At 45.5% G+C, this 1,153,433-nt stretch overlaps 1 protein-coding gene across 2 annotated transcripts; it reads left to right on the top strand.

Annotated features, from left to right (window-relative positions):
- The first annotated feature begins 195,223 nt into the window (after window positions 1–195,223).
- GYS2 (glycogen synthase 2) lies at window positions 195,224–1,114,364 on the top strand. Of its 2 annotated transcripts, XM_069628441.1 has the most exons (17): window positions 195,224–195,491; window positions 286,023–286,204; window positions 356,044–356,235; window positions 363,982–364,167; window positions 476,519–476,584; window positions 594,564–594,708; window positions 690,382–690,499; window positions 713,083–713,203; window positions 791,381–791,487; window positions 796,679–796,738; window positions 838,377–838,455; window positions 846,415–846,528; window positions 867,185–867,311; window positions 915,075–915,170; window positions 941,248–941,411; window positions 1,100,519–1,100,599; window positions 1,111,302–1,114,364. In XM_069628441.1, the coding sequence occupies exons 1-17, from the start codon at window positions 195,371–195,373 to the stop codon at window positions 1,111,527–1,111,529; spliced, it is 2,187 nt and encodes a 728-aa protein (XP_069484542.1). In that variant the 5' UTR covers window positions 195,224–195,370; the 3' UTR covers window positions 1,111,530–1,114,364. The 2 variants fall into 2 exon arrangements, with proteins under 2 accessions (XP_069484542.1, XP_069484543.1); XM_069628442.1 differs by lacking the exon at window positions 476,519–476,584 and having other exon boundaries at window positions 195,226–195,491.
- The last annotated feature ends 39,069 nt before the right edge of the window (window positions 1,114,365–1,153,433 follow it).

Raw genomic sequence — 1,153,433 nt, 5'->3', positions numbered from 1 at the left:
TAGATGACTTTGCAGGGTGGCTACCTGCTCTGTGCATGCCCTAGTTGTTGCTCCAGCTTTTTCTGGCTTTGCAGTAGGGAGTCCAATCCTTCTTGGTACTCCTTCTGCAAGGCCAGAAATCTGGTATCCTGGTCAGACTTTTCCTGTTGCAGGATACCCATATCCTCTTTTATTTTAATGATATAGTGCCTACTATCATTTTCTGACTCCTGGCTCCTCTGCAGCCTCTGCTTGGAAGAGACCAGGTCAGATTGGGCCTTCTCTAATGCCATCATTGCCTATTTGCCAGATCTTGGCCTTCAGCACATTTGTCCTGTATGACTCCCATATATAAATATAAATATGCCGCTACCCTGGCAATCTTGTTGTGCTCATCCTTGGCCTTAAGGGCCATATATAGTTCACTCAGGGCCACATGTAAGATCCCTGATCTCTCCATTTATCCGACCCAGTTACAGTGACCTGTTGCGCGATTGCCGGCAACCACACATTCTGGTCCTGTTCCGTCCATTCGCCTCTCACAAATAGCTTATGTAAGAGGTGCTCTCTGGCTATTTTGATATCTGCCAAGGTCGTCATTCTGGTAATTGATTTCCTTCCTGACTTACAGAAGTTAGTATTTTATTTTGCAAAACAGACCGTCTCCTTAGAGCGTCCTTCTTTTGAGGGGTGCTTTTACAATGTAACACGGCGTGGTGATCCAACATGATTTATGTATCCTGTCAGTTAGCAGACTGTATTAAGCTGCACAAGTGGTTGATCTAATCCAGACGTCCCGGCTCGAGCCCCCACTCTGTTAAGTGACCTAAATTCAGCACTCCAACTAAGTCAATGCCGAGTCAGGGATGCCCAAGGAAAGCCCTTAATTATATATTTTTATGACAAGTTCATAGATATGGATGATAAACCCTTGTATAACACCCCTCTCTTTGAATCCCCCTGACCTCACTGAAAAAAGAATTAGGTTTGTTTTGCAAATTAAAAGATCTATTGAAAAACTAAACAAGATATATATCACACTTTTATAAATAAATTAATATTTGATAGCACACTTATGAATATGACAGTGATCAACAATGGATAATATTACACTAGCACACTTTTTTAATTACTTAGGAGTTGGTATAGAGAGGATAAAGTAGCTGAGAATGCTTTTATGGTTTCAAGGAAATGAAATGATGGAAAAGAATGCAGCACAGAAATAAACTGAGATGGTTTCCACAAGAGATAATATGATCACTTTTTCTTTTGACAATTCACTCCCCCCCTATGCAATATAAGGAGATGGAAGGAGAGCACACAATTTTCAGGAATACAATCGAATGCAATATCAATTCAGTTCCCCCCTAGCAAGCTTAGAGCAACCGGTATGCTTTTAAAACATGCAGAAATACTTTTAATGTGATTTACAATGACGTGAAAATATGCTAAAAATGATTTTAATTCCCTTTAGGAGATTCAGTGTAGGTGACAGCTACTTTGAATTAGTCCAAGTCAACACTAGCAATGATTCAGAGGGGATTATCAGGTTAAAAACGAATTTCAGCAATGCAAGCAAGAGACAGCTATTTTTTAACGTGTGGTGAGATTGAGCTAGTTTTCAATTCGCAGCACTTTTTCCGAGTTCGTAAAGCGTTTTTTAACATTTCAGGCTTGTTGGAAAGCAGAGGATCTTAGCTTTAAATTGAAAGTTAAATCTCATTCCTAGCACACGTGGTTCAAAAGATACGGACGATTTTGTGGAGGTAGATTTTCAGAAATAAAGTAAGATTCAAATGGCAAATGACACTTTCCCAGGTTTGAAATCACAGAATGGACACACAATTTCTATGCAGTTCTAAATAGGTTGAAATGGTTTGAATTAGATTATTTTAAACTAAGAGATTGGTTCTGCACAGTTCTGGCTAGATACTCACACTATAAATTTGAACTAGCCCATCAAGATCTGGTCAGGTTTGGACTGCGGTTCTCTCTGTTCTGCTGGTCTGAACCTCTGGTTCTGGCAAAAGTTCTTGGCACTGCACAGTGTTCTGGTCTGGTCTGGTCAGCGGTTCTGGATCTCTGGTTCTGGTCTCGGCACTGCACAGCGGTCTGGTCTGGTCTGGCAACACTTCTCAGTGGCTCTTTTTATGTCTTTTGAAAGTGGGCGGGAAGGCTTATTTTCTATGCCCAACCCTCTGAGGATCCTGATAGGCTACAGGATTCTCTGTCGCGTGACTGGGGAACTGAATTGTGAGTCATCCGGCATCTTTTTTATGGCATACAGAAAGAACACTCCCCTTGTCACTTTGCACACAAATCTATTTTTGACTTAAATGCATATTTATCTATGTAAAATGTTTCTAATATTATATGTCCAGTTAACATATTTTCTGTAGCACCAAACCATCCGATCCCTGTCTTTGTAAGATGTTGTGTTCACTTCTGACAGAATTCTGCCCTTTTCATCCAGAACACAACCTCTAAACTTTTCCAGAATTTACACAAATATGTGCAAGGAATATGGGCATCAGATGATGAAGTGTCAGATTTTTAACATACATACATTTGGAGTAATACCCTATTTTCCGCTACTACCCCCCAGAGCATACCACAGAGTCCTAACACCTCTTAAAATGTGCACAGAAAAATCACAGGAATCATGATATTATTGATATAATGTTGACAATTATGTACTATGAATTATCCATCTTTCTAAAATGATGCTCTGGCCAGGAGGGGTGTGGTTTCCCAAAGCACATGGGGGAATTTCTGGTTTGTCCACTTCCTCCAAGCTCAGCTGGCTCACAGAGGCAGTGCTCCTCCCAGTTCCTTCCGAGAGGAAGCCATTGTTCTGTTTCCTGCAGTCCCAGGCACCCCTCCCCTGATTCAATCAGAGAGGTGTGATCTCCTTTTGGTGGGGGCAGCAGAATGCAGCCAGGTCTGTGAAAGCAGTTGCTGGGCAAGTTTCAACTCCTGTCGGGGGTAGTTGCTGGGCAGAATTCAATCTCTTCAAGCCAGGCTTCAGCCAAATGTCACTTTTGTTCCAGTTTTTCTTCATTCAAATCAAACTTACAGTTTTGACACATACATCTAGAACGCTGATTCTAAGTTCACAACTATGACATTTAAACAGTTGCAACCTCTGTGACACTCCAAAGTAAATCACTCATTTATTTTAAACATTTCGATTTTAGTGGCTTTAAGTCCAATTTCACTTAAGCTGCTGACATCCACAGCTCAGCCAGTTTTGTTATGAACATTATTTTAGGCTCTTCATCTTTCCAGATTTGGTATGCACACAAGACTTCATTCTACCAGACGTCTGCTGGTGTTCAGTTAGATTTTTGAATATCTTGCAATGTTTGAAATAGGCATTTTGAGCTTGCATTTCAGAGAAACAAATGTGATTTCAAAGCGCTTTTTTGAGCTAACAGGCACTGCTGTTTTTCCTTTGGCACCACGTTTCATCACGCTCGCACTGGTGGGTGGCGGGTCAGGCGACCATTTTGGTGTGCGCAAAAACTGCGTGGTTTTCCTGGATTCTGGCGCAAATGTGGGCTTTTCAGCCATCTTGGATTTTCTAAGCCCACAGCACCAAATGTTGTAGCATAATAATTCAAACGTGGGTCAAGACACCTGACAACCTCGAATTAATTCCCATCTAGAATAGAAAGAGACAGTACAACGTTTGCAGATGATGTCTAGCTTAGATCCATGGGAATAGACTGTGGCAAAAGAGAATTGTCAGGGTTTATCTAACACTCTCAAAGGTACCACCATGGAGAAGGGCAAGCAGCTGTGTCCTTGATTGTTGGAGAAGCCAAAATGGTTATGGGAGGTCAAGAAGCCCAAACGATTGACACCGGCAGAGGCCCTTTCAAGACCCATGCTGAACTAAGCACATCAAAGGGCAAGAGGCTTAAGGGAGCCATAGAAATATAATCAATAGGGGAAAAGACTAGGACCAGAGAGAACCTGGAGGTTTCCATTACACAAACCCTAAACAAGAACACTATCAAAGCACTTAGAAAAAAAACGAACAAAAATGGAGATTTCCTAAGTCGTTGGGGCAGATAGAACGTTGGTTTTGTACAGAAGACTTTATTAATTTGGACATTTGGTACACACCCTTAGTTTCTTTTGTTAGATAAAGCAATACCCTGATAGCAATAGGGCTAGATAGGCATTTTTCGTTTTATGTAAATAAAACCTTTTAAACATGCTGTGTCCTAGTCTGACTCCTTCTTCTGTTTCACCACATTACCTGCAACACTGTTAACCAAAATAACCATCACAATACAAATGAATAATAAAAAAAGTTCTAAAAAGGGTTAACAATCATTCATTACATAGCATAGCAATAAAATATTAGCACATTGTGTTATTATACAAAGGGTAGACAGTCATGAAGATTACACCACTGAGGTTTTGCGCCTTGAAACACCTGTGTATAGGTGTGTTATAAATGCCATATCATATCGCTACAACATTAACCAGGGTAAATAAAGTAGGGCACATTCAAGTGCCAGACATTTTCATCTCAAATTCCAAGTGCACCATAAAATGTTTGATACTTTAAAGCAGTGGTATTCAAACTGTGGGTCGCGACCCCCTAGGGGTCCGCGGGTGCATCCCAGGGGGGCCCTGAGAGCTCAGCATGAAAAAAGATATTTTTTTTTTTTTTTTTTTTTTTTTTTTTAGATTGGAAGAAATGGGCAGGGGTGGCCCACATGGGCGGGCGGAAGCATGAAACTGTCTCAGGCAACAATGAAAAAATGGCCCACAGTTGTAAATGGATATTCATTCCTTTAGTCACAGACTGGGCCTCATTACTACTATGGCGGACCAGTAACAACGGTGCTGGTAAGCTACCGGCACCGTTGCTACCGTTCCGCCATAGTAAGAGTTGTGCTCGTGGGTGCTTGACAGCCCCCGCCAGGTCTGACCTCAGCTCGTCGGATGCACCGGCACCGTTATTAACGGTGCCGGTGCATCCGAGCTCCCCCTTCCCATTTGAGCCATATGGGGCTCAAATGGGAATGGGGATCTACCGGCACCTTCGAAAGGGCAATTATCATGTCCGCCTAACTCGGCATGACCTAGTAATTGCCCATTCGCGGGTGCCAGACCCGGATGCAACTCCAGTGGCAGCCGTGCCGGTTTTACCGGCACAGCTACCGCCAGAGTAGTTATGAAGCCCACTGTTTCAATAGTACCCAAAGGGGTGCTTTGTGTTAAAATGTAAGTAAATTGTGATATATTCAGCAACAATGGTCAACATTACTAACTGCATAGTGGCCCCTCACCCATTATGGAGGAGCTAAGGAGCCAGCCCAGTGAAACAGTGAGCACTCCCTCAGCTGCTTTATCCAGCTAATGGAGTGCTCCTGGGCTGGCTGAACTGTCAAAGGGAAACACTGTTTCCCTTTGACAGTTCAGTTTAGTTCCCCAGCCGCACATGCTCACTGAGCCATGCAAGTGCTGGGGCGTTTTGCTTCGCCAGCATTGCATAGCTCATTGGAAATGCTGGCTGGGGCACTGCATGTCTGTATGTCCGAGGGGGAGCTCCTGCGCCTCCTCGCACATACGGACAGAGCAGCTGGAGCAGCACCCACACACCGGCCAATGCAGAAGGTACGTTTATGTTCATTGTTTTTATTTAAACATGTGTATGGATGCGTTATGAGTGAGTGTATGGTGATGGATGCTCATGTGAATGATAGAGTGATTGCTGTATGAATGTGCAGCGCCTTGCATATACACATAATCATGTTCATTGTGTTAGGACCAGTGGGGCCCAGGGGACAGGGATGGTATCTTTTTACCGGACATCTATCATTCAAAACCCTCTGCCTTGTCCACAAGGCTTTCTGGGGCCTCGGTCCAAAATACCTTCAGCTATTCCTCCGCAAATACCTCCCCTCTCGAGCTCTTCACTCCTCTACCTCCAACTCCCTCAGGGTCAGTCGTTTATCAAAGAAACGAGCTGGGGGTAGATCTCCGTCTTCGGCTGGGGCCTCCCTCTGGAACAGCGCCCTGCCACTCTAAAACTTGAGGAGAACCATCTTTCTTCCTGCACTTATCAGACCTACCCTGTCTGCTGCCTTAAACGTAGCACTTGCAAATTGCTGGCTGCACTACCACTGTTTGTTGCCTTTATTATTTATTTATTGTTATTTATCTGTTTCTCCTCTGCTTCGCACTTTCCACTTCTCCCCCCTTCCATGCACTTTTCCCCTCACACTTGCGCGTTCTCTATGTCACTGGGCCTAGTAAGATCGCTGTTTTATTCTCCTCTGTTCCCCTCCCTTGCCTTGTCACGCTCTGAAACACTTGTGTACGAGCGCGATAGAAATAAAATATCAATGCCTGCCCCCTGGACTCCCAGCAACAATTGCAAACTGTTTGGCTATTTACCCATTTTTTTGTTAAAAGTATGCTCTACAATGCAACATTTTAACCTATTATTTAAAAAAAAATTCACAGGGGGAAACCCCCCCGAACCTCCCCTTAATGCCCCTCCACTTAAAAAAGATTCACCAGCCGCCACTGGCCCTCAGACTGTGTTGGGAACGGGATGGGGGAACCGAGGGACTATGGTGGGAGCACAATGGGCGGGAACCATGGGATAGTGATGGGAGCAGAGTGGGGAGAGCCCTGGGTGTGTGATGGGGTGGGGAGAGACCAGCGACTGGGTAGGAGTGGGATGAGGGAGCCCAGCGACTTTGATGGGAGCAGGTGACGGCGCGCAATATATACTGTCCATTTGGCATTTCTGGGGGGTCCCGACCTGCCCAAATTTTGCTCAGGGGGGCCCTGGCCAAAAAAGTTTGAAGACCACTGCTTTAAAGGGTATTATCCCCATCTGTGTTTATAGAAATAGTACTGTGTCATTTACATATCATACCTCAGATTGCACAAGAAGTGGACATAACCACCTATTCAATGAGCAAACTAGGAGACACAAAAATAAAGAATTAAATCCCCCTCCTTCCTCTTGCAGAAAAAACTGCAATCCTTGAAATTTGCAGCACATCAGTTGCAACGAAATGTTACATAAATATTGGTGGAATGGTGTTGCTGCCCCACATTTGTATATCATTTCAAACACAAACCCTAAGCATCAAATAACTCCTTACTGTTACTTTAGTTGTATCTCCAATTGCCCATTGGTCATCCTATAAGTTCCATTTCCCTGATGACTTCTTATCCTTTTTAACCATGATCAGGATGTAAACCCACACAGGTGACCGTGTCTAAGACGTCAGTGAGATATTCATCAACCTCCGGCTCTCTACACAACCTTAACCAATTCTTAAACATCTTCTCCTCCTAGAGGATGCTGATATGCCAAAATTAAGTATGGAGTGCTTCTCATTAGAGCCTATAAATGATTTTTATCTGATGTCTCTAATACCCTGAGATGTTCTAGGTTCCTCTGAACCTCCAAATATAGATCCCACTGAGGATGGATGTTTTTGCTTGTGCACACCGTGTTTCTTAAGGTTGCGGTATAGCAGGCCCCACAAATGTCCTTGTACAATGACTTATGGTCACTCTGCCTACTTAGGATCAACTCACTGTTGCTAATTTGGGGATTCTAATAGGCCATGTAATTAAATCATATGCTCAATATGCCAATACTTAAATTGTTCAGGCCTCAACATAATGTATGAACATGACATGTCTAGTGATGCAGAAAGATGGTAAATGGCCATCTGTGTTTAGCCTTCAAACAGTGTCCACATATTTTTAGCTTGAAGGGATGTAGTTAGTACGTTCTGGTATCTTTTCTTGACCCATGTTTTTAAGTCAAGGTAGCAATCTTAGAACTGAATGGGTGTGAGGATGAGGCAAACCAAGGGGATTGTTATTTGCAAGAGGAAGTGTGAGCCATGTTGAAGGATGCACAAAGTTGTTTAAAAGCCTGCATGGACGAAAAGTGAGCAAAAGGTTCAGAGGTCATCCACCGTGAGGATGAGTGGCTCCACCACTGCAAACAGGTTTATGGGAATGTGCACCCTCATGCTACAAAACTTCGGATACTAGATCAGGCAGCACCACAATGAACTTTCGACTAGTGAAAAAATGTAAGAGACTGTGTGCCAGGCTCTGCTCCGAGTGTGGCTTGCTTTATGGATCAGGATCACCGTGATAAATCAGAAGACCCACTGCAAACCAGAGGGGTGATGCAAGCATTCCACACGCATGCCAACTTTGTAGTAATTCTGGTTTGGCAAGTCGCTGGTGTGGCCATCTGTACTCCTTCAATTAGCTGTGGAAAGCCTAAGCTGCCCATGAGTAGTGAGCATTGGACATGGATTTTTAGCACTCCTGAGGACATGGTCAAGGGCAGACCAGTGAAAGAGACTACTTTCATAATAATGAATGAGCATCACATCACCTAACCGCAAAACAGAAGGAAGCACTTGGACCACATCTTGAAAGATCACAGAACAGACTATTCAGATGATCAATGTTTGCATGCTAGCCAGTTCCATTAACGTGGATAAAGTGGCACAGGGAAAGATTATGGTGAATAACTCTGACAACAGTAGAGTACATTGGAAAAGTAAAAGCTCATTTTTTTTCTTCATCTTCAATTTATTTGGCTCTATCATCCAGCAGAGCCTTGGTATACTTCCTAGTACTGTGCACATAAACTGGAAATTTTGCCTCAATTAACTTGGCACTTCCATCCAGAGGAGACTCAGTCTACATTCTAGTACCATACATACAAACTTGAGGTTCTGCCTCCATTTATTTTAGTCTATCCATGGCATCCGTCAACGACGCAGGAACCAGCTTTCCCCGACAAAGTATGCAATACATGCCTGCATTCCTCATTTTGTCTCACTGGTCCTGCCTGAATGGGGCCACACCCTGCCCTCTACCACCAACGGGAGGCCACAGTGCTGGTGGTGGTCAAGTAGCCCTGCTAATTGATGGTGCCACTGGGTCTGGTTGTGCTGGGCTAGGCGCTGGGGTGAGGAGAACACTTAGGCTGTCCCAGAGTCGGAGGAATGGGAGCCACTTGCTAGTGTGTAACTACAACAAGCTGGCATTTCACCAGACAGTCCCTTGGAGCTGCTGGCCACCACTGCAAGAAGGTGCTAAAGTATTGCTGTCTGTGGGGCAAGTACTGTGTGCTCCTTATAGTGATTGTGCATCAATGAGGTGCCAAGGTGTTATATGGGTTTCCTCAAAGTACTGTCTTGTAGCAGGGGGTGCCCATTATACCACCTGCTTCCCCCCGACAGGCACACTCTCTGGTAAACTGAAATAAACCCATGTCTAGATGAGCAGTAAAGTCAAGGATGTAAATGTTGTCTGACCTCACTACACTCTTGTGGAAATCCTGAGCCTGCCTTCTCTTGTGTACATGTGCAGGCAGCGCTCCCAGACTCCTCCGGAGTGCTCTTGTGAGTTGCCCATCACTGAATCCTCTGCCTCATGTTCTTTAGTTTCCTGCATCAGCAACACCACAACCTCTCCTCGGTCCTTCATTCCCCTGCATTTCTGTGACTTCCTCTCCCTGGCATTCCTGGGGTACCACCTCCTCAACACAAATTAAAGGTCAACGTATGTCACCGATGACCTCAAGAACGACACCAGCTCTTATCCAGGGTTTTGATTAAGTGTTTCGAAAGAGGAATATCCCATTTGAGCAAAGTCACACATTCCACAAGACCACCTAGAACCCATTGCTGGAAGTTCACCTACAGCTTAATCAATCCAAGGAAGACATTATGCAAGGGTGTCAGGACAACTACATACCTGGTTTCACCCTTATTAGGCATCAGTGCTGGAGATCGGTAACCCCCTACTGTCTAAAGTCTGGCTTTCTAATGGTGAGGGCCTAAAGGCAGCAACTTTACATTTCTTAGTCCTTCCGGGGTGTTCTAGGTAGAACCTAACATGAATCACACAAGAAGACTGATATCAAGAAGTAGTGCTTTCCAACTACCCTGCTCTGTTGATCCTTATCTCTTCCTTTTTCCTCCTTCTAATCTCCTCCATTCTCTTCCTACCACTCTCCTTTTTCTCCAGCTCTTTTCTTTTCTCTGCCCCTCTGAAGTTCTTCTCTCATTTACTCCTTACTTTTACCCTCCACTCTATTCTCCACTGCTATCATCTCTCACTACGCTCTACTACACATTCCTCTCTACTGCTCTCCACTCCCAATACTCCCCACTACCCTCTCCTCTTTACCAGCCACTCTACTTCTTCCCCTTCTCTACATTCTACTACACCCCACTATACACTACACTCTACCCCACCTTCTCTGTCAGACTCCTTTCACTCATGTATTAATGTCACTCATTTACACTTCGAACACTTGCACTTAACATGAGTCACTTCATTCACCATACTCACACTCGCAGATAACTACCACTTTCACTCACCAACCAATACCTGACCTTTTCAAACTTGATTCTGCCAGTGTCTTGTAATGGTAGCCCGCTACAATCAGTCTCTTTCAAAGTTTGTATTGAATGAGCGTTCGGATTGCTGGTCTGCTGCAACCGACGTTCCACCGGCATGATGTTTGGCATCACCTCTTTCGCTGGTGGGATGTACGTTCAAGTCTCGGTCGCAAGGAATTTTGGTCTTGGTTGTCCTGAAAGACAAGAGAGAAAAAACTGGCCAGCATGTTGCACAGCAGTGACGGGATGATCAAAAGTTTTGCTTTGCAAGTTTATGCAGGAGCCTGGGGGAGGACTTGTAAAACCCTGGTAAGCCTCCTTCCACAGGTTGAGTGGTCCACATCCTTCCTTAATAGGGTCAGTTACCTGACCCTGTCACAAGTACTAGCCCACTTTTTGCAGGTACTCCTACAATAACTGTCCAGCTACCACAGCCTTCTCCGCATTGATAGCCACATCTTCCTCATTATGCTCCGCCTGGGACGACTCATCAATCATCTTCCCTCCACACAACTGTCTCCCATTCCTCAACCATCATCCCCTCCTCGTTCCACTCTGTCTTACCATGCCTGCCCCTCTTTGCTGACTAGCATAACCTCTCATACAGGCATTGAGTAGAAGGCTAGGTCCACTTCTCACCCATTCACTTCCTTCAAATAAAAGGACATGTTGCTGAAGTTGTCAATGTTCAAAATCTGAATGTGCACAAAGTGTGAATATGCAAAACACAAAACAATTGACAGAAAATTAAGGGATTCATCTAAGGCTCACATAAAGGATTCATGGCATACACAAATGGGGGGAAGGCATTCTGCCTGGGACTCTTTATCCATCATCTTCCCTCCACAAAACTCCCCCCTCCCCTCCTCCACCGCCCTCCTCCTCAATAACCATATTTCCCTCGTCTCACTCTGTCTCAAACGGTCTGTCCCTCCTGGCTGACTATCTCAACCTCTGATAATGAGTTGTGTAATAGTTCATGCTGCATCTTTTCACCTTCTTCCAAATAAAATTACATTTTTCCTAAGGTGTCAATATGCAAAGCACAAACCAAATGACAGAAAAATAAAGGGATTCAGTCAAGACTCAAATAAAGGGTTCTCAAAACTCACAAACAGGGGGGAGGCTGACTGAGCAAAGCACAGGAAGACTCTCGGGTTCATACACAAAGGCCTCTCTAAAAACACAAGGAAAAGTGTTAGGAAACTTAGATTTTTAAATGTATGGGGTGATACTCTGGGTAAAGGAACAGGGCAAAGGAGTACATTTTTGTGTTTTTTTGTTGAGGTTTTTCAAGGGAGTAAACGTAAAAAGCAACATTAGGAAGGCAGCCTAACACACAAACAGACACAAGGAAATACAACTGATCAAGAAAGAGAGAAAGGGGGTAAATCTACATTTTTGGAGGCCGAGGCAGATATTCCAGACGCAGTAACACATCCCCAAATCTCGGCTGGGATAAAGGATATCAAACAACGTCTCTATCACACCTCCAAATACGTCCCCCTGCCCGAATAGGCAAACATGGGCAAAACGAAAAGGCTACTGCTAACAGGGGGCGATCTGGCATGGGGCCCTATCCTGATGATAATAAAAGAAAGCCATATGGAATCCAGATTAGTGATAAATTGGATCCGACTATTAATATCTGTTTGAATTGTGCTAATATTCTGACCATTTTCTGAGAAATTCCCCCACTTGCCCTGGTGGGATCTAATGACATACTCCCAGTGAAGAGCCAACAAGATATTAGCATCATTGACTTGGCATCTCCACTGTTGGGGGATCTTATTCTAACTCTGAGGGGGGCCCTATCTGTGATTGGTATTGATGTCCAGAGGGCAGAGGAGGAGAAGAGGGAAATTGCTCACCATCCCATAAAACCTAGCCGATGTATACCTGGCAAATCAGGGACACCAGTTAATGTGGAAATGGGAGAAATGAAAGATGTAGATTGGGCAACGATCATCTCCTCCCTGTGGCAAAAATTGGTACCGTGATAAGACTCGGGGTGCGACAGTTACCCGGGAGGAGATCCAATTTATGGTAAAATCTTGAACACCCGAGGTAACCTGCATCTTTCACTAATCAGGAATGTGTGGACAATTTAAGATTTGCTACCTGCATCTGTTTACAAGAGACATGGCTTACCTCTGCCCCTAATCTAGATGGATTCGTGGTACAAACCTAGGGAAAGAAAGTATTGATGGCGGACCCTCAGGAGGATTGCTTATTGCGATTGACAATTCATCAGTCTTAAGTGGGGATAAAGTTGAAAACCTCCAATTTGGGGCACTGGGAATCGAACTTTGCTCCTGTGATGACAGGGTTAAGCTTCTGATCATCAATATTTACTGGCATAAGGGGATTGTATCTTTAGATGACTTCCTAAGTACCATTGGTGATATAGATATCTGGAGTGAGAGAAATCTGAATGGGAGAATTATGGTGCTCGGTGGTCTCAATGCTGACTGTGACCCACTGGGTTCTTTATGGAACTTGGAAGATTTAACTGGTGGGGACTCAGCTAGGAGATCCTGGGGCAGCAAGTAGAAGGTAGGGCTTGAGGGTCGTGGTCTGCAACAACTTGTGGGAAGAGCATCTAACCAAATTATCCCATCAGACTGGAATGCTGTTACGCTCACCTGGTATCCATGGGACGCCACCCAGCTGTAGGGACTCTGGTATCCTTCTCTGCGGTTCCCAGGTGTGACCAGCGGGGAAGTTCTGCCAGGAATACAGGTGGGCAATGTTCAAAAATGGGGTAAGCAACCCCCCACCACCCTGTATGCCCGCAGCCCCTCTGGACCTCTCCTCACCTTGTTGTTAATTCAGGTGTGCTCTCCGTCCTGCCTTCTTGGCAGGGGCGCATTGTCCTTTGTGGGCGAATGCGATCTAGTTACTTCACTGATGCCGGCCCGTTTTGAGTCTTTCAGGTAGGTCTTATTGCTTTTGTATATTGTTGTTATTCTTGCATGCCTTTCTTGGTTTAAATAATGTCTTTTTCTCTTCCTTAGGTGTGCGGAAGTCCAATGTGATGCATTGGCTGAATTGGGTCTCGCCGGTAAATGATGGCGTATTAAGAGCGCCTTGATGCGGTAAGTAGGCGCTATGGGCAGCGCTATGATGCCTTGCCTTTGCTAACCTGTTGTCTTTTGTTTCCCCTAGACTGCGGTGCTCACCCGGTGTATGAAATCCTGAGGCGATGCTGGTCGAGGGGCGACTTGCGAGGTAAGCTTTTCGGCACAATTCGTTATGTTGTAAAAGTGTCTAATGTCTTGTTTCTTCCTTTTTTGCAGATCCGCCGGTACGGGAGACGCGCTGATCCTAGGATGCTGTTTGCAGGAGCTGTGGGCAGCTAACGATGAAATTACAGGTAAGCTGCTGCTGTTAACAATGTCCTTTTGTCTCTTTACAGATGCTGTTCTTCCGAGGTTCGCGGGTACAGCTGAACACGATGAGCGTCACGTTGCAGGATTGTAAAGTAATGCGAAGCGTGTTATCCAAGTCGGGTGTGGTTTAAATAGCTTCAAGAAAGTAGTCCAGGTAAAGTAGTTCCTAGGCTACCACACCCAAAACACTATACCACATAGCTTGGTTCCAAGGAGACAAGCTATGCGGATGCCTCCATGTTGGCTGGCACTTGAAATAAAGTAGTTCCCTAAACACAAGTCTTTATTAAGTATGAGCTTGGCACCAAAGGCGCCAGGACTTGACCCAAGAGGGCCTAGGCAAAGGATGCCTAAATTTGTTGGAGACCCGAGCCAAGACCCCTCCTGGCCCATGGGCTTGCCAGGGGGGTTTCTGGATGTGGGTTGTGACAAATGCGTGGCATAGAGTTCCTCTCTGATCAACTACATTTTTGTTGATTCTTTTCTTATGAACCACTGCCAGTTTTTGAGGTGTTGAAAACTGATTGGAGTGACCACTCTATTTTGAGAGCCTCATTTGATTTGCTGCAAAAATCATTGAATCTGTGACTCGACCACGAGTAATTGCCAATGCAGCTGGGAATGTTGTCAAATGGACTAATCGGAATATACTTTTGTTGAATGCAAGGGTAAGAAATACACTTGACTAGCCCTCCTATGACTGGAAGATTAGATGTTTTAATACTAATGAGTTCCAAAAACTTGTTGGGGGAATAGTGACTGGCATTAGGGCAGGCCAGGGGAGCAGATGTAAACCACTTTCTAGTCGTACCCATGGCTTCAGCACTGAACCAGCTGAAGCAAAAAGGTCTATGAGAAGGGAAATCCGCAAGATAAGGTCCAATAACCCTCACCAGGCTATTTGTAATGAATTAATTAGAAAGGTAAGACAGGCCTATAGGAATCTCTGTAAATCCCGAAAACATATCACCCTACAGCAAGATGCAGAACTGATGCTTGGCATTTTGATTAAAGCTGATAGCGCATTTTGGTATCTTATTAATGGGCAAGACCCTAACTATGTTGTATCTCAGCTTAATTCTATCTCTGAACATGATTGGGCGAAATACTATGAAGATAGATGTGGGCCCCCGATGAACAATAGCCCGCTGGAAACCCCAATAAAGGGCAATGATATTTGGGAACCCCATCTAGACCTGGCTACTATCTATGCACTAATAACAAGAAGTAAGTCCTCTCGTGCACCCGGCCCTAATGGCCTCACAAATGATACCTTTAAGGGAGATCGTAATTTGTGGACAAATTTGCTGTACCTGGAATATAAAGATATTATTTCCATCGGTACACTCCAAGCTCCTGGAATATGGCACATGTCATTCCCATCTTCAAGTGTGGGGGCAGGACTGATCCAAGTAATTATCAACCAATCTCACTTATCAATGCTGACTGTAAAATCTTTTCGGCACTCCTGCTCTCACACTTGGAAGAGTGGGCATCTATTTACCACCCGCTGAATCCATTCCAGACCTGTTTCAGAAAGGGACATTAGACTAACATCAATGGTCTGGCACTTAAGTGTATACAAAAGGAGGCCTGGCTGAAATCTAGGGGCTGTACATATACGGCCTCAATTGATGTAACCGCCGCATTTGATTCTATCTACCGTGGCAGATTGTGGGCCCAATTAACCAAGTGGGGCCTCCCTGATGGATTGTTGACTTATATCTGGGATGTATGAAAACTGTGGCATTCAGGTTCGACTAAATCAAAGAGGGGACTTGTGTCGAAGAATACAATCTTACAGGGGGTTGAGACAAGGGTGTGTCCTGGCCCCATGGCTATTTAACCAGTATTTTTCTGATGTGACTTTATGGTTGGCTAAAGAGGGATTGGTCACCCCAAGGATTGGTAATGCGAAAATTGTATGCCTAATATATGCTGATGATGTATTGATTTTTGATTGTACTAGAGTTGGGCTACAAAGATCGTTAAAGAATTTTGAGACCTTTGCCAATGACAATGGGCTAGTTATTAACCCAATTAAAACTAAGATTCTTGCATTCAAAAAAAAGAAAGGGACAATTAAAGGTCCTGTATGTACTGTGGGAGCAATGTCACTGAAGTTGCTGAATTCGGTACGGTACCTGGGCTTCCATTTTCCTGCTTCTAAATGCCTTAAAATAGCGAATGAGATCCTACTTCATAAGGCAAAACTCTTGGAAGCCCAGGTTATCCAAATTGACCGTAACTTCAGTAGATTCTCCCTCATACCCTCAATGATGTTCTATGTAGGAAAAATAGTGCCTACATTGATCTATAGCCTAGAATTAAGATCAGATAATATCTGTAATGTCCTGAACAGAATTGAGGGGAACATTTGGAGGCATATATTGGGCGTGCCTAACGCGATACCGATCTCAGCTATTTGTTTCGATGTGGGAGCGGTGTTGCTGTGGGCTTGGGTCCAGTGGGCCTCGCTTGTCCTGTATTAAAAAATCATTACTCCCATCCCTAACTCACTTTATCAACTAATGAATCGACAACTCACCTGTATTTAAGGCCTTTAGAGTCCAGGCAGATCTGATCTTAAATGAGATTGGCATGACGGTGGAAACCTTGATCCTGAACCCTGTGCGGACAAAGCGGGCCCTTTTTGACTATGACTGGGCACAGAATACTGATGTATTCCATTCCTACTCCTCGATGAGTCATCTGATCCATGAGCATAGATGAAGAGGATCTCTAAGATCTTGCTACAATTACCTAACAGGTACTATAGAGGCATACTTTTGAGGTCGAGGTGGAACCTGCTCCCTACTAGAGAAATTCAACTCAGGATATTCCCTTATTATGGTGGACAAAGCCTCTTTTAGGTTCTGTATGATAAAATTGGAAACTCTAAGGCATCTGGTTATAGAATGCCCCTCTCTACAAGGCCTTAGAGCCAAGTCCTTGAAACCATTAGCAATGAGTCCCTACCTCTATGATGAAGATGTAATATGGAAACACTGTCTCGAGAATGTCAATATTCGGGAAGGTCTGGCTCTGGCTGGTTTCATTAATTCTCTGGATCTGTAGGTTGGATTGATCTGTTTGCAGATGTTGGATATGCCATCTTTTGTTACACCATACTCCAGTGAAATTTTGCTGTTTGATTTTAGAAAGTATTTTATCTGATTTATCACCAAAATCTATTTTATTTTCTAAATGTTTCCTTTTCTTTCTTTTTCCTTTTATTATTACTGGCGGAATTTCTTTTATTTGATGTGAAGTATTTGTTGATTTTTTTTCCATGTATCTTGATTATGTGGAACTTCCTTTTGTAAAGGTTTGAACTAACCAAATATAATAAAAAAAAGAAATACCACACACTACTAACAAGCTCCTCCAAAACTCTCCTAAAGTTGCCAAACCCCCTTTAAAATATTCTTCAAACGCCAATATGATAGTCTTTTCACTCCTAACTCGTCACCCATACAAACCCCACAAAGGAAGAAGAAAGCCAGTCAGGCCTTTATAAAGGCCTTTCACCCAGTTTTATAATGCCTCAGGGTCTCTGGTTGGCTGGGGAAACTGCACTCTTGAATCGAAGTCCCTGCAATTGAATGGCAGGCCCTAAAGCCTATGTTGAGACCATCATCCGGGAAATTCCACTGGAATACCACACGGCATGTGAAATCCACCTGCTATCCAATTGCAGCTCTCTTATGGGGTAACATATTACTTAAATTGTCCTTAAGTCAGCACGTGAATGATGGCACACCTGGAACTGGTTGTGTGTGGTGAAAGTGCACAATCGATTCTTATATAGTTCTTCAGATAAATCCAAATTCGATGAAATTCAAAATGGGGTGCATACCCGCTGGAGAGGTGCCTCTGTGAATCGGCACACTATGGAAACAAAAGGTGAGGACCAAAGCCGTGAAGCCAGTGGTGAGTCGTTCAGTATTGTTTCATCAATAGTAGTAATGAAGTTTGAGATTTTTAATCATCAGATTATAACCCTTGTAAAGTATTTATTCCTTTTTATATATTAGGCAACTGTACATCTTTATCAAAGCAGACGAATTGGGTGAGCTCATAATGCCCCATGCATTTCGGATTCAAAAGTCCTTCGTCAGGGCCAGCTCATTATTATTCTCAAAAAGATCCGAAAAATGTAAGTAGGATAGCGGATCTGTGGCCCGCAAAATTTCGACATAATTACACGTTAGCAACATAAGCTTATGCAGAACGATGTAAATGCATAATTTGTCAAGTTAACACCCATAAATAGTGAGGAACAATGGAAATGCCATTAGCAGTGGACATTGTTGTGATAAACATATTTCATTTTACATGCCGGGTATATGTACCCCAAGTTCGGATATAGATCTACAAAATCAAAAATATAGTCACATTTGTTAATGTGTGGGTAAATGCAAAGACCAGTATTATATATAGTATTAGGAGCATAAATACATACGTGTGAATCCAAGAAGAATGGTGTGTCGTGGAATCCCCATTTAAAAATTATATGGAAAACGAAAACAAAAGAAGAGAAAAGAAAGACAAATAAATAGTTTAGCTAATTCGCTATGTACACTACGATCTAATAGTGAAACGGTGGTTGCACTAACCTTGTCATGCAAGTTATTGTTGTTCAGCTTATGGTCTAGTCGCCTGGGAACTAATTCAAACGTACGATGTTGGCCGCGTGCGCGCACTGTTGGGACACATGCATATTTGTTTACTGTTCAATACACATTACTTATGCTAAGGGTCTCAAAGTCCTAATATCCCTTGTAATCGTTAGTGTAATGTCGGAGGAAGAATGCCTTACCTGGCAACAGCAAGTCATCGGAACCGCGGAGGACGCCGAGAACGCGCGCGCTTCATACAGCTGCTTTTAAACTATGTTTACATGTGGTTGCTATGAGGACATCAGCGGCCCCGTCGTAGGCGTCGGCCATATTGTAATGACTACCTTTATGGGTTATTCGACTGTGATCCCCAGCATAAATAATACTCATGCTCGTGTGAGGATGAAATGCAGAGTATAAGCATTCCCTGTTTCAATTGTAGATCGAAATGATCTATTTTAGGAACATGTATACCGAGAAATTACACATTAAATTTGTAAACGATGGAAAAAGAAAATACTGGTCCATGACCTGAATTGCATCGATGAATAACTTCTTCATTCGAATAAAAGACGCTGATCTTCTATAATGGTACCATGAAGCTCAGAATATGCCAATTATTGGTTGCGTGCAAAAATATAATGCATTGACTGCGATGAGATGCGAGACCCTTAACGTGAAACAGCGTTATCATTGGTAAATGTAAGAAGAGATAAGAGAAAAAGTAGAGTCAGGGAGAAATATATGAAAAGTAACAGAACCAGCATTGGGAGTGGCCATATGTAAATCACTGTTTACCATATTGGCCCCACCGGGGGAACCAGGGTAAAAACTCTTATTACAAACATATTTTACATGTGATGTTACAAAAATAATTGGCAAGGTTATTTCAATTCAAAAAAAGAAAAGGAAAAAAGAGGAAAAAACACAAGGGAACATGTGTCATCTTAGTAACTGCAAGTATCACTACTCAGGCTTCAAAGGAAACGACTGAGGTCAAGTTCTTTGTTCATCCCATTGGGTGATAATGAGTTCAATCTGTCAATCCAGAATGCTTCCTTCTGTGCTCGCCATTTTTTAATGTCACGTGCTTGGCTTCTTGGAGGCATTACTTCAAGTACAAGGAACCTCAATTGGCTCACTGCATGTCCGTTATCATTGAAATGCCTAGCAACAGCTGATGTTCTGTTATTATTTCTGATATTAGATTTATGTTCATTCATCCTGAGGCGGATCTTGCGTGAGGTTTCTCCTACATAATATTTCCTGCAAGGGCATCTGATAGGATAAATCACGTTCTCCGAAAGGCATGTTCCGTGATGTTTCAACAAGAATTGTTTGCCAGTTTGTGGGTGTGTAAGAGTACTACCTTTAATATTGTTGTTGCAATTCCCGCAAATCATGCATGGGTGTGTTCCCGGGAATTTCACTGGTGTGGTTGAAGGTGTCTTGTCTTTGGTGTTTACTAACATGTTCCTTAAATTATTACTCTTCTGGTATGCAAATATCGGTGGTGTAGGAAATAGATTTGCAGTTCTTTCAGCGCTAGTGAGTATATTCCAACTGTTATGTACGATTTCTTTGATTTGCTTACTTTGTATAGAGTATTTGGTCACAAATGCCAATTCTGGACTGTCCTTCACAGGCTTTTTTAGCAGTAGCTGTTGGCGTTCTTGGACATCAGTTCTGTTACGAGCAGTGGTTAAATCTGTTATCGGATAGCCTCTCATTTGTAGTTTTTCTTGTAATTTTTGCAATTGAATCTGGCATTCTTCGGGATCACTGACTATTCTTTTGATCCGTAACATTTGTCCATACGGTAAATTCTGAAGAGTTTTGGAAGGATGGAACTGGTCTCATATACCACTTCACGTTAATACCCATTCTGAGACTAAGGGGCCGATTCATGGAACAAACGTGCGCCGAAAATCTACGCGCAAGCAGGCGTAAGGAGGCGCAAGCAGGCGCAAGCGGAAAAAAAGAGGCGCAGGCGCACGCGTGCGATACATGGAAGTCCCTGCGCGTGTCTTCCTCGGGATGTGCGCCAAACCCGTGCATGGCGCACACGTCACTGCAACATCCCGAAAGACGTGCGCGACGCGCACAGTGAAAGCGCACAACCTCTGCGCATACACTAGAAAGTGGGTGGAACACGGGGCGTAACGCGCGGAATGGGGAACAACTTGCGAAAACAAGGGCGTAACTGGGGATGTACTGCAGGGAAGCAGAGGGAACGCCCACACGCACCCGAACCACACGTATTCATGGAACCGAATAGGGCAAAGCCACGCACAGCGAAAGACACGCACAAGCCGATACACGTCCGCCACACGAAGGCAGGCGGTAGCGTCCCTGCGCATTACAAAAGTGGCAACATACAGCAATTGTGCGAGCGGGGCACGTGTATTTCGGGGTTGCGCGGGAAGTTACACACGCGATTGAGCGGGATACGTGTATTTCAGGGGTTCGCGTGAACTTTCTCACGCGATCGGGCCTGGGGGAGCGGGCTACGTGTATTTCAGGGGTTCGCGTGAACTTTCTCATGCGATCGGGCCTGGGGGAGCGGGCTACGTGTATTTCAGGGGTTCGCGTGAACTTTCTCACGCGATCGGGCATGGGGGAGCGGGCTACGTGTATTTCAGGGGTTCGCGTGAACTTTCTCATGCGATCGGGCCTGGGGGAGCGGGCTACGTGTATTTCAGGGGTACGCGTGAACTTCTTCACGCGATCGGGCCTGGGGGAGCGGGCTACGCTTATTTCTGGGGCGCGCGGGAAGTGACACACGCGATTGAGCGGGGTACGTGTATTTCGGGGGTGCGCGGGAAGTGACACACGCGATTGAGCGGGGTACGTGTATTTCGGGGGTGCGCGGGAAGTTACACACGCGATTGAGCGGGGTACGTGTATTACAGGGGTGCGCGGGGAGCAGCACACTTGAATTGCACGTGTGGGTCCTCCCAGGTGTACCCTCTACACCCTCCACGGCCCCTGCAGGTGGCTCACACCACAGGGGCCTACCCAGCACATGTCATGCAGGCACCCCACCCACCATGCCCATGCCCACCAGCCAACCCACATGTCAACTTGCACTACTCCCCCCCACTGCATGTGACCCTGCACCCCCAGTGACCAGGGGCAGCCTCCACCAGGTCCTCACAATCCCCAACACACATGCACGTCAGCGTGTAATACGAGGAAAGGGCCATGCGCGTAAGCGCGCATACGAGGAAAGCCCATGCGCGTAAGCACGCATGGAAACTGCACGTCCGCGTGTAATACGAGGAAAGAGCCTATGCGCGTAAGTGACGTGACGCGCGCGTGCGTTTCCCTCAGCACGGGTTAAAGGTGAGCGGGCCCAGCAGTTCGCTGTACGTGCCTTTCGTGGAGACCGACGTGTGTTGCTGCTTCCTGTTGTTTCGCGCGCCATCACAACTTCACAGCTCTCAAGGACGTATCTCTTCTTTTGGCGGAGGTATTGGCTACGCGTGTTTTTCTGCATCGCGCTAGTCAGACGGTGAGTCACACACGCTCTTTTTCCCACTGCGGGTGCCCCTGTGTATCGCACCCATTTTTGATGTCATAGTAGCCTGCGTGTCCCACGCGTACGCGTTATTCGTGTTACTGGGTACCACCGCGTACTGCGGGAGGTCCAATCCACGCACGTAGGCTGCAGGGTTGCGTGCACGGTTTTACTGCAGTTTTGGGGTGCCTGAGCGTTGCGTGACCCGTCACCACATCACCGGGGTCACATACAGCCTTGCAGGTGCAGGGGGGCTGTTAACATCTTGCTTCCCACCCCCTTCACCCCAATTGCCCAGGTCAATTGTGGTGTACACCTCCCATTGGCACCACTCCATCTGTGCCAGCACTACTACATCTGTGCCATGGTTGGGAGGCCACCAAAGGTGAGGGGCGCCTCAGCTGGGCGTACTCCTCGTGGCGGGCGTGGTCGGGGACGTGGCCGTGGTGACCAGGGAGTAGGGGGACTCCAGGGTGTCCAGGGCAGCCACAGAGGGGGAAGAGGCAGGGGTGCGCCACTTGAGCACAATGTTGTGCCATGTGTCGGTGCAGCCATGCCACCACCTCCTGTGGTTCTGGGGGATGCAGCTCCTGCATCTGGCACTGGCACCCACATGACCCGGCAGTCCGTTCCATCGACTGCCACGGGCCCAAGGGTGGTGGTAGCTGCAGGTGCAGCTGTGGACACCGCCACCCAGGCTCAGGGTCTGCCAGCTTAGGCTGCGTTGGCACTTGAAGAGCCCTTGGTAGATCTCCAACAGGCCAGGGGGGAAACCATAGGGGCACGCTGGGCTGCTCAGACCAAGACACGTGTCCCTGGGGCAGTCATGTCATCTGCTGCCCCGAACAGCCGGGTGTTGGCAAGTGCAGGGGCAGATGCACCCAACAGCACCCCGGTTGTGAGCCTGCCAACCAGGACCGTTGCGGCCAAGCACCCTGCCACAGCTGATGTTGCTGCGCAGGGTCCATTAGTGGGCACCCAGCTGCCACTGACACAAGTCAGGCCTCTGGTCATCCCTCCACCTGCCACTCCCTTGGCTCAATCCACCAAACCCACTGGCCATGCTGGTCAGGGCGGCATTAGCCAGCCAGGGTCTGCGCCACAGTCCAAGAGGAGGAAGGTTGCACCTGCAGCACAGGCTGCGACCCCACACACAGCCACGACCTCCTGCACGTCGAGGAAGAAGCCTTTCTGTAAGCAGGAACTGGACTTCCTCGTGGACTACGTGCGGGGCCACAGCCGTGACATGCTAGTGGGTGCCAATAGTCAGACCACGGCTGCCCAACGTGACACCCACTGGAAGCATGTTGCGGAACATGTCAGTTCATTCGGCCATGAGGTGCGCACGGCGCAGGAGTGCAAAAAGCGTTGGAATGACATCAAGCGCAGCACTAAGGCCAAGCGTGCCTCAAATTACAACTTGACTCTGGTGACTGGCGGTGGGCCTGCACCAGAGGAGGAAGAACTCACTCCGCATGAGGCTCTCGTTGCGGAGTTCATACCACCTGAATTGGTCGAAGGAGTGGGAGAGAAGCTGGACTTCGATGCCCAGTCCAGTGAGTGTTGATGCGTGTTTGTTGAGGACGTGTGTGGTTCACTTGTGGGATGTGTTGTGCATGATTGCTGCTACATGTGACGTGTACATGGTTCTGATGTGTAAGTAATGCAATGCTAACGTCATGCATGTCTCCTCTGCCTGCATGCGGGACTCCATGTAGGCATGCTCCCTTGCCCCTCCTCCGCCACTCTGCACCCCAGTTCCACCTTTGCACTGGTCTGCTCCAATCTTGCCAATGTGTAGTTTCTTGTCCATGTGTCCTGTGTAGATGCTAACTTCCAGCGTAGAATCTGCCAGACATATGCCATGTCGTACAGCCTTAGTACTCGATGCAGGGTATCTCACTTGTACTGTGCATGGGTCAGATGTCCCGCAGGGACATGAGTGCCCATTCATGCTCCATGTGCATTGCACGCATGCCCCTATGTGTCCTTGACTGGATGATCACTGTAATATCAGTCCTTGGTTACATACATTGCCTGCCATCTCATCAGCCTTCCCATGTCAACTGTGCCTCAGTCCTGCGTTGCACACATGTTTAGGCTCTGACAATCTGTGTGGCTCACAGGCCTCAGCCTGTTCAATGGCCAATGACTCTGTCCAACTCTTGTTGTGTCTTCTTCACACGTGGGCGGCCTCCGGAGTTTCCCTCATGTGTCCTGCCCACTGTCCCAGCATCATTTGCAGTGTTGTCATTTGAATCACATGAAGCTGTTGATGCCAGTCAACACTGCCTGTCAATACACAGGTGTATGGTCAGCCTTTTGATACCATGATAGGCATCCCTGCTTTGGTACTGGGGTGGAGGGGTGCTTGGCTTCTGGACATGGTACACATTGAATGCACAATGCACGTGATGTCTGATTTTGACATTGCACTGCCTTCACATTTCCTGGCACACACCATGTAGTGCTTGTACATGTAGGTAGTGAGTGGCGTACACATTTTCTGCACTGCATAGACCCACTTCCATGGAAACTGCCACCTTTCAACAGGTCTGATCACAGAAGCTATTCAAAGTAGACCCAGCATGCATGCCAGGTCATATGTTGTGTGTCACGTGTCTGCCTGATGCCTTTGCTGTCGGTGTGTGTGTGTGTCGTGTGCTTCTGACATGTGTATTGACCTTTTTCCCTCTATTTTTCAGGTGATGACGCAATGGAGGCAGAGGATGGTGTTGTCATGCCAGACACAGGGTTGGTAACGCCACATCAACCCGGCACTAGTGTGGGTCGTGGGGTGGTAGGCCACGAAAACCCCCAAGTGCTGCAGTCCATCTTGTCTCTGGCTGCCTATGAGTCCAGCCTTGATGACGACTCTGACGTCCATGTTGAGTTGGATGACCATCAAGTCCATGTGTCAGGGGTGAGTGATTCTGATGTGGACACTCCTCTGTCTGCGACACCTGCACTGAGGGATCAGACAGTCTTGGTTCCTCCGCCCGTGGTGGATCGGGACGCAGGGTCACCCTCCACACCAGTCACTGATGTGTCTGGGACATCACGTCGACGGGGGCATGTAGTCGTGCAGCCGCAGGCGGTGCCAACACAGCGAGGACCCCCGGTCCTTGGGTCCCGCAGGGGTCAAGCCCGGCAACGCGGTCGCCGCGCGCAACCGCTGTATACTGAGTGGGAGCAAGACATGACTGCCAATTCCGAACGGCAGGGGGCAGCAATGGAGAACATCGCTGAGAGCATGGAGCGTGTGGCCCGATCTGTGCTCCCCCCTGCTAGGCAGGTGCTTCTCCAGCAGCAGGCGGCACGGTCCACGGCCCGCTCGCTCAGGCTGGGCATGGCGGCCTCAGACAGGGCACGCCAGGCTGAAATGTCGTCTCTGCGTCAAGCAATTGCTGCTCACGCAGAGGCGCACATGGATGCCTTGAGGGAGGAGTATGCTTCCCTCAGATCCACTCTGGGTGTCCTTATGATGTCCCAGAGGCAGCGGGCAGAGGAGCGGTTTGCACAGCTTGAGTGTACCATCTCGGCTGAGCTACAGGCTTGCCGGGAGGTGCAGCGGTTGTCAAGCCAGGCCTTGCAGGAGGAACTCCGTGTTACACGTGCTACCTTGCAAGAGGAAGCACGTGTATCACGGGAGGTTCTGCATGCAGACCTACGTCACATCGCCACACAGAACCAGGCTCACCCGTCCGGCAGACTTGCTGCCGACGAGGGGCAAGCTGCGGCTAGGCGTGGCCAGGCTACTGTGCCACGTCCTCCTTTCCAGGATGAGCCAGACTCGGACAACCATCTATCTCCCACATAGGTCGTGCTGTGCAGGCGTTGAGCCCATGGAGGTATTTTTTTTTGGCTCAGCATCATCGCATGTGGATGTTGAGCAGCACCCTGTACCTCCCCCCTCCTGGGTGCCTCCCCTCCCCCCCGGGTCGTATGTGGCCATTTTTGATTTTTCTTCTAGTTTAGTTAGTTAAGTTTCTGTTTGATAGTTAGTTTAAATAGGTAATGTAGGTTTTCCATAGTTAGTGTAATTAGTTAATAGTTGAGTTAGTTTAAAATTGCTAGTCTATTGTGCTTTCATGTGACGGTGCGGTGCTTTGTGGCTTTTGAAGGCATCCACTGTCTGTTCCAGCTGGGCCCTTCATGGTTGTCTTGTGTATGTGTTTGCTGCTTGGGTTCCTTGACTCACATATGCCACTCCTGCCTCCCTTATCCATGGGCTCGCAAGGATGGTTCGGTGTCACAGCATTTTACACAAGGGCATTGGACTGTCATATCTGTGGCATGTCTGGTGCTGTGTGACTTGTGTTGACACCCCTAGTGGGGATGATTTAGGTGTCATTGTCCACTGTTCAGCTTTTGCTAGATGGGGTGTATCATGATTAATGTGGACATTGATTGCTATGCATTGTGTAGTATGTTTCATTTCTTTCCTGTACATGTGCGTGTTGCTATTCATGCTGTAGATAGTGTTCCACACTTTGTAGGTGAAAGACGGACTGATGGTGTGATTTGTGATGTGACTCTCTGACATGGTCAAGTAATGAGATGCCTGATGAGACACACACAGATTACTTTGAAGCATTAATCATGTGTTACATGCCCTTTCTGCAGGGGGATGAGCCTCCAGGGCACCTTTGCCAGCAGACATGTCCCATTGGACGACGGAATTCTGGACCCGTTTGTTGGTGCCCACATGCACATGTGTGCAGGAGCAGAGTCACAGTGATTGCAGACCCACATCCTAGTACTGCTGACATGTTCCAAGGAACTCCAGGCAAGGTGAGCATCACAGGGGGGCCACGACACAGCAAAGCTTGCACCAGGCGAGTTGCACATGCAGGCTTAGTCACAGCACTGAGGGTGAGCTTAGACGAATATTGGTGTTGAAGCACACAATGCAGCTCAGATGTGTTTGTGGACTGATGGCTGCTGATAGTAGGGTTGTCTGGGACACATGCAGGGGCAGTGGCACATACCCTCCGGTACACCAAGGTCCATTGAGCCACTTGTATCAACCATGTAGCCTTCCGAGACATGGAAAGGGGCAGCTCACAGGGACATGCAGCAAGGGACATACTCGGGTGCAGTGCATGTCTTTTCCACGTACTTCATGATAAATGCACTGCCAACTTTGTTTCGGTCATGGTGGTACACAACTTGCTCTGTAGTCATGGCTTGCAATATGGGTCTGTCTGCTTACCCAGGGAACATTGCATGTTGTGTGAATTGTGACACATTGGTGTTCCATTTGCCACGCACCCAGCAGCGGCTGCCTTACTGCATTGACTGTGTATGACCCGTCACAGGGGTGATGTTATATATGGGTACGAAGCATCAACCACAGATTGTCTGTTTGTAGAGTAGTCTGTTGCTATGGGGCATGTTTGGTGTTGTGTTTTTGTGCAATTGGCACGTACAGGTTGTTGACTGTGTCTCTCTTTGCAGCATTGCAGTGCTCCTGTAACCGGACCTGAGAGTGCGCAGGCAGGAGGCCAGCACTCAAAACCAGAGCTAAGTGTCTTGTTGTTTTTCTTACAAACTGCTCTGCATAGGCTTGCTGGGGAGTGTACTGATGCATGGATGTATGTGTGGTTTAATTTGGTATGTTATTTTCTCCCTAATCACCCGTGATCCTATGCAATTTTGAAACCTGTACCCTCTACCCGGTGTTCCTGCTTCCCGTGCCTATCCAAGCAACGTTCCCTGACCCTCTTTCCCCACTGGGGTTACGGATGCCTGTGTAAGCCCCGAACTTGCAGGTGCCAAAACCCTAGAGGGGGTGGTGGGTTCGTACCGCTCCTGAGCCTGGACTACAGAAGGCCATGACAATGATGTCCAAGTCTGTTTAGATTGTGTATGTGTTCATGCAGGTTGTACATTTTCGTGCATTCCCTAGTTTCATGTGTCATTCCACCTCCCCTCTCCTGCCGCTCATTCCAGTCATCCAGTGTGTCAACACCTGTCCCGACTGCATATCCCTGAACCTCCTTCCCCACCAGGGTCTCAGGGGCCTGTGTGAGTTTGACCTTGCAGGCACCCGGGACATGGTGGGGGTGGTTGTTTCGTGGCACTCCCGCGCCTGTACAGGGGACCTGTGACAGTACACATCCATTCATGGTGCATCATCCGATGTCATGTACCACACATGTCTCACATCCTGTCGTGACATTGTTTTGCTGTGCTACCTTGGTTGTTGCATCATTGTGGTAGTACTTGGCCTTTGTGAGGTACTGCTACGTCAAGTCATCTACTGGAGGGTGTTTGGGTTCGTTTTTATGCCTTGGATTTTGTGTTTCGGAAATGAGTGTGTATTCAGGGGGTTCAGGCATCTTTTTACACACAAGGTGGGAGATGATGACGAAGGGTAAAGGGGATCCTGTGGCCAGGTGGAATTGAGGTTTGGGGGCTCCATGACCCAGGTGCAGTTGTTCAGTGGGTCATGGTCATTTGTGAGGGAGGGGGGGGTTGTTGTTGATTGTTGCCTTGCCCTGCAGTGTGATGGGAACTCTGACATAGTAATGGTGGTATCCCATGTACATGTTGTGTTCTGCAGATCAATGCCTGTTCATGTGTTGAGTTTTCCTTTCAGGTGCAAGGGGATAGTTGAGGTTTGACATGCTGGGGTGTACACATGGTGGATGTTCACATGTGATGTGTAGGGAACACTGATGGTCACTTGAGTGCACATGCATATGTGGAGTGCATGTCCTTGCAGAACCACACACTTGCACTCTGATGCACTACATGTACTCCCACCCTTGCATATACACATGTACACTGTTTGCCTTCTGGTGCCCACTGTGTCCCGGCAGCACATGTTCTGTGACCGATCATGGATCCAGTACATGCCTGATTTGATGTTTGACGTGGTCTGTCACTTAGATTTGATGCTCAGGGTGTGCATCACACACAATGGCTGTTCACTGTGCTGTGCGCTGAGCAGTGTGATGCAGGAGTAGGACACTGCACACATGAGCTGCAGTGTTGATTTTGCAATGCATGATGTGCATGTAGACAAGCATTCATTGTGATATTACGTCTACGACTGTTGTAATGCATTTTGAAATGACTTATTTTGGGTGGGAGGTTGTTGGTCTGTCATTTCATCTGATTCCGGGTCAGCCAGCAGTGTCCGATGCCACTGTGCATTTAGGACATGGCAATGTGTACCTTATCGTTACTGCATTGGTGTATGGGTATTGCGTGCCATGACATGTTGATGTTTGGGAGGGTTTGTGTGACATGACAGTGATGGCCATGGCCTGGTTTGCAGGTGTGTGTGATGCACACCTTGCATGTCCGTGTCATCCGCTTCTCAGAGCAACTAGCTGGGGGTAGATTTCTCTCCGGAGCAGGGCCCTCCCCCTGGAACAGACTTCCGGCCTGACTTGAACTTGAGGGGAATCATCTCCAGTTCTGGAAGCACCTCATGTCCTTCCTCTTTGCTTCTGCTTACTCTCTGCCTCTCCCTTGCAGAATTCTCCACTGGAACTGCACAGGAGCTGCAACTGGGCCACTCTCACCGACCTTGGTCCCTGGCCCAGCCACTCTCCACTTGCACTGCCTCCCTGGCAACCCCTGCACTGCAGTACTGTCTCTCTATCCCTACAGCCCTCCCTTCCCAGCACTTGACTGCACTCACCTTTGTAGTTGCCACCAGGTGACCTATGTATTATTTTTTCGGGCTACTTCCCCTGTACTGGACTCCCCCCCACCCTTCCCCTTGCACTTTTCCCATTCCCCCTACCCCTGCACTTGCACGATCCCAATGACACCTGGCCTAGTAGTACCGTTCTCTGTGTTCCCTTGTTCCCCCCTCCCTGCCTCATTGCGCCTTGGAATACTTGTGTATGGCCCATATCATGTCATATGTCATATGTGTGCCTTTTGGTCACACAGGATAGCTTGTGTTTAAGTAGCTAGGGATGCAGACGATGTGGCAGTTCCATGGCAACTATCTCAGGGTGGTAAGGTTGTGACACTTGACTGTCTCTTTGTCATCATCGATTGTCACCTGGTATGTGCCAGGCCTGTGTGCACTCCGCAGGGGTGGGAGTTTAGGTGAAAAATGTGGCCACAAGCTGGGTCCGGGCTTCCTCGCCACGTGCCCTGTCCCCTCCCATGGGCAGCGCCTGTGGTTGGGGATGTGGGGGCACCACCATGTCCACCGGGACGCCCTGCCGTGTTGCAACATTGTGCAGGACACATGCTGCCACAATGATCCTGCACACTACTGGTGGTGCATAGAGTAGTTGCCCGCCAGAGCGGTCAAGGGAGCGGAAACGTGACTTGAGCACTCCGAATGTGCGCTCCACTATGCCCCTGGTTGCAATATGGGCGGCGTTGTATCTTACCTGGGGTGGTGTGGTGGGGTTCCGGATTGGCGTCATCATGTGGTTGCTCAGAGGGTAGGCACTGTCCCCTGGGGAGATGATAATAGTTGAGATAATTAGGGTTTGGATATTTGTCTGTGTGTGACTTGCATGCATGTGCAAGGGCATTTGTACTGACCTAGGAGCCATGTGTCGCCATGCTGCCCAGCTTCCAGGGCCCGGCTCAGGGCGGACATTCTGTATATGAAACTGTCATGGGTGGAGCCAGGGTAGTTTGCATAGACAGAGGTGATGATTCCCTTTGCATCACATACCACCTGTACATTGATGGAATGCCAGTGCTTGCGGTTTCGGTAGATGTGCTCAATGGCCCTAGGTGGACGTAGGGCCACATGGGTGCAATCTATGGCACCGAGCACTTTGGGGAAGTGTGCCACCCTGAAAAAATCCAGGACAATGGCCTGCCTTTCTGCGGGTGTTCTGGGCATGTATATGTGCCTGCGGACTGAGGGGCGCGCTGTCATGATTGCCAGTACCTGGTGTAGGCAGCGTGACTGCGTGGCCTGTGAGACCCCCCCCACTATGGCAGTGGTCCGCTGAAATGACCCAGTGGCCAGAAAATGCAGGACATTGAGCACCTTCTCCAAGGGGCTCAATGCTTGGGAGCAAAGGGTGGGGGATGTGAGGTCATCTTCCCACTCCCTGACCAGGTCTAGGATGATATGGGGTGGAAACCTATACCTGCCATAGACCTGGTCGTCAGGCATCCCAAAAAGGCTTGTCCGTGTTGCGAAAATGCGTGCCCTGGCTATTCTCCTCCTCCTGCGGTGTCCCACGATCAGTGCAGCGACAAATGGGGCATTCATCGTAGCTGTATATACGCGTTTGTTGTTTGCGCGCACTTTTATGCTGTGCGCGGGGACGCTTCCGCCTGCCTTCGTGTGGCAGACGCGTTGACGCCTGTGCACGTCTTTTGCCGTGCGCGTGTTTCCCGTGTTCGGATACGGTCCGAGTGTCATCGCGTGTGATTGGAGGGGAGTGTGCGTACACGCAAGTGGCCTGGGTACGTGTGTTCCGGGGTGCCGGGAACTTTCACACGCGATTGGTGGAAATCCACGTGTGTTCTGTCATCACGTGCAATGAGGGTAACACCTGCGTGCGTCACGTCACTTACGCGCATAGGCCCTTTCCTCGTATTACACGCGGACGTGCAGTTTCCACTACGCGCATGGCCCTTTCCTCGTATTACACGCTGACGTGCATGTGTGTTGGGGATTGTGAGGACCTGGTGGAGGCTGGCCATGGTGACTGGGGGGGGTGGGGGTGGTGGGAGACATGGGTGGGGGCCTGGTGGAGGCTGCCCCTGGTGACTGGGGGGGTGGGGGTGGTGGGAGACATGGGTGGGGGCCTGGTGGTGGGTGCCCCTGCACTGCTGGGGGGTGGGGGTGGTGGGGGACATGAATTGGACATGGGTGGGGGCCTGGTGGCAGGTGCCCCACAGTGCTGGGGGGTGGGGGTGGTGGGGGACATGAGTTGGACATGGGTGGGGGCCTGCTGGCAGGTGCCCCACAGTGCTGGGGGGTGGGGGTGGTGGGGGACATGAGTTGGACATGGGTGGGGGCCTGCTGGCAGGTGCCCCACAGTGCTGGGGGGTGGGGGTGGTGGGGGACATGAGTTGGACATGGGTGGGGGCCTGCTGGCAGGTGCCCCACAGTGCTGGGGGGTGGGGGTGGTGGGGGATATGAGTTGGACATGGGTGGGGGCCTGCTGGCAGGTGCCCCACAGTGCTGGGGGGTGGGGGTGGTGGGGGACATGAGTTGGACATGGGTGGGGGCCTGCTGGCAGGTGCCCCACAGTGCTGGGGGGTGGGGGTGGTGGGGGACATGAGTTGGACATGGGTGGGGGCCTGCTGGCAGGTGCCCCACAGTGCTGGGGGGTGGGGGTGGTGGGGGACATGAGTTGGTGTTCATTAGTTCAAGGAGACATGTGCCTTTGCTGGGGGGCATGCCCATGTTGGGTGGGCTGCCTGCGGGACATGACCAGGGATGCAGGGTAGTCCCCTGTGGTGTGGGCTGCCTGCAGGGGCCGTGGAGGGTGTACAGGGAACACCTGGGAGGACCCACACTGTCAAATCACATGTAGGACTCCCCGGCACCCCTGAAATACACTTACCCTGCTGAAATCGCGTGTAAAACTTCCCGCGCAGCCCTGAAATACACGCGCCCAGGCTATTCGCGTGTGGAACTTAACGCGCACCCCTGAAATACACGCGCCCAGGCTATTCGCGTGTGGAACTTCCCGCGCACCCCTGAAATACACGCGCCCAGGCTATTCGCGTGTGGAACTTCCCGCGCACCCCTGAAATACACGCGCCCAGGCTATTCGCGTGTGGAACTTCCCGCGCACCCCTGAAATACACGTACCCTGCTGAAATCGCGTGTAAAACTTCCCGCGCACCCCTGAAATACACGCGCCCAGGCTATTCGCGTGTGGAACTTCCCGCGCACCCCTGAAATACACGCGCCCAGGCTATTCGCGTGTGGAACTTCCCGCGCACCCCTGAAATACACGCGCCCAGGCTATTTGCGTGTGGAACTTCCCGCGCACCCCTGAAATACACGCGCCCAGGCTATTCGCGTGTGGAACTTCCCGCGCACCCCTGAAATACACGTACCCTGCTGAAATCGCGTGTAAAACTTCCCGCGAACCCCTGAAATACACGCGCCCAGGCTATTCGCGTGTGGAACTTCCCGCGCACCCCTGTAATACACGCGCCCAGGCTATTCACGTGTGGAACTTCTCACGCACCCCTGGAATACACGTAGCCCGCTCCCCCAGGCCCGATCGCGTGAGGAAGTTCACGCGGACCCCTGGAATACACATAGCCCGCTCCCCCAGGCCCGTTCGCGTGAGAAAGTTCACGCGAACCCCTGAAATACACGTAGCCCGCTCCCCCAGGACCGATCGCGTGTGAAACTTCACGTGAACCCCTGTAATACACGTAGCCCGCTTGCCGTGCTGGTACAGGGTTAGCGCAGCCCTTTGCGCTGGATTGGGGATTTTGATGGCTTTTCCCTGCGCGGAAGGCGTTCTTGGGGGCGTAACTGGTGCTGCTGCAAGGTCGCTGCGCCACTGTGCGCCACGGCTGGTTTTGGTGGCTGGAATCCATGAATACGCTGTGCGCGGAAATGTGTTTCGGCGCACGCGGCTGGCGCAGACTCCCGCACGCGCACACTGTGCACCAGCCGCGTGCGCCACTTGTGCGCCCAATTCTATGAATTGGCCCCTAAACCTTTTAACCGGTCTATTGAGATTGGGGTTCAGGTTTATGTTTGTGAAACGAAACTGAGCTCTGCAATTTCAGCACACGCTCGTATCAGTGCATACTATTGCAGTGCATATTTAATGCAGCAAAGGGATATCCAGGTAATTCCTCACAATGTATAAATGGGGAGCACCTGGCTGGATAAATACTCAACAGCCTGGTCAATTTTCAAGTTCAGAACAATTTCTAATTTTTAACTCGGGTGGGAGTTTCTTAGGGGAGGTGGGCACTACTCTGCAATGATTATGCAGTAATATAATGTACATTGCTGACTCTAATCATAGAATATTTGGGGGGGTAAAGATTGCTCCAAATATTCACAGCCTAGTAGCGTAAAGATTTAGAGCAATATTGTTGACATGTATTTATTCTTTAAAACTGTTTTAACCATTGTTTTATACGTGAAATGTGTTTTATTAGCTAAATTGTTAAAGGTTGTTTTCCAACCAAATATAAAATAAAAAAATGTTTTATTGTTTATTGTTTGACTGCTATAGTTAGCAGAGTTTGGCGTAGCTGGATTCATGTATAATGTAATGGAGCTTTAATGAGTTAGCAGGATATGGGCGAGAGTTGTCATGGGTAGGCTTGTAAGCAGGATATATGCGCACTGTAATGACTGCTTGATGTAAGGAGCGACGTTTTTTGGTGCAGCTTGTTTTGGTGTAGAAACAGTTGGTTTATATGTATCGACCTACCCAGCAGTACAGAGAGAGTCCTCTGCTTGGAAAACCAGTGGCGGCTAATATGTTACACGCGGCTGTAGCAGAATTAAGAAGAACGCCTAAAGGTGGCGAAACTTAACAATCTGTGTTGTACTGACAAAGAATATTCACATTTCAAGACATGGACAAGTCGGTGCATACATAATAGCGAGCAATTTCCTCAATTATGCTTTAATAAAGTGGTGCTAATGGAATGATACGTTTTCCGCGAATTTACAGAATCAAACTGCCCTGATATGTGCTGCTGAGTGGGTTAGGACCAGGGGAAATTACAAATCCACAATTCAGTCAACGATGTGTACACCCAGGGAATACATATTGGTTACATGCAATATTATGAATATCTATTGAAAGAGTAGTTTAATTGCATTCCTGAATGCTGCTATTAAAAGCAAATATGACTCTTTCAAATGTTAACTAGAATCAAAGAAGCGTCATGTTCCGTTGGTGTAGATTGTTACCAGACAAAGCTCAAGTGGGGCTGCACAGGGCATAATGTTGTGCTGTGCATGACATTACACGATAGACGCCATGTTACAGAAACCTTGTACAGGTGCAAGTGACATTTTGAAAATGTTGCTCTATTCCAAATACATATGCTGCCGATTCATTTATGCACCACAGAAAATATTGCCCCAGTGAAAACACTGAGCAAAATAGCGTTGCATCTTTGCGAGGGTTTTGCGATACCAGCCTGGTGTTCTGAACCTTCATGATGCCTATAAAGTGGTGTGAGGAAGGGATACCTTACTATTTACAGGGAAGAGAGTTTGAGCAGGAGCTGGTGCCGTGCGTGACTTAGGGCACTTGTACTACTACGACTCACCTTTCCTTTTCTTGGCAGCCATGCCAGTGTTTTTGCAGGATTAGAAAAGGATGAATGGAGGCGGGATGTATTTGCATAGGGCAGTGATCGGGTCAGATCCAGCTCCGAGTCCGCCATTTTGGAGAGGAATGAGCGCGGCTCTGCATTTCTTAAGTCGCAGCAGCTTACACCGCCTACATCTGCTACACAGAAGACCTCAAAGCGAGGCATAGCCAGGGTAGCCAGATGTCCTGCTTTTTTGCCAGGACTGTCCTGGTTTTTGGTGCTATGTCCCCCTTTCTCAAGATTGTGTCCATTGGAAACTGCAGTGGTCCCAGTTTTTGGTAGTCCCCTTTATAGCTGACTGGCATGAATGCACAATCTCGCACAGAAGAAATGCTGCATTTTACAATTTAAGATGGTGTTAGTTCGTGATAAATTAATTATAATGTGTTTATTTGAACAGTAACACTTCAACCCCATTTCCCCTCCAAACGCAACTGAAGTGTAGTGCCTTGACAGCCACTTTCAAGAGTTCGTCCTACATTTATGTTAGTTGCCCTTTCCCGGTTTTTTACTTTTTGAATCTAGTCGTCCTAGGAATATAGCGCATGTACAATCCAGCAAGTACATATTACAAAATTGTTTGCCCCGTATAGGGTCTGTGACATAATGGACATGCAAAATTGCATTGTGTGAAATAGTATCCTCTCAGAGGAAATACTGAAGGTTCAGACAGCGATATTTTGCTTGCAATCAAACCTGACCTAATCATTGGGGAAGGCCTACTATAAGAACACAGCAGACGGTCAAAAGCATCATCCAACACATAGGGCCTCATTACACGGTAGGCAGTAAACCATGGTGCTATTAGCACCATGGTTGCTGCCGGTACCATACCGGTACCACCATGGAGAAAAGGGGAGTTACCACCCTATTCCAAGGTTGGCGGGGCAGTAATTCCCCCTTTCTCCATGGCCCTTCCCCATTCCCATTTTTGCCCCATAGGGCTCAATGGGAATGGGGAAGGGGCTAATTACGGTACCGCAAATTGCGGTACCGTAATTAGCACCAAGGTCCCTTTGCAGGTCCCAACTTTAACAGCTGGTCTACACCAGCTCTTAAGGTCGGGTCCCGCAAAGGGACCTCGTAGTAAGGCGGTAAGGGTTTACCGGAACCGGTGCCCTTACCGCTAAACCCTTACCGCCTACCGTGTAATGAGGCCCATAGAGTTCTCAACGATGAGAAGATGAGGTCCCGGGTAGTATAGCTCAGTGGCCACGTGACGCAGGGCACACCAGTTCAAATCCCGGGTCAGTATTAAGTGTAATAAAAAATCAATTGTAATTATAACGGTATGAATATGGTTGATACGTCCTAACCTGGTAGCTTGTTGCTGCACTACTGTAACATTTAGGTTTTCTCCTGTTTGATTCACAGCTTTCTTCTCGGAGACTGATCAAAGAGCTCGATAGAAAGACATATCCGTATGCATCGTGGTTGTTTTAGGGCAGGGGACACCCGTTTAGGTCGCTACTATATAGCAGCTTTTTTTTTTTATCAATTTCAGGGGAACACAGTTCTAGAGCTCGAGGAGTGTGTTCTGCCCCCTCACTTCTAAGATACAGGGCATAGCACAGTAGTTGAACATCAGTCATGCAAAGTGTGTGCAGGAGGACACAGATGTGGAAATATATCGCCATGGTTCACTTACCGGAAGTTTCCAGAAGGTGCAGAAAGCCAATACCAAAGGTGCAGTGTTCAAGACTACTGGGAGAGGCACCTCCTGCACGAATCCACCTCTTGAATACCAAAAAGATTGAATGCATGAGACTGAGTGGTTGAGTCCATTATCGCCAACCCTTGGCCAATTTCAAATCATGTTTAGGGCCTGCTCTTTTGCGGTGTTAACCATTTCACTGCTGGTTATAATGAAGACATACATATGTCCTACAGGCAGTGAAGGGGTTAATGCATGGAAGATGATGTCTTCCTAAAGCTGGAGTGCAATTTAAATTCTAGCGATTGTATATAAGTAAATAGTAAGCCTTCTATGTACAAATCTATAAAAATGAAATATTTCGAATCATTCATTGTGCCTATATGTAAAGGCAGCCGGTACATTCCAAAAATGCATGCGGCTGCCAAAACGCTGCTGTCTAATATGATATTGTTGGGGGGGCAGCTTTAAATGCACCCTTTTGCAATTAGAAACAACACAGAGGATGTGAAAGGGGAACGTGAGTGTATTTTGCACCATCTTATGTTGTATGAAATCTGTTAAACAAAGTGCCCATAATTCATAGACACACCCGTCCCTTGCACACCTATTATACTGAAAGAAAAATGTCAGTCAAAAGTTAAAGAGGTACTGTCACTTTGTTATGCAATTCGTATTTAGTAAGAGATCCAACCGTTTTTTGAAGTTTCAAATTAACAATGTTGGTAATTTTTCAAAACATAGATATATAAATGATATAATATAATAGATTTTCAATCTTTAACCAAGTATCTGTTCATGTATTTACATGTATTTCATAGCTTTAAACTTGTTTTGTAAGTACAATTGAATAGCAAAAATTAGATGCAACCGAGTATAAGTAACTAATATTCATCTTTCCAACAAACTGATAAACATAAACAGTAAATCAGCTCAACGCGTTTCGAGAGTATTCTCTCTTCTAGAGGAGCCAAAAAAAACTGTGGGTTTTTCTTCAAAAGAACATCACTTTTACATTTATCATATTTGTTAGAATAATATCATTGTTTTTCCTGCTTTATCCTCTACTGATGTGTATGTGAGTTAGAGGGTTTATTTACCGAATGTCTTTAGACAAACCAATAATTGATGTGAAAGCTTGAGGTTGTGGAATTCCAAAGTCACTCTGTGGGGTATGTATAGGTTATATATTATTAAAGTCACAGATAATGTGGTGTTCGCTGGTGAGGATTACATCCAGTGGCCATGTTACCTTTTCATTCGTGTGAAATCTGTTGGTAGTATTGCCAGCCCAAATCACTGAGCAAGTAACTACATACATGCCAATCAAGCAGCCTGCCACCTTTGTGCATTTTCAGTGACATACGAGACAAACAAATCACACAACTTACTGTTTACTCATTGTGAAAAGCATATACGTTTTATTTAAACTGCAAACCCATTTAACCTGCAAACACATTTAACCAGCTTGTGAACTAGTACACCCCACCTTGAACAAGAGCCATAACTAAGAAAAATACTGACAATTGCAGTTAAAATCCGCTCATCCAAGAGAGCAAGTTAAGTGCATAGTTGAGGGTCTCCTAAACTGAGACTTGAGGAAAACCTGTCCACCTTCCGGAATGCGCTTAAAACTTTGTTCTTCAAATAGGTTTCCATAGTTCAACCATTTCTACACTGTACTGATCTGAAATGCCCTGTCTTCCTCTTGTTGCACCCCAATGCCTGCGGGCTACAGGCACATTAGAAATAAAAGCATGAAAACAAATAAGAGCTACTTCACTCTGAAACTGAGATGGAGGCCCCACTGAAGACATTCCTAGACACAAAGGAGTGTTAAAATAACTCTATGGGTTTGGGTAGGTCACAGGGCCCTACAAAAACATACATTGTACATTCGTAAAATATTCTCCAGTTCTAATTGGCTAATTCCCGAAAACCTATTAAAGACTTTTCAGTAAATACAAGAATAGTAAGATTCCGTGAGTCTATAGAAAATGTGAATGTCTACCTGTCTCTTGGGTGATTGTTAAACTTCCTGTAGACTCTTTCAGAGACCTTGTAATTTATAAAGTCCAATGTGCCTGCGTTTTGGCATCCCTGAGAACTGATTAGCTCTGACCTGAAATGCCCAGTCATGATTCTAAATATACTTGAAGATGATTTCATGGATTAATGTTAACCTGACAAGCCATTCATATATCATGGATACCACCATGTCGACATTAAATGACATCTACTGATCTCTAAGCAATGTCCAGCCACCTGCTGTAAAACAGCATTCTAAAGTGATATTGTATGTACTGAAATATAGTTTCCACAAAGTGCATATTTAGTGAAAAACCCCAACCTCTGATAAAGAATCAAATGGCACATTCAGAACTAGTTTGATAATATAGCTTCTGTGAATATTTCAGAAGATTTCAATTCTACCTCTCCTAACATTTTTTTTTTACAGAAAACAGCTCCTGTATTATACGGTGCTGAATCTAAAAATCCAATACGTGAACTAATGTGGAACAGACTCTAATTTAGATTTTGGAAATGCTTGCTCAAATTGCCAGGATGTGTACCGGGGGTAATGAGAAGGTATGAATTGGGGATAATCTCCCCTTATGCACGGTATCTTTGGCAATTTTTAGAAAATGTCTGCTATTTATCAAATCAGCTTTTTTGACAGGAATTCTTGCAAGGCATATGTTTGAGTCACAAGATCTGTTTGTCAGGAGATGCAGAACAACTGCGCTTCAAGCACTTGCTGAGGCGGATATACCTCTGGATGTATTAATGCAAAATCCGACCAGGGCGAAAACTTAATTTCAGCTGGATTGTATAAAAACTTGAATCTTATATGAATTATCAAGAATTTCAGAATCAACTGTTTGGCCATATGAAATTCAGCCAGCCTGAAGCATATTTGAAACAATCTCCTTCTCCTGATCATAGATCGGATTTCATGAGAGTCAGATTTAATCTCTGGCCTACACATAAAATACAGAGTCGGCGCCAACTGGGTGTAACTAGAGATTCTGCATGCTGTTTTTATAGGAATGCAGCTGAGCAAGAAACCCTACAGCATTTACTGAGGACCTGTGCGTAATTAACAGCTATACATGTGCAGTGCTTCAAAAAAATACTAAGCATGCGTAGAGACCTGTCCCTAGAATATTTATGGCACATTTTTTCAGATTTTTTCCAGGTCTTTTGGTAACAGTTAGGATTGGTACAATCCATTTCTTAAAAATGTTAAAACTGGAAGAAATAAATGAATCATGTGAAGCAAAGTAACATTCTCTATAAAGTCAAGATAGCTCCTGCTTCTTCCTCCTTAAACAATGTAAGGATTATATGATGTATTGAGTTTTAATTGAATTCAATTTGTAGATGCAATGTAAAAACATTTTGATTTGTTGTTAAAAAAAATGGTATTATGTTGAATAATCTAAATGTTTGAACATTTAATTTTGATATAAACAATAAAAAATATATATATTTCATATGTCAAAAACCCAAATATGAAAAAAGGTAAAATCATAACAATGCCTATTAGAAAAGTATTAGAGGGGAACACATGTCTTTATTGCCAACATTAAACTTATAGTAAAAAGTTGAACTACAATGTCAAAGTGTGAGGTGTTCACAGGCTGATTCCAAATTATACCAGTGATACTTGGCTTCTTTAGAAAGACACCTTTACAAACATGCTGTTTGTGGAATATGCCAGAATAAGAACCCAATGTCGAATATTGGTTAGCTGCTTTGCAAATGAGACATGAGAACATGCCAGCTCAGTAAATGCCGTTTCCCCTTGATGCAGCAATAGAGGAAGGGATATAGCGAGTAGAATGTTAACATTAGCTTACTGTTTCTAACACGTTGCAGGTCCCGAGTCTACATCCATTACTTTTTTTTCTGCCAGCAGAAAATGTCAAATGTGGATCTGGAGCATCACCCAGCAGATAACATGTCTATTCATCCTGCTGGTTTGTTTTTAGGAGGTGGCCCCAGCCAACCAAACCCAACATACAGTGTGCTTTTCCCCCGGCTCAGTGCCCAACACCTGTGCAAATGGAACTGTGCCATAAGCATATCCATTGCAAATATCTTGCTTTCCTTTTTCAAAAAGCAAACACAATCCTGCTACATGATGATGCAACTGCAAGCAGAAGTGAAGTGACAGTAACAAGCATTATTAAGACCCACACTTTCGTTATACATGTAATTGTTTGTTAAAATGGCAAAATGACAAACTGTGCTTAGTGTTAAAAACAAACAATGTGTTGCGCTCATTTAGAGCGTCGAGTTTGTGAAAACTGTTTAGAGCAGTGGTCTTCAAACTTTTTGACCCCGAACCAGGGTTGGACTGGGACAAGAAATAGGCCCAGACACCGAAGAAAAAGTGGCCCACCCCTTGCCTCGCGACCCTTGACCTTTGATGATATCACCGGAAGTGATGTCATTTGACCCCACCCAAAAGTGACATTTCGGAAAGCGATGAAACACGACCTTTCACCCCTTGACAAAACAGGAACTGGCATCAAATAGCATTGTTCCTAAATACACTACCAAAAATATGGTTGTGATTTCACTAATGTGATTTACATTTCATACTAGAATAGATCACCATATGTATCATTAATATCTGTGTGTATAGATCCATATTGTCAAATTACTGTGACTACAAGCAGACATCCAAGGCCAAATGATAATCTTATTGTATAGAGCACTTTTTTAAACGGGCCCAGGCATGTGCAGAAACCGGCCCCCAGGGACTACACATGAATTCGGCCGGCCAAGGGCCGAGTGGCAGATGGGCCAATCCGACCCTGCCCCGAGCTCCCCCCCTAAGAAAATGTTACCAGACTTGCCACCCTACATCCCTATACACATGGACTCCAATTGTACTTGATTGCCAATGGTTATCGCGCGCTGGCATAGAATGGTTCTCCAAGTGGAGGTGTGGTTGCCAAACACTGAATTCTTTAAAAAACGTATTGTTTGCAATAACTCAAATTAGATTAAAGGACACATTAGATCAGAGAAAAAATATTGTTCAGAATGTTTTGCTCCAATAGAGGATTTGACTAAATATAGTGTTGGATATTTATTTCCCACAAAACAAAACAGCTAATATTGCTGTCCGACAGTAATGTTTGACATGCAAGTGATATAACAATTCTTTTCTCAAGCACAACAACTTTGGGATTACCATCAATGCTGTTACTTTCAAGTTGGACAGTGACATATTGGAAAGCTAGTGTGAAGGGTGGGCCTGTCTTTCAGCAGCCAGCCTATCCAAGAAATTTCTTGGAATTGGCTTTCCAGCATGTAGTCACTTTGAATCTCCATTAGTTCTTCCTGGAGGTTTATTGGGAGATGGGCCCCTGCATCTGTTAGGAAAGGCTGAACCATGCAGTCATTGAGGTTACAATTGTCCTCTGCAAAGTATTTTTCGAGACTGATCTGAGAGCAAATAAATGGTTTCCTATTAGTTCAGCAAAACATGAAAGATCATACTCCTCTCCTGAAGAGTGTCTGCTAATAATGGAAATGTATCAGTAATGCCAATCTCTACCCTCCTCCTCCAAAGTTTCAGTTTCTTCTTGAACGGTGATATTTATGCCTTCATGGCAAATTATGTGGTTGCTGTACCTTGCAGAGAGTGGTTTACAGCATTCAACTTTTCAAAATATATCACCAAGGTAAGCTAACAGCACAAGTCTGTGTGAATCACTCGGAGGCTTGTTTTTTGTGTGGTCTAAACCCAGGAGAAAGTGTCTCACTTGGTTCCTCAGTTCATAAATGTGATTTAAAACCTTTCCCCTGGATAGCCACCTGACCTCTGTGTGAAACAACAAAGCCTCATGTTCTGCTCCCATTCCCGCATATAATTAAGCAATAAGCCCTGAGCCTCTGGACCATTACAGCATAAGGTAATGACCCCCGAGCCCATAGTTACAGGCCGAACATAGCAAGGTCTTAACAAAAAGGCCTTCTGCAGTAATGGCCCACAGGTGGGGGGCTTATTTCCATTACTACCCCAGCCCATTAGACCGGGGTACTAAAGGCATTGGGCCTCATTACGACCCTGGCGCTAATGGGTTAACGGCGCCATAAAAGGCTGCAGCGCCGTTAACCCGTTAGCGCCTGATTTCGAGGTCCCTTTGCAGGACCCGACCTTAACGGCTGGTCTACACCAGCCGTTAAAGTAGGGACCCGCAAAGGGACCTTGGTGCTAAGTACGGTACCACAATTTGCGGTACCGTACTTAGCACCTTCCCCATTCCCATTGAGCCCTATGGGGCAAAAATGGGAATGGGGTAGGGCCATGGAGGAACGGGGAATTACCGCCCCACCAATCTTGTAATGGGGTGGTAATTCCCCCTTTCTCCATGGCGGAGTCGGTAAGTTACCGGCATGGACCATGGTGCTATTAGCACCATGGTTTTCCACCTGGGTCGTAATGAGGCCCATTTTATTTTCAGTTCCAAAACACTCCGACGCTCACTTACCTGATTCCCCGGCAAGAGGAGATGGCGGCCACCGGCCGTGCGGAGGATCAGGGCAGCAGGACGATCGTATGGTAATGGCCACATTCTGAGCCTCCCCATTGGCTGGGAGGCCGTCAAACCCCCCTCGCCGGGTACGAATGTGACAAAGACTGGCTCTTAATAAAATGTACACTCTTTACAACAGAAGTCGGCACCTCTGTGAGTTAATGCCTCATATTGCGCACAGTCAAAGCTTTCTGGTTTATCATGCAGTGTGTCTCCACAATATGTGGAGCTACTGCCAACACTTTTGCCTTTAACCCAGCCCGAGGACCATCTGTGCAAATACCAACACAATCATCCCGCTTTAAGCAGTGGAAAGATAGGAAGTTAACAATTTCAAAAAGTTATAATGCAGTTGCTCTGCCCTGGAGTGGTTTACAAAATAAGAAATCCTGCCAATATTTATTTTCCATGGCAATACATCACATAAGCAATCAAATGTGCTTCTGAAATGTCAGTGGCCTCATCCAACTGTAGGGCAAACTGATTGCATTTCAAGCATTACATCAATTCTGTACGGATATCAGAGGACCGGTAAGTGATGCAATGGCAAACCGTGATGTCTGACATATGGATACTTTTGCCTTTCTCTGCTGCACTGTCACCAATCATTACCCGGTTGACAGCAAGAATTGTTGGGCGAGTCACTTTCTCAGCATCTGTAAAAGGAATTTTGTTTTTAGCCAGATAGTATGCAATATGGTAAGAAACATTCAAAGCATTTTCAGGTATTGAGACCTCATTTTCAATTGTCTTTTTGTATGCCGTGCAACTGCTGTACAAAGGAATCCCTTCTCTTTTTTATGAAATCAGTCTGTTTTGTTTCCAAATGCCGCCTTATTTTTGTTGGCTTCAGGCTGTCATTTGCTAATGTAGCACCACAAACCACACACAGCGGCCTAACTTCTCCAGCAACTGCGATCCATGTGAACCCAAAGTCCAAATAAGAGTAGTCATATTTCCGTGTTTTTGCATTTCTTTTGTCTGTTTCCAACTCTCCTCCTGCTTTTCATTTGAAATTTCTACCGTTTTTGGGCACAAGTAAATGATCCATCTCAAAAAGGAGTCTGAATCTGTGAAAATATTGCAAACCCCCACTTTAATGCATGTCAGATTCGTTTTTTAAAGCCATTTTAAGTTTTAAAAAATTAAAAATCTCCCCAGAAGATTTAAAATGGCGAACACCACATGCAAAGATTTAAAATGAACCATGTGAAAAGCTTGGGTTAGGGGCCGGGGGGAAACCCAGGCGAAAATTGGTCAAATACTGGTTGGATAAAAAAAAGCACCACATTGGTACAAGTCTATGAAGAATCCCTGTTCAGATCGTGAAGTCCTAGCTCAGATTTATTTTTAAGCTTGGTCCAAGACCAGGTCACACAATTGTAGAGAAAACCACACCTGGATGCACATTGCACAGGGTTGATGTAAACATTCAGCACTTCTACTCAACCAATGGTACATAGTCAAAATAAATCCGTGCCTGCCTGTGTGACTGGGTCAAGTTCTTCACTGGATGTTTCTTGCTGGGGCACAGGTGGTTGGGTTAATACACTGACATTTGGAGAAATGCTTCTGCAATGAAAATGAACAGTTAGTCAAGGATACATGGGTCTACCAGAGACTTCCAAATTAAGATTAGATGCAGGGGGAGCTAAAACCAGCGCTTGGATGTTAGGCATCAGCCAGTAAGCGGGATGTAACGCTGGGGAACTAGGAGGGAGTGCACAGTGCACCACTGTAAATGTAATTCCCACATGTGATGAAGACTTTCAGTACCCCCAAACTGGACATGAGAAAGGACAGCCTCAAAAATAGGTTTAAAATCGTTGGTTGTGACGTCTAACAATACCTTTAAAATTGCCCCACCTTCTTCACCCACAGTAAAATAACGTTTTAGGCACCTCTGCCTTGCCTACAGTTTGGAAGAGAGCAGGTAGGTGGGTTAGGGATGTATCGGGTGTAGAAATCTTCCCTCTTCTGATGCATCAGGGTGAAGAATGTTCAAGAAAAAATGCCTCTGCTCCAGGACTTTTTCCTATTCCAGGAGACATTCTAGCAGTTCTTGGAACAATTGGGTTTTCAGTTTTTTTCTGAGTACTTTCTATTATTATTGACTACCTGTGTGGCAAGGAGGGCTCCCAGCAATGCCATGTATAGATTGAAGATCACTGGAGAGAGGAAGGAACCCTGCGGGACTCCTCAGGTGATGGGTAACATTGGCGATATAGAGGAGTCCATCTCAACAAACATCTTGCGGTTGGCGAGGTAGAACTTGAACCAGCACAGGGCAAGGTTTCTGATCCCCATGCGCCAATGTAGGATATTTGTAAGCACCTTGTGGTCTGTTGTGTCGAAAGTGTCCGATAGGTCGAGTAGAACCAGGAGGCAGGGAGGCCATCATCAAGGAAGTTAAGGGTGTCGTCGACCACCTGTATGGTTGCTGTCTCTCTGCTGCATCTGGGTCAGAATCTGGATTGATAGGTTTGGAGGAGATGGTTGGTGTCGATGTGTTGCTGTAGTTGTGCGGCTACTGCTTTCTTTATGATCTTCCCTAGGAAGGGAAGATGAGTGATGGTGCAATAGTTACCTAGGTTGTCGGGATCCAGAGTTGGTTTTTTTAGTAGAGGGAGGAATTGTACTGTTTTTAGGGTCAATAGAAAGGTGCCTTGAGTTGGAGATATGTTGATGATCTCCAGTTAGGGAAGGAGAGCTTCTGTGGAGGGTCTTAAGGATGGATGCTGGGAGGATGTCATCTCGATACGATGTGGCTTTGAGGGTGGCCAGGGTTTCTACCAGGACCTCTATCGAGAGTGTCTTGAATGTTGTCCAGAGTGTGGAGATATTGAGGAGGCACGTGAGGTGGGTATGTGGATGCAGAGCTGGCATCTATGTGCTGGCAAGTCTTGCTGATTTTGTTGATGAAGTCTGTGTTGATGGCAGTGGATTTTCCGATGGAGTGTGGTATAGCAGGGTTGCGTAGCGGGTTGACGCAGTGCTTGTTCGATTCGTGTTTTAGCTCCTTTGCCTTTAATACTATTATATGAATACAAATTGGCACTCTTGTTTTCCATTGCACCTCTACAGGAGCTTGCCTCGCTTATCACATTCATTGTATCTTCTCGAATAGATAACCCATTTCTTGGCTGCCCCAACCCTTGACTCTGGGCCAAATAAGCCTTCTCGAATCTTCCTTCATAGTCAGCCATCTTTTTTCTTCTGCGCCACACTTTCAGCTGACGTGAGACATCCAGATTCTATATACATATGTATATAATGGTGGCACTGCCTGCAGCCTATTCACTATGTACAGCCAGCCTTCATGGTTACTTAGTCTACTTGTGTTACAGCATCTGTACCATTATAAAGTTATTTGCATTTTCTTCATTGTTCTTCGAATGTGCAATCTCCATTCCCGCACATGAAATGTTCCCCGACTCTTTACTTTGTCATCAGATTCTATAAGGTTTATATACTCTCTTCCTTGGCATCTCTTCTTGGTGCATCATTCCTGCTTCATGTGATGTCCCACCCTCTTGCCATCACCATTTCACACTTCTTCAGGAATCTCATTTAAAAGACTGTAATTTCTCTGTGGGTGCATCATACAGGGCCTTCTCATTGGATACCTGGTTTCGAGTATTCTTTGTGGGATATGTTCTATTATCAGCGTTGTGCATGTCGCAATTTCTGGCTTCCAACATATAAGAAAATGGGGGCGGGATGTCTGGTCGAGGCATTTGGCTCCTCCTCTACACCGTCTTTCTCCTCTCGTTCAGCTGCCGACTCAAAACTGCTATTCCTTTGTGTGCTTTGCATCGCTCATAGTGTGCTCTCGTACTCTGCCTTTTAACAGTGTGGGGAAGTTTAATAGAAGTCAGGTGTGAGTGATTGTCAGTAATTGCCTGACTTTGTCTGACCATAGTAGTGGGACAAGTCAGGTACACTGCTCAGGCGTGAGTATGTTTTCTCCCAGAGCGGGCTGTCCGTGTGAAAGTACGGAAGAAGGGTGAGGGGGCGAAGGTTTGTTTATTTCTTTATTTGTAATGCGCGCCAGACCCGAGGGTATCAGGGCGCAGGATACATGAATATTTTCAGCTTAGGGTTATATGGTTACAGCAATACTCAAATATAATACAGTTAAGGATAGAGTACAAGAACACGGTATATACATGCAGTAAACAAGTTGGAAGTCATTACAGAGGAAGAGAAGTGCAGATAAATAAGGTCTATTACAGTCTATATTCTGTTATCTATTTACAGTGTAAATGAGTGGGGATGGTAGGCCAGTAGCTGGAATATGTTTAGTCGTCATTTTCTTTGAACCAATTGATGATGTTATGTCTGAAGAGGGAGTAAGATTGGTCTGCCCTCAGGAAGGGGGGTAAGGAATTCTCCCTTACTCCTTGCATGGTCGGCACCATAGAAACTACCTGTATGATGCTACTGTTTTATGATAATTAGCATCCTACCTGAACGCATCTACCTACCTTGCCTCAGGCCGTACTACTACAATATATTACCATGAATGCACCTTGTTCTAAGTAATCATTCCCGTACTAAAATTGATTAGCCAAAGACTTTATCTAGAAATTGTCACACCATTTATGCCTACCACCAAATGCCTTGTTAGTAATGTTGATTAGCCAAAGTTTGCATCTAGACTAGTAAGATTCATGAAGTGCATCTGTTCTCTTGAATTCTAGTCCCAGTACGACCCATAACAAAATAGTGAGCGCCCCGCTCTGTAATGCTCTTGCGCCTGCCGTACTACCGCCCTGAATTCCCTAGTCTCCATTTAACCAGCGCGCTAACTGTACAATCGCTATCTAGACCTACTGTTTGCAGCAGATGCACTGCTAATGTCCTACATTCCTCACAGTCTTGTACGCTGCCTGTCCATTTTATGCATTGTATGTATTGTATTTTGGAAACTGTCTGTTGCCTGCAAACCGCTGTACGATTATAACTCCTGACCGCCTTAACATTCAGCTTCAGTACCTCCACGCAGCGCTGTGTGCCACCTTTGTGTCAAGACTAGCCTGATACAAACCCAAACTTGACTCGTGCCATCTTACTGTTTGCCATTGTGTGCCCATTTATGTCTGCCTATCATGCACGCTGAGAACCACTAGACACACACTGTATAACTGCATTGTTTTTGACCTATACTGTAATACTACACTCCCCTGAACACGTAACATTGTGCTGCTACAGTGTCCGCACACTACCTAATCTAATCGCTAGGCCACCTGTGTTCCGATATGCTGCTGTGGTCCTCTGCCAGCATCCTCCTCACACACCTTGTCATTACATGGCAATTAGTCAATACACTTTGTGCACCATCTCTCGGCACTGCTGAGATTCTCCACCACCACCCCAGTACGTACTTCCCCACTATGTTCCACAGTACACTACCATTGACTCACCTCTTCTCCCCTCCCCTCACACCCACGCACAACATTACAACTAACCCCCTCACTGACTACTCTACCAACCCTTATATCAATGCACCTGCCTTGTGGCTTCAACATTTCGCCACGAGACCCACACCAAATCAACCTTGCTCACTCCAACTCAGGAATGCCAGAATTAGATCCAGACTGCCTCACATAGCTTGCGCACAGCGCAACACACTTCACCACCACACCTCCAGCCTATGGCCAACCATGTAGACTCTACCTGACCACCCTGTGACCGCCCCTACTAAAGAATTAAAGGGAGCCCTCATCAATGCAATGTCCCTCACTGCCCACGCTCTCGATATCACAGACCTCATCACCGCCCAAAACCTCGACTTCATCCCCATTACGGAAACCTGGTTACATGCTGCCTCAGGCCCTCTCCTGGCCCTCGCCATCCCAGATGGCTACTCCATCCTTAGAAATGACCGCCAATCCAACATCTCCAAAGGGGGCGGCGTCGCATTTATACACAGGGACAACATCAATATGAGACTCATCCCCAACACTCAATTCAGCTCTGTTGAATCTCTATCAGTTAAAATATCCCTGTCATCGACCAACACAGCATCACTACACCTTATTTACAGACCACCAGGACCTCTCACCTCCTTCTCGGAGGATATTACATCCATCCTTACTGACAACACCAAGCCCAATTCCCAAGTGCTGCTACTGGGTGACATCAACCTTGGCCTATCAGACCCTAAGGATCTGATGGCCACCAAGGTTGCTAGTATCATCAACTTAGGTTTTCAGCAACGCATTCTCAAACCGACCCATAACAAGGGTAGAATGCTCGATTGTATTGTAGACTTAAACTGTAACACATCGATAAGCTCCAACTCCACCTGTGACTGGTCTGACCACCACATCATCTTCTTTCATACAACAGCCACCAACCCCTGCCCTAAACCTAATATAGCTCCCCCTATTTCTACAAGGAACAAAAAGGACATCACTAGGGACAAACTACTCCCCCCTCACCCTACCTATTCGTAACAATTATGCCTCACAGCACAACAACCCCACTGTCCTAGTGGACACCTTTAACCAAACATTGCTCAAAGCCATTGACACCATAGCACCACTCAAACTACGGAAAGCTAAACAACGTACCCATTTGAATTCCTGGTTTACGCAGCAACTTAGAGCACTGCACAAAGAAAAACATAAGGCTGAAGCACTATGGAAAAGTCTTCCATGTGCAACTAACAAAGACAACCTTTTCATTGCTTCCCTTAATTACAAGGAAGCGATCATAGCAAAAAAAGAGACCAAGAACTAGCGTATCTCGCAAGCAGAATCCAACACGAAGGAGTTATTTAAAATTCTCAAAGAATTAGAATCCCCTTCGCCCATCATAGACACAACCAGCAAAGACAGCACATGGTGCAATAATATCCAAAATGCTCTCACACTTTCCCTCAATAGACAAACTAATGCGGTTGTCACTGTCTCTGCCTACACATGTAAGCTGATCACAGCCTGCCGTCCATTCCTCTCCACTCAGAACTGCATTATTCTTGCTAGGACTCTGGTTATGTCAAACTTGATTATTGCACTGCACTTTATCAAGGCACCAACCAACGCAACCTCAACAAACTCCAGATCACTCAAAATAATGGTATTAGAGCGGCCCTCAACATTCCTAGATCTGCACATATCACTGAAACCAGGAAGAATCTACACTGGCTTTCAGTTGCCCAAAGGATATCACTGAAATCCCTGGCCATTACTCACAAATGTGTAAACAACCAGGCCTCCATCTACCTAGCCTCTCGGTTCTCTCAGTATATACCTTCACGGATACTCAGATCTTCCCAAGCACATTGGCAGCTAGGACTGGGAAGCTAGCACCTCCTGCTGTCTGTAGTTTGTATCTGGGGATCAGCAGGCAAACTCTGGAACACACTCCCACTCACCATTAGAACTTTGCCATCTCCTACCCTATTCAAACACAAAGCCAAGCTCTGGCTATCCGCTACACTTGACCAATTGCCTTCACAGGCCATCTGATCTTCTCCACCTTTTTTATTTTTTATTTTCTTTTGACAGTTACCTCTGTGCCAATCTACTGGCCAATCTGCACTGCTATGTACTTTACTGCTCTTGTGAATGTAATTGATTGATTGTAACTGTATTCCATGCCATTCATGTACCTGTTCCTCCAAGATATGCTCCCGATTGCCCTTGGGCCTGGTGCGCTATACAAATAGATAAAATACAAATACAAATTCCAAAGTTGAGCAGCTTTGACTGGGAAGATACTGCCTTCAGCATTCATCAGTTTGAACCTGGGTACTAGCAAACAGTTCGTATTAGCAGCTCTGGTAGGTCGGTTTGAGGATTTTCTGATGATTCTGTCTTTGAGACAGCAGGGTGCAGTGTTGTTTAGGCACTTGTGAGTAAGTGAGGCAGTTTTTAGAAGGATTTTGTCGCTGGTAGCTAGCCAGTTCTGTCTCCTTAGTTCAGAAATGTGCTCTTTCCTGGCTATACCCAGTGCTGCTCTAAGAGCATTTTTCTGTAGAGTCTGGATTTTTCTGACGATATACTTATTAGCGCCCAGATATAGGGCGTTAAAATAGTCCAACTTGGACAAGATAAGCGCTTTAGCCAGAGTAATGCAGCTTTTTTTGACAAGAATGCTTTGCCCGCTCTAATCAGTTTGCAGGTGTAAACTGTGGATGAGGCCATTGAATTAACCTGTTTGGCAAAGGTTAGGCTAGAATCCAGGTAAAAGCCTAAGGTTTTCACCTCTTTGGCGACCTTGATGGAGTTGACAACAATACACCTTGAGGTGTATTTGTGACCAAGTTTATTAAGATTAGACTTGGTACCCAGAATGATGAGTTCAGTTTTGTCATCATTCAGGCATAGACCATGGACTGCCATCCATGCCTGGTTGATGAGATACATTTTATTTACCAAGGCCAAATCCTTATCGTAATCCCCAGTAAGTGATATGAGAATCTGAGTATCATCTGCATAGTTAGTGTAGGTGATACCAAGATAATCCAGATCATCAAAAAGGGGCTTGGTGAATATATTGTACATTGTGGGTGATACGCATGAGCCCTGAGGCACTCCACAAGTAATGGGGATGGGGTCTGCTGCTGCTGAGGGCGAGAAGACTTTCATAGTCCTCTTGCTTAGAAAGGACTGGATCCAGACTATGGCTTTCTGTGAGAAGTATGCTGCAGAATCAAGGTGGTTACATAAGACCTTGTGGTCCACCAAATAGAATGCTGCCGCAAGATCAAGAATGAGTAGTAGGGCTGATTTCCCTTTGTCTCTTAGCTCATTGATTTGGGCCTTGAGGTCAATCAACGCTGTCTCAGTACCATGTTGGGGCCTGAATCCTGATTGTCGAAATCCTAATAACTGGTTATGCTTCAAGTAGTCCTGTATTTGGAGGTAAGCCACCCTATCTAAATTTTTTAGTAGAAATGGCACTTTTATAGGCCTATAAATTGTAGGTATAGACGGATCTGGTGATTGTTTTTTGAGGAGCGGAAGTACCCAGGACTCCTTTAGATTGCTTGGGATGGTGCTGGTAGAGAATGAGGCATAGATTAACTTCGATATGAAGGGTGCCAAATCTGTAGCCGCGTCTTTAATAATTTGGGCTGGGCAACTATCTCCCTGGCAGTTAGATGGCTTGAGCGAGAGGATGATTTTTTCGACCTCAAGAATTAAGACTTTGGTAAAATGGAATCGTTGTGCTGGTTTAGGTGGGGACGATGTGGTGCTAGCCTGTGTGGTAATATTAGGTATATTTAGTTTATTGTTGGCAATTTTATCCTCAAGAGTGTTTATTTTGTTTGCAAAGGCCTTCTGTATGTCTGAACACCAGGTTTTGTCCTTTACACAGTTGTCAGGCACAGGGATTGGGTTTTCAAGATTTTAGGATAACAACAAGTTCCTTAGTACTTGAGTTGGCTTGTAAGATCCTATTGCTGTACATTTCCTGCTTAGTGCGCAGTATTTCATTTTTGTACATGGTTGATATATTTACTAGGTTGGCTCTGTTTACCTCGGATGGTATCTGCCTCCAAGTAACTGCACTTTTTCTTTTTTCCTTTCTAAGGGTTTTGAGATGTGGGGTAAACCAAGAGTTCAAGTGTGCTTTAGGTTTGCTTTTTCTAATTTTTAGAGGGGCAATGGTGTCTAAGGCTTCGGTCATAGTTTTGTTATATTCATTAACTAGGGCTGAGGGATCAGTAGTATCTGGTAATGGGTTAAGGGTAGGTAGTATTAGAGGTAGGAGTTTATCTGCGGATATGTTCTTTTTATTCCTCGTTGTGGTTGGAGGAGCGATTGGATTGTTTTTTGTAGAAGGGATTTTTGCATCAAGTGTAAATGCTACAAGATAGTGGTCCGTCCATAGCTGAGGGGCCATAATAGAAGTACTAAAGTTGTAGTCTGCCACCCATTCAAGTCTTCTACCTTTGTCATGGGTTGGTAGTGTCACTCTGAGTGAGGCCAAGTTCAGTGAGGACATTAGCTATTATTACTACCTGCTGGTCTTTGGGGTCATTGAAGCCCAGGTTTCGATCCCAGAGCAAGAGTATCTGCAAAGTGTTTTTCAGGTTTTCGCAAAGGATTGTGGAGATGTCCTCCTCAAAAGTGCCGATTGGACCTGGAGGTCTGTAAATCAGATGAATGGTCAGCATTTGGGAGCCAGAAATGGGAAGTCTGGCAGTGAGGGATTCACAGGATTTGATCTCAGGAGAGGTGACGACTCTCAGTGCTAGGTTGGATTTGGCTATGATGGCTATGCCTCCTATGCGGGTCTCAGTTCTATCTGCTCTAAGGATGGTATAGTTGTCTGGTAATGCGAGCATGAGGGCAGGGCCTGCTGCTGCATGTAACTAGGTTTCGGTAATGGCAAGAGAGTCAAAGTTTTCTGCCTGGTTTATGTCGGCTACCTCTGTGGCGTGAGCTACTGAGGGCCTTGAGTTTATTAGGACCCCTTTAAGGTTTGGAATATCAATTCTTGTCAGTGGGATGGGAGAAGTGTTGTTGATTTCCTCAGTCTGTGTCGGTTTAAACTGCTTATGTTTTCTGTGGGTGAGATTGTCAATCTTAGGCATGGAGGCTAGGTTAGTAGGATTGGTATTTTTCATTGAGATAGTTTGTTTGTTATAGAGTGATTTTGTCCTGATGTAAATATTGGTTGTTGAGCTAGCAAGTAGCTCAAATAATTTTGTCAGTCTAGAGCAGAGTCTAATGTTTCTGGACGAGAAATGACAAGGTATATTGATTCTTGGTGGACTCTTGGTGAGATTAGAGATAGGTGGCAATTGGCACGGATTGCTTGGTGTTAATGGGGTGTCTGTGTCACCTGGTGTGGCTTCCGTAGTGTGTGTTATAAAGTTTGGGGCAGGAATGCTGGTGGAGTCTGTGTAGTCTAGGACTAGTGCCAGTATGGTCCACAATAGAATTGGCTGAGAGGCAGTAGCGTACATAGTGCACTTAAGTCTAGTTAGGGTAAGGTGGGATAGCAGGCTAGTTACCTTTTGGCCAGGTATATCCAGCTGCAGATTGCAATAGGCTGTTTAGCAGTATAGTTCATCTAAACTAAGGTGTATACAGGATGGGGTGGGCTGGTCCACGTAAACTCAAAATACATACCAAGTGGAGTAGGTTAGTTCCACAAATCAAAGTAGGCTAGTTCATATAGAAATGGAGTAGGCGAGTTCAGATAGTCTAACATGCATACACAGTGGAAAGGACTAGTTTGGGTGGGCTACAATGCATACACAATGGAATAGACTAGTTCAGATAGGCTAACATGCATACACAATAGTGGACTAGCTCAGGTTGGCTACAATGCATACAAGATGGGGATGTGATGAGTTCAGAATGCATACAGGATGACAACAACTGGTTCAAGTGAACACAAGTGCATACAAGGTGGGATAGGCCAATTCAGGTGAACAGGAATGTCTACAAATGCATTAAATTGATTCGAACATAGTGCCCTAGGCAAGTTGGTCACAAATGCTAAGGGCTGGTTCAAGCAGGGGTCAATATGGCTAGAGCAGGGCAGCACCATTGGACAATGAGGTAGGGCGGCACAGTTAATGGTGGGCGCAGGGCAGCACAGTGAGTGATTAGAGCATAGCACAAAATGGTAGTTAGAGTAAGGCAGCACAAGTGGTAACTAGTTAGTCGCTAGAGAGGAGCCCCAAAGTTAGTGACTCGTACCAGGCAATAAAATAGATGGCTAAATGAGGCAAAATGGTTGGTGACTGGGGCAAAGCGACACGGTTAATATATGGCAAGGTGCAGTACAGTTGATGGCAGGTGTCGGGCGGCACAAAGGTAACTCGCAAAAGGCAACACAATTAATCAAATGCATGTAGAAGAGAGGAGCGGGGCTACAGTGGTTAGATCAGTAGGTGTTAACACAGAAATGTAGGCGGGAGGTTTTGCCTAGGCACAAGATGACCAAAAACATAGACATGTGAATCTCAGGTTGTGGCAGTTGTGTAAGTGACATTAGAAACTTGTTAGAACATATAGTCATGTATGCATACGCAAGTTCAGTGATTATAGGTGGTAGGCATGTGATTGGGATATCGTTTGTCGTAGCTTCTGCTGGCAGCATTGGGTTCCCTTTGGTAGTTCAGAGTGCGCTACATGTGACGATGTGCTTCCGGCGGGGGAGGCGATGGGTCTGTCACAGTGGATAAGAGTTGTCTCAGTTTGCTGATAGTTGGTGGGGGAGATTGCTGCAGTGCAGATACACAGCCTGGCAAGAGGCAGACGGTGGGGAGAGAGGCAGGTTAAGTCTCAGGAAAGTACTCACAGTGGTTAGAAGAAGTGGCAGCGATTCTGGCTGACGGACCGTCATGGACAGGTGCAGACGGGCCCTTTTGATGAGGCCCTTTTGATGAGGCCCTTTGGAGGAAGGCCAGCTCTCGCCTTCCGCTGGGGCTGGCCTGCTGTAATCTGGAATGGCAGCAAATCAGCGGCCTCTATGTGGTTGCTTAGCAACCTGACACCGGCAGTAGCAGTGCAGCGGCCATTTTCAGAGACACACACGGCAGAGTCAAATCGCGGCAGATAATGCATGAGATGCATGTGATGTGAGAGGAGTGTTGATTGACCTGGCAGCTCCTTTTAGAGATTAGGACCATACCTCAGATTAGGCATGCATAGCATTGTGGCGACCGGGTCGGGCTGCTGTGATAGCTTCTCCAGCAGGTGGCAGTGGAAGGTGGGGGCAGGGCTCCTGCCCTCCCCAGACGAAGTGAGTCTGAAAATGGCTCCTTCTCGGCGCAGACAGGCCCTTTTCATTAGGCCCTTTGGAGGAAGGCCGGCTCTCGCCTTCCGGTTTAGCTGGCCTGATGAAATCAGGGACGACGGTGAATCAGCTGCCTCTATGTGGTTGCTTAGCAACCTGACACCAGCAGTAGTGTGCTGCGCCCATTTTCGGAGACACACACGGCAGTCGAATCGCAGCAGATAATGCATGAGATGCATGTGATGTGAGAGGAGCGTTGATCGGCCTGACAGCTCCTTTTAGAGATTATTAGGACCATACCTCAGATTAGGCATGCATAGCATTGTGGTGACAGGGTCGGGGCTGCTGTTATAGCTTTTCCAGCAGATGGAGGTGGAAGGTGGGGGCAGGGCTCCTGCCCTCCCCAGACAAAGCGAGTCTGCAAAATTCCCACATATCCTTCCTGGTAGGATGGGGTAAAGATGTTGCAGTGGGAGGGATACCACGTCTCACCCGCTAGTCCCCGGAGATCTGTCATCCAGGTAGCCAGGACATGCCATCGCTATTGGATCCCGTTCCTGGGGGTGGACCAGTGCTGGAGGATCACCTGGATGTGGGGATTTAGGGCAGGGGAAGTGGGACAATGATGGGTGAGACAGGGTAGCCCTTTTCCCCAACCTACCCCGTAGGATATTTAAAAACTCTAGCCCCCCGTTTCCTACACGAACACTTTCTCCCACGTGAAAGACAATGGACTAACACAAGAGCCATTTAACTGACACAACACAAGGGTCAGGCAATTGCTGATAACTATGTACACCTGATGGCCCTTTCCCTTCCCCACAGGGATGAAAGGCAGCGCACAAGAGCACACTTTGATCAAGGCCGAACACACGAGAAAGAAGTATTCCAGGCCAGTAGTTCAAACGGTGGAGAAAGGTGGTGGAAACTGAAAGGATAACAAAGAGGGAATTGCCCTTGCTCGTTCCAACCCAGGGCCCTTCGGAAAAGGAACAGTAAGATCAGGAATTGCAGCTGGCAATTGGTTTGGCAGATGTCAACGGTACACAGGGCCCTCCTCCACTGATAGCCAGCACTGGGAAAAGAAATTGCCACTGCGCTACTGTCCTTGATTCTAGCAGAAGAAAAGTGATCTTTTTGGGCTACATTTAGTTTCTCATGGTATTTTGGTATGGTGGTATTTTTCTTATCTCTTGGCAATATATTGTAGTAAACTTGTTGGGCTACTTTTATAGTGGTCAGCCTAATTTCAGAACACTGCCTTATAATTTCACCAGGGTCACAAATGGTAAGCAAGTGCTGGACTTAGTACACTGTGAATAATTAGCCCATGCTCTCCTGTGATTTTATCTACAATATCACACTTCCCAGAATACATTGAACTTGCAAATGAAATACAAAACATGCATTAAGCTCCTCAGAGTAAAACAATTTACTGTGACTGAATTTGCTTTGATATTTATCTTACTGCACATTTCACATCTCTATGCATGCCAGCTGAGAGTGCAGAATAAATACACTGAGACTAAATTACATTTTCGAATGATTATTTATCAGAAACTAAAAATATGCAAGGTACACAGAATGACATGTGCACCCACGTTGTAAATTCAAACATAAACAAGGTTTTCCTGCAAGGGATTTCAACGCTCCATCTGTGATTTCTGGCACTCATAAAACCTATTTATAACATACAATACAATCAGTTTTACATTCACGTTAAAATTAGTATTAATACAGCGCCTAAAAATGTACTTAAATATTTAACGTATGCTAGATAGTATGAACACCCATTTTAACAAACACCTCAATTACAGTATAATTACCTAGGTTAAACTGGTGGATATTCCCAGATTCAGCCCTTCTGTCTGCCGTGCCAGGGTCAACCCATATAAGGATTCTCGAGACTGCAGCTCTTCTAAAGACTGCCAGCAAGAACACAAGAGACTCAGCCGCTCAGGAATCCGCCCTCTCATCCAGCGCTTCTGCTGCCTTCATCAGTGAGTGATTGAATGACCGAGCCCTCTCTGCCTCAAACCTTTATCTAAAACCTGTGTGTGAAAAAGCACCTCCCCTTGACAAATCAGCCCACTAAAATAGCACATGATTTCCTCTGTGCCTTTACCCGAGATACAAACTGCATCGCTGAAGAGTGTTACATCCCTCTGGTGCTTCCTGCCCTTAGACAATGCAATATATTTGGCAGAACGGATCCCACAGTCCACACTTTAAAACACAGTACAGCTTTAAGCCTATAATCCCTTTCCATCAATCTGCGTCCAGTTTATACCATGGACTGGTTAGCACTAAATGTTATTATGGGAGTCTGTTATGCTAAATGGGTAAGGTAAATTAATATGTTAGTTTCATGTTAGTTTAATTTTATTTTTAAATGCAACTCAGACCATTAAAATAGCAGTGTAGAGCAATGTGATTATTCTCTAGCATTTGTTCTGCCCATTGGCATCTAATTTAGATTCAGCCTGAGTCTCATACCCTTGAGTTACATATGAGTGTCACACCCTTGGCCCTAGTTAACATTCAAACCTTTGCTAAAATGTGAATGATGAAATGAGGAGCTTACATTCCTACATCCCCTCCTTTTTTTTCTGCTAGGACATAACCCAAAATCACTGCAAGAAATATAAACATATATGCTCTGAAACAATGTGCTTCTCCCAATTGGACCTTCGCTCTCCCCATCACCATTAAAACAAACATCTTCATCTTGGAGAATTCTACGCTCGGCTCATCCATTTCTGCTGACTGTCCCCAACGTTCGAGGCTCTCGTGCGGGAGACAGATCCTTTTCTGTACTGGCCCGACTCTGTGGAATGCTTTGCCTTTGCCTATTAGAGCATTCATGCCTTATCTATCTTCCGGAAGCATCTAAAAACTCTTCTGTTTTAATTGGGTTGCTCTGCTCTCCTGTGTTTTTTTCCCCCAGTGCCTTGATGCCTCCAGTCTTTGCCGTGCTTCATAAATCTTCATACAATACAATACAATCTTAATTGTAAGTACAATCAACCATATCAAAACAATCACCATTGGAACCGCCAAAATCACTAAACCTCTTTCCACCCAGGTCCCCCCATTGAACTTATCTGTCTCTGTTAGGCCTAAGCTACTCACAGTAATGTTATCTGTGTTCAGATTAATTCTAATTGTGTGTATGTTTTTAGGTTTTAGTAAAAACTGAATATCTGGATCAATGGGAAATGCATATTTCCGAAAGAAATCAATGTTCTCCACTATCCCTTCCCACAAATAGCCATTGGCATGAAACAGGGTCAATCCACCCACCGACACCACTGTATCTTTAGGGACAGATTTGTAGAACCTGCTATGCTGCAGTTGTTTGACAATAAAAGAACCATGATTAAGGTGAGTCATTGTATAATTTGTCATCGAAGTACTCACTAGCCACCTATGCTTAATTAATTTAGCATGGGCTAACGCCTCAACTTTTTTATTACTTATAACTACCTCACACCCCGTAGACACTGCACGGTCTGACCTCAACTTGCAAATAGCACCTGCTGCATCAGGTATAAATGGCTTGCCTGGACATATATAATTCTGCTCCTTGAATCTTATACAGGTATGTAACTTTGGTATCATATATACATCCGGTTCCCATGCTTGAAATGCTACCATCTCTAGAGTTCGAATCTTAACATATGTGTTATCTTGCCAGAAACTTACATTATGTACCAGCTTAGTTTGATAAATCAATTCTGGGGTGATAAATGGAATGCACAGCAGAAAACACATTTCCATTCTTTCCATATTAATATAAATTGGTATCACACTCCCCATCTCAAATGCAATTCGTTCTTGGATTATCTCCACCTCCCTTTGTGTGATCCACACCATCATTTGACAGATGATATCAGATGACACAAAGTACAGAGGTATATGGCCTTGATTCAGCCGAGATACCGTGTTTTGAATTTCCCATAAATACTTTGTCATAATGCTTTCAAAGGGAGTTACCACATTTAAAACAACATGCAGCATTTTACAATCTTTAACAATGTTATTAGTACCATGCTCTAATATTGTGGATTGCTCTTTAAGAGCCAGAATTGTTTCATTCACATAACGGATTGCTTCACTCTGTCCACCCCTGAGTTCATCTAAAGTTTGTTGCAATTCTTTCAAATCATAACTCTATTCATGTGCCTTGTTACTCAATGTGTTTACAGATACAGCATTGGCTGTAGATATTGTCGTGCCCACCACTGCGCAAATTACGGTCATCACAATTGTCACCAACAGACCAGCCACCCCCTCCCCTTTTCTTAATACTATATGAGCTCATAAAAGTATTTTCTAACTATAACATTTCCTTGGTTGCCCTCTGAGCTTCTTCTTTTACGGGGCTACTCCCATTCCTTCACTTGATCTGATTTTATTTCTGACCCATTAAGGAATTTTCCAATTACCAGATCAGGACTTAGGCTAATATACTGTTACGCTCACCTGGTCTCTGCAGAAGTGTTGGGGCACGGTTACAGCCCTCCCGGGGGTGAGCACTGTGCGCTTATGTGGTGACTGGTAGTAATAGGTGATGCTGCTCGGGACTGCTCCTGCGTGGAGAATAGGGGGCGTGAGTATGCCAGCTTGTGCGCCTGATCCCCTTCTCCCAAACCGTGGGATGCGCTGTCTCTGGAAAGCTCACCTGTTGATTAGTTTTGGCGAGCACTCCCTCCTGCTGCTTCTGTCAGGGGTGCTTGTATGATCTGGTGCGAGTTCCTTCACTGGTCCCTTGGATGTGGTAGTCCAGTCGTGCTACGACTAAGCCACTATTCTTCAGGTAAGTGTTCCTGTTTGCCTTTGTCTTTCCTCGTCTCTTTTTGTTGGATTGTAAAGTACGTTGTCTCGTATTGCTGTTCGTTCCACTTCTGATATTTGCTCTTTTGCTTTCTTCCCTTGCAGGTGATGTTGCCGGCCCAGCAGAAGCTGCAGAGCTCGAGGTGACAGCCAGAGGGAATGAGGAACGAAGCTGCAGCGGTAGAGAAGCTGGTAAGTTGTTAACTAGGGGGCGCACAGGGTTCAAATGCGGCACGGCCCTAAGGCAGATGTTCTAACCTTGTCTTTCTTCTTCTTCACAGGGTCCGAGTTTGTGGATGCGGAGTGCGGTGCTGCGGCGTCAGAATCAAGATCACTGGATGTCAGGCGATGAGTCTGCTGATGAAGCTATGAAGCACCGGTTTCCTGGAGAAGAGTATGCAGGAGAACGCCTGGTTTCAAAGGTAAGTAAACTGGTCCAAGCGGCAGTGAGCGTCACGTAGCACGCAAGTGCACAATAACGTGAAGCACCGGCCTTAAGGATGAAGCAGCTTATAAAGCTGAGATTCTGAAGCCACCCCTAGCAGGTTCAGCCTGCCTGCCACACCCTGCCACACCCGATGAGTCAGCACATGAAGACCAGGCCTACACAGCCACACCCGATGAGTCAGCACATGAGGATGTTCTCTGGAATAAAGGCTTTCAGCTCCAGGAAAGTCCTTGTAAAATAAAAGCACTCCTGCATTGAAATGAAGTAAAAGCACTCCTGCACTGAAATAAAGTGTTCCTGCTCACAACTCTATATGAGCCTGGCGCCAAAGGCGCCAGGACTGAGTTCAGCCAGGGCCCCTGTGTTTATAGGTCCCAAAGGGACATAAGTGAGTCAAGTGACCCATTGCCCCCATCACTAGATGGTGTGGTTTTTGTGTTCTGGGGCCTGTGGCCATGACACATACATGTTCTGGTACAACAACCTTCTATTCCCTGATATAAAACCCAGTGTTACTTCTACTGCAATTCCTGATGCCGGTACTGGCTGTATCAGAACTTGTCCTTCCGCAAACATGACACCTGGAGCATTCATAACTACTGACACCAAAAGTAGCCAAATGATTTCCTTTTCTGTTCTGCCATGCAGGAAATGTGGGCAGTCTTCCTTTTCACTATAATCAGGATTTGCATTTGGGGTCATCTCCACCCCCTTCTTTGGTCCAGGGGGCTTTCCAAGCAACTCCATTCCAGAGGGACCTCCAGAGATCCGGCGCTTGCATGGCCCGGTGCACTGATGGGGAAAACAATTCTTTTTCTAGGGGGAAAAGAAAAGACAATTTAAGAATCAAGTACATCAAACCCTCTAATTTTCCCTTCTCAGTGGGATATCTGAAATCAATGTATAATATATACAAATGCACATTATGCATAAAACACATAGAATGCAGCAAGGACATCTCTTTAGGACCATCTAAAAATAACATACATTAAACATACTAATTCACAAAGCACTTTTCAGACAACAGTCTTAAACAAAACACTCCTTTATTAATACAACATCTAATAAAATAATGCAAATAACTAAGGCTATACCGATTTACAATACCCCTTTCTCTTATTTACTTATTTATATTTTTGTTCACTAATTTAACATATCTTTCCACTTCTATTTCTTCAAATCTTACACCTATTGGCCTGCTGTGGTCATTCTATTTAATAGGTAAACGCTTTACCTTTTCACTCCCTGCTAGTCTCAATTTGCTCTTTTCACTTCATGTTTCGGTTGGAAGGACAAACTGTTCCACTGTTAATTCTCCCTCCTTTTTAGCAATTCTGTAGACCACAGGTAAAACCGTATCTACAATTCTATATGGTCCTTGCCATGCTGCAAGACATGTAGTTTTTATGCTTAATTTTCCCAAAGTTAAATTTGTACACCTGGTTTCCTATTTCATATTCTCTCACAGATGTCTTCTTATCATAATATGTATTTGCACTGTCAGCCTTTTCCAAATTTCACTGCGTAAATGCAAACGCATATTGCAATTGCTTTCTCAGTTCTTTCACATATTCATGAATTGTGGACACTCACAATAACCTGTTCATTTGTTCTGTAAATCAATTGTTGTGTCAGAACCATTTTTCTTCCTGTCAAGATTTCATGAGGGCTGAGATTTGTTGATTTAGAGGTCATCGACCTGAGAGCCATTAGTACCAAAGGAAGCCACAAATCCCAACTAGATCCTGCTTCAGCTACAAACTTTTCAACATATCAACTATCGATTTGAAGAAGAGGGCCAGTAAGAAATGTTTCTTCCTCTTCACACCCAATAATTGCCACATGTTTTTCATGAATGCACTAGTGAAATGACTTCCAAGGTATGATTCTATTCTTTGAGGTAAACCAAATCTTGAAGTAAAGTGGCTGCTGTTTGCGCACTGCAGCCTGGTGCTGGAATGCACTCCGCCCATTTAGACATTAGACAAACAACTTTCAGCATGTACCTGTTTCCCCTCGCTCAACTCCTCACAGGCCCTGATTTGTAAATCAGACCATTGGAGTGTCAAACCCCTTTTCATTAATGGTGCTCTATGAGCTGGCGATGCAGGCTGAAAGTGTACACACACTAAACACCCTCTGGTGTAGAGATTAACACCTTGAGATGTGTGGCCAATATGTGTAATCTTTTAAAATTTCAAAGTCTTCTGTGAACCTCTGTGACCTGCAGTTATGGCGTTATGGCATGATGTAACATCAATCCCCGAAAATGACAAAGGCACTACCCATTGGATTTGGCTTGTCACTGATTCTCTAATCAGTCCATTGTGTAACCTAATTCTTTGTTTTTTAATAGCACCCTCAATTTCTCTTTCCGTCTTGCAGTCCTCTTCAGTCAGAGGATTTTGTTCTGCATCTAGCAAATGGTTGTAGAATGAGCCTAGAACAGGATCCTCCTTGTGTGCCTTAATCAAGTCTTGATCTGGAGTATCAAAGCTCCATTGTGCTACAGGCTGTTCAACTGTTTTTGGAGTTTTTGAACATGTTCTCACATCCACCTGTATTTCACCAAGCTGGTGTTCAATAGAAAATAACTCCATTACAGCTCCGATTTTGGCTAATTGATCTGCCTTACCATTTCCTTCTTTATCCTCACCTGGTGTTTTCAAATGGCCATGTATTTTCCTCCAATCTATTATCAGGTCATTTTCTGACACAAGATTGTCTATAGTTGAATCATCTTGCCATGTTTAAGTGGCTTCTTGTTTTATGTGAGCAGCTCTTTCACCTTCCAGCCAGGTAAATACTCAACAAAACATTTTTTGCGTATAATCAGAATCGGTGACTAGAACTATTTTTTTTTATTTTTTTTTTTAACTTTTATTTTTGTTGGCAGAGGTTTACAGTAAACAGACACGTTGGAGCATTCAATGAGATCAATACATGCAATAGACATAGCACATCAGCAGATAGATTAACATATGCACAGTAAAGGAGGTAGTCAGATGTAAAACATCATAGTATTTGAGATCAGTCACATAGAGCCACGGGGTGAGGCACTTCCAGATGTTCTCTCATCTCGATAGATAAGGTAACTATTAAAGGCAGACCATATGTTCCTGGGCCGTGAGTGAGCTGGGAGCATGTTGAGATATTCCTCTTTGCAGTTACGGGCCCAGGTGAGTGCATTGAGCCACTTTTGGAAGGGCGAGGGGTTCTTCAAACATTGTAATATACACTTCTTGGCTATCATGCTGCAAATGTTCAGGAATTTAGCCATGCGTCTAGCCTCATCATCATTCCACACCCCAAACAGCACCCCCAACGGATCAGGGCCAATCAGCGTGCCAGTGACGTCTGCAAGAGCCCTCAAAATCCCATCCCAAAAATCTCCCATTATGTGGCATGTCCAAAACATGTGTAGATGGTCAGCACCCTCTGACTTGCAGCGGGCACAGGCCTGTGTGTTAGTGCGAGCGAAACTAGAGATCTTGAGATGGGTGTAATACAGCCTGTTTAATAATTTGAACTGCATCACTAGGTAACGGGAATTGAGAGATACTCGATTAGTATGGGAGCACATCTTTACCATTAATTGGTCAGTGACCTCTTGCCCCAATTCGTCGGCCCATTCGGACCGTGCTTTAGATGGTCGGATTGGAGCCGCTCTTAGTAGCATTTTATACAGCAAAGAGACAACGCAACGGGTGCCGCATGAGTTAGCAATGTAAGCAATTTCCGGTGTGTCAGGGGGCTCCATAGGGAAAGTAGGCCATCGGGCACGGAAGGCGGCACGAAGCCTAGAGTATTGTAACAATTCTAGTGCAGATCCAGTGTGGCCTAGCCTCCATGTTTGTGGGTCAATTAATTTTCCATCGGGAAAGATGTCAGTTAGCGCCTGGTACCCCAGCGCTCCCCATCGGTGGGGCCAGGGACGCATCGTGTGTAGGCTCCAGTCCAGGGATCCTCCATATGGGGAGCCATTTATAATAGGGATGAGGTGCATCAGTTGCCGTCAATAGATGGCTCCAAGCCAGCAGGGTGGTTGCCACAGGATCAATGGGAGAGTCTGGTACATAGGTACGGTGGAGTACAAGTGTCATAGTATTGACATCAGTCATTGCCAGGGTTTCCAATTTGATGTGCGGTCGAGTCAAGGATTACCAATATGTGGCATATTGGGCCTGAGCGGCCGTCCAGTATTGTAGTATGTCAGGGGTTGTGAATCCCCCGTTTTCATGAGAGCATCATAAAAGACCATTCCTTACGCACCGTCCCAGAGTGCCATAGGAACTGAGCACATGATTTGTGTAGTTGTGTGAAGTATTTTTTCCCGGGCCAGATGGGTACGTTGTTAAAGACTTAGAGCAATTTGGGGACTAGGACCATCTTAATGAGAGAGAGTTTACCAACCAGTGATAGCGGGAGATGGCACCAGCTAATTGTGCTACAGCCAGGTAATTGTCTGCTAACAGGGTAGATTCAGATGGAGAAATTCTGACACCCAAGTACTTGATACCTCCGGGGGACCAACAGAGCGGATACTCAGAGTGCGGTTGCTGAGTGGAGTCAGTAAGTAGGAGGATTTTGGATTTGGAATAGTTGATTGTAAAGCCAGAAAGGGTGCCCACCCGTGTGATGTCTCGTAGTATAGGGTCCAAGTGGGTGGCGGTATCTCTAATGTATAATAGTATGTCATCGGCATACAGGGATATTATCTCAGGGGGGCCTTTCAATCATATTACCTTGTGAGAATAGCACACTCTGATGTAGTCTGCCATAGGTTCTATCACCAGTGCGAAGAGGATCGGGGAGAAGGGGCAACCCTGTCGAGTACCTCTAAAGAGTGTGAATAATGTGGATTTCAAGGAATTGACTTGAACTCTTGCCATCGGTGTAGTGTACAGCAGTTCAATATATCCTATCATGTTGGGGCCAATCCCCATTGCCACTAGGACCAGCCACATGTATCTCCATGAGACCATATCAAATGCCTTTTGAGCATCAAGCGTGACCGCGATGGCCTTTGCATTTTGGTCGACATTGGCCATGACATTGAAGAGACGACGGATGTTATGTGAGGTGGATCTCCCGGGTACAAAGCCTCCTTCATCTTCGTGCACCAGGTGTGTCATGATTGGAAGGAAGCGATTCGATATGACCTTGGCAAAGATCTTGGTATCAATGTTCATAAGGGAAAGGGGCCCATATGAACCACACTCATCACTAGGTTTGTCGGGTTTGAGTAATAATATTATAACTGCTTCGCGCAGGGAGGGGGGAGAGCAGATGTCCGTAGCAACTCCTCCCAGATCTCCAATACATTTTGAGCGAGGATAGCCACGTGCTCCTGGTAAAATTCAGGAGTAAGCCTGTCAGGGCCAGGTGCTCTACCCTTTGGGATATCTGAAATGGCTTTAACTATTTTGTCCAGCTGGATTGGGGAGTCCAGTTGGTCCCGGGAAGCAGAGGAGATATATGTCATGGGAATCTGTTCAAGAAGGTCTCTCATGTGCTGTTCACTATGTTCAGGGGGAAAGGCGTATATATTGGTGTAAAACTCAGTGAAGATGTCCAATATCTGCTGATCTGAACACTGTGGAATCCCCTGCGCATCCCTGATAGACACTATTTGGGCTTGTCCCACCTCCCTTTTCATCAGTTTCGTCAGTGTTCTGCCAGGTCTTTCACCTTCCCCGTATTTACGAGCAGCCTGTGGGTGACTAAAATAACGGCCCTCCCTAGTAGCGTGTGTTTGGAACGCCTCAAGTTTCTTGCTGATTTGAGTGAGTTTGGCAAGGTCGGCCACTAACGAGCATGCCTGTTCCAGTTCTCGCAGCTTCGATTTCGAGCGGTTAAGGTGATTACATATGGTCTTTAACACTCCCGCCTCCCTTGAGATAGACATCCCCCTGATGTATAGTTTGAACTTATCCCAGCGGACTCCAGCAGTGGTGGCCTGTAGGGAGTTGCATTCAAAGAAGGTCTCGATGTCTGCTAATATGTCAACCTTAAAGACTATGTCCAGGAGAGCTGCGGACTTGAAGCGCCATGTACTGAAAGTAGGCACCGGAGCGCCCAGCTCTACAGATATGGTGATCGGGGCATGGTCAGACAAAGTGCGGGTGAGTATCTGCACCTCATTAATCTTCCCCATTAGAGTGCTGGATACTAGAAAAAGGTCAATCCTAGAGGAACTATCGTGGACGGTAGAGTAGGAAGTATATTCGCGTGATTGAGGGTGAAGGGTTCTCCAGACATCACGGATGTCCAGTGATGTGCTGTGTATGCGTAACCTACATGTGGACTGCAACAAAGGTCTGGGTGCAATTCCGGTCCTGTCTAAACCGGTATCGAGAATAAAGTTCATATTGCCTCCCGATATGATTGGAATACCCACATATCCCAGGAGTATTGTGGCCATGTTATCAACGAAATCTGGGGTGTCCACATTGGGACCATAGGTGTTAACCAGAATATATTCCCTGTTCACTATTGTGCAGTGCAAAACGATATACCACCCCTGTGGATCAATGTAGTCCTTGTGGAGTGTGAACTTAATACAGAGTCAGCACTCCTCTAGCTTGTGTAGAGTGGGACGTGTAGAATCTATTAGGCCACCAGGATGATGCAATGCGTATCGCCAAGCTACCCAAGGAGTACGTTTCCTATAGCATAAGTATTTTAATACCGTGTCTCTGGGCGTAGGCCACGATTCTGTGGGACTAGGTCAAGCTACTGTGTCCCCGGACGTTCCAGGACATTATTTTTGTAGGCATTTCAGTGACCTAAGGTACATCCCAGCTAATGTGTCTCAGAGTGTCTCTGCAAGTGTGATCATGTATACATGTGTGCCCCAACATGACCTGAAATACCGGTCTGCCTCTACAATTTCCAATGAAACTCCCCCGAAAAGCAACCCCCACCACCCTAACGTGACTGGCAGTGAACCCACCCACCCCCCTCCCGCAATCAACACAATACCCTACTAAACAGGTGATAACAGGCCGATCCCAAAGTGGATCGACTACAATAGACCCAACGGGGGCCAAAACCTAACACTTCCCCTACAGTGGCCATTGCAACCGCAGCAGGGAGTGCTGTTGCCGTGCATCTGACCAAAGCAATAGTATTGAAGTACCAGAAGTGGTACTGTAGATAGGCAGTATAAACAATGCAAACATGCATGAGCCAGCACCTCCAAGCCTTGCGGGTAAATCAGAACAAGTAAGAGTATACTCAGAAGCAATACTATGTCAGGTACGTTATTGAGTAAGAGCTTCCAATGTCAGTACAGGTGACAGAGCATATGTTGATTGAAATAGTATCAATGCATGTGGGAAGGAAGCGTTGCCTCCGGCCCTGCTGTTCTTACGCAGTTCAATGGATTCTGTGTACACAAACCTTTGGGAGTCTGAAAATAGTTGTATGATAGAGTAACCATTGTACCTAAGATCATCAGCCAGGATGTTGAGCGGCAGCCACATCACCGTAAATCCCACCCCCACGTAAGGGACAGCGGAAGAGTTGATTTTTCCCTAAGCATGAGCCCCACCTGGGCAGTATATCAAACCCCCACTGAGTCAAAGACAGATGAGCATCAATATTCAGGGCATAGACAACATGGAGACGGATAGGGCCTGGCTCAGTCATTGTCCATGAGGTCTTCAGCTGGGTTATGGAGAGGAATCTGCAATTCAATGAACTTCATGGCTTCGTCCCAAACCGTGAAAAAGTATAGTTTCTGCCTGAAGATGAATTTGAGTCGGGCTGAGAACAGCATAGCGTATGGGATGTTGCGCTCCCGAAGAAGCCTCTTCACACCCAGAAAATGGGTTGAACTCCTACAGAGAAATCCGGGAAGATCCTTATGACTTGCGAGCCAAGACGAAGCACAACCTTTTTTCTTGTGCCAGGTGAAGAATGTGGTCTCTATCACGATAGTTGAGGATTCTGGTGATGATAGGTCTGGGAAAGTCACCAGGTTTAGGCCGCGGTCAAGGGGGCCCGGTGAGCATGTTCAACCGTTAAGAAAGGGGACAAATCGGTGCCATCAAGCAGTTCTTTAAGCACATTTTCAACTGCCGACTCCATCTGCCCTTAGAGGGCATTTTCAGGGACCCCAATAATCTGACCATAGTTACGGCGCAATCTGGACTCCAAATCGTCGCACTCTGCCCTGACCGTCTTCATGTTGCGTATGAGTGATGCAACAGTGTCCTGGAGCGTATGCAAATCATCCTCATTTGTGCGAAAATTCTGGATTCCGCCTCAGTCATCCTGGCACCAGCCTGCCTGATCAATCTGAGATTTAAGTGTTGCGACATTGGCATTAATGTTGTCCAGTTTTTCATGAAGGGGTGACGTTTTTGGCCATGGATTCCATAATTGTGGCAAGGTCAGGGGTTGGCGTGCTTGGACGTGTGTCAGTTTCTTCCTGATTGGCAGGTGCATGCCCCGGCTCTGGCAGAGGTGCTGCCTTGGCAAATTTGTCCATAGCACCCACTTTATTACCACAGGCTCTGTTCGACATTGCAGTGTGGCCAATGGTTCCCTGTAGTCCGAATACATCAGGAGTATTGTTCTAACGGACAGTGCAGTGGTGATAATGAAGTTAGCCGGCAGCTGGGTAGCACAGCAGCGGGGCAGGAAGATGGAGTTGAAGGGACAGCTAGCGGAGACCACACGGCCGCAGAGGAGGCCCCGGTGTGTAAGTGCAGCACACACAATGAGCCGCATTCAGAGTGTTGTGGGACCCAACAGTATGATTGGTAATGGCAGTGGCAATGAAAACAGGATGTGCACAGTCACCAGTGGTCGCAGATCAGCCAGGGTAATCAGCAGTTGCAGAGAGTATGTGCTGGGCAGCACCCGATGGATACAATGAGGATTACGTATCCCAAGTTAATGTGGGGGTGAGTAGTGCAGGCCAACTGACGTGGTAGGGTAGACACAGCGGCAAGGATGCCCCAGTCAGGCGATGAAATCAGTGTGCGCCAGACCACACTGCAGGAATATTATTGTGGCGTGGGCTGCAAGCAAAGACACACACCACAGCCCAGGTACTGATAGCAGTTGCAATGCGGTGCTGTGGAGTAGAGCACCAGTGGGAGGCTAGATGTCATGGTAAGGAGGAGCCAGGCTCACTCCAGGCCCGGTGCCACCCGGCATTCGGGGTCCCTATATGGGGGCACATACAATCTCCTACATGAATCTGTTGTGGTTCAATCCGCATTCAGGGCACAGGAAAACACCAGCGGCCCCCCGGCAGGTCACCAAGGCCAGAGGGGCACAGTGGTGGAGCAGCCAATCGAGTCCCGCAGGCCACGCTCTGCCAAGAAGCCAGCAATTGGGGCCACCCGGGCCCGGGAAGTTTATGGATTAGGTACCGCCAGACGCAGCTGCGATGATCAGCGGAACATCGGTCACAGAGGGGGGGCAGGGCACACAGCACTGGCCAGCCCAGTGGCTCCAAGAAGAGGGGCAGTAAGTGGATGGCAGTCCTCCCCGCCGAGGTCCTCACACCACGTGCTGGGCTCGGGCAATTTGCGGTCTGCATTCAGTGCCGGAGGGCCAGCTATAGTGGCAGCGGCCCTCTGACAACAATGCAGGGGGGCGAAACACCCCACCTCCTCCACAGCCGCAGGTAGCCACAGTCCCCGGGAGCGGGACAGCCACAGATCATGACAGGGCAGTCAGCCTCCCACGCAGCGCAGCCACAGCTCAACTCGGCCGTTGATAAGGCCGTGCACACCACCAGGATAGCAGGCAGCAGGACTGGGGGGTCACAGCTCTGATTTCGTCCGGGATTGAAGGAGATTATAGCCCAAGCCAGCAGCCACACAGGATGATAGGGTTCACAGTTGGATAAATAAAATATACGCTGTTTGTGTCTGATTTCGTGTCAGAGATGCACGGAGCCCAAAAGCTGAGCGCCCATTTTCCATGCTGCTCAACAGTGCCCCCGACTAGAGCTATTTCTTTGAGTCTATTTTCTACTGCTTTAGATATTGCCTTGTAAATAGTGGCCAATTCCTGCACTTGACTGCTTTTGGGGCCTGTCCTCATGCTTACTCTTGGAATTCTGTTACATTTAAACCATACATTTCCTATTCCTGCTACAAGTTCTTTTTCAGTATCATTTTCTACATGTATTCACATCCATCTACATATACAGTTGGTAAGTCCTTGCATGTTTCTTCGTTGAAAGCCTTTTGTGGGGGGACTGCTGAAATTCATTCAAACTTGTCTCCAGCTCTGTGTCATCGGGCGCACAGACAGCTGCACAATCATGCAACTCAGCTACCCCTTGAGCAACTGGGCTCTTTTTATTGTGTCTATCTCACTTCTAATGGAAATCCCTGAAGTGGTAATGGCCATGAAGTTATTCTTGACTGGGCCAAACTCCCTGACCTGATTCTCTTACATTGCAAACATTTCAGAGGCTTGTGATTTGTTTCAACAATCACCTACTCCCCTTGAATTATGGGCCGTCAATGTTGTAATGCCCAGGCAGTGGTCAAACGCTTTTTCACATTCCCTAAATGCCTTGCTAGCATATGCAATGGTTTTGTTTTTTGCATCGTGTTTTTGATATATCACTGCTGACCTACATTGATCTGTGAATCCTATTTCTATGAAGAAATCCTGTTTTTTCATTGGACGTGCTAAACATGGAACTTTCATTAGGCACTCTTTTAACATGGCAACTGCCTCACTTTGTTACTTTTCACAATTCCAGGGTACATCCTGTTTCAGTAATCTTGTCAAAGGTTGTGTAATCTCTGCATAATTTTCAATACATTTTCTGTTGTAACTTGTCATTCCTAACAAGCTCTTTAAACTTTTCAAGTTAGTGGGATCTTTTAGTTTCTGAATCGCTTCCACTTTTTTCTTTTGTGGTTTCAAACCATGCTCTGTCACTTCATGGCCTAGGAAGTTTACCCTTTTTCTGCACCACTGTGCTTTCTGTAAAGATACTTTTGCCCCAGCCTTCTGTAGCTGACTGAGTACATGTCTAATTTCATAGAAATGGCTTTCAGATGTTCACTTTTGATTAGCACATCATCCACGTAGACTATTGTCCCTCTTTCAGCTGCATCCATGAGCGCCTTGCTCAGGAATATCCCAAACTCACTTCCACTATTGACATACCCAAAACGGGTCTGGGACCACGCACAGTGTGATTTGTCAAATGAAAATGCACACACCAGTATCCAGCTGTAAGGTCTAAGGTGGTAAATACCTTTGACCCGTGAACCTGTGCAAGACCTTGATCAATAAATGGAAGATGCCACCTTGAAACAGGTACCTTTTTGTTTAATTCTCGTAGATTTGCACACAAGCGCCATTGGATTTTAGCACACCTAATATAGGAGTATTTGTACTATGAATAGTCCTAATGATTCCTCTAGATTCTAAATTCTTTATTATTTCAGCTATATGCCAGGGGTAACTGTAGTATTGTAGTTATCTATCTGCACTGTGTGCTCACAGTGCTGCTGGTAGAATATAGTTGTGTCACATAGAATGTTATGGGACCTGAGAGTTCCAAGAGCTACAGTTGGGGACACAGGATGGGAGTACCTTACTGAAAGGATGTCATGTATTTATCTCCCTGCCTTTCTAACCAACTAGCCCTGTAACTAAACAATAAACTTACTCCTTTTATATATACTGGTCTCCTGTGCCTTACCTGAATCCAGATGTCTTCTTACCATCTCCGATACTACAAATGGCGACGAGGATGGGATTCAATCCCTACAATTACGGCAGTGTTACATCATCAATACAATAGTACCTGTGGCATCCTGTCATTAAGGAAACACAGAAATTGTACATTGGAATTGCTGCCGGTGGAAACACATACTATCCCTTGTGTCATGGTAACCATTACTATTGTACCTTAATATTATTATTGCAGTGTTCAAACTGCCAAAACCATAAAGATGTGCATTCTACATTTTGATTTTGAATGTATGTCATGAATCACAGATTGACTAAATTCCAGTGCTTTCAAATTTGTATGACACTTTGCACATGAACATAACCCATGAATATCACATTAATTCCATGAATTTCACGTAGCAAAAGAACAACCATAACATGCCTATAAGGACTAGCGCCAATCAACTATAACATGGCAGTATCAGCATTAATGGAAGTATTAACTAGGCAACACATAACATTTAATTTTGTTACTACTAAAATATCATAAAACATTTACTGCATTTATAAATCAATGTAAACAAAATGGATCACTGTGCAAACTTATTTACAGTCCATAATTTGCACGATGACTGTAACTGCATTTGAAGCACAAGAGGAAAACATAACATTTCCTTTTATCCATACATGCGGGAGGCCTTACCAGCATCCCCCCCCCCATGTTGCATTGTTAATAGCTGCCGACATGTTCATTATGGATACATTTAACACACAGTACCTTTTTACTCAGCAGAACAGGAACATTTCCGATGCCCCCACGTCCCATTACAATTAGTTGCTGTAACATAGTCGTGTCTCCATACACGCTGCCCCCATGGCAGCACCACGACTGATGAGCAATCATGAGAAAACATTAAACCTCTCACAGGTAGCTCCAATTTCGGGACCATGGCCGCATAACACAAAAAATATTTTCATCTGCGAGATCCGCCGGTGGCGTATCACTTGCTTGCATTCCTGCCTGTATCGCAAATCCTGAGGTCACGTCATCACGTGAGTAACGCCTCAAGGTCCTTTCCTTTAATGTATCTTCCGCTCAGCATAACAGGGGACGGAGACTACGACGCTGTCCAGCAACGGAAAAGGAACCTTCAGAGACACCGCATTCGGGCCTGCACCATTGCCTACAGCCGAGGCATTGCGTCATCATTAAGGCAAATGCTCTCAGGCCGCACAGTGCTCCAGACGCGCAACTGTTCCAACAGTCGACGCTATGCTTCAGCACTCTTTGATGGCCCAATTCAGTCACATCCATATAGTAAAAAGCCAAATATTAAACGCTGCCGTGTGCCCACAATTTTTTCTTTGAAGTTGATATTGTCTGATTATAAGCATTATATTGCCGGCTTATAAGCATTTAAAAGAAGCATAATTCTCTATGGAAAACAGGATGCGCCAATATATACTGATATTGTGAGTAATCCTAATGGTAATCACATGTATAAATTTAAATGCACAGTGGCACAGCATCTTTCTGATGCCATGTAAAAGTGCAACATTAGTGGCACAGCATCGTTCTGTACCATGGGATACATGATATTGTAATGGCACAGTGGCACAGCATCGTTCTGATGCCATGTAAAAGTGCAACATTGGTGGCACAGCATCGTTCTGTACCATGGAATATATGATAGTGTAATGGCACAGTGACACAGCATTGTTCTGATGTCATGCAAACGTGCAACATTAGTGGCACAGCATCGTTCTGTACCATGGAATATATGATAGTGTAATGGCACAGTGACACAGCATCGCTCTGATGTCATGTACAAATGTAATGTATTAATTTAATGGCACACATCATTCTGTTGCCATGTAAAAGTGCAACATTAGTGGCACAGCATCGTTCTGTACCATGGAATACATGATATTGTAATGGCACAGTGGCACAGCATCGTTCTGATGCCATGTAAAAGTGCAACATTAGTGGCACAGCATCGTTCTGTACCATGGAATATATGATAGTGTAATGGCACAGTGACACAGCATCGCTCTGATGTCATGTAAAAGTGCAACATTAGTGGCACAGCATCGTTTGTTGCCATGGAATACATGTTTTGTGTCATGTTGGTATTTGGAAGGTGTTCTGGATGTTGGCACTACATATTCCAAATGAGATGTGACAGATTAGTGAATGTGTCGAATGGTCTCTATATTGAATGAGAGCGAGCTCCAATGTGTAAATGTGACATGAATGTTGCGTATACGCATACACATTTTTTTTGAATATATATTTTTGAAAGATCCATTTGCTCCTGGATTCAGATCTTACTGGTCTCTTTCGCAGTGTTCATTTTTTTCACACGCTGTTCTTTCCCAGCTGCGTTGTGTTATTGTGATCTTTGTTTTGTGAGTTTTCTTTTCTGTCCTTTCCTACTTTTCAGTGTTTTCTATGGCAGGGTGTGTATGTGAATCAATACTGGATGGCGCAAATGACAGGTGTTTCTGAGATGGATGGTGGTGTGATGTAGTGTGATGAAGTTGGGTGTGATGCAGTTGTGATATCTCGTTTGTGTGTTCAATTGAAGAGAGGGAGATGTGTAGTATTGTAGTTATCTATCTGCACTGTGTGCTCACAGTGCTGCTGGTAGAATATAGTTGTGTCACATAGAATGTTATGGGACCTGAGAGTTCCAAGAGCTACAGTTGGGGACACAGGATGGGAGTACCTTACTGAAAGGATGTCATGTATTTATCTCCCTGCCTTTCTAACCAACTAGCCCTGTAACTAAACAATAAACTTACTCCTTTTATATATACTGGTCTCCTGTGCCTTACCTGAATCCAGATGTCTTCTTACCATCTCCGATACTACAGTAACCTATATTGTCACACAAACAATTGCTCCCTACCATGTCCTTCTGGTATTTTGACCACATACACAGCCGGTGAGTCAGAAGAAACTGATAGTGGACCAGACTGTATTTAGCTCAAGGTTGTAGTGGCAACATTTGCTTAAAGAGAAGATAACAGACAAAGGTCTTTTGTGAACAACCAGGGTGTTGGAGTTAGAGTTGTCCGGTGCAGCGTGGGTGCACATTCCAATGAATACACTGCTCTTGAAAAAGGAGGAAATGTTGAAATGAGAAAACTGCAAGTACCAAGAGGCCCCAGAGGAGGCCAGTGAGAGATGTGGAAGTGGTCATACAAGGGTCGAGTCAAAATCCCTTGTGCAGTCGAAAGTCTTTGAAACGTGGTGAATTGAAAAGCTAAGTGAACTGCATTGTGTTGACAAACGTGAACCCGACTGAGGGATATCCACAGTGAGTTGTTGGTCTGAGCCTGATTGAGGGAGGCTGACCTTGTGGAGGGGATTGGAACCCGGCTGAGGGGGATCCTCTGGTGAAAAATAATCACCTGACGTGAAGATTAATAGAAGGAACTTTTGTTTGTGGTGCATCAGGCCCTCTGAAACAAGAAACTTTGCATGAAAGAGACTTGGGCACAGAAGGCCCTGATATTGATGAAAGGAACTTCTGTAACCTAGGAGTGTGCTGTGCTCAAGAGTCCCGCCTTGTCCTCTGCTAAAAAAAAAGTGGGAAAGGGAGACCCTGGCTATAACATCCTAACTTATCCTTTTGAGAACACTACTTTCATTCTTTGTGAAAATTATCCTGCGCTATTGTGTATTTAGAGGTAAGGAGTGGCAATATGTTTTTTCTTAGTATAGGCTCTTTTTATTTTACTAGAGTCCACTGAGACTGTATTATTATTTGATGGTCGTAGCTTGCTCTCATGTTAGATTAAGGTTTAGAATAGGCATTTATCTAACCAGTTTTTACAGTTCAACATCCTTGAACTGTGATCACTTGTCTGTCTTCCTTTGATACCATGCCTTCCTTACACCATCCAGCGTCCCACTACACTGAAGACCCCTCGCCCAGGTGATCCTGCCACACTGATCCACCCCCAGGAACTGGATCCAAAAGCGATGGCGGTGTCCTGGCCACCTGCATGACAGGTTCCTGGGGACTAGCAGGTGAGACAGGTGTTCAATGTCTGTGACATTACCCCCAGCCATCCTATAGCTGCGGCTGGGCTGTGTTACAGCTTATCCCTCCAGGGAGGGATGGGGGAACCAGCTGGGGCTCCCTTGGACCACTGCTGGGCTTGAGGATGGTCAACCCAGATGGAAGACAAGCACCCAAGGCCAGGGGCAGCAACCCCCAGACATTTTGGACTTCTGGCTGGGCTACGTTACTGCTTTTGCTTCCAGTGAGGGATGGGGATCCTGCCGGCGATTCCAGGAATCACCGCTGGGTTTCAGGACAGTCGACCCACATGGGAGACAGGCACCCACGGTCGGAGGCAGCAAACCCGGCCATCCTAGAGCTATATCTGGGCTGTTACAACTTTTCCCACGAGGAGGGATGGGAACTCTTCCAGGCTCCCTGGGACCACTGCTGGACTTGTGGATGGTCAACCCACATTGGGGACAGGCACCCAAGGCCAGGGTCAGCAACCCTGGCTGTTCCGGAGCTCTGGCTAGGCTGTGTTACAGCTTTTCCCTCTGGGGAGGGATATGGACCTTTGCCGGGGCTACCTGGGACCACCGCTTGGCTTGGGGACAGTCGGCCCACATGTGAGACAGGCAGCACCCCTGGAGCACGTCCTGGAGCTCTACCAATGCTGTGGTATAGCTGTTTCCTCTGCAGGGGGATGGTGACCCTGCCAGAGCTCCTTGGGACTGCCGCTGGACTTGGGGGACAGTCAATCCTTTTTTTTGCACCCAGATCAGTGCACCCACACGTGAGGTACAGTTTTCATTTTTCATCGGGACACCTCTGGTAACATTGGACGGTAGGACATGTCTTGTTGCCAGCGTGTATTCTGTGGTTTCCTGATGGCAAATGTTTGAAAATTGTGTTTTATTCCCAATATTTTGGAATTTGCCCAGGCTTGTGGGTGATAAAATCTAGAAAAATGTGAGCAAGTCAGATCTCCTTAGAATCCCAAGGTTGTCTTTTTTTCAGATGTTCATCTGGTTGCTTTTTCCTTAGTGGCTGTAACACCCCAGGCCCAAATCTGTGGGTTGTCTCCAAATCCAGTCTTCCCAGCATGTTTAATGTGCCAGTGGTTTAGCCTTTTCCCTTTGCGCCGAGGTCAGTGCACTGACACATGTACATGTTTGACAGGACACCTGTGGGAATGTGGGAAGGTATGACATGTGGTGTTGCTGGGGTATGTCAGTGGTTTCATGGTGGCAAATGTCTGCAAATAGTTTTTTTTCCCTACATTTTGGAATTTGCAGGGACTTGTGGGTTATAAATTCTAGGGCAATTTGCGCAAGTCAGACCTCTTTGGATTCCTACAGGTGTCTTCCTTTTAGAAATGCATGGGGTTCCCTGTTTTCCTTCATGGCTGCGACACTCCAGGCCAAAATCTGTGGTTTGTCCAAAAGACCAAATCCAGTAACAAATGTTGTCTTCCGAGGAAGTTTGGTATACCAGTGGTTGGTTTATCCTTTTCCCTTTGCGCCCAGGTCAGTACACCCACACATGTGAGGTACCATTTTTGTTGGGACACCTGTAGGACCGTGGGAAGGTAGGGCATGTGTTGTTGTCAGTATGTTTCGGTAGTTTCCAGGGGACCAATGCCTGAACATTTTGGAATTTGCCAGGCCTTGTGGGTAATAAAATCTAGGGTTATTCGCGCAAGTCAGACCCCTTTAAATTCCCACAGGTGTCTTCTTTTCAGAAATGTATAGGGTTCCCTGTTTTCCTTGGTGGCTGCGACACCCCAGGCCCAAATCTGTGGGTTGTCCACAAACCCTAATCCAGTCTTCGCTAGGGCGTTTGTTGTACCAGTGGTTTAGCCTTTTCCCTTTGCGCCCAGGTCAGTGCACCCACACATGAGGTACCATTTTTATGGGGACACTTGTGGGAAGGTAGGACATTTGTTGTTTTCTCTAGGTTTTGATAACGTTTTCATACATTTCCTACTGCACTTCGTTACACAACCCTTTCATTTCCCAAATGTGGCCTACATTTAGTCACTGTTTTAGGCACTGCACGCTTTAGTAACCTGTGCAAGTCACCTATCCTTCAAAAGGTCTGCCTGTGCTCTTTCAAATAATGTATGTTTGCCATTCTACACCACATTCATTTTCCTTATTTTCAAATGCTATATACATCTGTTTAGGCAGTCAGCATAAAAATCCTGTGTACCATGGCTCTGTTTTTGGCTCGTGGTATTGCTTGTTTTCTGAAACATTACACACAATGGGCCTCATTACGACCCTGGCGCTAATGGGTTAATGGCGCCGTAAAAGGCTGCGGCGCCGTTAACCCATTAGCGCCTGATTACGATGTCCCTTTGCGGGACCCGACCTTAACGGCTGGTCTACACCAGCCGTTAAAGTAGGGACCTGCAAAGGGACCTTGGTGCTAAGTACGGTACCGCAATTTGCGGTACCATACTTAGCGCCTTCCCCATTCCCATGGAGCCCTATGGGGCGAAAATGGGAATGGGGAAGGGTCATGGTTCAATGGGGAATTACCGCCCCGCCAACCTTGGAATGGGGTGGTAATTCCCCATTGAACCATGGCGGACCCGATACAACACCGGCACCAACCATGGTGCTAATAGCGCCATGGTTTAGCGCCGGTGTTGTAATGAGGGCCAATGTGTGATTTCCTAACTAGAAGAGTTGGGGGAAGGTAGAGGTGCATTGATTGTCTCAATATTCACAGAAGCCCCATTACCTTACAAGTGCAAACATGCCCAGCACATACTTTTTTTCTGTCACTTTTCCAATGTTTTCCCAAACTATTTGAATTATAGGTACATAGTTGCCTGATTTGCGCAACTGACTCCTTCCTGAACTTGAAATGTTGTCTACTTTTCAGAAATGTATGCCTTTCTATGTTCCCTTTGAGCTTTCATACCTTTTTCCATTCCTTTCATACATGTCCTATAAAAAAAAAAGGAAAAATCGCCTACCTCTCACAAAACTGATGGTAATCTTGTTTTTTTGTTTCCACTAAACATGTTCTTGAAAGCTTGGAAAATGGCAAATTAAGAACTGCAAACCATTTGTTCCTAGCTCGTTCAAGAAAAAAAAACACAAGCTTCCTTGCACATTGTTTTATTGCCATTTTCTGAAAAAGGTTTTGTCACTTTTTTGTTACTTCCTCAAACCCCTCTACAGCAAATGACTAATCCTTAGTGGCTTTATGACCGCCTACATGTCAGAAGAAAAGGAAAAGAATTTGGCTGGGATATCATTTGTAATAAAAGGTTTACAAGGGATTGAATGTGACATACCGAAATGTCCAAAAAAGGGCTCAGCGCTGGGAGCGGAAACCCTCAGCAGTTCAGAGGTTAACATTTATGCATACCCACGGCTACGGAGGTGTTTCTTTATGCTCATGGCTAAAGACCAGCCAATGAAACATTGTTTCCTCTCAAAGGCCGCTATAGCCGCTGGTATCACCACTATAATTGCCACATATACTAGGGCACAACGTTCTGTTCAATAATCCTATTATTTCTTGGATGTTACACTGCACAATTTTATATGTATTTCTGACTTTGTGCTCTCACCACTACCCTTGTGTCATTTGCATTTTGAAAACTTGGCATATTGTGTTTTTGAGTATGTAGAAAAATGAATGTATACCCACGGCTACAAACAGGCATTCATAACCACGGCTATCATCAGGCCAATGGGACATTGTGTATTTTGGCAGGCTTTTGTAGCCCCGGGTATAACTGCCAATGGAGACGTGGGTATTATGACACAAATTTCTGAGCAGTAATCATATTATTTTGTGGATGTTACACCACATAATTGTAGATGTCTTTCTGATTCCATGTCCTCACCTCTACCCTTGTCATTTGAACTTTGAAACCATGGCAATATATATTTTTGAGTGTGTGAAAAAATGTACGTATAACCGCAGCTACTAGCAGGCATTCATACCCGCCACTATCATCAAGGAAATGGGACATCCTGTATTTTGGTGGGCTTGTGTAGCCGAGGGTGTGAATACATATTATTTAGTGGATGTTACACCACACCATTTTACATGTCTTTCTGATTCCATGCCCTCACCTCTACCGTTGTGGCATTCAAACTTTTGAAACATTTGCAACATCTGTTTTCGAGTAAGTACAAAAATGAAGTGTATCCATGGCTATACAAGTGTGTTCATAGCTGTAGGTAGAATCGTTGTGGCTATAAAAAAATATTTTAAAAAAGTGTATGTTATGTCTGAATATGGATATATTAGGTAGTCCTTCAAAGGACTTTTTTGGGGTACAATGAGTGTAGTATTTCAGCACATTTGGAGTACTGCTTTGATATCAAGGAAAGCAGCATTTCCTTCATCAGTTAGCTGTATTCCATGTCTATGAAGGTTAGACATGTAGAACTGGGTGTTTGATATTCATAATTGTTTTTGGTCTCTGATAAAAGCTGAAACTATTGTATTAACATTTCTCCATGATCTTTCAATTTTGAAATTAAACCTGGAGGTGCACTTGCATTTTTACCTCTGAGTCGGGTTGGAAAAGATGAATGTGGTGTGCGGAAAAAGTTCCATTAGTTTTTCCAAGTCCTGTTTTATCCTTATAGCAAGAGACATACCTTGTACATTACCCAAATAATTGCCTCTACAATGAATCATTATGCTGTCTGGATGCCCTGTGCTTCTCAGTTTGAACAACTTGGAAAGAACTTGGGCCCACTGCATTACTCACAATCTAAACCATTTAATTCTAAAATTAGCCAAAGCCACATTCTAAAATTAGCATGTTGACATTTAGTTTCTCACAGAAAATTACTAACCAAAAGAGCCAACTGTCTCCAATCAATCATAGTTTCAAAACCAGCCATGATATCTGCACTTCTCTGTTTGCAGGAAAATAAGCCCTAGCTTGAATGTGGGGCATGCATGATGTCTCAGTTTTGGTCATTGTAATTTGTTGGTGTTACTGTTGCAATTGTGTACTTGCCTGTGATAGATTGCAGTGAAAATGTGCCGCCATTTTAGCACTTGCTTACTATAGTCCTGTTTTTGTGCCATTGAATTTTGAAAAGTATTATAGACTCCATTTTAAATATGTTTGCCATTCTGACAGCAGAAAGTACCCGGTGTACATGTGCAGTCTGTTGTTGATGTGAAGATCTGTGCATCTTTTTTAATTTGGGGGTGAGTAACAGTAAATACCTACATATTTGATGCAGTGTGGTGTGTATAAGGTATTTTAAATAAGTTATCGGGCCTCATTACGACCCTTGCGGAAATGGAAAAATGATGGCGGAAATGCAATACCGCCATCGAACACCGCTCGTTGCGATCATGACCCGTCACCGTAAAGTACGATGCCATTAGCGACACCGCAGTGAACGGCAACGCTAACTGCACCAAGTACGCGCACGCGCGCCTTGCAAAACCGGAATCACCGCCATGGCGCAACGGTACGCGAATTCTGACCCTAGCGGACATGTACTGAACGCCATCAAGCACGTCGTAAAGTACCATTCCGCCATGGCGAGAAATACGGCAACGCGAACCAACCGTAAATGGCCCACTGAGTGCCTGTACTCCACTCCCTGGCCTCATTGCACAACTCCTGGCAGGCGCAATGTACTCACACTATGCAACCAGTGAAATCCACAATTCACCCATGCATGCCAACGTAGAAAAGCATGCAGGGGCTCAAAGCGCCCCGTGAGTGGGCATCCATGTACGGCATGTCACCATAGCCGTACTGACGCAGCACAGGCATGTGAAGGTACAACACATCAAAATGAAAATCAAGAACACATGACACAAAACAACAGTAGTCCCCCATCGCTTGCCACCAGCGCAAGGCAACATCCACAACAGCATCCTGAGGGGGATTGCACCAGCCCTGTACTCATGCCAGTAAACAAACCACCCATCAGCAGAAGCATGTACCACACAAGTCGGCAGAGTGACTGAGCAGCCAGGCTCATCCCAAGAGGGGCCGATGGGAGCTGCAGGGCACAGATGGCATCAATACAGAAGCTATTCCAATGGACATGACCCCAGTCCCCCTCCAACAAACGCACGCAAACACAGTCACCTGTGACCAGCCACATTCTGAACAACCCATCATTCCACCAATCGACCTGGCTGACAGGCACCAGTCGGCCAAAAGCCAATCCCCCGCCCCTGAACAGCACATCATGTAAACAGTCACAATGGCAGCCTCTATCCGTGACCATACTGTGCTACGTAGGCAAACGCGGCCAGTACTGTACCACACAACTCAACTCAGAAGGCGGAACACAAAGCAGATCATCACGCAATACATACCGCCACAAAGCGAAAATCGCCACATCACCTGCAAAGAACAACGCAACACGACAAATATCGGAATACAATTTAAATGCACATCCAAATGACAAAGGCCCCACATCAATTTGCAAAATACCACCAAAACAACCATCATCACCGAGGGCTGCATCTGCAATAATTGACCGGCTTCCACTTGTGTGACGCCCTGTACCATCATGGCACACAGGGCTTACATCAACGTTCCAAAAGGCAACATGGAAGCGGCAAGAACCGCAGGTCCGTCCCATGAGGCAGGCACTAGTCGAGCTGAAAGGCCGAAATGTTGCACCTAGCCACCAGTACAGCGTAAGGGCATGTGGCCCATTGGCGATCGTCCCATATGATCGAAATGGTGCTCCACTGATTCACCCGAAGCTGCAGGAGTCGAGAGTAAAAACCATCTGGAGGAGTGGCGTAGAGATGGCATCTGCAATAGGGCAGGAGATACCTGTCACCCAAAAGAAACACAAATCAACCGATTGCATTACGGGACTCATGATGCATTACAATCTTCATTCAACACACCAAATCCACACCCATATGCATGCTAGCCCACTCCAAAGGAATATACACACCCCTAATTCAGTATCGAATCACAACGAAACCAATCGAGCTAAATACACCATTGGCAACGTCGGTTACTGTGCATGCGTCCGTCAAGATAGAACCCATGACATGGGATTAGTAACGTGCCTAGACACAAGTGTATGAAGGCGCGTCGAGACAGGGAGGATCCGACAAGGGCAGATAGACGTATGTCCCACTATGGCAGCCTTGCATCACATAACGCAGGGGAAGGGGAGTGAACCAAAAAACCCATGTACATGGCAGACCCTAAACGGATTCATCAGTCCATGCATCCACACATCATTCCCTCATCCCGCAATGAAAACGCATGAATATTCACTCACATAATATGTGAAACTTCCATCGCGTCTGTGCGTAATGCAGTCCGCAAAAACCACTGTGCCCCTGGCCGGATCTGTAGTGTTGTGAAGCAAGATGGATTTGGGAACGTCCTGCCTCATCGTCCACTACGCTATTGCGCATCCCATTCAATTCATATCATTCATTGCCTGCTCGTTATGGGCCATGTCCCAAGGACATTCTACAATAGAACGTTACATTTCCAGCCAGACCTGTGGGCGTATCCTCGCCGCTACTTCAAAACCCAAAATGCTGGCCTTCGAATTCCTCACTTGCAACATTACGTCGAAAAGGCTTCTGTGAACGCTTGCATTCACAATTACATCAATGTAGTGCGGCTGTGTGTCATGATGCTAACTGGCTGCAATCACAAATGGTACGCCACGCCCGTCGGTGAATTACGTTACTGTGCTGCATGAGGGTCGCCCATCGATCAAGCCCTACATACCACTGACTCTTCACAGGTATGTAAGCGGCTGCAATCATAGCATGTGTAACAATGGGAGCATAGCATGAAGATCAGTCAAAGTACATCACACTGCCATCGGGATTAGATACATGATTCAAATCCCAAGATGCCATGCGGCCAAATGCAGCCTTACGTGCGGGCCGTGCTCGACCAGAAGGGATTGCATCTGCCACAGATTCATTCAATCAGCACAGGTGGAGGCCATACAGGCCGACAGCACATATATTGCAGACCCAAACCCCTCCCACAACCACTCCCACTCCAAAATGCTACCGGCAGGACTAGCGATGTTGGGCCTGGGGTACCAGATAGCACTGCAAGTGCTACAACTACAAGAAGACGACGAACAACAACAGGTACAACAACCGGGCGCACAGGGGAGACGGAGGAGAAGGAGGAGGAGGAGGGCAAGGCAGGGTCAGCAAGGCCCACAAGCACTGCCACTACCACCACGCAGGCGGCCCGCAATCCCACGCCTCCGAGCCGATCCGTTCAACCTCACTGCTGAGCAGATCCACACCCTCTACCGTTTGGACCGGGACACCATAATCGCCATTGTGGACATGACACATGCTGACCTCGTGAGCATGATAGATAGCCCAACCGCCATCCCACCCCTACTGAAGGTGGTGTCTGCACTCCACTTCCTGGCCACAGGCACCTACCAGCACACAGTGGGACAGTTGCATGGCATTTCACAGCCACTGTTCTCACGGACACTCTTCCAAGTGCACGATGCCCTCCTGAAGCACGCCGACGACCACATCACACTACCACGCACATACCAGGAGATTACCAACGCTAAAGTGGGATTCCATGCACTTGGCGGCATCCCGGGTTGCATTGGTGCCATCGACTGCACCCATGTTGAATTGGTTGTCCCACATGCCATGGAGGTCCAGTACCGCAACCGGAAACAATTTCATTCAATCAATGTGCAAATGGTGTGTGACTCCAACAAGATATTTACGCATTGTTGTGCCAGATTTCCAGGATCTACCCATGATTCTATGGTCCTGAGGAACACAAGAATACCACGCTACATGGAGCGACACGCAGGGCACAGATCCTGGCTACTCGGTGAGTCTCATTCCATGCATGACATCGTGGCCCATTTGATGCGTCAATGACCTTGCAGGGGGGGGGGGGGGCTACTTAGCACTATCATTCCACTGACACCCTTTATTCGTCTCATACAGGTGATGCCGGGTATCCACTGAAGAGATGGCTCCTTACACCAATCCGGAACCCACAGAACGAGCATGAGGAGGACTACAACCATGCCCACTCACGTACCCGTGTGGTCATTGAACAGGCATTCGGCCTACTGAAGGCTCGTTTCCGCAGCCTCAGCAGGTCTGGCGGGGCACTCATATACAGCCATGAGAAGGTTTCTAAGATGGTCATGGCATGTGTCATGCTGCACAACATGTGCATACGTAGGAATGTGCCCATGCCCCCTGACGCTGTACTGCATGCACCTGAAGATGATGATGATGATGAGGGTGGGGATGTGGAGGCACCTCAAGGAGTCCATGAGGCACAGGATGCACGTGCAATCCGACAGAGCATCATAGATGCATGCTTCTAGCAACCACGCATGGTGCCTATTACACGGAAAGGGGACCTGTGGCACTGTGTGTGTGTAGTACAGGCACATTGTGGACTGTACGCCTATGAAGGCCTCGTACGCAAATATCAATGTCCACACATGTCATTGGATGATAATGAGGTGCTGTATTGTTAATGTGATTTGATTTATACACCCTATGGACCCGCCACCCAGTGAAGCCCAACACACCCCCTCCACCCTACTACCTCCCCCCCCAACACCAGTGTCCAAATATGCATGCTGTCCGTGGGTAGACGCTATTGCAAGCCCCCTCTACGGGTATCAGGGGCACCCCTGCCCGTGGAGCGCAGGTTCCTGCCAGATCTGCGTTGGGGGCTGCCCTGGACGGAACTTGCCACGGATGAGGTCTCTGCCTGCTCGCGTCCATGCATGTCTCTGAGGGTTTGTGAGAGCTCCGAGAGCACACGGCGCACAGCAGCAAGTTCAGCACAAATGTCTTTGGACGTCGCATGCAGTTCCCCCCTCAGGCTCTCGGTGCTTTTCTCCATTTGTGCTCTCAGGCTCTCGGTGCTTCTCTCCATTTCTCCCCTGAGGCTCTCACTACTTTTCTCTATTTGTGCCCTGAGTGTCTCGGTGGATGTTTCCATGGCTGCCCTGGAACCCCCGCATTCATTTGCATGGTCCTTGAGTAGCGTGGACGCTTCCTGCTGTTGCTCGATCAGCAGGTCGAGGGACTGTTGCCTCTGCTGGGCCATGGACATTTGCGGTGGTGTGACAGGGGGGCTGCTCAACACATGTTGCCTTGGCACAGGACTTGTGGGGGTTGGCCAGTCGTCGTCTTCAGGGTGCCCCTGCGTGGTTTCGTCATGGTGTAGGGGATGGAACATGCAGGGGGATTGGGAAAGGTCATGGATGGTACCTACGTCGCCAGCACTGTTTTCCGTGTCGGAGCATGCTGGCATGACAGCTGTGTCACCTATGGTGCTGCTACCACCAGAGGCAGTGCCATCAGATACGTTCTTTGGGGGGACCTGTGGTGCTGGGGTTGTGGACTTGCTGGCTGCTGGGGTGCCTGTTGCAGTCCCCTCCAGTGTGCTGCCACTTGATTCCTGCTGCTGCCGTGTCTTGATCCTTGCACCTGAGGTGGAGGCTCTTGGGACGTTGGTCCTGGCCCTCTTTGCAGGCGTGCTGGTAGGGGTGTCCTGCAGCTCGTCGTTGGTATCGGACCCTGTGGTGGAGTAAAGAGGGGCGAGCGTTAGTTATGGGTCTGTCGGATTTGGAATGGCAACGTATCAAATGCATTGGGGTGGTACATGAGGCTGATTTGGGACTGGGCCTTGGAGGTGGTCTCATTTTCGTGTGGATTGAGGATGCATTCATTTGGCTGCCTGCAGTTAGGGGGTGCATGCTGCACATGTAGGGGTTGTTTATGGCTTCTTGATTGATTTGTTTGTTCATTCTGACTTTTAGAGGGCGCTGTCAGGGCTAAGTATGTATTGCACTATGGGGTCACATGGTACTGCACATGTTCGTGGTTTGTGGATTTCGCATTGTTTCTCTTGGCCAACCTACCTGATTCTCCGGATGTCGGCACTCCTTTCTCCATCCCTCCGACTCCCTCTATGCTCTCCATTCCTATGGTGGAGGCGCAGATTTCCTCCCAGGGGGTCAACTTGATGGGCGACTCTGAACCCCCCCCGGTAGCTGTGGCGATGTTCCTGTTCGCAGAAAGTATGCTGCGTACGCGGATCCGCAGGTCGTCCCACCGCTTGCGACATTGCTGTGGCGTGCGGGGTGTTGTCCCCACCGCACTTACGCGCTGTGCCACCAGGGCCCATATGGCCTTCTTGTTGGCAAGGGCCGTCCTGGTCATTTGACTGGAGAAGACGACGGCGGAATTTTCCTGTAGGGTCTCGGTGAGCACGGTCAGTTCCTCTCGGGAGAAGTGTACCTGCCGCTTGCGGTCACACGCTTTCTTGGCTACCTTTCCCATATTTATTTTTTTAACTGGGGTTGCTAACGGGTTGGGATGTGTGTCAGGGTCGGATTTTTTATGGTTGTGTTGGGATTCGGATTTTATAGTTGTGCGGCGTGCTGTTTCCCGTTCCGGCCACATGCTTTTACTTCCGTTTCCGTATATTTACGGTGGCCGTAATTTGCGGTGCACGCTCGTTACGGTGACCGCTCATTACGGTGACCGCTAAGATGGGTGGCGGTATTGCACCTGGTGCAGCGTACGGCGGCGGTAAGGGCCGTTTTGGGGTCATTTCCGCCATCGCAGCCTTTCGGATTCCGCCATGGCGTAATGCTCGTGCCCGATGGGTCGTGATTGGCCGCACTTTGCTCCTTCGTGCAATGGCGGAAACGCTATTTACGCTGTGGCGGTCCGGTCAGTCACTTTCCGCCAGGGTCGTAATGAGGGCCATCATCTTTTGAGTTGGTAAAAGTTATGTTTGATTTTTAATGGCGGGTTTTCTGGTCAACTTGTGTGTTTTTAAGCAGAGTAATTCAGCAGCAGTCCATGTTATGGTTATCTGTCAGAAAATGTATTAACTGTACAACTTTGTTCTCATTGTTTTGCTGAACTTTTTAATTGATACTATGCTGTGAATGGGGTCTGGCAAGTTCTTTTTTCTTACTGATATTTCTAAAAATATACTGGTACCTTTGAATATCCCAAAATTATGTGGCAGCATTTTCCCCAGAACTTGAAAACATTTGCTAGTAGTTTTTGATCAGGAAAGAAATTGATTTAATTTGGAGGGTCAGGATGTACATTGAGGTATATGCTGTGGAAACATGTGAGTGTACTAGGTGCAGTCAAAATCTATAAATGCTCAGAGGAGCAGAAATGTGATTTTTCAAAGAAGGGTTTTATACCCACCTTTGGTGTTTTAAAGTGTTTGAGTTGTAAGTGTTTGAAAGACGGTCTCTATCAAGCACGCTATTTTATGGTATAGTTACTTATACCAATCAATTGCATGTATGTCTTTGTTGCTGTTTTGCTGAACTATTTAATTGATAATATACTGTCAATGTGGCTTTAATACGTTGTTTTTTGCCTTCCTTTAATTTTTTTAAAATAAAGTGGTGCACCTACATGCTAAAAATTGTGTGGCACCATTTGCCACAGGAGTTGAAAATAGTTGCTAGTTTTTGATTAGGAAAAAAAACAGTTTTTAGTTTGGAGAAGCAGGATGTGCATTGAGATGTATACTGTAGAAACAATGTTTACTAGGTGCATTCAAAATCTATATATGATCACATAATAGTAGAAATGCCACCTTTTAATGTGTTTGAGTGCCAATCAGAAAGTGTGTTTAAAAGAGTATTTGTTTGTTTAATCATTCTAATTACAATATCTAAATATAGAAAAAGGGAATGCTTTATTGGGCAAGATGTACTGTACATTTGTAAATGTGCATGTGTCAGTGATGTTTAGGCATTTACACATAATGAGTCTGGATTGATACTGTGACTTCTTTTTGACACTTGGCTGCTTACAAACATGCAGGTTTTCAAAACCTGGGCATATGTAGTAGGGGCAAAAAAATACTGATAAATGTAGACTTTAAAATACCATTTTGCCTCAGAGGCAGTCTACCTTTTTAAAAACGTGTTTGTTTATTATACTGCATGCTAGGTTAAAGGTGCACTTGAATTGACTGTCTGTATCCCCACCCTCTACTCACCCAGCCACACTACCTACATCCCCTCTACTCCAACGCATGAACCCTACCCTGTCTACCCTCATATTTATTTATTTTTGCATTTGTTGCACCGCACAAAACCCTCGGGTATCTCCCGGCTAGTTACATTACGGTACATAGTTGCTTGTTTCATTATGAATTAGAGGTACAAAGGAACAAAGTTACATGTTACATTTGGAAAAGGAGAGAAACGAAGGGGGAATGGGACAAAGCAATGGGGGATGCAATAGTCTTGGGATGAATACAGTCAGTTGAAGTTTTCAAGTTTCTGTGGAATGTCGGGCCTGTTCTTTCCTGAGAGCTAGTGGAAGATTGTTCCAAAGTTTGGTAGCCATGTCAGGGAAGCTCTTGCCCCCTGCTGAGGCAGTTAAATTTGGGGTCTTCAGGAGGTGAGAGTTTGATGAGCTCACGGGATGGGCAGGAGCGTATTTCTCTATGCATTGTGATAGGTAAGTTGGGGCAGTGTTGGAGAGACATCGGTGGACCAGGGTCAATGTTTTGAATTTAATCCTTTCTCAGATGGGCAACCAGTTGGCAGCTCTCCTGGCTTCCGAGCTATGGTCAGATTTGGAGAGGCCAATGGCCACTCGGAATGCATTATTCTGAATCATCTGGAGTTTGGTCAGGTTGCATTCAGAGGTGCTGGTAAAAAAAGGCATTACAATAGTCTAGCTTGGCTCCAGTGATAGCTCTTGCTATTGTTAGGCAGTTGTAAGTGGAGAGGAAGGGCCTGCTGGAATGAAGCAATTTGGCCGTGTAAGCCGCCACTGAAGTGATTGAGTTCACTTGACGTGAGAGATTGAGGTTGGCATCCAGGTAGACGCCCAGAGTTTTGGCAGTGGTAGAGGTGGTGATGTGGTTACCATCATTGATGAATTCCTTGTATGCTGGATCAATGTTGCGAAGTGTGGAGATTGATCGAGGAGGATTTCAGTTTTGTAACCATTGAGACAGAGTAGGTGAGAAGCCATCCAATTTTGAATGACATTGTAGGCAGCGTTTAAGGTTGCTGAATCTTGGGTGTATGAACCGGAGAGGGGGAAAAGAAGCTGTGTGTCATGAGTGTAGTTTGTGTATGAAATTCATAGCGGTCAAGTTGGTCAAAGAGGGGTTTTGTGCAAAGGGTGGGGGAGAGGCAGGAACCTTGGGGGAATCCACAAGTGACAGGAGTAGGTTCGGCAGAGCAGTCGTTGATAAAGACACAAGACGATCTGTCAGCTAGGAAGGACCTCACCCATTTGGAGGCTGATGGTGAGAAGTTCGCTGTTGAAGCAAGTTGAGAGCAGAGGATTTGGTGGTCTACCAAATTGAATGCTGCAGAGAGATCTAGTCTTTGCATCGATTTGTATTTTGAAATCTAGTAGGGCGTTTTCAGTTCCGTGTTTGGGGTGAAATCCTGATTGGTGAATGACCAGGTGGTTGTTTTCCTCAAAATAGTGATGGACCTGGATGTAAGCAAAACGATCCAGGATCGTCAGGAGGTAGGGAACCATTGAAATGGGGCAGTAGTTTGTCAGGATGGAAGGGTCAAGGGAGGGTTTTTTATGGAGTGCTAGGACCCATGCTTCCTTCAAGGAGGGTTGGCACTGAATAGGTGGAGAAGGATGCGTTGATAATGGCTGTAAAGAGGGGTATGAGTGTCTCGGCACAGTCTATGATGAGTGGAGCTGGGCAGGTGTCTCCTTTGCAGCATGACGGTTTGAGACTCTTGACAATCGTGGTGACGTCTATGTCTGAGACAGGGTGGAAACTTAACAGGGTGCTGTAGTGGGTGAGTAAGGGGCTGGGTACTGTGGGCAGTTGTGCTGTGGGCAGTGGTGATTTGGTGAGCATAGCAAGTTGCTTGGCAAGGATTGAGGTAATTGACCTTTGCAGTCAGTGTCTTGGATTGTTTCGCACCAGGTGCTGTCTACTGTCAGGTCTGGCTGGGGGATTGAGGGAGACTCTAATTCCCAGAGAATTGTGAAAGGTTCCTGGGAGTTGGATGAGGCATTACTAATTCTGGAATTGTAGCTTTTGGCTTTGCAGCATAGATTTTCCTTTTGCAGTTTTTGGCAAGGGAGGAAAAGAGGACTTTGGAGGGTGGGGGGGTTCTTTTTGGATATATGATAGGTTATTTATACATGCTTAATACCCAGAGGTTTCTAGGCGCTGACCCAGATATCGAACCTGTGTTGCTCTGTCGTCTTGCTTCTAAGGCGAGCATGTTGCCCCTGAGCTATCCTCCCGGTTTTAACCAAGCTAGCTCGGTGGCACGCTTATTGGTGTGGATTTCAAAGAGTTCAAGACTGAACCAAGTGTTTTCTTTTGTGAGGGTTTGGCTTTCCTGAGTTTGAGGGGGGCAAGCGTGTTGTCTGCTTGTGCAATAAATTGCATGTAGAGGTCGACCAATACTGCTGGTTCTGTTACTGAAGGTGGGGGGTGCACCAGGGTGGCAAGAAGTGGTTCAATGCTGGTCGGGTTGAGGTTTTTTGTGCACCTGGCCATACATTCAGCTTTGGCAGGGTGAGCTGGTGTGGGGCATTCTTGGAAGGGGGGGTTTGAATGCAATAATATGATGTCTGACCATGGACAGGGGGAGGTGACGGGGTAGGGATGTTGAAATTGAGGGCACTTAACCAGTCTAAAGTGCAGCCTTGTTCATGGGTGGGCTCGAGAGAGAGCATTGTGAGAAGCCAACATGGTTAAGTGCCATGGCTACGCTGGTGGCAAAAGAGTCAGCTGGGCCGTTGAGGCCTAAGTTTAGGTCCTTAAGGATTATGATTTTTGGATTTGGGTTTGATGGACGTGAAGATATTTTGCATTAAGTTGTCTTCGAAGGTGAGGCTGGAGCCAGATGGATGGTAGATAAGGAAGTGGGAAGACAGACAACGATCATACTAGGCCAGGTGTCATTCAGATCACGCAAGTGCATGGGAAGGGGGAAAAGGAAAACTGCAAGGGGGAAGGGAGAGGGTAAAGTGCATTACATGGAATAGTAGAATAAATAAGATGAATAAAAGCAGCCAGATGGTGGCAAGTGCAAGGTAAGAGCAGACATAAGCTGGAAGGGGACTGTAGGGGTACAGGAAAAACAGTCCCCAGGTGCAGGGGTTGCCAGGGAGGCAGTGCAAGTGTGCAATTGGCGGGGCTTGTGCCGGAGATCAGAAAGGGTGGCCAGGTAACCGGTGCAGTTTCAGCCAGGAATTTCAGCAGGGAAGAAGGGGAGAGCAAGCAGAAGCAAAGAGGAAGGTTTTGAGGTGTTTACGGAACCAGAGATGGCTCTCAAGTTTCAGGGAAGCAGGAAGGCTGTTCCAGAGTGAGGCCTCTGCCAGAGAGAGAGATCGACCACCAATCGTTGCTTGGAGAAGCGACTGACCCTGAGGGAGTTGGAGGCGGATAAGCGCAGAGCTCGATAAGGATAATATTTGGGAAGAGAGAGTTGCGGGTATTGTGGGCCCAGGGCCCATAATTTCTTGTGGACAATGCAGAGGGTTTTGAACTTAATCCTCGCAGCCACTGGGAGCCAGTGCAGAGATTTCAGTCCTGTAGAGATACAATCCCTGAGCTTGAGGCCAAGGACAAGACTTGAAGTCCTGTTTTGGATAAGTTGCAGAGGGCAGAGAGTAGAAGCAGGCAGATTTAGATAGAGGCTGTTACAATACTCCAGCCTAGAGAGAACAAGGGCTTTGGAGAATTTGAGCGTCTGGGGGAAGGAGAGGAAAGGAAGAATACCTCTGAGGAGGTGCAGCTGGTAGTGTGACTTCTTAGAGACGTCAGAGATGTGAGGAGAGGAGAGTGTGGAGTCAAAGATGACTCAGAGGTTTTTAGCCTTGCAGGAGGGAGCAGGAAGAGGGCCAAGAGAGGCCAGCCAGAGAGCTGTAGGGAAGGAGGGAGTGGGTGTGCCAATGAGAAGAATCTCAGTCTTACTGCCATTAATGCAGAGGTCATTGGTGGCACTCCACTCTTGGATAGCATACATTCAGAGATGAGGGAAGCAGAGGAGGAGACCGAGGGTATCCTGAAAATGAGCTGGGTATTATCCGCATAGCACTGAAAATTGGGGCAGAGAGTGGTGATGCGGTGAGCAAGGAGTGCCAGGTATTGGTTGAACAGCCAGGGAGAGGGGTTAGATCCCTGGGGGACACCACAGGTTGAGAAAAAGATTTCAGAGAGGAAGGCCCAAGTTGGACCTGGGAGGGTCGGTCGGAGAGGAAAGAAGTCAGCCATGCCAGAGCCTGACCAGTGATACCCAGGTTATCACGGAGACGGTTGAGCAGGATGGCATGGTTGACAGTGCCAAAGGCAGAAGAGAGATCAAGCAAGATGAGGACATACGGGGTGTTGGAGTCAAGGTTGGAGAGCAGGTCTTCACGGATGTTCAGGAGAGCAGGTTCCATGCTTCTGGCAGCTCTGAAGCCAGACTGATGGTCATGAAGACAACCAACAGATTCGGTGTGGAGATTAAGCTGGGAGATGGCCAGTTTCTCCAGGAGCTTTCCCAGGAAGGGAGTGATTGAGATTGGGTGATAGTTAGCCGGGCAGGAGGGGTCGGGAGAGGGTTTCTTAAGAAGAGGATGCACAAGGGAGTGCTTCAGGGGGGATGGGAAGACTCCAGTGGCAAAGGAGTGGTTGCAGAAATCAGCCAGGGTTGGAGCCAGGAAGTCAATGTGGTCCTTGATAGTTTTGGAGGAACAGGGGTGAACCTGTTTCAACGAGACTTTCATAGATCGGACTTGTCTAGAAACCTTGTCTGCAGAGAAAAAGGGAAAGGCAGAGAAGGAGGGAGTAGGGGTGGCTGCAGAAGGGCCAGAGGAAGAACAGGGAATAGAGGGAGGGAGGCGATAAGAGGAGAGTGAGGACAGGATGTCCTGAGTTTTTTAAATGAAGTGAGAAGACAGTGCCGTGCAGAGGGCCTGGGAAGGGACAGGAGAGGTAGAAACTGCGGCAGGATTGGCCAGTTCCTTGCAGATTTTAAAGAGTTCAGCCGAGTTGTTAGATTCCACAGAGATGCAGGCTTGGTTATGGGCTCTCTTCTTGGTGAGGACGGAGAGCCAGTATTGCCTTTGCAGCAGGCGGCAGGCCAGTTTGTCAGAGGATGAACATGAAGCACGCCATTTCCTCTCGGCCACCCTGCACTTGTGTTTTAGGGTGACGAGATCTGAGTCATACCAGGAGTTACACTTGGCTTTGGGCTTCATGCGGATTCTCATGACAGGGGCAAGGATATCAAGAGTATAAGATATAGAAGAGTGGAGCGTGGAGAGGGCTGTGTCAGGGTGAGAGTCAGCCAAAGGGGAAGGAGGGGGTGAGAAGGTGGCGGCGAAAGCCTCAACTGACACACGCTTCATGGATCGGATAACCGAGAAGGTGGGTGGCAGTGAAGGAGGTAGCTTGACCTGAGTGGTAGGGAGGGTGAGGTGGCAGGATAGGAGAAAGTGATCACTCCAGGAGAGAGGAGTGGAGAGAGGGACAGAGAGGAGAAGGACAGAGGAGATCCGAGCATCGAGAGTGTGCCCTGCATAATGAGTCTGGCCGGAGAGAATAATGGTGAGTGAGAGAGAGTTGCAGAGGTCACGAAAGAGTCCAAAGGGGGGACAGGAGGCATCCAGGTGCATGTTGAAGTCTCCAAGAAGGAGGAGTTGAGTGGTTGAGACCAGGAGTGAGGAGAAGAGGTCCACCCACTCCGAGAGGAAGGAAGAAATATGACCAGGTGGCCGATAGATAGTAGCCACAGTAAGGGAATGGCTAGGGGAGAGAGAGAGAGAGACGGAGATGAGGCATTCAAAAGAGGAGTAGGTCTGCGTAGGAGTGACAGAGGCAGGAATCCACTCAGGGAAGATAAGGGCTACACCCCCACCAGAGCGGTTGGGCCTGGGCACGGAGAGGATCTTGTAGCCGTCGGGTAGGAGCATGTCAAAGCTGGTGACAGAGCTGGCCATGAACCATGTCTCAGTGAGACCGAGGACATCGAAGTCAAGTTCTTCAAGAAGGTGGCAGATATCAGAGGAATGTTTGACAGCAGAGCGAGAGTTAAGAGTGGCAATGTGGAGAAGGTTACCATCCTTGAAGGACTTCCGGGGAGGAGTACAGATCAGAGGTACGCCCTGCAGAGGTGTAGAAGGAGCCCAGAGGGGGCAGAGAGGGAGGGGGAAGGCAAGGTAGCCGAGGAAAGGGGAGGAGGGACAGCTGGAGAAGAAAGGAAGTTGATGAGGCACAGGAAGCATCTATCAAAGAGGTGAAAGTTGGCCTGAGGGCCTTGGACCAAGACGGTCCCATTATAGTAAACATTAATGATGACCTTAGAGGAGTGGAAGGAGGCAAGGAGGATGTCCCAGCGGGTGCCACCATTAATGGGAGAAGAGAAGAAAGGAGAGAGCAGAGACCATGTGAAGGGTCCATAGGTCAGGTCAAAGCACGACAAAAAGGATGTTGGTGAGAGTTTCCTTGGAAGAGGCACTGGTGTAGGTGTCAGGTCTCTATCCCACCTACTGTACCACCACCCTGTATATCCCCAGGAACCCACTCTACCCCTCTATTTATTTCCACCTACCCATCCTACATCTATCCTCTCTACCTGCACACTCTCTACTCCATCTATCCTATCTCCATGCTCTCTACCCTCACCCAACTCACACCCTCTTTACCCCCAGCAAACCACCATACTCACATCCATTCTATGCTCACCCACACTCTAACTCCTTTCTCTCTACCCCTGCTCAGGCACCCTACCCCCAACCTCTGTACTCCCACGCACCCTACCCCTCTACCTCCATCCATGCGCCCTATTTCCATTCTCTCTACTCCCACTCACCCTACCCCCACGGTCTTTACCCTCCACCTACCCATCCTAACCAAAGCTGCTGCACCTCCACTCTATATCCATGCTGTCTACTGCCACTTGCTTAACTTATGCGCACCCACTCTTTCCCCACCCACCCAACCCCATCCTCTCTAGCACTATGCACCCACCCTGCATCATCTCTAACTCTGCCCTCTATCATCACGCACCCCACCCTCTTTACCCACATTCACCCACACTATTCCTTCTGTCTTTACCACCACCTTCTCTCCTGCCATCGTCTTTACCCCACTCACCTTACCCCATACTCTTTCCCCATCTAGCCACCCTACCTCTACCAACTGTACCCTCACACTCTCTATCCCCACCCTACCCCGACACTCTATTCCCACCCACCCACACTACCCCTACCATCTTTAACCCCATGCTTTTATAGAATTTTTGGTTTTTAGAGGTCTAGTGACTACTAGTATGTACTAATTATTTTCCTTTCTTTACAGCATTGGTGTAGAATGCCATCTAAGAATCAACAGGAACATGCCAGGAGAAAGGATTGTCTGCGGGAAATAAGGTATGTAAATCTAGATATGTTCATACTGATGTTTTATACAAATGTGTTCTGATGGCAATATACAAATGCCTGTTAGTGATAACTTTTTCGAAAACAAATTCAGATGGAAGATATGTCAACTAATGACATGAATAGAACCAAGCACATTTCCAGACACACTGATAATATACAAGGGAGGTCATTACAATCTTGGTGCTAAGTACACCAACTTTACCACCATGGTGTAAACTATGTTTACACCATGGTGGATGGCGGATTTACCGCCCCATTCCAAGGTGAGTGGGGCGGTAAATCCCCATTTCCCATTTTCCCTTCCCCATTCCCATTTTTGCCCCATAGGGCATAATGGGAGTGGGGAAGGCGCTAATTACGCCACCGTAAATTACGGTGGCGTAATTAGCATCATGGCGGATTAGCGCCAAGGATTTTAACGCCTGCTAAAAGCAGGCGTTAAAATCAGAATCAGGCGTTAAGGGTTAACGGTGGCGTTAACCCTTAACGCCTGAGTTGTAATGAGGGCCAAGGTGTGTCAATATCGTTCGCATATCATAGAAAACAGGTTTTTAAGAAAAGAGAAACTAGAACTTCCTTAAGTGGTAGACAGAGGAATAACAGTATTCATAAGGGCGGCGTGGCTAAGAAGCCATGGAATAGGACTAGTTTTCTCGTGTCTCCTGGGCAGGGGTGTTGCTAGGTCTGGAAAAGATCTGGGGCTATGCTCATTTTGGGACTGTCAGGACTAGGGGCTAGCTAGCCTTTTTGGTTGTAACCCCTGTGCTTCTATCCGGGCCTACAACCAAAAGACCTGGGGCTCTAGCACCCTCAACCCCCCCTAGCCACGCCTCTGCTCCTGGGGATCCTGGAACATCCATCAACGCACATACACTGAAGTTGATGCATTGGAGAAATAAATGAAGCCATAGATGTGGAAAGTGCAAGGAACACAGAGATGGTATTGATACATCAAACAGAAGCGCACAACTGAAGTTACAGATGAAAGGAAAGCAAGAAGCTCCCGAGACGGAAGAAACAAAATGGTGTTCGCCTAAGAAAAAAGAGAGCAGCTGTGAAGCCGAAAGAGAAACCGTGCGGGCGCACTGCAGCTGTGACGTGTAATGTCAATGGGCCGCTAATGTAGCAGCGAGGAATACTATACATCGGGCGAATAGCCCCTGTGACACGCATTGCCTGGGAGGAGCTGCCGGCGGATCAGAGGAGGTACGGCGACCCAAGCTCCAGAACCAGAGCATGCAAGGGAACGTTTGTCACCCCCAATGTGGTAGAGGGTTGAAGGAAGACCCGCTACAGCAGACAAGGGATACGGAGGAAAAGATTAATCCCGCAGAGACTGGCAAGAAGCTAATTGTGGGCACGCAGAAGGATTGTGGTTGTCGAAAGAAGGTATGGACCTAGAGACTGGGAGAGGGAAGCAAAAGAAATAAATGAATGTTCCGCCCTGACACGGACAAGAGCACATTGGTAACCCTAGGTCTCCTGGGGGCAACCAGACGTGGTCTCCCTCTCACTGTGCTTAGAGAGGCATCAGCTTCACCTCACTGATGATCCCCAACAAGGGTGAAACACGTGTATGGGGTTGCTGGTGGTACTCTCGTTCAGATTGGAATTGCCATTGTATTTCGGTGCTGGACTGCCCCTGGGCAGGACAAAGACTGATATGCAAATGGATATTTCCCATCTGTGAAAGGCACAGTGAGTAAAAGCAGTGGCTGCGAACTCTCAAGTGGTTAATAACCACTGAACAGGTTATCATGTCTGTTCTTGCGAGAGAGGGGCGCCCGCTACCTTTGTAAAACTATTTGTTAAGGAACCTGGGATTGGTAACCCTAGGTCTCCTGGGGGCAACCAGACGTGGTCTCCCTCTCACTGTGCTTAGAGAGGCATCAGCTTCACCTCACTGATGATCCCCAACAAGGGTGAAACACGTGTATGGGGTTGCTGGTGGTACTCTCGTTCAGATTGGAATTGCCATTGTATTTCGGTGCTGGACTGCCCCTGGGCAGGACAAAGACTGATATGCAAATGGATATTTCCCATCTGTGAAAGGCACAGTGAGTAAAAGCAGTGGCTGCGAACTCTCAAGTGGTTAATAACCACTGAACAGGTTATCATGTCTGTTCTTGCGAGAGAGGGGCGCCCGCTACCTTTGTAAAACTATTTGTTAAGGAACCTGGGATTGGTAACCCTAGGTCTCCTGGGGGCAACCAGACGTGGTCTCCCTCTCACTGTGCTTAGAGAGGCATCAGCTTCACCTCACTGATGATCCCCAACAAGGGTGAAACACGTGTATGGGGTTGCTGGTGGTACTCTCGTTCAGATTGGAATTGCCATTGTATTTCGGTGCTGGACTGCCCCTGGGCAGGACAAAGACTGATATGCAAATGGATATTTCCCATCTGTGAAAGGCACAGTGAGTAAAAGCAGTGGCTGCGAACTCTCAAGTGGTTAATAACCACTGAACAGGTTATCATGTCTGTTCTTGCGAGAGAGGGGCGCCCGCTACCTTTGTAAAACTATTTGTTAAGGAACCTGGGATTGGTAACCCTAGGTCTCCTGGGGGCAACCAGACGTGGTCTCCCTCTCACTGTGCTTAGAGAGGCATCAGCTTCACCTCACTGATGATCCCCAACAAGGGTGAAACACGTGTATGGGGTTGCTGGTGGTACTCTCGTTCAGATTGGAATTGCCATTGTATTTCGGTGCTGGACTGCCCCTGGGCAGGACAAAGACTGATATGCAAATGGATATTTCCCATCTGTGAAAGGCACAGTGAGTAAAAGCAGTGGCTGCGAACTCTCAAGTGGTTAATAACCACTGAACAGGTTATCATGTCTGTTCTTGCGAGAGAGGGGCGCCCGCTACCTTTGTAAAACTATTTGTTAAGGAACCTGGGATTGGTAACCCTAGGTCTCCTGGGGGCAACCAGACGTGGTCTCCCTCTCACTGTGCTTAGAGAGGCATCAGCTTCACCTCACTGATGATCCCCAACAAGGGTGAAACACGTGTATGGGGTTGCTGGTGGTACTCTCGTTCAGATTGGAATTGCCATTGTATTTCGGTGCTGGACTGCCCCTGGGCAGGACAAAGACTGATATGCAAATGGATATTTCCCATCTGTGAAAGGCACAGTGAGTAAAAGCAGTGGCTGCGAACTCTCAAGTGGTTAATAACCACTGAACAGGTTATCATGTCTGTTCTTGCGAGAGAGGGGCGCCCGCTACCTTTGTAAAACTATTTGTTAAGGAACCTGGGATTGGTAACCCTAGGTCTCCTGGGGGCAACCAGACGTGGTCTCCCTCTCACTGTGCTTAGAGAGGCATCAGCTTCACCTCACTGATGATCCCCAACAAGGGTGAAACACGTGTATGGGGTTGCTGGTGGTACTCTCGTTCAGATTGGAATTGCCATTGTATTTCGGTGCTGGACTGCCCCTGGGCAGGACAAAGACTGATATGCAAATGGATATTTCCCATCTGTGAAAGGCACAGTGAGTAAAAGCAGTGGCTGCGAACTCTCAAGTGGTTAATAACCACTGAACAGGTTATCATGTCTGTTCTTGCGAGAGAGGGGCGCCCGCTACCTTTGTAAAACTATTTGTTAAGGAACCTGGGATTGGTAACCCTAGGTCTCCTGGGGGCAACCAGACGTGGTCTCCCTCTCACTGTGCTTAGAGAGGCATCAGCTTCACCTCACTGATGATCCCCAACAAGGGTGAAACACGTGTATGGGGTTGCTGGTGGTACTCTCGTTCAGATTGGAATTGCCATTGTATTTCGGTGCTGGACTGCCCCTGGGCAGGACAAAGACTGATATGCAAATGGATATTTCCCATCTGTGAAAGGCACAGTGAGTAAAAGCAGTGGCTGCGAACTCTCAAGTGGTTAATAACCACTGAACAGGTTATCATGTCTGTTCTTGCGAGAGAGGGGCGCCCGCTACCTTTGTAAAACTATTTGTTAAGGAACCTGGGATTGGTAACCCTAGGTCTCCTGGGGGCAACCAGACGTGGTCTCCCTCTCACTGTGCTTAGAGAGGCATCAGCTTCACCTCACTGATGATCCCCAACAAGGGTGAAACACGTGTATGGGGTTGCTGGTGGTACTCTCGTTCAGATTGGAATTGCCATTGTATTTCGGTGCTGGACTGCCCCTGGGCAGGACAAAGACTGATATGCAAATGGATATTTCCCATCTGTGAAAGGCACAGTGAGTAAAAGCAGTGGCTGCGAACTCTCAAGTGGTTAATAACCACTGAACAGGTTATCATGTCTGTTCTTGCGAGAGAGGGGCGCCCGCTACCTTTGTAAAACTATTTGTTAAGGAACCTGGGATTGGTAACCCTAGGTCTCCTGGGGGCAACCAGACGTGGTCTCCCTCTCACTGTGCTTAGAGAGGCATCAGCTTCACCTCACTGATGATCCCCAACAAGGGTGAAACACGTGTATGGGGTTGCTGGTGGTACTCTCGTTCAGATTGGAATTGCCATTGTATTTCGGTGCTGGACTGCCCCTGGGCAGGACAAAGACTGATATGCAAATGGATATTTCCCATCTGTGAAAGGCACAGTGAGTAAAAGCAGTGGCTGCGAACTCTCAAGTGGTTAATAACCACTGAACAGGTTATCATGTCTGTTCTTGCGAGAGAGGGGCGCCCGCTACCTTTGTAAAACTATTTGTTAAGGAACCTGGGATTGGTAACCCTAGGTCTCCTGGGGGCAACCAGACGTGGTCTCCCTCTCACTGTGCTTAGAGAGGCATCAGCTTCACCTCACTGATGATCCCCAACAAGGGTGAAACACGTGTATGGGGTTGCTGGTGGTACTCTCGTTCAGATTGGAATTGCCATTGTATTTCGGTGCTGGACTGCCCCTGGGCAGGACAAAGACTGATATGCAAATGGATATTTCCCATCTGTGAAAGGCACAGTGAGTAAAAGCAGTGGCTGCGAACTCTCAAGTGGTTAATAACCACTGAACAGGTTATCATGTCTGTTCTTGCGAGAGAGGGGCGCCCGCTACCTTTGTAAAACTATTTGTTAAGGAACCTGGGATTGGTAACCCTAGGTCTCCTGGGGGCAACCAGACGTGGTCTCCCTCTCACTGTGCTTAGAGAGGCATCAGCTTCACCTCACTGATGATCCCCAACAAGGGTGAAACACGTGTATGGGGTTGCTGGTGGTACTCTCGTTCAGATTGGAATTGCCATTGTATTTCGATGCTGGACTGCCCCTGGGCAGGACAAAGACTGATATGCAAATGGATATTTCCCATCTGTGAAAGGCACAGTGAGTAAAAGCAGTGGCTGCGAACTCTCAAGTGGTTAATAACCACTGAACAGGTTATCATGTCTGTTCTTGCGAGAGAGGGGCGCCCGCTACCTTTGTAAAACTATTTGTTAAGGAACCTGGGATTGGTAACCCTAGGTCTCCTGGGGGCAACCAGACGTGGTCTCCCTCTCACTGTGCTTAGAGAGGCATCAGCTTCACCTCACTGATGATCCCCAACAAGGGTGAAACACGTGTATGGGGTTGCTGGTGGTACTCTCGTTCAGATTGGAATTGCCATTGTATTTCGGTGCTGGACTGCCCCTGGGCAGGACAAAGACTGATATGCAAATGGATATTTCCCATCTGTGAAAGGCACAGTGAGTAAAAGCAGTGGCTGCGAACTCTCAAGTGGTTAATAACCACTGAACAGGTTATCATGTCTGTTCTTGCGAGAGAGGGGCGCCCGCTACCTTTGTAAAACTATTTGTTAAGGAACCTGGGATTGGTAACCCTAGGTCTCCTGGGGGCAACCAGACGTGGTCTCCCTCTCACTGTGCTTAGAGAGGCATCAGCTTCACCTCACTGATGATCCCCAACAAGGGTGAAACACGTGTATGGGGTTGCTGGTGGTACTCTCGTTCAGATTGGAATTGCCATTGTATTTCGGTGCTGGACTGCCCCTGGGCAGGACAAAGACTGATATGCAAATGGATATTTCCCATCTGTGAAAGGCACAGTGAGTAAAAGCAGTGGCTGCGAACTCTCAAGTGGTTAATAACCACTGAACAGGTTATCATGTCTGTTCTTGCGAGAGAGGGGCGCCCGCTACCTTTGAAAAACACATTGCGAATAGGACAAAGGGACCAGGCGGGTTTGCGCAGCCCATTGCGGAAAGAACATACAGCCAACGTAAGCACACCCGGAATAAAGTGAAGACCTCTCTGAGCGTCTTCAGGAGCCGGAGACTATGTGGGGAGCTCGCAACCAGGCACAACGCAGAGCAATCGGCATGATATTAAGCAGTATATAGAGCAAGGAGATGAACAGTATCAACCAGAATCACATCAGGAGACAGTGACCGAAGCCCCGTTCGGAAGGGCTGGGGCCAGAAATAAAATTACATATAAGGAGTGCTGCTGCTAATGAATTGACCCGCTGAATGGGCAGATCCTGGATACAAGATGGATATTCGGCCCCAACAGCAGGGCAGGGTGGGAGATATATAAGGGTAGCGCAGAAATCGCATGGCGCGGTGACCATAAAACCTGAGATCCAAGGAAAACAGCTTTATCAGATCCAATGGAACATTATCAACCGGGGCAATTACCTGTATGTTGTATGAAACAGACAGCCAGACCCGACAAAGGAGGAAATAGGAGAACAGGGGGGAAACTACTGCAGCGTGCACAAGCAAAGGAAGAGGTGTGCTGGCTGGAGACAAAACAGAGTGCTGCAATAAAGAGGGGGCAGATAGAAATCTCTTAAGTAAAGTGAACAGATGGTGAGACAGAAGTGCAAAATGATCTGCTCCAGAGCTGGACCCACACGTCCATTGGAGGTGGCTACACACATACGCAAGCAAGAACACACAAGTGCTCAGACATAGGACAGATTCTACAGGTGATATGTCAATCAATACGTTTATTCGGAAACACATTTTCCATAAACAGCAAATGCAAGATAAAATAAAGTAATATAAAAATGCATAACACAAAAATATAAACACATTACATAAGATAACATAGTTTAAAGTTAAAAAGTGCGTGTGTGTATACCAATTAATGTCCGCCAAAAGGGTACCAGAATAATCATTAAATGATCAATGTTCAGTCAGGTTTTGAGAAATGATTTTGGTTCTCCGGTGCCAGGCCTTTCATAAATAGTCCACCGAGCCCCAGGCCACAGTCAGCAAGGCAGCTGAGAGTAGATAGCAAAGGGTCGGCCTGGCTTGAGACATTCCAGCAGACCTCAGTAAGGGCAAGAGTGTTCTCCTCCTTAAGTCCGTATATGTTGGGCAAAACAGCACAAAATGCAAAAGGTCCTCCACAGGACACCGACAGCAGGGGCAAGCCAGAAATTGTACATTGTGAGACTAATTTTTAGCTCGGGCCCCAAGCCATAGACAATCAAATCGCGCTCTTGTGAGTGCCCAACGGTCATAAGGTTTATCACTATGTAACAAATACGGCTGCGATGGTTAGAACAATGTGCCTTCTCTTTGCAGGAATGCCTAGGGCAGAGGACTCTGTTTGACTCAAGGATGGATTTAAACAGTTGCTTATTGGCCCTTACAATACACAGTCAAAAAAGCTGGAGGACAGATGAGGCTAGCACAGTTTAACTGACTGACACATTTCTGAATGTAGATGAGCCATGGTATTTTTTTTTGCAGCCGGGCTTCTCACCAATGCTGTTATGATTTTATGTGAAAGAACGCCTTTCTGGATTGACCATAATGCCAGCCAGTGCGCGACAGGGGCCAATAACCACTCGTCCTCAATGTGAGGGCTCCCAAGTTCCAAGTGGGTGCCATAGCTTGGCGCAGACTGCGGTAGCCCAAGTAGTTTTTAAAAAAGTGTTCTCAACATTTTCAATACTTTGAACCTTTTCCATGCCCCACAGTGTGGCCCCATAGTTAGTGGCTGTTTTGATTTGTGCCCTGTAGACTTCGATAATTAGCTTGAGTGGATGCCCTAGACAGTCATTTTGCAAATGTGACAGGCCCCCTCAATGCCTCTCCCATCCTCATGCATTGTTTATCCACATGACCAAACTCTCACCAGTTCTCAGTAAAGCAGATTCCCAAATATACAAAGCTAGTAACCCTGGGAACAGGTTCTCCACCACTCAATATCCTCTGCATCTTTAGGTGTCTGATGCCTGTGCTCCAGCAAGCCATAAGAGCTGATTTTTTGGAGTTCACCGAGAGTTTGTGGGTGACCATAAATTCAGTGTAAACATCCACCAGGCGTTGTAAGGCTATGGGGGTACGAGCTATGATAACCATATCAGCATAGCCTAGGACAGGAAGGGGGATACCTCCTATCCTAATAAAATCAGCATTAGAATTAACATTGATATGTTTGACACCCCACAATGGGAAGAAACACAGAAAGGAATAACAAGACTGATGGAAAGAAAGTGGACTCACGCAGTGCAGCAGAAGAACGGATGGCGTCCAAACCAATCTAAGGGGAAACAACCATCAGTAGACCTCTTTGCCAAACCAACCCAGGTGGGGGAAGCAGCGAAGGCTGTATGGCAAGAAATGCTAGGAGGAACAAGTCCGATACGGGAGGATCATCAGATCCTGGAAGCCATTGCAGATCTCAAGTCGTCATGAGAGTCAAAAATTGACGCGGCCATCACAGAACTGAAAACGTCACTAGAATTCAAGATTGATGCAGTGAGTGTGGACGTTAACGTTCTGAGACAGGATGTTAGGGTGCTGGCCGAACGTACAGGAGGACTGGAAACACAAGCACATGTAGCACCAATGCCAAGGAAGTCTCCAAACTACAACACAGGCGCGCATCCTAGAGAGCAGGGCAGAAGAAGCAGAGGTACGAGTGCGTAGAAATAACATATGCATTGTTGGACTGCCAGAAGGACTGCCAGAAGGAGAGGAGAAGCCAGATCCCACTAATTACATTGAAAACATGCTGTTGCAAAAAATAGGAGGTGGGACACTTACTCAGGGGTTTACGGTGGAGCGAGCGCACAGAGCCTTGACTAGAAAACCACCATCAGGAGACCCTCCCCGTCCGATCGGCAAAGATATTAAACTACAAAGACAGAGAAAGTATTCTGGAAAACGATCGCAAGGGAGGAACAATAAATAGAGTGTTGGCGACGATCACAACGTAATCTGGATTACACTTTCCTGGTGCAGAAGCAACGTTTGAGCTATGTGTCAGTTAAATGAAGGTTGAGGGAGTCTGGCTTCAAATATATGCTGTTGTATTTGGCAAAATTGAAGGTCCTACACCAAGGTAAAGTGTTTTTTTTAGACTCCGGAAGAGGCATCAGAGTGGATGGACAAGAGAAACTGCCCAGCAAGAGCGGAGGTCTAGAAAGAGAGCGGAATGGATAAGTGACCCTAAAATTCTCCTATGATATAGTCTTGGACGGAGCTGCCCAGTTTGTATGGGATGGAATATGTGACATTATCCTTTAGATGAAAGTGTGACTAATGTTCTAGGAAGCGCTTTTAGACAGAGCAGGGGATGTGGGGGAGGCTACTGCAATGTAATTGACTTTGGGACTTGAATATAATACAAATATGATGAAACTAGAGCGTATTGCGCGCTCATGATGAAGCATACAAAATGTGCAGTATACTATTGGCCGAATACAGGAGACACAAGGGCTGCTCGGAAAGCGCAGCACTAGGAAACACGTTATCACCCCCAATAGTTAAAGTAGTTGGGATACTGGTAGAGCGGTATCCGCCTGGTGAGCTCCATGTATCGGCATTGGACCGAGAAAGGGACTAGATGTGGGGGAGCCTGAGATCCGGGAATGGAGCTGGGCAACAGTTGGGGAGGGTTGGGGAGGTGGGAAGGATGGGAGTTGATGCAACGGGAGGGGGGGAGTGGGAAGTTGGGAGAGTTAACGGGGGATGAACCTACGGACACAAGCCAGTGAAACAGATGAGGGGAGTGGGGGCGGAGAGGGGAGGAGTAGAAAATGGTTAAGATGGGTGAAATAAAGATAGTAACCTGGAATGTGAGAGGGCTGAATAACTATATAAAACGTAACAGGTTTATGATATATTTGAAGAGACAGAAAATAGACATTGCGCTATTGCAAGAAACTCACTTGACTAAGGAAAACCAGGATGTGATAACGAGGAAATGGAAGGGTATAACCATGGGAGTGAAGAGGGAAAATGGAGACCAAATCCATGCCCCCGCACCCCAAGCGCCTACATAGAAGAACAACAGGAAGAACAAGGAGCGCACTTATCATTTGAACCAGGCCCCAGCGCACCCATGGGTGACAAATATGCTGAAACACACCCACTTCACCAACAGTGCAACTTCTATGCTACATTAGAATCAATGCTGCAATATCAGAATCTACAAACACAAAAATCCCTGTTTAAAGGCTTGCAAATGCCTATATGAACTAACATGGTCTAAATGCACAGTGTAAAGCTATGTTTCAGGAAAATTACAGCTAAGTTCATTTCACTCACTGAACACTGGCTGCGGGAGCCTTATCAACATTCCTCGCAAAAGAAGTCCGACCTGCCAAGGCCGCAAGTTCAAGATAAAATTGCTTTCTGCAGACAGACATTTTTTAATTATCCACAAATGCGAATAAATCACGGCAACCCAGTGTGCTTTTTTTTCTTTCTGGGAAAGAAAGACATTTTTTCAAGGACACGCACAACATTGAAACATAACTTGTAACAAGCCAGAGCCCAGGTGCGAACTGCTTGTTCAGCTAAAAGTTATGGGAACAAAGTCACATTGCAACAAGATTAGAATTAGGTAATGGGGGCTGGCACAGCTAAATCAACCCACTGACGCAGGAGGTTAATATCCAATTATCAGGCTCTCTATAAGGGCTACATATGTAACCCACCACTCTGCAGCCAATAACAGGAGGAGATAGGTTTCTGGGAGCTGATCCAATTCTGTGAGGTCAGCCTGCAGTGTGATTATAAAACTTACTTGCAAGACAGCCCCGGGGGAGACGGCGCCTGAATTCGCGGTGTGCACGATGCTTTGTGTGTTTTTTTCCCTTCTGTGCCAGAAATAAATGCAGTTTGAAAACATGCTGCTGCCTGCTTGGCACTCTGTTGCATTTCTGGGGGCCATATGGGAGGTGTTGGGGCCTCCCATAGCTGGTGAGGGTATGGCTGCTGGCCCCCCACTGCCCTGGGGGTGGGGGGGGATCCAGCTTCTCCCCGACAGGAGCAATGTATTGAACGTATGCTAGAGGAGTTCTAACATGGATAGCACCACATGTCCCGTTCAAGATTTTACAGTCCACCATAGATAGAGGGCAGGGTGGTATTAATAAGAGGTCTACTAGAAAATAAAGAAGTGTGTATCATCAATGCTTACGCTCCAAACCAAGATACTACAGCCTACTTTAAGACCTTATACTCCAAGATTAGCCCTATATAATTGTACGCTAAATCTGGTGTTGGATAGGTCTGACGAAAGGATCATACAACCGGCTCCAGCAGGTAAGGCACCTTGGTAAAAGCTTTTCGGATAGTGGATGTGTGGAGGTTGCACCAACCACAAGATAGAGAATATTTGCACTACTCTACCCCACACAACTTACATACTAGATAAATGATATATTCATGGGAGCGGAGTTAACAAGAGAAGTGACAAGAGCGGAATACAAAGCTATGGTCCTTTCAGACCACGCCCCACTGGTAGAAACATGGCAGATTACACCACCCAGAGCCAGTATTCCGACATGGAGACTGAGTAGATGCACTAAAAGATAGTGTTCAGAGAAGACCTTAGAAAAGAGATAACAGAGTATTTTGAGCATAACACGGTGAGCATAGAGTTGGCTGGGACTCTGTGGAAGGCATTTAAGGTAGTAGTGAGAGGAGCAGCAATGTCCAAGTCAAAGGGGTTACAAGACAACATAACACGGCAACTACAAAATGCAGAAGAGCATTCGAAAAAAACATGTGGGAGAGCAATGCGATCCCCAAAGGAGATCAAGACCATAAGCCAATTGCAGCAGGAATGCAGGAATCACTGGGAGAGGCTAAGCAACTTAAGCTACAATAAATATGTTAAGAGACAACATGCAGAAGGTGATAAACCGGGTAGATTACTAGCCTGGTTATACAAAAACGAGACCCTGAAACACACAATCAGAGCAATACAGGGAAGTGATGGCCAGCTACGGGACACCCAGGAAGGAGTGAAAGAATGTTTTTTGGAATACTATAGGAACTGTATACAGATTTCACTGAAGGGGAAGGGATGGACGTATTGGAAGCATTGGCTGAGATTACCCTCCCCAAATTAGAGGAAACTGAAAGGGAGAACTTAGAGGTCCCAATAACGGCAGAGGAGGTAGATCAGGTAATTAAACTTTTGCCCACCAGTAAAGCCCCGGGGGCACATGGTCTCCCGAGTAAATTCTATTAAGCCTATAAGACAGAAATACTCCCTTCCATTGCTGGTAATGCTAAATGAGGCATATAATACAGGGACATTGCCCAGATCTTTATGGGAGGCAGTCATCATCCCGCTCCTTAAACCTCACAAACCGGACACGGATTGCTGGTCCTATAGATCACTCTCACTGCTCAATCAGGACAGTAAGATCCTGACAGCGGTGATGGCGAATAGACTGAGACCAGTCATACATAAACTCATACACTCGCACCAAACTGGGTATGCTCCACATAGGAATATATCCGACAACTTACGAAAGCTCCATCATGTAATAGACTGTGTCCAAGGGTGCTCCCAAGAGGCAGAAATAATCTCTTTAGATTTGGTTAAAGCCTTTTACTAGGTCAAATGGCCTTGGCTGATGGCCGTTTTGGAAGAATATGGAATTGGGCCTGCATACATAAAATGGGTCTGATTATTATAGAGTGCGCCTTTAGCGTGAGTGAAAACGGGCGGCAGCATTTCAGAGCAATGGCAACTGAGTAAAGGCACCAGACTGGGATGCCTGTGGTCCTCAATGCTTTTCATACTAGCATTAGTACCCTTAGCGGAGTATTTAAGACAGCAATATGAGGAGGTAGGAATCAGTAGTAAGGGAGGACAACATTGGGTATCAATGTATGCAGACGACATGCTGTTGTACTTGAGGTACCCAGAAGAAAATCTTCAATACATATTGGAAGTAATGGAACGGTATATGAGATTGTCTGGCATAAAAGTTAACCCCAAAAAGTCATGCGTATTCCCCCTACGACAATACATAGGCATACCACAACACAAACTGCTGGTATTACCGATAAAATGGGAAACCGACACATTCAGGTACCTAGGCATAGATGTATATTATAACACTGAAGAACATAAGCGAAATACGATGAAGGCAGTGGCTAGGATAGAAAGCAATATGGAGTTTTGGTCCAAATTACCATTAACAATGATGGGTAGAGTGGCACTACTAAAGATGGTGGTACTGCCTAGGTTATTGCACTATTTTGCTAACATCTCACACACGATACCCAAAAGATTTTTCGCAAAACTACAGAGTATATGCAGGGGGTTTATCTGGCATAATTCCAGGAACAGAATAGCACTATGCAAGCTACAAAACTCGTATGAACAAGGGGGCATTAGATTACCAAACTTCAAAGTATAATATCTGGCTAGCCAACTCCAATATGTAGCAAGTGTTTGTTGGAAGACCAAACGCTAGTGTCTAAATTTGTAAGTGCCGAATGCAACCCCTATTTCCTGAATCAGTGGATATTGTTACCAAAATCAGAGAAGAGGGGAGAATGTGGATTATTGAACCTGGGAGGGAAAAAATGGCATCAAGCTTGTGAACTAATGAAGAACCCCATCCCTGTGGCCCCCGCAGATCCCACTAGTGGCGCTAGCAGGAGTAGACGGGCAAATGGGACAGAACATTAGAAGAAAGTTGGAACCGGTGGCCGTAGCGATGATGGGGGATGTGTGGCAAGACAAGGGGCCTCATCACGACCCAGGCGGTAAGTTACCGCCTGGGTCGTACCCTTACCACCATGGTGTAAACTATGTTTACACCATGGTGGATGGCGGATTTACCGCCCCATTCCAAGGTGAGTGGGGCGGTAAATCCCCATTTCCCATTTTACCCTTCCCCATTCCCATTTTTGCCCCATAGGGCATAATGGGAGTGGGGAAGGCGCTAATTACACCACCGTAAATTACGGTGGCGTAATTAGCACCATAGTCCCTTAGCGCCATGGATTTTAACGCCTGCAAAAAGCAGGCGTTAAACTCACCATGGCTCTAAGGGACCTCGGAATCAGGCGTTAAGGGTCGGGGCCGTTTACGGCGCCGTTAACCCCTTAACGCCTGATTCGTAATGAGGCCCAAGGAGTTGAAGGGGTTTGTTACATTGGTGGAAGATACCATCGAGGACAACATATCACATATGCTAGGCTGGTTAGTATTGTCAAAGGCAAATGTCCCGAGGAGGTATTGTCCCGACAGCCGGAAGCAGCCATAGAAACTTTTTATGACGTGTTGGAAGGTTGCCATGAAGTCTCCCATATATATGAGTTGCTGTTGTCTAAGGTTGGAAAAGAGGTGATTAAATTGGGAAGAGGAGGTGGGGAAAGCAATGGAAGACGGGCTTTGGGTTAGAGTGCAAAATACCATAAAAAGTTATCAAGAAATGCGAGACTGCAACATATTCAATTATACGTCACCCATGAGGCATACATGACCCCTAAGAATTAGCCAACTTTAATAATGCAGATACTCAGATATGTCTGAAATGTGGGGAAGTGAATGCAGGGACGGTACATATGTTTTGGTCATACTCCGAAATAAGAGTTCTGGGAGGAGGTAGCCCGATACATGGCAGGAAAAGGGATAAACTTGGATGTAAATTCCCCATGGGCGTGCCTGTTGGGGGGAGGGCTTCCCCAGGCCTGGACAAGCTGGACACGGGAGTAAGCTTAAAGACCTAGCGTATATACTCACGAAACGTAGGATATCAATGGGATGAAAGGCAACTAGGAGACCGCTGATAATCGTCTGGGGGCAAAATATGAAGAAATGGGCAAATGCCGAGACAGCGGTATGGCAAGAAGCAATAAGCAAGGGGTGGGGGAAGCAGTTACGATGGTGGCCAGGAGACAACAGGTAGCAACACTATTTGAGCTAGAACCAGATAGACCGGAAGAAGGTAGCCCTTTAGACAGAGATTAAAGAAGGGAATGTCAGGAGGAATGGATGGAATAAAGACTGTGTGGTGTAGGCAGGGGGAGGTGAAGGGAGGGGAGGGAGAAAAAAGTAACTGGAAACTATAGATGAGTGTTGTGTTGATGTGTATAATGGCTTATCGATCTGTATGGTTGACATGTTGGAAAACTAATAAATTTAATAACATTTTTAAAAAATGCATTCATGATATGATATGATGATATGATAGGTTATTTATAACACGCTTAATACCCAGAGGTTTCGGAGTGCTGACCCGGGGATCGAAACTGTGTTGCTCCGTGTCACTTAGCTTCCAAGTCAAGCACTTTGCCTCTGAGCTATCCTCCTGAGCCATAAAAAACATTTCACTCTCGAGTCTTTACAAATCTTTTGAGAAGTGTGAAATTAAAATCTAGGCATGTGGTGGAGCATTTTATGCAAAAGAAAAAAATAGAAAAGACAATTAGAAAAGCTTTCATTATGAAAATAAAATAGCTTATTTTCCTGAACAAACTTAAAGGATAGTTCCGGGACATTTTTTTTATTGTCCCTACGGTTCGGCCATGTGTTTTTAAGCATAACTCGGTAGATCGTAGAAAACTTTCCTATGGACCTTACCCGACTTTTCGTCCATTAACGCACTCGAAATCAGCCGCCATTTTCTGATAATCCTATCATTTCCACCCATCGCCCTGGCTCACCTGCTTTTGCGGCACTAAATCAAATCCCCCGCCCCTGAGCCTGACATCAGCAGACGCGTACCGCCCATTTCCCAACGCCAAAGCACGTTTCGTGTCAACAATCGCTGCGCCTCAGCTAATGACGTGTCGCCATGGAAATGGCAGGACGCCTCTTTCCTCAATAAGTATAAACACACCGTTTCACAACACACAGCAGCAGATTTTCGATTCCATTACTCTCTCTGTGTTACTTTGAGTATTCTGTGACTCGTTTCTGTGCTCTGGTCAGCTACCTTCGCCGCTTCTAGGCCTTGTGAACACCTGTACCATCTCTGTAAATTATTTTACTTTCTTTACCACACAATGGCTACAATAATGCCGTATATGTACGAGCCCGAGTACACCGAAAAAGAACTACTGGAAAGGCAAGCACGCGAAAACGATGGGGATTCGGACGGCAGTTGGGAGGACCAGTCAACGGATGAAGAGCCTGGACCATGTCGCATGGACGGCGTCTCCACCTGGTGCACGTGCAATCGGTGCGAGCTAATGCCAACTGAGGAGGAGAACTGCTGCTGCCGTGAAAATTCCGGGTGCTTGGCCTACATTTCGGAAGGCGAGCCAAGTCCGCAATGCATCACCGAGCTGCCAGAGTTCAGGGAAGCCTGCCTCTCACGGACCGTGTTGAGGATGATGATGGTGCTTATGCACGAACTTTGCGGCACTGTTCGTCCGCGTAATCCGAGTAACGAGTAAGTATACTCTGGTTGTGATGTCAGTGATGCCACTACTATTTCATGGTCGTCTCATCATTCGAATGCATGTAAATTGGTTCCATGTTGTGCATTTTCTAGATAGAATTTTTTTCAAAGCAGAATGACATTTTTTACCTGAATCGACAGTGATAAGAAAGTTGTCATTTTAATACAGTTTGCATCTTTCATTTTCACAGGTGGTACAGGCTGGTGGCCTATCGTTGCTTCACTTGGTGGCTTCACGGGAGGCTCGGACACCGCGTTCGGAGAGTAATACCTGCCTGTGCGGTACTTGCCATTAGACAACATTTCCCCAGCGACAGTGGACAATACCGCGGATTTTCCCTGGATGTGCTGCAACCGCAACTTTACAATGTGTAATGTTTATTATTTATGTTCAATTGAAATTAAGATCTAAAATAAAACCCAACATATATTTTAACAATGGTTGTTTTGATTTTTTAAATGAATCTAGTGTGTCTCCATTGAATAGTCTTCCTGTGCCTTGTCTTGTCACACCACATGTCTCCGGCCAGCATCCTCCCTCACGCTGGCCGCCCACCTTCAATCCACATAACCGTTGAACCCATATGCAGCAGACATACATATGTTATTTTGCGGGTTGGCATCAAGCCTCCCGGCCTTGCCTCCGACCCCAAAAATACTTACCACACCACTTTGTTCAAGCGTTGGCAATAAAAGGAAGGCCGTTGGATTTTATTGATACAAAACATGGTTATAGGTAAATAATCAATATGGTTGATCATAATAAATAATCCTTTTGGGCACCGGGTACAGAGATGACCCCCTCTGGCCCGTGCCGCCTTGCCACCACAGGCCAGCCTGCTGCTGACTAACTGCCTAGGCATCCAGGGTCTCCAGGGTGAACTGCACCCATATATTCTCCTGGGAGGGTGAGGTATTTATAAACTCACCCCCCTGCCTTCCATGTACTAGATCCTGCAGCCTGCCTCTTACATGCAGTTAGATGGCCTCTCCTTGGTGAGGCCCTGCGGCAAACGAGTCTTGTCTGCACGACCACCGCCCCAATCCACCCCCCGCCCTATCAAAGGCAGTTCGCACCGGGGTACTTGTGCTGCCAAGTGGAGCTGTCAGGGAGCGATAAAGGCCAAGAGGTGCCAAAGACCATGTACACTTCATAGTGGTCTATAGAGCATGGGTTGTTGTTCCCATGTCTACCGCCAGACCCCGTGTCTCCTGCCAAGCATCCCCCCTCACGCTGGACGGCCCCCTGCAATCCACATAAGTGTGTCTCCATTCACGAGTCTTCCTGTGTCTTGTCTGCACGACCACCGCCCCAATCCACCCCCCGCCCTATCAAAGGCAGTTCGCACCGGGGTACTTGTGCTGCCAAGTGGAGCTGTCAGGGAGCGATAAAGGCCAAGAGGTGCCAAAGACCATGTACACTTCAAAGTGGTCTATAGAGCATGGGTTGTTGTTCCCATGTCTACCTCCAGACCCCGTGTCTCCTGCCAAGCATCCCCCCTCACGCTGGACGGCCCCCTGCAAACCGCATAATGCCACGGCATATACACGTCATTCATTCACAAACACACCCCTGTTTCGAATTCTTTATAACCCACTTCATATTTCTAATGAGAACTTCTTTGCGCTTTGCTAGTCAACCCGTGAAGGTGCTGGTTATCTGCTCTTCGTCTCTGTGAACTTCCGTGACCACTTCGAGGAAACTCGTCAGTTTGCAACCTGTGAACTGCTCCCTGTTCTACGACAAGAAACTACTCTGATCCCTGCATCTAACTGTTTGCTCGTCAAGGTAAGGCCATGTACCATACTCATTTTGCGTCCAATTTCTTTTCGTTCAAGACAGTACATGCAAGGAACTAGTCACATGTTCTGAGTTTAGTCAAATTATTTTTCTATTTTTTTAAAGTTATTCAAATACTTATCCGCATGTGAATAACGTGTATAGTTCCAAGAACCAAAACATACCTTGCATTGAACCTTTTATGTGTCATTTAATTTTTTAACACATTGATATTCATAGAGAATTGTTGATCTTTACTTTTCAGAACTTTCCACAATGCCTGCCTGTTCCATTGGCGGTTGCCCTTCGAAGACCCATAATAAATCTGAAGGTACTATAATGCATGTTTTCCCTAAGACAATAGATCAGATAAGAGAATGGGTCCGATATTGCGGATATCCACCCTCTGAGCTTGAAAGTAGAGTCCTAGAAGTCTTTGCGGACAAGAGGGGTGATCGATACCGCATCTGCAGCAGGCACTTTACCTCTGACATGTACTCCACATCATTGCTAATAAAGAAGAACACACCGCGAGCGAGGCGAAAATTGCTCTCAACCGCTATTCCCACTCTATTCGTCCACATCCCTCCACTGGTGAGTCAAGTTTACGTATTTATCTCTCGGCCTTGCGGTAGTGTGTAGCATTAGCTAACAATAATTTCCCCATTTATGTATCCACTCAATATGAAGGCGGAAGATTCTCCATCCGTGTCGTTATTGCAGTCATCAGCCACTTCAAGCGCCTATCGGGTAATCTTACTTGGCTATTCTGCCACTGACTTGTTTTAGGCATGTAAATCAATAGTTTTAATTTATCGTGTAATTATTTTACCTAATGGTACACCCTTGTACTCGTCCTCTAGTCTTTGTTTTCAGTTATAATTATTGTTATCCAAAATAATTCAAGTACTGTCTTTCAGGGAGATGCTGAGGAGTCCAACGTATTGACGACTACCGTTGATGTCACTCAGATGCTCGAGGTACGTTTCAGGACAGTTCCATCGATGGAGATCATCAGATCTTGCATTCTTGTAGCGTGATTGTTACACACAATGTTTCTTTAGTTTTTAGCCATTGATATGTCCTTCTGTCGTCGCCCTCCTATGTGTCTTCTTTTTTCAATATTGTGTTCATTACTAATGAAAGTCCTATGTTTCAGGGAGTCGATGGAGCATTAGTCCAAGAAGAAGGGGGAGCGTGCAGTTACGGGTCGGCGCAACAGCTTGCAGAAGTGTGCACCGCAGTTACATCGTCTCTTGATGTTCTTATGCATTTCGAGGTATGGATACTGACAGTTCAATCAAGCGAAATCATATGACGTGATTACATCCGCTATACTTCCTTCTTTATTAACGCAAGTACTATGTTTCAGGGAGATGACGGAGCTTCTTCTACAAGAACATCACCCCTAGTAGTTGATGCAGATCTGTGGGTGGTGACACTTCCAACGATCGAGCAAATCGAATCATATTTACATATCCATTATTTATTTTAGACAACTGATCATTTGTGCAGGTCTATTTAGATGAGCCGTTCACGCCTGCACAAAGTTTCTGTTCTTTTTATCAAAATAGAAAACCATACTAATGCAATTACTGTGTTTCAGGGAGTCACTGAAGCATCATCTTCAATAATATCATCAATGGAAGTCTATGAGGAGCCCGAGGTATGGATCTTGACAGTTCCATCTAACTAGATCAACAATGCGTGAATAATTGTCGTTTGAATGTTCTACACAAAGCGTTCATTCGTGTTTTGCTATTGAGATGTACGTGGGTATTGGTCCCCAAGTACATTTTGTGTTTTCGATATTATTATACATACTAATGAAAGTTCTATGTTTCAGGGAGTCGATGGAGCGTCAGTGCGTGATGGATGTGCTTATCATGAAAATATAGTCGTTGCAGCGCAAGAGGAAGTGGAGACATGCACACACGAGTCGGAGCAACAGCGTCCTGATGTTGAAGTTCGAGGCAAGAAAGTTTCAAAGAAAAGAAAGCAAAAGAAGGTTAGTGTCCTGGTCACTATATTATGTTGTTTTTCACTGTTAATAGTTCAATACTGTAATTTGTGTTTAAACTGAACATCCCTTTTCCAATCTGTCCTCTAGTTGCGAGTGGGTGTACGAACTAGATCTACACAGACAGTGAAGCGAACGAGAGATGTTGCTTGTCAAACCTTTTGGCAGGGACTTGAGACTGGAGATGCATCGTGCCAATGGGAAGAATATGAAGTGATTGACAACGGAGCTATACCACCACCAGCCATTGATAGTGAATGTCCTCCTGGTAGTTCGGATGCAGTCGGAGATCAATTCACAGAATCCACACCCGCAAAAACTAAGACCGCGAGAAAGTTGAAGAAATTGTTTTATTCACCCATCTCCGGAGAAGGAACAGATGTTGCAATGGAAGAGAATGAAGTGGACGACAATGAAACACCATCAATATCACTGAACATAGCGGAAGACGATATCAGAGATTCTACCTTTCATGTGAGTGACATGTCCTCAACGTTACAGGCCGAACCAGCTGGGATGCAGAGTGACAGTATAAGGAAAGAGGCCAAATTCATTGTATTCGATAGTTGTTTGATTGATATTATTATTCGGATGAAATGTGGGCATTCGGTTGGTGGGGAAGTATGTGGGGAGCCATTCATTAATGTGACTCGTGCAATTCGAGGCACTAACCTTAAAATACATGCCACCTGTACAAAATATCATCCTTTCTCATGGTCTGCACAACCTATGCTGGGACAACTGCCAGCAGGCAATCTACTTTGTGCAGCGGCTGCACTTTTTAGTGGTTCAAGTTTTAAAAAATTACAGTCTTTCTTTCAGTTTGTGGGAATCCATTTCATTGCGAAAACTCAGTTCTACAAATACCAAACCGATTATCTATTTCCAGCCATTAGCGAAGCTTGGAGAATGGAAAAAATGTCTATTGATAGTACATTCGCGGGCAAACGGTTCAGGCTAGCCGGTGATGGACAGTGCGACAGCCCAGGATTTTCAGCCAAGTACTGCACCTACCACTTTCAGGACATGGAAAGTAAGAAAATTGTGAGTTCGGTGGTCGTGCAGGTGTCACAAAGTACATCCTCAGTGGCCATGGAGAAAGTTGGCTTTGTAGCATCATTGCAAGAACTACAATCGCGGGGAATGGTGATCGACCTGATAGCCACGGACAGACACGTTTCAATTGCCAAGACAATGAGAGAACAGTACAAAAATATAAATCACCAATTTGACGTTTGGCATCTTGCAAAATCAATCAATAAAAAATTGTCGGCTGCAGGTAAAAAAAAAGAATTGCAAGGTATTTCACAGTGGTCCAAGTCAATCAGCAACCATCTTTGGTGAGGCTCAAAAACATGTGGAGGGTCGTTGGAAATTCTACTGGAAAAATGGCGGTCAGTAATGCCACACTGTACGAACGTTCACCGATGGAACACGAACCAACATTTCCACAATTGTGAACATGGCCATTTGTCCACAGAGGAGGCACGGAAGAAGAAGTGGTTGATTCCTTCATCACCCACTCACAAAGCCATTGAAAAGATTGTATTTGATAAAACTATAACAAAAGCTTTGAGGGGACTCACGGAATTCTGCCACACAGGAGATTTGGAGGTGTTCCACAATATGTGCCTAAAGTACAGGCCAAAACGATTGCATTTTGGCATGGAGGGCATGATAAATCGGACTCTTTTAGCGGTCTTGGCACATAACCATAATCCGTCAACAAAGTAGGACGACCGGAACTTTAGGGACGCTTCGCTACAATAAGGCCTTCACTAAAAGAAGTAAACAATGGGTGATCAAACCAGTGTTTGAGGATATGCAATATGAGTTTATTGAGAAACTTATTGTTGACGTCCTAGATAGGCACATAAATGGAGTTGTGAACGAACCTGTGCAGGGGACAACTGCATTGCCACCCAACATTGCCTCTGTTCCATGTCCACCTAAAGAAGAACTCATTGAGAAATACACATCACGGTTTAAATGATTGTAATTTGATTGTCTGTTCTCTCGAGTCTCCTCATGTCGCAGGCCCATTGAATATGTGTAGCTATGTATTGTGTAAATAAAAGTGATTGCTCAGTGTACATGCAATGTGTCTCTCCACCCTTGCCCCTCCCTTCACCGTGCAGTAGTGCGAACCACCCGGGTGTCACCTGTGACTTTGCTCTGGAGTCTCCTCATGTCGCAGGCCCATTGAATATGTGTAGCTATGTATTGTGTAAATAAAAGTGATTGCTCAGTGTACATGCAATGTGTCTCTCCACCCTTGTTCATTTGCGCATTAAATTAAACCAAACAGTAATATAAATCATTTTTCAAAAAATATAGAATGTCTACGTATTTATGGTTCTGTGGGGCTGCAAAGCACGCAGACAAAATGCAAAGATGGAGTGTAAATTTCAAGTCCTGTGAGACGGCCTTACACTGAATGTAGCTAACTAGGAATGTGTGCTCGTTCAAAGTGAAGGTCAGCTGCTTTGATTTTTTCTAGGGTGCCAGAATGGCCCACGACTCAGTATAAGGTTCTATTGTTATTTGACCTTGACAGGCCGGGACCACGTAAGAAACGATAATGAATATAATTTCAGAAACGAAAGCCATTTCATGTTCGTTCATTAGAAGAAATAACGTCTGCATAGAAGGAGTGGTATTTCGGGACTGCCCTACGCACAGACACAATGGAAAATGCAAATATAATGTAAGTAACTCTTTAGATGAGTTTATACCGCAATTTAATTACTATACAGTAGCTTTAAAGACGGGTTAAGTTGGACTTGTTCGTTCTATGTGGCATATTGTTTTGTACCGCGCACTATCTTGGGGAGAACCGTCTCCTTTTACGGAAGCACCTCAAAACCTTCCTCTTTGCTTCTGCTTTCTCTCTCCCTCTCCCCTGCTACAACTGGTCCACTGTCTGCGATCTCGGTCCTGGGCCCTTCCACTCTCCACCTGCACTCCCTGTCAACCCCTGCACTGGGGGACTGTCTCAGTATCCTACAGCCCCCCCTTGACGTTTAAAACCCAGTTGCACTGTCCTAGCTATGAAATAATTTACCGACCGAATATATAAAATGAATAATTTTAATAAAGATCTGATGGTGAGACTAATTTCATTTTTTATGTTTTTCAAACAGGTACTTCACCCATTATTGTCTGTGTCACGAGTACCAGACACCGGCGGATGGCTTTTATAACCGCCAGTTGCTTCTCCGCGTGAACAACGTTACCACCCTGACCATTTTATGGGACGATCGCCAAGTACAAGTATGCCCTTACGCGGTACTAACGGCTAGATGCAACATACAGACCGTTGTGGTGGCCTAGTGCCTCGTTGTTGGAACAGCCATGCGATTATCAGTGCGACCGAAGAGCTTATGTTATCGTAAACCAACACCCTGTGTACTGCACACGAACATCGCTTGCCTCAAGACGAACTATTTTGGATCGAGAGCAAAGAAAAATGAAAATCGCTGAATATTCTCTAAACATTTGATGTCCAATAAATGTACTTTGCCAAATGTACAATCTTGCAGTTTGCTTTTAAACCACAGTTTCATATTCCGAATTGTGGCGCTGTATTGTGAGATGATCTAAGACCCTGTGTACAGCAAAGGAACATCGCGTGCCTCAAAACGAACTTTTTGGAACCTGAGCAAATAAAAATGCAAATCGCTGAATATTCTCTAAACATTTGATGTCAAATAAATGTACTTTACCAAATTTACAATCTTGCGGTTTGATTTAAAAGTACAGTTTCATATTGCGAATTGTGGCGCGCTGTGTTGTGAGCTGATCTGTGTTGGTTTCCGGGTTCTGTGTGGAGTCGCGTAGAAGACGCCTGGGCGCGTTTGCCTACGCAGCACAGTCACGTCACGGATAGAGGCGGGGAATATGAATGTTTTGATAAAGTCTGTTTCAGGGGCGGGGGATTTGATTTAGTGCCGCAAAAGCAAGTGAACCAGGGCGATGGGGGGAAATGATTGGATTATCAGAAAATGGCGGCTGATTTCGAGTGCGTTAATGGACGAAAAGTCGGGTAAGGTCCATAGGAAAGTTTTCTACGATCTACCGAGTTATGCTTAAAAACACATGGCCGAACCGTAGGGACAATAAAAAAAAAGTCCCGGAACTATCCTTTAAGAAGTTAATTATGGTCACAACACCATTCTACACAAAGGTATGGCTGGGCTGCGTTACAGCTATTCCCTCCAAGGACAGATGTGGACCTTTCCAGGGCTCCTGAGGATGGCTTCTTGGCTTGGGTATGGTCAACTCACATGGGAGACAGGTGCCCAAGGCCTGGAACATCACCCCCAGCTGTCCTAGAGCTCTGGCTGGGCTGCTTTACAGCTTTTCCCACTGGGGAGGGATGGGTACACCGCTGGGGATCCCTAGGAACGCAACTGGACTTGGGAACGGTTGACCCACATTGGAGACACGCGCCCATGGCTGGGGGGCAGCATCCTCGGCCTTCCTGGATCTCAGAGCTCCCACGGACCGCCACTGGGTTTGACCCAATCTTGGGGGCAGCAACCCTTGACAGCCAGGAGCTCTGGCTACGCTGCGTTACAGCTCTACCCTGCGCAGAGGGACGGGGACCCCGCCGAGTCACCCGATGACTGCTGCTGCACTTGGGTATGGTCGACCCAAATGGGAGATAGGTGCCCAAGGCAAGGGGCGTCACCCTCCCAGCCCCGCAATCCTGGATCTCTAGCCATGCCATGTTACAGCTTTTCCCCCTTTGCAGGGACGGGTTCTCTGCCAGGTTGTCTGATCGGTCCTGGGCTGGGGGCCGGGGCATTACCCCTGGCTGTCCTGGAGCTCTGGCAGTGCTGCGTTACAGTTTTTACATCCGGGGAGCGATGGTGATGCTGCTGGGGCTCCCTGGGACTGCTGCTAGACTTGAGGACGGTCGAACCACATGGGAGACAGGTGCCCAATGCCAGGGACATCACCCCAACGATCCTGGAGCTCTGGCCTGGCTGTGTTACAGCTTTTTCTTCCAGGGAGTAATGTAGACCCTGCGGGGCTCCCTGAGAGCACCCCTGGACTTGGGGATTGTCGTCCCACATGGGAGACAGGCTCCCAAACCTGGCTGTCCTAATGCTCTGACTGGGCTGCGTTACAGCTTTTCTCTACAGGGAGGAATGGGGACCCTGCTGGGGTTCCCTGGGTCCACCGGTTGACCCACATTAGAGACAAGCGCCTAAGACAGAGGATATCACCTGACCAGCCTGGAGCTCTGGCCTGGCTGTGTTACAGGTTTTCCCTCAAGGGAGGCACCACCGTTGGACTTGGGGACAGTCGACCGTCATGGGATACAGGCACACAATGCTGGGGACATCACCCCCAGCCGTCCTAGAAATTAGGTAGTGCTGAGCTACAGCTTTTCCCTCCAGGGAGGCATAGGGACCGTTCCGGGGCACCCTGCGACCACAGCCTGACTTGTGGATGGTCGACCCACATTGTAGACGGGCACCCTGGGCCGGGTGAAGCATCTCTGGCTAGAGCTCTGATGGTGCCGCATTACAGTTTCCCTCCAGGGAGGGGTGGGTTCCCTGCCAGGGGTCCATGGAACAGCTGGGGGCTTAGGGTAAGTCAACCCACATGAGACAGGTGCCCAAGGCCAGGGCAGCACACTGGCTGTGCTGGACCTCTGGCTGGGCTGTGTTACATATTACCATGCAGTGATGGATAGGGATCCTGCCGTGGCTCCCTCAGACTGCCTCTGGACATGATTACAATTGACCCTCATGGGAGAAAGGAGTCCATGGCCAGGAACATGACTCTGATGATTCCTGTACCTCTGGCTAGGCTGTGTTACAGCTTTTCCCTCCAGGGAGGGATGGGGACCCTGCCGGGGATCCCTGGAACCACTGCTAGACTTGGGGACAGTCGACCAACATGGGAGACAGGAGCCCATGGCCGGGAACATCACCGACCCTCCTGGATCTCTGGCTGCACTGCATTACATATTTCCACTCCAGGGAGCGATGGGGGTACCTACCTGGGTTTCCCCTGGAACAGCCGATGGGCTTGGGGTCGGTCAACCCACAGACAGGTGCCCATGGCCAGGGGCAGCACCCCCAGCCAACCTGGAACTGTGGCTGGGCTGCGTTACATCTTCCCCCCCCCCCCGGGAACGGATGAGTACCCCGCCGGGGCTGCCTGGACCCACAGCTTAACTTGTGAATGGTCGGCCCACATTGGAGACAGGCACCCAGGGCCAGGGGAAGTGTCCCTGACGTTGCTGGAGTTCTGGTGGTGCTGCTTTACAGCTTTTACCTCCAGGGAGGGATGGGACCCTACCGGGGATCCCTGGGACGGCCGACGGACTTTGGGACGTTTGACCCACATGGGAGGCAGGCGCCCATGGCTGGGAACATCACCCCCGAACGTCCTGGAGCTCTGGCTGCACTCCATTACAGATTTAAGACATCCAAAACAACTTCCTGAGAAACTCCATATCTGTTTAGAAAATCAGAAAACTAGCACAAACTACACACAGGTGCTAATTGGGCTCACCATATCAAAAGAAAAGGTGTCAAGCAGCATTCCATCGCGAAACACAGTGCTGATGCATTATTGATTGAAAAAAAGCGAATCATGCACAAGGATGTGAAAGACCTTCGGCTTGCCCCTTTGGTAGTGAGAAGCATCCTAATTAAGAAAAGGAAGCAGATGTACCAAAATTGAGTAAAAGCCCACAAACACTACGTTCCAGAATGACTTGGAGAAAATGATACAAGCATTAGGAGCAAAGAACAGAAATGTTTGGCAACTGTAGAATGGAAACGACTGTAATGCTTGTAACCTGCTATCAAATGTCATTCCTGAACAGACTTGGGCCCAACATTTCCCAACCATATATAATATTCCAGCTGAGAAATTGGGAGTGCAAAATCTGTTGAACACTTTCTCCTGATGGAATCTTGATTTTGACGTTGAAGAAATCCTTGCTATCATCAAACAAGTGAGCACATCTAGAGCCCCGGGCCCCGATGGACTGACTAATGCTATCCAAAGAGCTGCGCCTGAAGAATAGACCTTATTCAGCCACAAGCTATTCCGAAGAATTGCCTTACAAGGTTTTGCAACGAGCTCCTGGAAAAAAGTATTATCATACCAATATTTAAAAAAGGAGACCACATGAACCCCGCCAACTATAGGCCAATCGCATAGATGGACGTATTAGGCAAGATCTTTGCGTCAGTACTCCTAAAACTCTTAACGGAATGGGCCATCAGAATTGGGGCACTAGATGAAAGACAAACCGGCTTTGCCAAAGGCGTGGATGTAGCTTGAATCTATTTTTGTTGAATTTACTGAAATTGAAAAATCTGTGAGAGGACTTTAAAATCTACATGGCATGCATTGACCTTGAAAGTGTTTTGATTGCATAGAGAGAGCACGCATAGAGAGAGCACGCCTTTGGTCAAAGATGATAATAGCCGGATGTCCGTCAAATCTTTTAAATGCAACAAAAGCCTTATACACCGGCACATTTATGCAATTCAAATTAAACCATGAAGGACTACTGACCAAATCTATCGAAACTACAAAGGGTCTTAAGCAAGGCTGCCCTCTTGCAGCCGTTCTGCTCAATTTCTTAATCGCCTCCTCACCTAACAACCAAATTATTGGGTGGACGTTCTATGCCGATGTTTTGATGGTTTTGGATTGAACACCTTGCGGTCTCCAACAAAAACTGGCAACTATTCAGGAATATGTAGATCGAAATGGATTGCGCATGTACCCCAAAAAATTGGAAGTATAATTATGGAAAAAAGAAGCACACCGAAAAGCAGAAATTTTGTTTGGCTTCTAAATCATCATTTGCACCCAGTGTGCACAATTAAGTATCCAGGCACCATAATCATTGCAAACGTAAACGAACTTGCATGGCAAGAACACCTGTCCAGAAAGGTCACCCAACTATTGGCTCAAGCCAAACGTATAGGATACAAATACAGGAACTTCTCACTTCTCCCTATTGTACACTTCTACAACCAGAAAGTTGTCCCCACCTTGACATATGGAGTGGAGACATGTCTTAGCCTTCCTTGTGATATATGGGATCGACTGGAAGGGAAATTCTGATGTGAAGTATTGCATGGCTCTGTGGAACCACAACTTGACTTGTGGATGGTCGACCCACATTGGAGACAAGCGCTCAGGGGCAGCGTCCATGGCCATTCTGCAGTATAGCTTTTCCCTCTGGGGAGGGATGGTGACCCTGCCGGGGCTCCCCGGGACTTCTGCTGGACTTGGGGACAGTCAACCCTTTTTCTTTTTAGCCCAGGTCAGTGCACCCACACATGTGAAGTACCGTTTTCATTGGTACACCTGTGGGAACTTGAGAGGGTAGGACATGTGCTGTTGCCAGTCTGTTTCAATGGTTTCCTGGTGGCAAATGTCTGAAAAACTCCTTGGGTTCAAATTGGTGTCTTCTTTGCAGAAGTGCATAGGGTTACCTGTTTTCCTTGGTGGCTGCGACAACCCAGGCCCAACTCTGTGGGTTGTCCACAAAGCTAAATCCAGTGTTTCCAAAGGCGTTTGATGTACCAGTCATTTAGACTTTTCACTTTGTGCCCAGGTCAGTGCACCTACACATGTGAGGTACCATTTTTATCGGGACACATGTGGGAAGGTAGGACACTTGTTGTTTTCTCTTTGTTTTGATCCTACTGCACTTTTTTACATAACACTTTCATTTCCCAAATATGACCTACATTTAGTCAATGCTTTAGGCACTCTACGCGTTTGTAACCTGTGCAAGTCACCTATTACCATACAAGTGCAAACATAACCAGCACATACTTTTTTCTATCACTTTTCCAATTTTTTTTTTAAACTATGAGAATGTTAGGTACATAGTAGTTGCCTGACGTGTGCAACAGACCCCTTCCTGATCTTGGAATGTTTTTTACTTTTCAGAAATGTATGCCTTTCTGTGTTCCCATTGAGCTTTCCAACCTTCCTCTTCCATTCCGTCCAAGCATGTCCTATTAAAAAAATGTTTTTTCCACTCAACCTGTGCTTGAAAAATGCCAAATTCAGAACTGCAGACCATTTGTTTCTAACTCTTAAAAAAAAAATGCAGGCTCCTTTGTACATCATTTTTTTGGTCACTTTTTTGTTGCTTTCTCAAAACCCCCAACAGAAAACGAATAATTCTGGGTGGCTTTATGACCACCTACGTGTGGGAAGGAAAGGGTGCAAATTTGGCCAGAATATCACTTGTAACAAAAAGTTACAAGGGATAGAATGCGACATACCGAAATGTCCAAAAAGGGGTCAGCAGTTAAGGGGTTAAAATGTATGCATCCCCACTGCTACGAAAGGGTTTCTTTATGCTCACGGCTAAAGTCCAGCCAATGAAACATCATGCCCTCTCAAAGGCTGCTATAGTCGGCAGGCTTGTGTAGCCACGGGTATAACTGCCATGAGAGCCGTGGGTAATATGACACACATTTCTGTGCAGTTATCATATTATTTTGTGGACATTGCATCACACAATGTCCTCACCTCTATCCTTGTGTCATTTGAACTGTGAAACCTTGGCAACAAATGTTTTTTGAGTATGTGAAAAAATGTACATATAGCCGCAGCTACAAGCACGCATTCATACCTGCGGTTTTGATCAAGCCAATGGGACATTGTATATTTTGGCGGGCTTGTGTAACAGTGGGTATGAATGCATATTTTGTGGATGTTACAGCACACAAAAATTACATGTCTTTCTGATTCCATGCCATCACCTCTACCCGTGTCATTTGAACTTTGAAACCTTTCCAGCGTCTGTTTTTCAGTGTGCACAAAAATGAAGTGTACCCATGGCTATAATAGGGTTTTCATAGCCACGGGTAAAATAGCTGCGGCTATAAACAATGATTTAAAAAGAGTTGGGTATGTTATTATATTCATATATTCAGTAAAAAAATGTTGTTAAAGGGACGTTATGGTTAAGTTGCACTACTAAAAACCTATGAAATTCAGTGAAAAAAAACTTTGTTAAAGAGGCGTTATGGTTCCAAGTAAAACCGAAAAACCCCAGAAATTCACCAGTTATGGTACGCTAAGCAACCATAACTCACGCCACCACCCTGCACTGCTAAGACTAACACCCAGGACATCAAAGATGACATCACAAATGTCATTGATGACATCACTGATGACATCACATGTCTGGCTTCCTCTTTTTTCCTTTAGTGACTTATCTAGGCCAGTAACAGTCAGGCACTAAAAATTCAAAAATGACTATATATGTAGACTTATACTTCAAATATATTCTTACAGTAATTCACTTGGGGTTCACACACAGCATATGAAACATATACATAGGGGAAACACAGACTTGGAAGACAGCAATGCTTTCTATGTATGAAGATGATCAGTAAGGTTATGAACACTTTCTTATAGTTCTGCTGTTTTTTTTATTACTTTACTTTCCCTGGATATGCTCATATTTATATACATTGTACTCACACTACTTTCCTTAGGGTCCATTCACATTATGTGATAGTTATAAATAGGGAAGTAGTAGCTTTGAAGCAGAGCAATCATTTCTGTGCAAGAAGATAATCAGTTAGGTTATGAAGATTGTCTGGTAATACTGCTGTTTTTTTGTTTACTTCATTTTCCCTCTATATGGTCATATTTGTATGTGGTGTTGTCTGTGTTTTGTTTGCAATAATGCAATTATGTAGTAAGTGTTATTAGGTACTTATTAAATGTTTACAGTATGCAGAACTCTAATAAAGCATGTATAATTATAGTATTTAACATAGCAAGATTATTGATATTGCACCTCCATCATGTCTACTGCACACTATACCTATGTTTCTACATATGTACCTTAGTATACTGGAAAAAAAAACGTCATAATAGAATGCTATTTGGATGAATGCATTGCTTAATGCACTAAGTACCTCATATTTATTCCAATGATCCTTGACACTGTTTTATTAACATTACAATAAGAATCCCTTGTACAGACTTTTCATGAAAAGTAATTGCACATGTGATGTCATCAGTGATGTCATCAATGACATTTGTGATGTCATCGTTGATGTCCTGGGTGTCAGTCTTAGCAGTGCACGGTGGTGGCGTGAGTTATGGTTGCTTACCTTACCATAACTGGCGAATTTAAGGGGGTTTTCGGTTTTATTTGGAACCATAACGTCTCTTTAACAACGTTTTTTTCCCTGAATTTCATAGGTTTTTAGTAGCGCAACTTAACCATAACGTTCCTGTAACAGTTTATTCACTGAATATAGATATAGATGATATACATTTGATAAATGTTTACTAGGATTCCTTTAGTTTATATAAATATAACATAGAATATAGGGAACCCCCTACCTGCGCTAGTGGTTCTAATGTCTGTGGACCGTGCACATGTCCGAGGACGGACATGGTCAACAACAACACTATCCAAAAACTCAGGGGGTGTCTTACATTGTTGTATCATGCAATAAAAACACTGAACATGTACAAAAAGCAGCACATGAATACATTACATTCAATAATAAATAAGAAGTGCAAACTGTATATGTAAGACACCAACCGTCCAATTACATAGCATATGTAACATAATCGAATATACCAAAACAAAATAAATATGCCTCCAACAGAATTACCTCACAGTAACTGCACAGCAAAAATCAACAGCACACCTACGCAGCAGTAACAGCAAAACTTAGCAAGAAACTAGTGAGTACACTACATTTATTGTATATATTTCTAAACTTTCTGTATTAGGTACACTAAAAGTAATATATATATATTTTTTTTTTTACACAGAAATGTCTAGTACTTTGGAATGGCTGGAAGAAAATTTTCCTCTGGATGAAATGAGTGAAAACAGTGATACTAATGATAGACACTAATCTTCTCTACAAAACCAATTAATAACCATTACTTTATGTGTACTTAACATATATTTCTTTAATTACAGACATTAAAAATACAGAAACAGAGACCTCATCTGCAGCAAATGGAGCAAAAATGAATCTATTAATGTCAAATTTCATTCTTTTAAAACACTTTGTGGAGGACCATATAAAAGAAAAAATTAAATATAACTGCCCCGCATGCATCTGTACCCCTTCATGTTCCAGCCAACCATCCCCAAAAACTCCCCAGCAAGAAAAATGTTATGCGACTTCAATCCCTTCCTTCCCTACCATCCATCATGTACAAACCCCTAATTCCCCTGTATTTGTATCAGTGTCTCCTTCCCCCTCTTTCATAATTTTTACGCAATAATAAAATATTAAGTGTGTTGTTACTATATTCCTGTGTCTTATTTTTTTTAAAAGGCAGTTAGGGTGTCTGCGGACAGTGTGGGTGTCCGGGATGTCCGTAATTAACCAAAATGGGACTGTCCTAAGGACACTATCCCTGTTCGCACTGTCCTCAATCAAAATGGAGGTGTCCTTAGGACACTCAAGATGTCTGCTTGTCCGCAATTAACCAAAATGGGGGTGTCCTAAGGACACTATACTTGTTCGCACTGTCCTCAATCAAGATGGAAGTGTCTTTAGGACACACAAGATGTCCGCCAGTCCGTAATTAACCGAAATGGGGGTGTCCTATGGACACTGTACCTGTTTGAGCTGTCCGCTTTCAAAATGGAGTGTCCACGGAACACTAAAGACATCCTAATGTTCGTATCTATGCAAATTAAAGTGTCCTAAGAACATTCCCCCTGTTCGCATTGTCCGCAACCAGAATGAATATGTCCATAGACCACATAGCCCGTCCGCAAAGTTGTGATGCACATTTATTTTGTTCGAGGACCTCAACACTGTCTGTAGAACACCCGCGCGCATGCCTATCACACCCTTGGCCCTTACGAACTTTGTGCCTGTCGGCAACTGTCACGCATGTGTCACGCTTTTCATTATTTCGCAGATTGGAACACTGTCCATAGAACATCCGCACGCATGCGTAGACCCGACCCTGTGCATTTGGTCTCCTACGGAGAGCTGTCCCATTCACAAATGTGTCTGCGAACTCATCATGTGACCACACCCACTCTAAGATTTCAAACACTGTCCGGGCCCGCAGACACCAAAAAAGTGTTTTTTGGGCAATCCGAGGTATTTTCCTGGAAATGTTATCCCTTGCACATGTCCCAGACCATGTCCCTGGTGATCTGCACACTTTTTGGAACTTTTTGAGCCCTTTCTTGGTGTTCGAAGTGTTCGCAGACAGCGCAGGTGTCTGTGAAGTACGCCCCAGCACCCCTATAAAAGACCACACCCCAGAGCTGCTCCTTATTCTGTTTTTGGGCTTCTAGGGCAGAGACTGCTCCTTGTTGTATTGGGTTGCTCTTGCTCTTTAAAACAGCTGTCCTAATGGCATCCATGGCTGCTGCTGGTGCTACTGCTGTCTTAACACCACCCCACCCCTTCCACCACCAACACCTCCCCAAGGGCCTGCAGAGGAGAACAGTTGTGAGGATACGGAGGAGAGTGATGAAGAGGATGAGGTAGTGGAGGTACTTACTACTAGTGCGCACCGTGATTCTTGGGTGTGGAGGTTATTTACCACTCTTGATGGAGTACCAAAAGCACGTGCAAACAAGGTGACCTGCAATCAGTGCAAGGTGGTGCTGGGTCGTGGGAAACCGGGTTTGTACAGCTATGGTACTACCTCAATGAAGCAACACCTAAAGTCGTTACACGGTGGGGCTATTCGTAAGGTTGTACCTTGCAGTAAACGTAGTAGGTTGAGTTCCCCTGCAGCATCATCCGTTTCAGCTCCTGCCACCACAAGATACTCCTGTGGGGCAGCGCATCCCTCCAGCTGCCTTTCAGGCCATACGTGATACTGTTGATCCTTACCTTTTGAGGGTCACAGTATTATGCATGTACTGCGACGCAGTACTCTGCAGGGGGGAGAACCTTCGAAGTGCTTTCGAGACTGTGGTCAAGGAGCATGAGAAGGACTGCTACCTACCTGTTTAAGGCCCACCCTACATCTTCCTCTCTCCACCTGCCCTTTCTTATCCCCGTGGTTGGTGTCCCTTCCTTACCCTCTGTTCCCTTCCTTTCCTTGTGTGTTGTGTTTAAAATATATATATATATATATATATATATATATATATATATATATATATATATATATATATATATATATATATATATAATCAACAAAAAAAGCTGTTTTCAGAGCCGCCTTTCCCAGTTCAAAAATAGAAGTGTAAATGAAGTGCTGCAGGGTCCTGTGCATGTTTAGAAGTCTGTGGACTGTCCGCGCACCTCTACATTTTTGCAGTGCTGCCCTGTCCGAACCATTGCACTTTTCTTTGGGAGGAAGTGGTGGCTGTGAAAAGAGCCTTTTTGTGTTTTTTTTGTTTTGCAGAAAAATCTGATTGCAAGCATGAGTAAGATGTACTCCATCCCTGCGAACAATGTGTGTACTACGAAACATAATGTTTTCATTGTGAAAAGAGGACATACCAACATCTCTCAAAAAGGCACAGACACCCTTGTTGACATTGCACCTTGCTTTCTCCATTTGTGGACCAAATGAAGAAGAGCGCAGCCACATTTGTCTCTACGCAATATGGGGAAAAATTACTCTGCAGTTTGGGTATATGTCCATGACTTTCCCAAGTCCTTCTTTCATTGCAAATTGCAAAGAGATTCCAGACACATGTCCTAAACTGTTCCCTCCACAATGAATAATAATAATGTCCGGATGACACTTTGCAGATGCTTCAGAACACCTTTTATTTAGTATTTTTTTTCCTTATTTCTTTTCCTTATTTTCCTCCAAAAATCTCCACATTATATTCTCAAAAGCAGCCCTTATGTTCCAAAACAGCATGGCATTTCCCATAAAAGATAAAGACATGCCATCTTCTTTAAAATAATCAACATTACCAGAGTCAATGTTGTCATTGTTGCAAAAGAACATGCCAGCTCTAGTCATAAAAGCAAACATGCCTCGGTTGATTAACGACCTACCACATTTTGCTGAGGACAAAAAACAGAACTATTGGCCCATATTGTCTTAGGTATCAAACCAGAAAAAAATTATCTTGGCATTTGGAAGTAGTTTCATTACTGCCTGAACCACGTTTTGCAGATCTTCCAACAAAGAAGGGGCACTGACATAACACAAATGCAAAGCACCACAGTGCAGGACAACCACATGTGGACTGTTAACCCTAGCCATATCTTGACAAACTTCTATCATTGCTTACAAAAATTAAACCAGTGACAGTGCTCCACACCACCTCCACTCCTATTACATCAAAATTGTTTCCCACATTCCTACATTTTACATACTGCTCCAATCATTCACAAACATATCTCCAAGCACCAACACCCTGACTTTCTCCACCTCTGCCATCTTCACTACACAAAGCCTCTCTTAATATAAAGCAGATCCTCAACACCTGAATTGGCTAATCCCTACAGTCCCCTCTACATGCTGGAATGCTGAGAAACCCCGGATGTGGCACGCCCTGTCTGCGAACAGCTACGGTGTCTGCGCAGCATGTAACACTGAGACAGCCTCCTACCCTTTCCACTTCACTCTCTGTAGCATTCCCTTATTGACTACTGTTAAGCAGTCACACAACCATCCACCAATCACATCCAAGAACTCTACATCTAACTCCATCATAATTCAGCACTTTAGATGTACTGTTGATCACTCTGAGTACAACTGGGCTGTGACTGCAAAGCACCTACAGCAACTACTAGTAAACTCTCCAACATTTCTGCTTGCAGCTTCATGCACATCCACATGCATGAACACAAACTACAGGTATGAATATTTTCCACACACTACATATACATTTCTTGTATAAATGCACATACATGCCACCATTCAGAGCCACCTGGCAGGGAGATTTCCACAGGGGAAATCGGGAGACCTACCTTTCCCCAAAGAAATGCATTGGGCTGCAGTAATTTTAGGCGGGAGAATGTGAAAAATAACTATTTTTCACCAAAATATCATGAGTTTCCCGCCTAAATTGGGAAAATATCATGAGTCTCCCACCTAAATTGGGAGCGTTGGCATGTATGAATGCATATAAACAGAGTAACTGACACTTACCCTGTAAAACACGCTTATTGTCATTTCTCCCATCTGCTATGATCAAGTGTCACTTGCAAAGTTGTCTGCTCTCCAAATTTGTATTTACCCATATTAACTGCAATGTGCAAACTGTTATTTTCTTCATTCTATCATTTGTATAACCAGTGCCACCTAATTATCCTCATTTCAACAATGATAGCATTTAATGCATTATAGTGCATAAGATGTACATACAATTTCCTTTCTATACATTCTGCATATTTAACATACATTCTATCATTTCAACTTCCTTTACAAATGTTCATAATGCTAATCAAACACAACAGACACAGCTATCTAACAAAGTGTCATTTCATGTTAAAAGATGGGAGAAATAACAGTATTATTATGGAAAAAGGCTTTCTAGTGTGTTATAAAATGATACGCACCCAGCATGAGTACATGCATCTTACTTTATGCACACAGATAGCCAATATCATTTAAAAAAGGCTCCAGCTGAAACAACACCACTGCCTCTACAACTGTTCTTCCAATCTAGACATTGCTCTAATTCCAGCTGGTTGACCATTCCATGCTAGAATTTACAACAGCATTCAACTATGCACAGGTGCATTCATTTCACATCATCTACAACTATGTACAGTGTTGTATAGCAACACATAAAAAATCTCCCCCTTCTCTTCAGTCTGCAACACAAGCACCAGATCCTTCCTTGCTTGCAACCCTTACTTTATTTCATACTCTCCCATCTCCAAGCACCACAGAATCATCCATAACTTTGGTAATGACCTGAGCAATAAGCTGCTGACCCCATCAAATCCTTCTTCTTTATTTCCCACACCTTCACAAATGCATACATTTCATACTTTTCTGTATAGTTCCTGCCATTTACCTTTCTTTCACAATTGCAGTGAAGTCACTCCCCTGAAAAGCAGCAGCATCTGAAGTACGAAGGAGAACTCATAAAAAAACCTACTCTTTCCATCCAAAATAGTAAGTGCAATAATGCAATAATGTTCTAACTGTTACTTAAACACTGTAGAATTCTGGTATTCTAGAACAAACAATTGTACTAACCCTGCAACATTAGATTCAGTATTAGTGTTTCCCCTCACCAGATCCATACTTTGTATTGTAATCTGAAAACCAGTACAGTAACACACAAATACAAGAATAGCCTTCCCAACCTGATGTAGCAGCCCATTGCACAATCACACACCTCTAGATGCATGCCTACCATCATACTCAAACACTCATACACAAAGCACACATACACTGCACAAGATCCCAACCCACACTTTCTTTTTTCCCCAACAGCCCTAAAGAATGCCTACCAAAAACCAACTCCGTAGAAAGCAACGCAAAAGTAAACGAAATCAAACTAAAACTCTCCAAAATAAGCATCCAGCTCCAGCAGAATTTGTACAAAAAGTTCAAACAAAACAGCTAATACAGTCATTAAGTGAAACAAAATAAGCTTCCAGTACAGAAACTTTGCCTCCTGTTTCAAAATGTAAATCGAAAACAAAGTGATTTGCAACACTGCAGCTACCGCTAGTGCTAACGCTGCACCAATAAATCTTGATGTAGTGGAAAGTAAGCATACCAAAAAAATTATTTTACAAAAAATATCCTGCCACAGAGTCCTTCAGAACCTTGTAAAAACAGGAGAGATCGCACAAAACCCTTAAAACCTACCATCGAAAATTAATCCTAGAAGCTCTCATAGACGGTGAAATCCTTCTCAAAGGGAAATTATTTATTTTAGTTTTAAACAGATTAAAACCACTAACAAAACTAAGTACTAAACTACAAAAAAGACTTCTCAATAAACAGAACATCAACAGATGGCTTCACAAACATCTGTGGAGGTGAGTGGAGTCACACCACGAGCACAGAACCATATTTCAATGAAGAAGCATACAAACAAAAGCAAATAAACCCAATTGCCATACATAGCAGTGGACAAGGGTATGAAAAACTTAAAAATACCCTTATGGAACAAACGCTGCTCACAAAAATATCCCCAGAAAACTCAGTATCAACTCTCGATTCGGCTGAACCAATACGTCCAGTCTACAAATGGCCGTGCACATTAATGTGTAACATAGCCAAAAAATATTTCAAATCTTTACTCCAGTTCCTCAATCAGTATGTGAAAGCCAAAGACAAATTCAAAATGAAACTACTACAAAATATGGACTCCTGTCCAGTGCACAAGTACACAGGACAACAAGGACATTATTTGGCCTGCATTTCTGGACCTATTTGCAAAAACACCTTCCACCATATCCAGATTTATATCAACACATCATTCAACTATAAGAAATCTGGTCCATAAACTGTACTATGCCAAAAGTCTTGCTTTAGCACTAGCCAATTTAAATAATATAGAATGAACGCAGTCTATTGTATTCTAGAATGCAAGATATATCAGCATTTACTTTACATGCATCAAAGTTGATTAGAAATAGTCCGTCAAGTGTACTTAAGTGTAATAGTGCTACATAGCTCATGCCTTCTTTAAAGACTGTGCTACCAATATCTATCAATGCTTTATCTAGGGTGGGACCTTGTGATTTGTGAATGGTGACTGCGTATGCTAGAGTTAGAGAACATTGTTCTCTGTGTACATACATATCTTTGAAAAGAAGGAAATGGGCTGTTGAGCATCCTATCCTTTTAACCTTGGATAGTCAGGACCTCTGGGATGACTTATCATCTGACAAAAACACTATCAAGGAAATTGTGCAGCTTAGGCATAAAAATGCTCTCTCATAGAGAATGTGGCTGCTATGAAGCTTCAGACCATTTCTACACCCCCATCTATAAACCTATCCTGTTCCGCAAAAAGCAAAACGTTGTAAAAGAAAACTACTTCAGACTGAAACGATGCTGGATCTCACAGAAATTCATCCAAAGAAAGTAAAAGATGCTAATACTTCATCAACGACCACAACCAAAGAAGAATCTACTGCTCAAAGTAACTCAACTTCCTCTTCAAAGAAGCAACGCATACTCCGAACAAATGACCTGGACACAGAACTGTCAGGTCCATTCAAATGTTCAAATACAACTGGTGTCAATTGCTAAGCAAATGTAGCAATCAATATTCTATTTCAATTGCCACCAATTATTGACAACATTTACTTACACGGCACAGACCAATTGTGTTTGCAAATGTTAGTCCTTCATAGAAATGCAACCAACAATCCTGAAAACACTTATTGTTTCTGGAATAAGGTAGGAGTTGGACTACTGTGCGGAATGGTCAAATTCACTATAAACTCACAAGAAGATCCACAATAATTTCTAATGTACTTACTACAAATACTAGAAAACAAAAACATACCTATAAATTAAATCTCCCAGATTTCATACATGTAGAAACATACATGCACTCTTTGCAGGCATGTAGTACAAGAAGTTCCTAATGAATGCTTTGTGTATGTATCCATGCCTAACTGTGAATCCATTCCATTTCAGCAACCTGTACAAAATGCAAACCATGGCAGATTATGTACTACCTGCAATTCAGATAATCGGTCCACCTTACAAATACAGACACATAGTAAATGCGTAATAGTAATGCTTTTACGCTCTTATGCAGATGGTACCAAAAACAACTGCAAGCTGACTGGATTCACATATGGTAAAGTATCGCTGGGTAAGAAAACCTTTACAATAGGTGTAATCTACCATGCAGGAGCCACAACCAATGCGGGTCACTACACTGCATATATAAAAAAAGAATTATGGATGGTTCAAATGTAATGATACTACCATTACTCCAAAACAGAGATTACCAGCAAATCTTGTAAACGCTTACTTAATATTCTTAAAACCAAAATTTAATAACTATTCTATGAATGAACATAAACAAAACTTGAACTCCAAAACTATGACCAGTTAGAATACGCCTGAAAACACAAGGGTGTTCCTGAACAAACTAAGTTAAAGGTATAATTTAAATAGCTATCAGCAGTAGTTCAACTGGTAGCCTAAACAGCAGATTATATCAAATTGTCAGTATTTAATTTTCTGGTATCTCACCGCCTAAGGTAACCTTATGAGACTAAAGTAGATATATATTAAACAAGAACTTTCTTGTATTTTATTGTTTGTAACAAAAAACATACCAATTTAATAAGTACAAATTACATCAAAGAACATACATGAATAACACAGTTTATAGAAAAAGAACACACTGATTGACCAATTACGTCAATGAACACAAAGTCATGCAAAATTTAGGAGAAATAGGGGTACAACCCCAGATCAGATTGTTCATATGTAACCCATATATGCCTGTTGCCACAAAAAATGATTTAGTATTGGCAGACAAGATGTCGAGATAGAAATGAAACTATCCCTGGCTGACCCTTACTTTGTCTAAGGGGTAAAATAAAACAAAATCAATGACACAGATCCTGTGAACAACAATGGGTGCTGTGTGTAAAGCCTATTTTTTGCAGAAGAAACCACAACATAAAAAAGGTCACATAGGATGCTGTGTAGTAGGCCTAATTTTGGCTAAAGAAAACCACAACATTAGCAGTATCGCACCAATCTTCATTTGTGGAATAGAAATGTCTGATTATTTTTCGTATGGTATAAAGTTGCTTGATAATTTGCACAAGTTAGCATAAATTATGTCACAGACTAAAAGGGGTGTGCAATGTCACACAAAATGCTGTCTAATGAGCCTAGTTTTTGGCTAAAGCAAAACACAACATTAACAATGTCACACAAATATTCATTTGTGAAAAGAAAATGTACAGTTATTTTTTCGTTTTGCAAAAAATTGCATAATACTTGCACAAACTAAATAATGTCACCGGCTGAAAGGGGTGTACTACGCCTACCGCTATGAAGCGTGTAAGACCACAGTGACAAAGAGCAGGAGCACATGGCACCTGCGATAGTCACGTGGAACTGGTTGGCGTTTCGGTGGTGTCTTAAGAGATAGAGGCCACCTTCATCAGGTATGGTGATCTTCACATTCAGCCTTGAAACAAGCAGTAACGTAGGAAGTCCACCTGAAATAATAATTACAGGGGACATTTTTTAGAGCTCAAAGGGGAGAAAGACCAAGGAAAGTGCCAGTATATGGTGAACGCATCAGGCCTCAGAACCCCAGCCCTTAGTAGGCAGTGCCCCCTTTGGAAAGTGTAGAAATAAGAATATAAATAAAAGAAAAAATAGAGGAAACCCTAGTGGTGTGGAGATAGAATCACCCACGTAAGGGAGCACAATATATGTGCTATTTAGAGAAAAAAAGGTTGTGTACACAGAGAAGTACAAAGCAGATGGTAAACCCATAGGGCAAATCATGTGGAGTCATACCTCAAATTGCACGTAACGTGCTAGCCACGAGAAGAATGTCATGTAGTTAATGGGTTCCACTGACACACCAGGAAAACGAGAATAACTCACAATATGGGGCTAAACTGCAAAGAGAACACAAACGTTGCAACTATTTATGCGTAGAAATGCCACAGTTTATGAGCCGTGCGTGAATTAGTCAAGAAAGTGCTAAGACTCACCGTGTTTGTTGAAGGGAAGCACGTTGTTCATATTCAGTTAGAATACGGCAACAGGTATCTAACTGCCCCAAGATTCTGCAACAAGCAAACAGATAAATGAATACCATTTAAATGAAACAAGAAATAAACAACTAGAATACACCAACTGCTATCTAATTTCAACAATAATACCACCACTTCCAAATCAAAAACCATACACCTATTCAATACCTCCTATTGAAATCAATGAAAGAAATATATTGTACCACAACATAGAAAGTTTTTTTTTAATCCAGCATGGAGTTTTTTTCCCACAGACCTAATGATTTAATCAACAAACACAGGAACTGAGCAAATTGCACAGTACACTGGTTTGAACTATAGTAGTTCTAAAGTACTAATTATGAGCGTCGACAAAATACAGAAATGTCTACTATGCAATGCAATACTCATTATAAACTACCTAGATTAACATGTGATAATTTTTTCTTTTATCACAGTGATTGAAAAAAGTCTGCTTCAGCTCCCCATGTCATTAAAAAACGGCATGCAACCACAATAAGTCAAACAGTAAGTATATAATGGTTGGACTCACAAACAACACAGCATAACACACCCATTCAAGCAAACACCTGACCATAAACCACAACCCAAAATGTTTGCTTCCTTGGGTATTTTATGCTGCAGCGCTTGTTGCCAACACTACAATCTTGACTGCATGGCCTGGCCAAAACTCTTCATGCAGCCTCAAAAAAAGAAACAGTAATTATATAATAATTAAACTGACAAACACTGCAACATTACACAGCCATGCAAACGAACACCTCACCAATAAATACAACCCAAAATGCCTGGAGTCTTCAATACCAATATTCTGAGCACAATCCAACAAACAAACAAACACACATCATCTCACTATGCTAAAAACACTATTACACTACTACCAATCAGTACACACATTTTTTAAAATATATCCCCTAAGCAGCCCACATACCACAGTCAAAAACATTGTTAACATGAGTTTGTTATGCTGTGGTGGTTGTAGCCAGGGCCTAGAGTCTTGGCTCATGGCCGAAGGCCAACGGCACTTCGGCCATGCACCCAAGACTCTAGGCCCTGGCCACAACCACTGCAGCATAACACACCCATACAAACAAACGCCTACAAATGACCACAACCCAAAAACATATTACATCCACCTCAAAACCTATCCACTTCAATTAACATTCTAAAAAATAATCACAACCAACGCACAAACTCTTCAATACATACCCTCTTCACCCAATGCTCTTCTAACGACCCAAAACCAACATCATACTAAACGAAAATAGCCAGTAGTGTGCCCAGTGTTTAGTATGTTTGCGGACACCGCGAACACATCACAGCCTTCTCCCACCTAAACAAATACAGCATTTGACCCATCTCTTACTCCCCCACCCTCTCCAAGCACTCATACACACCAACACACTCCCCAAAATTGGATTTATGCTCACTTCCATCCCACGCTGTCCGATTAGCCAATTGGTGTCCTGTCAGCGGAGCCAACAGGGAAGTGTTTTGCCTTATGTTTTGGTCATTTAAAAAAAAAACTACTGGACGGATTTACACCAAATTAACAAAAGCATCCTTTCGGGACTATGCCGCTGCTCCTGCCACCAATTTGGTGAAAATCAGTCCAGCGGTTTGGGCTGTAGGCACGACAGACATTTTTGGGACCACCCCTATACTTCAACTTCAACTCTCTCTTCCGAAATATCTCCCTTTTCGAGCTCTTCGCTCATCCGCCTCCAACTCCCTCAGGGTCAGTCGCTTCTCCAAGCAACGAGTTGGTGGTACATCTCTCTCTTCGACTGGGGCCTCCCTCTGGAACAGCCTTCCTGCCTCCCTGAAACTTGAGGAGAACCATCTCCAGTTCCGGAAGCCCCTCAAAACCTTTCTCTTTGCTTCTGCTTTCTCCCCCCTCTCCCCTGCTAAACTCCTGGCTGAAACTGGATACCTGGCCACCCTTTCTGATCTCGGGCCCAGGCCTCGCCAGTTGCACACCTGCGCTGCCTCCCTGGCAACCCCTGCACCTGGGGACTGTTTTCTGTATCCCTACAGTCCCACTACCAACACCTATGTCTGCACTTAAATTGCACTGGCCACCAGCTAGCCGCTTTTTATTTATCTTATTTATTCTACTATCCCATGTACTGCACTTTCACTCTCCCTTCCCCCACGCACTTTTCCCTTTCCCCCTTCTCTTGCACTTGCGTGATCTGAATGTCACCTGTCCTAGTAAGATCGTTGTCTGTCTTCCCTTTGTTGCCCATCCCTTGCCTCGTTGCGCCTTGAAACACTTGTGTATAGGTGAGTTATAAATGCCATATCATATCATATCATATAACTTTGCCCCCCTTGACCAAACCTTACCAAACTTTATAAAATAATTCGGAGTGGGTCATATACTTTTCTTGCAAAGTTTGGTGAGGATTCATCCAGGGAGAGCAAAGTTATAAGCCACCAAAAAAAAGCTCTTCCTATGGGTTTAGCAACTTAACCAAAACTACATGTCCGCTACCGCATGCCATGTAATGTCTGCATATCTATGTAATAGGTAGTCCTTAACAGGACTGGTTTGGGGTATAATGAGTACATTTGGAGTAATGCTTTAATGTTATCAAGGAACACAGCATTTCCTTCATCAGTTAGGTGTACTCCATCATGTTGTTGTTTGATATTCATAATTGTTTTTGGTCTCCAATAAAAGCTGAAACTATCGTATTAACATTTGTCCAAGATTTTTCAATTTTGAAATTAAACCTGGAGGTGCACTTGCATTTTTACCTCAGTCAGGTTGGAAAAGATGAATATGGTGTGGGGAAAAAGTTCCATTAGTTTTTCCAAGTCCTTTTGCATCATTATAGCAAGAGATATACCTTGTACATTACCCTAATCATTGCCTCCATAATGAATCCATATGATGTCTGGCGGCCCTGTGCTTCTCAGTCTGAACAACTTGGGAAGATCTTGGGCCCACTGCATTACTCAGTCTAAACCATTTAATTCTAAAATTAGCCAAACCCAGGTCAATGCTAACATTTATTTTCTCACAGAAAATCAGTAACCAAAAGAGACAACTGTCTCCAATCAATTATACAGTTTTAACCCCAGCCATGATATCTGCACTTCTTCTGTGTTTGCAGGAAAATAAATCGTAGGTTAAAGGAGGGGGATGCATGATGTCTCTGTTTTGGTGGTCGTAATTGGTTGGTGTTACTGTTGCAATTGTGTACTTGCCTGTGATGGATTGCAGTGAAAAAGTGTTGGCCATTTTAGCACTTGCTTACTACAGTCATGTTTTTGTGCCATTGATTTTTGCAAAAAATTAGAGACTCCGTTTTAAATAAGTTTGCCATTCTGACAGCAGAAAGTGCCCTGTGCACATGTGTAGTCTTTTGTTGATGTGAAGATCTGTGCATCTTTTTTTTACTTGGGGTGAGTAACAGTAAATACTTAAATATTTGATGCAGTGTGATGTGTATAAGGTATATTAAATAAGTTCATCTTTTGAGTTGGTAAAAGATATGTTTGATTTTTAATGGAGGGTTTGCTGGTCAACTTGTGTGTTTTAAGGAGAGTAATTCTGCTGCAGGCCATGTTATGTTATGGTCTGTGACAGAAAATGTATTAACTGTATACCTTTGTTCTCATTGTTTTGCTGAACCTTTTAATTGATAATATGTTGCGAATGTGGTTTGGCAAGTTCTTTTTTCTATCTTACTGACATTTCTAAAAATATACTGGTACCTTTGAATATCCAAAAATTGTGTGGCACTATTTTCCACAGGAGTTGAAAACATTTGCTAGTAGTTTTTGATTAGTAATAAAGTTGATTTAATTTGGAGAATCTGCATGTACATTGAAGTGTATGCTTTAGAAACACTGAGTGTACTAGGTGCAGTCAAAATCTATAAAGGCTTACAGAGGAATAGAAATGTGATTTTTCAGAGAAGGGTTTTATGCCCACTTTTGGTGTCTTATAGAGTGTTTGAATGACACTTAAAACATGCAAGTGTTTTAAAGAGGGTCTTTATCATGTACGCTATTTTATGGTGTGGTTACTTATAAGAAACAATTGGTTGCATTTATGTCTTTGTTGCTGTTTTGCAGAACCATTTAATTGATAATGTGCGGTCAATGTGGCTTTAGTAAGTTCTCTTTTCTCCCTTACTTTAATTTCTCAAAATACAGGGAGCGTGGCTTGGAGCGCCATCGATGTGGTCGCTCCCTTGAGGCCGCCCGTGGGATGCCCGCCGCTGCCGTCAAATTCTGGTGGTTCTGATCGAGCTTCCGAGTCGCCAATGCCATCTACGGCGATCGGAACCGATATGGCACAACCTGGCCCAAGATGACCTCCGAACGCGGGAACGTTCTCCTAGAACTTAGCGGCCGAATCTCTCCCCGTCACCATCCGAAGAAACCAAGATGGCGGCCTCGCCGGAACTCAGCAACATACTACGCATCTGGTGGTAACGGGGCTCTGGAGCGCCGAAGAAGAGGAGTGGACGGACCCGCCAACACAGAGCCAGCCAGATCATATCAGGGTTGCCCGGAGTGCACGTGAGAGCTTCCTCGGGGGCTGCTGCGTGGAGCCTTCTCCCTCCTCGCTGCCTGGCGGGGCCCGGGGCCTAGATGCACACATCAAGGGAGTGATGGGATCTTCCCCTCCCCTGCTCTGAAGCTCGATTCCGGCCCCCCGCCCAGCATCAGCCGGCGGCACTACGGAGTCACATTCAGAAGGCGCACTGAGGGATCACGGACCCCCCCTAGCGATCGACATACGGTGAGGACGGGGGGAAATACGGAGGCTGCGAGATAATCCCTGCTACCCAGAGAAGCCTCGACCTCGCGGGCCATACCGCAGCGACACACCCCCTCCCTCCACGCACCGATGGGTCGTCCTGCTCTGGTCCGGTCCCACTGAGATCCTCCCTGCACTAGTACTTCCTGGGGCGCCCCGGCCCATTCATCCAGCCAGCGACCTAGATCACTGCGGGATCACGGCTACTCCCACCAGCTTCTCGCTCACACTCCTACGCTTGGACACTCCTGGGCGGCTGGCGCCGAAAGCACACGACCTCCCACCCCTACAACGCACTAAACTCTGCGGACCTGGAGGGGGCTGAGTGCCGTCTCCCACAGCTTTGGTCCCCGCTGCAACTCTTCCAGCCAAGACCGCCCAACACGATCATCATGTCCAGGCAAACAAAGGTTAGCAAGGGCGCAGATATTTCCACCATGCTTACTGCATTAGATAAAAGCAAGAAGCAAGAGCCCCCTAAACTTACCCCACAGAAACTGCAGGAGGACGGGGGAGCCCTCGCTACCAAAGGGGACCTGATAGCCTTCATGGCGGACATTAAGTCGGAGTTTCGCTCATGCCTCTCAGAACTCACCACCAAAGTCGAGCAGACAGACCAAAGGGTTACGGAGGTCGAACAGAGGCTCGGAGAAATCGAAGAGCACTCTCGGGATCATACTACCACTCTAGGGGAAATGCAAAGAGCCATTGACACCCTGCATCACAAATGCGAGATCCTGGAGTTTAAACATGAGGACCTTGAAAATAGGGTGTGCCGCAACAACCTTCGCATTCGGGGTGTCCCAACCTCCGTCCCTGACAACAAGCTAGCGGACTACGTGGGACGCTTCTTCGAGGCCCTCCTCCCGGACCTGGATAAATGTCAGCTCTTGCTAGACCGGACCCATAGACTCCGCCCGCGCCGACAGGCAGACTCGGACCCCACCCCAGATGTCATCACCAGGGTCCACTTTTTCACAACTATAGAGGCGATTTGGCGATTAGCCACCAAGGGGAGGAAATCACCTTCCAGAGCACGCCACTTCAAATTTATCAGGACCTCTCACCACTAACCCTTCAGAAAAGAAGAGCACTCTGACCCCTGGCATTGTTCCTCCAGGAGCAGCAAGTCCGCTATAGATGGCTGTTTCCAACGGCTCTACAATTCACATATAAAGGCACCCTACGCTGGATTAGTCACTTGGAGGATGCAGAGAGAATCATGCATCCAATCTCGCCCCAGGAACTTTCCACGCCAAACCCAGAGGGATCTGAGGACTCTGGGCCGCTTCCCTCCCCAAAACCTAAACGTTCGCCATGGTCGTCAACTCAGCGGAGCAACAGAAAGAGATGAACAATGGCGCTCCCGCGCCCCTAGGTTCCAACAGCATCTTTCCCTGGTCTCTTCTGACCTGACCTAAATACGGATCCGCCACCTAACGCTTAGACTGATGAGCTCTGAAGGCGGAGACGGCGGACCATACCCACGGTTCATACCCACTCCAAGGATACTTTCCCACTTTCGTTCCTTGGAAACCCACAGTACTCGATACGCGATGGGACAGTTGGCCCTGTTGGCCAAGGGTACGCCCGTACTTACAATGTCGGTCTACCCGCCAGTTAAAGTTGAGGCCCCCCGTTGGGGCTCCACGTTAAAACCTCAAGTGCAGAATGGTATCACGAGATCTCACAACAAACATGGCAGCTGAATCACCGGCTCACGACCCCCCCCAACCCAAGAGACAGAGAATGGGACACCATTGGACCACCAGGTTCTGCGAATCCTCTCCCTAAATGTTAATGGACTGAACTCCCCTAACAAACGAAAGGCAATTCTATTAAAACTCCAGGACGAAGACACAGCGATAGCTATGCTCCAAGAGACTCACTTGCTCCCGGCAGACGTGATCCGGCTTCGCTCTCGGCTATTCCCGCTTCAATTTTTTGCCTCTGGAACAAGCAAAAAGGGAGGCACGGCGATCCTCTTTAGGAAATACTTGAACCCGCAAATCATGGAAACGAAAATATGCCCGGAAGGCCGATACACAGCAGTCAAATGCCTCCTGATGGGAGACCTATTCACCCTCATCTCGGTTTATGCCCCTAACACTGGACAATCACACTTCTATGACTTCTTGGGCACGACGCTCGCTAGTTTTGTGGAGGGCCAAACGATTGTCGGAGGGGACTTCAATGGGGTTCTCGACCCTACTAAAGACCGGTCACACCCCCGACTCCAAGCGATTTCGCCTAGGCACTCAGCCTCCTCCGGCTGTTCAGGTCCTTGGAGATAATAGACTCATGGCGGGTGTTTTACCCCGACGAAAGAGACTACTCCTTCTACTCGTTCATCCACTGCACCTTCTCAAGGATCGACCTGTTCCTGATCTCCCCGCAAACCTTCCCCTCTGTCAAAGAGGTTTCCATCGGCACGAGAGCCATATCCGACCACACTCCAGTGATCCTGGAACTCCGGGTTCAGAACCCCAACCTCAATAACCCACGTAAATGGTCTTTATACGACCCGATCCTCAATGACATGGCTACGAGAGACAAGATCGCAACGGGGATAAGAAATTTCTTTGACGAAAATCCAGCCTCGGACACTTCGCTAGCGAATAATTGGGATGCCATGAAGGCAGTAATGAAGGGGTTCCCTGATTGCTCAAGGAGCGGCCTACCATCGGAACAGACGCCAGACCCGGATAGCTCTAGAGGATGAGCTAAGAGAGGCCGAGGCAATCCACAAGGAAAAAGGCTGGTCCCCTAAGACGCAACGGATTATACGAACAGCGAGGAAAAAGCTAGAAGCCCACTATGCGGAACAAACCGCTCTACTGATGGCGAAGGCCAAACAATCATACTACGCGAAGGGCAACAAGGCGAACAGGTTCCTGGTGGCCAAACTAGCCAAGCGGAGACGCGTCAACACGATCGCGGGTCTGCGTGATTCCAAGGGGGTCACATGGTACTCAGAGCCCGAAAAGCAACGGCTCGCAACAGACTACCTGACCCAAATCATGAAGGCAACCCCACGGAACCTACCGCAGCAGAAGGCAGCAGTGCCCCGTCTCGCCGATACAGCGAGAGATGAATTGGAGGAGCCCATTACAGGGGAGGAGGTTGAGGAGGCCATTAAATCGCTTAAAACACTTTTCAACCAGGTTCTATAAACTATTCAGGACACAAACCAGGAAAGGACCCAAGGAGTCTGACCTCCTATAGACTGATTGCACTCTTAAACATCGATGCAAACATGTATTCAAAAATTCTGGCAAACCGCTTGAATCGCGTCCTCCCGAAGATCATCCACCCCGATCAAGCAGGCTTCATCCTTCACCGGTCAGCAGGTGACAACATACGGAGAGCCTTGAACCTGGTGGACCTTGCCTCCCGGAACTCCCAGAAACTAGTCTTAGTGGCTCTGGACGCAGTCAAGGCATTTGATCGGGTAGATTGGACTTTTATGAAACACACCCTAGAGGCCTTCCGCTTCGGGTCAACTTTCCAAACGATGGTTCTAGCCAACTATAATAGCCCAAGCACTAGCCTGAGAATCAACGGACACAGCTCAGCTCCGATCCCCCTGTCATGCGGAACCCGGCAGGGCTGCCCGCTGTCGCCCTTACTCTTCGCACTCACCATGTAGCCTTTTGCCCAAAGGATTAGGGGAAACGACCAAATCAAAGGGCTACAGAGCGGCCCCATGCAACACAAAATCGCCCTATATGCGGACGATGTTCTACTCACGATCTCAGAGGCCCACTCATCACTGAAACATGCGATACGAGAACTTACCACCTATGGTGAGGTCTCAGGCTTTACTATAAACTTTGACAAATCCTCGGCTTTGGGCATCGGCCTCACCCCAGCAGAACGGGAGCCACTGACTGCGATGTGCCCGATGACATTGGTGAAGAAGGCCATCCCCTACCTAGGGGTCCACATCCCGGCTAACCCAAGAGACACATACAAAGCCAATTTCCCCTGGCTACTGAAAGAACTGGAAGGCGACTTGAAACGATGGGAGACTCAAGAGATCTCACTGCTGGGGCGCATCACAGCATGTAAGATGAACCTACTTCCGAGGTTCCTATACGCCTGCGCCTCCCTTCCAGTAGTGATTCCCACACCAACCCTCAGGGATATCCAAAGGAAAATGCTGAAATTCATCTGGAAAGGTAAGAGAGCGAGAATCCCTCTCAGAACGATGCTGGGGGGCTCCAAGCTAGGAGGACTGGGGGTCCCGGACTTGCAGGCCAATAGAGTGGCAGCACAACTAGCACAGGTTCAGGCATGGCAAAATATAACAAACCGCCCTAGATGGGTAGAGCTGGAACAATCACAAGTGCCCCTACCCTTGCGATTTCTGCCACACATCCCGCCCCCCCTCAGACCTCCTTCTATCAACTAAACATACCCTTAGCTCCTGGGACTGGGCGCTAAAGCAAAAGGGAGTGCCAAGAGGACTGAGCCCACGCTCCCCGGTCTTCCATAACCCATCCTTCTCACCCAGAGCGAATTCCCGCAATTTTCGGAACTGGATAAAGGGCGGGCTGGAGACTATAGACCAGCTATATATGGGAGGGATACCCCTCACTTTCGACCAATGTAAGGAGAAGTTCCAACTCCAGGAAAGGGACAGATTCACTTATATCCAGCTACGCCACTGGTGCTCACACCCCCAAACTCTGCAAGCAGCAACACGCCCGCCCACCGTCTTGGAACTCACACTGGGGGAACCTTCCGACCCGGGGCAGAGTATCCACCCTATATAGGCGCTTCTTAAGCGACTTCCTGTCCCTGTATGGCCCAGTGGGAGGCGGACCTGGGTCATCCAATAGAGGACCAAACCTGGGTGGACATATGGACCAGAACACACACCTCTTCCACCTGCATTACCAACAGGGAATGTGCGTACAAGGTGCTGCTGCGGTGGTATTACCCGCCCCTTCGACTTCACCACATGAACCCACAAGTGGATCATGCCTGCTGGAGAGGATGTGACCACCCAGGCTCCTTTTTCCATATGTGGTGGGCTTGCCCAAAGATTCAACAGTTCTGGAGGAAATGCCTGGAGACCATCACACAAATTAAGGGAACGTCGATTCCTCTGGAACCAGAACCAGTTTTGCTGGGAGCCCTGATCCCCGCGATCTACCCGCGCTCCGGGACCAGATCAAAACTATTGACACACTGCCTACTGGCGGGGAAAACGGTGTTGGCCTGGCCTGGAAATCCCCAGAAGGCCCTCACATAGCCCAATGGTGGAGTAAACTCTGGGACATTCTGATTGCGGAGAAGGTGACGGCAGCACAGGCGGGAACTCTCCATCGCTTCCAGAATATTTGGGGCCCAGTGCTTGAATACGACCAGCGATTCCCCGCCCGGACTTATAAACCGATCAGGGCGCGATGGATCCTGAAAAACCAAGAGAACCCTGAGGAAGACACATAGACGCTAAGGCGCGAACTGGGTAACCCAGGAGGGAAAATTCTGCCTCCAAAACTGAGGGGTGGAGAGGCCAGAGGGAGGTGGGATGGAGGAAGCCTGGTGGGGGGAATAAGGACTGGGGATCAACATGCCTGGAAAAGCATTGCTTGTAATGTGTGTATTTACCATCCTGCATTGATTTAAAATAAACAAAGTTAAAAAAAAAAAAAAATACAGTCGTACATCTGCATACTAAAAATTGTTTGGCACCATTTGCCACAGGAGTTGAAATAGTTGCTAATAGTTTTTGATTAGGAAACAAACAGATTAGTTTGGAGAAGCAGGATGTACATTGAGCTGTATGTTGTAGAAACACTGAGTGTACTGGGTGCAGTCAAAATCTATAAATGACCACAGAGCAGTCATCTTTCTGAGAATGGTTTTATGCCCACTTTTGATGTTTTAAAGAGTGTTTGAGTGGCACTCAGAACGTGTGTTTTAAAGAGTGTATTTGTTTAGTCATTCAACTTACAATTGCTAAATATAGAAAAAGGGAATGCTTTATTGGGCATGATCTACTGTAAATTTGTAAATGTGCATGTAGCAGTGATGTTTAGGCATTTTCACATAATGATTCTGGATTGATACCGTGACTCCATTTTGACATTTGACTGCTTAACCATGCAGGCTTTCAAAACCTGGGCATGTGTAGCTGGGTAAAGAAAATACTGATTAAATGTAGACTTTAAAATACCATTTAGCATGAGATGCTTAGTATAACGTTTTAAATATGTGTGTGTTTATTATACTGCATACTAGGTTACAGGTGCACTTGAATGTACTGCCTCTATCCCCACCCTGCCACACTACCTACAACCTTTCTACTCCCATGCATACACCCTACTCTGCGTACCCTCACACATCCACTCTATCTTATCATCTGTACCCCACCCACTGTACCACCACCCTGTATACCCACAGGGCACCCACTCTACCCCCTCTTTATCTCCACATACCTATATCTAGCCTATCTATCCCACACTCTCTGATCACGTGAACAAGGAATTAATGGAGTCTAATCCAGTATGTAATGTTTATCCCAATCCTCTCTACCTCTTTCTACCCCCACCCAATTCACACCCTATTCACCCCCCAGCAACCCACCATACTCACATCCTTTATATGCCCACTCACACTCTAACGCCTTTCTCTTTACCCCTGCCGAGCCACCCTACCCCGAAACTCTTTACCCCTACCCCCTCTACCTCCATCCATTCACCCTATTTCCATTCTCTCTACTCCCACCTGCCCTACCCCACCATCTTTACCCCACCTACCCATCTTAACTAAAGCTACTGCACCTCCACCACTCTATGCCCATGCTGTCTACTCCCATTTGCTTAACCTACGCACACCCTCTGCCCACACCCACCCACTCTACCCCCTTCTCTCTACCACTATGCACCGACCCTGCATTTTGCCCTCTCTATCATCATGCACCCTGCCCCACCCTATTTACCCACACTATCCCTTCTGTCTTTACCACCACCTTCGGTCCTGCCATCCTCTTTACCCTCACTCGCTCTACCCCACCCTCTTTCCCCATCTATCCACCCTACCTCTACCATCTGTACCCTCTCGCTCTCTACTCCCACCAACCCTATCCCCACCCTCTCTACTCCCACCCACCTTATCCCCACACTCTCTATTCCCACCCATCCACACTACCACCCACCCTCTCTACCCTCACGCTTTTATAGAATTTTTCTTTTTTAGAGGTCTAGTGGCGACATGTATGTATTAATTGTGTTCCTTTCTTTACAGCATTGGTGCAGAATGCTGTCTAAGAATCAACAGGAACATGCCAAGAGAAAGATTGTCTTTGGAGAGTAAAGTATTTAAATCTAGAAATGTTCATACTGATGTTTCATGTTTTGCATAAACGTGTTCTGATGGCAGTATACACATGCCTATTAGTGATAACATTTTTGAAAACAAATTCAGACAGAAGACATGTCAACTAATGACGTGAATGGAACCAAACACATTTCAAGGCACTGATAATATGAAAAATGTGTCAATATCGTAAGTATTTAGTAAAAAAACAGCTTTTTAAGAAAAGAGAAACTAGAATTTCCTTAGGTGATAGACAGAGGAATACAAATATTCATAAAAAATGTTCCTCTCTTGAATCTTTACAAATCTTTTGAGGAGTGTGAAATTAAAATCTAGGCATGTGGTAAAGCATTTTATGCAAAAGGAAAAAGATAGAAGGAAAAATCAGAAAAGCTTCAATATGAGGAGAAAATTGTTTATTTTCGTGACCAAACGTAAGAAGTTAATTATGGTCACAGTGCATTCTACACAAAGGTACGAAAAGCTTGTGTACTTACATGACACACCTTTTGTGAAGTCTTTGGTGGAAGATGGAAACACTTCTCATACAAAAAGCTTTTTTAATGAAAAGTTACATTAAACAGTGGGATTTAATCCTTGCTATTGACAAGAATGGACATAACTATGAAGTACAAAATTGTGTCATTTCTGGAAAATGAATCCAAAAGATAGTCACTAGTGAAGTAGAAACGTTAAGACAGGATGCGATAAAAGCAACAAAAGAAACTCAAGTATGGAAGTGTAATTCTTTTTACAATAGAACCCATTTTCATAGCCCCTATGCGCATTCTAAGGGGATAGGCATTTAAAATCACTGGTTGGCACGATACTGAGTGGTGTGCGGCAAAACTGCTGATAGTGAATTGAGCCAAAGGAGTTGCTATGGTGAACAAGTATCACATTTCTGCACTGATAGCAACATACAAGCAATTACTCTGCAGAAAAAAGGGAGTGTGTTTAAGTAGTTGGAAGAACTTCATTTAACTTTGTAAGGGGAATGACAAACTTTTATTCTGGGAATTATTTTCTGGCAAAGTGAAGGGTGAAACTCAGGTACCCACAGTGAATATCTCAGGAAGTTAATGGTGGGCCCACTGCAGTACCCTTGATGAAGTGAAGGATAAACCTGTTAATTCGAACATAGAAAGCCAAGAAGGTCTGGATCACTGGTGGCAGAGGGTAAGAGGGGGGGGGGGTCTAATTTACTGTAAGTGAGGTGGATGGAGCAATTACCACTCAGAAAAATGGGAAAGCATACGAGCCAGATTTGATCCCTGCTGACCTATATAAGGATGAGTTAAGAACATGGGCTATAGTACTGCAGGCAGTCAGTAACACAATATGCAGGGCCGGGAAAATTCCAAAGTCATGGCAAAGGGCACTTCTGGTCTCTATTAATAAAAAGGGAGGGAGAGATTTACCGGCAAACTATTGCCCCATTTCTCTGTTGGATTCCTCTGGGAAAATCTTTGGCAACATTTTACTAAATCGGCTACAGGAGTGGGCTGACAAAAACCATGTGATTTCATCCCATCAGGCAGGTTTCCAAAAGAATAACAGGACAGTTGATCAGTGCTTTATCCTGTTCCTTCTTCTACAGAAATACATCAGTCTGTCGAAAGTGAAAATCTATGCAGTATTCGTGGACCTGAGAACAGCCTTTGATAGTTTCTCAAGGGAAACTCTGTGGGAGTCGGTCCCTTGATTATGCTACTGCGTGAATTGTATACAGGGAATTCTGCAGCGGTGAGATATGGCCTGGGGGTGGGGAATGTCTCAATCATTCCCAGTTGGTAAAGTAGTGAGGCAGCAATGTGTGGTTGCTGCACTCCTATTTTCAGTATATGCACAGGATATACTAGATGCAATAGTGGCTAACAGCCAGGACTGCCCAAAACTGGAAAGAGTAAAATATCCAACCCTCATCTATGCAGATGATGGTTTATTTTGTATTTTTATTTATAGAGTGCATGTCACAGGCCCAGAGGCATGGTAGCGATAACAAGACATAAACCATGCAGAGCAAAAACAGATACCACTGGTCATAGGTTGCCCCTGTATTTAGGGGTATTCTATCGTCCAACACCCGCACAAAGGAGGATGTTGCAGGCTGCGCTGGTCAAGGTTTCAGCCAAACATTCTAGTTTTCAGGTCCCTTTTAAACTTGGAGAACTACTGGCAGTCTCAAGTCGGGAGGCAACGCATTACAGCTCGTTCGGGCCGCATATGCTAAAGATCCCTGGTTGACCCCCTCAAGTTTAGACCTCAGTGCGCTTAGAAGCCCTACGATTAGTAAGGTACGCTGGACTTAATCCATATAATCATTTATGTGTGATACATAGAAGGCAGAATGTTGCTCTACTGGCTATTAGCAGCCGATATTGTCATCAACTCTACAGGGCTTGAGAAATTCCCTTAGAATCTTTGAAGCGAAGTGTAAAGATTTACAGCTAGAAATAAACACAGGGAAAACAAAAGTGATGGTGTTCCACCCGAAACATACTAGGTTTTCTCCGCTTCCAATACAATTGGAGAGTTTTTGTTTGAACAAGTTTGCCATTTTGATCACCACAGTATCCATTTTGAGGAGAATGGTGAATGCGCAGCCCAAATCAAGAGGTCCAACTCAACTCTGAATAGACACTGTGGCACATTGAGAAGGCTGTTTCACATATTTGGGGGTGGATCGATCACGCCAGTGTTGCAACTGCATAGTGCCCGTTCAACTCCAGCTTCAACATATGGGGCTGAACTATGGGGATATGGAAATTTAAGAGGGTTGAATATTACAGAAGCTTCCCCATAAGTGCACCTTCTGCGTGGGTACATGCTTCAATTTGGTGATTTGACTGCTCTGAAGCCTGTTATACTTGCTCAGGTTATGGTATACAGAGGGTTTGGATGCCCATAGAGAAGGGCTGATGGAGTTGATGTCATTGGAAGGGGGGGAAAGGTTTGAAGTGGGTATCCCATGTGAAAGGGTTAATAACTGTTTTGGGCGAATACTCTCTGTGGGAAACTCCTTTGTGTATAAACGCTCAGGCTTCGAAAGAGTAAAAGGCACAATGACATTTCCACACTGTGCTCCATGATAGAGGGTGCAAAAAGGCTCCAAGTGGGCCCAGATTATCTGCTGCATTGGTTATCACTGGTGTATGATAGATACATTCATGAACCTTCCTCAATGCGTGAGAGGGGCCTGTTTTTGCAGTTTAGGCTTGAAATACTACCTCTGGCCCTTACTATGAAGTGCTGGAAGTTGGCTGACAGTGATGTATGCCCATTGTGTGCTGTCGCAAAAGAAATAATTAGTCACTTCCCTTTACTTTTCCCTAAGAACCTCCGGCTCATACACCAATATGCATATCCAATATTTAGAGCAGAGGGCCATCGACTGACCGGTGAAGCAGTGAGCTTCTGCAAACAAACAAGTCACCCACATGTGGTGTGTGATGCATACCGCTACATTTTTAGAAGCTGGAATCAGAGGGTCAAATGTTCGAAAATGTAACAATCCATTTTTTAACCTTGTGGATATACTTTCTGTTACCTATTAAATCTCAAGATTTCAATGACCTCAGTCCTGATTGGCTAAGGTTTTTACTCTGATTTAACTTTGTCTTGATTTTATATTTGTAATGCAAAACAAATGCACATCTTCATTTTATGACACATTTGCATTTGTATGCTTTTATGACGCGCTGTCAAAATAAAGTTGTTTTGATTTGATATTACAATATTGACAAGTTTTCTTTTAAAGTCTTTAAGAGATTTTTGCAAATTGCAAAAAAATGATCATGTTTAAAGACAAATCAAGATGTTTCAGAGAATAGAAGAATGTGAAGTTTGTGAAGAAATGGGACTTCTGGTTCATTATATTGCTTATATTGATAAAAGCACAGGTAATCCGTTTCATATACGATGCTGGCTCCACATCACAGCAAAATGAGATCTTCTTGTTAAATTGTATCAGTGCAAAACACTATCTATGGGCCTCATTATGAGTCTGGCGGTAACAGAGGCGGTAAAACCGCGTGGTTACCGCCAGACTCGTATTACCATTCTGCCTCCGTGACTCCCGGAAATACCAGGGCATTACAACCCTGGTGTCCCGGGAATTCCGGAGGCGGAATGGTGTTAATCCCCATTCCCATTGAGTCCCATAGGACTCAATGGGAACGGGGATCATGGAAACACCGGCACCATCTCGTGCTGGTGTTTCCACGTCCGCCTGCAGGCGGGCGATGTTAAACCCGCCAGGTCAGACCTGGCGGGTTTGACGCCTCCACCTGCAGGAGTTGTGATCGCCCGGCATGGAAACAACGGTGGCGGCGGGTTTACCGCCACCGTTGTTTCCATACCGGGTGAGTTATAATGAGACCCTATGTCCCTTGCTCTTTTAAACAGAACACTGACTGAAACTGTAGAAAGTTTAATTTCTATACTTCAGATGATAAACATGACTCATTGAAAAGATTATGTATACGCGGGTGAAACACTTACAGAAAGTGGAAATAATGATCCTATGCTTTCAAAGGATCCAATCTTTAAAGAGTACAAAAGAGGTATTGCAATTTTTGAGTTGTTGTCCAGCGAAAGACCTGGCATTGTTTGTGTCTTGTCAACGCACTTTCTATAATCCACAAGTACAACTACTGTACATTACGGAGAAAGTTACAGACACGTATTATATGTGTATTTCCATAGCCTACATGCATCAGGGTGCACAGATGGACAAAAAGGTAAAAACTGACACACAGGGTCAACAAATATTTATTCAAAAAGAAAAGGTTTTAAGTATTTTCGAAAGCTATTTTATTTTTTTCTAATCGCATGGATGTAGGTAGGTTATTCCATGCACCCGCAGCTTTGAGGGAAAGGATCTACCTTTTCCTCTGACTCGTTTGACATAAGGAATGATAAGGAGATGTGCTGAACTAGATCTAAGAGTTCTGTTAGGTATGTATTGTGTCAAAGTGTGTCAAGTATTCCAGAGCCTTCCCATGTATACACGTATGGGTTAAGGATAATGCTTTGAATTAAATTCTCTTTTCCACCGGCAGCCAATGAAGTTTCTTCCGGTAATTAGAGACATGTTCTTTATTAGGAATATTATGTAGAAGATGTTTGGAAAGACTTGTACCTGTATTTGTTTGTACAAGAGAAGAGACTTGGGCCTCAAACTTGGTTTGTGACTGAGTTGTGCTGAGTATGGTTGGGATGAACTTGCAGAGTGGATTTGTGAAAGCAATCCACAGAAAGAAGGAATAGTAAATGATAGTCCAGCAGAATTGTGTGCCATGGACCCTGTAATTGTAACACGATTCTTCCATCACTGATTTTTAGCCATGTTTTCCTTTATATTTCTATGTACATTTCTTTTGGAGAAGAGTAGCAGGAATGTGGGGCTCCACATATGCATATGTTGATGTGGATTAAAGATGCTCCTCAGTTTTGTAAAAATAAAAAATGGATGGCTGTGTGATGGAGAAAAATGTTATTTGGTCTATCCCTGCTCAGCATGTCAAGGCTGATATCCGGAACAAGGTGGAAAGATTTCAAAAGTGCTCACGTGGAAACTGCTCTGAGAAAATATAAAAGTAAAGACAGGCACTACACTCAGTGCAGATTTGGCTTTCCTAGGCCTACTACATCAGTTGGTCGAGCAATAGTTTAATGTCATCTGTTCGACACCATTTTACTGGCAAGTCACCCAGGAATATGTATCATTTAAAAAGAGATGAGGAATACCAATTCATGGATGATTACAATACTGTCATTGCTCAGCTTTTATACTGGTGTACAGTATATTGCAGATGATACAAGAGCTGTTGCTTGTTATGTTACAGCATACACGACTAAAGCTGAAAAAGGAAATGCAGCTGAAGTATGAGCAGACTTAAGTCTTAAACTTTAAAGCCTTGGTCTGAAGATGCTCTTGGATACAAAATGTGGAAGCTACGAAGCTGCAGATCAGCTAACTAGTTTTCCTCTGTATAGATGTAGCATTGTTGTGGTATGGTTAAGTCTTGGCCCAGCTACTACAAAAAATCTGCTACTGTAGCCTTTGAGTGAAGCTCAGCAGTTAGCTGTAAGAGTACCTGATACTATAGAGATTTTGAAAACCAACTTGATTGATACCCTTTTATCCAAATAGGTCTTCAGAGTTGGAAGATCTTTGTTTTTATGAAGTATCAGAAAGTTACTCATATCGAAATATTGAAGCACAGGATGACAGAGGGCAGTTTAAAATACATGGGTGTACTGGTTGCCTAGTGAGACATGAAAAGCCAAGTCTCTTCAACAACAGGAAACTGTCTTGCCAAACTGCTGAGAAAAATGAATTATTTTATTTTTGCCTTTTGCAGTTGTTCTTCTCGTGCCGGGCAGAGAGTGATTTGTTTGGAAGTTTTTTCAATCTTTTAAATAATATTTTTTTGCAAAAATAAAGACATATCCAAATTTCGCACAGTATTTAGAAAAAACGACGTCAAAAAGAACTTTTGGCAGCTAAATTGGCAAAAGACTCCTGAGAACAGTCGAGGTTCTGCAGAAGGAAGTCAAAATGTCATAGATGAGCCAATTATACAAACTGATGTTCAGCTTTCCATGGAAGAGATAGAAAGTGCAATGCAACAGACTCACACAAAATTGATACATTAGTAAGTAAACCTCATGTAGAGCAAAAGGAAATGTATTGTAAAATCCAAGATGGGTTTCTACATGGTTTACTGTTGACAAGCATGAATGTTCTTGTGTTCAATACAGACCTCTATTCTTGTATGTTAGTGCAAAAGTGGGAACAGGAATATCTGTTTTAATTTAAGTATTGACAGCAATGCTACCAAATGGAACTGATTGCTCTGTCATGTATTGAAACTGCTCCAACAGGTTTTGCAGCATTCGACATGTGGAGGGTTACTGTATATCAATTGTTAATGCTACCAGTGGAGCATGACAATAAACTTGAGTATCGAAAACGTGTCTCACATGCTGCACAAGAACTAGGGAAAGTCTTAAGAACATTACATGTGTTGATTGTAGATGAAGTGAGCATGGTGTCTAACCTGATGCTAGCTTGTACTCATTTGCAAATGCAAAAGGTCTTCAAAACTGAGTATGGGCCTCATTACGAGTCCGGCGGTAACCGCGGCAGTAAAAACCGCCTGGTTACCGCCAGACTCGTATTATCATTCCGCCTCCGTGACTCCCGGAAATACCAGGGTATTACGACCCTGGTGTCCTGGGAATACCAGAGGCGGAATGGTGTAAATCCCCATTCCCAGTGAGTCCCATAGGATTTAATGGGAATGGGGAAGTGGAAACACTGGCACCATCGCGTGATGGTGCTGGTGTTCATGTCCATCTGCAGATGGGAGATATTCAACCTGCCAGGTCAGACCTGGCGGGAAGATCACCTCCCGCCTGCAGGACTCGGGATAGGGCGGTCCGGAATTAACAATGGCGGCGGGTTTACCGCCACTGTTAATTCCGGACAGCCCGACCTGTAATGAGGCCCTATGACTTTTGTTTGGTGGTAAACGTGTCCTTGTTTCTGGAGGGTTGTTACAATTAACTCCTGTGAACGGTCAACCAGTCTTCAAGATGCTGCAATCTAAGGATAGTCAAACTATAGCTAGAATTCGCAATTAAAACCTTTGGAATTATTTTGAATTCCAGGAACTTTCCATTGATATGAGGCAATCTGCAGACTTAGAGTATGCAGAAATGCTTAATATGATTTGTATATGTATCCTTGAGGAGAATACAACAGTCTTAAAAGGTAAACTGATATCCAACATGTTTCATGCAGGTTTCACTGCACTTGATGTCATGTTGACTCTTCAAGAAAATAACATTTCTTGTGTTGCTTTGATGTGTACGTTCAGAGTGCGACCAGTTCAACTCTACTATGCTGCTCTCTGAGAAGCAAGATATTGTAGATATCCAATTGTATGTTTTAGATGGTCATTTTATGCCATTAGATATGGACAAAAGAGGAAAAGCACAATTAATTCAATTAGACAATTCAATTTCTAAAACAGCAGGTCTAGAAAGAGAAACGTTGATGAAGAAATGGGTCAATGGAACAATGGGAAGAGGTTTTGCATTTCTCACTGTTCCTCACAGTACGATTAAACATATTCTCGGGAAGTTTGATTGTGTATGATATGATATTTTATTTGTATCGCGCTCGTACACAAGTGTTTCAGAGCACGACTAGGCAAGGGAGGGGAACAGCGGAGAACACAACTCAACAATTACGATCTTACTATGCCCAGTGGCATTGAGAACGTGCATGGGAATGGGAAAGGGAAAAGGTGCATGGAAGGGGGAGAGTGGAAAGTGTGGAGCAGAGGAGAGCAGATAAATAATAAATAAAAATAAATAGAAAATGGGAGCAATAAACAGTGGTAGTGCAGCCAGCAAGTGGCAAGTGCTGTGTTTAAGACAGCAGACTGGGTAAGTCTGATAAGTGCAGAAAAATAAGAAAAATGGGGAAGGGTGGAAGGGTACAGATTCAGTCCCCAGTGCAAGGAGTAGCCAGGAGGCAGTGCAGGAGGGTGGCAGTGTGAGCAGGTACCTGGGACCAGGGCACAGAGGGTGACCAGGTGCACAGTGCCAAGAGAGCAGATCAGCAGGTGAGAGGGGGAGCGAATGCGGAAGCAATGAGGAAGGTCTTGAGGTTCTTCCGGAACTGGAGATGGTTTTCCTCAAGTTTTAGATTGGCAGGGAGGCTGTTCCAGAGGGAGGTCCCAGCCGAAGATAGAGATCTACCCCCAGCTTCTTTCTTTGAAATACGATTGACCAGGTGGGAGTTTGAGGTAGAGGAATGAAGAGCTTGAGAGGGGACGTATTTGTAGAGGGATAGCTGAAGGTATTTTGGGCCCAGGCCCCAGAAAGCCTTGTGGACAATGCAGGGGGTTTTGAATTTAATCCTTGCATCCACTGGGAGCCAATTGAGAGATTTCAGGGCTGGAGAGATACGATCCCAGGGCTTGAGGCCAAGGAGAAGTCTTGCAGTCCTGTTCTGGATAAGTTGCAGAGGGCGGAGAGTAGAGGCAGGTAGATTTAGTAAGAGGCTGTTACAATAGTCCAACCTAGAGAGAACCAGAGCTTGGGAGACAGTGAGCTTCTGAGTGAAGGTGAGGAAAGGCAGAGTACCCCTGAGGAGGTGCAGTAGGAAATCAGACTTTTTAGAGACCTCAGAGATATGGGCAGAGAAGGAAAGTGTGGAATCACAGATGACACAAGGTTCTTAGACTCGCAGGTAGGGGTGGGAGGGGTGTCAAGGGAAGTCAGCCAGAGGGTGAGGGAGAAGGATGGAGATGGTGTGCCGATGAGGAGGATCTCAGTCTTGCTGGTATTCAGACAAAGATCATTGGCGGCACACCAATCTTGAATGGCAGTAAGGCAGTCCGAGATGAGAGAGGGAGAGGAGGTAGCCGAGGCCAGCAGGAAAATGAGTTGTCATCAGCCTAGCACTGGAAATGTGAGCAGAAAATGGTAATGCAGTGGTCGAGAGTTGCTAGGTATTGGTTGAAGAGCCAAGGTGAGAGGTTAGACCTCTGGGGAACCCCACAGGTAGAGAGGAAGATATATGATAGGAAGGACCCCAGTTGGACCTGGGAGGGTCGATCAGAGAGGAAAGAGGTCAACCAGGCCAGAGCCTGATCAGTGATGCCCAGGTTATCACAGAGTCGGTTGAGCAGGATGGTGTGGTTGACCGTGTTGAAGGTAGAAGAAAGGTCAAGAAGGATGAGGACAGAGGGAATGTTTTAGTCCAGGTTAGAGAGCATATCTTCACCAATGTTCAGGAGAGCAGTTTCCGTGCTTCTGGCCGCACTGAAGCCAGACTGGTGGTCATGGAGACAGCCAACAGAATCAGAATGAAGGTTAAGATGAGAGATGGCCAGCTTTTCCAGGAGTTTGCCCAGAAAGGGGTGTAATGGAAATTGGGCGATAGTTAGCCGGACAGGAAGGATCAGCTGTGGGTTTCTTGAGAAGAGGATGCACAAAGGAGTGGTTGCAAAAATCAGCAAGGGCTGGAGCGAGGGTGTCAATGTGGTCCTTGATGGTTTTAGAGGAACAGGGATGAACCTGTTTTGACAACGCTTTCATAGATCGGACTTGTCTAGCGACCTTGTCAGGGGAGAAAATAGGAATGGAAGAGAAGGATGGTGGGGGGGTTGTTAATTGGGGGGATCTGCAAACACAGACTGAGAGGGAATGAGGTGGGCAGGGGAGGAGAGGGTGGACAGAATGTCCTGGGTTTTTTAAATAAAGTGCAAAGCAAGGGCATTGCAGAGAGCCTGGGAGGCAAGAGGAGGGGTGGAGACTGCCGCAGGGTTAGCAGCTCCTTGCAGATTTTAAAGAGTTTGGCCGAGTTGTTAGATGCCGCAGAGACACAGGCTTGAACGTGGGCTCTCTTCTTACTGCAGACAGAGAGTCGGTATTGCCTTTGGAGCAGGCGACAGGCCAGTTTGTCAGAGGATGAACAAGAAGCCATCCATTTCCTCTAAGCCACCTACGTTTCAGTGTAGCTAGGTCTGAGTCATACCAGGAATTGCACTTGGCTTTGGACTTCAAGCGGATCCTCATGACCGGGGCAAGAGCATCAAGAGTATCAGAGATAGAAGAGTAGAGAAGGGATAGGGTTGTGTCGGGGTGTGAGTCAGTCAGAGGAGGAAGAGGGGGAGAGAAGGTGGCAGCGAAAGCCTCAGCTGACACACGCTTCATAGGTCGGATGTCCGAGAAAGTAAGTGGCAGTGTTGGGGTGGGGTTGGCTTGGGGGGGGTAGAGAGTGAGAGATCGGAGGAGAGAAGGCAGTGGTCACTCCAGGAGAGAGGAGTGGTCAGAGGGATAGAGAGGGATAGAGAGGGGAAGGCCAGGTTAGATCAAGACATCAAGTGTGTGTCCTGCAGAGTGCGTCGGGCCAGAGGGAAGGATAGAGAGGGAGAGGGAATCGCAGAGGTTGCGAAAGAGCAGAGATGAGGGACAGGGAGAATCGAGGTGGATGTGAGGTCACTGAGGAGGAGTTGAGTGATTGAGGCCAGTAGGGAGGAGGAGAGGTCAGCCCACTCAGAGAGAAAAGAGGTGATTTTCCCGTGTGTAGAGGAACCTAGTTTAATTTCTCAGACATCTGAGCACTTTAAGGATAACTTTGTGAAAAGAACACAATTTCCATTGTACTCCGCATATGCAATTAGTATTCATAAATAACAAGGGCTGGCTTTAGAAGCAGCAATGATTGACATTGGTCATATGGTGTTCAAAGAAGGAATGTCATATGTAGCCCTGTCACGTGTTTGTTTGTTTGTTTGTTTGTTTGTTTGTTTTATTATTTATAATGCGCGAGCATACCCTAGTGTAACTGGGCGCAGCGGTTACATGTATATGCGAAGCTTAGTTACAACAATAGAAATATATACAAACACAGTAAAAGTAATGGCATGAATTATATACATATATATATATAGATAAACATATGTAGGAACAGTAAGTAGAAATGGCAGGAATATGAGGACTTGACACCTAGATGTATTAGAAGGCCTACGTTTTCAACCATAAGACAACCTTGGATCGGAAGTTTTGGTAGGGCAGGTCCATTCTGAGAGTTGGTGGTAGGGAATTCTACAGTATCGCTGCTTTCTCTGGGAAGAAGTTGCCCCCTATGGTGGAGCGTTTAAAGTTGGGGACAGAAAGGCAGTCTTTATAGACTGTTTTTATGGGTCTCAGGGAAGTCTGTCTGTGAAATCTGTCGATCAGATAGATCGAAGAAGCGTTATGGAGAGATTTGTGAGTAAGTGACGCGGTTTTTAGGAGAATTTTGTCTTTGATGGGGAGCCAGTTATTCTGTTGGCTATGTGATGTGATATGCTCTCTTCTAGGGATGCCCAAGGCTGCTTTAACAGCGTTATTCTGAAGAGTTTGTAGTTTGCTAGTAGTGGCTTTGGAGGACCCAAGATAAAGAGCATTGCAATAGTCCAGGCGGGACAATATGAGGTCAAGCAACAAGTGTCTGATAGAAAGGGTTTGGCAGCACAGATCAGATTACATGTGTAGGCCGTGGACGAGGCTAGGGAGTGCACATGTCTGTTGAAGCAGAAGAGTCCAAATAAAAGCCTAATGTTTTGACCTCTTGTCCAACTTTGATGCTATTGCCATCAATTGTGAATGAAGAATAGACTGGGCCTAATTTCTTTAGACTGGAGTTGGTACCCAGGATGATAAGTTAGGTTTCATCATCATTCAGGCATAGTCCATGGGTGGTCATCTATGCCTGGATGATGATGTACACTCTATTCACCAAGGCCAAATCCTTACCATAATCTCCAGAAAGCGGAAGGAGGATCTGGGTATCATCTGCATAGTTAGTGTAGGTGATACCGAGATGATCCAGATCATCGAAAAGGGGCTTAGTAAATATATTGTACAGTGTGGGGGAGACACAAGAGCCCTGTGTCACGCCACAGGTGATAGGTATTGGGTCTGCTGCTGCTGTGGGTGAAAAGGCCCGTCATGGTTCTGCCATTAAGGAATGATCTGATCCATGTGATGGCCTCAACGGACAAGTGAGCTGATGTGTTGAGGTGGGTACATAAGACAGAGTGGTCGACAAGGTTGAATGCTGCCGAAAGGTCTAGGAGGAGGAGTAGGGCAGCTTGACCATTATGTCTAAGCTCATCGATCTTTGTTTTAAGGTCAATGAGAGCAGTCTCAGTCCTGTGTTGAGGACAGAAGCCTGATTGTCTAGCTCCTAGTAGGTGATGTTCTTCCAAGTACTTCTGTATTTGTACATAGGCGACCTTATCCAAAATTATTAGAAGAAATGGTATGGTTGTGATAGGTCTATAGTTTGTAGGCGTGGCTGGATCAAGTGTGGGTTTTTTTAGTAGTGGAACTACCCAGGACTGTTTTAAATTGGTAGGGATAGAGCCGGTGGAGAAGGAAGCATGAATTAGCTTTGTGATGAAAGGGCAGAGGTCTCGGGCAGTATCCTTAATAATCTGTGCAGGGCACAGATCTCCCTGACAGTTGGAAGGTTTCAGAGATAAAATGATTTTTTCTACTTCAAGTGTGGTGACTTTGGAGAAGTTGAAGCGGGTGGTTTCCATTAGAGTACGCTTCTCAGTCGTTTTGAAAGGGGGGGTCATTCAAGGAGGCTTTTTTACAGGAGATTTTGTTTTGTAGGGTAGCAATCTTGTTAGTTAAGGCATTTTGGATTTCTGAACACCAATTTTTATCTTTAGTGCAGGTATCTGGTGGTGCTAAAGGAATCTCTAATTCTTTGAGGATGGAGAATAATTCCTTCATGTTTGATTTGGCTTGGGATATACGGGAGTCAAAGGAGGTTCGTTTTGCTAGGCAGATTTCTTTTTTGTAAAGGGTTGTGAGTTTAGTGAGTTTGAGTTTATTGGCTGCAGAAGGGAGTTTTTTCCAGGTGGCCTCGCAGTTTCTTTTTTGCTGCCTTAGGTTTTTGAGGAATGGTGTGTACCATTTGTTCAGGTGCATTTTGGGCTTATTGGCCTGAGCTGGAGAGTTGCGATTAGGTCCACTGAGGTGGACATAATTTTATTATATTCTTCAACCAAAGTCTCAGGATCTGAGTTGTCAGGGAGTGTGTTAAGTGTAGGGAGTACATTTGGGATAAGTCTCTCCACAATGATACTCTTTCTATTTCTCGTGAGTGTAGGTGGAGCTCTGCTGACCAGCAGGGGTGTGGGTCAGGTAGTAGAGAGCATGAACGATACCAGATGGTGGTCAGTCCAGGCTAAGGGTGAGATGGCGGTGATGTTGGCTAGACAATTGTAGTCGGCCACCCAATAGAGTATTCTGCCTTTGACGTGTGTGGGTTCTGTACTTCTTTGGGTAAATCCTAGTTCTGAGAGGGTATTGAGCATGGTAGTGGCTAACCGGTCTTCCAGGTCATTAAAGCCCATATTAAAGTCCCCAAGGGTGAGTACTTGAGTGGAACTTACTGGATAAAATGATCTTAATGTCTTCATCAAATGTGCCTAAAGGGCCTGGCGGGCGATAAATCAAGTGAATGTTGAGGGTTTGGGCATTAGTAAGTGGAATTTTAACAGAGAGTAATTCGCATGAGAGGACGTTGATAGGAGTTGCTAGTCTCATGGCAAGGCTGCATTTGTGTATAATATATTGAATATATTGAAGTTTTATTTTTTAATGAACTTCTGTGAATCGAAAGGGACAGCTGACATTTCATGCATTGAATTATTTAATACATTACGTGTACTGTAGCCTCCTCACCTAGAACTTATACCTCTTCCTGCTAAGGTTATAGCAAGAAAAAATAAGCAACCAGTGAAGCTATTTTTAAAAACAAGTGGTTCCTCTTTACTCTGCAAAAGAAGCGAATCTACCAGTGTGGGAAAGTCAAACGGATATGACATACTCCAAATGTAGATTTAGTAATAAATCAGGAATTGAATGCTATGCAAATGCAGCTTTGTGAATGTTTCAAATGGCACCACTGATGCAAGAAATAGCTTCAACAGTAGAGAAACAGCTATGTGCAGAACTTTCAATTCTTAAAGTATCTGTAGATGAAAGACCACGGAAAACACATTCGGCAATGTCAATCTGAAACATAGTAGCTGTTGTGAGTGGAAGAGAACATTTCTTTCATAATATACAGGAAGATAGCCAAAAATGTGTAATGCCTATTTTTGAGGTGCAGTAAACAATTAGTGAAGATAGATATGTAGGATTGTCTTATGAGTGGAATCACGAGTGTCCATAATGTTCTAAAATACAAATTACTCAAGATCTTACAGAAAGGTTTTTATATCTTCCTGTCCATCATCAGAAAAATTAAATGTTTTTCTTATCTCGTAACAAAAGCATACCATGATATGCAATGCAACGACTGTGGTTGTAATTTATAGACAACATTGCAAAATCTACTTTTTAATAAGTACCTTAATAATGTTTCAGAGATATAGGGCCTCATTATAACTCAGGCGGTCCGGAAATAACGGTGGCGGTAAACCCGCCGCCACCGTTGTTTCCGGACCGCCTGATCCCGACTCCTGCAGGCGGGAGGTGATGTTCCCGCCAGGTCTGACCTGGCGGGTTTAACACCGCCCGCCTGCAAGCGGACGAGGAAACACCGGCAGCATTACGAGATGCTACCAGTGTTTCCATGATCCCCATTCCCATCGAGTCCTATAGGACTCGATGGGAATGGGGATTAACACCATTCCGCCTCCGTGATTCCCGGAAAACCGGGGTTGTAATGCCCCGGTAATTCCGGAAATCACGGAGGCGGAATGGTAATACGAGTCCGGCAGTAACCAGGCGGTTTTACCGCCACGGTTACCGCCGGACTCGTAATGAGGCCCATAGTGTAGACGGCAAGAAAATGTGTACTACGGTTTTCAAATTTGTAAACAGCTATGTTTCTATTGGCAAGAAAACGATTAAAACACGCACAATCATGTTTCACCAGAGAGCATCCATTCACTGAGGATGTTTATCAAGATGGGAACGTACAGAAATAGATTGTGTTGTCTGCAATGGCACTATAGTCACACATCAAGCTAAATTGACAAAGGGTTTAAAGAATGCCTAATTAATTTTGCCGGAACCTACGTTTTTAAAATGTTATATATGCTTTGTGAATATAAACATGCAAAATGGACATTTAAAAAGAGGAAATAGGTAGTAAGTCTTTTCTGTAAACGAAAGGATACACATTTACTAGGTTGCAATATAAAATCACTAGGAAACACATTTATATATCAGATTGTCAAGATTCTATAAATTACAAAAAAACAAGCATTCTGCTATCTTATACTTTTTTATTATGTAAAACACTGTGGCCCTCATTACGACCCTGGCGGAGGACCATGGTGCAATTTGCACCATGGTCCATGGCGCAAAGCTGCCAACTCCGCCCTGGGGGTTGGCGGACTTACCGCCCCATTCCGACCTTGGCGGGGCGGTAAGTCCCCAATCCCCATTTACCCTTCCCCATTCACATTTTTGCCCCATAGGGTATAATGGGAGTGGGGAAGGTGTTAATTACGCCACCGTAAATTACGGTGGCGTAATTAACAACAAGTCCCGTAGCGCCATGGATTTTTCCGCCTTCAAAAAGCAGGCGTGAAAATCACCATGGCGCTACGGGAACTCGTAGTCTGGCGGAAAGGTACGCCATGCTTTACGCCGGCGTAAACCCCTTTCCGCCAGGGTCCTAATGAGGGCCTGTATATTTTAACAGGTAGATGTGTTCCCTAGAAGTACTGGGTTATATAAGTGGTTCCATGTATATTATTTTGAGTGCTAGGAGGTGTAGATGTTTATAACTGTTTACATCTGAAACAAGTACAGAATCAGAAATAGAGCGTTTAGAAAGAAATGAGTTCTGACCACAAATAGGAATTTTAAGGAAATATTTAGGTATATTGTCATTTACTTCTTATGTGTGCAGGTGGCAGAAAAAATGACTCCTACAAATTCACAAGAAGTATTGTAATAATAATGAAAAGGAAATCAGTCTAGTTTTTATGAAATGTTTGTGATCTTTAAACCATTTATATAAGCTTTCTATTAACACCTCTACATATATTAAACATATATGCAATGTGGTGTCCAAGATAAATCCCCCTCGGCAAGCTTCAGTTTGCAGCAAATAAAGAGATCAGACAGACGGGTGGTAAATCAGGCTTCATGTATTATATCACAAATACACAGCATACATAGTTATCAGCAGGAACAGCAGCATGCAAGAGAATTTAAAAGAAAAACTTTCAAGTTGAACAGTATATTAGGAAATGTCATTATTAACTTCATGTGTAGGTGGCCAATACAAGGGGACACACATTTTATAGAACTTCCGGGATGAAGGGACACCTACTGGAGCAGAGCAACAGACCAAGGGACGATAGAAGCATGCCTAAAACCCCAAGGCTTCCCTACTGTAGGTCGTCGCCTCCACAAGCCATGAAAGACGCGTGAAGGCCAGACCCCACAAGTGAAGATTTACATTGTGTTGCAAGGACACCAGCAACCCTCCCGGATGAACGGCAGAGTTGGGGAGGTGAGGTCAAGTCTGTGTTAATAACCTTGACTCAAATCTGAGAATGCAAAACAAAAATGAAGGGCACACAGCCGGTGAGTTTGCAAGCGCAGGTGTGTGTCAAAGTGAATGAAGTAGCAACATCATATCAAAAGTGAAGGCTGCATGCATGTGGATGAGACGCGAAGAAAGGCAAATCCGTGAATGAACTTTAAAGTAAAATAGAGCCGCAAGGTCAGCGATACTAAGTAACTGAGTGGTCCGGTGAAAGGAAGTGGCCCATTCGACAGTCTCCATGAAAGGTGCATTGTTTGAAAGCTAAAGAGCGAACAAACAGCAAGAGTGAAAGTAAATGAACATTGAGTCGAAGTGGTCCTGCGGTGGTCTGTAAAGAAAGCCACTCACATTCAAAAGACTTCGACATCCGAAAGTCGCCTGAGCCCACTGAGGGAGAAACAAAGTGTATTAATCTTGGGCAAGGGATCCCCCTTGCAACTTTATGTGAACTGTATCCTGAGAGGTCTGAACCAGGCAGAAGGGGACCTACGTGAACTGTGTGGTGAAAGGTCTGAGCCCAGCAGAGGGGGACCTTTGTGAACATTTTGGTTGAAATACAATTTTGGAAAGTTAGAGAAAGTAACTTTAAACGTGGAAATTCAGGCGGGCCTCGATCCACGTTTTTGAACTGGGTACTGTTGGAAGCTGAGCCAGAGTGCGTCATCCTGCCTACAAGGACCACCTTACCTCATGAGGCCTAACGTGGTGAGGAGAACTGGTTCAGCCACATTATCATTCGAACAGTGACTTTTCCTTTTGCACACATTTTCTCCTTTTTACACTTTTTGTACAAGAAATAGGTCAGGCATTAGGTGTATGTTAGTATAGGCCATTTTGATTTGACAGACTCCACTAGGATTGTTTTGTTTATCGTTTGATGGTCGAGACTACACCCATATTAGTTATAGAGGAGAATAGGAATTTCTCCAACCCAACATTTTTAATGAAGGTTTTACAAATTGTATCCATTGTGTCAAAGTCAATACTTGTGATACCATACCGTCCCTACATATTGTGCCAGGAGTGGGATGCGACTCAATTGAGACAAATTGGGGGACCCTACAATTCAAGAAACTTTGTCACTGAGCCTCAGATCCCTCTCGCCCACCACAAAAGAATCCATAGGCTTTGACATATGTAGTAGCAGAGAAGCTACTCTCCCTCCAAGTAAAAGAGGGATGATTCCCACGGACTTAGTCCTAATACCCCCTCTGGTTTGTTATATAAGATTGGCCCAAAATCTGGCCTGGAATCGGGTCTAGATGTCCTGGTAGGCATCATAGTCGCAGACTTTCAAGGAGACGTAAAGGTTCTCCTACAGAACTATGGCGAAACTCCGTTTTAAATACAGCATAGGGACAGCATTGCACAGGGAATTCTGGAGAAGGCACCATTTCCCCGTTTTAAGGAAGAAAGTGAACCAAAGGAAACTGAAAGAAGTTGCTTAGGCTTTGGAGAGGCAGATGAAACACTGATCACTTAGTCAAATAGGGAAGAAGAACCTACCATCCTACCCGATCTAGCCTTTGATCAGCAAAATGATCCAGCACTTGCAGAGGCCTTCTTACAAGTGATTCTTGAGGAAGGACTGAAAAAGGGGGCCCTTTTTTCTTCCTGAAACAGGGATTATTATATAGAAAGGAAACCTCCAGAGAAGGCCTAAATAAAACTCAGTTATACCCAAAACCCATCACAAGATAGTGCTAGAGATTGCACACTCTGATCTGACAGACATTTAGGATAATCTAAAACCCAACTCACATTAGAGGGAAATTCTACTGGCCAGGTATCTATGCTGGCCTAAAGAATTTCATTCAGACATGTGAGATATGCCAGAAAACCAGCACACATATTCCCTTACCGGCCCTGCTAAACCCCTTGCCTATAATAGAAGTCCCTTTCGCCTGAATTAGGAAGGATATCATTGGTCCATTGAAAAACCTCTAGACTCGGTAATACATTTGTTCTAGTAATTAATTATGCTACCCAGTACCCAGAGGCTTTCCCCATGCGGAACAGCAGAACTTTAAAACGCCTATTACCATTCTTTTCCCGGGATGGTTTTCCCCAGGAAATTCTAACGGATCAGGGATTCTAACTTTATGAGCAAACTTATGAGTGATGTGATAAGGGATTACTGCACATCACCACCTTAAGAACCTCAGTTTTCCACCCCAGAATGGTTTAGAGATTTAACAAGAACCTTAAAATGATTTTAAGAAAATGGGTAGATGAGGAGGAGAAGGAGTGGGATTGCATGATCCCCTGGGCCCTATTTACAGTAAGAAAGAATCCTCAGGCATCTTCTGGATTATCTCCTTTTGAAATACTTACGCTATAGAATCAAGAGTTGTATTAGCCATGCTCCAGGAGACCTGGGAAAAGAGAAGAGGCACCTATTCCCCTTTCAGAAACCTCTACCCTATTACGAGAGCACATGATATGGAGAAAGCTCAAGCCCAACAGAAGTCCACCTATGGCAAGGCAATTTTAAGATCTTTTTCAGTTGGACAGAAGGTATTGGTCCTCTTACCTACCTCTGAAAATAAACTTGTCTTAAAGTGGCATGGGCCATATGAGGAGCTAGAGCAAACTGGAACCTAGACCTATAAAAAAGTCCAACCAGATAGAAAACAAAAGACTTACCTTTACCATGTAAATCTCCTAAAGAAGTGGAACGGAAATCTTTCTGCTACCTCTTCCTGGATATTGTCTTGTTTGGTAGTGGAGGAGACAGATAACTCTGAACTTATTCGCCAAGAGCTATCTAAACAAAAACAAGATTTGAACAACCTTATTACGTCATTCTCCGATGTATTCTGTGAGAAACCAGCGAGAGTACATGGTACTTATCATTATATCAGAACTCCAAAGGGGAAAGTGGTCCATTTGAAACCATATAGACTCCCTGAAGCACGAAAACAAATAGTGGTTGAGAAAATGAAGAAAATCCTGAAGGCAAACTTATCTGCCCTCTTCATGTCCTTGATCCTCCAACATGATGTTGGTAACTAAACCCGATCATTCTTGGAAGTTTGGCATAGACTTCCGGCAGGTTAACGCCATCTCCACCTTTAATGCCTACCACACATTGATGAGTTAATAGATAAACTTGGAAATGCCACATTCCTATCAACCCTAGATTTAACCAAGGGATATTGGCAGGTCCCAGTATATGGACCTGATGAGGAAAAGAAAGCGTTCTCGACACGCATGGGATTGTTCCAGTTCAAAGTCCTCTCTTTTGGCCTGCATGGGGTCCCAGACATGTTCCAATGACTTCTGGACAGGATATTACAGCCTTACTCAGATTTCTGTGAGGCCTATATTGACCACAGTCATTTATAGTATAACTTGGGAAGACCATCTTTTTCATCTTTCTACTATTATGAGGACCCTCTGAGAGCCCGGCCTAACTTCTAATCCATCCAAATGCAAGTTGCCTCAATCTGCTTTGAAATACCTGGGCTTCTTTGTAGGGAATGGCAGTCTCCAGCCACAACAAGAAAAAGTGAAAACCGTCCTAGATGCCCCATGCCCAATAGAGATTTTAGGGCTTTCTTAGGACTGATTAATACTGTAGATGTATCCGAAATTGCTCAGACAGAACGGCCAGGTTAACAGACAAACTAAAGAATGCTGAACCTCAGAAGATTCATTGGTATGAGGAGGATGCATGTTATAACAACCTAAAACAAGCCTTGTGTCAGACCCCAATCCTAGAGCTAGTAGACTTTTTGAAAGAATTTGTATTACAAACGGATGACTCTCACAGGGTTAGAAGAAGTTATGTCATAGATACACGATGGATTACAACATCCCATCCTCTTCACCAGTTGTAAACTCTTCCTGCATGAGAATAATTACTCTGTGTTGGAATTGGAGGCCCTTGCCATCAAATGGGCAATCATCCATCTAAGGTATTATCTTTTAGGGAGAAAGCTCAAACTTGTCAAAGACCACTCACATTTAGTATGGATAAGTCAATGGACGAACCCTAACCGTCGAGTCATGCTATGATTTTTAGACCTGCAACCCTACTGTTTCACTTTGGAACCCAGAAGGGTAAAGAACAGGGGAACGTCTATTTCCTTTCCCATTCCCCTGTGAAACAGATGAAGCTACATAGAATAGGGGAAGTCTATGTGAGAAACCAGAGGGTATCTCACCCGCTAGTCCCCGGGGATCTCTCTCTCTCTCAGGTGGCCAGGGCCCAGCCATCACCTTTGGATCCAGACCCTAGGGGTGGACCAGTGCAGGAAGATCACCTGGATGAGGGGTCTTCGGGTAGTGGGGGTGAGAGCCAATGGAGAGATGTGGTATTCCCCCCTTTTTTGTTCATCTACCCCATCCTATTTTTTAGGATGGTCCAAAGTCCCAATGCACCACCTTCTTAAACAAACACTGGGCTGAGGAAGAGGGTGACTGAGAGTAACCAGACTAACTCTCAGATCATTCTGGACATGTCCCATTAATCAGGTCAGGCAAGGTCAGGCACTTTACCATAAGTGCGTACACCTTATACAAATTGGCTCGCCTCACATGAATAAAAGGCAACACCTAAAGACACACTCTGAGCAAGGTGGGACATGAGAATGAGCAGAACTTCCGGGACGAAGGCACACCGACTGGAGCTGATCAACAGGCCAAGGGACAAGAGCAGTGGGCCGAAAACCCAGAGGCTTCCCTACTGGAGGTTGTTGCCTCCGACAAGCAGTGAAAGACACGTGGAGAAGGCCAGATTCCACAAGGGACTATTGCATTGTGTTTCAAGGACACAAGCGACCCTCCCGGGTGAACGGCAGAGTTGGGGAGGCGAGGTCAAGTCTGTGGTACTAACCTTGACTTGAAAATCAGAAACGCAAAATGTTTCATCAAAAGTGTTAGGATTACACAGTTTCGTTACACATGCAGAGTCAAAATAAGCCTAAAAGTCTATTGAGCCAAAAATATTTCAAAACAAATAAAACAGCATTAATAAAAAAAAAATGAAATGCATTTCCAATGATGCCAGATTACCAGCAGTGTTTACCTATGCAGGATGCCTAGGCCCTCTGCATTTAGGAAGATGCTGCAAAAATTGTGAAATTGCAAGTTTATAGGGACAAGTCCTTGTCATTCAACAGAGACTAGGCATTCCTTCTTAGACACATTTCAGTTGACATGTATTGGGTTACCCAATCTGTTCTTCCCTTGTGGGACCAAGTTAGCTTCAGATAATACAGGGTGCTGAGTCCAACTTCGAAGTGGTGGCCAATTTTGCATGGGGGATAGGCTCTAATTTCTAGCGTGCAGTTAGGCTGCAGGTGGTAAGTATCATCAATACCCAAAAGGCCTTGGACAACTCTCCGGTCCTTATATTCAAGCAGGATAAAATCAAATACATTGTATCCCTGCAAGTGCAACCTAAAACGTTGTCACGAATAACAGACATGCACAGGGCAAAACCAGTGGATAGTTTTATTTATAAAATAATCCCAGGTTTCTATCTGATACGTGGCCAGTTTAGGCACTTTATGCAGGAATAAGACCATACCACTTGAACCCCTAATCCCCCACCCAAACCATGCGCCATACCCACCAGACACCTTGTGCCCATATGGAGGTCTCGGAGATCCCAAGGGGGCACTGTTAACAATAATACTGTGCATAAGTCTACCAGCCCCATGATTTAAATGATTTGCTGGAGTGTTGCCCCTGGTATATCGTCCAAAATCGAGATAAGTTGTTGATTTGGGGGCTTCTATGAGCTTAGGCTATGGGGGAAGGAGGTAAGCGGCTAGGGACCAGATGCCCTCTGAGGTGGCGGATCTGGAACTGTGTTAATCCCTATGTTACCAAAATGAGATCCCATACCATCCGTATTAGTTCTGGCATCAGAGGTTTTAGTGATCACTACCTCCCTAGTTGAATAACCTCCATGTCACTTGCAGCACAAGATGATTGCTCCACAGTCTTTGTGCTCTTCCCGTGGACATGAAGGAAAGATGTAATTACTTCTTCAAAACTTACATTTTAGCCCAAACAAAATGACATATCAGAAATGGGCACAGTACATAGATTGGTGGGGTTAGGCAAGGTAGGGAGGCCAGTGCAGGACGTGAAGCTAAACCTTTCCAGGGCAGGTTGCCCTCTCTTGTTGGAAAACTGGTGCGCAGTAACTAAATTGCCACCAGAACAATCACCGGTGCAAATAAGCACATAGGATTGTTCCTCTCACTTTTCAAGAGTGAAGTAAATCTGTTGGAAGTCAAAACTGCAGACTCAGACGGCTCATCCTACAGGACAATGGACACCACATATGAGCAATCTGCTGAGGAGCCGCTACCAACAAGCAGCACACCACCCTGTGGCATGCTACCTGGTGGAGACCGCCCAGTGATTATATTGGGATCCACTACTACCCATTCACTCAGGCATAAGATATGTACTATGGCAGGGATGTTATAGCACTTCCTCCCCCGCCCCCTCTTCCTGATTATCAGGTTTGACAACTTCACCATTAGCCAGCGGGTCCTTGCTTGCCTTCACAGGGTTATTAATCATACGAGTCACATTGGTCATATGGACAGCTGCTATTGTTGTGGTAACGTTTAGATTGGATCCACCTTGAGTTTGAGTCAGTCCACGGGATATTTAGGAGCTAGGTAAATCATCCGGAGCAATATGCAAATCTGCAATGAGGCTGCAATTATTAACGCTGCTACTGCACAATTTCCTCTGAGAATCTTTAACACTCCAGACTTGATAAAATGTCAGGGTCATTAAACGTGACCAACATTTTTTTAATTCCATTGCCTCCCTGGGTTTCATAGGGCGGTGAGTACTCTTTTTGGCCATGCTGTGGGGCGAAAGATTTGCTGGAGCTTTCCATTTTGACAGTTGTTTTAATTTAGTTGATTCTTTCACTCTAACAGTGCTAATGGAAACGTCCAAGCAAAAACTGCTGCCAAGGGGTGTGCTAAGCTATAGCAAGACCAGCCAAGTGCCAGATGCCGAACACTGGGCACAAAACACTTGACACAGAACACAGAGGTGTGACCACGCCTCAGACACGAGTGCAAATGTGCACAGGTGGGCCGGGGACGCCCGACAGCTTGGGAAGCTGCCCTAGTCCAACTCTCCCTACTTTCCCCACCATGCAAGGCCACATATCGGGTCATGGGTAAGGTCCTGCCAGCTAACTAACGTAAGAATATCACAGTAGCTGTGTTTGTTTTGCTTTCAAGGCTCAAATCCAACTCAGGGCTTTGGCTCTTATTTATTTCATTTATAAAGCAGACAGACCACTCAGAGGCATTGAGGAGCTGTTACAGGTACATGTCAGGTAAGTGTAGCTTGTCATGCAGTTCACATGAGGTACATCAGTAATGAGAGTGTAGGATCAAAACCCAAGAACAGTATTAACATTTGTGTTATTGTCAGCATACAATTGACAGATACAGGTCTTATTATGCAAAGAGCTGTGTTTTGAGTGTTTTGCGGAATAGCCAGTAAGAATTCTCAGCTCTAAGGGAATGAGGGAGGTTGTTCCAAAGTTTTGCAGCACTGTATTGGAAGCTGGAACCTCTGGCTTCACATCTCTTGACTTTGGGGATGACTAGGCGGTCAGTGTAAGGGTACCTTGTAGGTCTGGTGGTAGGCACCCTGGAGATTCTGTAGGTTAGGTACGGGGAGCTGTGTTGGATAAGCATTTGTGGGTGATTGAGATTGAGACAGTTTTAAAGAGAGGGTTTTAAATTTGATACGCTCCTGCATGGTGAGCCATTGTGCTTCTCTTCTAACTTGAGAAATGTGATCTCTTTTTGGTATGTGGATTGCCGCTCTCAAGGCATTGTTTTGTACCACTTGCAGTCTTTGTATATTACTTGCTGAGGTACCGGTGAATAGGACATTACAGTAGTCAATCTTGGAGCCAATGATTGCGTGGGCAATAGTGAGACAATTTTATAGGGTGAGGAAGGGTCTGGCTGCATTCAGGACCTTGGTGAGTAGGCGGCTTCACTGTTGGTGAGACGGGAATTGTGCAGTTATCTATCTTGAAGGCTGAGAACTGTTTGTCCAGGGACTTCAGGGCATTTTGGGAGCCTTCAATTAGAATTTCCGTCTTATCACTGTTAAGACGGAGGTGGTTGGCTGCCATCCATGCCTGTATGGTCGAGTAGATATTGTTGAGGGAGGTGGAGTCGGCTGTGCAGTTGCTTGATAGGTGGATCAAGATCTCTGCATCATCGGCAATGCCTAATTAATCAAGGATGTTGAAGAATGGCCTAGTGAAGATATTGTAAAGAGTTGGAGCAGTGCAGGACCCTTGTGGTATGCCACAGATGATTGGAGATGGTGAAGAATTTGCTGTTTGAAAAGACCCTCATGACCCTCCCTTCCAGAAAGGATGCAATCCAATCAGTGGCTGGTGCGGAGAAGTTGTCGTGGTTGGTGAGATGTTGACAGAGGATTTGGTGGTTGTTAAGATGGATTTCCGAACTCTGTCCTGGAGGGGCAGAGGTTCAGAAGGCCAGCCTAGTTTCTTGGAACAGGGTAACATCTGGACAAGCCAGACCAATCAGGGTAGCGATCGCGGCGGTCAAGACTAGGTCTCAAGAGGGGTCAGGGTGACTGAAAGCCTGCATTGAGCACACAAAGCAAGGACACTTACAAATTACTCCAAGCAGGTGTTATATACAAAAATATATACACATTTATTACAAGGCCTTTGTACATTGACCGTAGCGAGAAATCACAATAAAACTCAAGTAAACCAACACATACCAATCCAATTCAATATATATACAAATACAAACAAGTCTAACGAGTTAGACGCACGAAATGTGTAGACCACCTTGATGGGGAGGAAAACAGGCAGTGCGAATAATAATTAGACTCAGTCCGCCTTCAGAGGCACCTAACTAAAAGGAAGTCCAAGCCCTACGAAGAGTGGAGCCTTGGGCTCAAAAGTACCTGCACACGCTGGTGCCAACGGGCAAAAGGGGAGGCTCTTCGAGGGAATCAGGCAGTTTAGTTCGATGAACAAATGAAGATGAACAGAGCTCCACGACTCAAGCGCAGCCTCCACTGTGGGCAGAAGCAGAGAGTGAGTACGGAAAGGCGTGCTGTTAGACACAGTGGGGAAAAGCGATGGGCTACGGCAGGAGGGCGACCAGTTCCTAGCGATGCTACTCACCGGTCCCCGATGCAGGCAGACCCATGCTTCTCCGCATCAGTTTAAGTGCTGGCAGGTTCAGATACGAGCAGGGGATATCTCGGCGTCGTGTAGATTCTGCAGCAGCAGAAGTTGAGTTGAGGATGTCCCAAACGCAGTGAACCCACACAGTTTGTTAAAACAGCAGGGCAACAGAGCGGCCGTGTGTATTTCAGCCCAATATACACTACTCACTTCAGACCTGGGAATGCCAAGTGTACGAATCGTGTGAGAGGGACAAGGACTCGTAATACAACACAACCTGACGGCGGTTACAGAGCAAGACTCCTGGGTAGGCTGGTCAGTCTGCTGGATGGCCCAGAGGCACTTCCGAAGGCTTACGTGCAGGAGATGGTGAAGATGCCGAGAATAGTTGTTCCCACTATTCCAAGGGTCGAAGTACCAGTACAGGCCTTCTCGTTCGATCCGAGGTAGAAAGGGTTTCACAAAGCGACAGCAGTGCAGAGGAGCAGTCCTTCAGCGGGTCACCAGCGATTCCTCGGTTCAGCCGCGTGGTTGCAGGATACTTGGCTCCTGTATTCCTTTGTTCGTGAGAACTCAGGAGATCGAACTGGCAGTGGTTTTTCCAGCCCCCTCTTATCCACGGTTCCCTTCGCGCCAAAACGGAGGGGACCCAATGGGAGATCCACTCATAAAACACTCACACCATATGTGGACCTATCACGGACCACAGGGGTCCCAGGCATTCACACCACCCTAGACTCTCTGGCGCCCAGGATGTGTTTTGGGACCAGACATCCCAGCCCACATCCTGGAGGCACACACAAGGCCTGTAGAAGCCCACGCAAGCATCTGTGTTTCGCGGGAAAGTACATGCCAAAATAAGGAAGGCCCCGGGTCGGCTCGACCTGGGGGAGGTGAAGGGGGCAAGACGGTCAGCGGACAGGACAAAGAGCCTCGTGGTCTGGCCATTTTGGGAGCCAGGCCACCATTTTGGGCTAAGCGTGAGAAACACGCTTAAATGCCAAAAGGAGCTCAAAAACACAAGAAACGATCGCTGCCACCAGTCCCGTCCGTGAATCACTTGCACCGTTCATTATCAATCCAAAGAGAGTATCTAGGGCCTGTAGAAGACTAGAGACCAAAGAGAGCAGTAACTTAGCTTATAGTGCCCTCTTGTGCCATGTTGCGCGAAAGCTGCAACATGATAAAGAAACTACGGAAAACAACGTTCCCCGGTACTGACTGTCTTAAGGGCATGTCAGTTTCCCCGGAAGAATGAAGCGAAAGCCCAGAGGAGTGCGGCAAAAGGCTGCACTTCTCTGGCAAAGTCTAGATCCTGGTGAAAACAACAGCAAAAAGTTTAGGGGTTGTCACATGGAAGGAAAATTACCCACAATTAAGAAATCTTTCCTAACACTCGCCCCTCCCAGACTATGGACAGGGGGAACTAATCCACCCCTGGATGAGTCTCTTGTTCAGGTCGGTTAAACATTCTGGACAACCCATCAGCATTGCTATGTTGGACACCTGGCCTATGCTCAATAGTGAAGTCAAAGCATTGTAGACTTATGGACCACCTAAGCAACTTTGGATTCTCTCCCTTCATGTTCATTAGCCACTTTAAGGGCTTATGGTCAGTTTACACAGTGAAGTGGGTCCCATAGATGTAGGGCCTCAGCTTCCGTAGGGCCCACACAACAGAGAAACATTCTTCTCCACTGTGGACCATCTGAGCTCTCTGTCCTTAAGCTGGCAACTAATAAAACCAATAGGGTGTTCCTTACCCTTCTCATCCACTTGCGATAGTACAGCTCCTATCCTAGTGTCAGAGGCGTCCGTCTGCACAATAAAAGGTATTTGATAATCAGGGGCCCTGAGGATAGGGCCCTGGCACAAGGATTCTTTTAAGCCGTTGAAGGCCTTCTCACATTCGTCGGTCCAAGATACCTTCTTGGGTTTCTTCGGAGTAGTGAGGGCAGTCAGAGGGGCAGCTATGGTGCCATAGTCGCCACAAAGTTGCGGTAATACCCTGTGAGTCCTAAGAAGGCTCTCACTTGGGTCTGTGTAGTGGGGGTAGGCCAGTCTTGTACTGCTTGTACTTTACTGGGAAAAGGCTGTATCCTCCCTCCACCTACTTCATGTCCAAGGTAAACCACTGAGCCTTGTCCAATCTGGCACTTACTAGCCTTTATAGTCAAGTGTGCTTTCTGAAGAGCCTGGAGCACAATCCCGAGGTGTTTCACATGGTCTTCCCAGGTGGCACTGAAACCTGCTATATCATCCAGATATGCAAGACAGAATTCGTCCAACCCATTCAACATATGATTCACAAGCCTCTGGAAAGTGGCAGGTGCATTCTTCAACCCGAACAGCATTACCCTGAATTGGTAAAGGCCGTCTGGAGTAGAAAACGCTGTCTTCTCCTTGGCATGTTCTGCTAAAGCTATTTGCCAATAGCCAGCAGTGAGGTCAAACGTGCTGAGGTACTTGGAGGCACCCAAAGTATCCACCAGCTCATCTGTTCGAGGCAAGGGGTGTGCATTTGCCTTGGTGACAGCATTCAGAGCCCTGTAATCCATGCAGAACCGCAATTCAGAAGTGCCTGCTTTTGGAACCAAAACCACAGGGCTGGACCAAGGACTACTAGAGGGTTCATTCACCCCAAGGTCTAACATCTTGTTGACCTCGGTCTTAATGTAAGACCGTACTTTGTCTGACATCCTGTATCCCCTACTCTTGGTAGGTACACTGTCTCCTGTGTCTATGTTATGTTTGCACCAAGCTGTCAAAACAGGCGACTGTGAAAACAGGGGGAAAAACAGCCTAAGCAAACTTTTCACCTCATCCTGCTGATCAGAAGTCAGGTGAGGGGCCACTCGGACACCCTCAAAGGAGTTATCTGAAGGACCACTTTGGAACAGGTCGGGGAGAGGTTCAGACTCCTCTTCCTCAACATCTGAAGCCAGTAGCAGTGCTGCGATTTCGACTCTTGGGGCGAAAGCCTTCAGCCTATTTACGTGGAACACTTTTGGAGCCTGTCCAGGCCTTCCAAGGTCCACTAAATAGTTAACCTCACCCAGGGGCTCCACCACTGTGTAAGGACTGGACCATTTGTCCTGTAAAGCTCGAGGCCTTATGGGATTCATGATCAGGACTTGTTGACCAGGTGTAAAATTGATGTGGGAAGCTTTCTGGTCGTACCAATGTTTCACCAGCGCTTGTCCTGCCTTCAATTTATCACTAGCCAAGCCCATCAGAAGTACCATCCGTTTTCTGGGCCCCAGCACATAATCTACTATGTTGGTAGTAACAGGGGGAGTGGGCATCTCCCATCCCTCTTTGACTATGGCTAAGGGTCCCCATCAGGATGACCGAACAGAAGTTCGAAGGGGCTGAAGCCAACACCCTCCTGTGGTACCTCTCGGTAGGCAAACAGTAAGCATGGTAAAAGAAGATCCCATTTTCTTCTCTGAGGTTCTTCCAGAGCCCCAATCATGCTCTTTAATGTTCTGTTGAAATGTTCCACCAGACCATTGGTCTGGGGGTGGTATGCAGAAGAGAACTTGTAGGTGACCCCACATTCTTTCCACATAGCCTGCATATACTTTGACATAAAGTTGCTTCATCGGTCAGACACAACTTCTTTAGGGAAGCCAACCCTAGTAAAGATGACAAGTAACGCTTTTGCAACTGACTTGGCAGTTACAGTTTTCAATGGGATGGCCTCAGGATATCTGGTAGCATAGTCGACTAGCACCAAGATAAACCTATTGCCTGAGGATGTCTGCGGGTCAAGGGGACCAAGTATGTCGATCCCTACCCTTTCGAATGGTATTCCCACAACTGGGAGTGGTACCAATGGAGCTTGGATTGTTGAGCCACTCTTACCAGATAACTGACAGGAGGCATAACTCCTGCAGTGACTTTCTACTTGCACCCCCATCTTGGGCCAGTAGAAGTGCATGGATAACCTTTGCTTGGTCCTCTTAATACCAAGGTGACCAGCAAGGGGTACTTCATGCGCCAACTGCAGGAGGAAGGGTCTTACAGCAAGGGAAACCACCAACCTCCTATGGTCTCGTTCTGTAGACTCTGTGGCCTCACTATACAGGAGTCAACCTTCCCAATAAATCCGATGCATCCCAGGAGGTTCATCCTCAAGCTGGGAGCAGGCCTGTCTCCTTAGGCCTTACAGAGATGGGCACTCACGTTGGCCTTTACTGAATTCTTCCCTGTCAGGACCACCTTCTACTAACAAGTCTTTTAGTTCAGGATGGTCGTTGGGGTCAAATACTTCAGGCATCGCCACCTCCTCGTCAGGCCCGGGCGATTGACCAACTTCCTCCACCGCAGTGGTAGGCGAGTTCGGGGGAAGGTTCTCTTTCCCTCGTCTTGACTTGCTTACTCCTTTCATCTTGGGTTTCCCCTTCGGCTGGGGCGGCGTATTGGTCTTGGCCAATGCTGCCTGTGTTTGAGACCGTGTGCATGGTCTGTCGGCAGTGTCTCCTATGAGCCCTAAAGCTCTCAGATCGTTGCCTAACAAGACCTTTCCTGGGACGTTTCTCTGAATGCTCACTGGAATCCTGACTGCTCTCCATTTAAAGTAAGATTTACAGGTATTACTGGGAACATGCGAGGTGGGCCGTCAGCCAACTTAGTGGGCATCAGAGTAGCTCTGGCAACTTCCTCTGTGTCTACCAAGGTAGAATCCACTACAGTTCGACTGCACCCACTATCCCTAAGAGCTGGAGTATCCACTCCATTGATCAGCACACTGTCTTTAAAGTAGTGCTTGGTATTATCTGGAATCCTAGCATAAGCCTCTGTGACTTTAGGCTCCCAGGAACCCAGGGAAACTAAAACTACCTCAGCTTCTATCCCGCTGGGGAAGGAGTCTGAGGAGAAGGATGCTCCTGTAATCTCTTCTTCCTCGTAGGAGGAGAAGGCCAGATTAGCGGAGTGGACCCCCAAAGGTTTAACCTTACACCGGGGATCCCCCTTCACGTGGTCAGTTGCTCCACAAGCAAAACAAGATCCATTGGGTCTGTTTACATAGGGAGGCTTATTGTAACCAGAGTTCTGTTTCGGAGGCTGACCTCCACTACCCTGTGAGTTCTCTTGTGTCTTACCCTTATTTTTCTTTTTGTGGCCCTTTTTAGAAGAAGATTTATCAGATTCTCCACCCTCCTTATCTTTGGACTTTTTCCCTTCCTCCTGCTTACCAGGATGAGTTTTGTCCTTATGGGACACTCGATGTGACACCCATAAATCTGCGGCAATGGCAAGCTTCTTAGGATCTATCTCCTTTGAATCAGCCAAATGCTGCTTAAGCTCCGGGGAAGAAGATGCAAAAATATGTTCCAGCATGACAAGACTTATTATGCCTTCAAAGGTAGAAACCTTATAACCTTCGACCCAGCCAGTCAAGTTTTTTAAGGATTCGGTTACATAAGATACCCAAGTACCACCTTCTTTTTTCTTATACTCTCGGAATCGTTTTAAATATTGGGCAGGAATCTTTCCAAACTTTAAAATGAGAGTTTGCTTTAACATTGCGAATTCCGCTCGCTCAGCCTTCGACATTTCCATAATGGCACTAAAGCCAGAATGGGGCAGTCTGCTGAGTAACCAGGCAATCTTATCAGCATTGTCAACTTGTTGAACTTCGTATGCATACTCAAATGTATTCAGCCAGTCAATAATGTCATTCTTTTCCTCATACACACTGAGCAGATCTTTTGGAAACCGTGGATGAGAGGAGGCCCCAGACCCATGTCCAGGACCCTTGGATCCATTTGCAACCTGAAGCGTGGCCAGTTCCAGCTGGTGATCCCTGTCTTTTTTTTCAGCCTGTTCGATTCTTAGTTTGGTTATGTTGAAATCAAGCTCCTTCTGCCTAAACAGCAGCTCTTGCTTCTTGAATTCAAGCAAGGCCTCCCCGTCGACACTGGCAGAGGAAACATTAGACATCTCATCCTCCCTTTCCTCGTGGTCGCGGTGGGGCAGTGCAGCGGCAGAACCGTCGGTTCTACCAGTGAGAGCAGCCCCACCTCCTTCTGCACTGTCCTCAGAAGTTATAGTGCTTCTTGCCACGCCACGATTCTTTGGATCATATCCATTTTGGTGCCTTGAGAGGAGACACCTCTCTCCGCACACATCTTTTTCAATGCTTTGGATTTAGAAGCATTTAAAGTTAACAAGGTATTTGTTTCCATACTGTTAGATAGGACTATGGCCTTTTAAAAGTTATACTATGACAGTTCACTACGTATCCTGGTAGGAATAACTTGAAATGCCTTCGCTCGTGCGCAACACTGGATACCTTCAGTCATATCCCACCGCTGTACACCAATTTGTTAAGATGGATTTCTGAACTCTGTCCTGGAGGGGCAGAGGTTCAGAAGGCCAGCGTAGTTTCTTGGAACAGGGTAACCTCTGGACAAGCCAGACCAATCAGGGTAGCGATCGCGGCGGTCAAGACTAGGTCTCAAGAGGGGTGAGGGTGACTGAAAGCCTGCAATGAGCACACAAAGCAAGGACACTTACAAATTACTCCAAGCAGGTGTTATATTAAAAATATATACACATTTATTACAAGGCCTTTGTAACATTGACCGTAGCGAGAAATCACAATAAAACTCAAGTAAACCAACACATACCAATCCAATTCAATATATATACAAATACAAACGCGTCTAACGAGTTAGACGCACGAAATGTGTAGACCACCTAGATGGGGAGGAAAACAGGCAGTGCAAATAATAATTAGACTCAGTCCGCCTTCAGAGGCACCTAACTAAAAGGAAGTCCAAGCCCTACGAAGAGTGGAGCCTTGTGCTCAAAAGTACCTGCACACGCTAGTGCCAACGGGCAAAAGGGGAGTCTCTTCGAGGGAATCAGGCAGTTTAGTTCGATGAACAAATGAAGATGAACAGAGCTCCGCGACTCAAGCGCATCCTCCACTGTGGGCAGAAGCAGAGCGTGAGTACGGAAAGGTGTGCTGTTAGACAAAGCGGGGAAAAGCGATGGGCTACTGCAGGAGGGCGACCAGTTCCTAGCAATGCTACTCACCGGTCCCCGATGCAGGCAGACCCAGGCTTTTCCGCGTCAGTTTCAGTGCTGGCAGGTTCAGATACGAGCAGGGGACATCTCGGCATCGTGTAGATTCCGCAGCAGCAGACTTTGAGTTGAGGATGTCCCAAAAGCAGTGAACCCGCACAGTTTGTTACCACAGCAGGGCAACAGAGTGGCCGTGTGTATTTCAGCCCAATGTACACTACTCACTTCAGACCTGGGAATGCCAAGTGTACGAATCGTGTGAGAGGGACAAGGACTCGTAATATAACACAACCTGACGGCGGTTACAGAGCAAGACTCCTGGGTAGGCTGGTCAGTCTGCTGGATGGCCCAGAGACACTTCCGAAGGCTTACGTGCAGGAGATGGTGAAGATGCCGAAAATAGTTGTTCCCACTATTCCAAGGGTCGAAGTACCAGTACAGGCCTTCTCGTTCGATCCGAGGTAGAAAGGGTTTCACAAAGCGACAGCAGTGCAGAGGAGCAGTCCTTCAGCGGGTCACCAGCGATTCCTCGGCTCAGCCTCGTGGTTGCAGGATACTTGGCTCCTGTATTCCTTTGTTCGTGAGAACTCAGGAGATCGACCTGGCAGTGGTGTTTCCAGCCCCCTCTTATCAACGGTTCCATTCGCGCCAAAACGGAGGGGACCCAATGGGAGATCCGCTCATAAAACACTCACACCATATGTGGACCTATCATGGACCACAGGGGTCCCAGGCATTCACACCACCCTAGACTCTCTGGCGCCCAGGATGTGTATTGGGACCAGACATCCCAGCCCACATTCTGGAGGCACATACAAGGCCTGTAGGAGCCTGCGCAAGCATCTGTGTTTCGCGGGAAAGTACATGCCCAAATAAGGAAGGCCCCGGGTCGGCTCAACCTGGGGGAGGTGAAGGGGGCAAGACGGTCAGCGGACAGGACAAAGAGCCTCGTGGTCTGGCCATTTTGGGAGCCAGGCCACCATTTTGGGCTAAGCGCGATAAACGCGCTTAAACGCCAAAAGGAGCTCAAAATCACAGGAAACGATCGCTGCCACCAGTCCCATCAGTGATTCACTTGCACCGTTCATTATCAATCCAAAGAGAGTATCTAGGGCCTGTAGAAGACTAGAGACCCAAGAGAGCAGTAACTTAACTTACAGTGCCCTCTTGTGCCATGTTGCGCGAAAGCTGCAACATGATAAAGAAACTACGGAAAACAACGTTCCCCGGTACTGACTGTCTTAAGGGCATGTCAGTTTCCCCGTAAGAATGAAGCGAAAGCCCAGAGTAGTGCGGCAGAAGGCTGCACGTCTCTGGCAAAGTCTAGATCCTGGTGAAAACAACAGCAAAAAGTTTAGGGGTTGTCACAAGGAAGGAAAATTACCCACAATTAAGAAATCTTTCCTAAAAGTGGTTGACCAAGTTGAATGCCGCGGACAGGTCTAAGAGAAGGAGCAGGGCTCTTAGTGTTACCGGACTCCAGTATACTGTCACAACTGTTGCCGCAACTGGAATCACCAAGCATACCAAGCACCACCTATATGGCAACAAGCCCTTCAAACAAATCCTTGCACTGCTAGCCCTTCCTTTTGAAGCAGAATTGACTTAACACCCTGCAGACACACAATATCCCCGCCATTTCCTGCAGGCTTCACCTCTGTGGGCTTGTTCTGAGGGTTAAGAAGTTTGGGGGCATGGCCAGGATGTCATGGTTCACAGGGTAAGTGGTGTGGAGACACCCTGCTGGCGCACAACACCTGCACCCTTTCCCGCAGGCTTTTAACACATTAAACAGCAACTAGTTATGACTTTCAGCCATGGCCAGGGACAATCGCCTTCGTCCGTTCCCCCTGTATATTGTACAGCACTAACCAGCCACTAGCCATGGCCTTTGGCATTTTTACCTTAACATCCCTGCAACTAAAGTTTTAGATCTGTTAAAGTTATTAAGAAAACAAAAAAACACAGTTTTGGCTTCGAAGAAAAAGTCAAACTTGCTCAAGTGCACAGCTAAAAAAACTGAAAGAAATTGGACCAGGTACAAACAACTTCGGCATGAAGCATTAACTCAATTTACAAGGGAGTCTGGGGTTATTGTAAAAAGTCACCCCCCCCCCTTCTCCCAAAATTATAGTTATATCTCCCGTTTTGCATTGCAGAAATGAAAAAGCAGACATTTATTTCCCAAAATTCTATTGCTAACAACTTTTGACTTGCTGGATGTATTTAGTTGCCATTTTCTAAACCAAAGGTTTGTCAAGGCCTCCCCAAACTGCCAAGTTTATAATTATAATTGGTTATTTATAATGCGCTTAATACCCATACGTTTCCAAGGGCAGACCCGGGGATCGAACCTATGTTGCCCTGCGTCGTCTTGTTGCAAAAGTGAGCGCGTTGCACCTGAGCATTCCTCCCGAGACTAAAACAATGTCTCGGGAGGCATAATGAGATAAATTGAGAACAATACGTATTGAGAACAATGCTACAAAACACCACAGTTTTCAGCCCATTCCTTTCCCCATAGAGGAAAAATTAATCTTTTGAACAGCCGTAGAGCAAAAACCACTGGAGCAAGGGGCCACGGCCGAAGTCCACGACTAACTGTTATGGGCGAAGGCCATGGCTAGTGAGGGGGATAAAAAGGTAGTGTTGTTAAAGATAGAGTGTGCATGCCTAAGGCTGTGCTCACTGGCCAGAGCTGAAGGCCCTGCCTAGTGGGCCCGAAAGACATATATATTGGCTGTGGATACCTAGTGGGTCCCTAAAAAGATATTAGGGGAACATGTACAGTGACATGGCACCTAATGGGCAGCAGGTCAAGGAGCCATGCTGAAAGGCTGTGGCCACTGGCCATAGCCGAAGGTCATGACTAGTGTATCCAAAGGAAACCTAGTGGTCTGGCCATGGCCAAAGGCCATGGCTAGTGGACCCATTTAGGAAACCTATTGGAGCAATATATAGAGTGGCCACAGCCGAAGGCCATGGATAGTGGGCCCAGAAGAAATCTATTGGGGGCAACATGTAAAGGGGCCCCAGCCAAAGATGGTCTATCTAGGTTTTTCTATTGTGCCACTAACCAGTAGGTCTCATGGCGCTCACAAGAGAGACACATACAGAGACAATGACATAAGCCTGAGAAAAAGAAGGGAAGAGCAACCAGCCCAGAGAACAAGCCAACAACTAGCAGAAAAACATTATGAGGAGAAAGGCATGTTTAAGGGGTAGATGCCGGGAATACAATCAATCAGCCGGTTCCATGTGTTAAAATTGCAGCAAAAATTGCTGTTTACAAAAAGGCCCTGGTTTTGCACTGCCATCCATGTAAAGGATGCGGGGGACACCTCTGCAACCCCCAGACCCATTATACCATTTAAGGGGAGCGGGGGACACCCCTGCAGCCCCTGCTCCCCTTAAATGGTGTAATGGGGTACACCTTTACCAGGTCAAACCACAGCATTTTTGCCGCAAATTTTTGTAAAGGCGACCTTTTTGCCGCAATTTTATTCCTGCATACCAAAAGCCATGTCCAGCATCAAACAAGGTGGTTTTCAGGTGCTTCTTAAAAAGGCCGTTGAGTCGCTGTCTACAAGGTGTTTTAGAAGGGCATTCTAGAAGGAGGGCGCCTAGAGGTTGAAACTGGCACCACCAATTTTCTTGAGGGAAGAACGTGGTTGTATCAGACGGATAGTGTCATTGGAACGCAGAATGTGTCCAATGGATTTCTTTAGCCTGGTAATAAGATAAGATCGAGCTTCATCATAAAGGCACTTAAACACTGTAACTAGGCCCTTATGCTGTAGTCTGTGTTCAATGGGCAGCCAATGAAAACTCCTTCTGGCTTCTGTGACGTGTACACTCTATTTAAGACCACACACAGCACGTACAGCACCATTCTGGATTACTTGCAATTTTTTTATATTGGTCTGCGAGGTGCCAATTAAGAGGCTGTTGCAGTAATCTAATTTGAAGTTTATGATAGCAGCTGCTATCATAGCAGTATTTTCAGCAGAAGGGAAAAAACGGATCTGCCAGAGTAACTGTGTATAGTAACAGGATGATTTTAGATAACTGACCTAACGATTGAACGATAATTGGGGATCAAAGAAAACACCCAAGGTCTTGACAGTTTTGGAGACGGGAATGACATGTTGGGCAATAATAAATTTGTCATAGCTGTAGTTGAGCCTGAACAAGTAGCTCGGTTTTTGCGTTGTTAAGGGCCAGTGAATTTAGGGGCATCCAGTTTTGAATTTGAGTAAAGATATGGTTAATGTGTTCCAAGTCCTCGATGTACACACCAGATAGCCTAATGACAATCACAGCTACCCCTGATTGTTTTTTTTTTCCTCGTTTCGTGCCGCGAGTGAAGTCGTCGCCAAGAGGAAGTGCGAGCTCCGCCCACCGACCCGCCCATCTGCAGCTCGCGCCCTCTCTACATCATCTCTGGTGCCCGCGCATCTCGCGCGCGCATCCGGAAGTGCGTGGGAAGTGCTGAGGCTGTTTGGCTGGGACCGCTGCTCCGCTGCGAGGACACAGCTACCCCTGATTGTTTTTTTTTCCTCGTTTCGTGCCGCGAGTGAAGCCGTCGGCAAGAGGAAGTGCGAGGTGTGTGGAAACACCTAAGTAAATACTGTACAGATCTTTAGTAAGATCTGCTGGACTTGTGCTGGACTTGTGTGCGCAACTTCTGCCTATTCCTTTGCTTTTTTGAAGTACGCGCCAATTCTTGTTTCTCTTTCCCCCTAGCACCGCCAACCGACCCGCCCATCTGCAGCTCGCGCCCTCCCTACATCATCTCCGGTGCCCGCGCATCTCGCGCGCGCATCCGGAAGTGCGTGGGAAGTGCTGAGGCTGTTTGGCTGTTCGGTGGAGCGGTGATGAGGGGAGTTTTTACTCCTTACTTGAAATCTAGGGAGGTATTAATATACATGACTCGTTCTATCTGCTGAATGTGTATGTGTTCCTCTCTATTGGCATCAATTGGTGTTTAGGATGTGTTAACACAATTGTACAACTGACAAATTAGTCTTACAATTGACGGTAGAGGGTGTGAATGCTGGTACGGGTACCCGGCATTGATATCTTTCAATAATAATTGAAAATTTAAATAGTGCACTCTTTACCACTCTCCACTATGGCAACGGGGCTAATGAGTTTGAGGAAACTTCAGGACCCACAAGGCATTATGGAGATAAGTCATGTGAATGGTGCGTGCATGTCCTCTACTATGGTTAACGATATGCTGCCTTCAGATCTACATAATGGGGTGGTTGATGAAGTTGATAAAAATCACCCAGACTTATTAGATGTACACAAAGAGAGAATCTTGGAAGATATGGGAATAATACCTAAAAACCTGGCAACGGCACAGGTACACAACTCTTCTACTAGCCCTGTAAAATATAACACCACACTTAAATATGCAGTGAAAGACCTTAATAACATCTTAATTTCTGAGGAGTCGTTTGACGATCAAGAGGCTGAAAGTAAGGTACAGGTGAATAATGAAACAGCTAATGTAGCAATGAATCGACCTAATGAAAATATTATGGATTGTTCTATGTTGGGCCCAACAATTGAGGCCGAACTAGGGAGAAGGGTGAGACTAACGCATGGCCCTTCTACCCCAGTGAACTCTCGAATGGTGGGCCGCGAAGATGTTTTTATGCTTAGCAATCTACCATCTAAAAAAGCTATAACAAGACCGCCTCATTTGAAAGCACAGGAGGTGGTTATTACAATGATACAATGGGAACCTGACCTGGCGACAGACTTCATTTCCGAAAAACTTGAAATGAGTTCCTCTCAAAAGACTAGTCCTAAATCGGTCATTGATGCTCGTATGAACCGTGATTTACAGGAGTTCCAATCGACATTAAATGACAAAGATAAGGATTTTTCATCCCCTGTGGTGCGTTTAGATTTATTGGAAGAACGATCACTAACTACGGATTTTCCCGTAATAGCAAGAATCCTGGACCTCCTCGATAAAGGCCACGAACGTTCACATTGTGAGATAGGCTTGTTGAGAAGTACGATCGAGGAACTTGTGAATAAAACCAACCGAATTGAGGGATTATTATTCACATGTGATGCAGTGGCCAACCTAATAGGGAAATCTTGCCCGGGAACTATCTGGGCGGACAAAGCAACTCAATTTGATTGTGAACCTGATTTATCAGTCAGTGATAAGAGAACCTTTGCCGAGGTGACCACTGCAAAAACAATGCTATCTATACAATGCCAGACAGACTTCCTATCCCAGAATGAGATAGGAGTCTCAAATATGGCTATCTCAATGCAAAAAATAGAATGTGATCTGAATGAGCTAAAAAATCTGTTTGGGTCCCTTAAACCTATGGGTGCTATTGTCTGTCCTGCTCAAGTTCCACCTATTGTTGAGAGTCCTGATAGTCCCTCTCCCCTGACGGACCTAATTGATCTTAATGAGGATTGTGTCGATGGAGAGGGCTTACCTACACTGGATGTAAGTGTGGTCGATGACCAAGAGAAACCTATAGTTGTACTTACAAGAAGAGAAAAAAGACTAGCCATGAGAGCTCAAAAACGAAGAGCTAATGCCACAAAAAAACATAGCCTAATGACAATCTGTGTATCGTCTGCATAATTTGCAAAGTAGGTGCCCATACTAGAAAGGAGGTCAGAGTCTTGAGTAAACATTGAAAATTAGTGGGGAGAGACGAGACCCCTGGGGCACACCACGCATGAGAACTGAACAGTTGGAACAGGCATTATCCTTGGTGAAATTCCTCCTTCTCAGGCCCAAGAACGATCTACACCAAGCTGTTGCCACTGGGGAGCATCTGCCCACTGTGGATAGTCTATCCGCCAAAAGTTGATCAACAAAATCGAAAGCGGTGGATAGATCTAGAAGCAACAATAGTGCAGTGGTTACCCTCATCAATAAGACCAGCAATGTGTGATTTCAAATCAAGCAGCGCCGACTCGGTCCAATGTTTGGGGGGGCGAAAATCGGATTGCTGGACAGCTAGAATGTCATGGTTCTCCACAAATACCTGGTACTGCATATAGGTTATTTTGTCCCAAATGTTTAAGATAAAAGGAACATTAGTTATGTGTCGATGATTTCCATCTTCTGCTGGGTCTGGATTGTCCTTTTTCAGCAGGGGCATGACCCACGCCTCCTTAATGTTTTCCGGTACATATGACTCTTGAAATGAGCGATTTATAAATCTGGTTACCCAGGGAACCAATTTGGAGATAAACTCCTTAAACATAGATGCCGGGAGAATTTCACCTTTACAAGAGGTGGGTTTGAGTTTAAGAACCACTTCTGTGACCTCATCTATAGAAACTGTTTTAAGGGTGAAATATGGAATATCAAGAGCAGGTATTTCAGCTTCACTAATGATAGGGTTGGGATGGGTAGGGTTGGGATGGGTAGATAATCGATTTACTTGGGCATTTATAGTCTCCTGATATCTGTGTGGTTTGTTTGTAAAACTTTCATGGCTGCGTTGGCACCAGATATTATCTGCAGGTGCGGGAGAGATGCAAGTGCATCCCTTGAGTTCCTGGAGAATGAGAAAAGCTCCTTAGGCCGTGATTTGGCTTCTAGGATCTGAAGATTTAAGTGAGTTTCTTTGGCCTTAAAGATAAGAGGTTTTAACATTTTGGACGCATGTTTGTAAGCACTATAATTTAATCCTGTCGGATGTTTAAGCCATCGAAGTTCTAATTTGCGCTAGTGTGCACGAGCCTCAATAACCTCGCACGTAAAGGGAGTTTTGAGAGTTGTACAATTTTTTTTTTGTGTGAAAGTTTTAAGGGAGCCAATGTCTCAAACGCCTGATCCGCAGCTGATCTAATACCAGAGATAACACCTTTAAGGGGCATATTTTCTCAAGGGAGGGGAACGGGGGGAGGACCAAAGAATGAAAAGCTTTGTGAGTGACCTTCTGCAAATTTCGGGGGGACTGCTGGTTACAGGTTAGTGCAGTTTGATGATCAATTTCAAAAGAGACAAGATGATGATCTGACCAAATAAAGTTCTCAATCTTCATATGCATGATCATGAGATTTTTGGACAAGACTCAATCCAGGGTATTACCCCCTGTGTGGCTGGGGGCCTTAACTTGTTGACAAAAATTAACATGGTGCAGACGCTCCATAAGAAATATAGCCTCACAATCCATGGGGCTATTTGCCCAGAGATTAAAATCTCCTAGGATAATAGTGGGAGAGTGTAGCTTGCTGGAGTTTCCCAAGAACGCTAATATATTTTCCTCAAACAGGGGAATCTGCATGGGTGGTCTACATAGGAGTACAATGTTTAAGGTTGATACAGAGTAAAAGCTAAGTTTTAAAAGGAGGGCCTCACAATGATCCAAAGTAGGAGATCTCGATATGTGTAACTTAATAGTGGATTTAAAAATCACAGCTACCCCAGCACTCCTCTTATCCAGCCTGTTCACTTGATAAATGTGAGTAGCCGGCAGGAGTTGGTAGTTGGAGGGAGTGGTGGACGGCATTGTTGACCCGGGTCTCAGTCAGAGCACAGAAGTCTGGTTGGGTCTGAAGGATAAGATCTGCTACCTCATGACAATGTTTTACCAGTGATCTTGTATTCAATAGCAGACAGTTCAATGTGTGCTTATTAGGAGGGATATTAAGTGTATCAGTGCTTGGTGTATATGAAGATACAGTGATAAGCTGCAGGTTCAGATTTACAAGCTTGTCCTGGTCTGGTAAACCAAGGGTTGGCGTTTCATGATCAGCCGATACAGAGATGTGATTATTACATAAATCATTCTTTTCAGTGCATACATCTTGCAACGAGGCCTGCAGTCTTCCTCTGTGGTTTCTAATAATCGCAGAGACAAGGTCACATCGAGACGCCATCAAAAATAATGACTAAAAGCAAACAAAAGGGACGGGCATTGACTAGCGAGATAGAATGTTAGCAAGATAGAATGGCCACGTGCGAATGCTGTGAGTAGTGAGGGGGAAAGAATGGTAATGTTTTAAAATAGGCACTGGGCACGGCCCAAGGTTGTTCTCACTAGCCAGGGCCAAAGGGCCTGACTAGTGGGTCCGAAAGAAATGTATAGTGGCCACAGCAAAAGGCCAGGGCCACCTAGTGGGTCCAAAAGAAACATATTGGAACATGTACAGTGGACATGGCCGAAGGCCGAAAGCCATGCTCACTGGCCAGGGCTGAAAATAGTGGTCACGGGAGAAGGCCGTGGCCACCTGGTTGGTGCAAAAGAAACACGTGGGTGGCACATGTACAGTGCCCCGGTAGTGTTTTAAAATATACAGTAGGCATGGCCTAACGCCGTGCTCACTGAACAGGGACAACAGTCCTTTCTAGTAAGCCCGAAAGACGTGTATCGGGCAAAGGCCGTGGCCACCTCGTGGGATGAAGAGAAACAGATTGGCGGCATTGCATACGTGGAAAGGGCATCTGTTTAGCAGCAGCACTTTCCTGCAGAGAATGCACCTGCACTTTCCATGTCAAAAATCTGGATTGTACATTTGCTGATTGCATTCTGTCACACCCTGGTCCCTACTTCCCTGGGACTCTCGCTCGCTTTCCCAGCAACCTACGGTCTGGATTCACAGGCGGGAGCCCAAAGGCAGACAAAGGTCGTCAGTGGCATAACACAGACAAACATGGCTTTTATCCCTGGCAGGCTGGCTGCCTGTTTTAGAACATCAACATATAATATCATTTAAGGTTGGCTCCAAAGAAATAATCATTGAATGTGTTTTACCAACCTGGGTGCAATACTGTTCCCGAAGCGCAAATTAATATGGAAAGCAACAATTTAATTGGGCGTTTCGTATCACTACTAAATGTAGATGCAATGAGCAGTTGTAGAGAGTGTTGCCTGTTATTGCGTCCATGATTCAGAAACCCCATGGCAATAGCCCGCGATTGGAATTAGGTGCAAAATGGCCAGGCTGTGGATGGTTTAGCTCTCGCTATGGATGGTTTCGCTCTCACCGGGGAGGTATTTTTCGCCGGCTCTTTTGATGTTGCTAAGGTTCAAGGTCTCTGCAGCCTGGCAGTAGTTGGGCAGGAGGTGGGAGGTCCTGCACTGTCTTTGTGACAGAGGTACACAATTGCCAAAGAGACACGAGCCAGCTGCCAAGCCAGCAGAACCCCCTAATCAGCTTTGGACCTCTCAAGCCAGCAATCACCCGCGGATTTCGTAAAGCCAATTGAGTTCTAGGTGTGGGGCAGCTAAGTGTATTAGACTGCGGGTTATCCTGTGGAGTTTGTCGAGTTTGCTTTCCTCTCGGTCGCCTGCAAATGCGTGCGGGCCAGAGAAGAGAGCAGCAGAGAGCAACGCAGAGCCGCGTCCAGTCTGACTCGCGGGTGCTCAGTGCAGAAGCAAAATGGCTCTCGTGCGGTCACTCTCTGTGACCTCCCTGAACGGGCTTCCGCTCTGGGAAGAAGACGACTTGCCCGTGGAAGATTTACTGCTCTTTGAAGTTGCCTGGGAAGTCACAAATAAAGGTTTGTGGAACATATCTAACAGCTTCGTTCTTTTAGAGTTGCATCGATTAAAAAGGTGCACTTGGAAAGCACTAATAAATAGTTAATGCCTATTAATCCACGACGTTATCGTTGAGCATAGCAGTATGCTAGATGAGGAGGCACTGTTCACGCTGCTTGTGCAAAATCAGTATTTTCGGAACACAAACTCTCTAGGATAATTGTAGGTTTCTGTAGAAATCAAGCTATATCCATCATACATTCTGATACCTATTCGTTTTTTGACCGTGAGCTTGTAGCAATCACGCGTATTGACCTCTTAGAACACGAATATGTTTTATCCTTAGTTTTTGCGATCTGCATATTTTAGCAAATTGAGAACTGTAGTAAATGTTTAACAAGCCTCATGTGTGTAATTCTGGCCAATTCGAAAACTGTTGACCGACAGGAGATGAAATGTTACTCCACTGATTAAAGTTCAACCCTTACACAAACAGAGGAGCATGCATGTGCTCTTGTGTGTGTGCAAATAACAAAAGATCCAGCAGAGGACAGCAAAATGCAAGGGAAAAACACATTTGTTAACAATCGGTGCATTTCTCCTGAAACATGGGACTGCAGATCGGATTCTGCTGGTTTTGGAATGCAGCCCAGCTCGTTTCAAACAAACCGTCAACTGCAGAGTGGGGACGTCTGCTTTTCAGTTGTATTAATTGTGTGGCGTTTTACCAGTTTTCCTTCTCACCCCTTACATTCAAATCGAAACTAACTGTGAAGAATAAAATGGTCAATGGAATTCGTAAAGTTAATCGTGCCATTAAACTATGCCCAGTACCCAGGCTGAGACTGCCCTATATGGCCATGATTTTTGCATAATGGACCACCTTTTTGGCCTGATTGGGCAGTTTCATAGATTACTACACGGGTTTTAGCCAATCTTACTAAGCAAATGTTTTCAAATGCATTATTTGCAACATAGTTTACAAAAAAACATCTCCTTGGAAAGAAAAGTCTTTTCAGGATAATAGTGAATTGTAATGTGTGGTTGTGGGCCACATTTACATTGGTGCTTAGATTATTTGCCCAAATCCAACCCTGGCAGTATTGATAATATTTTACGTTTGAGATGCACTGTAGCTATTCCTTCTGGTGAGGCCCAACGAGGCTGACACATGTTTGGAGATGCTTGTGGTCTGGTGCAAAATTGATGTGACCAAGCTGTTCGGGCTGGACTGCCACTTTTGGGGTGAGACCAGGCCTGACTTGCATATGGTCTTTCCCCGACTTGGCAGGCGAAGAACGATGGTTGTGATTAATTCAGAACATTCCAGCCATCACCTCTTTTGTTTTTGGAGTCGCAAAAGCCCACGCCATTTTATTGGTACTGTCCTGAGGAGGGAGGAACAGAACACTCGGACACCCATGGCTGTGGTCTAGCGAGGTCTTATTCCAACTCTCGGATTTAACGGTATGGGGGAGTAGAGCCAGCGACGGGTATCACTACAAGCAGAAAGGGCCACTGTTGCGATTTAAGATAGAAAAAGGGGTTAAACACAGGGATCCTAACAGCGACGAAACTGAGTTTCTCTTAGTCACGAGCAGAGCCGGCTTTAGGCATGGGCAACACAGGCGGTCGTCCGAGGCGCCACATTACCCACCCTGCCATGCCAGCTCAGGGGATTCTTGCAAAGGCTCTCCTGAGCTGGTGTAGTGAAGGCACCCTATTTAAATGAGAATCGCCCCGCTCACGTGCAGGCACCAGGTTCTCCGGCACGAGATCAGGGAGCTTTCCATTTCAATAGATCATCGCAGCTACACAGCAGGGGTCGGCCTTTCAAAGCCTGTCCCCTGCTGGTGGATGTGGCAATTGCTCCAGCTCAACTCCAAATTTCCCCTGACATCCCACATTTAGTTTTGCCCAGGGAGCTGCAAGGGCTAAGGCCGGCTCTGATCACGAGTGCCTCCCTAACAGAGCTAAGTTCCGGGAGAACTTGGAGGCACTCTGGTATCAGGCGGATGGGCCCTCCTGGCTGGTAGTTGCCCAGGCCCAAGATCCGTTCCCCTGGGATTTATGGCAGGATAAGGAGTCAACTAAGAAGCGGAAATGCAAGAACGTGAGTGGGAAGAAGGCTTATCTAAAGGTCCAGAGTCTAGTTCCTCAATGTTAAGGGCATCTGCTTAGGAGAATAGTCTTAATGTAAGCCACCGTCACAGGCAAGTTAATGTCCCCCTGCACACTTCATCCTTCTCTTCCTGTGTGTATTTGCCTTCTAGCTGAGGCTGCGGCACTGGCGTAACGCGGGCCCCCCGCAGCCCCATGCTGCCCATGCCCACCCGGGGTGGCCAGTGGCAATGGGGGAGGCCCCTCAGCAGGGCCCCCACTTTTTGTGTTATGCCATTGGGCTTCGGCCTCACCACTTATCAGAGTGAACCCTATGTTGGAGTACTCCACAGCAAGATCTTTGAGCCCCCCACCCCTTTCACTGGCGGGTGGGAGTTCTTTATACCCACATCGCAATACTTTGGGTTGGATTTTTACCCCCTGTACCTGGGTTTTGCAAGACTACTTTGTTTGGGCCTCACTGCTGCCACCAGGGTCTGGGCTAATGCCCCCAGCTGTCTTCTCTCTGCATGGTCTGGCCTTTGCAACCCTAGGCCCAAGGTCTTAGCCAGCCTCCTGGTCTAGCCTAGCCTTTCAACTTTGTCTAATCCAAGATGTAGCTAAACTGGCACAGCCACCTCCTTTTCCGCCTCCCTTTTGTTGTTTGACCAACAGGTTCTGCTCCTCTGTTTCTCCTCATTCTCCCATGCTTGTACTACTATCCTACTGGAACTGTTTCCTAACACTCTCACGCTTGTCCTCTGCTTTACAGTTGATGATAATAACCTTTGTCCCAGTAAGGGAGTAACTTTTCCGATTCGTGTTTTGCTTTTCGATCAGTCTTTCTCTAATGATTTCACCACCTCCTCATCTGTGTAGTCAGTGATTTAATTTGCCTGCAGACGTTGCACTTATTCTGGCACGTCCCCCACAGTCGAAGGTTACAAGAACTCTGATGGCCATTTTGAGATGAGACTGCACTGCTCTGGTGGCTCCCGGACCTGGTGCTGCGGCTTCCCTGTGTGTATTTACATTCTTTCCCCCAACCCCTGTTTCAGCGCTTCTGCATTGAGAGTGAGCACTTGCTGTTTGTTTCTTTACACCTGCCATAAAAGTTCTGTTTGGCTCTGGCTCGCAATCCATGGCGGATTTGTGGGGGAGCATTGGTGGTTTCACCGCCAGAAGTCCCATCAAGCTGGCTGTTCCCAGAGTTCCCTAGCCTATCTATGTAGATAGCGAATAGGTGACCATGTCACATTTCAACCGTACAAATCTGCCAACTCAATAAAATAACCCAATGTAAAAGTAAAAAAATCAAAAATAATGGTTTTATTTTACATACTTTTAAAATAAAAATGAGTCAATAATGAATTCAAAATAATTGCAATTAAACAAAGGTTGTATTGCAGAAGCTCTGCCCTGCATCCTGGTTTCCTTTGCACATTTTCTGATGCCGGTAGAGCTGGGGCAGGTGCCGTCTTCCTTTCACTGAAATGGGAGGCACTCGACAAACACCCACTGGTTGATTTGCTGCACATGCCCATGATGCAATTGCCATTTCAGTGGTCCGAGGGCATGTGTGGCAACACCTGTAAGCACGACACGACGAGGGGGCTTGACACGTCCCTCCCCATTGCCCTGAAGGAACTACTGCCAAAGGGAGACACATAAATACCCTTTACGGCTGTGTCAGTGCTAGCATATACCCCAAGGAAGCTATCATCAGAGAAACCAAATTCGTGCATCAGTTTAGGACAGTAGCAAAACAGAAATAGCTTTATTTGTCTTGCAAGACAAGAGACCAGATACATCTTCACAAGACTGGAATTGACTGAAACAACCGCGAACGCCCTCCAGACCTCTGGCTTCATAGGTCACTCTGGTAGCTGATGCGAAACCGAGCAGAGAACCCTCAGTCTCGGTCTACACCAGCCCATCACGTTTGTTAGATACCTCTCTTAACAGTTTGCCATTGGCATAGGTAACCATTGGACATATCAAATGACGAGTTTCTCTGTATTTTCCTGCTGATGTTACGGGTCATTTGTAACGCGCCTGTAAACAAGTGTTTCTAGGCGCGACAAGACAAGGTAGAGAGACATCGGGAAGACGAAACAAACGATCTTACTATGCCTTGTCATTCTGATCGTGCAATTTCAGGGAGGGGTGGGGGAGCAGTAGTGCCAGGGAGAGGGAAGTGCGGTCATGGCAGCAATTGCTATGAGTAAGTGCAGCAAGGGGAACCGGCCATGGGAAGTGCAAAAAGAGTGGGGGGGGTCTGTAGGGTTACAGATAAGCCTCTAAGTGTGTGGAGGCAGTGCAGGTGCTTGCAGGTCGTGGGGAAGCCTGGTGTCCATTGAGTTCAGAGAGTAGCCAGGTGACCAGCCCGTCAGCAGACACATGGTCAACAAGGGAAAGCAAGGGAGAAAGCAGAAGCAAAAAGGAAGGTCTTGAGCTGCTTCCGGAACCTGAGATGGTTCTGCTCGAGTTTGAGAGGGTCAGGGAGGCCATCCGTAGCAAGGCCCCTGCAGAGGAGAGAGATCTACCCTACAACTCTTTTCCTAGAGAAGCGTTTGATCATCAGAGAGTTGGAGGTAGCTGAGCGAAGGGCTCGAGAAGGAAGATGTTTAGGAAGAGAGAGTTGGATATAATTCGGCCCGGCCCAGGACAGCCTTGTGGACAATGCAGAGGGTCTTGAACTTGATCCTTGCAGCCACCGGGAGCCATTGGAGAGATTTCAGAGCTGGAGAGATACGATTCCTGGGCTTGAGGCCAAGAACAAGTCTCGCAGTCCTGTTCTGGATTAGTTGCAGAGAGCGGAGAGTAGAGGAAGGCAGGTTGAGATGGAGGCTGTTACAGTAGTGCAGCCTCGAGAGAACCAGGGCTCTGGAGACACGTTGAGCTTCTGGGGGAAAGTCAGAAATGGAAGAATACCTCTGAGGAGGTGCAGCTGATAGTGGGACTTCTTCGAGAATTCTGTGATGTGAGGGGAGAAGGAGAGAGTGGAGTCTTAGATGACCCAAGGTTTTTGCCTCACAAGAAGGAGCAGGAAGAGGTCCCAAGGAGGGGGGCTAGAGTGAAAGAGGGAAAGCGGGAGCAGGGGTAGAGGTCTTACCAGCTCACCTATCATGACGCAGCCTTGTATTCCTTCAAACAGTCCATTTGTGCATTCTGGTTTATACAAGTTTCTTGAGTCACATGCACACAAGTTCTTCTCACAGAAAAGTGCTAGAAAACAGTTTTCGAGTTCCAGTCCGCGCATGTGAAATTGTTCAAAATAAACATGAACAAGCATTGTCAAAGACACATAATTAAATGATATAAAATGCTATTTGAATGAGTCTACTACAAAAAGGCTTTTAATCATTAAAAGCCTTTTTTGTAGCTGACTCATTCAAATTGCATTTTATATCATCTAAGTTTGGAGAAAGACAAACATCACAATTACTTGAATTTCCCATTCCATTTGAAATGAGAGAAGAACACACGTGCAAATCTGTCTACCATCCATGTATCTACATTATGCTGAGCAAACAGCTTTGGTAATACTGTAATTAAAATTCAAAAGAGAATTGGTAAACAAGTACTAGCAGTAATCAGTGAAACACATTAGATCAATACTTTTAACAAGGAGTTTGGGGGTATATCTAAGGCAATGAAGCGGAGTGGCAGATCAGGATGGGATAGTTGTTAGGTTGCTAATGGGACAGAGGGACTCTCCCATTATATATTATGATTTTTACTTTTTAATCACTGTAAATTATTATTTATTTAAGTTGGTGTTGCTATTATTTTTCACATTTATTGATCTCGGACATTAACATGGTTCACTTTGTAAAGTTAATTCAGATCACCGTCTCGCAATTCTTTTACATTTTTACAATTTACATTAATCTTAAAGCTAATTTATCTTGTATGTATTCTTCCACATTTTTACTTATTCATTTTAATGTTGGTTTATTATTTCTGGTTCATTATTACATCAAACCCATTTGATTAGTGAAATACACAGATGACAGCAGGAAATTGATGTTTATGCACTGCAGTCCAAATATTTTCACTGTGTTTCGTGTTCATCCACAGATCATGTATCAAATAAGCATTGACAAAGCTAATAGTTCTGACTTTGTGTCGGCATTGCATTGGAATTTGCCAGGCAGTTCCAATTACCCAGCCATTGATGACGTCTGCCCTAGTATTCATGTCACCAGCCATGTCTTGTGAAGCTCTGCAGGCAGGCGAAAAAAGTGCACCTTCCACCCTTTATGTGGTTAGGATGCTGTGCTCACCCCTTGCGTCTTAGAGCATGCATTGCACAGCATCCATACTGCCCGTATTATTATCTTAATCATATTTCACAACATTAAACAAGAGTGTGGGAGCCCCTCTGCTGAGAACAAACATGGTTCAAAAAACCAGTTCTATGGAATGTCTTCCACTCAGGGGGGTTTACAACCACATTTTAGCTCACTAACTCTTCACAGACCCTTCACTTGTTAAATTTGTGAGGGCTCCCATACTTTTTTGTATACACATTTCACAACACCCTACTTGGCATAGCGAAAGAAGTACACAGCATGACTGATTCAAAGTTAAATACTTAAACCAGTCAAAATCCTGGCCAAATGTCTTAATCACATTTAGAACTAGTACATGCAGTACCACCTAAAGCTGAAACCACACAAATATCATTCTTTCCCGTTGCCTCTTTACCCACACAAACCAGTTACAGAACTAGGTGACTACACTCTAGATTGGAGGAGCTCCAAATCATGGCAATGCACTCCTGTCGGGTTTAAACAAATAAATGAACACATGCAAAATAAATATATGGTCTCACTCTGCTAAAAGCAGTACATCATGCAACACTAAGTGTGATCTCCTGTAAGAGCCCCTAATGATCCCATCGACCCATTATGGTACGTTAATGTTTATTTGTATAGCACCTACACACAAGGCAAGCGTTTCAAAGCGCTCAAGGAGGAAGTGGGGGCAAGGGGAGAAGAACAGTCAATTAGAGCCCTTGAATTTCTGAACGATACAAGTCTGCCCATGCAGAGTAAGTTAATAAATACAATTAACAGCGTAGATAACAGCAAATAGGTTTGACAACGATTCTGCAGTTTTTCCAAGAGCGCAGAGGAGCAGCCGGGCAGGAGGGGAGACATGGAAGAAATGAAAGACGATCTTCAAGGCATGTACCTTCAGATCGTGCAAGTGCACAGAAGGTAGAGGAGAGGGTGGGGAGGACATGTGCGGGGGGGGGGACAACTGCGCCCAGTTAGTAATCCAACCTAGAGTTTCACTTAGTCAGAAACTGGTTAGTGCTGAGAGATGCCATTCTCATGGGACATTGACCAAGTGCGGTAGCAATTGAACAAGTGCAGGCCTTGAGGAAAGTGCTGGAGGACTGGTGAGAGTGCCTGGGACCTGTGTGACTCTGAGGTATGCCCAGCGACCAGTCGGCATGCTGTTTGGAAAGGGAGGGAGAGAGGGAGAGAGGGATAGAGCGGAGAGAGAGGCTGGCGGGGCAGCAGGAGACAGGAGGATGAGAAGAGGAATGCCTTAAGGAGTTTCATAAACGTAAGGAGATCAGGCTCAAGACGTAGGACGGCAGGGATTCTATTCCATAGGGAGGCCCCCACTGAGGATAAAAAAATCCCCCTCCAAATCTCTGTTTGGACAACTGGCTCACTCGCAGAAGGTTGGAGGTAGAAGAACGGAGAGCTCGGGAGGTACAGTATTAAGGAAGGCATTGAGGCAGATAGGTGGAATACAGGCCCCAGAAAGCCTTGTGGACAGCGCAGAGGGTCTTGAACTTGATCCTTGCAGCCACGGGGACCTAGTGGAGGGATTTCTGTGCCAGAGAGATGCAAGGGGATTCAGCCACTTATTAACAAAAAACGAATTTGTAAAAGATCCACCTGAAGTATTGTGCCTGCAAGAAACGTGGCTGAGAGAAGTCCCGCTGATGGAAGGATACTCTGTATTTATCAATCCAGCCCTGAAAGGGCAATAAGGAAGACCAATGGCGGGACTTTTCACAGCAATAAAAGGTGAACTAAACTGGAACGTGATCCATTCTGCAGCTCTCTTCACCTTATATTCAAATAGTAGTGGTGGAAACACCAAAAGAGCCAGGCAACTAAAATCCCCAGTGTCTAATCCTAATTAATATATACTGGGCACCGGGAGCAAAAACAAATAAATTCCTCCCAAAGGACATCCTAATCATAATTGATGACCTAAGAGGTAAATGGCAAGACCCCTGGATAATTATGGTTGGAGATTTTAATTGCACATCCCTAGACGACGCAATTAAAGATGAACCAATAATGGCCACTATGAAACAAAAAAGAGGAATAATCTGGAGGACTGCTGTACAATCACAGGACTGTACAATTCTAAACGGGTTAACGTCTGGAGACATCCCAGGAAAACCAACCTGGCAGGGCCAGAAATAAGAGGTGATACTTGATTACTTTACAGTTTCATCTAATTTGTCAAGATATTTACAAAAACTATAAGTAGGAACTATGCAATCGAGCGACCATAATCTGGTTAAGATAACATGTTCCAATCTTTCCGCCAAAAGGAAATCGCAAATTTATCCATTCACTTTGGAAATTAACTCTGGCAGAAATAGATTAAAAATGCAACCAACTAAGCTGCCGAAGTTGAATATTAACTAGACGTCGATGATAACTGAGCTCTAGTCACAGGCAATCCTGCAGACAATTGACTATGTCCCACTACATAAAATCTTCCATATCACTAGCAAACAGGGCATCACTAAACCAATAATGACAAAGCGCCATGTATATGATAGAGCAGTGGTCATGAAGAAAAGAACCCTAAGGAAACAACTAAAACATCTAAAGGAATTTAATGCGACTGACAAAGCAATAGAAATCAGTAAAATAAAACAAATATCATAACTGGATAATTATGCATAAGAAAACAATGCTAAATCATGACTCTCAGGAAATTATATCTACCATTTGTAAGAGAAACACGGTGGATACGTGGGCCCTGATAAACAGAAAGGACACACTTCAAGATGCTCTAACAGCCAACCCAATTCCAGGAAGCCAATGGCAACGATACTACAGACAATGGCAACTCCCATTAGAGCCCTCTCTAATCAGATCGATTACAGAGAGACTGGACAAAGACCTGCTTGATATTGATATATCTACACTGGAAGAGATCATCAGAAAGTTGAAGAACACAAGAGCACTGGGCCCTGATGTTCTTACTAATGAGGGACTGAAAAGTGACCCAGCAGAGTGGGCAAACATTTTACATCAACTCTATAAATACGTCCTGGAATCTGGAAGAGTTCCAACCTCATGGAAGCCAAGTTTAGTGGTCCCCATTTTCAAAAAGGACTTAAGAACTGACCCACTATCCTGCTAAGAGCCCTGAGTAAACGGGCAGAACGAACAGGCCACAGAGACGAATGGCAATCAGGCTTCGTAAACAGACTAGGCACCCCTTTAAATATATTCATCTTAAATCTTCTAAATAGCGAGAACATTAAGAAATAAGGAGGTGAAATTCTTTGTGGCCTTTATTGACCTTTTAAAGGCTTTTGATATGGCCGATAGATCAGATTTGTGGAAAAAACTAAAAAAGTGGAATTGTCCGGAAGTGATTCTTGATAATGTAAAATACCTTCATTCAGACACTTCAATAAGAGTGAGGCTAAACCAAGCAGGCCTATTGTCTGAGTCAATCTCTACGACCATTGGGTTAAAGCAAGGTTGCCCAATGGTGCCAGAATTATATAATCTCTATTCCTCAGATATGGAGGATGCCTTTCTTGATTTAAGAATCTTTCCGGCAAAGAAAGCAAATGTGACAATTGACAGATTAATTTATGCGGATGACATAGTCCTAATCGATCAAACTCCAATAGGCCACCAACACCAAATAAGCACCATCGAGAGTTATGTGGCCAGAAATAAAATGATTATCAACCCGGAAAAATCTAGGATTGTAAGGTTTGATAACTCGAAGAGAGGACAAAAATCAAACAGAGAAAAATGGTTCCTAAACAACAAAAAAAATCATGGAAGTTTCTACCTTTACATACTTAGGGGTCTGTATTAACAATGATAAAAGTGAATTACCCAGATGCACAGACTTGAGAAACAAAGTAAGACACCTGACAGCAAAGATCCTGATGTCACAATTCTGTAGATTCTCCTTAAAACCATTAGTAGACTTCTACAGGGCGAAAGCGGTGGCAATCCTCACGTATCGAGCACAAACCTCGCTTCTTTTGGATGTTAAGATATGGCCAATTTTAGAAGAGATATTTTGGAGAACGACCCTGCAACTACTGAAATCCTATCATATTCAATAATACGAAGAGAACTATCATTGTCTTCTTTGAAAATTATTTCGGAGTGGAAATGTCTGGAAGCAGCCTTGACAGATGGATTCTTAGTCCTGAAAAAAGCAATGCACAATCCCACTGAGCCGATCCTTTCACAATGGGCCAAAACATGTCAAGCAATTTTATGTAATCTGAATGAATCGGAAGAATCACTACTAAGTAATCCAGATCAGGTAAAGAAAAAAATGTCAAGGCTGGATTGGATTGGAACGAAATGAAGATGTTTATAAATACCAGGGATATGAACATTTCTGGGCAGTCCCCCAAAAGCTGTACAGATTACCAAAATATCTGTCGGTATTTCCAAATTGGTTCTTGAGATCTGGTTATCTAAATCTCCGTCTCAATTTATGGCCATGTAGAGACAACAACTACAGGAAAAGAACTAAAGATAAACCAGGGCACTGCAGATTATGACAAAACACAAAGTTGGTTGAATCCTTGAAACACTTATTGTTGGAATGTCCGAATCTTAGAGATGAAAGACAGATTTACCTGGGCCCCAGCTGGAAGGACTATCGGTCCAAAGAAATTGACCCTTGGTGGAGATATATGCTGGAAGGGGAAAACATCTCAATCAACCTGGCGGTAACAACATTTGTGTTGATCATTTTGGAAAAATAGAAGGAAAATGTTAGAGTACATGATCAGATCTCGGCCATGACGGGAAATGGAAAGGGCAAATATAGGCTCCGCAGGGGGAATCCGTTCATGGAGGAAGAACTATTGAAGAGAACTCTATGTGACACAGCTTCTAAAATAACTAGATGTTTAGCTGAGGAAACTGATTTTGTTTGTATATATCTGTTTTATTCTGTATAGCCAATGGTGTTCTGGTTTTGTGTAAACCAAAGTGCTAATAAAATTAAAAACATTAAAAAATAAAAAAACAAAGAGAAGGTTGGGTTGAGGACCCTGAACCATGGCGGTACCATTCAGATAGACATTGCTGATGACCACAGAAATGGCAAAGAGGTTGAGGAGGACCTCCCTGGCGGTGCCATCATTAATGGGAGAAGAGGCAATATGAAAGAGAACCACTTGTGTATTGGCACAATACAAATAAAATATATATTGTACCATAAAGGCGACCATGTACCAGGTCCATAGGTCGGATGAGGGAATGACAGAGGATGCCTGTGAGAGTCTCTCTGGTGGAATCCGTGACATAGGTGTCTGCAATAGGAAGGACTGGGTTGGAGGCCAGTAAGTCCTCAAGTTTCTTCCAGCCAGATTTAGTGATCGGAGAGGGGATAGAAAATAGAGACGCAGTTAGAAACAATAGGAGAGCTAGAGAGTGACATATCTAGCTGCAATGGTGAGGAGGACACTTGCCAGGCTGATTCACTGGGGGGCCTGTATTGGGGGTGAGGGGGAAGACCATGAGTATAAGGAACCGGGGGCACCAAGGGGAGGGGGGTTCCAGGCAAATAGGCACTTTCAATGCAGCAAGGGGACACAGCTAAAAACGATATTCAAACAAACAGGCACTTTCTAAGCAGCAAGGTCGCACAGCTACAAATGATTTTCATGCAAACAGGCACTTTCTAAGCAGCAAACAGCAGCAGCTAAAAACGATTTCCATACAAACAGGCACTTCCTAAGCAAAAAGGGGGCATAGCTAAAAACAATTTTTAGGGAAACACACGTTGAAGGGCCAAGGAGGAGCAGCACGACAATGCATTGGATGGTGAAATGAGTAGGTTATAATGATCCATTAATATTAGGATTTGGAGCTTTGCTAGCCCCTTCTTTAGACATTATGTTGTACAGTAAGATGTCTCCAGGAGGGATGAGGACTCTTACGGGTGAGAATGTTATACTTTCTAGTTCTTGGAATCACTAATTTATTGGCTGATATTGATCTACGCTGCCTCCTGGGTTGGTATGGTCTAAAGCAAATAGTGAGAATGCTGTGCCCGTTTCCATTAATGGCCTTGTGTCCCATACAAATGGCCTTCCACATTATTCTTTCTTTGACTGTAAGTCAGTGCAGCAATAATAGACCTGATGGTAATTTTCAGTACTGTTCTAGCAGTCACATTTTGTAGTTCCAGTCACATAAACAGTACCTGGTAACCCCAGAAAGACACTATTACTGAAATCCAGACCCTAAGAAACACATGCATCTATAACATGGGGTATTGATGTTTAAGTTTCTTTGAATAGAAGAAACCTGATATGACTTCATGAGCTACTTGAGGTCCCAAAGAAATGATGAAGGGCAAACTAATTTGCTACAGTGATTCATAGTTGGAGTGATCACAAATACTTATGTTTCATGCATGGTTATTTTGAAAGAAGACCCCTGCTTTGTCCCACAATTTAATATTTTAGGATGAGAGGCAAATTTGCCAATCTGCATTATCTGTACTCTGTAGGCAAAAAAGGAACGTAGCCAAGCAAGGACTTCCCCTGATGCCATATCAACAGATGCCAGGAAAACTCCATGGTCGTCAATATCAAATCCTGCCATCTCACATTGCTTTGGTACCACTGCGTCAGTTACCGATTGGTTTATTCAAATGCTTATTTCAGGGATGAACAATGGGAATAATGTGTTTGTAATTTTAGGTGGAAGATCATCCATCGGGGAGCTTGATCATGTAGCAGTTGAAAGTAGCTTCTCAACCTCCTTTTTGTACAGGATTTGAAGGCCATCAAGGTGCGAGTCTTGCCAGGGCATTACCAAATTAGAAAAGGCCTTTGCAGTCCCAGCAATATGTATCTGAATCTTATCAATGTACACCACAATATATTCTGCAAAATTATCTATCATAGTTTCAGAAGAAATTACCTCTGGTCTCAAAGCACCAGGAATATTTACATTCCTTATAAAAGAGAATATTTCCTTTGCAGGATTTGTAGATGTATATATGATCTTATTCAGATAATGGCCTTTGGCCTCCCGGATAGATTTTTATAAAGGTGAAATTGGTCTTTAAATTGGTCTTCTAGATTTATATCCCATGATCCACGCCACACCTGTTTTCTTCATTCAATATGATTATTTCGATAACAGAGTTCCATAAAACACGCCAATACAACAGAATACACACAAAAACATTGTTACAGTGTTCCAAACAATCATATTGTACAAATCAATGGACAAATAAATCATCATACAAAACACTCCAGAATTTATATGAACGATAAAAATCACCATTTAAAAGCTAATCTAAGATATGGGATCAGACTTGTGTGTCAAGAATCAGCATACTCGTAAAATGGAATAAAAGTCAAGTCAAGGTAAGGTAAAACCATAATTATTAAGCCTCCCCAAACGTTCACATTCTACTTATGAGTAAAACTTAACTTATTCAATAGATACCACATAAATGCATAGGAATGAAACAAGAGGGCCTGACCAGTCCTATTATTCATACGACATGTGTCCTATGACCTATTTGATGTCAAAGATGTAGTTTGATATCTGGACCAAGCACAACTTATTAGGACAAAATAAATGTCCTTCTGGCTAAAGCTTACTTTAAAAACTGTAGCAGTGGCCAGCTCACTGACGGATTCTCTGCCCACCGTGAGCATAACAATGCTGGATGGCATTCATAAACTGTCGATCTCTCAAAATGGAGACTAGGGTGCTACAGCTAATGTCTCTATGCTCTGGGCAAAACAGCACAAAGTACAAGAGGTCCTCCTCATCCTCTCTGGAAAAGGCACATCCCTTTCCCTCTCTGCAGTTTAACCAGCGAGGCAATGTTGTTCTTAACAAGAGACAGTTGAATCTTGCCCGAGTTAACAGTATTCATTCAGATGGGTTGTTAGCCCACAACAAATACATTTGTACTTAATCAGAGGAGATAATGGCCAGGCTTCTGTTTGTTCCTGTCTGAATGTCTCAAGCCTCTCGAGCTTCCTTAAATTTCAACAACAAATGGGTTTTTAAATGAGTTGCGGCTACTCAACTAATCAGGGTGGGGTTGGCCAGATACTGCTCCGCATTCAGTTTTTGCAGCTGTTCCCTGACATAACATAAACAGGGGATACGCGCCCCTATTTCTTAGAATATGCATGATTAAAGAATGTGTCAGTAGAGCTTTGCGATTAGCCCACAACCTTAACCAATGCAGAGCTGGTTCTGCTGCTAGTTCATCTTCCAGATACGGCATGCCCATTTCAAGATGGGCACCATTATTCGGGCATGATGCGGGAGGCCCAACATTGTTTTTAAAAAGCCGTTCTCAATTACTTGTATTTCATGCATCTTTCCATAACCCCAAATTGCTTGGCCACTGCCCCTGCTTTACTGCTGTAAACCATCTTGATCAAATCCAGTGGCTTTGAATTAGACATGGCCATGAATCTCCTAAACCCACCCAGTGCTTGCTTAAACCTAGATGATTCTTTTGTTAGATGCTCCGCTGGTTTCAAATTAGGAGTAATGCATATCCCAAGATAGTCAAATACATAGACTCTGGATTATCTCAGTATTACTTGACATCGCTGCCATTTTAGGACTTGTTCTCGTAGGGTGATAAGCCATCACCGCCAACTTGGTGGCATTGACTTTTAGGACCAGCCATCTCTGAAGTCTGTATACCCAGTGATAATGGTGTGTAAAGCTTGTGGTGTACGGGCTCGCAAGTCCATTTCAGTGTACGCTAAAAACAAAAGTAATCTCCCTGCTATTCTTGAGACATCAGTAGAAGCCTGCGTCAGGGCATTGCATAGCCATTAATATGCAATGAAGAGCCATTCCACAACCCTGCCGTACTCCAGCCTTCAATTGAAAATAGGTTGTGCAATGCCCATTGGTACCAACTCACACACGCGCTTGAGTATTTTCGTGTAATTTGACCAAAAGGGTGACAATCTCAGCCGAGCAGCCCTGGGACCTGAGCACAGCGCAAAGTTTATTTCTATTTACCTTGTTGAAGGCTGTGCTCAGGTCCATGAAGGCCAGATATATGGGTTCCCTCCTGACATGCATAAAGTTTCTGACAATTTGGTACAAGTTCAAAATGTGTTCTCTAGTGCCCAAACCTGGGCGGAACTCCAATTGGATGTCTGAGAGGATAACATTGGCGTTAACCCAAGATTCAATTTTGCACAAAAGAGCACTGCAAAATATGTTGAATAAAGAATCAAGGGGCGCAATTTGCCTATATGATGCCTGGGCACCCCTTATACCTTTCTTGTATATTGGCAGAATTACCACGTTTTTCCAGGATGCTGGAAATTGCTTTGTCAAACACATGGCATTAAAACAAGCTGTGCAAATCGGTGCCAATGAGTTCCTCTCTAAATAGGTCAGCAGGAATGCTGTCCGGACCAGGGGAGCAATGGAGCTTTTGGTACCTTATTGCTTCCATGACCTTTATAAGGGAAAATGAAACCATGTGCCCTTTTTGCATTTGCTAGTTCACTTTGGGAACATCTTGTGTCTGTATAGGAACGGACTGCTCCTCTTTACTCCCAACAGGAACTGGGTCATAGAGTGTTGCAAAATGGGATATCCATCTGCCGTCTGCTACGTCAAGCAGCCCAGTCACGTTCTTTATTTATGTGTCAACTGCCTGTTTGTAGTTTGCTCTTGCTGCACAAATCAGCTTTTTATCAGTCTCTGGGCATTGTATTGATGTAATCAGGAACTTTCATGCCCTCTAGCATTCCTCATCAAACCAATTTACCCTTTTTCGCTCTCAGTGTAGTGCAGGCAAATTCTATTGCCAGAGGATGGTGATCACTTAATATATCCTTTGTTATATGAAAATCAATAATCCTGCTCCGGATTCTAATGAAAAAACAGCGGAAGTCAATCGTAGTGCTGCACAGGAAGCCTTTAAAGGTCAGTCTCCCCGACCTATCACCCTTGGTTCGTCCATTGGCCAATCTAAGACCCCATTCATATTACCAAAATGTGATTTTGAGCACATCCACACAAATCATTGGATCCATCATTTTAGGCACAGGGATGCCAAGCAATAGATATTTTGTGTTATCAAAAAGATCACAAGGGGGACTGTTGCCAAGTTTCATGTTGAAGTCACCTGCCAAAAGCACTATAGATGCCCCATGATTAAGATAGCACCAGTTATCCTCAAATCATTGTTCTAACTGAGTTAAACATTTCCCATCATTAGATTTATGGCGACTGTTCTAAAAGTTCACCAAAATAATCTCAGTCTCAGCATTAACAATGACCTTCACTACTTGTAAACAAAATATTAAACCATTAAACTCCATTGTGTGACATTTATATATGGATTTTACAAAAATGGCCATGCCCTCAAAGAATCTGACCTTAGGTCTTTTTTGGACTGTAATTTGGAAAGATGGATAGCCGTTAATAATTCAGGAGCCAGGTGCCCATGTATCTTGGAATAAAATGAAGTCAAATTGATGCAAAAAGTCTGTCTTGTTGTTCGAGTTTACTCCTTGCACGTGCTATAGTCCATGGTAGCAGCAATATCACGTTGCCATCTAAAGCACTGGCCTCTGTTATAACTTGCTCCAGAGGGAACACCTCCTTTAAAAAAGGACCCCACCCTCTGAATTGTCATCAGGCTCCAAGCCTAACTGTCCCATGCCAATGTTCACATCGAGCCCTAGTCAGTCTGTCTCCTCCATAGTGCTAAAGCAATCTAAGCGATTGCTGATGGGTACCTGTGGACATTATGCAGGCGTGGCCATAGGGATTGATTTTGCTAGAGGTACCTTTTGGCAACGTGGATTGGAAACATCAGATGGAATAAGATTTCCTATTGTGCACAATCTTACAAGAGGTGGTATGGCACATTAAGGTCCCGTGGTGGACCCTGTGGTACTTACACCTCTGGGGGATACAAATATTCCATGGGTAGTATCCACAAAGAAGGCTTACGCCCACACCCCGTGCCCCCGAGTTGCAATTCAGAATGTGATCGGCTGTATAATGATTGGCAAATGAAAAAACTATGCAATCTCCCTTAAAATGCTTCAGGGTCCTCTCCAACCAAGATGTCCTTCTGGCCATCTTAATATACTGCAGATTTATGGCATGTTTGGCCAAATTGGTGTTTATCCAGTGAGCCGCCTTATTTATTAAAGATGTTTCAGTCTCGACATGCTCGATATGGGGACTCAGCACATTAAGAATTACCCCTACCAAAGATTCAGCACCATTTTGGAAACCACTATCAGATCATTTGCCAATGGGTTATGTAAGGAACTCATGGTGGCAACAAGACAGACACAAGTGATCACAGTTCATGGGTGTTTATTGAACAATGAATGCTGTATGCCTAATCTAAACCTAAATCTAAATAGGAGCAAGCGTCAATCATGTGTCAAGTCCTGGTGATGTGTCAAATAAAAGGGCCTATACTAAGAAACCTATTGCCAAACCTTACAACTAATACAAAAAGGGGTGTGGGATAGTTCTCAAGAAAAAAAAGAAGTGTTCTCAAATAATACATCAGGATGTGGTAGCCTGGGTCTCCCATACCCACATTTTGAGCATGGGTAAAGTGGGATCGTGGAGCACAGCACACTCTCGAGCTTTCACAGCACAAGATGACAGTTCTGTTTTCAGCTACCAGGGCGTTCGACTCCAAGTCTCGTTTCACTTGAAAGTCTCTTGCCTTCGAGGATCTGATGTCTTCAAAATAATAATACAAAAGTTCCTTCAACAAATGAAAGTTCGTTTCTTGGTTTCTCCACCCTTGGGCCTCCTCTTCCAGCATTGACCCCGCTCAAATCGTAGCCTCCCTCGGTCGGGTTCACTATGGCTTTTCCTTCACAAATCTTCATGTCTTTTTGAACAGTTCCAGCGGACATCCCTCGGCCGGGGTCATTCTTGTCAACACACTGCTTCTTGGGACTTTAGACGTGGGCCCTCATGGGATTCACTTCCCTGGTTTCGTCTCATTGCAGGATTCACTTCCCTTTTTTTCACACAGTTTGTAGTTCAAAGTCTTTCGATTGTACAGGGATTTTTCGATTGTACAGTGCTTTTGCTTGACACTCAGTATGACCACTTTGACCTTTTTTGCTGGCTCTCCTACGGCCATCTGGTATCTGTGGTTTCGCTCAGATGGGGGATTGACCACAGTGTTACGCTCACCTGGTATCCACAGGGACGCCACCCAGCCGGGTTACTCGCTGGTATGCTTCTCAGCTTTGCCCTGATGTGGTCTGCGGGGAAGGTTCTGCCTGAAAATACAGGAGGACTGTGTTCAAGACAGACCGACTGGGGAAAGTATCCTCCCTCCACCCCCATATGATTTCAGTCCCTCTGGTGCCCTCTCCTCACCTTATGGTAGAATTAGGCGTGCTTTCCGTCCTGCCTTCTTTGCAGGGGCGCATTGTCTTTCATGGGCGAGTGCGGTCCAGTTACTTCACTGACGCCGGCCCGTTTGATATTTTTCAGGTAGGTCTTATTGCTGTTCTTTAGTTTTGTTGCTATCCGGCATGCCTTTCTTTGTTTAAAATGGCTCTTTTTTCTCCCTTTGGTATGCAGAGCTTCAGCGCGGCAAACTGGCTTGGTTGAGCCCCACTGGTAAATGATGGTGCATTAAGAGCGCTGTGATGCGGTAAGTAAGCGCTATGCGCAGCGCTGCGAAGTCTTGCCTTTGCTAACCTGTGTTTTCCTTCCTTGTAGGTCGCAGTGTTCTTCAGCGCGAGTGGAATGTCCGGAGTGGTGCCAGCCGAAAGGCGACCAGCCAGGTAAGCCTTTTGAGCAGTTCGTAATTTGTAAATGTCTCTACTGCTTTCTTTAATGTTGCCACTATCTTCCTCTTTCATGTTGTTCTGTCCGGGAGGCATGCAGATTCGAGGAAGCTGTTCTCAGTAGCTGCAAGTGTTTAAAGATGAAGACTGCAGGTAAGATGCTGCTGCTAATGATGTTCCTTTTGTCTCCTTGCAGGTTCTGCTTCACCGAGATTCGAGGGAATAGCTGGACACGGTGAGCGTCACGTTACAAGCTGCAAAGTAACGCGAAGCGTGTTGTCTTGCTCAGGTGTGGTTCAAATAGCCCCAACAAAATAGTCCAGGTAAAGTAGTCCCTAGGCTACCACACCAAAAACACTTGACCGAATAGCTTGGTTCTTAGGAACCAAGCTATGTGGATGCCTCCATGTTGGCTGACAATGCAATAAAGTAGTTCCCAAGCACATTGTTTTTCATGATGTATGAGCTTGGCGCCATAGGCACCAGAACTGGCCCCATGAGGGCTTTTGAAGGGGATGCCAGGCTCTAGAGGCCCGTGTCCTGACTCCACCTGGCCAATGGGTTTGCCAGAGGGGGTTTTGGACGAGGGTCGTGACACACAGTCCCTTGGGTTAGCACCTGCGTAGTGCTGGTTTTCCCTTGGCAGCTGGTCGCCCCTGAAAACTTTTATAGTTCTCTCATAGTTCATTGAACTTGGTTCAAACTTGCCACTTTGTGATTCTCAATCGACACAGCCTGGTTCTCATCGGTTCTCCCCTCGACTCACCGGCTGTGATGAACCGCTTGGCTTTCCTCTTCATTGGAGACACGGCCGGTACCACGGTCGCAGGAGCTTGTCTCACTCCTGCTTATCGGCATATGATTGCTCCGTGTAGTGTTGACATCTGCTGCAAGACACTTGTGCTATTGTTGGCGGTCGTATGTTATCTTCAACGAAGGTTCTGCGGGTCTGTGACAAAAAGGGCAAAGTCACTTCTCTCCATAGCAACATCTCAATTCCTGCAGCCATTCTCCTTCTCTTGAACTGCCATGTCTGATTAGCTGTCTCGTTGTGCTGTCTGCCGGGCTTGTACTGTGCTCTCGGGCTCCACCTTTTATCACTGTGGGGAAAGTAGTGCGTATTATCCTGATTCATTGCCTCACTTTGCCTGACCCTTGTATTGGGACATGCCAGGTAAACGGCTCTGGTGTTAGTCCATTGTTCCTTGTGTTGTGAGAAAGTGTTTGTGTTGGAAAAGGTGGAGAGGTCCAGTGGTTTTTAATGTCCTACTTGAGAGGATGGGGAAAAGGTGTCAAAGGAAGGTGGATACCATGCCTTACCCATCTGTGTCCCACTCCCCGAGGACCCCCCCATCCAGGTGATCCTCCCTTACTGGTCCACCCCCAGGAACTGGGTCCAATAGCGATGGAAGTTTCCTGGCCACCTGGATGACCGATTCCCGGGGACTAGCTAGAGAAACCTTCAGGTTTCGCACAGTTACAAGTCTCAGTTGTGCCTAATGGGTTTCCCTGTGGCACCTGAGACATTTGAATCTCCTGGACAAGTATGTATCTCAGCACTGATGTTCTAAATTGGTGCCATCTTGTCCCCCGTAGACTTTGCCACTTCCACCACATTGCTAGACTGAGGCCCTTGGCACTCTTTTGAAGAGTTTACATTAGGTACTAAGCTCGTAGTCACCTTATCAGCCTCGGTTGATGCAGTGCTAGTGATGGAAACTGATGATGCATCCTTCCTGAAAGACCTGATGAGCGTGTCCATTATCGACAGAGTTAAATACATTAGACTTGAAATTGGCAATTAAATTCCACAATGATTGCATTTTGCCCTGCAAGTCCACCATAGATGCCATGATCACTTTCATAAAGGAATCCATCCTACTGTTACATTTCTGGAGGTCATTGGGATCATTAGGGCTAGAGTGAAAGCATGTGCCTAAGGAGGCTGGCACCTGCTGTGGATTCAAATCAGGCCCAAGACCCTTCTACTCAGCATGTGAATGATTGATAGTACCACTGGCACAGCATCAGAACTCACTGCCCGCTGATCTATGGCCACAAGGCAGCCTGGCGACACTGTGTTTGGCGACACTGTGTTTGTGTTCATCAATTTTGGGGGAGAGGCATCTTGTGAGGTCTGGGATTTCTGGACGTTGCCCAGTATGGCAATTCTGGTTTCCAGCAAGGCATGTTCCACTGACACAATGTGCACATCCAGTCCGCCAGCTACTTGTTTTAAATAAGTGTCAAGGGAACTTTGAGCAATGCTCTTAGACTTGGGCCTGGTCAACAGCTTCTGACCTATTGCCTTTTTTGGTTTCCTCCCAGGTTTTCCCTCGTGGTCCCTGTTAGCCTTTCATTGAACCCTGTTATTTGGAAGATGAACCGAGGCCAATCAGATGGAGAGGTATTTTCGGAGGTATAAAAAGAAAATATACCCAAAAGTTCAAAGTCAAGTTTCAGATTCAGTAGCTGTCATTCATGCTTCATCCACTTTGGATTGCTTCTAGAACTAAATTTTAATGATAGTAGTGGCAGCACTATTCCATTAAAAGTCGTGTAAACACAATCCAGGAAAAACCATGGTTAAAATGACAGCCTTGCAGAATTATCGTCCGTAGACCACAGTCCATGATCTATGGCCCACAGCCGCAGCCCATGCACATTCGTCCCACCATAGGTCTTTCACTGAATCTGTCACTCCTCACTCCTACATTGGTTGTTGGCCGTTATGTATTAGATGCAAATTAGGAGTAGGGTCTTGAACATCTGGCTAAGATGTCAAAGGTCACAGTCATATGCAATTGGCTGCAAGTAGCACAACAGTAATAATGAGTATTTGCGAACATTGCTCTCCACTCAGCCTGACCTGGCTCACAGATCCAGCAGGGGCTCTCGAGACCCACAAGACTCGCAGTTGCGGTGTACCCTGCCAGGCCGTCCAGACGCTGTCTGGTGGGGGAAACATTGTGTGATGAAGCAGTCACGCAAAGCCAACAAGCAATTGCATTCAGCGATATTCAGAGATAAACAAGCTCCACGGTATCTTCTAATAATGAGCAGATGATGAGAAGGATTACTCTGATATTTAATAGGAACGCAGAGAAGAAAGACCCCTTGTGAGCGGCAAACCAGGCAACAGCAGGGTAGCAGCCCGCCCACCAGCCACTCCGCCGTGCTATGCAGCACTTGCAGCTGTGGCAGGGTTTTGAAGTGCTCACAGCCCAGCCTCCCCTTCCTTCAGAGGCAACAGCCCTGCCAAGAGCCGCTCCACTGCGCTTGCAGCCACTTCAGGGTTTTGAAGTGCACACATCCCTGCCTCCTCTTCCTTTATGGGCAATAGCCCACCCACAAGCTGCTCTGCCAGACTAGGCTGCGCTTGCAGCTGTGGCAGGCTTTTGAAGTGCTCAAAGTCCAGTATCCTCATGCTTTACAGGCAACAGCCTGCCCACCAGCCACTCTGCTGAGCTATGCCTCTGATTTAGATTACCGACCTACTTCCAGATTAGATTGAGTTCCTGGGAGAACCAACAATTAACCTTGTTTATTCTTGTGGATTGTCATTTGAAAAGGGCCAACTCTTCAATGATGGGATTTAGTTATCTTGAACAGTTGTTTATTTTCGTCAAGCTGTTCAGGATGGTAGCAATATTGTCTATTAATATTTTCAGAGCATTTTATTTGGACCACATCCTTAATTACAACTTCCCATGTTCAACTTAGTGTAGCCTGATTTGGTGTATCTCAGGAAGGTATAAAGAGTGGATTTTGTATTTCAAAGCGATTTTCCACATGCTCTGATCATAACATAGGCAGAGGGTTTCCTAGTATAAAATAATTGATTTTTGTATTTAGTCCAAAGTGTCTCTTTTATTATTATTTTGGTATTTATTGAGCGTGGACATAGCTTTGAGAAGCAACAGAGCGCCTTTCAGAGGTGTACAACATTATAGATGCATAACAGAGCGCTTTTCAGTGGTAACAGAACAGATATAGAGCAGAGGGTAGGATAAAGAGGCGGATAGAGGCATACAATTGTGGCATATATATAAAAAAAACATCAGCATTGTCAACAGACCCATTGAAGGGGTCATATTTTGAATCCGTACAGCCAGGGGTGTGCCTGGCCGGGAATCAACGGTGCATCCTTGTGAGTTTTTTCCATATGAGTTTGGGCACCCGGATTTCACTCAGGGTGTTCACCGGTGGTGGCATGGTTTAGTGTTTTTTATTATTAAGTCAATGACCGACACCTTTTGATTTTGTTTGCATTCTTGTTTAAACCTAGGTGATTATGATGGATTTAAGGGGGTTTACAGTGACTGGTGTGGTGATGGTGGTTATTTTGGGGAGAGATACAATTGAGATGATCCCCCTATCACAGTCCCCCACCGGGTACTTGTGATTTCTTCATTGGAAGGACGTAGTGGGGTTTTGAGTACCCCATGGTGTGCACCCCGCTTATTGATTTAGTGGGTGTTGCAGTTCTTAATTGGTAAAATTATGCATTCGAGCCCGATTAAGTGTGTTTCTCTGTGTTTTTATTTTTCAGGTAAGCTCTGTGTCCTGTCCACACGTATGTATCTCTATTCCAACTCCCCTGAAAATACTGGACCCACTTACCCCTGAGGAATTTCTAAAGAAACTGAATATATATAGAAAGAAACATGTTGGGCCGGGGAATTTGATGTTGTAGTAAAGACAGAAGTTTATATCACAGTGTTGTGTATTATGTAGAATATTTTGTTATTCCACTGTGATACTCCCCGATATATTGTTGGTATTGGAGTTTGTATTTTAGTACACTGTTTTATAGTAGTCTGTGAATTTTTATAATTGACGGAAACAACAATTATAATTGAAAGAAATAATGGTGAATTGAATTTGAATGTTTGAGTATGAGTGAAGTGTGTTTGCAGTATGGTCTCTGGGAGAGGATGGTAATACAGTGTTGTATGAGACTGACTTTGAGTGTCTGATATATTTTTTAGAGGTGCTATTAGGTTGGCACGATGGATGATTTTTAGATATACATTATGACTTTGGATTGGTATATCTTTTTCTAAACATTTATTATTAAATAATAAAATTAAAATTTAAAAATGAGTTTAGTAAAGTAAATTGGATTGATTGACTTTATATATTTTGTTTTTACATGATATATTTCTTGTGTAAGTGTGTTCACTGGTCTAGAGCTTACCACACAGAGTACCCCGCTTTATGGTCTTTTGTTTGCCTTTATAAATTTAACGGTTCTCTCCAGGTTAGACTATATAGCTTGGATAGACCTGGTATTCTCTGTTACTTTAGTTTCTTGTGGGATAGAGGCATACACCTGTACCAGGTGATGGGAAGAGTGGGGCGGGCAGCCTCTAACAAGTAAGGTAGCGCGATGGGCGACGTGATGGCCTAGGTGTTGAGGAGGAGAGAATCCTTGAAGAGGTGGGTGTTGAGTTCTTTTCTGAATTTTAGGAGTGCATGGCGATTCTGATGCCGACTGGGAGGAAGTTCCATAGTTTTGAGGCATAGGCAGAGAAGGCTTGTTTTCTGGTCCTTTCTTTTTTGCAGTGGCAGAGCCAGCTCATTCGCAGAAGGTTGGAGGTAGATGAGCAGAGGGCTCGGAAGGGACTGTATTTAGGTAGTCATTGTTGAAGATAGGTAGGTCTCAGGCCCCAGAAAGCCTTGTGGACAATGCAGAGGGTCTTGAACTTGATTGTTGCAGCCACAGGGAGACAGTGAAGGGATTTCAGTGCCAGAGAGATACTGTCCCTAGGCTTTAGGCCAAGGATAAGTCTTGCGGTTCTGTTCTGAATGAGTTGCAGAGGGACAAGAGCAGAAGCAGGAAGAGGCTGTTGCAGTAGTCCAGCCTACAGAGAACCAGGGCTTTGGAGATGGTGAACTGCTGGGGGAAAGTGGGAATGGGTAGAGTACCTCTGAGGAGGTGTAGCTGATAGTTAGACTTTTTAGAGATGCCTGAAATGTGAGAGGAGAAAGAGAGTGGAGTCGAAGATGACCCCAAGGTTTTTAGCCTCGCAGGTGTGTGTGGGCACAGGGCCAATGGAGGCCGGCCAGAGTGAAAGTGGGAAAGTGGGAGCAGGGGTCCCAATGCGAACGATCTGTCTTACTGGCATTGAGGCAGAGGTCGTTTGCAGCAAACCATGACTGAATAGCAGACAGTGGGATACAAGTGAGGAGGAGCCGGCGACTGAGGGCAGCTTGAAAGATGCTTATAGCATAATTGTTGCAATGTGGTAAATGGCTATGGATGGTGGGATCTAGTTGTTTACTAGTGAGGGAGAGGTGGGCCACAGACATGGGCCATGAAAAGTGGCAATGTGTGCAATAGTTGTTTATCCTAATTGTTGCAGTGTGGACTGAGGCCACAGCAGAAGGCCATGACTAGTGGATCCTGGATTAGATAGAGCATAGCAATATCCTTAAAATTTGGTAACAAATCTGTAGTTAAAACAGAGTTTTAAAAAAGTGCAATTTAAACGCAACAAGACCCGAGAAATTCTGCGAATGTGGGAAGCGATGAGAATCTTAACTCTGAGTCTGCCACATTGCTCATCCCATGAGTACTGACCGGGATGGCCTCAATCACACACATATGCTCCAAAGCCAGTTTAAGAGTTTGTATGAAGTTTTGTGAAGGGAGCTCTTAGGGTCTCCCATCTCCCTCTCATCTATAGAAAGAGAGGGCCTCCCTATCCCAGGCATCCTTACTACCCACACTAGTATCTATTGATTGTTTACCCCTACAGTCTGATTTTGGCTAGCTGTTCAGGAAGGCAATTGCCCGATCTACCTAACCTCCATCTGGGACTTCCTAGGTGGGGCTTGCAATACCATTGAGTTAGTTCTAAGGTGGTAAGGGGATTTGCCATCTGGACACCTAAGCCCCAATCTACCTCCTTCTATTCATGCCCTGTTGTTCACTGCTATTCTCTCCTCCACTTGCTACTCTTCTCTTTCCAACTACACACACCTTCTCTCCTGGTTCTTTCTCCTCTGTCCTTCTAATGTCTCTCTCTGTCTACGCTCTACCTCCACCCTCTGATGTTACTCATTACTACTCCTGTCCCCTCTCCACTAATACTCTCATGTCTCAACTCCATAATCCCTCGGCACTCTCAACTTTACTACTACCATCCCCTTTCCACTCCATTACTACTCCAGCCAACCTTCTTCTCAATCACCCTCCTTTCACTCTTTGTCACCTTCCACTTGGGCTCTACTCTTTTTCTAACATTCAACCACCCACTGTACATGAATACTCAAAACACAGTGCCACTTGCTCTCACCAAACCAATACTCCACCTTGTCTGCTGATCACCTCCACATCCCAATCTGCTGTCCTTCTTGCTGTTTTTTTGGTCTGCCACTTCCTCTTCCTCACCCAAATAACTCACACCTTCCTGTTTCCTGTCCCTATTCTTACTCCTACCCCCTTCTCCCATTGTTCTTCTTTCCCTAGGCAATCTAGTCCTGTCTACCCCTCACGGGAGATGTTACAATACAAGAATACATAACAAGGGGGCTAAGCCCCATGCCTTTTGCCTTGCAGGTTCACTATGCTGGGGTAATGGGCAATCCGTGTTTTAAAGTGCTCCAGTTTGGGTCACTGAGCCGTGCTGCTGCTAAGTCCACGGTAAGGATTGGAATGTCTGATTTATTCACCATGAAGCATCTCCAGAGCCAGTGTGTCGCAGTGCAGGTTGAGGAGATCCACCCGTGCTGCTGGATCACAATGTGCATTAGTGTCAGCTTGTGGCACACTGTATTCCTTGCAACCATTCAGACTATATTGTAAGAGGATTCAATTCAGCACTACAGCCAAGTTAACGCCTAGTCTAGAATACTGAATGAAAACCCTTATTGATATATCTTTAGGTCCAGTTCATGCGTTCTGGATGACTACCCTTGTATAACACCCCTCTCTTGGAATCCCCCTGACCCCACTGAGCCAAGAAGTAATTCTGTTTTGCAAGTTTAAAAGGTTTATTTGATAAATTAAAATATATATCACACTTTTTAATAAATTAATAATTGAATATCACACTTAATCTGATATGGTAAATATTAACAACGGAGAATCTGGCACTAGCACACTTCTTTAATCACTAATGAGTTGACATGAAATGGATAAGGTAGCACACTGGTAAATAGGAACAAAAGTATAATGTGGTAAAGGATGCTTTATGTAGGCTCAGGTGGATGCAATATTCAATGAATGCAGTACAGAAAATACGCAATATGATTTCAACCAAACAATGTAATCACTTTTCTCTGGCTACTCCCCTCCCCCCCTTGATGCAAGGCAAGGAAATGGAAGGAAAACACACAGTTCTCAGAAATGCAATCAACTGTAATTCAGTTCAATCCAGCAAGCTTAAACAGAAGTTTGAAAACACAGGCAAATGCTTTGATAGGTGCTAGCAATGAATGAGAAATATGCTGGAAACGCTCTTAATTCCCTTTTAGAGGTTCAGGATGAGTGGTATCTAGTTAATATTAGTCCAGGCTCACACTAGCAATGATGCAGGGATAGTTAGCAGGTTAAACGAATTTCTGGCAAATGAAATCAGGCAGCAGCAGTTTTTTTACATGTGAAGAAATTGCAAATCGCGGCAAAATTCGCGGATGCGCCGAGCGCTATTACAAAGGAACCGCAAACGGTTGCGGAGATATGAGTAATTTAGTAAAGGTCGTTTTTGGTTTTGTAAATTTTAAACGCACACTTTTTCAAAATGACAAATTTTACTAGAAATGACAGGTGACAGATAGGAGGCAGTTCTACTTAGGTTAAATAGATTGAATTAGATGAATTTAAACTAAGAGATGTGTTCTGAGTTTTGCTAAGTACTCACAAGAGATTTTGAACAGGAAAGCGACTTGGTCACGATCTTCAGTCTGGTCAGGTCTTTCCGGATTCTGCTCACAGCGCCTGGTCTGGTCTCGGCTAGGCACAGCACTGCTTTCTCTCTGGTCTGGTCTCTGCTAGGCACAGCACTGCTTTCTCTCTGGTCTGGTCTCTGCTCTGGATAGATTGAAGTCTCTAGTTTGGCTTTCTGGAGTTTGATGGAGGTAAGTATGGATTTTTCCGGCAGGGCTTCCAGCGGCAGATGAAATTGAATGTCTCTATGTGTCCTGACTCTCTGCTTTTATCTGTTTCTTGAGAATGGGTGTGTGTGTTGCATCACTAGACTTGCCCCTCTCATTCGTCATTGGTCAGGCTTCCATTCCTCCGCTTGATTGGCAAACTGAACTGTGAGTCAGATTGATGTCATTTTATGATCTCTTGAAACAACCTCCCTTATCATCTGTGCACCCAAATATATATATGATCAAAATCCATACTTCAGAGTTACACAGTTGTTTGAAATTACATATACATGGTGTGGCTGAATTTAGCCATGTCTATGTCCAAATCTGCTCATTCTCGGAGCTTGCATTCAAAGAGTGTACATAATTGACTTTTTAACTGCTTTTTCAATTTCCGACATGGACCCAACTTTACATACATGTGTGCAGGGGGTAGGGACATTAACTGATGAAGTTTCAGATTTTTAACATGCACACATTTAGAGTAATATCCACTTTTCCGCTAAAACCCCCCTGAACATACCACCGGTTCCTACCACGTCTTAAACTGTGGGCAGAAAAATCACAAGAATTATGGTATCATTTATAAAATTTTCACATGTCCGCACTATGAATTATCCCCCTTTTTATAAAACCATATCCTTGCTGCAGGGGTGTGTCTTTTCAGGTCACATGGTACAGAAACCAGTCTTTCCAGTTTCTGCCAAGCCAGCTTGCTTCTCACAGGCAGTGCCCCTCCCAGCTTCTCCAGGAGGAAGCCACTTTTTACGACGTCTGTAATAAAAACCTTTGCCTGAGTGGAGAGGGCTTTGTTCACTCTCTGGCAGAGCACAGGAAATTCAATTATCAGATAGATGGCATATCCTTAGTGTGGGCAGCAAAAGGAAGGTTGGCCTGGGAACACAGTGGTGACTCAAGTTTCACTGCTGATGGGATCCGTTGCTAGGCAAAATCAAGTTCCTTAAGCCAGACCTTCAGCTAACTTTTTGTGGCTTTTAAAATAACTTGTAATTTTACACATGCAGCTAGAATGCTGATTCTAAGTGCAAAACTATGACATTTCAACAGTTACAAAGGCATGTGACACCAAACATAGGTCACTCATTTAATTTAACATTTTCGATTTTGGTGGTTTTAAATCCAGTTGCAGTTAGGCTTAAGCTGCTGACTCCATAGCATTTTTGTTATAAGCATTGTTTTTGGGCTCTTCATTTCCCAGATTTTGTAGGCACACAAAACTCCATTCTGCCAAATGTCTGCTGGTGTTCAGTGAATATTTTGCACATGTTGCAAGGTTTGAAATAGGCATTTTGCTTGCCTTCAGAAAAACACACAGTGGGTTTTAAAACGCCGGCTTTTGGATAGTGGTGAGTACTGGTACTGCACCCATTTTTGGGATTTTCTTGGATTAATGCATTCTAAACAGGAATGGTTCTGACATGGTAGTAAATCCTTGCTTAACATTGTTTTGATGGGGCTCCTTACAGTAAGATGGTTATGTGGAACCCCACAAAAAGGGTTGAATCTTTAAAGTGGTCCAATGAGTCATGATTTCAGCAACTTTTTGACATCAGTAAAAGTGGATTTTGTTAACAAAGACCTTTCTTTACCCTGGTGGGTGGCAAGTTAGGTAACCATTTTGGTGTGCGCACAACTGCGCAGCTTTCCTGGATTTCGGCGCACATGTGGGTTTTCCGCCATCTTGAATTTCCTAAGCCCACAGCACCAAATGTTGTAGCAGGGTAGCTTAAACGTGGGTCAGGACACCCTACAAGCCCCCCCACGTGACTGCACTTTGAGTTTGGGTCGATGGGGAGTCACGTGCCCAAGGGTTTTGACCCACGCACCGGTCTGTCCGCATAATCTTCTTCCTCTTCTGTAGATGGCACAGTTCAGCATCTTCTTCTCCATCCGGTCAGATCGATCAGTTCTCCTCGCCGGTCCTGATGGGAAGATTGGGCGGTACCCCGGGCCCGTTGTGTCTTTGCTCCCGGTCTCCGGATCGTCCTTCTTGGTCATCCTTCATGGTTTCATCTCTCCTAGGATGATAAAGGAAGAGCGGCAATATCTACTCATAGACGATTTTTTTTTTTCACCACTGTTGAGATAGTGGGGCAGCATATGCATTTCATCGTAACGAAATATTACATTCTTATTTTGAAAAAAAAAAACAGCATCACTAGAGACAGTTTCATGTAAATCACAATATTTTAGAGACTAGATGTGGTAGGTTTTATGATTGGAACTGAATTAGTCTGATACAGTACCCGCTAGGATTCCAGAGGATTCCTCCAGTTGTTGCAGAGTGTGCCTGGGATGGCAACATTTCAACTGGTTTATGTGGACCCACTTGTCTTCCCCCTCTGCCGAACCACCTTTGGGGATGCGGATCTTGTAGGCCACAGGGGAGATCTTATCGACGATCTCAAAGGGTCCCTTCCATGTAGGCAAAAATTTGCGCTGCTTGGCCTGGTTCCTTTGGAAGTTGTATAGATAGACCCGGTCTCCCACCTGATATTCCTTCCTGGAAGTTTTCAGGTCATAATGGGTCTTCATGCTATCAGTCGATCTTTCTAGATTCCGCTGAGCATAAGCAAAAGCATGTTGGAGGTGTTTCCTTAAATTCTCTACATACTCATGAGTAGTGGAGGCATTTATCAGTGTCTGCTCTTGGGTCCTGTAGAGCAAATGCTGCGGAAGCACCATCTTGCGCCCAGTCATCAACTCAAATGGTGACATTTTGGTTGCAGATGAAGGGGTAGATCTGATGGCCATTAGGACCAGAGGTAATCGGATATCCCAACTTGGCCCAGAATCTGCCACAAACTTCTTTAATATGCTCACAATTGTCCGGTTATATCTCTCTACTGCCCCAGAAGAAGCTGGTCTATAAGCAATATGCAGCTTTCTCTTGACCCCCAGTATCTCCCACATCTTTGTCATTACTTCACTGGTGAAGTGGCTACCTCTGTCTGACTCAATCCTTTGAGGTAGACCAAAACGGGAAAAGATGTGGTTAATCATCAAGGCAGCTGCAGTTTCTGCCTTGCAATTTGGGGCTGGGAGACATTCCACCCACTTGGTAAACAAGCATGTCACAGTCAACATGTACTTATTCCCCCTAGCCGAGCGAATCACAGGGCCTACAAAGTCGATTTGTAAATCTGACCATGGCAGTGTCATTCCCCTCTTTTGTAAAGGCGCCCGGTGTGTGAGGGATGTTGGCTGAAATTGTGCACACACAAGACAACCCTTCAAATATTGGTTGAGGTCCTGGCCCATGTGTGGCCAGTATGCAACCTCTCTTAAGATTTCCAATGTTGTGTGAAACCCCCTATGACCGGCGGTGGCCGCATCATGGGCGTGACTTAACATCAGGCTTCGGAATGAGGTAGGAACCACCCACTGATCGTGGCCAGCTTTGGATTTCCTTACCAGCAAACCGTCTTGGATTCGGAACATTTTTGGACATTTCATCAACACTCTTAGGTCTTCTTTCCCAATGTAATCGGTATCCGTCAGGGGAAAGTTCTCAGGGTCCTCAAGGTGCTGGTAAAATTTACCAATAATTGGATCCCCCTTCTGAGCGGTAATCAAATCAGCATCAGGGGTCTCCTTACTCCATTGTGCAATTGAAAGGTCGTTGTGAGCATTGGTCTGGGACCTAGTGATAGCAGTGACCTGGATTTCCCCCAATAGGGACTCAATCTCAATTAGATCCCCTTGGATGGCCCCGGTTTTGGCCAGCTGATCAGCTAAGTCATTTCCAGTTTTGTCTGGTCCCTCTACTTTGGAATGACCCTTGATCTTTTTCCAATAGATGGTCATCCCATTCGATGTGACCAGATCATCAATGTTTTGGATCAGCTTCCCATGTTTCAAGGGTTTGTTGTTAGCACATAACATGCCTCTGGTTTTCCAATTAACCAGGTGCTCCACGAACCCGTTCCGTACATAATCCGAATCTGTGATTATGACCAGTTTGTGGAGTTGATGCTGGACAGCAGTGAGGATGGCCTGATGCACAGCCATCAATTCTGCCACCTGACTACTTCGGGGACCAATTTTGTATCCAGCGGAGGGTTCTGGGGACTCATTCACCCATGCATTCCCTACGCCAGCCACCAGTTCTTTCTCCCCGTCGTTGTCAACATGGTAAGAGCATCCATCCACATAGACAGTGGGCATTCCCTCACACTTGTCCTCTTCAAAGACTTTGTGTGGGGAATTAAGGTATGCCTCCATGTTGTCCTTGATTTTTAGACTTTCGTCCTCGAGACAGTTTTCTCTGGCACAATCATGCAAGTCAGCCAGACCTTGCGCGAGGGGACTCTTCTTGTTTTGGCCATATCTGACCTCCACAGGAAAGCCTTGCATTGACAGAATCCAGGAAGTAATTCGGGAATTACTCACATTTCCGGCCCGGATTCTGTCACTTTGGAGATATTGCAGAGGCTGGTGTGGAGTCTCCACTATGATGTGTTCCCCCTGGATAAACGGGCGGTAATTCTTCAATGCCCACACCGTTGCCAGGAGTGCCTTCTCACAATCGTTGAATTTTTCCTCCACAGAGGATAAAGTTTTGCTCGCATAGGAGATTACTTTATTGACCTTGTCATGCTTTTGGTATAATACTGCCGTCAAGCACGTATTAGAGAACCCTGTCTCCAGGAAGAACTCCTTGTTTCTGACAGGGTAAGCTAGGCAAGGCGCTTGTGAGAGGCTTCTCTTGAGTTGTTTTACTGCCTCGGCTTGTTCTGGACCCCATTCCCACTTGACCCCCCCCTTCAGGAGATGAATCAGGGGTCTGGTGATCTCTGCGTAGCCCTCAATGAACTTTCTGCTGTAATTAGTCAGTCCAAGGAGGCTCCTTAGTTCCCGCAGGGTTGTGGGGTCTTTCAGTTTCTGAAGTGCTTCCACTTTCTTTTCCTGGGGACAAAGACCCTGAGGAGTAATCTCATGCCCCAAGAAATTAACACGGGTTCTACACCACTGTGCTTTCTGAAAGGAAAGTTTTGCTCCGGCGGCCCTCAACTGTGTCAGAACATAACGGATCTCCGCTATATGTTCCTCCACAGATGAACTTTTGATGAGGACATCATCTACATAAGCCAGGTTACCCCTTGCACCCAGGTCGGGCATGGCCTTATGTAGGAAAATATTGAACTCATTACCGGAGTTAAGGTATCCGAAGGGAGTCCGGGTCCATGTGTACTGCTGGCCCCCAAAGGTAAAAGCCAGTTTGTATTGGTCCTCCCTACTGACAGGCACGGTCCAGTACCCATTGGTCAGGTCTATTGCAGTGAATACCTGTGACCCCTGGATCTGGGCCAGCCCTTGGTCAATGTAGGGCAGAGGCCATCGGGAAGTATGGACCCGTTTGTTGAGCTCCCTGAGGTCGGCGCAGAGTCTCCACTGGCCGTTTGGCTTCAATATTCCCAGCACCGGATTATTGAAGGTGCTGTGGACTGGACGGATTATTCCCCGGGACTCAAGGTTCTTAATTATTTCGGTAAGGGACTCCATTGATGCGAGAGGCAAGCGATATTGCTTCACAAACACAGGAGTCATGCCAGGGTCCGTGGGGATTGTTGTTGTGTGGATGTCAGTGCGACCACAGTCATATGAGTCTACCGCAAAGAGATCTTGGAAATCCAAGAAAACTTGTTTCAACTTTTGCTTTTGTTCCAGAGTCACACAGGCATCAGCTAGGTTGACTCTCTCTTCCACCATCTGCCTGAAGCCTGGAAAGACTTCTGGTTTGGCTATTTCCGCGGCCTCCTCCAGCTGGGTGGAGAAGTCCCTGGTCAGAGTGCTGATTTGGACCGGAGGCTTCAGGTGGGAAAGGCAGCCCTCATGTACCTGGAAGATCACGTCATCCCTCCTGAAGTCACACGTCACATCTTCCTTACCATAGGGGCAGGAAGTGTACACCAGGAAGTTCCCCCCATGCCGGGTAAAAATCCTGTCTGGTGTTGTATTGTCATCACTGACACTGTCAAAACAGTCCTTGGGGATTGGTCCTAACAGTTCATTTACAAGATCAATGGAGAAATGTCGGTCATCAACCGCCATTCCAATAATGGTGCCTGCGGCTAGAGTAATACTCTTTAAGTCGCTGTTATCCACCTCTATTAGAATGGTGTCATGTTCTATGTTGACTAATGGTGTTGGGTTTACCCCCAACCCTTGCTGTTGGAGAGAAGCGTTTAGGTGTATGTAAGCATCAGGGTTTTTCAACTCTTGTCCCCTTTTAACTTTCACTTCCAGGGAGAATTGTCGGGTCCTTTCTGGGATGGTGACTTCCTCTTTAATCTGAATTTCAACTGCATAAGGTAGTAATTGAGCTGACCTAAATGCTTTTTCTGGATCATCAAAGCCCATGGGATTATCCGCTAATCGGGACCAAGCTTTGAAGTTTATTAGGTCCAAACTAATGGCAAAGCGATTGAGAATGTCACTGCCTAAGTAAAAGGCGGCAGTGACGTCTCGCACGACCCAACAATTGTGGACTATGCTCTTGTTGCCAATGGAGATTTTGAGCATACACCTGCTTGGCAGGAGATGTTTGGAATTAGGTGCTTCCAGGTCCATTTCCCATTTGTCTATCAGTTTGAAGGTGGGAATGGCTGGATCTTTTGGGAGTTGGCGAAACATGGCTTCGCTGATGAAGCTCTTACCGTTGTTCACACACACTCGAGCGAGAACAGAGTCCTTCCCATCATTTAACTGAACAGGGATGAACAACTGCTCTCCAATTTGCTGAATATCAGCCAGGCTCTGAGCTGATTTCACATCTTTCTGGACTATAGGAGTGTGAGTTTCTGATTGTGGATTAGTATAGAATCTCAGAGTGTTTCCTTCCAGCGTGGAATACCACCTTAAATTGGAAGGAAGGTTGATTTTCAGAAATAGAGAGGACCCCCCATCACCAGTCTGTTGTCCTACCGCTATTACTGTCACGTCTGGAATCTGGTTGTTCTGGAAGTGAAATTCTACTTGGTCAGATTTTTGTTCAACCATGTGGCATGTGCCGTTTAAACTAACATGGTTGACACTCTGTTTTAATTTTATGGGTCGGCTAGTCTGAGTCCAGAGGACCTTGTTTACGCAATCTATTAGGGGTGACAACCTTCTCAGGAGGTCATTCCCTAGTAAACAAGGGGTGCCCTCTGGGGTCACAACTATGACCGGGTGTTTCAACTTATGTCGCCCGATCTTAATGTCCAAGTCTGCCGTCCCCTCGACGGGAATTTCCTTCCCGTCAAAGTTCTGCAGTTGTCCAGGAAGAGAGGTGAGAGGAATTTGGTAATTCTCTCCCCTTCCTGCATTCAGTTCGTCAAAGGCCCTTCTGGACAGAAGGGTAGCTTGAGATCCAGTGTCCACCAGTGCTGAGATTGTACCCTGCCCCTGTACTTGTACCGGGGCATAATATCTTCCCTCCTTCTCCTCAAGGGGGCACAGATGATGTACATTTTTGGACAACTGGTGGGCTAATTTTCTGGTTTTGGACATCGCTAGCGAGGAGATTTGGGCAGAATTCTGTGGAGAGTCTTGGGAATCTGAAAGAAAAAATTTGCAACTGGAGATCAGAGCCATTGTGGGTTCCCCTGGCTCCGTTTCTGGGCCGCCCCCCCCTTTTTGGAGGCAGTCGCCAGGATGGGTTTGAACCAGGGGATTTTCTTGCTGTTGGTTCTGGGATGAGATGGTGGGCGGCGGTAGCTCAGTCTCCACATCTCCCCAGTCTGGATTTGCATCCCTAGGGACCCATTTTTCTTTGGGAGGAGTTCCCCCCTCTCTGAAGGAGAAGATCCTTTTCCCAGGATCCTCTGAGGATCCCTCTCCCTCAAATTGGAAGATCTGTACCTCCTCCTCAAACTGAGTCTGTTTGGGTCTTTTGTTTCTCCTACCCCCCCTCTGCTCCTTAGGAGGCAGACTTTCAGGGGCAAGAGATTTTGTTTCCGGTTCCTGGGTTTCCAGGGGCTGTTTACAAGTGAGGAAGGAAGCTTCCTCCAAGGCTTTACACCCCCCTTCCCTTTGTGCCTCCTCCCTGGGAACCGGTGATTTATCGGGGTGCTGCCCCCGTCATTGTTCTGGAGCACCAGGTCCAGAGTTGGGTGCGTTCTGCGCCGGCATGCTGATCTGAGGGTTCTGCTGTGCCCTCAGTATATGACCCATATCCCGCGCCATGTTTTGAACCTGGCGCTCTAACTGGGAAACCCGCTCAGGCTGATACGGGGCCCTGTTTTCTCCCCTGGGCTGATCCCGGGAAGGGTAGCTGTCCCTCCTCTGGTAGTACCCCTGGTTGGGAAGATTTTGGTACCCCTCCACCCTTGGCCTCCCCTCTCCCGGATTCAGTGGTCTGGGCTCAGGGAATTGAGGAAAGAAGGATGGATGATTTTGGGGTTGGAAGTCGGGTGGATATCTGGGGAAAAAGTTCTGCCCAGGGTTTGGTAAATTTCTGCCCTCCTGTGGGAAGTTTGGAGGGAAGTTCCCTGGGTTAGGTGCTTGGCTGGATCCCCCCCCTTGGGCTGGAGGAGTCCACACATAACCCAGGATGGGTCTGTTACCTTTGTAGCGAGGACTTACATAGTCAGGAGAGCGAGGGACCCCATTTGTGGGGCTGCCTCCCTGGCTCCCTGTCTGCGACTGGCCCGAGGACCTTCTGGGCCTAGCATTATTAGGTGCAGGTAGGTTTTTAGGCCCCCCCATCTCCAAATCCAAAACGGGGGTGACCTTTACCTCTGCCACCTTGGCAGCAGCAGGGGTGCTGTTGGCTTTGGGGTTTTTCTGGGCATTGCTTTTATTTTCTATGGGCTTCTGCACCTCATAGATGCGGGTAGCCTGTTCAATGACCCAGTCTAAAGATCTTTTCTCGTGAAAATCCCTCACGAGCTGGGTCATGATATATTTGGGCAAGGCATGGAAAAACGTGTTTATAAATTCACGGCTATCCGTGCGCACCCTTCTTGTGGTCTGTGCAAAAGCCCGCTTTAACTCCTGCACAAATTCTTGTGGGGCCTGATCCTCCCCACATTGCAAATTGTAGGCTGCCTTGCGAGCCTCTTGAGGATTTCTGTGAACAGAAAAATGTTTCAGGATGGCCGCCTTATAGGTGGACCATCTTAAATGATTTTGGTCCTCCAGCCCCGCAAAGAAACTGGAGTATTCCGGGGAGAAGGTCCACTTTACATATTGAATGCAGCTTTGGCTGTCCTTCAAATGGAAAGTCTCCATCATTTGTTCAAACAACTCTAAGTGCTCCCAAACAGAATACTTAGCGTTCTTATGGTAAGGCGTGATGACGCTCCTGATCGCCTTAATCTGCTTTAAGGGGTCCTTGAGCAAGGCCCTTTTTGCCTTATTGGCCTTTTTGGTTCGGGTAACCCTTGTCCATTCTTCGTCGGACTCAGAGGCACTGCTCCCAGAGGTTCCCGTCTGTTCTTCCAGGTTTTCCCGGATTCTGCGAGCCTGGGAATGGCTGGCAGAATGTGGGGACCTGGTCTCCTGTGTCCTGCGCAGTTCAGAGGAATCTTCAGATTCCTCCTTGCTGTCAGGATTTGATGGGTACCCCCTCCACTGACCTAACTGGGCAGAGGTTTTCAGGATGCCCTTAATGGGCCTACTCTCCTGGGGTTCCCCACTGAACTGTATTGTACTTGGGTGCCCATACCCGGATGCCCACCCCTCCATTCCTGGATGGTACTGGCCTATGAGCCCCATGCTTCTGGCTGGATAGTAATCTGCCATCCCTGTGGCCCTGTGCTCATGTGCGCCAGGGGACATGGGGGTGGCAGAGTCCAGGGACTGAGAGGTATGAGGGCCTCTGGTACTAGGGCTCCTGAGGTTATGCTCCGGAGTTTCCATTTCCCAGCGAACCTCATCTCTATCCGCCCCTGCTCCCTGTTGCAATGCAAGAGCCTGCATTTGTGCCTTCAGTTCCTCAGTTAAGGCCTTACTCGACTCTATCAGTCTCTCCTGCATCGCTACCTGCTGTTGGAGCCTATCATTGTGTTGACAGAGGGCCTCATTTTCCCTCTGTACTTCCTGGTTGGTCCTGGAGAACTGGGCCAGTCTTTGCTGCAGGAGGGTTACCTGCTGAGCTGTGTCCCTATTGGCCTGCTCCTTTCTTGCTAGAGCATCCTCCACCCTCCTGGTGTGCTCTAGCAAGTTCTGGTTTTCTTTTTGGAGGTCACCCAGTCCCTGGTGGGCCAGGTGATTTTCTTCCATTTTCCTTTTTAAATGGCAGACTTCCTGGCCTAAGGCGTCTCTTTCCTGACTAAGAGCCTGCATTTGTGCCGCCAGGTCGTCCCTTTGCCGTTGAAGGGCACCAGCTTTTTGGCGCTCCTCATCAAACTCTGCTTGGGTATCCAGGTCTTTCAGAATCAGTTTATTGCTCTCCTCTTTCTCTCTGTCTAGTTGGATTTGCAGGGTGGCTACCTGCTCTGTGCATGCCCTGTTGAAATTGATCTGTTGCTCCAGCTTTTTCTGGTTCTGCAGTAAGGAGTCCAAACTGTCTTGGTGCTCCTTCTGCAGGGCCAGAAATCGGGTATCCTGGTCTACCTTTTCCTTTTGCAGCACATCCATATCCTCCTTTATTTTAGTGATGTACAGTCTGCTGTCATTATCTGACTCCTGGCTCCTCTGCAGCCTCTGCTCAGAAGAGACCAGGTCAGATTGGACCTTCTCTAACACCATCTGTTGCCTATTTGCCAGATTTTGGCTTTCAGCACATCTATCCTGCATGTCTCCCATATATAGGTACAGGTATGCTGCTATCCTGGCAATCTTATTGTGTTCCTCTTTGGCTTTAGGAGCCATATATAGTTCACTCAGGGCCACATGTAAGGGACCCTGATCTCTATATATATCTGACCCTGTTTCAGTGACCTGTTGTGTGATGGCCTGCAACCACACATCCTGGCCCTGTTCGGTCCATTCACCTCTCACAAATAGCTTATGCAAGAGGTGCTCTCTGGCTATTTTCATATCTACCAAGGTCGTCATTCTAGAGATTGGTCTCTGTCCTGACTTACAGAAGTTAGTATTTTAGTTTTGCAGAACAGAACTTTTCTTGGAGTGTCCCTTTTGAGGAATGCTTCACAGCGTAATGCAGCGTGGTGATCCGACCGGATGTATGTATCCCGTCAGTTAGCACACTGTATTAAGCTGCACAAGTGGTAAATCTAACCCAACGTCTCGGCTCGAGCCCCCACTTTGTAAGAGGATTCAATTCAGCACTACAGCCAAGTTAACGCCTAGTCTAGAATACTGAATGAAAACCCTTATTGATATATCTTTAGGTCCAGTTCATGCGTTCTGGATGACTACCCTTGTATAACACCCCTCTCTTGGAATCCCCCTGACCCCACTGAGCCAAGAAGTAATTCTGTTTTGCAAGTTTAAAAGGTTTATTTGATAAATTAAAATATATATCACACTTTTTAATAAATTAATAATTGAATATCACACTTAATCTGATATGGTAAATATTAACAACGGAGAATCTGGCACTAGCACACTTCTTTAATCACTAATGAGTTGACATGAAATGGATAAGGTAGCACACTGGTAAATAGGAACAAAAGTATAATGTGGTAAAGGATGCTTTATGTAGGCTCAGGTGGATGCAATATTCAATGAATGCAGTACAGAAAATACGCAATATGATTTCAACCAAACAATGTAATCACTTTTCTCTGGCTACTCCCCTCCCCCCCTTGATGCAAGGCAAGGAAATGGAAGGAAAACACACAGTTCTCAGAAATGCAATCAACTGTAATTCAGTTCAATCCAGCAAGCTTAAACAGAAGTTTGAAAACACAGGCAAATGCTTTGATAGGTGCTAGCAATGAATGAGAAATATGCTGGAAACGCTCTTAATTCCCTTTTAGAGGTTCAGGATGAGTGGTATCTAGTTAATATTAGTCCAGGCTCACACTAGCAATGATGCAGGGATAGTTAGCAGGTTAAACGAATTTCTGGCAAATGAAATCAGGCAGCAGCAGTTTTTTTACATGTGAAGAAATTGCAAATCGCGGCAAAATTCGCGGATGCGCCGAGCGCTATTACAAAGGAACCGCAAGGACTATCTCTACCGTTCTGGGGTCCTAGGAAAGCCTGGGATCTCAGCTTCCAAATGAAAGTTATTGCAAGTCTCTAGCCCAAACGGTTGCGGAGATATGAGTAATTTAGTAAAGGTCGTTTTTGGTTTTGTAAATTTTAAACGCACACTTTTTCAAAATGACAAATTTTACTAGAAATGACAGGTGACAGATAGGAGGCAGTTCTACTTAGGTTAAATAGATTGAATTAGATGAATTTAAACTAAGAGATGTGTTCTGAGTTTTGCTAAGTACTCACAAGAGATTTTGAACAGGAAAGCGACTTGGTCACGATCTTCAGTCTGGTCAGGTCTTTCCGGATTCTGCTCACAGCGCCTGGTCTGGTCTCGGCTAGGCACAGCACTGCTTTCTCTCTGGTCTGGTCTCTGCTAGGCACAGCACTGCTTTCTCTCTGGTCTGGTCTCTGCTCTGGATAGATTGAAGTCTCTAGTTTGGCTTTCTGGAGTTTGATGGAGGTAAGTATGGATTTTTCCGGCAGGGCTTCCAGCGGCAGATGAAATTGAATGTCTCTATGTGTCCTGACTCTCTGCTTTTATCTGTTTCTTGAGAATGGGTGTGTGTGTTGCATCACTAGACTTGCCCCTCTCATTCGTCATTGGTCAGGCTTCCATTCCTCCGCTTGATTGGCAAACTGAACTGTGAGTCAGATTGATGTCATTTTATGATCTCTTGAAACAACCTCCCTTATCATCTGTGCACCCAAATATATATATGATCAAAATCCATACTTCAGAGTTACACAGTTGTTTGAAATTACATATACATGGTGTGGCTGAATTTAGCCATGTCTATGTCCAAATCTGCTCATTCTCGGAGCTTGCATTCAAAGAGTGTACATAATTGACTTTTTAACTGCTTTTTCAATTTCCGACATGGACCCAACTTTACATACATGTGTGCAGGGGGTAGGGACATTAACTGATGAAGTTTCAGATTTTTAACATGCACACATTTAGAGTAATATCCACTTTTCCGCTAAAACCCCCCTGAACATACCACCGGTTCCTACCACGTCTTAAACTGTGGGCAGAAAAATCACAAGAATTATGGTATGATTTATAAAATTTTCACATGTCCGCACTATGAATTATCCCCCTTTTTATAAAACCATATCCTTGCTGCAGGGGTGTGTCTTTTCAGGTCACATGGTACAGAAACCAGTCTTTCCAGTTTCTGCCAAGCCAGCTTGCTTCTCACAGGCAGTGCCCCTCCCAGCTTCTCCAGGAGGAAGCCACTTTTTACGACGTCTGTAATAAAAACCTTTGCCTGAGTGGAGAGGGCTTTGTTCACTCTCTGGCAGAGCACAGGAAATTCAATTATCAGATAGATGGCATATCCTTAGTGTGGGCAGCAAAAGGAAGGTTGGCCTGGGAACACAGTGGTGACTCAAGTTTCACTGCTGATGGGATCCGTTGCTAGGCAAAATCAAGTTCCTTAAGCCAGACCTTCAGCTAACTTTTTGTGGCTTTTAAAATAACTTGTAATTTTACACATGCAGCTAGAATGCTGATTCTAAGTGCAAAACTATGACATTTCAACAGTTACAAAGGCATGAGACACCAAACATAGGTCACTCATTTAATTTAACATTTTCGATTTTGGTGGTTTTAAATCCAGTTGCAGTTAGGCTTAAGCTGCTGACTCCATAGCATTTTTGTTATAAGCATTGTTTTTGGGCTCTTCATTTCCCAGATTTTGTAGGCACACAAAACTCCATTCTGCCAAATGTCTGCTGGTGTTCAGTGAATATTTTGCACATGTTGCAAGGTTTGAAATAGGCATTTTGCTTGCCTTCAGAAAAACACACAGTGGGTTTTAAAACGCCGGCTTTTGGATAGTGGTGAGTACTGGTACTGCACCCATTTTTGGGATTTTCTTGGATTAATGCATTCTAAACAGGAATGGTTCTGACATGGTAGTAAATCCTTGCTTAACATTGTTTTGATGGGGCTCCTTACAGTAAGATGGTTATGTGGAACCCCACAAAAAGGGTTGAATCTTTAAAGTGGTCCAATGAGTCATGATTTCAGCAACTTTTTGACATCAGTAAAAGTGGATTTTGTTAACAAAGACCTTTCTTTACCCTGGTGGGTGGCAAGTTAGGTAACCATTTTGGTGTGCGCACAACTGCGCAGCTTTCCTGGATTTCGGCGCACATGTGGGTTTTCCGCCATCTTGAATTTCCTAAGCCCACAGCACCAAATGTTGTAGCAGGGTAGCTTAAACGTGGGTCAGGACACCCTACAATATACTGCTTCACTTAGCTGCTCCCTATTTTCCTGCTAGTTGAACATATCAGGTAACTGGAGTAGTCTGCCCAGAGGCTCTGGTGGGCTGTTATGTTGTGTACATAGATTAGGGGCATGGGGGCCTTCCAACTGCCACAATCCACCTCTTAGGTAGTAATGGCTCCGGATTCCACCCTGGGAGGTCACCCACCCAGGTTCCCCGTCCCCTCTTGACAGGGTCAATCCACTGACATTGTCATAGCACAAAGACGGGATTACAGCAGGGAACAAGGAGGCCAAATATTAGTACAGTATGGGTGACGTCTATAGGATGGACTCAAAGTTGAGAATCTCATCACTTTCCACACCTGCTGAATTCCATTGGTTTTGTTGTAGAAAATCAGTTAATCTAAACATTCTTATCTAAAGTCTATACAGGATGGGGTCCCGTTAGAACTTTATAAAAGTTAACTGTCAGTCTGGGTGCCGGTCCTCACAAGGGCATTTAATGCCATCTTGCAACATGAATGGGTACGAGAATCCTGGACATCGGCAGTGATCATCCCCATATACCAGAAGGGAGCTAGAGCAGACCCCGGCAATTAAAGACCCATTTCATTGTTGGACGCAGCAGGCAAAACCTTTGTGATGGTCCTTCTACAGCGCCTAACGGCTTGGGTTGAGGACACCAATCAAATAAGTCATCTACAGGCCGGCTTTCAAGTGGGAAAATGCATTCTTGACCAGGGTTTTAGGTTCCACCTAGTTATTCTGTGGACCTAAATGCTGCCTTCCATAGTGTTTCAAGAGACACTCAGGGCTGTTTTACGGGCCAAAAAGATTCATGAGGAACTGCTGGCCCTGATCCAACTGTTGTATGGAAACAATAGGGCTGCCGTTCAATTGGGATTGGGGGGGCACGGGTCAGTTTGTTGTGGCTAGGGGCATGCGACAGGCTTGCGTTCTTGTCCCCTTCCTATTCTGCCTATATATTAGCTCAATAAGAGTTGGGCTACTGGGTGTAAAAGTGGCCCTCCAGAGATGGGGAGAGGGGGTGGCGGCATCCCAGTTCATTTTTGTCATGGATGATGTGGTCCTGATGTCATGATCGCCGATGGGTTTCGGAGGATCCTGGCTGTTTTTCCTAATTAATGTGCTGAGTTGACTTTATAAATCAGCGCTTCCAAAACTACGTCCATGGCTTTTCACCAAATAAGGCAAGGACAAAACCACTAAACTTGCAAGTGAAAGGTTGAACAAATAGAGATGGTGGATTGGTACGATTACCTGGGGATCTGGTTTTCAAAGGGCTAGGGGCTTTGGGAGAACCAGGTAACTAAGACCAACACAGTACTACAGAAATCAATCAGCGCGATAAAGGGTTTTCATGCGAGGAGTGGTAGTGATACACTAATCCCAGCATATGCTCGTGCTTTGTATATGTGTTTACGCTTTGACTCTCTTACAGTGCGACATCAGACAAAAAGCTGGGCTGGGACAGAAAACAGTGTGTCCCCTTTGTGATAAGGGAGTGGAAACGATGGCTTATTTTTTTATTGCTGTGCGAGAAATTGTAAGATTTTAGAGCAATTTATATGATACCCCTGTTCAGTTTGCATGGTGTTGTAAGAGCCAGGGAAGCCATGCTGCTGTGTAACCAATCTATGGACTTGAATGTGGCCTACTTTGTATGCAAATACACCCATAGAACGTGGCTAAGAAGAAATAAGGTTCTCTCAATTAATGGCTGAAGTCCCTGATTAATTGGTAATATCTACTTGATGCATTGATTGACTTTTTAGAGCAGTCCCTTTTAAAAAATGATGTACATTGATTTTAATATTTCAGTGTAAATCCTTGTAACCTGTTTATCTGGCTTTGTTATGTAAAACATTCTTTTTGTTATTTTAACCGAAAAGGCTTACGATGAATAAAGTTTTTAACAACAACATATATACACACTTGCTTTCAAGTATATGTCAACACAAAATAAACTGGCAATCCATAGTAACACTGTCAGGCTGAAGGAGAAAATCAATTTGGTGCATGGCTCTTTTCTTTTTTAAACATACGTAACAACCTTAGTTTAATGTCCATGGCCCTAACCAATATATCATCAGGATAGTTTTACCCGAAAACGCCATTCAAATCACTCAGTCTCAGAATGTTTTAAGCAGGCTATTGACTTTTGTCTTTGGTCTCTTGAGATGTGACTCTCCTGCAGTCTGTAGTTATGGTTCCAATGATCTCCTAAAAAATCTAAAGCTTTATGCTTCTGGCCCCATACCCTTGGGTTCCTCTCTGCCCCCTTGGGTACTTTTTAGACATACATTTTCATTTCCCCTCAGCCCAGGATCACTGGGGCCTGCTAAACTCTCACTCCATCTTATCTGTGTCTGTCAGGCTCCAGCCTCAGCACGCTATCAAGGTTTCAAAACATCCTATTCTCCAAAGATGATAGACTCAGATCCTCTGCTCTTTGGAGGATTGTATCCTTTACTCAGCAATACTTTTGTTGCATGAGAGGTCTTTTTTGACACAACTTAAATACCCTCTTTTCCCTGGGCATCAATCCAATTCAATTTGCGTAACTAGTACTATTGAAGCTGCAGGCCCACTTCATATAATTTGTTTCTCAAAGGTTACCTTGTACATTTGCTGATATGGGTTATTTTTCAATGGAATTCATGCAACCTATATAGTCCCATAGTGGGGGACCCTTCTGTATCGCCTACAAAATACATTTTAAAGGGAATCATAGGCTACCTTTCCTGATGGTGTGGTTGTGGGGCTTACTAATTCAAGGAAATTGGGTGCTTTCAAAAAAGAGAATGAGCAAGCATACTACTTTACAAAGAGTGGCACAACCAGAGGGTGGAGGCAGCTGCACAATATAAAGTGTAAGACACTCATGGTGGCAACAATAAAGACACACAAATGATCACATTTCGAGGGTGTTTATTAAACTGTATAATGGGTGAGAAAAACACCTAATCTAAAACTAAATCTAAGATGGGCGCAAGCTATGATCATCAAATAATAATAAAGCCGTCCTAGTGGCGTCTTGTCAAATAAAAAGGGCCTATACTAAAACGCCTATTGCCAATCCTTACAACTAAGTTACAAAATAGTGTGGGATAATGTTCTCAAGAGAAATAAGAAGGGTTCACCAAATGATAAATCCGGATGGTATGGCTGGGTCCCCCTTCCCCACATTTTTAGCATGGGACAAGGCAGGACTTTTAAGCACAGCATACTTCTGGGCCTCGCCAGAACAAGTTTACAGTTCAATTCACTGATGCCAGGACCTTCTGGGGCCAAGACTCTTTCCTGCAAATGTTTCTTGCCTTAGAAGGCTGGCTGTACCAAAAATAATAAACAAACAAAAGGTCCTTTGGTAATCATTTCACGTTGGGCGACTGCTCTTCACTTCTTGAATCCCCCTCAGCTGGCTCTGATCCTTCTTGCAATGTTAGCCTCCCTCAATCAGGTTCACTACAGCCTTTCACTCAAAACAGATCACTCAACAGTTTTAATGTCCTTTTCACCAACTATCCATTGTGAACATCCCTCAGCCGGGTACACACTTGTCGTCACAATGTTCACAGGTATATCAATACTTACCCTCAATTTGCAGGCATCCCTCAGTCGGGTTCACATTTGCCTGTTTCACAGTTCAATTAGTTTTCTACCATGTGTCAGACTTTCAAGTGTACGAGGGGTTTTGCACGACCCTCGTAAGACCACTTTGACACTTTACACTAGCCTCTCCTAAGACCTCTTGGTCTTCCTAGTTTCAACAAAACAACACATCCCAAAAGGGCTTCAGTCAGAGTCCTTCGAATGAGTGCCCCCACAACGCCTGACCATTCTACTTCTGAGGGTTACATTAAAGTTCAATTACACACGTTCTTTGTTCAACAAGTTTGCTGCCTGCAACCTTGGGCCCAGAACAGTTTGGTTTTACTACCTGTCTACACCGACTCACCGGTTGTGCTGAACTGTTGGAGTTTCTTGTCTCAGGAGTCAAGGACAGCACCACGGCGGCAAGCGCATCTCCCGCTTTGGCTATCAATGCGGGAGGACCCAATGTGCCGTTGACACCTGTCACACCACACACCATCTGGACGGTCTTATGATTTCCCTTTCGGACGCTTCGTTGGTCTGAGTTGAAAAGGGCAATGGCAAGTCCCGCCTCGTCATCCCTCCAGGTCTCTCCGCCTTTCTCCACTATTTGAACTGGCGATCCACAATAGCTGTTTCCTCATGCGTTTGGCCTTGCTCGAAGTGTGCTTTCGTGCTCTGCCTTTTACCCCAGTGGGGAAGGGAAAGGGCAGTCAGGCGTGCGTAGTTATTGTCAACGGCTTGGTTCTGCGTGACCCTTGTGTTGGGACATGTCAGGTAAACAGCTTGGATGTTAGTCCATTGTCTGTCACAGTGTAGGAAAGAGTTTGTGTTGGAATAGGGAGGTGGGTAGAACATCTGAATATTGTATGGAGTACGATAGGGAAAAGGTGTTTTAGTGAAGGGGTACGCTGTCTCACCCGTTGGTGTCCCACTTTTACTCCCCAAGGACTACTCATCCAGGTGATCCTCCCGCACTGGTCCATCCCCAGGAACTGGATCCAATAGCGATAGCCGTGCCCTGGCCACCTGGATGACAGATCCATGGCCACTAGCGGGTAGGAAAATTGGTCTCTGGCCCTCCTCTCTCTCTCTACCTGGCCCTTATCCTCTCCCCTCTTTCAATGGCTCCTGTCTACTCTTCTGTCTCCTGAACTTATCACGTTCACTCCCTGTCTCCCGACTACCTTCCTCCTTCTCTCCAACCTCCCCACTATTATTCCTGTTACCACCTTTCACATTCTCCCCACTCTCCTGCCCCAGACTCAGTCACTTACTTTCTCCCTTTCCCTTACCTTTGACAACCCCATCGCACACTACACTCAATTGTTACCACTCTTTCCAACACACAATAACTTACATGTACTCTTTCTGATTACTTCTACAGCCTTCTCAGCACTCTCCACCGACCCCTCTGCCTGACCTTTTGGTTTATGACTGCTCCACCTGACCTCAGTAAAATCCCTTCCAATTTCCTCTGTACTTTCTGGGCTTTTCTAGCGCAGCTTTTCCTCACTAAAATTCCTCCTGGCTCCCATTGGCCCCCCCTGGTCACATGCTCACATTGGCCAATCTCTGGCTAAGCTAAGGCTTTCAGCCACAACCCTTTTCAACCTCCATCTGCAGGGTGACATCCGTGTTCTCAGGCTGCTGGTTTTCCATGACCATGAGGCTTTCTCCATGCACTGGTGAGTTTCGTTTTGAAGTAGGTTTGGGGGGGGGGTTATGTGCCCCTCACCACCCCTGCAGCCCCTTCTCACTCTGTTAATGTTCTGCTGTGGATCTTTCTGGGGTTCGTGGGTGGTGTGTTTGGTGTCCCATCTCATTTTGGCAGGAGAAATCACTCTTCATTCCATTTGTGTTCTTAATTCCAGTTCCCTGGTTCCAGTCTGGGTTTTCCCGGTTGCACCCAGATGCATTTGGCTAGTTGTGTTTCTGAAAAAGATAAAAGAGAACTCTGTCCTGAAGAGAGGCTGATGGGCACTGGGGAGGGGACAGTGGTAGCTGCAGCCTACAATTAAGAGAAACGGAGACTGACTGAATAATAGTGTGTGGTAATGAGAGAGAGGCCAGTTTATTCATGTACAAGTCACCCTGGGCCCTGCTAAACTTTCAATTAACTGCAAAACATTCTGAAAACCATTTTCTATCGGAAACCTGCTATTGGATTTGCATGTTTCAAATGCGAGGACAAATCCAACATAGAACCTGTGCCTGTTTCAGCATATATGGGAAATGATACCAAATACAGAAAACAACAGTTTGTACCTTTAAAATGGATTTTAAAGACAAAGCAAAGTAATTCATCTTTAATTTCATAAGCCAATATGCCATGTTTTTTCAAATGGAAAACAGCTTTATTTTATGCATGAACAAAATGAGGCTTCATACGAATCCTAAAGTTTTGCCATGATGATAAATGTTTGAGGATTGACATTGTTAACAAAAGTAAATGACCGTTTATTGCATGCTTAATACCAGAGACCAGTCTGTAATGTGGGACCAGGATTCAAACCTGTGTTTTGTGTTGTTTTGCTTCCAAGACAAATGCATGGCCCCTGAGCTATCCTCCCAGAACATTGCTCTTTTACATTTGTCATATGTATTTTATTCAGAGTATGTTAAATAATGTTGAATGTAATAGGTGCTTCTTTCCCTAACAGCAGTACATTTGCCCAGTGCACTGTTAGCTGCTGTACATTTTGGGAAAGAAATCACTGTGATGTAAATGCACCAGTAATTAGTGTTTTTAACATATTGTCATGTGCCCACTCTGGCCGGCCACATGCGCTTGTAGTTTTTGGCACTCGACTACTGGGCACCGCCATCTTGTCTCCAGTGCATGTGCATTTGGCTACCAGTTACTGTTGCTCGGCAATCAACAGTAATTATTATGACACAGCTCTTGGGATATAAAAGCCCCGTTGAGACCACGCTCCTCGCTCCTCAACTTCTTCAGTTGTCTTGCTCCCTTCTGTTCCCTCTTATTGCCTTATTCTGCCCTGACTGGTCTACCTCACTTTATCTGCCATTGCTGGCGTCCTCTTGTCCAGTCATCTTCTGCTTTTTGCCAGAAGACGCACTCTTTATTCTTTACTCTTTATTCTTCTTGTTGGTCTCGTTTACTACCTGTTACTATTGGTGCGCTGGGTTCAGTGCTTTGCACTGTCCTTGCACCACCTTTTGCCAGACATCATCTTGTGGTGCAGGAAGACCTCCACTGGGCTCTATACTTGTGCCAGTCATGGCAATAGGACCCGAGCAGTCTTTCTAGGCTGTGTTTATCCACGAATTCTGGGTAGTATAACCGCTTCACAATATCCTGGCGCAGCATTCCACCCGTCACAACTGGATCATAGGTACTAAGTGCCAGCGTGTGGCAGTGCATGACACCTATTAGAAATTAAGCATATTGAAGGATTAGATGGCAAATAGTTTCCGAATATTGCTTTGCTGAGGATCTATGAAATCACTGCGAACACACATAATTGTGATGGCCGAAAATGCCGACTTTTTTAAATTTAATTTTTTAATTAAACCCCCTTTACACCAGATAGATATGCATATATGTTGTGTAAAAACATTAAAACATGTTTTAAAAATAGTTCACCCATTTCAGCTGTCGCAATTGTGAGGGCGACATTTTGGGCCATTTCCCTTTGCTGATACTTGTACTTGTCCATTCTACAGTGAATCTAATATTCAGTTCAACTTACATGGCCAAAACAAGAAATGGGGCTAGGGCCACAGGGGATTGAGGTTTCCACCTGGAGAAGCAGACCTCATATACAGCAATCAAAGGAACACATTAGGCCAGTACAACAAAACGATTATGTGCACAAGGCTTACAAAAACAGAATATAAATAACTTTTTTGCATTCCAGATAAATTCTAAATGGTGGACACCTGAGCTGATAGAATCTGTGTTGGTCACATGGTGGATAGGTCTGGTTTATGAGACAAAGGATCTGAAGGACATACTTCCATGAGGCTTGGAACCTTTGTGAACTCTGCCTACCCTTGTATTTACCATTTGTTGAGCTAATGGAAGGCTTCTGTAAGGAAGGCATGGTATCGAAGTAAGACACACAAGTGACCACAGCACAAGGGTGTGTGTTGAACTTTCAAAGAGGTGTGAAAACCTAAATCTAAGATGGGAGCAATCTACGACCATCAAATAATGAAGAATGCAGTCCTAGTGGAGTCTTGTCCAAATAAAAGTGCCTGTACTAAAATAAACTATTGCCAATTCTTACCGCTAATTTACAAATAGTGTGGGGGAATGTTCATGAAAAAGAAAAGTGTTCACAAAATGATAAGTCAGTATGTTCGGGCATTGGTCTGCCTGCACCACATTTTCAGCACGGGGCAATGCAGCTATCTTGAGCCAAGCATACACTCTGGCTTCCTTGACACAAGGATACAGTCCCAATTCCAGCATCAGAGCTCTGATGCCTGTGGGGACGAATTAACACTTCACGAAAACTAAACCCTCAGCCAGGCTCAGATCCCTTTATTCCTTCTCGGGTGACTCACATTTCACCCCGGATGCCCCTCAGCTGGGCTCAGATCCCTTTATTTCTTCTTGGGTGACTCACAGTTCACCATGGATCATCCACAGCTGGGCTAAGACCCGTCTTCACATTCAATTAGTCTACCTCAGCCAGACTCGGACCAATTGCAGTTCACTTTATACTTATCGAAGACTTTCGAATGTGCACAGGCTTTCGCTCGACCCGTCACAGGACCACTTTGATACAAAGTTGCCTTTCAGTTGGATACCTTACAAAGACCTTCGAATGAGTACCCACATGGCGCCAGACCACTCTATACCCGCTATCTTATTTGGTCTTTTCAAAGTACATTCACTCCCTAAATTTCCACTTGTTCACACCATACACATGTGCTTCAAACACAGTCCTTTGCGGGTTTATTCATAAAATGTCACTGCTTGCAACCTTGGTTCATACATCAGCTGATTTTGTATCAGTTTCTCCGACTCACCTGCTGTGCTACTTTTACTGGTGCAGCTTTCTTGCAGGAACCAAAGGCAGTACCACAGCAGAAATCCCTCCTTCCAGCCTGGGTTATCAACACTGGAGCACCCCAGATACCTTTGATGCACAGTGTAGGACAGATTAGGGTTAGTTCCCGGTCTTAGGCTTCTCACTTTCCAAGGATCATGAAAGTAGCGGTTTATAGAGGTCAAGGGTACTTCCCTCCTTGCAACCCTCTGCGGTCTCACTGCCTATCTCCTTGTGTTAAATCACCATTTTGGAACTGCTGCTTCCTTGTGTGCTTTTCCTTGCTCAGAGTGTGCTTTCATGCTCCGCCTTTTAATGGGGAAGTGTGATGGGAGTCGGGTGTATTAGTAATTTCTTTACCTTGCCTGACCAGGGTGTTGGGCCATGTCAGGTATACGGCTCTGGGGTTAGTCCGTTGTCACTCACAATGAACTGTCTTTGAGAAATTGTTTGTTTTGAAAAAGAGGTCTGGGGGTGAGCTTCGAGGTATCCTACCTGGTAGGATGGGGAAAGGTGTTACAGGAAAGGGGATACTGCGTTTCAACCTTCGGTGTCCCATTTCCCTTCCCTGAAGACTCCTCAACCAGGTGATCCTCCCGCACTGCTCCACCCCCAAGAATTGGATCCAATAGTGATGGCCATGTCCTGGCCACCTGGATGACAGATCCCCAGAGACGAGTGGGTGAGACACCTTCAGGTTTCTCACACTTCCCAAATGGGCCATTTCAGCTACTTATTTTAATAATTAATTTGAAAGGAAGCCTTAACATGCAGAGTGCGACAGAAATAAATCTGACCATTTTATATGACATTACTTGGTGCTTAAAAACGATTTTGACTATAATGTCCCATTATTAGCTTAGAACAAAAAGCACAAATGTTCTGAAACTGAGACCAAACCCAATGTGTTAATACTCATATATAAGGAAGACATTGTATAAATATTAATGATTCAGTCCATTTTCATGTCACAACCTCGTGTTGCATATTTACTAATTCTGCTTGAACATGCAAGTATGAAAATCCATATCCTGTTAATGGGATAAAATTGTACCAGGACTTGTAATAGAATCTATGCATCTGAGTCCAAATTGTTCAGAATATTCTTGGCCTATTAAATAGGGGTGTATTTCCTGGGAGTGCCAACATGTTGTACAAACCAATGGGAAGATTCACCAAAAAGTGGCAAAGATTGGGAACAAGGAAACCAGAAAATGTGGGCCAGGATATATTATACTTTTATGCCAGAATTCAAACATTCCAGTGGTACGTTGTATAATATCAGCTCATGATTCTCTGCACTTACACAAACCCAACTGGACAAGAATGCAAATATTTACAATACTTTTCTGATAAACCCAGCCCTGAGAGTGACCATATTATCCCTCTAGAATGTTCTTGAAGACTTTGGTCCAAGTTCTGAAAACGCGACAAGAAACAATAGCAATATGTACACCTTCAATTCTTAATTCATCACACCAGGCCTCGTGCCTCACCAAGGAACAGGATGGTAGCACGAAACAGCTATACATAGGATTACATTGTTAACACATGCTTCATGCTTGACGCATTTTATCAGGGCCTTGTGATGCCCACATCTCTAAAGGCACTATATATGACATTAAGGGACACAAAGCAGGTTGAGAATGTATTGCTTGAAGTATGCCTCTCTACTGACTTTAATTAGAATCAAATGCATTGTTCCTATTAAACCATGATTGCAAATTACTTTGAATGAAGTCAGAGCATTTGTTTATACAGTGTTCGCAAAAAAATAGTTCTTTGGCTCTTGCAGACTAAGGCTTGTATACAAAATATGGGAACTTCTTCAAACAGGCAATCAGTAATAGGCAGCACAGCTACAAAGTGAACAACACAGCCTACATATCTCCATGTTATACAGTGAAAAGGTCAGTGAAAACTGCCAAGGGTTTTTCCTACATCAAACTTCAGGAAGTCTAACATAGACGATGAGGGCTGACTCCATCATCCTCTATATGAGACCATTGTAACATTCCTATCTTAGGCTATAAACCGATAAGGCAGTGGCTGAGTGGCCAAAAGTGGCCGCCTTGTGACAAGCCAGTGCTGTATGAAGAAATGTTAACCAATAAATACAATAAAAAAATAAAATAGATAAATATGACTTTGGGGTGACAAAGAATAGGATGGGAAAAAGAAATGGAACTACCAAGGGAAAAAGTGAAACACAAAATTTAGGTCTGGATGTCCCTGCTTGATTAGTAGCACCAACTAGCAGCAATCCAGAATGGAAAATACGATGTACCAGAGCTTTAGTAAAAAAAGATGATTTTCCCATTGAAAGTTGAATATTGCAGTCTATTCTACTTCCTCACAGCTCAAGTCAGCAAGAATGGGTCACGATCCAGTCACAATGGGCCTCATTACGAGTCTGCCCGACTGGAAATAAGGGTGCTTGTAGCAACGCACCAGCACCCGTTCCGAACCGGCAGACTGCAACTCTGCTTTCCTGGGCCTGCGCACCTGGGAGGTCTGAGCTGCAGGGCACAATGGCCCTGGAAAGCAGAGTTGCCATGGAAGCACCGGCATCATTAGCAACAGTGCCGGTGCTTCTGTGTCCCCACTCCTATGGAGCCCTATAGGGTTCCATGGGAATGGGGACTAACTATTTCCACCACCTGATATCCTGGGCCGGCGGGACTTGTAATTTCCCGGTGGCACCGGGATATCAGGCAGCAGAAAGAATGTTTCAGTCCTGCGGCGACCCACCGGTAGCACCGGCTGGTTACCGCCAGACTTTTAATGGGGCCCAATGTTACATAGAAAGACAACTGCCTTGGGTGGAGTGCACAATTCTGCTAAAATATACACACATACAGTCTGGTCCATGTGGACTTTTAAAGATACCTGTGATCCTTAATGTTTCGAAGGGGACTAGTCTGGGAAGGTATTTTTACTGCCAGAAGAACTCTGGCATATGTGTGCCTGGCAATTTTCTGGAGCTCTAAACAGAAATTGTCATAATTATTTGATATGTCGCATATTAAAGATACTGTTGAGAGTTTTCAGCTGCTGCACCTCGTATGTTTTCAGTCCTTGTATCATAATTTCATTCACTGTACGTTTAATTTTTCTCTTTATCATATTCCTCTGCTTATTTATTTTAAGATGAATGTAAGGGCAAGTTCGTAGAAGATCACAATGTGAGTGTAGGCATGTTCTGCAGTGAATGCCTCATTTTGGATTATCTGATGCCTGCACAGAGATAACCCCATAGTATGGTAAGGGGGCTTTGTGTGTTTTCTTGATAGGCTTTCACTAGTGGGTGATTTGATTTTTACTATTTTACCCTTTCCACAAACTGCTTGTCATAAGTGACAAGATAGTTCATTACTTGCCTCAGATATTTGTTGGCAGGTCTGAATGCCAGCATGTCAGACTCAGCCAAATCTTCCATTAACTTTAACTTTATTGAGGAAAAAGTAAAAAAAATGCGTATGCCCTAAATGTGCCATATTTTTGGAAGTTAAAATACTTACATAATTAAAATTCTGGTAGTACATGACTTCTGAGATGACAGATGAAAAATGGATGTCAAAAATTATGCAAGAAGACTGGTAGAATGTTTGCCCCCAGTTTTTTAAAAGTAAAATGCCACAGAAGACAAAAAAACCAATGCCATCTATAAAGTCCAAAGTGGATGCAGCAAATCTATCTTGGAAACATCCAAGGCAAATAAAAATACCACTAGCATTTTTAAGAATACTTGTGAGGATCCAAAACTGAAAGTCGTTTTTTTAAACACATTGTAATCTTTGGAAATATTTAACTTCCTAAAAGGTTATTTTCAGGAAGTGGTTTGGCTTGTTCTGAACTTAGTGTTCAAAAGTGAACACACTACATACCATTACATTGGAGAATAATGACAATTTATGTAGCATTTAGAAGCTGGATGAAACTGACATGTACCATTTTCTAAAACATATTATTATTAGCCGTACTGTGCTACTAAGTACTGCTACATTTGCCATATCAAAATCAGACCCCAATAACATGGTGGTATGTTTGTAGCTCCATGGCACATTAGCATTGTTATGGTTGGACTTCAGATGCTGTTACCATCCTTCAATCAAACCACTGTATCTTCAGAAAGAATTATTTGGCACGGTCCCATTTCAAATATCGATAAACCAGTAAAGTAACAGTGCCAGAATCAAATAGTGATCATACCTTACATATAAAATATGAATGTCCTACCAGATTCCTACTACAAGCTATAAACATAGAAATATGTGTCATATTGAAATTACTCACAGAAGCAGACATAAGAAACCTATTAAAGATTAAAGTGCATCAACATTTAGGATGTTAAAAATAAAATGATTTGACGAGAAGATATTTTATGAAAAATTGTTAGAAGAATTGCCAGACACCTATCAAGGTTCACACAAGCAAAGCGCATAATAAAGACACTGAAGAAGCAAGCTATGTGAGCTTTATTACAGGCACCATAGTGTGAAGCACGTATATTACATGATTGGAAAGATGTAATGGTTTCCTTGATACTATTTTTTGTTTTCTTGCAAAATACTGTGATATTTTCTAAATGCAACAATCTGTAGATAAGGGAATAGATTATCTGCCTGATTCATGGAATTATTTGCGTGAAAAACGCAGATTTGCGCGCCTTTCTGCCCAAAAATCCCCATACTTCAAACATGGATTTTCGGGCAGAAAGGCGCGCAAATCTGCGTTTTTCACGCAAATAATTCCATGAATCAGGGTATGAATGTATTATCTGATCAAATGTAAAGTTATATATTAACTGATAACTGGTCAAAAGGATACTTTACACTAAAAAAGCAAGTAAATATTGTTAATCAGTCTAAACATAATAAAAATCAAATTCAACAGTCATTCTTCCCTAATAAAACCATTCAACGTTTCTAAACTTTATTTTAATAAAAACAAACTTTTTGGATGTGTGCTGCCATTTGAAAGAGAACATGGGGAACTATATAACTTGAATGTTAGTGTTCAATAGGAAAATAACAGAATGTCAAGATATTTACAATTTGTTTTACAAACTGCAGCATACCTTTTGATAGGAAAACGTATTGTTTAATTGCTTTTACAACTAAAATGGTCTAATTGACACATTTCCCTTATATTGAATGGAACAGAATTTCATACCACCGCTGAGCGAATTATCATCTTAGAACTCAAAATGTCTGTTCATGAAGAAGTCATCTCTTTTGTAAATCAAGAATGTCAAGATCCCCCTACACATTACATTGACAAAGGCATAGAAGATGTAATGGCCTATCTTTGTTTAACAAGAAAATGTACTCTATTTCTAAACTTCAAAAAACACTTTCAAATGGATGTAGTTTTCCTCTGAGACACCCAAAACGTTGATCTTTTAAAAAAAAAAAACAGAAAGAGTACAATTGGACCAACAATTACAGCCATGTGGAGTCATTGCGCAGATAGGTGACCCATATCCTGAGGTAATATCTATACTAACAAACCTCAACCATATATCTAAAGAAATGTTGGCTGTGCAAGTACGAAGATTCTATTTACTACCAATTCTAACAACGTTTGCCCCGATAGAGGGTACTCCATGATTGCAGCAGACTTGTAGGAAATGTAAAGATCTTCTGATACAAGAAAATGCACAACATGTGTTGACAGGATGTGAAAAACTAGCAGAAGAAAACGAGACACTATTGGATCCCTTTTTGCATAATCCCATGTCCATTACCATTGATGCATTTTGGAGACACTCTATCAATTCTGGCAATAATAGTTTGATTGCCTTGTACTATGTGTGGAAAGTAGTGAATGAAATGTTAGAGAAAGTCTAAGGACATATGATCAAATTTATTTATAGTGAAAAGTGAAGTTTGGTATATAGAATGAAATGTAAAAAGTAATATATCTTATGAATAATGGCATGTGAAAGTTATTTGAACTAATAACACATTATATTTAATAAAAAATAAATTAAATAAGTACATTTTCTGAAAATTATGTCTCAAAGAGTCCCCAAAACCCTGCTCTTAGAGAGCACTAGGCCCCTTGATGAATGAGCATCTCTACCCTGAAGCTGCCTATTCAAATGGCAGTTTGTTTAAAACAGTAGATGGTCTATTGATAATTGGTTTAGCCCACACACAGACGAAATTCAGCTTAGACATGTGTACCACTAAAGGTACATTCAAATTGACCATTGGAAATGCATCATCGTTATAACTTTGGAACCCTGTGGCCAATTAAAAAACCATATATGTTAGGCAGAAACACATCAATTATATACACATACATTTATATTTTAAAATGTATGATATAGGCATAATTTGTGATATATATAATGATGTTATGTGAAAAGGGGTAGAAACACAAATAATCTCTTTATTCTGAATATTCCAATGACATGTTACAGTTCACTGGGCCAATGGAAGGAAAGAGGGTGGCCCTTGTAGGTGTGGTAACGTGAAGGAAACATATCACAGGGTCTGATCAATCCAAAATGCAGTGTCAAAATATGTCTAACAGGAGTGTAGCAGATTTGAATTCCAAATTGATTTATCTGGTGGAGAAAGCTCCATAAAAGTGTTTTTCACCAAATTTAACTGAATGCCAAGGCTTTTCCCAAAGCAGGACTAGATTACCTGAGATGGATTTTAGAAGCAGGTGCACAGACTGAAAGGAAGAGTTTAATTGTTTGAAGGCATTATGAAGTAAGATACAGACTACAGATTCACTTTTCTTGACAAAAACAATGTATTGCTCTTAAATGTCAGGATGTAGTAAGGCCTAACTTGCTCTAAGTTAACGTAGGATTTCCCTACCTAAAGAAACTAGGGAGAGTCATTAGGTTTAACTCAAAAGTCAGACTGTGTCCAGAATCTATACTTGCCTCACAACTTAAGATATACAATGTGTAGGGATGTCAGCAACAAAAGAAACGTTGTTCCAAAGTTGTGATCTTCTTTCAGCTCCTGGCTTGCTTTCACCTTCCCCTTCCTCAAGTTCAAAACAGTTCCAAAAGGTCTCACCGTTCCCTTCCACAAGTTCAACACAGTTACAACGGAGTGTGGGAGTCCCTGTACTGAGAATAAACATGGGCCAAATACCCTGTTCTATGGAATCTCTTCTACTAGGGAGGGTCTACAACCAAATTTCAGCTCACTGCACCCTTCACAGAAAAGATAAATCCATTTGCATATTTGTCTTTTTCCCACCCACAAGGGCAGCCCAGCACCGAAATGCTAAGCAAATCTCCTCTGAACAAGAATACCATCAGCAACTCCAGACACGTCTTTCGGCCTAGTCGGGCCTCATCAAGGAGGTGAAGCTGAGTCTCTCTAAGACACAGTGAGCCAGGAGTCCACGTATGGATGGTATCCATAGAAATGATCGGAAATGAAATATCACATGGAGAAAGGACTGCATCTTTTTACCAATTGTTTTGTAATTTTGGGACATTTTTCAAAAATATAGGTGTGGGGTGGGATGTGGTAGGGGTAATAGTTAAGGTGGTGGGAGAGGGATGGGGGTCAGCCCCCCGCATTATTAAAAAATAAAGATGGTAATTTCTCCATTCGATCTTTCCATGGACATGCCATCTGGATTACCCTGGGTCACTCAGAGAACAAACATGGGTCATATACCATGTTTTATGGAATTCCTTCCACTCTGGAGTGTCTACAACCACGTTTTAGCTCACTGCACCCTTTACAGAGGAGACATATTAATGTGCATATCATTCTTTGTCCCACCAACAAGGGCAGTCCAGCACCGAAATGCTAGGCAATTCTCTTCTGAACACAAGCCCAGACATGGGTTTCAGCCTACTCGGGTGTTTCCCCAGTGAGGTAAAGCTGAGCTTCATTAAGATGCAGTGAGCAAGGGGTCCACATCTGGATTACCCTGGATACACGTAGGGTGAAACCCCAAGTTTTACAAAGTGACAAAGGAGAGTGGGACCCCCTCCACACAGAAGAAATTACTGTTTGCAAATCAGTCTTTGTCACTTCCAAAAGGTCTCGCTCCCTTCCCCAAGTTCAACACAATTTCAAAAGGGGTTCCCTTCACCAAGTTCAACACAGTTCAAAGATACCTGGTAGTTCCCTTCCACAAGTTCAACACAATTCACAGTCTCATTGTTCCTTTCCCCAAAAAGGCAACTCTTCCAGCTTCAAAACGATAATTAGTTCAAATCTCTTCGCTTTCAAAAATACATTCAACTCCACTTTACCATTCCGGCTTTTCAATAGTTCTAACATTTTGTTTCTTTTCTTCAATCACTTCATCACTTATTATACAAAACAGCTTCTGTATCTTGACTTTACTTGGTTCTTTCCAAGTAGAGCCTACTTAGTCTAGGTGCAATTGTTGTACCGCCGAGCCCAGCCATTACAGGTCACGCAACCTGTAACCCTTGGCACTTTGTGATGCTCTTGGCTTTCTTGCCAACACAGGTTTACTCTTTGAGCTTGTGTTTGTAATACACATTCTCTTCAGTTTCTCTTTGGCAGTCTCTTGGCTTGCCGCAACGTGTATTTCACACAATTCACTCCGTGATGTTCATCCATTTCCACCAACATGCTTTCACAGTCCACTAATGCTTATCACTTGCTTTTCACTTGGTTCATAAGTGTTCATTATTGGCTTTTCACTTTGATCATAAATGCTGTTTATTGTTTTCACTGTGTTCATGAATGCACAACATTTGCTTTCCACTCGTGCTGTATTATCACATACTTTCCATATCTTTTCTTTAGTTCAGTATTCAGTAATACTTGTTTCAATTCAAAAGTGCTTTGCAGCTTGGTTGCTATTCAAAATTCATCCATGCAATCTTCAATCCCAACTATTACAAGTTTCAGTTAGATCAGTATTTTCAGATGCACAATTCCATCTCCTGGAGCACCCCTGCATGAGTGTTCCCTTTCTCACACTCACTGGTGTACGGCCGCTCCTCCGGCCATCTTCCTTCTTCTATCTGGCTCCCTTTCCCCTTAAGCATGTCGGGAGCTCTGGCGAGCAGCGCTCGCCACCTTCAAACTTTTCTGCAGCGGTATGTGACAATTCAGAGTCTTCTGTGATCCAAAGCTCTGGCACAGGACACTGCAGGGGCCTCGATCCTCTCGTGGCCCAATTGGGGCCCAGAGTGTGTCTCACCGCTCTGCAACACAGTGTTCTTCCCACGGCCCCTGTCCAGCCTGGTCCATGTCTTGCAGCTGCGTTCTTCTCACCTGGCGGGTTCCTCCGCCTCTCCTGCTGGTCTCTCATTTTATGCACATGTGGCCTCTCAATTGGTTGCAGGTGCAAGTCCTTTGCCTGACCACAGTTCAATCTATTAGTGGGATATGCCTGGCCATTTCAATGGTATCCTCAGGAATCCTTGTCCTTGTCTCAGTGCCAAAGTGGTGTGTATGAATGGAAGTGTGTATAACTCATAGGTGCCTCTTCCTCATCCCAGTCTTAAAGGAATATGATTGTGGGACAGTTGGTGTGTCTGAAAGAGGTAAAGACGGACAACCTACAAAGGCAGTGGCAGGAGAGGGTTTATTCTGACAGGGGAAAGGGGGATACCAGGTCTCACCAAATGACATCCTCTCCCCACTCCCCAAGGTCCCTCCACCCAGGTGATCTTCCCTCGCATCTCCACCCTGGGGTCAGGATCCAAGAGCAAAGGCCTTTCCCTGGCCACCTGAGTAGCATCCAGGAAGAGAAGTTCGGAGGATGCTCTCGGGTTCCTTACAACTGGTGAAGCTGCCTAAGGCCATTCAGTGTCTCTTCCTCCTCTGGTTCTTGGAAAACAACAATTTTAGTACTATGACCCCTATTATTCAGAAAATATCCTAACAATTAATTAGAACTCAGATAGCAATTGGATGTATTTTCAGGAACCATGTTAGCAAGCTGTATCACTGAATTGGGAATATAGTGCACAGTGTATGTGCATCATAATAGCACTTTTCTCTTGCAAATTAGGATCTGCCATAGCAAATAAAGTAATTGAAATATATTCGTTAATACAAACATTGAACAGCAATGTTGTGAGTGTTATATCCTGCTTCCCTCCCCTCTGTCCTGTATGTGTGAGTGGAGCTGTGACACAAAAGAATGTTCTGCTGGTGCTGAAGCAGGAGCTGAGAATATTATGGTTTGTCTGGAGTTCCACCCAGGACAGTTGGAGAGACATGTAGCCTGGGTGGTCGGAGCCAGAGCGCTCTCCAGGAGATACTTAAGATCCTGCCTCCAATCCCTAATAACTGACATCTTATGCATTCCTGTAAGCATGTAACATAATAAAGAGCCCGAGGACTTACCATAACTGCCTCCCAAAGTACTTAATTACACTGGTGACAAGCTGGTCTTGATGCAGACTCCAGAAGAGATCAGGTACATGTGAAGAGAGATGTAGATATGAGATGTGACTGCTGAAGTCGGTGCAGAGTTCAGAATCGAGCAACTGAGGAGAGGGAGACACACTGCCCCCCAAGGTTATAAGTTCCACCACCCAGTTGATGTTAATGCCCCCAGGAAAAGGAGATGCTGCCTGGGGAAGATGTCTGTGATGAGGGAGAAGGGGGATACCTCCCTGGAATAATTGAAGGGGACGAGGGAGATGTAGAATTCCTCCCTTGTGCCAAAGAGTGATGCCTCTCGGGTTGCCAAAAGTAGTAAAAGGAGGTGAGTGAGGACTCTGCACATACAGGACAGAGGGGGAGGAAGCAGGATGCAGCACATCTCCTTTCCATAGGGCAATGACAAGAACAGACACCTACACAAACAGGAAAGCCTGATACAAAACATCTCCTTTCCTTGGACCAAAGACCAGCTTATAAGAAAATACCTACACAAGGCAAACAAGAAATCACAAAGGAAGGAATACAGTACAACAGTGAGCCTAAAACATATTCCTTTAGACTAGTAACTCTGCTGTCCCATCATTCCAAAAGAAAGAGAATTCATGAGAAATCCATGCCCAAGCTAGGAACCAATAGTGTGTCACAGATAATGTCCAACATTTTAGATTTAAGTCCAAGAATGTGTGAAATATATCAGAGGAATATATTTCTTTGATGTGTGAAAAGCCAAAAATCTGGCCTTGTCAAGAGGGAATAGTAACCGCTCTCAGCCAGGGGTGGGAAGAGGGAGCCACCCAGAGCCAGTCCTACCCATTGAGGAGGATAGTGCCAGCAGAGAGTTACCGAATTAATGTCCCTCTCCATGTGCTGAAATGTTTCTATGCAGACCATTATAAACTCATGCCATGCATCTGCAAGATTATCGCCACATTCCTCTTATTTCTTTTAGAACACTTTGCTGAATTCAAGGAGTTCATCACCTCTCCCCAAGGGGGAGCCATCCTCTTTGGGAGTAGGGAAATGAATTGCTACACTTAACACTGCCTAGGGGACAGGGTAGGTGGAATCCCTCTGGAGGCGGCTCCCCCTTAGGGGGCAGGAAACACAAAGAGAGGAACCTGGGGTATATAGGAGTAAAGGGGTTTGATAAACCTATTGCCACATAAATACCTAGCACAGCTTCTAACCACATCTTTATTCAATCCTCCCCCTGGAAAACAGCCAAATGGTTGAAAGTCTGGCATCTTAGAAGCACTTCAGAACAAGAACCAATCAGAAAGAAGTATCAATGCAGCCCCTGGTATTCACTAGTTCTGAAGCACAAAGTGGTTTTAGGGACGTTTGGGGCGAGATAAAGCCAGATGTGGTATCACACCTGGATTTCTGCATGGGGTGAGCATGAAGAGGCCCTGCAGGTTAACCACTGGAGATGTGCCACGTGGCAGCCAGAACGAGCATGGACTACCTCAGAAGACAGAGGTAGAGCCCAGAGGAGTCGCCCACACATCGCTGCACCAAGTATGTGGAACCTGAGAGAAGATGCTGGCCAATGTGGAGTTTAATGGATGCCTCGCATAAGCAGCTCCTCCACAAGAGGTGACTCGGGAGGACCACAAAGCACTCCTAAGGAGCACCAATGTCATCATACAGGTATGCAGTTGCACCAGAGTGAACTACCCCATTTCTCCCAGACCAGTTTGTTTGAGACCATTTGTTAGTACATTTTGTCACCAAATGTTATCACAGATGTTGATGGGGGTTGGGTTTAGGTATTTGGAAAGGTGAGGGATGTGGGGAGGTTACGGGCCCCACCCCCCATTTTTTGTGGTGATATGTGTTAAAAGCAAATCGAACAAATGTGCTTTGGGTAAATGCTGCAAGGAAACATCAGAGATCCCTCCAGAGGAGAGGAAAGCGGATGGCAAGGTGTGAAAGCCCCTACGTGGAGAAGGAGTCATTAAGCCATAGAGTGGAGAGAGACATAGAGATGCCCCAGAGAGTTAGAAAAGCCCCAGAGAAGAGTCAACATCCAGAAACTCCATAGTGGGGAGGTGAAGCATGAAAAGCTCCGCAATGGGGAGAGACAGAAGACACCCCAGAGAGGGTAGAAGGAGTGAGAAAAGCTCCAGAGTGGGGAGAACACCAAGAAACCCCCGTATGGGGAGAAATAAATAGTGATGTGCAGAATGGGGGAAGGAAAGAAGAAACCCCATGTTGGGGATTGAGATGTAGAGGAGCCCATAGTTGGGAGAAAGTGACTGTCATCCCTTGGCTCCAACCAGGTCTTTCTGCCTCTCCTTCAAATCACTCAGTAGAACAGTAGAAGTGCAGGCTTGAGACTGTTAACCTAGGCAAAGGCCTACGATAAAGAGACGCAAGGGTGGGGGTTAGAAGCCTGTAGCCACCCTATTATGCGGGCAGTGGCCCAAAGTCTGTCTTGGTTAGTTTGTTTTCTTAAGAAATAGGGAAAGACACTATGTTAGAATAGGAATCGGAAGAGATGTCTGCCCATCTTGACATCCTGAGGAGCACTTCTTTTTTTACTTTCTTGTGTGCAGAGTAAGGATTACTAGCACCAGCTGAGGGACAGACTAGGTGTTCTTTTTTTAAGGAGAACAATAACACTCGTAAGAACCATGCCTCCTTAACAGTCTCTTGATTCGTGCTTGCTACAAAACACAGCACCTGTACTAGAACGTGAATAGAACCAGTGGGATACATGCAATGGAAAAGAGAAGCAGGGTCATGTCCAATAGTAGAGAGTGAGAATATCATGGCAGGGAGATTTGGAAACTTCAGCGCCACTGAATCACAGCCTGACACCATGACAGGGAGAGAGACATGAAGAAAAAAGACCAAGGGCCTCATTACACGGTAGGCGGTAAGGGTTTACCGGTACCGCTATTTTACCGGTACTGGTAAACCCTTACCGCCTTACTACGAGGTCCCTTTGCGGGTTGGAGAATTTAACGCCTGCTTTTTACAGGCGTTAAAAACCAACCTGGAAAGGGACCAGGGAGCTAATTACGGTACCGCAATTTGCAGTGCCGTAATTAGCACCTACCCCATTCCCATTATGCGCTATGGGGCAAAAATGGAAATGGGGAAGGGCAATGGGGGAAGGGGGAATTACCGCCCCACCAACCTTGGAATAGGGTGGTAATTCCCCTTTCCACCAAGGCGGTGCCGGTATTTAACCGGCATGGACCAAGGTGCTAATAGCACCTTGGTCCACCGCCATCCGTGTAATGAGGCCCCAAGACTATTAAGTCTTTGTGTGGGCCGCACACCCTTAATACCCACTTCGAGTTCAGCAATTTGTTACATTTTGTCAATAAACATTCATTCCAGTGTAGTTTTGTTGAGATCCTTTATTTTTCTCAGGTTTTTCTTTTAGTTTCAAATATCCACATTTTTAGAATTACAGCTTCACCAATTAGGCTAATGCTGTATCAGGGGCACACAACAATTCAACCCTATGTGGCTAATGCATTTTGGAATGATATCCTTCTTTAGAGCCGGGTTATAAATTCAGACTAAGTTATAAAACCAAATGATACATAGTATGTTGAAATATTCGAATCAATTATTTGTAAAAAAGGTTGGCAAAGAGCATTAAAAACATTTGGTCCATTAAAATATACAGGGCGCCCACAGTTACAGTCATACATTCAAGAAATAAGAGAGAACATAATAAAAGTGTCAAATGCGTTCATTTGTTTCGGTAACTCTTAATTTCCATTTGTTATGACATTTATAAATCCTCATTATTTGTTCTGCCCAGTGCAAATATTATTATCCAATATCTTAGTGGTTGTGATTGTGTTATCACTATAGTTTGCTGTGTGTGTTGAACTATATCCATGTCCATTTTCTACTGGTGTTGCCCATAAAGTGCGCCCAGTGCAGTTATTAGTATTATCTGTGCTGCCCTCAAAATCAAAAAGTATTTTTTAATTGATAGTGAATTGCTTTCATGGCCGTGTGCACCGTGTAAAGGCCACTGACCTGTTTGCCGTTTTCATTCTCTTTATGACGAGATTCTCAATCTCGTAATTGTCACTGTGGAGTAGTAGGTAAAGATTGTATTAGCAAGACACTATATGCTAAAGCAAAATAAGCTTAACGTTTGCTGAAGAGATCGCTGATCGCTTTCGATTTGAAGCGTCTTACCTTTCACGAGCGTACGATCCTCCTATCTCGCGCGCCGTCAGCAAATGCTGGCTGCATTACCAAGCGTTGCTATGTCAACGCTTGGTACCAACATGGCCGCACGAAGCTGTGTGCATCGGCCATCTTGGTGGGGGCAGTTATGCTCCTTTGTTTATATCTTCAACTTCTAATGCTTGTAACAGATTCTTGCTGTCTGTAATATCTGTAAGTAGTTGAGTCAACGGTAAACTATAATATATATATAGCCTAAGTGTATGAAAAAACGCAGAGAGCTAGCGTGAACATTTATAGATACAAAGATAATAATGAATACACGAAGAAAAGTGTTTGCACGTTCGTGGGGGCGGATATGTGTCTTTGTTGCATGTAACAGATTTCTGTTGTTTGTAAGAACTACACGATGTTAAGTCAGTTGTAAACTATAGTGTACATAGCCTTAATGTTTGAAAAAATGCAGAGAGCAAATGCAAACGTTTTCAGATGCAAAAATAATAATAAATACACGTAGAAAATGCAGATCAAAATAATAATTGAAAATCAGTGTGCTATTGATTGCACATTCATACTGCTGATATTTAAACATTTTTGGTCTAATGTTGTTTTGATTAGTTGTGTAAATATAGATCGCACCAGGATTACTGTTCCTATCATCACATTCTGATTGCAAAAATCAGTCAAGAACCCGTTAAATCTCATTGTTATTATAAAAAGTAGTTGAGATCCAATTCTTCATTGAGTCCTCTTGGGGACAGTGCCTCTAGTCGGTCTATCCAGTAAGCTTCTTTCTGTTTTCTTTTTTTCATGTTCATATGGGAACCTTGTGTTTCCATAGTTTCCAGAACTTAAAACTTTAGCTGGGAAATGTTATGTTTCTTTTCATCGAAGTGTCGAGCAACAGCTGAGTTTGTGTTGTGGTTGCGTATACATGATTTGTGCTCATTCATACGGGTTTCTATTTTTCTACCTGTTTCTCCTACATAGTACTGTCCACATGGGCATCGTATGCAGTAAATACAATTTTCTGTGTCGCAAGTGTCGTAACATTTAATTGTGATCTTCTCTCCGGTATATGGGTGGGGAACCAGTCCTCCTTTGATGATGTTATTTCAGTTACTGCAGTTCAAGCAAGTGAAAGTTCCTGTTCTTTTGGGTTTGTTCTTTTTCTTTGTTGTGTCTCTCGTATTGACTAACAGGTCTCTCAAGTTACTAGATCTTTGGTAGGCGAAAGTAGGGACATCTGAGAAGAGGTTTTTTGTTCTTTCATCATTTTTCAGTATTGTCCAATGCTTATTGATGCATCTTTTAATTTTCATACTCTGTGATGAAAATTTCGACACATATACAAGGGTTGGTGAGTGTTTCTTCTCTTTAGGTATAAGTGTGCTTTCTCTGGTTTTTGCAGCTACATTATCTTTTGCTGCTTGCAAATCTTCATTGGGATATCCCCTTTCTTTCAGTTTTTCTCTCAATTTTTTAAGCTCTTGTTCACATTCTTGATTGTCACTGATGATCCTTTTCAAACGTAACATCTGTCCATAGGGTAGGTTCTTCAAGGTGTTCTGAGGGTGAAAACTCATACGGTGTAATAAGTTATTTCTGTCGGTTGGTTTTGTAAACAGAAGTTGTAATCTGATTGTTGTGTACATTTAGTTTAATGTCCAGGTAATGTATGCCAGGAGTTCCAATTTCTGAAGTGAATTGGATGCGTGGATCTATACTGTTAATATAGACCATGAATTCGTCAAGTGATTCTTTTGTTCCTCGCCAAATGCCAAAAATGTCTTCGATATATCGTACCCATTTTATTAGCTGGTTTTTCCATTCGGGTTTCTGTAATATGTGTGTTGTTTCAAATCTATGCATAAATGCATTTGCATACGCAGGTGCCATCGTTGCGCCCAGAGCAGTTCCTGAAGTTTGTATGTAAAACTCCTTCTTGTATTCGAAATAAGAATTCATTGATATGAATGCAAGTAAAGACATGCCATAGAAATGCGCGGCACTGCCATGGAGCTCCCAAACACAGATGAGAAGCTTGCACACCAATCCAAAGTTCCCCTGAGACCACTAGTGATGACAAGGGGAGTGGATCCACCTTCCCAAATCTGACTTATGGGTAAATCTCTGGGAATGGGTCCCACAACAGGAACATAACCATTGGTTATTCAGAGCCGGAATCTTTGGTACTTGGCAAATTCACACAGAAAATGGCCGGTTCTTAACCACATTCCTATGAAGTTTTGATGTGCACATATGCTTTGGGTTGGGAAATCAGGGCCAGCTTTGCAAGGGAAATCCATCCAATCCTGAGAGACACAGGGGGAGTATATACTGGGCACAGGAAGAAGAAAGTGTGGTTTATCAGGGTGAGATCGGAGTTGGAGGTGGAAGATGACCAAGAGACCAACAGGATGCAAGACAGGCGGTAGATGGTTTCAGCTGATTGTCAAGCAGCTGAGGTATTGGCTAGGGAATGGAAGTGGCACTGCAGCTTGAGTGTGCATGTTTGTGGGCCAAGTGTTTAGAGGATGTAGTCTAAGGAGTGATTGTGAATCAGAAGGTACTGAAAGGCCGTAACTTGAATACTAATGGGCAGGGAGTAGTAGTGTGGAGGAGGGAATAGTGTGAAGGAGGAAGGAGCAGTGTGTAGGAGAGATGCAGTAGCATTGTGATGGAGGGAGTTAAAAAGGGTGGGAGAGTAGCAGAGTGGATTGTGGAACGAGTAACATCAAAGGGTGCAAGGTTGGTGTGCAATTCCAGCGTTGGTGGATACCAGATCGCAAGCCACCCTCCTGTCCAAAAGGGCATTTGAGCAACTTAATTCAGGAAGGGGGGAGAGTCACCAAATTCCCCTCAAACCTCTTCCTGGACAACTCCAGAACTTCGATGGGAATGACATTCCAAATTGAGGGGACCGTGGATCTGGAGATCAAAATTGGGAGACAAAATGTGAAACACCCGATTATAGTCGTTACTCCAGGGGTAAGAGATGACCGTCTTCAGAGATTGTCACCCCATATACTGTGTGAACAAGGTTCTGTGAAAATTAAAACAGAGCACCAGCAATGTAAGTCTAAATGTCACATGCCATATGGTTGAGCAGCGGTCTGACAAAATTGAGTTCCACTTGCGGAACAATCAAATCCCCAACATAACTCTAATTGCTGTAGGACAACACACTGTTGATGGGAACACTTCTCCATTGCTGTAAATCAACCTTCCTTCTAGTTTTAAGTGTCATTACACACTGCAAGGAAATACCCTGAAATGTTAAACTGATCCACAATTTGAAAACCCAAATCCCATGATAAAAAGTGATGAAATACCAGCTCAAAGCTTGGCTGATATCCGGAAAAAGGGCGAACAGCTGTTCCTCCCCAGTAAGGTAAATGAGGGTGGGAAGCTTGTCCTTACCTAAAAGGTATGATTGACCATACCTAAAAGGCTGATGCTACCCCTTCAATGTTCTTAGTTTGCCCCAGTCACCACGGAGGAACTCCACAGAGGTTTGACATATGAAACTTCCACGGCACAAGTGTCCTTGCTTAGCAAATCTCATGAATGTCTTGGTTGGCACCTACTCTGCGTTTGCTCTCTGTCCGCATGGTGCATGCCAATTGCCCACTCTAAAGCCATACACCCATCAAACATGTATCTTTTGAATCAAATTCAATATAACTATAGTTTGAAAACAACTCCAGGAGTGTGCGGAATCAATCAGGTACCTTCATGACACAGTCTAGTTTCAGCCATTCAGAAGCACTGAATCTGCACTACTTGATATGACCAAATACATCTCAGATTCATTAGAAACCAGACAACTGCAGACCACACTGTAAAACTGTTTCACCTACAACATGTTTTGGGAATTCAAGGTACTGCCCTTCACTAGTTGGCCTCCATCCTCCATGATCGCTCTGCTTAGGTGAAGGTTGGGCATCACCTGTCCTTACCATTGACCCATTCATGCAATGTCCACCATGGTTACACCCCATCACCCTGGCTTTTCACTGTCTACATGAGCACCCTACAATAGTTAAGTGAGAACTTTGAAATCTAATTCTCCTACACTTTGATGAATCACAGATGATTCACATGGAGACAACATGACATTCATCAATTAAGACTATTCAACTGCCTTTCACAGTTGCAAGAGTGGGTGATTGGCCTCTGACTCAATCGATACAAAACAAAGGTCTTACTTTGTGGCACCCTGATCAGTTTTCGGATACCCTTCCTTTGGCCTCCCTCTTTCCTCCACACACTGTAGTGTAAAAAACGAAAGCTAAGTGTCATAATGGATGCTGGCCTTTCCTTCACCCTTCAAATCAAGGCTTTAAGGGGAAATGTAACCTATAACATCAGATCCTAAAGATAAATCTTCCATTCCTCAATCTTGATGACAGGAGGGACATTTTGAGTGCCCTAATCCTAGAGTAAACTAGACTATTGCAACAGCAAAACAAGGTTGCAGTGAAAAATAGAAATTGAACTACAAAAAATTCCAAATCCAGTGCCTTGCAAACTTTACATTGGGCCAACGGATTTACCTGATCATATATGTATCACTCCATTGGGCTTTCTGAGAAACAGTCCCAAAATAACTGATTAATAGGCTAACTCTTTATACCCCCTGTAAAACCCTTAGCTCTTCAGCAGTAGACTAACTCACCCACGGGAGCTGCCAAAGGAAAGGAGTTGGGGTAAGATGCTATCCATCAAAGACCCAATACCATGGAACTATTTTCAATAAGAACGTAAACATTGCAAACTTAATTGTGCAGTAAAGAAAGGTTTAATAGTATGCAACAAATTCATACACAATAAGCAATTTATCCCAAAAACACATCACAAGTTCATTGTGTGACAAGACTAGTTTTAGCATGATTCACACAAATTTGTAACAGTGGGACACAAGCATACATGTGAATGAACTCATTAATGTCACAGTTCTAATCACAGATAGGTGGGAGAGTGAATCACTTAGCACTATTCTAAAAAATCTATATGTGCTCTGAGCTGTAGAAACTATGTTTCAGATTGGCAAATGTGTTACCCCATCAGGATACAACATTTAAAAGGATTGGAATGTGTGATTAATCCAGGCAGGTCTTCTCTTATCCCCAAAGGGGTGCCAACCACTTTGCGACTAAGGGGGTAAGCCTGCTATGCAAAAAACTGCCTAAGGGACAGTGAAAGTGGAATATCGCTGGGGGTGTCCCCCCCCCTCTTAGGGGACAAGGATTCCCCAGGTGACCATCCTATAACATCTCCCTTAACATCAGAGTGACACGTCTTTATTAGATGTGTTTGAGATAATCATACTATCAATGAACAGGGCCTTTTAGATGTGCATGGTTTGATTGCTGACCCTTCCATGATAACAAAAACTAAGGACCAATGGTGTATCTCCCGTTACAGAGACAGATGTAAAAAGGCTGAGTACCTTACCTTTAGGATAAGAATAGCAGCTGTCGAATGAACTAGCCATAGGGCAGGGTCCAGCCCAAGCAATGTCACTCTGTGCCATAGCTTGCATTACAGCATGGAGCAAGGACTTCCTGGAGGTGGAACCATGTTGCATACGTGGTGGGTGAAGAGTCTGCGAGTCAACGCGGAGCCCAGAAGGGCTGAGAGTGTGAGATACCATGACCTTGAACAACGAAAGACCAACAAGACATCAGAGCAGCATACTGGAGTGCCAGTCGAAGGGTTGAACCTAAACACACTACAACACAAAAGGTAACCGGAGAGCAGAGAGCACCAGAACACCCCAAGGCAGTGAACCTAAATCCAGTAACCCAGAGAGCAGAAAGCCTGGGAAACACCCCAAGGAGGTAAACCTGAATTAAAGGGTCTGCAGAACTAAATTGTGTAGGAGAGAAACCGAGACATTTGAAGTTTGGTTTTTTGAGGCCCTTAGCCTGCTCGTATAGTTAAACAACAAAGAAGAGGATTCAAGAAAGCGTTTGGGTATGGGGTAATGCACAACATAACCCAAACAAAGAAAGGGGAGTAAGAAAACTTTTTGTTTCCTTCGTTAGTGGTAAGGGCACCCAAATAGGTTAGTACAGGTTTGGATGGAGGAGTAGGTTGATTGATGCAAGACATCTTGATGAGGGAAACTTCACCTTAAAAGTATGTCTGGGTGAAGCCTTTTCTTTTACTTAAATAAATGTGAGAATCTTTAAAATGTCCACTTGTCTAACTCCTGTGTCTGACCTACCACAAGTGGGGTCAGAGTGGGATTCAAACAAACCAATACAGGATTGGGACCCATGTTAGTTCAACACCTGATCCCCACTGGCAAACTACGCACAAAAGCCACTCGCCAATCCGTCAGGTTTGACTTCTTCAGTACTAAAGAGGATGAGATCCCCAGTCAAGAATGACGACTGGGCTCTGGCTAGCAACAAAATTTGGGTTAGCCTGGCAATATTGCCTCAATATAGCTGCCGGCATTGGTAGATCCAGGTGACCAGAGAAAGATTCAAATTGTATTACACAATTTGGGCAGTAAGAAGTACATGATATTGGTAGAGGAAGCCGTTGCCCGGGAATCTTAGAGCAAGCATTAAATCCTGCCATAGAGGAGGTAGATGCTCTGTCGGAAAGCACTTGATGGTCCTTGGGGTTCAGAGTGGCTGATAGAGTGGTGGTAAAATCTCCCTTACTTGCGCAAGGTCACCTGAGGTTACTGTCTGATTTAGCCCTTCCCCAATGTAATGATCCCATCTTGGCAGAGGCCTTCTGGAGGATTAACCCAGCAGAACAGGAGAGTGATCATAATGGATTTTTTCTCTTTAAGAAATGGGCTACTGTGCAGGGGATGAAGTGAGAGGTATCGGACCAGAGAAAAACTGGTTATACCAAGAAGTCATTGGAGGGTTGTTATGGAGTTAGTCCACTCTCATTTAACGGCTGGACACCAAGGGGTAGGTAAAATCCAGCATCAGGTCCTGAATGAATGTTATTGGCCCGTTGTATAAGCCGTTGTGAAACGTTATGTTGCCATCAGTGAAATATGCCAAAAGGCCTCTGCCACTCGAATACCCTGAGCTCCTTTGCAGACCATACCCATAGAGGCTCCCTTTTCGCTCATAGCAATGGGTATCATGGGCCCCCAGGAGCCCTCCAAATTGTGCAATAAATACATATTGTTATCTCTGATTAAGCTACTCCATATCCCATGGCCTTTCTCTTGAGGAATAAATAGTCAACAGATATTGAACACCTTAGTCCCTTTCTCTAAGGGGTCGGTTTCCTGAAAAATTCTTACTGATCAAGGTAGCACTGTTATGTCACATTTCCTGCAGGAGGTTAAGGAAATATTAAACATCAGACCTTGAGAGCCTTTGTCTACCATTCCCCGGCAGACAGTCTGGCTGAACTCTTTAATCAAACACTAAAGCAAATTTTCCTTAAACTGGTAGAGGCCAATGAACGTAATTGGGACCTTATGATCCCCTGGGCGCTCTTTGCTGTAAAGGAAAGAGAGGAGGCTGTATTACCAATATCCCAAACCGCCCACAAAATAAAGTCTCACATGAAGACTGCAATCGAAATTGTAAACCAATATCTTTTGAGGATCCAAGAACAACAGAAAGGTCAATATGGCCAACAGATTGGAACACAATCTTTTTTGGTAGGCGGGTCTGTCTCAGTTCTCTTACCAACTTTAGACAACAAGATGATCTCAAAATGGTATGGCCCATATACAATCTTGGAGAAGAAAGGAACTTTCAATTATCTAATTTCCCAGTCCAAGAGGCAACAAAAGACACAAGCCTATCTCATCAACCTGCTGCTTTAAATTATTGATATTTTATTTCTATCGCGCTCGTACACAAGTGTTTCAGGGCACGACAAGGCAAGGGAAGGAAACATGGGAGAACAAAACAGCGATCTTACTAGGCCCAAAGACATTGAGAACGTGCAAGTGCATGGGACAGGGGGAGGGGAAAAGTGCATGGAAGGGGAGAAGTAGAAAGTGTGAAGCAAAGGAGAAACAGATAATAATACTAAACAAATAAATAATAAAGGCAACAAACAGCCAGCAATTTGCAAGTGTTAGGATTAAGACAGCAGACAGGGTAGGTCTGATACGTGCAGGAAGAAAAAGGGGGTGAGGGGAGCAGAGGACTGTCACATTGGCCATCTATTTATGAGCTCAGTCTAACTCCTAAGAACCTCAGTGCCATTCAAAAACAGTACCTTGATGACTTATTAGATCAATTTCCAGAAGACTTTTTTGGGAATAACAGGGATAGTAAAGAATTGTTTTCATTTTATCCAAACACCCCAGGGACAGAGTGTACATCTAAAACCCTACTGTATCACGAAGCCTGTTGGTAAACCATTGAAGAGAAAATTACCAACATGCTAAACTTGGTTGTGTTAAAAACCCTCTGAAAGCCCTTGGTAATTTTCCCCAGTCATGCTTGTTGCCAAACCTGATGTGTCTTGGTGGTTTTGTATTGATTTCAGAAAATAAAATCTCAGTCTTTGACAATTACCCCATGCTGAGGAATAACAAGCTAATTGAAAGATTGGGGAATGGCCCGGACAGATCTTGCCAAGGGCTACTGGCATGTCCCCCTTAATAGCTCTGACAAAGAGAACTGCTTTTTCATCTCTCAGAGGTTGTTTTGATTCACTGGCCTGCCTTTTGGCCTCCATGGAACCTAGGCAATATATCAGAAACTTATGGATAAAGTTCCCTCAGTGAGAGCCCTCAGTGGTAAAATGTGCAGATGCATCATTGCATCATTTCTCACTCTATACTTCCTTCTTAGCTCCTATCATCTCCTCTTTTGGTATCTTGCACCATTTCTACGCTGATGATACCCAGCTTTTCCTCTCCTTCTCTTTCTCCTCCTTCTCTCCCAACATTCAGATAAACTCTCTTCTTGCCTTTCTGCTATTGAATCCTGGATGTCCTCTCACTTCCTTACTCTTAATGCTGAAAAAACGGAACTCCTTTTCTTCCCTGCCAATGCGCTTCCTCCTCCCTCCCTCCACCTTGCATTATCTTTCCCCCTGCCAGCTCTCCTTCTCTCCCCATGCCCGTAACCTTGGTTTTCATATTGACCCTCACCTCTCACTATCTCACCACATTTCTCTCACCGCCAAGTCTTGTCGCTTTCACCTTTACAACATTCGTAAAATGTGACCCCTCCTAACCTTTCACGCTACTAAACTCTTAATCACCTCCCTCATCTTCTCCAGACTTTTCGACTGTTCCTCCCTTCTCTTTGGACTCCCCTCCTCTCATCTCTCCCCAATCAAAACTGTCTACCACTCTGCCATCTACTCCCTCTGCCTTCTCTCACCTCTTGATTCCATCTGCTCTTCTCTCACCTCTCTAGGTTGGCTCTCTTTTCACTCCCAGCTCAAATTCAAGTTCCTCTGTCTTGTTTTCAAATCCCTCTATGGTCTTGCCCCCCCTACCTCTCCTCCCTTCTTACTTTCTATACCCTTTCTCGTTCTCTCCGCTCTGCTAATCTTTTCCTACTCTCTCCTCCACCACCCTGCGCCCCTTCCCGCTTCTGCTCTTTCCAACTCCTCGCTCCCTTCCACTAGAACCGTCTCCCCTCCACATCTGCTTTTCTCCCTCCTACCCTTCGTTTCGCACTTCTCTATAATCGTATCTTTTCCACTCCCCTCCCTAACACCCTTTGCTTCATCTCCTTCTCCCACCACCTCATTCCTCACCTCTTATTCCTGCTCCTCCTGACTCTCTCCATAGTCTCTACCCCCTTTTACCCCACCCCCGGCTGTCATCTAGTCTTACTCTTTCTTCTTCCTCACACCTTCTTGCCTTCACTCTTCCGCTCTTACCTCCACTAATACCTCCCATTCCCCCGCACACCTCTGTCCCTCTCTACTCCCTCCTCACCTCAGCAATATTGTAAATTGTTCCCTATACTGTTTTCGTGTTGTGATTCAATTCCCATCTTATGCTTGTTGTATTTTTGCTTGTTCTAATGTAAAGCACTTTGGATTAAAGGGCTATATAAATTCAATAAAATACAAATACAAAATTGCAATGGTGCGTATTTGCACTGGAGAGTCAATGACACTTAGCGAGAGATTCTCGCAATATATAAGATGAGCCATCGACAAGTGACCGAGTGAGCATAGATTTTCCTTGCCATTTCTTACCAAGTCAATTTCTCTCCTTCTAGCTTTCATAGACAAATAGTGTTTTGTAATGCAGCCACTCCATAGATCATTAAAAGCAATACCCCATTTTCTGCACAAGACGGAACATTTCTTTTGCCAGGGGTAAATTTTATGTTGCCACATTTGCTAATTGTTCTTTCACATTGACAATATTGGGGTTCACCACCGGGGCAGAATGCAATTGATGAAAATCTCTAAAAACATACGTTCAGCCTGGACACCAATAGTTAGAACCCCAGACTCCAATGCTAATGCCGATCTTGGCGTACCAGATGAAACACCCAGAAACTTTCTCAAGCAAATATGTAAGATGTGATCCAAGTTGGTGCAGCTCACACTCCCCCAGATCTCACTGCCATGCAATATGGTTGAGTAAATCTTAGCCTCCAGCACCTGAATGCATTTATCAAATTGGACCCCTCCGAACCTTTGATAGACTCTCCTCATCCCTCCCAGACTTGTCCTAAGGCAATATTTGACTAATGTGCAGACCACAAACAATTGGTTGAGAACGTAGCTCCCAGGTAGTAATATGAATCAGCCAACGTTAGAATCACATTATCTATGCACCATTTGTAATAATTCTCTTTTTTTAACCAAAAACAACAATCTTAGTTTTCTTCAGATTTAATTTGAGACCATTGTCTCTAAAATCTGATGCATAATTCAAACTACTAGCAAGTCCCTTTGGGGCCAGATCTAATGATATAGCATCATCTGCATAGAGATGAGTAGAGTACATTACCCCATTAACAGATGGAGAAAAAAGGTCTTGCAAATGTGAGGCCGACAAAAAGTCTGATTGAAAAATGATCAACAAAAGCAAAGCCAATGGGAAACCCTGGCAAACTCCTTTATTGGTGGAACACACACTTGTGGGGACTCCTCTTGGACTGTCTCTTACAGAGGCACTGGTGTTCAAGTGGAGATGGACAATACGTTGTAATAGAAAGGCAGGAACTCCCAATCTCTGGAGTTTATTCCAGAGAAGACAGCAATCATAGATTCAAATGCTTTTTCAATGTCCAAAAAACTTACATTTAACACACCCCTTCTAAAATTCACATATTTATCTAAGATGGTTGAAAACACAAAACAACAGAATGTCAAGCACACGATCGCAACTAAACCTAATCACACCCCGCCTCGGCACGGCCCACCCACCTTCTTACTTCTCAATAAATTGAAAAAGTGTGGGAGCCACTCTACTGAACATGGGTAGAATACCGTATTCTATGGAATTCATTCCACTCAGGAGGCTCTACAACCATGTTTTAGCATACTGTACCTTTCACAGAGGAGAAATATCAATCTTTGTCCCACCCACAAAGGCATTCCAGCACCAAAATGTTAGGCAATTCTCCTCTGAACAAGAGTATCACCAGCAACCCCAGACATGTGTTTCAGCCTTGTCGGGCCTCCTCACTGAGGTAAAGCTGAGCTTCTCTCAGGCACAGGGAGCAAGAGGCTCACGTCTGTATTACCCTTGGTTACTTAGGGTCAAACTCCACGTTTTACTGAAAATGATGCTGGTGTTTTAATGCATAAAGTTGTAAGCTCTTATATGTTCAACCTTAGAACATTTGTTATGTCGTTATATATTGAGTGTGTAAAATTCCTCACTGGTCATTGAAGGAGCCTCTGAGAGCTATGAGCGAATAAGACATGAGGAAAACTTTTGTGGCTTCATCAAAGCTCGGTAGAAGAAGAAAGGGGGTTCAAAGGTTTTCGTGTAACACAGTTGATGGGACAGATTACTATTGAGCAGTAGCAGAGCCTTTCAAAGTCAGCTGCCCTCGTATTCACAACATACTGAACCTAGAGACCTGCAATGGACGGCCCCACTTTTAAAGCAGCGGCCCCTTCTGCTGATTGGCTTATTTCCTTGTCCCTGTCATTAATGCCCGTATGTGGTTTTGATTGGTTGCAAAAGATTCCACTGATTTTAAAACGTTATTTTACAAAATGCTAAAATGGATTTATGACTGTTTGTGCCAGATTTAAAAATAAGGGTGGTTGAGAGGATCAGAGAGTTTATTCTCCTTGTTATCCTTGAGTTAGTAATAGTACTTTTGAGCAAAAACCTTTCGGGCATTGTGTTATTTGGCATTTATATAGCGCTATATTGGTATGACCTCAAAGCCCTTGTGGGTTGATCACCTTCGGGGGACCTTAGTCCAGGTCAGTCGCGAGAGTAGGGTATCATAGGGTGCACTCAATATGTGAGCAGCTGATGCGATTGCCTTGTAAAATAAACAGACTTAAAACCTATAATGTAGGTATTGTGATATTATAGAAACCGACAGAATTAGAGAACACTTAAAAGTGGAATGAAAAGATGATCTCTCACTTTAAAAGACGAGTGTGCACGTTTTCAGTAAAATACTTGCATCTAAATTACCCCGTCAACGTGCACTAGGCATATGGACTAAATTTATCACTTGTCACCTCGGTCTATGCATTATCTTTATTGAAAGATTGCAGGTTGCTCTGGTCTTATTTGCCCGTCCAAGGTGCTTACCATGGCACCTGTGCCTCATAGAAGTTCCCTTTTATAATCTGCAAACCATCTGCAGGATTCATTTTCCCGAACACATCATCATGATGTCCCGAAGTCATCCGTTTGCTCCGGAAAAGGAAGTGAGTCGAAGAGCCTCTCTTCGCTTATTAATGTGTGAATGAAAAATAGAAGCACTGCAAGCGATTTGCAGAGAATGGATAACTTGCGCGAGCGCGCCATTTCCCTGTTAGCAGAGCACTAATGGCGCGTTCTATCAAAGCAGGTAAGCCAGAAAGACAAGGGGCCTCATTAGGACCCTGGCGGAGAGGGTGTTACGCCAGCGTAGTGCATGGCGTACCTCTCCGCCATACTACGAGTTCCCGTAGCGCCATGGAGGTTTTCTCCGCCTGGTTTTACCAGCCGGAGAAAACCATGGCGCTACGGGACCTCGTTGTTAATTACGCCACCGTATTTTACGGTGGCGTAATTAACTCCTTCCCCACTCCCATTATACCCTATGGGGCGAAAATGGGAATGGGGAAGGGCAGAATGGGGATTGGGGATTTACCGCTCCGCCGAGGTCGGAATGGGGCGGTAAATCCGCCAACCCCCATGGCGCTATCGGCGGCTTTCCGCCATACTTCGCGGTGCATTTAGCACCGCGAAGTCCGCCTGGGTCGTAATGAGGCCCAAGGTACGGTAGAAACGGGAAACGCAAACTCGTTTTATTTTTCTCCAAACTGTTTCAGAAAGAGTGATGGAAATTCTCCAGGGCATCCTCCATCGAAGAGTCACAGGATTACAACCGAATCACCGTTCCAAATCATGCTTTTTATTCAGTGTGTGAATTTAATGCATCCTGCAGCTTTATTTTATTGCTTACCTTTCAATTTGAGTGGCAAAGGGCGGGACGGTCCCCTTAAGAAGTAGGCAGCTCTTGAAGGGCAACAATTTTTGCAATGACTGGAGTGGTCAAGTTGGCCTTAGGTATTCAATAATTTAAAGGGAAACTCAGAACGAAGAGAGGTCAGCAGCAGAGCCCGAACTATTTTTCAGAGAATGTTCACCTGCTAGCTAGTTCTGGAACATTTTATATACAGTGTAATGTTACTTGATATTTGTATAGCGATTGTAATGACTTCAAAGCGCTGTGGGGTGAATGACCCTTCAGTAGACCTTAGTCTGGACAGACATGAAATAAACGAGCATTATATTGCTCAAGACCTTCCTTTTCTCCTCTTCCTGATCTCTACCACTCCTCTGCTAACCTTTCGCCTCCTCCTTCTCTACCTCTCCTCTGCTAACCTTCCCCTCCTCCTGCTTCATTAGGCTGACTGGCTGCTTGGTGTTCCTCTGAGTTATACAGGACACCACCCCCTCTCCCCCGCCGCTGTCCAGTCCCTCGCACTTGCCTGCTGGCCTTCCTATACTGCCGCCTGGCCTACCTAGCAAGACCTGGTGTGATTCCCTTGGGAGGCCTAGGCCTCCTGTCACATAACTTAGGGCCATGCTGTTCTGGGTGCACTTCTCCTCTTTCCCCTCCCCTGCACTTTCTTGTCTGCACTTGCACGATCTAAATGATAGTAGGCCTAGTAAGATTGTTGTCTTGTTCTCCCTTGACCCCCCTCCCTTGCCTGGTTGCGCCTTGAAAGACTTTTGTATAGGCGCCTTATAAATAATCTATCAATCAATTGCATGCAAATAATACTTATAATTTCAGCGCCTGCTCGATTATCTCCAGAGATGACTGGCATTTTGATATTATAATAGCTGCTGTGTTGCAAGTGTCCAGCGCGGCACGGATTGCTGTGTCAGTGATTGTTACAGCTGGACCACATTTCTGTGGTCTGCTTCAGCCGTATTCTGTGGGGCGCAGTGCAAAAGTTTGAACGGAGGCTGATATACATCAGTCTATGAACCTGTGATGAGTTGCTTTTTTGATTTGTATTACATAATACAATGGTGCAGGTAATTCCATCTTTGAAAGTGTAATCTGCTACCCAGATTCCCCTTTCCTATACTACATGCCAACAGCATAGTGTGCATCTGTGCCCTGTTGCATCAATATTCTGAGTGCAGCACCTGCTCTACCAGTGGCACAGAACAGGTTCAGAGGCCACAGTTACCCATTTGACCAGGGGCTGTATTTAAGATATGCACCCACTGTACCAAATCGATGATGATCACAAGTAGCCCATGATGGTGGCAGGGTAATCTCTAAAAAGAAAACAAAGTATGCCTGAGTTAAGCCATGGTGCATGGCATTACTTTTAATCACAGCAGTCACATGCAATTTTATATCACAAATGTCAGCTCCTGTGAGCCAGCTCAGATCTGGAAGATAAGTATTCTGGCCAAGACAGGCTGATCCTCCTCTTTCATCTCTTTTTGAGGGTAGTTAACACCGTCTGCCAGAGACGGATGCGCAACAGGCAACTGTCCTGGGCCCAGGGATCAAAGGAGCACACGCACTGAAAGGCAGTATCCTCACACTTTTCTGTGTGCATTTCTAAAGGCCTTTGATTTTAGTAAGAAGGCATCCACCATCTTGTTTCTCCCTGCCACACTCTCTCCTTCCTGTCCCCTCCACTTCGGGAGTGATGTCAGAAGTGCAAAGTTCACTCATTTCAAGAGCAGGGATTGGACCAAAAAGACAAGCTACCTTTAATCCAATCACCTGTGAACATTTACTTTTAAAAGGAGTCTCACACTACTGCTTTAAATCATCTTTTGGATGCCAATCCTTGACAAAAATTTCATTTGAACCCTACTGGGAGAGCAGTCCTTTCCAGAGTCCTCTAGTCGTGAGGTGAATGCCGTTATGATATGGCGTTTGTAGCGCCCCTATGCAAACGTTTTTCAAGGAGCTACAAGGCAAGGGAGGGGGAACAGAGAGAAGACAGAGACAACGATCTTAGTAGGCCAGGTGACATTGAGATCGCACAAGTTCAGGGGAGTGTGGAAGGGGAAAAGTACAGTACATAGGATAAACAGATAAATAAATAAAAACTATATATACAATGTGCAGCCAGCTGGTGGGAAATGCAAGGGTTAGTGCAGACATCAGGTGTCAAGTGCTGGTATGAGGCTGTAGGGATACAGAAACAACCCTGGGTGCAAGGGTTGCTGGGGGGGGCATTGCAGGTGTGCAACTGGCGGGGAGGGGACCTGGGTCCAAGTTCAGAGGGTAACCAGGTGACCAGTGCAGTTTCATCCAGGAGTTCAGCAGGGGAGAGGAAAGAAAACAGAAGCAAAGGGTAAGGTCTTGAGGTGCTTCTGGAAACAGAGATGGTTCTCCTCAAGTTTCAGAGAGGCAGGGAGGCTGTTCCAGAGGGAGGGCCAAGCTGAAGAAAGAGATCTACCACCAACTCGTTGCTTCGAGAAGCGACTGACCCTGAGGGAGTTGGAGGCAGATGAGCGAAGAGCTACAGAAGGAAGATACTTAGGAAGAGAGAGTTGAAGGTATTGAGGCCCCAGAAGGCCTTGTGGACAACGCAGAGGGTTTTGAACATAATCCTCGCAGCACTGGGAGCCAGTACAGAGATTTCAGTCCTGGAGAGATACGATCCTCGGGCTTGAGGCCAAGGACAAATCTCACTGTCCAGTTTTGGATGAGTTGCAGAGGGTAGAGGCGTGCAGATTTAGAAAGAGGCTGTGGCAGTCGTTCAGTCTAGAGAGAACCAGAGATCTGGAGGCAGTGAGCTTCTGGGGGAAGGAGAGAAAAGGAAGAATACCTCTAAGGAGGTGCAACTGTTAGTGTGATTTCTTAGAGATGTCAGAGATGTGAGGAGAGAAGGAGAGTGTGTAGTTGAAGATGACCCTGAGGTTTTTAGCCTCACAGGTGGGAGCAGGAAGAGGGCCAAGAGAGGCTGGCCAGAGAGTGACATGAAAGGTGGGAGCAGGTGTGCCGATGAGGAGAATCTCAGTCTTACTGGCATTAAGGCAGAGATCATTGGCGGCACACCACTACTGGATAGTCAGAAATGAGAGAAGGAGAAGAGGTGAAAAGATATTTTATTTATATTGCGCTCATACACAAGTGTTTCAGAGCACGACCAGGCAAAAGGGAGGGGAACAGGGGAGAACAAAAACAACAATCTTACTAGGCGCAGTGACATTAAGAGCGGGCAAGTGCATGGGGAAGTTGGCGGAAGGGAGCCTGGAAATTAGTTGAGTGTCATCCGCATTGCACTGAAAGTTGGGGCACAGAGCGGCAATGCGGTGGACAAGAAGTGCCAGGTATTGGTTCAAAAGCCAGGGAGAAAGGTTAGACCCCTGGGGAACACCACATGTATAGATAGAGGAGAGGAAGGACCCAAGTTGGACCTGGGAGGATCAATCGGAGTGGAAAGAAGTCAGCCAAGTTATCACAGAGATGGTTTAGCAGGATGGCATGGTTGACCGTGTCAAAGGCAGATGAGGGATCAAGTAAGATGAGGACACAGGGGGTGTTGGAATCGAGGTTTGAGAACAGGTCTTCATGGATGTTCAGGAGAGCAGTCTCTGTGCTTCTGGTAGCTCTGAAGCCACATTGATGGTCATGCAGACAACCAACAGATTCAGTGTGAAAATTAAGCTGGGAAATGGTCAGCTTTTCCAGGGGTTTGCCCAGGAAAGGAGTGATGGAAATTGGGCAATAGTTAGCCGGGTAGGAGGGGCCGGCAGAGGGTTTATTAAGAAGAGGGTGCACAAGGGAGTGCTTCAGGGGTGAAGGGAAGACTCCAGTGGTGAATGAATGGTTGCAGAAGTCAGCCAGAACAGGAGACAGGGCATCAATGTGGTCCTTGATGGTTTCAGGGGACTAGGGGAGAACCTGTTTTGAGGAGACTTTCATAGATCGGACTTGTCTAGAAACCTCATCTGGGGAGAACAGGAGAAAGTCGGAGAAGGAGGGAGGAGAGGTGGCCGAAGAAGGGCCAGAGGAAGAGTAGGAAGTAAAGGGAGGAGGGGAGAGGAAGAGAGGACACGATGTCATGAGTTTTAGAGATGAAATGGGAAGCCAGGGCTGTGCAGAGGGCCTGGGACAGGAGAGGTAGAGACTGCTGCTGGATTGTCCAGCTCCTTGCAGATTTTAAAGAGTTTGTAGAGTTGTTGGATGCCTCAGAGACACGGGCTTGGATGTGGGCTCTCTTGTTGGTGCGGACAGAGAGCCTGTATTGCCTTTGGAGCAGGCAGCAGGTCAGTTTGTTAGAGGATGCACCAGAACCACGCTGTTTCCTCTCTTCCACCCTGCACTTGCATTTATGGGGGACGAGGTCTGAGTCGTACCAGGAGTTGCACTTGGCTTTGGGCTTCAAGCGGATCCTTATGACAGGGCAAGAACATCAAGAGTATCAGATATAGCAGAGTGGAACAGGAAAAGGGCTGAGTCAGGGTGTGAGTCAGCCAAAGGGGGAGTAGGGGTGAGAAAGTGATGGCGAAAGCCTCAACTGACACATGCTTCATGGGTCGGACAACCGAGAAGGTAGGTGGAAGTGCTGCAGTTGGCTTGGCCTGAGGGGAAGAGAGGGTGATCTGGGAGGAAAGGAGAAAGTGATCACTCCAGGAGAGAGGAGTGGTGAAAGGGATAGAAACAGGAAGGTCTGAGGAGATCAGAACATCCGGAGTGTGCCCTGCAGAGTGACTCGGGCCAGAGGGGAGAATAGAGAGCGAGAGAGAGGTGAAGAGATCTCAAAAGAGTCCAGAGGAACGACACGAAGCATCCAGATGGATGTTAAAGTCTCCAAGAAGGAGGAGTTGAGTGGTCGAGAACAGGAGGTAAGAGGAGAGGTCTGCCCTCTCAGAGAGGAAGGGGGAGATGTGACCAGGTGGCCGATAGATGGTAGCCACAGTAAGGGAATGGCCAGGAGACAGAGAAAGCCTGCAGAGGAGGCATTCAAAAGAGGAGTAAGCCTGCGTAGGAATGACAGTCAGGAATACACTCTGGGAAGTTCAGAGTTACACCCCCTCCGGAACACTTGGACCTGGGCATGGAGAGGATCTTGTAGCCATCAGGGAGGAGAGTGTCAAAGCTTGTGACAGAGCTGGCCGTGAACCATGTCTTGGTGAGACCAAGGACATCAAGGTCAAATTCTTCCAGGAGGCGGCAGATGTCAGAGGAGTGTTTGACAGCTGAGCGAGAGTTGAGAGTGGCAATATCGAGAAAGTTGCCGTCCTTGAAAGTCTTCCGGGGAGGGTTACAAATCAGAGGTACGCCCTGCGTAGGTGTAGAAGAAGCCTGATGGGGGGGCAGAAGAGGAAGGAGAAGAGGCCAAGGTGATCTGGCACAGGAAGCATCTATCAAAGAGGAGAAGGTTGGCCTGAGGGCTTTGGAACAAGACTGTACCATTCAGGTAAACATTAATTATGACCTTAGAGGAGTGGAAGGGGGCCAGGAAGGCCTCCCACCAGGTGCCACCATTAATGGGAGAAGAAGAGAATGGAGAAAACACAGAGACCATATGAAGAGTCCATAGGTCTGTCGAGCGAATGACAAAAAGCTGTCGGTGAGGGTTAGCCTGGAGGAGGCCCTGGTATAGGTGTCAGCGATAGGGAGGCCTGAGTTGGAGACCAGGATGTCCTTTTTAAACCTATTCCTACCAGATTTAGTGAGGAGAGCAGGTTAGTCGATAGAGAAGCAGTTGGAAAAAATAGGAGAAAGGGAGAGCACCATAGGGTAAGTAGGGAGAGGAGAGAAGGGGATTGGGGGGAGGTGGCAAGACACTAGGGAAGGACACAGGGAGGGGTGCTTGCAGACGAGACAAAGGGGATGAGACAATAGTCGACAATTGAACAATATGACAAGAGCTAAGACAACAGTAGGACCGTTTGCTAAACGAACGATTTGCTAAGAAGACAAAACCAAAACAACAAGGACAAAGTAGTTGGCGAATGAGAACCTAGAGGAAGGAAGAGTGCAATGGAACAGACAGCACTACAGTATAGGTCTGGGCAGTCAGTGAGGTGAATACAAAAACCACAGAAAACCAACACGAGAGAAATCGGCGAAAGCTGATCTAGATGAGGGAGGAATATAAGGAGAAATAAAGGCAATGAAAGCAACAACAGCGAAAGCGGACCTAGATGAGGGAGGAATGAAGGAGAAATACAGGCAATATAAGCAAAACAGGACAGTCAGTGAGGAAAAACAGCCATAAAGAATGATGGCCTAAGTAGGCAGGGATACAGCTGTTAAGGATTTTAAAGAGGCGTCACACTCCAGACCAGGACTCTTTCTACTGGCCAGGGATTCAGCGCACCATAAAAACACATTTAAATTTATGAATTTGGATTCAGCTTTGATAAGTCAGCCCACCCGTCTCACACACTCCTTAATGTAAACCCTGTGTCGCAATGGATGATGAACCAGGCCGGTGTGTAATAATAAAATATTTATTTATTTTTAATTTTGAATAAAAACACACATTCACTATAGGGCACCGATCACCAAGGGGTGATAATTACACCGTAAAATGATAGAATACACTTAGTTTAACCTTCTAACATGAGATACACAATGCACAATTGAATGAAAGCAAGATTACTTTTTAAGTAGAATTTTCAGATAGCACCACAGTTGGGCGTTCCCCCTGCAACAATGCCTAAAACCCCTGTTAACCAAATAGTGTGTGGGTGGAGAGGAGTAGCAAGGAGTCAGGTATACTATGCAAAAATAGGATTGCAAATCCGACATACCATCCCTGAATGGGAGGCCAAAATCGGATTAAGCTCCCTTGAAAAATGAGCAAAATGGCACTCGAAATTACTGAATGGTGATTTTACATGTGCGGTTAAATGGATAAGGCAAGAATGTGTGTGGCTGTATCAAAGAAGCAAGAAAACTCTCAAACTACAAGGCAACCTAGTAAACAACGGGCATACAGTGTAGAAAATCGACTTTGGGAAGGAAAAACAGTGCAGCAAAATCGCACGTGGCAGGATTGTAATTTCTTGACTTTTACGGGTTTAAAATAGCAAAACGGCTTGGAAAATGAGCTAAACAGACACAATCGGAAATCGGTTTTAATGCTAAGGTACTAAGGCGCATAACAGGCATGATATGAAAGTGAAAGGGTGCATTTTTGATGGGTGACAAAATGGGATTCTTTAAGGGAAAGGAAAAATCAGATTTTTAAAATGAAATCAGTTGCACAGGGACAATCGGTTTTAAAAGGAAAACGACAAGCTTTACTGAGACTATATTTTAATTGCTAGAAAAGAGGAGCACTGCCTGCAACAAAGGTTAATTTGCTATTTTAACCGCTTCACGCTGTGTGTTTCTTTATATGTGAATTCATTAATTTATTCCAAATAGTACTAGGACTTGTATAGTAGACTGAAATGATTAGGAAAGAATGGCGCTACCACATGGTAATTAACACAGATTTTCCTAAGGACAGGATACACAGAGGATACACAGAGAAATCTATAGATTTTGCTATGGTATTTATAGGATTTCTATGGGATTGGACATAATACCAGGTAACAAAGCAAGGGATGCAGTTTTTGGTTACTGGGGAAGGGAAATACAACAAGCACTTGAATGGAATAGTTTGAACATCCAGTCAAAGTGGTCGAGGCGGTAGGTGGGTTGTAATTTTTATTTTGCCGGAAGACGTTGAGTGGTATGGAAATTGCGAGGGTAGAGGTAAGGCTGCAATGGAGTAGTAAATGCGTGATTTTAGGCGAAACGTCCTATCGTTCCCATCTATGGGTAGGAATAGCTACCTAACGTGGATTTGGGGTTGAACGCGTGGTCAGCTGTAGGAATCGTGGGCGAAGGCTCTCTACCAAAGAGCCTGGTGGTGATATTAGAACTAAGGGCATAGTTTAATCTAGTTGGAAATGGTGAGGTGGTTGGTAAGAAGGGTGTCGGGCAGGGTATAGGGTAATGTCTGGGGCAAGCCAGTCTGGCGAGGCCGTTTCTGAAAGCGTGGAAGTGGTCACCTGTGCATGGTGTACTATCTTGGATAAGGCAGAATGGGAACATGATGATAAATACACAATGGGCCTCATTACGACACTGGCGCTAATGGGTTAATGGCGCCGTAAAAGGCTGCGGTGCCGTTAGCCTATTAGCACCTGATTACGAGGTCCCTTTGCGGGACCCGACCTTAACGGCTGGTCTACAACAGCCGTTAAAGTAGAGACCCGCAAAGGGACCTTGGTGCTAAGTACGGTACCGCAATTTGCGGTACCGTACTTAGCGTCTTCCCCATTCCCATTGAGCCCTATGGGGCAAAAATGGGAATGGGGAAGGGCCATGGAGGAAGGGGGAATTACCGGCCCGCCAACCTTGTAATGGGGTGGTAATTCCCCCTTTCTCCATGGCGGAGTCGGTAAGTTACCGGCATGGACCATGGTGCTATCAGCACCATGGTTTTCCGCCTGGGTCGTAATGAGGCCCAATCATTTCAATAGTACAATTTCAATAGTATGTCAGTTTTTAGTCATTACCAACTTTTGCCCAGAGTAGCAGAAGATATTGTTGTATAACAACACAACATCAGAACATGAAAACAAAAAGAGTCCGTTGAAGAGAGTACTAGAAACCTTGGGGTGAGCATTGCCCAGTTGGAATGTTGGCTATGAAAGACGATATATATGCTGAATGTTGTGTTGTAAACATCAGGCTTTCTAACAGTGGCTAAGGCCCTCTACTGATCTATTGTTTTTCTACAGCCCACACAAATTCCAATGAACAAATCGGCTCTACTGTGTAATTGGTGGCAGTCGCCCAAGTTAGTGTTGCCGTGCTCGTGGCAGTGGCCTCGACTGAGAGTTGAGTCTCATGCTATTATAGCTGTGCCGTGCTCTAATTGCATGGGGCTTCCCGTAATGGAGCTTGTCCACGTGTCATTGCCCAGTGCCAGACAATCCTGGAATGCAGACTTTTACAAGTTTTTAGAGCCTGTATTCGAAACTTGCTGATTGGCTAACGAGCTGGAAACACTGGGAACAATAAATGAGTATCATGGAATGCAAGCTTCTACTTATGATTAGAGCCTGCACTGCACATGTTCTGACTGTCTAGCGAGCAGAAGACACGCTTTACTCAATGTCAACGTTTCTATCACAACTATGCATTGTGATGACAACAGGAATTGATACAGCACTCTTCTAAATGAAAATTTGTGAAGGCATTGTTTGATAGGCATCTGTAAAGATGCCATTAGCTGATTGCTTCCTAGAGCACACTATGGTCACTAACTTGTCAAAGGCACAATGCAGCTGTTTGGAAAGAGAGCGTGTTGAGCCAAACCATGGTTAAGGCTGCCATGTGGTTGGGAGGTGCCAGCAGTGTGCATGATGAAGCCACCAGTCTAAGAGTGGACTTAGACTGTGAGGAGAAAGGGGGTGAAAGTTTAGCAGCCGAAAGGGTGCCCTTTTGGTGTAAGCATGGAATGGAATGAAAAGGTGGACAGTAGACAATAATAGGTGTGGCCTAGGGAGAGGGTTGGATGAGAGAAAAAAAAGAAATACAAAATGGATTAAAATGTGGATAAAGAATGAATATGGCAAAAGGATGCAAGGCGTAGGCTAGGGAACAGATTGGATGGAACAACGAATATGGAGGGAAAAAAAGGTGAAGGGGTCTGGGTGGGAAACTGGTGTAATGAGTGTGCAAAGGAAGCAGAGGCTGGGGTGGAAGCTGGCTTATTCTGTGAAATAGGTTAATGGTCTTTAGATGGACTGTCAAAGTTAAAGCAAATAGCTCAGGCCACAGACCCTCTCACAGTCCCACCAATGTGCAACATTTAATGGGATATAGCTCTGCCATGAACATTTAGTAAGTTGGCGACATTAGGTAAAAATTGAGGTATTGGACCTCCGTTTCACAGATTATCTATTGCCAGACAGGATGGCCTTGTTTTTTCATCTATTTGCACTTTAGCATTCTCAAGAATAAAAAAAATGTGTGCGATGCCAAACTTATGCATACAAAAATCTAGTGGAGACTTTGTACTTTATCTGGATGAAGGTCTCTAAGGACCTAGCTATATATGTCCTATTTGTTGTAATTATTAAGTTGTCATTTCTTAAATCATTTTTTACCACACCATTTGACACCTTGAATCTCCCAAAATCCATTGAGGATTTCATTAAGAGCATTTTGAATGGCTCTGGCAACACCTCGAACCTATAGTAGAATTTTCCACAAAATAATTCAAGAGTCACTTGGGACACATTTTATGAAGTTATCTCAACCCTATATTTTATCCAGTCTTAGTAATAATAATACTGTGCTCGTCTGGGAGTGTGTAGTGGCGTTGTCACATTGTTTCACAGGTAGCAGTATCAGGGGATTCATTTTTTCTGGTCCTTTGGCAAACATTATATCAATGCTGAAAATATTATTAGTATTTGACTTCCTTCATCGATCCTACACTGAGAGATTCCGGGTATCTACTAACCTTCCATCAGTGCTATTAACCATGTCAGATAACCAGCAACATAGAAGTAACTCAGGTAAAAACAGAGAGGGGATCATTTCATAGTCCCCCTGGTCTAAAAGGGTTACCAAAGATTTTACACACCTTTTTGTATTCTTGGAGATTGTCTATATTTTTGGAGGCAGAGTGTGAAATGGAACAGATTAGGTGTCCTCCTGCATCAGTCAATCCACCCTCAAAAATGGAATTCTATTCCACCAGCATGGCATTTTTTAAGGCCGCATGAAAACCATTGGATTCATGGGAAATCTACCTCTTTTAGCACCTGCAAAACGCAGGCAGATTCCATAGATACTCATTGTAAATACATCCGACAAATACAAAGTGCCCGAAGCTTTTACACTTATAACACTAAGAAATGCAAAATAAATATGTTTATCTGTTTTCTCCAGATTTAACACTTTTTGTAGCACTTCACAGTGCGAATGAGGGGTTTAAAGTGCAGGGAAGTACAAATATAGGAGGTCCCTTCCATGAAATTCAGATTTTGTTTAAATTATTCCCATAGTGAGATGTTACAAATACATATCAGTAAGAACTTGTCAAAGGTATATAAGATTAACATTTATAACGAGATGTTAAAATTAATCCACATTTTAATGTACCAACAGTTGGTGGCATCTGCACAGTTATCCAGACAAAGGCCAAGGTCACTGCAGACGAGTGGGGCGAAAACTACTTCATGATCGGCCCCTACTACGAGCACAACGTGAAGACTCAGGTGGAAATTCTTGAACCGCAAAATCCTGCAATTAAAAGGGCCATGGACGCCATCAATGGAAACGGGTGCCAGGTAATGAAGATAGTCTTTGTATGAAAGCTAATCTGACGCTAAGGAGATTACTGCCTCTTTAAGCTTTTGTCGAATCTTTATTGGCTAACATCTCTGTGGGAGAGGATCAGGAACTTCTGCCAAGCTCTGCAGGTGCACACACAGCACATTAAAAGTTATTTTTGAGAATCACTTGAGCAATCCCATTATGCATTTACCATCGTTGGCAATGTCAGCTGGATTGGACAGATCTCCTAGGAGTAGAGTCATGAACAATCTTCTAGTTCGACCTCAGCCTGCACAGTTGACCTTTGGGTGGCTAAGCCACAGTATCCTTTTAGAATAGTGAGACATTGGCCCTCATTACGAGTATGGTGGTAGCCATGCAGCAATTAGCTCCATGGCTGCCTCCCATGCTGTGACCGTGTCCGGTTTGGTGCAATGGGGATTTACCGGTCTAGTCCGACCCTGGCGGGACCGGTAAATCCCCATTGCGACAACCATTCCCCATTCCCATTTGAGCTCCTATAGGGCTCAATGGGAATGGGGAGGACGCAAATAACAGGCTTGCGAATGGCAAGCCCGTTATTGCGCCCTGGTCCCTTAGCGGGAACCGTAAGGGACATGTGGTCCGACCACAAGTTCCTTACGTTCCCCGCCAAGGGACCTCGGAATAGGGCGGTAGGGGGTTACCCGCACCGGTCTCCTTACCGGTGCCCGGTATCCCTTACCGCCAGACTCGGAATCAGGGCCATTATCTCTAAATGAGTGCTGTTACTTGTTTTAAAATATATCATCCCTGCAATCCACCTATCCAGCTGGTCTTGTCAACTTTAGGATGTAGTGGAAAAACTACAAAAGGAGTAAAATAATGAGGCTGCTTGTCTAGGCTTAAAGAGAGGCTAATGCATTGTTTGTGCTGAAATTCAAAAGGGATTTTTTGGTTAAATTGAAAGAATTTTTTGGACATTGTTTTCTGGGTTAAACAATATAAATATTAGAGCTATAACTTGGTTAAAGTGACGTTGATGCTAATTTGTCCTATTTAAAAGATATGAAGTTCTGTGAAAAAAGGGTGTTGAAGGGAATGTTATGGTTGAAGCACAAAAGAACAAAACACAAATAATTTCCCAGTTATGATATCTAAAGCACCATAACTTGGCCACCACGCTGCACTGCGATTAATGCCACCATGTCATAAGTGAGGACATCACAAATGATAGCATCCACAACATCACTGAGCCTTATCTGTTTAGTCAAAGAATGTCTGCACACCCAAATTCTCAGACGCATGTCCTAGGCTCATGCACAGATATCATTCCTTATTGTATGTACTTTTGAGCAATTTTTAAACAAAGTTGTGGAAGGAATTGCCACCAATTGTGAACGTAAGTTTGAGGTGTGTTTCCATTTCCAGATAAGATGTGCCAGATATATGCTCACAACACTCTGAGCTCCAGGAGGACCCATTAACTCAAGGGGGAGGCACCGTGGGAAGCCTCCCCTGTCAAAGAAAGAGTAGAAATGTGCCTTGCAGCAGTTGGTTTATGTAATGGAAGTCCGTGGAGCAGCTTCTAGCATCTCTATTTGGCCTCTCGTGCATCAGATTATTGACTCCAGTGATCATCTAGCTGTAGGGCTCTTGTTCCCTTTCTTGATATATAGGAGCCTGGTTTGGTGCAACATTCAAAGTGTGGGTGGCTAACCAGACATGGATAACTAGCTCAAGCAAAGGTGTTCCAATTGGAATAATATAAGTACATGTATGTACATTCTATACGAGTCTCTAAGATCGGTGGCCAGATATATCACACCTTGCAAGACTACGTTTTACCAATGTCAGTGGTCTACAGATGAATTATTCTAGTAACATAATTGCACAGATATATTATACAGTCAGTTTGGCCTATGTTCAGCTATCATACTTGAAATCAATTCAAAACAAAATAAGATGGTGATAGTCAATCATATATTCTCATATCATAATTAACATGGGGCCTGATTACAAGTAGGGCACAAAGGGATACCGGGCACCGGTAATGACACTGGTGCCAGTAATCCCTTTGCGCCCTACTACGCGTTCCCTTTGCGGGTCCTTCCTTAACGCCTGCTTTTAGCAGGCGGTAAGGACGGGACCCGCAAAGGTACTCCGGGGTCAATAACTGTACCGCAATTTGCGGTACCGTTATTGCCGCCTTCCCCCTTCCTATTGAGCCCTATGGGGGCTCAAATGGGAATGGTGAATGGCCCTGGTGAATGGGGAATTACCGGTCCCTCTGACCTCGCAATGTACCGGTAATTACTCCATTCACCAGGCCGGAGTTTGGACGAGTTTGTAGGCAGCCATGCCGCAAATAGCGGCGTGGTTATCTCCGAACTCGGAATGAGGCCCATGATTTTTTAAATTGAAATGATTATTATTCAATCAGACATATAGTCACAATAATACAATGAAAACAATATTGTAATGAATGAATCACACAATGAAGGTGACCACAAGGACTAAATCAAAATGCAAAACACAATGAATAGCTATATTATATTAGCACCCAGGTGAGGGCGCTGGCCAATCAGGAGTCTCGGAATGCAGGCTGTACGGTATAGTACAAGCCCGTGTTCTGAACTGTCTAGGTAGCCAAAGCACCCTTTCCTGTTCCCCCTTCACTACTTAGAACCCGTGTAGTTTCCAGCGTGGATGTGAATGGTGTCTTTTTTTGGGGACCGGGGTAAAACAAAAAAGGAAACATACCTTCATACCTTCATCCGGTCTGGCGCTGTGCAGCTCTGCATGTCAGGGAAGTCCGTTTTCATGTTGATGACGCCCGAGTCATCAACACTGAAAATTTACTCAGCTGACAAGCAGCACTATGCAGAGCCGAGTCGCGGGCTAAAGGTACGTCTTTTTTTTTGTTTAAAGGTACCATTACCACCTGTGAAGCGGAAACTACAAGGGTGCTGATGGCGATAGACCCCTCGGCGGCAGGCCAACCCGCCCGGAAATGGCACCGCCACCCTCATTAAGGGACAGTCGCTTCCCTTGTGCTGTTAACTTGGGTGGTGGGCCATTACCGATAGGATCGGCCTGCTGCCTCGGGGCATATTGCGTCAATAAATGTCCATATACAACCAATGATGTCTCCTCAACATCAGAAAGATATGGCTAGCTTAAATGTCCATAGACCTCATAAGATGAGGTTGCATAACAATAAATGCCCATTTGCAGCATATAGAGATGTCTCTAACATCATGAAAATGAACGTAAATTAGATGTCATTAGGGGTCCACAGATGTCTACATAGGCTAATATTTGATTACGTTTCAGTGTAAAGGAATTGGAGTGTCTTCATCAGGACATATTGTTGAACTTTATCCCTATTTATATGAAAAATAAGATATATAAGAACCTATGGTAATTGGTCAAATACATGCAGTTTGTAAAGAAGGACAATCCTAGGTTACAATTAAAATCATAAGACTACTAAAGTTAACAATATAGCATAAGCATGGCATTATTACTTAATGATTGTATTAACTTACTAGGTGAGCCCCCATTGATAAGGAAACATGAAATGTCATACCTAATTCTTGGAGGGGATGCCGAACAGCCAATCCTTTTAAAATGAATTATGACTTTGTCAGATTTACTAACAGTTAAATGATGAGTGCCCACTTAAAATGTTGAATATATTAATCTGTAAAATTTAAATAATCTGTCACAGAATATAGGCAGCAAACAATGTGTGAGAAGATTACTATTCATAAAAAAAGCTCTTGTTAAAACAAGACATTGCTCATAATGGTCCTCGTTACAACCTTGCTGGTATCCTGGCGGTAAATCTGCCAGGACACTGGCAGAGGTTGTTACTGTTTCCTGCACTTGGTCTGGCGGCATTGCCACTGGATTACGAGTGCCAGAGGGACAGAGTAAATCCCGGTTCATGGTGTCCCAGCGGACTCCATGAGGGGATTTGCCGTGATTACTGGTCCCGGCAACGCTGGTGCTGGTAATGAGAGCTGTGTTTGCCGGTGGGGCACCTGGTTTAGCTGCAGCTTTTAGCTGGAGGTAAGCCACATGCCCCACCGGCAAACCCATAGTCGGGCGGTCCTGTAAAGGGCCAGTATCCACGAATGCAGGCACTTTTTTACTGGACCGACCCACTTGGAATGAGGCCCCATGTTTGGAGTCAGTAAATGTACATGGAGGCATTGAATCCCAAAGGTAATTCAGTGTAGTGGGCCAAGTGAAAAATTATAAAACGTAAAAAGAGCAGCTCAAAACGCAGGGCGATGTTAATGCTTAATAGCTACTAAGAAATAGAGGTACATACCAAAATGTGTACCAAAGATATTTAATTGGGAGCATAATTCTAAAGGTGCCACTAAGACACCACATGTGGCCACCGAATGGGACGGCATCTTAGTCTCGCACAGTTAAATGTTTAGCGAAGTCAATACATGGAGTCTGGCGCTCTTAATGAGAGAGAGGAATGTGAGGTTGCCTACATCAACCAACTCAGTGAGATAGAAGTTTATAAAAAGAGAAATGATTTACTTTCCTCACACAGGCAAACATTCTGCTTCTGTGGAACATACATGAGAAGCCTAACTCAAGAGACACATAATAGTTTGAATGAGACCAGATAATAAAACATATGACAAATTGAAAGGTAAGCTCATGCTCGCACCTTTCACTCAAAAAGATCAGACAGCTCGTTAGCATTGACAATGGCTTGTGATTTTAGGATGGTGCAATATGAACAGCTATCTTAAGAAGTAAACATGATAAGGAGTCGACCATGTGACAGATTGAAAGAGGATCCGTCCTTTCATCACACTAGCACCTACCTCTTACATGGGTCATTGAGCATGTGAACATGGGACACAATCGGACGCAACCATTGCTCTTCTTTGAGTACGTGTTTAGAGTCTCTGTCAGTAACTGTGGCACTATCCACAGGAGGATATCCTCATTATGCTCAAATTCCGAAAAACTATTAAGAAGTGGAGCCTCAATGTTCTGACAATATCTACAGGACCTATGTTCAATGGTTCTGTATTGGCAGATCGCATCAGTCTGCCAGCATGTCTAAGTCGACAAGGGCACTCCATGCACTAAATTACAGATTTTGGCTTACAGTTACTCATGACCTTAAGTAACCAATTACACTTAAGATATGGAAGCTAGTTGATTCTTTCAGTATATTGGCAAACACAGCATTTACCATGCCGGTAATGCCCCTTAGCCGGTTCCAAATTCGCCTGGACAGTGTGGTACACTGTGTTTTTCATTATAATATGTATAGAATGGACCGCCTGGTCTCTCACCTTAATACCTCTTTAAAGTGTATACATAGGTGTTATCAGGGAAGGTAGTGGACGTTGAATCAATGACTAACATTTCCAAGTAATCTTTTTAATATTCTGAATGTCAGAACTAGATTAAACGATAACACGCACATCATTTTGTTAGTAGATTTTACAGATGCTCTAGGTGTAGATAAAGTGCATCTGGCTCGCTTATTGGACTTTTTGATGTACTTGAAAGGATAACCTCGTTCTTCTAGGTATTCATCAAAGATCACTTTCTGATTTTGGGGAGAAATCATGGTTTGTTTGTATATCTGTATTTATTGTAATATAGATTTTCATTGTTCTATTTGTGTTTTGATGTAGTCCTTGTGTGTTGTATATGATTCCTTTATAGCATTGTTTTAATTGTATATTCGGGTAGGTATGTCTTTTTTTTCTATACATCTTTTTATTATTTTGCAAACACAAAAATAAACACAGGAACCAAAAATACACCATCATTCCCTTTCTTACAACTGTCTGTCCCATCCAGGGACAGCCATAAAACAGACATTTTTACATTTCATGTTAAAGTACAAAAATGTGCACCTCACATATGGCAGTTTTACAAATTATCCACATTAGATTAAATTCCCTCCTAAGACTTGCCCAAAATTTTCATGGCCTTAGCTGGTTATCCACGTGCTGTATAGATCCGGTGTTCCACTAACGCACACAAGTCCATGTCCGCAGCCCATAGGACCAAGGCCGAACAAACAGGCGACCTCCATCACTGTTCTATATTGAGTTTTTATTAAGCCAATTGCAGTGGATAGAAAGTCTCTCCCAGCGGGCAGTGAAGTCCTCGCCCGGGATACCCAGAAACAGCAGCTTGGGGTCCAAGGGTACTGTTTTCCCCATAACAACAGACAGTTGTTTACAGCATTGCCGCCAAAAGTTCTGAATCCTAGGACACTCCCACAAGATGTGTATAAAGGTGCCCTCATCCCCCCCGACACCGCAAGCTGTTCAGGTCTGGGGCATGGTTCCACCTGTATAATGCCGCCCTAGGGTAATATATTCTGTGCAAAATCTTTAGTTGTATTAAGCGGAGCCTGGACCTAATCACAATTTCCTGTGGATGCATTAGGACCAGTATCCAATCTTTGTGGGCGATGCTGCCCACATCTGTTTCCCATTTCAGTTTCAGATTGGTTATTTCTGGGGTGGCGAAGGCTGTGATTGCAGAGTATAGGGTGGATGTGACTTTAGTGGGAATACGCTCCACCCAGAAGTTACGCTCTAGAGTGGTATTCTGGAGCATGTCCGTGAATGAAGGCAGGTATCTGTGCAGTGCATGGGTCATTTGCATATAGTGGTATCCCCTACCATTGAAATCTGAGCCTCAGACCATTTTGGCCATTTCAGCAATTTGCCCAGTTCTGAGAGGTTTATGTTATTCCACAAGGGTTGCATCTGTGTTACCTTCCGCTCCCACCTGATGTATCTGTGCTCTCTTCCATATCACAATCACGTGTACTGCCATTGTCTGTGGGGGTGGGGGGTTGGAAGGGGTTGGAAAAGCCATTCCCTCAGTGTCATGTTTTGTAGTCCCAGCCTTACCGCTTTGATGTGGGGCAGTTTCCCGTCCCTGTGAAATATATCATTCACTACCACCATTTAACTGGCCTAGTAACACGTTTGAAACTGTGGGAATCCCTATTCCTACCTCCCATACTGTCCTCTGAAACGTGCTGAGGGAGATGCAGGGGCGTCCCCCTTCCCACAGCAGCTTCCTTAAGCAGCCGTCTATTCGATGAAATTCTGCATCTGGGACTAAGAGTGGGGCGTTTTGCAAAATGTAGAGGAACTGTGGGAGAGCCAACATTTTGAAGAGCTCTGCCTTGCCTAGTAGTGTTGTAGGAAGAGACATCCAGTGTTGGACATCATTAACAAAACAATTGGCAATCGGGTGTAGGTTATCAGGTACGTAGTTCACAATGTCTCGTAAGATCTGGATTCCCAGATAGCGGAAGCCATCCCGCGCAATCCAGTATGTGCAGTCCGGTGGCACAGCATATTCACCTCCCTTCACCGGGAAGAAGAAACACTTCCCCCAGTTGACCCTCAGTCCACTAAACGTTTCAAAATGTGCCAGCATGTCCGTGACCACTGGGCAAGAGTAGGCAGGGTCGCCCAAATATATTAGGTGGTCAGCGTATAGGGAGAGTTAGTCTCCTCCTTCCTCTGTCCAGCGGAACCCCAGCCACGTATCGGTCTGACGAGGCCAGCATGCCAGGTGCTCCAAAGCTAGGGCGAACAGGAGCAGGAACAGGGGGCATCCCTGGCGTGTTCCCCTATCCAACGGGAATGATCTATAGCGTCATCCATTGACCCTATCTTCTGCATGTGGGGCATTGTAGAGTAGTTTCACCCAATTCAGAAAGACCTCCCCGAAATCCATCTTGCTCATGATCTCCCAGAGCCAGATTACCGAATTAAACGCCTTCTCAAAGTCAATTGTCAGAAGGGCAAGGGGAGTATCTAAGATTGGGGCCTGTTCCAAAAGTAGGTGGAGTCACCGTATGTTTATGCATGTGGATTTTCCTAGCATAAAACCGCACTGGTAAAGGTGGATTAGCGAGCGCATAACTGCCTGCAATCTGGTAGCAAGGAGTTTTGCAAGGATTTTGGCCTTACTACCTTACTATTAATCAGAGATTTTCCTATATGAGGCACATAATTCAGGGGGTTTAACTGGTTTTGGAATCACCACTATGCTGGCTCTTTTCGCAGGTCTGGGGAGAGGACCCTCTGGTCTATGGTATGAAGAAACATCTCCCGGAGGAGGAGTGCCATGGTTTCGCCACCCAACCTCTTCCAGGTCTCCACGGGGAAGCCATTTGGGACTGGGGTTTTCCCAGAGTGAAGCTGGGCGATGGCGTCCGACATTTTCCGAGTCGGTTAAGTCTCTATCTAATTGGACCCATTGTGCTTCTGATAGCTGAGGAATCTCAATGTCATTTAGTATTGAGGGGTCTACCGGATCAGCTGGATCCTTGTAGAGTGGTGCATAATAATCTGCGAAAGCCTCCAATATTTCAGAGTCTTGCTGTACCAGTACGTGTTGTGCATTCTTAATTTTCCTAACATGTCTTTGACCCTCATCTCTTTTTTCCAGCCAGGCCAGCAGTTTGCCTGCCATATCTCCTTGTTCATACATGCACTCCATCGCCACTTCGTGTGCATGCCTGGCATTATCTAGTGCAATGTTCCGGAGGCATTCTTTGGCCTTCAGGAGGGAACGGTGTGTATCCAGAGTTGCATACAGTATGTAACGTGCCTCCCAGTCATTTGCCGCTTTTTCGGTCTCCTTCACTGTCAGTAATTTATTTTATTTATTTTTTTGGTCGATGTTCAGGAGATAACTTCTCCCCGAAGCACTGTCTTGTAAGCTTCCCATACCATGGTGGGGTTATCAACCGTGGGGGAATTTATTTCTAAATATTCTGTGGTTGTCTCCTGTATGTGGTCAACAAATTCAGGGAATCTGAGGTAGTAACTAATAAGTCTCTATGATTTAGGGGGATTAGGCCTCTTTATGTTTAATTCTATCAACAGGGGCAAATGGTATGAGATACCTCAGGGTAGCATTTTCGCACTTGATGCCCGATATATCTCTGGAGCTGGGAGAAAGAATCTAGTCTAGATAGTGAGGCACGGGCCCCAGAGTGGAAAGAATAGCCGCGCTCATTTGGGTGAAGTTGCCTCCATATATCGCAAAGGCCCATGACACAAACTTAGCCAGTCTAGTGGGGGCATTAAGGTTACGTCCACTCGTCTGGGTGCGGTCCATAGTTATGTCCATTAAATCATTGAAATCGCCCCCAAGAATCCATAAATCTGGTTGATGTTTTGCATTTATGGTCGTTATATCTTCTATAAGCTCCCTCCCAAGTACCGGTGGTGCATAGATGGCCAATATACCTAGGGTTTCCGACCCCCAGTGTACCCAGCTTCACCACAGACATCCCCCTGGGATCCTGCTCTAACGATGTTAGCGTGAGGGGGAGACATTTGTGCAGAAGAATCAAAACCCTGCGGGAGCCCATAGTAAATCCAGCATGTAACACCATTCGGTAGTGGGACGAAAAAGAGTGCAGTTAGTGCCTACCAAGTGTGTCTCTGTAAGCAGGGCAATATCCGTGGTATGTCTGTGTGAAAATTGGGAGACCAGGCGTCGCATGATCCCGGATTGCATACCGTTGACATTTCATGTCAGGAGTTTGGGGGACTTGCAAACCATCGCAGGCTTCAAAAGGCTGTGGGTGGGTGCCATATGTGCTTATGGATTATCTGCACAGTGTGGGAAGTGCCTTCATGATATCTTGTCCTATCTGGGTAAATGAATGCATGGGGTTTAATGGTCCTACTCATAACAAATAACAGTGGTAACTGCCCATCACCAACCTTGTCTCCCCTCTCCCCATACTCCGCCCCAACCCGAAGCATCTGTCACCCTAACAAACCTTGCCAATCAAACAGCCGCTATGGCGGCAATCACAAAGAGATTAGCCTGCCTCAGGCCCACTCTCAGAGGACTTGGACGGTACCTAGCAGTCTGTTCCAATTCCTTTACTGACAGAAACAATGCCAAGCAAACAAGAAAAGGAAGGGAAAGAGAAGAGAAGAAAGAAGTGGGAACAAAAAAAGGGCAGGGTGCAGGAAATTCACTAGTTTGCGCAGCTTGCGCCACCCCTGTGGTTATTCCGTGGCAAATTCAAATTTGAGTTTTGAAGAGTATATCCAGGAGGCCAGTAACGCATATCATTGCAGTTCCCCTCGCATTTGTATGACATCTTCTGGGTCCACTGCTTGTTCCAGGCCAACTTGTTCCTGTATTTCTGGGAGTCTCTCGGGAGGGGCAAGGTCTGGCCGGGGGTGGGACCTCCCCCCCTGACCCATTGTCACTGCAGTCCAGTCGCCCTCGATATGGTTTTCAGCCCATTTCCAGGCTTATTGTGGGTCATTAAAGTGTACTGTGGTCCCTTTATGGTCGATTTTAAATTGGGCTGGGAACAGTAACCCATATTTCACATTCATGAAGGATAATTGCCTATTCAGTTGTTCAAAAGACTATCTTGCACGTTGCACATCACGGGTGTAGTCAGGGAAAAAGGAAATCCGGGAGCCATTGTGAGTAATCATTCCTTTCGTGCGAGCCATATGGAGGAGCCCTGTCCCAGTAGTTGAGCAATTTGGCGATTACTGTTCTAGGCGGGCTCCTGGGGTGGGTCTACCTGATGGCATCCTGTGAGCCCTTTCCACGGAAAAACATTTAGAAAAGGATTTGGTGCAAAGATATCCGTCAACCATTGCTCCAAGAAGAGCTCCATACTAGGCTCTTCCACTCCCTCCGGGAGCCAGAGGATACGCACATTATTACTGCTTGATCTGCCCTCTCCCTCATCGACCTTGGCTTCTAGGGTCTTCAGGCGAGTCACTGTTTGTGATAGTATGTATGCCTTTTGATTAAATAATTTCCACTAAATTGTTATTGAAATCAAGTTAGTGAAGTATCTGAACATGGGATTAATTGACCATCTCCATCTTATTTTGTTTTTAATTGATTTCAAATACGATATCTGACCATAGGACCAACTGGTTATGTTTAATGTATCAAAGCAATTATGTTACTTCAATAATTGAACTTGAGACCTCTGAAACAGGCAACACTTAGTATTAGAGGATGTGATATATTTAAGCACCAATCTTAGAAACTCTCATAGAATATGTACATATATTAGTCCAAGAAAAACCTGTTTTTTTTTGCGTTTCATTCCTTTTTTCCTAGTTGAAGTGCTGCTTTTGCTTATATGTAGCGATTTTGACACTGTGTCATGAAACCTGGGCACAAACAGAGAGAGCTGAACAGTTGTGTGACGCATTTTATTTTAGCCATACATAACATCAGATGCCCCTCTTCTGGGTTTTAATGATCTGGAGATCCAACCTACTAGCATTTGAGATATGGACTTTCCTGCTCCATGCATAAACCATAAATGGTTGATACTGACCTACTCAAGTGATCGTACAGTATTTGTGCAGAATTTTTAGAATCTTCATTTTGGCTCCAGTGGCATACATAGAAAGTAGGGGAGTACCAGATGTGAGCTTTGAGATGGGATTCAGACAAATTGTGGCCAAAATCTAGGTATTCAGCTTTGCCCGGTTGCCCAGATGCTGGAGGATCTCCGGGCCTTGCTCCGGCAGCCCATATGCTGCCCTTTTATTAATGGAAAACAAAAAGGCAGAATTGGTGGCTGCAGGATAAATACTGGAGATCCTCCAGCAACGGGGCCACCGGCCAAAACTGAATACCTCGATTTTGGCCACAATTTGTCAAAAAAGCAGTATTACAGGGGCCCCCGGTGCAAGGCCCCACAACTGCCCCAAATTCTTGCTGGAGTTGCAAGGCCTTGTCCCGGCAGCCCCAAGTCAAAATTCGGTTTTATTTTAAAAAAGGAACAAAGTATTATATTAATGGGGCAGCCAGGGCAAGGCCACACAACCCCCTATCACACTCCCCCATTTTTGCTGGGGCCTGCCTGGCGCGCCTTGCCAGTTCAAGTTTCTTTGCTATAATGGTGAAAAAGGGCCGGCTTTTTATGAACTATGAAGTCTTGTCAGTAACAGTTGTAGAGAGAAGACAATAGGCACATTAATGCTGTTGTATTCTTAATGATTTAACAAGGGTACATTTAGGGAGTTATAAAGTTCTTGTCTTAATTCCAAGAAAAACGCTTAATTCCCAAAGATTATACAGAATCATTGATCTTCATCAAATGTACAAAAAATAACAACAAAGGTCATTAGTAATAGCAAACCATATTTCAATCCATACATTCAAATACACGAAAGTACATGTTAAAACATCACACAGGTAACAATTAATGACACAAATTAGTAAAAACAATACAAATATGGTGGAGGATGGTGTCCGGTCAAATGTTTGAATCAGAAGGATCGAATGACCTTTTGATTGACAGTGAAAGGACCGAAAAAAAGGATCAAATTTGTTTAAAATGTATTTATTTTTTTAGTTTAGCATGTATATAAAACTTTTTTTATAAAAAGAAAACGGGAGGTGGGGGGGAACCCCACCATAAAAAAAAAAATGTGATCCTTTTTTTCAGTCCTTTTACTGTCGAAAAAAAGGCATTCGAGCCTTTTGTTTTCGAACGTTTGACCTATAACCGTGGAGGACAATGTAGTGTGTCCCTATTCTTTATGATTTTGGATGTAACCATACTCCCCCAAAATGTTTTAATTCCGAGATGTTATGGGATCTTCATCAGGGGCCCTATCATGAGTAGATGGTGTGCGATGACAACTACTTGTTTTCAAAATGGAATGAACGAGGAGGAAATTGGCCAAAGATCTGTGGTACAAGAAGTAAACATCTACCTAAGTATATTGATGTTTAACTTTACGAAAACTATAAATCTGATTATTAGAAGTGAAAGAGTATGCACTCATCCTTTGCTCGCCTCGAAAGTGAGATCGTTTTCAATTTTATGCTAGATTTGCTTGGATACACAACAATGTTTCGTGTGGGTCACCAAGGACCAGGACCTGAAAATGACAATGGCAAATAGTGATGATTTATTCTGCATTGATCAAAGGATCTATGTGATAGGACTGTCTATGCCTATGATAACTTAGGGATTACCTGTTTATTCTTAGGGCCTGATTCATGTAAGTGTTTTATAATGGCACAATCCCATAGGAAAACCTTCCATGAATCAGGCCCTTAATGTCTTAATGATGTGCCGATTGTAGGAATACAGTCAACAAACTATCTACAGAAATCAATATATTGAAGACAGTATGGTCAGACCGGTGATCAGAAAAGTGTAGAAGGCTACTGGATTAATTGTGACAAGTAGACGCATCAGGTGCTGCTACTAGAAAATGTAGCATGCCTGATATTCCTTACATTTATTCTCCCACACATAGGTTTCACATATTATTGGGATATGTTAAAACAAGTGAAACCAATCTCTTGATCTTTAATAACTTGATTTGTTTTTTAATAACTATAATTGTGTTCTGTACACTTAATGTGCGGTAATATGTGCTTTAATATGTTCTAGTAAAAAATCTGCTCTTTGGCTCACTATTCGGCACCTGCTGAATAATATGACCAACTAGTTGGTATTCGGTGAAATCACCCCTTATTAAAAGGCATTATTCTATCTAGAAACAATAGGAATACAAATCAGGACCAACAAGAACACATGGGGCGGTTAGAAGCTCTTTGCTTCTACTGCCCATGACCCAGGCATGTTCAGCAGTTAAGTCAAGGCCTTTCTCCCAAGTGTCTTTCTTTGGCCTTGCCAGTGCCCGTTTTCCCACCCCAAAGAATTACCTTACACACTCCCCCTCTTATGTCCTGCCCCTCCCTTGTTCACTTCTGACCCCCGCCTGCCCGTACTCCCAAACCTGTAATTGGTGCTGCTGTGGGTCACATGACCCAGAAGAGCAGCACCAACATGAACACACAAGGTGAATATAAGCTTTTTGCAACTACCTCTGTGAACTGAGCAGGTACAGCAGGTAAGTGAAGGCCTGTCTCCCAAAGACCTTTATTTGTCCTTTGCCGCAACCCCTTCCCCTCGCCAAAGCATCCCCTCACTTACCCCATTCCTCTCCTAATCCACGCACCTCCCCCTGCGCGCCCAATCCTGTGATTGGTGCTGTTGTAGGTCACATGACCCAGAGCAGCAGCACCAAAAGGAACACACAGGGTTAGTAGAAGCTATTTTCTTCTACCGCCACAGCCCAAGCAGGAGCAGCAGGTTAGTGAAGGCTTCTCTCCCAAAGGCCTTGCTTTGGCTTTCTTTCCTATCTCCCCTTCTATGCACCAAATCATCCCCCTCATGACCTTAAACTCATATTTCCCCTCACCACCTGTTCCACCTCATGCCAACCCACACTCCCAAACCTGTGATTGGTGATGCTGTGGGTCATGTGACCTGAAACAGCACTTATACTGGACCCTCCCTGGGCAGCCTAGCCCGGGCAGCCAGTTGAAGGGCAGAGGCTATGGTTGATCTTCTGTTTGCCTGGTGCCCCAGCCATGCTCTACAATACCCCCTACCGGACCTAAGGGAATCCCATACTAGAAGGTAAGGGACCACAACAACTTTAATAATATGCCATTGTTACAGTTAGATACACTGATATTCTGCCACTGTGATCTTTTGCTTCTATCATTTTCTGCTGCCACACTATCTTGCCACACTGATGATTTGCCAGTGCACATTTGTTGCAATGATATTTTGACTCTGAGACTTTGCCACTATTATATGTTGCTACTGCACTGTTTTGCTATTGTGATATTTTGCCTCTACGATACTTGACCACTGTGATATTTTGCAACAGTTTTTTGCCATACTAATAATTTTTCTTTAATGAATGTGGAGGCTAAGATTTTTGCCTCCTTAGTTCTGGAATAGCTAATAAGATCGATGGATAATATTGGACATTAGACAATTTGGGTTCAGAAAAGGGATGGGGACAGATGTCTGGGGCCTCCTTGTTTCCATCGTACAAAAGAAAGCTCATTGTTCAGGACAAATTCCATTGTATGCTGCTTCGATGGACTTATCTGCGGCCTTTGATATGGTTGATAGACCTTTACTATGGCAGAGGCTGATAGCACTAAACATTGATAGAGGATTATTGGACATATTGATCCATCTATATTCCAATACCATGATGAAAGTTATGCTAGACATGAAGGGATTAATGTCTAAAGAAATAAAGGCAAAGAATGGGTTCAAACAGGGCTGCGCATTGGCGGCCATATTATTTAATCTATATGTATCTGGTGAAGGAGAGGTTCTTGATGATAATTGACTAGTGACACCTAAACTGGGAGGGACATCTATAAAATGGGTTGCCCTACGCGGACGACTTTTTGGTCTTTGACAAAAGGCGAAATTGGCTTACAAAGACTTATTGACAAATTTACCAAATGTATAAGAGAATTGAAATTAAAAATAAATCCGCTAAAAACAATTATCATAAATCTAGGACAAGTTAACAAGAAAGTAACAAAGCCAATCTGTTTTGTCGAAGGATCAAGGATTCACCTCCATAAGGCGTTCAGATACTTGGGGTACTCATTCTCTAGCTCAATGACCGAGAGCTTTATTAAAAATAGCCTGAAAACCAAGGCTATTGAAGCCTCGAGACAGATTAGGGTTCTTGAAAGAAGATTTGGGAAGTTTACTATGTCCACTTGCATAGATTTTTATCCCAAGAAGGTCATGCCTAGACTTTCATACGGGTTTGAATTCCTACCAGATAACTTGACTTCTTATTTAAGAACATTAAAAGCTGTAATCTGGAAAAAAGTCTTGTTTTTTCTGCCCAAATGTGTTCCGATAGAAGCAATCCGTTATGAGTTGGGACTGAGCTCATTGAAAAGTCTCATGGAATACAGGAAAGTAGCTTTATACAGGGAATGTGTTATAGGCGAAGGCAATTCTATGTATAACTTATTTAGCGACAATGAATCGGAGGAATTTATGAGGAACCTTAAATAGGAAGTCAAAAGAATACTATTAAATATTGGTGTAACAAAGCAATGCCTTATTGATAAACCACTGAAGGTAAAAATGTTAATTAAAGCATTTGATTGGGTGGACAACAATGCCACCATATTGAATTTTAAGCTTTATTGTCAAATTGTGTCAGCATGGAAATGGTACCCTGAGCCAGAGAGATACCTGGCCAAATACCCATTGCGTTCCTTGAGGAACAGCGTGATGCGTTTTAGGTGTAATGTGTTAAGCACTAATGAAATTAGTTTTATTCCTAACCTAATACCTGAGCAAAAGAAAGTTTGCAGATTTTGTCCGATCAGTGGTGAAACGGAAACTCTGATGTATTTACTACTGACTTGCCCGAAATTATGTAAGGAGAGGATTGAGTACTTTTCAAAATTTGTGCAAGAGACTGCCAATGTTCAAAGGGATATAATATGGTATGAAATGTTACATGGCTCGTCGATCTCTTTAAAGATCGGGGTGAACACATTTTTAAAGGTGGTTTGTAAAGTGACTTAGAAAAGTAGCTAATTATCTGAGGGTATTCACTTAGGAATTAAGCTTTACGAGACCAAAGTTAAATGATTACCTTACTAGATAATACACAATTTAAGTACTTCCTTGTATAGACATTATCATTACGACGAAAAATTATGAAATTGTGACAAGAAAGTCTATGAGGCTACTTATGTAATAAATTATGTACTCATTTTGAATGTTATGATGTTAGGAAGAAGGGACTATTTCTTTGAAAAATGGAATGTGTTTTTTTTAATGATACGGTTTTAATCGAATCGTTGATTTTTGTTCTATAACTCAAGAACTTTCTCATTATGTCCAGATGAAGTCATTTAAAATATAAGTCGCCACACATGATTAGTCATACTAAATTGTGCTAGAAAGTTATTTTAAGAAAGAAAGGAGGCACTTCTGTGAGAAAAGTGGAATGTAATGTAACATTTTGTTTTACGATGAAATGTTAATTGTAATGTGTGATTTATACCTTTTGTAAAGGTTTATATAAACCAATAAACAAACAATATTTGAAAAAAATACATTTCCACTGCATTGTTTTTCCTCCGTAATATTTTGCCTCCACCTTATTTTTCCACTTTGCCAAGCTGATAGTTTATCACAACATGTACATCTGTGATGTTCTGACTGTGAAACTTTGCCACTGTGATATTTTGACTCTGCTATGTTTTGCCACAGTGATAATTTGCCTCTTCCATACTTTGTCACTGCAATATTTTGCCACACTGACATTTTTCCACACTGATATTTTGGAAAACTGAACATTTTCCTGTGAGTCTATTTGCCACTCTGAAATTTTGACATTGTGAAACATTACCACTTTGACATTTTGCCACAGTAAGAGTTTGCCACTGCACTGATTTGCCACTGTAATATTTTACCTCTACCATAGTTTGCCACTGCAACTTATTGCCTACTAATAGTTTGCCCCTGTGATGTTTGCCAACTGCGCTATTTTGCCTCTACCTTGCTGCAATGATAGTAAGAAACATGGAGAGTGATGCACACATATAGTGTGCCACAACGGTAGTCTGCTTCTGAGAAATTGTGCCTCTGCAAATCTCTTTCCACTGTGATGTTTGGCTTTTGCGATACTCAGCCTCTGTAATACTTTGAAATTGTGATACTTGGCAACTATCATAGCTTGCCACAGTATCAGTTTAACACACAGATGGTTGGTCGTGGTTATGCGTTCACACCTATGACCCCAAACAAGTAATATTTAAAAGACTGGATAACTCCCAATACAGCATTACATCCCTCAGTAAAATGCCCCAATCTCAAAAAGACCACCACACAAGAACCTTTCATGAAAGAGCCAGCCTCAGTGAAGAAAATCAAACATCACAACCCACTACCTCATCGATCCAAAAAACCCTGAGAAACCTTACACTAAAACTCTTCATGGAAGAAAGGCCTTTCATGAGAACATGACCAACATCACTTTATGTATCATGCTGCCTATTTACCTACAATTAACGCCCATCAGTAATCCAAAAACATCTCAACCACATAGGGAGTACAGAAGCCAATACTGCGGATGAACCACACAAGGATCAAAGATAGAGAATAGAAGCAACCAATCCTAACACACCGTTAATCACCAAAAACAGGTGAGAGGACAGGATTCAAAACTACAAATCCACAGATATCCTTGAAAACCTCATCAACCCAAAACGCAACATACTGGAACTACTTGGCAAAGAAATGGAAACGACAAGGGTACACTATAGATCACACACACCAAAGCCTACCATAGAATCAAAGAACCACCAATCACACATCAACTTACTAAAAAAATCCCCCAAAGGACAAACAAAACGTGGAGAAAAAAAATTCACTCCAACCTGCTCAGCGCCAGATCAATGTAAAAAAAAGAACAGATACACAATTCCTTCAGAAATGGTAGAACTGGCATCAGCTGCCTCACAGAAACCTGGCTAACGGAGGACTTCAAGATAGCCACACACAAATCCCTCCCGAATAACTTTAAACTCAAGCAAGCCAACATAGAAGAAAAAAGTGGAAGTGTCCTTCCAGTTGCATACCAAGACCATCTACAAATCACAACAGCACCATCTTTGAACATCCCAAATTGCGAATCACTATTCCTCCACCTAGCGCTGGACCACCAAACTAATATTTAGCTGCGCACACCATAGATGCAATTTTGAGTAAGAGGAACCAAATTACAACTGCACCCCTAATTCACATTCTCTAAAGCAACCACATTATGATACATTTCATAATTCACGCTCATACACAAATACAGTCTACCCAACCAAACATTACTCCAATTATGAAAAGAAACGGAAAATCACTCGACACCACTGATCTGAACACCAGACCCACTGATCTGAACACCAGACTGCAATGCCTAAAACCACTAAACACCATCCAGGACACACTCCCTAAAGAAGAAAGAACTCCAAAAATGGGTCACGGAAGATATAGACACTGTAAACCTTTCAACCCCTCACAAAGGAAAATGGCCACAAGATGGTGCACTCCCCACATCAGAGACCTAAAGAAAAGAAATTAAAAACTGGAGCAATCATGGAGAAAAGACTACAACTAACAGGACAAAACTGCAGAGAAGAAACAGTTACTACTCCATAAAGCCAAAATCTTGAAAGCAAAAAGACACTATACCAAACACATCTCAAAAGCAAGCAATACCCAGAAACAGATGTTCAGCATCATCAATGTGATAAGAAACCTGACAGCCTGCAGTAACACACCCCAATACTAACCTCACAAACTATGTGATGGCCTTGCAAATCACATTAAAAACAAAATCATAGACATCCAACAAGTCATCAACATTACGCCCACAGATACAAGGAACAACTTTTCCAACAACCAAACTCCAGAAGCAACCACAAACTAAACTCTGTAATATCAATTACAATATAAGTCTTGACTAAACTAGTGAGGGAAAGCAACAAAGCGGATTACCAGTAGACCCTTTCCCAACAGACAGCTACAAGATCATCCTCTACGAAGAGACACCTGCAGAATATTTCTTCAACCTCATGAAGCACTCCCTAGCAACAGGAACCATGCCCAGGAGTTTCAAGGTGGCACACAGCAAACCATTTCTCAAAGATCCCTCAGGAAGCAGAGACAACCAAACCACATACTGACCTATTTCAATCAGCTCTTACCTGGTGAAATTCTAGAAACCTATGTTTATTAGCAAATCCAGGCACATGTAGAAATTAACCATCTACTTGACCAGACACAAGTCAACTTCCGACACATTAAAAGAAGTGAACCAGCACTGCTCTCCATCTGGGATGACTTTACAACTAGCTCAGAGTCCAATATCACTTCAGCAGTAAGACCGTAGTCAAAAACAATTGCGAAGGAACAGGGTCGATCTTGCTTATTCAGATACCACAAAAGTCTGTTGTGTATAATCCACAAGACACACCTTATTTGGTTACTAGAAGTGTTTTGTATTCAAAAAGGTAGAGACCTAAAGGTCTAATAGCACACAGAAATATAAAACATTCAATTCGAAACATGAAACAAATACATGATACTGTTAAAAATACATCTTTGAGACATTTGAGACTCAAAATTCAATTCAAACGAGATAGACAGTACATTGCCTACTGCTGTGTTGTACATCAGCAGGGGTCAGAACAAATATTACATTGGTGTGGCACAAATTCGAGAAATTGTACATGGAAGCAGTGTTGACCATGTCACACTGCACTGCACTGGAATTGAGAAAGTCGTATGATTAGACCTTTCAGCAACATTCGACACAGTCGACTATGCAATGCTCATCAAAAGAATTTAAGAAATAGAGATTTGCAACAGTAAATCAATATGGATAAAGTCCTTCCTGACAAAAACAGAGGCCACCTGGTTACACCCTTTCAGCTCAGCACTGGGCACACCAACCTGTGGGGTCCCACAAGTATTGTCTCACTCACCTCTGCTCTTCAACATTTACATGAATCTAGTCATGAAATGTATCAAAATACACGATCTCACTGGCTACAGCTATGCAGATGACACGCACATCATCTACAAGATCAACAACACAGGGAATATAGACCAAACCCTTACCAACTGCCTCAAACAAACAGACTGATGAGCACCAACTGCCTCAAGGTAACCCATGCAAAACAGATATCATGATTCACACCCTAAACCCCTCGACCCAAAACACATACCATGGCCTACCAAAATGAGATGCAATCTGGAATATTCAAAGGTAGTTACAAATCTCTGAATTCTAATGAACAACTTAATACTTGAGCTGCAAGTCAATGCAGTAGTGAACAAATTATTCTTTCATCTATGCACAGTCAAATGGATACTACCCTTTTTCACCTTTACACATAGAACACTTGCCATAGTTTTCCTCGTCTTGTCAAGAATAGACGATGCCAACATCATTTCCCTTTGCATGCCATAACATCTTCCCAAAAACTGCAATGGATCCAGAACACAGCAGCAGGAATACTTGTCGGACTCACTCAGAGAGAGAATATCACACCAGCACTGAGATCACTACACTGGCTACTAGTCAAAAAAAGGATTCACTTCAAAACACTCTGATAAACCACAGAGCAATCCTTGGCCAAGTAGCAGAATTCCTTTAGGAACAAATATCCATCTACAGACCGAAGCAAACCCTGAGATCCAGAAATTACATAAGTCTAGAACCCAAACTGTATTGGAAAACAAAATATAGAAATATGGTGGATCAGCTTCTCTTAACTCTGAACAAAACTCTGGAACTCACTCCCCAAAGCAATATGCACAATAGAAGAACACCTGACCTTCAGGAAATCATTACAAAACAAACCTCGTTCTTTAACTTTCCAACAAAAGTAACTTCAGTCAGAAGCAAACAATCTATGCTACATCCGCTTAAAGATCTGCCCATCCCTACCAATGTTCCCTCTAATTATTTTTCCCTAAGTGCGAAAATGCTTAGCTTTCGTGCGCAACCTATTTTCCATGTGCATAACTAAATTAAGAGATAAGCTACTTTTTGAGCATGCATAGTTGGTGAGCTACCATCTCCAAAGAGTTTGGAACAGAATTTCTCCTTCCCAACCACTGCAATTCTTCACGAATCAGTGTAAAAGGTGCATCTTGAAACACTTTTTCCAAACATATAGGCTTAAAAAATACCAAATAATGTATGTGGTTATAAGTAAAGCTCATCAACCAGTTCAAAATGTCAAGATATGCCATAGTTCCTTCCCAAAATGACTCCTGTGCAGAGAAAGAAATGTGTATGCACAAAAATGATTTGTATTGTCGGGATAAACAATAGGTTTCGTTGTGGCAATTCATTTGTCGACACTTCTTAGAGACAATGCGGATAGTGTGTAAAACCATTTGAAAAAAATACTCATGTTTATTATTAAAAAACAAATATCACTTATTTGATTTGATTTGAGTCATTTGTATCGCGCACCAGACGAACTGAATCGTATTTGGGCGCAGGTGGAACTGTAGATATTGAGCTGTCTTTCTCCAGAATAATAAGTAAATTATCTCCGTTAGTATCTCCCATAGGAAGTATCAACAGAACAAATGGGTGTTTAGAGCCTTACGAAATGTCATAAGAGTCTTATCCTCTCTGATATGTCCCAGTAGCTTATTCCATAGTCTGGGTCCATAGACCCCAAATCTGCGGGCTCCTTTGCCCACATATTTTGACCGCGTAACTTGGAGTAGGTTCTTTTCCCCTGAGCGTAGCTGCCGACTAGGAATGTGGCTCTTGATTTTGTCAGATAAATAATCAGGTGCCAATTTCTTTATACATTTGAAAACCAGGCAGAGCGTTTTGAACTCAATTCGCTCTTTCACAGCTAACCAGTGGAGAGATTTCCTCAAATTGGTAATTGGTGCCGTTTTTGCCCTAGACACTAACCTGACCGCAGAATTTTGGGCCACCTGTAATCTGCGCAGCTGGAATGCTGGTATTCCTGACAGCAGTGCATTTCCATAATACAAGCACGCATTTACAAATGTCCCTACAACCACTGCTCTATCCTTATTTGCAATAAATGGTAAAATGTGTCTCAGTAGTCTTAATGTGTAGAATGCTGACTGTACCTTTGTACTAATCTGAGCTGCGCAACCCATATTGTTTTCCAACACGCAACCCAAATTTTTGATTTTCTTTGCAAAGTTGAGCTGCACTCCTAGGAAACATGGTGGCAATATCTGTTTGTTCTGTTTCAGATGATGTCTTGAGGCAAATAGTGATACTCCCGTTTTGCTAGCATTCAGCAACAATTGGTTAGCGCACATCCAATTCTTGACCTCCTGTAGGAACTGTTCCACTATTGCAAATGTGTCTTCAACTCTCTGCACCTTTAGGTACACCTGAGTATCAAAACAGAGGCCACCTGGTTACACCCTTTCAGCTCAGCACTGGGCACACCAACCTGTGGGGTCCCACAAGTATTGTCTCACTCACCTCTGCTCTTCAACATTTACATGAATCTAGTCATGAAATGTATCAAAATACACGATCTCACTGGCTACAGCAATGCAGATGACACGCACATCATCTACAAGATCAACAACACAGGGAATATAGACCAAACCCTTACCAACTGCCTCACACAAACAGATTGATGAGCACCAACTGCCTCAAGGTAACCCATGCAAAACAGATATCATGATTCACACCCTAAACCCCTAGACCCAAAACACATACCATGGCCTACCAAAATGAGATGCAATCTGGAATATTCAAAGGTAGTTACAAATCTCTGAATTCTAATGAACAACTTAATACTTGAGCTGCAAGTCAATGCAGTAGTGAACAAATTATTCTTTCATCTATGCACAGTCAAATGGATACTACCCTTTTTCACCTTTACACATAGAACACTTGCCATAGTTTTCCTCGTCTTGTCAAGAATAGACTATGCCAACATCATTTCCCTTTGCATGCCATAACATCTTCCCAAAAACTGCGATGGATCCAGAACACAGCAGCAGGAATACTTGTCGGACTCACTCAGAGAGAGAATATCACACCAGCACTGAGATCACTACACTGGCTACTAGTCAAAAAAAGGATTCACTTCAAAACACTCTGATAAACCACAGAGCAATCCTTGGCCAAGTAGCAGAATTCCTTTAGGAACAAATATCCATCTACAGACCGAAGCAAACCCTGAGATCCAGAAATTACATAAATCTAGAACCCAAACTGTATTGGAAAACAAAATATAGAAATATGGTGGATCAGCTTCTCTTAACTCTGAACAAAACTCTGGAACTCACTCCCCAAAGCAATATGCACAATAGAAGAACACCTGACCTTCAGGAAATCATTACAAAACAAACCTTGTTCTTTAACTTTCCAACAAAAGTAACTTCAGTCAGAAGCAAACAATCTATGCTACATCCGCTTAAAGATCTGCCCATCCCTACCAATGTTCCCTCTAATTATTTTTCCCTAAGTGCGAAAATGCTTAGCTTTCGTGCGCAACCTATTTTCCATGTGCATAACTAAATTAAGAGATAAGCTACTTTGTGAGCATGCATAGTTGGTGAGCTACCATCTCCAAAGAGTTTGGAACAGAATTTCTCCTTCCCAACCACTGCAATTCTTCACGAATCAGTGTAAAAGATGCATCTTGAAACACTTTTTCCAAACATATAGGCTTAAAAAATCCCAAATAATGTATGTGGTTATAAGTAGAGCTCATCAGCCAGTTCAAAACTTCAAGATATGCCATAGTTCCTTCCCAAAATGACTCCTGTGCAGAGAAAGAAATGTGTATGCACAAAAATGATTTGTATTGTCGGGATAAACAATAGGTTTCATTGTGGCAATTCATTTGTCGACACTTCTTATAGACAATGCGGATAGTGTGTAAAACCATTTGAAAAAAATACTCATGTTTATTATTAAAAAACAAATATCACTTATTTGATTTGATTTGAGTCATTTGTATCGCGCACCAGACAAACTGAATCGTATTTGGGCGCAGGTGGAACTCTAGATATTGAGCTGTCTTTCTCCAGAATAATAAGTAAATTATCTCCGTTAGTATCTCCCATAGGAAGTATCAACAGAACAAATGGGTGTTTTGAGCCTTACGAAATGTTATAAGAGTCTTGGCCTCTCTGATATGGCCCAGTAGCTTATTCCATAGACCCCAAATCTGCGGGCTCCTTTGCTCAAATATTTTGACCGCGGAACTTGGAGTAGGTTCTTTTCCCCTGAGCGTAGCTGCCGACTAGGAATGTGGCTCTTGATTTTGTCAGATAAATAATCAGGTGCCAATTTCTTTATACATTTGAAAACCAGGCAGAGCGTTTTGAACTCAATTCACTCTTTCACAGCTAACCAGTGTAGAGATTTCCTCAAATTGGTAATTGGTGCCGTTTTTGCCCTAGACACTAACCTGACCGCAGAATTTTGGGCCACCTGCAATCTGCACAGCTGGAATGCTGGTATTCCTGACAGCAGTGCATTTCCATAATACAAGCACGCATTTACAAATGTCCCTACAACCACTGCTCTATCCTTATTTGCAATAAATGGTAAAATGTGTCTCAGTAGTCTTAATGTGTAGAATACTGACTGTACCTTTATACTAATCTGAGCTGCGCAACCCATATTGTTTTCCCACACGCAACCCACATTTTTGATTTTCTTTGCAAAGTTGAGCTGCACTCCTAGGAAACATGGTGGCAATATCTGTTTGTTCTGTTTCAGATGATGTCTTGAGGCAAATAGTGATACTTCCGTTTTGCTAGCATTCAGCAACAATTGGTTAGCGCACATCCAATTCTTAACCTCCTGTAGGAACTGTTCCACTATTGCAAATGTGTCTTCAACTCTCTGCACCTTTAGGTACACCTGAGTATCATCCGCATACAAATGAAAATTAATGTTATGTTTTCTCAGTATGTCCATAAGCAATTTAACATATAAGTTAAAAAGCAAAGGTGAGAGTGAAGATCCCTGAGGAACCCCACATTTTTGTAAGATGGAATCTGACAAAAAGTCACCAAGTTCTTTTGAACAAAAAAGACTCAAACCATTGAAGGGCTTGTTCAGAGATTGTTCCTACATCCCTCAATCGTTTCAAGAGGATCCTGTGTTCTACTGTATCAAATGCAGCAGACAGGTCCAACATGACCAGCAAGGACATGTACCTCTGATCTGCCGTTTTCAGTAGATCATCCCATACTGTCACCAACGCAGTTTCTATCCTGAACCCTGGTCGAAAACCAGATTGTAACGGGTCTAGGAGATTTTCGCGGTCCACATGTTCTTGCAGCTGGGACGTGACAATTTTTTCTAGAATCTTTGCCGGCCATGGCAGTCGTCCCACTGGCCTATATTTTTGAAGATCCTTAGGATCTAAATTAGATTTCTTTAATAGTAGAGTTACTACAGATTTCTTCAAGATTTGGGGTACTATACCAGATGTTAAGGATTTATTTACCAACTTCGTCATAAATGGGGCAATATCTAGAGCTATTTTATCACTGATGTGGCTGTCAAAAAATTCAAGACAGGATAACATTTTTGCAATTGAAACAATGGCAACTAAAAGGAATGTGTCAGAAGACATGCAAATAGGAATTTGCATGCCTCTTTAATGTCGTAATTCAAGGGCCAGGAGAACATGCCTCAAAATGTGTCTAAGGATGATAATTCAATAACTGCACCACAGACTATGATGATCAGAATTCCTGGGCCTCTACTTGCTATACAAATTATGTGGTTCTGTGAGTTGACACATTTGCTAAAAACCAGCCCTACATCTGAGAAGCATATACACAATTCATTGTTACTCCCTAAAAACAGGAAACCATGAACATATAGGAACCTACCCCCTGCTTCTACCCACAAAGTTCCACTGATAAGTTTTTTAATCAGTGACCAGCAGATCAGTAGCATTGGTAGACACTCAAATAATACTTCTGCCCTATCTCAACAGGAATTTTAAAGGGAAAGAACATATTTTAATAAACATGAAATATCCCTACTGGCAAAAGGTAATTATTTTCTTTCTCCCTGAAAAATCATTTGATTCGGGAGTAACTTCATATCAGAGCCCTCCTTGTAACCCTGACATAGGAAGTGATATGATAGAATACACAATGCAGTTTACAGTTTTGCCCACCCTTTCTCACCACAGCCTAGACACAATTCCACTAGAGTCTTACTGAGGTTTTGTCTGGAGCACTGTTGAGGAAAATCAAATATATTTGCCTTTAAAGTCAATAGTAGCAATGTTCATAGGTGCAACAGATTGAGTGCTTTCTTCTTTAACTAGGGACCCCTCTTATGCAATTCACCGTTATCAGTTGGACAAGATACATGGAGATGCTAGAGGCAATAAACGCAAACACATTATATTGAAAAGCCCTCAGTAGCTGAGCAGAGAGAAACCGAAGGTACAGTGTCCTAGACTGTTCATAGATTATCTGATCTTTCAGAAAGAAAACACATTTCCTTCACTGTACTGCCCTGCCAAAACGTCAGATTTGGTTTTTGAACGTTGCTGATTTGTTTTTCACCCCAAATGAGTGTTCTCCTGTGCCCTTCCATCTGTACCCCACCCCGGTTCCCGTGCTAGCCTCCAATACCAGTTGACAGGGCTCTGTAGAAAGTGAGGGATTGTGGCAGTAAAATGTGCAGTTTAAGAAAATGCCATGAATCTATAAATGCCCAATTACTATGAAGTGTAAAAAAGATTGTTTGCGACATACACCACCTTTAAATTGTTGGGTAGGATTATAAAAATGCTCAGTGAAACTGTTTTTGTATAGCAGCGAGTTAGCATATACATTAGCATATAATCTGTTAAGGTCTATGCCCCATGGAAATTTGAAAACTTGGAAAGTTGGCAGATTGTGTGAAAAGTATCTAATAATATGAATATCCGTTGCCCTAATACTATATATGAATAATGGCAGGCATAGTCCATGCCCATTATTCCTTGCAGGCCAGGTAAATGTTATTGCAAGCTTTCCACTTATAAAGTCGATATGACATTTGCCTACTCAAAATCCTTAGAGGGCAACTTCTTATTTGAGTTTTATAAAGCATTAACTTGCAAGGGGGACCGCTTCAAAGTGCTTGTGTGACATATGTACAAAGAATAGGAATCATGGGATAAGGTTACACATACAAGTCGCCTGGTTACTTGCAATCAGTATCTGATATTTGAGTTGACAGTCGGACTACATAGTCTGGTTGATGCTTTTGCTAAGGCTCCAAGAGTAACAGACATTCTTGTGCTTTAATGTGATTCATATTAGAAACATATAACAAGTGGATGTAAGTACAAGTCTGGTAACCTTTTGCAGAGCCAAGGTAGGTAGAATCAAGGTTGTCTGGTATTATCTGAATGAGGTCTGGGGCGGAGGTACGAGTCATAAGGTATAAGTGTGGTACAGTCAAGTATAGGAGTCATAGGTAGGGAGGGGAGATAATTTGGTTAATGTGTGCAGACAACTCTTAATTATATCATCTGTTCATGCAGTAACTTTTTCTTTCACTTTTATGCAATTGTGGATGTATTCTACTTTTAGGGTTTAGGGGGTGGGTTTAAGGTCAATCTTCCATAGTAGGGCAATGTATATGAGCTAGACCCAAATATCAATACTAGTTCATATAATTAAGCTTCATTTTGATAGAAAGCAAATATTAGGTACCTGCTGTGCCTTGTGCATTTTTAATCTTTTTGAAGAGGTGGGAATTGTCTGTGTGCGCTGCTGAAATTACTCTGAGCAGCACCCAGAAGGAGGTTGGGCAAGGGCACATGCGCACAGCTTAGAGGGAACATTGATCCCTACCATAAACCCTACTAAAATGCTCCATATTACCTCAAACACACCACCCACACAATTACCAAATAGAACACCCACACATGACCACCAAAATCAAAACTTTTACAGCAAAATGCACACCTCCTGCAAGAACTCACTCAATTACAATGCACTCAAATTCCAACACTACAGGCACACAACAACCAATACAGACTCCCAATAACCCATACCTCCTAGAAGCAAACCCAACACACAGTGACAATGGGCCTCATTACACGGTAGGCGGTAAGGGCACCGGTACTGGTAAACCCTTACCGCCTTACTACGAGTTCCCTTTGCGGGACCCGACCTTAACGGCTGGTTTTACCAGCCGTTAAAGTAGGGTGTCGCAAAGGGACCTCGCTGCTAATTACGGTACCGCAATTTGCGGTACCCTGATTAGCTCCTTCCCCATTCCCATTATGCCCTATGGGGGCAAAAAGTGGAATGGGGAATTACCGCCCCCGCTCACCTTGGAGTAGGGCGGTAATTCTGCCATCCACCAAGGCGGACACGGTAAAATACCGGCGACAACCATGGCGCTAATAGCGCCATGCTTACCGCCTACCATGTAATGAGGCCCAATGTCTTCCAAATAGAAATGACCAACGGAACAAAATAACTCTGGTGCTATCCCTCTTCTCCAACTAACAAACCCCCAATTCCTTACAGATCCACCAGAGCACCTAGATACCATGAAAATGGCACCACTGTACAGTATAAATTGCATGAACATAACATAATTGCTGAGGACGTCAATCTTAAATGCCATCATAGATGAACATACTGTTTTGAACCAGGAAAATCTTGTATGTTGCACACATTCATCAATAGTGGAGGATCCTATATGTGACATGCGTATTGGCCGTTCCCTCTTTTTTTGTTGGGAGAGCTGGGCATCAGACCAGTGAATGGTCACCCTAAATGTTCCCATTCCTGGAGCTTTTACTTTTTTTTTTTTCAGGTAATGCAGCCCACACCGTTATGGGCACATGACACCATTTGAGGAAGGAGCTTCTTTTTACTCGTGGAAGGACTTCACATTGTTAATCTGGTGTTCTATCAAGCATTAACAAAGCAAACAGCAAATCATGTTATTACTTTTGATTCCTACTTGTCTTTTTCGATGCATATTTCTCATTTCCTGCACTTGTCGCTACCAACTCTGTAACATCCAAAAAACATGTCCCTATCTCTTCTTCCATGTGACTAAGATCTTAATTACTTCTCTTGTTTTCTCCAGGTTATATTACTGCTCCTCGTTGCTGCTGGTTTTCCCTGGCCTCTCTTCTCATCACTCTTTCTTCTGCTCTATCTTCATTCCACTGGCTTCCGCTTGAATCCTTTCTAATCTTTCATTTCCTCTATATTGTATTTACATGTTTACGTATTATGGAAGGAGAAGGGGAGCACAAATAGGGCAGAAGGCTCAAGGTAGTGTGAATTGTTCTGGAATCATTCGGGAAAGGTAACTGGGAGTTTGAAAGGAGCGTGGTTGTAGAGAGAGGTTTATGCAGAGTGGAATCGAGAGTAGTGAGAGTGGAGATTACTGGAATTAGAGGAGTGAGAAGTAGAGGCAGAAGAGAGAATATCAGGTTTGCGAGGGGAGAGTAGTACTGTGGGAGGAGAGAGTATAGATTGGAGAGGGGAACATAGTAGAGGGGAGGGGAGTCCTTTGGACAGAGGAGAGTAGTAGAGCAGAGAGGGGAGAGTATTAAAGCCAGGAATGGAAGTTGGGCATAGTGAAGAGAGAGTCCATTGGAGGAACAGAAGAGAAAGAGAGAGAGAGAGATGGTGGAAGGAAGAACAGGGCAGAGAGTAAGAGAAAGAAGCAGACTGGGAGGACAGAGTATAGATTGGAAAGGGGGGCATAGTAGAAGAGAGGGATGTGAAGTAGAGTGCAGAGATAAGAGCAATAGAATAGAGAGGGGAAAGTGGTAAATTCAATAATGGAAGTTGGGAGTAGAGAAGAGGGAGCGAGACCATTGGAGGCACAGAAGAGAACAAGAGAGTGAGACAGAGCAATACAGAGCTAGGCAGAAGGGAGAGATGGCGGGGGGCAAGGAGAACTGACAGAAGTGCAGGGCAAGGAAAACAAGGGCATGAGAGGGAAAGACCAGGAGAGCTTAGGTAACTGGAAGACATCCATTCCACTTGTAAAGACTATTTCTGTTCTTATGGGACCCCTGGATAGGATCTAATCAGAAAGTCCCAGAGGGAGACACACTATTCATAGGCGATTTAAACCGTTGGTTCAGAAATACTACTGATAAGGAGGCCATTGTTTTGGAATTGATCCTCAAAACTCAAATAAATTGACTGCCATGTATTCAACAGTGATCCCACCAATGCTAAGAGCAACGTGTTGGATTGCTTTGTTGCAAGAAACCTAGTTGTGCATGTCAACAGCACCACTCCTTGTACATAGTCAGATCACTAGGTCATTGACTTTCACATTCAATTAAAAGACCCTCCCACGAAAACCAACAATGCTATGAAAAAAGTTATCAGTCGTAATTTTAAAGAGGTGCAGACCTCTGATCTCCCGGGCTGACTCGATGAAATTATGTTCACTATATCTGGTCTCAATTCAGCCGGTTTCTTGTTACCTCCTATAACTCTGCTCTGACATGTATGTTAGACAGATTAGCACCCCTTAGAAGTAAATTAGTCAGGGATAACACTGGACACCAGAAATGGTATACCCAGGAGCCTAGTCTCCAGAAAGAAATTAAACAAAAAGCAGAAGTGTGGTTGTTAAAATATCCCTCTAACTGTATTAAAATCTCCTGGAAAAATCAGAAATAAATCCCACAAATCAGCTATTGCAGAAACAAAAAAGGATTTCTATAACAACAGATTAATGAGGCTAACAATAGCTCTAAGAAACTATTTGAGATTTTGAAACTTATGGAAAAACCTAAAGCCCAATCTGTATCATTCTCACCAATGGTCCAGGATTGTAGGGCAGAGCAGCTGGCTTTTGCAGCAAAGCTCTCCAAAGCCTGGAACAAGATAAACAAATATCTGGCTAACAACTCTCATAATGCACCTCGGTGAATAAGCCACCTGTGAATAAAGATCAGCCAAAACTCAAGCTTATGCCTGTTGCTGTCTCAGACATGTAGAGAACGATTTCTACCATACACCCCACGTCTTGCTGAGAAAACACTTAACCCCCTAAAATTAATCTGGACAACAAAGAGGTATTAGCACCTTTCTTTACCAGATTGGTCATCTCCTCCTTCCATGACAAACATGACCTCATCAAGGCTTTCGCTGTCATCCCTCTGGTAATGAAACATGGTCGTGATTTCAAGGACACTAACAACCTGAGACCAATTACCAACTCTAACTTCCTCACGAAAGTTCTAGACCAAGTGGCAATGTCACAGATACAAGCCTTGATGGAAGCCAATGGTATCCTACATAATAGGCTGCCTGGATTCAGGCCGGCTTACAGCAGAGAAACGGCACTTATCGACCTCCAAACGCATATGTTGGAGATCATGGACAAAGGGAAGGCCGGGCTATTAGTCCTATTATACTTCTCGGTAGCGTTTGACATCCTGGATCACAAGCACCTACTTCATACGTTAGGAGACCCAAGGAAACTACTCACAGGAAACATCTAAGTGGGTTCAGTCCTTTTTCACACATCGAGAGTCTAGAATCTGCTGGAGGGACACCTCCTCTTCTTCATTCCACATCAATGGCGGCATGCTCCAGGGGGCTTGTATTTCTCCAATTCTCTGTAATCTATACATTAGACCTCTCTGTTGCCTCCTTGAGGAAGAGGGGGTCTTTTTCACTAATTATGCCGGCGACACTCAACTAGTCTTGGAGATCAGTTGAGACCACGACCTTGATGCTGCGGACTATGAACACACATACAACATGATTGAATCATGGAAGACCAACAACTGGATGTGCCTCAATGAAAGCAAAACTGAACTACTGATATTTGGGTCCTCTCAGCCAAGACCGTCCCCAGATTACTTGAGTTCTAAAATCCAGAACTGTAGTGTCCCGGTTCTAGGGAAAGTTAAAACATTAGGCACCTACCCTGACCCTTACCCGAGTGCTGAAACTCACGCAAACCAGGTATCCAATAATTGCACTTACTACCTTCGCCTACTAAAAAATATTCGACCCTTCTTCTCGGAGACAAATTGCTTGACCATAGCACAAGCAAATAATTTGTCCAGGCTGAATTATTGCAGTGCGCTCCTGATCGGTACAAATAAAGCATGCCTCCAAAACCTTCAAATAATTAAAAATGATACCATAAGGATCATAAAAGGAATAACATCTAGAAGAGAACACATCTCCACTTAGAGACAAGAGGGATCATTTCGAGGTTGGAGGTAATGGAAAAACGATGCTGGTAAAGCATTACCGGCATCGCATACCGCTGCGGGCTATTCCGACCTAAGACCCCGGTATGCGAGGCACCATTAATAACGGTGCCCCTAATAGCGGCATGAGCGCTGGCACGGTGCCCGTTATGCCGGCAACACTGGAATGCCACTAATGGGAGGACATCACAAGTGAGGCAGACATGCAAATACCGGCATCATGAAGGTGCTAATAGGGGATACCGGCCTACCGGCATCGTGAACCAACCGTAAAATGCCATGTGCAGTGTTCCCAACTGCCACAGGTGCACACAATCAGCTCAGGTACAGGCAATGGATTCTGGGCCAGCACAAAACAGCAGGCACCACAGAAGAGACCCAGGAGGAGAAGGAGGGTGAGACAGGCCCAGCATTCCCCACCAGTGCAGCCAGTGGTACCACGCAGGCAGCCCCCAATCCCTCGCATCAGAGCCAGTCCATTCAAACTAACCCCTGAGCAGATCCACACCCTGTATGGTCTGGACCGGGACACCATCACCACCATTGTGGACATGATACACGAGGACATTGTCAGCCTCATTGAAATACGCACCGCCATCCCCCCTCTACTGTTGGTAGTGTTGGTGCTCCACTTCCTTGCCACAGGCATCTACCAGCACACAGTGGGGCACATGCACGGCATATCACAATCCTTATTTTCTCGCATTCTGAACCAAGTGCTGGATGCCTTCCTCAAGCACACAAGGGACTACATATCCCTACCACGGACTCCCCAGGAGATCTCTGATACAAAAGTTGGCTTCCATGTACTGGCAGGTATGCCAAATTGTATAGGTGCCCTCAACTTCACCCACGTGGAGTTGGTGGTCCCGCATGCCGTGGAGGTGGTGTACCGCAACAGCAAGCAATACCACTCCATCAATGTGAAGATGGTAAGTGACGCCAGCAAGACCATCACACATTGTTGTGCCCGATATCCCGGATCAACTCATGACTCAATGGTCCTGCGGAACTCCACGCTACATGGAGCGACATGCAGGACGACGTGCCTGGCTGTTTGACAGTTGCATGATAGGCACATGGCACTGAAATGGGGGGAGAGATGCACACACCACCATGGTGTCAATGTTGATGTGACAGCATGATGTGCACATCACTAAACACTGTGCCCCAAAGCATCCCAAACAGAACATGACAACCAAATCCCATAGGAATGGAGTAAGGTGAACACCTATCACAACATGCCAAACAGTAAACCATCCCACAACACGTGCACCACTCATCAGCGGACCTCACCCTCCGTAACACCATCCAGCAACATGCAGTGAATATGCACTATGTTGCTGTCTCCAGCTAATCACCACAGGACAAGCATCCATGGGAGTGCATTGAACAAAACCACCAAGGGAATCCACTGTCTGTCACAAGGCCGCCACAACCACAGGAGTGCAGCATGTCACCATGGAAAAAATCAGCGCTGAATGCATAATATTGCAGAGCCTACTGCCAACGCTCCCTGTCAGAAAATCTCACAGAACACAGCACATCACAAATTTGCCACAAACACAGCTGTATGCGTCCACAATGCATGAGCAACATGAAGTCAGTGCACACTGTGTATCATCTTGAGGATGCAACCTACGCCATTAGTCCATGGCACAGGACACATTGAGGGCATAAAAATGGCGTGCATACAACAAGGGACATGTGCATGTGACCAACGATAATCTTCAGGCATGTGTGACTAGTACAGCTGTCCATCATGAATCGACTGACATATACCTATTTTTTGCCTCCGATGCAGGTGATAGTGGTTATCCCTTGAAGCCGTGGCTCCTCACCCCTGTCTGAAACCCACAGAACAGGCACAAGGAGGACTACAATCGTTGCCACACCCGTACCCGTGCGGTCATTGAGCAGACCTTTGGCCTGTTGAAGGCACGGTTTCGCTGCCTTAGCCGGTCGTGTGGGGCACTCCTCTACAGGCATGAGCAGGTGGCCAAGATCATCATGGCATGTGTCATGCTGCACAACATGTGAATCCGACGGAACGTGCCCCTGCCCCCTGAAATTGAACTGCTACCACCTGGTGATGATGAAGGGGATAAAGAAGATGTGGCTGCACATCATTGCAGTGCCGATGCACAGGAGGGACGGGCTGTGCGTCAGTCATTGATTGCTCAATATTTCTGACACACATGGCTGCAGAGGCTGACATGATAGTTGGACAGAGGGCACTGGGTGTGGGAGTACATGTACACTATGCACTGTATATGAATAAATGACACATGCGCAATGATGAATGTCTACTCAAGATATTTTTTTCACACAACGGGCGTATTTAAATGTCCAATAAAGATTAAAGTGCACTAACCCTCCACCACACACACCCTCTCCCATTCCTCCCACAACTCCTCCACACACCCTCACACCCCTCCCCCTGCCCCCACAACTCCCCCACACATGGTGTCCAAACAATTGTCTATTGCCTTCAGCAGGCTGGCCAGTCTACATCCTGCCACTCCCTGCACCTGGAGGCGGCATGTCCGGGCGGCGCAGGGTGCGCGCCGACCTGCGTAGTGGGCTGGTCTGTGTGGAGCTCAACGACGATGGGGTGGCCGCCTGCTCCATATAGGGGGCCGGACGCTCAGCCTCCATTGCATCAGCAATGCGGCTGAGGACCTGCCGCAGGGCTGATACTTCCTCGCACAGTCTACTGGTGCTATTGCGATGATCTTCCCCAGAGAGGCGGTGTTCTTGCGCCCCTCCTTCCTTGCTTGGGCATTGTCAATAACAAATTGTCTCACCAGGGCAGTTAGCTCCTCCTGCCGCTGAGAAGCGTGCCCTGCCTGCTGAACCCCCACTGGTACTCCAGTGGAGGTGGAGGGTCCTTGCGTGTCTTGCTCAATTTCAATTGGGTCCCCTATGGGACTCATGCCCCCTTGGATGTACTCCCCCCCAGAGTGCTCCGGGGTGGTGCCGTGGTCGGAGTCGACTGATATGAGCTGCAGGGATGGTGCCGGACTTGGTGTGCCAAGCAGGTCGGAGGAGTCGTCCTCCACGGGCACCCACACCTGTCCCCACACCTCATAATCAGTTAGGGATGCAGTAGCTGCAGCCTCCCCAATAGAACTGTTCTCTGCAGAGAGTGCACCTTCTACTTACTCCTGTGCCTGTGTCGCTGGAGTTGTGGGTACAATGTTGAGGGGCCTTGGCAGCACCAGGGCCGTGGCGTTCTGAGGCGGTTTGCTCTTCGGTGCCTGCCGTGGCTTCTGTGGGGCTTTGGAGGTGGAAGGCCTGTTGCCTTCATCCCGGGCCCTCTTCTGGGGTGTGGTCAGCTCTGGGGGTGAGTCCTGGGCCTCGCTGTCAGGATCTGAGCCTGTGGGGGTCGAAGAGAGGGATGGCGTGAGTGATGGTTTCAGAAGCATGATGCATACATTTGTATAATTGCTCATCTACACATTAGAGGGGAATAGGCAGTGAAGTTTGGATGATCATGTTGCTTGCTATATGGGTGGGTAATGCAGGCATCAGTTGGGGTCACTCATGTTGGGGCGGACGTTTGCTATGTGACATGCATGTCTGTTGTGGCCTGCATGCAGTGTGGCTTATGCCATTAATATCTTAGTGTGGTTTGTGTAAGGTCTGGCATTGCCTTGCTGCAGGCATCGGCATGCGTCTGTGCTGCGGACGACGACTAGGCTGGGAATGTGTGTGTATTGGGGCATGGCTTGCCTCTTTAGACAGACATATTGGTGGACTATCATCAGACTCTGCATTACAGTGTTGTGTTAGGACACTCACCTCCTTCCGCCGATGAGGTTGCGCCACACTCCATGTCTCCCATGCCTTCAATGGCCTCTACGCCGATCCTGCTGGCACATATCTTCTCCCACCGGGACAGCTTTATCAGAGAACTTGCTCCTTTGCCATTTGCCATGTCCTGGCTCCTGTTTGTGGCCAGGATATTCCTGACACGCAGGCGCAGGTCATCCCACCTTTTCCTGACATCCTTAGTTGTGTGTGGGGTGTTGCCAACTACACTGACCCTTTGTGCAACTAGTGCCCAGATCTCCTTCTTCCTGATGACTGCCTCCCTCTTGAGGCTCTGAGCAAATACAACGTCCGCATTCTCGGCCAGGGTCTTGGCCAGCTCTGTCGAGCTCTTCTTCATTGAAGCACTCCTTGCGCAGGCGGGATGCGCCTTTCTTCACTGCTTTGGGCATTATATACCTGTTGTGGATGGATGTGGGTACACAACAATATACTCCAGGTCCTGGGTGCTGAGGGTGGCAATGGATTGTGTTTTTAAAGATCGCCGCCGGGCTCTTTCCCGTTCCTGTGCGATGACGCTACTTCTGGTTCCGCCTATTAGCGGTGACCGTTATTAGCGATCACCGCTAATAGCGATGACTGCTAATGCCATCTTGATTCATGCCGGTAGTGCTATCTGCGGTTTACATGATGCCGCTAAGGGCCATTTTCTGGACTTTAGTGGCATGCTGGTAAATTTGTTACCGGCATGGCGCAAAGCTTGTGCCCGCAAAGTCGTAATAGCCCTCTAGGACAGGTACTTACCTCCAAACTCGTAATGACCCCCAAGATCTGCACTGGCTTATTGTGCATGCGTGCATACTGATGCCTTCATGGGATAATCCCAACCTACTCAAACACTAGTGTCCTGCTATAAACCCACCAGAACTCTGCGTTCATAAAATCAGGCGCAGGTTAGCTGCCTGAGTTTCAGACGTTCAAATGGTCTTGGCAGGTCCTTCTCTCTGCTCAGCCAAGATCTGGAATTCGCTCCCCCTGAACCTACGGCAGGAAGTAAACACAAGGGTGTTTTGACAGTGACTAAAAACTTTACGTTTTAAGTGAACTTACTACTAACAGTACCAACTGGGGTCTCTTACTTTTTCCTCTCCTCAATGTCCCGTTTTGTGTGTTTGTAAAGTTGAGTAATTGTGTGCCCTGATGCCCACAGGTTTTTGGTGCCATATTAATAAATGAACAGCTAGGTAATGTGTTTGCCCTTAAGCCATCACAGCTAGTCAAACTGTTGTCAGACAATAGAGGTTATCGAACGCTAATGACCATCTTGGATTTTAATTTATTTCTTAATGTGTTATAGTTTAAATAAACTTTACACATCATAAAATTCATGAAACATATACCATAAACACATAAAACATAAAACAGTCTTTCATACAGTAAATCACATGTTATATATACGCAATTGATTAAAAAGGAGAAAAGTAGCAAAAACTTTAAAAATCAATTTCCAATATGTATCTCCATTCAGAATATATCATCTGCATATTACAATACAAATTCATTCATGAACATAACATACAAACTACAACATAAAACCGCTAAAGCACTTAAAACACCTAAACCACCACAACATCTGATGCACCTAAACAGCATTACCTACATTTCATATTTCATAGGTGACTTGTTACTGCAATCTTTCCAATACCACTAACCAAACTCTATAAAGTGCCATGTGGAGAGCTGTATTCCTAGTATTAAGACATCTCCTGCAAAAGGAGATGTCTTTAATTGAGACCATATTATGAACTTGGTTCCCCAGATAGCGCATGTACTGAGGACCTAGAATAGGGCATTCTGTTAAAACACGATTAGCCGTTTCTAAAATGTGTTGGTTCTTACACATACGGCAGGTTCTCTCCCTTAATGAGATCACTGAGGGTGGGCCCAAAACTGAAAGGACTGGCAGGCGATGTGTACAAAGCAAGAAGTTTTATCTTCTATAATTCTTGGAGGGACAAATAATTAAATCTGACTGAGCTTTTTTTATATACAATCTCTGATACAAATCCATAACTTTCTAAAGAGGAAAGATACTTAAAAGCTTCACACCAGTCCCAATGGTCTAATTTGTTCACAAAAGCAGCTTTTAGAGCATAGTAGTCTTCCTCCCAATCCAAGCCCCAGTCAATCAACTCAAAAAACCTAATGACCGACTCATCATATTTGAATGAGCCTCTCTTTGGACCTGACTCCAAAGCCAATGAATGAATAAATGTGCCTCCAAGCTAATTTCCATAGGGACACACTTCACTAATAGCTTCCCCCAGTATTTACCCTCAATTCTCTGGATCCATGTTATATTGGAGATAGTGAGACATTCAAACCCATATAAAACTGCTGGGATCAGACATTGAAGCCATCCTGCTCCCTCTAGGGTGAAACCTCCAGTACATTTAACAAATTGTGAGATCGAAAATGTTAACTGCACAGCTTTCCTAATGTGAGAGACAATGCATGTCCTATACCCCTCTGAGACTGAAGCTCAACGCCCATTTCCCCCACACCCCAATGTTTAGCCTAGGTCTCATAATTTGTTCTGCCTTGAACAGTATGATCTGAGTTTTACTCCTTTTGATATTCAGAGTTGTACTCTGCATGCTTCCACAATTCACTGCCAACTCAGGTCAAACCCGAAAAGGTGTGATCCAGTTTCGCCAGATCTTCTGCATAAGCCAAGACAGGACAATGGTGAATATCCAACCTGGAGGGTCATCCCCTAGCATCCAGGAGGCGCTCTGGTAAGTCAGCCTGTTACATGTTGAAAAGTAGGGGAGCCAAGACACAGCCCTGTTTAACCTCATAATCAATGGGTACAGGGCCACTCAAGGCTCCCTCTCTGTCCAACTTTACCTGCATAGTTGTTTTCTCATGTAAGATTCTAACAAAATGGAGGATGTGCACAGGGCACCCATATGACTCTAGTCTAGCCCACAATTGCTCTCTACATACCAAATCAATAACCGACTGGAAGTCCGCGATAAGGGCATACATACCAGGGTTCCTCCTCAAGTACCCCCTTTCCAGCACACAATCCATCATCATTGTGCGGAAATCAAGGGACAACTGAGGGCCAATACTCTCGATATACCTTTTCAATCTATCAATATTTTGAGTCGTCCATTAAATTTGATTACCAGAGTGGTTGATTTCAACTCCTCCAATTCTCTTTAGGGGATTAACAATATCATCCAGAGCAAATGTCATAGTGATGAAAGCATGATCGCTCAAGTCATTACCCTGCACTCTCATGCCTCCTGTATACCTTCTCTATAAGTAGCACTTGGTGGGTTGTATACATTGACAATCAGAGGCCGTCCATTAAATTCCAGTGTGATGTCCTCCACCTCCACGGCTAATATATAATCCTGGCACATAGGTATACTAACCGGTCTAACATTTAGGCTGTGAGCAACTTGGGTGACCAACCCCCCTAATGGTCTTCCCTTATCACCCTTTCTAGCAATTATTTGATGCATAGTATACCCATCGATGTAGATATTGGACATTAACCATGTCTCTTGTAATAGAAAGATCAGATTGTAGATCTGATTGTAGAGCAAAAAGGGTCAAGTACCAACCACTAGGAGTCAGAAGATGGGAAAACCCACAGGGGTTTCATGATGATAAGGAGATAACTAATTTCTGTCTAGTCAACACAGCCAGTAAGGATTCAGCTAACCATTTCAACACGGTTTGTATGTCTGATATTTTGTATTTTCACTATTATTGGGCAAATTATTCTTAGAGGCCATATTCCCTGACGGCTAGATCCAGCAGGTAGCAATTGTATATCCACTTAATGTCCACATCAAGTTCAACCCCACAATTAAGCAATTGCACATGGTGATTGTGTATTAATTTTACCATATCAATGTTTTAGCAGTGAATCAACCTGACATTAGGGTTTATGCTTTCGAGGGGTTCAAAAAATTCAAACTCGTCCTGCAACTGGGGTATTTGGTTCAGGACTGAGAGGAAAGTTGAGCAACATAGCCATTTATTCCGGCTTTTCTGATTCATATTTTTCACATTCAACTTCTTCTGCAATGGCTCCTGAACAGGTGTAATCAGTTCATTCACAGCCCCCACTGTCTGTATACTGGTTGTTTTAATTGGACCAGATTTGGCATGATCCGGCCTGGAGCTATACTCCAAATGTTCTATGTAGCTACGAGCCAAATGGATTTGATGCAGGGAATCTTCCAAGTCCTGATCTGTAGTCACACTAGTATCCAATTTGTAATTAATTAACCAGCTCGTTAGTTGTTTTGCCGGATGTTTTTTATTACGAGCTGCCTTTTTCCTGATCTTTTTAGACCCCATCGCATTTACATGCACTGGCATCACTTCCACCACACTTTTCCACCTAGCCTCCACCTCCCGGGCACGCTGGGCCAGGCATCTGTTTCCTAGAGAAATAAATGTCTGGGGAGACAGGGGACACCATTTGTTCACTTAAACCACATATATCTACCTCTTCCCCTTTCTTTGTGATATTCAAAAAATTATTGTTCAAATTCTTGATAGTAGACTTTATGTCAACCATACCTGCACAGGATTGAACTGATAGTTCTTACTTCACACTCCTCAAAAGGGGTAACGCTCTGGCCCTCCTGTGATAAAAGGTTATCATGTATTTCCCCGCATAATTTCAAATGAATCTTCATGGCGAATTTAGTCGTCACCAAGAAAGAATGGATTTGAGAGTATGGATCTGTACTATTAGTTGGTTGACTCATTAGATAGGTCATTAAGCACTGAATGGTCAAACAAATTGGGTGATGCTGAAAGTCGGTTGGAGTCTTTAGTTGGTGCCCCTCTCCTCAGACCTGATGACCTGAGCTTCCACTTCCACTGCCTGCCCTGTAATAGGTGGTATTATAGCCCCAGCAACCACTATGGATTGCTGTAGAGAATAGCAGAGGTCTAACATAGAACTATTGTCAATGTCAGCCAGGATGGAGGGGTGCTGGCTAGCTTGGCCCTCATTTGCATTATTATTTATAAGGCACCGAAGCCTGCAGGCATCCGGGCGCACTAACATCGACACAAGTCAGGCAGACACAAAGTAGATGAGACACCAAGAGCTCCAGCAGGATTAATAGTAGGACATGATTTACTAAGAGGAATGTTTTCAGTTTACGACGAAAGCTGAGATGGTTTTCCTCAAGTCTCATATTACAAGGAAGGTATTTCCGATTATTCACCATATCTGTTATTTCTGCAGGTAGCGCATCATTTGGCATAGCTGTGATTCAGTCAGCCCGAAAAACAAAGTAGTGTTGGCCCTGGGGTTAATAGGTCCATTCCCCAGCCTTGCAGTCTCCACAATTGTGCCTTGGGGAAGGTTTTGAGCAGTTAATGAAAGATTACAACTCATCACTGACTTTCCTTTGTGCAGGTTATATCTAGATGGTTTTGGCTTGCTTTTGTATCTAGGCGCATTAGTTTACAGGTACATTCAAACAGTTACAAAGGGTAAACATAAAAATACAAATAAGTAACGTAATGACATATACAATATGTAGAGAAGATGTGGAAATTCAGCATAATATACAAATGAGTTATATATAGCATTGGGGTAAATGTCTTGGAGGCAGTTAGATGCAGAGATGGTAACTGATAGGCGCAACTAAGAGAACGTTATGGCAGCTTCTGGGTGAGAAGCCAGTTTTTTACTTTCTTTTTGAAACAAGAGAAAGAGGGTTCTACTCTTAGGTCCGTAGGTAGGGAGTTCCAAAGTTTCGGAGCTGTGAGGGGGAAACTGCAACCCCCTGATTTCTGGAAGTTAAATCTGGGGACTTTAAGGCATTGTTGTTGGGTCGTTCCAGTTGGGCGGTCAGAGAGGTGTTTAGAGAATTTGCAAGTCAGATATTTATGTGCCGAGTTGGCTTGGCATTTATGAGTTAGGCTTAGTGTTTTGCAAGAGATTATGCTCTTAACTGAGAGCCAGTGGTAATTACGTCTGGTGTCTGATATGTGATGCAATCTAGGAATGTTGAGGGCCAATCTGAGGGTGTTATTTTGCTATATTTTAAGGATTTTTAGGTTTCATTTGGATGTTCTAAGATATAGTGCATTACAGTAATCCAATGTTGAGAGAATAAGAGCTCTGGCCAGAGTCAAGCAGCTTGTTGGGGATAGGAAAGGCCTGCAGGAGTTTATTAATTTACAAGTGTCTGCTGTGGCAGAGGCAGTCGCATTAACTTGGATTCTTCCTTGACTTTGAACAGACAAGTAGAAGCGCAAAGTTTTGACTTCTTTGGAGACTAGTATAATGTTGCCGTCAATGTTGAAGGATTTGAATTTGATGTCCAATTTATTTAGTTTTGTTTGGGAGCCGATAAGGAGTAGTTCCGTCTTGTCATCATTGATGCAGAGGCCATGTGTGGCCATCCTTGCCTAGATGACAAGATGGATTTTATTCAGAAGTATAATGATATTTGGCGGACAGATGTCTGCCTTGCATCTGGAGGGCGTGAGGCTGGTGATTAGATCTTCAACCTCTATAACTGAGAGGGGAGTGAATTTGAATTGGCTGCAAGGATTTGTTGAGGAGAGCTGGATTTTATGTGAGTTGGCTACAGAGGAGGCGGCTTCATCAGTAGTAGTTTGGAAGCCTAGGTTGAAGTCTCCCAACAGAGCCCACATCCAAGCCTGAGTCTCTGCGGCATCTAACAACTCGGTCAAACTTTTCAAAATCTGCAATGAGCTGGCCAATCATGCTGAAGTCTCTACCTCTCCTGTTCCATCCCAGGCCCTCTGCACAGCCTTGGCTTCTCATTTCATCACTAAAACTCAGGACATCCTGAAGTGGGAGAATGGAAAACCAGACTCCCGTCCTTCACCTCTCGCGCTTGGCCTAGAGGGTCGCGGCCCAGACACCCGCCACGAGAAGAGTTTGCCCATTTACCAGATGACCAAATACCCTGGTACAGAAACATACGGATGTGTCCATCTGCCTGCCCAACAGCCCGCACTGGCCATGCCGACACCTGCGGCACGGACCAACTAGACTGAAATCTACACATCGTTAGAGATGCCATGACGACCTAGATAACGGGAAGCACCGCTGAACTATTATACACGCTGAACATTTCCACACCAATCTACACGAAGAACATACTCAGTGCTCTGACGTAGGCGACAGGCTTATTCACGGACGTGCATCTTTATTATTTTTACATAGGCTTTCAGAATGCAGAAACGCAAGACGCACCATGAGCTCATTTATAACGCTTGCTCACGCTTCTCTTGAAACCCGTTACCATCATGAGAGATATAATGGAAACACGATACTGGCCATGAAACTGTATGCCACTATAACCTAAAGCATCCATGCACTAAATGGATTACTCGTGCACCAGGCCCAAGTAGGCCTCAAGCAAGAGTTCCCGTGGACATTAACAAAGCAAAAGTCAGGTTGCTGAGCCTGCAGAAAGAACCCAGTGGAGCAACTAGCCAAGGTCGTACAGTTGCAAACCCACAGTCAAGAAACAAATCTTCAAAGGCACGATGTTGCAACCTCGCACTCCACGTACCAATGTTAAAATCATATCTGCAAATTAAACCAGACATACAGTGGAAAAACAATATTAATTGTGCAGAATTATGCCTCAAACACGGTCCCTCCCCACGTGACCAAGCCGAACCTGACGAGATGCCAAAACCCAGGAGAGAAAAGGCGTCTGGGTACCTCGCTACGAGACGCAGGCCGACACACTTGAAAGGCTCAATGGACACCTGCTACAGTGGGAACGGTCAGTCTCCCACCTATGAATAAATCCTCACATTGCCTGCACGTACCCATATTGAAACACTGTTGCAACCACAGGTGCACCGTGTGCTGGGAACAACGGTGGTCCCAGGCTGGGGAGCTCACGGATGCACCAATCAGAACATGAGGTTCTTATCTCAAGACGTCAGTAACGTTAGCCAATCCTCAGGGGTCTTCATGTAACAATTCTTATGTATCTAATTGTAGGGACAACCCAGATATACCACCTGACTACATCTTAACCACTAATATCATTCTCTATATGCGTACTATACTAACCCCACCACTCGAGCAACCAATCAAGAGTGGCGATAGGTTCTTTTGGTAACTTTTTGGAATGACGCAAGTAGCGCGTCATAATGTAGTAAAAAGGGCCTGCGAGCCCCACTATTGTGTGTGTGTCAGGACGAACGCGTGCGCTCCTTGACCCATCCCTGCCGTTTGCATAATAAACGACAGAAGTTGCCTTGCTCCTTGTGTGTGCCTCATACTCTGTCTCGATCCGAGATATACACGGGAGGAGTTGGGGCCTCCCTGCCCGGAGGTCTGCGGACGGCCCGGCCGACCCCGGCAGAATCCCCCCCGACAAGTTGGAGGCACTGCTGAGATCTGTTTAAGATCGACTTTTATTTTTTATTTTTCCAGGCACTCCCGTTGCGGGGAGGCCCGGCGGCGCGGCCCCCTCTGCCGTTGCCCCCTTCTGAGGACTACAGGACCATCGCGGAGCTGCGAGAGGACCGGACAGCGCAATCCGGATATTGGCCCTCGGGAGCCGGTTGAGAAGTATCCCGCCCGCGGTCGGCGAGTGTCCAGACGTGGTCCAGACGAGGGGAGGTGGCGAGCCGCTTGGAGGGGTGCACGCAGTCGAGCGGCCCTGCATCGAGGGAACTTGGTGAGCATGACACGCACAACAAGCAATGCGAAATTGTGAGGGAGGGGGCGGAAGTAAATAAGGGAGGAGGGAGGTATTGTAAAAAGGTGGGGTGAAGGTTTAATTGAGTGATGATAATGGAATGAATGGTAGTGAATTGAGTGCGAGAGAAGGCGGCTAACGTTACGCGAAAGAGGGGGGCAGGGCACGAGAACAACACGTGCAGACGCTCGCAACAAAAAGCTAACGTTACGCGAAAGAGGGGGGCGGGGCACGAAAACATCACATGCAGCCGCTCGAAAGACACTGATTGGCCTAAATCGCGACTACGTGTGAGGGTGGGTGTGTGTGGTTTCCTACGATTTGACATTTATCATTCAATGAGTAGATGAGGTTCCCTATTGTTCGAGCAAGAAACTCGATAGGTAGATGAGGTTCCCTATTGTTCGAGCAAGAAACTCGATAGGTAGATGACGTTTCCCTGTGGGCGGTGGCTAGTTACGTAGTTGCCCAAAACGGAAGATAATTGGCTGGTTAAGCCCTCCTGTTGAGGGGCGTATCACACGCGAGGCGACGCAGCGTGCGCAGTCCGGTTATAGTATTGATGAGATTACCTTGTTCCAGGAGAGACAGGAAGACAGCTGTAGGGTTAGCGGGGTAGATTGCAAGTGTATTTTGAATTTAAAGAACATAACACGAATATACCAGTAGTTCGAAGAAATAGGTGACGTCACCAGTAGGGATTTAGTAAGATATCGTGAACACAAGAAGCTTTGGGTTTGACATTGGTGGGGAAGAGAAACATGATAAAGGAGCGGACACGGAGATAAACGATAAACGAGTGGATCAAAGAGGAGAAGGGGAAGGGGGCGTGGCTGCGCACGGAGAACGCCGGCCACGGCAAGTGTAAAGGTGGGAGGAGAACGGGGAAAAAGGACGACTGTGTAAGATCGTCGTAAGGGGTACGCAGCTGCAGGGGGCTGCGTGCGCTTCGGCCGCAGGGGGCCGTAGGGGAAGGAATATAATATAACATCATAAATATATTTGTTTTATAATTTTTTTTTGTGATTATTATCATTGCATAAATTGTCAAAGGATTGTCGTAAGTCCCCACACTTGCGGGGCAAGGTAAGCAATAAAAGGTTGTATGTTGCAAACTGGTAGCAAGGGGAAGGGTAAGAAAGGGTGCGCTAGTATGTCATACGGGAGAGGGTTGGGAGGGTGGGGGAATACCCTCACTACCCCACTACAACATATATGCACCACACTGCCACCCCATAGGGAGAAGTTAATTAAGTACAGCATAGAGTGGACCCAGGGGACGGACAACAAAATGTTGACACCATGGCCGCCTAATGGTAGCTTTGACCCATATGCCCAACATTCACTATTAAACCATCTGCACAATACATACAAGGGGAAGAAGTTGGCAAACCATGTGGAGGTGTTTAACTTATGGAGGATGTTCCAGGGGTCTAGACCAGGACCAAATGGAATGTTCACTATGGGGGAAACACCGGAAGAAAAGGAGATTAAGAAAGAAGGAACGGATGGGGAAAAGGAGAGTGAAGGAACAAAGAATATGGGGAATGAAAAACTGGGTGGAGGAAAGGTTGATAAATTAGCTGACATAAAACAGGAACCGAGCAATGAGATACCCTTAACACCGGGAGTGAAAACAGAGGGGGGAGGGTTGTACCCTTTAAGAGAATTAGGAGAAATAAAAGGACAGTTAAGGGCGGCTGAAGGATACTCAAACCCGGCATACAGCCCTCCACCATATGTGGCTCATGGAAAGATACCAATGGGGGACGGGAGGAGAGAAGAGCAGACTGTAGAGATAGGAAACGATGAGTGGGTAGCTGCACAGATATTGTTGAAATTACGAGGATCACTAACTGGAGAGGAAAGGGAGGCGGTAAAGAGAACAAACGAGGATAGTGAAAGAGAGAGTGAAATGAGGGGAGAGGAGCTGCTACGGCAGAAGGAAGAGATTTTGGAGGAAAGATTAGCTAAACTAAGGGATGAGCAGAATGAACTGATAAAACAACTTGAGGGGGAGGAAAGAGAGAGAGTGAGGAAAAGGAAAGAAGATAAGGACGAATTGGAAAAATTAAGGGAGCAAAGTGAGGAGAGAAAGAGGGAAGCTGTAAGGGTAAAAGCAGCAGCAGAAAGGGTATCAAGAGTAGTGATGAGGGAGAAGAAGAAGGAAGAAGAAGAAAATGAAAAGGAAATGGAAATATGGAGGAGGAGGATAATATCAGAGACAGCTAAAAAATATGAAGAGGGGAAGGTAATAGAGAGTATAGTAGAAAGAGAAAGGGTGAAATGGGAAAGGAGGAGAGAGGATGAAAGGATATTGGAAGAGATGAGCAACGAAGTAATGGAGGAATTAAAAAGGAAAAGAGAGGAAAATAGTAGGGAGATGGAGGAGAGGAGTGAAGGGGAGAGAGAGGAGAGTAAGAGGGAGAGTGAAAGATGGGGAGAAGTATATAAAAATAGAGAGGTAGCAACAACGTCAGCACTAAGGGGAACAGGTGGTAACAACGGAAAGGAAGAGGGAGACCTAATAGACTTAAAAACTGTAACAATAAAAGGAAAAAAGGCAGAGTGGGGGGCGCAATTTATGAATGATTTTTGTAGTGAGGATGGAAGGAAGAGTGAAAGGGAAAGCTTAGATAAGCTATACCTCACTAGAACAAACATAGATTCGCCATGGGTGAGTAGAAGATGGGAGGAGCTGGAGAGAAGTAAGGAGGAAGTGAAAAGAATGGGAGAAACACAAACTAACGAACACACGCCACCGACGCTCACCAACCAACACACGCCACCCACATCACCATCACGCTCTCTAACGCCACACCCCACATGTTCAACAACTGCACGCTCTCTGCACAGAATAAAGCTCGCACCCTTCATGGACGAAGTTACACCTTATGCATGTCGGCTTAGGGACCTCCCTAGCCGCAGGCAAGACAGGCAAACAGACGTGCCAATATTGAACACAGGAAAGGATGAAAAAAGGGGAAAGGAAGAAGAGGGAGGTAGGAGAAGAGGTAGTAAGGAAGGATTTGAAGTAGTAAAAGGAATGGGGGAAGAGGAGGGGTGTGAAGAGTTAACATCATGGAGCATAAAGGATGACACAAGACAGAATGTAATGCCACTGCTGGAGAGAGGAGGGGTTAGACCACAATATGTACCTTGGAAACATACGGATAAGGAAAACATAAAATGTAGGCTCCCATCATTAAGTGGAGGTGCGGGTAAATGGATATATGAAATGGAAAAACACACCGCAGGACAGAAACTAGCAGTGGGAGATGTTAAGGGCCTGTTAATATCAATATTAGGGGATAGAGCGGATGACATTTGGAAAAGAGCGGGATTCCATGGGGTAACAATAACAAACACATCGCATGATGGAGCACCATTTGCAAACTGCAGACATGCGCTATGGCAGGCACTAAGAGTGCAGTACCCAGACACATCAGACATAGGAGCCATTACTTCCCGTAAGATGGGTGAGAACGAGGATCCTGTTGATTATATCCAGGATATTCAAGAGAAGTGGCGCATGGAAACTAGAGAACAATGGGACAAAACACCAGCCATATTTTATCATATACTAGTACAAGGGCTCCCAGAAGGAGTTCAGAGACAATTAAAGAAAGTAGTGGGGATGGAAGCAAAACCATGGCCGGAAATACAACTGACTATAGTACATCACTGTAGAACATGGCAAGGAAAAATGAAACAAAAGGAAGAGGACAGGAAAACAGAAGAGGCCAAATTAGTACAGAAAAAACTTACTAAATATACCATGGAAGGGGCACTAATAACTGCGCCAACACCAATGGCCCAAAGCCCAACGCAAGTAGTGGCTGCACAAAATCCAGCTCAAATAGCGCCTCCACAAGAGGTAATAGAGCAAGTGCTGCCTCTGCAATCACACGCACAGAACATGGGAGGAGGGTACCCAATGCAAGGAGCTGGGTATTATAATTATAATAGAGGGAGAGGAGGGTTTATGAGGGGAAGAGGATATGGATATAATACCCAACAACAGGCTGGGGGACTCAGAAATAACTACCAGACAGGGCAACCAGTATACCAGGACAACACAGGGAACTTCCCATGGCAAAACAGGGAACCACCCGTGTGTTGGAGCTGCGGACTATTAGGACACATGTCACGTACATGCAGGGTCAGGCCAGGAACACCAGCATGGAACGAACAAGCACAACATAGGACATCACAAGAACAGCAGGGCATACAACCACAGCAGATGTCACCACAAGGGAGTGACCAACACTATTCCCTACCACAACAACAAATAAAACAATACCTGCCACAAGTAACTGGTGCAGCGTTAATACAACCACCACCACAACCTGAACGAACGCAATTGGGTGGGGTGACGGTGTTGGGGCACAACCCTTACACAGGGAATGGCCAGTCATTGTACCCCCAATAGGACAGCCCACAGACGGCCTTGGTGTGTCCCATCCTGTCAGTAACACCTAATAGTGCGGAGGAGCCACGCATAGAGGTAACGATAGGTGACAAAAAATTATCATTCCTTGTTGACACCGGGGCGACCCGGTCTTGCATAAGGGAAGGTAAGTTTAAGATGTCAGGCGAAGCCATGAACACACAAGGGTTTTCTGGGGCTAAAGGGTTGGTTCCATTTACTGATAACGTTCCGCTATCTATTGGAGATTACGATCTGTCAGTACCACTTTTGTATTATAGTGCCTCACCAGTAAACATACTGGGGAGGGACATAATGAACAGATTAAATATGACGATCTCCTTTACAGAGGATGGCATAATTTGCTCTACTCCAGGGATTAACATGCTTGCAGCACGACAGATTTTGCAAGCATACTGTGGACAGATAGCGATCAGGGCGGAGCCGGTAGACGGCGAGCTATTCCAGTACGGAACAGACATGGCATTTGCATGGATGCCAGGGATAGGAGGGAAAATATGGAGGAGACCAGCAGCCTATCTATTCCGACCAGAAACACCAGCTAATGAACTGGAAGGGAAGGTCATTGCAGTGGACATTGAGAGCATTATTGCAACAGCTGATTATGTTGCTGTGCACGCCCAAGATAAAGAAGGGAGAGCATGGAGGGCGGTGATAGCACTAGCAGAAGGATGTAGGCTGACCCAGGTGTCAGATGAAGAGTTGTTTTCAGAAGAAAAGGAGGAAAATGAAATGGTGTTCATGATGAGTGTAGAAATGTGGCTAACAGTGGCTCACAAACAAGTGGCACAGAAAATTGCAATGGCACTTGAGGCACCCGCTGGCACACCAGTCCCATTTTTTAAAGAAGATATGTCAAAGGTGCCAAAATCATTATGGACTATTAGCCCTTATGATGTAGGATGCATTAAAAGCATAGGGGGTGTAAAGATAAAATTAAAAAAGGGTGCCATACTACCAAGAGTGAAACAATACCCATTGTCAAGAGAGGCAGATGAGGGCATATACGAAACCATAACAGCCCTTATAAACAATGGCATATTGGTCCCCTCAGAATCCCCATGCAACACAGCTGTGTACCCGGTGCGCAAGGCTAAAGGAGGGTCTTGGCGGTTCATACAGGACCTCAGACCGTTGAACAACATAGTAGAAGCAGAGTATCCAGTAACAGCAAACCCGGCCACAATTTTGTGTGGCATTCCAGCAGAAGCATCACGGTTTACAGTGATTGACCTTAAAAATGCTTTTTTCTCAATACCATTACACCCAGACTCACAAGACTTGACAAGCTTCACTTACAGAAATAGGAAGTGGAAACATACCAGATTACCACAGGGATATTGTGAATCACCTTCAATTTTCAATAGGGTAATACAGATGGATTTGGGTAACGTTGAGTTGGAAAGCACAGTGTTACAGTATGTGGATGACATAATAATTTGCAGTACAAATGAAGATAAATGTAGAGAGGACTCATTAAAAATGTTGACGATATTGGCTGAAAAGGGGTACAAGGTAGACATGGAAAAGATACAATACTGTCAGGAACAGGTACTTTACATTGGCCAACTGATATCACAATATGGAAGAAGGATTGCACCACAAAGAGCACAGGCAATATCAGGCACTCCCGTGCCACAGACTGTAAGAGAACTGCAGCAATTTCTGGGACTGTGCAACTACTGTAGAGCATGGGTATTTGATTACAGCTCTTACATAGGACCCCTGCTTGAGGGTTTGAAGGAAGCAAATAAAGGGGAGAAAAAGTTGGGATGGACTATGGAAATGAAGGAGGCATTTGATGAATTAAAAGAAGCGATATCAACTGCTCCAGTACTAGCATCCCCAGACTATGAGCGACGATTTTTTATATTTTCACATTGCGACTCAGCAGTAATGAAAGCAGTATTGGCCCAAAAGACTAGCATGGGCTATAAACCAGTAGCATTTTACAGCGGTCACTTAGATCCAATAATGTTAGGACAATTCTCTTGCGAACAAGGTCTTGCTGCAGCTGCATTTGCAGTAGAAAAAGCATCATCAATAACTATGGGGTGTCCAACTACACTATTTGTAGAACATGCACTATTTGCGATATTGAATAAACCTAAGTCCACACTGACGACACAGAGGGCAACAGGTTATGAGATTATTTTGTCCAAAGCTGAACTGGCAATTGTTAGATGTAGCACGGTTAACCCTGCAAGGTTCCTAGCAGAAGTAATTGAAGAGGGAGATTACGCCCACGACTGCACCCAAGTAACTGAGATGTACTCATGTACTAGGAAAGTTGAAGAAAACGCACTAGAGGGAGGTGAGCTTTTGTTTATTGATGGGTCATCAACTATTGATCAAGGAGACGGGATAAGGAGGACTGGGGCAGCAGTAGTACAAATGATGGAAGCGCCAGTGTGTGTGGCTATTAAGTGTGTACAATTACCACAGCATTACTCTGCTCAAGCGGCGGAACTGGTTGCACTCATATTGGCACTAAAGGAAAGTTTTAATAAAAAAGTTACTATATATTCCGACAGTGCATATGTTACATCCACTGTCCACTCAGGGCTATCAAAGTGGAGAAGAAGAGGGTTTAGGAGAGCTGACGGCACTCCAGTACAACATGCCCTCTTGTTGGCTGAACTAATTGAAGTAATAAACGATCCCCAAGAACTAGCCCTAGTAAAATGCACAGCACACACCAATGGAGAAGACTATATATCAAAAGGAAATGCAGCAGCAGACGCACATGCAAAATATGCTGCATATTTTGGTGAGATATGGAACCCCACAGACTCACAGAGAGGGAGAGGGAGGGGAATAGCGAGGGAGATGTTAATAAAAGAAGGGTACACCCATCTCCCAGCCACCCAGATTATGGAGTTACAAGCGGCTGCACCAATGGCCGAAAAAGAAGTATGGGTGAAAAGAGGATGCACAATGTCACCAACCGACGCACTATGGCGCCAGGGTGGCACTGGGAAAGTTGTAATACCATTGGCATTGTTAAATACCGCCTTGAACCAATTACATCACCCTGCCCATACAGGCAAAGAAATAATAGCAGCACGAATTAGAGAAGATTGGTTCTGTCCCGAGTTAACATCCCATGTGTCAAATTTTATCAGCAATTGCCTTACATGTCAACAGTTCACGGCCGGTCATACTTTAAAGGTGATAAGAGGTACCATACCCCGACCAGAAGGACCTTTTCGGCACCTCCACATTGACTATGTTGATATGATCAACATTTGTCAAGGCAATAGATACATGATAGTAGTAGTATGCCCATTTTCTAGGTGGATCGAAGCAGGGCCCTGTTCACACCCTGATGCGTTTAGAGCAGCCAAATTTATAGTAAGGGAGGTATTCCCCAGGTGGGGAGTGTGCGAGGTGTTAAGATCAGACAACGGACCCCATTTCGCAAATGAAATGTTCCAGCATATCACATCCCTACTGAACATTAAACACAAATTTGCATGTGCGTACCACCCACAGGCCAATGGTGTATGTGAACGCCTGAATGGCCTATTGAAGGAGGCAATTGCTAAAATACAGCAAACAACAAAGAAAAGTTGGTTGTATTGCCTTCCGTTAGCACTGTTCGAACTTAGAAACAGGCCAGGGTCCGACCACCACCTCACCCCACACGAAGTGGTTACTGGACGCCAAATGCGCCTTCCCCTAACACCAACGTCAAGGGCATTCACCGACCAAGAAAGTTCTGCGAATGTGTTAGGTGATGAAATGTATCAATATGTGTCTTCTTTGATTACTAGCGTTGTGTTTGTGTCTCAACAGCTCGAGCGCACACGGGGCGGGTCCACCAGCAACCAAGAAATAGACGAAAATACAGAATTGGAAAAGGAGAACTTGTGCCAACTTGCCAAAGGTGACCACGTACTACTTCGAAATTTTAATAGAAGGTGGAACCAGCAGAGGTTCACTGGCCCCCATTTAGTAGAGGACGTATCAACAAGAGCAGTAAAACTAAAGGATAAGCGTGCGTGGAACCACCTGCATGATGTAAAAATCTACAAACTGCAGACCCGCCCCAGCGCCAACGACAGGTCCATTGGAAAAACGCCAACAACATCCCCGGCAGCGGAAGAAAACACAACCACAGACAACGACCCAATTGTTCCCTCGGAGAGAATAACGGACGAAGAAGGGGGCGATCCCCACACTGCCCACCCCATGGTCACACGTTCAAAGAGTAAAACTGCTCCCGCCATCTGAGCAAACCCCCCCCCCCATTGACTACTAAATACAATTGTAATAAAAACTAAGGACTTCGCTTGCACCAATACACATGTAAACACGTGAATGTTCTCTTTTTCTCTCGCACATACAGGAGCTGCGTAATATTGTATTGTTAAGAAAAGTTATCTAACAAATTCAGTGTGCAGGCGTAGATGGTGCTGCCAGACGATAGTTACCCAGAAGAATTGTCACACCAATTTGTATACGAAATAAAAAGGCCAACATACTTAAAAAAGAAAAGGGTACGTGTATACTACACGGCCTTCCTCCTGGCCATAGAAAATTACATGCCCCACCTCCGCCCATACTTGCCGGTCTTGAGAGACCGATCACTTAGAGTAGCGTGGGAGCAACTCTTCACCTGGGCACTGAATGACTATTTGATAGGGAGAGCTTAATGAAACAAAACTAACATTTAATAACAAGCACTTTTTGAGAATTTTTAGGCGGGCAACTTTAACGTCGCAAGAATACGCTGCCAGGACTGCAGCAAGGTAAGAGCAAAAATGTCGGTGAGGTTAGCATATGTAATAAAAATAATAGGGATTTTTATGATCACCGGAGTTTTGGCTGCCTCTGTATGGCAGTACAGCTATGCTATGAGTTTTTTTGCTGCACCCAAACCTAATGTACCCCACCTCCCTGCTGCAACAGGTGTTACGTCAGGTGGTAACAGTAACAATGAACAAAAGCGAAATAAAGTTAAACGCAGCACATACTCAGACAATAAAGGTATTGATAATTATGTACAAGATTCAGCACACGTCACAAACAACATATGGTACCAGCACATGACCCGCATTGGTAAGCAGACAACTGAGGATAGCTGTTACGTTTGCTCATTAATACCATACGCCATGAGCGCTTCACGAACATTTGTTGCCACAGAAATAGATGAAAAAACAGCACAGTGCATAATATATTTGGCCCTGTTCCAAACGAAAGGAAGATTCCAAGGAACAGTAGTGCACATGACATGGAAAACACGAGACTCATACCCATATGAAAACAACTTCCTCAAGACCTATCTGAGTTATCACAAGACCAGTTTACATGCTGAAGCATTCAGATACATAACAAGTGGCCCTGAAAAAGGAGAAACAAAGAAGGTAACACTGCAGTATCTACCATGTGATTGGTACGCCACGGAAGTTCCGGGTAAACAAGGATGCTGGGAGAGGCCATTACTGACGATAACAGGAAAGGTGTTCCTGGGTACCAGCTGGGAGATAGGAGTGGTTGGCAGCAACATGGTAACAAAAGAAACTATCTCAACCATCGAGACACACAATCATCGATGTTGGACGACATGGATCAAGTACGTACCAATGCTCACGTGGGTAGAAGAAGATGAAGACCCGATAACTATATTACCATTGACTGCGCCCAAAGTATGTTACCAGCATAAAGGAGAGGTGGACGTGGGATATAACACCAATTGTGCAAGTGTGATGGAGTTACCTGAGGGGGGAGCGGGAACAGCAGTGATAATGGACCATTATTGGGCCTGCGGAGAAAAGGCATATCATACACTGCCTCCCCTGTGGAGTGGTGTGTGCACAATGGTACACGTCAATGTACCATCACTAGTGGTACCTAAGAAGCATGTCGATGTGGCGAAATTTCCGAAAATGGATGAAGGAGACAGGAGAAGAAAGAGATCTGCACCACTCCAGAAGGAGCAAGAAAACAGGACAAACAGCAATGATACTGTCCTAAACAGGAGAAAAAGACAAGGAGAGCCATTAACAGGAAATTATCTGTGGGGAAGGTCGGAAACGGAACTAACCTCAATACCGCCAGAACACAGACTATTCAGCAGAGCAGCAATGTTCTTCTCCTCAATAATACATCCGGGACTGCAGGCATACGCAAACGCAAAATGGCTGCAAATAACCAGATGGGAACTAATGATGACCATAAATTCGACAGTAAATGGGTTTAACGCAATTAAAGAGGAGCTGCGAGCTGTAAGGATGGTAGCACTACAGAACAGATATGTATTGGACCTTCTCACAGCAATGGAAGGAGGAGTTTGTGCAAAGATAGGACAATCATGCTGCACGTTCATACCTGCCAACGATGCCGACAATGGTACACTAACAGAAGCAGTTTCACAATTGGCCCAGATGCACTCCAAAATGATGGACGAAAGTAACGGCGTAAACAAGGATAAAAGCTGGTTTTCACTATTATGGTCATGGATGCCATCTTGGCTGTCAGATGGACTGAAAATAATAGTGGGATGTGCTATTTTGGCTGGAGCTGCACTGATAATAATTAGATTTTGGAAAGCCCGGAAGGCGCGCTCAACTGATGAGTTGCTGGAAATGGTGGGAATGCACCCCTTGATGCCAGCGGATGACGGCCAGCACACAGGTGTGATAATACACGAAAGGGAGAAGTTGCGCACCCAAATCATCGCCAATCATCTAGACCCACCATCAGTGAAGATCGAGAACCCAAGGAACCCTAGGAGCTACATAGGAAGATGGGTGTACTGTACTCCTGGAGGAACATGCGAATACATGTATTGGTCATTTGAAGATCACGTAAACCATTATGGACATCTCGGAGGGATAACCAAGATATGGAGAGTAAGAGGAGATAACGAGAAGGATATGTTTGTGGTCGACAAGTCGACCAGAGGGGGGACTGAAGTGGGAGAATGGAAAACCAGACTCCCGTCCTTCACCTCTCGCGCTTGGCCTAGAGGGTCGCGGCCCAGACACCCGCCACGAGAAGAGTTTGCCCATTTACCAGATGACCAAATACCCTGGTACAGAAACATACGGATGTGTCCATCTGCCTGCCCAACAGCCCGCACTGGCCATGCCGACACCTGCGGCACGGACCAACTAGACTGAAATCTACACATCGTTAGAGATGCCATGACGACCTAGATAACGGGAAGCACCGCTGAACTATTATACACGCTGAACATTTCCACACCAATCTACACGAAGAACATACTCAGTGCTCTGACGTAGGCGACAGGCTTATTCACGGACGTGCATCTTTATTATTTTTACATAGGCTTTCAGAATGCAGAAACGCAAGACGCACCATGAGCTCATTTATAACGCTTGCTCACGCTTCTCTTGAAACCCGTTACCATCATGAGAGATATAATGGAAACACGATACTGGCCATGAAACTGTATGCCACTATAACCTAAAGCATCCATGCACTAAATGGATTACTCGTGCACCAGGCCCAAGTAGGCCTCAAGCAAGAGTTCCCGTGGACATTAACAAAGCAAAAGTCAGGTTGCTGAGCCTGCAGAAAGAACCCAGTGGAGCAACTAGCCAAGGTCGTACAGTTGCAAACCCACAGTCAAGAAACAAATCTTCAAAGGCACGATGTTGCAACCTCGCACTCCACGTACCAATGTTAAAATCATATCTGCAAATTAAACCAGACATACAGTGGAAAAACAATATTAATTGTGCAGAATTATGCCTCAAACACGGTCCCTCCCCACGTGACCAAGCCGAACCTGACGAGATGCCAAAACCCAGGAGAGAAAAGGCGTCTGGGTACCTCGCTACGAGACGCAGGCCGACACACTTGAAAGGCTCAATGGACACCTGCTACAGTGGGAACGGTCAGTCTCCCACCTATGAATAAATCCTCACATTGCCTGCACGTACCCATATTGAAACACTGTTGCAACCACAGGTGCACCGTGTGCTGGGAACAACGGTGGTCCCAGGCTGGGGAGCTCACGGATGCACCAATCAGAACATGAGGTTCTTATCTCAAGACGTCAGTAACGTTAGCCAATCCTCAGGGGTCTTCATGTAACAATTCTTATGTATCTAATTGTAGGGACAACCCAGATATACCACCTGACTACATCTTAACCACTAATATCATTCTCTATATGCGTACTATACTAACCCCACCACTCGAGCAACCAATCAAGAGTGGCGATAGGTTCTTTTGGTAACTTTTTGGAATGACGCAAGTAGCGCGTCATAATGTAGTAAAAAGGGCCTGCGAGCCCCACTATTGTGTGTGTGTCAGGACGAACGCGTGCGCTCCTTGACCCATCCCTGCCGTTTGCATAATAAACGACAGAAGTTGCCTTGCTCCTTGTGTGTGCCTCATACTCTGTCTCGATCCGAGATATACACGGGAGGAGTTGGGGCCTCCCTGCCCGGAGGTCTGCGGACGGCCCGGCCGACCCCGGCAGAATCCCCCCCGACAATCCTGTCCACCCTCTCTTCCTCTACCTCCTCCTCCACTCCTGGCCAGGCTGTGGCCATCTCTCCTCCTCATTTCTCCTCCTTTCTCTTGTGCACCCCAGATGATGTTTCTAGGCAAGTCAAATCTATGAAAGCCTTGTGAAAGCAGGTTCTCCCTTGCTCATCTCGAACAATCAAGGACCACATTGACCCCCCTTACTCCAGCCTTGGCCGATTGCTGCAATCACTCTTTTGCCACTGGAATCGTCCCCTCCGCTGTTAAACACTCCCTTGTGCACCCCGTTGTAAAGGAGCCTGCTGCCAAGCCTTTGTCTCAGGCTAACTATTGCCTGATCTCCATCACTCCTTTCCTGGGTAAACTCTTGGAAAAGCTGGACATCTCATGGCTTTATCTGCACACTGAATCTGTTGGTTGTCTCCACGACCACCAGTCTGGCTTCAGAGGTGCCAGAAGTACAGAAACTGCTCTCCTGAACATCTGTGAGGACCTGCTCTCTAACTTTGACTCTAACCTGTCCTCATTCCCCTCAATCCTTCTTCTGCTTTTGATACGGTCAACCATGCCATCCTGCTCAATTGCCTCTGTGATAACCTGGGTATCACTGATCAGGCCGTGACCTGGCTGACCATCCTTCTCACTTACCGACACTCTCAGATCTTTCCTCTCTTCTATCTCTCTCTCTACTTGTGGTGTTAATCAGGGGTCTAACCTTTCTACCATGGTTTTTCAACCACTTCCTGGCACCTCTTGCCCACCGCATTGCTACTTTCTGCTCCAACTTTCAATGTTATGTGGATGACACCCAGCTCTCATTCAGCCCCCCCCCTTAGCCACTTCTGCTCCTTCTATCATACCAGACTGTCTGGCCACGATTCAGGAATGGTGTGTCGCTAATGATTTCTGCCTTAATGCCAGTAAGACTGAAAGCCTCCCCCTACTTGGAACACCAGCTCCCTCCTTTCCTCTCTCTCTCTCTCTCTCTCTATGGCCACCCACTCTGGGCCCTCTTCCTGCTCCTACCTGTGAGGCTAAAACCTTGCTGTCATCTTCGACTCCACCCTCTCCTTCTCTCCACACATCTCTGAAGTATCTAAGAAGTCAAACTATCAGCTGCACGTCATCAGAGGTATTCTCCCTTTCCTCAATTTCCCCCAGAAGCTCACTGTCTGCAGAGCTCTGGTCCTCTCTAGGCTGAACTACTGCAACAGCCTCTTTCTAAATCCGTGTGCCTCTACTCTCCAACCTCTAAACCTTATCCAGAACAGGAATGCAAGACTTGTCCTTGGCCTCAAGCTCAGGGATCGTACTTCTCCGCTGAAATCTCTTCACTGGCTCCCTGTGGCAGCAAGGATCAAGTTCAAGACCCTTTGCATTGTCCACAAGGCTTTTTGTGGCCTCGGGCCACACTACCTCCAACTCTCTCTTCCTAACCATCTCCCTTCTTGAGCTCTCTGCTCATCCACTACCAACTCTCTGACGGTCAGACGCTTTTCCAAGCAGAGAGTTGGGGGCAGATCTCTCTTCAGCTGTGGCCTCCCTCTGGAACAGCCTCTCTGCCTTCCCTCAAACTTGAGCAGGACCACCTCTGTTTCGGGAAGCAACTCAAGACCTTCCTTTTTCGCTTCTGCTTTGTTTTTCTCTCCCCTGCTGATGTCCCGACTGCTCAATGCAACTGTCACCTGGCAACCCTTTAAACTCGGGCCCAGGCTCCTGCATGTCCAGTTCCCCTTGCACTGCCTACGGGCTCCCCCAGCACTTATAATCTGTATCTGCAACCCTACAGTCCCTTCTCTCTGCACTTATGAACCACTCGCTGGCTGCATTTATTGAGTCACCTGCACTTCTCCCCCATGGCACTTTTCCCATTCCACTTCCCTGTCCTTGCAAGATCTGAATGACACAAGGTCTAGTCAGATCTTTGTTTTATCCTCCCTCTTTCCCCCCTCCTTGTCTTGTCGCACCTAGAAACACTTCTGTACAGGCGCGTTATAAATGCCATATATCATATCATGTCAATATAACTAGGTATTGTATTTACAATGCTGGAACTGGGCATCTACCAAATAACCTTAAAAAATTATGAAATATATACAAACTTAATTAATTTAACACAATTTTTAAATTATTTCAAACAATATACACTAATCACATGTGCTACATACAGTTTCACTCCAGCATAACCAAATGAAATCGAGTACAAAGATGACAAATCAAATGCATAAACATATATATATATATATTAAATGAGATAGGGTGATAAAAGTAACTTCATTACTAGTTAATACATATTTAATATTGCATGTTCAGAAGGCACCCTACATCTTTCTGTGCTTCTATTTTGGTCTGGACATTCTTCAGGGGTAAATGCTGTATGTATGGTAAGAGGTAAATGTTATAACTGGACACTTGAAACTTCATTTCGCATGTGCATACTAACAAAAGCCAATATTGTTGTCTCCTTTATTTCTATTCCATGATGATCCTTATCTTCTCTATCTCCAGAGCTTGACTGCTTTAAGGGCAAGCAGGTTAAGAGATATATCTGCTTTTTCTGTGAGGCACTATAAGTGTTGGTCGAAAAGTTTACTTCTTTGTTGAATTCTGCAGTACCTAGTCAAAACATTTCATATTGTCCTCTTAGGTTCTACAAATGATAGATTTATGTTTGTTTAGTTCGGACTCCAGCATAAGTACTGTGAGGAAGGCATGGTATCGCAAGTAGAGAATGACACAATATGAACAGTTTCAAAAACCTTTATTTTTGGTAAAAGGGATGGAGAATCTCCCATCTGGCCCAAACCTAAGAAGGGAGCTCACTCTAGCATCTAAAGAAAAAAGAAAACAGTTGTGTCAAAAAACCATAATCAGTTAAACTAATAAACCTAAAGCCTGGCCTCACTCTAATACAAAAATGTGTATAGGTAAATGTGCTTTTAAAAGGAAAATCAAAGTTGAACAAAAATGTCAGAATGGCAAGTGTATGTATGGCTATGTCTCCCTTCCCCACATTATATGGCACATGGGTTTAAGGTGGAACACCAGCACTTGGACACACTTTGTAGGGTGAACACTTCCACAGCGTGTTCTGTGTTTCAAAGTCCCTTGGTAATGCAGACAATGTCTCTCAATAGTTCAACAATGGCTCCCCTCACTCGGGCTCAAGTCAACAAAGTCTCTTTTCATCTCTCACTTTCTCTGGGTTCCCTTCCCCTATGGTTTTGCCAGCACTTTTTAAGACTTTCCCTCTGTCGGGCTCAAGTCTTCCTTTTTACACATCAAAGTTGTTACAACATTTCACTGAGACCTTTGAGTGGGCTTTCATCCTTCGACTGACCACTCAGTTAATCTGAATCCTTATCTATTTCTTTCATATATGTTGTTTAATCTTCACTCTCGTTTCATTTTCATTACGCACAGCCTTCAACTTCTGAAACAATTTTTGCTAGAACTCCACAACACAAACTCAGCTTTCATCCTCTCACTTGACCCATCGGTTACAATGGAGACTTGCTACATTTGCAGCTTTTTCTTCTGAAGCTAAGGCCGTGGCTCTCTCAATCTGCTGGTACCTCCCCAACTACGCCTTTTACCCGGGAGGGCAGCTGTCAGCCTTGTGGCATGGGATACAATAGTCTCTTTCCAACTGGTCTGACTCGCCTAACCTTCTTTGCCTCTTGGAGTTCTTGTGTTCTGGCCAATAAGGAGCTTTCGCTTACAGCATTCACTCCCCTGGTTCTCTGACCTCTCGCTCTCCTTCGCCTGGTCAGCCAACTTGCTGGACAAGCAATTCATTTGTGTCTTTTTCCTCTTTCAATATGTACAGTTCACGCTTCCACAGGTCTCCCTCAGCCGGGTCTCAGACTTGTCTTTCACTTTAGCTCAATATTCACAGTAGGCCTCTCTCAGCCGGGCTTGGGCCTTTTGCTCAAACGTTCACAGATCTCCCTCCGCCAGGCTCAGACCTGTTTAGGCCTCCCTCAGCAAGGTTGGGACCTGTTTAGGCCTCCCTCAGCCGGGCTCAGGCCTTTAGCTCAGTTTATCTAAAGAATTAGTTTTGGACTTCCAGTCCCAGAATGCATCCCTCTATTTTGCTCCTACTTCACTTTCTCCCCAAAACGGGATTCTAGCAGTTTAGGAGCAGCAGGAGCATAGGGGGATGTTTACCTGGGGTCAGGATCTTACCAGCTGCCCCTCCCTAGAGGCCTGGGGTCTCCTGTTTTGGCCAGGGAGCAGCTCTTGTGTGGGTGAGGCCAGGCAACCCCAGATGCCCCTGGGTTTGGTTTGCTGGAGGCACAGCTTCTACTCCACACTGCAGCCTCCCCTGCACACCGAAGCTCGGTGTCTGGGTAGTTCTCCTTCCTCCAGGCCTTCCAGCTCCACCAGTCTCCCTAGCTTCTCTGCACCCTTCTCCATCCCTGGTGGGGAGGAATAATAAGAGTCTGGTGTGAGCAATTGTCCAGCCCTGCCTGACTCTTCCTGACCTTGTTAATGGGACAAGATGGAGACCGCCCATAGGAACTCATGGTGTATTGGTCCCTACGGGTAATCTCCATCACTCTTGTCTGCCTTTTCATCGTCCCAGTGGTTTTGGGAAACAGTAGTGGGGAGAAATTATGGGAACTGTAGTTGTCAGGAAGGAATGTATCAAAATCATGGGAGTTCTTATTAGGGTGAATGAGGGTGAATATACAAAGGTGGTTTTATTTTCCTTTTGTGGGTTATACGGCGTCTTGCCCAGGGTGATTCTCCGATAATCTCCAAGGGTCCCCTTCCCAGATGATACTCACTCACTTGTCCACCCACAGTGTTGGGATCCCATTGCACGGGCCCTTCTCTGGCCACCTGAGTCAGGGATCCCCGGAACCAGCATGGAGAAACATCTCAGGGTTCTCACAGTACTCAGTAACTGTCAACTACTAGGAGAACAGCGAGATGGCATAGCATTAATTGGAAAGGCGCATGCATCGATAAGAGGACAACGCAAGAAATGTTAGATAGACCACTTGCCCTTATGAATAAAGCATGCATCATTTTCCAGTCAAGTCAACAGTATGCCCTCTCTCTAGATTGGAGCAAATCTCACTCATTTAAGATCTGCCATTTTACCTTCACAAACATATTTCAAAATGTGATTGGTAGGAACTTCCTCTTCATCATGTCTTGTGAAAATCTCCCATTTGAAAAAATTATGCTTCTTTTTGCACTTTTATCAGATCGGCATGAAAACACGTTTAATCCCAACTTCATTTGATGATTGAAGGTTCTCACGCATGTAAACCAGTATACTTTATTCTTATGCTTTTGTCAACACACAGGTTATGCTTTATAATGGTCATTGATTTAAGATCTGCATCATTTTTTTGTTTGAGGAAATTGAAAATTAAATAAATCACTACAGATATGATTAGTGTCCAAATAATTTACTCAAATGTTTGTTTTCTCCGGGGATGTGATTGGTGGATGTATTTTGGCATGAGATTTTGTCGCTTGTAGAATCTCACCAAGAGATAAATAAATTGGCTTTTATGCTCTTTTATTAAAATATTATAAGGATATTTTGGTTGTTTTTTGAAACAAACTTAAAGTATTTTGTCTTTGATATTAAATACATTTCAACATGTACTTCGTTCTATGTACATCATTTAGCAAAGAAAAATAAATTCCAACAATGTATCAACACCCAAACGCCATAACATCATAACTTTGGAATTACGCCTTACCCTCCTAACCGTTCCTAATCAGGCTTTGTTGTGCTAACTCAGAAAAATGAACCACTTTATTGCTCTGCTCATTGAGCATAATAAAAAATGTCCTTGTGTGCTAACTAGAAACTGGATTCTGACCGTACTTTGCTAACTGGTCATAAGGCATACCGGGTATACCTTCAAAGCTAATCGGGTATAATGTGAGTATGCATTTTTGTACTTACAGGGCGTAAAAGAATCAGACTTAATTATATTATCTGACATTTCTTTGTTCAGATGGCTTAATGGTTTCCGAGGTACTAAAGATATCTTCGCACCCAGGGAAGGGCGCTCAGCCAATCATGTGACTGGAACAGCGGGCGAGAAAACACAAACCCCACCCACTGTCCCAGCCACCCAAGGTCCTTTCCCAGCTGGCGCTTTTTTTTTCTTTTTTTTTCCTAACATGGGAAGGCAACAGGGAGACTTTCCCTGTTTCCTAACTACCTCCCCCAAATCACTCAGTCCCCCCCACCGCAACTTACCTGCCGGACCAGAGTCTTGCGCTACGGTCCACGTTCTACTCCCGTCTGGCCGCTACCATTGAAATAGAAAAGGGACTAGATACATTTTCAGATGATGGCAGATATTTTGGAACATGTTTTCAATGGCGGCCGTCATCCGGAAAGGTCACAAGTGCCTTTTCCATTTCAATGGCGGTGGCCATTTTTTGTACATTTTCTTTTTCTCTGATGGGAGATGGGAATGGGCTCGTGCAGAGCTCATCTCCCATCGGATTGAAAAAAGAAAGAAAACTATCCTCACAGCGGTAAATCCTGGGGTGCGACTAGCTTTCACACCCTGGCTGGGGGGCAGACATAGGGTTTAATGGACCACAGCCCAAGCTGAGGCCCTCGCTATGCTCGGCCCTACCAAAGCTCGGGCTGGCCGGCCGTTAAACCCCATGTCCGCCCCCCATCCGGGGCGTGAAAGCTATGAATGCTAATGGTGGGAGTACATGGAGTTTTGCTAGAAATATTTGGTAATGATTACAACACCTGTGATACGATACCAATGGTTGACAAATTATACTAGTATCTAAGCATATGATGAGAATAGCTGACAAATGGTCTGGGCAACTGGATATGTGATCCCAATGTCTAGCCAGTACAATTCCAATACAAACGACAACATTATTGGCTATGGCAATGCTCGTATGTGACGCCTAGATCTGTGTGTATCTACTAGCATTTCATGTGTTTTCTAGTTGGAGTTTCTTTCAAGTGTCTATGTATCATGCAGCAGTTATACATGGGATAATCTTACCCCTAACGTACATTATGATCTAAAACCAGCTAAGTTAAATTCTGTCACACTTTGCTCTGACTTGAATCTAGTGCATTATTTTGGAGAAAGGAGAATGTGTTGAAATTACTGCAAATGTTTTAAAGCATTTGACTACCAAAAAAAACAAATGGTGAAATGTGGCAACGTTTGCAGCAATAATTTGCCCGCATATTTTACCCCATTTGCTTCTACTACCCTTCTGATCCTGACCAGTAGTAATGCCGCTGCTGGTCCCTTGGTTTGGGGCTATAGTCTATGGGCCCAATTCATGGAATTATTTGTGCGTAAAATAGAGTACTTGCGCGCCAATCTGCGCGCAAATCCCTCTTAGTCGATTCATGGAATCGAATGTGCAGTACTTTGCCTGGATTTATGTGGAGTTTGCGCAGGCTCAGAATATTAGCAAGCCGTCGAGGGCCTACCGCGAGACACCAAGCAGGGCGTGGCTTGCGCAGAAGTTTGGGAAGGGGGCGGAACATCAGAAATGGGTAAGAAATTGTGAAAAAATTGGCATTCTGAGGGATGGCCTGCAGGCCGTCCCTCATGCGCCCACAATTATGCAGCACGAGACGCATGCGTGGGTTCGATCGCTCAACCTCTCGGCCAGGAAATGGCCAAGCAAATCCCTCATATGATCCTCTACCTAAAGGCAGGCGTAAATACAGTTGCACGTAGGATTAGCAGTGCAGAGGTGGGGTTACAGGTAGGTTTTGGGTTGTGTGTATGCATCCGGGGTTCCGTCATTACTTAGGGGTCCGCGTACGCAGTGTAGCGGGGTGCAGGAATGGTTTAAGGGGCTTTGCACACAGATTTTCCAAGTTTAGACCGAGTTATGATTTTTCATACACAGGTTGTCGTGGTTCCGGGAACAGTTACGGGGGAACCTGCGCAGGGTCCCCGAGATGCAGGCCTGCTTGTGGGGGACCCCACAAACAGTTTAAAGGGTGTGTGTATTCACGCCCGGGGGAGTGCACAAAGGTGGCTGATCCGGCTGTTTATGCTTTGCTTGTGGGCATGTCGGGGGCTTTCCGGCCGCCACTTATGAATACGGTTACGTTGCGCAAACAATTCCATGAATACGCAGGAAGGTGCATTATTGTATCTTCTCGGTGTGCGGCCCTTGTGGGATTTCTGCACACATTTCCATGAATCGGGCCCTATGTCTATAGAGGTGGCTTCGCAAAAAACGGTGGTGGTTTGCCCGTCATGTATAATGGTCTTGCTGAAGCACCAGCCCTAGTCCGGAAGTTTTGATCTTGCCAAGAAAGCATTTTAGCCTTTCACCACTCATTCTCCATGAAACAAAATCAGAGTGTATTGCAGATATTTCTTGTTAGAGTGATAGGTATCAGAACAATGAGGATTTTTACTGTTTATTACTAATCACAAATATACAAAATCGCACAGTCACAAAGATAGAACTAATATTCTGATTATTTACTTTAGCTTATTACATTTTATTAAAAGTGCATATACTGTTTGCCCCAGTTTTGCACATTGTTGGAAGAGTTTATCTAAAATATGAGCTTTCATTTCACAACATGTATTGGTCTCTTTGAATGCGGTGAAATCTCAACCTGTAAACCACACAGGAGCTATTTTTTGGGTACCCGTAATTGTAAGAAAAGCTGCTAAAGAAAGACATAAATGTGTAACACCCATCTTAAAACCTTTCCTTCTGCTACGGGGGATTTCTTTTAATTTTGTAAGCAGAGTGGAGTCCCGGAACAGGATGTACATGTCCGCTTTTCTTTCCTGGCCTGCCTGGATTCATACGAGTGACATGTTCATGCTTGCCTGCAACCAATGGATTCCATTTGAATTCACCTGTTATTAGAGCCCGCTTATAACAGGCGGGTTCCATAGAAATCCACTGTACGTGTCATCTGCCATGAATCAAAGGCAGGTGGCAACTGAGCTTTTTTGCAAAACACAGTGTAACAAAAGGTGAAAAGGCACTTTCAACATTCCAAGAGTTGTAAATTTGCACTAAGGTCGAATGTGCATAGCAGTGATCCAAGTGCGCATAAGTCCAAATGTTGGTGGTCGTGTACAACCATGCTTATAGAAAATTACTTTCTCTAGGCCCAATTCTGAGGTGCATGCAAAAATAGAAAAGTGTTGTTCCATGGAGGAGCAAAAAACGTACCATATTCTGTTAAACCAAAAATGTGTCATAAATCCTCCAGTTTTACATGTAAAAAAAGGAGTCAAAATAGGCTACATGTGCGGTGTCGTTAACATCTACTGCACGTTTTTCTTTTATAAAGACATTTCCCTGAAGCCAGCGCCACTCATCTGATTTATTGAAAACTCAAAGACACTTTCGTAAATCAGAAAAGTGGCATACCTTTTAGAAATCCTCACAGCGACCCTGGTGCATACGCTGACAGCACAATAAGAGATTTCAGCAGATTTTGCTGCTGGAAATCATGGCAGCTCCCTTCCAATACTTCCACCCACATCAAAATTGTAGTGCCGGAAGTTGGATGACAGAATGTCTACTTTCAACGCTATTTTAATCCCAAACTCAGAATCAGGCCCACAGAGGGGAGCAGGCGTAGAATCTCGTGCATCGAAAGTTCTGCGGATTTGAGCATTTCTTGACACTAATCAGATCATGTTGATGGATTTGTGGTACTTAACCTGCCCTGCATTCCTAAGCTCACTATTAGCGGCTTCATGTTAGTTTGAGCATATGTGCCCTTTATCTGGACTAATGTGTCTTTCTCACGCGCACACACCGAATGCCACCAGCCTATGCACTTGCAAATGATGGAAATGAGCTAGGGCATTATTTTAATTATGTTGATTATTAGGGTATCAGGTAATATTTTCCCCACCAAAAATATTGCCGTATATATATATATGCTCCTCGGGAACAGCCATAGACGATATTTTTAGTGGGTATAATATTAGGGGTTTTTGGGAGCGGGGGTTGCGGGGGTGTCACCCGCTCCTTTTAAAATATGGGGGGTGTGGGGGTGTCCCCCGCAGGTTCCATGCCTTAATATCGCAGCAAAAATATGGCGATATTTTTGTATGGCGATATTTTTGCGGGGATATTAACACATGGAACCGTTGTTGGAATCATAGGGGATCATTATGTGCATGCTGGTAAAAAAACGCAGCATCTGGCATGCTCTCAAAGTTTTCAAAATGTATATATATATATTTTTTATTAGTGCTTTGGTTCAGACAAAAATTTATTTTTATTAAAGGTTATGATAATGGTATTACATGAGCTGTGCCCACCATGTGACCTGTGCAACAACAACAACGATACAATCAGAGGTCCTCCTCCTCTCTATAACTGGGGGGAGAGCGGGGGGGGGGTGATTCAAGTTTAAGCTACAGGAACCCCACTGCCTCTATTTTTCAATACCATACACATCACTTCCCGCATTTTGTAAATACCTCTTTCAGCAACCCTGTGGGTTGAATTACGACCTAAAGATAGGAGGTGGTTGGTGGGCCTGAGTCACATAGAGTTTTCCAATGGAATTGCACCATTATAAAATTACTGCAATCCAAAAAGTGAACTTTTAAAAATTCTTTTGCCCCCTGCATGAAAATCTTTGCACTGGCACACCCGCCTCATTTTTGGGTAAAAAAAAACCTCAGTGGGGGTACAGCAGGGATGAGTGTGAGCTCTTCTGATACCTCGACCCCACTCTCACCCACCTTGTGCATGGAGGCTCGCAGGTGGCAGAAGAGTAATTACTGAACCATTTGAGCACCGTGGGAACCAATGCTATCCAAATTGATTTACCGGCCCTCAAACAGGGATGCAAATGCATTGTTATTTTATTTTTATTTTATTTATTTTTTATAACGCACCTAATACCATACCTGAGTACATTTTCTAAGCGCAGATACGGGATTCAAACATCTGTTGCTCTGCGTGGTCTTGCTTCCAAGACCAGCATGCTGCCCCTGTGCAACGTTAAGGAAAGCCATGATTTCAGAAGGCTTTTTAGCATAATTTTACCCCCATATTGTTGGTAAAGTCATGGTACAGGCAGAGACACCCTAATACTACATGCAGTAACGTCCATTACATCATAAAGCATTTCTGCAGTATTATACCGCTTAAAAACCCACCCATACTGCAGAAGATGTAAACCTCACAAGATGCTTTCTCTAGAAACAAGCATTAACCACCCGTTACAAGGGTTGGAATGGGTGATAACAGCCCGGAGCCCGAGTTAAAGGACCAAGCATAGCAAGGGCATTTACAAGGGCCCTGGGATGTTACCACCCGTTCCAGCCCTTGGAACGGGTGGTTAACGCTATCAGCACCCGTCACATGAGCTGGAAGGGGCAAATTTAAATGTTCTATCTGTGAATGGGTTGCCTTGTGGTGTCCCGTTCATGGGAAGAAAATACTATACAAACATGGCCACCATGGAAAGGAAGGTGGGGCTCATTAAGAAACCCATCTTCCATGTCCATGGTGGACAAATCGGGTAAAGTGGAAGGAGTGACAGCAGCGGCGGCAGAACTCACAGCCGCCACAATGAGGTAAGTGGGGAGGGGGATTGAACAAAAAGGCGGGACGGGAGAATGGGGGGAAGATACCGAGCAGGCGAACCAGCGTCAGTTGGCTTGGCATGTGGACTAGATCAGCAGTATTTGCCCACTTTCCTAGCCTCCTGATTGGTTGTCTCCCTCCATAGGGTGTTAATATGTATGTGCTGGATAATGTTACATTATGACATACACTGATTCTCCCTAAACGTTTTTCTCAGGTATACTTCGGCCGGTGGCTAATCGAAGGGAGTCCATATGTCCTGTTGTTCGACATCGGTTCCGCGGCGTGGAATCTGGATCGATGGAAAGGAGAATTCTGGGATGTGTGCCATATCGGAATCCCATTCCATGACAGAGAAGCAAACGATGCACTCATATTTGGCTCGTTAACAGCCTGGTTCTTAAAAGAGGTACTTGTTTTTTTAAAACAAAATCAGGGGAGGGTTCATCTATCAGAACATTTTCAGAACTGTACTTGAGTGAAATCTTGATTGATTGGTAGACGCACGTTGTTAAAGGATACATACACTATCATTGTAATTTCATTTGCAACACGTCATTTGACCAAATGAGCACTAGTAGAGACCACTGCCAAGGAGGAAGAAAATGTGTTGGCCTTTGGGCCATTGCTACAGGATCCCCACACATATTTTCATGCCCTGTCCTGGGGGACCAGGATGTGCAGGGGTTAGTTTCAATGTGTGTTGAAGCCTGTCAGAGGGCGAGATAATGATACACTACCAAGTTGTGGCCTAAGGCAAAGCCAAGGGACATATGTTAGAGAAAGGGTCATTATACCAAGCGATACTGACCCCTCCCGAGCTCTATAAGGCTATTAGCACATGATCGCAGCAGCAATACATGTTTGAAGTTTTGTGGGGGAAGTAAAACATGTTACTTCAGAAGTGAGTGAAAGTAAATAGACCAAATTAGTAAATTAATTGTGGTTTTATTTTATAGTATTTAAATAGCTTGACTGTCTTCATAAGTTAAGCATTTTAATTGCAATTTGGTTAATATAGAACAGGTTTTACATGCGCATAGACTAGGTATCATGCAAAACGGTTTCTCTGTAAGGAAGTGAGACCATTTTCCAGCGTTTTAGCTTACTCTTTCGTGTGTTAAATAGCATGTTGCAGCCAAAAAAGGACCACCTAGTGAGGAAGGGTCTTGTTGAAAATAATCCTGCCTGGAAATTCCTTTGTTGTTTCCCTGTCTAATTTTGAAGACAGAGGACCTGATTCACAGAAGGATTTTATAATGGTGCAATCCCATAGGAAAACGTTCTCTGAATCAGGCCCACAATGTTCAGAATGCAGTTAATACCAGGAGGTATTGACAGCACACTAAACAATCTGTTTAGCTGAGAGGTCACAAACAATGTCAATTTCCTATTATTTCATCTTTAGCTATATATGAAACTTCATATATTTTGTCACAAAATGTTCCTCCTAGGTACCAACAGTCGTCAATTATGCCCCCAGACACCCCCTTCTGCCTCATAGTGCTATTTTCAACACAAACGTGGGACCTACCTTTGTGAGGTTGGCACCCATTACAGCTATTAATCAAGTTGGGAAATTAGGAAGGGAAAGGGAGATGGAGGGACGGGAAGACCACCTTCTTCTCATCCCATTGAAAATGAGTCTTTCAACCAATGGCCCCAAGCCAAATCCCCATTTGGCATCAGCACATATACAGAGGCTGTATTCCTAGGGGTTGTGGGAGACTGAAGGAAGCAGCTGTGGGTGTTAAACATGTTCTTGCCAACCCTTTATAGTACATAAATATAGAGACAGAGAGATGTATCATGAACACAACTCATGCTGGACATTCTCATGCAATAGAACTATCCCTCACCTCATTTTTCAAAGAATGTAGTTATTGTTTTCTCAGCGTGTGAGCTTCATGTTTTCATCTTTCTTATACAGCCTTTTTAAATTAAAAAGTGGGTATGATTTTCAATCTCGCAAAGAAACAGATTACTACCTGTTTTGCGTCTTGAAGAAGCACCTCCTTTTGGTCTGAAACATGCTGCTTCTGATTCTCTCCAAACAAAACAATTGCACTCTTTGGAAACCAAAGTGACACACAATGCTAGCCTCATTGCTTGAATATGTCTCACATGAGAGGGGATAGCCTCTTTAGGGGTGGTGCATACCTTTGTAAATGCAAAACTATATCTTGTATCTAAATGTATCAAAAATAACACATTTCCTATACTTCCATTTATCGATGTTACGTGTGATATACCCGTTTCCTATACTTCCATTTATCGATGTTACGTGTGATATACCCGTTTACTGACCCACGAGCTGTGGCCCTAGTGATGATGGAGATCATAATGCCTACATTAGCTGTACACTCGTTATGCCTCCAATCACATTATAGAATAAGGAAAACATGTTCTAATGTAGAATAGTTTTCTCACAGCTATCATACCACAAATAATGCCATAACCATGTATACCTCCCTTGCTCATCGTGCGATCAATTGGAGAAAAAAAACAGATCTACATTTTAAAAATGAAGAACTAGTTTTCCCAAATCATGTTTTGCTATTTCTAGAAAGAAAAATATCCACGTATTTAAATTTCATATTCATGCTCCAAAAGAATTTGTCCTATATATAAATTAATATAATTACGCTAATTAACCATTGTTTATTTATACTCAAATCGTTTGAATTAAAATGTAAAGCCGTTCATTTTATCAAAAATATCGTAGAATTACATTGCCCAATCATTAGTTCATTAAGAAAACAGCAGCATATTCTTTGTTTGGTTTTAGAAAATGTGAGTGGAGTCAATTTCTTTCAAAACAATCATTTGTAGATCTAAAAAATAAGACATACCCTCTTGTAAAAACTTTCTCCCTTGATTGTATACCTTCAATTTATGGAAGGGCGCTTCAAGTAATTGAATCCTGGGTGATGGATGCATATTGGGTTGATGCACTTAATTAAGCAATATGGCCTGAGCGGCGGGGGCATTACCAACTCAGGTAATGCCCCGGGGTGCAGAGGTATAGGCCCGAGCGAAGCGGTCGGGAAGGGAATAAAAAAAAAAAGAAAACTTACCCGAGTCCCCGACGGGGGGCAAAGGCAGCCTCTCAGCCGCTGGGAGGCTCAGAGCGGGGATGACCCCGCTCCAAGCCTCCTCATTGGCTGAGGGATTGCCATGCCCCCCGCTGGGGACAAAGGCCATGGAATCCCGACGGAGGGATTCCCGGCCTGCTAATGACTCGGCGAGGGCCAATCAGAATGGCTCTTGCATTCTGAATGCGCCCTCGCCGGGTACTAATACAGTTTCTGTCACTGCAGAGAGGTAAGGCAGGTTACCTTATTTGGGGCATTTAGTAGAACTAGTGTGTTATTTATAAGGGTTTTCTGAGTGCTTTGGAAGTTAATTTTATCTGTCTACAAGGTTTGATGCTATGTAAGGGGCAATACGGCTTTTCCATTTATGTTGATACAAATGTTCATGCCCCAGCTTATTCTGAACAGAATTTGGCCCATTAAGTACAAGCGTTAAGTGTTCTAATAAATAATGTGTGCATGTCTTGTCTGGCATATGCTCTGGGTGTAGAAGTAGACAGTGCTTACAAAGCTCTCTATCCATAGAAACCTATCTTGATGAGTCTGAAATGATTGAGGTTTTGGTTATTCTCCCAGCCCTGTCTTCCCCAAACAAAGATCATATTATTGAGAGGAAAATGCTGTTTGGTGTATTTTTATTCCGTTTTGCTTACATTGCTTACATTCTGGTGATATGGTTATGATCGCAGTTTCATATTGTTGTGTCTCTAAATTGTCTCAATCCTTTGATTATGTTATGATTGTATTCACTAATTTTCCTTTGCATGTCAGCATTCAAGTTTTTTGTTAGATTGAAGTGCAGTCATTTGTTTCCTGTGACAAGGTCCCCTGCCTGGCTCCAGGGAACAAAGGGGGGATAAACCGCCCTACCCCGTCACCAGCGGATAATGGATCCAGAGGGGACTCTTCTGGTCATTTGTATATGTTCATGTCACAGGAGACGGTCACAGAATCCCCTTGTGTGGAACCTCTCCCCAAAAAAGAGTCAGAAGCTACTTCTAGGCAGTACAAACACAATGCTTACTTTGACCAGAATCAATTTCATTCACAAAATGTTAGCAGTGTTTGTCCTGACATTGTTGCAATCCAAGTCACTGAATTAGAGAAGTCACTTTAAAGTCATGTTGAGACGTTCTGGGAGCTCAGGAGACGCAGGATTGATAAAATGTTGCAAATTCACCGCTTTCGAAACACTGGTTTAACTGTGTTGGACACAAAACGACCAGGTCACTTGTCTCCCATCGAAGCGTTCTTTTCCAAAGATACAATGTTGCATTTTTTCCATGAACAAACACTACATATTCATAAGTTTTAAAAGACTAACTTGAATTGTACTTCAGCATGCAATACATATCTTAAGGAAGCAGGCGATCTGGGTAATGTGCAGATGTGTGAGTGTGGTAGGATTGGGGGATTGGAAAACAAGATGATGGGCAGTTTAGATGAAGATTTGGTCTGCACTTCCAATCCCAGAGTGTGGTCAGGTGCGCTAAAATACAGCAAGCAATCCTAATCCTGCTCCAATTACATGAGACAGATGCAGATCCTCACCCAAAGACCAGCACAGAGGGTGGGTTTGCCATCTGTGTAAACTCTTGCCCCCCAGGCAGTCAGTGGGTTTTTGGACAAGGTTATGGAAGGTGGTCACAGTGTATTGGAGAACAATGCAAGACGTTTTAAGGAGGACCTGGAGACAAGAAAGGGACAAGGGACAGGAGGTGGAGCTGGCAACATCGGGGGGGGTTAGACAGTACAGCGGTAGAGGTTTTAATATTACTAGGTGAAGAGGTAGCAGAGAAAAGGATGTGATAATGGCAACAGGCAAAGGCAGTACTGGAGAAGATGAGTTGAGAACATCAAAAATGAAGGAGACCGGAATACCCCTAGCTAAAGAGAATAGGAAGCAATGCAAGGTCTAGTTGATCCAAGAGCAGCCTTAGAGGCAAAAGGAGAATGGAGACCCAGGAAAGGAAGCCTGAGGAGAAGGAGGAGGAGGAGGAGGAGGAGTCATAGCGACTAATGGTGGCAGGTCCTGAATATTGTAAACAAAGAGGGAGTGGCTCTAAGGTTAAGTGGGGCAAGAGAAAGTGGGGAGCACTCCTGTCTCCATCTCAGCATGACAGAGAATTTACGCCTGTAGCATCACTGGGTTAAAGAAACTACAAGATTAACATAGATGGTTGTGTGGCACCAAGACTGAAAAACATTCAGGAACCACTGGGAACCTTGCATTGGACTACTGATAGACTTTCAAGGGTTCAAGAATGGCTGGAAATCTCCAAGGAGGTGAGACATCATGACCAGTGAAGCATACTTGATTTTGGTTCCATCATTGTTCTGCTGTTTTCATTTCTTGCTTTGGATTTGTCTGTAAATAAATTCCATGCGTTTAAGAAATGTTTTGGTTCTGGCGATGATAATCTGTGTTGCTATGGAGGCTGGCTGCCTCCCCAAAACAGTGGAGGTCAGGCCTTAGGCAATATGTGAAGGATCCCCTATTCCCCCTCCTGTGGTCCCTGCCACATGCCGTTGATCAATCATCTACAGTAAGACCCGCCCCAGCATCCCCTACTGCCCATGAGAGACTGCTTCTCACATCCTTAAATCCTTCAATGGGGGGATTGCCTGGCCCTCTAGGGCCTTGAGGAACTGCAAACTCAGTTTCCATGGGCTCCATAAGCTTTTGAACCTGCCCTGGTTCTCAGATCCATCTGTGGGATCAGCGGACTGTGTTAGGTCAGAAAAAGGACACAGGCTCTTATTAAACATTTCACTGGTATGTTTATTAAAATAAGTGGATTAAGGTCTATCTTTCCCTTATCTACAAAACGTCCTCAAGCAAGTTCATGTCCCCCACTGTTCGTTCCATCAAGCGTTGAAATGTGGTGGGCACTACCTATATCCCCTATGGCATTCGAGTAAACTGATAAAATCCTAGCGGGCAGATGAAAGCCATCTTCTCCTTATCCTCCGGTGACATGGGAATCTGGTAATACCCACTCTGGAGATCCAGGACAGAAAACCACTTGCTCCCAACCAGACAGTTCAGGGCCTCATCCACTCGAGGGGTGGCATATTAGTCTGGCACAGTTCTGCTGTTTAGCTGCCGATCGTCGATGCACAGCCGCACATCTTGGTTCTTTTTTCATGCAACCACTATTGGGGAGGCATAGGGGCTTCTCGAATCCTGGATTATACTGGCATGCAGAAATTCTTCGAGATGATGCCAGACGTCCTCTACATCTGCAGGTGGCAGCCTCCACGACCATTCTCTAAATGGGGTGGTATCACTCAGACGGATGTGGTGTTGCACTCCCTTGGTTTCACCCAAATCCCAGTCACTGGTTTAAAACACATCCGCCCTCATTGCCAGTTGGTCTCGTAGATAGTTTTATTCATGTTCTGACAATGGGGAGGCCACAAAGTTTATTTTTTCCACATTGAAGGTAGGATATGAGCTCCTTGTATCAGCCGTCTGGCCACCGAGTCAGCAATGTGCAACTGCGCAATTGTCCGGCCTCCGGGAAAATGCACTGTTTTATCAGTGACATTAGTAATGGGTACACGTATGTGGCTCACTTCTGAACCAGTATCAATTATCAAGGTGCATTGGACCATCAGCCCTCCAGGCAGTTCTTCAACTTCAGCAGCCTCCATCACCATTCTTCGGTAGCAGTTTTGAACCTGAGTCGTACATGGCCAGGCACCATGATGGTCTGACCAGGCGGTATGTCCAGTTGACTGTGGTTAGTGATGTTCACTTCTCCCACGGACCATCGGGTTGCACCACCTTCTCCAGACTTTTCTTAAATTAGTCTTGTTGGCAAGGGGGGTGCTTTGATAGGGAATGTGCAACCTGCGGACCGGCCATCTCCATATACATCCTGGCTAAGGTACCAAACAGGGCGGAGTTGGTGGCCACAACCGGGGGTACCTCTGCATACTGGTTCTTGGTGGTGCATACTAATGCCAGTGCAGTCAAAGGGGTCCTTACTACAGCCACCTCATGATCTAGGCAGATCTTCACACAAAAGTACCCCAGATAGCGGCAAGTGGTGTTTTGCCGACTCACATCAGATTTAACCCCTCCAGCTGTTCTAAGGGCAGATGTGACATATGTTTGTGATAATAGGTCTCATAGACCATGGTGTCCTGGGAGCCACTGTCCAGTAGTGCTGTAGTCCTTCGCCCTTCAACCTCAACGGAGATTGTCATGGTCTCTTAAAAGAAGCATATACAGATTTCTAGGAATGGAACATGAGGGATCGCACAGTATTTTGTTTTTACATTCTGTGTGCAAAAGTGCAGCAAGTGTTCTCGGAGGCTTTGCCAGAGCAAACAGATGAAGAAAGTTAGTGAAATATTTCCTCACATGCCCATTACATGTCTGGATGGGCAGCTGCCCACCCACTGTTGCCACCACCCACGACTGCTCCCCATGCTGTCAGCATATATGGGGTTAAAGCTGCAACTCCCAACTCGTGGTTGATGGATGTACTCACTACGGCTGATGAGTGATTTACAAATGCCCATCCACATAACACAACATAACACATGTTTAAGTGTGTCTTTAAACACAATCATCATTTACATGTTGCTCTGATTCTATAGGTGTTTATACTGGCAGTTAAAAAAATACAGTTGTCAAAATATCACATCATACTCAAACTGTGTCTGAGACAATAAGTGCCGGTGCTCAGAAATAAGTCCCAGGGCTGTGCCCTGGCAAACACCCCCACACAGTAAGCACGGCAATCTCTTCCTTTCAGATTGAGTTCCATTTCTCAAGTCTTTTCAGGAGCAGTTCTATTGCATGTATGACAACTCTAATCCCAGATTTTCATGTGCTTTGGTAGACCCATTCAAACTGCTGCCATTTTTCAACAGTGCGAAAAGCAGAGTAAATATTGCATCCATGCACATCGCACCGGCTCAATATTCACCATTCAGTATACAATGAAGAAAAAAGTTTGATGCCAACACATCTATAAAAAAACGGCCCCATGTATGTTCATTTCTCTTTACAAGCAATATTTATTATGTTTTTTTGTCCATGCTAGATGTCTGACCAGGTCCAAGATCAGACCAACATCATCGCTCACTTCCACGAGTGGCAGGCGGGAGCTGGATTGATCCTTTGCAGATATAGGCAAATGCCGATTGCCACAATATTCACTACACATGCCACACTGCTGGGCAGGTACCTTTGTGCCGGGAATGCAGACTTCTACAACCGACTTGACCAGGTATTCTTGCTTTACATTCTCTTACCATAGCAACATCAAAAAGATCCATGAATCTTCTCTTAAAAGATGTTTTAGTGAAAACCTCATGTCATAATCATGTGTAGAGCATACTGGGTGATTAAGTTGGAAGCTTCTATTGCAAATACTAGCAGCTAACACACATCCACAGAACCTGCTCTATCTGATCCACAGTACATTGTGTGATAAAATGATACCGAATACATTGATATCTGAAAACAATTATATAATACAGCTGAAATCTTCCAAATAGAATTAATGAGCTGCGGTTGAGTAGCCATTGGCAGGTTATCAAGAAAAAGTTGCCTGGTTCACCTCCAGAGCCTTACAGGTCTCAGGCTCCCCCGCCAGTCTTTTGCACTTGCCTCCGGGCCACTGCACTATGTTCACCATTACTGCACTTTCAGCTTACGCTTCATAAGTGGGGCAACCTCTATGCACTTGACCCAGGGCCCTGCTTGACTGGACTCGTTGTCCCCCCACACCCCTGCCTCACACCCCTTTCTGTACGCATGCATGACCTAAATGTACTAGGACTAGTTCATCTGTCCTCCCAATCCCCCCTTTTTTGTCCCCCTCCCTAGCTTGGTCGCTACTGTAACTAGGAGAAATGCCATCAGGCCTAGTATGCTAGTTTTCTGTTAGATCATTCGGAAATGTCAAGGCCTAAGAAGGATTACTGTATTCCCTTGTTCCCTTCCTGCCTTGAAGCACTTCGAAGCACTACACCTGTGTATAAGCGCTGTATAAATAAACAATACATAAATAAATAACCTCTTGCACCTTCACAGTCGAATGTTAAGTGTCCATCTAAGCTGTTCCAATAATTATGTGTACATTGAGAGCTGTTGAATAAAATGGCAACATAAACACATACCCCTGCCTTCAGGCTTACTATGGCTGGCACTAGACTAACTGAAAACCGAGGCATTAAGAAAGCTAAGTGTTAGTGGATACGGCAGAAAATAGTATCTTAATCCTGGTTACGGTCTTTGGTACCTATGTCCTCTATGGTGTTTTGGGTGGGCACTTTTATAAGATGTACCACTTTCATAGGTTGCAGAAAAACTGCATAGCTGCATATTTAGAGGGTTGATGGCAATTCCTAGCTAAACTGAAGCATGGTGTGATGTTTTTGTTAGAAAATTAATCTATTGTGCAGATGACATTATTGGCACTTTAACAACCATCAAATGTTTCTCCGAAATGAGGAAAAATCCTTACATAAAGGTTACTTTTGTAGTGCATTGTCACGGCAGGTTATTAAAGATCAGTTTCTGAATTTTTTGGTAAATACCTTTAGGATGCATGCACTTGTATCCCCAGAGGCCAATGGCATCATGGTCTTGGTGTAGGAATAAAACATCTATCCTGGAAGGTAAAAGGAGTTACTTTAGAAAATGAGTGCCCACTCATAGAAGAAAGACTATTGGCTTTACCATTGCTGGACATCTCCCTATGCCTGTGACTTTTGATATGGTAGCCATCAGGCTATTAAGGAGACACACAGTTTATACAAGCATAAATTATGTTATCTTTCACTGTTAAGGTTTGCTATTCTGCGTAAATCTGTACGCCCCTTAAAAACAAATAATACATGGCAAAAACACACAAAATGGAAGATATTCTCTCAAGGACCTGTCTGGTTCCTCCTAAGCTTGGTCGGCTTATGCAGATTACAACTGGCACTGTGTGACTTTCAAAGGGAATGAAACCCTTTGCGCATTAGTTAACAGTTGCAGAAAGGAAGCATCTACAGACTTTGGAAGACTATCATTTCAATCGCATAGTAAAATAGTGCCCACATGCCATTTAGACTTAGCTGAAGAAAAGCAAACTCCAGTCTGGTATGGGGATCTATGTACATGTTCTTAAGACCCAGCGACAATACTGAAATGGTCTTGTTCCCTGCCTGGTAGAAGAAACAGGTAAGGCGTGAGAGAACTAAAGTCCTGTTCTTCTGGGTTTTGTTCAGAAAGCCATTAGCAACCCTCAGACAATTGTCACCTTCTCAAGCATACACTAGGCACAAGTCAAATCAGATGCCCACTGTTTGCGTTCTCTGTTAGGAAAGTTGCATTTTTATTTTTAGTGGCCCTATTCATGTTACCCTCACTGTGCAAGGGGGCCCTTACAACATGATAATTTTCCCTCTAAGGAATTAAGGTATGCACATTTTATCCACAGACTTTCTTGTTTTATCAATGCAAACATACCCATACAGCATGGAGAGCTACACTGCAAAATCATTTGCTTGGCCGCCAAAGGATTAAAGGTACTCCTGGCACTATTCCTATATATCTCTGGGACAACAGCTATTCAGAAATCAACAAGCCCTTTCAAGCAATCTGCATCATTTTCAAGTGTTCATTGTTATGCTAGGCATTGACTTTAATGCTATGGTAACTAAGATCATATAAATAGTTTCACTGTGCATTTGTATAATCACATCCAACAATATTTGGGGGAGGGGACAATGCACAGGGATGTTTGTTTTTTGCAGAGAACAATAACAGTTTGTCCAGTTAAGTGGCATGTTCCTAAACTGTCTATAATATCATGGGGTGCTTTCATTTTTTTTTTGCATGCAAAGTATTGTGGGTATACAGAGATCCCAGTTAGTGTTTTACTGCTACAATGCCTAGATGGGCCTACCTTAGTTTTATTGAGATCTGTGAACTACTTTTGGAGACCAGCACTAGAACACATTCTTTGGGGCAAAGGGCAAATGAGACACTTTCAAAATCCAAGTCAAATGTTTCGTGAGTACAGATAAAGGAACAACTGTTTGTTTACATTGAAGGACAAAAACCTCTAGTAGTAATCTAGAAAACTGAAGCTTTTGTTTCTTTTCTGTTCTCAGCTGCTGCAGGATTTTCATTATAATTATGTATTCTATGTCTAGAGCCTCGAGCATATACTCTCCATGTTGTTTAACTGTTAGATAAATTGCAGAGCAGAATCCTTACAGGAGAAGGCACTCCATCTGTTAGACCTCGAAGTAATGCTGCTATTAAGGTGCAAGGCAAGCTTATGTGATTTATTAAAGGGGCACTCTAAGGAATCTTTGAGGCTCTTATCTATATATACATAAAATGCTTGGGTATGTTTCCTTACTCAGCTGATGCAATTTATCAGTGTTAAGTTACCCTCTTCTGTCCAAATGAGATGGTGCACCCACTTCAACAACAGCTATCATTTCAACAAACAGACTGAGCATGGTTCTACGCGATCACATTCACCTTGCATTAAAACAAACTTTGGAATAATTTCAAGTTACTTCTTTACATCCGCACTTCTCTTCACACGTGGCACGGTGGATCCAGTGTCAATGAACAGTTAATTACTGGCTCAACATTTCAGTCTCTAAAGAGCAAAACACTGTAGGATGAATGCCTCCTTACATGCTAAAACAAAGTAGGTGCTGTAATTATTCTACTACGCAATGTTATGGCATCACAAGGACTCTGCAATGGCACAAGGTTGACAATTACGCATCTATAAATACACATCATAGAGGCCCATATGATTGATGGAACTTAGATACTGGTCTTATACCGTGCATACCTCGCATTCCATCTGATACGTTTAGCCTTTTCAATGACCATTAATAAGTCACAATGACGTACACCCCATTCCTGGAAGCGATCAGTGGTAATTACTGATATTTAAGAAGGGGTACAAAAGTGACCCTATGAATTACCGACCAATATTCACCTTTAAGATATGCTAGAAAAGCATATGTTACACCAGGAACAGCTAGTTCATTTAATTGTATTTAGGATGATGGAAGTAATGTGGGCAAAACAATTAAAGTCTTTATTTTGTGCTCACACATTTCACACCCTATGACAGGGTTGCAGCATGCCACCCTTGGTGTTAAGAGAATGCTGTTGCACTTTCTATTTTTTCCCTTTATATGGCATAATCTTCCAGAACATTTCCCCTGTTCCCATAACGTTTGAAATTCTCTTTGTGGTGTGATTAAAAACAGTAAATGTGATTTACATTTATGTTATGTGACAGGGTCAGTGTGACAGGGTCATTGATACATGGGCCCTAGTGAGGATGTGAGGGAGCTGTGGGGGTAACCCTGTCCCAGGCTCACCAGAATGTGTGGAGCCACACATGAACAATGGTGATTGTGTCTCTGTCCCACTTTCAGCCTCTGTCCTTGCCAGCTCTTTTTCTATTCTTTTAGATGGTTCCCAAGACACATCAATTACCAGGATGCATCAGGGTCCTAAGAAACCTGACTGATCTTAGACCTTCTTGAAGCAGCACAACATAAAGAGAAACTGGCATTTCCACAATGCACCTGGACTGAACAAGCAAAATCTGTCCTGGGACAGGAGGAATGGACATGACATAACCCTTCAGAAGCTGTGTAGGGAATGGACATGACATAACCCTTCAGAAGCTGTGTAGGGATCAAACACCTATAGCGCAAATCCCAGACTGTCTATAGGGGAGCACCGGGGCATCAGCAGGGGAGCTGGAACCATCAGGGAGCAATACAGTATCAGGGCGCAAGGATACCCTCCCAAAATATCTGTAGGCAAAGTCATACTGAATGCAGAGGGGAACAGTAATCAAATGACCCCAGTCACCACATGAACCCCATGGCAAAGATGGTTTTTGAAAAGAGGCGGGTTAGCGGTCATTTTGAAGACTTACAAGGGGAAATCCAGAACATAAAGGGGATAGCTTAGTCAGTAATTGGCTCAGGGAATCAGCTGACATGATTAGTTAAAGTGAGCTGAGGAAAGCTTCTGGGTAGGAAGGACGTGGGCTATAAAAAGCCAGCACTGTTAAGTAAGAGTGAGAGGTGTAAGGGTCAGGTCGGAGAAAAGGTGTAGGTGGGCAGGCAGACTAGAGAAGAAGATATAGCAGCTGAAGGAGGACTTGGAGGAGATTTTGGAGTGGTTACATAGAGAGGAGGTATGGTGTTGGAGGTGTAAAAGGGCTACTAATTGGATCTGAGTGATAGCGGTTGGAGGGAGAGTAGGATGAGAAGAGAGGAGAGGTTGTGTTTGATGTAGTGAGATTTGGAGGAGAAAATGATAATATCAGAATGGAGTTGGTGGATGGAGACAGGAGATGGCAGATAAAGGGAGCGATTGAGAAACGATAAAACTGGGAAACGGAGTTCAGTGAGAAGATAAAAACTACGAGAGGTCAGTTGGAGGGTAGAGACAGGAGAAGAGAGGGAGAACAGTAAGACCAGGAAGCAGAGTATACAGACATGAGACAGAAAATGTGGAGGGTGGAGGTAGGAGCGCGGGGTGAGCATGTAGCGACAAGGGTACAGAGTGGGGAGAGAGAGAGAGAGAGACAGGGAAGATAGTGTAGAAGAGAGGAGAGAGGTGAGTGAGTAAAATGTTAGGGAATGGCCGGTCCTACCTAGTTATAGGGATATCCAAGATAGTAGACTTCCCTGCTCTAGAACAATTCACATCTAGTAAAACCTGTGTGAGATGGAGTCTGGGCCAGGGAAATGGCAGACTCCTGAAAAGTTGAGGAAAATGTACACAGGGATCCCATCCACACTGCAAGCCCCAACTCGTATATATACAATAAAAACTGGAAACCTTATTGATTTTGTCTTGTGACTCACTGTGCACTTACTCACAGCTACTTTTTTTTTTTTACATATTATTGGTCCCCAGCCAATCAATTATGCATTATTGATATCTTCTTGCCCTGTATGGTGCATTTGAGGTGCAAAAACATGCAGGAGTCTAAATTGAGTTAGGCTCAGGATCACTTAACACTATGTATAATTTGCCTTTAAAATTGTTACTTTGGCATTATATTGCACCGGTTTGTCTGATAATGAATGTAAATTGTCTCCATTGTCCATTCCAACACCACTGTTATGAGTTATAAATCTTAGTTGTGTGTTACAGCATGTGGGTGTAACATACAGGCATGTTAAAAGGTTCTATTGAGAATGTTGCTTATGCCCGTTAAAGCATTTTTTCAACCGCATCGAAACACATAAGTCGTGCACCAAAGCTCAGCACCCGGTGTATACAGAGTTGAAGCTGCCAACAGACCACTACTCCTCTCACTATCCTACTCCCTCTTCACCTTAGTAACCCACCCAACCTTCTGTTTACAGATCCACCAGAGTGCCTGGGGACCAACTCCGTAGGTGACGGTGCGCGGTACAAATATCTTTAACATTTAACATAATAAAGATTTTCTGTAAACATGTATTCTGACAATTTTGTCAAGTCATGTTAGGATATCAATAATTCTTTTAGTTTTTTTTTTTAAAAGACACAAAAAGATGCTATTAGTGATCGAAGTCTATGGTTGTTCTCTGTGTGCCTGCCTTCCCACCTCCCTAACCCAGGTTCCCTACTCCCAAAAATCTAGATAAAGCATTTGTGCTTAACCTTGGGAAACCAAAAGGCCAATTCCTCATATCCCCATACACTCAGATACATCCCAGGTGACCTAAACCAGGGTTAACCTGATTGTCTTGTTACAACCGTCATCTTATGAACATTTTTAAATCCTTACCCTCACTATCTCCTGACACTTGTGTTCTCTACTCAACCTCAGGCTTTCTCTCTGAATCTCACACTGCCTCTCTACTCACCTTCCCCTCCTGATCTTACAGCTTATCTCAATTCATCTGTCTCCACCCTCCACCTCTCTCCTGCTCTGACTCTTTCTCTCACTATTGGTATCTCTACTCTCTTCCACCTTCCTGATTGTCCTCCTATTCTTACTTCATATCTCAAATCTCCTTCCACCTTCTGGTCCTATCGCCTGTCTCTACTCTGATCCTCCATGCTAGTCTGACTCCTCCACTCACCGTTACTGTCTCGACTCCCTCCTAACTCTCCTGCTCTTACTCCTTTCTCTCTCTCTCTGTCTCTCACATCCATCCATACATACAATTGGTACCACTCACTCCTCCACGTCCTCCTCCACCTTTCTGGTCCCTTGCTTCCCCAGCAACTCAAACCCCAATCAAACACCTTTCACTGAAGACTGACTCTACCATCACTACTAGGTTTATACCGCCTTCCTCCTTCTGTCTAGAAGCTTCTTTGACCTTCCTTTGGACAATCATGTCAGCTATTTCATTTGGCCAGTCTCTATCCTGTCTATTCCCATCTCCTCCTGTTGTGGGCTGGAATCTTTCCTTGGAGGCTTCTTACGGGCCTATAGTGCCTCACCTTTTCAGCCTCCATTTCCTTCCAGCTTTCCATGCTGTTTTTGGTATTGTCTGTCCTCTGTTTCCTTCCTACATCTGGTAAGCCACTGTCCACAAATATTTTTGAGAGTTTTCAATTGTCTCCCCAAGTGCTGTGCAGTTCTCTGCTGGTTCCAACTCTGCCACCACTGCTCCAATGCATCATGCTGGGTTAATTTGTGGCAGCTGCTGGGTCTCTCTTTGCACCTGAATGGGGTAGGACAATCCATATACATTAGAGCAACCACTTTATTTTTTCTAGTCCAAGCCTGGTCTCGTCCAACATACCCAGGTGCACTGTGGTACTTGTAGTACTTTTTTTGTCTCTGGGTGGGGCTGCCTCCCAGGAACCATCTGAAAGATTAAAAAGTGACAAGGCAGGGTAGAGGCTGATAGTCACCAGGATAGTGAAAGGGATGACAATGCGCATATATAACTCTATGAATTCTGGGGAGCCAGTGACGTGGCCTTCTCAAACTCCCTCACACCACTTCTGAGTCAGATCGGGCTCTGGCATTTTGAGGTAGGCTGCCTACCCCAGGATGAGAGCCTGACCCATATCTTCTTAAGGCCATGTTAGAACATTACTTACAGGCAAGTTAAAACCTGTTGGTACCCTTCTGTAGACTAAGAGTGAATGGAATGGAAAGGTTATAATTCAGTGCAGCAATTGTCGCAATCCGGGATCGTACTCTATTTGATATAAACTGATTCGGTGTGGAATGGTAGATTTTATAATGCTGAGACTCAATTCTTTGAGAAAGGAATCTAACTCAGTAGTCAATTTCTGGGGCCCCTGAACTCAGTGACACCAGTCTAGCTTGGACCCTTTATTTTTTTAAATGTAGGAGATAAGTCATGGCCACTATACAATTGTTTTTAACCTCCTCACTGGTTCACCTTGGAGGCAATAAATGAGCTGGGGCTTACCTTCTGAGAAGAGCAGCTACCACCCAGGCTTCATGCGATGATCAGATCTTAAGTTGAGTTTACATTACTGACAGCCTGGTTATTTGGCACATCTCCGAAAACATAGTTGGCTTTTGCTGGATCCCAATATAGGTGCAAGAATTTAAGGCTAAGTTGTTGGCAAACAAAAATTCTCTCACTGTTTGGCTTCAGGTTGTATGCTTATAGAGTGGCCACGTCAGAGCTTAGGTCAAGTAATAATTATGATGAAAAAGGGTTTGAGCAAGGACACAGCCTGCTTGAACACAGGACTGGGAGAAAACAGTTTAAATGTTTCCCCACGCAGTTCAGACCATATGAAATTATCCTTCTTGAGTCCCTAATGTCTGCCGCGAGGAGAGGAGAGATGGCATGGCCAGGGTCCTTGGAGCAATCCACAACCTTTGTCTAGGCATGCAAACAAAGGTAGCTTTTGAAGTAAGGGGGGGACTCAGAGTTGGGTTGACGTAGCTTTCAACACTTTATATATTTCAATGATTTTGTTGCAATAAAAAACCATCACCTTAACAACACTTCAGTTGAAGTGTTTTCATTGAATTTCAAGGGATTTGCTGCATTGAACTATTTCAGCTTAAGTCTCTTAGTAATCTGTTCACTATCTCACACCACTTAAGTACTAAAGGCTTTTTCTTTTTATATCCTCACAGATGTCCTTTTCAATATTATTATTATGCTTTAAGTCACACACCGTGGCATCTATCCCCATTACACATCCGTGGCCCACTTGATTTGTCCACAGGCCATGGCCAGTGGCCACTTTTCAGATAATGAGTAACCGGAGTAGGAATGTATGCAATATTTGGTGTTTTGGCATATATTTTGTAAGTGTTTTTTGGGAAACCCCCTGCCTTATTTTCTTGTGAAAATATATACAAGTATTTAGCAAAAGAATTTGCCATGAGAATTTACTACGAATTCTTGCAAGAATGTCAAAACTGGTGCAAAGTGAAAAAGGACAAGTAAGAAAGAAATGCAAAGTTATGTTTGTTACACTGACTGTTTTACCATTTATTAAAGGAACTATTCTGGAAAAAATAATAATGCGAGTTTCCCTGTGAATGCAGCCACAGGATTATTATCTGTTTAACTCAGGTTGGATTTATATGGATACGTCAAACTGTTTGATCATGGATGATGGCACCTGCATTCAACAAATTTGCTGCTTATTTGCATGTTGCCGAGTACATGAGTTGGAGCATGATGAGCGACATATACACTGACAAAAAATGTTGTTAAAGGAACGTTATGGATAAATTGCACTAGTAAAAACCTATGCAATTCAATGGGCAAACATGTTACAGGTAAAACTGAAAAAAAACAGAAATTCACCAGTTATGGTAAGCCAAGCAACCATAACTCGCGCCCCAAGGACAATCACACATAACATCAAAGATGACATCACAAACAGTCCTCTGCGTACACACCATGCCCAATCCCTGTGGCTCCACAGTCCCATTTCCATGGCCGCCATCCTGAAAATCCCCAGATGTGGCTTTCGTGTTGCTTGCGAGCGTGGGGGAATAACTTGCAACAGGGTAGGGGGAGTTTGTTGTAAGGGGCGGCTCTGAAAACAGCCTTTTTTTAATTTATTTTTTTAGATGCTTCTAGGGAAACACCTTTTTTCATTTTTTATTTGATTTTGTGTTTTCTTGTGTGGACAGTGTTACAGTAAACTCTTCAGCGCATCTTGTAGACGGGCAAACAAAACAGCATTACCAATGGGCGACAAAGAAATGCCATTTTCTTGGAAAAATTCTGCATTTCTACAACTAAGGAGGTCATTGTTGCAGAAGAACATCCCAGCAGTGGACAAAAAAGTATACATGCTTCTGTTGATGAGACACCTTCCTGCCTCTGGCTCGGAACAACATCCAGGAGCATTGTCCCATACTCTTTGTGGTGTTATGGGTGAGAAAAGCACCTTGGCAGTGGGAAGAAGCCTCTTTACTAGATTTAGCAACCTCTTCAGTTGACAGAACAAACCTAAACAAGACACGTAACCCATATGCATGCTGCCGTAGTGGATGATGATAACATCGGCTCTAGCAAAAGTGACCAGGTCTTTGCAAAGTGCATGCATGTCGGCGAAACTGCACTCGTAAACACCATTCAACAATCTGTCCACTCCTTCCAAACTGAAATTGCCATAAAGGTTTCTTTCCAGGGCATACTTGTTCAGATCTAATAGAAAGGCATCACCTATAGGCAACACAGTGTGTTTCGCCATGTCAGCCAGCCTCACTACGCAGAGTATAATGTACAACAGTTTGACTGTTTAAGACTAAAAAAGGACCTGGGGATTAATTTACTAAGAGGAAAGGACTATGCCCCTTATGAACACGACCATCAGTTTACAACAAGGTCCTGTCACCTCTTTTGCTATTACTTAAATGGTCTTGGTCCCCAACTATGAGGGCCGTCCCCTTTCATTTTCAATCAAATGATAGGGAAGAAGCAATCAATTTCATTCAACGAGGAAAACTACTACAGTTCCAAGTAAACCACAAAACGAGAGTCCGTTTTAAAAATATAAAATCTTTAAAGAGGTTTTTTTTTATTCAATAATAATCAATCATTTCATTTTATTACACAAATCTATTGAACAATTTGATTGACACGCATTTCTATAAGAGAAAAATAACATTTACATTTAAACCTAAACCAATTGTGTTCTAACAAAAACATATTATGACACCATTAAACATTTTAATAACAAAAACTCACAATAACAATGATCCCTCACCGTTAAAACTACCTAAACGCCAGACAAGGTAGATACAAAATAGAAAAACCAATGTGAATAAAAATTATGTAAAAGTTGAAAAAACAGAAAAAGGAAAAGGAAAAAGCTAACTAAAAAAGACACATCTGTTTGAAACTAGCACTATGTCTCAGTCTACAAATCCCTGTGTCTAGTGTACAAGCCTTTTTTACTCAAGATTACTATCTACTAGTGGCTTGTATTACTCATCTGTAACTGAATACAACTGTCATAATTCATGTGACAGTTGCAACACTCCCAACATGTTTAATTCTTAATTTGATGTCAAAAACAAAGTATGGGGAAATTCTTCAGGGGAAACATATAAACTGTATCGTGTCAAAAACTAGAGCTTAGTAGTCGTCTGTCTTCCTCTGTACGTGTCTCTAACTGCTTCTCATGGGAGTAGTATTGGCAATTAGGGCAGTGACCTAAAGAAAATAGCACAACTCTTAACATGGGTTGTATTGCGATCATTAGAATCAAGTAACAACTGAACCAAGACAAATGAATAGCAATGGCCAGGCTTACCACATTATTCTGGGTACTCCGGATGAATACGTAGAGTGGAATTCCTATTAGGAACCGGATCTAAATGGATGTGGAGAAATGGTGTCCTATTAGTACATGGATATTTTGACTAAGGGCAAGAGATATGCAAACACACAATGGATCTTCCTCTCTAGATATCGTAATGTTTAATGTATTCGTAGTCAAACGGATATTCATGTCCTTTCTCTTTAAAAACAAAACAAGGAGAACTAAGAACTGTCCTCCTATTAAGTCTATTGTTTCTCAAAACACATTGTCAACACAGAAGTGGACCAAGGTTTAGTAGATCCACTAGCAGCAAAAATCTAGTCATAACACAAAACAAAAGCTAAAACCACACAAGTCTTTAGTTTACTGGAGTTGCTGCCATTGTCAGACATTCTGTACTGCTTTCGTTTAGCACATGAACTAAACCGGGTGTTCTATAGTCAAACTATGACCACAAAAACCTGTATCTCTACAATCAATAAATACCTGCAAGGTTAATACACTTGTGCTTCTCATGACTATTTCTTCGGAAGTGAGGCTTGGTGAATAGTAGTGGGGCGCTCTGGGTTTCCATGTCCAAAGTCAATGGGATCGCGTTTGCATACGACCAGTGCTCTTACGCGATACTCAATCCGCGTCTCAAAAGGTTCTGTGGAGATAAAAGGATCAACAGGTTACTCCCCGATCTAAACTACCCTCCTGGTTAAAACACACAGTACTCGCTATGTTTCAAAGAGTTACCACAAATACGTCCAAAACACACGTGTTAAATTTCATACAGGACTAAACTTCCTCGCTCACCTGTGTCTACTCTGAGAACTGGATCTGCGCGTGCCCTCAACAGTTCGCATGTATGCGCCACTGACCCCTATGCCTTACGAGACCTGCATCAGTCCTTCTTTTGTTGGTCTGACCCGGAAGGACGGGGTGTGGTTTACTCCTGTCTTCTAAACACTAGTGCTTCAGATGACTCATAACGTATTCACTCGCTCCGCCGTCCATAGTGGAGCTAGAGTATACGTTCTGCTTTCAAAAACTCTCAATCTGCCCTTTCCAAAATCAGGGCTCATCCACATAGTTGTCCTTCAGCAAAAATACATAAATGTAAAACCAAAATGTAAAAACAAAAGGAGGCAAGAATCACAAGAAGAACAAATCTCAGAAGCCCTCCTCTGACTTGGTTAGTACGTGATGTTTCTTCAGTAATTATTTACTGCTTTTCACATGTTAGTTAGCTCTCATCTCGTCCATAACAAATTTTTGCCTGTTCATGATATGAATGTACTCATTATCATGTATTCATGATATGAACGTACCAAATAGCTCCAATACCTCCTTATTATTAGCTTTCTATAGGTATAGAGCACTTATCTTAAATTCTTCCAACTTCAATTATCTATCTCGTGGTTGTAACTCCCTGACGGTACACTTTCTTATTGGGTAAATGGTATAATACAACTTGATAACATAGGCTAGCTATCTTTTGACCAAAGCGGCTATCTTCAGACCGTTGACCAATCTATCAATTCATTAAGGCCCTTTTCTACACTGTTGAATAAATAAATTAGCCTTTGTTCTTTATGATACAATTGTCTTTTGCTAATGGCACTATCACCTGCTAGCGGTACTTGTACTAGAATGGTCTACTCCAAAGATGCAGGTGTATGCTCCATAGCTAAAAAAGGGCCAACCATTGGAGCTGTCAGTACCGCGTTTCTTATGCCGCTCTTATGCTCTGAGATTCTAATCTTGGCCTTTCTCTCTGTCTTACCAATGTATAACTTACGGCAAGGACACCATATCACGTAGACCACCATCTTTGAGTTACAATTTGTGAACTGCACCTGTTTCCATGGGCTTTTAAGGCCCAGGTCCACCTCTTTAGTTCTTTTTGTAGAGGCACAACAAACACATGTACCACACGGAGAGTGTCCAATTGGTTTCGTTGAACCCCATGTTTCCGTAGAGTGGGTTGTTATATATATATTGTTCTGTGTAACAAGATCTCTAAGATTTGACCCACATTTCAATGCACACAATGGTCTATCTAGGGGGCACTCGCCTCCCTCCAAAATGTGCCAATTTCATTTCACAATAGCATTCACTTTGTTTGACCATGAATTAAAGGAGCTGACAAACACCATTTTTTCATCCTTTTTGATTTTATGTTTGTACTCCAGAAGTGCTTCCCGGTTGTTATTCTTGGCTCTTTTATGAGCTTTCTTTATGGATTGTTGAGGGTAACCCCTATTGACCAATTTCTGTCCCAATAGTTTAGACTCCTCTTCAAAGTTCTGTCTATCGAGCTATTACGCTTCAACCGAAGGAACTGGCCTACTGGGAGATTTTCTCTTGTATGCTTCGGATGGAAGCTCCCAAACTGTAATAATGAGTTCTTACCCGTACTCTTATGATATGGTCGTACTTTCTAAATACCTTCACTAGGATCGTTCCAAATTGTGATGTCCAAAAAATTGATTTTCGGACATACTATGAACAGCGTTGAACTTCAAGAAAGTATTTTGTGTATTAATCCACTCCACAAAGTCGTTAAAACTAGGCTACATCTCCATCCCATATTACTAGAATATCATCGATGAAACGTCTCCATAAATGGAGATGAGTGATAGATCACCCCAATTTCAAAAGACTCAACAAACAAATTAGCTGCCGATGGGACCACAGACGAACCCATTGCCATGTATTTGGTGGAACAATTCATTGTTAAAGCTAAAGTAGTTTTCCGTTAGGGCTAGTTCGGCTCACCATAGAATGAAACTATTTGGAGTAGTTCCACTTGTTCTTTTTGTCAGGGGTGTTTCCTCAACTACGGCAAGTGTCATATCTTGTAGGATACAAGTGTATAAAGACACTATATCGAGGCTTGCCAACAATTGTTTTCTATCATCAAATGGGTAATTTTCAATCAAATTTATTACATCTGTCGTATCTTCTAGGTAGGAGTACATTTACAAAACAAAAGGTTTAAGAAACCGGTCATCATATTTTGAAAGGGGTTCTTACACTGACTCTGTGCCCGAAACTATTGGATACCCCGTTGAATTGGTCAAGGATTTGTGGATCTTTGGTGATATGTAAAACTTTGGGATACTTGGTTTAGATGGTGAAAGAAACCCGTATTCTTGTTTACAAATCCAACCACGTTCTAGTGCTTTCTGTATCTTAGTCTTTATTAGGATTTGTAAACTTGGTGTAGGATCTTTCTTGATTGTCATATAGTAGTTGGTATCTTTAAGTTGGCGATCACATTATTTTATGTAAGCGTCACAATCGAACATGACTATAGCACCACCTTTGTCCGCTTTTCTTATCATTATTAGGTCATTGGTTTTTAAACATTTTAGTGCTCATTTTTCCAATTTACTCAGATTCTGGTATGTAAAAAAACGTATTCGAGTCTTCAAGTTGTTTAAGTTCTGTTAAAACCCGTTTTTCAAAAACTACAGCTTCTGGTGTATGGCTGGCCACTGGGGAACAGAAGGTAGAAGGGTTTCGTAAACCACTGCTATTATCCTGTTCATTGTACGAGTTCTCGTTAAAGAACTGTTTCAAATGTATCTTCCTAACTAGCTGGTGGATCTCAGTCCTTATTTTAAACCCATCATATTTCATTGTAGGAACAAATCCCAAACCTTTATTCAATAAGTTCTTTTCAGTCAATTTTGGATTATAGGTTGAAAGGTTGACTAATAGGTCTGGTTGCTTCTGGTGTGACACGGGGCATAATCCTAATCCTCGTTCTGAGGGTCCTGTCCTAAAAAAACTTGTTTTTGAGGTGGAGGTGGACCATGTCAACCTGGGTTCTGTCTGTTAAAGTTTCTCCGATTACCTCTGTTTTGTCTAGAGATCTTTTGGGCCTATTGCTATTAAACTCGCCTATTACATTAGTGGACCTCCCACCGCTGAATGAACCTGATGAAAAAGAAGTATTGCCAAAATGTACTTTACGTTGCTGTATGACTTGACCTACCCGATTCTTAAAAGGATCATAGCATTCTTGAACATAATGGAAGGCTTTCTCGCGAGAAAAATCTGTAAGATCCTTTTTCATTCGCTTGATTCTTTCTCTGGTGGTAAACTCCTTGAAATCTTCCATTTCTTTCAAAATGTCATCTAATCGCCGTTTGTATATTTCTAACGGGACTCATTTTTTAAATTTCTGCTTCCATTGTTACAAGGTTGCTCGTGATCTTAATCAACATCTCTTTTGCTGTATCAGTGATGAGTATAACCCAGTCCCTGACACATTTATTGGCAACAAAACTCCACTTTAATACAAACTCTTTATTGTCTAAAAACAAACGTGGTTCATTACGTACCACTAGTCCCTGTGGGAGGGTACCTGCCCGTAAATACTCAATCAAAATAGACCCATGCAATTCGGTTCGTATTATCCGTTTTTTCATTTGCAAAAGTTCATCCCAATTACTTAAGTTCGAGATCAGAGATCCCTCTCCGTCATCTGCGAACATTGATGCTTGGGCCAAAAGTTCTGTGACATACTTGTCGTGGTAACTACCTTGTCAGCACTCATTATGAAGATCAAATCTACAATGTGCAAAAGATATTTTTTATGGAACAACCACGCACTTAGTCAAGCTGAGTTATCAACCAACAGCCAAGAATTAGTCGTACTCTGTCTAGACTATACAATGATCATAAAACTACAAAGTTGTATTATCTACCATTCACACACCACTCAGGTCTTCTCACCTTGATGGTGGTTATTAACGTGCCTAAAGAACCAAACTCACACTCAATTGATCCAGATAATTTCCACTTACACCCTTTCGGGTGGTCCTACGGTGATCCGCACTAAACACTTAAGACTAAAAAAGGACCTGGGGATTAATTAAGAGGACAGGACTATGCCCCTTATGAACACGACCATTAGTTCACAACAGGGTCCTGTCACCTCTTTTGCTATTGCTTAAATTGTCTTCGTCCCCAAATATGTGGGCTGCCCCCTATCTGAGAAGAAGCAATCAGTTTCACATACCCAGAGAAAAACTACTACAGTTCCAAGTAAACCACAAAACGAGAGTCGTTTTAAAAATATAAACTCTCTAAAGAGGTTTTTTTTATTATTCAATAATCAATAATTTCATTTTATTACACAAATCTATTGAACAGTTTGAATGACACTCATCTCTATAAGAGAAAAATAACATTTACATTTACACCTAAACCAATTGTGTTCTAAAAAAACATATTGTGACACCATGATACATTTTAATAACAAAAACTCACAATAACAATGATCCCTCACCGTTAAAAGTACCTAAACAACAGATAAAAAGGTAGATACAAAATAGAAAAACCAATGTGAATAAAAATTATGTAAAAGTTGAAAAAACAGAAAAAGAAAAAGGAAAAAGCTAACTAAAAAAGACACATCTGTTTGACCGACCCTTCCTGTGAACCACACCCACAGTACCTGATTGGAAAATCCCAAAAGTCCCATGTCCATCGGCCAGCAAGGTAAGAAGCGCAGATTGTGGCACATGTGGTGCCCAAAGTACCGCGAGGGCCACACCCCAGTAAAGCAGGAGCAGTCCTTCTTCCCTTTCCACTACTTTTTGTCCACCATGACCTCATTGGGTATGGGTAAATAGGCACGCACGATTCCACCAATGCCGTCCAAGACGTTAGCATCTAACATTATCAGTTCTACAGAACACTTCATAGGTACCATTACAAATCCAGCCTGCTAGTGTGCTGTCACTGGACAGTGAGACCAGTAGAAAGTTCAGTAAAAGATTGCAAGATTTGTGCATCCACATGCACACCCATCACCACAAAATGGAGGTACAGAAACGTTTTCTGCACTATGTGTATGACTGTGTTATAAGTGTCTCTGTGTACGGTATCTGACACTGAGCGGCCATTACGTTCTTTAAAAGCAAATTGTTTTGTTTCCCATACCCTACCATGAAGTGGCACTTCAGTAATATGTGCGTGCAATGTTCTCATTTACCCATACCATAAGGTGTAATATCGAAACAGGAACTCACTGCTTTCCTTCCGACAATGCCACAAAATGTTTTCCCAACTAACCCACCTCCTACATAAATTGTAAAAAGATTCCACCAATAGCAGCATTGAATGTATCATACCAAGCGAAAGCAACTTTCCAAAAGATCACTGTCTGCACAGCTGTACTTATGTCTAGGCTGCACTATTGCAACAGGTTTTTTTAAAATCTGCCCCCTTCTACTCTCCGCCCTCTGGAATGGATCCAGAAGAGGAGTGTGTGACTTGGGATGGTATCTCTCCTGCACTGAAATGTCTCCAATAGCTCTCAGTGGCTGCAAGGAATAAAGTGCGAAGACTCTGCATTATGCAGAAGGCCTTCTATGCCCTGAGACCTCAATACCTTCAACTCTAACTCGCTATATATCTGCGTGAGCGAGCTCTTCCCTCTTCCACCTTCAACTTCCTCAGGGTCATGCGCTTCTGCAAAAAAAACAGTTGGTGGTAGATGTGCTTTTTCACCTGGGACCTTCCTCTGCAACAGCCTCCCTGCCTCCTTGACACTTGAGGGGAACCATCGCCGGTTCTGAAATAACCTCAAAGCCTTTCTCTTAGCGTCTGCTGTTTCTGCTCCTCTGCCCGGCTAACTGCCTGATGTAAACGGATTCTGCACTGATTACCTGGCGACTCTGTGATGGCGGGCCCATGTCACCTCCCCCCACCAGGCGAACCGCTGCATTGGCTTTCTAGCAAACCCCGCACTTGAGGACTGTTTTCTGTATGCCTAACAGTGCATCCACCACCCTTTGTGTGCACTTATCCGTGCACTTGGCACAATTGGCTCGTATTTTTACTTATTGTCATTTGTTCTTTTTCCCATGTACTATACCTTCTCTTCCCTCCACCCATTCACTTGGACGCTCTAAGTCACACCTGGCCTAGTAGGGTCGGTGTCTGTCTATCCTCTGTTTCCCCTCCCTTGCCTTGTTGCCCTTTGCTAGACGTGTGTGTAGGCTCATTACGAATGCCACAGCATACAATTGCATATCATATGATATACACACAATGCATGCAGAACAGTAGGATGCCTGTCACTTACCATGTACACTGCAAAGTTGTTTTGTGTTTTCCGCAGTACCCCACTTACTGCACAGTTTTAAAAAAATATCGCACAAACGCAGCACAGCTTGCATGGTACTAACTGCAAACAAACACATACAGTTCATGCATACACCCAGGATGCCTGCCCCTTACCTTGCACACTTCCATCATAGCCTTCTGAACTTCTTTGTGCAAAGAGACCTTCTGGCACAGTGTTTGCGTACACACCAGACCCACAACCTTATAGAGCAGTGTCTTTTGCTCCACAGTTTCATTTCCATGGCACCCATCCAGAAAATGGCTGGATATGGCACGTGGAAGCATGAAAGTACCACGTAATTGGCTGATTTTTTATGCTAGGGAGGAAGGGGGTAAAGGGGGCTGGTAAGTGTAAAACAGGGTAGGGGTTGGGTCTGTAGTCCAGTCTCAGAAAACAAACTTTTTTTGTCCTGTTTTTGTTATGTGCGTGCTTCTTTAATTATTATTTTTTATCTCTTTCGATGAGCTGCAACGCTTCGTGCAGAGTGGCAAACAAAACAGCATTGCCAGCGAAGGTCAAAACAATTTCTTTTTCTTGGAACCAGTGCAAATCTTGCTTGTTAATGCTGTCATAGTCGGTGCAGAACATGCCAGCACTGCACATAGAGGGCCTGATCACGACCTCGGCGGTAACCCTTAAATCCGGCTGTAGCGCTATTACCGCCGGATTTAAGGGTCCGCCGAATCAGGGCTTCGGCAGATTTCACCCCAGCTCTTGGCTGGGGGTAAATCCGCTGAAAATTCGCGCTATTACCGCCGGCGGGAAATCTGCCGGCGGTAAGAGGGCAAATTTTCCCCATTGAGCCCAATGGGGAATGGGGCATTCCCGAATGGGCTCAATGGGGAATGGGGACTTCCAAGTCCGCCCAACTCGTGATCCCGCGCTATTAGCGCTGGGGGCTATGGTGGTCGCGCTAATAGCCCCCGCGCTAATAGCGTTAGCATTACCGCCAAGGTCGTGATCAGGCCCAAAGTCACATATGCTTCTGTTTATGAAACACCTCCCAACCTCTGGCTCTGGGCAATTTACACCGGCATGTTCCCATGCACCTCTTGGTGGTATGGAGGAGAAAATCACCTTGGCAGTGGGAGAAATCTGCATCACTGCTGTCATCAACTTCTTGAGGTGATGAAGCAAACGTGAGCACGACATGTACCCCAAATGTAGTGCTCCGTAATGCACGACCACAACATCTACAGTACTGACAGAGGCCACACATGTACAAAGGAGAACCATGGCACCGAAACCCCACTCATAGACTGCGCCCCAAAAAGCCTCCACTCCCAAATGAAAGTTAGTATCAAAGCCTCTTTCCACGGCATACTTGTGCAGGTCTTTCACAAAGGTATCACCCACGATGAGCACTCTGCGTCTGTCCATCTCTGTCAACCTCACTGAATCGAGGTTTGGAGAAATATATCACTGCCCTTCCTGTGAACCACACCCTCGACAACTGATTGGATAATCCCGACAGTTCCATTTAGCATGTGCGCCTTCCCAGCTACAGCGAGGGCCACACCCCAGTAAAGGAGAGGCACTCCTTCTGTTTCCACTATTGGATATGCAGCACACCCCCATTAGGTAGTGTTCAATAGTCACACACGCATGTAGCATTCACATTCAAGACCTCTCCATCGAACACTATCATTTCTGCACTGCGGACATGCCTTTACACACTCACAGTACAGGTCTTGTCATGTGAAAGCACCTCCAGGTAACAGCTCTCCAAACCAATCCATGCTTTCAGCTTCCACATTCACCCGGAGCAGCACCAAGCACCACGAACTGCAGGTAGCCATCGTTTTTTTTCCTGCCAGCGCTCCACCAACTCCAATGAAACAATACTTCAAAGTGCAGTACAGTAGTTAATAATCTGTGCAATGCACACAACTCAAGCACATACACTAGGCAGTTGAACCCTATGCACTGGTACACACACACTTTCTCACCACAGCACTCAGTGGACACACTGCAGAACTGTTCACTCCATAAGCTCCTGACATGCACTGGAAAATGTACCATGTGCGAACAATGAGCACACCCATGGAATCAACAATGCATGCACAATTCACTAACCACACACGAAACGCAACAATCTAAGGAGTAGTTGCAAGCAACCCACATAGCTGTTTGTGTAAGGCTTCCAGTCAGATATCCAAGATGCTAGGGCCTCAGCACACCCTAGTGCACCCCACGTTTTACTCCTCATGTCCTGTGTAATGCATTCCCCATCTGCAATTGTGCCTGCCACCTTTCACCCTGGCCACATCTTTGCATGCATGGCTCCATCATGTTGCATTGGCTGTGCTGAACGGTATGTGATTGGCTCTGTATATTGTGCATATTGCAACTTTCTGATGCTGATGACGTCCTTTCATGGCTCAATATGTTAAAACACTTCCTCAAGCAAGGGTGTTGTAAAGGGCATCCCATAGCAAACGAAAATGCTAACATATGGCTCCCTAATGTGCAACACGTGCAATGACCTACACCATGTGCTCGTGAACGTATAATACCTCACTTTGGTTGTTCCGCCAAGTGTAAAATGCTCTCTGCATCATCATTGGAGAGATGCAGAGGCAACTCTGCATGGCTGCATTATGGTGTGCTGGCTGTCGTCAAGGGATAGGCATGGCCAATGGCCTATGGCCTTTGGCCATGTACCCAATCGTCTAGGCCTTACCCACACTTAGCATAACATAATGACCTCATGAAGGGGAACATTTGCCACATACCACAATCCACAAACGTAACATAGGATGGGTGCTGCAAAGGGCAACTCATGCCAAACACAAATGGTGCCCTGTGCCTCCCTAATGTCCAAGGTGGTGGCATAATCTACACCATATGGTACTGGACGAATATCAGGTCACTTGTGCTGTTCTACCACATCTACACAGTCCTGCAGAACCATTTTTTGAACGTCACCACCATCGGAGACATGCATACTTAAAACTGGATGTCTGCGTTATGGTGGCGTGCAATGGTGCATGCCTAGGCTCTTTGGTGCCTGGCCTAAGGCCTCTGGCCTTTTGCCATATACCCAACAGTGTAGGCCTTGGCCACACCCAGCACAACATAAGAGTCATGCAGTCGAACAAGTGGCCAGGTACATGCAGGTCACCCCCAGCCACTTCTAAGCTTCCACTACTTCACCACTGCACCCACAGGACACACTAGAGGAGTTGTCACTCCATCAGGTCCAGGCATGTACTACACAGTGTAAGAATTGCAACCAATCCCCAAAACCATGAAAGCAACATTTCATGCTATGATCACAAACCGCACACCGAGGGCAACAATGTGAAACCTACTTCACCCCAGGCCACACATTTGGTGGTGCAAGGTGGCAACACATTATTCAAAGGGGCTATGGGCTTAGCACATGCAACACACCGTACTGCAGTGTACATTTCAAGTTTCATGTGGTATTAATTGTACTCCCCTTCTGCCATTGCTCTACCATTACTGATTGCTAGGGCCTCACCACACACAGCACACCCTAGTACAACCCATGTTTTACTCCTCATGTCATGTGTAATGCACTCCCTATCTGCAATTGCACCTGCCAACTTTCACCCAGGCCATATCTTTACATGCATGGCTCCATGCCGTTGTATTGCCTGTGCTGAACGGTATGTGAGTGTCTGCGTACATTGTCCATATTGCAACTTACTGATGCTGATGACTTCCTTTCATGGTGCAATATGTTGAAACACTTTCTCAAGCAAGGGTCTTATAAGGGCCTAACCATAGCAAACGCAAATGGTGATATGTGGCTCCCTATTGTGCAACAGGGGCAATGATGAACACCATATGCTAATGTACGCATAGCAGCTAACTTCTGCTGATCTACCAAGTGTATATGTCCTCCTCAGCCATTGGTGTTACTTGCCAACTTCAAATGCATGCAAGTGACAACTGCATCGCTGCATTATGTTGTGGGGGCTGTGATGAAGGCCTAGGCTGTTGGGTGCATAGCCTACGGCCTTCAGCCATGCACCCAACAGTCTAGGCCTTGGCCACACTCACCACAGCATAACAGAGCCATGCAGGCGGCCTTGTAGGCATCTGCAAGAAATCACAAAGGCAACATAAGCACCAGCACTTCCACCCAACTGCTGCGCTGCACCATAAAGCAGGGAGGCAAGGACACATGTTCCACTTACCATAATGCAATAACATATTGCTGTGTTTGGCACCGCTACCCACTTCCAATCACAAAGCATTAGAAGCATGCCAACCAAACAAGAAAATCTTCACAAAATTGGGCCTGCTCCCAACATTCTAGTCTGTGCATAGAACCAATGGTGCGTAGTGCACTGCAACACTTACTAATCTGTGCAATGCAAACTACGCAAGCACATATAAGAACCAGTTGCACCATGACCTCTTCCATATGTACACTGTTCCGTTAGTGCACCCAGTGGACACACTGCACGACTGGTCACTGCAGCATCTCCACCCATACACTGACAACTGTAGGTTGTTCTACCAATCACCACACCCATGCAACCAACATTGTGTGCACTGCAGCCAAACCACACACAAAAAGCAACAACGTGGCACCTACTTTCAACCAGTGGACATACCTTTTCAACCAGTGGATATACTTTTCTGTGCTAGGGCTGCAGCCATGCATTGAAGGGGCTATGGACTTACCTCATACAGCACATCATAGTACACGCGCTATGTTTAAATCCTCATGTCTCGTGGAATGCACTCCCCTTCTGCAAATGTGCCTGCCGCCACTCATCACAGAAAGACATTGCCGCTGCAGCTGGCATGCCATAACGAAGGCTGTCTGCATTGACCACACGCGATTGTTGCCTGTTTAGGTATCCGCGCATTGGAGGAGCATGCACGGATAGCGCTGGCAAACCACTGTCTTCTTCTAATGAGATATATCACATGATGCACTTCTCACTCATGCACCCTTTCCATCCCTTCTTCCCACCACCAGATGCCGTACACTGTTTTTCAGGCCCTTTCGCCGCTGCATTGTCCTCTGATACAACATGCTGCCGTCATAGACCACTTTTGACACACATGCAGTGCAATCAAAATTTTGACCATGCAGAAAAGAGGGAAATGGGATGCCAGAGTGGAGCCAGATATGAAAAATTTTAGTGCACACAATGCTACGTACAAGATGCCCAGCCATTCACACAATGGCTTAGAGCCTTGCCACACTATAGTGTCCTGATATTATAATAGAACGTGCATTCAGCACGAGATGTGCGCACGAGCTGTGAGGAACGAGGACGCGAAGGAGGGATGGAACTTGGAATGTGGAGAGGTTGTCGGTTGAAGAAGAGAGAGGAGAGAAGAAGCGTTCCAGTTCATGTCCCTTTTTATATACCAGTAAACTCATTAGTTATTAATGTTAATCATATACGTAACTGAAATAAATACACATGTTTCAACCCTACTAGCCCCATTCTTCACACACACACCACAACACTATTCTCTGATACACCATGGCAGCGTTTCCCAAAAAACTTTGACACACAGCACGCTTCCCTCCAGCCAACCACCGACCGTATCCAATGTTCGCCGACATCAAGGCGTACTGCAGGCCAATGAGACTTCATCTGCAGAGCGAGCAGGGAAATGGGTCTGCAAAGCGGACCCAGATATCACTTATTTTTTGGAATGTACATTTCAGTTCTTTGCAACAAAAGTACCGGTTGGATTTCCACCAAACACACAAAAGAACTCATTCTGACCCAAGCCACCACTCCTGCAGAAAATTTGGGGAAAATACGTCCAGCCGTTCACATAGTTTTTTCTCCATTCAGTCTATGGATAAAAACAATTTACTTTTTTTTGCAAAGTTTGGTGACGATTCCTCCAGGGGGAGCGAAGTTATAAGCCACCGAAAAAGTGCTCTTCCTATGAATTTAGCAACTTAACCATACCTACACAGCCGCTACCGCGGGCCGTGTAATGTGTGTGTGTGTGTGTGTGTGTGTGTCTGTGTGTGTGTGTGTGTGTGTGTGTGTGTGTGTGTGTGTGTGTGTGTGTGTGTGTGTGTGTGTGTGTGTGTGTATATATATATGTAACAAATGGAGGGTGGTCACCACTTTACAGTTGAGATAAACCAATCTGCACTGACCTTTCCACAAATTCGATTGCTTACAACCTGTGGCTCTATGAGGAATTCAAGGAGTGCTTCATCTCTCCCCAAATGGGACCATCCCATTTGGGACTAGGCAGGGGAGCCTTTTAAGCTTAATACCCCCTCTGGGACAGGGTAAGCAGTATCCCTCTGGAGGTGTCTGCCCTGAAAAGGACTAGGAAAACCGGGGCGAGCCTAAGTCACCATCCGTCCCGAGACTAACCCCTTTGTGGGGTAAGTAGGAAAAAAGATGTGCGACAATCCCTTAACAATGGTTGGCTCGCATATCTGACGCAAACCTCATTTCACGAATGCAAAACCAGCCTCCTGATGTCACATCAAGCGAGGAACCAATCGGGAAGGAGTATCCACGCAGCCCGCAGAGTTTAATGACATTGTAGTATACATTGAGGAGCGAGACGCTCAGGGAGACAGAATTCCAAAGGAACTCACTTAGAGCAACACAGTAGGAGAGTGTGACACATCCCGGCAGGCAAGGAACCGTAGCCATGGTGTGGCAGCCTGAGCGAGAACGGAGTACATCAATGACCCTAGGCAGAGCCCGGAGGAGGAAAGGCCCACAGACTCCTGCACTGAGTAAGTTGGAACCAGGAGGAGATACCCAACGCTGTGGAGTCCAGTTGAAGAGTCGTGTATGCAGCTTTGAGTTGAGAGGAAGTTGGCCTACATAGCCCTCCAAGGGTGCACCGCTCATCAAATGCAGGTATCCCGTGGCTTCCTAGAAACAGGATGTGGGCAAAAAGGCCAGAGGAAGGAGCCCCAGGGGGATGAGGAAGATGGAGAGAAGCCCCATAGTGGCGAGAAACTGGGAGAATCTCAGAGTGGGGAGAAAGAATTAAAAGAACCCAGGGTGGAGAAAGACAAAACCCCAGAGAAGGGGAATATGGAGGAGAAGAGCCCCAGAGTGGGGAAAGACTGAGACCACCCAAAGGTGGGTGTAAGGAGAAGAGCCCTAGAGTGAGGAGAGACTGAGAACACCTCATAGTGGGGAGTACAATGGATAAGAGCCCCCAGGTGGGGAGAGACTGACATCATCCCAATGTAGGGAGTGAGAAGGAGAATCCCCAGAGTGGGGACAGAAACCAAAAGAAGCCTCGGTATGGGGAACAAATAATGAGGCCTCAGAGTGGGGGAAGAGAAACCAAAGGGAGTGAAGAGGAGAGAAAACCCCGGGGTTGGGAGAGAAAATGGGAGAAGCCCCAGTGTGGGGAATAAGGCAAGAAGCTCTGGAGTGGGTAAGCAAGACAGGTATATAGTGATAAAATCGGTATCCAGTCATTCCCTTAACTAAAATGGGTTTTAAGGGCTAACAAAACAGGGGTTGGGGGGCGCCCCCATTAAAAAAAAAGGGAAAAATGCATTTTTTCAATGCATTTTTTTTTAGGCTTTTGCATTCTATGCTTTGGATGTCGAGGCCATCACTAGGAACCGATACAATTGCGGCAAAAATGCTGCCTTTAATTTAAAAAAAATCACTGCAAAAATGCTGTGGTTTGCCGTGTTAAAGGTGTACCTGTAAGAGGATTCAATTCAGCACTACAGCCAAGTCAACGCCTAGTCTAGAATACTGAATGAAAACCCTTATTGATATATCTTTATGTCCAGTTCATGCGTTCTGGATGACTACCCCTATATAACACCCCTCTCTTGGAATCCTCCTGACCCCACTGAGCCAAGAAGTAGTTCTGTTTTGCAAGTTAAAAGGTTTAATTGATAGTTTAAACAATAGATATATAGATCACACTTTAGAATAAATTAATAATTGAATAGCACACTTAATCTGATATGATAAAGATTAACAACGGAGAATCTGGCACTAGCACACTTCTTGATAATCACTAAGGAGTTGACATGAAATGGATAAGATAGCAACAATACTTTTATGGTTTCAAATGGATGCAATGTGGAATGAAATGCAGTACAAAAAATAACTTGATAGGATTTCAGCAAAAACAATGTAATCACTTTCTTGTACAATTCACCCCCCCTTTTATGCAATGCAAGGAAATGGAAGGAGGCACACAGTTCTCAGAAATGCAATTAAATGTGATTCAGTTAACCCCAGCAAGCTTAGACTACAGAAGTTGAAAACACAGGCCCAAATGCTTTTAAATGTGCTGGAAATGAAGAAAAAAAATATGCTAAAATGCTTTTAATTCCCTCTAGAGGTTCAGGGTGAGTGGTATCTAGTTAATATTAGTCCAGGCTCACACTAGCAATGATGCAGGGATGGTTTTTATGAGGCAAACGAATTTCTTTCAGAGGAAAGCAAAAGCAGCTATCTTTTTGCAAGTGGAGAAATTTGCAAATCGCGGTAAAATTCGCGAATGCATCTGGTGCGATTACAGAGGAACTACAAGGGCTAGCAATATCGTTTTGGGGTCCTAGGAAAGCCTAGGATCTCAGCTTCCAGATGAAAGTTACTGCAAGTCTCTAGCCCAAACGGTCACTGAGATATGAGCGATTAAATAAAGGTCGTTTTTCAGATTTGAAATTTTAAAGTTCAAAAAGACAAGTGCAGCTTGCAACTAGAAAATGACAGGTGACAGCTTTACAAATGACAGGTGACAGTTTTACAAATGACAGGTGACAGTTGGGAGGCAGTTCTACTTAGATTAAATAGATTGAATTATATTATTTTAACTAAGAGATTGGTTCTGCACAGTTTTGCTATGTACTCACACTATATTCTTGAGTGAAATGGGCCTCGCCATGGATCTGGTCAGGTTTTAGACGGGACTCTGGTCTCTGCACTTCACAGTGATCTGGGTCAGCTCTCTCTGGTTCTGCTAACAGGTCAGCTCCACTCTGCTGGTCTGGTCTGGGTCTCTGAAGTTGATGGAGGTAAAGTATGGATTTTCCCGGCAGAGCTTCCAGCTGCAAATGGATTTGAAGGTCCCTATCTGTCCTGTCTCTCTGCTTTTATGTGTTTTGAAAATGGGTGTGTGTGAGCAGCATCACTAGCCAGCCCCTCTCCACTTATCATTGGCCAAGCTTTCATTTCCCCCCTGATTGGGGAAGGAACTGTGAGTCAGAGCGATGTCATTTTATGGCTTGCAGAGAGGACACTCCCCTGTCAAATTGCACATAATCTATATTTGATAAAAAATAACATATTTGCAGAGGTACATATTGTTTTAAAATCATATGCACCCATCATGCATTACAGGAGGTATACCCTGTCCAAATCTGCTATTCCTGAGGGCTTGCATTCAGAAATGGCACATATTTCACTTTTTAACTGATTTTGCAATTCCGGACATTGACCCAAATTTACACACATGGGCGCAAGGAGTATGGACATTAGTTGATGAAGTGTCAGATTTTTCACATGCACACATTTTGAGTAATATCCTCTTTTCCGCTAAAACCCCCCTGAACATGCCACCGGTTCTAAAAACCTCTTAAAATGTGGGCAGAAAAATCACAAGAATTATGGTGTCATTTATACAATTTTCACATGTCCGCTCTATGAGTTATTCATCTTTTTAGAGTTATGTTCTTGCCCCAAAGGGGTGTGGTTTTCCTCCAGCACAAGGTTGAATTTCTGGTTTTTCCAGTTCTGCCAAGCCAGCTTGCTCTCACAGGCAGTGCCCCTCCCCTTTGCTTCAGGAGGAAGCTACTTTTACGATATCTGCAATAAACCATCTGCCTGAGTCAGGAGAGGGCTTTGTTCAGAGCTCCTGTATTCTGTGGGGCTCCCCTTAATTCAATTATCAGAGAGATGGCATATCCTTAGTGTGGCCAGCAAAAGGCAGATTGGCCTGGGAACACAGCTGTGACTCAAGTTTCACTCCTGATGGGGGTAGTTGCCAGGCAGAATTCAGTTCCTTAAGCCAAGTTTCAGATAAAATGTCACTTTTTGTTCCCCAGTTTCTGCATTCAAATAAAACTAAACATTTTCACATATGCAGCTAGAATGCTGATTCTAAGTTTAAAACTATGACATTTAAACAATTGCAACCTATGTGACACTCAAAGTAGGTCACTCATTTCTTTTAAACATTTAGATTTGTAGTGTCTTTCAGTCCAAATTTACTTAAACTGCTGAAATCCACAGCTCAGCCAGTCTTGTTATAAACCTTCAAGTCACTTCAGAATATAACTTTACATTGGATCCACCTCTCAGTAAGTCTTTCTTTGGCCTGTTTTGGGTTCATTTATTCAGTTTTCTACAAAAAAGTAAAATCTGGTGGTTTTAAAACGCCGGCTTTCTGATAGTGGTGAGTACTGGTACTGCACCCCTTTTTGGGATTTAAGAAAATGAATTCCCAACAGTTATGGGTTTGCTTTTGGCAATCAGCATTGCCACTCCCAATGGTTTCAGACTACTGTGTGGGTAGTCCAATGGTGGTTTTAGGCAGTTTCCTTCTGTGCCCATAACATCGGCAAAAATGAGTGGCAGCCTATTCTTCATGCATTTCCCTGTGCATTTTCTGGGAAGCTCTGGCCATCATGATGTTTTCCATGTCAGTACTGCACAGTTTTGAGGTAGGGCTCGGATGCATGGGTAAATACATCCCACAAGCCCCCCTCTGGCGATGGCCATTCTATTTCACGAATGGGACTCGCAAGACCTGGGATGTTTCCTCATCTTCTTCCAATAGATGGCACAGTTCAGCATCTTTTTCTCCATCCGGTCGGATCGATCGGTTCTCCTCGCCGGTCCTGATGGGAATATTGGGCGGTACCCCGGGCCCGTTGCGTCTCTGCTCCCGGTCTCCGGATCGTCCTCCTTGGCCCGTCTCCAGGTTTTCTTTCTCCTAGGACGACAAAGGAAAAGCGGCAATACCTATCCATAGACATTTTTCCCCCACCATTGATATAGTGGGGCAGCATATGCATTTCATCATAACGAAACATTACATTCTTATTTTGAAAAAAAAACAGTATAACTAAGAGACAGTTTCATGCAAATCACAATATTTTAGAGACTAGATGTGGTATGTTTTATGATTGGAACTGAATTATTCTGAGACAGTACCCGCTAGGATTCCAGAGGATTCCTCCAGTTGTTGCAGAGCGTGCCTGGGATGGCAACACTTCAACTGGTTTATGTGGACCCACTTGTCTTCCCCCGCTGCCAAAGGACCTTTGGGGATGTGGATTTTGTAGGCCACAGGGGAGATCTTGTCGATGATCTCAAAGGGTCCCTTCCACGTAGGCAAAAATTTCCTCTGTTTTGCCTGGTTTCTTTGGAAGTTGTATAGATAGACCCGGTCCCCCACCTGATATTCCTTCCTGGAAGTTTTCAGGTCATAGTGGGTCTTCATGCTATCAGCTGATCTTTCTAGATTCCGCTGAGCATAAGCAAAAGCATGTTGAAGGTGTTTCCTTAAATTCTCCACATACTCATGAGTTGTGGAGGCATTTATCAGTGTCTGCTCTTGGGTCCTGTAGAGCAAATGCTGCGGAAGCACCATCTTGCGTCCAGTCATCAACTCAAATGGTGACATTTTGGTTGCAGATGAAGGGGTAGATCTGATGGCCATTAGGACCAGAGGTAATCGGATATCCCAACTTGGCCCAGAATCTGCCACAAACTTCTTTAACATGCTCACAATGGTTCGGTTATATCTCTCTACTGCCCCAGAAGAAGCTGGCCTGTAAGCAATATGCAACTTCCTTTTGACCCCCAGTATCTCCCACATCTTTGTCATTACTTCACTGGTGAAGTGGCTACCCCTGTCTGACTCAATCCTTTGAGGTAGACCAAAACGGGAAAAGATGTGGTTAATCATCAAGGCAGCTGCAGTTTCTGCCTTGCAATTTGGGGCGGGGAGACATTCAACCCACTTGGTAAACAAGCATGTCACAGTCAACATGTACTTATTCCCCCTAGCCGAGCGAATCACGGGGCCTACAAAGTCGATTTGTAAATCTGACCATGGCAGTGTCATCCCCCTCTTTTGGAGAGGCGCGCGGTGCGTGAGGGATGATGGCTGAAATTGTGCACACACAAGACACCCCTTCAAGTATTGGTCGAGGTCCTGCCCCATGTGTGGCCAGTATGCAACCTCTCTTAAGATTTCCAGTGTTGTGTGAAACCCCCTATGACCGGCGGTGGCCGCATCATGGGCGTGACTTAACATCAGGCTTCGGAATGAGGTAGGAACCACCCACTGATCGTGGCCAGCTTTGGATTTCCTTACCAGCAAACCTTCTTGGATCCGGAACATTTTTGGACATTTCATCAACACCCTTAGGTCCTCTTTCCCAATGTAATCGGTATCCGTCAGGGGAAAGTTCTCAGGGTCCTCAAGGTGTTGGTAAAACTTGCCAATAATTGGATCCCCCTTCTGAGCTGTAATCAAATCAGCATCAGGGGTCTCCTTACTCCATTTTGCAATTGAAAGGTCGTTGTGAGCATTTGTCTGGGACCTAGTGATAGCAGTGACCTGGATTTCCCCCAACAGGGACTCAATCTCAATTAGATCCCCTTGGATGGCCCCAGTTTTGGCCAGCTGATCAGCTAAGTCGTTTCCAGTTTTGTCTGGTCCCTCTACTTTGGAATGACCCTTGATCTTTTTCCAATAGATGGTCATCTCATTCGAGGTGACCAGATCATCAATGTTTTGGATCAGCTTCCCATGTTTCAAGGGTTTGTTATTAGCACATAACATGCCTCTGGTTTTCCAATTAACCAGGTGCTCCACGAACCCGTTCCGTACATAATCCGAATCTGTGATTATGACCAGTTCGCGGAGTTGATGCTGGACAGCAGTGAGGATGGCCTGATGCACAGCCATCAATTCTGCCACCTGACTACTTCGGGGACCAATTTTGTATCCAGCGGAGGGTTCTGGGGACTCATTCACCCATGCATTCCCTACGCCGGCCACCAGTTCTTTCTCCCCGTTGTTGTCAACATGGTAAGAGCATCCATCCACATACACAGTGGGCATTCCCTCACACTTGTCTTCTTCAAAGACTTTGTGTGGGGAATTAAGGTATGCCTCCGTGTTGTCCTTGACTTTTAGACTTTCGTCCTCGAGACAGTTTTCTCTGGCACAATCATGCAAGTCAGCCAGACCTTGCGCGAGGTGACTCTTCTTGTTTTGGCCATATCTGACCTCCACAGGAAAGCCTTGCATTGACAGAATCCAGGAAGTAATTCGGGAATTACTCACATTTCCGGCCCGGATTCTGTCACTTTGGAGATATTGCAGAGGCTGGTGTGGAGTCTCCACTATGATGTGTTCCCCCTGGATAAACGGGCGGTAATTCTTCAATGCCCACACCGTTGCCAGGAGTGCCTTCTCACAATCGTTGAATTTTTCCTCCACAGAGGATAAAGTTTTGCTCGCATAGGAGATTACTTTATTGACCTTGTCATGCTTTTGGTATAATACTGCCGTCAAGCACGTATTAGAGAACCCCGTCTCCAGGAAGAACTCCTTGTTTCTGACAGGGTAAGCTAGGCAAGGCGCTTGTGAGAGGCTTCTTTTGAGTTGTCTTACTGCCTCGGCTTGTTCTGGACCCCATTCCCACTTGCCCCCCCCCTTCAGGAGATGAGTCAGGGGTCTGGTGATCTCTGCGTAGCCCTCAATGAACTTTCTGCTGTAATTGGTCAGTCCAAGGAGGCTCCTTAGTTCCCGCAGAGTTGTGGGGTCTTTCAGTTTCTGAAGTGCTTCCACTTTCTTTTCCTGGGGACAGAGACCCTGATGAGTAATCTCATGCCCCAAGAAATTAACACGGGTTCTACACCACTGTGCTTTCTGAAAGGAAAGTTTTGCTCCGGCGGCCCTCAACTGTGTCAGAACATAACAGATCTCCGCTATGTGTTCCTCCACAGATGAACTTTTGATGAGGACATCATCTACATAAGCCAGGTTACCCCTCGCACCCAGGTCGGGCATGGCCTTATGTAGGAAAATGTTGAATTCATTGCCGGAGTTGAGGTATCCGAAGGGAGTCCGGGTCCATGTGTACTGCTGGCCCCCAAAGGTAAAAGCCAGTTTGTATTGGTCCTCCCTGCTGACAGGCACGGTCCAGTATCCATTGGTCAGGTCTATTGCAGTGAATACCTGTGACCCCTGGATCTGGGCCAGCCCTTGGTCAATGTAGGGCAGAGGCCATCGGGAAGTATGGACCCGTTTGTTGAGCTCCCTGAGGTTGGCGCAGAGTCTCCACTGGCCGTTTGGCTTTAATATTCCCAGCACCGGATTATTGAAGGTGCTGTGAACTGGACGGATTATTCCCCGGGACTCAAGGTTCTTAATTATTTCAGTAAGGGACTCCATTGATGCGAGAGGCAAGCGATATTGCTTCACAAACACAGGAGTCATGCCAGGGTCCGTGGGGATTGTTGTTGTGTGGATGTCGGTGCGACCACAGTCATATGAGTCTACCGCAAAGAGATCTTGGAAATCCAAGAAAACTTGTTTCAACTTTTGCTTTTGTTCCAGAGTCACACAGGCATCAGCTAGGTTGACTCTCTCTTCCACCATCTGCCTGAAGCCTGGAAAGACTTCTGGTTTGGCTATCTCCGCGGCCTCCTCCAGCTGGGTGGAGAAGTCCCTGGTCAGAGTGCTGATTTGGACTGGAGGCTTCAGGTGGGAAAGGCAGCCCTCATGGACCTGGAAAATCACCTCATCCCTCCGGAAGTCACAAGTCACATCTTCCTTACCATAAGGGCAAGAAGTGTACACCAGGAAGTTCCCCCCATGCCGGGTAAAAATCCTGTCTGGTGTTGTATTGTCCTCACTGTCACTGTCAAAACAGTCCTTGGGGATTGGTCCTAACAGTTCATTTACTAAGTCGATGGAAAAATGTCGGTCATCAACCGCCATTCCAATAATGGTGCCTGCGGCTAGAGTAATACTCTTTAAGTCGCTGTTATCCACCTCTATTAGAATGGTGTCATGTTCTATGTTGACTAATGGTGTTGGGTTTACCCCCAACCCTTGCTGTTGGAGAGAAGCGTTTAGATGTATGTAAGCATCAGGGTTTTTCAAATGTTGTCCTCTTTTAACTTTCACTTCCAGGGAGAATTGTCGGGTCCTTTCTGGGATGGTGACTTCCTCTCCAATCTGAATTTCAACTGCATAAGGTAGCAATTGAGCTGACCTAAATGCTTTTTCTGGATCATCAAAGCCCATGGGATTATCCGCTAATCGGGACCAAGCTTTGAAGTTTATTAGGTCCAAACTAATGGCAAAGCGATTGAGAATGTCACTGCCTAAGTAAAAGGCGGCAGGGACGTCTCGCACGACCCAACAATTGTGGACTATGCTCTTGTTGCCAATGGAGATTTTGAGCATACACCTGCTTGGCAGGAGATGTTTGGAATTAGGTGCTTCCAGGTCCATTTCCCATTTGTCTATCAGTTTGAAGGTGGGAATGGCTGGATCTTTTGGGAGTTGGCGGAACATGGCTTAGCTGATGAAGCTCTTACCGTTGTTCACACACACTCGAGCGAGAACAGAGTCCTTCCCATCATTTAACTGAACAGGGATGAACAACTGCTCTCCAATTTGCTGAATATCAGCCAGGCTCTGAGCTGATTTCACATCTTTCTGGACTGTAGGAGTGGGAGTTTCTGATTGTGGATTAGTAAAGAATTTCAGGGTGTTTCCTTCCAGTGTGGAATACCACCTTAAACTGGAAGGAAGGTTGATTTTCAGAAATAGAGAGGACCCCCCATCTGTTGTCCTACTGCTATTACTGTCACGTCTGGAATTTGGCTATTCTGGAAGTGAAATTCTACTTGGTCAGGTTTTTGTTCAACCATGTGGCAGGTGCCGTTTAAACTAACATGGTTGACACTCTGTTTTAATTTTATTGGTCGGCTAGTCTGGGTCCAGAGGACCTTGTTTACACAATCTATTAGGGGTGACAACCTTCTCAGGAGGTCATTCCCTAGTAAACAAGGGGTGCCCTCTGGGGTCACAACTATGACCGGGTGTTTCAACTTGTGTCGCCCAATTTTAATGTCCAAATCTGCCGTCCCCTCGACGGGAATTTCCTTCCCGTCAAAGTTCTGGAGTTGCCCAGGAAGAGAGGTGAGAGGAATTTGGTAATTCCCTCCCCTTCCTGCATTCAGTTCGTCAAAGGCCCTTCTGGACAGAAGGGTAGCTTGAGATCCAGTGTCCACCAGTGCCAAAATTGTACCCTGCCCCTGTACTTGTACCGGGGCATAGTATCTTCCCTCCTTCTCCTCAAGGGGGCACAGATAATGCACATTTTTGGACAACTGGTGGGCTAACTTTCTGGTTTTGGACATCGCTAGCGAAGAGATTTGGGCAGAATTCTGTGGAGAGCCTTGGGAATCTGAAAGAAAAAGTTGGCAACTGGAGATCAGAGCCATTGTGGGTTCCCCTGGCTCTGGGCCGCCCCCCCCTTTTTGGAGGCAGTCACCAGGATGGGTTTGAACCAGGGGATTTTCTTGCTGTTGGTTCTGGGATGAGATGGTGGGCGGCGGTAGCTCAGTCTCCACATCTCCCCAGTCTGGATTTGCATCCCTAGGGACCCATTTTTCTTTGGGAGGAGTTCCCCCCTCTCTGAAGGAGAAGATCCTTTTCCCAGGATCCTCTGAGGATCCCTCTCCCTCAAATTGGAAGATCTGTACCTCCTCCTCAAACTGAGTCTGTTTGGGTCTTTTGTTTCTCCTACCCCCCCTCTGCTCCTTAGGAGGCAGACTTTCAGGGGCAAGAGATTTTGTTTCCGGTTCCTGGGTTTCCAGGGGCTGTTTACAAGTGAGGAAGGAAGCTTCCTCCAAGGCTTTACACCCCCCTTCCCCTTGTGCCTCCTCCCTGGGAACCGGTGAGTTATCGGGGTGCTGCCCCCGTCATTGTTCTGGGGCACCAGGTCCAGAGTTGGGTGCGTTCTGCGCCGGCATGCCGATCTGAGGGTTCTGCTGAGCCCTCAGTATGTGACCCTGATCCCGCGCCATGTTTTGAACCTGGCGCTCTAACTGGGAAACCCGCTCAGGCTGATACGGGGCCCTGTTTTCTCCCCTGGGCTGATCCCGGGAAGGGTAGCTGTCCCTCCTCTGGTAATACCCCGGGTTGGGAAGATTTGGGTACCCCTCCACCCTTGGCCTCCCCTCTCCCGGATTCAGTGGTCTGGGCTCAGGGAATTGGGGAAAGAAGGATGGATGGTTTTGGGGCTGAAAGTTGGGTGGATACCTGGGGAAAAAGTTCTGCCCAGGATTTGGAGAATTTCTGCCCTCCTGTGGGAAGTTAGGAGGGAAGTTCCCTGGGTTAGGTGCTTGGCTGGATCCCCCCCCTTGGGCTGGAGGAGTCCACACATAACCCAGGATGGGTCGATTTCCCTTGTAACGGGGACTTACATAATCAGGAGAGCGAGGGACCCCATTTGTGGGGCTGCCTCCCTGGCTCCCTGTCTGTGACTGGCCCGAGGACCTTCTGGGCCTAGCATTATTAGGTGCAGGTAGGTTTTTAGGCCCCCCCATCTCCAAATCCAAAACGGGGGTGACCTTTACCTCTGCCACCTTGGCAGCAGCAGGGGTGCTGTTGGCTTTGGGGTTTTTCTGGGCATTACTTTTGCTATCTACCGGTTTCTGCACCTCATAGATCCGGGTAGCCTGTTCAATGACCCAGTCTAAAGATCTTTTCTCGTGAAAATCCCTCACGAGCTGTGTCATTATGTATTTGGGCAAGACATGAAAAAATGTATTAATGAATTCTCTACTGTCTGTGCGCACCCTTCTGGTGGTCTGCGCAAAAGCACGTTTCAGTTCTTGCACAAATTCTTGTGGGGCCTGATCCTCCCCACATTGCAAATTGTAGGCTGCCTTGCGAGCCTCTTGAGGATTTCTATGAATGGAAAAATGTTTCAAGATGGCCGCCTTATAGGTGGACCATCTTAAATGATTTTGGTCCTCCAGCCCCGCAAAGAAACTGGAGTATTCCGGGGTGAAGGTCCACTTTACATATTGAATACAGCTTTGGCTGTCCTTCAAATGGAAAGTCTCCATCATTTGCTCAAACAACTCTAAGTGCTCCCAAACAGAATACTTAGCGTTCTTATGGTAAGGCGTGATGACGCTCCTGATCGCCTTAATCTGCTTTAAGGGGTCCTTAAGCAAGGCCCTTTTTGCCTTATTGGCCTTTTTGGTTCGGGTAACCCTTGTCCATTCATCCTCTGACTCAGAGGCACTGCTCCCAGAGGTTCCTGTCTGTTCTTCCAGGTTTTCCCGGATTCTGCGAGCCTGGGAATGGCTGGCAGAATGTGGGGACCTGGTCTCCTGTTTCCTGTGGTGCTCAGAGGAGTCCTCAGATCCCTCCTTGCTGCCAGGATTTGCTGGGTACCCCCCCCACTGACCTAACTGGGCAGAGGTTTTCAGGATGCCCTTAAGGGGCCTACTCTCCTGGGGTTCCCCATTGAACTGTACTGTACTTGGGTGCCCATACCCGGATGCCCGCCCCTCCATACCTGGGTGGTACTGGCCTATGAGCCCCATACTTTTGTCTGGATAGTAGTCTGCCATCCCTGTGGCCCGGTGCTCATGTGCGCCAGGGAACATGGGGGTGGCAGAGTCCAGGGACTGAGCGGTATGAGGGCCTCTGGTACTAGGGCTCCTGAGGTTATGCTCCGGAGCTTCCCTTTCCCAGCGAACCTCATCTCTATCCGCCCCTGCTCCCTGTTGCAATGCAAGAGCCTGCATTTGTGCCTTCAGTTCCTCAGTCAAGGCCTTACTAGACTCTATCAGTCTCTCCTGCATCGCTACCTGTTGCTGGAGCCTATCATTGTGCTGGCAGAGAGCCTCATTCTCTCTCTGTGTTTCCTGATTGGTCCTGGAGCACTGGGCCAGTCTTTGCTGCAGGAGGGTTACCTCCTGAGCTGTGTCCCTATTGGCCTGCTCCTTTCTTGCTAGAGCATCCTCCACCCTCCTGGTGTGCTCTAACAAGTTCTGGTGTTCTTTTTGGAGGTCACCCAGTCCCTGGTGGGCCAGGTGATTTTCTTCCATTTTTCTTTTTAAATGGCAGACTTCCTGGCCTAAGGCGTCTCTTTCCTGACTAAGAGCCTGCATTTGTGCCGCCAGGTCGTCCCTCTGCCTTTGAAAGGCACCAGCTTTCTGGCGTTCTTCATCAAACTCTGCCTGGGTATCCAGGTCTTTCGAAATCAGCTTGTTGCTCTCTACCTTCACTCTATCTAGATGACTTTGCAGGGTGGCTACCTGCTCCGTGCATGCCCTGTTAAAGTCTAATTGTTGCTCCAGCTTTTTCTGGCTCTGCAGTAAGGAGTCCAAACTGTCTCGGTGCTCCTTCTGCAGGGCCAGAAATCTAGTATCCTGGTCAGCCTTTTCATGTTGCAGTATATCCATGTCCTCTTTTATTTTAATGATATACTGCCTACTGTCATTTTCTGACTCCTGGCTCCTGAGCTGCCTCTGCTCAGAAGAGTCCAGCTCAGATTGGGCCTTCTGTAATGCCAGCAGTTGCCTACTCGCCAGATCTTGGCCTTCAGCACATTTGTCCTACATGGCTCCCATATGTAAATATAAATATGCCGCTACCCTGGCAATCTTGTTGTGCTCATCCTTGGCCTTAGAGGACATATATAGTTCACTCAGGGCCACATGTAAGGGACCCTGATCTCTATATATATCTGACCCTGTTTCAGTGACCTGTTGTGTGATTGCCTGCAACCACGCCTCCTGGCCCTGTTCGGTCCATTCACCTCTCACAAATAGCTTATGTAAGAGGTGCTCTCTGGCTATTTTCATGTCTACTAAGGTCGTCATTCTAGAGATTGGTCTCTGTCCTGACTTACAGAAGTTTGTATTTTATTTTTGCAAAACAGACCTTTTTAGAGTGTTGCTTTGAGGAGTGCTTTACAGCGTAACACAGCGTGTGATCCGACCGGATATGTGTATCTGGTCAGCTGGCACGCTGTATTAATCTGCACAAGTGATAGATCTAATCCAAACGTCCGGCACGAGCCCCCAATTTGTAAGAGGATTCAATTCAGCACTACAGCCAAGTCAACGCCTAGTCTAGAATACTGAATGAAAACCCTTATTGATATATCTTTATGTCCAGTTCATGCGTTCTGGATGACTACCCCTATATAACACCCCTCTCTTGGAATCCTCCTGACCCCACTGAGCCAAGAAGTAGTTCTGTTTTGCAAGTTAAAAGGTTTAATTGATAGTTTAAACAATAGATATATAGATCACACTTTAGAATAAATTAATAATTGAATAGCACACTTAATCTGATATGATAAAGATTAACAACGGAGAATCTGGCACTAGCACACTTCTTGATAATCACTAAGGAGTTGACATGAAATGGATAAGATAGCAACAATACTTTTATGGTTTCAAATGGATGCAATGTGGAATGAAATGCAGTACAAAAAATAACTTGATAGGATTTCAGCAAAAACAATGTAATCACTTTCTTGTACAATTCACCCCCCCTTTTATGCAATGCAAGGAAATGGAAGGAGGCACACAGTTCTCAGAAATGCAATTAAATGTGATTCAGTTAACCCCAGCAAGCTTAGACTACAGAAGTTGAAAACACAGGCCCAAATGCTTTTAAATGTGCTGGAAATGAAGAAAAAAAAATAAAATATGCTAAAATGCTTTTAATTCCCTCTAGAGGTTCAGGGTGAGTGGTATCTAGTTAATATTAGTCCAGGCTCACACTAGCAATGATGCAGGGATGTTTTTTATGAGGCAAACGAATTTCTTTCAGAGGAAAGCAAAAGCAGCTATCTTTTTGCAAGTGGAGAAATTTGCAAATCGCGGTAAAATTCGCGAATGCGTCTGGTGCGATTACAGATGAACTACAAGGGCTAGCAATATCGTTTTGGGGTCCTAGGAAAGCCTAGGATCTCAGCTTCCAGATGAAAGTTACTGCAAGTCTCTAGCCCAAACGGTCACGGAGATATGAGCGATTAAATAAAGGTCGTTTTTCAGATTTGAAATTTTAAAGTTCAAAAAGACAAGTGCAGCTTGCAACTAGAAAATGACAGGTGACAGCTTTACAAATGACAGGTGACAGTTTTACAAATGACAGGTGACAGTTGGGAGGCAGTTCTACTTAAATAGATTGAATTATATTATTTTAACTAAGAGATTGGTTCTGCACAGTTTTGCTATGTACTCACACTATATTCTTGAGTGAAATGGGCCTCGCCATGGATCTGGTCAGGTTTTAGACGGGACTCTGGTCTCTGCACTTCACAGTGATCTGGGTCAGCTCTCTCTGGTTCTGCTAACAGGTCAGCTCTACTCTGCTGGTCTGGTCTGGGTCTCTGAAGTTGATGGAGGTAAAGTATGGATTTTCCCGGCAGAGCTTCCAGCTGCAAATGGATTTGAAGGTCCCTATCTGTCCTGTCTCTCTGCTTTTATGTGTTTTGAAAATGGGTGTGTGTGAGCAGCATCACTAGCCAGCCCCTCTCCACTTATCATTGGCCAAGCTTTCATTTCTCCCCTGATTGGGGAAGGAACTGTGAGTCAGAGCGATGTCATTTTATGGCTTGCAGAGAGGACACTCCCCTGTCAAATTGCACATAATCTATATTTGATAAAAAATAACATATTTGCAGAGGTACATATTGTTTTAAAATCATATGCACCCATCATGCATTACAGGAGGCATACCCTGTCCAAATCTGCTCTTCCTGAGGGCTTGCATTCAGAAATGGCACATATTTCACTTTTTAACTGATTTTGCAATTCCGGACATTGACCCAAATTTACACACATGTGCGCAAGGAGTATGGACATTAGTTGATGAAGTGTCAGATTTTTCACATGCACACATTTTGAGTAATATCCTCTTTTCCGCTAAAACCCCCCTGAACATGCCACCGGTTCTAAAAACCTCTTAAAATGTGGGCAGAAAAATCACAAGAATTATGGTGTCATTTATACAATTTTCACATGTCCGCTCTATGAGTTATTCATCTTTTTAGAGTTATGTTCTGGCCCCAAAGGGGTGTGGTTTTCCTCCAGCACAAGGTTGAATTTCTGGTTTTTCCAGTTCTGCCAAGCCAGCTTGCTCTCACAGGCAGTGCCCCTCCCCTTTGCTTCAGGAGGAAGCTACTTTTACGATATCTGCAATAAACCATCTGCCTGAGTCAGGAGAGGGCTTTGTTCAGAGCTCCTGTATTCTGTGGGGCTCCCCTTAATTCAATTATCAGAGAGATGGCATATCCTTAGTGTGGCCAGCAAAAGGCAGATTGGCCTGGGAACACAGCTGTGACTCAAGTTTCACTCCTGATGGGGGTAGTTGCCAGGCAGAATTCAGTTCCTTAAGCCAAGTTTCAGATAAAAATGTCACTTTTTGTTCCCCAGTTTCTGCATTCAAATAAAACTAAACATTTTCACATATGCAGCTAGAATGCTGATTCTAAGTTTAAAACTATGACATTTAAACAATTGCAACCTATGTGACACTCAAAGTAGGTCACTCATTTCTTTTAAACATTTAGATTTGTAGTGTCTTTCAGTCCAAATTTACTTAAACTGCTGAAATCCACAGCTCAGCCAGTCTTGTTATAAACCTTCAAGTCACTTCAGAATATAACTTTACATTGGATCCACCTCTCAGTAAGTCTTTCTTTGGCCTGTTTTGGGTTCATTTATTCAGTTTTCTACAAAAAAGTAAAATCTGGTGGTTTTAAAACGCCGGCTTTCTGATAGTGGTGAGTACTGGTACTGCACCCCTTTTTGGGATTTAAGAAAATGAATTCCCAACAGTTATGGGTTTGCTTTTGGCAATCAGCATTGCCACTCCCAATGGTTTCAGACTACTGTGTGGGTAGTCCAATGGTGGTTTTAGGCAGTTTCCTTCTGTGCCCATAACATCGGCAAAAATGAGTGGCAGCCTATTCTTCATGCATTTCCCTGTGCATTTTCTGGGAAGCTCTGGCCATCATGATGTTTTCCATGTCAGTACTGCACAGTTTTGAGGTAGGGCTCGGATGCATGGGTAAATACATCCCACATACCCCATTACACCATTTAAGGGGAGTGGGGGTTGCGGGGGTGTCCCCCGCATCCTTTACATGGATTGTGGCGGCAAAACCACTGCGTTTTTGCCGCAATATTTTGTGGCCACAGCCATTTCTGCCGTGATTTTAACGCATGGAACCGCAAGACAGAGAGCAGCCCAGTGTGGGTGACAAGACTGAGGAGCCCAAAGTAGGGGATGTGCAAGAGCGAGTCTCGGAATAAGAAGAGAGGAGGAGACTGTGGGAAGGAGAAATACAATGGTCTCCCCAAAGGGAGAATGCCTGTGAGACGCACAAGATTCAAACAGAACCCTGGGACGGTACTGCAGCCGTACACAAACTATGTTTTGCACTCTGAACATAATCAAGAGCCCATGGTAGAGATACAAGGGTGGGGGTGTCAGAAGCGAGCAGCCATCCCTTTCCCTTGGGCGAGGCCCAGAAATTTGTTTTGTTTCTTTTACATTTTCGTCTGAGCAGTAGGGAGAGAAAATAAATTAGAATAGGATTTCTGGAGAGAGGACTTCATTTTTTTTTTTTTTTTTTTTAAACTTTATTTATTGGCAGAAAGTTAAGACAGGTACAGGACAAGGCACACAGCATTGAACAAGCGGATTTGCAACAAGCACATCAGTACAACACAGTACAGCACAGTCGGACAGTATTATCGTGTGTGTCAACCCAAGCAGAGACATTACAGTATCAAGTAGTTGCAGGGGGTGTGTGGTGAGGGGATGCTACCTCCTCCGAATCATCTCTATTGTTCAGATAGGTACGGAATGCAGACCACACATTTTTTGGTCGCGATGTGGGAGGCAGGGATCCAATGTAGTCCTCTTCGCGCATTTGTGTCCATGTAAGGGCTGAGAGCCACATCGCGAAGGTGGGGGGGCTGTGACGTTTCCAGTTTAGCAATATGCATTTTTTGGCCACAATAGCTCCGACATTCAGAAATGTAGACATTTTCCGTACATTCTCGCCTTCCCAGACCCCGAACAGCAGGGCAAGCGGGTCCAGGTCAACTGGAGATTCCACTATTTCTGAGAGCGCCTCTGCTAACTCCATCCAGAAGGCGCTGATCGCAGGGCACGCCCAGAACATGTGGATATGGTCAGCATCAGAAGATTTACACTTTGGGCATGTACCGGACCCTGCACCAGCAAATCTCGCCACCCTCGTTGGTGTATAATAGAGCCTGTTAAGAAATTTAAATTGGATGCATCGGAATCTGGCACATAGGGACACCCCGCGTGTACTTGTACACATCTTGTTCCAGAGTCCATCGGGAATCTCCATTTCGAGCTCACTAGCCCAAGACATACGTGGTTTGAGGGCCCCTGATCTTCTCCCGCCCAGTTGCCGTTTGTACAGGTTGGATACCACCCCTTTGGAGCCAGCTGAGTTTGCTATATACTGGAGTTCGGGCGATTCCGGGGGTTCATCCGGATATGAAGGCCATGCGGAGCGTACCGCGGCTCGGAGTCTGTAGTACTGTAACATCTCAAGGAGAGAATTAGTGTGACCTGGACGCCACGTTTGAGGGGTGACAAATTTACCTTCTGGGAAGAGGTCCGCCAGGCACCGATATCCCAGGCCCTCCCAGTGTCTAGCAAGGTGTTGGTCGTGTGTGGGGGAGAGACCAGGAAAGTGCCACAGGGGGAGCCATTTGTAATACGGGAGATCAATCTGCTCAGTATATAGAATAGCGTTCCATGCTCTAATCGTGGTGGTTACTGGGTCTGCGTGGGAGTCTGTACGGAGCGAGCGGTGTAACAGTAGGGTCATAATGTTGGTTCCACCTCCAGCCATTTTTTCAAGTTTCACATGCGGAGGCGGATTTTGGAATGTATACCAATGGGAGGCGTGTTGGGCCTGGGCCGCATGCCAGTACAATCGCAGGTCAGGAGCCGCGAATCCACCCCTGTCGCATGGTGCTGTCATGTGGTGCCACTTCATACGGACCGACCCCGGATGCCAAAGAAACTGGGCACATTCGGAGTGGAGCCTCCCAAAGTATTGCCTTCCGGGCCAGACAGGGACGTTGGCAAACACATACAGGAGCTTGGGAACCACTGTCATCTTTATCAGGGAGAGTTTGGCTGCCAAGGACAGCGGTAAATGCCGCCACTTGGAGAATTTGGTGACGATAAGCTGGGCCATGGCCTCGTAGTTATCCTTCAGGAGGGCACCTTTGGATAACGACAAATGAACCCCAAGGTACCTAACTCCCTCAGGAGACCAGCGCAGGGGGTATTCGCATGCCGGTTGCTGTGTTGTTTTGGTGAGGGGGAATATTTCGGATTTGGAGTAGTTAATCGTGAATCCGGAGAACGTGCCTATTTTCGTGATGTCGCGAATGATCGGATTCAGATTAGTGGAGGGGTTTCTAACATACAGAAGGACGTCGTCCGCGTAGAGTGAGATTAACTCAGGGGCCCCAGTCAACCGGATACCTTTGTTGGAATGCCGCCCTCTGACATGGTCCGCCATGGGTTCGATGGCAAGGGCGAAGAGTAAGGGTGAAAAAGGGCAGCCCTGGCGGGTTCCACGGTGAAGCTTAAAGAGGCGGGAGGGGATAGAGTTTACCAGGACCCTGGCTACCGGATCTGTGTATAAAAGCTTTATATAAGAGAGCATGTTCGGGCCCACACCCATCTTCTCCAGCACCGCCCACAGGTATTGCCAGGAGACCATGTCGAAGGCCTTTTGGGCATCTATGGTCACAGCAACCGCCTCTGCACACGGGTCGATTCTGGCCATCACATTGAATAGGCGGCGGATGTTGAGGGACGTGGATCTGCCAGGTATGAACCCGCTCTGGTCAGGATGCACCATATGGGACATGAAGGGGAGAAACCTATTTGCTATTATTTTAGCGTAAACTTTCATGTCTGTGTTAATTAGGGATAGGGGTCTATAGGACCCGCATTCTTCAGGGGGCTTACCCGGTTTGGGGAGGACCGTTATTAAGGCTTCCCTTAAGGAGGGCGGGAGGGTGCGCAGCCGGAGCGCCTCGGACCAGACCCCGAGTAGTACTGGAGCCAGAGCGGCTACATGTTCCTGATAAAACTCAGCAGTGAGTCCGTCCGGACCAGGCGCCTTATTTTTGGGAAGATCCGATATTACTTGGACTATCTCTTCTAGGGTGAACGGTGCTTCAAGACACTCTCTGGTGTCGTGGGAGATTATCGTCATAGGGATGCTCTCTAGGAGGTCATCTAGATCTTGGTCAGAGTGGCCAAGGCGGGGCCCATACAGATCGGCATAAAAGGTGGCAAATATGTCAAGTATGGATTGGTCGGACCAGTGTTTCAGTCCTTGTTCATCCGTAATGCAATCAATCCGAGTCCTGCCACCCTCCGTTCGCACCAGTCTAGCCAGTGTTCTGCCCGGTCTGTCCCCCTCTCCATAACGACGGGCGGCTATGGGACGGGCATGATATTGCACTTCCCTAGAGGCATGTGATTCGAATTGCTCCAGCTCTGCCCTGATTTCTGCCAATATCCCCGGGGAAGGAGTGGTGAGGTATCTCTGCTCGAGGGTTTTTAGTTTAGTTTCTGAAGCATACAGGGCTTGCTTGATGGCCTTCAGGACTCCTGCTTCTTTAGAGATGCACATCCCCCGGATGTACACCTTAAATGCCTCCCACCTGACCGCCTCTAAGGTGTCAGCAACCCGGTTGTTCTCAAAGAATGAGGTAATGTCCGCTAATATCTCAGCCTTGAATACAATATCCGAGAGGGCGGTAGACTTGAATCGCCACGCAGGACGTGACGGGCCCACATTACCAGTCTGTATCTGTAGCAGCACCGGGGAGTGATCAGATAGCGTGCGCGGCAGGATCTTAATGTCCAAGGTCCTGCCCACTAACCCGCCCGAGAGCAAAAACAAGTCTATTCGAGAAGAACTATCGTGCACAGAGGAGTAAAACGTATAGTCCCTATCGTGGGGGTGGAGAGTTCTCCCTATATCATGCAGGTTCAGGAATTCCATGTGTGCACGGAGCTGTTCAGCTGCGCGCGAGGTGGTCCTGCGGGTGGTCGTAGTTCTATCTAGGGCATTGTTGAGTATCAGATTGAAGTCTCCCGCCCATACGGTGGGGACGTCCGGATATCTCATTAGGATGGAGGCCACTTTGTCAAAGAACTCGGGGGAATCAGTATTGGGCGCATATACATTGACCAGTATACAGTCTTCCTGGTTCAAACTACAGTGTAAGATAACGTATCTGCCCTCCGTATCAATGTGGGACGCGTGGAGTGTGAACTGTAAGGATTTATGGATAAGGGTCAGGACCCCCCTAGCCTGGGTTGAGTATTGAGTATAGTGCCTATTAGAGCCCCAATTGTGTGCTATATTTGACGATAGATGTTTTAGAGCATGAGTCTCCTGTAGTAGAAGGATCTTAACCCCGTGTCTCTGTGCATAGGCTGTAATCCTGCGAGATTTCGTAAAATTTGTCAGCCCCCGGATATTCCAGGACATCATACTAACCGCCATGTCCCAGACTAGGGAACATCCCAGTGGAAGCCTTCATCACATGCGTCCGACCTGCGTGCTGCAGCAACATGCGGGTGCCAGCCTCCCGAGCCCGTCTCCCCTCCTCTGCCATTTTGTGTATAACGTACCCCAACTTCAGCAAGCCCCACCCTCACCGCCCTACCCCAACCAGCAGTGCATGAAACCCCCCCCCGTACATATCTCAACTGCGCTCCGTCCCCAACTTGGAGATACAGGAGCAGTAGCCCAACAGGGGCCAAAACACAAACATTTAAGATCAAGAAGAATAAAAATTGCAAACGCAGTGGGGGCTGCCGCTGCCGTTCTGCCCACTTGTACTGACTACTGTTACATTTGGATCATATATGACTGGACATCAGCTAACAAATAAACAATTTCAGGGAGCGGATACTGGAGCATTTTAGCTTCTATATGCAGCACCCCAGCGGAGAAGAGCCGCAGAAATATGGCCCCCACCCCCTGTGGTAGTGCCACACATCCCCGCACCAAATTGCAGGGCACCAGAACGGTGCATGTACTTATATATGAACGGACCTTATTCGTATTTCGCATGGACAAGTATGGTCGCAGTGCAGTGGTGCAGGGCCACAAGTTGACCCCCGCCACATAGAGAGCGGGAGAACCCCCGGCCCGCCAGTGTGGCTTATAGTGCCTCTGCCACCATAAATACATTATGCAGTGCGGTAGATCACAGGTTTGGCGGTTGGTCGTCTTCCATACGCTCCTCTGGAGGAGGAGCCGGCGGGATCTGTGCTTCGATAAATTTGACCGCCTCATCTGGGACCGTGAAAAAGTATTGTTTGTTGTGGTGGGTGAATTTTAGGCGGGCCGGGAAGAGCATTGCATATTCAATCTTTCGCTCCCTTAGCAGTTTCTTTACGCCATTGAATTGTCGCCTCTCCGCCTGGACCGCCACCGAAAAATCCGGGAAGATTCTGATGATTTGAGAATCCATCCTAAGTTCCCCCCTTTCTCTGGCCAATCGGAGGATAAGGTCTCTGTCCTTATAGCTTAAAAGTTTTGCTATGATCGGCCTAGGGAAATCACCTGGTTTAGGGCGAGGTGCCAGGGAGCGATGTGCCCTTTCCACAGTGAAGAAGGGAGATAATGGCGGGTCGCCGAGGAGGTCCTTAAGTAGTTGTTCGACCGCCGTTTCCATGCGGCCCCTCAGTGCCGATTCGGGAACCCCAACTATGCGGAGATTGTTTCTCCGGGACCGTGATTCTAAGTCATCACACTTAGCTTTTACCTGCTTCATGTCCCTGACCAGTTCCGAGACAGTGTTTTGCAAGGTATGAACATTGTCCTCAGCAGACCTGATTCTCTGCTCAGTCTCAGCAATTCTAGACCCATGTTGATCAATCTTCACTCTCATTGAGGCCACATTTGCGTTAATATCGTCCAGTTTTTCGTGAACCGCTGCAAAGTTCTTGGCCATGGATTCCATCATTTTAGTAAGGTCAGCTCGATTGGACTCCGACCCACCCTCATCCTCCTCGTGCAGCGGCGAAGCCAAAGCATGTTCCGCCCTAGGCGCTAACTTGGCGAATTTGTCCATGGCGCCAGGTTTACCATTGGGCTTCGATTTACTGGGCATTACAGTGGTGAGAGGGGTGACTGCTCAGGTGTAGTGGCGTTTGCAGGAAGGGCCCTCGCAGTACTCAACTCCCAGTAGTAGCTCCCGCAGCGGTCAATGCTTACCCCTGACGCTCCAGCGGGCCGTGGCGTTATTAAATTCAGCCCGGGTATGGTGGCACCTGCATGATGGGTCCTCACAAAAGTCCACACCCCGCCGTGGCTCCCAAGCAGGCCGAGGTGTGACCCAGATGTAGAAGCGACCCGTAGAGTTGAGGGGCACAAATTTATGGTACAGTACGTGATTACCCAGCCAGCTGACCCATACCGTGTATGTGCAGCGCCGGGGGACCGGCGCCGATCTGGAGCGAACATCCACCTCAAGCACGTCGGGCCGCAGTCCGCCCGTATCCTCCAGCGATGGGGGCAGGAGCAGTCGCTGGGCACCAACACGGCCCAAGGAGGCCGCGGCCCCAGGCGGCCGCGGCGGCCAGGCCGCACCCAGACAGCCGCGCAGGCGATCCGGCGCCGCTGCCCAGAGGCGGTCCGGATGATGGCCCCCGCCGAGGCTCCGCCGCCTCCGGGGGGAAGGCGAAGCAGGGTGCCCGGGCCCATACCGTTGGGATCGGTGCAAGGGCTGCGCCGCACCGCCCGGGCCAGTGATACTCGTGGTGTCACACGGCGCAGCCCACAGATCAGTCGGCGGGGGGGATCAATAAAGAGGAGGTCGCCCAGGAGCCGGCCGCTCACCACGCAGGGGCCCGCTCCAAGCGGCGATCAGAGGCTGCAGGAACGGCCGGAGCGGCAGTGAGCCGCGGATCTCACCGCGCGAAGGATCAGGCAGCAGGTGCATCCAGGGGGGTCCGCTCGGCCGCGGGTAGAGCAGGGAGGCCTCCGGGCCAGCGGGGGAGAGACGTCAGAAGGCCTCGGGGCGCCGCCTCCGGGCCGGGAAGGAGGCCACGGCGGCCCACAGGGGCAAAGGTTCGTATCTTCGTCCACCAGCGACGTTTTCACCCCAAATTTCAGCCAAGTGTGCAGGGAGACAAGGGGGCAAGAATCGTGCTAGTCTCGTGGGTGAGCTCAGCAGTATTACGCCGATGTCCGATGGATTGTAGCGGGCAGAGACGGAGCTTAAGGGCTAGGCAGCCATTTCCTTTGGCTGCTCAACAGCGCCCCCAGGACTTCATTTATTTTTGCCCATCTGGACACAAGAGACAATAAAACTGTGGAAAATAATTTCTGCTTGTCCGTCTCCTGATTCTGCCTGACCACAGATATCTGGACCAATTTGGCTGTTATTTACCCAACGGATAACTTGTGTGAGCCCTTCCAAACTGGGAATTTTGGAAAAAGTGTTAATCAATTCAAAGATTATTAAGAAAATAAAGACAGCTGTTTTGGGCATTTTGCCATTCATTTCACAAAGAGATCAAGTTGCTTAAATTGAACACCTGTAGCGCAAAAACGACTGGATGGTTTTGCACCAAATAAGAAACAACTTGGGTACAAACGCTGTAGATGTGCCTTTTTTTTATTTGGGGCAAAACACTGCAGCAGTGTTTTAAAAATGTGATAGAGAAGGAGATGCACGCATGGCCTAAAACACTGTCATATATCTCCCATGGTGCATTGCAGTACAAAAATGAAAAGCAGCCTTTTTTTACTTCGAGTTTTCCAGGGTAATCCTCAGGGAAGCCAAAAATGAAAATTGGAAAAAAATGATATTATATTTTGGAGGAGGGAACGGGTGGAGTTATACCAGCTTAGATGTGGGGTGCATAAAGAGGATCGCTTGTTAAGTGGGAGTTAGGGGTTGGCTGGGGAGCAAGTTTATGTCAGACGATTTTCGTATTAGCGGGGGTTGGGCGGTGGGGGTGTGGGAGTATCCTTCAGGATTTCTGTGGGATTCATAAGCACATGTCACAAACCATGATTGAAGAAAATGTGTCACTTGTTAGTGAAAGGGGCTGATGGGAGAGGGCAGGGGAGAATTTACAGAAGGGTGGACCTAGAAAGGAGGAGGGGGAAGATGGAGAGTTGCAGTGCGGTTGGGGCAGACTTTAACATTTTCAAGCATTTTCCGATTCCCTTTGTAACTGCCATCTTTTTTCACTGATAGGAGCCATTTTCGCATTAAAGTCTCAGTATGTTAACAGTATTCCCATGGTAAATTTACACAAGAACCAAAGAGATGTTCCCAAAAAATACTTTCGAAATGTATGCTAAAACACCAAATGGGTCATTTTGCAATTTTAGATGGCAGCAGTCGCCCAGGGTGCAACATGTTCAACATGGACAGTGCCCATGGTCAGGTGGATCTGATCATTTAATTGTGAGTGGGATCTGAGCCTTGAATAATGTCCTATCCCATTGGCCATGGGCACAGTAGTTTAGCATGTTTGGTGCAGTGTTGACAGTAGACACACCACTGGCCCCAGCCTAATGTTTGCACTGTGGAACACGGACACAAGGTCATGGCCATTGGGATTTGATTAGTTAGTAGGCAGGGGGACATGGACCATAGCTGTAGGCCCCGGTCAGTTGGCATCAGTCTTTTTTAGTAATTGGTGCGGCGTGGCTAGTGGGCCCTGGAATAGATACAGCATAACAAAACCCTTGAAATTGAGTGAAAAAAACTTGAGGTAGGACAGAGTTAAGATGAACCAATCAATCGCAACTAAATCTTTGAAATTCAGCAAATGTTGAAGTGTGTGTTAATAAAAATAGTATGCAATGTTTCTCTTCTTACATGGTTTTAGTGTTTCATCATTAGGTGCACACCAGAATGTCAAATGTTGAGGTTCTTTCCTGTGGCCTATCATTTTGTGATCCTTCATTTCTAGGTAGCCCAAGCTTCTAGCAAAGAAAGGAGAACATCCCCATCTATTTTCTCTAACTTTGTTATCAATGAATTTGGTTAGTCATTTCCTAGGTCATTTTTCAGGGACCAATTCAGTTTCCAACCAGACTTGGTGGCTGTCCTTGTTCCAGTGATTGTATGTTGCACATCATGATATAGTGTACTGTTACAAAGGTCTCATATCTGAGGTCAGAAAGTGGGGAAAAATGGACCTTCTGTGTGTGCATTAGTGGCCATCGGTTTCCTCTGCAGAAAATTTAATGTGAAGACTTTCAGATGTTTGGGGCTAGAAGAATATTGTTTTGCTCTTCTTTTATTTGAAGTGGGTGTCTATTTTGTGTCCAATACTTTTATTGTTATCCTTGTGAACTGTATTGCTGTCCTTTAGTCACTTCATGAATGTTATTGCGGCTTTTGAGGTTGCACTTGGAATATGGCAGCAATAACGTATTGGCTTTGCCAAGGCTTGTTCTCAAGTGAGCCAAGCACCAAAAAGCACACATCCCTGTTGCCTTCTCAGCTAAGAGAATGGTGTCCTGTTTGGTACTGATGTCAAGCTCTGTTCTCGGGTGGAATCATTTTCACATTCAACCTAACATCACATAGACTGTGATACAATTAGAACAGAGCAACTGGGCCATGCAATGTGTTTATCCACACACACAGCTCCCATTGATTAACAATGTGACACTGTCAGAGGCTTGTTTGAATAATGAAGGTCAGGCTGTGGAAATTTCCCACAGCAATCTAGTTTGGAGAATGCGTCAGTATTGCTAAGAGTGACTGCAGAGGTCCGTGACCACATCACTCTCCTCCTCTCCCCTGCTGATCCCCTGTCTGATACTGTACTGGTCACCTGGCTACCCTCTGAATTCGGGCCCATATCCCTGACCGCCCAGTTGCACACCTGCACTGCCTCCGGGTAACCCCTGCACTTGGGTCTGTATCTGCAAACCCTACAGTCCCCTCGCCTGCACGTATTAGACATCGGTTGTCTGCACTTTAAACCCTCGCACCTGCCACCTGCTGGCCACACTGCTTGTTGTTTTGATCTAATGTCTGGCACTTGCCCTTCCTCACCTTCCCCTGTCACTTGTCCCCTCCCCTTTCCCCTGCACTTGCGCGAACTCCATGTCACTAGCCCTAGTAGGATCATTGTCTTTGTCCTACCTCTGGTTCCCCTCCCTAGCCTCGTCGCGCCTTGAAACAATTTTGTATAGACGCATTATAAATGTCTTATGATATCATATCATGACACTCGTCACATGATTTGCGGCTGCATTTCAGTAAGGTACCCACATGCGCTCCTCCGTAAGTGCTTGTGGGATAACTGAACAAGGAATGAAACATACACCTGCTAGGACCTAGCATAGGAGAGTGCTGGAAAAGGGCTATGCAATTCTTTAAAGTTGGTATATACAATTGACCACGGTAGCTTGATGTTCATGGGCATTGAATTGAAAGCCGAGTCTTGCTGTAGGTCAGATTTCTTTATTATGCATAAGGTTTTTTTACATTTTTTATTTTTCCCTGATTTAGGTAACCTTTTATTTAGTAATTATGTCAATACTGAGCACACAATTTGTAAAGGTATTTTGTAAAAGAAAATGGAGCAGCATTCTGTAATTTGGCGGCGGGGAGCTGTTATGTGTTGACATACCCATAGACGGTTCCCCGCCATTATATTTTGCATGTGTACGCTGCTTTTGCCCTGCACATCTGCACTCCACCAGGCAAATGAGTAAAGGCTGCCATGCTTGCATGGATCGCTAGGGCATACGGTGCAAAAGCTGGGGCATTTGTATGGCAGAGAGGAAGGGAGCCATCGGAAACCAGAGTTGTGTTCCTGCCCTCCCCTCCGCTATAAAAATTAATGAAAATGGGGTGTGACATAACAAAAATGCGTAAAAGCCTCCAGACAAACACGTGCCCCAATGTGTTTTCTTGCATAGAGGCTCACACGGAGCCCTTGAAAAAAAAAAATGTTAGCACCATGTTTTCCCGTTTTTAAGTGTATTCTTTGTTATAGTAACGTTTTGTTAGGCCACAACCATTTACAAATGTCAAGGTTAAGGTATCGGGGGTATGAAACCCTTGTGTATAGGCGTGTTATCAATGCCATATATCATATCATATATGGCGATGGCCGGCAACAGAGTGGGCGTTGTCTCCCTTGCCTCATTTATATGAATGACAAGGAAGAGGGCGTCATAGAACATTTAAAAGGAGACCGTTATTTCAAAGATGATGATGATTTAACCTTGAATTTACAAAATCTAAGAGGCCCATTTTGGCTTGATATAAGTCATGTATAACGCGCCTGTACACGTGTTTCTAGGCACGGGGAGCGCACGTGAGTTCCAAATGCCAAATAGTAGGGGATGGGATGATTCTGGACTCTTTACCCACCCCCACTTATCTGGGCTTAGCGTTTACTCTTTCCGGCTCCCGATCTCAGCATGCCAAGAGTGTGTCTGTTCAGGCGCACCATGTCTCAGGAGGTTTGATTTTTTTTTTTTTGTATTATAATTAGGAGGAGAGAATGGCGCACGAGTCCCATAAAACGTTTAAGCTATACTATATATCGGCAATAATATAGCGTGGGAAGGAGGAACGGGGACATGGTGGGCGTAGTTATACATAATTGGCAAATACTGTTTTTTAGTGTAGTTACAATAATTATCCCAGGCCCTCTCACTTGTGAATTACACCTGGGGTGAGGAGCTGAAAGATGCATTGGGCTCTGGTATGGTTTCTGAAACTATCCACCATCTTGTAAAGGCAGCTTTGTTAGATGTGTAGTCTTAGCTGGTTAAACAGAGCGCAGATGAATAAGACCTCTTTTTCCAACCAAGTGCCAATGTGGTGTACTCTAGAACAAGCACCCTTTCTGTTTAGTTTGGGCTATTAGGTGTTGCTTGCCGACATTATTGCATTAGAGCAGAGGTAGGGAGAAATGGCATATGAGGATTGGTGTCTGGTTATTTGCCCACCTGTTGATTGTGCATGGCCATGCTCATCCCTGTGGTCATTCCAACCCGGTTCCTTGACTACACAAAAGCCCAAACTATTGGCATTGCCAAATGCTTGTTTTCTGTCCTCTATGAACGCAGAAATAATCTACCCAGTTGCAAGGTTTAGAACATTGGCACCCACCGGCCGAGAGAGCAATAGAAGTTGCAAATATGTGAATATCATAATACCAAGTATCTTTAAAGCTTTAGCTGGGCCAGCTAACATGAATTTTAAAATTAAGTTAAATTTAGGGCAGGTTTGTTTTAAGTTGTATTATAAAAGATGATGAGATTTTAAGGATGACATTTTTATTCAACTGTTCTATATCTAATCAGAAAGTAAATTGACCGACTAGCTGTGATGCTACTTCTGATGTATGTGGGCAGAACTCAGTAGCTTCACTGCCACCTTTGACATAGCAAACCACCACATTCTACTACCCACCTGGTACTAGTAGAGGGGTGAAACCATCTGTGCCAAAGTTGGTGGACAAGTTAAGTTGTTTGAGCAGAGATTCTAGCTGCTACTCACACTGATCTGACACAAGGGAAAGGTTTATTTATTGCATTTGTAGCACCCAGAACCTGAGGTATCAAAGCGCTTGTGCAGGTAATGGTGATTGAGGAAAATATAGTAAAGAGAGGAGAGACATCAATAGAGAAGTATTTCTGTCATATTTGTTTAACACGTTTCCTGAACAATTGGTAAGAGGGCTCCTTTTTGATGGCACGTGCAAGGGAATTCCAGAGGGTAGGTGCAGTAATGTTGAAGCTGGAGCCGCCTGCTTGCTGTTTTTTCTATCTGGGATTCTAAGAGAGAGGGTGCATGTAGATCGTAGAGGTCACACAAAGGGCTTCATGGAAATACGGTGGGTGAGATGGGTGGCGCGTCATCGTAGATGCAACGGTGAATGATTGATGGGATTTTTAACTCAATGCATGCTTTGATTGGAAGGCAGTGAGCATATTTTCTAGTCTGTGAAATGTGGTGCAAGTGTCTTAGGCACTTCCCGAAGGGCCTTGTTTTGCAACCGTTGAAGTTTGGCAATGTTCTTAGAAGAAGTGCACGTGAATCTGGCATTGTGACATGGAAAAACGTGTTCTGGCAAAAGAGCTTCCGTTAATTGGTTTCATCAGATGGAAGCACGGCTTAGAACGGTCTATAGTTTTGTTCCATCTGGGTTCTAATCTTCTGTATTCTTTTCTCATTGGTGCTTGATAATTTTTAAATAGTTGTTTAAGTTGTGCTCCGGTTTTACCTTTCTGAAGAGAACATGCTGACAGTTCTGGCTAATGTGGATGTTATAGGAGAATCGATTGAGGAACCGTTGGACAACGGACACTACTCAAGGTAGACCTCAGCGCCCTTCTGTAGGTCTGAAACAGGGGATGATCATACTGTTTGTCGCATGGATTATGTAACAGCGGAGAAAATGTGGTTCCTCCACTCCGTTTTGTAAAATAGTAGTAAAAGGTATTGTTACACTTTTTTCTTCATGCTCCAAAAACCAAATAAGTCACCACTCAGTTGAAGTAATTAAAGCTGTATATTTATATGAACGAGTGCCCTTTATTATGACACGTGTTTCAACAGACTTGCCCGTCCTTTTCAAATCAGGGCCAATGCACTGTAGACGGACAGAATTGTAAGGAGGTGCTTTTGGAAATACTGAGGTTGGGACTGATCCCATGACTTGTTACATCTGCTGAAAAGCCGAGTTCAGGATTGTAAACCATAACATTGGCCCTGATTTGAAAAGGACAGCCAAGTCCGTCGAAACACGTGTCATCATAAAGGGCACTCGTTCATATAAATATACAGCTTTAATTACTTCAACTGAGTGGTGACTTATTTAGTTTTTGGCGCAGGAAGAAAATAGTGTAACAATACCTTTTACTACTAATGTGGAGGTTAGGCTGTCAAGCAGTTAGGAGGTGGACAGGTCGGGATGTGTTTTGGAATAGTTGGATGAGGAATTGCTTGAAGTTGTTGGCTGAACACGGAGGTACCAGCAATCTCAGGACACTAATTATTGTGCATGCCTGACGTGCAGAATTATCAGCCTCTGCACCCTTCTTACGAGTGCACCACCTCTGTGAATTCTAAATGAGGGGCACCGTGACTGTGCAACATCCCTCTCATGGATTTCATTTCACCAAAATGCCTGGGGTAGCGGAAGTGACCTCGCACGCCCCTTGGCCTCTGATGACATCACAGGAAGTGATGTCATCCGACCCCCACCCCGAAGTGACATCACGGGAAGCAATGGAATACAACCTTGCACCCCTTAACAAAACTTGAGGGCAGGTCATTATCCTATGATAACGACCCCTTCCTCAGTCTATGAGGCTACAAGAAATCCCACAAAATACAAAAATGAAAATCAGACCAAGTAATCCAAAACAATCCAAAAAGTGGGTTTCTTGTCTTGCTAGGGGTGGTGAAGTAGATGAAAATCCACCTTTTATTAGCTTTTGGTGCAAAAGCTTGAACATATGCAAAATGGTGCCCTTTCAGCTGTGTGTTATCAGAATAGCCATAATAGAAGAGTTGTCTGTGCCAGATATAGAATGAGTTTTTAGGCGCAACACTTCATAAAGGCACAGAATACTACAGTGACTTCTACATATCCTCAAAATGCGCATAATGAGGTACATTGTACTGTAGAATAGTGGCATGGGAATAGTTCATGTACTGTAGAATAGTGGCATGGGAATAGTTCATGTACTGTAGAATAGTGGCATGGGAATAGTTCATGTACTGTAGAATAGTGGCATGGGAATAGTTCATGTACTGTAGAATAGTGGCATGGGAATAGTTCATGTACTGTAGAATAGTGGCATGGGAATAGTTCATGTACTGTAGAATAGTGGCATGGGAATAGTTCATGTGCTTTTGAAGTAACACATAGCTGCCCTGTTCGGAAAGACCTCCTTTTGAGACTGGGAAATGCGGTCGTCTGCTCATTTTGCACCAGGGTGGAGTGTGAGCCTCCGAAAGTTGCAGCGCCAGTGCTGCCATTGGCCTCGGATCCTGTTCCGTAGTCACAGGAAATCCATCTGCACGCCACATGTTTTTAAAAAAAAAAAATTAAGAAACTGCTGTGGATTTTGCGAGACCAGGTTTTGAACCGTGATCGGTACTATCAAAGTCAGGAATCTTCAGCACAAGACTACTTGAAAGTCCAAGCTCCTGCCCTGTGAAATCTCTAGTTAATGTTGCACTCCACAGGAAGTATTGTAAGGTTTAAATGTTGCCAACATTTTATACATTGCTGATATTATAAGAAACGGATCTATTTTCCAGGGCTTTATAATCTTCTTTGGGCTGAGATGCACGTGTTTATGGGGGGCGGGGGATAAACTCAAACTTCGCCCACCTCAAACTCCCTGCCCCCTCCACTCCCCATTCCCCGACCCAGCTGCCAGTACCCGCTGGGATCTCCCAGTAAAAAGATCAATTTCCAGTAGTGTGCAGTGGTCTTACAAACACTTCACTGACATCACAGCTAGGACGTTCTGAAAGTAGAACAGGGTTATGATATCACGACTAGAGGATTATAATAATTAGCCGCCTGTGTAGATCTGCTGTAGGGCATTGGGATTAGTTCAGCCACAACGCTGTGAATATGTAGTTTACTGAACTATAATGCACTGCAATGCACTGCAGTCACTAAAGGAGAGAAGTGCAAATTGCTCACGACTGCAAATGTGCCCTATGGGATGAGGAAGATGGCAATATAACATATATTTGCCCTCTCTGGCGATCCAGGAAGGCCTAAGTAACGTTCACTTATATTTGTGAACTGGGGGCAAATTGCACATCTAAAGTAGGGGATTGCCTTTTCTGAATGGAGGGCAGACGTGTATGTCCTGCGTGCGGCTTTTGGTGTCCTAAGTGTATTAACGACCACTCTTGGTATGGTATTAAACGTGGCGCGCCCTTGCGGTGATGATCTCAGAGCGTGGTGGGCGTGCCAGGAGGCATCGCCGCCCTCGCGATACGAGAGTGACGCGCCAAGCCGTCACTCGATTAAGCTGCTCTGCGGGGCCGGTGGCCAGGGTGTGTAATCCCTCGAAAGCCATTGTGCGACCAACAAGGCGACCCACGAGGCAGCATATATTTAGGCAGCAATTCCTTTTGGTATCCCGGCCCTATCATTAGTAGCGAGAGGGCCCCAGAGTCCACTGGGACAGTGTCATCGTCCAAACTTCACCCATTAAACTCGAAAGTAGCGGCGTGTTTTCCCAGCTCTTACTTCTGCCCCAACTTGGCTTTGCAGCCACTTAAAACCTTTATTTTATTTGATAATATAATGAATCCACTCCAACGAATGCAATAATGGCACAGAACAAGGAGCACACTGCTTCAATTATGCATTTAAGATTGTGTACTGAACATCTACACTGAGTAATTTGCAACAGGACGTGAGACCAAGCACTGTACCTAGAGGCTGGGATCTGCGCAAGTGCTTTTTTTGTTTTTATTTTGTTTCTTTTTGTAGCCGGATTTGCTAGATAAACATATTAGCATGGGTACAGTTTTACTTATGATCTTACCGCCAGAGGTAGAAACTGATGTGGTCAATATGTAGTTAGCCTAATATATGGGATAAGGGACGCCCTATCTTTAAGGTCACAGGAACTCCGATGTGACTTGCAATATATTTTAAGCGGTTTAATAAAATGCATTGGAAACGTTTTCATTGTGTACTGCAGAATAAGAAATAACATGCAAATTCTTGCTCACATGTGTTCATCTGCAGCAGTGCACAAAAGTAACATACTATAAACAGTTCCTTTTCACTTAATGGCTATAAACTATCATATAAAGTTTTTTTTTTTTTTTTTACAAAAAAGGGATATGTAAAGCTTGTCATGGCTTTGAATACGTGCTCTGAAATATGGTCTATGGTGGCTCAAGCAGTGAGCACTGTGATATCACAACAGCCCTGTAATCAATAATTATGCTTCATTTGTGACGTCATTTGCTCATTACAGGTCAGTTCTCATGTCACAACTGCCCTATAAATAAGCAATAAGCCCCAACCTGCGGCGGTGGGGAGGGCATTACTGTGTCAGGTAACGCCCCTTGGCCTTTAGTGATGAAGGCCCAGGGCATCATCTGATGCAGTAATCCCCCCACCCTCCCGGTGAGGGGCTTATTGCTATTAGCACCCCAGCCTGTTGGAGAGGGTTACTGATATTTTTACTCGAGTTGAGAAATGTGGCAACTGTTTCTAAACATGAGCAAAAAAGCAAATCAAAATGGCCACCATGGATCGGGGAGAAGGGTCTATACATAGTCCCTTCTCTCTTTCCATGGCAGCCATTAAAAAGATAGAAAAAAAAGTGAACAAAGAAAATGGCCACCATGGAATGGGCCGAAGCGAATACACGTCGTCCCTTCCAAAGTGCAGCAGGTGAGTCTTTGTTGGCTGGGTAACGACCCAGCGAGGGCCAATCAAATCGATTGATACAATCCGATTGTCCCTCGCCGGGTACTATTAAGAACATTATTTCCATGCTTTTATGCGGATATTGCAGGCTTCCATGTATTATAAAAGCTATCATTTTTGAAAGATTGCCGTTTATTTACTTCTTTTAAAAAAAATAAAAAACATACCTGCACTGCTTTATTGGCTAACAGTATTTCAACCTCTCTGCAACACGTGGAAGCAAGTCCATTTGCAAGGGGTAAAAGCAGCCATTAGCTCCAGATTCCAACTGTGAGACAGGCAATTCCTGAGACTGCCCGTAAAACAGCTCAGCGACTTAAGCACTTAGCGCAGAGCTCCGCGTTCAGTCTGCAGCGGTAGCTGTGAATTCCAGCAGGCCCCACTCAGACATATTCTAGCTATGTCAATAAATTGAGTACCAACCAAGTGGTTCATAGTAACAGCTCACATTCCAGCAGTTAGAAATTGGAGGGATCTGGCATGAAGCGCTACATAAATGTGTGATATAGTTGTTAACAGCAGTAAATATAAGAGCAACATAATAAACGCAAAAAGACAGAAATTGTTTCGTACGAAATTAAATGGGGGATTTAGCTGCTATTAACGGGAATGAAAAGAGAAACTGTGGATATTAAAAATCCATTGGGGGAAGGAACAGTGAATGCCATTGTTGAAAGTAAAATACAAGGTGCAGGGGAAGTCAGTAAAGCAATAGTGTTAAAGGAAGGTATCCTTGACACCAGCATAAGGGCTGCTAAGAGGAAGCCAAGAGACACTGTAAACAAAGAGTTGAACTTTAAATAGACATATTTCAGGCCATACCAGACTGGATTATCTTTCATTTCATACTACAACACAAATAATACATTTTCATATGGTGTTTTATGCCCAATTCCTCCAGTTGGCAAACACTCTAACAATTGAAATGACCCACCTCCATCAGATAGTCAAGGGCAGAGCCAGCCATGCTGGGATTGGGGCCCATGCCCTGCAGCCTCTGCACAGCCGCCCGGCTCAAGGCGCAGATATCTCTGAGCCTTATTAAGAATGTTTAAACGTAGCCATGGCAAGTGCAGTTTGTGTGCATTTCCCGAAACCATACGAATGTGCTTTTAGGGCCAGTGCAAAACATGGGGAACAAAGGAAAGACATGTGGAATTACGTAAACATGTGAGGGAGAGACTTGACAGCACTAAAGGGTATTTTGAAAGAACAGATAAGAAACCTACTGAGATGCAAAAATAACATATATCCTTATATATGTATGTATATGGGACTTTACATACCGGTAGCAAGGGCGTTCCAAGCGGAGATGAGGTGGCGAGTACTTTCAAAATTCGCATGAAACCAAATAAATGGGGAATTATTACATTACATTAAATTGGGCTGGAAAGGGTGCCAAACGTTTAGAATAGGTGGTAATGCGCTATCATTCTTTTAAGGGAAGTGGTCTGCTCCAAGATGCATTTTACAAATGGAAATCAATCAGTTTAAGCATAATCAGTGGGCCTCAGTGGCAGCATACACTTTCTGTTAATTCGCTGTCTGTTGCTACCGAAAGTTCTAGTTGCTTTCCCCACGACCTGACCCAGAACAGGAGTGCATCCTGCTGCGAGTGGCCCACATTCCTTCGGTTTTGAAGCAAGAAAGAGTGACCAAACGTTGTTGGAACTGAGCACCATATCTTAAACTAGCCAGGGCTGAAGTGGGAACGTAAACAGGCCGGGACATTTTGGCCAACCAGCACCAAGTGACCTTGCACCACAAGCACCTCCCACTCCCTAATAGGCAGTGGCGGCTGGTGACTTTGAAAGGTGGTGGGGCGTACATTTCTCCGGGCGAATTAGGGAGGGAGCGAGCGTAGCGAGTGAGCCCAACCCACATCATGGCTAGTGCGGGGGGGGGTTTCCCCCCGGGAAAATGTTGGATACATGGCTTCCAAAATGAGCAATTTACTGTCCAACCCCACATAAATTTGACATAAAAAGCATTAGGTTTTACATACTAATGGTGGTACAGGTGTTTGGTTATTTGCCCACACATTGCCTGCCCATGGGAAGCTAATCCCCATGGCCATTCCCACACAGTTCCTGCCCCTCCTGCCCAAAACACCTCCTCATGGGAATTCTTTGAGCTCGCTTTAATCAAGTCTTACCATTAAACTTTGCGCTCAAAAGTGCCTGCCAGTAGTACTTTTTCAAAGCAGTCTTCTGAGAGTTAAAGACTTAATTGGAAACCAGCTACTGGTGTAATAAAAATGTCTTAACCAGATCTACCTTCAGCAGCTCAAATTTGTAAGCGTTGTGCGTGTCCTTTACCGAAGTCCTGTTAAAACCAGGCATTGGCAAAGCCAACAGTTTTGGCTTGTGTATAAGTATTAGGCATTTGCCAGGCATTGCTATTAGATGCCCAGGTGCTCACACCATTTTGCACCTATTACCATCAATGGCCAGTTAATGCCATTATGGCTGTGCCTGACAAGTGCCTTTCCCATGCCTACACAAAAGCTCAAACTGTTGGCATTGCCAATGCTTGTTTTACTAAGCCATTAAACACATGCAAAATGACAGCACAGGGCAGTTGCAATAAGCATCGCGTGATCCTGTGCCCTCGTCCTTTCATAAAAGCATTTTGGGCTGAGATTGGAGGGTACAGAAGCTCCATCACTGCTGCCAGTTTTCTACCATCAGCACATCTTTGGTATTTAACAAATGTGATGTACAAAATGTTCTGCCAAATAGGGAAAATGGCGCCAATACTCTCTTCATATTATAAACGTGTTCAAATGACAACTGCAAGGCTGCAAAGAACATTTATAAACTATTCTTTTGCCGGATTGCACAACTTCATGCTTTGGCAAACATGCTGATGATGAAGTGTTAGTGTAACAATTATCAAACAATCCATAAAGTTTAACCTTTGCCACATGAAGACTTAATTTCTGTGCAGCCATCTACACGTGCTCCTCTTTCACAGAGTGCTGTGATGAGTTCAGCATGAAGCACCACATACGGGTTATTTATTCCCTCTGCAGAAACTGTTTTTCTGCCAGTAGTGATCCCTGCCATCACAGCATCTCTACCACCAAGCTCAACGGAATCCCTTCCTGTGACACTCATCCCCAAAATCACAGCATCCCTGCCAACTGCAATCCCTCCTTGGAAATCGCCATCACTGCACCCCTACCACCAGTAACACTGTAAATCTGCAGCTTCCACCAGTGCATTCCTGCCAGCTGTGATCACTATACCTCTGCAATAGATGGGCATAACCCTACACCCTTCTCCTAGAAACAGAGAACCTGGACTCAATGGACCCCACGCCCTCAAGGAGCGGTACACATTTGCAGCTCATTTGACAACGGGGTTTCGCGTGTTGGTTGCCGGCGGTCATGACCCTGATTGCGCGATGTGAAGGAACTGGTACTTTAACTTAATTCACGATTCCCGCACTTCTGGACCAGAACACGCAAAGTGTGGAAATCGGGAATGGGAAAACTATTAAGTTAAAGTACAGGTTCCTCATAGACCTCTCGCAATCTCCTCCAACCCCAGGCCATAAATATATGACCACCACGCCCAGGCTCATGCCACATCAGGCTGGATGTACAGTATGCCAAACCTGCTGCCATACCAGAGGTGGTTGGCACTGAGCAGATTGCATTTGGGAAAGTCTGCTGTACTCTGCCCAGCTCTATTCTACTGAGCAGAGGCTCTGCACACCACACTGAGACTCTTGCATAGGCTGCAGAGTCCAGGGAAAAACACTGTTTCATCCAACGAGCTAATAGAACACATAAGACAGTTCCAAACCCTCTCCCGAGCTGCTACTTTACATTGGATTAAACAGTACACAGAGGAAACAGCACTGGAGAAAGAAAGACATGGGGCCAGCAGCTTGAGAACAAAGGGCCCCTGGCGGCAGGACAACAAGTGCAATACAAGCGGAAGAGACACATGTGCCAGCCAGGTTTATTCAAAGGGAGCGGCCACTATCTGCAGTAGTGCTCGATAGTCACAAGTATAAGGGTTTGCACCTTACATTCCGCCAGGGTGGGCCTCCTTGTAGCATGGTCCACCCATGATACGAGGAGGCCCACCCTGGCTGCATGTCCTCCTCTCATGCCAACGCCGTCTATGCCCTGTTGCATCATGTCCTCTTAGGACATGATGCAACAGGGCCTATGGCGTCGACATCGACACTGACACTAGGCCCTCCCTTGCCCTGCGGCATACCGCAGGGCAGGGCTCCAGGAGAGAGCACTGCCCGGCACAAAGTCTTCTTCGGACCTCCCGACGTCAACTTTACTTCACTTAGTGCAACTAGGGCCAAGACACACACACAGACACAGACTTACCCGTTGTGGAAGTCGAGTGGAGGTGACTGTCAGATTCGGGTTGAGGTGGCCAGCGGCAGGCCACACAAGCCAAACTCAAGTAAGCAAGAGCCACTAGGAGGACTCGCACCACGTGGCATTGACGGCAGCAGCAGGCAAGCTCTCTTGCTATCCAGGACATAAGGGAGGAGGAGACCACGCCTGGGCAACCAACTAGTGACGTGAGAAGGTGGCGCTGCAGGCAGCGCACGTGTGCCCATCACCCATCCCACACTCGTGACCTGACCAGAATGAATTTCATTGGCTGGCAAACAGCCAATGAAAACTCTGTAAACAGCTGTTACTATGCAGACAGTCTGATGATGTTGTTTGAGCAGAGAGAGTAGATTAATACTGGCTGGCGGGGCCAACACTCTTGCGCCCCGCCATGCTCCTTAATGAAACTGCTGCAACGTAAAGTGCGTGGAGCTACGAGCTCCATGCAAAATAAACAAAAGAAAACTGCGTAAAATGGGACGCGGCCCTGTGGTGTCAGGCCCAGCCACCTCGATTTAGCAGGAGATACAGATCATTATTTATTTATGTTTATGGTTGAGTACACATTGCCGCCCGACGCAATTACATTGTACACAATAACCTGACACAGAATTCTTTTCTCTGCACTCCCGGAGAAGGGGGGGCGGCGCCCCAACCCCCTAAATAACGGGCCGCCACTGCTAATAGGGCTTTGGGTGGACGTTGTGCCTTGAAGAAACTGTTTGATTGGAAAGTTACGTTTAGCACGTGTACTAAGTATTCATAATGTGTCAACAATCGCTATCATGTGTACCATGTAACTAAGTTATTGCAAGTAATAGCGCCTCAATGCCCCTGGGCTGCTTGCGCGCTATATAAATATAAATAAATAAATAAATGACCAATTGTAATATTCTGCAACCCCGGAATACTGGGAGGAATAGCCATACAAAAGAGAAGGGCGAGAGGACAAGATGCCAAGAATGCAAAGGCAAAAAAAAGAGACATTTAGAGTGACATTAGATATTGAAAGGGGCGAGAAAAGGGAGCGTAGAGTAATACAAAAGAAAAGAACTAAGTAAAGGGAGCAGTAATGCAGAAAGTTCCAAATATTACTCAGTCCCAGTGACAGTGAAATTGAAATATGCATATCACCAACATTCTATTCCCACATTTGGCAAACGATGTAATATTTAATAACACCCACAGAGGCGCACTTGAAGAGGGGATTTATTGGGGGAAATATTTAATGGGACACGCAATATCAGTCTCCATATAAGTGTCCAAAACTGCTTGCATTTCATAAGTACAGCCGGAAGGAGGCGTTAGCATACTGAGGATAAGGACAAGGAAATTGATTACATCAACATGTGATGAGGGATACCAACAGCGCCGGCTGACTTGTTCCACTTGTCAACTGTGTTTCTAGTAGTGTCCCTGGAATGAACAGTGGATGGGCTTTTGTTGTCCTCTCCCTGTGGAGCTGGAAGGCTCTTTACCACTGACAGATGAGGGCCAATGCATGACCATGCCTATGTTGCACGCCTCCAACTCCACCCACATCATGGAGGAGCCCAGCCCTGAAGGCATTGGGTAACATTAGAGCCAGGAGAAGTCCAAAGAAACACTCCTCATTATACATTTGGTTTAGCTTCTATTCTTCTGCTAAAGACTAGTAGAAACAAACAGTGTCTAATCCTTGCTGTCCCCCAAACCCATACTGTAGCAACACAGGAAACCCCCATGTCTATCCCTCACACCCATCCTGTAAACAAGGCAATGGTTTAAAAGTGGAGCGTATTTTTTGGGAACAGCAGCGTGTCTTCCAATCCTTGCCCCATGGCATAGGAAACCTGTTACAATTGCTTTTACATGCTGGACCCTGTGATGTCAGAGACATCTGCAGCTAGAAGCCTTGAAAGACTCTGCATTTGGCTACTTTGGGGGAAGCATGGCTGTGATCAATCCATTCCCGACACCCCCATTGAAACATAATTGCCTGCGCCAGAGTGAAGGGACCGCTCTGAGTATATCCCAATCCAAGATGGTGGCAGCTCCATGAGCCTTAACAAGTGTGACCCATTCCAAGATGGCTTCCAGTCAGTTTCAGGTCTGAGAAATCAGTACACCAGTGTAGAATAACACAGAAGGTCACTCACTCCCAACAACACCCCTCCTACTTTGTTGCCTAAAGAGCAGCTGTTTGGTTTATGCTGTCCTGTTCCCCTGTCTCCTCACTCCAAGCTGCTTGGCTGCTTCCTTGCCCTTCATGTGCTGTTCCTTTTCGCTCTATCCTCTACATCTCTCCTGCTTCTGGTCTGACCGTTCATCTCATTCTCCCCAGCCTTGAAGCCCCCCTTTGCACTGCTCTCTCATCTAAGCATTTGCTCCTTTCGGAATGCTTGGATCCTTGATTGCAGAAAGAAGCATATCCATCATCTTGTCATGGGCAGTTCTTACCTTGCTATCAGTGCACCCTGGAATCAGTCTCTGCTACACGATTCTTTCCCTGTGGCGTTCCTCTGGGGCATCCTCCGTCTGACAGCTGTACCTTTCTGCTTCATGCAGACTGGCTTCTGGAAGAGTTTGGTCCAACCTCCACCATAAAAGGTCAAAAAATCATTTTGGTAAGTTTGGTTGCTGACAAGTTGCAACACCAACGTAATCAGACTGTCCCAATGGAGCAGCTTCCAGAATTATTCACTGCTGTGCAAAATGTGACTACGGAACTACAGGCCTTACACATAGAATATGTGCCCGTGAGGATCGCTATTGCTGCACAGTATACAATAAATCTAGATCCCTCTATGGGTGGTCTGGCATCTTGCAAACTCGACAGTAACCCAGAAAAACTCTTAAGAGTTCTTGAACGCATGTAAGACCCTGTTTAGATATAACCCCCACCAGTTTCAGAAAGACTGTTCCAAGGTGGGCTTTATAATTAGTAATTTGGCTAGCACACATTAAAGGTATTTTGCAATCCCCGAGTCCATGTTGGCATGGGCCGGGCAATATAGATGTCTGCACTAAGCAATTAATTCAAAGTGCTCCTCGTTTAACCGAGGACCTTAATCTGCCGGTAACTCTAGCTAGTTCTGCCAATTTTAGGAGGTACCGTGGGGTAAAGCTAAATATAGGCTATGAAAGGTACCTGGATGTGGTGCACCTGCATATTCTGCCGCTGGCGGATTAGCGGCATAAATGGAGCAGCGATGTCTCGGATAAATGCTGTTTTTGTGGCGATAGGGTTGAAAATGTGACACATTTTTTTACTTGTATCCCCTTGTCACCTAAGAATTAGGAAAAGATACCTGAGCTCACTATTCTGGGCGAGAGCCATAAGAACGACCTAGCAAGAGCTAGCACTTTGTTTTTATTCGGAGGACGAGTTGGCAGTCCACTCCGCATCAAATTACCCTACTTGCGCTTGGAGAAAGTAGTTGAACCTGCATTCTTCATGCATCTGGCCCTTGTGTTTTGCACCTGTGCGGGATTATTTGTTGTATATCTTTTTAGCTGCTTTTGCATTTTGCCCATTTGTGATGTTCCATTGGTTCAGTTCTGATACTTGCGTGCCTTGCGGGCTGATTTATTGTAGGTACTGTGCTAGATATTAGAAGAATAGGAACTCATTGGTTTGACAACGACCAAAGTATCTGCCCAGATCCTTCGTTAGCTGCATAGCATGTTTTAAATCTTAAATTATTTTACAGTACTCCGGATCCTTTATTTTGTATGTTTGACCTATTTCTAAGGATGGATTTTGTATGATGAAATGATTGATATTTATTTGTATCTGGATGTTCATGATGCATTCATTGTTTTTATCTGATTGTATTTTCTGCTTCTACAGTGTTTTGTCCGAAATAAAGCTATATTGTATCCTATAATATTAGTAACTTGAGAGGTAGTGCCCTGTCCTGAACTACCCCTTTGATTTCTACAAGTAGTCCCTCTGTTGCCAATTATCAAGCATTCCTTCAAAACACTGGGAGGCATGCTTCATCAAAGTTACCTGTTTTATTCGCCCCAAGAATTGCATGGAAATTCTGCCAAGAGTATCAAACTTTACTGACTTGTATCACAAAACGTGAACAACTTGTGCAAGAGACTGCTTGGCCAGAAACCACATAGTTTACCCACTACTACAAAGGTTTGAGGTGGGAGCTGAAGGATGAGCTTGTTAGAGAGCCTGGAACTGCCTCATTCGTCAAGCTCATTACCTTGATTCTGCAGCTGCATTACAGATTACAGGAAGGAGACAGGAAGTATTATAAGCCAAAGTCTCTGGGCATAACTGCTCTCCTTGGTTGAGCCCAGCTATGGCCCCCTCTTCCTCTCTAGAAGAACTAGAATCTCTACAGGTAGGAATGGCCCTGTACCTCTTTCCAAGAACAAAAGAAAACAAAGATGGGCCCTGTATGTTCTATGGCCAAAGCGGACATATGCAAAAAAAGAAATGTCCCAATGCCTCCAGGGAGGAAAAGGAAAAGGACAGCTCCAGCGGCTTACAGGGACTCAAGAATGTGAGGATCTTACAAATAACGACATGCTCTTCTGCAATACGATGACCCAGCACCCCTCAGTCCAAGACTACCCTCTGGCGTTCAAACCACTTTGACTTGGGAGATCGGTGCATTTCTCATTGTCCCTGCTTTGATTCCTTTGGGAGATGCCAGTCTCTTCATGGATGATGACTGGGCAAAGCAATAGAACATACCTTAACTGGCAACGCCCATTTCACAACCCATCAAGAAGATGGATGGGCAATCCCTGGCCTCTGGACCAGTTGCCTAGCAAACCTTTATGCTTCACATAGTTGCACACACGAAAGATCACCTTTTATTTGATCATTGCCACCTATTTCCAAGAAATTCTCGACCTTTCCTTGGTTCGCTTGCACAATCCATTTGTTAAATGGACTTTGTTCCTCCGCTCAAAACATTGTGTCTCGCATTGTCTCCAAAGGAACCAAAACCTGGCGGATGAACCAAAGAGTTTGCTTAAGCTGAGTTGCTAGTGTGCCTGACATAATATCGACACAATTCCTGAGAGATACAATGCCAAACTGGATGTATCTTTTAAAAAGAAATTAAGCACTAATGTTATCTGCATAAAAACCTGTTCATCTCAGAAATTAGATCTTCTGCTGGGCCTTTTCGTTTTGTAATTCCTAAAAAGGACAATGGCAATTTGAGGGCATGCCTACACTAAAGAGTACACCATAAGGTCACACCCAAGGATAACTATCCATTACCTCTGTACTGATACCGGGATATCTGATGTTAATGAGCAACTCTTGGATGAAACTCTACTTGCATGGTGCATATAGGAATCCCACTAAGAGACGGGAACAAGATGGTCTACAAAAAACCTATGGCCATTATGAATACAGAGTGATGCCCTTCGTCCTTATCAATGCCCTGCCATTTTTCCATGATTTCTGGATTTTAAATTCTCTGACCTGTTGCGTTTCCCAGTCATAGTCTATTTAGATGATATATTGTAGTTTTATCCATCTCTCAGACAATGCCTAGCCCATGGAATGCTGGTCCGTCAATGCCTCGGACATCAACCATATGCTTAACCTGAAAAAGGCACCTTCAACCACGCCAGTATTTCTTATTCAGCTTATGTGGTCTTGTGAAAAGGGGTATCCACGGCCCCTTGGAAGGATGCCACTAAAATTGGTGGTCGAGTCACTGCCTCTATAAAAGAAGTACATAAACTCGTAGGCACAGACACATTTTATAGGGAAATCTTCTTCCGGTATCCATGCATCATTGGACCACTACTCAGGAAAGTAACCCATTTTCAGTGGACAGTTGACAGTAAATGAGCTTTTTGAGGATAGTTTCATCAGTGCAGCGATTCTGCAAACCTGCCCATTTTTGTGGAAACTGATGCATTCCTAAAACAAATTCAACCTGATTTTCAGCAACACACTGCAGTGTTTGTTTCATGAAAAATGAATGAGAGTGAAATCCCTATCTAGATTATATAGAAGTAGATACTGGGCATTAAACATGCGTGTCTTGCTCAGAGACATTTGTTACTTGGCGCACAACATACGGTAGACATCCGAACTTACATCAAAACCTTTGTGAGTCACAAAAGGTAGATTACTGCCGCAACCGCTGATGAGCCCATTGAGTGTATATCTTTGATCAGTAGGATACCTGTGTTTCGTCAGAGACGTGGGGTGAAGAGAAATGTGTGAGCTGCTTGTAGAGTGTATCTAGGCAGGCCCCCCTCTCTGTAAACCCAAATCGGGGGCATTGCTCCTACTAAATTAGTAAACAATGTGATGAGGGGCAGGGCAAAGAATAACAGCCATTATTGCTAATTCACACCCGAATAAAAGGGTGCTGAGACAATCCCACAGATGAAAATGCAGGTGAGAACACACTGTGTACCACCTGCATTCTCCAACCACCTGAGGCCCTCCCCTGGGGAGCACCATCTTGATTATGGGGAGACAACAGGAGCCTCTCCCTTTTGCCTCCCCATGCCACCCCTCCCCATTGAGACATCTCGCAACCTTCCCAAATCACCCCCCTCCCCACTGACCTGCGGGACCAGAGCTTTGTGCTTTGGTCCCAGCGCTCCGTCCCATCCTCAGTGACATGAAAACAGAAAAAGGAATAGGTCCCTTTTCTATTTTCTATGGCAGGGGTCATCTTGCTTTTTTTGTTTTCATGGGAGGTTGGGCTTGCGCAATACACCTAGAGTATGTTGCTCCCAAGAAAACAAAAAAAACCTTTTCACAGCCCGGACTGAGCCCCTGGGTACAAAAAGCAATAACCCCCTTGTCGTGCAGCGTACATGCCCGGTAATAGCTTACAGCCCTTGCCGCGGCCCTCACTTCTCTCAAGCTTGCCTAGGCTCTAGCTAGCGGGACATAACCGGCTATGTATGGCCCTACACAGGGGTGATAGCTAAGTCCTCTAGGCATTCCCTCAGGCTTGCACTCTATGAGCTCAAGGTGCTTATTTAGTACCATTTTGCTTTGATAAACACTTCCATGTTGCCATGGGCGCGTCCCTCCATGCAGGCTTATTGATGTCTAGTACCATACAGGTGAGCAGAAACTAGGGCAGTGCTAGGAATGTGGGCAAAGCACTTTGCCCCTGGAAAGGTGGTGGGCATGGGGGGAGATGGCGGGTGCGTTCTCCATCCATCAAGAGAGATGGGGTTTCCATTTCTATGATTTTTCCCTGGAAATACTGTAGACGTAGTTCCATTTTTTAATCTGCTTTTCCCTGTGATTAAAACACAATGGGCCTCATTACACGGTAGGCGGTAACCATGGCGCTATTAGCGCCATGGTTGCCGCCGGTATTTTACTGTGTCCGCCTTGGTGGATGGCGGAATTACCGCCCTACTCCAAGGTGAGCGGGGGTGGTAATTCCCCATTCACCATGGCACTTCCCCTTTCCCACTTTTGCCCCCATAGGGCATAATGGGAATGGGGAAGGAGCTAATTATGGTACCGAAATTAGCTCCAAGGTCCCTTTGCGGCACCCTACTTTAACGGCTGGTAAAACCAGCCGTTAAGGTCGGGTCCCGCAAAGGGAACTCGTAGTAAGGCGGTAAGGGTTTACCGGTACCGGTAAACCCTTACCGCCTAACGTGTAATGAGGCCCAATGACATGTAATGCTCCAGCCAAAGATGACTCAGATTGCTAACTAACAGAAAGTTTGCTCTAATGATGATCAGTTTAATAGTTCCAAGCAGACTAACATTAGTTAAAAAGAATCCACGTGTGGCCTAATCCGGATTATTATGACTACGGTTGGTCTGGACCTCAACGGGGAACCAGGGTTGAAATTTGTTTTGTATTCACTGTCATCGAGGAAGAGGCAATTCTCAGTGGAACATGTTGCAAACAAATCAGGTTATTTGTGTTTGGGAATGGCGCTTTAAACACTGTCTCGTTGTATAAGTGGTTTATAGGTGTGCAATAAATAAATAAATAATGAAAAGGGTGCCACGTATTCTGTGCTTTAGTGACACAAAAACATGCATGCTTCCTATGTTGTGTCCAGAGATAATGGCACAGGACTAGTTATGTTCATCGAATGCATCCAGCACACACACAGCTTCTTCGGCTTCTCCAGTAAAGGTCCGGTTCCAGTTGGCCTACCGCTAAGGAAGAATTACAAGGGGGTCATTTTCGAACCCTACAGAGCACAAAAACAAGGCGGTAAAGCAAGCAGTAAGTGGTCGTGCCTTCTTGGGCTCCAGGGGGATTTATTTTATTTTATTTATTGGTTATTTGTAAGGCGCTTATACAACAAGACCGTTTCTCAAAGCGCCACAAGCAAATGGGAAAAGAAGCAAATAAACCATGAAGTGACAATGAATAAATAAGAGAAACAGACAGCGGTCCTACTAGGCCTTGTGACATTCAGAATGTGCAAGTGATGCTGAAGGGGCTTTGCAAGCGGCGTGGGTGGTAGGAGCGGGCCTGCGATTCCTCCTAATTCCCGCTCCACCAGCAAAAGCACAGTTTGAGGCCTAAATGTCCTTTTTTTCCGTGTTGCTGTGAAAGAGTAGATTACCATAGAACCTGCCCGACTCGCAGCATTTGTCTTCAATATTTCGGCATGATGCCTTGAACACCTGCCGAATGCGAGACGACTCCCTAGCAATCCATTGTGAATGCTGACTCCAAAGCGTAATGTGCAAGCGATATTAACATCCTTCGCAAGGCGGAAATGGGAAAGATTATTTCACGTGCATCTCCCCTTTCGTTTTCCACTCTGTTTTGTGAAAGTTGAACTTTGCATGCAGAGCACCTACGAGCACATCAGTGCTGATGTTGGTGGACCCCCCAGAGTGTGCTCTTCACTACGCAGCAGTGTGCTGCTGCAGCAGGTGTGGGGACGGGTATATAAAATAGGCAAGGGTTGATCTGGCATATGCATCTATGTGAATATGCTCCCTTTTTAAAGTATCAAGTCTACGCTAGTGGTAACCATGGGGCAGGGATGTATGCCACCCCAGTAAAATGCGTGCGTGCCCCCTCTACAATGCGCTCAGATTTTATGTTTTTAGAACCAGCATGGCCCTCTCTGATGTTTTTCTGATTATGGTACCCTAGAAGACAGACCTAGAATTGCCTTATTGTAGGACTGGCCCATGTTGTAACTGTGTACTTCGCAAATTCTAGAACATCACACAAGTAGGATATAAAAAGACATATTCATTTCCTGGAAACTTTGATTGTTTTTTGTAGTTCTTCTCTTTTATTAAAATCCCGAAATACTTGCTAAGCTTAAAGTTCAAAGACCACATGGTGAGTCTGTGCTAAATTTTATATATTGGGAGCCAAGCTATGAGGCCAGGGAGCGCTATACACCAAGAGGAAGTAGAAAGAGAGAACAAACACAAGGATGCGATTAGAAGGGCAGGATAGTAGCACTGCTACATTTGCTAGGACACAGAGTAGGGTGAAACAGAGTGTTAGAGGCAGGAGAAACCAGGGATGTCATTTACGGGTTGCCAGGAGTCGCACTTGCGACCCCTGAGGTCTCTTACTACTCCTGTAGTCTCCCTGGCTACCCCTGTGGCCAGCAGAATGTGGCTCTTTGTTTCTGGAGTGGCTGGATTTCTGATAGCTACACCTGGTAAGATAGCTCAGTGAGTTGAGCGCATGCTGCTGCAATGTGTGTGTGATCTGCAGGATGAAGGTTAGGCTCCCGGCAAAGATCAACTCAGCCTTTCATCCTGCTGAGGTTTTTAAATGAGTACCAACACGGGTTGGGTGATATTGTATGTATATATTTTCTGTATGAAGTGCTTAAGTGCTATATAACAACACATCATTATCATTTGGCTTTGAACGTCTGTTTGCATTCACAGTAATTTGGTAATATGGGCCTATATGCGCTGATATTAACGATACTTATGGTGATCCATTCTTGTATGAAATGTCTATCACTTTACAGTTATATTGTAACTATATTTTTCGTAGTGTACTTAGAAATATTGGTATGTTATTACACTTCCTGTTTTGGCAATGGGTGAAAGGTTGTGTTCCATCACTTCCCGTGATATCACTTTGGGGTGGGGTCAAATGACATCAATTCCTGTGATATCAGAGGTTAAGGGTCATGTGATGTCACTTCCGCTACCCCTGGCATTTTGGTTAAATGACGTCCCTGGGAGAAACTTTGTAATAAAACAGCACACCAAATAGTAAGCGCTCGTGCCGTGGTTCCTATGGTAACTTTCTCGGGACTTGAAAGCTAAACTATTTACACTGACTTCATTGGGGAGTATGTACATGTGTCATCTTTTAATTTACGGAAACTATTTCCTTCGTACATTTTCACGTGTGACTAATGGTCTCATATTTTCCTCTCTCTCTCTCTCTCTAAACTGTGAAGGACGTGTAAAGATGCACTGACAGAAACAAACTGGGTGCATCTAGAAGACACAAGATAATTACTTTCAATAATTGGCATCATTTAAAACACGTTAGGTTTTTAACACCCTTGGAGATATTCGCAGAAGATGGTATTTATTTTAAAGTTGTTTTTTGTTACTTTGATTTAGGTTTCTGGGTTATGTTTTGATGCATTTCCTCTCTACTTTCAAACTGCATCAATCAAGTTCATTGTAGATGGACTTTCAATGGTCAAGAACATTTTGTCTTGACATCAAGATGTCTGCTTTTCATCCCATCATTTACAGGCGAGGCGACGGAACTCGCTGTTCAGAAGTAGAGTCCGCGGGGAAGGCGGCTGCAGTTCTGTTGCCCACTCCCATGTACTCCTTACACTCGGGTCAAATTTGACATTTAAAGGGTAGCAATCCCATACACGATGCGGGACGTTGATCAGATGGTCCGTGGTTATTTGCTATGCAATAACGTACTCTCTGACAAATGCTAACGTAGCTAGAAATCAGCCGTCCTAATGAGGCTCTCTTTGACTGCGAAAAGGTCAAGCTGGCCCAAAGGCCAGTGGGAGTCGTTTGGAGTTGTTTTTGATGCATTAACTAATAGGGGCAGGCAGTAGGTCACTGGAGGATGCTCTTGCCGCTGCCTACTAGTCCTGGACTAAGGTCAAGCAGGTGATTGGCCTTAGACATGACTGGTGACAAATCCCGGGCCGGGCCTCCCACGCGGTAACCTTTAAGACCACCAGTGACCACAAAGGGCATGCTATTGTATATTAGCATTAAAAACAAACTTCCACGCATAATTGAACATTTACTTTGGGCGTAGTCTCGCTTCCACCGTTAACTTCAATGGGAGGCACAGGCGTAGCAACACGTATGTACACAGTAGATGGACAGATTGGTGGATGCAGTACGTGTAGTTGGACATGTGCAAATAGGCATAGCCAAAAACAGAGAGGAAATATGTACCCAAAGCTTTTTAACCTTTCGCTGCACATGGCCCCGGCCTGTCTATGGGCACCGTTAGTAGGGTGACCAAGGGGGCCAGAGGCCTCCCTGGGCCAATCAACGATGGAACTGGGGACAGGATAGGAATGATCCCGTGGGTTACTCCCACATTGCCCCTGCCGCTTGTTAAGGGTTAGTCACATGGATCACACCCAAAGCACTGCCCCTTTAAGAGTAGGACTTGCTAACATGGGCCTAAGAGAAAAAGTTATTCTTGTCAGTTGAGCCCAACCAATAGGTTGCTGGTAATACCTCTGGCCAAATCCTATCATGTCAGAATGCCCATGCGAATGCCAGAGGTTTCCGTAAAATCCAAATCGAAAAGAGGGGACTGGCCTTATGCAGGCTCAGGTTGGTAGGGACGGTGGACCGGCACAAGGCAAGCAACATCTATATTTATCAATTGTCTATCAGTGAACTGCAAACCATACTTTGGCCCTACTGAAACTGGCACACCTGAACCCAGTAAAATGATTATCCACAGGGGCGTAGGAAGAATGACCCAACCTCTACTAATCGCCAACAGCCACACTCCTAAAAGGACAGCCAAGAGGAGGAGTCGGGCCACTGTAAAAAAAGATAAGTATTTTGGGAATCAGGGTACAGTCCTGGGACGCACAGGTTTGCAGGTTGGAGGAGATGATGAAAGAATAACTTTGAATAAGGCTAAAGAAAGTAGCATGAGCCCATGAGTAGGAAAGAGGAGTTGGAACAGGAAGCAAGGAGGTCTAGAGAGGTGGCCAAAAACAGTAGAGATAATCCGGAGGGGTGAGAGAGGAATTTGGAAGGGAGAAGGATCTGAAGCGGAGACTGATGGCAGGAGGTCACAACCAGAGAGAAGAGAAAAGCAGTGCGGAGGAGAGTGTTGAATAGGTTGATCTTGAGGAGGATTGGACCATAAAGTGGCCCCAACCAGGTCAGAAGAAGGGAACAAGAATGAACGCCAGAAGTAAGGTACGGTGATGTGCCCAAAGAGGTGAAGGAGGGAGCAGCGACATAAGACAGACAGAGCATGGGAAGTAGAGATCCATTGATGAAAGGCGGTTAAATAAAGAGGAGTCGGAGATAATAGGAAGGCATTGATTTAGGAGTTAAGGAGAGAGGTGGAAGAGTGGAGAACTAAAGTACAATCAGGACAGGAGGGCGAAGGAGGTCATAAAAGGGTGCAAGAGAGAACAGGTGTCGGGAGTAGAGAGGTTCCCAGAGTGTGAAGAAAAGGGAGCAACATCAGAGGCAGTAAGGAGCGCAAAGGGAGATGCAGAGTGGAAGAATCAGGAAGCAGTGTGGAGAGAGAAGGCGAGTAGCTAGTTTAAGGAGAATAAGGAGGAGTAATGTGAGGAGGAGGAGGTTAGTGACAACATTGAGGACAAATAGAGTACTTTGACGAGGAAGAGAGGGTTCATGTAGAAAATAAAGAAAGTGGGGAGGGGAACTGAGGTTATGAGCAGCAGGTGATCTCTGAGGGCAGTGCAGACAGAAAACCAGCAGAGGGCTACCTGGGAATGAGCATGGAACAAGCTATAGAGGAAGGAACTGTGAATGGGCTGGTGGGCATTATCTCTAGTACTCACAGCTTAGGAAGTCAAGTTATCATACTTGGCCACCTACTCAAACTAGTAACCTTTGCTGCCCTGCATCCACAGCGTTTGGACTTGCCAGGACCTCTGCCCAGAGCCCTAATCTTTTGGCATGACCGAAACCACCAGATGGCAGAAGACAATAAGTCTGATAAACCGTGCATCCCTCTTTTCCAGAAAGAAGAACACATTGAGGAACGAAAAAGAACAAGTCCGAAAAGAGCAGAATCCCAAGCAAAAGAATAATGAGACATCCCTGTTACTGTTATTGGTTCTGGGCTCCCAATATCCCCACATGACGATAGGAGAACGATGCCAAGGATAAACCCCAGAGTCTTTGCACCAAGACATTGGTAGAAGCGTTCTCCTGCAAAGGGAAACCAGAGAAAATCCACAGACTGGAGATGAGCCATTTTGAACTTTTAGTTAGTCCGGACCATCTGGAAAATCCCAACCATTTTGGTGAATTTGATTCCTTCCTCATTTATTATTTGATCCCACATTGCATTGAAACCCCATTAAACCACACTAAACTTGTGTTTCGGGTCTTCTCTTGTCCTTTGATCCCTTTCAAGGCCGTGACACCATACACTCCTGCTTAGTTCTACGGGTTGCCCAAGGCACATATGAAAATGTCCTTGGCACACCTTCTGCACTGTTTGTGAGGCACCAGAGTTAAATGAATACACTATACAATAAAGATTGATGTGGCATGTCCTGTCCTTGTTTAAGGAATGGATCCTGTAGTTTCAACTGTACTTTGAAGTTTTCCTTTTGTACCCAACATTCTGGCCTTTCCTACACTATTCACCGACTCAGCCTAACTACGCCGGAGGTCAACTATGGCTGCATTCTGGTGAATCAAGGAGAAAAATCAGCGTGCTGTGTTTCCAGTTAAATTAGGCCACACCTTTGCATCAATTTGCCTGCTGTTCAAATAGCAGAGTCAAAATAAAACAAATAACGAGCTGCATGTCAACCATCTCATGCTTTTGTCATGTATACATATTAGGTCACCCAGGACAGGTCTTCTCTCCTGAACACCCACAATGCTTCACAAGACCTTAATATACACTTTATCACTTTTACTTAATGCAAAGATGATGCACCAGGACCTTAAAAACAGTAAATTATGGCCATTCCAATCTGATTTTCAGGCCAAGGTATGTCACCTGTCCTTAAGGCAAAGTACATGGGCAGGTGTTGGAATGGCAGGTTCTAAAGGAACCTCGAGCGGGAACAGGAGGAAGGCATACAAGTGCGCAGTCGATCGACAAGCTGGGGATGTTAGCTGTATGAGATTGAACATCATGTTGAGGTATAGGGCTTTTGACCCACCTGTGGGCAGGGCTCTCTGTGGGCATCTTCAACTGTGTTCTGCAATTGATCCGAGAGCTACGGACCAGGATCAGAGAACACTTATCAGCAATTAGTAGCAAAGACAGGAACTTACCTTTAGCTGACCATTGGCAGAACCAACACCAGCTGAATGACAAACAAGAAATCACATTAATTGGCCTCAAAAAAGTAACCCTGGGTCGGAGAGGAGGAAATCATGAACTGCTTCCACACCAAGAAGAGGAGAAACTCATTTGTCACTTCAGAGGTGTGGAAGCTGGCTTGAACACAGATAACGAAATGGCATACTTCCTGTGATACAGATAAATCACTCTAGCCCCAAGAGGGAGTGCAACCAACCATTGAAACTTGTGCATCAGTACTGAATCCCAAAATTACCAGAATTGTCTGTCCATTGTAATTTACCATAAGCAGTCACTGTGAATTGTGGCGCATTTCAACAAACAATCTATTGTAGAAATGTCTTAACACCCTTGAGATCTTCTTTAACACATGTATTATTTAACCGCAGCAGATAGGATATTACTTTTTAGCCTTTATGGAACTACAACCCCCATAAAACACTTGTACTAGCAACCAAAGTAGACAGGATAATTCCAATGAACCCCTTTCGGGACTACAATCCCCACAATACACCAGCGCTAGTATCCGGAGAGTACCACGATCCAGCTTCAAGCCGTACCCAGATGGTTACTCCCAGGCAATCAGCAAGAGTAATTTTTTATTAAACATTTAAGGGTACACCATATAGCCATCACTCCAATAATTTACACTTAGACTTTCTTGTGAATAATGTAACTTTTACTGCGTATTTTTCATCAAACTTTTTCTTGCATTCCTACTACGTCGCTGCTTCACCACAAGCTTCAATATGACAGAATACATTCAGGTAAACTGTCTGAGCTTAATCATTTTGCAAATCAGCAAACCGTGTTGGCAGCTTACACGTTCTCACTATAGTGTAATAACAGAGTACCCAAAACATGGCCGACAAGTGCTCATTTGTCATGGAAACCAAGGTAGGACTACCAGGTCTCCATGGCAATGATGAAATACAACAGAGAGCAGGGGACTGATGTCCATTTCTCAACCGACGTGGGACGTGAAAAAATAATCATTTTCAGGTAAGCCCTAGGGGGCTTTGATAGCCCACCTACTACTTCACCCAATCGGGTAAGAATCCGTGCTTAGCACAGGACTGCACATGAAGTTTAAAATGCAACTTTAAAAAAACGAGTTATTGAAGCACAAAATTACATTTATAGAACATCGGTCAGCCGTGCATAGGCGAGCCTTTGATAATCTATAGTTTTGCTATTGAGTCAACAACACCAAAACACAGGTAACAACTCTACGAACGGTGCACAAGTACCAGAACAATGCAGTGGACCTACTTTTTCTTTAAATTGATTAAAATGACTAAAACCTAATTTAGGCAAGTCATTAACAGTCATTACATTAGAATGAGTCACTATAGCCAGATACAAGTACATAGCCACACAAGTACTAGGACAATGGGCCTCATTACGACCCAAGCGATAAGTTACCGCCTGGGCCGTGACTTTACCACCATGGCATAAACTACGTTTACGCCATGGTGGTTGGCGGACTTACCGCCCCATTCCGACCTTGGCGGGGCGGTAAGTCCCCAATCCCCATTTACCCTTCCCCATTCCCATTTTTGCCCCATAGGGCATAATGGGAGTGGGGAAGGCGTTAATTACGCCACCGTAAATTACGGTGGCGTAATTAACTCCATGGTCCCTTAGCGCCATGGATTTTAACACCTGCTAAAAGCAGGTGTTAAAAGCACCATGGCGCTAGGGGACCTCGTAATCAGGCGGTAAGGGTCGGCGCTGTTAACGCTGCCGTAAACCCCTTACCGCCTGGGTCGTAATGAGGCCCAATGTGTTGAGATTCATTGTTCAAATTACACAAACTCATTCTAGGGGCACTATTTGCAGCCTATACTTTGTAGTTCAGTTAGCTCATACTGTCTTTTCTCTGCTTTCTTGTTCCATACCGGATTTAGTCCGGTATTAGTCAAAACTTTCGACTATTATGCATTTATGACCAACAGCAAAGGGTAAGAAGAGTCCCTTTCAAATCAATATATCCACAACCGTATAATATTCTAGTGAACTAATTTTTTCATGCAAAATTCGTTCTCCTTTTTCAATACCTTACTTACCTTCCTGACTCCCCATCCTGAATCTCGGTCTTTTAATTCATATTTTATACTTTTTTCGTTGATATCATGTTATATCTGTCTGATCGTTGGTTTCTTTTCATTTTATTTGCATTCGGATACAATCACATAACATGTATGGTTTACCTGGGAACAACATTTGTGTTTAACATGTTCCCCCTTTTGACATGATCATATGATGCTAATAAGATGGTTTTAAATGAATGCCATTACATTTTTTGTTTGTATGATTTTTTCATTTTGATTACTTTAGACACAGAGATATGCCCTGATTTGAAAAAGGCATTCATAATGCCGAAACACGTGTTATCAGAGAGGGCCAACAATAAAGTAAATTAGTTCACAAATAAATGGCATTTTGGAATTTATCTTATACTGTGGCACTGTAATAAGGTGTGTTCAAAACACATTTTGTGTTCTGCAATTGGTGTGAGGCTAAGATTGGCAGCTATTCCTATGTCCATTTTAACTTAATTTGGGCTCTAGGGGCCCTACTAAGCCTTTATCAGTCCTGGCCGCCATATTGGAATCCACACCCCCCTCATTACTCCATGGCACTGCCTAGAAGGGGACAGATCCACTGCTTCCCCATTGTGTGAACCTGCAGCTAGCAAACACCCGGGAAGTCTCTAATGCTCCGGGAGGTGAAAAGAATACTGGTTCTCATTAAATGTGCATCTTTGTATCCTCTGTGAGGGACAACTCTGCTCATAGAGAATGAATTAGTAAATTTGTATTATTTTGGGATAAATATATTGCCAGAGAATAGCAAACTGGCAACATTGTATCACGCACCAGCATTCTGAGCGTTTTGAAAGGTTTTCTTTTCGACTGCTGGGTGTGTTACAACAGTAGCCATATGAGTTTACAATGTATATTTTATCAAACTGACTGCCAATGAATCAATATGTTGTATTCTTTTTCAAGGACTTTTGGTCTGTCTATATGAGCCTTCAGGCTCTTTCATCTAGGGGCAGAGTCTGCATACATTCTTCCTGTGACTGTCCCCTGCAGCATAACAGGGACCAGGGAAGGTGGCTAAGGAATCTTCCCAACCACTACTGATCTCATCCACTGGCGTGGGTAGGCACCAGGCTCCCAGGTAATCTCCAGATTCACACAACAGCCTTCATCACAACACAGCTTCATGTCCAATATCTATGGACTATGCCACCAGTCTTTTTGACCTTTCTTGAGATATTTTTGTTGATAGGTCAATATTATCAATAAGTGACAATCACTAATCTAACATTCCTTGGTATACACTCACATCCCACAATTCCTGGACAAAGGACAAGCTGTATGATGAAAACTAAAATTTATTTAAATAAAATAAATCTAAGGAGGTCCACTCATGTTGTGCAGGGTACATCCCCACAATTGAATGCATACACTATAATGATTTGTATATACAAGTAGAATTGGCATGCCCCTGTCAATCTCACTAAGAGGTGGCAAACACATATTAAATCAACATAATCACAAATAAACATATTTCACACATTTCTAATCCTAAATAATATAAGGCTGCCTCTATGCATCATTCTGAATTCCTTGCAAGCGTTGCTGCTTATCGGTCACTAAATGTAAACCTCTCTTCAATTATCATTAATACATATTTACTTTCCATCATTCAATAGATTAAAACATTTATTTTCTCCACTGGCACAACAAGTATTGATATTAGCGAAAGTTTGCAAAGAAAAATGGCATTTGCATACAAATATTTACATCAATTTGCCCCACTACGGGAATGTGGGGTTGTGGGTTTCTAGCAAGTGCATGCAAACTGTATGGACACTTTATTGGGTTGTATCTAATTCTGCAGGTGTAGGTTAGAAAAACTGCTATCAAATTAGAACTCACAGGATCATGGTTCATCCTCCGAAGATTGGAATAAGGTTTTATGATTTCCTAATATAGAGCAGAGTACCCCTCCCACTTCACTTTGCAAATCTGATCCCTCCTGACTCAAAGTCCTTCCCCTAATCTGAAATGTCAAGAGAGAGGAGAGGATGTATTTTATTTACATTGGTATCATTTATTTTTTATGGGACTGGAATTAGGAGGACTAACTCACTTTCATTCACCGTTAATTTTTCACATATATTTGGCATTCACAGGTCCTAAATTATCAAGCAATTCTGTATTCAGACTCTGAAATGTGGCCACCAATTCACAGCCCAAAGTATTAAACTATACGAATGCCATCTTTCCTATAAGCAATCAAATTTTGTTATGGTGTCAAGTACAGTGAGAAAGCACTGTTTCATTTCTAGTATCATGATATTCTAATTGGAATGACCGCCCCCTAGTGGAAGTCACCTTCCCAACCCCTCCCACTCCTGTGGCTTAGCAGGGCAATCATTCTAAAAAAATCTTTCCTGTGGCATTTAGAATGTATTCTCATTGAAATATTATTTATGGTGCAGAGTCAGAATGTGCCCTCGTGAGTTTAAAAACATCTCAGTCAGCCTCTTCACCCTATCGGAAAGCAAGTCTTCTCCAGGTAATAGTCTCCTGCTGGTTAAGGCTCAATTCTTCGGATAATGTACAGGTTCATTTTAGAACAGGTGGTGTCCCTTCTGTGCAGCTTTTGATTCCAGAGTCAGGATAGGCTTCCTCTGTATTTCCTGTTTATCCTGGGTGATATTCCCATAATTATGACACACTTTTTTGATTAGTCAAATCTTTCCATTGGCTTGCTTCATAGTCAGACATTATCGAATAGACCCCTCACCATAATTTTAATCTGCTGATTATAATTTCTATACAAACAAAAAGAAATAGGTGGCAGCTTATCTGCTCTTAATACTTTTGAAGGCAACATTTTGTTATTCATGTTTCATCGCAGCAACATGCTACATCAATGAAATGTGGATTTCCTGGATTCCTCCAGCCTACATAGAGGTCTGGATATGTGGCACAAATGTGTCACATAATATTTCATTGAAGTATTAATTATATCAATGATTTGGAAACATAGGCACTCCGTATTTGGTTTTATGTGATACATGTGTTACTGGGGGCCATACCACATTTAGACGTTTTTTTTATAAGCTATTTGGTGGTGGACATCTTTACATTTCAGTTTTAAGTTTTGTTTCTTGGGATTGTGAATCCCGAAGCCTTGCAGTCCTCTTGGCTAATAACATTCCTAGATCTCATGAAAACAGGGCCTCCATTGTCTAAGGTTCTTTTAGGCTGACCTTTTGGTTGATTTTATGAGGAGCCAAGGTCCAAAGATGATATTAAGTGCTGTAATGTGTTCTTTGAATTCTGAAATAGGAGAACAGGCCTGTTGCCTCTCAGGTCACTACACCATAGTTCAGCCTTCACTGGTATTTTAGCTTGTATTTATTAGAAATATGTTATCCTGAGATGAGTTCACAAAGCTGAGGGCATCCCAATAACTCTGATGCCTTTTCTTTAAGGACTTTTGTCCATGAGCCTAATGGGTTTTCATGTTGAAAGCAAACAAAGCTTAATCATTCCAGATAGCCCATCCAAATCTCCAAGGAAACATACATATTTGCCAGAAAACATAGAGCATGACATGCTAAACACACAGACAACTGTACCGTTTGCTATAAATAATAGAAGTAAAAGATAATTGTGGGATGGTGACATGACCAAAACCACATTGGAGAAGGAAACTGAATCTATATTTATATTGTATTCAAGATATCTTGAAGGAGTACACACAAAAAAATCTTGGTTCAATCAATCCATAAAACTATTGAAGAATGATACGAATGAGATACATTTTATAAAGGACACTTGGACCCTTAGGAAGCACGCATTGTGGGGACAATAAATCTACACAGTCTGAAACATGTGTTGGTCAATTGTTGTTTAATGTCAACTATTACTCAATATATATAAATTGAATTAGAACTGTAACTCCAGGTTCTACATAGACCCCATTAATCTAGGTACATATAGTACATTGCTCCCATTTGTAATTATTGAGTGAGCACAATAAAGTCACCAATGACTTGTATATGTTGATTAAAAGCAGTTCTTCTGTTTTACATATCAGTGCACCGGTTATAATGACTTCACATGAAAGCTAAGTGCTGAATGGTGTTTTTTGAAGTTTGGCAATGGGACAACAGCCCATTGTCAGCCCACAACCTTTCCATCTCTATTGGCATTTTAACTTGTCTTTATTAGTAATATCTTGTCCTGAGATGAGTTCACAAAGGTGGGAGCAGTTCATTAACTCTTATGACTGATCCACAAAGCCTTTTGGTCTGTGATCCTAATAGGTTTTCATGATTAAAAGCAAACATAGCTTATTCCTTCCATATGGTCCATCTAGGTCCCAGAGAAATGGTCCCCCCTCACACTGGAACATGTATACAGGGCTACCAGAAGAAATGTGTTTGTGAGAGCTTTCACTAGAGAGCTATCCAGCATTGCCCAAGCCTTCTCGGAACATCATATAATTGTGTATGCACGAAAGACTTCAGTTCTAATGTATTAACACATTGTAAGCTATTCTTATGAAATAACATTTCAATAGCTTAATTCCTTTGTGTTCAACATGTTCTAAATGAGAATCTTCTTTGCAATATAAACCCTGCTAATGAAATAGAAAGATGGCACTCTGTGATGCTATCATTGTACTCAGAAAACCAAGCCACAGCGCGCTATGGTCTCTCGGGTCAACAAACATAACCCGTTGATGTTAACAGGGCTGTTTCAGGAGATCATAGACACACTATTGAGGGAGTGGCCGGATAGTCCTAAAATGGTGGCAGAGAAATATCCAGTATTATTTTATGCTGATGATGCAGTCAACATGGCAACCGCCCCCAGAAGGCATAAAACACCTTATTTTGCTGGGATTAAGAACCTCAGCTGTAATTCCATGGCATAGGAAGATTACTTTACATTTGCACAATTGTGATTTCTGAAGAGATGACTTTGCACCATTTTTCAGTTGGGTCAACATGTGCTTTTCCACAGTTTTACATTTTGATAAATAGATCATATAGATAGGACACATTCCTTCTTTCTACAAGATCAGACATGACTTTATGTAGGAATATATTTAACTAATTTCTGCTATTAACATACCCAAACAGGATTTGCATCCAGGCGTATTGTCCCAAACATAAATATAAATTTATATTGGTATTTGTTAGGAAAGATTTCTTAATTGTGGGTAATTTTCCTTCCATGTGGCAACCCCTAAACTTTTTGCTGTTGTTTTCACCGTGATCTAGACTTTGTCAGCGAAGTGCAGCCTTCTGCCGCACTCCTCTGGGCTTTCGCTCCATTCTTACGGGGAAACTGACATGCCCTTAAGACAGTCAGTACCAGGAAACGTTGTTTTCCGTAGTTCTTTTATCATGTTGCAGCTTTCGCGCAACATGGCACAAGAGGGCACTGTAAGCTAAGTTACTGCTCTCTTGGGTCTCTAGTCTTCTACAGGCCCTAGATACTCTCTTTGGATTGTTAACGAACGGTGCAAGTAAATCACGGACGGTACTGGTGGCAGCGATCGTTTCTTTGTGTTTTGAGCTCCTTTTGGCTGTTTAAGCGTGTTTCTCGCACTTAGCCCAAAATGGTGGCCAGGCTTCCAAAATGGCCAGACCACGAGGCTCTTTGTCCTGCCCGCTGACCGTCTTGCCCCCTTCACCTTCCCCAGGTCGAGCCAACCCGGGGCCTTCCTTATTTGGGCATGTACTTTCCCGCGAAACACAGATGCTTTCGCGGGCTTCTACAGGCCTTGTGTGTGCCTCCAGGATGTGGGCTGGTATGTCTGGTCCCAATACACATCCTGGGTGCCAGAGAGTCTAGTGTGTCGTGAATGCCTGGGACCACCATGGTCCGTGATAGGTGCACGTATGGTGTGAGTGTTTTGTGAGCAGATCTCCCATTGGGTCCCCTCTGTTTTGGCGCGAAGGGAACCGTGGATAAGCGGAGGCTGGAAACTCCACTACCATGTCGATCTCCTGAGTTCTCACGAACAAAGGAATACAGGAGCCAAGTATCCTGCAACTACGAGGCTGAACCGAGGAATCGCTGGTGACCCGCTGAAGGACTGCTCCTCTGCACTGCTGTCACCTTGTGAAACCCTTTCTACCTCCGATCGAACGAGAAGGCCTGTACTGGTACTTCGACCCCTTGGAATAGTGGGAACAACTATTCCCGGCATCTTCACCATCTCCTGCACGTAAGCCTTCGGAAGTGTCTCTGGGCCATCCAGTTGACTGACCAGCCTACCCAGGAGTCTTGCTCTGTAACCGCCGTCAGGTTGTGTTGTATTACGAGTACTTGTCACTCTCACACGATTCGTACAGTTGGCATTCCCAGGTCTGACGTAAGAAGTGTACATTGGGCTGAAATACACATGGCCGCTCCGTCGCCCTCTGAGGTGACAATCTGTGCGGGTTCACTGCATTTGGGACATCCTCAACTCTAACTTCTGCTGCCGCATAATCTACATGACGCCGAGACGTCCCCTGCTCGTATCTGAACCTGCCATCACTGAAACTGACGCAGAGAAGCCTGGGTCTGCCTGCATCGGGGACCGGTGAGTAGCATCGCTAGGAACTGGTCGCCCTCCTGCAGTAGCCCATAGCTTTTGCCTGTTTTCCTCCCCATCTAGGTGGTCTGCACATTTCATGCGTCTAACTCGTTAGACTCGTTGGTAATTGTTTATATATTGTATTTGATTGTGATGTGTTGGTTTACTTGAGTTTTATTGTGATTTCTCGCTACGGTCAATGTTACAAAGGCCTTTTAATAAATGTGTCTATATTTTTAATATAACACCTGCTTGGAGTAATTTGTAAGTGTCCTTGCTTTGTATGCTCATTGCGGGCTTTCAGTCACCCTCACCCCTCTTGAGACCTAGTCTTGACCGCCGCGATCGCTACCTTGATTGGTCTGGCTTGTCCAGAGGTTACCCTGTTCCAAGAAACTAGGCTGGCCTTCTGAACCTCTGCCCCTCCAGGACAGAGTTCAGAAATCCATATTAACAAGTTGGTGTACAGCGGTTGGATACGACTGAAGGTATCCAGTGTTGCGCACGAGCGAAGGCATTTCAAGTTATTCCTACCAGGACACGTAGTGAATTGTCGTAGTATAACTTTTAAAAGGCCATATCTAATGTTTCCTCTGCCAGTGTCGATGGGGAGGCCATGCTTGAATTCAAGAAGCAAGAACTGCTGTTTAGGCAGAAGGAGCTTGATTTCAACATGACCAAACTAAGAATCGAACAGGCCGAAAAACAGAAAGACAGGGATACCAGTTGGAACTGGCCAAGCTTCAGGTTGCAAATGGATCCAAGGGTCCTGGACATGGGTCTGGGGCGTCCTCTCATCCACGGTTTCCAAAAGATCTGCTCAGTGTGTATGAGGAAAAGAATGACATTATGGACTGGCTGAATATGTTTGAGTATGCATGTGAAGTTCAACAAGTTGACAATGCTGATAAGATTGCCTGGTTACTCAGCAGACTGCCCCATTCTGGCTGTAGTGCCATTATGGAAATGTCGAAGGCTGAGAGAGCTGATTTTGCAATGTTAAAGCAAACTCTCATTTTAAAGTTTGGAAAGACTCCTGCCTAATATTTAAAATGATTCCGAGAGTATAAGAAAAAAGAAGGTGGTACTTGGGTATCTTATGTAACCGAATCCTTAAAAAACTTGACTGGCTGGGGCGAAGGTTATAAGGTCTCTACCTTTGAAGGCATGATAAGTCTTGTCATGCTGGAACATATTTTTGCATCTTCTTCCCCGGAGCTTAAGCAGCATTTGGCCGATTCGAAGGAGATAGATCCTAAGAAGCTTGCCATTGCCGAAGATTTATGGGTGTCACATGCTCCTGGTAGAACACACACTCAACGTATAGCTCCCATTACTGGAGAAGAACTTACATTGGCTGCAGGGGTACTAAAAAGAGGCAGGGGATTGTGTGGCCCACCAGTGGCAACACAGAGGAAATGTGCCAGACAGGAGAAGAGTGTGGGAACCCCGTGATCCTGAGGAGAAAGGGCAATACAATACATGTTCAGACCTTGGATGGTGGAGAAGAGATTTGAGGCAAAGTGAGGGGCCCTTTTCTTGTTCTGCGAGGTGGGACAGGTGAAATACCTTTACAAGTAAATAGGATTTTATATTTTGAAGTCCTTATTATTTTGCCAACCTGTACACTTTGCCCAAAATAAAGTAGCTGTTAAATCGTATTTTTGGTCTGCTTTGCTTGTTGATCCCAGTCACCCCCTTGACACATCCTTTGCCCAATACATATCCCTAGTGTGTCTTCTGAAATGCTGGCATGTATGAAGAACTGTTAAGAAGACTAACATCTGTCAACTGCTTTTCTACAACTCATTAAGGCTAGAGATGTCTTTATCAAGTTTCGATGTCTGTCTGCTCATGTCAAACACACAACTCATTTTGAAAATCCTGCGTGAAAGTTCTCCCTCCTCGTCACTGTGTGGGATGAATGTGAATGTGCTTAATAAGTGCCAAGGACGAGTATGCTCATCCTTTTTGCATAGACTTGCATAATAGCCTGTCACTTAAGGGTGTTTCCCCTCTAGTGATAAATTCCCCAGGCTTCACTCCATTATCCTCCTATCCGGATTATTTCACTCATCAGATTATTCACTAGCACTACAATGAACTCTATAAATTAATTCATGTTTGTAAACACTTCATACACAAAGTTACCGAAGCACTATATGGAAGATTCCAAGTCAAAGGTAATGAGAAATCTTGCTGTTCAACAACCATTAAAATACGTATATTTTGTTACCTGGGTCTCCTGCCAACAAAATGCTGCCCCACCCCCCAAAAGCCCATCCACCTTACAGAGCTCACCCGTTCCCACTACCATCAGCCTTTCTCGCAATTTCAAGGGGGATCCCATCATGTCCTGTTAGTGTTCCGGGCCCACCCTACCACCCACACACTACCCTCCCATTAGCTCTTGCATGGAAGAAGCCCTATATTCAGGGTCCAGGGCAGCTTTTCAATGCAACACAATGCTTATGTGTTCGCTGGTTTTTGGTGCTACTAGCTGACAGCCTCCCCTCTCCCTTGCGTATTCCTCTCTGCTTTAGCCAGCCTTTTCTGTCTTGTATACCTGACTTCCCATATCTCCAGATCCGGTTTGCTTCACTTATGCTGCAGGACACATGCCAAATACATTACTCCTGCTGAAGTCTTACACTAGAGTATGCTACTTCTGATACTCCTTTTATTGAGTCTGGGTGCCCTAAGCTCCTTTCTCGCCTACACTACAAGAAATGACTGCATAGTACAGGCACTGCATGTGCGTGGGAGTTGGGGTAGCCCTTCCAGAAACCGTGGCTCAATCTAGTGTTGGAGTAGATGTATTATATCCTAAGCGAAAGCTTCTCTCCTCATTCTCTTGTATTCAGAACTGCCATTTGATGATCGATGGCTATGGCTATTCTGCATCCCTTTTCACGCCCCCAGGATTCCCGGCAGTGTAGGCTGCACAGTAGTTTTGAGATGGCAAAAGGGAAGTGGAGCAGCAGAGAATAGTTGGTCAGCCTCTTGACTTCTTTTCGGCATACATACAAAATGAATAATGTTTGGGTCAAAATTGTGAAGGATTTCCTTATGAAATAACTTGGGAGTTATGTCTGTCATCTACTGATGCTCCTCTTGAGTAGTCCGGTGGAATGTTTCATATCTCACAATGCAATTGATGCGGCTGTTGGAGGTTCTGTGAGTAGATTGTCATTTTAACCATGTGCTCACACTTTTTATTTTTATTTTCATATCATCAATGTGCGGGAGTCACCTTCTGCTGCTGCTGCTGGGTGTATACATATGTAGAATGGGAAGCAGCATCTATGATGCTGAATGGGATGTGGTGGCAAAGATAAGGATAGGCGCATACATATGGACAACGGGGAACAGAGGCAACAATGCTGAATGGGATGTGATGGTCAATAAAAGGATGTGTGTATACATATAGACAATAAGGAGCAGAGGCTATGATGCTGAATGGGATGTAATGGCAAAAACAAGGAGAAGGTATGGCTGAATTGAGAACTCAGTTATAGCGTTGCCTGATCTTCATAGTTGTCCATCATTCAGGTTCACATCTGGTTTAGAATAAAGTTACTAGTATATTTGGCAGAGTTTTACTAGGGCTATGTTATTGGATCACTTTCAGAACATTGGGTGAAATGATATTTCAGAGCAAATAACGTGTCTTCAAGATGGCCGCCCAATTAACAAACACACAGCATGGTTTGAAATAGCAAGAAGGGATGGACATCTGCTTTGTCAGACACCTGAGTATTTAGTCAGATCTAATGTTGCAGTTGCGCATTGAACTTCTTTTTCCTTACAAGCATCGTGGAAATTCCCACCAGTGTGTGATCACTGAGATTTTAGGGACGCGGACAGTAGGACATAGATAGTTGTGATTTACCGTTGAGACACTACCAAATGGGTTTAGGGCTTACAACTCATGAATGGTCCTTGTTTTTGGATGCTAGATTTGCCACATCTGGAAACCAACTGTAATGAAAGAATTGCTGTTTGAACTGACGACTTCAACATCCTAATTGTGAAACTTTGCTGTATGTGGTCATGTGTGAGTCTTCATCCATTTGATTGTCTATATAACACCTGTGCTCACACCTATTTATCGGCCGGGCTGTTAGGCATAATATATATTGGTTGGTGTGCTTACAAATGCAGTAGGGTCTGAGTACACATTGTTGTGCACATTTTATAGAGGTAGGACGTTTCCTACGTGTCTGTGCAGGTAGAAGAAACAAGCTGATTGGACTTTGAGGTAAGTTGCTGTGTATTTCTAGTAGAATTTCAGTCCGGTTTGGATTATTGAGCATTAATAGCAATTTTTTGGCTACTTGCAGTTTGGGTGCTTTAACGTAAGGGAAGTGCAATTTCCCCAAGAGCAACATAGATTGGAATTTTGAGTGAATCACAACGAGATCATAGTTTAATAATCAGTCTTTGCCACTGATGAATGTTCCACATTAATGCTCTTATGAACAGAAGCATGGCATGTTGGGCATTATTGAAACAATTTAGTTGTACTCTTACGATCTGATCAGTCCTGGTGAGGACAGAACTAAAAATATCTGCAATTTATTGTGTGTTTGGATGTGAATTTTGGAGGATCCAGTCGTGTCTATGGTGTAATCATCACTTAATGGCACAGGGATGAAACAACATGTTCAGGAGGCTATGCATATGAAAGGGAATATATTGGACCATGTGGGAACAATTAATACTCTCATTAGGGAAGTTATAGTGTCACCTGTTAGAGGTTTTGTCTTTGGGGCTATTACCTAATTTGGCGGTCATTTAGTATTGTGGTATTTTGGGTCGTAAATTGGCATTACCTCATTTGGTGGTAATTTAGTGGCCAGCAAATGGTTTACACTACCCCATTTGACAAGACAAACCTTCTCCCTTTTATAACTATGATAAACTTCGGGCTGACTGTAAGCATGTACACAGTTATAGGAACCCAGTACGATCATAAATAATGTCAAGAATCGCAGACAAATTGCCAATGATTTATCTACATCATCAGTTTATGCCCCTGGAGGGCTCTGTTCCCCCTCAGCATGCATGGTGTAACACATTCATACAACACACCAGCTTTCTAGCTTGCATTTATATTGTCCCCTTTTGCTTCTTATTTTTTTTACCTCTGGCGGTAAACCCTTTTCACCATTGTGATGTAACCCCCAAGCTGTTTCCCAGTTACTTTTCCCCACTGAGACAGTGATCATCAGACATGACATATGAGAAGAGAAAAGAGTAGAAAAAAATAGACAGCCACTTTTCTGTTATTGCAGTTATTATTTCGGATATATATATCTGATTATGAAACAAGAAAAAAACAAGTAGTAATAATAATTTGGCACTTATATAGTGCTCATTTATCGTCCTCAGAAGGATGAAAGGTTGAGTTTGGCCCTGCTGGGATTCGAACCTGCGTTAGCATGCTCTGAATGGATGTCAAAGCGAGTGCTCTACTCGCTGTGCCACTTGACCGGCTGTACATTTCATGATTACAGTTATGCGCTCCTAACCACAGATCAGCACCTCAGCAGTTATCAAAGAAACAAGATAAACATGTGCATTAAAAAAAATCCTTTTCCTTTAGTTCCCCATGTGAAAAATACCACAATGACCTAATTGCCTAGTTTCTCTGTGACTGTTTAGACAAGAATAGGCCATTAATTTCAGTCACCCTATGATCTCCCCAATTCCACAAATACTTACATAAGGACTTGAAGAATCGGTTTTATCTGCTCGACCCCTCCTTGCTCCTGACTGCGCTGAAGCCTTCACAAGCCATACAATCCCTGGCACTCCCGATATGGCCTTGGGCTTCCAGGCCGATAGGGCTGCGGCCCCTCTGCAGCCGGCAGCAAAACTCCAACACCCAGCACAAGCGCAGGAAAAAAGAGAAATGGCCCAGCCTTTCTGTTCAACCCCCTATTTAATCAATCTGCCTGCCAATCGCCAATCAAGAGCAGGGTTGTCTCCCCCCTGATGTGTCTGAACACCTCCTAGAATCCTGACTCTACTGTCAATCACTCACGAGAGTTGGTATATGTATCAACTGACTTTCCTACGACCTTCGCACACAAAGGACTCAGAATGCATGAAAAAAACTACCCATTTCTCAATGTGTTCTTTTCTTTTAATGCACATTTCTCCTCCATGGAGAAAAATGAAGGCAGAATTTCCCTCCGTGTTCACTGACATTGCATTGCAATGCTAATCAGGGGAACAAATTAGTTACTGGGGTGTTGTTAATAGGGAAGTTAGTATAGGTTATTTTCTTTAATGCAATTTTACACAGATGGGTTTGTGTTTTTCGTGCATTCTTTTTTGTCATGGAAAGCCTAATTCACTGTTATAATGAACCAAGGATGCATTTCACCTGCTTCATATAATTTCCATCTCTTTTCTGCCTTTAGACTAATGCCACTAACATGCTGACCTGTATCCCTAATCTGCTAGAGGTTTTGCAAACATTTTACTGGCTGCTTCTATTCAAAACATTGTCATCTGCACACATTTTGTAGTGGCTGACTTTAAAATACTCATCTGCATTTGCACCAATTTGACTGCTTCCATTGAAAACACTGTCATCTGCCCTTATACCCATTGTGTTGCTTCCATTGAAAATTATAGTGAATTAATGCCATATATCCCTACACACCAGGCCCCTGGGCTGATCATAATTTTATTTCCTTTAATCGGGAATTACGCAACTATGTGAGTAGATGTAAACCTGCTACTTCCAGGATTATGTCTAGAAATTGGCGCACATTTTCTGTTCACGTTTTGGAGCCTGTATTGGCACTGTTAATGCTGATTTATTAGTGTGGCAGACACTGCTGAGGACGTGGCATTTAGATTTCATGATGCTCTGATGCATGCAGTTCATTCTGTTGCTCAACTTCAGACCAGAGTTGTACTGCCTAAAAAGTTGAACTGGTGGTTTTACCGGGAACAGCACAAGATGAAAAATTGTAAAAGAAAATCCTTTTCTGTATGGGTTAACTCTAGAGCACCGGCAGATAGAGGCCTATTCTAAAGTTGCCAAGGACTATACGTTGGCAATCATTAAGGCAAAACAAAAACGGATACTGAATGCTAAGTAATATTCCCAGGAACTGTTTAGAATTCTTGAGGAGCTGGAGGACCCATGTCCTAAAAAAGAAATTGTGGTTCAAAAGGACAATGCCTGGTGTGCTTCAGTCCAAGAGGCAATGTTCAATAGGTAGAGCACAGCAGCTTGCTGGCTCTCTCCACTAGAAAGAGCGTGCAGCTGCTGAATCTTCAGTAGCATCTCAAGATGCAGGGAAAGTAGTTTTGAACTTCAAAATAGTTCAATGCAAATGACAGATATTGTTACTAAGCTGAAGCCCACAAATTGTCAGGGTGATGCTTGTCCAGCAACCACAATCAAAGCCTTGTTACCCATACTGATACAAGCTATCATGAGATGTGGTCATCTTTCCTTTGAGTCTCAGGTTCCAGAGAGCATCAATGATGCCTGGATTACTTCTTTGTTAAGAAATTCTGGTCTGATCCGTGTAAACCTGCAGAATTACCGGCCTATCACCAATGTGCCGTTTCTGCTAAAAATACTCGACCAGGCAGCCTATATTCAAGTCTTGGAAAATATTTTAGATAACAAAATCTTAAATAAATGTTAGTCTGGCTTCAAGCTGGACATGGGACAGAGTCAGCTCTATTAGATCTCAAATCGAGGATATTCAAGTTTATGGATGACGTGCATTGTATCATCCTAATGCTGCTGGATTTGTCAGCAGAATTTGGCCTTGTGGACCATGCCTTGTTGGTTAAGAGGCTTCAACAGACCACAGCATTTTCTACCTCATCGGTGGCCTGGGTTAAGTCCTTCCTGGAAAATCACACTGCAAGTGTCTGCTGTGGCAGTGCAGTGGCAGAACCTACACAGATTCGGTATGGTGTACCACAAGGTTCCTGTCAGGCACCCTCCCTGTATAATCTATTTACCCTCCAACTATTCCAACTGTTAGAAGATCACGGCGTGATTCTCACAAGTTCTACGGATGACATCCAATGTCTTATTCCTTTGACAGAGGTATATGAATCTGATTTGGAGACAATAAACAGGGTGTATCTGCTCATCAAAACTTGGATGGTGGAGAATTGACTTGCCCTTAATGATGACAAGACAGAGGTGATAATCATTGGCACTTTGGGGAGTCTACAGAGGTTGAGTCTAGAAAACTGCTATTTTGAGATTGCGGACTGTAAATTCACTGTGCAGGAAAAGGTCAAAATGCTTAGTTTAATTCTGGATCAAACCACGAGTATGTATGCTCAAGTAAACAACTTGGTGTCAAGATCGTCATACTTTAAGTTGCTTTACAGATTTGTCAATTTCTGTCAAAACAGAATTGTGGGATAGTGGCAAGGGCTATTATAAGCTCAAATATAGACTACTGTAGCAGTCTATTAGTATTATTAGGTTTCTGCAAAGGAGACTACTATAAGTTGCAAGTGATCCAGAATAGTGTAGTGAGGGTGGTGGAGGGTTTGAAGAGAAACAAGCATGCGTCTCAAGCTAGAAAAAACCTTCTCTGGCTACCTTTTGAGTCCAGGACCTCTTTCCAACTATTGTCAATCACGCATGTGTTTGGCAAGAACGAATCCTGAATATTTGGCTGAATATGTTTTATGCCGTGTGTGGGAAGACATGTTACTTGCTCGTAAATATAATTTCACCCGATGTTCTGCAAGTGATCCAATAACACAGCCCTAATTTTTAAGTTTGCTGAGAGTAGAGTTCAGTGTAGGTCTGTGTTTTTATATCTCATTTGCAAGTGCGTGTCCCTGGATTCTCTTTGAGTACAAGGCAGAATGTTAGTAATCACTTCCCAATATGCTAAATTAAAGTCCAATTAAGATACTTGTATTTCAGTACTTTGTATCAATGCTGGTCTGGATTCTTTCTCATGCTTCAGTATTTCAAGTCTGTTCATCAGGGTAATAGTCTTTCTCAAACATCAGTCTTATTTCTCGGTTTCCTCCAAATTGATCCTTTGTCCCAAAACACTTATTCTCTCCACTTTTTCTATCTTTAGGCTATCTTGTTTATTTCAACTTTTAGCACTGTTTGGTTTACATTTGCCTTTCCCTAGAGTTGGCTGCACAGTGTTCTGGCCATTCCACTTTCTAGATATGTTTGCAATTGGGAATACTACCGGGCCCTAGGCCTTTTACCTCCAGTGGGAGAATTCATTCAGGTATCTCCGATTTTACACAGTATCCCAGTCTATTAATCATGGCTCCTGGAGCCATAGTTCCCAACAAAAGGTGCTTTGTTTCATGTCTGATAAATAGTGTTAACCACCTCTTCAGAGTTCAAATTGTCTCAGTAAACTGCTAAAGGTTAAATGTTTGGAGTGATTCCACACCTATCGGCTCCAAGGTTTCAATGTATCCCAAGTATCATTCTCTAGTCTCTCATGGTCATCATCTCATTTCAGGTTCTCTGATGGTCTCGTCATAAGGTTTGAGTTCTCCATCCATCTTAGGCTTAGTTTCTCTGTAGTTCTCATCTCTTAAGAGTCACAGTGTCTCGGGTTCAAGGGTTCCGTAGCTCTCCGATGCAAGTGCTCCGCTGGTTTCATCATCCCTCAGTTAAGGGTTTCAGCACCTCTTACATCCCTGTGTACTCTGGTTACGCTGTCCCCCAGGTATAGGACTTTAGCCTCTCTCAGATCAAAGGGTGTTCTCGATTTCACAGTCCCTGAGGTACAGAATTTCAGTACCTCTCACATCCAAGTGTGCTCTTGGCTTCACTGTCCTCAGCTTCATGGTTTCAGCATTTCTCCGATGAGTGGTGTCAGTGCCTTGTGCCAAGCTCCAGCCATTTTGTTCTGCTATCCAGAAGTAATCTTTGACTGAAACCTTTGAGGCAGCTTTTTAAGCAGTTGCCTCTCCCTTAAAACATCTTCCTCTCTGGTAAAGTTTTGTTTCTGTTGTAGGTATGTAGAAGTTGAATGCCGGCAGGAAGTGATATCCTTGGCCTGCCCATTTTGAATTACCTTTTTAAGGCATAAAGAGGGAGGGGAGGCCTGGGAAGAAAAACAATGAAACAATAACGTTCCCACTGGAACTTGCGACATTCAGATCATGCAAGTGCAGTAACACGAAATAGAGAGGAGAGGGGGAGGAGGGGAAGTATAGGTCAGGGAAGGAACATGGAAGAAGATAAAACAATAACGTTTCTACTAGGGCTTGAGACAATTCAGATTGTGCAAGTGCAGTAACAAGAAATGGAGGAGAGAGGTGGAGGAGCAATGCTCAGGAGGGAGGGAGGAGAAGGTTACATTAAGTGCAAGTGAACAGGTTCAACACAGCCCAAGGCTGGAATGAGGAACAACATTGAAGTGGGAACATAATTTGGGAAAGCCACACCTCCTGATGTAGGGATGTATATGGTTTGGCCGTGGCACAATTGTTTGTGGCTGATTTTACCATAGTCCATTCGGTCATGAAGCCAATTTTGCTGCAGCCAAATTCGCCCAAAACTGAAACCCCCCACCCTCCTCCATATACGCCCCCACCCACCCCCTACTGACCTTTTCACCGTCAGCTCATCTTCTGACCCTACAGCGTGGCATCCGTCCCTCCTACCCAGGTCAGATCCATCGCCGCAGGTCCGCTTTTCTTTTTTTATTTTTATTTTGTTTGTTTTCTTCCCGTCCCCACCTAGAAACCTCCGGAAGCAGGGGACACCCACGCTATCTCCAAAAGGCCATCACTACTTAACATGGGGAGCCGGGGACACCCCCCGCAACTCCCACTCCCCATGTTTGGTAGTGATAACCCAAATTGATAGTTTCCAAACAATCGAATGGTACTGGCCGAATTCGGCCATATTTACCAGACAGTGGGCCTCATTAGATTTTGGCGGTAGCCATGCCGCTAGTGGCGGTGAAACCAGACGTGCAGAGCGGGTCCCGCGAGGGGACCTCGTAATGTGGCGGACTGGTGTTAATGGGTCTGCATCCTTTTGCAGCACCCGTTAACCCATTCCGCCACTCTTGTAATGATGCCCAGTCAATTGGAAACTATCAATGTGGGTACTACCTGGTGTAGGGCTACATCAAGTATGCAGGAACAAGTAGATAAAACTCAATAATGGAAAACCGCACCTTATGGTGCAGGTGGCTACATCAGTATGCGGGAATAAGTGGGGAAAATGCAGCATTGGCATGCCATGCCTCATGGGGCATGTGGCTAGACAGGTGTACAGGTACACAAAAGAAAAGAACGAGTAGGAGCAAAGAAGCAAGATGACATACACATTGCTAAACTGTAAATGAGGTCAGGTAGGAGGCAGATAAATTGGGCAGGCAGTAGGCCGTAATAAGGGATGTGTCAGGCAAGCAACAAAGGCTGAATAAGATGTACATAAAGATGGTACCAGGCAGCGTATATGTGCAGAGTGAGGCAATGCCACAAAGTAAGTCAGAGGCCGCTACAGGAACCACCTATGGCAAAAGTCTGATCATGTGGGTTTCGAGCAGCTACAGGTGGTGCAGGCAAAAGTCAAATCGGGAAAGGGCCCATGCAGCTTAATTGTGCGGTGCAGACTGATCCAAATCAGGGTCAAGCTCAGTGAGTCAGCCGGAAGGTTGATGAGGGCGGCACATGTGTTTCAAGGCAAGCACATCAACATCAGGGATATGAACTCCTTACCATCCAGAATGGGAGGTCACCCAACTCATAGAGTAAGGTGATGTGGTAATTCCAGCAGGAAAGCAGAGCTTCATGAGAGTCGTGGAAGTGGTCATATAAAGTATGGCCCGATGCGCTGACCGCACCCAGACAGGCCCAGACAGGTGATAAGAAAAGGCCCTTGGATGTGGCCCTTAGATGGGAGCTTTGCTTGCTGGCTCCCTCCATGTCCATATAATAAACAGGGTTCCAGCTCCTCCACATGTAGCAGAGGCGGGATCACGGCATCAGCATAGGCAAAACAATGTAGAGGGCTCAAGGTGGCCATGTTGGAAAAGAGCCAATGCTCCGTTAAGGCCATTGTAAGCCCCAAGAGGCTTACCTTCAATATCATAGTCAAGGTGCACATAGTCTTCAGGGCATGCTCTGAGGCCACAGATCAGGGACAGGCCCAGACAGAAGAGAAGAAAAGGACCATGGATGCGTCCCTTTGATGGGAGCCTGTTTCGCCTGCTGGCTCTCTCGGTGTCCATATTATAAACAGGGTCCCAGCCAATCTGCATGTAGCAGATGCGGGATCATGGCAGCAGCAGAGGCAAAAAAATGTATAGGGCCAAAGACTGCTATGTTGGAAAGGAGCCAACGCTCCGTTATGGCCATTGTAAGCCCCATGAGGTTTACCTTCAATATTGTAGTAATGGTGCAAACGATCTTCAGGGCACGATCTCTGAGGCCACAGATGGGGGACAGGCCCAGACAGGTGATGAGAAATGGCCCTTCGGTGCAGTTCTTAGACGAGAGGCAGCTTTGCTCCCATCTTCATTTCCTTTAGATCCGGTTTCGAGCTGTGGCAGTGGTGTGCACCTCCTCCCATCATCCTTGCAGCATATGTGGCAGTAACCTCGTAACACTAGTGCACTACCGAGTTCCTGCTTGCATCCCTTTATCACTCCTATCTCTAGCCAATGTTCTTGGCTCTCCTGTAAGTAACATGTTCTGTTCACTGTACCATAACCATAGTGATATATCAAAGGTTTCAAAGGTTTATTAGTAACCCGGCGAGAACGAAGCAGAATGCAACAAGCATTCTGATTGGCTCTCGCCAGGTCCCTACCCGGCCGGGAATCCCTCCGTCGGGATTCCACGGCCTTTTGACCCCGACGGGGGGTATGGCAGCCCCTCAGCCAATGAGGAGGCTCGAAGCAGAGCCATCACCCCTCCGTGCCTCCCCACGGCTGAGAGGCTGCCTTCGCCCTTCCCTCCCTCCCACCCACCCCTCCAACTTACCTTCTTGGTCCTACGTCCCCGGCGGGGGACGAGGGAAGCCTCCTGCCGTGTGGAGACTCGTAGCGGGGCAATCCCTGCTCCGCGCCTCCACACGGCTGGAAGCTTCCCTCGTCCCCCACCGGGGATGCAGGTATGTTGTTGTTTTTTTTTTTTCACTCCTGCCCTCCCAACCCCACTGACCTTGTTTTTGATCCTTTTTTCGGGAGCCGACGCGCTGGGATCACTTGTGTTCCCAGCGCGTCCGCTCCCGATGGACGCCATGGAAAGGGAAAATGGACTCTGTTTTCCCTTTACATGGTGGTGGCCATTTTCTTTTTTTTTTTATCTCCCGAAACGCCACAGCGCCGAAACGCTGCAGCGTTTTCGGGACAATAAAAAAAGCTTTTAGTGCCCCGGTCACGCAATTTTTGCTGGCCGGGGAACTAATAGCAATAGAACCCTCGCATCGAGGCCATTACCGACTCTGGTAATGCCCCGGGGCCTTCGATAATGCCCCCGACGCTCGGGTTCTATTGCTTAGTTAATATACTTTTAGCCAAAGGCTTTGTATATACAAATAACATACAACATCAATCATTATGTGTCCTAAAATTACAGTTAAAGATGCATCACATTAAATAAAATCACCTTATAAAAATACATATAGATCATTCAAAATATCAACAATTTTATTATAAAATTACACAATAAAATTATAAGATTAACATCATCGCCAGACAGGAATTTACACTATACATCTTCTATGCTATTGGTATCCAAGCTATTGTTATAGGATTTTAAAAACGTATAATGCAGTTTAGCAAGGCTTTCACAATCGATTATAAGATGTTTAAATGACTCAACTTCTGTATCACCACATAGCCGACAATAACGCATGGCTTTGGATATTCCTAATCTCACACCCCTGGTTTCAAGAGCTATAGAAGAGTTGAATTTCATCAGCAAATATGTACGGAAGGTATTTACACTAGGATATGCTCAAATATTTTAGCTGCTGTGTTCGCATAAGCCTAGATTGACAATAGCAATTTCGACCATGTTTTGTTCATAGCTATAGACAGGCATTTTCTTTTTCAGCCAATATTTAAGACCACCATTAGCAGAGCTCGATAAATGTCCCATAGTCCATATATATCAAAATGCTTCCTTGGGGTTGAGCGGTTTGTCATAAATATCCAGCTGGAAAACTAACCACAGGGTTCAGAAAACAGAGCGAGGCATGGGATCAGGCTTGTTTCGTCACATACACTAATTGTGACAACACACATTTGGGAAAAAGTATAGGTTGGTAAAAGAAAATATGCTAAATTCAATGAAAATTTTCCTCTTCCAAATTAGGCGTCAGGTTATGTTATTTAGTTTTACACTTCGCACCTCTGCTACTTGCTACAAGATCTCCAAGAAAAACCTGTTACTTTCAAGAGAACCTGGTTATTGCAGGAGACTTGAGCTATGTCTCAGAGATGTGAAAACAAAAAGGTGATGGATGGAAGGTTTTGAATAAATCATAACCACAGGCACAACTCTGGGCAACCCTCCAGACCATCGTTTTTCAGCCTGCCAAGTCAAAAGGGGCAGTCCAGCCTGAACTGCTAGGTCACATCCCTTCTGCACGAGACCACAGGCATCCCCAGACATGTTTTAGCCTTGTTGGGCCTCATCAGTGAGGAGTAGCTTGGGTCTCTAGGCCCAGCAGACTCGGGATGCACATCTGAGCATACCCTCCCACTCTGGGTGACTTTGGCAAAACAAAAAGGTGATGGCTGGAAGGTTTTTCGTGCAGAAAGGATGTGACCTAGCAGTTTTGGGTTGGACTACCCCTTTTGGGGTGCGACGAAGCCTGATTTGCATATGGTCTTTCCTCCTTTGTAATGGCTTAGCAGGCAAAGAACGATGGTCTGGAGGGTAGCCCAGAGCAGTGCCAGAGGTTAAGATTTATTTTAAACCTTCCAGCCGTCACCTCTTTTGTTTTGCTACATCACAGATGTGCAAGTGGGAAAAGAAAAGTTTCAAACAAGCTTTCCATAAAAAACATGTATTGTGTTTAATTGTACCTGTTAATGTTTTATTACTACATCAGCGACAGAATTAATTCATGTTTTGTTCCTCATGGTACACGGTATATCTACCATAGACAGAGATAGAGAGAGTGTGATAGAGAGGGAGAGTGTCATACAGACAGTGGGATTGACAGGTGATGCCTTGTAAGGTATACTCTCCCTTTCCCAAGAATAACCGACTCACCGCTCAGATCTCCTACAACCTTACACTACACACATAAAGCCCCGAGAGGTGGCCACCGCAGGCTGATCGATTAGAACATTAAAACTAACCAAACAGCGACTAAGCCCTCTTCTTTCGCCCTGTTGTACTCTCCCATATCAGGAGTTAACCAGATCCGAAGCGCTGTAGCGTGTCAGATCCTGGCCTCTTCCCTATGGATAACATGGTTCTTCGTCAACCGCATAAGAAGCAGATTGGCAGTGAGGAACTGGGTACTTCCGACGGGCACCCATTAACTCCAAAGGTTTCGAAAATTCCTCTCCCTTCTTTCTTATAGAACCACGCCCAGTGCTATACAAGACCCCTCACATTGCATTACATAATTCGTTGCTCCACTCCCTGAAACTCTGAACTGCAACATGATAATCAAATAGAAAAAAGAACATGCTTGCATTTCTGATAAAAACAAACAGTGTGTACATTATGGCCATAGTCCATGTCAAGCATGTGATGCACCTGCATTTCTGGTCTGTTTTTCTGCATTCTTTCTGCTTCCTCATGCTTACTTGTTCAGCAGTCCCTCTTCCTAAAATCCCCTCAAAGCAAGCATATCATTTTAATGGAAAATGATGTTGCCTGCAGTCTGGTGGGCAAGCGTCCTATTACTCATGCCCTGAGCTTGATTAAAAGATATCCGGAGGAACCCGTCTCAAGCAGCCACTACGTCTATGACGATGCTCTACCCCTCGCTCGAGGTGGTTACCTCGACTTTATGAATGAGCTCACACTGTTTAACTATTAAAATATGAAAGTACCAGCAGACTCTACATTCAGAGTTTCCTCTCGCTTCTTTACCTGTTAAACTTGCAAACTTTGGGTGTATTTTGGCATCATATGTGTAAGTTTAATTGAAAGCTTAATAATTTAAAGAGGGAGAATGTTCTCTGTCCTTACAGCACCCAAAGGTGTTGGCACAATGTAAGTGAAACTATTACATAACAGGATACAAAACTATGTAATAAAGTTAATATCATATAAGTGTGCAGCTGCTGTAAATGTGTTGCTTGTTTTCGATGCTGTGTTGGAGCTGGCCTCTACCAATTTGTGATTTAAACCAAATTCCATATTCATCATGCGCAGCACCAGCAGGTAAGTTCACCATGTATTAAGCATGACTGCAATTCGAGCAAGTGTTGCAAAGTGAGACAGTTTCAAAACCAAGACAATCCAAACCTTCCTGGCCCGGTGACAGTGAAAGGGTGGCTGTTCTAGAGCCCTGGGATAGCTGCTGCTAGTGTCAGTGGTGATGTCAGGCCTTGGATACAATGTCTCACGCCGGAAGCACTACATTCACCCAGAAGTAAGAGTGGGGATCTTTCAGTGTGGCCACGCGCAGTGCTTTACCAGCAGTGCTGCCCATCCCCTCCCCCATGCAAAGAGCAATGCTGACAGGACTGCAATCACCTAGAAGTGTGACTGGAGATCCCTTGACAGTGTGGCATAGCGTACAACAAAATATTGGGTTAGGACACCAAGTGCGCGGAGTTAAATCATCTGCACAACTACCAGAAGTCTGTTAAAAACAGTTTAATGATTCGATACTTCTTTTTTAAAGACAGTTCATGTAACGCAACATATAAGGGAGCGTCCTGTTACAATATAAGATCATGCACCGCAAACTTATAGTTTATTTGAAATTGTCACCGTGGAGTTAGTGCACTAAAGTGTCAAATAATTTTTCAAAACCTTGTCTCTACCCCACATGCAACTGTTCCCCCAATATCACTAAAGTGAGAAGTACCCATGGAATGCCCTAAGTGTGGCACAGCGTACAGTATGTGTGTGGCCCAGCCCCACACAAAGTATCTGTTACTGTTACCTCACAGAATGTGATGCCAGTTGAACGGAATGGCCAGTGTCACCCTGGGCTAACCCACAGCAGCCATCCACAGAAGATTTGGGGAGGTGTGATATTAGCAGAAAGTATTACGGAGTAGTGCAAGGGAGGTGTAGCTTGACGGGCAAACAAGGGTGGGCTTGGACATGGTTTTCAAAGTGCCGCCATATTACACCATGCGAGCAAGCCCAGCCCCTCTAAGGTTTTTAGAGGTTTTGCTACGAGAAAACCTGGGGAAAATGGGTCCGAATAGTGAAACTTAAAGACTGACATTTATTAAAAGTGAAGAACAACATACTGAGAGCTTTGTAACAAAATCTTTACTCCAAAGGGATTTGCAGGATGAGGAGGGACGGAAAGAAGAGGATGGGTGCATTGGAGACTGGGTAGGAAGACCGCACACCAAAGAGGACCATGGTGCAGAGGCCCACCAGCACATCTCCAGAGCTCCCTGTGGGCCAGTCCACCACTGCAGGAAAAGCAGACATCCATATGTTGGTTGGCAAAAAATACACCACCTGGTTAATCAGGCCTTGTTACAAGAGGGCGCACTAACCCTTGTGATGTCCATTATTGGATGAAAGCTAACAGACTGGAAAGAATACTAGATGAGAGTCGTAGATTGGTGTAACGGAACCACATCAGATCGCAAAGCCACGGATTGGTTCAATGGAACTACACTTCTAGACAGAAATGGAAGATAGTATTACTTACACACCAATAGATGTCTTGTATTGGTCCCCCCCTCACCTCCCCTGATCTGCTGAGGCATTTGGCTACATGTCAAGAGAATGGAAGTGACAAAAGGAGGGTTGGAGAGGACAGTATCATGAGAGACAGGGCATGCAGAGGCAAGAGGTGCTTGTGACACAGTTCCTGCCTCATTCACCAGAGATGTGCTGAAGATTGCTGAGTGCAGGAAGATTCCTCTTGAAAAATAATTCAAGATATTTAGATTAATTACCTCCCACCAACTCATCAAAAAAACGTTTCTGATGACCGATTTTAAGCCACACTCTAGCTGTTGATGTCGCAGCTCAAGACTAGATAGTCTGCTAGATGCCTGATACCCCATAGAGACAACTATACAAAATAGTGATCTTTAATAATCTAATATATCAGTTGTTTTCAACCTCTGTTCAGCCTTGTTGGAGTGCACCACTCGGGCCTCACACTGTTATTAATGTAAATAACAAACGAAGGTTATTAATGTATGTCCTCTTCTGTGACTGCACAGATAAGTGCTGAGTTTGTGAGGAAAATTGTATCACCATATCCCAGGGAAAGTAACTGATCTAACTCTCCTGCTGGACAGAGATGTGTTCTATGTTTAAACCCGGATTTCTCATCGGGCTTGTATGCACACATGGTTGTGTGAGCACCTTCTCAAACAACCAGGGTTTAATACATCCAACTAACTTCTGTTGTGCCACCACATTCTTTGCTTTTTCAGACTGCATTGTGTTAGCTTCACTGTGCTCCTGCTAAGGCTAATGTTTATGCGCCCATCTTTATCTGTTGGCCTTTTTCTTCTGCACCATGGAGAAAGTTGAAACGTCCAGCCAGGCATTATGCAGCCCTTCATCATGTCTTTTGGTAAGAGGTGTCAGTTTACTCATTATTCTAAATTAGTTTTATTTGTTTAAGTTATGTAATAGAGATACATGGGATATCGAAATAAAATAAATCATGGACTTTATTGTCTTCAAATCATGTGTTGATTATAGACATTTTTATTTGGGGTTCCATTTATCTTCCCCAAATGTCTTCAAAATGTCATTCACAATACCTCATAGTCCATACATAATTCTTTCAAGTGATACCAATTGAGACTTTTCTGCTTGCTATGGTTCTAGTGATGATTATTGCTTTCTGTCACAAAGCCAAGTGGACTCCACGGAGGATCCAACACTCTACATCTGGTTCAAAGGGTTTATTTTTTATATTATTTATTTGTAAATTGGTTCAACATATGAACCTTACACAATTATTATAACAAGACAAACATAAGATCCAAAACACAATCAGTATTTCATATATAAAACGAGTACAATATTGCGCTTAAAAGAAGTATCAAAAACACCCATTCAAAAAACTTTCATCTGATAATTTCCTGAATCCTTAATGCACGCATTAAATTGATCAGGATACAGTTCATTTAAAAAACGCAAGGCTGCCAAGTGCCATGACATTTGAGGGCTGATACAGGTCAGATGGAGGAGACAGACAATTGTGTGCCATTTTCACAATAATTGTATTTAAATATTAAGAAAATGCATAACTTCCTTTTGCTAGAGGTTTCCCAACCTAACATATCTAAACTAGGGTGCTAATCATAAGTCGTAACGTCCAACATAGTCTGTCCAGCGCATCCAGATTGTCAGACTTGAGAAAGTGAGTACCCTGAAGCTAGGACTCAGCCTGTACCCGATGGCCAGCGAGTAGCCCGCAACTGGGTAGATCCCACAATGTTTGTATACTCCATAGTGAAGGACTCTGGACCTCCTCAAGCAAGCCCACATCCAAAGACTGTTGTGGAAAAAGCTTGGGAGATATGCCTGAAGTCTCACCCCAAGAAGAGTATTACCTTGGGCCTTCCAATCCATGGACCCCCCGCCCATGTTTTGATTAATATAACCCTTAAAAGTACCCCTTGGAGTCAATCTTATGAGTTGATTCCCATGACTATAAATGCGGGCAAAAAGTCACAAGTGCTTTTCATCTTTATATTTATTGTGCATTTTGGGTCTATTCAAACTTCATGCCATACCACATAGAATGTGAAGTACTGCTTACAGAGCAGACGCGAGAAATACAGCAGCCGCACAGTTAAAATATCTTTGTATAAGGCTAAAAAACGGTTGAATTTGAAGGTACCACCATCTGATTAAGCAGGGAATGTTGAAAGGATAAGGAGAGGAACATGTGTGGTGTGCATTTTATGGAAAAGAACCAGCTAATAATGAACCACACATCAATTTCTAATGAACGAAATACTTTCCTTATAAATATTGATGCAAAAACCTATTGGGTGAGCAATGCATGATCCAAGTGTCCTGCACTGTCTGTACAGTAACAGTGTTGCACTTGTACTGGGACAACGTAATTCTCGCTGCTAATTTTAGAGCAATTCAAGTTAACTAAAGGAATGTCAATGTCATTCAGACGATCAATGTCAATTTCATGGAATAGGTTGCATTACATAAAATGCAAGCATTACATTAATGAACAACAATAGTTATGATAACATTTTTCCAAAAATGATTATAGCACAATTAGATTCAATATTCTTACTAAAAGAAAGCTATTTCCCAGATAGTAATGTCGAGGTATGCATGAAGAACAATTATTTCTATAATTTTGTCAAGATTAGCCTTAATGTATATCTCTACGTGTTCCGATCCACAGTGATTTAACTTCTGGAATGATTATCATGACATCATATACCTTCCAAATGAAATAACATTGCAATAAAGTATTATTTTCATGTCTTACCTATAGTTATATAAAAATACAGCTTCCTTTGCCCCGGGCACTAACTGCTTTTTTTGCCAGTTCTAGAGAATTCAAATCTGAATTTCAGCGAAGAATACCTCAAGATTTTCTTGCAATTCTTTGTTCTAGAGGTAGAATACATCTAGTAAGCATACAGAATATTCAATTAGTCTCCATAGTAAATAGTACAATGTTCGAATTGCAGTATTGAATATCCAGAGTTCAATAAATTAACTTGTATTAAGTATATTATCAGCACACTGGCTGGCCTGTAGTTCATTCCAACTAAATTGCTCAACACTTTGGTGCATCCCTTCATGCATTGTTTGTGCTACTAAAGATCTTACGGCAGTTGACTAGGGCTATAATAAAAATATAGATATACGAAGAAACATATGCATCAATAAATTAGGAAATAAATATATTACATCATTTCAGTACAACTGCATTGTTCTGTGTAAGTAAATAACACATTAATCAACGCTCCTAGAAAAGGCAGCTCTGTTCATTCATTTCAAATACACTGTATAAGGAACATCACCTTAAGTCTTGGCAATAACAGACACAATGTTGATAATAGTTCACTAGATCAACAACCTACAACTAACCGTATCCAGTCAGTATTGGGCATAATAGGTTCCTACACCCTTCTTTGCTGTGTCAATATCAGACATAAGGTCGTGCTGCAATCTTCTTCTCTCAGTAAGTCTGATCCTCCCTCTTGCAATAGGGCTTAAGGGTGCCCCACACCCTTCTTATTTGTGGTTAGCCTCGTCATCTGACTGCCCCTGAAGAAGTTGCAGAATGTGTTCTTACAGTTACAGGTATAAGGCAAACGGCTCGGGTGGGATTAGTAAGAAGCAGGATGGGCAGTGGTTCTCACACCATCCCTGGTATCGAGAAGGACATTGTCAGCTCCATCTCCCATGGGCCTGCTCTTCCCTCTTCTCAGCACCTCTCCACTATGTACTGTTCCTGTCTCCTCAATGTTCTACCCTGTGCCCATTCCACCCCCCACACCCCATGGGTCCAACTTCAGCTCAGGATATTTCCCCTTTCCCCTGGCCTTGTTCCCAACTGGCTGCTTTGGACCTTCATATGCTGCTTGTCTTCTTGTTCTTTCTAGTTTTGGCCAACCCCCTTGTGATCGTCCTCTGCCATCTTTTTATTTCACCAACCTCCTATCTACTACTGACACCTTCACCTAATGTTCTCAAAGATCCCCCTATCTATTCCTACTGCCTACCATTGATGCTCGCCAACCTCCTCTTTTCCTACAAACTACTTCTCCCCTCTGGTCTTTAACCTCCTCACAAAATTCCTACTACCACCGCCATGCAATATCACCAAGCAGCCACACTGTCTGACAGTGTTTGTTTAAATATTCCTCAGCCTGGGCTGGCCTTTTTATCAAGATCCATCCCAGGACCAGCCCAGGACATTACTGCACTACTGTTAAACGATACCAGACCAAATGCTGCCTAACCGCACCATGTACAGTGCCGCATTGCTCTCGAGCTAGGTCTGTACTTCAAACAATACAATTAAAAATAAATTAAGTTCTGCACCTATGATGACAAAATGGTGAGTGATCGGGGTTAGCTGAGGCCAGCATAATCGCTCAGTGACTGAAGAGGAGGACCAAGCCTTTAAATAGCTAGTCAGTTATCTTGCCGGGCCCTGTCGAGAGCCATTGCAGCTGAGACATGATACTCCAATGAGGCAAGCATTAGGAAGTATTTGTGAGGCCCGGGATAAGGTGTTTAAGTTTAACCTTTTCTCTTGTGATTGCACCACTTATGGAGAGAGAGCTGCCAGAACGGTCTTGGCACTCTCTGATCCTTCTCTGATCCTTCTCCAACGCACTCCACAGGTTGCACAGGAGATTTGTGCAAACTCCTGAAGTCTGAGCAGGCTGTGGCACGGGTGAGTGACTTCTCATGCAATGGACTTCTTTTTCTACGGATTGCTTGCAGTTCCTATTTCTTAAAGGTGCGGTGTATCTATGATGGTGCAGCAGAAAAAGGAGAGGGGTCCTGGAAATCAGTTGACAGAGCTTCTGGAAAGGTGTGGGTTTCTGACCCTTACTGAGCCAGGGTGTCTCTGGAATGCGACTTGAACAGCCAACATCACTGTATCTTTAACTGTGACTATGCCCTGCCATATGAGGGGGATTAAGACCAGGGGTTCCTGTCCAGAACGCCGTCGGCCCATAACCACTATGACCTCCCTTTGTCATTCTACTAGAGCTGCCCAGATCAGGTGGGGACTTTGTCGCTATATATAGCTTTTGACTTTTTAGACCCACTAAACTTCCTCAAGATCATTAGTGCAGCAAACATACAAAGTAATGTTCGAAATATTCAGGAATTTACTTGGAATGAACTGAGCACAGCCTTTATTTCTACAAGATACTCAATGAAGGGTGCAAATATTGAGTTATTGATGTTCAGTAGTGCAACTGAAATATCAAATATTTTACTAGGGCCAATAACTAAGGGTAATCTATGCTTATTACAGTAGTTCTATTTTTAGCAGGGAAATGGAAGAAAAATCAATTTCTGAAACCATCATTTTAAGGCTCTTAGACTGGGAACATTCTGGTCAGAACCCAGAGAAAGGGAACCTGCAATTTATATTCTGTAAGAAGGAAATAATTTGCTTTATTTTTTGGTTATCCAAATAATATTTCATGTTGTACCTACTCGCACTTCATTGGTTTTCTGGATATGGCATCAAAGATTTGAGCAACTTTACAATACATATCCTTTGAGCACTGGCTTTCGATTGCTGGTTCTGTTTCTGGGATTTTTCGTGCGCCTACCTTCGAAGGGCTTCATTTGTTATGAAATACTGTACTTTAAAGCAATCTATTTGGTGAATAGATGAAGAGAACTGTGTATAAAAGTGGGCATGTCACAGGTCGTAATAGAAAGAGGAGTTCTGGGAAATTGTGGGTTGCTTAAAACTGCTCTAGTGATGGAGAACATAAGTACTGCAGCCACTGCATGCAAAGGAAACGACAAAGGAAGACGCTCCACCCTCCCTATGTGGTGAGCAGCTGGGACTCCAGAAATGTCACTGCTCACCCACCAAGGCACCCCAATTTATCAGTGTTTAAACCACCGCCCGCACAAACATCAATGTCATTTTTTATTGTCTGTCATAATCCATGGTGAAGTACGCCAACTCATTCTGGCGCCCACCATATGGGGTCCTGATCCATGGGACCTTCATACCTTGAGGGCTGTGTAAATGAAAAGAAACATGGCGGGGGGAGATATACATTAAACGTTTTCGAGTAGAGACTAGATGGAACCATAGGAGGAACACCACCCAGAGAAGGTAAGGTCACTTTTTGAAGCTGATTGAGCAGGAATGTATCTTTTGCCATATGTTTCAATGCAAAGGCTTGGTACACAGCCTGCCATAAGAAGGTGGCAGTGAAATATTGTGTGTGGCTTAGGAGGAAGGGCAGAAGGGGTGGGACACTGGCGGATCTATCCTGCTTTCCATGGGGGTCTTAGAATTGTGTGCTAAGATTTAATACATTTGTTAGCAACATTTCTTTTTGTTTAAGGTTTTTCGTGGTTTTTCCCTTTGGAGAGGCTTGGTTTTTGTTTTGCTGGAACATAATCCCTAGTGGTCTTCCCAGGAATTTACACATATGTTGAAAGAAATGGTTTCACAAAAGTCACTTTCCATTGTTTGAACAAGTCTTTGTATGACAGATAAAACATTTGTGTGAAGATAAACAGTTGTGTGGTACTTGCCAGGCTGTTGCAGCATTCCGAATACCTAGAGCGATGTGGAACTGGTAGTTATTGACAGCATTCCAAGCATTCTGATTGGCTGAAATACAATCAAAGTAATCAAAGTGCTAATACTCTGCAACATTTTTAGTGATGACACCCACACAGCTAGACTGACCCGATAGTGTTGCCAATGCTCTCACCTACATAGTGTATCGAGCACAGTATAGACCCACATGATAACCTATATTCTACTGGGGGCCATCTGTCTGTATCTTTCCTAACCCCACTCTTCCTCTGTAACTTCATGATGCTTCCTGTTTCCCATCTCCGCTGCACACTCCTCACTCCTGCTGCTCCCGCCCAGTCTCTGTCTCCTTCACATTTGTTTTGAATGCTGCCCCTTGCCGATCTCGCAATTATCATTCAAGATCACCCTAGCCCTCACACCACCACCCCCCAGCTCCACCCATCTCCGGCTAAAGTCATGCTCTTAAATTCCGCATCTCTCATCTCCCTCGCGTTATTCCTGTCACTTTCCACTGATGTCAAAAGGAATGTGGGATGGTGCCACCTATAAGCTAGAACTAATGCATTAGAGTACAGCTAGGACGAGATTCCATATGAGGAGGGATACAGTGCTTGCAAGTGTTGTTTGCTTTTTCCTCACCCACTGACTACCCATGGGCATTCTGATCGATATGGCCAATCCCACTCCCTTCCCTCCTCTCCCTGCCCAAGACACACCCTACTGGGATCTCTTTGAGATACCTTATTCAAGCCTTAAAATCAAACTTTGCACTCATAGTTCCTGCCAGAGTTTTTTCTAAGAAATCTTCTGAAAGCGAATGGCTTAATTTGTGATGTAAACGTACTCCTGATGTAATAGAAATGTCTTAACAGGTCTGACTTCAGCCACTTGATTTATAAGCAATATGCTTGTCCTTCACTAACGTCCTGGTAAAAGCAAGCATTGGCAAAGCCAACAGTTTCAGCAGTGTGTGCACCATGTTTCAGCTGCTACCATTAATGGCCAGTTAGTACCATTACAGCAATGCCTGGCAAATACCTTTCCCATGTCTACACAAAAGCCCAAACTGTTAGCATTGGTATATCTTGTTTCTGGTTCATTTCGGAGTAGAGGTCCCTTGAGGGCTAGGATGCACCATGGCCCATGCTAGTGTTTCGCTTCCTATTCCCCCCCCACACGCCTCAGGCTTCAAGTAATAAATTAAACAGAAACTATTGCTTACTTTTGATATTTCTGCAAATAATTACGAAGTTCATAGATTTTTCAGGTGTGTAATTCTTTTTGATATATTGACTAAACACAAGTTTCTACAAAGTACATACTTTTTTCTTTTCTTGTTTTTTCTTTCCCCTTTCCTTTGAGAAAATGACTAAGGGGAAGCGGAACCGAGCAGCTGGGGCAAGTGGGCAGCCCCAGAAGCCAATCAAGGTAAAGCCAATCAAGCCTGGTGTTTTCATTTATTGAGGAAAAGTGAGGTGGGCGCCTGCAAATCAATGCAAAGTAGGGTGGCGAGCATTAACTGGGATGCCCACCCCTCAAAGCAAATAATGTAACCAAGCACCGAATAATACAGAAGTGAACGTGTGTAAGAGTGAAGAAATAAAAGCTTGAGCTGCAAACTGAACCTTCAGTCCTGAGTGGGGCACCTCTTAACATCCTACCAATTCCTTATGCTGTTGCCTTTGATGATTATTACGCATTCATTGATTATTTTAAAACACCCAAATAATAAAATTCTATAGAACAGCACATATCCGTCGTAGACCGGAAAAAATGTCTGGATCTTCGGGATCAAGCGTGTTCATTTGCATGTGGCACAATAACATGGAAATAGCCTTAGAGCACGGTGCACAACATACGGCCCGCGGGCCAGTTGCGGCCCGCCATGCTGTTTTGTCTGGCCCGCGAGGCACAAAGACTTTCCTAATGGAGGGCGGCCCGCAAGCAGCATCGGCCGCCCTCCATTAGGAAAGTCTTTGTCGTCTTCCGGGCCGGACAAAACACTGGCCCTCATTGGCTCTGCACACACGCACCACGTCGCTCCTACGAGCCACATAGTGCGTGTGTGCTGCACCAATGGAGGGCCAGCACTACGGCTGGCGTGGTCCATAAGGCTTGATGCCGTAAGGCATTTCAGCCTTGGACCACGCCAGCCGTAGTACGATTCCAGTTACCTCACCAGCGTTCCAGGTTACCTGCCTTCCAGCACATCTCCGGTAAGAGGTCTGTTTGCGTTTATGTGTCGTGTCTGTTTTGCTGTATGTTTGTGTTGTGTATGTTGAGGTCGGGGGTGGGGGGGTGTCGGGTGTGCATGAATGTTTGGTTTTGAATGTTTGTTTTGTGTCTGTTGAGATGCGGGGGTGGGGGGGTGTTGGATGTGCATGAATGTTTGGTTTTGAATGTTTGTTTTGTGTATGCTGAGATGCGGGGGTGGGGGGTGTCGGATGTGCATGAATGTTTGTTTTTGAATGTTTGTTTTCTGTATGTTGAGATGCGGGGGTGGGGGGGTGTCGGGTGTGCATGAATGTTTGGTTTTGAATGTTTGTTTTGTGTATGTTGAGATGCGGGGGCGTGGGGGTGTCGGATGTGCTTGAATGTTTGGTTTTGAAAGTTTGTTTTGTGTATGTTGAGATGCGGGGGTGGAGGGGTGTTGGATGTGCATGAATGTTTGGTTTTGAATATTTGTTTTGTGTATGTTCAGATGCAGGGATGGGGGGGTGTCAGATGTGCATGAATGTTTGGTTTTGAATGTTTGTTTTGTGTATGTTGAGATGCGGGGGTTCGGAGGGGTGTCGGGTGTGAATGAATGTTTGGTTTTGAATGTTTGTTTTGTGTATGTTGAGATGCGGGGGTGCGGGGTGTCGGATGTGCATGACTGTTTGGTTTTGAATGTTTGTTTTGTGTATGTTGGGATGCGGGGGTGGGGGGATGTCGGATGTGCATGAATGTTTGGTTTTGAATTTTGTTTTGTGTATGTTGAGATGCGGGTGTGGGGGGGTGTCGGATGTGCATGAATGTTTGGTTTTGAATGTTTGTTTTGTGTATGTTGAGATGCGGGGGTGGGGGGGTGTCGGATGTGCATGAATGTTTGGTTTTGAATGTTTGTTTTGTGTATGTTGAGATGTGGGGTGGGGGGGTGTAGGATGTGCATGAATGTTTGGTTTTGAAGGTTTGTTTTGTGTATGTTGTGATGCGGAGGTGGGGGGGTGTCGGATGTGCATGAATGTTTGGTTTTGAATGTTTGTTTTGTGTATGTCTGTATGGGTGCTTGTTTGAGAGTGTGCTGATTTGAGGGGTGGGGGTTTGGGTCTGTATGGGTGCATGCTTGAGAGTGTGTGTGCTGAGTTGGGGGTGGGGGTTTAGGTCTGTATGGGTGCATGTTTGAGAGTGTGCTGATTTGGGGGTGGGGGTTCGGGGTTGGAGGGTGGGGGGTTCGGGTCTGTATGGGTGCATGCTTGAGAGTATGTGTGCTGAGTTGGGGGGTGGGCGGTTCGGGTCTGTATGAGTGCATGCTTGAGAGTTTGTGTGCTGAGTTGGGGGGTGGGGGGTTTGGGTCTGTATGGGTGCACGCTTGAGAGTTTGTGTGCTAAGTTGGGGGGTGGGGCCTAGTGTTTGGTTGGGGGTTGAGGGAGCCATGGGGCATAGTGTTTGGTTGGGGGTTGAGGGAGCCATGGGGCATAGTGTTTGCTTGGGGGTGGGAGCCATGGGGCATAGTGTTTGGTTGGGGGTGAGGGGGGCATGGGGCATAGTGTTTGGTTGGGGGTTGAGAGAGCCATGGGGCATAGTGTTTTGTTTAGGGTGAGGGGGCCATGGGGCATAGTGTTTGGTTGGGGATGAGGGGGCCATGGGGCATATTGTTTGGTTGGGGGTGAGGGGCCATGGGACATAGTGTTTGGTTGGGGGTTGAGAGAGCCATAGGGCATAGTGTTTGGTTGGGGGTAGGAGCCATGGGGCATAGTGTTTGGTTGGGGGTGAGGGGGCCAAAGAGCATAGTGTTTTGTTGGGGGTAGGAGCCATGGGGCATAGTTTTTGGTTGGCGGGTAAGAGCCATGGGGCATAGTGTTTGGTTGGGGGTGAGGGAGCCATGGGGCATAGTGTTTGGTTGGGGATGAGGGGGCCATGGTGTGAAAACAAAATCAAAATATTGAGGCTGAGTACCCCAAAAGGAAATACACCGAACACGGGTTACAAAGGAACATACAAAGATCTTTATTTTATACTGAACAGTTTTCCAAGAAAAGTAACAGGTAGCTATCGGCACTCAGTACAACACAACGAACTCCAGCGTGGTTCAGTGTGCTTAGTGAGAGACGCTGTACATTAGAATTCGTTGCTCTTTTATACCATCTGCGAACATGATGTCCAACCCTACTTCGGGTTAATATTCCTCTAATACATTACTGATCTAGGGTTCATGCTGACTTCATACCACTATATGCATAGGGATTGCCTTTAATACATTCGCCAACAAGCCTACACGGTAACAGTGTATTTTAGGATTTCTCATGAAGAACTTCTCAAACATGAATACAATTTAGTTAAACAAGTGTTCTTAGTTCAGTATTTGGATACATTGTTCTTAACATATGCTTGTGGATTAGTTGCATTGCACGAGTAATCCTTTACACACAAGTCAGGGAAGGAGAAGGTCTCAGTTCACGACCCCAACAAGCGGCCTGCAGGCAAGTTACATATTAATTACACACAGAGGTCAAGACGGCCATGTTGTATTTCGGAATGACATCGTCCACCATTTTAACTCACAGGGTGACTTTACAGAGAGAACCTAAAATGGCGGATTGACCTAAAATGGCGGTTTACATTGATTCTAAGGTCAGGACCTTGCAACACGGATTCCTTCTCAAGTGGCTTATAAGCAGCTTGGCGTAGGCCAATAAACATATATTCATTGCAATAGGAGGTACGATATAATTTCCCGTTTGACAAACCCTCCTTTTGCCCTATATCCAAGTGCTAAACTACTTTGGATCTCCTTGCAAATTATTCCATGCATCATCGTCCATGCACCCTGAATCCCTGTCAGAAATTTCTATTGCCATCAGATCATTCGCTAAAATTTCCTTTAACACATATTCCTTGGAGGTTTTATCCGGGGCATACACTTTATGTCCTATCGTACCTCTCGCTTGTGCACAACATCCCCCTAGCATCGAACATATACTAGGTAGACCCTGGATACAACAACAAAGGAACAACAGAATTCCCAAAATGATCAGTAAGACCGAAAGTACCTTCCAACCCCAAGATCGCATGAAGTCCCAGAACCAAGCGCTAAGATCCCAGTTTCCCTCAGGAACATGCATTTCTGTACTAAGGGCGTGCAGATTCTGTATTGCCTTGAAGATAGTTGGGGAGGAATCTGGCACAAAAACACAGCAAGCATACCCCACTAATTTACACACTCCACCACGTTCAGCCAGAATGACATCTAATGCCATCCTGTTCTGAAGCGCTACTAGTCTTATCGCTTTCTGTTCTAATGTCATATTATAGAGTATGTCTGTGGTCCGGTTGATGGTTCTCTCCAGTATTCTTGCTAGTCTTCTGATATCTTTGGAATTCGCTATCTGTCCCCAAAACGGCACAAATGATTTTACTACATCTCCCAAGACCTGTGCTGGACTGTCACCATTCTCGTCCCGCCGTGGACGAGCCTTTGAAACCTCTACTGTACTAGCTATAAATACCCCAGGTAACAGGATCACTAAATAACAGGATCCCTGCCAATCCCTGGGCAACCATGGAAATGCTACATTACCGCAAACAAAGTAGACAGGTTTGCCTACATACAAAGTTCTGTCTTCCCCAGTCAAATTTGCAACGTTGGCACAACCTCTAAAATCTCCCATTGACTGAGTACCATTCCTCTGTATGCAAAAAGAAACTGAATCGGGGCTATGGTTAACAGTGTAAGAAGGAGGCATGGCATCCTTATTGCCTTTCGGAGCCATCTTGAAGGAAATCAAAGATTTGAAAGGACGAGACAGTCTGTAAGAAGGCCTAATAGAAGCAATGTTGAGCTTACTCCTATTTGCGAATAGTGAGCATCCCAGGGGAGTCAGAACACGTTTCTCAAAGCTATTCAAATTAGTACCATCAAAGTTCCCCGAGATGCTATCGTTCCAACGGCCAAAGAACAGTGCTCTAAGAGAAGCATATCAAGCAGTTGTCAAAGGTAACAGATGAATATACCAACCTAGACCCTTATCCCCGTGTTGCAGTAAATGTGAGCAGACCCAACATTTGGACTTATTAAAAATGGCATGCGTGGCATTCATGATAAGTAGCAGAGTATTATTGTGGTACCTTTGTTTATGCTGGAAGTCCCTAGGGGATAGTACGAAGGGAGTAGGAACAGTTTGTACATTTTCAGTCGGTAACAAGGACTCTAAAGGATGAGTTTCCTTGAGGTACCATAAGCCTAAAACAGTGACTATTATAAAACCAAATATTATTATAAGAACACAGCAATACGTTTTCGGGGCCCAAGTACTTTGTCCATTATCCCGGTTGGTCACACAATCATTTACAAGTCTGATACGAGCGGTAGCGGTGGCAGGCATTGTACTCTTCAAACGGAAACTCCCAATGTTCGTTGCTGGTGACCTCCCGGCCGCGCAACTTCTTAGTCCTTCCACAACCCTAGCCAACAGAATCCCCTTTCTCAAATTTGGGCAAAAACAAGCCCTCGATGATCCTTTCCTTCTTCAAATGCACAGCCGAACCGTGACGTAAGTCTATCAGATGCACAGCAAAAGCGTGCCGTAATTCTATTTTCTTGGATGCAGATTGTACCTTGCTTTTCCCGGTACTGATTGATCCGTAAACAATGTGTCGTCACTTCCCGTTGGAAGCAATATATCAAGAGAAAGTGAAGATGCCGAATTTGAAATGACAATTTCCTGAAGAAAAACTTTTGGAGAGTGTGGAGACAAAATGGCAGGTTTCCCAAACCTCGCGGGCTCAGAAAGATTCTCCGATACACTCTCAGCGCTATTTACTGCTTTGGGATCGTTGGTTGTAGCATTAGCGAGGGGTTCTGTTTCTTTTGTATCGTGTGGCACTGGGTGAGGACGTTTTTTGACGTGCGACGGGTGGATCCAGTTCTTTCTGCCAGAAACTCGCACCGCCATCTGTGTGACCAACAGGTCCTGGAATGGGCCCCGCCAGTGAGGTGCAAGGCAGGAAGAACGCTCAAATGCCTTGATGAGCACCCAGTTCCCAGGCCGTATGCTGTGGCCCAGGCCCTCGTATCGCACAGGTAAAGCCTCTTGCACCTGGTGATAAATCAAATACAGGTTTTTAGTCAACTGGCTGCAATAATCTGAAAGTAATACATTTTCAACATTTCTCAAAGATCTACATTTAGGAAGGTTCCAGATATTGGCAGGTCTCCCCATTACCACCTCAAATTGACAGAGACCAGTCTTAGTTTGAGGCGTTGTACGCATGGCTAATAACACGATCAGTAAGGCGTCCGGCCATTTTAATTTAGTGCCGGCACACGTTTTAGCGAGCTTGTTCTTGATGATACCATTGTGTCTTTCTACTAGTCCGGCGCTCTGAGCGTGTCTGGCCAAGTGGAACCGTTTGTCGATCTGTAATGCCGCACATATCTGCAGAATTACAGCAGCGACAAAATGTGGACCATTGTCCGACCAGATGACTCTTGGTAGCCCGAACCGCGGGAAGTATTCTTTTAACATGGTTTTCGCAGTAGTCATGGCTGTAGCATCTTTGACAGGGAAAGCCTCAACCCATTTACTAAAAGCACAGATGACCACTAATACGTACTTCATATTGTTGCACCGTTCAATTTCAATAAAGTCGAAATGGATGACTTCCAAGGGGACAGAGGGTGGCCCAAAACTTCCCCTTGGAGTTGCTGTTCCCTTTCCCACATTATGTTGTAGGCAAATCATGCAGTCCTGAACATGGCGCTGGCCAATTTTCGAAATTTTGTCATTTGCCCAAACTTTCTCTAACATTTTCGTGACTTTCTGGGCACATATATATGTAGGATCATGGACCATGATGACCATCATCATTACATGAGCGTCAGGGAGTAGCCATTTCCCTTCAACTATGTCCACCCAACACCCATCATCATCGAGTTTCCCCAAGCCTTCAGCCCACCTCTTGGATTCCTTTAATGTGCCATCGGCTTGGATATCCCGTACAGACCCAACACCCTCATCCATTGCATAGGCATTTACAGTCTCCCTTGAAACATACATCTCCGTAAAGAGATTGGTAGCAGTTTGTCTAGCTATCTGATCAGCGAAAGCATTCCCTTTTCCTATGTCATCTGTAATCTTTCGATGTGCTGCACATTTTATGACGGCTAACTGAGTAAGGAGCGCAAGCAATGAGAGCAGTTGTACTATTAGGGAGCCAGGTTGGATTTTGGTGCCATGTGAAGTTAAGAACCCTCTCTCTGACCAAAGTCTCCCAAAGTTGTGAACCACCCCAAAGGCATACTGACTATCAGTATATATGTTTACTGTAAGCCCTTCGGAAAGTTCACAAGCTCGGGTCAATGCTATAATCTCTGCGGCCTGCGCAGAGTTATGCGTGATTCTCTTGGTTTCCACGACCGTGCTTAATGTGGTGATTGCATAAGCAGCTGTGGATGTACCATCCGGAAGTTTGAAGCAGGAGCCATCACAAAACAGCTCTCCTTGCGGATTATTAAAAGGAGTGTCTTTCAAATCAATTCTACCCTTTGTCTCTTGTTAGGTAGTATACAGACAGTCATGTGACTCTTCATCGCCGCAAGCAATACCTTGCGGGAAAGGTAGGAGTTCAGCCGGATTAAGAACACAACACCTCTTAATTTGGATGTGAGGAGCAAACAAGATCAATTCATATCTCGTCAACCGTGCGGAAGTGAGGTGTTGCGTTTGGGTTAGGTTCAGTAGAACATCTACAGAGTGAGGCACCATCAGGGTAAGATCATGGCCTAGGACCATTCCCTCACTCTGTTTTACAGACGCAGCAGCGACAGCTCGCAAACATCTTGGCAAAGCGCATGCTATAGGATCAAGGGCGGAAGAAAAGTAACCGCACGGCCTATTCTTCCCTCCATGTTTCTGCGTTAATACAGCCAAAGCACATCCATCACATTCATGCACAAACAACACAAAGGCCTTTTCATAGTTTGGTGTGCCCAAAACTGGTGCCGAGCATAATGCAGTCTTGAGCAAGTCAAACGATTGCTGGTGTTCTGCGTTCCACGGCAATAGCGAAGAAATGCCCTTCTTTGTCAAAGCCAACATCGGTTTGATCACTAGTGAGAAATTCGGGATCCACAGCCTACAGTAAGAAGCCATACCTATCAAGGCTCTAACTTCCTTCTGTGTATTTGGGACAGACATGCCAGAAATGTGTTTTATTCTTTCAGGTGTCAGTCTTCTTCCCTCCTTTGACAGGACATAGCCTAAATAGGCGACCTCCTGGCAACAATACTGAAACTTTTTAAGCAAAGCTTTGTGACCATGTTTAGCCAGATGAATAAGCAACAGCACAGTGCCCTGTTGCAGGCACTTTCAGAGTCTGCAGCTAAAAGCAAGTCATCAACATACTGAAGCAATGTACAAGTAGAGGGCAATTCAAGAGTATCAAGCTGTTCTTTCAAAGCCCTACTGTAGATGCTTGGACTCTCTGTGTAACCTTGAGGTGCACGAGTAAATGTGTACGAGCATCCCCCTAAGGTGAACGCGAACAAGTATCTACTATCCTTGTGTATAGGGATACTAAAGAAAGCATTCTTCAGGTCCACAACACTAAAGTAAGTAGCTGTAGCTGGAATCATGGTCAATATTGTTGTCACATCAGGCACAATTGGAAATTGCGGAGTGACGACTTTATTAATGGCACGTAAATCAATTATGAAACGGAATGGAATTGCATTATCACCTTTCTTGTACACGGGTAAAATCGGACTATTGCACAAACTTCCTGAAATTTCCTCAATCACCCCGCGATGCACAAAATCGGAAACAATGCATTTCAAAGCTTGCTCGCCCTCAACTGAAATCTTATACTGGGGAATGCGTTGCAGCTCTATTCCATATTTGAAGACTATCTTAACAGGCTCAATCTGCAAAACACCAACATCATTGTCGTCAACAGCCCACAAGCACTCTGGTACATCACTGAATTCTGGCGGCAAAGGTCTGGTTAAGAATTGAGAGACAGAAAGTTGCTGTGGTGAAATCGTCAAACGCACTCCATCGGAAGAACAATAAATTATTGCATTTAATTCTTTCAATAGATTTAAACCCAGCAAATTCTCTCTACAATTTGAAGTCAAAAGGAATGGACAGTGGTCCGTAAAGGGACCCAAAGAAATAGGTACCGGAGAAGAAACTGGACAAACAACTGGTGTGCCAGAAAACCCTACAGAAACATTAGTTTGCCCTGACAGTGGAATGTTTGAAACCCGTGAATGATCAATGGAACACTTCTGTGCTCCAGTATCTATCAAAAACTGATGTTTCCTATTTCCTACTACCATTTCAACATAGGGACCTTTCTGATTGACGGGAATAGGTGTAGGTTCCAAACCCTGCTTCGGGCAATCCTAACGAAACAGAATATCATCAAAATGAAGCTGTTCAGATAGATATGCAGCAGAAGGATGATCAAATATGTTCCTAGTATCCACACTCAGATTCTGATTATCCTGTGAGAAAGGTTGCTGAGGATCCTGTGCAAACTGACCTCTACCAGGGCCCTCTACACCCGGGCGACCTCTGGATCATCTACCCATATTCCCAAATGTGTTATTTGACCTCTGTCGAAGGACGGGGCATTGTTCACAGGACCCAAGGGCACATTCCCTTTGCGGAACATACTGACCTCTAATCTGCGAACTACCCCCTCTGGGGCCTCTAACAATTTGCTGTAATAATACTTAAGTCTTTAAATCACCTTTTCGTTTTTTTTCAACTCTATCTTTTTCATTGTTGACACGATTCTCATAGTACTGAGCCATGTGCAGTACTTCTGATTGGGACTTCGCCTGCCAAGCACTCTCAGAACACATAATTTGTGACTGGATGTCGGGCAGCAATCCACGCACAAATTTGTCCACAAATAATCTTTTCCTAGACTCTGTGCCTAAGTCTTGTCCACTGAAATCCGAGAATACTTGTTCGAACCGCTTAAAGAACTCTGTAGCACCCTCAGACTTCCCTTGGACACAGGCTGTAAGTTTGTCCCAAAACATTTTTTTTCTCAGGAATTATGGTTTTCAATTTTGCAATAATTCTATCAGGCAAAGTTAGTATCACCTGGGGCGGTCTTTCACCAGCTGGCCTTTCTCCATCGAATCTAGTTATGTTCGCCCATGTATCTCCCAACCCTGGTACGGCGTCTATAGTCCTAACTTGTTTCCATAAATCTACGGGCAGGAGTACAGGAAATAACAATTCAATATCACCTAAGGTGAACCCTGAAGACTGCAAGACGGACTCTATTTCTTTATAGAATGCTGTCGGATTTTTCCTAATATCAGGACTGGATTGTCTAATAGTATTCACTTCCTTTCTTGAGAATGGGACGTGAACAAATTGTGATACATAATGTGCAGGAATGTTCACAGCGACTAATTTGTTGCAGGATCAGCCGCAATCTCAACCTTCGGGACAAATGTCGGAGGAACCTCTCTCATGGGCAACTGAGAAGTAGGCAACTCCGAACGCTTACTAAGTAACAGAGCTAAGTCGAGCGCTAAAGCAGTTGAAGAAGTGTCAAGTGAAAAAAGCTCTTTTATAAATACTCAATAACTCTGTGGGACAATTAATTTTAATTTTTCTCTTTACACAATCATCCTGTAGGTACTCTATTATTACCTGTATCACTTTCCTCTGCATTTCTGGCGTATACTGACTGTATATGTCATATACCTCAACTGGAGTTATCGACATATCTGAAATCCATCTAAGCGCGTCTTTCATACAAATTCGTGCTTCCTCAGATATCGATTTATGACAAGGAAGGAACCGTTTCTGTACATACATACTTTCCCTCTCGTCATCCTCATTTTGTAACCTTTCCAACTCCTTTCTATAGTCAAATAACCTCTTGACATGCTCATTTACTTTCTCCACAGTGTCTCTTGAAAACGCTAAAGAGTTTAGATCCCTTAACCCTTGCGGGAGATCTGTATTATTTAATTTGCCCCACATTACACATAAATGAATCCCTAAACCTTCAGTAAAAACATTTTTCTCAGGAAAATTATCCATATTAAAAAGTGTGGCAAAAACATTAGCTTGATCATCTCTCTCCATACAATGCTTAGCCCATGCAATCAAATCCTGTTTCTTCTCTGGTGGTACAGTATTGCGGGTGACAACCCTTGGCCCCGCACCCTGATCGGCTACAAGCGGCACAAGACCTCTTGGAAGAGGGGGAGCAGGCAAATTCAATGGAGGTACTTTTACTGGTGCAATCGGAAGGGGTGGAGGAATAGGTGGAGGAACAGTAACTGGAGGAAGAGGAACATTAGGAGGAGCAGGAACAACAGGGAGAGGCAAAGCAGCGGGAAGAGGGACATACGGAGGTGGCGCAGAGGCACTAGGCCTTCGTTCATTTAACAATTTGTCGATGAATTTGTCAGAAACATGAAGGTCTTTAGAAGGATACATTTTCTGAATTCCAAGTGAGAAAGCCCTATTCATAGTCCTAGTCGACTCAGAATGTTTATCTTGATCATACAATAATGCTTTTTCGGCATTCGTTTTATGATGGCGCGCATGGTTTTCTCTACTCTTAAGTTGCTGCAACGCTTCTTTTTTCCAATTCTGCAAAACATTGAATGCTGCAGGTCTAGCCTTTTTTGTATAATGGAATTGACTCTAAATATTCAATACGAGGGATTTCAAAACTACAATTGGTTGGCCACTGAAGTTCGGAGGCATGTCTGGTTTGTCTGTGCCAAATATCATTAAACACTATACTTCCAATGCCATGCTTACAGTACATAGTACACGCCGGCGACCCCTCCTGTGATGCTGGACGGCTAAATTACAAAGATTTTCTATCACTGCGGAACAACGCCCTAAAGCAGGTAGACAATTTCCCAGGCATATCAAATTATTGGTGTTACCTGGTCCATAATTGGGTCTGCAGATACAATACGCCAAAATCAAATTATCAGGATATTTAAGAATCAGGTCATGACTCACCTGATCAATCCTAAGGAGGTCCGATCGGATTACAAAGAATCTTACCTAACTAATCTTACCTCGTGTTTGGTGATTTCGGCAAATCTGCCCGCCTCGATAAGTGGACCCCCGTCAAGATCCCGCCTCGGACCACAAGCTAATCATCCAGGGATCGGTTCGTGCAGCGCTGCTGGGGTGTCACGTCTCGTTCAGAAGGGGCCCCTTATTTTGTCACACCATCTGATCCCGGTCCGATAGCGTGTGTCAACCTTCGACAATTGGCATCAATCTAAGGGTCCCTATTCGGGCGCCAACTGTGAAAACAAAATCAAAATATCGAGGCTCAGTACCCCAAAAGGAAATACAGCGAACACGGGTTACAAAGGAACATACACAGATCTTTATTTTATACTGAACAGTTTTCCAAGAAAAGTAACAGATAGCTATCAGCCCTCATTACAAGACACCGGACTCCAGTGTGGTTCAGTGTGCTTAGTGAGAGACGCTGTACATTAGAATTCGTTGCTATTTTATATCATCTGCGAACATGATGTCCAACCCTACTTCGTGTTAATATTCCTCTAATACATTACTGATCTAGGGTTCATGCCGAGTTCATGCCACTATATGCATAGGGATTGCCTTTAATACATTTGCCAACAAGCCTACACGGTAACAGTGTATTTTAGGATTTCTCATAAAGGACTTCTCAATCATTATTACAATGTAGTTAAACAAGTGTTCTTAGTTCAATATTTGGATACATTGTTCTTAACAAATGCTTGTGGATTAGTTTCATTGCACGAGTAATCCTTTACACACAAGTCATCGAAGGACAAGGCCTCAGTTCACGACCCCAACAAGTGGCCTGCAGGCAAGTTACATATTAAGTACACACAGAGGTCAAGACGGCCATGTTGTATTTCGGAATGACATTGTCCACCATTTTAACTCACAGGGGGACTTTACAGAGAGAACCTAAAATGGCGGATTGACCTAAAATGGCGGTTTACATTGATTCTAAGGTCAGGACCTTGCAACACGGATTCCTTCTCAAGTGGCTTATAAGCAGCTTGGCGTAGGCCAATATACATATATTCGTTGCAATAGGAGTTACTATATAATTTCCGTTTGACAATGGGGCATAGTTTGGTTGGGAGTAAGGAGGCCATGGGGCATAGTGTTTAGTTGGGGGTAGGAGCCATGGGGCATAGTGTTTGGTTGGGGGTGAGAGGGCATGGGGCATAGTGTTGCACTCCAAGAGTGAACCCAGTAATAAAGCTAAAACAGGCACAGTTAGGAGATGTACATCCTTTGCTTTTTGAGGAAACCTGACTCAACGAAGGCCATACTCCTCTTGGGCAACCAAAACAGCAAACTATAGCAGTCCAAAATAACGGAATGTCCAATCAAGGGTCAATAAAATATATATAATTTAATTAAACAGACGATATACAGTAACTAAATAGAAATAAATTATAACAATGGAAAAGGCGCAGTACAAAATGTAAGTTTGAAATGCAAATAAAAATCGTTACCCCTCAAAAACATATTCTTTTTCCATATGTTTAATACAAATTGGGGGTTGAAAAAGCCTCCTGCCACGCCTCGCCTTCCACCCCGCCCACATTTACTTTTTGGCCCAACATAGCCCTCGTGTAAGGTACTTTTGGCCCTCTGTCAAAATCAGTTGTGCACCCCTACCTTAGAGGAAGGATTGCACAAAATTCCAAATTCCCGTATTAAATCAATTGCTACCCCACATGCAACACAAACTATTTCTTATGATGTTGGGTAAAGTGAAACCATGAAACAGACATGCCAATTAATGTGAATATCACATCGGCACACATACAGAGACATTTCACAGGGCCCCATTGAGAGGATGGCGGCAATGTATTCTTTATCCCTACAGCCCCCCACCAGCACTTGACACCTGTTGTCTGCACTTACCTTTGCACCTGCCACCAGCTGCCCGCACTTCTTATTTATGGGTTTATTTTTTTTTACTGTTATCCTATATACTGCACTGCCACCTCCCCTTTCCCCCCTCACTTCTCCCCCTCCCTCTTCCCCTGCACTTGCACGATCTCAATGTCACCTGGCCTAGTAAGATCGTTCTCTGTCTCCCCTCTGGCCCCCCTCCCTTGCCCCCTCGCGCCTTGAAATATGTGTGTTTAGGCGCGTTATGAATGCCATGCCATAACATATCAATGGTAAAACATGTGGGTCTCAATGCATGTTTGCACCAGCACAATGGGTGGCCTATTCATTGCCCTTTGAAAATGCATTGAAAGAATGTTTTTGGCAGAAGGGCAATGTATGCCCTAGTGCTTATTGCACTTGCGGTGGTGCAGCGTTTCTATAATACCACCTATGGTATTTTACATGTCTGCTAGTTTTTTAAAAAAACGATCAACCTATGAGTAAGCATCACACGAGATATTTTCGGCATGGAGTATATAAAGTACTGCATGGGTTATTTAGGCCATATAGCACGTTCTACGTCCCACATGGCAAAAATATCCCATGTGATGCCACCTCGTAATTAGGCGGCATGATACAAGTAGGTGTTCTTTAAAGTCGGACGTGTTTTTACCCATCCACAATATTCCTAATGATTCGTGGCCATATGGCAAAATGGGCAAAAAAGCTAAAATAAAATGCCTAAGGAAACCGTTATGCGTACCCACTCTTTCTGCTTGCCATGCTTTTGGCAAAGGTGTGTGCTGCAGCCTTTACAGGTTTCTAGTCGGAAGCGTGAACACATGTATAGTTCTTGAGCAAAACACCTTTTACTGTTTCCACACTGCAGAAAACAGCATCATGCAGCACACTAGGGGGAAGCACACAAACTATTCTTCTTTCTGAAGAATAGCGCAGTTCTCATAGATGTAAGGGGTGTGTGTCTTTGCGTGATGAGGAAACCCTGAACGGAATTTGTGCAACACTCTAAATGGCAACGTGTAGGGATCAGGAGAAAAGAATAAAGGGACACCCCTTACCACACCGAGGGTGTATACAAGAGTCAGGGGGCACACTTTGTGACCAAAGGCCTCACCTGGGTCCTTTGGCTGTGTTGACCAGTCGCCACCAAGAGCGTGTTGCTATAGCAGGGACAAAGTGCATGAAATAAAGACACTACTCCTGAGTTTGTAAACATTGAAAAGTGGCTTTTATATATTAGGCACCATAAAATAAATAAAATCAATTCCTTTCCCACGAATGGGTAGCATTTATACCCCACACATGAATTTAATAAATAAATAAAAAGCATCAATTCATCAATAAGGGGTAAGTGGCATTTAAATCCTAGACATGAATTAATAAATATATAATTAAATTGCATCAATAGATGACGGTACTGTTGTGTACGTAGTACACAGTATGCGCATGCGCGGCGGGTACGCCGCGCATGCGTAGTTGATAATAAAGGCGGCGCCCGGCAGTTGGGGCCGGAGCGCCGGGACGAGCAGTCGCCTCCGTGTCTGTTCCTGCGCGGCGTTGCTGCGCGCAGGGCCTGTACGCCATAGGGGCCCGCATGACACCGGCGGCCCCCCCCGATCATCACACTGGCGCCGAGGAGGAGCCACGGCCCACTCCCGTGCCCGGCTGCAACGCTGTGTTAAGCCCGCCGCGTCACGGACTAACGACGCACCGGCGGCCATTTTTTTTTTCTCTTCGATCCGCTCCCCGTCACGTGCGGCGACCGTGGTTGCGGCCCAACAGGGTGCTCGTGCGCCACTCGCCGACGGCGCTAGCAGAGAGGAAAAAAAAAAAAAAAAAAACAATTTTTGGAACACCCACAGTCTTGCTGGTGCAAGGCTGTGGCACACAAGAAGAAAGAAGAGGATTTCGCTCCCACCACTACCACAAGGCCACATCTACCACCTGTGAGTACCTAGCAAAAGAAAATGGGTGACGGCGCAGACGATGAGGGTGCCGCAGCCCCGATTCCCCGCAGAGCCCGCAGCTCCCTAGCCCCCATGCCAGAGTTTGATGCCACTGGACCCCCTTCCAAGCTAGGACCGAGGTGGCTGCTGTGGGTTAAAAGACTGGACATGTTCTTCAAGGCAGCAGGGGTTAACGACGATGATGAAAAGGTTGCGACCATGATCTATTCAGCAGGCGCAGAAGTCCACAAGATCTATGACTCCCTGACCATCCCCGTGGTCACTTATGACGCCGTCAAGCAGGCACTTAAAAACCATTTCTTACCCATGGCCAATGTGGATTTTGACAGGTTCGTCATGGGCGCTGAGAAACAGTTAGACGATGAACCCCTCGACAAATTCTGCGCCCGCCTGAGACACCTGGCGACCTCTTGCAGATGGGCCGACGAAGAGGAGATGGTCCGCAACCAATTACTACAGGGGTGCAGCTCCAGTAAACTTCGGAGGCAAGTGTTGAGGGAGCCTGGCCTAACCCTCCAGCAGATCCTGGACCTGGGCAGAGCACACGAACTAGCAGAGGCCAGAGGCGCGAAAATGGACGCTGCCTCGCGACCAGGGCACAACGAAGACGCATTTGCAGTAGGACGGTCGGCTGCGAACAGGTCAAGGTGGGCGCCGAGAAAGCCCGACACCGCGTCCGCTCCAAGCACCGCCCCATCGTGCTCGAACTGTGGGTATGACCTCCCCCACAGCGGTGACTGCCCAGCCAAGTCAAGAACATGCGCCCGGTGCGGTATACCGGGTCACTTTGCCAGAACGTGCCGTGCGGCTGCCCCTGTCACAACGACGAGAGGACCGGAGAGAGTGGGGCGAAGCAGTTCCCGCAGAGTGAGAGGCATCTCCTCCATTGATCAAGGCCTGCAAGACCTAGATCTCGCAGAAGAAGAAGAGGAGGAAGAGGAAGAAGTCTTCTTCATCTCCAGCATCGCGAGATGTTCCAGCACAAAACGCCAACCCAAATGCACCGTCGACATCAAGGGCACTCCCACCCCCATCCTCATCGACACCGGGGCTTCAGTCTGCGTGCTAGCCACCAAACACTACGTAGCCCTGCCAGGCCCACCAGAACTGTTGACATCAACAGCGAGGATATATGCATTCGGTGGCGACACCCCCTTACCCATCCAAGGTGCATTTATTGCCCCAGTATCGCATGGACAGAACTCCATCAAGGCAAGATTCTTCGTCACCGACGTCAGCCCCCATTCGCTGCTAAGCTGTGCGGCGTCAGAAGCGCTCGACATCGTGCATTTCACATTTGGGGTATACCATGCAGATCTTAAGAGCATGCTACACAAGTTCGCGAGTCTCTTCAAGGGTATCGGCAAGCTGAACGCAGACCCCATTCGCTTGCACATCGACAAATCCGTAAGGCCGACAGCCCTCAAGCACCGCCGAATTCCATTTCACCTGAGGGCACAAGTGGAGGCGGAACTGCAACAGCTAATGGACCGAGACATCATCGAACGGGTAGAAGGGCCCACCCCGTGGGTTTCACCCATCGTAGTGGCCCCGAAGCCGAAGCAACCAGGGGCTGTACGCATCTGCATAGACATGAGGCTACCCAATGCTGCCATCAAAAGAGAGCGCCACCTCACGCCCACCCTGGACGATATCGTTGGAGAACTCCAAGGCGCCAAGGTCTTCTCCAAACTAGACCTCAGATCCGGCTACCATCAACTGGAACTGCACCCCGAGTCGAGGTACATCACTACGTTCACAACGCACGAAGGATTGTACCAATACAAGAGACTCAACTTCGGGATCTCATCCGCGGCTGAGGTCTTCCAGAACGCAATAAGAGGAGCGTTGTCCGGCCTGAGGGGTGTCATTAACATGTCCGACGACATTCTGGTCTTCGCCAAGTCAGAGAGCGAACACCTTAAAAGGCTGGAACGCACGTTTGAGAGACTCCAGGCGGTAGGTCTTACACTACACCAAGAAAAATGCGAATTCCTGAAAGATCGGCTGGAATTCTTTGGGTTCACCTTCCATGCGAACGGCATTTCACCTGACCCCGGCAAGGTAAAAGACATAAGAGATGCGCCTCCGCCCACATCTCCTGCAGAAGTTCGGAGCTTCCTGGGGATGGTCAATTACTGTGGCAGATTCATCAAAGACCTAGCCTCCCTATCAGAACCATTGAGAGCACTCACCAGGAATGACGTACCGTGGGAATGGACAGCGGCAGAACAAAGATCATTCAATGCCATCAAAGAGGCCCTGTCGGAGCAGGAGACGATGGCCTACTTCCACCCCAGCCGGGAATCAGAGATCGTGGTTGACGCCAGCCCCGTAGGTCTAGGGGCAGTCCTCATGCAGGCCGACGAACTGGGAGCGATGAGACCCATTGCCTACGCCAGCAAGGCCCTCACCGACACGGAAAGGCGCTACTCGCAAATCGAGAGAGAGGCCCTTGCCATCCTGTGGGGATGCAAACACTTCAGGATATATATCCTCGGCAAACCCGTCGTCGTGGTCACTGACCATAAACCCCTGATTCCCATCCTGTCAGGCACCTCCTCAAAGCCGCCTCCCCGGATCGAAAGATGGATGCTATCGCTCATCGAATACAGCGTCAAGCTGGTGTACCGCCCGGGCACCCACAACCCCGCAGACTACCTGTCCCGCCACCCCGGCACGAGGGACGCCCAGAATCCGGTAGAGCTATCTGACGCGGCGGACGCCGTGCATCTCGTCGTCGAGTCAGCCCTGCCAGTGGCCCTGTCGAGGGAGAACATTGCAGATGACTCGAACTCTGACGAAGCATTCTTGCGAGTGAAAAGAGCGGTTGCCACAGGGGAATGGCGAGACGTCCTCCTGAACAACGCCAGAAGACACCCAGAGATGCAGAGGGACCTGCAACTGTTGTGGAAGGCCCGACATGAGCTCTCAGTGTCCACGGATGGCCTACTGCTACGAGGTGACCAGATCGTGATCCCCAGATCCCTGGTCACAAGGGTTCTCCAGCTAGCCCACACAGGACATCAAGGCATGGCCAAGATGAAGGTGCGCCTGAGGCTGAAAGTCTGGTTCCCCGACCTGGAACACCGAGTGACCGAGTTCGTAAAGGCATGCATCCCTTGCCAAGCCGCGAGTCCGGCTGAAAAGAGCCCGCCCATCCAAGCCATGCCACGGAGCGACGTGCCGTGGGGTACTGTCCACGCAGACTTCGGCTCGACCGGCAGAGGCCTACACTTCGTAGTGGTAACAGACCAGTGGTCAAGGTACCCGGAGGTGGAGCTAGTAGAATCCACCGCCAGCGATCACACCATCCTGGCCATGGACAAAATCTTCGCCACCCACGGCTTCCCGCTCGAGATCTCTTCAGACAACGGCGCTCCATTCCAAGGGCAGCGTTTCGCCAGATACTGTGCAGAACGAGGCATCAAACACCGTAAAGTGACCCCACTGTGGCCAAGAGCCAATGGAGAGGTTGAACGGTTCATGCGGACCCTTAACAAAATCTTTCGCATCTCCGTCAATGGAGGGGAAGACCTGCGCCATAATCTGATCGAATTCCTCCGTGAGTACCGGTCCACCCCACATCAGTCCACCGGAATCGCGCCCGCCGAAGCACTATTCAAGCGCATACCAAGAGGGCTGATACCGGAAGCGGGAGAGCGACGCCCGGGGGTGATTGATGACACACAGGTGGCAGCGGACAGGGCCGCGAGGAACGAAAAGGAGACAGTGAGGCGGAGGCTGCCGGGAAAAGAAATAGCGGTAGGAGACACCGTCCTGGTCCGAAACAGGAGGCCAGAGGGGAAACTCTCAATGACATATGAAACACACCCGATGGGTGTTACCCACGTCAAGGGATCCATGGTCACAGCGGCGAACGCGCGTGGGACAGTGACCAGAAATGTGTCCTTCTTCAAACGCATAGGACCAGTAACCTCTGAAGAAGAACTGGACCCTGGCCAAAGGCAGGCGGCAGAAGCACCACCAGAGGACGTCGACACGCCCGGAGACCCTGCGGAGCCAGAGAATGTCGAACGGGGACCGCCCAGGTACCCCCGCAGAGAGGGGCGCCGCCCTCCACAAAGGTTCCAAGACTTTATTATGGACTCAGCGACCTGAGCAACAAAAGTCTGTTAAGTATACAATGTTTGAGCCACGTTGGCCCCATGTTTGATGGTTTGTTGTTTGGGGGGAAAAGGAGGGATGTTGTGTACGTAGTACACAGTATGCGCATGCGCGGCGGGTACGCCGCGCATGCGTAGTTGATAATAAAGGCGGCGCCCGGCAGTTGGGGCCGGAGCGCCGGGACGAGCAGTCGCCTCCGTGTCTGTTCCTGCGCGGCGTTGCTGCGCGCAGGGCCTGTACGCCATAGGGGCCCGCATGACACCGGCGGCCCCCCCCCGATCATCACAGGTACCACCACCTTACCACACGAGGCTGCTCCCGGAACACAACGCTGGCAGACAGGCTGTCAGCCTCTGAAATACAGCAGAAGAATCGCGTTGAAAGGACCTCTTCCTCGCTGGAAAGTGAAACGCTCACAGGCCCGGGTAGGCCCTGAAAAAACCAAGACAACCCCCCTACTGGGCAGTTGTACTCCTGGGCTGGCTCTCTAACCTTTCCTTCTCGGCACAGATCCTTTTTCTTGTATTGGGCACTACCACCCGCTTCGTCTCTGCAGGGGGACTTATTTTCTTACTTTGCTGCCGCCCACCATTTCGCAAAAATGGCTGCCAGCAGGGCATATATGTAAAAAAAAACACACACAAAGGCTGAAATACACAGAAATCCAGGGAGCACTTTGACATATAACAAATATCCAGATTGACCTGGCAATAAAAAGAGCATTTACCCACACACATTTTTTCTTTTACCACCAGGTAATTTTCACACATATTAAATAATTATGACGGCACAAATCATATTTTCATTTTGCGGTGCCATATGATGGGGTAATTATTACTGTCTGTGAAGACCATGAATATATGCAGGGTGATACTCACCCCCTGTCATTTAAAACCCTTGTCCCTAAGGATTTAAGCTACCTAGGAGGCAACGGATACATTATCTCACTCCATGCCGGAGTGATATCCCACCATGGTTGGGCAGTGGGCACTTGTGTGAGCGGGCAGGCTGGAATCCCTGAGAAACTTGTGCTGAGATACCTCTTCTGACGATTTCACATTGTTTCCCTGGAGCATCATAGTTTAGCACCTGACTGGTTTGATTTCTCTGTGATATCTCCTGGGTTCACACTCTGGCCCTCATTACAACACCGGCGCTAAACCATGGCGCAATTAGCACCATGGTTGGTGCCGGTGTTGTAACGGGTCCGTCATGGTTCAATGGGGAATTACCACCCCATTCCAAGGTTGGCAGGGCGGTAATTCCCCATTGAACCATGGCCCTTCCCCATTCCCATTTTCTCCCCTATCCGGCTCTATGGGAATGGGGAAGGCGCTAAGTACGGTACCGCAAATTGCGGTAACATACTTAGCACCAAGGTCCCTTTGCAGGTCCCTACTTTAACAGCTGGTGTAGACCAGCCGTTAAGGTCGGGTCCCGCAAAGGGACCTCGTAGTAAGGCGCTAAGTGTTTAACGGCGCCGCAGCCTTTTACGGCGCCGTTAAACACTCAGCGCCAGGGTCGTAATGAGGCCCTCTTGTCTCTGCATGAAGTTTGTGCACTAAGTCAGAGCTTTCTTCTGGAGGCCTGGTAAACTTTCAGAGTCGTATATCTGCATAAGATCCCATTCTTGGGGAAATAAAGGCTTAGTATTACCAGTAGGAAGTACATCTCCCCTCCTCGCATGAGGGACTATATGACCTGAGGTCACAAATGTTGTGTTTTCATTCTCTTTCCAAATTGCCACATTAGTGTTCTCTGATTCATTCTCGCTCCCTTCTTCCTCGTCTTGACTTTAATAACTCCCAGATAGATTATCCCAGCTTCTTGGCTCTGTAGCACTTCACTCCCAACAGTTTCACTCCTCTGTGGACTGTAGACAACAGACAGTACAGTACTGGGCTAAGTGGGTTTAGTGTTGTCGATACTACTTAGCTCCTCTGCACGACTCCTATTGATCAGCTTAGTGGGAGAAAAAGACACTTAACGCCAGTTAGGTCCATCTCTACATCATCCCATGTGGGTAAGAGGTGATTATGGTGAAGAGTTTTGATATAACAGGGATTTCTCGATTCTCTCAACCTGAACACAGCTAGTCCTGGCAATTGCCGTTCATTTATGTAGGACTGTTACTCCCAACTATCTCCTAACTTGTTTCGCCCTATTTCTCCCAAACTCAAAAAGAGGAGTCTGTCCCCATGTCGCAGGTTTTGGAGCTTGACTTTGAGATCATATCTTTTTTTGCTTGCCTCATATTGGTGTTCAGCCACAGCTTGCGCCAATTGAAAAGCCTGGCCCAGCTGATCTTGAAGGTCTTTGACATACTTGCAGTAGTTTTCCTTACAGGTACCATCTGAAGATATCCCAAAACTCAAGTCTATGGGCAATCTAGCATCCCTCCCAAACATCAGCTGATAGGAGGTGAAACCAGTTCTATCATTTTTTATACAATTGTAGGTGTGTACCAAGGTTCACACATGCTGACTACATTGTGATTTTTCTTTGGCAATCAGGGTACCTAGCATACTTAGCAACATGCAATTGAAGCATTCAGCTTGCGCATCACCTTGGGCGTGATAGGGGGAGGTCCTTGTTTTCCACACCCCGATCAAATGCATACATTGTTTAACAAGCTTGGATTCAAAGTTCGGCCCCTGATCTGAAGGCAGGTGTGCTGGCCAACCATAATGAAAAAAGAATTTGTCCCACAGTACTTTGGCTTTCGAGGTGGCCTTTTGGTCTTTCGTTGGGTATGCTTGGGCATACCGGGTAAAATGATCAGTCACCACCAGTATGTTTTGGGTCCCGCTGCTGTCCGGTTCAAGGTTCAGGAAGTCAACACAGACTACATCCATCTTCTACTTATGTGCCCAATCATGGCCAGTAGAAACAACTTCGGATAAACTCCAGTGTGTGTTTCCTTCCCAGATGCCCATGTTGATCATGAGGGACTTGCAGTGCCACTGAACGGAGTGAACGAGGAAGCACGAGCCTGTGGATAAGTTGCCCTTGGACTTGGCTCTTTGTACAACACACCACTTTTCACCACCAGAGTCCTCCACTCTTTCCTATAAATTGATCTCCATGTTATGGTGGTATTGATTGGTGGTTCCTCGGCTCCATTTTCTTTTGCTTTGAGTACTTCACATAACTATGAATCCTTCAGTTGTGCTTGTCTTATCTCTGTCCTGGTCATATGGGGCAGTTCTGGGGCCATCAGACTGGTGGCATCACAATAACTCAACAGAACCCCATTAGCAGTTCCTCCAAGGAAGTCGATGAGCCTAGTGGTTTCAGTCGATCAGAGAGTTTCATTCAGGCAGATAGCCTTCACAGTAGACACAGATGCCATCTCGGAGAGTATAGGTTCCTCTGACTCTCTGGAAGGTGGTCTCCTGGATAGCGCATCAGCATCAATATTGTTAGTTTCGGGGCAGGAGTCTAATTGGAAATGGTAAGCTGACAAGGCCGCTAGCCAGCGATGACCCGCGGCGTCCAACTTTGCAGATTTGAGAATGTAGGTCAGTGGATTGTTGTCTGTCTTTACAGTAAAGGGTGCTCCATAGAGGTATTCATGCAGCTTTTCGGTCACTGCACACTTGAGGGCCAGGAATTCTAGCTTGCCTGTTGGGTAGTGTATCTCTAATGGGCTTAATCAGCAGCAGGTGAATGCTACAGGTCTGACAGCACCCTGCTGCTCCTGATATTGTACTGCAGCCAGTCCGTCGTAGCTGGCATCGACAATCAAAATATGAGGCAGTTGCAGATCTGCATAAGCCAGAACTGGCACTTCTGAGAGGGTCTTCTTCAGCTGGTCAAATGCATTGTTGCACTCGTCAATCCATCTTTGCCCAAAATATTCTTTAGGGTCTATAGGGCTTTGCAATGGGTACCACCGCTAGCTGAGCTATTTTAGTGAAACCTGGCACGAATCTGTGATAATAATTGCAAAATTCCAGGAAACTCTGTATCTCCTCCAGTTTCTGGGGTCTGGGCCAGGCCCTGAGGGCTTCCATCTTGGCGGGGTCCACACTCACTCTGTTGACTGATACCACGTGGCCGATGTACTTCACGCTGGTTCGGCAAAATTGACACTTTTCTAAGGACAACTACCGACCTTGCTACTCGAGTCGATCTAAAACCTTTAATAGTCTTTGGTGATGCTCTTCTAGGGTCTTTCCAAAAATAATCACATCAACATAGACCAGAGCCTCCAATAGATTCATATCACCCACAGTTCTTTCCATCAGTCATTTAAAAGTGGCAGGAGCTCCAGATATCAATTGTGGCATACGATTAAACTGGTAAAACCCAAAGGGGCAGATGAAAGCAGTCTTCTCCTTGTGTTTGGGCAAAATCGGAATTTGGTAGTATCCAGTCCGTAGATCCAGGACGGTGAACCAATTGCTTCCAACCAGACAATCCAGTGCTTCATCCACTCGTGGCTTACTATATTGGTCGGGAACTGTTCTGTTGTTCAGGCACCTGTAATCAATGCACAACTTCACATCATTGTTCTTCTTCCGGGCTACCACTATAGGGGAGGCATAAGGGCTTCTAGACTCCTGAAATGCCTGCCTTCAACAATTTCTCAGTATGTCACCTAACATCCTCCAGATCAGCAGGTGCCAATCTCCATGACCTCTCTCGGAAAGGGGTGTCGTCATTCAGCCGGACATGGCACTCCACTCCCCGAACGTCACCCAGATCCCAATCGCTTGTTGAAAAAGCATCTGCCCACATGGACAACTGGGTTTGTAGATTATCTTTTTCACGTTCGGACAAGGGTGAGTCCCCAAAGTTTATCTTCTGAGCATCAAAGGGTGCATAGTTGTTTGTGCCACATTAGCCTGGGGCACCGAGTCGGCGAGGTGGAACTGTGCGATATTCAAGCCTCCAGGTATATGTATAATCATATCGGTAATGTTGGTGATAGGGACTCTGTTTTTTAGCCCTTTGCCATTGTCACTTTTTAGAGTGCGTGCACCAGCAGACCTCTAGGAATCTCTTCACCCTTGAGAGCCTCCATCACCAACCTTCTGTAGCTGTTATGTTCTCTGAGGCTTACGTGGCCAGGCACCATCACAGTCTTGCCAGATGGTTTTACAGCTTGACCGTGATTGGTGGTGTTCACATCTCCCACAGGCCCTTCAGGCTGATCGTGCTTCTCCATGCCTTTCTTGAGGTAGGCCTGTTGGCAGACTGGGTGCATCTTCATGGTCCTGACAAACGGTAGGCTACTCACATCAGATTCATCCCTTCCAGAGGTTCCAATGGTAGGTGTGACATATGCTGCTGATAGTGAGGCTAATACATGATGGTGACCTGTGAGACGTTGTTCAATAATGCTGTGGTTCTTCGCCCCTTAATCGCAACGAGATGGTCATGGAGGGCCCAATGAGGCCAGCTTGGATGCCATGGTGGGAATGTACTTGAGTCCTTAGCCTGTAACAGTTTGCTGGCCGCTCAGCTCTGGTAGTACCGAGCTCAGGAACCTGACAGAGAGGGCCAGCCGTTGGACTGACCTGAGCCTTAAGTTGATGTTTGACGAGTTTAAATCCAGGATTTTACATCCATATTGAGGGGTCAGTGTTAGCTGTGGTGGAGCTCATTCCTATTGACAAGGTCTAGCTGCTCTTCCTCTAGAGCCTCCTGAGCGTTTCTCGACAATGCCCTTGCGGTAGTGGGTTTAAGAGCATCAAATCAAGCAGCTGCTCATGCATAATTTGGGTCCCTGTCACACAGGCCAGTTGAATGATCATCAGCTCCACATCGATGACAGAATCTCCATAGAGGTAAAGGTGCAGAAGATTGTGAGGAAAAGGCTCTGGGCTCTTGTTCCCATCGGTACACCTGATTTTCCTGTTCTCTGGAAGGTGGTTAGGCAACGGGTTGTCTCGGGCTGCCAGTTGTATTTGAAGCTTCCAGACCAGTTGCTGTAGCTCTTCTGTTTGCCTCTGCTGAGTGGTAGGAGGATTTGGTGTAGAGCTCAGACCTTGCATGGGATGACTCTGGGTGAGGATGTCGCCGGTTTCCTCTTCAAGGGCCCTGATGGACCTTAACAGTTTTTCATAGGAGAGTGGTTTCTCCAGCTTTTCCCACAGCCTCAACTGTAGTAATGAAATATCTGCATCCTTAGCCCCTCTGAGTAGCTGTTTTAATTGACAGCGGTTCAAACTTGAAGTCTCCACCCCTCCTCTTTGGTAGGCTAGGCATAAAATGTGTTCCATCCGTACTAAGTAATCAAACAGCTTCTCTTCCGACTTCAATGTGGTGGCATGAAATCTCATCATTAGAACCTCCCCAGGCTCAGTAGTTCCAAAAGTGCCTCCAATGCTCACATCACTTGCTGTGGAGTAGGGTTGGGCCACAAAGCTCGAAGTGACTGTACCGTCTGCAGTGCGGGTCCCCTTAGGCCCTCTACTACTCACCGCCTCGTTTCCTGCTCTGACACTTTCCAGTCTTGTAACATTGAGTGAGGTCCAACCATTGTTCATAGGCCTCCTCTTCTTTTGCCACTGGCTTCTGTCCAGAAAGTGGTCGTAGTCGGGTGTAGGTTCCATGTTCAGTTACAAAGGATGATGTAGGTTGGAGTTCCATTGCCACTCTAACAGCCACAGCAGCAGCAATGACTACGGCCTCTTTGGTCGATGAAGTGGCTTCTGGACGCTGAGGTATTCCTGGCTAAGTGTCTAATGTCCAAACTGGGCAAGTAATCAAAGGTTCCCCACCTCGGATCAAAGAGGGCAGGGTTATACCTGTAAGAGAAGTACAACCATAGCACAGCATATAACATTTTGTATCTCGACCAGGTATGTGCCCCACACTTTTCACTTTCCCAATGATGGGCCCCAAGGAACCAGTCATAGCCAGCACTTCATCAGCGGTAATATGTAAGGGAGCTTCTCCCACTATGAAACAGACCGCAGAGCTGAGTCCTTCTGCGTGTACCCAATGCGACACATATTCATGCGCCATTTTGACTAAGTGTAGGAAACCACCAATATATTGTACAGCGCCCCTTATATGTCTAGTGAGTGCCCCCCGGATCTCAGAAGTGCTTCCAAAGTGTAAGGGGTGTGTGCCCTTGTGTGATGAGGAAACCCTAAACGGAATTTGGACAACACTCTGAACGGCAACCTGTAGGGATAGGGAGAAAAGAATAAAAGCAGGCCCCTTACCGCACCAGAGTGCATATACAAGAGTCAGGGGGCACACTTGGTGACCGTAGGCCTAGCCTGGATTTTATGGCTGTGTTGAACAGTCACCACCAAGAGCGCATTGCTATGGTACCAACCTTGACTCCAAAGAGAAAGAAAGCCAAGCGTTGCATCACAGCCGGTGAGTCGAGGGGAGAGTCGAGGGGAGAGTCGAGAAGAAACTGAACTGTGTTGAACGGAAGTACCAAACGGCTAATTGAACTGTGAAAGCATAAAAAGCCATTGGTGATAAAAGGGGGAAAACCAGCTACAGAGGAGTCCGGCACCATGTGGGTTCTCATTAAGGAAACTCTGGGCAATTACCGGATTGTTGAAACTGCCATAACGAGAAGGCCTATGGGAAGGCAAGAAAGGGGTCCTAGTGGTTTTATAGGGGTCTTGTAAAATCCTCTGGTCAGTCGATAGACTTTGACCGACAGATGATTGTGAAGCTAAGGGAAATGAATCCTGCCTCACAAGAATTGAATGAGAAAGGGACGATTGACAAGATTGGCAACAGTGAAAGAGGGATGCCGATAGAGAGGGGGCAAAGTCTAAAAATCCCGAAATACAGTGTGTTGACAAGAGTGAATCCGGCCGAGGGATGAGCACAGTGAACTGTTCTAAAAGACATTGGGCCTCATTATAAGTTTGCCGGTCCAGTATTAACGGTACTGGTAAGCTAACGGTACCGTTGTTACCGGAACGGCAAACTATGAGTTCTGCTCACAGGTGCCTTCCCGCCCACCAGGACTGGCCTGGTGGTCATACCGGCACCTGCGAGCAGAGCATGTCAGATGCATCTGACCTCTCCATTCCCATTGAGCCGTAATGACCCGGTAATTGCCCATTTACACAGGTGACGGTAAAAATCACAAGTTTACTGGCAGTCTGCCGGTTTTACCTGTAAGGCTACCGCCAAACTTGTAATGAGGCCAATTGAGATTCGTAAATATCACAGAAGAAATTGCTTTGAGAAACCATAGTGAACCAAGCTGAGAGAAGCTAACATTGAGAAGGGATCTGCGCCCGGAAGAGGGGAATCCAAGGGTGAAAGGCATCACCCACCGTGCAAGTAGAAACAAACGTCTGTCTATATTTTGAATATGTCAGGCCTACAGCGGCAAGAGACTTTTTGTAGAAAAGAGACTTAACCACTGATGGCCCTCATGGCTGAGAGCGGAACTGTTGGCTTGTGCTGGGAAAGCTCTAGCACGTGCTGTGCTCCCAAATCCTACCTTGTCCCGTGCTGAAAACGTGGGGAAGGGAGACCCCAAATCCCCAAATACTGCAACCTGGCTTATTATTTGTGTACACTTTTTTTATGAACATTATCCCTCACTTATTTATGTATTAAGCGTAAGGATTGGCAATAGGTTTACTATAGGCCCATTTATTTTGACAAGACGCCACTCGGACTGCCTTAATATTATTGGATGGTCGAAGCTTGCTCCCATCTTAGATTTAGGTTTAGATTAGGTGTTTTTCCAAACTACCTATACAGTTTAATAAACACCCTTGAACTGTGATCACTTGTCTGTCTTTACTGTTGCCGCCATGAGTTCCTTACAGTACTGGTTTCCTAAAGGGACACTACCACATAATGGCACCATGTGACAAACCGAACCTTTCCGCTGGTGGCATGGGGAAAGAATCTTTCCAATGAAACTCCCACCATCATGTGGCTTGAGGCGTTATCCGGCCCTCATCGCTACCCAGCCATTTAACTTATCCAGGAGCTGGCACACATACAGAGTCTACCCGTAGTATGCCATTTAAAAAGAGAGACGTGGGTGGACGGCTGCTGTTAAGTACTGGACACCATGCCATGGGTGGGGCGGAGAAGGGGTTCAACCGAGCTCTCTTCTAAATGGTGCTCAGTGGACCTGCACCAACACTGGCGGTGCAGTAGCAGATGCTTTATAAGTAACTGCAAAGGCGCACCAGCGCAAAACAGTTTGCAAAGCAGCAGTTGAACCCAAAGCTTTATATCCCGAGCTGCTTTATTCCAGAGAGCTGTTGCTGCCCTCAATTGCAGCATTTGTTTTTTGTAAAAGGCTAATTGTAAGGAAGCATCTTGTGGGCTAGCCAGGTTGCCAATGTTCAGCTGCACAGGCGTGCACAGCTACTACATTGTCAAAGCTGTTTCGCGAGACGTGTACATTTGTCAATGCTCACTACTATACTACAGTTAAGGAGCTTAAAAACATGCTTCTCTGCAGAAATCCTGGGCATGAACTCATGAAGGGCGTGCAGAGGTGAAAGAAGGCTGCGTGGATACCGAAAGGATGCTCTTGCGCAAATAAGCTTGCGCCACTTCCTGAACCGCATCCTCCCTGAGTGGCCTCTGTAATGGGCGTGTTATTGTCAGCTCTGCAGTTCTGATCCTCTCAACTGGAAAGGTCAAGTAGGTCACGCAAATCTGACTTGAGCCAGGAGTTGCAGTGTTCATTCATTTTCTAAGACGGGTTTAAAATAAAACGCATTCCATCTAAAAATAGAAAATGAAAAGTGATTCTGAAGGGAAACTTCAAAAATCCAAACTGTCCTCATTGCATTCGCACCTGTTCCAAACAGCTTGGTTTAATTGGTAGCATTGGAACTACCTTTTCAAATTTTTCCAAAAGCAGAATTATTTAAAACCGCAACAACTACTTTGTAACATTCAATTTGAGTTTCCCTTATAACAACACATTGGGCCTCATTACGACCCTGGCGGAGTGGGTTTACGCCAGCGGTATTCGCGGCGGACCCGTCCGCCCCACTACGAGTTCCCGTAGCGCCATGGAGCGTTTTCCGCCTGGTTTTTCCGGGCGGAGAAATCCATGGCGCTACGGGACCTTGTTGTTAATTACGCCACCGTAAAATACGTATTTTACGGTGGCGTAATTAACGCCTTCCCCACTCCCATTATACCCTATGGGGCAAAAATGGGAATGGGGAAGGGTAAAATGGGGAATGGGGATTTACCGCCCCGCCAACCTCGGAATGGGGCGGTAAATCCGCCAACCCCCATGGCGCTATCGGCAGCTTTCCGCCGTGCTCCATGGTGCATTTGGCGCCACGATTTCCGCCAGGGTCGTAATGAGGGCCATTGTCTGGTTTTCCTACTAACACAAGCTGTCCCTGATTTGGAAATCCGTGCATCCCTGCCCATATGGTATATAGGTAACGCCTAACAAGAAACCATTACAAACCAGTGCGATATTTCATGGCAGTTCTGAAGCCCACCTTTTCAGTTTACACAAGCACCGTTGAGACGTAAACATGCGATACGAGTTAGAATCCGACATTGTCCTCTTTGCTGGGAGAGGGAGGGATGCCATCCTTAAATTGACCATTGTCCTATACCTTCATGATACCGGATGTCATTGGAGCAAGCGAGTGACTGCGCATATGTGGCTATTCAGACACTGCCCAGTCCCAGTCCTCACCTGTTCAGGTGGTGCAACCTCCATCTCTCCCTGAATGTTGTCACTGGATGATGTTCTTGGAGTTAGTCCTTTCCTGTGACGCCAGGCATATCATTTCCTCACCTGATCCATGGTTTTGGGCCCTTTTCCTAGAAAGCCCCCGATATATCGTTCACTGCCAGCCATGTGGATTCTTAATCTCTTATAGCATTTTCCTTGTCATTTGAAAGATTCCAATTCCACATGAAGGCCTCTTAACCTAGATTGTCTCGGGAGGATAGCTCAGGGGCAACGTGCTCGCTTTAGAAGCAAGACCACACTGAGCAACACAGGTTCGATCCCCGGGTCCGTGCTTAGAAACCTCTGGCGCGCTATATCATGGAACTCGCTTGGATCTGCATGCCCTAATGGCCCGTGGTCTGTCCCATAGTTATGTTTTTTTAAAGCGCTAGTTTTGTTCCAATAACCGTCCAATAACACCTTCGCTAATAGCAAATGTGTTACAAAGTACATGTAGTTTTTACTCTTCTTATGCTTTTCAAAAATAGTAAGTTATGTTTTGTCAGTGTAGTACAGTAGACAATGGAGGCTGGGGGAAGACCTTTCACTGTGTGATTCCTTCTTGGAGGGAGTCCATTGTGGGTCCTCCATAACTTTCTCTGACTTCTCGTAACCCCATAATCAGGGGTTGACTGGAAAATAAAAGAGGCCCTGGAAATAATTTTCAAAGTAGCCCTATGTCACACATTTACAGTAAGCTCAACCCTTTTCCTATGAGAAAATTATGAAATAAAATAGGCCCAGGGTGCAGTGGCATACCGCAAAATCCCCGATTTCCCCATAGGCCAATCCACCCCTGCCCAGAATTGTAGACAAAGTGACGCTCAAACCACTATCGAAATGCCTGGATCTCTGAAAACTGCTTGCAACCTGTGGTTCATGTTGTTTTCTCTGACAGACATACATACAGATGGTTTGGGCTTTGAGACACTCAGGTACGCCCGTAGAAGGCTGCACACCGAAAAGGCTGCTTTGGGAACTCCGAGGTCAGGCCTGGCAGCCTCTACACGCACTTGTGTGCGACGTGGGCCAGGGCTCAACCTTGGAGCTCCCTGGCCTTCTGTTCACCGTCTTCTCTGCCCGCCATCTTTAGATTGGCGGCAATAGGTCGGGAACAGATGATTCTTGTAGTATGGCCCATGTTTGAGTGTTTTGAAATTATGAACTTAGGCCTGTACCGTAGGGGTGGGTATGTAGATCAGAAGGTGCTGCACGACATATACTCCCCCTTATGGCAGACCTGGCATGGCCCCAAGTTTAATACAAGATTTTCATCTTCAGACATAGCAAAAAAGGTAACCTTTTTAAAATATCGCTGGTGCCATGAAAAAAGCAAGGTTTCATCTTTGTGCTTAGTAGTGTTATTGTTATGACTCACCAATATCTAGCTCTATGACAATGCATGTTTTGCATGGACAAAAACACTTTTTCCAAACCGAAAAAGTCAATTGCTACATATGTCTTGACTTCGTATTCAAGTACAATGGGCGATGGAGACCTATGTTTTGGGCCATCAGATGGGAATGAGGGAGCCATGTGGTTTTGGGACTACCACCCACTATCTGAAATATGCCCCAGAGCTAAATAATGCATCCCCATTTGTGCCCCTGGTGAGCCATAGCCAATTATGCCTGAACCATCCTGAGGTTACAGGATACTCTCATAACCCTGCCGGTCCTGAATTAACGTGCCAGTAATTCCATTTACTGGCAGGTGTCAGGACCGGCAGAGTACAAGTTTGCCGGAGGGGTGGCCTAATTTGCTCCAAGCCAAGAGCTGGAGTTAAGTAAGGCACCCCACCAGAAAAAACAGCCAGTATTAACGGCACCGGAATTACTGGTGCCGGTAATACCAGAAATCCCCCTATGAACTCCATTCAAGGGGGATTAACCTACCCTTGCCAGCACCCGCAATCTGCCGGTAATTCTGGCAGATCAGGCACTGGGAATGGTATTACCGTTCTGTGGTATCCCACCAGATTTACAGGTGGGATACCACCAATCCTATAAATGAGGCGCATAGTACTGATAAAGGGGGTTATTGTCATCCCTACTAAAAGATAGGAGTCTCATTGCAAATTTGGTGGTATCCTGCCAGTAAATCCAGCTGAATACCACCAAATCAACCTACCGCTACCGGCATCGAGGGGGATTGCCGGTAATACCGGTGCCGCTAATGGCAGCTGTTATTTTCCGGTGGGGTGCTTGACTTACCGTCAGCTCTTGGCTGGAGGTAAATCAGGCCACCACACTAGCAAACTTGCAGTATGTACGTCCGGAAACGTGCCGGTAAACAGAATTACCAGCATACTTCTAATGAGGCCGATAATGTTTGGAATGTATGTTGGGTAAGATTTACACAGAACTGGTAAATCTTCCTGACCTGGGTCAACTCCAGAACATTGTGCTTTACTAGTGGCATATCTTTCCATAATACCTCAGTGAGTGGGAAGCTTTTTCCACACTCACATAATCTTTAACTCTTTGTATGGGTGTCATTTTTAAGACTCTCCATAGTGTTTTTTTTTTAGGTTATCCTCTTTAACAACTTATTTGGCAATAAGTGCTTGTTGTTGCTGGGTCCTTAGAGGCTCCCCTTTTAACTTTCTTGTGCTAACCTTGATGGAAATACAGTTCCCAAGGGTAGAAAGGATCTTTGGATCCCTTTTACAGTTTGTTAAGTAAAACCAGCACACCCCACCTTTTGTGGGGTACACAGAGATACAATGTATCCCCTTTCCACTGAAACTGTAACAATTCTGTTACAGTGACAAGCTTACCTTCAATGGCTGGTGGCAGTGATACCTCGTATTAATTGGGTGCACCTTTACCGCAGGCTGTGTTCACAGCTGCAGTAAAGGGACCAGGGTGTCCATTTTTACCAAAATGGCCCCTGTCTTCTTTTTTTGCCATTTTAGTGTTTCTTTTCATTTCTTGTTCCTTCCCCTGACATCCAGGGTGAGAAATTTCTCTGTGTGATTTTCATCTTCTGAGCTGGACCCCTGGACTCCCTGCTCTTACAGACAGACTGGAGTCTGGGCAGGAAGTGAGGGAGGAGTCCAAAACTCCCCAGCCCTTTGTCTTATGCCTTGCTTGAATGGGGACACATCCCAGTGAGGGGCTGGCTGTCCTGATTGGACAACCAGACTGCCCCTTCGTTTTATAATGCGGGGAGAGAATGCCGAGGTTGTCTTGTAATTCCTGATAAATGCTGCGAACCTGGAAAGACATGTCGACCACTGGAATCAAAACCGAAGAGGAAGATGAAGGAAAAGCGGCTGAGATGATTTCCAACGACTGGAGAGCCTGCTGTGTAACCAGAGCCTGCTGTAGCCCTTCCTTCCAATCAACCTGGGGACTCCGAAAATGATGACTCTGATCCAGAGCCTTGTGAGACCCCACGCATTGCTGCTGCAACCTTGCGCTGCTGCAATACCCCAATACCCTGCAACCTCAAGCCATTGTGTGGTGCATGATCTTCTGAATTCCAAATCTCGCTGAAACTTCATGGACTTCCTGGTGGATCTCCAGAGACACGAATCGAGTCCAAAAAGTCCCCTCACCAGAGTGCTGGACCTTTAAAACGACGAGAATTCAACCGCGATTTTCTGTCTTCTTCTGTGCTCCTTGAAAAGGTGGCAAATCTGCAGAACCGCATTCAGCCGTGAGGGAAACCTTGCCTAGAGCCTTCTTCATTGATCCCTGCTGCAAAGTCCCTTCTGAGGTCTTCTTTTCAGTCACCACAACACGGAATCCACTGACCGGGTATTTGGCTGCAGACCCTGAAGTTCTCCTGCTGCAAAATCTTCTACAATGCAGAGGTGCTGTGTTGGCTTGGGTATGTACTTACCTTAAGCCTGTTAGGATTTCTGTGTAGCTGTGGGTTGTTTTCTGTGATGGGGAGGCCTCTCATCCAGTGCACCCAGTCCCACTGCTAGAATCCTGCTAGGGTGTCTTTTGCAAAGCCCCTGGACCCTCTTCTAACCCTAGAAGAAAAGTACTCACCTGTTTGCCCAGTTTTCCTATGGAACTCTGACTTTTGCTACTAAAGAACCTATTCTGACATGGTCTGTTGGTCATTAGTCCTAGTGTCCCCCCTTCTGCCACTCACAACACTCATGCTCCAAGAACCAGGGAAATACTTTTGAAGAGATTTGGACTTCTGCCTAGAAAAGAAAATAAGTTTATAAAAGTGACTTACTTGTAAACAGTTGGTTGGTGACTGTAATCCTAAGAGTGAACAGTTACAAAAGCTCTTACTTACCTTGAATGTGTGATGCACTAATCTTAAAAGTATGGTTAACATTTTTTCTTCCTTAGCAACTGTTTTGCCAGTCTAATAGAAAGTAGATGTGAAGGTATTTTACCCTCCTGTGATTAGGTTGTGCCTCTTCCCAAAAGTAAAGTGTTGGTATCACCAGCTTAGTCCTTTGAGGATAATTATATGAGTGTCCTCCAACTGGGTCTTGCTTCCCCTGACTCGCTGCTAGCCTGTCCTTAATACGTCTGCATTAGGTTGTTGCCTACCTAGAATAACTATTCAGTAAAGTGTAACATTGGGTTTTACTTTCCCCTTCATTGTAAGGTTAAACACGTATGTGGGTTTTACTTACCTCGTGTTAGCTGTTTGCCATCCAAAAATAAGTTACAAGAGTTACTCCTTACCTCAACCTGGGGTTCCCTGATTTCAAAAGTACCTGTAATTGTATATTACATCCTTAGGTTTTACACACCTAGTATAACTGTGTGTTATCACAAAAGTAGTTATGGGTTTTTACAGCACCTAGAATAAGTGGTCCACTATTCACTAAAAGTATATTGTCCAGTTGACTGATTACATGATTAGTACTGAGAATCATTGTACAACTGGAAGGGTCTCCTGCCCTTGCATTACTGAATGTAATTGTAAAAAGTAACCATTGGTTTTTACTCCCCAAGAATAGGCTTGACCTATACTGAATGTGTATGAAAAGGTTTTGACTTCCCTAGAACTACTATTAGGTATTTCAAATAAGGTCTATACTTGGGTCTGTGTACTTTCAAGTATAGTGTTGTGATTTTATACTGTGATTTCATATAATGTTTTAGTGCTTACCCCTACATTTATCTGGGCCTACCTGTATTTAAATAAATCCTTTATTTTTACAATACAAAGTGTTTCTTTAAATCATGTGTATTACAATTTCACTTGTACTAATTCTACAGCCATCTCTCCCTCCTAAAATAAGCCTGGATGCTCTGTCTACGCTACCATGAACTCAGGTGGTACAGCCTTATACTAAGAGTGGAGTCTTCTACAGCCTCAGATGAATGGATTTACTAAGCCCTTAGTTGGACTTCAGAAAAACTGTCCTAACAATGTAAGGTCAGCCCTCCGTAAGAAGACATCTGGCATGTTAATGAGGATGTGAGGGTACTCCGGCTTTAACGCTTACAAGCTAAAAGGAAACGTGGTTAACTTATTGTTCAGCTGATAAAGCTGCCTTGGGTCTATAGCCCTTTATCCCAGAGCTATTTGTGAGGCAAAATTACATTTTCTATACTAGCCATGCCGAAACTGCTCTTAATCAACCCAAAGAGCTTTTTAATCTTGTACGCTCACTTTTGTCTAGTTCGACCTCCCAAGAAGGAGTTTCTCCATCACAGATGCTTTGCGATTCATAGGTTAGTTATTTAACGCAAACGATTGTCCTCATCTGGTTTGAAGATGGGAACATTTGTTATAGGCACTATGGTCTCTATTTTAGGTCACTCCTGGTTCTGTTTCCCTTCTTTCCCTTCTTTCATTCCAGCAGATATAGTTGCTGCCACGAATGAGTTGAAGTGCACCTCTCCCCTTGATCCCATTCCTCTGGCTGTACTGAAAGATATGATGCCTTTTGTTACAATGGAGGTTGTTCAGGTGGTGAACCATTCTTGTTCATTTGGTTCCATCCCTGCAACGCTGAAACACGCCTTAGTGAGCCCTCTGTTAATAAAAAGCTTCACTAGACCCTACTATTCCTAGCCTTTTTAATGAAGATTCTCAAATCCTTAGTTACTCCCTTGGTCAGTGCTTTTCCTGAAGAGTCCCACGTCTTTGAACCTTTTCAATCAGGGTTTTGCCCTGGCTGTGGTATTGAAAGTGTGCTTGTCTCTGTTGTAAGTGACTTACCTTGTCTTTCTGACCATGGTGGTGCAGGTGCGCTGATTTAATTAGACCCATCAGCTGAATTCGATACCATCAATCATTCCATCCTTCTTGACCGCTTGGCTGAGGTTGTCCTCTCAGGTATGGTACTGTACTGGTTAAAATGTTTCCTGACTGTTCGAGTCCAATCCCGTTTTCTCTTCTTTTTCATTCTGCCCATGCCATGTGGGGTCCCTCAAGGCTGTGGTATGGAAAGTGTGCTTGTCTCTGTTGTAAGTGACTTACCTTGTCTTTCTGACCATGGTGGTGCAGGTGCGCTGATTTAATTAGACCCATCAGCTGAATTCGATACCATCAATCATTCCATCCTTCTTGACCGCTTGGCTGAGGTTGTCCTCTCAGGTATGGTACTGTACTGGTTAAAAATTTTCCTGACTGTTCGAGTCCAATCCCGTTTTCTCTTCTTTTTCATTCTGCCCATGCCATGTGGGGTCCCTCAAGGCTCGGCCTCATCTCCTGTCCAATGTGTATATTCAGCCTTTGGTCACAATCATCCCCTCTCACGGCCTCCTTTGCTACTCCTATGCTGATGATACACAAATCATCATCCGGCTAAATCTTTCTCAGACTGATACTGCTTTCCAGCTAAGGAGTTGCTTGCAGGCTGTGGGATGCCGGATGAGTGACAACTGGCTCAAGTTGAATGGTGACAAAACAGAGGTGTTGGTGATCGTTCCTCCATCAGCCATCTCCCTCTGGATGCCAACTTTCAGGCCCTCTGCGATGGGTCCCTTTCCAACCTTTGTTCCTGTGTTTGAGGACTTAGGCTTTAAGACCTCTGCTTCCTTATCGACAGCAGCCCAGATTGGTACTGCCTGCCAATCTGGTCACTTTGAACTGAAGGGGCTTTGGAAAATTCTTAACTTTCTTCCATAGCTCCTACGAGCCTGTTATCACCTCCATGGTCCTCAGCATTATGGACTATTATAATTCTCTACTTGATCCATTGCCTACAAATTCTACAGAACCTGGCAGCTTGAGTAGTGACACAATCTCCTTTTGGAATTCATATCTCCCCCATTTTGCATTCTCTTCACTGGCTCCCTGTGTCTAAACAGATTCAGTTGAAATCCTTTGGTATAGTCCACCACTCCTTTTATGGTATTGGTGCAGAAAACCTCCAAACCCAATTTCGCCCTTATGTCCCTCAGCGAACGCAAGATGCCTGTCTCATCCAAGTCCCCCATTTTAAATATTCTTGGGTTGGCAGACGTGACTTCTCAGTTGTTGCATTTGAGCTATGGAATTCACTTCCTTGCACACTTCGTGCAAGTGAGAACCATCTACCCTTTCGGCGTTCCTTAAAAACTGTTCTCTTTAAAGGATTGGTATTACTCTCTTTTTAACTAAATCGGGCTTTTCTCCAGCACCAGCCAGGATTCTTGCTCCAACACTTGTATTGTGTAAGGGCAAAAGTGGAAAAGAGGAAAGGAATAGAGCTGCCCAATGCCATATGCTGCCCTACATTACATTTACTTTGGGATCTGCTTTTCAATAGCATGTGTCTACAAGGGTGCCCAGAGCTTCGCCTCAACTTGTGCCTCGATTTGTGCCATATTACGATAGGTGGCAGACTTGGTGGATTGAGACCTAGTGGATCCGTCTAAGTGGACTATATATGACGGACCACGGCCCTGGATTTAGACAAATAGAAGCATTGAGAGATATTTTAGATTGGAACTTTAACTAGAGTTTTAACTGAAAGTTTTAGTATTCTAGCACTTTAGCATTTCTTAGCAATTGCACTGTTTTTCCACAGATTGATAACGCACTTATATCGTATTTGTAATGTATTAATTGTGTTCTTGCACTTGCACTGGCAATTTAGATTGCAATATTTATGATTGCCCACGCTTCCCTGTTGGTCGTATAAAAATAACTAAGAGAAAGTCATCATCCGAGGTCTCCCCTGCTCAAGAAATAAAGAAAAGTGCTTGGGTAGCTGCACTGATTAGCGAAGTACATTTCCTGATAGAGGAAACAGGAGTACTACTGGATGATATTAACCAAAGGGAACCAGCATCACGGTCAAACTGAAATTAAGGGAAAACAGAAAGGGGAGCTATCCCAAAGCAAATTACCCTTCTGAAATCCTAATTCCAATCCCAAACCAGTAAAAGGGGAGGGGAAGCCAAAGTTCTTGGACTATGAATTGGTGCCTAGTCCACGACCTGGGTTGGGGGGTGGGGGGGTGGGGTTAATTTCACGTTTAAAATTGAGATTAACCCAACCTCTAAGGGACCTGGTAATCTGTTCGAGGATGACAAATAGGAGGGTCATGTTAACCCCACAGGTCTACAATTTGAAGATCAGCCTAAATTGGTTCCCTCTCCACTAGTTGTGGTGAATGAAGCAGTCGCCATTAAAAATCGTGTTTTGCCCCTACACGATGTAAGCACTTAGCATAACAGCCCCAAGCTCCCATGCATTGCTTCTGCAGGGAATACAGTGACAAATTGCAAGGAGCAGGCTAGCAACATGAAATAGTGGGCAAAACTGGTGTCGTGTTTGCCACTTGGTAAATTCGGAATGTGCTGCCCTAAAAACAGCGGTTTCTGATTTAAGGGCTGAACTAGGAGCTATCAGGCAAAGGTTAGACGATCACACATTGGGCCTCATTACGAGGTTGTAGGCAGCCATGGAGCTATTAGCTCCATGGCTGCCTCCAAAACCCTTCCAACTCCGCCCTGGTGAATGGAGCAATTACCGGTCCATTCCGAGGTCGGAGGGCCGGTAATTCCCCATTCACCAGGGCCATTCCCCATTCCCATTGAGCCCCTATACGGCTCAATGGGAATGGGGAAGGCGCTAATAACGGTACTGCAAATTGCGGTGCCGTTATTAGCTCTAGAGTCCCTTTGCGGGTCCCGTCCTTAACTCCTGCAAAAACCAGGCGTTAAGGAAGGACCCGCAAAGGGAACTCTTAGTAGGAAGGTAAGGGATTACTGGCACTGGTGCCCTTACCGGTGCCGGTAATCCCTTACCTCCCACCTCGTAATGAGGCCCATTGACCTCTTTACATCGCCAATGCAACCCATGCCCAGGGGGATCTAGAGAGGGCAATTGGAAAACATAGATTCTGAGTTCAGTAATATTACGAAAGTTATTCAAAATCATGGGAAGAACCACCCCCATCCTAATACTGGTCGCCTAATAAAACATGACTTATTAAACGCTTCCCTGCCGGCTTCGACTGTGCTAAGGAACAACCCGAAGCCTGTGAGTTTTACATGCAATGCTGAGGGTGTAAAAGCTACCTACCCTAAAGAGAGGTTATATCCAGCTGGCAGTGAGAGGGGTTAACCTAAAAATATAGTGTATATGATATGGCATTTGTAACGCGCCTATACACAAGTGTTTCAAGGCGCGACGAGGCAGGGAGGGGGGAACAAGGGGAAGATAGACAACGATCCTACTAGGCCAGGTATCATTTAGATCGCGCAAGTGCAGGGGTAGGGGGAAGGGTAAAAAGTGCTAGGGTAAGGGGAGGGGGGGAAGTGCAGTACAGGGTAAGTAGAATAAAATAAATAAATAAATAGGGCCAGCTGGTGGCAAGTGCAAGGTAAGTGCAGACAAGTGCTGGGAAGGGGGGGCTGTAGGGATACAGAGACAGTCCCGCAGTGCAGGGGTTGTCAGAGAGGCAGTGCAAGTGGAGAGTGGCTGGGCCACGGACCGAGGTCGGTGAGAGTGGCCCAGTTGCAGATTCAGTGCAGTTTCAGTGAAGAATTTAGCAGGGGAGAGGGAGAGAGGAAGCAGAAGCAAAGAGGAGGGTTTTGAGGTGCTTCCGGAACTGGAGATGGTTCTCCTCAAGTTTCAGGGAGGCAGGAAGGCTGTTCCAGAGGGAGGCACCTGCCGCGGAGAGAGATCTACCCCCAGCTCGTTGCTTCGAGAAGCGGCTGACCCTGAGGGAGTTGGAGACGGATGAGCAAAGGGCTCGGGAAGGAAGATATTTAGGAAGAGAGAGTTGAAGGTATTTAGGCCCCAGGCCCCAGAAGACCTTGTGGACAATGCAGAGGGTTTTGAACTTAATCCTCGCAACCACTGGGACCCAGTGTAGAGATTTCAGTCCTGGAGAGATACGGTCCCTGGGCTTGAGGCCAAGGACAAGTCTCGCAGTCCTGTTCTGGATGAGTTGCAGAGGGCGAAGAATGGAGGCAGGCAGATTAAGATAGAGGCTGTTACAGTAGTCCAGCTTCGAGAGAACCAGGGCTCTGGAGACCGTGAGCTTCTGGGGGAAGGAGAGGAAGGGAAGAATACCTTTGAGGAGGTGCAGCTGGTAGTGTGACTTTTTAGAGACGTCAGATATATGAGGAGAGAAGGAGAGTGTGGAGTTGAAGATGACCCCGAGGTTTTTTGCCTTGCAGGTATGAGCAGGAAGAGGGCCAAGAGAGGCTGGCCAGAGAGCTGTAGGAAGGAGGGAGTGGGTGTGCCGATGAGTAGAATCTCAGTCTTACTGGCATTAAGGCAGAGGTCATTGGCGGCACGCCATTCCTGGATAGCAGACAGACAGTCAGAGATGAGGGAAGGAGAGGAGGAGGCCGAGTGTAGCCTGAAAATGATCTTGGTATCGTCCGCATAGCACTGAAAGTTGGGGCAGAGAGCGGCGATGCGGTGGGCAAGGAGTGCCAGATACTGGTTGAACAGCCAGGGAGAGAGATTAGATTCCTGGGGGACACCACAGGTAGAGAAAAAGATGTCAGAGAGGAAGGACCCCAGTTGGACCTGGGAGGGTCGATTGGAAAGGAAAGAGGTCAGCCACACCAGAGCCTGACCCGTGATACCCAGGTTATCACGGAGACGGTTGAGCAGGATGGCATGGTTGACAGTGTCAAAGGCAGAAGAGAGATCGAGCAGAATGAGAACACACGGAGTGTTGGAGTCGAGGTTCGAGAGCAGGTCCTCACGGATGTTCAGGAAGCAGTTCCGTACCTAACAAATGGTCACAAGTTATAACATGGGGGCTGGGAGAATAAGGACAGTTTTTCTAATAAATGCAGAAACCAAAAAAGTGATGGGTGGAAGGTTAGGAATTTATCTGAACCCCTGGCATTGCTCTGGCCAACATTCCACACCACTGTTTTTTAGCCCGTCTGCGCCATTGCAAAAGGGGTATAGCCACATGCAAATCAGTAAAGTATTGTCACTGATGGGAGCAGACATGCCCAAACTGTTTGGCCGGAGAAGAACAATGGTCTGGAGGGTTACCTGGAGCAATGCCAGAGGTTAAGATTAATTCTTAACCTTCCAGCCATCACCTCTTTGTTTTTGCTTTGTCACGCCAAATCGGACGGGTATGCCCAGACGTGAGTCCCATGCCTGCTGAGCCTAGAGACCCAAGCTGCCCCTCACTGATGAAGCCAACAAGGCCGAAACATGTCTGGGGATGCTCGTGGTCTCATGCAGAAGGCATGTGACCTAGCAGATTGGGCTGGACTGGCCCTTTTGGAGTGGAACCAAGCCTGATTTGCATATGGTCTTTCCCCTTCTGTAATGGCTGGCAGGCGAAGAACGATGGTCTGGAGGGTAGCACAGAGCAATGCCAGAGGTTAAGATTCATTCTAAACCTTCCAGCCATCAACTCTTTGTTTTTGCTTTCTAATAAATGCGTGCATTGGGGAAGACATAAAAAACATTGCCTGTCCGTGGTTAGGTCAGATTTTGTAGATGTAGGGTGTTTCACCCAGTTTATTAGTGGGGGCTGGATTATATTAAATTGACCCTAGCAAATTATTTTTTAACATCAGGTCTACTGTCGAAAGATGCTAGGTCTTTGCAATCACTCGAATTGAAGATTGAAATAAGGGGAATATTACCCAGACTGCAAGAAAGTGGAGAAGGTGCAGAAGTGCCTCTAAGCCTTCAAATGGTAATACGTTCTACCTCCATTTGACATGCTTTGCCATCCCCACAGCGCACCACAAACATAGGTAACGATGAAGCTAGAAAAATACTAACCCTTGATAAAGTGAAAATGGTATCCTGGAATGTTGCTGGTCTTTTGAGACATCTGAAGATAATTAACACTGCACTTGAAACTTAAAGCACAAGTCGTGGAAGTGGAAACCCAGTCCCTGGATCTATAATGTTTAATTATAACGGTGCCGGATTAAGATGATCTTTTTTCAATGTCTATAATAGGCCCTATGGTATCCATGATATGGACATATTAAATAAATTGATGGGATTGAAGTTTGACCTAAAATTAAAGTACGGTAACTATTTGAAGCCTGAATTACATATGGTAATTCCCCTTTCTGTAATGGCTTGGCAGGAGAAGAACCATGGTCTGGAGGGTTGCCCAGAACATGCCAGAGGTTAAGATTAATTCTAAACATTCCAGCCATCACCTCTTTTGTTTTGCTATAGTAACTACAGTCTGTGGCAGCACTCCTATTTCACAACGGTGTCTGCATAGAGAATGAGACCCAGGGAGCAAGAGCAACTGTGTTACCACTCAAGCAGCCATGCATATCTCAGTGTCAGGCATAGAGCGAGCACCTAGATATCTATTGGACATGATCAGAACACACTTTGGAGGAGGATTACAATTAGCCTTCTACACACGTGCACTCCAGGTGATGGCCCCTAAAAAGCCCTTCATCTGCAATTCTAATTTTACATGTCAACAATTACAGGGGATGAACATGTAAACAAATATTAAATTAAATGAGCCCCATTTGTCCTGCACCAGCCCCCGGGCCTGGTCTGCAAAGGGGCATTTGTGAATACAGGAAGCTCTGCAATGCAGTTTACATTCTCCACCTCACTTTGGAATACCCACACACCACAAAAGTTGCATGAAGGCAACACTGCACATGAAAAGACATTTTCAGACATCCTCCAGCTTAATATACCAAATGTGTACAAAGGGGATGGTTTAGTGTGTTGTCTTGTTTAGGACAGTGTTCAATATGGAACATATACTGACAAATTAAAATAGAGAAATGATTCACACCTCTAAAGGGAATGGTCTTTAATCAATAAAGGTCCACACCCATAGAGTTAGGGGACAGACTGGCTGGCACACTGGCTGAAAGAAGGGGCTAGAAAGAAGAATTGACAACAACAGAAGGGGGAATAGAGTAGAATACCTTGCTTTCCTTTTGATTAATGTTGGATTGTGGACCACTGTGGTAGAGGCCTATATGGAGATCAGCCCCAGGCCTTCTTCGGTGGTAGGGAAACCAGGTCATAGAGGCATGCTGACCATCTTGCTTACTGATTCCCACCAATTACTAGAAGAGAGAATTGAACCAGTGCTTGGGAGGGAAGGATCTGTTTGTGATACAGCCAAAAAAATTCCCATGCATGGATTATTGATTTAGCTGATTGTATCAACTTTTCAATATTTTTGATAAAACTTTAGAAAAGGTAAAAATGAATTAAATTCTTTAACATCACAACAGTATCAGACAACCAAATATTTCAAATGACAAATTTAATTCACTTAATTTACATTATTGTTAAATGACCCTAAACAAAGAAAGCAATTAGACAGATAAAATCTCAACTAAGGCAAATGAGTTAAGTTAAATAGACTCATATAAAAAATCATACAATACTTCAGAACTTGAATTATCAAATTATCAAATTAATACATGTATCAAATGATTATCACAATATTTGTCTCTGCTAATTTTTACTCCAAATATAATGTGTAATTTAGAGCTATCTGGGGATATCCACTACCCGTAATTCCAATTCATTGTTTCAAAAAAATGTATTCCAGCTATTCTCACACAGATTTTCAGTTGTGAAAATGAGTGTCCAAAAAGTGTCTACATCTAGATCTTGATGATGTAAGAACAATGATCTGAAGTATAAGTTACGCTGTTCACTCAAGCTGGCACACTCTGCTATTAAATGCTTTAGCGTCTCATCCTAACCCGTTTTGTAGCAATGTCGACATCCATTATGATGGGTCAATATTATGCTACGATGAGCCAATACTTGTCTAGTAGGCCATAAATTAAGCCTTAATAGCAGCCATTTACTTCTAAGCTTAGGGGATGGACATTTGGTCATAGATCCATCAACCATTCCCAAAGCTTTTGGAGTAAATGGATTCTGGTTGAGATCTTTGTAAATCGTACATAATTTGCATGTCTTTATCCAATCAAAGAGCAGCAATTTACATTTTGCGTGAGTTGGATCATTCAACAGGATGTCATCAGTAATGTGTGCTGCCACTAATGCATTAGTTACAATGTTTTTCATTCAACACTGAATCTGAGCTTTGATACACTAAATAAATTTGCTATAACATACAGTAAATTATTTCTATTTGAGCTCAACATACACTTTCTGTAGAATAAGCATAATTTCCATAAGTATAAACAATACAAGAAAGAGGCACCCAATTTTTGGTAGCATATATATTCAAGGCATGTAGCATCCTCTGTAAAATGTTCGGTATCTTAGAGATCAACACGGAATGTAGTGAGAACCCAGTTTCGGTGCATCGATAAACAGGAGCATGAGATCTTTCACCAAGTCCGCAGTAAAAAAGTTAAAGAGTTGAAGCAAGGATATAACCCTGCTTCAGCCCTCTAAAGGTAGGAATTTGTTGTTTTAGCAAGCCAGTCATAGAAAGTCGTATTTGTATAGTTGTGTTTGTGTGAAATATCATGATCTAAGTCAATATTGAATCTGGGCAGTTTGCTTCTCTAAGCTTTATATACAAAAGATGTCTTGAATCAGAATCAAAGGCTGCTCGGAAGTTAATGAAGCTGAAATACAAGGATTGCTCTTGCGAGCGAGCCTACGCTTGAAGGGTGGAAATAAGCATCAAGTTAACCGATGTCCCCAATCCAGCTCCAAATCCTGTTTGATAGATATCATGATTTCCAGAGTCCAAGTTCCAGTGGTTGAATTTTTCAAGGATGAAGCGTGTAAATATTTTGCTTGAAGCATTTAGCAAGGGGATTGGTCGGTAGTTTGTTGGCGATTGTCTGTTTCCTTTTTTGTATATTGTAATTACTATTGATTTTTGCCATGAGCTTGGTAAATATTTTGTAGTTCTGACTTGTTGAAAAATGTCATGCAGTATAGCTGCCCATTCCATTGGATTTTCTTTGAACATGCTATTGCTTAAGCCGTCGGGTGCAGGGGCCCTCGATCGGCTAGACCTCTGGATGTAATAGATAATATCTTCCTTGGTGATGTCCAGATCGAAGTTGGGGTTATTCAGTTCTATCACGGGTATTTCATCCATCAGCTGTTGGCATGTAGATGAATTCGGTGTTGCATAGAGATGAAGAAAATAATCATGCCACGCCTTAGCCGTGACACCATTTATATTGTATTGCTTCTTGGGGCGTGTTAGTTACATTGTTTAAGATGTTCCAGGTTGCTGCCGATGATTTTGATGATAGCACCCATAAAATAGATGCCCCAACTTGCTGGTACATGTTTGCTCGTCTACTTCAAATCCAGTTCCGATACCGCATTTTAAGAAATGTCAACACCTTTACCTTGTCGATGCGATCAAAGTATTTAGTAGCTTGCTTCTTTCTGCGATATTCTAGTTTCTTCATTCACAGCTTTCGATCATAAGCATGCTTAGGACTAAATGATGGTCTCGCTGTATTGGAAGAACGAACCACGAAGAGCTGCAGCGCTTTAACATAGTGGTCTACTAGTGCTGTCCATGTTCTGGAATGGGTTCTTGATGATTTTCTATCATGTTTTGAAGCTGTCCCAATTTCTCAATGAACCAACGGAAATTATTTTTACCAGGATTGATATTTAGATGGCCAGGATATTGAGACTTAGTTATCAGCATGTCAGATGATTCTTGTCGCCAAGTTAATGTCATGTGATGATTGCTGCGGGATTGTTTGATCACCTCTAAATGTTCAGCATTTGCAAAAGTAACTTTATCCATATATACAAAGTCGATGATGGAGGATTGACTTCCTCTTGACCATGTGTATTGTGGTTGACAATCTCCAGGGAGTGCACCATTTGCTAAGCAGAGTAAGATTTGACTATCCTGGGTCCATGTATCATCAAATAAATGAAGATTCAAATCACCAATTAAAGTGGTGGCTGAAATTGTAGGTGTAGATGCGATCAATGCCATGAGAATGTTTAAATCTTACATGAAGCATTCATCCGAAATTTTAGAGTAGTTCCAATATAAATTGATGAATACTATGGTGTAAGACCCTTGGATGATTTTGACAAGCTGTACAAAATTATTTGGGGAGGCCCAAGCTTTACATGTATATCCAGTTGCGATTTGAACTGCAATCAATAATCCAGCAGACGGCCATCCCTTGACTGATGTCATAGCTTTAACAGTAGATATCTGATAAGCATGCCATATGGATCTTCTAATAGCCACGTTTCTTGAAGTGCAACTATGTGAAAGTTGCTGAGGCCATGTTGTAGGCTATTCATCAAGTGCACATGCCCTCTGGTATTCCAACTGGCCAAGAAGGTCGAGATCTGTACATTTGAATTGAGTTGTTATGACCGTGGTGGAAGTTCAGGTCTTATTAACCAAGTGTTAGATGGGTTTAAATTCAGAGCCAAGGCCGAGAACTGATTAGTAAGCATCACAGGATTTCGGCTTTTAGGCATTTGGAGTCCTGGTCCGCTAGGATATCGAGTTTTTGACTCGAAGGGCTTAGGTAGCAGATCTCAATGTAATTCAAAGCCAAGATCATGTAGATCTTTTATGGCTTGCCAAAAGGTGTTAAAGTCCACACCTGACTGAATAAATAATCTGACCACAGATAGATTAGTCTGCTGTATAAACTCCACTTGATTTATATCCACTGAGCAGACATCATGGAGACTTGGAATTTCATAAAAAATATTCAGAACGATTACTCTGTTTTAAGTCAAATGATGGAAAACGTGCTGATCTACATTTTAGCGATAAGCAGGGAAAGTGTGCTGAGTAGCCTCGCATCTTGAAGTTATTTGCAATTTGCTCCTTTGATAGTCGTTTGTAATTATTTGTTTTGCTTCCAGTTTGTTCGGTATCATCAAGGGTTGCATTTCTCTTAAAATTAATGTTTGATGTTGCAGTAAATCAAGGGACCTGCAAGCTGATAGAAGGGTTGTACATGTGACCTCAGGTTGCTCATGTGCCATCATGTTCTGTTTGCCAAAGTATTGTTGCAGTGAGATTTGAATTTCTGCTTGCTGTTGGTCCAAATTAATTGCTTCAGAGCACCATTTTGTTGAGTCATTTTGTTTGAAAAGAGGTACAGTCACTATATTCTTAGCAGCTTTAGTTTGAATTATAGCAGGAATTCTCTGAGAAGCATCTTGCTTTACTGCCTCAACTAGTTCATCTAGGGGTTGGTAGATAAGTACAATTCTACAAGATAAATCTTTGGTTTCAGATTTTTGTTTTAATGTTTTTTCCGGCTAGTAGTAGTAGTCCAAATCACATTCTGAGATCTTTTATGCAAAATGGCTCTCACAAAATGTTTAGTACCTGAAGAGGTTGAAGCTTGAGCACGTACAAGGTTGTTGGATTTCTCCTTCAGCTGGATGGCAGGACCATTCGATTTTGTAATTCGTTTTGTTAAAGGCAACAGAACAAGGATGTTATATGCCTTCTTTGAAATTGTTTCGATCACAAGACTCATTGATTGTCTCTTTTCCTTTGAGTATGGAGGAGAAGACGGGGAGAGAGATGAAAGAACAGTCGGCTCTTGTGGTTTGATGATATTAGCAAACGTAGGAAGCACATCAAATCCAGCAGTCCTCCTAGAGTCTCTCTCGCTTGGAATGATCACAATATTTTCTGTAAGGTTACTAAGAGCAGAACAGTATGGTTCAGTCACTCCACTCGACACCTGCATGTTAGGGTCTGCGTTTAGCATCCTATCGAGTTGTTGATGGGATAGCCTTTTTAGCAGGTCAGACTGTCGATTTAATTTATCATTCAGAACCTCAAATAGTTTTGACTAATGAGGACAACGTGGTATTGATAGCATCTAGAGTTAATTCCAACAGTGGAGTAGAAGAACTTGTTTGTGTAGGAGCTGCTTTACCAGACAGAGATTTTGTTTGTTGTATCAGTTTCTGTGGTGTTGGGTTGGAATAGGAAATTGGAGACATGGATAAGTTTTGGGTGAGCGTTGGAACATTAATGGTGACTGTGAAAGGTTTTCAGTCTCATTGTTTGCATTGCTTAGTGGATAAGCAGACACTGGGGTTTCAAATAGTGGTAGCTGTGGTTTCAGTTGTGTAAATAGATCTATTGGGTAATCTTCAGTTGAGGAAATATGCTTGCAAGCAACCATCAAAGCCGCAGAGGCAGGAGGGCTTAAGTCAAGATTCTTAAAATGTAATGGTTTGATATTATTTTCCGTCTAAGTCTTCTGGCCGACTGATCGAGTGAGCACTGAGGAGCAGGCCTTGATGTTAATTTGCCCGCCACAGGTGGAGCAATAGAGCTCATTAGAGAATCATTCCACTCCGGTGAGGGAGGGTTTGAAATGAAGGACACCACATCTTGGGATGGTGACTGTACAGCACACATCGCTTCGTTAGACACAATAGGTTCGTCATGGGTCAAAGACGATTGTTTGGTGTGTAGGGGGTAGTATCAGCGAATATCAGGTCCACAAGATTTTCTTGTTAAGAGCAAAAGCTGCAGCCAACATGGCTTTCCTGACTGCAAGCTGAGCCGGTGAAAGATTCAAGTAAATTGATTCTACTTGTGGCCAAGGTGTAATGGATTTTAGCATTAGGGGCATGTTTGTTTTAAGTGAGTACATCATCGCATGCTGGGAGCATCTCAGGCTTAAAAGTGAGCGCGTATTCACCATAGTTAGTTAGATCAAGAAGTAACCAGACAACTTTACAGCAAAGTAAGAACTATTCGCCCCACACCCCGAGCCACCGCAAGACAGACACAGACAGCCCTTGACCAACAGCGCTTACCCAAAAAGCACGCACGTAACATCCTGTGTCCTCAGTGTAAATGGAGTTATAGGTAAATGTGAGCGGTGCTAAAGACCTTAGAGAAAATCTCTGCAGTTCGCCACCAAGAAACACATGAAAGGCGTAAGTATCACGCTGCAACGGTATGTCCAATACATCCGAGTGAGCAGCAATCAGGTGAAATGCATACCGTCAGCCCGCAGAATTTAGTACGTTGAATGTATTGAGAGCGTTGAAAAGGAGCAGAGAGTAGGACAGCCACAGACAGCCCTTGACCAACAGCACTTACCCAAAAAGCATGCGCGCAAAAGCGCATGTCCTCAGTGTAAATAGAGTTATGGGTAAATGTGGACGGTGCTAATGCACTTAGAGAAAATCTCTGCAGTTCGCCACATTCAGCCCGCAGCACTGAGTACGTTGAATGTATTGAGACGGTTGAAAAGGAGCTGAGAGTACGACAGTCACAGACAGCCCTTGACCAACAGAACTTCCCAAAAAGCCAAATATAATTTTTAAGGGAGGTATATTCTAAAGGAGAATAGATTAAATCCAAGCCCCTCCTATTTGTGAAAGTACTAAGGGGCTAGATTAATTGATTTTACATCCTGGGGAATTAATCAAGTGTAAGTACTTATGGAAACTTTGGATTTGATCAAATAGACCCTTATGGTGTATGTATTGGGAGATCCCATACTCACATTCTGTGAAATGGCCAAGTACAGACTGTGAGCTACAGATTCTCACTTTGCATATGCCCAGGAAAACAATGTAATTGAAGTCATTCCCTGGTTATATCACTGTGCAGTGTCCTGTTAGTTGCTCTGAACCAATCAAAGAGAAAGGGAAAGTGTTTCTGACTGTCACACTTCATGCCCCTTTAAATTGCCCGTTGTAAAATCACAAATGTGCAATCCCTACACATTAATGCCATAGAACACAATTTAAGGGAATATCGCAAACATGCATGTTAAATATGCATTTTTCTTTTTTGCAAACAATTTACTTGAAGGAATGTCAAGTAACCATTTAAATTGACATTTATAAAGTGCTTTTTGAAACACTGACATATCGATTGAAAAAAGGAAGTGTTTATTTTTAATATATGATATGTTATTGCTGATTTATACCGCACACCGCTATTACCCATGGAGAGCCTCCGGGCGTTTGCGTGGCTCTGCAAGAGAGGGGCTTATGGGGAGGTTAGTGAGGATAGAATGAAAGTATAGGCTCAGAACTTTGAGGAACTGGCATCTGCGTGTTGTTTTGCATGTGGGAGTTGGCGCGGGTGGCCCTGTGCGTTGTAACCATATGGGTAAAACTCAATGCCTTGGGTTTGTGCAAATGTTTGTGTTGGTGTTAGCGTTAGTGTGCCGTGTGATGTTTGAATGGGTTGTGGTTGTGCGTACTTGTTAGATTGTGTCCATAAGTGATCCAGAGTGGCTGTTGCTATATGACTATCTGGTGTCTTGGTGTGTACTTGTGTCATTGACGGTTTTATGGTGGGTGTTTCACTTTAGGTGTGCTTCCAGAATCTCAGAGAGAAGGTGGGTGTGAGCATTGAATTGATTCTTGGTGTGTTTGTGTAGTGTGGCTAGCCCAAGGTCTAGTGTAGTGGTGATGGTTATGTTGGAGGAGCAGGAAGGGGAAGTCATTTAGTTAGTCAGTCGGTTTGGTGGAGCCTCTCGTGTGACTCTTTGGTTGCCGCTTGATGGTATATACCCACGTTTATGCTTGCAGTTCGTCGGCCCATTGGGCCTCCTCTCTAGTTGGTTGTCTGTGATGCTATCGCTGCCGGTGTCCCTTTGTGGTTGTCATTGTCTGCTGAATTACCAGGTTTTGAGTCGTTTTCTGAAAGTAATGTGGTCTTCTGTGGTTCTAATTTCTTTGGGCATGGTGTTCCAGAGGTTTACAATTAGATGTGCAAATGCTGTTCCACTGAATTTCCTTTTTTTGTAGTCTTTGAATTTAATGTGTTATTTTATTGGTAACCAGTGTAGGCTTTTCAGTGCTGAAGGGAAGTGGTAGCTTCTGTTTAGTCTTAATAGGATAATGGCTTCTGTACTTTTGCACCCTTAGGAGTTTCTTGGTGAGTCTTTCTATCATTCCTAGGTAGAGGCTGTTTGCATATTAAATTCTTGTGAGTATCATGGATATGATTGTGAGGGTTCTGTGAGGGAAGGAGAGGTAGGGCAGTAATCCCCTGAGTAGACGTAGGAGGAAGAATAATTTTTTGGTGATTGTGTTGACTTGCGGTTCCAGGAATAGTCCGTTGTCCGTGAGTATTCCGAGGTCATTTACTACGTCGGTAGTCCCCGGTTGCGTTCCCATGTGGCTTTCAGCCAGTTGTGGGTTGCCGGCGTTGATTTATGTGGTTGACGGCATTATTTTCATTTTTGACAGTTCAGTTTAAGGTTGTTTGTTGTCATCAAATTGTAGATGTCTGTGAGCCGGTGCTGAAGCAGTTATTTTGTTCCCAGGTTGTGTTCATTTTCACAATCAGTTGTGTGTCATCTGCATAGTTGTAGCATTTAGACTGTGGGTTCGAAAGATTTTCATCAGTGGGCAAATGTCGATGCTGAAAAGCATAGTAGAGTCTGGACTCTTGGGACTCTGCAGGATATATTTTTGGTGTTTGAGGTGAAAGGTGGTAGGTAGGTTCTTTCAGTTTGGTTTGTTTGCAATGAGTTAAGCCACCTAAGTGTGGATTCCTGTATACTACATTCCAACAGTATTTTGGTATTAGTGTTGCGTGGCTGATTGTGTCAAAAGCAGCTGCTATGTCCAATAGTTTGAGGAACATTTGGGTGTCTGCGTTTATTTTCAGGTCGTCCCATATCAATAGGAACACTGATTCTGTTCCTCTCATTGTTCTGAAGCCCACTGAACGGTCATGTATTCTGTTTGTTTTTGCCTATTTAAGTAGGATCTTGTACACATGGTTCTCCAGGATCTTTGCTGGGTATGGCAGGTTGGATTTCGGTCTGTAGTCGGGTCTTCAGCGCTTTCTGATTCCTTTTTTATCAGTGGTTTGATGTATGCTGATTTGAAGGCAGACGGTACAATTGCTCTTTTGAGTGATAAGTACATTAGGTTCCGGAAGTGTGTCGCTGGGGTTCTGTGGTTGACATTTCTTTGAGGATGTCAGGGGGGCCAGGGGTCCCTTGGGTATCCTGCAAATTTGGTGTTCTTGATCAGTGTGGCAGAGGTTTCTTCTGTGATTGGTTCTAGGCAGGTCAGTTTTTCTGTAGTCTGTGTTTCGCCCGGTGTCTGTGGTTCAGCAGGTTGTGTTGATGGTCGTATTCGATTGTATCGATTTTTTTCTCAGGTGGTTGCTGATGTCACAAAGCGCTTGTCTCAGGATAATGGAATTCTTTCAGAAAGTTTAAAAAAAAATATTTTGGATGATTTTAAAGAGTTCTTTCTGTGGATTGTTTTGCTGATTCTCTTGTGGCATAATAGTATTTTTTTGCTTTGAGGTCGATTGATTTATATAGTCTGAACTGTCTTTGGTACTTTATTTTGTCTTGTCAGTTGTATTGTTCTCTCCATTTTGCAGTTATTTTTTGTAGTTCTTTCAGTTCTTCTGTGAACTATTGTGCTGACAGTTTTTTTTAGGTGTGGCTTTGAATGTTTTTGCTGATGCCAGGTGGTCTAGGGCCTTGGTGATCCAGGTGTTAAATGTGTTTTCTGCTGAGTCTATGATTGTTTTGGTGGGTTCTCTCCTGCTTGGACTGGTCAAGTCTAGTAAATTTAAGGCCTCCAGCTCTACAATCTTCCAGTTTCTTTTCTTGCGGGCATGGAGTATTTCCTTTCTGGTTTTTGATGCAGAATGGTATCAATGGTATCAAGCAATGGTCGCTCCAAATCATCGGTGTAGGTGGTGCAGATGTGCATAGTCCTCCTCTGCAGGAAAATGGTGTCCAAGGTGTCTCCAGCGTTGTGGGTGGATCCATTTACTATTTGCTTGAAATGCAATGTTTCCAGGAGTGCATATAGTGAGTTCTCTGTGGTTTCGTTTTGTTTTTCGAATCAGATGTTGAAGTCCTCCAGTATGACTAAGTTGTTGTGGTAGGTTGATAAAATGGCTGCAGTGTCAGCTAATTTTGATGCAAAGTTGGGGTTTGTAAGATGGTGCTCTGTAGATCAGGAGGAATACTATGTTGGTTTGGTCGTTGAGTTCAGTCTTGATGAGGAGGGTCTTCTATGTCGGTTGGGATGAGTTGAGAAGCTTGGATGTGTTCTTTGTGTCAAAGTTGTCTGGTATGGCTTGGTTTGCAACGGCTTTGTGGGTGTCCTTTAACCAGGTTTCTGTAAGAAGGAGTCGGTCTGTACCTCCTTCGCTTAGAAGGTCATGGATTTCTATTGAGTGTTTTGCCATAGATCTAACGTTGATAAGGCTGCAGTGTAGCTTGTTTGATTCTCGTTTTTGGGTTGTTGTGTGTATTGTTGGTTCGGTTTGGTGTGTTGTCGGTTGGGTTTCTGTGCTGGTGGTTCTCTCCTGGTTGTGCCTGTTGGGAGGGGGACTTGTTTTGTGGTCAGTCTCTTCAGCGAGTATACTGATTAAGTTGATGGCAGGGTTGATTGGTTTTAGTTCATTCCAGCTGGTGAGTTGTGTTGGTTCCCGTCATTTGTTCTAGTCTTTGATACCATGCCTTCCTTACAATGCCCTACATCACCAAAGTAAGACAGACACAAGTGATCACAGTTCTAGGGTGTTCATTAAACTTTTATCATGGGTGTGAAAAACACCTATCTAACCCTAAATCTACGATGGAAGCAAGCTACAACCATCAAATCATAATAATACAGTCCTTGTGGAGTCTAGTCAAATAGAAAAGGCCTATGCTAAAAAAACTATTGGCAATCCTTACCGCTATGCTGCAAAATAGTGTGGGATAATGTTCACAAAAAGAAAAGTGTTCACAAAATGACAAGTCAGGACGTGTGGTCCGGGGCTTCTCTTCCCCACGTTTGTAGCACAGGACACAGCAGGTCACATAAGCACAGCACTCTCCTGGGCTTCTCTGGCACAAGGTCACAGTTAACTTTCTCCAATATCAGGGCTTTTCTGTGCCCAAGTCTCTTTGGTGCAAAGTCTCTTGTCTCAGAGGGCCTGATGTTCCATAAACAAATACAAAGAGAAGCTCCTTTGTTGATATTCACAGTGGTCAATTTACCCTTCACCCTGGGTTACCCTCTTTCGGGTTCAGATCCTTCACCTTCACAATTAGTCCCCCTCAGCCGGGCTCAAGTTAATTCCTTTCTTGATATTCACTTAGTGATTCTCTCTTCACCCTGGACCCCCCTCTTCCGTGATCAGGTGCCCAACATTCACAATTAGTCCCCCTCAGCCAGGATCAGACCAATTTAAACAACAATATCTTCTTCTGTGATTTTTACTATTCAACCCGGGATCCCCCTCTGATGGGCTCAGATCCCCTTTTCCGCAATTAGTCGCCCTCAGCCGGGCTCAGACCAATTTTAACACCTAGGCAATCGAAGACTTTTGATTGTGCATGGGATTCAAGTCAATACGTTGCAGGACCACTTCAATCCACCTCATTAAACTTCCACGTTCTTTGGGTATTTAACAAAGATCTTCAAGTAAGCGCCCACGTGGCGCTGGACCACTCAGTTTCTGTTACCGATCTTGTTTTCTTTAACGTTCAATAGCACCCAAGTTGTTTGTTCATACAATATTGCATCTTGTAACCTTGAGCATCCCACAACCCAGCTTGCTATCAGCTTCTCCCGATTCACCTGCTGTGCTGAGCTTATTGTGTTTGCTTTGTTGTCCGCGTCAAGGACGGTACCATGGTGGCAACTTCTTCTACCCGCCTTGGCTATCAATGCGGGAGGGCCCTATGTACCTTTTACAAATGCTGCAATGGTCATCAGCTATTATTCCTGGTCTTATTTTACTTTTCTTTGAGGTTTGCTGAAAGTCGTGCTCCTTTCTGAGAAAGGGCAAGGGCAATTCCCTCCTTGTCATTCTCTCTGGTCTCGCCACCTTTCTCCTTGATTTAAACTGTCATCCCAGAATAGCTGCTTCCTCGTATATTTGTCTCCACTCAGAGTTTGCTTTTCTTGCTCCGCCTTTTATCCGTGTGCGGAAATGTGATGGAAGTCAAATGTGTGTAATCAGGAGTAATTTCCTGACTCTGCCTGACCCTTGGGACATGGCAGGTATACGGCTCTAGTGTTTGTCTGTTGTTGCTCACAATGAACTGCCCATTAGAAAGTGTTTGTGTTGCAAAATGGGGGTGAGGGGAATGAGTTTCCAGATATCCTACCTGGTAAGATGGGGAAGGGGTGTCATAAGGAAGTATTTCCTTTGTGGCTCGGTTGTGATTTTAGGTGTTAATCTAAGGGGTCCTTTGGTTGTAGTTGTTGAACCAGGGGTTGTTAAACCCTTGTGGCTCAGTCATTTATGGGTATTTCCTTTGTGGTTGCAATGTGGTTTTTGCTGTTTATCTTGGCGGTCCTCTGGTTGATGTTGTAGGGTCAACTCTGTCGTGTTCTGAGGTTTTGAAGTTGGTGATCCGCCCAGTGTAGTTTCTGCTAATTCAGGTGGTTGGTTTTTTGTGTAGGTTGTGTATATGAAAGTAGAGAGATTTAAGAAAGGATGTTCTGATTTATTTTAGTTTTCTATAAAATTGAAGCTTTGTCCTGAATCCTCATTCACTTTTCATCCTATGATGAATGTGCGCTCAGGGTAAACCAAATGTGCATATGGTGCAGCTTTGACAATTGAATTGACAAGCATATTGATGATTCATAATTGTAGCAAGACATGTGGATGACTCAAACTGGTGCTCCTTCATTCAAGGCTTCAACCTTGTATACTTTCAGGAAACCTGGGCTACTGACAAAAATGACCTCCAAGGTTATCAGTCCTTTGCCACCCATGCCGCTCAAGTAGGAGACAAATGACACAGGTCGACATTAATATGAATTGACGGGGAATGGCAAAACGACAGGCCATGCCAATTTACAGCAATTATCACAGCATTCAACATATAATCTATGCACAACAGTGGATGTATTTTAGTCAATTTTCACCAACAAGAGTGGCCATCAAGCTCACTGTGAATGGTGGTGTTATCAGGAATCTTTTGAGTATGAAGAAGTAATCTGGAGCGCATTGAGCATTGAAATCAATTGATTCAATCAACCATTATAAGGTCAACAGAAGGCTGTGGATGAATTGTCTCAATAACAGATGAACATATACAATCCCCATTGCAAAGCATACGAGTTATGGATTGATCATTGTATCTGAAATCTGTTTCAAAGGGATTAGGAAGGGTACATGGACGCATGCAACTTGAGTTTATCTCCCATCTGTTGGGTCCCCCTAAAAACTGCAAAAGACTTAATACAACAACTTGAGTCTCATCCCATCCTTCAGTACAAAGTCTTATAGACTAGGGATTTCCGACTGAACATTTACGTCTTCTTAGACTAGGCTTGAGCCACACTGTCACATGTGTGCTTCACTGGGACCACAACACTGTCACTTGAGACTCCATCCAATATTACAGGCCTTACACCCACCCTCATGTCTTGTATAAGAAACCTGAAAACCATTGTATTTAATAGTGTAGAGTCTTTTGTTCATCCCTCGGTTTTTGACAGTAAGAGTAGAAACATTGTACTTGTTATTTCCCCTCATTAAGGAAGTGCCGAAGAGAGCTCCCTCTTGGAATGTCTCTTTTCAATATACCAGTCAGCTCTCTTATGTCCAGAGGCATTACCTCTGAACCTCTGTTGCTCAGATCACTATAAAAGTAATTGAGCCGGTCTTGAGACTTCCAGCAGCTATACACTTCACGCACCTCACTGCATTCTGAGCCCAAGACCTGCTACGCTCATTGAGCTTGCCTGGAGTGCCATTTGAGATGTCCTGTACTATGAAATCCCCACACATGTAGTATTTTTAAGCTGCTTGCAACATTGAGAGAACTGGCCCTAATCGTCTGCTTCTGCGACAGAGGAGCTCAACAAAAACATTTGCAATGCTTTTGTGCCTTCTAAAAAAACGAATATTTTTAACTGGTGGACTAGGTCACTTTCCCAGGCATCTAAGGTACTCTGAGGCCTTTATATTGAGCCCTAGAGTCTACTTGTTAGGTCCCTTTTTTATACTTTACACAAGACAGTTAAATTATCATGTTTTGCTTTTTCTTTTTACCTCATGTAGCTATGGTCTCCCTCATGTAACGTTACCAGAGTGCTCAGCCTGTATATTACAGGGTCAGCGATAGCGACCCTCTATGGTTAAGTTGGCATTCCCATAAAGAGCAGTTTTTGGGTGTCTTACAACTTTGGCATAGTTTGACAATCCACATGAAACTTTGCAAATGAAATAGACCCAACTCCATTTTTTTGGACAGTTTGCTACAGATTCATCAATGGGGGCAAAGTTTTTAAGGGGTCGAAACATTTTCAAAATCCAAATAAATTTGAATGTGAAAAAAATATTGCTCTGCCTGCAGCCCGAAACTCTGAACATATTTGCACCCAACATGTGCGAGGAGCTTCAGCCAAGTCCTGAACGCATGCTTTTGCAAATTTGGTATTAATCCATCTTGTTTTTTATTTTTCTTAAGGTGCCAAAATGTAGGTACAAAACAAACAAAAGTGACTCAGAACTCGAAGAAATCATCTGTTCTTACTTCCACACCATGGAGGGTGCCCTCCTTTGGCATCCCCCAGTTGGTGTGCAAGCTCTGTTTTGTCTTCCACTGTTTCATTTCTGATACATCATATATGAACAACTGACAGGCTCACAAGCACAGGTTGGGTTAGTACGGAACCCGGTTTTACTGAACTGATGACCTTTGATTATCTTTTATTAACAACCACACCCGAGCCAGTTCTACAGGTCATTAAACTGTATTTTTACCATAAGTAGACCGGTTTGTTGTGTGCATTTGAGCCATCTCGCTAATTTTAATACTGCCAACTCACATCACACTATACATGGATCATGCAGTGTGCTTGACTACAGTTAGGAGATTACTCTTATCCCTAATCACAGCATTTGACAGGTACATACTAGAAATTGGTTACATTTTCTATTTCCGTTTCATATCACTGATAGGTAAGCGGTACACCAGTGCTCTCTAGCACTAGAGGGTATTCAGGCAGTGGTAGTTAGACTTCACCTCTATCCTGCTGTCTCTTTTGTATGCACTCGTACATCAGGGGTTTCTCCTAACCCCTGTCTGTGGGGACCCTCTCTTTTTAGGGTATCTGCGGACTCACGTGACTTATGTTGCTAATATTTATTCATTTGGGGGTAATGTTCCAATTTCTTGTGGTATTACAAAAAGAAGTGATACAACTTTGGTGCCTCTGTCCACTGGCCATGGCCTCTAGCGGAACGGCTATGGGGTTAAAGTGGGTATTGTGCCTAGCCTCCTGTAATGAGCAATGTCTACTCGGAGATGGCTAGTGGGGCATGCATCATGGTTGAAGCCCATGCCCGAGTGATTGTGGCTACTGGCTATGGTTGTCTACTGCCCGTAATTTGTGCGTATATTTCCGATTCCTCTTTATTCGTTTGTGCTCGTATCTCTGCCTCTTCCCGCTCGTGTCGTTTTCAACTTCATAATATTCATAAGTCCTGCTTATTCGTCATTGCTTATCGCTCAAACTACTAACAGGCCGATTCATGGAATCAACGTGCGCCGAAAAAACGGCGTAAACGTACGATTCGCAGAGAAACAGCGAAAATCGCAGTGCAAGTGCGATTATCGCACAGAAAACATCGCACAACAATTCATGGAAGTCCGTGCACGCGCGAAATGTGGGATATGCGCTGAGAAAGTGCGCGGCGCACGCTGGCGCACACTGGCGCACAGGTCATCGAACGCCGTGCGATAAGGCCACAGCGAATTCGCACATAGCGCGGCGCACATAACAAAAGTAGGCTTAACACGTGGCGTCACACGCAGAATGGGGAACAACTCATGAAAATGTGGGCGTCACGGGGGAAGTACAGGAGGCAAGTGCGCAGAACGCCCACACGCTCGCCTACAACACGTATTCATGGAATCGAATAGGGAAAAACAGCGCACGGCCAAAGACGCACACAGGCCCATACATGTCCGCCACACGAAAGCAGGCGGTAGCGTCCCTGCGCAGGAAAAAAATGTGCGCCAAAGTCCTACATGCGCAAGAAGGCCCACACGCGATCGGGCCTGGGGGAGCGTGTGCGTGTATTTCAGGGGTGCGTGAGAAGTTCCACATGCGATCGGGCCTGGGGGAGCGTGTGCGTGTATTTCAGGGGTGCGCGTGAAGTTCCACACGCAATTGGCCTGGGCGCGTGTATTTCAGGGGTGCGCGAGAAGTTTCTCACACGCGATTGGGCTGCATGCGGGCATTTCAGGGGTGCGTGTGAAGTTTTACACGCGATCTGGCCTGGGGGAGCGTGTGCGTGTATTTCAGGGGTCCGCGTGAAGTTCCATACGCGATTGGCCTGGGCGCGTGTATTTCAGGGGTGCGCAAGAAGCTTCTCACACGCGATTGGCCTGGGCGCGTGTATTTCAGGGGCTCGCGGGTGTTTTCACACGCGATCGGGCCTGGGGGAGCGGGGTACGTGTATTCCAGGGGCTCGCGGGTGTTTTTACACGCAATCGTGCCTGGGGGAGCGGGGTACGTGTATTCCAGGGGCTTGCGGGTGTTTTTACACGCGATCGGGCCTGGGGGAGCATGTGCGTGTATTTCAGGGGTGCGCGTGAAGTTCCACACGCGATTGGGCTGTGTGCGGGTATTTCAGAGGGGCGCGCAAAGTTTTACACGCGATCTGGCCTGGGGGAGCGTGTGCGTGTATTTCAGGGGTGCGTGAGAAGTTCCACATGCGATCGGGCCTGGGGGAGCGTGTGCGTGTATTTCAGGGGTGCGCGTGAAGTTCCATACGCGATTGGCCTGGGCGCGTGTATTTCAGGGGTGCGCAAGAAGCTTCTCACACGCGATTGGCCTGGGCGCGTGTATTTCAGGGGCTCGCGGGTGTTTTCACACGCGATCGGGCCTGGGGGAGCGGGGTACGTGTATTCCAGGGGCTCGCGGGTGTTTTTACACGCAATCGTGCCTGGGGGAGCGGGGTACGTGTATTCCAGGGGCTCGCGGGTGTTTTTACACGCGATCGGGCCTGGGGGAGCATGTGCGTGTATTTCAGGGGTGCGCGTGAAGTTCCACACGCGATTGGGCTGTGTGCGGGTATTTCAGAGGGGCGCGCAAAGTTTTACACGCGATCTGGCCTGGGGGAGCGTGTGCGTGTATTTCAGGGGTGCGCATGAAGTTCCACACGCGATTGGCCTGGGCGCGTGTATTTCAGGGGTGCGCGAGAAGCTTCTCACACACGATTGGCCTGGGCGCGTGTATTTCAGGGGCTCGCTGGTGTTTTCACACGCGATCGGGCCTGGGGGAGTGGGGTACGTGTATTCCAGGGGCTTGCGGGTGTTTTCACACGCGATCGGGCCTGGGGGAGCGTGCCACGTGTATTCCAGGGGTTCGCGTGAAGTTTTTCACGCGATCGGGCCTGGGGGGAGCGGGGTACCACTCACCGTCTGCCTTGCGTGTAGAAGAACACGTAGCCAACACCCGCTGTGAAGTAATAGCGTGTGAACCCCAACGGATGGAAAACACACGCACCGCACGAAGAGCACGTACAGAGCAGTGTAAAGGCACGCGGGATCTCCAAGTCCTGCCAGGGCAACACCTGTGTGCAAAACGCCACAGACGTGCTTACGCTGTAAGGGCCTTTGGTCCAATGAAATCGCGTACGCGTGCTGACGTGCTTACGCGCTAAGGCCCTTTCCTCGAATTTCACGCTGACGTGCAGGATTTTCACGTGCCAAATCACTCCGTATCAAGCTGGCCACGCGAAAACACACGGAAGACCACGCTCCTGCCCAGAAGGCCGAATTACTACCCCCCAGTGCCCCGAGCAGCCTCCCACGTGCCATCTGCTGCTGCCTGCCTGCCTGCCTGCTGCCACCGTGCCCTGCCATTTGGTGCCTGCACATCAGCCATCTGCAGGGGTCCAGTTGCTGTGTCCACCCCTGCTGGAACAGAAGACTCCCGACTCGGATAACATCGCTCCACAGCCCAACCCCAGGACCCAGTTGCCCACCCACTCCTGCCCCTGGGGTTGCCATGTCGGGCACATCAACATCTGGCACCAGTGGCAACCCCCGGCCAGAGGGGCAGAGGGGCACCAGCTTCACTGCCACCGAAGTTGGTGTCCTGGTGGAGCAAGTCCTGGGGCAGTATGATGCCCTCTTCGGATCGTCCCGCGCCAACAAGGAAGGACGGGAGAGGATCTGGGCCGACTGTGTGGTTGCCATCAACGCGGAGGGGGTGGCAACCCGCACCATCCAGAAGGTCAAGAAGCGCTGGGAGGACTTGAGGTCCAGGACCCTCATAAAGGCCCGGCGCCTCGTGGAGGGGGGCCGGGGCCGCATGAGTTCCATCCAGATGAGGGTCCTGGAACGCGTACACCCAGCGCTCCACGCCCAGGTCCTTGAGAGGGAGACCCGTCTGGAGTTGAGCGGTAAGTGGCCAAGCATTGCTGTGTGAGACAGAGCATGTTGCAGTATGCTGGTTGCTAATACTTGCCTGTATGTGTGACATAGGCCATGTACGCATGTATGTGTGCAGGGACATAATGGTAATGCATGTGCGACCAGTAATGTGTGAACCGCACGGTTGTTGCATATGTTTAAATGCGACATGGGGAGCCCTATGCAGATTGCACACATGAGAGCATGGCAGTCTCTGTTCCTGGACATGGGTGGGGGTGAGGGATGGGTGCTGATGCCAGGTACATAATTGGTATCTATGTCTGTGTGCCTGACCTGCGTGTCTGTGACTTGTGAATGCCATGGATGCATGACACATGTCTGTGACAATTTACAGATTCACTGATGCAGCGTAGTCATCCTTGTATCCACTGTGATTGGGGTGTACGGGGCCAGATGGATGTGACTGAGGTGAAGTGTGTGCATGTGATAGGCATGACCCATGATGCATGTGAGTACCATTACATTGTATGTTTCAAGAGTCCATTGGACATGTATGGAAATGTCCATGGCATGCACCATGACTGTCACTGTGTGTGTTTTGCCTGGACTGACACATGTGTTGTGGAGGGACATGATGGAAGTGTACTTTGACAGTGGCACTCATCTGCTATTGCTTCCTGTCTAGGGGACCATTGTACAGTACCCTGATGCTTGTGTTCTATGTCTCGGAGACGGCGCTGTGGAGCAAGGCGGCGGGGATGCCCCCACGGCTGCAGCGGAAGGGGTGGGTGAGCCCTCACAGGGGCCTGCTACGGCGGAAGACGGTGAGGAGCCATCCAGGTTGGTGGTTTCCACAGAGGAGGAAGAGGCCGCCACTGAGGCGCACATGGGGCCTGGTGGGGGCATCCCTGCTGGTGCAAGTGGTGCAGTCCAGGGGCAGGAGGCAGCACAGGTCTCTGTGGAGGGGCCTGTGCATGTCGCTGTCCCTGACCCTGTGGGTGCACCACCATGCACCAGCAGGGATGCCCCGTCCCAGGCCCGTCCGCAGGTAGAGGGGATGTCCATGTCATCTGACTCCCCTCCACCTGCGGACGAGGGGACCCCTGGCCGTATGAAGAAGGTCCTGATTGGGGTCGCGATGCGCACGGCTGTGATTCGTGATGCCGTGCGTGCTTCCCAGGAGGAGCACGCACGTCATCACGAAGAGCACCGTGCCGACGTGGCCCAATTGGGATCGTCCATGTTCGGGGGTTTCCTGCATGTGTCGGCCAATCTGGCGGCCCTCTCCTCCTCTGTGGAGACTATACGCCAGTCGTTCTCCTTGCCGTCTTTCGGCCCAGATGCCACCAGGGCCCCCTGTGGACCTGCCCTGACCAATGCAGCCAGCTCGGTGGGGATCCCATCCCTGCCACAGTCGGGAGTCAGAGGTCCAGCAGGGGTGGACACCACAGCAACTGTACCCCAGCAGATGGAGGATGTGCCGGCAACATCAGGCAGGGCACGTGCACTACGGCGTCGGTGGATTCCATCAGCCTGGATGCCGTCGTGCTGGCAGAGGCAGTGGCGTCGGAGGCAGCAGCGGAGTCAACGTGGGAGGCATCATGGCTCGGGGCCATCAATATCGGAGGGGCAGGCATCGGCCGGAGGGCAGGAGGACCCAGGACGGGAAGTGTCTTCCATGTGGCAGCGGTTGGGCCAGCATATAGGTGCGGAGCGGCGGCGGGCGGAAGAGGCGCGGCTCACAATGGTCAGGGCGGAGTACTCCATGTGGAGGGCCCTGAGGCAGGCCGAGTGCCTCGAGGCAATCCGCAGGGGGTTGGAGGAGGAGACGGCGTAGTCCCTGCGGACCCTCGGGCCATGGAACAGGACCGCCTCCGGGACATCGAACAGGAGTTCGATGATGCCCTGGCCCGGAACACCACGGAGTGAGCCGCTGGACTTGCCCGCCGCCTTTGTATATAGTTATATAGTTAGTGTTAGGTTTCCTTTAATTTTTTTTTTTATTTGGTTGCGATTGGACAATGCACCACATTTTTGTATATGGTTCAGTTTTTAGTTAGTTGTCATAGTTAGGTTTCATTTGGTTGGGCTCATGGACCCGGGATTATCTTGTAAATAGTTCTTCAATGGATTCTTTTATTTTTTGGTTTTTTTTCATCGCCATGGAGCAATGGTTTTTGTTTATCATTTACACTTGTATTACTTTTCTGACTGTGACTTTGGACACCATTCATTTTGATTGTGCTGTGTGTTTTTGATTTTTTTCATGGACATTCATCTTCTTTTGGTTGTTTTGCTTTGTGGTTTTTCTCATTTCATTTCCATTCAAGTTGATTTTCAATATATTTTTATTTTCATCCTTCAATGTATCGTATCATCTCATTGCTTTCATGCATGTCATGTTGGGTGTTTTAACATTCACTTGCAGCCATTGTGTGTGACAGACATGTGTTCATTTGCATTATTTACATTGGGTGTGTAACATGTAATTGCCTTTGATATGTGGGTGGATGTGATAGTTGGTTGGGCCTTTTGGCAGGGGAGGATGGCCATTACGGACATGATTGGGGATTGTTGGGACCCAGGTGCAGGGGGGCATGGGGGGGTGGGAGACATGAGTTGGACATGGGTGGGGGCCTGCTGGCAGGTGCCCCACAGTGCTGGGGGGTGGGGGGGTGGGAGACATGGGTGGGGGCCTGCTGGCAGGTGCCCCGCAGTGCTGGGGGTGGGGGGGTGGGAGACATGGGTGGGGGCATGGTGGAGGGTGCCCCTGGTGACTGGGGGTGCAGGGGGACATGCGTTGGTGGGCAGAAGTGCAAGTTGACATGTGGGTTGGCTGGGGGGCATGGCCATGGTGGATGGGGTGCCTGCAGGACATGTGCAGGGTAGGCCCCTGTGGTGTGAGCCACCTGCAGGGGCCGTGGAGGGTGTAGAGGGAACACCTGGGAGGACCCACACGTGCAATTCACGTGTGGTGCTCCCCGTGCACCCCTGTAATACACGTACCCTGATGAAATTGCGTGTGAAACTTCCCGCGCACCCCTGAAATACCCACACGCAGCCCAATCGCGTGTGAAACTTCCCACGCACCCCTGTAATACACGCGCCCAGGGCAAACGCGTGTGAAACTTCCCGCGCACCCCTGTAATACACGCGCCCAGTGCAATCGCATGTGAAACTTCCCGCGCACCCCTGAAATACACGCACGCAGCCCAATCGCGTGTGAAACTTCCCGCGCACCCCTGTAATACATGCGCACAGGGCAATCGCGTGTGAAACTTCCCGCGCACCCCTGAAATACACGCGCCCAGGGCAATCGCGTGTGGGAGTACCCGCGCACCCCTGTAATACACGCGCCCAGGGCAATCGCGTGTGAAACTTCCCGCGCACCCCTGTAATACACGCGCCCAGGGCAATCGCGTGTGAAACTTCCCGCGCACCCCTGTAATACACGCACCCAGGGCAATCGCGTGTTTAACTTCCCACGCACCCCTGAAATACACACACGCAGCCCAATCGCATGTGAAACTTCCCGCACACCCCTGAAATACACACACGCAGCCCAATCGTGTGTGGAACTTCCCGCGCACCCCTGAAATACACGCGCCCAGGGCAATCGCGTGTGGAACTTCCCGCGCACCCCTGAAATACACACAGCCAGGCCATTCGCGTGTAGAACTTCTCGCGCACCCCTGGAATACACGCACGTGCTCCCCCTGGCCCGATCACGTGTGAATCTTCTCGCACACGCGTGTTCCCGACACCCGTAATACGCGTTCCCTGCTTTTGCCAGTCCGGTAAACTGATACAGTGTTGGCGCAGCCCTTTGCAATGGTTTTGCGATCTTGATGGCTTTTCCTTGCGCGAGGGCGTTCTTGGGGGCGTAACTGGCGCTGCTGCAGGGTCGCTGCACCACTCTGTGCCACGTCTGCTTTTGGAGGCGAGAATCCATGAACACGCTGTGCGCGGGAATTGATTTTATCGCACGCGACACTTTTGAGAGGAATTACATGAATCGGCCTGTAAGTCTTTACTCTCTTCTCTTGTGTTCTCTAATTTCTTTTAATGCTCTGCTACCCTGCTATCCTTCTCGGTCTCCCTGCCATATACACTTTCCCTGTTTACTTCTTCATTTATCTCCCATCTGACTCTATTTCTTCTGCTTTACTTTGTCTTCATTGGGACTATTTGAACATTGTTTTTCAATGCCTCCATGGTCTTGCCCCCCCTTACCTCTCCTCTGTTTTCCTTTTATTCCCCCTCTCGTTCTCTCAGGTCCCAGTCACAATTTATTCTAGTTATCCCTTGTCCCCCCCGTGCCTCATCTCACGTTTGCTCTTTTTCTCTCTTAGCCCCTACATTTTGGAACAGTGCACCTTTATCTATTCATTCAATTTCCTCTTTCCCTCTTTCCAAGATTCGACTAAAGGAACACCTGCTCTCTGCCTGATCAAGATGTCTTGATATGCCTTCAATATTTTGTACCATTTTTATAGATGTGTCCAGTGTTTTGTCATAAAGCGCTATAAACATACAATAAAAAAGGCAATTATTGAGGAATAGTGGCCACTGGGCCTATGTTTACTGTAGTTTGATTCGTGGGGCAGGTAGCATGGCTGACTCTCATGTACCAGGGGGTGTGGCCAGTGGGCATTACCTCAAGTCATTGCACCTCATTACGTGTCTAGCGGTAACCCTGCCGGTGCTACTGGCGGGTTGCCGCCGAGCCCCGTAAATATTTACCAGTGCCTGACTTCCCAGTGCTAATGGAAGATTACAACACCGGTGACCCAGAAAGTCTGGCGTCAGAAAAATGTAAGTCCCCATTTACATGGAGTCCCATAGGACTCTATGGCAGTGGGGACACGGAAGCACCGGCACCGTTGCTTCTGTGACCGGTTTGCCTACCATGGCCACTGTGCCCGGCAGGGTCATACCTGTCGGCACAGCAGCTCCGGCAGGCAGACCTGTAATATGCCGGTCCAGAAACAACGGCCCGGTAAGCTTACCAGCACCCTTGTTTCCAGACCGGCAAGGTTGTAATGAGGCCCAATTGACATAGGTGATGGTCCTACAATTGGGCTATAGTGGCTACTGGGCTGGGCTGCAGGCCAGACGTAATCTCTACTATGGTTTGCTTTGCGGGTTCAGAAACATCCCTATAGCCAATACCCCAGGGTTTGTGGCAATAGGCAAAGGCCACAAGCAGTAGACGGTGGCCAACAGTGCCTTTATGTTGTAATGGGAACTAGACCAGGCTGCGGACTAGATGCAGTGGAAATTGTAGGTGGCTTGGTGGGGCAGGGGGCATGGTTGAGCTGCATGCCCGAGACAATTCACCCATGACTTGCAACCTCAACACGTGCTGCTGCAAAAAATATGTTTGTTAAAGGAGAGTTGGAATTCTTTCATATATGTTAAAAGTGGAATTGTTAACAGCGTACATACAGTGCTGGAACATCATAAAACATATTTAATATAAAGAACTGTTGAGATTCAGTGAAATAACTTTGTAATGGGATGGTCTGGTTAAGTGGCACTAATAAACACCAGTGAAATTCAGTGAAAATCATTGTTAAAGGGACGTTAAGGTTGCAGCTCAAAATCGAAAAAGCTTAGAAATTTGACATTTATGGTCAGCTATGAAACCATAACTCGCGCCCCAGACTAAAACCCAGGACATCAAAGATGACATCACAAATGGCTTCATAGATGACATCAATGATGACATCATTACTTTATCACAATCCTGACAGGAATTCCTTACAAATGGTTGTGTTAAGGGTATTGCTAGCAACATATGAAGGGTGATAGGTGGACCACTCATTAAGTAGTCCATGCATTATAAAATGCACATATTAAAATAAACGTTCTACTAAAGTTCTGTTTATAATATAGGAATTCAGAAATGCATGAATTTAGTATTCTTTAGCTGGTAAATCCAAGTCTATCAGGACCTTGGGAAGTTAACGTTTGAGCCAAGGGTTAAGTATACGAGAACTACTAGACACATGGGTAGATAAATACAGACAGGTATTATCTATTAAGTAGGAAACAAAAACTATGACCAGCGAAGGAAACTAAGATTCAAGTCAGTCATCATACATATAAAGGATAAACATTTTATAATCTCTGTTCAGGCCTGCTTATTGTTCCATGGACGTGTATTGTGGTGGGTCAGAAAAAGTATTCAGACACTTTGAAGACATTTCCAACAATGCCTTATTAATAAATACGAAGAAGGCCTATCTCTCCCTATAACTTTGGGGGTGTTCCCTAACCTATGTAATTAACTAAGGTACTCCTCGGTCATCCAGAAATGTCCAAACCTAACCCTATCTGACCCTACCACTGTTCAAAACAAACTAACACCAGGAGAATGACTCCCTTCGTATGGTGAAACAGGGTTCTGCTTGACTTTAGTGTTCTGTTACTATCTTATTTTCAAATAGTCTCTAGCCACCTTCTGTAACAGGGCTTGGAATTGTTGTATAAGGTCTTTGACTCTTCCCTTATCTTGTGGAATTATTTACCCAGGGCTATTTTTGTAAAGTTTGCTTGATCTTTACAGTCACGTTGTTTTGTTGTGTACAACCTTGGCTGATATCTTCTCTTGGATGTCCCCTTCTTAGCTTAGACTTAACTTGATCATTTGTTATCCACTACTCCCCATTTAATCCCTTTTGAGGGTTTGGGTCTTCTTCCCTCTTTCCAGAGTAGGGTTATCCATTGATTAATATTCTCTTTTGCAGGTTTGCATATGACGTTTCCTCTTGTTTTTTACAGTTCAGATTGATCAACTTTGTAGTGTGAGTTTCAGCAATTTCACTGGGACGAGTTACTCCACTCGTATAATGATTTCCTTTTGGCTTCTGGATACCCCTGTTCTCCCTGTTACACCTCTCTTCATGAGGGAATGCCTCTGGAGCCTGTTGTTGCTTGCGACCTTCTTTCCTGCTTTACGTCTCTTTCTCGGTTTTCTTCTCCATTGGCGCCTCTTTGCCAAGGTTCTCGCTTTCCTTTCATTCTATGGTCTGGCATCTCTCCTGGCAACTGGTGCTGTTGCGGATACCTCAGAGGGTTGGTGTCTGATAGTTGGTTGGGCTCCCTGCCCACCACTAACTACTTGTGGTCACGCCACTCACTGGTGCTGGGGTTCTCAGACACTGTTTCTCTCCGATTCATGATGCTGTCTTCTCAGCGTCTGATACTCTAGCTCAGAGTCACCCTGAATTTCACAGGCTCCGCAGCTCTCATTAGATCTGCCTCCCACTTGCGTTATCCTACCAGGGGACCTCTCTCTCCTCAATCTCAGCATGTAATAAAATATCATATCATGTCCTCCTCCTTAAACATCCTCATCACAGTGACGCTTAGGTGTGTCCTTAATGAGACAGCTTCTTTTCTTTGATACTCATGGTGCATTTTAACGTTATCTCTGGCCCAATCTCATCAGTGATGTCATTGATTATGCCATTTGCGATGTAATCTTTGATTCCCTGGGTGTTAATCTGAGCAGTACATGGAGAGGGAGTGTATTATGTTTCCATAGCTTACTATAACTGGTGAATTACTTTGGTTTTTCGATTTTGCTCTGCAACCATAATCATGTTTTTTCTCTGAACTTCAAAGCTTTTTATTATAGAAACTTAACCGTAATGGACCTTTAATAAAGTCTTTTCACTGAATCTCATATATACATGTACTAGCCAAATGGCACTGGGAAGGACCTTATGGCACAAGACCTGCAACCTGATGGGGAATTTGACAATTTACTCCCCACAGATCCCGCTGGCCACACTGATGGCGAACAACCCACAAGTGACCGACTTCCAAACCCTCATCGCATACACTGAGTTACACGCGGGCCAGTACATTTTGTGCACCACACTACTAGGGGTACACAAGCAGAGATGGCCCAAAGTCGAAAGACAGTTGTAGGCCAATGAGGCAGTCGAAACTCTGTATGATGTATCAGAGGGAAGTCAAGCAGTATCTACGATATCCAAACCCTTCATAGCCCAACAGGCAAATAAAACACTACACGCCCACCAAATGTGGGAGAGGGACCTGCAAGAACAGTTCACAGACAGGAAATGGCAACAGGTGATCTCATATCACAAATGAGTGTTGCCAAATTCTAAACTGCAACTCCTACATCTGTATATAACACATTGAGTGATTGAATTTTGACATTTTCTGAGGTGTCAGATACACCCTAACATGCAGCACTGTCTCAAATGCAGACAGTAGAACACGGATATGCTACATATGTTCTGGGCCTGCCGAAAATACAGCAGTTTTGGGAAGGTCTAGCACAGAAGCTGTCTAACACAGCCATAACCCTAATCGTACAATCCCCCTCCGCTTGTCTGTTAGGGATATTTCCACGCCCAAGAGGAACCAGGCACATTGGCAAACTGTAGGACGTGGCCTACGTGTTGGCAAAGCGCAGGATAGCTATTGGCTGGAAAGCACAAAAGGTTCCAGACATGGGACTATGGTGGCCGGACCTACAGAAATGGACTACGGCAGAGGCCGCTGCATGGTAAGAAGCAGCCCATCATGGTCAAGGGGAAGAAGGAGGAGCAGACATTGAATCCTGGATAGTATTACTGCAAGAAGTGTTCGCTACCACACAAGCCCAGACCTCCATAGAGGAAATGGGACAGACACTCATAGATTAAGGTCGTACAGATGCTCATGCAGGCGGAACTGTTTATCACCCAATTATTCAGAAGCATGAACAGTTGCCACATTAGTTGTTAGTTGGGGGCGGGGGAATGGGATACTGTTAGGCAGACTGGTCATGTTAATTATTGTTAATTGTTCATCATCGTATTTGGTATCAGAAGCAGATGTCTGACTTAAAACAATAAAATACATTAAAAAAAAATACATGTACTAGCCAATATACCAGGCATTGCCCAGGCTTTCATTCCCTCATAGGTACAGGTAACTGTGCAAAATCCCACAAAGAGATTTTGACTTTTTTTGTTGAAATGCGGGTTAAAGGGGTGAGGTCTTCAAATGTCATGTAGTCAGTAATGCCCAGTGGGTAATGCCCAGGTGACTGTGCAAAATTTGGTGCAGATTGGTGAAATGGTGTGGAAATGAATAGGGAAGATAAGCGAAGCCACAAATCCACCCACACATTTTCACTTTTGCTGAAATCCGGGGAAGGGGTGGGGTGTCCATATGTCATGTACATAGTAATGTCCAGAGGGTTCTTACAGGTGACTGCACAGGATTTGTTGCAGCTTGGTGAAAAAGTGTGGAAATGTATAGGGAACTTAGGTGAAGCCACAAACCCACACCCAAATGATGAGATCCAGGGAAAGGGGTAGTGTGTCCAGATGTCATGTAGGCAGTAATGTCCGGAGGGTCCTGAAAGGTTACTGTGCAACATATGGTGCAAATTGGTGAAACGTTATGGAATTGTATAGGGAACATACGTGAAGCCACAAACCCACACCAAATGTTCACTTTTGCTGAAATCCATGTAAAGAGCTAGGGTGTCAATTTGTCATGTAGCCAGTAATGTCTGCAGGCTCCTAACAGGTGACTGTGCAAAATTTGGTATAGATTAGTGAAACAGTGTGAAATTGTATAGGGAACATGCACAAAGCCACAAACCCAAACCCAAATGTTCACTTTTGCTTTTGTGATGTAGCCAGTAATGTCCGAAGGTTCCTTACAAGTGGATGTGCAGAAATTGGTGCAGATAGGTTAAACAGTGTGGAATTGTATAGGGAACATATGCGAAACCACAATCCCACACCCAAATGTTCACTTTTGCTGAAATCCAGGGGAAATGGGTAGGGTGTCCAGATGTCATGTAGCCAGTAATGTCCGGAGGGTCCTAACAGGTGACTGTGCAGATAGGTTAAATGGTGCGGAATTGTATAGGGAACATATGCAAAGCCACAATCCCACAAACCTAGGCACTTTTGATGAAATCCGGGGAAAGAGGTGGGGTTTCCATATGTCATCTAGCCAGTAATGTCCGGACGGTCCTAACACACGACTGTGCAGAATTTGGTGTAGATTGGTTTAACGGTGTCCAATTGTATCGGGAACATACATGAAGCCACAAACCCACACCCAAATTTGCACTTTTGCTGAAATCCAGAGAAGGGGGGTGTCTTCAGATGTCATGTAGCCAGTAATGTCGGGAGGGTCCTAACAGGTGACTGTGTAAAAGGTGGTGCTGATTGGTGAAACGGTGTGGAATTGTATAGGGAACATACACAAAGCCACAAACCCACAAATGTTCCCTTTTATGTATATAGATAGATGTATGTATGTGATTTATAAAGTGCAAACCTAACTGGGAAGCAATGAAGTTCTGTATATAGGCGACACATCTGGGGGGTAACAGGGGCAGCCGGTGAGGGGGAGTGCTCAAGAGAGGGAGAGGTTTGAGTGGGGCAGTCCACGGTTGGCAAGATGTTCTTTGAAGTGTAGGTTATTCAGGTCCTTCCTTAAGTCGAGGCTAGAGCGGGGCCAGTCTGATCTGCATAGGTAACTTATTTCAGAGAGATGCATTACAGGGAAAAGCCTGTTTCTTCAAAGTTTTAATTTTGGGGTTCTTGGTTTCCGGACTGGTGAATCCATGGATTCTAGAGGTGTGTTGGGCTTCAGAGATGAGTTGCTTGGCCAGGTAGAGTGTGCTTTGGCTGTGACTGGTTTGCAGGTGGCAGAGGCTGTCTTGAACATGATGCATGTTTGAAGGGGGAGCAAGGGCAGATCCCTATGAATGGGGATGATAAGGTCAAATGTTCATAGTCCTGTGATTAAGCATGCTGCATCATTTTGGATGACTTTCAGAGGGGCCCAGGTGTTACCCGGCACACATGCCTGTAGGCCATTTTATCTGTCCAGTGCTGGAGATGACCAGGGCTTGTTATGGATCTTGATGAGGTATGAAAGGCTTACTTCTGAGGAGTAGTGCAAGCGGGTACCATGTTTGGGTCTTCTTGTCAGTGTGTGCTTTGAATGAAAGATCACAAACAGTACTACAGCTGCAATGGTGAACATTGAGTCATGAATCCTTCAACCTTTATGTCTGTCAGCTGGTTCTGGACTTGGGCGTGCTCCGTGAGGGATCCTAAGAGAATTAGTTCTTTGTCAAGTTGAGCTTCAGTTAGACTTTTGACATCCAGGCTTGCATGGGCGTAAACAGCTCTTGAGTAAATGGATATCAATGCGATAGATCTTTAGGTAAAGCTGCATGTCATCTGGGTATTCATGTATCTTGATGTCAGTGTTGGCAAGGTGTTTCCCCAGAGAATCCATGTAGAGTTTGAAGAAGAGAAGGAACAGGCGGTTAGAACTCTGCAGGTTACTCAGTGGTACTGGATTCTGGTGTAGCCTATCTTGACAAATTGGTCTGTGTGCGTGGGTATATATGTAAGGAGCTAGTTTATTTTCCATACAGACTGTTTTTCTAGTCTTTGATTACTCTTTTGAGTAAAGTGTATGCTTCTTTATATTTTTTTATTTCGTATTTCTGCACTATTGATGTTTGGAAGGTTCCACAGCTGACTAACATATCTGAAGTGTGTAGACTATGCTCGGTCTAATTTATTTAATCATATATTGTATTACTATGTACTAATATGCCAATTAGTCTGCATAGTTTACAGCAAAAGTTAATTTGATTTTTAAGAGATATACAAGTGAAACGAGGAGGTAAAATAGCATCATTGCGAGCAATGCCATACATGCCAAAAAACTCCACTCCATCCGAGCAGTCTTCTCTAGTCCTGTTTTTATCATTGCTTTCTGGGACTTATCATTTTGGATTTCCAATCATAAATCCAGAACTAAGCGCCTCATTTTGGGTATGGTGGTATCTCAGCGGTAAATCCACCGAGATACCACCAAATGGATTTACTGTTACCGCCACTTGGTCTGGCGGAATTACAGCTGGATTACAAGTGGTGGTATGGTGGTGTAAGTCCCCATTTATGGAGTCAGAATTACCATCATTGGTATTTCTGGCAAAATGGCCTTTTTATGGTAAGGTGGCAGAATTACCTCCAGCATTTGCATCGCGGTAATGCAGTGGTAATGGAATGGTGACTCAGTCACCACTTCATTACCACCATTTCTGGCCACACCACCGAACGCATAATGAGGCTGTAAGTCCCAGAATGCAAAGAAAAATGCAATACAAACATGCCTATGTATATAACAATAAAGAGGCACAGTTTAAAGTGTTGGAACACTGCTGCTGATCGATTAAAAAGTAGAGGTGCCCTCAAAATGTCACAAAACAACGTTTATTTGGGAGCAAAGCCTACGAAGATAAGTAGGGGAAGGTTTTGTAATAAAATGCCTGCCATAAAAAGGACAAAGCCACAAAAAAGATATGGTAAACATGGGTCCATCAATATCTACAAAAGTTAAAATATTCAAACAGAAAAATATATTCGTAAACCTGCATGTCAGAATTCCCCATCTCAGTAAGATAGCTCAAGGGGTTAATTTGCCTGCTTCATTGATCTCCGTGCAAGGTGCAAGTTGCAGCTTTCTTCAGTAAAACAAGAGAAGACCTGTGATCTCACTCACTATTCCAGCGATTATAAAAAGTGACAAATATTGTCTCCAATTGGCTTCTCCTAAAAAAAATATTTATAAAATAAAAAGAAACATCTTCCAGGAATTGAAGGTGAAACCCTGTCACGACTGGGGCAGCATGTCGGGAGTTGATTAAAGAGTCTGTTCATCATGGTCAAGAGGCCGAGTAGGGTCATGTCTTAAGATCTAATTTAAAAACCTGTCATGATGAGTGAGGGGAGGGAGGGAGCACAGACACAGGAGTCTCTGGCCATCTTAGAGTGCTCGGTAGGAAGAATGCTTAGGTGAGAAACAGAGAGATTACACAGCCACAGTAGTGGCTGTGTGTTAAATTGCTAATCCCACAGGAGGAGCACTTTTTGGGTGACTTATAACTTTGCACCCCCTGGACGAATCCACACCAAACTTGCAAAAAAAAAGTTTATGGCCCACTCTGAATTTTTTAGCAAAGTTTGGTGAGGGGAAGGCAAAGTTATAGGGGGGGTTCCAAAACTTCTTTTTTTCCCATAGACTGAATGGGAAAACACTTTGCTCAGGCCTACAGGCCACACCGCTGGATGGATTTTCACCAAATTTGCGGCAGGAGCAGCGTCTTGTTCCCGAAAGCGTGCTTTTGTAAATTTGGTGAAAATCCGTCCAGTAGTTTTAAAAAAAATTACCAAAAAGTAGGTCACAAAAAATTAGTGATATCTATGTCCGCTCCGCGGACAGTGTCCTGATTGGCTAATCGGCTTGCGTCATGTCCACGGACATGCAACGTGTCCGCTGATTGGATGGTGAAGAGCGTGGAGTGCATCAGATTTTTGGGAACGCCCGCCATCTTGTATCCACGGACATCCGCGGACAACGCAGTGACAAATGGTGGAGAAATACAATTTTGGCAAGTGTGTTGGCTTGTAAGACTGATTGGGGAGCGTGGGGGAGTAAGAAATTGGTCAAATATTGTATCTATTTAGGTGGCAGGCACCCCTGTTGTGTTAGTTGTGTCCGCAGACAGCCGTGCTGTCCTTGATGTCCGTAATCAACCAAAATGGGCGTGTCCTAAGGACACTATACATGTCCGTACTGTTCGCATGCAAGTTGAAACTGTTCTAAGAACACACATCGTGTCTGGGATGTCCGTAATCAAACGAAAATTGAGGCGTCCTAAGGACACTATACCTGTCTGTACCTTTTGCAGGCAAGTTGAAACTGTTCTAAGAACACACATGGTGTCCGCGGACATAAAAATTGCCCATATGACATAGTTAAAATGTTTCATTCTATGGGTGTGATCTATGGGTGTGATATGATGCTGTGGTTGTGGCCAGGGCCTAGAGTCTTGGATGCATGGCCGTAGGCCGTAGACCAAAGTTATAAGTACCGAAGTTATAAGCTAGCATGGGTGTGATATGTTGCGGTGGTTGTGGCCAGGGTCTACCCAAGACCGAAGTTATAAGTGCCGAAGTTATACGCTACCATGGGTGTGATATGTTGTGGTGGTTGTGGCCAGGGCCTACCCAAGACCAAAGTTATAAGTACCGAAGTTATAAGCAACCATGGGTGTGATATGCTGCGGTGGTTGTGGCCAGGTCCTAGAGTCTTGGGTGCATGGGGCATGCACCCAAGACTGAAGTTATATGCACTGTTTGCTTCAGTGGTTGTGTTATGGAGCAGTATTTACGAGTTGTACTTATTGGAATATACTTACTGTTTGGTTTGGTAACTGGAGTACATATATTCTTTGTCAATTTCTGTGATAAAAGTAAAGATCATGTTAGCATTGGTAGTTTGTAAGGACCTATAACATTGAATAATAGACATTCTTTATTCATTTCGACCCTCATATTTAGTAGATTACAAACCAGTGTACTGTGCAATTTGCTCAGTTTCTGTGTTTGTTTTTCAAATCTGTGGGAAAAAAATCAATGTCGGATTAAAAAAAACCCTTTTTTTGTTATGCTCCTGTCTATTTGTTTGTTTTCAAAATGTTTAAGTACAGATCAGTTGTTAAATTTTGGTTTTAAAAAGATTAAATAAGCGTTTGTAAGATTTGCTGGTAATCTCTGCTTTAGAGTAATGATACTATCATTACATTCGAACCATCCACATTTCTTTTTAATATATACAGTGTAGTGACCTGCATTGGTTGTGGCACCTGCGTGGTAGATAAAAAATATTTTTTTTGTTATGCTACAGTCTATTTGTTTGTTTGTTTTCAGTGTTCACTTGTTGTTTTTGGCTAATGTTCTATCTGTTGGCTTGTTGCACATTTCTGGAGCAGTTAGATATCTGTTGGTGTATTCTAACTGTTTATTTCTTGTTATAATTTAGTGGTATTCATTTATCTGTTTGGTTGTTATAGAATCTCGGGGCAATTAGATACCTGTTGGCGTATTGTAACAGTTTATAGTTTTTTAATTGAAGTTTTGTTAATGTTTAAGTACAGATTAGTTATTAAATTTTGGTTTTAGGAAGATTAAATAAGCGTTTGTAAGATTTGCTGGTAATCGCTGCTTTAGAGTAATGGTACTATCATTACATTCGAACCATCCACATTTCATTTTAATATATGCGGTGTAGTGACCTGCATTGGTTGTGGCTCCTGCGTGGTAGATTATACCTATTTTGTGAAGGTTTTCTTACCAAGTGATACTTGACCATGTGTGAATCCAGTCAGCTTGCAGTTGTTTTTGGTACCATCTGCATTGTAACGTAGAAGCATTAATATTATGTATTCACTATGTGTTTGTATTCGTAGGTGGAGCAATTATCTGAATTGCAGGTAGTACATAATCTACCATGGTTTGCATTTTGTAAAAGTTGCTGAAATGGAACGGATTCACAATTAGGTATGGATACATACACGAAGCGCTCATTAGGGATTTGTTCCTGTGTCACATTGTTGCAGAGAGTGCATGTATGTTTCCACATGTATGAAATCTGGAAAATTTCATTTATAGGTATGTTTCTGTTTTACAGTAATTGTAGTAAGTACAATAGAAATTATTGTGGATCTTCTTGTGAGTTTATAGTGAATTTCACCATTCCAGCACAGTAGTCCAATTCTTGTCTTATTCCATGAACACTATACGTATTATCAGGAGTGTTTGTTGCGTTTCTATGAAGTACTAACATTTGCAAACACAACTGGTCTATACTGTGTAAGTAAATGTTGTGAACAATTGGTGGTAATTGAAATAGAATATTCATTGCTACATTTGCGTAGCAACTTATACCAGTTATATTTGAAAATTTGAATGGACCAGATAGGTCTGTGTCCAAGTCATTTTTTCAGAGTGTTTGTTGCTTCTTTGAAGAAGTACCTGAGATACTTTGAGTATTAGGTTCTTCTTTGGTTGCGGTAATGGATGAAGTATTAGCTTCTTTTCGTCTCTTTGGAGGATTTGCAGTGAGATCCTGTTGCATTTTTGTTTGAATTAGTTTTCTTTTATAACATTTTCCTTTTTGTGGAACAGGATATGTTTTTAGATGGAGGTGTATAGTGAACGCAGTCTATTGTATTCTAAAATGCAAGGAATATCAGCGTTTACTTTACTTGCATCAAAGCTGATTAGAAATAGACCGTCATGTGTACGTAAGCGTGATAGTGCTACGTAGCTCATGCCTTCTTTAAAGACTGTGTTACCAACATCTATCAATGCTTTGTCTAGGGTAAGACCGTGTGATTTATGAATGGTGACTGCGTATGCTAGAGTTAGAGAAAATTGTTCTCTGCGTACATACATGTCTTTGAAGAGAAGGAATCGAGCTGTTGAGCGTCCTATCCTTTTTACTTCTGAAAGTTTGTCAAAGAGAATATTAACAAACTGAATGTTGTTGTCACGTGGGTATGTTTGAAAGCCAACAACTGTACCCAGTGCTCCATTAACTAGTCCTTGCTCCTTGTCAAGGTTACGTTTAAGCATTACTAGTTTAAGGATAATTTTAAAATTTTTTCCAAACCAGCTGTGTTGGAGATAGAATTTTCTAAGGTATATAGTCAAGTTGTGGCTTGACGACACACGGGTAGTGTTCTACCATGTATGTCCAGTTTGTCTGTGGAGCAAATTTCAATTATTGGCTGCATTTCTTTTTTCAACATTGTTTCATTGAATTTGGAACAGCTTGCAAGAGTTGGCATTAAGGATATACAATTGACATTTGTGTGCGCTAATTGTTCCATAACATCAGTAGCACATGGGTTATGGCCATAAAGTGCATGGATGTGCCCGGTTTTTAATATTGCTTGTGCTTCTTTAGATAGTACACCAACTTTAATTCTTTTTAAAATGTTGGCGTAGGTGAGCTCTAGAGACTGTCGCATGTTTTCTGTTAATTCTCTGTATTGGAAATGTTGCCAAAGGTTGACATTTCCTATGGTGCCAACAGTTTTCCGGCAGAGTTTGTGGCAAAAATTGATTCACCTTTCACTGGTGTCAATTGAAGATGATCTCCGAAAACAATAATGTCTTTTTCTCCAAAGAGCTCTTCATAGTTTGTTTTAAGTACTTCTTGTAATCTGAGGTGAATCAAAGCCAACATTAGGTTGGAGACCATGCTCACTTCATCTATTAGTAGCATTTTCATTTGTTTTAACACTCTGCGTAGTTCCATTGCAGCCTCTGTAGAAAGTTTGTAATATTCTAATTTGTTTTGGTGTTCTACTGGCAGGAGTAGTAATTGGTGTAAAGTGACACCGCCTATTTTGTTGGCAGCTAAACCTGTAGGGGCAGTTTCAACAGCTGACAGTTTGTTGTTTGTCAGTTGTTGAAGGAACTTGCTGATGATTTTGATTAAGAATGTTTTGCCTGAACCAGCTTCACCACTGACGTACAATATATTAGGTTTGTAATTTTGCCAGGTACATTCTTTATTTACATGTTGTACACCATGTGCAATTTGTTTTGTTACTTCTTGAAAAATGGCACGCTGCTCATTGTTTAGTTTTGATTGTAGTATACTTAAGTCTTCTGTATCTTCATACTAAGACATGGTGTTTTCTACTTCTGTCATAGCTAATTCTGCCTCATTTGCTATTAGTGGCTGTCTCAGTGGTTCTTGGCTTCCTGTTACAGAAGGTTGACTACTGTCAGGAGTGTCCTTATCTAGTTGCGCCTGGAGTGCTTCTTCGAGTTGCTGTTCATTGTGCAACATTGTTTTGTACTGTGTAAAGTTTACATCAGTGATAGTGCTTTCATTTGCTTTGAAAGCGTCTTCATAGGAGTCATAGTTATCTAGTATTTCTTCTTCTTTTCTCCATGGTTTAAAGAGTTGTAGCAGGGGCATGTAATATAGTTCTTTATGTTTAGGAGGTTTTTAATGACAATTTGATTAGATTAATTAAACTTGGTTTGGTAAGTTTTACTAAACTGCCTTCACAATTTGTCACTCTGTATCTACCTTTTTTTTCATCAGGTTTTGTATTATTTTTGTATGTGAAGTTTTGGGCTATGTGGTATAGACACATGGTTTCCAAAGTGGTACTTCTGTTTGGGTAGTATATGTCTATTAAATTGTTTTTCAAAATGTCTTGTCTGTTGGGATCATTTTTGGCTGTTTCTATGTCGTCGTATGATTTGAGAACTCTTTTTCTAGATTTAGCAGGACCAAGACTTAGCCATACTATATTTTCTGATTTTCCATACAAAGCAGTACTGGTTAAACAATCTGCAGCTTCATAGCAGCCACATTCTCTATGGGTGAGCAGTTTTATGCCCAAGCTGTACAATATCTAAGACAGTGTTTTGTCTGATGACAGGTCATTCCAGAGGTCTTGAAGCTCTGTTTTTTCTGCTTTGGTTAAGTAGGCTGTAACATATCGTGCAACTGCAGTGGAATTGTCTGCAATGTAGTGCACATCTATGTTTGCATTCCACAATAGGGAAATGATTGCATTGTAATCTTTGATATATGTTGCTTCTTCTGTTCTTTTTATGTAATATGTATTTTTAGGTGATTTACCTTTAACACTATGGGCCTCATCACGAGGTGGGCAGTAACGCCGGCGCTAATAGCACTGGCGCTATTTGCCCTACCGCCAAACCCACCGGCGCTATTAGATCACGGGTTTGGCGGATTTGGAAATCCCCATTCCCCGTTGAGCCCATTCGTGAATGCCCCATTCCCCATTGGGCTCAATGGGGAAATTTCCCGCTCATACCACCGGCGGATTTCCCGCCAGTGGTATGAGCGCAAATTTTTGGCGGATTTCCCCCCAGCTCAGAGCTGGGGAAAAATCCGCAGATGCCCTGATTTGGCGGATCCTTAAATCCAGCGGTAACAGCGCTACTACCGGATTTAAGGGTTATCGCCAAACTCGTGATGAGGCCCTATGTCTAACTGAAGACATAGACAGGCCGATTCATGGAATAATTAGCGCGGCGCAAGTGGGCAAAAACGTGCGAATCGCAGTGGAATAGCGAAAATCGCGGTGCAAGTGCGAAAATTGCACGAAAAGCAGCGCACGTCGATTCATGGAAGTCCGTGTGCGAGAAAACCAGCGGATGTGCGATAAAAAGTGCGCCGCGCACGTTGGCGCACAGGCCATCTAACAGCGTGCGCCAGGTCACAGCGAAAATCGCACAGGCCACAGCGAAATTCGCACATAGCGCGGCGCACGCAACAAAAGTAGGCGGAACACGGGCGTAACACTCGGAATGGGGAACAACTTGCAAAAACGTGGGCGTCACGGGGGAAGTACAGGGCACAAGTGCGCGGAACGCCCACACGCTCGCCTACAACACGTATTCATGGAATAGAATAGGGCAAAAAAGCGCACGCTCAAACCAGCGCACAGGCACAAACACGACCGCCACAAGAAAGCAGGCGGTAGCGTCTCTGCGGCTGTAAGAAATGTGCGCCAAAAGGTGCGCCAACAAATAGCACCCATATACTGCCATGATGAATGTCCTATACTGTGGCCCTCCAGGACAAATGACGAGCAAAGGGGTACCCACAAACACGGACACGCTGACAAAAAATACGTGTGCGTGTATACCGGGGTGCGCGGGAAGTCTCACACGCGATTTGGCCGGGTACGTGGATTTCAGGGGTGCGCGGGAAGTCCCACACGCGAATAGCCTGGGCGCGTGTATTTCAGGGGTGTGCGGGAAGTTACACACGCGAATAGCCTGGGCGCGTGTATTTCAGGGGTGCGTGGGAAGTCCCACACGCGATTAAAGCAGGGTACGTGTATTTCAGGGGTGCGCGGGAAGTTCCACACGCGAATAGCCTGGGCGCGTGTATTTCAGGGGTGCGCAAGAAGTTCCACACGCAAATAGCCTGGGCGCGTGTATTTCAGGGGTGCGCGGGAAGTTCCACATGCGAATAGCCTGGGCGCTTGTATTTCAGAGGTGCGCGGGAAGTCCCACACGCGATTACTGCAGGGTACGTGTATTTCAGGGGTGCGCGGGAAGTTCCACACGCGAATAGCCTGGGCGCGTGTATTTCAGGGGTGCGCGGGAAGTTCCACACGCGAATAGCCTGGGAGCGTGTATTTCAGGGGTGCGCGGGAAGTTCCACACGCGAATAGCCTGGGCGCGTGTATTTCAGGGGTGCGCGGGAAGTCCCACACGCGATTACAGCAGGGTACGTGTATTTCAGGGGTGCGCGGGAAGTTCCACACGCGAATAGCCTGGGCGCGTGTATTTCAGGGGTGCGCGGGAAGTCCCACACGCGATTACAGCAGGGTACGTGTATTTCAGGGGTGCGCGGGAATTTCCACACGCGAATAGCCTGGGCGCGTGTATTTCAGGGGTGCGCGGGAATTATCACACGCGATTTGGCTTGGTACGTGTATTACAGGGGTGCGTGGGAAGTTACACACGCGATTAGGCTGGGTGGGTCCTCACAGGTGTTCCCTGTACACCCTCGACGGCCCCTGCAGGCAGCCCACAAAACAGGGGACTAGCCTGCACACCTGCTCATGTCTCCCACCACCCCCACCCCCCACCATCCAGGGGCAGCCTCCACCAGGCCCCCCACTCATGTCTCCCACCACCCCCACCCCCCTTCAGTGCAGGGGCAGCCTCCACCAGGCCCCCACTCATGTCTCCCACCACACCCACCCCCCAGCAGTGCAGAGGCAGCCTCCACCAGGCCCCCACTCATGTTTCCCACCACCCCCACCCCCCTGCCACCATGGGCACCCTCCACCAGGCCCCCACTCATGTCTCCCACCACCCCCACCCCCCACCATCCAGGGGCAGCCTCCACCAGGCCCCCACTCATGTCTCCCACCACCCTCACCCCCCTGCCACCATGGGCACCCTCCACCAGGCCCCCACTCATGTCTCCCACCACCCCCACCCCCCACCATCCAGGGGCAGCCTCCACCAGGCCCCCACTCATGTCTCCCACCACCCTCACCCCCCAGCAGTGAAGGGGCAGGCTCCACCAGGCACCCACTCATGTCCCCTATCACCCCCACCCCCCCAGTCACCAGGGGCACCCTCCACCAGGCCCCACTCATGTCTCCCACCACCCCCACCCCCCCAGTCACCAGGGGCACCCTCCACCAGGCCCCCACTCATGTCTCCCACCACCCCCACCCCCCAGCAGTGCAGGGGCAGCCTCCACCAGGCCCCCACCCATGTCTCCCACCACCCCCACCCCCCAGCAGTGCAGGGGCAGCCTCCACCAGGCCCCCACTCATGTCTCCCACCACCCCCACCCCCAGCAGTGCAGGGGCAGCCTCCACCAGGCACCCACTCATGTCCCCTATCACCCCCAACCCCCGCCACCAGGGGCACCCTCCACCAGGCCCCCACTCATGTCTCCCACCACCCCCACCCCCCACCATCCAGGCGCAGCCTCCACCAGGCCCCCACTCATGTCTCCCACCACCCCCACCCCCTGCCACCATGGGCACCCTCCACCAGGCCCCCACTCATGTCTCCCACCACCCCCACCCCCCAGCTGTGCAGGGGCAGCCCCCACCAGGCCCCCACTCATGTCCCCTATCACCCCCACCCTCCCTCCACCAGGGGCACCCTCCACCAGGCCCCCACTCATGTCTGCCACCACCCCCACCCCCAGTCACCAGGGGCAGCCTCCACCAGGCCCCCACTCATGTCTCCCACCACCCCCACCCCCCACCATCCAGGGGCACCCTCCACCAGGCCCCCACTCATGTCTCCCACCACCCCCACCCCCCAGCAGTGCAGGGGCAGGCTCCACCAGGCACCCACTCATGTCCCCTATCGCCCCCACCCCCCCAGTCACCAGGGGCACCCTCCACCAGGCCCCCACTCATGTCTCCCACCACCCCCACCCCCCCAGTCACCAGGGGCACCCTCCACCAGGCCCCCACTCATGTCTCCCACCACCCCCACCCCCCAGCAGTGCAGGGGCAGCCTCCACCAGGCCCCCACTCATGTCTCCCACCACCCCCACCCCCCATCATCCAGGGGCACCCTCCACCAGGCCCCCACTCATGTCTCCCACCACCCCCACCCCCCAGCAGTGCAGGGGCAGGCTCCACCAGGCACCCACTCATGTCCCCTATCACCCCCCGCCACCATGGGCACCCTCCACCAGGCCCCCACTCATGTCTCCCACCACCCCCACCCCCCAGCAGTGCAGGGGCAGCCTCCACCAGGCCCCCACTCATGTCTCCCACCACCCCCACCCCCCAGCAGTGCAGGGGCAGCCTCCACCAGGCCCCCACTCATGTCTCCCACCACCCCCACCCCCCTGCCACCATGGGCACCCTCCACCGGGCCCCCACTCATGTCTCCCACCACCCCCACCCCCCACCATCCAGGGGCAGCCTCCACCAGGCCCCCACTCATGTCTCCCACCACCCCCACCCCCCAGCAGTGCAGGGGCAGGCTCCACCAGGCACCCACTCATGTCTCCTATCACCCCCACCCCCCCAGTCACCAGGGGCACCCTCCACCAGGCCCCCACTCATGTCTCCCACCACCCCCACCCCCCCAGTCACCAGGGGCACCCTCCACCAGGCCCCCACTCATGTCTCCCACCACCCCCACCCCCCAGCAGTGCAGGGGCAGCCTCCACCAGGCCCCCACTCATGTCTCCCACCACCTCCACCCCCCACCAGTGCAGGGGCAGCCCCCACCAGGCCCCCACTCATGTCCCCTATCACCCCCACCCCCCGCCACCAGGAGCACCCTCCACCAGGCCCCCACTCATGTCTGCCACCACCCCCACCCCCCCAGTCACCAGGGGCAGCCTCCACCAGACCAGGCCCCCACTCATGTCTCCCACCACCCCCACCCCCCAGCAGTGCAGGGGCAGGCTCCACCAGGCACCCACTCATGTCCCCTATCACCCCCACCCCCCCGCCACCAGGGGCACCCTCCACCAGGCCCCCACTCATGTCTCCCACCACCCCCACCCCCCAGCAGTGCAGGGGCAGCCTCCACCAGGCCCCCACCCATGTCTCCCACCACCCCCAACCCCCAGCAGTGCAAGGGCAGCTTGCACCAGGCCCCCACTCATGTCTCCCACCACCCCCACCCCCCTGCCACCATGGGCACCCTCCACCAGGCCACCACTCATGTCTCCCACCACCCCCACCCCCCAGCAGTGCAGGGGCAGCCTCCACCAGGCCCCCACTCATGTCTCCCACCACCCCCACCCCCCTGCCACCATGGGCACCCTCCACCAGGCCCCCACTCATGTCTCCCACCACCCCCACCATCCAGGGGCAGCCTTCACCAGGCCCCCACTCATGTCTCCCACCACCCCCACCCCCCAGCAGTGCAGGGGCAGGCTCCACCAGGCACCCACTCATGTCCCCTATCACCCCCACCCCCCCAGTCACCAGGGGCACCCTCCACCAGGCCCCCACTCATGTCTCCCACCACCCCCACCCCCCACCATCCAGGGGCAGCCTCCACCAGGCCCCCACTCATGTCTCCCACCACCACCACCCCCCAGCAGTGCAGGGGCAGCCTCCACCAGGCCCCCACTCATGTCTCCCACCACCCCCACCCCCCAGCAGTGCAGGGGCAGCCTCCACCAGGCACCCACTCATGTCCCCTATCACCCCCACCCCTCCGCCACCAGGGGCACCCTCCACCAGGCCCCCACTCATGTCTCCCACCACCCCCACCCCCCACCATCCAGGGGCAGCCTCCACCAGGCCCCCACTCATGTCTCCCACCACCCCCACCCCCCTGCCACCATGGGCACCCTACACCAGGCCCCCACTCATGTCTCCCACCACCCCCACCCCCTAGCAGTGCAGGGGCAGCCCCCACCAGGCCCCCACTCATGTCCCCTATCACCCCCACCCCACCGCCACCAGGGGCACCCTCCACCAGGGCCCCACTCATGTCTGCCACCACCCCCACCCCCCCAGTCACCAGGGGCAGCCTCCACCAGGCCCCCACTCATGTCTCCCACCACCCCCACCCCCCACCATCCAGGGGCACCCTCCACCAGGCCCCCACTCATGTCTCCCACCACCCCCACCCCCCAGCAGTGCAGGGGCAGGCTCCACCAGGCACCCACTCATGTCCCCTATCACCCCCACCCCCCCGCCACCATGGGCACCCTCCACCAGGCCCCCACTCATGTCTCCCACCACCCCCACCCCCCAGCAGTGCAGGGGCAGCCTCCACCAGGCCCCCACTCATGTCTCCCACCACCCCACCCCCCAGCAGTGCAGGGGCAGCCTCCACCAGGCCCCCAACCATGTCTCCCACCACCCCCACCCCCCAGCAGTGCAGGGGCAGCCTCCACCAGGCCCCCACCCATGTCTCCCACCACCCCCACCCCCCAGCATTGCAGGGGCAGCCTCCACCAGGCCCCCACTCATGTCTCCCACCACCCCCACCCCCCTGCCACCATGGGCACCCTCCACCAGGCCCCCACTCATGTCTCCCACCACCCCCACCCCCCAGCAGTGCAGGGGCAGCCTCCACCAGGCCCCCACTCATGTCTCCCACCACCCCCACCCCCCTGCCACCATGGGCACCCTCCACCAGGCCCCCACTCACGTCTCCCACCACCCCCACCATCCAGGGGCAGCCTCCACCAGGCCCCCACTCATGTCTCCCACCACCCCCACCCCCCAGCAGTGCAGGGGCAGGCTCCACCAGGCACCCACTCATGTCCCCTATCACCCCCACCCCCCCAGTCACCAGGGGCACCCTCCACCAGGCCCCCACTCATGTCTCCCACCACCCCCACCACCCTGCCACCATGGGCACCCTGCACCAGGCCCCCACTCATGTCTCCCACCACCCCCACCCCCCACCATCCAGGGGCAGCCTCCACCAGGCCCCCACTCATGTCTCCCACCACCACCACCCCCCAGCAGTGCAGGGGCAGCCTCCACCAGGCCCCCACTCTTGTCTCCCACCACCCCCACCCCCCAGCAGTTCAGGGGCAGCCTCCACCAGGCACCCACTCATGTCCCCTATCACCCCCACCCCTCCGCCACCAGGGGCACCCTCCACCAGGCCCCCACTCATATCTCCCACCACCCCCACCCCCCACCATCCAGGGGCAGCCTCCACCAGGCCCCCACTCATGTCTCCCACCACCCCCACCCCCCTGCCACCATGGGCACCCTACACCAGGCCCCCACTCATGTCTCCCACCACCCCCACCCCCTAGCAGTGCAGGGGCAGCCCCCACCAGGCCCCCACTCATGTCCCCTATCACCCCCACCCCACCGCCACCAGGGGCACCCTCCACCAGGCCCCCACTCATGTCTGCCACCACCCCCACCCCCCCAGTCACCAGGGGCAGCCTCCACCAGGCCCCCACTCATGTCTCCCACCACCCCCACCCCCCACCATCCAGGGGCACCCTCCACCAGGCCCCCACTCATGTCTCCCACCACCCCCACCCCCCAGCAGTGCAGGGGCAGGCTCCACCAGGCACCCACTCATGTCCCCTATCACCCCCACCCCCCGCCACCATGGGCACCCTCCACCAGGCCCCCACTCATGTCTCCCACCACCCCACCCCCCAGCAGTGCAGGGGCAGCCTCCACCAGGCCCCCAACCATGTCTCCCACCACCCCCACCCCCCAGCAGTGCAGGGGCAGCCTCCACCAGGCCCCCACCCATGTCTCCCACCACCCCCACCCCCCAGCATTGCAGGGGCAGCCTCCACCAGGCCCCCACTCATGTCTCCCACCACCCCCACCCGCCAGCAGTGCAGGGGCAGCCTCCACCAGGCCCCCACTCATGTCTCCCACCACCCCCACCCCCCTGCCACCATGGGCACCCTCCACCAGGCCCCCACTCATGTCTCCCACCACCCCCACCCCCACCATCCAGGGGCACCCTCCACCAGGCCCCCACTCATGTCTCCCACCACCCCCACCCCCCAGCAGTGCAGGGGCAGGCTCCACCAGGCACCCACTTATGTCCCCTATCACCCCCACCCCCCCGCCACCAGGGGCAGCCTCCACCAGGCCCCCACTCATGTCTCCCACCACCCCCACCCCCCCAGTCACCAGGGGCACCCTCCACCAGGCCCCCACTCATGTCTCCCACCACCCCCACCCCCCAGCAGTGCAGGGGCATCCTCCACCACGCCCCCACACATGTCCCCCTGCCCCCAGGTCCTGACGATACTCAATCATGGCAGTAATGGGCAGCATACCCAGCACAAACACCCAGGCAAGGATTGCATCCACCCACATAGTGAATCCAATTACATGATACAACCCCAATGGCAAGTATGTAAATGAACACATGTCCGTCACACACACATACACAACGGGTGCAAGTGAATGTCAAAACCCATATCATGACATGTATGAAAGCAATGAGAAAATACCACAAGTGAAAGTTAAAAAAACATGTATTAAAGATGAAAAATAAGTAAACAAATCAAACATACAACAATGGGGATAACAAAATAAATGGTCCATGTCCGAGAACAAATGTAAAAATAAAAAAAAAAAGTAATCCAAAAACAAATGTTGTCCAAAGCAATGTCATGTGGAAGGAAAATAATGAAAATCCATTTCCTCTTGGTGAACACAATAATCAATAAAAAAATATGTTTCTTCAAAAAGCAAACTATATACACGAATATTCCAGGGTCCATGAGCCCAACACCATAAATGAAACCTACTACTACCTAATGAAAAAAATATCTACAAAAAAGTGGCCATTGTCCGAGCGGTCCAAAAAAATAAAAATGAATAAAGGAAACCTAACACTAACTAACTAAATAACTATATACAAAGGCAGCGGGCAAGTCCTGCGGCTCACTCGGTGATGTTGCTGGCCAGGGCATCATCGAACTCCATGTCGATGTCCTGGAGGCGGGACTCTGTCCTGGCCCCGAGGTCTCGCAGGGATAACCCCATGTTCAGCTCAAACTCCCTGCGAGCTTCCTCGAGGCACTCAGCCCGCCTCAACGCCCGACGCATGGAGAACTCCGCCCTGACCATGGTGAGCCGCTCCTCTTCCGCCCGCTGCCGCTCCACACCTATCCACTGGACCAACTGCTCCCACACGGAAGACACCACCATCCCAGGGTTGCCCTGCCCTCCGGCCGATGCCTGCCCCTCTGATCTTGATGGCCCCGAGCCATGATGCCTCCCACGTCGAGCCTGCTGCTGCCTCCGACGCCACTGCCTCTGCCAGCACGACGGCATCCAGGCTGATGGAAACCACCGACGCCGTCGTGCACGTGCCCTGCCTGATGATGCTGTCACATCTTCCATCTGCTGGGGTCCAGTTGCTGTGTTGTCCACCCCTGCTGGACCTCCGACTCCCAACTGTGGCAGGGATGGGATCCCCACCGAGCTGGCTGCATTGGTCGGGGCAGGTCCACAGGGGGCCCTGGTGTCATCTGGGCCGGAAGACGGCAAGGAGAACGACTGGTGTATAGCCTGCACAGAGGAGGAGAGGGCCGCCAGATTGCCCAACACATGCAGCAAACCCCCGAACATGGCCGATCCCAATTGGGCCACGTCGGCACGGTGCACTTCGTGATGACGTGCGTGCTCCTCCCGGGAAGCATGCATGGCATCACGAATCACAGCCGTGCGCATCGCGACCCCAATCAGGACCTTCTCCACACGGCCAGGGGTTCCCACGTTCGCAGGTGGAGGGGAGTCAGGTGACATGGACATCCCCTCTACCTGCGGACGGGCCTGGGATGGGGCATCCCTGCTGGTGCATGGTGGTGCACTCACAGGGTCAGGGACAGCGACATGCACAGGCCCCTCCACGGTGACCTGTGCTGCCTCCTGCCCCTGGCCCTGGACTGCACCACTTGCACCAGCAGGGATGCCCCCACCAGGCCCCATGTGTGCCCCAGTGGCGGCCTCCTCCTCCTCTGTGCAAACCACCAACCTGGATGGCTCCTCACCGTCTCCCACCGTAGCAGGCCCCTGTGGGGGCTCACCCACCCCTTCCGCTGCAGCCGTGGGGGCATCCCCGCCGCCTTGCTCCACAGCGCCGTCTCCGCCCTCTTCTTCACTAGCCGCTGCGTAGAGGGAGACAAAGAACACAAGCATCAGGGTACTGTACAATGGTCCCCTAGACAGGAAGCAATAGCAGATGAGCACCACTGTCAAAGTACACTTCCATCATGTCCCTCCACAACACATGGGTCAGTCCAGGCAAAACACACACAGTAACAGGCATGGTGCATGCCATGGACATTTCCATGCATGTCCAATGGACTCTTGAAACATTCAATGATATGTAACTCACATGCATCATGGCTCATGCCTATCACATGCACACACTTCACCTCAGTCACATCCATCTGGCCCCAAACACACCAAACACAGCGGATACAAGGGTAATTTGGCTGCTTCACTGAATCTGTGCATTGGCACACACATGTGTCATGCATCCATGGCATGCACAAGTCACAGACACGCAGGTCAGGCACACAGACATGGCTACCATATATGTACCTGGCATCAGCACCCATCCCTCACCCCCACCCATGTCCAGGTACAGAGACTGGCATGCTCTCATGTTCAAAATCTGCATAGGGCTCCCCATGCGGCATTTGAACACATGCAACAACCATGTGGGTCACACATCACTGGTCGCACATGCATTACTATGATGTCCCTGCACACATACATGCATACATGGCCTATGGCACACATACAGGCAAGTATCATAGAACCAGCACACCGCAACATGCCCTGTCTCACACAGTAATGCTTGGACACTTACCGCTCAACTCCAGACGGGCCTCCCTCTCAAGGATCTGGGCGTGGAGCGCTGGGCGTACGCGTTCCAGGACCCTGATCTGGATGGAACTCATGCGGCCCCGGCCCCCCTCCACGAGGCGCCGGGCCTTCACAAGGGTCCTGGACCTCAAGTCCTCCCAGCGCTTCTTGATCTTCAGGACGTTGCGGGTTGCCACCCCCTCCTCGTTGATGGCAACCACACAGTCGGCCCAGATCCTCTCCCGTCCTTCCTTGCTGGCGCGGGACGATCCAAAGAGGGCATCATACTGCCCCAGGGCATGCTCCACCAGGACACCAACTTCGGTGGCAGTGAAGCTGGTGCCCCTCTGCCCCTCTGGCCTGGGGTTGCCACTGGTGCCAGATGTGGAAGTGCCCGACATGGCAACCCCAGAGGCAGGTGTGGGTGGGCAACTGGGTCCTGGGGCTGGGCTGTGGAGCGCTGTAATCCCAGTCGGGAGTCTTCAGTTCCAGCAGGGGTGGACACAGCAACTGGACCCCTGCAGATGGCTGATGTGCAGGCACCAAATGGCAGGGCACGGTGGCAGCAGGCAGGCAGGCAGGCAGCAGCAGATGGCACGTGGGAGGCTGCTCGGGGCACTGGGGGGCAGTAACTCGGCCTTCTGGGCAGGAGCGTGGTCTTCCGTGTGTTTTCGCGTGGCCAGCTTGATACGGAGTGATTTGGCACGTGAAAATCCTGCACGTCAGCGTGAAATCCGGGTAAAGGCCCTTAGCGCGTAAGCGCGTCAGCACGCATACGCGATTCTATTGGACCAGAGTCCCTCAGCGCGTAAGCGCGTCTGTGACGTGACCCGCACGGGTGTTCCCCACTCAGCACGTGATGACGGAGCACACGTGGAAATACTGCACGTCAGCGTGTAATTGGACAAAAGTGCGCGTACACGCGATTGGCCTATGTACGTGTATTTCATGGGTGCGCGGGCACTTACACACGCAAGTACGTCAGCGCACCTGTATCCCGTGGTGCGTGGGAATTTCCACACGCTATTGGACTGGGAACTGGATTCCAGGGGTGCGCGGGTCACACGCTCGCCTAGAATACGCGCAAAGCATAAATTTGCGCACTTTAACAATAACAAGCTCAGACACCAGGATGAACATACCGTTCCTAGCAGCAGTGGCAGTGGGCTACCAAAGGAGGAGGAGGAGGATAGTCAGGGCCAGAATATTCACACCCAGAACCAGCCTTTTTGGGATGCCTGATGACCAGGTGTATGGGAGGTACAGGTTTCCACCACACATAATACTGGACCTGGTGAGTGAGTGGGAGGATGACCTCACATCACCCACCCTGTGCTCCCAAGCACTCAGCCACCTGGAGAAGGTCCTCAATGTACTGCACTTCTTAGCCACTGGATCATTTCAGCGGACAAGTGCCATAGTGGGTGGGGTGTCACAGGCCACCCAGTCACGCTGCCTACACCAGGTCTTGAACATCATCACTGCACGCCCATCAGTCCGCAGGCACATATACCTGCCCAGAACACCTGCAGAAAGGCATGCTGCCGCCCTGGATTTTTACGGTGTGGCACGATTCCCCAAAGTGCTAGGTGCCATCGACTGCACCCATGTGGCTCTCTGTCCCCCCAGGGCATCTGAGCACATCTATAGGAACCGCAAGCACTGGCATTCCATCAACGTGCAGGTAGCATGTAATGCCAAGGGAATCATCACCTCAGTATATGCCAACTATCCCGGGTCCACCCACGACAGCTTCATTTACCGAATGTCCACCCTAAGCCGGGACCTAGAAGCTGGGCGGCATGGCGATACATGGCTGCTTGGTGAGTATGTATGCCACTGCACATGCATGCATGTTGGATACTGAGCAAGGTCACAACCCCACCAATGATACCAATCACCACCTCCACAGGGGACAGTGCCTACCCTCTCAGCCCCCACATGATGACGCCAATTCGGAACCCCACCACGCCACCCGAGGTAAGATATAACACAGCCCACATTACGACCTGGGGCATAGTGGAGCGCACATTCGGAGTGCTAAAGTCACGCTTTCGCTCCCTTGACCGTTCTGGCGGCCAGCTGTTATACGCTCCCCCAGTAGTGTGCAGGATCATAGTGGCAGCATGTGTCCTGCACAACGTTGCAACACGCCGGGGCCTGGCCGTGGACATGGTGGTGGCCCCACATCCCCAACCACATGCACAGCCGCTGCGCATGGGAGGGGAAAGGGCACGGGGGGAGGCAGCCCATACACAGCTAGTGGCTAATTACTTCACATAGAAATCACACCCCTGTGGAGTGCACACTGCCCTGGCACATTCCATCTGACAATCAATGATGACTCAACCTGACACTGATCCAGAATGTCTGGAGAAAGAACCGTGAATACCATATCAGCCTGAGATTGTTCACCTGGAAGTGTCACAATGTGTGCATCCCTACCCACACAGACACCACCAATGCAGTTTTGTGGAGTTACACATTCAAGCAGCTAAAAAGAATACCCACTTGCAAAATGCAACAAGAGGACAGTGCCATGTCAGCCAACCCAACCCCAGCACCGCCACACGACACACCGTGCCATGTCATGCTATTTGCAGGTAAACAAAGTAATCCCCACAACATGACACTAGTGTCACTATGGACAGTGTCCCTATTAGAAACCTGCAACACCTGAAATGCTCACAACAATGCCGGACCAACAACATACTTGAGCACGTACTACCATTAACATGACATCACAAATGTTACATATTAGTAGTCTCACCACCTGGAAATGCCTGCACTCCCACCACTACCAACTGTGCAGTGTTGGCGCCATGTAGAGTTGTAGGTGCACTGCTGCCAACATGGACCCCATCTCCAGACTAGAGGTCCTTGTGTAGACATGAGGAAGGGACCTGCAAATTGGGAGGTAGACACAGAAGATGAGTTACACATCAATGCAACATGCAGTGTACAACACAACAGCAATATGCACTAGAAATGTATACACAGTATTGACTACAGACTGCCCACACAGCTCATGGGAGTCCAACGTCACTGTGTAATTCACTGTCACTTGGGCACACCCTTTGCAAGCCCATGGAAACGGGAAGCAGGAGGGGTGTGTGTGACTCAAACCCAAGCATCTGAACCAAATACATTACAAGCCTGCATGTGCCCAGCCACAATGCAGCGTATGCCCACAGGAACCACGGAAGCCAACAAATCGTCCCAAAAAAATAGGGAATAAAATAAATAAAAATAAAAATAAGAAACAATCAAAAATGGCCATTGATGGGCCTGGGGGGGTTGGGGAGGCCACCCAGGAGGTCCGAGGACAGGATGCACACCAGAACCCACCTGCGTGGATCCTGGGAAAAAAAAACACCTCCATGGGCTCATGGCCCACACGGCTACCCTATTGTGGGAGTATCACTGCTGTCGCTATTATCACCCTGTGCAGCTGCATCCGGAGGTGGTTGCACTATGGGAGGCAGCCCACGCAAGGCCCTAGTCTGCTCCTCCATGGCTGCAAGCATGCGGGTGTGGTAGGTCTGGTTCTGGAGGATGAGTGTGCGGAGGTCCCCATGCAACAACTCACGGGATGCCCGGACCTCCGCCCTCATTGCCTGCATCTCAGATGAGAGCGTACGGGTGAGACGCTCCAGCTGCTGTTCTGTCCTTTGGTGTGTTGAAGCCTCAAGCTCAACAAGAGTCGTCCTGAGGTGAAGGAGCTCCTGCCTCAGGGCTTCCCTGTGGCCCTGGGACTCAATGGAGATGGCCTCCTGCAGAGTCTCCAGTGCCGCCCGCCTGTCCCTGTTGGACCCCAGCATGTCCTCCCTGTGTGACTGGCAGATGGAGTCGGTTGCCTGCTCTAGTCGCTCCATCAGCCTTTCTGGGGGGACAATGGAAGTGGCCACCCTATCCATGGCCTGAGCCATCATCTCGGATGATGCAGCCTGTTGGGTTGCCATACCGTAAATGGATTGCTCCCATGCGGTATTGCCAGGTGGCGTACGGCCACCACGGCGGCGGGCACCACACCTGTCTGGGGCAAGGCGAACTGCGCCTTGCTGTGCCGGCACTGCCTGAGGCTGCAGGACTGCATTCCCCCTCTGATCTGCTGGCCCAGGAACAGGATCAGATGTCGCAGAGTGTGACCCTGCATCCGTAACCACCAAAGGCGTAGCTGCCAACACTGACATCCCCATGGAGGGTTATGACCCTGGTGCAGGTGGGTGAGACAGAACAGAATCCCTCCCTGGAACACTCACCTGCGACGGCACGTAGGTCTCATCCGAATCAACACCTGAGTACAGCTCGGGGGAGGTGCAGCCAGAGACACCCCTTGAGAGCACGACCTGCAGCAGTTGTGGGTTCTCCCCCACCACCACACCACGTCCCTCACTGGTGGTTGGTCGGCCCTCGGACCCCTCCTGGGTCTGCACCATCTCCACAACCCCAGCAGTATCAGGTGCGTCTTCCCCTGCAAAGACATGAAAACAAAGAAATGGAAACAGGCATTAGCACCATGGCACACAATGAGGGCTGAGAAGCAAGAGAACCAGTACTTGATTGACACATGTCCCACATGACTAAAACCCTCCCATGCATGCACCCTCACTGCGTATGAAGTGCAGGCAAATGGCACACACTGATGACACCAAGATGGAAGATTAACACATTTTCTGCATGCTGCCTGGCAGTGGCATCACACATTGGCCTGTGATTGCCAGGTGAAACACACATGCCATCACACAGATGGCATGTACCATTGCTATTGAGTGAAGATGGAGAGGAGGGCAGCACCTATTCATTCAGTCCAGTTCCCGCATGTAATTGCTTTTCTAATTCTAACAGGTCAGATTTTTCACCTGGAGCTGCCAGTCTGAAATGGTCCAATTGCACAGGGACATGTGTGTACAAATGATATCCAGGTAACAAAGTCACTCCACTTTACCATAGCCATGTCAGACATGTGACTAGTGGACAGCGACATGGCTAGTAAAAGTGGGGGAATGCAAACAATCTGACTGAATGACCAGTGAAAAATAAGCAACTATGTTGTGGCAAGGTGACACTTCAAGGGCAACTGGCGTGCAGTTGGGCTAGATGTCTACTGTTGGCAGAAGGGATACTGCTATGGCCAAATGCAGCTGCGCAGGAAGTATTGCATGAAGCACATGGCTGACCCATACGACTCAGGCGCACACACTCTCACCTGGCACACAAACAGAAGCCCTCACACACACCATGCACATGGATGACACACACATGCATGTGCACTCACCGGACAATGCCTCGTAATCAGCCAGATCTCCCACGCCTTGGATCTGTTCCTCCGTGACGTAAGTCCCAGCGACTGACTCATGTGGAGTGAGTTCCATGTCTACTACTGGAGACCCACCTCCAGTCACTAGAGTTGTGGCATGACTTGAGGCCAGCTTACTCTTTGCCCAGCGCTTTAGGTCATTCCAGCGCTTATAGCAATCATTGGCTGTGCGCCTCACGATTCCAAGGGCACTTACGATGTCCGCAACGGTCTGCCAGTGTGCCTGGCGTTGTGCAGGTGTGGTCTTGGATCCTGCAACAATGACCATCTCGTTGTCATGTCCGGACACATACTCAACAAGTGCATTCAGTTCGTCATCCGTGAAGCTGGGCTTCCTAGACGGGCCGGACTGTGTAGCCGTGTCTGGGGCATCAGCCTGTGCTGGACGAGCACTCTTCCTCTTCCGCTTGGAAGGTGGTGGTGATCCTGAGTGTCCTGCGCCGCTCTGGACACTAGGGGCAGGAGCCCTGGTGGACTCTGTATCAGGAGTGTGGGATTGCACACTCAGCATGGGAGTTGGTGCAGGCATTGGCTCTAGTGTGATGGTGTCAGGGGGAATGTCAGCAGCATGGACTAGGACCGACACTGTCCTGGCTGGGTGTGTGAGGGCTGGGGTGGATGGAGCCGCAGCTGCCCCTGCAGCTTCTCCGCCCTGCCTCCTTGGTGCTGCAGATGACCTTGCTGCCCCAGATCCACGTGGCATGATGGCATCAACGTGCACCAGCGCACGTGTCGTAGCCCTGCTGACCTGGAAGTCAGCCATGGAGTCAGCCAGGTCTGGTGCCACAATGGGCTGGTCCAACAAGGGCTGAGCATGGATGGTGTCAGCCACATCAGCCTCAATGGGAGGGGGGAGGGGGGAGGGATTATGGGTGCCCGTGACTGGTCCTCCACACATGGGGGGACAGGCTCATCCTGCAAGTTACGACCACGTCCCCTACCGGATCCACCACGGCCACCACTTGTGGCTCTTCCACCTTTGCCACCCTTACGGAATCCTCGCCTCCCAGCCATGGCACTGATGTTAATGTGCGTATGGGAGTGGATGTAGACTATTGTCCTGGGCAATTGGGGTCAAAGGGGTTGGGTACCAGATGGTAATTGTACCCTAGTGCTCTAGCAAGGCTGAATGTAACCCCTGGGGAAAGATGACGGGTCACGCAACGCACAGGAGGCCCAAAAAAGGGAGATGACGTGCACGCAACCCCTCCTAGACCACGTGTGCAGAAAGAAAAACCTGCACTACGCTGTGGCACCCAGTAACACAAGAATGAACGTATGCGTGTCACACGCAGCCTAGAATGACCTCTGAAGGGGTAGGCTACACACGGGGCAAGCACAGATGTTAGATACGTGCGTGACTCACCATCTGGCAGGTAAAAGAGCGTGAAAAATGAGCGCGTTTGGTTGGCAACACCCCCGCCAAAAGAAGATATGTACGCTGTCTGAGGAGACAGGACAACAGTAGAAGGGAACACTGTTTGAGGGAACAGGCCCAGGTAAACCAGTACAAGAGAAAAAATAGAAAAAGCTGTCAGAGGTAACAGGGAGTACGAACTTGAAACGCCGTGAAGTAAATCGCGTGTGAAACGACAAGAAGTACAGAATTCACCCACTCGCTCTCCACGAAAAGCAGTACAAGGAATTGGTGTTCTACACGTACCTTATATGCAGGCCCACACGTACAGCGTCACTTACGCGGCGTGTACATGCTAGGGCCATTCCCACCAATTACACGCTTTGTCACTTCTGCGTGTAGGTCCATTTGCACCAATTACACGCTTTGTCACTTCTGCGTGTATGTCCATTTGCACCAATTACACGCTTTGACACTTCTGCGTGTAGGTCCATTTGAACCAATTACACGCTTTGACACTTCTGCGTGTAGGGCTATTTCCACCAATAACACGCTTTGACACTCGGACGTGTCACGCAACTTTTTCCTACGTGTGCACGTGACTTCATAGACGCGCATACGCGTTTACGCGCTAAGGGCCTTTCATCGATTTACACGCAGACGTGTGGGATTTTCAAGTGCAAAATCACTCACTACGTATCAAGCTGTCCACGCGTTCACACACGAAAGACCGCGCTCCTGCCCAGGGGGCCAAATTACTGCCCCCCAGAGCCCTGAGCACGCTCCCACCTGCCTTCTGCTGCTGCCTGACTGCCTGCTGCCCACGTGCCCTGCCATTTGCTGCCTGCACATCAGCCAGGGGTGCTGTTGCTGTGACCACCCCTGCTGGAACCGACTGCTTTTCCGTCGCCCCACAGCCCAGCCCCAGGACCCAGTTGCCCACCGACTCCTGCCTCTGGGGTTGCCATGTCGGGCACTACAACATCTGGCACCAGTGGCAACCCCCGGCCAAGGAGGCAGAGGGGCACCAGCTTCAGTGCCAGGGAAGTTGGTGTCCTGGTGGAGGGTGCCCCTGCACTGCTGGGGGGTGGGGGTGGTGGGAGACATGGATGGGGGCCTGGTGGAGGGTGCCCCTGGTGGCGGGGGGGTGGGGGTGATAGGGGACATGAGTGGGGGCCTGGTGGAGGGTGCCCCTGCACTGCTGGGGGGTGGGGGTGGTGGGAGACATGGGTGGGAGCCTGGTGGAGGGTGCCCCTGGATGCTGGGGGGTGGGGGTGGTGGGAGACATGGGTGGGGGCCTGGTGGAGGGTGCCCCTGGATGCCGGGGGGTGGGGGTGGTGGGAGACATGAGTGGGGGCCTGGTGGAGGGTGCCCCTGGATGCTGGGGGTTGGGGGTGGTGGGAGACATGAGTGGGGGCCTGGTGGAGGGTGCCCCTGGTGGCTGGGGGGTGGGGGTGGTGGGAGACATGAGTGGGGGCCTGGTGGAGGGTGCCCCTGGTGGCTGGGGGTGGGGGTGGTGGGAGACATGGATGGGGGCCTGGTGGAGGGTGCCCCTGCACTGCTGGGGGGTGGGGGTGGTGGGAGACATGAATGGGGGCCTGGTGGAGGGTGCCCCTGGTGGCGGGGGGTGGGGGTGATAGGGGACATGAGTGGGGGCCTGGTGGAGGGTGCCCCTGCACTGCTGGGGGGTGGGGGTGGTGGGAGACATGGATGGGGGCCTGGTGGAGGGTGCCCCTGGTGGCGGGGGGTGGGGGCGGTGGGAGACACGGATGGGGGCCTGGTGGAGGGTGCCCCTGGTGGCGGGGGGGTGATAGGGGACATGAGTGGGGGCCTGGTGGAGGCTGCCCCTGCACTGCTGGGGGGTGGGGGTGGTGGGAGACATGAGTGGGGGCCTGGTGGAGGGTGCCCCTGGTGGCTGGGGGGTGGTGGGAGACATGGGTGGGGGCCTGGTGGAGGATGCCCCTGGATGCTGGGGGGTGGGGGTGGTGGGAGACATGAGTGGGGGCCTGGTGGAGGGTGCCCCTGGTGGCTGGGGGGTGGGGGTGGTGGGAGACATGGGTGGGAGCCTGGTGGAGGGTGCCCCTGGATGCTGGGGGGTGGGGGTGGTGGGAGACATGGGTGGGGGCCTGGTGGAGGGTGCCCCTGGATGCTGGGGGGTGGGGGTGGTGGGAGACATGAGTGGGGGCCTGGTGGAGGGTGCCCCTGGTGGCTGGGGGTTGGGGGTGGTGGGAGACATGGATGGGGGCCTGGTGGAGGGTGCCCCTGGTGGCGGGAGGGTGGGGGTGATAGGGGACATGAGTGGGGTCCTGGTGGAGGCTGCCCCTGCACTGCTGGGGGGTGGGGGTGGTGGGAGACATGAGTGGGGGCCTGGTGGAGGGTGCCCCTGGATGCTGGGGGTGGGGGTGGTGGGAGACATGAGTGGGGGCCTGGTGGAGGGTGCCCCTGGTGGCTGGGGGTTGGGGGTGGTGGGAGACATGGGTGGGGGCCTGGTGGAGGGTGCCCCTGGATGCTGGGGGGTGGGGGTGGTGGGAGACATGAGTGGGGGCCTGGTGGAGGGTGCCCCTGGTGGCTAAGGGGGTTGGGGGTGGTGGGAGACATGGGTGGGGGCCTGGTGGAGGGTGCCCATGGATGCTGGGGGGTGGGGGTGGTGGGAGACATGAGTGGGGGCGTGGTGGAGGCTGCCCCTGCACTGCTGGGGGGTGGGGGTGGTGGGAGACATGAGTGGGGGCCTGGTGGAGGGTGCCCCTGGTGGCTGGGGGGAGGGGGTGGTGGGAGACATGGGTGGGGGCCTGGAGGAGGGTGCCCCTGGTGGCTGGGGGGTGGGGGTGGTGGGAGACATGGGTGGGAGCCTGGTGGAGGGTGCCCCTGGATGCTGGGGGGTGGGGGTGGTGGGAGACATGGGTGGGGGCCTGGTGGAGGGTGCCCCTGGATTCTGGGGGGTGGGGGTGGTGAGAGACATGGGTGGGGGCCTGGTGGAGGGTGCCCCTGGTGGCTGGGGGTTGGGGGTGGTGGGAGACATGGGTGGGGGCCTGGTGGAGGGTGCCCCTGGATTCTGGGGGGTGGGGGTGGTGGGAGACATGAGTGGGGGCCTGGTGGAGGGTGCCCCTGGTGGCTGGGGGGTGGGGGTGGTGGGAGACATGGGTGGGGGCCTGGTGGAGGGTGCCCCTGGATGCTGGGGGGTGGGGGTGGTGGGAGACATGGGTGGGGGCCTGGTGGAGGGTGCCCCTGGATGCTGGGGGGTGGGGGTGGTGGGAGACATGAGTGGGGGCCTGGTGGAGGGTGCCCCTTGTGGCTGGGGGTTGGGGGTGGTGGGAGACATGGGTGGGGGCCTGGTGGAGGGTGCCCCTGGATGCTGGGGGGTGGGGGTGGTGGGAGACATGGGTGGGAGCCTGGTGGAGGGTGCCCCTGGATGCTGGGGGGTGGGGGTGGTGGGAGACATGGGTGGGGGCCTGGTGGAGGGTGCCCCTGGTGACTGGGGGGTGTGGGTGGTGGGAGACATGAGTGGGGGCCTGGTGGAGGGTGCCCCTGCACTGCTGGGGGGTGGGGGTGTTGGGAGACATGTGTGGGGGCCTGGTGGAGGCTGCCCCTGCACTGCTGGGGGGTGGGGGTGCAGGGGGACATGAGCAGGTGTGCAGGGTAGTCCCCTGTTTTGTGGGCTGCCTGCAGGGGCCGTAGAGGGTACAGGGAACACCTGTGAGGACCCACCCAGCCTAATTGTGTGTGATTATTCCCGCACACCCCTGTAATACACGTACCTGGCCAAATCGCATGTGAGAATTCCCACGCACCACTGTAATACACGTACCCAGCCGAATCGCGTGTAGAACTTCCCGTGTACCCCTGTAATACACGTACCCAGCCAAATCGCGTGTGATAATTCCCAAGTACCCCTGTAATACACGTACCCTGGCCAATCGCGTGTAGAACTTCCCATGCACCCCTGTAATACACGTACCAAGCCAAATCGCGTGTGATAATTCCCGCGCACCCCTGTAATACACTTACCTGGCCAAATCGCATGTGAGGATTCCCGCGCACCCCTGTAATACAAGTACCCAGCCGAATCGCGTGTAGAACTTCCCGTGTACCCCTGTAATACACGTACCCAGCCAAATCGTGTGTGATAATTCCTGCGTACCCCTGTGATATACGTGCCCTGGCTAATCGCGTGTAATACTTCACGCGTACCCCTGTAATACACGTACCCTGGCTAATCGCGTGTATAACTTCACGCGTACCCCTGATATGCACGTTACCCGCTTTGCGTTCCTTGTTTGGCAGCCCTGTAGACTGGTCCAGGGTTAGCGCAGCCCTTTGCGATGATTTAGCGATTTTGATGGCTTTTCCTTGCGCAAGGGCGTTCTTGGGGGCATTACTGGCGCTGCTGCAGGGTCGCTGCGATACTCTGCGCCACGGCTGATTTGGGAGCCTAAAATCCATGAATACGCTGTGCGCGGAAATCGGTTTTAGCGCACGTGCCTGGCGCAGACAATCGCACGCGGACACTCTGCGCCAGCCGCTTGCGACACTTTTCTGCAAAATTCTATGAATTACCCTGTAAGTTGTTCACTTCACCTACTTCTGTAACCGGTCTAGGGAAACCAAAGCGGCATTTGGTGTAGTATTTCCCTTTGTTTTTGTATATGCGACGACAATACTTGCCACATTTGTGTCTTTGAAATTGTACAATTTGTGCATGAAGATCACTATTTGTTGCTTCTGATGGAATTTCACAAGTGACATATTTTTCGATAAACTGTAACACAGTGGCATCTCTGTCTTGACCAAATTTAGGAGCATCTTTAATCCATAAAAGCATGTGGATATGTGGTGCTCCTCTGGCTTGGTATTCTTTTCTCCAAAAGAAGTGTTGCACTTCTCTGAGGGGAGGAACGGTTTTATTACAAATAAAGTGTAGCATAGCAATGAAGCGATGATGGAAATATCTTTAAACATTAACAGGATCTAGCGAGCAAAGTTCTCCAGGTATTAGTATATCTCTGTTTGTTTTGTTTTTGTTTGATATGCGTAGGAAATCATGTAGATCTTCCCATGCATATTATGCACAACTTAATGTAACAAACCAAGTGGGTGGGCCAAGGTTTCTTATCATACAACGTACATCTCCGTGACGTTGGAACCAGTATTCTTTCGTACCATGCATGTTTGCTAACAGATGTGTAATGCTTGATTGTAAGACCTCATCTTTTTCTTGCACTTTTTGTAGTAATTGTATAGCTGACATATTTTGAAAGTGGGTTCCTGATTTTAATGTGTGTGCAACTCCGTAACATAGAGTTGCTAGTTCACTTTCAAAGAGTAGGTGGAATATGTATTCCACATTTTGTCTAAATCTGGGGTCTTCAGAATACATCCGTAACGAGCGGTATTCTGATGCTGTTATTTTAATCGGTCTATTATCGTACCTTCCTCCTTCGCCAGTAGGAAACAGTAGAGGAAAAGCACATGCTTCAATACTTTTTTCCCATATGCTGATAGGTGATCCTTTTGTTTGTCACATTTGGTATTTTTCTAGTGCATCTTCTATGGTGTCATTAGAGTGTAATGGATTGTATAAGGTATAATTCTGCTATAAGGTAGAGAGCTAATTCAAATGATTTGGAATCTTCATTGTCTTCAATTTTGTATTTTATGTCTATAGTTGTTGTGTTACTTTTATAAAAAGTTCTGCAGCAACACACACACACATGGTTTGGTACTTCAGCGGATGTACTTTTGAATTTTAGTATTTCTTTTTTGTGTGTGTGTGTTTTTGTGTAGAAGGTTGCCATGTGCAGAATTGTTGCAAGTCTGTTGTATAGCTATTGCATTTTGTAAGTGGTTTTCACTTCCAAAATATTTACTCTGGATATGGTTGATTTCTTCGAGTAGGTCTTTGGCTGCACCATGTAGAAGATTGGTATTTAAATTGTCTAGTGCTAAAGCAGGACTTTTAGAATAATACAGTTTATAGACTAGATTTCTTATAGTTGAATGATGTGTTGATATCATTTTGATATGATGTAACCTGCTTTTGCAAATAGGTTCTGAAATGCAGGCCAATTACTGTCTTGGCAGTCCTGTGTATTTGCGCACTGGACAGGTATCCATATTTTGCAGCAGTTTTATTTTGATTTTGTCTTTGCCTTTCACATATTGATTGAGGAACTGGCGTAAAGATTTGAAAGATTTTTTGGCAATGTTACACATTAACGTGCATGGCCATTTGTGTACTGGACGTTCTGGTTCAGTCGAATGGAGAATTGATACTGAGTTTTCTGGGGATATTTTTGTAAGCAGTATTTCTTGTTCCATTATGGTATTATTACGTTTTCATTAACCTCATCCACTGCTATGGATGGCAGTTGTGTTTTTTTGATTTTGTTTGTATTCTTCTTTATTGAAATATGGTTCTGTATTTGTAGTGTGACTCCATTCACCTCCACACATTTTTAAAAAGTTATTTTTGTTGACATTCCATTTATTGAGTAGCCTTTTTTGTAATTTAGTACTTAGTTTTGTTAGTGGTTTCATTCTGTTTAACACTAAAATAAAAAAAACTTTCTTTTGAGAAGGATTGCACTGTCTATCAAAGCTTCTAAGATTAATTTTCTACGGTAGTGTTTAAGGGTTGCGCATGATTTGTCTCCTGTTTTTATAAGACTCTAAAGGACTCTGTGGCGGAACATTTTTGCTAATATACTTTTTTTGGTATGGTTACTTCCTACTATATCAAGATTTATAGGAGCAGTTTTAGCAGTAGTGGTAGCTGCATTTCTGTTAATCATTTTCTGTTTTCTTTTACATTTTGATAGAGGAGGCAAAGTTTCTGTACTGGAAGATTGTTTTGTTTTGCTAAATGACTATATTAGCTGTTTTGTTTGAACTTTTTGTACAAACTCTGCTAGAGATGGATGCTTATTTTGGAAATGTTTATTTTCATTTGCTATTTCTGCATTGCTTTCTAAGGACTTGCTTTCTAGTAGGCATTCTGTGGGGTCTGTTGAAACAAAAAAATAGAAGATATGGGTTGGGCTGTTGTGCAATGTATGTGTGCTGTATGCATGAGTGTCTGAGTATGATGGTAAAGATGTATCTGGTGGTGTGTAATTGTGCATTGGGCAGCTACAATTAGTTGGAAAGTCTATTCTTCTATTTGTGTGTTACTATACTGCGGTTTAGATGACAGTGGTGAGGATACGCACTAATAGTAAATCAAATGGTATAAAATTAAAACAATTCTTTGTTTTGTAATACTAATATTCTAGGGGCTAAGTTCTGTTATTTGTGCTCTAAAAAACAGGGATTTGTGTGCCATTCCGCGTGCTAATCCCTGTTTAATAAATGGTGATTTGTGGGCAGAATGGTACACAAATCTTCGTTTTTTTGGTGCACAAATTGCATGAATCACCCGCACAGTGTGTTTGAGTAATACATTTTAATAACAAGAGGATACATTTAACAATTAACATTATAACAGTAACAGTGGAAGCAAGTTAAAATTGAGAATCAGACCAAGAAAACAGTAAGTAGAGCAATTAAACTGAAGGGGAGAAGGAGAGTAGTGCAGTAGAAGTGAGAGAGAGGGAAGGGTGGGGAAGAGGAGGAGGAGGGAAACAGATGGGGTTAAAGGTTAGAATGGGGGAGAGGGAAGGGGAGGTAGATGATTAAGGAGATAAGGCAAGGGGTAGGGGGCATGAAGGTGGGAGGGGTTTCATGGTGGGGAATGGGGAAGGAGAGATTTGAGGAAAGTGTAGAATGAGGAAAGGGTACAAATAGAGCAGAGTGAGAGGGGTAAGGATTTCCAGTGCAGGGGGCTAGGAGATGGAAGGAGCTGAAATGGGATGTGGCACAAGGGGGAGGAGGAACAGTGAGAAGAAAGTGGTCAGTAGAGTGAAGGGAGTTGGAGGGAGTGTAGAAAGATAGGAGAGAGGAGAGATAAGGGAGAGCAAGATTGTGGAGAGATTTAAAGACTAGGCAGAGAAACTAAGGTAGTATTGTACTTACTCTTTTTTTGTGGAATGAGCAGGTTTCTTTGTAGTCGGTGTTTGTAGTTCAGTTGTTGCTGTTTTCCAGGAGAGTGGTCTTTACTGCAATTGTAAAAAGAAAGAAGTCAGTAATTCTGTGTGTTTATAGCAGTGATGTTAATTGAGAGATTCATTTTTATATCTTTGTAGTAGTATTCTTGTTTGATTTCTATACATAGTGTATGTATGCAGTTTCATTTGACTATGTGCAGCCTTTATATTTTTTTTTATATTATGTTAGTTCAACATGCTTTGTAAATGAGTAGAATATATGTATGAAATTCACTTGGTTTTTTTAAAGCTGTGTTATAGAATGTTAGGAGAAAGAAGAAATAATGTTATATTTATTTAGCTATTTTTATTTGGTAAATGGCAGAAACTGTATAGAAAAGCATGGAATATATGTATTTGTGAAGCTGTGGGCAATAAAGTAGAAGGATGTGATTTACAGGTAGTGGTGTTATTGCAGGTGGGAGCATTTCAATGAAAGTGTCTATGTGTGTGAGTGTATGAAGATGCATAAAATGTTACTGGCTGTGTGTAATTTTATGATACACTACTAAGTGTTTTTCCACAATTATATTGTTGTTTCTTCCATCTTCTAATATTATAATTATTTAGATAGGTGTGTGTGTAAGTTGATTATAGCAGATGGAAAAAATGACAATACGTTCATTTTATAGGCTATACAGGTTATGTGGCACTTACTCTGTTTATATTCGTTTTTAAGAGTTGGACATGTACTGTGCAGAAAATATGCATACCTGCAGTTTGTATTCATGAATGTAGATATGCATGCAGTTGCAAGTAGAAATCTTGGAGACTTGTACAGTAGTTTTTGTAGTAGGTGCTTTCCAATGATATGAGAATTGTACTCAGAGTGAGACATGGGTGGGGGCCTGGTGGAGGGTGCCCCTGGATTCTGGGGGGTGGGGGTGGTGAGAGACATGGGTGGGGGCCTGGTGGAGGGTGCCCCTGGTGGCTGGGGGTTGGGGGTGGTGGGAGACATGGGTGGGGGCCTGGTGGAGGGTGCCCCTGGATGCTGGGGTGTGGGGGTGGTGGGAGACATGTGTGGGGGCCTGGTGGAGGGTGTCCCTGGTGGCTGGGAGGTGGGGGTGGTGGGAGACATGGGTGGGGGCCTGGTGGAGGGTGCCCCTGCACTGCTGGGGGGTGGGGGTGTTGGGAGACATGTGTGGGGGCCTGGTGGAGGCTGCCCCTGCACTGCTGGGGGGTGGGGGTGCAGGGGGACATGAGCAGGTGTGCAGGGTAGTCCCCTGTTTTGTGGGCTGCCTGCAGGGGCCGTAGAGGGTACAGGGAACACCTGTGAGGACCCACCCAGCCTAATTGCATGTGATTATTCCCGCACACCCCTGTAATACACGTACCTGGCCAAATCGCATGTGAGAATTCCCGCGCACCACTGTAATACACGTACCCAGCCGAATCGCGTGTAGAACTTCCCGTGTACCCCTGTAATACACGTACCCAGCCAAATCGCGTGTGATAATTCCCAAGTACCCCTGTAATACACGTACCCTGGCCAATCGCGTGTAGAACTTCCCACGCACCCCTGTAATACACGTACCAAGCCAAATCGCGTGTGATAATTCCTGCGCACCCCTGTAATACACGTACCTGGCCAAATCGCATGTGAGGATTCCCGCGCACCCCTGTAATACACGTACCCAGCCGAATCGTGTGTAGAACTTCCCGTGTACCCCTGTAATACACGTACCCAGCCAAATCGTGTGTGATAATTCCTGCGTACCCCTGTGATATACGTGCCCTGGCTAATCGCGTGTAATACTTCACGCGTACCCCTGTAATACACGTACCCTGGCTAATCGCGTGTATAACTTCACGCGTACCCCTGATATGCACGTTACCCGCTTTGCGTTCCTTGTTTGGCAGCCCTGTAGACTGGTCCAGGGTTAGCGCAGCCCTTTGCGATGATTTAGCGATTTTGATGGCTTTTCCTTGTGCGAGGGCGTTCTTGGGGGCGTTACTGGCGCTGCTGCAGGGTCGCTGCGATACTCTGCGCCACGGCTGATTTGGGAGCCTAAAATCCATGAATACGCTGTGCGCGGAAATCGGTTTTAGCGCACGTGCCTGGCGCAGACAATCGCACGCGGACACTCTGCGCCAGCCGCTTGCGACACTTTTCTGCAAAATTCTATGAATTACCCTGTAAGTTGTTCACTTCACCTACTTCTGTAACCGGTCTAGGGAAACCAAAGCGGCATTTGGTGTAGTATTTCCCTTTGTTTTTGTATATGCGACGACAATACTTGCCACATTTGTGTCTTTGAAATTGTACAATTTGTGCATGAAGATCACTATTTGTTGCTTCTGATGGAATTTCACAAGTGACATATTTTTCGATAAACTGTAACACAGTGGCATCTCTGTCTTGACCAAATTTAGGAGCATCTTTAATCCATAAAAGCATGTGGATATGTGGTGCTCCTCTGGCTTGGTATTCTTTTCTCCAAAAGAAGTGTTGCACTTCTCTGAGGGGAGGAACAGTTTTATTACAAATAAAGTGTAGCATAGCAATGAAGCGATGATGGAAATATCTTTAAACATTAACAGGATCTAGCGAGCAAAGTTCTCCAGGTATTAGTATATATCTGTTTGTTTTGTTTTTGTTTGATATGCGTAGGAAATCATGTAGATCTTCCCATGCATATTATGCACAACTTAATGTAACAAACCAAGTGGGTGGGCCAAGGTTTCTTATCATACAACGTACATCTCTGTGACGTTGGAACCAGTATTCTTTCGTACCATGCATGTTTGCTAACAGATGTGTAATGCTTGATTGTAAGACCTCATCTTTTTCTTGCACTTTTTGTAGTAATTGTATAGCTGACATATTTTGAAAGTGGGTTCCTGATTTTAATGTGTGTGCAACTCCGTAACATAGAGTTGCTAGTTCACTTTCAAAGAGTAGGTGGAATATGTATTCCACATTTTGTCTAAATCTGGGGTCTTCAGAATACATCCGTAACGAGCGGTATTCTGATGCTGTTATTTTAATCGGTCTATTATCGTACCTTCCTCCTTCGCCAGTAGGAAACAGTAGAGGAAAAGCACATGCTTCAATACTTTTTTCCCATATGCTGATAGGTGATCCTTTTGTTTGTCACATTTGGTATTTTTCTAGTGCATCTTCTATGGTGTCATTAGAGTGTAATGGATTGTATAAGGTATAATTCTGCTATAAGGTAGAGAGCAAATTCAAACGATTTGGAATCTTCATTGTCTTCAATTTTGTATTTTATGTCTATAGTTGTTGTGTTACTTTTATAAAAAGTTCTGCAGCAACACACACACACATGGTTTGGTACTTCAGCGGATGTACTTTTGAATTTTAGTATTTCTTTTTTGTGTGTGTGTGTTTTTGTGTAGAAGGTTGCCATGTGCAGAATTGTTGCAAGTCTGTTGTATAGCTATTGCATTTTGTAAGTGGTTTTCACTTCCAAAATATTTACTCTGGATATGGTTGATTTCTTCGAGTAGGTCTTTGGCTGCACCATGTAGAAGATTGGTATTTAAATTGTCTAGTGCTAAAGCAGGACTTTTAGAATAATACAGTTTATAGACTAGATTTCTTATAGTTGAATGATGTGTTGATATCATTTTGATATGATGTAACCTGCTTTTGCAAATAGGTTCTGAAATGCAGGCCAATTACTGTCTTGGCAGTCCTGTGTATTTGCGCACTGGACAGGTATCCATATTTTGCAGCAGTTTTATTTTGATTTTGTCTTTGCCTTTCACATATTGATTGAGGAACTGGCGTAAAGATTTGAAAGATTTTTTGGCAATGTTACACATTAACGTGCATGGCCATTTGTGTACTGGACGTTCTGGTTCAGTCGAATGGAGAATTGATACTGAGTTTTCTGGGGATATTTTTGTAAGCAGTATTTCTTGTTCCATTATGGTATTATTACGTTTTCATTAACCTCATCCACTGCTATGGATGGCAGTTGTGTTTTTTTGATTTTGTTTGTATTCTTCTTTATTGAAATATGGTTCTGTATTTGTAGTGTGACTCCATTCACCTCCACACATTTTTAAAAAGTTATTTTTGTTGACATTCCATTTATTGAGTAGCCTTTTTTGTAATTTAGTACTTAGTTTTGTTAGTGGTTTCATTCTGTTTAACACTAAAATAAAAAAAACTTTCTTTTGAGAAGGATTGCACTGTCTATCAAAGCTTCTAAGATTAATTTTCTACGGTAGTGTTTAAGGGTTGCGCATGATTTGTCTCCTGTTTTTATAAGACTCTAAAGGACTCTGTGGCGGAACATTTTTGCTAATATACTTTTTTTGGTATGGTTACTTCCTACTATATCAAGATTTATAGGAGCAGTTTTAGCAGTAGTGGTAGCTGCATTTCTGTTAATCATTTTCTGTTTTCTTTTACATTTTGATAGAGGAGGCAAAGTTTCTGTACTGGAAGATTGTTTTGTTTTGCTAAATGACTATATTAGCTGTTTTGTTTGAACTTTTTGTACAAACTCTGCTAGAGATGGATGCTTATTTTGGAAATGTTTATTTTCATTTGCTATTTCTGCATTGCTTTCTAAGGACTTGCTTTCTAGTAGGCATTCTGTGGGGTCTGTTGAAACAAAAAAATAGAAGATATGGGTTGGGCTGTTGTGCAATGTATGTGTGCTGTATGCATGAGTGTCTGAGTATGATGGTAAAGATGTATCTGGTGGTGTGTAATTGTGCATTGGGCAGCTACAATTAGTTGGAAAGTCTATTCTTCTATTTGTGTGTTACTATACTGCGGTTTAGATGACAGTGGTGAGGATACGCACTAATAGTAAATCAAATGGTATAAAATTAAAACAATTCTTTGTTTTGTAATACTAATATTCTAGGGGCTAAGTTCTGTTATTTGTGCTCTAAAAAACAGGGATTTGTGTGCCATTCCGCGTGCTAATCCCTGTTTAATAAATGGTGATTTGTGGGCAGAATGGTACACAAATCTTCGTTTTTTTGGTGCACAAATTGCATGAATCACCCGCACAGTGTGTTTGAGTAATACATTTTAATAACAAGAGGATACATTTAACAATTAACATTATAACAGTAACAGTGGAAGCAAGTTAAAATTGAGAATCAGACCAAGAAAACAGTAAGTAGAGCAATTAAACTGAAGGGGAGAAGGAGAGTAGTGCAGTAGAAGTGAGAGAGAGGGAAGGGTGGGGAAGAGGAGGAGGAGGGAAACAGATGGGGTTAAAGGTTAGAATGGGGGAGAGGGAAGGGGAGGTAGATGATTAAGGAGATAAGGCAAGGGGTAGGGGGCATGAAGGTGGGAGGGGTTTCATGGTGGGGAATGGGGAAGGAGAGATTTGAGGAAAGTGTAGAATGAGGAAAGGGTACAAATAGAGCAGAGTGAGAGGGGTAAGGATTTCCAGTGCAGGGGGCTAGGAGATGGAAGGAGCTGAAATGGGATGTGGCACAAGGGGGAGGAGGAACAGTGAGAAGAAAGTGGTCAGTAGAGTGAAGGGAGTTGGAGGGAGTGTAGAAAGATAGGAGAGAGGAGAGATAAGGGAGAGCAAGATTGTGGAGAGATTTAAAGACTAGGCAGAGAAACTAAGGTAGTATTGTACTTACTCTTTTTTTGTGGAATGAGCAGGTTTCTTTGTAGTCGGTGTTTGTAGTTCAGTTGTTGCTGTTTTCCAGGAGAGTGGTCTTTACTGCAATTGTAAAAAGAAAGAAGTCAGTAATTCTGTGTGTTTATAGCAGTGATGTTAATTGAGAGATTCATTTTTATATCTTTGTAGTAGTATTCTTGTTTGATTTCTATACATAGTGTATGTATGCAGTTTCATTTGACTATGTGCAGCCTTTATATTTTTTTTTATATTATGTTAGTTCAACATGCTTTGTAAATGAGTAGAATATATGTATGAAATTCACTTGTTTTTTTTTAAAGCTGTGTTATAGAATGTTAGGAGAAAGAAGAAATAATGTTATATTTATTTAGCTATTTTTATTAGGTAAATGGCAGAAACTGTATAGAAAAGCATGGAATATATGTATTTGTGAAGCTGTGGGCAATAAAGTAGAAGGATGTGATTTACAGGTAGTGGTGTTATTGCAGGTGGGAGCATTTCAATGAAAGTGTCTATGTGTGTGAGTGTATGAAGATGCATAAAATGTTACTGGCTGTGTGTAATTTTATGATACACTACTAAGTGTTTTTCCACAATTATATTGTTGTTTCTTCCATCTTCTAATATTATAATTATTTAGATAGGTGTGTGTGTAAGTTGATTATAGCAGATGGAAAAAATGACAATACGTTCATTTTATAGGCTATACAGGTTATGTGGCACTTACTCTGTTTATATTCGTTTTTAAGAGTTGGACATGTACTGTGCAGAAAATATGCATACCTGCAGTTTGTATTCATGAATGTGGATATGCATGCAGTTGCAAGTAGAAATCTTGGAGACTTGTACAGTAGTTTTTGTAGTAGGTGCTTTCCAATGATATGAGAATTGTACTCAGAGTGATCTACAGTACATTTGAAGTGCTGAACTCTGATGATGGAGTTAGATGTAGAGGTCTTGGATGTGATTGGTGGATGGTTGTGTGACTGGTTAGCTGTATCCAATGAGGGAATGGCACAGAGAGTGAAGTGGAAATGGTAGAAGGGCTGTCGAAGTTACGATATGTCCGCGGACATGGCGGTAGTCCGCGGACACTGCATATTACATAGGGGGATTTTGGGGTGGAGAGGCATGCAAATGAGAATGAGCAGAGCAATTGATTTTCAGTAAAGTTTAGTGGGTGCGTTGTGTAAAGAGAGAGTTTGTCAGAACGTCTTTTTCCTGAGAGAAGAACAGTTAGCTATGGCTGTGTGTTTCAGAAAACAGATTGTCTGGATTTTGGGGAGACTCATGGATACATTGGTTGGAGGTGCATGCACAACGCTGTGGAGTAGCTTCAGATCTTGGATTCCCTCATGTGGAAATGCATTGGCATGGAGTTCGTAGAAAGAAGTGGCTGGATTTGATACCTCCCTGTGCTTGTTTGGAGACAGAGCTTCATCCAGTCATAATTATAATTCATTGTGGAGGGAACAGTTTAGAACATGTGTCAGGAATTTCTTTGCAATTTGCAATGAAAGAAGGACTTGGGAAGGTCATGGACATGTTTCCAAATTCCCAAGTAATATTTTCTTGTATTGCGCAGAGACAAATGTGACTGAGTTCTTCTTCATTTGGTCCACAAATGGAGAAAGCAAGGAGGAATGTTAATAAGGCTGTTAGTGCCTTTCTAAGAGATGTTGGCATGTCCTCTTTCCACAATGAAAATATTATATTTCGTAGGACATACATTTTTCGCAGAGATGGAGTTCATCTTACTTATGCTGGTAATCAGATTTTTCTGAGAAATGTACAAAATGCATTGCATCCTTTTGTGGAATTACAGCCATCCATTTTTCAGTAGGTGTTGACTATTTCAAGTTTTTCAAACACAAAAAAACACCACCAAAAGGCTTTTTTCAGAGCCACCTCTTCCTCCCAGAGAAAAGTGCAATGATTTTGATAGGGCAGCACCCCAAAATTTTAGATGTTTGCGAACTGTCCGCGGACTTCTAAAATAAATGCACAGGGCCCTGCTCCATTTATTTGTCACTTCTATTTTTAGACTGTGAAAGGCGACTCTGAAAAGAGCCTTTTTTTGGGGATTTTTGTTGTTTTATATTTTTGGGATTTTGTAAACACGACACACTAGGAGAGGAGGGGAAAGGATGGTAAGGGGGGGACACCAACCATGGGGATAAGAAAGGGCGGGTGGAGAGAGGAAGATGTAGGGTGGGCCTTACTTAGGTAGTGGGCATGTCTTCTCGTGCTCTGAGACCCTAGTCTCAAAAGCACTTCGAAGTCTCTCCCCCCTGCAGAGTACTGCGTCGCAGTACATACACAAAGCTGTGACCCTTGAAAGGTAAGGGTCATCAGCATTGTGAATGGCCTGTGAGGCAGCTGGAGGGATGGACTCTCCCACAGGAGTGTCTCTTGTTGTAAGAGGAGCAGAAACAGAGGATGTAATAGAGGAACTCAACCTACTAGGCACCTCACAAGGTACAACCTTGCGAATGGCCCCACCATGGAACAACATTAGATGTTGCTTCATAGTTGTCATACCAAAGCTGTACGAACCAAGCTTCCCGCGACTCAGCACCATTTTGCACTGGTTGCAGGTGACCTTGTTCACATGCGCCTTGGTTAAGTTACCATGAATGGTAAATAACCACCACATCCAAGACTCACGGCGAGTGCCAGTAGTAGGGACTTCCACTACCTCATCCTCGTCATCCTCTTCATCCTCTTCTACATCCTCACGCCTGTTCCCCTCTTCAGGCCCTTGGGGAGATGGTGGTGGTGGAGGGTGCGGGGGTGGTGCTGAGGCAGATGTAGCACCATGTTGAAGTACAGCATCCAGGGATGCAATCTGGTTTCAAGAAGCAACAGGAAAGGCAGCAAAAGCAGGTCAATCTTCAATAGTAGAAAGACAGAATGAAGATGAGCTCTGGGGTGTGGCCTTTTATAGGGGTGCAGGTGGGGTCCGCGGACACCCGCGCTGTCTGCGGACAGATCGAACACCCCAAAAAGGCTCAAAAAGTTCCAAAAAGTATGCAGAAAGTCAGGGTCATTGTCTGGGACATGTGCTATGGTGAATTATTACTATAAAATACTGTGGATTGCCTGAAAAGGTACTTTTAAAATGTTCAGGGACCCGGACAGTGTCCACAATTCAGGACACACACTCAGCGTGGATGTGGTCACATGTTGGCGTTGCGAACATGTCTGTGAAGGGAACGGGTGTCCTCTGGACACCAAATGCACAGGAACGGTTGTGCACATGCACGTGGATGTTCTACGGACAGTGTCCGGGTCCTGAAACTAATTAAAAGTGCGACACAAATGAGACGAACAGTTACTGACAATGCGTGTGTTCTTAGAACAGTTTTAACTTGCCTGCGAACTGCACGGACAGGTATAGTGTCCTTAGGACACCTCCATTTTCGTTTGATTACGGACATCCCGGACACGTGTGTGTTCTTAGAACAGTTTCAACTTGCCTGCGAACAGTACAGACAGGCATTGTGTCCTATGGACACCTCCATTTTGGTTAATTTTGGACATTTCGGGCACCGAGTGTGTTCTAAGAACAGTTCAATTTTGCTTGCTGACAGTACGGACAGGTATAGAGTCCTTAGGACACACCCATTTTGGTTAATTGCAGACATCCCGGACACCAAGTGTGTTCTTAGAACAGTTTCAACCTGACTGCGGACATTATGGACAGGTATAGTGTCCTTAGGACACCACCATTTTGGTTAATTGCGGATATCCGAGGACACTTCAACTGCCTTTTTTAAAAAAAAAATCAAAAAAGAACTGAATTAAAAACACATATAATATTTTTGTTTTATTATATATAGATGTACAATTTATGAAAGTGAAGGGGAAGGAGAAACGGACACAAACACAGGGGATTTGGGGGTTTCGAGAGGATGGATAGGAGGAGATGAAGGGATGGAAGTCTGAACCAAACGTTTTTCTTCGTGGAGAGGGTTTGGGGATAATTGACTGGGATATGGAGAAGGGGGACATGTACATGTGGGACAATGGTATTACATTTTTTCTTGTATGTGGTCCTCCACAAAAATTTTCAAATGGTTGAAATTTGCCATGAGCATGTCCATTTTTTCCTCCATGTGCTGGAGAGTATTTTCCAATGTATCTTTTGGTGTACTATCTTCAATGTTTGTATGGTCTGTTAAAAAAATATATATGTATGTTAAGGTTACATGTGTTTGTGTGCTGGTTTTTGAACTTGTGCAGTGTTCATATAGCATGATATAACAATTTAAGATACCCCCTGAGTTTTTGGGTAGTGTTTCTGTAGTCCGCGTCCGTCCGCGGTCATACGCACAGTCTGCAACATCAAAATCACTAGCTGGGGGTTAAGTATGTTCTATGTTACATGTATATAAAGTCAGGGACATTATGGTTAAGTTGTGCTACTAAAAACCTATGAAATTCAGTAAAAAAACATTGTTAAAGGGACGTTATGGTTAAGTTGCGCTACCAAAAACCTATGAAATTCAGAAAAAAACTTAGTTAAAGGGACATTATGGTTCCAAGTAAAACCGAAAAACCCCTGAAATTCGCCAGTTATGGTAAGCTAAGCAACCATAACTCGTGCCACCACCATGCACTGCTAAGACTAACACCCAGGACATCAAAGATGACATCTCAAATGTCATTGATGACATCACTGTTGACATCACATGTCTGGCTCCCCCTATTTTCCTTTACTGACAAATCTAGGCCACATGGTTTTCTTCAGTAACAGTCAGGAACAAAAAATGTAAAAGGTACTATATTTGTAGACTTATCCTTCAAGCATGTTCTTACAGTAATTCCCTTATGGTCCAGTCACATCATATGAAACATATACATAGGGGAAGACACAAGCTTGAAAGACAGCAATGCTTTCTGTGCATGAAGATAATCAGTAGGATTATCAGCACTTTCTGATAGTTCTGTTTTTTTTTATTACTGTACTTTCCCTGTATATGCTCATATCTGTATACATTGTACTCACACTACTTTCCTTAGGGTCGTATCACATCATATAATACATATACATAGGGGAGGTAGCAGCTTTGAAACAGAGCAATCATTTCTCTGTGTTAAGATATGAACACCTTCTGCTACTACTTCTGCTTTTTTGCTTACTTCACTTTCCCTGTATATACTTATATTTGTATGTGTTGTTGTCTCTTTGTGTTTTGTCTGTAATAATGCAATTATCTAGTAAGGGGTTTCATTAGCTACTTATTACATGTTTCACAGTACGCAAAACTCTAATAAGAAAGCAGTTATCATTTCACTGTTCAACATGGCAAGATTATGAATATTGCACCTCCATCATGTATGCGGCACACAATGCCTATGTTTCTACATGAGTAGCTTAGTATACTGGATAGAACTTCAGAATAGAATGCTATTTATATCAATGCATTGCTTAATGCACTAAGTAGCTCATGATATTTATTCCAATGACCCTTGACACTTTTTTGTCAACATTATAATAACAATCCCTAATACACACTTTTCATGAAAAGTGAATGCACATGTGATGTCATCAGTGATGTCCTCAATGACATTTGTAATGTCATCTTTGATGTCCTGGGTGTTAGTCTTAGCAGTGCACAGTGGTGGCGCAAGTTATGGTTGCTTCGCTTACCATAACTCGCTAATTTCAGGTTTTATTTTTACGGTTTTACTTTGAACCATAACATCCTTTAACAACGTTTTTATTCTGAATGTAAGATATATTTCTAAACTGATGGCTTCATTCATGGAATTATGTGCACAGGAATGGGGGAACTTGCACGCCAAACTGCATGCAAAATCCCGTTTGTTGATTCACGGTATTGAATGCGCTGGATTTTTCCAGGACTTGCGTGGAGTTTGCACAGGCTCGCCACGTCTCTGGAAGCCATCGAGCGCCTTGCGTGGGCGTGGCTTGCACAGAGGACTGGAAAGGGAGCGGAACACAGAAAATGGGGAAGAACATGCCAGAAAGTGGGTGTTCCGAGGTACTGTCCGCAGGCAGTCCCTCGCACGCCTACAATTGCACCAAACGATACGTATTTATGGATACGCCCACGCAGCCTCTTGGTATAGAAATGGCCACGCAAATACGATGATCCCAATGCACCTGAAGGCAGGCGTAAACTCACTTGCAAATAGGGTTTGCATGTCGGATTTCGGGGTGCGTGTGCGCAACCGTGTTTCTGATCGATCTTAGGGGTGCGCGTACACAGTGTAGCGGGGTGCAGGAATGGTTTACAGGGGTTTGCACACAGATTTTCCAAGTTCAACCTGAGTTACACATTTTCATACTCATGTTGTTGGGGTGCCGGCAACAGTTACAGGGGACCCTGCACAGAGTTCCCGAGATGCAGGCCTGCTTATCGGGACCCCAAAGACTGTTTGAAGGGTGAATGTATTCACCCCCAGGGGGGGCACGCAACGGTAGCTTTTCTGGCTGTTTATGCTTTGTGTGGGGCCGTGTCTAGTGCATTCCGGGCACGACTTGCGAATATGGTTACCTTGTGCAGAGCATTCCATGAATATGCAGGGCACGCATTTTTTATTCTGCACGCAGGCTTGCACAGTGTTGAGTGTGGCGTGTGGCTATTGCGGGAGAAATGCTCACTTTTCCATGAATCGGGCTCTAAATATGTAGGATTCCTTTTTGGGTCCCTGAACTATGCAGCTACTGGACTTTGAAACAAGGAAACAGCCCTAAAACATCATATCAATGATAGATGTGCACTATATAAAATACATTCTGGCATTGTCAGTGTGGTATCTAAAGGATGTCTTTTTCTTTACAGTTCAACATTGACAAAGAAGCTGGGGACAGGCAGATCTACCATCGGTACTGCATGGAGCGCGCCGCTGTACACTGTGCCCATGTGTTCACCACTGTCTCTGAGATCACTGGCATCGAGGCAGAGCACATGCTTATGCGGAAAGCTGGTAAGTTTGTTGCAAACTTTTGCATTCAGGTTTCATGTGCCACATGTGTAGTGGATTGTTTTCTAGTGCGTTTACCTTTCCCTGCAAGCATTGTATGACCGATCAGAGACATATAGTCAAATGTTTGGATGTGATTATATCGGTGGAAAAATCATCATTGCCCATGTTTTTTCCATCTGACTAATTAGCCTTCCCAACATATTCTAGGGCCATTAAAAATATTTAAACAAAGCTCCAGTCCTAGAATATGTGAGGAAAGTTCTCGATCCTGGGGGGAAAAAGGAAATGGTCTTCATTCCGAGTTTGGGGGAGTGGCAAAAAAAGTGGTGGTAACAGAGTTACCACCACTTTTACCAATCTGCCGAATCCCGAATTTGGCCTTGAAGTGGAGAATTTATGCTGGAGGTAAATCCTCCACTTTATCACTGAAAAACTGGAAAAATCGGCAGAATTACAACTGCAGAATAATAATCCCCAGCAAAGACTTAAGGTTATTGTGAATTGGGCAATGAGTGTCTCCATTCATATATATTGGCAATATCCTTTCCTCCTTTCATGTAGGTGGGATGTCCCGGGACATGCAAACTGGATCCTGGCATCCACATTATTTTGCCTTTACATTAATGGCGCAACTGAGTCTCTGCTGTCCACTGCAGCCAATGCCCCGGCTTTAGGCAGGGATAAATACTCTGTACTGATGTTTGCTGACGACGCAGTCCTGGTGTCTCTAATCCCTAATGGGCTGAGGAAGCAGGTTGAATTGTTTTTTGCCTTTTGCAAAGTTAATAGTCTTATTGTTAAATGCTCCAAAACCAAATCCATGGTCTTTAAAGCACCCCGAACGAAGGCCACAAAATTAAACATACACATTGTTGGCTCTCTTATTGACCAAGAAACATCTTTCGACTAGCTGGGTATCAGGTTCATGGAAATTGGGCATACAAGGTAGACAAGTCTAACCTAGTCCTAAGTATGTATCGCGCAGCCACAGACAGATTTATGGAAGTTCAAGGAGATTGCACTCTAAGGCCAGCAGTAAATATCTTTCAGCTGCATGCCCAACACGCCATGCTCTACGGTGCTGAAACCTGGGGTCATGTGATGGTCAAAACACTTGAGATCACAGAGAATTGTTTTTTAAAGAACGTGCTGAATTTACCACGGAGTGCCTCGGGTCTCTGTTACATTGGACCAGTGGTTGCAACTAAACCCTTGCTCTAATTGGTCCATAGATGGAGCGCAACACCCCTGATTGAATACATGGAGGTATTACAGGCTGTACTACGGCAAGTAGGAGAGAAGAGCTTGCCCTGGTGGAAGGACGTCACAAAGATATTAAGTTAGTCGGGCTATAAGAACTAATGGACTGACCCCAATAACATAATTCCTAAGGACAAATCTATTTTATTGTCTGAATTCCATTATAGAATTCTGGAAGAGGTTATTTGCAAGAGCCTGTCTTCTGCCTCTCTGGCATTGTACTGGGATTGTAAAAGATCTGTGTGGTATAAACAGTACTTAGATTATTTATTGGCAGGCACACTCTTTTTTTTAAGCTTAGATGTGGTATTCTACCACTGGCTATTCATACCCACCAATGAGGATTTACCCCGACGGACTTCTGTCCACATTGTGAGGGCCTGAGAGAGACAGAGTTTCACTTTATGCTGCTCTGCCCAGTGTACACTAGCCTGAGAAGTCTTTACCCAAGACCAGGTTTTATTGATGTCAGTATTCGTAACTTCATATAAGCTCCAGCATAGCTCAAGCAAGTTATGTCATGAACATTCAATGAGCGGCTCCTATCTCGCTTATTGTATGTTACCAGGATGGTTTCAATTAATACGTTAAAATCTCACCTGACGTCCAGTTTAACCCCTTTCCGTTCGTTATTTTGGATTAATTTGATGACATTGATCACATCGACCTTTGAGATGATTAATTCATTCTTCTTAAGGTAGAAGGATTTAACATAAATGTCAATCCATAGGAAGCACTGTGTTACTACATTGCAGTATTTACAGCACTGGCACTTTGATGTCTTGAGTAAATCTGTATATATCTTATCACTAGCTTATAAAATATGCTACTGTCATATATTATTGTTTTTGCATCATTAGTCCCGTATGGGTAGATCTGATTCTAAAACAAACCGTTCATCCAAATATTATGATGACGGTTTACCAAGGGTAAAGATACATTTGTAAATTATTTTAATGAGATGAGTTATGACTCCCATCAGATATTATTTTCCTTCTTCTTTGAACTATTCCATTTGCGATATAAGATCTTGTAGAACTAGCACTTTATTGTTCTTAAAATGTACATTGTTAATTGTATTATATTGCATTCGCACCTGGAAAGGCAGTCTGACCAATCAGATTCCACCTTTCCCGGGTGCGATTCTGCCTTCACTGCCTGCGGCTGTGGAAAAAAAAAATCAAGAAAAATGGGCGCCGCCATTCAAATCCAATAGGGACTAGGTCCGTTTTTGGATGATGGCAGACATTTTCGAACATGTTTTTAATGGCAGACATCATCCAAAAAGAGACCTACTGTCTTGTCTATATTTATGGTGGCCATTTTATTGACTTTTTTTTCATTCCGATGGGAGCTGTGTTCGTGCTGAGCACATCTTCCATTGAATACAAAAAAATAAAATAACAAAATATTCGCACTTCAGGAAATCCCGGGGTGCAAATAACTTTCACACCCCGCCACCAGGGCCCACCAATGCTCGGGCCGTTAAACACCATGGGGCGTGAAAGTTATATTCATCGTGATGTTGATTTATGATTGATATGTTATTTGTTCTTTTATGGCCATCTGCCAAAATAAAGTATTTGACTTTGTTGTAATTAATTTGTATCAGTTGGGGTCCACCATTCCATGCCCATAAGGGAAAATCAGGTGTAAAACCATCTAGACCAAGAGCTAACCCAAGCCATCCCAGACTGCTCTGCCACATGGATTTTTTTTCAAGATCTGTCAGGGACATGCAGGCAGATGCTTCAGTGACCTTTCTGAAATACTCCATATAGTTAGCTATGAAATGAGAGACAAACATTCCTTTTGCAATGTTATCATCATCATGTCTATTCTGACATCTGATCCCAAAATGTATATCTTCTTTTGCTTCCATCATATGTGTAATTTCAACCTACAGTGCTTCATGTGAATATCCCACTCTATAGGGGAGGCTGTATACGGAACATTTTTCCATTTTGCACATGCTTGTAGTCATAGACTAGTAAGATATTATCCTCTTATCAGAGGTTCCACCAGAGGTGGTCAGCTTTTCAGCCACATGTTCGGGTGATCGTGTCAATGCTCTTTGTCACGAAGATGAGTGAGGCCAGACACAAGTCTGGCAGAAAGCTCAGAATGAATTAATTCTCTTAGGTCAAGAATGTGGATAAAACAACTGCAGATCTTGTAGAATACTCAAAGGTTATTGTGGGGGAAGTTTAAAAATGTTCAAAGTAACAATTCTTTAGTCCTTGTAAAGCTTGGGTCCACATCTCTCCTGGGCGCAACAAAACAGAGGCAGTGAGCAGTGGCAGGTTTATCCAAACAAAACAAAGAACTAGAAAAAAATAAGACTCTCACGCTTCCTTTTGTGGATCCCCTGCGTCCCTCCCAATTGGGCATCAGACTTTCAGCAAAGTGCCAATCTCTACGTATCATAGTCTCCTAGGCCATGTTCTTGTGCAGCTATCTTATGGAGTGGAGGCCGCTATATATACCCTCGGCCTCCTCTTCTCCTTCCCTCATCTCTGTCTGTTTGTTATCCAGGAGTGGTGTGCCGCCAATGACCTCTGCCTTAATGCCAGTAAGACTGAGATCCTACTCATCGCACACCCACTCCCTCCTTCCCTGCAGCACTCTGGTCGGCCTCTCTTGGCCCTCTTCCTGCTCCCACCTGCAAGGCCAAAAACCTTGGGGTCATCTTCGACTCCACACTCTCCTTCTCTCCTCACCTCTCAGATGTCTCTAAGAAATCCCACTACCAGCTGCACCTCCTCAGAGGTATTCTTCCTTTCCTCTTCTTCCCCCAGAAGCTCACCGTCTCCAGAGCCCTGGTTCTCTCTAAACTGGACTATTGCAACAGTCTCTATCTTAATCTGCCTGCCTCTACTCTCCGCCCTCTGCAATTTATCCAAAACAGGACTGAGAGACTTGTCCTTGGCCTCAAGCCCAGGGATCGTATCTCTCCAGGACTGAAATCTCTGCACTGGCCCCTAGTGGCTGTGAGGATTAAGTTCAAAACCCTCTGCATTGTCCACAAGGCCTTCTGGGGCCTGGGGCCGCAATACCTTCAACTCTCTTCCCAAATGCCTTCCTTCTCGGGCTGTTCGCTCATCTGCCTCCAACTCCCTCAGGGTCAGTCGCTTCTCCAAGCAAAAAGTGGGTGGTCAAGCTCTCTCTTCAGCAGGGGCCTCCCTCTGGAACAGCCTTCCTGCCTCCCTGAAACTTGAGGAGAACCATCTCTGGTTCCGGAAACACCTCAAAACCTTCCTCTTTGCTTCTGCTTTCTCTGCCTCTGTCCCCTGCTGAAATTAATGGATGAAACTGCACTGGTTACCTGGCCACCCTTTCTGGTCTTGGGTCCAGGCCAGGCCCCGCTTTTACACACCTGCCCTGCCCCCCTGGCAACCCATCGCACCTGGGGACTGTTTTCTGTATCCCTACAGTCCCCTACCAGCACTTATTCTTCTCTTACCCTGCACTTGCCACCATCTGGCAGCTTTTATTTATCTTAGTTATTCTTCTATCCCTTGCACTGCACTTTTCCACTCCCTCTTCCCCCAGGCACTTGCCCTTCTCTTCTCCCACCCATGAACTTGTACGATCTGAATGACACCTGGCCTAGAAATATTGTTGTCTGTTCCCCACTGTTTCCCCTCCCTTGCCTCGTCGCACCCTGAAACACTTGTGTATGGGCGCGTTATAAATGCCATATCATATATCATATCATATAACTGGAGCCTAATAAGTCTGTAGTGGGAGGCATACTGGATCTGGTCTTGATTCATTCCTTTCTCACGATCTTGGATCCCCAACTCCCTTTCCTCCTAGCTGTCTGCTTTTGAGCTCGTAACTAGGGGGTCTCTTTCTTAACTTCTCTTCTTCTTTGGTGGGCTGTCTGTCTCCTGTTGTAACTCCTCTTGGTTCTGCCATATGCGTGTTACTCCACACCCTTTACTAATCCACCTTATAAATATAAGGTATGTAGTTCCCTCACTCTTAACGATGCTCTTCACCCCCCTCATCCTCACATCTTGTCTTAAGTGATTCATCCTTTTCACCTTTCTTCTGTACCATACAGCCCAAGTACCTGCATCTTCATAACCTCGTTGACTCACCTCTACCACCTTAGCTTCTGTTAACCGCTCCTCCTTAACTGCCTCCACCACCACCAACACCTTCTCCTGGAATCCTCTTGTCTGCCCAGCTTAATTCCTCTTCTGTCTCCTCCTCTTGAGGATCCTCTATACACAGTGCCACATTTGCTCCTTGACCACCTGGTTCTCTCTCCCAAAATACATGGGTCACTCTCACTGACTACCTCTCCAACTTCTGCAGCCTTCCTACTCCTAAACCCCAAGGACTTCCTCTCCCAGCCCCCAACGACGTCCTCTCCCCAGCCCCCAAGATGTCCTCTGCCCAGTCCCAGCCATCAGAGTATTTTCTCTGGCCACCCAGACCCTTCTCAAGATCTTTCTACTATTCACCTACTGTCTCAAAATGATCTCCTCCTGCCTCTCACACCCTTCTTGCATAATCTTCCTTTTTTAGGGTATTTACTCCAATGTCTTGCCTCTCTCTGGCCTAAAATAACTCAATTATGCTTAATTTGGTGCATGGAATGAGTATTGCCAGGTGCTGCCCCTCCCCCAGAGATTGCATACAGTTCTAATGTGGGACTTGGAGTTAGGAAGTCTCTCCCCGTATTGCGGTCCTCTCACTGCTTGCCACACCCTGGCCATGCCCTCAGGGATGACCTCTTTAGCATATTCAGCATTAGATAAATTATGTGTGTGTAAATGTGGAGCCTTTAGGGCAGCGGTCTGCACCCTTTGGCTCTCCACATGTTTTGAACTACAGCTCACATTAGGCCTAGCCAGAACAGTCAATGGTGAGAAATCTTTGGAGTTGTAGTCCAAAATATCTGGCAAGCCACAGGTTGTAAATCCCTGATTTAGGAGTATCTGGTCGTCTGTTTGAGTAGCCCATTCTAGTTGAGGTCAAGCTCTTTCCCTCTGTGTAGTATATCATTTCTGCACCGGCATGATGGAATCCAAGCATGCAGGCACAGCCAGCTTTAGGGAAATGCCGCTCCTTAAATCCCTTAAACTGACAAGAGCTTCCAGAGAGAGATGTGATGACATTTCCTATGATAATGAGTGTACACTTCAAGAAGGATGAGTAAAACATCTCCTATATCTAGGTGTGACACAACTAGGCCCTGGACTGTTACTTGCAAGCTTATGTATCAGAGGTACAGCCTGATTTGGTAGCAAATGTTATGGGACTCAGCATAAGGGGGTCCAGTGCTTGAGTGAAAAACACTGGGGTGCCTCTGATGCCCCCAGCCTCCCACTGTGACCTCCAAAGGCAGGTGTATTTACCTTGAATCCACATCGCTGTTCTGAGCGATGCATAACCTCTTCAGTAGAATATGGAAGTATGCTTGGTTCCTTGGGACTTGTTAGTGTTTGGAAGATGGTTTATAGTTGCAAATTAGGTCGGGGAGGTTGGTGCTGGGAGTGGGATGGGTCGTAGTGGGATGTACCATAGCTTGAGGGGTGTTGAACAAATTGCATTAGAGAATGCCCAATCTGCAGATGTTGTTTAGGGAGAATTAGGCCCCCTTACTTAAGTAGTGGCCCTCGTAATAGTATGCGAACCTCTAGTGCAGGACCAGAGGGCAAGTGACCTACAACTTAGTTACTATCAACATTTTTGTGTTGTTTCTGTGAGTCATGTGTGTTTTGGGGTGGGAGTGTGCTACTGTAGCTGCTTTGTTTTTTTCTTTTGCAAGATAAGAATTTCTAAACAATAAAGCAAATAAGCTTTTTCCTACTCTGCTTACCATGAAAGCATCATGAGGAAGGACACAGATAATAGATTCCAGATTCAAAACAATACATATTATTAACTTAAATGGATGGAAAAAAGGCCTAACCTGCCCTATGCGAAGGTGGGATTTCCCTACCTAAATAAAAGTAAGGAAAGTGTGAGTCAAACTTGGGAATCTGTCTGTGTCCAAAAGCAAGGCTGGCCTTACAACTATAACCATACATTGTGTAGGGATGTCAGCAACCAAAAATTAAACCAATGTTTAATACAAAGTCCTGAGCTTCTTTCAGCTCGCAGCTTATTTTCAACTCCCTTCCCCAAGTATAAAACAGTTCACTGAAGTAAAGTTTCAAAATTCCATTAAAGTTAGAATACAGTAGTCTTTTTAGGCCTCAGGGTCTCCTCCCCAAGTTAGGAACCGGGGTGTCCTGCCCCAAGTTCCAAGTCACATAATTCAAACAGCTTTGAAGTGAAGTGTTCCTCGTCAGAGCTCAGAATGCACTTCTCCAAGCTCCAAATGGCACACTTCAAAAGGAAACACCAAATGTCCTTGTCTTCCACAGTTTAGCTAAACGATGTTGTCAAATACACAAGTTGGATAATTGTGTCTTTTCACACCTTTTGAAAATGTCACTGTAAATTAGTTTTCAGTATCTTTTGGTTGGCTGTACCTTTCAAATCATATTATATTTCAACATATCGTGGTTGGTTTATAATTATATTAATTTTAGCACTTCAATGTAAGATTGTTTTATATGGATTTAAGTTTCCTCTCCTTCTATTGTCTTTCATTTGGTTAGTAGCATAGTGTTAATTCAATTCGAAATTCAATAATTTAGTCTTTAGCTTAGGGTTCATTTTCCCTTCATCTTATGGTTCAAGAATTGTTTGGTTTACTTTAAATCAATAGTTCAATGCGCGGAGTCCCTCGAAAACGTGTTTCTTGCAACACACACAACCTCTCTTATGCAAAATATTCCCCTTTTGTTTAATAGCTGACAAATATAACTAGTTGTTACATTTTAATTAATTTGTTCAGCATTCAGAGACTTTTGAAAACGTGTCCCTGCCACACGCGACCTCTCCGATGCAAAGTATTTCCCTCTGTTAGATAAGGATAATTATAATAGTTCATTTCACTTTAATTGAGCAAATCAATGCTCGCAGACCTTCAAAAACGTGTATCTCGCCACACTAAACCATTTCGATAAAGATTATTTCAGGGAATGCTTAAATTCACACATGCGCCCCAGGTTTCTCTATTATCTGAAACTCTCCATTAACTTTGAAGGTTGGTGCTGCAGTGCACAGCCTTCTTTCTTCAGTGTGAGGGCTCCAGTTCCTGCTCCTCAGACACTCACAGGGTGTTCCTCCACCACAGGGAAATGAGCATGTTGAATAGGAAGGAAAGGGGCAACCTTCCAGCATGGCTTCCTTCACCTTTCCTAGTCTGCTCAAGGGAGTACACACTGCCACGCCACGTTTAAGAGTCTGTTGGTTCCTGCACTCGCCTTCTGGTCCCTCTCCCATCGTTCCCCTTTCCCACTAGGTTGGCCTCCATTTATACACCTGAAGCTCTTTGACAGGCTGCAGGTGTGGATTATCATTCAGCCTCCCTGACTACAATTAAAGAGACATGCCTGACCTTTACTACTCCTAACAGGTATCTTCCTCATCCCAGTACTACAGTGGTAAAAAAGCACAGTCTTCATTGCTCTTTGTCGCCTCTTCTTTGTCACAGTACTGTCAAGTGTCAATGGTGGGGAATTGAGGGGAGCTATCTTACAATAGCCCATATCGGCAACACGGACGACACAGGAGCCTAGCATAAACTGGTTTTATCTGAGGCTACAAAGCCAGGGCAGCAATGTTGAGCCACAAATCGATGAACTGAAGCCCAGAAGCACCCTGGGACATGCCCACTTAACTGGAGAGGGAAGTACTAACTCTGTAACCCACCCGAGCAGCGGCAGTCAAGGTTGCTGGTAGGCGCTGGGGCCAGGTGCCTCAGGGGAAAGACAGCACTGCATAGAGTTGAATGGTGTGGCCCCCGCATGTGGGAATAAAGGAACTGGGACTAAGTTGAACACGCACACAATGGGACTTCTGCTAGAGGCAAGGTAGATATCGCTGGCAGGAAGCAAGTGGGGAGGAAAGTGGTCTCTTGTGATTCTTCCCAGAGTATTTTCACAGTTTCTATGATTTGCGGGTGAGGAGGAGCCTGCTACCTGTCTGACTGTGGGGAGGAATAGCTCTTGTGGTCTGTTGGTAAGCAAGCTACTTCAATATTATTACAATGTTGACTGAGTGCTGATTAATATTGTTTTGGAAGTCCGGCGGTGGCAGAAGGCAGCGGCCACCTAATTGGAGTATAACTGATTATCTGCTTTAACTGCTTAACTGGTTCTTATAAGTCTAAAGCTGTCGAACATTTACTCCATTGATCACAGATTATACTTGGGCAGCCGGGAGCCTAGAAAATTTGAAAGTAGAATTTGGAAATTGGGAAACTCTGTCAACTTGGTTCTTGTCTCCCCAAGCAAGATAGGCTTGCATGGTTTGGCCGTGGTCCCCCCGGCCTCAGGTTTTTCAGGCACTTGACTCTTGGACCATTAAGCAGCTCAGGGGTGGGGGGAAACGGACTAGGCAGTCCCTCAAGCTGGTCAGACATGCCCTGGGTGCTTATCACTGTTTTTCTTTTCTCTCTTGCCTCTGAACGATATTGGGACCAACATGTTTATAAATTCCCAACATTTAATTGCTGCTACCAGCATCTGTTTGGCCTGGCTTGGCCTCCAAGGGCACACATTGATTTCAATTGTATTTCTGTTTTTCGCAACCGAATGATATATAATATTGATTTTATCTTCCAGTATGCAGAGCTTTATGAACTTTTATCTTCAATCTATATTCGGAACTGCTTTTATTGTCGCTTCCATTTTTTTAGGTTGTTGCCTAGTTGCCTTGGCATTGCCTACAGGTTTGCACATATTTGAACAATTTTCACATTTTGTTTAACTCCTGCTTTACCAGACTGATCTGGCCATGCACAAGAATTCTATGTAGGTGCCCTGGTTTGTTGTGGCTTATTTTGGTGGGTGTGTATTAAGAGTGGGACCCACAATGACAAGGCAAGAGATTTGTTCCCTCCTGAGAGCAAAACTAAAAAGAGTAAGCAGAGTCAAAATGGCACCAAGATGCATGGCACTTTTATCTCTCAACAACCCACTCTGAATGAATATTTGAAACAGATGGCAGGGAAAATTGAAGAACGAATTTTGAATACTGAAAGGGCAATTGAATTAGCCTCCAACCACACAGGCGATCTGGAGGGTATATTAACTGTCTCATCAAGTCTTGACTCCAGCACTCATGGGGGGCTCTCTGGTATAAACTTGAGTGGCCCCTCACCTGGGGCTGGTGCAGACCTTTTGTTAAACCAGGCACTGTCTGATCCTGTCTAAAGTAGCGATGGCCCTAGAGAGATGGGTAACGAGAGTAGGGGTTTATTACCCGCATCGCACTCACAGAGGGACGACAGTATGGTCTCAGTATCCAGGTGACTTTAAGATTCTGGAAGAAGCCTTGGATAAGAAACCGGCCCCAGTATTGGATGGTATTTCACTATTAAAAACCCCTTAACTGCCAGGATATTATGCAAGTCTATGCAAAAAGGATGAACATACTCATCCATGGCACTTTAACAAACTCCCTTAACATTTCCCTTACCATTTTAGATGATCTCATTAGAGGGTTGAAGAACAACCTGCTGAATCTTAACTGGGTGGTCTCTGGTAGTAGCAGGGTCTTTTGCAGGGGTGTGGCCTTGGGATCAGTTATTGAGGCACAGGTTAAACCTCAGGGAAGTGCAAAGTCCACAAGGCCAGCAGTAATTGTGCATATTTCTCCCTAGAGTGTTGGAATGCCTGTGAATAGGGCAACCATGTCTAAGGAACCAAAGCAATGTAACCTCATTAAACCGGCATTATATTCAGGTCCAGCTACATTGCGGGTGAACCAGGTAGTTACCCGCTGAAGCCCCCCCACTGGTGGGGGTTATCACTGGCATTCCTATTTTGGCATAAGGGGTGGAGGAGACAACTATCTCACTAATTAAAAAAAGAGCTAATTGGATTAATACCCACTCATCTGGCATGAAGATCAATCCACATGGCATCTTGATGGCCAGAAGAGCTTTGTGGGTTGGCAGCATGGTTAAACAGGGAGAGGGTGACTGCGTGATTGTCACAGAAGTAACACCAGCTATACTGGATTATTTGGTCTCTGCCCTGGATCCTAGCTGGTAACATGAAGGGCTCAAATAGACAAATTCATTGCCTTGGTTGCCTTTTATCCCGTGCATATTGTTCCTCTAAGTTCATAGCGGGATCACTGGGAGGTGGTGGGAGGATGGGTAGGGGCTAGCTGTCTACCTAGTGCAGGTTTAAGGTGGAGGGGTGTCTGTAATGGGAGTTGGCCAGTGCTTACATCAGGTATTGCATTGCCTTACCGTCCTTGTTCATTGTGGTCCTCCTGGAAGCTGAAGTCTCAGCCGGCCGCCATCTTTTCTACCAAGATGATGTTCCGCTTATCCACTCAGAAGCGATCGAGCACTCTAGTCGTTCAGGCTCTCTCACACTGGCTGTTTGAATTCATGGTTATTACTGAATGCCTGTAGTGAGTGCTTCACATCTCAACGCTTGCTATTCCTTGTATCTTGCTTGTGTTCCTCTCTGTGCCCTCCAATCCCCCTCCTCCATCCTTGCTTACCTGGTTCCCTTCTTCCATTCCAGCGCTTCTGACAGCTCTTCCTTGCTGTGCTCTTGGTTGCCATCCCGGGATTCCGGTCCTCTCTCGCTGCTTTCCCGTCATCTCCATTCTCCATGGATCTTTGCTCCTTTCATGTGGCTCGCAGGTTTTTTCCTCCCTCTGAAGGTTTTTTCTCTGTTTTAGCAGTCCCTCCAGGGATCACCACACCTGAATTACACATACCGTGCACGGTGGCGTCTAACGAGGTTCGCCCTTATCTACATGAATCACGCATAAAAAAGAAAACACTCAAAGGGAAGGATCCAGGCAAGTCCTCTCACAAGAAGCCACAAGTGAGCCATACCAGAGATACTGCTGAGCATGACAGTTTGAGACGCCAGCTGAATATTAAACCTGTGGGAATGCATCCAGTACAGGACCTGTTGTGTGTGGCATGCAGGAGTTGTCAACCGAGATGCAAGCCCTTAAGGCAGAAAATTCCACCTTGCGACACTTGGTTCTTTCTAGTGATGCCCTGGCTCAGGAGAGCCCGTCTTTGGGGGCTCCCCTTGAAAAATACAATGGCTCTCCAAGGAGACTACGAGCCTTCCTGGATTCCTGTTCAGTCCACTTCACCTTCAAACCCTATTTCTACTCCACTGACAGAGGCAAGGTGGGCTTTATCGTCTCTCATTTGACCGATAACGCTCTTTCCTGGGCTACCCCATTGGTCTCCTCCGGTGATCCCAAACTGGACAATTATGCAGCCTTTTTGGCATCTTTCAAGACCATGTTTGGCTGTCCTGATGTAGTGTTTACAGCCCAAGAAAAGTTGCTCGAATTCCAGCAAGGATCCCAGGACATGTTGACACCTGTCCTGGGACAGCAAGGTTCAAGCAGCTTGCTAAGGATGCACACTGGTCTGTCAATGCTTGTTTTTCCCTCTTTCGGAAAGGTCAGAATGAAGACATAAACAATGAGTTGTAAGTCCTGACAGCTTTCAGGCTCTTTTTGATTTGGCTATGCAAATACATTTTCGACTCCAAGAAAGAAAGGTTGAAAAGAGGAGGCTCGGCTTAGCAAATTCACGGCCTATACCTGTGTTCACTACTCCTCATGAGCAACCGATGGCCTCCTGCGTAGATTAGGAACCGATGCAGATGGGTTCCCTTCGAGGTCCATTAACTTCAGTAGAGGACTTGCTGGTTGGAGTCGGGTAAGGACATGTTTGTACTGTGCCACATATAAGCATTTGGACATGTATGTACTGTGCCACATATAAGCATTTGGTATGCGACTGCCCGATTGTTCCACCGCAGCGTTCGTGAAACGCCACGTCCCGTTCCTACGAGGAGCCAGGAATTGGAGGACGATAATAGCTCCTACTTTTCCACTACTTTTGAAACTCGATTACATACACCTTAGTGGTGCTTCCTGTGATCCTACTGTCTGAGGGAGAAGATCTTCTCACGGTCCATGCCTTGGTGCACTGTGGTGCTATGGGCCTTTTTATGGATGAGGAGTGGGCAAGGCTAAACAGTGTTCCTCATGAGGAAAGAGACCAGATACAGACCTTTGAAGAAATCGATGGAAGGCCACTATCGTCTGGCCCAATAACTCAAAGATCCAAGCCACTACAATTGTCGATCAACAATCATCATAAACAGCTTTGCTTTGACATCATAAAGGTGACCCACTACCCGGTGGTGTTGGGCATGCCCTGGTTGCAGAGACATAATCCGTACATCAATTGGTGTGGGATCCTTGTTTTTGTATTCTGAGTATTGTTTAACTCAGGCCAGAACTCGTTCAGAATGTCTCCTTCGAAAATTCCTGTGATGGAAAGGTTTCTCTTTACAATAACAATCATGTACCAGGTGAATACCATGAGTTTGCGGATGTATTCTCAGATTCTCTCGAGAAAAGCCTTCCTCCTCATCGTCCTGTGGACTGTTCCAAAGAAACCCATGAAAGCGATTTAATAACTTTTGGAGGATGCTTATCCTTTCAGTGCCTGAAAAGGCATCCTTAAAGGAATATCTTGACATCCATATAAAAAATGGTTTAATCAGTCCCTAGCTGGAGCTTCACTCTTTTTCTGTAAATACTCACAGAAACCGGAAATGCCCAAAAGTCCTCAGGGAAAGCAGAAAATCTGTTTAGAATGGTAATGGAATAGTCCACTGTGAGCCTCCTCTGAGAGGGCGACCTTCCCTATGAAATACCACCCCATCCGAGCTAAGAAGATGCGGACGGGATAGAGGTTCAGCTGGAACAGCAAAATACCACCAGGTATTCACCAGTCTGAAAAGAAATGAGGGACAGTGTTAGTACAGGAGCAGTAAAATAATTATTACGTCAAGAGGGACTAACCTGAGTTTGCTGGGAATCAACTTTAAATGTTAAATGGAAAGATAAAAGTAGGTGATATGAACTCTCTTTTTGATGTTTTTTCATGGGACTCTTTGATTGGGGTAGAAGCACAATAATTAGGAGGTTGGAATGAGGTAGGGTAAAAGGGAGGGGTAGTTAATATGGTTAGTAAGGACATGTTTTCCCATACGGAAAAAGGACGCTCTAATGGGAACAGAAGTATAATGATAAGCACAAAGGCGTCCAAAGTTCAAAGCACTCTGTAATTGAATGAATACTTCATCAGAGGAGGGAAAATCCAGTAGGAATAGGTTTATACAAAATGTGTCAAAGAACCAGATAAAGTGCCAGCAAACAGTATAAAAATCTAATCCAGAAAATAGGGTTTTATTACCAAAGCTGAGGTCGAAAACACAGGAGGATCACTGGAGAGGCACCAAGTTAGTAGAAAGGCAGGATTCGGTAACCAAGCAGCAAAACTGTGAACGAGAAGCTAAGGATCAAGGAAGCCGGGAGCTAACTTTAATCAGAATCGCTCGACTAGTGAAATGCAAGCCTTTTTATACTTCCGGGATGTGTGTGTTCCCAGATGATGTGGGTGTGTGCGACGTTGGACTGCGTCACGCAACCATGGCAACAGGAGCGGAATGCAATGGGAGGAGAAGGCTGGGCCGTCTGAGGCCGTGACGTTCCCGCAGGCACCATGGCAAACGCCAGGAGCGCCGGAGAAGGACCTCGGGCCCCCTCTGCCTCAGAAAATGACAGCGATGAAAGCTGGGAACCGGAGCAGTAACAGTATCCTCCCCCAAAGGAAACCACACCCCTTTAGCAGCGTGAAAGTAGGCCAATAGAACAAGACCATGGCCCTCATTAGGACCCTGGCGGTAAGGGGTTTGCGCCAGCGTTAGCTGCGCCGACCCCTTACCGCCAACTACGAGTTCCCATAGCGCCATGGTCATTTTTCCGCCCGCTTTTTCGGGCGTAAAAATCCATGGCGCTATGGGACCTCGGTGTTAATTACGCCACCGTAGTGTACGGTGGCGTAATTAACACCTTCCCCACTCCCATTGAGCCCTATGGGGCCGAAATGGGAATGGGGAAGGGTAAATGGGTCAATGGGGACTTACCGCCCCGCCGACCTCGGAATGGGGCGGTAAGTCCGCCATCCGCCATGGCGTAAAGGGACTTTGCGCCATGGCGGAAAAGTCCGCCGACGGCGGAAAAAATCCGCCAGGGTCCTAATGAGGGCCCATGAATATTACCATGAACATTACCAAGGGGTTCCCAAGACCGCTCCTCCAGACCATAACCCTTTCAGCCTATTAGATAGAACTGTTTGCCTCTCTGCATCTTCTTGTCCAAAATAGCTTTAACCTCGTATTCCTAATCACCATCCACCACAACTGGGTGAAGGTGAATTGAAAATTGGCTAGTGGCCAAACATGGCTTCAGCAGAGAAACGTGGAACACTACATGCCAAGTACTAGGAAATCGTAAGCGTAATGCAACAGGGTTGGGACCAACGAAACTTGGCATAAGTTTACGCGTACCATGCAATTTCAGGTTCTTGGTAGATAACCAAACCCTCATTCCCAGACGATAGACAGGAGCAGGGATGCAGTGAAGATCCGCGTATTTCTTGGCACGGTTCTGTGCTTGCACCAGCTGTTCCCTGATGGAACCATGTAAGGTCACAAGATCTCTAACGGAAGTGCAACCAGCAGGATTTTCAGTGAGAAAAGGTGATTCAAGAGGGATTGAACATGGTGTTGGCCATATAAGACATACAAAGCAGAGGAACCAGTAGAGGAATGGATAGAATTATTATAGGCAAACTCAGCTGAGAAAAGGACAGTTAACCAAGTCTCTTGGTACTGTAGACAAAGACAGCGCAGGTACTGATCCAACGTGGCATTAAGCCTCTCAGTTTGCTCATCAGTTTGAGGATGATAAGCACTGGAATACCGATCCTCGATGCCAAAGGAGGACGTCAGGGCCTGTCAGAAACATGAAGTGAACTGTGTCCCCCTGTCGGAGATGATAATAGAAGGCAACCTGAAGAAACAGAATACATGTTTTAAAAAGAGATATGCTGGAATAGGAGCAGTAGGCACCCCAATGCAGGGTACAAAAATAGCCAATTTAGTTAAGTAATCAATTACTACCCATATGGTATCATAATCATGGATCGGTGGAAGCTCTACTATGAAGCCATGTATGCCATATACCAAGGCTTGTGAGGGACAGGAAGAGGATGCAAGAGGCTGACTGGTTTCTGTCTCTGTGTTTTACATTGAGCACAAACGGAACAAGTTGCGATATAATCAACAACGTACCTTGACGTGGAAGGCCACGAGGACCATCTGCATAGTAGTTGCAGTGTCTTAGTCTTCCCGGGGTGAACTGCTATGAGTGAGTTGTGGCACCATCGCATGGCACATAGACAGGATTCCAGATCGGTAATGTATATTTCATCTTGAATGTATGGTAAACCATTGATAACATGTGTGTTGATTTCACTCACTTTTTCGGGATGAGGAAGTACCAAGCTGTGGTCTTGTCCCTAAGTGAACTGTGTGGTGTACAGCCGCAAGCCACTTGGCGGGGTAACAAGAAGCGTTGTGCCATACTTGAGGAGGAACCATCAGTCCCACGGTGAGAGAGAGAATCTGCCTTAGCATGGAGAACTGCAGGCCTGTCAGTAACAACAAAATCAAAAAGGGAAAAAAGAAAATGCCAGCGTGCTTGCCTGGCAGATGAACACCCCACCGATTTCAAGGTAAACAGGTTTTGGTGGTCCGTAAAGACTGTAACTTTATGGCGTGCGCCGAACTAATGATGACGCCACCCCTTGTACGCATCTTTTATAGCAGAAGTTTGCATTCAGTGACAATATATTCCGTTCAGGATCTGTGAGCTTACACGAATAGAAAGCCACAGGATGGACAGCGCCAGTACCAGGGCATGTTTGGGAAAGGACAGCTCCAACAGCTACATCAGAAGCATCTGCTTCCAGTGTGAACGGTTGCATAGGGTCGGGATGTTGTAAGATAGGAGCAGAAGTAAATGCTGACTTAAGTCGCTGGAAAGCTTCCTGAGTGTCCGGGTTCCACTTAAAAAGTGACTTAGGACTCATCAGGGTGGTTAAGAGAGTAACAATGGAGGAAAAAGAATGAATAAACTTCATATAAAAGTTTGTAAAACCAAGAAATTACTGTACGCTTTCAATGAGGAAGGAACTGACCATTCAAATACCACCTTCACTTTGGAGTGGCACATATTGACCCCTTTGTCACCAAAAAGTCGACATCAGTGGCGTGGAAGACGATGTTCCCTTAGTCGCTGTAAAACCAAACTGACATGTTTGATGTGCTGTTCGACTGAGTCTGAAAAGATCAGGGTTTTGTCTAGATAGATGACCACATACTTGTCTGCAATGTCTCAAAAAATGTCATTCATGATGTACTGAAAGGTGGCAGGAGCGTTACATAGCCCGAAAGGCATAAGCTGGTATTCGAACAAGCCATAACATGTCTTAAATGCAGTTTTCCACTCATCCCCTTTTCTATGAGTACTACGTTATAGGTGCCTCTCAAGTCCAGTTTAGTAAAGATGATAGAGGAACCCAGCTGACCCAATAAGACAGTGATAAGAGGAAGCGGCTAGTGACTTTTTACCATTATGGCATTCAGGGCTCTGTAATCGATACAGGCCCTTAGGTGTCCTTCCTTTTTGGGCACGAAAAACAAAGGAGAGGCAGCGGGGGACCTGGAAAGATGGATAAATCTGTTAGCAAGGGCCGAATCCAGATATTATTTGAGAATTGTATCGGCCTTTATTGTGAGTGAATACACTTGACCAGAAGGGATCTTAGAACCAGGAAGAAAGTCAATTGGTCAGTCATAAGTCTGGTGAGGGGGCAACTGTTCGGCCACGCCTTTAACAAAGACATCCAGATAATCGCTGTAATGGGTAGGGATGGTGGCATCAGTAAACCTAATCATGCCCCCGATCGAGGAAAACGCTTTAAGAAAGGCCACACAGGGAACACCAGGAAAAGCAATATCAGCACTGAAACATGAATCCCGATAATGCGCTGATTAGAAGGAGACCTTTCGAGTAACCCAGTCTTTGTGTGGGTTATGTTGTTGTAACCAGGGAATCCCCAAAATATCCTTGTATTGAGGGGCCACAATGAGGTCAAAAGACAGTTGCTTGAGATGCCCATTGGTAGTCATAATTACAACAGGAGTTTGTTCAACTGCAACCCTGAAATCAGAGCGTACCATCCAGATAAGAAAGGACAAAGGCTGCTTTAGTGGTTGCATCTGGAAACGAGGCAGGATGGCTGAAGAAATGAAGTTTGCACTGATTCATAAAGGTACGATAGGTTTTTGGATCACCCTGGAATCTTTCCAGAAGAGTAACATAGAAAGAATCTAGACTAAGGGCACCTTTCTCTATGAAGTATGTATAGGGTAATATGTAGCATTCTATATAAAGTACAGAAAGTAAAGTCAAGGTGTAGAGGAGAAAGCCAAGTCATGGCACATGGATCCTATAACAACATGAAAAAAGGAAGGGTTCCCAACATTGGGAACTCAGGTCCCTTGCACACTAAATGTGCCCGAAAAGGCCTAATGGTATTGAGCAGATTTTGATAGCACTAAATATAATAAAGTGTCAATAGCAAATAGTATATGATCATCCAATAGTAAACAACACATTTAGACTTCCAATTCAAAATCACACAATTTGTGTTTTAATCTTCAAACAAAAAGGAGCTGAAGCCAAAACGTTTCGAGAAACAATTCCCTTCTTCAGGAGTGTTGCATATCTACAGATTCTGAAAATCATCATAAAGAGCCATTAAGGATAATGTCCCCTCGAAATGATATCAATCTAATAAACACTTTTTCAAAGATTACAAATTAATGAAGTAAGCTTGGTCAATCACCTCTTGTCTTCAGTGACTTGATTCAAATGTCGCAAGTAGCACGATATTCCCGATAACATTAATCTGCCTCTGGATAGAGGATGGAGGGATAGTGGGAGTGAAACCCTGTAGGTAAATGGGAGGCTGTAATGCGTCTAAATTCTGACAATCCTGTTAGTGTATCATGCCAAAAATATCAAAAACTTACCAAAATCCATCACTATCAGTCATTTCTCAAATTGTCCTAATGTGTGAAGGTACATCATCCCAGTGGTATTAATAGTGTAAGCAAGGCAAACCCTAAACACAGAAGTTGCCAATGTTTAATCACCAAAAAGGGTCATACCTAATCACAACTGTTTTCACATATATTAAAACTCAAATTGGCCTTAAGGTATAAGGTGCCAGTTACTCCTCACAGGATGTTTGACCTAGATGTCCACAAGTGCATCTTACCGCCTATGAATGTTTCTCCCCAAGCTGATACCATGAATCTCAGGGTGTGGTCCTCACTAGTTTAAGGAAGGCATCTATAAATAAAAGGAATGTCCTATTAGTCCACTATAGCCTCACATTCTATATGAAATCTAACAGCTAGGTAGACTTCTTACCTGCAGCACCTTGTCAAAGCATGTAAATGCAAATTCGCGGCAAAATTGCTGCAACAATTACAACAAAATGGTGGCCATAATATGCACAACATTGTGAGTGACTGATGACATCACATATAACGTGATGCGATTATGTCATCACGTCACGTGCACCATGCCGCAATCACGACAAAGAGTGTAATGACAAAGCAACAGGGTAATAGTGTATGTTGGAATAAGTTATGGGCAGTAACTCTCAATGAGGACGTCAACCCAACTAGGAGTGCTAAAACTGTATCTCTTTAAATAGTAACTTACCTAGAACATAAATCAGTGAATGCAACTGCATGGTCATATTTGAAGTGGCTAGAGGGTCAGGACATTTCTTATTCCAAAATTCCCCATGTTGTATGTGTCCCAGTTAGTTTGAAGGTTAATTCGAGGTCATTGACCAAGCATACCCCTTACATTTGCCATAATCACTATCTTGCAAACATGGGCTGCACATAATGACAATTAATGCCCCATGGGAACTGATGACTTAATAATTAAATGCATGGATATATTCATCATGAGGTATTTGTTACCTCAAACTCAGTCCAAAAGTATGAAAACCTGTGGGTATGCAAGAGCGTAAGGCATATTAACTATTAATAAACCAAATAATCCACCCACAAAGTCAAGATTAAGAAGACAATATTTGCCAACGTTTAGCATAGATCAAAATAGGTAAAAATGAACTATGCTCTGCAACAGTTATTCGAAATAAATGTAAATCTCAGCATTCTGATGCAATCTTAGGCAATGTATAAGTAGTTAAATTAATCTGCGGTCTAAATTGCATGGCTAGTTCAAATGTCTAAATTAGGAAAAATAACAGAGTTTTAGGAGCTAGTCCATCATCACTACAACATGGTGTCAGAGAGTTGTTACAGTCTCACAATAAGCATATCCATGGTTACAGTTATATGTACATTAAGTACCGAAATGAGTATAAACCTCAACATTCCGATGCAATCCAATGCAATGTGTACTCAGTTAAATAACCATGCAGTCTAATTTGCTTGGCTAGTTAAAATGTATTAACTTGAAGAGGAAACATATGATCCCAAAACATTTTGGGAACTAAACCTTCATTACATTAAAAATTATATCGGAGAGCCGTGTTTTAGTCTCACAATAGGGATATCTATGGTTACCGTTAGAACCTATCATATTTGGTATTTTATGGGCATCTAACAATATACCTGTAATGTCTAGAAATAATGATTCCTTCACAGAACGGGGCCCAGGTAAAAGTCTGCATTCAACCCTAATGGATAAACTGAGTCAAGCTGGTGTATCCAGAAAAGTTCCCGCTGGGTCACATTTCTCTGGAGGTTAGCCCCACGGGGGTGCGGATGAACTACTTTCAAGATATTAAATGTCACCGGAGCAATCGTGTGTTTCATTTCCAAGAAATGTCTGCAGACAGGGGATCTGATATTAGCTGTCCTGACATTGGACTTCTGTTCTGTTCACCTATCCTTCGCCTTCATCAATGTTTTGGCCTACATAGTGCTTCCCACATAGGCATCTCAAGGCATAAATTCCATTGTGAGTCTCACATGTGGCATAATGTTTCAACCTTATTTTTTTTCCCAGAGCTCGGATGTCTCACATAATCCATAATTCCTTTTTATTATGTTTGAGCAATGTTGACAATTAAGGCATGGCAGTCTTTCTACCTTGATTTTCTGCAACGTTTTCCACATAAGGAAGAATGAGTTAAAAGACCAATTCAAAGTGTCTCTAAAGTCGTTACCTCACTTGTACGCCAGCATCAGAGGTTCTGGAAAAAGATGAGATGGGGGTCAAGCCGTACGAGGCTCACATTTTTCTTAAATGATCCTAGAAACTTGGTGACTTTGTGTAGAATAACGTAGTGTATGGATCATTCTAGATCTGTTATACTTTGTTCTGTTTTGTCCGTTTTAAAGTATTTACATGTATATGTACTGTTCATGAATAGTTATTAAAGTCTTAAAGTAACTATATAGGTATATTTCTATATATATTTTTTTTAAATGTTTTAGCCGGTTCTACTGAGGATACATGCGCAGCTATGCACAGCAACGACTGGGGGGAGTGGGTAACCAGCATGTGTGAAATGAAGCAATAGAACATCAGTATCCTTCGATGTGGCAACGCATCTTTGCGCCAGCCAATGATTTCATGTACTGAAGTTCCACGCCTACACGTTATACGCGCCAACAAATGAGCCAATCACACATTGCGAACTATGGATGCGAGTATGCCCATGCCTTTTGACGTAGCCAACGTGTATGAATAAGCCAATGGGACATCCAATTTTCCTTTGTCTTGTGATTTGTTTAGTTTGTCTATTTTTATTTTTTTATTTTACTTTTTTGTTTTCTTTTTTTACTTTTTCTTTTTTTGCAGCATTCTTTTTCATGTTGTCATTTTTATTCTTTTATATTTTCCTCCTTGGTTGGACATTGGAGCATGTCCGACCATGACAGTAGGAGCAGTGAGGATGTCATCATCTGGGTGGAAAATCCTTCACCACCAATGAAGGAGCACACACGCATGAAGAAAACTGCAGACAGTTGGCGCTTCTTTAAAGTGAAGGAACACCACTCGAGGAAAGAGGTGGAGGAGATACTGTGCACCTTCTGCAACAAGACTCTATGTCGTGGGCCTTCCAATATTCTGTCTCAAAGTCTGGGAACATCGATAATGATTAACCATCTGTTGAGAGTCCACTGGGACGCTGTCGATTATGAATATCGTAAAGTCCATAAACATCACAAAAGAAAAATGCATCGGCCATTCCTTTTATAGATGAAGATTCTCACTACCTGAAGAACCTCCACCCACCAGTACAGCAACAACGCCAAGAGAAAATTAAGTCTCAACATAATCAGCCGTGGTTTCCCTGACTACTCTGTTACCGACACCTGACCTTTCCAGGATGCAAGTCATGTGTAAAGGATGCTATGAATGTGTAGTCGAGGTAGATGACAGAATTGAGCAATGGCTAAAGTTAATTGCTGAACATCACATTACCTGTCGTGCTTAGTACTTTTTTTACGTGGAAGTTTTCCCCCCTTTTTTCTAAAACATAAAAATACAAAATAAAAAAAAGTTTGATTTAATTTTAATTCCCTTTGTTAAATGTTTCATCCTTATATATTTTCCTCCTCCATTCCACCCACCGCTTTCCATCCCCCAAAATGGCTCTTTTAAGGGCCACCATTTATGTTAGAAAAATAGATAAAATTAAACAGACTGCAAATACATTACAATATCTATTGTTATTTATTTTATGCAGTTTCAGTACTCAAAATTGTCAATTGTTGCCTGTAGCCATGGTTGTCAGAGCCACAATTAAAAGCTCTTCAGTTATTGCTCACCTTAGCCGTGCAAAGAAAACCTACTATTCATTGGCTAATAGCGTAACCGCAGCTAGAAATAATATTTAAAAAATGAACAATTCTTCATATGTGCATATATATATTACACATATATAGGTATCCAAAGTCTTACTGAATACCTTTCTATGTCCTTGCTTCTTTCTTACATATATGAACTCTGGAAAAAAGAAATGTAGTTAATGTAATGGCGAATGCCATTTATACCATGGAAAAAAGAAATGTAGTTAATGTAATGGCGAATGCCATTTATACCATGCACTATCACCACTGCAGTGGTACTACTGCAATTCCCTTTACGTTGGTGAGGCATGCTATCTTATAAATCAGCTTAAGATTCAAAATGCTGCTTCTAGGACTATTCTTCATTCCCCGTTTGGAGCGCATATGTCCCCCTTACTTGGACAACTTTATTGGCTACCAATTAAGAAGTGGATTCTCTTTAAATCGGTATGCATGGTTCACTGTGCTTTCTACAAAGGGGGGGATTGGAATATCTTCATGCTAAGTTCCAGCAGTATATTCCGTCTCACCCCCTCTGTTCTCAGTCAGCCCTACTTGTCCTAGTGCCACGGGTCAGACTATTCCGTATGGGAAGCCGAGCATTTTCAGTGGCAGACGCAAAGGCCTCTTATGCTCTGCCATATTAGTTGCAAGCTATTTCTGACTATCTTGCTTTCCGTCGTTACCTTAAAACTTTGTCATTCTAACTCATACATTAAACTGTGGGTCCCTTTCTGCTAGAGTAGCGCCAAGATCCCTTCGGGTGAACGTGAGCTCTATACGTTTATTTAACATAACTATGGTGTTCATCATAACAAAATGAATACAACATTATTTTGTTTTTTTCTCATAATGATACTAAAAGAATACTGATTGTATCCCAAGTATACAATCATTACCAAGTTGTGTTTGTTTATCATGCTATAGAGGAAAAAAATACTTCTCAATGGAGAATAAAAACCTCTGTTCTGTTATTTTAAGTACTTAACATTTAAGTCATTATGAACTACATTTTGCATCAGCAAATTTGCAAAAGAATTTCCTACAACATCCATATTTTGTGCACCAATAAATGCATTTCACTACAATGCACAGAGGTTACAATACTCTACAAAGATGACTTTATGCTACATGACTAATTTACAAATTACTTTATGCAACCTTCACCAGGAAACCAAGACATATAACATAACATATAACATAACTATGTCTTCAGTTTTACAAAGAAATAAATTAAGACATGCCAACACTGTAACAATATTTTGAGTATTGATCTTTTCAATCTATAGTCATACCAATACTACAAATAATAAGTAGACAATACAACATGATATGAATAAACATATTAACACTTATCAAAAATGACACTAATAGCATAACAAATGTAATTTCCATACTTCTTATCAAATCTGTGTGCGTCCTTCATTTGTCCACCTACACACATGAGAAGTTCATAATGACATTTCATATCATACACATCATATTTTAAAAAAAATGTAAAACTACAAATTATCAAAGGTTCTGTTAGCACTAATACTGCTACAGAGTGCGGAATACCTTTGTTTACTATATCAAATGTATTCTAAATTATAAAAATGATATCTACATTGAAACTTCATATTTTGGTGTGTGTCAATTTTCTGGCCACCTGCACACCTTACAAACTAATCACAATTATCTTAAACCTACCATACAAAATGAAAGAATATGCACAGTTTAATAACTGACTAGATTGTCTGTCTTTTAAAAAAACTCCACACTGCACATAAAACATTTATACAATTAACACAATTACCTTTTCAGTCAGTTATTTTGATTTTGTTGACCATGTTTTTGTATCTACAACCTATTGTTCATTTGTTTCATATGTAAACAGTCTTCAGCTTCTACACTCCCTCACACTCAAAATGCTGTACATGGAACCATTTATGTAACCTTGCACTCATAGAGAACACTTGTTCATATTAAAATATACAATGTTTTACACAATAAAACAGAAGTAGAAGATTGCAGAATGCTATTTTATTTTTTCTTCTACATTATATAATCTTCACAATAATACCTCTACATTTATTAAGTACTGTTTTTAAAAAAAAAAACATCCTAGTAACAAACCACGTCCTACTTTACATAAAACACTTACTATCCTATTTTTCTATTTCAAATTTTTATTTTCCATGTTTATATTCACAAACAATATTACACATATATTTTAAAACTTTGCTTCTAACAACATGAAGTAAGCATTCTTTAAAGCCTTTTGCAATCTAGCTTGGTGTGTGACTATAGAGTCATTACAAACAAGTCAGTCTACTTCTGTATGCACCAATGTCGTGAAATATCCAGATATGCCCCCTCATGAAAAATAATTGCACATGTTTTAAAAGTTTTCTTACTAAAAGAAACTTGACTATTTACAAAATTCAATCATAATTTTCCTAGGATCTACATTGTATCTTTGAAACATAATCAATACATACTTATTAAAAACTAGATTTTGCAGTGTTCTGATCAGGCACATGCAGATACATACATCTTTCACAAAGATCTGGAGTAGAATACCCTTTTTTACATTTTTGACATATATGATTCCACTTGTAACTGATTCCTACATACCTATCTACATTCACAGTTTCTTTCACTAATATCTCAAAAACATTAATTAAAAAGTAGTGACTATCCTCCTGTATATTTTGAGAAGATTGTTGATTTCCACTTGCAACTGCTACATTTTGGATTGACATTGCCGAATGTAAACTGTGTGGATTTTCATCTAAAGATATTTTTAGAAATGAAAGTTCAACACATAGATGCTTCTCTGATGTTTAAGCTATTTCTTGCATCAATTGAGTCATTTGAAACAACATACACAAAGCTACATTACAATAGCATTCAACTCCTGTTTCATTACTATAGCTGCAATAAGAGTATGTTACAGTTGAACGACTCTCCGACTCCATTAAATTCTGTTGTTTTTTTAGTCCTACAAGGACTGATTTCATTTTAATGTGCTTTCACTCACTCCTTACATTTCCTGAATGAGTGCTTCACAGATACAGGTATAAGGTTCAGGTGTGGCGCATACAGTACAATCAGCCTATTATTTTCTTCAATGCAAGAAATGTTAGTGGTCACTTTGCTTTCATCAAAGTTTATTAAAAATAAACCTTGTATATTTTTCACATGTGACAAAGCTACACATGACATTCCTTCTTTAAACACGGTATGACCAATGTCAATAAGTGTTGCTTCTAAAGTCAACCCTTGTGATTTATTAATCATTATTGCATTAGCAGAGCACAATGGAAATTGTGCTCTTTTCACAAAGGTATCCTTAAAAAGCATGAAATGTGCAGAGCTTCGAGATATCAAGTGAGCTCCGTCTAAACGATGAACATTAACTTCAACATGTTCAATACTTGTACTGTGAGGAAAAGTGTGAAATGCAATCACTCTTCCCATCACTCCATTGACTAAACCAATTTCTGCATTCAAATTCCTCTTCAACATTACTCATGCATTGATGCACAGTTTTAAAACTCCTTCCAGACCTGCAGTTTTAGAAATTGAATTCTCTAATTGACCTAATTGACCATTTGCTCTCTTATCCAACTCTAAAGGCAAAACATGACCATCTAAAACATCACATGATTTTATCTCTACAATATGTAGCTTCTATGACAGTAGCAGTTTAGAGTTAAACTTGTTACACTCTGCAGGTATGCACATTAATCTGTGTCCAGATTGCCTCAAATTAATGGTAAGTTCCTGAAATTCAAAACAATTCCAAAAGTTTAAAATGGCAAATAATTCCTATACTTTTTTGAGCATCCTTAGATTGCAGAATTCTAAAAACTGGTCAACATTTCACAGTAGTTAATTGTAACAAGTCTCCAAAAACAAGTACATGTTTACACCAAAACAAAATGTTGTAGTCAGTCTTCAAAACCTCTTGCATTTGCAAGTGAATGAAAGCTAGCATCAAGTCCGATATTCTAGTTTGTTGTCATGCTCCACTGGTAACATTAACAGGTAAAGTAACACCTCCTACATTAAATGCTTCTAAACATGTTGTAGCAGGTATAATACATGACAAAGAAGAATCCATTACATTTTGGATCACAGCTCTTATTGCATTAATAGAAAATGATTTACCTGTTCATGCTTGTCCACTAACATACTACAATACAGATTTGTATTTCACACAAGAGCATTCACGTGTGTCATGCAGTAAACCATGTAAGAACCTGTCTTTAATTTTATTATAATCTTCTTTTTGCTCCATATTAAGTTTACTAACAATTTCATTACAATTCACATCTGCAACTTTACTTTGTTGCATTGCAATTTCTACTTCCTCCATAGCAAGCTCAACATCAGTTTGAATAATTGGCTCACCAAGAACATTTTGACTTCATGCTACAGTATCTTGACTGCCCTCATGAGTCCCTTTTTCCAATTCAGCTGGCAAATGTGCTTCTTGACGTAGTTCTTTCTCTAGTAACTCCAAATAGCGCTCAGATTTTGGATATGTAATTAAGCATTTTTTAGCAATAAATAATTTTTCAAAAGTTTGAAAACTTCCAAGTAAATCAACCTCTGCACACCATGGGAAGAGCAAATGCAAAACACAAAATAAAATAATTCCTTTTTCTCTGCACTTTGGCAAGACAGTTTTATGGGGTTAATGAGACTTGCCTTGTCATGTCTCACTAGACAACCACTACATCCATGTACTTGAAACCATCCTCTGTGACTGTTTGCTTCAATATTTTGATATGAGTAGCATTGTGCTACTTCATATGAACAATGATCCTCCAACAATTCAGATTAATTTGGAAAATATGTATCAATCAAGTTGGTTTTCAAAATTTCTGTACTGTCAGGTGCTGATTCAGCTAGCTGCTTAATTTCAGTTGAAGGCTTCAATACCCGATTTCTAGTACTAGCTGGTCCTGGACTTAACCAAACTACATTAACACTACGTCCATACAGAGGCAAACTAGTTAACTGATCTGCAGCTTCATAGCTACCACACCCTCTATGTTAAAGCATCTTCAAACCAAAGCTTACACGTTTCTGACTGAGATGTTTATCTGATGATAAATTGGCCCATACTTCAGCTGCATTGTTCTTTTCTGCTTTTGTCATGTATGCTGTAACTTAAAGAGCAGCAGCTTTTGAATTATCAGCAATAAACTGTACATCAGTATTTGCATTCCATAGCTGAGCAATGACAAGATTATCATTAATGTAATCATTAATAAATTGGCATTCCTTATTTCTTTTTAAATTATAGGTATTTCTCTGTGACTTACCAGTAACAAGGTGTTGAACGGAGGACATTAAACTATTCACTCGAATTGGTATCAAAAGCCTTGGAAAGCCAGGTTTATACTGAGTGTAGCACTTTTCTTTATATTTGTATTTTCTATGAGAGTACTTTCCACATGAATGCTTTTGAAACCTTTTTACCTTGTTCCATAGATCAGCATTCACGTGCTGAGCTGGAATAGAAAAAGGAAAATATTTTTCAATGAACTCCATCACAAAGCCATCACTTTTCTTACCAAACTGAGGAGCATCTTTAATCCACAATCGCATATGTATATGTGGAGCCCCATAGTCCTGGTACTCTTTCCCCCAAAAGAATTGTTCTACAGCACCTAGTGGACCATTTTCTTTATTACATATACAGTGTAACATAGCTAAATATCTGTGATGAAAAAAACACGATACCCTTACAGGGTCCATAGAACACAATCCTCCTGGTGTCATGTGTTCTATGTTGTCTTTCTCTGCATTAGTTTCCTGAATCTACTCTGCAAGATCATCCCAACCATATTTGGCACAACTTAGTCACAAACCAGGTTTGAGATCCCAAGTTTCTGATCATGCATCTAACCTTGGAGTGTCTCCTATAACAATACTCTTTAGTTCGTCTCATTGCATATCACATGCAGAAAGATTTTGAAATCTAGTTCCGGTCTGAAGAGTATGAGGAGCATAACATAATGTTGAAAATTCACTTTCATACAATAAGTGAAAAATATATTCAACATTGGGGCGGAATAGTGAATCTTCTGAAACATTCTTGTACAACGATATTCTGAAGCAAAGATTTGAACCTTCCAAATCCAAGATTTCTCCCTCCAGTATCAATTGGAAAAAGCATAGGAAAGCAATGTGCTTCTAATGTCTTTCCCCAGATACTCATTGTTGCACCTTCCATTGCTTTCATTTGATACAAATCTAACCTGTCGCTCATGACTTCACATGAGTGTAGAGGATGAATAGTGTAATGTTTGTACAAACTTTTCCCCTCTTCAACAGATAGATGCTGAAACTTACCTTCACTGCTTTTGTTTGTTGACTCAAAATCAAGCATAGATATGTCTGGTACAGTCAGACTGCCTTTGTATAAATCATTGTGCTCCGATAGAAACGCCAATGCGTTTTTCACTTTTCCAATATCGATAAGCTTTGCCAAATTCACTCATCTTTAGTGGCAACACCATTTACTAACACAAACTAAAAATCTGCAATGTCACACTTCACTCCGAGAGTATTAACATTTTCCTCCAAATTCAGGGGTAAATACACAACATTGCCTCTCACACCTTGCACTACTTATGCAGGTTTGACATCTTTGTTTGTAGTCTAACAATAACCTGAAAAGGATGAACAGTTTGCAATGCAATCACTTCAAACATGTTCCATTTTTGAAGCACAAGAGTTACATCAGGCACTACCATATCAACAGTTCCAGCAATACTTTGTGTTGCCATATCTCTTATTTCAACTTCAACATTTTTGAAACGACCCTGAACACTAGAAATTGGTGCATTATCTACAGGATGTGTATCTACAGATTTAAAAACAGTACTTTAAAATAAATGATATTGTTTAACTCTGCTTCCCTGTATACAACCCTTTCTTATAGCTTGTTGTTGTTTTCTTGATGGCATATTACAAAAAAAGCTGTATAAAAAATAGAAATTATTAATTTCACACATTGTGTTTTTTTATATTTTCAATATAAAATATAAGTTTCAAGCCCAGGCTAACAGGTGGAGCTGGACTTTAAGGACCTGTCAACCAAGGATTTGTTAGGCCAAGTGAAACAAGACATTCACTCAAAGCTGCAGAACAGAAAAGCCTGTGTCTGCCCGTCAGCTCAAGTGTAATAGTTATTTGCACCCTGGGAATTTCCCTGTGTGCAGATAATGTTCTTTTTTTTAATTCCTGACAAGATATATACTAAAGTGAGGACACCTCCCACCAGAAAAAAATATACCACCATGATTTGAATGAAAAAGACACTTGTTCCCTTTTCAGATGACAGCGAACATAAAAAAGGTTCCAAATTGGCCACCATAATTAAAAAAGGTACCTTTAAAATAACATGACTACTACTTCTCAGCAAAACATATCAGCATGTCCACCCTCTCTCCACTACCCATCTCCACTATCACTACAGTTTGAATGTCCCCTAGTAGTGCGATAAAATGCCTCACAAACCTCTACTTAACAGCTAAATGACAACTCCAAGTACACAGCATTAAGTATATTAGTGTTCACGTAGCTAGGCCCTACCACACCCTTGCTTCTCCCAACACCCATTTAATTACTCTCCATTAGCCATCCTCAACAAAGAGCATTCATAATTAACTACGTCTCCTGATGCCACTGATTTCAGCATAATAACACAATAGCCTAATGTGCACTATCCTGCTTTTCCCCTACAATCTAACTACTCCTGCTAATCAACAAAAAGATATCAGCATGTATGTCCACTCTTCACTGTCCATCCGCACTGTGCTAATGTTTCAATGGCCAAATGCCCTAACCAGCCGCAGAAAACTTTCTCAATAAACCTCATCAGTAATACTGTTTCCCCAACCCACTATGCACCCCATTAATTTGACATCTTATTCACCACATTACCCATTTCCTGCATACCATAATAATTCAACATCCACACCACATCCAGAAAAAAGGGTGTGATATGTCAAAACCCAATACATGCCATAACAGAGAAAACAGGATTTGAAAAAACATAATGTAGATAACCTCACATAACAGATGCTGGAAAATCAGCCTTTTGGTCTACCTGCTATGCCAAATAATAAATAAATATAGCACAGTAAATCACCAAAATAACCTCCACCACTAAGGAGGTGGGCATGACTGCCACGTGCTCCGAAAGGCAGCAGAGGTGCGTCCACTTGACCTGCTGTGGACATGACAAGCATATCTGCACCTCAGAGAACACTGAGCACCATAAAACCTGGTGGAAACCACCTGCTGTATCAAAATCCCAGGGGCAACATATGAAATAAAAAGGTGATTTTACATCATTGACCAGTTCCCAAACACCAATGGTTTCCTTAACTGCACGCGTGTGCCATATGTCATGTGTGTCACCTGTTGGGAGGAAGCATTTCTTCCAGAACATTAAACAATAGCAAACCCTCACTGTACAGGTTACATGTGATGCAGAAATGACCTGCACACCTTGTTTCACCAGTATCCCTAGGTCCACACAGGACTTCATGGCACTGTGAAAGTAAAACATAGAGTGACCAGGGACTGACTCAGAGGTTCAAGAGTGAGTGCCTACAAACTAATCGTTAATACTACTAATCAACAAAACATATCAACATGTATGTCCTGTCTTCGCTACCCATCCCCACTGCACTAAACTTGAAATTGCCATGTGACCTAAAAAGACCAAGAAACCATGTTAGCGAACCTCATCCATGCTACTGTTTCCCCCAACTCACTATGCACCCCCATTCATTTTACATCTCTCTGTCAGTGCATTGCATAACCTATTTAATTACAAAGCATTGAACTAAAATAGATTCTTGTACTTCCAAAGCACACCGTTTTCAAGAAAATTGGAAAAATGCCAAATATAATTGTTCATTATTATTTCTAAATTACTACCAACAATTACATGACAGTGAAAATCCTGCAGCATACACACATGTCCCATATACTATATAACATTCCCCACTTAGCCACAACAACTTCACCTTCTTCACTTTGTAATTTCACACGTCCACAATTCTAACACAGTAGAAAATCACCAATAGAGGAACACAAAAAACAGCTTAATATCCAACTCCAAAGCACACACACTTCCAATGTCACTGAGAAACAACCTTCATTTGCAAATATATTTTCTGTCAAATATAAGCATAGCATACCGTGTCATACTGCTTCATCACTCTCCTAAAAACACTGAAGTAAAATATAGAAAAGCCTACTTTGCAAACAATACTTATAAATTTGACCAACTGAGACACTTGAACATACTTCAATTATCTTACAAATGCAATAATTCAAACTGTACATAACGTATATAAAAACACACTATCACTTAACTTCAGCAGCTCCAAATAATGAATAGATCTTCACCATAGCCAAACACAGAACATTTGCACACTCTAAGTTCTCGAATCAGACTGTCAAAAGTTCACACAAATGTCACTTTCATAGCTTTCAGAATTCAATAGCACAAAAAGAGACAGTAGAAAGCAACCAAGTAAAATGACACACATTTCTATTACAAGCTATATCAATCAATAAACCCCAACACAATCCTTCAAATAATACTTTATACAATATTTACACACTACATTAAACAAAAACTTGCATTGTTCCCCTAATTTTTCCAAATAACATAACCACGGCTATAACCCCGGTTACACGATGAAAACCCACCTATAGACAGGGCCACATGTAAATCATTCTAATGCGCTCAAAAAACATATTATAAAGATTTCAAAATCAATTCACTTTAGCCTTCAGATGAGAACATCCAAACAGAAATACATGTACTAATCTGATCTAAAACATCCATAATATAACTTGATCACTTTACGAAAATACAACCATCTATAGTCGCGGGTATAGTGACAGATCCATACCCTCGGCTATCAAAGACCACCAAAAAACACAAGGTTCAATTGGCCCGATCATAGCCACGAATCGCATCAACCGCCAGTAGTCGCAGCTACCCGTACCATTTTTAGAGATTCAAAAATACATACTGACAGGCTGCAACAATTCAAACAACATAAAGGTACAGATGAGGGCATGAAATCAGAGAAACATGTGAAACTGTGTGGTGTAAAATCAATGGAACAACATGATCAATGCATGGAAACTGGAATGGTAATACCCGCGATTGAAGCACAATAGTTATAGTTGCGGTTGCACCCGCCAAAAATACACGACGTGCCATTTGCCTGTTCGTACCCATGGCCATCAAGGACCGGAACAAGCGATTGCTGCATTCATGCCTCTGGCTAAGGTGCAACAGTTAAGTAAGTCTCAGGACAGTTATACTCACGGCTGCACCCCCCAAAATACCCGTGGCTGCAATATGCCTGACAGGACACAATGTTTCATTGGCTGCTTTCGAAACTGCAGCTATTTTAAAAACGTCATGAAAAGTATTTTCCTTTTCCAATATACTTAAAAAGTTCTCTGGGTGGCTGTTAATAAAGACACTTATGTTCTTCTACTAACATATTACCAACATTTTCAATCGAGAAATACTCTTCACTTGTATGATGATTCAAAACATTTAGAAAAACTTGTCTGTGCTCTTTCTTTAGATGATTAATACATTGACTTTTCCCAAAGGAAACAAAAACGGTGCTCCCTGTCAAAAATATTTCCCTACAATCGCAGCATATACTTCTCATTTAAAACCCTCCATCTAAAATAATATTATTAAACCATAAAAACCTTGTAAGCCAGTGCTTTGAGAAGTCATCACCTATGTCTTCAATGTCACTATTAACCCCATTCTCAAACATTTGTCCACAATCTTCTGAACAAAGAGATTTCTCTCCTTTTTAAATTGGCTCCATGTTTCAAAATATCAAATTAAACAATAAATATACCCAAAAACAGCACTATTTCCTAAGGGTACACCTCAAACTATAAAAATGTACTATGTACAAAAACTCTTAATATAATAATACAATATTATCTACAATTTTATTGGCATATATAAACATCACTCCAAAGAAATACATTCCCTCAAAGGCTCTATACAATTCAACAGCATCTGGGGTACTTGAAATCCTTTTGGTAGCCACCCACCACACATACAATGAACAACCAATCACAAAGCACACACAAACATTCCACCTTCTCTCCTCATTAACATTCCTCCATTTCAAATTCTAACTCTGAACTCAAAAAAAGTGATTCTCTGTACCAGTATTCAAATGGAACAGTACAAATGCTGGAGGAGAATTACCCTACAGAGGAAGAGATTAAAAAAGAGGATGCTGAAAACAATACTCCAGAAGAAAATACATCACAGTCAGGATTGTGTAAGTACATTTTATATATTCATGTAAAATGAGACTAAGAATTATATTTACAGGAACAAATATCAGCTACCAAACACATATAATGTATCTTCCTATTATGAAACTGCCAAATGTGCATACAACCAAGGCATTTATTTTTAAAGTGTATTATATCTTCAATTGTTTAAAAATATTTCAAATTTTTTCAAACAGATGAAGTGATTCAAGTCTCTAGAAGATTAAAAAAGGAAGCACTACAACAAGAACCCAGCAATCTAATTATGGATTCCTTGACTGATTTAAAAGACCTATTGGTGAATATGCAAAAAGACATGCAATCAATGAAAAAGGACATGGAACATTTAAAAGTACTCATGGACAGTACAAATCTAGAAAATTTGGCTAAAGAACAAGATAGATCATGTGTTCTAACTAAAACAGAAAGAACACCCACAACCACATCCCCTCCCAAATAAACCTGTTTTCAACAAACTGTTTGAATATTTATTTACCCTTTTCAAGTATGTACACTTTTATGTATTAGAATTTATTAAACAGTATTTCAAATGTTACACTGTTTGTAAACAGTACATTCAATACATATTTAAAAAATGTTATTACATTTTTTTTCAAACAATGGCCCTCATTACGACCCTGGCGGAAAGTGACTGACCGGAGCGCCACAGCGTAAATAACGTTTCCGCCAATGCACGAAGGAGCAAAGTGCGGCCCATTCCGACCCATCGGGCACGAGCACCACGCCACGGCGGAAGTGCAAAGTCCGCGATGGCGGAAATGACCCCAAAACGGCCCACACCGCCGCCGTACGGCGCCCTAGGTGCAATACCGCCACCCCTCTTAGCGGTCACCGCAGTGTGCGCCTACCGGAAAGTACGGTGACCGGAAATATACGGAAACGGAAGTTAAAACAAGGGCCCGGAACGGGAAACATCCCGGCGTACACCTATAAAACCACTAAAACCACACAACCACTAAAATCACTACCCTGAAACACACCCCAACCCGTCACCCACCCTAGCGAAACCAAGACAAATGGGAAAAGTAGCGAAGAAAGCGTGCGACCGCAAGCGGCAGGTCCACTTCTCCCGTGAGGAACTCACCGTGCTAACAGAGACCCTCCAGGAGAATGCTGCCGTCGTCTTCTCCACGCAAATGACCAGAACGGCACTCGCAAACAAGAAGACCATATGGGCTCTGGTGGCACAGCGGGTAAGTGCGGTGGGGACCGCACCCCGCACCCCACAGCAATGCCGCAAGCGATGGGACGACCTGCGGATACGCGTCCGCAGCATACTCTCTGCCAACCGCAACATTGCCACAGCCACCGGGGGAGGTCCTGAATCACCCATCAAGTTGACCCCCTGGGAAGAAATCTGTGCCTCCACCATCGGAATGGAGAGCATAGAGGGAGTCGGAGGGATGGAGAAAGGAGTGCAGACATCCGAAGATTCAGGTAGGTGGGCCAGATAAAACAATGCCAAATCCACACAGTCCATCCATGTGAAGTACCATGCGTCCACATAGTGCAACAGAAACACATGTCCAGGAGAACGTCCACACACATCGGCCTGATAGCGCACGTTAAAACCCACAATAAATACATAAATAATTAAAAACCCCTAATACACGCACTACACGTGCAGCAGGCACACCCAAACTGCAGGCTGCCAAACAACTGCACCCTCACTGCACACACAAATCAAAGCACCTCCAAGGACCCGACCCAAATCACCCTCAGGTACCACCCCAATGCATGTGATACAATGCCATTCCAATTCCCACTGACCCATCAATAACCCTCGACCTCCTTTACTCCACCACAGGGTCCGATCCAAACGACGAGCTACAGGACACCCCTACCAGCACACCTGCAAAGAGGGCCAAGACCAACGGCCAGAGACCCTCCACCTCAGCTGCACGCATCAAGACACGGCAGCAGCACAAATCAGGTTGCAGCACAGAGGAGGGAACATCAACAGGCACCCCAGCAGCCAGCATGCCCACAACACCACCACCACAGGTCCCCCCAATGGATGCCACAGAAGGCACTGCCTCTGGTGGCAGCAGCACCATAGGTGACACCCCATTGATGGCAGCATGCTCGGACACAGAAAACGGGGATGTCGAAGTCAGATCCATCCATGACCTGTCCCAATCCCCCTGTCTGTCCCATCCCGTACAACATGAGGATACCACGCAGGGGCACCCACAAGACGACGACTGGCCATCCCCCACAAGCCCTGTGGCAAGGCAACATGAGGACAACAGCCCCTCTGTGACACCCCCGCAAATGGCCATGGCCCAGCAGAGGCAACAGTCCCTCGACCAGGTAATCGTACAACAGCAGCAACTGGCCACACTCCTCAAGGACCATGCCGATGAATGTGGGGGCACTAAGGCAGACATAGAAACATCAACTGAGACACTTAGGGCAGAAATGGAGAGAGGTACAGAGACGCTAAGGGCACAAATGGAGAGTAGCACCGAGAGCCTGAGAGTCCAAATGGAGAGTAGCACCGAGAGCCTGAGAGTCCAAATGGAGAGTAGCACCGAGAGCCTGAGAGTCCAAATGGAGAGAAGCACCGAGAGCCTGAGGGGGGAACTGCATGCGACGTCCAAAGACGTATGTGCCGAACTTGCCGCAGTGCGCCGTGTGCTCACTGAGCTCTCGCAAACCCTTAGGGACATGCATGGACGTGAGCAGGCAGACACATCATCCGTTGCAAGTTCCGTCCAGGGCAGCCCCCAACGTAGATCTGGAAGGAACCTGCGCTCCACAGGCAGGGGTGCCCCTGATACCCGCAGAGGGGGCTTGCAATAGCGACAGCCCACTGACAATGAGCATCTTTGGACACTGGTGTTCGGGGGGGAGGTAGGAGGGTGGAGGGGGTGTATTGGGCTCACTTGGGTGGCGGGTCGATAGGGTGTTCAACATGACATCACATATGCCATAAAAAGAGCACGATCAACCAATGAGATGTGTGGACATTGATCTTTGTGTACTAGGCCATCATAGGCGTACAGTCCATATTGTGCATGTCCCAGACACACACAGTGCCACGAGTCCCGTGTCCATGTATCAGCCACCAGGCGTGAGTGCTAGAAGCATGCATCTATGAGATGCTGACAAATGTCACGGGCCTCCGGTGCCTCGCAGACTCCATGAGGTGCTGCCACATCCCCACCCTCATCATGACCATCATCAGGTGCTTGCAGTTCTGCGTCAGGGGGCATGGGCACATTTCTACGTACGCACATGTTGTGGAGCATGACACATGCCATCACCATCTTTGCAACCTTCTCATGGCGGTACAGGAGTGCCCCGCCAGACCTGCTGAGGCAGCGGAAACGAGTCTTCAGTAGGCCGAATGCCTGTTCAATGACTACACGGGTACGTGAGTGGGCATGGTTGTAGTCCTCCTCATGCTGGTCCCGTGGGTTCCGGACTGGTGTGAGGAGCCATCTCTTCAGTGGATATCCAGCATCACCTGTATGTGGACGAGAAACGTATGATGTGGAATGCCATTGCTACGTACACACACCCCCGCCCCTTCCTGCCAGGTCATTGCCAAATCACATACCCCACATAATCATGCATGTAATGAGACTCACCGAGTAGCCAGGATCTGTTCCCTGCGTGTCGCTCCATGTAGCGTGGTATTGTAGAGTTCCTCAAGACCATAGAATCATGGGTTGATCCAGGGAATCGGGCACAACAATGTGTAATGATCCTGTTGGAGTCACACACCATCTGTACATTCAGGGAATGAAATTGTTTTCGGTTGCGGTACTGGGCCTCCATGGCATGTGGGACGACCAATTCCACATGGGTGCAGTCGATGGCACCAATGCAACCCGGTATGCCGGCAAGTGCATGGAATCCCACTTTTGTGTTGGTAATTTCCTGCTCCGAGCGTGGTAGAGAGATGTAGTCGTCTGCGTGCTGCAGGAGGGCATCGAGCACTTGAAATAGTGTCCGTGAGAACAGTGGCTGAGAAATGCCATGCAACTGTCCGACTGTGTGCTGGTAGGTGCCTGTGGCCAGGAAGTGGAGTACAGACACCACCTTCAGTAGGGGTGGGATGGCGGTTGGGCTATCTATCATGCTGACAAGGTCAGCCTGTGTCATGTCCACAATGGCGGCTATGGTGTCCCGGTCCAAACGGTAGAGGGTGTGGATCTGCTCAGCAGTGAGGTTGAACGGATGTGCTCGGAGGCGTGGGATTGCGGGCTGCCTGCGTGGTGGTAGTGGCTGTGCTGGCGGCCCTTGCTGGCCCTGCCTTGGCCTCCTCCTCCTCCTGCGTCTCCTCCGTGCGGCCGGTTGTAGTTGGTGTTCGTCTTCTTCTTGGAGTTGGAGTACTTGCAGTGCTATCAGGTCCCCCAGGGCCAACATCGCGAGTCCTGCCGGTAGCATTTCGGTGTGGTTGTGGGAGGAGACTGGCTGTGCAATTTATGTGATTTCAGGCTGTATGGCCTCCACCTGTGGTGATTCATTCCACCTGTGCAAACTGCTCTCCCCTTTGGCCGAGCACGTCCCGCGCACAACGCTGCAAATCGGGAAATGGCATCTTGCTATTGCATTCATGTATTTGTACCCGATGGCCGTGTAACATTGGTTGACATGTTCATTCTGCTGTGGTCCCATTGTTGCACATACTATCTGTGCAGTCGTGAACAGACTTGTGAAGGGTCAGTGGAACGTAGTACTCGAGTAACGGTGGGCCCTCATGCATCACTGTACCGAGTTGCAACGACGGGCGGGGCGTCCCATTTGTGGGTGAAGGCAGTTGCCATTTTCACACACAGCCGCACTCGATGGAATAATTAGTGATTTCAAACGGCCACAGATGCCTTTTCGACGTGATGTTGCAAATGAGGAATTCGAAGGGCGGCGCTTTCGGTTTCCAGCTAGCGGCGAGGAGATGCCCACAGGTCTGACTGCAAATATAACGTTCTATTGTTCAATGTCCTTGAGACCGGGCCCATGGCGTGGAAGCAATGATTGATATGAATAGTTTGGGATGCGCAATTGCTACGTGGGCGATGAGGCAGGACGTTCCCAAATACATGTTACTTCACTACACTGGAATTACGGGCTGGGGCACTGTGGATTTTGCAGGCTGCATAACGCACAGACTCAATGGATATTTCTAATGTTATGTGAGTAAATTTTCAGGCATTTTAATCCCGGGATGAGGGAATGATGAATGGATGCATGGGCAGGTGATTTGATACAGAGTTTGCCATGTACAGGGCTTCTTGGGATCTATCCGCCTCCCCTACGCTATGTGATGCAGGGCTGCCATAGTGGGACCATCGTCTATCTGGCCTTGTTGAGCCCTCCCTGTCTCGACGCGCCCTCAGACACTTGTGTCCATGCACGTTAACATTCCCATCTGATGGATTCTGTTTTGACAGACGCATGCACAGGTACACTCGTTTGTGATGGTGTTTGCACCTCGTTATAGATGGTTATGAGTCGCAAGTGGTTTTGGGGTGGTGATGATCCTTTGGAGTGGGCTAGCATGCATATGGCTGTGGATTTAGTGTGATCATTGAAGTGAGTTGTTCGAATGTAGTTCTGATGGCCATTCTGTTCTTTTTCTTTTCTTTTGGTTGACAGGTATCTCCTCCCCTTTTGCCACTGCCATCTGTATGCCACTCCTGCAGATGGGTTTTACTCCCGACACCTGCTGCTTCGTGTTAATCAGTGGAGCAGCATTACGATCTTATGGGACGATCGCCAATGGGCCACATGCCCTTACGCAGTACTGGTGGCTCGGAGCAACATTTCGGCCTTTCAGCTGGACTAGTGCCTCCCCATTGGGACGGCCCTGCGGTTCTGTGCGCTTCCATGTTGCCTTTTCGTACGTGATTGTGGCTCTGTGTACCATGAGGGAACAGGGCGACACACAAGTAGTGGCTGGTCATTTCTTGCGGATGCAGCCCACAATGGTGCTTAGTGTTTTGCAGTTCATGGCCTGATGGCTGTATGGGCTTGGTGACTTTGATGTGCATTAAATTTCTATTCTGATTTGGCCCGTGTAGCGTTTTTCTTTGCAAGTGATGTGGCATATGCCTATTTGGGGGGCGATGTATTGTGAGGAGATCTGCATTGGGTTCCAGCTTCGGAGTTTAGTTGCGTGGTACTGTACTGGGCGCGTTTGCCTACTAAGCCCGTGAGGTCAGGGATGGGGGCTGCCAATATGACAGTTTGATTGTTGTCATGCTCAGGGGCGGGGGATTGGGTTTTGTGTAACAGATGCCGGTCAGCCAGGTGGACTGGTGGAATGATGTGATTCTCGGAATATTGCTGGTCACAGGTGCCTGTGTTTGCGTGCGTTTCTTGGTGGGGGACTGTGGTCATGTCCATTGGGATGGCTTCTGTATTCGTGCCATCTGTGCCCTGCAGCTCCCATTGGCCCCTCTTGTGTTTCTTTTGTTCGTTGGCATGCATGGGTGACTTGTACATTTCACTGGTTGCATTGTGACTTCATTGCACCTACGGGGAGTTGTACTTTGTGGGCAGGGAGCGGTGTACAGGCACTCAGTGGGGCCGTTTACGGTTGATTCGCGATGCCGTACTTCTCACCATGGCGGAATGGTACATTACGCCATGCCTGATGGCGTTAGGTACATGTCCGCTAGGGTCGGAATTGGCGTACCCTTGCGCCATGGTGGTGTTTGCGGTTTCGCATGGCGCCCGCGCGCGTGCTTGGTGCAGTTAGCGTTGGCGTTCACTACGGTGTCGCTAATGGCTTTGTACTTTGCGGTGACGGGTCATAGTCGCACCGAGCGCTATTCGATGGCGGTATTGCATTTCCGCCATCGTTTTTCGATTTCCGCCAGGGTCGTAATGAGGGCCAATATGTTTAGCCACGGCTACCAAAAAATCCAATTACACCCCTGTTAAACTGAAGTTATGGGCAAAATAAGTGCACCGAGTTGCGCTTGTGTTTTATGGGTCTTTACTGTGTTGACACAAAAAGGTAAGTCAAATACAGGAAACAAGTTAAGTACATTGGTAGAGTAAGCATCCACCGGTCCCCTTGTTTATTCAGCTTCAGGTCCCAACTGAACACTTTGGAACACAGCAGCACGCTCCATTCACTCTCCACTCATAATATTCCATCCCAACATTCTACATACAACATTAGCATACAAACCACATCATGCAGCAAGACTAAGACTTAACAACCCCAAATTGTATAACCGCTAAATGTGGTTGTGTGTCTTTCTTTCCATGAATTTAATGCAAAATATTAATAACAAAAGACACAGTGAAAGGGGAGAATGTGAAGAATGCACTTTTCACACATTACAGCTATAGCCGCAGGTGTGCGTCATCTAAATAGGCCTAGGAGCCCCACCAGCCCCACCCAGGTCCTTGCTGCGGTTACCCCACGTCTCCAAATGCCAATGGCTCATTGGGCTGGATCGTAGCCAATAGTAGGTCTGATTTTCGTATATGTTTGTAGAGTAAGAATCGCTGTTTTAGAGGTGTGTGTCAGTAGTGGGGCCCAGAAGGGTAATTTCTCGAAACCCTTCAAACAAATAGAAACAAGAAATTTGTGATACCTCACTATCCACGCTGTCAATCTATGTCAATGTGGCAGAATATGATAGGGCCTCTGTTGCTTCCAGGTAATGCTATTAAATATACACTTTATCAACTTGTAAATTGCCACATAAGTATTTTTAAGGTTCCGTAAACTACAGCTGTCAAACACCTAAATGATTCCAGGTTATGCTGTTAGAAGAATACCTTATCAATTTGAGAATTTCAACAAAAGTGTTTTCAATGTTCCATAAACAAAATCTGCCAAACGCCAACACGTGTTTCAACCCTAACTGGGCCGTCTTCAGGGTGTAAAAATATATCACTACCAAAAGTGATAACAAATTGTACATGTTTCAATACGCAAATCACCATCATCAGTGTCGGTCAAAAAAAGAGTTTAACATTTCAAATATAAAAGTATAGAGACACGGATAAAAAAGAAGAGGGATAGGGGAGGGGAAAAGAAAACAAAAGACATGGTGAGTGAGCAGTCCTCAATCTTAAACAGATTTTCAATAGCATTACAGTTCAATCAATGGTGCTTGGTGAGCATAACCACTTCACAAAAGGATGCTGTTATTAACTATCATAACAGGTCAGTCAATAGTGCTTGGTAATCATATCCACGTCACAAAAGGATGCTGTTATTAACTAAAAGGGTACGTGATAATTAGAGCACGTGGTACTAGCTGTGTGCAAAAGGTTTCATGCTGGGTAGTTTTTCCATCTAGTCTCAGAAAAACTTCCATATGGTATGTTCGATCTGTAAGAGCAGACACAAGCAGCTGTTGTCATACTTAGTCACCAATAAAATTAGAAATTGCAGTTTCAAGTACAAATGGGAGTGAATAACGATCTCCGGCTTACCTGTGGTTTACAGGATTTATATAATTAGTGCGCGATGGGCCTCATTACGACCCAGGTGGTAAGGGGTTAACGGCGCCGTAAAAGGTTGCAGCGCCGTTAACCCCTTACCGCCTAATTACGAGGTCCCTTTGCGGGTCCCTACCTTAACGGCTGGTTTTTGCAATTTGTGGTACCGTAACTACCGCCTTCCCCATTTCCATTGAGCCCTATGGGGGTAAAAATAGGAATGGGGAAGGGCCAATGGTGAATGGGGAATTAACGTCCCGCCAACCCTGGAATGGGACGGTAATTCTGCCATTCACCATGGCGGAATCAGTAAAATACTGGCGGCAACCATGGAGCTACTAGCGCCATGGTTACCGCCTGGGTCGTAATGACCCCCGATGTATTTTCAGTATGGCATAGTGTCCTGAATTAAACTTCCCAAATAAAAACTTGTCGTCTGCTTGTCATAACGTATTCTAAAAAATAGAAAAAACAGAAAGCAGAGGAAAGGGGTTTTGTAAGTATCAGCCCGAGCTTGTGTGTCTTAAACATAAGGTAAGGACCGTAACATAATATGTAGTTATTTACAGAGCTTTGGAGACTTACCAAATAACTGCTCCAATGCGTTCGTGACTGGTGGTTTCTGTCGTGTGGCCGATTGCAACCTTGCGGAATGTGGGTGTTGTCTGTACTGACCTATAACAGCCCAGCAAGCTAAAGTAGACTGTGGTCATGTGACCAGGTTGAGCACGAGTTGCCTAGCAACACTGTGCTGCTCTCTCACGTAGCGTCCCAGGAGAGGCTCAGCCATCTGTTACTACAACCCAATTAAAGATATACTGATTCACTGTATGTAAATAAACTAAAGTTTTAAACATCTAAAGTGTATTTGATTCCGGCCAGCATTGTCATTAGACAAATCATAATGAAGCTTTGATAGTTCAATTGTGTATCTGCAGTGCAAAAATAAATATTAAACCCCCAAGTGGGTAAAAAGTATGTTGTGAACCGCCACCTTACTTGTTGTATGTGGCGGTCAGTACACAAGTGCAATGCTATGTATAGCTGGAAACAAGTTGATAAAGTGTTCTTCTAACAGCATAACCTGGAACCATTTAGGTGGTTGACAGCTGTAGTTTACAGAACCTTAAAAATACTTATGTGGCAATTTACAAGTTGATAAAGTGTATATTTAATAGCATTACCTGGAACCAACAGAGGCCCTATCATATTCTTTCCACATTGACATAGGTTGGCAGCGCGGATAGTTGAGGTATCCCAAATGTCTTGTACTCATTTGTATGACCCTCATATGTTATATGCAGTGCATCACATTCACTATATAAAAGATACAACATTAGTGCATAGTACACTGTTGTTCTCTTTGCACATACTAACCATTGGTGGAAAAAATCCAACCTGGATTAAAAAAACAATACAACAATATAAAAAACTATTTAAAAAATACCACTACATAAACAGGGATAGATAAACTGGGTAAAACTAAACAAAGAACATTGTACTAGTTGCATGCAGGATAAAGGATGGGGAGGTCAAGTAAAATAGGGTAGAATAAGTACTTGGAGAACGAGAAAAAATAGGATAGGATAAGTAAACTTGGAGAACAAATCACAAAACAGATTGTCTTTTTTGTCTTGTCTTTTTGAAAGTTTTACTTTGTACTTTCTACTAAGACATTCCAACATGTCTGGACATGAGAGCTCGAGTAGTGACAACATCATCATTTGGATCGACAATCCTTCATCACCAAGGAAGAAGCACACAAAATGAAAAAAAACAGCTGACACTTTGCACTTCTTCAAAGTAAAGGAACACTGCTCCAGAAAAGAAGCAGAGTAGGTACTGTGCACCTTCTGCAATACAACTCTACGCCGTGGACCTTCAGATGTTCCATCTCAAAGCCTGGTAACATCTGTTATGATTATCCATCTAGTGCAAATCCATTGGAATGAGGTTGATGATGACTATCGTAAACCACATGAAAATCAAAAAAAGTGCAGGGGGCACATTCTTTGCAAGAAGGCAATCAGCACCACCTACATAACCCCCATCCACTAATGCATCCAAATCTCCTACTGCAAATGAAGCCTCTATGTCAGAAGTGGTATCCAGTACACAAACTCCTCTCTTACTGACACCCGATCTAACCATGATGAAAGTCATGTGTACAAAATGCTGTAACTGGGTAATAAAGGAGGAAGCCACAACTAGCGAACGGTAGAATTTAATCGCAGAACAACAGATTACCTGTCATAGTTTTTTGTTTAAGTGACAATTTATTTTTCCACCTTTTTATTCTAAGCTTCCATGCGCACTGCCCCATAACTCTTCCCAGATTCCGTAATGAAAGTCCTGTGTGGATGATGCCTCAAATGGGTCGCCAAAGGAGATGCCACAGTGTAGGAATGGGAGAGATTCCACTCCATGGAAAAAATCCTGATAAATCCTACAAAGGTCACTAAGAAAGATTTCCATAATTCTCCTGCTAGTATCTTTTGAATGTAGGTTGACCTTTCACAGGAGTTAACTGTACAACATCTAGTGCAATACCACTGGGATGATGACAACAATGCAGCTACGAGAAAATACAAAAAATAAGCACATTACAAAAATGAACTTGCACAACACTAGCAATTAAACTACCCCAAAAAACACTCCAAACACCTACAACTACTGCATATCTCAAAATACATTAAAAGTAAAAGAACAGCAAATGAAGAAAATAATAAAGAACACCACCTGATAGCAATGGGCACTACAACTAACACACACAAATCTGCAAATAAAACTTCAAATGTAGAAATAAAGACTAACACTTTCACATCAGCCACACTCCTGCCATGTGCATAGTCAGAGTTCAGGAATCAAAAGGACATGGTGGCTTTTATACTTTCAAAAACAAACACCAAAAAAAGAGGACTCTATACCTATAAACCTACTGAGATGGCTGATACATGTTCAGCACAACCTATCACTAAGCCCTACACAAATGCAAAAGTAACAAAAACCAATAACAAACAATGAAACTTTCACAAACCCATTATTACTCCAAATAGCATCTTTCATAGCCGCGGCTATTCGATGCAGCTACAGATCCTGATTTGTACCCGTGGATACATGTACATTTTCGTGTAAGCCCCAAATCAAACTAAATTGGCCTTCAAACCTTAAAATCAAATAAGTGAACAACTAAGTATATAAAATAAGACACACACATAAAATTATGAACTATATCATCCACATGAACATATGATTATTGCACAAAAAATATATATTTATAGATGCAGCTTTAAATATACCCACGACTCCAGCCATAACGAATGAAACACAGGATAGTATTGACGCGCCTACGCACATGCTTTTTTATAGAAGTGGCTATAAGAGCCCCTCCTGCACGTCTGCTGGTAGCCGCAACTAATCGGAAAAACTGTGTAAATTGCATTGCCACTTCACCAAACTCCACAAACTGTCCCCAACATGCTTACCAGCACCACCTCCACTCCTCATAGTTCTCCTCCACTCCCTCTACTCCCCTATCCTCCCCTAATCCCCCAATACACTCAATGCATATAGCCACGGCTACAGTGGGGGAGGTGTGTGTGAAAGGATCTATCCGCGATTAGCAATGCTGCACGCACTGCAGCTGTTGGTTAGACGTGAATACTAACAATAGCACCATCGACCAATTAGAAAGTACAACACACACACATCATACATACCCTTCTCATACAAACTCCTAGAAATTCAAGCTAAGAATATTTTTTCCTGGAAACAGAAATATTGCAGATATCGTGGCTGGTTTGAGAACTGTGTCGCTGATTGGAGACAGTTGGCTGTTTTGGCGTCTAGCTTTTTGTGAGAAACTAAATATTAACATGGACCTAGGTTTGAGAGATTTTACAATTAAATGGTTTGGATTGCGGGGAACGCATTGGTTCCAGGTTTTTCCAAACCTGGTAAGTCTGAGTAGTACAGAGCACACAGACATCATACTAATTCATTGTGGAGGCAATGATTTGGAAAATGTATGAGGGGTGACCCTTACTTTAATGATGAAACCAGACATGGAAAACTAATGGAACTATTTCCTCACACCATCTTTTTCTTTTCCAATCTCACTCAGAATCGAAAATGGAGATGGACCACCAGATTTACAGGTAATTCATAGAATTCAGTGCACAAGTGGCACACGCGGCTGGCGCACAGTGTGCGCGTGCGACTCTCTGCGCCAGCCGCGTGCGCTAAAATCCATTTCCGCGCACAGCGTATTCATGGATTTTATCATCCAAAACCAGCCGTGGCACAAAGTGGCGCAGCGACCCTGCAGCAGCGCCAGTTATGCCCCCAACCCCTCCCCGTGCGCCATTTACATTGCACAATTCCCATACATGGCGCACAGGCCCCGAACCACGAAAATGCCAGTAAAACTCCCTGCGCACCCCTCCGAATACATGTACACCCCGGCGCGGGGAGTTTCCCACGCGATTGGCCCTGTGCGAGCGGGGTACGTGTATCACTGGGGTGCGCGGGAACTTTCACACGTGATTGGCCCTCTGCGAGTGGGGTACGTAAAAGGTTGCGGCGCTGTTAACCCCTTACCGCCTAATTACGAGGTCCCTTTGCGGGTCCCCTACCTTAACGGCTGGTTTTTACCAGCCGTTAAGGATTGGACCCGCAAAGGGATCTTGGAGGTATTTACGGTACCGCAATTTGCGGTACCGTAACTACCGCCTTCCCCATTTCCATTGAGCCCTATGGGGGCAAAAATAGGAATGGGGAAGGGCCAATGGTGAATGGGGAATTAACGCCCCGCCAACCTTGGAATGGGGCGGTAATTCCGCCATTCACCATGGCGGAATCGGTAAAATACTGGGGGCAACCATGGAGCTACTAGCGCCATGGTTTCCGCCTGGGTCGTAATGACCCCCGATCTATATTCAGTATGGCATAGTGTCCTGAATTAAACTTCCCAAATAAAAACTTGTCGTCTGCTTGTCATAACGTATTCTAAAACATAGAAAAAACAGAAAGCAGAGGAAAGGGGTTTTGTAAGTATCAGCCCGAGCTTGTGTGTCTTAAACATAAGGTAAGGACCATAAATAATATGTAGTTATTTACAGAGCTTTGGAGACTTACCAAATAACTGCTTCAATGCGTTCGTGACTGGTGGTTTCTGTCGTGTGGCCGATTGCAACCTTGCGGAATGTGGGTGTTGTCTGTACTGACCTATAACAGCCCAGCAAGTTAAAGTAGACTGTGGTCATGTGACCAGGTTGAGCACGAGTTGCCTAGCAACACTGTGCTGCTCTCTCACGTAGTGTCCCAGGAGAGGCTCAGCCATCTGTTACTACAACCCAATTAAAGATATACTGATTCACTGTACGTAAATAAACTAATGTTTTAAACATCTAAAGTGTATTTGATTCCGGCCAGCATTGTCATTAGACAAATCATAATGAAGGTTTGATAGTTCAATTGTGTATCTGCAGTGCAAAAATAAATATTAAATCCCCAAGTGGGTAAAAAGTATGTTGTGAACCGCCACCTTACTTGTTGTATTTGGCGGTCAGTACACAAGTGCAATGCTATGTATATCTGGAAACAAGTTGATAAAGTGTTCTTCTAACAGCATAACCTGGAACCATTTAGGTGGTTGACAGCTGTAGTTTACGGAACCTTAAAAATACTTATGTGGCAATTTACAAGTTGATAAAGTGTATATTTAATAGCATTACCTGGAACCAACAGAGGCCCTATCATATTCTTTCCACATTGACATAGGTTGGCAGCGCGGATAGTTGAGGTATCCCAAATTTCTTGTACTCATTTGTATGACCCTCATATTTTATATGCAGTGCATCACATTCACTATATAAAAGATACAACATTAGTGCATAGTACACTGTTGTTCTCTTTGCACATACTAACCATTGGTGGAAAAAATCCAACCTGGATTAAAAAAACAATACAACAATATAAAAAACTATTAAAAAAATACCACTACATAAACAGGGATAGATAACTGGGTAAAACTAAACAACATTGTACTAGTTGCATGCAGGATAAAGGATGGGGAGGTCAAGTAAAATAGGGTAGAATAAGTACTTGGAGAACGAGAAAAAAGAGGATAGGATAAGTAAACTTGGAGAACAAATCAGAAAACAGGTTTTCTTTTTTGTCTTGTCTTTTTGAAAGTTTTACTTTGTACTTCCTACTAAGACATTCCAACATGTCTGGACATGAGAGCTCGAGTAGTGACAACATCATCATTTGGATCGACAATCCTTCATCACCAAGGAAGAAGCACACAAAAATGAAAAAAACAGCTGACACTTTGCACTTCTTCAAAGTAAAGGAACACTGCTCCAGAAAAGAAGCAGATTAGGTACTGCGTAGGAATGGGAGAGATTCCTCTCCATGTAAAAAATCATGATAAATACTACAAAGGTCACTAAGAAAGATTTCCATACATCTCCTGCCAGTATTTTTTGAATGTAGGTTGACCTTTCACAGGAGTTAACTGTACAACATCTAGTGCAATACCACTGGGATGATGACAACAATGCAGCTATGAGAAAATACAAAAAATAAGCACATTACAAAAATGAACTTGCACAACACTAGCAATTAAACTACCTCAAAAAACACTCCAAACACCTACAACTACTGCATATCTCAAAGTACATTAAAAGTTAAAGAACAGCAAATGAAGAAAATAATAAAGAACACCACCTGATAGCAATGGGCACTACAACTAACACACACAAATCTGCAAATAAAACTTCAAATGTGGAAATAAAGACTAACACTTTCACATCAGCCACACTCCTGCCATGTGCATAGTCAGAGTTCAGGAATCAAAAGGACATGGTGGCTTTTATACTTTCACAAACAAACACCAAAAAAAGAGGACTCTATACCTATAAACCTACTGAGATGGCTGACACAATGTCAGCACAACCTCTCACTAAGCCCTACACTAATGCAAAAGTAACAAAAAACAATAACAAACAATGAAACTTTCACAAACCCATTATTCCTCCAAATAGCATCTTTCATTGCCGCGGCTATTCGATGCAGCTACAGATCCTGATTTGTACCCGTGGATACATGTAAATTTTCGTGCAAGCCCCAAATCAAACTAAATTGGCCTTCAAACCTTAAAATCAAATAAGTGAACAACTAAGTACATAAAATAAGACACACAAATAAAATTATGAACTATATCATCCACATGAACATATGATTATTGCACAGAAAATATATATTTATAGATGCAGCTTTAAATATACCCACGACTTCAGCCATAACGAATGAAACACAGGATAGTATTGACGCGCCTACGCACGTGCTTTTTTATAGAAGTGGCTATAAGAGCCCCTCCTGCACGTCTGCTGGTAGCCACAACTAATCGCAAAAACTGTGTAAATTGCATTGCCACTTCACCAAACTCCACAAACTGTCCCAACATGCTTACCAGCACCACCTCCACTCCTCATAGTTCTCCTCCACTCCCTCTACTCCCCTATCCTCCCCTAATCCCCCAAAACACTCAATGCATATAGCCACGGCTACAGTGGGGGAGGTGTGTGTGAAAGGATCTATCCGCGATTAGCAATGCAGCACGCACTGCAGCTGTTGGTTAGACGTGAATACTAACAATAGCACAATCGACCAATTAGAAAGTACAACACACACACATCATACATACCCTTCTCATACAAACTCCTAGAAATTCAAGCTAAGAATAATTTTTCCTGGAAACAGAAATATTGCAGATATCATGGCTGGTTTGAGAACTGTGTCGCTGATTGGAGACAGTTGGCTGTTTTGGTGCCTAGCTTTTTGTGAGAAACTAAATATTAACATGGACCTAGGTTTGAGAGATTTTACAATTAAATGGTTTGGATTGCGGGGAACGCATTGGTTCCAGGTTTTTCCAAACCTGGTAAGTCTGAGTAGTTCAGAGCACCCAGACATCATACTAATTCATTGTGGAGGCAATGATTTGGAAAATGTATGAGGGGTGACCCTTACTTTAATGATGAAACCAGACATGGAAAACTAATGGAACTATTTCCTCACACCATCTTTTTCTTTTCCAATCTCACTCAGAGTCAAAAATGGAGATGGACCACCAGATTTACAGGGTAATTCATAGAATTCAGTGCACAAGTGGCACACGCGGCTGGCGCACAGTGTGCGCGTGCGACTCTCTGCGCCAGCCGCGTGCGCTAAAATCCATTTCCGTGCACAGCGTATTCATGGATTTTAGCATCCAAAACAAGCCGTGGCGCAGAGTGGGGCAGCGACCCTGCAGCAGTGCCAGTTATGAAGCCAACCCCTCCCCGAGCGCCATGCACATCGCACAATTCCCGTACATGGCGCACAGGCCCCGAACCACGAAAACGCCAGTAAAACTCCCCGCGCACCCCTCCGAATACATGTACACCCCGGCGCAGGGAGTTTCCCACGCGATTGGCCCTGTGCGAGCGGGGTACGTGTGTTACTGGGGTGCGCGGGAACTTTCACACGTGATTGGCCCTGTGCGAGCGGGGTACGTGTGTTACTGGGGTGCGTGGGAACTTTCACACGCGATTGGCCCTGTGCGAGCGGGGTACGTGTGTTACTGGGGTGCGCGGGAACTTTCACATGCGATTGGCCCTGTGCGAGCGGGGTACGTGTGTTACTGGGGTGCGCGGGATCTTTCACACGCGATTGGCCCTGTGCGAGCGGGGTATGTGTGTTACTGGGGTGCGCGGGAACTTTCACACGCGATTGGCCCTGTGCGAGCGGGGTACGTGTGTTACTGGGGTGCGCGGGAACTTTCACACGCGATTGGCCCTGTGCGAGCGGGGTACGTGTGTTACTGGGGTGCGTGGGAACTTTCACACGCGATTGCCCCTGTGCGAGCGGGGTACGTGTGTTAATGGGGTGCCTGGGAACTTTCACACGCGATTGGCCCTGTGCGAGCGGGGTACGTGTGTTACTGGGGTGCGCGGGGACTTTCGCACGCGATTGGCCCTGTGCGAGCGGGGTACGTGTGTTACTGGGGTGCACGGGAACTTTCGCACGCGATTTGCCCTGTGCGAGCGGGGTACGTGTGTTACTGGTGTGCGCGGGAACTTTCACACACGATTGGCCCTGTGCGAGCGTGGTACGTGTGTTACTGGGGTGCACAGGAACTTTCACACGCGATTGGCCCTGTGCGAGCGGGGCACATGTATTACTGGGGTGTGCGGGAACTTTCACACGCGATTGGCCCCTGTGCGAGCGGGGTACGTGTGTTACTGGGGTGCGTGGGAACTTTCACATGCGATTGGCCTTGTGCGAGCGGGGTATGTGTGTTACTGGGGTGCGCGGGAACTTTCACACGCGATTGGCCCTGTGCGAGCGGGGTACGTTTGTTACTGGGGTGCGAGGGAACTTTCACATGCGATTGGCCCTGTGCGAGCGGGGTACGAGTGTGACTGGGGTGCCTGGGAACTTTCACACGCGATTGGCCCTGTGCGAGCGGGGTACGTGTGTTAGTGGGGTGCGCGGGAACTTTCACACGTGATTGGCCCTGTGCGAGCAGGGTACGTGTGTTACTGGGGTGCACGGGAACTTTCACACGCGATTGGCCCTGTGCGAGCGGGGTACGTGTGTTACTGGGGTGCACGGGAACTTTCACACGCGATTGGCCCTGTGCGAGCGGGGTACGTGTGTTACTGGGGTGCACGGGAACTTTCACACGCGATTGGCCCTGTGCGAGCGGGGTACGTGTGTTACTGGGGTGCACGGGAACTTTCACACGCGATTGGCCCTGTGCAAGCGGGGTACGTGTGTTAGTGGGGTGCACGGGAACTTTCACACGCGATTGGCCCTGTGCGAGCGGGGTACGTGTGTTAGTGGGGTGCGCGGGAACTTTCACACGCGATTGGCCCTGTGCGAGCAGGGTACGTGTGTTACTGGGGTGCGCGGGAACTTTCACACGCGATTGGCCCTGTGCAAGCGGGGTACGTGTGTTACTGGGGTGCGCGGGAACTTTCACACGCGATTTGCCCTGTGCGAGCGGGGTACGTGTGTTACTGGGGTGCGCGGGAACTTTCACACGCGATTGGCCCTGTGCGAGCGGGGTACGTGTGTTACTGGGGTGCGTAGGAACTTTCACACGTGATTGGCCCTGTGCGAGCGGGGTACGTGTGTTACTGGGGTGCGTGGGAACTTTCACACGCGATTGGCCCTGTGCGAGCGGGGTACGTGTGTTACTGGGGTGCGTGGGAACTTTCACACGCGATTGGCCCTGTGCGAGCGGGGTACGTGTGTTACTGGGGTGCGCGGGAACTTTCACACGCGATTGGCCCTGTGGGAGCGGGGTACGTGTGTTACTGGGGTGCGAGGGAACTTTTGCACGCGATTGGCCCTGTGCGAGCGGGGTACATGTGTTACTGGGGAGTGCGGGAACTTTCGCACGCGATTGGCCCTGTGCGGGCGGGGTATGTGTGTTACTGGGGTGCGCGGGAACTTTCACACGCGATTGGCCCTGCGCGAGCGGGGTAGGTGTGTTACTGGGGTGCGTGGGAACTTTCACACACGATTGGTCCTGTGCGAGTGGGGTACGTGTGTTACTGGGGTGCGTGGGAACTTTCACGCGCGAATTTGCTGTCAGAGTAGTGTACGTGTATCCAGTGTGGTGCGCGGGGAGTCCTACACGTGAATTGGCAGTGTGGGTCCTCCCAGGTATCCCATGTACACCCTCCACAGCCCCTGCATGCAGCCTACACCACAGGGGACTACCCTGCACCCCTGGACATGTCCCGCAGGCAGCCCGTCCACCATGGCCATGCCCCCCAGCCAGGCCACGTGTCACATTGCACTAGTGATCACCAACTCATGTCCCCCTGCACCCCCACCCCCCATCAGTGAGGGGCACCTGCCAGCAGGCCCCCACACATGTCCCCCTGCATCCCCACCCCCCATCAGTGAGGGGCACCTGCCAGCAGGCCCCCACACATGTCCCCCTGCATCCCCACCCCCCATCAGTGAGGGGCACCTGCCAGCAGGCCCCCACACATGTCCCCTGTACCCCCACCCCCTATCAGTGAGGGGCACCTGCCAGCAGGCCCCCACACATGTCCCCCTGCACCCCCACCTCCCATCAGTGAGGGGCACCTGCCAGCAGGCCCCCACACATGTCCCCCTGCACCCCCACCCCCATCAATGATGGGCACCTGCCAGCAGGCCCCCACTCATGTCCCACACATGTCCCCCTGCACCCCCACGCCCCATCAGTGAGGGGCACCTGCCAGCAGGCCCCCACACATGTCCCTCTGCACCCCCACCCCCCATCAGTGAGGGGCACCTGCCAGCAGGCCCCCACTCATGTCCCCCCTACTTGAAATAAAGATGCACAATCATGGCCCACTTCTACACCAAAATACCACAGCACGCCACCCCATTACTGAGATGCAATGATTTCCCAATCAAACCCACACTGACATGCCCATCTCAAGACACAAACCAAAAGTCAGCTATGTACATCAACACATGTCCGTCACACACACACACTCGTTGGCATTGATTGTGTAAACCCACATTTTCACATGCATTAACCCAATGAGCAAATCCCACATGGAACTAAAATATGAAAATGTATTATGTACAAAAATAAATCAATAAAATGAAAGCATAACAAAATAGCAAACATGAAATGAAAAGCATGTGCAAAAGAAGAGTAAATGCAAAGTATAACCAATACAAAGAAATCCAAAAGAAAAATAGTCCAAACTCTCCCTCCACCTTCGCAAATTCAAAGGAGACGTAAAAAAAAATCCATTGATCCATGGTGAAATCAAAAGAAAAAGTTCAAAATAATCCATTGTCCAACTATGTACAATCCATTGTCCAAAAGAAAAATCCATTAATTCATGTACAAAATCTAAATCAATCCAAAGTCCAACTATGTACAATCAAATTTCTAAGGGTCCATGAGCCCAACGAAACAAATGAAACCTATCTAATAACCTACCTAACAAAAAAACAATTTACAAAAGTGTGGGGCATAGTCCAAAAGCCCCAAAATAAAGAAAAAAAAGGAAACCTAACACTATAAACTATTTACAATGGCGACGGGCAAGTCCTGCGGCTCACTCAGTGATGTTTTCGGCCAGGGCATCATCGATCTCCATGTCTATTTGCTGGAGGCGGGCCTCTGTCCTGGCCCCGAGGTCTCGCGGGGAGGCACTCATGGCCTGTTCCAACTCCCTGCGAGTCGCCTCGAGGCACTCTGCCAGCCTCAATGCCCGATGCATGGAGAACTCCGCCCTGACCATGGTGAGCCACGCCTCTTCCGCCCGCCGCCGCTCCGCACCTATACGCTGGCCCAACCGCAGCCACACGGAAGACACATCCATTCCAGGGTTCTCCTGTCCTCTGGCCGATGCCTGCCCCCCTGATGTCGATGGCCCCGAGCCATCATTGCTCCCACCTAGAGCCTGCTCCTGCTGCTGCTTCTGCTGTCCATGTGCCCTGTCTGATGATGCCTGCACATCCTCCATCAGCTGGTCTCCAGTTGTGGTGTCCACCCCTGCTGGACCGCCGACTCCCAACTGTGGCAGGGATGAGATCTCCACCAAGCTGGCTGTCTTGGTCAGGCCAGGTCCACAGGGGGCCCTGGTGGAATCTGGGCTGGAAGACGGCAGGGAGAACAACTGGCGCATAGTCTCCACAGAGGAGGAGAGGTCCGCCAGAGTGCGCGTCACATGTAGGAACCCACCAACCAGGGCCCCTCCCAACAGTGCCACGTCGCGACGCTGCTGTTTGTGATGGCGTGCGTTCTCCGCCCAGGAAGAATGCACGTCATCACGAATGTCACACGTGTTCAACGCGACACCAATCAGGACGGAGCCCATACGTTCATTGGACCCCTCGTCCGCAGGTAGTGGAGAGGCAGATGACATGGCACTCTCCCCTACCTGCGGACGGGCCTGGGACGGGGCATCCCTGCTGGTGCATGGTGGTGCAGTCACAGGGTCAAGGACAGGTACATGCACAGGCCCCTCCGCGGTGACCTGTGCTGCCTCCTGACCCTGGCCCTGGACTGCACCACTTGCGCCAGTGGTACTACCCCACCAGGCCCCATGTGCGGCTCAGTAGCGGGCTCCTCCTCCTCTGTGGAGACCACCAACCTGGATGTCTCTGTACCGTCTTCCGCCATTGCAAGCCCCTGTGGGGGCTCACCCGGCCCTTCCACCACAGCCGTAGTGGCAGACGCGGCACCAGCCCACTGCAACATGCCCTGTCTCACACAACAATGCTTGGCCACTTACCGCTCAACTCCAGACGGGTCTTCCTCCGGAGGATCTGGGCGTGGAGCGCTGGGCATACGTGTTCCAGGACCCTCATCTGGATGTCACTCATGCTGACCCGGCCCCCCTCCGTGAGGCGCCGGGCCTTGTGGAGGGTCCTGGACCTGAAGTCCTCCCAGCGCTTCTTGACGTGCTTGATGTCGTGGGTTGCCCCCCCCTCCGTGTTGATGGCAACCACTACGTCGTCCCAGATCCTCTCCCGTCCTTCCTTGTTGGCGCATGATGTTCCAAAGAGGGCATCATACTGCCGCAGGACATGCTCCACCAGGACACCAACTTCCTTCACACTGAAGCTGGTGGCCCTCTGCCTCTCTGGCTGGGGGTTGCCAGTGGTCTCAGATGGTGTTTGCCCCGACATGGCGACCCCCGAAGCAGGCGTGGGTGGGCAACTAGGTCCTGGGGCTGGGCTGTGGAGCAATGGTATCCCAGTCGGGAGTCTTCTGTTCCAGCAGGGGTGGACACAGCAACTGGAACCCTGGCTGATGTGCAGGCACCAAATACCAGGGCACGTGGGCAGCAGGCAGGCAGCAGCAGATGGCAGGTGGGACCGTGCTTGGGGTTCTGGGGGGCAGTAATTCGGCCTTCTGGGCAGGAGCGTGGTCTTCCGTGTGTTGTTGCGTGGCCAGCTTGATATGGAGTGATTTGGCACGTGAAAATCTTGCATGTCAGTGTGTAAATCGAGGAAAGGCCCTTCGCGCGTAAGCGCCTCAGCACACGTACGCGGTTTCTTTGGACCAAAGGCCCTTAGCGCGTAAGCGCTTCTGTGACGTGACTCGCGCGGGTGTTTCCCTCATGACGTGGGCATGGTGGTTCAGCGCACGTGAAAAAACTGCACGTCCGCGTGTGAATGCATGTAATCCAAGGAAAGGGCCTACGCGCGTAAGTGATGCGCGCGGGCGTTTCCATCAACACGGGTGCATGTTCATCATACATGTCCAAAAACTGCACGTCCGAGTGTCAGGTCGTGTAATTGGAGGAAAGGGCCTTAGCGCGTACATGCGTAAGTGACGCTGTACATGTGGGCCTCTTTAAAAGGTACGTGTAGGACCCCATTCCCTTGTACGTGCTTTTCGTGGAGAGCGAGTGGGTGAATTCTGTACTTCTTGTCGGTTCACACGCGATTACTTCACAGCGTTTCAAGTTCGCACTCCCTGTTACCTCTGACAGCGTACATTTTTTTTTTTAGGCCTGTTTCCTCAAACAGCGTTCACTGCTTCTTTTGTCCTGTCTCCTCAGACAGCGTACAATTCTTCTTTTGGCGGGGGTGTTGCCAACGCGCACACGCACGTTTTTTTCACGTTCTTTTTCCAGGCAGATGGTGAGTCGCGCATGCATTTACCAACTGTGCTTGCCCCGTGTGTCGCGTACCCCTTCAGAGGTCATTGTAGGCTGTGTGTAACACACGTATGCTTATTTTTGTGTTCCTGGGTGCCACAGTGTAGTGCAGGTTCATTTTTCCATGCACGTGGTCTACGAGGGGTTGCGTGCACGTTACTTTTTGTTTTCGGGGTGCATGTTCGTTGCGTGACCCGTCATCTTCCCCCAGGGGTCACAGACAGCCTTGCTAGAGCACTAGGGTATGAATTCCATCTAGTACCCTACCCCTTTCACCCCCAATTGCCCAGGCCAATTGTTTACTGCAACTCCCATATGCACTACAACATCAGTGCCATGGTTGGGAGGCGAACAAGCGGTAAGGGAGTCAAAGGTGGCCGACCTCCAAAAGGTGGGCGTGGTGGGTGCGGTAGGGGCGTGGCCAGGATTTGCAGGGTGCCCCTAGCCCCCATGTGTGGAGGACCAATCAGGGACACCCATGCTCCCCCCCCATGGTTGAGGGAAACATGGCTGACACCATCCCAGCTCATCCCTTGTTGGACCAGCCTATTGTGGCACCTGACCCGGCACAGGATGACTCCCAGGCTGACTTCCAGGTCAGCAAGTCTAAGCCACATGTGCCGGTGCAAGTTGGTGTCACCAGGCCACGTGGATCTGGGGCAGCGATGTCATCTGCTGCCCCAAGTAGGCAGGGTGGGAAGGCTGTAGGGGCAGCTGCAGCTCTATCCACCCCAGCTCTGAGTCTCCCAGCCGGAACAGTGTCGGTCCTGGTCCATCAAACTGACTTTGCCCCTACCAACATCACACTTCAGCCAATGCCTGCACCACGACCTGTGGTCATTGTGCCTTCGCACACTCCCAGTACCCAGTCCACCTGCACTTCTGCCCCTACTGACCAGAGCGGCACAAGCCACTCAGGCTCTGCTCCACCTTTGAAAAAGAGGAAGAAGGGTGCTCTGGCACTACAGGCTGAGACCCCAGACACGGCTACACAGTCCTGCACGTCAAGGAAGCCTAGCTTTAATGAACCCGAACTTGATGCACTTGTGACCTATGTGTCGGCACATAGCCGCGAAATGGTGGTGACTGCAGGGTGCAAGACCACACCTGGTCAACGTAGGGCACACTGGCAGACCATCGCGGACGCATAAGTGCCCTTGGATTTGTGAGGCGCACAGCTGAAGATTGCTACAAGCGGTGGAATGACCTGAAACGCAGAGCAAAGAACAATCTGGCCTCAAATCATGCCGCTACTCTGGTGACTGGCGGTGGGTCTCCACCAGAGGACAACAAACTCACAGAACATGAGTCTGTTGCTGGGACCTTCATCACAGAGGAACAGATCTAACGCGTGGGAGAGCTACCTGATTACGACGCATTGTCTGGTGAGTGCCCATGCATGTGTGTGTAATCCATGTGTATGTTGTTTGGGTGACGGGTTCTGATTGAGTGCCAGGTGAGGGTGTGTACTCCTGAGTGTTATGGGTCACCCATGTGCTTCATCCAATACATTCATGTGCCTTTGATTTGGGTATGACAACATCCCTTCTGCCCACAGTAGCCAATTAGCCCCACATTACTGCTGTTGCACTTGAACTATCATCTTGCAACAACATTGTTCTGATTTTTTCTGTGTTCATTCAGGCTGATTGTTTAGATTATCCCATTTTTCATATGCTTTTTTCATCCCTAATGCCACATATGTTACATGCTTCTGTCATTGTTTACACCCCACATTGTGCCACTTTAGTTACCTAGTTATGTGAATGATTAAACCATTCAGGGCGAGGGAGTATTGGCCTGCTGAAATATATTTTTAGGGCCTGTTTGCATGTGGAACATGATAGTTGTTTCCTGTCATGTTGAATAGACCAACCATTGATGTGCCTACAACCACTGTCTAATTGTACACTGGATGTGTTGCAGTGTGCGGCACATGCATATTTTGCAACACTATTCTGCATTAATCTTCTCATCATGTCCATGTGACATGTATGTGTGACAGTACTCATTCACTGACATATCGCGGTAGTTGACTAATTTACCATGTCTATGCTACATGACATCTGTGTGCTGGCATGTGTCATGTATGTGTATTGGGCATGCCTCTCACAGGCTGATGTGTGATGCCAGTGCTAAACGACATGCTGCGAATGTGTTGCTTTTCCATCTTGGTGTCCTCATTGTCTGCCTTTTTGACTCCCCTTCAAAATCATTGACAGTGCATGCATGCCAGGGTTATAGTCATGTGGGACATGTGTAAACCATGTACAGGATCTCTGTCTTGTCAGGCCTATGTGTGTGCTATGGTGCTCATGCCAGTTTCCATTTGTTGTATTTCATGTTTTTGCAGGTGACGACGCACTTGATGCTGGTGAGGTTCAGGAGATGGTGCAGACCCAGGAGGATTCTCAGCCACGACCAGGCACCAGTGGGGGACGTGATGTGGTGGTGGGTGAAAACACTTTGGTACTGCAGACCATACTGTCGAGGGGTGCCTCTGGGTGCAGCTCCCCAGACCTCTATTCAGGTGCTGAGTCGGATGATGAGACTTATGTGCTGTCGCAGGGATTCTGTTCTGTCCATCCCACCTGCACCAGGGCTAGAACCCTCTATGGGATGTCAGTGTTGGTAGGTCCGCCTTTGGCGGTTATGGATGCAGGGTCACACTCCACAGCATCTGATCCTGTTCCTGGGCCAGCAGATCAGAGGCGGAATGTAGTCCTGCAGCCTCAGGCAGTGCCAGCACAGCAAGGTGCAGATCGCCTTGCCCCGAACAGGTGTGGTGCCCGCCGATGCCGTGGCCGTGCGCCACCAAGCAATACTGTATGGGAAAACTCCATGTACGGTATGGCAACCCAACAGGGAGCATCAGTAGAAATGATCGCTCAGGCAATGGAGAGGGTGGCCACTTCCATTATCCCCCCTGAAAGGCAGATGGAGCAACAACCGCAGGCAACAGACTCCATTTGCCAATCACACAGGGAAGACATGTTGGAGTCCAACAGGGACCGACGGGCGGCACTGGAGACTTGGCGCGAAACCATATCAATAAAGTCACAGGGCCACAGGGAAGCCCTGAGGATGGAACTCCATAACCTCAGGCAGAGTCTGCTTGAACTTGAGGCTTCCCGAAATGTTAGGGCAGAACAGCAGCTGGAGCAGCTCACATGTTCGCTATCAGCTGAGGTACAGGCAACACGTGAGGAGATCCGGGCATCCCACGAGGCCATGCGTGCAGAAGTGCAGGCAACCCGTGACGTGCTGCATGGGGATCTCCACACTTCAATCCTCCAGAATCAGACCTTCCAGACCCGCATGCTTGCTGCCATGGAGGACCATACCAGGGCTTTGCGTGGGCTGCCTCCCATAGTGCCACCACCTCCTGATGCAGCAGCAGAGGGTGAAGAGAGCGACAGCAGTTCTCCCACAATGGCATAGCCGTGTAGGCCATGAGCCCGTGGAGGTATTTTTTTTCCGCAACATCCACACAGGTGGGTGTTGGTGTGCACCCTGTCCTCGAACCTCCTCGGTGCCCCCCCTCCTGGCCCCCACATGGCCATTTTTTTTTTTTTTTTTTTTTAGTGTGTTGTCTTGTGTGGCTCCCGTGGGCATCCACTGTATTCCGGATTGTCACATGCAGGCTTGTCCTGAGTTTGGGTTAGAGCCTTGGGTTCGTGACACACACACCCTTCCTACTTCCCATTTCAATGGGCTTGCAAAGGGTGTGACCAAGTGACTGTGACTTACACAGTGACATTGGGCTCCCATGAGCTGTGTGGGCAGTCTGTAGTCAATACTGTGTGTTCATCCCTAGTGGGTATTGTTGTTGTATTGTACACTGAATGGTGTATTGATATGTACTTGTGCATCCATGTCTTCCTCCGAATTTGCAGGATCCTTCCTCATGTCTTCACAAGGCCGTCTCCTTTGCAGATGGAGTTCATGTTGTATGCAGTACACTGACACATTTGCGTGGCAGCAACACTCTACAGTTGGAAGGGGTCGATGTGCTGGCTTATTCAGGTTGTATGACTACCACTACTTTGACTTAGTACTGTCATGTTTTTGCAATGTTTCATGGTATGTTGCTGTATTGTGTTGGTGGTAAGTATTTGTTCACGTGTGCTGTTTGTTATTGATTACTGTGAGCATATTGTCTGTGGGCAGTTTCCATTTGGGACAGTGCACTTTGTGACACTTGTGTCAGGTCTTGTGCATTGCTTTGTTTGCTTTCACATTGCATGACATGCCATGGTGTGTTGGGTGGCGGAGCTGGGGAGGGGGTGGGTGACATGGTGCTATTTTCATGTTGTATTTTGCAAGGGGGTAGTCATTCATGCAGCATAAATGTGTGTTTTTTTTGTGACACAGCATTGGTTGTCTTTCAGCAGGTAGGGATGCACACAATGTAACAATTCCAGGTGACCAATCTCTGGCTGGTATGGTTGTGACAGTTGACTGTCCCTTATGTCATCATCATTGATTGTCAGCCTGTATGTGCCAGGGCTGTGTGCACTCCACAGGGGTGTGATTTTAGGTGAAGTAATTAGCCACCAGCTGCGTACGGGCTGCCTCACCATGTGTCCTTTCCCCTCCCATGTGCAGCGGCCGTGCTTGTGGTTGCTGATGTGGGGGCACCACCATGTCCACCGGCAGGCCCCGGCGTGTTGCAACGTTGTGCAGGACACATGCTGCCACTATGATCCTGCACACTACTGGGGGCGCGTATAGCAGCTGCCCACCAGAGCGGTCAAGGGAGCGAAAGCGTGACTTGAGCACTCCGAATGTGCACTCCACTATGCCCCGGGTTGCAATATGGGCTGTGTTGTATCTTACCTCGGGTGGTGTGGTGGGGTTCCGAATTGGCGTCATCATGTGGGTGCTTAGTGGGTAGGCACTGTCCCCTGGGGAGGTGTTGATGGGTATCATTAGTGGGGTTGTGACATTACTCAGTATCTGACATGCATGCATGTGCAGGGGCATTTATACTCACCAAGTAGTCATGTATCGCCATGCCGCCCAGCATCTAGGTCCCGGATTAGGGTTGACATTCTGTAAATGAAACTGTCATGGGTGGACCCTGGATAGTTGGCATATACTGAGGTGATGATTCCCTTGGCATCACATACTACCTGCACGTTGAAGGAATGCCAGTGCTTGCGGTTTCTGTAGATGTGCCCAGTTGCCCTGGGAGGACGTAGAGCCACATGGGTGCAGTCAATAGCACCTAGCACTTTGGGGAAGTGTGCCACCCCGTAAAAATCAAGGACGACAGCCTGCCTTTCTGCAGGTGTTCTGGGCAGGTATATGTGCCTGTGGACTGATGGGCGTGCAGTCCTGATGGCCAACAACTGGTGCAGGCAGTGTGACTGCGTGGCCTGTGAGACCCCCCCACTATGGCAGTTGTCCGTTGAAATGAACCAGTGGCCAAGAAGTGCAGTACATTGAGCACCTTTTCCAAGGGGCTCAGTGCTTGGGAGCACAGGGTGGGTGATGTGAGGTCATCCTCCCACTCACTCACCAGGTCGAGTATTATGTGAGGTGGAAACCTGTACCTCCCATACACCTGGTCACCAGGCATCCCAAAAAGGCTGGTTCTGAGTGTAAAAATTCTGGGCCTGACTATCCTCCTCCTCCTGCGGAATCCCACTGCTGCGAGGAACGGTATATTCATCTTGGCGTCTGAGTTTGTTTGTTGTTTGTGTGCACATTTATGCTGCGCGGGTCCACGTATGCCTGCTTCCTGCTGGCGTACGTGTTTCTGGATTAGCGCGTCTTTTTTGGCACACGCGTTAGCCCCGTTCAATTCCATGGATACGTGTTGTAGGCGCGCATGTGGGTGTTCCGCGCATTTGCCGCCTGTACTTCCCCCGTGACGCCCACATTTTCACGCGTTGTTCCCCATTCTGCGTGTTATGCCCCGTGTTACGCCTACTTTTGTTGTGATGATTCGCTATGTGCGCTTTTGCTGTGCGCGTAGCGCACGCTGTTTGAAGACGTGTGCGCCAGCATGCGCCACGCAGGATTTTAGCGCACATCCATGGATTTACACACGCACGGACTTCCATGAATCGCTGTGCGCGGGTTTTGCTGCGATTTTTGCACTTGCGCTGCGATTCACACGCTTTTGCACGCTTGCGCGGGAGTTTTCAGCGCACATTAATTCCATGAATCGACTTGTTAATGGTAAAATTGAGAAGTCCCGGAGAAATGTTAATAAAGCAGTTAAGCATTCATGACAGACCACAACCAATTATGGATTGCGAACAACAGCATACAGTTCTAGTTCTAAATGTCCAATTTCTATAGACATGATGGAATACACCTAACCGATGAAGGAAATTCAGTGTTCCTTCATAACATCAAAACAGTACTCCTGATGTGCTAAAGCAGTCCTTTTAAGGACTACTCATCATACATAAATACACAAATACAATAAATAATAACTAAAACATTTTTTTATTATACCCGCGGCTACAGTTTATTAACTTTTACCATAGCCGTGGCTACATAAAGTCAGTTAAAAGGGAGACTGACTTCAAGTTTTATACTACAATCCAACTTAAATTGTGAATACAGAACAACACTACTTGTGTACTAATGTAAAGAAACTGATAAATAAGAATCATGAGAAAAATATATAAAAGTAAACTAGGCAAATATTGCACACCCATATAACATAATACCATATGTGAGAATACACAACCTACAATACATTGTGTGGCGCATCTAAAATTATACTACAATTGCTCCTTTTTATGTTAATTTTGTAAAACTATTTTCTTCTATCTTTCTCCAAAGTTTCACATGCTCAAAAGTCTGAAAACACACAACCCCTCCAAAAGAACTCTCTAATACCTACCAGACTTACCTTTGGCCATGGCCAGTGATTTTTTACCCCCGACGTCACTATAGCTAAGCAAAGTACTTTCAAAAAAATATAAAACACTGACACTCCAAACTATATAGGCACGGATATCGAACTACATACCCTCCATGAATATTGGCAAAACGGCTGAAAAAAGATTCTTTTCTGCCCCCATCAAGTGCCCCCGTCATCTGTGCCAGCTCCCTCCACTCCCTAGATGGCCTCCTCGCCTCCCCTGCCCTCTCCCTTTCCCCCCACAACACACGCTGCTTCTATGGCGATGTTTTCTATGAGATGTTAGCTATTCACGACTATAACCAGGCTACGTGAAGCTTTGTGTTGCAAACTCGGTCCCTGGACCCCCTCCAACTCCCACATTTCACTCAGAGTTTTCTAGCCATCCCTCCACCTCTAACCTGATTGCATTTGTATGTTGTTTGACCTGAAAATAGCTTTTTACTGAGCTTCATTTTCCCATAACCTCAGCTATAGCCGCAAGTATCTCTCGCATCGAGAGAAAAACAAGATGATGGTTGTTTCATTTCTGAAAACCATGATCCTGCAATGCACCATGGGCGATATAACTATACTTTTTGGAGAAGGGGACACCCCCTTCTCCATCAAATATTAAAATAACCACGACACATATAACCCCAAACCAGGCATGGATTGCTAGTCAACGCTTCATGCCCAATTTGTTTCGGGCCTGGTCCAAATCCGTTCAGTGGTTTGGGCGGTGCGCTTTGGCAAAAACTGTCCTATTTTGTCTCTGGGAAAATGATTGGGAAGGAAGCCGCACCTTTTGAAAAAGAAATGCTTGATACTTAATAACGTTTAGATTTTTGTAACAAATCTTTACGCAACTTTGCAGTGTGGGAGGGCCTGCAGACTTTTAATCACTTTCAAAATTTCGGCCAAATCCGTTACTCGAATCAAAACTTATTAACAATAGAATTTTGAGGGGTTTGTATGTGTCTCTGACTCACCCTTATTATAGGGTGGCTGTTGCCGCCCTATATATATATATATATATATATATTGCACAGCCCACGGTAGTGGCTGTGTAGTTATGGTTAAATTGCTAATCCCATAGGAAGAGCACTTTTTGGGCGGCTTATAACTTCGCTCTCCCTGGACGAATCCTCATCCTCACCAAACTTTGCAAAAAAAGTATATGGCTCACTCTGAATTCTTTTGCAATTTCTGGTGAGGTTTGGTCCAGGGGGGGCAAAGTTATAGGTGGCATCACAAAACTCCTTTTGTCATAGACATAATGTGAAAAAACTTTGCGCGTGCCTACAGCTCAAACCGTTGGACGGATTTCCACCAAATTTGCAGCAGGAGTGTCAGCTTAGTCCCAAAAGCGTGCTTTTGTTAATTTGGTGTAAATCCATCCAGTAGTTTCTTTTTTATGAATGGCCAAAACATAAGGCAAAAAAATTAGTGATATCTATGTCCGCTCTGCGGACACACTTCCCTGTTCGCTCCTCAGACAGGATACCGATTGGCTAATTGGCATGCGTCACGTAACGTGTTCTCTGATTGGCTGGGATGAGGCGTGAGGTACGTCACATTGTTTCGATGCGCCCGCCATCTTGGATCCGCCGACAGCGCAGCAGCGAACAGAGGCAAAATGCAATTTTGGGGAGTGGTGTGTTGGTGTGCAGAAGTGGTTGGGGAGGGTTGGGGAGTAAGAGATGGGTCAAATACTGTATGTCTTTAGGTGACAGGTGCCCCTGATGTGTTTGCCATGTCGCGGTTGTCCGCGGACATAATAAATGCACTACTAGTTATTTTACTTTAGTATGATGTTGTTTTTGTGTTGTTAGCAGAGGAGTGATTGTAATTAATATCCCCTATAAGCAAGTCACATAGCACAGTGAAAATGTCTGGTATGTGAAGTTTTGGCTAGGTTATGCAGTTAAGATTGTGGAGTTTGTAACAAGGAGTGCAGTGTTTCTGCGTGTATTTATTGTATACTTACTGATTGAGTTTTTTGTAGTTGTATGCAGTTTTTCATGATATGGTTAACAGGACCAGATATACTTTTTCGATCTCTGTGATAAAAGAAAAGATTGTATGTTAGAGCATGTAGTTCATAATGAGTTATTGCATTGCATAATAGACATTTCTGTATTTTTTTACCCTCATATTTAGTACTTTACAAGTACTATAGTTCAAACCAGTGTACTGTGCAATTTGCTCAGTTTCTGTGTTTGTTTTCTAAATCATTGTGTCTGTGGGAAAAAAAATCCATGCTGGATTTAAAAAAAAACCTTCTATGTTGTAGTACAATATATTTCTTTCATTTTTTACTGTTTATTTCTTGTTTCTTGCTAATCCTCTATCATTGGCTTGTTGCAGATTTTTGGGGTAATTAGATAGTTGTTGGCGTATTCTAATAGTTTATTTCTACTTTTATGCTATTCATCTATCTGTTGGGTTGTTGCAGATTTTTTGGGGCGGTTAAGTACCTGTTGGCGTATTCTAACTGTATATTTCTCGTTTGATTTTAGAAGTATTCGTTTATCTGTTTGCTTGTTGTAGAATCTTGGGGCAGTTACATACCTGTTGGCGTATTCTAACTGTGTATTTCTTGTTACATTTTAGTAGTATTTATTTATCTGTTTGCTTGTTGCAGAATCTTGGGGCAGTTAGATACATGTTGGCGTACTCTAACTGTGCACAGTTATGAAGTTGAGTTTTGTATTTATTTGTATTTATTGATTTATAAAGCACCTTAATCCAAAGCTTTGCTTATGTTCATACACAGATTACGTATTAAATTTTGGTTTTAAGAATATTAAGTAAGTGTTTACAAGATTTACTGGCAATCTCTGCTTTAGAGTAATGGTACAATCATTGCATTCGAACCATCCACAATTCTTTTTTATATATGCAGTGTAGTGACCTGTATTGGTTGTAGCTCCTGCGTGGTAGATTATACCTATTGTTGTGAAGGTTTTCTTACCAAGTGATACTTGACCATGCGTGAATCCAGTCAGCTTACAGTTGATTTTGGTACCATCTGCATTGTAACGTAAAAGCATTACTATTACATATTTACTATGTGTCTGTATTTGTAAGGTGGAGCGATTATCTGAATTGCAGGTAGTACATAATCTGCCATGGTTTGCATTTTGTACAAGGTGCTGAAATTGAATGGATTCAGAGTTAGGTATGGACACATACACAAAGCGTTCATTAGGGACTTCTTCCTGTGCCACATGGTTGCAGAGAGTGCATGTAAGTATCCACATGTTTGAAATCTTGAAGATTTCATTTATAGGTATGTTTTTGTTTTCCAGTACTTGTAGTAAGTACATTAGAAATTCTTGTGGATCTTCTTGTGAGTGTATAGTGAATTTGAACATTTCAGCACAGTAGTCCAATTCTTGTCTTATTCCATGAACACTGTGGGCCTCATTCTGAGGTGGGCACAAAGGGATACCGGGCACTGTTAAGGAAATTGGTGCCGGTAATCCCTTTGCGCCCTATTCCGAGGTCCCTTAGCAGGTCCCGCAATGGGCACCTGGTTTTACCAGGCGCTCTTAGCGGGAGCTGCTTAGGAACCAGAGTGCTTATAACGGTACTGCAAATTGTGGTACCGTTATTAGCTACTCCCCCATTCCCATTGAGCCCTATCTGGGCTCAATGGGAATGGGGAATGGATTTTTAAATGGGGAGTTACCAGTCCCTCCAGGGTCGGAATGGACCGGTAAATCCCCATTGAACCAGGTCGGACCCGGTATGGGAGGTAGTCATGGCACAAATAGCGCCATGACTACATCCATACTCGGAATGAGGCCCTGTAAGTGTTGTCAGGATTGTTGGTTGCATTTCTATGAAGGAATAACATTTGCAAACACAATTGGTCTGTACTGTGTAAGTAAATGTTCTCAATAATTGGTGGCAATTGGAAATAATTATTTATTGCTACATTTGCATTAGCAATTTACAGCAGTTATATTTGACAATTTGAACGGACCTGACAGTTCTGTGTCAAAGTCATTTGTTCGTGTTGCTTCTTTGAAGAAGTAGTTGAGTTACTTTGACTAGCAGATTCTTCTTTGGTTGTGGTATTAGTTTCTTTGGAGGAATTGTAGTGATATCCTGTATCGTTTCAGTTTGAAGTAGTTTTCTTTTACAATGTTTTGTTTTTTGTGGAACAGGATAGGCTTTTAGATGGGGTGTGGAGTGAACGCAGCCAATTGTATTCTAGAATGCAAGGAATATCTGCATTAACTTTACTTGCATCAAAGTTGATTATAAATAGCCCATCAAGTGTACGTAAGCGTGATAGTGCTACATAGCTTATGCCTTCTTTAAAGACTGTGCTACCAATATCTATTAATGCTTTATCCAGGGTAATACCTTGTGATTTGTGAATGGTAACTGTGTATGCTAGAGTTAGTGAAAATTGTTCTCTGCGTACATGCATGTTTTTGAAAAGAAGAAAGTGGGCTGTTGAGCGTTCTACCCTTCTAACTTCTGATAGTTTGACAAAGAGAATATTGGCAACTTGAATGTTGTTGTCACGTGGGTATATTTTAAAGCCAACAACTGTACAAAATGCTCTATTAACTCGTCCTTGCCCCACGTCAAGGTTATGTTTAAGCATTAGTCTACAGTTTAAAGATAATTTTACTATTTTCTGTAAACCAGAGGTGTTGGAGATAGAGTTTTCTAGGGTCTTTAGTCTTGTTGTGGCTTGTTGACACATGGGTAGTGTCATACGTCCAGTTTATCTGTGGAACAAATTTCAATTATTGGTTGCATTTCTTTTTTCAACATTGTTTCATTGAATTTTGAACAGCTTGCAAGAGTTGGCATCAAGGACATACAATTGACATTTGTGTGTGCTAATTGTTCCATGACATCAGTAGCATATGAGTTATGGCCATAGAGTGCATGGATATGCCTGGTTTTTAATATTGCTTGGGCTTCTTGAGATAGTACACCAACTGTAATATTTTTTTTAATGATGGCATATGTGAGGTCTGCAGACTGGCACATGTTTTCTGTTAATTCTCTGTATTGGAAATGTTGCCAAAGGTTGACATTTCCTATGCTGCCTAGAGTTGTATGGCACAGTTGGTGCCCTAAGGTTTTTTAAAATAGGTTCAGCTTTCACTGGTGTCAATTGAACAAGATCTCCAAAAACAAAAATGTGTTTTCCTCCAAAGAGCTGTTCCTAGTCTGTTTTGAGGACCTCTTGTAATATGAGGTTAATCAAAGCGAACATTAGGTTGGAGCCCATGCTCACATCATCTATTAGCAGCATTTTCATTTGTTTGAACACTCTAGTTCCATTGCAGCTTCTGTGGAAAGTTTTTAATAGTGTAATTTGTTTTGGTGTTCTACTGGAAGGAGTAGTAATCGGTGTAAAGTGACATCGCCTATGTTGTAGGCAGCTAAACCTGTGGGGGCAGTTACAACAGCTGACAAATTGTTGTTTGTCAATTGTTGACGGAACTTGCTGATGAGTTTGATTAAGAATGTTTTGCCTGAACCAGCTTCACCACTCAAGTACAGCAGTATTGGTTTGTAGTCTTGGCAGGTACAGTTTTTATTTTCATGTTGCACACCATGTTTAATTTGTTTTGTTATTTCTTGGGAGATGCTACGCTGCTCATTGTTCAGTTGTGATTTTAGTGCAGTGAAGTCTTCTGTAGCTTGTTCATACTGATACATGGTGTTTACTTCTATCATGGCTGATTCTGCCTCATTTGCTATTAGTGGCTATCCAAGTGTTTCTTGGCTTCCTGTTACAGAAGGTTGACTACTGTCGGGCGTGTCCACTTGTAGTTGGGCCTGGAGTTCTTCTTCGTGTTGCTGTTCATTGAGCAACATTGTTTGGTACTGTGTAAAGTTTACATCTGTTATAGTGCTTTCATTGGCTTTGAAAGCGTCTTCATAGGGGTCATATGTTTCCAGTAACTCTTCTTCTTTTCTCCATGGTTTAAAAAGTTGTAGCAGGGACATGTAATACAGTTCTTTATGTTGAGGAGTTTTTAATGAAAATTTGATATGATTAATTAAGCTGCGTTTGGTAAGTTTCACTACGCCACCTTTACAATTTACCACTCTGTATCTACCTTTCTTTTTTCTTGGTTTAACATTATTTTTGTACGCGAAGTTTCGCGCTACGTGGTAGAGACACATGGTTTTTCAAGTGCTACTCCTGTTTGGGTAGTATGTGTCTAGTAAATTGTTTTTCAAAATGTCTTGTCTGTTGGGATAATTTTTGGCTATTGCTTCTATGTCCTCATATGATTTGAGAACTCTTTTTCTAGATTTAGCAGGACCAAGACTTAGCCATACTATATTGTCAGATATTCCATACAAGGCAGTACCGGTTAAATGGTCTGCAGCTTCATAGCAGCCACATTCTCTGAGAGCATTTTTATGCCTAAACTGTACAATTTCTCTGATAGTGTTTTGTCAGATGATATGTCATCCCAGAGGTCCTGAAGGTCTGTTTTCTCTGCTTTGGTTAAGTAGGTTGTGACATATCATGCAACTGCAGTGGAATTGTCTGCAATGTACTGCACATCTATGTTTGCATTCCATAGGAGGACAATGATTGCATTGTAATCATTGATGTATTTTGATTCTTCGGTTTGTTCTTTTTATGTAGTATGTGTTCTTAGGTCTTGACCTGTTGCTGAAACTGGTGTAGGGAAACCAAAGTGTCATTTGGTGTAGTAGCTCCCTTTTTTTATATTTGTGATGACAATATTTCCCACATTTGTGTCTTTGAAATTGTAAAATTTGTGCATGAAGGTCACTATGTGTTGTTTGTGAAGGGATTTCACAAGTGACATATTTTTGAATGAACTGCAAAACAGTCGCATCACTGTCCTGACCAATTTTAGGAGCATCTTTAATCCATAATAGCATGTGGATGTGTCGTGCTCCTCTGGCTTGGTATTCTTTTCTCCAAAAGAAGTGTTGCACATGTATCATTCATCCCGAAAAATGAAAAAAGCAGATCAGAGAGCAGTAAAACGTAACAATAAGGCGAAAAAAAATAAGAACTGTCCAATTATTAACACTAACACAGCCCCCCTTTCACAAAATTCGGCCTCTGACTGTGTAACAACATGCTTCTATGAATCCTTTGCATACTGGAGATGAGGACCTACATTTTGACGCGAGTCATCTAACTGAAGAGAGTCAAAATGCACTTCAAGTGAAGGCCTCCAAAAAAACACAAAAGGCCAAAAAGAAGGGTCCTTACATCTCCAGTTTTCAATCTATTCCAGAAAATAACTCTGAAGATCTATGCACAGTTCCTGTAGCCACCTGTGACGTAGGTAATCTACCACAGGCTTCTACTAGTCAAGCAAACTTGAACAGGTTCTTTCCGCTGATTGAGAACAAAAAAACTGCTTGTCATGCAGCTTTAAGTATCCTTAAGAAAGAACTATCGGTTACAGACACGTCGAACTCAACGTCAGTTCAAGTAATGATTCATCAGCCTGTTTCCGGTATTTCGACGTTAGGATCTCAGGGATCTTCTAAGCAGAGTCAAGAAGCTTGTATTGTCACGTCTGATGTATCTGAACATGTCTCCACATTGTTAAAACCAGACCACGAAGTAGCCCCAGTGCAGGTATTGCCAAACATAACATCTATAACTGTTGGCTCAGCTATGGCGACTACTGCTCAGCCAGAAAGACATGAGGGGTCTATGCAACCTACGCAGTCTGTCGAAACCCAGTTGTCTCCATCGCCAATACTAACAAATAACAAAAGTTCAGTTTCCTTTAATGACATTTCTGAGGAAAAACAGACTCTGATTGGATGGGTAAGTAACCCACAGATTAATGGCACGACATCCATTAATCGCACTTTCTTGATGAATACTCTTTATAAAATTCCCTCTTTGCGCAATCTACTCTCACATGATGTGGACTGGATAAAGTTGCCATTGATTAATAACAACAGGATGTTGTGCAAAGTTTTATCGCCTATTATCGCGAAACTTATTTGGGAACACAAAACTGATTTATTATTTTTAGGTTTGGAACTTCAAGCCTTTTCATCTGTTGAAAAGGCTATGCAATCTTTGGAATTTATTCCTCCGGTGATGAATAAACAAGATAATACTAAGAACGGTGGTGAATAAACAAGATAATACTAAGAAGGATTTATCTTCTGAGCAATCTGAAAACGCCAAAATTTTGGCACATTGCTTCGCTGACTTTAGCATTAAATGGCTTAATGGGGATTTTACCCAAACCAAATTCTCCGGTGCATTTAGCCTCTTCAACCTCTATTCCTCCTGCTAAGTCGTAACATAAAAATCTCATTATTCAATCATGAAACTGCTGTGGTTTCAATAACTTCTTAACATGGTTTGCAAACAAGGAGACAAGAATCCTACCTTCTATTCTGCTCTTGCAAGAAACCATGTGTGTACATGACTTCCAACTGAATGGATTTACGGCCATTCACAAGGTTGCCTTTCAACCTCCAACTGGACGTCCTGTAGGTGGACTTGCCATTTTATTTAATAATGATCTCAAATTTGTAATAAATCACACAGCTTCTACTCAATTGTTCTTATTGATAGATGTCACGATTAACATTGTTGTGCCTAGAAGGATGGTGCTGATTTCACTTTACTGGAATCCTCATTCTCTGAATATTGTCAACGCTATGAATATGTTAAATGATTCCATTATGGACATTTCCACACTCAACCAACGGCTGAGCTACTGATCGGTGGTGATTTCAATGCATATCTAAACGGATCTGCGAAGGACGCAATTCCAGCTCAATCTTCACAACACTTTAATACTGCTGTAATGAATGGCCTAAGATGGGTTAATCTTCTTTCTAGTTGGCATCTTTGCATTATTAAATCATCGTGCTCTAAATCCCCCTTTACTTGGCACAGGGGGAATGCGGCTTCCACTATTGATTATATAGTTAGTTTAAAACATTTTGCCGGTTCACTATCTTTGGTCAATTTATTTTTTCCGCCTTACGGAGATCATGCCATCTTAGAGTGCACTTTATTAATACAAACTGAAACTTTTGATAGGATACACTCGTTAGCTTTAGCCCAGTCCGACAGACCATCTATCTCTATCCGTTGGAACATGTCCACATGTCAGCAACTGGCCTTCTTAGTGAATCGTGATTTGTGGCCTGATGGCCAACATGATAACATCTCATCTCAGGCCATTCTTGATTGGAATGGTCATATGATACAATGCCATCTTAGAGCTTTAGCTGATTCCTCTTTGAGGCAAGTTAATATGTTGCAACCCGTTAATAGTTTAGTAAGAACTATTGCGGAATTAAAAAAGGAAACAAAATTTGCATTACGTGAGGTAAGGAGGGAATTTGGCAGTACGAATTGGAACAATATGATTACAGCCAAAAAAGTAATTTATAGACACTTCAAAAACAAGTTAAAAGCGGCTCGCATTGCGTTTCATCTCACTGGCAATCAGAATATGGTCCATCTAATTTGTAACCAAAATATTCGGGGCATTTGGAAAGTTCTTAGAGATTCGAATAACGCCTCCCAGCCCGCATTAGCATCAGCAATAGATGGCAGCTCATGGTTTGTATTCTTTGAACAAAAGTATTCCCTCCCAAAGAGATTCAATCAAGCGGATATCTCTGGTATAGAGAAATACATTCCAGAGAGTTGTCCTTGGGTGGTACAAGATGTTCTATCTGCAATAACAAAGTTAAAATCCTCAAAGTGTGCTGGCCCTGATGGTTTGTCCCCGTGTGTCATAAAAGATGACCCTGCTTTTTGGGCTAATGTATTTTTGAAGACGTTTCGATCTATCTTCAAAACTAAAATTCTTCCCCCTTCTTGGGTTAAGTCTATCATTATTCCAATTCATAAAGAAGGCCCCTTGAATGACCCGCTTAACTTCAGGCCAATCGCACTTATTGATGTTGCTGCCAAGATCATTTGCTCTTCTCCTACTCTCCGAGGTAGAGAAACACATTAAAGCGGAAAACATCCTTAACAAAGTACAGACAGGATTCAGAAAAAACATGGGGACCCAACTAAATGCCACCATTTTGGCACATTTAATTGCTGAAGCTCACAATCCGATCCATGGTCCGATCTTCATTGCGTCATTAGATGTATCATCGGCCTTTGATTGTGTAATTCGTAGTAGACTGTGGAATAAAATGTTAAAACTTAATTTTCCGCCGGGTTTGGTGGCGCTAATTGCGCTTTTACACCATAACACATCTATTAGAGTACGCATCACCAACAAAGGCCTTTTAAAAGATTCCATTCCAACGGCAATTGGTGTTAAACAAGGCTGCAACCTTGCAGCAGTCCTGTTTAATTTATATCTATCTGATATTGAAGGCATTTGGGACTCTTCACAATCTAATATTGTTAAGCTGGGGAAAGTTCATCTGTCCTGGCTTGCATATTCAGATGACGTGTTACTATTTGATAGTATGCATTCCGGTCTCCAGAAAAAATTGGAAACATTTAACCTGTATTGTAGAAGAAATAATCTCATTATAAACTCCGCCAAATCAAATATTCTTATACTTTCATTTAAAAAAAAGATGCGCAAATTTCGCTGGCATTTAGATTCAAACTATATTCAAATTGCTGTTCAGATAACTTACTTGGGGTACAATTTTGCAAATAATTCTTCTTCAATCTTCTGGCAGCAAGCAATCGCCGAAAAAGTGTTACCCTTACAAAATCAAATGAAAATAATTTTTCGTAAATATTGTACATTTTCTTTAAGTCCTTTGTTTGAATTTTACTTAAAAAAGGTAGAAGCAATTATTCTATATGGTTTGGATCTGAATCTATCTGATTTATCTTCATTCTTAAACAAATTGCAAGCCAAGTTGTGGAAGACAACCTTATGTCTGCCCACTTCCCTTTCCAAAGCAATCTTACGCCATGAGCTAGGCCTAAACTCTCTGGCATCGCGCCATACTTGGCGCCGCTTGAAAACCTTTCTAAAAATGAGTTCCCTGAGGAAAACTCGCTATATGAAGACTTCCGGACTATGTTGAAAGAGTCTCAGCCTAGGTCTATCGCTTGTTTTCAGCAGCGTATACAACTTACTCTATCTAATATCAATATATCTGCAGAAGACCGGAGGCTTAGTATTGCTCATAAGCGTTTTTTAGGAATGATTGGGTGGAAATTTGCTCTCGAATAGTGAATTATTCATCCTTTACGGAATATGCGAGGTATATACATGTTCAAATGCCCCGATTGCAATACCTTATGCTATTGCCGAGTGTGGAAACTCGTGCACTCTAAATGCGATTTCGCTTAGATCTGATGCACACTAAAATGAGAATGAGAGAATGGTCTAATAAAAATATCAACTTTGGTGATATTAGCAGCAGATTCTGTAAAACTCATGAATTTGAGGAAACCCTAAAACACCTCTTCTTGTTTGTCCGGCCTTTGAAGTGGATAGACTAAAAATCATTAATTCATTTAGTCCTACTAACACTCTAATTGGAAGAGAATTAATTTGGTCTCGCTGTATGTGGGGGTCGTGTAATTCGATAATTTTGGCAACTGTTCGACTAGTGAAAATTATTGATACAGCACTTACTTTACATGTAGAACACGACTGATAATAGGAATTGTTGAGATAACTGTTTTGGTTATTTGGTATCTGCTTGTGCATGTTTGCTGAAACTTATGAGTTTACAGGGTCTATCATTAATGTATCTGCTTAAGTCAAGTGTTATGTTAGATACACATTGAGAAAGTAAATAGAGTATTTTGTAAATATTTGTTTGTAACTGATATGTAATGATGTGGAATGAATTGTTTAAAAAAAAATGTAACAAAAAAAAACAAAAAAAAAGTGTTGCACTTCTCCGAGGGGAGGAACAGTCTTATTACAAATAAAGTGCAGCATAGCAATGAAGTGAGGATGGAAATATCTTGATACATTTACAGGATCTAGAGAGCAGAGTTCTCCTGGTGTTTTTATATTTGTTTGTTTTATTTTTGTTTGCTATGCATAGGAAATTGTGTAAATATTCCCATGCATATTCAACACAACTTAATGTAACAAATCAAGTGGGTGGGCCAAGGTTTCTTATCATACAGCGTACATCTCTGTGACATCGGAACCAGTATTCTTTTGTACCACGCATGTTTGCTAAAAAGATTTGTAATACTTGACTATAAAACCTCATCTTTTTCTTGCACTTTTTGTAATAATTGCGTAGCTGAAATATTTTGAAAATGGGTACCTGATTTTAATGTGTGTGCAACTCTGTAGCATAGAGTTGCTAGTTCACTTTCAAAGAGAAGGTGGAATATGTATTCCACATCTTGTCTAAATCTGGGGTCGTCGGAATACATTCGTAGAGAGTGATATTCTGATGCTGTTATCTGTGTGGGTCCACTTCCAGTAGGAAAGAGTAGAGGACAGGGCAGTGCTTCTATACTTTTTTCCCATGTGCTGATTGGAGATCCTTTGGCTTGTCGCATTTGGTATGTTTCCAGTGCATCATCTATAGTGTCTTTAGAGTGTAATGGATGAATTGTATAATTGTCTAAAATATTGGATTCGGTAGCACGATTTAGAAGTTCATATTGACCAGTTTCTGGTGACTCTTGAATTATTTCAATGGTTTCTCTCAGGTTTTCTTCAATATTAACTTCTTTGTAGTATTCATTGTTGTTTTTTAGATATGGCAGGGATTGTCTAAATTTATGCAAATCCACGAGTTGTTGCCAAATTCTTTTGTCTTTTGTAGGTATGCCATTTACTAAGACAATTAAAGATTGATCTATTGGCCATTGCACTCCTAGAGTGTATACATTTTCTTTGAGATCTAATGGTAAATAAACTACTTTGCCACAAATGCCTTTGACTAATTCAGAGGGAGGTAATTTTGCTGTTTTTGGTTGGAGGCGTATTATTGCTTGAAATGGGTGCACTGTTTGAATTATGATGCTCTCATATAAATTTAGTTGTTGCAGGGGTTTTGGTAGTGGAAATAATTCCAAGTTATTTGTGATAACACGTGAAGGTGTTTGGTTGTTGTCAAGTTTTGCAGTTCAGTAATTGCGAAGTATTAAGGGGTCATTATTGTCATATTTGTGTTCTGCTATAAGGTAGAGAGCGAATTGGAACCATTTTGAATCTTCATTGTCCTCTATTTTGTACGTTATGTATATAGTTTTTGTGGTACTTTTATAAGAAGTCCTGTGGTTACACACACACGGTTTGGTACTTCAGCAGAGGTACTTGTAAACTGTAGGATTTCTTTTTTGTATGTGTTTAATAGAAGGTTTCTATTTGTACAGTAGTTGCTAGTTTGTTGTACATCTATTTCATATTTTCTCTGGATATGCTCTATTTCTTCGAGTAGTTGCTTGGCTGTACCATGTAGAAGAGTGTTATTTAAATTGGCTAGCACTAAAGCAGGACTTTTAGCATAGTAGTTTTTTGGACTAGATTTTATAGTTGAATGATGTGTTGATATCATTTTGATATGATGGAAGGTGCTTTTGCAAATAGGACCTAAAATGCAGGCTACTGAATGTCCTTGTAGTCCAGTGTATTTGCGCACTGGACAGGCATCCATATTTTGAGGTAGTTTCATTTTGATTTGTCTTTGCTTTTTACATACTGATTGATGAACTGGTGTACAGATGTGAAAGATTATTTGGCAATGTTACACATTGATGTGCACAGCCATTTGTAGACTGGACGTTTTGGATGAGTAGAATGGGGAGGTGATACTGAGTTTTCTGGGGATATTTCTGTGAGCAGAGTTTCTTGTTCCATAATGGTGTTATTAAGTTTTTCATACCCTCGTCCACCGCTATCTATGGCAATTGGGTTTGTTTGCTTTTGTTTATATGCTTCTTCATTAAAATATGGTTCTGTGGTCGTGGTGTGACTCCATTCACCTCCACAGATGTTTAAGAAGATATTTTTGTTGATATAGTGCGTTTATTGAGAATTTTTTTGTGGCTTGGTAGTTAGTTTGTTAGTGGTTTCAACCTGTTTCAAACTAAAATAAATAACTTCCTTTTGAGAAGGATTGCACTGTCTACGAGAGCTTCTAGGATTAATTTTCTAATGTAGGTTTTAAGGGTTGTGCATGATTTCTCTCCTGTTTTTCAAAGGTTCTGAAGGACTCTGTGGTGGAACATTTTTTGTAAAACATTTTTTTTGGTATGCTTACTTGCCACTACATAAATATTTATAGGTGCAGCATTAGCAGTAGTGGTAGCTGAAGTCTTGTTAATCACTTTCTGTTTGGTTTTACATTTTGATAGAGGAGGGAAAGTTTCTGTACTGTTTTAGCTGTTTTGTTTGAACGTATTGTACAAAATCTGCTAGAGATGGATGCTTATTTTGAACACTTTTATTTTGATTTGCTCTACTTCTGCCTTGCTTTCTACAGAATTGCTTTTTGGTAGGCATTATTTGGGGTCTGTTGGAGGAAAAATAGAAAGTGTGGGTTGGGCTGTTGTACAGTGTATGCGTGCTTTGTTCATAAGTGTCTGAGTATGATGATAAGTACGATTGTGGAGGTGTGTGATTGTGCAATGGGCAGCTACATCAAGTTGGGAAGGATATTCTTGTATTTGTGTGTTACCATACTGGGCTTCAGATGAAAATAGAAAGTATGCAACTGGTAAGGGGAAGCACTAATACTACATCTAATGGTAAAGGGTTAATATATTTGTTTCTTCTACAGTACTAAAATGCTAGTGTGTTTGGGTAACAGAACATTATGGTAGTTTTGTACTAACTTTTTTTATGGAAAGAGTAGGTTTCTTTTAAGTCCTTGTTCGTACTTCAGATGCTGCTGCTTTTCAGGAGAGTGGTCCTCATTGAAATTGTAAAAGAAAGAAGTTGGTGAATATGTGTGTTTATAGCACTTTTCTTAATGTAGACATTGTTTTTGCACTTTCCGAAGGCTTTGTGAAGGTGTGGGAAATAAAGCAGAAGGATTTCATATAGAGGCAGTGGTGTTGTTTGATCTGGGAGCCTTTCTAATGATATTGTCTGCATTTGTGCTTGAATGAAGATGTATGTACTCATCCTGGCTGCATGTAATTTTATAATACACTGGATAGTCTTTTTCATAATTATACTGTTTTTTCCCATCTTAGAATATGAAACAATATTTTTTTAGATAGGTGTGTGTGTAAACAAAAATTTGGAGAGCTGAAAGGTTTGCAATTGACACTTCATCATAGTAGATGGGAGAAAAGACAGTAAGTTCATTTTACAGTTTATACAGGGTAAGCGGCAGTTACTCTGTTCATATTTTTATTTATTTTATTTACATTTTTAAAGCACTTACACAGCCCGCAGGCATCGAGGTGCTGATACAGAAATTGTTTGTTTTTTAGTTGCGTAATGATTTTGTCTTAGTTGCGTATTTATAACGTGCTTAAACACCCAGAGGTTTCTAAGCGCAGACCCGGGAATCGAATCTGTGTTGCTTCATGTCATTTTGCTTTCAAGATGCACACGTTGCCGCTGAGCTATGCTCCCGGATGTATTGTATTACTAGAAGAGGTGTACATATACTGTGTAGAAAATATTCATATCTGTAGTCTGTGTTCATGCATGTGCATGAATCTGCAAGTAGAAATCTTGGGGAGTTCTATAGTAGTTGCTGCTGTAGGTCCTTTGCAGTCACAACCAAATTATACCAAGAGTGAACAATAGTACATCTAAAGTGCTGATCTGTGATGACAGAGTTAGATGTAGAGTTCCTGGATGTGATTGGCGGATGACTGTGTGACTGCTTAACAGTAGCCAATGAGGAAGTGGTACAGAGAGTGCAGTGGAAAGGGTAGAAGGGCTGCCCCAGAGTTACTTACACACTCTGCGGACATCGCGGTTGTTCGGAGACAGGACATGCCAAATCCAGGGTTTCCGAGCATGAAGTGGGAGTGTATTTTGAGGATTAGCCAATCAGGTGTTGAGGTTCTGCTTCATATTGAGAGGGGCTGTGTGTAGTGACGATAGCGGAGGTGCAGAAAGTCAGGTGTTGGTGGTTGGAGATATGTTTATGAATGGTTTGGAGCAGTATGCTAAATTTAGGAATGTGGCTAACCATTTTGGCACAAAAGGAGTGTATGTGGGTGGAGCACTGTGCCTGATTTGAATTTGCAGGCACTTCTAGTAGTTTGTCAGGATATGGCTAGGTTTCATAGTCCACATCTAGGTGTCCTACACTGTGGTGCTGTGCTTTTGGGCTACGTCAGTGCCTCTACCTTGCTGCAAGATCTGCAAAACTTGGTTCAGGCAATCATGAAAGTCCATCCAAATGCCAAGGTCATTTTTTCTGCTTTGTAACCTAGAGCAGTATGGGACAATAGATGTGTTTTTTTGTCCTCAGCAAAATATTGCTTGGTGTGCAATCAACCGAGGCATGTTTGCCTTCATGCTTAGAGCTGGTATGTTCTTTTGTATTAATGAGAACACTGATTCTGGTAATGTTGTTTATTTTAAAGAAAATGGCATTTATTTATCTTTTATGGGAAATTCCATGCTGTTTTGGAGCATAAGGGTTGCTTTGGAGAAGCTAATGTGAAGATATTCTGGAGGAAAATAAGAAGGAAAAAACAAAAAAAAACAAAATAAAAGGTGTTTCTGAAGCATCTGCAAAAAAAAAACAAAAAAAGCTCTTTTCAGAGCCAACCTCAAAGGGGAAATTGGGCACACTATTTATATTTTCATCCCCCATGCTCAGATCTTTCGATTTGTCCGTGGACAGCACGTATTACATACAGGGATTTTGGGGTTGAGAGGCATGCAAATGAGACTCAGCAGAGCAAGGGATTGGTCAATAAGGTTTACTGGGTGTGTTGTGTAAGGAGAGAGTTTGTCAGTAGGTCTTTTTCCTGAGAGAAGAGCAGATAGCTATGGCTGTGTGTTTCAGAAAGCAGATTTTTTGGATTTTGGGCGATTCATGGATAAATTGGTTGGAGGTGCATGCAGATCACTGTGGAGTGGCTGCACATCTTGGATTCTCTCATGTGCAAGTGCACTGGCATGGAGTGCGTGGAATGAAGTGGGTGGATTTGGTAGCTCTCTGTGCTTCTTTGGTGACACAGCGTCATCCAGACATTATTATTATTAATTGTGGAGGGAACAGTTTAGGACATGTTTCTGGAATCTCTTTGTAATTTGCAATGAAAGAAGGACTTGGGGAAAGTCATGGACATGTATCCAAACTCCAGAGAAATGTTGTCCCGTATTGCGCAGAGACAAATGTGGCTGCATTCTTTCTCATTTGGTCCACAAATGGAGAATGCAAGACGCGATGTTAACAAGGCTGTTTGTGCCTTTTTGAGAGATGTTGGTATGTTCTCTTTTCAGAATGAAAACATTATGTTTTGTAGCACACACATTTTTTGCAGAGATGGAGTACATTTTACTTATGCCGGCAATCAGATTTTTCTGTGAAATTTACTAAATGCATTGCGACCTTTTTTGGAATTACAGCAATCCATTTTGTAGTAGGTGTTGACCATTTGAAGTTTTTGAAACACAAAAAAACACTATTTTTTTGTGACTTCTATTTTTAAATTGTGAAAGGCGGCTGTGAAAAGAGCCATTGTTTTTTTATTCTTTTATATTTTTGGGCGGGTTTTAAACACGACACACAAAGAAAGGAGGGTAAGGAAGGGACACCAACCACGGGAATAAGAAAGGGCAGGTCTAGAGAGGAAGACGTAGGGTGGGCCTTATTCAGATAGGTCTCAGACGTTCTCATGCTCCTTGACCGCAGTCTCGAAAGCAGTCCGAAGGTTCTCCCCCCTGCAGAGTACGGTCTCGCAGTACATGCACAATATTGTGACCCCCGAAAGATAAGGGTCAAAAGCATCATGAATGGCCTGTGAGGCAGCTGGAGGGATGCACTGTCCCTCAGGAGTGTCTTTTGTGGTGACAGGAGCGGAAACGGAGGATACTGCAGAGGATCTCAACCTACTACGTTTATTGCACGGTACAACCTTACGAATAGCCCCACCATGGAATCACTTTAGGTATTGCTTCATTGATGTAGTACCAAAGCCATACGAACCAGGCTTGCCATGAATCAGCACCATGTGGCACTGAGTGCAGATCACCTTCTTCGCATTAGCTTTTGACTTTCCATCAACGGTGGTAAATTAGCACCACACCCAAGACTCACGATGAGTGCTAGCAGTAGGGATAGGGACTTCCACTACCTCATCCTCTTCATCCATCTCCTCTGCATCATGACACCTGTTCCCCTCTGCTGGCCCTTGAGGATGTGGTGGTCGAGGGGGTGTGGGTGCTGATGTGGAGGCAGTAGCAGCACAAGCAATTTGGGATGCCATCTGGAAGGTTAATAACCAGGAACCAAGAACAGCAACCTGCACAATTGTCCTGTTGTAAATCTTGGAAATCCAAAAGCAGAATGAGGATCAGCTCTGGGGTGTGGCCTTTTATAGGGCTGCTGGGGCGCGCTTCGCGGACACCCGTGCCATCCCCGAACACTTTGAACACCAAGAACGGGCTCAAAAAGTTCCAAAAAGTATGTAGCTCGGCTGGGACATTGTCTGGGACATGTGCAATGGTGAACCTTTCTGTAAAATACCTTGTATTGCTCAAAAAAGCACTTTTTAAATGTTCGGGGGCCCGGACAGTGTGCGCAAATAAGGACACACACTCAGCATGGGTGTGGTCACATGATGCCATCACAGACACGTTCGCGAATGGGACGGCTGTCCGCAGGACACCAAATGTGCGGGGACGGTTGTGTGCATGTGTGCGGGTGTTCTACGGACAGTGTTCAGGTCCCCGAACTAATTAAAAGTGCGACACACATGCGGCGGACAGTTGCGGAGAGACGCGATGTTCGTAGGACCCTAGTGTGTGATGCACATGTGCACGGGTGTTCTACGAACAATGTTGAAGTCCTCGTATAAAATAAATGTGCGTCAAAACTTTGCGCACAGGAGGACGGGATATGTGTTCTACGGATATATTCATTCTGATTGCAGACATTACGAACAGCGGGGGTGTTATTAGGACACCCCCTTTTTGGGTGATTGAGGAGAGGTGGGCATCTTGTGTGTTCGAAGGACACCTCCATTTTAATTACAGACAGTACGGACAGGTATAGTGTCCATAGGACACCCCATGCTGGTTAATTGAGGACATCCTGGACAGCCGTCTGTGGACATTTTAACTGCCTTTTTAAAAAAAATAAGGTAAAGGCATATACTAAGAACACACTTAAAATATTATTATTGTTTAACAGTATAACAATATGAAAGAGAGGGGGAAGCAGAAACTGAAACAAATACAGGGGAATTTGGGGTTTGGACATGATGTATGGGAGGAGAGGAATGGATGGAAGTCTCATTGTACCGTTTTTCTTGATGGGGAGGGTTTGGGGATAGTTGGCTGGGACATGGTGGGGGGGAACAGGTACATGTGGGACAGTGGTATTTAATGTTTTCTTTAATGTGGTCCACAACACACTCTTTTAGTTGAAGTGTTGCATTAACAAATCCATGTTTAGTTCCACTTGTTTCAGAGGATCTTCTAATATTTCTTTTGGTATATTATTTGTATTGGTTGTCTGGTCTGTTAAAAAAGAAATGTGTTAAGTACACATAAAGTAATGTTATTAATTGGCTCATATAGAGAAATGTTGTGTCTACCCTTATTATCACTGTCTTCACTCTTTTTCTCTCGTGTACTGGACATTTCTGTGTTAAAAAAAATAAATAGTTTTAGTGTACATAATACAGAAAATGTATATGAAATAAATGTAGTGTACTTACTACTTTTTTACAAACTTTTCTGTTACTGCTATGTAAGTATGATCTTGCTTCTTGCTGTGCAGTTTCTGTGCGGTAATTCAGTTGGAGGCATATTTATTTTGTTTTGGTATATTCCATTATATTGGAAATGCTACTTCAGTGGATGGTTGGTGATTTACATATACAGTTTCCACTTCTTATTTATTATTAAATGTAATGTATTTATATGGTGCTTTTTGAATACCTTGGGGGGTATCTTACACTATTGCATCGTACAATAAAAACACCAGAGTTTTTGGATAGTGCTGATGGTGACCGCGTCCGCCTGCGGACATGCGCACGGTCCACAGACATCAAAATCACTAGGAGGATAGGGGGTTTAGTATAGTCTATGTTATATAAATGTAAGGTAAGGGAATCTTAGTAAACATTTATCAAATTTCCATTATCTATATTTATATTCAGTGAAAAAAACGTAGTTAAAGGGACGTTATGGTTAAGTTGCGCTACTAAAACATATGAAATTCAGTGAAAAAAACTTTGTTAAAGGGACGTTATGGTTCCAAGTAAAACCAAAAAACCCTTGAAATTCGCCAGTTACGGTAAGCTAAGCAACCATAACTCGCGCTACCACCGTGCACTGCTAAGACTAACACCCAGGACATCAAAGATGACATCACAAATGTCATTGATGACATCACTGATGACATCACATGTGCATTTACTTTTCATGAAAAGTCTGTTCAATGAATTCTTATTGTAATGTTGATAAGAAAAAGTGTCAAGGATCATTAGAATAAATGTGATGAGGTACGTAGTGCATTAAGCAATTCATTGATATAAATAGCATTCTATTATGAAGTTCTTTCCAGTTTACTAAGCTACTCATGTAGAACCGTAGGCATTGTGTGCAGCATACATGATAGAGGTGTAATATTAACAATCTTGCCATGTGGAATAGTGAAATGATAAAAGCTTTCTTATTAGAATTTAGCGTATTGTGAAACATTTAATAAGTACCTAATAAAGCCCACTTACTACATAATTGCATTATTGCAAACAAAACACAGACAACACATACAAATATGAGCATATACAGGGAGAATGAAGTAAACAAAAAACAGCAGTATTACCAGGCAATCTTCATAACCTAACTGATTATCTTCATGCACAGAAATGATTGCTCTGCTTCAAAACTACTACTTCCGTATGTATAATTATCACATAAAGTGAGTAGATCCTAAGGAAAGTAGTGTGAGTACATTGTATACAAGTATGAGCATGTCCAGGGAAAGTACAGTAATAAAAAACAGCAGAACTATAAAAAAACTGTTGATACCCTTACTGATCATCCTCATACATAGAAAGCATTGCTGTCTTCCAAGTCTGTGCTTTCCCCTATGTATATGTTTCATATGCTCTGAGTGAACCCCAAGTGAATTACTGTAAGAACGTATTTGAAGTATAAGTCTAAAAATGTAGTACTTTTTGAATTTTTAGTTCCTGACTGTTACTGGCCTACATGTGTCAGTAAAGGAAAAAAGAGGGAGCCAGACATGTGATGTCATCAGTGATGTCATCAATGACATTTGTGATGTCATCTTTGATGTCCTGAGTGTTAGTCTTAGCATTGCACGGTGGTAGCGCGAGTTATGGTTGCTTAGCTTACCATAACTGGTGAATGTCAAGGGTTTTCGGTGTTACTTGGAACTATAACTTCCCTTTAACAACGTTTTTTTCACCCAATTTCATAGGTTTTTAGCAGTGCAACTTAACCATAACGTGCCTTTAACAAAGATTTTTTCACTGAATTTCATAGGTTTATAGTAGCGCAAATTAACCATAACGTCCCTTTAACAACGTTCTTTTCACTGAATATATATATTCTTTCTTTCTGTTTTGCTTTGTCCCTGGTGTATGTCCGACTTTTGTACACCCTCATAAACTGGCTCACCACTTGTTCTCATCGTTTAGCTATTGTATTCATGGGAATGCCTATGCCATCTGTAAATGTGTTGTTATAAGTAATTTCTGTTTCAAATTGTCATATCTGCTCTTCAAATGAATGAATACACATAAATACAAATGTACACTGTATGTCTGATTGAAGTATTAGGAGATTTGTTATGAAAGGAGCTTTATCACGTTTTGTTAAATTGTTGAAAATAATAAAAATAAGTGAAATTATCTGTATCATTTAAAGGGGAAAATCTAGGGAGAGCCTTGTTTGTATTTTTGCATGTGCTGGGGCATTGTCGAAGATAAGTCTGGGAAGCAACGCAAGACTAAAAACCATACAGACAACCAGGTCACTGAATCAAAGAATGAAATTAACCTACCAATTAGTAGATTTCAAAAAGAGTATACTGGCCCTCATTAGGACCCTGGCGGATTTTTTCCGCCGTCGGCGGACTTTTCCGCCATGGCGCAAAGTCCCTTTACGCCATGGCGGATGGCGGACTTACCGCCCCATTCCGAGGTCGGCGGGGCGGTAAGTCCCCATTGACCCATTTACCCTTCCCCATTCCCATTTCGGCCCCATAGGGCTCAATGGGAGTGGGGAAGGAGTTAATTACGCCACCGTAAATTACGGTGGCGTAATGAACACCAAGGTCCCATAGCGCCATGGATTTTTACGCCCGCAAAAAGCGGGCGGAAAAATTACCATGGCGCTATGGGAACTCGTAGTTGGCGGTAAGGGGTCGGCGCAGCTAACGCTGGCGCAAACCCCTTACCGCCAGGGTCCTAATGAGGGCCACTGACAATTAGCACCCAGCGAAGGAACAGGGGTTTTGGCGGCCTCCCAGCCAATCAGGAGGCTCGGGATAGGGTATTTGACTCATGGTAAAACCCTTGCACCGAACCTCCTTGGGAGGAGGGAGGCTGCCACCTTCCATGCCGGGAAAGTAGGTAAGTCTGAACTACAGGTACCCTTCTCCCTTCATTCCACCCCTCCACTGCCAATTTCCACATCCCTCACCCACCTGCATCTCCGTCATGGCAATGGCCACCATGGAAAGGGAGAAGGGACTACCTGTAGTTCCCTACTCTTTACTCCAGGGCGGCCATCTTGGTTTGAATTTTTTATTGAAGTCGAGAAATGGCAAACACATTGTTTCTCAACTTGAAAAAACATTATTACATCCCGGTAAAGCATGCCGTGACGCTAATAGCAATAACCCCTCTGGGCAGGGGCATTACCAGGCTTGTAACTATGCCCTGGGGCATTACCTGACCTGGTAATGCTCCTGCCAGGAGGGGTTTATTGCTTAATTATAATGGCAAACACAGTGAAATGGGATATGCGGTCCATAGCTGGAGCAAGATGCATAGTGTAGCTAGTGGAAGGGCATTTGAAGGGCTGGAGGCCCAGGGAACATTCACACCCTGAAGTATGTTAGTCCATGGAAGCACTGTGTCCCTATGAAGTGCAGGAGTAAGTCATAGGTTGAACAAAGCCCTCTGTAAAAGAGAGAAAACCTACCAGTCATATGAAACTGGTAATCTGAAGACCAGTAAAGAGACTGAAGAGAAGCCCATTAGGAAGGCAGTTCCTGCCATTTTATTCTAATTTTAATAATACAACTCAGTCAACTTAAACTTTTGAGGTCTACTTTGTGATTCCATGTTACAATTTGCCAGAGTGAGTACCTAGGTTACTCATAGTCTTCATTCCCAGATGAAGTCACATTGCCCTCAACTGGGTCCCATGAGGTACTATCTATCAGCCTCATTGTTCTTGTTAAGATTAATACTTAGAATCTGTCATCAGTTTTGTTCTTGCTTGACTTACCCAAAACATCTGGAACAAGATCACTGTCTAATCTATCTCTCCTCACATAGTGAGGGGAGATGGGCAGCTCTCTGTCAGACATCTAGAGTAAGGACTATTACCAAATGACAACGTTTCAAACTGGAGGTGATCTGAGCTGCAGTAAAATAGGGGTGAGAACAGATGTGAAAATACAGTACAACAGTTTCCTCAATAGTCTGGACAGCATCAGGATGTCAAACAGTCTATTCCCTCTCTGGTAGTTTAGTATAGCATCTACTCCACAGTAGGGTGCTACTAAGCTTTGATTTGAGTATTCAACAGTTGATTGCAAAAGCCCTTATCCAATTGGATTCTGGGAACTTTAACTCCAAGTTCGAACATGTATTTGTGTTTTTGCTTGACAATTATTGCCTATATTCATTTTCTCAAGATGATCAAGGAAACGTGACTTCCAATTTCCTTCACACAGATTTTCTCTGTGCGTTCACTGCCTGGTCTGCCCCTTTTGGGGTGGGACCAGGCCTGATTTGCATATGGTCTTTCCCCTTTTGTAATGGCTTGGCCGGTGAAGAACAATGGTTGGAGGGTTGCCCAGAGCAAGGAAATTGGAAGTCACGTTACCTTGATCATCTTGAGAAAATGAATATAGGCAATAATTGTCAAGCAAAAACACAAATACATGTTCGAACTTGGAGTTAAAGTTCCCAGAATCCAATTGGTCTCATGTATTTTGGTTTTGGTTGGACTTGGTTCTCATTCTCTCTGGTGGGCCATTCATGTACATCAGCAGATCACCTGGTGGTGTTACCTATTCATGGTCTCCTGATGTGCAAGTACACTCACAGCATCTTGAGGACTCTCTGCACACGCTTTGATGGTCTCCAGTGTTGCTGCACGGGTGTCTTTACTTCCATCTACAGTGCCACCTGCTGGGTTACACTATCCCAGAAAGAGAAAACATATCTATGCATTGGTTTCTTGGGTGTATGGGGGTCAATTCATGTCAGAGACAGTTATCATTATTTCCAACTTTTTGCTCCCCTTCATTCACTGTTTAGGGAGTTGACCAACTAGACACAGGTTCAAGAAGAGGAGCAGAAATTGTGCTCATGAACCAATAGAGCTTGACACCAGTTTGCTTAGAGAGGCTGAGGTGCCACGCTGGTGCCAGGCACTACTCCCTAAGAGCTCCACAGGATGTCTAGTGAAGAGGAGGATCAATCTGTGGCAACAACTCTGCACAACAGGTCTCAGTTTTTAGAACTTTGTCACTTAATAAACCTTACCTTATATTGGAACTTCTGTGAAAGGCTATTTTATTGTTATGGTAGCAAAACTCACCCAAGAAAATGTGATGCTTGCTTTTAGCACTGTCTCATTTATTGACAAAATTACAGCGATGCAGATGGAGATTGATATTTCTAGCCACTAACGAACTCCTTGAAGTGCACAGACTATTTCCAGACAAATGAGAGGCTACATATCAGCCAATAATGAAAATGGTGGCTCCTTCTGAACTTGTAATTTCCCAGTTTTGGAGAGGGAATGTAAGGAATGATTGTCTAATGACTCATTCTATCCAACCATTATATATGAGAACTAGTAGCTTCCCTTGAAAATGGGTGCGTCTCACAGCCAAGTGAGGCCACTTGAATTACCCCGCCCCCACGCCTCTGGAAAGCAGAAAGGATTTCTCATCTACATTTAAGATCATGGAACATCCTTTACCTATCTCAAATTACAATTCTCTCTGGAGGATCTTGGGTCTCTGTTCTGACCTCGACAGCAGCTGCACCTTTAAGGCCACCCCAAAAGATGGAGTACAGCCCAAACTGTTTGGTCACATTGTTTGTTTGTTTGTTTATTTTATTTCTATAGCTCTCCGGACCCGGGAGTAAAAGGGCGCTTAGTACAAATTACAAGGCGCAATACATGGTGAAAATCAGTAATGGTAAAGCAGCAGGTATATACAATAAAAGGGCACTTAATACAAGCTACAAGGCGCGATGCATGGTAAAAAACAGTAATGGTAAGGCAGCAGGTATATACAGAATACAAAGGCAATGGAGGTGATAAAAACCAACAAAGGCAAACGAAACATGTGCAATATGTACAGTTTATAGCTCAGTCTCTCTTAAGGTTGCCTATTTGTCAGAAGCCACCCAATGACAAGTTTCCTGAATGACTGGACGGATTTGGAAGACTTAATATTCAATGGCAAGGTGTTCCAGAGTTGGGAGGCGAGGACAGTGAAGCTCGAGCCTCCGGCTCTTTTAGAGGTAAATCTAGGTACTGTAAGACATAAGGTGTTGGAAGATCTCGTGGTTCTGATGGAAGATTTCATGGTGAATTTGTTAGTAAGGTATGGGGGGGCTAGATGGTTGAGAGCTTTGTAAGTAAGACAGAGGGTTTTTAGATCAATTTTATGTTGAATGGTGAGCCATTTGCATGTGGTTCTTGTGGCAGAGATATGCTCACACCTGGGAATGTTTAGCGCTGCCCGTAACGCATTATTTTGAAGGACTTGGAGTTTACTAAATATCGCTTGGTTGGCACCTAAGTATAGGCTGTTGCAGTAGTCTAGCTTAGATTGTATAAGAGCTCTAGCTAGCGTGAGGCAGCTGTTAGAGGAAAGAAATGGTCTGCATGCTCTAATTAGTTTCCCTGTATAGGCAGTGGCTGAAGTGGTCCCGTTGACTTGTTTAGTGAGGTTGATATTGGCATTGAGATAGAAGCCAAGAGTTTTCACGTTTTTGGCGACTGGGATGGTGTTGCCATCAATTATGATGTTAGAGTAGTTGGGACTTAGTTTTTGTAGGTTGTTGGGTGAGCCAACAATGAGCAGTTCAGTCTTTTCGTCATTCAGGCAGAGACCATGTATGGCCATCCATGCCTGAATGACAGAGAAGATTTCATTGATCCTGGCTACATCAGTATTGTAGTTGCCCGAGATGTTGAGGAGTATCTGGGTGTCATCCACATCCCTTCTGCATGAGACCTTAAGCATCCCCAGACATGTTTCGGCATCATTGGGAGCCAGAGGTTAAGATAAATTGTAAACCTTCCAGCCATACCTCTTTTGTTTTGCTTAGTCACCGCGAGTGGGAGTGGCATGCCGAGATATGAGTCCCATGTCTGATGGGTTTATAGACATAAGCTACTCTTTACTGATGAGGCCCAACAAGGATGAAACATGTCCGGAGATGCTTGTGTGATCAGGTAGAAGGGATGTGACCAAGCAGATCTGCCTGGTCTGCCCCTTTTGGGGTGGGACCAGGCCTGATTTGCATATGGTCTTTCCCCTTTTGTAATGGCTTGGCCGGTGAAGAACAATGATTGGAGGGTTGCCCAGAGCAATGCCAGAGATTTAGATTAATTCTAAACCTTCCAGGCAACACCTCCTTTTATTGTTTTTTGCTTTTTTTTAATCAAGCTTTTTTTATCCAGTGCTGCAAGCCAGCTGTAGAAACGCAGAACGAGAACTGACACCGGGATCCGACTGCCAGCAAACAATCCTCCCATCTTTATTACTTGGCCACTGGCAGAGAAGAACCAAAGGAGAGAGAGGGACTCGGAAGCACCAACACTATGCAGCAGACAGAGAAGCCACGCAGTGCTGCCAAGCACCAGAAGTGAACACCTATACCCAACAGTAGGTCCCCTAGACCAGTAGGCACTAAAACAAAGGACTGAAACACTAACACCCATTGGACTTACATTAGGGGTACCAGGAACAAGGCCCCGTAAAATGAATGGGGACATTCAACTTCTCGGGCCAACAGTGCCATACAGCAGCGCATCTGCATGGAGAAAGTGGGCAGGGCTTTACCCCTATTTGTAATCTCTTCTATTTTCAACACTTCCCGGGCAGGGAAGACAGGGCCAGTGATCCAATGGAGGGAGGAAGGGTAGCATTATAGGAACAGAAGGAAATAGGAAGTTGTGGGTTATTCAGGCGTGGTGAGAGCAGGACGTAGCACACCAAGAGATCAGCAGGAGAGAGAGGAAGGAGTAGGTAAGTTATTGGCTAGTGAGTGAAAGTGGTACACCATTGTGAGTGCGTGAAAGTGTAGCAAGTGTAGTTAGGTGGTTCAGGGTACGGAGTGAATGGAAGTGATTGGGTGAGTGAAAGGAAGGTGTCTCAATAGGAGGTGGGTGGATTTGTTATAAGTAGTGTGGCGGAGGGAGTGGTGTTATGGGTGAGGGAGTATTGGTGTGGAGGAGGGACAGTAGCAAGGAGGAGGGAAGATTAACATTAAAGGATGGAGGTGAGGCCTAGAAAGTATGAGCACAATCGAAGACACAGGTGGAGAAAAGGGGAGAAACTAAAGGCAGGTGCACATAGAGAGGAAGTCTAGAGAGAGACAAGAGTGGGAGAGGAAAGAGTGAGTGTGATAGGAAGATACTGCATCAAATAGGGTGTCTCCAAGGCACATTCCCATACCCTTTTAGGACACTAACCACTTGGTAGAGTAGGCAACGCTGCGTAGTCCCTGCGGGAGTTTAGTGAGATTAGTATAAAGTGAAGCAGCTTTACGTTGACATTGTAGCATATTTAGCCTGTTTGTAGACTGAAGGGGAAACATTTGTTATCTACTATCAAGGGGTGAAGGACACCTGTTTTAGGGAGGACGTTTTATCAGATGAGAGGGGGGTGGCCATATGGCCCATTGGAAGTTCAATAAAAACCTATGAACTGTACTTAAATGTTGGAGTGTTTCATGAGCCATATGTGACATAAGTCACTGTTCAAATTAATCTTTAGGACTTGTCTCCCCTAGTACGCTGCATTTCCCCAAAGGCTGTAGTTACACCACCATATCTCCACTGTTCCTCTGTAGTGATTCTGGGGTCCCTGTGCTGAGTGTTGGGTTTCTCCCTTTGTTCATGAATGGGGAAGCCTAATCCATATTCATTTTAGTAACTAGACCACTACTACAGCACCCGGCCAGGTCCTGTCCGTTGGGTCAAGGTGCAATGTGGTACTTGCTGTCACAGTTCCTCTTTTCTGTGTGCTGCTTCCCAGGATGCACATTCCAGCCTAGCTTCCTGGGAGTCTGGTGCATGCTGGTTGTGGTAGATTGTGGGTCTTTAGGTCTTAGCCAGGACAGAGGCTGATGGCACCTTATCAGAGACAGAGGCAGTACTGCACATACATGGCTTCAAACATGCCGGTTACGCCGGTCACCTCAAATCACCCACACCACATCTGGGGTCCTTGACCCCCCCTCTAAAGGGACATATCCATTATCCTGTTACATTGAAATCCACACATGTTTTATCATTAGTGTTTGTTAAAATGAATAAATATGATTAATAATGAAATATTTAAGAAACAGACGTTCACCCAGACTAGGGATTTTGCTGGAGTTAATTGTTCTATACTTGATTAATGTTGCTTGAACTCCCTCTATATTTTTCTTGATATCATAATCGAATTCATGTTAGTTCTAATCAAGGTTGTAGAGCACCTATCTGTGTAAGCCATGTTTTGATTTTAATGGGCCACTTGTTGCATTTTATGGATCAACAGGCCAACTAGTCAATGGCAAATTCCTGTACAGTATATGTTTCTGTTTGCAAGACTAGACACATGCATTGGATTCATATAATGTGGACTTAGCTTTCAGGAAATGGAACAAAAACAGCGTTGTGTTTTCATGAATTCTCAAATCATTACAAAAGGAAACGAAATTAAAAACTGAGCGTGACCCCAATATAGACATCGGTACCTTCTCCCCATTCCAATTCTCTCTCAAGAGGGAAGTAACTTGTCAAAGCAAAAGTAAAACCTCTTCCAGAGTCTGTAGGGATCCATTCTGGATGTAAATCAAATGCAGTTTAAGCACATGGTCTCTCTTCCACTGGACCAGTTGAAACTGAAGATGTTTCTTTAAATATTCATTGGGCTTTGTTGAGGAGTCGCTTACACAGCAACCAGGCTCTTTGAGTGTTCTCAGCAGATCCTCATGTTTGCCTTTCCTGATATTGAATGTTACAGCCTCCAGCCACTGCAGCTGCCTCTGCATCTCACTCATGAAGCATAAAAGAGGTTGTAACTTGATGCCCACGGTAATGGAAGGTGCACCTGGGCTTCTGGTCCACGGTTCCACACTTATCACCTCCCTTTTCTGGGTCCTGATATATACCCTTTGCTTTACTTCTCTGATCCTGCACTGGTGATGGCCCTCCTCATTACTCAGTCACATACTCATTCCTGCTCCCACCGGGTGTACAGCCCCTCCCGATCAGTGCTTAATGCCTGGCTCCTACCTTGGGTAATGCATGCCACTTGTACCTTCCTTCATGTGACTAATGTTCACCCTTTTCTCTTGCTTTCCATTGGTCTGTGGATGATTCTCTCAGGCCACCAACGGTTTTCCCCTCCTTCCTCCACCTGTTTTTCTCCCCATTCCATCATGTGCTGTTCTCTTTTCAACCTCTGTGATTCTCCTTCTTCCAACATCGGTGATTCTCCTCGTCCAACTTCTGCAATTCTCATCCTTCCAAACTCTGTGATTCTCCTCCTCCTTCCAACCTCTGCTATTCCCCTCCTTCCAACCTCTGCTATTCTCCTCCTTCCAACCCCTGCTATTCTCCTCCTTCCAACCTCTGCTCTTCTCCTCCTTCCAACCTCTACTGTTCTCCTTCCAAACTCTGCTCTTCTTCTTACAACCGCTGCTGTTCTCCTCCTTCCAACCTCTGCTGTTCTCCGACTTCCTATCTCTTCGGTTCTCCTTCCAACCTCTGCTGTTCTTCTCCTTCCAAAAACCTTTGTTCTACTTCTTCCAACCCCTGATGTTCTTCTCCTTCTGGTGAGGGTAAGGGAGACTTTTGGATGCCTGCCATACAGTTCTTTTTCTTAAAAGCCAGGGGGCAGTTATTGTATTCAAATAGCCATCCCTTCAGAAGAGAGTTGAGTGGGGACAATCAGGGCTTCCTGCCCATGCAATCCCTGGGCCCATCATCCACTGACTCAGGGAGACTACCAATACCCTAAATCAATCAGGGCTTCCTGCCCATGCAATACCTGGGCCCATCATCCACTGACTCAGGGAGACTACGAATACCCTAAATCAACCACTAAAAGTCCCCAAAACAAGGAAAATGGCGCCATCATACATCATACATATCATGCATTGAAAAATAGAATTATAAGCATGCTTTTGCTTGCTGCAGAATACAGGGACCTATGGATGTCCAGTCAATTAGTACACAACATAATGGGTGTATGCTATTAGTGTTGTTTGACATAAGGTGGTCATACAAGCAAGCTATTTTCCTATATAGATGCTAAATTCCCAAATAATCATATGGACATTAGAGGCTGTATGTGATTTTTTCCATATTTACAAATTAAGGTTTATTTTAAACAATAGCGTTGTATGAGATAGTATTAATTGCTGAGTTTGAATGTAATGTTTTGATTGGCTTTGCTTAAAATCATGTTGCTTATTTTTGCAAAACAATAAAACTGAAGTGAATATAGATATCATATTTGTAATTTGCCACGGTGTACTAACTGCAATATTTGTGGAGCTGCTTTTAATAGACCATGCTCAAGCCTTTATGAATTTTCCTTAACATGTTTTAATCAAACTTTACAGATGTTATTACGCCTAATGGTTTAAACATAAAGAAATTCTCCGCTATGCACGAGTTTCAGAATTTGCACGTCATGTATAAGTCTAAGATACAAGAGTTCGTCCGAGGTCATTTCTATGGGTATGTTTCCAATGTTTTATATTTTCGTCAATAGTCTGAACTAATCTTAATTTCTATTCAATTTATGTTCAAAGTATTGGTGCTGGTAAGTAGCGGGTCCCCAGGGGACACATGCCACTAGTAATATCATTGTGGTTTTTTAAAGAAATGTAATTCATGCAAATGTCTTCAATTCTACTAGCATCTCCTTCTGTGGCATGTGTCCTATAAATCGTTTATACAATGTGGGACATTTTGTGAGAAAGGATTTAAGCACCAATTGTATTAATAGTAAGCAGTGAATCCAAAAAATGAAAATGGCTATAAGCATCTAAGAAAATGTTACATTCCAAAAAGAGGAAATGCATCTTTGCCAGTGGTTGTGGGCTGTGAGGATGTGCAACAGAAATGGTCAAGAAAATACATGAACCACACCAAAATAAAAAAGCTGAGTAAGTGTGGTCTTGATGGATTGTGTAGTGCTCCTACATTGCCAAATAATAAAGGTCTATAGGTCCTCATTACAAGTTTAGCAATATTTCGGAAGTAAATGGCCCTCATTAAGAGTTGGACGGTACACAGTAAAAGTGCCAGTTATAACATTTACCAGCACCTTTACCAGACCAGCCAACTACAACTTTGCTGGTACTGGTAACGGATTGGACCCCTTCCGACAAAATAATGCCTGCATATTACCGTTGCTGGTAATTGTTCCGAAATCCCCCATGGAGTCCTATCGAACTCCATGGAAATGGGGTCTTACAGTGAATACCAGCACTTGTAATCTGCCAATATTACCGGCAGACAAGTGCTGGTAACATTATTTCCATTTGCCGGTATGCCAGCGGTATTACCACCAGGATACTGTCAAACAAGTAATAAGGCCCAATGTGTGGGACTATCACCAAACTAGTTTACAATTACCATCACTTGGTCCCATGGAATTACCACAGGTTTACGAATGGCATCAGGGTGGTGTTAGTCCCCATTTTTGCAGTTCATAGGACTCCTTAGGGAATTGTTAATAATAACCCGGCAGTATTTCCACTGAGATAATTCTGATAATTTACCTCAGTAATATTGATGATTTCCACCAGTCTTCAGCGAAATACCCAACATCCTACCAAATCAGACAGAGTGTGTCTGGCACATAGAGGGAATGCTGCTTCTTTAGCAGGAACCGCCTCTTCGGAATTATTGGACAGTCACACTTGAATTGTCACTGTAATTTGTACCATCAGAAAATAAATTGTAAGCCACACAGTGAAATATTGGCTAACAGTCTGTTTAATAAAACCCATTTTCCTTATCAAAGAAAAGTGGGCTATTTGAAGTGAAAGATGAGATTTCAATGATGAAGGCATCAGTCAAACATTATCTTCCAAAACAATGAGTGAAAACAAAATGCAAAGATCTGTTCATTCTGAAAGCTGAGGTTTAGAGACTTTGCTGATGGAAGTCAGCTGCGCTCATGAGTCTGAGGATCAGTGCAATGTTGTTTTTAAAAATACCTGGGTTCAGAGCGTCCCAATCAGGTCCGGTTCTTGTAAGACTCTAAATCCTCTGTCAGTTGTTGTTTTTGATTATTTTGTATCACTAAAGCAGATTTTGATGAAGAATGAGACCTCTACTATAAATATCAATACTAACATATTTGACAGAGTCAGTGTCTTCACCGTGTTTGGGGTGAACATGTACCCCTCCTGACCTAGGGTGGACAGCCTACAAGGGGGTATTCAGAGCCAACCCTACCCCATAGCTGGGGTGAGGGATTTGGAAGGGCCCCAATCCCGGAGCCCCCTACATTTGCTTGGACTTTTGACCCTGGTACCACATTTGATCAGCTAATGCCTTGCGCCCCCTTTTCTGGACAGAGATCTCTTTGGTATATTTCAGAACTACAAGAACCACAATGCAAGGCAGTAACAGGTGAGCCCAGTGGACCACACAAGGAAGCCGATGGGCGTAATACAGATTCTGATATTCTGACGCCTGTCAAACCCAGACAAGAGAAAAATAATTCACCACAGCTCAGAGCAAGGGAATCGCTGAACCAATAGCAAGCAGGACAAACAACAAAGACTGTTCAAAATACCACATATGGAAAGGGGGAGGGGCTAATAGGATCTATGATGATCCCACCCTGGAGAAAAGAACATGTTTAGATTAGGCCCGAGAGCTATTTGGGATGCAGACCCAATGGAGGGAGGCATTAGTTTAGTTATTTTTAGTCTTCCACAATCAGAAGCACTGTGTCATTGGTCCCATGAACTTAAGTTTGGCAGGATTCAACAAACATATTAGTTACAGATAAAGGCTCTGTTCGGTCATCACAATTATCAATTCCCATATAGGCAGAAAACATGGAATTTTAGGACAATCTCAGTGAGATCTTGCTTGCCCAAACCCGTAGGGAGGGTTTTGCATGACAGCCTCACCTCCCTAGTCTCAAACGGGGTGGCTCCCCTTTGGGGAGAAGGAACAAATTCCCTCGATTCATCATACCTGCAAAACAAAGCAACATGAATTGTAAAAGAGCTGGTACATTGCAAAAGCTTCTACTTGACTATTGGAAGAAATATGTCCCTATGTACATGCATATATGCAAGGTGAACAAAAAGGAATTGTCTATCGTTTCCATCTCATGTGTGCAAAATACACAGATTTGGACCACATTTGCTGGTTATGAGTTGTGTGTTATCTGTTCCACGCAAGATGTTTGCCACTGCATAATGGACTAGCCTAAAGGCAGCAATGTCATACAGAAACCCGAGACTGAGCTAAGTAATTGGGTGGAATTATTTGTTTTACTAAGACACATTCATTTTTTAACTTTTAACATTTGACTTAATTGTTTCTTTTTCATTTTTGTGTAATATCCACATTCATCAAAACTAGAGTACCTTGACCCATGTAACAGATCTATATATTATATTTGCACCCGGGAAAGAGCGCTCAGCCAGTCATGTGGCCGGAAACATGGACGAGAACTTCCTGTGTCCTGCCTGAATTTTACCAGCCATCCGAGGCACTTCCAGAGATGTTTCCAGTTTTTTTGATGCCATGGCCCCTTCTCCAACCCCCCTGTGCCTCCCAGACCAACCAGCCGCCTCCTCATGTCATCCCCTTAACTCCATCCATGCCCACTGGACTTACATGCGGTGCTCCCAGCACTGCTGCTCCTTCCTGTTGGGCCACCATTTTAGAAATACAAAAGGAACTTGGTCCATTTGCTATTTTCCATTGCGGTAACAATCTTGTTGTTTATTTCCCACAAGAGAACAGGCTTGGGGAATACCGCAGACCCCATCTCCCTTGAAAAAAAAATGAAACTATTTGCACCCCGGACGGAGCGGGATGTGAATTGCTATCACCTACTCGTTGGGGGGGAACCCAGCCGGTGACAGCTCTGATCCCTCACTGAGGCCCTCTCCTTGGCCTGCCTACACTCGGGCTGGCAAGGAATTACCACCGATGTGAGGGTAATTCCTAAAATCTAATATTTTCTTTTTGCCTGCTCCTACCTTACGCTTTTGATAGGCGTTTTAGAGGCCATTGTGATAACTGTATATCACCATAGAAAAAAAGAAAGGCTACTACCACTTCCGAAAGAAAGTGTCCCCCAAAAGGTTGATAATGATGAGCACTCCTAATGTCTACTTGAAACCAGTGGTTGGAGAGCCAGAGACTCAGATTTCAGTGGTTGAGTTTAACGAAAAAAAAGGGCTTTGGAGGCAAAACCCACAATAGTAGACTGTGCAGGTTCCTCTGAGGAGGAATGAGACCAAAATGAGACCACAAACTGAAGCAGCACCACACCGCATAATGTAGATATGAATGGCGATTCCAACATTGTAGTAAGTAGGGCAATTGGCAGCAAAAACAAACCTGCATTTCATGCCAATCCAAATAATGATTAAAGAAATTAGAGAAATTAATCAAAGCTACACAGTGATGTAGCAACAACAGTATAAAAGACAGAAATGAGATGGGGATGGAAGACTATCGGATCAGAATGTGAAGGTAGAATCTAGCCAAATGTAACAACATAAGCAACAAGAAAAATATATCTAAACCAGCAACTAAAAGCAGTAACCAATGTGCCACTTCCACTAAAAATGGAACTAATGCAGTCCGAACCCGCGGACAACTTCTTTCTGGCTTTAATGCTGATGCAAAGACAGCAGAATCCATGGGGTTAACAAAAACCTGCAGCCCCATTCTGTCAACGAAATTGAGAGAAAGTCTCTCACCTGAGACCATCATGAAAAAATCATTGGACCGATCAATTTATATGATGATAGCCATCGCGGAGAGACTTGTTACCATCAAGCGGACATTGGTCAAATCTTGCAAGGCTAAGCAAGCCCAGCTGAACCATAGTCTGGAAAGACTTATCTATATGGGATCCAAAGAAAGAGCATGCTCAAACTTCAAGAATCGCGAGGATGTAATTCTGATCCACCGAAGCCCCAAGGCAAGTCTGGCAGGAAAACAGCAACTTCCTGGAGAAAGAAAATGTATTCAGAGGGCTGCTAAATAAAGCTTGCCAAACAACCTTTTATATTATCTATAAAGATTTGTGAAATGTGTCAATTTTAACGCAAAGAGTGGGCCACATCCCTGAAATCAATTGGATCGGTCAGAACATTGCAAACTACTTATGTTTACATCACAGCTGATTATACAAATCAGAACTAATTACTGAACACAGTAATTGACTGCGATTAAAAACTTCTGAACAATTCAATAATCTGTGTTGAGGCCAAATTGACGCCTCATAATCCACACTTAAATTTGAGAGAGCACAACCTTTCCCTGGAACAAGCTGAGAGCAATATAGCAGTTTGTGAGGTTGTTGCAGGTAATGTGTAAGCAAAATTGCGGAGTATGTACTGGAATGTTGTTGGTCTCCAAACCAAATAAACAGCTGAGGACTTTCTTAAATTAGTTGATGCCTTTCACATTTTGCTTTTCCAAGAAACATGGCTTTTGACACAAATTATTAGAGATGGGTTTTAAACAGTGTTAAAAGAGCATGGACGCATCAACGTGGCCTCTGTGCCCTGATATCCTTGGATTTGCAGATGTTGGTAGAAATCCAGATTAACACTGACACAATACACTGTATTGAAATTAAATGTAATAGGAATACATTGTTGTGTCTTTGATATTGTTAAAACGCACCATGGAAATAAGAACATATAGAGATTTTGGGAAACTTATAAATGGTAATGACAATATCCTAGATGGGAGCACAGGTAGTTATCCTCTTTTATTTTGTAGGCCCGAGGGATTTTATCCTAAAACTAGGAAATGGACAAACTGTGACCCTTCTAAATTGCCATGAAGATAGGATATTAGATATCCCAAATGCAATCATGGAGAGGGATATTGGCACGGGCAGTATAGCTCAGTGGCAACGCAGCAATTCCGGGTCCATGCTGAGAAACCTCTTCAGTATTAAGCGCGCTATTGAAAACCCTATATATATTATTTGGCTAATACTGGGATCTGATTACATACAATATTTTGGAACAGCGGTCTGGGACTGATTAAAAGGAGTGCACCCTCTGATGCACCTTGAAACATAACTTTTATTTGCTCCAGTGGTAGGTGGTCAATGGGCTACTTAATTGTGGGTGCAATATATTGGAATTTAATAAGTTGACTTTGAAGTGATACTGGAGGTAGAAAGTGATCTTTACTCTTTGCGTTTGACATTAAAAAAAAGTCCCTTATCCATCAACCATAATAAGGAAGGTTTAAAGACCCAGATTTCAGGGGGTGCAGTAACATATAATAGACAGATGTTGTTGGGATAAAACAATGGCTCAATGTAAAATGGAACATTTAATAACCAACAAACTGTCTCTTATAGAAGGATGCCTTGTGGAAAAGACCACCCCGACAAGTTAATAGATAGTTATGCTGTTCTTATGAGAAGACTTGGTGACGCCTTTTCAATGCTGAAGCACTTTAAAGTCCAGAAAAGTACAAACAGTTGGTTGGACAATGAATGTAAGAATACCAGGCATTCATTTTTTAAAACTTTAAACATTAAAGAAAAGTCTATTGATGATGATGATATCTTCTTGCTGAGAAAACAATATAAAGAAATATTAAAATGGCATGAGGTGGAAAGACTGGACTGAACTAAGGATGAATTGGCAGAGACAGTGCAAATACAAGTTTACGTATTGAGGATTGCTTATAAGTCGCCCAAGTTATCAAAGTGAATATCAAATTAAACATACAATTGCCATTGAACTTGTACATGAAAATAATAAAGCAGAGATGGTATGGTAAATTCTCCTAAACTGACAACAAGGGTAGTAAGACAAGCATGTGTTTTAGCCCCCTCCTATTAAACGTGTTCACAAATTCTTTTCACCCAACTCTATCGAGATGCGATAGGAGTACCCTAGTGGCTGGTATTAACACCCCCATATTGTCATATGCAGATGAAATGTGTTGCTCATTAAAACCCAAATTCCCTTTAAAACTGAGAAATGCATACACAAATTACATGAATGAGTGGGGATTGAATATACATGTAAATAAATCAGTCGTTTGATCTTTGGGGAAAGGTGTACGAAGCACACAAATATTTTTCTTGGAAGGTCAGGCAACAGAGTGTGCACCTCTAATTATTTAGGTAGCCATGGTGTCTGACTACCGGTGCACTTATAGAAGAGAAGGCAAATAAAAAGCACCACACACATGATTAATAGGCTAAACCCAAGTCTGTTGCTTTATAAACAATCAGTATATGGGGCTTTCATCTCTTTTGAAGAATTGCAAAAAATGCAAAATACCTTTTGCAGGAGTCTGTTAGGCTTTCCTGATTGCGCTCCAGCATGTGGTTTACACTCTGAGATTGGGTTGCCCTTTCTGGAAGATCAAATTTGCCACGATTTCACTATTTCTAAAATGTACAACCAATCATTAAGATAGATTGACAATTATGTTGTTGAATAGTCAGTTGACGTATAAGTAGGGTCTTTCGACCCCATGAATTAACACTTTTGTACCGAAAAGTATTGAATCAGGTAGAATTTGTGAAACAAAGCTTGGAACTAAAAGCTAGAATTTGATTTGTGATGAAAAGAGCAGAATTTTGATTTAAGCATCTTTCAGTTAATATGCATTTAGTGTAGTATTGTTTCATCAGCATTTCCCAAAATGTCATGCTGTCCAGGGAAAACGAGTAAAAAACAGAATCTTAATTATTTGAGCAAAATCAGGATGATGCTGACACTTTTCTATTTAGCATCTTTTTAATATCTTTGTTAAAGAGTGATTTCAAATAATGCAAAAAGGAAATATAAAATGAAGTACTTTGAGGAAAGGAGAACAGAAAGGAGGCTGGTATAGGTTGGCTGTTCCTGTGCATCACTGATCCAATCCTGGGCAGTGGTAACAGGGCCAATACCATTGTCTTTTTTAAGATTTTCCTAGCACTCCTATTCCCTGGAACTCCTTATAAATCCAAGCTTATTGTCATTCGTTTATACAAATGACAGAACAAGGATATTCATGTTTATGCTTTTTATTTAATGTTAGGATAGTTAGGGTATGTTAATGGGTTAGTTACACTTCACAACGACAATGTGGGCCTGATTCACAGAGGCCTTCTATAATGGTGCAATCCCATTGAAAAATGCTCTGTGAATCAGGCCCTGTATGTTCTTATTTCTTGGGTTACTCCTCAGGAGAACATGTTACCTCCTCCATCTCGTCACCTAGACCCTTCCATTACCTGCCACCGTTGTATGATGATATTAAGTTAGACCCCATGCACTCACATTTATCTTAATGTATGGGTTGGTCTCAAATCATTTGTCGTGGTCAGGGATCTAACAGCTCAAAACCTGCTGTACGATGAGACCAGTTCACATTGCGGTATAGGACCACCTGTATTTTTCTGTTACTCACATAGATGTACACTTAATAGCTCACATAGATTCCTGCACAGGAGGAAGGAATTGTAGCAGTGTTGCGAGTCTTACTAAGTCATCAAGTACAAGATATACATCATTCATAGCTATGTAAGTTAAGATGTGTTCTATACAATAGCTACTTTAAATTTGGCAGTCAATTTTTTTCAACTGACCAAACAAAGCTCTATGGGGAAAGATTCATGCCAGCATACGCCAACTTGTTCGTGCAAAACTTTGAAAATGAGTGAACCTTGGTGTCAGAACATTGGCAACATGGTGGGAAATTATGGCTCAGATACTTAGACAACATTTTCATTGTATTGCAAGGGCCTGAATTGAATTTTAAGAAATGTTTGGAACTTATAAATAATATTCATGACACAATTAAATTTACATATACTGTGTCTAATAGAAAAGTCAATTCTTTGGAGACTAACGCCCTACTAAACACAATGTACTGTCTATCACAAATCAATGGACTGCAAAGAATACCAGCCAAGAAACCTTTTACAGAATCTTCCATATTCACAATTCCTAAAGCTGAGCCAAATTAGTTCTGAGAAGCAAGACTTTGAGACTGAAGCCAAATTCGTACAAATATAAATGTTTAGTCAGGGCTACACTTTGCATGTTTTGAAAAAGCACAGACACAGGCATCTGCAAAAAATAGAAATGGATTAAGTATTATCAACGAGATAAAAAAGAGACTTCACAGTTAAAATTTCAAATCATCTTTGGTCCAACCACTCCACAAGTTATCAAGCTGATGAAGACATATTGGACTATATTACAAACAGATCCATGTCTAAGTGGAATTTGCAAAGAACTTCCTAGGACTGCATTTAAACAGATGAATTTAAGAGACATTCTGATACGAGCTGATATCAGTAAGACAACTGAACATCAAACTTTCCTGGAAGCACCCAAAACTGAACCCTAACCCTGTTTAAATTGCATACACTGTAATAATATTATCACAGGCAAAATGTAACATCATCTGCAAACTGGGGAAAGGATTACATAGAGAAATAATTCTACCTGCATTTCGAAATTCACAGTATACAATTTGAAATGTCCATACAGGAAGATCCATGTGGGCGAAACTATTAGGGCAGCTAAGGAACGCATTGATGAACATAAGAGAGATATGAGAAATCGGAACTCTTCATCTCTGATCACTAGGGAGTTCATGGAAATTAATCATCAAGTCATGCACATGAAATATCAAATGGTAGAAAGTGTTCTAAGACTTCCACAGGAGGAGATTGTGAAAAGAGATTACTCCAAAGGGAATCATTTTGGATTCACAAGTTACAATTGGTGTTCCCTTAGGGGATGAATCAGGAATGGACGCTTGGTTGCTTTATTTGAAAGTCGTTTGTGATGCTTTGTGTGAGGTTCCTTTGGAGTTTGTTGGGAACAGCAGTGTGTACACATCAGAATGATAGTGCATGATTAATTGAGGAACATTATATCTGCCTTAGTGTAAAGAACATTGGAACTGTGAAGAGCCAGGAATGAGATGCGGACACAGAGGAGACCCATTTGTGGATACAAACATTTAGTAGCACAAAAAGGGTTTGGAAAATACCTCACTATCCCTAATCTAGGAGGAATTTCCCTACCTCAACAAAACTGAGTCTGTCCAGTATCAAGATGTCCAAAGAAAAGTATGTCATGTGCCCATAATCCTATGCTGGCCCTCACACGCCAACTAAACTTCAGTGTGTAAGGGAATTGACTCTTGCAGATGCAAATGTTCAAGGTTAACCAAAATGTTCAAATTCAACAAAAAGGTTTCCAACGAACAATGCTCACAGTTTCAGCGATCAACTTCCTTCACCGGATTTGTTATCGTAAATTCCACAACTTCAAAATAATACTCAAGCTCCAAGAGGATTACCCTCTCCCCTTGGTACATTTTGCCTCTCTTGGGGTATCAGCTACCCTCCCCAGGCTTTCTCATCTCCTTTTATACATTGCAATGCCAAGGGAATGTCTCTTCCTAAAGGCTCTCCTTTTCTCTATACAATTCTACAACAGTTCATTAGTTCAAGGGCATGGCCCTTCTTGAGTTGTTACACAACTAGTTAACTTCACCTGGTAAACTTCTCTGCCAGGAATTCTGTTACATAACTACTAAACTTCACCTAGTATATTTATGTTTACCAGTTGTTTCTGTGGCTTCAGAAGAATTAAATATGCTTGCTGGCAACATGCCTAGCCCTTTTCCTTCCCAGGGCTTACGGTTTGTCTCCAGCATTTCTCCGCTCTGCCTTGTTGCGGTGCATTGGCTTTGAGTGGGGCTTGTTATTCACAGCATGCCCGGTGTGTCGGCTTTCGCTGTGCGTGGTCCCCGCTGCCTTCTCTCTTGCTGCATCAGACCACCTGCACCCTGGTTTCTCTGATCTAGTAAAGGTTTCACCTCTCGGTCGCCTGCCACAGCTTGCTTGCCTTCAACCTTGTGCTCAGTCATCCTATGGGATGCGAGGCACCTCGGTGTATGCAGCTCTCCTCTATCCTTCCTTTCATCAGCTGCAAGTGGTCCGCTTTTGAAGTTCCCAGCTTGCTTATTCATTTGCCAACAACTAGACTGTAGTGTTGGTTGCCCGGTCCTTGTAATCCATATTACTCTGTTGCCAACATGTTCTCCCTAATGGGAGTTTGAGGATTAATCACAAGGGCCCTCATTACGAGGTTGGTGGTAGTCATGGTGCTATTTGCGCCATGACTACCACCAATAATGGTACCGTGTACGGTTTGGTGAGATTGGGACTTACCGGTCCAGTCTGACCTTGGCGGGACCGGTAAGTCCCCATTCACCAGACCATTCCTCATTCCCATTTGAGCCCCCATAGGGCTCAATGGGAATGGGGAAGGCACTAATAACAATACCGCAAATTGCGGTACCGTTATTGGCTGTGATTTCCCTTAACGGGTCCCGTCCATAACGCCTGGTCAAACCAGGCATTAAAGGAGGGTCCCGCTAAGAGAACTCGTAGTAGGGCGGTAAGGGATTACCGGCACCGGTCTCCTTACCGGTGTCCGGTATCCCTTACAGCCCTACTCGTAATGAGGCCCAATATATCTATTAGGAGGTGGGGGATGAGTGCACAATATGCCATTAATGCATTGAGGACTGAGGAAACATCCTTTAAGGGGAAACAGGATATGCGCTTTCCTCCAACAATGTCCTGTCATTCTCCTGCGGTGTACATACCCCTAGATGCTCCTCTCTCATATAGATGCCACCAGGGTCAGGAACATGGTAGTGGTTGCCGTGCCCTGGCCATATGGGAGTGGGGGTCACCCCAGGGAAAGAAGTGAGGGCATCATCAGATTCATCACAGTACCCTGGAAGGACAATATAGGTGAAGTTGATTACAAGCCGGAAAGCTTTGAGATTAAGATCTGCTATTGTTTAGATTGCTGTAGTAATTTTCTGATATTACCAAGTAAATTTACTATTAGGAAACATGGTAGACAGTGTATTGTTTATTGAAGAGGTATACCATTAGATATAGCTGTGAAGTCAAATGTGAGTATTAACCTCACGCTTAAAACGTACCTAACAACATAACTGCAAAATGAAGAGTAACAATCCCACAACACAGTCACACAAGCTCTATTTTCAGACTAGATGTTGCTGAATATGATTTTTTGAGTTAGTCATTGATATAATATTTGTAATTATACATTAGCCACATTAGAATAAATTACATGCGCTCATAGACCCACCTGTCTGCTGTGCTGGCTGGTTGCCTGGCTACCCTCAGAACCCAATGTAAGCACCTGCACTGCCTCCGGGCCTCCGCACAATTTGGGGCTGTATCTGTAAACCTACAGTAGCCACCCTCCTTTAACTACCCAGAGCCAGCTCCCCCGACTGCACTCACCCAGAGCAATGCTGCACTAATAACACTCCCCCTTGCACTTCCCATCTCCTTCTACCCCTATGCAGTTGCGCAATCTGAGTGACTCCAGTCCGAGTAAGATCGTTTGTTTTGTCCTCCATAAGTCTCCCTAGCTTGTCTTGTCATGCCTAAAAACACTTGTGTACAGGCACATTATAAATGACTCATATAGCATAGGTTTAATATGGACACACCATTAGCGAAACGTGATAAGATAGTTGCCGAGTTTGTAAACATACACACACCGACTAACAGACAAAATAGTCTGATATTCCTACTTTGATATTATTTTTTGAGTGTTTTTAATTACGAAAATGATGCAGGACTAGGTAACGTTAGATGTGAGACGCACACAGTGTGAACCGGTTTACACTACTTATTGAAACACGCGACAGGAATGTCTACATAGGGTTAGAGTAGACATAGCGCAGAGATATAAGGAGAGAGGGCGGTCTGTAGAAATAAGAACTGCTGTAAGGAACATGTTTTGGGGAAGTTAAGTCATTTTGTTATTTTCCAGCGATTACAGCTGGGAATTTTTGGTTCAGTGAATGCAAATGTTTGATAAGGAAAGAACATCTGAAATCCATTTTTGGGCAATTGTAAATCAACTCAGACAGACTTAATATATGTAGAACCAGTTTAAGTTGAAAGTAACGACATTGAAATGTGAGGTTTTATAACAATATAGTTTTCTTATTGAAGAGTTATCTAATCGATGAATTATGCAGATATGTGAGAATGTATTATTTACAAATGTGTTGTAAGACAGTGATAGGTACATATTAATGTTTTTGTATTTATTGCAGCCACCTCAGGAGGTTCCCACAGCATCAAAAAATTTACATTTCATGCCCGACATCATAAAAACAGTGTCCCAAATGATGTCATTTGAATTAATATTTTTAAAAATATATAAAGGATCAAAATTGAATATTGGAAAGAAAGGTGGTCATGCATGGCAATGTGGACCAGTCTCATCGAACAGCAGGTTCTGAGATGTTCAGTGTTTCACTCTGCCACCTTTGGGCACTTCCTCATGATATGATATGTGATAGGTTATTTATAACGCGCTTAATACCCAGAGGTTTCTAAGTGCGGACCCGGGGATTGAACCTGTGTTGCTCCGTGTCGTCTTGCTTCCAAGGCGAGGACGTTGCCGTTGAGCTATCATCACCGCCGTTTGGGATCATTCCATCTGTATATAAACTCTGCCCTCTCTTTCTCTTGTCAGGAGGGAGCTCTGCTCTTTCCTGTTCAGCCTTCCCTTTTGGTCAGAGATGTTGTTTTCACCTTATCTGTCTTCCTGCTCCGCCTTTTTCTTGGTCAAGCCTTCATCTTCACCTTCTCTATCGTTCCCTCATCAAAGCCCCCCGCCCCATGTCCTTTTCTTGACTAGGGTGGTGGCCAGGTCTCTATTGACCTGCCGTTTGGGATCCTCGTTAATCCCCTACCTCCTTACAATTTGCCTCCTCTACTGGAGTTAAAATTCAACACTCCACTCTGGGTCTTGCAGCTAGCACCAAAACCTTTCTCTCCTGTCTGGATAGTACAATCAGGTTTTTATACTCCAGGTCTTAATGCCAGGCCAGCAACCTTCCTCATTCTTCCAGTTATCTTCTTCCTCTTAAATTCCACAACTCTCCTTGTGTGTACCCCAAAACTCCCTTCCGCTATCGTTGTGGGAGCTGACACTTATATAGAATTTAGATGGACACTTTGGCTATGCTCCATGGCAGGGATGCATTGTAGTCCTAGGTTCATGGGGGGTCTGTGTTTGTTGCTGGCAAAAGGAGCTGCTTGTTTGTTCCCCTGTCTCTTGCTGGGGAGATTTCCTTTTCCGAAATGTGTTTTGGTGACCTCCTTTGAGCTCAGGGTATGTATTGAGCAGTAGTCCTGTGGAGTGGGAGCTTCGAAAAAACGTTTCTCCTTTGTTTGGTGCAGTGCTTTTATCCTTTCCCTTGCTTTTACTTGAAGCTGTGGCTGCAGGTGATTCTGTCTCTCTTCTGCTGGGAATTATGAGGGCGATATGAGGTCTCTCCTCCACAATGTTCCTTGGAGTGTGGGTTGGAAGGTGGGCTGTATATTTATGTCCATTAATTGTATGGGTGAGAACTGGTCTTCCAACTGCGACTCTGGATATCAAATGTGGGAGGGCTGCGTGTTCCCCCAAGAGCTATAAAACACTTCACTGAATTAGCCTGGTCTTCCTCATTATATTCCTGAGTCCAAATCTGTAAATGAGTTTTGCTAGTTCTGTCAGGATCTTCTTCTTAGGGAAGAGGGATTATTTGAAATATAGTGCCTTTCTTGTTGCAATGTTAACATTGTTTGAGCCTTCAGGCCCAGGAACATGTTTTCCAGCCTTCTTCTTGGCCTAGGTGACCCGAGTGGGTCTTCTGTATGGTGCATTGCCTCCCTGGTACAAAATCCAATACCCTCAGTCCATTCTGGGTTTTGGGTTTTGTACAAGGTGGAATTATGGGGCATGCTGGTTTTTCTTGTTTGCTTATCCCAATCGGATGGGTCGAGGGCTGATTTGCTTTTACTGCAGACAACTGCTGTCGTGGAACTGGGGATACCATACCGAGGTCAATATGGCTATTTCGCCAGATTCCACATGACTTTGCAAGCTGAACTTTTCATAGGAAATCTGAGAATTTCCAATCACATCTTTACTTGGTGTTGTCTATATCCCATGCGACCTCTCTCTCTACACAGAAGGTAGTTATCAATTCAGCCCTATTATAATTGTGAGCCTGGACTTTCTTCCCCCTTGGGTGTTTGGCTAGGCCACAGAACTTTGAAGTAGTTTATCATTATTAATTGAGAGGCAGTCATCAGTCTACTCTACGGTGATCTCCACAAGCCCATGAATAATAACAAATACTGTGTTGATGCACTTGTGTGACTGGGAGCAGAATAAAACATATCCAACACCTTAAGACTCCAAAGAGGGTCACACCAGAGGTTTTGATGGGTATTCTATAGACTGCAACAGAGAGGAATTTGTGGGAAATGGTGACGTTTTCTAGGATGGTAATGGAATTCAAGACTATGGGTGACGTTTGATTCGAGCTGAAAATAAGTTTAAGGAAGACAACACGTTCTAGATAAAGGTGTGTTGAACGATATGTTTTAGACACCAAAGGAAAGGAAGAGGCAGGAGATGATACAGGGGTTTCCTGGAGATCAAGCCCTGCCCCTGGCAGACCAGACAGTGCTGACTGTAGAACTGGCGGGTGCTGCTGAAGTCAAAGTCCACCACAGTGCAACAATCCCTCAGTTGCCACTCAGCTGAAGCACAATAGCCCTGTCCCGGCAGCTCGCCCCACTGCTCTCAATTCCCATCTTTGTCTCATCCGTCATCCTCCCTCCTCCTCCAGCACTTTCCGTCTGGAGCTGCTGTACCTAGCCGTGTCCACCCTGGGTTTAATAAAAGGCATTTCACAGTTTGCAAAGATCCCAACGATTTTGCAATCAGCACTTACTGCTGCCTTTCCTTTGTTCACACACTTGAGAAGAATGTACTGTATTCCAAGATGAGGCAAAAGTAATGTCTCAGTCTAATACCTCAATCCCAACCAGCACCTCAGTAATAGACATAAAACAAAGTGGTCATCTTTAAAGTAGGCTGTGGCCAATGGAATATTAATTGTGAGCAGTTTTCCATATGAATAAATATAATTATTCCTGTGACGAATCCCTGGATGTCGTCTCTTCTACCATGGGGGAAGACCCTTCCCATAGGGCCAGCTTGGTGTGGCCATAGTCCATACTGGGGTGGTACACTGTTGGAGGATCCCATGGGGAGGGGAAAACCCCTATGGGATGAGGGAGTACAAGTCAGGGAGAACACAGTATGTTCCCACTGCACCCCAACCTTCCTCACCCTTTTATCCATGAAGGATAACCCAGATACACACATTCCCATATATTCTTGTAAAGTAGAAAACATCACTTCCCCAAGAAATACTGAGACGAGAAAGGACCCTGAGTACAGCAATGACTGTAACACTGTGACGAGGAAGAAGTGCAGAGGACTGGAATGCTACAGTGAACCAGTACAAGCTCACTGGTCAATTCGAATCAAGCAAATGTGAATGCAACATAAAACGGGAAGAAGGACACAATGTAGAGAGACCCTACTAGCAGGAAATGGGATATTCGAATCCCAACAGTGAAGGAGACGGGGTACGGCATATACCGAGAGCGGGACGTTTAATCGTCTGTAGAGGCATTCCCAACATGTCCGTCATACTCAGAGGGCAGAGAAAAGCACACACCTGGGTGAATAGCTGACCAGGAATGGTGGAGCATGTGGAGAAGTTGGGACGTGCAGCCCAGAAGCCGGGAACTGCTGAGGAGCCACTGCAGTCCCTGTAAGTAACAGAAAGCAGCTGCAATGTCCAAAAGCACCCAGAGCTTGCTGGTAAGCTCTCCATAGAGGTCGGGGAGGCCAGGACGGTTGGCAGGAGACCTGAAAGAAGGGAGGACTACCAATTAGGACCCATGTCGGCTTAAAGCTATCCAACAATATTTTCATATTCACAGTATCTGGTGAGCTTGTATACCAGGAGGACAGAATTGGAGGGGAAATAGGTGTGAGTCTGGGACCCGCACCCACAAATCCAAACAAAGCTTCCAAAGAGATCTTCAAAGTCACAATACCTGGCAGACCAGGTGGAATGATATCAGAGAGACAGGTGCGAGTCTGGGACCTCCACCCTCGGAGCTCAACAAGACATCCAAGAGGATGATCATTGTCATAGAGCCTGTCAGGAGGGTAAACCAGATGGACAGAATCTAGCAGGAAACCCCTGTGAGTCAGGGACCCACACCCATAATTGGAGTAGACGTTCAAGTGAAACATCAGTGGAGAATGGCAAGGATAGAGAAGCACAATACCTCCTCTTTGTGAAAACATCTACAGCATTCTGAGAAATGGTGTCCAGTTAAAGGATCGATTACAAAAGGTTCGAATTATTTTTTTATTATATATTTTTTGGGGTTTACGTGTAGGTAAAAAAAGTGGTTTTTACCACAAAAACAGCGGTTGGAGGGGGGATCCCCCAAAAAAAAAATGTAAGAAAAAATAATATTTAGAACTTTTTTGTTTTCGGTCCTTTTGATTCGAACCTATTGTAATTCGAACCTTTTGATTCGAACCTTTGGCCTATAACCCTGAGAAATAGTAACTCAGGGGAAAGAACTGTGATGAATTGCAAAGCCAGAGAAGTACAATACCTCTGTTTTGCTAAGACATCTACAGCACCCGGAAGGTAGTAGTTCAAGTGAAACATTAGTAGTTCAAGTGAAACACTGAACGAAAATATCTTTAATAGAAAACTGAATGGTTGAAATTTCAGCTGTACCTAAATTACGTTCAGCTGAAAATTGGTTTCTTTTTTTAAAAAAGTATAGGAAAGGTGAAACCAAAAAAAAAAGTAAAGGAGCAGCGCTTTCCCACCCACTCCTGCACACTTCGGCCACTGGTCAGCACTCAAAGTCTTGCTTCCTTTTGAAAGCAAAATTCAAAAGGAAGCAAAACGAAACTGAATGCCAAATGTCCTGCTCTGCTCTCTCTCTCCCCTGTGGGCACAAGGGCGTGTGCTGCAGAGGCGGCCTGCCTGTTGTTACTTTTAGGAAAGGAAACAAAATAACACCATGCCACGCCCGCCCAGGCAGACCTGCGGCCATTGGCGCCATCAGGCTGAGAGGCAGCTGAGAGTGGAAATGTTCAAATCGACATGATTTATTATGTGTTTGAGTAATAAATCGGCCCCTAAGTGCTAATAAAAACCGGGCCACAGTCCAGTGAGCTCTAATTCTCTTCGGCCACAGGCCGATTGGCCGACTGCTCAATCTGATGCTGCTGATACCTGAGAAATAGAACTTTCATCTCGTGCTGGGAAAGCTCGCGATTGTGCTGTGCTCAGGAGTCCTGCCTTGTCCGGTGCTGAAAACATGGGGTAGGGAGACCACCGGCTACCACATCCTGACTTATCATTTATGAACACTTCTTTCTTTCTTGTGAATCCTATCCCACACTATTTGGTTGTAAGGATTGGCAATAGGTTTTTCCTTCTATAGGCCCTTTTATATGACAAGACGCGACTAGGACTGCCTTATTATTATTTGATGGTCATAGCTTGCTCCCATTTTAGATTTAGATTAGGCATTTTTCCAACCCGCATATACAGTTTAATAAACACCCTTGATTGCCTGTCTTTACTGTTGCCACCATTAGTTCCTCACAAACCCAACTGAGAGATAGATGGAGAGGAACTACAAGACCGCAGAGCAGTCAGTGCATCAGACTGGCAGTCCAGACGCTCTACATGACATGTACCATGTAATGTACCCTACATTTAACAAGCCACCATTATCCAATGCCAGAGAACATACAAGCTCCAACATGTACTATACTCTGAGCGGGCTGTCGTTACCAAATGCTGGAAATACTGCGGACGTAATGGAGAGTTGGTTTTAAAGAATGTTATGTTTTCTTAGCTGTAACCCAGCACCTGAAAAGGAAGCCAGTGTTGGCCCGGGGAACCAGATGAAGAGAGAACTAATGAAAGGGGAAGAGGGAGGAATAAAGGGGCATGGAAATCAATGCAGATTTGATGATTCTAGTGAGGTCAAGGTAGGAGAAGGAGGACCAACCAAGTGGAAGAAGGACGGTGCAGAGGAGCGTGAATGAGGACTGCTGAAAGAGTGTCCAAGGTGAGGTGTTCTTTGGTGGGAGAAAGTGGTACTTGGGTGTGAGAGTGCATGCAAGGTGAGGGAGTGAGAATAACAGAGGGAGAGTAGGGAATGAATGACACTGAGTGGAAAGGTGACTGAGAGAGACAGTATGGTGACTGTGGGGCAAGGTGTGGGTGGAGTGTAGTGTAGAGCTGTAGTGTGGAGGGGAGAGAGTAGTAGTGTGAATAGGAGAGAGAAGTTGTGTGGAAGGGAGACATTAGTAGTGTGAATGGGAGAGAGTGGTGTGTAGTCACAAGAGTAGTATATTGGAGGGGTGAGGGTTATAATAGAGAATGGAAGAGAGTAGGAGTAATAGAGAATATCAGAGGGAAGGAGGGAAAGAGCAAGAGAGGGAGAGACAAAGGAGAGTGGAAGGAAGAGATGGAGTACAGTAGAAGGAATAGAGAGGAAGGATAAAACATCAGGGCAAGGAGTATAAGAGCATGCACGGAAAAGAGAAAGAGAGAGAGAGAGAGAGAGAGAGAGAGAGGGAGACTGAGAGACTCTGAGAGAGACTCTGAGACTGAGAGAGAGAGACTGAGAGAGAGAGACTGAGAGAGACTGAGAGAGACTAAGACTGCCCTTAAGCCATCATGACCACAGCCTGTCTGTTATTAGACGGTAGGTGCGACCGATATCTGGTGGCCATCTTGGGGCTTAGGGAAGCCTGGATTAAGGAAGAAACTGCCTAGGGGAGACTAGAGGGAGATAGAGAGAGGAACGCCCTAAAGGGAAGCCCTTCACAATCCTTTCAATAAAAACACTTGAATTATCTTTGAGAGTTGGTGTATTCTTAAGGCTTAAGGCTAGAAGGGATGAGTGCGTATAAAACGTGAGTGCGTATCGAGCGCGAGTGCGTATAGAGCGTGAGTGCGTATAGAGCGTGAGTGCGTATTGAGCGTGACTGCGTAGAGAAATGGGGAAGTGTGTAGAGGGGGTGAGTGCATAGAGGGGGGTGAGCACGTAGAGGGGGGCAAGTACGTAGAGGGGACGAGAGCATACAAGGAGCGAGTGCATAGAGGGTGTGAGTGCGTAGTGTGGGGAGTAAGTAGAGGGGGTGAGTGTGTAGAGGGCGCGAGTGCATAGAGGGGGGTGAGCACGTAGAGGGGGCGAGTACGCAGAGGGGACGAGTGCGTAGAAGGGGTGAGTGCATACAGGAGGTAAGTGCGTAGAGGGGATGAGTGCATAGAGGGTGTGAGTGTGTATAGGGGGTGAGTACGTATAGGGGGGTGAGTCCGTAGAGGGGGTGAGTGCATAGAGGGAGCAAAGGCATAGAGGGGGTAAGTGCGTAGAGGGGGCGAGTGTGTAGAGGGGGCGAGTGTTTAGAGGGGGTGAGTTTGTAGAGGGGGCGAGTGCGTAGAGGGGGCAAGTGCGTAGAGGGGGCGAGTGCATAGAGGGGGTGAGCACATAGAGGGGGCGAGTACGTAAAGGGGACGAGTGCGTAGAGGGGGCGAGTGCATACAGGAGGTAAGTGCGTAGAGGAGATGAGTGCATAGAGGGTGTGAGTGCATATAGGGGGTGAGTATGTATAGGGGGTGAGTGCGTAGAGGGGGTGAGTGCATTGAGGGAGCGAAGGCATAGAGGAGGAAAGGGCATAGAGGGGGTGAGTGCGTAGAGGGGGTGAGCGCAGAGGGTGAGTGTGTAGAGCGTGTGAGTGCGTAGAGGGTGTGAATGCGTAGAAGGGGCGAGCGCGTAGAGGGGGCGAGTGCGTAGAGGGGGTGAATGCATAGAGGGGGCGAGTGCGTAGAGGGGGCAAGTGTGTAGAGGGAGCGAGTGCATAGAGGGGGTGAGTGCGTAGGGGGGGTGAGTGCATAGAGGCCAGAATGCATGAATGCGTGACCGAAATATATGGAGCAGACTGAGATGCATGGAGTGCATAGGAGTGCATGGAACGGACGAGAGCTTGCGACGCATATAGTATGATTTAGGAATGCAGAGAATGTCTGAAAGGGCATATAACCCATCTTATCCCACCATCACGCTTACTCTCTCCTTACATCACCACTCAACTAAAACACAGTGATACTATGTCACCATTCGGTATAACTGTTCTCATATCAACACTCGCCGCTCACTCCACACCATTCTAAGTAATCACTGCGGCTAATACACCACCCAGCCAGGCGTTCTTCTCAGGCCTAACGCAGCCACATCCGATCTGGATAAATCCTGCCAGAACGAACACATACTCCTGACCTCTCAACCAGCACACCTACCGCTAGAAAGCAGCTAGTACACGGATACCGCACAAGCTGCACACATACCCGGTGCTCACATGCACCCTTTATGACTCTCTCTACTCTCTACTGATATGAACTTCGGTTCCCAAGGGCGTTCAACCTAGCAGCGCCTTCAGACCATACCAATGGTATATAAGGCGCTATATAAATGCAAAATAACAATACCAAAAACATAGGTGTGTATGCAGGAACTTTCAAAGGTAAATTCCCCTAAGCCATACTGTGGGACATTCAGGAAATGTAGCACAACATAATGGGAAACAGTCACGGTATTGCACTGGCAAAGTCCCCTGCCTTGTTTTGAGCCTGATAGTGGGGTGATTGAAGGGGCAAGGTACTTTACTAAGCTAGTGGATGATGGGCCCAAGGTCAGTATTGGAGAATCCCCTGGTCATCCCAATTTGGCCCCCTTCCTGCAGAAAGGAGAATCATCACTGATACTCAATCATAGCCCGTTGCCCTTCTAGGGAAAGATGTATATGCCAAAAAAAACAAAGTATTCCCACCAAGGAGGTCAGGACTTCTTGCCTTAATATTCCCAAAACAGTGAAACCTGAGTATGCAGTTGTCCGACTTGATTCCAGCACAACTTATTTAACAGAAATAAAAACTGCATTTGTGATTCCCAGCTACAGACAAAACAACACTTCACAAGTGTTAACCCACCAGCAGGATTCATATGTGACCTTCCTCCCGGATAGAGGCACTAGTCCATCTCCGGATGGGAAATTGGGCTTTTATAACCACTGTCCAGCCTTCCTACATAGAAGCAACACTAGCTTGTAGCAAAGCTAAGCCACAGCAGTACTTCAAATCAAGCCAGTGGCATATCAAAGTAAGTAAAAAGGTACACATGAAACCTAGTCCAAACTCAGACTAGGGAAGGAGAAAAATGGGATTAAAAGAGGTGATGAAGAAAGGGGTAGTGTGAGTGTTTGATGCAATCGAGGAGCAGAGTTGAAGAGATTTGGCATTGGGTTAAAGAGCAACGGAGGGTGAAAGGAAGAGAAGAGTAGAGGGTGCAAAGAGGAAAACAGCAGTCATCAGTGTATCATTCAGAGGCAAGTGCGAAGCAGATGGAGAGGGAGAAGACTAGTGGCATTCTAACTAGACAGAGGAGGAAGGTATGAGAGGGAATGTTTTGTCCACATTAGGGGTGAGGCCCTGAATTGAGATGGCTGAGCCCAGTGTGGGAGGAGGAACATGCGAGTGGCAGGACGATGAGGTGGGTCAGCATCTGTACAGATTAAGAGAAGTATATCAGTGGGTGGACATCAGGACCCGATGGAAGAGAAGTGATTAAACTGTCACCAGCACTCTATGGAAACTCCGATGAGAAGGCCTGTTGGCTTGCCATGCTAGAGCTATTACTGCACGCTGTGATTGAGACACAGCTGCAACAGCTCCAGTGACTGGATGTGGGAGGATGCCAGCCATATTCATAAAGAGAAACAGCAGGACTATTGCGGAAACCAAGACACCAACAGACGGAGGGCTGTTGAGTTACCCCAAAATCCTTGTAAACATGTTTCGAAGATGAACCCTTTTGTTCGAGTTAATGAACAAAGGAGGAAAGACTTTGATGAACTTTGGGTTACTGGACGCTGTGCAGAGCTCACCCAGTCACATGACACTCATTACTGTATTCAAATTGTGTGTGTGGTGGTCTATATATAGCTTGATATTCAATCACTGTTTTTTGTATGTAACGACAGTGGTGATAGTAGTAACAATCATTTGTTTTGCATTTATTTTAGCCATCTCGACTTTAACCTTGACAAGACCTTTTTTTTCTTCATTGCCGGGAGATATGAATACACCAACAAAGGAGCTGACATTTTCTTAGAGGCCTTGGCCAGATTAAACTTCCTTCTTAGGGTAAGCAACTTTTAAGAATATTCTAAATGTGAATCAGTATGCAGTTTTGTATGACACATAGAAGTGACTTAATTCCAACTAATCACACTTATGTGTTCAACTTTTTAGATTAATTAACATGATACCCAGGTTAGGCAATGTTAGACTTCCAATTACTGAGTTACTATAGATTAACATTTCTGAATCCCCTCTGAAATCAAACTTTTTAACCTGGTGAAATAATGTCATTGTTAAATAGTGTGGAACCGTTAAGTATCACATACATTACTGTACATAAGATTGAACGTTACAATTTTACAATTTCCTTTATTTAGGATTATTAAGTGTTGGATTAAGTCTTTGATTTTAAAATGCAGTTAAGTGCTAGAGGCAATAGGCAATAGGCGAAACGCCTGAAGGAAAAACCTGTTGTAAAACACATTTAAAAATGAATGAGAATGAAACTCAAGCAATTCCAGAAAAGAAGACATATTAAATAATTCTTTTAGAAACTTGAATGTGATTGCCGCAGAGAGATACTGAGTACCCAAAATGGTGCACAAAGGAAGGGCTAGTGGGCACGAGGGAGATAAAGTCAGTGAGAGCTGCCTACTGTCAAAAAGACATTTGAAAACAGTGAGCCAAAAGGTGAAAGTACCTCTCAATAGATCCAGTAGGAATCGCCAGATATCTACCTGAGAATAAGTCACTTGGCATACTCCAAAACCGAACACAAAACATAGGATATGAACTTATAAAATGTGTTTAACAAAAGTGGGAGAAACCGAGGAATCTAGCATTGTTATTTCAGTGAAGTCTAATGAAAGTTTTCTTTATGGCTGTTGAGACTAAGAAAGCATTACTTTGCTCTATAAAGTTTGCAGAGGGGAGCCAGGACCGGGAATGCAGGAGAAATACCCGTCCTTCTCATTAGAATTTTAGACATTTGTTGAACCAGACTATGGCCTAGAGGCCCATGCGGGGAAACCAGAGAAGAACCAAGAAGGATATAGAACATTTGTTTGGGGAAAGAGGTCAGCTACCAGAGCAAACCAAGTCGAATTGCTGATCCCTACTGATATTGTCCCTTTGTTTTCTCTAGTGGTAGGGCCAGTTAGATAATATAGGTTTGGACAGATTATTTTGGTGAATCATCCTGATGAGCACTTTAACTTTAAGTTCAAAGATAGGGAAGTCCCTTACAGCAATAGGGCCAGGCGAGGAGTTCTTTTTTTTTAGTTAAATGGGCACTTCCATTCAGAAAATTGTCTTGTTGTAATAGTCCTCTTTCTGGATCACCACAGTATCAATGCAAAGCAGACCAGGGAAGAGAAGGGATTCCAGGCCTCTCTCTTGCTCAAAGCAATGTCAGAGCACTCAGGCTCATTCAAAGCTCCTATTGACCTGCCCAGTGTGCTCATTTTCATTCACAAAATCAAAGGGGACAGGGATGTTGTTGAGGAGAGAGAAAGAGAAAGCAGGTACTGAACAATGAGCATTTATGTCCCTGCTCCCCTCTTGCCTATCCCGCCATCCTCTGCAGCGAAGTTGGGGCCAGGGATGTAGATGGGGCATGAGCTATGTAGAAATACCAATCTTCAGCCTCCTACCAACCTGCCAATACTTTCGTCCTCCATAGTCTTGCTGCTAAAGGAAAGTTGCATGGGGAGCTATTGTGATGGGCGGATCGCAGATATTCTCCATTCCTCTGCTGTGACTGGCTTCTCTATGTGGGTAAACGGTAGAAGAAATTTTCAAATCTGCATAATTGAATATATAGACACCAGGAGGGGGCTATCTGGGTCTTTAAAAGCAATCTGAACTATGGTTGACTCACGAAGGTGAGTTTCAACAAACTTTATTGTTACATATACAACCCCCCCCCCGCAGTGTGTCCTTATATCATATGCTCTCTTCCAACCGCCTCTACCACTCTCCCACATTCCATCCAAACCTTGTACAGTTTCAAGACAAAGGAACCAATCAAAGGGCTGTGCTCATACCGATGAGGAGTTAGGGAATAAAAGTTAGTAAGCAGAATAACAGGGAAGACCAAGGAAAGGAGGAAAATGAAGATGGTGGGGAGGAGTCAAGGAGTGGAGGCAGGTAGAGTAGAAGGGCAAGGTAACAGTGGTCATTGAGTGGAACCATGTAAATCTTACAGAGCTATTGCATGGTACAGCCCCATTCCAATTTCGTACACTAGCGTGTGACGAGAGTAGGGAAAGTTAGGTAGTCCCTGAGGGAGTAGGTGAACCTTTTTAGGATAAACAGTATTAGAATAAGCCAGACATTAGACAATAGAGGTCAACAATAAATGGCACTTGCCGAGGTTACAGATGCCGGGGCTAGGAAAGAGGTTGTGGAAAGACAAGCGAGAGGGACAGCCATAGTTCCACTTCTAAAGCCCTTTTCCAGCCGGTAGATCCTATTGAACCTCATGTTTTTACACTGAAAAACCTATCCACTAACAGGAAGAACAGTTGATGCACCTTTATTTTAACTTCCAATGAAATCCTTAAAACCTCTGTGAGACTCTGTGAGCTATTAAAGCTATGACCAGCAAGTTTTTCATTTAATATGTTTAGGCAATGCCACCAATACCTTTCCCTGACTTTCCTGTTGGTGCTGGTGATGCCCGGTTGTTCCAAATGAGCCACTTGTGTTATCCTGTCCCTAGTGGGTGTAGGCGGTGTGTGTCCCCAGAGCAGCAAGCTGATATCTACAGACAATTCATCCTTGACCTCCCAGTCAGGTACGGTCTGATTGTCCATGTATATTTTTAAGGCCACCCTTCATTGTTCGAGTGCATCACCTTTATTAGAGTACTATCTTTAAGTAACTCACTCTCTCATTCTTGTCTGGAGATCTCTGCATTCGAGATCAGCAACACGCTGGTAACCACTTCCATTACAGAACCTTTCTCATCCTCAGCGGGCATGCGCAAAAGGAAATCAGGCACCCTTTGAACTCTTAGTAAGTATTCAATACGAAAGTCACATTCCTGAGGCTTCAATCTCAACCGTTCTATGCACTATGGGCTTGGACATTCCTTTGATAGACAGGACCTCAATGAGAGGCTTGCAGTCTGTGTAAACCAGAAATGGTCTTCCCTGTATATAACAACAAAAGTAGTGTATTCATCAAACACATGCAAGCAATTCCACTTCGATAACTGAATAACTGGCTTCAGTTTCTGTGACAGAGAGAGGCATGGAACACTACTTTTTATTTTCCTTGTTCTCCTTTGGAAAGTACAGCACTCAGTCCCCCAGAACTGGCATCTACTGTCACTAATACTGGTTTACCTATCATGAACCCACCTAGTCCTCAGGTGCTACGGATTTCCTCAATGCTTCCTCCCATGCTTAAATCCACGGGAATTTTACAAGTTGTTCAGCAGTGCGCGTAGAAGCATTGTAATCGCTGCAAAATTGCTTATGAATGTATTATAATACTCTGCTAACCCCACGAGGGATTGTACCTTATCTTCGTTCTATGGCTGTGGGGACTTCCTACTGGCTTTAATAGCATCTCTTTTTGGTTTATAACCTTGCACCTTTATGACATGGCCCAAGTATACTTCACTAGCCCTGAACCTGCATTTGGTCACCTTGATTGTTAATCCTTGGTCTTTGAGTCTACCATAAACTGCTTGTAACATTGCGTTGTGTTCGGCTTCCCCTTTACTATACACTTGAATATCATCTTAATACACTATGGTGCCCTCTGCCCCTTTTAGGATGCAGCTCATTGGCCTTTGAAATTCGACTGCCCCAGATGCTAGTCCAATAAGCATCCTGCAATACCAAAACAATCCAAAGGGTGGACGAAGGATGTGAAGTGTATGCAATCTTTAGCTAACATTGGATTTTATGACACACTGCAGACAAATCTCGAGATGTGAATGGATCTGCTCCACATGTGCAGATCCACATGTCTGTAATGATGGGTAAGGAAAATTTGCCCACAAGTATATTTTTGTTTAAATCCCTTAAGTATACACATATTCTGTTCTTTCATGTTTTCTTAAGGGCCACCACAATTGGACAAAGCCACTCTGCAGCCTGGATGGGTTCAATTATGCATTCTGTTACTAAGCGTTTGAGTGCTTTCTTAAAATCTTGCTTCAACACTAACAGAATTGTCAGCACTTTGAGACACTGAGGGAGCTCCTGGTTTTAGTACGATTCTGTGGCAGTACCCTCTAAGGCATACAAAGGATGTGTTTAATGCTTTGTGATTTCTCGCCCAGTGGATTTTCCAGCCTGTCTCTGCCACTGGTACTTCTTTAGTGATAGCTAATTTAATATTCAGTGATGCCTTATCACTCCAGCCCAGTACTTCCACACCCTTCTTCACTAACAAACCCCTCACTGTGGCCATTCTGTCTCTGAATTCCACATGGAAGTATTGCAGCATGTTTATGCATGTGCCCTCGATCCTCCCTGCTCTCTGGGTGACAGGTTTGTTCAGGAGTATATTGAGCCCAGCTTCTTCCAGGCCCCTTCACTGATCCTTAGTTATTATTGAATATTGAGAACAACTATATCAATCATATTCGAGACCAGGATTCTGCCTGTGTGTAAGATAGAGCACGAACACTTGCTGCACTTGTGATATTCAGAGACAGAATGGCCACTGTCACAGATGGCTTCAATAATTCAAGGACTCTGATATGCAGTGGCAATTTATTTACAGAGTTCATTATTTGTCTGATGATTGACTGCAGGAAGGCCTGACTAAGGGGGGTTCAATGGTGTACCCCTCAATCAACCATGGACTCCCTCCACCTTAGCTCAGGCTTCCCTATCTCGAACAGGTTGGAGTGAAAGACTAGTGATTGGTAACCTCTACTGTCTGGTTCTATTCTGTATTTTGATGAAGACATAATGGCCATAGCCTTATCTAACTTACTACCTCTGGGACTTTCTAAGGAATCACTACTGTGATGATATGAAATATGTTTAAGATAGTGTCTTCTCCCTCTCACCTCTTTCTTTCCTTTAGCTAATCTTGTCCCTCCTTCTCTATCTAGCTCCAGTTCTCCAACTCTCTCTATCTTCACCTTTCTTTTTCTCTCTTCTCTCTCCCCTGAATTTCCTGGGACCCCTCTCTCGCCTTTCCTCATACCTCTATACCCTTGCTTCCTCCTTCCCCCTCTCTCCGTCCCTCCTAGTGCTCGCTCATTTCTCTACAACCTCTCCCACTACACCTATTTCCTCTCTCCTACTCCCCCTTGTCTCTCTTTAATTCAGACTCCCTCTCTCACTCCCCCTCTCTCCGTACCAATCTTACCTTCCACTATCTATTTTTACTTTCTACTCTCTCTCTCCTTCCTCCCACACCCATGTCTATGACCACTTACTCTAACAATGACTCTCATGACAGCCACTCCATTCTCTCAAGCTTGATACCACTCTCTCCACACACAGAATACCAACCTTACATGCACTGTCATCCACCACTTACCGCAACTGCTCCGCACTAGACTGCAACTTCTGGGCCTCAACTCTCCTCCTGACCTCACTCGAACACCCTTCATCTTCTCTTGTGAGTGTGTGTCTTTTATGACTGGGCTTTCCTTGGTTTCTACTTCCTCCACGTTTACATTGGTCTTTATTAACACCTAACCACTCTGGCTAATCTACCCCTACGCTTTCCCAGGGGGCTGGATTACAATGGCACACAGCTTTAAAAAGAAACACCGGGCCCAACCCCCTTTTTTTCAAGGTCATTTTTGGGGATTCTGTGGCCCGGTTTCTTCAGTGTTTTGCCATCTTCACATCCTTCCTTTAACCCTGGGAAGTCGTTGTCCCTGCAGGTTGTCAGAATGGTGTCAGATTATCAAGAATCACAATCAGCATCTCTGCTTCTCTGCATGGTGTGCTCCCATGTTGATGTGTTGGAATCTGGGAACTGGGGTCCTGTAAGTAACAAGAAAGAACTCTGGCCAGAAAAGAGTGTGATAAACAGTGGCACCAACTTTGTACCATACAAGGCACACTCAGGTTGTTCAAGGACTGATACCCCCCCTCCTCCCAACTTCCTCACCCCAGCTCTGGGTTAGGATCGGCTCTGGCATACTGTGAGGAACTGCCATCTGGAAAGCCCTGGCTTTTTTTATTTGTATTAAATAATGAAATGATGCAGGTCATTCCATCTTAGAAATGGTAATCTGCTAATCAGATTCCCCTTTCATAATCTCCATGACAAAAACATGGTGTGTAAATGTGCCCTACTGCATCAGCTCCCGGATCTGCAGACCCTTCTTTAGCCATGGTAAAGAGCAGGTTCAGAGGAAACAATTGCCAATTTAACAGCTGCAGTGACAGCCAAATCTCTCCAGCAAATATGCTGCATTTAAGACATGCACCCCTGTTCTAAAAGCTCATTATTATGAGTTTACTGCCCTGGTTGCCGATACATCTTTAAATATAGGCCATAAATGAGTTACAGTATGGTGGATGGTATTTCTCATAATTATTACAGCCACTGCAATTTTATATCACACATGTCAACTCTGTGAGCCCAGCTGAGCTGTGAAAGGATTATGTGTATTCTCCCCAGATACGCTGCCCTTTCTACTGTTAGCAGGGCTGAAGCATTTGTGGATTGCCTCTCTTTGTTTCTTTGTGAAGACAGGTAACACCCTCCCCAGAGAGACAACCACTCCACAGGACGTTGTACTGGAAACAGGAATCAAAGGGCACACCCATCCTCAAATCGAGCAGCTTCACACCAAGGTGCTGCCTATCAAAAGGCCTTTGATTCTATTGAGAAGCGAATTGGTAGGGGTTAGTGTAGATAGAAGAAGCGCTTTACAGCTAGTTGAAGATTCCACCATATTGTTTCTCTTTGACTCTATCTTTCCTTCTTGTACTTCCTGTAACACCAAGCGCTTGGGGTGTGATATCAGAAGGCAAAGTCCACTTGTTCCAAGACACGGATTGAACCCCCAAAGAAGGCTAGGTTTAGACCAATCACCTGAGGGCTTTTTCCTTTAAAAGAAGGGGTCTCTCACCAGTCTTTCAATCAACTCTGGACTTCAACCCTTCAAGAGGGTTTTGTTGGACCCTGTTGGGATAAAAGTCATCTGCAAAGTCATCCAGTTGTGAGGTGAAGCCAGATGTTGCTCTCAGAATCTGATAATCCCTATTCAATCTCCCCACCTGTATCTTCAGGTGATTCTTCTTGTGGCTCACCCTTCTTCTTTCTTCTTCTCTGCCCACGTTTCTTCTCTTTCTTCATGAAGAGATAAGGGCAAGCTACTCTGGAGGCCTCTTTGCCTGGTTGGACCAACAAGCCTGGCAGTAGGGACTCTGTGGAACCAACCCCTCCAAACAGGGAAAAATCCTTACGGCATAAAAATCCCTGATCTGCCTGGTGTAGCTTCCGATATAGTTGCCCTGTGGCTGGTATGAGGCTGTAGCTTGCCAGGTGGAAGTAGTCAACAATCCCTGGAATGTAGATCTGGCCGTCCGTAATCTGATCTTGGTCCAGAGAATCGCGAAGGAGATGTAGAAGCGTGGGCAAAGGAAAACAGTAAGTGGAAATGGACCAGTGACCAAGGAAGGAAAGTAGGCAGAGAAAAGCAGAAGGAACAGAGAGACGTAGTCCGGCAAGCTGAGATGAGCAGATGGGGTAGCCAGTCAAAATCCAGCAAGCGGAAGCAAGCAGATGGGACAGCAAGCCACAGGCCACTAGGAAGAGGAAGGAAAGTTTGCAAGTGTAGACACAAAGTACAAGACAGGTAAGCAAGCGAAAACTCAGCAGCGTCTTACCCGAAGAATGAGGTTGCAATGCTGCGAGTGAGGGACAGGACGATGGAAATACATGCAGTGGCCATCTTGGAAAAACACTAGAACGCTGATGTCTGTTCGGTAAGAGAGTGTGATGGAACATTAGCTCTGCCGCCAACATCTCCAGAGGCTCCAGCGTTTGGTCATGACCATTGCAAGGCAGAGACAAGCTTTGTCCCTTGAACATTCCCAGGGATCCTTGAGTGTGAACTGATGCTGGAACAAGACCTGCATATCTGCCAGCACAGTGGTGCATGGGGCCTCGCCGTTCTTAAGGACTCCCGGAAGGTGTGTGCCAGCTGATTCCATCTTTAGGAGTCCAAGAAAAAAACTAATCTTGTCTCTGAGACCCTGTAGCTCGACTCTCAACTCCTGAAAGCGAAGACAGCCAGGATTCCTGCCAGTTTGCTGTGAGCCATGATTCAAGTGTGTTCAAACCAGATCAAACTACCAGGACCCTCCGGAGCTGTCTTTGGTACTCGCTGATCTTCAATTCGCTGTCCTACACATTTGAACCTGTTCGTCGCAGCACCACACCATCCAAAACCATGTTAGTACCTCTGCTTGAATGTAGAACGGCTACATCTGTACTGCTCAAAACTGCTGCTTGAACCTCCAGCTTCTTCGACTACTGAATGAGTCGCCTATCGAACTGACACTGGTGTTCTTTCCGAACTGTGTTCTTCAAGACCCTTTATCCAACCAACAAATTTGGGTTGTATTTGATAAACTCACCTACAAAAATCCTGCGGCTGAAAAGCCATTTCTGTTGCACTTATCAGTGCATATATATGCCGGGGGAGACCTCCCATATTCCCCTTGATATAAATTAATACCCTAACTCACCCCCCACATATATATGCATTGAAAAAAGGTGAAGAAAGAATTTGTTTTTGTAACTGGGGATTTTGTAGGCGACATTATAACTGGATACGCTCATTTGCAGATCCTGTCATCAGCCCATTAGCCATTGAGCCTCGACTACTAAACCTGATGATCTGCATGATACGCATCACTTGAGTAACGTTTTGAACTGCAGCTTTTTTCAGTTCGACCCAGTTGTGACATCTGCTTGCCATTGGACCAACGCGGCTATCGCATTTATACCACATTAAACCACTGAACAGCACCGAGTAGCCAGGTTTGCTGTTGTCAAACTGGCAAGACACTACAAAGGAATTGACTGATATCTGCCCCCTTTTTCCATGTTGGGCCCTAGAGACTGTCCAAGTCAGGTTAATACCTTTTTGCAACTCAAAAACATATCCTTTGAATGTTGTACTTTGTATGCCTTTTCTCCCTGTCTCATTACCCAAACTGCTGCCTCTTGCTATCTTGCATATTTGGTTTTCTTTCTATAGAGGTGGAGTTTTACAATATTTTATAGTTTTAGTAATCATTGTACATGGTGTATTTAATTACAGTATATATATATATATATATATTTTTTTTTTTTATATATATATAAATTTGATTGAGCATTCCTTTATTTTGGACTTTTGTACTTTGTGCTTTGAGTTGCTTGTGAACCTCATTCACTATTATACTCTGTAAAGAGTATAATCTTCCCTTGGCCCACGTTACCAAAAAAGATGTAGGAGGTATATCTTATAATTGCGTCTGTTTTACCTTTATGATTGTGTTGGCTCTTGGTTTGTAGAAGGGTGAGGGATCAGTAGGCACTTTAGCTTCTGCTCGTCCTTGTGCTCTTGCAGGGCAGAAGTCAATTTGTCACACATGCGCCCTAGTAGGGTGGCTAGCACAGATCGGGAGGGGTGCCTGCTCTCACTGAAGGGGTCAAGCCTTTGAACCTGTCCCACCACAGTGAAGTTTTACATCCAGGGAGGGGGCTCTAAACATTCAAAGGCCCTCTTAGATCGTTATGCTATTAGTATGTATGATTATTTGATCTATGATAAGTTGGTCCATGGTTATGGCTGTGCCAAATTTGCAGGAAACAGCCAACCTCATATTGCGTTTTCATATTAATGAGGTTGATCTAAGGAGTAGTACCGGTAACACTACAAATGTAACTGGATTGGCCTTTCTTTTTAGCGATGACCTTTGCACATATCTCGGTGTGTTCTACTTTCTTAGCGATTGCCAGGTTTTCCTCCAAAGATTGGTCTGCACACATCCAAAGGCGAACTTGAATCTTCAAGTTATTATTGTATATGATTATTTGATCTCAAAAATGTTCCTCTATGGTTATGCATGTGCTAGTTTTGCAAGAAACGGGTTGCGTAGAGCTGAAACGTATTATTCTGCACTTTCTCACAGTCTTTGCTTCACAAATAAAGATTAAACCTATTAATAGTTATGTTGGTTTTTAGTGAGTAATAAGTGTCCAATTCAAGTCCAGTTCATACACATTCACATCGCCACTACCAATGTCTTCTATAGTCAAAAGGGGTATCTCTGAATTCCCTCTTGCCTTCTAGACCCAAGGCATGGAGGAGGGGATTCTTCTTATTCTCTGCAGTTAGCCATTTGTAGTCCTCTGAGCATAGGTAGTTTGTACAATAGGCCTTCCACTCCACCCAGGGGATGCCAGGTTCCCTGGTTTGGGAGGCAACATTCTAGGGGGTGTCCTGTGAGGGACTGCATAATCCAGCAGTTGAGACTGCATGGTGTCATTAGTTTCCCTTTTCGCTCTTGTACTTCAATCAAGCAGTCCGTTGGACGTCCCAGGGATCTGGCTTGCGCTCATGGCAATCACCCCTTCGCTAAATGTGCCACATTGTTACAGTTCATAGAGGTAACTAGGCAACTGGAGTCTTATGTCAGTCTCATATTCAGTTGGCGACACTGCGCTCCAATCCATGCACACAGGTTCTTTCTTCTAGCTTGCGTGGACCGGTTCACCTGCATTTTAGAAATTGGGAAATAATGGCTGGCGACCAGTGCTGAAATTGCAGTGCAGAGTGGAACAGGCACTGCCCGCTGTGTTTGTAGCTGCATGCACCATTTGTAGATGTGTGGCTTCCCTTTAGGCATCGCTGCCGGGCCACGGAGCTGCATGGGTCCTGCTCCACCTAGTCACCAAAAATAAGTATGGTTGGCTGAAGAGGATGAGTTTAAACTCACTTTGTTTACACACAGCCACAGCATGTTTCTTTCCACTCCACTCTCTTCCAATCGCCTCTACTACTCTCCCACATCACACATTCTGTCCTAACCTCACACAGTTCGGAGGGAATGGAGCCAATCAACTTGCTGTGCACATACTGAAGACTAGTACATGAATACGCGTTAGGAAATTGAATAACAGAAAAGGGGAAAGAAAGGAACAATAGACAGGTTATAACACGAATCCTGCATTGGTGTGGAGTGTCTAGCTAGCTAGTAGAACTAGTTACATGCTAGGTTAACAGATGGGCATTTAATACAATCCCTGGCAATGGGGCGAGAGCCTGCATATTTAATGGTAATCCACAGCCAGCAAAGAGTTGAACATTTTACGATTTGATGACAATTCCTGCAATTAGGATTACCTGGTCAAGTGAAGGTAATCTCTAATTATCGAGTGAGGCATTTTGTTGTGTTTTTTTCTTTGTGATGCATTTCAATTTACGTGTGTTTGGTCAAATGACATTTATATTTTTCTTGCATAAGCATTTAAATTAAGACATACGTATATGAGAAATATGCTAGACAGAATTGTGAAGGATAGCAATGGCCACATTTAGTTAGAATTGTGAACAGTACTCTGCGCCTCATCTAGATAAGTCGGTAAATGTTAGCAAGCACCACACTGAGACAGAATTGTGAATGTTAACATGTACCACATTTAGATAGAATTGTGAACATTAGCCTGTGTTGCACCTAGACAGTGAATGATGGCCAATGGCCACATTTAGTTAGAATTGTGAACATTAGCCTGCGTCAAATCTAGATAAGATTGTTTATGTTAGCAAGTGCCAATTTTGAATATAATTGTGAATACTGACGTGCTTCACATATAGACAGGACTGTTAATATTAGCCAGTGCCGGATATAGATAGAAATGCAGAGATATTCAGACACCGTATCTAGAAAGAACGTGGAAATTTAGCACATATCACCTCTGGGTAGCGAGGCCAATAACCAACCCAATAACAATTTCACCCCTCTGCTTACACCTCTCAAACTCTAACCAAACACAACCACAACCCTAAACCACAACTGCACAAACTTCACTACACCACAACAACAAAACAAACCACACATAGCTTCGCACAACAGCACACAATGGCTATCGACCGGAAAGCACCCCCCAAGCTCAGTGAACGGTGTTAACTGAACTGAAGCTGCCAACAACACATCACTGCTCTCTTGCACTTACCCTGCTCGTTCCCACTATCTCACCCGCCACCCCCTTTCCTTTTGAGATCTGCCAGGGGACCACTCTGGTGGTGATAGAGTGTGTTACAAATATCCGTTAACATTAACATTAACATGTTGTGGCTGTGTGTAAACCTATGTCTTAATAATACGTTGTGCCTAAGTCTATGCATCCAAATCTTTAAGAAACGAGGATCAGACCTTCTGCGGCAAAGCCCTGCAGGACAAGGCCACTGTGTTGTGGGATGCAGGTGTTTGGCAGCAAAGGGGTAGCGGTACAAAGTGCAGGCGTGAGATGCAGCCGTCGACCGTCTGAGTCCGAAAGGTAAGAAAGGTGTGGGGTGGAAGAGCAGCCACCACTGCTCTCTATTAAACATCCCGGCTTTCGCACGTACTTCCACCTAACCATCAGACTTGACACACACTGTTCCCTGCTCAATTTTAGCCTCTCTCCTTCCAGAGGTTAGCCATACTTTGTGTTCACTTCTTTCTGTCCTTTTCTAGGTCCCCTCGTTGTGGTTACTATTGTACTGTGTACTTTAGGCCCTCTCCCACTCTCTAACCCCCCCCTTAACTGGGGCGACTGTTTACTGTGATCTGTGTCCTTAGGCTCTCTCCCACTCTTTAGGCCCCCCTCATTGGGGGTACCCATTACTGTTGAGTGTACCTGTCTCCCCTTTGTGTGTCCCTATTGTGTGAACTCCCTCCCTCCGCTGGCACATCCTGCATCCTCTCGCTTCCACTCCCTCCTCCTCCTACTTCCTCCGTGCACCCTCTATGGTGCTTTCCGCCTCCCCTGTCTTCTCTAACTGCTACTCGAACTCCTATCCTATCCCTCTCACTAAGTCAGGAAGGAAGAAGTTCAAGAGGGATATCCTGGTCTGCAAACCAGGTCTCCCTATCACTGATACCTACATCAGTGCTTCCTGTAAGTGGTTTCAACCCAGCACTCCACCTAAGTCAATGCCCAGCATGTGATGCCCAGCCGGAATCCTTAATTATATATTTTTATGTCTAAAGTTCTTTTATTTCTGAACGATGTACCCTTATATCACGCCCTTCTTTTTGAATCCCTCCCCGGTCTCACTGAGTCAAGAAGTAGGTTGTTTTTCAAAGTTAAAAGATTTATTTGATGGATTTGAACAAGATATATATCACACTTTTATGAATTTTAACAATATCTAGATATCACACTATTAATATTTATACAATGATCACCAATGGGTGATATGACAATCAACAATCTCTTTAATCAATAGGAGTATGGATGAGAAGAATAATGTAGCAAGGAATAAAACTTTGGGTTCAATGAAATGCAATGATAGGAAATTAATGCAGCACAGAAATAATACTTTGCTGTGTTCAGTCAAATGCAATGTAATCACTCTTTCCCCCTGATACTACTCAATCCCCCCAATATGCAATATGTAGATGGAAGGAGAGAAAACAGGTTTCAGGAATAAACACTCTACACATGCAGTTTCAATCCCAATTCCCCTCCAGCAAGCTTAGAGAGAACAGGAATGATTTCAAAACAGGTCAATTTCTTTTGAATTTGGAATGAATGGGAAAAACACTAAAAATGGATTTAATTCTCTAAATTGATTCAAAACTAGTGGGAGCCGCTTTGGATAGCTTCAGGTACACACTAGCAATGATGTTTGAATGGCTAGCAGATTGGAACGGAATTCTGAAGTCGGATGCAAGAAATAGCTATTTTACATGTGTTGAAATTGAGCCAAATGCAGATTCCCAGCAAACTTTTCAGCGCATGAGAAACGCGATTACAGAAAAACTATAAGGAGTTGGAATGAGGTTTTAGGTTTGTTTGAAAGCTGAGGATGTTAGCTTCAATCTGACATTTAATTTTCATTTCAAAAGTTAGAGGTTTTAGTAAAGGTCGATTTTTCTCAAAAAGAGTCAAGATTTTCAAATGAAAGATGCGCTTTTGAATTATACCAACAAGGATTTCTTAACACTAGGGGAGGCTATGAAGATGCAAGATACCCAACGGACAGCCACCAGAACAGCGGCGCCTCCACTCTGACTTTTTCCCGCCAAGACACTTGTCCTTCTGCAGCAAAAATATTAGCACAAAGATAATATTATCACTACAATTAACAAAATACTATATGGGTAGGGGAAAGATTCAGAAAAGACAAAAGAGATTGTACAATGCAGTCTGGATATGATATAATGGTTTTGGATTGGATTACTTAAGGATAGGAGATTGGCTATGGACAATTCTATGCTAGATACTCAGAACTATGGTTTTGCACTAGGCCCGTCAGGATCTGGTCAAGGATTTGGACTGGAATCTGTTAGCCACCGGACAGGATTCAGGCGCTTGGTTCTGCACTCAGCAAGGCACTCTTGTTTCTGCACGGCCTCTAGTTCTGGATCTGATGGGTTGATTCTGGGTTACAGCTCTGCTCTACTGGTTTGGATCTCTGGGTTCTGGCAAGAGTTCTTGGCAAGAAGCAAAAAACAGCACAGCCAGGCTGTTCAATTTTGATGTGCCTCTTGGAAGACTGGGTTTAAAATCAGGTTGCAAGATTTTAAAGGCCAAGCTGAGAAGGGTTCATCTTTGGAATTAGGCCTTCTGCTTTCAGGGTTCTGGAGTCTGTATCTGGGTTCTCCTGCAGAGCGCTTTGCCAGTAAATCAGTTGATGGGTGAATGTGTGTGTGTCTGTAGGTCCTCAACAGTCCCTAAAGGCTGATTATACTAAGCCCACCCTCTAGGGATCCGATTGGTCAAAGTATTCTCTCTCTCTCCTGATTTGAGAAGCAACCAGAGTGTCATGATGTGTCATGATGACGCTGTGTTTATGGTCCAGGGAAAAAACTCCCCCTTGTTTCTACACAGAAAATCTATTTTGCATATAAAGCAAATTTCCAATATCACCAACTTGCTAATAATACATATTCACATCACATGTTTAATAAAGCACGTCTCCCTCCAAGTCCCATCTTCTTGAGAGTTTTGGTTCAAAACCGACAGTTTTTCGCGCTTTTGGTTGGTTACCCAGTGTCAGATCTGAACACATTTTTCCACATACATGTGCATGACATCTGGGCATAATCCTGTAAACTTTCATATTCCTAGCATGATCACAATTGCTACAATATCAACATTTTAGTGGTCTGGTCTCTGAATATCGCACAGATTCCAGAATAGTTTTAAAATGTGACCAGAAATTTCATTTTAACAACACTATATTTACAGATTTGTATTAATTTTGTTCAGTTTTCTATGAGTCTTTTTCAAAATATACTTTTCTATGCTTTCAGAATAAACAAAACTGTCTGTCCCCACCCCCAAGGTTTGGCTGGGCCAGCAGAGCAAATCTCCTCCCCTTCCATTAACATCCAACTGAGAATTCCTGCCTTTTTGGTGGGAAGGAGAAGGGTGGTGTATTTCTCAGTGAAGGAAGCCTCTTCCAAGTTTAGCTGAATCAGGTTACCTTACAATAAATTGTGACATTGTTCTTTGTGGAAATTAAAGTTACAAATTTAAAAACAGGCAAACATATCTTCAATTCCAGTCTTTTTCAACATAGAAATTAAATAGTGGCAACCCATATTGCTATTGATGGCAAGTCTATTCTTTTCTAAAATTTGATTTTAAGACACTAGTTTTAAACTGATAGTATAAGTAATTACAGCTAGGATGCAGGCGAGCTGCGGTACTGCGCCCATATCTGACATATTTTTCCAAGCAAGCACCCTTTTGAATGGGGATATTTTTGTGATGAAAGGTACTTCTCCTGACATTGTGCTTGTCGGGATTCTTTAAATAAAGTGATGTTTAACACCCAACAAGGATGTAGGATCTTTTGTGATGTTTGGGAACCATGATTTTGCACTTTTCAACAGCTAAGGAAAAACTGATTTTTAAAACACTTCTGGGTTTTCCTTTGGAATGTAGCATTGCCTTTTCAAGTAGTTTCATTTCACTCTGCGGGCAGCCCAATGATAGGTTTTGGCAGTGTGGTCTCCTGTTTTACCACTGACATAGGCAAAATGGATTGGCGGCCCATTTTTCAGGTTTCCCTGCACACTTCTCAGCGATTTCTAGAGCACATAAGGCTTTTCGGCAGCCATTCTGTTGTTTTGATGAAAGCAGCGCGCAGTGATGTTGCAGGGCAGAGCCCGTGGGTCAGAACATCCCACACTCCAGACAGACTTACCAACATTATCTTTGTCGTTCCCTCTCCAAACCTATGGATCCCTCACATGGTTTCTCTGTTCTCTCTCGTTTTTCCTCCTCTCTCATTAATAGTGGCACTCAGTGGAAGGTCCTCTTGGACTCCTTCGACTCCTTCAAAACCATCATTAATGTCTATCTATCTGCTGCACTGACTGGTTGCCTGGCTACCCACAGAACATCAATGGGCACCAGGCTCCTCCACAACCAGTAGCCACTGCACTGCCTCCAGGCCTACCGCGCACTTAGGGGCTGTATCTGTAATCCTACAGTCCCCTTCCTACTTACACTTACCCAGAGTCGGCTACCCCGGCTGCACTTACTAGAGCAATGCTGCCCTGATTGCACTTCCCCCTTACATGATGAGATATTGTATTTATAACGTGACTATACACAAGTGTTTCCCCTGGCACTTCTTTCCTTCCTCTCCCCCCTGCACTTGCATGATCTGAATGACACAAGGCATAGTAAAATCGTTTGTTTTATCCTCCCTCCGTCTTCCCATATATCATATATATCTTGTGTACAAGTTTCCAGCTCACAAGGCAGAGCGATCGTCTGTGCCAGGCATTCCTTCTAGATGGTTGAGTTTGAAAGAGGAGTGTAGGGAAGGGGGAGTCCAAGTTTAAAGTAGAAAGGCAGTTGGTGGGTAACACAAAACACAGGTGTGGGCAGACTTTCTGGTCGGGTTTCTCCTTTATAACTTAAACTACTTAATTTTAAATATGTCTGTTCTGTGCAAGTAAGGTTTTAATTCACCATTGGAGCGTGTGTTTATCACTGAACTGGATTTTGTCAACTGTGGCCATGAAGTGATTAATAGACTTCTTGATACTCTTGGGTGCGCATCCCAGTTTCAAGGTTCTCCTCTGTTAGGGAGAATTCTCAAAAATGTGCTAATTCTCTTCACCTTAGAGACCCCCAGTAACTCTGCTGGATTTTGAAGACTTGATTTTTTTTAACCTGGAGAGTGTGTGAGCCTTTTGTTCCCACTCTCTCATGTATTTTGATGTGCGTTTTACTCCTGTGTTCTTTGATTATGGAGTTTGACAACTCCATAGGCATCATCTTTTCATGTGTGTCACACAGCAGACTCAATGCAGTGACACAGGGAAGCCTTTTATGCTGTCCCAAGGTTTAAATACCTTCTCTGGGATAAACTACTGTTTCCCAGAGAATGTAAAGTTAAATTGACTTCACTAGTGTTTTTAAATTCCTAGACCCATGTTAAGATGGATTTCTGAACTCTGTCCTGGAGGGGCAGAGGTTCAGAAGGCCAGCCTAGTTTCTTGGAACAGGGTAACCTCTCGACAAGCCAGACCAATCAGGGTAGCGATCGCGGCGGTCAAGACTAGGTCTCAAGAGGGGTGAGGGTGACTGAAAGCACGGCAATGAGCACACAAAGCAAGGACACTTACAAATTACTCCAAGCAGGTGTTATATTAAAAATATAGACACATTTATTACAAGGCCTTTGTAACATTGACCATAGCGAGAAATCACAATAAAACTCAAGTAAACCAACACATACTAATCAAATCCAATATATATACAAATACAAACGAGTCTAATGATTTAGACGCACGAAATGTGTAGACCACCTAGATGGGGAGGAAAACAGGCAGTGCGAATAATAGTTAGACCCAGTCCGCCTTCAGAGGCACCTAACTAAAAAGAAGTCCGAGCCCTACGAACAGTGGAGCCTTGTGCTCAAAAGTACCTGCACACGCTGGTGCCAATGGGCAAAGGGAGTCTCTTCGAGGGAATTAGGCAGTTTAGTTCGATGAACAAATGAAGATGAACAGAGCTCCACGTCTCAAGCGCAGCCTCCACTGTGGGCAGAAGCAGAGCGTGAGTACGGAAAGGTGTGCTGTTAGACACAGCAGGGAAAAGCTATGGGCTACTGCAGGAGGGCGACCAGTTCCTAGCGATGCTACTCACCGGTCCCCGATGCAGGCAGACCCAGGCTTCTCCGCGTCAGTTTCGGTGCTGGCAGGTTCAGATACGAGCAGGGGACGTCTTGGCGTCGTGTAGATTCTGCAGCAGCAGAAGTTAGAGTTCAGGATGTCCCAAACGCAGTGAACCCGCACAGTTTGTTACCACAGCAGGGCAACGGAGTGGCCGTGTGTATTTCAGCCCAATGTACACTACTCACTTCAGACCTGGGAATGCCAAGTGTACGAATCGTGTGAGAGTGACAAGGACTCGTAATACAACACAACCTGACGACGGTTACAGAACAAGACTCCTGGGTAGGCTGGTCAGTCCACTGGATGGCCCAGAGACACTTCCGAAGGCTTACGTGCGGGAGATGGTGAAGATGCCGAGAATAGTTGTTCCCACTATTCCAAGGGTCGAAGTACCAGTACAGGCCTTCTCGTTCGATCAGAGGTAGAAAGGGTTTCACCAAGCGACAGCAGTGCAGAGGAGCAGTCCTTCAGCGGGTCAGCAGCGATTCCTCGATTCAGCCTCGTAGTTGCAGGATACTTGGCTCCTGTATTCCTTTGTTCATGAGAACTCAGGAGATTGACCTGGTAGTGGTGTTTCCAGCCCCCTCTTATCCATGGTTCCCTTTGCGCCAAAACGTATGGGACCCAATGGGAGATCTGCTCACAAAACACTCACACCATACGTGGACCTATCACGAACCACGGAGGTCCCAGGCATTCATGACACACTAGACTTTCTGGCACACAGGATGTGTATTGGGACCAGACATCCCAGCCCACATCCTGGAGGCACGCACAAGGCCTGTAGAAGCCCGCGAAAGCATCTGTGTTTCGCGGGAAAGTACATGCCCAAATAAGGAAGGCCCGGGGTCGGCTCGACCTGGGGAAGGTGAAGGGGGCAAGACGGTCAGCGGACAGGACAAAGAGCCTCGTGGTCTGGCCATTTTGGGAGCCAAGCCACCATTTTGGGCTAAGCGCGAGAAACGCGCTTAAACGCCAAACGGAGCTCAAAAACACAAAGAGACGATCGTTGCCACCAGTCCCATCGTTGATTCACTTGAACTGTTCATTAACAATCCAAAGAGAGTATCTAGGGCCTGTAGAAGACTAGAGACCCAAGAGAGCAGTAACTTAGCTTACAGTGCCCTCTTGTGCCATGTTGCGGGAAAGCTGCAACATGATAAAAGAACTACGGAAACAACGTTTCCCGGTACTGATTGTCTTAAGGGCATGTCAGTTTCCCCGTAAGAATGGAGCGAAAGCCCAGAGGAGTGCGGCAGAAGGCTGCACTTCTCTGGCAAAGTCTAGATCCTGGTGAAAACAACAGCAAAAAGTTTAGGGGTTGCCACATGGAAGGAAAATTACCCACAATTAAGAAATTTTTTCTAACAACCCTGCACGCACTATCTTCCAATAGAGTGCTGGCGGGGTTACCTAGTATGCCTTATGTCTAGAAACTCATGTAGTAGTCAAATGCTACCCGTTCCTATCAAAATGGCTGGTGGCAGTGGTTTTACAATGAACTACCATCATTTTTCCCAACCGCAAACACCGGGAGCCTCAAAATCGCGGGAGCCATGAATTTCTAGATGGCGTCTGAGCCCCCTTTGTTTAAACAGGTCCTGGTCTTCTTTTTTCACCATTTCTTTTTGGAATGATCCTTCAAGAGTTTGTCTCTGCATGCCAAACCAGGTTTGGTCTGTTTGTTCCTATGCCTTTGGCAGGCTTCAGCACTGAAGACCGGCTCTGGCTCACGAATGTCTGGGGTGGGCGGGAAGTGAGGGCGGTGCCCGAAACTACCTGCGCTTAGTCTCCTAGGAGACCCAAATGCACTCTGGCGTGATTGGCTGGCTGACTGTCCGGCAAGGACAGCCACCCTGCTGGGTGAGTGGCAGCTAGGCTGGAATGGGAGAAAACTGTTTAAAAGGCGAGTCTCTTGGCTTGGAGGGCAGAGTCGACCACTGGAACGAAAGAACCAAAGACAAGCTGAAAGAGGACTGCTGATGCAACTCCTGGACCGTTGGTTTGCCCAGTGAAGCCCTGCTGCGGGTCCGAATCTTCAAGTTCATCTCAACAGAGAAGCCCTTCAAGGCGACTTCTCCCTTTGAGTTGGTGGGACCAATCAACTCGTAAGCCACCTCGACACCATTCTCGGAGCTGGTTTTATTTTCCTCAGAGTGCTGCAGGAAACCGAATAACCAGGGAAAAGGACACCAGTTTGTGTGCTTGAAGACAGCTACCGGACTCAAAGATTTGCCAGTTTGCCAGCTTTCTGACCAGTCCCCGTGCAGTGCAGGAGTCCCCTGACGTCCTCTCTCTTGTCCCCATGACTGAGGCTCAGGAACAGTGAGATGTGCAGGAACTACCAGAACAGAAGTCTTCAGCTGCATCTTTTTCTTCAATACAAGGTACTGTGAAAACCCGACTGAGAGAACTTACCTCTCACTGCGAAAATGTGTGAAACTTTGGCAACTTGCAGGCCTAGTCAGCTTGTGACCCGACATAGGAACCTTTCTTCTATGAACTACTTCTGAGAACCGTGGCAAAGTATTTTCTGTTTAACTACCAGAATCATTTTTACGTATAAAAGACTCAAGTCCATTGACTTGGGCCTACCTATTGCATTAAATCTACCTATTGCATTAAATCAACTCCTCTGCAGACAGGAGGCCCTGATCATTTTAACAACAGATCAACTGAAGAAAATGCGTAAGGACAGGAACCTCCCTGATAAAGGAAAGAAAAATGAATTGATAGAAAGATTGTTGGAATTTCAAAGTCTGAGAAGTAGGTCTGTTACACCTACTCCTTCAGCAAATGTAGAAAATGTCGATGAGGATGATAATGATTCAGAGTCTAACTCTCATGTTATTAAGGAGCAAGAAGAGTTGAAAGAGTCTCAGGATGTGAGTCCCTTTGCACCTCAACAAGCTCTTAAGCCTCAATCTTTAGCCACAGGGACCCTACCAGATCCACTACTAAGTCCAGAATGTGTCTCTCTTGAAAAAATGAGACTTGAGTTAGAGTTCAAAAGGCTCCAAAGACAAACTGAAAGTAAACATCAAGAAATCAAATTCAGAGAAATGGAAATGCATCCTGCTCTTGAAATGAAGAAATTGTCTCTTGAAAATGGTTCTCTTCCAGTCTTTTCTAGGTCTTCCAGTCCTAAGAGACCTTGCATGCCTAAGGAAGATGTGAGTATGTATGAGATAAAGCTTGATATTTTGGATTGGTTGGCTGCTTTTGAGTATAACTATGGGATTCAGGGTTTCACAGGGAATCAGTTGATTGCTTGGCTTTTGTCTAGGCTGCCTCAGGTTGCAACTGATGTTGTAATGGAGGTAGGGGAACCTGATAATTGGAGTATGAAAATGTGAAGGTAGCTTTGATAGCTAGATTTGGGAAAACTCTTCCCACTACCGTAAGAGGTTTAGGACACTCAAAAAGCATGATGGTACCTTAGGGCTACCTGGGTGTGTGAATGTTTGAAGAACTTAGATAGTTGGGTAAGGGGTTACAGAGTTAACACTTTTGAAGGAATGAGAAATCTATTTTTGTTAGAATCTATTTTTGATGCCTGCTCTCCTGAGCTGAGACAGCACTTGGCTGACTCTAAGGAAATTGATCCAAAGAAGTTAGCAAAGACTGCTGATTTATGGGCTGCCAACAGATCTACTCACAAGGATTGTGGGGCAACTCAGAAGAAGGATGATGGGAAGCAGAAAATGAAAAATGGGAAGGAGAATTCTGATACCTCCAATCCAAAAGAGGGCCCCAAAGATAAGAAGGGTAAGCCACATGGGAAACCGAATCAGGCTAGTGAAACCTCTGGTGCCAAACCAGAGGGAGGTCAGCAGAAACCTCCATTTGTCAAAACATTTGGAAAATGTTATGCTTGTGTGTCTACCAACCATGTGAAAGGGGATCCCAGATGCAAGTTAAACATTTAGGGGTCCACACTGCCTCCTTAGCCTTTTACCCAGAGGGAGAAGTATATATGGCAAGTTGAAACTTTCAACTACTGGCTGAATACCCCATTGCAGTCTCTGCCAGTGTTTCTTTAGTGTCACTGGGTCTGTGGGAACAGCAGACTTTAGATGTCTATAATTCAATTCCAGATAACACAAAAGAATATTACAAGGACAGTGTACCTGTAAATGGTCAGGAGACCCCTGCCATTAGAGACTCTGGGGCCAGCATTACAGTGGTGGATGAATCTTTTTTCAAACCTGATGATGTTTCTACGTCACCCAAATGCCTCACTAAACTTTCTGGAGGCCCTGTTCAAATGCTTCCAAGATTACCAGCTCTCATCCAGTGCAACCACATGACTGTCAACATAATTCTAAGTGTGCAGAGTGAGGTGCCTGGGAAAGTCCTGTTGGGGAATGACTTAAAAACTCTTGGAGTTGTATCAAGCACCCCCAGGCCTCCCAGCAAAAGGAAACAAGAACAGACAAGGAAGGACAGAGAGAGTATCTTAACAGGCTCTCCAGAGGATGTTACAGAAGAAACTATAACACCCAGCCCACCAGAGCCACTAACTGCTATTTCTAGGAAGAAAGAGAAAGAAGAAACCCAAGGTCTCCAAGAAACAGCAAGAGAGCACTCCTGTGCTTCCAACCAGAACATCCCTGAGAGGACTGTCCAAAGTCACACATGTGACTACTCCACCAGCTGAGGCTGAGTGTGAGGAACAACCAGGAAAGGTTGAATCAGCAGCTGAAGATTCAGATCTGGAAGAAGATCTTCCCCCTGTTGGAGATCTCGATCCTAAAGACCATCCTGAGCTGCAGTCTTTACTGGCAGAAGGTGGCCCCTGTAGGGCAGACTTCAGCAGAGATCAAAGAGAGTACCCTACTCTTGAAGGAATTTTGCCAACAGGCAGCTTCCCAGCTGGACGGGCAAGAGGCAGGGAAGCACATGTTCTGCTGGGAAGATGGCCTCTTCTACAGTGAACCAACTGAGTCTCTACCAGGGGCCCACAGAAGACTTGTAGTGCATCTAGAGATAAGACAACAGTTCCTACAGTTAGCCCATAAGATTCCTTTGGCTGGTCACTTAAGCTTTAAGAAGACCAAGGAAATGCTTTCTCTGTATTTCTACAGGCCTAAGTTGGGGTCTGATGTAGATAAATTCTGTAGGAGCTGTCACACTTATCAGACATCTGGCAAGAGTGGAGCCAAGAATGTGGCACCCTTGGTGCCTCTCCCAGTGGTGGAAGTCTCTTTTGAGAGGGTGGGAATCAACATTGTTTGTCCCTTAGACCCTCCAACCTCTTCAGGCAATCAATTTATATTGGTTGTAGTAGATCATGCTACTAGGTATCCTGAAGCTATACCTATGAGAACGGTTACAGCTCAGGCTGTTGCTAAGGCCTTACTTGGTATTTTTACCAGGGTAGGTTTTCCTAAGGAAGTCATCTCTGACAGGGGATCAAACTTTATGTCCCACTACATGCAGGCCTTTGTTGGAAAACTGTGGATTGACTTACAAGTTCACAACTGCCTACCATCCCCAGACAAATGGATTGGTAGAGAGGTTTAACAGAACTATGAAGAGCATGATAGGTGCTTTAAAAGAAACCATTAGAAGAAAGTGGGACCTTCTACTGCCATGCCTTCTATTTGCTTACAGAGAAGTCCCTCAGGAGGCAGTTTGATTTAGTCCCTTCCCTGTGGTCATCCAGTTAAATGCCCCTTGAACCCAATTAAGGAGGGGTTGGAGAGTGCTCCTTCTCCCAAGCCAGTGAGAGTCACTGACTATGTGCTAGGTCTCCGGAGGAGAATGACACACATGATGACAGAAGCATCTGATAACTTGAAAGCAGGTCAGGCTCTGGTGAAGCATTGGCATGACCAGAAGGCCAACATGGTTCAGTTTACTCAAGACCAGCAAGTTCTAGTTATGGTACCTACAAGGCAGAGGTCCTTACAGGACAAATGGATTGGACCCTACAAGGTTGTGGGAAAACATGAAGAGGTCATTTATTTGGTGGATTTAGGCAATCCTAAGGAGGCCCCCAGGCTCTTTCACACCAACCGTCTAAAAGCCTATGTCTCAAGGCCAGAAGTGGGAGCTTTGCTTCTAGCTTCTGCTCAGAAGGAGGAGGAGAGTGAACCTCTACCTGATCTCCTCAGGGGACAACCTTTAGATGGGAAGATAGGAGTTAATCTCTTTTCTAATCTGACACTGGAACAACAGGAGTGGTGCAAATCTCTGTTAAATCAGTTTGCCCCTCTGTTTTCACTATTACCAGGCTTGACCCCTTGGGGCCAGCATGATATTCTCACTGGTGACTGTTTACCTATCAAAAGCAGAGGTTGCAGGATGTCAAACCATGTAAGAACCCATATAAAGGAGGAGGTCAACAAGATATTTGATCCCGGGGTAATAGAGCCATCTACCAGTCCATGGTGTAGTCCAGTTGTACTAGTGCCAAAGGCAGGATCCAAGAATTTGAGATTCTGTGTGAACTATAGCGCTCTAACTACAGTCACAAATACTGATGCCCATCATTTGCCTAGGACAGATGAACTGGTGGACAAACTTGGTTCAGCCAAGAACCTCAGTACATTTGACCTAACGTCAGGCTATTGGCAAATAGCCCTGACAGACCATGCCAAGGAGAAAACTGCATTTTCGACCCCAGCAGGCCTCTACCAGTTTAAGGTAATGCCTTTTGGACTAAAGAATGCACCTGCAACATTACAAAGGATGGTTAATCAAGTTCTGAATCGGATGGAGGACTTCTGCATGGCATACTTGGATGACATTGCAGTGTTTAGCTCTACTTGGAAAGAAAAGGTTGACCACTTTGGATATGTTTTGCAGGCGCTTGAGCAGGGGCATCTGACCATTAAGGCAAGTAAATATCAAATTGATCAGATTAAAGTGGTCTACCTTGGGCATGAGGTAGGAGGAGGTGAAATAAGGCCATTGCCTAGTAAAGAACAAGCTGTACAAGAACGGGACACCTCTACTACGCAAACCCAAGTGAGAGCCTTCTTAGGTCTCACTGGTTATTATAGGAACTTCATAGTGAACTATGGGTCCATATCCTCTCCCTTGAATGTGGTCTCCTCGCCCAAATCCCCTAAAAAGGTCAGGCGGAATGAGAAGTGCACTAAGGCATTTGAAGGTCTTAAGAAAGCCCTTTGTCAAGCTCCAGTCTTAAGAGCTCCTGACTACAGCCAAACCTTCATTGTGCAAACAGATGCTTCCAATACAGGTATAGGTGCAGTTTTGAGTCAGCTGGATGAGAAAAGTAGGGAACACCCAATCTGCTTCATCAGTAGGAAGCTGAAGGAACCTGAGACAAGGTGGGCAACCATAGAACGTGCGTGTTTTGCCATTATGTGGTCTCTGAAGTAGTTTAGACCATACTTGTATGGATCAACTTTTGTGATTCAGGCAGACCACCAGCCCTTGAGATGGTTAATGCATATGAAAGGAGAAAATCCTAAATTGTTAAGATGGTCAATCAGCCTACAGGGGTTTGATTTTACCATTGAACACAGGTCAGGGTGTAATCACCAAAATGCTGATGGTCTCTCCAGAATGTATGACCGACTTGAGTAAGGAGATTCCTCCAGGGGTGGATTAAATCCTCCTGTCCCTTTGTCTGGGAGGGACCAGTATTAAGGAGAATTCTCAAAAATGTGCTAATTCCCTTCACCTTAGAGACCCCCAGCAACTTTGCAGGATTTTGAGGACTTGATTTTTTGAAGCTGGAGAGAGTGTGGGCCTTTTTTCCCCACTCTCTTGTGTATTTTCATCTGTGCTTTAATCTTGTGTTCTTTAATTATGGAGTTTGACAACTCCATAGGCATCATCTTTTCATGGATGTCACACAGCACCCTCAGTGCAGTGACACAGGGAAGCCTTTTAGGCTGTCTCAAGGTTTAAATACATTCTCTGGGATAAACTACTGTTTACCAGAGAATGTAAAGTTAAATTGACTTTACTAGTCTTTTTAAATTCCTAGACCCAGCACGCACTATCTTCCATTAGAGTGCTGGCTGGGTTACCTAGTATGCCCTATGTCTAGAAACACATGTAGTAGTCAAATGCTACCCTTTCCTATCGAAATGGCTGGTGGCAGTGGTTTTACAATGAACTACCATGATTGTTCCCCAACGCAAACATGGCTAGCTAAAAACCGCAGGAGCCATGTTTTTCAAGTTGGCGTCTGAGCCCCCTTTGTTTAATCAGGTCCCAGTCTTCTTTTTCCACCATTTCTTTTTGGAAAGGTCCTTCTAGAGTTTATCTCTGCACGCCAAACCAGGTTTGATTCCTTTGTTCCTACGCCATTGGCGGGCTTTAGGACTGAAGACCGCCTCCGGCGCCCGAGTGTCTGGGGTGGGCAGGAAGTGAGGGAGGTGCCCAAAACTCCCTGTGCTTAGTCTCCTAGGAGACCCAAATGCACTCTGGCATGATTGGCTGTCTGACTGTCCGGCAAGGACAGCCACTCTACTGGGTGAGTGGCAGCTAGGCTGGAATGAATGGGAGAAAACTGTTTAAAAGGCGATTCTCTCGGATTGGAAGGCAGAGTCGACCACTGGAATGAAAGAACCGAAGACGAGCTGGAAGAGGACGGGTGCTGCAACTCCTGGACCGTTGGTTTGCCCGGTGAAGCCCTGCTGCAGGTCCGAATTGTCAAGTTCATCTCGACAGAGTGCTGCAGGAAACCGAATAACCAAGGAGAAGGACACAGTTTGTGTGCTTGAAGACAGCTACCGGAATCAAAGATTTGCCAGTTTGCCAGCTTTGTGACCAGTCCCTGTGCAGGGCAGGAGTCCGTCGACGTCCTCCCTCTTGTCTCCACAATTGAGGCTCAGGAACATCGAGATCTGCAGGAACTGCCAGGAACAGAAGTCTTCAGCTGCATCTTTTTCTTCAATACAAGGTACTGTGAAAACCCGACCGAGAGAACTTACCTCTCACTGCGAAAGTGCGTGAAACTTTGGCAACTTGCAGGCCTATTCAGCTTGTGACCCGACATAGGAATCTTTCTTCTATGAACTATTTCTGAGAACCGTGGCAAAGACTTTTCCGTTTAACTACCAGAACCGTTTTTGCCTATACAAGACTCTAGTCCATTGACTTTGGCCTACCTATTGCATTGAATCAACTCCTCTGGTGAACTCAAACTATTTGCACTGTTTAAGAGTAACTGAAATATTTGTTTTATTATCTTATGCCTTTTGCTCCTACTTCAAATGCTCTGAATGCCATTTTATTCCTCCTTCAAAGTAGTTTAAATACCTCAGAACCTGATAGTGTGAAGTACTGTAGTATATTTTTGTGTGATATTGATTTGCCTCTTTTAGTGAATGTTTTCTAACTGACTGTGTAAGAAATTAAGAAGTGTTGTACCAAGAAACCTTGAGTATAGGTGTTTATCTGAATACTTGTGATTATAGGCCTCTGTGTAACCCCCTTACAAGCTCACATTCCCTCTTGAGATAAGCCTGGCTGCTCAGTTCGCTACCAAAAACTGTGTGGGGCAGACTTATACCAAAGGTTGGGTTTACTTACACCTGTAGTCATAGTTGTGTGTAGTGGTCCCAGAGGGTACTACATGCAAACTTTGCCTAACATCCTCTACAGCTCCAGCTCGACTGTGCATTCCTGGCAGAGTGTGTCTAACACACATTCTATTTATATACTATGTGTTGAGACAGAGAAATGGGCTGAAGGAAAACAGTCAGTAATGACATTATGTCAGCGCGCTTTCCACTATGACATCATTAGAATTCCGCTAGACCAGTGTGCTGCTAACAGAGATCCGTGCAACCAGTCACTCTCGACCCAGTTCACTGAAACCCTTGCACACACCAACACCTCTGCTCCTCTGTGAAAAAATGTCACACAGTCCATTTGTGGTCTTTAGGTCTCATTATAAGTTGGGTGGTGCAGTTAAAAATGTGGCGGCAATACTGTTACCACCACATTACCGCACCCCCCAACTACGCACGCAAAATGCTGGAGGTAATTCCATCACCTTTCCAACGAAATGCACTCATTTTGGCAGTATTCCCGCCAGCAGTGAGCAGTAATACCAACGGACCAAGTGATGGTAATGGTAATTCCATTTGGTGGTTTCTCGGCAGATTTACTGCTGTGATACCACCAAACTTGTGATGAGGCCCATTGTCCATATATCCTGAAAGTCCAAGCTTAATTCCTTTAAAAATGTATATATTTGAATTGAAAAGATGTTGGATAGGTTTCCCTTAAAATAAATCTCAACTGTTCCAACAGCATTGCGAAACAACCAGGGCTCCTCTGCCCAGCCAAGCACTGTGCAAGTTTCCCCTGGGAAATCCGGGTTTTTAATTCAAACTTTACAGTTATTGAGTTGTTTTTTTGTCTTGACCCTGACATTTCATTTAAAAGGACCCTAGCCAGTCTCGAGAACCCTTCTTTTTCTAAATCTACGTTTCCTTACACATGTGGGTTGGAAGTGGCTTTATGTGCATAGAACACATGAGCACTCACCCCCTCTTGGACCCAGAGACTGTTTCAAATAAGTACACCGTAAACGTCACATGTTCCATGCCATGCACAAAACATCACTCTAAGACTGGCAACAGGTGTCCTCCAGCCAGCACGTCGGATAAAAGCACCCAATAATTTGAGACATGAACTGCTCCATTGGCAGCAATAGTCAAGTAGCCCCTATAATCCTGCATGACCCCTTCAGCCAGGTCTGCTTTTTAAATCCATGCTAAGACTCGAAGGTGCAAGTGTTCAATGAGAACATTGAAACTAAAAGTCCCCCGTGCAATGTGCAAAACCAGACCCAGGTGACGGTGTCACGCATGTACGCGTATTCCTGCTGACAGACGAGCCCACTACTGCCTTGCCTGCCAGATTCCACAGCCAATGTTATCGCACGCAGTTGCACTTCACTATTAAAACGTGTTTCTCTTTTGGCGTTATTCATTATTGCTAGATGTGGCATTTATTTTGGTAAAAGAATGCATTGAGAGAAAATAAAATAGGCATTTGTGTGTGTGTATAAATTGAAAGTCAGCTGTCAGTTTAAAAGTGATTATTGGTTACTGTTCAAAAAATCACCGGGCCATGAAAGGCCAGATGACAAAACCACATCACTTGGCAGAACTGTGTGTTGTGGAGTCGGATATGTTGGTTAAAGGCGCCTTGGGGGCGTCAATCATCTTTCGGAGGTTTGGCGCGAGCCGTCAACGCATTGATTTTCATCTGAAAATGCCCTGCGAGGAACAGGTCGACGCAAACGAGGGGCACTGACGTCCATAGTCACGTGGGCTCTTAGCAACGCAGTGCCTGAGGTTTCAGCTTTTTCCTATTTCCAGTGATGTGATCCTTCCATATAGACCTATATTGATGTAAGGCCATATAATGGCCCATTATAGTCACCGTTTCAGGAAGACAGGAGCCGAGGACATGCTCTTACAGGGCTATTTAGCAGCAGTGTGTTATTTCTTTAAACAAAACGACCACGAAGACCAACATTAAATCCATCATAACTCCCCAGCATTAAAGGCTACACATGTAGGTGACGAAAAGCTGGAAAACGTGCACATTTAGAGTTTGAAGTAGAACCTCAAAGGCAGGGACGTCATTTCACCAAAATGCCAGGGGTGGCGAAAGTGACATCACCCAACCCTTTACCCCCCAATGACATCACCGGAAGTGATGTCATGTGACCCCACCCCGAAGTGATATCGCGGGAAGCGATGGAACACAACCTTTTAGCTGTTAACAAAACAGGAAATGGCATCACATAGCATTGTACACTACAGAAAATATGGTTACGATCTCACTATAATGTGATGTACATTTCATACAAGAATGGCTCACCATATGTATCGTTAATATCAGTGTGTATATGCCCATGTTACCAAATTACTGTGAACACAAGCAGGCGTCCATGACCAAATGATAATGATGTGTTATTAGTACTTACACTTAAGCGATTTATATAGAAGAAATATACACCCAATATTACCCAACCTGTGTTGGTACTCATTTATCCACCTTAGAAGGATGAAAGGCTGAGTTAAAGCGTTTAAGAACAGACTAAATCAGCGACTCACCCCCTGAAGTATGCAGAATTAACCTTTAATGTGTCTAGCAAACATTGTATAGAATTCCAGAAAGGCACATTTGGTATTCCTATACTTTCTTATTTAGGGTCAGTGCTGAAAGTGTTAGACTTCTGGCACTCCTGTTCTTATTTTTCTTCTTTTTTTAATGGACCTGAACAAGAAAGCCAGCCACACCAGAAGTAAAGAGCCACATGGTGCTGGCCACAGCCCAAGAGCTTGCATTACAAAAAAAACCCCAAAAAACGCGGTTGCCAGCGAGACCACAGAGTTCGCAAAGGAGACCTCAGAGGTCGCAGTTGCGACCTCTGGCAACCCCTAAATGATGTCCCTGCACAAAGGAAGTGACTAGTGAGCGACTGACAATCATGATCTGCTCTGACTTGGTCTTATTATTTACACTAAAGATTAAAAAGAAATGGTGATCAACAGTGACCATAAACACAGTGAACTTTTGGCTGTGGAATTGTGTGGTGAGGATCTGGAAATCAAACTGCAGCAAACCAGTTGAGGTTGAAATTTGATTTCTGAAAGATGTCTGCTTAGAGACTGCTCTCCGGTATTAAGCGCAGAATAAAACATAAAATCATGTTTTGACTGTAAATATTTATTGGTTTCGAAGGAGTTAGATTTACTTCCAATTATTCTTGGAAATATGTGTGAAGTCAGATGCGCAGGGGATAGAAGGGCAAAGGTGCCATGGGATTCTCATGCAATTTCTCGCAGGGCAAACTGTGCTCTCCCTACAGCAAATGCCACTGGACAGATGTGCACCACATTTTCTCTGGAAGTGTTTCCGTCTTGTTTGCTGACATCTGTCCAGTTTTTTTTTCATTTTTATTCTCCCAGATGTGACAAAAGTCATGTTTGATATACCTTGTCTAGTAAAGACATTTTCGGATCCCCCAGGCAATGTTGGAGCCTTGACTGGCAGTGGTGGCTCCTCTGTTAAGGGAGGCCAGGCAGCGCCCCCTTCTCTTTTTAGACTATTTGTGTCCACACAACTCTGTACTGATCCAAATATTGGAACAAGTGCCTTTCACTTGCTGCTGGGACTGATCAACAAAGCACACATGATACAGTATCGGTCACCAACGTGTGTACACATTACCCTTTTCTTCTGATGAATGGACCACATCACCCACATATTTCACCACTATTTCAGCCCACATTTACCTTCAATACATGTTGCACACAGCCAATAGGGTTGGAGGTACCCACACCTTAATGCACTGGCTCTGACATGTTGCAAGTGGGGGCATGTGTGTCAGAGGCATCCTCTCAAGCATGGAACCATGCTAGTGCCTGGGACACTCTGTAGCAGCAGCGGGTCGGGTGTTGAAAGCCTGTGTGGTGCACCCGTGAAAGATTGGTGGACATGGTTCAAACGTGGTGTGTGCCTGATCAACTGGGCGCACACCTAGTCACACAGGTGACCACTAAAATATTGTTTGATACATAATGTTATTATTGTGTTTATTTCTTTCATGAGAGACAGAATCTAGCAGATGCAAGTCTGTTTCTACCATTGTTATAATGTTAAAGGTATATAGCGCAATGTCACCAACTGAGTTGGTCTCCAGGCACTCAGGCGGATCTGTAAACAAAAGATGGACGGCGTGGGATGGTGGGTGAAGAGGGCGCAGGAAAGTGAGAGGTGGTGTACTGTCGGCAACTTCAGTTTGGTTTTCACCGTGCGCAGAGCTTGGGTGTGCAAATAGGATCAAAGCGTTCCTTGCGTGCTGTTATTGCGATCTTTGTGTTGGTTGCTTGTTGTTGCAGTGTGGTGAAGTCTTTGCGGTTTGCTGTGAGAGAGGTGATTGTGTGGGTTTTGTGTGCATTAAGTAAGCAGAAATTAGAGGTTTTGGTTAGTGGGTTGTATGTTTCATAATCCCTGTAGTTTAGTTAATATATCAGGTAGTCATATTGGGTTGGTATATTCTCTCTCTAGGTTTACCAATTGTCTAGTTTCTATGGTGATACTGTGGCTAGTTCAGAAGATTAATTGGCATAGTACCCCTGGTTCGGTGAGCATTGTCCCTTGATCGATACTCTACTTTTATTATCATTAACAAGCTTCCTTTATCTATTTACTGTCAGTATTACATTGGGTGGTATAACTTCTCTTCCCTTTCCTCACTAGTGTCAGGGCCGTGCAATGAGGCCTCCAGCTAAATTATTGAGTTTAATACACCCACAGGAGGGCATAATCCTGCTTAGGTATGAAGATATATTATCTATCCCCGTTATTTCCTATGTATTACTGTTTAAATTACACATTATCACTTGTATGATCTTCATACCAGGACCGAAATAGTAGGGTTTGAAGTTGCTAATGTTCTTGCCGGTCATGAGAAGATTAGAACTTCAACTCACATCATCCCAGCCCACTGAATTTCCTGTTCAGAGCCGACAGGATTTATAGTCTAAAACATTTAGCAGGTGCTGAAGAAAAGTGACATAAGGGGTAATGCTTTGAGGGAGTTATGGTTTGTTCCCAGACAGCAAATTGGACCTACAGTTCATTGGTGTACAGATTTTCCTTTTGTACCGAAGCTGTTGGTCAGGGCCCAAATGTTATGGTACAATCCCTAACCCACATCTCACCATTGGCAACAACTTTGGCAGTGTTCCTCTGGGTTATTCCCCAATTATAATAGCAAAGCACCACATTCAGCCTTGACTGTAATCTGCCCATCTAACATGGAAACTAGTAATTGCACTTTTTGATGTGCTCTTATTGTAGACAGTGGATAGTTATGGTGCAGGAACTATAGACAATGCCCTTTTCCCTCAAGGACTGGCTGCTATTTGTTACATCACTCCAGCACCTTCACTTCATTACCAATGTTCCAGCCCTTCCCCAAAGACATTGGAGTTTACCTGGTTGCCAATCGCCCCCTTATGGAAGTCTCTTCCAGTGTAATGAATAGTGGGGGTTGAAGTGTTATGTTAAATGAATTTATATAGTGCACTTTCACCCGAGGGCATCATGGCGCTCACCAGACAAAACGTTATAGTAGGATACAGAGGTAAGATTCATAACAGAAAACTATTCAAGGCCCTGCGAAAAGGAAGATGGTCATGGAGGGCACGCAGGGACAGGGGGAGTGAATTCCAAGCTTTGGCCCTGCTACCGAAAAGGCACGGCCACCTATGCGTGAGAGTCTAACCTGAGGGATTTGAATCAGGAAGGCTAATTGCGAACAAAGGAATCTCGGCAGAACATAAGGAGGGAATTTGGTTTGGAAATGTTCAGCGATACTATTATAAAAATGCTCTGTGCACAATACACAGTGACCTAAAAACGACACGGTTCTTGACTGGAAGCCAGTGAAGCTGGCAGAGAAGGGGCGACATATGAGCACCAAAAGGAGGACGAGTTACTGACCTAGTTGCTGCATTCTGTAGAAGATGCAGAAGGCGCACAAGAAAAGCAGGCTGTGCCAGGAAAAGCGTGTTGCAATCATCAATATTGCTAAGCAAGAGTGGAGCTACCATGGGTGCTTGAAATGTCAGAGGAATAAAAGACAAGACTTTCTGTAAGTTTTTAAGTTTGAAATGGCCGATTTTACAAACAGAGGTGACCTAGTCGCACATGGAAAGATAGGAGATTTTAACCCCCAGATCCTTCGCAGGGAAAGTGAACGTGCGAAGAATAGTAGGCCAGAAGTCATGGTCCAGAGAGACAGAGAGTTAGAGCTGCCAACAACAAGAACCTCTGTCTTTTCACCATTCAGCTTCATCCAGTTCTCTGCCATTCATATACCCAGGCCCTCAAGGCACCCCTTAAGCCATGTAGCAGTATCAGGCCTGGCACGATCCAGACAAAGCATGATCTGTGTGTCATCGGTGTAGGAGTAGCACAAGAAGCCATGGGAATGGATAAGGCAGAGAAGTGGCTGAATAAAAATGTTGAACAGAGTGGGAGATAGGGCAGAGCCCTGCAGGACACCGCAGGACAAGGAGACGGACCTAGAGCAAAAGGGAGCAAGAAAAACAGACTGGCAACGGTCAGCCAAAAAGGCAGAAAACCAAGCCAGGACCTGGCCAGACAGACCCGCAGACAATAGCGGGAGATCACGGTGGGATGGTCAACTGTATCAAATACAGCTGACAGGTCAAATAAAATATGCGCCCGACACCACACTGATCAACCAGGCGAGCGTGGTTGTCAATCACGGACACAAGAACTGATTTGGTGCCCCTCCCAGGGCAAAAGCCAGATTGAAAACAGTCAAATAAACTAGAAATTGGGAAAGCAGGGGGGAGACCAGAGACTCAAGAATCTTCATAAGAAAAGGGAGAAGCTAGATAGGGCGGAAATTAGAAAGAACAGAAGGATCAAGAGGGTGTTTCTTAAGCAAAGGAATTACCAGAGCATGTTTCAGGGCACTATGAATAAATCCAGAGGAGAGAGAGATTTTCACTGCAAATGTAATCAATGGTACACTCTACCCCAAAATCTCCTTGAGAAGAGTGAGGGGAATAGGATCAAGCTTGAGGCAGATTTAAGCTTATGAATAGTAGCCAGAACATCATGATCAGAAAACATAGGAAAGGTAGACCAATTAGCGTCAGTGCAAGGAGAGGGGGAGTGAAAGAGAGCCACAGACGGCAAAGCAGTATTAACAATTTACTTACTGATGATAATCTTATCAACAAAAAAGTCAAAAAGAGATTTGCAGAGATCTAGAGAAGGCAGAATCTGAGAGCTAGCTTTAACAGGGGAGGACAGTGAGTGAACCAAATTCAACAGTACTTTAGATTGGTTTATTCCTGTCTCAACTTTCGCACTAAAAAAATATTGTTTAGCTAAAAAGATAGCCTTCTGATAAGTAGCGGTAGCTAGGTGGAAGAGTCTTATCAGCCACACTGTAGCTAGCTCTCCACTTCCTTTTACGCCTTTCTACAGAGAAGTTGATAAGCCTTAAGTTCATCAGAGAACCAGGGTTCTGAGTGGCCGTTTTCCTTTTACAGAGCATAAGAGGAGCCATAGAGTCAGCAACAGTAGAAAATGTAGAAGCCAAAGTTTTCAGATAACAAGGCACAGTCCGAGCACATTGGGAGGTGAGGCAAGCCATATGATCGGGTTTGGAAACAAGGTGCCAGCTGCATTTAAAAACGTCCTGTCTGACCACAGGTGGAATATCAGCCAGTAGTGGAATGGAGAATGGCACAATAAAGTGATCGGACCAAGTTGCAGGGAAATAAGGAGTAGTGTAAGAAAGGTCTCAGGGGCAAAAACAAAATCGAGGATGTTGCCCAACTTATGGGTAGGGTCAATGACCTGCTGAGGCAGGCCAAGGTCTGACATGGAAACTAAGAAAGTGGATACCTGCAAATCACTAGCCATACTGACAAAGAGATTACAATCACCAACAATCAAAAGGTTGTGGTACTTAAGCTCTAGTTGGGACACAAATGCAGGAAACTCGGCACAAAAGATGCTATCGGGGCCCGGAGGTCGATAGACCACAAGAACAGACAAAGTGAAGGTGAGTGAGATCGAAATGCAGACTAATAGGCTCTCCATCTTCAATGTTTGGTCGACCATGATAGAAGACATTTGAAAAATGGCTTTATGAATTAAAGAAACTCCCCCCAGGATGACTTGAGCGACGGTCACAATGGACAAGCTCATTATTAGGGGGCAGGGCTTGAATTATGGAAGGGCCCAAGCTGTCCCTTAGCCAGGTCTCAGTCATGAACAGAAGATCAGGTTGAAAAGTATTCAGCAGATCATGACAGTCCAGGGCATGAGCGAACGGAGAACGAGTATTCATTAGGAAACAGCATAAAACAGAAGATTTGAGTTGACACTTGGCCGGGGGAGATGAATTGCCAAATCCACAAGGCCATACAGTCTCATGGTGGGCTAGAAGCAGCAAATCACTGTGGGCCACATAGCTGGCGGACATATGTAAAGGTGCACCCCTTGCCTGCGCAAGGATGAGCACAGACGGGCTAGACTTTGGCGCAACTTCGATGCGCGAGGCTCAAGCTTGCTGCTCTCGTCCCCTGCGCTGACTGAAGGTGCGTCCCTTTTGACAAACATATGGCATTGCATTAGCCAAGCCCCTCCCACACCCCAGAGTGAAGAGGGAAGAAAGACTGCAATGCATGTCTGTAAAGAGGGAGCCAGGCACCTTCCAGCCGGAGTCGGCCTGTTCAAGGAAACCAAAGCAAAGTATAAAAAAAAACCAGTAAAATAAATTAACACAGCGCCCAGTCACCCGCCGCGCACAAAAATTGTGTTGAAAGTCGGGTGTTTAATCCATTAGGCTGTTTGGGTCAGAAAAGCAGTGAGCATGCACGGTCATCAATAAAAGAATAAAGGGACTCATCAGGTGTTGGGCGGTATCCCATTCTAAATGTGCCAGGATACCACCCAATGCTAATAGCTTTACTGCAACTCGGTCCGTGCAATTAGCGAGGGTGGGGGGAGTCTCGATTCTCATTGGGTCCATTGAATCCAATAAAAAAGTTTGGGCGCTATTACTGTGGTGCAATTTCGCGCCACAGTAATTGCAGCGGAAAGTGGTGAGATTTACCTCCAAATCTCCAACTTTCCACGCAATCACGAGATTGGGTGGAGTGGTAATACGGCGGTAATGCTATTACCGCCACATTTGTCCTGCTTCAGCCAACCAGTCATGAGGCCCTGAAGCACGTTCCTAGATCAGGTTGCCCTGCTCAATTTACCTGTACCTATTATACAATGCAACTTTAAAAGTTGATTACAACGCTAATTATGTCCAGCATAGTCTTAAAGGGCGTATTGCTTTGATATAGAAGATGTTCACGATCAAGCTGAATGACAGATTTACAGCTGCTTCAAAAGCATTAACAGACTGACTGGGCATAACTGAAACCTAGAAAATATGGGTTAACTTGAGGGGCTGTCTAATCACTTTTGATTGGATGAAGAATCAGGCACACGTTGTTAGACTAATGTTTCAGACTATGGTGTGCATTTATCATCAGGTACAGCACTCGCATTCTTGGTCTCGGTCTGAGGCTTCCACTTAGGGATTGATGAGCTATTCGCTGTAACCTAGCTGCAGACCATAAAGTGATGTATATTGGCCTTTCTGCACCATTCATGGGAATGGTCAATAACAGAACATCCAGTCTCATGAATATCTTAATTGTAACATGGCTATTGTCCTGTGACCTATCTGTGTTCACGAACAGCGAAGGACTCAAATACATTGCTTGCCTTTTCCCTCTTCAAATCAGTTGTAGAATGTTTAAAAACAACATTGCTTTGTCTAACTTAAATATATGCTGACGGTCAGGGGACAGAATGCCTGGACCATGCCAGATGCAAGTACGTATCATGAAAAATACAGTTGGCAAACCGGAGAGCATGCCCTGTCATCCATCGGCTGCAATGGCCACCGTACAATGCCAGCCCTCCATCACAATAGACAAAAAGCAGGCACTGCCCCTTCTATTCAGGCCCATGTAAAGAGATGTAAAGAACTACTGCACAGAAAAATATGTGTCCCCCTAACAAAAGAAAAGGAAGGGGTCAAAGAATCAGGATCTTCCCCCACATCATTCAAGTCAAAAACAACACACAACTTCATACTGTAGGCAGCAGTCAAAATACGGTAAACAGGAGCAGTCCCTCAAAATCTCCTGAACCCCTTAATTCATGACAAAATCTGAATAATAATTATAGATGCAGGGCACAAATACAAAATTAAACCTCACAGGGCATTTGCATACTCTATACCTGAGCACACTGTACAATATGGTTGGAGTTATTGTATTATTTTATTTGAGACAAGAAAGGAATGTGTTGTTATTTAGAACACCTGGGATCAAGAAGAACCCCAAGACTATGGGCCTCATCACGACTTTGGCGGTAACCCTTAAAATAAAGTAACGCTATTAGCGCCGATTTTAAGGGTCCGTCGGATCACGAGTCCAAATACCGCAGGCGCCATTACAGCCGGCGCAAGTACAGCCGGCTGTACAAGCGCCGGGCATAACACCGCTAGGAACCATTCGCGCTAAAACATCAGCAATCATGAGTCCGGCGTAGGCGCTATTAGCGCCAGAAAAGCAGTGGACAATCCGCCGGAACAGAACACAGGCCACAGCAATAAGGGCCCAGGTGGAACCACTGCAAATCAGAGGTCTACAAAGGACCCACCCATGCACAACACACCCTCCCCAACACCATTACACCAGCAGGAGCAGGGAGGAGACAGCAATAAGGACCCAGGTGGAACCACTGCAAATCAGAGGCCTACAAAGGACCCACCCATGCACAACACACCCTCCCCAACACCATGCTGCCATTTGGAGCCGGGAGCCTTGATGTTAACTTCTACCTGCTGCGTCTGGAGCTACAGAGGCCAGCCAACCAGGCCAGGGCTCTAGGAGTGCAGGGGGCAGTGGGGATGAGGAGAAGGAGGAGGAGAGGAGCACCAGCAAGGCAGCCAGCCATCCCGAGGGTGAGGCCAACACCCTGTGCTCTGACTGATGGTCAGTTGGTGACAGAATATCGGCTGGACAGGGCAACCATCACCCAGTTGCTGGACACAATCCAGGGTGACATTGGCAGCCGCATAGCCACCAGCACGGCAGTATCTCTCCTAGTGAAGCTCGTGTCTGTGCTTCAATTTCTTGGGACTGGCAGCTACCAACATACCATTGCCATGATGCATGGAATGGCCCAGTCCACATTCAGTGCCATGCTGGGACAGGTGCTTGATGCACTGTTGAATCATGTGAACGAACCCATTGCATTGCCAGCCACACAGGCACAGCTGCACCAGCTGAAGGGTCAATTCTATGCCATTGCCCAAGTCCCGAATGTAATAGCAGCCCTGGACTGCACCCATGTGGCTCTCGTACCACCCCAGGCACATGAGGCTGCCTACAGAAACCATAAACAGTACCATTCCCTCAAAGTGCAGATGACATGTGGTCCTGACCTCACCATCAGCCACTGCTGTGCCCGCTACCCAGGATCCACCCACGACTCCATGGTCCTGCGCAACAGTACGCTGCCGGCATACATGGAAAGGCATCGAGGCCAAAACACATGGCTACTGGGTGAGTACAAATGTATACCATAAAGCATGTCAATCCACAACAGATGGTGCCTGTCACAGAATCCATTATTCCCAATAGGCAGCAGCATTACTGCAGCATTCACATTCAAGCACCTTGCACGATAAACCTTGGACATGTCCAACACAGCAAAACACACCCATGCAGGATGTAAGACATGTGGCGGCAAAGTGACATATGGAAGCCCCACCACAATAAAGCCTCCTGTGTGTGTAGCACCATCGCTCCGAACACTGACACAGTACAGAAATCCCACCCTACCCACCCGACAGTAATGAAATTCCAAACCATAAGCTGGCACATCCACAAATGCACCACACATAAGTAGGCCGAGTAATGACAATGTACATCCCACGAACACTGTCCCCAAAATGGCCAGAGAAATGCATGGAGAACAGTACAGAATAGTGACGACCAGCAAATGCAACATTAGCCAAATGGATTTGCAATGACACATGAGGCAGCCACTTCTGTCATGCAGAAGTAGATGGAAGGGCCCCCTTATCCTGCGACAAGTGAATGAGTACTGTTACATGCAGATACATAGGCGTACCAAGTGGAGAGTACCCCATTGCTTCAATCGTGCCCGTAGGACAGCACACTCCACAATGTTATAGGCCAAATGACAAAAATGGCAAAATGACACTGATGACAGAGCTCTGTACACCCACTGGACTAACCTTGTCCCCATACCGGATTTCTCTCCCCTGCAGGTGATTCTGGATCTCCCCAGTACACGTGGCTCATGACCCCTGTGCATCACCCACACACAGCGGCGGAGCGGGCATACAACCTTGGCCATGCCTGTACAAGGATCTGCGTGGAGAGGGCATTTGGACTGCTGAAGGCACGCTGGGGAGGGGCAATGATGTATGCACCAAAAATAGTTGGCAATATTGTACTGACATGTGCCATGCTGCACAACATCTGCTGTCGCAGAAATGTGCCACTGCCCCCTGATGCTCATGTGCAGCCCCCTTAGGATGGTAGTGAGGGCGATGAAGTGCAGAAAGTGTTGCATATGCACAAAGGATTGGGCTGAGGGAGGGGAGGTTGGCCAGACAGGGATTGATTAATGGATTCTTTTAGAAATGGGTAATGGGTAAATTGGAAATATGTCACTTCAACATTAAATTGTATTAGTAACAATCACTACTGTCCATGCATTGTGATTATTCCAATGTGATTTATTTTCCGTACAACAAACCCCCCTCCCCCAGTGAACACCTAGCACACAATCCCCCATCCCCCCAGTGAACACCCAGCACACAATCCCCCCTCCCCAGTAAACACCCAGCACACAATCCCTCCTCCCCCCAGTAAACACCCAGCACACAATCCCCCCTCCCCCCAGTAAACACCCAGCACACTAGTGCTGAGACTGCCTCCGTCAACTCCCTCACTCGTTGGCCAAAGCCTGTCAGGGCAGCGGTACATTGTTCAATGACACGGCGTGTGCGCGCATTGTCCCGCTCTATGTATTTGCACCCCTGCCATATAGATGCCCTCACAGCCTTGATGTGCCGGCTCTGTACCTTGGCCATCAATTCCACCCTGGCCTGTTTGGCCTCAATAATGTCAAGTCGGCCCATCACTGCTGCCCCAGTGACAAAGGGCACCCCTGGTGTGTCATGTGGTGGCCTGCGACTTGTGTGCTGTCGGGGGGGGCTGCATGGCGACATGGCGCCAGCTTGCAATGGGCTGCCTGGCTCAGAGTGCCGGTCTTCTGGGCTGCCATATGATGGCGTGTCCACGTCCGGCTGCGGTGTGCGGACACGACGCACAGGCACATGTCAACTTTGTGCATGCTGTGTGCCTGGGCTTGGGCTTCCCTTGTGTGTGATCATCCCTTCGACCTCAATGCTTCCGGGAGAGTGTTGTCCTCCGGCATGATGGCCACGTGGAGGTGTTGCTCGCACGTCGGGCTCCGATCCAGACCTGTGTCCCTCAGCATCGGGGCTGTGACTGGTGGCTTGGGGCGAGCTGGCGGTCGCCTCCCTGCGGCCATGTGGCTGCTGCTGCTGTCTGATGGTGCTGCCTTGGGGTGAAGTGGGTGTTGGCCTGGGTTGTTTCCCTTCCGTGCAGCCTCTTTGTGGGGTGCTGGTGCTGATGGAGGTGCGCTGCCGTGGGCGCTGTGTTGGTGTGGCCTCCTCCCCATCATCTTCACCCCGTTGGGATGACGTGTGCCTGTGGGGTACATAGGGTGTGGTTTTAGTTCAATGCTACATATATTTGTGTGATGCAGGTCATGCCAACAAATGTGATTGAAGACAGTAACAATGACGCATTCAACTTGCATTCTGTTCAGTTGCCATGTGGTGCGTGTTGTGAGTGTGTATGGAGGTACACTGCATGGGAATGTCCAAGTGACAAGATTGCATGCTTGGTTGGGGTGCAATGCGCTTTGGGTTTTGGGGGTGTATTCATGCACACTCAAACTCTACGTAGCTGTCCTATGGCTATGGATGTCTATCCCCTGGCCCTGTCATTCATGCACTGCATGTGCAGGGTCGTCTAGGCAGAACTACGGTTCAATGGATGTAGGCCACACTTATGGGTGTATGCAGTACCACACACACATTTCTTTGCATTCATTCACTCAGGGTCTGCATGTGTAGTACTTTCAGCTGCATGTATTCGGGGGTGGGACTCACCTGCAGTTGGGTCGATGCCAGTGCCTACCTCCGCTCCACCAATGCCCTCGAAGGTGCCAACATCTATCAGGGCTGTCATTTTCTCCTCCCAAGGTGTGAGTATGGGTGGGGGTGGGGGTGGGCCTCCTCCTATGGCCCTGCTTGCACTTCTGTGCTGTGACAGGATGCCACAGACTTGCATGCGCAGGTCATTCAGGCACTTGCGGCAATCCTCCCCATCCCGGGGCACGCGCCCCACAGCACTGACCCTTTGGCTTATGGTTCGCCATATTTGTGCTCTGCGCGGGCCACTTGTTTTGCGCTGCTGCAGCTCCTCATGGTGTATCTCGGCCTCCTCGACCAGTACTGCTAGCTCCTGGTCACTGAATTTGGGCTTTCTCACCCTGTCCAGGGCGGTCTTGCCCATTGTGCGCTCCTGAGACATCTTTTGGGCTTAGAAAGTGGGAATTGTTATATGCAAATAAGTCTGTGCTGAGTTCAGCAGAGGATGAGGAAACAGGCCTTTTTCCACATTATTTAAAACCCTATTTGAACAGAATGTTCTTATTTACACAACAAATGTAACTGTTAGACTATATTCATTGTATATGCCTTTGATTGTTCTCTTTATATTTAATTCCAGTCCAGCTTTAGTTCTTTTTGTAGCTTTATTTTCAGCCTGATTTATTGTTCCCAGAAACATTACAACATGGAACCACTTACTTACTTTGTAACAGTGTTGATCTCGTTGTGATCTACTTCCAGTCAGTTCTTATATTCCGAGCTTTGTGGTTCGTAATCACATAGAACTCTTGCACTCAGTTGCACAGGACGTTGGGACATATTGAAAGGTGTCTAATGTATGGTGCATTGAAAAGGACGAATCGTTCCTTTGACTTCCATTGTAATTTCCCAACAATGCTGTTCACGTTATAAGTTTACTTTAATTTTTCCTAGCTTTACATTCTAAAGCGTGTATCATTTTTGATGTCTCAACAACAGTTGTCGTTGGGTCTCTTTTAATGCTGAGACAGTGGTGCTACGATTACATTCCCTTCACCTTATGCTCGTCTATCAACAAAACAGAGACTTGGCCAATCTTCACCACATATATGGTGGTCATTCTTACACAAAGATCCTGTGCCCCAACTTTTGTTCTTTTTATTGCAGATTTGTCTATTTGTCTCTTAAATAGTAACTAACATCTTGAAATAGAATGTATGGGCAGTAAACCCAGGTTCATTTTTTTGTTCTGCATGTAGTTTTCTGTGGGCATCCTCTAAATATTTTCCAGTATAAGACTTTCCATTTTGTGTAAATATTTGGAGGAACTCAGTGCTCTCCCAAAACTGTTTAATACAAAAGTTTGCATTCCTAAGAGAACATCAGAGGGACAATTGATGTGAGATGAATGGAGATATTAGGGAGCAACGCCCTAATCGTAACTTACATGGGTATTTACACACATTGCCAACACATTTCCACTTCTCTGCACGACTAAACTACACATTTGCCAGTGAAGTGTAAGCGGGAAAAGACACACATTTAAGTCAATTTGGCAGCATGTGTCTGGTACATTGCTACCATGGGAAAAGTGTTGAAAACCTATAACAAATAGGAATTTGAAAATGATACCTTTTCAATCCTCTTGTTGACCTCCAAGTACAGATTTGATGGCATTCCGTTCATTACATCAAATAGTCAGGCTTAAGGTTGCTTTTTTATACAGCCAATCGTATGTTTAAGTTCCTACAAGCTTAAGTTGCTCATGTCTTGGCCGTTCTTATTTAATAGAATATCCGGTAAAAGAATCACACTTAAGAGCTGCTTCCATATCAAGGCAATGCAGATACAATTCAATTGGGGATCTTTGTAAATCAGGCCCACTCTTTCATTTTGTTGTATTTATTGTTATGTGATTATATGGGCATACCCGAATTATCAATTGAGTAAATGCTGTAACCCTATTGGGTTATGGAAAAAAACGGGAAGAATTTGGGACAGGTGATTAAGTTTACTAAGCCTACCTCTCCCGGTGTGACAAAATGACTACTGCTCTACAGGATTACAGGGATGAGTATTGACATAATAGCTAAACCACCTGCTCACCCTACACTACTACTAAGCCAGCAGTGATCCCAATCATAAAGGTGAAACAGGCACAACCCTAAAGGTATATGTCCTTCAACTTATATGGTACCTCGGGGCTAGTGCAGAATAAGTCTTCAGGAGGGGTGTGCAGTGATAACAGAAGCAACCCAAGCAACTTAAGTACAGTAGTTACACATCAAGGTTCGATAGAAATAGACTACAATGCAAATAACAGTATATGAAGCAATTAGCTCCAAGGAAGCCTTCACAGTCCTATGTTTTGTGTGATACCTTGTGTACATTTAACAGACAGGACAATGTACCCCAGTGTTGAGGTGTACGTTTTAAGTCATAAGTATCCCTGTATTGTTTGTAAAGATTCTATTTCAAAATTGCTCATCACATAAGTGTTCTTGTGTAGCTCCTGTACCACTAAAAAGACATCCTTAGTGTTGATTGTCTACCCTACCTGCGCACTGCACCACCCTCACTCACCCTGGCCAGCCATCTGCCAGACAGCATATTTTAACCTTCACTCTCTGTCTCCCTACTCACTGCCCCTCATATAATGTCGGCTTCTGCATTGCGGCTGCTACCAATTGCTCTTCGGCTTCTAAACACAGAACAGCTATGAGCGGCAGAACCCTCTGGTGTCTACTCTTAGCCTTCTAGCTGGTTACACACAGTTAATTGTGTTATTGCACAGAAGACAGATCAAGTATACTTCGGGGTGCCCGTTTTTTAGGTTTTAGAAGCCTTTGAAATTATGCATTGCCTTGACAAAGCTCTAAGGGTGAAACGCTGCAATGAGTCGAAGGGGCGGTCGCTGCTAGTGCCTGCTTTAACATAAGATATCCAATGTAACAGTCTACAGACCCATTTTTAAGTGTTCATTAATGTTGGCATCAATGAGAGAGCCATGTTTTCAGACCTTTTCTGAAAGACTATTTACTTAGATGCCCCCCAACTAACTTTGCCCTCCTCCACTACCGCTTTGTCTTGCAACCACCGCCTTGATGCCCACAGGTTTAGTGCGCTTCTACAAATGTAAAAATAAACAAATAAGGCACATGCAAACTAACTTGTACTTTATGGTGGGGTTTTCATAGAGACATTTAAAACGGCACTTGCGCCATCATGAAACACACATGGACCTGATTCACAGAAACATTTTGTGATGCCCCACTCCCATAGGAAAACTCTCTGTGAATCAGGCCCACAGGGCTTTGCCAGGTCAGAGGGTGATAAGGAGATGTTTCCTTTGGCCCAATGAGGTGCATTTAAAATCAGATGTAAAGGTGAGATTCATCAGTTTGTAGTAAAGATATGATCAGGTAAAAATGTAACAGACTCCATGTCAAAAGGGCTCTCATGTGAATTGCTATGGTGTATTTGTGGATCTTTTTTGGCAGGGTGAGGGAAAGGGACCTGTTAAGAGGGTACAAGGGCTCTGCTTAAACTGGACTGGGCAGCATATCAGGGAGATACCAAGGCAAGGCATACCCCAGAGGTGGTGTGAGGGAGCTGAGAGGGACCCCCTTCCCTAGGTCCCCGGTATGCATGGAGTCATGCATGTTTATTGATACTGCGTACCCTATCCTATACCAGTGCCTATCAGCTACTTTCCTGTTCAGGCATCACTTTCTAAGGTTGCAGGTGATTCCCCAGAGGATTATGAAACCAAACAGCCTGGTACCACACCTGAGGGACTACAGCTACCAGCATGCACCATACTCCCCAGACCCCTAGAATGCATGATGGATCCTGGGATGCAGCACAGGCCAGTGACATAAGACAAGAAACAATGCACTTGGGTCAGTTGTATACTAATAGACCTTTTCACAATTGACCTCGGGAGAATTGACCTCTGGAGTATTTACCTAATTTAGAAGGTCAATTAGGACATATATTCAGAGGGAAACCCCCATGCAACCCCCCACCTAATCCCCTTATATTATTTATAATACAAAACCAACCCAGTACATATATAAAACAACTAAAATAATATAAAGGTCAATTGTGCAGAAGAGCAATTAGGACCACTATAATTAGGTCAATTGTTCAAAAGGTCAATTGTAAAAGGTCAATTTGGGTAACACCCTTGGGGTTCAATGGCCAAAACCCTACAACTAGGCAGAAGGAAATTGTGTCTTTGTTACAAATGGATCATCCTCCCCATGCAGGAGTCAAATCAGATACCCAAATACTACTGGACAAACCCCCAGACTTGATTCATAGGAGCAGTTTAGAAGCAAATCTGGGACCAGGCAAGGAATACAGAATACTAAGGGAAACCAAGGAGCACCCCACAAACCCTGCTTAAACAATGACGTATCCAGTGCAGCACAAACTATGCCTGAAGCCACAGGGCAGGCTGGACAGAAATGGAGCATGAAAAGGGGGTGGGACTAAAGGCCTATTTGAAGACTCCCATTAGGCATTCCAGCCCATCAGGGGAGGATGGGGGTGGAATTGGGAATTAGGAAAGCAGCCAAGTAAAGCAGCTGATATGTAACCACTGGAGCTGCAAGGAAGCTTCTAGACAGTAGGGGGAACTGGATGGGTGGGGTGAAAAGACATCAGCGTCAGCCTACAGTGGAGGGTGTTTGGGTGAAGTAGAGGCGGTGAAGAAGGACCAAGCACCAGCGAGGAGTTGGCTGAAAGCGGAGGAGGACTTCGAGTATAGTTTAGGGTTTTTGGAGAGATTGAAGTTAAGCTGTGGGGATTGAACGTGTGGTACTGATTCTGTTGAATGTTTGATTGCGAGTGAGGGAGAGGAGTTAGATCAGGAGGTTTAGGAGGGTGCAGAGATAGGAGGGAGCGAAGACAGGAGGAGTGAGACGATTGGTAAGACCAGGAGGGGGAAGAAGGACAGAGACAGGAATAGTGGAGGGTGGAGTAAGATCAACAGAAGGTGGAGAGTGAAGTTGTGGAAGAAGTGATAAAACTAGGAGAAGGCAAGTAGAGAGGGAGAGAGGAGAGGAAGGCGGAATCAGGAGGGTGGAGAAGAGAAATGAGAGGAGCAGGGAAAGGAGATGGAGGATAAGGAGTCGAAGCTTTTTCATGTATGGTATTTTATCATAAACACTAAAACCTTATCATCACGTGACATTGAGAACTTTAGCACACTTCTTAGAACCTTTATAGAGCCCAATGCTGGGGCATTTGAAGCCACACTTGTCATATGATGGCAGCAGCTACACATGCTAGGTATACTTTACCATATGTTGACTGTGACAGGTACAGGGTGGCATTATTGTGACATATGTGCCTGATATGACAGCTAAAGCCTCTTGCCATGCCAATGCTCATGCATAACTTGCAGTAATCAAGCTACCTTGCCTTTGCAACCTTGTAGCCATTTGTTTGTTTGCATGGTCTGATTGAAAAAAGGAGCCAACTGTTTAACCAAACAATGATTGCCAGTTTTTAAGGCTCAGGAGGCGGAGGAAGAGGGGTGGCAAGTCACAAAGAATATTGTTTCTCTAGTAAGTTAAGCGTGTTGTAACTTAAACGACTGGACAGAACTTCTCTCCACAAACAAGATTTTCAAATAAACGAGCAGAAAATGACTCCTGTCAAAATAATGTGTGAGTTACAGCATGTTCACAAAAATGCCCCTTAACACCAATTATTGGTGATCTGGCACAGCGCAACCTTTCTTTTGAGTACAATTACACCATGCCACATTGGATAAAATGAACATTTTTTCCAACAGTTTTAAAATAAAGTTTGCTCACTGAAAACATTTTACGCTGCATTACAACTAGAAAACAAAGCACACAAATGAATAGGTCCACAAATACTCTGCTCATAACACAGAAAAAAAACCACAAATAGGGGATCGTGAGGGGACTTTCACCTCACGATCCCCTATTTTTCTTTTCTGTTTTTTACAACAGGAATACCCAGAGACCAGCCAATGCGGATAGCAGTTCTCTATTACAGCACCTGTGAAATTATTCCACAGGTAAGCTGTGTGTTCAGACATTACTGACCACACTTCCTTTTTGATTCATTCAGTCTAAATCATTACTTTGCTCATACACTTTTCTGACTGTAGTCTCCCTTTCCTGCAACACAGACGTCCTTTTACACAGAACTCCGCCCTGATGAAGGCCATGTTAACGATGAGGCACACCTAGCCCACCTCAAAACGGCCGAAACACCTGGTGTAGACGCACTACTCCCCCGAAACCACAGCACATGAATTGCTGTCCACACAATCAAAAAATGTTTTTTGTGTGCTGATATTTGTCTACGTTGTTTTAAAAAATCCTGTTCTGAATCTGTACACTACTTATTTGTGAATTTTGACAAACCCTTATAGAGGTTGGGTTTGTTTTACATGCACACCATTTGGATTTTGTTTTGGCACTGTGTGTTGTAAACATGTATATTTGTTCTGTTAGTTCTGTTTTGGTTCAGCTAACCAATCTGATGTCTGAGTTCTTTTGAATCGTGCATTCATTTTCTGATTCATACAATTCTAATATAAAAAATTGAGAGATTTTTCTCTACGATACAACACTCAAGAGTGATTGCTTGTGTTTGAAATAATTGCAGAGGTAGAAAAAACGTGTGTGTTTTTTTTCTGTGTTATGAGCAGAGTATTTTTGGACCTATTCATTTGTGTGCTTTGTTTTCTAGTTAACCCTCCTGGGTAGAATAGGTTCCATACCAGGAGCCCTAATTTGTGTTTCTTGCTGCATTACAATTTACTACATATATCTTATATTCACGGAATTATCCGATTTGACCGAAAATAAAATACTGTATGGCCTAGTTGACCGAATTTATGCTGTACGAAAAGATCGTACAACCAAAAATGCGTACAACTAGGTCATAGGGTTTCATTGTAGCGAACAAGGGGAACAGGGGTTGCGGGGGTGTCCTCCACTCCCCTGGCTCACTGTAATGGGAACGGGGGTTGCAGGGGTGTCCCCAGCTTCTGGGACATTGGAAGCATGGAAGTTTTAATAAAAAATCATTTAAAAAACAGAGAAAGGCGACCCTGCAGCGTCAGTTCCGACCTGCATTTCAGGGTCGGAAGTGATGCTGCAGGGGTGTAATAGAAGCACCGGAGGACGGCAATAAGGTAAGTAGCGGAGGGAGGATGGATATAGGGCTGCTGGTGGGACAGGTATTTGGCTTGTTTGGTCAAAGGTCAAATAGATTTGCGGTAAAATCGACCAGGGTCAATTCCGTCATGAATTTATTGACCTTGGTCAAACAACTCATATCCTATATTCACTACTTACTCCATGCATCTTATATGTGTTCTTATGTTTTCATTCATCTTTACAAATGACATTAAATACCTAGAAAGTCAAGGTGCATCGTAATTGGGTTCAAGAAAGTTTCAAATGCTGCCTTTGGCTTTTATGAATACATATTGTTATGAAGTCCATGACTCTGGGAACATCTTGTGGGGTAGCCATGGGGGTCAATGAATCCCCGAGCTAGTCAATAATGAGCCCATTGGGAATGGGGATCGCTCAATGCTGGGCTAATCTTTGCTTGAAGGGAAACAACATAGGATTGAAAAGTGATTTTAATCACCTCACCTTCACGTTGATCACCCAGAGAAAGTGAACACTGGCTCCAAGTTCATGATACAACAGAAGCACACAACGGTCCCAGGATGCCACAGGGGATGGGAGAAATATCCAAAATGACAGACAATACCTTTAAAGGCTTGTGCGGCCGCAAGTCACCAAAGTTCACAGAGGTGCTGTAACAAGACAGAGTAAATCACAGCCCCTCACCCAGTCACTACCACAAAAGCAGACCCTCACAGGAAGGCCAACACAAGGGGAGGGATCACAGGGGTACATAAAACCAATGCTTAGTTTTCCCGTCTGCATTTTTGGAGTGGGATCATGGATTTGGAGGAAGATTGGGAGCAAGAAAAGAGGTTGGCGAGCGAAAAATACGTTTGGAAGAAAGTGGAATTTGAAAAGTGGAGGATGTTGGGGAATAGAGGGAAGAAAAGTCACCTGGAAGGAGGTTGGTAGTCCTCTGGAGGAGGCTGGTTCAAGTCCAAAGGAGCAGGCTGGTGTGGGGGATTACGAGAAAGTTGGAGGAGAACATCAGAGGAAAGTTCCTGAGGCTAGCCTTCATATAGCTAGCAAGTACACGAAGGTAAAAGAGGGCATGTTTGACCCAAGGCAGAGGGTGCGGGTAAGTATCATCTGTAGATGTAAAACCCACTGTGGCCTGGTTGCCATTTTTGAATTTGACGAGTTTCAAAGACCAAATTCTCTAGGTGCTGTAGAAGCAGGGCTGAGAAACCTTGCTGTCTGCATGTAGTATGGAAATTGGTCCTTAATTTCTCGTGTCAGAATGGTCTAACTTTACATTTCAGTGCGAAACCCACCACCCACCACAATTGGCTGCTGAATAGTTGCCTGTATTCAAGAAAACGAAAATGAAATAAAATTAAGATGTTCATAGCAACACCATTGTGTGTTATATTTTACTGTACATTTAATCTGATCATGCATAAAAGCATTCTCCATTCCTATGTCAATTAAAAACCAAAAAAGCAGGTGCTGAAGATGCAGGCACATTTTAAATTTGTTAAGTCTTTAAAGTAGGAGAAGAGCGTACAGAGACCTGAAGTTGTCCCTTGTCAGGTGTGTGCTGTTCAGTTTATCCTGGCCAGAAGGCTCAAATTACTTTGCATTCTGGTATTTGTGGTTGTCCATTTATAAAGGGATAATAGTTCAACGTATAGCATAGTCATTCAAAATTATATGCGCTAACAGCAGGCACTTGCTAGCAGGCAGTGCATAAGTGTAAAGAACTAAATATGAATGATCAAGAAGGTGGCTTAGGGCCGAAGTGTCAGTATAAGTAGGTTTATTGCAATTCAGACTGTCCTCCTTAGAAGTTTCTTTCCATGCATATTTCACGTGTGAATGAGGGTAAACACGTTTTCTATGGCTAAACAAGTGAATTGAGTCCAGGGGTTGGGGTTTAGCCGACAGGTTTGATAGTTTTGGGGTGGGATACATTTTTTGTCATTGATAATAGTGACTGGTGGCCCTGTCCCTTTCGATGCCCTCTGAACCCTTATTCATTTGATTGACCCCCAACAAATGTTATATACATTTTATTGACACCCAACATTTTTTATATTCATTTTATATACATTTTGTAAGACCTCCAAGAATTTTTAATATACATTTTATATACATTTTATGTGAATGCAATAAGAACTTGATGAATATAAATAGGTATAAGTTTAGGGGAGGTTCTAAGGCTATGGCGCTGCTGGGGGTGAGCTTTATAACAGAGATATGTATCTGTTATTGTAGGCCTGGAAAACACATGCGCATTTCCGACTCCCCTAAGGGCTTTCCAGCGTGGTGTGAGGAAACTGCAATTATGAACCGCTACAGTTACGACAAGGGGAAGCCAACCCCCTGCGATTCCTGTGATAGCTATACACCTTACTGTCTTATGAGTCCTGATGCAAAGGAGGCCTCTTAGGATTTGATGGTGGACCATGAAGCCAGGGAGCTCTGCGAGAACATGACTACACTTTCTGTCAATGACCCACCGATCATCGCCACTGTTATGAGGCTGCCTGTTGGAGATTCCATGCAAAACATTAAGGAGGAAACAGCCATAGCCACGGCTAATTTGGAAATGGCTACATGGGGTGACAACATGGTTCTGGAGCAAGCCCTGGGCATAGAACCTGGGTGATGATGTACAGGCTAAGTGGAGTCTGAAGACAGCAGATACGAGACCATGGCCATGCAGAAGGATAACGCGAAAACAACGGAGAGTGACCCTGAACCCCTGGGGCTTTGTGAAAAGCAGTGGCCCATGAGCACTGCATATCGGACAGCGTGCCAGCAGGTGGGCATCTTTTTAAAGCAAGCATTTGTATTTTAGAAGGATGTGACAACTATCCCAGCGTTAAAACTATGCTTTTCTGTTTGTGTTTACAGACTGTAACTGATAAAGTGGATGGCAGTGAGGAGAGCCAAGCTGTAGCAGAGACTATTAATATTTATTGTATTTGCAGTTCATAGCAAATTGAAAACCTAGTGGATCTCGATAATAGCCTGTGTAAGGAATGTATTTTGTTAATGGACACCAATAGTTTAAAAGACGATGCAGACACATCGGCTGTGACCTGGGTTGATATTCTAGCTGTTCGGGTATTCACAGCATAAGTGGTGAAAATGTGCTTAAAACAGCACTTTCACAGGTGGTGCTCCAGGCATAAAAGTAATGATCCCCAAGAGGATGCCCATGTATGTTTGGAAATATCTCATAAGGATAATTCGCTACATAAAATGTCACATGTTGAGCCCTACACTTCTTGTAGAAATGATGCACCAGATACAGCCGTTAACCCGGCTAAGGGTTGGAAAAGGGGCAGAACAATGTGTGTCTAAAATGTTGTGGGCTATATAATCGGCAGATCACCCCCATTTGAAAATGAAGCAGTTTAGAACGGGGAGTCTGATATCTGTTAGATGTATCATAGAAAAAACGGTTCACGAGTGGGGGGACAAAGTATATCTAAGACAGTACGGCAGAGCACCATGTAGGATGACCTGTAAACTGACCTATGAAGATTGAGAACGTAGATAATTTACATATATTTACACTTATTTGCAGGAAATAAAAAATGAACACCTGATGGAAAGCAATACATTTACTGTGAAACCCACCATTGGATGTGTACAGCATACTACTGTTTGGTTTACTTAAAGAGGATCTAGTCACTATGTGTGCAAGGGTGTTGTGTTATCTGGAAAGACTGCTGCACTTATACAGGTGTGAATGCAAAGAACAGTGGTTGTTTGATAGGGAGCTATATGAATTTCTGTCAGCCGTCTCGCTTTTGTGCATGTTTGCTTATTGACGTGGTGGACGACAGTGCGTGCATGAAGTAATTGCTGATATTGAAGTAGTTGTAGCCCAAAGGATCTCTGTACAGCATCTGATAACCCAAACTATTTAATGTGAATGAAAATGTTAATGGTGTAAATGTTAAAATCTAATTGTATAAATGTTAATCCAAATCTCTTTACATCAGGTGTCTTTATGTGCAATAAATAATGGGGTGAACATATCTCACATAAAGCTGTCCAAAATATATTACGATGAGGGAAGTGTTGGTGGTTATGGAGGGGTTGAAAGCCTGTATCATGAACTGTGAAACAACAGTGAGAATGTGTCAAAGGGCACTGTCGAGACATGGCTTTCAGAGCAGGATGCCTACACACTGCACACGCTGTCCCAAAAACATTTTTAATGGTGAATGAACATGGTAGCTGATATCGATCAACAATGGCAAGGAGATGTTATGGATTTGAGCCAGTTCCAGGGAGACAACAAGGGTTTGCTATATTTTAGCCATCATTGGCGTTCGATCAAAATATGCTTATGTTGAGGCTTTAAAAAACAAGGTGGGGCACAGTGTAGCAACAGCTTTTAAATGCATATTTAACAACGGACGAGGGCCAGCTAAACTACAGACAGGCACTGCTAAGGAGTGCATCACTTTATAACACACTCCGAAGTTAAAGCCAGTATTGTAGAGTGTTGTATACACACCTTTAATCCAGAGCTCTGGCACTTCTTCACAGCCAAATATACCTATAGATATGTAGATGCGTAACCCGCATTTATAAAGTTGTGTAACAATATGCATCATAAATCTATTAAAACTACCCCTGCATCTCTAACACCCTAGAATTCCATGGAGGTCTTGAAAAAACTTGACAGCAAAAGACTTTTTAAAAAGGAGACATGAACACCCCTTAAAAAGGGGGTTAAAAAGGGGGTCATGTGCGGATCTCAAAACTCAAGGCTGTCTTTACAAAGGGTTATAAGCAGAACTACAGCAATGAGATATTTATTACAGATGGAGTAGCTCTCCGGGAAGGTCTTTATGTATACAGATTAATTGATTACTTAGGGGAGGCTGTTGAAGGAGTTTTTTTATAGGGTGGAGATCCAGCAAGTCAGCAAAGACCATCAATGAGTCTATTGAATGGAAAAAGTCATAAAGAGTAAAGGATACATGAGGCACTAGGAAGCAATATCTAGTCAAATTGCTGGGCTAGTCTGTCCTGTCAAATTCAACAGTTGGGTGGATACCGGTTCCCTAGACACCACAGGTGTATAGCGGGGATGTCATGGAGTCTACACCTTTTTACATTATGCTCCTTAGCAGCACTTCTGCGGATACATTACCGGAGAACAAAATATACAACTTTACCATCAAGCTGGCCAAACCCATTAATTTGAAAGGACCATCGACAGTGGCACTCAAAGAAGGTCAGTATGTTCACTCATGGGATGCTTTAGGCAGCCAGGAAGCCACATTTATCATAAAATGAACAAACTTTCTGCAGCTCTCACCGGGGTGATTCGACAAGGGGTATTACCTTCATACACATGGCCTTGTCAGAGGCATATCAGCCATACCAGTATATGGTAACACAAAGTTATATCTAGATGCACACCAGAGGAATGTTTTTCTGCAGGGCCTGGATGCATCTGTCAGGTTTTCAACAACAGCGTGACTGTGTAACATACTGGGAATTGTGCAACACGTTAGAAGTGAAGACTTGCAGGACAATACCTGCGCTGATATAAAGGTATCTGCAGTTTACTGCTTTACAGCGATATAGTGGCGTACCAAAGGGTGGGGGATAGCTATGTACCGGGCTCTAGATCTGCACCATTTCTGTTTTACTCAGTTTCTTTTGGGTCCTCTGGAATGGATACCCACCCCTGCTCTGTACAGGCACCTTGCCTGTCACAGTGCCTGTGTTTTTCATGTTGCATTACATCGGACGCTAGTTAAACAAGATTGTGCTTGCTGATTGTTTAAAATATGGCACTGGTTTCCACTGGGTCATTTAGTTTTCAGGGGTTTGTTAGTCGCTAGTAATAAGCCATTACTGTCCCCTGATAAATCTGGTGATTGCAATATTGCTCGGGAGGGTATTGACTGTAGGTTGGCCTATACTAGGACCAGTTATTGCTACATCATGATTTTCACTGGATGTTGGTGGGAAACTGACAGGGGCCCTGGGGGGGCTAGTGTATTATCTTCCACATTTGGGGTATTGTCTATCACAGTATAGGGACACACCCCTGTGTATACCCCAAAAGGCCCTTGGCAGGTTCCTTCAGGGCCTAGTGTATTTTCTTCCACATTAGTCGCTTTTTCGATCATGTATTGAATTGCACCCCCTGGATGCTCCAAAGGGCCCTACTGCTAGGGCTGTAGTATCATCAGTCAGTTGTTTTATTAGTGTAGACACTGCCCCCACCACATGTTCAAAAGAACCCTTGTTAACAGATTCCCCTGATTTCTAAGGCTTCACAATTTTGACCAAGGCTAAAAAAATGTATAACCTTGCTTTAAAGTGGGGGTACCCGCTTGTTTTTACAGCTCTTTTGAGCTCTAATGGTGTCTTTATGGTTCTTTCCTATTGAGGTTGGGGCGTTTTGGGTTCTAATAGCTGATGTGTCCCTGCATGTACCCTCTGCATCGTCTTCTATAGTAATAATACTTGTGCTGAGGTCATTTGAAATGTTAGCAGGACCCCCTGTCTATTATCACACCCCTCCTCGCATCATTAACACCCCCTTCTGAGGTTCAGCAGTCTGATCAACACCTGTGTCTGGGCTATTCAGTGTTAATATTCATGACTCCACCATCTTGAGCATCATCAGGAGCCACCTGTGGGTTGTCAAACACATAGACTGGAATATCATCACCTTCACTTACCATGTTGTCAGCATTTTCCATATTTACACATGGATCAAAAAATTCCTCAAGGGGTGTATCACAGCTAGTGTTTGCCATGTCTGAAACCTTCTGGGGGGGGCAGTTTAACTATGGATTGTAACTCGGCAACCTACATAGCAGCCAGCACTGCATCTATTTCATCCAGTGTCGTCTCATTGCCAGGCGTATCACATGTCCCCACACCCCCCTCATCCTCTCCTGTGCTAATGTCTTCATGCTGAGGCAGGGCAGGTGCACACTGTTGAATAGCTGTTATATGTACAGGTGAGTTGTTGGTTGGGGTAGTGTCGCATTAACAATACTGTCTATAATATTTGCAGCTTCACAGTTAACTACATTCGTTTTTAATTCAGTTATTAGTTGATACATCACACCCCATAGATACTATTGTAGCCCACAATTGTCTATTGTTGCCACCCCCTGAAGCACAGGTACACACGGATAAATCATAGATGCAACAGCCCATGCCGCACTCCTAGGTCCATTGTTGTTCTTTTTTAGACTCAGGCGTATTCCTCTAGACTTTCCCCCTTTTTAAATGACATCAGGCTGAGGCTTTCGTCCTTCGGAAGACCCAACATTCACTTCCCCACTACTTAGCTCCCACTTCATCTCCAGAAGGGCCTGAAGCTGTTGAACACTTTCAAAGTGACGTATCAGCTTGAGTCGAGCCGGGGGAGTACATGATGGGGCAGGCAATACAAGCAGCCCAATACCGTCCCTGCAAAACAAGACTCAACATTTAATGGAACTGTACCAGCCTGGGGTGCCGGTTGGGGGGCTGGTCCTCCCTGCCCCAGTTCTAAGACACGACTGCCCCCTGTAGAATTCCACTGCTAGTGGCCTGTTAAATGTTCTTCCCCAGATGCATGGCCCATTGCAATGGCATAACAGTGCACTCCATCGCCCCCGTGTCTTCTAGGACTGGCGGATAGCTGCAGTGTCCAAATGACCTGCCGTCTTGCTGAAGCATTCCCACAGTGGCAAGTGGCAATACCCATTGATGAAGCAACAAAGACATTCTGTGATGGCGTCGGGGTGCCCCATCCGTTCACCCTTGAAGCACCATAAAACATATTCTGCAACTGCACTGGCCCCCCACAATCCCCACCACCCTTGATGAATCATAAGAAACACTCACAGGGTAATTCATAGAATTTCGCAGAAAAGTGTCGCAAGCGGCTGGCGCAGAGTGTCCGCGTGCGATTGTGTGCGCCAGGCACGTGCGCTAAAACCGATTTCCGCGCACAGCGTATTCATGGATTCCATGCTCCCAAACCAGCCGTGGCGCAGAGAATCGCAGCGACCCTGCAGCAGCGCCAGTAACGCCCCCAAGAACGCCCTCGCGCAAGGAAAAGCCATCAACATCGCTAAATCACCGCAAAGGGCTGCGCTAACCCTGGACCAGTTTACAGGGCTGCCAAACAAGGAACGCAAAGCGGGCAACCTTCATATCAGGAGTACGCGGGAAGTTTTACACGCGATTAGCCAGGGTACGTGTATTACACGGGTACGCGGGAAGTTCAACACGCGATAGTCCAGGGAACGTGTATTACCGGGGTACGCGGGAAGTTCAAAACGCGATTGTTCAGGGAACGTGTATTACAGGGGTACGCGGGAAGTCTTACATGCGATTAGCCAGGGCACGTGTAATACAGGGGTACGCGGGAATTATCACACGTGATTTGGCAGGGTACGTGTATTACAGGGGTGCGTGGGAATTATCCCACGCAATTAGGCTGGGTGGGTCCTCACAGGTGTTCCCTGTACACCCTCCACGGCCCCTGCAGGCAGCCCACAAAACAGGGGACTACCCTGCACACCTGCTCATGTCCCCCTGCACCCCCACCCCCCAGCCACCAGGGGCACCCACCACCAGGCCCCCACCCATGTCTCCTACCACCCCCACCCCCCAGCAGTGCAGGGGCAGCCTCCACCAGGCCCCCACTCATGTCCCCTATCACCCCCACCCCCCCCGCCACCAGGGGCACCCTCCACCAGGCCCCCACTCATGCCCGACTCATGTCTCCCACCACCCCCACCCCCCAGCAGTGCAGGGGCATCCTCCACCAGGCCCCCACCCATGTCTCCCACCACCCCCACCCCCCAGCAGTGCAGGGGCATCCTCCACCAGGCCCCCACCCATGTCTCCCACCACCCCCACCCCCCAGCAGTGCAGGGGCATCCTCCACCAGGCCCCCACCCATGTCTCCCACCACCCCCACCCCCCAGCATTGTGGGTCACCTGCCAGCAGGCCCCAACCCATGTCACCCACCTCCCCCACCCCCCAGCAGTGCAGGGGCATCCTCCACCAGGCCCCCACTCATGTCTCCCAGCGTGCTACGTGTATTTCAGGGGTGCGCGGGAAGTTCCACTCGCGAATAGCCTGGGCGCGTGTATTTCAGGGGTGCGTGGGAAGTTCCACACGAGAATAGACTGGGCGCATGCATTTCAGGGGTGCGCGGGAAGTTTTACACGCGATTTCAGCAGGGTATGTGTATTTCAGGGGTGCGCGGGAATTCTCACACGCGATTTGGCTTGGTACGTGTATTACAGGGGTGCGTGGGAAGTTACACACGCGATTAGGCTGGGTGGGTCCTCACAGGTGTTCCCTGTACACCCTCCACGGCCCCTGCAGGCAGCCCACAAAACAGGGGACTACCCTGCACACCTGCTCATGTCCCCCTGCACCCCCACCCCCCAGCAGTGCAGGGGCAGCCTCCACCAGGCCCCCACCCATGTCTCCCACCACCCCCACCCCCCAGCAGTGCAGGGGCATCCTCCACCAGGCCCCCACCCATGTCTCCCACCACCCCCACCCCCCAGCAGTGCAGGGGCAGCCTCCACCAGGCCCCCACTCATGTCTCCCACCACCCCCACCCCCCAGCCACCAGGGGCAGCCTCCACCAGGCCCCCACCCATGTCTCCCACCACCCCCACCCCCCAGCACTGTGGGGCACCTGCCAGCAGGCCCCCACCCATGTCACCCACCACCCCCACCCCCCAGCAGTGCAGGGGCAGCCTCCACCAGGCCCCCACTCAAGTCTCCCACCACCCCCACCCCCCAGCCACCAGGGGCACCCTCCACCAGGCCCCCACTCATGCCCGACTCATGTCTCCCACCACCCCCACCCCCCAGCAGTGCAGGGGCATCCTCCACCAGGCCCCCACCCATGTCTCCCACCACCCCCAGCCCCCAGCAGTGCAGGGGCAGCCTCCACCAGGCCCCCACCCATGTCTCCCACCACCCCCACCCCCCAGCAGTGCAGGGGCATCCTCCACCAGGCCCCCACCCATGTCTCCCACCACCCCCACCCCCCAGCAGTGCAGGGGCAGCCTCCACCAGGCCCCCACTCATGTCTCCCACCACCCCCACCCCCCAGCCACCAGGGGCAGCCTCCACCAGGCCCCCACCCATGTCTCCCACCACTCCCACCCCCCAGCACTGTGGGGCACCTGCCAGCAGGCCCCCACCCATGTCACCCACCACCCCCACCCCCCAGCAGTGCAGGGGCAGCCTCCACCAGGCCCCCACTCATGTCTCCCACCACCCCCACCCCCCAGCCACCAGGGGCACCCTCCACCAGGCCCCCACTCATGCCCGACTCATGTCACCCACCACCCCCACCCCCCAGCAGTGCAGGGGCAGCAGGCAGTCAGGCAGCAGCAGGTGGGAGCGTGCTCGGGGCTCTGGGGGCAGTAGTTCGGCCTTCCGGGCAGGAGCGTGGTATTCCGTGTGCGTACGCGTGGCCAGCTTGGTACGGAGTGATTTGGCACGTGAAAATCCTGCACGTCAGCGTGAAAACTGAGGAAAGGCCCTCAGCGCGTAAGCGCGTCTGTGACGTGACCCGCACAGGTGTTTCCCACACAGCACGTGATGACAGAGCACACGTGGAAAGACTGCACGTCAGAGTGTAATCGCGTGTGATTGGTGGAAATGGCCCTACACGCAGAAGTGACAAAGCGTGTGATTGGTGGAAATGGCCCTACACGCAGAAGTGACAAAGCATGTAATTGGTGGAAATGGCCCTAGCGCGTACACGCCGCGTAAGTGACGCTGGACGTGTGGGCCTGTATAAAAGGTACGTGTAGAACACGTTTTCCTTGTACGTGCTTTTCGTGGAGAGCGAGTGGGTGAATTCTGTACTTCTTGTCGTTTCACACGCGATTTACTTCACAGCGTTTCAAGTTCGTATTCCCTGTTACCTCTGACAGCTTTTTCTCTTTTTTCTCTTTTACTGGTTTACCTGGGCCTGTTCCCTCAAACAGTGTTCCCTTCTACTGTTGTCCTGTCTCCTCAGACAGCGTACAAATCTTCTTTTGGCAGGGGTGTTGCCAACCAAACGTGCTCCTTTTACACGCTTGTTTACCAGGCAGACGGTGAGTCACGCACGTATCTAACATCTGTGCTTGCCCCGTGTGTAGCCTACCCCTTCAGAGGTCATTCTAGGCTGCGTGTGACACGCATACGTTCATTCTTGTGTTACTGGGTGCCACAGCGTAGTGCAGGTTTTTCTTTCTGCACACGTGGTCTAGGAGGGGTTGCGTGCACGTCATCTCCCTTTTTTGGGCCTCCTGTGCGTTGCGTGACCCGTCATCTTTCCCCAGGGGTTACATTCAGCCTTGCTAGAGCACTAGGGTACAATTACCATCTGGTACCCAACCCCTTTGACCCCCAATTGCCCAGGACAATAGTCTACATCCACTCCCATATGCACATTAACATCAGTGCCATGGCTGGGAGGCGAGGATTCCGTAAGGGTGGCAAAGGTGGAAGAGCCACAAGTGGTGGCCGTGGTGGATCCGGTAGGGGACGTGGTCGTAACTTGCAGGGTGAGCCTGTCCCCCCATGTGTGGAGGACCAGTCACGGGCACCCATAATCCCCCCCACTCCCCCCCTCCCGTTGAGGCTGATGTGACTGACACCATCCATGCTCAGCCCTTGTTGGACCAGCCCATTGTGGCACCAGACCTGGCTGACTCCATGGCTGACTTCCAGGTCAGCAGGGCTACGACACGTGCGCTGGTGCACGTTGATGCCATCATGCCACGTGGATCTGGGGCAGCAAGGTCATCTGCTGCACCAAGGAGGCAGGGCGGAGAGGCTGCAGGGGCAGCTGCGGCTCCATCCACCCCAGCCCTCACACACCCAGCCAGGACAGTGTCGGTCCTAGTCCATGCTGCTGACATTCCCCCTGACACCATCACACTAGAGCCAATGCCTGCACCAACTCCCATGCTGAGTGTGCAATCCCACACTCCTGATACAGAGTCCACCAGGGCTCCTGCCCCTAGTGTCCAGAGCGGCGCAGGACACTCAGGATCACCACCACCTTCCAAGCGGAAGAGGAAGAGTGCTCGTCCGGCACAGGCTGATGCCCCAGACACGGCTACACAGTCCGGCCCGTCCAGGAAGCCCAGCTTCACGGATGACGAACTGAATGCACTTGTCGAGTATGTGTCCGGACATGACAACGAGATGGTCATTGTTGCAGGATCCAAGACCACACCTGCACAACGCCAGGCACACTGGCAGACCGTTGCGGACATCGTAAGTGCCCTTGGAATCGTGAGGCGCACAGCCAATGATTGCTATAAGCGCTGGAATGACCTAAAGCGCAGGGCAAAGAGTAAGCTGGCCTCAAGTCATGCCGCAACTCTAGTGACTGGAGGTGGGTCTCCAGTAGTAGACATGGAACTCACTCCACATGAATCAGTCGCTGGGACCTACGTCACGGAGGAACAGATCCAAGGCGTGGGAGATCTGGCTGATTACGAGGCATTGTCCGGTGAGTGCACATGCATGTGTGTGTCATCCATGTGCATGGTGTGTGAGGGCTTCTGTTTGTGTGCCAGGTGAGAGTGTGTGCGCCTGAGTCGTATGGGTCAGCCATGTGCTTCATGCAATACTTCCTGCGCAGCTGCATTTGGCCATAGCAGTATCCCTTCTGCCAACAGTAGACATCTAGCCCAACTGCACGCCAGTTGCCCTTGAAGTGTCACCTTGCCACAACATTGTTGCTTATTTTTCACTGTTCATTCAGTCAGATTGTTTGCATTCCCCCACTTTTACTAGCCATGTCGCTGTCCACTAGTCACATGTCTGACATGGCTATGGTGAAGTGGAGTGACTTTGTTACCTGGATATCATTTGTACACACATGTCCCTGTGCAATTGGACCATTTCAGACTGGCAGCTCCAGGTGAAAAATCTGACCTGTTAGAATTAGAAAAGCAATTACATGCGGGAACTGGACTGAATGAATAGGTGCTGCCCTCCTCTCCATCTTCACTCAATAGCAATGGTGCATGCCATCTGTGTGATGGCATGTGTGTTTCACCTGGCAATCACAGGCCAATATGTGATGCCACTGCCAGGCAGCATGCAGAAAATGTGTTCATTTTCCATCTTGGTGTCATCAGTGTGTGCCATTTGCCTGCACTTCAGACGCAGTGAGGGTGCATGCATGGGAGGGTTTTAGTCATGTGGGACATGTGTCAATCAAGTACTGGTTCTCTTGCTTCTCAGCCCTCATTGTGTGCCATGGTGCTAATGCCTGTTTCCATTTCTTTGTTTTCATGTCTTTGCAGGGGAAGACGCACCTGATACTGCTGGGGTTGTGGAGATGGTGCAGACCCAGGAGGGGTCCGAGGGCCGACCAACCACCAGTGAGGGACGTGGTGTGGTGGTGGGGGAGAACCCACAAGTGCTGCAGGTCGTGCTCGCAAGGGGTGTCTCTGGCTGCACCTCCCCCGAGCTGTACTCAGGTGTTGATTCGGATGAGACCTACGTGCCGTCGCAGGTGAGTGTTCCAGGGAGGGATTCTGTTCTGTCTCACCCACCTGCACCAGGGTCAGAACCCTCCATGGGGATGTCAGTGTTGGCAGCTACGCCTTTGGTGGTTACGGATGCAGGGTCACACTCCGTGACATCTGATCCTGTTCCTGGGCCAGCAGATCAGAGGGGGAATGCAGTCCTGCAGCCTCAGGCAGTGCCGGCACAGCAAGGCGCAGTTCGCTTTGCCCCAGACAGGTGTGCTGCCCGCCGACGTGGTGGCCGTACGCCACCTGGCAATACCGCATGGGAGAGATCCATTTACGGTATGGCAACCCAACAGGCTGCATCATCCGAGATGATGGCTCAGGCCATGGATAGGGTGGCCACTTCCATTGTCCCCCCAGAAAGGCTGATGGAGCGACTAGAGCAGGCAACAGACTCCATCTGCCAGTCACACAGGGAGGACATGTTGGGGTCCAACAGGGACAGGCGGGCGGCACTGGCGACTCTGCAGGAGGCCATCTCCATTGAGTCCCAGGGCCACAGGGAAGCCCTGAGGCAGGAGCTCCTTCCCCTCAGGACGACTCTTGTTGAGCTTGAGGCTTCAACACACCAAAGGACAGAACAGCAGCTGGAGCGTCTCACCCGTACGCTCTCAGCTGAGATGCAGGCAACGAGGGCGGAGGTCCGGGCATCCCGTGAGTTGTTGCATGGGGACCTCCGCACACTCATCCTCCAGAACCAGACCTACCACACCCGCATGCTTGCAGCCATGGAGGAGCAGACTAGGGCCTTGCGTGGGCTGCCTCCCATAGTGCAACCACCTCCGGATGCAGCTGCACAGGGTGATAATAGCGACAGCAGTGATACTCCCACAACAGGGTAGCCGTGTGGGCCATGAGCCCATGGAGGTGTTTTATTTTCCCAGGATCCACGCAGGTGGGTTCTGGTGTGCATCCTGTCCTCGGACCTCCTGGGTGGCCTCCCCAACCCCCCCGGGCCCATCAATGGCCATTTTTGATTGTTTCTTATTTTTATTTTTATTGTTATTTATTTTATTCCCTATTTTTTTGGGACTATTTGTTGGCTTCCGTGGTTCCTGTGGGCATACGCTGCATTGTGGCTGGGCACATGCAGGCTTGTAATGTATTTGGTTCAGATGCTTGGGTTTGAGTCACACACACCCCTCCTGCTTCCCGTTTCCATGGGCTTGCAAAGGGTGTGCCCAAGTGACAGTGAATTACACAGTGACGTTGGACTCCCATGAGCTGTGTGGGCAGTCTGTAGTCAATACTGTGTATACATTCCTAGTGCATATTGCTGTTGTGTTGTACACTGCATGTTGCATTGATGTGTAACTCATCTTCTGTGTCTACCTCCCAATTTGCAGGTCCCTTCCTCATGTCTACACAAGGACCTCTAGTCTGGAGTTGGGGTCCATGTTGGCAGCAGTGCACCTACAACTCTACATGGCGCCAACACTGCACAGTTGGTGGTGGTGGGAGTGCAGGCATTTCCAGGTGGTGAGACTACTAATATGTAAAATTTGTGATGTCATGTTAATGGTAGTACGTGCTCAAGTATGTTGTTGGTCCGGCATTGCTGTGAGCATTTCAGGTGTTGCAGGTTTCTGATAGGGACACTGTACATAGTGACACTAGTGTCATGTTGTGGGGATTACTTTGTTTACCTGCAAATAGCATGACATGGTACGGTGTGTCGTGTGGCGGTGCTGGGGTTGGGTTGGCTGACATGGCACTGTCCTCTTGTTGCATTTTTGCAAGTGGGTATTCTTTTTAGCTGCTTGAATGTGTAACTCCACAAAACTGCATTGGTGGTGTCTGTGTGGGTAGGGATGCACACATTGTGACACTTCCAGGTGAACAATCTCGGGCTGATATGGTATTCACGGTTCATTCTCCAGACATTCAGGATCAGTGTCAGGTTGAGTCATCATTGATTGTCAGATGGAATGTGCCAGGGCAGTGTGCACTCCACAGGGGTGTGATTTCTATGTGAAGTAATTAGCCACTAGCTGTGTACGGGCTGCCTCCCCACGTGCCCTTTCCCCTCCCATGCGCAGCGGCTGTGCATGTGGTTGGGGATGTGGGGCCACCACCATGTCCACAGCCAGGCCCCGGCGTGTTGCAACGTTGTGCAGGACACATGCTGCCACTATGATCCTGCACACTACTGGGGGAGCGTATAACAGCTGCCCGCCAGAACGGTCAAGGGAGCGAAAGCGTGACTTTAGCACTCCGAATGTGCGCTCCACTATGCCCCGGGTTGTAATGTGGGCTGTGTTATATCTTACCTCGGGTGGCGTGGTGGGGTTCCGAATTGGCGTCATCATGTGGGGGCTGAGAGGCTAGGCACTGTCCCCTGTGGAGGTGGTGATTGGTATCATTGGTGGGGTTGTGACCTTGCTCAGTATCCAACATGCATGCATGTGCAGTGGCATACATACTCACCAAGCAGCCATGTATCGCCATGCCGCCCAGCATCTAGGTCCCGGCATAGGGTGGACATTCGGTAAATGAAGCTGTCGTGGGTGGAGCCGGGATAGTTGGCATATACTGAGGTGATGATTCCCTTGGCATTACATACTACCTGCACGTTGATGGAATGCCAGTGCTTGCGGTTCCTATAGATGTACTCAGATGCCCTGGGGGGACGTAGAGCCACATGGGTGCAGTCGATGGCACCTAGCACTTTGGGGAATCGTGCCACACCGTAAAAATCCAGGGCGGCAGCATGCCTTTCTGCAGGTGTTCTGGGCAGGTATATGTGCCTGCAGACTGATGGGCGTGCAGTGATGATGTTCAAGACCTGGTGTAGGCAGCGTGACTGGGTGGCCTGTGACACCCCACCCACTATGGCACTTGTCTGCTGAAATGATCCAGTGGCTAAGAAGTGCAGTACATTGAGGACCTTCTCCAGGGGGCTGAGTGCTTGGGAGCACAGGGTGGGTGATGTGAGGTCATCCTCCCACTCACTCACCAGGTCCAGTATTATGTGTGGTGGAAACCTGTACCTTCCATACACCTGGTCATCAGGCATCCCGAAAAGGCTGGTTCTGGGTGTGAATATTCTGGCCCTGACTATCCTCCTCCTCCTCCTTTGGTAGCCCACTGCCACTGCTGCTAGGAACGGTATGTTCATCCTGGCGTCTGGCTTGTTATTGTTAAAGTGCGCAAATTCATGCTTTGCGCGTGTTCTAGGCGAGCGTGTGACCCGCGCACCCCTGGAATCCAGTTCCCAGTCCAATAGCGTGTGGAAATTCACACGCACAACGGGATACAGGTGCGCTGACGTACTTGCGTGTGTTAGTGCCCGCGCACCCCTGAAATACACGTACATAGGCCAATCGCGTGTACGCGCACTTTTGTCCAATTACACGCGATGACACTCTGACGTGCAGTATTTACACGTGTGCTCCGTCATCACGTGATGGGTGGGGAACACCCGTGCGGGTCACGTCACATACGCGCTTACGCGCTGAGGGACTCTGGACCAATAGAATCGCGTATGCGTGCTTACGCGCTTACGCGCTAAGGGCCTTTCCTCAGATTTCACGCTGACGTGCCGAATTTTCACGTGCCAAATCACTCCGTATCAAGCTGGCCACGCGAAAACACACGGAAGACCACGCTCCTGCCCAGAAGGCCGAGTTACTGCCCCCCGTGCCCCGAGCAGCCTCCCACGTGCCATCTGCTGCTGCCTGCCTGCCTGCCTGCCTGCTGCCACCGTGCCCTGCCATTTGGTGCCTGCACATCAGCCATCTGCAGGGGTCCAGTTGCTGTGTCCACCCCTGCTGGAACTGAAGACTCCCGACTGGGATTACATCGCTCCACAGCCCAGCCCCAGGACCCAGTTGCCCACCCACACCTGCCTCTGGGGTTGCCATGTCGGGCACTTCCACATCTGGCACCAGTGGCAACCCCAGGCCAGAGGGGCAGAGGGGCACCAGCTTCACTACCACCGAAGTTGGTGTCCTGGTGGAGCATGTCCTGGGGCAGTATGATGCCCTCTTTGGATCGTCCCGCGCCAGCAAGGATGGACGGGAGAGGATCTGGGCCGACTGTGTGGTTGCCATCAACGCGGAGGGGGTGGCAACCCGCAACGTCCAGAAGATCAAGAAGCGCTGGGAGGACTTGAGGTCCAGGACCCTTGTGAAGGCCCGGCGCCTCGTGGAGGGGGGCCGGGGCCGCATGAGTTCCATCCAGATGAGGGTCCTGGAACGCGTACACCCAGTGCTCCACGCCCAGATCCTTGAGAGGGAGGCCCGTCTGGAGTTGAGCGGTAAGTGTCCAAGCATTACTGTGTGACACAGGGCATGTTGCTGTGTGCTGGGTCTATGATACTTGCCTGTATGTGTGCCATAGGCCATGTATGCATGTATGTGTGCATGGACATCATGGTAATGCATGTGCAACCAGTGATGTGTGACCCACATGGTTGTTGCATGTGTTCAAATGCCGCATGGGGACCCATATGCAGATTTTGAACATGAGAGCATGCCAGTCTCTGTACCGGGACATGGGTGGGGGTGAGGGATGGGTGCTGATGCCAGGTACATATGTGGTAGCCATGTCTGTGTGGCTGACCTGCGTGTCTGTGACTTGTGCATGCCATGGATGCATGACACATGTGTGTGACAATACACAGATTCAGTGAAGCAGCCAAATTACCCTTGTATCCGCTGTGTTTGTTGTGTTTGGGGCCAGATGGATGTGACTGAGGTGAAGTGTGTGCATGTGAAAGGCATGAGCCATGATGCATGTGAGTTCCATATCATTGAATGTTTCAAGAGTCCATTGGACATGCATGGAAATGTCCATGGCATGCAGCATGCCTGTTACTGTGTGTGTTTTGCCTGGCTGACCCATGTGTTGTGGAGGGACATGATGGAAGTGTACTTTGACAGTGGTGGTCATCTGCTATTGCTTCCTGTCTAGGGGACCATTGTACAGTACCCTGATGCTTGTGTTCTTTGTCTCCCTCTACGCAGCGGCTAGTGAAGAAGAGGGCGGAGACGGCGCTGTGGAGCAAGGCGGCGGGGATGCCCCCACGGCTGCAGCGGAAGGGGTGGGTGAGCCCCCACAGGGGCCTGCTACGGTGGGAGACGGTGAGGAGCCATCCAGGTTGGTGGTTTGCACAGAGGAGGAGGAGGCCGCCACTGGGGCACACATGGGGCCTGGTGGGGGCATCCCTGCTGGTGCAAGTGGTGCAGTCCAGGGCCAGGGGCAGGAGGCAGCACAGGTCACCGTGGAGGGGCCTGTGCATGTCGCTGTCCCTGACCCTGTGAGTGCACCACCATGCACCAGCAGGGATGCCCCGTCCCAGGCCCGTCCGCAGGTAGAGGGGATGTCCATGTCACCTGACTCCCCTCCACCTGCCGACGTGGGAACCCCTGGCCGTGCGGAGAAGGTCCTGATTGGGGTCGCGATGCGCACGGCTGTGATTCGTGATGCCGTGCGTGCTTCCCGGGAGGAGCACGCACGTTATCACGAAGTGCACCGTGCCGACGTGGCCCAATTGGGATCGGCCATATTTGGGGGTTTCCTGCATGTGTTGGCCAATGTGGCGGCCCTCTCCTCCTCTGTGCAGGCTATACACCAGTCGTTCTCCTTGCCATCTTCCAGCCCAGATGCCACCAGGGCCCCCTGTGAACCTGCCCCGACCAATGCAGCCAGCTCGTTGGGGATCCCATCCCTGCCACAGTTGGGAGTCGGAGGTCCAGCAGGGGTGGACAACACAGCAACTGGACCCCAGCAGATGGAAGATGTGACAGCATCATCAGGCAGGGCACGTGCACGACGGCGTCGGTGGTTTCCATCAGCCTGGATGCCGTCGTGCTGGCAGAGGCAGTGGCGTCGGAGGCAGCAGCGGGCTCGACGTGGGAGGCATCATGGCTCGGGGCCATCAAGATCAGAGGGGCAGGCATCGGTCGGAGGGCAGGGCAACCCTGGGATGGTGGTGTCTTCCGTGTGGGAGCAGTTGGTCCAGCGGATAGGTGCGGAGCGGCAGCGGGCGGAAGAGGAGCGGCTCGCCATGGTCAGGGCGGAGTTCTCCATGCGTCGGGCGTTGAGGCGGGCTGAGTGCCTCGAGGAAGCTCGCAGGGAGTTTGAGCTGAACATGGGGTTATCCCTGCGAGACCTCGGGGCCAGGACAGAGTCCCGCCTCCAGGACATCGACATGGAGTTCGATGATGCCCTGGCCAGCAACATCAACAAGTGAGCCGCAGGACTTGCCCGCTGCCTTTGTATATAGTTATATAGTTAGTTAGTGTTAGGTTTCCTTTATTTGTTTTTATTATTTTGGACCGCTCGGACAATGGCCACTTTTTTGTATATATTTTTTTCATTAGGTAGTAGTAGGTTTCCTTTATGGTGTTGGGCTCATGGACCCTGGTACATTCCTGTATTTAGTTTGTTTTTAGAAGGAACATTTTCTTTTTTTCATTATTGTGTTCACCATGTGGAAATGGTTTTTCATTCTTTTCCTTCTACTTGATATTGCTTTGGTCAACATTTGTTTTTGTATTCCTTTTTCTTTTTTTGATTTTTACTTTTGTTCTCCGACATGGACCATTTATTTTGTTATCCACATAGTTGTATGTTTGATTTGTTTACTTATTTTTAATCTTTAATACATTTTTTATTTTTACTTCCACTTGTGTTATTTTGTCTTTGGTTTCATACATGTCATGATATGGGTTTTGACATTCACTTGCAGCCATTGTGTATGTGTGTGTGACGGACATGTGTTCATTTACATACTTGCCATTGGGGTTGTGTCATGTAATTGCATTCACTATGTGGGTGGCCTGGGTGTTTGTGCTGAGTATGCTGCCCATTACTGCCATGATTGTGTATCGTCAGGACCTGGGGGCAGGGGGACATGGGTGGGGGCTGCCCCTGCACTGCTGGGGGGTGGGGGTGGTGGGTGACATGGGTGGGGGCCTGGTGGAGGGTGCCCCTGGTGGCTGGGGGTGGTGGGTGACATGAGTGGGGGCCTGGTGGAGGGTGCCCCTGCACTGCTGGGGGGTGGGGGTGGTGGGAGACATGAGTGGGGGCCTGGTGGAGCGTTCCCCTGGTGGCGGGGGGGTGGGGGTGATAGGGGACATGAGTGCGTGCCTGGTGGAGGCTGCCCCTGAACTGCTGGGGAGTGGGGGTGGTGGGAGACATGAGTGGGGGCCTGGTGGAGGCTGCCCCTGGTGACTGGGGGGGTGGGGGTGGTGGGAGACATGAGTGGGGGCCTGGTGGAGTGTGCCCCTGGTGACTGGGGGGGTGGGGGTGATAGGGGACATGAGTGGGGGCCTGCTGGCAGGTGCCCCACAGTGCTGGGGGGTGGGGGTGGTGGGTGACATGAGTGGGGGCCAGGTGGAAGCTGCCCCTGGTGACTGGGGGGGTGGGGGTGGTGGGAGACATGAGTGGGGGCCTGGTGGAGGGTGCCCCTGGATGGTGGGGGGTGGGGGTGGTGGGAGACATGAGTGGGGGCCTGGTGGAGGGTGCCCCTGGTGACTGGGGGGGTGGGGGTGGTGGGTGACATGGGTGGGGGCCTGCTGGCAGGTGCCCCACAGTGCTGGGGGGTGGGGGTGGTGGGTGACATGAGTGGGGGCCTGGTGGAGGCTGCCCCTGCACTGCTGGGGGGTGGGGGTGGTGGGTGACATGGGTGGGGGCCTGGTGGAGGGTGCCCCTGGTGACTGGGGGGGTGGGGGTGATAGGGGACATGATTGGGGGCCTGGTGGGGGCTGCCCCTGCACTGCTGGGGGGTGGGGGGGGGTGGGAGACATGGGTGGGGGCCTGGTGGAGGCTGCCCCTGCACTGCTGGGGGGTGGGGGTGGTGGGAGACATGAGTGGGGGCCTGGTGGAGGCTGCCCCTGGTGACTGGGGGGGTGGGGGTGGTGGGAGACATGAGTGGGGGCCTGGTGAGGGTGCCCCTGGTGGCGGGGTGGTGGGGGTGATAGGGGACATGAGTGGGGGCCTGGTGGGGGCTGCCCCTGCACTGCTGGGGGGTGGGGGTGGTGGGAGACATGAGTCGGGGCCTGGTGGAGGGTGCCCCTGGTGACTGGGGGGGTGGGGGTGGTGGGAGACATGAGTGGGGGCCTGGTGGAGGGTGCCCCTGGTGACTGGGGGGGGTGGGGGTGATAGAGGACATGAGTGGGGGCCTGGTGGAGGGTGCCCCTGCACTGCTGGGGGGTGGGGGTGGTGGGAGACATGAGTGGGGGCCTGGTGGAGGGTGCCCCTGGTGGCGGGGGGGTGGGGGTGATAGGGGACATGAGTGGGTGCCTGGTGGAGGCTGCCCCTGCACTGCTGGGGGGTGGGGGTGGTGGGAGACATGAGTGGGGGCCTGGTGGAGGGTGCCCCTGGTGACTGGGGGGTGGGGGTGGTGGGAGACATGAGTGGGGGCCTGGTGGAGGGTGCCCCTGGTGACTGGGGGGGTGGGGGTGATAGGGGACATGAGTGGGGGCCTGCTGGCAGGTGCCCCCCAGTGCTGGGGGGTGGGGGTGGTGGGTGACATGAGTGGGGGCCTGGTGGAGGCTGCCCCTGGTGACTGGGGGGGTGGGGGTGGTGGGAGACATGAGTGGGGGCCTGGTGGAGGGTGCCCCTGGATGGTGGGGGGTGGTGGGAGACATGAGTGGGGGCCTGGTGGAGGGTGCCCCTGGTGACTGGGGGGGTGGGGGTGGTGGGTGACATGGGTGGGGGCCTGCTGGCAGGTGCCCCACAGTGCTGGGGGGTGGGGGTGGTGGGTGACATGAGTGGGGGCCTGGTGGAGGCTGCCCCTGCACTGCTGGGGGGTGAGGGTGGTGGGTGACATGGGTGGGGGCCTGGTGGAGGCTGGCCCTGGTTGCTGGGGGTGGGGGTGCAAGGGGACATGAGTGGGGGCCTGGTGGAGGCTGCCCCTGGATGCTGGGGGGTGGGGGTGGTGGGTGACATGGATGGGGGCCTGGTGGAGGGTGCCCCTGGTGACTGGGGGGGTGGGGGTGATAGGGGACATGAGTGGGGGCCTGGTGGGGGCTGCCCCTGCACTGCTGGGGGGTGGGGGTGGTGGGAGACATGGGTGGGGGCCTGGTGGAGGCTGCCCCTGCACTGCTGGGGGGTGGGGGTGGTGGGAGACATGAGTGGGGGCCTGGTGGAGGCTGCCCCTGGTGACTGGGGGGGTGGGGGTGGTGGGAGACATGAGTGGGGGCCTGGTGGAGGGTGCCCCTGGTGGCGGGGGGGTGGGGGTGATAGGGGACATGAGTGGGGGCCTGGTGGGTGGCTGCCCCTGGATGCTGGGGGGTGGGGGTGGTGGGTGACATGGGTGGGGGCCTGGTGGACGGTGCCCCTGGTGGCTGGGGGGTGGGGTGGTGGTGACATGGGTGGGGGCCTGCTGGCAGGTGCCCCACAGTGCTGGGGGGGGGTGGGGGTGGTGGGTGACATGAGTGGGGGCCTGGTGGAGGCTGCCCCTGGTGACTGGGGGGGGTGGGGGGTGGTGGGAGACATGAGCGGGGGCCTGGTGGAGGTGCCCCTGGATGTGGGGGGTAGGGTGGTGGGAGACATGAGTGGGGGCCTGGTGGAGGGTGCCCCTGGTGACTGGGGGGGTGGGGGTGTGGGAGACATGAGTGGGGGCCTGGTGGAGGGTGCCCCTGGTGACTGGGGGGGTGGGGGGTGGGGGTGGTGGGAGACATGAGTGGGGCCTGGTGGAGGGTGCCCCTGGTGACTGGGGGGGTGGGGGTGGTGGGAGATATGAGTGGGGGCCTGGTGGAGGGTGCCCCTGGTGACTGGGGGGTGGGGGTGATAGGGGACATGAGTGGGGGCCTGGTGGAGGGTGCCCCTGCACTGCTGGGGGGTGGGGGTGGTGGGAGACATGAGTGGGGGCCTGGTGGAGGGTGCCCCTGGTGGCGGGGTGGTGGGGGTGATAGGGGACATGAGTGGGTGCCTGGTGGAGGCTGCCCCTGCACTGCTGGGGGGTGGGGGTGGTGGGAGACATGAGTGGGGCCTGGTGGAGGGTGCCCCTGGTGACTTGGGGGGTGGGGGTGGTGGGAGACATGAGTGGGGGCCTGGTGGAGGGTGCCCTGGTGACTGGGGGGGTGGGGGTGATAGGGGACATGAGTGGGGGCCTGGTGGAGGGTGCCCCTGCACTGCTGGGGGGTGGGGTGGTGGGAGACATGAGTGGGGGCCTGGTGGAGGGTGCCCCTGGTGGCGGGGGGGTGGGGGTGATAGGGGACATGAGTAGGTGCCTGGTGGAGGCTGCCCCTGCACTGCTGGGGGGTGGGGGTGGTGGAGACATGAGTGGGGGCCTGGTGGAGGGTGCCCCTGGTGACTGGGGGGCTGGGGGTGGTGGGAGACATGAGTGGGGGCCTGGTGGAGGGTGCCCTGGTGACTGGGGGGGTGGGGGTGATAGGGGACATGATTGGGGGCCTGGTGGGGGCTGCCCCTGCACTGCTGGGGGGTGGGGGTGGTGGGAGACATGGGTGGGGGCCTGGTGGAGGCTGCCCCTGCACTGCTGGGGGGTGGGGGTGGTGGGAGACATGAGTGGGGGCCTGGTGGAGGCTGCCCCTGGTGACTGGGGGGGTGGGGGTGGTGGGAGACATGAGTGGGGTCCTGGTGGAGGGTGCCCCTGGATGGTGGGGGGTGGGGGTGGTGGGAGACATGAGCAGGTGTGCAGGGTAGTCCCCTGTTTTGTGGGCTGCCTGCAGGGGCTGTGGAGGGTGTACAGGGAACACCTATGAGGACCCACCCAGCCTAATCGCGTGTGTAACTTCCCATGCACCCCTGTAATACACGTACCAAGCCAAATCGCGTGTGATAATTCCCGCGCACCCCTGAAATACACGCGCCCAGGCTATTCGCGTGTGGAAATTCCCGCGCACCCCTGAAATACACGTACCCTGCTGTAATCGCGTGTGGGACTTCCTGCGCACCCCTGAAATACACGCGCCCAGGCTATTCGCGTGTGGAAATTCCCGCGCACCCCTGAAATACACGTACCCTGCTGTAATCGCGTGTGGGACTTCCCGCGCACCCCTGAAATACACGCGCCCAGGCTATTCGCGTGTGGAACTTCCCGCGCACCCCTGAAATACACGCGCCCAGGCTATTCGCGTGTGGAACTTCCCGCGCACCCCTGAAATACACGCGCCCAGGCTATTCGCGTGTGGAACTTCCCGCGCACCCCTGAAATACACGCGCCCAGGCTATTCGCGTGTGGAACTTCCCGCGCACCCCTGAAATACACGTACTCTGCTGTAATCGCGTGTGGGACTTCCCGCGCACCCCTGAAATACACGTACCCTGATGGAATCGCGTGTGGAACTTCCCGCGCACCCCTGAAATACACCTACCCTGATGGAATCGCGTGTGGAACTTCCCGCGCACCCCTGAAATCCACATACCCGGCCAAATCGCGTGTGAGACTTCCCGCGCACCCCGGTATACACGCACACGTATTTTTTGTCAGCGTGTCCGTGTTTGTGGATACCCCTTTGCACGTCATTTGTCCAGGAGGGCCACAGTATAGGACATTCATCATGGCAGTATATGGGTGCTATTTGTTGGCGCACCTTTTGGCGCAATTTCTTACAGCCGCAGAGACGCTACCGCCTGCTTTCTTGTGGCGGTCGTGTTTGTGCCTGTGCGCTGGTTTGAGCGTGCGCTTTTTTGCCCTATTCTATTCCATGAATACGTGTTGTAGGCAAGCGTGTGGGCGTTCCGCGCACTTGTGCCCTGTACTTCCCCCGTGACACCCACGTTTTTGCAAGTTGTTCCCCATTCCGAGTGTTACGCCCGTGTTCCGCCTACTTTTGTTGCGTGCGCCGCGCTATGTGCGAATTTCGCTGTGGCCTGTGCGATTTTCGCTGTGACCTGGCGCATGCTGTTAGATGGCCTGTGCGCCAACGTGCGCGGCGCACTTTTTATCGCACATCTGCTGGTTTTCTCGCGCACGGACTTCCATGAATCGACGTGCGCTGCTTTTCGTGCGATTTTCGCACTTGAACTGCGATTTTCGCTATTCCACTGCGATTCGCACGTTTTTGCCCACTTGCGCCGCGCTAATTATTCCATGAATCGGCCTGCAAGTGTCTACGTTCGGGTCCCCAAAATACCATTGAACCTTGAAGCAACCCAAATCGGCTGGGGTTTAAAGAGCCAATAAGCCATACCACATACTCACAGATGCAGAAAATTCCATAGGCTCAATGCTTGATTCAGCTATTGCTGACTGCGCGATCCCACAGTTAGAATCCATGGTGTCTCTAAATAAATACATTAAAAAACGGATTTAAAATCTGCTCTCCACGTATGACATTAAAATATTGGCTTCACAGCTGCATGGGGTGCATTTAAACACTGTGTTAAAACATAGGCCTATACCATACCTCTTGCCCATTAGGCCATGTGGCTTGCCATAGAAATTTCATGTGGGTAATTTTTGAACAAAACCCCTTAGCATCTGTTTAAAAACAGTTACACGTTTAAATCAGACAAAACAAAGCTCTGACGCCCTCCTTAGCAACATAAACTTCATGAGCTCTAGGACAAAGCTCCTTATCTATAATAATGGCAAGTCCTGAACAGAAACCGCTGGAATGTATAAATAGTTTAGAAATACAAACCCAATAGCACCGTAAAATAACCCCAACCACTAGAATAGGGCCACAAAAATTGATCATTTTAAAACAAAAATTGACTTACCTTTAATGCAAGCAATAAAAAGTCTGCTATCAGTGATCCTGTTAAACAGCGGCAGGCCTTGCTCAGTGCTCAGCCGGAATGCAGCAACAAGGTCACCAAATGTTGACCTTTAGAGTATCCAGTTAGTCCCTGGGGAAGCCCACAGCAGAGTCTTCACCGTTGTCCACCAGCAAATGTAATTGATCACACAGCATAGGGTTCCAATGGTGCCTAACGCTCTTTCCAGCCAGGCTTTCAAATTCAGAAAGATCCACTTTTGCTCTCCATGTGCCCAATTACAGAGTGTTCTACAATCTAACGGTTCATGGCCTGCTATTCCATGTCCAGAACAATGAACCGCCCCAACCCCGATATCAACATAGTTCCGATGTCCGGTCTGCAACCCATCGTCCCATCTGTTCCCTGCCAACCCCACACCAAAACATGCCATCAACTATTTTAAAAATGCGTCCCTTCCAACAATCTATCACTTTAATCCACACATCCTGCAGGGATCTATAATCATGCTGACACAACATGACACCAGGAAGATGGCATCCGTGGCAGCCCATCTTTTACCTGTATCACATACCCATGACAAAACATGACACCTTTTTTTTAAAGTGCTTGATATAATCTTATCAGTATTCCCAGGTATACTGCTTTGTAGTCTGCAGGGCACTGACACAGCACACCACCAGAAACACACCGTCCATTGTTCTTGGAAGTGTTTTATGCACTATAAACATCTGCTTGTTCTTTCCCTCCCTAATACCCGGAGTCATTGTGTTGTGTTAAAGGCCCAGGAAATTACAGCGCAGAGCACACCAGGCCTCGTAAATGTAGATCCGGCAACATTCCTGTGTTCCCCTGCCTTTATTTACAGATCTGAAATAAAGATTCCAAAGGTGACACTGCTGATATCCCTGTAGTGATGTCTCATGTCATGCTAACCAGCAAGAAGCTGTCCCTAGCCACAGCTGTTTTTTTTAATCCGGCCCAACTCTGCACGCATAAAGACACATGCCCCCTGTCTTTCAATTATGCTATTCTCTGCCACAAGTTGTACTAGAGCAATATAATTAAAATGTGTCTATTTCCAGGGTGCTTTGAAACAGTATTTTCTTAATGTATGAGCGCCTAACAAGCAAACAATAAAATAAATAGATTAATAACGGATGTGGTCTGCGATGCACAATGCAAGCACTGCATCTCTTTCACACATTATATTTAAAAAGGGGGAACAGCCCTCAGCCTGCATTACCAAAATTCAAAAACATAATTTAAAAGCCTGTCCTTGCCAAACATTACTTCCAAAATCTATATATGTTTTACAAGGTAACACACCTGTTGTGAAGGCGTTTTATTTTAAGAGAGTCCTTCAAATCTGTACACAGAAATAAATAAATCAGGCTAACTTATTCTTAAATGACCGCTTGAGCAATGCATGGCGTGGACCCAACTGTTTATAGGAACCACTTAATGGACACAATTGCAATTTTAAAATGTCCTAACTAATCGCAATATGGCTAAATGCAAAGAGTTTAATGTCAAGCTATGCATGGAGTTGACTCGTTGTAAACTTGATTCAAGATCTCAGTGTTGAAATAACTCTGCATTCCTTAATAAATAAGCATTACCAAACCCAACAGCTTGGGCTTTTGTGTAGGCACGTGCATGGCACGTTGCTTATAAAGGTTTGATGTTACGGGTTGACCAAGCCCAAATTAAAGTAATAGGGTTATTTTTTGGGTGAAAACAAATGTATGGGTGTTCATTACAGCATCTATGTATAGACTACAATAATGGCCTTATCCAATTGATAGCAAATGGATAGAAAATTTGTATAAAATGTATATAACAAATTTTGGAGTTCAATTAAATTGTTTGGGGTTCCATTAAATTTATACAGGTTCAATATATTTATAGCCTATATTGGGGCTCTTATTTATATCAAAAATGATTGGAGGTCAATCAAATACATAGGGGTTCAGGAGTGTGGAAAGGGCAACCCACCTGTTACTTTTAACATTGACAGAAAATGGCATCCCACTTCACTAATTTGAGTATATCCCCATTTACTGAAAGGGGCTGAAATGTTGTTACTTAAGGTCCACCGACATGGCTTCCTGTGAGGTTTGGCACATTCTGCATGCTAATTGATGCCCCGTTTTCTTAGGACCTGTGTGGTGTCTACAGAGTTGATCTCATCAAGTTGTCATTGTACAAGAAGTACTGCATGTTTCGTCTTTATTAGGTGAATATAGCAAACCACAAGAGATGATGCTGCAAGGTTCAGAATTAGTCTGAACCCCTGGCATTGCTCTGGGCAACCCTCTAGACCATCTTTCTTCGACTGCCAAGCAATTACAGAAGGGGACGGATTGTGTGCAAATTAGGTGTGGGCCCACCCCAAAAGGGTCAGTCCACCCCGAACTGCTAGGTCACATCCATTCTGCACGAGACCACAAGCATCGCCAGACATATACCAACCTTCAGTATGTGAAAACATAATTCAATTCAAGATTCTTGGCATTGTAACATTATATTGCTCACCGACACTTTTGATGCCATTTGTGAAAACTGTCCAAACATTTCAGCACTATTCCTTCATAAAAAAAATAATAAAAACTGAAACAAAAGGGTCCTGTTGCTGTAAATGTATTTTTTATTTTACATTGACAATGGAAAGCTGAATTTAAATGTTTCAAAATATGTTTTTCTAATGTTTGCATCTCTTGTGTTCTACCTTCAATTGTCACCCTAGGTACACAAGAGTGATGTCACTGTCGTCGTGTTCTTCATTATGCCCACAAAGACAAACAATTTTAACGTGGAAAGCTTGAAGGGACAAGCTGTACGCAAGCAGCTGTGGTAAGGGTGACCTGCATTTTCAACAAGTAACAGTGTAAAACATAAACGGTCGTTTATCAGAGTTTGTCGCAAAATCACAACTTGTTTGAAATCACTTCTAACAAGATGCAACATATGTTGTTTGGTTATGTGTCCTCCCTGTCAATGCCCATGGTCATGCGAACGCCTATGTGACTTCCCTCGCCATCCCTGCCTCGCTCCACCCAAACCACACCCAATAGCAGACTCTTACAGTGTTTTCAATCAGCTGCATGCCTCACACTCTATCAGCAAGCCTGCCTGTGATGTGCAGATAGAAAACTGAGATATGGCCCCACAGGACTCAATCATTGACTTGTTTATGTAAGGTCCACACGCATCAGCAGTCCTATATAGAAGCTGCAAAGACAGGCGGAGCCCTGCTGGTTCCCTCCTACCTTAAAACAAATAGATATGTTAGCCTGTTTGGGGGAGCTGTGTAGTTTGGGCCTTTTCTCCTAAACTATATATAATAGAGGTGTTTTAGCCAGTCAGAGTCAGAGTACTGCGTAGATTACAAAAATAGAGAGAACCTTGAGCTGATTCAATTTTCGATCACATAACTATATACACACTGCTCCCACTCTCATGGACACACAACACACTGCTCCCTCCCCACATCCACTGCCCCACCCTCACTGGCTGCTCCCACACACACACACACACACTGCTTGCACACATTGCCACCACAAAAAATGTCCCTCACACACACACAGACACATGCGTACCTGCCCTCCACACACACGGCCACTGCCCCACACATGGACTACCCAACCACACATACACACACCCACACTGACTCTCCAGACACACACCGCCCCTCACACATTTCCCACACACCCTGCCATATGCTCACCCACTGCCCGTACACACTATCACTGTCCCTCAAACACACTGCACTGCACATTGCCTACTAAAACACACACACATTGACCCCACACACTGTTCTCACACACACACTCAAAACTCCCTACACCCTCATCCCACACATGCATGATTGCCACACACTGCCTCCCACACACACTAACCCAACTCAGACTGCCACCCGCCGACACTGTCTGCACAACACTTTCACCACATATATCACACACAATCTGCACTCTGCACCATGCACTTACTGGCCCTCACACATGCACACTGCTCCCACTAACTACTGCAGCACACCCCCCCCCAACAAACACACTGCCCCAACATATGATTGCCCCACCCAATTCCCAGAACACACATATTGCCTGGACACAGTGGGCCTCATTACGCGTCCGGCAGTAACCCTGCCAGTGATACTGGTGGGTTGCCACTGGACCCATAAAGAATTACAGGTTCCTGACTTCCCAGTAACACTGGGATATGACAACCCCAGTGGCCGCAAAGTCAGGTGCCGGTAATTCTGTTAATCCCCATGGATTAACAATAGGACTCCATGGGAGTGGGGACCACAGAAGCAACGGAACCAGTGTCAACGATGCCAGTGCTTCCGTGACAGCTTGCCTACTGTGGCCGCTGTGGCTGGCACGGTCTGCCCTGTTGGCCATAGCAGATCCAGCAGACAAATCCATAGTGTGCCGGTCCGGAAACAACGATGCTGGTAGGCTTACTGGCACCGTTATTTCCAGACCGGCACACATGTAATGAGGCCCAGTGTCACCAAATACACACTTCCCCAACACACACTTAGCCTGTCAACATGAATACTCTCTGGCCCCACACACTGTCATTTCCCCAGCACACAGTCACTTCTACCACACAGACCACCAGCACACAGACATCTCCCTGCTACCCATTGACCCCCTTACACCCACACACTGAGTCCACACACTCTGCCTCCCACACACACACATTGCCCACACACACACCCATTTACTGTCCAAACACACATGCACCAACAAACACAAATAATACCTATACAAACCACACTGCCCCCCAAACACACACAGATCCTGCTCTGCCCCCACACAATTCCCCAAACATACGGACTCCACACACTAGCCAACACATTGCCCCAAACACGTTGTCCCACCACAAATGCACACCCTGCACCCAGACACATGGCCCACCAGGCACACACTCCCACCCATGTAGGATGTGCCCACACACACTGTTCTCACACCTGCACACATTCTCCCCTCACACATTCTCCCCTCAAACACACAAATGGCCGCACACTGCCCCAAATACTCCCCATACACCCCACTGCCTGCACACAGTACTTCTGTACCCACGCAGAGCCTGTCACACACACACAAACATATAGCCCCCCCACACATTTCCCCATTGAGACCTCCCCTAGCACACATTGGTAAGCGCCACACACATTGCCCTGCAGACTAGCAATGTCCAAACATACTTCCTGAACACACACTTCTCCTACAATTCCACACACTGCCCTCCAACAAGTACACTACCCCAACACACATACTTCCCCCACAAATGCACTTCCCCATCCACATTCAAAGACATGCTGCGCCACACACAAAATTCTCCCATACTCATTGACCCATACACTTTCCCCACATATACTTTACACACACACACACACACATTGCCCCACCCCTCACACAAACTGCCCACACTTATTAACAGCCACCAGACACAACACCCCCACACACTGCCCCAAAATACACAACACTGCCCCTCACTCATAATCTGCTCACCCCGCGCACATACCACTAACTCCCACACACACTGCTCCCACAGACATACTCATCCCTCCCACACACACACAAACACACACACACACTCTGCATACCCCAAACACACATAGTAGTCCCCACACTGTCCCTTCACATCACTGTCTCCCAAACACACAGACAAATTGGTTGTACCCACACACTGACCCCACACAATGCCCACTTACAGCACACATTCACATACAAAAACACACTGTCTGACACACACACTTAACACAAACACACCAACAATGTATCTGCACAAAGGTATAACAATTGTGCGAGTATGTGTACATTTCTGGAAATTCATGCCAACAGTTTGTGTACCTGGACATTTGAAGTCATTCCCTGGCAATGATACCAGTACTTGGACATATGTGGCCAATAGCTGCCGAATTACAAATGCCAATGCTTGCTTTTGAAAGCAATTGCATTCATTGTTTCAAACATTAATCTCGCCGAACAAACAGACATCCAGGTCAATTTCACCACCATTATTCATGAAAATGCAGATAAATTACTGTCTTCAAGTTAGACAAGTTGAAGTCATCATGGTTTAACCCATCTTACTACTGTCCTCCCCCATATTCATGGTCTTGCTCTTTCCCTTATTGTCTATTCTTCCTCATGGGTTTTAGTGCCTGTAATCCCTACTGAAGTTGCTGGTCATTGTAGTATTTCATTCACAGGTTCAGCGTTTCTATTCCTTCAAGTACAGTGTTTGACTACCTTTACATGATCTGTCTCGCACCTCAGGCGTTTGTCCCATGATCATATGTCTTCTACCTTCTCTATCCACCATGCATTAAATCACAGCTCACCAGAAGTATCTCCTTTGTGCAGTATTCTCAGTGTACGACTCAATTGCTACCTTGAGTACCTTGCCTCAGTCGGTCTGATCCCCCTGCAGTTTCTTCCTTCTGACATATTCCCTTATTCTCTCAAGCAATCTGCCTTATTTTTCCTGCTGTCTCCATTCAGCCAGTACATTCTTTCCATGGCATCCTCTTTTTTTTGCTCTTCAATCCCTCTTCCTACTAATGTACATTTTCTATACCCAGTGTAGTCCCCTTCCTTCTCCCATAGTCCCGCGTCCTCTTGCCACCTCTCTCTTCTTCCGCTGGGATCTTTCTACGGGTCCTCTCTGCAGTAGAGCTCTCCAGCCACAGTCCCTTCCTTTCGAGCAGAGTTTTTACTCAACAATTCAATTCCATTCTTGGCAACATGCTTGCAGAAAAGTATATAATTCAGTTTGGCGATATTTTTAACAGAGTCATTGGCACCTCATAGCACATCCACATTCTCAATGGAATATGCTTTGTCATGCCTTTCCTTTGCCTTCATCAGTGATCCCTTATCATAGTACATGCACAGAGGAATGCACAGTGATCTAGGGGATCGGTATAGAGCCCTGACAGCATTAACCATCAAATGATAGAAGTGATCCTGTTTTGGAACTATCTATTCAAATTTCCCTTTCTTGTTCCCACACGGAACTCAGAATGAAAATCATGCATTCATATTTATGCATAGTTTAAGACTCATCACTATAAATGTGCAGGACTGGTCGTGTGACTGCAGCAGGTTTTGCAGACGAGGATAGTACTTAAACCTTTGCAGGGAGTTATAGCATGTATAAAGATCTCTGCACAAGGCAAGCGATTCCCATGTTCTTGGGCAACTGACATGTTTACTTTTAATCAGCAATATATTTTCTTGGCCCACTGTTAGAACTCAGGAGAATGTATCCTTGTGAAACGTATCCATATTGTACTACCTCTACATAGTTTTCATTAGACCATCATGCACTTACACTTGTAGAAACATGATTCTAGAACTCAAGACTTACGAACGCATAGAATGCTCACACAAACACTTAGTTGGCAACTATATATATATATATATTACATGGCCTGTGGCAGCAGCCATGTAGTTATGGTTAAGTTGCTAAACCCATAGGAAGAGCACTTTTTGGGTGGCTTATAACTTTGCTCCCCCTTGATGGTGTAGATATTGGGTATACTGCTTTTGGTGCCCCACGATCATTAAGGTGTTTAATGGTGTTTTCATATACATTCACTTCCCGATACACTTAATGTGCCCAGCTTAATATAGTGACATGAAGGTATGTGTTGGCTATCTGATCCTCACCAATGTAACTGAATGGACGATTTGATTTGTAAAAACATATAGGTAACATAAATATCAACCATTTAAGAATCAAACCCATCTTCCAATAAGTTCGAAAATGTGTTACGGTGTATTATCCTCTAATTGGCTGCTTCTACTATTTCCTGACTAATGTCTGAGAATTTTCTGAATTTAGGAAATATTTGGATTGAACTTTAAAAGATGTCATGTATGATTTATAAAGTCTTGTAGAACTGAATTTATGGTGAACTCTAGGGCTAAAGCAAGCTCTTGAGAGATCACAATACGGTACTTTGCATATTTCTCACAAAATATGGCTCTATATTACATGTCTAATGAAGATGTCCTACTTGCAGGGATACTGCACACTTGGTGAAAGAGAAGTTTGGGAAAAAGCTCTATGAAGCCCTCCTGAAGTAAGTATGGTTTATTTTCATGGTCAAAGAAAAAGACCATTCTATTCCTTCCTCTCTTGGTGTCTCTTTCTTCTGATAGCAAACCACAGATCAATTAATTTTGATCCCCTTTGTCATCACTAACCAAGTGTCATTTGTGTTTCCTTTGAGGAATACTGGCAGCTCTAAGTGACTGCATCAACCAAGGCAATGTTCCAAGACATATTACAATTCCAACAAGTGATCCCAGTCCAATCTACTACAAAAGATAAGGAAACTAAATTTCAAGGCCCACTTTGAGAACTATCAATGCTATTAAAACTCAGATAGATAGCTCCTGACATTATCACATCATGACATCACATTATCACATCATGACATTAACAGTTCATCTTATTAATGAAAATATTGAACACATCCTACAGCCAATGAAATAGCATAAACATACATGTTGGATGGTCAGTTCATTAACATTTAATCTCTTGATTTATCAATGCAAAGGTAATTTCTTCCAAGAAGGGTAGTTAAGTAAGATATGAAGTTCAACAGTTCGCTCCTGACTTCATCTGTGACTTGCATTTGCACACAACAGATCTGTTATCAGCAAATATTTCCATTATCGTCCATGAGGCATACTCTTAACTTTCTGACAGTGTAGTCTTGGATCCTCAATACAAAGGTAGTGCTGCCTGCCACAGTGATGAGCACTTCTTCCACTGTGCGTTAACAAACAGGTGGAATAATGTTACATAAAGTTATTCTAATTTGTACGAATGATGATGAAAAGACGCCAAACTGCCTGCTTCACCATCCACTCTGCCCTTTCAGTCCAGTAATCTATGGAAAATACCTCACAACTGGGGAAGGGATCTTTTGGCTTTTGATGTCACCTCCCAGGTGAGTGGAATGAACCATCTGGACTTCCCTACAAGCCGCAGCTTTCACTGAAATTCACCCAATTATATTCCAGAGCTGGTCTGTAGTAGAGTGGATTTCCATACTTAACCACTGGCTTCTTAAAACCAGGTCAGTGTTTGCTCGAGGATATGAATTATCGTGGAGCACACCCTTATGCTATGCTAATGTCTCTATGCCAGCTCAGCTTCCAACAAAGGTACACGCCACAAGTCTCATGAAAGGTTCCCACTGATTCCAGCTTTCACCAGATACTTGAGGGAATTTATGTAATGGGTGATATTGATCGCCCAGCAGTAGCCTGTGTGCCACATGGTGACAGACATCACTGTTTAAGCTATGAAGGCTTTGATGCTTAATCAGATAATACTTCCTTCCTCGTATTCCAAAAGCCCTTAATCTTTTCACAATAAGAAGCATGGGAGCTTAATGGCCTAAATATTTTTTTTTCAAATTCCTGCAAGCAATTAAATGCTGTACATTGACCAATATAATACTTAAGTAATATGTTGCTGTAAAGTGGCAATCTGCTGCTCTAGTCAAGGATTAAGTCTTTATGGTAAGTCTCTTTCTTGGCAACTTTGGCAGATGCTCAGAAGGCCCCACACTTCCTTGCTGAGCAAGTGTATAAAGGGGCACCATCCACCTCAAGGCTTTGCCACTAGCTCTACACATCTCACAAGAATGGTTCAAGCTGACTGACCGGGCCATGGATCAATGACAGCCTCATGCAAGCAAGAGCTTCTGCAATGGTTGTAAGCTCTAAAGCATCCCCTTCTTGTACCACATCCCTCCATTCATTCTGGGGCATGTAATGGTCTGCAAATCCCTAAAATAAATACCTTATGTCAGTGAGAATTCATCTTTTTACTTGACGCTTACTGATTCTTTTTCCCTTGGATAAGGGATATCAAAAGCATTTGCAGAGATACTCCTTAATAAGAGCACTAATGACTTTACTTCTTAAAATGTGAAATTCAGTGTTTAAAAGTAGCATGTTTTGGACAGTAATATTGTGTGTGATTATTTATGGATTGCAACACCTCACACGATAATACCTTGATATCTTTCCAAATTGTCTACCCAAGTTATTTATTTTCCATAATATATTTTATTCTAGTATTGGCAATCAATGGGCTGCCTACCAATTTGTACTTTAGCAAGAAGTTGTTGTGATCCATTTTGTAAATCTTCAAAACTATTTTTAGTGGATTTAAAAATTTCCAATTCAGAAGAACAGTCTCAGGAAGCGAAGTGGGATCAAACACTCACCAGACATATATGAACAGTCTTTACAATTCTTTAATAGGGTATTTTACACAGATAAATCAGATAAAAATATCTAGGGCCAGGAATGTGCACAGAATCACTAAGGGGCTGATTCATGGAATTATTTGGGCCGAAAAACAGGGATTTGTGCGCCATTCTGCCCGCAAATCCCCATTTGTTAAACAGCGGTTTGCAGGCAGAATGGTGCACAAATCCCCGTTTTTCAGCGCAAATAATTCCATGAATCGGCCCCTTAATCTGTATCAGGGTAGTCACTCACCAGGATGTGGTAAGTTCTCAGAGTAAACTCAAATGTTAGTGTCTCTCAAAGAGGTTAAAAAATGTTCAAAATAAAAGTTGTTCTGTTCCTGCTAGGTCTTGGTCTCTTCGGTGGCTAAGAGGGAAAGCAACGATGAGGTGAATAGGTGCAGGTTGATCAAAACAAAGGTCTCAAAATAAAAATGTCTTGTGTATTCTTGGGTTCCCTCTCCATTTGTCACAGTCTTTCAGCAAAGTCGCAGACTCATGTCATTCATATCTCCCTTGGAAATGTTCTGTTGCAGCTATGGCACGTGGGAAAGCCGCATCCTACTGGATGTCAAGTCAGTGCAGAGCACTGTTGTGAGAGTCACAATGAAGCTGTCCTTAGACAAACACCCAGATCCATAATGAGTCAGGAGGCCACTCTAAGAGATTTTCAGGGTTCTCGTTAGGCCTATTACCACCTTCCTATCAGTGTTCTGGATCGACATCCTCCCCACTCAATATTTCTTTCCTCCTAAATGTCCTGCCCCAAGCTCGTTCCTGTAGGACCTTCAGTTACTTATTCTGTATCTCCCTCTTTGTCCTTTTGCTCTTCTGGCACCACCTCAAGGGGTCGCCTTCAGATAATTTCTCCACCCATATCAGGCTTCATCGTGCATCCTCCGTTTCCCCTCCTCCTGTTGTTCTGTTCTCTCCCCGATCTTCCTTTCTTCCTCTTCCCTAAACCCTGGGATTTTATGTTTCACCTCACTGCTCACCAGTCTCTTTGGTCTTTTCCACACTGTGCATTACCTTCTCTTTAGGAACTTCCTTCTTTGGTGCCTCTGTATTAAGGGATGGCTTCTTCACGCAATCCTCTGAGTCTACTCAACACCTTAGGTGTAACTTCTCTAACCACCGCCTCGAACATATCTGTAATCGGAGCTAACTTTGCAATCTTTCTCTCTTCTAGCCTCCTGGGTCCTCCTCTCTCCAACTTCTTGGGTATTTCTCTCTCCGTCCTCCTGTGCCTTTTGTCAGGGGTTAGAAATTTGAGACGTACACAAAGGTATAGTTTTCTCACAAGTTGCCATTTTATTTTAATAAAGACAAACAAATATCTTTCCACAATCTAACAAGGACGTTCCTGCCTAACAAAGGAAGGCAAAAGAAAAATAACCTCATGTCCAAAAAGTATCGGACCCTCACACTAATACATACAACAACATTATACCAGGTCAGTTTGGCAGTCTTAAATTCCACAAAATAACATATTAATTCAAACTCAAAAGATTTAAGCAATAATCCTTGTGAGCATTCCTTTCCTCTGGATCAATTCAGGCAGGGACACCTTGAACAAAGTTCAGTTTCAAGAAGGTCCTATGCAATAACAAAGTTCCATTCAGTGTAGCATACAAAGGAGCTCTATCACGAGGTTGTCAGTATCCCGGCAGTAATAGCGCCGGGATACTGCCAATGCAAATGGCATTACTGCTACTCAGTCTGGTGCTATTAGCTATAGGCGGTAAATCCCCATTCACTGGGGTGGCACTATTAGTGCTTCCGCTATGAGCACGGCGCTAATAGCGCTGAAAATGGGTGGAAAGGGGAAATGTTTTCCTCCAGAAAAAAGCTGGAGGTAAAAGTACCACTTTGCGCCCATCTCATAATTGGGTCAACCCTCTGTCTCCTCCCCCCACTACTCCAAGTTTATTAGGGCTCAGCCTGCAAGTGTCTTCCTCCCCCCTTTCTGCCTACCATGTCGCTATCTATTGCTCCTATCCAACTGTTTCACGATCATCTATCTTCCTATCACTAAATCTAGCCAGAAGAAACTTAAGAACGACACCCTGAGCTCCAACCCAGGCCTTCCTATTGCAGACACCTACGTTAAAGCTTCCGCCACAGAGACTGTCACTTACATCCTCTTCTTTGTAAATTCACCTGACCTATGGGCTTGCCACATGGTCAGTCTCCTCTCTCCTATCGCCTTGTCTCCCATTAATGGGGGCACTCGCACGGAGGTCCTCCATGACCTCTTCACCATTTCCAGAGTCATCATTAATGTCTACCTTAATGGATCCATCATGGTTCAGGGTCCTCAACCCAACCTTCTCCTCTTTGATAAGCTCTTCCCGCACCTCTCTAATCTTACTTCCCCATCCTGCAGGCTCACTTGCCGACTGTGCCTTCCTCCTCCTCAATGCACGCCCCCTTGACCACTACACCTTCCGCCTCTGTCCTGGCACCCTTGTTGGCCTTGACTCCTCCTCCATCCACTACCATCTCTCTGGTCCTCTTGTCACCCTTGAGGGGACCACTGTCCCATGCACCCCACCGCGGAAGACCTTTAAGGATGGCAAGCCATTGCACATTGCCACCCTTAACACTCGCTCTTCTGTTAAACACTCAACTGATATCTGCAACCTCCTCGAACTCATGGATCTTGATGTGCTCGCCATCACTGAAACATGGTTCAAGAGCAGCTCTGTCACAAGCTTTGACACTCTCCTCCCTGAAGGCTACAAAATCCTTTCTTTGCCAAGGCTGAAGAAGGCAGGTGGTGGAGTAGCCCTGATCTTCCCGTAATGGATACCTGTGTGTATTATCCCTATTCAGACCTACTCCTCTTTCGAGTGCCTAGTGTGCAGGCTCTCACTTTCCTAAATTTTCTCTCCTCATGGCCACCTTCTATAGACCTCCTGGACAGCTCACTCTCTTCCTCTCGGAGAGGGCCAACCTAACCTCTTCTCTACTCTCCTCTCAACTCCTCCTGTTGGGTGACCTCAACATCCACCTTGACTCTCCTGACTTGTCTGGACCTTTCCGCAGCCTATGTGATTCTCTCTCTCTCTCTATTCTACCCTCCGGCTCCACTGATACCATGGGCCACAGGTAGGATGCTCTCATCTCCACTGACATCTCACTATCTATCCCTCTCACTACCTCCCTCTCTTGGACTGACCACTCTCTTCTATCAACTCACCTGAAGCGCTCCTCTCCTCTGACAGCAACTCTCCTGGCACAGTCACTGGGTTTCAGGATCACCAAACCCATGAAAAAAGTGACAGTGGCTGCTTTTGCCTCCACCTACTCTCTGCCTCCCTTTCCTGCAGCTGACTCCCACCCTCACACAGACCTCATTGCCCTCTGTCTATCTCCACCACTCTTGACATTCTTGCCCCTGTCATGAGGGTCCGACTGAAGCCTTCCAAAAAGTGCAACTCAGAATGAGTCAGAGTGATGCTGTGTTCATGGCTTAGCTGAAATCCCTCCCCTTTGCTTTTACAGAGAAAATATATTTTTCCCAAAAAAAACATATTTCCCAGATACACAAGTTGTTCATAAAACATATACACATCACAGATTAATTAAGGCATGTCTCTGTTCAAGTCCCATGTTCCTACGAGCTTGGGTTCAGAAATGACCACTTATTTGCGCTTTTGGTGAGTTTCCCAATATTGGTCCTGCACCAAATTTGATACATGCATGCAGATCCTCTCTGGGCATATTACTGTAAGTTCTTATGTTCATAGCAACAACACTGCAGCTACAATATTAATTAATTCCGGCGGTTTGGTCTCAGAACATCACATGCATCCAGTTTAGTCTTAAATTGTGAGTGAATTTTTCATTTTAAGAATCCCAAAGTTTCATATTTTTGACAGCTTGGTAAAATTTGTTATAAGCAATTTTATCAAACATATATTTGCTTTCAATTCAATACACACAATGGTTTGTCTCCGCCCTCAGAGCTGGCTGACTCAGAGGCTCACATGTCTTGTTTCCTGCCAGGAGTTGTTGACCAGTCACACCCAAAATCAGCATATTCCTATTCATCCCCAAGAATCCATTGTCTTGACTGAGAGCAACATGCCAGGGTGCCTTGGCTAGTTCCTGTTCACACCAGTCTGTCAATCTCTTGGCCAAGGGCAGAAGAAAGCTTCTTTTGTCCAGTGAAAAGGTGTGGAATCTGTTTGATCCCAGTGTGGGAAATGTTTTAACTCTGCAACCAATGTCTACAAATTGTCTTTTCTTACAATATAACCCACATTTTTAAAACATACTTTAAACAATTGCTTCCTTCAAGTCATTTCAGAATATAGTTTTAAATTGTCTCCACCCCTTAGGCTTCTAATAGCCAGTATTTCTTTGGCATAGTTTGGGGTTCCATGTTCAACTTTACAAGGAAAATGGTTTAAAATGCTGGCTTCTTGGTAGAGGCGAGTAACGGTATTGCACCCATTTTTGACAGCTGTCTTTCAATCAGTATCTTTAAAAGGGGATTTTGCTCTGATAGCATAGGATTCTTGCTGATATTGTTTTGATGTGGATTCTTGCAGTAGTGTAATGTGGAACACCCAACAAAGAGGTTGGATCTTTTAGGTGCTTTGTGAGCCATGATTTTAGCACATTTTAGCACATTTTTGACAATCAAGAAAACTTATTCCCAAACAGCTCTGTGTTTCTTTTTGGCAATCAGCATTGCTATTTACAAGTGGTTTCATGCTACTTTGTGGGTAGCCCAATGGTGGTTTTTGGCAGTGGTCTCCTGTGCTCACTAAGATAGCCAAAAAGTGAATGGCGGCCTGTTTTTCAGGTTTTCACTGCGCATTTTCTGGTGATTTTGAGCAAGCAGCATGCTTTCCAGTGGCCATTCTGATGTTTCTGCTGCCTGCAATGCACAGTGATGTTGCAGGGCTTGGATGAGTGGGTTGGTACATCCCACAGACTGTATGACTGCCGTTCAGTCATGGTGTGCTGCAAACAACCTTTGTCTCAATGTCAGAAAACTGAGATTGTCCGCATTGAGACACCTGCTCCTGCATTCCCCTCTCACTCTGGCCGGCCTCCCTGGTCTCTGCACCTACGCACACCCGTGAGGCCAAAAACCTTGGGGCCATCTTCAACTCCACTCTTTCCTTCTCCTCTCACTACACCTCCTTAGAGGCACTCTAACTATTCTCACTTTCCCTCAGTGGCTCACTATCTCCAGAGCCCTATTTCTCTCCAGACTGGACTCCTGCAACAGCCTCTTCCTCAACTTCCATGCTTCTGCCCTGCGTCCTCTGCAACTCATCCAGACCAGAACCACAAGACTTATCCTTGGTCTCAAGCCCAGGGACTGCATTTCTCTGGCGCTGAAATCCCTTCAGTGGCTCCCCGTGGCTGCAAGGATGAAATTCAATACCCTCTGCATTGTCCACAAGGCTCTCTGGGGCTGGAGACCTACCTACCTTCAGCGTTGCCTTCCTAAATACTGTCCCTCTTGAGCCCTCTTCTCTTCTACCTCCAACCTTCTGCGAGTGAGCCGGTTCTCCAAGCAGAGATTTGGAGGGAGATCCCTTTCCTCAGCAGGTGCCTCCCTCTGGAACAGCATCCGGTCTTGAGCCTGAAATTCTCAAGTTCTGGAAACTCCTCAAGACCTTCCTCTTTTCCTCTCCCTCCTCTCTCACCCTACCCTGCTAACCTAGCTGTGTGATCTTCCATCTCTCCCTTCACACAGCTTGTAGACTGGCCGCCTGGTGTACCTCAGAGTCTCACTAGTCCCAGGCATGCTTGCCAGTCTTTCTGCACTTGCCGCAAGGACCTACACCCCACTGCACTTGAAATAAACCTTGAGAGCTTCTCTCTCCACATTTCACCGGTCTCTATACGTGTGGTAATTTGTGTCTTTAAAAAAAAAAAACATACATTTGCTGCGGGCCCGACCCAACGCAGTGCTGTTGTCCCCCCAAGTCCATTTTCAATGTATGGACTTTGGGGACGACAGCACTGTGCAGCGCTGGGCCACACAGAAAGGTATGTTTCTTTTTTAAAATAAAAACACACTTTAGCACCTGCATAGGAAAGTACACGGGTGCTACGAGGTGATGAAGTATGGGTAGCGTGGAATTAAAGGGGGCGCTTGCTACGCTGGCTGCTCAGAACATGAACTTGTACCATACTATACAGCCTGTGTTCCGAGCATTCCGATTGGCAAGTGTCCCCAACCAGGGTGCTAATAGAGTTTTCTGGGTTGACATGATTAGTAAATATTTTGACTATACCAACATCATTGCTTCATGGTGCATCTAAGCAATTGGCTAGCCGAGTACCTGATTAATTTGTTGAAATCTGTAGTTTGTGAATAGCCATTTTTATGTTAATTTTTACGCCACATATCAAGGTGCGCATTGTTGTGCAAACTACCATTAAAGACGTGAAGAAAGTGGGGTAGCTCACACATTCATTTTCAATAATTACAATTTCCCAGCAACTTTAACTTCCAGCGTATTATATTACTTTTGAATTAAAAAGGATCCAATTGTGGCTGGCCAGTGGGCAGTCTCCTGGATTTCTCCTCTAGTCGCATTTTTATTTTTTATTTTTCCCACACATGTAATCTACTACTACAGATTTTAAGCCGCAGGCAACATTCAAACGTTAAACAACTTTGAAATATGGACCATGAAACTGACCCCTTTCATTGTCTACGTTGAATGAGTATTTATGTACTTAGTGTTATTTTGGAAATTCAATTTCTGAATGCAATCCAAATAGTATTAATTCATCAACCTATTGTAGGAGATCTTAAACTCCCAGAAACGTTTGCTCCTTGTACATCTTTCCCTTCCATTTAGAGTCATTGCCATATGTTCGATAGATAGATTCCAGATTTAAGGCAACAGGGGGCATAGTACATTTTAAATCATGGCCACAGCCCTCCAATTATTTGAACAAATCTACAAGCTCTAGTTAATGGACGTTTGCATTTTTTTGTAGAACCTGGCACTGAAACCAATAGAATTTACAGTTTCCAGCATGAAAGTCAAATTTATAGTGAAACATTTTATTTACACATTTAAATACACATTTCCAAAATATTTTAAAATATTGTATTTTACCAAATGGATATCTCCAACACTGTTATTATTATAGGCTTCACACATTTCTGTTTCAATGCTATACTATTCTTTTCCAATTCAGGATTTAGATGGTTCCTCAATGTTTTTACCCAAACTCTGTTAATTGAGAAAATTAAGATGTTACTTGTATACACAGCGGCCATCGCTTTTACCATGTGACACCATAAAGAAACATGCACCTGAATACTAACCAATTATCCCTGCATGGCTCAGGTTTCAACAAACAGCCCATGGCTCCTTGATGTTGAATATAAACCATTTTTGACGCCACCCCAATAGTATACGAAGTATCAAACAATGTTTCAGCTAGTTTTAGCTCCTAATAAAAGTCAAACCCCTGCGAATTCACATTTTTGACTGTCTTCCACCTAATATATCACTCCATTGAGTTTCTCGATCAGTTCCAGACCACGACAATCACAGTCTCCTGAACAGAGATGGTTTTCAGCTTGCTTAGATACTATGTAGTCTTAAACGTATCAACATTTATTATCCATGTTTATTTTGCTTTAAAAACTGCATATAAAAGCCTTTTTTTGATTTTATTCATGTGCATATGGTTTATGTAAAACCTTACACATTCCATATTATGGATCATCATTATAAATGTGACACATATATATATTTTATATCATTATATGCAATACATATAACAAGGCACATTTCTATCATATTAATAGAAATATTTCCTCTAAACACCTTAAAACTGCAGTTCATAACGAAACTTCTAACCCACCATTATCCTATTCCAGAGATGCTTGCTGTTATAATAGTATTGGGTATAGACCAGCTTGGTTTTCGTCTACTCTGCCAGACTCTCATTCACATATTTAGATGTTGTAAAACCAGTGGAGAAGATTTTACTGCAAGAGTCTAGCAGACTAATGGGGCGAAATTATTGTACACATGAAATTATGCTAGATGCATGTGACAGGTAGAACAAAAGAAAAATACAAAGCTTAAAAGCTGTACAAAAGCACATAGAGAAAATGAAAACACATTCTATAAGACCTACCAATTGGACAGTAAGTCTTAATGCAAACAGTTAATACGGTATACAATATAGCTAGAGCGTTCTTCATCAATCATCGGCCCTATTTTCTCTTTTACAGACCCTCCCCACCTAGGCCTCCGCAACATTGTCACCTATTCTTTTTGTTAGATCATTGTTTCTTACTGTATGATACCTCACTGCCAGCAGGTTCACTGTAACCACGAACCACAGTCAGGCTGTATCTCTTTTTGTCCCCATTGTCTTGCCTCCTCATTGTTGTGTTCCCTCGTAATTAGGTAAGCCTTCATGTAACAGCTCCCCGATGTCCATGGGCTGCTTGTGCACTTTATAAATGTAAACATTTTTAAAATAGCAGTTCTATTGTTTCACTCGTAGACAACTGAACATTAATCAGATTTTTTATTATACATGGATTCGATATTGATAGTTCAATAGTTCAGGGGTCTACATAGTGTTCCAGTGTAGGTCTGAACGCAGCGCGGCCCACGTGCGAGAAGTAACCTTAGTGCACCGGTTTTGCATTTCGGTGGTGTAGGTAGGCATAGCGGCCTTCCTCCGGACCAAAGGGCTGAACTTGTATGGTGACCCCTGAGGAAAGATAAGTTGGAAGAGAAGGTGGTGTACTGTCAGGGTTTTTCCCTCCCAGTAAGTTCAAAATGCCCTTACTCGGGCATCGTGAAAGAATTGCTTATGTATAGGCAAGACATGCTTAGGGGTACCCTTCACCCATCGACAGTTTGTGTGTGGAGAAGGAACAGAGTGAAAGCACTTAGGTGGGTTTATAGATAGCAAGAAAATGTATATGGCAGGAAAAGCGTGCGCTGTGAGTTGTAAGGGGCTCATGATTCTGGGACTGCTTTTCTTTTCAAGATATCGCAGAACAGAGACAGGATTTCAACCTACAGAGTTGGGTCTGCTTTAAAGGCAAGGCTCGGTATCCCATCCCAAGCCTGCAGCCCTCGAGGACTTTGTGGCAATGATAAGGGAACAAATATCTTAAGCCCATGTGCAAAGGATGCCCATCAGGTGATGCCAAGATATTATATGATGTGTATTGGCACGTTATAAATGCCATATCCATCAGTGTTTCAAGGCAAGAACCCTCTATCCACACCAGCTTCTTTGGACAATGATTGAAAGTAGTCTTCCCAGACATTTTCTAAGATAGGGTTTCATCTGACTGTGCATCTGATATTCTGGGTCATTATTCATTCATTTCTAAAGTAGTTTTGCGTCCCCCTTAAAGAGAACACTTAACATGTTCTCTCAATACAGTTGATATCTCCTATCTTTCTTCCCTCAAACCTAGTTCTTAAAATTCAATCTCAAACATTTGGCAGTTGACGAAGCCTGTCCATCAAACTCAACCTTCTTTTTTAAACTACAGAACCAGAGCCCCAAGTCTCTTTTCGCCCTTTGAATCTTTATGTCAAAAGTAGCCTTTTTTCTTGTCCTGGCCTGTAAAACCTGTGTTTTCTTCCCCTCCTCCACATTATGAGCTTGGTCACGATAAAGCCAGATAACTTTGAGATAGTAAATAATTCTGCCACTTTATCGGGTACAACGGACTCATACCAATACCATAGTTCCTCATTAAACTTTAAAATTAAAAGTGGGTTCACAGATAAACGGGTACCAGAGTTATTAACATAAGGTTCCATTGCAGAAAACTCTATTTTCTTAGAAAGCAGGGTCAGGAAGGAGCAGCCTACAATCACGTGATCACTTGTTGTTGTTTTCAAAATGTGAAAATATGTACACAATTTTGCTATTGAATGTCTCTTGCCTTAGAGTACCTGATGTATTAAAAAAATAACAAATCAAAGTTCCTTTTTAAATGGATGTTGAGGATGGAATTTTCACCCCTGGATCTCCCTCTTCTGGGCTCAGATCCACAAATGGTTGCTAGTGAGCTTGGATAGCTCTTTCGTCGTGCGGTCTGCCTTGCTCGACCTGTGCTCTAGTGCACCACCTTTTATCCCGGTGGGGAAGGGAAAGGGCCATCATGTGTGTGTGATTCTGGTCAATGCCTGACTTTGCCTGACCCTTGTATTGGCACATGTCAGGTAAGCGGCTCTGGTGTTAGTCCGTTTTCTTTTGTGGTGTGCAAAAGTGTTTGTGTGAAGAAAGGGGGGGCAGTGTTTCAGAATATCCTATGTAGTAGGATGGGGAAAAGGTGTTGGAAGAAGGGGGATACCGCATCTCACCCGTCAGTGTCCCGCTTTGATTCCCCGAGGACCCCCCATCCAGGTGATCCCCTCTCACTGGTCCACACCCAGAATCTGGATCCAATAGCGATGGCCGTATCCTGGCCACCTGAATGACAAATACCCAGAGACTAGTTAGGGAGGCACCTTCAGCTTTCTCACACTACATCCTGGGAGTACACATTTCTCAGAGAGGGAATGCTGTGAAACAGGCCTAAAACAGTAGCATGGTTAAAAAATATCTCTTCATCGAAGTCCAATACTATCAACCAATTATTTTCTCATTGAATGGTGAAAAGCAATTTGTATCCCTAAAATTACTTTTGGAAAAAAACGATTGCATTTTCCTCTCACAACCACCACTGGAAACTACAATCCCCCATATTCAACTGCATCCCTTTATATCTACTCACAGTACATTTTACAGTCTCGTTGTTCCCATGTGTGCATACACATTAAAGCATGACTGCATGCTACTCTTAGGAGACTTCGACATTTCAGGGAGCTCAGCTTCAGACTTGGGAGACGCCACTGTATTCATGTACTGCAGTCCACAAGGAGCTTATTGTTTAATTACCCTCTTAAGGATGAACAGCTAAATGAACTATACTGAATGTGAGCCTTTGCTTTTGTTATGTTTACCCCCAAATACCATTAGAATCAATTGAGTGTAGTTAAAATAATAAAATAGTTTAAATAACAGAATCATTTAGCATAATTTCAAGTGGAAGACAATATAGATGTTGCTCAGTAGTTGGGAAGATCAGTAATCAACATAATAGAAGACAGGAGAATGCGTGAGGAGTTTAGTTGAATGGCGAGAGGAGGGTGCCTACTAGAGAAGAACAAATTACCTCAGTAATGTTCTTTCATCTGAATGTTCCTCCCACAGATTCCTAATCTTTGATATACTGATTTCCTACTTGCAGTCTTCGAAATTTCTTAGACAGCAGAGGGTGCTGTGCGGCATCAAGTCAATGTCACTTGAAGGATTTCATTCCAATGCTCAGTTGTGATGTCGATGATGATATAAATAGCACGCACTGCGCCCGTTGCCTCAGTTCTAGAGTTCCCTCTTTCTGCCCAGCCAACTTGAGGATTACAAAACCCTGCATGGGCGCTGAAAGAGTGAAGCATGTTAAAAAATGCACCCACAGTGAGAGGGGTAGGATGGGAGGGCGATGAGGAATCTCTGGGAGGAACATCCAGTAGAAAGAACATTAGCCGGGGTAAATAATTTGCTCTTCTAATTGATTTTGTCCTCCCATGGATTTCTCATCTTTGAAAGATTTGTAGAAGTAGGTGGGAGAAGTAGAATAATTGTATGCTATTCTCCCTATTTATTTATATTGTGCAGAACCGGTCTTCCAAACGTCTTCCAAACTGAGAGACCTGACCCCCCAGAGTGTCAAAAGAATAATGTTTTGAAAAGGTGTGAAGTGAGGGCTAAATTGCAGCATTACAAATGCCCTGCACTGGTACACCTCTTGGGAGAGCTGCTGTCATTCCCACTCCTCTGGTGCAGTGAGCCCTTTGATTTTCTGGGTCATCCTTTCCAGCCATAGAATAGCATTCTGAAATACAAAGAATGATCGAACGTGACAATGTTTGTTTAGTCAAAAACTGGCCTAGCCTGTGGCCAGTGTAACCGATAAACAGTTTGTCATCTTGCTGACATTTGCCATCCTAGAAATGTAGAGGTGAAGAGGCCCTTTTTAGGTCTAGCCTATATAATCTCTCTTCCTTCTTAGAAAGGTAAGAAGGTGGATAAAATGCTGTCAAGGAAATCTTTTGAGGGAGATGTAATTCGGACACCACTTTGTGAAGGAAGGGGGGATGAACCCTTAAGACTACCTTCTCCTTGGAAAATAGAGTAAAAGGAGGTTTACATGACATAGCTTGCAGCTCACTCACTTTGCGAGCAGAAGTGATGGCTAGTAGAAAGATTGTCTTCAGAGTTAATAATCTGAGTGGGCAGGAGAGGTTCAAATGGAGCTCCCATTAGTAATGTTTAAACTAGGTTTACATTCCAGGACGGGACCAGAAAAGGGACCAGTGGGAAAGTATTTGTCAGTCCTTTGAGGAATTGAAAGACAATTGACATTTTAAAGAAAGAGCACTGCTCTGGCATGCGAAAGGCAGTACTCGAAACTGATAGTGAGAACTGCCAATGGCGAACCTCCTGGACTTTCTGTGCTTGGGAGGCATTAGGCACATGAAAGTAACCATTCTGAAGATCGAGTGACACTATCCAATCATGGAGCTGAAGGACTGCTGGATCTCTTAAATAGTGACCATCTAGAATCTGTCCTTGCTGAGGAACTTGTTCAAGTGTCTCAGGTCCAAGAGGGGTCATAGTCCTCCATCTTACTTCGGAAGTAGAAAATAGATGGAGTAGCAACCTTGGTATTGCTCCGCTACAGGTACCCTTTCCACAGCATCTTTCTCCAGCAGGGAGGAATCTCCTGTAGAAGGGGTGGATCTGGTTCCAGAAGAGATTGCCTGCTGGGAGGACAATCAGGGGGATGCTGCATACTTGAGCTACTTTCTGAAGTGCCCAGGCATCCGAAGTAATGCAACGCCATTTTTCAAGATAATGGGTCAACCTGCCACTCACTGGGGTTCTGTGAACAAAGTGATCAGAGAGGTATTGAGGTATGGGGGATTTGGCTGTGGCAGTGGGCAATGAGGAGGTGACTGCCTCTGCAGTCTGTCCTCCATGGTCTCTAGGGGCACGTGAGAATCTACGGTGTCCTATTTGGGTAGCCTGGACTCTTCCTCTTTGTCCCAAAGATGAATAGAATCAAAATGATCACCCTCTCCAAACAAGGATAGGCAGATGTTGCTGCTGTTGTGGCGGAACGATGGCTGCTCCCAAAGATTTTGCAGCTGCATTAGAAGCCTGAAACTTCTCCAAGCTGCCATTAGCTTTTGGCCCAAAAAGTTGGACCCATCAAAGGGCAAGTCCAAAAGTCTAGACTGAAAGTCATGAGCAAATCCAGACTTGCGTAGCCATGCAAACCTCCTGATGACTGCACTTGAGCCCATAGAATGGCCAACATAGTCCAATGCCTCAATCCCTGACAGAAGTGATTGGCATTCAGCCTCCCTGCCATCACTAATGATGTTTTTAAAACCATCCCTCCTCTCTCCTTCAGGTATGTTCTCTGCTGCCTGGGAAATTACATTCCAAAGAGTGTATGTATATTTCACCAAGGCACAAGATGCATTAATGGCCTGGAATGCCACGTTCCCCACAGAGATCACCCTTTTTATCAACGCATCATATTGTTTGTCATCCCTATCAGGTAGGATGGTTGGCTAAGCAGCTGCCCTTGAAGTGGAAGTAGCTGCCTGCACAACCAAACTTTCTGGAGTATGACTCCTGAAGGGAAAGTCAGGGTCAATGGATGATGGTCTGTATTTTCTCACCAACTCCTTATCCACAGCAGGAGTGCTGCCAGGCTTCTGCCAGTTCTCCAAAATAGTGTTTTTGAGAGCGGAATGAAAAGTCTGCACAAGCTCCTTTGGAGGGCCTTTATCAAGTTAGTCTGTGAGATCATCCTGAACTATGTCCTTTACAGTATGCTCCTAACCCAAATATTCAGTGACGCTGTACATAACGGTCCTGTATGCTGCATTTCAATGAGCAGTTAAGTCTGGCTTGTCTGGAAGTGTCCAAGCAACTGGCTTCTTTAAGGCAAGTAGCTATGTCCTCTAAACAAGATTGATCAGAGACCAACTCTTCTGGGAGATTAGGCACACCAAAACATCCGTACCCAAAAGGTACAACCTTATAACCTTGCCATCTTTATCTGCCTCAAAAATTGATAAATAGGATTTGAAAAAATCTTTGTTCGATTACAGTTTAAGACTTTCAGTCGATCCGCAGTTGGCGTTGATGCCAAAGAACCCTTTGACAAAGAAGTGACTGAACCCTTGGCTTTACTGCTATTCCAGTGGTCGACACTGTCAACGCTACTCGAGGAAGCATCCCTGAGGATTTTTGACTCTGCATTTCGGCACACAGGTCAAAGGCTTTGATGATTCCCTGCCAGCTTCAACAGGCATGGTCGGTTTGTAAGCCTCTTTCAGCTTTTCGAGACACCAGGAGGGTCCACTTTTGAAAAAACATCCATCATAATCTGATGGAACTTTTCCCATTTGACCACTGAGGCAGTCTTATCGGGAAACAGTGCCTGTCTCTTGTCTGGTGTGTAGTCTGTAGATGAGAAACAATTAAGTTCCTTCTTCAATCTTTTACGTGAAGACAAAGAGGAAGAATGATGAGAATCGCTCCTAAATCTAGACCGCTTGGAGTGTCTGGAGAATTTTCTGGAATTACTGGAGATTTGTGTTTCGACCTTCTATCTTTTAAGGCCTTGCTGATCATCAACTGGCAGAAGCAGACTCTATGACCTCATGCTCCTTGCTGTGGCACCAGAGACATATTCTGTGTGGACATGTGATTGACATCTTCGAATCACAGTCCGCACATCTCTTAAAGCCTCTCTTTGGGGTAAACATTATTGAAGATTGAAAAATAAATACATAAAGACGCTGAGGCGAGTCGAATTGTTCAGTGCATGTGGAAAAAACTGAACTGAGGCAACAGGCACAGTGCGTGCTAGTTATACCATCATCAACATCATGTCCAAGCACGGGGAATAGAAATCATTGAGGGACATCAATTCGATGCCTCACAGCGCCCTCTGCTGTTGAAAAAATGTCCAAGATTGCAAGCAGAATATTGGTGTATCAAACATGGGGAATCTGAGGGAGGACACAATACATTAGAAGTAGAGATATCAGGACTGTGGAATGTTGGAGTCTCAGACACTTATCAGATTAGAAAGATCAAACCTAAAGTCCACATGCAGAGCACTGAGTAAGACATAATCTGAAAAGCAAGAAATTACCTGGCACTATAATCGCATTTTATCAGATACAAAAGCCTACAAAAACCAAGTGATAAATGTAAATTAGATCTAGATGTACCCTGAGTATCATATGCTGATCGTGTTGCCTCTCTCATTATATGTCTCTGTTACTGTCTCTTGCTGTCTCTCTATCTTTTTCTATCTCTTTCTGTGAGAGTTGCATTGCCAGGTGTGTGTTTGCTAGAGCTACTCCAGCCGTTGCTGACTGCAGCATTACCAGAAGAAAAAAACATAAAGATCTCAGAGGATAGAAGGGGGCTGTGGTTTATATGGTAAAAGTTAAAGAACCAGCAGCGATGGATGCATTCACTGAGGTGGGGAAGGGCTTGGCATTTGGAATCATATCTTTAAATTGTATGTGTCCTGCAACAATGTTGTCGTCACACTGAAGGCACATTGTCAGTAAGGGGAAGGTGAGGGGGACATGTATAAGCTCTTGGGAAGGGTGCTAAGTTTCAGACATACCTTGATGGGTACCAGATACCAGTGTGACTGTTTGTTTTCTAGCTTTTTCTTAATTATTAATGTTTGTGCATACTTTACCAAATAAAGGTGTTCAATAGCATTACCAACTGATCAGTATTATGAGAGGCATGCACAATTGCTCAGTCAAGAAACAGATTTGATCTCAGAACAACCCTTTCCAACAAAGAAGTACATTTTGGGAGATAAATGCTGTGCATTCTTAATGAAAGAAGCCATTTAAAAAGGAAAATCTTTAATTGTGCTAACATTGTAAACTGAGTCTGTTTAGAATTGCTCAATGTGGCATTAACCTCCAATCCAGCCGACCTAAGTACTAAGGGCATTTGCACCGTGGGTTACAATCCCGGGGTGCTTAAAAAAAGGGGTTGTCCTTCCTACAACGGGAAACGCATGGTGTCCCGTTGTACAAGGGAAATTCCTTTACCAACATGGCTGCCATGGAAGAGAAGGCTGGGCTCTGTAATTCATAATGTGCAATCCTCACACAAGGGCAGAAGGGTGCTTTACATTTATAACAGTGAAATCACACTGCAGACAAAATAACAACACAACAATGCAAATACTATTTATAAAATAAAGAAAAAGAAAGGCAAGAATAAACACTTTCTTTCAAAAAGATGAATTTTAAGAGCCTTCCCAAAGTGAAGTAGGGAGAGAAGATGGTAGATGGATTGAGGAAGAGATTTGCGAGCTCAGGGAGTAGTTATAGAAAAGACTTGTGCCGAATAATGAGCGTACTTAAGATAAGGACTATCTAAGTGCAAAATATTAGTGCTCCTGGTGTTCTTTCAACCTGCTGCAATATTCCTCTTATCAGCCACATTAGAAGGCTGACTCTGCACCACTGATTTGACAGTGGTGCAGCAAATCATACATAGGGAATGAGGTTGAATAGGAAGTCAATTGAGAGAGTTCATCAGAGAGGGGCATAGTCAAACCTCTTCACCACCGTTATTAAACAGGCAGGTCCGTCATGAACTCTATTAAGAGGAGTTATGGTAGAAGCAGGAAACCCTGACATTACAACCTTAGCACTGTCAAAGCAGGAAATTACTAAGACTTGTACTTCAAGAAGGAAGTTTGAAGGAGGAAACAATGGTTGTATCCCACAAAGCAGAGATACCACAAAAAACAAGATAAAGCATCGAATAAAGTGGGTTTATCATTTAACTTAGGCTCTAAAGTGAAACCAAAAATTTAGAAAAAGGCACTGTGAAGAACTAACACTAAGGGTTGAAAACCAATCATAGAAAAGTGCAAGAGTAAGATTCAACTTCAAAGAAATTGAAGACATCCACTCTCCTATAGCTCTGAGACATTGCCTAAATTGGAGAAGGTCACCCAGAGATGAGACCTTAAGGTGTAACTCGGTGATATGTGTACCTTGACACCCATCCTGACATCAGATCTCCCAGAGGTTCCATGTAAATCTCATACAACATGGTTGATGAGGTCAAGCTCTGGGGAGCGCCACACTATAGGGGTAAGGCACCTGATCTGGATGAACCCAACTGCACAAACTGAATGAGGTGAGACAAAAAGGAAGAGATCCACGAAAACCAGTATTGGAGAATAGGTTGCTAATCAGAACTGCATAGATGGCCAACTCAAACGCAGCTGAAAGATCAACGTGAGTCAGAAGACAGGAGTCACAGCATCCAGTGTACGCAGGGCATTGTCCACCACTTGAAGGATAGCTGTCTCCTTACTAAACAAGAGCTGGAAGCTAGATTGATAGCCCCAAAGAAGAGAGTGAGTGATTAAGTGTTGCGAAAATTTCGTTTCTGCACACATTTCTAGAAATATAGGGCCTCATTATGAGGCCCTATATTTCCCTTACCCTTACCGACTCCGCCCTGGTGAATGGACCAATTAACGGCCCATTCCAAGGTTGGCTGGACCGGTAATTCCCCATTCACCAGGGCCCTTCCCCATTCCCATTTGAGCCCCCGTAGGGCTCAATGGGAATGGGGAAGGCGCTAATAATGGTACCGCAAATTGCGGTACCGTTATTAGCTCCAAAGTCCCTTTGCGGTTCCCGCTAAGGCCGCCTGGTAAAACCAGGCAGCCGTAGCAAGACCCGCAAAGGGACCTCGTAGTAGGGCGGTAAGGGATTACCGGCACCGGTGCCCTTACCGGTGCCGGTAATCCCGTACTGCCCACCTCGTAATGAGGCCCATAGACTGGAAAGGCAAATTGGTGATTAGTGAATAATTGGCTCAGAGTAAGGAATCAAGGTGAGGTTTCTTCAATAAAGTTAGAACTTGGCTGCTTTTCAAAGACTATTGAGATTCCTTTGCTGAAAGAGGGATTCACCAAGAAAAGACAGAGATGGTCTAATCTGGGAAAGTCGTATTCAAGTGAGCTGCCAAAAAACTTTAAGTAGGCCTCATAGTAGAGATTAAAGACAATAAATCAGATTCAGTTTAAGGCACAAAATGGGATAGGATGAGGTTTGACAGGCAGGCTCAGGGATGATGAATTAAGTGATTAGAGTGTATCACATACTGGAATTGTTATATTTTCCCCACAAAATATGAAGTAAAGGTATTAATTAACCTCAAGAAGCAGGTAGAGAAAAATAAAAAAAACAGGATTGGGGCAATGCTTCATTACCTTAAACAGTTTTCAAGGACGATTTAGTGCAAAATTAATTTGGAGCTGAAAATGCAAAAATTTAGCTCATTGGATATGAAAGTTATAAGATGCTCGGACATTACAAACTTCATTTAAAAAACTGTCGATGTGAAATGTATACCATTTTTTTCTCAAGACATCGAATATTCTGTTTCCCACATGTCAACTCGAAGGAATACCAAGATGCTGCTGAACATTGCCTGGGTTTAAAACGATAAAGAGGACATACTGAATTAGCTACAGATAACTCAGGTGATGAATAAGATTGGAACAGAAAATTAAAATGAGTGCTATGCAAGAAAGATTTATTTCAAAAGGCATAAGAAAAAGATTAAGCTACGGCATTATGAGACCCCTTCTTAAAACATCAACATCATGGAATATACAGAAAAGGGAACCAGAAAATCTCCAGTTTACTGGAAGAGGCAGGTCTGTACAAATTGTAGATTGATTAAAAATAATTAAGTTCAGAATATATACTAAGCCATGAGTATGAAGTGTAACAGTTTGATTAAGGTCCAGATTTTTTTTAAAGATGTTGAAAAACTGTTTTGCTGAGAATCGTTATTATGGTTTTAATGTATGTTACATTCCCTCCTCCCCCTCCTCACCCTGACTCCTCTTTCATCTCTTATGTTTTCCCGGGCTGTTTCTATGGGTCTCAACACAAGTTTGGTTGTAACCCCGGCTCTAATACTGCCCAACTATAATAACGTTAGCGCCCACCGGTTCAGCATTAACTGTAAATCCCTAATACAGCCAACGGTAATAGAGGGCGCTAAATGGGATTTTCACCTCCAGAAAAAAGCTGGAGTAAAACAGCCATTTAACGCGCAACTCGTTATAGGCCCAGCCCTTAAATGCAGCAATAATACTGTCACCGCCACATTTAAGGGCTACAGCCCAACTCATGATGAGGCCCATAGAAACAGCGCAGGGAAACATAAGGGATGAAACAGGAGTCAGGGTCAGGGTGTGCAGGGGGAGGAGGGACAACTGGAGAGCATCATTGAGGAATCCCAGGCCCCTTATGAAGACGAGGATAAGATTTGGCTGGAAGCATTATTAGATGAGAAACTGAACCCCAATTGTCAGCTTCTCTCAAGGCAGAAAAACAACATGCCTGTTAGGAAGAATTCTCTGTTTAGGCTGAATTTCCTAACCTAGTGAGTCCCCCAGCAGCTTTGCTGGATTTTGTGGGGTTTATTTTTTTCTCCTGCCAAGAGTGAGACTCTTCTATCCTCACTCTTGGACATGACTTGAGAGTGTTCTCTGTGACTTGCTATGTGCTTATGGGCTGGGGGGTAATTTTCCCCATAGGCCATCATTGGTTTTTGAATGTGTGTTACACAGCACCCTCAGTGCAGTAGCACAGGGGTGTCTTGGAGACCCCCAAACATAGACTCCACACCCTGGGACTGACTACTGTCTCCCTGGGTCTGTAAAGTTACCATTGACTTTACTAGTCTTAATTTAGGAACTTAACCAGTACAAACCATCTTACTGTGGAAGTACTGGTAGGGGCAATTAGATTGCCCCTGGGTCTGTTGTCGAGGGGGTACTGTCCCGTCCCCCCTCGCCGAGTTCTGGCTGGTGGCAGTGGATACCACGGAAATATTCCACCGGAATATTTCCCAATGGGATTTCCCATTGGTTTTTGATGCACCACTTTTTGGTGCAATGTTAAAGATACCGCCGGTTTATTTATTTAATATAAAGTCACCGGTTGGGATTTTTTGCCGGAACTCGCCGCCAAAATGGCGTCTAGGTTCACTTCAGTAACCCTGAACCCGAGTCGAGCCTTTGTTCCACTTTTGGCGGGCTTCTGCACAGAAGCCCTCCAAAGTGGTGCCATTCTGTCTGGGTACCACAGGGGGTGTGGAAGGGGGTTTAGGCACCCTGGACCGAGTTGCCTTGCCAACTCAGGTCGCACTCTAGTGTGATTGGCCCAAGTGGTGAGCCACCCCGCTCACCACTTAGCATGTTTGAGTGACAGCTAGGCTGTATGAATGGGGGTTTGCTGCATAAAAGCAGGGTTTTTGGGACTGGTTCTTCAGAAGTCGCCACAGGACCTAAGAAGCCGAAGAGGGAGAAGCCGAGCCGACCTGCCAAGACGACACCACCGGTGAAGCCCTGCAGAACCGTCTCACCACTTTTCCCGACGACAGAGGAGATCTCCCGCCGGAGAGTCTTCTTCCCTTAACTGGTGGGGACAACCAGTTGCTGCCTTCTTTTCGCCGTCCCGAAGCATCTCGTGGCCGCCTTGCCTGTGCCAAGCACCCCGGCAACCGGGATACCACTTTTTACCTCAACCGCGAAAGAGGGGTAAAAATCCTTTGTGACCGGAGAACTCCACGGCTGGCCTCATCCCTGGTAGTGCAACGACCTGCAGCCTTCCCCCCTGTCGAGATCACCTCTTCCTCGGGACGACGCCGCGACTTGCACCCACTACCAGGAACGACTACCACCGCTGGAGGAATCTTTCCACTTTTAAAGGTACTGTGATCCGCCCGGCCTCCCTTGCCACCAATTGTACGGGGTAGATTTAGCCCTCGGCTCTCGAACCTGGGTAGGTCCGGGACACTCTAACTAAACTTTTTAGAACCATAGTAAAACCGTTTTCTACTCACCTGCAAGACATTGTGTGATCTTGGGCACATTTTCGCCTGGCTCCCTCTAACGCGGGCCCCGAACTAATTCCCCTTGTTCCACTATTGACTGTCTTTGCCAACCTTATGTGAAAAGTGTTTTACCTAACTGCTCTCTTTATTTCTGCCTTTTCCCTCCCTTTTGGTAATACTTGTTGGAGTACCATCTAACGTTAAGCGCTCACCTCTGGTTGGAAATAAGTGGTGTTAACTTAGAATTGTCCAACAAACGATTAGGGATGTACATATGAGTAATAGTAACTGTGTTTGACTTTCTTATCTTTTTCTAATGTGCTAGTGTAATTTTTGAGTGTACCTTTAATAAATAAGTTTATACTTTTACACCTAGCTCTGGTCAGTGTTTGCTTGTGCTATTGTACCTCTGTACCTATTATGTATCCTCTGTATACTGCCTAACTCTTCTTGAGGGAAGTCTGACTGCTCAGCCACAGCTACCACAGTGAATCTGTGCGGTGCAGACTGCTACCAAGTGGGTTTACTGCCAACACCTGTAGTCTTAAATCTTTTGCAGTGGTCCCAGAGGGAACTGCACAGGTTTCTGCCTAACACTGGTGTACAGCGGTGGGATCTGTATTGAGTATACACTTTAAAGTACTTTTGAGATACCTTAGTGCAACTAACCACAAAGCTTAAGCACAAGAAAGAAAAAGTCATTTTTAACCTGTCTACTATGGAAAGTTATAGTAAAGAGTCCCTTGCTACAAAAACTGCTGATTGTCTAAGACTTCTCTGTAAGCATAAGAATCTCATGACTAAAGGAAAGAAAATAGAGCTAATAGAAAGGTTGTTAGAAAACCAAAGTCTGGAGGAAGGTCCAGAGGAACCTATCACTCCAGCCAATGTAGAAAGCAGCAATGATCTTGATATGGAACAAAGTATTGATGATCTTGGGTCAGAACCAGAAGAGGAGGATGAAACTGTTGTAGATAGTCCCTCTAGGCCTCTGTCTGCTCTACCAGCTGTACCTACTGGACCTTTGCCAGGTCCCACATTTAGCCCTCAATACTTTGAACTGGAGAAAATGAAACTTGAATTAGAGTACAAGAAACTTAATGCTCAAACTGACAAAGAACTAAGGCTAAGGGAAATGGAGCTCAAGTATGAGCTAGAAATGAAGAAATTGTCTGTTGAGAATGCTTCTCTCTCTGGCTCCTCTAGAAGTTCCAGTCCTAAAAGACCCCGATGCCTAAGGAATTGATTGGTATGTATGAGCCTAAATTGGATGTGTTGGATTGGTTGTCTATGTTTGAGTATAATCATGGGCTCCAGAACATCACAGGTAATGAGTTACTCACCTGGTTGTTCTCTAGGCTTCCCCCTGTTGCAACTGATGTGGTAATGGTACATTGTATTTCGGTGCTGGACTGCCCCTGGGCAGGACAAATACTGATATGCAAATGGATATTTCCCATCTGTGAAAGGCACAGTGAGTAAAAGCAGTGGCTGCGAACTCTCAAGTGGTTAATAACCACTGAACAGGTTATCATGTCTGTTATTGCGAGAGAGGGGCGCCCGCTACCTTTGTAAAACTATTTGTTAAGGAACCTGGGATTGGTAACCCTAGGTCTCCTGGGGGCAATCAGACGTGGTCTCCCTCTCACTGTGCTTAGAGAGGCATCAGCTTCACCTCACTGATGATCCCCAACAAGGGTGAAACACGTGTATGGGGTTGCTGGTGGTACTCTCGTTCAGATTGGAATTGCCATTGTATTTCGGTGCTGGACTGCCCCATGGCAGGACAAAGACTGATATGCAAATGGATATTTCCCATCTGTGAAAGGCACAGTGAGTAAAAGCAGTGGCTGCGAACTCTCAAGTGGTTAATAACCACTGAACAGGTTATCATGTCTGTTCTTGCGAGAGAGGGGCGCCCGCTACCTTTGTAAAACTATTTGTTAAGGAACCTGGGATTGGTAACCCTAGGTCTCCTGGGGGCAACCAGACGTGGTCTCCCTCTCACTGTGCTTAGAGAGGCATCAGCTTCACCTCACTGATGATCCCCAACAAGGGTGAAACACGTGTATGGGGTTGCTGGTGGTACTCTCGTTCAGATTGGAATTGCCATTGTATTTCGGTGCTGGACTGCCCCTGGGCAGGACAAAGACTGATATGCAAATGGATATTTCCCATCTGTGAAAGGCACAGTGAGTAAAAGCAGTGGCTGCGAAATCTCAAGTGGTTAATAACCACTGAACAGGTTATCATGTCTGTTCTTGCGAGAGAGGGGCGCCCGCTACCTTTGTAAAACCATGATGTGGTAATGGAGTTGGGGGAGGAGGAGAGGAAAGAGTATGAATGTGTAAAACTAGCTTTGATAGCTAGGTTTGGGAAGACCCCTTCCCAGTATCTTAAGAGGTTTAGGAGCCTCAAAAAGCATGATGGTACCCCTTGGGCTACCTGGGTGTGTGAAGGGTTGAAAAACTTAGAGGGATGGATTAAGGGTTACAAGGTGAACACTTATGAAGGAATGAGGAATCTTGTAATGATGGAGTCAATTTATGATGCCTGCTCTCCTGAGCTCAGACAGCACTTGGCTGATTCACAGGAATTAGATCCTAGGAAACTAGCTAAGGCTGCTGACTTGTGGGTTGCCAACAGGGCTACTCACAAGGATTCTGGGGTAACTCAGAAGAAGGATGAGGGAAGACAGCCTAAGAAAGACTCCAAAGAGAATTCTAATAATCCTAATTCCAAAGAGGGCCCCAAACAAAACCATAAGGGTAAGCCACCTGGGAAACCACAGCAGAGTAGTATACCTTCTGGTGCTAAACCAGAAGGAGGTCAGAACAAGCCTCCATTCCAAAGGACCTTTGGGGCCTGTTATGTTTGTAAGGCTACTGACCATGTGAAAGGAGATCCCAGATGTAAGGGTAAACCTGCCGGGGTCCAACTTGTCTCCTTAGCCTTCGCTCCAGAGGAGGAAGTCACTATGGCAAGTGGAAACTTTCTACTACTGGCTGATGAACCCACTGGAGTCTCAGCCAGTGTTTCTTTAGTCTCTCTGGGGTTGTGGGAACAACAAAATTTAGATGTGTATAATTCTATCCCAGATAATACTAAAGAGTATTATAAGGACAGTGTCCACGTGAATGGTCAGGAGACCCCTGCCATCAGGGACACTGGGGCCAGCATAATTGTGGTGGATGAATCATTTTTCAAGGCAGAGGATGTTGCTAAGGCACCCAAATGCCTCACCAAGTTAGCTGGAGGGCCTGTGCAGATGTGTCCCCAGTTACCAGTCCTCATCCAGTGTAATGATATGGCTGTGAAGATACCTGTCAGTATACAATGTGAAGTGCCAGGAAGAGTTCTGCTGGGAAATGACCTGAAAGCTCTTGGAGTTGTGTCACATACCCCCAGACCTCCTAGTAAAAGATTACGGGAGCTCACCAAGTCTGCAAGAGAGAAAACCCTGCGAGGTTTATCTCAGGAGATGATGACAGAAATCACACCTCTCCCACTGGAGCAACTTACTGCAGTAACTACCAGATCAGGAGCAAAGGGGCAACCCAAGACTCCTAGAAAAAAACCTACAGCAAGCACTCCAGTGCTTCCAACAAGGACTTCCCCGAGGTTGTCCAAAGTTACACCTGTAACTCCACCTCCAGCTGAGGCTGAGAGGGAGGTACAACCCTGTTTGGTTGAACTAGACTCTGAAGAAGAGCTAGAAGGAGGTCCAGAACTTATTGGAGACCTGGACCCGGCTGACCATCCTGAGCTGCAGTCTTTACTGGCAGAAGGTGGACCCAGCAGGACAGCTTTCCGTAAGGGACAAAGAGAATGTCCAACTCTGGAGGGTCTCCGCCAGCAGGCAACTTCTCAGGCTGATGGGCAAGAGCCTGGGAAGTATAGGTTACACTGGGAAGATGGCCTCCTCTACAGTGAACCAGCCGAATCTGAACCTGGAGCATACCAACGCCTGGTAGTGCCCCAAGAGAACAGACAACAGTTCTTGCAACTAGCCCACGAGATACCTTTGGCTGGTCACTTGAGTTTCAAGAAGACCAAGGAAAGGCTCTCTCTCTACTTCTATTGGCCAAAAATGGGGGCTGAAGTAGATAGGTATTGCAGGAGCTGCCATACCTGCCAGACTTCTGGTAAGGTTGGTTCCAAGAATGTGGCACCTTTAGTGCCTCTCCCAATTGTGGGAGTCCCATTTGAGAGGGTAGGGATTGACATTGTTGGTCCCCTTGATCCCCCAACCTCCTCAGGCAACAGGTTTATCCTTGTTGTAGTAGACCATGCTACTAGATACCCTGAGGCAATTCCTATGAGGACTGTTACGGCTCAGGCTGTGGCTAAGGCCCTCCTTGGTATCTTTACCAGGGTTGGGTTTCCTAAGGAGGTGATCTCTGACAGGGGGACAAATTTTATGTCCAACTACATGAACGCCATGTGGAAAACCTGCGGAGTTACCTACAAGTTCTCAACCGCCTACCACCCTCAGACAAACGGGTTGGTAGAAAGATTTAACAGAACCATGAAGAGCATGATAGGTGCCTTAGAAGAACCCCTTAAGAAGAAGTGGGACCTTCTACTGCCATGCCTTCTATTTGCTTATAGGGAAGTCCCTCAGCAGGGAGTAGGTTATTCTCCCTTTGAACTTCTCTATGGCCATCCCGTCAGAGGCCTCTTGGCCCTGATTAAGGAGGGGTTGGAGAGTGCTCCTTCCCCCAAGCCAGTCAGAGTGACTGACTATGTGATAGGTCTCCGAAGGAGAATGTCACACATGATGGCAGAAGCAAGTGATAACTTGAAAGCTGGCCAAGCTCTGATCAAACATTGGCATGATCAGAAGGCTAACATGGTTGAGTTTACTCAAGACCAGCTAGTTCTAGTTATGCTCCCAACAAGGCAGAGGGCCTTGCAAGACAAATGGATGGGACCCTTCAAGGTTGTGGGAAAACTTGGAGAGGTCAACTATCTGGTGGATCTGGGCAAACCCAGGGAAGCTCCCAGAGTCTTCCACACCAACCGCCTCAAAGCCTATGTCTCTAGACCAGAAGTAGGAGCATTGCTTCTAGCTTCATCGGAAGAGGAGGAGGAGAGTGACGCTCTACCTGACCTCCTGAGAGGCTTACCTTTGGACGAAAAGGTTGAAGGAGTTAATCTCTCTTCAGATCTGACCCCTGAGCAACAGGAGGAGTGCAAAGCAATGTTAAATCAGTTTGCCCCCCTGTTCTCACTTTCACCAGGCTTGACCCCTTGGGGACAGCATGAGATACTCACTGGTGACTGTCTGCCAGTCAAAAGCAGAGGATATAGAATGTCAGAACATGTCAGAACCCACATCAAAGGTGAGGTCAAGAAGATGCTTGATCTTGGGGTAATAGAGCCCTCTACTAGTCCATGGTCTAGCCCAGTGGTGTTAGTACCAAAGGCAGGATCCAAAGAGTTGAGATTCTGTGTGGACTATAGAGCCCTTAATGCAGTCACCAAGACTGATGCCCACCCTTTGCCAAGGACAGATGAGTTGGTGGATAAACTTGGTGCAGCCAAGTACCTCAGCACACTGGACCTTACGTCAGGATATTGGCAAATAGCCCTGACAAACCATGCCAAGGAGAAAACTGCATTTTCTACCCCAGTTGGCCTATACCAATTCAAGGTTATGCCTTTTGGACTGAAAAATGCACCTGCAACATTCCAAAGGATGGTAAACCAAGTTCTGGCTGGGATGGAGGACTTCTGCATGGCATACTTGGATGACATTGCAGTCTTCAGCCACTCCTGGGCAGAACATGTGACCCACTTAGGACATGTTTTGCAGGCTCTTGAGCAGGCCAATCTGACCATAAAGGCAAGCAAGTGCCAAATTGGTCAGAGTAAAGTGGTTTACCTTGGACATGAGGTAGGAGGTGGAGAAATAAGGCCTTTGCTCAGCAAGATTGAAGCTGTGCAAAATTGGACAACACCTACTACTCAGACCCAGGTGAGAGCCTTCTTAGGCCTCACTGGGTACTACAGGAATTTCATTGAGAACTATGGGACCATAGCTTCTCCTCTGAATGTGATCTCCTCTCCAAAATTCCCTAAGAAGGTCAAATGGACTGAGGAATGCAATCAGGCCTTTGAAAACCTGAAGAAAGCTCTCTGCCAAGCTCCAGTACTCAGAGCTCCTGACTACCACCAAACTTTCATTGTACAAACTGATGCTTCCAATGTAGGTATAGGTGCAGTTCTTAGCCAACTGGATGAGAAGGGTAGGGAACACCCCATTTGCTTCATCAGTAGAAAACTGAAGGATCCTGAAACAAGGTGGGCAACAATCGAAAGAGAATGCTTTGCTATTGTGTGGGCACTGAGGAAGTTTAGGCCATACTTGAATGGTTCTACTTTTGTCATTCAGACTGACCACCAACCCTTGAGATGGTTAATGCAAATGAAAGGGGAAAATCCAAAACTATTGCGATGGTCAATCTGCCTCCAAGGGTTTGATTTCACCATTGAGCACAGGTCAGGGTGTCACCATCAAAATGCTGATGGACTCTCTAGGATGTATGTCATCGACTAGAGGTATGAGGTTCATCCAGGAGTGGATTAAATCCTCCTGTCCCTTAGTCTGGGGGGGGCGAGTGTTAGGAAGAATTCTCTGTTTAGGCTGAATTGCTGGATTTTGTGGGGTTTATTTTTTTCTCCTGCCAAGAGTGAGACTCTTTTATCCTCACTCTTGGACATGACTTGAGAGTGTTCTCTGTGACTTGCTATGTGCTTATGGGCTGGGGGGGTAATTTTCCCCATAGGCCATCATTGGTTTTTGAATGTGTGTTACACAGCACCCTCAGTGCAGTAGCACAGGGGTGTCTTGGAGACCCCCAAACATAGACTCCACACCCTGGGACTGACTACTGTCTCCCTGGGTCTGTAAAGTTACCATTGACTTTACTAGTCTTAACTTAGGAACTTAACCAGTACAAACCATCTTACTGTGGAAGTACTGGTAGGGGCAATTAGATTGCCCCTGGGTCTGTTGTCGAGGGGGTACTGTCCCGTCCCCCCTCGCCGAGTTCTGGCTGGTGGCAGTGGATACCACGGAAATATTCCACCGGAATATTTCCCAATGGGATTTCCCATTGGTTTTTGATGCACCACTTTTTGGTGCAATGTTAAAGATACCGCCGGTTTATTTATTTAATATAAAGTCACCGGTTGGGATTTTTTGCTGGAACTCGCCGCCAAAATGGCGTCTAGGTTCACTTCAGTAACCCTGAACCCGAGTCGAGCCTTTGTTCCACTTTTGGCGGGCTTCTGCACAGAAGCCCTCCAAAGTGGTGCCATTCTGTCTGGGTACCACAGGGGGTGTGGGAGGGGGTTTAGGCACCCTGGACCGAGTTGCCTTGCCAACTCAGGTCGCACTCTAGTGTGATTGGCCCAAGTGGTGAGCCACCCCGCTCACCACTTAGCATGTTTGAGTGACAGCTAGGCTGTATGAATGGGGGTTTGCTGCATAAAAGCAGGGTTTTTGGGACTGGTTCTTCAGAAGTCGCCACAGGACCTAAGAAGCCGAAGAGGGAGAAGCCGAGCCGACCTGCCAAGACGACACCACCGGTGAAGCCCTGCAGAATCGTCTCACCACTTTTCCCGACGACAGAGGAGATCTCCCGCCGGAGAGTCTTCTTCCCTTAACTGGTGGGGACAACCAGTTGCTGCCTTCTTTTCGCCGTCCCGAAGCATCTCGTGGCCACCTTGCCTGTGCCAAGCACCCCGGCAACCGGGATACCACTTTTTACCTCAACCGCGAAAGAGGGGTAAAAATCCTTTGTGACCGGAGAACTCCACGGCTGGCCTCATCCCTGGTAGTGCAACGACCTGCAGCCTTCCCCCCGTCGAGATCACCTCTTCCTCGGGACGACGCCGCGACTTGCACCCACTACCAGGAACGACTACCACCGCTGGAGGAATCTTTCCACTTTTAAAGGTACTGTGATCCGCCCGGCCTCCCTTGCCACCGATTGTACGGGGTAGATTTAGCCCTCGGCTCTCGAACCTGGGTAGGTCCGGGACACTCTAACTAAACTTTTTAGAACCATAGTAAAACCGTTTTCTACTCACCTGCAAGACATTGTGTGATCTTGGGCACATTTTCGCCTGGCTCCCTCTAACGCGGGCCCCAAACTAATTCCCCTTGTTCCACTATTGACTGTCTTTGCCAACCTTATGTGAAAAGTGTTTTACCTAACTGCTCTCTTTATTTCTGCCTTTTCCCTCCCTTTTGGTAATACTTGTTGGAGTACCATCTAACGTTAAGCGCTCACCTCTGGTTGGAAATAAGTGGTGTTAACTTAGAATTGTCCAACAAACGATTAGGGATGTACATATGAGTAATAGTAACTGTGTTTGACTTTCTTATCTTTTTCTAATGTGCTAGTGTAATTTTTGAGTGTACCTTTAATAAATAAGTTTATACTTTTACACCTAGCTCTGGTCAGTGTTTGCTTGTGCTATTGTACCTCTGTACCTATTATGTATCCTCTGTATACTGCCTAACTCTTCTTGAGGGAAGTCTGACTGCTCAGCCACAGCTACCACAGTGAATCTGTGCGGTGCAGACTGCTACCAAGTGGGTTTACTGTCAACACCTGTAGTCTTAAATCTTTTGCAGTGGTCCCAGAGGGAACTGCACAGGTTTCTGCCTAACAATGCCCGAGAGCGACATTAGCCGTGGAGGCAATGAAGTTTGGGATACCAGTCTCAAATCCATTCTGGAGTTCATAAAATCCTTTAAACAGGGGGCCATGAACACCCAAGCTATTGCAGATGATTCCATCAGAGAGCTTAGTAGAAGATTTGAAGAAACCCCAAATGGAAACATCATGGGCCATACAAAGGAAAAATCAGCGATGGTGGAAGTCAATAAGTGTGGAGGGCATTTGGAGATGGTGGGTGTGGAGGATGTGTTAGTCAGCGCCCCCAATCCTGTGAGTGTGGAAATAGATGTACATCATTAGGTAGATTTAGAGAACCATAGGGGAAAGCCATTGGTGGGATCCATTACCCATGGGAGGGAAATCAGTGAGTCTGGAGAACACAAGCACAAAGGGTGAGACATAAAATGTGTCACCAGCCTCCATCCCACTGGTTGGGGTAATACTTGGTGTGCCAGGCCTTCCTAGAGGGAGACCTGAATCCACTACCTCCCTAATGAATAAAAGCTTACTTATAAAAGCAGCCATTGAATAAATTCCAATTTAATGGAACCTATCATCAATCTGAGTGAAATCCTGATGGCCAGAAGGGTACAGTGAGTTGGCCCAACAAAAGAAATCTATCAATGGCGACTGTACATTGGTTTCAATTGCCGACCAATCACTTGTCAAATATTTGATTAAGTCCAATCTGTCCAGAGGTCTAAAACCAAATTGTAGTACATTATTTAGTAAAAATCGTTTTGTTGGTTTCCTTCTACCCTAATTCAGGGGCGGGGGGGCAATCCCTGTGTTGATCAACCTGTGTTTGATAGGAGGCACCGTGAGACAACAGTGACCCCTGGGGGGCTATTAACTGCCCTATTTTGCATCAAAGGACTAGACTGTCTGCCAGTCATCAAGCCAGGAAAATGAGTAGGGTGCTAGCCACAGAAGCAGTAACTGTGGTGACTGTGGTCTAAAATCGTGTAGAGGAGGTGCCAAGCTCGATTCGCACTCCAACCGCCCATTTTGAAGTACCAGGAATGTTCACACCGAAATATCTGACGTATGATGAGCAAATAAACCAGCAGAGAGCTGCAGTTGGGCCCTGTCCAGTACCTATCAGAATAACAGCACCTATTGAAGTACTGACACCTAAGAAAACCTGGACAGTAAGGTAACCATTGAGAAAACCATTTGGACAAGTGTGACAGAATGACGATCGTCAGAATGTAATACCCGAAGAAACTAAGAAGATACTGAAGGAAGATGAATGATGATGTCATAACAACCCGGCCTGACTCACATATAGAAGATATAATGACCTGAGAATGATGACAAACAAGACGAAACAGCATGGACAAATGACATCCTAAGCCTAAGGTGAACCAATTGATGTCAAGGTGTCAGAAACTTATGCCATAAGCACGATGAAGATATTCAGTCAGTTTAAACGTGTACATATGCAAAGTAACTGCAAGAAGCACATAAATCGTGAGGCTTGCTTATGCTTAGTAGTAAGATAGATTGCAGCAAGCGCCACCTATACAAATCTACCTCAAAATGAGCACTTTACGTAAGTATACTTCCACTATGCACAAGAGCAGAATCAACCAAAGGTTACTAAAGGTCTCAAGAGGCGGGTTTCGCAGCAAACAAATTGAGAATTAAAGACAGAGAGAAACTCAGACAAAGGTAATCATGCCAAGAAGCCAAGGTCATATCGTCTGAAATAGGCCAACAGTGGATACAATTAAAGAGAAGAAGAACAGAGTATCCTGTTCAGAAAGGTCAAAATAAGCCACAGATGGCAGATGACTGGCAGAATTAAATCGAATGTACGAAAATGCCTGAAGAAAAGGCTGATTTCACGGTGTCATAATCACATGACCAGACAAGCAAGAAGGGATGAAACTTTCACACCTACGCATGGACCTTTGCCATGCCTAGACGCCTTAACTTTCCCAGACCAAGAAGCAGACTCGAGGCCAACCACAAAGAAATAATTGACACATGACCACTGAGGTGATGATTGATTGTAACAATGATTGCAGGGAAACTGGGGGGGTGGGGGAGGGACAGACCAACTCCCTGCACCTGGCAGCCTATTCTGCACACTGCTAAGCGCAAGTGGAAAAGTATGAGTAGGGTTGATGCCAACCCAATCATAGTGGACCATGTAATCTAGGGTCCTATAGTTAGTAGAACCAATGAGGTGTCGTACTTTTAGTGACGTTAACAGTGGCCATTTTGAAGGCAGGGCTTAGTTGCCCCACCTGACATTGTTTATCCAATCCCCTCTCCCCGTTACCATATACAGATATAGTGCCTATATTAAAGTTACCTTCCTAGAACCAATCAAGTTGCATGCTAAATTTTAAAGAGTTACACGTCAGTGATGATGAGTTTTTGGAATAAATTTTATGTTTTTTTCTGAAATTAATTGGAGTTAAAGCGAGAAGGAAGACCAAGCGATTGCTGATATTTATTGAACTCCCTGTTTTTTGGACATGTCATTAAACAGACTCCCTTTGCCAAACTATTGAGTTGCCATTATTGGTTTGGTGCAAGAGTACAAATCTGCATCCCCATCCATCTCAAGGGTGCGGCTACTCATCTTAAAGTGCTGTTTGGAAACCCCTAGTCCTATGGGCCAGCTGGGGTCCCTACTGCACAATCGTTGTGAATTATTTTCCACTATTGGGGAAATTGATTGACCAGTTGTCCCTCTGCCTTTAAACATCACAGGTCCAGAAAGTAGGGGGAATCTTCTTGAGTTGGAAGAGGAGGACATTCTATTACAGCACTTGGCCCAGCCTTCTGCCACACGATTCCTCTCATGGAACATTGCAGGGGTTAAGGGGAAATTTGCAAATCCTGATTTATTGCATTTTTTAAATCTATATGAGATGATCCTTTTGCAGGAAATATCTCCTTAATGGTTTGGTGTCCTATGGGGTAGCGGCTAACACAAATAGTAGAGGCTGATGCTTTGGTGGCCTGGTAGTGCTGATCAAGACCTCCCTTAATTGTAGGGTGGAGGAAATTAGGACTGATATGGATTACCTACAAATGATGCAGTTATCCTGGCGTAATGGGGGAGGTCACTGGCAGTCCTAAAATTCTATAACAGCCCACACAAGGGTGAGGCAAATAGGCTGCAAAAATCTCAAAATCTTTATCGAATAACAATTGGTATTGAGAGCAGATAGTATCACTTTATTCCTTTTGGGGGAGATTTTAACCTTAAAATGGATGCAGACTCTTAAAATTCCTGAAGCACAGATGCAGGGCACTTGACTTTGCGACAAAAGTCTCCAATTTGTTGTTTGGCTCATAGAATGGGGTATGCGTGCAGTCAGTAGCCATGTCCTTCCTGATATCCCTGGCCTTCCCACATTTCGTAACCATCAGGTATCATCCACTATTGATTATTTTTGCCTTTCAGTGGAAATGTTGGATAGGATCCTGGATTTTGAAGTACAGTGGATCCCAGTAGCGATCATCATTCGATTAGTCTTAAACTGCAGGGGATTGCGGGGAAAGAAAGGAAGGTTCCCAATAATAATTTCCCAAATTTGGTAGAAGTTAAGATAATGCAGCATAGGAAAATTAATTGGGTCATAATTGTGGATTCAAATTTACATCTCAAAGTTCTGGCAGAACCACTTCCTTGTTTTTTGTCTATTTTAGGCAATCCCAGTAATACCCCCCATGTGCAGTCCAGTTTTGCAGAATTGATGGGGACCTTCTCCAAAGAGCAAGGTTTTGTGCAGCCTTGGAAAAGAGGAAAATTGAGCGATATGAGGAAGCATCGTGGGCTTGCTGGAGGCTGTTTCATCCCAGGATTCAAAACGATTTTCGGAATTTGTGAACGGGGAGTGGCCTGCATGACCATAAATAGGACAAAGGGAACGTATGTAGATGGACAGTTAAGGGTGGAGTACTTTTCCGGTCTGTTTAATGGCACATATTTTTCCCAGCCGGGATTGTACTCCAGTTCTTCCCTGCATTTTATACCCAAGGAGGTACTTTCAGTCATTAATAAGCGTGCGTGCAATAGCACCCCAGACCCGAACGCTATCCCAGTGGACCGCTTTCACAATCAGGTCAAACTCTGGGCACCATTGTTAACCGTGGCATACAATGCGTTTTTGAAGTCTTGCAAATATCTAACTTCCTGGTTGTCAGCTTCTGTTTGTCCTATTTTTAAAACGGAGGACTCGGCCAGCCCACTGTCCTATCGACCCATCTCCCTGCTTGATACTGCCTTCAAAGTTTTGGGGAGAGTGTTGTTAGGGCATATTGAATTATGGCTTTCTGAACTTTCCATTGATTCAGACATTCAGCTTGATTATAGACAAGGGCTTTCACCATGGAACAGGTTGTGAATTTATACATACTGGTCACAAATTTGTTTTTTATAATGGTGAGGCCATATATCTCGCATTCATGGACCTGAGCACGGATTTCGACAAAGTTAATAGGTCAAAGCTATGGGCTGTGTTTGGGTCCATGAAGTGCCCAGAGGAGATCTTGCCTGTGTTGTTGGAGTTACGCAGCGGAAATAGACCAAGTGTGCGTAGTGGGCTATATGGGCAATGTACGGTTTGCTTTGAAGTTGGTTTGAGGGTCTCTCAGTGCTGTGCTTTGGCCACGGTCCTTTTCACCCTATATATTCCCTATATATTACTGGTCTACATGAAGCCCTGGTGGATTCCTAGATAGATTTGCTGAGGTTGGGTGCTAGGGTTTTTCCAACTTTTGCTAACTCTGATGACACAGTTATGATCACTAGAACCTCAGTGGCACTTGAGAAATTCATCAATACCTACACTGTGTTTATGAATAATTTGGAACTGAAAATGAATACCTCGAAATCTGCTGTGATGATGCAGTCAAGGAATTTGACTTTTTGGGATTTGCTTTTCAGAGGCAGTAATGAAAATGGTCTAATAACTGGGTGGGCTTCCCCGTTTTATGGCCTGTGTCATGGCCAATTTTGAATGTTCATGGCACTTAGACTAAGGTCATTGGCCTTTATGGATCCTCTCTTTGGGGTTGTTTGAAAAGGTCTGATTTACAGATACATGAAAATAAATTCCCTAAGAGTCTTTTGGGACTGCCGGGGTCCACTCCCAGTTATGCTGTGCATCAGGAGCTTCCCGGAAAACCAGTGGGTGCTGGAACTGATCCTTTTCTGGTCGTGTCTCTGGTCAAATCAGAAGACAAGTCTTACACCGTTTATTATTCAGTCCTCTGAGGCCGCAGACAATTGGCAGAAAATGCATTGGCTCTCTTTTATAAGTCATTTTTAAATTGAAAACAATGTCTCTGCACATTTCCCCCCGAGCACGCTACTGCCAGGTGTGCATTTACGACATTATAAAAACATGTTTAGAGCAGCAGTTAATGAGAAAACAGAACGTAATGAATTATCTATTGTTAGATAAAATTTCACTTACTGCTATTTTATCTCTATATTTCTGGAATGCCCAACTTTTTGCTATTGTTTCAACCTCCTGTCCTGACTTTCTGCCAGTGAAGCACAACCTTCAGCTGCACTTCACTGGGCTTTTGCTCATGGTTATGGGGAAACTGACTTGTCTTTTAGGCAGTCAGTACTGAGAAACTTTGTTTCTCTTAGCCATATGACTTTGGTGCCACTTTTGGCAACTGTATTTCAGTCTGAAAAGTTCATTAATGAACCGTGCACTGATGGTCATGCGTTTCTGGGCACTAGACATCCCTTAAAGAGGTTTTAGTAACTGGACAATGTGCCTAGGAATAGACTGGTGGCAGCAGAAGCTTTTTCATGTGTTTTTACAATTCTTTACCGAGCCTTACTGCATTTGGCACATGACTGTGACTAGTGTCCATCAGGGTTATGCAACAAGGTATTTTGTCTTCTCCTTTGGCCATTTTATCCATTGGCCTTCCTACTGGTCTTTTTTACCTGGGGGTTCCTTGTTTGGGAATTCATTCACCCGCGAAAGTCAGTTCTTTTTGTGGGATTATGCATGTCACGTGTGTGGGTACCCAGGAAGTGGGCTGGGATTTTCTGGTCCCAATGAACACAACTGGTGCCAGGATGTCTGATGTGCACAAGAACATGAGAACCACAGTGGTCCCTGGTTGGACCACTGCTGACATGCATGAGTGGGGCAGATCTCCTCATTGGACAGCTGGGTGCGAGCACTAGGATATGAGGAGGAGACCTGAGTGCAGTCCTGCAGATCACTCATACGTCCAAATCAACCTACACACAGAGCCAAGTATCCAGAGAAGAGAAGCGTCCTTGTGTGACAGTGGCAGTCATTGCTGGTGACTTTTCCACCTTCTTCAAGTGTCCTGAGACCAGCTGCATCAGTACTTTCTCTGTCCTGCATTTGTGGCAAGAGATCCAGCTTCATTTGTAAACTGAACCAGCATCTGCACCCGCCTGTGCACTTTGAAGCTAAACCAAGGAGGGGATTTTTATACTCCAGGCAACCATCTCCAAGCCTGCCAAGTTTGGATCCGAAGTGAGCTAAGGGCGGTCAGTAATCATACCACTTACCGGTGGCCCCTAGTTCATCCAACCCATTTTTACGCACAAAGGATCTCTTTTGGTCCTTGCCTTCGCTTGGGTAGCTCTTGCTTCCTAAAGCCATCTGAAAGTTGGGGACTGCTTTGTTCTCCACAGCAGATCCTCTTTTGACTCTCAGAACTGAATTTCCTCACTTCAGAATCCTCTTGCTAACTTTTCCTTTGAATTGAAAATTCTCCTTTGTGAGCTTTACACATCACCAAGCGCTTTTATGCACAAACTTGACACTGATCACAAGGCTCCAATCTTCGTAGGGCTGGACTTTTTAAGTTAAGGATATTCATCTCTGGAGTTGGCCAATGTATTGAAGTTTATCTGCTTTTCCTCCTGACCGGTTTTGTCGGGAAACCACACTTTACTGCATTGACCGAAAAGTGATTGTACAAATATTTTACATAGTGTGTGTTTAATTAGTGATATTTTTTTTTTTTCGATTGGACAAAAATGCTGTGAAATTTTACGCTCATCTTCTTGTAAAAATCACTTCGGTGATTACATACTCGTATAAATAAAAAAAGAAAAAATTCAAAAAATTTGTGATATTACTGTGTTCTCCATTATTCACTTGTGTTTGTTCTGGGCCTAATAAATTGTGTATTTTTGATATACGTCTAAGGGTCAGTCTTGTCGTCCGACTGTGTGTGCTCATCAAAGACCTCAGATCATTTCCACTCCTCCGACAACTTAGCCTTGACTGCTCTCCAAGCTACCTTGAATTGTCCTGGCTAAATTTTGCAGAAGTGCTCCCTGTTTCACTAACAAAGTTGGCCTCCAAAACATTTGTTCACCAGAGCAGAGTTTAGAAAAACATTGTAACATCTATTCCATCGAAGAGAGCCACAGTAGCTATCAGTTGGGTGAGTTTTATTCAGCCATATCTCCTTCTGAGCTCGAAAAAGGGAGACAGTTGGCTGATCACCCGTGGCTGGTTTAACAGTCTATTGTTGAGGGGCAACACTGCGAGCTGGAAGGGCTTTTCAGATTTAGAGAGCTGCCTAGCGTGTGTAGATGTTGTAGAAGATTTGTACCATTTTATTTTGTTATATCCTGCTTACATGGACATTAGAAAGGCCACTATTTTTCCTGTTTTTAGACATTTTAAATTGAGAAAACACTTATATGCACTTTCCTTCCTTTTATCCGCTGATTCTCAATATGTTTCCTGGGCATTCTTATCCTTTTTGGAAATAGCTGTATCTCACAAAGGGTGTCATGGCTTCTCTGGGAATTGTATTTTTAGTATTCTGCTTAATTGCACGAGAATGATTCTTCTAGTAATGTGTTTTACAGTGGTATTTTTTGTTATGGGCAATTGTGGAAAATTGTAATTGTTATAAATTTGTATTGTTGTGGTGTATAATGGATGTTTTCATCCGAATAAACTTATTGAATTAATAAATCAATGAAAATATAAGGAAACTATAGGAAGCAATTGTCATGAAAAAGAAAACTATAAAAAAAGAAGATTACAGAATCTACAAGACAAATTTGCAAATGTGTTTGGAAAATTACGGCTGTGCCATCATCAGGGCCTTTAGAAGGGCTGATGAAGTAAAGCATCATTTTCAAGAATACAATGATATAGGATAGTATTAAAATAGGGCTTTAACCATCTCAACAATGCATTCGTTTATAATCAAGTCGAGAACTGCAAAAGCACTGGCTGCATCAGATTGAGCATTTAAGCAACAGCCTAAAGACAAACAGGGGAGGAACAGACATCTACAGACCTAGTAACAGTGTTAAATCATGCACAACAGATCTAGAGTACCCCTGTACTTTTTACAGTCAGAACAAAAACAGAAATAGGAAACGTGTGCCAGCAGATAATCTAAAAGTGGAGACTAGTGTCCCATCTGTAGGATATTATATCAGTCTGTGCAGACTTTTAACCAGCTTATAACAGATGATATTACATGAGAACATTTTACCGCTGACACTTCTCGGAGATGTGTGGGCTTGAAACGCCCTGGAAGTGGTGTTTATAAAGAACAGGATCATGTGAGCAATCACATGATTCACACTGCCTTGGCAGCCAAAAGGGTGGGGCCAACTGGGGGACCCAACAGGGGGACCCAACAGTGAGGATAGGACTGAGGCAGGGTGGGTGCATAGAGTGAAAAGCGCTGTTGCAGGGACCAGGTGAGCTGGAAACAGCTGGGATCCTGCTTAGGCAAGTCTCAGCCAAAGAATGCCAGAGTATAGTCATTTCAATTATTTTCTGGTAGAACATTCCCTTTCCAAGATAGAAAATCTGTTACAATCCTCTGGTACTCTTTCTAAATGCCCTTATGAGAAAGAGGGAGGGGACGAATAGCACCAATGAGTGTTTGTGGCCACTATGCACTGTATAAAATAAAGAGGATTTTGCACAGCACTTATCATTAAAGTGTTAGTAACCATGAACCATGGATACTTTGTCGGACAGCTTCAGAATTTGAATGCAAGGATAAAATGGCTATGAACTCTGTCACTCCATTGAGGTCTGACGGCCAAATGAGCCAGAATATTTGAATCGGGGCTCTGAGGGGAATCTGGCTCACAGACATTCTTTTAGAAACGTGAAGAAAGAAGATCCGAATATATCCCCTTTGTTATTACACAACTTGTTAGCCAGCAAATAGGGTGTCACAAGATGTATTGATTTAAATCTTATTTAAAAAGGGCCAACTTTTAAAACATTTTGGACTCACAAGTCTGTCATATGCCCTTAACATGTGATTTCATTTAGCAGCTTAGGTGTGACTTATACCTTTGTAAATGTATTGCTTTATTCTTGTTCATATCAGTCATATTGTGTTTATTTTGGAAAATGTCCATAAAACATTACAGAAGACAAAGAAGAACGAATTGAAAAAACATGTGCCGCAGCCGTTCGGGTAAAACAGGTATACAAAGAGGTTGAAAGCATAAATTCACAGCAGTAAAACAAAATATGAATCAAGGGGAGACTCATGCTTGCTACGTCTATTCCATGCAAGAAAACACATCATATCAAAAACACATACTTCTGCAGAAGCAATTTTAGACGGGTTCATGTCATTACAATTCTTTCACTGTAATGGTTGCTCACCACAGGGAAGCACCTGAGGTGATGTGCTCACCAATCCAGCAATCCTTTCTTGTGCACCTTATACAATGTATTTTTCCACAGAGGAGAAATTCCAGATTGGAACAAGATTCTTGATCGCGACGACCTCTCAACAATGAAAAGAGCTATTTTCTCAACCCAGGTAAGAGTATAAAAAAGGCTGATCTCTTCGTTCTTCCTAAGTCGATTGTTACATAAAAGCACTACCAATGCTCCGATGAGGAGAAAGTGTATTTGGATCGAAATTTTGAATTGTATCTTTATTTGTGTTTGCCTATTTATTTGTGTTTGCCTCTTTGAATAAAGGTTATCACCGTTTTCTTGTATTCATACAACAATAACAATATATATTTTCTTTTTAATTTATTTTAATTTTATTTGGAATTTGGTTAACAATTTAAACCTGTTACCAATGATTACACGTACAAAATCAATTCTTCACCAAAAAAAGAAACAAAGTTGTGGTTAAGGAGAGTTAAGGAGAGTAATAAAAGAAGAAAAAAACTCAAGGGCAGAGGCAACAATTACAATTCATCTTTATTTATAACAGTTACAATTAATATAATAAATTGAAATATGTGTCTAAAATAGCTGAATAGGGTTTAGAGAATTCAATTTGACTGAAAGTGAAACAAATGATATTTGTGGGAATATTTGCCATAATTGCCAAATTTTCAGCAGTGGAGAATGTTAAAATATATATTTTCATACATCTTTTTACTGATTGTAAAGGCAACATGCATAGTTCTCAAAATTTCGATTGATTGATGTTTCAACACAGCACTCCTCAATGATAGTCATTGCATACAATGGAAGCAATATAAAAACAAATCAAATTGATACTAGAGGTCATTTTAGCCAGATTCATCATTAAGAAACAGATAGGTCTCAGCTGGTCTGCATCTGCAGTGAATTTGCTAAATACTGTCTGAATCAATATGTCTAGTCTTTATGCCGAGATATTGGATTATAAGCATATCTGAAAAAGTGTTCTTGCTCATTACAGTCATTATGCCATAAAATCATTGCTGCGGGTGGGTGGAAGACGAGAGCTTTTCACCCACGTTTTTACAAATAACAATTTACCAATGAAATAAGCCATACCTAGAAATCCTGTCTGTCTCATAACATGCATTCATTGCAATGGGCACATCATTATGGATTCTACCCCAAAAGGAGCTTATCAGGGAGCATGTTCAAGCAATATTTAAACATTTGGATTGAGTTGAGTAGTATATGGGACCAACTCCTTCATAATCTTCATTGAAAAAAGCCAGCATTGCAGGAGTGTGATAATACTACTGTAGGTATTTAAACAGAAAGAGTCTATGTGAGGTGCAAAGAGAAACTCACTCGACATGACGAGTAGCAGATTTCCATTGTTAAACTGGAAGAATATACCCCACGCTTTCCAGCAATGTCTAGCAAGAGTTGATGCTGCATGTATTGAGCTGGCTATTTTAAATGGGTCAGAAAGGGGTTTAGCACATGCCTCCAAGAGCTGAATGTATTTAAAGTTTATACTGTTATTGGGGCTCTAGGAAAGGTCGATTGGGACTGCTGCATAGAGCCTTGCAATCTAATTTATATTATATATTACAGACTGCACGGGTGCTTCATGTCTAACGCTGCTATGTCGTGGTGTCACTAATGCCGTCAGTAACATGGCTTCTTGGTGCCTAATCCAGGCTGTCCATATAGGTGTCTCTGTTCACGATCATGGGCTCCTCTCCCACACATGAAGAGATTTGTACTGCATTTCGTCTGTATGGCTGGCTGAGAGTGTACCTCTCGGTGTACTTACCAATACTTACCAATCATTTGTGTATTTGGGATTTGTACGAAATATGATGGGTGGCTGCAGGCATTTCTGGCTTTTCGTCTTGTTTGAATTTACCGGGGTGGGGTGTGGGGTGGTCTCGGGACCCCGACTCCCTCTTCAACATCCTCTCCTTCTTCAGTTAACAAACTGGCCATGACCACGGATGTTGACTCCACTGGGTTTTGTTTCATTCTTTAAGGGGATTAATATGGTACACCTGTACCTTCATTTGTGGATCTGGTTAGGAGACCTGGGAGTTCCAGGGTCTGGTCTGTACTAAGATTTCATATGGGCAGTACCACCGGGACAACATTTTATTTTCTGATGTAGGGAGTAGGACAAGGACGTTTTGCCCTATTGAGAAACCAGAAGGAGTTGTCTTCCTGTCGTAATAGCCCTTCTGTATTGCTTGAGCTTTGGCCGTATTGGTGTTTACTGTGTTTCTGACAAACGCCATGAAATCCTTGATCTGTTGTGCAGTCGAACATAACAGCCGAATGGCTTCCTCCCTCTCATCCCATATTTTTCTGAGCATGTATAAGAGATTTCTCAGGTCTCTTCTGTCTAAAAGTTCAAATGGTGAAAACCCAATAGAACTCTTTGGGGCTTTTCTTATAGCAAACAGTGCCCAAGGCACCATCATATCCCAATTCGTCTTGCCTGCCTCAACTAGTTTTCTCAGGATCCTTTTCAAGGTTTGTTAAATCGCTCAATGACTGACATCCTAAGAGACTTACTTTGGAGTACATCTTTCACCTCAGCCATAACCATGCTCATAAAGCTCGTATTTGGTCGGTCAGGATCTCTTTGGGAAATCCAACCCTTGATAAGAAAGAGAGTAGGTACTTCAAAATGTGTTGAGTGGTATTATTCCATATAGGAAAAGCCTCATGATAACGTGTGGCATTATCTAAAATGACACATTTTCCGAACTTAGAAGTCTCTATTGACCTATGATGTCCATGCCCATTCTTGAAAAGGGAACCTCTATGATAGGTAAGGGTTGCAAGGGAACTCGAGGAGGTTTTTGGGGATCAGTTTTCTGGCACAGTGGGCAAGCTGTGACATAGATTTTAATGTCAGAAATGATGTTTGGCCAAATGAACCTGTTAATCATTTGAACTTGGGTTTTTCTCATTCCTAGATGTCCAATGGTAAAATGGGCATGTGAAATCTGAAGTACCACCCTCTGATGACTCTTGGGTACGACGAGATCAAGTCACACCCTCGCTAGTAGTGTCACCCCTATAAAGAAATCCATGCTTCATTTAAAAATAAAAACAGAGCCTCCTTTCCACTTCCCTCCTCTTCAGGTATCACCTTGAGGAAGGATTCAGACAAGATGGTTTTTTCTTTGAGCAAAAGCCAGGTCTGGCATGATATCTACTTCTTAGTAGCCACTTTGGGGATCAGGCACCCTGGTACTGGTGGATTCAAAAGAGCTGCATCCCCAAACCCATTTGTACCTCAATCTGTTTCATCTTGGTTTTAGACTTCCTTTAGGTTGTTGAATATGGCTGGTTCCAGAATACCTCAGCCCACCTTGTCTTCTATCTTAATACGGTAAGAGTGCTTTGCACTGTTTTGTAACAAGATTTTAACATCCCCCTATAATCAGAATCCACTCCACCAGCTAAAACATCAAACCCATACCTCCATGCTAATCCAGATTTAGATATTAGGCGGATGTATGAGCCCTCTAGTGGAGTTACCATTAAGCCAGTTGAAATTGTTTGTCTCTCCCCAGGTTTTATGGTTAATTCATTAACACTACAAAGGTTGAAGCCAATGGATTTCTAGGTAACGACAGATGGGCCAGAGGCATGAGCTGAGAATTTTGTAAACTGTAGAGGAGGAGCCAAGTGCCTCTACCAGAAGTGCTGCCCCCATTTTGCCTATATGTTGCAAACCAGAAGTTGCGACATGCGCAATGCAAGTGATGGTACCTATACCGCAAAGAGTCCTTGAAACAAGGTATCCATTGAGAAAACCCTATATGATATATCCCCGAAGAGATGACGGTCTCCTGAGGGAAGTTCCAGAAGAAATGTGAAGATGAATAAAAGACTGGTGACGTCACATGAAGCAGAAATGACACACTCAGAAGAGATGCCAATGAAGATAGATGGCAAAGTAAAGAATTTAGCAACATTTCATCAGCAAAATGAAGATTGCACATGCGGAGAGCATTGAAGAAAATGCAAAGCCGTTTTTATAATTGTACAGATGCAGTAACGCAAGTAGACTTAAGTAATCATAAGGCTGGCTATACGTAGTGAATAGACTGCAGGCGGTTGTGCCAATATATATTTGTGTATATAGAATCTGGATGTTCCACGATGCATTTTAGAAAACTAGGACCCCATGAACAGAAGGGCTGAAAGTGTGGCGTAGTTGAAGGAAATAGCTGCTTGGCAAAGGAAGATTCGAGAAGGCTTGTCTGGCCCAGGTTCAAGGGTTGGGGCATCCAAGAAACTGGTTATCTATTCGAGGAGATACAATGAACGTGAGAAGCAAGACTGGCTCCTGTTGAGGTGTAATGGAAAAACACTAGAAGTGTTAACTGCGAAGAAGGAGCTCAAAACATCGTCTCCTGTCACAGAGTCAGATGAAAATAGACTTTGGGCAAGCTTTGGGCAAGCTACACCGAGATCAGAAGATAAGGCCATGCTCACACTCCCTTTAATTCTCAGGCGCAGTGATCCTTTGCAAGGCCGGGTTCAAAGGACTCATTGAATGGCAGACAAGCAGGAGTGATGATGGATGATGGGCTAATTGGGTGGGTAGGCATGGTCAAGTCCAACCCTCCAGCACCTATGGTACCAGCCTGCGTGCTGCTAGCGAGTGGAATATTCCAGAAGGGTACAGGCGTGCCAACCAATTGCAGAGGGACACGTAGCAAAGAGCCCTATAGTTTGAAAGCAAATGAAACGTGTATCTTTGTGACATAGAAGATGACTTGCACTAGGGGTAGGCATAGCAGTCCACCTGACCTTAGACCCCATAGAAAGCATACCTAGATGTTCCCCCTAAGCCTATCACAATCTCACATAGGTTTTAGCTTATTTTTCCATGTAGTATGACGTCACGTATGACAGATTTTTGTTATAAATATATGTTTTTTCATATGAATCGTTGAGACTTATGCTGTGGGTTGTCCCTTGATGCCCGTTGTACTCCCTGTTTTAGACAATTGCAATTAAAAACAGTTGTGTTTTGCCACCTTCCTGATTCGGTCTGATTATTGGTGCAAGAGTAAGATCTGCATCCCCATCCATCCATAGAGCGCCTCCTCCCTTAAAGGGCCTACAGGTTCTAAACCTTAGGGTCCCCTGACTTGTATCAATCAGATCTGATCCCATTTCTGACACCATATGGGAGGGTCTAGGTGTAAGACACGGACACAATGGTGGCATGTTGATTGGCAAAGACTTTTTATTCTAAAGTAAAATGGGGGAGGTAGAGACAGCCCTAACTAGCCATTTTTCTAATAGGGGTGACCTTGTCTTAACAAAACTAACTAATTAAGCGGTCTGTGTCCGAATGTCCAAAGTAAAGTTTGCCGTCCTATGTTCAAAACCTACTCTGTCCCTTACAAGCTAGACTAAGAAAAATGTACAAGGGGAAAGTGTCTCTTGACTGCCATCCTGCAGCCCGATCTTGTCAGCCATACACAAGTTCCAAATGGTGTAGAAAATCAAGCAAAAGTTCCACAGGACTCAAGGGTTGTCTCCCTTTCCCCAGAGTCTTTCCAGCACATGCAAACAAGTAAAGGTTCCACAAAGATGCCAGTGGTTGGCTACCTTTCTTCAGGATCTTTCCACAGTATCTTTTTGCCTGGTTAAACTACCTTGTGTGGAGGGGACTCACAATCCTTCGTTAGAACCCCTGCTTTGGTTTACTCTCCTACCAAGGTGGATACTCTTCTTTTGCACCCACAGCCTTGGTTTACTCTCCTGCCAAGGTCTTGTGGTGTTTCCGTGCACATGGAATCTTTGTATTTAGGCTTTGAGGTATTTGCTCCTTATGTGGCTCCTGGACCCCCTTCACTTGATTATGTTTCCATCTCGCTTCTTCTCTTGACCACAACCGTGGTTTACTCTCCATCCAGGGTCTGTGATACTCTGTTATGCTCGCAACATGTCTGTTCCCTTTTGTGATGCTTAGGGGCTTGTTCACCCAGTATGGGTCTGAGAACCCCTTCAGTTGTATCTTTTCTCAGTTCTCTTTCTCTGTCCCCCATAGCCTTGGTTTACTCTTCTGCCAAGGTCTGGGGATGTTGGGGTTTAAATAGGCAAAGCTTACCTTTTCCCTAATTTGCTGTTTGTTTCAAAAATGGATCCCTGGCCCTCTTCATGTGGTTCTCATATCTTTTGCCCCTCACCTTCTGCTCCATTTTGGTATCCCCAAACTTGGGATCAGCCACCTTGTTACCTGTAGGATCTATGTTGCCCTCCTGAGTTGCTTGCGGTCTCCAAGGGCTTTCAGCGGTTTCCTGGTCTTTCTGGCATCCTAACCAGGCCTCTCAATGCTGCTTTCACTACTCAGTTTCTTTCTCCCTACACTCTTGTGGCTCTGCTCCACAACCAGTGACTTGCCTCTGGTTCGGTCTACTTCTTGGTTGGCGAGCATTCTCCAAATGTGGTTCTCTGTGGGATGCGATGTTCTCCTCTACCAGGCCGGCCTTCGCATACCTGCAGCCTCTCCTGGTCTGTGCCAGATCCAGAACAAAGGCGCCATTCTCCTGCTCCCTCTTTGCCTTTCAATGAGGCTGGGTCAATTGGGTTCTGGCAAAAGCTAGAACATATGCTGTCACTCGTGTTGGTGATCACCATTGCTTGCATCCTCTTCCTCATCCCAGAAGTTGGTAAGGGGTTGTGTTGAATTAACACATCTGAGTTTCAGATAATTTAGAGAAGGATTGGTTTAGAGGGAAGGTGGAGGAAGAAAATGGTAATGTGCTTTCCCAAGTTGCTCACCACTCTCAATGGAGCTCTCCCTCCGCATGAGACTCTCCTGCTGAGCACCACCCCAAAGGGGAATATCGGGTAGCTGCCTCAACACCCTGGTCTCATGGAAAGCTGCTCCCACATCTAAAGTAGTGACAACCTCTTGGGATTCGTCCCAGGAAACATGGTTCAAGAGCTTCCTACTTCACATACCCTCTCATAACAGGCAAGGGACGCAGATGGAAAAATATCTAAATATATTAAGCCCAAGTCAGTTTACCCTTTAACCAATAGTTCATTGTGTGTAATTTGAAAGCAATTTATGTTATCTTTAAAAAAAATAGAAGAATAGCATCAATGCTAACAAAGCCATTTGTGCAATCTCCAACACGCCCACACTTCTGTGTCAATATCAGAAGTCTAGTCTTTGGCACATTCTAATGAAGCACTGAGGAGAAAGCGAGGATGGTAGATAGCTTCCTCCAACTGCAAGTTAAGTGGGGCTTTGGAGGTGGCAATAAACTAACAACCCAACCTTACTTGTGCAATTAAATGGTACATTTCAAGATCTGGAACTCCCAAATGAAGTGGGTGCAAATGTTAGCACTTTGATTGTGATTAAAAAATACCCTCATACGTGCACTGGCTATGCCATTTAGGCCCATTCTGCAACTGTAGCTTGGAGAAGGTCCAGCACAGATTGCACACATACAGTTAGAATTGCACAATTGCTCTTTTTAAATCAGGTTAGATAAACATTGCATCTTTTTTCACATTTTTGAATTATTGTCATAGGGGAACTGGAAAGATGACTCAATATTGATAGCAGTCTAAGAAGGACCAGCAGGCCCATTTACTCTGGACATTTCCAAACCCGTAGCACTATATACTTGGTCTTCTCCAGTTACCTCTTTGCTCTTACAATCCATTAACGCCCCTCTGTCTATCCCAAGCAGTTTTGAATTGTAGTGTTGATTTTGGCCGCACCACTCCTGAAGAACTGGTTATTGCAGGAGTTTGCATTGAAGACTGTCTATGAATCCTCAATGTTCATTTGCCCTATCCCCACGAAGAAATAGATAGCTCTGTTGTGATACATAGTAAGTATAATTGTACACATCAAACAGCAAGAGCCATATTTCACTAATACTGAAGTGTTAGGCAGTGAACCTATGACAGGATTCATACCTTTCAGAGTCTGTTTGTTATTGCATGCTGCCGATATGTTGTTTGACACTCTGCACTTGAGATCTTGTTGTCACCACGGTGTAAATGGACTGTTGTGTTATTTTTTTCTAACTAATCAATTTCACACCTTGCATTCGTGCAGCGCCAATCTTTACCACCTGTGACAACCCACAACATGATTGACGATTCCACAGATCCAATCCTCAATACTATCCGGCGGATAGGACTCTTCAATAACCGCACAGACCGGGTCAAGGTAAAGTCTACATAGCTGAAGGTCTTGAATCAATGAAGATGTTTGCATAGTGCTGCATGCAAGCTTGCAGATTATCCAAGCACTGACCAATGCCACCTAATGTAATAATTACCTCTAGACCTAGTTGTTTTCTCTAAAGTCAGACAGATATTTTTAGTGGATATGTTTATTAACCCACGCTGTAGTGTGGATTTTTGAATAATAAGACTCAACCATACTGTCCTAAAATGTTGCCCAAAAAAAGATATATTTTTCAATATGGGCTCTTAAGACTACACAATAACTGATGTCACTAACATGCCTACTGTAAGCACCGTTTCTAATCAAACGCCTCTCACCACTACCTGCACAGGCAGATGTGCGTGCAGCAATTCATGCTTACTTGCAGAATGCAAAGGCAAATCACTGCAAAGCAGGACGTTGAGGCGACTCGGAAATGGGCGTTACATCCTAAGCAGTCTATTCAAAGAAAAGCAACCCAGAGTGCGAGACAGCCAGCAGGGGAAAAGAAAAGAAAAAGGTTCCCTTCTCTGCCTCCCTGGAATAGTGCTCTGGGTGCAAAGTAAGGGAACGATGGTGGATTTCCCCAAAAAGTAGGGGAACGTTGTACTCTAGAAATATATTTGATTTAAATTATATATTCTCAATTAGGGTGATATCACCAATGTTACATCCCCTACTGACATAGTCGCACTCCACAATTCTTGGTAAATAAAACGGGCACTTTTGGAAAACTCTGATTTATTTAAATAAAATTGAAGTCAAATCCAGACAAAGGTGTATGGCAGGGGAGTAACCTCAATGTTGCTCCATCACAAACAGCAGGTGTACAAAAAACCTGAAACCTGCCTGTGTGTCTCACTACTTCACACACAAGCACTCATTTCCATAATCAATTCTTCATATATTAAACTCCAAATAATACTAGATATCATTTATTTCTTACATTTGTATAGCACGTGCAAGCCCTTTGGGCATCAGGCCACTGGAGAAAACCAGTCACATGAGGCCCTTGAGCCAGGGCAGAGGCATACATATTGTAACATACATATTGTAACGTTCAGTAGTTGGGGAACATGAGGTGGAAGCATACATACTGTAACGTTCAGTAGCTGAGGAACATGAGGTGGAAGCATACATACTGTAACGTTCAGTAGATGGGGAACATGAGGTGGAAGCATACATACTGTAACGTTCAGTAGTTGGGGAACATAAGGTGGAAGCATACATACTGTAACGTTCAGTAGCTGAGGAACATGAGGTGGAAGCATACATACTGTAACGTTCAGTAGATGGGGAACATGAGGTGGAAGCATACATACTGTAACGTTCAGTAGTTGGGGAACATGAGGTGGAAGCATACATACGGTAACGTTCAGTAGATGGGGAACATGAGGTGGAAGCATACGTACTGTAACGTTCAGTAGATGGGGAACATGAGGTGGAAGCATACATACTGTAACGTTCAGTAGTTGGGGAACATGAGGTGGAAGCATACATACTGTAACGTTCAGTAGCTGAGGAACATGAGGTGGAAGCATGCATACTGTAACGTTCAGTAGATGGGGAACATGAGGTGGAAGCATACATACTGTAACGTTCAGTAGTTGGGGAACATGAGGTGAAAGCATACATACGGTAACGTTCAGTAGATGGGGAACATGAGGTGGAAGCATACGTACTGTAACGTTCAGTAGATGGGGAACATGAGGTGGAAGCATACGTACTGTAACGTTCAGTAGTTGGGGAACATGAGGTGGAAGCATACGTACTGTAACGTTCAGTAGATGGGGAACATGAGGTGGAAGCATACGTACTGTAACGTTCAGTAGTTGGGGAACATGAGGTGGAAGCATACGTACTGTAACGTTCAGTAGATGGGGAACATGAGGTGGAAGCATACGTACTGTAACGTTCAGTAGTTGGGGAACATGAGGTGGAAGCATACGTACTGTAACGTTCAGTAGTTGGGGAACATGAGGTGGAAGCATACATACTGTAACGTTCAGTAGCTGGGGAACATGAGGTGGAAGCATACATACTGTAACGTTCAGTAGCTGGGGAACATGAGGTGGAAGCATACATACTGTAACGTTCAGTAGCTGAGGAACATGAGGTGGAAGCATACATACTGTAACGTTCAGTAGATGGGGAACATGAGGTGGAAGCATACATACTGTAACGTTCAGTAGTTGGGGAACATGAGGTGGAAGCATACATACTGTAACGTTCAGTAGATGGGGAACATGAGGTGGAAGCATACATACTGTAACGTTCAGTAGTTGGGGAACATGAGGTGGAAGCATACATACTGTAACGTTCAGTAGATGGGGAACATGAGGTGGAAGCATACATACTGTAACGTTCAGTAGTTGGGGAACATGAGGTGGAAGCATACATACTGTAACGTTCAGTAGATGGGGAACATGAGGTGGAAGCATACATACTGTAACGTTCAGTAGTTGGGGAACATGAGGTGGAAGCATACATACTGTAACGTTCAGTAGATGGGGAACATGAGGTGGAAGCATACATACTGTAACGTTCAGTAGTTGGGCAACATGAGGTGGAAGCATACATACTGTAACGTTCAGTAGATGGGGAACATGAGGTGGAAGCATACATACTGTAACGTTCAGTAGTTGGGGAACATGAGGTGGAAGCATACATACTGTAACGTTCAGTAGATGGGGAACATGAGGTGGAAGCATACATACTGTAACGTTCAGTAGTTGGGGAACATGAGGTGGAAGCATACATACTGTAACGTTCAGTAGATGGGGAACATGAGGTGGAAGCATACATACTGTAACATTCAGTAGATGGGGAACATGAGGTGGAAGCATACATACACACTGTAACATTCAGTAGTTGGGTCACATGAATGATCCGGTGGGAATTTCAATAAACAGTTCAGGTTGGGTAAGTTAGTCAAACAGCAAAGTTTTAAGGGCTCCACGGAAGGTCCAGTACGATTCCTCCACTCTTAGTGCATGTCGGAGCTCTTTCCATTGCTTGGCGGCAATTACTGAGAAGCTAGAGCCACCTGATTTTGCACGCGTGAACCTGGGCTGGATCAGCCTGTGGGTGTAAGGGCTTCTGCTGGGTCTGGTCGAGTGAGTTTTGAAGATTCTTTAAACCAGATAAAGCGGGGCAGATTTGGAGATACGCCTTTATGTGATTGTGAGAATCTTAAACGTGATCCTTTCTTTGACGGGAGTCCTAAGAGCCACTCTACAGGCAGTAAAGATGTGTTCCCACTTGGGAATGTTTAAGGCGGAGTGTAGGGCATTATTTTGGATAGTCTGGAGTTTCTTGAAGTTTTGGACCGAAGTGCCAGCAAATTGTACATTGCAACAATCACACCTGGCACCCACAACTGCATGGGCAATCGTCAGGCAACTGTCACTAGAGAGGAAAGATCTAGCCAAGTTTAGAAGTTTTGTTGAGTGGGCCGCCGATGAAGATATAGCATTTACTTGCCTAGTGAGTGAGAATGTAGCATCGAGATAGACTCAAAGGTCCTCATTACGAGCATGGAGGTAATGAAAATAGGAAGGTGGAATGGTATTACCGGCATCATTAACGGATCCAGGCCATTACGACCCGACAACCCGCCAATACCGCCACTGCCCGTACCGTGCCCCTTCATACCGGCATGCGCGCATATACGTGCCCCTTCGCGGCAGAAATACCGGGATGCCTCTAATAGGAGGACATTACAAGTTACGCGGGCATGCACTTACCGGCATCCCGAAGGTGATAATTAGGGCCTGCACAACGGCAGCAATACAGGCATCGCGGACCACACGTAAATAGCAACCTGCAGTGTAGGCAACTGCCATAGGTGCACACAATCACCATAGGTGGAGTCAATGGAGCATGTCCCAGTACAAAAGGAGTACACCCACACACCACACCCCTTCCCACACCAAAATGATACCACTAGCTGTTGCAATCATGGGGCTGGAGGACATGCCTTTACTGCTACAACTACAGCAACAACAGCAACAACAACAACTACAGCTACAACAACAGGCAGCACAGAGGAGATGCAGGAGGAGAAGGAGGGTGAGACAGGCCCAGCACGTTCCACCAGTGCAGCCAGTGGTACCACATAGGCAGCCACCAATCCCTTGCACCAGACCCAGTCCATTCAATCTAGCCCCTGAGCAGATCCACACCCTGTACCGGTTGGACCGGGACACCATCACCACCATAGTGGACATGATACATGACGACATTGTCAGCCTCATAGAAATATGCACTGCCATCCCCCACTCTAAAGGGGGTGTCTGTGCTCCACTTCCTGGCCACAGGCACCTACCAGCACACAATGGGCAAGCTGCATAGCATATCACAACCACTCTTTTCATGCATGCTGACCCAAGTGCTGGATGCCCCCATGAAGCCCGCTAGCACCCACATATACCTACCATGGACTGCCCAGGAGCTTGCCGACACTAAAGTAGGCTTCCATGCACTGGCAGGCATGCCCAATTGCGTCGGTGCCCTCGACTGCACCCATGTTGAATTGGTTGTCCCTCATGCAATAGAGGCGGTGTACCACAATCGCAAGCAATACCACTCCATCAATGTGCAGATGGTATGTGACTCCTGCAAGATCATCACATATTGTTGCACCCGATATCCTGGATCTACACATGATGCCATGGTGCAGCGTTACTCCACGCTACCCCGTCACATGGAGCGACATGCTGGATGACATGCATACTCCACCTGGGAGGGATTGGGGGGGATGCATGCTCCACCTGGGAGGGATTGGGGGGATGCATACTCCACCTGGGAGGGATTGGGGGGGATGCATACTCCACCTGGGGGGCATTGGGCGGTGAGAGGACCATGCACCCAGAGCCAAACACTGCTGACCTGAACATCCCAACCCGAACATGACACATCAATGCCATACATAAGACCAATGCCGTACATCAATGACAATAAACAACCTCTTAATCCCCAATGAACACCCCATATCCCTCAATAAACAACCCCTTAATCCCCAATGAACACCCCATACCACCAATGAACACCCCCTTAATCCCCAATGAACACCCCATACCCCCAATAAACAATCCCTTAATCCCCAATGAACACACCATACCCCCAATAAACAATCCCTTAATCCCCTCTATACCACCTACACCACCTCCCCCCTCACCCAATGTCATCCCACACTATTTGAGGGTTTTTTTAGTGTACAGGGTCAGCATTTTGGTCTGCCTTGCACACCACCTTGTCATCCGCACAGGGCTGGAGGGGGTGGAGGATGCAGGTGTGGACGAGGCGGTGGATGCAGATGGTATTGCCACCGCCGATGTTGGTTGTTGGCGCTGCATGTGCTGTAGCATGCTGGTTAGGACCTGCGTGACGGCCCTCAAACTGTCATGGATCATGACTGCACTGGTGTTAATGGCCACAATGGTCGCAGCATTGGCCTGACGGATCTCTCTGCGTGTTTCCACCCCGTCAGCCACATATTGGCGCACCAGCTCGATCATTGAGTCCTGCCTTGCCTCCACCCTAGACAGGTGAGCCTCCATGTCAGTGTGGGCTGCTGAGGTTGAGGGTGCTTCGGCTGGGTGGGCCATTGCAGGGCTGGCCTCTGGGGTGGTAGTGATGCCTGAACTGTGCAGTAGAACTGCAGAATCCAGCATGGGGCTGGAGAGTGAGCCCTGAGTGGCGTGTTGGGGGGGTGGACGGGGTGTTTGAGGTGTGTGGACATGCCACATGGATTGTTCCATCTAGGTCCACTTACTCCTCCGCTCCTGCATCCACGTCACTGAGTGGGGCTGTGGCTGCTGCCTCACCCACTGAACTTGTGGCAGCAGACTGGGTGCCACTAGCCTCCCCTTCAGCTGTTGTTGGTAGCTCTGTGGTCGCAGTCTCATCCGCTGCTGTGGGGTCCTCATGTGCCTGTATGGCCTGTGCACTTGCCTTGGCTTGCACTGTGGGCCGCCGTGCTACCCTGGAGGTGGATTGGCCAGTGCCCGGTGGTCTGGCCCTGGACATAGATGGCCCTGTGGCAGGGTCCTGACTTCCACCTTCTCCATCAGTGCCTGTGGGGGAAGAAGAGATGCAGGGGATCAGTGATGGTGTTACATGCAAGATGCATGAGATGGTGCTGTACAGTTTTTCATTTCTCATGCATTGCAATCTCATAGGTGTGTCACACAGGGCAGTTTCAACGGGGGGGCATATTGGATTTAACCGTGGCGTCTCCATTCGGCACTGATGCGTACCAGGTGGTATGCCATTGTGTTGGGCTTTGTGTGATGTACGACATGCAAATGGTCCCTGTGTGTTGGGTGTCTGTTGGTAATGGGATTGGCACACAGCATGCATTTCAGTGTGGCAGGGTTTGGGCCTCCATCTGGACATGGATCTGTATATGTGTGTATGATGGCCCATGCATTTCCTTGGCTTGGCTCACTTTCACATCACTTGTGCTACGTCATGGTTTGGCCTACTGGGGTTTGCAGGGTCACTCACCTCCATCTCCAGATGTTGCGGCACCCGTCTTCATTTCCCCGAAGCCCTCTATCGACTCCATCTGGATGGTTGTGCTGAAGGTTTCCTCCAAGCGCGTGAGTTTCACCGGTGAGTGGGCACCCCCGCCTGTGGCCATGGCCTCCCTACGATTGCTGGCCAGGATGTTCCGGACCCTGAGACAGAGGCTGTCCCATCTTTTTTTGCAGTCTTTGACTGTGCGTGGGGTGGTGCCAACTGCTGACACCTTGTGTGCTACCTCCTCCCAGATTTCCTTCTTCCTCAGCTGCACCTCCCTTTTGAGGTTATGTATGAAAACCTCATCAGCATGGGCAGCAAGGGTATCTGCCAGCATATTAAACTCCTCATTATAGAAGCACTTCTTGCGCAGGCGGGGGTTGGTTTTACGGGTAGCCTTGGACATGATGTACACAATAGCCCTGGTCTCTCCTCTGTAGCACTGGTGGATTGGGAGGATTGGAATGGATTGTGTTTTTTAAGATGGCCACGGTGCATATCCCGTTCCGACGTGATGACGTTACTTCCGGGTCCGGTATTACGAGCCCGGTATTAACATGATGTTATTACCGGGTCAGTATTAAGGGGTTGCTCCTTGTTGGAGGCGGTATCGGCGGGCCCCGTGATGCCGCTATCGGGGGGTTGGAGGGCCTTTAGCGGCATGGCGGTATGGCCATTACCGGAATGGGGGTTCGCGCATGCTTGCACACTCGTAATCAGCCGCTATTAGCGGCTTCAAAGGAGCACGGACCCGCTACTTCCTCCATGCCGGTAATGACTCTGTTTTTAGCAGGATTCTCGTAATGAGGCCCCAAGTGTTTTAACAGCTGGAGAAACCTGGATCAGAGATCCATCTATAGTAAAGGCAGCATACTTAGTGTCCAGTGTTTTTCAAAACAACTGGGGGGGGGGCAATCATGACTAGCCCTATTTTCTCATCATTGAGGCAAAGGTCATGGGTTGCCACCCAGGCTTGGATGGTTGTGTAGGTAGCACTCAGTGTAGCACTGTCCTTGATGTAGGTGCCAGGGAGGAGGAGGAGGAAGATTTCTGTCTCATCAGCATAGTTTGTGTAGGCTATGCTGAGTGAATCCAAGAGGTCGAACAGGTGCTTTGTGAATGTTATAAAGGGTTAGCAAGACACAGGAACCTTGTGTTACACTGCAGTTGATGTGAGCAGGTGCCGCGCAGGCATTCCAGAGAATACTCTCATTACTCTACCTTCAAGGAAGGAGGCGATCCAGGATGCTGCTTCCAGTGAGAAGGACGCTGAAGAAATAAGGTGATGACATAGGATACTGTGGTCGACTAAATCAAAGGCAGTGGACACGTCCACAAGGAGCAATAAGGCAGGTTTCCCTTCATCCCTAATCTTGTCCATTTGGTTTTTGAGGTCAAGGAGAGCTGACTCTGTACCATGCCCTGGACGGAAGCCAGATTGGAAGGTTCCTAGGATTAGGTTAGATTCTAGATGACGTTGTGTTTGAATGTCAGCTGCTCTAGCAAGTATTTTTAGTAGGAAGGGAACTGCGTTGATGGGCTGATAGTGATTGGATGATGCTGGGTCAAGTGTAGGTTTCTTTAATAGGAGGAGAACCCATACTTCCTTGAGACTCGAGGGATAGAGGAGGAGATGACATGGTGGTCAGACCACAGGCAGGGAGCATTGTCTTTGACCGAGATGTGGCAGTTGAGATCCGCAAGACAGTCAAGGGAATGCCCTTTATTATGCGCAGGGTTATAAATGCATTGGCATGAGCAAAGAGCAGCCAAAGAGTTGGCTAGTGAAGTGGAATGTAGTGAAGGGGAATGTAGGTCAGTACAGTCATTAAGGTCTATGTTGAGATAGACCAGGGGGAGCACTTGAGAGGACGGCTTGATATTGTGACAAACAGCGTGAAGTAGGTCTCCTTTGAATGTTAGCGTAGGACGAGGTGGGCGGTAGATCAAATGGACAGTGATCTGTTAGTGCGGGAGGTGGACAGTTTTAATGAGAGGGTGTCAATGTTGTTCAACAAGGTGTTGATTTGTCTGATGTACAGGTGGTCTTTGGCTATGAGGGCCCCTCCCCCTGCTCTAGAGTTCACTCTCTCGTTCATGTAGATGGTTTATCCTGGGGGAATTTCGAGGGATAGGGCCGATCCAGATGTTGCATGTAGCCAGGTTTCAGTGATAGCGAGGGTATCAATGCTGTTCACTGTCAGGAGGTTGTGGATGTCTAAGGCGTGCACAGGCAATGACTGAGCATTTACCAGAGCTAAAGTGAGGGTTAGATTGGGTAACTTATGGGAGCCAGCTATAGTGGCGGCAGGGTTGGTGAGGGTCATGGTGAAGGAGGCTAGCATGGGGGAAGTGGAGGCAGGGATCTGGTCATATAAGTCTGGTTCAGTCAAGACCTGGAGTGTGGATGAAGCATGGATAGAAAATGGAGAGAGGCCCAATTGCACAGACTTGGGTAGAGATAAGTCAAGATTTGTTTCAGAGGCAATGCTGGTGTAGATGGGTTCCGCTAGAATGTCGATAGGCAAAGTATGAGAGACATGAGGTGTGCTGAGTGACACGGTCTTTGAATTCGGTGGAGTAGTGGTAAAAATTATTCGAAAATATATGGTGTGGATTGCGGAAAGGTATCAGTGGTAGCACTGTGAGCAGAGTAAACAGGTGGCGTAGATATTTGCTGGTGGATATTACTATTCACCAGATGTCCTTTCTTATCCTAAGCAGGGGTACATGCCGAGCTTGTGCTCATGAGGGGTGAACAATTCTGCAGACAGTTATTTCTATAATTATGGAAACATTTTATATCATATGCAGGGGTCTAAACAAAGGACTTACTGCAAGATAATGTTGGTAGTGTTGATCTGCTAGCTGGTGGCGAGGTGAGGTTAAGAGACTTCAATATGTCACTTACAGCATGTGCGTTGTTGTCAGTGATCTTGTTCTCGAATCGGCAGCGCAGATCTTAGTTGCAGAAGGGGGTGGAGCTATCTCTTGTCAATAAATATCTCTCACAAGGCTTAACTTCACAAAAGCATTTCAACAATACCTATAAAAATCACATTTTCAAACAAATGCATCAAAATACAGTCTTAATTTTTTCCAATAACACCCATAATGTACAATATCCTTATCGCTACAGATTTCATAGCTTCTAAATGAAGAGAAAGGGATTCTTAACATGTGTGTGCAAATTTCAATGTACTTATAATCATGTGACTGTATATCTACAGGTTTTAGGCTGGAGATATAATATTCTCGGTTAAAAGGTACAATGGTGATAGCATGCTTGCCCTACCACATCACACATATGTCCACCTGTGTATTTCAGTATATGTGATTGCCTTGGATTTATATCTTGAACTACTTTCTGTGAGTAAAAATAAATCCTATAAGCTACTTTCCTTTGCAAAAATCTACTTAATGGCTAGGTTCCCCCGGCGTTAATTCATAATGTGTTTTGTCAGGCAATACAATTTCATGACTACTTTGTGACCTGAACTACTGGATATGCCAGCAGGAACACATGGATTCTATTTCAATTTGGCTTAGTTTTAGAAAAAAAACCTGTGTTTAAGTTGCAGAAATGTTGTTCAAAATACAAAAATTCAATGGGCTTTAAAGAAATTAAATTCTCAATTTACACTTAAATACAATGGAAAAACACAATACATTTTTATCTTGCACTGTGTCTGGGTCTCTTTAAAACTAGCTTTGCTTGTTTTTTCCAAGGCCAGCCTCACTTCCAGGGAGTTAACATAAACAGGACTGTGGGGCAATCTAGATTTACTTTGGGGCTATGTACTTGCATTTGAATGATTCTTTCTATTTTTGGAAATCATCCTGGACCCTGCCCATTGGGATTTCTTCATTGTGCAAGGTCCCTTACGCTGCTGTGGCCAGGTTCCAATATGGACTGTTCATCTGTTTAGAATAGGGATCATATTTCTTCAGCCTCTATGGACATCCCAGCTCTCCCAGTTGGTGTCTGTCATCAATCCCAATTCCTTCTCCAGCCAGCCATCTCCTCTGGTTAATATTAATAGCCATCTGCGTGTGCAGTCTCTTTTATAATCCAAATGCTCCCCTAATTGTGATCGGAGAGAGGGCTTGATCCACCCTTAGACTTGTGATTTGAGAGGTGAAGCTTTCCACTCCTAGTAGTATTAGCTGCACCTCCTCAGAGGTATTCTTCCCTTCCTCTCCTTCCCCCAGAAGCTCACGGTCTCCAGAGCCCTGGTTCTCTCGAAGCTGGACTACTGTAACAGCCTCTATCTTAATCTGCCTGCCTCTACTCTCCGCCCTCTGCAACTCATCCAGAACAGGACTGCGAGACTTGTCCTTGGCCTCAAGCCCAGGGACCGTATCTCTCCAGGACTGAAATCTCTACACTGGCTCCCTGTGGCTGCGAGGATTAAGTTCAAAACCCTCTGCATTGTCCACAAGGCCTTCTGGGGCCTGGGGCCTAAATACCTTCAACTCTCTCTTCCTAAATATCTTCCTTCCCGAGCCCTTCGCTCATCTGTCTCCAACTCCCTCAGGGTCAGCCGCTTCTCGAAGCAACGAGCTGGGGGTAGATCTCTCTCTGCAGCAGGGGCCTCCTTCTGGAACAGCCTTCCTGCATCCCTGAAACTTGAGGAGAACCATCTTCGGTTCCGGAAGCACCTCAAAGCCTTCCTCTTTGCTTCTGCTTTCTCTCTCCCTCTCCCCTGCTAATTCTTCATTGAAACTGCACTGAACCTGCACCTGGGCCACTCTCACCGACGTCGGTCCTTGGCCCAGCCACTCTCCACTTGCACTGCCTCCCTGGCAACCCCTGCACTGCGGGACTGTCTCTGCATCCCTTACAGCCCCCCCCTCCCAGCACTTGTCTGCACTTACCTTGCACTTGCCACCAGCTGGCCCTATTTATTATTTATTTTTTTTATTCTACTTACCCTGTTCAGCACTTCCCCCTCTCCCCTTCCCCTTGCACTTTTTCCCTTCCCCCTACCCCTGCACTTGCGCGTTCTGAATGACACCTGGCCTAGTAGGATCGTTGTCTGTCTTTCCCCCCTGTTCCCCCCTCCCTGCCTCGTCGCGCCTTGAAACACTTGTGTATAGGCGCGTTACAAATGCCATATCATATCATATCATTACTTAAAAATGGTGGCAGGGGTTTAGGGAGTTGTGACACCTAGTCTTATTGATAGCTGTTTGGTTTTTCACCATAACATTTTGCCATAAATGTGATCATTTTATAAAACACAAACCATCATGCTATATGTTACCCTGCAAAGAAAGACCTATTGCACAACACTGTGGCATGTTTATTTTAGGAGTTATTGAGTGTTCTCAATTTTCATAATTGTTCATAATTCTAAACAATTCGAATTTGATTTTAGTTGAAATATATCATTTTTATCTATCAAACACAATTGGTTGAAGATCCCTAGAATTCTCGATTATAAAGTTATGGATTTTTAATTGATTATAGCTTTTAGATTAAATGGTAAACATGAAGCTTTTTGTTCATCTTAACTTGAATGCATCTGAATGAAATACTGTTTCTGGCCACAATATGTCCTTGGCATTACAACCAAGCACTTTAATAAGAGATTAATACATACATAAACATGAGATCTTCACTTGCACAAAAGCAAATGTGTACATGTACAGTCATGCACCATTTTCAAACTGAATAAAATGCAGTGTTATATAGTACTAGTAGTAGTCTGGGCCTGTGCTATCAGTATGGGCAGTTTCGGGAGATTGACGATTTTGCGATTGTTGGCTCCAGCCCCACAACAGTTGGTGGGCTGAAGTTTTGGCCTGAGGTCGGCATACCAATCTGGGGTGTGCTGGCGATAGTGAAACGGGACCAACCCCACCCATTTGCTCTGTACAGGGTGGGGTCGGGCTCTGTGCTATTAGTATAGCCATTGGCTCCAGCCCCATAACAGTTGGTGGGCTGATATTTTGGCCAAAGGTCCGCATACCATTCTCTGGTGTACTGGTTATAGTGAAATTTGACCGACCCCACCAATTCACCCTGCACAGTGTAGTGAGCGGCCCTGTGCTATCAGTATGGGTGATTTTGGGAGATTGACGATTTTGCGATTGTTGGTTCCAGCCCCGCAACAGTTAGTTGGCTGAAGTATTGACCCAAGGTTGGCATACCAGTCTGTGGTGTACTGGCGATAGTGAAATCTAACCAACCCCACCCATTCGTCCTGCACCGGGGTGGAGCGGGGTCCAGCCTTGTGCTACCAGTGTAGGCAATTCTGGGAGATTGACGATTTAGAGATGTTTCAAAAATAGGAAGTTAGGACACAATATAACATACACAAGGCTACAGCAGATCTCCTATGTGTATATCAGCTACAGACCCGGGCAACGTCTGGTGGTGTGGCTAGTCTTTCATATGAGAGTCTCAAATGGATGCAAAAGGGACAGCCAACAACACATTCCTGACAGAGTTTTAAACACCTGAAATTAAAGAAAATCTTCAGCTCCTTCGTTATAACGGTATGATTGCAGTTGGAACCAAAGGCTAGATCTTGCAGACATCAGTCATTATTTCCTGTTCTTTATTTCTTGAGTATCAGGTCAAAAATGGCAAACATAGAATTTCAGTAGATAGAATGTACAACGAGGTAACAGATTTGGAGGTAGATGACAGGGTTTAACTCCCGATGGAATGGAATGTACTTAAGAAAAGAAGCATTGCGGTGCATATGGGTTTGTAGAACAACATGTAGAATGCTACATTTTACCATGATGTGTAGGGGGCTTACAGGTTCAGGGGGACAGCCATATATACTCATGGGGGTATGCTTCAGCCTCAAAAGGAGTAAACTCGTGACATTGAGAGGTTCAGAGGTAAGATGATTTCTCACAGTCTCAGAGCTGTGGACCTCTCACAGGTTCAGATGGGTCAGAACAGGGGCAGCTCACAGACTTTGAAGGGCAGTCATTAAAATTCTGCACACTTATGCAGGATTCTGAAGAGCACACAAGCTCAGATGGGCCAGCTCACAGGTTACAGAAATTGCTAGCTACTGGCTGGTTCAAAAGGTAATGGCACACACAGGCAATAAAGGGGCCTTGTACAACCACTCAAATAAATATGGCACTTGGGCTTAGGTGATGTGAGTGACCTGGCGGGGAAGGTGAGAAGGGGGTCAAATAGGGGTGGAGAAACAGACAGTGCCATAAGGAGGGATGAAGCTTTTGCATGCAGGCTCAGAGAAAATCTGCACGAGAGCCCCGATTAGAGTGTGGAGAATATAAAAGACTTCAGTTTAAAGGATGGATTAATATTTTTGGGAGCAAGCTGTGCTTTTAGTGTACTGGACAATGTTCAGGTTAGGCAATTAAGACATGATGGCCCAGTTTTCAAAAACACAGCATCAATTCTGGGCTGAGTGGAGAGTCTAACATCAGCATGGAGCTATGAAGTACAAGCAATGTAACACAGATTAAAAGGAAAGGGGGAGGAGTTGGCTTACAGTGATCCCTATGAATATGCCAAAATGCAAGTAACTAGAGAAAAGTCTGACACAGCATTCAGGGGTCAGAGAGCACTGCTCATGAAATAAAAGGACACCCTGGAAAAGGGGGAAAACAGAGAAATTGAGCCCTCCCCTGCCATCCATCCCTTTGCCTGGGTGAGGATGACATCCATGACATCTGTCCTGAGACATTCTGGTTTCACCATCACCTTCTTGTGGCCAATGCTGGATTTGACTTTTATGGACTTCATTGATTCACGGTATGTCACCCTTTCTCAACTCTCATGCTGGACTTCCTTTGCATCTTGTACTCATAGTGGCCCTGAATCATGCCTGTTCCCGTCTTCATCTTGTACCATGGCTTTCAACATTATGTGTTACTACTGACTTCTGCAATTGTATTTGCTCTCCCCTCTTGCTTCTCCACCCTTTTTGGCTGCTTGCTCTCTGTTCTCCTCTCCTCTCCCCTTCTCCCTTTTCCCAGTTCTTCGCGTTATTTTCGTCTATTAACTTACTATCAGAATTGTCCCTGGACCTAGTATGATAGCAACCTTGTCTGTCTCCTCCCCTCTCCCCTTATTTGTTCCCCCAGCACCCTCCAACACTATCTGAAATGTCTTCAGGCCTAGTACGATATTCGCTTGTTTTGCTCCTCCCCTCCCTTTCTGCACCCCTCTCCCTTACCTTCTGTTTTGCTCCGGCTCTATCAGAAACGTTGTCGGGCCTAATTACGGTAGTCACCTCTCAGTTTCCATTTCCTTCCCACTCTCCTCTTCCCTTCCTTATCTATGTCTTTGCTCTTGCAGTATCTGAAATGTTGTCAGGTCTAGTATGATAGTCACATGTATTGTTCCTCCCCTCCCTTTCTGCACCCCTCTCCCTCACCTTTTGTTTTTCTCTGGCTCTACCAGAAATGTTGTCAGGCCTAGTATGTTAGTCGCCTGTCTATTTCCATTTCCTTCCCACTCTTGCCCTCCCTTCCTTATCTATGTCTTAGCTCTTGCACTATCCGAAATGTCATCGGGCAGAGTACGATAGTTAATTTCACATCCTTACTGTTCATGGGGTGTAAGAACGTCATTGTATTTTCCCTCGTTCCCTCCCTTGCCTTGAAGCGCTTTGAAACACATTGTGTATAGGCCCTATATAAATAAACTATCATACCATATCCTAGAATGGGGAGGATGGACTGGTATCATATGACCAGAGAAGGAAAGAGTAGCAATTCCAAACGTGGCAGTTCATAAGGGAAGTCAGGCAGCTGCAATGAAGAGAAGTACTGACCTCAAGAGGGCTGCCTCCGATCTGGTAGTTGAGGTTCACTGAGCCGAGAGGGAATGCCAGTCGGAAGTTCTCTTGGCAGAATAGAGGCTGGAACAGGTGAGGTACAGCCAAACTGAAGACTAGTGTATGCACTAGATACAGGTAAACCAGTTGGACACAACAACCTTGGAAGTCGAGGGGGGCATAAGGGGAGAACATGTAGGAACTTTTTGAAAAGTTATAGTTTCGTTTCTTGTGATAATATTCCTTATTGTGTATCTGCATTCATTTTCCTTTTTATAATGTGGGGCTCTTACAGCCATGGAAAATGAGATATGGCACCCAGAAGAATTTTTTGTTTACTTTCCAAATCTTATCTCCACTTGCATGGATCAATAATTGCGTCTGAATGGTAATACTAATGTAATAACACAGCTGTGATTGTGCTTATGAAAACTATCTTTATTAATTCAAAACCACGAGAATCACAATTCATCAAGCTTTCTTCTCATTGTAATTAAAAACATGGCATTGTAAGTTTAATGCACATTCAGAAAGTCATCAATATTCATCTTCAAATTAAAAATGCAGCATGTTAATTCCAATACACAAGCAGTCAGCTAATCGGCAAACTCTTTTCATGCAAACCAACAATGTGAACATCATAGAAACACATGAAATAGGCCTGTGTGTTCCCCAAGACACTTATCACTAAGATTTGATTTTGGTCTACAACATGCCGTTTACAGCCACAATGTCGCATACTCGTCCTTGTCTCTAATAATAAGCTTACCGTGCACAAGCATAACGACATGTTTACCGAAGCTTATGCACTCTAATCTGTCATATTGTCTGCGATTTAAAAGATGACAACTTCCCTTTTTAGAAAGTAGCAAACATTTTACTTATTATAAGCACCCTACTAAATACTTGCATAGGTGCGTATCTCGTTATATTTTGCCTGCACAAGGGCACCTGCAGGTAGCGTTGACACACACACTGCAGTCAGAAATGTGTCTATAATCTTGGCCTCCCACTACTCCTCCGAACCCTCTTTTGTAGTTCGATGGAAGCCAGCAGTGGTCCTGAGGACTGTCCAGGTTGGTCCCAGAAATGTCCTTTTAATTTTTAAATGTTCAGAAACAGAAAACAGCTTGCGTTTTCAGAGTGAAAATATACAAGCCCCTCTTTCCACACAGGAAAATGTCATCCTTATCTATCCAGTTATTTATTGCAGGCAGAACACGCAATAAAAAAAACCTTTTTCCAATGTGCAGTCACTTTTCATAGTTCCATAGTCTCCTGTGCAAAATGTCCATATGCATCTATAAGTTCCTCCAATCAGAGCCTCATTGCTCCGAAAATGACAATTCACTTCTAACATGACATCTTTGGTCACCCACCCTGAGACACCACAATGGCTTCATTGTGCGTGATGGATGCTCCATTCTGAACACAATAGCCCTCAGTCAAACCAAACACATTACTATCTAAATGCTTTTTCGTGTCCGTTCAGATCCAACTGTCACTAGAATCTGTCTCTTCCTTTAATAAACATGTGCTGTACCAAATGTTGTCCATGGTCTGTTTACCGTCTCTCTTGTTGCAGTAACAGTGCCTTTGTATAACTGCTCATGTGTTTTTTTTTTTTTTTTTTAACAAATTATAATAGAGCTTTGCTCATTCCACATTTAATTCCTCATTTCTTGTTTCATTCAAATGTAACCCACCGTGGCTTTATTCTAGGTTCGGGAGTTTGGCAATATTACACACTGTCTTTCACAGTATTTTAAAAATAATGAATTTTTTTAGCTGTGCAGCAAAGCAAAGGATTTTGGAGGCATCACTGTATTTTACAGAATGTATTTTATGGTTTATAGTGATAATGTTGAAAAACATAATGTCGAAAGTCAAAATGTCGAAAACAAAATGTCAAAGAAAAAAAATTCGAATGTCTTTTTTTCTTTGTTTTTTGTTCGAAATCGGGGGTCCCCCCCAACCTCCCTTTTGTTTTAACCATTTTTTTTACTTGCGGAACCCAAAAAAACGTAAATAAAAAAAGAAAGCATTCGGGAAATAAAAATGTCAACATTATTTTTTAGACATTTTTGTAATTCGACATTATGTTTTCGACATTATAACTGCACACTGTATTTTATATATATATTTATGAATCAGAGTGTTCATAGTACCAAATGCCGCGCATTCATATGAATAGAGCTCCCTTCGTTATTCTCACTCAGATCACAGTACTTCTTTCACCTTTTACCCTTTGTCCCGAAAAACAAAAGAGAGGAAGGAATGAGGGAAAGGGGCTTAGAGGCGCAGCAGCCCTGGCGAAGGAAGAGTAGACGCAGGCCCAGGAATGTGGCAAGAGAAGGCATTGGGACTTTATAGGTGGGTTAGGAAGCGGAGCTCAGAGGATGAAGAACTTCCTCTGGTGGTAAGAGGGAAAAAGATGAAGGGGACAGAGGGGCATAAGCAGGAGCCTGCCAGCAAACAATGGAAAGCTGTAGCAGGGACAAGAACAAGTGCCAAGAGGGAAGGAAAGGGATATAGACCAGAAATCTCTGGAAAGAAAGAGGGTGGGGGGGAGATGATAGGAAAATGTAGTGAATGCTAGTCGGAAGAGAGCAGTTTAAAGCTATGTGCTCCCCAGAGAGAGGGAGCAAGGAGAGGAGTCTGAAAAACAGAAGAAGCATCAATGGAATGAAGATAGACAAAAGCATGGAATGGAGTGAATGGCAGAAATGGAGCAGAAAGTACCAGCCAACAGGTGAAGTGTGAGGGGAAGCCAAACAGCACCCCAAAAGGGGAGAAGGGCTGATTGTACTTCTGTACCACTCTCCATGCCTCAGTTCTGTCATGTTTGGACAGCAGGAATACAGTTTTCATGGGCCTTACTGTGACACCTTGGCACCACTGGAGATTGGTCTGCAACCTATCACTCGCGTGATCTTAGGCAGATGGATGTTCGAGCCAATCTCTCCAGCGTGCATTTCTCTTCACAGGTTTCCCATTCACTCACGATCACTTCTGAATAGTGGATTTCTAATTTATAAGCTGGATGTTTGGGGCCAGCTGTCCTATCATTGTGACAATCTCAGCATTTCCAGGGGATCAAGACATACTTCAATTGCTGAAATACTGCACTTAGTTAAACCCATTTTATAGATCAAGTTTTTTCAACAGCTGTGCTTGGAAGGCCCTTCACACTTCTAAGCACATACTTCCCACTTTAACTGATTTCAGAAAAGCAAGAAGCCTGATTTACTTTAGTTTCTTACCCTCATTTTTTCTAATTACATGTTTAGGATATGTCTCTAGTTCTTTTTGTTTTTCCCTTGTTACTACATAATTCTTTTAAGATGTTATTGTTTCAATTGTATTTTTAGTGACATTTTGTATTTGTTCCTATTTGTTGTACAGCACCCTGCTGCCTTTGGGCCAGGGCCATGCTAAATACGTTTTTGAAATTCATTTTTAAATAAAAGTGGATAAAAAGGAGGGGGGAAGACAAAATCTCTGTCAGTAACTCGAATTTGGGGAAAGGCGAATATTGGGAGACTCTGGGCTATGGGATTGGATCAGAAGATAGCCAAAGCATAGTAAATTACAAATGTACACATTGCATGTCTACTTCAGCAATTAACTCAGACAAATTTAGACTTGAATGGGTTAGGTATTGGTAAATGGTAAAAAAAAGGTAAAAGTTACAGGCCTGAGGAAAGCGTGAGCCTTAACATGTGCCCAGGGCATTAGCAGAGCTGACTAAAAAAAAAAAAAAAATCTGGAGGGACTTGTTGTTAGCATCCCAGCATGGTTTTCTGGGATGCTAATTGTTTTTGTAAGTGTTTCTCAACTTAAAAACAAAAGCAAACCAAGATGGCCACCGTGGTCAAGGGAGAAAGGGACTATGTGTATTCTCTAATCCCTTTCCATGGTGGCCATTGCAGAGGCAGGGGGATTAGGGGAGATGGCAAGGGACCCAGCACCGGCAAGGGACCAGGCAAGTTTAGGTGAGTGGGATGGGGGTGGTGTGGGGGAGAGTAGGAGGGGGAGGTGGAAATTGGTACGGCTGTAGCGGGAGAGGGCGCGGGATTTCTGATCTTCTCAGTGGGAGAAATGGCAGTGCTCCACTGCTCAGGGGACTTGGAAGAAGGATTTACCATAAGGTAAGGTTTGCGTTCCAAGATCCCCGATTGGCTGGGAGGCTCCCTGGCTTTCCCTGATTGGCTGGGAAGCCGTCTGCCCTCCCTTTCCAAGGTGCTAATGCTAATTATAATTATATCCAAATGTTAAAGTTTGTATCAAATTATATGGTGAGAGTATGGAAATTAGTTATGGTTGTACTGCTGTTGACTTTATATAGTATATGTTCATTTTAATACTGTTATACAAGACATTTTGATGTATTTGTTATGCCATTGTTTGTTTTGGAATGCTGTGATGAAAAGGTTTTATGGGTCTAACATCCAGGGTCGGATTTAGATTTAGAGAGAATAATAAATGGTCTTTGGGCAGAATCCTGTTGGGTTAATCTGTAATGGCCTCCCCCCTCTTGTGTATTAATGTTTCTTTTTGCACCCAATAACACCCGACAACACTTCGGATGCTTAACTGGTCGGGTGGTGGGGTGTAATATAGCGCCCCGTTATTCGCACGCTCAGACAGACAGGTGGCAATGCGCAAGGTGTCCTTGTGACTTCGTCATAATAACTGCATCTCATCCGATAAATTATGTGCAGCAATTTTTGCGGTATTGCACACTTTTGCCAAATGTTTTGGACACATTGTTTTTACCACTTTTTTACCCTCAAAGCTATAGATGGTAATTATGGGTATGGTATACATGGGGGCGTGGGGTTGGGGTAGAAGGCAGTATGCAGGGGGGAAAAAGTGGTAAAATCTGAAGGAAAGAAAAGGAAAGAAAATCGGAAAACACTGGTTCATGTATGCAGATAATGCAGGCTTCCATGTTAGTGTGAGGTCATATACTCGGCTCTCCCACAGGAAAGTCATTTTCTTGTTGTAGAGTAGTGGTGTCACAAACAGACAACAATACAAAAATTAAGCTCAGGTTTGCAAACGGATGTTGCAGGCTTGCTTTTATTTTAAAATAATAAATACTTCTGATATATTCAATGTTAATGTATGTGTTTTATTGTATGCTAACATAAAAGGCTCATGGAGCCGAAAGAGTATTGAGAAATATGTATTCATACTAACACATTATTGGATTTAGCAAGAAGACACAGGCTCCTTCCGTTTACTGACTACTGCACACGCAGACACTTCCCCCCGTGTAAGTGTGTGCTTCTTAATGAGCTTTGCAGGCAATAATACATCCGACTCTAACATGCCTTTGGGTTTTACAGGTGATCCTCCACCCAGAGTTCTTGTCTTCGACCAGCCCCTTGCTGCCTATGGACTATGATGAGTTTGTCAGGGGCTGCCACCTGGGAGTCTTCCCATCCTACTACGAGCCCTGGGGCTACACTCCAGGTAAGGAAACACGGCCTGCCGCTAGATTGCTCTTGGAAGGATTCCGGGCAGACATCTTGGGTTGGTAAGGTCTCCCGACACGTAATGGACCTCTGTCGTCTCCACAGGATAGCTATCGTGTACACATGGCATTTTATGTGGTTTAGTCTCTTCTATCCAATAGTCTATTACACAGCAGGTAAATGCACCTGCCAAGGAGATATATGTGAACCATTACACACCCAGGCACCTACCAAAAATAAACTACTGTTGTGCTTAAGAAAATTATCAACTGTAGGTAACTCAGCAGGATAATACACACGACTAGGAGATCTTCGTGAAAAGCAGGCTATATGCACGACGTTAATAAAAAACGATGCGTTTCAGATTGGTAATGTACCCGTTTATAGAGCGAATACAGTAGGGCGATTTAAAATCCATACTGAGGTATGTTGTAATGATGTATATGTACCAAATTCATCTATACTACACCACTGAAATAAAACATCGTCTATTAAACGGCCGTATTATTAACTGGGGTCTTTCATAGCAGCGTTTTGCTGAAGCGTGAACGTGTTACAAGGTGAGTCGTTCTTTGCACGGCGATGCGGTGTCAAGGCCGGACACAGATAAAAATACAACTGTACCACCACGCCATAGCAACCAGAGCAGCACAAAAACACTCTGCAACATGTGCCATAGAAACGAATAGGACTGAGTAGGAAAGGCCAGAGGGCAAGGGAATAGGCCCATTGACATGTGTGTAAACGCGCACAATAGGCGGAAGGGCAGCGATACCGTAGACACACACACGCGCGCACACATCCTGCACGATGAAGAGGAAACACGCCATCAATTGCCAAGCGGCAGCAAGTGTGAAGAAGCACGGGGGCTACATGGCAAGCAAGAACCCTGGAGTGCTTAGGAAGGTTACTGTGCTAACTAGACAACATGGATAGATTAAAAAAATATTTTTTTAAAAAAACTCGTGCAAGGAAAGGGTGGTGCATGCGTCTAATGTATACTTTAGATGCATGTTTTAAAGACTAGACAGACACCTTCCTCAGGGAGCTGGGTGCCACGAGAAGATGTCTGTGTAGGGGGTGTCTGCTATAGAAAGCCAGCAAAATAACATTTTTCTGGGGAGTGTGATGGCAATCGCTAAAGGGTGCCTTGCTAATGCCTCTGTTACAGGGGCACGCCGCGATTTTATGTCGTAGCAGGTTTTTATATAGTTCCTCGTGCTGGAGCTTTCACGTGTCTGAGTATTTTAATAATTAGGCCTATTGGGCTGAAGGAGGGGTGCAGGATCAGGACCAAGCGCAGAGATATGGGACTTCAAAGGGCCCGCTTCCGCCAGCATTTTCCCTGTGTACGTAGCTTCATGTAGGTATGACTTATAAACTCGCAGAAATGAAAAATGCCTTGGGCTAACAGTGGCGGGGCAGATATGGCATTGTCCGAGAGCTGTGCCTCAGCATTTTCTTACTACACAAGAATGTGAATGCAGTCATTGGGTGAGAAAAGTGGGCAAATGTGTGGGACCTCCCATGCCTCGACGCGCCTTGAAACACTTGTGTATAGGCGCGTTATAAATGCCATATATCATATCATATCTGGGACGTACTAGAGCTAAATGAAAGTACAGAAATCTCAGGCCCCATTTTGCTCTGTGCAGATTGCAATGTCTAATTGAAGGGTTTTCAGCCTATGGCCCTCCTGGTGTTTTGGACTTCAGCTTCCAGGATTCTTTGCCATGGCCCATGTTGGCTAGAGGTGATGCGTGTTGCAGTCCAAAACATCTGGACAGCCAGAGGTTTCAGACTTCTGATGTTCAAAAAGAATAATCTTGGGACGTGAGGTATGATAAACAATTGTTTGGGATCCAAATGCGAACCTGCAGGGAAATTAATGATGGTAGCTCCGTTCAAAAGTTCACCCTTTCTAATTGAGTACATGCACTCATATTCCCCCCTCTGCAGCCCCTTATGCGACTCATAGATCGAGCAACTGTGCTTTCGTTTTTTCATATCTGGGGAAAATTGGTCAAGGGTTGGTGGATCAGTGACGCGAGAGGGACCCCAAAGTGGTCTTGATCTGATGAGGGGTGAAAATTAACTACAGAGCTGCGTATTGGGGTAAACGGATTAAGGAAGGGATCGAACCTGGTGAATGTTGTATCCACAGTATTTCCCACCCTGGAAAGTATTTTGAGATGAGCTTTACACACACATTTAAAGATACAGAGGGACATATGTGGACATGATGGAATTCAGGACATCTTATTGGAAACACCCTAATGTTGCTCCAAAGATGGGAGGTAAAGAAATTCGTAAGAGTGAAGGATGGTTTTATTGTCTCGGGAGGATAGCTCAGGGGCAACACATTCCGTCTTGGAAACAAGAGGGAGCGGAGCAACATAACGGTCCTTGGGTCTGTGCTTAGAAACCTCTTGGTATGAATAACCAATTATAATACTATCTACTCGGAAAGTGCGCGCTGGTGGCTCCAGCTTCCCCACCCTAGCAGCCATGCACTGGAACGCTCTGCCACCTCACCTAAGACTCATTGAATCCCACCTAGCCTTCCGTAAGGCTATCAAAACCAGACTCTTTGTTTAACCTTAACCTGTATCTTCCACTGCATATATGCTTGCCAATCTGTAACTAAGAGCCCTCCTGGCACCTGTCTGTAATCCTAAGTTTGCGTATCCTCTGTAACAGCGCCTCGATGCCTTATGGGCTGCAAGTGCGCTTAACAAATGCAAATAAATAAATAAAATAAATAAATAATAATTATAATACAAAAATATACAAAGTATAATATAAAACGTCTTTAATTAATAAATGGTACATGGGCACCTATACAAATCTCCCTTTGGTGCCAAAGGGGGAAAAGGGCTTTTGTTTTAGAGCTTGGGAGAAGATTGGGGCATGGTCTAAACCAGGACGTCTAAGGCTTTTGGGGAACTGGTGAATAAAGGTGTACCAAGTTATAGCTTCCCTTTAAGATTCAAACTTTTTTAAATCTCTTTCAGGTAAATAAGAAAAACCTATCTTAACTTTTCCCCTAATAATTTCCCACATCCTAAGTGGAGAACTACAATTGCCACAATGTAATGCTTCTATCACTGTATTTTTGGAACTATGAGAAAGAAGTGAACTTCCTGATATGTGTGCGTGGGGATTGCAGGGGGCAAGCCAGTGATTTCTGTGGGGAGGGGACTGGCATTATGAGCAAAGTGGCAGCTAAATTGAGATTTGTTATTGGGAAGGCGGGGTTGTTAAGGATTTCAATCAGGCAATACACCCTGGTCTCAACTTAGGATGCAGTGCGCAAATGAAATACTTATTTTATTGTGTCTATAGGTTCAATATTCTGAGTGATATACCACTCGTATCACACCCCTTCTCAAAATACCCCTAGGTAACAATGGACCAGGAATCAGGCTGGTTGGTAAAGGTAATATTTATTCATTAAAATTCAAATCAAACATACGTTTTAATATATGGGGCAGCACTCAGCAGTGTGGTGACAATACAAATCAGAAAGTAGGTAAGGCAGTTGAATTCACTTATAGCAACACAGAATATAAAACACAGGGAAAAGACAGTTTTGGCCTGTTTGAAAGATAGCGCTTAAGTTAAGATTTCCCCCTGCAAGTTTCTCAACTCAAAAAGAAACAATTCTACACAGATGTAAGGAAGCACCAGGTATTCAGGAATAAAGAACAGTGTATATGGTTTGAATGCAATCCTCCCTCCCCAAACAAGAGAGAAAAGCGTTATGGAAATTTTACACTTTTAAAATATGGCTTAGGAAAACAATGAAAAGTTTGCAAAAATCCTTACACTGATATACATTTCTATGGGAGCAACACTAAAAAGATCCTAACAAACATAAGCAATAATATGAACAACAATACACACTTTGAATCAGAATGGAAGTTTGGAAATACTTTGAATGGGAAAACATACGTGTAAAACGTTTGCAAAATTGCGAATTCCCGCCTAAATTTCCCTATTATTGGATAAGGATGTAGCTAAAGGTCTTAGGTTTAAGTCAGAGTTCAAATTAAGTCTCTAGCTATAAAATTCAGGAAGTTATGCAAGTTTGAGTGAGAGGCGCTTTTAGAAAAATAGAACAGAGAAAAACAGAAAATCGATTTTAAAATGATAGGTTGATTTTACTTAAACTATATTAATGGCTAAGACAAAGAGAATGCCACCCGTGAATCTCCACAGTTACGCACAGCCGCTTGCAACCCTTCACGTGGTGGATACTACGTTCTTTATGGGATTTACTTTATTTAACCCAAATTACTAATGGCTTATGTTCAAGAAAAACAAATGAGAGAAAATCGGTGCTAACACTAAGAATCACAGATAGAGTTGCAAGAATGGTTCTGACAATATTATGGTTCTTATGTTAAAGATGGGATAGGTTATAGGTTGGGACAGGACAATGTAACATATGCTATGGTTCACTATGATTCCTATTGATACTTACAGTCCACTTTAATTTAAGATTGGACCGTCAAGGGCTCTGGTCATCACGGGTCGGGTCTACAGACAGCAGGGCACTTCTGTCAGGATAGGTCAGCTGGCAGGTTCTGGTCAACAGACTGGCACCTCAAACTGGACTGGATTGGATTGGCCCTTCTGGTTGCTGGACACTGTAGATCAGTGGGATGGCGAGTTTCAGCAGGCAAGCATGAATGGTAGGAAGCCAGACTGGATCAAAATTATTTTCCTTAAGTTTTGGAATGGTTTCAGGATCTAGGCCTAGTTGAACAAGAGTTCAGCAAATGCTGAGGCCTTGGCTTTGCAAAGAAATCTGGAATCAGGAACAAGATGAAGAAGTCAGGAACGTGGAAATCAGGATGGAGTCAGGAATCAGTGTCTTTCTGTGTGTTGTGAGGTTCCCTTATTTATCCTGCCAAATGACATCACTAAGTTTATGATAGGAGCAGACTTACAACCCACACCCACAAGGCTATGATTGGTCAAAGGCACAGTTTCCTTCTTGCTTTTTGTTGATAGGATGACAGAAAGGGTTGTCATACTTTATGATGTGACTTGGGAACCTCCCACAGTTATTTGGACCAAAATTGAACTTTCCCACAAATGCATATTTATATAATCATGCTCTCTAATAAAATCAGACACATGCATTACATATTTTGTGGGTTACATTGACATTCAACTCCCAAGCTGGTGGGACCTGGCTTTGTCTTTCTGTGGAATTTTGTCAATTTTAATCATAAAGGTTTGGCCTAACAATTCCTAATTTGGTACACATATGTGCAGTCACCCCTAGAACATGGGTATACAATATTAGATTTGCAGCATTAATAGTCTCTGCACAATTAGTCTTTTTGCATAACATTTGTTCCTTACGCAGTAAGAAATCCTACCAAGTCTTCATATGTCTATCATAAATTCAGATTTCAATGTATGTACTTTTCATTCCTTTACTTATTTTTGCTGCCAAGTTAAATGTCATGATGTTCTGTGGCAAAATAAGCAATTTAAACTCAAAATCACAGGTCAGTTTTTTTTCTTACTTCCCAAGTGTGAGCAAATGGCCAGTCCTTTGAAGTTCAATGAGAACCCTCTCCCAGCGTCCTGCCCCTCCTCTGGAAGGATAAGTGTTCAAGCCTTTTATTGTCTTTTCCTGGGGCAAAAGACGAATGTCTAATGAGGTCTTTTGTTATGAGCATGTGTGGCCTCCCAGCACAGTGAAGCAGTGAAGTGTCAACCTTTCCCAGGCCACAGACTGTCAATGCAGGAGTTTTTTTTAAAAAATAGTTAATTAACTCAACACTGGGTGTAATTTTAAGTTTCACCTAATATTTCATTTCAACATATAAAATGAACACAGTTTATAGGAGGATTTTTACCTTAGCAAGCCTTTGACATTTCTTAAAGAATTAAACCTTTAAATAAAACATGCTTTCAAAATAGGCGATTTTGCACTTAATTCCTGAAAAGCACATTAAACTACTGAGTCCTTTAAATCAGATTTTCCTCTACAGCACATACACAGTTTATTCAGCATTAAGTCTTCTCTTGAGTGCTGGGATTGTTCGCAGTCTGGATACATGTACCCTGCCTTTGTTAAAAGTTTTTGTTACATGTTGCAATTTCAGCCGCATTTTTCCCCGTGGAACATGAAAACAAGGTGTCTTAGGTTGCTTCTTAATTGGATGCATTTTATATAGCTGTCAGTCACTGATGCCCAGTTCCTCTGAGCCACACTGGATGATCTTGGGCATTGCAATACCCTTTGACTCTCAATGATTCAATGAAAATCAATGGATCTAGCGCCAAAAACAGCACTTTTTAAGGTTGCAAAGCTAACATTTTAAAGGCAATTTCAGTTTTCAGCACAATCCTGCTGCTTTGCTCCATGTTATGTGGCAGAGCCCACTGGCATGCTCCTGCAGTGATAACTCTGTTTTTCACCCCCCGACTGTGTATGGCGGGGTGTGCAGCTTTTCTGGTTGTGACCCAAACGCATTTTCAAGATTTTGGCACGCACAGGAGTCAGCGCATCCATTTTAGGCTTTCACTATTTGTGAAGTGATGCAGTGGGTGCATTGGAATGGGTGAAAATATCCCACAGAGTACGTAGTACCCTAATTAATTAATGTTTTATTACACAATACCGAAGACCAGTCTCTAAGCGCGGGACCAGGATTCGGATGTGTTGCTCTGCATTGTTTTGTTCCAAGACAAGCGCATTGCCTCCGAGTCATCCTCCCAGCCCTACATTGGCATGTCCATCAAGCGGCATGGAGAAAATGTTTGTATTCTTGCAGTGACATTCCATTAAAGAGAAAGCCAAAGTTGTTACTGCAGTGTGTGGTTCTGACCTACATGATCTTAGACAGTGTGAAAGACAAGTTTGTTTTCTTGCAGTGACATGGCAACATGTGCAAAGCCACAAGGAGACATTAAGGACAAAGCCAAAGTACCATGTTGTGACTGGGGTGGTACTGGCTTATATGGGAACAGGCAGCATGGTGGAAATGTAGTATTTCTGTAGTGGATGGCAACATGGAGATAGCCAAAGTGAGTGCTCATATGTGGGATAGGTGCCTATACGGGCACAGCTGAATCAGTGTATACTTATGGTTATTCTTGCAGCGGCATGGTATTAGGGGCAAAGCCAAGGCACGTGATGTTACGGGGGGTGTACTGGCCACACTCTCCAATTCCACAACCAGAAAAGTGACGAGTGGAAGGTTTTTAATTAATCTGAACCACTGGCACTGCTCTGGGCAACCTTCGCCACCAATGGCACCAATGAGAGCAGCGCAGCACAAACTGCTAGGCTAGGTTGCTTCTGCATGGAAACACAAGCAACCCCAAACATGTTTCAGCCTTGTTGGGCCTCACCAGTGAGGTGCAACTTAGTTCCCTATGCCACAGCAAGCAAGTCTGGTGAATCTGTCTCTCACATCAAAAGAAAAACTACAACCAAAAAATTGATGGGCGCAAGGTTTTGAATTAATCTGTACCACTGCCACCGCTCTGGGCAACTTTCCTCACCAACATTCTTTAGCCTCTCTGTGCCATTGCAAAAGGTGTCCAGCCAAGGCAAATCATAAAGATGAGTTCAAAACATTCCAGCCATCACCTCTTTTGTTTTGCTTTAGTCATCCTGAGTGGGACGGGCATGCTCAGACGTGAGTCCCGTGCATGCTGGGCATAGAGACCCAAGCTGCTCCTCACTGATGATGCCCAATGATGCCAAAACATGTCTGGGGATGCTTGTGGTCTCGTGCAAAACGGATGTGTTCAAGCAGTTCAGGCTGGACTGCCCCTTTTGCGGAAGGACCAAGTCTGATTTGCATATTGTCTTTCCCCTTTTGTAATGGTTTGGCAGGTGAAGAACGATGGTCCTGGAGGGTTGCCCAGAGCAAACCCAGAGGTTAAGACTAATTCAAAACCTCCCAGACATCACCTCTTTTGTTTTGCTTAACTCTCCAATTCTAGCAGCTTGCACACCCCTTGAAGTCTGACCATCTCTGGGATAGAGACCACGTTAGCCTGTGAGTTGAAAATCAAGAAACCAACATTCTCCTTCTATGCCCCAGCCAACTGGGCAATATGCCAGTTCCATTTGAATAGCTTTGACACTGCTTCTATTCAGGAAAGGGCTTAAGACTTAGATCTTTTTGGAATACATAGGAGACATCACAAATGATAATCTCCCACCACAGGAGAACCACTCCCTAGCCTATTCTACAGACATACCCCCACGCCCTCCCATAACATACCTAGCATTTACATGTTTTTGTAACCCCTTCTGTTATCACTGTTCAGCGCCCCTTTACTCCCCATCTAGGTTTGTGCTATAGAAAACCACATAAATACGTCATAGGGAGTACTATATAGTGAAACACGTGTAGGGCCGAATTGTGTTGTTTTTCTTTTCACAATATACTTTTTTTGTGATTTGCAACCAAAGGATACTCAGTATCTTAAGGAATTAAGAATCACTGACATTTGTAGGATTGTAAATAAACATCCAATGTAATCATGTGTTTCAGTGAAACAGAAGCTATGATGTGGATATCCCAAAGTGAGCACAAACAGCCCAAATTCTATGGAGTGTACTTCATGAGAGGATCCACGCCTTTCGCTTGTATATCAGCAGATCTATTTTTAACTGTGGCATAAAGCCACCCTTGAGCGTCTGTGTAAGATCCCCTTCTTTCCTCCCAAGTGCATCAATTATGTGTTTTTTCACAGGCTCTCATTGGCTTTTCAGCCCCCTTCACATTGGCGGGCATCACATGTACAACAAACTACATCAAAAAGCTGTGCTACTGAGATGTGTATTCGAAGCTTTTAATGGTGAACATGCACAATGCATTACAAAACATGCATGTACCTTGTCATTTTATAAGGCCATAAATCGCACACCTAGCGTAAAGCTTTTTCTTCTGCTGCATCATGTATTCAATGTTGGTTATAAGGTGTTTGTTCCGTTGTAAGAGGTATCTTGTCTTGGCCACCTTCCAACAGGGATTTGTCACATCACTCGAGCAGTTTGCTCTGTTAGCTAACTTCAGAATTGTTTTATCAAAAATGTTCTCCACTTTACTTGCCTGAGGAGCTCCCTATCTCTGGAGTCCCGCACCCCACCAGAAGCCACAACATTGCCAGGCTGGAAACAAACAACATCAATAGGGACACCATGGAAACAAGCTTTCACCCTGTCCCTGGAACAAGTTACCAAAGTGGATAAAACTGGCTTCCTTCATCCTACATTGCAGAAAGGACCCAAAGACCCTAAATTCAGAGTAACTCTTGCTGATAGATCCACTGCTCCTTAATTCTATGTCTTAGGAGTTTTCCAGTCCCTTGCTGCTCCTAACCATCCCAGCTCCTCTTTTACCACAACACCCTAACTATCAAACTCCTTGATGCGCTTCCGACGCATAGTGTCCCGTTGATTCCTAGCTAGGTTCCTGCTTTGTAAATCCTGTAAATGCAAATTATAGGAAACCGGGAGCGTCTCATGACAATGATAACCTATCGCCCAATTAAAATTCAGGCCATATATTACAACAAACCTTCCCATGTGGTTTACAAAATGGCACAAATATGAGAGAAGTTGAACAAGAGTGGTCTAAAAGAAGCAAAACTCAATATGAGATGTGAAACATTTTGTCATTATTTTCAACATAATATTAGGTAGGTTTTGTTGCCAACGAGAATACAGAAGTGCAACAGTATCAAAATAACAAGCAGATTGCCCAATTAGATTTCTTTGTATCCTTTCCATGACAAAATCACTTTGATATCTGAGGCACATTTCTTTAAAAGATACATGAAATATAATTTCTGCTCCTTTATATATGTGACAAATGATAGAATTTGCAGAAAAGATCAAAACTATGAAGTTAAGTGAAATTAATTGGAATATGTTATGTGGGGGGACACAAGACAAGTAAATATAGGAGGCACATCTAAAGAATACTGTCTGTGATGATGTAGGTAAAGATATATTTGTCCCTTGGGTTTGAATGTAGAAAAGGGACAGCCAAATGAAAAGTTAACAGACATGGTGCCTAATTTACAAAACTTTTTGCGCAGCGCTTGCGCAGCACAAAATGACATTGGGCCTCATTACGACCCTGGCGGAGTGGGTTTACGCCAGCGGTATTCGCGGCGGACCCGTCCGCCCCACTACGAGTTCCCGTAGCGCCATGGAGCGTTTTCCGCCTGGTTTTTCCGGGCGGAGAAATCCATGGCGCTACGGGACCTTGTTGTTAATTACGCCACCGTATTTTACGGTGGCGTAATTAACGCCTTCCCCACTCCCATTATACCCTATGGGGCAAAAATGGGAATGGGGAAGGGTAAAATGGGGAATGGGGATTTACCGCCCCGCCAACCTCGGAATGGGGCGGAAAATCCGCCAACCCCCATGGCGCTATCGGCAGCTTTCCGCCGTGCTCCATGGTGCATTTTGCGCCATGATTTCCGCCAGGGTCGTAATGAGGGCCATTGTGCTGTAAAAGGATACTTTGCACCGCGCAAAAAATCCATTCACGATTCAAAGATCGGACTTTGCACTGGTCCTTCCAAGTTAGAGCTGTACTAGTGTACTTTGCTCGGCACAGAGCACAGCACATGGGAAGGGCAAGCTCAAAGAACTAAATAGGGGCCGGAGCATGCAAAATCCCCATTCAATGTAGACAACGAAGAAGGACATGGGTGTGGGGAGGGAGGAACAGTGCAAACAACAAACACGACCTATCAAGTGCCAAGGAAACCCTATTTACTGAAGCTATCACACAATTGTCTGGAGTGCAAAGGAGAATGCACATCTCACAATCTTACCACCACTCCTTACATGTCGAAAAAGCACAAAGCGCTATGAAAGCTCATAAAAATGCAATGCAACCCCATTAAACATAGGTCTTCCAAAATGCCAGACCCTGCATTGCTTGCTCTGATCCTACTACATTGTAGAAGGGGGAGGAGGATAAGGAGGAGGACCAGATTCTTCCAACCACAAACTACTTTATTTGTGATTCCAGATGAGGAGATATATGGAAGATACTGCCACCGTCCCCATGTCATCCTAGATCTGGTCAGAGAGTGTTAGAATGACCTGGTATCACCCACCATGTGCTCGCATGCAGTGACACCCCTTATGAAAATTCACATTCTGGCTACTGGATAATTCTAGCCTACCACAGCCATTGTCAGCAGACTATCACAGCCCACATAATCCAGGTGCTTGCCCCAGGTATTGAACTGCATCCTAGCACGTGTGCATAGGCATTTATACATGCCACTCACACTGCATGTAATTCAGAGAGTGTGCCAGGAATTCTACGCAGTTGCACACTTTTCACAGGTCCTGGGAGCCATTGACTGCACACATGTAGTGCTGCAGTCCCCCGAGAGACTGAGCAAACTATTGCTAGAGGAAACATTGGCATTCCATTAATGCAGAGGTGATCTCTGATGCCAAGGGACACTTCACGCATGTCAATGCCACATGACAGCTACATCTAGCCCCATGCACCCGTATACCAGTCCCCGGGAACCTTTGGAAACACGTGGCTGGTGGCTGAGTATCAGCCTCACACAAGCACAATCAGCCACTTGACACATATGAACACAAGTAATGACAATAAATGCAAATAAGAACCATTTCTCCCTTTGCACGGAACAGTGCCTACCCGCTCTCACAATTCCTGTTGACACCATCAACAATCCAGACACCGCAGGTGAGGCAAGCTACAACACAGCACACATAGCCACTAAGGGCATAGTGGAGTGCACATTCGGAGTGCTCAAGTCACACCTCTGAAACCTTGAGAGCTCAGTTGGCGAATTGCTGTTTGCAACCCCTGTGGTATGCAAGATCATCATGCCATGTTGTGTCCTGCACAATATTGCCACTCGTCGTGGCTTATCAGTAGATCTGTGGGAGGGCCACCATCCTCATTCACAGGCACCACTCATTCTCTTAATAGGCCAAAGGGAGCATGGACAGGCCGCACACAATCAGGTTGTAGAAACATACTTCACCTGAACTGCAAACCCCGTGGAGCACACACAGTGATGCCACATCCCTGGTGGCCTTCAATGATGCAATTTGTGCCAATCCAGCTTGCACATAGAAGCACCCTGAGAGTGTGTGTGACCTACAACATGAACACTGCAATGCCCCCCATCAACATCCATCACATCATGTGCACAAACCACCAACATAGTCGTAGCAAGTGGAAATAAAGGCATCCTTGTCGCAGGCACACAATCCTAAACAGATCCCCTGCCATCCCCAGTCACAATGTCACCATGCCATTTGCTCACCTGAGTGGCAAGAAACTCTCAACTGACAGCTATCTTCATGATCTCTCCCTCCATCCCATTGCAGATGGATCTGCTCACCTCCACTCAACACAGGTAAAATCTCATAAGAGTGTGAAGCCATCCCCAGGCACAATGTCACAATACCATGTGCTTCTCTGAATGGAATACACAAAGTGCAAGAAAGGGCTCACCTTACTGCCATCTTCGTGATGTATCCCTACGAACCATTGCTGCTGGACCTGTTCACCTTCACACACCACTGCCATGTATGTGCTCCTGCAATGGGAATAATCCACAGTTTGCCACCCATCCCTTCCACATGCATGTCTCGGATACCCTAAACATGTCCCAGTCCAATCATGAAGATGCTCGTCAGGAATACCAGATAGCAAACTAGCCAACAACAGGAAACACAAACATAAAAAGCTATGGTAACACACCCCTCCCCCTGACACATGCAAAGGACATACCGGCATCCAACACCTGCACCTCACCAGCAATACACTGCACACTACACACCTCACCCACATGAATACATGTGAACTGGATCATCAACTGGTTGAATGAGACAGTCAAGTGTTTTGCATGCCCATTCAACATGGACAGAGGCGGACTGGGAACCAAAAGAGGCCATGGAAATGATACCCAAAGTGACCCCATATCACACTTCAACTACAAGGCCAACCAGATTCTCATGTGAAAATTTTGAACCACCACATAAATGAGGCCCAGAGTACAGAGGCCTCCCATGAAATTACCACAGTGCCCAATAGGCCAGTCCATCCCTGATCATGGAGTGGCTACTGGGCATGACACATGACAGGAGACAGCATGCAAGGTTGATATCACAGGAGTGTAAATGGAATGACACACATAAAATGAAGCTACTGCATCAGCACTCGCCAAAAGCATGTGCACAGAAACATCCTGATGAAACTGTCACCAAGCAGCAAGTTGAGGTTGTAAAACCAGCAACCCAAAGCACATGCATAGCTGATCAAGGAGTAATGCACACACACAGTCATGTAGACCAACTCACATCTTCAGTGACAGTGACCATCACCCAAACATCACCAAATCACAATATCCCTGCAAACCCTACATGGCCACATCACGTCACTATTGGGGTGCATGTCACCAGACATAAATAAGATTGACAGTGCACAGCCATACCTGCTGGTGCAGCTGGAGTGCTGTGAATCCCGGACCACCTTTACCTAACACTGGTCCTCCGCATTGATGCTAGGAGGGCCAGTGTCCAGCAGAGGGAATGGGGATGTGGGTGGAAATAGGGTGCTGAGGGGTCCTCTCAGGGAGTTTGGGCACTGGATCAGTCAAGATACCTGAAATAACATCAGACTTATGTTTGGACCAGCTAAAGCAGTCAGTCATTCAGCCTGCACATATACACATCAATGTGTGGAATGGAACGTTCACCTGTATGTGGGAGGCTGTTGCAGTCCTCGGCACCATGTCCATTGACTCCAGTTAGCATGGTCACTTGTCCAGTCTTCCAGCTTGACATGCCCGCTTGTCCAGTCCTCCAGCTTGATATGCCCTTTAGAGGGCAATGGCTCTGACATGATGGATAGCTAATGATTACACAGTCCACTCTGGACGAGGACAAAAATAAAATATAGTGCACCTTGGACAGGGTAAAAAATAGATACAGTCCGCCATGGATGAGGACAATAAAATATAGTCCACCTTGGCCGGGGGTAAAAACAAATACAGTCCACCCTGGATAAGGACAACAATAAAATATAGTCCAGCTTGAATGACAGTAACAATCCAAATAGAAAAACAAAAATAGTCCACCCTAGAGCAGGGGTCTGTACAAATATCAAATAATTAAGTAAAAAGGCATACCCCCTCCACGGGTTCAAGGACACCAGGGTGCATGACGAAGAGGTGGCAGTGGCAAGAGGATAAGGGTGTGTGTGGACATGGCCAATGGAAGCACCTGTGCGGTTCATCCGGGACCACCACCCTGTGGTGAATCTTCAGATAGTGCACTTTGACTACGCAGTGCGAAAGCCTGGTCCTCATCAGCTACGCCCACTCGTGAGAGGGATGCATGCATAAGGGTCCCAATCATTACAAGGTCCTGGTGATGTACATTGCGAGTGGCCAAATCGACATTATGCATGCTGACCCTTGATGACTCCAACTGCATGTTGAGAGATTGTCTCGAGGAAGACATCTCTTGATGATGGAATTCTCTTAAAGACCACGCCTCTGCCTCCAGGCATTTAGTGTGGGATTCCACGTCTTGAAGTTGGGATCCCCTTAAAACCAACATCTCTGCCTGCAGGCTTTTACAGTGGGATTCTGCGTCTTGACATTGGTATTCCCTGAAAGCCAACATCTCTGCCTGCAGTGTTTCCCTTAAGGTGTCCATCACCTGCCGCTGGAGGTCCCAGGAGGCCAACATCTCATCAAACAGGGTTTGCCTGAGAGACGAACATCCACGCAAATTGCCTGCCTCAGTTGTTGCATGTCCTCCCTCCCCTTCTGGCACAATAGGCAGAGGGAGTTAGTGTGTGCAACAGTTGATTAGATCAAATTTTTAGTCAGATGATGGATGTGCCTGGACATCTCCTGCAGGATCTCTTCCCGTTGGGCACTTGCATGCAGCAGCTCCTCCTCCTCACCATATTGGTGTCAGCAGGCACACATCCACCATGCGTGCAGGCCTACCACGCCAGGATTCCAAAGCCTTGGTCCATCGCAGTGAGTGCATTGGCTGGCAGTTTGCAACCTTCCAACTGACACCAGCCTCCACTGATGGTTCCATTATGGGCAGAGGCAATCTTGTAGATACTGAATCCACCATTGATGCAGAATTTTCCACTGCCGGACCAGGGTCTTCTGGCTCTCCTCCTCAGACTCAGCAGCCTAAAGGAACTCTAGGAGCTCCATGGCATCCGGAATACTCAGTGGTGGACCCTGCACCATGTCATCAGTATGCCCTCCACATCAGATTCATCAGGGCAGCATCACCTTAAGAGCCATCAGGCCTGCTGATGATGCTCTGCAGCACAAGGGGATTCTCACCGGGCACAGCACCACGGGCTGCACTGGTGGATGGTTGTGCCTCATACTCCTCATCCTCCTCCCCCTCATCCCCGTCATCCTCCTCCCCCTCATCCTCTTCATCCCCCTCCTCATACACTGCATCATCACCTGCACAAAGACAGACAGTACACAGAGTCATAACTACCTGGCTGAACATGCAAATGTCAATTACAATGCATGCAGACACAATAGGTCCAGCCACACATACATCACATGTTGAAACTCGGAACACTGTAACTTGAAAGGCACAGGTGACTGACATTCAATGACATTTGTAATCATGGTGGTGAATATTAGGCCTGGCATCATGCAATGGTTTGCAGGAGTAGGAGAACATGCATACATCCAGACATGTACGAAAGTGGAAGTTCTACTGGTGTACTGGTGGACGGATGGAGGCCCGTGCATCATTGTTGAGTCCCTACTCCAACCCTGTCTTCTTGCAACATATAGAAGTGTCAACTCAACTTCTGCTGACCAAACCAGCATGCAGGCATATGTGTTGCCACAAGCCCCATAACCCCCATCACCACATTGCCCTATGCTAGATATGTGGTTAGCCACACACACATGCATCTCAAACATGTGTGAAGAGAGTGCGACATGGGCATGACCACTGTGCACTTGCATGGCCACTGAACCATTGACACGCCAAATGTGGAATGAACATCAGTCAAACATCTCTTGGCCAGTCACTGCAACTCCTGTCTGGAACACACCCTTGTGTCTTAGCAATGAAATTGTCACTCATCCATATCCACTGGCAACCAGGGCCAGTGAATGGATGATTCTGACATCATCCACACCTTTATGTAATTCTGTGTGGGATATGATTTGTATTCACAATGCACTATGCACAAGAATTACACTGCGTGCATGTCCAATGAAATGTGGCTTGCATGCCATCGCCACACATAGGTGTATTGGCATAGCAGTAACATTCTGTATACAGTGATGTGTACTGGGAGATCAATGTCAACCACACACATACATCAAGCATCCACATCATGTGATGGAAATGACCATGGTAACATTACTGCAGTACCCATGCATGGGTGAGGAGGACCCCAGCCAACTGTACCACAACATGTGACAGCTTGTTATGGAAAGATGGAAGCACATTTGACATGCACACATGTCACCCACCTGATGTGGCTGCATAGCTGTTCATGCCTTCCACACCAGCCAGGTGCTCAGTGCGTATGAGTCCACTGGCAACCTTTTAAAATGGAGTCAGCTTGTCCAAATGTCGTGTTGTGCCTTCGGCAGCTTGGGCAGAGGCCAGAAAAATGTGGGCGCAAAATCCACATGGCACCCTCTAACAGTCTCCATCCCTGCGCAACCCAGGAAATGCATGTTGCACCCCCTAACTATCTCTCTCACCACGCTTGCCAGGAAATGCACATTGCACCCCCTAAATATCTCTGACTCTGTGCACACAAGGGAGTGCATATCCTATAGAGCGTTAAGAGCATAGGCGTGCAGTTTGTGGCATGTTAATTATGTGCATACGCCCCTTCCTCTTGTCTTCACACTACTGCCTCCTGCATGTATGGAAGACACCTGTTCCTCCTGCCTCGTGCCATTTCTTTCCTCCTATTACAGCCTTTTGCCTCCTAACCTCACCATCTCCTGCTGCATGTTAAAGTGTGACTGACTGCTGACCATGAGCACTGCATTGATATATGATATGTCTTATGATTCCTTTCTGGGAGGCTTCGTGGGTCTGGGTCGAAAAGGGCAAGGGCACTTCTCTCCTTGTCATCCTTTTGGTTCTCAACGTTTTTTGTCTCCTCTTGAACTGCCATCCTGGACCAGCTTACCCACTGTGTGGTCTGCCTAGCTCGTAGCGTGCTCTTGTGTTCCGCCTTTTATCCCTGTGTGGAAGGGAAAGGGCCATCAGGTGTGTGTGGTTATTATTAATTGCCTGACTCTACCTGACATGTCCTAACACAAGGGTCAGGCAAACGGCTCTGGTGTTAGTCCGTTATCTTTCGTGGTGTAAGAAAGTGTTTGTGTCGGAAAAGGGGGGAAAGGGGAGAATAGAGTTTCTGAGTATCCTACGTGGTATAGGATGGGAAAAAGGTGTTATAAGAAAGGGGATACCACGTCTCACCCATCAGTGTCCCACTTCCACTCCCAAAGGAACCCCCATCCGGGTGACCCTCCCACACTGGTCCATCCAAAGGAACGGAATCCAATAGCGATGTCTGTGTACTGACCACCTAGATGACAGATCCCCTGGTACTAGTCTGGGAGACACCTTCAGGTTTCTCACACATGGCAGCAGAGGAGATAGCATCTCAAATGAGGGAAGCCCTGCAAGCCCTCCAGGCAGGAACGGGGGCCCACCAACAAGAGGCAGAGATGGAGGGGGAATTGGCCTTGGATGAGGCATTGTTGAAGATCAAATTGGACTAGTCCGCTGACTCATGTAAATAGTTCTTTAGTTGTAGGTTTCCTTTTTCACGTATTTATTTTTCCTTTGACAATTTTTCTAATTCCCCCCTTTTTTGTACATAGTTTGTATTAAATACATTTTAATGGGGGTCATTCCGAGGTTGGTGCTAAGGGAACAACGATGCCGGTAAAGGAATACCAGCATAGTTTACCACTACGGGCTAGTCTGACCAGACTGACAGCTATTAGCGGCATCGTAAAGTACGGTGGCGTAAATGGCGGTCTGGGCGCTGGCACGCGACCCACCATGCCAGCAATAGCGGCATGCCATAAACTGGAGTAGATCACAAGTGAAGCGGACATGCAAATAACGGCCTCATGAAGGTGGAAAAAGTGGTTACCGGCATGCCGCAAATACCGGCATCGCCGACCTACCCTAAAATGCCTTGAGCAGTGTTCCCAACTGCCACAGGTGCACACAATCAGCACAGGTGGAGGCAATGGAGTCTGGCCCAGTACAAAAGGAGCACACCCACACACCACACCCCCTCCCACACCAAGATGATTCCAATAGTAGTAGCATTACTGGAGCTGGAGGACATGCTTGCATTGCCACAACATCAACAACAACAACAGCCGGCACCACAGAGGAGACACAGGAGGAGAAGGAGGGTGAGACAGGGCCAGCATGCCCCACCAGTGCAGCCACCCTTACCACGCCGGAAGCCCACAATCCGTCGCATCAGAGCCAGTCGCATCAGAGCCACACCCTGTACCGTCTGGACCGGGACATCATCACTACCATAGTGGACCTGATACACGACGACATAGTGAGTCTCATCGAAATACGCACCGCCATCCCCCCTCTACTGAAGGTAGTGTCTGTGCTCCACTTCCTTGCCACAGGCACCTACCAACACACAGTGGGGCACATGCATGGCATATCACAACCCCTATTTTGCTCGCATTCTGAACCAAGTGCTGGATGCCCTCCTCAAGCACACAAGGGACTACATATCCCTACCACAGACTCCCCAGGAGATATTTGATACAAAAGTTGCCTTCCATGCACTGGCAGGCATGCCAAATTGTGTAGGTGCCCTCGACTACACCCACGTGGAGTTGGTGGTGCCGCATGCCATGGAGGTGGTGTACCGCGACTGCAAGCAATACCACTCCATCAATGGTCAGATGGTATGCAACGCCAGCAAGATCACACATTGTTGTGCCCGATATCCCGGATCAACTCATGACTCTATGTTCCTGCGGAACTCCACGCTACCATGCTTCATGGAGCAACATGCTGGACAACGTGCCTGGCTGCTTGGTAAGTTGCAGGACATGCACATGGCATTGAAATGGGTGGAGAGATGCACACACCACCATGCTGTCAATGTTGATGTGACTGCACGATGTGCACATCACTGAATACTGTGCCCCAAACCATCACAAACGGTACATGACACCCAAATACCATATGAATGAAGTAAGGTCGACACCTATCACTACATGACTAACAGGAAACCACCCCACATCCCACAACACGTGCACCACTCATCAGCGGCCGTCACCCTCCGTAAAGCCATCCAGCACCTTGCAGTGCATATGCACTATGTTTCTGTCTCCAGCATATCACCACACAGGACAAGCATCCCTGTGAGTGCATCAAACTGAACCAACTAGGGAACCCACTGTCTGTCACAGGGACGGCACACGCACAGGAGTGCTGTATGTCACCATGGGAATGATCAGTGCTGATTGCCCAATATTGCACAGACTACTGCCAATGCTCCCTCTAAGTAAATCTCACAGAACACAACACATCACAATTCCGACACGAACACTGCTGCATGCGTACAAGATGCATGTGCAACAAGACGTCAGTGCACACCATGTATCATCTTGAAGATGCAACACACACCATTAGTCCATGCCACAGGACATATTGAGGGACTGGAGATGGCGTAAATACATCAATGAACATGTGCATATGGCTAACAATAAACTGCAGGCATGTGTGACTAGTACAGCTGTCCATCATGAATTGACTAACATTTACCTTTTATTGCCTCTCATGCAGGTGATAGTGGCTATCCCATGAAGGCGTGGCTCCTCACTCCTGTCCGAAACCCACAGAACAGGCACGAGGAGGACTACAATTGTTCCCATACCCGTGTGGTCATCGAACAGACCTTGGGCCTGTTGAAGGCACGATTTCGCTGCTTCAGCCGGTCTGGTGGAGCACTCCTCTACAGGCATGAGAAGGTGGCCAAGATCATCATGGCATGTGTCATGCTGCACAATATGTGCATCCACCGGAATGTGCCTCTGCCCCCTGACATTGAACTGCTACCACCTGGTGATGAGGAAGCAGAAGAAGAAGATGTGGGCGGACATCATTGTGTTGCCGATGCACAGGAGGGATGTGCTGTGCGCCAGTCAATGATTGCACAATATTTCTGACACACATGGCAGCAGAGGGTGACGTGATGGTTGGACAGAGGGCACTGGGTGTGGGGGTACATGTACACTATGCACTGTAAATAAATAAATGACATATGCAAAATGAAGAATGTCCACTCAGGTCTTGTTTTCTACACAACGGGTGTATTAAATATAACAATGTAAATGTAAGTGCAAAAACCCTCCACCACCCTCACCTCCCCCTACAACTCCCCCACACACCCTCACCCCCCTCCCCGCACAACTCCCCCACACACCCTCAACCCCCTCCATCTCCCCCCACAACTCCCCCACACACCCTCACCCCCCTCCTCCTCCTCCCACAACTCCCCCACACAAGTCCCATTGAGTCTCCAAAGCCTACAAGAGTCTGCCGTGTCGATTAATTGGCACTCCCGTCCAGGGGGCGGCATGTCTTGCCGGCGCAGGGTACGTGCCGACCTGCAGAGCGGGCTTGTTTCAGTAGAACTGGAGGAGGACGGTGTGGCCGCCTGTTGTGATAGTGTAGCGGGATGCACTGCCTCCATGGCATCCGCTATGCGGCCTAACACCTGCCGGAGGGCCGAGACCTCCTCGCAGAGGCGGCTGGTGTTGTCAGAGAATGATTTTGCCATGGAGGCAGTGCTGTCTGTGATGGACCTGCCTAGGGCGGCTAAGTCCTGACGCCACTCCTCTCTGGCCAGTCTTTTGTCCTGGACAAACTCCTGCACAAGTGCAGTAAGCAGGTCAGACCACTGTGGCCCAGAGGGTACACCTGTGGAAGTAGTGAGCCCCTGGCTGTCCTGCCTAGCCTGCTCAGCCTCCCTAGTTATGTTAATTGGACTGAAGTGTCCCTCCATCTGCTCTTGACCAGACTGCTCCGGGTGGTGGCGTGCTCTGTATCGAGCGACGATACTTGGGGGGATGCCGGTGGAGTTGCGGTATGGACCGCTTCCGAAACATCATCCTCCATGGGCACCCAGATGTCATCCTGTGTGTCCTCCACAGGCAGGGGTGCCGTGGCTGCCACCTCCTCAGCCAAACTCGACTCCTCGGAGTGTGGTGCCTTGCATGTATCATCAGGATGGCCAATGGGTGGTGGTGGTGATTGTGGTGCTTCGCCCTCTACTGGCCTTGGTGGCACCGGTGTGATGGGTACCTGGGGTGGCTTGCCTGTTGGTACACAGCGCCCCCTGGGTTGTCCCCTTGAGGTTGAAGGGTGGTTGCTGTCATCCCGGGACCTCTTCCGGGGTGTGGCCTGTGCAGGGGTTGCATCCTGCCCATCGCTGCCATGGTCAGTGCCTGTGGGGGTCGAAGAGAGGGATGGCATGAGTGATGTATTGGTAGGCATCATGCATACATTAGGACAATTGCTCACCCACATAATTGGGGATAATAGGAATTTGCATTTGGATGAGCACGTTCTTTGATACATGGGTGGTTTTGCAGGCATACGTCGGTGTCACTCATGTTGACCAAGAGCTGTGCTATCTGGCATGCATAGTATTTTTGTCATGCATGCTGTGTGACTCGTAGCATTTACATCTTTGTGTAGTATGTGTCATGTACTATATTGCCTTCCACCAGGCATCTGCATGTGTCTGTAATGCATCAGCCTACTTTGCTGGAAGTGTGTGTGTGTGTGGGCCAATGGCTTGACTCTTTGAACTGACATATTGGTTGACTTTCATCAGATTTGGCATAGCAATGTTTACTTTGGACACTCACCTCCATCGCCCGATGTTGTGGCGCCACACTCCAACTCGCCAATACCTTCGATGGCTTCCATCCCTATCATGCTGGCGCAGATGTCCTCCCATGGCCTGGCTGTGGTTCACTAAGAGGATGTTTCTCACCCTTAGTCGCAGGTCGTCCCAGCGCTTGCGACAGACTTTATTTGTGCGGGGGGTGTTCCCCACAGCACTGACCTTCTGGGCAACAAGTGCCCAGGTCTCTTTCTTCTGAAGTACTGCCTCTCTTTTCATGTTTCTTGAGAACACTATGGCAGCATGCTCCTGCAGTGTGTCTACCAGAATCTGCAGCTCCTCCTCATTGAACCTTTCTTTACGATGGCGGGCAGCTCCCTTTTTCAGGGCCTTTGGCATAGTGGTGTTGTAGGTGTATCTTTTCCAAGAATCAGCAGAGTCCCAGGGGTCCTGTGGGGTTAGGATGGCAATGGATTGTGTTTTTAAAGATGGCCACCGTGCTCCTTCCCGTTCCTGTGCGATGACGCTACATCCGGTTCCGCTTATTAGCAGTGACCGTAAATAGCGGTGACCGTTATTAGCTGTCACCGCTATTTACGGTCACCGCTAATGCCGCATCGGTAGTGTTATCTGCGCTATGATTGATGCCGCTAAGGGCATTTGGGTGCCTTCTAAGGCATGGCGCAAATGACATTACGGCATGGCGTAAGGCTCGTGCCCGCAAAGTCGGAATAGTCCTCTATTAGCAGACTGGTGACAGCCCAGACACACTATTTACGCCATGCCGGTAAGGGACGTTACTTACCTCCAAACTCGGAATGAGGGCCATGTAAGCGACTTCAATTCAACAATACAGCTAAGTCAATGCCTAGTCTGGGATGCTGAGGGAAACCCTTATTGATATATTTTTATGTCCAGTTCGTTTACTCTGGATGACAACCCTTATGTAACACCCCTCTCTTGGAATCCCCCTGACCCCACTGAGCCAAGAAGTAGGTTTGTTTTGCAAATTAAAAGGTTTATTTGAAAGTTAAACAATATATATATATATATATATATATATATATATATATATATATATATATATATATATATATCACGCTTTTATAATAAACTAATGTTTGATAGCACACTTGTGAAGATGATAGTGATCAACAATGGATAATGTTACAGTGGTACACTTTCTGATGGCTTAGAAGTGATATAGAGAGGATAAAGTAGCTGAGAATGCTTTTATGGCTTCAAGGACAATGCAATGATGAATGAAAATGCAGTACAGAAAATAAACTTGATATGATTTCAACCAAAACAATGCAATCACTTTTACCCCTGGAAGCAATTCACCCCCCCCCCTTATGCAATGTAAAGAGATGGAAGAAAAGCACAAAGTTCCCAGGAATGGAATCAAATATAATTCAGATAATTCAGTTCCCCCTGGCAGGCTTGGAGGAAAACAGGTAGGAGTTTTAAACACAGGCAAAATCCTTTTAAATGTGGTGGCAATGAAGTGAAGAATATACTCAAATTGCTTTTAATTCCCTATAGGAAGTTCAGGGTGAGTGAGAGATACTTAAATTAATTCAGGATCACTTTAGCAATGCTCTATGAATGATTGTCAGGTTGCACATGAATTTCAGCAAGGAAAGCAAGGACAAATATTATTACACGTGGCTGAAATTAAGCAAAATGTCAAATTGCGGCAAATTTAGTCACGTGCGTCGAGCGCAATTACAGAAGCAGTATACGGGGTCGGTTTTAGGTTCGTTGGAAAGTTTAGAAACTTAGCTTTAGATGACAGTTAAAACTCGCTCCTAGCACAAACGGTTCCGGAGATACGGCCGATTTAGTAAAGGTAGTGTTTCGGATTTGAAATTTTAAAGCTCAGAATGACAGATGACAGTTTTCAGGTTTAAAGATGACAGAATGACACAATTCTAGGAGGCAGTTCTAATAGGCTAAAATAGTTTGGATTAGATTATTGTAAACTAAAAGGTTGGTTTTGGCACAGTGCTAGCTGGGTACTCACACTAGATTTTGGACAGGAATGCAACTTCATCACCGATCGGGTCAGGATTGGCTGGACTTCTGCTAGCAGTTCTTCACAGCGATCTGGTCTCTGGTTCTCTCTGGTTCCGGATACAGCACTGCTTTCTGGATACTGCTACAGGTTCTTGCAAAAGTTCTTGGCAAAGAATTCAAACAGCTCGCCCGGCTGTTGAATAGTTTGGTTGGTTTTGAGGCCTGCTGAAAAGGATTCAGCTTGTGGATTCAGGCCTCTCTGCTACAAATTCTGGAGTTAAGTTCTGGTCTCTGGAGATTGATGGATTTGAAGTCTGGATCTCTGGATGTGAAGTCTGAAGTCTCCCGGCAAAGCGTCCTGCAAGAAAGTGGAAATTGAATGTCTCTACCTGGGTTCCAATGTTCCTTTTATGTGTTTTGAAAATGGGTGTGTGCCTGGGCCTAGCTAAGCCTGCCCCTCTCACTTATCATTGGCCAAGCTTTCCTCTCTCCCTTGATTGGGGGAAAGAAATGGAGTGTCAGAGTGATGCTGTAGGTTTTATGAAGGGAAGGATAGGACAACTATGGCACACCCTAGTAAGGAAAAATATTTGTAAATGGTAAGAGTCAACTTGGATACTAGGTGTTTGGAAAATTTGCTCATCAAGTATGAGGTGCAGAGGAGAGAGGGGCAACCATGACATCTTGGTTGCACAATACAATGAAGAGAATTTAAGTTCCCAAGCCGGGAACTTACGTCCCCTGCACACTATCTAATATCTGGAATACCAGACCAACAATTAGATATATCTAACAAGTGATGTTTCTTAATAAATTCAAGAAAGTCTGTAAATGGTAATACATAGAAAAAGGTAATTTGTTCAAAAAAATGACTTTGAATCAGATAAGGTTACAAGAACCATTCTTCATTGTTTATTCTTGATGTTGAAGCTGTGGAAGGCCCAACGCGTTTCGAGTGCTACAACACTCTTCATCAGGGGCAATAACAAAGGTTTCTAGGAAAAAATATATATAATATGTACATTAGGAATATATTTACACCAACAACGTTTGTTCAACAATATTTCTAAATAACTCATTTTAGATCAGGATATGTATCACAATAACCCATGACATACAAGGATTACCTATGTATCAGAACGTTTGACATTTTAAATGTACAGAGTATACACTAACACACAAGAGGACAAACTGTCCCTCATTAATATCTGTAGAAACTGATGGCAAATTCACTGGGTTAATAATATCTTCTCTGCTATGATCGAATGAGGAAATATATAGAAAAAATATATATAGAGAATAACTCCTGATAGTGAATTCATTGAAGTTCTAATATGGTAAGGTAAGAAACTGTGCAACTATTTAGAGAGTCTAACCTTGTGTTTTTTTTATATGAGAGAGGTACTTCAAGAGAACGGGGGTGGTCTGGGATGGGAAATCCAGGCCTTCGTCTAAACAAGACAGCGGGTCTTAGATAGTAAGTCCTTATCTGTAGACATAAACATCAAAAGCGTCTATTTAGACCGTTGTGAGTGACATAGTTGTGATAGAATAAGTTAAGCCAGTAATGAGTCACTTACAGTGGTATCGCGGTTGACCAATATCAAGGATAGCTGAGGGGAAGTGGTAGTCAATGACCGCAAAAGGTCTGGTACTAATGTAATAAACATAGTTGATACTAATGGTTAGGTACATTGGTACTAATGTACCTAACCATTAGTATCAACTATGTTTATTACTACAACCATGGATAAGGTCTTCAACCACCTTGGACCCTAAAATTCAGATCTCACATGTATGACTATAATTAGAATTAATTACAGTCCACCATTTTATTTTGTCTTCTGACCCCTACAGATAAGGACTTACTATCTAAGACCCGCTGTCTTGTTTAGACGGAGGCCTGGATTTCCCGTCCCAGACCACCCCCGTTCTCTTGAAGTACCTCTCTCATATAAAAAAAACACAAGGTTAGACTCTCTAAATAGTTGCACAGTTTCTTACCTTACCATATTAGAACTTCAATGAATTCACTATCAGGAGTTATTCTCTATATATATTTTTTCTATATATTTCCTCATTCGATCATAGCAGAGAAGATATTATTAACCTAGTGAATTTGCCAACAGTTTCTACAGATATTAATGAGGGACAGTTTGTCCTCTTGTGTGTTAGTGTATACTCTGTACATTTAAAATGTCAAACGTTCTGATACATAGGTAATCCTTGTATGTCATGGGTTATTGTGATACATATCCTGATCTAAAATGAGTTATTTAGAAATGTTGTTGAACAAACGTTGTTGGTGTAAATATATTCCTAATGTACATATTATATATATTTTTTCCTAGAAACCTTTGTTATTGCCCCTGATGAAGAGTGTTGTAGCACTCGAAACGCGTTGGGCCTTCCACAGCTTCAACATCAAGAATAAACAATGAAGAATGGTTCTTGTAACCTTATCTGATTCAAAGTCATTTTTTTTTAACAAATTACCTTTTTCTATGTATTACCATTTACAGACGTTCTTGAATTTATTAAGAAACATCACTTGTTAGATATATCTAATTGTTGGTCTGGTATTCCAGATATTAGATAGTGTGCATGGGGACGTAAGTTCCCGGCTGTAGGTTTCATGGTCAGAGGAACCTCCCCTTGTCAAATTGCACACAAATCTATTTCTGACCCAAATACATATTTATCTATGTACCATTTTTCTAATGTGATAGGTCCAGTTAACATATTTTCTGTAGCACCAAACCATCCGATCCCTGTCTTTGTACGATGTTGTGTCCACGTATGACAGAATTCTCCCCTTTTCATCCAGATAACGACCTCTAAACCTTTCCAGATTTTACACAAATGTGCACCAGGGATATGGGTTTCAGATGATAAAGTGTCAGATTTTTAACATGCATACATTTGGAGTAACAACCTTGTTCCCGCTACTATCCACAAGAACATACCACTGGGTCCTAACACCTCTTAAAATGTGCACAGAAAAATCGCAAGAATGATGATGTTATTTATATAATTTTGACAACTCTGCACTGTGAATTATCCATCTTTTTAAAATCATGCTCTGGCCCCAAAGGGATGTGGTTTTCCAAAGCACATGGTGGAATTTCTGGTTTATCCACTTCCCCCAAGCTCAGCTTGCTCTCACAGGCACTGCCCCTCCCAGTTTCTCCTAAGAGGAAGCCACCTTACGGCCCCCCAATATAACATTTGCCTGAGCCAGTGACAGTGCTTTGTTTAGTTTCCTGTAGTCCCCAGGTGCCACTCCCCTAATTCAATCAGAGAGGTGTCATCTCCTTTTGGCAGGGGCAGCAGAATGCAGCCAGGCCTGGGAAGAGTTGTTGAGCCTATTCAACTCCTGTCGGGGGTAGTTGTCAGGCAGAATTCAGCTAAATGTCACTTTAGTTCCCAGTTTTCTACATTCAAATCCACCTTACAATTTTTGCACATGCAGCTAGAATGCTGATTCTAAGTTCAAAACTATGACATTTAAACAATTGCAACCTATGTGACACTCACACGTAGGTCACTCATTTATTCTAAACATTTCGATTTTAGTGGCTTTAAACCCAAAGTCACTTAAGCTGCTGACATCCCCAGCTATTTTTTATATATAGATTAAATAATTACTTCCTTCAAGTCATTTCAGAATATAGTTTTACATTGTATCCACCTCTTAGCAATGCTTTCCTTGGCCTGGTTTGGGTTAATTTGTTCAGTTTTACACAAAGGTCTGGTGGTTTTAAAACGCCGGCTTTCTGATAGTGGTGAGCACCAGTATTGCATCCATTTTTGACATTAAGAAAATGAATTCCCCACAGTTCTGGGTGGCTTTTGGCAATCAGCATTGCCATTCCCAATGGTTTCAGGCTACTGTGTGTGAAGCCCAATGGTGGTTTTAGGCAGTGCCCTCCTGTGCTCACAACATAGGCAAAAATGGGTGGCAGCCTATTCTTCATGTTTTCCCTGTGCACTCTCTGGGGAGTTCTTTCCATCATGATGTTTTCAATGCCAGTAATGCACAGTTTTATGGTAGGGCTTGGATGCATGGGTAAAAACATCCCAAAAGCCCCCCCTCTTGCGATGGCCATTCTGATCTTTCACTGATGGAACTCGCAAGATCTGGGATGTTCGCCTCATCTTCTTCCAGTTCCGTAGATGGCACAGTTCAGCATCTTTTCCTCCATCCGGTTGGATCGATCGGTTCTCCTCGCCTGTCCTGATGGGAATATTGGGCAGTACCCCGGGCCCCTCGGATCTTTGCTCCCGGTCTCCGGGTCGTTCTCCTTGGTCAGTTTCTGTGGTTTTATCTCTCCTAGGATTATAAAGTTAAAGCGGCAATACCTATTCGTAGACATTTCTCCACCACTATTAATGGTGGGGCGGCATATACATTTTATACATCAGGATACATTTTTCAGTTTTATTTTAAAACAAGATATAACATGAAACATTTTTTTTTCCATTCATAATATTTTAGAGACTATATGTGGGATATTTTAGGATGGGAACTGAATTAATCTGGAGCGGTCCCCTCTGGTATTGCAGAGGACTCCTCCAGTTGCTGCAGAGTGTGCCTGGGATGGCAACACTTTAGCTGATTTATATGTACCCACTTGTCTTCCCCTTCCGCCAGACTACCTTTGGGATGCGGATCTTATAGGCTACAGGGGAGATTTTGTCTATAATTTCAAACGGTCCCTTCCATGTGGGCAAACATTTTCGCTGTTTGGCCTGGTTTCTTTGGAAATTGTATAGATAGATCCGGTCTCCCACAGTGTATTCCTTCCTGGTGGTCTTCAGGTCGTAGTGGGTTTTCATGCTGTCAGCTGATCTTTCTAGATTCCACTGAGCATAGGCAAAGCATGCTGAAGGTGTTTCCTTAAATTCTCCACATACTCATGAGTTGTGGAGGCATTTATCAGTGTCTGCTCTTGGGTCCTGTAGAGCAAATGCTGGGGAAGCACCATCTTGCGTCTGGTCATCAACTCAAATGCTGACATTTTAGTTGCAGATGAAGGGGTAGATCTGATGGCCATTAGGACCAGAGGTAATCAGATATCCCAACTTGGCCCAGAATCTGCCACAAACCTCTTTAAGATGCTCACAATGGTTTGGTTGTATCTCTTCACTGCTCCAGAAGAAGCTGGCCGATAAGCAATGTGTAGCTTCCTTTTAACCCCCAGTATCTCCCACATCTTTTTCATTACCTCGCTGGTGAAATGGCTACCTCTGTCTGACTCAATCCTTTGAGGTAGACCAAAACGGGAAAATATGTGGTTAATCATGAGGGCAGCTGCTGTTTCTGCCTTGCAATTTGGGGCCGGGAGACATTCCACCCACTTGGTAAACAAGCATGTGACGGTCAACATGTACTTGTTCCCTCTAGCCGAGCGAATTACAGGGCCTACGAAGTTGATTTGCAAATCTGACCATGGCAGTGTCTTCCCCTTCTTTTGCAGAGGTGCCCGGTGTGTGAGGGATGTTGGCTGATATTGTGCACACACAAGACACCCCTTCAAGTATTGGTCGAGGTCCTGCCCCATGTGTGGCCAGTATGCAACCTCTCTTAAGATTTCAAGTGTTGTATGAAACCCCCTATGACCGGCGGTGGCCGCATCATGGGCGTGACTTAACATCAGGCTTTGGAATGAGGTAGGAACCACCCACTGATCATGGCCAGCTTGGGATTTCCTTACCAACAAACCGTCTTGGAGTCTGAACCTTTTTGGACATTTCATCAACACTCTTAGGTCCTCTTTCCCAATGTAATCGGTATCCGTCAGGGGATAGTTCTCAGGGTCCTCAATGTGTTGGTAAAACTTTCCAATTATTGGATCCCCTTTCTGAGCTGTAATCAAATCAGCATCAGGTGTCTCCTTACTCCATTGTGCAGTTGAAAGATCATTGTGAGCATTTGTCTGGGACCTAGTGATAGCTGTGACCTGGATTTCCCCCAACAGGGACTCTATTTCTATTAGATCCCCTTGGATGGCCCCGGTTTTGGCCAGCTGATCAGCTAAGTCATTTCCAGTTTTGTCTGGTCCCTCTACTTTGGAATGACCCTTGATCTTTTTCCAGTAGATGGTCATCCCATTCGAGGTGACCAGGTCATCAATGTTTTGAATTAACTTCCCATGTTTCAAAGGTTTGTTATTAGCACATAGCATGCCTCTGGTTTTCCAGTTAACCAGGTGCTCCACGAACCCGTTCCGTACATACTCCGAATCTGTGATAATGACCAGTTTGTGGAGTTGATGTTGGACAGCAGTGAGGATGGCTTGATGCACAGCCATCAATTCTGCCACCTGACTACTGCGGGGACCAATTTTGTACCCAGCGGAGGATTCTGGAAACTCCTTCACCCATGCATTCCCTCCGCCGGCCACCAGTTCTTTCTCCCCGTTGTTGTCAACATGGTAAGAGCATCCATCCACATAGACAGTGGGCATTCCCTCACACTTGTCCTCTTCAAAGACTTTGTGGGGGGAATTAAAGTATGCCTCCATGCTGTCCTTGATTTTTAGACTTTCATCCTCGAGACAGTTTCCTCTGGCACAAATCATGCAAGTCAGCCAGACCTTGCGCGAGGGGACTCTTCTTGTTTTGGCCATATCTGACCTCCACAGGAAAGCCTTGCATTGACAGAATCCAGGAAGTAAATTGGAAATTACTCACATTTCCGGCCCGGATTCTGTCACTTTGGAGGTATTGCAGAGGCTGGTGTGGAGTCTCCACTATGATGTGTTCCCCCTGGATAAACGGGCGGTAATTCTTCAATGCCCACACCGTTGCCAGGAGTGCCTTCTCACAATCGTTGAATTTCTCCTCCACAGAGGATAAAGTTTTGCTCGCATAGGAGATTACTTTATTGACCTTGTCATGCTTTTGGTATAATACTGCCATCAAGCACGTATTAGAGAACCCTGTCTCCAGGAAGAACTCCTTGTTTCTGACAGGGTAAGCTAGGCAAGGCGCTTGTGAGAGGCTTCTTTTGAGTTGTCTTACTGCCTCAGATTGTTCTGGATCCCATTCCCACTTGACCCCCCCTTCAAAAGATGAATCAGGGGTCTGGTGATCTCTGCGTAGCCCTCAATGAACTTTCTGCTGTAATTAGTCAGTTCAAGGAGGCTCCTTAGTTCATGCAGAGTTGTGGGATCCTTCAGTTTCTGGAGTGCTTCCACTTTCTTTTCTTGGGGACAGAGACCCTGAGGAGTAATCTCATGCCCCAAGAAATTAACACGGGTTCTACACCACTGTGCTTTCTGAAAGGAAAGATTTGCTCCGGCGGCCCTCAACTGTGTCAGAACATAACGGATCTTCACTATGTGTTCCTCCACAGATGAACTTTTGATAAGGACATCATCTACATAAGCCAGGTTACCCCTCGCACCCAGGTCGGGCATGGCCTTATGCAGGAAAATGTTGAATTCATTGCCGGGGTTGAGGTATCCAAAGGGAGTCTGGGTCCATGAGTACTGCTGGCCCCCAAAGGTAAAAGCCAGTTTGTATTGGTCCTCCCTACTGACAGGCACGGTCCAGTATCCATTGGTCAGGTCTATTGCAGTGAATACCTGTGGCCCCTGGATCTGGGCCAGCCCTTGGTCAATGTAGGGCAGAGGCCATCGGGAAGTATGGACCCCTTTGTTGAGCTCCCTAAGGTCGGCGCAGAGTCTCCACTGGCCGTTTGGCTTCAATATTCCCAGCACCGGATTATTGAAAGTGCTGTGGACTGGACAGATTATTCCCCGGGACTCAAGGTTCTTAATTATTTCAATAAGGGACTCTATGGATGCGAGAGGCAAGTGATATTGCTTCACAAACACTGGAGTCATGCCCGGGTCCGTGGGAATTGTTGTGTGGATGTCGGTGCGACCACAGTCATATGAGTCTACCACAAAGAGATCTTGGAAATCCAAGAAAAACTTGTTTCAACTTTTGCTTCTGTTCCAGAGTCACACAGGTATCAGCTAGGTTGACTCTCTCTTCCACCATCTGCCTGAAGCCTGGAAAGACTTCTGGTTTAGCTATCTCAGCAGCTTCCTCCAGCTGGGTGGAGAAGTCCCTGGTCAGGGTGCTGATTTGGACTGGAGGCTTCAGGTGGGAAAGGCAGCCCTCATGGACCTGGAAAATCAACTCATCCCTTCTAAAGTCACAAGTCACGTCTACCTTACCATAAGGGCAGGAAGTGTACACCAGGAAGTTCCCCCCATGCCGGGTGAAAATCCTGTCTGGTGTTCTATTGTCCTCACTGTCACTGTCAAAACAGTCCTTGGGGATTGGTCCTAACAGTTCATTTCCTAAATCAATGGAGAAATGTCGGTCATCAACCGCCATTCCAATAATGGTGCCTGCGGCTAGAGTAATACTCTTTAAGTCGCTGTTATCCACCTCTATTGGAATGGTGTCATGTTCTATGTTGACTAATGGTGTTGGGTTTACCCCTAAACCTTGCTGTTGAAGAGAAGCATTTAGTGAATATAAGCATCAGGGTTTTTCAATTTTTGTCCTCTTTTAACTTTCACTTCCAGGGAGAATTGTCGGGTCCTTTCTGGGATGGTGACTTCCTCTTTTATCTGAATTTCAACTGCGTAAGGTAGCAATTGAGCTGACCTAAATGCTTTTTCTGAATCATCAAAGCCCATGGGATTATCCGCTAACCGGGACCAAGCTTTGAAGTTTATTAGGTCCAAATTAATGGCAAAGCGATTGAGAATGTCACTGTCTAAGTAAAAGGCGGCAGTGACGAATCTCACGACCCGACAATTATGGACTATGCTCTTGTTGCCAATGGAGATTTTGAGCATACACCTGCTTGGCAGGAGATGTTTGGAATTGGGTGCTTCCCCGTCCATTTCCCATTTATCTATCAGTTTGAATGTGGGAATGGCTGGATCTTTGCGGGGGTTGTCGGAACATGGCTTCGCTGATGAAGCTCTTACCGTTGTTCACACACACTCTGGCGAGAACAGAGTCCTTCCCATCATTTAACTGAACAGGGATGAACAACTGATCTCCAATTTGCTGAATATCAGCCAGGCGCTGAGCTGATTTCACATCTTTCTGGACTATAGGAGTGGGAGTGTCTGATTGTGGATTGGTAAAGAATTTCAGAGTATTTCCTTCCAGTGTGGAATACCACCTTAAACTGGAAGGAAGGTTGATTTTCAGAAATAGAGAGGACCCCCCCATCACCAGTCTGTTGTCCTACTGCTACTACTGTCACGTCTGGAATTTGGTTGTTCTGGAAGTGAAATTCTACTTGGTCAGATTTTTGTTCAACCATGTGGCAGGTGCAATTTAAACTAACATGGTTGACACTCTGTTTTAATTTTATTGGTCGGCTAGTCTGGGTCCAGAGGACCTTGTTTACACAATCTATTAGGGGTGAAAACCTTCTCAGGAGGTAATTCCCTAGTAAACAAGGGGTGCCCTCTGGAGTCACTACTATGACTGGGTGTTTCACCTTGTGTCACCCAATTTTAATGTCCAACTCTGCAGTCCCCTCGACGGGAATTTCCTTCCTGTCAAAATTCTGCAGTTGTCCAGGAAGAGAGGTGAGAGGAATACGGTAATTCTCCCCCCTTCCTGCATTTAGTTCATCAAAGGCCCTAAGGCCCTTTTGGACAGAAGGGTAGCTTGGGATCCAGTGTCCACCAGTGTCAAAATGTTACCCTGTCCCTGTACTTGTACCGGGGCATAGTATCTTCCCTCCTTCTCCTGAAAGGGGGCACAGATAATGCACATTTTTGGACAACTGGTGGGCTAACTTTCTGGTTTTGGACATGGCGAGAGAAGAGATTTGGGCAGAATTCTATGAAGAGCCTGGGGAATCTGAAAGAAAAAGTTGGCAACTGGAAATGGTTTCAGGTTCTGGGCTGCCCCCCCCCCTTTTTTGGAGGCAGTCATCAGGATGGGTTTGACCCATGGGATTTTGGTATTATTGGTTCTGTGATAGAATGATGGGCGGCGACAGCTCAATCCCCACATCTACCCAGTCTGTTGATTCGGTTTTAGGTTCCCCTGGTTCTGGTTCTGGGCCGCACCTGCCTTTTTGGAAGCAGTCACCAGGCTGGGTTTGAACCAGGGAGGTTTGGTTTTGTTGGGTCTGGGATAGGATGATGGGCGGCGACAGCTCAATCCCCACATCCACCCAGTCTGGATTGGAATCTCTTGGGACCCATTTTTCCTTGGGAGGAGTTCCCCCATCTCTGAAGTAGAAGATCCTTTTCCCAGGATCCTCATGGGATCCCTCTCCCTCAAATTGGAAGACCTTTACCTCCTCCACAAAGTGGGTCTGTTTGGGTACTTTGTTTCTCCTACCCCCTTTCTGCTCCTTGGGTGGCAGACTTTGAGGGGTAGGAGATTTTGTTTCCGGTTCCTGGGTTTCCAGGGGCTGTTTACAAGTTGGGAAGGAAGCTTCCTCCAAGGCTTTACACCCCCCTTCCCCTTGTGCCTCCTCCCTGGGAACCAGTGGGTTATCGGGGTGCTGCCCCCGTCATTGTTCTGGAGCACCAGGTCCAGAGTTTGGGGATTCTGCGGTGGCATGCTCATCTGAGGGTTCTGTTGAACCTTCAGTATGTGACCCAGATCCCGTGCCATATTTTGGACCTGGCACTCAAGTTGGGAAACCTGCTTAGGTTGATACGGGGTTCTGTTTTCTCCCCTGGGCTGATCCCGGGAACGGTAGCTATCCCTTCTCTGGTAATACCCTGGGTTGGGAAGATTTGGGTACCCCTCCAACCTTGGCCTCCCCTCTCCCAGATTAGGTTGTCTGGTCTCAGGGAATTGGGGAAAGAAGGATGGATGGTTTTGGGGTTGGAAATTGGGTGGATACCTGGGAAAAAAGTTCTGCCCATTGTTTGGGGAATTTCTGCCCTCCTGTGGGAACTTTGGAGAGAAGTTCTCTGGGTTAGGTGCTTGACTGGATCCCCCCCCTTGTGCTGGAGGAGTCCACACATAACCCAGGATGGGTCGGTTTCCCTTGTAGTGGGGACTTACATAATCAGGTCAGCCAGAGACCCCATTTGTGGGATTACGTCCTCGACTCCCTGTCTGTGACTGGCCCAAGGGCCTTCTGGGCTGTGAATTATTTGGTGCAGGCAGGTTTTTAGGCCCCCCCCATCTCCAAATCTAAAACGGGGGCAACCTTTACCTCTGCCACCTTGACAGCAGCAGGGGTGCTGTTGGTTTTGGGGTGTTTCTGCGCATTACTTTTATTTTCTATGGGCTTCTGCACCTCATCGATCCGGGTGGCTTGCTCAATGACCCAGTCTAAAGATATTTTCTCATGAAAATCTCTCACGAGCTGGGTCATTATGTACTTGGGAAGAGCATGGAAAAAAGTGTTGATGAATTCTCTGCTGTCCGTGCGCACCCTTCTGGTGGTCTGCGCAAAGGCACGCTTCAATTCTTGCATGAATTCTTGTGGGGCCTGATCCTCCCCACATTGCAAATTGTAGGGTGCCTTGCAAGCCTCTTGGGCATTTGTATGTACAGAATTTTTTTTCAAGATGGCCGCCCTATATGTGGACCATCTTGAATGGTTTTGGTCCTCCAGCCCCGCAAAGAAACTGGACTATTCAGGGGAGAATGTCCATTTGACATTGTTGATGCAGCTACTGCTGTCCTTCAAATGGAAAGTCTCCATCATTTGCTCATAGAGCTCCAAGTGTTCCCAAACAGAATACTTGGGTTCTTATGATAAGGCGTGATAACACTACTGATTGCCTTAATCTGCTTTAAGGGGTCCTTAAGCAAGGCCCTTTTCACCTTATTGGCCTTTTTGGTTTGGGTAACCCGGGTCCATTCATCCTCTGATTCAGAAGCACTGCTCACAGAGGTGCTCGTCTTATCTTCCAGGTTTTCCCGGATTCTGCGAGCCTGGGAATAGCTGGCAGAAGGTGGGGACCTGGTCTCCTGTGTCCTGTGACGCTCAGAGGAGTCTTCAGATCCCTCCTTGCTACCAGGATTTAATGGGTACCCCCCCACTGACCTAACTGGGCAGAGGTTTTCAGGATGCCCTTAGTGGGCCTACTCTCCTGGGGTTCCCCACTAAATTGCACTGTACTTAGGTGCCCATACCCGGATGCCCGCCCATCCATTCCTGGGTGGTACTGGCCTATGAGCCCCATCCTTTTAGCTGCATAGTAATCTGCCATCCCTATGGCCCTGTGCTCATGTGTGCCAGGGGACATGGGGGTGGCAGAGTCCAGGGACTGGGAGAGATGAAGGCCTCTGGTACTCGGGCTCCTGAGGTTATGCTCAGGCGTTTCCCTTTCCCAGTGAACCTCATCTCTATCAGCCTCTGCTCCCTGTTGCAATGCAAGAGCCTGCGCTTTCAGTTCCTCAGTTAAGGCCTTACTAGACTCTATCAGTCTCTCCTGCATGGCTACCTGTTGCTGGAGCCTATCATTGTGCTGGCAGAGAGCCTCATTCTCTCTATGTGCCTCCTGATTGGTCCTGGAGTACTGGGCCTGTCTTTGCTGCAGGAGGGTTACCTCCTGCGTCCCATCCCTACTGGCCTGCTCCTTTCTTGCCAGAGCCTCTTCCACCCTCCTGGTGTGCTCTAACAGGTTCTGATGCTCTTTTTGGAGGTCACCCAGCCCCTGGAGGGCCAAGTGATTTTCTTCAGTTTTTTTTTTAAATGGCAGACTTCCTGGCCTAAGGTGTACCTTTCCTGACTAAGAGTCTGCATCTGTGCCGCCAGGTCGTCCCTTTGCCTTTGAAGGGCACCAGCTTTCTGGCGCTCCTGATCAAACTCTACCTGGGTATCCAGGTCTTTCAGGATCAGTTTATTGCTCTCTGCCTTTTCCCTATCTAGGTGGCTTTGCACGGTGACTAGCTGCTCAGCACATGCCCTATTGAAATCTAATTGTTGCTCCAGCTTTTTCTGGCTCTGCAGTAGGGAGTCCAAACCTTCTTGGTACTCCTTCTGCAAGGCCAGAAATCTGGTATCCTGGTCAGACTTTTCCTGTTGCAGGATACACATGTCCTCTTTGATTTTAATGAGATAATGTCTGCTCTCATTTTCTGACTCCTGGCTTCTATGCATCCTCTGCTCAGAAGAGACCAGGCCAGATTGAGCCTTCTCTAACGCGATCTGTTGCCTATTTGCCAGCTCTTGGCCTTCAGCACATTTGTCCTGCATGGCTCCCATATATAGATACAAATATGCCGCTATCCTAACCATCTTGTCGTGTTCATCTTTAGCTTTAGGAGCCATATATAGTTCACTCAGGGCCACATGTAAGGGACCCTGATCTCTCCAGATATCTAACCCAGTTGCAGTGACCTCTTGTGTGATTGCCTGCATCCACGCATCCTGGCCCTGCTCAGTCCATTCACCTCTCACAAATAGCTTATGTAAGAAGTGCTCTCTGGCTATTTTGTTGTCTACCAGTGTCTTCATTCTAGAATTTGAGTTCCTTCCTGACTTACAGAAGTTTGTATTTTATTTTGCAAAACAGACCGTTGCCTTAGAGCGTTCCTTTGAGGAGTGCTTTCACAGTGTAAAACAACGTGGTGATCTAACCGGATATGTGTATCCGGTCAGTTGGCACACTGTATTAAGCTGCAGAAGTGGTAAATCTAATCCAGAATCCCCAGCTACGAGCCCCCACTTTGTAAAGCGACTTCAATTCAACACTACAACTAAGTCAATGCCTAGTCTGGGATGCTGAGGGAAACCCTTATTGATATATTTTTATGTCCAGTTTATTTACTCTGGATGACAACCCTTATATAACACCCCTCTCTTAGAATCCCCCTGACCCCACTGAGCCAAGAAGTAGGTTTGTTTTGCAAATTAAAAGGTTTATTTGAAAATTAAACAATATATATATATATATCACGCTTCTATAATAAATTAATGTTTGATAGCACACTTGCGAAGATGATAGTAATCAACAATGGATAATGTTACAGTGGTACACTCTTTTTGATGGCTTAGAAGTGATATAGAGAGGATAAAGTAGCTGAGAATGCTTTTATGGCTTCAAGGACAATGCAATGATGAATGAAAATGCAGTACAGAAAATAAACTTGATATGATTTCAACCAAAACAATGCAATCACTTTTCCCCCTGGTAGCAATTCACCCCCCCCCCATGCAATGTAAAGAGATGGAAGAAAAGCACACAGTTCTCAGGAATGCAATCAAATATAATTCAGTTCCCCACTGGCAAGCTTGTAGGAAAACAGGTAGGAGTTTTAAACACAGGAAAAATCCTTTTAAATGTGGTGGCAATGAAGTGAAGAAGAATATACTCAAATTGCTTTTAATTCCCTATAGGAGGTTCAGGGTGAGTGAGAGATACTTAAATTAATTCAGGATCACTTTAGCAATGCTCTATGAATGTTTGTCAGGTTGCACATGAATTTCAGCAAGGAAAGCAAGGACAAATATTATTACACGTGGCTGAAATTAAGCAAAATGTCAAATTGCGGCAAATTTAGTCGCGTGCGTCGAGCGCAATTACGGAAGCAGTATACGGGGTAGGTTTTAGGTTCGTTGGAAAGTTTAGAAACTTAGCTTTAGATGACAGTTAAAACTCGCTCCTAGCACAAACGGTTCCGGAGATACGGCCGATTTAGTAAAGGTAGTGTTTCGGATTTGAAATTTTAAAGCTCAGAATGACAGATGACAGTTTTCAGGTTTAAAGATGACAGAATGACACGATTCTAGGAGACAGTTCTAATAGGCTAAAATAGTTTGGATTAGATTATTTTAAACTAAGAGATTGGTTTTGGCACAGTGCTAGCTGGGTACTCACACTAGATTTTGGACAGGAATGCGACTTCGTCACCGATCGGGTCAGGATTGGCTGGACTTCTGCTAGCAGTTCTTCACAGCGATCTGGTCTCTGGTTCTCTCTGGTTCCGGATACAGCACTGCTTTCTGGATACTGCTACAGGTTCTTGCAAAAGTTCTTGGCAAAGAATTCAAACAGCTCGCCCGGCTGTTGAATAGTTTGGTTGGTTTTGAGGCCTGCTGAAAAGGATTCAGCTTGTGGATTCAGGCCTCTCTGCTACAAATTCTGGAGTTAATTTCTGGTCTCTGGAGATTGATGGATTTGAAGTCTGGCTCTCTGGATGTGAAGTCTGAAGTCTCCCGCTAAAGCGTCCCGCAAGAAAGTGGAAAGTGAATGTCTCTACCTGGGTTCCAATGTTCCTTTTATGTGTTTTGAAAATGGGTGTGTGCCTGGGCCTAGCTAAGCCTGCCCCTCTCATTTATCATTGGCCAAGCTTTCCTCTCTCCCTTGATTGGGGGAAAGAAATGGAGTGTCAGAGTGATGCTGTAGGTTGTATGGTCAGAGGAACCTCCCCTTGTCAAATTGCACACAAATCTATTTCTACCCAAATACATATTTATCTATGTACCATTTTTCTAATATTATAGGTCCAGTTAACATATTTTCTGTAGCACCAAACCATCCAATCCCTGTCTTTGTACGATGTCGTGTCCACTTATGACAGAATTCTCCCCTTTTCATCCAGATAACGACCTCTAAACCTTTCCAGATTTTACACAAATGTGCACCAGGGATATGGGTTTCAGATGATAAAGTGTCAGATTTTTAAGATGCATACATTTGGAGTAACAACCTTTTTTTCTGCTACTATTCCCAAGAATATACCACAGGGTCCTAACACCTCTTAAAATGTGCACAGAAAAATCGCAAGAATGATGATGTTATTTATATAATTTTGACAAGTCCGCACTGTGAATTATCCATCTTTTTAAAATCATGCTCTGGCCCCAAAGGGGTGTGGTTTTCCAAAGCACATGGTGGAATTTCTGGTTTATCCACTGCCCCCAAGCTCAGCTTGCTCTCACAAGCACTGCCCCTCCCAGTTTCTCCCAAGAGGAAGCCACTTTACGGCCCCCCCAATATAACATTTGCCTGAGCCAGTGACAGTGCTTTGTTTAGTTTCCTGTAGTCCCCAGGTGCCACTCCCCTAATTCAATCAGAGAGGTGTCATCTCCTTTTGGCAGGGGCAACAGAATGCAGCCAGGCCTGGGAAGAGTTGTTGAGCCAGTTCAACTCCTGTCGGGGGTAGTTGTCAAGCAGAATTCAGCTAAATGTCACTTTAGTTCCCAGTTTTCTACATTCAAATCCAACTTACAATTTTTGCACATGCAGCTAGAATGCTGATTCTAAGTTCAAAACTATGACATTTAAACAATTGCAATCTATGTGACACTCACAAGTAGGTCACTCATTTATTCTAAACATTTCGATTTTAGTGGCTTTAAACCCAAATTCACTTAAGCTGCTGACATCCCCAGCTATTTTTATATATACATTAAATAATTACTTCCTTCAAGTCATTTCAGAATATAGTTTTACATTGTATCCACCTCTTAGCAATGCTTTTCTTGGCCTGGTTTGGGTTAATTTGTTCAGTTTTACACAAAGGTTTGGTGGTTTTAAAACGCCGGCTTTCTGATAGTGGTGAGCACCAGTATTGCATCCATTTTTGACATTAAGAAAATGAATTCCCCACAGTTCTGGGTTGCTTTTGGCAATCAGCATTGCCATTCCCAATGGTTTCAGGCTACTGTGTGTGTAGCCCAATGGTGGTTTTAGGCAGTGCCCCCCTGTGCTCACAACATAGGCAAAAATGGGTGGCAGCCTATTCTTCATGTTTTCCCTGTGCACTCTCTGGGGAGTTCTGGCCATCATGATGTTTTAAATGCCAGTAATGCACAGTTTTATGGTAGGGCTTGGATGCATGGGTAAAAACATCCCATAGCCAATATCTTGATTTTACCACATCGCTTTCTGTCTCTTTGTCCATGGCACTTTTTGTTTGGCCATGTTCTCCAAGTGAGTATGTCCTATGGCTGTCATGTGGGTTAGGAGCACACTCTGTGGGTCATGTTGTTACTGTGCTATTTGCTGGGGGACATGTGTGCATGCTTTGTGTGTGTGATGTTTAGTATGTTGCATCCATGTTCGATTAACGTATGTGGTCTATTGTAGATGTGGGGAGGTGACATGTTTTGGAATTCACATGTTTCACATCTTTGTCATGCACATCCTTTGCTTTCCTACTTCCATGCTTTGCAGTACAGGCATGGCAGCCAATTGTGTACATGGTGTGCATAGGTGTGTGATACATGTATGCTGTGGTTGACATGGAACTTCTTTGCGTAATGCGTAGAGCGTAGAGCGAACGGAACCGGTGACATATGGGGATAGAACGAGTGATGTATGTGGATCGAACGGGTGACGTATGTGGATGGAACGGGTGATGTATGTGGATGGAACGGGTGACGTATGTGGATGGAACGGGGACGTATGTGGATGGAACGGGTAATATATGTGGAAGGTACTGGTGTAATATGTGAAAGGTTCGGGGAAGTATTTGGATGGTACGGGTGAAATACATGGATGGAGTGCATAAAACAACTTAGAAATACACGGAACGGATCAGAGTACATGGAACAGTTTCGAATGCATGGAACGGATTGGAGTGCGTAGAACGGACTGGAGTGTGTGGAGGGGACTGGAGTACGTGGAGGGGACTGGAGTGCGTGGAGCGGACTGGAGCGCATAGAATTGCGCGACTTACATGGAATGGTTTGGAGTGCATGCAACGTTTGAAAGCGCATGTAACCCATAATATCACATCACCATGCTTACTCTCTTCTTTACACCACCATTCAACTAGAACACAGAGATACTATGACACCATTCAGTATAACGGTTCTCATACCAACATCTGCCTCAATCTCCCCATCACTCTAACTAAACACTGCTGGTTACACACCCCCCAGCCAGGCATTCTCGTCAGGCCTAACTCATCCCCAATCGGTCTGGATAAATCCTGCCAGAACGAACACATACTCTTGATCTCTCAACCACCACACCTACTGCTAAGAAGCAGCTATTACACTAACACACATCCAGTGCTCACACGCACCTTTGACTCTCTCTACTCTCTCTACTGACTTGTACTTCAGTTCCAAGGGCGTTCAACCTACCAGCGCCTTCAGACCATACCAATGGTACATAAGGTGCTATATAAATGCAAAGTAACATAACATAACATTTATGAATCTGTTCATGGGTGTTAAGTAACGCTGTGGCTTGTATGTGGTTCCCCTGGTGGCATTTCCTTGATTGACTTGAACATATGGAAATGTGTTTCATATGTATGGGAGGGACCATCAGATGGCTGGAGGTGGCAATGGCAGGTTGTCTGATGCCATTCCTTGTGCAGGGGCACTGCATGTTTGGTGTCGGGTTGTCAGTGTTGGATGACTGGCTTTTTTGTGTGTCTAATGGTGTCAATGTGGGGATGCATTTGGTGATGTGTGAGATGTTTCATGATGGTGTTTACGGTACCTCATTGGGGATGGGTATTAATTTCTTCATGTGTAATGCCACATGTTCCACATGGTTTAGATGTTTGTTGTATCTGGTGACAGCTCATTCACCTCTACCCATTCACCACTTGCAGTTCACTTTATTGTACAGTGTGTTCCTTTCTGGTACACTGATGTTTTGGTGTCCCTTTGGCACTTGCTTGTCAATGTGGATGTGCTCACACTTCATTCACAGTTTTGGCTCATTGGCATTGGGGATGTTGAGGAGGGATGCAGCATCACTGTGGATCACTGGGCTATGCACATCACTTGCACTATGTCACATGTACATCGAATGACCAAAGTGTAGCTACTGTAACAGTGGTTGGCTTTAGATGTGCAGCTGAGTGTGAGCCCACAGGGAGCCATGTAAGATGCTATAGTCCTGAATTAAACAGCACTGCTCCCAGGTGTCCATGTTGGAGGAGGATGTCTGGCAGGTGTGCTCCGTGTTCGACCCAGACCAGAGAGGTTGGTGCTCTACATTGGACTGGGACAAGGGCAGATGTGCGGGTTATGCCTTTGGTTCGGAGGTTGGGCCACAGATCATTGTGGGTACTGGGATGTGGGCGGTCCTGAGGGTGATGTCTTAGGTTCAGGGTCTGGGACACAGGTCCTTGGGGGAACAGGGAAGAGGGTGGACTTGCGGGTGCTGCCATGGGTTTAGGGGTTGGGGCACAGGTCAGTGGGAGTACGGGAATGAGGGCAGGCTTGCAGGTGCGGACTTGAGTTTGTGGGTTGGGGCACAGGTCAGTGGGGGTACTGGGAGGAGTGCAGACTTGCAGGTGTTGCCTTGTGTTTGGGGCACAGGTCAATGGGGGTACTGGGATGAGGGTGGACATGCGGGTGCTGCTTTAAGGGGGCCAATATGCAGTTTCATCAGCGTACATAGGTGCTGCTTTGAGTTAGGGGAATGAGATACAGTTTTTTCAGGGTAAGCAGGTGTTGCTTTAAGTTAGGGGGCTGAGGTGTAGCTTCGTCGGAGTATGAGAGTGATGCTTTAAGTTAGGTGGGCCGAGGCAGGGTTTTGTTGAGGTACCCAGGTGCTGCTTCGAGTTAAGGGGTCAAGACACCGTTTATTGGGAGGTGCTGGGACGAGGACTTGTCAGTTGCAGGAGTGGGGTGGGAGTAATGGTGATTACTGGTAAACCCGGCGCAAAAGTTGTTTGTTTTGTTTATAATGGTGGCATATTGAGGAGCGTTCCAGGCGCTACTCGTTATTCTTTGTACATCAAGTTTCTGCATGCACTTTTTTTTGTAACTGAGGCCCATGGAGTTGACTTTATACAAATGTGAGCTAATGAGCCAGAAGTAAACGTTCTGACGCTGCTATTTATTACAGATCTAGGCCAGAATGTGATGTATTTTAGTTCTAGTTGAGACATTCATTCAGGCGATTTAGAGAATTGTTCTACTGCATCAAACCGCAAAGGGAATGAGAGAGCCTTCATTGAGATCAGGCTCTGGAATGACAGCAAACTAGATCTCAACTTAAACACACACAAAGGAGAACACGTACTCATTGAAAACCACCAGTGCCACGTTGCTTGTAACTGGCAAAGCATGCAACTTCCTAACAGAAGAGATGACGGTTGGTCAGTTACTAAAATAAAGAGCACAAACAATGTAGAAAAATATAAACAACGGATGCATACATAAAAAAGAATGTATTATTTAACTCACAGTATATTTCCTCATGCTTCATTGCTGGAAGCCAGATGCACAAGGCTCAAGGGCTCATGTGCGGACTCTGTGTGCATGACGATGACATTATTATTATTATTATGGTATTTACTGAGCACAGACCTAGCTTCAGGAAGCAACAGAGCGCTTTACCATCATAGGGGAAGAATAAGGTTATGGAAACAAGGGAGTGGGGATCTAACAACAGAGGAGGGAGGGCAATAGTCAGCAATGGATCTAAAAGTAACCAGGGGAGGAAACAGTGGGGATCAGATCACCCATCCTCAGGTTAGGTGGGGAGTGGACGGTGTAGGGATCTAGGTGTTAGGGAGGAGCCATTCCTTGAAGAGGCGGGTCTTCAGCTCCTTCCTGAACTGTTGAAGTGAGAGGACGAGTTGGATGTTGATGTGGAGAAGGTTGCAGTGTCTTGGGGCGTAGAGAGAATAGGCCTGTCTTCTGTTTTTTTTCCTTCCTGCACCAGCGGAGATCAAGTCTGCACATGGCTTACTTCTGGTGGCTCGTAGGCCTTCGGAGATGCTGAGTTTCTCAGGGAGGTAGCTTGGGGACTTCCACGTGACAGTCTTGTAGATGATGCAAGGATTTGAAGATGATAGAGGCTTGGAGCAGGAGCCAGTTCATTTAGATGAGAGTAGTGGTGATGAGGTAGAATTCTCAGTGTCCTTTGATGAGTTGTCCTACAGCATGGAGGACACATCTCATGGGAGCCAGGGTAGTTGCTGAAAGGGCATTGCAACCAACCAGTTGGGAGAGGACCAAGGCTTGGACAGTAGATCTGAAGTTGTTTTCTGAGATGAAGGGTTTGATTGTTCAAAGGAGAGAAAGTTGGTAGCAAGCCGTTTATGTCTTCCCTGCTATGGGCTGTCGATGTCAAACTCAAGTGACATGGCGCTGGTGACCAGCTGGGTGTGATGCCCTAGAGGGGTACGACATTCTTTCATCATCAGGCATTTCAAAGCCTGCAATTTAAACGTGTTTTCCAGTTAATCACATTTTTGGGTGGGGTGTGAGAAAGGACAGATAAGTGGTTGAGGCTTGGGTACAGGTAAAAATCGTTGCAGTCGGGGGGATTGTGCCCCCTCCAAAAAAATCAATGAACTGTCAAACACGTTTATATTGCAGGCTTTGAAATGCCTGACGATGAAATGACGTAGAACCCCTTGAGGTGCATAGTAGAGAGCTAGGTCTGAATGTCCAGGTGTACGGTGTTGTTGGTCAGCAGTAGGAATTCAGTCTTGGAGGGGTTGAGCTTCATCTAAGCACTGGACATCCACAACTGGATCAGGCCTTGAGACTCTCGATGTCTTTAATGGAGGCTATCTTGAGGTATAGCTGCGTCTCATCTGTGTATTGGTGGATGTGGAGGTTGCATGGAGCAAGCAGAGTTTCAAGCAGTCCCATGTAAACATTGAAGATCACAGGGGAAGAGGATGGATCTTTGCAGCACTGCATGGGGGATGGGTAGAGTTGGTGATATGAAGGAATTCATTTGTTCGAAGTAGTGACGATTAGCAAGGTACAATTTGAACCAGATGAGGACGATCTCACTGATGCCCATTCAGCAATGTAGATTGTTGGTGAGTATCTACTGTGTCATATGCTGCTGAGAGGTCAAGGAGAAACAGGAGTCAAGGATGGCCATTATCAAGAATGTTAAGGGAATCGTCGATCACCTTGATAGTAGCCATTTCTGTGCTGCATCTTGGTCTAAAGCCAGATTGGTAGGACTTAAGGAAATTGTTGGCTTCAATCTGCCTCATTACGAGTTTGGCGGTAAGTGGTAAAGTTGGAGGTAACTCTGTAACCTAGATTGCGGTTAGGGCTTTGTGGGGCTCAGAGCCATCAACAGCCCTATCAGTCCTCCATAGCGAGGCTCATCACTATTGGCATGCCGGGGCTCCCTCTGGGGTTTAATAGTTTACATTTTCTCCCCACAGGAGTAGGGCTCTGGGGGTAGGGCAAGTACACAATCCCTTCAGTGGGAAAAAATAAATATGACTGCCACCATGAAAAAAAGAACAAGCATTGGCAATGCCAACAGTTTTGGCTTTTCTATAGGCATGGAAAAGGCATTTTTCAGGCACTGCCACAGTGGAATTAACGGGCCATCAGTAGTAACAGCTGCAAAATGGTGTGAGTACCAAGGTATACAATAGCAATGCCTAGCAACTGCCTAATACACATACACAAGCCAAAACTGATGGCTTTAGCAATGATTGGTTTTAACAGGACTTGAAGGACACGCATAGTTATTCTAAAAATGTAGCGGCTAAAGGCAGACCTGGTTAACACATTTCATTACACCAGTAAAACGTTTGCAGCTCCAGTTAAGTCATAAGTGTGTTTAATTAAACAGTAACCAATTGTTTCTGAGTGATGGTGATTTTTTTTAGCAGTTACACAAGCACGGATTTTGGTGGAAGATATCATTGCTGTTCTAAATGCTCACCTATGTTATGAATACAAATGAAAAAAGCCAAACATGTTTTGGGCTAAATATTTGCAAGTTATCAAATTTTAAATGACCACACAATGCGAAATTAGGAATCTTTGTGCTACATTTAAAGTATTACTTAGATCCTACCCACAGGTCTCTACGCAGGCATTCTCTGGGGTGGGGTAAGGTGCCTCCTTGCCACTCGTTTTGGAAAAATCAAATACAAGTTCCCCAAAGGTCAGATATTGCGGGCATAACATTTATTTTTAATAGGCGTAAAGAAATCATTAAAAGGACAACATGGAGAAGAGCCCTTAATTTTAATAGTGAGAGACATTTTAGATCATTTCCTAAATCATGCTATGGAAATTTATGAGGAACGGGCTGGCCACGTGTTCTTAAATGTTGAACATGTGTATAATCTGAATCTGTAAAAAAAATATGCTATTACCGCAGCATTACGCTCCGCCCAATCCCGAGTTTGGGCAGAAAGTAAATCTCCAGCTTCCCACCATTTTCAGTGTTATTACCACCAGCGATATTACTGCCGTCGGTAAAAGCACAGAAAAGCCCCACAAAGTCCCAGGGACTCAAAATAAATGGAGATTAACAGCCCCATCGCAACTCAGGATCTGGCGCAAATTGCATCAGCCCAAGTGTTGGGCAGTATCCCAGCGCATTTACCTCCGGGATACAGCACAACTCGTGATGAGGCCCAAGATCTGAACAGATTCTTCTGTGTGCGAGTACAACCAACCACTTCATGCAACCAATATGCTGCATGGTATACATTGAGGATAATAGGTGCACGCTTCTTCTCCATTGCATTGTGGCACATTTCCGATCTATATCTGGTGATGAGCAAGCCACAGGCCTCTGTTCTGCAGATCAAAACTGGAGTACATGGGACCCGATGACAAGTGGTGTAGGACCTGTGATTACAGGTTTGCAATCATGAACGTGTGGTGGTGTGCTTCCACTTGTTTGGGTTGTTACTTTAAATGTTGTGTAGATATTTGATTGCCAAATGGCGTGCTGAACTTTATCTTGAAGCTGCTCACTAAATGTTTCCAGAAGCAATTCTACATCTCTGTTGATTTTCAAAAGTCAAAGAATGTTTGTTTATCAAGATTGAGAGCTTAAATGTTGCAGCGAAAGAGGATTTAAGAAGGCATTTCTACTCTCTTAATACATGACAAGAGGATTCCAAAGATTCGGATTCATAACACATAATGAATTCTGCCTTCCTTTCGACAGCCGAGTGCACAGTGATGGGGATCCCCAGTGTCACGACAAACCTCTCAGGATTTGGATGCTTCATGCAGGAGCATGTAGCCGACCCTGCCGCTTATGGTAAGATCTTTGGATTACTCACACCAACCATTTTCTAAGGGGCACGTAGGCGTCCATCGGAAATTGATACCTGTGCCAATAAGACGAATGCTAGTAGACTGGTCGCCAAACAGATCATGGTTTTCTGGTACAGGGTAAAAATCCTTTTAGTGGTATTTAAAGTAGATATTATGGTGTGCGTTGGAGGAGAGCGACTCGGGCGAGACTTTAAATACTGTAGTTGCAGAAATTAGGCAAGGAGCACAGCAAGAATTAACAGCAGAGTTAATCAAGTATTTGGATAGAAGAGCTGTAACTATAGGCAATGTGTTCAGGTTAATTTAAACAGAGAGTGCGGGGTCACCACAATCCTGCCAAATCTGTGTCCTCCCTCAATGGCCAGAATTGGCCCACTAACACCAGAACACTAGGAGCATTGCACAGTACACACTGGAATATAGGCCATCATATTAAGGTACCCCATTGGTATCTTTTCTGAAGCTATAACAAAATGCTACAAAGATTACACAGCCAACCTCTAATTTGAAAATATACCTGCACTGACGATCACCCGTAGATGTATTTAAATATTTCAGAATGGAAAATGAGAGGAAGAAAGATTGTGAACTCATTGCTTCCTTGGATGGTGACAGGAAAAACAAAGGCCCTGGTTCATGGAATTATTTGCGTGTAAAACCGGGATTTGCTTGCCATTCTGCCCTCAAATCCCTGTTTGATGAATGAGGATTTAAATCCCCGTTTTACACGCAAATAATTACATGAATCAGGGTCTTAATTATCTATGGACCTCTATACTAACATTTGTAACATTGCACACTACACTCAACTGTCTGTGCTCATTACCTTTTAGCAGTGTTGTCCCCTTTGCAGTCTAATGGAATGTATACATTTTCTGGCGTGCACACCATTTATAGAATGAATGCCGTTCTCTATGAATTGCCACACATTGTTTAGCGGGTGGCTTTCAGGCTGAGAGGAGTAATAATGAACTTCGAGGGACCAGCGACTGTTTGAACTATCCATGCATTAGAATTTAACATGACAGTACCATTGTGACCCATGTCCCTTGGACAAGGCATCGAAACTGATGCTGTATTAAGAAAGAAGCCTCTGTTGGCCGTCTATGATTCCACATGGGACTTTGTCATCAGATTTGCAGATGTGTGCATGAAATAATGTGGTACTGATTGCATTAATTAATCTCAATGATGCACAACATCTGAGGCTTCTTACACCTGGCCAATGTACCCACTGATGAGCGTATACACCTGCCACTAGGAAACTCTCATGTCAAGTTGTAGAACAACTATGCGATTCCACAGGTTAGAAGCCGGTAAGATAGCTCAGTGGGATGAGCGCTCGCTGCTGCCATCTGAGTGTGATCTGCAGGTCGCAGGTTCGACTCCCGGCAAGGCAAACTCAGCCTTTCATCCTTCCCAGGTTGATAAATGAGTACTAATTGTTGTATGTAAATATGTGCTCTGTAAAGCACTTTGGATTAAGGCGCAACGAGTGTCATCTGCCGCTTTCTCTTCCACCTTCATTCCCCCTTGCCCATCCAACACAGGCGTTTCCGCTGATTCTGCCCTCAGCAACATCCATCTGTCCATCACCAACACCCTTTCCCCAGTCATGAGGATGCGCCTGAACCCTGCCTCCAAACGTAACACCTGGTACGACTCCGATCTTGCAGACCAAAAACATAATTGTAGGACTGCTGAACAGAAGTGGCACACTTCAGGCTCACCCTCTGACAAACTGGCCTGCCGCCTGATCCAGAGACACTACAGACTCTCCATCCGTGCCACAAAAAGAGCCCACATTCAGGCACAAGTGTCCAATGCATCCAACAACACAGCTAAACCCTTCAAAATCTGCAGGGAACCTGCCAGCTCATCCACAGCATCTTCTGCCCCTAATCCCTCCCAGGCCCTCTGCAATGCACTCGCTTCTCACTTGACTTCTAAAACCCAGCACATACTGAACAGCCTTGTCACGCACTCTCCCAACCCAACTCACCACCCTCTGCCCCCTACCATTCACCCTCCTTCTTCCTCCATTCCCTCCCTCCTCCTTTCCCTCCTTCACTCTTGTCTCCCCTGAAGAAGTCACCAAAGTTGTCAACTCCATGAAGGTCTCGTCCAAACAGGTTGCTCCTTGATCCTCCAGAACCATCAGGGCTAATATGGCCTCTCTCGCCACTGCTCTAACTTATCTCTGCAACCACTCCTTTGCCACTGATACTTTTCCATCTTTCCTCAAGCACTCCCTTGTGCACCTCGTCCTTAAAAAGTCCTCTGAAGACCCTTCCTGCCCAGCCAATTACCACCCCATTTCCATCACACCCTTCCTGGGAGAACTGCTTGAGAAGCTAACCCTACCCCAACTCAACTCTAATACCGAACTCTTTGGCAGTCTACATGACCACCAGTCTAGATTCTGAGCTTCCGAAGGCACATAAACTGCTCTTCTGAACACCCATGAAGACCTGCTCGCATCTCTTGACTCCGATTCCCATGCTGTCCTAATCCTTCTTGATCTCTCTTCTGCATTTGACACAGTGAATCACTCCATCCTCATAAAAAGTCTCCATGACACCCTTGGCATCTCGGAGCGTGCACTGGACTGGCTTACCTCCTTCTTAACTGACCGTTCCTCCTAAACCATCCTGAGCCCTGTCTCCTCCCCTTTTTCCTCCGCTACCTGTGGCGTCCTCCAGGTCCCCATTCTTTCGCCCTGGCTCCTTAATTTATACCTTTCTCTGCTGGCACAACTAATTTCCTTCTTCTACCCCAACATCCAGTGCACCCTCCTTCATCCATGACTGCCTCTCTGTCATCCAGGCCTGGTGCATTGCCAATGACATTTGCCTCAATGCCAGCAAAACTGAGATCCCCCCTATTGGGCTCCTTGCACCCTTTTTCTTCCCTGCACTCTGGCCTTCCTCCATGCCCCCTCTAATGTAGCTGGGAAACTTGGAGTCTTCTTTAGCACCTCCCTTTCGTTCATCCCTCACATTCAGGACATTGTTAAGCAGTACCACTTTCAACTCTTCCTTCTCAAAGGGACGCTATCCTTCCTCACCTTCCCCCAGAGACTCAATGTTACCTGTGCTCTGGTTCTCTCCAGGCTAGACTACTGCAGCAGCCTCCTCTTTCATCTTCCTTCCTCCACCCTGCGACCTCTCCAGCTAACCCAGAATAGGGCTACAAGACTTATCCTTGGCTTCAAGCCCAGGGACTGCATCTCTCCTGCCCTACTGAGCCTTCACTGGCCCCTGGTCTAAGCATGGATTAAATTCCAATCCCTCTGTATCATACATAAGGCGATTTGGGGCCGGGTACTACTCTATCTTCAATGCTTCCTGACCAAATACTCTCCTTCTGGACTCCTCTGTTCCTCTGGCACATACTCACTGCGGGTTAAGCGCTTTGCTAAACAGAGAGCTGGTGTGCTATCACTTTCCTCGGCTGGATCCCTCATGTGAAACAGTCTCCCTCTGCATCTTGAGCAAGACCTCCTTATGTTCTGAAAAAAATGCAAGACCTTTCTCTTGACCTCTTCCTTCTCCTCTCTTCCCTATTAAGCCCACAGCAGCGTGACTGATGTGCAGGGCCCTTATGTGTCCTCGGGTCTTGTTCCCCCACATCACTCATCCCAGCCGCTGTCTTCTGCTGCACTTACTTGGGCTCACCCTACCCATGGGTGGATGAACTTATGTTATGCACTTACATTCTTCTCCTCTTAGCACTTACCCTGAGCACTTCATCATGAGCTCCTAAGCACCTTATCCTTCACCCCACCCCCGCTGCTATTGCACGTTCTGAACACTCACAAGGCATAGTAAGTTTGTCTCCCCTTCCCTTTATTATCATTATTTGTTGTACTATTAATGCAATTATTTATCCTTGCTGTATTACCTTCCCCTGTCCCCACTCTGTTTGCCCTGTTGGCGCTTTGAACAGTTTTGCTAATTGTATAAGCGCCTTATAAGTGAACAATAAATAAATAAAGGCACTTAACAAAACTAGAATGTAAGGTTAGAACAGCAGAAAGGAGGAGAGATATTCCTCCATCTGGCTTTTTTCCCCTGCCTCCTTTTGTCATTCTCATTCCCACCTTTATTTTTTGGTCTTTTCTATTGATGCATTATCCTACCTTCTGCTGTAAGCCCGTTTCCCTCTGGACCTCCCTGAGGATCAGCCTCCTTCCCTGCAGTGAAAGTACCAAGAATTACATGTTTCTCCTGATTCCGCTGATCCTACACATATCATCGACTCTGGCTGTGAGTTTATGACTTAAACAAGCACATTAGGATTTTTTTCTCTTTTGGGTTTACTCTTCCATTACCACCCGTTGAGCCACAGTGCTTTCAGCCACTCGACAGGCTAATGTCCAGAATTGCCAGACTATATCTCGTCACACTTAAAAAGATCCAGAATCCAGAGGTAAGGCCAGTCGATGATAGAGGGTATTTAAGTGGGGTGGGCAGGAGATCCCTCTCGCTCCCCCCGGGCCAATCAACCACTATCTTAGGGAGGTATCTGGCACCCCTTGCTCACCCCACTTAAGATCCTCAGAGCTAGGCAGGTGTCTTCCTTGCAATATCTTGCAAGAATACTATTCGTTATGGGAATAAAATGACTGCATACCATTGTGTCAAACATCTCTAGTACATCCTGTACATCATTCCCACCTAACACTCACCCCAGCAATGTTCATAAGTACTTCTCCCATCCACCGAAATTGTGTTACTGGAAAGACAGTTTCTTGTAAGTTTAGAATTGTTGTCCTACATTAGAAACCCAATGTGTTTTAAACATATTTTTCCACGTTTTTCATTGGATAGTTGGTTACCCAAGAACCATAAAAAATGCAGGGGGCAGTGGTACAGTCTGTGGTGCCACAACACACAAAATAACTAATTCCAATTAGCGTTGATAACAATGGCAATTTAGCGGATCTACGTGATCATATCAGATGACGAAAAGCTTGAGTTGCAAAATACTTAGTCCCACTCTGCCACATTTTGCAATTCGAGCTTTTTGTTTATTTAAATGTGTCCCTGCTTTTTTTCTGTATGTGGGAGAAACCCCCCGCAACCCCATAACCTGAAAATACCGAACTGGCAGAGCGGGGCACACCCCCGCAGACTCTGCTCACCTAATTCAGCATTTTCGGATTCAGTATTTTCTTGCTCTACCGCATTCGGGTAAACTGTCTATTCAGTCTTTTCTCTCTCTGATTTTTCATGGGATTCCAATTTAACAAATGTGACAAAGTTACATTATTATCACGATTCTCTCCCTTCGCTCTCTTTCCTGCCACTTGCAACCTGATTTGGGGTTTATTCCTTATTGGACATTCCTTTCAAACCTTATGAGACAATGTTGTGGTGATTTGGGAGCGCTAAATCCTTATTTTCCATGTCACTTTACTTCTGGATCCATTCCAGGTTTTTGGCAGCCAGTATGCTGTTTTATTCATAACACTATGCTTTCCAGAATGCATGGCCCACTGCTTCATCTCCACCCTTGTAGGACAATGTTCGGTGGAAGATATGCAGCACCTGCCATCCACAGGTGCTAGCAAGCAGCACACCTCAGGCGTGTGCTCGTTAGCCAGCTTTAAAAACCTCAGTGTTCTTAAATCCAGCACTGGTCATTGATGCAGTGTTCCTGCTCTTCCTACACCAGTCCCTTGTTCCTGCTTCTTAGCTTAGTGTCTAGTACCTAGTTCCTTATGTCTTGTTACCTTTCGCCTGGATTTAGAATTGAGTGTGCTTATTACTATTTTCTGCTACCTGTATTCCCTTTCTGTCTTCTTCTGTTTGACAGTCCCAGTGCTTTCCTTTTTCTGTACAGCCTAGTTTGATTGTGTTCATTATTCCTTTAATTTTCTCTTTTTTTGCAGTGCAACCTTGATCCTTAGACTCTGCTCGTTTATAGATTTTCCATTCCCTGGGTAGGAAGGGGTGAGATTTTGCACTTGTAATTACGTTTTCCCTGCTCCTATTCCTTTACTTTCTCTTGAAGTCTGTTCCTGGTTTTTCACCTAGCACTTTTCCTTTTTTTATGTATTGATTGTTAGATTTAGTGTGCTGTTGTATCCAGCTCCTGTGTGAATGCCTATGTTTTCCTCATTATGTTATAATCATTATTCCTACTTGTCACTTGTCAGGAGTCTTATGTATTAAATTATCCTCCCTTTGCTATTATAGACTCCTGGGTCCCTGTTTGATCAAAAGGGTTTGTGGGCTTTGCTGACATTTAAGGTGGTATTTCTTGTCCTCCTGAGTATTGCCTTTAAGTTACCTTATACAATACCATCACGGGTGTTAGCTCACAGATCCTGTAGTTGCTTGTCCTGTATGTGGGCTTAGTGCTGACAGTACCTGTAAGAGCAACTGTGGGTGAGGAGCTTGCTGACTTTCTTTGAAAGGAGCTTCTAAGTGCTTATCCTCCATCCATTTTATATATTTGTATTATTATCAGGCACATGCTGGGTTTTAGTGTACATATTTCTTGGTTCCTGAGTGTATGTTGTTTGACTCAAAGCTATTTGTTGTGTGATCTTGTGCACATTTTCCTTGCCATATTCATTGCATTTGTGCTCTCATGACTGAATTACCAGCCCACTATTCCCACACTCTGACTAAGTATTATTAGCATTCACATGTGCTCTTTGATTTGTTTGTTTGAATATGGCAACTTTAAGAAAGAAAGGCAGCAAAGCCTCTAACAAGTTTGTACAGAACTTTTCCCCTACATTGACCTGGACAGTCAAATCAACAGTTATTATATAAATGAACTCCTTCTTACGAATGGGCATTTATGTGCAGAGGGCACAGTTTCTGACATTTGTACTCCTGTTTGTCAGGGATTTCAGTGAGCTGAAGATGTGCTCCTTTACCTAAGATTTCCTGTGTAGCAGTTTACCACAACCCTGTGCTAGCACACACGCAAGCTTGTGATCTCCATACACAAACCACAAGAGTGGCCTACATAGATGCAGGCACTACAGTAGGCTTAGGCTCTGCTCTTGATCCAGCTGCTGACACTAAAATAAATGATCTTGCTGATGTGGAACATGATGCTGACTCTGTGTTCACTTTTCCGCCTACCAATTTGGGTCACAACGAACAGTCAGAGCAAGTACAGATTCCATGTTCTTATTAACTCAATCCACAGGCTACAAAACCAGTAACCTTGCAGGCGATTCCTGAACTGTTGGTTGTTAATCTGCTACTTTCAGATGCTAAAACAGATGAGTGGACAATTGCCAAAATCTTGATTAATAGAGAGTTAACTATGGTGCTTCCTCTGGTTAATGTTGACTTCCACAAAGAAAGAGAGTCTGTGTCATCCACTAAGGAAAAGGGACTGCAAACGTACAGCTCAGTCATTGGTTACTGGTGCCAAGGAGTCTACTGCCCTAGAGGTGCCTTCCGTTCCTGAGCCACCAATGTGTAGGTCGACTTCTGAGACTTCAGTCTGTCTTCCAACAGCCATAGACTCTGCTACATTCTGGTCCCCAACTCTGCAGTCATCTTTGGTACGAGTGTCTTCAATCAATGAACCTCTGCCATGTTTGACACTTACTCAAGAGCCTCCTGCATGCACGTGGTCAGCCCCAGACACCCTTACATGCTTGTCTTCAGCTGCCAAGATAGCTCCAGCATGCATGTCTTCAGCCTCAAAGTCCCCTCTGGCATGCCTGTCTTCAGCTACAGCGACTCATCCAGTATATCACTCTTCAGCCGTAAAGCCTCCGGAAGTCCATCTTAAGTACGTCTTCAGTCCCTGAGCCTAATGCATGTTTGTCTTCGGCTCATGAGACACCTGTAGCATGCCTATCTTCAGTGCTAATGACACAGGTAAACCTTTCTACACTGTCAGATCCAACTGCAGCAAGTAGCTGGAAACGGAGTAACCGAGGGTTCAAATCTTGGTAACTGTGGTAAGCTGCAAAACGGGGCTGCAAACATGCGATTTAAAGAAGGCAGTATTATAGGATTCAGAACTAGAATTAAGTTGAAAGGAGCCAACAGAAGTAAGTGAAGCAGGTGCTAAGTATATAGGGTAAAGCTTGAGACTATACACACTTAATAAAACAGGGAAGGAGTAGAATAGTGGTCAGCAGTGGAAACTGGAAGAGCACAGTGAAAGAACAAGCCTGAAGGCTGCAGAAAAAGAAACACTTTAAAAGAAACAGGGATAGACAGTGCGGTGGTAGAAGTCTGTGGGGAAACTATACAAGTATCAGAGTCTAAAAACTGCAGGGACACAGCACAACGGAAAGCAGCAGGGAGACAGGCGGGAGGTAGAGAGGGAAATGACAGAGCTTCCAAGACAGGGCTGGAGAAAATACAGTAAGGCAGCACAGAATCAGGAAAGAGTCACTGTCAAAGCACAAAGAAGCATAGCCAGCAAAGCAGAGAGCATGTCAAAATGGATTCCAGTTGCAAGAGGTTCAGAACTCAATGCATGAACATGGAGCTTTAGTGTGTGGTAGCTTTTAACCAGTGCTAGCAGGGAGAACGTCTAGGGTGAAGTTCTGTGATTGAGATGTACAGAAGACACATGGGTGGGTTCATCCAGAAGCCTGTATGAGGTTTTTGAGTTTAAAAAAACGAGTTTGAGTTCAAAAGTAGTTATAACTGTTCATAACTCAGGAGTACCGGGCAAAGAGACCTCTGCATACGGGTAATGTTGTTCTAAAAGGATGAAGTAGTGCAACTGAGGTCGTGGTCAGGTAAAATAAAAACAGGGAGTAATTTAGGCATAAAGACAAGTTTTCTGGTGTTCATGAAAACTGTGCAAGAAGTCCAGAGCCCCGAAGTAAGGTAGGGAGCTTGTTCCAGAATTGTGGGCCTCTAACGGAGAAGCGCCCATCATCCCTGGTAATGCATCGGCTCTTGGGAATATTCCGAAATAAAGTGCGAGAGGAGGTTAGTCAGCGAGCTGGGAGATGGAACTTGATTTTATCAGCTGGGTAAGGTGGTGCTAGCCCATAAACACATTTATATACCAAGCAAAGACTCCTGCATCTGATTCAGTGGCAGTCAATGCAAACTGCATGTAGAAGAAGATAATCGAGTCTCTTTGGGGATTTTGAAAATGAGACTCTCACCAGCATTTTCTACAATCTGAAGGCAATGCACAAGTTCGTTTGGAAGTCCACTGAACAAAGCATTCCCATAGTCTACCTTGGAGTTGTCTATTGATCCAACACTATGTGCTTTGGAGGAACTGACAAACCTCAGGAGTTTCTATACAGAAATGAAAGCACAGTATTTGCCACAGCATTCAGAGCATTGCTGCCCTTTGAACTATGAGAGCTTGTGCATCAGAGATTGAGAGGGAAGGCAAGAGAGCCTAGTACAGCAAAGAATTCCAAGGTGTTGGGTGCGAGATATCAGTACCAGAGGAAGGGTCCATGAACCTGGCTGGGTCAGAGAATAGGAACACTGATTAAGTGGCACGAACAATGGACTCACAGTCAACTTTCCAGGTCCAAAGAAGATCACATAACAAATGACGTGAAACAGTAACATGCATTCTGAGACACCGGCAACATTTCAGGAGTCAGACGAAATATTTAAACATGTGTAATCTGGTGGAGTAAAAGTCCAGATAGAGAGAATATTATCAGGATGATGCATTCTGGGACAATGAGGCAAATACCTACGGGTCAGGAAATGAAGGGAAAGAGTATGCAAATATTGTATTCTCGTGGAGCAAAAGAGGTGAGCGTTATAGAGAAAGTGGTTCAGACACTGCATTCTAGGACTATGGTGGAATAAGAGTCCAGGGAGCTAAAAAGTGATTAAGATGTTACATTCAGGAACATAGCTGCAAGTTAGGAACCCAAGAAAACTGGTATATTGTGGGAAGTAAATCAAATCCAGAAGCCTAACCAAGGCTGAGGCAGTCTTTCAGGACAAGGAGTAGGGATGGAGAAGTGTTCAAAAGCTAGCCCAATCCTGACAAATTTTAAGTTTATTCGATAAAACTTTGAATTTTATTTTCTGTTTTATTGTATTTTGGACACAATATTAGAGCTTGAACCAAAATATTGAACGCTTCCAATGGAAAAGAAGGAAGGTTGAAAGGTTGAAAAGTAAGATATGCATCCTCTAGAGACAACCTTACCAAGCAATCTCCTGGCCTCACCACATAAGCTTTGCATTTTCTGTACTGCTGCGCCCCGCTACCTTCGGGTCTGATGCGCAGTGTAAGTGAAAAAAACAAACAAACAAACATCTTATACCAATTCGTTCAAACGGATCCAGAAATGTCTGTAACCTGCAAACTGATTTCATTCAGTGTTTGTCTTTCCACCTAAAATGATTATGCTAAAAAAACACTTTTGGAAATTCTGCTGCTTGCTTGATGACCCCTTTCTGATGCCATTTTGACGCAATTCTGTTCACGCTTGGTTCTACTAACTGATTCTATTGTGGAAAAGGCATGAGGATTGGGCCCTGGATTGTACTAGGTTGGCATCAAACATCTACTAAAGGACACGCAATGGCTAGAGGATCCTGCGCTATAAAAGGCCAGCCCTTCCCATTAATGGGAAACGTATAGGATGCAAGATATCCACTTTGGGATGACCCTCCAAGATGGACATCTTCAAGCCTTCTCAGTCTGCTGAAGACCTGCCCTTTTTGGCGGTCAAAGCTATGGCTTCTGCCATACAAATGGATGGGAATTCTATTGATCCATAGGGGCATGAGGTCCTGAAAACCTCAGGGATTGCATGGGGTGGCTGATCGGGCGCGGCCAGACTATGGCTGGGCCTCGTAGAGAATGGCAGTGAAAACACTTTCGTCAAGAGTGTGCTTCTTATTTAGGGAGGTAAAAAGGTGTGCACATGCTTTCCAATCCCCTTTATCTGGTGAGCTCGAAAGAGTACATCCTCCTCAGCATGTCCCGATTAGGATTCTAACAACCTTATACATTTGGGATTTATTCCCTGAAGAATACCTTTCTATTTTTCATTTGGGAGAAATAAGCCTCCATACTTTTCAAAAAGTAAACAAATCACTGCTCCTATTGACTGATTTCCTCATGGTCAAAATCCTCTGCTGACACTTTAGCCTCTTCTGCAAAATCCAATTAATATGATTAGTTGGCACATTAAAAACTTTGACTTGAAATCTAATCCGTGCTTTACAAAGAGTAAAGGCGGCACTTTAATAGAATAGCACACTATCAAGGGAAGCGTAATTGGTAGGTCCTTTCCTCCAAACATATGCCTCACTTCCAATTATATGAAGCATGGAGGCTTTCATCATCATTGCACTCTGAATACGTAAGCCCCAAAGACGTCATCTGAACAATAAACAGCATTTAGCAAAGCCAACAGTAGTGCTGGTTTTGATAAAAATGAAACTCTTAACTGAACATGCTTCCTCTCAGTTCTCAGAGGTTCTGGGCAGGTGACCTGCCTGTACCCAGCACTTCTCTGCCCCATCCACCCTCAAGTCTAAGTGTCTCGGATGAATCGTGGCTTTAATGCACCACTCATGGTCAAAGACTGAGCAGCTAAAGGACACATGCTGATTGTCTATGCCTTCACAATGCATACTCCACTCTTGGTCCCTTTGTGCATCGAATCACACAAGGACGCTGGCTGGCTTTTTTAGGTAGTTGAACCAACTCCTTTGCTCCCTGAATGGCGTAGCAAGCTGCTTGCATAAACCTAAGTCTGGTTTCCTTGAACATACGGTCCACCAGGAGTGTTAGGAACCCACAAGGTTGTCAGGGGGGGTAGGCAGGAGGGTACGGGGGGTGGGGGGGTGATTAGTGCTATATAAGAAATATAATAGCATTTTATTTCTGAAAGCAGTACATTTAGGATACGCGAGACCTTTATGTAAAAGGTTACATGATTGAAGTCTGTCACTTATCGATCCGTCACATTGTTTCCCTCTTCAATTAAGGAATTCAAAAAATGTGTGCTGCTAAGTAAGGATAATACTCGGATTACTTACCAGTAACCTTCATTGCATCTAGTTTTGCTCTTCCTCGTCGCAGTACGTACTTGAGCACACAGTCAGCTGGTGCAAGTGGATCTAGGTCATGTGCCCACGGCCCCACCGACCTGTCAAGCACTGCTAATCTGTTGGTGCCTTCTTGTTTTGCTGCTAATATTTTCCTTACTTAAGCAGCCTCTAGGCCTCCTTTTCCTTTGCAGTTGGTGAGCTGGGGCAAGTGGATCTAAGTAAATTCAACTTTGCCCCACCCACGTGCTTAGCTCTACCCCTCCTTCTCAACTGTTAGATCACAGGGTGTCCCTCGCCCAGATGTGTGAAGAAAAGGGTAATTGCTGTTCTGTCTGGTCTGGGCCTGGAAAGGGCCAGTTACTCTGCCCGTTGTACACCAGGGAGACGACATGTGTCTCCCAAAACCACAACCCATATCACCAAGAATACCCAGCCAAATGCCCAAAGAAGCCCCGGTCAGCTGACCTGGCAACCCTTGTCAGTATCCCTTATAGACCCCTTCAATATGTAGCTTCTATTGGAATCTGCCCTGCTCAGCATCTACACAAGGCATCACCATCGCTGTCCTCAGAACCAACAACAATCTCAGTGCCCTTTTCATTAATGAAATATGGTTTACACCTTTCTCCCTCTACTACTTCAACGTCCTCCAACCCCCACGGCTAAAGTTTCCAACATTATGACCACACAGAAAAATTGGAGGTGTGGTAGCAGTCCTTCATAAGATCGACTGGCCCTGCATGGCAATCACGACTCCCGAAATCAGCTCCTTCATATCCCTCTGATGTTAGTTCCCCATCACAGGCAGCAACCCAATTACGTTCCACCATATTTAAAGTTCGCCTTAGGGGAGTGGTAACTACACAACCTTCCCTTCTCTGCAACTGTCTCCTACTCTAATAACATCCTCCTCTGACACTTCCAACATTCCAAAGTCAAAACCAGCACACCTATGTGACTCTCCAATCTCCCTGACTGATTCCTTAACTTTAAAGAGATCACACTCCCTGATGCATGTCAAAGGCCACACACTTGACAGTGTCTTCACCTCCTACCTGCTTCGATCATGCTCAAACCCCCTTCCCCGTGACTTGACCGACAACGCTGAAATCCACCTTCTCGTATTATACACAAAGCTGCCCCTCAACAGCCAGACTAAATGCCCTGTGATTGATCACTGCTTCGTCAAGAATATCCCACTGGGCACACTGGAGGCAATGTTCCCATTGTTTCCCACCACAGGAAATACCTGAGCCCTTCTGGATACATTCAACCACTTTGCCCAAAATCTACAGGATGCCCAGGCACCTTCACCTCCAAGTCTAGATGTGCCAAAATCAAACCGTCCATATCCTGGTACACATCCGGGCTCGTTGTCAACAAAGGTTTAATCAGATCCAGTGCCAGATTAGCCATTAGGCCAAGTAGGCAACGGCCTATGGGCCTAACTCCTTTTAGGGGCCCCGTGACAATGGATCAGAATAAAGCGGTGTCGAAAATTACAAACATATTAGGAGACATTTCAACTGCCTAGCAGACTCCACAGGGTTTAATCCGGCACTAATCCGATCTCTTAGATGATGTGGCACTAAGGCTGCAGCCCAGAGGATCTCTCATCCCTCAAATCCTTTTGCACCCAAAGCAGACATATGATCTCTGCAGAAAAGTCAGGAGGTAGGTGATGTGGCACAAATCATCACTACAGGGGACTCATGCCTCCTAGTACTCTTAGACTGCTCGGCTGCCTTTGACACAGTCGGCCATATAACACTCTTCTTCCTTCTCCATCCTCACCGACAATTTGGGCTTCTCCTGTACCATCCCAAAATGGATTGTGTCCTACCTATGAGGGAGACACCAGGCGGTACAGATGAGCTCATTCAGATCCAGCCAACTCATGTGTGCGGTTTCCCATGGTTTCATCCTCTCCCCAATCATCCTCAGCCTATACCAGGAACCCCTATAGCCCCCCAAATCCCAACCTAGCTATTCATCAGTATGCCAATGATGCTCCCCTATACTGTAAGGTCAGTGGCCACAAGAACATCACTTGCCTCCCAAATTCATCGTCATTACTCCCCCCACCAAGCAACAACTTGTGCAACAATGGCTGGGTGACATTCGTCTGGAAGGATTCACGCTGCAGCTTTTCAACTCTGCCAAATCCCTGGGCTTAGTTGTTGGCAGTAACCCTTCCTTCCAAAACTAAAAAGGCACAAACCATGCAGCGCCAGATCTGCACACTGCAAAATCCAACCCTTCCTACCTCTGCATAACTTTCTCACGATGGTCAAAGCACCCGTGATCTCACACATGTACATAGGAAATGCCATTCTTATTGGGATTCCAGTCACGGACCAGGCACCCTCAAGGAAGCCAAACACGATGCATCTTGCCACATTACAGGTGGCAGCACATTTGACCGTATCTCCTACACTATTCAAGCTTGACTGGCTCCCCTTCCCCACCAGGATAAGAATACAATTGCATGCAGCATCAACAAAGCAGTCCAGAAAGGAACACAATCATACCTGGCGACTAAACTTCACACCTCATGTAGCAGAATTATCAAAAGGCTGGACTCTAAGCTGGACTATAAATTGAAGACTTGCAAACAGTCCCTTTCCTGCTATGCCCTGCCACACCCATCTGAAACTCAGTCCCGACTGAGGCTCGAAATGCCACACCATACTCCAGTTCTACAAAACACCAAATACATGTCTCTTTCAACAATATCATCCGGATGAATACAAATCTCTGTTAGTACCCCTGTCCCTCCATTACAAAGCACTCCACTGCTCTCAACCGAGATTTGCGATACAAGCAATACAATAAACATACCCACCTCGATGTCAGGAAACCTACTTTTAGTTCCATTTCCTTTTCCATCATGCCCTACCCCTCCCACAGGGAGTACACAGCCCCAGTGTCCCGGCATGCAATAGATGATGACCTTGCCTTTGGCCCCCTACATCAATGCAAGGCAGAATGTAGGACTAGATGTAATGGATATTATCAATAAGTAATCAGGAAGCATACCACAATTAGTTGCACTGATTTTCTGGATGCATGTTTTGCCTTCGAGCAATTAAAAACTGAAAGCATTTCATAAGCTAAACGAAGTGTTTTCTTTCTTTTCGCCATGCTGAATATGAACACTAAATTAACAATATATTCAATTGCAGCTCCAAAGGAGAGCTATACGTGAGCACACCTCGAACTATATTGTGTTACTAGTTCTCTCTCTTGGATCACTTTTTAGCCAGTTTCTCCTCAGATATTGTGCTGTAAGATGCAATATTTCAACCCATTATTTAAAATAATGTCTCTAGCGAAGAACTACATTGGTTCAGGCACCTTGCTAAATGTGGTTGCATGCACTCATTGAGTAGAACTATTAACCCACTTCAAAAGCAAAAAAAACTGCCACTACTGACCTGGTATCATTTATAATGGAGGGACCATTCGGGAAGATCCACACCCCGGGCACCAAAAGCTGCTGCTGCCACTTTTGAGACCAGGTATCAGTTTGCTTCAAACCTCCCTCATCTTTTTTTGACTTCACATATTCCTCCACTAAATCTCGTTGAAAATTCAGCATAGCTTGCGCCGCAGCATGCCACTTTCCAGGGCCCAGTGCCTAGATCTAGAGGCAGGCTCAGGCATCAGATGGAACTGATAAGAAATGCATTTGGCTAGAGGGAGCTTTGCTTTACTCATCTACTAGCACCCGTCCATCCTATTTCACCTGTTCACCAATCAATACAAACACATTCTTCAACCACACATACACGAGCAGTTGATTCTAGGGTACGAAGCAGTGTTGAGCGAGCTCGAGATAAAGGAACTGTAGTTCGAACCTTTGGAGGAGTGCCTCTAAGTAGCATTGAAACCGTCAATCTTGGCTTCAACACAGTTTGACTGGCTTTGATGCAACAGAATGGCCAGCCTTAGCTGTTCTGGTCCTCCACTTCAGGGTCTCGAGGACAGGCTGATTCCTTCCAGGGTCTGCTTACCCAGACTTAGGAGATTCTGGTGCAGAGTGGCAAGTCCTGGTTTACAGCAAGAGTCACCTCCAATGTGTCATGGGAATAAGTAGGAGACAGAACTTTAGTATGCCTTGGACTGCTCCTTTACCTCAGTGGTGAGGGTGTTGGAAAGTACAACTCCCCCAAAAGAGGTCCTCTGAATCCTTCCCAGGTGGTGTTCGAGAGTGAATCAAAGAAGTGGTGTGGGGCCCTTTCTTTTAAAGGTTACAGTTCATAGGTGAATGGACTGAGGCTAGACAGCTTCAGGGGTCCAAAACCTGCTCTTCAAATGAGAGGACTTTGCCTTTCTGACATCATCCAAAGTGCTTTGTGCTACAGGAAGTAGGGGAAACAGGAATGAGAGAGAGAGACGGAGAGAAACAAGATGGTGGACTCCTTCACCAACAGTACAGAGCTCTCCCTGTCGACATTAAACCGCCCCTTTTCCGTCTCAATAGGATCAAAAGTCTTTAGATATGCATCACCCTGGTATAAGCCTACTCCCATTTAATGGGTCTGCTCCTTTGGGCTCAGGACAGCTCCCTTTTGTGTGGCTGTTTCTGAAGTACGATGTTAACTTTCCTCAAAAAGAGATCAAAGAAGGGGCATTTCCCTTCAAATTCCTGTCCTGTCAGTTATCAGAATCAACCTGTCTGGCCAGAATACACATCACTTTCCACAGAAGACAGGAGCAGGCACACGTGTGATATCAAATTTGATGTGGCTGTGTGACAAGGCGGTGAAAAGGAAGGAAGATCAGAGCCAGGACAAGATCTCTAGCAAGAAGACAATCAGACCTTGGGGGATGAGGTCATAATGAAGGGAGGCTACAACCTGGGAGAGACAGACAATTGGACCAATGGTAATGCTCTAGAACAAGAAAGATTCCAAGGATGTCATACTGATACAGGTCTCTGGTGTTTGTCTTTTGAATTAGAGAGAAGAGTTGGAGGAGGGCTCGGGGACTGAGGAGGAGGTGGCCTATGAGTGGGCCTATTGACGTCCGGCCATAAGGAAACAGTAGTCCAAGTTGCACCCGTTGTGCCCTATCCTGTTATAACCCGTTTATAGAGACTTACTAAGACATTTATCCCCAAAGAAGAAGTTAGCCTTGAGAGAGTTGCTGCTGACAGCCCTAACGGCACTTGAGACCCAGCTGGAGGCGTCTGTCATCCGGAAACAAAGGTGAGTGTCGAGTGAATGAGAGGAAGACTGAATGAACAGAGAGGCAGAGGACTGTGCTAACAGTTGTCCAGGAAGCCTTCCCAACAAGGGGAGGGGCTGGGCCAAGGAGGCTGGAGTACAACCAACACCAGTGAGGTTGTGAGCTGGAGACCTCCTCTCTGCAGAACTATAGAGAAATGAATAGAGAGGCTTGAAAGACAATACGAGACTTTAAGGAATTGATGATGAATGATCTCTAGGAAAACAGTTTCCAGAGAATAAAAGGCAATAGAGTCTCATCTCCTGGAGAAGACTCCCAAACACTGTTAGCCTCAACAGAATGGCTCGTGAACAGTATCTTCACCTTTTCAGAAAGAAAAGCAAACGGCATGTTGTCCCCCATTTTCCCAGAATTAAAGAAGCTTGTTGTTTCTGCAAATAAAAGTCAGTAGGTCTAAAGTGTTGAAGGCTGGTCTTCTCATTTCCAAATACCTACATTTGGTGTCAGAAGTGGGATCAAGAAACACGATGGAAGAGTTGATAAAGTCACTAACGGAGGGACAACAACTGCTACAACAAGCCCTTCAGATACAGAGCCAGCAAGCCCAGGCTGACCGGCAAGCTTTCCAGCAAGCTATTCAAATGCAACAGGCTCTGCTGCTAGAAGCTACCGCAGTTAGAGCCCAGCCACAAGTTCCTGAGTCAGTGTTGCAGAAATACTCCCCAGGGGAAGATCCTGCCCATTTTTTTGTTAACTTTGAAAGGGTAGCCCGAAACACTCAATGGCCAGTCGAGAGGTGGACGCACTATATTGCTCCCCTTATGAAGGGGGAAATGCAGAGTGCATACCAGGCTGCTAACCCCCAATAGGAGACACTACATACCCTGAGATGAAACGGGCCGTCCTAGAGAGAATGGGCCACGATGAAGAAGCCTACAGGATCAAGTTCAGAGATACCAAGCTGTTGCCCGAGGAAATCCCCCGACAGTTGTTTTACAGAATCAAGGAACTTGGGGACAAGTGGTTGCAAACCACTTCTACTACTGTGCATGAGATGGTAGAGAAGGTGGTCCTCGAGCAATTCGTGGAGGCCCTTCCTCCTCCAATGCAGAGATGGGTGTGACAACACCATAAACCCACCCTACTCGAAACAGTGGACATAGCTTCCGCCTACCAGAAAGCAGGACAGGGGAGATTGGCCTCCTATCCTCCTCAAGTTAGGGCTGTCAGAGTCCCTAATACCATAGGCTCTAGACAGGCCAACAATCCACGCTGGCCAAATTCGATGTTCCGCAGAACAGACTGGGACCCGTCAAGACCCCGACCTAACCATGAAACTCCTGGATCAACCTTCCCTTCCCGAACCCCAAGCGCCCCGCTGCGGGTCCCCAGTGTTTTTAATGTGGAGAATGGGGGCACTTGGCAAGGTTATGTCCAAAGAATACCAAGTCAGAGCCAATGGACATCGGAAGTTTTGAAAGAGCTGGGGGAAAGGAGGTAGTTCCATGCAGTTCAACCCCAAGTCACAAGATCACCTATCCATTTGTTTGTGAGGCTGAAGTGGAAGGTCGGCCAACCACAGCCTTGTTGGACTCTGGAAGTCTACAGACAGCAGTCCAACCGGAAGTGGTAAGAGAGGTGAGAAGTTCAAATGAAAATATACCCATTCGATGTGTTCATGGGGATGTTAAAATATACCCACTTAAGAAAATCAAGATAAAGTTAGCAGGTGAGCAAATGGCTTAAAAAAAAAGCCGCTGTGATGCCAACGTTGCCTGAATCGCTTTTGATTGGCTCTGATGTCCCAGATCTTCCCCGCCTTATCCACAAATTGGAAAACCACTGGCTGAAAGAAGCCCCCTTTTATGACCAAGACCTAAACGCCGGAAAGCCTAAGTTGAAGAAGAGTAAGTCTACCAAGAGGCTAGAAAAAAGGGGCTGGATAGAGAAAAATATGTGTCCAGTGGCAATAGATTGGAGGATTGATGAACAGGGGGACAGCTTTCGCATGGTACAAGAGCTAGACCCAATCCTGAAACACGCCAGAGCCTCAGTGGTCGACAAACCAGATGGAAGAATGCCATGCTTTGTGAAAGAGAACGGACTATATTATCGCCTTACAGAATCTACAGAAAAAGCAACCACACGACAACTTCTGGTCCCTAGCAAATACTATCAGACTGTATTAGAAGTGGCTCATCTTCAAGTGGGAGAGGGACACCTCAGGGTGGAGAAGACCACTCAGAAGATCTTGGCGAGATTCTACTGGCCAGGGATTTATGGCCAGGTGGTATGCTTTTGCCAGCGTTGTCCTGAGTGCCAAAAGAAGAACAATCCCAAAATGTTAAAGGCACCCCTCCAAACCATGCTGTTGATATTGGAACCCTTTCAACGTATAGGGATGGACATAGTCGGACCTCTGGACCCTTCAAGTCGGGGCCACAAATACTTATTAGTAATAGTAGATTATGCCATCAGTTACCCAGAGGCCTTTCCCTTGCGTTCTGCAAATACTCAACAAATATGCGACGTCTTGGTTCCTTTCATGGCCAGAGTGGGGATCCCCAAAGAAATAATCATGGATCGAGGCACTAACTTTATGTCCAGTATATTAAAGCAAGTATGCGACACCCTATGTATCAAGCAAATCAGGACGGCAGTATATCATCCCGAGACGGATGGACTTGTCGAAAGATACAACCAGACGATAAAGCAAATGCTGCGGAAAACCATCCTGCCAGGAGAGAGGAATTGGGACCGACGAATACCATGGATCTTGATGACGCTGAGAAATACCCCCAATCATCTACGGGCTTCGCTCCTTTCGAGTTGCTATTCGGCAGACCAGTAAGGACTCTCCTGGATATCCTAAAGGAGAGTTGGAAGGAGCAGCCAAGTACAGAAAGGTCGTTGACTGAATATGCGGCTCAGCTGAAGTCCAGAGTAGAGAAATTGCAGGAGGTGGCACAGTCACATCTACAACAGGCTCAGGTCAAACAAGAGCGTTATTACAACCAAAGAACGAAGTTACGTACCTTCCAGGTAGGGGACCAAGTCCTTGTGCTACTCCCTACTACAGAAAATAAGATGTTGGCATCTTGGAAGGGTCCATACCAGATAAAAGAAGTTTTGGGCCCTGCTACTTATCGAGTCCATCAACCTGGAATAGAATTCCCTTTCAAACATACCACATTAATCTTTTAAAGGAATGGAAGGAGCCTGTGGCCACAATATGGGCGTTCAAGACCGAAGAGATCCCATCAAAGCAGCTACTAAAGCTAGGGGGTCACGCCGTTAAGGAAACTTCGGATATTAATACTGAGCATGACCAAATAGCTCCAGAATATCTACCCTCAGCGGAAGACCACATATGAAAAGAAGCCCTGAATGTCAACCCAGACCTTGGCCCACGTCAAAAGAAAGAACTGTGTGACCTAATCAATCGTTACAAAGGGATTTTTTCTTCAATCCCAGGTAGAACATCATTGACATGTCACCACATACAAACATCCCCAGGTACAAAGGTGAGGCTGAGACCATATAGGATCCCGGAAGCCAGGCTACAATAGGTTAATAAAGAAATAGAAGAGATGCTACGCCTGAAGGTAATAGAACCATCTCACAGTGAGTGGTGTTCACCATTAGTAATGGTCCCTAAACCAGATGGGAGCACTCACTTCTGTATGGATTTTAGAAGGTTAAATGAAGTTTCGAAATTCGATGCATACCCTATGCCCAGAATTGACGATCTGTTAGAGAAGCTGGGCAAAGCGGAGTACCTGTCGACAAATGACCTGACAAAGGGGTATTGGCAGATACCACTGTTCCATGCTGACTGCGAGAAAACGGCTTTCGCATCCCCGGCCGGATTGTTCCAGTTTACTGTGTTACCCTTCGGGCAACATGGTGCCCAAGCCACATTCCAGAGGCTAATGAACTATTTGATAAAGGGCCATTAAGAATACATCGGAGCATATCTAGACGACATAGTGGTATACAGTCAAAGTTGGCCGGATCACTTAAAACATTTAAAGGCGATATTCCAAACCCTAAAGGAAGCCGGCTTGCATGTCAATCCCAAAAAGACCCATTTGGCCAACACATATACCAAATACCTTGGTTACTATGTCGGTCGAGGAGAAATCCGTCCTCAACAAGAGAAAGTAGAGGCCATCAGTAAGCTACAGTTCCCTGTAACGACTAGACAGGTCAGAGCCTTTCTGGGCTTCGTAGGATACTACAGGCGATTCATCCCACACTTCTCGACAATCGCTTCCCCCCTGACAAACCTTCTGAAAGCCAATGCACCACGTAAGAGAGAATGGAGGAATACAGAAACCGAAGAGGCGTTTGTGGCCCTTAAGAGTGCCCTATCGGATAAGGCCATTCTAAGGTGTCCGGATTTCGAGAAACCTTTTTACCTACATACAGATGCCTCTGGTTCAGGATTAGGCGCTGTACTCTTCCAGAGTAAGGGAGAAGAAGAAAGGCCTGTCTTGTTCATCAGCAGAAAGCTCTTACCTCATGAAATTAATTACGCAACCATCGAAAAGAGTGCCTGGCAGTGAAATGGGCCGTAGAAACTCTAAAGTACTATCTATTGGGAAGAACATTTACTCTGGTTACGGACCACGCTCCCTTGGTCTGGCTGTCCAGGAATAAGGATACAAATCCCTGTGTCTTAAGATGGTTTCTCTCGCTACAACCATACTCTTTCCACACCATCCATCAGCCGGGCATGAAAATGGCTCAAGCTGATTACTTATCCAGATTGCATGCCCTTCCCGATCGTAAGGGCTTCAGGGGGAGGATTTGTGACAAGGCGGTGGAAAGGAAAGAAGATCAGAGCCAGGACAAGATCTCTAGCAAGAAGCCAATCAGACCTTGGGGGAGGAGGTCATAATGGAGGGAGGCTACAACCTGGGAGACCTTGGGGGATGAGGTCATAATTGAGGGAGGCTACAACCTGGGAGAGACAGACAATTGGACCAATGGTAATGCTCTAGAACAAGAAAGATTCCAAGGATGTCATACTGATACAGGTCTCTGGTGTTTGCCTTTCGAATTAGAGAGAAGAGTTGTAGGACGACCCGTGGCCTGAGGAGGAGGTGGCCTATGAGTGGGCATATTGACGTCCGGCCATAAGGAAACAGTAGTCCAAGTTGCACCCGTTGTGCCCTATCCTGTTATAACCCGTTTATAGAGACTTACTAAGACATTTATCCCCAAAGAAGAAGTTAGCCGTGAGAGAGTTGCTGCTGACGACCCTAGCGGCACTTGAGACCCAGCTGGAGGCATCTGTCATCCGGAAACAAAGGTGAGCGTCGAGTGAATGAGAGGAAGACTGAATGAACAGAGAGGCAGAGGACCGTGCTAACAGTTGTCCAGGAAGCCTTCCCAACAAGGGGAGGGGCTGGGCCAAGGAGGCTGCAGTACAACCAACACCAGTGAGGGTGTGAGCTGGAGACCTCCTCTCTGCAGAACTATAGAGAAATGAATAGAGAGGCTTGAGAGACAATACGAGACTTTAAGGAATTGATGATGAATGATCCCTAGGAAAACAGTTTCCAGAGAATAAAAGGCAATAGAGTCTCATCTCCTGGAGAAGACTCCCGAACACTGTTAGCCTCGACAGAATGACTCGTGAACAGTATCTTCACCTTTTGAGAAAGAAATTCAAACGGCATGTTGTCCCCCATTTTCCCCAGAATTAAAGAAGCATGTTGTTTCTGCAAATAAAAGTCAGTAGGTCTAAAGTGTTGAAGGCTGGTCTTCTCATTTCCAAATACCTACAGGCTGCAATGATTATTAGCAGTGATATGGACCATGCCCTAACTCATGCATGCCTTATATTTAGTTTCATCCTGCCACCAGCATGGGTTACTTATAATAATCATAGTTTTGGCATAAGGGTGCATATCTTAAATGCATCCCCTGTGCTGCAGAGACTTGGCTGTCACTGCAGCTGTCAAAGGGGTACCTGCGACCTCCGTACCTGCATTGTGCCACTGAAGAGCAGGCGCTGCAGATCAGGATATTGATGCAGCAGGGCACAGATATACACTGTGCTTTTGGCATGGAGCTTATGAAAAGGGAATCTGATAGCAGATTATCCTTTCAGAGATGAAATTACCTGCATCATATTATTCATTAATAAAAATCTAAAGTGGCCAGGCTTTCAGCCTTGCCTGATGACAATTCCTCACACCCTCCCATCTATGTTTGTACTGCCCATCCCCACAACTACATTACACCCACACATCCACCCAGTTACATCCATTTACATGGAATCCAGCATCCATCTAAACAATCACAATCTCCAACCCATTCTCCATACAAGCCCAGCCATACAAACTTCTATCCGTCTATCGCACTAACACCTAAAAAAGCAGGAGCAATTGGATTTGTCATTTCCGGTTTATATATCGGGCTACATCGCCAAGGAATACATTTTTCTCCAAAGAAGCCTACTTTGCAGAGATGAACAAAAGGTTTTATTTACATGGAAATAGGTGAACATTTCCTCACATACAAAAACACTAGAGCTCATTATTTTTAAAAAATCCTAATAAAATAGCATTTTACACAAAGATACAAAAAATTGCCTAAAATAAATGCCAAATAAAGATTTTGATAGGGTTGCTAAAGAGAGAGAGCTGCAACCCAAATTTTCTATCCCGGCGACCATTGAATGTGTAGTATGTCAGACCAGTTTCATATCTGCTCAGTCAGGCTCTTTCCTGTGATTCTAGTCATATGTTCAAAGCTGGATTACTGATTTAGTGGATTAGTGGATTACTGGAGAAGTGTGTGGAAATCCCAGACTGGTCCAGGTTTCCGCAACCTCAATGCACATATGCAAACATTGCGGGGTGCACATGCGGTGCTGAGTAGCAAGGGCGGCCACCTTTGCTCTATTAATAGCAACGATGGCTACCTAGTTTTTGCAGAGAAATACCAAGTGCAATCTTTTTAGGGAAAATGTCTTTGATTATTTTGGATTGAAACAAGTTCTGATTTTTTGAGTTGGGTTGACATATAAGGGATTGCTGCAATATATGTATATGTACTTTTTAAATGTGTTCTCACAAAATATGACATTTCTTAATCTATGTTTTTCATAGCGTTTGCTTGTGATATGGTGTTTTGCTTTGTGTTTTAGTAAATGTTAAATTGTTTTATTACTGAAAGGTCAAAATGATGACGGTAACTCAGAAAAATGTATTTTATTGCGAATCAGTGCATTCTGTATAAATTGGAATCCCCAAGCCTGCGCCATACAGATATCCCACATAGCGCAGCAACCCGGCATGGGACCTCCAAGGGTTCCTGCACTGTGTGGCACATACTCATGCTGGCAAGCACCACGATGGGCACCCGAGGAACAGAACTGGGAAACATTTTTTTCCCTGCATTGTTTCCACTATATCCCACTTTCTTGCTGAATTGAACAGTAGGTCCCCAAAAGATGACATTTAGTCGAAAACACCTAAAAATGTAGTTCTATATTTATTTATTTGGGGTGCTTTCTGAAGTGCTGAATGTGACTAGTAGTGCTTTAAAGGGGGTGCAGGGAGGCATCCCACAGGGCTGTAAATCAGTACATGTCCCGCTACAGGGCTCCCAGAGGGTATCAGGTAATAAAATTGCCGCAAAAATGTCGCTGGTAATAAAAATCACAGCAAAAATGCTGTGGTTTGACCCGGTAATGGTGTACCCCATTATACCATTTAAGAGGAGCGAGGGTTGCGGGAGTGTCCCCCGCTCCCTTTAAATGGTATAATGGGTCCAGGGGTTACGGGGGTGTCCCCCACAACCTTTACATGATTGTGGCACAAAATATCACAGCATTTTTGCCGCAATATTTTGTATTCACAGCCATTTTTGCCGCGATTTTAAGACATGGAACCTCCCAGAGAGGCAGGGCACGTCCCACAGGGCCAAGGACGAGACTTTAATCTTTTGACTGGACCCCTCATCACAGTTGGCCCTCCTTTTTAAAGTCCCCTTAGCTCCCTCCTCAACTTGAGGTTTGGAAAAGTGTATAACGCAGCCCAAGGAACTGCACTATATGCACAGCACTTGGAGGGGAACAGAGATGTCTCTAAGTTATGTCACATGAAAATAAAGTGCCATCCAAAGTCAGCCATTTGGTGAAGTGGACAATCTGTTATTGTTGTTTTTTTTATTATTTTGTGGGGTGGTGTTTTCTTGAATTGTTTAGAAGTGGATAATTGGGTCATCTGTTAGTTAATACACATAGAAGGGTCCATTGTATTGTAAAACACCAAAGCACATTTACATTAAACTCCTTTGCACTTTGCATTTCCATTTCACATTTTACTTGTACATTTGTGTCTGTGTCTTTGCTATCCAAACATATAATATAGTGCTGACGTGTTAGTTATTGTAATGCATGCAGAGTGAGCCTTGCATGTTATGGGGGTTACGTTTACACGGATGGATAAAATGACAGAGGCCTGAAGGTGGGGACATCTACGAAATAGGATGGATAAAACAGCCAATAATAGGCAGCTTGCCAGCTGCCAATTCTGTAACCTCTGCATAATACCAGGGAAGGATAGAAGAGTTCTTTTTGTGTAAGATTTACTGTACCAAGGGAAGTAACGTTAGTTATTTCATGAATGTGCATGAGATGCGAAATTCATATGTCTTGAATAAAATATTTGAAATTAGTATGTAAAATTCATTATTTTACCATACATCCCCTTTGATCTTCCTATGAAAGCTAAGTAAGATCTATGGGAAATGATGTATGCCTTGAGGTCACGTTCATTGTTCAGACGACATGGTGTATAGAATTCCCGGGTGTTGTAATGAATGTCTTCCGTCCGTCTTTATTTTCGCCAGGGATTTACATTGTTGACAGGAGGTTCCGCGCGCCGGAGGAGTCCTGCAATCAATTGACTCAATACCTGTATGGATTCTGCCAGCAGTCCCGGCGTCAGAGGATCGTTCAGAGAAATCGAACGGAGAGGCTCTCCGATCTACTGGACTGGAGATTCCTGGGCAGGGTGAGTTATGGGATTCTGATCAAGGCATATAGAAGATTAAGCGCACGGTACTGGAGAGACATGTGGCGATTCTGGGAGCAATTTACTGAAAGGAGTCTTATGTCCCGTCAAACAATGTACACAGGCCCAGACTGGCCAATAGGCCAATGCCCCAAGTGCCAGTCAACACGTTAGTGTGGGCCTGTTTTTTGGCCACATTAGTCCAGTTTACTGCACTATGCAGCTAATAGTTTTGACCAGTATTACTGAATATATATGGCTTAAAATGCAAAATGTGCAACACGTTTCACCGAAAAAAACGTCCCTCTGGGTACTACTCAAGCAGTCTATCACAAAAGAAATAAATTACCATTTGCATGTTTGGGCCTTTTCTGCATTGGTGCCCGAGCCAATTGTATGCCTCAATCCGGCGCAGAAATCACAATAGTGAGAGTGTGGTTCAATGGTGCAAACAGTTGTGTACGTGGATACACAGCAGACAAATTAAACCCTTCACAACATTGACATATAACGTTTTCATATCATAGTGTAACTATGTGGTACTACAGACCGGAAATACATGTGTTTTTAACCCAAAGGATTCTAGGGAGATGAACCCAAGGGCCAGTTTCATATAATCTATTATAACAGGGGTATGCAGCCTGAAACTCTCCAGATGTTTTGTGCTACAATTCCCATGATACATCTCCTTTGACTATGTTGGCTCGGGCTGCTGGGAGTTGTAGTCCAAAACATCTGCAACCTTTGGGAAAGCCAAAGGTTGCAGACCCCTTTTCTAGAACATGCCCACTGATTTAGAGTGAGAAGTTCTTGCTTCAGACGTGGTTAGCAATGAAATAAGACCAATAAAGAGTGTTTTTTCAAAGCCACTTGCTCACGTTTTAAGACTAGGACAGACTTAGAAACAGACACTAGCCAACCACAGCACTAACAATCGATTGTAGCCACTCCATCCTAATTCATTACCAAGTATTGGCAAAGGCAGCAGCCGTGGTGGTGTTCACACGTAATTGCATTTTATGTTTGTAGGCATGGATGGTGTAAATACATGCACTCTACACGCCCAGTTCCCAAAACATCTACACGTTTGTGCCTGAAGACACACATTAGTAAAGTAGATAGTACAAAAAGACTACTGTTCACACAGGTGTACAAAGTATTTTTACTATGTCTATTTTGCCTTTGCCAATTTGTTTTTTAGGTATCTCTATAAACACATGTACCCTTAGGTTTACAACTCTATTGTCACAATTTAAGGACAACATCCAACGAAAATTCTACAACTAAACAAATTAAGAAAAAAAGGGAACATGGAGATTGTGACGTGTTTCCATACGGTTGTTAGACAGATGTCAATGAACAAACGCTTTACTTACCATTATAGATAGTAAGCAATACCAAAATGCTGTTGGGTACTAGTAAAAATATGAAAAGGTCTGAACAAACGTTTATGGTATGGTGCAAGTGAAAATGAGAACGGGGGTGCCTACAAGCCCCTGATCAGGAATTCCTCTGAGCAAGGGGGTTAACGAGACTCAGAGAAAGGGTGCAAGTGAATGTCAGAGCAAGAAGGGAGAACAAGCATCAGAGCAAGGGGGCGAACGAGACTCAGAGCAAGGGGTTGGGTGAGACTCAGAGCACGGGTGTAAGTGAATGTCAGCAAGAGGGAGAACAAGCATCAGGGCAAGGGGCGAGCGAGACTCAGAGCAATGGGGCGAGCGAGACTCAGAGCAATGGGGCGAGCGAAAATCAGAGCAAGCGTGCAAGTGAATATCAGAGCAATAAGGAGAATAAGCATCAGAGCAAGGGGGCGGGTGAGACTCAGAACAAGGGGTTGAGAAAGACTAAGAGCAAGGGTGTAAACAAATGTCAGAGCAAGAGGGAGAACAAGCGTCGGAGCAAGGGGTGAGCGAGACTCAGAGCAAGGGGTTGGGTGAGACTCAGAGCAAAGGTGCAAGTGAATATCAGAGCAAGAAGGGGAACAAGTATCAGAGCGAGGGGGCAAGCAAGACACTGAGCAAAGGGTCGAACGAGACTCAGAGCAAGGATGCAAGTGAATGTCAGAGCAAGGGAGTGAGCAAGACTCACAGCAAGGGGGCGAGCAAGACTCAGAGACTCAGTGTGTGCCATTACCCCTCTCCCAAAGAGCTTAAGGTCCAAACTACAACCCTAGGGAGTTGGAGGTTGTGGTATCATATCAAGCGGTCTGGATCCTACACATTTCCCTACATACACACACGTCACTGTCAGGGTCTTTTGACTCCAGGACCATTCCACCCTAGGGTGTGTGGGACACCTCACACTGCCAATGGTTGGGGGTTTCATACACATCCCGAGGAGTTGGAGTCTCTATAACTTCCCTAGGATTTGAGGTCACAGCCGACTCCCCGGGATTATGTCTCCTTCCCCGGGGTTCAGGGTCTCCCTCGTATCCCCTGGGTTGAGGTTGCCCCTGGAATTAGAGTAAAGTTCTCAAAATTCAGGTAAGTGATTACTATTCTATGTATTATCCACACATCAAGGGCTGGTGAATTCCAAGAAACAAGATGGAGGTGAAACGGTCGGTTCGGAACACTTGTTTTTAAAGAGATGTGCTCCAGAGTGTCAGCGTAAGCAGCACATCCTGATCGGCAGCTGTCTATATAGTTAATCCAGGAGCCGGTAAAATAGGTCGTGGGCAGATCCACCTGCTGGCTAGAGCATGGAGTAACCTGCAGGATGCAGATTCAAATCCAAGACGATTCACTCTTCCATTTAGAAATAAATTTAAAAACAAGCATTGGCAACGCCAATAGTTTTGCCGTTTACTGATGTCCGTTGCATTTTGTATTTATAGTTTGTTGCAATGCTAACTGTACAGTGACTGTGCTGATAGAAACAGCAGGAGCATAATGGCGGGTTGTCCTGTGTCATGCTATACTCGCCTGGGCTATGCAAGGTCATGCAATGGTGCTATGCCATAGTATGCTATTTCTGTGAAGCTATTTTATGCTGTTAAACATGATGTGCTCTGGTGCTATACCTTGATATGCTTTGTGTTGTGCTGTCATGCTGTGTTTTGTTATGTTACGCTATGCTGTGTTCTGGTGTGCTGTCTCTGGCTATGTTATGATATATTTTGTTATTCTTATTTATGTTATGCCATCATTTATGTGATGTTTATTTTGATGTGTCAAATTACCTTATTATACTAGGCCCATACTGTGCAGGCTCTGCCCATTTCTGTTATGTTGTGTTCTATATAGCACACTACTATCACAAGTGGCTTCTGAAAGTGAACACCACCTGGTGGCACTATGCATTACATCCTAAATTTAACAATGCTTTCTTGCACCAAGGCGTTATAGTAGTGTGGCCAGATGACCCCATGTCACAGCAACACTCTTCTTCCCTTGCGCAAATCATTGGTTTCAGGTGCGTACATCCCGCAAAAGTCCACCATGACGTCAACTCCCAGAATGCATTAGCTTGGTAAATGAGAGTCCACTCGTAGAACATACCTGGTGGGCCTAGTGAACGAAATCATTTGGTCATGCCAACTTAAAACCGATAACGCCCAAACTCTGCTGGCATACACGTAAAGACATTTTAAGAAAGTATGGGACCCCTAAGAGACTGGCAGGAGCTGCCACCCATCTGAAAATTCCAGACAATGCTGCTGACAAAACAATAAAAAATTGTCTTAAAGGGAGGAGCGTGTTGGTGGGCGGTTAGACATTCCAGAGGTTGTGCTAGAATCCTAGTATGGCTGTAAGGAGCAGTGTGAATGAGACCAGGCCCCTTTGGGGGAGCAGGGTTGGAGTACTGCTGCCCAGACACAGAGACAGGCACAGGGCGCGATAGGCTTCCGTGGTTACCTGTGAGCAATGCCTCAACGTAACTGAGTGCACGGACATACTAAGTGGCACTGGCACATCACTTCTGCAGTCTTAGCCATTCATTTAACAGCTGAATGTACTCTTTTATCTTGTAATAAATTGGTTATTTTTGTTATTGTTATGTAACTTTTATAGGGCGCAGCTCGTTCAAAGGCCTCAGTGCGCAGCAAGTCAGAAATGAGAAAGGAGATCAGAATCAGGAGACGTCAGAGACGATAGAAGACTAGTCATCTGAGTTAAAAAGAAACGTTATAAGCGTCTTTTGAAAGAGGAAAGTTCCTCACCGAGACGAAGAGAGGTAGGAAGGGGATTCCATAAGCGGGGGGCAATGGAATCAAAGCTGATGCCACCATAGCACTCTGGCTTATATCTAGGTGGTTCAAGTTTCTTAATGAAATTGGACTGAAGTGAGAGAACAGGACAAGGATGCTTAATCCGATTCCTAAGGTACACTGGCGCTTTATCATTAAGACATTTATGGGTGAGGAGTAGGACTTTATATGTGATTCAGAGTTTAATAGGAAGCCAGTACAAAGAGGTACGAGCATCAGTCACATGCATCCTTCTAGAGAGGCCACTAACAGCACACGCTGCATTGTTTTGAGCAACTTGAAGCATTTTCATGTTCGACATTGGCATGTCTGCCAACAGGCAGTTCCCATAGTCCAGGTTGGGTTACCAGGACATCTGCAAGGGAGGTAGTATTAGCTTCAGATAAGAAAGGTTTAATCTGCCTTATAAGACGAGTAGTGGCGTCACATGATGCTTTCACTTGACTGGCATGTTTTTCCATGTTTAGTGCAGAGTCTAAATAGACACCAAGGGTCTTAACCCAAGGGCTAGTTTTGATAGGAGAGCCAGCAATGCTGCATATCTAGGATCCAGCTTTCGTGTCTAGTGCAGGAACTTGTTGGGTGTCCTGACCCACGTTTGGACTATTATGCTGCAACATTTGGTGCTGTGGGCTTAGGAAATCCAAGATAGCGGAAAATCCCACATTTGCGCCAGAATCCAGGAGAACCGTGCAGTTTTGTGCACACCAAAATGATCCCCTGACCTGCCACCCACCAGTGCAAAGAAAGATGGTTCTGTTCAAAATCCGTTTTTATTAATGTCAGAAATTGCTAAGATCATGGGCCCAAAACCACCAAACAAAAATCCAACTATGGTTGAGTTTACTACAGATCCACATCAATGCCATGTCAAGCAAGGATCATATACTATCAAGTAAAATCCTTTCTTTTTGAAATGTATTAATTCAAGACAGCTGTCAAAAATAGGTCCAGTACCGGCATTGGACACTGACCGGCGCTGGCGCTCTATAAATCCTGACAGGAGAGCTGTCTTGCAGAACTGTGCAGTGAACAGAAGGGGGTCTTATGTAATTAAAAGTTCAAAAGACTTGCCTTTCCTGAGAACTTTAACACCCCAGAGACCCACACCAGGAGGCAGGATATCACATGGCCCTGTTGATTGAGAGGAGGGGACTTCCCTGCAGCCTGCTGGACCAAACACAATAGACCCTTTCAATTGAATGGGGTCTGCTGATTTTGGGTGTGGACTGTAAACAGAGCTCTGCCTGGAAGGAGAGACATGTGATGCCTGACTTCCCCAGTTCCTAGGGGCGGGCCAGACAGGACAGTGGATTCATATTGCAGCAAATATATGTTTAAGTTAAATGCTTCTACAATCTTGTATTAAGCTCACAGAAATGTAGAATTTGGGGATCCTGAAACTGAAAAATGCCCTCACGATTTGAGCCCAAATTCCATTTTGTGCGGTGTTCTGGGACCAAACCCCACTATTTATTAATATTGCAGACACTGTGTTTAGGATAGAGACATAACAATTTTCAGTAATATGCTCAGGGAAGGGGTGCAGGTCTGTGTAAATTTTGAGAAAAAACCAATATGGCGAAAGTCACTAAAAAAGCACAAAATGTTGCCATTTGTGAAACCAGGCTCTCAGGGGGATCAGAGTTGGGCGAGAGTGTATCTTAAATTAATCTGTGAAATGTGTATGTAATTTCAACGACTTGTGTATCTGGGAAACCTGTTAGTTATGAAAAATTCATTTTCTAAGTAAAAGCAAAGGGGCGTTTCTTCAATAGACTGTAAGACTCTGACTCACTCTGACACACTATCCCTTCTCAAATCAGGTCACAGAGAATCCTTGACCTATCAAATCATGAGAGGGTTGGCCATGCAGAATGAGCCGACCCACCCACTTTTAAAACACATAAAAAGAGACTGCTTGGACAGGCAAGACAATCATTTTTCCATTTTCTTGCGGAGCATTTTGCTGGACCACACAACATCTAGAAGGAACATCCAGAACTTAGACTCCAGATAGACTACAGAACTTAAAGCAAAGGCCTAACCCACAAGCTGAGAACTCTTCTCAGCAGGCCTTCACAATCCAGCAATCCAACCAAACTATTCTACAGCTGGGCGAGCTGTTGGATTCTTTGCCAGGAACTTTTGCCAGAACCGGTAGCAAACCCAGAAAGCAGTGCTGTATCCAGAGAGACCAGAACCAGAGAGACCCAGACCAGACCACTGTAAAGTGCAGAGCAGAGCTGACCCAGAGAGCTGTGACTTCAGAACCACCCGCCCGGGGTCCAGTCCAAACCTGCTGACCAGACCCTGACGGCCTATTTCAAATTCATAGTGTGAGTACTCAGCCAGAACTGTGCAAAACCAATCTCTTAGTTTAAATAATCTAATTCAACTATTTTAACCTATTTAGAACTGCATCATAAGCAATCGTGTGTCCATTCTGCAAAACTGTCATCTGTCATTCAGAGCTTTACTTTTATTTTGAGAATCTACCTCCATTAAATCATCCTTATCCTTTGAACCGCGTGTGCTAGGAACGTGGTTTAACTTGCATCTTAAAGCTAAGATTCTAAGCTTTCCAACAAGCCTAAAACTGACTTGCTACTCCTTATAGTTCCTCCATAATCGCGATCGACGCACTCGGAAAAAAGTGCCGCGAATTGACAGTTTGCTTCATTTCAACCACGTGTAAAAATATCTGTCTTTTGCTTCCATCACTGAATCCCGTTTTCAACCTGATAACCATGCCTGAATCATTGGTAGGGCTGACCTGAACTGACTTAAAGTATCTCTCACTCACCCTGAACCTCTAGAGGGAATTAAAAGCATTTTCAGCATATTTTTCACTTCATTGCCACCGCATTTAAAAGGATATTGCATGCTTTAAAATCGTACCTGTTTTCCTCTAAGCTCGCTGGGGGGAACTGGAAATTGATATTGCATTTGTATTCCTGAGAATTGTGTGCTCTTCTTCCATCTCCTTATCTTGCATAGGGGGGAGGGAATTGTCAAAGGAAAAGTGATCATATTATCTTTTGTTGAAATCATATCAAGTTTATTCTGCGCTGCAATTTTTCCCTCATTGCTTTTCCTTGAAACCATAAAAGTATTTTCTGCTACCTTATCCTTCCTATACTAACTCCTCATTGATTGTAAAGAAGTGTGCTAGTGTCAGATTATCTATTGTTGATCAACATTATATTCATAAGGATGCTATCAAATATTAATTTATTACAAAAGTGTGATATATATATATTGTTTAATTTTTCCAATAAATTTTTTAAATTGCAAAACAAACCTACTTCTTGGCTCAGTGAGATCAGGGGGATTCATAGAGAGGGGTGTTATACAAGGGTTTATCATCCAGGGTATAACTTGCTATAAAAACATATAAATAAGGGCTTCCCTTTAGCAATCCCAAACAAGGCACTGACTTAGTGAGAGTGCTTGATTGGAGTCACTTAACAGAGTGGGGGCTCGAGCCGGGTATTCTGGAGTAGATCTACCACTTGTGCAGCTTAATACTGTGTGCTAACTGACAGGATACATAAATCCTGTTGTATCACCACGCTGTGTTACACTGTAAAAACACCCCTCAAAGGAACGCTCTAAGGAAACGGTCTGTTTTGCAAAATAAAATACAAACATCTGTAAGTCAGGAAGGAAATCAAATTCCAGAATGACGACCTTGGTAGATATCAAAATATCAAGAGAACACCTCTTACATAAGCTATTTGTGAGAGGTGAGTGGGCTCATCAGGACCAGGCGGTCTGGTTGCAGGCAATCGCACCCCAGATCACTGAAACAGGGTAGATATATGGAGAGATCAGGGCCCCTTACATGTGGCAGTATATTATTAAAATAAAGAAGGATATGGATATCCTGCAACAGGAAAAGTCTGACCAGGATAACAGATTTCTGGCCTTGCAGAAGGAGTACCAAGAAGGTTTGGACGCCCTACTGCAGAGCCAGAAAAAACTGGAGCAACAACTGGACTTCAATAGGGCATGCGCAGAGCAGGCAGTCACCCTGCAAAGCCACCTAGATAGGGAGAAGACAGAGAGTAATAAACTGATTTTGAAAGACCTGGATACCCAGGCAGAGTTTGATCAAGAACGCCAGAAGGTTGGTGCCTTTCAAAGGTTTGATCAAGAACGCCAGAAGGTTGGTGCCTTTCAAAGGCAGAGGGACGACCTGTCGGCACAGATGCAGGCTCTTAGTCAGGAAAGGGACACCTTAGGCCAGGAAGTCTGCCAATTAAAAGAAAAAATTGAAGAAAATCACTTGGCCCTTCAGGGACTGGGTGACCTCCAAAAAGAGCATCAGAACTTGTTAAAGCACACCAGGAGGGTGGAAGATGCTCTGGAAAGAAAGGAGCAGGCCAGTAGGGATGGGACTCAGGAGGTAACCCTCCTGCAGCAAAGACTGGCCCAGTATTCCAGGACCAACCAGGAAGCTCAGAGAGAAAATGAGGCTCTCTGTCAGCACAATGATAGGCTCCAGCAACAGGTAGCCATGCAGGAGAGACTGATAGAGTCTAGTAAGGCCTTAACTGAGGAACTGAAAGCGCAGGCTCTTGCATTGCAACAGGGAGCAGGGGCTGACAGAGATGAAGTTCGCTGTGAAAGGGAAACATCAGGAGGCCTAGTACCAGAGGCCTTCATCTCTCCCAGTCCTTGGACTCTGCCACCCCCATGTCACCTGGCGCACATGAGCACAGGGCCACAGGGATGGCAGATTACTATCCAGCCAAAAGTATGAGGTTCATAGGCCAGTACCTCCCAGGAATGGATGGGCGGGCATCCGGGTATGGGCACCCAAGCACAGTGCAATTTAGTGGGGAACCCCAGGAAAGTAGGCCCACTAAGGGCATCCTAAAAACCTCTGCCAAGTTAGGTCAGTGGGGGGGGTACCCATCAAATCCTGCCAGCAAGGAGGGATCTGAAGACTCCTCTGAGCTGCCCAGGACACAGGAGACTAGGTCCCCACATTCTGCCAGCCATTCCCAGGCTTGCAGAATCAGCGAAAACCTGGAATGTCAGACGGGCACCTCTGGGAGCAGTGCCTCTGAGTCAGAGGATGAGTGGACCAGGGTTACCCGAACCAAAAAGGCCAATAAGGCAAAAAGGGCCTTGCTTAAGGACCCCTTAAAGCAGATCAAGGCAATAAGGAGTGTCATCACCCCTTATCACAAGAACGCCAGGTATTCTGTTTGGGAACACTTGGAGCTTTATGAGCAAATGATGGAGACTTTCCATTTGAAAGACAGCAGTAGCTGCATTCAGTATGTAAAATGGATATTCTCCACAGAATACTTTCTTTGCGGCGCTGGAGGACCAAAATCATTCAAGATGGTCCACCTACAGGGCGGCCATCTTGAAACATTTTTCTGTTCACAGAAATCCCCAAGAGGCTCGCAAGGCAGCCTACAATTTGCAATGTGGGGAGGATCAGGCCCTACAAGAATTTGTGCAGGAGTTAAAGCGTGCTTTTGCGCAGGCTACAAAAAGGGTACGCACGGACAGTAAAGAATTTGTTAATGCGTTTTTCCATGCCTTACCCAAATACATAATGACCCAGCTCGTGAGAGATTTTCACGAGAAAAGATCTTTAGACTGGGTCATTGAGCAAGCCACCTGCATCTATGAGGTGCAGAAACCGGTGGAAAATAAGAATCAGCCCAAAAACCCCAAAACCAACAGCACCCCTGCTGCTGCCAAGGTGGCAGAGGTAAAGGTTGCAAAATATCAAGAGAACACCTCTTACATAAGCTATTTGTGAGAGGTGAGTGGGCTCATCAGGACCAGGCGGTCTGGTTGCAGGCAATCGCACCCCAGATCACTGAAACAGGGTAGATATATGGAGAGATCAGGGCCCCTTACATGTGGCCCTGAGTGAACTATATATGGCCCCTAAGGCCAAGGATGAGCACAACAAGATTGCCAGGGTAGCGGCATATTTATATTTATATATGGGAACCATACAGGACAAATGTGCTGAAGGCCAAGATCTGGCAAATAGGCAACTGATGTCATTAGAGAAGGCCCAATCTGACCTGGTCTCTTCTGAGCAGAGGCTGCAGAGCAGCCAGGAGTCAGAAAATGATAGTAGGCAGTATATTATTAAAATAAAGAAGGATATGGATATCCTGCAACAGGAAAAGTCTGACCAGGATAACAGATTTCTGGCCTTGCAGAAGGAGTACCAAGAAGGTTTGGACGCCCTACTGCAGAGCCAGAAAAAACTGGAGCAACAACTGGACTTCAATAGGGCATGCGCAGAGCAGGCAGTCACCCTGCAAAGCCACCTAGATAGGGAGAAGACAGAGAGTAATAAACTGATTTTGAAAGACCTGGATACCCAGGCAGAGTTTGATCAAGAACGCCAGAAGGTTGGTGCCTTTCAAAGGTTTGATCAAGAACGCCAGAAGGTTGGTGCCTTTCAAAGGCAGAGGGACGACCTGTCGGCACAGATGCAGGCTCTTAGTCAGGAAAGGGACACCTTAGGCCAGGAAGTCTGCCAATTAAAAGAAAAAATTGAAGAAAATCACTTGGCCCTTCAGGGACTGGGTGACCTCCAAAAAGAGCATCAGAACTTGTTAAAGCACACCAGGAGGGTGGAAGATGCTCTGGCAAGAAAGGAGCAGGCCAGTAGGGATGGGACTCAGGAGGTAACCCTCCTGCAGCAAAGACTGGCCCAGTATTCCAGGACCAACCAGGAAGCTCAGAGAGAAAATGAGGCTCTCTGTCAGCACAATGATAGGCTCCAGCAACAGGTAGCCATGCAGGAGAGACTGATAGAGTCTAGTAAGGCCTTAACTGAGGAACTGAAAGCGCAGGCTCTTGCATTGCAACAGGGAGCAGGGGCTGACAGAGATGAAGTTCGCTGTGAAAGGGAAACATCAGGAGGCCTAGTACCAGAGGCCTTCATCTCTCCCAGTCCTTGGACTCTGCCACCCCCATGTCACCTGGCGCACATGAGCACAGGGCCACAGGGATGGCAGATTACTATCCAGCCAAAAGTATGAGGTTCATAGGCCAGTACCTCCCAGGAATGGATGGGCGGGCATCCGGGTATGGGCACCCAAGCACAGTGCAATTTAGTGGGGAACCCCAGGAAAGTAGGCCCACTAAGGGCATCCTAAAAACCTCTGCCAAGTTAGGTCAGTGGGGGGGTACCCATCAAATCCTGCCAGCAAGGAGGGATCTGAAGACTCCTCTGAGCTGCCCAGGACACAGGAGACTAGGTCCCCACATTCTGCCAGCCATTCCCAGGCTTGCAGAATCAGCGAAAACCTGGAATGTCAGACGGGCACCTCTGGGAGCAGTGCCTCTGAGTCAGAGGATGAGTGGACCAGGGTTACCCGAACCAAAAAGGCCAATAAGGCAAAAAGGGCCTTGCTTAAGGACCCCTTAAAGCAGATCAAGGCAATAAGGAGTGTCATCACCCCTTATCACAAGAACGCCAGGTATTCTGTTTGGGAACACTTGGAGCTTTATGAGCAAATGATGGAGACTTTCCATTTGAAAGACAGCAGTAGCTGCATTCAGTATGTAAAATGGATATTCTCCACAGAATACTTTCTTTGCGGCGCTGGAGGACCAAAATCATTCAAGATGGTCCACCTACAGGGCGGCCATCTTGAAACATTTTTCTGTTCACAGAAATCCCCAAGAGGCTCGCAAGGCAGCCTACAATTTGCAATGTGGGGAGGATCAGGCCCTACAAGAATTTGTGCAGGAGTTAAAGCGTGCTTTTGCGCAGGCTACAAAAAGGGTACGCACGGACAGTAAAGAATTTGTTAATGCGTTTTTCCATGCCTTACCCAAATACATAATGACCCAGCTCGTGAGAGATTTTCACGAGAAAAGATCTTTAGACTGGGTCATTGAGCAAGCCACCTGCATCTATGAGGTGCAGAAACCGGTGGAAAATAAGAATCAGCCCAAAAACCCCAAAACCAACAGCACCCCTGCTGCTGCCAAGGTGGCAGAGGTAAAGGTTGCACCCGTTTTAGATTTGGAGATGGGGGGGCCTAAAAACCTGCCTGCACCGAATAATTCTAAGCCCAGAAGGCCCTCGGGCGGTCACAGACTGGGAGTCAAGGAGGTAGTCCCACAAATGCGGTCCCTCGCTCCCCTGACTATGTAAGTCCCCGCTATAGGGGAAACAGTCCAATCCTGGGTTATGTGTGGACTCCTCCGGCCCAGGGGGTGGGGGGGTCCAACCAAGCGCCCAACCCAGGGAACTTCCCTCCGCACTTCCCCCAGGAGGGCAGAAATTCACCAAATCCTGGGCAGAACTTGTTCCCCAGGTATCTACCCAACTTCCAGCCCCAAAATCATCCATCCTTCTTTCCCCAATTCCCTGAACGCAGACAACCGAATCCGGGAGAGGGGAGGCCAAGGGTGGAGGGGTACCAAAATCTACCCAAGCCAGGGTACTACCAGAGAAGGGACAGCTACCCTTCCCGGGATCAGCCCAGGGGAGAAAACAGAACCCCGTATCAGCCTGAGCGGGTTTCCCAACTTGAGCGCCAGGTCTGCCAGGGAGGAGGCACAAGGGGAAGCGGGGTGTAAAGCCCTGGAGGAAGTTTCCTTCCCCACTTGTAAACAGCCCCTGGAAACCCAGGAACCGGAAACAAAATCTCCTACCCCTGAAAGTCTGCCATCCAAGGAACAGAGAGGTGGTAGGAGAAACAAAGGACCCAAACAGACCCATTTTGTGGAGGAGGTACAGGTCTTCCAATTTGCAGGAGAGGGATCCTCAGAGGATCCTGGGAAAAGGATCTTCTCCTTCAGAGATGGGGGAACTCCTCCCAAGGAAAAATGAGTCCCAAGGGATTCCAACCCAGACTGGGTAGATGTGAGGATTGAGCTGACGCCGCCCATCATTCTATCCCAGAACCAACAAGACCTAAAACCCCTGGTTAAAACCCACCCTGGTGACTGCCTCCAAAAAGGGAGGGCGGCCCAGAACCGGAACCAGGGGAACCCAAAACTGCATCCATAGACTGGGTAGATGTGGGATTTGAACTGTCGCCGCCCATCATTCTATCCCAGAACCAACAATACCGAAAACCCCTGGTTCAAACCCATCCTGATGACTGCCCCCAAAAAGGGGGGGGCCGCTCAGAACCGGAACCAGGGGAACCCAAAACCGAATCTATAGACTGGGTAGATATGGGGTTTGAGCTGTCGCCGCCCATCATCCTATCCCAGAACCAACAGCATCAAAATCCCCGGGTTCAAACCCATTCTGGTGACTGCCTCCAAAAAGGGGGGGCGGCCCAGGACCGGAACCAGGGGAACTCGAATATCCTCTTTCAAGTTGCCAACTTTTCTTGCAGATTCCCATGACTCCCCACAGAATTCTGCCCAAATCTCTTCTCTCGCAGTGTCCAAAACCAGAAAATTAGCCCACCAGTTGTCCAAAAATGTGCATTATCTGTGCCCCCTTGAGGAGAAGGAGGGAAGATACTATGCCCCGGTACAAGTACAGGGGCAGGGTACAATTTTGGCACTGGTGGACACTGGATCCCAAGCTACCCCTCTGTCCAAAAAGGCCTTTGATGAAATAAATTCAGGAAGAGGGGGAAAATACCAGATTCCTCTCACCTCTCTTCCTGGACAACTGCAGAACTTTGACGGGAAGGAAATTCCCGTCGATGGGACTGCAGATTTGGACATTAAAGTTGGGCGACACAAGATGAAACACCCGGTCATAGTAGTGACTCCAGAGGGCACCCCTTGTTTACTAGGGAATGACCTCCTGAGAAGGTTGTCACCCCTAATAGATTGCGTAAACAAGGTCCTCTGGACTCAGACTAGCTGATCAATAAAATTAAAACAGAGTGTCAACCATATTAGTTTAAACGGCACATGCCACATGGTTGAACAAAAACCTGACCAAGTAGAATTTCACTTCCAGAACAACCAGATTCCAGACGTGACAGTAATAGCAGTAGGACAACAGACTGGTGATGGGGGGTCCTCCCTATTTCTGAAAATCAACCTTCCTTCCAGTTTAAGGTGGTATTCCACACTGGAAGGAAACACTCTGAAATTCTTTACTAATCCACAATCAGGCATTCCCACTCCTATAGTCCAGAAAGATGAGAAATCAGCTCAGAGCCTCGCTGATATTCAGCAAATTGGAGATCAGTTGTTCATCCCTGTTCAGTTAAAGGATGGGAAGGACTCTGTTCTCGCCCGAGTTTGTGTGAACAATGGTAAGAGCTTCATCAGCGAAGCCATGTTCCGCCAACTCTTAAAAGATTCAGCCATTCCCACATTCAAACTGATAGACAAATGGGAAATGGATCTGGAAACACCCAATTCCAAACATCTCCTGCCAAGCAGGTGTATGCTCAAAATCTCCATTGCCAACAAGAGCATAGTCCATAATTGTCGGGTCGTGCGAGATGTCACTGCTGCCTTTTACTTAGGCAGTGACATTCTCAATCGCTTTGCCATTAGTTTGGACCTAATAAACTTCAAAGCTTGGTCCCGATTAGCGGATAATCCCATGGGCTTTGATGATCCAGAAAAAGCATTTAGGTCAGCTCAATTGCTACCTTATGCAGTTGAAATTCAGGTTAAAGAGGAAGTCACCATCCAAGAAAGGGCCCAACAATTCTCCCTGGAAGTGAAGGTTAAAAGAGGACAAAAATTGAAAAACCCTAATGCTTATATTCATCTAAATGCTTCTCTCCAACAGCAAGGGTTAGGGGTAAACCCAACACAATTAGTCAACATAGAACATGACACCATTTCAATAGAGGTGGATAACAGCGACTTAAAGAGTATTACTCTAGCCGCAGGCACCATTATTGGAATGGCGGTTGATGACCGACATTTTTCCATTGATCTAGGAAATTAACTGTTAGGACCAATCCCCAAGGACTGTTTTGACAGTGACAGTGATGACAATACAACACCAGACAGGATCTTTACCCGGCATGGGGGGATCTTCCTGGTGTACACTTCCTGCCCTTATGGTAAGGAAGATGTGACTTGTGACTTCAGGAGGGATGAGGTGATTTTCCAGGTCCATGAGGGCTGCCTTTCCCACCTGAAGCCTCCGGTACAAATCAGCACTCTGACCAGGGACTTCTCCACCCAGCTGGAGGAGGCCACTGAGATAGCAAAACCAGAAGTCTTTCCAGGCTTCAGGCAGATGGTGGAAGAGAGAGTCAACCTAGCTGATGCCTGTGTGACTCTGGAACAGAAGCAAAAGTTGAAACAAGTTTTCTTGGATTTCCAAGATCTCTTTGCGGTAGACTAATATGACTGTGGTTGCACCGACATCCACACAACAACAATTCCCACAGACCCTGGCATGACTCCAGTGTTTGTGAAGCAATATCGCTTGCCTCTCGCATCAATGGAGTCCCTTACTGAAATAATTAAGAACCTTGAGTCCGGGGAATAATCCGTCCAGTACACAGCACCTTCAATAATCCAGTGCTGGGAATATTGAAGCCAAACGGCCAGTGGAGAATCTGCGCCGACCTTAGGGAGCTCAACAAACGGGTCCATACTTCCCAATGTTCTCTGCCCTACATTGACCAAGGGCTGGCCCAGATTCAGGGGTCACAGGTATTCACTGCAATAGACCTGACCAATGGATACTGGACCGTGCCTGTCAGTAGGGAGGACCAATACAAACTGGCTTTTACCTTTGGGGGCCAGCAGTACACATGGACCCGAACTCCCTTCGGATACCTCAACTCCGGCAATTAATTCAACATTTTCCTACATAAGGCCATGCCCAACCTGGGTGCGAGGGGTAACCTGGCTTATGTAGATGATGTCCTCATCAACAGTTCATCTGTGGAGGAACATATAGCGGAGATCCGTTATGTTCTGACACAGTTGAGGGCCGCTGGAGCAAAACTTTCCTTTCAGAAAGCACAGTGGTGTAGAACCTGTGTTAATTTCTTGGGGCATTAGTTTACTCCTCAAGGTCTCTGTCCCCAAGAAAAGAAAGTGGAAGCACTTCAGAAACTGAAAGACCCCACAACTCTGCGGGAACTAAGTAGCCTCCTTGGACTGACTAATTACAGCAGAAAGTTCATTGAGGGCTACGCAGAGATCACCAGACCCCTGATTCATCTCTTGAAGGGGGGGTAAAGTGGGAATGGGGTCCAGAACAATCTGAGGCAGTAAGACAGCTCAAATGAAGCCTCTCACAAGCGCCCTGCCTAGCTTACCCTGTCAGAAACAAGGAGTTTTTCCTGGAGACAGGGTTCTCTAATACGTGCTTGAGGACAGTATTATACCAAAAGCATGACAATGTCAATAAAGTAATCTCCTATGCGAGCAAAACTTTATCCTCTGTGGAGGAAAAATTCAACGATTATGAGAAGGCACTCCTGGCAACGGTGTGGGCATTGAAGAATTACCTCCCGTTTATCCAGGGGGAACACATCATAGTGGAGACTCCACACCAGCCTCTGCAATATCTCCAATGTGACAGAATCTGAGCCGGAAATGTGAGTAATTCCCGAATTACTTTCTGGATTCTGTCAATGCAAGGCTTTCCCATGGAGGTCAGATATGGCCAAAACAAGAAGAGTCACCTCACGCAAGGTCTGGCTGACTTGCATGATTGTGCCAGAGAAAAATGTCTCGAGAACAAAAGTCTAAAAATCAAGGACAACATGGAGGCATACCTTAATTCCCCACACAAAGTCTTTGAAGAGGACAAGTGTTAGGGAATGCCCACTGTCTATGTGGATGGATGCTCTTACCATGTTGACAACAACAGGGAAAAAGAACTGGTGGCCGGCGTAGGGAATGCATGGGTGAAGAAGTCCCCAGAACCCTCCGCTGGGTACAAAATTAGTCCCTGAAGTAGTCAGGTGTCAGAATTGATGGCTGTGTATCAAGCCATCCTCACTGCTGTCCAACATCAACTCCACGAACTGGTCATAATCATAGATTCAGATTATGTACGGAACAGGTCCGTGGAGCACCTAGTTAATTGGAAAACCAGAGGCATGTTATGTGCTAATAACCAACTCTTGAAACATGGGAAGTTAATCCAAAATATTGATGATCTGGTCACCATGAATTGGATGACCATCTATTGGAAGAAGATCAAGGGAATTCCAAAGTAGAGGGACCAGACAAAACTGGAAATGACTTAGCTGATCAGCTGGCCAAAACCGGGGCCATCCAAGGGAATCTAATAGAGATTGAGTCCCTGTTGGGGAAATACAGGTCACTGCTATCACTATGTCCCAGACAAATGCTCACAATGATCTTTCAACTGCACAATGGAGTAAGGAGACCCCAGATGCTGATTTGATTGCGGCCCAGAAGGGGGATCCAATAATTGGTAAGTTTTACCAACACATTGAGGACCCTGAGAACTTTCCCCTGACGGATACCGATTACATTGGGAAAGAGGACCTAAGAGTGTTGATGAAATGTCCAAAAATGTTCCAAATCCAAAACGGTTTGTTGCTAAGGAAATCCCAAGCTGGCCATGATCAGTGGGTGGTTCCTACCTCATTCCAAAGCCTGATGTTAAGTCACGCCCATGATGCGGCCACCGCCGGTCATAAGGGGTTTCATACAACACTTGAAATCTTAAGAGAGGTTGCATACTGGCCACACATGGGGCAGGACCTCGACCAATACTTGAAGGGGTGTCTTGTGCGTGCACAATTTCAGCCAACATCCCTCACACACCGGGCGCCTCTCCAAAAGAGGGGGATGACACTGCCATGGTCAGATTTGCAAATCGACTTCATATGCCCCGTGATTCGCTCCTCGAGGGGGAACAAGTACATGTTGACTGTGACATGCTTATTTACCAAATGGGTGGAATGTCTCCCAGCCCCAAACTGCAAGGCAGAAACAGCAGCTGCCCTGATGATCAACCACATCTTTTCACGTTTTGGTCTACCCCAAAGGATTGAGTCAGACAGAAGTAGACATTTTACCAGCGAAGTAATGACTAAGATGTGGGAGATACTGGGGGTTAAAAGGAAGCTACATATTGCTTACCGGCCAGCCTCTTCTGGTGCAGTGGAGAGATACAACAGAACCATAGTGAGCATCTTAAAAAGGTTTGTGGCAGATTCTGAGCCAAGTTGGGATACCCGATTACCTCTGGTCCTAATGGCCATCAGATCTACCGCCTCATCTGCAACCAAAATGTCACCATTTGAGCTGATGACTGGACGCAAGATGGTGCTTCCCCTGTGGAGATATTGCAGAGGCTGGTGTGGAGTCTCCACTATGATGTGTTCCCCCTGGATAAACGGGCGGTAATTCTTCAATGCCCACACCGTTGCCAGGAGTGCCTTCTCACAATCGTTGAATTTTTCCTCCACAGAGGATAAAGTTTTGCTCGCATAGAAGATTACTTTATTGACCTTGTCATGCTTTTGGTATAATACTGTCGTCAAGCACGTATTAGAGAACCCTGTCTCCAGGAAAAGCTCCTCGAGGGGGAACAAGTACATGTTGACTGTGACATGCTTATTTACCAAATGGGTGGAATGTCTCCCAGACCCAAACTGCAAGGCAGAAACAGCAGCTGCCCTGATGATCAACCACATCTTTTCGCGTTTTGGTCTACCCCAAAGGATTGAGTCAGACAGAAGTAGACATTTTACCAGCGAAGTAATGACTAAGATGTGGGAGATACTGGGGGTTAAAAGGAAGCTACATATTGCTTACCGGCCAGCCTCTTCTGGTGCAGTGGAGAGATACAACAGAACCATAGTGAGGATCTTAAAAAAGTTTGTGGCAGATTCTGAGCCAAGTTGGGATACCCGATTACCTGTGGTCCTAATGGCCATCAGATCTACCGCTTCATCTGCAACCAAAATGTCACCATTTGAGCGGATGACTGGACGCAAGATGGTGCTTCCCCAGCATTTGCTCTACAGGAGCCAAGAGCAGACATTGATAAATTCCTCCACAACTCATGAGTATGTGGAGAATTTAAGGAAACACCTTCAACATGCTTTTGCCTATGTTCAGCGGAATCTAGAAAGATCAGCTGATAGCATGGAGACCCATTACGATTTGAAGACCAGCCGGAAAGAATACAATGTGGGAGACCGGGTCTATCTATACAATTTCCAAAGAAACTAGGCCAAACAGCGAAAATGTTTGCCTGCCTGGAAAGGACCGTTTGAAACTGTAGACAAGATCTCCCCAGTCGCTTACAAGATCCGCATCCCCAAAGGTAGTTTGGCGGAAGGGGAAGAGAAGTGGGTCCATATTAATCAGCTAAAGTGTTGCCATCCCAGGCACACTCTGCAGCAACTGGAGGAGTCCTCTGCAATACCTGAGGGGGCCGCTCCAGAGTAATTCAGTTCCAACCCTAAAATATTCCACTTATAGCCTATAAAATTCTATGATTCTTGAATGCAAATTGTCTCCTGTTTAAAAAAAATGTATATGTTCTTGTCTCCTGATTTTAAAAAAAATGTAGATGTTCATGTCGTTTGATTTATAAAATGTATATACCGCCCCACTATATCAATAGTGGGTGAGAAATGTCTACGAATAGGTATTGCCGCTATGCTTTGTCATCCTAAGAGAAGAAAACCTGGAGACTGACCACGGAAGACGACCTGCGGACCGGGAGCAAAGATCCAAGGGGCCCAGGGTATCGCCCAATACTCCCATCAGGACCAGCGAGGAGAACCGATCGATCTACCCTGATGGAGGAAAAGATGCTGAACTTTGTCATCTGCGGAATCGGAAGAAGATGATGCGGACATCCCAGCGCGTGGATCAAAACATCCTTTGCACCCGACTCCCCCTCGACTCGAAATCAAAGCGCAGTCGCGCGGGGGGGCTTGTTGGGTGTCCTGACCCACGTTTGGACTATTATGCTGCAACATTTGGTGCTGTGGGCTTAGGAAATCCAAGATGGCGGAAAAGCCCACATTTGTGCCAGAATCCAGGAGAACTGTGCAGTTTTGCACACACCAAAATGGTCCCCTGACCTGCCACCCACCAGTGCAAAGAAAGATGCTTCTGTTCAAAATCCGTTTTTATTAATGTCAAAAATTGCTAAGATCATGGGCCCAAAACCACCTAACAAAAATCCAACTATGGTTGAGTGTTTTACTTTACTCTACTACAGATCCACATCAATGCCATGTCAAGCAAGGATCATATACTATCAAGTAAAATCCTTTCTTTTTGAAATATTAATTCAAGACAGCTGTCAAAAATAGGTGCAGTACCGGCATTGGACATTGACCGGCGCTGGCGCTCTATAAATCCTGACAGGAGTGCTGTCTTGCAGAACTGTGCAGTGAACAGAAGGGGGTCTTATGTAATTAAAAGTTCAAAAGACTTGCCTTTCCTGAGAACTCTTAACACCCCAGAGACCCACACCAGGAGGCAGGATATCACATGGCCCTGTTGATTGAGAGGGAGGGGACTTCCCTGCAGCCTGCTGGACCCAACACATTAGACCCTTTCAATTGAATGGGGTATGTTGATTTTGGGTGTGGACTGTAAACAGAGCTCTGCCTGGAAGGAGAGACATGTGATCCCTGACTTCCCCAGTTCCTAGGGGCGGGCCAGACAGGACAGTGGATTCATATTGCAGCAAATATATGTTTCAGTTAAATGCTTCTAAAATCTTGTATTAAGCTCACAGAAATGTACAATTTGGGGATCCTGAAAATGAAAAATGCCCTCACGATTTGTGCCCAAATTCCATTTTGTGTGGTGTTCTGGGACCGAACCCCGCTATTTATTAATATTGCAGACACTGTGTTTAGGATAGAGACATAGTAATTTCCAGTAATATGCTCAGGGAAGGGGTGCAGGTCTGTGTACATTTTGAGGAAAAACCAATATGGCGAAAGTCACTAAAAAGCACAAAATGTTGCCATTTGTGAACCCAGGCTCTGAGGGGGATCAGAGTTGGGCGAGAGTGTATCTTAAATTAATCTGTGAAATATGTAATTTCAACGACGTGTGTATCTGGGAAACCTGTTAGCTATGAAAAATTCATTTTCTAAGTAAAAGCAAAGGGGCGTTTCTTCAATAGACTGTAAGACTCTGACTCACTCTGACACACTATCCCTTCTCAAATCAGGTCACAGAGAATTCTTGACCTATCAAATCATAAGAGGGTTGGGCATGCAGAATGAGCCGACCCACCCACTTTCAAAACACATAAAAAGAGACTGCTTGGACAGGCAAGACAGTCATTTTTCCATTTTCTTGCGGAGCATTTTGCCGGACCACACAACAACTAGAAGGAACATCCAGAACTTAGACTCCAGATAGACTACAGAACTTAAAGCAAAGGCCTAACCCACAAGCTGAGAACTCTTCTCAGCAGGCCTTCAGAATCCAGCAATCCAACCAAACTATTCTACAGCCGGGCGAGCTGTCGGATTCTTTGCCAAGAACTTTTGCCAGAACCGGTAGCAGACCCAGAAAGCAGTGCTGTATCCAGAGAGACCAGAACTAGAGAGACCCAGACCAGACCGCTGTGAAGTGCAGAGCAGAGCTGACCCAGAGAGCTGTGACTTCAGAACCACCTGCCCGGAGTCCAGTCCAAACCTGCTGACCAGACCCTGACGGCCTATTTCAAATTCACAGTGGGAGTACTCAGCCAGAACTGTGCAAAACCAAAATCTTAGTTTAAATAATCTAATTCAACTATTTTAACCTATTTAGAACTGCATCATAAGAAATCGTGTGTCCATTCTGCAAAATTGTCATCTGTCATTCTGAGCTTTACTTTTATTTTGAGAATCTACCTCCATTAAATCATCCGTATCTTTTGAACCGCGTGTGCTAGGAAGGTTTCATCTTAAAGCTAAGATTCTAAGCTTTCCAACAAGCCTGAAACCGACTTGCTACTCCTTATTGTTCCTCCGTTATTGCGATCGATGCACTCGGAAAAAAGTGCAGCAAATTGACAGTTTGCTTCATTTCAACCACCTGTAAAAATATCTGTCTTTTGCTTCCATCACTGAATCCCGTTTTCAACCTGATAACCATCCCTGAATCATTGGTAGGGCTGACCTGAACTGACTTAAATTATCTCTCACTCACCCTGAACCTCTAGAGGGAATTAAAAGCATTTTCAGCATATTTTTCACTTCATTGCAACCACATTTAAAATGATCTTGCCTGCTTTAAAATCGTACCTGTTTTCCTCTAAGCTTGCTGGGGGGAACTGGAAATTGGTATTGCATTTGTATTCCTGAGAATTGTGTGCTCTCCTTCCATCGCATTATCTTGCATAGGGGTGGAGGGAATTGTCAAACAAAAAGTGATCATATTATCTTTTGTTGAAATCATATCAAGTTTATTCTGTGCTGCAATTCTTCCCTCATTGCTTTTCCTTGAAACCATAAAAGTATTTTCTGCTACCTTATCCTTCCTATACTAACTCATCATTGATTGTAAAGAAGTGTGCTAGTGTCAGATTATCTATTGTTGATCAACATTATATTCATAAGGGTGCTATCAAATATTAATTTATCATAAAAGTGCGATATATATATATATATATATATATATATATATATATATATATATATTTTAATGTTTCCAATAAATCTTTTAAATTGCAAAACAAACCTACTTCTTGGCTCATTGAGATCAGGGGGATTCATAGAGAGGGGTGTTATACAAGGGTTTATCATCCAGGGTATAACTTGCTATATAAATAAGGGCTTCCCTTGAGCAATCCCAGACAATGCACTGACTTAGTGGGAGTGCTTGATTGGAGTCACTTAACAAACTTGTAGATGTAAAGTCCAGAATATCCTGGTGTCATGGCCCAGGCCACCCACTCTGGCCTCGATTAATCCAAAACCGTGGCTGATCAGCAGAAACAATGATTCAAACGGCTTTAGCATAGTGCAGAATGGAGGATAACATGTTTGATTAACTAGGCAATAGTACGAGCTTGTAAAGCACCCTCTACTTAACATGGCCATGCATTCCTTTGCTGTTTTTTCAAAGCGGGGTATTTTCATCTGCCATGCCTGCGACGGCCCTTAATGAATAGCCCTGTCAGTGCAAAAGTGCATTATGCTGTGTTTCCAGATTAATTCACCCACTTCCATATAGTTGACAAAGGCTTAAACACTGTTAGAATGAGCTATATCTGCTCAAATGTTGAGCGACGGCTGTAGTATTATAAACGGGGTGGCCCTATAAGCGACCTACCCCCACTTACAGATTACATTATATATATTGGATCAGAATACACCATGAAATCATAGTTATCGTCCCCGTCATTTCATCGGCTCAGCAGTGCTCCGCCACTTTACCGCATCACTAAAAAAACTCACACTTGCAGCGTTCTACCATTACATTCCAAAATACAACTGAGCTCTGTGCCCCCACCTCGATACAAATATAACACGCCCTGTACATTGGCTCCCACACTTGAAACATCATAGCACCACATTGCAACAATTCAGAGCCCCATCCAGAAAATAACACGCCCCCAGTTACACACTCAACCCCCCCACCCCCCAGAGACAAGGCATGTTTTGTGGCGTGTAACCCCAAGGCACAATAAGAATGCAACGCACACTTTATACAATAACTGGTACTTGTTTAATTAAATGCCGATGATAGCAGGCGTTATCCCCGATTGCAACACTTACTAAATGTACGTGCTAATTCCAGGAAGAATAGGCCACCAGCGGCCTGCTAAGCCATGAAGCCTTTGTACTGCTTCCCACCAGAGGCCTGCTCTCCCCTCAAAGCCTTGGTTACTTCCTGATTAGCAGAGCACACAAGCCTCCACCCCAAACGGATAATGTGCGTTTCTGTGCTTGCTGTGTTTAGACTATGAAGAGCAGACGCGGGATTGGGGGGTGGGATATGGTTCTCAGGGCCTGTGATGCCTCCCTGGCCACCACTCGCACAAGACACAGTTCCCCAATCATGCAGCCTCCCCTCGGGTAGCTCTTACCTTCTCTGCTGCTCCATGCCACAGCCCTTGCCACCAGACTACGCCATTTTCCCATGGCTACATTCAGGTGACTGGGGCTCGAAAAGACGGCAGCCACAAAAAAGAGAAATCTAATAAGCAAATGGGACGAAATCTGCGAGAGTCGCAGTATGAAAAACACTTGTTGGAAGGGAAGAATGGCTTGCTCCCTCCTGCCTGTGTGAGCGCATGCTCTCCCTTCTTGAGGAACTCATTAAAACTCGAATGGCAGAAGCACCTGGATAAAAAACAAGGCCAAACAAATGGAGAAAATGAACAAGGCCCAGCTGGTGCTAAGGCCATTTAATCGACAAGCGTCGCAAATTGACATTCCAGTGCAATACACTGCTCCGGAACCACCCTTTCACCTTTCTCTTATACAGTACCAAGTGTTTTGGTAAAATGTGGTTGTTTACAGCACCAAAACAGTCTGTGCCCAGTTTCCTAGTGCTTGTGGTTCACTTGGCATGCTACAATGTAAGTCTCATTAAAATTGGGGTAATGGCATAGCTTGCGTTCTTAGATTTTCAAAGCAGCAAGCCTTAGGCATTAAGTGTTGTATAAAATGACGTTTGCTGTCAATATCTCAGCCATTGCCTGCAGTTATTGTTGAACATCAGGTGCTAGTTGCGTCTGCTCTCCCGTGTAACGTTTTAAACCGCTCTGAATGGGGAGCACTTTAAAAGAGAAACCCACATAAATATAGGCATTACTTTTCCCCACCTCTATGGCGCTTCTGAATCTGTCCCCCAAAGACTTCGAGCCTGGGACTTGTGGCTTGCAGATCCGATCTCCGCAGTGTCCTGTAAGGCCCAAGGGACTGGGGCACTTACCTTCTATCAGTGCTCCGGATCCATCAGCCTTCTGTGTGTGGCCTGAGTCCAATGTGCCCACACTCCTGCAGTGGAGAGGTGGGGCAGCTGCGAGGAAGCTATTAAGTAGGTATGGTCTTTTCAAGATAATCGATCAGAAAGGGTGAAATTAGGCCAGTTTCCTGTGAAAACCACGGTGGAGTTCCCCCTTGTCTTTCTTTTTATTTACTGTTTATAGCCAACCTTTATTGTTGATTTTTGGTGACATTCAATGTTTACCAATGATATGCCGATGACTCAGAGGTTTAAGTAACAGTGATTTGTCCCAGAAATGATTTTAAAAACATCAGCACTCTGCTTGAAAGAAACGAAAATCTGGATGCTGGAGTATTGGCTTCAGTTAGTCCCCAACAAGAGATGCAGAATAGTGTCCTCGCCGTCCTAGTCCCTCTGCAGTCTTTGATCTTTTATCTTCTGATGGCATATGCCAAGAAAGTGGGCCTCATTACGAGTTTGGCGATGCCTGAAAAATCATCAGTAATGCAGTGGTAACTCTGTTACCACTCTATTACCGCAAAATGCTGGAGGTAATTCAGCTGCCTTACTACCAGCGGTAATACATTCGAAAACATTTACTATTGTCCTTTGTATTTAAAGATGGAGCACCCTGCTAGGACACAGAGTAAAAGTTTAACATAACCCTCAATCAATGGGATTGTGTTTTTGCATTAAGGTATTGTGGTGTTTTAGGTGTCCTTGTCCCTGCTCATTCTGTTTTTCGAAAGTTTGAGCCACCTGGTGAGAATAGGGACATAACCAGGAGCCCTTTTGTTATACCAAAATCTCCATTGAGTCTATGGACCCCATTAATGGGAACTAATACTCCCAAACTGCCACTTGTAATCCAGCGCTATGGCTGAAACGGTAATACCATTTGTTGGTATCTCAGTGGTATTACTGCTGATACAACCAAACTTGTAATGAAGCCCTATTATATATTTTTTTATTTTTTGGCATGCAGACCTTTAAAAGTCACAGCAGGTAGGCGAGGTTACAAAGATATGTTTTAGGAGCATTGATTAATTCAAAATGTGATCACGCAAATTCCGCCTATATTGACATTCCAGTCATTCATTTATGCCTTCAACATGTTCAGAATGCTGCTGTTGGACTGATCTTTGGTGATCCAACGGTGATGCTATGTCATCCTTCAGGCACCCTTAGCACAGTGGTGGGGTGGCCCACAAGGAACTCTGGACATTTCCTTGTGGGTCTCCTCCCTACACCCTGATTTTCTGCACCTCCTACCCTCTCCTCCAGTCACAAAACCCCTTTACGTCCATGGGCCTCATTACGACCCAGGCGGTAAGTTACCGCCTGGGTCGTACCTTTACCACCATGGCGTAAACTATGTTTACGCCATGGTGGTTGGCGGACTTACCGCCCCATTTCGAGGTTGGCGGGGCGGTAAGTCCCCAATCCCCATTTACCCTTCCCCATTCCCATTTTTGCCCCATAGGGCATAATGGGAGTGGGGAAGGCGTTAATTACGCCACCGTAAATTACGGTGGCGTAATTAACAACATGGGGCCTCATTCCGAGGCTGGCGCTATCCATGGAGTAAATAGCACCATGGTAAGCAACCATGGAGCTATTTACTCCATGGAAATCCGGCATGGTGAATGGAGTAATTACCGGTCCATTCCAAGGTTGGAGGGACCGGTAATTCCCCATTCACCATACCGGTTCCCCATCCCCATTCCTGCCCCCATAGGGCTCAATGGGAATGGGGAAGGAGTAAATTACGGCACCGTAAATTACGGTGCCGTAATTTACTCCAAGGTCCCTTTGCGGGTTGGATTTTTAACGCCTGCTAAAAGCAGGCGTTAAATGCCAACCCACAAAAGGGAACTCGGAATATGGTGGTAAGTGTTAACGGTCACCGTTGCCATTAACGGTGACCGTTAACCCTTACCTCCAGCCTCGGAATGAGGCCCATGGTCCCTTAGCGCCATGGATTTTAACACCTGCTGAAAGCAGGTGTTAAATCCTCCATGGTGTTAAGGGACCTCAGAATCAGGCGGTAAGGGTCGGCGCTGTTTACGCCGCCGTAAACCCCTTACCGCCTGGGTCCTAATGAGGCCCCATCTCTTTTCATCTCCCTCATGCCTTCAAAGCAAGGATTGAGCTGTATATCCTTCCGCATCCAATTCCTCAATCATACACAAATATTTATATATCATTTTTGTTGTTGTTGTGTTCAACTACCTTTTCATGCCTTAACAGGGCAACTGCGCTTTAAAATGTACTATTTGGAGCCCTTATTCAAACTTTCTTTGAGAGAGAACCCCCAAGCTCTGCTTAAGGGGGTTTGGCTTTCTCACACTGTGTGATCTGATGCCACTTTGAAAAATATTTCCAGGGCCACATTTTTTTCCCAGTCCACCTCTACCTTTTCCTGTTCCTGGCATTTGCATGTTTAAAAGGACTGGCTCCCAAATGCGCTTAGCATGGTTTACACACCTGCCTTTGGGGGCGGACATGCCGGTAACAGCCCACAAGGCCGACCCTAGAAATTGCCGAGAGAATAGAGGGCCTTGGCAAGGGGTGTGGGCCGTTACCGACCATGTCCACCCCGCACAGTGGGTGTGAAAGCCATTTGCACCCCGGCCTTGCCGAGTGGCTGGAAACAGCAGGCGGTGAAGGTGTATTCTCCCCCGCTGTTCCAGCCACCTGATTGGCTGAGTGGCCATCCCCAGATGTGAATCTAGAATTGTGCTCTATTAACCATTGCTTACTTTTTTTCTCAGAACACCTATTTCTATTGAAAGGTTGTTGTTTTTTTCTGTTGCTGCCCCCATGTCTCCGGAGTGAGCTGCATCTAATATTTTTTTAAAAAATAGATGCATATCTTCTATTACGAAAAACACTGAAATGTAGATTTATTGCTAAATCGGTTTAGTCCTACTTGTTGAGGGTGGTGGTTGCTCAGCTCCTGCATGCAATTTATTCTGCTTAGTTTCGTGTTATGAATACAGCATCAGTAATAGCCTTTCATGTTGGATTTTCAAGTTGTGGCAACAGGGCACGGGGGTTGGTTCTCCGAATCCCAAGGCCAGTGTCAGGCAGGTTTTTTTTATACAGCAGATGATAGATGTCCTCTGGCCTCTGGAGTAGAAATGTCTTCTGACCTCTGGAGTAGAAATAGGTAAACGCCATTACAGAATCAGCAGGGCTGGAAATGGATGTGGCTGCTCCGATACAGCATAGAGAGTGAGGGGGGATGGGTCATGGTACCAGGCGTACACGCCAACATGCTTCTAGCTTGCCACTTTATCCAAGGGACATGGTTGGTTTTGAGGGCAAGTTGGGACCATTTTTTTGGCTCTATTATATCACTCATGGAACTCACCTTAGGGAGGTCTTCAGGGACAGAAATGTAACAGGAGGTAAAGGCAAACATTGGGCCTCATTACGAGTCCGGGGGTAACCGCGGCGGTAAAACCGCCTGGTTACCGCCGGACTCGTATTACAATTCCGCCTCCGTGACTCCCGGAATTACCAGGGCTTTACGACCCTGGTGTCCTGGGAATCCCGGAGGCGGAATGGTGTAAATCCCCATTCCCATTGAGTCCCATGGGACTCAATGGGATTGTGGAAGTGGAAACACCGGCACCATCTCGTGATGGTGCTGGTGTTTCCACGTCCGCCTGCAGGCGGGAGGTGCTCAGCCCGCCAGGTCAGACCTGGCGGGAAGATCACCTCCCGCCTGCAGGACTCAGGATCGGGCGGTCCGGAATTAACAGTGGCGGCGGGTTTACCGCCACTGTTAATTCCGGACCGCCCGACCCGTAATGAGGCCCATTGTCTTCCGTATACAAGCCAAGCTCATTGCACAGAACAGAACACATTACAACATACATCTGCTTTAATCGCTCAGTAAGAGTAGAAGCATATGGCTTTTTATGGCAAAGGTCAGTGCTATTTAGAACAAGACGTGCTGAGTTATTTTAAAAAGAATACATTTTATTGTGCCAAGACCACACCACTTCTGCAGCGAAATGATAACAGCATATGCTCAGAAGAAATTCTGCTTATAAGACTAAATACAGTGACGTGTGATCATCCAGTAGCAAACTTGCATCATAGGTGGTCCTATTGCCAATGAACCTCTGCATGAGTCCAACATGTTCTTATCCTGACACTCTCCAGTGTCATCACATAGCTCATGAAGCTTTGGGGCATCATCAAGGGGAGGATGTGAACTGCTATGTCACATTCGTCTTGCAATCACACATGCACATCTGTCCTCCCAAGTGTCATTAGTGAGGTGAAGTGTAAGTCTCTGAACTCCAACATCCTCCCCATCTGGACTCCTCTACAAGCAATGTGTCCCTGCCTGGGATTCAGAAAACACACATTATGCATTTAAACTTGAAGGTTTATTAAACATTAGCACACTGGCAGATGGAGCCAGCCAATCAGGTGGCTAGGAACGCAGGCTTGACCCTCGGGTGAAAACCTGCGTTCCATGCCGCCTGGTGGACGGCTTCCCACGCTGCCATCTTTACCCCAGACTCTGTTGCCTTATTTTGTTTTATGATTTGCCCTTTTCCCACCCCACTTACCTGTTTGTTGTGGCGGTGCAGGCCGCAGCTGCTTCCCCGCTTATCCGGCCGCCATTGAAAGGGAAGAGGGGCTATGAAGAGCCCCCCTGTCCCTTTCCATGTGAGCCATCTTGGAAAAAAATGTCATTCATTGAACGAACGACTCTCGTGTCCCGTTACATGAAGGAAATCCTTTTTTTTCTTCTTTTCTTTCAGCACCCTGGGTTACGGCTTTGGGTTTTAATATCCTTGGTCCTGAATTTAAACTAAGGGTTTTAACTTGGGCCACCGGGCCGTTAACGCCCATTCCAGCCCCTGGAACAGATGCTTAATGTCACATTGAAAACCTCCCACGATCATATGGCAGACAGAGATCATATCACACCGGTGGTCTGTCGAGCCTGCAAACCTCACCTCCAAACCTTGCCTGCAACATGATCCATCTTTAAGTCGAAAATTAACTGAGAAACCTTTTAACCATTGTTCAGCAAAATAGGGAAACATCACTGACTTTTAAAGACTCAGCCAATTGTGAATAAGATTTCACTCACACCAAAATCAACCTGCAAATGAGTCTGTAATAAAGCAGACACTAGAAACTTTATACTGTCAAAGATAATAGGAATGCACAAAGCAGTTGACTCAAATGTAGAGTTCAGCAGAGTTTTATTTAAAAAGAAATATTGGCAGTCCAGGAGACAAGCCAGTTAACCTTACAGTCAATCAAAGGGTAGACCTGCAGACCTTCTCCCAGCGAGCCGTCAGATACTCTGGTTCTAGCTTTGCTTGTTGCAGGCTCTCTGGGGTTCCTGTACCCAAATGACTACCTCTCACCAAGTTCAAGAAAGAAAGTTCATCAGATCCGGTAACCAGCCAGCACAAAGGTGAACTTTTCTTCCATCGTCAAGTTCTACCAGTCATCATCATCATTGTGCCGCAGCCGATGAGGCAAGCTCTGTGACCCTTCCTAAACTCTTGGGGTATCGCAACCCAGGGTCCCCTGACTGAGTAGGCCATTGCCTCCTCACATACAACACCTTCCTCCCTCCAAATGCTTGCCCCGACTTCGACGGGTCCCATTAGAAGCTTCCAATTCTGACTGTCTGAATGGAGACACTGTCCTATCTCCTCCTGCCGTTGTCTCCTCTGGTCCCCCAGTGTGTGATTTCATCATCTCCTCTTCTGCACTCCAAACATCCTGTGGGCAATATTGCCTCCTCCTCATGACTACCACCACCTCATGGTCGATATTGCCTCCTCCTGCAACTCCTCCTCCCCATCTGGAATCCACCACCTCCATTCAATACTCTCCTGCTGCTTGCCACAAAACCTCCCCCACCCCTGTAGACTGGGCAGTCTGCCTTTTATACACTGGCGTCTCCTCCCTCTGAGTTTAGTTGGACATACTTTGAGGATCTGCACCTGGGGTCTATGATTGGCTGCTCTAGATTACTACAGGTGTGGATGTTTGATTCACTGAGGGCAGTCCCCAAACCATCAAGTATGGGTATGCCATCTTTGATTGTTTACATGCTGTTCCTAGACTATACAAGTTACAGGGAGCCCCCAGTATTGAGCTGATAAGGATTGAACAGAGTGCACAGACCGTAAGGGGTATTTTGAGTATGCCTGCCTCTGTAGTTTCCTCGCATTGTTGAGCGAGGATCATTGAGATCATTGTGGCTTGGTCTGTAGATTACTAGATGGCTCTGGGTGAGCTGCTAACAAGAAAATCAGAGTCTCTTGCTGAGTCTTGCTGAGTTTTTCTGAAATACTGCACGGATGAAGGACAGGATGATTCTAGTTGCCCACAGAAAAGCTATGACCTCCTGCTAGAATAGCTACCTGTTCAGGGGGATTCTGGTCTATTAAGGGAGGAAGGGGCACTGCAGTCTTCATTCTCTGGGCTGCTTCAGGGTCTGTTAAGGGGGATGCCAAACAATGTTCCCCCTCCAAAGTGCAACCAGCAAGAATTGGAGAGTAGGGGACCCTCCCCAGAAGACCCTATCATCATCGAATAGCTCAGGGAAGGACCTGTCCCCCTGAATCACACCATTGGTGGATCATAGGCTCAGGCTGAGGACTTCATCACAGTGCCCAAAAAAGAATCAATTGACTTTTAAAAAACAGAAATGGGCGGTCATGAAGTCAGACCAAATGAACACTCAAGACACGTCAAAACCTTTCTTTAAACAGATCAGCAGGTTGGGTTGGGCCGAAAGCCTAACAAAACTATTGTTGTCTACAACTAAAAAACAGCAGCAACTATTCTCAAGGTGTGTAGAGTGATAATTAAACTGGAGAAAAGGGGCCCATCTAAAGGATTCTCATTCCATAGCAAGACATGCGCAATACCAGTGCAGAAAGTCCCCGGTTACAGCATGCTTCATGGCATCTCCTGCTTGGTTCCAGGATCCTCATGGGTATCAGCATGGTTTCCCTATGGCCGTGCGTCATCCTCTTCGGTTTTAGGGTGTAATAGTAACAATCTCTTCACAGCAAGTACTTCTGACTCCCTGGGAGAGCAGATGAACCAGAGCTCCTGACACCGCTATCAAGCGGGTGTGTTACTATATGCATGAAGAAGTAAAATAGACACTGGGAGCCTCACTACGAGGTTGGAGGTAACCCTGGCGCTATTGGCGCCATGGCTGCCTCCAAAACCTTACCAACTCCGCCCTGGTGAATGGAGCAATTACCGGTCCATTCCACATTTGGCGGGAACGGTAATTCCCCATTCACCAGGGCCCTTCCCCATTCCCATTGAGCCCTCATAGGGCTCAATGGGAATGGGGAAGGCGCTAATAACGGTACCGCAAATTGGGGTACCGTTATTAGCTCTAAAGTCCCTTTGCGGGTCCTGTCCTTAACACCTGGAAAAACAGGCGTTAAGGGAGGACCCGCAAAGGGAACTCGTAGTAGGGCGGTAAGGGATTACCAGCACCGGTGCCCTTACCGGTGCCGGTAATCCCTTACCACCCACCGCGTAATGAGGCCCTAGGACTTTAAAGAAATGTGCTGGCCATAATATCCCTGAGAATGTCCTTACCTTGGAGATCCAGTGGGAGACCAATATCCCTACTAGATAAGAAACCAGAATACACTATGGTTTACCATCTCTTGTTTAGATTGTTCCAAGTTAGGACCACCCTAATATCTCCTAGATAATATCCCATTACCCAAAGGCATTTACCCCATTCCCAGCCCAACAATTGTAGGAGACCCTTGAAAACCTAAATTATGTGTCACATGTACTGAAAAGTATGAAAGTGGTAAATGGAAGAATATCAATAACTATATAGGTGGCAATTAGTGCCAGGCTTTAATGGTCACACTGTGAGGTCTCGTGTCTTTTTTCTTATAGGAATGGGACTAGTTGAGAAAAGTAATAGACACGTTGGAATAATGTGGAGGCACCACTGGCATATGCAGTAAACCTGAGCTTGTTAAAATATTCAGATATTTTGAACTTGAAAAGGTTTCTATCAGAATATTAGAGAAACAGATTTAGCGAGGGCAAATTTGAATTAGAACATACAATATTTCGAAGTCTTTTTCAAATGAGTGCTGAGCCATTACTCCACCCAGCGAAGGATTGTAATATTTAAAGACATTTTGAAAGCTTCAAACAGTTATAAAGAGTAAAATTAAGATTTTTCAAACTTAATTTATTCAATTTAGGACACTTAAGCATTCATTAAACTGCTCCATGAAAGAAGGCTTTCTACATTGTACATCATTAAAAATTTCACAAATTAGGTACAAACCTTTTAAAAACCTATTTTGTGATCAATGTTTCTGTGTTAAATCAGATATAGAAGACGGACAAGGACACATGTTTAAAAAGGATGCTTTATTGTTTAAATTAAAGAAAACCTCCTCTAAGCCTTACCACTAAGATGAGTACCCTAATCTAAAAAAACAAACAAATGGACACTCGTCAGGATGTCCAACAAATAAACTTGGTCATCTGCCAAACGTTTGTGAATCTAACATCTGCCCTTACCACTATAAAAAGAAAGAAAGATAATATAAGTTTTAACTTGGGAACATAGCTTTCCTCTTATTCCTAATCAAATAGCTCAATTTTCAGCCTTGGGTAGGTGATGGGCTTGCTTAGCCCAACTTTGGTTCTTCCTTTGGTTGAGATGTCTCTCACCCCATTTTATGGTCTTCTCATTCCCAGCCGAGCATGGACTACAGACTTCTTCAGCCATGTTTTCTTTGTGTTTCTCTCACCCCTATTGGGGTCCTCGGTTGATCAGTCCAGCATGGTCTATGGACCTGTTTGGCCCTGGTTTCATTGCAGACTCTTTCCCTCCCTCCCAGGGTATTCTGGTTACCAGCATGCTACAAGCCTACTTGACCCTAGTTTCATTGAGGTTTCTTTCACCCTCTCTTTTGGGTCTTACTTTAATCAGCCCTGTGTGGGCTATGGGCTTGCTCAGCCCAGGTTTCCTTGCCGTTTCTTTCACCCCCTCCTGGGGTCTTCTGATTATCAGCCCGGATGTGCCACAGTGTGGGCTCACCACCCTCACCCACCACTCGTGCAACCAACCCCACATACCATCTGTCCAACGGCAGTGCTCTGCTGGGGAGTCGGTCTCTCTGGCCAGCACAAACCCACATACTCATCCCAACTGTGTACTGCTTGGTTGGCTTCTTTGTTCCGGATCTTTCCTTCAGCAGGGGCGGAGAAGCGCACAAGTTGCTTAATGGTGCTTCCTCTTTCAATGGTCCTGCTTTCATCAGGGCTTTTGACTTGGATGAAGTGGCAGTGTTCTGCAGGCTGCCTGGTGTCTCTACCCACCACGCTGACTGCATGTCTTTCAGGTTTGGCTGCATCGGCACAAGCCGGTGTTAATCACTCTACAGCCAATTCTCCATTATTCTCTTGCACAACATATGTATTTAGGAACCTCTGTAGAGTATTTTGTGGAGATTTGGGGCCTGACGGTATTTTATTACCGCCGAAAAATAACTTAGCAATAATCACTCTTTGTATTCAGATTTGGCCATGTGCAACAATAATACAGTGGACATGCATTATTTCAGCACCCAGACATGCATATTTGGTATACGTGGTTGGTATGCATGGTTGGTGGTATTTTGGTGAGCATAATTCCCTTGTTTTATTTGTGGCCCCAATGTCCAGAATCCCTTATCTTTGCTTAGATTTTTCGTGTAATCACTAGAGAGACCTCAGACCTACATTTTAGGAATACCACATTTTCAGTGTTAATGTTAGTGTGCCACCATGGGCGATCTCACTGACTTATTTACGACAGAGAGCTATATGTGGTAATTTTGTGGTAATTTCCACTACCTTATATACGGTAGGGAACTATGTTCAGAGAGTCCCTCTTCCCGTTGGCTCATGTACCTCCAACGAGCTATGCTACAAACAATCACTCTCAACTCTCCATACTGAATATGATCATGCACACATCTGTCTTAAAATGACAATTGCATTGTTTAAAAATCTCCCCTCATCATCAGCACTGAATTGGTAAATAGAAGACACACCACCCGTCTGCTTTCAAATATTTTTCTGTATTATAAAAGTTGCATTTAAACACGATCTCACTCTTTACAGAAATAAATAAAACAGCACATTAACAGCATTGTCTGTAATACACTGAAAAAAAAACTGGCGGAGAACAGAACACCATTTGCAACATTAATGTGTGATTAAGGCACCGGAATATCCTTTCCTACTCTGACTGAACATTCTCGTCTCGTACACACTCAGCTCCCACACTTATGTAATTACCTTATCTGTTCAGAGTTTTCTTCAGCTGTTCTCTTTCTGAATGTGGCTCCCTTGAAGATTAACCCCAGTAAAAAGGATCGCCTTTCCTTCTCAAACCGGGGTCATTGCCTGGAATTCTCAGCTTTTGCAGATAGGAATGCTCCAACAAGGAAAAAATAGGTCCTTCTCCCAGCTCTGCCAAATCTTGACTGCCCTTCTCTCTCCTCAAACTCCCCCCAGCAAAACTCTGATCACTCCCTCTAGCATGATACTTGCTATGACGCTGCTCCAATCAGAATCAATCATGCCATCTCCTCCTTCTCTACACAATGGCTCATTTTTATAGTAATACTTTGTAACCAACTGATTTCCTGTTCTTTCGAGCTCTTTTGCTTCCTGTAATTATGTGGACAGGGCAGCAGAGAAAAGAAAAAAAAAATGGATGTGCGTTTAAAAGTTCACTTTCAGAATAAGCCTAATTCTGCAGTGGAGACACATTTTTATTAGTGGATTATGTTTCATTAGTCAGGTTAGTTATAAGTAATGTTAGTTATTATTTTCAAATGTGTCTCTCGCACCATAGGCATTTCAGGTGAAAAATAGTGTGCATTTTTGAATGTGCACGTGTGCTTTTAACTGTAAAAATAGATTTGCATCTTATATGTTAAAATCGTTTTTGACTGAATACCCTGTCTTTTCTTGTTAATCTGGTAACACATATAGCAATGCACCGCACCCTTGTGGTGGTGCTGCAAAAATTGCTACCTGTGCAGTAGTGCTGTACTCTGTGCTGTTTGCTACCTGTGTAGTAGTGCTGTACTCTGTGCTGTAACATGCCAAATATCCTTACACCTCCCTAGTACGGAGGGGGAGGATTTCATTGGTCCTGAGTTTCACAAAGAGTTGGCCATCATACAAGTCAGAAACCGAGCTATCCACCTTAAAGCAGCCCTGTATCTGATAACCTTGTTCAGTTCCCATATAACCCATAAATGCTTACGACTTTGCAATTAGGGGAGGTGAAAGTGAATTCTTACTTGGGCATTCCTTGTCCCCAGAGGGAGGGTCACACACTGTGGGATCCCGCTTGCTCTGTCCCCTAGTGAGGGTATTGCCTAGCGGGCTCACCTCCCTAGTCCCAAAGGGGATGGATCCAACTTCGGGAGAAGGGACAAATTCCCTGGATTTATCACACTTCCTAAAATCAAACACGATATTCTCAATATTGCCACACACATTGCATAAAGCTCATAAAGAGCCAACAATTTAATTTAATTCCATTGTTTTTTTTATAACACGCCTAATACCTTACTTGAGTTCGTTTCTAAGCATGGATCTAGGATCCAAACCTCTGTTTCTCTGTGTGGTCTGGCTTCCAAGACCAGCGCATTGCCCCTGTGCTATCCTCCGTTCACAGAGGGTTTGTAAAAGTTATGCCTTTACTTACACAGTGTTGGTACTTAGTGCTTACATAGTTCCACTTTGGGATTTTCACAAAGTTCATCCAGATATGAAGGAAAAGCCTTCCAAGAACAAAACAATAATTTCCTAGCAGTTAAAATGCATAGGCTTCTCTTATATTTTTTCTCGCTGTAGAATCTGTGGCTAGTGAACCTCCAGACAGAGACCCATTGCTCGCTTTACCTGGAGACTCAAACTTCACCTTAGCAAGGCAGAAGCGAATATGAGATTGCAAGACGGATGCAACATAGCAGTGCCTGGGTGATTTTACATCCTTGCCCACCCTTCTTCCCAACTCATGGGTATCCATACTCCCACAGAAGGTGCGGCAGGAAAACTGCACCCATTTCCAAAAAAACACTGCAGCTTTAAAAGGAATTCAGAGCCACCCACCTAATGCATGCCTCGACACAATAGGTGTCTCCCAAGCGATCTACTAAGTCATCAAGGATCTAATCTGTGTCTGGTAACTGGTTGCCAACCTCCTGCTCTTCCCTTCGGCCTTATTACAAGTATGGCCTTACGGGAACAAATTGACGGTAACGGAATTACCACTACTTTTCCTGCTCCATCATACTACGAGTATGGCCCTGGAGTGGGGGATTTATGGAGGTCAATCCTCCCAATGTCTGCCGAAAAATTTGCTAAATCGGCACAATTAGTGTGGCGGTAACTCCGCCGGAAAAGCCCCATAGAGTCCAATGCACTCTGACAAAAAATGGGAATTTACTCCACCACCACCACTTGTAATCCCATGGCAATTCTGCCAGACCAAGTCGCAGTAATGGTCATTCAGTTTGGCGGTAGTCCAGTGGATTTACCACCAGAATACCGCCCAACTCGTAATGAGGCCCACAGTTTGGAGGGGGGCATTTGTCTTATCACTGTCAGATATTCTGATTACTGAGCATGCCCTCCAGCCGTTTGTGGAGCTTCCACTGATATTATAATAGTCCAGCCTTTATGGCATGTGTCCAGAGCATGCATTACTTTCATGCTGCTGTCCCTTGCAGAGTATTTGTCACATGTATGACATTCTGTAACCAGGTGCCAAAGTGTGTCTTCTGTGTGGATATTGCTCTTGACTCTATCATCAGGTTTAAGCCAAAGGACAGTTCAGCGACAACAGTTCAGCGACAACAGTTGACTCCATTCTTATCGGTTACAATGCAGATGCGAGCAACATAGACTGCACTGAAGTCAGCATGTTAGTGATGAGGGGTCCAATAGTAATTGGCAACTTATGGGTTTTCTCAAGGCTGCTCATGAGCCATAGGTTCCAGACCATCACAAGTGCAGGCATCCTGCCCAGTTTATGATGCACATGGTACAAGAGCATATCTGTACTAGAATTCAAAGGTTTTTATTACAAGCACAAAACACAAGGTATTAGGTTGAACAGAGGTTAGATGGTGGAATTTGGACAAAGAAAACTAGTCTGGCTTCCATATAAGGCCGTGTTCCTCAGTCCTTCCCCCTCTGCCTTAAACTCTGCATTCCCTGTGGAAAATAATAAGTCACCCTCCTTTTTTTTTTCTTGACTTGCCATAGCAGAATGCTCGGCTTTCATAGAAGTTGTCAGGATGTCCCACTCCTCTTTGGCTCTGGTAACACCTTGCATTAGAAAAATCTGGTATCACCATGCCTGGTGCTTTAGGTTTCAAAACATGGTCCAGGCAGACTTCCTAGATTGTGTTGGACCTTGGGCTTGTAAGGCTTAACCACTTTCATGTGTGTCAAGTACAACACTGGGTGCTGCTTTTGCTGCCCCGCTCATTGGCTGCCAGGTTCCCCTTATCACTTCCCCCTTTCTGATTTTCACCTACTCTTGCCCCTCCTGCTTTCTGTTCTTACCGTCCCAACATTGTCACTCCCTACCTCTCACAGTCTTGGCCCTTTCTCCGCTCCCATTGATGTTCCTATGGTAACTTTCTCTCTTTTTCTAACCTCAGCTTGTTTCTTCTCGTCCTACTATGGTTGAACGCTTCTTCGCCACCTCAATTCTCTTCAACTACACTCCCCTCTTTCTGACCTTCTGACCTTCTTTTACCCAAAAATATGACCATACCCTCAGAGGTGGAACTGTGATGTGTGATCACCATCTGCTACTAAATGAAGCGAAGATCCAAAATAATCCAACAAATAATCTAACCAAAACGTTACAAGCAAAACAAAAGAGTTACAATCAAAAGGAACATGTCCTTATAAGAAAAAGTCAACAAACATAATTTTGAAGAAAGTGTCACACACCCAAAAATGGCAATAAAAGCTGGAACAATAACGAAACTTCTAAGACACTAGACATTATTCAACCAAAGACACAGAAACAAATAAAAACCAGAACCAAAATCATGAACAAATGGTTTCATAGAAAAACTGGTCTCCCTTAAAATGGCATGCAAAACTCGTAGCAAGGTTTTGATAGGACCATTATAAGAAAGAAAACAGCTAAAAACAGTATCTCTTCTGCACAATGTAAGACCCAAGCCCGGAAAGGAACTGGCCATTCAGGATAACATTGCAAACATTCAAACCCATATTGATCGGAAGGATTAGTGACCATAAGCAATGGCCATCCCCATCCCCACCTTATGGCATTCAACTCCTTCACTTCCAAAGAGCTGATTAATATCACTCTAAAGATGAAACAATTCAGCTTCACAATCTGACCCACGCCCAGCCACACTGAAAAAGGAAAATACAGCTTGTCTGGAGGCGCCACTGAATGAATGTGTAACTCATCACTAACACCAGTCAGTATTCCGATGTCCCTAGTGTATGTCATTCTAACACCCCTCCAGTGCAGATACCAAGGATCCCCGAAAACGGTAGACTCCTATCCAACATTCCTTTCATTGCTAAAATCCTCAACTGGTCCTCTGTGTGAAGATAACCTCCTACTTAAACTGGAGTATGGACACACGATTCCTTTTCATGAATAAGGAAATTCTGAAAGCGCTTGACAACAACACGCCAACTGTCCTAGTATTCCGTTTTCTATTTGGTGCCTATGATCGTCAATTGCCAGACACAAATAGAAAGATTAAAGAGTTCGGATGGTAATAGATGGCGCTGCCTTGGAGTGGATCAGCAACTACCTTGATGATCGCACTCAGAGTTAAAATGGGATTCTATGTGATTTTACCGAATTAAATTGCAGAGAATGATTTTACAACATAACTTTTATAACAAAAAAAAATCAAATTATTTCCCTATGCTTTTAACCGACCCCAACCCTCCTCCCCACCTGTTTTAACTGCTTACCCCACCACATATATATTTGAAAAATAAAATCGATATTGTTTCGTTATTATTATTTCTTTATTAAAGTTATTCTCTGTTTTTTATTCGTTTAAATCACTGGATACCTTAAAATGGCAGACTTGAACTAAACAACTCTCCCCTTAAAGTGTGGTGCCGCCCAGGGCTCCATCTGGTCACCATGGATATTTAACCCCTAGCAGACATTATCAAACTCTTCTCACAACCTGTCCAAATATATGCAGAGGACTCTGAGCTGCTATTGAACCTGGAACCTTATAGCACTCTACAGATAACTGAATTCCTCCAGAGAATACAGGATTGGATGATATTATAACATGCATGTAACTGAATTCCTCCAGAGAATACAGGATTGGATGATATTATAACATGCATGTAACTGAATTCCTCCAGAGAATACAGGATTGGACCATAGATGATGATATCTGCCTTAATACATCTAAAATGGAGATTATCTGCTTTGAGATCCCAACACTGGGAATGCTACTTTTGATCCGCACGCCCGTCGTGGGTATGGCACCCACGCCATCTGACCAGGTAAAGAATAGAAGCATCATGTGTAGTGCCTAATGCTGACTATAGCCAAAAATAATGACCTTTTTATATAGTACTTTTCCCGAAGCGCTGTATATAGAACACATTTACATACAATTATCACCCAACCCAAGTTGGTGCTCATTTATCCACCTCGGAAGGATGATAGGCTGAGTCGGCCTTGCAGGGATTTGAACCAGCTACATTCAGATTATTTTTGCACTCAAGCCCTGTGGCAATATCTCACTAGTCCTGAAAAACCTCAGCTGCCCCCCCCCCACCCTATTTTGCAAAGAGAATAACACACAAAATCAACTGTATTCGTTTCGGAATCCTCCATAGCATTGCTCTTAAATCTTATATAAACACATATGTACCTAGAACACTGCTAATATCACAGAGTAACAACATTACTAAACCCAGGTTTAAAAGACTTAAGCATGGCGGGAGATCCCTCTCAGTATTAAGTTTAACTTTCTGGAACAACTTTCATACAATCCTGAAAACAGAATATACATAACAAGGGGTTCAAAAGGAATGTGAAGAATCGGACTCCATGACCAGAAGATCTACCTTGAGTCTGATGTATCCGGAGCCAAATAACCTTCCCTCGCCCATGACTGCTGGGCTTGACTCTACCACACCTAAACCTTATGACTAGCATGTTTGCATTTTGCAATTACCTCATAACCTTAAATTTGCATGCCTTGGCCCGCGAAGTTTTACCTGACCTGGTACTACGTCGACTTCTTTTATGTTTGTTGTAATGCAGAGTTCCTGTAAGCCAGGGTGCTTTGGCTAAAGTGTCACCCACATGATGTAATCCCACTGTCAGCTTGGGTCTCGGCTGCAGACTGTAACTAAGCAGATTGCTTGGGGGGTGACCTCATTGCATGCTTCCTTTTCCTTGTACATAGTTACACCCCTGTACTGTGCCCATTGTTCTGTTTTTCCCAGGTGCTTTGAAGTGGCACCCCCACAAGTTAGTTCATTAAAATAAAATCAGAAATAAATGCACTCTTAGTGCTTTCACTCTCTCCACCTAGGCTCCCCCCTGTACTGCCACACACTTCACTTTATTCTATGAATATTAGACTTCCACACCACAATGCTTCCCTGTGCCTTTTAATTTGGGCTATTAGGTGGCGACACAAGTTCTGCCTAAAAGCCAAAACTATTGTCTTGGGAAGTGAAGCTAGAAGAGAGATGACATATGAGAAAGAAGAGCATGTGGGTGTTCGGTTATGTACCCACCCGTTGACTGCCATGCCAATCCCTATGCCCATTTCAACCCACTACCTGCGCCTCCCCACCCAAAACATATCCCAGTGGGATCTCTTTGTGCTGCCCTATCAAGCAATGCCATCAGACTTTTTCTGTCAAGGGCCTACAAGTAGTATTTCAAAGCAGCATACAGATAGTTAATGGCTTAATTGCAGCTGATAAGGGCTAGTGGTGTAATACAAATATCTTAACCAAGTCTGCGTTAAGCCACTTGATTTTTAAACCTTGTGTCTCTTTGCAGCTTAAGTCATGTTAGGAACAAGCATCTGAAGTCCTGTGCATATGTATATATATATATATATATATATATATATGTATTTAAAGTATAAAGACATAAACAGAGCGGCTTTATTTGCTGTTAAAATTCATTTGAAAAAAGTGGGAAAAACAGAACTTCGCTTAGCAGTGCGTTTGCTCTTACGCCTGGTGGGTGATGGTGGACTTCATGGGAGGACAGGCCAAGCTGCAAAAATAGCCCAATTCAATCTGCATGCCACACAATGTATTATTTAGTGTTGGTACATGCCATTCTTTTTTTTTCATTTTGCCGTTGGTGCCAATGCATGTGTGTCTTGAAGCACCATTTTGAACGGGCACAATCATTAAAAGTGAAAGAATAATCATGGCGATTGGGACACGATGTATGTTATACCCATGGAGAGGCGCTATCACCCAAAGGTAGGTATCTACACGCTTGTGATTAGGACCAATAAACACTGAAAAATACTGGCAGCAATATCACAGCTCGGAACAATGTGATTAAAAAGGTGCAGAGTGACGACTGGAAATACATCAAAGGCACTGAAACTGGCCGATCTCTCCAGAACACGCTGAGCCCAAGTCAACAGACAGCCAGCTTTACTCCGCTCTTTTTATAGAACCCACGCTCACATTACTGCGCTCTCCAACTATGCGGGTTCACTGGCCATTTGAACGCATTTTGAGGTAAAGCCAATACAAGGGGGCTCCCATTTTCTTGACCCTGGAAGCTGGCTTAACCTTGCAGGTTATGGAACCAGTGGCTGCCACCCGCAGTCAAGAAATGCCTCCAGGCTTCATCAAAGGGCCATTCAATAATCATCACACTGCAGGCCGCTGCAATCCTTTGTTTTCACTAGATGGGCCCTGACACGCTTAGCTATATTCTCAAATGACACATTTGAAGGACAATATTTTAAGTCTGAATATCGGAAACTGTTCTTGATGAAACAGAAAATACAGTTGTTTAACAACAAAATATGAATTCTTGCATCTTCCCCTTTCATTCAACTAGTGCATGCATGCGTTTACGCTATTGATGCAACCAACCATTGCTTCATTTCCAATCAAGTGATTTATTTACTGCTTGAAAGGTGCCCTTTTAATTCTGAACATTTGAAGTCGCACGCACGCCGAGCACTCACACATCAGCCATTGTTTATTGGTCGCATGCCTTGAGTTATCTTTTAAAAAACAGTACATTTTGTCACATTATCTTTCCCATGTCTGTGTATCGTATCAATGCACAAGTCATTTGGTCATTCACATTAATACCAACACATTTCAACCAGTGTTTTGCTTTGACTTTGCAGTGTGCAGCCCTTTGATTGGATCCTATGTGGCTATCTTCCGTTGACATCAAAAGTGTCCGATATTCCCCACGTGTGATGTCGTTTTTCCAACGTTTCCACATACGTAGGATTCTGGGATAGCGGTTCTGAAGCTGCTGAATAGGATAAGACTCGAGTCCAAATTTTTTTTTTGTTTGTTTTTGTTTGGGCTATTAGGCGGCAATGGCTCTGCTTCCTTTAGGCTAACACTATTGCCAAGGGAAGTAAAGATAAGAGAGAACTGTGTTGTTGGGAGGGACTGACAGCCTTTGGGTGCTATTTGGGTATTTACTCATCCATTGACCGCCCGTGACAATGCTAGTCTTTATGGCCATTCCCACACATTTCCTGACTCTATTCACACAACATCTGTCCCACTAGGGTCTTTTTGAGCTAGCTTTATCAAGCAGTCATAGCAGAATGTGTTTGGTGAAGGGCCTGCGAGTGTTATTTGATGGTTATTGCGTCCTTGAGCTGTCAGTACTGGGTTGAAAAAACAATTTATAAAATAGCACTGTCATATAATACAAACACAACTTACTCACATGAAACATAAAAGCAAGCTGTTCAGCTAAGTTGCAAACCTGTTTTGCTTTACTGTGTGGCTCTCATCCGGAGGTGAAGTTACAGTCATTATTTCTCGGTGGATCTGTGAATGTGTGGCTTTTTACTCTACTATCACATAGCAGGGTTGGTAATTACTTTTTCTGTTTTAATGTGTGTGTATGTTTTTGTGTACGTTTTTTTTCGGTTTTTTATCTGTAAGGTTGGGTATGAACAACCAAATCACAAATAAAACCAAATAATACCGTTTTTCAAGCCCTCCATAATGTTGGCCGTGTTCTGTTAGTTAATCATTTAATTGCAATGCTTAATGTGCTACTAATGTAATACAAATGTCTTAACCCGGTGTGCCACTTAATTTATAAGCGTATGTGTGTCCTTGAATCTGAAGTCCTGTTAACAACAAGTATTGGCAAAGCCCGAAGAGTTGGCTTGTTTATAGGCATTAGTCAGGCACTGCTCAGGTACTCGCGCCCTTTTCCAGCTGTGGCAGCTTCGTGGCTAGGTAGCAACATGTTCGCAGTGCCTGGCAAAGGCCTTCCCAAAAGCCCAAACTGTTGGCTTTGCCAGTGCTTGTTCTATTGATGCAGGACGTTCCACAAGGTGCCTAATGGCGTGTGGGCGCTTATGTGCTCAAACACTGTAAAGGCCCATGGTGTCATGAAGCTGTCATCTGAGGGCCCTAGAGGGGCTCCACGCGTTGTAGTTCTTATATCGGCTATTTGTATTGGTGTGCTTGCTGTCTGGCAGCAGCACATGTTCCCCACTACTCTTTAGGTTGGCAAGTCAGGGGTTTTCCATGAAGATCTCTTTGCCTCATACATGATGCTCTGCGGACTGGCTGAGATGGATTGCAAAGGACTCTCTCCCTGGAGCAGGACTGGCATTTTGTAGGCCTCACACAAAATAGACAGATTTATTTCGGCCCATTTTGTGTGGCCCTTCTATTGCATTATTATCATAATTTCAGGGGTTGTTTCACACATCCCGAAGCCCAAAAGTAGCAGCACTTACTTGGATATACACAAGTACCTTTGTTCCCGGGGGAAATAAGTCCCATCAGTTCCAGGTTATCAGTTCCAGAGTATCAGTGCCAGACATTTAGATCCAGAATGTGCTTGAAACCATTGTACAACCTTGACTCACAAGATGTCCTCTTCCTTATTCCCTGCTCCCTCTATGACCAGTTTCTTGTGCTGTTTGCAATTTGCTTCCCTGGCAGTCACTCTTTGGGTTAGTCATCTTACATTTCCTGGACTGTTCTGGTCAGCTAGGGTTCACTAAGGTTCTTGGAGGGGTCCGCACACAGAAGGCTGATGATCAAATGGAAAAACAGAGAAAATCCTCCTTGCACCTCCTCAGGGGTCTGCATCATGGAGCGGGTGCAAGCTCCTGGTATCCAAGGTCCCCACAGTCACATCATCCAGCTTCCAATAGGGGACTTCAGCACAGGGAGTATACTATACTTACATTCCATGCTGGTACCCCAATAGTCTTAAAGGTTAGGATGGAATTTGCCATGATACGGAGGAGTCCACCTCCATGTGTGTCCCAATACAGGAATTCAAGCTCTATTGGCAATTTTACTTTTAAGTAAATGTGGAAAACTATTTGCTTCACTGCATTCTGGTGCTACTCCACTTAGATTTATAAAACTAAAAAGGCATGAAAAATCGCATGTTATTAATGCCAGGACTTAAAAAACATGATTTAAGATTTCTTTTTTAGCCTATGTTTTACGAAACAATAGTACAAATGAACTGCTTAGGTGGTAAAAGTGAGCCGTGGTTTGTGTATATGCGTTGATATGAATAGTATTTATTAAGCTTAAACCATTGTTACTAAGTAACTAGTGACAGTGACCTGTTTTGTAAAGAGAATTGTACAAAACTGGGTGGTGAATACAGGGAGAGAAAATTGAGGAGAGCCATGGTATGGTAAAGCAATTAATTGGGTTGATCCCCTTTGCTATGTACACAAACTGGGAGATCCACAAAGATCTGTGGGGAACCTGTATGCATATGTTCACATTCTGACAGGGGATTTTCAGCCCTTAAATGCTGGGTTGAAATGGTGCAATTTATGAGCACTGATTTTTCTAAAAATTGGGCAAACATTGCATGCAATTCTCAAGCACATGGAACATTCTAATATGTCTTAAAGAGCTGAGGCATGACCAGCAGCCATGCTGTGTGGGATATTTCAACCCATGCAATGCGCCACACTACATCCCTTTGCCAATGGGGGAAAGAATCTGCCAAAAATTGGGGCGCTAACCCCTGTGCATGCCAAATCTGCAAAACTGCACATGGTTCAGAAATCACAAAGAGGCTGCACCACCTTGCCACACACAGGCAAAGTTGATGTCAAAACAGAACTCCCTGCAGGAGAATGCAAGCGAGTGCTGCTACTTGTTACAGGAATCCAAGGCCAAAAATGTGGGCTAAAGTGGGCTGAGTGCAGTCAGAGGAATCCAGGCCTCACTGACTGACAGCTGCATCAGAAAATTAGCTGTCCAACCCAGTTTAAAGTGTTTCTGTTTCCTGATTAAAATGGCAAAATTCACCTATTTAAAGCATGTTTGTGAAGGGCTAATTCTTTTACATGTCCAAATCCCTTATAAAATATGCTTATATTTTATATGTGTGAAATGAAAAGACTTTAATTTAAAGGAACCCAGTCTGGAGCTAATCAACTATGTAATTCTGATCTAACATCCCAGCCTGGGAAAGATTCACATTTCAGCTTGACACTCAAATGCTACAGGAAGGCTAATGGCTGCTTAATGGTTCCTGCATAATGAAAACAAAGAGAGACTCAGACATTAGTCTCTGGCTGAGCCAAGAACAATGGCAAGCTGCCCAACTGATCTCTACAGGGGAGCTTCCCTCTCCAGGAAGGGGACACACCTCCCTGATCAAAGGGATCTGACTGTTGTTTGTTGAAAGGAAAAAGAAAAAAACTCTGAACTTCTTGGTGTTTAAATCTGTATTTGTGATTAAGTTTGAAACTATTTAAATGTGCAACCTGAAGAAGTATGAATCTAAAAAATGGTACATGTTAACCTAATTTTAGGCCAATGCTGAAATCCGTACCACTTAAGGACACAAAGTTACGAAAAAATCCTTATGGTAGCAGAACTATTAATGTTGCAAGCCTAAGATTGTATGTACATGATCCACTGATTAGAAATTATTAATCCAAACTGTTATGATTAAAATTGATGAAATCTCATAGACTGAGAAAGACAGCTCTCACCGAGATGGGAATTGGACGCCAGGATAAACCATAAAAAAATGTAATGCATGTGTCTGATTTTAGTAGAGGGCATAGCTGTAAAAATGTGTATTCATGAGAAAGCTAAATTGTGGTCAAAATCAATGTGGGAGTTCCTAAATCACATCATAAAGATGACAGCTCTGTCCAGACCGCCAACCTGGACAAGGCAAGTGCCTGTGGCCACTCACAGCCATGGGCGTGTGTTTTTAAAATTCTGCCCACACCAAAAACTGGTGATGGCATTTGATAGTATAAATATAGGAAATTCACAACACATAGGACACACTGCTTCCAGAACCCATCCAGATTTCCGCGCAGCACCTTGTTCCAGAACTCTTCATCTTATAGCTGACTCCAGACTTCTTTGAAGATCCTGATTTCCTTGCAGAATCTAGACTTTAGCATTGCTGAACTCTTGCTAGCTAGATCCACTTTCAAAACATCCAAAAATTAAAAGAATAATTCTGATTCAGATGGGCTTGCTACCATTAAGTCTTGCCCGCTGAAACTTACATCCTGTAATCTGCCATGGCCAGTGACCAGAAGGGCCCATCCATAATCCAGTCTGAGGTGCAGTCCAAAATTGACCAGAACCACGCAGCTGATCCAATCCCTCCAGAAGTGCCCTGCTGCCGGTAGATCTGACCCGGTCCAATTTAATTACAAAGGACTGTAAGTATTAATAGGAAGAACAGTGACCCATAGTATATCTGCATTGTATCATCCCAATCTCAACCCATCCCATCTTTGAATTCAGAACCCTAGTATTGCTAGAATCCTTCTTGCGCTGATTTTTCTCATCTGTTTTACAAAACCATAACTCCTTGATTTTGAGTAACTGAAGTAAATCCCAGAACGAAATCGAGTATCCACCATGTGAATGGTTGCGCTGGCCACCTAGCTGTGAAGATTCATGTGTGGCCTCCTCTTTTTCATAGTCATTAATATAGTGTAATATACTTATCTGTCATTTTTAAAACCGAATTTCTGTTCCATTTTCGCGCCTATTTTGCAAAAAATGCCTCTCACTAAAACCTCCATAACTTCTTCAATTTTAAAGATAGAAACGGAATTTCAACTCTCACTGATACCTAAGACCCTTAGCTACATCCACAACTAAAATCGCTGAACAGTGAATTTGACCCGTTTTTCTCCAATATTGCATAGTAAAAGTTTGCAGCAAATTGCAGTTTGCAAAAGTTTACATGTGTCTTTTTCCCATTTCAAAGTGCTTATTCCATCCCATCCTGATCTAAAGTGTGTACTGTTGTTTATATTATAGCTCATGTGTGCTAGGACCTGTTTAGTGTTGCTCACCTCAGAATTTCTATCCATTTAAGACTTTTTACACCCTGTTGCATTATGTTACAAAGCAGTTGGCACCTGTCAGTTTAATCGTGTCACTTTCCAAAAAACAGTTTTCTCTCTTGTTTGGGGAGGGGAGATTGCATTTAAGCTCTAGACATTGTCTTTCATTCCAGAATACCTGCTGATTACTTACATCTGTGTAGGATTGCTCATTTGTATTTAAACAAAACTTTGCAGGGGGAATATTAACCTAAAGACTATCTGTTCACAAACCAAAACTGTTCTTTTTCCTGGGTTTTCTATTCTGCATCATTATAAGTGAATTGAATTCCTTTGCTTATTTTCTGATTTTCTGAATTGTATTGTCGCCGTTAGGTGATTGCTGTCCTATATATATATATATATATATATATATATATATATATATATATATATATATATATATATATATATATATATATTACATGCCACGGTAGTGCCCATGTAGTTATGGTTGAGTTGCTGTTTCCATAGGAAGAGCACTTTTTTGGGCGGCTTATAACTTCGCTCCCCCCTGGGCGATTCCTCACCAAACTTTGCAAAAAAAAGTATATGGCCCACTCTGAATTTTTCTGCAAAGTTTGGTGAGGTTTGGTCCAGGGGGGAAAAAGTTATGGGGGGGGTCCCAAAACTTCCTTTTTTCCCATAGACCTAATGGGAAAAAAAAATTTCCGCCTACAGCCCAAACCGCTGGAAGGATTTACACCAAATTTGTGGCGGGAGTGGCAGCTTGGTCCCAAAAGCATGCTTTTTTTTATTTTGTGTAAATCCGTCCAGTAGTTCTTTTTAAAAATGACAAAAATGTAAGTGCAAAAGATGTGTGATATCTGTGTCCGCTTCGCGGACACACTTCCCTGTTCGTTCCGCGGACAGGACGGGGATTGGGCAAGCGCTTGCGTGATGTCCGCGGACATCTGACGTGCGCTCTGATTGGCTGCCGTGAAGCGTGCAGTGCGTCTATTGTGAGAGACGCCCACCATCTTTGTTCATCGGTTCATGGAGCGTTTCACAGTAAGCTCTGTGTGTTCCTCCCGTTCCCCCCACCCCCGCTCATGCTCTGTGTCTCTCTCTCATTCCCCCCATCCCCCGCTCATGCCCCTTGTCTTCCCTGTTCCCCCCCACCCCCTGCTCATGCCTCGTGTCTCCCTCCCATTCCCCACCACCCCCCGCTCATGCCCCGTGTCTCCCCTGTTCCCCCCACCCCCGCTCATGTCCTGTGACTCCCCTGTTCCGCCCCATCCCCCGCTCATGCCTCATGTCTCTCTCCCGTTCCCCCACCCCCCGCTCATGGCCCGTGTCTCTCTCCCATTCCCCCACCCCCGCTCATGCCCTGTGTCTCCCCTGTTGCCCCCACCCCCCGCTCATGCCCCAATCTCCTCCCTCGTGTTCCAACCCACCCCCCTTGATCCCCCCCACCCCCCACTCATGCCCTGTGTTTCCTCTGTTCCCCCCACCTCCGCTCATACCCCGTGTCTCCCCTGTTCCACCCCACCCCCGCTTATGCCCCGTGTCTCCCTAATGTTCCCCCCAACCCCGCTCATGCCCCTTGTCTCCCTCATGTTCCCCCCACCCCCCGCTCATGCCCCATGTCTCCCTCCTGTACCCCCCCACCCCCCGCTCATGCCCCGGGTCTCCCTCCTGTACCCCCACCCCCTGCTCATGCCCCGTGTCTCCCTCGTGTCCCCCACCCCCCGCTCATGCCCCGTGTGTCTCCGGTTGCCCCCCACCCCCCGCTCATGCCCTGTGTCTCCCTCGTGTTCCCCCACCCCCCGCTCATGCCCCGTGTGTCTCCTGTTGCCCCCCACCCCCTGCTCATTCACGTGTGTCTCCTGTTGCCCCCCAGCCCCCGCTCATGCCCCGTGTTTCCCTCATGTTACCTGTTACCCCCACACCCCTGCTCATGCCCCGTGTGTCTCCTGTTGCCCCCACCCCCCGCTCATGCCTGTGTCTCCCTCGTTTTCCCCCCACCCCCCGCTCTTGCCACGTGTTTCCCTTGTGTTACCCCCCATCCCCCACTCATGCCCCGTGTGTCTGCAGTTGCCCCCACCCCCCGCTCATGCCCCGTGTCCCCCACCCCCGCTCATGCCCCGTGTTTCCCTCGTGTTACCCCCCACCCCACCGCTCATGCCCCGTGTTTACCTCGTGTTACCCCCCACCCCCCGCTCATGCCCTATGTGTCTCCTGTTGCCCCCCCACCCACGCTCATGCCCCGTGTCTCCCTTGTGTTCCCCCCACTCCCCGCTCATGCCCCATGTGTCTCCTGTTGCCCCCCACCCCTGCTCATTCCCGTGTGTCTCCTGTTGCCCCCCAGCCCCCACTCATGCCCCGTGTTTCCCTCATGTTACCTGTTACCCCCACTGTTAAGACGGATTTCTGAACTCTGTCCTGGTGGCGCAGAAGTTCAGAAGGCCAACCTAATTACTTGGAACAGGGTAACCTCTGGACAAGCCAGACCAATCAAGGTAGCGATCGCGGCGGTCAAGACTAGGTCTCAAGAGGGGTGAGGGTGACTGAAAGCCCGCAGTGAGCACACAAAGCAAGAGCGCTGACAAACTACTCCAAACAGTTGTTATATCAAAAATAGATACACATTTATTTTAAGGCCTTTAAAACAATGACCGTAGCGAGAAAATCACAATATCACAATATTAAACCAACACATACCATATCAACACAATATATATACAAATACACAGTCGCAAGCGTTTAAAGCACGAAATATGTAGTCCACCTGAAAGGAAAGGAAAACAGGCAGTGCGACAACGCTTTAGACTCAGTTCGCCTTCAGAGGCACCTAACTAGATGGAAGTCCGAGCCCTGCGAAGAGTGGAGCCTTGTGCTCAAAGTACCTGCCACGCCGGTGCCAACGGGCAAAAGGGGAAGCTCTTCGGAGGAAGTCAGGCAGTTCGGGTTAGTGCACAGCAGAAGGAGAACAGGTTCCGCAACTCAAGCGCAGCCTCCACAGCGGGCAGAAGCAGAGCGCGAGTACGGCCAAAAGGGTGCTGTTTTTACACAGCAGGGAAAAGCAATGGGCTACTGCAGGAGGGCGACCAGATCCTAGCTAAACTACTCACCGGTCCCCGAAGCAAGCAGACCCAGGCTTCTCCACGTTAGTTTCAGCAGCTGGCAGGTTCAGAAGAGCAGGGAACGCTTTGTAGTCGTGTAGAGCAAAAAGACGTCCCAATCGACGAAACCGGAACAGTTTTGTTGCCGCACAGGACAACGGAGCGGCCGTGTGTATTCGAGCCAAATGAACCCTCCTCCCTTCAGACCTGGGGACGCCAAGCGTACGAAGCGTGGGAGAGGGACAAGGACTCGCAATACAACACAACCTGGCGGCGGTTGCAGAGCCAAACTCCTTGGTAAGCTGGTCAGTCAACTGGATGGCCCAGAGACGCTTCCGAAGGCTTACTTGGCAGGAGATGGTTGAAGATGCCGGGAATAGCTGTTCCTGCTATTCCAAAGGTCGAAGCACCAGTACAGGCCTTCTGGTTCGATCAAAGGAGGACAGGGGCTCTCTGGACGACAGCAGTGCAAAGGAGGATTCCTTCAGCGGGTCACCAGCGATTCCTCGGTCCAGCCTCGTAGTTGCAGGATACTTGGCTCCTGTATTCCTTCGTTCGTGAGAACTCAGGAGATCGACATGGTAGTGGTGTTTCCAGCCCCCTCTTATCCACGGTTCCGTTCGCGCCAAAACGGAGGGGAGCCAATGGGAGATCCGCTCATCAACACACACACCATACGTGGATCAATCACGGACCACGGTGGTCCCAGGCATTCACACCACCCTAGACTCTCTGGCACCCAGGATGTGTATTGGGACCAGACATCCCAGCCCACACCCTGGAGGCACACAAACGACATGTAGAAGCCCGCGAAAGCAACTGCGTTTCGCGGGAAAGTACATGCCCAAATAAGGAAGGCCCCGGGTCGCCGGACCTGGGGAAGGTGAAGGGAGCAAGACGGACAGTGGACAGGACAAAGGAGCCTCGCGGCCTGGCCATTTTGGGAGCCAGGCCACCATTTTGGGTCAGTGCAAAAACATGCTCAGAACGCCAAAAGGAGCTCAAAATAAACAAAACGATCGCTGCCACCATTCGAGTCCCTGAATGACTTGCACCGATCAAATACCATCCTAAAAGAGTATCTAGGGTCTGTAGAAGGCTAGAGACCCAAGAGAGCTGTAACTTAGCTTACAGTGCCCTCTTGTGTCATGTTGCACTAAAGCCGCAACATGATAAAAGAAACTACGGGAAACAGCGTTCCCCGGTACTGACTGTCTTAAGGGCATGTCAGTTTCCCCATAAGAAAAGGAGCGAAAGCCCAGAGAAGTGCGGCAGAAGGCTGTACTTCTCTGGCAAAGTCAAGAACAAGGTTAAAAACAATAGCAAAAAGTTTAGGGGTTGCCACATGGAAGGAAAATTACCTGCAATCATGAAATCTTTCCTAACACTCGCCCCTCCCAGACTATGGACAGGGGGAACTAATCCACCCCTGGATGAGTCTCTTGTTCAGGTCGGTTAAACATTCTGGACAACCCATCAGCATTGCTATGTTGGACACCTGGCCTATGCTCAATAGTGAAGTCGAAGCCTTGTAGACTTATGGACCACCTAAGCAACTTTGGATTCTCCCCCTTCATGTTCATTAGCCACTTTAACGGCTTATGGTCAGTCTGCACAGTGAAGTGGGTCCCATAGAGGTAGGGCCTCAGCTTCCTTAGGGCCCACACAACAGAGAAACATTCTTTCTCTACCGTGGACCATCTGAGCTCTCTGTCCTTAAGCTGGCGACTAATAAAACCGATAGGGTGTTCCTTACCCTTCTCATCTACTTGTGATAGTACAGCTCCTATCCCAGTGTCAGAGGCATCCGTCTGCACGATAAAAGGTCTTTGATAATCAGGGGCCCTGAGCACAGGGGCCTGGCACAAGGAGTCTTTTAAGCCATTGAAGGCCTTCTCACACTCGTCGGTCCAAGTTACTTTCTTGGGTTTCTTCGGAGTTGTGAGGGCAGTCAGAGGAGCAGCTATGGTGCCATAGTCTGCCACAAAATTGCGGTAATACCCCGTGAGTCCTAAGAAGGCTCTCACTTGGGTTTGCGTAGTGGGGGTAGGCCAGTCTTGTACTGCTTGTACCTGACTGAGTAGAGGCTGTCTCCTCCCTCCACCTACTTCATGTCCAAGGTAAACCACTGAGCCTTGTCCATTTTGGTGAGGGGCCACTCGGACACCCTCAAAAGAGCTAACTGAAGGACTGCTTGGGAACAGGTCGGGGAGAGGTTCAGACTCCTCTTCCTCAACATCTGAAGCCAGTAGCAGTGCTGCGATTTCGACGCTTGGGCCGAAAGCCTTCAGCCTATTCACGGGAAGCACTTTTGGAGCCTGTCCAGGCCTTCCAAGGTCCACTGAATAGTTAACCTCACCCAGGGGCTCCACCACTGGGTAAGGGCCTGACCATTTGTCCTGTAAAGCTCGAGGCCTTAAGGGATTCATGATCAGGACTTGCTGACCAAGTGTAAAGTTGATGAGGGAAGCTTTCTGGTCGTACCAATGTTTCACCAGCGCTTGTCCTGCCTTCAATTTATCACTAGCCAAGCCCATCAGAAGTACCATCCGTTTTCTGAGCCCTAGCACATAATCAACTACATTGGTAGTAACAGGGGGAGTGGGCATCTCCCATCCCTCTTTGACGATGGCTAAGGGTCCCCGCACGGGATGACCGAACAGAAGTTCGAAGGGGCTGAAGCCAACACCCTCCTGTGGTACCTCTCGGTAGGCAAACAGTAAGCATGAAACAAGAAGATCCCATTTTCTTCTCTGAGGCTCCTCCAGAGCCCCAATCACGCTCTTTAACGTCCTGTTGAAACGCCCCCCCAGACCATTGGTCTGGGGGTGGTATGCAGAAGAGAACCCGTAGGTGACCCCACATTCTTTCCACATAGCCTGCCTATACTTCGACATAAAGTTGCTGCCATGATCCGACACAACTTCTTTAGGGAAGCCAACCCTAGTAAATATGCCGAGTAAAGCTTCTGCAACTGACTTGGCAGTTACAGTTTTCAATGGGATGGCCTCAGGATACCTGGTTGCATGGTCGACCAGCACCAGGATAAACCTATTGCCCGAGGATGTTTGCGGGTCAAGGGGACCAACCATGTCGATCCCTACCCTTTCAAATGGTACCCCCACAACTGGGAGCGGTACCAACGGAGCTTGGATTGTCGCGCCAACCTTACCAGACAACTGGCAGGCGGCACAACTCCTGCAGGGACTTTCTACTTGCTCCCCCATCTTGGGCCAGTAGAAGTGCATGGATAACCTTTGCTTGGTCCTCCTCATACCAAGGTGACCAGCAAGGGGAACGACATGCGCCAACTGCAGGAGGAAGGGCCTAACAGCAAGGGGAACCACCAACCTCCTATGGTCTCCTTCTGTAGACTCTGTGGGCTCACTATACAGGAGTCCACCTTCCTGGTAAATCCTATGCATCCCAGGAGGTTCACCCTCAAGCTGGGAGCAGGCCTGTCTCCTTAGGCCTTCCAGAGATGGGCACTCACGTTGGCCTTTACTGAATTCGTCCCTATCAGGACCTCCTTCAACTAACAAGTCTTTTAGTTCAGGATGATCGTTGGGGTCGAATACTTCAGGCATCGCCACCTCCTCGTCAGGCCCGGGCGATTGACCAACTTCCTCCACCGCAGTGGTAGGCGAGCTCGGGGGAATATTCTCTTTCCCTCGTTTTGACTTGTAGACTCCTTTCGCCTTGGGTTTCCCCTTCGGCTGGGGCGGCGTATTGGACTTGGCCAATGCTGCCCGTGCTTGAGACCGTGTGTAGGGTCTTTCGGCAGTGTCTCCTACGAGCCCTAAAGCTCTGAGATCATTACCCAACAAGACCTTTCCCGGGACGTTTCTCTGAATGCTCACTGGAATCCTGACTGCTGTACCATTTAAAGTAAGATTTACAGGTATTACTGGAAACATACGGAGGGGGCCGTCAGCCAACTTAGTGGGCATCAGAGTAGCTCTGGCAACTTCCTCTGAGTCTACCAAGGTAGAATCCACTACAGTGCGACTGCACCCACTATCCCTAAGAGCTGGAGTATCCACTCCATTGATCAGCACACTGTCTTTAAAGTAGTGCTTGGTATTATCCGGAATCCTAGCATAAGCCTCTGCGACTTTAGGCTCCCAGGAACCCAGGGACACTAAAACTACCTCAGCCTCTATTCCGCTGGGAAATGAGTCTGAGGAGAAGGATGCTCCTGTAATCTCTTCTTCCTCGTAGGAGGAGAAGGCCAGATTAGCGGAGTGGACCCCCAAAGGTCTAACCTTACACCGGGGATCCCCCTTCACATGGTCAGTTGCTCCACAAGAAAAACAAGCCCCAGTGGGTCTGTTTACGTAGGGAGGCTTATTGTAACCAGAGTTCTGTTTCGGAGGTGAACCTCCACTACCCTGTGAGTTCTCTTGTGTCTTACCCTTGTTTTTCTTTTTGTGGCCCTTATGGGAAGAAGATTTAGCAGATTCCCCACCCTCCATATCTTTGGACTTTTCCCCTTCCTCCTGCTTACCAGGATGAGTTTTGTCCTTATGGGACACTCGATGTGACACCCATAAGTCTGCTGCAATGGCCAGCTTCTTAGGATCTATCTCCTTCGAATCGGCCAAATGCTGCTTAAGCTCCGGGGAAGAAGAAGCAAAAATATGTTCCAGCATGACAAGATTTATCATGCCTTCGAAGGTAGAAACCTTATAACCTTCGACCCAGCCAGTTAAGTTTTTCAAAGATTCAGCGACATAAGATACCCAAGTACCACCTTCCTTTTTCTTATACTCTCGAAAACGCTTTAAATATTGGGCCGGAGTCTTCCCAAACTTTAAAATGAGAGTTTGCTTTAACATTGCGAAATCAGCCCGCTCAGCCTTCGACATTTCCATAATGGCACTACAGCCAGAATGGGGCAGTCTACTGAGCAACCACGCAATCTTATCAGCACTGTCAACTTTTTGAACCTCGCATGCATACTCAAACGCATTCAGCCAGTCCATAATGTCATTCCTTTCTTCATACACACTGAGCAGATCTTTTGGAAACCGTGGATGAGAGGAAGCCCCAGACCCATGTCTAGGACCCTTGGATCCATTTGCAACCTGAAGCTTGGCCAGTTCCAACTGGTGATCCCTGTCTTTCTGTTTTTCTGCCTGTTCGATTTTTAGTTTGGCTATGCTGAATTCAAGCTCCTGCTGCCTAAACCGCAGCTCTTGCTTCTTGAATTCAAGCATAGCCTCCCCATCAACACTGGCAGAGGAAACATTAGACATTACATCCTCCCTGTCCTCGTGGTCGCGATGGATCAGTGCAGCGGCAGAACCGTCGGTTCTGCCAGTGAGAGCAGCCCCACCACCTTCTGCACTGTCCTCGGAAGTTATAGCGTCAAGCTGCGCTTCTTGCCACGCCACGATTCTCTGGATCATTTCCAATTTTGTGTCTTGAGAGGAAACGCCTCTCTCCGCACACATCTTTTTCAGCGTTTCTGATTTGGAAGCATTTAAAGTTAACAAGGTATTTGTTTCCATACTGTTTGATAGGACTATGGCCTTTTTAAAGTTATACTACAACAATTCACTACGTGTACTGGTTGGAATAACCTGAAATGCCCTAGTTCGAGCGCAACACTGGATACCTTCAGTCGTATCCCACCGCTGTACACCAATTTGTTAAGACGGATTTCTGAACTCTGTCCTGGTGGCGCAGAAGTTCAGAAGGCCAACCTAATTACTTGGAACAGGGTAACCTCTGGACAAGCCAGACCAATCAAGGTAGTGATCGCGGCGGTCAAGACTAGGTCTCAAGAGGGGTGAGGGTGACTGAAAGCCCGCAGTGAGCACACAAAGCAAGAGCGCTGACAAACTACTCCAAACAGTTGTTATATCAAAAATAGATACACATTTATTTTAAGGCCTTTAAAACAATGACCGTAGCGAGAAAATCACAATATCACAATATTAAACCAACACATACCATATCAACACAATATATATACAAATACACAGTCGCAAGCGTTTAAAGCACGAAATATGTAGTCCACCTGAAAGGAAAGGAAAACAGGCAGTGCGACAACGCTTTAGACTCAGTTCGCCTTCAGAGGCACCTAACTAGATGGAAGTCCGAGCCCTGCGAAGAGTGGAGCCTTGTGCTCAAAGTACCTGCCACGCCGGTGCCAACGGGCAAAAGGGGAAGCTCTTCGGAGGAAGTCAGGCAGTTCGGGTTAGTGCACAGCAGAAGGAGAACAGGTTCCGCAACTCAAGCGCAGCCTCCACAGCGGGCAGAAGCAGAGCGCGAGTACGGCCAAAAGGGTGCTGTTTTTACACAGCAGGGAAAAGCAATGGGCTACTGCAGGAGGGCGACCAGATCCTAGCTAAACTACTCACCGGTCCCCGAAGCAAGCAGACCCAGGCTTCTCCACGTTAGTTTCAGCAGCTGGCAGGTTCAGAAGAGCAGGGAACGCTTTGTAGTCGTGTAGAGCAAAAAGACGTCCCAATCGACGAAACCGGCACAGTTTTGTTGCCGCACAGGACAACGGAGCGGCCGTGTGTATTCGAGCCAAATGAACCCTCCTCCCTTCAGACCTGGGGACGCCAAGCGTACGAAGCGTGGGAGAGGGACAAGGACTCGCAATACAACACAACCTGGCGGCGGTTGCAGAGCCAAACTCCTTGGTAAGCTGGTCAGTCAACTGGATGGCCCAGAGACGCTTCCGAAGGCTTACTTGGCAGGAGATGGTTGAAGATGCCGGGAATAGCTGTTCCTGCTATTCCAAAGGTCGAAGCACCAGTACAGGCCTTCTGGTTCGATCAAAGGAGGACAGGGGCTCTCCGGACGACAGCAGTGCAAAGGAGGATTCCTTCAGCGGGTCACCAGCGATTCCTCGGTCCAGCCTCGTAGTTGCAGGATACTTGGCTCCTGTATTCCTTCGTTCGTGAGAACTCAGGAGATCGACATGGTAGTGGTGTTTCCAGCCCCCTCTTATCCACGGTTCCCTTCGCGCCAAAACGGAGGGGAGCCAATGGGAGATCCGCTCCTCAACACACACACCATACGTGGATCAATCACGGACCACGGTGGTCCCAGGCATTCACACCACCCTAGACTCTCTGGCACCCAGGATGTGTATTGGGACCAGACATCCCAGCCCACACCCTGGAGGCACACAAACGACATGTAGAAGCCCGCGAAAGCAACTGCGTTTCGCGGGAAAGTACATGCCCAAATAAGGAAGGCCCCGGGTCGCCGGACCTGGGGAAGGTGAAGGGAGCAAGACGGACAGTGGACAGGACAAAGGAGCCTCGCGGCCTGGCCATTTTGGGAGCCAGGCCACCATTTTGGGTTCAGTGCAAAAACGTGCTCAGAACGCCAAAAGGAGCTCAAAATAAACAAAACGATTGCTGCCACCATTCGAGTCCCTGAATGACTTGCACCGATCAAATACCATCCTAAAAGAGTATCTAGGGTCTGTAGAAGGCTAGAGACCCAAGAGAGCTGTAACTTAGCTTACAGTGCCCTCTTGTGTCATGTTGCACTAAAGCCGCAACATGATAAAAGAAACTACGGGAAACAGCGTTCCCCGGTACTGACTGTCTTAAGGGCATGTCAGTTTCCCCATAAGAAAAGGAGCGAAAGCCCAGAGAAGTGCGGCAGAAGGCTGTACTTCTCGGGCAAAGTCAAGAACAAGGTTAAAAACAATAGCAAAAAGTTTAGGGGTTGCCACATGGAAGGAAAATTACCTGCAATCATGAAATCTTTCCTAACACTCACCCCTGCTCATGCCCCGTGTGTCTCCTGTTGCCCCCACCCCCCGCTCATGCCTGTGTCTCCCTCGTGTTCCCCCACCCCCTGCTCTTGCCACGTGTTTCCCTTGTGTTACCCCCCACCCCACCCACTCATGCCCCGTGTGTCTCCAGTTGCCCCCACCCCCTCGCTCATGCCCCGTGTCTCCCTCGTGTACCCCCCACCCCCGCTCATGCTCCTTGTGTCTCCTGTTGCCCCCCACCTCCACTCATGCCCCTTGTCTCCCTCCTGTTCCCCCCACCCCCGCTCATGCCCCGTTTCTCCCTCGTATTTCTCCTCACCCCGCTCATGCCCCGTGTTTCCATTGTGTTACCCCCCACCCCCCGCTCATGCCCCGTGTTTACCTCATGTTACCCCCCACCCCCCGCTCATGCCCTTTGTGTCTCCTGTTGCCCCCCCACCCACGCTCATGCCCCGTGTCTCCCTTGTGTTCCCCCCACCCCCCGCTCATGGACCGCGTTTCCCTCGTGTTACCCCCCACCCCCTCGCTCATGCCCCGTGTCTCCTGTTGCCCCCCACTGTGATGCTGGAAATGCATCAGAGGGACAGGGCCTCTGAATCCTTGTCCTTTACTGCTTTTTATCGTGTGTTCTGTCATGTTTTCTGCCCAGGAGTCCATGTGGGACTCCTGGCAGTGCAGCTCTCTCTTTTGGTTTGGTGAACAGACCCATGGGATACCCTTATGGCACCCATGGGTAGGGGTACAAGCCTGTGCCCCTAGTGTATGTTTTTGGGCACCTGTGTGTGGCCCACAGAGCAGGGTATGGGCTGGTGGCAGCTCCATGCTGAATTTGACAGGTGCTCTGGGTGTCCTCCATTTTGGGATACCCAGGCCCTGCCATTGGGGTCAGTTGATTCCTGATAGGAAACAAGATGGCCCCTGTGGCCTCTTGCTTTCTATTGCCTGTTACCTTGTTTTCCCAAAGTCCTGGGAAGCCCTGACTCTGTCCCTTCCCCCTGACTGGCTGTTGGGTGGAAGTTCCATATATGGTGTTGTTGTGAAGGCCCAGCTAGACTGACTGGAGCCTTCCCAGTGACTGTATGTTGTGGGTACCTCCTGTGGGTGGGACCTGGGTGAATAGAGTGTGTGACCAATATACACTCCTTGTTGTGGTTGTCTGGTTTCTGGCATGAGAGACAAAGACTGAGACAGCCCTGCCCGAAACTGGCCTGAATGCAGTGTGTAGTGTTGAATGGCTGGGTACTTGTCCCAATCCACATTCCTTGTTGTGAGTGTCTGAAAGGGAGGAGTGTGGCCTGAATGCACTGTGTGCCTGATTGGCTGACTGACTGCATGAATGCCCTTCTGTATGATTGGCTGCTGAGTGTGTGCCAGCAGTGTGGATGAGAGACAGAATAGTATATCTGGGGACCTCTCACCACTGGTAATTGTTCAGAAGAGTTCAGAAGCTGAGTCTCCACTCTAAAAGTAACAGGAACTGCTGATCCTCGACGCCCAGCTGGAAGAAGAAGACTTGCTGTTGCACTTGCTTCGACCGATCTGAAAGCTGCCGAATTCGTCGAGGACTGACCCAAGAGAGGACCTGGTAAGGCGCCCTCTTCCCGTGCTCCGAGGGATCGTCGAGCACCGCTACATCTTCGCCGAAGCGCCCTGGAAGTCAGACCTTCGAAAGGCTGCCGACCCGAGACGGGACCACCGAGGAGATCGAAGTGAAGCACCCGGACATCGCCGCTGTCGAAGTCCATTGCCGTCGACCAGGGTTCGCAGGTCTGTGTAACCGCTGGAGGCCCGTCGAAGTTGTGTTGCCCAGCCGTGGGAACCACTTGACGCCGCGCCGCCGACGACCAGAGCCGTCCGCTCCTTGCCTAAGAACATTTGAATCGAAGGACTCCCTGGTCCGCACCGTCGACCGCTTTATCCTGCCGGAGAAAGTCGAGGACGACCAACGCGCCGAGGAGGAACCTGCCGGTGGGTTTCCCACCACCCGAAGACCACAAAGACTCGAACGACTCGACGCCCTTGCTGGGCCCTCGTCTCCACAATCTTTGCGGTCCAGAACAATTGTCATCGAGGTGCCCCACACGCCTCTGCCTTGCAGGACGCCAACGCTCCGTCGTCGACGAGCACCGCTTGGATCGAAGCTGCCGCCTCATCGACGCCGTTCTACCCTGTTTGTCGACGGACGTTCGACGCCCCGTGTCTCCCGCTTGAAAGGGAAGGCATTCAAGAAGGGCCGTCGATTCCCCGCCGCCGAACGCCGAGTTCCTCGACGCTTCTCGACGCCTCTCGACGATCCGTGACGCCCGCTTGAAAGGGAGTCGCTCAAGAAGGATCTGTCGACGCCTCTTCGAAGAACTCGACTCCACCAGGTACATTGGGGGGGTAAAAACATTATAGGAGGGAATAAGACTTGCAGAACAATATATGGACTGGGCTTGTGCTATATCTTTATTTTACAGGTTGCCCAGGTGGGGGGATCTCCACACAGAACTGTGTCTAGTGATAGGGGCCAGTATTCTGCCTATTGCTCAACCATCTTATTTTCTCTCCTCTCTCTATTGCTGGTTTCACTCTATTGATCTGTGTGACATTGTTACAGTATTGTTGATGCACTTTAATGAGATCTAATACAAAGGGTGGTACCACTTTAGAATTGTATATATTTGCCATTGTTGATTTTCCTAAGTACAAAGTGAGTTATTATGATAAGTGTACATAACCTTGAATATTGATTATATAAAGACTGTGTTCTAACCAATACAGTGTGTGGACATTCCTTTGTGGGGGCTTGGGGACTACACTGTACTTAAGAACCAGCCTGCATCACCTCCTGAGAAGCTAGGCCTTGATTGCTCGTCCATTGCTACCGTAATAGAGAATCTTGGCTGGGGTCTTCTGTGCCTCCCTTCTACCATATAGAGAGCAGAAGTACAGACACCCCCTACCAGTCTTTACAGCTGGTGGCAGCGGTGGGATGCTTATGGTTTTAAGAATCAGTGTATAACCGTGCCACTTACAAAATATCTGCACTTTATTAAATTAAGGTTTAGTTGTGTACAAGATAACTGCATTACAAACAATGGAGTCTATTGCAAATGGCAAATTGACTCGGATGAGCTTGGAGGCTCTCCAGAGTGCTTGTGAAGCCAGGGAGTTAGACTTTGTGGATAAGTCTAGGGCTGAGCTGATAGCTGCCCTGGTGGACTACCAGACTGATAGTGAAACTCTTGATGAGGGGGGGGAATGCAACCAATGAGGACTCTGCCCCTGGGGTTTCTGCTGAATCTGTTTCTGGGAATGCCGCCATTCCTGCTGCCTCTGTTCCAAACCCCAGCAATTCCTTGGAGCTTAAGTTATTAAGGATGAAATTGGCCTTTGAATACCGCAAGTTGGAAATAGATGCTGAACTTAAGAAAGAGGAGTTGGCTCAACAAGTGGAGCTCAAGAATAGGGATCTTGAACTCAAGAGCCAGGACACTGAATGTCAGAGAATCCAGCTAGAGAAAGCTAGAGTGGAGACTTCAGCTAAAACCAGTGAGAGTGTCAGGTCCCCAGCCACCAAGTTTATGAAAGATTTGGTTGGTGTATTTGTGGAGGGTTCAGATATCCTCCAATGGATTGAAGCGTTTGAAATGGCTTGTGCGATTCATGATGTTGATAAAAGAGATTGGGCTAAGTGTTTGTTAAGCAGAGTGCCTCAAACTGGATATGACTGTATTCTGAAGCTGAGTGTGGAAGAAAGGGGTCAGTATGAGTGTATGAAGTCTGCTTTGATTGCCAAGTTTGGCAAGACACCTACCCAATACCTTAGAAGGTTCAGGGATTTTAAGAAAAGAGAGAATGTGTCTTGGGTTGACTGGGTGAGTGCTGCGCACATGAACATGATGGGGTGGATCGATGGGTACAAGGTTAAGACTTTTGTTGAATTGTCCCACCTCTTGTTTTTTGAGCATTTTTCTGAAGCCTGTTCACCAGAGCTGCATCAGTATGTGGCTGACCAGAACATTTTGGACCCCTTTAAGCTGGCTAGGTTGGCTGACAAGTGGGTCTCACACCGGGTGTCCCCTAAGGACTCCAGTGGGAAGGACAAGGACAAAGAAAAGGGGGCCTCTCAGAAGGCTGAGGAGTCCCACAAGCAGTCACAGTCAGGTAAACCTAAACCTTCCTCTCCCAAGACCCAGAAATCTAGTGGGGATAAGTCATCTGTGGGTGGGAATAAGAGTAGTGGTCCACCTGCTGCAAAGCAGGCTCCCAGTGGTTCCAGTACCGTACCCCGCACTCCTGGCGCTTGTTGGGACTGTGGGGCTCTGGATCACAAAAGGGGTGACTTCAAGTGTAAAGGTAAGGCACTTGGAGTACAGGCTGTCAGCTTGACCTACCCTTAACCCGTGTCTGAGGTGGAGGCCACTGTCCTCCCCTCCTCTACCGGGATCACATTTGGTGCTCCGGTAGAGATTTCCTTAGTGTCCCTTGGGGCCTGGGATCAGTATGCAGAAGTACTGGCGACTATCCCACAGAACACCCGTAGGTTTTTGAGAAGTGTCCTCTTGAATGGCCAGCCTTCTACTGGTTTGAGAGACACTGGGGCAAGCATGACAGTGGTGGACAGGACCCTGCTCAAGCCAGAGGACTATGTAGGTGCTCCTCTGAGAACCACCAGGTTAGCTGGTGGGCCTCCCAAATTATCGCCTGTAGCCTTAGTCACACTCATGATTGGAGACAAGACAGCAAAGCTTCCTGTCCTGGTTCAGGACAATGTCCCTGCTAACATTCTGTTAGGAAATGATCTAGTAGAGTTGGGGTTGATCTCGGATGGTCTTCCCATGACTGCTGCTGCAGTCACTAGGTCACAGGTGACACCGGGTCTGGCTGTGGGTCAGGTACCCGAGCCAAAGGCGAGGCCTAAGGCAAGAAGAAGGAAGACCAAGAAGGCCACCTCTGTGGAGGGAACACCTTCTCTTCCTGCTGTTCCGACAGCACCCATCGGGATCCATGCTCCGGACGGGCTGGGTCCAGTGGAAAACCAAAACTCAACTCCTGTGGGAGAAGAGACAGAAGACTCTCCTGTGGGAGAGGTTCTCAACCCGGAGAATCATCCCGACCTTCAATGCTTGTTAGCTGAAGGGGGACCCTCCTGGGCAGACTTCTGTAAGGGACAGAGAGAGTGCCACTCTCTCGATGGACTGAGGAAACAGGCCCTGTCCCAGGCACAAGGAGAAGTGCCTAGGACATTCCGGATTTATTTGGAGGATGAGCTCCTTGTTAGTGAGCCCACTAAGCCTGAACCTGGTGCCCTCAAGAGGTTGGTGGTACCCCAGGTTTACAGGCCCTTCCTACTGCAGTTGGCGCATGAGGTGCCCTTGGCTGGTCATCTTGGGACCAAGAAGACTAAGCAGAGGCTCTCTGCCCATTTCTACTGGCCACGGATGGGAGTAGAGGTGGTGTCCCACTGCAGGACCTGCCCAACTTGTCAGTTGTCTGGCAAGACTGGAGGCAAGGTCATTGCCCCACTGCAGCCATTGCCAGTGGTTGGCACACCATTTGAGAGGGTGGGCATCGACATCGTCGGTCCCCTTGACCCTCCCACTTCAGGTGGACATCGGTTCATCCTGGTCTTGGTAGATCATGCCACCAGGTACCCTGAGGCAATACCCCTTCGGACTGTTACTGCAAAGGTGGTTGCCAGGGCTCTCCTGGGCATTTTCACCCGTGTTGGATTCCCCAAGGAGGTTGTCTCTGACAGAGGATCCAACTTCATGTCTAGTTACATGAAAACCATGTGGAAAGAGTGCAGGGTAACCTACAAGTTCTCCACCTCTTACCAACCCCTAACCAATGGTCTGGTTGAGAGATTTAATAAAACTCTCAATGGCATGCTAGGGGCTTTGGAAGAGCCCCTAAGGAGGAAATGGGATCTCCTCCTGCCATGCCTGCTGTTTGCTTACAGAGAGGTACCTCAAGAGGGTGTTGGTTTCAGCCCCTTTGAGTTACCCTTTGGACATCCCGTGAGGGGGCCCCTCGCCTTGATCCGAGAAGGCTTGGAAGCCACCCCTCCCGGTCCCGCCAAGCAAGTGGGGGACTATGTGTTAGGCCTCAGACGGAGGATGACACAGATGATGGGTCAGGTGACAGCAAATCTCAAGGCCAGCCAGGAATTGAATAAGTACTGGCATGACCTTAAAGACTCGCAAGTGGATTGGACTCCGGGACAGGAAATCATTGTGATGGAGCCTACCAAGCCTAGAGCTTTGGCAGACAAGTGGACTGGACCCTTCAGGATCATCTCCAAGATGGGCGAAGTCAATTATCTGGTTGACATGGGAGCCTCTGGGGTAGCCCCTCAGGTATTCCATGTCAACAGGCTCAAGCCTTTCCACCGGCGAGCAGAAGTCTCATGTCTCTTGGTAGCTTCAGGGCAAGAAGAGGATGAGAGTGAGCCCCTTCCTGATTTGCTGCACAGCAACCCTCAGGATGGCTCAGTGGAGGGAGTACATCTCTCTCCGAATTTGACAACAGAGCAACAGAGGGCCTGCAGGGCTTTGCTCCAACAGTATGCCTCTCTGTTTTCACTGACGCCAGGCCTTACACCGTGGTGTAGGCATGAAATTGACACTGGTGACAGTGTGCCTGTCAAAAGCAGGTGCTACCGTATGTCAGATACCGTCAAGAACCACATCCAGGCTCAGGTCGCCAAGATGTTGGATCTGGGTGTTATTGAACCCTCAACCAGTCCCTGGTCCAGTCCAGTGGTCCTTGTCCCCAAGGCAAGTTCCCAGGCGGGTACCAAGGATTGGAGGTTCTGTGTGGACTACCGAGGAGTCAATGCTGTCACCAAAACTGACGTGCACCCATTGCCCAGGGCTGATGAGCTCGTGGACACCATAGGTGCTGCCAAATTTGTGAGCACCTTTGACCTTACCTCAGGCTATTGGCAAATAGCTCTGACGGACCATGCCAAGGAAAAGACGGCCTTCTCAACACCTGAGGGACTCTACCAGTTTAGGGTCATGCCTTTTGGGTTGAAGAATGCCCCTGCCACCTTCCAGAGATTGGTCAACCATGCGCTCAGTGGGCTGGAAGCCTTTTGTGTGGCTTACTTAGACGACATTGCCGTCTACAGTTCCACCTGGGAAGAGCATTTGACACATCTGGATAAGGTGTTGCAGGTCTTGAAAAGGGCTAACCTCACTATCAAGGCCACCAAGTGCCAGATAGCTCAGGGGAAAGTTACCTATCTTGGTCATGAGGTACGAGGGGGTCAAATCCAACCTCTCTCCAGTAAAGTACAGGATGTACAGAACTGGGAGACTCCCACTACTCAAACCCAGGTGAGAGCCTTTTTGGGCCTCACTGGGTACTATCGCAATTTCATGGCAGACTATGGAACCATAGCTGCACCCCTGACAGCTCTAACTTCACCCAAACAGCCTAGGAAGGTTAATTGGACCGAAGACTGTCAGAGGGCCTTTGATGGCTTGAAAGAAAGTCTGTGTAGGGAACCTGTGTTGTGTGCGCCTGACTACAGCCGACCCTTTATCGTCCAGACGGATGCCTGCGACACCGGAATTGGAGCTGTCTTGTCCCATTTAGATGACAAAGGGAGAGAACATCCTATCATATTCATCAGTAGACAACTCAAGGGTAGAGAACTCAGGTGGGCTACTGTTGAAAAGGAGTGTTTTAGCATAGTTTGGAGCCTTAGGCGTTTTAGGCCCTACCTTACGGGGTCTACCTTCAAGGTCCAAACAGATCATAAGCCCCTGAAGTGGCTTATGCAGATGAAGGGGGAGAATCCGAAATTGCTCAGGTGGTCCATTAGCCTGCAAGGGCTAGACTTCACCATAGAGCACAGACCAGGGAAGAGTCACGATAATGCAGATGGCCTTTCCAGAAGGTATGTTGACCGTCTGGATGAGGGTGTCTATCCCGTGGGAGATTAGACACCCTCCACCTCAGTCTGGGGGGGGGGCGACTGTGATGCTGGAAATGCATCAGAGGGACAGGGCCTCTGAATCCTTGTCCTTTACTGCTTTTTATCGTGTGTTCTGTCATGTTTTCTGCCCAGGAGTCCATGTGGGACTCCTGGCAGTGCAGCTCTCTCTTTTGGTTTGGTGAACAGACCCATGGGATACCCTTATGGCACCCCTGGGTAGGGGTACAACCCTGTGCCCCTAGTGTATGTTTTTGGGCATCTGTGGGTGGCCCACAGAGCAGGGTATGGGCTGGTGGCAGCTCCATGCTGAATTTGACAGGTGCTCTGGGTGTCCTCCATTTTGGGATAACCAGGCCCTGTCATTGGGGTCAGTTGATTCCTGATAGGAAACAAGATGGCCCCTGTGGCCTCTTGCTTTCTATTGCCTGTTACCTTGTTTTCCCAAAGTCCTGGGAAGCCCTGACTCTGTCCCTTCCCCCTGACTGGCTGTTGGTTGGAAGTTCCATATATGGTGTTGTTGTGAAGGCCCAGCTAGACTGACTGGAGCCTTCCCAGTGACTGTATGTTGTTGGTACCTCCTGTGGGTGGGACCTGGGTGAATGGAGTGTGTGACCAATATACACTCCTTGTTGTGGTTGTCTGGTTTCTGGCATGAGAGACAAAGACTGAGACAGCCCTGCCCGAAACTGGCCTGAATGCAGTGTGTAGTGTTGAATGCCTGGGTACTTGTCCCAATCCACATTCCTTGTTGTGAGTGTCTGAAAAGGAGGAGTGTGGCCTGAATGCACTGTGTGCCTGATTGGCTGACTGACTGCATGAATGCCCTTCTGTATGATTGGCTGCTGAGTGTGTGCCAGCAGTGTGGATGAGAGACAGAATAGAATATCTGGGGACCTCTCACCACTGGTAATTGTTCAGAAGAGTTCAGATGCTGAGTCTCCACTCTAAGAGTAACTGGAACTGCTGATCCTCGACGCCCAGCTGGAAGAAGAAGACTTGCTGTTGCACTTGCTTCGACCGATCTGAAAGCTTCCGAATTCGTCGAGGACTGACCCGAGAGAGGACCTGGTAAGGCGCCCTCTTCCCGTGCTCCGAGGGATCATCGAGCACCGCTACATCTTCGCCGAAGCGCCCTGGAAGTCAGACCTTCGAAAGGCTGCCGACCCGAGACGGGACCGCCGAGGAGATCGAAGTGAAGCACCCGGACATCGCAGTCCATTGCCGTCGACCAGGGTTCGGAGGTCTGTGTAACCACTGGAGGCCCGTCGAAGTTGTGTTGCCCAGCCGTGGGAACCACTTGACGCCGCGCCGCCGACGACCGAAGCCTTCCGCTCCTTGCCTAAGAACATTTGAATCGAAGGACTCCCTGGTCCGCACCGTCGACCGCTTTATCCTGCCGGAGAAAGTCGAGGACGACCAACGCGCCGAGGAGGAACCTGGCGGTGGGTTTCCCGCCACCCGAAGACCACAAAGACTCGAACGACTCGACGCCCTTGCTGGACCCCCGTCTCCACAATCTTTGCGGTCCAGAACAATTGTCATCGAGGTGCCCCGCACGCCTCTGCCTTGCAGGACGCCAACGCTCCGTCGTCGACGAGCACCGCTTGGATCGAAACTGCCGCCTCATCGACGCCATTCTACCCTGTTTGTCGACGGACATTCAACGCCCCGTGTCTCCCGCTTGAAAGGGAAGGCATTCAAGAAGGGCCGTCAATTCCCCGCCTCCGAACGCCAAGCTCCTCGACGCTTCTCGACGCCTCTCGACGATCCGTGACCCCCGCTTGAAAGGGGGTCGCTCAAGAAGGATCTGTCGACGCCTCTTTGAAGAACTCGACTCCACCAGGTACATTGGGGGGGTAAAAACATTATAGGAGGGAATAAGACTTGCAGAACAATATATGGACTGGGCTTGTGCTATATCTTTATTTTACCGGTTGCCCAGGTGGGGGGATCTCCACACAGAACTGTGTCTAGTGATAGGGGCCAGTATTCTGCCTATTGCTCAACCATCTTATTTTCTCTCCTCTCTCTATTGCTGGTTTCACTCTATTGATCTGTGTGACATTGTTACAGTATTGTTGATGCACTTTAATGAGATCTAATACAAAGGGTGGTACCACTTTAGAATTGTATATATTTGCCATTGTTGATTTTCCTAAGTACAAAGTGAGTTATTATGATAAGTGTACATAACCTTGAATATTGATTATATAAAGATTGTGTTCTAACCAATACAGTGTGTGGACATTCCTTTGTGGGGGCTTGGGGACTACACTGTACTTAAGAACCAGCCTGCATCACCTCCTGAGAAGCTAGGCCTTGATTGCTCGTCCATTGCTACCGTAATAGAGAATCTTGGCTGGGATCTTCTGTGCCTCTCTTCTACCATATAGAGAGCAGAAGTACAGACACCCCTACCAGTCTTTACACCCACCCCGCTCATGCCCCGTGTCTTCCTCGTGTATCCCCCACCCCCTGCTCATTCCCCGTGTCTCCCTCGTGTTTCCCCTCACCCCCCGCTCATGCCCCGTGTTGCCCTTGTGTTACCCCCCACCCCTCGCTCATGCCCTGTGTCTCTCTCTTGTTCCCCCCAGCCCCCGTTCATGCCCCGTGTCTCCCTCCTGTAACCCCCACCCCCCCCATGCTCCGTGTCTCCCTCCTGTACCCCCCACCCTCCGCTCATGCCCAGTATCAGCCATGTTTCCCCCACACTCTGCTCATGCCCTGTGTGTCTCCTGTTGCCCCCCACCCCCTGCTCATGCCCCGTGTCTCCCTCGTGTTTCCCCCCACCCCCCGCTCATGCCCTGTGCTTCCCTCGTGTTACCCCTCACCCCCTGCACATGCCCCGTGTCTCCCTCCTGTTCCCCCACCTGATGCCCCGTGTCTCTCTCTTGTTCCCCCAACCCCCGCTCATGCCCCGTGTCTCCCTCCTGTACCCCCCACCCCCTGCTCATGATGTCCAGTATCTGCCCTGATCCCCCACCCCCTGCTCATGCCCCGTGTCTCCCTTGTGTTACCCCCACCCCTGCTCATGCCCTGGGTTTCCTCTGTTCCCCCGATCCCCCGCTCATGCCCTTTGTCTCCCCTGTTCCACCCCACCCCCCGCTCATGCCTCGTGTCTCCCTCGTGTTCCCCCCACCCCCGCTCATGCCCTGTATCTCCCTCGTGTTCCCCCCACCCCCTGCTCATGCCACGTGTCTCCCTCCTGTACCCCCCACCCCCGCTCATGCCCCATGTCTCCCTCCTGTACCCCCCACCCCCCGCTCATGCCCCGTGTCTCCCTCTTGTTCCCCCACATCCTGCCCCTGCCCCGTGTCTTCCTCGTGTTCTCCCCACCCCCAGCTCATGCCCCGTGTGTCTACTGTTGCCCCCAACCCCCGCTCATGCCCCATGTCTCCCTCATGTTCCCCCACCCCCCGCTCATGCCCCGTGCATCTCCTGTTGCCCCCCACTCATTCCCCGTGTGTCCCTCATGTTCCCCCCACCCCCGCTCATGCCGCTTGTTTCCCTCGTGTTACCCCCCACCCCCCGCTCATGCCCCGTGTTTCCCTCGTGTTACCCCTCACTCCCCCGCTCATGCCCCGTGTCTTCCTCGTGTTCTCCCCACCCCCAGCTCATGCCCCGTGTGTCTCCTTTTGCCCCCCACCCCCTGCTCATGCCCCATGTCTCCCTCGTGTTCCCCCACCCCCGCTCATGCCCAGTGTTTCCCTCGTGTTACCCCTCACTCCCCCGCTCATGCCCCATGTATCTCCTGTTGCCCGCCCGCTCATGCCCCGTGTCTCCCTCCTGTTCCCCCCACCCCCCACTCATGCCCCGTGTTTCCCTCGTGTTACCCCCCACCCCCCTGCTCATGCCCCGTATCTCCCTCATGTTCCCCCCACCCCACGCTCATGCCTGTGTCTTCCTCGTGTACCCCCCACCCCCGCTCATGCCCCGTGTGTCTCCTGTTTCCCCCCAACCCCCGCTCATGCCCCGTGTGTCTCCTGTTGCCCCCAGCCACCCTCTCATGCCCCGTGTCTTCCTAGTGTACCCCCATCCCCCGCTCATGCCCCTTGTGTCTCCTGTTGCCCCCCACCCCCCGCTCATGCCCCGTGTCTCCCTCGTGTTTCCCCCCACCCCCGCTCATGCCCTGTGTTTTCCTTGTGTTACCCCCACCCCCCGCTCATGCCCCGTGTTTCCCTTGTGTTACCCCCCACCCTCTGCTCATGCCCCGTGTTTCCCTCGTGTTACCCCCACCCACCGCTCATGCCCCGTGTCTCCCTCCTGTTCCCCCCACCCCCCCGCTCATGCCCCGTGTCTCTCTCTTGTTCCCTCCCACCCCCGCTCATGCCCCGTGTCTCCCTCCTGTACCCCCCACCCCCCGCTCATGCCCCGTGTCTCCCTCGTGTTCCCCCCACCCCCCGCTCATGCCCCGTGTTTCCCTCATGTTACCCCCCCACCCCCCGCTCATGCCCCGTGTTTCCCTCGTGTTACCCCCCACCCCCCGCTCATGCACCATGGGTCTCCTGTTCCCCCCACCCCCTGCTCATGCCCCGTGTCTCTCTCTTGTTCCCCCCACCCCCTGCTCATGCCCCGTGTCTCCCTCCTGTACCCCCCACCCCCTACTCATGCCCCGTGTCTCCCTCGTGTTACCCCCACCACCCCACTCATGCCCCGTGTTTCGCTCGTGTTACCTCCCACCCCCCGCTCATGCCCCATGGGTCTCCTGTTGCGCCCCACCCCCGCTCATGGCCCGCGTTTCCCTCGTGTTACCCCCACACCCCAGCTCATGCCCCTTGTCTCCCTCTTGTACCCCCCACCCCCTGCTCATGCTCCGTGTGTCTCCTGTTGCCCCCCACCTCCGCTCATGCCCTGTGTCTTCCTCGTGTACCCCCCACCTCCTGCTCATTCCTCGTGTCTCCCTCGTGTTTCCCACCACCCCCCGCTCATGCCCCGTGTTTCCCTTGTGTTACCCCCCACCCCCCGCTCATGCCCTGTGTCTCCCTCCTGTTCCCCCCACCCCCGCTCATGCCCCATGCCCTGTGTCTCCCTTGTGTTTCCCCTCACCCCAGCTCATGCCCCAGGTTTCCCTTGTGTTACCCCCCAACCCCCGTTCATGCCCCGTGTCTCCCTCATGTACCCCCCACCCCCGCTCATGCCCTGTGTGTCTCCTGTTGCCCCCCACCCGCTCATGCCCCGTGTCTTCCTCGTGTACCCCCCACCTCCCTCATTCCCTGTGTCTCCCTCGTGTTTCCCCCCACCCCCTGCTCATGCCCCGTGTTTCCCTTGTGTTACACCCCACACCCCGCTCATGCCCCGTGTCTCCCTCCTGTTCCCCCCACCCCTGCTCATGCCCCGTGTCTCCATCGTGTTTCCCCTCACCCCCGCTCATGCCCCGTGTTTCCCTTGTGTTACCCCCTGCTCATGCCCCGTGTCTCTCTCTTGTTCCCCCACCCCCCGCTCATGCCCCGTGTCTAGCTAGTGTTCCCCCCACCCCCTGCTCATGCCCCGTGTTTCCCTCGTGTTACCCCCCCACCCCCTCATACCCCGTGTTTCCCTCATGTTATCCCCTACCCCCCGTTCATGCCCCATGGGTCTCCTGTTGCCCCCCACCCCCGCTCATGCCCCGTGTCTCCCTTGTGTTCCCCCAACCCCCGCTCATGGCCTGCTTTTGCCTCGTGTTACCCCCCATCCCCCCGCTCATGCCCCGTGTCTCCCTCGTGTACCCCCCACCCCCCGCTCATGCTCCGTGTGTCTCCTGTTGCCCCCCACCTCCGCTCATGCCCCCTGTCTTCTTCGTGTACCCCCCACCCCCTGCTCATTCCCCGTGTCTCCCTCGTGTTTCCCACCACCCCCCGCTCATGCCCCGTGTTTCCCTTGTGTTACCCCCCACCCCCCGCTCATGCCCCGTTTCTCCCTCCTGTTCCCCACACCCTCGCTCATTCCCCATGTCTCCCTCGTGTTTCCCCTCACCCCCGCTCATGCCCCATGTTTCCCTTGTGTTACCCCCCACCCCCCGCTCATGCCCCGTGTCTCCCTCGTGTACCCCCCACCCCCCGCTCATGCCCCGTGTGTCTCCTGTTGCCCCCCACCCCGCTCATGCCCTGAGTCTTCCTCGTGTACCCCCCACCCCCCGCTCATTCCCCGTGTCTCCCTCGTGTTTCCCCCCACCCCCCGCTCATGCCCCGTGTTTCCCTTGTGTTACACCCCATGCCCCGCTCATGCCCCGTGTCTCCCTCCTGTTCCCCCCACCCCTGCTCATGCCCCGTGTCTCCCTCGTGTTTCCCCTCACCCCCCGCGTTTCCCTTGTGTTACCCCTCACCCCCCGCTCATTCCCCGTGTCTCTCTCTTGTTCCCCCACCCCCTGCTCATGCCCCGTGTCTCCCTCCTGTTCCCCCCACCCCTGCTTATGCCCCGTGTCTCCTTCATGTTTCCCCTCACCCCCGCTCATGCCCCGTGTTTCCCTTGTGTTACCCCCCACCCCCCGCTCATGCCCTGTGTCTCTCTCTTGTTACCCCACCCCCCGCTCATGCCCCGTGTCTCCCTCCTGTACCCCCCACCCCCTGCTCATGCTCCGTGTCTCCCTCCTGTACCCCCCACCCCCCCGCTCATGCCCAGTATCAGCCATGTTTCCCCCACCCCCTGCTCATGCCCCGTGTGTCTCCTGTTGCCCCCATCCCTTGCTCATGCCCCGTGTCTCCCTCGTGTTTCCCCCTACCCCCCGCTCATGCCCCGTTTTTCCCTTGTGTTACCCCCAACCCCCTGCACATGCCCCGTGTCTCCCTCCTGTTCCCCCCACCCCCACCTGATGCCCCGTGTCTCTCTCTTGTTCCCCCCACCCCCCGCTCATGCCCCGTGTTTCCCTTGTGTTACCCCCCACCCCCCGCTCATGCCCCGAGTCTCCCTCTTGTACCCCCCGCTCCTGCTCCGTGTCTCCCTCCTGTACCCCCCACCCCCCGCTCATGCCCAGTATAAGTCATGTTTCCCCCACCCCCTGCTCATGCCCCGTGTGTCTCCTGTTGCCCCATCCCCTGCTCATGCCCCGTGTCTCCCTCGTGTTTCCCCCATCCCCTGCTCATGCCCCGTGTCTCCCTCCTGTTCCCCCCACCCCCCGCTCATGCCCCCTGTTTCCCTCGTGTTACCCCCCACCCCCTGCACATGCCCCGTGTCTCCCTCCTGTTCCCCCCACCCCCACCTGATGCCCCGTGTCTCTCTCTTGTTCCCCCCGCTCATGCCCTGTGTCTCCGTCCTGTACCCTCCACCCCCGCTCATGCCCCGTGTCTCCCTCCTGTACCCGCCACCCCCTGCTCATGATGTCCAGTATCTGCCCTGTTCCCCCCGCTCATGTCCCGTGTCTCTCTTGTGTTACCCCCACCCTCATGCCCTGGGTTTCCTCTGTTCCCCCGAGCCCCCGCTCATGCCCTGTGTCTCCCCTGTTCCACCCCACCCCGGCTCATGCCCAGTGTCTCCCTCGTGTTCCACCCCGCTCATGCCCTGTGTCTCCCTCGTGTTCCCCCCCACTCATGCCCCATGTTTCCCTTGTGTTACCCCCCACTCCCCGCTCATGCCCCGTGTTTTCCATGTGTTACCCCCACCCCCCGTTCATGCCCTGTGTCTCCCTCCTGTTCCCCCACCCCCGCTCATGCCCCTTGTCTCTCTCTTGTTTCCCCCACCCCCCGCTCATGCCCCGTGTCTCCCTCCTGTACCCCCCACCTCCCGCTCATGCCCCGTGTGTCTCCTGTTGCCCCCCACCCCCCGCTCATGCCCTGTGTATCCCTCGGTTGTATACGAATTGTTTGTTTTACAACTGTTCGAATTACAATTGACCTTTTCACAATTGACCGAATTGTGAAGGTCAATTGTAACATATATGTGGGGGGAAACCCCCACAACCCCCCACCCAACGCCAACCCCCCCAAAAAGCCTATATATATATATATATATATATATATATATATATATATATATATATATATATATATATATAGACACAGTCAATTGTGAAAAGGTCAATTGTGACCCTTTAAATTCGGTCAATTGTTCATTCGAACAATTGTAAACAAACAATTTGGGTAATACCGTCTCCCTCGTGTTTCCCCCCAACCCCCGCTCATGCCCCGTGTCTCCCTCCTGTTCCCCCCACCCCCCCCCCCTCATGCCCCGTGTCTCTTTCTTGTTCCCCCCACCCCCCGCTCATGCCCTGTGTCTCCCTCCTGTACCCCCCACCTACCGCTCATGCCCCGTGTCTCCTTGTGTTCCCCCCATCCCCTGCTCATGCCCCGTGTCTTCCTCGTGTTCTCCCCACCCCCAGCTCATGCCCCGTGTGTCTCCTGTTGCCCCCCACCCCCCGCTAATGCCCCGTGTCTCCCTCTTGTTCCCCCCACCCTCCGCTCATGCCCCGTGTGTCTCCTGTTGCCCCCCACCCCCCGCTAATGCCCCGTGTCTCCCTCTTGTTCCCCCCACCCCCCGCTCATGCCCCGTGTGTCTCCTGTTGCCCCCCACCCCCCGCTCATGCCCCCTGTGTCCCTCGTGTTCCCCCCACTCAATCCCTGTGTTTCCCTCGTGTTACCCCCCACCCCCTGCTCATGCCCCGTGTGTCTCCTGTTGCCCCTTACCCCCCGCTCATGCCCCGTGTCTCCCTCATGTTCCCCCACCCCCCGCTCATGCCCCGTGTTTCCCTCGCGTTACCCCCCACTCCCCCGCTCATGCCCCGTGTCTCCCTAGTGTTCCCCCCACCCCCTGCTCATGCCCTGTGTGTCTCCTGTTGCCCCCCACCCCCGTGTGTCTCCTGTTGCCCCCACCCCCGTTCATGCCCCGTGTGTCTCCTGTCGCCCCCCACTCATGCCCTGTGTTTTCCTCATGTACCCCCCACCCCCCGATCATGCCCCGTGTCTCCCTCCTGTACCCTCCACCCCGTTCATGCCCCGCGTCTCCACTGTTCCCTCCCACCCCCCGCTCATGCCCGTGTCTCCCTCCTTTCCCCACACCCCCGCTCATGCTCCGTGTCTCCCCTGTACTCCCCACCTGCGCTCATGCCCTGTGTCTCCTTGTGTTCCCCCCACCCCCTGCTCATGCCCCGTGTCTTCCTCGTGTTCTCCCCACCCCCAGCTCATGCCCCGTGTGTCTCCTGTTGCCCCCCACCCCCCGCTAATGCCCCGTGTCTCCCTCTTGTTCCCCCCACCCCCGCTCATGCCCCTTGTGTCTCCTGTTGCCCCCCACCCCCCGCTCATGCCCCCTGTGTCCCTCGTGTTCCCCCCACCCCCCACTCATGCCCTGTGTTTCCCTCGTGTTACCCCCACCCCCCGCTCATGCCCCGTGTGTCTCCTGTTGCCCCCCACCCCCCGCTCATGCCCCGTGTCTCCCTCATGTTCCCCCACCCCCCCGCTCATGCCCCGTGTTTCCCTCGCGTTACCCCCCAGTCCCCCGCTCATGCCCCGTGTCTCCCTAGTGTTCCCCCCACCCCCTGCTCATGCCCTGTGTGTCTATTGTTGCCCCCCACCCCCCATGTGTCTCCTGTTGCCCCCACCCCCGTTCATGCCCCGTGTGTCTCCTGTCGCCCCCCACTCATGCCCCGTGTTTTCCTCGTGTACCCCCACCCCCCGAGCATGCCCCGTGCCTCCCTCCTGTACCCTCCACCCCGTTCATGCCCTGTGTCTCCCTCCTGTTCCCTCACCCCCGCTCATGCCCCTTGTCTCTCTCTTGTTTCCCCCACCCCCCGCTCATGCCCTGTGTCTCCCTCCTGTACCCCCCACCTCCCGCTCATGCCCCGTGTGTCTCCTGTTGCCCCCCGCTCATGCCCTGTGTATCCCTCGGTTGTATACGAATTGTTTGTTTTACAACTGTTCGAATTACAATTGACCTTTTCACAATTGACCGAATTGTGAAGGTCAATTGTAACATATATGTGGGGGGAAACCCCCACAACCCCCCACCCAACGCCAAACCCCCCAAAAAGCCTATATATATATATATATATATATATATATATATATAGACACAGTCAATTGTGAAAAGGTCAATTGTGACCCTTTAAATTCGGTCAGTTGTTCATTCGAACAATTGTAAACAAACAATTTGGGTAATACCGTCTCCCTCGTGTTTCCCCCCAACCCCCGCTCATGCCCGGTATTTCCCTCGTGTTACCCCCACCCCCTGCTCATGCCCCGTGTCTCCCTCCTGTTCCCCCCACCCCCCCTCATGCCCCATGTCTCTTTCTTGTTCCCCCCACCCCCCGCTCATGCCCTGTGTCTCCCTCCTGTACCCCCCACTCATGCCCCGTGTCTCCTTGTGTTCCCCCACCCCCTGCTCATGCCCCGTGTCTTCCTCGTGTTCTCCCCACCCCCAGCTCATGCCCCGTGTGTCTTCTGTTGCCCCCCACCCCCCGCTAATGCCCCGTGTCTCCCTCTTGTTCCCCCCACCCCCCGCTCATGCCCTGTGTGTCTCCTGTTGCCCCCCACCCCCCACTCATGCCCTGTGTTTCCCTCGTGTTACCCCCCACCCCCCGCTCATGCCCCGTGTGTCTCCTGTTGCCCCCCACCCCCCGCTCATGCCCCGTGTCTCCCTCATGTTCCCCCACCCCCCGCTCATGCCCCGTGTTTCCCTCGCGTTACCCCCCACTCCCCCGCTCATGCCCCGTGTCTCCCTAGTGTTCCCCCCACCCCCTGCTCATGCCCTGTGTGTCTCCTGTTGCCCCCCACCCCTGTGTGTCTCCTGTTGCCCCACCCCCGTTCATGCCCCGTGTGTCTCCTGTCGCCCCCCACCCCCCACTCATGCCCCGTGTTTTCCTCCTGTACCCCCACCCCCCGATCATGCCCCTTGTCTCCCTCCTGTACCCTCCACCCCGTTCATGCCCCGTGTCTCCACTGTTCCCTCCCACCCCCCCGCTCATGCCCGTGTCTCCCTCCTTTCCCCCCACCCCCGCTCATGCTCCGTGTCTCCCCTGTTCCCCACACCCCCGCTCATGCCCCGTGTGTGCCCTGTTCCCGCTCATGCCCAGTGTGTGCCCTGTTCCCCCACCCCCTGCTCATGCCCCGTGTATGCCCTGTTCCCCCCCACCCCCTGCTCATGCCCCGTGTCTTCCTCCCGTTCCCCCCACCCATGCCCCGTGTTTTCCCTGTTCCCCTCACCCCCCGCTCATGCCCCGTGTCTCCCTCCTTTTCCCCCCACCCCCTGCTCATGCCCTGTGTGTGCCCTGTTCCCCCCCGCTCATGCCCACGTGTCTCCCCTGTTCCCTCCCACCCACCGCTCATGTCCCGTGTCTCCCTCCTTTTCCCCTCCAACCCTCGCTCATGCCCCGTGTCTCCCCTTTTCCACCCCACCTCCTGCTCATGCCCACGTGTCCCCCTCCTTTTCCCGGCCACCCGCCCCTCATGCCCACATGTCTCCCCTGTCCCCCCCCGCTCAAGGCCACGTGTCTCCCCTGTTCCCCCCACCCCCACTCATGCCCACGTGTCTCCCCTGTTCCCCTCCATCCACCGCTTATGGCCCTGTGTCTCCCTCCTGTTCCCCCCACCCCCCGCTCATGGCCCATGTCTCTCTCTTGTTCCTCCCACCCCCTGCTCATGCCCTGTGTCTCCCCTGTTCCCCCCACCCCCTGCTCATGCCCACGTGTCTCCCTACTGTCCCCCCCACCCCCCGCTCATGCCCCGTGTTTCCCTCGCGTTACCCCCAGTCCCCCGCTCATGCCCCGTGTCTCCCTAGTGTTCCCCCCACCCCCTGCTCATGCCCTGTGTGTCTATTGTTGCCCCCCACCCCCATGTGTCTCCTGTTGCCCCCACCCCCGTTCATGCCCCGTGTGTCTCCTGTCGCCCCCCACTCATACCCCGTGTTTTCCTCGTGTACCCCCCACCCCCCGAGCATGCCCCGTGCCTCCCTCCTGTACCCTCCAACCCGTTCATGCCCTGTGTCTCCCTCCTGTTCCCTCACCCCCGCTCATGCCCCTTGTCTCTCTCTTGTTTCCCCCACCCCCCGCTCATGCCCTGTGTCTCCCTCCTGTACCCCCCACCTCCCGCTCATGCCCCGTGTGTCTCCTGTTGCCCCCCGCTCATGCCCTGTGTATCCCTCGGTTGTATACGAATTGTTTGTTTTACAACTGTTCGAATTACAATTGACCTTTTCACAATTGACCGAATTGTGAAGGTCAATTGTAACATATATGTGGGGGGAAACCCCCACAACCCCCCACCCAACGCCAAACCCCCCAAAAAGCCTATATATATATATATATATATATATATATATATATATATATATATATATATATATATATATATAGACACAGTCAATTGTGAAATGGTCAATTGTGACCCTTTAAATTCGGTCAGTTGTTCATTCGAACAATTGTAAACAAACAATTTGGGTAATACCGTCTCCCTCGTGTTTCCCCCCAACCCCCGCTCATGCCCGGTATTTCCCTCGTGTTACCCCCACCCCCTGCTCATGCCCCGTGTCTCCCTCCTGTTCCCCCCACCCCCCCTCATGCCCCATGTCTCTTTCTTGTTCCCCCCACCCCCCGCTCATGCCCTGTGTCTCCCTCCTGTACCCCCCACCCCCCACTCATGCCCCGTGTCTCCTTGTGTTCCCCCACCCCCTGCTCATGCCCCGTGTCTTCCTCGTGTTCTCCCCACCCCCAGCTCATGCCCCGTGTGTCTTCTGTTGCCCCCCACCCCCCGCTAATGCCCCGTGTCTCCCTCTTGTTCCCCCCACCCCCCGCTCATGCCCTGTGTGTCTCCTGTTGCCCCCCACCCCCCACTCATGCCCTGTGTTTCCCTCGTGTTACCCCCCACCCCCCGCTCATGCCCCGTGTGTCTCCTGTTGCCCCCCACCCCCCGCTCATGCCCCGTGTCTCCCTCATGTTCCCCCACCCCCCGCTCATGCCCCGTGTTTCCCTCGCGTTACCCCCCACTCCCCCGCTCATGCCCCGTGTCTCCCTAGTGTTCCCCCCACCCCCTGCTCATGCCCTGTGTGTCTCCTGTTGCCCCCCACCCCTGTGTGTCTCCTGTTGCCCCCACCCCCGTTCATGCCCCGTGTGTCTCCTGTCGCCCCCCACCCCCCACTCATGCCCCGTGTTTTCCTCCTGTACCCCCACCCCCCGATCATGCCCCTTGTCTCCCTCCTGTACCCTCCACCCCGTTCATGCCCCGTGTCTCCACTGTTCCCTCCCACCCCCCGCTCATGCCCGTGTCTCCCTCCTTTCCCCCCACCCCCGCTCATGCTCCGTGTCTCCCCTGTTCCCCACACCCCCGCTCATGCCCCGTGTGTGCCCTGTTCCCGCTCATGCCCAGTGTGTGCCCTGTTCCCCCACCCCCTGCTCATGCCCCGTGTATGCCCTGTTCCCCCCCACCCCCTGCTCATGCCCCGTGTCTTCCTCCCGTTCCCCCCACCCATGCCCCGTGTTTTCCCTGTTCCCCTCACCCCCCGCTCATGCCCCGTGTCTCCCTCCTTTTCCCCCCACCCCCTGCTCATGCCCTGTGTGTGCCCTGTTCCCCCCCGCTCATGCCCACGTGTCTCCCCTGTTCCCTCCCACCCACCGCTCATGTCCCGTGTCTCCCTCCTTTTCCCCTCCAACCCTCGCTCATGCCCCGTGTCTCCCCTTTTCCACCCCACCTCCTGCTCATGCCCACGTGTCCCCCTCCTTTTCCCGGCCACCCGCCCCTCATGCCCACATGTCTCCCCTGTCCCCCCCCCGCTCAAGGCCACGTGTCTCCCCTGTTCCCCCCACCCCCACTCATGCCCACGTGTCTCCCCTGTTCCCCTCCATCCACCGCTTATGGCCCTGTGTCTCCCTCCTGTTCCCCCCACCCCCCGCTCATGGCCCATGTCTCTCTCTTGTTCCTCCCACCCCCTACTCATGCCCTGTGTCTCCCCTGTTCCCCCCACCCCCTGCTCATGCCCACGTGTCTCCCTACTGTTCCCCCCACCCCCCGCTCATGGCCCGTGTCTCCCCTGTTCCCCCCCAACCCCCGCTCATGCCCCGTGTGATGTCAGCAATGACATTTGTGATGTCATCTTTGATGTTGTGGGTTTTAGTCTTAGCAGTGCACGGTGGTGGCGCGAGTTATGGTTGCTTCGCTTACCATAACTGGCGAATTTCAAGGGTTTTTCGGTTTTACTTGGAACCATAACGTCCCTTTAACAAAGTTTTTTCACTGAATTTCATAGGTTTTTAGTAGCGCAACTTAACCATAACGTCCCTTTAACAAAGTTTTTTCACTGAATTTCATAGGTTTTTAGTAGTGCAACTTAACCGTAACGTCCCTTTAACAAAGTTTTTTCATTGATATATATATATATTAAACTTATGTGTGATTTGAATATTAAATAAATAAATAAATACATATTTACCTTTACAAACTAGCCTGATTCCTGGGTGTGATATGAGTGGTATATCATTCAGAATATTGAACTTATAGACACAAATAAATAAGGGTTTTATTGTGCACTACATGCTAGGCGAGACCTGGGTGTGTGCCTGATTGAAATCCTTTATAGCAGTAGGCAGCCGCCTCTGTTATCTCCTGCATGATCCTTTCCAGATTGCCTTCTAACAGCGGATACCCATACCTTAAATTGACGTTTGAGCGCTGGAAGGTGTGGTGCGTTGGTTGAGCCTGCAGTGCTGCACTGATTGCCGAAACCTGGTATGCTGCGAAGTATGCAGAGTCCCCAACATGGCAGCAGCTGCAGCCCAGAATGAGGGGTGAGGACTGGCAGTGTGGCCGGATGCTGCGGGAGCGGTGGTCCACCAGTGTGGGTGGTGCATAGGTGAGCCCTCTATAACTGGGCCGGCAGTAACGGAGAAGCAGCGTGCACGTTCCCCAGCCAGGCGGAGTGTCTTTATTTATGCCGGCCGACTGGCGTGAAGGTAAGCGTGCTAGTGGGCCTCATTACAACCCAGGCGGTAAGTTCCTTACTTTACCACCATGGTGTAAACTCAGTTTACACCATGGTGGATGGTGGATTTACCGCCCCATTCCAAGGTGAGTGGGGCGGTAAATCCCCATTCCCCATTTACCCTTCCCCATTCCCATTTTTGCCCCATAGGGCATAATGGGAGTGGGGAAGGCGCTAATTACGGCACCGTAAATTATGGTGCTGTAATTAGCACCAAGGCGGGTTAGCGCCTTGCATTTTAACGCCTGCTAAAAGCAGGCGTTAAAATGGTAATCAGGCGACAAGGGTTAACGGCGCCGACGGCGCCGTTAAACCCTTAACGCCTGGGTTGTAATGAGGCCCACAGTGTGAGCTGGGGTTGCCTGCTGGCACCGAAGCGCTGCAGATGCTGCACAGTGGTGCTGGCGGTGACGAGGCCCCCAGGGAGAGAAATCCACGCTTCTACGGTGGTTGCCAGACCCTGGGTATTGGGAATACTTTTGCTGCATAGCCCACCTGCTGCTATAGGCCTTTGCACTAACGGGTGACAGACAGTGAATGCTAAACAAGGAATAATCAGGATAGCTTCCTGAGCAGAGGCCCAGAGGGCTTGTGAACATGCTGGTCTCACCAGTTTAGGGACACACAGCACCATCCTCGATCTCGTGCTGGCAGGTTGAGGTCCACTGCAGCCAGTGCTGTATGAGGGCTTTTACATCTTGCATGATATATCCATTTTGTGTGACGCACTGCTTCTCTGGCATGACTTGAAGCTCACATTATTTGTACTACCTTTACTTGCTTTAACCTCCCAGCGGCACAAATATACGGCTCTGTGTGGAACTTTGAAGCAAAGTCCAGTGCAACATTTTAAATTCCGAGCCATTGCAAAACCAAGGGATGCCCTGGCTGGGAAAGGTCTGCCAGTGCTGCCCGCCTTGGGCAGCGCTGCTACCGTAGTGGAGTGATCGTCTGGGTGGCTTGGCACATGTAGAGGTAGCCCTACGGAACGCTGCTGGGTCGCTTAAGGGCTGTAGCAGCAGCTGGAAGACAGAGACCATCATGATCACACTTAACAGCAGTGGTCGTAGTGTACGAAAAGAAGTAGTGGAACTATGTTCCCTGCTGGCCTTCCCTGCTCTCCACACACCCCATCGCTGCGCCCCCTCCCACACACAATCCAAACCCCCAAACAAACACACCTGCTATTTAAGGGACTGTTCAGTGCAGTGAAGTGCAAGCTTCATCTTCTTCCTACACTTTTATTTTAAAACTAAACCATTCCAGAACGATTTATTTCTAAAATAAAAGTATAGGAACGGTGAAACTTAAAAATAAAAAGTATAGGAGCACCGCTCCGACCGCTCCCGCCCCCTTTGACCTCTGCACTTAGCAGGTGAGCACGAAGACCACACCCTGCTCCTTTGCAGGCTGCAGTGACCTCTCCATCAGCACCAAGGAGGGCATAAAAAGAGAGAAGAAGGGAGGTCGACGATTAAGAGAAGGCGAGAAGGTATCTGGGCTTGCTTGGGGAAGAAACTGCACGGTTTGGAACGGGAAGCGCTGAGAGGCCCATTGGACTGTTGGGCCTCAGAGCTCTCTATGCGGTGCCTGGGAGACTAGGGGTGCGCCCTGCGACAGGCAACTGCACTTTCCTGTGGAGTGGCTGCTGGGATGCTGTAGAGAGGAGCCCCTGATTCTGGCTCTGCAGTGGAGTTCGATTGCGGTAGCACAAAGCCGCGATTAGCTGGCATCTCACCTCGGGGGACCGCTGTTGCTGCACTACGATCCTGCCTTTGACCTGGTGCGGGGCAGAGACACTGCACATCTGCTGCTGCCAACTAGAGGGCTGAGCGTGGGGTGTGCCGGTGCTGCTTGACAACTGGTCGTGATCAGGCACTACACACAAATGCCAAATAGGCATGGCAGGGGTAAAGGCAAACAGACTGTCATAGCGGCTTTCGCCCGTTGGGACAGAGGGGGTCATGGCCTCACCGCCTGTGGCCATGGAGGGGGGGTGGAGGGGCTTTGTGCCTGGTGTCCAGCAGGCAGAGGGCCAGATTATTGCTGCTATTGCAGCACTACAAGCTACCCTGGAACACAAAATTGACACGGTTATTGAGGATGCTGGCCTCCTTAGGCAAGATGTCAGTTTGTTCGCAGACCGGCTGTGCATGACAGAAGCGCTAGTACAGGAGAACAGTGCCATTATCACCAGACACCAGTCGGAGATCATAGCATTGACGGAGGTAGTGCAAGCAGTGGTACGCCACACAGAGGTTGCTGATGGAAGCGCAAAGGAGGAATAATTTACATATCCTAGGTTTGCCTGAGGGGGAGGCGGGCAGAGATCCCAACTCCTATATCGAAAATCTGCTGCAGGAGGTTGCCTTGGTACGCTGATGCAGGGCTTTATGGTGGAACGAGCCCATAGATCTTTGGCTAAAAGATCTCCACCTGGAGCCCACTCCAAGGCCACAGATTGCAAAGATCTTGAACTATAAGGCTAGAGAACGGATACTAACCTTCTCCAGGGAAGGGGGCATGACTGAGCCTACATCTGCAAGGCTGACAATATACCCGGACTATACACGACTAGTGCAGAAGCAGAGAGCCGAGTTTGGCCCTGCGCCTGCTTATCTGAGATATATGTTGATCTACCCCACAAAACTCAAAGGGCCTCATCATGAGTTGGGCGGTAACGCCGGCGGTATTACTGCCGGCGCTATTAGCCCTACTGCCAAACCCCCCAGCGCTATTAGCGCCGGATCACCGGTTTGGCGGAACGGTTAGTGCCCTTCCCCCATTGGGCCCATTCGGGAATTCCTCATTACCCATTGGGCCCATTGGGGAAAATGTGCGCTATTAGCGCCGGTGGATTTCCCGCCGGCGGTAATGGTGCAGAAAATCTGCAATTTTGCTGTGGATTTCCCCATGTCAGGCTGAGAGGTCCTGTGTCCGCGGAAGCTGCTGAACCCCCGACAATCCCCCTGAAATGTAATTCTAAGAACTAGGTTTCAATTCAGCTCTGCTAACTACACCCCAAAGGGAAAGGGGGAAGTGGATAACAAAACAACACCAGGCTGACTGCGTCAAGGCTAACCAAAGCTGAACCTGCAGAGGATATAAGAAAAGCAGATACAAATCCTTTTATTACTTACTCAACCTTAAGAGTGTAAAGACTTTAAATCCTTAGCTAATAATTAAGAATCATACCTGGTTCTTCTCTTGAAATTTCTTAGAGAAGCTTGAAAAGAAGCTGAAAATCTCTCTTACTTGAGACTCCTGAAATTCACAGCAACTTCTTAATTAGAGCAAACCTGGAAGGTTTTGCTCTTTGCCTTTTTTTTCAAAAAATTCACTAGTTGTCCAGTTAAATAGTCTTTATCTTTTCTTTCTTTTTCTTTCAAACTTTTCTTTTGTTTTCAAACTTTTTACAATTCAAATAAGTTTGTGAATTCTTGAAGAAACACGTGCAAAACACACACGCGGATAATCTCAATTCAGAAGATTTGCACGTTTAAAACTTCCTGCGTTGAAGAACACACGTACTGTAAGGAAAGTCCATGCGCAGAAAAACACACGCGCTTGTAAAAACACACGAAACAGAATTCACACGCAAAAGAGTTCACATGCGGTCGAGTACATGTGTTAAAACACACGCGCAGGAAACCACACGCGCAATTGAGTTCTCGCGCTGAAACACACGCGCTTGAAAACACACGCGCTATAGAGTTCTCACGCGGCAAACAGATCCTCGCGCTTGGAAGCACACGCGCTACGAAAAACACATGCGCTATAGAGTTCTAACGCGGCAAACAGATCCTCGCGCTGGGAAGCACACGCGCTAAGAAAACACACACGCTATAGAGTTCAAATGTCAAATGCGGCGAGCCGATTCTCGCGCTACAAATCACATGCGCTGGAAAACACTCGCTCGAGCAAAAGTTCAAAAATATAAATTCAAAGGTTAAATTTTACAAGTTCTCACTTAAATGTCATTAAGATAAACAGAGCTGCAGTTTAAAACAAAGTCACTTATCTCCAGCACAATTTCTTAAAGATCTTCGGAGTTTCCTGTCTTCAAAACGAATTCCTGACAGCTGATAGCTTCTCCTGAAACCACCAAGAAAGTAGCCGCTCAACTGCTAACGCCTGAAGGAATAAAATCCACCAGGCCCAAGTCTAAAGCAGGAGCAGCCACTAAACACGTCCTCTCAGCTGGGGTTTTGATGATGAAAGGCCAAGAGTGACAGTTTAGAATGTTCATTGTTGTTCAGCAGTGTTTTCCAACCAATCAGAGCTGTCACTGTGAAACTCCATTTTGCCTTGGGTCAGAACCAGGATTCTGAATCAGGAAGTTAAGGCCAAACCAACTACAATAGAGAACTTCCCACCCACACAAGGCTAATCTAAAAAAGGATAATAAAAGAGAAATAATGGGAAAGAAACTTGAATAAGGGAAAATAGCCTGAATAGGGGAAGGAAACCTGACAGTACCCCCCTCCTAATGCCCAGTCCCTGGGCCTACCTTATGTGGATTTTTAGCATGAAACTTAGCAACTAAACGGGGAGCATGTACATCAACTGAATCTTCCCAAGATCGTTCTTCAGGTCCATATCCCTCCCAATCAATTAAATACTGCAACCTTCCCCTAACTCTCCTGGAATCCAAAATTTGTTTAACCACAAATTCCTCAGATGAATCCTCCAAAATTACAGGGGAAGGTGGTGTTCTAAATCTAGTTCCTGAACAAACTGGTTTTAAAAGGCTAACATGGAAAGTAGAATGCACCTTCAAATGCTTGGGTAATTTCAATCGTACTGCCACAGGGTTGATGATTCTCTCTACCTCAAATGGGCCTACAAATCGTGGACTGAATTTATTCTTCCCCTTAATTTTTAGGTACCGGGTAGAAAGCCAAACTAAGTCTCCCACCTTATATTCAGGACCAGCCTTCCTTCTCAAATCAGCACACCTTTTATATTTCAACTTGTTTTCTCCCAGCACCTTTTTTGCTCTATCCAAGTTATTCTTCATGACCAGCAAACGATCTTCCACTCTAGGATTCCCGGAATCCTCCAACACCTCAAAACTCAGAAAGCGAGGATGAAACCCACGACCCAAAAAGAAAGGGGACATAGAAGTAGCATCTTTACCACAATTGTTGTAAGAGAATTCTGCCAACCATACCAATTCCACCCATTCCTCTCCAGCTTGTAAGTAACACCTTAAAAACTTCTCCAATTCCTGATTTACTCTCTCCACTTGTCCATTAGTCTCCGGATGGTACCCAGAAGTCAAACTAACTTCTACCCCAAGTTTCCTACAGAAGGCCCTCCAAAATTTTGAAATAAATTGAGACCCCCTATCAGAGATAACTTGACTTGGGAGTCCATGTAGTCTAACCACACCTTGCAAAAAACTATGAGCCAGTTTTTCTGCGGTAACCTCTCCCTCCATTGGCAAAAAATGCACTTCTTTAGTAAGAAGATCCACCACAACAAGAATGGTAGTACAACCCTTATCTTGAGGGAGATCAACAATGATATCCATAGAAATAGTGTGCCAATGACGAGGAGGAACAGGTAACGGCTCCAATAAACCATGCGGCTTCCCAACTTGACTTTTTGCTTGTGCACAGACTACACAAGTTTTTACAAAGTTCAATGTGTCTTGGCGAATTTTTTCCCACCAAAAGTTCCTTCGAACCAATTCCAGAGTTTTTCTGAAACCAGGATGTCCTGATAAAATGGATTCATGACAATTTCTCAAAACCTTTTCTCTTGACTCTTCAGTAGGTAAATAAAGCTTGTTATCAAAAAATGGAAGATCGTCTTTCAAACTTCTGGCTGGATCCAGTCTCACCCACTCCTCCATCTTCTGCAAGGACATATTCTGGCGAACTTCGTTCAAAAAATCCATTTCTTTAATGGCTCCGGCTAACAAAAAACGTTCTGGAGCAATTAGAGGTTCTGGCTCCAGAACCTCTCTCTCCTCACTACCAGGAAATTGGCGGGATAAGGCATCAGCTTTTTAGTTCTGACTTCGGTGCTTAAAAGTCACAACGAAATCATAATCGGCAAAGAATAAGGACCAACGAAGTTGTCTTGGAGACAAGGTTCTTGCAGATTTTAAAAACAATAAATTTCGATGATCAGTAAGAACCGTTACCGTATGTCTTGTCCCTTTCAGAAAATGCCTCCATTCTTCAAAAGCGGACTTTATTGCCAATAGTTCACGATCTGCAATTGTATAGTTCACTTCAGCAGCAGAAAACTTCCTAGAAAATAATGCCACTGGATGTAGTTGACAAGTAGTTTCATTCCTTTGAAAAAGTACCGCCCCTAACGCTAAATTTGAAGCGTCCGCCTCCACAAAAAAAGGTTTAGAGAGGTCTGGATGAATTAGAATTGGACTAGAAGTACATTTTTGTTTTAATTCTTGAAAAGCTTCTTCTGCTTCAAGGTCCCAGTCAAATTTCACTCCTTTTTTCAAAAGTCTCGTTATAGGAGCAACCAGTCGAGAAAAACCTTTGATAAATCTCCTATAAAAATTGGCAAACCCTAAGAAACTTTGTATTTCCTTAACCTTAGTAGGAGAGGGCCATTCAAGAACTGCTTGAACTTTTTTAGGATTCATTTCTAAACCCTTAAGTGAAATTATAAAACCTAAAAACTCCACAGAATCTGTATGGAATTGACTTTTTTCCAATTTGGCAAACAAATGGTTTTCTCGCAGCTTTTGTAAGACTAAGCGAACATGTTTCTGATGTTGATCCAGGTCAGAAGAGAAAATTAGAATATCATCGATATACACGACCATAGAAATATCCAGGTATTCTCTAAAAACCTCATCAATAAAAAATTGGAAAGCCGCTGGAGCATTACATAAATCGAATGGCATAACTTGGTATTCAAACAGCCCAAACCTGGTCTTAAACGCTGTCTTCCATTCGTCCCCTTCCTGCACACGCACAAGATGGTAAGCTCCTCTCAAATCTAATTTAGAGAAAATATTTGCTCCTTGTATCTGATTAAGCATTTCCGAGATGAGAGGAAGAGGATACCGGTTCTTAACAGTGACTTTGTTAACTGCCCGATAATCTATGCAAGTTTGAAGCGTTCCATCCGGTTTTGGTACAAAAAATAAAGGAGAGGCCGCCGGTGACTTAGAGTGACGAATAAACCCTTTGGCCAAGTTTTCCGTTAAATATTCTTTTAAATAATCATTCTCTTTCTCGGTAAGAGCATATACTCTACTACTAGGCAAAATTGTTCCTGGCTCCAGCTCAATTTTACAATCAAAGGGCCTATGGGGTGGTAATTCTCCTGCCACTTTCTCATCAAATACGTCCCAAAAATCTTTGTAACACTGGGGAAGTTGACCCACTACAGCTCCCACATCATGACATCCAATTCCAGTCTCAGCCAGAAAACTAGACACTGAATTACTTTGTTTAACATCTTCCTCAAAGAGACTTCCTGAAAAGCAATTCTCTTTACAGAAATCTGACTGCATGTCAATTGTCCTAGCACTCCAATCAATCAGAGGATTATGGAGAGTAAGCCAAGGCATACCCAAAATAATCTTTAACAAAGGAGCATCAATTAACTCGAACAAAATTATCTCTCTGTGACCTCCTGATAACTCCAAAGTTAAAGACCCAGTTCTGTGAGTAATAGGACCAGAAGATAGAGATGTACCATCAACAGCCCTAGCCTGCTCTACAACCTCTTTCTGAACAATTGGAATTCCCAAAGATTTTGCCAGATCCCAATCCATGAAATTCCCGGTGGCACCTGAGTCAAGCATAACGGGACCATTTCCCTTACACTCCAACCCAAAGAACAAGGATACATTTACGGTTATATGGGGAACCGCTGTCTGCACAGTATTGGCGATCTGTTGTACCTTGACCGCTGAAGTAGAAGTCTTCTTGGGAGTGTAAGGACAGTTCCCTAAAAAGTGCCCACCTCTTCCACAATATAAACACAGATTGTTATCTCTCCTCCTAGCCTTTTCTTCCAGAGTTAAAGGACCTCGGACCCTCGGAGGTGGATTATTCCCTTTGGATCTACTCTCTACTTTAGATCTATCCACTCTAACTAGAGACTTTACGTCACTCTGACAATGACGCCTCTCTGCCTTCCTTTCACTCAAATGAAAGTCTAATTGAATAACCAAATCAATCAGACCTTCACAAGTAGAAGGGCGCTCAACCACTCCTGACAATGCATCCTTTAACTCATCTCTAAGGCCCCGATAAAACAACGAGGCCTGTTTATCCTCGGGCCACTTGCTTTCTAACACAAGGGACTTAAATTGTGTTATATAAGCGATCAAGTCTCTATTACCTTGTTTGAGTTCTAAAAGTTCACCATCCACTTCCAAAGATAACTGTCTTCTATCAAACTTCTTTCGGAAAATCTCTAAAAAAACTGGAGTAATTTCCTAAAACCGTACTCTTTTGACTCACCAACAACCCAGCCCAAGCAGATGCCTCCCCAGAAAGATAGGACAACATAAAAGTTATCTTAGATGCATCCGAGGGAAAGAGTTCTGGTCTACTCATAAAATGTAATTCACATTGCGTCAAAAACACCCTAAACCTCATGGGGTCCCCATGATAACGTTCTGGAGGCGCCAAAGGAACTGGCATAATTAAACTCCTTACCCCTTCTGCCACTGGAGGGGCCCGTTGTATTTGTGGTAATTGATCTCCACCTTCCCTTTCTAACTCAGGTGGAGAACCAGCACCCCCTGAAACCTCATCCTCTCTCCTTTCTCCCCTCTGTTGAATTTGTGTTACTTTAACACTCAAGTCATCCACCTTTTGGCTAAGTAATGCATTTTCATCCCGAGATATTTTCAACTCCTCCCGTAACTCCCTGATCAAAGATCCTAACGCCTCCATGGATTCGTCGGGGTTCATGACAGCTCGGGCGGACAAAATTATTGGCCTTTCATTCTGTCAGGCTGAGAGGTCCTGTGTCCGCGGAAGCTGCTGAACCCCCGACAATCCCCCTGAAATGTAATTCTCAGAACTAGGTTTCAATTCAGCTCTGCTAACTACACCCCAAAGGGAAAGGGGGAAGTGGATAACAAAACAACACCAGGCTGACTGCGTCAAGGCTAACCAAAGCTGAACCTGCAGAGGATATAAGAAAAGCAGATACAAATCCTTTTATTACTTACTCAACCTTAAGAGTGGAAAGACTTTAAATCCTTAACTAATAATTAAGAATCATACCTGGTTCTTCTCTTGAAATTTCTTAGAGAAGCTTGAAAAGAAGCTGAAAATCTCTCTTACTTGAGACTCTTGAAATTCACAGCAACTTCTTAATTAGAGCAAACCTGGAAGGTTTTGCTCTTTGCCTTTTTTTTCAAAAAATTCACTAGTTGTCCAGTTAAATAGTCTTTATCTTTTCTTTCTTTTTCTTTCAAACTTTTCTTTTGTTTTCAAACTTTTTACAATTCAAATAAGTTTGTGAATTCTTGAAGAAACACGTGCAAAACACACACGCGGATAATCTCAATTCAGAAGATTTGCACGTTTAAAACTTCCTGCGTTGAAGAACACACGTATTGTAAGGAAAGTCCACGCGCAGAACAACACTGTAAGGAAAGTCCACGCACAGAAAAACACACGTGCTTGTAAAACACGCGAAACAGAATTCACGCGCAAAAAAATTCACACGCGGTCGAGTACACGCGTTAAAACACACGCGCAGGAAACCACACGTGCAATTGAGTTCTCGCGCTGAAACACATGCACTTGAAAACACACGCGCTATAGAGTTCTCACGCGGCAAACAGATCCTCGCGCTTGGAAGCACACGCGCTACGGAAAACACACGCGCTATAGAGTTTTCACGCGGCAAACAGATCCTCGCGCTTGGAAGCACACGCGCTACGAAAAACACATGCGCTATAGAGTTCTAACACGGCAAACAGATCCTCGCGCTGGGAAGCACACGCGCTAAGAAAACACACGCGCTATAGAGTTCAAACGCGGCGAGCCGATTCTCGCGCTACAAATCACACGCGCTGGAAAACACTCGCTCGCGCAAAAGTTCAAAAATATAAATTCAAAGGTTAAATTTTACGAGTTCTTACTTAAATGTCATTAAGATAAACAGAGCTGCAGTTTAAAACAAAGTCACTTATCTCCAGCACAATTTCTTAAAGATCTTCGGAGTTTCCTGTGTTCAAAACGAATTCCTGACAGCTGATAGCTTCTCCTGAAACCCCCAAGAAAGTAGCCGCTCAACTGCTAACGCCTAAAGGAATAAAATCCACCAGGCCCAAGTCTAAAGCAGGAGCAGCCACTAAACACGTCCTCTCAGCTGGGGTTTTGATGATGAAAGGCCAAGAGTGACAGTTTAGAATGTTCATTGTTGTTCAGCAGTGTTTTCCAACCAATCAGAGCTGTCACTGTGAAACTGCATTTTGCCTTGGGTCAGAACCAGGATTCTGAATCAGGAAGTTAAGGCCAAACCAACTACAATAGAGAACTTCCCACCCACACAAGGCTAATCTAAAAAAGGATAATAAAAGAGAAAAATGGGAAAGAAACTTGAATAAGGGAAAATAGCCTGAATAGGGGAAGGAAACCTGACACCCCACAGCTCAGAGCTGGGGGGAAATTCGCCAAGGCCATGGTCTGGATGACCCTTAAATGTGGTGGTAATAGCGCTACCGCCACATTTAAGGGTTACCGCCAGACTCGTGATGAGGCCCAACGTGTTGTACAATGACAAGACGCATTTCTTTGAAGACACTATTGCGGTGCATGACTGGATGGATTCAATAGGGATTCTGCAGATGCCAGCGAGGGGGAACAATGATCCCTAAAGGTTGCATTGACACTACTCTACTGTACCCTTTGCTGAACAAATGGAAGGCACGTAAATGTGTAGAGCAAAACGCGGGAGAGGGAGACGACGACATCTAACTTGAGAGGCGTGGCGGCCTGTTGCGTTCACTGCTGTTACGTCTCAACAAACTCTTGACTTTAAGATGCCAGTTTTAGGGCATCTCGCTGCTGTATGGCACCCGGAAGGAGGGGTGGGGATGCATGGGCGGCAGTTGGACCTGAATATGCGGTATGCTATTGGGCCGGTATTATATTGTTGGAGAGCCCCTGTTCCTCGAACTCTCCCTTTACTTTCTTTTTTCTTTTGTTTAGTCCTTTGCTTGTGCTCCAGGCTTGGCGGGGTGAGGGCTTTGAGCCCTGCTGCTGGTTGGAAACTGTTGTGGGCATGGTGGTTGACGTGGCTTGCATGGTTAGCTACTCTCCTATTGTGGACGGGGGTATCCCTCAGTTATACAGCGTTAAATCCAGGCTGCTTTCAGAGAGCAGGTCTCCGGAAGAAAGGGGAGGGAGAACCTCAGTAAAGAGGAAGTGCGGGCTCTGTGGGGCTGTGCGAGACATCTGGAAAAAGTTTGTATGGGGGATGATGGGTGGTCACTTTGAATGTCGGAGGCCCCAATGGCTATATTAAAAGGATAGGAAAGGTACATGCTTACCTGCATAGGATGGGTGTGGGGATTGCATTGCTGCAAGAGACTCGCTTCACTAGGGATAAGCAAAATATGGTCCAACAGTGCCTTCCAAGGTGCTGGAAACTAAAAGTGATAATGAGGGCAGGATGGTGCTGGTTTATGGGTTCCTGAAAGACAAGGAGGTAGTATTGTGAACTCCTATACACTCAATCACGATGCCACTGCCTTTTTCACTTCGATTTACTCAAGATTGACTTTCCATTGAAATGCCCTGTGGATATAGGGAGGTGATTTCAATTGTACCCTAGACCCGAATGTAGATAGATCAGATGACAAGTATCGAAGACCCACACCTCCAGCAAAAGCATTAAATAGACTGTTGAAGGACGTTGACCTCGTAAACATATGGAGGCTGACAGACAGAAGTGACCGCTCTTATTTGCACTATTCGGCTCCACATAGGGCACACACCTGTATTGATTACATCTTTACAGGGTGGGAAACGCTTGAGGAATTTACAGACGCACTCTATAAGACCAGAATTGTCTCTGACCATGCCCCTTTGATGGTGACATGGAGGAAGACTCCAAGCAAACCCCCCAATCCCCTTCTGGCGACTAAGGGCGCAAGTACTGCTAGACAACACATTTAGAGAATACTTGGGTGGGGTGACAGAGAATTATTTTCAGAAAAACACAGGCAGTGTTAGCAAGACGGTACTCTGTGGGACACCTTTAAGACGGTGCTGCATGGAGAAGCGATAGGCAAGATGGGGGGTCTTCAGAGGGAGACATTGGACTCCCTCACGAGAATTGAGGCTAGGATCGAAACTGTAGAGGGCAGGGATGTGGAAATTGGAATGGAAAAAGGGAATTTTGATCAAATTGAGGCAACAGTGCCTGGCTGATTGCGATCGGTTGGGCAAATTTAAATTCGCAAAATACACTCCTAAGTTACATGCAGAGGGAGACAAATCAGAGAGGCTGTGTCAAGCTGAGAGGTCCTGTGTCCGCGGAAGCTGCTGAACCCCCGACAATCCCCCTGAAATGTAATTCCCAGAACTAGATTTCAATTCAGCTCTGCAAACTACACCCCAAAGGGAAAGGGGGAAGTGGATAACAAAACAACACCAGGCTGACTGCGTCAAGGCTAACCAAAGCTGAACCTGCAGAGGATATAAGAAACGCAGATACAAATCCTTTTATTACTTACTTAACCTTAAGAGTGGGAAAGACTTTAAATCCTTATCTAATAATTAAGAATCATACCTGGTTCTTCTCTTGAAATTTCTTAGAGAAGGTTGTAAAGAAGCTGAAAATCTCTCTTACTTGAGACTCTTGAAATTCACAGCAACTTCTTAATTTGGGCAAATCTGGAAAGTTTTGTTCTTTGCCTTTTTTCCAAAATTCACTAGTTGTCCAGTTAAATTGTCTTTATTTTTTTTCTTTCTTTTTCTTTCAAACTTTTCTTTTGTTTTCAAACTTTTTACAATTCAATAAAGTTTGTGAATTCTTGAAGAAACACGTGCTAAACACACACGCAGATTATTTCAATACAGAAGATTTGCATGTTGAAAACTTCCTGCGTTGAAGAACACGCGCACTGTAAGAAAAGTCCACGCGCAGAAAACACACGCGCTTGCAAAAACACGCCAAGCAGAATTCACGCTCAAACGAGATCACGCGCAGAAAACACACGCGCTAGTAAATTCCCGCGCTGATGAATTTCGGCGCCTATTCACAGGCGCCTTGTAACCCACACGCAAAAGAGTTCACACTCGATCGAGTACACACGTTAAAAAAGACACGCGCAGGTAACCACACGCGCAGTTGAGTTCTCGCGCTGAAGCACACGCACGGGGTCTCACGCGGCAAACAGATTATCGCGCCAGGAAGCACACGCACGGGAAACACACACGCTTTAGAGTTCTCACACGACGAACGATTCTCACGTTAAGAAGCACCCGCGCTGGAAAACACACGCGCTATAGAGTTCTCGCGCCGCGAGCCGATTCTCGCGCTAGGAATCACACGCGCTGGAAAACACACGCGCTATAGAGTTCTCACGCGACGAACAGATTCTCGCGCAAGGAAGCACACGTGCTGGAAAACACACGCGCAGTTGAATACTCTCGCACGCGCAAAGGTTCAACGAATAGTTTCAGATTACACGTAGTACGCGTTTTACAAATAGCGTTCAAGCGCACTCAGAGAGTTCAATAATATAAATTCAAAGGTAACATTTTACGATTTCTCAAGTAAATGTCATTAAGATAAACAGAGCTACAGTTAAAACAAAGTCACTTATCTCCAGAACGATTTCTTAAAGATCTTCAGAGTTTCCTGTCTTCAAAACGAATTCCTGACAGCTGATAGCTTCTCCTGAAACCCCCAAGAAAGTAGCCGCTCAACTGCTAACGCCTGAAGGATAAAATCCACCAGGCCCAAGTCTAAAGCAGGAGCAGCCACTAAACACGTCCTCTCAGCTGGGGTTTAGATGATGAAAGGCAAAGAGTGACAGTTTAGAATGTTCATTGTTGTTCAGCAGTGTTTTCTAACCAATCAGAGCTGTCACTGTGAAAGTCCATTTTGCCTTGGGTCAGAACCAGGATTCTGAATCAGCAAGTTAAGGCCAAACCAACTACAATAGAAAACTTCCCACCCACACAAGGCTAATCTAAAAAGGATAATAAAAGAGAAATAATGGGAAAGAAACTTGAATAAGGGAAAATAGCCTGAATAGGGGAAGGAAACCTGACAGGCTGCTGGCTTGGCTGTGTAGTACGGAGGATAAGAGGGAAATGATCAGCGCCATCCAAGATGACCACGGGGTGCCCAGACGAGTGCAAGTAGAAATCAATGAGGTTTCTTCTACATACTCTGTGACTCTGTATTCATCTGAGATGGAATCTTGTGTCTCCAACATTGATAAAGCGCTGTCTCAAGTAAGGTTGCCTCGCCTGGAAGAGGAACAGAGGGGAATGCTGGATGCTCCGCCTTCAGTTGAGGAATAGTTGATCAACATCCGTGCTTTACCGTCCGGGAGAAAACCAGGGGCAGATGGTTTACCAGGTGAGTTCTACAAGGAGTATGGTGAGGTACTCACCCCTAGGCTTTTGAAGGAATTTGAGGAGGCCTATGAGGTTGGAATACTACCTCGTAGCCTATGAGAACCCATCATAGTCCCAATACTAAAGCCTAACAAATCAGTGGTAGAGTGTCGTTCCTACAGACCCCTCTCCATGGTTAACCAAGATTATAAGATCCTGCTGGTGAATAGGCTCAAAAGGGTCCTTGTCACCTTTTGGTGCATACAGACCAGTCTGGGTATGTTCTAAGCCGGAACACCTCATGGAATTTGAGGAGATTACACCATATTATATATTGTACTAGACATTTGGAGCTTGACTATGTGTTTGCCTCCCTAGATGCGGGTAAAGCATTTGATTCGGTCAGGTGGGACTGGTTTTACGAGACCCTCTGCGCCTTTGGAATAGGGGACAGATTCTTGCGGTGGGTGAGACTTATCTACACAAAACCGATGGTGAGGGTGCGCACGGGTAGGCAGATCTCTAGTGGATGGGACTTGAGGAAGGGTACTAGACAGGGATGCCCATTGCCCCTGATGTTATTTATTCTCACTTTAGAACACCTGGCTGTATTTATAAGATTGGAACATGCTGAGGTGGACATCCTGATCATCGCGATCAAACACTTAATTTCTCTCTATGCGGATGATATGCTCCTGTACGTCGCACACCCAAAATGCAATTTACAGTACATCCTGGATTTAATGGACAGTTTTGTGGACCTCTCGAGTATTCATATTAGTCGCCAGAAGTCCTGTTTGTTCCCGCTGGCTCAGTTGTCTGGTCTCCTTCGAAGACAACTGCCCAATTTGGACCTGAGATGGGAAACTAAGACCTTTAGATACCTCGGGGTAAACGTGTGGCATCAGTTTGATAACGTGCATGAACGTAACACACAAGAAGCAGTGGAATTGTGAAATCGATGTATTCTGGAGAAAACTTCACCTATCTATGGCACTCCTGAAGATGGTAGTAACCTTGCGATTACTATACCACTTTGTTAATATACCCTTTAACATCCCTAAAAAGTTCTTTGGTAGGTTATACTGCATAGCCAGAGATTGTATATGGGGTGGGGGCGGGGGGCAGAGGAATAGGATTGCCCTGAGCACCCTGCGTAGGGACTAGAGGGACAGGATCAGGCTACCCCTCTTCGAATTATATTACCTCTTGGGGCAGCTCCAGTTCGTCATGGGCAGGCTGGCAGATGAGCCCTCTCCAGATACCATCCTGCTGCAGCCCTCCATTGTGCAGTACTTTTTGAAGGCAGTATTGTGGGTTCACAAGGCCAGATGTTCCCTCTTGCCCCATTTAGTGGCTATGGGTAAGACTTTGTGGGGTAGAGCATGGAAATTAATGGGAACTTTTGATCCCTTTCCCCTAATATCCCACTGGTGGGGTTATTAGATACTAAATTCAACCCTGTATGAGAGATCAGAGAGTACTGGGAAACTAATGGGGTGGCTACAGTGGGTGATCTGTTTCAGGAGAGGAAAGTAATGGACTTTGAGTCCTTGGTATGGATATAGAGCATGCAAAGTGGTCAATTTTTATTGCATGGGAGTTTGCTTAAAAAGATGGGGTGTAGATGGTTTGAATCACGCGAGGGCATTGAGGGTACCAAATACTCGACACTACGTATGAATTGTCCGAAGGTGGTCATGTTCGCTCCGGATGTACGAGCTTGTTTCAAACAAATTAAGTGAGCCAGTTGTGAAAGTGCGCACAGAATGGGAAACAGATCTAGGTAGGACCTTTACGGATGTGGAATGGGCCCGGGCCTTGATCTATACTAAAAAGGTATCCAGGAACCTCTCTTTCAAGTTGACACAGCTTTACATTACACATAGGGTGTACATGACCCCACACAAAATATCCCAGTTTCACGGGCCGGGTCATCGCGCTAGCCCAAGATGGGTAGAGGATGGGGCAGAATTTATGCACATGTTCTGGACTTGCCCGGTGGTTCAGAGTTTCCTGTTCGCAATCACAGATAAAGTGTCTAAGTGGAGATTGAGATCCATGCCTGACCCCCAGAAGCATGCTTGCTGGGCCTGTTCCCCTGGGGGGGAAATAAGCATAAGACATACTTTACCAGGATGAAAGATCTGATCTGTGTTCATGCGAAGCGCAGGATCGTGATGGCCTGGAAGTCTAATGAAGACCCCTGTGTTGCAGCATGGTGGAATGACTTACACAGATGGGCAGTCGCAGAGACTTCTGTCTGGCATAGAGCGGTGCATAGTGGAATGAGAGAGGTGAGTGACGATGTGAATGCATGAAATGCCTTGACACAGGCAATGTTTGCCCCCTCGGACGACATTCCAACATAGGTAAAAAGGTACTGTGCATGGTTGTGGGATGTTACCTTGTTAAAACGTGCCTGCCAGGGATTTAGGGATATACCATTCTGGTGGGTCTTAGAGAATACAAGGCGGCATTGCACAAGCAGGACTTTACGTAAGTGTGTTTGATTGTTTTTGGTTTCTGTTTATCTTTTTTTTCTTTGTTTTTCTTGTATTGAGCTCTATCACTGTGTGCGGTGAATACACTGTAAAACTGATGGTTGTCTTTGTTTTATGTTAAGTGAAAATAAAACAGTTTTTTTTTAAATGTCTGAGAGCTGTATGTGCAAGCCAGGTGTGGCCCATTGGTCATGCAGCAGAAGGACCTGTAAGATTCCTGCAGGGAGAGGCAGCAATCCTGTGAGCTGTTCTCTCTGATACCGCCTCCTTCATAAAGGGCAGATGGGTGGCAGGTAGCCACCCATTATGAATAAGCCGCCCCTCACTACAGCCATACTTTCTTTGCTCAAAATGTTAATATAAGAATTCAAAGATTGTCTGGTTGGGTTGTTATATGATTCATGCAGGTTTCAAGTCATAGCTACAAAACTGAATGTTATTTTAGCCGTGTGATTTATACTCTTTTTTGCCATCTTGATCACATAGTTTCCATATGATAATTTTTTCAATCTTACCAAATATTTTGACATAAATACTTTTCCTTGGCAGAATTCTGTGACCCGGCATGAGAGCAATTTGCTCGAATTGAAGATATTCTGAACTGGCAGTGGATTATATTTTTTTGACAAAGCAGAATGTGGTATATGCTGATTTGTTTTGTAAAATTACATGACACATTCAAGTTCTCTTCAAATTGTTTTTGCACATACAGCCCCAAAACAAAGAAATAAACTACCCTGGTTTAAATCCTGGTTGCAGATGCACCATCCAACAAAAGGCAAAAGATGTACTATTTCCATCCAGACTGGAAAACGATTTTCCAGCGTAAAAAGAAAATGTTCATCTTTAATCTACGGTGCCCAAGTTACAGTGGGAAAAGAGAGTAACGTTGATAGGCGTATTACAATAATACACGCACATTATGAAAATATTTGTCCCAAAATAAGCTGTCTGCAGTCATAAAAACTAGGTGAACTTAACGCTGCAATGCAAATGCTGTTACAGAGGCATCCTTCAAAGTTGCAAATTATCAGATGAAAAACAAATGCACTTTTACAGATGGTGCAAATTCAAAGGGCGCAGCGACTCCTATGGCTGAGTCTGTTGTAAGAGATGTTAAACACTGTCCTGAATTTATGTCTGCATTGCCAGGTGTGCAGTTAGGTGCAAACACTATGGCAAGGAGGGTATCTGCACTATCAGCCAATGTGATTGCCTGTCTCTGCAAATCAGCCTTCTTCAGACATGAACTTCCTGAAATCAAAGGTTGACACCATCTGACAGTATCTGAGTGTTGTTGATGTTTTAAGCTACACACCAGATTGCTGAGCACTGGCTGATTGCATGCAGTGTCAGCCTTCACAATGAATGTCCTGATTAGTTTCCTACATTCTGATATCTTTGACAATTTTTAGCAGATGGCTAGTAATAAAAAATAATGAAATAAAGATGTGTATAAGTTATTAATATATGCTATTCCTTTTTTATATAAAGAGCAAATAAACCACCCAAATCAAATCTTGGTAGAAATGCTCATACTCCTGCACATCCCCACCCCAGTAGGTCTCGCCAGTCGCTCCCGCCTATTGGCCATTTACTACAAGTAGCTCTTGCCAGGGTTGTAGACCCCTGGGGTATAGAGTGGAGATTAAAAAGCTCAACTATTTGCAGTAATATGTGACCTACCATTCAGCGGACAACAAACTGTTGGTAAAGGAACATTGTTTTTACTGTTTACAAGTTCATTATTCCTTGAAATATATTATGTTACATTGTATAAACAGTCTTGATTTACAACACAAGAGAAAGGTGGTCTCCCTTAAAGCTTCAGCAACATAAATCCCAACGTATTCCTGTCCTGTGGTAATATTTCGAATAAAAAGGCACTTCTTCAAAAGATTCACAAGGATTTTTGGCTGGCTCTCCAACATTCAGTGACTTTAGACATGGTTCCAGGAAAGGTTCTCCTTAATTGGTCTCTTGATACTAGTGGGAGGCATAGGTGTGTCCAGGGGGTGGCCTGGGGTGGCACGTGCTACCCCTGGTACCTGATTGGCCACCCCAGGTGCCACTCCATTATCCTAAACTATGATCATTATGTGTGTGCTCGTACTTCATGCCACCCCTGCATAAGTCAGTGCCTCACTTGGGCCACACTGGTCAAACGAGCCTGGACACGCCACTGGTGGGAGGTTGCCAACGCCACTCCCTGCAGCCATCACTGATTCTTGGCCACGAGGTGCACCAGCAGCTATAACTTGGCATCAATGGAAAAAGGAAGGCACCTCTGCCTTCTGCCTCCAGCGTCCACAGAGGAAGCACAAAGAAGCCAGGCCATTGACAGCACAACCATCCCACTAATGTGGCCTGGGTCTGAGCAATTGGTAGAATGGGATACGAGTTTCAACCTTACTGACCAACTGCCCGGACAGAAATTGTATGACATGCATTCATTCAGCTCAGAGTTCACTGCTCGTCCCCAAATTCTCCCTTTCGTTATTACCAGTCAATATACTAAAAGCTATATCCCTTCTCTGAGACTGCTGGTCTTGCTATCATACATTATCTGACACCGTTTAAAATGGGCAGTGTTTGGTGTGAAATTAACACACGTCCTGAGCAGACTGCCAAAAAGAAATTGAGAGTGCTCTTTGCTCACGTGGTCCAGCTCACCAGGACACGCTTTAACATATCTGCTTAGACAGAGAGGGGGCACTCTATTGACCCCCCGCCCCCGCCCTGTGAGGCATTTGGGGACAAGGTCAGGAATGTAGAACCAGTGGCTCTTGCAGAGACTCGTCAGTTGTTGCTGTCCACTGCTTCTGCTACTAATGGAATGATACCCCGACTGCACTCCACTGACCTCCTAGTGGCAGGTCACAGCTGACTCGAAACAGTGGGCTGTGGGGTCTTTCAGTGGCCTCCGGCCTGTTCAGTGCTACTTCACCTCGACAGCCCTAAGACTTCCTAAAGCGCTTTGAAGTAGCGACACCTCCAGTCTCTGTACCGCACTGCTATAAAAGACAGTTAAGGCAGGCAGTGCTGTGGGAAAATGCCTGCGAGCAGCTGTTTCTTGAATCTAGGAAACGACCTTCATGGATCTATGATTCCTCGTCTGTCCCAAAAGGCCTTCACGCTATAGCTCACTCGCCATTCTCCTCCGGTCTCCCTTTCTCTTTTTTAAATCACCCCTCAGGGTGCCACCCGGGGCTTTAAGTGGGCCGGGGCTAGCCAGGGATAAACCCCAGCCGTCTCTAAACTGGGCTCTCGAGCCAGGGCCCTGCCGAGCTCACCCCGACGAGCCCCAGCAACGCCAACCTCTCAGGCAGCCGTTTAGCTGAGTGATGCACGGTGACATGTCTGCCGGAAGGTGTCAGCATTTCGGATTAGAAAAAAGAAAAAGCATTTCTTTTTTCTAATCTGAATTTGCATTTACACCTGCGGCTGCATTGGGTATCCACCCGCCCCTTGTAAATCAGCCTCTGGCCATTTTGGCCGGTGCATTTTTTTTTTTTTTTAATAATCTTTTGCACATAGCCTCTTTGCTCCCTCCACCAAGCTGTTCCCTCGTTTCCATTTCCCACCTCCTGAATGCCAGCCCGCCCCATCCCCTGATTGGCCATGGTGCTCGCTTGCTTCATTCATGCTGCAAAGTTGTTTCGAGGGCTAAAGAGACGGTGCGCATTTACACCTGCGGCCGCCTAGAGTAGCCATCCGCCGCTGGTAAATCAGCATCTGGCCATTTTGGCCTGTGCATTTTTTTTTTGTTGTTAATCTTTTGCACATAAATCCCTCCCTCCCTCCATCAAGGCGTTTCATTGTTTCCCTTTCCCACCAACCGCCTCCCAGCCCGCCCCCCTCCCCTGACTGGGCCTGGTGCCCGCTTGTTCCGTTAGTGCTGCAAAGCTGCTTCCAAGGCTGAGGACCTGGCGCACATTTACACCTGCGGCTGCATTGGGTATCCATCCGCCCCTGGTAAGTCAGCCTCTGGCCATTTTGGCCTGTGCATTTGTTTTTTAAAATCTTTTTCACATAGCCTCTCACTCCCTCCACCAAGCCGTTTCCTGGTTTCCCTTTCCCACCTCCCTCCCAGTCCGCCCCGTCCCCTGTTTGGGCTCGGTGCCTGCTTGCTCCGTTCGTTCTGCACAGTATCTTCCAGGGCTGAGGACCCGGCGTGCATTTACACCTGCGACTGCCTCGAGTAGCCATCCACCCCGGTCAATTAGCCTCTAGCCATTTTGGCCAGTGCATTTGTCCCGACAGCCCCTGCGGCTAAAGGCACCGAAGCAAAGGGCGGCTCCTAAAGAAGCAGCTCCAGACCTAGTCTGCAGGTGTCAGCAGCGGTGGAAGCAAGAAGCCTGCAGCCGTCAACCAGCAGCAACTGACAAGGTAGGCAAGGTGCGCACAGTGGGAACAGCCATCACTGATCCTCATTAAACTACCCCACCTTTCATATTAGCCTATAACTTTTATATTTATTTTTTTCATCATTAACACCACCTCTCTACTACACATATCACAGTGCTCTAGTTCATCCATAGTTGCACGCTAGACATCTTTTTAAAAAAACTCAAAACTAAGTGTGTTTTAATGAACTGCTATACTTTGAAACTTTGGCCTTTCTCCAACTATCCAGGAAATTCAAATCTAGGCGCGTTTTTCATTGACCGCTATACTTTGAAGCTTAGGCCTTTCTCCCACTATCCAGGAAACTGAAATCTAGGTGTATCTCCTTAACTGCTCTACTCGGACATCAGGCCCACTACCCTCGAACCAGAGAAGACATCCATAGGGGTATCTCTCTCCTCCCAACCAGCCAACCCCTGAGTGAGTTGCTCTCACTGCTATGCCTAGAAACTCAGACCCATCTCCACTTCAGTCCACCTTACTCAGAAAAGTGCAACACAAGGATACTGTCTCGCCACGTGGCTAACACCACAGACACCCCTTTATCGAGATAGCCAGACTCTCCTACAATAACCGTATTATCCTATCAAGCCTGGGACTTCCCCTCCCCCCTTACTCCGTCGCCAAGACTATCTAGCTGTAGGGTAAGAACTACCCAGTCACTCTGCATCCGGCAACCTTCCCACCTCTATCTGATAACCACCCTACTTACCAAACCACAATACCTCCCAGATCACATCGTTATACCTAAAATCACAAACTCGAGGAAGCCAAGAACTGTCACAATCCCAACTCTGCCAGGTGCTGTACATGGGCTACTGCCCTTGCGACCCAAACTCAAACAAACTTCTAAACCAACTAACGCCTAAGGACCACCATATGCCACAATGCTGAACAGGTTGATGCGAAAGGAAAACAGGAGAAGGAATAAACCAAAAGGAATCACACCACGTCTCTCAACCATTCGACATAGTCATGACTGCAGAACACAACCCCCGCAGACGCGTATAAGAAGTGAAGTCTTTATACCTAACACTGTACTTCACGACTGGCCACCCACTAGAACAACACAATACCACTAGCGGTGCTAGATGTACCAATAACATAACAGAACCACGTAGAAACTGAACAGAAACACCCAGAAGGAAAAAGAACAAAATCAACACCCTCACATCATATATCACAAAAACGCGGTGACACCTCCATCAACTAAAACAAAATAGAGAATAGGAACCGGAAGAATTCAGGAACCCAATATGTAATCTAGCAGACCTACTCGATGATGAAACAGTCCCCACTGAACAACCATCACAACCTGAGAGCAACATGGAAGTAGACCTATGTACAACCATGAGACAAGGCTGATATTAAAAACTAAACTAAACCATGCCAAAGAAATCCACTGCAACCTAATCAACGCAAGATCGATGTCCAAACATGCCACAGAGATCTACAACCTACTGTGCAACAGAGGTATTGACATCCTATTCATCACAGAACCATGGTTAGACGACAACTACAAAATCGCACTCCACAGCTGCCTACTGGACAACTTCAAGTGCTCACAGGTAAACAGAAAAGAAAAAAAGAGGAGGAGGACTTGCAATAGCATACAAGGAACACCTGAAAATAAAAACAGATGATTCACTAAAGATCAAAAACTGTGAATCCCTAGTCCTTCGCTTGACAGTGAACCCCAAAACAAACCTTAAATTCATAATGGTTTACAGACCACCGACATACGATACAACATTCGTTGATGACTTCCTAGAAGGAATCACCAACCTAACCATCAAACATGAACACCTGATAATCCTCAGGGACTTCAATATTTGATTTGAAGAAGAAAATGCAAACTCATAAAAATTGCTAATCAAGCAACTCAAGACAATGAAACTACACCTGATGGTTAAAGGAGCAACACGCACAGCGGGACACACGCTTGACGCAATCTTCGCCAACAAAAACCTTATCACCACTGCACCACAAATACAGATACTTTAGAGTGACCACCTCATCCTTCCATGTGTGATCATGCTACCAACTAAAGCAGCCAAGCAGCAGTGGTCGGAGTGTATGAAAAGATCTAGTGGAACTATGTTCCCTACTGTCCTGCACCCACTCCACGGAAACTGCATCACCACGGCCCCTCACACACTAAATACAAACCACAAACACATGCACCTGCTCTTTAAGGGAACGTTCAGTGTAGTGCGCTGAAAGTGCAAATTTCAACTTCTTCATACACTTTTATTTTAAAACAAAACCATTCTGGAACGGTTTCTTTTCAAAATAAAAGTATAGGAACAGTAAAACGTAATTTAAAAAAGTAGAGGAGCACCGCTCCCACCCGCTCCCGCTCACTTCAACCACTGCTAAGCAGCCCAAAAAACCTCTGACTATCATGAAAAGAAACTGGAAGACCATCAAAGGTAGCAACATAACAGAACAACTCAAACTCACAAAACCATCACCTACTAACCTGGATGAAGCCGACCTCGATGGAAAAGCAAACCTAATTCATAAATAGATCGACAAAACAATTCGACAGCATCTCCCAGGAAAAACCTTTCACCCCATCAGTAAAGAGTGCAATGGCAAAATGGTTTACTCCCCTTCTCAGTGCCATTTAAATGAACAACAAGAAGCTTGAACTATAATGGAGAAACAAATACGACCAGGCAAACAAAAATCACAATATCAACGACAAATCCGATCTTACAAAAAAAATATTCAAAAAGCCAAAAAGAAATACTACGACAACCGAATCACCAAATGCCGCCAACACCCAAAAAGAACTGTTTAAAATCATAAACAAAATGAGGAATCCACCAGGATACAACAACGCTCGGGTACCATTACTGAAACCATGCAACAACCTTGCAGACCACTTCAAAAATAAAATCAGCTACATCCATTGAATCATTCAAAGCAGACCAGTCAACCAAAACACACAACCCACCCCAGCAACCGTGGAACCACAGAACAAACTCCAAAGCTCCGCCCAAATACCAATAGAGACGTTGGTCAAGCTGGTAAGACATAGCAATAAGCAGGGTCCCCCTGGACCAATGCCCTCCAGACATCTACAAATCAATCCTCACACAAGGTAGACCATTGGAATGCTACGGAAACCTCCTTAACCTATCACTTGCAACGGGGAAAGTACTGCAATCATTCAAATCGGCATACATCAAACCACTCCTCGAGGACACGACAGGCGATGTGGAAGACATCTCTAACTACAGGCCTATGAACCCGTAGGCCCTTTGAGCGAGGTAACACTATATGGGATGGATGGGGATGCAGAATTTACTCTTACACCAATAATAAGACTTACTCAGGAATTGGCAAACTTTAGATGTTTTATTAACACTTATCTAAAACAGGGTGTACAACATACATCAACGGATGTTTGCTCAAGTCTCAATGATTTACATGAAGAAATACAGTTATATACTAAAAACTCATCATCATTAACATCATAAGTTGGATTGTGGTTGGTCTACAGGGAACATCTAGGTATACGTTCTATGAGGGATAGGATTCTGATTGGGTCTTTCTAGTCAGGTGGACAACTATGCCCACCCCTAGTGCAAGTCATCTTCAGTGTCATAAAATACACATTTCATTGGTTTTCAAACTATAGGATTCTTTGCTATGTGGCCCTCTGATTGGTTGGCACGCTTGTACCCTTCTGGAATATTCCACTCGCTAGCAGCATGCAAGCTGGTACCCCAGGTGCTTGTGGGTTGGACTTGACCATGCATCCCCACCCAATTAGCCCATCATCACACCTACGGTCTGCCATTTAAATTGTCCTTGAACTCGGCCTTGCAAACTATAAATGCACCTGAGAATAGAAGGGAGTGTGAGCATGGTCTTATGTTCAGTCTCGATGTAGCTCGCCCAAAGTCTATTTCCATCTAGACCATGTGACAGGAGACCGTGTTTGAGCTCTTTCTTTCGTATTTAACGATATTAAATGAATAAAACCTGGCACTCTTAGTGTTTTTTCATTACACCTTAACAGGAGCTTGCCTCGCTTCTCACGTTCATTGTATCTTCTCGAATAGGTAACCAGTTTCTTGACTGCCCCAACCCTTGACTCTGGGCCAGACAAGCTTTCTCGATTCTTCCTTCATCGTCAGCTCTTTTCTTCTACTGCCCCACACTTTCAGCTCTTCTTTTTATGGGCTCTTAGTTTGCTAAAACACGATGTGGCACATCCAGATTCTATACACATCCATAATGGTGGCACCGCCTGCAGTCTATTCACTACATACAGAAAGCCTTCATGATTACTTAGTTTACTTGCGTTTCAGCATCTGTATAAAACAGCTTGCATTTTCTTCAGTGCTCTCCACACGTGCAATCTTCCTTTTGCTCATGAAATGTTGCTCAATTCTTTACTTCGCCATCAGATTCTATAAGGTCTATCCACCTTCTTCATTGGTATCTCTTCTGGGTGTGTCATTTTTTGCTTCATGTGACGTCACCAGTCTTCTCTTTCATTCATCTTCACACTTCTTCCAGGATTTCTTTAAGAGGCCGTGCGCTCTTCGAGGATACATGAAGAAAAGTTTTCACAATGGATACCTTGTTTCAAAGGCTTTTTGTGTTATGGGCATCATTATTGGTGTTTTGCATGTCGCAATTTACGGTTCCCAAAATATAGGCAAAACAGGTGCGGGACTTCCGGTAGAGACACTTGGCTCCTCCTCGTCACCTATTTCAAACATTCCCTACCCAGCAAAACTGCTAGACACATACATCTACGGACTAACACACAAGCACGTAGAAATATACCACCGGCTGGACCAGGCACATGTCAGTTTTAGAACTATGGGAGGGACAGAGATGGCACTCCTGTCTATCTGAGATGACCTAAAGACAAACGCAGACTCCACACAAAATCAGCCCTGATACTACTAGACCTCTCTGCAGCGTTCGACACAGTCAGCCATGACATCCTCATCAAGAGTCTAGAAGAAATAGGAATAACCTATTTAGCCCTGTTCTGGGTTAAATCATTCGTAACTGATAGAATGGAAACTGTATGAAACCTTTCAAATCCACTCCACGGAACACCAATTGTTGAGTATGACAAGGATCGTCCCTATTCCTACTGCTCTTCAATAGCTACCTGACTCCATTAATCAAGCTCATCAAAAGACACAGCATTACAAGCTACAACTATTTAGATGGCACACAAATCATCTATACAATCGAAGATGCACAAGAAGAGAACACAACGCTTGGAGACTGACTAAAAGAACTCTATGAATGGATGAACACAAACCGCCTCAACCTCAACTCAGGCAAAACAGAAATCATGATTGTATCGAACGACCATGAAAATAACCATTATTTCCTGTGGCCCGCAGAACTAGCAACAGCGCCCACACAGTGGAAAATAGTCAAAAACCTTGGAGTCCTAATGCACAACAAACTAACACTAGAACCACAAGTATACACAATTATCTTCCGCCTACACACGATAAAAAGAATCCTACCATTCCTCTCCTTTACTCATAAAACACTATCATCGCCCTCATGATGTCCAGAATAGACTATGCCAACAGCTCGGAATGCCAGAACACCTGCAGATGAAACTGCAATGTATCCAAAATGCAGCGGGCAGTGTTCTCCTCAAACTATCACGATGGGACCACACCATTCCGGCGCTACACATGCTACACTGGCTGCCAATCAAACAATGAATCGCATCCAAAATCATGTGCATAATGCACATAGCAATCCATAGCCAAGGAGCAGAATTCCTAACAAACAAAATAACCATTTACCTACTGACAAGAGCACTCAGATCAAGCAACTTCTGCCTGGAACCAAAACCATACACATGAAAAATACTTTGGGGTCGTCACTCTCCAACCTGGCAGAAAAACCTGGAACACCGTCCCGAAAGAAATACACAATACCAAGGATCACCTAAAATTCAGAAAATTACTTAAAACTGGGCTCTTCATTTCAGAACCAAACGGAAACAACTAGAAAAACAAAGACACCACAGGAAATAGAATGCGTCTCAACAAACGCACATGGAAGGAAGAAGCCGGGGAGGGAGCACAGGATATACCCACTCCCAAGAAAAAACCCAACATTAGGAATCGCCTAGGGGACAGGCACCTCAGCTGTAGATGAGGGAGCATTAACCAATAACTGGCACCCCAGAAGGCAATGGAGCGCTTGGATTTCAGAGGGATGGGGACCCTGCTGTAGGAGCACAGGGAGGCAATGGCAGGCACAACCGCTTGACAACCTAAGAGCAAACCCTACATCCATACTCATCTCCCCCCATGGGTGGGGGGAGGTCTTCATCACCTTCCTGCCCAAAGACCACTTGACAGTTAGAGATATGCCACCACTATGCGCAGACCCCGCGTGTGACCCACCACGAAACTCTACAGTACATAGCACGAGCAGTGACACCTAACACAGATATCCGAAGCCACAAGGTAAGAAAAAGCCCCACTAACCCAACTGCTAAAACCTCAACTCTCTGTATACACCTGTATACACCTCTCAAACGGTACACAAACACAGCCACATCTTTGCACAGCATGCACTACACTACACTGCAACAAAACCAACCACATGTACTTCCGCACAACAAAACATGGCAGTCTACCGATCCATAAATCGCACCCATGCTCCACCAGCGGTGTTCATCGAAACTGAAGCTGTCAACAGGACATCACAACTCTCGCTCTACATTGTTCCGCTCTGCCCTACTAACCCACGCTACCCTCTTACCTTACAGATCCGCCAGAGCGCCAGGGCACCACTGCGGTGGTGATAGTGCACGGTATAAATGTCTTTTAACATTAACAGTGTGGCAGAAATATTTTACCCATCGCATCTTTTTAGCGCCATGATACCTTTGCGCTATATGAGATTGAAATAGATATGATAGATAGATATGCAACTACATTATTTGTATGTGTTACCTCTAAATGTTCTTCTAGGGCCAGGGGTCATTTAAGGTGATATTGGAATACTTTGAACACCAACAATATGTTATTGTAATACGTAAGGCAGGACAATACGTAGCATTTTAAAGGGGACTTCCGCCTGGACTCGTGTAATGGTTGAGCATGTGCTAACCTTTGCTACGTACAGCAGTAGCGACCCAGGATACCGCCAGCAGCGCACAGGTGGCGTATCCCCACTGACCGATATTTATTGGAAATGCATCTTTGCCAACCTTGTGCAGTCGGAGGTATAAATATATATTTCAACCCCCCTCACTGTAATCAGTAGTAAATGATGCCTGAAATCCATGTTTCGGCGGGTTTTTCAGCCTCTACCGCGTTGTGGATCAGATCCACTGCATTGAGAGCATATCGGCAGTGGCGGCACTGCTGTCTGCCCGATTTCCACAGATCATCCAAAATTCTTTCTTATCGGAACAAAATGCAGCTAAACAATACCGTTGTTCACCACAAGATGGCAGCCACGTGATTAATGTTGAAAACATTGAAGCAATGCAAACTAGATTGTATTTGGAGAGTGGGGAGGGGCAATTTTCATTTTAGACCGCTTTAGAAAATGCGGACTAGGATTAAAGAGCTGCCAAATGATGACGTATGAGCGTGCCTTCTATGGCATGTGAGCTCACGTACCATCGTGCTAACACAGAAGTGTCCCTCGCACTTAATGTGGTGGGGCGTCAAAATAAAAACGCTTTTCAGTGTACTTTGTTCCTCTCATCCAAAATGCAGGTAGTTCTAATAGTAGTTGAAAACAATGTGTGTTTGTGGGTTTATAGAAAGATGTGTCTTTAATGAAGTTGACTCTGAGACACCATGTTTGGGAAGAGTAACTTCTTTACTGAAGTTCAGTTGACAAGGGTACAAGTATAGGTAAGTTCTTAGCTAAATTATAAGGAAGACATAGGAGACATCCACCAGCACCCTCTCTCACAGGCACTCAGCTCACCAATTGACAACCAGGGAACACTCTGAGGCACTCACACACAAACATTCCTCTCATAAACATTCCACAGGCATGCCATACAGCTTGTATGCACACAGCAGCAAGACGGGAGAACCAAGACACAACAGTTTACAAATCGCCAAGTAGGCACCATGTTTTAACAACCTGTTAAATTCCAGACCCACTGGGCTAATTATGTTCTGTCAGTGCTTTATCAGCTATAAAAAGAAGGGCTCTGAGTGGGCCGGGGCTAGCCATAGCCAAGCACTGGCAGTCTCCAGAAAGGGCTCCCAAACCATGGCCCTGCCGGGGCTCACCCCCAGCCACGCAACACCTCAGGCATCCCATGTAGCTGAAGTGCTGCATCGTTACACAGGCTGCCTGCAGGAGTCAGCAGTTTGGATTAGAAAAAGAAAAGGCATTGAAGTACTGACACCTGCAGACAGCCCGTGTAACCATGGCTCGGTGCTCAGAAACAGGAGGTGGATGCAGGGACTCGTGCTTCATGCAGCATGATGACTCTTTACTCAGAAACAAAATGAGAGCCAGGCCTTCCAGCTCTCCCCCTGTCTCTGAGTACAGAGGCAACATGCAGCAGACAAGCCCATGGTTTTTAACCACGCAGCTCCTTGAATGAAAGGGCTGCCTGATGCTTGTGAGAGCTGGGGCGCACTGGTGTCGCAACTTTGGTGCGCCAAGCCCCTCCAGGCACACCAAAGGTAATAATGCCAGTGCGCCCCAGCTCTCCTGCTTTCACAGGGCCACCCCCCCTGCCTTCAGCGAGGGGGGCTCGTGTTAGGGGCGTGGCCTAAGTTCACATGTAGTAACACTAAATGGGATCTATTTTCTTGGGGAAAAAGTAGTCTTTTACGGATGCTACTTGGTGACTTTGCAGGACAATAACTGGAAACCAGACTTCCATCAGTCGATGGGTGGGGACTCCTGCTACTCTAGGGATCATCCATCTTGTTGAAACCAACAGTATATTAGGTTTTCCCATAAGCACTCACCATGCATCTGCAATAGGCAGAGTAGCAGCACGGCCATGTTTAGTGGCGTAATGCGGTGGAGGCGCGCATGAACGTCATTGGTTGGCGTGCTGCAGAAGGTCCATAATGCAACTGTGACGTTAGGCTGGGACCAGGACATAGACATGCCCAGTGACACGTGACACATAAGGATGAGGAATTGCTCCCAGTGAACTGAAACAGGGATCGCACGGGTGCAGTTCACCAGACCGTGGCTCATTGAAATGATGGAGCGATCCAGCACAGGCGGAGACTGTGTGGCATAGGTAGGCCGAACGGAATTAAACCGCTAAACCCTGGTATGGTCAAGCCATGCACCTCAAGTTCATAGGCTGTTCAAAACCTATTCTTAATGTCACAAAATAAATCCACCTTACTGTTCTTCAGTATGAAACTCATTATGTGAAACCCAATAAAAACCAAGAAATGTCAATGTGGTGTCGTTGGGCCAGGCCTTTGGACCTCTTTGGGGCCCCAGCGGTCTGAGATGGCATGCCTCGGTAATGAATGGGGATTTTCTGGCAGACATGGGACGCATCTGAAGCCAGCATTTCGTGCAGTCCAGGTTCATAATGCTATCGGTCTGATGCAAGGGTGCGGAGCCTGGGCGTCAGTGCAGAGCTGAGTGGGTGCCCTGCCTGGCACCCTTGGTGTTGGCCTGGGAGACTTTGCCAGGGCTCGCCACCAAGTCAGTGTCGCCTCCCTCCGGTACCAAGTCTACAGACCTAGCCTTGATTTCTCATGAACACCTAGCTGACATGTTCCCCTCATATTAAAGTCATGTCAAAACATTGCGCTTTCTTCAAATTAACATTTTGAGGAACTCCTTTGCCATGTTATCAGCGATAAAAATAAAAAAAAAAGCATCGCCATGTGTGGCCTCAAGATTAAACTATGGAAACAATCTTTATATCAGCTCACCAAATTATCATGTTTTCTGTCTGCAGCAGGTTCAAAATGATGCCTGCAATTTAGCACCCGCAAGCTTGCAGCATAGAGCACATTCAGATAAAGTCAAGAAAATAAGATATTCTCAAGGGCCGCCTCCACTACCTGGAACAACCTCTCATCTTCTCATCGCACCTCCAAGACATCAAGGGTCATCTCGGGTTACAAAAGTGCCATAAAAATGTACTTTTATAGTGATCATTTCCAATACTAAAAGGTATCTGCTGGTAAAATAGCTCAGCGAGTTGAGCGCTCGCTGCTGTGATCTCTGTGTAATCTGCAGGTCGGAGGTTCGAATCCCAGCAAGTCCAACTCAGCCTTTCATCCTTCCGAGGTTGATAAATGAGTACAACTTCGGTTGGGAGGATTAATTTATGTAAATGTTTTATGTACAGCGCTTAGGCGTAAGCGCTATATGAATAACAAATCATTATCTGACAAGTTCACAGCATCCATTACCAAGTTGCCTTTCAGCATACCCGAGCTCGAAAAACACACCAACCTAACATAGCACATTGCGCAGTATACCGGACTAACACAATGCTACAACTTGATTCTGGCGAGAAATAGCCGAAGCACCAGAGCACCCACCGCAACTGGACTCATAGAAAGGGTCACAGCAACTCCTCCTCGTGTGAGCCTTGGCTCAGCAGTATGGCCAAACTGTTCAACAGACAGGAAAAAAAACACCCAAAAATTAAGCATATTGCAAGCAGTCTAAAATAAAATATGTAATCTCCATCACAGGGGTCTAGTAAGAATAGATAGATGGTTAGCAGACAAAACACAATAGAAATACTGGGACTGCAAAAAGGAGCCCAAAATAGGCCAAGATGATCTTAACATGCCAATAGGGTTTATGGGTTAGTGTTGTTAATAGTGTTTATTGTCAACCACCTAGGTTGGTGAATGGCCTGTAGAAAGTCTCCAAATTGTATTAATTGGGACCATTGCATAGGCGGTCTTGGAGGACCATGACTGACCTGTGGTTGTGGCATGGGGCATTCAAGAGTGTTACCTCCCTCCTAGAGCGCATCTTGAAGCTTGTTTTTTGTTGTTGTTTTGGTTATTGTGAAATACATTCTAAAATAATTTGTTCCCAGTCATGAGTACAAAACAAGTTAAAACCAATAATGTACAATTTATATTATATAACACAATCTAATAAGGACACCAATAAAAACATAATTTCATAGTATAGATTAAAAGGCACATAAACACTGTTGGGTGAGCATTGCGTAAACAAGTCTTTCAGAAAGCCTAATGCTGCCAATCCCCAACTGTTATTTTTCGATGTCATAATTTGTTGCCAAACAGCCCCCTTTGATTAGCTTTTAAAATCATGAAAAGGATGCTCAAAGTGCAAAATACGATGGTCATGTAAAGACTCACATTCCAGTAACACATGAACAATGGTACTCTCCGATTTACAGAACCTACAGGTTCTCCAGTTGCGCTCAACCCCCTCGCGCTACCCTAGAACTTCTATCATCAGGAGGAGGTTGAGCCGCAAATACAAGAACTGCGATCTCCAATGAAAACACAGGAATCTGAACATGTAGTTTGGTAAAACGCCCAAAGATCTCACATCGAAGAGCACTCCACAAAAAGAATTAAAACTACGGAATGCCTGACTGGTAAAATTCCAGTCCCACTCCCAGATTTTCTTCTTAACAAGGAGGGCAGTAGTCTGCAAAGTCAACTTTACCACATATCGGGTCATAATGTCATTACTGTTCAAAATCCAGTTGTTGAAAGAGGCACACGATTTTCCCTCATTAACCTGTTTCAATTCCCACCATAACGAAGACATTTCACCATACGTGATGTTGGACAGTAGGCATAGTTGTTTCCAATCAACTTGGGCAGCAATAGACAACAGTCCCAGCTCATAGCGTAACACAGCTGCTGGCACTCCTGGTTGTAGGGACAAAACTCTTCTCCAAAAACGACCCTCTAGTTTACGCCAATAGGTCGTTGGATCGAAGAGAAGATTTTCGCCTCCATCTGTAATTACTGTGAGTGCTTTTTTGTTGTAGAACTCCACCACTGGTGCCATTGAAAAATACCCAAAGTTCTTATTAATGCGGGAAGCCTTAGCTGCCAAAGAAGTAATCTTAGCCTTTTGATGGAGAAAAGTTTTGTTGTGGCTATGACCCTAAAATAAAAGAAGCCCAAGTAAAAAAAGTGTGTTGCCTGCTCAATAATGGAGTTTCCCAGCAACCATCTATAGTTACTATAATGTCTTCTGTTGCCAGCCCTGAATTGGAAAACCTTAGTCTTGTTGACATTGGGCCTCACTACACGGTAGGCGGAGAACCATGCCGCTATTAGCGCCATGGTTCATGCCGGTAAAATACCGGCACCGCCTTGGTGGAAAGGGGAATTACCACCCCATTCCAAGGTTGGCGGGGCGGTAATTCCCCCTTCCACCATTGCCCTTCCCCATTCCCATTTTTGCCCCATAATGCTCAATGGGAATGGGGAAGGTGCTAATTACGGTACCGCAAATTGCGGTACTGTAATTAGCTCCACTGGTACCTTTGCTGGTTGGTTTTTAACGCCTGCAAAAAGCAGGCGCTAAATTTCCCCAACCCGCAAAGGCACCTCGTAGTAAGGTGGTAAGGATTTACCGGTACCGGTAAAATACCGGTACCGGTAAACCCTTACCGCCAACCGTGTAATGAGGCCCATTGATCGTTAATCTGTTACACCTCGTATATTCTGCCAGGCCTGCAACTTGTCTTTGTGGGCCGATCGGGGTGAAGTCCAACAAGACTAGGTTGTCAACGTACAAAAGGTAATTTGTCCTACTGTCTGCTAGATAGGGCGGGAAACAATGTATCTCCATAAAAACACCTGCAATATTGGAGATGAAGAGATTAAATAGGAGGGGGGCCAAGACATAGCCTTGCTTAAGGCTGTGCCTACTTTGACTCATGCTCGACAAGGCCCCCCTACCATTTAACCTCACCCTGACACGTGTGTTAGTATGTAAGTCACAATCTTACTCAAGAGGCCCTTTGGGCAACACCAGTTCAAAAGCTTTTTCCACGACATATCCCTATCAACGCTATCAAATGCCATTGAGAAGTTAATGAACAAAATGAACACAGGTCTCAACTTTGTCACAGCTTCAGATTTTAGGAGATTCAAAACAAAACTGTAAGCATTCATCCCCATTCCTTTTATAAAACCTATCTGATGAGGGTCCAACTCCCCACCTCCTTAGCCCATAAAAGCATATCACACAGCAGAAGCATGTTTTTTATGACACATCTAAGAGTGCAATAAGGCGATAGATAACACGGTTGATCCAAAACCCTTTTTTAAAAATCAGGACTAAAATCTACTTTCGACATGAAACCGGCAGCTTTTTGTTAATCAAGACTGGTCCAAAGATTTTTAGTAAGACATCTGCCCAGAAGATCAGGTTATCTTTCAGTACCGCCGTGGACAGACCGTCCCGCCCGGGACCCTTGAGTTGGAACTATGGGTGATCAAACCAATCAGATCTTCCAAGTCGAAGTCCAAACTCCAGGGCACGTCCAAGAAGATCTTGGGTGGAGCATTGTCCTCACTGACACCACCATAGATGTTGGAAAAGTGCTCCCCCCATTTTGACTCGTATATAGGATTTACCTGAAACTTAGCTTGAGACTAAGGATCTGACTTGAGAAGGCTCCAGAAAGAATGGGTGTCTTTAGAGGCCATTACATGGAGCATTCTGTGAGAGTCCTGTAGAAACTGAATGTGCCTATAGTTTCCAAGCCAGTTCCTATCCACAGATTTTAAAACTCTACGGTGGGTCAAAGCTGTTGAAGGAGTATCATTGTAAGTGATTTCAACCCGGCACTCCACCTAAGTCAATGCCTAGCGTGTGATGCACAGCTGGAACCCTTAATTATATACTTGTGTCTATAAGTTCTTTTATTTCTGAATGATGTACCCTTATATCACGCCCCTCTCTTTGAATCGCCCCCGGTCTCACTGAGCCAAGAAGCAGGTTGTTTTGCCAAGTTAAAAGACTTATTTTATGGATTTGAACTCTATATATATCACACTATTTAATATTTATACAATGATCACCATAGAGGTGATGTTACAATCAACAATCTCTTTAATCAGAAGGAGTATGGATAAGAAAAATCATGCAGCACAGAATAAAACTTTGTGTGGGTTCAATCAAATGCAATGATAGGAAATTAATGCAGCACAGAAATAATACTTTTGTGTGTTCAATCAAATGCAATGTAATCACTCTTTCCCCCTGCACACTACTCAATCCCCCCCAATATGCAATATAAAGAGATGGAAGGAGAGAAAACAGTTTCAGGAATAAACACTCAACAAATACAGTTTCAGTCCCAATTCCCCCCCCCCCCGCAAGCGTAGAGAGAAACAGGAATGATTTCAAAACAGGTTAAATGCTTTTGAATGTGGTTTTGAATGAATGGAAAAACACTGAAAAATAGATTTAATTCTCTAAATTGGATTCAAAACTAGTGGGAGCCGCTTTGTATAGTTTCAGGTTAAAACTAGCAATGATGATTGAATAACTAGCAGATAGAAAACTGAATTCTGAGGTCAATTGCAAAGAATAGCTATTTTACACGTGAGGAAATTGAGCCAAACTAAAAATCTGTTGCAAACTTTTCGGCGCGCGAGAAACGCGATTACAGAAGAACTATAAGGAGTTTTTATTCGTTTGAAAGCTGAGGATGTTAGCTTCAATTTGACACTAGCATGTACAGTTCAGAAGTTATGAAGGTTTCAGTAGAGGTCGAATTTTCTCAGAAAGGGTCAAAATTTACAAATGAAAGATGCGCTTTTGAATTACAAACAGGATTTACTTTACACTAGGGAGGCTATGAAGATACAAGATACCCAACAGATACCGCCACCAGATCAGCAGTGCCTCTGTTCTGACTTTTGCCCGCCGAGACACTTGTATTTCTCCAGCAAATATATTAGCGCAAAGATGATATTATCACTACTATTATCAAAGGACTATGTGGATGAGGGAAAGATTCAGGAAAAACAAAAGAGATTATACAATGCAGTTCTGAATATGATAGAAGAGTTTGGATAGGATTACTTAAGGATAAGATACTGGTTATGGACAACTCTATGCTATAGATACTCACAACTATGGTTTGGAATAGGCTTGTCAGGGATCTGGTCAAAAAGATTTCTGGACTGGAATTCTGCTAGCCCACCGGACAGGATTCAGGCGCTCGGTTCTGCACTCAGCAGGGCACTCTGGACACTGCACGGCCTCTGTACTGGATCTGACGGGTTGGTTCTCGGTTGCAGCTATCAGGTTACAGCTCTCCTCTACTGGTTTGGATCTATGGGTTCTAGCAAGAGTTCCTAGCAAGAAAACAGAAACAGCACAGCCAGGCTGTTAAATTTTTGCTGTGCCCCTTGGAAGTCTGGGGGTCAAATCAGGTTTCAAGATTTTAAAAGGCCAGCTGAGAAGGGTTCAGCTTTGGAAATGGGCCTTCTGCTTTCAGGGTTCTGGAGTCTTGGATCTGGGTTTCTCCTGCAGAGTGCTTTGCCAGTAAATCAGTTGATGGATGAATCTGTGTCTGTCTCTAGGTCATAACCTGTCCCTATTTATGTATTTCCTAAAGGGGTGGGTAGGCTGAATTATACTAAGCACACCCTCTAGTAATCCTATTGGTTAGAGTATTTCCCCTCTCCTGATTTGAGAAGGAAATCTAGTGTCATACTGATGCTGTATTTTACAATCCAGGGAGTACCTCCCCTTTGTTTCTGTACAGTAAATCTATTTTTCACATAAATCATATTTACAATATCACCAACTTGCTAACAATACATATTTACATCACAGATTTAGTAGAGCAGTCCCGGCTCAGTGAGAGCTTTGGTTCAAATTTGACAGTTTTTTGTGCTTTTGGTTGGTTACCCAATGTCACATCTGTACACATTTTTCTACATACATGTGCATGACATCTGGGCATAGTCCTGTGAAGTTTCATATTTCTAGCATCATCACAATTGCTACAAAGTAAACATTTCGGTAGTCCTGTCTCTGAACATAGCACAGAGTTCAGAGTAATTTCAAACTGTGGGCAGAATTATCCTGTTAACAACCTATAATTTACAGATTTTTACAAAATGTGCACAGTTCTCTGTGAGTCTTTTTCAAAAAGATAATTTCTTGAGGTTTAAGATACACAATCTGTCTGGTCCTGCCCCCAAGGTTTGGCTGGGTCCAGAGCACTCCTGGCCTCTTCCTGCTGGCAGTTAGTTTCTGTTGACACCCAAATTTGCATTCCCTTTCAGTCCAGGAAGCCTATTGTCCCTCTCCCAGAGAAGCAGAGCAAAAACCCCTCCTCCTTTCATTAGCATCTAAATCATAGTTCCTGGGCAGAGAGCAAAAGGAAGGCACCCTTTGTTGGAGCAAACTGGGGAATGTGCTTTGAAGTCCTCTGTGGCTGGCATCAGTTAACTTTAAAACACTTTGTTTCAAATTGTCTTTTCTAAATACACTTTATATTTTCAACAAATATACACACAGATCTCTAATTACAGTCTTTTTAAAACATATGAATTGAATACTAGCAACCTATATTGATTTTGATGGCAAGTCTCTTCTTTTGTACAATTTGATCTTAACGTACAAGTTTAAACTAACAGTATAAGTAATGACAGCTTGGACACAGGGGGCTAGCGGTACTGCGCCCATATCTGACATATTTTTCCAGGCAAGCACCTTTTTGAGTGTGGACATTTTTGTGATGAAATGTGCTTCTCCTGACATTGTGCTTATGGGGATTCCTTAAATAAGGTGATGGTTAACACCCAACAAGAATGTTGGATTTTTTCTGATGTTTGGGAACCATTATTTTGCAATTTCAACAGCCAAGGAAAAACAGATTTTAGATCACTTCTGCGTTTTCCTGGCAATACAGCACTGCCTTTTCATGTTGTTCCATTTCACTCTGTGGGCAGCCCAATGACAGGTTTTGGCAGTGTGGTCTCCTGTTCTACCACTGACACAGGCAAAGTAGATTTGGCAGCGTGTTTTTCCAGTTTCCCTGCGCACTTCTTAGAGAATTTTACTGCGCATAGGGCTTTTCGGCGGCCATTTTGTTGTTTGTGATGAAAGCAGCACACAGTGATGTTGCAGGGCAGAGCCTAGTGGGTCAGAACATCCTACAAGCCCCCCCCTCGGGATTTGTCATTGATCCCATCAATGGGAAGTCGCAAGATTGGGATGAACAGTTTCTTTTCTTTTGGTTCAAATGGCAAAATACATCATCTTTTCTTTTGGTTCAATGGCAACATTCATCAGCTTCTCCCATCAGGGGTGGATCGACCAGTTCTCCTCGCCCAGTCCTGATGTGAGTATGGAGCGATACCCCAGGCCCCTTGGATCTTTGCTTCCGGTCCCTGGGTGGTCCACCTTGGTTTTAGTCTCCATGGTTTCCAATTCTAGGATGACAAGGCAAAAACACATTTGTAAATATTTCCCTACCACTATTGATGTAGTGGGGTGAACACATACATTTGGCATATCAGGACACATTTTTCTTTTGGCAATGTATTGACTATATAGATGGAATATTTTTTAGTGGGAATTCTAGGGAGCTGGAGTGACCCCCTCTGGGGTTCCAGAAGACTCCTCCAGTTGCTGCAAAGTGTGTCTACGATGGCAACACTTTAGTTGGTTAATGTGGACCCACTTATCTTCCCCTTCTGCCAAATTGCCTTTGGGGATGCAGATTTTGTAGGTGACTGGTGAGATTTTGTCTACAATTTCAAAAGGACCCCTGCAGGTAGGCAAAAATCTGCACTGTTTGTCCTGGTTCCTTTGGAAATTGTATAAGTAGACCCGGTCTCCTACATGGTATGCTTTTCTCGTAGTCTTTAAGTCATAGTGGGTCTTTATGCTGTCGGCAGATCTTTCTAAATTTCTCTGAGCATAGGCAAAAGCATGTTGAAGGTGTTTTCTTAGATTTTCAACATACTCGTGAGTTGTGGAGGTATTGATCAATGTCTGCTCTTGGGTTCTGTAGAGCAGATCCTGGGGAAGCACCATCCTGCGTCCAGTCATCAGCTCAAACAGTGACATTTTAGTTGCAGAAGAAGGGGTAGATTTGATGGCCATTAGGACAAGAGGTAATCGAATATCCCAACTTGGCCCAGAATCTGCCACAAACTTTTTTAATATGCTCACAATTGTCTTGTTGTATCTCTGCACTGCACCACTAGAGGCTAGTCGGTAGGCAATGTGTAATTTCCTTTTGACCCCAAGTATCTCCCAGATCTTTCTCATTACTTCGCTAGTAAAGTGGCTACCTCAGTCTGACTCGATCCTTTGTGGTAGTCCAAAACGCGAGAAGATGTGGTTGATCATCAGGGCAGCTGCGGTTTCTGCCTTGCAATTTGGGGCCGGGAGACATTCCATCCATTTAGTAAACAAGCATGTCACTGTCAACATGTACTTGTTTCCCCTAGAGGAGCGAATCACAGGATCGGTATAATCGACTTGTAAATCTGACCAGGGCAGTGTCATCCCCCTCTTTGGAGGGGCGCATGGTGTGTGAGGGATGTTGGCTGAAATTGTGCACACCCAAGACACCCCTTCAAGTATTGGTCGAGGTCCTGCCCCATGTGTGGCCAGTAGGCAACCTCTCTTAAGATTTCAAGTGGTGTATGAAACCCCGTATCACCGGCTGTGGCCGCATCATGGGTGTGACTTAACATCAGGCTTCAGAATGAGGTAGGAACCACCCACTGATCATGGCCAGCTAGGGATCTCCTTACCAACAAACTGTCTTGGATAAGGGACTTTTTTGGACATTTCATCAACACTCTGAGGTCCTCTTTGCCAATGTAATCGGTATCCATCAGGGGAAAGTTCTCAGGGTCCTCAATGTGTTGATAAAAATTACCAATTATTGGATCCCCTTTTTGAGCCGTAATCAAATCAGAATCTGGGGTCTCCTTACTCCATTGTGCAGTTGAGAGTTCATTGTGAGCATTTGTCTGGGACCTAGTGATAGCAGCGACCTGGATTTCCCCCAAAAGGGACTCGATCTCAAGTAGATCCCCTTGGATGGCTCTGGTTGTGGCCAGCTGATCAGCTAAGTCATTTCCAGTTTTGTCTGGTCCCTCTACTTTAGAATGACCCTTGATCTTTTTCCAGTAGATGGTCATCCCATTCGAGGTAACCAGATCATCAATGTTTTGAATTAATTTCCCATGTTTCAAGGGTTTATTATAAGCACAGACCATGCCTCTGATTTTCCAGTTAACCAGGTGCTCCACAAACCCGTCCCGTACATAATCCGAATCTGTGATTACGACCAGTTCGTGGAGTTGATGTTGGACAGCAGTGAGGCTCGCTTGATGCACAGCCATCAACTCTGCCACTTGACTACCTCAGGGACCAATCTTGTACCCAGCAGAGGGTTCTGGGGCCTCATTCACCCATGCGTTTCCCTACGCCGTCCACAAGTTCTTTTTCCCCGTTGTTGTCAACATGGTAGGAGCATCCATCCACATAGACAGCGGGCCTTCCCTCACACTTGTCTTCTTCAAAGACTTTGTGTGGGGAATTGAGGTATGCCTCCATGTTGGCCTTGATTTTAAGACTTTCGTACTCGAGACAGTTTTCTCTGGCACAATCATGCAAGTCAGCCAGACCTTGCGCGAGGGGACTCTTCTTGTTTTGGCCATATCTGACCTCCACAGGAAAGCCTTGCATTGACAGAATCCAGGAAGTAATTCAGGAATTACTCACATTTCCGGCCCGGATTCTGTCACTTTGGAGATATTGCAGAGGCTGGTATGGAGTCCCACTATGATGTGTTCCCCCTGGATAAACGGGCGGTAATTCTTCAATGCCCACACCGTTGCCAGGAGTGCCTTCTCACAATCGTTTAAGGATAACATTTTACTCGCATAGGAGATTACTTTATTGACCGTGTCATGCTTTTGGTATAATACTGCAGTCAAGCATGTATTTGAGAACCCTGTCTCCAAGTAGAACTCCTTGTTTTTGACAGGGTAAGCTAGGCAAGGTGCTTGTGAGAGGCTTCTCTTGAGTTGTCTTACTGCCTCAGCTTGTTCTGGACCCCACTTCCACTTGACCCCCCTTCAAAAGATGAATCAGGCGTCTTGTGATCTCTGCGTAGTCCTCACTGAACTTTCTACTGTAATTAGTCAGTCCAAAGAGGCTCCTTAGTTCCCTCAGAGTTGTGGGGTCTTTCAGTTTCTGGAGTGCTTCCACTTTCTTTTCCTGGGGACAGAGACCCTGAGGAGTAATCTCATGCCCCAAGAAATTGACACGGGTTCGACACCACTGTGCTTTCTGAAAGGAAAGTTTTGCTCCGGCGGCCCTCAACTGGGTCAGAACATAACGGATCTCCGCTATGTGTTCCTCCACAGTTGAGGTTTTGATGAGAACATCATCTACATAGGCCAGGTTAACCCTTTCACCCAGGTTGGGCATGGCCTTATGTAGAAAAATGTTGAATTCATTGCCGGAGTTGATGTATCCGAAGGGAGTCCGCGTCCAAGCGTACTGCTGCCCCCCGAAGGTAAAGGCCAGCTTGTATTGGTCCTCCGTACTGACAGGTACAGCCCAGTACCCATTGGTCAGGTCAATGGCAGTGAATACCTTTGACCCCTGGATCTGGGCCACCCCTTGGTCAATGTAGGGAAGAGGCCATCGGTAAGTATGGACCAATTTGTTGAGCTCCCTTAGATCAGCACAGTGTCTCCATGGTCGTTAGGTTTCAAAATCCCCAGCACCAGATTATTGAAGGTGCTGTGGACTGGACGAATTATCCGACAGGACTCCAGTTTCTTAATTATTTCAGTAAGCAGCTCCATTGATGCGAGAGGCAAGCGATATTCTTTCACAAACACTGGAGGCATGCCAGAGTCCGTGGGAATTGTTGTTGTGTGGATGTCAGTGCGACCACAGTCATATGAGTCCACCACAAAGAGATCTTGAAAATCTAAGAAAATGTGTTTCAATTTTTGATGAAAATTAATAAATGATATATATTTTTCGTAAACTCGTTTTGAATCCAATCAATAACGGGTGATTAATGCTGCAGAGGGAAGGGACGCTGTTTGAAAAGGGACCTAATTAAGCCCCTTGGCACCGTTTTGTTTGATGTTCTAGGCTTTGCCTAATAGATAGAGGTTGTGCCAAAAAGAGGGCTCAGAATCCTCTGACTCCGAAGGGAGTCCAGGTCCATGTGTACTGCTGCCCCCCAAAGGTGAAGGCCAGCTTGTTTTGGTCCTCCCTACTGACAGGTACAGTCCAGTATCCATTGGTCAGGTCTATTGAAGTGAATACCTGTGACCCCTGGATCTGGGCCAGCCCTTGGTTAATTTAGGGAAAGGCCATCGGGAAGTATGAACCCGTTTGTTGAGCTCCCTAAGCTCGACGCAGAGACTCCACTGGCTGTTTGGCTTCAGAATCCCAAGCACCGGATTATTGAAGGTGCTGTGGACTGGACGGATTATCCCACGGGACTCAAGGTTCTTAATTATTTCTGTAAGGGACTCCATTGATGCGAGAGGCAAGCGATATTGCTTCACAAACACTGGAGTCATGCCAGGGTCCCTGGGAATTGTTGTTGTGTGGATGTCAGTGCGACCACAGTCTTATGAGTCCACCGCAAAGAGATCTTGAAAATCCAAGAAAACTTTCAATTTTTGCTTTTGCTCCAGAGTCTCACAGGCATCCGCTACGTTGACTCTCTCTTCAACCATCTGCATGAAGCCTGGAAAGATTTCTGGTTTTGCTATCTCAGTGGTCTCCTCCAGCTGGGTGGAGAAGTCCCTGGTCAGGGTGCTGATTTGGACTGGTGGCTTCAGGTGGGGAAGGCAGTCCTCACGGACTTGGAAAATCACCATCCCTCCTGAAGTCACAGGTCACATCTCCCTTACCATAAGGGCAGGAAGTGTACACCAGGAAGTTCCCCCCATGCCGGGTAAAGATCCTGTCTGGTGTTGTCATCACTATCACTGTCAAAACAGTCCTTGAGGATTGGTCCTAACAGTTCATAGCCTAAATCTATGGAAAAATGTTGGTCATCAACCGCCATTCCAATAATGGTGCCTGCGGCTAGAGGGATACTCTTTAAGTCGCTGTTATCCACCTCTATTGGAATGGTGTCATGTTCTATGTTGACTAGTGGTGTTGGATTTACCCCCAACCCTTGCTGTTGGATAAAAGCATTTAGAAGAATATAGGCATCAGTGTTTTTCAATTTCTGTCCTCTTTTAACTTTCACTTCCAGGGAAAATTGTCAGGTCCTTTTTGGGATGGTGACTTCCTCTCCAATCTGAATTTCAACTGCATAAGGCAACAGTTGAGCTGACCTAAATGCTTTCTCTGGGTCATCAAAGCCCATGGGATTATCCGCTAATCGGAACCAAGGTTTGAAGTTTATTAGGTCCAAACTAATGGCAAAGCGATTGAGAATGTCACTGCCTAAGTAATAGGCGGCAGTGACGTCTCGCACGAACCAACAATTATGGACTATGATCTTGTTGCCTATGGAGATTTTGAGCATACACCTGCTTGGCAGGAGATGTTTGGAATTGGGTGTTTCCAGTCCATTTCCCATTTGTCTAACAGTTTAAATGTGGGAATGGCTGGATCTTGTGGGAGTTTGCAGAACATGTCTTTGCTGATGAAGCTCTTACCATTGTTCACACAGACTCGGGCGAGAACAGAGTCCTTCCTTTCATTTAACTGAACAGGGATGAACAACTGCTCTCCAATTTGCTGAATATCAGCCAGGCTCCGAGCTGATTTCTCATCTTTCTGGACTATAGGAGTGGGAATGTTTGATTGTGGATTGATAAAGAATTTCAGAGTGTTTCCTTCCAGTGTGGAATGCCACCTTAGACTGGAAGGAAGGTTGATTTTTAGAAATAGAGCGGAACCCCCATCACCAGTTTGTTGTCCTGCTGCTATTACTGTCACGTCTGGGATTTGGTTGTTCTGGAAGTGAAATTCAACTTGGGTCAGATTTATCTTCAACCATGTGGCATGTGCTGTTTAAACTAACATGCTTGACACTCTGTTTCAACTTTATTGGTCGGTTAGTCTGGGTCCAGAGGACCTTGTTTACACAGTCTATTGGGGGTGACAACCTACGCAGGATGTCATTCCCCAGTAAACAAGGTGTGCCCTCTGGAGTCACAACTATGACCGGGTGCTTCACCTTGTGTCGCCCAATTTTAATGTCCAGATCCGCAGTCCCCTCAACAGGAATTACTTCCCATCAAAGTTCTGAAGTTGTCCAGGAAGAGGGGTGAGAGGAATTTGGTATTTCTCCCCCCTTCCCGAATTCTGTTTATCAAAGGCCTTTTTGGACAGAAGGGTAGCTTGGGATCCAGTGTCCACCAGTGCCAAAATTGTACCCTGCCCCTGTATCTGGACCGGGGCATAGAATTTTCCCTCCTTCTCCTCCAGGGGGCACAGATAATGTACATTTTTGGACAACTGGTGGGTTAGTTTTCTAGTTTTGGACACTGATAGAGAAGAGATTTGGGCATCACTCTGTGAATCTGAAAAGAAAAGGTGGCAACTAGATATGGGAGAAGCTTTGGGTTCCCCTGGTTCTGGTGCTGGGCTGCCCCCCCTTTTTGGAGGCAGTCACCAGGATGGGTTTAAACCAGGGGATTTTCATGTTGTTGGTTCTGGGGTTGGATGATGGGTGGCGTTAGCTCAGTCCCCACATCTACCCAGTCTGGATTTGGATCTTTTGGGATCCATTTTTCTTTGGGAGGAGTTCCCACATCTCTGAAGGAGAAGATCCTTTTCCCAGGAACCTCTGAGGATCTCTCTCCTTCAAATTGGAAGATTTGTACCTCCTCCTCAAAATGGGTCGGTTTGGGTACTTTGTTTCTCCTACCCCCCTGCCCCCTCTGCTCCTTGGTTGGCAGACTTTCAGGGGCAGGAGATTTTAGTTCCAGTTCCTGGGTTTCCAGGGGCTTATTACAAATGGGGAAGGAAGCTTCCTCCAAGGCTTTACACCCCCCTTCACCTTGTGCCTCCTCCCTGGGAACCGGTGGGTTGTCTGGGTTCTTCCCCCGTCATTGCTCTGGAGCACCAGGTCCAGAGTTTGAGGCATTCTGCACCGGCATTCTCATCTGAGGGTTCTGTTGAGCCCTCAGAATGCGACCGAGATCCTGTGCCATGTTTTGGACCTAGCGCTCTAGTTGTGACACCCGCTCAGGCTGATACAGGGTTCTGTTGTCTCCCCTGGGCTGATCCCGGGAAGGGTAGCTATCCCTTCTCTGAAAATACCCCGAATGTGGAAAATTTGGGTACCCCTCCACCCTTGGCCTCTCCTCTCCCGGATTGGGTTGTCTGGTCTCAGGTAATTAGGGAAAGAAGGATGGATGGTTTTGGGGTTGAAAGTTTGGCGGGTACCTGGGGAAGAAGTTTGGTCCAGGATTTGGGGAATTTCTGCCCTCCTGGGGGAAGTGAGGAGGGAAGTTCCCTGGGTTATCTGCTGTTTGATTGGATCCCCCCCCTTGGGCTGGAGGAGTCCACACATAACCCAGGATGGGTCTATTCCCCTTGTAGCAGGGACTTATGTAGTCAGGGGAGTGAGGGATCCCATTTGTGGGACTACCTCCTTGGCTCCCTGTCTGGTTTTTAGGCCCCCCATCTCCAAATCTAAAATGAGGGCAACCTTCACCTCTGCCACCTTAGCAACAGCAGGGGTGTTGGTTTGTTTGGGGCTTTTTGCATTATTTTTGTTTTCTATGGGCTTTTGCACCTCATAGTTTTGTGTGGCCTGTTCAATGACCCAGTCTAGTGATCTTTTCTCATGAAAATCTCTCACTAGCTGGGTCATGATGTACTTGGGGAGAGCGTGGACAAAAGTATTCACAAATTGTTTGCTGTCCGTGCGCACCCTTCTGGTGGTCTGTGCAAAGGCACGCTTTAATTCCTGCACACATTCTTGTGGGGCCGGATTCTCCCCACATTACAAGTTGTAGGCTGCCTTGCGAGCCTCCTGAGGATTTCTATGCACAGAAAAATGCTTCAAGATGGCCGCCCTATAGGTGGACCATCTAGAATGATTTTGGTCCTCCAGCCCAGCAAAGAGGCTGGAGTATTCTGGTGAGAAGGTCCATTTCACATATTGAATACAGCTTTGGCTGTCCTTCAAATGGAAAGTTTCCATCATCTGCTCAAAGAGCTCTAAGTGCTCCCAAACAGAATACTTAGCGTTCTTATGATAGGCCGTGATGACCCTCCTTATCACTTTGATGTGCTTTAAGGGGTCCTTAAGCAAGGCCCTTTTTTGCCTTATTGGCCTTCTTGATTCGGGTAACCCTGGTCCATTCCTCCTCTGACTCAGAGGAACTGCTCCCAGGGGTGCCCGTCTGGTCATCTAGGCTCTCCCAGATTCTGCGAGCCTGGCAAAGGCAGGCAGAATGTGGGGACCTAGTCTCCTGTGTCCTGGGGCGCTCAAAGGAGTCTTCTGTTTCCTCCTTGCTCCCAGGATTTGATGAGTACCCCCACCCCCACTGTCCTAGCTGTGCAGAGGGTTCCAGGATGCCGTTACTGGGCCTACTCTCATGGAGTTCCCCACTAAATTTCACAGTACTTGGGAACCCATACCCAAATGCCCGCCCATCCATTCCTGGGAGGTGCTGGTCTATGAGCCCCACGTTCCTGATTGGATTGAAATCTGCCATTCCCGTGGCCCTTGGCTCATGTGCGCCAGTGGACATGGGGGTGGCAGAGTCCAGGGATTGGAAGAGATGAAGGCCTCTGGTACTAGGGTTCCTGAGGTTATGCTCAGGTGTTTCCCTTTCCCAGCGAACCTCATCTCTGTCAGCCCCTTCTCCCTGTTGCCATTCAAGAATCCGAGCTTTCTGTTCCTCTATCAAGGCCTTGCTAGTTTCTATCAATCCCTCTTGCATGTCTACCTGCCTGGGGAGCCTGTTATTGTTCCCACAGAGAGCCTCATTTTCTCTCTGTACTTCCTGTGTTGTTTTAGAGTACTGGGCCAGTCTTTGCTGCAGGAGGGTTACCTCCTGAGTCCTGTCCATACTGGCCTGGTCCTTCCTTGCTAGACCCTCCTCCACCTCCCTGGTGTGCTCTAACAATTTTTGATGGTCCTTTTGGAGGTCACCCAGACTCTGAAGGGCCAGGTGATTTTCTTCCAGCTTCTCTTTTAAATAGCAGACTTCCTGGCCTTAGGTGTCCCTTTCCTGAGCAAGAGCCTGCCTCTGTGCCGCCAGGTCGTCCCTCTGTCTTTGAAGAGCACCAGCTTTCTGGCGCTCTTCATCAAATTCTGCCGGGGTGTCCAGGTCTTTCAGGATTAATTTATTAATCTCTTCTTTCTCTCTGTCTAAGTGGCTTTGCAGGGTGACTACCTGCTCTGCGCATGCCCTGTTGAAATGTATTTGTTGTTGCAGCTTTTTCTGGCCCTGCAGTAGGGAGTCCAAACTTTCTTGGTACTCCTTCTGCAGGGCCAGCATTCTGGTATCCTGGTCTGCCTTTTCCTGCTGCAGGATGCCCATGTCCTCTTTTATTTTGATTAGGTACTGCCTGCTTTCATTTTCTGATTCCTGGCTCCTGTGCAGCCTCTGCTCAGCGGAGTCCAAATCAGTTTGGGCCCTTTCTAATGCCTGCAGTTGCTTGTTTGCCAGATCTTGGCCCTCAGTATATTTATCCTGTATTGCTCAAATATATAGGTATAGATATGCAGCTATTTTGGCAATCTTGTTTTGCTCTTCCTTTGCCTTAGGGGCCATATATAGTTCACGCAGGGCCATATGTAATGGACCCTGATCTTGCCATGTATCTAAACCTGTTGCAGTGATCTGTTCTGTGATTGCCTGCAACCACACATTCTGATCCTGCTCTGTCCATTCTCCCCTTACAAATAATGTATGCAATATGTGTTCTTTATCCATCTTCATTTCTACCAAAGTCGCCATTCTGAAAATATTGATTTCCTTCCTGACTTACAGAAGTTTATTTTATTTTTTCAAAACAGACTAATTCCTTAGAGCGTTCCTTTTGAGGGATGCTTTTCACAGTGTAACACAGCGTGGTAGCCCAATAGGGATTGTGTACCACGTCAGTTAGCACACTGTATTAGACTGTCACTAGTGGTATATCTAATTCAGAAATCCCACGATGAGCCCCCAATCTTGTAAGTGATTTTATTTGTGTATTTTATTTCTAAATGATGTACCCTTATATCACGCCCCTCTCTTTGAATCCCCCCCCGGTCTCACTGAGCCAAGAAGCAGGTTGTTTTGCAAAGTTAAAAGATTTATTTTATGGATTTTAACAATATATATATATTACACTATTTAATATTTATACAATGATCACCATTGGGTGATGTTACAATCAACAATCTCTTTAATCACAAGGAGTATGGATAAGAAAAATCATGCAGCACAGAATAAAACTTTGTGTGGGTTCAGTCAAATGCAATGATAGGAAATTAATGCAGCACAGAAATAATACCTTTGTGCGTTCAATCAAATGCAATGTAATCACTCTTTCCCCCTGCACACTACTCAATCCCGCCCAATACGCAATATAAAGAGATGGAAGGAGAGAAAACAGGTTTCAGGAATAAACACTCAACAAATACAGTTTCAGTCCCAATTCCCCCCAGCAAGCGTAGAGAGAAACAGGAATGATTTCAAAACAAGTCAAATGCTTTTGAATGTGGTTTTGAATGAATGGTAAAAACACTCAAAAATTGATTTAAATCTCTAAATTGGATTCACAACTAGTGGGAGCCACTTTGTATAGTTTCAGGTAAACACTAGCAATGATGATTGAATAACTAGCAGATAGAAAACTGAATTCTGAGGTCAATTGCAAAGAATAGCTATTTTACACATGAGGAAATTGAGCCAAACGAAAAATCTGCGGCAAACTTTTCAGCGCGCCAGAAACGCAATTACAGAAAAACTATAAGGAGTTGAAATGCGGTTTTAGGTTTGTTTGAAAGCTGAGGAGGTTATCTTCAATTTGACACTTACATTTCTAGCATGTATGGTTCAGAAGTTATGAAGGTTTTAGTAGAGGTCAATTTTTCTCAGAAAGCGTCAAAATTTACAAATGAAATATGCGCTTTTGAATTACAAACAGGATTTTCTTTACACTAGGGAGGCTATGAAGATACAAGATACCCAACGGAACAGCATACCAGATCAGCGGCGCCTCTCTTCTGACTTTTGCCCGCCGAGACACTTGTCTTTCTTCAGCAAATATATTAGCGCAAAGATGATATTATCACTACTATTATCAAAGGACTATATGGATGAGGGAAAGATTCAGGAAAAACAAAAGAGATTCTACAATGCAGTTCTGGATATGATAGAAGAGTTTGGATAGGATTACTTAAGGATAAGATACTGGTTATGGACAACTCTATGCTATAGATACTCAAATCTATGGTTTGGAATAGCCCCGTCAGGGAGCTGGTCAAAAAGATTTCTGGACTGGAATTCTGCTAGCCCACCGGACAGGATTCAGGCGCTCGGTTCTGCACTCAGCACAGCACTCTGGACACTGCACGGCCTCTGTACTGGATGTGACGGGTTGGTTCTCGGTTGCAGCTATCAGGTTACAGCTCTGCTCTACTGGTTTGGATCTCTGGGTTCTAGCAAGAGTTCCTAGCAAGAAAGCAGAAACAGCACAGGCAGGCTGTTCAATTTTTGCTGTGCCCCTTGGATGTCTGGGGGTAAAATCAGGTTTTAAAATTTAAAAAGGCCAGCTGAGAAGGGGTCAGCTTTGGAATTGGGCCTTCTGCTTTCAGGGTTCTGGAGTCTTGGATCTGGGTTTCTCCTGCAGAGTGCTTTGCCAGTAAATCAGTTGATGGATGAATCTGTGTCTGTCTCTAGGTCCTAACCTGTCCCTATTTATGTATTTCCTAAAGGGGTGGGTAGGCTGAATTATACTAAGCACACCCTCTAGTAATCCTATTGGTTAGAGTATTTTCCCTCTCCTGATTTGAGAAGGAAATCTAGTGTCATAGTGATGCTGTATTTTACAATCCAGGGAGTACCTCCCCTTTGTTTCTGTACAGTAAATCTATTTTTCACATAAATCATATTTACATTATCACCAACTTGCTAACAATACATATTTACATCACAGATTTAGTAGAGCAAGTATCTGTCCGAGTCCCAGCTCAGTGAGGGCTTTGGTTCAAATTTGACAGTTTTTCGTGCTTTTGGTTAGTTACCCAATGTCAGATCTGTACACATTTTTTACATACATGTGCATGACATCTGGGCATAGTCCTGTGAAGTTTGATATTTCTAGCATCATCACAATTGCTACAAAGTCAACATTTTGGTAGTCCTGTCTCTGAACATAGCACAGAGTTTAGAGTAATTTCAAACTGTGGGCAGAATTTTCCTGTTAACAACCTATAATTTACAGATTTTTACAAAATGTGCACAGTTCTCCGTGAGTCTTTTTCAAAAAGATAATTTCTTGAGGTTTAAGATACACAAATCTCGCAGCAAAATTGAGAAAACAAAAAACTCTGAACTATATAGTGCAGCTAAATGACTCCCATGGGAAATCCCACACAGCAGAGCTGGACAAAAAGGAAATAATGAAACGATTTCACATGGAACTATTAAAGGGGGAAAATCTAGACCTAGACCATCAACTCGCCTATATGAACTCTCTCCAGCTGCCCCAAATTACAGAGAAAGACAAAATCAATCTTGGGAAACCGATTACTGCCCAAGAAATCAGCGACGCTATCACAGCACTACCAGCAAATAAGACGCCAGGTCCTGACGGTTTTGGCAATGGCTATTACAAGACATTCTGTAGACAACTGCTAGGCCCACTGTCAAAACTATTCAACACAATTAGAGAAGAGCGGAAGGTCACGCAAGATATGGGGAAGTCCATAACTACACTACCGCTAAAGCCAGGCAAAGATCCCAAAAATTGTGCAAGCTACCGGCCTATAGCACTGCTGAACACGGATGTGAAAATCTACACGAAAATTTTAGCAACTCGTCTAATGGAAATCCTTCGAAACTTAATACAGGATGATCAAGCAGGGTTCATCGCAGACATACACACACAAGACAATGTCAGAAGGGCAGTAGACGTCATTGATGCTGGGCAACGTGCACAACAATCATTTGCTGTAGCAACCCTGGATGCCACCCGTACCTTCGACAGCATGCACTGGGGCTATCTGAGTTTGATTTTGGAGCAGTTTGGTTGCGGTCCAGAATTTACGAAAATGGTGCTCGCCAACTACCAGCATCCATCGACAAGTTTCAGGATCAATGGTCAGAGCACAGAATTTGTGGAGATCAGAAGGGGCACACGACAGGGCTGACCCCTCTCCCCTCTAATTTTTGCAATGGCAATGGAACCATGTGCTATGCAGATCGCCAGGACGTCAGTATCAGGGGAGTTACAATAGGTCAGGAAACCCACAAAATAGCCCTATACGTGGATGACATCATGCTCTTCATGGGAGATCCAAAAAATACAATGCCCAGAGCTATGGCCCAGTTCTAGGAATTCAGACGAGTCTCAGGGTTCTCCATAAATTTCTCCAAATCGAAAGGTATGAACATAACGGCAAGGAGAGAAGATATCGAGACATTGGCAAGATCATTCCCGATGTGCTGGGTTGAAAGAAAACTGGAATATCTAGGAATCCACCTTGCCAGTGATCCGCACAATTTATATCAAACAAACATAATGCCGCTGTGGAAACAACTACAGGAAGACTTGCGCAGATGGGACTCCCAGGAGCTGTCATGGTTCACCCGCATCACAGCGGTCAAATTGACCATTCTCCCCCGCCTCCTCTATGTAGTAATCTCACTGCCAGTGCCAATACCACCAGCCAAGATCCGAGAACTGCAAGATGAGGTATTCAAATTCATATGGCATAATAAGAAACCTAGAATCCAGAAACAAATCCTACTGCGCTCCCCTCATCTGGGTTTTATGGGAGTTCCAGAAATGGACAGATACATTATGGCGGCACGACTAGCACCAATGCTGCGATGTGGCAAAACCAGAGGATCATAAAGGATGGTGCAGAATCGAACAATCAGTCTCATCCGTCCCCCTAATAGCCTGAAAGACATGTACAAAGACGGCGCTCCATTGCTCTTCACAGATTGCCAGTTAAAATTCAATATAGGGGAAAATAAACGCTATAGATATGCGCAAATCAGGCACTGGATTACCCACCCAAGGGAGAAGAAGGCGGGCATGAGAACGCCATCAGGCCTAGAACTGTCGCTTCAAGAAGGCAATACGGTGAAGGGGGTCTCTAGACTCTACAAACTCCTCTCCAATGACAAGCCAACCGACCATCTCTCTTTCAAAATGAATTGGGAGAGAGATATGCAAGAGTCACTAACGGAGGAGGAATGGTACCAAATATGGGCACCTGCACACAGCACCTCCAGATGCACCACAATTAAGGAATCTGCGTACAAACTGTGCCTCAGATGGTATATGTCCCCGAACCGCATTCACAAAATCGCAAAGTCTTACTCACCAAACTGTTGGAGAAACTGCGGTGAGAAGGGAGACCTGTTCCACATGTGGTGGACGTGCCCTAAAGCAGTTGCCTACTGGAAGGAAATACTAAGCTACATAAAAGACATCTCAGAGGTGGATCTACCGAGATCTCCAAAGACAATCCTCTTAGGAGTCCCTATAGAAGGGAAATACGCGATGTCAGGAGCGACAGCTAAACTCATCACCCATCTACTATCAGCAGCTAGAATGACTCTTGCACAAAATTGGAAAAACAAAGAAGGTCCAATCTCAGCATGCTGGTGGGTTAAGATTTGGGGGGTGATGGCTATGGAGAAGATATGCACCATCAGCAGCAGCAAATACCTAAGATTCCTAACTATATGGAATCCATTTCATGAACATGTACGGGCCAGAGAAGCCCATTTCGTCAAACCCCGCCTGCTCTGAAACACACATGTAACCTGAACTCTCTCAAAAACAAAGATAATGAGACGCTGAGGTTAAGAAGGGGGAGAAAACCTTAAAAGCCTAGAATCTTAAATGTAAAATAATACTTATAGTAGGGGGGAAGAGCATTGTATAGAGGTGGGGGGTTAATAAAAAGAAGTGAGGGGGTAAGGGAGGAGGGATGAGGGTGGGAAGGAGAGAATTGGGGAATTTTAGGAGGTAATATGAACTATAACGTTCTGTAAGACAAGAACATGAGTAAAATGTAGAGCATAAGAGTTCAATGTAGTCAAAGCTATGCTGTAATTGCTTATATGCCTTCGAACCAAAAATAGACATGGAAGCTAGACCGAAATGGTAAAGTCAAAGACTGAGAAACAGCCTGAGAAAGGACTGTCACTAAGATACAACTCGGTCCTATATAGCGTATGTAAGTGAAATTGATTTTGTACATATAAAGTTGGTTAAAAGCACAATTTAATTTTGAAACAATACCAAAAGGACATGGCCTAAGGACAAATGATGGATTTACTCATTTACGAAAGCTATTTAACTTGTAATGGAGGAGAAGCGTGGTCAATTTCGAACTAAGCCCTGGAGGTAATTAATTGAGATGAACAGAGTTGTCATTTACAATGCCTTCAGATGTATTCCGAGTTTATTAACGCTTCAGTAAAACATCGGCGGGGAGATGAAGCAGGGAAGGCAATGTACTGTAAAGTTTCACTAAGGGAACCTTAAGTTAGAATCCATTGTTGCGGGCAAAATACTTCCCGAATGTACCCCCATATGTTGCATATTCGATCTCAAGTTAAGTTGGACTATGTAATACGGTCGTTAAACGTAGCGGGGTGGAAGGTCGATTATTGTTTAATAATTGTTCAATGGCTTTAGGAGATCACCTACTGTTATGCTTATTCTTGTTGAATGAACTTAGGAGGAGCTTTATCGAACTGTTTTATCATTACTGATCTATGTGTTATAAATTGAAAATCTAATAAAATATTTGTTTTAAAAAATAAAAAGGTACACAAATCTGTCTGGTCCTGCCCCCAAGGTTTGGCTGGGTCCTGAGCACTCCTGGCCTCTTCCTGCTGGCAGTTAGTTTCTGTTGACACCCGAATTTGCATTCCCTTTCAGTCCAGGAAGCCTATTGTCTCTCTCCCAGAGAAGCAGAGCAAAATCCCCTCCTCCTTTCTTTAGCATCTAAATGATAATTCCTGGGCAGAGAGCAAAGGAAGGAACCCTTTGTTGGAGCAAACTGGGGAATGTGCTTTGAAGTCCTCTGTGGCTGGCATCAGTTCACTTTAAAACACTTTGTTTCAAATTGTCTTTTCTAAATAAACTTTATATTTTCAACAAATATACACACAGATCTCTAATTCCAGTCTTTTTAAAACATAGAAATTGAATACTAGCAACCTATATTGATTTTGATGGCAAGTCTCTTCTTTTCCACAATTTGATCTTAATGTACAAGTTTAAACTAACAGTATAAGTAATGACAGCTTGGACACAGGCGGCTAGCGGTACTGCGCCCATATCTGACATATTTTTCCAGGCAAGCACCTTTTTGAATGTGGATATTTTTGTGATGAAATGTGCTTCTCCTGATATTCTTATGGGGATTCCTTAAATAAGGTGATGGTTAACACCCCACAAGGATGTTGGTACTTTTCCGATTTTTGGGAACCATTTATTTGCAATTTCAACAGCCAAGGAGAAACGGATTTTAGAGCACTTCTGGGTTGTCCTGGCAATGCAGCACTGCCTTTTCTTGTAGTTCCATTTCACTCTGTGGGCAGCCCAATGACAGGTTTTGACAGTGTGGTCTCCTGTTCTACCACAGACAAAGTAGATTTGGCAGCCTATTTTTCCAGTTTCCCTGCGCACTTCTCAGAGATTTTTAGTGCGCATAGGGCTTTGCGGCGGCCATTCTGTTGTTTTTGATAAAAGCAGCACACCAGTGATGTTGCAGGGCAGAGCCTAGTGGGTCAGAACATCCCACATCATGCAGCATTCTACACAAGTACTTTTTTTAGCTTGTAGCACAGGATCAAATACTTGCTTGTGGATTAATAACAGTTTACTGCGAGACAGCATTTTACTAAAGACAATACTTAATAGCACTACGTAAGACACTTTTCCCAACAGCTCATAAATGTCTTTACCTTTAAGTAGGGCCTCCAGGGTAGAATTGAATATCCTTATGTTGTGATCATTTCACATCAGATGTTTGCCCCCAGTGTTTGCCTGCAAAACTGAAGGGAACACGTCAGGCACGGACCTTCTGTCTTGAATTCACCAACTCAAATTAAGAGGCAAATGGTCACTTCATTTTGTTGGCTTGAAAAAGATGTTACTAACACAAAAATTCCTTCAGAAACTAAAATGTAGTCTAACACGCTGCTCTGGACATCTCTTTCCCATGTGTGGTGAAATAAGGATATTTATACCGCACACTATCACCACCGGAGTGGTCCCCTTTCACTCTGACGGATCTGAAAGGTAAGAGGGTCGGATCAGTTAGTAGGATGTAGGGGAATAAAGGTAGAGCGAGATTTGTGATGTCCTGTTGGCAGCTTCAGTTCTGTTAAAACCCTTCGCTGAGCATGGGTGCCGTTAATGGATCTGTGGTATCCCATGTGCTATTTTGTGAGACTGTGTAGTTTCTTTTGTTGTTGCCATGTAGTGTAGTGCTTGCTGTTTGCAGTGTGAGAAAGTGGTTGTGTTTGTTTAGGGCTTGAGAGGTGTGTGCAGAGAGTTGTTTTTAGCAGATAGGTTAGTGGGGTTACCTCGTTCTTTTGGCAATCTGTGTTGGGTGTCTTTGGCCTTGCTGTCTGCTGGAGCGTTCCTCTGTGGTTCATTCACCAGCTTCTGAAAAAGACAGTGGCTGTCTAGTGATCTGTTGGTGGGAGAGTGGTGAGGGCCTCCAACACCCACGTTCGAGATTGCTAAGGTTTTTGGTTGCTCTTTCGTCGTAAGTGGGCTCTGTTCGGCATCGCTCCTAGGGTGTGGTCCTCTAATTCTAAGCGCTCCTTTGTCTCCAGCTGCGGTTCCTGTCCTTTGGGTTTTGCCCATCAAAGGGGTTTGGCTTTGGAGGGTTGAGTCCTGTTTTTTTTTTTTTGTTGTTTCAGTCTGGTTCTGTGGTGAAGAGCCGGGTTTTGAGTAGTTTCCGGCATTTAAGGTGTTCCTTTGTATTTCGTATGTCTTTCGGGAGGGTGTTCCAGGTTTCTGCTGCCAGGTGAGAGAAAGAGGATCCCCAAGGTTTTTTCCTTGTGTATGGTTTTGGTTCCAGGCGGATGTCGTTGCTTGATCTGAGTGTTCTTGTCAGTTTGTGAGTGGTTATTTTTTTTTAGGCCTTCGATTACTCTGTGCTTTATGCACATTGTTTTGAATGTGATTCATTGTTTGATTGGGAGCCAGTGTAACATTTTTAGCGCTGGGGTGATGGGGTCTCTTCATGATAGTTTAAGTAGAAGTCTGGTCACTGCGTTTTGGATGATTTGCAATTTCTTCAGCAGGTGTTCTGGCATTCTGAGGTACAGGCCGTTTGCGTAGTCAATTCTAGACATGAGAGCAATGATTGTCAATGTTTTATGGGTGAAGAACAGAAATGGTAGCTTTCTTTTTAGTGATTGTAGGAGGAAGAAGCATTTTTTGATTATTGCCTTTACTTGTGGTTCTAATGTAAGCGTGTTGTCCGTTAGTATTCCAAGATCTTTTTACTATTTTTAATGGCGTGGGTGCTGTTCCTAGTTCTATGGGCCATGGGATATAAATGTTATTTTCCAGGTTTTTGGATATGTCTTGCCTGGGTTGAGTTTTAGGCTGTTTGTGTTTATCCAGTCATAGAGTTTTTTGAGACATTCTTCCAGCGTTGTGTTCTTTTCTTCAGTGTCTTCGATGTTAAGGATGATTTGTGTGTCGTCTACATAGTTGTAGCACATAAAGTTGTTTTTTTACAACCTTGATTAGTGAGGCTAGGTAGATGTTGACGAACAGTGGAGATAGGGGCGATCATTGTGATACTTGCAAGGAACTCATTGTGACAACAGTAAAGACAGACACAAGTGATCATAGTTCAAGGGTGTTTCTTAAACTGTATACATGGGTGAGAAAAACACCTAATCTAAACCTAAATATAAGACGGGAGCAAGCTACAACCATCAAATAATAAGGCCGTCCCAGAGGTGTCTTGTCAAATAAAAAGGGCCTATACTAAAATCAACTATTGCCAATTCTTACCGCTACGTTACAAAATAGTGTGGGATAATGTTCACCGGAAAAGAAAAAACTGTTCATAAAATGATAAGTCAGGATGGTATAACTGGGGTCTCCCCTCCCCACGTGTTTAGCACAGGGCAAGGTGGGAATCTCGAGCACAGCACAATCCTGGGCTTCTCTAGCACAAGCTTAAAATTGGTTTCCAAAATATCAGGGCCTTCTGTGGCCAAGTCTCTTTTACACCAGCAACCCCATCACGAGTTTGAGGGTAACCCTTAAATGTGGTGGTAACGCTATTACCGCCGCATTTAAGGGTCCACCAAATCACAGGTTTGGCTGCATTTACCCCCAGCTCAAAGCTGGGGGTAAATGTGGCAGGAAAATTCCCATTTTCGGGCGCAATTAGCGCATTCTAATTGCGCCAAAAATTCCCCATGAACCCAATGGGGAACTACTGTTACTGCCAAACCCATGATCCGGCGCTAATAGTGGAGGATTTGGCGGTAACGGCATTAGCCCGGGCAGTATCCCGGCGGTAATACCACCGGGATACCGCCAAACTCGTGATGAGGCCCCAAGTCTCTTGCCCCAGAGGGCCTGATGTGCTATAAACAACAAAACAGAAGTTCCTTTCAGTAATCTTCCGGTCAGGTGATTTCCCTTCATTCGTGGATCCCCATCAACCGGCTCCGATCCTTTTTGCAACGTTGGCCTCCCTCAGTCGGGTTCACATTAGCCAGTTTAACACAGTTAACTTAGTTGTAACACCTTGCAGGATTCCCTTCCCTTAGCTTTTTCCAGTCCCCAGTCAGGCTCTCTCTTAAGCCTCCAGTCAGGCTTCACACATTTTCCGTTTGCACAGAATTTCCCTCAGCCGGGCGCACACACCTGTTTCACAATGTCAAAACTTTGGTACTGGGTTAAGAAATTTCGATTGTACAAGGGATTTTGGCTTGACCGTTGTATGACCACCTTAACTTTATATGCCGCCCTTTCCTATGGCCTCTTGGTACTATAATGTTCACAAGAAAAGGGGACCTGCCAGAGTCTTTCAAATGAATTCCCAATTGTGGTTGTGGACCACTCTGCAGCTAGTTTGTCCCTGGTCTTTTAAAGTTCAGCAGCACACAAGTTCTTTGTTCACATCATGTTACCATTTGCAACCTTCGCTCAACACTGTTTACTATAGGTACTCTCTCTGAATCACCGGCTGCGTCGAAAGGAAATGCGAAATTTCCTCCTTTTTGTGCTTTCTGGTCTCGCCACCTTTTCTTCTACCTTTGAACTGCCATCCTGGAATAGCTGCTTCCTCCTGCATTTGGCCTTGCTCAAAGTGTGCTCTCGTGCTCTGCCTTTTATACCTCTGGGCAAGGGAAAGGACTGTCAGGTATGTGTAGTTATTGTCAGTTGCCTGACTCTGCCTGCTACGTGTGTTGGGAATGTCAGGTAACGGCTCTGGTGTTAGTCCGTTGTCTTTCACAGTGTAAGTAAGTGTTTGTGTCAGAAAGGGGAGGGTAGAGCTTCTAAATATCCTACGAGGTAGTATGGGGAAAAGGTGTTATAAGGAAGGGGCTACCGCATCTCACCTGTCGGTGTCCCCCTTCCACTCCCTGAAAACCCCCCATCCAGGTGATCCTCCCCAACTGGTCCACCCCCAGAAACTGGATCCAATATTGATGGCCGTGTCCTGGCCACCTGGATGACAGATCTCCGGGGACTAGCGGGTGAGACACCTTCAGGTTTCTCTCATAATCCACAGTCAGTGTCCCCAGGTGTGGATTTGAAGGGTTTTAGCCAGACAGTTTCCATTATGTTTGCTAGTAATTATTTACTCCAGAGTAGAACTAAGTCTGTTATTCCTATTTCTTCTATTTTCTTATTGAGGACGTTGTGGCTGATTGTGTCAAATGGGGTGGAGATTTTGAGTAGTATCAGGGCAGAGTTTGTCTTTACGTCATCCCAGATAGATAGGAGTGCCGTTTCTGTTCCTTTCGCGGGTCTAAAAGTGAATTGTGCCTTGTCCAGCAATTGGTGTTTTTCTACATGTTCTTGTGTTAGTTTGTAGACGTGGGTTTCTAGCAGTTTTGCTTGGTAGGAAATGTTTGAAACAGGTCTGTAGTTGGAGAGGTCTTCCATGTCGCCTCTCGTGTTCTTGAGGAGTGGTTTGATGTATGCCGATTTGAATGCTTGCAGCACATTCCCTATTTCAAGTGACAGGTTAAAAAGGCTTCTGTAGTATTCCAGTGGTGCACACTGTGTGAGGATAGATTTGTAGATGTCTGAGGGGCAGGGGACCATGGGGGAGCCTGCTTTGTTGCTATGTCTTACCAGCTTGACGAATGTCTCTACTGATATTTGTACGAAGCTTTGGAGTTTATGCTGTGGTTCCTTGTTTGGCGGGGTTGGTTGTGTGTTTAGATTGACTGGGGTGTTTTGTATGATTTGATGGATGTCGCTGATTTCTTTTCTTTTTTAAGTGGTCCGCTAGGACGTTTCATAGTTTCTGTGAGGGTAGCGTAGTTTCTTTTTGGCCTTTTGAATTTACAGTTCCCTTGGAGTTGAGGTATCTGTGATATCTATGAACTTGAAATCATTTGCTGGTCTGTAACACTACACTAAATATAAATTATTTAAATTTGTTATAGAATTGATGTTGAAAATGGCACCTGATGAAGAGATATGTGATCTCGAAACGTGTTGGGTCTGAGGAATACATTTCTATGAAAATCAATGAACATTACCTTTGATCAGATTTATACAACAAGGGGAACTAATTTGGAAAAATAAATCTTTTGAAAATAATTACTGGGATGAAATATGCTGTTATGAAAGATTGTGTGGATACTATTTATATCCCCAAAATAATAATAACGTGCATAAACTACTGAAATTCATTTTCTAAAATGTTTGGCTCATATTAGAGCCTAGGATAGTGTGTGAGGGACGGGATTTTGATCTGTTTCAGTTTTTTCAACCAATGTGCCAGGGTTGACCTTTTCTCCCCGACCCCTGAAACTTTATTACATTCAGCAATACTTTTGATTTAATTGATTAACTTTGGAGACTGCAAGGAGTGCATAGTGTAACAAGTGTGACATTTCTTTAAAGTTCAAACATATACACAAGTTCCTTCTTCTTGCATTAAAAATGTTGCTACTCGCAACCTTGAGTTTAACACAGTTTGGTTTGATATCAGCTTCCTCTAACTCACCGTCTGTGCTGAACCCTTTGGCTTCTTTGTTCTCTGGATTCAAGGATAGTACTACGGTAGCCAGCTTGCCCCTCCGCCTGCGTTATCAATGCGGTAGGCCCTTGTGTGTCATTGACATCTGCTGCTCAGCACGCCAGCCGTAACTCCCAGTCTTACAATTTCCCTTCTGGGGGTTTCGCAGGTCTTTGTTAGAAAGGGCAAGGGCAATTCCCCCTTGGTCGTCCTTCCAGGTCTCACAGCTTTTCTTCTCCTTTTGTACTGCCGGTTTGGTGTAGCTGTCTCCTCGTGCGTTCAGCCTTGCTCGAAGTGTGCTTTCGTGCTCTGCCTTTTTTTCCTGTGGGGAAGGTAGAAGGCTGTCAGGTGTGCTTGGTTATTGTCAATTGCCTGACTCTGCCTGACTGAGAGTTGGGTCATGTCAGGTAAATGGCTTTGGTGTTAGTCCGTTGTCTGTTACCGTGTAAGAAAGTGTTTGTGTGGGAAAAGGGGGGGTAGAGTTTCTAAATATCCTACAGGGTAGGATGGAAAAAAGGTGTTACAGGGAAGGTGATGCCGCGTCTCAACCCTCAGTGTCCCACTTCCACTCCCTGAAGACCCCTTGCCCAGGTGATCCTCCCCCACTGGTCCAACCCCAGGAACTGGATCCAATAGCGATGGCCGTGCCCTGGCCACCTGGGCTACAGATCTCCGGGGACTAGCGGATGAGACACCTTCAGATTTCTCACACAGCCATGATCTGATTTAACACCAGACGTGACGGCAAGTGAAGTATTACCTTATCCAGTCTCTGGTCATTCCAAAGCTCAACCTGGGTGTAATGCCCCAGAGCTAATGTGTGATAAAGTAGAATACTTCTCAATAGGCGCACAACATTAGCTCTGTTTAGGACCATGTTATCCTGGTCCACAGTGAGTTTTTCCAATAACACCTGGTTTACAGGTTGGTGGCTGATAGGCGGATCTACACCACCAACCTGCTCTGCAGGGGCTCAGACAAAGCCGATCATGCATCTCCTCTCTTCCAGAGTTCTGAAGGCTGGGGGCACAGAGTCGGTCTGAACCTGAGCAATTTCACAGGGCATATCAGGTTCACATGGTAAGCGCCCCTCTCCCGGCACATCCTGACCAACCCATAGCGTTACCATTCTAGTTCCCAAGCCCACTTAGTCTAAAAGGGATGGTCTGAACAGTGCTGCCTTAGAGCAAAGGCCAACATATCTCTCAACAAATGAAGTTGGCACACAGAAAGGCATTGGTACGACATCAATGTCAGCAACCATTTCCCGATTTACCCCCATTCCAACCTCTACGTTCTGTAAGCTTTCTAATGGAGCCAGCCTGTCGACCCCAGAATCAGGTTGGTCGGTGGTCGTAGTATAGTTGGCTCCAAGCTCATCTCTTACTTGATTTGTTTGAGAAGAAACATGGTCCTATAGAGGCACATTAAGAGGGCAGATATGAGAGGGAACTAGGGGAGGAATGCATTTCGCAAGAATTTCCCGGACCCCGTAGAATGTTTGTTCTTTACCATTGTTTTGTTTTTTTGCTTTTTTTCTCCTCAAGAACAACATCACCTTTGTTGCACCTTTTCTTGTTTTTCTTCTTTTGATAAATTGGGAAGGCCCCCTTTCATCACACTCCAGGGCACCACCCTCCACAACAACATCGAAAGCAGCAATCACCCTCACTTCCCCTCTGCCAACAAATCCTCAGCCACCTGCATCACTCTTTCACTGAACTGGGAAGTAGACCCAGATGGAAGCACTTGGCCAGTAAAAAAATCTCTGGTCAACCTGTGGTAATGAACATAACATAGATGCATCCTCCAGATTTATAACCTCAAATATTCCAGAAGAGGGAGTAATATCATTGTTCTAACAGTTAGGTTTCACAGCCAGGTTCTCTGGTTGAGGCATACATAAAGCCGGGGGAACCCCCACTGAGCCGCACAAGGCATAGCACCCATGTAGGTGATGGGCGTGATCCCGCCCCTTGAGAAATCCTTCCATGAAGGTGAATCGATCAGATGGATTAGCCAATAAGAGCGCTTGATCAGTCAAAACACAACCCACCTTTTCCTGTGAAGTAGTTAAGACTTTAAGAGCCAAGGATAAATTATCATGTAAGGTTGGAATTAAAGACATCAAAAGGTCGACCTCTGCAGAGGATCAATATCTGCTGGCTGGTTCAAAGCTTTAGGAGGACGGAGAGAAAGTACACCTTCCCAACAGGTGAGGTCGCCAGCCAGGGGCTGCCCCTGCATACTAAACTAGAAACTGCCCCTTATTTGTTGCTGCCTCTGCAACCAAGGGCCCTGTGTTGCTACAGCCTAGTGTTTGTGTAGCGACAGATCCGGGCACAGTGGCAGGACAGACGTTAAAAAATTAACTGGTGCCTTTGTGAAAACAAAATCAAAATATCGAGGCCGAGTACCCCAAAAGGAAATACACCGAACACGGGTTACAAAGGAACATACAAAGAACTTTATTTTATACTGAACAGTTTTCCAAGAAAAGTAACAGAGAGCTATCGGCCCTCAGTACAACACAACGAACTCCAGCGTGGTTCAGTGTGTTCAGTGAGAGACGCTGTACATTAGAATTAGTCGCCCTTTTATACCATTTGCGAACATGATGTCCAACCCTACTTCGGGTTAATATTCTTCTAATACATTACTGATCTAGGGTTCATGCCGAGTTCGCATATCCACATGCAACTAGTTTGCCTTAAATACATACGTCAAAAAAGCCTACACGGCAACTGTGTATTCTGGGATTACTCATACAGGTCTTCTCAAACATTAATACAATGTAGTTAAACAAGTGTTCTCAGTTCAGTATTTGAATACATTGTTCTTAACATATGCTCGCGGATTAGTTTTATTGACGCAAGTAATCCTTTACACACAGGTCAACGAAGGACAAGGTCTCAGTTCACGACCTCAACAGGTGACCTGCAGGCAAGTTACATATTAATTACACACAGAGGTCAAGACGGCCATGTTGTATTTCGGAATGACATCGTCCACCATTTTAACTCACAAGGGTGACTTTACAGAGCGAACCTAAAATGGCAGATTGACCTAAAATGGCGGCTTACATTGATTTTAAGGTCAGGACCTTGCAACACGGATTTCTTCGCAAGTCAAGTAGCTTACAAGCAGATTGGCGTAGGCCAATATACATATATTCATTGCAATAGGAGATACGATATAATTTCCCGTTTGACACCTTGACACTGAAAGGTATTTCCAAGTCGCCAAGTTTGACCTACTCCCCTCGTGGGTTAGTATCCTTTTAATTAAAAATTATTTCTATGTCCCTAATCTCACGTAGCATGCCCTTACTTACAGAGAGAAGTACCTGAAAAGAATCATCCAATTCCACTACACCCGACGCCAGTAAAACCAACTATGGTGAAACCAAGTAGGTCATAGACGAGGATACACAGTGAGTCCATAAACGAAGCACAGTCAGTTGAAGCACCCAAGGAGCTTGAGCCAAATATAAAAACCATGGGCCTCACTGATTTTACTACCACATTAGCCCAGGGGCACGGGGGAGCAGGAGGTACAGCCATTTGCTCCACCCCTTTTTTCTCAATTTTAGCCATGGGCAAGAGCCGGGGAGTAGAAGCGTGGAATCGGACCACTTTATGGGTAGTAAGCACGGTCTCTGAGGTTGCTGCAGTTGCTAAGTCATCCGCGGCCTCATTACATGAAACCACACATGCAAGTGGTAATGAAGAGGGCTGGAGTCTATCTTTGGGTTTTGTTTTAAAATCACTTTGCAAGGTGGTGGCATTGTACACACCAACCGCCGGAGTCAGGTTTACCCCAAACATCTTGAATTGTGCTGTGGACAGGGCGCTCACCTTACCTGGGGGCCACTCCTCAGATTGTAGATGAAGGAGGTCATCCCGAGTGCCGGTCACTGGTTATCCAGGAGCACAGGCAAGAGGCATTCTCGATGGACTCTCTGTGACGCGTATGTGTCCTTTTCCCTTTCACCAAGAGAGCAGAGCAGCACAAGACCAACAAAGCAGACAGCACCTCTCGGCACCTCACTCGCCGAACTGCAAAACTGATGTCCCACTGCTCACATCGCGCACAGTCCCCACTGTCCAAGGGATTTTACGGTGGAGCCAGTTGCAACATGTAAGGCACTGTAGAAAGACTCACTAGGTCCAGGAGCAGAATGATACAGCCTCCCCTGCAAAACTGCCTGTCATACTGCTCACACCGCATCTTGGGGCTTGTTTCCCCACTCCCTGCTCCCTCCAACAGGACTGTGCAGCAGCTGAAGAGGTTGCAAAAATCTCTGATCAGTCTTGCAGGAGCTCTTGGTCTTTTCAAGGAAGAAAATTAAGCATTTTTTTTACAAAGGAGGAGGGCACACACATCACGAGGATAGTCGACCATTATGATTGGTTGTTCAGAGTTGGTGCCTTTTTCAGCAGATACATCTTGGTGAGGAGGCAACCCAGGCAAGGCACTTCATGCTCAGCCTTGCCTCCACAGTGCTCAGAGTCAAACCAGACAAAGTGATTGTGTTTATAGTGTTTTTGCTGCCGAATGGCCATTAACTGGATCAACCCAGTTTATGCAAATCAGATGGTCCTCACACTTTCTCATACACTGCCTTAGAGAGGGATCTGATACAGGGTCAGCATAAGTCCTGCCACCCATTAGCTGTCATTTTTATCACTTTCAGTGCGCTTTGGCGCTTTGAGGCACTGGGGCATCTTGAAAACAAGCATTGGCAAAGCCAATAGTTTTGGAGTTTACTGGTGCTCTCTTTGTGAGGCAGAAGAGTGCAAATTAGTCAGAAAAGGTGTGCATGAATGTTGCATTAATCATCTAACATGTATTCCTATCTCACATATAATCTCTAATTCCAATAGGATATGTTTAAGTCACTTATTTTGGAGTACATCCACAAAAATGTAAAATACAACATGGAGCGCATAAACATAAATTGTACCTCTTAAAAGAATCAGATACATTGTAAAGGTGGTGGGGTGGAAACCCCCTGTGGATAAGCAAAGAGGACAGGCCATGGGAAATCCCATGCCCAACAAAAATGGAAGAGTCAAAAAATTTGACAAAGACCTGTTTTATTTAACAAAACCCATATTAAACAGGGACAGCTGTGGACATCGCATTGAGAGAGAGTGTAAAAATTCTCAGAGAGAGTGTGATAGTGCACAGAGAGAGAGTTTGACAGTGCACAGAAAGAAAGCGTGTCCGTGCATGGAGAGAGAGTGTGACAGTGCAGAGAGAGAGGGCGAGTGATAGAATAACATTGAAAGTGTTGGAAAAGGTGACAGTACAAGGATAATGTGACAGTGCAAGGAGAGAATGTGACAGCACAAGGTGAGAGTCTGGGAGAGTGTGACCGTGCAAGCAGAGACTATGGTAGAGTGTGGCACTGCAAGGAGAAAATGTAGTAGAGGGTGACAGTGCAAGGAGAGAAAGTAGTAGAGTGTGGAAGTGCAAGGAGAGAGAAAGACAGTGAGCCTCATTCTGAGGTTGGTAGTAGTCATGGCGCAATTTGCGCCATGACTGCCACCAATAACGGGTACAGCACCGGTATAGTTAAATGGGAACTTACCAGTGTAGTCCGACCTTTGCGGGACCAGTAAGTTCCCACTGAAAATGCCATTCCCCATTCCCATTTGAGCCCCCATAGGGCTCAATGGGAATGGAGAGGGTGCTAATAACGGGCTCGCGACTTGCGAGCCCGTTATTAGTGCCCTGGTCCCTTAACGGGTGCCATCCAGAACGGCTCGTCAGACCTGCCGTTCCTGGTGGGACCCGCTAAGGGAACTTGTAGTAGGGCGGGAAGGGATTACCGGCACCAGTCTCCTTACCGGTGCCCGGTATCCCTTACCGCCCACCTTGTAATGACCCCCAGTGCAAGGAGGTAGGGAGAAATTGGGCAAGGAGAGAGAGAGACAGTGCAAGGAGGAGAGGTAGAAGCAGTGTGATCGAGAGGTTTAAAGTGCAAGGAGAGAGAGAATGTGTAAGCAAAGTGAGAGTAAGACAGTGAATTGAGAGTGCAAGGAGCGACGACAAAGAGTACAAGGAGAGAGTGACAGTGAAAAGAGGGAGTGAGAGAGTGACAGTGCAGAGAGAGAGTGACACTATATGATGAGAGAGTGAGAGAAAGTACAAGAAGAGAGAGAGAGAAACATGGTAAAAAAGAGAGCGAGAGAGAGAGAGAGAGAGAATATAAGGAGAGAGAGTGGGAAAGTATGATAGTGCAAGGAGAGCATGCAGGAGCAAGTTACAGTGCAAGGAGAGAGCGTTGGAGAGTGTGACAGTGCAAATAGGGACAGAGAGTGTGACCGTTCAGGGAGAGAGTGTGACAGAGTGTGACAGTGCAGGGAGAGTGTGACTGCACAAGAGAGAGTGTGACAGCAAGAGAAGAGCGTGAGAGAGTATGACAGGGCAAAGAGAGAGAGAGAGAGAGAGAGAGAGAGAGAGAGAGAGAGAGAGAGAGAGAGAGAGAGAGAGAGAGAGATATGCAAGGGACACACACACAACCAATCAATCTCAAATACAATTGGCTCACACATACAAACACATATTGAAATCTTGAAATGCACTGTAACAAGCATGCATACACAGACGTTTTTATTTTATTTTACTTACAAGATGCATACATACACACACTTATATTACTTACCTTCATATTCTGCTGTTTAGGGGTCTTCTCAGAGTCCTGGTGCTAAATAGTAATCCCCTCACTCACCCTTGTGTTGAGTTTGCAGGTGATTGTGGGCCTCCTTCTAAGGGAATTTGGGCTTACTTAAAGTTTTGTTAAATCAAGCCTGACTCCCTTTGTAATAAGTCCCAAAAACATGTGTTGAAATGTGGTTGATACCCAGACTGTGGACATTGTGGGGCTGCTTTCAGAAGCAGGGGATCCCGCAGTCCCTGGTGTGCAACTGGCCAGAATCAGGAGGCCCACATTTACCCGGTGGCTTCCCCACAATGTGGGGGCTGCAGGGGCCCATGTTACACCAATGGGTGAGCAGGCAAAGGAAATGATCACTACGACAGTACAGGATGGAAACATGTGACTTCAAACAAGACTCCTGATTTGGAGAAACATTGGAAAATACCCATGCATTGGATTCAATGGCCAAGGGACACAAAAAATCAAATGTTCTTATTCAACATTTTCATGCCTTAGCATTTCCAGTTACCATGTCAACCAGATTCTGCTTCTGAACACCCATGCTTCTTTCTTATGCTAGCAATGTTTTGCCATAAAGTTGCCACTAGCACCCCCATATGTGCCAAAACCAAAAAACAGGAGTTCCAATTCTTACTCCATGAAACAGGGCTCTAGGGTTGAGTCACAGGGCCTGTCAACTCTGTCCTGTTTCCATTTTCTTTCCTGTGTAAAACTCATAGCTCCAATTGAAAGAAACTTAAACCATTAATAAATTCTGTGATGCTCTACTGTACATTTTAAAGGAAATCTTTCATTGGGCTATTATCAATAGTTATTCATTGTGGAGGATACTAGACATCAGAGCTACTCCCAACTGTTATAACACTGAGATCATGCCTTCCTTCCTCCCAAAAGTTTCATGCCTTCTTCCTGCGGACTAGAATAGTCACCTGCATGCAGGATCGGTCTGTACAAAAAGTAGTCACAGGCACCAAGTCAACACAAGCATTTGCAATGCCAACAATTTTGACTTTTGTATAGGTGTAGGAAAGGTACTTGCCAGGAACTTCCATAGTGGTATTAACTGACCATTGCTGGTAGCAGGTTGAGTGACTTCACTGAAGTTTCGACTCTAATTAGTGAGTCCAAGAAAGCTTCTAAAATTCTCAGAGTAGTGGAGTCTTTTAATTTCAATAAGGCTTCCACTGTCTTTGCCTGGGGATTGAGACCCTGAAGATTGATTTCGTGCCCTACAATGTTCACTCGGGTCTTACGCCACTGTGCTTTCTGAAAGAATAGTTTTGCTCTGGATTTCTCCAACTGGGTCAGAACATAGAGGACTTCTGCTCTGTCTTCCCCCACAGTTGAGCTCTTGATCAGAACATCATCTAAATAGGACAGGTTTCTCCTTTTGCCCAAATCATGCATGGCCTTATGTAGAAAAATGTTGAACTCATTGCCGGACTTTATTTATCCAAAGGGGGTTTTACGGTCCACGTTTATTGCTGCCCCGAACGTAAAAGGCAAGCTGGTATCATGTCCAGTAGCCGTTTTTCAAGTCAATGGGTGTGTACACATTTGAACCATGAATCTGTGCCAGCCCTTGATCGATGTAGGGAAGTGTCCATCTTGACATGTGGACCCCTTTGTTCAACTCACTCAGGTATGCACATAGTCCCCATTGAGCATTTGGTTTTAGTATCCACTGGTTGTTAAGGTACTGTGGACCGGACAGATTATCCCACAGGATTCTAAATTCTTAATAATCTCTGCGAGTGACTCCATGGACATGAGAGGTAGCCGGTATTGTTTCACAAATACTGGAGCCATCTCTGGGTCCGTGAATATGGTGGTTGAATGAATAGATATGCATCCACAGTCTTGCGAGTCCACTGCAAAGATATCCTGGTAGCCCAGGAATACCTGTTTCAGTTTTTGTCTTTGCTCCTCAGTCTCACAGGCATCGGCATAATTAATCTGTTCTTCAACCATTTGCTTCAAACCTGAAAAGACCTCAGGCTTGGCAATTTCAGCGTTATCCTCCAGTAGGGTGGAGAGATCTCTTTTTATGGTGTTATCCTGTACAGAAGGTTCCATGAAGTTGAGGTAGTTGTTATTCTCTCTAAATACCACCTCATTCCTCCTGATGTCACAGATCACCTCTTCCACGCCTTAAGGGCAGAAAGAGTATACCAAGAAATTCGCCCAATGCCTGTTAATCTTTTCTGGAGGAATACCGTTGCTGGTGTCAAAACATTTGTTTGGAATTGGTCAGATGATTACGTTACCTAAATCAATAGAATGATCTTTGGCAACAACCACCATTCCAATAAAGGTATCTGTGCCCAAAGTCATACTTTGAGAGTCGCTGTTACCCACCAATATTCAAATGGTCTCATGTTCTAGATCCACATGAGGTGTCAGATTTAAATACAAATCTTGTTGTAAGAGATGGGAATTGAAATGTATGCAGGTGTCTTGATGTTTGAGGTTGTGTCCTTGCATAATTTTGAGGGGAATAGTGAATCCTCGAACCTGTCCTGGGATGGTATCCTCTTCTTGCACTTGTACTTCAACTGCAAAATGCAGCAATTGAGCTGACTGGAATATGTTTTCAGCATTGTCAAAGCCCACGGGGTTAGGTGACCAGAATGTATTATTAATTAAATCCAAATTGATAGCGAATTGGTTGAGAATGTCACCATCTAATTGTAAGGTGGAAGGGACTTCTCTCACAATCCAACAATTGTGTTCTATGCTTTTGTTGCCAATGGACATTTTTAGCATACACCTGCTAGACAGTAAATATTTGGGGTTTGTGGGAATGGTCTGATCTTTTGGGAGTTCCCTGAATAATCCTATGCTGATTGAGCTTTTTCCTTTATTGAGGCATACTCTGGCTAGCACAGGCAGGAGCCTGTGCTAGCCAGAGTATGCCTCAATAAAGGACGCCCTCATTTATCTGAATGGGAAGAAACAACTGTTTTCCCTTTTTCTGAATGTCTGTCAGATGTTTGAGCTAGATCTCCATTGTCTTTTTTCAATGGACTCTGTGTTTCTTCTGACTTTTCACTAATGTACAATTTCAGGGTGTTTCCGTCTAGTGTGGAATGCCACTTACAACGGGAAGCAAGGTTGATTTTCAAGAATGGGGGTGTGTTCCCTTCACCAGTCTGTTCTCCTACAGAGATGACAGTGATGTCTGGGACCTGATTATTCTGGAAATGGAATTCCACTTTCTCAGACTACCGTTTGATTAAACGGCAGATAACATTCAAGCTTACATAATTGGTACTCATTTTTAGTTTTATAGGCTAGTTAGTCTAGGTCCAGAGGACCTTGTTTACTCAGTCGATGAGAGGTGATAAGCTCCAAAGTAGATTGCTCCACAGTAAACAAGGTGTGCCCTCTGGAGTCACAACTATCACTGGATAGTTCAATTGCTATAAAAGCATGCAGCATTGTTGAGGCAAAAACAACAGGAGAAAGCGTTGCAAGAGTGAATATCATAGCTTGCAAATGTGTGCCCTGTAAAAGTGAGCATTACCTTCAGAGGGTGCTGCGGTTTCAGTCAACATCACTTTGCATGCTTGCACCTATAGACCCGTAATTATAATGGGAACATTGAAACTGCAAACCCCACAATGCATAGTGCTCTTTGCCAACATGCTGGATTCTAAATTTCACACCTGACACCCTTTATTCCCCAAATGATATTCTAATCAATGAAGCACGTCATGTACAGATTTGCAAAGAGGAAAGTTTGGGATGTATGATTGGTTATTTATAATATGCTTAACACCGAAGAGGTTTCTAAGCGCAGACCCAGAATTCGAACCTTTGTTGCTCTGCGTCGTCTTACTTCCGACACAAGTGCGTTGCCACTGAGCTATACTACCAGAAGGAAGGCAGGTGAAGTAGTGAGAGTATCTGTGTTCTCGGCCTTACAGCCACACCACCAGATCTGGATATAGTGAGAGTATCTGTGTTCTCGGCCTTACAGCCACACCTCCAGATCTGGATTGATTGTGTGCTGCTCCTGGAAGACGTTGGCCATTCAGTTAAAACCCTGTGGTAACCAAAAGCTCCATATGGGGTACTTTGGGGGTAGGATAGCTCAGGGGCAACGGAAGCAAGACAACACAGCGCAGCAGAGATTCGAATCCCAATCCCGTGCTTAGAAACCACTAGTTGGTATTAAGCGCCTTATAAATGAACAATTATAATTCTAATTGGTAGATGCAAATTCGGTCTGGACTTTACTCTCCATCACATTATCAGTAAAGTTGAAAGTGGAGATTTGGACTCCATAGTGTTGTCTCCATGTTAGGCATTGGCAGCCAGTATTAGGTTTGCTCAATCATTAGAGAATAATTGAACTGCGTGTAGAAGAGAAATGCTTCTCACTGGGAACTGATATATATTCCAACCGTTTGATACATGCTTGATAAATGCTAAGCAAGCATTCCTCTTAGTCTATGGCAGGATCAGGAGGTTGATGGGTACAGTGGGCATGATCCAGGTCTTTCAGTAGACTGGCTGTCAGTCTGTGCTGGAAGACATGGACAGGAATATGCTCGTTTATGCCTATCAAACTATTGTGACAAACTGGAGCTTACTGGGAAAAGGTAATGGCCACATGAGAATTATTGTGTTGATCATCACGTGATCTGACCAACAGTACTCAGACCTTAGAAAAAGAGGTAGTGAGGGGAAATGTTGAAATTCATCAAATGGTGAAGGGGCCTGGCAGGAATGAGGAGCACAGCCTCACTCTCACAGGGAGCCACCAGAGAACTCAGACCAAGAGCTGGTGTTTCTCATATGAAACACCAAGACAGAGATGCTGTCACTAGAGAGAACTCATGCAAATCAGAACGCTAACCGAAACTTGTGAACAGCAGAGTAGAAGTGAGGGGAGAGGCGGCTGGCTGAGAGGATGGCGCACACTCTGCCACAGAGACTGTCACAGGTTGAAGGAAGAGACCAATGGACACAAATCTTGCCAACAGCGAAAATTCAGTAGGACCAAGTGAGAGGACCCATGCTCTCTGGTGAGAAGGAAGTATGAGGAAACTAAAGGGGCAAAGATGGAGAGCACGTAAAATCTGTGCAAAGAAGCCCCATTTGGAAAAGGATGTTGTGGGGAACCAGATACCGTACCTCTGTCCCATATGGCAAAGGGGCGTGAGTAGTGAAAATTAAGAGTGTGAGAAAGAATATATGCTGAGACACCTAGGGCCTCATTACACGGATGGCGCTAAGGAATTACTGGCACCGGTAAGGGCACCAGTGCCGGTAATCCCTTAGCGCCATACTACGAGGTCCCTCAGCGGGTCCCGTCCTTAACGTGTGGCTAGACCACACGTTAAGGAAGGGACCCGCTGACGGACTTCAGGGCGTTATTTGCTCCTTCCCCATACCCATTGAGCCCTATGGGGGCTCTAATGGGAATGGGGAAAGGCCTTGGTGAATGGGGAATTACCACCCGCCAACCTTGGAATGGGGCGGTAATTCCCCCATTCAACAAGGCGGAATCGTTAAAATACCGGCGGGCCATGGTTACCGCCGTCCGTGTAATGAGGCCCCTAGTCTTATGCCCTGAAGTTAAAAGACTTCAACAGCAAAATACTGGAGCATAAAGTCCAGGCCAGGTCTGTCAAATTCTCAGTGTGAGAGAATGAATGCATCCTGGGAAACATAGCTACGTGGCCTGAAGCCAGTAGACTTGAAAACTTAAAATACTGCAAAATTACTCCAGGCCAAATCTGACAAACATAAGAGAACTGAAACATGTTGGGACACGTACTCCAATGTCCTTGAGTAAAGAGATTTGAAAAATTCAAAAGATATGAATTAGAGTCCAGGTAAATTTTGATAAATATGAAGAACAAGAAAAGTGAAGCATGCTGGCAAAGCAAAGTCTACTCCAAGTCTAACATTCACTGAAGTTATACAAAGTGATATATGTTTTCAAGCCAAGTCCTAAATATAAAATTCATTGAAGGAATACAAACTTATGACAGTTGATGCTAAATCTAGAAAAGATTAAGACGGCACACGTTGGAAAACAATGTCTAATTCCCATCGAAAGACACTATAACTCCAAATGCAAAAAGCCTGATGAAAGCTAAGTAGAACTGGAAACTGAATAAAGAATATCACACACCAACACTGAAAAAGTGAACCTGACTGAGAAACACAGAGACTTCACAAAGAGGTGAAATAGGTTGTTGCTAACCATAGTGGAAGCCAGTGGATTCAAAGAAGCCATCGTGGATCCAGTTCAAAGGTCACATTGCGTTCCGGAATAAAGGTTCCAGCCTATGTGTAAATAAAATACTTTATTTTGCTTTACAGCTCCAGTCCATATTTTATGTTGTTAGGGAATATTGTGACATTATTTAGCAACTTCCTGTAGTCCATAAAAGTATTAATTTTGTATTTTGTATTTGTAGTTGGTTGGAACTTTACAAGCTATGAAACAAGCTGCAGAACAGAGGAGAGAGAAAGGGGAGATAATTTAAACCAACTTCATTATAAAGTGTGGTGGAACTCAATTTGTAACATCCATACATTGGAAAGATGTAATGCCTCTAATCCTCTTTTACTATCAAAGCATGAGCTGAAAAGGCAGCCTTTTCCAGGTTTCTTAGCTTGTGTAGCCTCTAGTTAATTAATAATGAATGAATAGAAAATCTGCACATCATCTCCCTGCAACTCCCTCCCCTCTCCTTCGTACATGTTTTGTTGGTTTTGTTCAGTGTGTGTCATGTTCTTTCACTTAGTCAAAATTCTGAGTTTCATATATCTAGATCTCCTATTCATACATGGCCTCATATATTCTAATGTTCATTTTTGACTGCAGATTTGTTGCATTATAAATGTGATTCACAAATTTGGTTGTAATCCACATATACCTTGTATGTTTTCGTTTGCCTTAAATAAAACGTTTAAACAAATAAAAAGAATACATTTGTTTGGCTAGAGTAGAAGAAATTGTTCCAAGCAGCAGCAAATGTTCAGGCTGGTATGCAGCTAGACATCTTTGTTTCTGAAGTCCTGAAAAAGTTCCTACACAAAATGCAATCCCTAGTATTTGAAAATATTAAGCTCCAAAGTAAAGAATATATTTGATCATAATGGAACATTTTTGTCCTAGAATACACTGCTCTCCACTAGCTTGATAGGAACAGGAAAGTGAGTTTAGTGTTGAGGTAACACGAAGGATCTGCCACTGATCTGCATGTCCTCCTGCTCTCTGCCTCCATCCTGAAGCTTAATATGCCCAATTCTGCAAAGCACTATGCAGCTTCCCACTCTCCTTCTCTCACAGTGTCTGCAGCTTTACCCACACCTTGATGTCTTGGTTGCCTTCTCTCTATCCATGGTCTATTGTCACCCTTCCCCATCCCAAACACATGTTAGGTTTCCATATCTCGGTACACCACTATCACATCAATATATACATCTGTAGTGTGCTTGGGGATGCTGGCCACCTAGAAGCAAAGCCTGCGATAGATCTGGCAGGGTTGTGCACTTCTCCACATCAGGGCAGAAGAGGCATTGTCCTGCCTCTGCCACAAGCCATTGCCCATCACAAGCAGACACAGGATCAGAAAAAGCTATGGGAAAGGGAATAATATGTGTCCACTTGCAGAGAAACCTACTTTCACTGATAATCACTGAATACACTGGCACTACTGAGGTACTAATGGGCAGTGGTGCCCTGGCCTCTGGCAATGAGTAGAATTGATGGACACGTAGGATCCTGGCCTTGGTGGTGGGCATTTGTGCCCTTTGTTCTAGGCACCTTGACTCTGGCAATAAACCATGTAAGCTGTGAGCTTCTGAAACTACTGGGCAGTGTGGTTTCTTGCACTGTGGGGCACAATGGGCCTCATTACGACCCTGGCGGTATGGGGTTAACGGCGCCGGTAGAGGTGCCAGCGCCGTTAACCCCATACCGCCTCATTACGAGGTCCGCTCGCGGGACCTGCTCAGGATGCCTGGTTTTACCAGACGTCCTTAGCAGGTCCCACGAGCGGCCCAGCATGCTAACAACGAGCTCAAGCCCGCCCCCATGGGGGCTCAAATGGGAATGGGGATGGACTGAGTCCCCTGAATGTGGAATTACCGGGCCCTCCTAGGTCAGAATGGCCTGGTATTTCCCCATTCAGGGAAACCGGACCCGAGTTTGGGGGTAGCCATGCCCTTGTTAAGGGCATGGATACCCCCAAACTCGTAATGAGGCCCAATGATTGATTGTCATTTCCCTGATTAAATCAGATGAGCTCTGGCAGCCATGCACTGAAATATTTAATCCTGGTGTTACTTACACTTAATGCTGTTCTTGTGGTCCATCTGCATCCTGATAGTCACCGCTGTGGTACCAGGCTAAAATAAACAGAAGTGCGGATAACAGACACCCTTGTCCGGTTCCGTGTGATATCGGAAACTGTTTGGTAAAGGTATTATTGATAAATATTCTAGTTGAGGGTGTATAATATAAAAGGGAGATGAGTGTAGAAAAGGTGGGGCTAACCCCATGCCATGAAAGGGATTCAAATAGAAAGGGCCATTCAACTCTGTTGAATGCTTTCTCAACATCTAAGGCAAGGATGATAAAGTAGTGAGGTGAATTTTGCACATGTGAAAGAGTTTTGAAAAGGATCCTTGCATTGGATGAGGCATATCTTCCTTTGATGTAACCCGTTTGATTTACATTAATTAATTTGTGCATTTTAACAAGTCGATTAGCAATTACTTTGGCTAGGATTTTAGAATCAGAATTGATTAAAGAAATAGGACGATAATTTTTGACTAACAAAGGGCCTTTGTCCGGTTTGGAGAACAGAATTAGTAAGGCTTCTCCAAAGGATCCGGTGCTGGAACCTAACATAAAGAAATGGTTATAAATTTCAAGTAGTTTATGGGAGAGAAAGGTAGAAAAGGAGCAATAAAAATCAATAGGGAATACATCAAGTCCTGCAGCTTTACCAACTCTAAGGTCTAGGATAGCTTTTTGAATTTCTTGTAATAAAATGGGGGCATCTAAAAAGGAAAGATCTACAGCATTGTCAATAATGTTCGTGTTTGAGCAGAGATAGTTAGTAATATTTTCATTAAGAATGGTTTGATCAGTTCAGTAAAATTCAAAGAAAGTATCGTTGATTTGAGAGCGCTTAGGGTCTACATGTCCATCCTGTCAGCGTGTTAGCCACGCCCCTTTATATATTATTTCTAACCCAGCGTACACTCACCCAATCCTTGATTTTTGTAACATTAATGTTTGTCTGTTTTTCACTAGTTCTACAAGCATGCCCGCCACCTCACTCTAAGCAGAGCATTTCCAGACAAGTTTGGGATGGAACCACATGCACCGCCAAAGGTAAATTCACTATTGTTCCTATTGTGATTTTAAGATATTTCAAGATTTTAAGTGATTGTACTTATTTCTCTTTCACATTGGATCAACTAGTAGTTGTAAGCATGATTGCTCTATGTGGTCATATTAAAGAAGTGTTATTGTGCATCATTTAAAAAAAATCTCTTGAAGGCTTACATGGGCTCCTACTCATTTAGGAGGACATACGATAGACTGGGTATGTGCCCATGGCAAAGCCACGAATAAGCTAAACATCGTCCCTTGGCCTTGGTCAGATAATTTCTTTATCAAGTTCATGCTGCCTACCATAGGCTTGGAACCGAAACTGCATCCCCCTATACTGTGACTACTAAATGCGATATGTTTACCAAAACTGCTCTCCTTCCCTTGCTGAGCGCCTCCTGAGAGCCGCTTGATACATTTGCATCCACACAAGATATGGCTGAGCATTATCATCAGTCTTTACTGACAGCCATCGCTAAGATTGCTCTGCTGAAATGATGTAAGTTCTGTACTGAGGTTAATAAACAAAGCTGGTTCACGCCAACACTATATAAACTACGAACAGTAAAAAATAAAGTCTACGGAAATTGCCTTAGAACGTTGTCACCTATTGACAAGGAAGGCTTGTGAACCATATCTAAATAATATAAGAATGCTCTTATCAAAGCAAAAAAGGGAATATTATGAACATCGAATTGCCTCCGCAGACACCGATTCAAAAGAATTGTTAACAATTCTGTGAGATCTGGAGTCTCCAGATGTAAAAGCACATAGCATCATCTTGAAAGATGACTCTTGGTGTACATCCATACAGGAAGCCCTTACAAATAAAATGCTCGCACTGCAGTAGGTAATAGCAAAAAGGAATACATCCATGCCCCTACAAACTGGAAATAGGGACCCATCTCCATTAGATTGTCCTCCATTAGAATTCTCTGAGGTCTCAGAATAAGATGTTATAGCTATCATTTCATTAGCTCGCTAAACCCCACGACCTACAAAAGCAACCTCTGCCCTGCAGCTTTTTTTTACGACGGCACAACTGTTTTAGTAAGCCTCATTACTAAATATATTAATGCCTCCTTTAGGATGGTTTTAATCCCTTCATCAGTCAAACAAGCCTGGACTACTCCTCTGCTGAAGAAAACATCTCTTGATGCTAGAGTGGCTGCCAACTATCGGATGATAGCAAACTTGCCCTTCTTACTAAAAAGATTTGCTTATTTGCAATAACAGCCATGTCTAGAAAAAAATAATCTATTTGGTCATAGGCAATCGGGTTTCAGAACGGCCAATGGTACAGATACCACCCACCCTACTTGATCTTAAATCCGGCATGGTACAGATTATGGACAAAGGCGGTCTAGCATTACTGATGCTACATTATCTTTCAGCTGCCTTTGATTTGGTAGACCATGAGATATTAGTTGACAGCCTAGCGTCTCAGCTAACTTCTCAGCAGGTGCTGCTAACTGGATTCTTTCTTTTTATCAGAGCGTTCCGCCAGAGTCTTTAATTTGGTAGACCATAAGATATTAGTTGACAGGCTAACGTCCTCAGCTAACTTCTCAGCAGGTACTGCTAACTGGATTCTTTCTTTTTATCAGAGCGTTCCGCCAGAGTCTTTGATTTGGTAGACCATAAAATATTAGTTGACAGGCTAACGTCCTCAGCTAACTTCTCAGCAAGTACTGCTAACTGGATTCTTTCTTTTTATCAGAGCGTTCCGCCAGAGTCTTTAATTTGGTAGACCATAAGATATTAGTTGACAGGCTAACGTCCTCAGCTAACTTCTCAGCAGGTACTGCTAACTGGATTCTTTCTTTTTATCAGAGCGTTCCGCCAGAGTCTTTGATTTGGTAGATCATAAAATATTAGTTGACAGGCTAACGTCCTCAGCTAACTTCTCAGCAAGTACTGCTAACTGGATTCTTTCTTTTTATCAGAGCGTTCCGCCAGAGTCTTTAATTTGGTAGACCATAAGATATTAGTTGACAGGCTAACGTCCTCAGCTAACTTCTCAGCAGGTACTGCTAACTGGATTCTTTCTTTTTATCAGAGCGTTCCGCCAGAGTCTTTAATTTGGTAGACCATGAAATATTAGTTGACAGGCTAACGTCCTCAGCTAACTTCTCAGCAGGTACTGCTAACTGGATTATTTCTTTTTATCAGAGCGTTCCGCCAGAGTCTTTAATTTGGTAGACCATAAGATATTAGTTGACAGGCTAACGTCCTCAGCTAACTTCTCAGCAGGTACTGCTAACTGGATTCTTTCTTTTTATCAGAGCGTTCCGCCAGAGTCTTTGATTTGGTAGACCATAAAATATTAGTTGACAGGCTAACGTCCTCAGCTAACTTCTCAGCAAGTACTGCTAACTGGATTCTTTCTTTTTATCAGAGCGTTCCGCCAGAGTCTTTAATTTGGTAGACCATAAGATATTAGTTGACAGGCTAACGTCCTCAGCTAACTTCTCAGCAAGTACTGCTAACTGGATTCTTTCTTTTTATCAGAGCGTTCCGCCAGAGTCTTTAATTTGGTAGACCATAAGATATTAGTTGACAGGCTAACGTCCTCAGCTAACTTCTCAGCAGGTACTGCTAACTGGATTCTTTCTTTTTATCAGAGCGTTCCGCCAGAGTCTTTGATTTGGTAGACCATAAAATATTAGTTGACAGGCTAACGTCCTCAGCTAACTTCTCAGCAAGTACTGCTAACTGGATTCTTTCTTTTTATCAGAGCGTTCCGCCAGAGTCTTTAATTTGGTAGACCATAAGATATTAGTTGACAGGCTAACGTCCTCAGCTAACTTCTCAGCAGGTACTGCTAACTGGATTCTTTCTTTTTATCAGAGCGTTCCGCCAGAGTCTTTAATTTGGTAGACCATGAAATATTAGTTGACAGGCTAACGTCCTCAGCTAACTTCTCAGCAGGTACTGCTAACTGGATTCTTTCTTTTTATCAGAGCGTTCCGCCAGAGTCTTTAATTTGGTAGACCATAAGATATTAGTTGACAGGCTAACGTCCTCAGCTAACTTCTCAGCAGGTACTGCTAACTGGATTCTTTCTTTTTATCAGAGCGTTCCGCCAGAGTCTTTGATTTGGTAGACCATAAAATATTAGTTGACAGGCTAACGTCCTCAGCTAACTTCTCAGCAAGTACTGCTAACTGGATTCTTTCTTTTTATCAGAGCGTTCCGCCAGAGTCTTTAATTTGGTAGACCATAAGATATTAGTTGACAGGCTAACGTCCTCAGCTAACTTCTCAGCAGGTACTGCTAACTGGATTCTTTCTTTTTATCAGAGCGTTCCGCCAGAGTCTTTAATTTGGTAGACCATAAGATATTAGTTGACAGGCTAACGTCCTGAGCTAACTTCTCAGCAGGTACTGCTAACTGGATTCTTTCTTTTTATCAGAGCGTTCCGCCAGAGTCTTTGATTTGGTAGACCATAAGATATTAGTTGACAGGCTAACGTCCTCAGCTAACTTCTCAGCAAGTGCTGCTAACTGGATTCTTTCTTTTTATCAGAGCGTTCCGCCAGAATCTTTAGTGACTCCACAGCAACTGCTCCCATAATAATTGACTGTGCAATCTCTCGGGGCTCTTGCCTGTCCTCCACACAGAATATCTTTACCAAGCCACTTTTCGAAATTCTGGATGACTTGGGTGTTCTTTACACAAACTGTGCAGATGATACACAGGTATTACTAAAATAAACCACATCAATAAAATGAATCACCTTGGTCACAATTGGATGGCTTGTAACAAATTGGCCCTTAATGACTCCAAAACAGAACTGATGATTGTTGGTACTCAGTATAGGTTAAATAGGCTTTCACCTGAATGCAAGGAGCTTTCAATTGCTGGATGTACCATCCCAGTTTTACCCAAAGTCAACTAGATACCTCATTGCGTATGAAAACCCAAACGAATTATAGTGTGTCAACAACATCCTACTATCTTAAGCTACTATGCCATATTCGTCCTTTTTTATCAAACGAGAACTGTATCCATTTGGTGTGTGCTATCATCAGTGCAAAGATATATCACAACATTAGTAATGTGTATGGTTCATCACAGGACAATATGACCAAATTACAGACAGTGCAAAACAGTGCAGTATGAATTGTTGACCAACCAAGGCGCAGGGACCAGGTTAACGAAGCTTGTGCTTCCCATCATTGGCTTCCTGTTAGGGAGCATATTGCCTTTTGGGTTATTACCATTACCCATAAGTGCCTGTATGGAAGTGCTCCTGTCTATTTGCAAAATAGACTTGCTCTGAAGCTTAGCTCACATTTTTTGCGATCTAACCACTGTAAGCTCTTCGTGAAACCTTGTGCTAAACCTGCCAGAGCTGGATGTTTTGCTTTTGATTCCACTACACCTTATCTCTGGAACAGCCTTCCATCCAGCCTAAGAGAAATAGGCTCCTTGCCAATTTTCAAGAAAGCTCTAAAGACATTATTTCCCCCCCCTAATTCTTACCTCATCATACGCTTGAACATATATGAGAACCTTCCTTTGTATTTGCTTATTGGACTGACCATGTTTTTTTATGTTTACCCTGTTTTGGGCTGTGTTGCGGATTTCTTGCCGATGAGCCGCTGACGCGTTATAAATCAAAACTAAAACCCAACTCAGAGGCAACTTGGAAAATAGCGATATACAGTTTATTTTTCAAGTGGCGTAAAATCACACAGATTGTAATAAAACGGATGCAGGCAGGCTCTCAACCCATTCTTTACGCCCTGTGCCATTTTGCAAAAGATGTATTTCCTCGATGGAAAACGGTTACATAGCGGAAAATATGCTCCATGCAGGATAACTTCCGGTATCTAATTTTGATACTCGTGGAGATACTTCAATCCCTGTGAATCTGGCATGCTTTTTACTCCTGCGAAATTCAGGCAGAATCCATAGGGATTCATTGTAATTATGGCCACCATGCGCTTACATGGTGGACCGCATCACAGCTCTTTTCTGGTCAGGGTGGGAAAAAAAGGCTTGGGAAACTGGGACCATGCAGATTCCTGCGCCATATTACCACGCTGACCAGAAAAGTGTTTTAGAATCCAGCTATCTACAGTTGTGTTCCATTGAGGTAGCTTGCCTAGGGGTATGTTCAGTCTTTTGTATATGACTGTCAGTCTAGTTGTGTGCGCAAATGCTTGGATGCCACCGTGATTCCTATTGACTGTTCTACACTTGGATAATGCCTCTATTTGTCCCTGCAGTGAAAGGTTGTCAGCACAGTATTTGTGTCTGTTGTGTCCTTGTGTATAGCTGTGCGGAGGGTCCACCAGCTCAATATCAGACCATGAAGTTGTACCCTGATTCACCTAGTTGAAATGAGGGGGAGCAAAGAAGCCCAGGGTACCGCAAGCTCTGCGAGGCACCCATGCTACTCCAATGACCATTCGATCACCAACATCAAGGCGAGATTGGAGGCATTTCCACCCATTGTCTTTCAAGGCAGGATTATGAGTGATTTCAAGATTGGGTTTTTGAATGTTGCAAGTTATTATTAGCCACAAAGATCTTTGACCAACAATAACTCAATGCCCAAATCGAATGGGAACATGGTATGGCCTTGTATCATGTTTAGGCTTTGGCTCATAGCTGCACCTTTAGCAAGAGCAACGAGTCCAAACGTTATTGGTGTGAAGAGGAGTGGTGGCATTCATGGAGGTTTACAAGTGGACTTGTCAACTAACTAGGAGCTGCTTTTCTACGCTACCCAAACTCCCATTGTATTAAATGTATTTATAACATCCATCTCTGTCTACAAACCCCACCTCCCTCAAAGAAAATAGGTTAATTGCAGCTATTAAACTATCTTATTATCTTAGAGGAAGAGGATGAGAACCCCCACTGTGTTGGCGCGGGATTCCAGTAGTTGTCACCAGATAAGGTAGTGCATCTAGCACGAGTCAATGATGAGTCTCACTACTTGGTTATAAGTGTAGTCTTGGTTAATGTAGCATAATAATAATAATAATAATAATAATAATAATAATAATAATAATAATAATAATAATAATAAGATGGCACAATCTAAAGGGCATATGTGGTGCCAATCATGTGGAAAACGCCGACACCTGTTTCGACCCTGAGGTCTTTATCAAGGCTGTATGGTGACATTGCAATATTTATGTGGTGGTGGATGGCGAGTTGCCGTGAATAGTGATGCGAGTTGTTAAGAGGTGCATTGTCAGGTGGCATCAGAACATACATATTTCATTAAGGTAGAATAGTGACAACAAGGTGGGTGTGATGTGACGATATACACATGTAATAGTTAGGAATTGATACATTGGCAATAATCAGAGTAGAAATGGCCCAGTTGGGTACAATTGATAGTAGGCAGAAGGTACACCAAGGGGGGAGGAAAATGAATGGAGCATGAGTTAGCTAGGTAGAGCTCAATGCTGAGAAGAATTAATACAATGTGGGGAAGTTCTTGGTAGTTTAGTGTAGAATGAATCCTTAGTTAAGGAGGCTGAATTGCAGCTAAGGGGAAGAGAGAGAGAGAGAGAGAGAGAGAGAGAGAGAGAGAGAGAGGGAGAGAGAGAGAGAGAGAATTGATATTAATGTGACCGGTGTAGGTGCTGTGTGTTCCTATCTTTGGGAGGCTTGTGGCTGCAGGAATAGGTTGGGTTCAATAGTTTGGCGCTAAATAGCTGACGTGTGGCGCAGGAATCAAGGTCCTGCGGGGTCCAGTTACTGAAACATTTGTTTTTTTACATCTTCTGAACTGCTATGAAGGAAAGTTCACTGGCGATTGTTCTCGCTGGCTGTTCAATGTGGCGCCCTCAGATTCCATGTCTACACATCAGCAGGCAGCACCCTTTAAGATCCATTCATTGCCTTCCCCCTCACACCTCATTTCCTTGCTCATCGTTTTATGTAGCAGTAACTAAAACTCCCCTAGGGCAGTTCCAGACATTGTAAAAATGTAGACATTCAAAACTATAAAAGAGCGATAATGCAACACATGCTGTGTAGAAGTGATTTCCCTGACTTCATCCCGAGGCAGGGAGGCAACTCTTCAGATGTGAAAGCCGGCCTAGCAGGGCATTACCAGAGCTTTGAGCTATATGAAGGCAACTCCTTAGTCTCTTCTTTCGTCCTGGGTTTCCCGAAATCTGTCCTAAAGAACCTAAGAGCAGGAGGAGAACAAAGGCAAAAGAAGCACACAGAGCAGTGCCCAGGAATTGGGGCAGACAAGTGTGGAGAAGAGCAGAGCTAGCATCAAGGCAGGAATTCTGCTAACATCAAAATGGCGGCCAGGCTACATGAAAGCTCTGAGCCCTATGCAAAAGATACAGGGAACAAACAAAATGAATGTAGAGGCAAGGCATACAAAATGCTAGTGCAGAGAGCATTGGGAGAAAAGGCTGGTCAGGGTTGAGCAGGTTCATGCAACGTGAACCACCCATCAGCAGGTGAAGCGAGCCATAAGCACAAGGCAGGGGAGCAACCAGGGGTCCACCCAAAGAGCCTGACACTTGACCTATAACTCACTAGAAAAAAGGCCTTTTAATTCATAAATCACCTGGAGTGACTGACCCTACAGATGTGGCATGGGCTCTGACGGAGTCCTAGGATTTGGCCCAATTAGTCATCTAAAATGGAGACCACTGCTTGCCAGTGGGTAGGGCACAATGTGCCATAACTAGGGCAAGGAGGGCATCATAACACTTATCTAGGGAGGATGGGGAACCACATCCCTCACTGAGATTGCGAAGGGCACCACGTTCATTAATGAGAGTCGGAAGAGCACTGCATCTCCTATTAAGAGGGAGGACACCATTACCCTTACAGAGAATGAAAAGGGCAGCGTTTTCCTTGCAGAGAATGAGAAGGGCAGCATTTTCCTTACAGAGAATGAGAAGGGCAGCCTGTTCCTTGCAGACAATGAGAAGGGCAGCCTTTTCCTTACAGAGATTGAGAAAGGCAGCATTTTCCTTGCAGAGAATGAGAAGGGCAGCATTTTCCTTGCAGAGAATGAGAAGGGCAGCATTGCATTTTCCTTGCAGAGAATGGGAAGGGCAGCATTTTCCTTGCAGAGAATGACAAGGGCAGCATTGTCCTTGCAGAGAATGAGAAGGGCAGCATTTTCCTTGCAGAGAATGAGAAGGGCCGCATTTCCTTACTAGGCAACTGAGGCACTATAATTCTTGGATCAAGAAGAAGTGGGCTGTTCTCTTTCCCCCTGGCTTAGAGAACCTGGAAGATGCCAGGACCCCCAGCTAGAGGAGGGACACGGACACCTTGTCATGTGTCCGCCCCTCACACCCTTTTACTTAGAGTACAGCCAGATGGGAACCCATTGTTTAATTGGAGCATAAGAACCCCTAGGTCCCTTACGCGTTTCGATGGGCACCCTTTTCCTTCATTTGCTCGGAAGAGCAAACTGAAGAGTCTTGGGGAAACCCCTCCTCCAGGAGAGAAACCCCTCTCCCATCTATCGCAAAAATGCAAAACAGTTTTTCCAGGAATCCAAGCACTATTCTTCCCACCCTGACAATATTAACATGCATTTTATTCCCTGAGAGGGATTTCCAGTTATTTCATACATTATGCAGTAGATGCTATTTAATCCATCTAAACCCTGTTTTTTTTTTTTAAATAAACACTGTTTGACCCTATTTAGCTGGTCGATCATTGGCTGACTGAGATGTGTATCCCCCCACTGGGTTACTGGTGTAACATATGGTGATACATATTGAGATTTGGGTGAATAGTTCACACGTTAAGCGTTCACCTCAGACATGGGGCAATCCTGCAAGTTCGAATCCTGGTAGAGCTGACTCAGTCCTTCATCATTCTAAAATCAATACACTGAGTACAGTTGAATTGGTTGAAAATCGAACTTACAAGTAGTGGGAATCTAGATTGAAGTTTTACATACAAAAAAAACTTATTTGTGAAAAAAGAAGAGTGAAAAGCAGATGTAAAACGTGGGTCCCATCATATGTGTAGGCAAGATATTGTCAGGCAAACATGGATGCAGCAGTAAGCCTCCTGGTAACAGGGCGTTCGTGTGCCTCCGCCTTAGTAAAGCATTTCACTCTGGCTACACTGTGCAGTGGATCAGTAGACCACGGCCCAGGCTATGTTTCCAGGGACTTGATTCACATCAGGGCGTCTCTATATTCTAAGGGAGTCTCTAGAAAATAATGGCGTGCTGCACTCTGAGAGCAATCTAAGCGGATGGGGCAGGGAAGGGGTACACGATAGCACACCAGGGCTTTCCTGCTTGGTTAGGATAAAGGTCCCCCTTCTGCTTATCTGTTTCGCCTGCACGTTGAATAGAGTCACAGGCCCATTGTGCCCGCCACACTTCTTGACACTGTAAGCACAGACTAGCAGAGATGTGTCTCCCTCCTCGTTTCTTATCATTCTAAGCACAGTATCAGGGATATAACACAAACCTTACAATATGCCACTTCTAGGGATATACTGCCCCCACTTGCTCTCTATTGTAGACGTTACCCAGTATATAATGTACAGCCCTCGTCACCAGGAGTGCAATATACTCTTAGGGATATAGGCCCCATCTCACTGTGCTCCAGAGATAAAATGCACAGCTCGTTCCCGCAGCCAGTGCCAGATATTCTCAGCATCTCGTTGTGTAGCGCCCTTAGCAACCGTCTGGTTCATAGTGCTTCTTGGCTTCCCCCATCCCTGAGGCCTCTCGATCTCCTGTCTCCCAACTCTCATTGGCCAGTGTAATAAAATATCTGAAGCCTCGTAACATTTTATGTAGTTTATTGTATACGAGCCCCCGGAGCGTACGCTACCGGCAAGCCACCTTCATCAAAGCGACTCTAGAACCACCACACGCATTCCCAATACGTATGGTGGTTCCATTCGTATTGGGAAACATTCTACATAACACTAAATGACTACTTTAACAGCCAGTCAGTTCTCTTGGCCGCTCAGCTCCCTTAGGGCAGTCGGCTAATTTGGGACCCACAACTTTCTTGGCCTAGTCGCCTTTATTGGACTACTCAGCACTCTTGGGACTCTCAGCACTCTTGGAATGCTCCGCACTCTTGGATCACTCGTAGCTCTCGGGCACCTCACCCCTCTGAGATTCTTCAACCCTATTAGGTCAGTCAGAGTTCTTGGGCACAGCTCTCTTAGACCAGCGAGCCCCTCTATGACCTCATCTTTGTATTCCTTCTCAGCTGAATCTTGACAGTGCCGTACTTGCTCTTCTTTGCTTGAGCTCCATGCCCTGCAAGGAGACCCACGGATGTTCTGCCAGCTTCCCACCAGTGGATTCCTAGAGTAAAGCCACTGTAGTGTTAACTTAAAATAGGGTACTTTGCTAATGGAGAACCAGCTGATTTTAGAATCCACTAAACTCTAACCGAGGGCCAACATGTAGGCTGTGGTGAAGTTTCATATAGAATATTCTTTATTGGGGCATTTCAGGGTGCACATGGCATATTATGACAGCGCCGGAACACGTGAGGTTATAACTTACCATGGGGTGACTATGCCAGGCATATGATGCTTCCATTGGGGCCACCAAGGTTACACTTGACATATGAGTGCCTAAACCTGTTGTCTTTGCTAATGCTTGTTGTACTAGGACCCAGGGTTTAACAGTTGTTGTAGTGCTCTGTGTGTGTTTGCTGTTTGTGTGTTGACACATTCTTAATGTGTGTGTCTCCCTTTTCAACAGACAGAGGGATTCCGGTTTCCCAGGCCTTCCTCCGTGCCGCCATCGCCTTCAGTCTCCTTACATTCTAGTCCTCATCATAGTGAGGGGGAGGACGAAGATGATGATGACGAGGAACGGTATGATGAAGACGAGGAGGCCGAAAAGGACAAACAGAACATCAAGCTTCCGTTTTTGGTGGGACCGATGCCCAAAGGGAAGAAGAAGCAGCATGGAGAGTACCGCAACTGAATGCCAACCTGTCGCCATAGTAGTGCAAGTTCTGTGTTGGTAGAAAGGCAAACATGACAGCAATGCCTTTTAAAGAGTGTGGTTTTCTGTAAACGCATGTTAATGGTCTAACCCTAGCGCAGTGTTGAAGTTCAAGATCTCAAATAGAGCCTAAACTAAATGTGTGTGTTTGATGCTGAAGTCCCTATTTTAAACTAGCAACTCTTTCCAACCAAGCTGTACTACCATCATTTCTGGACCGCACTTTCTAAAGAGTAATAAACTGATAGACATGACTAGGATTTTCTGGTCTGATTTTGCAATGGTTACCAATCAGTGTATTCCAGGCAGCCTTTAGCCCAATGGACAAGCTCTTAATCTGTGCCCTAATTATCTGGCTGTTAGTATCTTGATTCAGAAAACTGCAAGATTTCCGATTCATAAAACGGGCTCCACAATGAGACTGTACACTCTTTTTGAAAATGGTCTCATGCAAATGAGCAAAAACTCCCTTACCCCTAGAATAGATTAGGCCCATCCAGTGTCGGGTGTGACAAAAGAAATATGCATGTGGTGTCAAGACAAGTGTTGGCCGGAAGGGAGTGTTTTGGGTGCATAATGGGAAATCGACTGCCCATCTCAATACATGCAAAGGAGGTGGGGGTCGGGGGGCAAGAGAAAACCACAGAACGGAAGTAAATAGAAAGGAAATATATTCCTAGATGCCGCGAGGGCAGGCGAGTCTGAGCAAAGCGTAAAGGAAACTAAGGCGGATTAAAACCACGAGTCTTTCAGAAAGGGTTTGAGGTTTTCCAGCATGAGTCAGCACGGGCCACTTCGCTGAGTGGGGTTGTTGTGCGGCATCTAGTTTGGTAATGAACATTTGTGTGCAAGTGTGGGGTCTGAAAAACTCTTTAGTGATTAATTCAATTATAGATAGTTCTGGTATAATCTATATTCGAAGTGTAACGTTTTTGCGACTTCAACCGCTCGTACATTCGTGTTAAGATAGAATTCCTACCTCAGCAAGGTCTTTCCTGTGAGTTCAAAAGTGCTTGATTAAGTGGTTACGCAACTGAGTCGGTGCCTGATTATGTGAGGGCACTCGCAAGGGCCACAAGGCTATTACGGCAACAGCTTGAGAGGGACTCTAAAAAGTTAGAAGTATGTGTAGATCAATCCATAGCAATAAATGGAACAAAGACCCCACTTGGTACAAAGAAGCAGAAGTACCCTAGTGCCAATGGCTCTAGCCTATACGTAATAACCGGCTGTGCGTGTCTGTAAATACAGTCGTGGTCAGGTTCATTCCTCAGATCTTCTGCTAGTGGATCATTAAGGGTAAGACTCAACACTGCAAACACCATCACACTCAGCACAGAGTTTGATTGCTCACTTGTGGCTTGGGTTCTTGTGTTCTGAATAGAAATATATCATTCTTGCTCCAATCATGTATCCCATTTGCCTTCTTTAAAGATGAAGTATGCTTTGGGATCCACGCGTCATTGAGTGCATGGAGGGAAGAGATCAGGGCTACTCATGTTCAGTAGCATTCTGCATCCTCTAGAGACTCTGCTGCGGAACAAGCAGCTCTAAGAGCAGAGCATTTCACTGGGCCGGTCAAGACAACACTGTTTCACTTCAAATGGACATGTGGTTTGGGATGGTGAGCAGTGAGAGAAGTGGTTTCTGCAGGAAACCTCGATCCACACTTCTAGTTGTTCAGTATTAACCCTGTATTAGATATCCAATGCCCTTGTGAGGAAAACATGGCCGGGCTGCATGGAAACCGGGGGCTGCTTACTAAGAGTCCAGCCAAGTAGACAGTTCCACAGGGGTTATAGCCAAGGATGATTAACACTGGTCTTCCCCTATTCAACCAGTGCAGGGGTCTGTAACCTTTGATTTTTCAGAGGTCGTGGGACCAATTGTCCATGATCCTGAGCAAGCATAGGCAATGGTTAGTGATTATGGGAGTTGTGGTCCAAATCATCTGGAGAGCTCCAGTTTGTATACTTTTGACAATGTGCATGCATCCCACTCTCAATAGGGCACCCATGGAGGCATGCTCATGGTTCCAGAACGTGTGTACCATTTTCAAAAATGATCTGTGAGTCATCAAAGTGCATGTAGCTAAAAGCCACATTGAAGGTCTGTAAGTGAGAGATTGATGGTGGAAGCTAAAGCGCTGGGGGTAAAAGGTATGCCTGGGGACAGCACTATGTATTGTCAGTGATACTGGTTAACACCCTGCGTCAACCGCCAAACCCAAATTAATTTGTAAAATGATATAGATTCTGTAGATCAAAATGTGATGATGTGAAAAGTGAAAATGACAGATTCTATTAATTGAGTTTTAGTGGTGCAGGTTTATATTTTTTTTTAAAGTTAGAAAATGTTTTCATTAACATAGTTGGAATTGCATTCAGGAAAGGCATATTACAATCTTAAACATCACTGTAATAGCTCTGTGACTACTTTTGAATGTATAGAAATATGCAATTATTGTAAGATGTATTACACAATCACTTATTGTCCTCGCAATAGATGTCTTGAAACTAGTTTGTAAATATGTCTGCTAGTACTGCTGCATTTCATTTCAAAAGTATCTCTATACAAGGAATATGTTATGCAACAGCGATGTGGAACAGCTCTCCAATTTACATGAATAGTTCTTCTGGGGTTGTATCTCAATAGGCGAGTCTATGTTGCGTGGGGCCTCTCATGTCATGAATGACAGAAGATCAGTGTGTCCGAAATCGTGCAAAATGTTAGCTGTCAACCACGCGGAAGAGGTGTATGTTGGTTAAGAGAAATATGTTGCAAATAAATATAAACGAACGTTTTTATCTCAAATCATTGTCTTGTCCTTTGCGAACCTGTTATGAATATAATCTACCTGGCAAGCCGGTGCCTACTACCATATAGGGTTTCAAAGAATGTTCCAGAGATCCACGGGGACTTTTGCAGAAACGTTTCCCGACACGTTAGCAGACATTCGTTTAAAGTTTTGCAGGGAAATTTTCAAAATCCATATTTATTTGTCTACTTTAGGTAATTTTATCGGTGTATTGTATAGCTCCAACACGCAATGGAAATTGTTTCGCAGCACAAAGCAAAATGGGAAAAGAATAGCATTACATTTTAAAAATCCAGGTATCATATGGAGTGGAGCACATAAGAACAAACATCTTGAACAATGAAGAAACATTAATAAGAAACCACTAAGTGCATCAGAGCAGCCTAACCGAAGTCTGTGGTGTCCCTGTAGGAGGGGATCATGAGATAAGTCAAAGGTCAGGGGTGGAGCCAGGAGGGGCAGGGAGGTCGTTCAACCCTGGTGCCCGGTGCACCCCTCCATGCCGCCCGCAGAGATGGGGCTCAGTCAGGACTGGCACTGAATGAGAGCTAGCCCTGATTACAAAAACACATGTGAGTGGCGCACCAACAAGTGCAGTGCGGCACTCATAGGGTCTGTTTTTTAAATATCATCAGGTCTGGGGGTCAGAGCTAACCGCCAGCCCTGGTGATGATGAAAATAAAAAAAATCCTGTAAGTAGGCATGCTGGCGATTTCAGGGTGCCATTCACAAGGTTGCCTTGGCAACCACGCTGGTGTTGCTACACATGGTGCCATCATGCCCAGGAAGATGTGCGCTGCCTGGCCATCAGTGGTGCCCCTAAAGAAAAGGTTAGTGTTGTTTGTATGTATGTATGTATGTATGTATGTATGTATGTATGTATGTATGTATGTATGGTTATATGTATCCATGTATATATGTGTATAATCATAGTATGTATATATGTATGTGTGTGATTGAATGTAATGCAGTGTGTGTGTGTGTGTGTGTGTGTGTGTGTGTGTGTGTGTGTGTGTGTGTGTGTGTGTGTGTGTGCGTGAATGACTGAGTCTAGCTGTGCACGATCTATGCCTGGTTATGTTGGATCAGACGGAGCGATTGTGTCTGGTTGTGAGTGTGTCCGTGGGTGTTTATCATCTATGCAACCGATTTGCAGTGACTAACCAGTAAAGTTGGTCACTTTAAATCCATTGCGGAGACTGCTGGCAGAGATAGGTTGTGGCACCAGCTTCATGCATCGGATTTAAAATGACGATTATTTTTTGTTGTTTTTGTTTTGTTTTATTGGTTTAGTACAACAAAACAAGCCTTTAACAATATTCCACCATTTACAACACATTTAATTTCATTATTCAGAGAAATAACAGTTCATTGCTTGATTGAAAGATACCCATTCCGTAGTTAAATTCAGAAGCGGGTAAATTCCAAAATTGATTTCTCCAAAATTTTAAGAGCCGCTATTGTCAGCCCAAGATTTCCTGCTGACGAAATTCCTTCCCACCAGTTTTCCTCTGTGATGGAGTCCAAAAGGGGTTTGTAAGGGCCCAATAATTGGCCACGTTTATCTATAAGAGCCAGACAAGACAGTACTAAATGTTGTAGTGTTTCCAAGCTGTCTTTACAGAACCTACAGGATCCATCTTTACGTTCGATCGGTTTCCTTTTAAGCATTACTTCTCTTGTCGGTAAGATATTCGTTCTACACCTCATAAGTAAGTCACGATAATGAGCTGAAGGAAACATTTGTAGATACTTAGGTGGATAGTTTAACTGCTTGGGTTCCCATGTTAGGTAGGTACCTGATTTATTATTGTATCTTGCTTCTAGAGCTTCGATCCAATCTTTTTCCTGTAGTAACTTCTTAACCTTCGTAGGATTTACCTTTAAGGTTTCTTTTTCTATGTTTAACTCCAGGAAATCCTTGCAGCAATTTTTCCAGTGTCTAAGATGTTTATCTGCCTTTGAAGTATTCAGGACCTTAAAGGGTGCTGTCGGAGTATGTATTCTACATTTCCAATAGAAGGAGATAGTTTTCCACATTACTATGGACGTCAGGGATTGGAATCTGAGTTCATGTCTAATCATATATCCTGGCAGGCAATTTGGCAAAATTAGGACTTTCCTCCAGAAAAAAACCTTCACAAATCTCCCATATCTTCCATGACAAATTCAAAAGTGACTCAACACCATACGTCGAAACAGTCACCACCTTCTGTTTGTAAAACGTTATAATAGGAATCATGGAATAAGTTCCATATCGATTGGGTATTGCTCTCCCTTGGTTCGTTAGTTTTACCAGTTTTTCTCTAATAACTTGGTATTGACTCCACTCATTCCTGTTCTTGTTAATGCTAACTACCAAGTAAATTATAGAATCCACTTTCTCTAGGTTTTGATCATTGACGATTAATGGCATAGATAGGTTGTCTCAACAATGCCAATAATGGTCACTTTAAATCATATGCATGAATCGCTTCAGCCTTTCTGCATGTGATTTAAAGTTACTAATAGTGGCATTGATAGATTGTATGCAGGGGCAGCTAAACAATATAGGACTTGCAGGTGCCGACCCAACAGAACCCTCACCCATCATGGAGGAGCCGCACCAGCCAGCAGCACTCCCTCTTGGCCCGACTTGAACTGCCAAAGGGAAACAAAGTTTCATTTTGACAGTTCATAACCCAAGCCACACATGTCCTAGGGGCTGTGCAAGTTTGGCAGTGTTTTGCTTCCCCGGGTTTGCATGGCCCTTTGGAGATGCAGGTTGGGGTACTGCACATTTGTATGTGCGAGGGGGTTCTCCTCACCTCCACACACATACACACGGAGCAGGGTGCCACATCATCAGTGTTTCGGCTCCTGTGTGCATGTGTGAATGTGTATGCACTTTTGTGTTTGTGCTAGGCTGTGGAGCGGGTGTCCGAGTTGGGGGCACATTAAAACACATTTTTACTGGCATCTATATTAGATTCAAAGTAGCAAATCAGCATCCTTTCTTTTATCAATCAGAGGTTATTACTTGGCTAGACTGACATTTTGGAGCAGCCAGTCTAGCCATTTCTTACTACGGCGTTACATTTTTTGTGCTGATATCTATAATAATACAAGCATGTTACGTGTTATTACTTGGCTAGACTGGCATTTTAGGGCAGCGAGTCTAGCCTTTACTTACTATGGCATGACTTTGTTTACTGGGCATCTATGATAAACTAAGCATGGTATGTGTTATTACTTGTTAGACTGGCATTTCAGGGTAGTGTAAGGAAGGCATGGTATCAACAGTAAGACAGACACAAGTGAACACAGTTCAAGGGTGTTTATTGAACTTCAAAAAGGGTTTGAAAAACACCTATCTAACCCTAAATCTACAGATGGGAGCAAGCTATGACCATCAAATAATAATAACACAGTCTTAGCTGTGTCTTGTCAAAATAAAAGGGCCTATACTCATAAACCTTTTGCCAATCCTTACTTCTAAATACAAACAGTGTGGGAAACAGTGTTATGAAAAAGAAAGAAGTGTTCACAAAATGATATGTCAGGATGTAAAGGCTGTTGGCCTCCATTCCCCACGTTTTTAGAACTGGACAAGGCGAAACACTTGAGATTAGCACAGTCTCTGCTTCTCTAGCACCAGGATACAGTTCAATCATTAGCATCAGGGCCTTCTATGCCCAACTCACATTGCCTTTCAAATTCTCTTCTTTCAGAGGGCCTGATGCGACAAACAAACAAAGTTATTTTCCTCTTTCAGATTTCACAAGTACTCAATAGCTCAGGGGATTCACGATTCACCTCGGATCCCCCTCAGCTGGGCTCAGATCCTCTTAACACAATGTTCGTAGATTATTCATGCATCCAATTCCTGGGGTGATTCCCAGTTCACCGCAGATCACTTTTTCAACACAATGTTCAATTAGTCTCCCTCTGCTGGGCTTGGACCAATTTCAATTTCCAATGTAACTTTTAACACAAACTTGCTTTAACCAAAATCTCTTAGCTGATCTCCATCTGCGGGGCTCAGACCAACTTCATCTACTTTGTCATCAACTTTCTTTATGCTATTACTATCGAAGACTTTCAGATGTGCACATGGTTTCGCTTGACCCGTTGCAGGACCACTTCAATTTCACAATTCGGTATCACTTTTTAACATTTGCCTCCTTTTTAGTTGGATTCCTCACAGACTTTTGAATGAGCACACACGTGGTACCGGACCACTCTAAGTTATCGTATCTTGGCTTCAAAGTTCAATCACTCATCTGTTGTTTAATTTTGTTCACGTTGCTTGCCACATATGCTTCATTCACTTTTCTCTTCAGCTTTTACTATACAATGGTGCCGCTTGCAAACTTGACTTCAACACAGACTGGTCTGGTATCAGTCTCTCCAACTCACCGGCTGTGCTGACTTGAAAATGTCAAGGGCACTTACCTCCTTGCAATCCTCTTCAGTTTTGCCATCTTTCACCTTGTATTAAACTGCCATCTTTGAACTGCTGCTTCTTTGTGTGCTTTGCTTTTCTTAGAGTGTGCTCTCATGCTCCGCCTTTTATCCGTGTGGGGAATTGTAATGGAAGTCAGGTGTGTGTAATGGTCAGTAAATGACTGACCCTGCCTGACCATTGAATTGGGTTATGTCAGGTATACAGCTTGGGTGTTAGTCCATTTTCTCTAATGGTTAGCTGTCCACACGTAAGTGTTCATGTTGGGAAAGGGGGGTGGGTTGAGTTCCTAAGCTATGCTCAGTGGCTCAGGCACATATGTTGGAAATATTTACGCCCCTCCACTGGTTGTGGCACAAGCTTCATGCATGTGATTTAAAATTACCATTAGAGGCATAGGTAGGTTGTCCCTCCTTTGCCAGTAATGGTCACATCAAATCATATGCATGAAGTGCATCAGCCTTCATGCATGTGATTTAAAGTGACCATTACTGGCATAGGTAGGTTGTCCCAACTTTTCCAGTAATCGTCCCTTTAAATCACATGCATGAAGCTGCTGCCAATACCTATCTATGTCAGTAATGTTCAATGTAAATCATATATATGAAGAGTGTAATCTGGGCCTAAAAAAGCAACTCAGCTCACTATATGGCAACTTCCAATAAAGAGGGGCCAGAGGATGGAAATATGTTAAATGCTAGGTAATCCCAGCTCTTTATTCAAAGTACACAAGGAGCTGGGAGGAAAACACAAACATCCACAGGCAAGCCTTCATCCAGTTTTTCCAACTGCTTCGTTGCTGGCCAATTATTTTTAAAGACAAAACTCATCCATGACGTCATCATGACAAGCAAACTGAGTGTTTTGAGGCCTAACTAGATTTGTAAAGCCTGCTTTCCATTCGTACTGCTTTTAAAAATGTACATTTCCTGCTAACATTTCACTGCTGTATTTTACTGGGATTTAAATGCATTTTCTGCCATGTATAAATTCCCGGTAAATGTACACAGGATCTTGCCCCTGTCATTTTGACACTTTCCCTTTACCAATGTAGTGAGACCCTATTTATCCTAGCTCCTCCATGAATGTTTAGCACACAGTGTGCTTCTGTTATTATCTCAATTCTACATTAATGTCATTTTACCTACCTAATTCTTTTGGCAGTTAAAATATGCATTGCCTGTTTAAAAATAAGCTAGTGGATTCTGCATTCAGTGCATGCGAGTATCTGTCATTTTTATATTTCAGGAATGGAGTAAAACTGTCTCAGCTTTCTTATTTTTTCACCTGCTCAGTACTGGCAAGTACTGGGCGGAAAACTGATACTTACAGATTCAACTACACCCTTACAAGAGCTTCATGCTTAAAATTGTCATTACTTACATAGATAATGTGTGGCTGCCTCTCATAACATAAAGTACTCATATTTAGTGCACTGTTGTTGGCGTGGCTTTTCCTGGAGTTTTTCATGTGAAGCAACTGTACATTATATGGCATTTTACCTCTTCTTCAAAAATGGTGCTGCAAAATTGTTAGCTTTTCATTCCATTTTTCTTAAACATTGTGCTGCAAAATGCATCATTTAAGTACATTATTTTAAAAGAAATCTTGGGGGGGGGAGGAACCCAAACAAACCCTACGTTAATTATTTAGGGCTACCTTGTTACACTCAGTCGCTCATGTTAATTTGAGGAAAAATGTAGGACCCTTTACTGAAAACATTCACCATCGCCGCAGTGAGCTCACTCTTGAATCATGTAGACTTTTGGTGCCCCCTCAGGAGCTATCCATCCCCCGGCACCAAAATCTGCCTCTGCCTCTGCCACTGTCAAGGGCCAGGAAGCTTTGAATCAAGTGAGGGCTTAACCTGTGCTTGCTGAGCAGCTCTGGGAGTGTGCACTAGTTGCCTGGGAAGGCTGCATTGAACATGATTGATTTAAGTGTTTTGTGGTATTTGTGGTACTTGAGTTCGTTTCTAAGGGATATTTGCAGGTGTTACATAGTTTATGGATTGAGGAGGAGATTCTATCCATTAGCTTACTCTCTAGTACTTGGGGTGGTTCAGGAGTTTTAACCCGATGAGCTGAGGTTCCTGGCTGGTGAGCAAGGGTCTGCGTTGGTTTTATGTACTTGGGGCCTATGGTTGTGGATATCTCACTGTGCTGGATATTTTACTTTCCGTTGGACTCAGCAGTCAAATGGAAGATACTAGAGCACTTTCAATACAGACGTCATTTGTTCACAAAGGAGACGAGATCTGTCTGGTGGCATGACTTTGGATAAACCTGAATTAATGTGTTTGTTGTTTGCTCATGCCCAGGTACATGGAATTATAATAGTCATGGTTAGACAGGACTAAAGGCCTGATTTACAAAAATGTTTGCTATGGGACTCTCCTATATTAAACATTTTTGTAAATCAGGCCCAGAGGCTCTCATCAATTGGATCATTTACTCCATCTCTAGATATGGCAAGATTTTCCGCAACATGAAGAGCTTAAAATGTGCTTTGTGGCCGATTTTGTCATTTTGTAGTGTGTGTGGCATGTGCTTATCTAGGAAGATATGCTTTTGTTAAGGCTTCCTTATTTATCCGATGCCCAGTCACCAGGGGACATTACAGAGTTCCATTTACTTTAAATACATGTGTTACTGACATTAATGTATATTTGGTGTTTTTATGTATTTCCATTTGGGATGCTTTTTAGGTATATGGTTATCTGGCATTTTGTTATTTTTATTGTATATCTATATAAGGGTGTTGTTAAAGCTATCATGCTATGAAAAAATGAGTGTACTTTGTGGATGATCTTGTCCATTTGTAGTGTGTAGGATGACAACACTGTTGATTAGGGATATAATCAGGGCTGTTTGATGAGCTAGGAAGTTGGGCAACTGAAAGGTAACCTGCTAAGATTCGGGATGCCACAGGAGAATCTTAGTGTTTGTTGAGTTGGGATAGAAGCTGTGCAGCATTGGCACTTTGTGAACTGACCAGAGGAAGTTGGATGTCTCGTTGCTGTGCGGGTTCTTACAGTGCAAGTGAAAGCTATTTGGGCATCCTCTGCATAAAGTTGGATTCGGGCTTAGAAGTGGTTCAGTATGGAGGCCAGAGTTCTGATGTTAGCTTTAGAAAATCCACAGTGAACACTGTGATACTTTGGTTGGCTGAGTAACGCACACTCGACAAAAGGTTTACAATGTTTGAACAAAATGGATTTTATTCTCTGTTTCCTAACAGAAAGGGTGAGACAAACACCTACAGAGACTATGGGTTTTTGTCTAGAACAAGTAAGGATTCTATAGGGCAGAACAGTGTCAGGGTTGGTTCAACGACAAGCGGGGTTTCCCTGTGTGTCTGTGTTTAGGTCACTGAAGTCTATAAATAAAGTTCCAAAGGATGTGGCTCATAGAAAAGTTGCCAAACGTACTCTTACAGTGTATTTTAGCCTACACACTACCCTAATCTAATAACACCAGATGTGGCCAAGCAAAAGTGTTCTCAGATCCTATTCCCAAGTATCCATCCCTAAGCTAATCACAGCAAAACAAACAACATTCCTGTAAGGCGCCTGTACGAGTTACTTGCAGTTTGGGCTTTCCTGCTCCTCTGTGCTTTTCCTATGTTTTCTATGACCTCTCAAAGGTCTTCCCCAGCTTTCTCTTTTTGGCCTTTTGAGCTTGTTCATTTTCACTGGTGAGCTTGTGATGGCACTCAGGTTTCTAGGTTGCTCAATTCTCACGGCACAGCAGGTTCTCTAAGGGTTAACAACATGCCCTTCTGAGACCTTAGGTTTTATTTCCAGATTCCCAACAGTGCTCTCCTGGGATGTATGTCTTTACTTCCCCTGCATTCACTTCGCCATGCATTCACTTAGTCACATTTACTTCTCCATACGTTTACTTCTACTTTCTTTCACTTCTCCCAGCATTCGCTTCCTCATTACATGCCCTGCTCCCCTTGACCCAACCATAACCCTAATCTTAGCTAATCTTAACCACATGCATGGCAACCTTCGCAATGTGACGATGCACTCAAATTAAAGGCAGGAAGAAGTAAATGTATGATCAAGTAAACGTCTGGCGAAGTGAAGGTAGACTGAGGCAGTGTAGGGGACATTTCCAAGGCAAATCAAAGGGGGGATACCCTCTCCTTGACCGAAGGTTCTCTTCAGGGTCCACAAAAGCCCCTCCTGCATCTTAGGTTCTTTTTCAAGGTTCGCAACAAGTCTCCCCCAGACTTTGTGTTCTGTTCAGGTTTCACAATTGGTCCCTCCTGGACCTTGGATTCCCCAGGATTCACAAAAGGTCAATGGATAATTATCTGTCTCACATTCAGGGTCCTTTCAAGGCAGTCGATATTCCATCGTCCTCCTGCCGCAGGACAGATTGCTCTCTCTTATTGTTTTGCAAGGGGCGCTATTGGACATATTAAGAGCATGGCACATCAATTCCCCAAGGATTGTGCGAGGTACATGGTCACCTCTGAAAAACCAGCCCCTTTAAGGCTTCCAGTTCCTTTCAACTTCCATTTTCCTCCTCCAAAATGTTTGGACTGCTTTCTTCCAGGCAGTATTTTCCGTAAATGTACTCCGCTAGTCTACCTTTCACAGTCAGTCATCTATTCCATCTTCTCCTCTTCCTCTTTCTCCCCTTACATAAATTCAAAAGGGACAATATCTGCTATGCTCTAGCTACTATCTTCCATACCTTAACAATTCTTTCCCAGCCCCTTTTATACATCCTGGGATGGGAAGATTTTCTATTCCTTGTCCTATTTGAATTCTGTTGGGGGGATTGGTTAATCCCTTGGGGACTCTACATTTCATGCATACTGGTATTATTTAGCTTCTCCTCATATTGGTTAATTACCTGAGGGTCTGTTGGGGTATTAGTGTGGGGCTGCAAGGTTTGAAAAGAATCTGCGGTGTTCAGCACCATCTTGGAAAAAACACCACTGTGGGTGTCTCTGTGGTGCCCCATTCCCTTTCCTCTGCAGGATGACAGCATGTGCGAATACACATGTGTTTTAACACTGCTCCTTTGTGTATGTAACCCCAGGAAAGCCGGGGACATTATTTTTTTCATTGTCTCCAAACTCTGCTAGTTCACGTTCTGAGTCTCTCAAATTGTAGCAGACGTTCTATTCCGTTCCAGGAACCTATGACTCTTGATTTTGCATTCTGAGTCTGGTAAAATGAGTCTTCAGCAAGCATTAAGACCCTTGGTATTGCATTTGGGTAAACAAGGTCCTTAGGAGCTGGGGCGTGAAGGGTTTCTTCCAGGAAGCTTTAGTGCATCTCTGGGAGGATAGTGAGTCAGCAGGATACTTCTTCAAATACTCACTGGGGGCACATCAGTTAGCAGCCAGACTATCCTAATGCCCACATATCAGGATGGGTAATTCAGGAAACTCTTCACTCTCCTTCCATTTCAAAGAGGACTCCTGTAGCCAGTGCCCCCCATGGCCCTGCTAGCAGGGTCTACATGCTTGTACACTAAGGGAACACCTATATATACAGATGGAGACACCAGGGTAATAAAGGTAGTTTAATAAATGTGTAGTGTGTTTCTTTGTTTATATGTGTTGTGTGTGGAGTAGAACATGCAGCCCACCATAGGGCTGGATGGAATGTTGAAAACAGAAAGAGAAAACAAAAATAGAACAGAACGCCCCTGCACAAGAATGGTTTGGGCTGTGGAGAAAAGACTGCAGGAGGATTTAAAAACAAAAGACACTTGGGCCAGAGAAAAAGAGACACAATTCTAATTTAGGATCTTTCTAACGTATTGTCGCTGTACACAGTCTAAGCAAAGATCAGTTGCTCACCCAGACCCTGATATTATTAATTGAGAATGATTACTAAATGAATTGGAAATTAAAATATTTGGAATCACGCAGGTACAGAGTTTCTAATCCAATTGGATAGATATTTAAATATCACAGTTAATGGTCTTTTAAAATGGTGACCCCGCGCTAGATGTGACTTTAAATCAGTTAAAAGGAACAAAAGTCAAACATAAATCATATGGAGTAAGAGAACAGAAATGCAGATATAATATGCACCCTTAAATATCTATTTTCATATTATTCACCAGCAAGTAAAGAAAGACTGCTACATACAGACATCATGCGTGTCATGATGTTATGGGTCAGCTCTGATGTTTATAAATTGGCTTTCAAAACGGCGATCGCGGGAGACTGCCACGCAATACACTGCAACCCGAACAGGATTACACTCCATATCGGGGTGATTGAAACATTACTTGGGTAGAATATCCATTAGTTTCCAGGTATCAGGACTAGGTGACAATATAACCTGTCGAGCTAGATTGCTGGGACAAAAATATTTTACTTATTTGTATTACTTTGCTTGCATACAGCCGCTGATAGAAATCGGGACGTAAAGAATATTCAATTTGATGCATAAACATATGTATTTATTTATTTATTTAAATGTGCATAGCGCACAAGCAGCCCGGGGGCATTGAGGCGCTGTTACTTGTAAGAGCTTAGTTACAGAGGTACAGGCATGGTAGCAGTTGTTGGCACCTTATAAATCAATACAGAAATCAATACGCTAAGACTACAATACAGATTGAATAAGGGGTGAGAATAACTTGGATTTTATACAACACATAGAATTTAATATAAATCATCACTAATTTGATCATTACTAATCAACTGATTGTATATATTTAGGAATACACGTCCTCTCATAGGACAAAAGATGAGACAGTTATATATGGCGAGTTGAAAAAATAAATATTAATGCAATATTATATTATTTTTAAAAAAATCAAAATTTGAACAGTCTGGATTTATAATGATTGCCTTGAATGGCAGTACAATTGCACATGCTTTAATATTTAGATCAGTTAATACCATTCAGGAACAACTGTTTTATATTAACAATTAGATCATGCAGGTTTGGGTGGGCCAATTTTCTTTAACTCAATTATTTGGTGAATTGGAATTTCTTATAAATTAAAAGGAATTTTGAACAGTTTTCAGAATTATATCTCACATTTATGATGATATAACCTTGAACTAGGATTGAATTTAACGAACCAATTTAAATTTCAACTTTAAACTGAATACCGTTGGCATCTGCTGCAACACACTTGGGCTATTGTTGGCGGTCTTACATTTTCTTCCACTGAGGTTTCACGGGCCTTGGTCGGAAAGGGCAAGGTTGCTTCTCTCCTTGTCACCCTCTCGGTTTGTGCCGTCTTTCTCCTCCTCTTGAACTGCCATGCCTGGATAGCTGTCTCGTCGCGTGGTCTGCCTTGCTCGTTTGGTGCTCTTTTGCTCCACCTTTTATCCCTGTGGGGAAGGGAAAGGGCCATCAGGTGTGGGATTCTGGTCATTTGCCTGACTTTGCCTGACCCTTTTGTTGGGTCACGTCAGGTAAACGGCTCTGGTGTTTGTCATCATTCATGATGTGCAAAAGTGTTAGTTGGAAAATGGTGGGGTAGAGTGTTTGAATATCCTATGGGGTAGGAGGGGGAAAAGTCATTATAAGAAGGAGGATACCATGTCTCACCCATCCGTGTTCCACTTCCACTCTCCAAGGATCCTCCCTCACTGGTCCACCCCCCGGAACTGGATCCAACAGCGATGACCGTGTCCTGGCCACCTGAATGACAGTCCCCCAGGGATTTGCACGTGAGACACCTTCAGGTTTCTCACAGTTGAAATAATTGAACTGATAAGCGCATAACCTGGAAAGTGTTTCTATTTCTATTAGTTATATTTATATATAACTTAAATGTTAAGTTGGGAGTATGGGTTTTTAATGGAATTGCTCCGTAGGGCACATAGTTAAGTATGTGTAGGAAATTCATTATTTGTAAGAATGTTAAATAGAGAAAGGGGGTAGAGGGGAGGTACCCTGACGTGAGGAGTCATACAGTGTAGCGGCATGCCAGAGGCTTTTTAGCGAGATGGGACTACTCACAGAGGCCATCCACTGGCCTCACACTCCATGGCGGTTATACCTGAGTTTGAGTATGGGGTCTGTTGTGCCAGACTCACCCTAAATGACTCCTCCAAGGAAGGGTGAGCTGATGTAGCAGGCCCCCATTCAGTTGGTGCTGACGCCAGGGGAATTCTGGGGACAGTAAAGGAAAAAAAAGATTTAAAGGGTAAGTGTATTTAATAAATAAAAGGGGGTGCCTGTTGGGACCACTCTAACATTCACTCTGGTGTATGCTTCCCTTAGTGATCTAGTGAACTCCTGTTAGAAGTGATTTTATTCAGCAGGTGCAGTGCCCCTTCCTATGGGCTGGCCTGGTGCATGGTGGTAGTGATACCCATGGGGAATGCCCCGGGTCCGGAGTGAGGGAGGTGGACATCTTGCTTAGACAAGGGCCCTAAAACAAGGGCTATACTCCCTTAAATGGTCTATGAGTAGCCTGCATAGGTAATGAATGTTCTGTTCCTACCCTTTATGATGTATCACCTAAAAAGTGTAGGGTTGTAATGCAAGAAACCAATTCATTACTTTTTCGTTTGAGTCCCCCTTAAGGTAGTATTTTAGAGATTCTATAGCCCAGTTAATGGCGAAGGCCTCTGCCGTATTGTGGCATTCTGTCTCTGACGGAACAGATTTCTACTAGTACAGAAGATGCAGTGTTCCTTTGCATCATGTACTTGCAATAGAATGTCTTGTTGCCCGACTTCAGAGGCATGGGTCTGCAAAGAAAAAGGGTCCCCAAAAATTGGGCACCCTCGTATGGGTTGATTGCAAAGGCAATATTTCAGATGGTTAAAGGCTAGCCATTCAGCATTATCCCACACAACCCTATTTGAACAATTAGCCTTATTTTTGTCAATTAATGGGGCCACTAGAGTGGAGAAAGATCGAATAAATGGGAGGTGGTAACCCACCAAGCCTAGAAAATCGTTTAACTTGTTTTTTTGTTTCCGATATTAGGTGTTCTTTGCAGTGACCACTTTTTCTTCTGATGTCGGACAAGTCAGGTACCTACGAAGATTTTCTGGTACTTGACTGCCTTCTTTCCCAGAGTAAATTTGTCCAAGTTTGTTGTTAAACAAGCAGCTCTGAGGGCATGCACTGTCACATAGAAAGGGGGCATTTGTTCTGCCCATGAGGGCACATGTATAGTGATGGTATCAAGATACTCTCCTGAAAGTGGTTTGTTTGGCTTGAGGATTTCACCCACAAGCCTCTGAAAAGTGTCTAGAGCCGATGTAACCCAAAACACAAAATTGAACCGGTAGAGACCATCTGGCACATAGTTTGGTTAAAATTAAATGGTTTGCTGCAATTATGAGGCTATTTCCAATGGCAATTTAATTGTATTCTTACCATGAGGATTTGGGTCACTATTTATAGAGTTGTAGACTCTCAGCTAAAAACAATAAAGCAAAACATTTGGAGGTACATATGCAAGGAAGGCATGGTATCAAAGCATGACAGACTCAAGTGATCACAGTTCAAGGGTGTTTATTAAACTGCAAAATGAGTGAGAAATACGCCTACTCTAAACCTAAATCTAAGATGGGAGAAAGCAACGACCATCAAATAGTAATAATACAGTCCAAGTAGAGGCTAGTCAAATAAAAAAGACTATTGCCAATCCTTAATGCTATGTTATAAAATAGTGTGGGTTAATGTTTCACAAGAAAAGAAAGAAGTTTTCACCAAGTGATAAGGCAGGATGTTATGGCTGGGGTCTCCCTTCCCACGTTTTAGGCTGTTTTTCTTCACCTTAGGATCTCCCTCAGCCACGCTCCGATCCTCCTTTTAGCGTCAGCCTCCCAAAGCAATTGCCAATTTAAACAGAGACTTCCGATGGGTGATGTCGTTTTACTGGGTCACTTTGTTAGCCCATGCCAAGTGCGGGCTTCACAAAACACAGTTTGTATGGTGTTCCTCTCAGCTGGTTGCAAGGGCCAGTTTCACAATTCTATTGTCGTCAAAATCTCTACAACGAGTCAAGGACTTTTGATTGTACAAGGGGTTTAGCTTGGCCCGTGTATGACCACCTTTACATCTCATGTCGGCCTTCCCTAAGGCCTCTTGAGATTTGTAGTTTCTTTACCCTTTTTTGTTCACCACAGTCCATTTGTTCAGCAGAGGGGTACCAGTCAGAGACTTCAAACAAGCACCCATGTGGCGCCGGATATTCTACCACTAGTACAAACTTCATTCACGAAAGACCTCTGTCCCTTAATCTTCTTAATGTTGGCACTGCAACCTTGAGTCTTAACACAGTCCGGCCCACCATCAGGTTTGTGCGATTCACTGGTTGTGCTGAACTCATTGCAGTGTCTTTTGCTGCTGGAGTCAAGGACAATACCACTATGGCAACTGCTTCTCCCCGCCCTGGTTATCAGTGTACCACTGACATCCGTCACACCACTCGCCAGCTTTCCATTCCCGGTCTTTTGTTTCTTTTATCAGAGGCTTAGCGAGTCTGGGTAGAAAAGGGCGAGGGCAACTACCTCCTTGACCTCCTTTCAGGTCTCGCTGCCTTTCTCTGAAACTGCCATCATGGAATAGTGGTCTTCTCGTGCATTCAGACTTGCTCAAAGTGGGCTCTTGTGCTCTGCCTATTATCCCAGAGGGGAAGGGAACAGGCAGCCAGTTGTGTGTAGTTATCGGCAATTGTTTGACTCTGGCTGACCCTTGTGTTGGGACATATCAGGTAAACGGCTCTGGTATTAGTCCGTTATCACTCACGGTGTGAGAATGTTTTCGTGTTGGAAAAGGGGGGGTTGAGCTTCTAAGTATCCCACTGGGCATGATGTGGAAAAGATACCATAAGGAAGGGGATACCGCATCTCACCCTTCAGAGTCCCACTTTCACTTCAAATAGCGATGGCCGTGTCCTGGCCACCTGGATGACATATCCCCTGGGAATGGCGAGTGAGACACCTTCAGTTTTCTCACACATAGCAGGACATATAGATTTCCCTTATAGTCGTGAAGGGACAGAGAAGTTTAGGGTGACATGGAAGAGAGGCAGCGATGGACTGGCCACTCAGGCCATTAGGCCCTGGGCCGAATGAGATGAGTCATGTGGGCCATATTTTACAAGCAGCACTGAGGGCTGAGAAAAATGCACACCATTTTATTGTCACTCTGTGTGTTTAAAACTACTTACACAAACTTATTTTCCCTGCCTGCAGCCACGCGCAGTACTCTCGCTCTAAACTTATTGCTTAGCTCTTGGCTGGCGTACCTTTTTTTAAACACTTGACTTGACTGCCAGCATCTAATGGGTAACTGTAACAACAATAACAGGCAGGAGGGCGGAGCCCAACACCACCCTGCCCAGCCCTGTGATCTTTTCTAGCTCTGCCCCTACCACCTTGGTACCACCATGGTCATCGCCCAGGCAGCCCAGAAGCAGCAGCATTTGGCATGATTTCCCATCTTCGGGTTCCTGAAGCAAGCAACGTTTCTCTGTTCATGAGCATGCTGCAGCTCGGTCTGGCATCAGAGCGTGGCAGGCAAGGAGGCACCAGTTTCGTTTCAAGTAACGCTAGATCGGGAACTAGCTCCAGTGACCTGGAAGCTGCAGCAGGAGAGAGGGAGCAGAGGCAGGCGGCAGCGCTGGACAGCTCAGTCACGAGCTGCAAAAAAAGAAGAATAAGGAAGTTGGAGGACTGACTGACTCCTCAGCCCTCCTGGCTCTAGATCAGGAAACAACCGACATACATGCATCCACAGATCACTGGTTAGTACTTTGAGGACTGTGAAGCGGAGGTCCGAGCATTAGTATTAAAGCAGTCTTAGGCATAGGGGGTGTCCAGGCCTATAGTATGTATGGCAAAACGAAAGAGGTGATGGCTAGCAGCAAGCCTGCACAAGCCAGTGCAGGGAAGCAAGCTGAAGACTACCACTTCCACGCTGCTGCAGAAGGCACCGCCGGGGCTGCTATGCTCGGCTCTGAGATCCCCATTTGTGTTGCACATATATTTGCAGCTGTGCGCAATTAAGGGCAGGCCCTGCATCAAGAATTGAGAAGCAGGGATATAACACATACAATTGGACAGTGCACAAGCAGCTCGACAGAAATTGGCTTTTCCGAGTTGCGTGCTTTATTCTGTTGACTTTCTGATGCAGATGCCAGGCCTCGCTGAAGATGTGTGGGGGACCATTTCAACTTTTATGGTTGGGGGCACTGTGGTGTGGCTACTTTACGATGGGCGCAATGGAGTGCTGAAATTCAGTCGTGCCAAGAAATGGGGCGTATGCCCGGTTGTACGTCAGTGCACACGCAGAGCCCAGATGAGCAACAAGTGTCTCTGTATCCTCTTTGGAGGTTCCGGGGCTACCGCTGTGAGAGGCCTTGCAGCCCTGATAACAATGGCGACAAGGAGGTCGCTCTGTCAGACGATCAGCTCAGGCCATGCGGCAGTGATTCCGGAAGCTCACGCAGAGGCAGAACCACATCTCGGGGCACTCGCAGGCCATGGAGCTGATGCACGCACGACGGTGAGGTCAGCATGTCAAGTTAAGGTTGCAGCTCCCCTAGGGAGTGCATGTGCACCTCTCCTTAGACATTTTTGAGAGCACTAAAGGGTGTGTTCATTTTCAAACTTCAAAAGATATATTTTTTCTCAAATCTTTCTCTCCAGTGTGTGTTGGAATGGGGTGAGTTTTTTCTCATGGTGTGACATTACCTTATCCATTTACCCCTACATGAAAAGGGGGATCCATCATGTTTTACTTTTGTGGCCTGTTGGAGTCTGCCAGCAATGTGGTGGCTCAATATAGAGCGGTGGGCCCCCATTCTGTGCCAATAATTGAAGGCACACAGTGCTGGGTTGCGGCCCTATCTGTGGGGGGTGCCTGTGCACACAGTGAAGACCTTTCTGCCAACAAATTCAGCATCATGGATGGAGGTCAGGGTAATGCCCCAGTGTGTGTACAGATGCCCAGTCAACAAGGGTCCCTCACACCAATGCCAGAGTTTGAGGTATCTGGTGCACCGTCAAGTCAGGGCCCGAAGTGGAACCTGTGGATTGAAAGTCTGGAGGTGTATTTCAGAGCCATAGGGGAGGTGAATGATGAGGCAAATATGTCAACTGTCATTTATGTGGCCGGGCCGACAGTTTGTGAAATATTCAAGACTTTACAACCAGTTAATGACTCCTATGTGGCAGCCAAAAATGCTTTGAGGGAGTACTTCATGCCGCTCATCAATCTGGACTATGAGAGGTTTGTCATGTGCCATGCCAAACAGGAGGAGGATGAGGCACTGCACACATTTCATGGCAGATTGAAACAGCTGGCTTCCACATGTGCATGGGACAATGAATAGACCATGATACACCAGCAGCTCATTCAAAGGTGCGCCTCTGGGAAAATGTGACGACAAGTATTGAGAGAGCCAGGGTTAACCCAGGCGCGCAACCTGGAAATGGTCCACTCATATGAGCTAGCAGACACACGTGCGTCCAAGAAGGATGCAGCAATACGAGCATTGAAAATTGAAGAGGTATGTGCTGTAGGATATCCACAAGATGCAAGAGGGGTGCAAAGGAATATGGCTCTGCTGAGGGAGAAAGGGCTGGAACAGTCTGAACTGAACTGTAATCCTGACCACAAGCCCCTTGTTCCGATCATGGCAGGTTCATCTTCAAAACTGCCTGCCAGAACCGGAAGTTGAATACTTGCCCTGCTGGAGTATGGAGTCTGTCTGGTGTACAGACCGGGGGCAAACAACGCTACTGATTATTTCTCACACCATACAATGAGTGGACACAGCGGGAATGAGACTGGAGATGCAGAAGTGGAGGGTTTTGTCCAAGTCCTCATTGAATCATCTACTCCAAATGCCATGTCCATTCAGGAACTGACCACTGCGTCCGAAGAGGACGAGTGTTTCCACCTCCTCCAAGGAGCTTTGCAAAAGGGGGAGTCGAAGGGGATCCTGGAAGGTCTAAGCAAAAGAAATCATGAGGCCTGAACAATACGCTAGCAGCTGTGGAAAGTACAGGAGGAATTAAAGTTCTCTGATTCAGGTTTGCTGCGTAGGGGGCCAAAGATGGTGATTCCTTCATGCAAAATTCAGCAAATAATTGCATTGGCAAATCAAGCCCAGCAGAGTGCAGCCAAAACCAAGGCACGCCTGATGCTTATAGTGTGGTTCCCATACTTGGAAAGATGTGTCGACGAGTTTGTCGCAGGATGTGTGTGGTGCCAAGTAGCTGCCCCAGTGCAATGTGAACCATGAATTGAGTCCATGCCAAGAAGTTGCCAGCCATGGGAGACAGTACACAGTGACTTTCGATCTGCTGGTCGGGACACAAACTTCATGGTGTTCATTGATCAGTGGGAAAGATATCTGGAAGTCGAATTTGTGGAGTCCATAGTGTTTGACCACATTGTACCAATGCTATAAAAGGTATTCTCTTCACATGGTTTGCCAAAGGGAATCTGCTGAAACAATGGACCACCATTCCAAGGGGACAGTTTTGGAGAGTTCATGCTGCAGTGCGGAATTCACCACAGGAAAATATTGCCAGGGTGGCCAAGGGCAAACGGGAAGGCCGAGCGCTTCATGCAAACTCTCAACAAAGTATTTTGCATTGCCCATGGACAGGGCCAGTGCCTGAGAAGGGCCCTGTACCAGTTCTTAAGGGAATACCAAGCAACGCCCCATTGCTTGACAGGTGTGGCCCCCGGGCAGGCGCTGTTCAAGAGATGCCCTTGAGTTCTGTTGCCAGACCTGGAGAGGGTAGCACCTGCTGATATTGAGGATGAGAGGGTCTCCGGAGAAAGGAGAACAAGGAATGCGTGGGTCCCTTCTTCCCTCATACCCACCTAGCCATACTGCTCCTTTGAGAGCCTGGTCATCTCTCCTACTTCCCCTTGACCATTGGCACTATCTACAGACCCCCTGGCTCTATACACCTGTTCCTCTCAGAATGGGCTGACTTCTCCTCGTCTGTCCTCACATCTACCTCTAAACTCCTTCTCCTAGGTGACTCTAACATCCACCTTGACTCCTCTATCACAGTATCCACTCTCTTCTGTGAACTCTGCACTTCGCTCTCCCTCTCCATTCTCCCACCAGGTCCCACCCACCCAGCCAGAAACACTCTCTATGCCTTGATCCATACTGATATTTTGCTCTCCTCACCACTCCACTGTCCTGGTCTGACCATTCCCTTCTCTCTGCCTACCTGGGCCCTCTCTGCCATCTGACTGTACCTCCCCCAGCTTTGCCAACCTTGTTCTCGGACATCCGTCCAAATAAACGAGTGTCAGTTGCTGCCTTCGCATCCACTTTCATCCCCCTGTCCTCCCACTGCAGACTCTACCTCTGACTCCACTCTCAGAAACCTCCATACTATCATCAGTAATACTATCATACTATCATCAGTAATACTCTCGACATTCTTGCCCCAGTCATGAGGATCTGCTTAAAACATGCCTCCAAGCGTAACACCTGGTACAACTTGCAGCCCTGAAATGCAAGTGCAGTGCTGCAGAAAGGAAGTAGCAGACCTCAGGCTCCCCCTCTGACAAACATCCAGGTTTGCGTATCTGGGGCATCCAACAACATGGCTGAACTCTTTAAAATCTGAAAGGAACTAGCCAATCCTTCCTCAGTCTCCACCTCACCACTTCCCTCTCAAGCCCTCTGCAATGCATTGGCTACACATTTCACCGTAAGAACTCAGGACATCCTGAATACCCTCTTTTCCCTTTTCTCTGACCCTCCCCATCACCTATTGCCTCCTACCCTCCTCTACATTTCTCTCCTCCTTCTCTTTTATCACACCTGATGAGGTGAGAGTTTTCTGCTGTATGAGGGTCCCCTCCAAACAGGTCTCCCCCTGTTCTTTCAGAACTATTAAGGACAATATTGCCTCTCTTGCCCCTACACTTGCTGATTTCTACAATCATTCTTTTGCTACTGGGTCTTTCCCCTCTTCCCTCAAGCACTCCCTTGTTCGCCCCTCCTGAAAAAACCTTCTGCTCACCCCTCGTGTCCGGCTATCTACCGCCCCATCTATATCAGACCCTTCCTTGTGAAACTCGTGGAGAAGCTGACCTTCCCCCCAACTGACCCAGCACACCGAGCTTGTTGGTTGCATACATGACCCTCAATCTGTATTCCGAGCATCCAATGGCACGGAAACTGCTCTCCTGAATGCCGGTGAAGAACTGCGTGCATCTCTTGAGTCTAACTCTCCAGCTGATCTCATTCTACTTTATCTCTCCTCTGCATTTGATATGATCAACCACTCCATCCTCATAAAACGGCTCCATGATACCCCTTGGTATCTCGGAAAGGGCACTGGGCTAGCTGACCTCCTTCCTCAATGACCGCCCCTCCCAGGTTATCTGGGGCTCTTTCTCCTCTCCCACCTTTATCTCCACCTGTGGTGTTCCTCAGGACTGCAACCTTTCTCCCTGGCTCTTTAACATCTGTCTTGCACCGCTTGCACACCTCATTTCCACTTTCTCCCCTTACTTCCAGTGTTATGCAGATGACACACAACTTTCTTCAAACTTCCCTCTGATCCTCGCCTTACTGCCTGCATCATTCCTGACTTCCTATCTACCATCCAGTCCTGATGTGCCTTCAATGATTTCTGCCTCAACGCCAGCAAGACTGACATCCTTCCCATTGGGACTTCTGCTCCCTCCTTCTTCCCATCTCTCTGGCTACCGTCTAAGTCATCAGAAGCCAGAAATCTTGGAGTAATCTTCGACTCCTCTCTTTCCTTCCTCCCTCACATCCAGGACCTTGCCAAGAAGGCCCACTTTCAACTACATCTTTTCAAAAGAATCCTTCCTTTCCTCACTTTCCCCCAGAAGCTCAACATCTCTGGAGCTCGGTTACTCTCTAGGCTGTATTACTGCAACAGCCTCTTCCTTAATCTACCCTCTTCCTCTTTGTGTCCCCTCCAGCTTATCCAGAATACAGCTGCAAGACTTATCCTTGGCCTTAAGCCCAGGGACCGCATCTCTCCAGCCCTAATATCTCCCCACTGGCCCCCAGTTGCTGCAAGGATCAAATTCAAATCCCTCTGCATCACCCAAAAGGCTTTCTGGGGCCAGGGACCACATTATCTACAACTGGCAATTACCAAATACTCTCCCTCCAGATCTCTATGTTCCTCCGGCGCCAACTCTCTGCGTGTCAAGCGCTTCGCTACAGAGCGAGCTGGTGGCTGATCTCTTTTTTCAGCTGGCACCATCCTCTGGTTCCTGGCCTCCCCCCCACCAATCGCCTTCAGTCTTCAACCACTCACAGCACTTGCTGTGGGGTGCCCATTGGCCTGTGCTATTTCACAGGCTTGCACTTATTACTGGCAGTTGACCACTCTTACCAAGTGATCTCTGCCAGGCACTTAACAGCTGCTTGCAACATACGCCTAGCACTTCCCCCGTGGTTCTCCTAGCACTTACCCAATTCTCCCCTCCCCCTTCCCTCATCTCTCTCTGCACTTGCACGTTCTGAATGCTCACAAGGCCCAGTAGCAGCGCCTCTTTCTTCATTGTTATTTTATTTGCCTTTCATTCTCATGTTCCCTCCCTGCTGCCCTGTGAGCACTTTGAAACATAATTTACTTGATATATAATCGCCTTACAAATGCACAATAAATAAATAAAATAAATAAATGAAAATGAAAACCTTCATAAGGGCCTATAACCACATTGTTTGATCGTTTGGCACCCAGAGATGAAGTACTGGTGAGGAACAGACAGCCGCAAGGTAAACTCTCATTGACATATCAACCTCGACCCATGAACGTGGTGGAAGTGAAGGGGTCCATGGTGACTGCATCAGATGGGAATGCCACAGTGACAATGAACTCAAGCTTATTTAAAAAAGTCGGTGAGGGTGGCCAGGTGGAGGCTACACCATGGAATGCAAATGACGAAGAACCAGAGGAGGGACGAGATGACAGCGTCCACCGAGAACCAGTTGACCAAGGCGTGGTAGGTGATGGAAGGTTAAGCTGGGGTTGAGGTAGGCAATCCCTTTAACGTACTACATGAAGTAGGCCCTCCTGTCTAAATGACTATGTGCTGGATGCATAGAGAAAAGGGCTAAGTCAAGTCGCTCAAGAATGATGTTATAAATTTGTTAGATGTGTCAATTTTTCAGCGTGGGGAAGAAGAAAAAGTTGTTTAGTTGTATGCCACGTTACTCTTTTGTTATGAAAAAGGAGGAGTGTGGTGCAATTGCTTTAAGACGGGTGTACCAATAAATAGGGCGTACCCGTGGTTGCACGTCGGTGCACGCGCAGAGCCCGGACGAGCAACAAGTGTCTCTGTGTCCTCTTTGGGGGGGTCCAGAGCTACTGCTGCGCGAGCCTGATAATAGACGCCCTGCTGAGACAGTCTGAGGCATCCGTGGCTGTGGGGTGCATTGGGCTATGGCGGCTGCTGCACTCTGATATGATATGGCATTTATACTGCACCTATACACAATTGTTTCAAGGCGTGACAAGACAATGAGAGGGCACAAGCGTAGGACACGCCGTGATCTTACTGGGCCTTGTGTCCTGCAGATGATGCAAGTGTAGGGAAGAGGGAGGGGAGAAGTGCTAGAGGGGGAGCAGCACCAAGGGTGTGGGAGGAAGAAGCACAGGTACATAATAAATTAGCCCAGCAGGTGGCTCAAAAGCGCAGGTAACTAATAAGTGCTGCCAGCAGGTGGCTCATAAGTGCATAGAAAGGGACTGTAGGGTTACAGGTACATACTATAACCGCTGGGGGAACCCGGAGGCATTGCAAGGGCAACTGGACCAGCAGGAGCCTGGGCCCGAGTTTATAGGGTAGTCATGTGACCAGAGCACAGAGCAGTCAGGGACATCTGCAGGGGAGAGAAAGAGAGAAAGCTGGAGCAAAAAGGAAAGGGAAAGTCTTGAATCGCCTCCGGAACTGGAGGTGGTTCTGCTCAAGTTTGAGAGAGGCAGGGAGGCTGTTCCAGAGGGAGGCCCCAGCCAAGGAGAGAGACCTACCTGCCACTCTCTGCTTGGAGAAGTGTCTGACCCTCAGTGAGTTTGAGGTAGATGAGCAGAGAACTCAAGAAGGAAGATGTTTAGGAAGAGAAAGTTGGAGGTAGAGAGGTCCTAGGCCCCAGAAAGCCTTGTGGGTGATGCAAAGGGTCTTAAATTTGATCCTAGCAGCACCAAGGAGCCAGTGGAGCGATTTCAGAGCTGGAGAGATACGATCCCTCGGCCTGCGGCAAAGGACAAGTCTCGCAGTCCTGTTCTGGATAAGTTGTAGAGGTCGAAGATAGAGGCAGACAGATTTAGAAAGAGCCTGTTGCACTAGTCCAGCCTAGAGACAGTGGGCTTCTGGGAGAAAGTGAGAAAATGAAGAATACCTCTGAGGAGGTGCAGCTGATAGTTTGACCTCTTAGAGACTTTGGAGATGTCAGGAGAGAAGCTGCTTGCGTTACTCTCACTCTTTGAGTCACGCTCCTACACTCACGCTGTCTCTTTATCTGACTCCCTATCCGGTCTATTCCTCTCCCTGTCTGTATCCCAGTCTCTTTACTTTATACACCTCTTTATTGATTTCCTCCTCTGTGTGCCCACCTTCCAGCTGCGCTCAATTTTTCTGTCTGTTCCTCATTCTCACACTCGCAGACTCTGTGCCCCTATTCATGTGTCTCGCTGTCTACTGATGTCCCTCTCTGCATATGCCCCTCTTTAGGTATGCCCCCTTCTGTGTGTACAGCTCTCTGTATGCTTGCCCCTCTTCAGTTATACCCCCTTCTGTGTGTGCCATTCTTTGTGTTTACCCCTCTTTGTGACCCTCTCTACTTGTGCCTGTCTCATCATGTGCATAATCCTCTCTATCTGTGCCCCTCCCCATCTACGCCCCTCTATGTCTGCTCTCGTGCTTCCTTCCTCTATTTTTTTTTATTTAGATAACATTGTTTTAGTTGAATTAACAACTTTTTCAATTACTTATATTATCATTTTCATATCAGTTTTTCGACTTGTACAAGGATTAAGTTAGACATCAATTCATGCAGTTATGAGAGAGAGTAATGGGGAACAAAAGCAGAAGAAAGGAGAAAGAAAAATATAAAAGAGAAATAAGCTAGATTCCAAATAACATTAATATATATATAAGGATGATCTGAATTCATTTCTTAGAAAAACCATTCGTAATTCAATATGATGCTTTAACATTCGTAACAATTATACCATGCATAATTCTAAGTTTGTAAAAAAGAGAAAAGATAAGATAAGCATCAGAGTTAAAACAATTATATTATAGGTGTGTTGCACATGAGTAACATCAATATTGTCGTTTGCTGTATAGTATTTATGCAGGCAGTATCAATTTAAGTTCTTTCAAAAATTGTATAATGTCGATATTGAGGGAAGTTTTTGAAGTGTTGAATATTGCGACCCATAATTCATCGTTGGTCAAAAGTGGTCGATGTCTAAAATGTTTGTAGAGATAACGAGTCCTTGTATCTATCAAGGATGAACAATCTACTAAAAGGTGTCTTGTTGTCTCTGTGGAATTGGGAGCCTTACAATAGGTACAAGGTCTGGATAAATCTAAGGAGTTGTTGTATGAAGCAAGTTTGTCCTTAGTGGGAAGTAAATTGGTTTATAGTCATAATCTCGAATACAAAAATGTCGAAAGTCATAATGTCGAAAAAATAAAGTCGAAAACAAAAATGTCGAATTTCTTTTTTTTGTTGATTTTTATTCGAAATGGGGGGGTTCCCCCCAACCCCCCTTTTTTCATTTTTTTTTTATGTTTTACCCCTTTTTTTTACCACCGGAACCCCAAAAAAACATGTAAATTAAAAAAAAAACAATTCGACATTTTTGTTTTCGACATTATTGTTTCGACATTATTGTAATTCGACATTTTGTTTTCGAGATAATGGCTGGACACCAAGTAAATTGAATCGAAAACGTAGAAAAGCATCTGCATACTTTCTATCTGGGAACTTGATGAGATATTGTGGTAAACATTAACAGCACGCAATTGGAAAGCACCTTTTTTTTTACTGCTTGATACGCCTTGATTTGATCAATAGTGTTTATCCAATCGCTTCTCCACAATTTCAATTTAGCCTTATCTGGGAATTCTAACAATTGCTCTATGGGAATGTCAGCTTCCTCAAGTATTAAAAGACATGGGGGGTCATTACGAGGTTGGAGGTAAGGGATTACCGGCACCAGTAAGGGTGCCGATGCCGATAATCCCTTACCTCTGTATTCCAAGTTCCCTTTGCGGGTCCTTCTTTACCTCCTGCTTTTAGCAGGAGTTAAGTACGGGACCCGCAAAGGTACCTCAGAGGTAATTACGGTACCGTAATTTACGGTGCCGTAATTACCTCCTTCCCCATTCCCATTGAGCCCTATGGGGCAGAAATGGGAATGGGGAAGGGCAAAAGGTGAATGGGGAATTACCGGTCCCTCCAACCCTGGAATGGACCAGTAATTACTCCATTCACCATGCCGGATTTGGGACGGTTTCGGAGGCAACCATGGAGCTAATTACTCCATGGTTAGCTCCAAACCCGGAATGAGGCCCATGAAGTTTTCCATTCTAAAAGTGGTTTAAAATTTGGTTTGTCTAAAACCTTTTTTAATACAGGAAACAAATTCTTATTTACATCAGTGGTGTTTAAGCATTTTCTGTATAGAGCTAGCATGAGCCAGGACACTGAAGCATTTAGAGATATAAGGCCCAATTCAAACCTAATGAGGGAAATGGGAGTGCATGCGGGTACTGGTAGGATGTGTTTCCAGTAGAGCCCTCTAGAATATCCCACTTGACAGCCTTGGGATTGGTCTGGTTTGACTTCCATGTGTTATTATCGGTAATACTTTTTGCAAATAGAATATCCTAGAAGGAATAATCAAGAATTTTCCATAATTTCTCTGCAATGCTTTCCACTGGATGGCAAGTAATCTCATTCTAGCTGAGAGTTCACCTTGATATGGTAGATCTAGAGGATGTGTATTTACATTCACTCCCAGATAGTTATATTCTTGCACTTGTCTCAAGGTACAGTAGTTTCCTAGTTTCCAATTGAAGTTGTACTTGGCTGATGAGCGTTGATGTTGTAGAATGAGTATATTGAATTTAGATGTATTGATTAATAATTCATTTCTCTGTGCATATTCAGATAGAGCCAAATGTTTTCTCTGTAGACTAATACGAGTTCTGTCTAATACCATAAGATCATCTGCATAAAGTAAGTATGATATTTCGTAGTCATCCAACTTTGGTGCAAACGAGCGTGTAGAATTAAAAGCAAGATACATATCATTAATATAAAAATTGAACAAGATCGAAGCAAACGGACATTCTTGCTTTATACCAGAGTTGGTTTTGATTGATTCCGATAGCAGGCCATTGGATGTTTGTTTGATTCTTATAGTGGTATCTAATATACAGTGGACAATCAGCATCTAAAAGTTTTGCCATAAGACTTGTCTCGATACTGAGTCAAAGGCTTGCTCAAAATCTATAAAAACAATAAAAACTGGTTGTTTGGATAACATTCCTTGTTGTTTTATAGTCGATAAGATAAATAGATTTAGCGTGGTTCCAAGGCCCGGAACAAAGCCGATTGGTTTACATCAAAAAGACGTTGTTTAGTAAGCCATTTTGAAAGGTCACGAAGAACTAACTTTGCAAATATTTTTCCAGGTGCATCTAACAGAGCTATGGGTCTGTAGTTGTTAGGATCAGACCTGTCACCTTTTTTAAATATAGGAATTAGTATGGCCTGTTGCCAGGAAGGTGAAATTTGATTTGATTCTATAACTCTCGTAAAATCGTAAAAATAATTTTCAACACAGATGCCCGCATCTCAGGGTTTGGTTTAAGTATAAAATTAGTTAGTTGATCGGGACCCAGAGCTCTTGATGAACTTAGCTTCTTTATTATGATTAGAATATCTAATTCATCAAATATAAGATCCGTTAGAACAGAGTTAACTACAAGTTCTGGATTATTTAACCGATCAGATTTTTGTAGGAGTGATTGAAAATGTGTGGACCAAATAGTTTCTGAGATAGGGTTCAACGGAATGGATCTATGAGCATTGGAGGGCACATTATTAATCACTTTCCATATTTCGCCTGTGAATTTAGTGACTAGTGCTTTTAGCATGCTTTCTGCTTGCTCTTGTTTATGAGTATGCAGAATTTGTTGGATTTTAGTTTTATATTCCCTTTTTATTTGATTTTTTGTGACTTACACACCCTAACAGATGTAGTTCTTAAGGCATGCCTGATTTCTTTTTTAAGATTTGAGATCTGTAATAAGCGTGAGTATTTGTGTGTATGGGAGGGGCGAGACAATCCACATGCTTCTTGTTTTAATATCAAGTTGCATTCATTATAAAAAACTCTAGAAGACGCAGAAGATTACTGATTAGCTTCCCAAATTTTGTTTTGTAATTTTGTTATTTGGGTAGGGTCCCATTTAAGGCGGTTGCCTGCATAATTTTTATCGAGAACCATAGAATAATGATCATGGTTCTCAACGCAATGAGGCACTCAAGAGACTCTAAGTATATTGTGGTTGCTAAGCTTGGTAGGTAGGACCTGAAATGTCGCTATCAGCTTGTTTGCCTCTGAAGAGATGTAAACATAGCCTAATATAGACTTGCTAGCGTTTCGGCTCCATGTGGGCTTTGCCGGCGAGTCTTCTGGCGTTGAGCCGTTTAGCATTGAAAGGTTTCTTATAGATGCCAATTTTGCCCATCTAGAGGCTCTGGAATTGTATTTAATGTTAGAGGTAACACAATTGAGATTAAAGTCCCCCGCAATTATTATTGTCTTGATGTTAGGATTCATTAAGGATTGATTTAGAAGATTTTCAATTATTTTGTCAATAAACCGTCGTTCAGACGGAGAAACCGGATTCCAATAGATATTTAGTACTAGGCAGCTTGGGAACAGAGGATGGTGAATATTAATAGTGGATAATTGGACCACTTGAATCCCAATATCACGTGACGGGCAGGCTGCAAGAGACAATTGGCAGTTGTTGCGGATAGCAGCTAGAAGACCAGCAGCCAGACACCCTCTCGTAGGCTTGGATGCAGCCACAATATTAATTTGATGATCCTCCCAAATGGGAGTAGATTGGATCCATGTTTCTTGCAAAAGGACCATGTTGTAAATGTTTAATTCTGATGTGTTTGTGAATAGAAGATGAGAGAATCCCCTAGTATTCCAAGACATTAAAGAGCAGCTATGAAATGTGCTTGAGAGTTAATCCTAATGGTTTGTGGAACCTGAGAGGCTCTTCGCCTCGTTTTTTACCCAATCCCACTTAGATGGAGGGGGTATTTTGTTTAAACGAGTCTCTGTCTTGCAAGTACAACAAGATACTTCCTTGTTGTCCTTTTGATTTGGATTGGTGTTTGTGTTCCTGGAGGTGGTCTCTTTAATCGCAGGTGGAGGAAGGAAGGCTTCTAAGCGCAAACCTATGTTGATTAGTTCCTGCCTTTCATGCCATATTAAATTTCTTACAATTCTTGAACTGACATGAATTATACTAATGTCTTGTTGTGCTGGGATAGGATACCACACTGATTCTATATCATTAGAATTAATCTGTCGCAGCGATGGAATCGAGTTCAGTATTAGAAGAATTGTTGTGCGATTTGGGATTGGTCTGAATAGACCGTATCAAGCATTGTAACTCGTATGCACTCATCTTCGAGGATTGGTGGATTGGGCAAATATATAGCGGGTCTATGTTCTTCATGTATTATATCTAATGGAAAGTGCGGCAAAGATTTGGGCAGAGCTCTCGTTATCACAGAAGATATTAATTCAGATTCATTTACTAGTGGAGGTTGAGATGTTAACTGATGATGAGCCAAGTTCACATGAGTGCTTGGCAGAGTCGAAAGAGGAATAACTGAGCAAGTAGATCTCTCGGTTAGATTAGGTGTGCTCGGCTGTAATTCGTTTCTCCTTTGATCCCAATTTTTAAAAGATGTAGAGTTGATGTCAAAGTTTGCATGAAAAGTTGGGATCAACTGATGTTTATTAGGCGGCAGATTGTGTAGACCACGATATACATCTTCTATGATTGGATCATTAGGGTAAACAGATAGATTCATAAGTTGCTCATGTGTGTCATTCGTATTGTGTTGATTTAATTCTTCATAATAATTGCATGCAGAATGTACAAGGTCGAGCTTCTTACCTTTGGAGAAGTCAAGCTCCAATTCGGGAGGCTTGGAAGTGACTGAGGACAAAATAGGTTGGTTTGTCGCATGGTCAGGCTGCTGCTCGTATGACTCATAGGACATACGGTCACAAGAAGCCAAATTGGCAACACATTTTTTGGTTTTAGATTTCACATTTTTGTTTTTCGAAGGAGGGGACGTGTTTTTAGATATCTTGGAGGGTCTTTGTTCAATATCCAGATTAAGGTTCGAGATATTACAACTTTGAGATGTTTCCTGTTGCTTCTCCTTCTTCGTCTGCTAATTTGTGCAGGTTTTGAAAATACCTCATATAGAGGTCTTTCGACAATTTGGATGTCAGGTGAATTAATTACAGTTTCGATGGGACTGGTAATTGGGGGCACTTCAGTGATCGAATTTCATCACGAGCCTCTTCAATTGGTGGCATCTCCAAAGGTATTACAATGTGAGGCTCGACAATTAATTCAAATGGGGAATTGTTAGTTCTAAGTGCAGCAACCCAATCCATTTTCTTATGCAGGAGAAGTAAGGAGTCATGTTGTGTTGCTGATCTAAGATCCAATACTTCGAATAATTTGACCAAGGAGAAAATGCTTTTGTTGTTAGCAGTTAAAGCAGCTTCTAAAGCAGGATTGGCAGTGGACGAAAATCCAAAAGATGGATGCGGGAGTGGTTTGGAAAATGAAGCAACTGTGGATGATTGAGACGCGCCCGGTGAGATAATGTCTTCAGGTGCATCAGTTGTATATAGATCTGGAGTTTTAGAAAGAGCCAAAACATTCATGTCATTGGGAGCGGCTGTTTGAAATGGAATAGATTTGGTAAGAATCACGTCAGCCGACTCTGTAGAAGAAGAAAGCGGTAATGAAAGTGGGAAAGAGGGATTGAGTAGGTCAGAAGAGATAGGAGCAACCTGATTATGCGCTGATATTTTCTCGAACACAGGATTCACGACCTGGGAATACAATGCCTGAGGCACACAAGACTGTGGGGGTTGAATAAAGTTGGTGGCAGGAGTTTCCATGCAAAATTCAGGGAGATAGGTGGGCGTGTGGAAGTGCTCATTATTCAATGGACTAGAAGATAATGATATACAATGTTGCATTGTTGTATCCGACAGGAAAGCCGGTTGATTAGATCTGTTTGTACAGCGTTGGTCAGGGAGAGCCGAATTAGATGACGCCCCGCAATGCAGCAATCAACGGTTGTGTATTAGCAGGGACAGCTCCAGAGGGATCAGGATTCAGTAGGAAATAGCGGATATTGGGTGAGAACCCTATATTTTTCTTGGTTGTGGTTCCCAGTTTGGGCAACCCCATACTTGTTGGTGACTTAGTCAGTCTCCAACGTTGAGACAAAAGACTCTGGACACGTGGCATGCCCGCAGTGAGTCGATTCATTGTCTCGTGGGAGTAGTAGCTAACAAGCCGAGATTGACAACGGCAGCTAACTGACTAATGTAACCAAGGTGTCAGCTTCAGGTTTCGAAGATAGAACAATTTGGGATTCTATTCACAGCAGAGTGAAATTAAGTGAAGAAAAGTGGTTGAGGGAGGAAAGCAAAGTTAGGACTCGCCGGCAGAGTAACTCGCTGACACGCTGCGCCACGGTGCAGTGGTCAGCAATCAGTACTCTGCGGGTACTCGGCTGGGTGTGCACACTCAGCTGCACACAGGATCCGAATTTGTAGGCTGTACATCAGAAGGGGGTGTGGTTATAGTCTTAATATAAAAGAAAGGCATATATTAGGTGTTTGTAAGTAGTTTAGAGGAGCAGCAATACAGCAATAGTCCCAGAAATAATACCAGTAGGAAATCAAAGAAGTCCACAGAGTCCAATTTGTTTGTAGAAAGCAATGATCCACAGATGAAACACTGGGACGTTGAAGCGCGGAGTAGCAAAGCAAGGTGCAGACGTGCAGTCAGTACTCTGCGGGTACTCGGCTGGCTCTATTTTTCACGTCCGGTTCCTGCAGCACACCCATCCCCACTCACTTTATGGTTCCATGAGGCAGTGGTCATGATGGATTTTCAGTCATATGGAATCTTTTGAGGCCCTTCAAAGGCTCAGGTGTTAAGGGTGGCTCCGACAGAGGCCTGGTGTCAGGGGCTGGCACTGGCAAGCACACGCACAGTACTGGCCTCTCCTAGTGAAGAGATGAGGATAAAGGGCAGGTGGGACACTGGCTGGAGGAGGGAGAAGGGAACTCGCTCGAACTCCCACAGTCAAGGCTGTGGAAGATGTGTCTAGCATAACGGTGCAGAATAATGCCATTGTGATGTGACCGATCTATCCTTGTGAGGTACTCTACTTCAACTTGAAGAGATGGTACCTACCTTGGCCAAAAATGTCAGCACCAGGTAATGGCCATTGAAATGCAGTATTACTGTGTAATGAGCAGGGCGTTGCAGCTTTCAAGGGGTAAAGGCTTGGCAACAAAGATAAGGCTGGGTTCAAAATTAAAGGGACCTGGGAGCTATTTAGCTCTTTCTTGTGCCCTAGAAGAGCCTGGTTAGCTTAACACCAACCACTACCAGGAGCTACTTTTGTCGACCCAGGCCAAATGATGCCTACAAACACACCAATGTGAATTTAAATCTGTGCGTTTGGTACAAACTATAAATAAACATTTAGACACATCAATACCGCAATTAATGCAAAATGGGTCATAAATAATGGACAAAGTGATAGGTTTACATCTTATGTGGAAGTTAGATTTGTGGAACACTATGAACTAGCTCCTGGTGGGGTAGCTCCTGGTCTCTTGTTAATGTTGGACACCCTGGAGCTGCTTTTAGCTCCTGATTGTCAAATTTTAATTTCAAACCCTGTAAGCTTAATAGCCGCTGATTACCATGAGACGGCCATCCAGCAGGGAGGTAAAACACTAAATGGCCACTTAAGAGCTCTAAGACTTTTTTTGGCAAGTGACTGTTGTGGAGGAAGCCGTGTGTGAAGGCAATAAGGTGATAACACTTCTGTATAGAGAAAACGCAGTTTGTAATGCGTGCGATGTGCTGCGTACATTTTAAGCCCCAGAATGAATACAGGGAAATTAATATTTTGCTGTGTTACAACAAGACTGCTGACTAGCAACATGGAAGCAGTTAGTGGGTGTCCCCCCCCTCCCACGAGGTTTGAGGCCCATTTTATTTGAAAGGGTTGAAACAGGCCCTGACGCGCGCCCTCACTGTGAGGGACATAGATACTGAGGTCACCCAGGCAGCGCTGTTGTAAGTTTTCAGAGCAAAGATTTTGGACACCTCATGATGCAGTTATTACTACAGTGGCCATGGGAAAGATTAACAGGGCACACGTCACTGAAGCCTGTGTGTTACTGAAACATGCCCAAAAGCTCTCTGAGAAGGCTGCCCAAGGTGCTACTGAACTTTGATGTACGTTTCTTTTATGGGCCTCTATCATCAATGACAAGTCCGTAAATTCTATGGGTATGGAATCTAATTTCAGCTTCTGTGTCAATTTTACAAATTTCCTCGAGTTTGTGCATTAAACAAGACACTCAGGCAGCATCCATTTAGCTTACTGGAGAGGTTTGCGCAGTGCTTTAAGTGGGCCGGGGCCTGCCGGGGCCGGGCCCTGCCAGTCTCCAAAAAGTGGGGCTGAGCCGGTCCCACCACGCCATGGCAGGAAGCATTATCCCGCCACAGCCGCGACGGGAGATGCGCCCGCCAGTGTAACGTTAGGCAAGTGGACAGAAGTGCCAGCCAGCCACAGCGTCCCTGAGGCTGGCTGGCACTTCTGTCAGTCACTGTAACTTCCCTGATGACCCCCCCATCTGAGGGGTCATCAGGGAAGTTACAGTTCCTTTGTTTGCCCTCGCCAGGTCACTGACCCTCTGTGAACCTGCAGGCTCCATGCAGGGCCGGCCTCAGCACCCGCAGCGCCCTGGGCGAAACAAAATTTGGTGTTCCCCCCGCCCCCAAAAAAAGAAAAATACACACGCCAATCTTGAAATACCTAGGCAACACAAACAACACACCCTCCACACACATTAAAAGCAAAGGCCCCTACACAACATGCGCACACCATCCACATGCATGCAGTCACCATCCACACACACACATTAAAAGCAAAGGCCCCTACACAGCATGCGCACACCATCCACATGCATGCAGTCACCATCCACTAACATTAAAAGCAAAGCCCCCTACACAACATGCGCCCACCATCCACACACATTAAAAGCAAAGGCCCCTACACAACATGCGCACACCATCCACATGCATGCAGTCACCATCCACTAACATTAAAAGCAAAGGCTCCTACACAACATGCGCACACCATCCACATGCATGCAGTCACCATCCACACACATTAAAAGCAAAGGCCCCTACACAACATGCGCACACCATCCACATACATACATTAAAAGAAAAGCCCCCTAACAACACACGCACATCACCCCAACACATACATTAAAAGAAAAGCCCCCTACACAACGCACGCACATCATCCACACACATACATTAAAAGAAAATCCCCCTACACAACACACGCACATCATCCCCACACATACATTAAAAGAAAAGCCCCCTACACAACGCACGCACATCATCCACACACATACATTACAAGAAAATCCCCCTACACAACACATGCACATCATCCACACACATACATTAAAAGCAGCACTTACTTTAACGTGGGTGGCGAGTCGGAAGGCAGCAGGATTGCACGCAGGCCAGGCATGGCACTGGGGCAGTCTGGCAGAGGCTAAAGGCAGCATGCCATTGCCAGGCCCTGGGATTTAAGAAAGCCGCATTGGACCAATTAAAAAGCCCCCTCGCCAAAGGGCAGGGGGCTTTTTAATTAGTCCAATGTCCGTCGGCCACCTGAGAGGCGACAACCCGACACGTCACCAAGGTGCACCTCGAGATCCCAAGTTCTCCTTGGTGACGGGAAGGGCGCCCAGCGCCTCTTGATGACGGGAGGGGCGCCCAGCGCCTCTTGATGATGAAAAAAATGTAAAAAAATAAATAAATCCAAAGCGACGCAACACCGAGTGCTCTCGGTGCCGGGTCGCTCTACCTGTGAGACAGTGAGTAGGACGCCCCGGGCGGTCGCCCGGCTCGCCCTGGCCTAAGGCCGGCGCTGGCTCCATGATCTTATATGTAGATTATATCACGGAGCCCGCGGGTTCTCAGAGGGTGAAAGACGCCTTGGGCTCTGTGATCTCTGCTCAGAGCAGCGATCACTGAGCCCGAGGTGCCTGTCTCCTTTGGCAAATCTTTATAAAAGATGCCTTGAAATGTGTACGTTTCAAGCCATCTTTTATAAACGTACAAATATTTCTACGTTTATAACAGACGGCTTGAAACGTACACAGTTCAAGGCATCTTTTATAAAGCTTTGTCGACGCACAAAACCACCTTGGGTTTTGTCCGTCCTCAACGCTTTATAAAAGATGGCTTGTACGTTTCAAGCCATCTTTTATGAACATAGAAATATGTTACAAATGTCTATGTTTATAAAAGGTGGCTTGAAAAGTACACAAACCATAACAAGGTAAGCACACAAGTGTGCGTAACTTACTATGGTTTGTACACTTTCAAGCCACCTTTTATAAACATAGAAATATGTAACATTGCTATGTTTATAAAAGAAGGCTTGAAAAATACACAAACCATACTAGTACGCATACAAATATATAAATGCTCTACTACATTTATATATTTGTTTGCGCACCCTACTATGATTTGTGCACCTTTAGGCCACACCCACAGCGGATGCCACGCCCCCAAAAGAGGGCCCCCCCTCAATTTCTTACCCCACTTAAAGCACTGGGTTTGCGAATAGACTCCAGCAGAGCCTTGATGGGATTAAGCAGGCATGTCGCTCAGTATTAACCCTCTGTCTGCCAGGGCAGTGGCTGCTCCAAATAGATAACAGTATATTCAAGTTGTCAGCACGGTCAGTGGTCCATTGAACAAAACATAAAAAACAACAAACACCATCTACCCTTCACACCCTCCATGAGTAGTATATTATTTCAGATTGTGAATTGCTGCGATTCACAGAGGTGGGACACTTTCTTGGGGGGTGCCCGGGCCTATTTCTTGTCCTAGTCTGACCCTGGAGAGAGGGGCAGAGGAGGACTAAGCATGAAAGCAAACGATGGGGAAAACAGAAATTTGGCAGGTAACAGATCCGGGGGCATTACATATGGATGAGCAACATGTTGTATGTGCCCAAACTTCCTTCAAAAACTAAGACAAACCAAGAGGGCTGCCATCAAGGGGAGTAAAAAGGGGAGCAGGTCCCTTTTCCAATTCCATTGCAGTGGCAACAGTGGGGAAACATAGGTGGCCGATAAAAAAGAGGGCACCAGGATGGGCAGATACGTGGAGTACTGTAGGGACGATAGGGCGGGTGGTGCGATATTCCATGGGTGCCAAGAATAGGGTGGGAAGCAGGGGGGTGCATGCTGACAAAACAAAAATGCTGACACTCTGGAGAGGCACTGGGGTGGCCTGGAGAATGTGAGCAGTCACTGACAGATTCTGCCAACATTTCCGGCTCCCTGACCTGCCAAGCACACTCCCTGTGGTGTGAATTATGAATAAAGCCATGCAGGGAAATTTCCAATCCATTAACAGAGGTACTGCAACAAAATAAATCTGGCCTCGAAAATGTTTTAAAAGGGGACCTATCTTGCACAAGCAAGCAAAAAGTCAGGGATTTTATAGTAAAAATGAGACCTAAAATAATACATGTGCCCTGATTCATGTGATTATTTGCGTGTAAAACAGGGATTTGCATGCCATTCTGCCCGCAAATCCCCATTCATCAAACGGGGATTTGTGGGCAGAATGGCACACAAATCCCCTTTTTACACGCAAATAATTCTATGAATCAGGGTGATGATGTGTAAGGCCTTCCTGGCAGAGCAAGAGAAACGATATGCACAGACTCTGCCATATATTGGACATTTCTGCCTCTCATTTGCTATTATGATCAAAAAGATGCCTGATTAAGTGCACATTTTGGTCACCGCCATATTTAGAAAAATAGCCATACTGCACATGTTTTTTAAGTGGCTGTATTTATTTAGGGAGTAAAACGAATTCATAAAACATTTGTAAAACATTACATGATGGGAAACATGATTCTATAATTTCTTTGATTGAAAGTACACAGAGTTAATGTAACCAAGAGGATTTACAATGTAAGAACAAAACTAAAGCAGACTGTAGGTTTCATTTCTGCTTTGCCATGCAAGTTGGCAGGGGTACGCCTGGAACTGCTGAGAACAAAACTGAAAGCACTTTGCTTGTTTATCTTTTTTCAGCCTGGCACAGAATGAATGCGCCTGAAGGGCATACATAATGGGTTTTTTCAGTCCAGTTTGGGCTGGCTCCAGATATTGCATCAATTACACCCTTTGCCAGATGCATTTAACAGGTCTTATGCTTTCAGTTTTAAAGGGGCCTTGTCATAATCTGTCAAAGTTTCTCATAAAAACTGCAGTTTTGAAAAGTCAAGGGAAAAGGTACTGACATTCAGATGCCCTGACATCTGCATTCAAATATCCAAGGTGAAAACTTATGGAACAAATGCACAGCCAGATAATTTTGCTTTGGGAAATAATAACATTAACAGGGAATATGTAGGTGTTGTGTTGTCAGTGCCACCCAGTGGAGAACAGCTGTAATTGCATACCAGAGGAATCCAGTTCATATGAAGAGAATCCTCACATTAAAATGTGTAATCACAACATTAATTGGCGCATCGTAACCGAAGTTCCAAATGACCTGACATTTTATATGTTGTAGATAACAGTAGTATCTACCTGATTTTGTTAAAAGAACTAGGTGTCATTATGCTTCAAATTGGCCAAAAATGGTAAAAAGATGTAAAATGGTCCACTGCTTGTAGGGTTCCAGACCAGACTGTCCCGGTTATGAACAAATTCTGCAGTGGTGGCATTCTGCTTCAGAGTTCACCCTTTTTCTCTGCCAAACCCCTTTTCCCTTTCAGCAGGCTCACCTGCTCCCTCGTGGGTGGCGATCTGTGTGGCACTGGCCCTCTGACTTCCCATCATCCACTGCAATCTTCGGCAGGCTCACCTGCTCCCTCGTTGGTGGTGTTCCACATGCAACCCTGGACTTCCCTTGTCACTTCTGCGTCCGTTCACATCGGCCCTCTGCTCCCATTCTCCCAGGCCAGCTAATAAACCCACACAAATGGCTCTTCCGGCCCATGACCTGCAGTCTCCCCATCCCTCGTGGCGGGCCTCTTCCTCCTTTTAAAGAAAAAGACAGAGCCAGTTCATTAACCCAACTCTGCCTCTCTCTGCATCCGCACCCTCACTCACACCTGACAGTCCTTCACTCTTGTAAAAGTTGTGAACACCCTGATTCACCTCTTCCTGTTCTGCGTGCCGCCGATCTTGCCCCCTCGGTTTTCACTGTCACCTCCTCAAACTTTGCCTATAGAATGATGTCTGTCTGACTGGGTTCCTTGCTGATTCTCCCAAAATCAGAAGTTACATCTTAAAAGGTGAACAGACATCCCTACCAATCCCCCAAATTGGCCAAATAGATCAGGGTACAATAGGACTGTGGATGCAGGGGGGGGGGGTGATTTGAAAATAGGGACACATTAGCTAACATCCCAATGTTCTGTGTTTGCATATATATCAAGTACAAAGTGAGATATTGTTATTAAAGGTCTGATTGACTTTGTATTGAAAAACGAAATTCAAAACTGAATAGATTTTGATGCCAATGAAAGCTGTATTTGTTTTTGTACATTTAAGCATTATTTGAATTATAAGTAGTGGTTTAAACCAGTATGGGATCACAGTGGTTCCTAGTATAATTGCAATTACTATCACTGGGGGTAATATCATGCATTTAATGCAGCTGGGAAGAGCCATCATTTTAGATAGGAGTGTGCAACAAAATGTATGCTGAAATAATTAATTATATTCATTAAAGACTCTGAGAAGTGAAATCCTCTATATTCCCCTTTCTTTCAATGCATAGGCAGAGGCATGTGTAATGTGGGATGAAAGTGGGTCTTCAACTAAGCATCTGTTACTGGAAAGTAGTACATCTCCAGGGCAAAAATATAACGAGTCTGTAAACATGAAGGTAGGCCCCTTAAAACGCGTGCATGTATCTTGAGTCAAAGGAACACATTCAGTTTCAAGGAAAGGCACACACATGCCTCTAGAGAGCTGCACCCTCACATTCTAGAACTAACTATACATATTGGTTCGGAAATGAACACATAGATTCCCGTGAACCATTACCTATTCAAACTTGGATGAACCAATGCAAACAAGTAACCTTTTACATGTACATGGATTAACATATAGTCTCATGCTAGCCAGTCATTGTTTGCATGTTAAGTGATCTCTACATAGTTAATACATTCCGGTAGGGGGTTGATGGAGTGTTAAGTAATTTTAATTGTTCTGTTAA

The sequence above is a fragment of the Ambystoma mexicanum genome, chromosome 12 (genome assembly GCF_040938575.1).
Source record: "Ambystoma mexicanum isolate Mex_15411 chromosome 12, UKY_AmexF1_1, whole genome shotgun sequence".
Lineage (NCBI taxonomy): Eukaryota > Metazoa > Chordata > Amphibia > Caudata > Ambystomatidae > Ambystoma > Ambystoma mexicanum.
Note: the sequence above shows the minus strand (reverse complement) of the source record. Positions and strands in the feature narration are given on the sequence as shown.

Excerpts from the sequence above, each read along its gene's own strand:
- GYS2 (XM_069628441.1), top strand. The coding sequence starts at position 195,371 with ATGGCTCTCGTGCGGTCACTCTCTGTGACCTCCCTGAACGGGCTTCCG. Across the intron at positions 594,709-690,381 it reads CATGCTTATGCGGAAAGCTG|ATGTTATTACGCCTAATGGT; the intron begins GTAAGTTTGTTG and ends CAAACTTTACAG. Across the intron at positions 941,412-1,100,518 it reads ACTGGAGATTCCTGGGCAGG|TTCTACAAGCATGCCCGCCA; the intron begins GTGAGTTATGGG and ends GTTTTTCACTAG.